The 1,055,126-nt window shown below is 40.9% G+C and overlaps 6 protein-coding genes across 28 annotated transcripts; 2 read left to right on the top strand and 4 right to left on the bottom strand.

Annotated features, from left to right (window-relative positions):
* The first annotated feature begins 88,999 nt into the window (after window positions 1–88,999).
* On the top strand, window positions 89,000–702,415 carry SHANK2 (SH3 and multiple ankyrin repeat domains 2). 6 transcript variants are annotated; one of them, XM_073347890.1, is made up of 25 exons: window positions 89,000–89,377; window positions 141,569–141,632; window positions 144,828–144,897; window positions 184,448–184,676; window positions 212,156–212,359; window positions 215,591–215,662; window positions 216,647–216,755; window positions 217,053–217,204; window positions 218,763–218,930; window positions 226,528–226,644; window positions 237,843–237,920; window positions 284,229–284,295; window positions 367,925–368,234; window positions 374,274–374,443; window positions 398,044–398,157; window positions 475,943–476,018; window positions 507,695–507,777; window positions 509,383–509,507; window positions 654,081–654,216; window positions 657,428–657,508; window positions 660,775–660,795; window positions 678,558–678,688; window positions 682,119–682,230; window positions 684,206–686,609; window positions 698,029–702,415. In XM_073347890.1, exons 4-25 carry the CDS (start codon window positions 184,473–184,475, stop codon window positions 698,600–698,602), a joined length of 5,508 nt encoding a protein of 1,835 aa, XP_073203991.1. In that variant the 5' UTR covers window positions 89,000–89,377; window positions 141,569–141,632; window positions 144,828–144,897; window positions 184,448–184,472; the 3' UTR covers window positions 698,603–702,415. The 6 variants fall into 6 exon arrangements, with proteins under 6 accessions (XP_073203991.1, XP_073203993.1, XP_073203992.1 ...); XM_073347892.1 differs by lacking the exon at window positions 660,775–660,795; XM_073347891.1 differs by lacking the exons at window positions 141,569–141,632; window positions 144,828–144,897.
* Window positions 149,844–151,725, top strand: LOC140912807 (myb/SANT-like DNA-binding domain-containing protein 7). The gene is made up of 2 exons (XM_073347897.1): window positions 149,844–150,675; window positions 151,224–151,725. The coding sequence occupies exons 1-2, from the start codon at window positions 150,093–150,095 to the stop codon at window positions 151,313–151,315; spliced, it is 675 nt and encodes a 224-aa protein (XP_073203998.1). The 5' UTR covers window positions 149,844–150,092; the 3' UTR covers window positions 151,316–151,725.
* A 38,644-nt stretch (window positions 702,416–741,059) lies between the features above and the next one.
* On the bottom strand, window positions 741,060–776,223 carry CTTN (cortactin). 4 transcript variants are annotated; one of them, XM_073347886.1, is made up of 16 exons: window positions 775,981–776,223; window positions 770,024–770,107; window positions 768,932–769,005; window positions 766,500–766,629; window positions 760,182–760,292; window positions 759,403–759,457; window positions 758,306–758,416; window positions 757,247–757,357; window positions 756,463–756,573; window positions 753,072–753,127; window positions 751,710–751,779; window positions 747,276–747,424; window positions 743,986–744,075; window positions 742,953–743,142; window positions 741,797–741,868; window positions 741,060–741,261 (listed from the first exon to the last, which is right to left on the bottom strand). In XM_073347886.1, exons 2-16 carry the CDS (start codon window positions 770,105–770,107, stop codon window positions 741,125–741,127), a joined length of 1,551 nt encoding a protein of 516 aa, XP_073203987.1. In that variant the 5' UTR covers window positions 775,981–776,223; the 3' UTR covers window positions 741,060–741,124. The 4 variants fall into 4 exon arrangements, with proteins under 4 accessions (XP_073203987.1, XP_073203988.1, XP_073203990.1 ...); XM_073347887.1 differs by lacking the exon at window positions 775,981–776,223 and adding an exon at window positions 774,534–774,552; XM_073347889.1 differs by lacking the exon at window positions 775,981–776,223 and adding an exon at window positions 755,079–755,189.
* An 8,798-nt stretch (window positions 776,224–785,021) lies between these two features.
* Window positions 785,022–872,740, bottom strand: PPFIA1 (PTPRF interacting protein alpha 1). Of its 13 annotated transcripts, none has more exons than XR_012159381.1 (32): window positions 871,158–872,739; window positions 869,444–869,707; window positions 844,816–844,917; window positions 843,259–843,423; window positions 840,252–840,326; window positions 839,647–839,748; window positions 839,199–839,420; window positions 837,555–837,701; window positions 834,966–835,100; window positions 833,516–833,599; window positions 832,721–832,852; window positions 830,135–830,197; window positions 828,405–828,484; window positions 828,036–828,186; window positions 826,886–827,109; window positions 825,184–825,418; window positions 821,503–821,532; window positions 820,432–820,583; window positions 819,485–819,657; window positions 818,715–818,808; window positions 811,646–811,727; window positions 811,327–811,527; window positions 808,554–808,616; window positions 808,036–808,062; window positions 805,716–805,891; window positions 805,534–805,631; window positions 804,154–804,329; window positions 803,467–803,535; window positions 799,225–799,390; window positions 798,211–798,281; window positions 793,380–793,825; window positions 785,022–786,536 (listed from the first exon to the last, which is right to left on the bottom strand). XR_012159381.1 is itself a non-coding variant. In XM_073347883.1 (32 exons), exons 2-31 carry the CDS (start codon window positions 869,705–869,707, stop codon window positions 798,223–798,225), a joined length of 3,822 nt encoding a protein of 1,273 aa, XP_073203984.1. In that variant the 5' UTR covers window positions 871,158–872,740; the 3' UTR covers window positions 785,022–786,536; window positions 798,211–798,222. The 13 variants fall into 13 exon arrangements, 12 of the variants coding, with proteins under 12 accessions (XP_073203984.1, XP_073203982.1, XP_073203985.1 ...); XM_073347883.1 differs by lacking the exon at window positions 793,380–793,825 and adding an exon at window positions 833,990–834,064 and having other exon boundaries at window positions 871,158–872,740; XM_073347871.1 differs by lacking the exon at window positions 793,380–793,825 and having other exon boundaries at window positions 785,023–786,536.
* Window positions 872,741–895,616: 22,876 nt separating this feature from the next.
* FADD (Fas associated via death domain) lies at window positions 895,617–902,114 on the bottom strand. The gene is made up of 3 exons (XM_073347870.1): window positions 902,026–902,114; window positions 901,337–901,645; window positions 895,617–900,681 (listed from the first exon to the last, which is right to left on the bottom strand). The coding sequence occupies exons 2-3, from the start codon at window positions 901,632–901,634 to the stop codon at window positions 900,404–900,406; spliced, it is 576 nt and encodes a 191-aa protein (XP_073203971.1). The 5' UTR covers window positions 901,635–901,645; window positions 902,026–902,114; the 3' UTR covers window positions 895,617–900,403.
* A 13,871-nt stretch (window positions 902,115–915,985) lies between these two features.
* On the bottom strand, window positions 915,986–1,033,151 carry ANO1 (anoctamin 1). Of its 3 annotated transcripts, none has more exons than XM_073350660.1 (26): window positions 1,033,103–1,033,151; window positions 990,070–990,248; window positions 983,851–984,177; window positions 978,495–978,593; window positions 976,573–976,724; window positions 975,157–975,211; window positions 970,954–971,005; window positions 966,697–966,752; window positions 965,085–965,126; window positions 961,808–961,872; window positions 959,428–959,562; window positions 954,726–954,886; window positions 943,310–943,392; window positions 940,220–940,291; window positions 938,212–938,289; window positions 937,012–937,086; window positions 934,975–935,176; window positions 933,803–933,914; window positions 933,161–933,218; window positions 932,949–933,049; window positions 932,309–932,454; window positions 929,343–929,495; window positions 926,557–926,609; window positions 923,126–923,310; window positions 919,707–919,812; window positions 915,986–917,801 (listed from the first exon to the last, which is right to left on the bottom strand). In XM_073350660.1, the coding sequence occupies exons 2-26, from the start codon at window positions 990,175–990,177 to the stop codon at window positions 917,541–917,543; spliced, it is 2,937 nt and encodes a 978-aa protein (XP_073206761.1). In that variant the 5' UTR covers window positions 990,178–990,248; window positions 1,033,103–1,033,151; the 3' UTR covers window positions 915,986–917,540. The 3 variants fall into 3 exon arrangements, with proteins under 3 accessions (XP_073206761.1, XP_073206758.1, XP_073206759.1); XM_073350657.1 differs by lacking the exon at window positions 1,033,103–1,033,151 and adding an exon at window positions 1,032,744–1,033,015; XM_073350658.1 differs by lacking the exons at window positions 938,212–938,289; window positions 1,033,103–1,033,151 and adding an exon at window positions 1,032,744–1,033,015.
* Between the last annotated feature and the right edge of the window lie 21,975 nt (window positions 1,033,152–1,055,126).

The raw sequence follows: 1,055,126 nt of genomic DNA, 5'->3' as shown, positions 1-1,055,126 counted from the left end.
TAAAGTATGAAAAAATAGAGGATGATATAAATAATTCCTGTTCCCTTCAGAGGCAACATAACAGACATTGCCCTGGACCACAGCAGGTAAGCAAGAAGTGATTAATTGATGTCAAGCTCAGCAGTTCGTATCAAGTGCTGCTGCTGCTCCATTTGTTTTTCAGCTAGCCTCTTGGGTACTGCCAGTGAACTGTTTGCCCATTGAACGGAACCAGCATTTTTGGTTGACAGTTGATCATCCATCTGCATGCTGTGTGTTTGTCCATGCCATTTCCAGCTCCTCTGTGCATCTGGACGAGAAATTAAAAGGTGATGACTAATACTCTTGAGGGACTGATTAGTAATTAATGCAAAATGCTAGGTGTTTGCCTTTGCTCCATGAATTGAAATCCTTATTTATGTTCATGTTTCTAATAGAGAAAAAGTTTCTGTTGCATGGGGCTTATTTCATAACAAAACTAGTGTTCTAGGAAAGTATCGTTAACTGATCCTGATATCAGATAATGTGATTGTTCCCTTAATGTATTTTTCACAGACAAACTAAATGTATGTAGAACTTCATGTTAGTTCATTATCATTGATAGTAAGAACATCCACAGCCTTTTGAAAAAGAACTTTATGACTGTTTTAAAGAAGTTATCTAATTCTGTTAGCTGCTAATTCTAGCCCTATGCAAACTCACTTCTTCACCCAAATACTGCTCTCTGAGAATGGGAGCTGAAAGACCAGTGAGTCAGTAGCAGGCAAAAATATTAATCCTTGTCTTGTTCCTAGTTTTGAACGGCAGCATAAATTCTAATTGTCAGTAACTGTATTTTCCAAACAAATATAAATATTTGTAAGAATCACTGAGAATCTTCAAAATAAATTTTACCATAAGCTTAATGGCTTGATCTAGCTTTATATCACCACTTACTCAAGATGCTGACAAACTGATATAATGTGGATTGAGAATAGCAGCCTTCTTATATAACAGCTCTTGAAATTGATCTTATCTCTCTAGGCAATAAAGAATAATCTTTAACCAGTACATCTTACAGCGAGTGATGTTTGTGGGGATATCCTTAGGTTCTCAGATTAGTGGTGTGTATTTATTTTTACAAATCCTTGTAATGGTGAAATAGAATATAATCAGGTTTGTTAATAAAAATGCCACGTTTACCCTGGTTTTGACGTTTTTAAAGGGTTTCCTTAACTGTTCATGCTTTTTAAAAAATCTTCCCCAACTCGTTGTACATCTCCCTTCTGTGCGTACTCACATCCCATTAATCTGAGCAAAAATTCCACAACCTCATTTTTACAGGTCATACTCTAAGAGCCCCAAAGCAGTAAAGGGGTCAAGTATCCTGGCTAATGTGGTGTTGCCACAAAACAAGTCAGGATGTACCAGTCAAGTTACATTGTTATTTTAGCATGAGGTGTGTGACTGATGAAAAATGATTGAGCATACTACGCTGCCTCATAATAAGGTTTCTGAAAATGACTGACTAAAATGAAACTTAAATAGAAGAAACAGTCAGCAAAGGGACACTGTCTGGTCAAAATGTAGCAAAAAAATTTGGTTTTGTAAAGATAACCTGTTACCCAACCTAAAATCAGTAGAAGTGTTTCCATATATATTTGTATATAATCCAGTGGAAGGAGTTTTTTTGGTTCATTCCCTTGCGCAATTTGCAACACAAACATTAAAGCACTGTGCTGGAACCTGAAGGTGGAATTGACTAGAAATAAAAGTGAAACTGACTTCTATATATTCTTCATCTAAGCAATCCAAAAAGGAAACCAACAGCCTCTCAGTTTTTAAAAATACTCTGTTTTGGTAATCTGTCAGTGCTATTTAACTAGGTAAGTATATGGTTTTTACCAGAGACAGTGTGCCTTTTAATGGAATTTAACCATTGAAAATGAGACAAAAAGAACTTGATTTAGTGTGTTTTATTTTTTTTTAAATCTGAACATTTTGCTTTTAGAGCTACTTAGGAAAATGCATGTATCTGATACACATTTGTCTCATAAAAGCAGATATACTTTTGGAAATTGCCTATATTTAATTTTTTGTTTATTAAAAGCCTTCTGACATGCTTCAGCCCAGTTATATTTTCCCCAGATTAAAAATTCCCTCGTGCCCTGCCTTCCCCTCAGTCAAACCATTGAAAAAAATATATGGACCCTTGTCCTGAACCATAAAGATCAACTGACTCTGGTTCAGTTGTACACCTGAAACAGAAGAGCTGAAAGCCCACTATTGAGAATGCCACTAGTATTTAAATCTAAGGCTTGTTATCTTGAGTATCCCACACTGAACCCACCCGCAGAGATGAGTGGCCTCTCAGGTAGTTAGGTTCCAACCCATGAAGGATATCAATATTTGTGCAGGTGCTTTTGTGTCATTAATTTGTATGAAAAGTTACTCCATGTTTTCTGGGTTGATCTTACAGTATTAACAATTGGCTTAGAGCTCCAGAAATCTTTTTCAAATGACACTACTCAAACTTCTTTCCACTGTTTAGCCTGAGGCAGGCTGAGTGTCCTTTAATGAGCACAACTATGCAAAAATATTTTAAAAAGAAAATTCATGTGTATACTGTATTTATTGTTTTTAAATGTAGATAGCAATTTCTTGAAGTACAGCATCTGTGAATGCAATTGCAGTTATTGTGCAGATAATTGGAACACTCCTTTGGGTTTTCTTTTCTTTCTTTCTTCTGCCAAACAAAATTCTATTCAAAATCCTTGTCTGGCATATTCATCTGGCCAGCTGAGGCTAATGCTTGAGTTCTCAATGCTCAGAATAGGAATCTGCATCCTGCAGCTGATTCTATTTTCAATTGGAAGGCGCTCAATTATGTTCTGAATACATTCCTAACAATCCACGTGTGCAATCTTATTCAAAATTCAGATGCATTTTTAAAAGAGAATTAATTATGTGCGATGAGCAAATACTGATAAAGAATAAAACCATTTTGGCAAACCCTTGGGATGAAATTGCTTTCAGCCCCATTTAAGCCTTGCTTTAGCTCTCCACAGGGGCTTGTGGACATCAGAATGCAGCAGGTGGGGATTTCCCAACCCCTAAGAGGGTGACTCAGCACTGGCTGCAAAACCTCTTCCACAATACACCTCATGTATCTTTTTACTCCAACAGTGTCTCTATACCCATGTAAGCTCTGAAATCTGTCCTCAGTTTTACCTGTGCAAATCCCACTCAGCAATCTCAATTGCTACGCTATTTGGGTTCCAGTGATGTCAACAGTATTACCAACCCCAAGCTTTCAGAGATCATGAGTCAGTTCCCAAAAATCAGACCAATGGGTTAAAAATAATTATATTTTTAATAAAACAAAACATTTGATATTTTTAATTTACCTGCTGTATCACTCTGGTCATGGTTTCTCTTTTTTTTTTTTTCTTCTTCTTCCAACCATGAGCACTCTAAGCCTCTCCTTTAAAGGGAAAAAGAATGCTAGCTGCGATTCTTACTACACCAGGAGCTGGAACTTTAAGAAAAATACCAAATATTATGAGACTCATGGTAAACCTGTGAGGCTGCAACACCATCAAAGGGGTTTCACGTGGTAGGTAGAGTGTAGTGCAGAAATCAGATTGGTAATAGCCTGATTAATAGGATAGGATCTTGATGACATAGTAAAAATCACTGTGCTCTACAAAAGGGGATATTGGCAAAGGTCATTTGCATTTTTAATTGGCCCTATTGTTTCTAAAATATAACATCAGCTTCCAAACCCACTGGAGGCTCCAAAGGTGGAGCATCATCTTTTGAAGAAATATAAGACAGGACCACTGGGTAGAAATAGTCTTATATAATCAGCTGTGGGCACTCTGCTTTATTCATTCTTTTGTTGTTGTGCAACTTAATCTTGTTCTTCTAGATCTCAGTAAAATAAATACTTTTGTTGATAGGCTATGGATGACTCACAGTGTCTATGAAGGCATATACACCAAGCTTACCTACTCGGGGGAGACATTAGAGTAAAAACATACTGAGGTACCTGCATTATAGAGGCTATGTCAGACTTCCCCACCTGAATGAGGACTGATGTGACATGGAGGAAGTGGATCACCTTTGGAAGAGGGGTTGTGGCTGTTCCGGTTGTAGAGTCCAATGGCAGACTTTGCTGTTGTGCTGGTGGTGGTAAGTCATCACCCAACAATCATCCCTATTGTTCTGGCTTTTAAGGAGTAAAATAGATGCTCTGCGACAAAATTACATTCCCTGACCTGCTAACCACGTCTTTGTGCTGACAGAGCAATGTAAGGGAAGAAGGCATGGCTTCTCTCAAAGTCATATCATTTACATGACTAGGTACTGAGGAGGTATTTTCGATCTTCACTCATGGCAGTTACTTCCTATTGCTGTACTAGTAGCTGAAAGCCCATGCTGTCTCACAGGTGTAATTCATAAAGTCATGTGTTTAAAAAAAAGCCAAAAATGACTGAGAACTTAAAAATCCAATGGTAACAGACTGTGAAACCCCAAGATGACTGAACCTGGCAATAGTCTAGACAAAAAGAGCCCTCAAAGATGCTTGTAGATGTTTCCATTGCTTCACACTGTCTCAACACACATTTTAGGCTTCAGAGTGCCATACAGAAAGGCAACAATTCTGGAATCTTCTTATATGGATACTACCCAGTGCTCAATCAATATACTATATACAGGCAGGCCTGGACTTTACGACATTTGACCTACGACGAATGGCACTTACAACGTTTCTGAATTGACACCCTGATTCGACTTATGACAATTGGTTTTGACTTCACAATGCTCGGTCCCACAATGGTGTGGATTGCAGTTCCGAGTTATGGCGTTTTGACTTACAACACAATTTTCAGGACCCAATTGTGTCGTGAGTCCAAGGACTGCCAGGACGCCTCTGCAGGTGTGTACAGTGGCCTTTAGGAAACAGCAACATAGGTCACACAGAGGAGAGTATGCTCATTTGTAACTGGCCTTTCCATGCTCCCTAGCCCTAGTGCCCTGATCCCTTTGCCTGTAATTTCCCTCCAGACTGATCTTCCCCCCGGCCCCATCCCATGCTGTTGCACAGATTCTAAAGATTTGTTGATGCTGTTACAGAGGGTGACCTAGCTGGTGTGCACTCTTTTGGAGGAGACCTTAAGAACTCAGGTTTTCTCTGCTCTACATAGACCGTAGAGCAGGGGTAGGCAACCTATGGCACATGTGAGCTGATTTTCAGTGGCACTCACACTGCCCGGTCTGGAGGGCTCTGCATTTTAATTTAATTTTAAATGAAGCTTCTTAAACATTTTAAAAACCTTATTTACTTTACATACAACAATAGTTTATATATTATAGACTTATAGAAAGAGACCTTCTAAAAACGTTAAAATGTATTAGTGGCACGTGAAACCTTAAATTAGAGTGAATAAATGAAGACTCGGCACACCACTTCTGAAAGGTTGCCGACCCCTGCTGTAGAGGTTCCAAGGCACTACTAACGAGTAGGGTTTGACCCAGTGTTCCTGGACAGAAGTTCACATTCCTACCCACCCTAACCGTACAGCATTGTAGGCAGCCATTTCTCTGCTTGCTTCCTGTGTCCCAGAGGTGAAGTGTGATCATTTTAAATGTAAAGAGCAGGGAATTTATACAGCATGTTAGCTATTTGTCTACTTGTTCCCCACAGCCTAGAGGTAACATGTGATTCTTTTAAATGTAGAGAGCTGCAGACCACATTTTAAGAGAGTGCTTGTCTCAAAGACAGCCCTCCTTCCCATTTTTGATCACGTAGACCAGCTCTCCTGCCATTCATGGTAATACACCATCTCTCTCTATCTTAAGTACCTATTATGTACTTAAGATAGATAATACTTAAGATAATGTAATACTTTACATTAGCATCTGAGTGCTTCATAGTCTTTAATGCAGTTTGTCCTCTCAATACACCCTTGTGAATGAGGAAAGTACGATTACTTCCATTTTACGGATAATGAACTGAGGCACAGAGAAGTTAAGTGACTTGTCCAAGGGCACACAGGCAGCAGGGACTTGAACCCACCTCTCCCAGTGGTTAGCCTTTCTTCCTGTCCTAACTACAGCAGTTTCTTACGTGGAGAATTAATTAGGAAAGTATTTAATATATTGTTAGCTATCTTTTAATGAGCCAGCCTTATGACGATCTAGCTCTGTCAGTGGTCCACTGCCCACAGGGTTTGAGAAGCTCAGGTGTAAGAACATATGCTGAAGACCTGTCTCAGTTCATATTCAGGTAAAATCCTAATTGATTCAGTGAGAGTTTTGAGTGAATAAGGACTTCAGGATGTGGCTCATAGTATGTGAAGTGATTGTGGTAATGAAAGGCACTATGTAAATGTAAGATATTAATATTTTGTTGAGCTGCAAAGTAGCCAAATTCACCCACCCTTGGTGATACAGCAAATGTTCAGTGGAGCGATGTGCACAAATTAAATAAAACCCACTCTGAACACAGTGGAGCCTTAGCATTTTCTACTGTATTAGCGGCTGTACTTGTACATGTGTTGCTTTGATCCTTTGAATTATCTCAGATTGTTGTTAAATGATTTGCCTGCTAGTCTTTGAAGAGAACCTAAAAATGCAGGGAGAGAGAAAAGGCCTCGTGTATTAGAAAAATTATCCTAGGCAGCAGAAAACTAGAAAGAATTTAATGCATCTTCACCCAGTTCCTTAGGGTTGTTGAAGAAATGAGAGAACACCACAAACTACAATGAGTAATAGATTTAATGTTAATAAACTGCAGGCTGGTTTCCCAGGTGTGACAACGAAACTGAACTGTAATGATACAAATACAAGAAAACCAGTTTTTAATTCTATTTTAGCTTGGTAGGGACCAATTTTTCATGGACCTAGCAAATTGCTCTTACTTTTCTGATTCTACAAGGAGCTCTATTTCATGAACATTGATGTTTGCCAAGTTCCTGGACCTCACAGCTCCAACTGTTTCTCCAAAGCAAGTACAGATTTTAATAGCCATATCATAGAATAGGCATTCATCAACATTCTTGAAGTTTCTTTTCTGGAAACATGTTAAATAATGTGACATTTAAATAAAACAAAAACAAAACAAACAACTTCCCCCTCCCCGCGCCCAGCAAGATTCTAATAACCAGTTATGGTTTGGTTTTTTTTCATCCAAAAGCAGAAAGTCTGCCTAGCAAATCACAATATTTTTAAATCGACATTTCTCCTCAAGGGTCTCATGTTTCTTTCTGTGACAGTAATATGCAGGGGGAAATCTTTATTAATACATAGGGCTGGATCCTCAACTGTGTAAATCAGTGTAGCTCCAGTGCCTTCAGTGGACTATGCCTGTTATACCTGTAATATTTAAACATTAATGCCTTTCTTTCAAAATAGTAATTTATGAAACCTGTCAGCTGAAGCTCTGCACTTAAAAATTTTGTTTCAGCTCAACTGTACTTTCCTGTCTTCACTAAAATGATTTGTGATCCAGAGTGAATTATTTGTTGTCACTGATTTCTCATGCTCTCTTAAAAAGTACAGATAACGTTTTTCAATTATTTTATTTGCCTGGGTTTTCCCTGACTCCACTCCCAAATTAATTGGGCTGTATTTTTGGCAAAGTATCATCTTTTTGGAACCATAAGTTAAGAAACTGGTGAACCCAGCACTAGGGCTTTGCTGACACCTGGGCCCCTTCAAATTGTAAAGGCAGTGAAGTTAGAGAATTCAAGGAACCAGAGAGACAAAAGAGAAGAGAAGAAGAATTTTTTTTTAAAGTAATAGAAATAAGAACATAAGCGTGACCTTACTGGGTCAGACTAATGGTAGATCTAGCCAGTATACTGTTTTCTGACAGTGGTCAGTACCAGAAATAGCTTCAGAGGGAATTAACAGATCAGGGTAACTATCGAGTGATCCATCCCACGTCATCCAGTCCCAGCTTCTGGCAGTTGGAGGTTTAGGGACATCCAGAGCATGAGGTTGCATCCCTGAGCATTGATGGACCTATCCTCCATTAACTTATCTAATTATTTTTTGAACCCAGTTATAGTTCTGGCCTTCACAACATCCCCTGGCAATGAGTTCCACAGGTTGACTGTACATTGTATGAAGAAATACTTCCTTATGTTTGTTTTAAACATCCTGCCTATTAATTTCATTGAGTGACCCATGGTTCTTGTGTTATGTGAAGAGGTAAATAACACTTCCTTATTCACTTTTGCCATACCGTTTATGGTTTTATAGACCTCTATCATGTTCCCTCAGTAGTCATCTCTTTTCCAAACTGAATTGTCCCTGTCTTTTTAACCTCTCCTCATATGGAAGCTGTTCCATACCCCCAATCATTTTTCTTGCTCGTTTTTGTACTTTTTCCAAATACGATTTTTTTTTAAGCTGGAGCGACCAGAACTGCACACAGTATTAAAGGTGTGGGTGTAACATGGATTTATATATTGACATTATGATATTTTCTGTCTTGTTATCTATCCCTTTCCTAATGGTCCTAACATTCTCTTTACTTTTTTGACTGCCACTGCACACTGAGCAGATGTTTTCAGAAAATTCTCCATTAGGATTCCAAGATCTTTCTTAAGTGGTAACAGCTAACTTAGACCCCATCATTTTATAAAAATAAAAACATGAGCACCTGGGGAACACCAAATTACATGGAAAAATAGATAAAGGAGAAATAAAAAATACTGGAGCAATAACGACCTTTAGGTTTAAATGATTATTGATCATCTTCATGGATGGTACACACGAGATTACAGATGTGTCAGTCAAAAAGAAAATTGCATTTGCGGTGTACTGTGTACACAGAAATAAAAGGGAAGAGACAGAAATGTATAAAGATTATGGAACCAAATCATTCCTGGAGGAAGTCCTTGAAATCAATGGCCTTATACTGGGGATTAATTGGTCCTTTACGTTTTTATGATTTATCATGGAAGGGATTTGGTGAACCTTTCCTTCAAAGATAGAGAGAGTGTGAGGCAATGATAAGAACTTTATGTGAGGAGTGAGGCTGTGCATTCTGCCAGCAAAGTCTCATTATCTGGGGCTGTAATTGCTCATTCATACTGAGACAGAATATATCCCAGTGTTCACACACTACACACCATTGTAATAATGTTTCTACAAAGTATGCTTTGTGAGGTGTCATTTAAAATTAGGTGTCATCCTAATTTGCTGGTCAGCATTGTCCTGGTAAAATAAGTGTGGGGCCACACTGTAAAAATGTGAAGTAAAAGGATTCCCCTGTATGGTGTTATTAACACATGTTCCAAACCCCACAGCTCTGCCTAATTAGAAGTTGGCCAACAGGTCTGTCCTAAACAAAGGATTGTGTGCTCTGTTTAATTTGCATGTATGCAGTAACAGAGTCATCAAGCAGGAAGGGAAGACAAAGGAAGTTGAAACAGGTGGAAAAGCCAGCAGGAAATAGCTTTTCATATAGAGTCTTTGTCTCCTGGGTCTCAGTTAGAAATGTTTTTCAAGAGGGGGACTAAAACTACAAAAAGAAGGGACAAACACCCTAATCTCTCTCCCTGCCTATTTCATTCACTGCACATGAAAAGACAAAGGAAGCAGCTGTTAGACTCTGGGGGAGGGGCCCTGATTTGTCATACAGCTTGTCATAGGGCTTTACCTTTCCTCAGTTGCACAGGAGACGAACTTCAGCCAGTCCTAACTCAGACAAGTCAAACACGGGAACCTCCACTGGTTAGGGGAGGAAAACCCACTGTAACAGGTTGGTCTGCTCCTTTAAGAGCCAGGGACCTTGGTCCAGTCAGCCCTATTCAATTAGCCCTGTCTTGCTACACCTGTGCTGGGTGCTAGATATCAGGGGAAAGAAGCCCAGAAGTGGAGGCTGGCTGGAGAGCAGAGCAGAAGGCTGCAAGGAGCCAGAGGAGAGCACTAAGGCAGGCAGAGGCCTATGGGAAGACTACAGCTAGGAAGGCCTGGGAGTGGTTGCTATGCAAGGAGTGGGAAGCAACCCAAAAGAGCTCAGGAGAGGATGAAGAGAGAGAGAGAGAAAGAAGTCCGGGATGGGTGAAAGCTGAGTCTAGAGGGCAGGCAGAAGAGTGTTTGAATTAGAGGAGAGAAGGCAGATCCCTTGGAAAGGAGTTGGGCCCAGTTCGAAATTGGGACTTTGTTTCGTTTGCTATGAACTTGGGTACTCTAGAAGGAAGTGAGACTAAATATGGCTTACCTGGAGAGCTAAGTCACTGAAGCATCCTGGAAGGCATTGCTGGCTGGGCAAAGTCATGGAAAATGGCAGGGAACCTGAGACACATCTATGTCAACACCCCACTGTGATATGAGGGAGTGCTCCAAGACAGTGAGTTTTGATACACCCCACAACAAACAAATCCATTATCAGCTACTATATAATTATTGACATTATGTCGCACACCACAGCAACTTCACATGTGGTGACCATGGGGATAAAACCTAGGCATACTCCTGCCCCAAAGTCACTTGAAAGTTTCCTTTAGCTATCAGTAAGGCCAAGATTTAGTCATGGGTATTTTTAGTTAAAATCATGGATAGGTCACAGGCAGTAAACAAAAATTCACAGCCCATGACCTCTCTACGACTTGTTCTACGTACCCCTGACTAAATCTTGGATGCTTGGGGGAGGGGTGCTTCAGGGGTGCCACAGGTGCTCTTAGGCAGGGGGGTGACCCGGAGGCACCAGGGGTGCTCTGGAGCAGGGAGTGGCCTGGGGGCACTAAGGGTGCTGGGGAGGGGGAAGTGGCACACGGCCCAGGATCGCTGCTGGTGCTTGGAGGGGAGGGGCCGTGTGGCCAGGGCCGTTGCTGGTGCTTGAGCGGGGGGCACACAGCTCAGGGGAGGGCACAGTGGCCCAAGATTGCCCCAGCAGCGGCTAGTGCGACTGGCCCGGGGGCCACCAGAGTTGCTCTGGCAGCCTGGGGGGACAGTAAGACCGGCTGCTGCAGAAGTCACGGAGGTCCCAGAAAATCATAGAATCCATGACCTCTGTGACAGACTCGCAGCCTTAGCTATCAGTATGTATGGCACACAGCTGAGAAGGTCTGACTCTACATGGTAGAGGCCAGTGGTACACCCCAGCCTGATCACTAAAGTGCTGTATGTGTACACAACCCATGGCAGCAAGCCTCCCAGCGTGGGTAAACAGATGGGCTTGCAGGGCTCATGTTAGCGCACCAAAAATAGCTGTGTAGACATTGTGGCTCAGGCTGGAGCTTGGGCTCTGGAGCTGAGGGAGGGGGTGGGCTTTAGAGCCTAATCGCTAGCCTGAGCCACAACTTCAAAGCTCTGTCTACACAGCTATTTTTAATGCAATAGTGCAATACCACCCAGGCTGGTAGACTTGTGCTGCGGGCTGTGTACTCGTACCCTATGTTTCCAGTCATTTAATTTCTTTGCCACACAAGCTACTTAAGCCCAGCCTTTGCCCTCATGTTCTTCCTGGCCATGACCCTAGTGCAGTATTACCAACTCTCTCATGGTATTTGGTGGTTTTCGTCAAGCCCCTTCAGTCAAGTGATTTTGTGAGAATCTCAGCTTTTTTCTAAAAAAAAGTAAATTTTTGCCCCTCATGGTTGTGGGGGAATATTTGAAAAGGTGACCTGAGTGCAGTCTCAAGGCTCAGAACAGAGAAGCCCCAAATTTAGTATTTTTAAGCCACTCTCATGCTTTTGAAGGCTTGGAGCCCAGACTTTTGAAGGCTTGGAGCTGGCAATACTTACTGCCCGTGTTAAGTTTATAAAAGAGGCAAACCAGCACTTCTGAACCGTCCTGAAGGGGAAAAGGATGAAGTTGTTACAATGGCTTAATGTAAATATCAGTGCTCTAATGCAGTGGTTCTCAACCAGGGGTACGTGTACCTCTGGGAGTACACACAGGTTTTTCATCAACTCATCTGGTATTTGCCTCATTTTACAATGGGCTACATAAAATACACTAGCAAAGTCAGTACAAACTAAAATTTCATACAGACAATGACTTGTTTATACTGCAAGCTGTCAGTACAATATTTATATTCCAGTTGATTTATTTTATAATTACAGGCAGTCCTCAGCTTACGACACAATTTGTTCCTGAAAATTGCGTTGTAAGTCAAAATGCCGTAACTCGGAACTGCAATCCATTCCACTGCGGGACCAAGCGTCGTAAAGTAAAAAAAAAAACAAATGTAAGTCAAATCAGGGTGTCAATTCAGAAGCGTCATAAGTGCCATTCATTGTAAGTCAAACGTCGTTAAGTCAAGGACTGCCTGCATAAGGTAAAAATGAGAATGTAAGCAATTTTTCAGTAATAGTGTGCTGTGACACTTTTGTCTTTTTATGATTTTGTAAGCAAGTAGTTTTTAAGGGAGGTGAAACTTGGGGTTACACAAGACAAATCAGAAAGGGCAACAATAGTCTGGAAAGATTGAGAGCTAAATTCCCTGTAAGCCGTGCAGCCGTGTGGCCACGCAGCAGCCTATTAAGCGCCATGCAGGCACTCAGGGAACTCAGCCCCAGCGGACCTGCCACGGCCATGGGAGGGGCGCCCCTCCTGGACCTGCCACGCCAGAGGAGAGGTGCCCCTCCCGCGGCCCGAACCTAGCCCGACCCCCAGTCTGCTGTGGCCAGGGGACAGGCACCCATCCAGGGCCTCCCTGGGCCCAAACCTAGCCCAGCCCCCAAGCTGCCACAGACAAGGGACAGGTGCCCCTCCCCCAGCCTGAACCCAGGCCTGGCCTGGACCTGCCCTCGGCTCCTGACCTGCCCTCGGCTGGAGGATAGGCTCCTATCCTGTGGCCCGAGCCTTGGAGCTGCTGCGGGGAGAGAGAGATGGAGGAAGTTCTCTCTCTCCTTTCCCTAGCCCCGGGGCAGCCTGCACCCCAACTCCCAGCCGGAGTCCTCATCCCCCCACCCCAACCCTGAGCCCCTCATCCCTAGCCCCACCCCAGAGCCCACACCCCCATCTGGAGCCCTCACACCCCTGCACCCCAACCTTCTGCCCCAGCCCTGAACCCCCTCCCACACTCTGAACACCTTGGCCCCATCCCCACCACATGAATTTTGTTACGTGCACCAATATGGAGGTGATGTGTCACACATCACGTCCATATTGGTGCACGTAACAAAATTCATTCCGCACGTGTGTGGGGAAAATTAGAGGGAACACTGGTTGAGAGTCACTACTCTAATGCTTGGTAGTAGACGTGCAAGAATAAAGGGTATGCGCGTAATTAAATGCATCACTTTGAATATTAATTCATTTCAGCAATGGTGTATTCACATACTGCTACAAAGCAATAGAGAATATTCCTTAAATATTCCTTAAACAGGACATTGGTGCTGGGTTTTGAAACAAAAGTCACTAATTGGCTAGATTTGGTTTGGATTGGCTAGATTTTGATTGATTGGCAAGACTCATGAGCGAAACCTTCCCCAGAAAAGACGACTTGTCTGTGGATTAGCATTAGGGGAAAAGTATTGAATTGCCATTTCTTTTCTGTATCTAGAATAATGAATAACTGATGATAGGCAGTTTAGCCAGGTTACATTAAGTTAACATTTTCTAATCCTGACTGTCACGCTGTGCCTCCCTCTGTTGCCTTGGGTGAGTTACTTAATCTTTCTGCTATCTGTACAATGGGGATAATACTCACCTAGCTCACAATGGGAGTGGGAGGATTAATTGGTTAATGTTTCTAGAGGGCTTTCAGGATAAAGAGCCCTTTGTAAATGCTAGGTAAGTATCTTCAGTGGAGATTACATTTTTCTTGTGTAGTAAATGAGACCAGGGGCCCTCTCTTGCAATCTTCATCCTGGCTAATCCTGTTGAAGTTGGTGGGAGAAGGTTCTGCAGATTTCATCTTACTTAACAGAGACTAGTACTTCCTGGGCCGGCTCGAGCTTCCATTAACATAAATGGGTGTTTTGACATTGACTTCAGTGGAAGTAGGAAGGAGCAGTACTCTCTGAATACAGATCCCACACATTCCTGTCTCACTAGCCACTGTAATGGTCTGCAAGGAATGTTTCCCTTATGGCAGTTTTTTCATCCTGGTAGTCTCATAAAGAGCATTTTCCATTGCAAATCACGCACTAAATCAGCTGCCTGGCTCACACATAAAGAGAGAGCTGAATTAGCCTGACATGACCCAAGAATGCAAAGGGATTTCTTTCATTACCAGAGGCCTGATGCAGGGAAAAAGACAAGATGGGTTTCCTAGACAACCGCTAGTGCTGCTGTGTAAGTGAAGCAAGGCATAGAGACTGAAAAGAGTTTATAAAGTACAGGAATCCGTTTGGGAGGAGGTCTGAATAGAAACATTGGATTTTGGTTTACAATGTAAAATACATCACATTTTTTTTAAAAAAAAACTCTTCATGGACATCAGTAAAGGGTGCTAGGAAGCAATAATGACAATTTCAATACTGCATGTTTTACCAGGAAATACAGTATAAAGCACATGCCTACATATGTCACCTCCCCACATGTATATACTCTTAAATGCTCACATATATACCATCCTTTCCCCATCCAGCTCAGCCTTGGTTATCAAGATCACACCCAGATAACCTTAACTCATCCCTCTGATGTCAATGTTCCTGTGTCAACGTTTATTTCCTCCTGTTTATGATTTGGGGTCTAGCTTTATGTCCCCTTAGTAACCTTAACCAGTTATTACAAAGGTGTGTTTGAAATGTTAGAACTGTGAACTGGAATACATTGTCATTAGTAATTATTTTCTGATGGATATACTATATACTCCTTAGTTTTTAAAGATACATTTAATTTGCATGTGTGTCAAATGAAAAATCTGCGTATAATGTATGTGGAAATAGGTTAACTGTGAATGTTATAATATTTTGAAATGTCATTGTTAAAGATCTAGATCTTCAGCTCATGAATGTGGACTGCCTGTGGTTTTGATTTTTCAGTGCAGTATATTATTTATGGTGAAGATTTTATATTTTGGCCTTTTTATGAGCGCTGCACTTTTTGTGATTATTGCAGAAATGGTCATGTTTGCATTCAGTGATGTACTGGGACATTCTGTTTGTAAAGGACCAGATAGTGTATGCCATGCATTGTGATTCCACATTTGTAATGTACCATATTTTTGGTGAATTGTTTTGAGACAGAGATCAGTGATGCATTTTAGCAGTGTGGGTAGGTTGATCTCTTATGCGTTATTTTGTATTGTTTCTTGTTCCAGGTATTTGCATTAATTTATTTTTAAATGCTATTCTGTACTGGGCAGAGTTAAGGTTCTTTGGGATGCTCTTGGTGATTATGATTCAGTAGGATTGATTGGTTGATTATTTTGAGAAGCATATATTTGAGGGAAAGTGATATATGTAGATATGTGGTTTTAGTCTGTATTTCTTGGTTTTGTGGATTTGAGTTTGGTTTTAGTCATGTGGTTTTAGTCACGCTCAGGAGGCTGCCCCCCCCATCCCCAGCACCCCCAGCCTCCCCTGAGTGCCGAGAGGCACAGCCCCAGCACCCGGGGGGCCCCCAGCGCTGGGCAGCCCCAGGCGCCCCAAGTCCCAGCCGCAGGCTGGCCACAGCCACCCTAGCCTCAGCCCCAGCAAACTTCCCTGAAGAGGAGCAACCAGCCTACCTGGGCTGGGGCCAAGGGAAAAGAGCAAGCAGGAAGCGGGCCTTCCATGCAGAACGTGGGTGAGGTCACCCTGGGCTGTTTAAGGAGGCATAGCCTCCCCCAGCCTACGATATGCACCACCCATGGTTTTAGTGCCATTAGTGCACCATAATATATATCCTGTTTTTAAAAAGAGAGGAAATTCTGAGCATGTGACACATGGTTAATCTTTCTATTCACTGATATGATTTTCCAAAATTTATAGGACCTGATTTAGTTTTGCCATTGATTTCAATGGGAATAAGCTCAGACCAATATTGTATGTCCTGAACTGGTTGTTATTATTACTTAATATTATTATTAGTAGTAGTTATTATTATTACTAAAGCACATAAGAGTCCTAGTCATGGACTAGGACTTCATGGTGTTAAGTGCTGTACCAAAACAGAACAACCAGTCTCTTCCCCAAAAAGCTTAAAATTATATGATGGAACTAATGTAAATATGATGTACAAGGCAAGTTATCTGAAGGAATTAGTGTAAATATAGACAAAATCCAGGTCATCTTTATGCGTGCACAGGAAAAGAAGTGGATAAATAAGGCACAACTGTTATACCGTGCTCTGAATTTCCTCTTGTAAGCCTTCAGAAGTCCCTTTAGGTCAGAGTTATCAAGCCACACCTATTGTGTAACTTATCATACCTACTAGGGAGTCTGTGCAGGCGGCACTGAACAGGGGCCCTGGTCATAAAATCCAAGCCCATATCATCAAAGTGTATGCAGGTGAATAGCATCTGAACGTTCCTTGGGGTGTGTATATAAAACAGAACCATGGTCAGACAGATGAAGATGCTCTGGGGAAATTCAGAGTCATGTCTGGATCCAAACTGCACAGACAGCCCTCCAACTGGCCAAACCAAAACCATGGATCGGAATTGGAGCTTGGAATTGGTTTTTGTGGCTTGGGCCCTCCTCTTAATTACAATATTATGGATTTACACATTGGGTCAGATATTGCTGCTGTTAAAATCAATGTCCCTTTGACTTCCATAGGAACAGGATTTGGCCTATGAAAAGGCAAGTCTTGCTAGTATGTACTTAAATGAGTTTAAATGCTCCCTGTCTGATCTGTTTCAGAAACTGCATTTTGCAGATTTGTGTTATAGATTTGTGCCCAGGTCTATTAAACAAATAATGGGTTCTCTGAACACATCTCCAGTTTAATGTTTTCAGTTTCTGCCTAGAATATCTTACAGTGATGATTGAAAGGGCTTCAGGTGGTTTCTTGCCAATTATTCTTTGTAATGTAGTCAAATCTTATCCCATCTAGTATTAATAAATAGTCAGCAAGATGCTTCATGTTGGAAGGAAAATGTATTGCCAGGGGATAATCTGAATCTCTCCTAATAGAGATCTTATGTTTGCTAATGCATTATTTTAGTGTTGTGTTTACTTAGTCAGCCCAAACAATCCTAGAGAGGCACTTCAGTCTAGTCCTAAAGTGCATTCATTTATTAAATCAGGTAAATTACTGTGTTGATTTAAGATGTAATTTCAAAGTTTGGTCTTATCTTTCTCTAAATGTATTTTGTCTCATGACATTTTGCTATTCTTAATGGGGTATATGTTTCCTTCATTTAAAAAGAGTTGGTAACATGGTTTGCTTTGATGGGCATACAGAATTCTAGCAAGTTCAATGTATGCAAGTATATGAGAACATGAGAATGGCCATACTGGGTCACACCAATGAACCACCTAGCCCAATATCCTGTCTTCTGACAGTGGCCAGTGCCAGGTGCTTCAGAGGGAATGAACAGAACAGGGCAAATTATCAAGTGATCCATCCCCTGTCATCTAATCCCAGCTTCTGGCAGTCATCGGTTTAGGGACACCTGGAGCATGGGGTTACATCCCTGGCCAACTTGGCTAATAGCCATTGATGGACCCATCCTCCACGAACTTGCCTAATTCTTTTTTTAAACCCAGTTATACTTTTGACCTTCACAGCATCCCCTGGCAATGAGTTCCAGCAACTGTGCATTGTGTGAAGAAGTACTTCCTTATGTTTGTTTTAAACCTTCTGGCTATTAATTTCGTTGAATGACCCCTTGTTCATGTGTTATGTGAAGGGGTAAATAACACTTCCTTCTTCACTTTCTTCACACCAGTCATGATATTGTAGACCTCTATCATGTCCCCCTTTAGTCATCTTTTTTGCAAGCTGAAAGGTCCCAGTCTTTTAAATCTCTCCTCATATGAAAGCTGTTCTATACTACCAATTTTTGTTGACCCTCTCTGTACTTTTTCCAATTCTAATACATCTTTTTTGAGATGGAGTGACTAGATCTGTATACAGTATTCAAGGTGTGGGCATACCATGGAGTTATATGATGGTAATATGATATTTTCTGTCTTCTTATCTATCCCTTTCCTAGTGGCTCCTAACATTCTGCTGGCTTTTTCTGTTTTGTTTTGTTTTTGTTTTTTGTTTTTGACTGCTGCTGCGCATTGAGCAGATGTTTTCAGAGAATTCTCCACGACGATTTCAAGATCTTTTTCTGGAATGGTAACAGCTAAATTAGACCCCACTGTTTTGTATGTGTATTTGGGATTATGTTTTCCATTGTGCATTACTTTGTATTTAACCACACTGAATTTCATCTGCCATTTTGTTGCCCAGTCACATGAGATCCCTTTGTAACTCTTTGCAGTCAGCTTTGGAATTAACTATGCTGAGTAATTTTGTATCATCTACAACCTTTGCCACCTCACTATTTACCCTCTTTTCCAGATTATTTATGAATATGTTGTACAGCACTGGACCCAGTACAGATCCTTGGGGGACCGCACTATTTACCTCTTTCCATAGTGAATAAATGGTGAATATGACCATTTATTCCTACCCTTTGTTTCCTATCTTTTAAGCAGTTACTGATCCATGAGAGGACCTTTCCTCTTATCCCATGCCTGTTTATGAGCCTTTGGTGTGGGGCCTTGTCAAAGGCTTTCTGAAAGTCCAAGTACACTATATCCACTGGATCATCCTTGTCCACGTGTTTGTTGACCCCCCTCAGAGAATTCTAATAGATTGGTGAAGCATGGTTTTCCTTTACAAAAGCCATGTTGGCTCTTTCCCAACATATGGTGTTCATCCATGTTTCTGATCATTCAATTCTTTATTATAGTTTTAACCAATTTGCCTGGTACTGAAGTTAGGCTTACCAGCCTATAATTGCCAGGATCATCTCTGGAGCCTTTTTAAAAAATTGGTGTTATATTAGCTATCTTCCAGTCATCTGGTAGAGAGCTGATTTAAGTAATAGGTTACATACCACAGTTAGTAGTTCTGCAATTTCATATCTGAGTTCCTTCAAAACTCTTGGATGAATACCATCTGGCCCTGGTGACTTATTACTGTTTAATTTATCAATTTATTCCAAACCCTACTTTACTGATACCTCAATATGAGGCAGTTCCTCAGATTTGTCACCTAAAAAGAACAGCTCAGGTGTAGGAATCTCCCTCAGATCCTCTGCAGTGAAGACCCATGCAAAGGACTCCTTTAGCTTCTCTGTAAAGGGTTTGTCTTCTTGGAGTGCTCCTTTAGCACATTGTTAACCAGTGGCTCCACTGATTGTTTGGCAGGTTTCCTGTTTCTGTTGTATTTTTTTTCTAGTTGTTTATTTTTGTCTTTTTTTCTAATTGGTCTTCAAATTCTTTTTTTGACCTGCTTGATTATACTTTTACACTTGACTTGCCAGAGTTTATATTCTTTTCTGTTTTCCTCAGTAGGATTTGACTTTGATTTTTTAAAAGATGTCTTTTTGTCTCTAACCGCCTCTTTTACTCTGTTTAGCCATGGTGGAAGTTTTTGGACTACTTACTGTTTTTTTGTTTTGTTTTGAATTTGGGGTATTCATACAGTTTGAATCTCTATTATGGTGGTTTTTAAAAAAATGTCAATGCAGCTTGCAGGTATTTCACTCTTGTTTCTTTTCCTTTTAATTTCTGTGTAACCTCCTCATTTTTGGGTAGTTCCCCTTTTGAAATTAAATGCTATTATGGTGAGTTTCTTTGGTATTTTCACCCCTACAATGATGATAAATTTTATTACATTACGGTTGCTGTTACCAAGTGGTTCAGCTGTATTCACCTCTTGGACCTGATCGTGTGTGCCATTTCAAACTAATTCAAGAACTGTCTCTCTCCTTGTAGGTTCCAGGACTAGCTTCTCCAAGAAGCAGTCATTAATGGTGTCTAGAAATTTTATCTCTACATTCCATTCTGAGGTAACATGTTTCCAGTCAATATGGGGATGCTTGAAATCCCCCATTATTACTGGGTTTTCAGTTTTTGTAGCATCTCTAATCTCCCTAAGCATCACAATCACCGTCACCATCCTGGTCAGGTGGTTTGTAATATATTCCTACTTCTATACGCTTATTATACAAGCATGGAATTTCTATCCATAGAGATTCTATGGTACTGTTTGATTCATTTAAGATTAGTACTATATTTGACTCTATGCTTTCTCTCACATACAGTACCATTCCCCCACCAGTGCAAGCCACTCTGTCATTCCTGTGTATTTTGTATCCTGGTATTACCATGTCCATTAATTATCTTCATTCCAGCAAGTTTCTGTGATGCCTATCAATATCTTCATTTAATACCAGGCACTCAAGTTCATCTGTCTTCGTATTTAGACTACTTTTATTTGTATACAATTTACCGATGTTTAGTTGTCTGCCTTTACGTAATGTGATTGAATGGGAGTCTTTTTCATTTCACTGTTTCTCTTCAGTTCCTACCTGTACTTTATCAACTTCTATCCTCTCCTCTTTACTAGGATATAGAGTATCCCCTTTAATAAATCCTTCCCTAAGAGATATGTCTGTCTAAACCATATGCTTTCCACACCTGTAAGGTTTCTCCCAGCCCTTAGTTTAAAATCTCATGTATGACCTTTTAAATTTTACATGCCAGCAATCTGGTTCCAGTTTAGTTAAGGTGGAACCCATCCTTTCTGTCTAGGCTCCTCCTTTCCAAAAAGGTTCCCCAGTTCCTAATAAACCTAAATCCCTTCTCCCAACACCATTGTCTTGTCCATGCATTGACACCCTGAAGTTCTGCCTGTCAAACTGGAAGAGGAAGCATTTCCAAGAATGCTTCCATGGAAGTTCTAGTCTTTTATATCTTAACTAGCAGCCTAAATTTGGTCTCCAGGACCTCTCTCCTATCTTTCCCTGTGTCACTGGTACTTACACGTACCACAACAACCGACGCTTCCCCAGCACTGCACATAAGCCTCTCTAGATGTGTCAGCAGGTCTGTAACCTTTGCACCCAGCAGGCAATTCACCATGTGGCTCTCCCAGTCATGACAAACCCAACTATCTATATTTCTAACAATTGAACCCCCCATTACTACTGCCTGTCTCTTTCAAATAACAGGTATCCCCTCCCGCAGAGAGGTATACTCTGTGCAAAAGGGTACCATGACATCTGGAAGAAGGGTGTCAACTATGGGGTCATTTCTCTCCACCTCCAGCTTGATGTTCCCCTTTTCAAGGCTTTCATCTTCCTCAACACCACTGAAGCTGTCAGATTGGGAATGGAGCCACTGTATTGTGTCCCTGAAAGTTTCCTTGGTATACCTCATTGTCTCGCTTAGCTCCTCCAGTTCTGGTCTCAAGAACGCATCCTTAGTCTCTGAGGGCCATGTGTTGCTTGTACTGAATGCACACACATGCTACCTGCCCACAAGGCAGGTAATCATACATGTTGCATTCAGTGCAATAAACTGGAGAGCCCCAACTCTGCTGCTCGACTTCTGCCTGCATTATTTGTACTCTTGCAGGGTTTTTTTTGTTTGTTCTTTGCGTGTGTGTTTTTTGCAGGAGCGAGGGGTGAGTTATTGGCCGAAGTTTAGAGAATATTTATTAGATGTATCTGATTCTCATGCTCCCTCTCTAAACTCCCCTGCAAAACTCCCCAGTTTGCTAGATCCTCAGATCGCTTACAGGCTTGCTTTTTAAACCCCCATTCTCCCTGACCTAGCTCCACCTCGTTGCCAAGCGATTCTAAAGGCATTAGGGACCAAAGGATGGCAGACAAGGAAGCTCTAACTCTTGCCTACCAGGTTGCTAGGTTCAGCACACAGACCCCCATACAGACCACACTATAAACTTCAAACAAGCAGGCACACAGCAACAAACAAAGAGACGACAAACTGACCCCCAGGGTCACATAGTTGCTCTTCCTTCACCTGGAGAACTTCCTCGCAAACCTCCCCTGTTTGCTGCTTCTGTTCACTAGCTTGTGATTTTTGTTTTCTGTGACTGTCTTTAAATTTTTAAGGAATCTGCTGTCTTCAGGGGCAACGGCTATTTTTTTAAGGCAGAGTTGACAAAGCATGTTAAAAAGGAGATGCACACACTTTGCTTTCCCATGGAACTTTCCCCCTGGTTCTTTCTTAGTCTAAAATATAGGTCATTCTGCATATGGTTGCTGTATGAGTATGAAAAAGGAACGAAACCAGTTTGTGAGAGGATTTGCCTTCATGAATGTCGATGTGACTATTTCTGAGGAAGCAGACAATGTAGGGAGGTAATGAACACAGAAGTGTTGAAAACTGAACCTAGAAAATACTACTTTAAAAGACAGTCCTTCCATAAATTATTTTCAGAAGAAAACAAGCAAGAACAACAATTTATCCTCACGAGACCAACATGAATGACAGCTTACATTTGATCACATCCAATTAAAATTTTACTTCAGAGTCTGGCATATGTGACTGCACAGAATAAGTAAATGTCATCTGAAATAGCATCAAAAGAGTTGAGGGGCACTAACAATATGAAGAATGATGCAGGCCTTCGGTTAATAGCTAAAGGTCATTCATGACAGATAGCAGAACAGTACTATGCATCAACTCCTGAAGCTGGCTTGTGTCTAGGCAAGCAGTTTATTGTTGACAACTATGCTATGTATTAGGAATAGGATACCAATCTTTATCCATTTGTAAAAGTGTGAAAGACTTAAAGTTTTTCAATTATGGCTCTTTGAAAGGGATAATAGGAAAATTGTTATGCTAGGTCCCAAAAAATTGGCTAGACTTGGCTTCCCCCAACACCAGAGGATTACCTTTTAGAATTCCAGGTGCGTACTGTTCAAACAGATGTGGACTGAGTACTGCATTGGGAGCTAGGACCTCTTGGGTTATACTCCCCAATCCAGCACTAACTCTCTCTGTGACCTTAGGCAAGTACTTTGCATGTCAATAATATCTTTCATGTGAGGATCTCATAGCCCTTTTCCAAATATTAATAAATTAATCCTCATAACACCCTGTCAGTGTAGTATTATTAATCCCCATTTTATAACTGAGGAACAGAAAGGTTCTGTTTTTTGTCTAAGGTCAGACAGGAAATCTGTGGCAAAGCTGGGACTAGAACCCCACATCATTATGTGACTCGGCCTATTCTCTAACCACAAGACCATTCCTCCCATAGCTGCCTTTTGCTTTGCCTCATTTTCCCCATCAGAATCTTTCATAGATTCTAAGACCAAAAGAGACCACTGCGATCATCTAGTTTGACCTGCATAACTCAGGCCATAATATTTCCCCCAAATAATTCCTGTTTGAACTAGTGCACAGATTCTTGCATGATCAGATCCTGTAGTAGCCAAGTGGCAAACCATTATGCCACATTCACAATGTTATATAACAAGTCATCATGCCACTTCTACTCTGTTAAAAAATGTAAGTAAGTTACCCTAACTGCCTTAGCTATAGATGAAATTGCTATTATGAAATTTAAATATTTTAGTGGCTTCAGGAAATTGTGAAAGAAATAGAAATGGAAATATTTATGAGGCATCTATTTGTTATATTTCTGGAGCCAGCAGAAGAGGAGAGAGACAGATGCAGAGGGAGCTGATGGAAAACCCAGCTGTCTCCTGTGGTGGCTTTATTGTTCTGACTGCAAAATTGCAACTAACATGAAAGTGAGGCTTTGCATTAGGCAGGGGAGAAATACAGAGCCAGCTGAACACTTAAAGGGACAGGGCATCACTATTATTTTAAATTCTATTTTTCAATGAATAGTTTTGTCTCTGAAGAAAGAATCTGTCATGGATTTGGTATGTCCGCTTTCTGACCCTATAAGGTTAGCATGAAGCAAAGTTCTTTAGCTAAGGTTTGTTGCAATGTCTTCTGATGCTTTTGTAAAGTATAATAATTGCTGAATGTATGGGCAAGCGGTTATGTAAATGTACAGTCCTAGACCATTACAATGATAGCAATGCACTGAATTGTTTGATACGTTTTAATCTTCACTGCCTACCAGTAGGTGTCACACTTACACAATATTGGGGCATAACAGACACTGACTTTCTATATCTCCCATTATAAATGCTCCAAGGCCAAAATCTTTCTCATTTCTTATTTGAGGAAAAATGTCCAGTGACTTCAGTGAGACTTTAGTTTGGTAAGGACAGCAGGATTCAGCCCTCAGACTGTATAGTCATTTTTCAGAGTAGAATTGCAGTTTAAGATTTCATAGCATAGGAAAATAATTGTAGGTCAGATTAATGGTCTATCTAGTCTAGCATCTTGTCTCTGACAGCAGCTAGTATCAGACGCTTCAGGGAAAGGTCTGAGAAATCCCACAGTGGACAGTTATGGAATTACCCACTCATAGAAGTTTCTTTCCAACCTTCTCAGTAAATTTGTTCCTACAAAGTGAAATCTGTTATTGAACTTAGCCAAATATATTTACTTAAATCAGCAACAGTCTTTGTGGTATAAGCATCTCTTCTCTGGGATCTCAGTGTGGCCCCGGCATGCATCCCTGGTGGAAAATAGAAGGACTTGAAATTTAAAAAGCAAATACTGTGGAGTGTGTTGTCACACACCTGGTTGTGCAAGATTTACAAGACAAACTTTTATTGAGGTCCTATTAGTGACTTTTGGCCATAGCTCTCCCCTGGTGACATTTGCAAACCAGGGTTTTCAGGGTTCCTACATGGCAGAGAGGAGCACCGAACTACAGGGGACTATGCCTCCACATGTGGGTTTTGTGTCTCTAACATGTGGTACCAAACCTCAATGCTCACTATCCACCCAGACGTATAAATATAATGTACCCTATGGTAGAGAAGAGTCAGACTTAGTGTGATCGATATAACGGGGATTCTTTATTCAGGCCACTGGATCCAGACATATCCAGAATGAATAATACACCCTGTGCTGCCTGGTGCCATCATACAGGGTGTCTATTCCATAGCCTGTTCTGGATAACATAGTAATAGAAGAAACAACTGAGCACATAATAGGAAAGTGTAAGGGAGTGTGGCTTGCTGACTTAGAGTTTCCTGATTTGGCAATAGGACAGATATAAACTGGGAACAGTTCTTTAATTTTTTTAAGACCTCTGAGAGTTTGGCATGAAGAAAGATGTTAGTTTATATAGGGCTGCACAGCTGAGCTGTCCTCCTTCTTGAGGGGCGGGCATCTGCTGTCCTGATTACATGATCACTCACAATGAGATGTCAGGCAAGCTGTTTTATCAGCTGTTACAACTCTGGTGGCTGAAGTGCAAAAATCTTCTCCATCCTGCTAATCGAATGGGGAATTGTCTGGAGGTATAAACCTTGGAAGGAAGGAATGCAGGGTAACGGCGGTGACTGGAAGCTGGGCTCTGCAGTAATTGGAGTTCAATTTGTCCCTACGTGGAATACCTCATAGTAACTGTAACTGCTAAGGAAATGAATGATCACACTTATTCCATGATAATATTCTCCTTCCTCCTACTCATTTCCTTAGCAAGATTTCAAAAGTGAATGTTGTGTTGGTGAAAGATGCCAGATTGATGATCCTGGAAGCAGAAGGCCTCTGTTTAAATAGGAGGGATAGGCACTCACCTCACCAATGTGCCTCCCTGCTAACCTGGAGGCATCACCTCTAGAGGGTCATTCAGTCAATAGACACCCTTAACTTTTGTGCACATGCTGATGGTGGTATTTGTAAGATGGAGATCTGTGGCATTGATTCACCAACTCAAGAAGTGAATCATTGCTCTTAAAGCACAAGACTAGGAGTCAGGGGACGTATAGTCTATTCTTCGCACAGCCATTGACTGGCAATATGACCTTGCTCAAATTACCTACTCTCTGTTTCCTACTCTGTAAAGTGGTGATAATATCTACCTCACAGGGGTATCTAAGGCTAAAATTAGGGATTGTAAAGCACTGAACAGTACTTGATGGAAGGCGCTACAAAACTGAAAAGTAGCATTTCAATTTGTCCAACAACTGGTTGTCAGATGGTGAAAAGCTTTCATATTCTATCATCCTGGAATGGATTCACACAGGCGACATAGGGGTGTGAGACTTTGATTCCTATTACTAGGTGTACAAAAGATGATGTTACTGTCATCTTTGTGCTGGTAACACAGGCTGTACAAGAGGAAAGGAATAATGAAGATTATTCCAGGGGAAGCCATAAAGGACATCAGGAGCTTCAATCGGTTCTAAAAATACAACAGTTAAAATAGTTAAGATGAGTTACAATAAATGAGATGACTCATCCATTGACAGATTTTCCTTCTCAGAAGCCTGAGGATCTATATTTATGCAATATCACAGAGTTACACCAACGCAGAGCTATCACTGACTAACAAAAGTTGAAGCTCTGGAGTGACACACGTCATTCCCATATATCATGGCTAAGGCTACTGTTTCTATGGGTGCTTTCAATGAGTTAAGTGGTCATGACAGAAAACTCACTCACCTTTGAAATCTGTCTCATTTCAGATGCACCCTAATGGTGTTTTATAGTGGCCCTATGCTTATCACCTTATCTTTCAATCACTCATTCCGAAGGTTAAGATTTTAACCTTATTTACAGTTATTTTTAGTAAAAGTCATGGACAGGTCGCAGGCAACAAACAAAAATTCATGGGAGCCATGACCTGTCCTGATTTTTATTAAAAGTAACCGAGGGAGAATGACAACTGGAGCCCCATGGGGTGGTGGTGGTGGGAACGACAGCCCTAGCCCCACCGCCACTTGGTGGGGTGCACAACCCTGGCTCCAGCCCTGGCTGAAGCCGTGGGCTGGGGGCACACAACCCCAGCTCCGGCTGCAACCATGGGGTGCACAGCCCCGGCTCCAGCCCTGGCTGCATCTGTGGGGGTGGGGCACACAGCCCAGGCTCCTGCCACAGCTGCAAGAGGAGCACACAACCCTGGATGAAGCTGTAGAGAGCAGCATGCGAGGCACATAACCCCGGTTCAGTCTGAAGTGACAGGGAGTAGCAGGGGAGGGACACACAGCCCCCTTTCTGTCTGAAGCCGTGGGTTGAGGACTCACAACCCCAGTTCCGCCCCACTGCTGACAGCGGAAGCTGAAATCATGGAGGCCCAGTAAAGTCACAGAATCCATGACCTCCATGACTAAATCGTATCCTTACTCATTCCCTTTGCTTGTTTGGGCCCTTTCCTTTTTGTTTGTTGTTTTTCATTGGGGTTTATGTGGATGGCATTCTACTGTTTTTTTTTATTTTACTACTTTATTTTATTCTGTTGCACAGTATACTCAGCTATGCACTAAATAAATACACTATTATTAATGATTATGATTTGAGAAGATGTGTGAAGTCTCTCTTCACCACTATAGGCTTTTACAAACCTGCAGTAAAATTACTGACACAGTGGTAAACACAGCAGTGCCCTGTCTACGCTAGTGTTCCCATATTTGCTAGCACAGGTGGAGAGGCACCAATCGTAATCCACCAGTGGGAAATTTCCCCCAGATTAGTAGTATAGGAAAGGCCTATGGCAACTGGAAAACTAGTGACTACTGGACTCAGAAGACAGAGGGGGGAAGTTTGAGACTAACTTTAAAGCTTTGCTTTTAGTTGATTTTCATCCACAGCTATTTTACACTGGGTGTTCTGAACAAAGCATGTAGTTGATAATGATTCAGCCACCTTTCACCCTTCAATTAAGGTATGAGAGATCCTCAAGCAAAGCCAGGGAAGAGCAGATTTGCCATTCCTGATGTTTGCAAGGTAAAAGAAAATCTGGGAAGGGAAGGAGAAAGGGATTTTGGACAACACTCATCTCAGGCTCTCCTTTTAGGTCATGAAGAAGAAAAAAAAGTCACAAGCTCAATTTTTCAAAAGTCCTTTCCAAGTCACCTTTGAGTATCTGCTTGCAACATTGTACTGCCTGCAACACCCACAACACTTCTGTGTTGCTCTCTACAGGGATGGGCAGCTGACATTGTCTCTGACATGATTGTTAATGTGGAGAAGGGAGTGGTCTATGTTACGTGTGCCAGATGAAGAGAAAGTGGTTACATATACAAGCTTTTTCCAAGCAGTAACTTTGAAACCTGGAGCACTCTTGCCTGTGGTGGAAGTGATATCTGCCAGCAGAATGAAAGGATCCCTAGTTTTTCTGAAATTTGACTTCTATAGAAAACATCCCTCTTCCTGTGTTACTTCACGGCAGCTTCTCTTCTCACCCAACTGCCAAACCTCCACTCAATAGTCATGGTTCATTGGCATAGTTTGCATTTGGATGACAAGCTGACACTGGGTTTAAGCCTCATGCAGCATGGCAGACAGACAGAGGAGATAAAAACAACAATAATCAAACAAAAACTATGTGCTTCATTACTTCTCAGGGGACAGCAGACTTGTACCAAAGCCAGCATTCAAGCACTTAATTCCCTGCTATGCTAATCGATCCTCTTTCTTACACCTGAGTGGACAGTAATGTCTCCAGTTAAGGCACTTGATTGAAAGAAATGGATTCATGCTAGAGCACCTCAGTTAGGAGCTATTAGGCTGATCTCAACTGGGAAACTCAAGAACCTCCTGTAAACAAGGAGCTGAGAGAGAATCTGGATGAAATACAGGACATGAACAGAGTAAGAGAAGGTAAAGTTTTGAAAACAAATTAGTGAGAGTGATTTTCCTTGGACTGAGTGGACCTCTGCTTTAGGGCTATTTATTACTGAACCCTCTGGGCTGAATTCTGCACTGACTTACAACCCCAGTGTTAACTCAGTGAAGTTAACTCAATGGACCCTTTGTAATATAAGTCTATGTGAAAGCATTCCCCATGGAAGAACTAGGCATGGAACTCCAGTTGGTGGCTACTACTTTGTACCTCATAATGTTCCAGATATAGGCTCAAATTCCTAGTAAACATTAAAATAGACTTATTAGATAAGGCCATAGAAGAAATAACATTTTACAGTAGTAGAAATATGCTTAACAACAGTAGAATAGATTCCTGCAAGGAGATCTTAGCATTTACAGACCCAGTTAGGAGGTGAATCTCTGTCCTCGTGCAGACAAGCCTATCTGAAACTGCAGTTAGTCAAAACAAGCAGTAAAAACATCCAAGGCCTGTCTACATTACAACTTCCACTCCTGATAGCATCTGTAGAGCTGCATTGGTACTGAAAAATATTTATATACTTTCCCAGTATAGACACACCCCAAAGACTCGTCTAAACTAACTTTCTAAAATTTCCCATTATTAAACAACTACTGGTACAGTTACACCAGTAGTAGCAATGATGGGATCCCTAATGGGGTCTTTACTATTATATTATTTAAGTCTGTCCCATGTATGATGTAGATGACTATTACCTTGCCTCCTCTGAGGAACCGCACTGACTTTCCATAGGAAATCACTTGAACGTTCTGTCATTAATAAGGCCTGGTCTCGGGGCGGGGGGGCGAGCAAAGTTGGTCTAAATTACTCAACTTCAGCTACGAAAATAGCATAGCTGAAGTTGACGTACTTAGAGCTACTTACTGTGGTGTCTTCACTGCGGTAGGTCGGCTGCTGATGCTCCCCCGTCGACTCCGTGTACGCTTCTCGCTCCGGTGGAGTACCGGAGTCGACAAGAGAGCGCTCAGCAGTCGATTTATCATGTCAAGATACGATAAATCAACCCCCGCTGGATTGATTGCTCTGGAGGTAAGTGTAGACATGCCCTATGTCATTTTGAAGAAATGTCTGTCTTCAGTGTCACCATGAAAGTTATTGAGATATTTCAGTGACTGGAGGAGTAATACTCATGTGAAGTACAAACGCTATGCCAATAGATGTTATGTAGACCACTCCAAGTAGCAGAAGCTGAGAGAAGAAGGCTATTGCACCCACAGCAATGAGATTGTGTGAGTGGAGAGAGAGAGAGAGAAGGTCAGGTAATAGATAAACTGAGAAAGCGAGGAATAGAGTACTGTTTGTAGGTCAGCAATGAACAGTGCTATAAAAATATAGGCTATTATTAGAGCATGTTCACATTGTCCGTTTGGGTGAGATAAGAAACTGCTTATAGTCTGGCCCAATCCACTTATTTTATTGCACTCTGGGCTTATTCCAAAGCCTATTAAAGTCAATGGTCTTTGGATGATGCCCTAGGTGAGTGAGGGGTACAGAGATCACCTCATGCTGGTATATAATACTCTTTAGTGTACATCAGTTACTGTGTTTAAACATTTCTCAAATAAATAACAAATGCTCATTCATTGCTTATTCAGGATGTGTCACTTAAAAATCTTCCTGATAACTTTTTATTGGATTTAGCTGAATAGTTGTTTTTTTCCTGGCTAATGGCAAAACCACAAGATTCATTTAAGTAATATAAGAATTCCCTTGTTCCCCTAGGTTTCCTGTGTTCTCACAGACATTGGCACATGCACATCCTGGCTTATAGTAGTCTTTCTGTGTACAATGAGAGAGACGTTCCTCTGACCCACCACAGTTCAGATCTTTCATCCCTTATCACATCGTTCCTTGACACTATCACGTTCTATTTCTGTGTGTTTGTTTTTGATCTGACAGTTTCTGTTCACTAATGACCCGATCCGGAGAGCTGACTTCAGTGGGAATAGAGGGCGCTCAGCATCTCTCAGGAGCAACCTTAAAATAACAGAAACGTAGTGAGGCCACTATGCAATGAGGATGGGTTAAAGATTAAGAATAATCTAGGTATGATCCAAAATTAAATGAATACTCTGCCTCAGTCAGTTAGGATGATAATTTAGAACCTGGGGACAAAGGTAGGATGGCTGAAGTACTGAGGTCAGGGGGGCTGCATAATCTCTATCCTAGAATGGTAAAAGAACTGGCACTTGATATTGCAAGTGCAGTAGCAAGGGTTTTTAGTAAATTAGGAGTGGTACTATATGATTGGAGAATAGCTAATATAGTACCTACAGTTGAGGAGGAAGGGGGGAGTGGTCTGGGAAACTATAGCCCTGTTAGTCTAATCTCCGTAGTATGAGAGGCTTTAGAACAAATTTTGAAAGAAAGAATAATTAAAGACATGGAGGTGAATGGAAAATGAGATAAAAAGCAACATGGGTTTACCAACAAAGATACATTGTGCCAGAATAACCTAGTATCTGTCTTTCATAAGATAACTGATTTCTTAGTTCATGGACATGAAACAGAGCTAATCTATCTGGACTTCAGTAAAGTGTTTGACATGGTATTACATAGGAAACTGGAGAAAGTGGCATTAGTACAAAAATTGTAAGTTTGGTAAAGAACTGGCTAACGGGGAGATGACGAGTTGAAAGGAGCCCTATCCAGCTGTAGGTTGGTTACTAGGAGAGTTCCTCAAGGATCAGGCTTGGGTTTGATCTCATTAATATTTCATTAAAGACCATGGCACAAGATGAGGGAGTGTATTAATTGAAATTTGCTGATGACAAAAAATTGAGGAGGCTGGGAGTATTATTCAAGAAGAATTAGATGACCTTCAGGAAGGGAGTAATAGAAATAGGATGAAATTTAATACTATGAAGGGTCAGGTCATACTCTCACACTAATAACAAGAATGTCTGCTATAAACCGGGGGGGGAAGGGTGTCTTCCGTTAAAAATGACAGTCAGCCACAGGATGACTATGAGCCACCAATGTGATATGGCAGGAGGAGGGAGGCAAATATGATCCAGGGGTGTATCATGTGAGTAGAGAAAGACAAGTGTTAATGCCATGGTACAAGGCACTGATAAGGTTTCATCCAGAATACTGTGTACAATTCTGGTCACTCGTTCAACGAAGATGAATTCAAACTGGCACAGGTGCACAGAAGAACTACTAGGATGATCAGGGAATGGAGAGCCTATTTTTTGAGAGGAAACTAAAAGAGCTACACCAAAGATGTACATTCCACACAAAGATGGACTACTAGCCATCAGGAACACTATCCCCGATAATGTCACGGCAAACCTGGTGGCTGAACTTTGTGACTTTGTCCTCAGCCATCACTATTTCACATTTGAGGACAATGTATACCTTCAAATCAGCGGCACTGCTATGGGTACCCGCATCACCCCACAGTATGCCAACATTTTTATGGCCGACTTAGAACAATGCTTCCTCAGCTCTCGTCCCCTAATGCTCCTACTCTACTGGCGCTACATTGATGACATCTTCATCATCTGGACCCATGGAAAAGTAGCCCTTGAGGAATTTCACCATGATTTCAACAATTTCCATCCCACCATCAACCTCAGCCTGGACCAGTCCACACAAGAGAACCATTTCCTGAACACTATGGTGCTAACAAGCGATGGTCACATAAACACCACCCTATATCGGAAATCTACTAACAGCTATTCCTACCTACATGCCTCCAGCTTTCATCCAGACCACACCATACAATCCAAAGTCTACAGCCAAGCTCTATGATACAACCCCTCAGAGACAAACACCTACAAGATCTCTATCAAGCGTTCTTACAACTACAATACCCACCTGCTGAAGTGAAGAAACAGATTGACAGAGCCAGAAGAGTACCCAGAAGTCACCTACTACAGGACAGGTCCAACAAAGAAAATAACAGAATGCCACTAGCCCCCAACTAAAACCTCTCCAACGCAACATCAACGATCTATAACCTATCCTGAAGGACGACCCACCACTCTCACAGATCTTGGGAGACAGGCCAGTTCTTGCTTACAGACAACCCCCCAACCTGAAGCAAATACTCACCAGCAACCACACACCACACAACAGAACCACTAACCCAGCAACCTATCCTTGCAACAAAGCCCGTTGCCAACTGTGTCCACATATCTATTCAGGGGACACCATCATAGGGCCTAATCACATCAAACACAGGCCTAATCACATCAAACACACTATCAGAGGCTCGTTCACCTGCACATCTACCAATGTGATATACGCCATCATGTGCCAGCAATGCCCCTCTGCCATGTACATTGGTCAAACTGGACAGTCTCTATGTAAAAGAATAAATGGACACAAATCAGATGTCAAGAATTACAACATTAAAAAACCAATTGGAGAACACTTCAATCTCTTTGGTCACTCGATTACAGACCTAAAAGTGGCAATTCTTCAACAAAAAATCTTCAAAAACAGACTCCAACGAGAGACTGCTGAATTGGAATTAATTTGCAAACTGGATACAATTAACTTAGGCTTGAATAGAGACTGGGAGTGGATGGGTCATTACACAAAGTAAAACTATTTCCCCATGTTTATCCCTCCTCCTCACCCCCCCACTGTTCCTCAGGTGTTCTTGTCAACTGCTGGAAATGGCCCACCTTGATTATTACTACAAAATGTCGTCCCCCTCCCCCGCTCTCCTGCTGGTAATAGCTTACCTTAAGTGATCACTCTCGTTAGTGTGTATGGTAACACCCATTGTTTCATGTTCTCTGTGTATATAAATCTCCCCACGATATTTTCAACTCAATGCATCCAATGAAGTGAGCTGTAGCTCACGAAAGCTTATGCTCTAATAAATTTGTTAGTCTCTAAGGTGCCACAAGTACTCCTTTTCTTTTTGCGAATACAGACTAACACGGCTGCTACTCTGAAATCTATTTTATGAGAGGAGACTAAAAGAGCTTGGCTTGTTTAGTCTAGCAAAATGAAGTCTGAGAGGGAATATGGTTGCTTTCAATAAATACATCAGGGATTAAACACCAAGGAGGGAAGCCAACTATTTGAGATAAAGGACAATGTGGGCATAAGAACAGATGGACATAAATTGGCCATGAATAAATTTAGGCTGGGAATTAGAAGATGATTTCTAACCATCAGCAGAATGCAGTACCAGAACAGCCTTCCACTAGGAGTAATGGGGTCAAACAACCTAATTATCTTTAAGATAAAGCTTGTTAAATTTATGGATGGGATTATATGATGGGGTTGCCTGCAGTCACAGGGGACTGGACTTGATGACTCAGGAGGTCCCTCCTATTCCTATGTTCTTTTCCCTGACGTCATCCAAACCTGTGCCAATCTGCCTGGAATGCCCAAAAACCTATGATGTACACTCTTCAAAACGATGAATGAAGCCCTGCAATCGGAACTCAGCTCTCTGTAGCTCTAGACGCTGCCTTTTAGCACCTGGTGAAAGATGTCACTCAATGCTATTGTTCTGTAGATTAGAAAAGATTTTTCTCTGTACTGTCAATCTGAACTGTGTCATGAAGCAAAAAGAAAAGGAGTACTAGTGGCACCTTAGAGATTAACCAATTTATTTGAGCATAAGCTTTCGTGAGCTACAGCTCACTTCATCAGATGCTTATGCTCAAATAAATTGGTTAGTCTCTAAGGTGCCACTAGTGCTCCTTTTCTTTTTGCGAATACAGACTAGCACGGCTACTTCTCTGAAATGTGTCATGAAGGTTCACACTTCAGCAACCCAGGGAATTTGACAGTTAAAGGAGAATTGCAAAGGGGAGGAATTTTTTCTTTCACTATTCCTTTTTGTCTGATAAAGAGGGGCTCAAACTTTCATTCCCCCTCCTCCATGCCCCCCGAATAATTTTTATATATTTGTACAATAGAAATCAAAGGTCATGACTTCCCTCTTCCTCCTAGAGAATTCTAACAGTTTTTGGAGAACCAGAAGTCTGATATCACAGCTGAAATTTTAGCTGCTAAACTTCCAAGAAACAGCTTTTATTTTGGGGGAAAGAGAATGTTTGAAGCCACGTCATATCTTTGTAAGGAGCACAAAGGAATAAAACAGCACTTCATTTTCTTTGCATTGCCATTCACCTTTAAATCCCAGACTGTTTGCTTTGAATGCCTGCATGTGTGTTCCTTGCATACAGATGTACACATTTAAAGAACAGCTTTAATTTGTCAAGATTAATTGTTATGAGAACTTAAAAAAAAACCTCATCAAAATAAATTCCACAAAGTATAATTGTCTGAAATCTATTACCGGTGTATTTATACCTAAGAGACATATCACAGCAGACTTAAGTACAATTATTATTAGGCGGAGAAAATTATTCTAGTCTTGCTGAGCAAAGCTGTTTGCAAAATTGACTTTGTTATAAGTAATATTCTGAATTTCAATGACCAGGGAGGAAAAATTACTCTTCAAAATTGTTTTTTGCAATCAGAATTTCTCATGGAGAGAGAAAAGTAAGCTCCAGATAACTTTTAAAACTGAGATTCATGAAAACATATTTTTTCTTCACTTTTCCAGATTAAGCTAGTGGTCTCTTTAAAGAAATCTATTGCTTGTAATTAAGTAATATATTTCAGCTCTAAGGCTTTTAAAGTGTATCCACTTCAGTAATTTTTGTGACAGTTGTCTTGCTCCAATAAAACTCCCTATGAACTCGAATGTGTGAATCTCGTTAGGAAAATATAAAATTTGCTTTTCTCTACCTTCCTTGTTTTAGGGATTTGGTCTTTAACTATTTCACATTTGAGAGGTCTTTTTGCTGAAAGATGCCAGTGCTCTCATTAGTATTAACTACAGTGAGGGCAATAGTTTCTCCACCATTACAAATAACTTCCATTATTTAAAAAACAAAGCAGAATCCCTGTCACTGAGAGTCAGGAAAGCTGATTTGGCCTGAAAATTGGCACATTTATTTTGAAGGCAAAGGAAAATATTGCTGCAAAGTTTGAATAAAATTAAACAGTTCTTGAGTTACAAATGATTTTAAAATTACCCCAATTTGAGATGCTGACTTTTGTCTAGCATTTCTTTGTCCCCCTCTACCTCCAAAGCAGCTTGTTACTCAGTTTCAAACCTTACAAACAAGTGAGTCTCCAAGAATAGTGCACTGGTTAATCTGAAGAAAATAGGTTATAATTAAGCAAAATTAACAACAGTTACTATGTTGGATAGTTTGGGGCCCAATCCTGCATACATGGATGTCAATGGGAGTTTGCTATTGACTTTAGTGACAGTGAAAGTGCGCACTATCTGTTTGTGTGAACATACTGCTTTTGATTTGGCTGACTGTTCTTAAGAATAATTAAGGGTATTTCTATAGTTGAAAACAAAGATCTTTCTTTCACTCCAGGGGCAGTGGCCTGTGTTTCTGGAGCTAAGATCCAAGGCTGTGTAGGTGGTTTATAATAGAGAGATGATAGTGTCTTGAGAGGTGCAGTGGCTTGAATTTTTCAAGGATCCTATAGGAATTAGGTACCAATGTATTTCAGTGAGACTTGGGTGCCTGGATTCTTTGACAATCCCAATCAGACCCATTATAAGGCTGATTTTGATTTCCCCATGTAACCCCAATAATAAATAAATACATTTCTCATACTAAATAACTCCTTCCCTTCTAATGTAAATGAAAGCTCAGCCCACAAGGCTGGGCTGGGAAGTTCATCCATGCTCTGCCTTCAAGGGGACTGGTATGCTCAGTCCCTACTCTGTGTCCCAGGTCCTGTAGCAACTTCATAAAAAAACACATAAAAACAGATCCTTTCCCCACTGTCCCCTGGAGTGAAAGAAAGGTCACCAGCTCTCTACTGCAGGTTTGTGTAAACCTTCCTCCTCTTGCCCTTTTTTCCTTCTTTCCTTGGAGAGGCTGAACAGGTTTCTAGGGCTTGGTAGGTGCAGAAGGACCCACGAGTTACTCTTGCTTCCTCTGTTTGGGGTCTGTCAGTTGGTTGAGAGACACCTACTGCAGTCTCTTCCAAAGCTCCTTGCTGGCCCTTTGCCTGAAAAAATCTGACAACACATCCTGTTCTGAGCTTTTTATATCCGTCTCCTCCTTTCCCAGACCATATTGCTGCCAAGACTTCATTTGGTCTGAAATCAGTAACAAGCTTGTGTCAGACCTGGGCCTGTCTTATCCCATCGTCAGATGTTGTGCCCCACATTAATTTTCTCCTCCAAATATTTGTCTGCTCTCAACAGAATATACATTTTTTGTCCATTTTCCTCTTGGTAATTTTGTCAGAGATTAATGTGTGTATTGGAAACAAAAATGCATCAATATATTTGCTGCCTTTCCTTTGTTTATTGTAGTAACACTGCTTAGTACATAAAACTTTTCACCTTCATTAACTAATACAGACATTAATCAATTAATTATGCCGGCTTACCCCTTTATTAAATTGCCATTCATAGATTCATAGATATTTAGGTCAGAAGGGACAATTATGATCATCTAGTCTGACCTCCTGCATAACGCAGGCCACAGAATTTCACCCACCACTCCTGCAAAAAACCTCTCACCTATGTCTGTGCTATTGGAGTCCTCAAATCGTGGTTTAAAGACTTCAAGGAGCAGAGAATCCTCCAGCAAGTGACCCGTGCCCCATGCTACAGAGGAAGGCGAAAAACCTCCAGGGCCTCTTCCAATCTGCCCTGGAGGAAAATTCCTTCCCGATCCCAAATATGGCGATCAGCTAAACCCTGAGCATATGGGCAAGATTCATCAGCCAGATACTACAGAAAATTCTTTCCTGGGTAACTCAGATCCCACCCCATCTAATATCCCATCACAGGCCATTGGGCCTATTTACCATCAATATTTAATTACCAAAACCATGTTATCCCATCATACCATCTCCTCCATAAACTTATCGAGTTTAATCTTAAAGCCAGATAGATCTTTTGCCCCCACTGCTTCCCTTGGAAGGCTGTTCGAAAACTTCACTCCTCTGATGGTTAGAAACCTTTGTCTAATTTCTAGTCTAAATTTCCTGGTGGCCAGTTTATATCCATTTGTTCTTGTGTCCACATTGGTACTGAGCTTAAATAATTCCTCTCTCTCTCCGGTATTTATCCCTCTGATATATTTATAGAGAGCAATTATATCCCCCCTCCACCTTCTTTTAGTTAGGCTAAACAAGCCAAGCTCCTTGAGTCTCCTTTCATAAGACAAGTTTTCCATTCCTCGGATCATCCTAGTAGCCCTTCTCTGTACCTGTTCCAGTTTGAATTCATCCTTCTTAAACATGGGAGACCAGAACTGCACACAGTATTCCAGGTGAGGTCTCACCAGTGCCTTGTTATAATGGTACTAAAACCTCCTTATCCCTACTGGAAATACCTCTCCTAATGCATCCCAAGACCGCATTAGCTTTTTTCATGGCCATATCACATTGGCGGCTCATAGTCATCCCATGATCAACCAATACTCCAAGGTCCTTCTTCTCCTCTGTTACTTCTAATTGATGCGTCCCCAGCTTATAACTAAAATTCTTGTTATTAATCCCTAAATGCATGACCTTGCACTTCTCACTATTAAATTTCATCCTATTACTATTACTCCAGTTTACAAGGTCATCCAGATCCTCCTGTAGGATATCTCTGTCCTTCTCTAAATTGGCAATGCCTCCCAGCTTTGTATCATCCGCAAACTTTATTAGCACACTCCCACTTTTTGTGCCGAGGTTAGTAATAAAAAGATTAAATAAGATTGGTCCCAAAACTGATCCTTGAGGAACTCCACTGGTAACCTCCCTGCAGCCTGACAGTTCACCTTTCAGTAGGACCCATTGTAGTCTCCCCTTTAACCAATTCCTTATCCACCTTTCAATTTTCCTATTGATCCCCATCTTACACAATTTAACTAATAATTCCCCATGTGGCACGGTATCAAACGCCTTACTGAAATCTAGGTAAATTAGATCCACTGCATTTCCTTTGTCTAAAAAATCTGTTACTTTCTCAAAGAAGGAGATCAGGTTGGTTTGGCACAATCTACCTTTTGTAAAACCATGTTGTATTTTGTCCCTTTTACCATTGACTTCAATGTCCTTAACTACCTTCTCCTTCAAAATTTTTTCCAAGACCTTGCATACTACAGATGTCAAACTAACAGGCCTATAGTTACCCGGATCACTTTTTTCCCCTTTCTTAAAAATAGGAACTATGTTAGCAATTCTCCAATCATACCGTACAACCTCTGAGTTTACAGATTCATTAAAAATTCTTGCTAATGGGCTTGCAATTTCATGTGCCAATTCCTTTAATATTCTTGGATGAAGATTATCTGGGCCCCCCAATTTAGTCCCATTAAGCTGTTTGAGTTTCTCTTCTACCTCAGATATGGTAATATCTACCTCCATATCCTCATTCCCATTTGTCATGCTACCATTATCCCTAAGATCCTCTTTAGTTTTATTAAAGACTGAGGCAAAGTATTTGTTTAGATATTGGGCCATGCCTAGATTATCCTTGATCTCTACTCCATCCTCAGTGTTTAGCGGTTCCACTTCCTCTTTCTTTGTTTTCTTCCTATTTATATGGCTATAGAACCTTTTACTATTGGTTTTAATTTCCTTTGCAAGGTCCAACTCTACTTGACTTTTAGCCTGTCTCACTTTATCCCTACATGTTCTGACCTCAATAAGGTAGCTTTCCTTGCTGATCCCTCCCTTCTAGCATTTATCATTTCTATTCCCTTAAGAACTTTGCATATCTCAGTGAGGTTGTCTCTTACTTGTCTCTTTTCCACAGCATGTTTAACTGTCTTTCTCTAACGATTTAGGATGGTTAAGGCCTGTTATTCCAGTTATCCTCCTGTGAACTCCTTCTGCCTTTAGGTTTTCCTTTTTTTCGCGTAACCAGAACTGTGAATGTTGGCTCAGATTCAGATCTGAGTTACCGCAGTGTGAATCAGGGGTAACTGAATTAGAAGTAGCTCCATTGGAAACCAGAGAACAGAAGCTGACCCACAATCTCAAACATAACTTGCTGCTCCCATGTAGAATACTGTTATAAGCTATGAAACTGTGATGCTTTAATTTTGTGTGTGATAGGAAACTTCTAGGAACTCTCCCTCTGCGCAGATTAGAAAAATGCCACTACTAGTATATTGTGTCCAGTTCTGGTGTCCGTGCTTCGTAAAGAATATGATAAATTGGACACAGTATCCAATTGTGTTGTTCTGAGAAGAGCAACAAAAATGATTAAAGGATTAGAAAACCTGCCTTAAGAACTGAATCTATTTAGCTTAACAAAGAGAAGGTTAAGGAGTGACTTGATTACAGTCTGTAAATACCTACCTGGGGAACAAATATTTGACAATGGACTCATCGATCTATTCTAGAGAAAGATCTAATGTGATTGAGTGACTTGAAATTGAAGCTAGATAAATTCAAACTGGAAATCAGGGATACATTTTTTACAGTGGAGGTAATTAATCATTGGAAGACTTTACCAAAGTTGTGGTGGATTCTCCATCACTGACAATTTTGAAATTTGGTACTGGATGTTTTTCTAAAAGATCTAAAGATCTAAAAGATCTTTTCTAAAAGATCTTCTAAAAAAGTTCTGTTATAAAAGATCTGTTATAAAAGATTTTCTAAAAGATATCTATTCCAGTTATGTGTGTGTGTGTGCCACGTGAATGGCTGTCGGAAACTTTTCCCTAGCAGCTTCCCATCAGTCCAGCTGTGGAGCCCCCTGGAGTGGTGCCGGTATGGTGCTTTATATACAACCCTGCTGGCCTGACCCCCTTTCAGTTCCTTCTTTCCGCCAGTGGTGGTTGTTGGAACAGTGATCTCTTGCTTGCAAGTGTCCCACTAATCCCTAGCTCTTCCGTTAATCTCTGTATATAGTTACTCATTGTTAGTTAATAGTTCTTAGTTAGTTGTTAATTGTAGTTTAACTACTTAGCGGGTTGGGGCGGGGGCTTGCCCTCCAATACACGTCCTGCAGGGTCTCAGGGCATGCCGTCTCAGTGCTTCAAACCCTGTAGTTCCTGTGCTAAGCCTATGCCCACCGGTGACCCCCATGAATCCTGGGAGAAGCCCATCAATTGGACAAGTGTAAGATCTGCAAGGCTTTCAAGCCTTGCACCAGGAAGGAGAGGGACATATGCCTAAAGCAACTCCTCATGGAGTCAGCCCTCTGTCTGCAGCAGGACCTGGCTCCGAGCGCCTCGGTGCAGAGCGCTCCTCCTGTGGTGCCATCTGTGGTACCGAGAAAGGACTTGGCATGCCAGCCTAGGAGCTTCTGGTCCCCCGGACCCCAGAAGCATTCTCCCTGGCACCGCTCTCATCCCCCAGCTGCCCGCAAGAAACATGCCAAAGGGAAATCCCCCCAGCGGGTTGCTACGGCTACTGCACCCCCGGAAGGAGACGGTGCAGGGGATGGGCCTATGGCCGGGAGACCCTCGGGCTGCGCACAGCCATGATGGGTCCCTGTGTCTTCAGGAAGCCCTACTCTCCTGGACTCGCCACAGCTGCATGTGGGGGAAGTTATGATGCCGTCCACCCTGGACAACTTTGAAGCCACTAGGGGGCTCATCGAGATGACAGCACCTAAGTCTCCCACTATGAGGGATAAGTCTCCACTCCCTCAGAGCATGGCATCATCTAGAGGCAAGCCTGCCATGTTGGGTCCGTCTGCCCCCGACATGGATCTCCACGCCGTTCAGAGTCTCGATGACTCTCCGAGTCCTGGCACCGTGCCTATGACCCGTGCCAGTCTGACTCCTGGCATGGGTCCAACTCACAGCACTGGTCCCATAGCCCCAACCCTCAGAGCTGCTCGCCACAACCTACCTTGACCTTAGTCACAGACGCGTCCGCGTTGGACTGGAGAGTGCATCTAGGAAGCCTGACAATTCAGGACCTATGGGCAAGTAGAGGAGCTGGCTCTACATATCCACGTCAAAGAACTCAGGGCGATCTGCCTCGCCTGCCAAGCTTTTCTGACTTGCTTGCAGGGCCACTCCCTAGTGGTATTGATGGACAACACCATGTCTATGTTTTATATAATTAAGCAGGGCGGAGCCCGCTCCTCTCCTCTCTGTCAGGAAGCCCTCCTACTGTGGGAATTTTGCCTAGGCCACTCCATTCTCGTCCAGGCTTCATACCTGTTGAGCATTCAGAACATGCTGGCAGACAGCCTGAGCAGACGTTTCCTCACACACGAGCGGTCAATTAGCATGGACATCATCCACTTCATCTTCCGCAGTTGGGGATTTCCCCAAATCGACCTGTTTGCCACACAGGCCAACAGGAAGTGCCCAACCTTTTGCTCCTTCAGGAGTCGCAGCCCAGGCACGGTCGCAGACACATTCATGATTCCATGGTCCGGGCAGCTGCTATACGCCTTCCCGCCATTCCCACTGATCCACAAAGTGCTTCTCAAAATCTACAGGGACAAGGCGGACATATTTTGGTGGCCCCAGCCTAGCCTCGCCAGTGCTTGTACCCCACCCTCATTGACTTGTCGATCCGGTCACCGATATGGCTACCTCTCACTCCCGACCTCATTACACAGGACCACGGTTGCCTCCTTCACCCAGACCTTCAGTCTCTCCACCTCACGGCCTGAGGAATCTGTGGCTGAATCAGGCAGAGCTCACCTGTTTGGATCTGGTGAGGCAGGTACTTCTAGAAAGCCGCAAGCCATCTACTAGAGCCACATACAGGGCAAAATGGAAGAGGTTCTCCAGCTGGTGCACCCAAAGGCAGGTGCTCCTGCTCGAGGCTCCTGTTCCCTGTATCCTGGACTATCTTCTGTACCTAAAGGACCAGCGTCTGGCGTTTGGTTCCCTCAAGGTCCACCTCATGGCCATCTCGGTCTTTCACCCAGGTGATTCTGGGTGTTTGGTGTTCACTCACCCCATTGTGGGATGTTTCCTGAAAGGCCTGGAGAAGATACATCCCCTGATGAAGCCCCTGATCTCGGCCTGGGACCTTAACCTAGTCCTCTCCTGCTTCATGGGCCCTCTCTTTGAGCCTTTAGCTTCTTGTTCACTCCTCTACCTCTCTGGGAACGTAGCTTTTCTGGTGGTTATCACCTTGGCAAGACGCGTGTCTGAGCTGCGGGCCCTCACCTCTGAGCCCCCATACATGATTTTTCATAAAGACAAGGTACAACTTAGACCTCATCCAGCTTTCCTTCCCAAGCTTTCATATTAGCCAGGACATCTTCCTGACAGGCTTTTATCCAAAGCTACACAACAGCCCTCAAGAACAACAGCTGCACTCACTGGATGTTAGGAGAGCACTCGCTTTCTATATCGAGCACACAAAGCCGTTCCGAAAGACAACCCAGTTGTTCCTTACTATAGCAGAGCAGACGAAGGGATTGCCAGTCTCTTCCCAGCAGATCTCCTCCTGGATCACAGCCTTGTATCCGCACCTGTTATGACTTGGCAAAGGTTCCTCTGCCTGCCATCATAGCTCACTCCACGAGGGCACAGGCCCTGTTGGCAGCCTTTCTAGCCCAAGTACCTCTCCAGGAAATCTGCAGGGCTGTGACGTGGCCTTCTGTGCATACTTTCACATTGCATTACTCCATCATCCACCAATCTAGGAACAATGCAGCCCAACGGATAGCTGCTAGGGAAAAGTGTCGACAGCCGTGCACACGGCGTGCGCACACACCTAACTGGAATAGATATGAGCAACACATCTTGAAGAACAACAGTTACAAAAGGTGAGTAACCATGTTTTTGTATTGCGGATGATAATTTCAGCTCTTGGGTACACAGTGTGTTAATCTATCTTAGAGCACTTGTCCATCTTTTCTTTTTCATTTTACCCAGAAATTCCATCATTCTTCCAAAATCTGCATCGTTGAAATGTATCAGCGCCCTTGTCACTGAAGCATTTTAATGGTGCTTACAAAGAACCAAATTAATTGTCATTATTGCAGTGATCCTTCCCAGCCCCCTAACCCCTTTTCTGTGTGTCTCCCCTTATGTCTGCTTTGTAAGTATAACAGCTTTTCAAGGATATGATACCAAACTTAGTCTTCTGTGATGACCCATTTTTATTTTGTGTCACTCTTCAAAGACAAAAGAAGGTGAGACTGTTCAAGAGAGCTATTGTGATTAATTGGTCTGCGCTACCTGTCCCTGAATGCAGAATGAAATTGGGACACTTTTCCTCCCAAAGCTAAATTCACAAAAAGCAGTTGGGCTTTCTCTAGTAAGCAGCAGGCATGCACATCTGCCACTTAATATCTAAATGATTTAGAAATGCTGAATTATATCAGTCAGATCAAAGCAATAATGCACTCGTATATTATAATTATTTCATCACTTTCTTGTTTTCTTCCCCTGCTCCCTCTGGTAGCCATTCAGTGATCCTTTCTGAAATGATATGTTTCCCATTAAGCTGTTCAGTTCCATTTTTGGTCTGGAGCCACCAGTAGTAAATAATTTCCATTTCCCCTTCTGTGTGAGAACATCTCCAATGAATTAACTATTTACCTGACCTGTTAATAGTGATGGAGAATAAATCTTTGGTACCTAGATGGTCTTTACCATGGTATCTGAGCATCTCACAATCATTAATGAATTTGTCCTTAAAACACCCCTTGAAGTGGGAAAGTGTTATTCCCATTTTATTGATGGGGAACTGAAACACAGGGGCTCTGAGCCTACAAACAGTTAATTACATGCTTAACTTTACTACCATGATTACTTCCACTGAAATCAAGAGGGCTACTTACAGTAGTAAAGTTCTGCATGTGTGTGTTTGCAGAATCAGATCAGACTGACTAAGTAATTTACCCAAGGTCACACAGAAATTCTTTAAAGAGCTGGGAATTGGTCTCCAGATTCAAGGTCCAGTGCCTTAATCACAAGACCATCTGTCCATATGAGACATCTGCTTAACCTAGTTGTGTTAGGTGGTACAGCCATAATTAAGGATTTGATAGCTTTTACCTTGGGACAACTTTATAAACTCCTGAAAATATCTTGGTTAAAAATCTCTTTTGGGCTAAGAAAGAATCGTATACAGATTTTCAATATAATTGGCTTTTATTTGGAGAGTTTGCAAGCTTATGAGAGAGAGAGAGAGTGCCTGATCAAATGCCCATTGACGTCAATAGAGCATTGACGTCAATGCTCATTGACGTCATCCCTTAATCGAAGAAAGATGTTTTAGACACCACTTTTTTAGTTTAATATTTAAACTGACTTTAAGTAAATAGGAGGAACACAACCCTATGTTGTGATGCTTTCAGGTCTCACAGATGTATCTCTGTAGTGCAAGGTCAGCATCTGGATAGAAGACGTATCCAAGGTGCTGTGGGAAATGATGGTGGTACGCGTTCTTTAAATCAAGCCGGTGCATTGTGCTGTTGCTAATGCCATTAGCTTTTGGACAAGACCTCATACTGAAGTTTTGACCACTTGTGGTCATTAAAAATCTCATGACATCTTTTGTAACATCAGGGGTGTCTGCCTTGACATTCTTCCTAAATCATAATTGGTGTAACTGCATTCTATCTACCCAGGTTTGCCTGCATTTTCAATTAGTTTCCATATTCTTGTTCACTTGTCCAATGCTGTTGGGGAACGCTGTTTTGGCCTGCTGAATAGCTACTTTGCATCACACCAGAGAAGTGGTGTGCATTAAGTGATGGCTATACATAATCTGTTTTATGGGGGATGGGGAAGTTGAGCTCCTTAATTATTTAATGTTGTAAGCAGCTAGAAAAGCACAAAGGCTTTGCTGTTTGTTGTGAAAAAGATTATAGTGAAGACTGTGGTGGAGTTCTTAATCATGACTCAGATGGTGCACATCTGCATAATCTGAATCATGGTCATAGATATTGTCTCTCTGCAACGCAAAAATAATTTCTTAATGATGTTCATGGTAATTGTTTTAAAAGTTGGACTTTGCCTTCCAGTAGATCTCCCTGACCGAAGATGCAGAGAGAAAGAATACTCAAATACCCGCTTATTTTCATTTACCAGCTGTCACAGTTACACTTGACTGTCTGCATCAACTGTCAGCTGTTGGGTGGATGGAGGATTGCTTTTGTTTTCTAAGCAACAAAGGAGTTTCTTATTAATTTAAAATAACATGAGACATCTTAATCATTATGAACATGAAACCCAGAGCTCTTTGATTTCATATTAATGTGCAAAAGATTCTTCCAAAGGGCTGATGAAAGATGTATAATTGAGCTATGGCAGCCTATGGAAGCACTCTTTAGGCATGAAGGAGGAAGACCTTTTGCGAGAAAAATTTATAAAACATTTAAGTAATTAAGAACTACTGGAAACTGCGTGTTCCAGTACATAGAAAACACACACATGAAATATGGAAAAGTCCACGTTCTGTTTTAAGATTGTAATGCAAAATGGACAGGATTGCTAAGTACAGTGAATGCTCAAACGCAAGTAATATGATGATGTACTATAAAATGGGGTTTATCTGTTGTCAGAGCCTAAGGTAATCCAGTATGCTGCAGCCATTCTAGGGTCATCTATGCCAGTTCACATAAATTCAATCTGGCCTCATGGCTGACTGTTAATTTCTAGCACTGTTAAAAGCTTTACTAATTTCAGAAGCTGTAGCAGGTATCATACACATCTCTGGCTCTATTTAGGCTAAGAGCTAGGGGTGTGATTCCCCTGCTCCAGTACAAATACTCGTGGTTGCTCGATGGAGCTAGAGTGAGTATAAATAGTAGTGTCACTGTAGTAGCACGGGCAGCGGAGGCACCACTTAGCTGTCCCAAGTATGTAGTCATCATTTTCAGGAGTGTTTAGCCATGCCAAGTGCAAGCCTGGCCGCTGGTGCCACTGCTCATGTTATCACAGCTATGCTACTATTTATACTCACACCAGCTCTCATCAAGCTGCTGTGATGTATGTGTACATGAGCTGGGGAAATCACACCTCTAGCTTGTTGTGTATGTGACGGAAACCCCCTTGGGACTGCCACCTGATGTACCAAGACTACTTCTGCTCCTGCTTTCCTGCCCTGCCAGCTTAGGACTTCAGTGCCCTGCCTGGTTAGAGCCAGACCCACTAGCCTGCTGCAAGCCCAGACTCAGGTCTGAACCACATCCCCTGACAGCTGTAGGCTTAATTGAAAGCAATTTAAGAAGTATTCCTGCCTTTAACACTCAGATGCCCAACTCCCAATGGGGTCCAAACCCTAAATAAATCTGTTTTACCCTGTATAAAGCTTATACAGAGTAAACTCATAAATTGTTCACACTCTATAACACTAATAGAGAGAGATGCACAGCTGTTTTCCCCCAAAATATTAATACATACTCTGGGTTAATTAATAAGTAAAAAGTGATTTTATTAAATATGTAAAGTAGGATTTAAGTGGTTCCAAGTAGTAACAGACAGAACAAAATGAATTACCAAGCAAAATAAAATAAAACACGCAAGTCTATATCTAATCAAACTGAATACAGATAAAACCTCACCAGTTCCAGTAACCTTTCTTTTACAGACTAGTCTTCTTCTAGTCTGGGTCCAGGAATCACTCACCCCCCTGTAGTTACTGTCCTTTGTTCCAGTTTCTTTCAGGTATCCTTGTTGGTGGAGAGGATCTCTCTTTAGCCAGCTGAAGACAAAATGGAAGGATCTCAAATAGACTTTCTCTTGTGGGTGGAGACCCCCTCCTCTCTCCTATGCAAAGTCCAGCTACAAAATGGAGTTTTGGAGTCACCTGGGCAAGTCACATGTCCATGCACGACTGAGTTCCTTACCAGCCAAGCCACATTCCTGGGAAAGCTCAATGTGGATTGGCATCTCCAAGTTGGCTTAAGGGCTTCTTGATTGGGCACTTACTGAGAATAGTCTTTTCTCAGAAAACTGACCAGCTGCTTCACTGAAACCTACTTAGAATCAGACAAGTATACAGCCAATATTCATAACTTTGAATACAAAAATGATACATGCATACAAATAGGATTAATAGATTCAGTAGCTCATAACCTCTACAGAGATATATTACCTGGAATATGTAGCATAAAACATATTCCAGTTATGTCATATATATACATTCATAAGCATATTTCCATAAAGCTTTATGGGGGGCACCCTCACAGTGTAGATGTAACCTTTGCATAGTTACAGGAGCCATATTCTACCCTGAGTTACACCCATGTGACTCAACTGACATCAGTGAGCTTGCATGGGTATAAATGAGGGCAGGATATAGGCCTATATTTTAAGATTACCTTAAAGTGATCCATAATGCCCCCTTGTCTACTGACAATCAGGGACAACCAGGCACATCACATCATTTTGATATTTTGAAGAATGTCACATAAGAATTAGAGCAGCCTGAGTGAATGCCTTAAAATTTTCAACAAAACAGTCTAGTAAAAAGTTGGTTGCAAACTGAAAATAATGTAAACCTTTAGTTGTGCTTTTTTAAAAAGACAACATGCCATTTATTGGAGTATATAACAGTAAGTGTAATGATTAAAGAAAAAGCAAAGCAGACTTTTTTGTGTTTTGAGTCTCACAGAGGTGAACCCAGATAATCAGTAGCTTTTTCTATATCAGTATAAATTACTGCAACAATAGATATTATTTGCAATTTATAGTAGATTCGGGAGTAGCAGCTACTTAAAGGTCTTGAACTGTACCCCAGGGTAAATAGGATTTTATTATCTATTTTAATGATAGTGCAAAAAACAGGCATTCCAACACTCACAAGCATAACTGTAAAACTTGAAACAAACACTGTTAGGTTTTACTCTTAGCTGATTTTAAAAACAAGCAAAATGTAATTTAACCTAATTATTTAATGACATGGGATGCTCCATGTAGAAATGAGTAATTGTAAAACAAACATTAAATTATGAAAGCACAAGCAATAATCTGTGTGAAATATTTCATTTTATATCTTTCTACTACTCTGTTAATTTCCTGATATTAAATGTAACCTACGGCAAATCCTCAGTGATGGTATGTAGACAACAATGTACCATATTGAATTAAATCTATTTAAAATGGCTGTTTAAAAATCTACCACTTAAAAATAGCAATAATACCTAGCTCTTATATAGCACTTTACAAAGGAGATCAACTATCCTTTACAGATGGGGAAATTAAGGGACAAAGTGGGGAAGCGACTTGCCCAGGTCACATAGCAAACCAGTGGTGGAGCTGCAGACTGAAGCCATATCTCCTGAGTCTCCGTTCAGTGCCCTAACCACTAGGTCACAGTATCTTTGCTCCTGTTATAATACCCAAAAGTGGAGAATGGTACACTAGGGTTACAAAGACCGAGTAGATAAAAACAAAATTTCAGATATCTACGCCAGCTAAACAAGGCCTTTTTTGTTTTGTTTTGGTAGATCCTGAGCTAGATGGTAAGGCCAGGGCAGTGTCAACCCCTTTGAGTGGTTTAAGGCAAGAAATATGAAAACTCTGTAACACTGAACACCGAAGAAAGTTCATGGGTTAGTTTGATTCCTTAGGCTCAGCTCTGTATGAGAGTGATCATTTAAGGTGAGCCATTTACAACACACACTTTGCTTCTCTACAAAAGAAAAAGGACATTAAACTATCTAAACTACTACATGCAACAGTGGTTCCCTTGACCCACCCAATAATATTATTAATCTATCCAATTATACTCTTAGCCCAGCAGAAGAATCTGTCCTATCTCGGGGCCTTTCCTTCTGCCCCTTTACCCCCACGAACATGATACAGTTCTGTGGTGACCTAGAATCCTATTTTCGACGTCTCCGACTCAAGGAATATTTCCAACACACCTCTGAACAACATACTAACCCATAGAGACCTTCCTACCAAGACTACAAAAAGAAGGATTCTGGGTGGACTCCTCCTGAAGGTCAACACAACAGACTGGACTTCTACATAGAGTGCTTCTGCCGACATGCATGGGCTGAAATTGTGGAAAAGCAGCATCACTTGCCCCGTAACCTCAGCTGTGCAGAACACAATGCCATCCACAGCCTCAGAAACAACTCTGACATCATTATCAAAAAGGCTGACAAAGGAGGTGCTGTCGTCATCATGAATCGGTCGGAATATGAACGAGAGGCTGCTAGGCAACTCTCCAACACCACTTTCTACAAGCCATTACCCTCTGATTCCACTGAGGGTTACCAAAAGAAACTACACCATTTGCTCAAGAAACTCCCTGAAAAAGCACAAGAACAAATCTGCACAGACACACCCCTGGAACCCTGACCTGGAGTATTCCATCTGCTACCCAAGATCCATAAACCTGGAAATCCTGGATGCCCCATCATCTCAGGCATTGACACCCTGACAGCAGGATCTCCTTTTCTTTTTAAAATTTCAGTACTTCCAGCCCCATAAATGCTGTTAATTTATTGTTTTGTTTCTATGTCTATATCTGCCACCTTTGGACAAAATAGGTTTTAATGATGTGACCAACATAATTCATAACAAGACATGGAAAGGCTGGGGAGAACATTCAGAAATGCTCAATTAAATAGGCTAGAATTAGCCAGGGATGTGTGAGACACAGCACAGCAACTGGGTGTGTTACCATATCTCAGATGGACAAGCTGATACAGATAAAAAATAGACACTTTAAAGAGCGCTGTCTATAAGCAACTTCACTGGCTACAATGGAATTATGTCTACTGAATTTAGACCCCTCGCTATACAGAAATATTTGTCTGGACATAATTTCAAGAGAGAAAAATGATGGTGAAGGGATTCAGTTATCTTATAATGAAAGGCAACAATCTAAAAGCAAAGCAAGTTGAACACTTAGAAGAAAATGAATGCAGGGTTTGCTATTAAATAGCTTCAGAGCTGCACAGTATGAGAGGGGTTTAACATAGCTCCAATTTACTATCTGAATTTCTTTTGCAGGTTTGAGGCAGAGTCTTTAACAGTACATATATTATTATCTGATTCTATAACACCAGGGGGTGTGCATTGTGCTTTATAGACAGATGCAAGAAGATGAGGTCTTAAAGTATCACAAATAAAGAACAAGAGAGGCAGGTATTGAGAAAGAAAAGAGCTGTGGGGTTTGGACTATGTGTTAATAACACCATAGAGGGAAATTTTATCACATCACATACAATGTTGCCACACATATTTGATCAAGACAGTACTGAAGAGCAAAGTATGAGTTTTCAAATGATACCTTACAAGGCATACCTAGTTCAAAGATTACAATAGGGTGTAGGGTGTGAATACAGGGGTGTATTGCATCACAGTGATACATCACAGTCTTTGCCATCACCGCATCTCAAAGGTTTCAGTATTGTTCTTGTCAGCAGCATTAGTTTCCCAGGATTCACAGCCATAAGGTGCTATGGAAAAAATTAAGCTTTTCACCATTCGAACTTACATACATTTTGAGATGTCATGTTTTTCCACGCTTTCGTAAGGAAGGCCATGGCTGAGTGAGCATCCCTAATCATCTTCTGATTTCTTTGGCGCAGTCTTCTTGGTTGGCTATATACAATCCCACATAATTAAATTCCTCTACTGCCTCTACAGCTTGACCATTAATTGTAATGGCCATTTGCATCTTGTTGTTGGGCGCGTCAACATACAGGCATTTCATTTTCACCATATTCTGAGATAGTCCATATTCCTCACTGTTTTTACAGACTCCAACATTTGTTGCATGCATCAACTGTTGCAGGAAAGAGCATTGTATCTGAAGTCGGTTACGAGGTGTTCATCAATGGAAATCCCAGCTGCTTCTACTTTGTCACTTCCAGGGCTTGTCTCATAATAAATTGTGCATAGTTGCTGAAAAGACTTGGGGCCAGAATGCACCCTTGTCTCACATCCATCCAAATGGAAAACCATGTGCTATGACTGCTGCTATTTGCATCTAAGTCAGAAGTAGTCAATGAAACACATAATCGATGGGTGATTATACTCCCTACATTTTTCATGATTGGTGATATGCTTACGTGTGCCTCGTCTCTTTCTGAAACAAACTTGTTATGGCGCTACTTCTGCTTCTGTCATTCACTTCATGCGATACTGAGCAGCACTTTATAGGTATGCAATATCAGGGTGAGGGTAAGATAGTTACTGCACTCAGTTATATCCCCTTTCCTTGGTAAGAGCAGCAAGGTTCTCTTTGTCCAATCACTAGCCAATTTCTAGTCATTCACTGCACATTTCTTGTCATTCACTGCACATTTTCCACATGAGATCAACACCACCATCACCAATCACTTCTAGCAATTCTGCTGGTACGTTATCTACCTCAGCGCTTTCCCAGGCTTCATTTCATAATGGCATCAACACCACTTCCTCTCACAGGATTGATGGCTCCAGTTCCATACTCTTTTCTGTTGTTCTGTATTGTAAGTGGCTCTGATGAGGCACACAGACTGGCAGAGTCTGCATTTGATATCAACACCTTCAGTAAGAACTCTGCCATCATGATCTTTTATTATGCTTGGTCTTGGGGAAACCTTTTTGGTAAGAAGTCTGACCACTGTGAACATATCTTCTGTATTATTACTCCCTTTAGAATTCTCAAGTTCCTCGCAATTTGACTTATGTTCACTCATGTCTTATCTAGCCTGCCTTTGACTCTAACTGCTCAATTCCTTGTCTCCACACCACTTTCACTCTGCATCAGCTTAAACACCTTCTCAGAACAAAGGCGATTCCCAACCCCCACACCCAGGCCAGAAGGTGTGACAAAATTATACTGGGGAGGAGGTTCTGGCCATTAAGAGTACCAGTAGCGATTATGAAAGTGCTGCACAAAATCCTTCAGGAAGTATAGTGCCTGATGTTTACACCAAGGAAAAGAATGACCTGAACCTTTATACATGAATCATCAAAGTAGGAACATGGAATGTGAGGAGTATCTATGAAGGGAAGCTGTGGAATCTTAGAGCTTCAGTAGAATGGTGGGTCCTTTCATGATGGTGGATGGGTAGGTTGTGTACTACTCAGAATCCAACAAAATGGGAGAAAACAGGGTTGCATTTATCTTATCTAAGGAGACTTCAAAGAGTGTGCTTAGATGCAATCCAATCAATGACACAATCATTCATATTTGCTTTTGAGTGAAGACAATTAATATGTTAATCATACAGGTTTATGCCCTTACCACAGCAGCTGATGCCACCATGATTGAGTTCTATGACCAGTTTGAAGAGACACTTATTAAAAACGAGGAAAGACATTACCCTTGTAATTGGAGAACTGTATGGAAATGTTGGAACTGAAGCTATCATAAAGAAGTAATGGGAAACAATGTCTTGGTTTACAAAATGAGAGAGCAAAGCATTTAGTCAAATTCTGCTGTTTTAATCATCTGGTCACTACAAACACCATCTTCACGCAACGCCCTAGATATTTATATACATGAAGGCCTCCTGACAGTGTAACACAGAACCACATTCCCTAGGTAATGATACAGGGACATGGAAGATTAAGCGTTCAATGGACAAAAAGACCTTTCCAAGTGCAAACTGTGGGTCAGACCATCAACTGTTAGCCTCAAAGATAAACATAAAACTTAAAAATATAAGATGTTCAGCAGATCCACTATGTCTAGACTTGTCCAGAATTTAAAAAATTACTTGACTTCTCTTCAGAATGGGATTGAGGCATTGCCTAAGGTGACAGAGGAGAACAACCTGAATGAAATTTCGAATAAAATGAAAGCTATCATGCCTGAAGCCGCCACACATTTTGAAAAGTCAGTATTGGACCCCACCATGGTTATGGAGAAGGTATCAAATTCTCAAGCAGTCTAAAAACCACCTGAAAGAATGATAGTAAAACAAGAGCGATTATGAACAGAGAGAATCAGTTCAACATCGTATTTCTTGTGTTTTAATCTATCTAGTCTGAAATTCCGCAAAAGCTCATCTCGATAGGTAGGGACCCTTTGGGTTAAATGATCAAGCAAAATCTTCTATTTCTAGAAAATTATCTTCTCTGTTCCAACTTTTCCCTTTCTCTCCTCTGGCCATTTGGCTGGGCTACCTGTCAGAGAGACAATCTCTAGTTTCCAGGTAGCTGTTATCTCCTCTTTTCTCCCTGGGATTTCTCAATTAAAGTTTTCCAGGCTACTTTTTTCTGTCCCCTGTGACCTGCTTGCTACGCACAGATCGATGTATTCCCTGAAAAGCCTGTGAAATGTCCATTGGATGTTTCCCAGATACCTTCTTTGTATTCAGTGCTCTGGTTAATATAAGATGGTTCATGTTTTTCATGTCCTCTTTCTTTGCAACTTAAAATGTCCCTGAGCCCCACCTTTTCATATTTTATTTCCTATATAAACATTCCCCATTCCAAAGGTCCAACTGCTCTTTGTTCTAGCCTAACAAAAATTATTTTTGCATATTAATTGTCCTGCCTGGAGGTATCGATTTGAATCCTGCCCAGTGCTCATTGTCTGCCTTTAAAGAGACAGAGGTAATATTTTCTCATAATTCCAAGTAATACAATGCAGACAGAGGTGGCACACTGCAAAACCGTAAAAATGAGGGTGAGGAGACTGAATTTGATACAGAAGGAGACAGGTATTAGAACTAGGTCCACAATTTTGTAATGGAAAACTGAAGAAAGATTAACTTGTGCTGGATTTCAAGCAATCTCTTGTGATTTTTAAAGGATGCTGCTATTTAGCAGTTTTAATTGGAGGGATAATCAGTGATAGGGGGAAATCTACTTGATCATAAATTTTAGGAAAGAGGAAATACAACATAACTGTAGAAATACATTGCAGGATCCCAGAGTAGAGTCATGTTAAAGAACTGAGAACCATATGTTAAAAGATTAAAGAAGTTGCACATTCTGACAACATAATAGTTAGATCAGGGTGAAATTCTTTAGTGAATTTACTCCCCTCTTCCATTTATGGAAAAACTGTGAGGAGATTGTGATTGCCTCAATTTTCTTTGTTGTTTGAATGTGTTAATTAATAGCTTTTAAAACTCTATGAATTTTCAAAATGTGAGTTGCTATTTAGATGTCATTAGCCAGATAAACCACGTGAAATTTCTGCTTCTTGGCTGAGGGGAGGGTGCAAGCACTTGTAGTGCAAATATTTGCCTGTACAAATTTTTCAGTTTGGTTTTCATGAATATTCATGCATGTGACTTCAAAACTCTTCTTCCATGAAACTTTTTGCCATGAAAATTTGATTGCCCAGCTCTTTGCACTAAACAAACATGCCAGAGGCATGAGCATGCATTAATTTGAAAATGGGGATGAATATTCATTGAAGATTTCTGCATTATGCACCCAGTTCTAATAATAAAAATGTGGTGCTTTAAAATAGATATAGATATATGCCACTATGAACCACTTGGCTGCAAAGCTGCTTTGCAAAATGATTGGACTGGTACTTTAACCCCACTGCTTTACAGGGCACCTTGTGATGGCACTTACGAGGGAGGACATGACTGTATTATTAAATATATAGGAAGCAACAGCAGAAGTAGTGATTGTGGTACAGTTTAATAAGGGATAACACAGTGATGAACTTTAAAAGGACAGATTTACCTGAGTGGGTGGGATGGAAAAGAAGCTGGAATAGAACTACTATGCAAGGTCTGTGCCACCTCAGACCCTTTCCTGGCCTCGTTAATGCCCCCTTATGCAGCCAGAACGGAATAAAAGGAGGCTTAGCTTAACTGATAATCAGGCCCAATGTGTCTATAATGAACTCATGCTCTTGGCAGAGGTGGACTATTCCTCCTAGAACAGATATACTACATTTGTATAGTAAAGAATAGACAACTTTCAGTCATGCTCAGAGAAGTAATACTCATTGTGCCATAACAAAGTTTTTTCACACCCCTGAGCCAGAAAGTTTCAGTGCTGTAAATTGCCAGTGTAGACAAGCCCTTAGGCACCTCACAGGTCTTTGGGCTATTAGGGAAACAGAGGAAGTAAGATGAAATATTACTTTGCATAATACGTAATCAACCTGTGAAATTTCACAGCATACCATAGAGTCAAATACAGGAACTGGATTCTTAAAAGGACTCTACAACTTCAAGTCCACTAACACAGCTACCACGTTCTATCAAAGATACTTAGGGTAATAAGTCTCATGCATCAGGGTATACATGGGGAAACTCTCAGTGTTCTTTAGTTGGCCAAGTGCAATATGGGGATTTTTCATCAAGGTACTAGGCACAACTGGAGATGGAAAATCAGATTACATGGTCCATTGGCCTGACCTGGTATGGTAAATTGTAGATTCCTATGTTTAATTGTATAAATGTTCTCAAGCTAATAAAAACTGAATGAGTTAGGAAATGCTTATGAATATTTTATAAAAGGAACATTAAAGTAGAATTACACTTTTACTCTTACATGCTTACTATCCAGCCTAAGTGCACTGTGTATATGGGGTCAAACAGTGGCATTGTACTTTAAAGCTAATGTCACAGTGAAATAATTTAGCTTTAAGATTATATATTTATGAAAATGGCTTTAAATGTTATAAATCAAACTGTACATTTCCAAATGTGAGAGCGTGTACACTAGTGCAATACATTTCACATTCTCATCCCCAAAACAAGTCAAAAGGCCAATCCATTGGGCCTCTTTCACCACTGCATTACTCCTGTTCCATAACCGTGCAATGGAGTTCCACCATTATAAAATTAAAGTAACAATGGTGAATCAGGCTTATTGTGCTCTTAAAATACTATGTGCCACATCCTCAGATGACAACTTTAATGGAGGTACAGCAGTTTACATCAACTGAAGGTCTGGCTCTAAATCCCAAACATCAGATTCCAATAAATGAGATGGACATTTTAAAAAAAATGTTTTTTTATTTGCCTTCTGGAAAAGATTAGAAGTAGCCACCCACCACTGAAGTGTTTTTGTGATCCAAAATTCCATCTGGACTTTACATGCAAAAACGCTAACCTTCCCACTGGCTGCTAAGCGAAGAGACTCCACTTTCCCTCTCCTATTCCCTAGGATCGGACAGTTGCCATTTTCCCCCACTCCATCCCTTCCCCCTATCACTAACCTGTCTCTCTCCTTTCCATGCCTCCTCTGTAGCCCATCATGTCTCTTCCCACAATCCCATTCTCACTTCATGCTTCCCCTCATTTTCCCTTTTACAGAACTGTACAGTTCACATTTTTCCTCTGCCACCCAACATATTCCTGCAACTCCCTAGGGTCCCTCTCTGCAATGCACATTTTTCTACACTCCTCATTCCCATCTTTCCTCGATCATCTTCTACTCCCCACCATCCCCCTACACACCTTTACATTTCCTCCTGCCATCCCACATTCCCTTGCACTCTCCTCAGTCCTCTGGCAGCTATCATCCCCTAGGGCAGCCTGGCTTCAGTACTATGGGAAACAATGGGTGTGGGCTATCTTTATTAGGACAGTCTCACTTCTACACATACAGGCTGTAAGGAATGGCAGCCATCTTCACTGAATCAGCTTGACTTTTTAGCCCCTTTGAAAGTAATGAGAGGGGATAACCTTTCTGAATAATGGAAAATTCACAAGTTGGAAGCCAGGACTCACAAGATCATGTGAAATTTAAAGCAGCCCTAAAAGACAAACCACCTTCCCACAAAATATCACAAGGCTAAGATAACAGTGTGAGATTTGGCAACATTGTATTGGCAGGAACTCCTGAGTTACAATGGTGTAAATCAGATCAGAATTAGGCTGTAAACTTTAGGCTGCTCTGACTTGAACTGAAGGTCACTTTGGCCACAGCCAGCCTTAGGATTTATCTAAATGCCTCTTCCCGAGCTGCACTAAGCGCTGCTGTGGTACAGTTGAGACTTGAGCCCAAGAATCCTACCCTTTCATTGAAACAAACACGATCGTTACCTCTTCCCTTACATTTCAGTAGTTGCAACACAGTTTATATTCTCATTATTCCCCAATACTTTTATTAGACTCTGTTTAGGGACTCAGTTTATAATAAACCTAGTCAAACACTTTTCCTTTATTTGTCATTCCCAAAGAATGCTTGTGGTCCAAATATGGTTAACATAATTTTCTGTTTTTTCTTGGGATTCTGCATATTTGCTGATGCAGTATCAACTTTTTTGTTCCTAGGCTGTTAAAAGTAAACTAAACATGAGTAGATTAAAATATATTAATATAGAATGCTCTCACTGTGAAATGAATTTAAATCAAGAGAAGAAGCAACTTGGGTAGAAAGGATTTTTGACTACCTTCTGTAGCATCAATAGACTCTCTCACTCCCTCTGCATCCTGAATGCCCTTCCATGGTAGCTGGATACACTTGCCAAAAGCTAGAATTGGAACTGATTGAAAAATGCCACTTGACTTTTCAGGATTTTTTTAATTCAAATTTTTCAACATTTTCTGTGATTTTTTTTTAAACTAAAATTAAAAAAAACAATACTGGAAACAAAAGAAATTCAGCTTTTTCTTGAAAAATATTCAATTTTGAAATACAAATCTGAGGTTTTGGTTTTATGCATCAACCAACAAGAACATTTTGAATGTAATGAAAATTTCCCACAAAAATTTTTATTTAGGAAAAACACCATTTTCTGTCAGAAAAAAAGTCTTGAAATAAGATTTTTTACTTACACATAGTATTATAAAAATAATACTTAACACTTCTAGTGTATGTTTCATTTCAGGATTTCAAACTATAAGCACAAGGCCCTGATTCAGCAACTTACTTAAAAACATCCTAAAATCCATCCCTATTCATCAAAGAATCTAATCATGTGCTTAAAGACTTTATAGATTGCTGAACTGGGGTCCGTATGAATTAAGCATCAAATCAAGAGAACTAGAGAAGTGTTCAAACTCCAGGGTTAACATACCCCAAACTTTGGGGAAGTTCAGATCTGGAGCTACACTTTGCAGTTTCGGAGCATCTTTATTCATAACAGTCAGGGGAGATAGGTGGAAGCATTATTATCTCAATTTTACAGATAGGGAAACTGATACAGAGAGAAGCAGGTTTCAGAGTAGCAGCCGTGTTAGTCTGTATTCGCAAAAAGAAAAGGAGTACTTGTGGCACCTTAGAGACTAACAAATTTATCTGAGCATAAGCTTTCGTGAGCTACAGCTCACTTCATCGGATGCAAGAGAGAAGCAGTAACTTGCCTGAGACATGCAGAGTCAGTAGCATGTGACCTCCAGTCACACAATCTAATCTATAGATAAACTGGCCTTTTTGGAGCCAGCATGCACTGCATTAAATATTAAGGGGAATATTCTCTATCTGATGTAAATTTTACAATGGTGCAAGTCAACTTAATGAGAGCTATATACGTGTCCTGAGAGGAGTACATGAATCAAAATATTCTGGGTTTAAAGTGTTTACTTAGTAAAGAAGCTTCCTATGTCTTTGAGTTAATGACCCAAATGCTATTCCAGGGTAACTTCACTGGCTTCATTGACAAATATGGTCCATTATTTCAAAGTGTTATTGACTGTGCATGTACTTATATAACTACTGTATGCCTGAAGTAAGCTGGTGAGCACGATTATATGGAGTGTGTACTTAGAAGACCATGACAGAACCCAGAATGTGGCTCATTATGACTGACTGATAGGGTGAAAATGAAAAAGTCTTGCTGTGTAACAAGTTGGTCTAACTGGGATCTTGTTTTAAATGTATCACAAAAAAGACAAATGCTTCCCTGTAGCACTCTGAAACCTTTCTAGAGAGACAGTTTAGTACTTTAAATTAGCCCATAAACAGTATTTTAGTTTAGTTTTAGTTTAGTATTTTGTTTCTTTCTCTTTCTATTCACTCTCATTATTCAGTTCTGTGCTTATATTACACCTTTATGGATCTCTTGATTAAGGAGATTATTGAAACTCAGACAAGCCACATACAACTGCACATTACTTTGCTGGGCAGTTACAGAACGACCTTGCTTGATACTGTGTGCGTGTGTGTGTAAATATGTTTTGGGGTTCTTGTTTTATAGGTAATTTTCTCAGATTAGGTTTGCAGTAGGTCATCAGGTCCTTAGCAGCCATTTTGTTTGATATGATGCACAACCTGATTTTAGACTGCAGTTAGAAAATAAATGACTTTTCACCTGTAGTCTCTCACTGTGACCAGGGTCCCAGAGGGGGCCAGCTGAGGTCACTCAATTAGGGTGAACTGCAAAGAATGGGGCAGACAATCCCCAAAAAACTGGTGGCTATTCCAATACTTAGATTTACCAAACCAGCATAAAACAGCTTCTTTATTACCTTACGGGTTAATCAGAAGTCCAAATAACACAGTTCCCTTAAAGTGATCCAGTCTCAGGCCTCCATCCAGGTACCTAGGTCAAATATGATGAAAATTTCTGTAAATCTTATTTCATCATATAAAAGAAAAGGTTCTACCAATCCCAAAGGATCGGACACGTTACCTCCTAGGTTAATGAATGTTTCAGATCTTACCCAAATACATGCTCTGGCCAATTCTTATTAACTAAACTAAAATTTAATAAAAAACAAAAGAGAGTATGGTTAAAAGATCAATATACATCCAGACATTAGTTCAATCCATTGAGGTTCAGATTCATAGCAGAGATGGTAAGCTTTGTAGTTGCAAAGAGTTCCTTTAGAATTTAGTTAGTTGGTTATAGTCCAATGTTGAAATCTCATATTCAGGGCGATCCAGCATAACTGGGACCTCAGTCTTGTGACTCAAACTTCCCCCGATGAAGCTTAAGCAGATCTGAGATGACAGAATCAGGACCCAAGGATCTTTTATACAATTTCATGTCCTCTTTGACAAGTTGGGAGTTCCTCTGGGGAACAAAAGGTAATTAGGATGACTTTGAAGGAGGTCCATCACCAGTACTTAGCTATACGAATTAACATAAGGTAATTTGCTTGTTCCTCCACGATTCACAGATGATTTGCTATACATTTCAAATAAAGAGGAAATACAGAGATAACCCCTGTTTACAATTCATTTAAATGCCAGGATGTTCTTTTGATCTCTGAATTAACAGAATACAACATGGACAGGGACTGTTGATTACATTGTCGACCCTACTCATATATATGTAAATACACAAAAACACAAACATTATCGTCCCATAAGTCTTTTGAGGGTTATTTATTTAGCAGGATGTTTAACCCTTTCTAGCCGTGCACCACACTCACTAATGTGAAGAGACCTTGCCCTTCTTCCCCACACCTCCCTGTAATTCTATTGGCATTCAGGAATCCACAGCTAATTCATTCTTATCAAGCCAGGGGGGAAATATGCTATAAAAGACAAGAGTCCCCACAAACCTGGCATATTCCATTGGATAGGATTCAAGTAAAGGCAGCAGTTCAAACAACATGGTCGAGTGACAAGGGGCTGTAAAATCAGGTTTCCAGAATTCTTTCATTTCCTGCTTAGTCACTAACATATTCTGAGACCATCAGTAAGTCACTAAAATAGACTGATTTTTTTAGAGGCGCTGAATACTCACAGCTCCCATTCAAGCCAATGAGATCTGTGGATGAAAATTAGGTCATTAACCTCTTGAGGTCAAATTTTCCAGTTCTTAATCTAGCAGCTATCAAATGGGAATTTGGCTGTCTATAGTTTATCACTCTCTGAAATGGGTATGATGCTTATGTAGTTCGCAGGGTGGGGTAGGCTTAATTACTAGTTGGAAAGTACCTTGAGTGTCTCAGTAGAAAGATACTACAGAAGGGTAAAGTATTATTACTTGTGAGTAACATAGGAATTTTTTTTTTCAGTGTTCAAGTTGGTCTTAATCATACTAAGGAAAGGGTTATTAGGTCTTAGGATATTGCACCAAATTCATCCTTGGTGTAATCCCACAGAGTTGATCAGGTTACACCAGAGCGAATTTGTCCCTTGTCAACATGGAATGCTAAATGGATTTATTCTGTATTACTTTACATGTTAGAGGAACTAATTAAGCCCTCCATTACTACTGGACTTTGTGCATGTGCCTCTGTTTTAAGTAGAACAGCCATTCAAACCAGTGAGATGAAAAGACTGCTAAAACATACTGGACTACGCTGGAATAGTATATGTCAACAAATAATTGCTATATCTGGCATCTCTGAAAAGGTTAAATATAGGCATTGTATTTTTATAAAGTGATTTAACTGTAATGGTAAATCAAAGTGCATAATACTAAAATTAAGATTAAGAGCCCATTGCATTTATATTTTGCCCTGCTATCCATTTTTTGATACAGCTCTTATACTTTACTGTATTATGAAGAAATAACAAGGACTCCATAGTTAAAGCTGAAGCTAGCTTCCTATCGTAGGCTCCATTTTCCTCCCCCAATATTTCTGAAAAGAAACCAATCTTTCTGATATTTTGCATGCCAGGTTAAAGTTTTTCTGGGAAGCATAGTAAAAATCAGAATTCTAAAGTTATGCTATTTTGAAAATGTAGCTGCAATTTACTTTTTGAAAAAAGGTTAATGCTTGTTTGTCTCATGGTATCTCTAAATTCTAGAAACTACACATTTTGTTTGATTTTTGTTGGCCTTATTGAGAAGAAGTAACTTTTAGTGTTTTTTGTAATAGTATCTGAAGGAATTTTAAGAGATGTAAAGCGTGAAATCCTGGCTCCAGTGAAATCAATGGTAAAACTCCCATTGACATCAAGGAACCCAGTGAGTTCGTGTATAGAGCTCTCTGTTTATGTCATAAACATTAATACAGTATGTATGAATTGATTGCCTGATTCCAGCTGCTGGGCTGCGCCTGAGTGGTATGGGTTGTGGGGGGAATGGGGAGAGCAGGGAAGTCTGGCATGACAGAAGTCTGGGAAGTGGAATAGAGGGGGAGCAGATGCCTGGGAGAAACATGGACTGGGTGCCAAGGGACTTGGGAGCATGTGGAAGATGATCTGTTCCCTGGCCTCAGAACTGAGGGAAGAGGGTTGTGGCAGTGGAGTCCCAGGAACATAGAGGAAGCATGGAAAGGAGGCAGGAGAGAAGGAATGGAGACGCACAGCAAACCATGAGGATATAGGTTGTATCCTAGTGATACATATTTAAAGCTTTCCTTGTATACAAAAGTCTCCCCATCTGCTCTATTCATTTTCAGCAGCCACTGTCTTCTCTTTCCTCCCAAGTATAACTCTCTGCCTTATAAAATCTGTTAAAATAGAGCTGTTCCTCCTCCAGACTTCACATACCAACCAATTTGAACTTCAGGTACTTGTTACAACCGCCCTCTGCCCCCAACAAAATAGGGAAAGTCATGAATAAATGAATTTGTTAGAGTTAAAATTGAAATGTGTTTTAATGTAACCCAGATAGCATCCCAAAATATTAGATATTCTTTCCAAAAAATCAACACCCTTTATAAAAACTCAGTCATTAGACGGTCTGGAAATGAACTGTTATGGGATCCACGCTCGTTTTGCAGCGCCTTCATCACTCACTGTCACATCACTTGATTTCACTGCCCACCCAAACTTCAGTGTTGCCTCCTAAAGAGCCCAATTGTGCCACCCTTAACACACAATGAATAGTACCTTACTATACACACACAGTCCCACTGATTTCAATGGGACTACCTTAGTAAAGTCCTGTTCACCCTGAGTAAGGGTGGCACAATCATTTATGAAAAGGCATGTATAGTGTAAAAGAATTAGGAATAATTTGGAAGGGGCCGGCCTTGTCTTCTATAGGTATGCCTATCTTACAGTCAGAGGGTGTGATTGCGGTTTGTGTACACAAACCTTAGCTAACTCTAATCTAGCTAGTCTGGGGTATTGGACCAATGAAGCTGTGGCAGCACACAATTCAGTGTAGGCTGTACAGGCCCACCCAAGATCGTGGCTCATTATTTGGGCAGCTGGCCCATACTGAAGTGCACGTTTCACTACCCAAGATAGCTAGATTGAAGATAGCTCAGGTATGGCTACATGAGCTGCAATCATACCCCATGATTACCATGTACACATATCCTGTCTTTCAGAGGTCAACAATATATGAGCTGAATATGCAGCTAAAGTTCCCTTGTAATAGAAGCAAATGATACATAAGTGTAAACATATTTTTCTAAAGACAAACTTGCCATAATCTTAAACTTTATTTGCTATTAAACCTCACCATCTTAATCCATTATTTTTTATTATGTAGGAAAATATCCTGGATAAAACAGTTTTGAAATGGAATTTGACAAACAACTAAGAAAAAAAGCAGTTCTATTTACTGTTGTTTCAGATATTCATTTATGTTTTGTCAGCCCATCTTCTCCTCCTGAAGTATGAAGTCAGAATTCTGTGCTGATCACTTTGCAAACTGGCATCATATAAATGAAGGGATTGTCCAGTTCCACATTGTTACAATAACAATTGCAGGTAGGCTTGACTGAAAAGTCTGGATCCAAATTTCAAACCTGGTCCTGTTTACATGGCCACAAACCATAGATCTGTGCAACCCAGACTTCGGAAAAGTTCAGAGCCAGATCTAGTTTGTGTCTTGGGCTCATCTTTAATAATCATCTTAGGGTTTTTAATATATAAACAATGCCATCTTTGCTTTGGAAGAATTTCAGAGTGTTTTGTGATAGTTTGTGTACATAAGTATCAGTTAAGCACCTTTTCTCTGTAGCCCAAAAGTTTAGGACTGGACATGAAGACAATTGTATCCAACTGAACCTAGGGGGAATTTTAGGAGTCAAAATGTAATTACTAAAATTGGAGATTGGCCAAAATATTCCTATGTTTGAAAAAGTGCTATGGGAGTCTACATGGTATTTTGTGTTTTACTTCTCATTTCATATATTCTTCTTAACACACTTGCCAGGAAGAGTACCACCTACTGTATTGCTAACGACACTTCTGCCACATCCTGCTAGGCTTGCTATTGCTGTGGGCCCAAACAGGGATACTGGCTTAAAGCAAATATTTTCAACACTTAGTGCGCACACACACACACACATACAAAAACACAGAAGGGAAGGGTATAAAGGGATCAGATTTAATGTCTGATATACGAGAAATTGTCCCCTAGAAAAAACCTTTAAGACAAAGAAAAATAATGAGAGTATGAATGTAAAAATAATCTGAATCTGTAGAGAAGTTGTTGAACCTTACAGTAGTCTTGCATTCTGCAGTAGGGCATGGTATCACATCTTTAACCACTCTGAATGATTGCTTTCAACTATTGTTAAACTACAAGAGAGGTTAGATTTATCACATTCACATATAGAAGCTGGAGCTTGTGATATCTGGTTTTATAAATTAATAGTTCTGAAACACAGGTGACATTTTCAGAATCAGCAGGGAAAATGCACACTTTCTTTGGGTTTGAAAATTACTGTTTGAACTCAGTTTGTTACTATTTGAAACAAACTAGCTTTTCATACATGTGATAGATAAAACCACATAATGGTAACTTCAGAAATTCTTTTTCTGAAGATATGGGTCTGCTACTCAATCCGTAGAAATAATTGATAAAGAGAACTGAGATGATAGCCTTGGGTTTAATTTAAGAATTTCCTTTTAAAAAAATCTTTGGCCAATATAGAGGCCTTTATGAACATGGAGGCAGGGGAAGTCCATAGTGGCTTCTTATTTTGAGCCCCGGAATTCCTGAGATGTTCAGTTTCCCACTGCTTTACATTCTGCTCAGAATTCAGTCCTCCCAGCCCTACATCCAGAGATGAGGCCCAAGCTGCAAACTTTGGATCTCAATCCAGTTGTTCCCAAAGTTTGGGAATCCAGATCCAGGGTTCAATTTCAATCCTATCGTGTCTACAAAGAGCTTCTGTAGGATCTGGTAATGTGATCTACACATATTTGTATTTGCAGGAGATGTTTGAATTGCCTGTGAAACACTGTGTCATAGCTGCATGAAAAAAGTCTACAAATAAATGGGAGGTATGTCTACACTTCAGCTGGATCTTAGCTTGATTCCCAGCACAGCTAGACAGACTTGTGCTAGCTGTGCTGGAGTTAGCAAAATAAAAATAGCAGTGTAGATGTTTCAGCACTGTCGGCAGCTCGAGCTAGGCGCCAGAGTCCAAGCGCGCCTGGCCCCCTGGGTCTGAGTTTAGGTGGCTAGCTTGAGCTGCTGCTTGTGCTGCAGTGCAACATCCACACTGCTATTTTTAGCATGCTAGCTCCCGCAATGCTAGCCTAAGCCTGTCTCCCTGCATTGGAATCCACACCCCCCAGGCTCAGTGTAAATACTCCCTGAGTGACTTGACTTTTTCTCTGATTACTCCACACCTTGAAATATACCGATTGAAAGGGGAAGAATTTTTCACTGCTTCAGCTGTCTCAACCTGTTGTTAATATCAAGAAGTAGAAGAGGTTGGAGGTAGAATAATATCTCAGTAATAGAAGTCAATGGGCAGTTTGGGAGCAGGACCTGAATTTCAGAATGACTGCTTTGTGAACAGTCATAACTTCGCTCCCTTTAAATGCCTTCTACTTGGCTGAATAACTCAAATTCCCATTTTGCAAAGTGAGACTGTGGTCAAGGAAATTAGATGTAATACTTATGACAATAAGTGAAGGGGAAAGAGGACGCACATGACTTTATTGTAACTTATCTTTGACAGGCTGATCTGTAATTTTTCATTGACATAAAGGTTAAATCCATTACCTGATGGTCTTTCTGAGTGTGGAGAGAAAACCATCAAGGCGTGAAGGGCTTGGGCCAGCAATTCTGCCGTTCATTTGATCTTTCAAGGTATGATTTTCATCTTCAGCAGCAAAAGTGACCTGACTTTCACGTGTTCACCCAACATGTAAAAAAATGGCTATAAATTAATAGTTACAGTAACTTGCTCTCATGGGTCTATAAAAAATACTCTTCAATACTGGAATACTGGAATGTTTTAAAAGTTATTAGCTTGATTATCAGAGGTGATGAACATCTGTAACTGTTATTGTAGCTAAAGTGGATTTTGGGTGTTCAACATCTCTGAAAATTTGGTCATAACGCCTGATATTTTAATTAAAAGATCCATTGACTTCAGTAAGATTTATACACATACAGACATACTGGAGATAGCTGAATAATAGCCTATTATATCATTGTCATATAATATTTTTGCTGTAACAACATTTACCTCTTTAAAGTGCTTTTAAAACTAAGGTGGAACGTTTTTATCCAAAACTGGTTAGATGCAGAAATGTTTTTCATTTCTTCTTTAAAATAAAACTGTATGCAAACCTCAAAGGTAAATTATAAGAAGAGAACAGCCGATATGAGTTTTATAATTCACACAAATGAACTCCCTTTGGTAGAATTATGGTTCAATAATAAACAAAACTAGAATGTTCATGTCAAAGTGATTATAATTTTTCACTGTGACAAGCTGTTTGCAAACCTGTTCACAAGATGTCTATGTTTTTATTTGCATTGTATTTCAGACTGTGAAGAAAGATGATTTCTTTTCAATATCACTTTATTATGGAATAATTTGCTGAAATATACACTTTTGGGGAAATTCTTTATTTTATCACCTAGATTTGAAAGTGAGATAATTAACACTAAATGTTGAGATGAGAGTAGAATAGGTTCTAAAACTGTACAATACATTTTACATTACACAAATGGAGCATGCATTAGGTTTAGGGTCAGCTATCAGAACTGGTGCTGTTTTTTAAAGAGTAAACAACATAGATAAAGGTTGTTGTATGGTTTTTATTGCATTAGTAGCTACATTTTAAAATTCATTGATATAGATGAGTGCTCTTTCTCTCCCCTATCCTTCTCCCAAAAAAGACATTTGCGAGTGGTGGGGGAGAAGACTTTTAAAGTTTTAATGAAGTTTTTATAAAAGAAATGCCAAACCTGAAATTCAGAAAACTATGAACTAACAGACTAAAACCAATCAGGAGAGGAAGGATAGTCCATCAGTTAGGCAATAGCTTAGGACTTGAGAAGACTGGGGTTCCAGTCCCTGCTTGACAACAAACTTTCTGTGAGACTTTGGGCAAGTCACTTAATCTCTCACTACCTCAGTTCTCCATCTGTAAAATAGAGATAATAGTTCTTATGTACCTCACCAATGTGTTGGGGAAGATAAACACATTAAAGATTCTGAGGTGCTCAGATATTATGGTAATTGACTCATAGGAGCACCTTTGATAGATAAAGGTGCACTTATTCCCATAACTTGTAACCTCCTGCAATGGTTTATACAGATACTTCAGAGGAAGAAAACAAGCCATAATACACCTAGCCAATTATGAAACACAGTAGAAAGTTAGAGATAGGATTGAATGTTTTCTTGCCTCATTAAAACTAATGCAATAGCATTCACAGGTTTTTCACAAATTTTTAAACATAATGTACATTTTACAAAAAGTAGAATGGGAATAAAATCTAGGGTTTCTTAATTTATGGTGGTTTTTACCCAATTTCATAAATATAAGACTCGGTTAAGAAGGGAGCATAGTCTAGGGGCTAGTGCAGGAGAATGGGAATCAGGACTTCAGGGCTGAATTTCTCCCCTCAGTCACTGACTCATGACTTTGGACAAGTCACTTAACCTCTCTGTACCCTAATATATTCATATGGAAAATGACCCTACTTGACAGGTATCATGAAGCTTAATTAATGAGGTGCCTTGCTTGGCCACTAATAAACATTTCAATTCTTGCATAGTAGGAGGCTATTTTATCCATAAGCTCACCTTCCTTTGATGGAGTAACATAATCTGTGATGATGGCAGACCAGATTAGTGACAAGGATAAAAAGCCTCTATCCATCATGAATCGCCCATTAGGATTGAGATCAAGAGAGACCCATTGTTTTCACTGTTACCATTAACTCTATATTTAGCAACAAACTCCACTGAAGTTCTTATTTTCTAAGAAGACATGAGTTTAGATTTATCCCCAGTTTAACTGATTAAATTGGGGATTAATTTGCCTTACAATGATGTTATTGTTTAACAGCAAATACCTCAGTCTACCATAATATTTTTGTTCATAAGGACATTTCCAACACTATTAAATGGTTAAAAACATTTTATTCCTGATCTTGAGCACTAAGTTTTTATATGTAAAATCATAACAGCAAAAATAGTCAGTGAAGGTTCCCATTGGCATAAAAAGGAGAACATCTGCTAAAGTGGCAAGTGGCTTGTTGCCTGAGTTAGCAGCAGGACAGCCTACAGCTGATTAGCTGCATCCTCATAAGAATATAAGACTGCATTCAATAGAAGTATCTCTCTAGTTTCAAGGATATAATTTTGAAAGTATAAAAAAACAGTTTTGATATTAAAAAATTCTTTTTCTGGGTGTCTTGGGAAATTGTCATAATGCCTGTTTACCTATTTGATCAGAACACATCCAGAAGTACACAATGCTTAGTCTCATGACCATAGCATGGCCTGAATTCAGCAAAGCATTTAAGCATATACTGAAGTCCATCCCTGTTTAGCAAGGTACTTAAGCAAGTGCTTGATTTGGAGCATGTACTTAAGTACATTTAAAGTCAATAGATTTAAGCACATGCTTATGTGTTTTGTTTTGTTTTTTTAAAGAATAGAAGTAGACCTGTGAATCAGGGTTTACACAAAGGCTTGTTTTACATAGACTTGCTGATGGGATGGGATGTATTCCTCACACTGTCCCCTGAGGGAGTAAATTAGGCCAAGCAGTTCTAATTAACCAATTAAGCAGCAAGTAGGGGAGAGATGTAGGCTACAAGGTGGCCATCAATTTAGAAGGAAGCTCAGCTGAGCAGGACCAGAAGGGGCCTGTATAAAGCCCAGGTGCTGAGTGCAGAAGGTAGGTTGCAGTTATTCTCTGAGAGCAGGAAGTGGGGAGTCAGGTGTGTAGGAAGATGCTCAGGGAAACAGCAGCAAGGGCTAAGATGGTACTGGTCTTGGCTGCATGTTACAGGGTCCCTGGGCTAGAACCTGGTGTAGAGGGCAGGCCTGGTTTCCCCTACCAGCCACTGGGTAGTGGCACAGGACATTAAAGATGTTGTCTAGATGGACTATGATTTCCCCGCAAGGGGAGGAATTAGTGACCTGGCCATAAGGCCAAGCCATGGACCAGAAGCTGCAGTATCAAGAGCAAGAGAGGCTGCAGACTATGAAAAGAAGACAGGTAGAGAGACTGTTGAGGAGGGCACAGCACCTGGCAGAGTTAATCCCCAGGAAGGCCAGAAGGTGATGCCATGAGCAATGAGGGAACTGTGTCACGTTTGCTCATTTAATTCCATACTTTCAAGTTTATATTTTGACCATATAAAGTCAATTGCTATAGTTTTATCCCTGGTAGTCTCATTTTTATGCACTACATAAATGCATACACAGAATGAGTAAATAGTCTGAGACATTTCAAAAAGGAAAGATTAATTTAAAAAAATGACAAGACAAGGATAAATGCTTACCTGAGAGTTAGAAATTCCATATACCCAAGACAGGTTTCAGAGTAACAGCCGTGTTAGTCTGTATTCGCAAAAAGAAAAGGAGTACTTGTGGCACCTTAGAGACTAACCAATTTATTAGAGCATAAGCTTTCGTGAGCTACAGCTCACTTCATCAGATGCATATCGTGGAAACTGCAGCAGACTTTATATATACACAGAGAATATGAAACAATACCTCCTCCCACCCCACTGTCCTGCTGGTAATAGCTTATCTAAAGTGATCATCAGGTGGGCCATTTCCAGCACAAATCCAGGTTTTCTCACCCTCCACCCCCTCCACACAAATTCACTCTCCTGCTGGTGATAGCCCATCCAAAGTGACAACTCTTTACACAATGTGCATGACAATCAAGTTGGGCTATTTCCTGCACAAATCCAGGTTTTCTCACATCCCCCCCACCCCCATACACACACAAACTCACTCTCCTGCTGGTAATAGCTCATCCAAACTGACCACTCTTCAAGTTTAAATCCAAGTTAAACCAGAACATCGGGGGGGGGGGGTAGGAAAAAACAAGAGGAAACAGGCTACCTTGCATAATGACTTAGCCACTCCCAGTCTCTATTTAAGCCTAAATTTATAGTATCCAATTTGCAAATGAATTCCAATTCAGCAGTTTCTCACTGGAGTCTGGATTTGAAGTTTTTTTGTTTTAAGATAGCGACCTTCATGTCTGTGATTGCGTGACCAGAGAGATTGAAGTGTTCTCCGACTGGTTTATGAATGTTATAATTCTTGACATCTGATTTGTGTCCATTTATTCTTTTATGTAGAGACTGTCCAGTTTGACCAATGTACATGGCAGAGGGGCATTGCTGGCACATGATGGCATATATCACATTGGTAGATGTGCAGGTGAACGAGCCTCTGATAGTGTGGCTGATGTTATTAGGCCCTGTGATGGTGTCCCCTGAATAGATATGTGGGCACAATTGGCAACGGGCTTTGTTGCAAGGATAAGTTCCTGGGTTAGTGGTTCTGTTGTGTGGTATGTGATTGTTGGTGAGTATTTGGTTCAGGTTGTGGGGCTGTCTGTAGGCAAGGACTGGCCTGTCTCCCAAGATTTGTGAGAGTGTTGGGTCATCCTTTAGGATAGGTTGTAGATCCTTAATAATGCGTTGGAGGGGTTTTAGTTGGGGGCTGAAGGTGACGGCTAGTGGCGTTCTGTTATTTTCTTTGTTAGGCCTGTCCTGTAGTAGGTAACTTCTGGGAACTCTTCTGGCTCTATCAATCTGTTTCTTTACTTCTGCAGGTGGGTATTGTAGTTGTAAGAAAGCTTGACAGAGATGCGATACAACCGCATTTGCTCCAACCCCTCAGACAGAGACAAACACCTACAAGATCTCTGTCAAGCTTTCTTACAACTACAATACCCATCAGCCACACTATCAGAGGCTCGTTCACCTGCACATCCACCAATGTGATATATGCCATCATGTGCCAGCAATGCCCCTCTGCCATGTACATTGGTCAAACTGGACAGTCTCTACGTAAAAGAATAAATGGACACAAATCAGATGTCAAGAATTATAACATTCATAAACCAGTCGGAGAACACTTCAATCTCTCTGGTCACGCAATCACAGACATGAAGGTCGCTATCTTAAAACAAAAAAACTTCAAATCCAGACTCCAGTGAGAAACTGCTGAATTGGAATTCATTTGCAAATTGGATACTATAAATTTAGGCTTAAATAGAGACTGGGAGTGGCTAAGTCATTATGCAAGGTAGCCTGTTTCCTCTTGTTTTTTCCTACCCCCCCCCCGATGTTCTGGTTTAACTTGGATTTAAACTTGAAGAGTGGTCAGTTTGGATGAGCTATTACCAGCAGGAGAGTGAGTTTGTGTGTGTATGGGGGTGGGGGGGATGTGAGAAAACCTGGATTTGTGCAGGAAATAGCCCAACTTGATTGTCATGCACATTGTGTAAAGAGTTGTCACTTTGGATGGGCTATCACCAGCAGGAGAGTGAATTTGTGTGGGGGGGTGGAGGGTGAGAAAACCTGGATTTGTGCTGGAAATGGCCCACCTGATGATCACTTTAGATAAGCTATTACCAGCAGGACAGTGGGGTGGGAGGAGGTATTGTTTCATATTCTCTGTGTATATATAAAGTCTGCTGCAGTTTCCACGATATGCATCTGATGAAGTGAGCTGTAGCTCATGAAAGCTTATGCTCTAATAAATTGGTTAGTCTCTAAGGTGCCACAAGTACTCCTTTTCTTTTTGCATATACCCAAGATGTGATTCAGAATACTAACCAAACCATTGCCTAACATTTGAATACATACACCATTATGGCAATGTACTTTTTTTCAAATAGTATGTTTCACATTCAAAAATTAGAAAATAATTTGTGAATAATGTTGAAACATAATTTGAGGATTTTGTAATTTGATCATGAACAGAAAGAGATATGATATTAATGTTATGAATTATTTGCTTATTTCACAACTACTCTTACAACAGGTGCAAAGGAAACTTTTATGATAAAAAACAATCAGATTCTTAGTGTATGGCCCATCTAAAAGATGGCACCTTCTGCAGCAAGGTACCTATAATACAGTGTTGTGGCACAGGTTGCATACTGAGTTAAGGGGAGGAGACCTGTCTGCTGACTTACAAATGCAATTTCCTGCACCATTGACATTTTTCCTAGAGAACTCCTATTTCAGTAGTAATCTGATCCAGTCTTGCTTAATTTGTGAGAATTGAAAAGACTTCAATTTGATAGGGTCTAGCCACTGGCCATAGGTAGTCTTTGTTTTATATGAATAATTTATCTGACCATATTTTACTTTATCACACAGAGGGAAATTCAGGCCTTGAGCTACACATAGACACTTGTCCAAAAAGCTGCTGCTAAGAAGGGAATCATTCAGAAGTTGGTGGAATCAGCTTTCTTGCCATCCCCTAAAATCTGTAAAGTTCACCCTTTTCAGGTGTTCTGCAATCATATCCTTAGAGATAGAATCCCAAGGTAGAATCTGGGGGTCATGGACGTGGTTCATGCCTTTTAATATGACTACCCCAGGCAACCCTATGGGGATTAATTATTCTCCATGGATAGTTCAGAGGTTTTACAGGCACTCTTATCTTACCCAGAATATGGCATTAATGTTCTTTCATTTCCATGCTATGGGCCGATCCTGATAGTTGCTAAGTTAACATGAGTTGTGGGATCATATCTTAAGAGTATTTATAGCTTGCTTTTATCCTATATCCCAGATCACATATGTTGCAACATCTCTGATTTAGGAGAGAGTTGGACCTTCAAATGTCTTTGAATCTAAAAAATCCTACAATTAAGTTTGGAATAAAGGTGGAATAATTTTGACGCCAACATAATTAGCCTTTGCCTATTCCATAGTTAAAAATAAATTAAAAAATAATTTATGAGCAGACATCAAAATTAGCGCAGATTATGCTTTTTAGGTATTGCTACAGTTTATACAAGCCAAGTGCAATACAGTCAAACCAAGTAGTAAAGATAGCAGTGCCCCAAGGCAAAATCAGTGCTTTTAATAACTCAGAAAGTGGTTTTCATCAGCGTGCATGTCATGATAGTCTTTCCTACTGCAGATTGGCCAGAAACAAAGGATTTTTAAAGATAAATATAGTTGTTGTTTAATTTTTTGGGGTACTTCCCCCCTAGATTTACCAAATACTAATCATTTCAATAATGACAATTCTAGTTAAAATACTAGGTGAAGATTGTTGCTTTTCCTCCCTTTATATATGTATTAGTCCCCTACAGTTGGCTGCAAACCTCTGATTTACAACTTGCTTTTTTTTTAAATGAAAAGCGAAGTTTGATTTTAAGAAGAAAAGGAGTACTTGTGGCACCTTAGAGACTAACCAATTTATTAGAGCATAAGCTTTCGTGAGCTACAGCTCACTTCATCAGATGCATGATGTAGCTCACGAAAGCTTATGCTCTAATAAATTGGTTAGTCCCTAAGGTGCCACAAGTACTCCTTTTCTTTTTGCGAATACAGACTAACATGGCTGTTACTCTGAAACCTTTGATTTTAAGAGCATCAATGAGCTGAACTGGAAGTGATAGCTGTCAGCACACTCAGTTCTCCACGAGGGTATTGTCTGCAGAGAGAAATCTGCTTTCAAAATAGTTAAATATAAACTACTTTCATTACATTGTCTATATTGCATGCATAAAGGACCAAATCCAGCCACATCATCTGTGGCCACGCATGACCATGACCTAGGAGATTACTGAAAAAGCAAGGGGACAGAATGTGGGGAACCCATGCAGTTCTGCACCTGGGTACAATTAAGCATGTTCTTAAAGTTAGGGAGATGCTTAAATGCTTTTCTGGTTAGGAATGGACTTAAGCACAAGTTTAACTGTTTTGCTTGATCGGGGCCTCTGTGCATATTAGGGGGACTCCCTATGCACCAGGGTGCAGGAGGAGGTGTGAGGATGGGCAAGGACACAGGAGGAGTGGAGCCGTTTGAATAGATTATAGCCGCCAGGAGGAGGAGGATTGGTCAATGACACACACACGACATCCTTTCATGTATTTATACCTGCTCCTGTATTTTCACACAGGCATCTGATGAAGTGGGTTCTAACCCACGAAAGTTTATGCCCAAATAAATTTGTTAGTTTCTAAGGTGCCACAAGAACTCCTCGTTATTTTTGCTGATACAGACTAACACGGCTACCACTCTGAAACCTGACACACTCTGAGTTGTTCTGATGTTGCTATGGGGCCTTGGTGAAAGGTTTCTCCCTACCTTAATCCTCATAGAGATCCCAACTTTGCAGCCTGGCAGCCAATATAACATAATTATATAGAAAAGGAGTACTTGTGGCACCTTACAGACTAACCAATTTATTTGAGCATGAGCTTTCGTGAGCTACAGCTCACTTCATCGGATGCATGCCGTGGAAACTGCAGCAGACTTTATTTATACACAGAGAATATGAAAAAATACCTCCTCCCACCCCACTGTCCTGCTGGTAATAGCTTATCTAAAGTGATCATCAGGTGGGCCATTTCCAGCACAAATCCAGGTTTTCTCACCCTCCACCCCCCCACACAAATTCACTCTCCTGCTGGTGATAGCCCATCCAAAGTGACAACTCTTTACACAATAAGAAAAGGAGTACTTGTGGCACCTTAGAGACTAACCAATTTATTAGAGCATAAGCTTTTGTGAGCTACAGCTCACTTCATCAGATGCATCTGATGAAGTGAGCTGTAGCTCACGAAAGCTTATGCTCTAATAAATTGGTTAGTCTCTAAGGTGCCACAAGTACTCCTTTTCTTTTTGCGAATACAGACTAACACGACTGTTACTCTGAAACCTGTCTTTACACAATGTGCATGATAATAAAGTTGGGCCATTTCCTGCACAAATCCAGGTTCTCTCACCCCCTCACCCCCCTCCCAAAAACCATACACACAGACTCACTATCCTGCTGGTAATAGCTCATCCAAAGTGACCATTCTCCCTACAATGTGCATAATTAAGGTGGGCCATTTCCAGCACAAATCCAGGATGAAGTGAGCTGTAGCTCACGAAAGCTCATGCTCAAATAAATTGGTTAGTCTCTAAGGTGCCACAAGTACTCCTTTTCTTTTTGCGAATACAGACTAACACGGCTGTTACTCTGAAACCTATAATTATATAGGTGTGCAGTATATTCACCTATAACCATTTAAACATTTTGGCCCATGGTGGAGGATGTTATTTTGTAGTGACATATGTTGTCTTCCCAGATGGCATGGATATAACATGAATTACACAAGTGTATTCTCATGGCACCACCAGGATTATCATTTTTCATCTGAGGAAAAAAATGACATTGTTAACATGACAAACTTCACATTGTACTGGTGGGGAAGATAACACAAGTCACTACTAAAGTGCCCATCCTGCTTCCATTGAAATCACAAAGGGTTATGTCTTGGGGTTAGCTGGCCCATGTCTGCTGACTTAGGCTTGGACTATGGGGATGTAAAACTGGTGTGGACATTTGGGTTTGGGTTGAAGCCTGAGCTCTCGGACTCCGTGAGGGTGGAGGGTCCCAGAGCCCAGGCTCCAACCTGAGCACCAATGTCTACATTGCAATTTTACAGCCCCATAACTCAAGACCCATGAGCCTGTGTCAGCTGACACGGGCCAGCCATGAGTGTTTAATTGCAATGTAGACATACCTAAAGAGTGAGAGGCTGTGCTGTGCTCCTTAGAGAGAGATCACAGAACTCTCAGCCCAGGGCAGAGGACTATCATAGTTCAAACCACCTTTGCACTCTCCTGATCTTGGGCTGCTCCATGGTGTAACACTGACAGACCCTAAGTTAGAGAACCCAAGGCAGTGGTTTTCAAACCTTGTTTCTGGCAACCAGTTGAAGAAAATTGTTGATGCCTGCAACCCACTGGAGCTGGGGATGAGGGGTTTGGGGTTTGGGAGGGGCTCAGGGCTGGGGCAGAAGGTTGGGGTGTGGGGGTGAGGGCTGCAGGGTGGGGCTGGGAATGAGGGGTTCAGGGTGTGGGAGGGGCTCTGGGCTGGCGGAAGTGGTTTGGGTGCTGGAGTGGGTCAGGGCTCTGGGCTGGGGGTGAAGGCTCTGGGGTGGGGCTGGGGATGAGGGGTTTGGGGTGAAGGGAGGGGCTCAGGGCTGGGGCAGGGGATTGGGGCATTGGATTGGGATGCGAGCTTACCTCGGGCGGCTCCCAGTCAGTGGTGCAGTGGGGGTGCTTAGGGAGGTTCCTGCCTGTCCTGGCACCACGGACTGCTCTGTGCCCTACAAGTGGCAGCAGCATGTCTGGCTCCTAGGTGAAGGCCTGCAAGAGGCTCCACATGGCTCTTGCCCGCAGGCACCGTCCCCCCAGCTGGATTGCGGAGCTGGTGCTTAGGGCAGGGGCAGCGCATGGAGCCCCATGGCCCCTCTGCCTAGGATCCGGACCTGCTGGTGGCCGCTTCTGGGGCACAGCGTAGTATCAGAACAGGTAGGAACTATCCTGCCTTAGCCAGGCAGCACCACCGATGGGACTTTTAACGGCCCGGTTGGCAGTGCTGACCAGAGCCGCCACGACCCAGTGTCTTACGTTCCGCGACCCAGTATTGGGTTGCAACCTGCTGTTTGAAAACCACTGACCTAAGTTATGGCAGCCTGTCCCTGGCTGTGTATTGATTACAGCACTGCCTGGAATCTCCCCAGCACTTTGTGTTGCAGCCTTACCCCGACATGCTCTTTCCACCCTGAGATCTGCACAGCATGCACTCTGTGCAAGGGCTGGTGGGAGCATCCTCAGAAGACAACTTAACCATTCTCCCCCTTGTTTCCTAAACCCAGGGAATTCTCCAGTGGCTGGATTCAGGGCTTTTAAGCCCCTTTATGCCACTCCAGCCTTTTTATTATGTGATCGGGGTGGGGGGGGGAGAGAAAGGGGGGAAGATGAGTTCTTGCACTGGGAGTTTTGCCATTTTTTTCCAATGGGAGCAGGACCAAGCTGTGTATTTGTATGTGAACCTTTTTCTCACAGACAATTATTCAATAGTCAGCATCTAATGAGTTTGGTGATCTTAGTCCAGATCTTATAGGCTGTGGTTCAGCAAAACATTTAAACATTTGCTTAATACAAAACACAGTTTGGACCTTTGAAAGTCAATGGGATGTACACGTTCTTAAATGCTTTGTTGGATAAGGGTGAATTAAACCCATATTTAAAATTAATCACATGCTTAAGCTTTTTTGAATCAACTAGTGAATAGTCTAAATAACAAAGGGCTTAATCCACAAAGGGATTTAGGATCCTAATTGTCTCTTTAGCATTAATCATATTACCCTCCTTTCATTCTTTATTAGTTGCAACCCATATCAGCTGCTCTACTGAATTCAGAGATAGGCCTCTCTCGCCAGCCCAGATTTAGGTGCCTAATTCCCTTGAAGGGCAAGGTCTTGACCTACATTACTGCCTGTGCTCTCCTCAGCATTTCCTACTAGCTCTATGCTCAGTTGCTGACTCCTGGGAATCCCATTTTCAGGTGTCTAACCCTGTGCATTGTGTAGGGAGTCTGGGCACCTATCTCAGGGCTGTGAATTCCCTGACTGGCAGCACACCTATGTCCCTTTGTGGATTTAGCCCAAAAATACTATCACGGATCGCTTTGTCACCCTGTCTGAAAGATTCAATCAGAGACCAAATTTGGAGTAAGCCATGGAGACTGAACTGACCATTTATTCCTAGAAGTGGTCTTTCCTAAGTCAGGGTTAAGTCGTCCTGGCTTAGGCAGCGTGAAAAAAGTGTGTGTTATGATTGCCTACATTCTACTTGTTCACTAGTACAATGTGAAGTTAAGGACATCAGTGTCAAGAGCCTTTTCACACAGATAATATAATTTTTACATTGCATAAAACCTTTTTTATTTTTAGCATAGTCTCTTAATGTAATGTTAGACTAAGATGCTGTGATAGGACTATATTTAATAAAAATTTGTCTGACTGATATAGGCAGCATATGCTTTTGTGGGGAGACGATTAGAAGATTATCACTGCAGTTTCCACAGCATCTATGACCGAAAATATTTGCTACTGAATAATGCCCATAGCTCTTATTTTTGTAAGTCACCTGGACTTTAAAAAAATTGCTTTTACAGTGCTAATGAAATATGAAATGTATATTTTGTTGTTCAGATGAACAAAATATTTTGCTTTGTCCTTGGAAATTTCATATTTGTTATGAATAGGGTTATAGTGTAGATTTGATATTCTGAAGACATCTATAATTGGTGTTTTCATAATTTTTACATAGAGATGTGTAAGATAAACAGTAACTTTATGAAGCTCTGAGTAAAGATAGCTCCCTTATTAAATATTTACTAACTTTAAAAAGAAATTTGCAAGAAATTTGTTCAATTGTAATTTGTCCTCTAAAAGAGAGAAGTTTTCATATTTAACTATGGTTTTGTGGTCAACAATTAAGTATGATCCGCTCTTTGGTAAATAATAAAGTTAATGTATGCTGCTTATTCTTTCTAAAAGTGTACAGATTACATTTTAATCTTTAGTTTTAACAATATGCCCTCACTTTTAATTCTACGTTCAGATTGGATTACCCCATCTATTAAAAACATAGAAATAGAAGCAGTCCTGAGATAGGTGACAATAATAACTAAATGCATAGGGGTGGTGGGGGAGACTTTGTATGAGGAGAGGATGAAAAGAGAAGGACTGTTTGCTTTAGAAAGGAGATGTGTAGACAAAAGAATGAATGGTATAAAATAAGTCGGCCATTCCTGTTTACCCTTTCTTGTAATACAGGAACCAAAAGAACATTCAATGAAATTGAATGGCAATACATTTCAAACTTAATTATGAGTTGAACTAAGGGCAAGGGCACCTGAGTGTCACAGGCCTTGGCCCTAGACCGTGGGGATTCTAGGCAAGGACTGTAACTCACTTGTGGCCATACCCCAAACTGAGATGAGAGGATGAGATGAAGGATGAGAGGAAGTGGCCCAGGGAACATGAGCAAGAGTGGGCCAAACCCAGGCTATTGGATGCTTCTACATTTTCAGGGACCTGGGCTGGGACCCGGAGGAGTCTGAATCCCCCAACGCACCCCAGGGTCGCAATTTCTGGCCCCAAGAAGGGCAGCGAAGGGTTACCATCGAGGCCAGTCCAGTAAGGACCTCATCCAGAAAGCAAAGGACTTACTGAACTGAAATAAAGACTGAGGTCAGAGGCCCAAACCAGGAGGCCTGCTGATTGACCAACCACTATAGGGACATAAATCAACCATTAACTGAGCTAGGAAGAAACTTTCCCGTGGGCAGGTTATTCAGAGTTGCCTACCATTTTACACTTTTGAAGCACCTGTTTCTAGCCACTTTCAGATACAGGCTCCTGGCAGACTGGAAGTGGTAATTCCTTCTTTTTCAATATATCTTTTTGTATTTTCAGAATCAAATCTCCTGATTTAAATGACAAAAATGTTTAGGTTTTTTATTGCTTTTTACTTCTACTAACTGTGTAGAGACAGCACAGCTAACAAAATAGGAACTGAAAGCTGCTCCTTCTTGTACATCAATGGCAGGGATCCAATCTAATACAAACTGAAGTCAATAATAATACTCCCATTTAGTGGATTGAGCACTAACTATAATCAGTTACAATGGGTTGGTACTGAGGGCCTAATTTGAAGAAAGTTGAGTTGCACAGGTATAATGTGGGACTAATTTGGCCTGAAGAATCTTTACTTCTGGCAATGAAGTGACAGATGGAAAGAAACCAGGTTGGCTTTGAATTTGCAGGGCAGGCAGCTCCAAAAAGCTTATCTTGCATTGAGACAATAAACATGGCACCCAGCAATATTCCTCAGACATTTTAAATGTCTATATTTCTTTTTCAAATTGTGTTGCTAAAACTGGAATGTTTGTCTTTACTAAATTTACATACAGTGTGTCCAAAACTGTACTCCTTATACACCCCCATGGAGTTAAATGGAAACTATGTTTAGTTTACTGTTACTGATTTCAATGGATATTTTGGCTGCTTAAGCCCACTAGTTTTTATAAATAGTAGGAAGATGAAATAGTTAATTGTCTTTAGAATCTAAATTAGATTGTTTCCGAAAGGTTAGATTTAACCAGAGGTAGCTGTAAATCAAATTAACTATTTCTACAAGCAATCATGCAGCGTACCTAGTGTATATCACTTTGTTTTAACATGCGTGTATTTAATATAATCTGAAGTATGGTCCTATCCCACTGGTGTGGGAAGGATTAAATAATGTAGAAGCTACTTTCTAACCCAGTCATCTTTGATCCTAAGATATCCTTGGGCCAGTTTATACATTGCTAAGCTGATTCTACTTTAGTTGTTGCTTATCTGTGGTAAACTAGAACAGCTATAGTGATCATTGTAAATATAGTAATGTAAGCTGATCTGAAAACTCAGAAACTAGGTAGAGTGCCTCTGAGGGGCTAACTACAGCAAAACTATTTAAGTAAAAATATTGCATAATTGTATTTTTATTCATGTACCTTGAAGTTAGGATGGGTTAACCATTAAACCGGAACAGGCAAATTATATATTTCAGAGTTTTTTAAGGGAAAGGGGAAAAGATACTTCAAGCTCCAGGGTGAGGAAAGTCAGTTCATTTACAGTTTGATGTTTTCTTTTGACTTTTGTATTACCTTTTGTATGTAGAATTAATCTCCTTAAACATGACTGGTGAAGGCTAAGAGAAGAGGGGGTTTGTTTTTGTTCTACTGAATGGCTCTATAATAATTCAACTAGAGTGGAAACGGAACAGGTTTATTTCCTTGTCAGCTGTTAATTTAGGATTTTTTTTTTAATCATAGACTCCATAGATCCTTAATAAATATTGTTGCAGAGTAGTTTTAAATGGCATATTCTTTCAAAGGGCACAATTATCTTATTATATTCTATCAGGAAGTACTGAAACATTTTACAGCACTTCCAGATCTTTGTGTAACTGATGCTTTTAATGGCTTTCATTAGCTTTCAAGGTTTTACTGTACTGCTGGAGAAGGTCTTTCACAATCACAGCAAATATTCCAACATTTGTTCCACTTTACCAGGTTTACTTTAAAGCCAGCCAATAGGACACTGCTGTGAATAGAGAAAACAAGATGCAGACCTGGAAAGATGTACACAGAGCCCTGAAAAGATGGGATCAAAAGGGGTACATCTACATAGAGATACAAGACCCACAGCACAGCTGCGGCTGGCCTGGGTCAGCTGACTCAGGCTCGCTGGGCTCAGGCTGAGGGGCTAAAAATCGCTGTGTAGACATTTGGGCTAGGGTTCGAACCCTCCACTCTCACAGGGTCCCAGAGCTCGGGGTCCAGCCTGAGTCCAAATGTCTACACAGTGATTTTTCAGCCCCCACATCACACGAGCCTGAGTCAGCTGACCTAGGCCAGCCGCGGTTTTTTTATCCCTGTATAGACATACCCAAAGGGGTCCAAGCATCCAGCCAAGCAAGAAACTTTGACTTGGAAAATTTTGGAGAGTCACAAGAGATGGAAGCAGGAAAATACCTCATAATAATAGTAAAACTTGGTTATAATTGTTTTTAGCAGGGATTTTCAAAGGCGCATAAGCATGTAGGAGTTAGGATTTCAGTGCTTAGCTCCCATAAACTCCTTTATAAATCCCAGCCATTATCCATAAATCTCAAAGTTAGTTACTAAAAGAAAGTAAATATCATCTCTATTTTACAGAAATTGTCACAAATAGATGAAGTGATTTGCTCAAGTTTACCCAACAGGATCATAAAAGAATCAGGAATAGAACTCAGGTTTGCTGACTCCCCATTTTGTGCTGTGTCCACTGAAACACATGGTTTCCTGGGTCCCTAGCCTGAAACCTTTACTCTTTCTTCAAGCGTCCTGATCACCTATATTCTATGCTTGATTAATTAACAGTTGACACAAACTTTTTTAGTGGGTTACACAAGTTGTTCTCCAACAGCTGGTCTAGAAAGCTATTTGCAGTTACTGTTGTAGCTCAAATAGTAAGGGCCTATGGATCTGAAGGTCAAGGCATTCAAACCCCTGTGGGTAATCTATGGAGTGGGATAGTATGATTGCATGGGACTGGCACAGTGAGATGACCTCTTTAAAACAGTGTTTTATGCTATGCTATGATAATCTGTAAATTATGGTGTGAATCCCCAAAAATCCACAATTCATATTTCAATCATTTGTCACCCATTTTGTTTGTTATAACTTTTGTCTGTGTTGTGTTCCCTGCTGTGCCCAATCCACAGCAGATGTGAGTCTGTGACAAATGTGAGCTAGTGAACCTGGCTCTTTAGCACAAGATCAAAAGATGCATAATCTTTTAGCTGTGGAGGTCATTGATTCAGTCCCCGTTGTAGGCCATCATTCTTGCTGGTGCCCCATGTTGTCATGATTGCCGATTGAGTGGTAATTCTTCCTATTGGCAGGGAAAGCGGAATGCAATAGGCAGATCTGTTGGTGGAATGATGGCACACACACCATGCTGCTGTATTGCTCCTGTTTCCCATTTTCAGAAGTCCATGAGAGGCTATGAAGTGTTTCAGTAAGTGGCTACAGAAACTCCTTTATGGCAGGTTTCAGAGTAACAGTCGTGTTAGTCTGTATTCGCAAAAAGAAAAGGAGGACTTGTGGCACCTTAGAGACTAACCAATTTATTTGAGCATAAGCTTTCGTGAGCTACAGCTCACTTCATTGGATGCATCCTGTGTATACATTTCCTTTGTATGTATTTCCTTTATGGCAGTTTCCTCCAGCTGAGAGGTTGTGTCATTACTGCTAAACATGGAGGGTTGCTCTTACATTAAGTAACTTTTAAATAGGGATAAAATATTCTAGACAGAATTTATTGAAACATGTGCAACCTACTGAAAATTATGAGAAGTTGTGACCTAGTCAGGAGCACCTTAGTTTCTCACTCCAGTTCTCTGGCAGGTGCTGCTCCCTTTCTCCCTGACTATAAGAAGCTAATCACTGAGGTATGCCAAAGTGGTATAAAACCCCCACCCTCTAGAAACTAGCAAACAAAAACTACATTTAGTGACAGTTAAGCCTGTGGACAGACTCCATCCAGAAATCTTAAAAGCATGGAAATAAGAAGTTAAGTAGAAAGACTTGTGCATTTCTTTCCACCTTCACAATGCTTGCCAATGCTTCATAAACCTTTTGCTTTTGTCTCGAACATCTACCCAAAAGCAATACGTACACCAGCTTCAACACACTTTCACTCTAATGCAAAACCCTTAACTGTTACCTGAGCAGAGTGAAAGCAAAATAACTTCCCAAATGCATGGACTGGCTGTGCTGGTCTGTTGATATTATTGATATAAAAGCATTTGAGGTCACTCCCTGAGCCCTTATTTATCTGCTTTTACCACGGATATAAACAGTTTCTCTTTGTATTTTTTGTTCTGGTTATAATGAACAACAGTACATTCAAATTTTTCACCATAAAAAGAACTGAAATACTCTTGAGTTGCCTTTTTTTTTTAAACCCATAGTTTTCAGGGTTTTATTTGAAAAAGATGGGATTCATGGAATTTTACTCCATGAACATAACTGCCCTATTTTCAGTACTATCCCTAGGGTTATGAAAAGGGCAAATCAGCAAAGCAGTTTCTTATCAACAGGAAAAACAAATGTTCAGATGCTTTAAAATGTAAAGAGAACAAACTAGGGACCAGTTAGGATTAAGTAAGAACCTCCCATCCAAACCAGATTCACCTTTTTCTTTTTGCTTATTTAGGAATGTCCTGATAACCTTTCAAGCGCCATCTCATTTCCAAAAGGCAACTGAGAGGGTCAAGCATAACTCCCCCACCCCTTTAGGATGTATGCAGAAGGAAGACTCTTCTATACAACTCCAAGGAACATGACCAGTGGCTAGAAATTTCTTTGTGAAAGTCTGTCAGTTAATAAATCTATGCACATAACACTTTGTGCACTGAAATCCATTTTCAGTGCATTCAGCCCCATATTCATAAATATTAATGGATTTGATGTATCTTCACTCTTAATGTGGTGCAGAATATTCCTTATTTCAAAAATTGAAATTCCTTGTTTAAAAAATATTTGAATGCTGTAACAGTAAATATTTTTAAAACTGTACAAAGTGGTTTTGTAAACGTCTAAAATATTATAGAAATGAATATTTAAGGCAATTTACATATAGTTTATTCTACTTACATTTCATACAATGGCTTAGTGGAGCCATAATATGCCAGAGCACCAGCTGTGCTATCTTTTTGGTTGAGCATCATTTTTTGTTTAAAGATGGACTATTCTAAAACCTGCATGTTTACTCAAATCATCTTGAAATTTGATGTGTTTCGTTGAAATGCTGGGCAGTGTCACAGTTCCACACATAGGGTCATCTCAGCAAGGGGTTCCTGAGATATACAGCCCCCCCTAAAATAGCATATTACAAAATGTTCATTCTTCTAACTTCTTTTTGCACACACCTGGGGCTTAAACTATAGCTCTAATTATCCCCCAACTGATCTCAGTAGTTTGGCATTTCCGCTAGTGTAAGGTATGGGGAAGCACTGCTGAAAAAGTTACTGACCTTAGAGTTTGTATCTAGAAATCGGCTTGTGCCAAATTGCTGAGCCAAACAGATTGAAGTCAAGACGAGGGCTTGATTGAAACAAGAGCATTTCCAGGCAGGCTGTTGTCACAGTACTTGAGTGGCTCAAGGTGACGTGCTGTGGTCCTCAAACTTGAGTTGAACCCAGGTACTATAAGTTCAAGTTCTTCCCTTAGCAGTTTGTAGAAAACATGTCATGTGGCTGTTCCTTTCTCTCTATCTGCATTCTGTGAGTTTTGCCCCAAGACCAACATTTCTGGTTTGAGTGATATTTAAAATGCTCTAAAATTCACATGCTGACCCTGATTTTACTGTAGAAGTATTGTCAAGGAAATTAGCATTGATTAAATGGAGGGGAAATGAAACGCTAATGTAATCCTGTTTTCTGAACAATGGAACAGAGTGTAATCAAAGGAAATCAAGTTGTTAGGTCATTTCGTCCAGGGGTTCATGATACACAGCCTCTCTAACATGAGCTGTTCATGTTCAGATTTTTATAACTTTTTTTTTATTCAGAGTGAGGGAATATGGGGAATTAAAGTAGTGAGGGAGAATGTGTTGGAATGGTGCAGGGAGTGGAGGGGGATAAATGGGGATGGGTGGTTGTGATGTTTTGGGGTCACCCAGGGTTCTGGGTAAGGGGTTCTGTCACTGCCTGCTTTGTAACTTTAGGGTGCCTTAATGCTAAGCTGCTATGGCTCAGAATCCTGACACCACTAGCCAGCCTAAAAGCATAAAAGTCTCACCCCAGTTATTCTTTGCAGGGTGACTCTAACAGCTTTTCCAGTCACAAGTCTCCCCAAATCAATCTACTGAGTTCTTAACTTCCAGACACATTGACTTCTCCCCTGTGGTTCCTCACTCTCTGAAGGAGTGAAACCTGCACCCAGTTATCAGTTCATTTTGGCACACATGCTCTACACAGTTTGCATAATAGAGACCTGATGGGGATAAAAATAAACAAAAGGTGTATTCAGTAGAAAAATCACAGGTGATTCATCAGAGATGAACTAGCAAGGGAAGCAAACACATACAAGTTACACAGAAAATAAACATAAAGATGCTTTGCACTTCTATATTAGCTAAATTTCCCTTTCTAGTACAAGTTACCTATTTTCTTTGAACAGTTTCCCAGTGTGCTCCCTATCATAGAGGTGACTGAGCCTTTCATGGACAGCACTCTGCCTTAGTGTTGACCCTCAGTTTATGGCTAAAAAACCTCAGCCACAAACATGCTTTTAAAAGGCTTCCCCCATCCCCTTTTCACCTAGTATGGTGACTCATGGGTTTTCAGAGTGGGAAAAACTCCTTCCTAAGACTGGGATTTGTTTTTTCAGTTTCAATGTCGTTCCATTAACTTTAATGGTCCATCATTTGTCTTTTCTTGGGTTTATACAGTGCGAAGTGCTTGAAGCTAGTCTCATCTGGGTGGGGAGGCAGCTTTGCCCTGTCCTGCCTGTCTGACCACTTTCTTCTTGTGAGGTGGAACTAAATGTTACAGCACAAATTTATGAGCACATTTTTGTGCCTACGTAAATACATAATTTCATAATCAGTCTGAATACATATCTCATGACCATCAAATTGAGAACATTACAAGCTTTCATTAAAGACCTTACTTGACATATTTTATGCACAATAACATTGTATGCAACCAGTTGATTCAATTGCTTATTTTGAGGGGATCATACCCCCTGTTCTTCTCTTGGGATGTCTGGACGCTGATTGTCATAGTGATAAGAGAGAGGAATAAGAAGAGGATGAGGAATTATGGTGATTTGGGCCAGGGGATTTGAGGGTGAGGGATTGGAGGGGGTTGAGCTAGGGGATTTGAGGGAGGGCAATGGTGGGCGGGAGGCTGAGAGGGGGACATGGGGGTGGATGGCAGAGGGAGTGGAGGAGTTTTGGGGATGGGAACCTCCAGCTGTTTCTTTGCCAAGATGTAAATGTCTTTCTCACACCCTATTTCCTGCCAAAGAATGGTCACTTAATCAAGTGATGTTCCATTTGATTTTGTTGGCCCCTGACTGAGGTATCTTTTGTCTCTGTGGCTGCTTTTAGTAATATCATACAGTAGAATCTTATAACTTTACATACAGTATCACCACACATATTTTACCAGGACAATAATGATCAACAAATTATGAGTTTTTCACAAGGCATACTTTGTACACGATTTATCATAATCCTATAAAAAGGGGTGAACATAGAGGTACAGATTGTCACAACATCTCTTGAAGCTTTCTACTCCGCAAAGGGATGTGTAGAGCCACAAACTAGGCCTAGATTTAGAACAGGAATTCTGCATCTCTACTGTCTTTCCCCTTTTTGCCTCCAGCTGGTGCATACATTCTTCACAATCCCACTACTTTCTCCTGTTCCCATAGAGCCTCCAACTTTAAAAGGGGCACAGAGTAGTAAGTGGGAGGGTGGAGCTGCGGGGTGTGTGTGTGTGCACACGCACACAGAAGGCGGAGGTCTTGGAGCAGCAAGACGGTCAGGACAGTAGACATGATGGCAGGAATGATAGAGGAGCTGGAGAGTGTTAGAGATGGAAGGAATACCGGTGTCAGAGCAACGATGAGGGAGATGGCACTGTTGGAACAGTGCACTGAAGAGTGCAATGAAAAGGAGGTGGTCAGAACTGTGCAGTGAGGGATTTTGGGGTGGCTTTATCTCTGTCCCCTCCCCGATATGCCCAAATCCATGCTGCCCCCCCCTCAAAATTGTGCCCTCTGTGTCCATGCCAGCCCCTGCATTCTTTCCCCAGCTCTTCAACCTGTGGGGCCTGCGCCAGTGCTTGCCTCTCCATGGCAGGGAGAGCTGAAGAGGAAGAACCAGGCTGTGTTGGACATGCAGAGAGACGAGTACAAGGAGACATTGCAGAGGCAGTGAAGGGACTCACATGTGGCCCGTGCATTCTGTGGCTGGGTAATCACTGCCAAGGAACCAGAGTCAGTGCAGGTGGAGAGCTGGGCCGGGGTGCATAGGGATGCTGAGAAATTGTTGATAGAAAACATAACAAGGAAATTAAATGCTCCCAAACACAGTGAGAAATTTCCCAGTGGCGCCTTCTGCCCTTCCAGAAAGTGGAGAATGGTTAAACTTTAACCTCTGAAACCCAGGAAAGGAAAAGTTAAGAATAAGATACATCAGATGCCACCCCTGCAATCTTAACTCTACCCTTTTGTTGTGATACAGTGCACTGTCCCTGCTCACCAAATGCAGGGCCTCCCCCAGGGCACCTGCCTGGCAAGGGGGTCCAGACTTTTGGTACTCTGCTTGGTGTGACCAGCAGCTGGGTGCTGCTTAGGGGGCGTCCATGGGGCGTTGCTGGCTTCTGAGAGCACAAACACAAGGGCCACAGGCTGCCCTCCCACTAGGGAAGGCACAGGACAGCAAAGACTCTCCTCTCCCCCTGGCCTCCTGGTATCTCAGAAGACCCCCCTGATAGAGAGTTAGGCTGAGAAGATGGTCTTGGTGTAATCACAACCCCTGCACCATCCCTAGATGGGCCAACAGGCATAGGCATTGCCCCCTAAGTCAATTCCCCCCTAATAAAGGGCCAGGTTGCCCTCTAGGGCTGTGTTTCGGCAGATGTCCATGTAGTTTGTGTTTTTACCTCCTGAGGCAAAATTCTTGCTCTGCCACAAAACCTGCTGGAATATTAACTTCCAGCCAGAACTGGGGGGGTGGGGGGTGGGGAGGGACACTGTACATTCTGGCAGACCCCACCTCCTAGGGAGGGAGGCTTCCTCCTACCCCCAACTTGTGCCTGCCGAGCTGCAGGCTCCGGGAAGCCCGACCGGGGGCCATGGCACGGGCTCGCCCACCTCTCCCTGCCAGCGAGCTCCCTGCGCTGACAACCAAGCGCCCCCAGGGACGCGCTGTCCGGTGTCAGGCAGCGAGCCGCCCCCGGCTGAGGGAAGGAGACTCTCAGCCAGGCGCTGCCTCCGCCTCCCAAGTCCTCCCAGTGGCGCGGGGGGCTGGGGGAAGTGAGCAGCTCTGCGCCGCGGGCCTGAGAGAAAGGGCGGCTGTTAACAGGCTCTCCCTGAGCCTGGGGTTAGCTGCGGGAAGTGAGGCGGGAGAAGAGCTCTCTGCCCCCCAGGGGGCACGGAGACGGAAGCCGCTCCTCGCTTGTCACATTACCTCCATTTGCAGAGCGTGTGTGTGTGTGCAGCGTCCAGCCCCGCTGCCCGCCCCCAGATGCTCCCTGGAAGTTGGGAAGCGCTTCGCCAGCCGGAGACGCGCCTTCCTTCCCCCGCAACTTTAGCGTCTCCCCAGTGACCGACATGCCGGATTACAAACCGCAGAGAGAAGGGAGCAAACCCACCCGCCCGCGGGGGTGGTGAGCGGAGCCCGGGCGTGCCGACCACAGGTAAGCGCGTGCTCACTACCCCCAGGCAGTAGGAAAAGGCGGGCTGGGGTCTCTGTGCCCAGGGCTGAGCAAACACTTCTGGGGGCTGGAAGGGGAATCAAAGCCCTCTAGCTCCCGTGCCTTGTATTTGCGCAGCCCCTTGCCCGCTGTGAAACTTCAAGCGGCACCTCTCTCTCTTTCCTATAAGCGCCGGTCCGGTGAATTGCTTCACAAGCTCGGGGTCAACCATTGATCTCTTTCCGCGTGAGGGGCGGCAGCTAGCGCCCTTGGAACTGATACAAAATGGGTGGGGCTTTTGCCTTTGTAAAATGTATGAATGAATGAATTCATTATAGCGGGTATTCATTCCCTGCTCTAAATCAGCACAGCCTGCTTGGTGTGCTGAAGCTCTACTAGTCACTGCTACAGCCAGCAGGTAAAGGGGGCAAGATTTCACACCCCTCTTTCGCCGCCTGCTGAAAAGCATCCGCTTTGTGAGGTCCATTGAAGCAGGATGTTTGCACAAAAGGGGAGCGGGTATCAGGTGCCACAGCCCTTCTCTGCTTTACCAGCATAACTGCACAGACCTATAAACATCATCTGGAACTCCTGCCTAGCCATGCTGTGCGGGGCTGAAAACTAAGACTGATCTGATTGTCAGAGATCTAACCAACTCTCCTACTTCTGTATCACTGTTTGCATTTGATTATTACCCGCCCCATCCACTGAAGATTAAATGTAGAATTATAAACCGGAATGAGTGTGAGAGAGGGACTCGTGAAATGCCCTGCCTGCGGAGAGGACTAGTGCTGAATGTGCGGTTTTTGCGCTGGGACAATGCAACGCCAGGTGGCGCCGGTTTAAGTGGACAGTGAAACTGGCCTTTGCAGCCCAGCTGTTGCACATTGCACCAAGGAGTTATGGAACTACAGTGACAAACTCGTGGGAGTTTCAAAGTCAGTCCTTCATTGGCAGTGACATTAGAAAAGTAAGCTCGCAGCTGGGTTTTTGTTCTTGAGAGAAAAAATTGTAAGCAGGGCCAAATTCCACTTTTAGTTACACAGTTGTCAGTCCTGAGTAACTCTTGAATTTAATGGAGTTACTTAGTTAAAATACCTAGATGGGTAGTAAGTGAGAGCAGAATTTAGCCCCACAGTCTAGGGATCCAGAATGAGATCAGGAATTTGGCTAGCAGGGGAAGATGCTGGAATTTGGCTTGGAAACACATTCCTACCCTCTGTGGCAAATAGGAGAGTGGTGACAGATTTGTCTGTGTTTGTGGGACACAAGCAGTATTAGGTAAAATTTAGGGATTGTGAGCTGAAGGGGATGGTGGAAGACACATTCTGAGGGCTTGTGAAGTTCAAGGACAGTGAAGAGTGTAGGCTTGGAAAACTTATGGACTGAGCAGTGTGGAGGTAGGTGAAGTCAGAGTGTGGTAGAGATCGGGGTTCAAGAGCTGCGTGGGAGTTTGTGTGAGGTGGGTCTGGTAGAGCTTTGGGGACAGCAGTGCATGCAAGGTGGAGAGGAAAATATTAATGAACCACATCTCAGTCCCTTGTAAAGAAGGAGGTAAGAAGACAGAAGTGAAATGAATGGGAGAAAAATATATAGAGAATGAGAGGAAAGGAGGAATTGGACATGGATTGTCCAAAAAACCCATTTCTTCCTTAAGGCCCTTAGGCATGCTCTTAACTTGAAGAACACAAGCAGTCCCATTGACTTCAGCTGGGCTATACACATACATAAGATTAAACAAATGAATAAGTGTTTGCAGGCTCGGGGCCCTACTTTGTAAAGCAGCAGCAACAACAATATCTCTAATAGTAAATAAATAAACACACATGAACCATATCTCAGATAACTTTTCCTGTAAAAGTTCTTGCTTCCATTATTTTTTGGGTTTTTCTTTCCTTCTCTTTTGCCTATGTTTCTTGTATCTATTTAGTTCTCCTCCCACAGTCAAACAGCCCTGTCAGTGCTTTAAAAAAACAAACAAACTGTTTAAACACAGTTGTGAGTCATGATTGTGATCTAGCTATGTAATAGTGTGGCTCCTCTTGATTTCTATTAAAAACAAAGAAACACAAAAATAATTCTAAGCCCTTGATAGATATCTAGGCTGAAACTTGGTTCAGCAGTGAAGTATCTGGGCTCCTCCCTAATTTGGTTTTGCAATACTTTTTTGTAGCTCAGTTCCCCCATCTATCAAATCTGTATAATATGTTTCATCTACCCTTTATCTGCTGTGTCTATTGAGAGGCAAAATATTTCAGGGCAGAAACTATCTCTTACAGAGCGTTTGTATGGCCAATGCACAATAGGGTTCTGATATTTGTTGGAACATTTAAGCAACACTGTAATAGAAATATTTTTTTTTCTACCCATAGAGGCAACACAAAACTGGTTTATAATATGCTTGGACTACAGCTCTGTTTAAATTATGATGGCCACAATTTTCAAACCTGAGTGCCTAAAATTAGCCATCCAGATCCATACTGACACCTACATAAAATTCGCCTGATTTGCATCGGTGCTGCTGAGGAAGGAAGCTAATGGACACTATAGGTGCACAGCACCTTTGAAAAGCGGGCCAATTTTAATTGTGGGTAGACATCTAGGGTTTATCCTGTGCACCTTCCCCATGTGCTAGAGCTAAAAGCATATGGGGAGGTATCAGAAGCATCTGACAAATTATTTGCACTATTCTGTCTAGTGCTGGGACAGCTCCTCAGATCAGGCCCCTTTGCCTATCGCATAACAATCTTGCTTCCCTCGGGCCCAGAAAAGGCTAATTGCAGCCCTGTCTTCTCTTCTTCCTTTCCTCTAGGTCGGGGTGGGCAAACTTTTTGGCCTGAGGGCCACATCTGGGAATTGAAATTGTATGGTGGGGCATGAATGCTCACAAATTGGGGTTGGGGTGAGGGTTCTGGTTGGGGATGCGGGTTCCAGGATGGGGCCATAAATGAGGAGTTCAGGGTGCGGGAGGGGGACTCCAGGCTAGGGCAGGGGGTTGGGGTGTGGGAAGGGGTGCAGATTCTGGCTGCGGGTGCGGGCTCTGGGATGGGGCTCAGGATGAGCGGTTTGGGGTGCAAGAGGGTGATCCGGGCTGGGATCGAGGGTTGGAGAGCAGGAGAGGGATCAGGACTGGGGCAGGGGTTGGGGTGTGGGGAGAGGCTCAGGGGTGCAAGCTCCAAGCAGCACTTACCTCAAGTGGCTCCCAGAAGCAGCGGCATGTCCCTTCTCTGGCTCCTACACAGAGGTACAGCCAGGCGGCTCTTGCATGCTGCCCCGTCCGCTGGCACCGCCCCTGCAGCTCACATTGGAGCACTGGAGGGGGCCATTGGAGTGTGTAGGAGCCTGAGCAGGGCCATGCCGCAGCTTCTGGGAGCTGCATGGAGTAGCCCCTGACCATGTGCCCCGGCTGGAGCGCCCAAGCAGGGCAAGCTCTAGACCACACTCCCCAGCGGGAGCTCACAGGCCGGCTTAAAATGGCTCATGGGTTGGATCTGGCCCATGGACTGTAGTTTGCCCACCACTTCTCTATGTAGAGGTTTTCCCACCTTCTCTTCTTCTGCCCCAACTTCTGTTCCTCCAGCATTATCCTTCCTTTTTCTCTCTCCTTCCAGCTTATGCTCCTCACCTTTCTGTTTCCTCCTCTTGTCTCCTCCTTTCCCAGAGGTAGTATCCTCCCTGCTCCAACTTCAGAAATAGTTCCACACCCCTCTTGGCTTCATCCCTCCATCTCCCTCTTATCTTTTACTTGGCTGTGCTGTGTGAGCTTAGTTGGGGGAGGAGTCTGGTCTGGCTGGCTGAGATCCTGGCTCAGGCTCATTGCTCTCTCTCGTTGTGCAACTGGAGGTCACACTGTACTCCCTGAGCACTTTGCTTTTCGTAATCCTTTTTTGCCTCCTTGCACTGACTCCCCTGAGCTACTACCCTGAGGATTTAAGATGTATCCCAGGTAAGGTGTGTTCATGGCAGTTTCTCTGCACAAAGGAGTTGCAAGGGGTAGAGGTGGGAGGAGGAAGTTATCTCACCTTTCAGACAGGTGAAGAGCGTTCTGAAGAAGGGCAAGTGAATTATGTAAGACTTCCAATGTGATGGTGCCATATCAAGTTTCCTGCTTCAGTTTCAGTGGCAGATTTTGCTTTTCATTGCTTTTGTGGATGGGACAGAATGACACTGGAGTGTCCGATGATGAGTGTTTCACAAGTCCCCTCCTCCTGTAAATGTAACTCCTTAGTCAGAGATTCAGTGTAATTATGTGCATTTCCTATCAAACTAAAGTTTTTACAAAAGCTAATAACATTTGCAACCTAGCTAGTGTTGAATCCTTGACAAGGATAGGAGCGGTGAGTGTATTAGTATTTATTTCTGACTTTTGCAGGTTTCCCACGTTAGGTTGTTCAGATTTCTAACAGACCTGAAACGTGAGTGCTAAAACGTGTATGGTGATGGTTGCTCTTTCTCTAGCTTATCAATCTTGTCCTAATAAAAATGTAAATATATGCATAATAATTTGCATTTCATTTACTTTAGAAAGAACACTGTCATATTAAAAATCTTTTTTAAAAGAAACTAATTTCTCTGCCTGTCTTCCAAAGAGCACCTGAAATACATAAAGCCAAAAGAACTTTAAACATCTAATTTACTTTCTAGACTCTATGCTGTTTACTTTGTGCATTTTTCAGTTTAGAAAATGGAAACAGTCAGTTTCAAATGTGTTTATGGTCATTTTCGAATCAATATCTCTTCCAGGTTCTTATATTTCAGCATAACGCTGGGTTACTTATATTGCAAATACAGCAGAGGAATGTTTGTTTTTAAACACATGGTTTCCATTGAATTTAAAAATAGTGCATGAAAACAATACAAGTGGTATTTGTTTTTACAAAACAAACAAACGAACAAAATAAAACAAATCTGACCTCTTTCAAATAGGGTATCTGCCAGTCTGGTTTCTTTTCTATAACACTTTCAAATATTGTTTTCAATGGATTTTATTACCTATTTATTTATTATTAGTATATGTATTTCATAAAAAGATCTATATTAAAAGAACATTCAGGTTGATGTCTTGATGTCTTGAAGCCCTCAAAAATCAGGAAATGTGAGAGTTATTGTTGCCTGTGTAACCATCTTTCATCTTCTTCGTGCATACAGATTATTGCCTGAGCTTGCAAGACCTTATGTTCAACTTGATGGCATGACAACATTTTGATGTAATGGGATAACTTTTGAATGCCAGATCTGATCAATTCCAAAATTTCAGGTTAAGTTCTGGTCATCAGTGGGCACAGCCCTATTGATTTTTGCAAAAATTGGAAGGGAGAAATAGGGGGCACAGGGAGCCCCTGGCAGCTGGTTAGCAGCAGAGTTGGAACCCAAGGCCTTTGGCTCCACAGCACAGATCTTTATTTCCTGAGCTCAAAGAATAACTGTCAGCAGCAGTAAGCTGTTATACTCTATATGGACGAGCCACTGTATGGGGATGTGACACATACTTTGCCAGTGGGTTACCCAGGGTTCTTTTTCTTTCTGAGGCCCCCTCACCATGCTATAAAAACTCCATGGCCCAGCTGTGGCAAAACAATTTTTTTTCTGCATATAAAAGCCAGGACCAGCGTTAGGGGATAGCAAAGAGGGCAATTGTCTGAGGCCCCATACCACAGGGGGCACCGCGAAGCCAAGTTGCTCAGTCTTTGGCTTCAGCCCCAGGTGGTGGGGCTTGATGCCCATGCTGCAGTCCCATGCAACTGGACTTTGGCTTTCTGCCCTGGACCCTAGCGAGTCTAATGCTGGCCAGGATTGGTGGACACCCACCCACCCCATGAAACCTACTCATGGCTTGCCAGGGGGCCCCAGACTTCTGGTTGAGAACCACTGGGTTACACAATTATTTGCCAGATGGCAGAGAAATATCGGGAATCAAGAATCTTGGGTTCTAGTCGTAGCTCTGGAGGGGAGTGTGGTCTGTTGATTAGTGGCAACATATTTAAGTTCATATGTTTGGCCCACTCATTTTGAACAGTAGCATCACTAAGGGGAGGAGACATCAATCATATTGGAGATCTGGGGCCAGATTCTAGCCCCTGATGTTTACCAGCATCACCTATAATTAAATAAAAAGAAAAGGAGTACTTGTGGCACCTTAAAAAGAAAAGGAGTACTTGTGGCACCTTAGAGACTAACCAATTTATTTGAGCATAAGCTTTCGTGAGCTACAGCTCACTTCATCGGATGCATACCGTGGAAACTGCAGCAGACTTTATATACACACAGAGAATATGAAACAATACCTCCTCCCACCCCACTGTCCTGCTGGTAATAGCTTATCTAAAGTGATCATCAGGTTGGGCCATTTCCAGCACAAATCCAGGTTTTCTCACCCTCCACCCCCCCACACAAATTCACTCTCCTGCTGGTGATAGCCCATCCAAAGTGACAGCTCTTTACACAATGTGCATGATAATCAATTTGGCCATTTCCTGCACAAATTCAGGTTCTCTCACCCCCTCACCCCCCTCCCAAAAACCACACACACAAACTCACTATCCTGCTGGTAATAGCTCATCCAAAGTGACCATTCTCCCTACAATGTGCATGATAATCAAGGTGGGCCATTTCCAGCACAAATCCAGGTTTTCTCACCCCCCCCCCACCCCCATACACACACAAACTCACTCTCCTGATGGTAATAGCTCATCCAAACTGACCACTCTCCAAGTTTAAATCCAAGTTAAACCAGAACATCTGGGGGGGCGGGGGTAGGAAAAAACAAGAGGAAATAGGCTACCTTGCATAATGACTTAGCCACTTCCAGTCTCTATTTAAGCCTAAATTAATAGTATCCAATTTGCAAATGAATTCCAATTCAGCAGTTTCTCGCTGGAGTCTGGATTTGAAGTTTTTTTGTTTTAAGATAGCGACCTTCATGTCTGTGATTGCGTGACCAGAGAGATTGAAGTGTTCTCCGACTGGTTTATGAATGTTATAATTCTTGACATCTGATTTGTGTCCATTTATTCTTTTACGTAGAGACTGTCCAGTTTGACCAATGTACATGGCAGAGGGGCATTGCTGGCACATGATGGCATATATCACATTGGTGGATGTGCAGGTGAACGAGCCTCTGATAGTGTGGCTGATGTTATTAGGCCCTATGATGGTGTCCCCTGAATCGATATGTGGGCACAATTGGCAACGGGCTTTGTTGCAAGGATAAGTTCCTGGGTTAGTGGTTCTGTTGTGTGGTATGTGGTTGTTGGTGAGTATTTGCTTCAGGTTGCGGGGCTGTCTGTAGGCAAGGACTGGCCTGTCTCCCAAGATTTGTGAGAGTGTTGGGTCATCCTTTAGGATAGGTTGTAGATCCTTAATAATGCGTTGGAGGGGTTTTAGTTGGGGGCTGAAGGTGATGGCTAGTGGCGTTCTGTTATTTTCTTTGTTAGGCCTGTCCTGTAGTAGGTAACTTCTGGGAACTCTTCTGGCTCTATCAATCTGTTTCTTTACTTCTGCAGGTGGGCATTGTAGTTGTAAGAAAGCTTGACAGAGATCTTGTAGGTGTTTTATTTGAGCATAAGCTTTCGTGAGCTACAGCTCACTTCATCGGATGCATACTGTGGAAAATACAGAAGATGTTTGTTTTTATACACACAAATCATGAAAAAATGGGTGTTTATCACTACCAAAGGTTTTCTCTCCCCCCACCCCACTCTCCTGCTGTAATAGTTTATCTAAAGTGATCACTCTCCTTACAATGGGCTGGAAATGGCCCACCTTGATTATCATACACATTGTAAGGAGAGTGATCACTTTAGATGAGCTATTACCAGCAGGAGAGTGGGGTGGGGGGAGAGAAAACCTTTTGTAGTGATAAACACCCATTTTTTCATAATTTGTGTGTATAAAAACAAACATCTTCTGTATTTTCCACAGTATGCTTCCGATGAAGTGAGCTGTAGCTCACGAAAGCTTATGCTCAAATAAATTGGTTAGTCTCTAAGGTGCCACAAGTACTCCTTTTCTTTTTGCGAATACAGACTAACACGGCTGTTACTCTGAAACCTGTCATATGCTAATGGTCACTCTTAAGCATTTGCTCAGCTCCTGTGCAGAGAGGCTTTCACAGAGTATGGAGATGTGCATTATGTTCAGCAATGTGAGCACACCTTTGTGCCTATAATGAGATGTGCGTGGTCAAGCATGAAGATGTGTACAGGGAATAAATGCAATCCAGTATGTACAAATGATGCACACAGCTGCCGTATGTAGGGTTTTCAGTTACTTCAAGTACTAGGTGCTGGGGCTAACACAAGCATGCTTCAGAACAGTGCTTGGTAGAGACTGAGATCAGGGTCAGTTACTCACTCTCTCGTGCTGTATACTGGGCACAGTGTTATACCTGCACACCAGACTAAAGTACCTGTTTCCCCTCAGCTTTTTTTTTTCACCTTAGTGGATTGTGAGTAAAAATGCATTGTTGTTCTCTCACAGGCTTCATTTTCACACTTGCATGGGCCACATCGGGGTTGCGAAATGGTATGGAGGGCCGGGTAGGGAAGGCTGTGCCTCTACAAACAGCCTGACGCCCACCCCTTATCCGCCCCCTCCCACTTCCCGGCCCCTTACTGCCCCCCTCAGAACCTCTGACCCATCCAATCCCCCGCTCCTTGTCCCCTGACCGCCCCCTCCCGGGACCCCCTGCCCCTAACCACCCCCTGGGATCCCACCCCCTATCCAACCCCCCCGTCCTCTGACTTCATCGGATGCATCCACATCTCCGCCCCTGACAGGACCCCCGGGACCCCCAACCCATCCAACCCCCCCCACTCCTTGTCCCCTGACTGCCCTCTCCTGGGAGCACCGTCCCTAACTGCTCCCCCAGGACTGCACCCCCTATCCAACCCCCCGTGCTCCCTGACTCCTGACCCCCCCCCAAACCTCCACCCCATCCAACTGCCCCCTGTCCCCTGACTGCCCCCCGGGACCTCCTGCCCCTTATCCAACCCCTCCCCTCTCCCCACCCCCTTACCAGGCCACTCAGAGCAGCAGGACAGGCTTATTGGAAAGCCTGGGAGGTGGGCGGGCACAAGCCGCACTGCCTGCATGGCGGCATGGCTGCGGGGGAGGTGCCAGGGGCTAGCGGGAGCTCAGCGGCCAGGCAGGATGATCCCGCAGGCTGGATGTGGCCCGCAGGCCGTAGTTTGCCCACCTCTGGCTTAGGTAGTGCTTCCCAGAATTTCAGATTTGAAATGGAAATGCTGAAAGACCCTTCTTGTACATCAGCATGGCAAGGCATTGCAACAATATGTTTTTGGGAATAAAGTCCTTCTGATTACACACAAGGAATATTTACTCTAACTGGATTTATTTTGAAAGAGAACCCTTGGAAACACTGTAGTTAAATTTTTTTTTTTAATGTTCAACACTCAGGCATATCAAAGTATTTGGAAAAAAATTGAAAACGATTAATAAAAATTAAACATGGAGAGCTGGACAGGACCAGAGTACAATAGAGAATCATCTTCATTGTCTTTCTCCTGATTATAAAAAGAACCATTATTTATCTATGTTGCACTGTAACCTAAAAAGAAAAGGAGTACTTGTGGCACCTTAGAGACTAACAAATTTATTAGAGCATAAGCTTTTGTGAGCTACAGCTCACTTCCTCAGATGCATTCAGTGGAAAATACAGTGGGAAGATTTATATACACACAGAACATGAAACAATGTGTGTTACCATACACACTGTAACCAGAGCGATCACTTAAGGTGAGCTAGTACTAGCAGGAGAGCGGGGCAGGGGGGGCACGTTTTGTAGTGGGGGATAATCAAGGTGTCAATTTCCAGCAGTTGACAAGAATGTCTGAGGAACAGTAGGGGGTGGGGGGGAGGGATAAACATGGGAAAATTGTTTTACTTTGTGTAATGACCCATCCACTCCCAGTCTTTATTCAAGCCTAAGTTAATTGTATCCAGTTTGCAAATTAATTCCAATTCAGCAGTCTCTCGTTGGAGTCTGTTTTTGAAGTTTTTTTGTTGAAGTATTGCCACTTTTAGGTCTGTAATCGAGTGACCAGAGAGATTGAAGTGTTCTCCGACTGGTTTTTGAATGTTATAATTCTTGACATCTGATTTGTGTCCATTTATTCTTTTACTTAGAGACTGTCCAGTTTGACCAATGTACATGGCAGAGGGGCATTGCTGGCACATGATGGCGTATATCACTTTGGTAGATGTGCAGGTGAACAAGCCTCTGATAGTGTGGCTGATGTGATTAGGCCCTATGATGGTGTCCCCTGAATATATATGTGGACACAGTTGGCAACGGGCTTTGTTGCAAGGATAGGTTGCTGGGTTAGTGGTTCTGTTGTGTGGTGTGTGGTTGCTGGTGAGTATTTGCTTCAGGTTGGGGGCTGTCTGTAAGCAAGGACTGGCCTGTCTCCCAAGATCTGTGAGAGTGATGGGTCGTCCTTCAGGATAGGTTGTAGATCCTTGATGCGTTGGAGAGGTTTTAGTTGGGGACTGAAGGTGATGGCTAGTGGCGTTCTGTTATTTTCTTTGTTGGACCTGTCCTGTAGTAGGTGACTTCTGGGTACTCTTCTGGCTCTGTCAAAATGCATCCGATGAAGTGAGCTGTAGCTCACGGAAGCTTATGCTCTAATAAATTTGTTAGTCTCTAAGGTGCTACAAGTATTCCTTTTCTTTTTGCGAATACAGACTAACACGGCTGCTACTCTGAAAACAGTAACAAATCTTTATTGAATGTTCAGAGAATGAGAAAATAATTATCATTTCAAATAAAATAACAGAAATAGACTTAAGCAATGGCACTTCCATTGGGACACTATTCCATGTAATTAATAGAACTCACTCTTAAGCATATGTTCTTAAATTAATTTAATCCTTATTGTAATTTGGTTTATTAAGGGCTGGCAATGAACCATATGGATGGTACCCATTACTTTTATTTAACCCCCCTCAACCACTAAATATTGTATCTCCCTCTTTTATGTTTGCACCCTTCGGATATTAGGGTGCAAATCCTCAGCTTGAGGTCAATGGAGCTGTGAAAATGTACACAATCTGAAATTAGGGTTGAAATGAAATTTACTTGGCAATTATTGTCAGATTCATTCTTTGTGTGATATTAACCAACCTATTTAATTAGAGGATTTGCTAAATGATATTTTACCTTTACAACCCCTCTGCAATTCTTGGATTGGCAGGCCTAGTTTGGACCCTGTACTAAGGTCGAGTAGCCTCAAAGGCTGATCTTACACTTAAATGAAAAGTTGTGCAAGGGACCAGCCTACAGTGCAGAATAGCTGGATTACAGTGCACTCTGACCCCCACTTCATGCCCCAAAATGTCCACTCTTGCCGTAGGTCTTTTTTTCTGGGTGCTGTGAGCAGAGGCTATGTAGGATTTGTTGTGTTGACTCTATGACTCTTGAACTCCCCCTGCACTGTGGGAATTCCCACATGATCAGATTTGCTTTCTGGCTCTTTTATGCTATAGGATTGGCATTAAAGGGGCAGGAATGCAGCCCAGAATAATGGCCAGAGAGTTCCTCAGAGGGAATAATGGAGAGAATGGAAGAGATTGTATGGTGAAGATGGGTAAGAAGAGCTCAGTTGAGAGGGAAAGGAGAAGTGAACGAAAATAGGATGAATTAAGAGAGGGAAAAGGAGGAAGGTATTAGAGAAGGAGAGAGGTAAAGATAAAGGGGAGAAAAAGGACAGAAAAATCTATCTCAGGAGAAATATTGCCTCATTTCAGTCACAGCCAGGCACACATCTTCCAGGACAGCAAATTCACATATCAGGAAGGGTATTAAAGTATTGAGGGATGCCTGAATCCCCTGAAATAAGGTAGGATATCTAAAAGAAAAATAATCAAACAAAAAAGGACCAAAGTGAAGGGGAAGGAAAAATGCTTTCAAATGCTATACACTTAAAACTCCTAGAGGAAGGAGCTCTTTCCAATGAAAACTCAATCCCCATGCTCCTCGTCACTCTGTGGGAGATTTAAAGATTCAGCTACATCTGTTATGCCTTTTTGATTTGCTCTCCTCAATTCCAGTTTGAATTGTGCTACCATTTGATAATGTGTTTAGTTTCTTTGCTAACATTATGGAAGTTCTCAAAAATCAACTTACACAGTGCTGAAGCTAGAGACATGGGATGTTGATTAAGGCATAATAGATAGGTGACTACTTGCATCCTTTTAGGAGATATTCCTTTTCTTTAAAGACTTTTTGTTAAGTCAGAAATACGAACCAGACTTTTAAAGTTTTCCTTTGAATTTGTCATGTTGTGTTCAGTGTGGAAGTGGCACTGCATCACACCCTGATTCCACACTAACTTCCAGGTACAATGTAACCTATGATTAAAGACTCTGGTGAGTTTAGAAGAATTCACATTAATATTTTGTCTGGTATTGATAGTAGAGAAATGCCTTTGTAATGACAGGATTGTGCTCAGCTCTTGTCAACCTTATTTTAAGTTGGGGGCTAATTTTAGCAATTGTGATACACAGTAAATTGTTAATTTTTTATGCTAAACTTCATAGAAAGTTCTAAAAGCAGCTTCATATCCCACTTCTTCATTAAATTTGGTGCCCCTAGGTTTTTATTGTTATTTTTGACTGTTTTGTTGACCATTGTAATGCTTGGAAATTTTTCATTCAGTCCGAGTCAGCTGACTTCATTTCTGGTGTAATTCCATTTAAATTAATGGACTGGATTCTCATCTGTGTCCAGGCTCCACTCAGATATAGTGAAAGGAGGAGGCCATCAGGCAGCCCGTTGCTGCTCCCGGTTCCCATGTTGCCCCAACATACTTTAGAGCTGCTGTAGAGGAACTCTAATTTACATCACCGACATAAAGTCCCTAGTACACCTTACACCAGTGGAAGATTGAGTATGACACAACTTCCCTGACTCCCTCCGGCCACCAACTGGCTCCCAAGTCACCCCAGTGTACACCCACTCACTCTCAACACAGAGAATTAGGGTTGCCTTTATGATAGCTCCCTTGTGCAGTGGGAATTCTCTATTAGCCACTTCTGTCCAGTTAATTTCCAGCATGAAGTTGATGTGGCAGACTGAAGAATTTGGCCCAGTGAATTTAACTTAGTGTGTATAAATATCTGTAACCTATACCGTTATGTGTAGACTTCTGATAATAAATAACTGTCTCTGTGTGTTTGTGACTAGTCACATATGTATAGTAAACACAGAACACACATCCCATAATAGCCATCTAATACACATCTGCAAGGTTTTGTTACAAGAAGAGCATGGCTGTAGTGCAGAGAAAACATAACAGCTTTGTTATTAGACATTCCCTCAGTATGCTGAGGAGGTGGGGGTACTTCTGAACATGCAACAATACTGTCATTCCTGTAGTACCTGAATAATTTTTGCCTTCTCCAGTACCTATCAGAAACACCAAGATTGACCATTAACAACATACCTATAAAGTGTAGTTGTCTGTATATTGTTGATGGCTTGTTTTGTTGCTGAGAATATCCAGCTCTTTGCACAATAGGATTATTGATGATCATTCTAAATTTTACCCAGATGGTATTTTTAATGAAGAACATCTAGATAGCAGGTAATGTTCCGGCTATTTGTATCCTGCATGCATTCTGCAAAAACTGGAAATGTGTTAATCAAGGTTCCTAGATCTTTAAGGAAGATATATAAATATTTTTGTTGACCATTATTATATAAGGTCTTAGGAGGTATGGCTAATGGTCATAATTAATATTTTTTATTTTATATAGCAACTGTTACTAAGAAGCTCTACATCTTAAGGTACTTCCAAGGATTCAGAATTGTGACAGTGTCCTATAGGAGCACATTAATACTGGTTATGGAACATCAAAGGATGTTAATACAGATATTTTAATTCAGCTCAACAGTTCTCCGTCTCTCACTATATACAGTTATTCTGTTTAGATTCATTTTTCTTTTTGTCATTTGATGGATTGACTTTGATTCTTGAATGAATGCTTTAGTGGGAAGCTATTAGAACAGGAGAACCTGAAAAAGTTCTCATCTTTATTACGGAGCAACAATTATTATAATTGAAGCTGGTTTCCTATCATACAGACTTTCTCATGAAAAAGAATCCAATCTCCTGAAATTTCAGTTGTCACATGTCATCACAGCGTAGAATTCTGTGAAATCTGGGGGGAAAAGATCAAGTGGACATTTACAGTTAAATGCCAGAAGATCTGGCTGAGGGTCTTCGCACAGTGTTTAAAAATTACCATTACTGACTTTTTGAAGCATTTACTGACATTATTTGATTCCCTGTATCTCCAAAATGACTTGATCAAGAATTTCCACTTTTTTTGCTGTTTGGCCTTGCTGAGGAGAGGCTAATTTTCACTGTGGTAGTCTTTGTTTTATTTGCTTTTTTGTTTTGGTGCAGAGGTGCTTAGAGAGAAATTACAAGGACTATATATAATATAAAGAGCTTATAACTGTGTGTATATACTTCTCCCCAAGGTAGGCAAGGAAGTGATTAACTAGGGGCTAATTAGAACAGGGTTATAAAGAGGAGGAAGTGGAAGTATAGAGATGACCCTTGATAGGAAGAGGTTGCTCTCTGTGTTCCTGTTCTGCCCAGTCCAGCAAGGAGGCAGGGTCAGAGAGTAAGAAGAAGCTGCAGAGCTGGCTACCTGCTTTAAGGAGACTTTCAATTAAAGACTGTTTTTGTTTTTTTTCCCCCACCCAGCTGAAGTAAACTATTTATGGTTTCAAAAAGAAAAGGAGGACTTGTGGCACCTTAGAGACTAACCAATTTATTAGAGCATAAGCTTTCGTGAGCTACAGCTCACTTCTTCAGTGAGCTTCTTCTGTAGCTCACGAAAGCTTATGCTCTAATAAATTGGTTAGTCTCTAAGGTGCCACAAGTCCTCCTTTTCTTTTTGCGAATACAGACTAACACGGCTGTTACTCTGAAACCTGTATTTATGGTTTGAAATTTTGCTCTTTTTCCTTCAAGCTTAACTCCACCCCAGGACCTCTGCTGCCCCAACTGCTCCCAGTCACCTCCGACTTCCCACACACTTGCTCAGAGAACTGACTCTTCAGAAATACCTTTAAGATGACAAGATGTGTATTCTGTCTCTCCGCTGCTGTCTCTCAACTCCACCATTTCCTGTTACCTGTAGTTATGCTATACCCGAGTGGCTTTTACATGTATGCAGAACAATACTTAAAATTATTAAACCTTTATAAAATGTTCCGTTACTGACTCTCAGCTATGCTGTTTCAGTCTCTGACTTGGGCATGGATGGGGTTGGGAGAAGAGACTGGGGGAAATATGGGGTTGGGAGTTTAGGCGGGTTGTATGGGGGCTGTGAGTGGGGTCAGGAGGAGCATTAGGGAAATGGACTGAAGAGCTCAAGCTGAAATGGCAGCTCCCTTATCTTGGACTTGATGGGGGGAGGCAGTGTTTGGAGGAATGGGACAGGCACATGTGGGAATTTGGAAGGAGAATTTTATCCACATTAGAAATTACGATGACACCTCAGATTACAGCTACTTTGGCTGGCAGGTTTATTTTAAGGAATTAAGTTTATTTGGGGAAAATTACTTTAGGACCTGAAGTGGATCAGTATTCTGGCACTCTTAGGATACTACACAACAATCCTGCTTTCTAGGTCTCAAAAGTTACATGACACATTTGCAACCAATTAAAGTAAGAATATTTATACTCGTGGCTTTTTGATTAGTGCTTTAAAATTGCATTCATTTAATGAAGAAATCGGTTAATGCTCTAATTATAGATATAGTTTATGTACAGTATATACTTTGTTACATTAACACACTTTAATGAAGTATGAATCAGTTTCCTGAAGATATTCAGTATTCTGAACTGGATGGCTCATATTTTAAATTTTAACAGAGGAAGTTAGATGTACATTATTCTCTGGGCAGGAAAACATTATTATTTGTGTAAGATTAGAAGAAATAGAGCAAGGTTTTAAATTTGATTGTTTTTATGTCACAATTTACCAAAACTGTCTCTGGGGAAATCTAATCTAGAATGCTAGAATTAATTCATCTGAAAACAACTTGGGAGCCCATTACAGCTCACAGTACAGTATGCTCTTTTAATTTTTAAAAGCGATGAGTTGCTGCATGTAGGGTATTGGACTTAATTACTTTTCAAGATGAATTATGATTTAATAAAAATCAATAAATATTGACCTGCATGTTGGTTTCAGTTTACCTGAAGTTACCGGGTCTTCCAAGAGGAGACCATATTGTGTATTTTTAAGCTTTAATTAGTATTCTATTACGATGAATCAGCTACAATACTCAATGGTATATGAAAACATTCATCGTTAACCACCAAGTAGAAATTTACATGCCTCTTGCACCGAGGTGAATATGGCTAAAACTAAACTACTTGACATGGATATCTGCCATTATTTACAAATGCACTAACTTAGTTGTCACCAATCATTTAAATTTTATAATATTTGCCTCTTTTAACAAGACTGACTGCTGAATTTTTAAAAAATTGCCAGAGTGGCATTGCAGTACAGTGTAACACTTTGAATTATAAGCTGTATATTGTAACATTATTTTCTATCTTATTCTTTATATATACTAAAATTTTTTTCACTGTTTTGACCACTGTTGAGCATTGAGCTGAGGTTTTGATTGAAGCGTCCACAGTGATGCCCAGATTTTTTTCCCCCATTGAGTAATTACCTAATTTAGAATTTGGGAATATGTATAAGCAGTTAAAATTATTCCTTCCAAGGTGCATTACCTTGCAATTGTCAACTCTGAATTTCATGCAGCACTATGCTACCCATTTACCTCCAGAGGCTCTAATACAGTGGTCAGCAGCCTGCGGACTGCACACGGCCCATCAGGGTAGTCCGCTAGCAGGCCACCAGACAGTTTGTTTACATTTGCACGGCTGCCCGCAGCTCCCAGCAGCCATGCAAATGTAAACAAACTGTCTGGAGGCCTGCTAGTGGATTACCCTGATGGGTCGCATGTGGCCTGCGGGCCACAGGTTGCCCAATACTGCCCTAATAGGTCTCTCTGAAGTCCCTCAGTCTTAATTTTGTGTCACCAGCAGATTTTGTGACATCTTTTTTCTTTCCCTCTTTCAGATCACCAATAAATCTGTTAAGCAACATTGGTCCAAGTATAGAACCATGGGCAGAGGCTACTGCCAACCTTTTGCCATGTTAAAAATTAAACATTTATTATTGTTTTCAATCTCTTAGCCAATTTCTGATCCATGGAAGTATTTTGCCTCTCACCCTATTACTTTTTCTTTAATAACTTTTTTGAATAAGACTTAATGATCTGTACTTTCTAAGACAACTTCTAATGCCTTTTTAAAATATAGGGTACAAAAATTGTTACTGTTCTGTATATTGTACTGTATATTTGTTAACTCAGCCACTGCATTCTCAAGTTATTTCAGAACTCTTGGTTTATATAACATCTATGTCTTGGTGACTTTTTGCTGACTAAGTTATTGGTTGGTTTCAGAACGAAGTGTTTTGATACCTATCTCTGACACAACTTATCTTTATTATCTGACAAGAGTAACAGCTCTTGTTGGCTCTCCCCTCGCTGCTATTTTAAATAATCCTGCCATGTGTTGTTAATTTTTGATGCCAGCATCTGGTTTAATTTTGGGTAAGGTCGAGCCTATCCCTTCTGCATAAGCTATTCCTTCCTCCCAAAATTCCCTAATGAACTTAAGCCCTTTATCTTTACATCATTTTCTTTTCCATGCATTGTAACTCTGAAATTTCTCCCTCCCACTGCTCTCATCCATGTAGTTGGACCTATTTATGGAACCAGAAACTTTTCAGAGGAAGTTACTACCGAGGTGCTAGAGATGATCCTATCCCCATATAATGTAAATTTAATTTCCAGAACTACTGCTAATCCTCCCTATGTTATTGGTAACCAGCATGTATCATGGTCATAGGCTTCTTTCCAACACCCATTAGAACATTGTCTGGATATCTTGTGGTATCTGCCAACTTCCCAACCAGTGGGGAAGTTGTTATCCAGTCTACATCTCTAAAAGTGCTGGGAATACCATCTGCAAAACAAGTCTGAATGAAACATTTCTCCTTCCAGTGGAAAAACATTTCAGTAGAAAAATATGCTAGTGAGTGAATCAGCAAGCATGTTGCCATCACTAAATGTTTACTCTGATAGTAAACATTATCACCAAACAAATATTTAAAAATGTTATCCCAGAAAGATTTAGCTTTTGATAAATTCTGCTATCTATTCTGGCCTTTGCTCTTCTACAATCATGTTTTCAAGTTTTGAAAATGGCATAATTCTTGGTATCAGCATGAATGCTATTCAACTTGTCAGTCATCTGTAAAATGAATGCCCAGAATAAAGCAATAAGAAAATTTTAGACTTCAAAACCAGTGAAAGGGATTTGCTAAAATATGAAAGTAGTTCCTTAGACTATGAGAGCCAGATTCTCAGCTGATGTAGGCTGGTGCAGCTCCACTGATGTAATGATTTACACCAGCTGTGTATTTGGCTCACAGAATCATACTGATTTATGCCAAGAGGAGGCACTCTGAAGTGTTTTTAAAATGCTATTTGGAATAGACTGTCTCAAATACCCAAGGTGGCAGATTTCTCTCTTCTTCCAGTTTGGTATATATGGTTATAAGATATGGCTAAGCCTTTGAGCTGTTTTATAGCTCTACAGATTCAGTCAGATAAAAATCATACATCTTCTACAATTACTTATTTTCTCCTTTTTCCTCCTCTATCCTTTTTCCCATTCTCATGTTGTCCTGGTAATACCTTGTCCTTCAGATACCTTGAAATGAGACTGTGTTAGCTTTAACTTCCACATGACTATATCATGTGTGACGAGGCAAGGCCAGATGGCTATAGAAAAGTAGTGGGAGATAGATATATTAGCTCCAGGCTAAACAAATCCCTGGTACCAGGATAAGTGAAATGGCAGCTGCTCCAGGTCAGTTAAGACACCTGGGGCCAATTAAGAACTTTCCAGAAGGCAGGGAGAAGGCTAGGTTGATTGGGACACCTGAAGCCAATCAGGGGCTGGCTGAAACTAGTTAAAAGCCTCCCAGTTAGTCAGGTGGGTGTGCATGTCAGGAGCTGTGGGAGGAAGTTGTGCTGTTGGAGAGGCTGAGTAGTACGCAGCATATCAGGCACAAGGAAGGAGGTCCTGAGGTGAGGGAGAAGTGGAGCTTGAGGAAGTGAGGGCTGCTATGGGGGGAAGTAGCCCAGGGAATTGTACATGTAATGTTTCTAAAAGGTCAGCTATCATAGCTGATACTATTAGGGTCCCTGGGCTGGAGCCCGGAGTAGAGGGTGGGCCTGGGCTCCCCCCACCCCGCACAACCTTTGCCCCCTGATTAATTACTGAGACTGAGGATAACTTCTGATAATTACTGAGGATAACTTCTCCTCACCTCCCTCACTGACTTATGATGAAAATGGCTCAGTAGACTGTGACCCTTGTCTCTAGAGAGAGAAGGGTTACATGCAGGGTCACAGTGAGCCTCTGAGGCTAGCGAAATCCGCCAGGAAACGCGGGACCCACAGAGGCAAGGACAGAGCTTTGTCACACATGGGAATGTGGTAGCCTACACCCTGCAGAAAAAAATTGTACTTTTCAGGGTGTGTCTTTGGTTTCTACTGAATCAAGGCATTGTGATTATATTCTTGAATCCAAATAACAATATACATTACTAATCTTATGTCAGGTGGCTATTTTTTCTTTTTTCAGGCAGAAGCCTTTTTAAAATCAATTCCTGAAGTAAAACTTTTTGTATATTTTGTTTTGAGGTGGGATTTGGGAGGGAAGAAAAGTTTTAGTTTAACCTTTAAAAAAACTGACACAATAAGTTACCTGGTATAGTTTATTTATTGTCACAATAATTTGTTTGTTTGGCATTACTTCCTCTCCTGTCCATTGTAATGGACTAAAGTTTAAAGGATTATAATGAAACTTGTTTATTTCCAGATACAGGGCCAGACATTCCCCCAGGAAGGCAAAACTACATGAGTTCAAATTCTTGCAATTTGTCTTTGGTTTTCTGTTGCAGGGTTCCAACACTTGCCACCCATGGGTGGCTACAGGAAAATCTTGTCATCTAGTTACAGTATATATAACCCTCCTCTTCTAATTGTCTGTAGAAAAGTTAGTGATTGGTCTGTATGGTCTATTTATACTTTATATTTTTATGCAGACAAGCATAATATTGCATGTGATAGAAAACTGGTGTCCGCCAATGTAGTATCTACCTCTAGCATTACCAGATAGGAATGATTCCTTCTTTTAACATTTTTTTCAATCCCACTTGATCTGGTTCACTGTACATCAGAGCATTTCCACTGAGTTTTAAGTTCAATTAATCCATCCATGAAATTATTATCCAGCACATAAGCCTCAGTTCAGTTATATCTCTTCTCACACACTGAACTTTTTTAAAGGCTTTAACTTTGTTTAGAAAAATTAGCAAATAACTTGTATTATGTGTTTTGTGTGTATCTGAACTAGACTGTAAACTGAGCTAATTGGGTCAGGAATATTCTCTTCTCATTTTTTGTAAAGTACCAAACACTCAATAAATAAATAATAACAACTTGGGTTAAAAAGCATTGGAGGCATATAATATTGATGATGATTCTCATTCTAAGTAACTCTTTCAGAACACCGTGTGCAAACTAATGCAACAGAATGAAAATTAATTATGCAGAATGCAAGAGGGGGTAGCAGCCTTTAATGGCATGTGGCATGCATCTCAGTGAAGTGAAAGGCATGTCATAGGCATGCTTCTTGGTTGTGACATGTCACTTCAAAAGGCAACATTATAAAGGCCTTTTGCTCATGTAAGAAACTAACCATGAATACTTCAGCAACTGCATCGAAGTGTTGCAATATTTACCTGTCAAATGTATCATATTGCTGACCAATATAAATCTGGTGACTGTAATGGTGATGATTAGAATTTGGATATTTAATATGGCATGAATAATTCTGAGCCACTGGTACTGCAGTTCCACCCAAATATTATTTTTTCCTTAATACCAGTTGCTGGAGCTTGGTGAATAATGCATAAAATTCTTTTACTATCCATTCAGATATTTAAGTGAATTTGTCATTTTCATGCCCTTTGTGCTAATTTTCTGCAAACATTTGAGTGATCCAGTGTCACATAACTCATGTCCGTAGAAAGTGAATTTTGAAGCCCGTTTCAGAAGGGCTTGTGCACTTATCCACTTGGAGAACAAAAACAATTACCTGTGTCTTATGACCTACCACAATTAGCAAAACTAGCCTCAAATTCAGAAAATTCAAAATCAATCCAAAGAATAATAAAAATATCATCCACTGTGAAGAAGAAGTTCAAGGAAATTGTGATCTACTAATGGATATTTTACAAAGACAAAAAGGGCCATCAAAATTGTTTGGTAGAGCTAAGAAAAATTAAGAGACATCACACTTATGATGCTAAGGAAGGCAGTCTTCTGTGGAGAACAGATTAGGCACCTATTCTGATAGATAATAGGCACCTAGCCAGATAAGATACATGCTGAAGTAGGGAACCTTGCATGGGTAAAAGGTTCACTGTGAGCTTGCCCCTGAGAGATGCTGAGCACCACAACATCTGCTGATATTAGTGGGACTTTTGGACGGTCACCATCTCTTGGGATCAGGCCACTTATTTGGCCTGGTATAAGGTTCCAGAAACCCCGTCCACAGCCATACCTAGGATATGTATAACCACAGATTTCTTAAAAAGAAGTCTCTTGTTCTCGTAGCAATCCTGCAAAGCATTGAGTCCCCTTATGTTCCGATAACTTCAGTGGGAGTTCAGGGTGCACGTGTCATGCATCAGGCACTCAGAATTTTACAGGGTTGAGCCAATAATAGGCAGAGATCTTCAAAAACATTAATCTTTAATGCATTTCCCTGAACTTTATAAGCATATTAGCATTGCAATAGCATTTGGAGCCCCCAAACAGGATGGTGTCCCCATTGTCCTGGTTATTGTACAAGCCCACAGGAAAACACTGGTCCTGTCCTGAAGAGCTCACCCCCAAATTTGAAACAAGGAGTAACAAGTTCATGTAACAAGCTATAGAGGGAATTGGGGAATGGAACAATAATTTGATGACATGATTACATAAACCTTGTGCATAACTTGATAATTCCAAATCATTTGTAAATTTTGTTTTAAATAAATAATACATAAATGTGACATAGTTGAATGTCACCATGTGTGTAGAGAAACAGCCATATAACTATAGAAGTAATATATTTAGGTAGCTGATGTAACTATTAATAGTTAGCTGTAGTAAGTTGATATTTTATATATCCCCACTCCATGGATTTCCTGTGTACTGGATATTTCCATCTGTCGTTTCCAAAATAGTATGAAAGGGGCCAAAAGGTCATAAGTGGGTTCAACACCCTTGGAAATGGCAGAGTTACACCTGCTTACATAAGAGTGAATTTGCCCAAAATATCTTTTTATTTGACACTTCTGACTGAAAAGGCATCCTGAAACATTGCCAGGAAATAGTTTACAATGTTGAGAATGTATAAAGGGTATGTATTTTTCCTGTACTGTAGAGCAATAATGTTTTCCATTAATTTTCAGTACTGATAAGGGATGCTGGACTAATCTTGTTAACTATGAATTTCTCCCTTACTCTTCCCAAATACATATAACAGGGGAACCAGATTTGTTTGGTTTTTATACTGAAGCACTTTGCTAAGATAACATGTGACATCTGACACCTCTTACTGTTGCCAAGATACATAGCATCAGAGAACTGGTAGTTTGGAGCATTAGAATGTGATTTCCCACTTTTAATTTCTGAATATGGATTGCTTGGTTTAATAGACTGAATGATTATGGGTATAATCCTTTGGTTTTGCCTCTCAGAAAGCCTAGGGTATGGCAAATTCCCAGCAGCTATATTGAATTATCATACTATATATAGCTTCATTATATTCATTGTATAAATATTTTTAGGTGGACTTGGTCAATTAGTGTTCTGAATGCATAATAGCTTGTCTGCATTTGTTGGGTAGAGCTGTTTAATCTTAGAAAAGAATGGAAAGGTTGCAGGTATTGTCAGTTCCTGGGGACATTCTGAAAAGCACACATGTCTATCTAAGGTTAGTTTTTCCAAATACTTATCTTCCACCTGAAATGCCATTTAAATATGCATAATCACTTCTAATCTTGTATCAGAATTGGGTGTTCTCAACTGTTGATCATGTTCTTCAGGATTCCAGATGACCTCTTTAATTTGATCTCAGTTCTTTGTAACACCAGTTGCTCAAGTCTACAGTTATAACATGAGAACAGAACATAGCAGTTCAAAAGACAGTACTTTCAATCTTTTGATAAATGGCAGACAGAACCAGTGAAAATAGAGCAGTGTGATAAAATTGATTCAATTATGTGAAATAATAACAGTCTCTTTTCTCTCAGTGCAACAGTGGCAATCTTTTAAAGATTAGAAATGGATCCACCATCTCTGACAACTACAGTTATGGCAACCATCCCAAAACCAGGCATCATTAATGTAGATCATTATTACATAATACAGTTGAGCTTATGTAGCAAAGCTGCAGCTCCAAGAAACAAGGAAAGGAGAAATTCTGCTGACCTTTAATTCTACCAAATCAAATGATACTGTGGTTTTATTGAGACTGCTCCTGAAAAGACACTACAACCAAAATTTCATTTGACAGATAAAAGATTTCATGTAATTTGTTATGGCAACTGAAAAACATACCCTGGCTCTTATCCAGAGCATACACATCCACTTTCTCTGTTATCAGGAGAAACTTTTTAACCCTTCTGCAGTTTCCCAGGTCTCATTTGCTGAACTGCATTCCACAGTTGAATACTATTGTAAATGTCAGTGGTAGCAATGATTACAATTTCAGTGTCCCATTGTAAATTATATCCTTATCTACCCTTAAGCAGAGGCACTCACTGTCACAGTGAAGAGATCTTGGTGAGGGAAGTGAGGCTGAGTACGGGCTTGTCTACACGGGGCAGCTGTGCTGCTGCTGCTGTAGTGCTTAGTGAAGACACTACCTATGCCAACGGAGGAGCTTCTCCTGTCCACATAGGTACTCCAGCTCCCCGAGAGGCAGTAGCTTGGTTGATGGAAGAAACCCTTCCATTGACATAGCGCTGTCTACACTGGGGGTTAAGCTGGTATAACTCAGTTGGATTTTTCACACCCCTAAGCGATGGAGTTATACTGACATATGTTTGTCCAGTAGGCCAGGGTTAAGTTTCAGAAGATAGGTTAAAGGAAAATAATTCAGGTTTACCAAAAGTACAGGACAAATCCAGAATCTCCTCTTTTCTTTAGTTTTGTTTTGAGAAACATTGATCTGAATTAGTTCTCCTTTAAAGAAAAAAGAGGGAGACAGTGAGCTATGGAGGATAAAAGATAGGGTGCATCCAAAGAAAGAAAATTGTATCCCAGAATATAAAAAGTGGCAAATGATAAAAAGAGAGAAAGGATGAACCTGTTAAAAGCTCTGATTTAGCAAGGTACTTAAGCATTTGCTTCACTTTAATCATGGGAGTAGCCGCATTGGCATCAGTGATATTATTTGCATGCTAAAAGATAAGCATGCACTTAAGTACCTTGCTGAAAATGCAGCCAAAGTGTGATTCAGTTCTGCCTATTTAAAAATAGCACCTTAATCAACAGCTCTCCTCTATGTGTGTCAAGAGTCAAATATACTTAGTTACGCTACAACAATATGTCTGAATGCTTTTTACTCTTCTTAGCTCTGCAGAGCCAACAGAACTTGCAGAAAGATTCCGTGCTTGGTGAGCACCATCACCAGAAAGATAACATTTCAGTCAGTTACACCTGTGCAATCCCACTAACATAGCAATGGAACTGCACATGTGTCACTGAGGGTACCATGGAAGTAGTTCTTACACCAAACAGTTCAGTCAATGTGAGTAAGAGTTGTAGGCTCCCCCCTTATTTAAGGCCTGATCCTTGAGATGAAACAAAGACCCACCTTCACTTTCCCTTTGCAGTTGATCGGAGTTGTCTGCATAGGAACGTTAGGATTGGGCATTTCGGACTTAACAAAACACTTAAGCTTAATTAAGTATGAGTTGCCCCATTGATTTCAATGGGGCTACTCGTGTTTAAAGTTAAGCATATGCTTAAGCGTTTGTTGAATTGACGCCTTTGTGATAAGAATTTGAGGATGCTTTTGATCATTACTGAGAAATACTAGAAAAATTAAAATACAAACACAAACCCACATCTGCCCACCCACCAATTGCCATGGATAACTTTTAGTTTATTCGCAAAAAGAAAAGGAGTACTTGTGGCACCTTAGAGACTAACAAATTTATTTGAGCATAAGCTTTCCATGCATCTGATGAAGTGAGCTGTAGCTCACGAAAGCTTATGCTCAAATAAATTTGTTAGTCTCTAAGTCTAAGTCTCTAAGATGCCACAAGTACTCCTTTTCTTTTTGCGAATACAGACTAACACAGCTGCTACTCTGAAACCTTTTAGTTTATTGTTCATTTCAGTTTGTTTCATTGGTTCACTTAATTGTTGACTCAGTGGAGATGGACTAGGTATGATTCCTGTTTGAAAATATCCCTGCTGTATAACAAATGACAACTAAGATACCAAAATAAAGGAGATGTGAGAAAATATGTATGTTTCTCTATTTTTGCAACTTTGTACTTTTGAGATCATTTTGTGTGTGGTCAGTTTCACTGTTTTCACCTTACTATCTGAAATTCCCCTCTGGTAATATTCAAGACACTTTTTCCCTCACACGGTCTGTCAAAGTTTCTTGTCTAGGGAAATGTGGATGAAAGGGGTATTTATTTCATTCCAAAATGTGTGCATTTCACTGTGTCATGGGGTATGTGATTGCATATCATCACTTACTGCAATATGATACACATTGGAGATTTAAAGAACAGACTGTTTTTTCTGTGCAAACACCATCATTGCATTACCTCTTAGCAGCCTTTGCTTTTACAGTTGCTTTATTGAAATCATAGTAATTTTGCAAATCTCTCATTAAATAAATACCAGCTGTAGACAGCGGATCTGTTGAAAGAACACTTTTTCAGTCTGGACTATGTTGATTATCCTGTTTGCAGGGGGACATATGTCCACATCACAAATGCTATCATCTCAATTGGTCTCAATAGAGAGGAAAAAGAATGAGTGAAGACTGAACTATGCTCGTGCCCAGTTTTGTGGTCATGCCAGATCAGGGCTGAGATATATACCAGGGCTGAGATGTATACCAAGTTGTGTGTGTGGGAGGGTGTAGTGCTCTGCCCACGTTGTAGTTGTGTATTGAAGAGGTCTTCACTGTCAATCCAGCTCCTTTGCCAGTTCTCCATTCATGTGTGTATATACCTAGCTAGTTGAATTTTTTGTCACAAACAATTTACTCCAGGTATTTCGTTTGTTTTCCTGGTTGTGAACCTGTCCTGACTTCTACATAAGTATTTATTTATTATTCTTAATTATTCACCTGGTAGTTTGTGAACTAATATCTTCCTATGGATTTTTCATAAACTGCTTACTTTGTCTCCATGCTAGTTGGTGTATGTGACTGGTTCTTAAGGGACATGATACACTGGCTTATTTAAACTTCTGGAAAAGGAGGAAAACAACTGACTAATAAACCACTTGTTTGAATTTTCACTTGAATAGTCATTCAGGCTTAAATTCTTGAAAGGTTCATCATTCATAAATGTTTTCACTAATAGAATGATGGTAGTCTGAACAGTTATGAACAACTAATAATATAACCCACAAATGACAGTGGATGTACAGGATATTAAAACTGTATATTTTAAAGTATTTTTAATATTTATGTGCCTATTAAATAGTCACTTGCAAAACACCAATTAATAATCATCATAAATATGTATTCATCTTCTGCTAAGGTTCATTAGAAGAGGTAACTTATTCAAGGGATGGCAGAGCCACTGAGTTAGCAGCATGTGATAGTGGCATTTATCTACTAGGAGTTCTTTTGTTGGATTTGGTGTAGTGTGACACATTGTTTTTATACATCACTTGGAATAGTCTCTAGTAGTTGCAAAAAGAAAAGGAGGACTTGTGGCACCTTAGAGACTAACCAATTTATTTGAGCATAAGCTTTCGTGAGCTACAGCTCACTTCATCGGATGCATACTGTGGAAAACATCCGATGAAGTGAGCTGTAGCTCACGAAAGCTTATGCTCAAATAAATTGGTTAGTCTCTAAGGTGTCACAAGTACTCCTTTTCTTTTTGCCAATACAGACTAACATGGCTGTTACTCTGAAATCTCTAGTAGTTGTGAGAGGTAAAGAACCTAATTAGTTGTAAGACATAATGAAGCAACTTCTCAGTGGGATTTTATGACATGATTGCCTGCAATGGTGGAGGGCTGGACTCAGTGGCCCAGTGGGTCCCTTCCTGCCCTATATCCTCACTTTCATGCTTTGGGGCTTCAGATGGTGCTCTGGAAGAAATTTTTTTCCCCTTAATTTTTTTAACGCCTTCCTCTGAAGCATTAGAGTTGGCCCTGGCTGGAGCTGAGACACTTGGTATGGTGGTTGGTGATGTGAGGGGATACAGAGTATTCTCTTTCTCAGATACTTCCTGATGGGTCTTGCTCACATGCTCAGGGTTTAGCTCAGTGGTGGGCAACCTGCGGCCCGACACGGTAATCTGCTGGGGGGCCGCCAGCGGCTTGCCCTGACTGGCTGCGTGCGGCCCGTGGGTGCCCACCACTGGTCTATCTGATCATAATTTCTGGGGCATAATTTTCCCCCAGCTCAGATTGGCAGGGACCTTGCAGCACGGAGGCCTGAGTTACTTGCCAGGATGATCAGGGCATATTTCACCAAATCAATTCCCTTCTATTGCTGGGGCCTCAGGCATTGGTTCACTTCCATCACTTCTATTCTCTGTCTGTGTCACACAGTAGTTTAATCTCCAGAGATCTGTAACACTTTAGTCTAATACAGGTTCTTGGTCTTGATGCAGGATTAACTGGGTTGTATTTAATGGCCTGCAATGTGCAGGAGGTCAGACTAGATTTTCTGGTGGTCCCTTCTGGTGTTAAACTCTGACTCTATATGATATTGGCTGATAAAAATAATTGAAATGTTATATAGCATTAGAATTTAAAAACGTGTTTTGAATCTGTTATGGTCACTGCAATTACCCACTTGTGATTTAGCTGAAATGTTAATTATTTTTAGTCTATCAAATATTTTATTTTGGTAGAAGGTTTCTATAATTACAACAAAAATATGACTACTTAAAAGTGCACTTTTTGTAATTTTCTGTGTCTTCTTCTAAGTCTATTTTCTAGAATTGTGCCCAAATCAAAACCTCAAATCTTAACATACAGTACTTGAATTTTGGGAATGTTTGACTCCAGTTGTGAACTTTGTAGGTCTTGATTCTTTCCAGAAAAGAAGACAGGCAAATATTGGTCAAAAAATTTCTCCATCTGATCTGCTTATGGTGTGCAATACAACCTCCATTGGAATAATTGGAAGTCTTTCCATTGACTTCAGTGGAAGCTGAATCAAAGACATTCTGTTGAAGAACGTGTTGGTTGGATCTACAAAATATCGATAACTGTGTGTTTTCAAGTGTCAGAATAGAAACTTCATCCTCTGCTAAAATACTCCTTTCAAAACCTCAGTGCATTATTGGCATCATATTGACTTAAGACTCTGTTACTCAGAAACATTTGCATTTCAGACAGGACTTAAATCGCAGGAGAGTAGCTAAAAGCAACACAAAATCATGTTTCCATTCAATAGAAAATGAGCACAAATAAACAACTATTTCATTCTTAAGTAATATCAACATCTGAGCATTATCACGATGTGCTAATACAATTGGGGTTTAATATTATTGTTTGCATTTACTGGTACTAATATGCCATGAGAGATATTTATGTGATCTATATGCTGTAAGTGCTTAGACCAGTGGTTGTCAACCACATGTGGCTCATAGTGTGTTATGTGGGCCACAGGTTGAGAACCACAGCGCCTCCCCACCCTAAAACCACCCACAGTCCCCTATGCCCAGCACCCCCACCCAGAGCAGAGTCAGGAGTGGAGGTCTGGGCATGGGCCAAATTCTGCTCTCACTTACTATCCATCTAGGTATTTTAACTAAGTAACTCCATTAAATTCAAGAGTTACTCAGGACTGACAACTGTGTAACTAAAAGTGGAATTTGGTCTTGCTGACAATTTTTTCTCTCAAGAACAAAATCCCAAAATCCTGCCATGTGGGGCTGGACAGCGCAGCGGGGACCCAGACTCGGCTGCTGCTGTGCAGGGCCAGCCAGCACAGTGGGAACCAGCAGCGCAGAACTGTGCAGTGGGGACCCAGATGCAGGGACCCGGATCTGGACCCTGCCACCACGTGGGGCCAGGCAGCAGCCGGGACCCCCAACACTGGGCCAGGAGCGGAGCGCCCAGCTGGCCAGCAGCCAGCACCCAAGAAGGCGGGCCAGGAGCAGCCCCACCTAAAACCAGGAGCAAACCCCTAGTTCCCAGAGCCCTCCACCCCACCCACAGACCTACTCTCCTGCCCCCTGCCCTACTGCAGCACTCACCAGCCCCCTGCTGGTAGGAGCGCTGGTGCAGGTTGCAAGACACTCTCCCTCAGCCAGCCCCGCCCCCTGCCAGACCAGAATACAGAGCTGTGTGCTAGTTGGGCCACACATGGAGCTTATTGTCTTTTCCCAAAACCCTTTTTCCCATGATCAGTCTTGCACTGTGTGTGTCCTCTTTGTCTTCTACCTTCTCTTCTTCTCCTCACTACATCCAGGCTCTTTCCAGTCTGTATTGTTTCTTTCTCCATAAAAGCTCTAAAATCCATTCTTTCCGTTCCCCACATCTTTCTTCTCACGCCTTGGTCATCTCTTGCCTTGATTTGTGTATTCCCCCTCTCTAAGTTGTCTGCACCCCCTTCCAGTCTATCAAAAACCTTGCTGCTAACCTCACCTGTCTCTGCTGCCAATGATGATCATGTTGTCCTTCCCCCTAATCCCTTTAAAAACTACTTCTCTCCTTTTTCTTCCTCCTCACATTCCTCACTCTCATTGGAAGCTTTACAAAATAATTTGCCTCTCAGCTGAGATCTTGGTATGTTTCAGCCCAGAATAAAGTTTATCAGCCAAATCGTAAACTACTGAAAGAAAGGTGAGTTATGAAGTGATACAAACAATGGAACAGGAAACTGATGTCTGTGATGTAATCAGCTAGTGAAGATAGTGAAATCTAGGATGAAATAAAGTTCTCCTGCTATATACTTCCAGTGTTTTATGTTGTAGATCTTTCAAAAATACAAGTATTAAGGAGATTGGTGTTTTGCTTTTCATGCTACTATTGTATTCTTGCCTCTTTTCATCTGAATGGTTAGCCCATATTCAGGGCTTTGCAGGGTTGTTTCCCTTAGGAGGAGAAATTAATTATTTGAGTCAGGTGTCTTTTGTGCAATCCTGTGTATTTACTGAAAATGTACACAAGTACAGCTTCCCTCAACACAGTAGGAACAAAGAAAAGCAGGTAGTTTCCAAGCCTGTCCCTCCAGTCAGGTCTGTGCCCAAAGAACTTTGTCTCTGCTCTACCTCGGGGCCACACTCATAACTGCTTCTCTTCCTATGTGCTGGTTTTCTGCCACACAAATGCACACAGTTTGCCAAACAATCTCCTAGACCAGTGGTCCCCAAATGTTTTATTTTGCGCCTTCTCTTATCCCTGTCTGTGCCCCACACCAGAGCCAGGGCTGGGAGTGGGTTGCAGCTCAGGGTGAGGAGGGGGAGGAGATGCAGACTGGGGTAAGGGGGACGAGGCCGGGGCAACAGCTGGGGACGGGGACGAGGCTGGGGCAACAGCTGAGGGCAGGGCTGAGGCTGGCAGCTGGGGACCCAGGGGGCAGGACTGGGTGATGCTCCCTTCCTGTCCCCCAAGGGGGCTGGCCTGGGCCCCAGCCGTGCCTCCCCAAACTTTCCTCCATGCCCCACTAGGGCGTTGCGCCCCACAGTTTGGGGATCTCTGACCTAGACCCTGCCTTAGGAACCAGACCCAGGGAAACCTCTCACTCTCCCACTGCCTTATGCACTAACTTCCGTTGTTTGTAATGATCCCACTATGTAAAGGGCAGTTAATTGCCCCTTCCATTTTGCATGAAAGACGAGTGCCTAGCACCTGCAAGAGTGTTAGCCAGGTCTGTAATTGTCTGTAGAGCAAAGACCCCTTTCATGGCAGTAACTAACACCTTCCAGCATAACAATATGTTTCCATTTGTGTAGATGTATAACTTGCCCTCTGAAGTAATAAATGCCTCATTTTTGGGCGAGACAAGGTGGGTGAGGTAATATCTTTTATTGGACCAACTTCTGTTGGTGAGAGACAAGCTTTTGAGCCACACAGAGATCTTCTTCAAGTCATTTTTTTGTTGACAGTTACTTTTTTTTTCTGGTGCACCCCGAATAGTTTATACTATGCCAGGATTACTGTGTGCAGTGTGTTAGTTTTGTTTAAAATTTAAAAAAACGTAAGAACCCAGTGGATTTTGTCACAAAGTCACATTTTGTATCCAAACATCCTACTTCTCTGAATAAAGGTCTTATAAATAGAGCATAAATTTTTTGTGCAGATGGATATTCACTTAACTGAGGCTGCATGCTCACATATTGCTTCAGGGCACATTAAATATGCTATTTCTGCATGGAAGGGTGCTTTTTCCTACAGCAGTGTAAGCCCTGTCCTGCCAGTTCAGTGATCTACAATAGTTGGATTCCTTCTGTAAGGATGTAAAAATAGGTACCTAATTATTTTAAGATAGCATTTGGATTTTGTCTAAATTTAATAGGATTGTGTGTGTTATAATAATGTGGATAGGTACCTAATTTTTACACATTTGAACTATTTTATTTAATACATTTTTGAAAGATAGGTGTTCTCTCACTCTCATTTAAAAGATGTAGCCAGAGGGCAAGAGAACAAGCTGAGATTGTAAATGGAATAACCAGATGACAGAAGACAATGTGACCCATATTTGAAAGTTAGGACAACAGTGCACATGGTCTTCCCAGCAATTTTATCTAATAATCAAACTTTATTAAATAATCTGGATTTCATAACATATGGAATGTAAATATTCTACTTTCTAATTTACAGCCAAACTATTCCATGAGAGAATTCTCTGGTAGCATGTCTCTGCTAAGGAAATACTACACATCAGAAGGTCAGCTATCCTTTCTGGGAAAGCCAAATAAATCAAGACCAAATTCATCCCTGGTGTGATGCTATTGACTCAGTTGGGTTATGCTGGGAATGAATTTGATCCCAATGGACTAGATCAGGGGTGGGCAAACTTTTTGGACCGAGGGTTTTTTGGCCACATCGGGGTTGCGAAACGGTATAGAGGGCTGGGTAGGGAAGGCTGTGCCTCCACAAACAGCCTGCCCCCCCACCCATCCGCTCCCTCCCACTTCCCTTTCCCTGACTGCCCTGCTTAGAACCCCTGAACCATCCAACCCTCCCTTCTCCTTGTCCCCTGACACCCCCTCCTGGGACCCCCCCGCCCCAACTGCCCCTGGGGATCCCACCCCTATCCAACACTCCCTGCTCCCCGTCTCTTGACTCCCCCCCCGAACCTCTGCCCCAACTGCTCCTTGTCCCCTGACTGCCCCCTGGGACCTCCTGCCCCTTATCCAACCCCCCCCTTCCCCCACCTGTTTACCATGCCACTCAGAGCAGCAGGACAGGCTTATTGGAAAGCCTGGGAGGTGGGTGGGCACAAGCTGCACTGCCCGCATGGTGCCGTGACGGCAGGGGAGGCAGGACAGCAGGGGAGGGGCCAGGGGCTAGCTTCCCTGGCCGGGAGTTTAGGGGCCAGGCAGGAAGGTCCCACGGGCCCGATGTGGCCCACAGGCCGTAGTTTGCCCACCTCTGGACTAGATCCTCAGCTGGACAATCTAGGGTCCCTGATTGTGCTGCAGGCAGAATCCATCCTTGCTTGCCTCCCCTTGCAATCCATACAGAACTGCCTTCCATGCCATCCCCAAACTCTCTCCACATATTCCTCGCATGTTCCCAGGCTGTTGCAGTACCCCATGCCCTCCACCCTGGAGATATCTTTCACAATGACCTAGGGACATGTTTCACAATGACCACTAGGCATACACCAAGCTGTGAGAGTCTCATTTCAAAAAGTGCTCTTCACTGTTATGTCTCCTGTAGAAAATAGAAATGTTTGTATAGGTATTGAAGAAAAATGTACTTATAGAAAGAAAATGAATATTTGTCTCCTACACATGGTTGTTGCTGCTGAAATTCATGCACATTGGCAATTGCTACATTTGCAGAGTAAAATTAATGCACACACAGCAATCATTACAAAGGTTATACTACAGTGCAAGAAAGCAATGCTTGGCTCTGTGCATTATAGAAAGACAGATTACTGGGGCTCATAGTCAAAAAACGCTCCTTCAAAGCCTCCCTGATTCAAATAGCCCCCTGTTGAGCCCCTCTAACAGTCCTGGTACCTGGCTGCTCAAAAGCAGCTGCCAGCAGATCCAACTCAACGCTCCACTCCCGTGGAAACTTTTCCCCCTTAACTTCACAAATGTTATTCAGAGCACAGCAGGCTCCTATGACCATGGGAATATTTTCTTAATTGAGGTCTAGACTGCCAAAAAGGCAGCACCAGCAACACTTTAATCTGCCAAAGGCACATTCAGTGCTCATTCTACACCTGCTGAGCTTATTGTTGAAGTGCTCATTGCTGCAGTCAAGGTTTTTGGTGTAAGGCTTCATTAGCCACGGAAGAAAGGGGTAGGCTGGATCTCCCAGAATCACAATTAGCATTTCCACATCCTCAGTTGGAATCTTCTAGTCTGGAAAGAGAGTCCCTGCTTGCAGCTTTCTATATAGGCCAGTGTTCCTGAAGATGTGTGTATCATGCACCTTCCCTGACCACCCCGCGTTGATGTTGGAGAAATGACCCCAATGATCCACCGCACTTTCAATACTATAAAAAAGAAGCCCTTTCTGTTGATGAAATCTGTCTCAAGGTAGTCTGGGGCCAAAATGGGGATATGCATGCTGTCGATTGCTCTGCACAGTTAGGGAATCCTGAATTGTTTCTTTCCATGGCATACAGCAGGGCAGATACCACAGTATCATTATCAGATTTGCAGGTCATGAAAGAGTGCAGGATCAGCTGCGTTGTGTTCATAACGCTCATCACAGGACTGGAGAGCAGTGAAGGATCCATGCTTTCAGACAGAGATGGCAGGCACACAGTTTACAGGGACTGTTGAAAAGTGGCATGAAACATAGCTGGAAGCCCACAGAATGATGGGACGGAGAAAACTGCATCATGGGATGGTGAGCCCACCCCTATGAAGTACTGCAATCACTTCCCAGAGCACTCTGAGGCAGATGATCGTGAGTTGCACAGTGGGATAGCTACCCATGGTGCACTGCTCTCTCTGTCAAAGTAAGAGCACCAACTGTGGACATGCTCTGCCATCACAAGAAGAGTTGTGTGGATTTGCAAAGCGGTTGATTGTTGACGTAACTCAAGTCGACTTAACTTTGTAGTGTAGACATAGCCTAAGTCTGCAGACTTGGTACCTGTAGATAAGTAAAGCATACTAAGCCAGAGCCTTACAGGTGTAAATCAGAATAGCTTTGTGGACATCAGTGGAGCTATAGTGATTTACGCCAGCTGAGGACAAGGTCTTTGAACAGCTGTATCATTCGTTCCTGCTGCAGGGATGTGCTGGCCACCACTTCCTGCAGCTCCCATTGGCCGGGAACGGTGAACCATCGCTACTGGGAGCTGTGGGTGGCCATGCCTGCAGATGGTTAATGTAAATACTGTCTTATGACCCGCCAGTGGATTATCCTGATGGGCCACATGCGGCCCGCGGGCTGCAGGTTGCCCACCACTGGTGTATGCCTCCATTGCTTTGTTGACGAAAGCTGACTTTTGTCAACAAGACTGTGTAGTGTAGACATGGCCTTAATGAGCAAAACTTTGGTGATAGTAATATAGGCAGAATGATTACATGATACCGATAATATACTGATGTGTACTTCTGGGCATATGCAACTAACACCTGCACATCCCACCAATTAAAGCAAGCATAACTTTCTAGAAGCTGGCTGAGGAATAGAATCCTCTCAGATGCCCTTTGGACAATGATTTGGAAATCTTAACTATTGCAGTTTGTCTCTGATCCAGAAAAGCACTTTAGCACTTGCTTAACTGTAAGCATGTGAATACTCCCATTGAAGTTAACGTACCTAAAGTCATGCATATGCTTGACTACGTTGCTGAATTAGGGCTTTAGATACTATTGTGACTGGCACTCTAGAAATATCTGAATTTATAGTTTCAAAGTGCTGTACACACATTAACTAGCTCATGGATCAGGCCTTAATGTATTTTGAGTCCTCAGAATAAAAACATTAGGATCAATTTTCAGCCACCACATACTCCTCTTGTGCCTATCAAGTTTAGCATTTGGGTAATTAAAGGCATCAGCAAATGGGTTAGTACTGTACGTACATATTTCCACATGCAAATGTAGTAATTTCTGGTTTTCTTCCTAGATTTGGGAAACAACAGGTTGAGAAATATAGGAATTGGCAATGGAGTTTAAATATTGTTCCATTAATGCTGTAATGATCTGTTTAGTGTGTATGTTTCAACACTGCTTTCTATGGGATAGAATTAGAATGGCTAAACTGTAAATATCACATCCTATACTAGTAACTGCTGCAAAAAAGTATCCTTTAGTACAAGTGTAAGAGGCTGGGTTTTTGGAAAAGGAAAAGATAAAATCTAATCCTGCTCCTGCTACGAATTTCTGACTGTGCATGCAACAAAGTAAAATAATAAGTAGTAGATAGCCATAGATTTGTTACAACATATCTTTGTTTCCTACTGTTATCTAGAGGGCTGAGCTTTGTTCTCCACAATATCTATCAGGTTTCAGAGTGGTAGCCGTGTTAGTCTGTATCAGCAAAAACAATTAGGAGTACTTGTGGCACTTTAGAGACTAACAAATTTCTTTGGGTATAAGCTTTCATGGACTAAACCCACTTCATCAGATGCATGGAGCTGAAAATACAGTAGGAAGATATATATATACACAGTACATGAAAAGATGGGAGTTGCCTTACCAAGTGGGGGTCAGTTCTAATGAGATAATTCAATTAAAGTGGGCTATTATCAACAGGAGGAAAAATCACTTTTGTAGTGGTAATCAGTGGCCAATTTCAAACAGTTGACAAGAAAGTGTGAGTAACAGTAGGGGGAAATTAGCATGGGGAAATTAGTTTTTAGTTTTTGTGGTGACACATCTACTCCCAGTCTTTATTTAGGCCTAATTTGATGGTGTCCAGTTTGCAAATTAATTCCAGTTCAGCAGTTTCTCGTTAGAGTCTGTTTTTGAAGTCTTTTTGTTGAAGAATTGCCACTTTTCAGTCTGTTATTGAGTGTCCAGGGAGGTTGAAGTGTTCTCTGACTGGTTTTTGAATGTTACAATTCTTGATATCTGATTTGTGTCCATTTATTCTTTTGCATAGAGACTGTCCGGTTTGGCCAATGTACATGACAGAGGGGCATTGCTGGCACATGATGGCATATATCATATTGGTAGTTGTGCAGGTTGGGTCCATAATCTGTTGCATTTCCATTGACTTACTCCAGACTTAGGCCAATGTAGCAGAGACCAGAGGCCCTGGACACTGTAGTACATTTTTACAATGACCTCTTAATATTTTAAATGTAGCCAAATATAACTAATTTTTATCCTGTTAAACTAATGTTTTAATGAAACACCAGATAAAATAAAATGGTATATTTCAAGTAATTTAATCAACCTCAGGATGTACTGAGGGCTATAACTGTTGCTGATTTAAATTATTACTGTAACATAAATTTACTAATGCATATTACAAAGAAAAAATCTGAATTCATTAAAAAATTTAATATTTTGTTATTGAAATTTATCAAGTAAATTATCATGAATACTTCAGTACTACAAAGGCTAAGGAATGCTGCATGATCTCCAGAAAGTAATCAGGCCTGTTTAATTTCATGATGTGCGGAGTCTCTTTTTGTGGAGTTAATTACTAATAAAACTGACATTTTTTTAAAAAATAATCTGCAGATAGTTAAAAAATTAGGTCCATTTCTTGTCAGAATACAAAACATCCAGTTTATACCTGGCCATTGAGCATTTATTTTTGACTTACATGGTGAATTTTCCTGGAAGCGCAGAGTCCAATCTAGCTTCAGATATATAGACATAGACTCACAAAGGCAGTTAGGCACCTAGAGAAGCAGTGAGGTGTTTAAATTCAATATTTAGGCACCACTGACATTCTTAAAACCACTGCTCAGCTGCTGCCTAATTCTATAGGCATCTAAAATTCACCAGGTGCTTAAGTTTCCATCAGTAGGCATGTCCTGATGCTGCCTCATAGCTCACAACCCTCACCCCTGCCTTAGCATGGTGGGATTCTCAAACAAGTCACTTGCATATCTCACCTGTGGGGCCCAATCTGGTAGGCATGCTCAGAGCATGCCTTACCTCCGCACAAAAGGTAGCTGGGAATTTGGCAGGTGAGTGTGCCCGTATCCCCAGAATAGCACTCCCCTGGGAGACCTGTTTTCTGATATCTGCTTTGCCTGATGTGGAGCAAAGACTTGAACTCAGGTTTTCTATGTACCAGGTGAGTGCCCTAACCACTGGGCTATAGAATCATTTTCTCACTTATTCTCTTGCCCAGTGAATATTTAATTATTTATCCTATGTGTCTGAGTCAGGTGCCTAAGGCCCCATATCAGTGGGAATTAGGCATCTAAGTACTTTTTAGGATCTGGGCACCAAGCCTCTCCCCTTTTCCTCTGCATTTCACTTCTGGCTAGCACCCTGCTCAGCTTTCTGGCTTCCGTGATTCCTTTTCTTAGGCACCTAACTCTCCCCTTACAATGCTTGGGGAGCCTGGGTATTGAACTTGGGGCTTTGAATTCCACTGGGTGGCAGGGCAAATAGGAGATGGACATTGTAATGCTGAGCATTGCATAATGTCCCTTTGTGAATCTAGGCCAGGGATCTCAAACTCAAATCACCACGAGGGCCAAATGAGGACTAGTACATTGGCCCGAGGGCTGCAACACTGACATCCTCCCTCCCCCGCTGCTGCCGGCCCTGCCCCCACTCCACCCCTTCCATGAGGCTCCAATTAACCCCCTTTCCCAAAGTCCCCATCCCAACTCTGCCCCTCCCTGCCCCTATTCCAACCCCTTCCCCAAATCAGCACGCCTGTCACTCCTCTGCCTCCTCCCCTGATTGCGCGGCTCCCTGCTCCTCCTCCCCCTTCCCTTCTGGGAAGCACCTGGAGGTAGGCAGAGGAGTGGGGATGTGGTGCACTGGGGGGATGTGGGAGGGGAGCTTGGTGGCCGCAGGAAATAACTCTGGGGGCATGGGGATGGGGGCATGGGGAGCTTGGCGGGCCGCAGCAAATAACTCCACAGGCCACGTGTTTGAGACCCCTGATCTAGGCGATAGTTCCCATTTAAATCAGTGGAAGTTCCCTGCATGCATCCAAGGGCATTGAAGTCAATGACAAAACTCAGTGGAAGCAAGATTGGGCCCTTCATATAGTAAATAAAATATTTCTGGTAAAACAAAGGGGTGGAGATTTTGCAATAGAAAATTTTAGCATTTACTTCATCCTAGAAAAATAATTATGGTGAACTGGTCTGTGTATGTCTCTATTGACATAAGCGTCTAAGGTGGGCTCCCACTTTTAAATAATCTAATATTTATTAGTTAACATGATTTTTTCATTATACAGTGAATGAAATAATCATAAGGCATGAACTGAGGATGACAGATTTTTCTTTCCTCACTGATTACTCATAATTTGTACTAATACTTATTACTGTGATTATGTTGTAATTTTTATGTTTGGGTAAAGCCAGGAATGAAGAATTTTACTTTCCATCACTGAGCCAGTTTTTAACCTATTAGGATCAGGAAGAAGAAAATACAGGGTCAGATTCTGATCTGAGTGTCACTGGTGTAAATTAGGGCCATGTCTACACTACCACTTTTGTCAGTATAACTTATGTCATTCAGGGGTGTGAAAAAACACCCTTCCCCACTCCTGCATAATGTAAATTACACCCACAGACGTGCCGGTGTAGACAGCACTATGTTGGCGGGAGAGCTTCTCCCGCCGACATAGCTACCGTTGCTCAGGGAGGTGGTTTTATCATGTCAATGGGAGAGCTCTCTTGTGCCGACACAGAGTGGCTACATGAATGATCTTACAGCAGTGCAGCTGCATCAGTACAGCTGTGCCATTGTAAGCTCACTAGTGTAGACATGGCCTAAGAGTACTGCAGCTGGATTGAATGGAATTATTCCTCATATACAGTAATGTATTTGAGCTCAGAATACTCAGTATTGAAACCCGCAAAACTACATTTTGGAGAGTAAGAGTGACTGATTTTAGAAACAGAACTTTATTGAATCTGTAGATTCCACCCATGCTACTGTCGGTGCCAGATATAAAATTTATAGAAAAGCAGGGGATCTGGACACGTTTACTGGAGGGAAAACTCCTAAAAGGGTGGTTTTTTTAAAATTTAATTTAATTTTATTTTATTTTATTGTTCACATTGACTTAAAGAAATAGATCAAATCCACTGGGCCCTGATCTCTCAAAAACTGAAACAAAAAAGTCATTTAGCACTTCTGCCATTTCCACATTTTCTGTTATTGTCCTGTTCCCTGCTTCATTGAGTAACAGGTCTACCCTGTCCTTGGTCTTCCTCTTGCTTCTGATATATGAGTAGAATGTTTTCTTGTTACCCTTTATGTCTAGCTAGTTTACTCTTGTTTTGTGCCTTGGCCTTCCTAATTTTGTCCCTACATACTAGTGTTATTTGTTTATATTCGTCCTTTGTAATTTGACCTATTTCCCCCTTTTTGTAGGACTCTTTTTTTGGGTTTCAAATAATTGAAGATCTCCTTGTTAAACCAGGGTGGTCTCTTGCCCCATTTCTTATCTTTCTGATGCAGTGGAATAGTTTACTCTTGTGCCCTTAATAATGTCTCTTTGAAAACCTGCCAACTCTCTTGAAATGTTTTTCCCCTTAGACTTGCTTTCCAGGGGATCTTACTTACCATCTTGAGTTTGCTAAACTTTGCTTTCTTGAAATCCGTTATCTTTATTATGCTGTTTTTTGCTCCTACCATTGCTTAGAATCATGAATTCTACCATTTCATGATCACTTTCACCGAAGCTGCCTTCGGCTTTCAAATTCTCTACCAGTTTCTCCCTGTTTGTCAAAATCAGTTCTAGAATAGCCTCTCCCCTAGGAGTTTTCTCCACCTTCTGAAATAAAAAAATGTCTCAATACATTCCAAGAACATGTTGGATAATCTGTGCCCTGGTGTATTATTTTCCCAACAGATGTCTGGGTAATTGAAGTTCCCAGTCGCCACCAAGTCCTGTGATTTGGATGATTTTGTTAGTTATTTAAAAAAAAGCCTCATCCACCTCTTCTTACCTGGTTAGGTGGTCTGTAGTAGACCCCCTACCATGACATCACTCTTGTTTTTGTACCCCTTTTATCCTTACCCAGAGACTTTCAACAATTCTGTCTCCTATTCCCCTCTCAACCTCAGTCCAAGTGTATACATTTTTAATATATAAGGCAAAACTTGCCCCCTTCTTTCCCTGCCTGTCCTTCCTGAGCAAGCTGTACCCTTCTATACCAATATTCCAGTCATGTGTATTATCCCACCAAGTCTCTGCAATAACAGCTATGTCATAGTTGTGTTTATTTACTAGCATTTCAAGTTCTTCCTGCTTGTTCCCCTACTTCTCACATTAGTATACAGACATCTAAGAAACGGATTTGATTTTCCCCCTCTGTTCTATCTTGTCTCCCCCTTATCCCTGCTATAATGGACCATACTCCCCACCAGATTCTGACCCTCCTCCCAGGTGTAACCCAATGGCAGAGGGCAAGGGGCTCCTGGGTTTGTAGCAGTGAGTCTCAGCTGGCGTGACCAACTCTGTGCACCCCATGTTCTGTTGTCTTGATATTGATTTAAAAGGTGTCTTGTAATATATCACTGGAAAACTATTAACTCACTGATCATTAATATTCTTGTGTGATGTATGTGTGGTCAACATACAAAAAACTGTACAGATGTGTTGGAATTATGTTCCTCAGATGTGTTTGGCAGACAGTGCCGAAGCCCAGCCAGTCTTAGGCAAAGGCATGTTGTTTCTTAGACTTGCTATAAACCCATTCAGTGCTATGTATTTGAAGAAGAGGGTATGCTAACCCCAGTTAAGCTATCAGGCTGCTCTGTACAGTCTCTTTAAAGGAGCAGCAAATTTGAGGTTTTGTGAGTGCTACAGCAAGGGGGGCTGAGCACTGCAGAGGAACGCTTTTGGGGAGGATTCAGGGCTGGATGGGTTGCTGAGGTCTCCCTGCCAAGAGTAACTTGGCTGCTGGTGCCAAGGCTCTGAGCTACAGTCCCATAGCATTTAAGGCACCCCGAGATCCAAGGCAGGTGTTGACTGAATCTGTTACTGGCCTGAATGAATCCCAAACTATCGCGTAAGGGGTTAGTTGATTACATTCTATAAATATCTACATGGGGAACAAATATTTAATAATGGTCTCTTCAGAGTAGCAGAGAAAGTTTTATAACATGATCCAATGGCTGGAAGCTGAAGCTAGACAAATTCAGACTGGAAATAAGGTGTAAAGTTTTAATGGTGAGAGTAATTAACCATTGGAACAATTTGCCTAGCGTCATGGTGGATTCTCCATCATTGCATCCATGATGCATCCGATGAAGTGAGCTGTAGCTCACGAAAGCTTATGCTCAAATAAATTGGTTAGTCTCTAAGGTGCCACAAGTACTCCTTTTCTTTTTGCGAATACAGACTAACATGGCTGTTACTCTGAAATCTCCATCATTGGCAATTTTAAAATCAAGATGCGATGTTTTTCTAAAAGATCTGCTCTAGGAATTATTTTGGGGAGCTTCTATGGCCTGTGCTATGGTCAGTGCAGATAATCACAATGGTCTTTTCTGGCCTTGGAATCTAGGAAGAGCTTTAGCCCACTTAAAATGGATTTGTGATTTAAATTATAAATGTCCCAGGTGAAATATCTTCATATTTTTTCTGCAGCTTGGTTTATTGCAGTTTATGGATACAGATTATTTTCTGGTTTTCATTTATAGATTATAGTGCTTCCTGCAGTCTCTTCTTATTTTGATCATATCAAGAAAGAAAATTCAGAGTTCTCATGAATCCCTATTATGTGGGTCATATAATGTTCTGCTTCATGCAGTCATTTGTCAATTCAATTGTTCACATCTCTCATGACTTCTGCTTAGTGACTTAAATATTTACAGGTCCCCTGTTCCCAATTCTCTCAGCATTTCCCTAAAGGGACCTTTTTTAATGAAGGTTATGCTACAAAAAACATAGTCCTTTACAGTACAGTGATGAGTGAGGTGCGGTGAATTCATGCCCTAATTTATAAAGTAAAAATGTAGAAAGCTATTGCCCTAAAGGGTCCCATTGTATTTCCCATAATTTGGAACTCGCTGGTGTCAAGCAGTGCAATGACACTTCATATTAGGAGTTACACAGAGCTACTTGAACAAGATTACTGCACAACGGCAATTTAACATATGATGGCTGATGGCATATCTCCAGTATGGTACCTCTTGATTTCTCAAGGCCCCCAGCAACCTAATAGACAAAGCTTGCTATGTCCTACCTAGGCTCAGACAGTGTGTGAGAGAGGTCTGGATAGCCAGTTACATCAAGTTGGGCTGGTAGTCTCAAAAAATCAGATTATTTCAAGCAAGGTAGTGAATTTGTTATAAACACCACCCTCAAAAGTTTTTGCACTCTGCATAATATGGAATGAATACATTCTGAACATTCATTTGTTTGTAAACTGATCAACTGTACAGTGAGAGCTATCAAAAACGCAACATGCAAAGTATTTTGGAGGGGAAAAAAGCAGGTTGAGAAAGGGCCATTAAAATCAAGGATCAAGTTTAAAGAACCTCCAACTGATGGCCTGAACTGATGGCCTGAAACTCTCACACACAAATTCTATGAGAGGAAAATAAGTCCTTGTTTTGTCCTCTGTACAGTGTAGATTGTGCAATGCAGGCACTGCTTTGCAAGTGACCAGGAACTACCCTGCTGCCTGGGAAGCTCAGAGAAAAGGTCATGTCCGACTCAAAGTTTCCTGGTTCAGCATTGGCACTACATCTTCTCCTCCCGTTTTGGGGCTGATGTGTGCCCTTGGGGTGAATGAAGAGGGAGATGAGCAGGGTGTGGGTGAGTCCCTTTGTGCACTCCTACCTTTCCTTGCCATATGAGTGACCTTCATAGTCTGACTCCAAATTGGCCATGTAAATGGTTAGCCCTACTGTAACTTGACTCTTTCTGCTATATTTTTGGAGCTGACCTTTTCCTGTACCAGTTAAGTGTTTTCAGTCAGATCAATTAGATTAGATACATGAGGGTGTGCATTTTTTCCACATGCCTTAACTGTAAATGAAATAACTGCAAGTATTTGTACTGCCTGTGTTTGGGCTGAATTAAAGCCTTGTCCCTCATGCTGAAAATGAATTTGGATCCCATAGCCAATGAGAAGGCTACAGAAGCAAAGCATCAGACATTTTTGAAGACCATTCTCTGTGACCACATGTTCCACATTTTTAGCCACACTATGAAGGATCTCTCTATTGTATTTTCTATGATTTTTTAAGATTGCCGAGAAAAAAGACTAAAATATCCCAGAGCACGGCAAGAACCGAAGGATTCCTTTTAATACGTGACTTCACTGTAGCCATGGCTTTAACATTTAACACTGAGAAAGCTCTACCTGAAGTTCTATCCCTTCTGAGTACAAATGTACCCAAGTTTCCCCTTTCCTAAGTAAATACCTACCCTTGTGTTTACTTGTCTCCATTTTCCTACTTCCCTTCACTTCTAAGCTCAGTAAGTAGACTGTCTGCAACTGCTGTATTAACTTCCTCACCTCAAATGAACTCCTGGATCCTCTCCAATCTGACTCCCCCCTCTCTGCTCCACAGACATTTCTGTCACCGAAATCTCAAGATTCTTCCTAATTAAATTTCAAGATCCTCATTCTCTTGATAATGTTGCTCTAAAATCAAACAAACGAAAATGAACCATTTAAAAAAAATCTCTTCAAAGTAGTAGTTGAACCTACAATATGTGCAATCACACTACCAACCCTCTAAACCCTGGTACCATCCTACTGTCATGTTACTCAAAATCTTACATTGGGGGTCAGGAAGTTGTGGAACACAAACATGTACATGAGTGGGAGCTGGCTGTGCAAGGAACACCTGTGATACTGGCAATCAGGCTAATATAATGGGTGGTTTACAACCTAATCCTGAAAGGTGCAGAGTGCCTTAATCCCCTAGCAAGCATACATAAGCATACTGTTATAATAGCAGTTAGTGCTGCTACCCTAATACATGGATATTTTAGTAACTTCTGTGAAACCAAAAGTGTGAATTACTTTAGTCCAGTTTTCAGAGTAGCAGCCGTGTTAGTCTGTATCCGCAAAAAGGAAAGGAGGATTTGTGGCACCTTAGAGACTAACAAATTTATTTGAGCATAAGCTTTTGTGAGCTACAGCTCACTTCATCGTTACAGTGTGTATGGTAACACCCATTGTCATGAAGGGGATACTAGGAGCCAATGGTCAAGTTCCCATCCTGCAACTTTCTCCATTCCATAATGCCATCCATAATTTTTGCACCATTTTAAAAAATCCCACAAACCTATTGGGCACTTTTCGCTGTCAGCCATCTCAGACAGAAGCATGGAGCCCACACTATTTTCATGAGTGTTGCAACCACAGGATGAACAATACTGCAGTATTTGCAGAGCTACAGGAAGAACTGCAGAAATGGGGGATATGACTGTGACACACCATTCCCCAGCTGTACCCCATGTTCGCCACTTTTGTATGGTTATGATATATTTTGTACAAAGCATGCCTTGTGAGGTATCATTTGAAAACTCATGTTCTACTGTACATCATTGTCCTGTTAAAATGTGTGTATTAACACTGCACATGGAGTTAGGAGATTTTGCTATATGTTTGTTACTGAAACATATTTGTAAATCTGGGAAACACCCACCGACTAGCCCTTCAGAGACACAAAGGACTGACCACAGGTGTTAGAAAACTATTAACCGCCAACTCTAAACAAAGGATTTACATGTTGCCTCAGAGCTAACAGCATGTACTCAGAAAGTGGAAACAAGAATTTACAATTCAGCTGAAGGACGCTTTGCAGAGCACATAGGCAATGGGACTGCCTAACCCTATAACCCAGCAAGGATTTTTCCAGCACAAGGTATTGGGGTATAAGAAGGAGGAAAAAAGGCCTCTAGTCACTTCTCCACCGCTACCTTGGCACATGGATGTTAGATGGTTTGAAGACAAAGAGAAGCATCATTGAACAGTGGGAAGAGTGTCCCAGGCTAGAAGCAGACAGTCTGTGAAATGTATTGAAGCTTATGGTGAGATAACCTGCTTTGCTTTTAGAACTAATAGTCTTGGTAAAGTTTAGGAAATAGCTTGTGTGTTTATTTTTTATTTCTTTCATAACCATATCTGACTTGTATGCCTTTATCACGTACCGCTACCTCTTCTAGGCTGAGTAAATGAATGAAAAGTTGATACCTGTTCCCTTCTAAATTGGGGTTCGATGCCATCTGGACATTTAAACATTGTAATGGAAAATGAATTCATGCATTGGCCGAGGTTCCTTCCCCTGCATCGGGCTCAGCTGGTGGAACTGGCTAGACTGTGGTGCAGTTTCAAACAGGTCCTGGCTTGCACCATAGCTGGACCCTATACCCCATCAGATGTTCCCCATCCTCCTCGCTGTTCTGTGTCGTTAGTTCCTTGGACGTATCCATGGTACTCTGCAGGGTGCTGGTGGGGTCTCTGCCAAGTATGGCATACAGATCTTTGTGAAAGCAGTAGGTCTGCAGCTCTGCAACTGTTGGCCTCTCTGGTCCTGGGATATGCCTGCCGCAGTTGGTTTGCTCTCATATGGCACTGCTGCTGTTTCCTGTCATACCCCTTCTCTTGCATTCCCTGCGCAATCTCTTGGTAGATGTCCATGTTTCTGCGACTGCTCTCTAGCTGTGCCTGCACATCATCTTCTCTCTACAGGCCCAAGAGATCCAATACTTCCCATCTACTCCAGGGAGGAATGCTTCTAGTGTGTGGAGCTGGCCTGGTTGGTTGGGTAGTTGCATACAATAATGGAGAGCTGCTAAGTGTGCTGGCCGAGTTGGGCAACCAGGAAAAGACATTTCAAAATTATGCAGAGGTTTTAAAGGGTGAAACCACACAGAGGCACAGCCAAGGAGCACTATAGAGAGTAGAAAGAAAAGGAGTACTTGTGGCACCTTAGAGACTAACCAATGTATTAGAGCATAAGCTTTCGTGAGCTACAGCTCACTTACAACGCACACTTTGCTTCTCTACAAAAGAAAAAGGACACTAAACTTTCTAAACTACTACATGCTACAAGGGGCCACAGCAATGGTTCCCTCAACCCACCTAGCAATATTGTTAACCTATCCAACTATACTATCAGCCCAGCAGAAGCAGCTGTTCTATCTCGGGGCCTCTCCTTCTGCCCCTCCACCCCCACGAACATGATACAGTTCTGTGGTGACCTAGAATCCTATTTTCGACGTCTCCGACTCAAGGAATATTTCCAAAATACCTCTGAACAGCATACTAATCCACAGAGTTCTCCCTACCAACACTACAGAAAGAGGGATTCTAGGTGGACTCCTCCTGAAGGTCGAAACAGCAGACTGGACTTCTACATAGAGTGCTTCCGCCGACGTGCACGGGATGAAATTGTGGAAAAGCAGCATCACTTGCCCCATAACCTCAGCCATGCGGAACGCAATGCCATCCACAGCCTCAGAAACAACTCTGACATCATAATCAAAAAGGCTGATAAAGGAGGTGCTGTTGTCATCATGAATAGGTCGGAATATGAACAAGAGGCTGCTCGGCAGCTCTCCAACACGAGTTTCTACAAGCCATTACCCTCTGATCCCACTGAGAGTTACCAAAAGCAACTACAGCATTTGCTCAAGAAACTTCCTGAAAAAGCACAAGATCAAATCCGCACAGACACACCCCTGGAACCCCGACCTGGGATATTCTATCTACTACCCAAGATCCATAAACCTGGAAATCCTGGGCGCCCCATCATCTCAGGCATTGGCACCCTGACAGCAGGATTGTCTGGCTATGTAGACTCCCTCCTCAGGCCCTACGCTACCAGCACTCCCAGCTACCTTCGAGACACCACTGACTTCCTGAGGAAACTTCAATCCATCGGTGATCTTCCTGATAACACCATCCTGGCCACTATGGATGTAGAAGCCCTCTACACCAACATTCCACACAAAGATGGACTACAAGCCGTCAAGAACACTATCCCCGATACTGTCACGGCTAACCTGGTAGCTGAACTTTGTGACTTTGTCCTTACCCATAACTACTTCACATTTGGGGACAATGTATACCTTCAGATCAGCGGCACTGCTATGGGTACCCGCATGGCCCCACAGTATGCCAACATTTTTATGGCTGATTTAGAACAACGCTTCCTCAGCTCTTGTCCCCTAAAGCCCCTACTCTACTTGCGCTATATTGATGACATCTTCATCATCTGGACCCATGGAAAAGAAGCCCTTGAGGAATTCCACCATGATTTCAACAATTTCCATCCCACCACCAACCTCAGCCTGGTCCAGTCCACACAAGAGATCCACTTCCTGGACACTACAGTGCTAATAAACAATGGTCACATAAACACCACCCTATACCGGAAACCTACTGACCGCTATTCCTACCTGCATGCCTCCAGCTTTCACCCTGACCACACCACACGATCCATCGTCTACAGCCAAGCTCTGCGATACAACCGCATTTGCTCCAACCCCTCAGACAGAGACAAACACCTACAAGATCTCTGTCAAGCTTTCTTACAACTACAATACCCACCTGCAGAAGTAAAGAAACAGATTGATAGAGCCAGAAGAGTTCCCAGAAGTTACCTACTACAGGACAGGCCTAACAAAGAAAATAACAGAATGCCACTAGCCGTCACCTTCAGCCCCCAACTAAAACCCCTCCAATGCATTATTAAGGATCTACAACCTATCCTAAAGGATGACCCAACACTCTCACAAATCTTGGGAGACAGGCCAGTCCTTGCCTACAGACAGCCCCGCAACCTGAAGCAAATACTCACCAACAACCACATACCACACAACAGAACCACTAACCCAGGAACTTATCCTTGCAACAAAGCCCGTTGCCAATTGTGCCCACATATCTATTCAGGGGACACCATCACAGGGCCTAATAACATCAGCCACACTATCAGAGGCTCGTTCACCTGCACATCCACCAATGTGATATATGCCATCATGTGCCAGCAATGCCCCTCTGCCATATACATTGGTCAAACTGGACAGTCTCTACATAAAAGAATAAATGGACACAAATCAGATGTCAAGAATTATAACATTCATAAACCAGTCGGAGAACACTTCAATCTCTCTGGTCACGCAATCACAGACATGAAGGTCGCTATCTTAAAACAAAAAAACTTCAAATCCAGACTCCAGCGAGAAACTGCTGAATTGGAATTCATTTGCAAATTGGATACTATTAATTTAGGCTTAAATAGAGACTGGGAGTGGCTAAGTCATTATGCAAGGTAGCCTATTTCCTCTTGTTTTTTCCTCCCCCCCCCCAGATGTTCTGGTTTAACTTGGATTTAAACTTGAAGAGTGGTCAGTTTGGATGAGCTATTACCAGCAGGAGAGTGAGTTTGTGTGTGTATGGGGGTGGGGGGGATGTGAGAAAACCTGGATTTGTGCAGGAAATAGCTCAACTTGATTGTCATGCACATTGTGTAAAGAGTTGTCACTTTGGATGGGCTATCCAGCAGGAGAGTGAATTTGTGTGGGGGGGTGGAGGGTGAGAAAACCTGGATTTGTGCTGGAAATGGCCCACCTGATGATCACTTTAGATAAGCTATTACCAGCAGGACAGTGGGGTGGGAGGAGGTATTGTTTCATATTCTCTGTGTATATATAAAACCTGCTGCAGTTTCCACGATATGCATCTGAGGAAGTGAGCTGTAGCTCACGAAAGCTTATGCTCTAATAAATTGGTTAGTCTCTAAGGTGCCACAAGTACTCCTTTTCTTTTTGCGAATACAGACTAACACGGCTGTTACTCTGAAAGCTACTCTTGGGCAGCCTGCAGAAAGTGCTGCCCAAGAGACCCAGAGTGACAGTAACCTGTGGCCCTCTGACAGGCCTCTTTAACAGCAGAGGTTTCCCCAGGAAGTTAACTGAGCAACCTCACAGACTTCAGCCTTCTGCAGCGCCAGACCTTGCTTGATCTCTGGCCTCCGACACCAGCCTGACTCCAATCCTGATTCCTGCCTCTTGATTCTAACCTGATACTGTGTCTGATCTCCAGTCTCTGAACCCAGCCTGAATCTGTCCCTGACTCTTGCCTCCTGATTCCAACCTGGCACTGTTTCTGGACTTAGGTCTCTGAGCCTGGTCAGACTCTGATCCTAACTCTTGCTTATGGAATCTGGCCCTTACGTTTGATCCAGCTCCTGCCCAGTGACTACCATCCCTGATAGGCAGACCTCAGCCCAGCTCTGACCAGTAGGCCAGACTGCCTATGCACTGGTCCATTACAGCATTGACCTCCATAGGTTAACTACGGCTCAATGCTGTTTGGGGAGGTGGTATTACTGTGTTGCTGTAACAGGGTGCTTATGTTGCCCAGATACGTATATGAGTGTAGACACATGCACAATTAGGTCAATACAAAGTGACTTGAATTGAACTATCTTTGGAGTGTAGACCAGGCATTAGATACAGTAACTCCTCACTTAAAGTTTTCCTGGTTAACGTTGTTTCATTGTTACGTTGCTGATCAATTAGGGAACATGCTCGTTTAAAGTTGTGCAATGCTCCCTTATAACGTCTGGCAGCCGCCTGCTTTGTCTACTGCTTGCAGGAAGAGCAGCCCGTTGGAGCTAGCTGGTGGGGGCTTGGAACCAGGGTGGATCGGCAGCCTCCCTGTCAGCTCCGTGCACCCCTAAGTTCCCTGGGCGGCAGCCACCCAACAGGCTATCAATTGCCGACAGTTTAGCCATCCCTCTGCCCACCACCCTGTGCTGCTCCTGTCCTCTGCCTTGGAGCTGCTCCCCGGAGCCTCCTACTTGCTGTACAGGTGGGGAGAGAGATGGGGGCTAATGTCAGGGTGTCCCCCTCCCCCTGCTCCTGCACCCCACTTACTCCATCTCAATGGGGGCGGGGGGACACACATGACAGGGTTCAGGACAGAGGGAGCTTCCAGGCAGCAGCAGCTGCTATCTCAACTTGCTGATCTACTTCAAAAAACAGTTTACTTAGAGTGGGGTCAGTGCACTTAAAGGGGCAATGCACATCTCTCACTCTCTCACACAGGGTGTGTGTCTCTGTCTGCCATGCTGTCTCCCCTCCCTCCATTCGTGCTGCCTTGTAGAGTGTGCGGCTACTTTAACAACAATGGGTTAACCTTTGAGGGCTCAGCCAAAAGCTAGTTCATCATTTAGCAGTAAGGCATTCCTTGGGAAATATCCCACCCTCTTCTACCCTCTGATTTCACCACCTCAACCAAGCTTCACAATCATCACCGCTGTGTACAGTATTAAATTGTTTGTTTTAAAACTTATACTGTCCCTCTCTCTCTGTATATAGATATATATAGAGAGAGTCTTGTCTGGTGAAAATTTTTTCCCTGGAACTTAACCCCCCCATTTACATTAATTCTTATGCGGAAATTGGATTCGCTTAACATCGTTTCACTTAAAGTTGCATTTTTCAGGGACATAACTACAATGTTAAGTGAGGAGTTACTGTACTATGGTGATGGGTACTGTAGAGCAGTGATTCTCAAAGCTGGTCTGCCGCTTGTTCAGGGAAAGCCCCTGGCGCTCCGGGCTGGTTTGTTTACCTGCTGTGTCTGCAGGTTCGGCTGATCACGGCTCCCACTGGCCGCGGTTTGCTGCTGCAGGCTAATGAGGGCTACGGGAAGCGGGACAGGCGAAGGGATGTGCGGGCCAGGGGCTTTCCCTGAACAAGCAGCAGACTGCCTTTGAGAACCACTGCTGTAGAGAACCCTAAGTGTTTGTCTACTTGGGGACACTCAGGAAAGTTAATATGTGTTAAGCAAAGGTATCAAGTATTAGCTTGTATTAGTATTAACTAAAGTGCATTAAACCCTTGTGTGAACACTCTCATTAAGAAGTAAAGTGGCCTTAGTTAAGCTAAAGCAAACTGAGGCTACTTTACTTCTCATGTGTGCCCACAAAAGAGAGATTTACATATGCATATGGTCAATTGAATGAATGACTGGTCACGTGCACTTGAAAATACACCAATTTGCATGTAAGGATTTAGGATTTGCACACACTAGTTAGGTTTATGCAAATATGTACACAATCCTAACTTTAAAAACTTGCCCAATTTGAGAAATTTTGACTGTAACTCCTGTAGTTTACCAATATGTGTGTATATATAATAGATATATAAATGGTTCTGATTTACTGAGGATTTCTTGATGATTCTCTTTGGTGGGTCCTACTTAACCTCTGTTTTGAGGCATAAAGTTGTGTGTAGAGCTTGTACTGACCCACAGCAGAGAGGTGAATTTCACTCTGGATGTTTTTCTACAGAGTACAAAGGATTCCATTATCTTCTGGCATTCTGAATGCCAGCATAGGGCTGATGTGAAGTTCAACTATGCAGAGCAACTTTACAGCCAAAATAAACGTAGTAGAGTCCTGCTGTTGACTCACTGTGAATTTGTAAATAAAAGAGTTTGAACTTTGTAAGATAATGAAATCCCTGCATTCTTGCCTTCTCAGTGTGAAGTGAAGGAGTTTCCTGCACATGGACAAAAGCTGAAAGTTGCCTTCATCTTTTATTTGTGTAAGTACAATAGCAGCTGAACATGAAAAAGTAGCAAGACTTTGTATTTATACAGCTCTTCTTATATGTAAAGTGTGTACCAATAATCCTCAAAATGTCTGCATTAGGTGAAAATGAAGCAAAGTGATTAAAAGACTTGCCAAATATGACACAAAACCAGTGGTAGCCTTATGTATTATTTGTGGTATAGTAATGCCTAGAAATCTAAGTTAGCCATGTACTAGCACTTATTATAGGCAGAACTGTTAGCGGCACCTATAATTAAGATTGAGTAACATTTTTCATTATAAGACCTTGTTTACTTATTATTTTGTCTGAATTCAGGCTGAAATTTTCCATGGAGAGTGTCTGCCTCAAGCTGATTTTTTATTTATTTTTTTAAATTTCCAGCTAAAATGCTTTAGCCATTTCTCAGAACAAAGTTAGGGGAAAATACATTGTCTTGCCAATGTTTGAAAAAAAAATTCTTACAACCATTTCATTGAGAAGCTCTGGCACCTCCATGCTTTGGAGAAGGGACTTGAAATTTGGGGGTATTACCGTGGTATCAGGGATGTGTCGTTTCCAATTCCCTTGGAAACCTACCCAAATTTGGCCAAGTTATAAACCTTTGAAAAATCTCAATTTGCACATGCTCAGACTAGTTAGAATTTGTCATCTAAATTCTCTAAAGATTTCAGCTGCACTGGGCATGCTCCAGCCCAAGGAGGCTGGGGCAGAGCTGGACTTTGCCTGCAGTTGCTACTCCTGGCAGCCAGGGCCTGGCACAGGAACTGACAGCAGGGAAGCAAAAACGCTTGTGAATTTGAAGAGAAGCTGTGTAATTCTTCCTCACCTAGTTTATGACAATGTGATTAAGGTGGCGTGGGAATTTCCTAACAAGACATACACTACAAAGATAGTGTATGTCCAGTTGTGCAGGTGAACCATAGTTGCATAGTTGAACCATCTGAAGTGTGTTATGGAACATGGTGCCCCAGTAACTGGTAAGTTCCTTTTCAATTCTGCATAGAATCCTCCCTCCCTCCCTACCTCCATGGATGATTTACTGCGTTCTACATCCCACTGTGAAAACTGTTTGACATGGAGGGTTCTAATTCTGCCTAGAACAGTCAACTCTGTTGCCTGAAATGGTGGCAGCTCACAATGCCTCTTGGTCTAAACATCTATTCTAACATCTATTAGGTTTCATCTGAACTGCAGCTGACTGTTGTATGGTATAAAATATGTTAGCCTAGTGTGGCAAATATGTTCATTACTTAATTTGTTTTCATACTGATGTTGTGTAACAGTATTAAAATAAAATATTTATGTGTAAAAGCTGCGCAGGAAACATTGCTCTAAATGAATGTGTAAGTATTTTCTGAATGAAACATTTTAGGTTAGTTTGATGCATTTTAATTAAAAAGTAATGACATTTGTTTTTGTAGTTAATTATTTAAATATATTTACCAACATGCACATAACAATACCACACAACCTGTAAGACCTATAAGAAGCGCAACATGACTAAAGGCCTAATTTTGATTTCATTTATGTTTGTGTAAATCAGATGCAACTCTAATGAAGTCCAGGCAGTTGCACTGTGATAGAACTAGTGTAAGTAAAATTGGAATCAAGATTTCTAGGTCCGTCTGCTCTCAGGAGGCTCATGAAATACACAAGTTCAGCTGCATCAGATAACACTGGAGGACTAAACCATTGATTGTCCTGGGTACAAGACTGGGCTCAATGCTACTTCCTCTAGCAAATGATAGGAACTGTGAGTGTATTGCGTCTGAAATGGGTCTCTGATGTGTGTCATTTCTGATCTCTTAGTATGCCAATCCATGGATAGAGTGCCTCACCCCATAGCATCTAGGTACCCAAAAGCAAGATATATTTGTCCTTCCCAGCACAATTAGCCCGATTTTCCCGTCTACTAGTACTACATTAGAGCAAAGAAAGATAATAGTAAAACTAGAATCTCATTTACTACAGTGTTGTTCCTAAAAAGCTATCTAATTTTACCTGCAGTAATCAGAGAAAGTTGCCTCATTATCTGTAGTATTAACTATACTTACTGTAGGAAATGCCTTAAAATACTGCATAAACTGAGGTTATCTAAATGAACTTTCTTGTGTAATTACCTAAGGCAATTGACCACTAGGGAATGGGGAGTTGTTAAGGGCCAGATTCTACCACTCTTAATCATGTTGAAGTCACACCTTATTTTGCAGGTAGTCCCACTGAAATCAATGGGACTAGTAGCAATTCACTGCTTAGCGTTTGGGTTTTTGTTTTTAATTGTAAATCTTCTGAAAAAGTAAAAGGCTGCTTCACGCTTTCTGCAACTTAAAAAAAAGTGATTTTGTGAATTCACAGAAAGGATTGATCAATTTACAGTAGAAGAAAAGTTGCTTTAAAGAAACAATTTGTCACTAAGACAGAAAATCTCTTCTCAGAGTAAAGATATATAGCCTGTTTCTGCTTTCACACTGATTTTATAGTATCAAAACTCCTCTGAGGTCAGTGTAGTTATTCTGGATACACATTGGTGCAACTGAGAACAGGACCAGGTCCAAAATCAGAAGCAGCCTATTTCCTGGTTCCAGTGGGCAGGAATGCTGGAACAATTTTTATAGTGGCGATGCTGAGAACCATTGAACCAAACTGTAAACCCTATATGGATGGAAGCCACTTCAAGGGAGAGGGTGTGTGGCAGCACCCCCAGCACCTCTAGTTCCGGCACTTGTGACAAGGGGCTGAAATCTTGTATCACACATGTATCACAAGTACAGCTCACAGGAATTTAGCATTGTCAATTCTGAGTTTGCTAGCTCTGACTCAGTCTAGAACCAAAACCTCAATCTAATCTCAATCCACTTCTGAATACAAATTCCTTGACCCACCTGTTGTTACTTTGTAATATATGCAAGAATGTACTCGATGCTGTAGCAGACACAAAATGAAGATAGGGCTCTCCCTTAAGAGTTTGTGTGTAATATTTAAATGTTAGGACTCGGTGTGATTTTTTGAGATGAGTGGTGTGCTATACAGTTGTCTCAGTGTTTTACAGTATAACATGCCATTAGCTCTCTTGTGCTGTGAATCATCCTGTTTTATAAACAGATCTTAGAAAGTAGGAGTGGTCTTTTGGCTGCTGAATTTTTTTCTCTCTGTGTCATTCTTTGTGCCTCTCTGTACCTTTTACAGAAAGCTGAAATGAAAGAGATTTAGATTCTGATGAACTTGATGTAGCTGCTCTCCATGTCTGTGCTAAACGGTAAGTTTGTCAATCGGCTGCTATTTCAGACAAATCATTGGTGTTTATTCATGTCTGTGGTTTTCTTTCCTCTATTGTACACTAAGATTCTCAGCATTGATTTCAAGGCATGCAGCAGCAGCAGAGTTAATAAAACTGGATTGGGAGTATCCCTCTGACAAAAATAAAACCCTAGTGGAAATGTACTCTTTGTTTCCACCTGCTTAGTTTTGTTATCCACACAAAATTTGGTCCTATAGCAGAACAATTCTCAGGCTAACTCTAAAAGAAAAAAAGTTTTAATATATCTTCAAATATACTTCTCCTTTTTCCACCACCACCTTTTAAAGTATACATTACAGAGTACAAGAGTAAACTAACATTAAACTTTCCTACTAGCTGGGCTTAAGGGCTATCCACTATTTGGAAATGACTGAAATTTTTTAACTAATTAGTCTTTTTTCTGAGTTAATCGTACACTGATTGTACACTGCTGAAGTTGAGGTTAGTAAAGAATTTGAGTGGCTTCTGTATTTGATTATGATTGATCATTTACGCCCCAGTCTTGCAACGTCTGTATGGGTGGACCACTGCGCCAGTGTAGAGCCCCCACTGACTTTACACATGAAAGTTCCCTGGATCCCCTTTTCCTATACATATTCCATCCTCCTCGATATCTTCTGTTCAGCCTGCCTTCCCAGCCTGCCCATTTACTTTTCTTCTTTGTGTCTCTTTTCCATGTTCCTCTTTCCTATGTTTGTCTTTGTTCCCCTCTCGTTTCTATACACATTTGTCTTTCTTCTCTAAATGAGAACATATTTTAAAACAGTTAAGGGATCTTTGCAGCTATGCCTCCCATGCCTACCTATGACTATTTCATCTGTTATATATTATAAATATATTTATTTCACGGACTCATAGTGCAGCCATCACAGAACGAACTTACTTCAATTTTAACTCAGAAATCAAAAAAGTAAGAACAAAACTAGACGACAATTTAAATTAGATTTAATTTGGACAGTCAGAGGAACCGAGTCCTATAGGATAGGACTTTTACTGAGAATTCCCTGATAATGCTGCTCTCATGTTGCTGGAGCCTGTGCCAGTTAATGCCACTTGGGAACTCAGCGTCATGATAAAGGCCCCACAACACTGGAGGAACATCTGCCATGTTCTCAAACATAGTTTAGCATTAGACAGATGCTGGAGCGGGCACAGTATGATGTGTAATGTGACACTAAATGATTTAAAATTTGGAGGAAAGGTTGGAGACTCACAGAAAGAGGAGAAACAGAGCATAGAAGACAGTACCTCAAAAGCCTGCTAAGTGGGAAATTCTGTTTAGCTAGGCTTTTAATTAGTAAGAACTAATGGGTACATGTAAACTTTTCCAAATGCAGTGTCTAAAATATGGTACTGACAATAATTAAAAATCTTTAAAATAAACCCCATTTATACATACAATAAGATGACAGTTCTTTTCTTTTCTTTTCTTTTCTTTTCTTTTCTTTTCTTTTCTTAGTTTTAAAGGACTTTTGCAGTGTTACGGACTTTTATAATTTTTAGATAATTACGTCAACCTTTAACTCTTAACATTTTTAATTGTGTGGACTACTCACATTAGGACAAATTCTGCCTTAATTGCCTTGCACAGCATGTAGGCACTGCTTCTGCTCCTATTGAAGACAACGGTAAAATTGTGCACTTTGACAATCAGGGCCCCAGATACTAGGGTGATGAGTGCTTCAGAAAAGCTGACAGACAAGTTAAAGCATGCAACATCATTTCATGATATATTTGAGAGCAGAATTTGGTCTGTTGGACTCTAATGCTAATTTCTCTGTGTTTCTAAATGAAGTTTTCCTGTACAGTATCTATGAGGTGCTATCTACCACAACAGATCCCTCTTTCAACGTTCTTTGTTCTAACTCTCTTCCGTCTCATTTTCTTGAACCTGGATACATTTAGTATATAATATATTTCTTGTTTGCATTGTGCTGCTCACAGCTCTTTCTAGAGGATCATTTGAGAGAGTGGATATATTGCTATAGCCCTATTTCTGGTATGTTGTTGTTGGCACTGTAGGCTGACAACTGGTAGGATTTAGAATTATTCTTTGAAAAATGTTTTTGTAGTACTCACTCATTTATAGGTGTATTGGTTGATTGCATTGGTGCCTACACACTGCAGTTTTGGTGCCTATAAATACACAAGATAGATATGACTGCAAATTAGTAGAGGTGGTAATAATACAAAAACATTTTTACAAATTTGTTTACATTTTAAAATTAATTCTCTTTGGCAAATTTCGTGCCTTTCTCATATTTATTTCTGTGAATATGTGAATCATTAAATTTGGCTGGCAAAAATGTTCATGGAAAGTGAATTTCTAAATTGTGTATACAAGCTCTAGGAAAGATGACTTAGTGTGACAGTGATGTGGCCACTAGTATGTGATATGTTTTACATGCACAATTTATCACAAGCCTAAAATAATTTACTGTATCAAATGGATACTACCTCCACCTATATGGTGTATATATATCTTCAAATATGCAATGGATTTGAAAACCTCATGATGGGTGAGCAGAAATAATCAGCCTGATTCCAAACATAATGAGAAAAATAAGCAATATTTCATTATGAATTCAGATTCATTATTAATTATTTGTTCAGCTGTGCTAAATATTCTGGGGGGAATGGAAAGACTTCAGCAGTGTATGGCTGAGCCATCAAGCCTGAGGCACAAAGTACAGGGGTTGCTCTGAAGGTAATTTGGATGGTATATAAGCAGCAAAAATAGACAGAAGCACAGTTTGAAGTTTACTGGATGTAATGGTGTAAGGCTTTTGCTTACTTTCTAATTCTGGGGTGCCTTTTCTCATTCCTCTCCATTCACATTCATAGCACTCATGATCACTGCAAATGGGAAAAGCAGACAGTCAAAAATGAGAATGCCGTGCTGCTTTATAATGAGAAGCAATGGAGAGGTACAGGTACGTGTGGTATAGGCTATAAATCTTCTCCTTAAGTGCTGTGTTGCTCTAAGCTTTGAATAGCTAGAGGAATTAGAGTCCATGATCTGATGCTTTGCATCTTTTACGTGGCATTGTGTTCTGGATCATTGGGCTAGTCATAATTTACTTTTGGGTAAACATAGCTGGGTGTATTTAATACAATATAACTTTATTTTGTACAGGGTATTTCACATGAATTATGGAATCGCTGTGATAAGTTTCCTTTTGACTACAATAGGTGCAGGATCAGGCTTTCTATATCAATATTCTTTATGGAGTCAAATAATACAAAGACAATGATAAATGAAAAATCATTTGCAGAAGGAGGCACAGGTAAGGGAGGAAAGCTATGTTTTTCACATTAGTTTTGAAAATTGATGGCAAGTCAATGAGGAGTTAGAAGGAGACTGTTGCAGATGTTGGGGGCTGCAGAGGAAGAAGGTTTGCACACTGACATTGGTCCATATGTGGGAAGGGGCAAGTAAGAGGATGTCACTAAAGAAGCAGAGGAAGGAGGTAGAAAAAACAGCTTAAAATCAGTGGCAGTGCCAGAACAGGCCTCTGGTCTTTAAGATAGGCTGGAGCAAGTCCACCTAAGGTTTTAAAAACCAGGAGCAAAATTCTTTGCTAGGGAAACTTCACTGGCTCCATTGGAGTTACACTAAAACTGTCTTCTGCCCTGAATATGGTGGCAGTGGATTTATTTCAGGATGGGAGTGATGAAGTTGCTCTTTGTGGTTGTGTGAGAAGACAGGCTACAAGATTCTGGGCGGGCTGGAGTCTGGAGTGGTGGGACCTGAGTGTGAGGGAAGCACAGAATCTTCAAATGCGGTAGTGGGGGTGAATAGGTGACAATTTGAGGTAGTGTTTTCAGTTTAGGTTGTGTGACAGACCCAGAGCAGTTGGGTGCAGGAGTCTGGTAGCAGGCAAATATACTGGCCACTGGATGAATAGTTTTCTGTTCACTGACTGACCAGAGCAGGGGCTGCCCTACAGCAATCAGGAACCTGCTAGAACGAACTAAGACAGGCAAGCTAATTAAGACACCTGTAGCCAATTAAGAACTTAGTAGAATCAATTATGGCAGGCAGGCTAATCAGGACACCTGTTTTAAAAAGAACCTCCCATCAGTTAGTGGGGGGCGTGCAAGGAGCAGGGAGTGAGAAGGCATGCTGCTGGAGGACTGAGGAGTACAAGTGTTCTCAGACTTCAGGAGGAAGGCCCTGCGGTGAGGATAAACAAGGTGCTGGGGGGAGGCCATGGGAAAGTAGCCCAGGGAGTTGTAGCTGTCACACAGCTGATACAGGAGACATTGTGGACAGCTGCTATCCACAGGGCCCTGTGCTGGAACATGGTGTAGAGGGTGGGCCCGTGTTCCCCCCCATTCCCCCGACTCCCTGTCTGACACAGGAGGAGTTGACCTGGTCTGTGAGACACAAGAGGGGAAGGTCTAATTTGGACAGGGATCTGGCCCGTCCCTGACCCACTAGGTGGGACAAGAGATTGTTCTCTGTTCCCCCAATGCTGGCCAGTGATGAGGTTAGCTGTGTGAATGGCAGGTTTGAGCCTGTAGCAAAAGCGGCCAAACTGAAGGCTGCCGTGAATTTCTGAGGTGAGCAAATCCGCCAGAAAGCGCAGGACCTACCAAGGCAGAGGAGGAACTTTGTCACAGTTGTTTCGGGTTTTTTTTTTTTTTTTTAGTTGAAGAGGGAGAACTGAACAACTGTATTCTACTTTTATTGAATATTACAGAAGAAGTGAAAAATTCCTTTCAGATCACTTTTAGTTAAGGCATCTTGAGGTTTTGGCTTAATGTGTTATTTTAGTCTCTGGCTTTGACTAAGCCCTGGTCTACACTAGGACTTAAGGTCGAATTTAGCAGCATTAAATCGAAGTAAACCTGCACCCGTCCACACGATGAAGCCCTTTATTTCGACTTAGAGGACTCTTAAAATCGATTTCCTTACTCCACCCCTGACAAGTGGATTAGCGCTTAAATCGGCCTTGCCGGGTCGAATTTGGGGTACTGTGGACACAATTTGACGGTATTGGCCTCCAAAAACTATCCTAGAGTGCTCCATTGTGACCACTCTGGACAGCACTCTCAACTCAGATGCACTGGCCAGGTAGACAGGAAAAGAACCGCGAACTTTTGAATCTCATTTCCTGTTTGGCCAGCGTGGCAAGCTGCAGGTGACCATGCAGAGCTCATCAGCAGAGGTGACCATGATGGAGTCCCAGAATCGCAAAAGAGCTCCAGCATGGACTGAACGGGAGGTACGGGATCTGATCGCTGTATGGGGAGAGGAATCCGTGCTATTAGAACTCAGTTCCAGTTTTCGAAATGCCAAAACCTTTGTCAAAATCTCCCAGGGCATGAAGGACAGAGGCCATAACAATGACCCAAAGCAGTGCCGTGTGAAACTTAAGGAGCTGAGGCAAGCCTACCAGAAAACCAGAGAGGCGAATGGCTGCGCCGGGTCAGAGCCCCAACCATGCCACTTCTATGATGAGCTGCATGCCATTTTAGGGGGTTCAGCCACCACTACCCCAGCCGTGTTGTTTGACTCCTTCAATGGAGATGGAGGCAACACAGAAGCAGGTTTTGGGGATGAAGAAGATGATGATGATGATGAGGTTGTAGATAGCTCACAGCAAGCAAGCGGAGAAACCGGTTTTCCCGACAGCCAGGAACTGTTTCTCACCCTGGACCTGGAGCCAGTACCCCCCGAACCCACCCAAGGCTGCTTCCTGGACCCGGCAGGTGGAGAAGGGACCTCCGGTGAGTGTACCTTTTAAAATACTATACATGGTTTAAAAGCAAGCATGTGAAAGGATTAATTTGCCCTGGCATTCGCGGCTCTCCTGGATGTACTCCCAAAAGCCTTTGCAAAAGTCCATGGTAGGACACTTTATCACTCCAGGGCAGTAACACGTACTCGGGAATCATTGTACAACAAAACATTGAAGTGTATGTTTGCTGGCGTTCAAACAACATCCGTTCTTTATCTCTCTGTGTTATCCTCAGGAGAGTGAGATATCATTCATGGTCACCTGGTTGAAATAGGGTGCTTTTCTTCAGGGGACACTCAGAGGAGCCCATTCCTGTTTACCTGTGGCTGAACAGAAATGTTCCCCGCTGTTAGCCACGGGGAGGGGGGAGGTTGAAGGGGTAGCCACGTGGGGGGGAGGCAAAATGCAACCTTGTAACGAAAGCATGTGTGCTATGTATGTAATGTTAACAGCAAGGTTTACCCTGAAAGAGTGTAGCCATTGTTTTATAAAATGTGTCTTTTTAAATACTGCTGTCCCTTTTTTTTTCTCCACCAGCTGCCTGTGTTTCAATGATCACAGGATCTGCTCCTTCCCAGAGGCTAGTGAAGATTAGAAAAAAAAAAAAAAACGCACTCGTGATGAAATGAGCTCTCTGAGCTCATGCTGTCCTCCCACACTGACAGAGCACAGATGAATGCGTGGAGGCAAATAATGTCAGAGTGCAGGAAAGCACAAAATGACCAGGAGGAGAGGTGGCGGGCTGAAGAGAGTAAGTGGCGGGCTGAAGACAGGGCTGAAGCTCAAATGTGGCGGCAGCGTGATGAGAGGAGGCAGGATTCAATGCTGAGGCTGCTGAAGGACCAAACCAGTATGCTCCAGTGTATGGTTGAGCTGCAGCAAAGGCAGCTGGAGCACAGACTGCCACTACAGCCCCTGTGTAACCAACCGCCCTCCTCCCCAAGTTCCATAGCCTCCACACCCAGACGCCCAAGAACGCGGTGGGGGGGCCACCGGCCAACCAGCCACTCCGCCACAGAGGATTGCCCAAAAAAAAGAAGGCTGGCATTCAATAAATTTTAAAGTTGTAAACTTTTAAAGTGCTGTGTGGCATTTTCCTTCCCTCCTCCACCACCCCTCCTGGGCTACGTTGGTAGTCATCCCCCTATTTGTGTGAGGAATGAATAAAGAATGCATGAATGTGAAGCAACAATAACTTTATTGCCTCTGCAAGCGGTGATTAAAGGGAGGAGGGGAGGGTGGTTAGCTTGCAGGGAAGTAGAGTGAACCAAGGGGCGGGGGGTTTCATCAAGGAGAAACAAAGAGAACTTTCACACCGTAGCCTGGCCAGTCATGAAACTGGTTTTCAAAGCTTCTCTGATGCATACCGCTCCCTCCTGTGCTCTTCTAACCGCCCTGGTGTCCGGCTGTGCGTAACCAGCAGCCAGGCGATTTGCCTCAACCTCCCACCCTGCCATAAACGTCTCCCCCTTACTCTCACAGATATTGTGGAGCACACAGCAAGCAGTAATAACAATGGGAATATTGGTTTCGCTGAGGTCTAAGCGAGTCAGTAAACTGCGCCAGCGTGCCTTTAAACGTCCAAATGCACATTCTACCACCATTCAGCACTTGCTCAGTCTGTAGCTGAACAGCTCCTGACTACTGTCCAGGCTGCCTGTGTACGGCTTCATGAGCCATGGCATTAAGGGGTAGGCTGGGTCCCCAAGGATAACTATAGGCATTTCAACATCCCCAACAGCTATTTTCTGGTCTGGGAATAAAGTCCCTTCCTGCAGCTTTTGAAACAGAGCAGAGTTCCTGAAGATGCGAGCATCATGTACCTTTCCCAGCCATCCTACGTTGATGTTGGTGAAACGTCCCTTGTGATCCACCAGAGCTTGCAGCACTATTGAAAAGTACCCCTTGCGGTTTATGTACTTGCCGGCTTGGTGCTCCGGTGCCAAGATAGGGATATAGGTTCTGTCTATGGCCCCACCACAGTTAGGGAATCCCATTGCAGCAAAGCCATCCACTATGACCTGCACATTTCCCAGGGTCACTACCCTTGATATCAGCAGATCTTTGATTGCGTGGGCTACTTGCATCACAGCAGCTCCAAGAGTAGATTTGCCCACTCCAAATTGATTCCCAACTGACCGGTAGCTGTTTGGCGTTGCAAGCTTCCACAGGGCTATCGCCACTCGCTTCTCAACTGTGAGGGCTGCTCTCATCTTGGTATTCATGCGCTTCAGGGCAGGGGAAAGCAAGTCACAAAGTTCCATGAAAGTGCCCCTATGCATGCGAAAGTTTCGCAGCCACTGGGAATCGTCCCAGACCCGCAACACTATGCGGTCCCACCAGTCTGTGCTTGTTTCCCGAGCCAAGAATCGGCGTTCCACAGCATGAACCCGCCCCATTAGCACCATGATGCATGCATTGGCAGGGCCCAGGCTTTCAGAGAAATCTGTGTCCATGTCCTGACCACTCACGTGACCGCGCTGACGTCGCCTCCTCGCCCGGTATCGCTTTGCCAGGTTCTGGTGCTGCATATACTGCTGGATAATGTGTGTGGTGTTTAATGTGCTCCTAATTGCCAAAGTGAGCTGAGCGGCCTCCATGCTTGCCTTGGTATGGCGTCCGCACAGAAAAAAGGCGCGGAACGATTGTCTGCTGTTGCTCTGACAGAGGGAGGGGCGACTGACGACATGGCTTACAGGGTTGGCTTCAGGGAGCTAAAATCAACAAAGGGGGTGGCTTTACATCAAGGAGTATTTCAGGCGGGACTTCACTGAGGGTTCCAATAAGAAATGGTGCACCTAAGTTATTGTTCTTATTGGAACAATGAGGTTAGTCTGGCCTCTGATTGATACATGGCTAGATTTACCTTGCTGCACCTTCTCTGTGAGTGACTGCAGTGTGACCTAGAGGAATGAGTCCCCTAGACGGGGGAGAGGGGGAAGCAAATGAGTACAAAACAAATCTGGTCTATTTCTTGTTTTGATCCACTCCATCTATCTTTTACATCTTTTGCTGGCCGCAGACAGTGCAGAAGGACTGCATGCCATCCACATCTTATGGCTGCCCGGCAGAAGATGATGCAATAGGACTGCTAGCAATCCTTATCGCCTGCCTGCTCACCATAAGACGGTTCAATAGGACTGACTGCAGGACTAAAGAGAATGACCTGGTCGAGTCACTCCAAATTTAGTCCCTGCGCCCATGTCTGCCCAGGCGCTCCTGGCCGACGTGGCCAGGAGCACCTCGGACATGACGAGGACAGCTACAAGTGTACTGTACCATCTGCTGCCACAAGGCAATGGGTTGCTGCTACTGTGTAGCAATGCAGTACCACGTCTGCCAGCATCCAGGAGACATAGGGTGAGGGTTACCTGAGCGGGCTCCATGCTTGCCGTGGTATGGCGTCTGCACAGGTAACTCAGGAAAAAAGGCGCGAAACGATTGTCTGCCCTTGCTTTCACGGAGGGAGGGAGGGAGGGAACGGGGGCCTGACGATATGTATCCAGAACCACCTGCGACAATGTTTTAGCCCCATCAGGCATTGGGATCTCAACCCAGAATTCCAATGGGCAGCGGAGACTGCGGGAACTGTGGGATAGCTACCCACAGTGCAACACTCCGGAAGTCGACACTAGCCTCGGTACTGTGGAAGCACTCCGCCAAGTTAATGCACTTAATGCACTTAGAGCATTTTCTGTGGGGACACAGACACTCGAATATATAAAACCGATTTCTAAAAAACCGACTTCTATAAATTCGACCTGATTTCGTAGTGTAGACATACCCGAGATTCTGTCTTTATTTCCCCATAGCACTTACTGTGTAAAAAAATATACCCAGTGTAAAATAAGGATATTTGATCTATAATGAATCATAGGTATGTGTAAAACTTCTATCAGTGCATGAAATACACTTTTAGATAATAAAAATAATTCTTAATACCACTAATGTTCCTTTACGTAGTCATACTGCACTTCTTTTTCACCTTCCATTACTGAAAGTGGTTCATAGATTGTGTTAGAAAATTCCCTGATATACATTTTACTCCTGTGTATTCCAGTTTCTTAGGCTAAATTATACAAGTGTCACACCCTCCGTTCCTCCTGTGCCCATGTTCAGACATTTTTCTGTTCATCTAAAAATTTAAACTTTGTGGGAGTGCATGAGGGCTTTATTACATCATTAAGATGAAATACCATACCAACCGCACATAATAAAGACTACATTTGCATTATGTTATTGTGATCCTAAAAAAGGATCTCTGTGATAGAAGGCAAGAGGTCTCTGGTATCTAGCAGTGAATTTCAGTTGGTCTGACCAGTTCAGTGTATCCCAAGTCACTATTTTTATAATGTGTGTAAAAGGTGTCATATAATATGTCATTAAAAACTAATAACTCACTGATCATTAATATTCTGGTGTGATGTATGTACTGTGAACCCTCAAAGGATTATATAGAGGTGATGGAATTATACTATAATGTGTTTAAACCAGGCATGTCAAGGGGGAGTTGATAAACAGGTTTTCTCCAAAAAAAAAAAAAAAAAAAAAGAGGCCAACACCTCAAACCAGGAGTGGCCAAATTCAGTGGGCTATTCATTTGTATCGGAGGTTGCAGAAAGTGGTCATTTGCAGTGTAAAAATCACCCATGGGGAGAAGACCGCATGGAGTCTACACCAGACAGCATGGTTCCACACCAAGCAGGAAAAAGGAACTCTATCTGGGGATACATTTAAGAACAATACATTTCAAAGGTTTACTGGTTTATATAGCAGGGGTAGTGAAACCCTAAGTTATCTTACACCTCAGGAGACATGGAAAACCAGTATGACTCTATGGGAAATCTGGCTAAGAGCCAGGCAATCTTTGCTGGAAAAGGAAAATTGGTGAGGAAACTACCTTGAAGAAAGACAGTAGTTTATTAAGTTAGGTCTTAGCCATTAGAAAGTGTATTTTTACTTCTGTTTGTTTGTAACCCTCTAATCTCTGGGCTTGTCTACACTTACAATGCTGCAGTGGCACAGCTGCACTGGTGGAGCTGTGCCGCTGTAGCGCTTAGTGAAGATGCTGCCTTCGCCAATAGGAGAGCTTCTCCCATTGACGTAGGCACTCCACCTCCCCAAGAGGCGGTAGCTATAGCAATGGGAGAAGATCTCCCATTGACATAGTGATATCTACACCAACAATTATACCAACGTAAGTTGGTAGTGTAGACCAAGCCTTTATCCCTTGAACCTGAACTTACATCTATTTTTTATTTAATAAACTTGTTTTACTATAAATCAGTTCAGTGCTGTGATTAAAATAAGATTGTTTGTCAAACCTCAGTTGAATTAATGAGCAGTATTGTATTGACTCTTTAAAGGAGCAAAAAACTTTACTTCTGTGAGTGTTCTAGGAGAGGGCTGGACACTGCGGGGAGATGGTGCTGGGGAAAATCATGGCTGAGGCAGTGGTGTTAGTGTCACTCTGCAAACAGTAACTGGGTGGTAGAAGCTAGGGTGTGACCTGCATGGTGGCAGTTGGTGTATGGGCCATGAGTCACAGCAGCACAGCATTTAAGGCACGCAGAGTTGCAGAGTAGATGGTGACACATCCCCGCACTGGTCTGGGTTGATCCCCAAAACTTCACAGGTTTCAGAGTAGCAGCCGTGTTAGTCTGTATTCGCAAAAAGAAAAGGAGGTGCCACAAGGAAAAAACAAATTTGTTAGTCTCTAAGGTGCCACAAGTACTCCTTTTCTTTTTGCAAAACTTCAGTCTTTCTTTCTGTCATATATATTAAAATAAACACTCATCCAGATATTCTAACCCTGATGGCAAACTTCTTCACCTTCAATGGTTCAGGATTTCATCTAGAGTGCAGAGCCATTAGGTAGCTCAGGCTTGTGTTGGTCAATCTGGAAGTTTTGAGAGCCAGGGAGAAGAATTACTGGGCCTATCTGTAACCAGAATCATCATTTGAACCAGGTTTATTCTCTACTACAAGAGATACTACAAAAGGGACAGAATCAGGTTAAAAATCGTAGGCTGGATTTGCACCTTCATGAAAGAAATCTGTCTAGGGGAAAGGAAATGCCATGTATTTCAGTGCACTGAATTTCCTCCTGATTGTTCTGTTATGTGGTGCCCGTCTCTGTGCTCCCCGTGCACTCTTAAAGAACCATGCCCTTCAAAAGCACAGTATCCATAGGCATCACTGCTTGGTCAGTGCATCTCTTCTTAATGCAGCTTACTCTTATGACAGCTGTTATAACAGAGGCTTCTGGGTGTAAGGTCCTGTATGATCAGCTATGTTCATCACTTACATATGATTTAGAAAGATCTCTGTAACTGTTATTAGGTTTGTGCTGGTAAAGGCTTATATTTGTAGTCCTGGAGTCTGATTTTGCTTAATTTGTGTGACCCGTTGTTAAGAATATTTTAGATTGTGATTCAATCAAGATTTTTCAAGGGTTTTTATATTCCCTTTGCATTCCTTGATTAGCCTGTTATAATTTCACTTGTTTGAATTTCCTAAGTGTTCTTTCATGAAATCACAAATGGTAATGAATTCACCTAATCAGGCTTTAAAGGGGTACCATCAACATGAAATCTAGTCAATTACAAATAAATACATGAGTAAAAAATATTTCTTGTCCTACACCTGTCCCTCGAGTTCTCCTGTCAGTCTCCTGTGTTGCTGAGTTATAAATACAAAAAATAAAAAGTCTAAATAGACCCATCACCCCAGAGCCTGCACCCCCAGACGGAGCCTTCACCACACACCAACCACCAGCCCAGAGCCCCCTCACACACCCTGAACCCCTCTGTCCCACCCCCCAGCCTAGAGCCCCCTCCTGCACTCCAACCCCTTATCTCTGACCCCACCATGGAGCCCTCACCCCCTCTGGACCCCAACCCCCTACCCCACCCCTGTGAAAATGGTGAGGGTGGGGGAGAGCGAGTCACAGAGGGAGGGGAATGTAGTGAGCAGCAGGACAGGGCCTTGGGGAAGGGGGGAGCAGGGGGTGTTGCCTTGGGGAAGGAGTGGGGCTAGGGTGTTTGGTTTTGTAGGATTAGAAAGTTGGCAACCCCAGTTCCGTAGAGATTCTGGGCTGCAGTGTAACCCGAGATGGGCTTCCTGGAGCTGTTGTAACTTACTTCAAGGATTTTTTGGCTCCTGGAGCAGCCCAAAATTAGGATGGCACATAAGCTACTATTGTCCCTGCCACTCCACTGGGCTATGTCTTACGTGCTACACCTCCTGGAGGCACAGCTATGAATCCAGCCCACTATGTTCAAGGGAAGCTGATATTTATTTCTGGTTGTGCCAACACCCCGTTGTGCGACTTCAGGTGAATTACTTCACCTCTCTGTTTGTCAGTTTCCCCATGTGTAAAATGGGGATGATTATATTTCTTTTCCTCTGAAAAGCACTGGGATCTCCAAATGTAAAGTTCTAAATAAAGAGCTAAGTATTGTTTTTATTGTTTGTTTAGCTCTTGTGTTATGTGATCGGCAGGGAAGAAAAATGACCCTCTTAAACCACATACCTTCTTTCATAGTTAAATTGCATTGAAACCTTTTGTCACATGCAAAATTTCAGCTTTTGTTTTCTGTTCGGTCACCTAAAACTTGACTATGTTGACAAAACCCTGGAAGCTTTATGGTAGGCTGACAGCAGTATAGGATAGAGTTACCTTTTTTTTGCCGTGTGCTACAATGGAGGAGGAATGGTTCAGAATAATCTAAATCCCTGAGCCAAAGCTATTATAACTCACTGAAAAGGTCTGGTGCTTTGATCTGATAGTTCTGCAGTTCTTGGGTTGGGCATGTTCGTGTGGTTTCTGTCTAATGCAGAGGAGAGAATTATCCTTGAAGGAATGCTAAGGAATATCATCGTGCAAGCTGGTCTGTTATTTATTTTTAATGTTAAATGCAAAACTATATCTGGCAGTTAAGCCAGTGAAGGCTTAAAGAGTTTGTTGCAAATCCTGCTTTGTTTGTAAATACTTGTATCATTTTATTTTATTTTCTAGGTCTCTATTTTGTCTGCATACCAGCTATATACATAAATCTCATTCACTACTTTTCTCTACTAAAAAGTGAACATTGCTTAGTCTGGTTATTGAAGATAGTAAGCAAATCTAGCTAGAGATATACTCTGTTAATTTCACCAGTGTTTTTGGACCTGCGTTGGAACTTGCCTGGCTGGGTAGCATTTAAAGATGGGAGTGTTATCTTTTTATGCCCTGAATCAAAATCCTGGAGATCTGGTTTCAATGGCCAGTGCTGCCACAGACTTCCTCGGTGACCTTGGGCAACTATTTAATCTTGTTGTGCCTTAGTCACCGTCTGTGAAATGGGGATAGTAATTCTGCCTCTTTCCCACCTTTGTCTGTCTTGTATATTTAGAGTGTAAACTCTTAGGGGCAGGGGCTGTCCCTTACTATGAGCTAGATTGTAATCTCACAATCTGCTTTAAGTAAGGGGCAGAGCAAATACTGAATTATGGCTCTAATTGCATGTCTACGCTACAAAAAAATAAATAAAATCCACAGCAGCGAGTCTCAGAGCCCAGGTCATCTGACTAGGGCTCGTGGGGCTCGTGCTATGGGGCTAAAAATAATAGTGTAGACATTCAGGCCTGGGCTAGAGCTGAGCTCTGAAACCCAACGAGGGAGAAGGGTATCAAAGCCAAAGCTCCAGTCCAATTCCAAACGACTATGCTGCTATTTTTGGCCTCACAGCGTGAGCCCGAGTCAGTTGTCCTAGGCTCTGAGACTTGCTGCTGCGTTGTTGTTTTTTTCCAGTGTAGATGTACCCAGAGCTACAATTTAGTTGTGGCTTTCCCCTTGCTTCACAGGGGGAAGTAAGCTCTGCCAGCCTTTTTTCATAGCACAGCTATTTTCCCCTCCATGCTGGTTCAGGAGTGCTCACCAATGTGTTGGGGGAACAGGGCTGGCTCCTCACTCTTGTCCACCTTACTATGTAGAAAGGGGATTAGTGACTCAGCAGTTTATGCACTGCCACCCATGATATCAACTTACTCCCCTGCATGAGCAATCTGGAAGGGTCATATTCTAGCCCTAGCCTTGTACATTGTGTAGACAATAGTCTTGATCTCAGTAGAGGCATCTAAGCATTACTACAATACACCTAATAATAATGATCCAAATTAACCCATATTTTGAGTGGTGCCGTGGTTGGGTTTGAAATTGGCATGAGAATTATCTTTCTCCACACATCTCTATTATTAACTAACATAGATGGGCCTGAGTGGAGGAGTTCTATACTTCAAAATTTGGATTGGTTGCAACTCAGAAAGAAAACAAAAAATTTCAAATTATCCAGTAAAGGAAATAGAGCCCTGGGTTTGGGACAGTCTACATGCAGGTTGCTGCAGATCTTGGAAGCCCTGGGGTTCCTGGTCATGAGGCAAACCCGGCAGGGTACCAAGGAGCAAAGTAGGAAAGCTGGCAAGAAACCAGGCAGGTTTCTGATGGAACTCTACCTGGATTTCAGAAAAACCTTATTAAAATTCATGTGTCTCTGAAAAAATAGGTTAGATTTCAATGAATCAGCAAATTTCAACAAAAAATATTTCATCTGAATTTTACTGGTCAGTTCCAGTTAATACATAAGATATCTGTAATCCTACAAAGCAAAAATAGAGTATCATTTTGAAGTTTCCTTTGTCCTAAATGGGAAAGTCTTGTTCGGACCAAAACATTGTAAATGATAAGAAATAACAATGTTTTTGGCTAAGCAGCAAATAAATAAAAGAAGAACCTAATCAAAAACACAAAGAAGTCAGTTCAGGTAAAACTTTAATATATAACAAGCCACAAATGATGGAATCATCTTACCCATATGCTGGAAAAAAAGAGAATCTTCTTGTGTTAAGTGCCTTGATCTAATCTATGTAACAAGGCAGAAACAGTATTTCTCTAATAAAATTTAATTACCTTTGTATTTGACATATCACAAAAAATGTTTTTCTTGTGGACGATGATGGGGGAAAAAAACAGATACACTAAGCACAAATAGTAAATTAGTAAGCAACTGAGCTATTCTGCACGCCAGGGAGCTGGACTCGAGGTCAATATCTTCAATAAGCTCTGTTTTTTTTCCTCTCCTGTTGTTAATCTTTTTTAATTCTCTTGTGTCCTTTGCCTTCCACATATTAAAGTCTTTTTGATATTTACGTAGCCAAGTGCAGACAGAGGCTGGAAGATAATATTGCTTTCCGAAAATGCTTACATTATGCAGGTAATGAAGGGAAAATGAACTTTTTCCAGAGAGAGAATTATACTTTGTCTATTACTATATAAATAAGAAGGGAAAAGGCACTTTTAAAATCAAAGTAGTGTATTACTTCAACTTCACTTACAGAGAACTGTGAATAGCTAACTATTCATACAGTAAGATTCTCCTTTTAAATAGCTGAGGAAAAAATCATATTGAGTTAATAAAACACAAACTCTTTTGTATGTTGATAGCTATGCACCTTTTAAGATCTTCAGTCCAGGGTTTTGTAGATAAACTATAAGCATCCATTGTCTTAGGGGTCTTTTCATGAACAAAATAAAACATTGGTAGCTGTATATAAATTGAGAAGTGTTATATTCTTTGTCTTTTTAAACTTTTGAAGAATTTTTCTAAGGAGGTTGATTAAAACATCAAAATGTATTGAATAGAGAGGTGTATATTGTTTGAGTTGAAGGTTAATGCATTTGCAAATGTACTAAAGTCACTATATATATAATTAGATGCAGAAACATATGAAAAGTTTTGTGTTGTGGACATTAATTTCAGAAGTGCAATTTTTCTTTTGAAGCTAACATTATAGAAGGTAGATACTTTAGGAGGTCCGGGGGAAAAAAAAAACTATTACACTTTTATCTTTGGGTGTATGAATAATAGCTTTATTGGAATTCATGCAATCAATCAAAATGCAGTAATTTTCATATATCATCTAATTTGTTAACACTGTTACATTTCTAGAGCATAGCACAGAAACATGCCTAAGATCCTTGGAAGATATGATATAGACTCATTCAAAGGAATTTACTTATGAACATCTCTGTTTGTTTTGTTTGTTTATTGGCAAATGGAGGCTGAAAATCAGAGACCATAACTAAACTGCCATGGAAATGAACACAGACCTCGAATTACCACAGTGAAACCTGCTTTGAGTTAACCCAAGGGACCAGTCAAAGTTGATTGTGTAAAACAGGTGGCCTTTAACTAAAGGTCAAACAAAATGTGCTGGAAAGCATGTTTACTTAAAAGAAGGCACTTAAGACATAGGGTTTCCAGAGGGAGGTGGCCTTTAGTACAAGAGTCACTATAATTACTCTTTATGAATACTTAGTATAGTTTATCTAAAGATGAAGTTTGATTTAAAGAGAGAAATAGTATAAGCCAAAAGGAGCAAAATGTCATTTTTTTCACTACCTTGATTATATCACTCTCTATGCTGTATCTTTACATTGCCTCCATCTTGCCTTCAGCTTCACGTTCCACTGTCTTTAAGGCCTTGGATATCTCTGCTGCCATGTACAGATTTGATTTCATCTCCTCCTCCACCCTCTTTGCTCCTTTGCATGGAACAAGCCACTTGCCTCTGTATCCTTCTCCCAGACTTGTCTTTATACCTTTGTACATTGAATAGTCTCCCTCTCCTGGATTCTGATGCATGAAAACACAAAATTACACACTTAAGTTCAGTGCTGTTCAGAAGAACAATTAAGCATGTGCTTAACTGTGTAAACATGCTTAAAGTTAAGCACATGCTAAAATGCTCCCCTGAATTTTGAAACAAAATCAAACCAAACCAAACTCTGCACTGAGTAGAAATCTGTCTTCTGGTCACCAAATGGATTTTTTTTTAATTTGAATTTCTGGTCATCTTAGGGCATGTCTACACGTACAGTGCAGCTGAGGCACTGCAGCGTGTCTCGGGAAGACGCTCAATGCTAATGAGAGAGAGCATAAAAAAACCATGTCAGCATAAAAAAAACACCTCTGCAAGCGGCAGAAGCTGTGTTGACAGGAGAATCTTTCCTGCCAGCGTAGTGCTGTGCACACAAGCGCTTATGTTGGTGTAACTTATGTCATTCAGGAGGTGGTTTATTCACACCCCTGAACAACATTGTAGTGTAGTGTAGACATAGCCTTAGGCTGTAAGCTCCTTGTGACTATGAGCGCATTGATTTTCCTCTGTGTTCTTTACAGTGCCAAGCATACTGCTAGCATTCCATAAATAGTATCTGGAAGAAGTACTATAACTTGCAGGACCTAGGTTTATGGAGCCAGAAAGAATAACTAATCAGTCAAAAATTTAACTCACCTAGAAATCAAGGTACTTTAAAAATCATGAAAGCAAATCTATATCTCCTGACTACAGACTCCAAATACAGAATGGGAACGGGAAGCTAGTACCTAATCCTTATGGGCACAAAACTTTCACTGAAATCAATGGGGAATTTTGAATATACTAGGACTTCACGATTGGGCCAGTAGTTTGTACATATCTCTAGCCAGAATAGAGGGATAAGAAACTGAAAGAAACTTGATAGGAACCGGTCTACAGTAATTTTTTCTAGCTCTGCTATCTGTCTGGCCTATTGATTGATGTAGATTCTATAGCTATATTATAAGGATATTGTTGGTTATTAGATGTGATTGGTCACCATTCGTACTCTAGAGGTTTATAAAACAAAAAATAAAAAGTCTAAATGGACCCATCACCTATTATTTAGTAAACATAAAGATTCAGGGTAACATTTTCAAAAGCACTAAAGGGCATGTCTACACTACAGCTGGGAGGTGTGATTTCCATTGAAGGTAGGTAGACTCCTGTTTGCTCAACTCAAGGCAGCATGGCAGTGTGGACATTGCAGCATGGGCAGCATCTTGGGCTTGCCACCTATGCTCAGATCAAGGGGATTGGGAAGCTAGCTGTCGCCACCAATAGTGCTGCAACATCCATTTTTAGCATACTTTCTTGAGCTGAGCTAGCCTGAGTCTGTCTCTCCGTGCTGGGAATCACATCTCCCAGCTGCAGTGTAGACATACCCAAGTGACTTAGGAGCCCAGGTTCCATTTTAATAAAGCAGCTTAGGTCCTTCAAGTCTAATTGAAAATTAATGAGACGTAGGAGCCTAAGTGCTTAAGGCACCTTTGAAAATAGGTCTTAGGTACCTAAGTCACAGGCATTTTTTGAAAATTTACTTGAGCTTATGAAAACTGCTCAAAGCTTTATTCTAAAGTTAAAGTTTAGAATAGTGGATTCATTCTCTTTCTACAGTCCCATCTGACATGACCTTTATTGTTTAGACATAGTATTAAGAGTCCATATGTGGTACCATACATTTAACTGTTGTTTACTGTGGGTCCAATTCTCTAAGCTTTACTGATATAAGTAGTCCCTTTGGCTTCAGTGGGCTATTTGTTTGAGAGAACTATTAATGAGAGTAAGCCCTGGCTTCCGTTATTTACTTTTGATAAATAAACTGTATATTTTTTTCAAAGCTTTAGAACAATGAGTTGGGTACATGGCCACTTTTCAGAATCAATGGTCATGTTTTCCATTAAAGTATATCTATTCATTATCTTACATGTGCAACATACGGTAATTGTGAGTATAGCTAAGGGAGGGACTAGGGATATTACTACTGTAATTATTTATTATTTATTGATTACTGACAGTGAACTCATTGCTTTTCAAGCATAAAAACAACATGATTCCTCCTCTCTATCATATTCACTGTTACTATAAGTGAACATTAAAAGTTCTGTAACTGGATGTTTCAGAACCCAGCACTGCAAGGTACAGAGCTCCTCAGCTCCCATTGAAGACAAATGGAATGGAGGACATGCAGCACCTTGCTGGATCAGGTCATAATTTTGTTATCATCTAATGGGTGAGAATCATAAAGGAACCAGCCAAATACATAACAGTAACAGGTGAATAAATGGAGGTTCAAAATTCCCTTCATACTGTTCTTTTATATTTAAAACACAAAACAAAAACAAATGGTTGTTTTGTGGCCTAGGTAAAATAAGTTGGTTGCCCCAATCCAGTTTCTAGTGGACAAGTTTCCCCTATTGTCAGCTGTATTGATCATCACAGCAGAAAAGCTAAGGACTGAATGAGTCAGGAAAGTAAAGAATCTGTTCCCTCCAGGTGGGGCCTATTGATGGGGCAGTAGGAAGAGCATTCTGTTGCTCTTGTATTGTATCTGCTCTTGTATTGCTCTGTATTGTATCTGTTTGTCTGTAAAACATTTCTTGGAGCCTGTAGTGAGGAACTGGGCAAATATACATAGCCCATGTGTTGAAGCTTAATTAGATGTTTGTAAAGTGCTTTGTATTTTTACAGTGCCTCTCATCCATAGATCTCAAAGAATTATTATTATAGTGGAAGGTATTAGGTTATGTCCTCTCAAAGAAGAAGGTAAAGAAGGATTCTACTTGGTGTGGAAGGATGTTATTCCCTGTGCCTCAGCACACATCTCTCCTTTTAAAATATTTATTTAGATTGTTTGTTTAGTTATGTAACACAGGGCTAAAAAAGCATTAGCAGCCAATGAGAACAGTCAGCAGGTTAGAAGCAAAGAACGGAATGGACACTGGAGCAATAAATGCAGATTTGTGGGAGTTCGAATAGCAAACTATGACATAATACTTGTGGTTAAGTACATAAATACAAGTAGTTCTTGGTGAGCACAGAAAGCACTATTTTATAATAAATTAATAATAATGCCTAGCATTTGTAGTACTTTTCACTCATCAAGCAAGTATTATTCCCATTTTACAGGTTGGTGATATGACCTCCCAAGGTCATGCACCAGATCAATTGCAAAACTGACTATCTCAAGAAGCAGTCTTGTGAAGAAGCATATCAGCCTTCTCATAGCCTTGATACATAGAAGATTTTGTTCTTTTTTTCAGTAACTCAAAGACCAAAATTAACTTCAGTGGAAATTCCCTGTGCAAAATGCTTGCAGGATCAGGTCTTTAATATGACAAAGTGTAATGTCTTATACAAACCACAGTATGTCAACAAAATACTTAAGTAAAACCTTCTAAAATAGTCTGGCAAATTTCTGGATGTCTTAAAGAATGTGATATATGCCATCATGTGCCAGCAATGCCCCTCTGCCATGTACATTGACCAAACCAGACAGTCTCTACACAAAAGAATAAATGGACACAGATCTGACATCAGGAATCATAACATTCAAAAACCGGTAGGAGAACACTTCAACCTCTCTGGCCACTCAGTAAAAGACTTAAGGGTGGCAATTTTGCAACAGAAAAGCTTCAAAAACAGACTCCAATGAGAAACTGCTGAGCTTGAACTAATATGCAAACTAGATACCATTAACTTGGGTTTGAATAGAGACTGGGAGTGGCTGGGTCATTACACATATTGAATCTATTTCCCCATGTTAAGTATCCTCACACCTTCTTGTCAACTGTCTAAATGTGCCATCTTGATCATCACTACAAAAGTTTTTTTCTCCTGCTGATAATAGCTCATCTTAATTAATTAGCCTCTTACAGTTTGTATGGCAACTTCTACCTTCTCGGTATTGTGACAGGGTCGGGCAAGATGGCTCCAGGAGACTAACAGAAGGCAGATATATTAGCCCCAGGTTAAGTAGGTCCCTTTTCCCTGGCTAAGGTAATCAGAAACCTTCTGGACACAATTAAGACAGACAGGCTGATTAGAACACCTGCAGCCAGTCAGGAAGCTGCTAGAATCAATTAAGGCAGGCTAATCAGGGCACCTGGGTTTAAAAAGGAGCTCACTTCAGTTTGTGGTGCGTGTGTAAGGAGCTGGGAGCAAGAGGCTCTAGGAGCTGAAAGTGAGAATGCATATTGTTGGAGGACTGAGGAATACAAGCATTATCAGACACCAGGAGGAAGGTCCTATGGTGAGGATAAAGAAGGTGTTGGGAGGAGGCCGTGGGTAAGTAGCCCAGGGAGTTATAGCTGTCGCACAGCTGTTCCAGGAGGCGTTCTAGACAGCTGCATTCCACAGGGCCCTGGGCTGGAACCCAGAGTAGAGGGCAGGCCCGGGTTCCCCCCAAACCTCCCAACTCCTGGTCAGACAAAGGAGGAGTTGACCTGGACTGTGGGTTCACAAAAACGGCCAAACTGAGGGCTGCCATGAAGCTCCAAGGCGAGCAAATCTGCCAATAAGCGCAAGACCCACCAAGGTAGAGGAGGAACTTTGTCACAGTATGTATATATATATCTTCTTACTATATGTTTCATTTTATGCATCCGATGAAGTGAGCTGTAGCCCACAAAAGCTTATGCTCTAATAAATTTGTTAGTCTCTAAGGTGCCACAAGTACTCCTGTTCTTTTTGCGGACACAGACCAACACGGCTGCTACTCTGAAACCTGTCATTAAAGAATCTTGAAATGATTATTGCAAGTCATCAATAATGTTTAAGGTAGGAAGGCCGAAACTGAAGGACTTCAAATATTCCAGGCTGAAGCGTATCCTAGATAATATGAATAAAAATCACAAGATAAATAAACAGAGACAATTTTTGTATTGAGACTGCATGAGGGCACACAGCATTCACAAGTTGTTTTATGGTCATCGATTTTTATTTGGTTTTATCCTTATCTGAAGCTTTTTTATTAACTGTGATGTTTTAAGATTATTTCAATTGATTTTGAAAAGATGGGGTACAGTGAGTTTCACTGAGTGAAATGTTGAAAGTAGTACCCTGTGTTTCTAAGCAAAAAACACAAGATGTGCTGTTTATCAGAGTAGAGTTTCCCTAGCCTCAAAGGCAAAATGCCTCCTGGAAAAACTGCCATATTCCTAAAACCACCTCCAAACTTGGTTATACACTTAGGGCTTGTCTACACTTACAGTTTATAGTGCTCTAACTTGCTGGCTCAGGGGTGTGAAAAATCACCCCCCTGACTGCAGCAAGTCTGAGCTCTTTAAAGCGCTAGTGTAGACAGGCTCCGAGAGCTGGGAGCTAATCCCCTCGTGGGGACCACGACCACACTTGCACTTCAAAGCTCTGCTGTGGGAGTGTTCCCGTGACAGTAACTTTGAAGTTTCCAGTGTAGCCATGCCCTTAGTTTCACACTGCTTGTTTCTATGTAAACGCAAACTCATAATATAAATTGAAAAGCACAGATCATTTAAACTGTAGCTACAGAAAAATAATTCAAGAGGTGAAAAAAAGAGAAAAAAGCTATTAATCAGATTCTGCAAATGAATGAAATGTTGCAACATTCAGTGGCGTTTTAACAATTTGTATAGTGGGGGTCCTGAAAGCCATCTAACAAAATTGTAAACCCTGTATGTGATGGAAACCACTTCAAGCCAGGGAGTGCAGCCGCACCCCCAGCACCCCGCTAATATTTTAAATCTTTGCTAACAGTAGACTTTCTGTGAGAGGTTGACGTAAAGTAAACTTTGTGTGTGTGCAAAGAATGATTAAGAGGACTTTTCCAAAGACAATTGAGTTAATATTCTGCTATTTGGTAGTTGATTGTAAGTAAAATGTTATCAGATGAGCTAACAGCGCTATAAATTAAAAGTGAGATATATTTCTAGGTTCCAAATAATAACCTTTGAAGGTTTCTTTTTTTAATTTTTTTTTGATTAACTGTGATGTTTTAAGGTGATTTAGTGTACGTCTGTCATAAATATAAAGGGAAGGCTAACCACCTTGAAATCCCTCCTGGCCAGAGGAAAAACCCTTTCACCTGTAAAGGGTTAAGAAGCTAAAGATAACCTTGCTGGCACCTGACCAAAATGACCAATGAAGAGACAAGATACTTTCAAAGCTGGAGGGGTGGGAGGGGACAAAGAGTTCTCTCTGTCTGTGTGTTGCTTTTGCCAGGACCAGAGCAGGAATGCAGGTCAGAACTCCTGTAAAGGGTTAATAAGCAATCTAGTTAGATATGTGTTAGATTCTGTTTTGTTTAAATGGCTGATAAAATAAGTTGTGCTGAATGGAATGTATATTCCTGTTTTTGTGTCTTTTTGTAACTTTTGTAAGTTAAGGTTTTGCCTAGAGGGATTCTCTGTTTTGAATCTGATTACCCTGTAAGGTATTTACCATCCTGATTTTACAGAGGTGATTCTTTTACTTTTTCTTCAATTAAAATTCTTCTTTTAAGAACCTGATTGCTTTTTCATTGTTCTTAAGATCCAAGGGTTTGGGTCTGTGTTCACCTATGCAGATTGGTGAGGATTTTTATCAAGCCTTCCCCAGGAAAGTGGGTGTAGGGCTTGGGGGGATTTTTGTGGGAAAGACGTTTCCAAATGGGCTCTTTCCCGGTTATATATGTTAGACACTTGGTGGTGGCAGCAATAAAGTCCAGGGACAAAAGGTAAAATAGTTTGTACCTTGGGGAAGTTTTAACTTAAGCTGGTAAAAATAAGCTTAGGGGCGTTTTTCATGCAGGTCCCCTCATCTGTACCCTAGAGTTCAGAGTGGGGAAGGAACCTTGACAATGTCTGTGTACAAATTTGACTTTTAACTTAACTCAGATCTTGGATTTGGCCGCTGTTATATTGGAACTTGGCCCCCTTTCCATACTTAGTTTTGGGAACTAGTTATGTTAATAACTGCCTTACGAAAATATTTTCTGTTTCTAAGTGGAGGTCCACTCTAACCTTCTTCAGCCTTATCTTCATAGGAAAAAAGTATATTCTTATTTTGAGGTACAAGGTAGTTCTATTAACTCTTTAGCAGGTCAAGGTAAAACTTAGACTTGCCCCACGTCTTTTAACTTGACCGCTGTCACCCATGAAGGCTACAAACTGCCTTGTTTTCACTAGGATTTTACCACATGCCAGTTACCATGTGTTATCTAACACAAGATAAGAACACACCTTTTTTTCTTGGTTTCGCTGCAGTCTTCTAAGCCTTTATCCAGGGTGCTTTATTGATTTCAGTGAAGGTGCTTTAAACCAGCTAGTTAAATCATGATTAAAATCACCAAGTGGAAAGCCTTGATTTAAATAATCAATTTAATAAACTTTTCTGTTTGCACTTCAGTTATTTTCTAAAGAAAGGGCCATTCTCATTGGCTGATATAACCATTAAAACATCACTAGCTTTGGTGCATCTTTTTGCTACCTATAAGGGTACACTATAACTATCTACATTTAAGCAAGCAATTATACAGCTCAGTATTTTCAGATTCTTGTTAACTGTATATTTTTAGTGTGCTAGAAAATGGTGAATGATATACTGCATATTTACTAGATAATTAACTTTTTGCTCATGCTTTGTGTCAAGCTGTATTAGGCTAGTAACTGGAATTTAATTAAACACACAAAACAGCATACAATTTTTTTATTAAACAAAATGAGCCCTTAATATAGTACATGACCTATTGTGTCCTATTTATAAAGCTTGACCTGAAAAATTAGAATCAGGGAAAAATGTATTTCTTTATAGAGAAAAGCATCTTTTAACTCAATTTTTTATAGTCTCATGGATTCAGTATATTTGTATTTTACTTAAATGTTTTAAGAGATTATAATAAATTTAAGCCTTAACATATTTTGTATTATGTTCAGATTTCATCTTAAACAGGTTTATTTTAAAAGAGAAAAACTTATAATTTAAACAGCAAAATCAAAAAAATCCAATTTAAATTAAAAAAATCTGAACTTTTTTCTCAAAAAAATCATCGATTTGTATCCATCATGCCTTTATCCATCAAAGTAGAAAGACTTTTGCTGCCTCAGATATTTTATTCTCAAGAATGAGAACTTGAATGGATTGTGGTTTTGAGACTATACTAATCAGATTCCACTGAAGAGGGAAGACTACTAGAGGAGTTAGCTTCTGAATTAATAGTATTAAGAACCTTCCCAAATTTGCTTTGGGGTCTAGAATTATCTTGTTATATGCTCTCATACTTTGCAGTTTCTGTAGCCTTCTTATTAGTTAGTAAGTTACAAAACTATGTTATGTAAATTGATTTATTTCCCGTCCACTTGATTGCAAATCCTAGATTGTACATGTTTTCTTTTCATCTCTCTTTTATACCAGCAATAATATAATAATGATTTAGTGTATGTCTGTGTACAAATTTGACTTTTAAATTTCTTTACTCTTCTTCTTGCTGTTCAAGTGCTGTTTGTTGAACATTTGGAACCCAATTCTTCTCCACTTTGTCATACCAATTTTATGTCAGTGTAACTTCAATGAATATATACCAGCATAAAACTGGTGTAATGGGATTATTTCCATTGACTTTAGTGAGCTTTGTATAAGGCCCTTAGTCACTGTCAGACTTTGTTAATAATAACTGCATATGGTTATTGGCACAATCATACTATTGGAGCAAGACTGTATCCTACCACTCATATATCAGTTTCTTTTTTATCTGAACTTCTCTATGATCATAATTTCAGTTTGCACATTGCAGCATACTGAGATTTTATTATAAACGGAGTATTTCTATATAAATTCACGGTACATGGGTTGCATCATACTGTGCTGTTCTGATCATGAGATCTGTTCTGATAATCAACAAACTTTAATATCTGCATTCAGCAGGTTGTCTGGACTTTTAAAGTATAGATTTTTCTCCTCCGTCAGTTAATTTACCAAGCTGGAAGCCTGAAACTACTTCTGCAAAGTGATCTCAAATTCTAACCTCCTTCTAACTAGCCTTTCTTCTGCACAGTGTGCAGAGGTGTGAATGTACTGGGACCATTCCCCACAGTCTCTCTCCTAAAATCCATCTGCATTATTTTCTTGTTTTAAATGCATCCACAGTCACTGGAGAAGTACCAACTGATCTTCTCTGACATGGGGCGTGTGTGACAAATCTGCAGAGCCTAAGTACACACCTCAGGATACTTGCAGAAAGGCTGCTTGTTACTTTTCTCTCAGGACTGAGACTATTCAGGAAGGAGACTTCCGTTTGTCTTTCTTCAAAGTTAATTATTAAATACCTTTTTAACAACCAGTTGCTACTGTTCAAATGGCAAACTTTTCCCACAGTTCAGTTTGTCCCCTGACAACAATGCTGGTTCTGTAACTGAGAAGTTCCCAGAGGTACATTTTTAACTGTTCGGAAAGTAGTAGTTTGGATAGATTGTCACCTTCCAGCACAAAAATGTTATTGCAAAAGTGAATGTTTGCATCAAAATCACACTGCTCTTGTCAGGATTGGGAGCTTGTAATTCCTGAGTTTGAATCACAGCTCTGACACTGACTTCTTCTCTGGCCTTGGGCAAATTACTTCCCCTCCTTGAGCCTCAGCTCTCTATCTGTAAAATGAGTCTAACGTTTATTTATTTACCAGATTAACAGTATCGGATTAATTCATCAATAATTAAGTGCTCTGAAGTGGATGTTCATATGGAGCTAAGCTGCATTCCTTGAAAAACCAAAACTATCACTCAAGTCAAGTAATGCAGAATCAGGACTTTAATGCTCATTTTTATTAGTGGCATGCTAGAAACTTGGAATTAATGTAATGGGTCGCCTCAACACCTGCACAGGGACCCTCTGTGTGTGACTCTTCCCCCTTCTGTGTGGAAAGGGCAGGAGAGAAGATCAGCTACCTCTACAGCACTATTATTCTTTCCCTGCCCCTGTGGAGGGTGCTCCTTGAAGCCAGGATCTGCCGGGGCAGGGACTCGATAGATTGTTGCAGGGAGTGGGTGGCCTTAAGTTGGGTCTGGTTTGAGCCAGAAGGATGCATGCCATTCCTTTACTGGCCCTTAGAGCTTAGTAAGAAAAGAGAATATAACTTTTCACTGTAGTCTCTGTTCCTTCCTTCCCCTTTAATGGGAAATTTGTGTAGCATCAGAGGTCATGGAACTGGATGCCACAACTGCTTCAAAGGTGAAGGATCTCCATACAGTTTGCCTCCTACTGTCTGCCAAAATTTTTGGCTTTGGGGACAGATACTAGGGTGCACTATTCACTCAACCCTCTCCCCCCCACCATGGTATGCTGTCAGGGAATTTCTGTAAGGCAATCCTCACAGAGCTTTCCTCCTACTGTATGTGTCTCTGTGTGTCATAGGTGCTGGAACTAGGGGTGCTGTGGGTGCGGTAGCACCCCCCTGGATTGAAGTGGTTTCCATTATATACAGGCTTTACAGTTTGGTTCAATGGCTGTCAGCACCCCCACTATAAAAATTGTTCCAGAACCCCCCGGTGTGTGTGTGAGGGAGATTTTGGCCAGTGTTCATAAATCAGCCACTTAGGAACAGACACTGGAAGGAGGTGAGTTGGGAAGGCTCAACTTTTCTCAGGACAAATAAAAATTATAACATAACTGTTAATATTGCCATGGTTTGAAGTTTTTTGAATTTCCTTTGTATGATGTATCTTTGGTATGTTTGTGTGTATATTGTATTCTATTTATATTATCTATGTCTATACCTGATTACATGAGTATGATACACATCCCAAGATGTGTTTTGTATCAGAGCTGTTCAGATTCCATTAAATATCATAAAAACAACGAGGAGTCCGACGACAACTTAAAGACTAACAGATTTATTTGGGCATAAGCTTTCGTGGGTAAAAAACCCATTTCTTGCATAAGCTTTCATGGGTAAAAACCCCACTTCTTCAGATGCATCTTTATGCAAACTTTATGCAAAGTTTATGCCCAAATAAATCTGTTAGTCTTTAAGGTGTTGTCGGACTCCTCGTTGTTTTTGTGGATACAGACTAACATGGCTGCCCCCCGATACTTAAATATCATAACTTTCATAACCATCCATAAAGATTTTTAAAAAAGATAATCAAGAGACATTTTAAAAAACAAAAGTAATAAACACAAAAGGTTTAGCACTAACCAAACAGTCTAGGAGATTCAAAATTATGGTTGGTGCTTTTCTCTTATCTCTCTCACCACTCTTCTTTTTGTTCAATGAAGCACATCAGTAATATGTGAAACTTAATTTCCTGGCTTTCATTGATTTGTGCCACAGTCCTAATGTTTTCAAATATATTTTTTCTTGATGTAATCCTTTTTCTATTAAAAACAACCACTAATGTGGTATTAAGAGGAAGGGTTGTCCAGTGACTAGGGGACAGGTTTAGTATTTGGGAAACCTGTCTTCAATTCCCTGCTGTACCACAGACTTCCTGTGTGACTTTGGACAAGTCTATGCCTCTGTTCTCCATCTGTAAAGTGGGGATAATAGTACTCCACTGCCTCCAGAGGTGTTTTGATGTTAAATACTTTAAAGTTTGAAGTGCTTTGATATCTACTGATGAAAAGCATGATCTAAGAGCTAAGTATTATTATTACATTACCACAAAATGCAGTCATATTGTACTGTTCATAATTCTAGGTAGCAAAGATTATATTTTTTCCAGAAAGAAAAAATGAATTCCAGGCAGTCACATTAGCTACAGATAATTCATATTTTGGCCATATAATACCCTTCAGCAAGCAAGACCAATTAAGATGTGTGGTCCAGTGGATAAGGCTCTGGAGTGGGCATTAAGGAGAGCTGGATTCTGTTCCCTGCTCTGTGACTGACCTGCCCTCTGTGTGAGCTAAGGCAAGTCACACCACTCTGCTTTTCTTCTCACCCTTTGTCTTTCTTGTGTATTTAGATTTTAAGATTTTTCAGGGCAGAGACTGTCTCTTACAATGTGTGTATACAGCACTTAGCACAACAGGGTCCTGATCTCAGTTGGGGTTCTACTGTAATACAAAATAATAATAATAATAATGATGCTTTATGGAAAAGCCTTTGTAATGTAATGGGGACAAAACCAAGACAGTTGTAAAAATGTAACAGGGCTTTGTCAGCTAAATTACCAACCTTATCTCAGCCACAGCAATAAAATCAAACCTCTTTTAACTTATTTAAAAACCGCACCAAATTACAGTTTCATGCTGCTCACAGTCCAAACAGCAAAGCTGAACAGAATCGTCTGTGAATTTCACTTCACAAATGGACACGAGTTTGGACTCAGTGTATTCTTACCCTCTGGCTGGGTCTACCATACTCTCGGAACTGTAATTCTTCATCAGTACAACTCTTCTGTTGGTTAGGTCACACTGTGCCTGAACCTTGTCTAAACTGTTGTTTTCCCCTTTGCTACCACCACAGGAGCTGCAGTAATGGGGAATTATAGTTCTCATTTTTTTTGCCAGTGTAGACACTGCTTTTCACTCTCCCCTTTCCCTGCTCCTGGTTCATTTCTCTATACCCCGAACCCAAACAGTCAGGTGCTTCCTGTCCATTTGCCTTGTTGACAGTCCAAGGAACTCTTGCTGTGGCTTCACTTTTTATTAAACCTAATTGCTTGATTCCTGGGAGCCAGAGATTCAAGTAGTTATTCTCCTCTACAGTGCTAGCAATGGCTCTTTAGCAGGTAGTTTTTATGTGAAAATACTTATGCAGCAAAACTTGGGAAGTTTGAACAGATCAGCTCTTCTTTTGTGTGCTGTTTAGATAGCTTAAATCTACTCTCCTGCATTCTTCTTTGAGTGGTGTCCCTGTGGATGCTCCACTTCAGATGTGCCTGTGCCCTGTGCCTTTGATTGGAGATTTTTGAGAGAGGTGCTCATTTGGCCCACTCACGTGCCCCACACATCCTCGTGGCCACACCGAGCTCCCCTGTCTTTATAGATCAGTAAACCTTTGCAATGTAGTCTCTGAAAAGTGAAACCCAAACTTTTTCTCCTGCTGGAGCATGCTCTTGGCTTGATAGCTTTACCTGATATGTAGATATACCTTCATTGTCTCTGCCTGATGACTGGGGTGGTCAGAGAAGCAAACATATTCCTTTGTATAGGGCATACCTGTTTAGCAGCTCCCCTGATATGCTTTGTTTAAACACACTTCAAATTCTTAATTTCAGCATATAGCCATAATTCTTAGCCATAATTCATATAGTCACCAGCTAATCTTAATACATACTGTGTACTTGCATCACACAAGACTATTAATGATCCGTGAGTTATTAGTATTCAAATGATACCTCACAAGGCATATTTTATACATAATTATTACAGTAGTGTGTAGGGTGTGAATGCAGGGTCAGAGCTGCATTTTCTCTATTAGATTTATCAATGAAGACAGCCTTCCGGGTAGCAATCACTTCTACCCAGACCCCCCATTTACCATATTCACCAGAGGAAAAATGTCACTATAGCTGTTCCAAGATTTTTACCTAAGGTGTCCTGAGAATTTCATATTAATCAAACCATTCCTCTCCCATTTCCCACCCAAAAATCACATCAAAGTAGTCAAGAAGCCATATTCCATACTCTAAATGTCAGGAGGTCGTTAGCTTTTTACCTAGATAGAACCAAATTGTTTAGAAGATCTCCTAGTTCACTTGTATCCATTGTGTACAGAAGCAAGGATTCGGTAATTTTGAAACAGAAATTATCAAAGTGGATCTCCAGATGCACTAACATCTGTTACAAAAGAACTCATGTTCAACCCCTTTTGAGGGTGATAGCACATTCCACAAGATCACTATCTACATCTATAGCCTTACTTAAGGATGTACCAATTTCAGACATCTGTAGAACAGCAACTTGGTCCTCTGTTCATACTTTTCCTAATCACTATGCCTTGGTGCCTTGGGTAAGATCAGATGCTGCTGTACACAATACAGTTCTCTTTTTTGTATTGGATTCTGCACTGAACCTCCTGCCTCCCTTAGGGAAGTACTGCTCAGGAGTCACCTGAAGTGGAGCACCCACAGAAGTATTACTGGAAGAAGAAGTTACTCACTTTACGTAGTGACTGGAGTTCTTCTAGGTGTGTGTCCCTGTGGGTGATCCATACCTGCCCTCCATCCCCTATGCTTCGGAATCTCCCTTGGGGGACTTTGCAGTTGGGAAAAACTGAGGGCGGTTCACCCACCTAGCTCCATATAGCCTTGGCATGAGCACAAGAATGTGTGGGGTGCAGGCTGAACGAGCACTGCTACCAAAAATCTCTGATCAAAGGCACAGGGGCACATGCACACCTAAAGTGGAATACCCAGAGCGGGACACCTCTCAAAGAACTCCAGTTACTGCACAAGGTGAATAATCCTCTCCATATATTGCCCTCAGAAATGGTTTTTAGGGAGAGATGAAAAAATGTGATATTTTTTTAAAATGTGTTTTCCTAGCTGTCACCAGCTAATCTGTTTTGCTCTGCTACGTATTGACCTAATATATTTTGGCTTCATATGATTTAGCATCAGTGGATGAATAAGAAATCCATTGAAATGTTTATTCTTTCTATTGACTTTGGAAAGGTACTTTGGAAAGCCGCATTAATCTACGGCTCACTGAAGCAGTAAAATATTCCCCCAAGAATTTTCTTTTGTAAATACTCTTGCATTAAACGGTTGTAAACTGGCTTGCTTTCAAATATTTGAAATTTTCTGTTTTAGTCTTCATTATTAATTATAGGTTTATAGCTGAGAGTAGTAACACTGGGTGCCCAAGGTTGGATACCAAATGGAGTTGTCCTTGACCAGCAAAAACAGGATGACGTGACGTTAGACTATTTGATGTGCTTTGGCAATGTTTGCCATTAATCTCCCATGAAATTGGAAGCATTGGGCCTGACTTTGCATTGCCCTGTCCCTTGTGTAGTCATTTGCTCCTTTGTAAAGTGAGCATAAAATGTTAAATCAGAATGGTAGCCTTTTACACCCCCTTTTGCATTTGTCAAAGTCAGATTCAGGACTCATATAATTTGTCAGACCACTCTGTTTATTAGCAAAGCGCTTTGCCAATGCACCCAGATATGTGAGCCCCTCTCTGAGGCTCAAGCTAACTTATTTATACAGCTAAGCCAAAGCCAATTTAACATAAGAGACAAAAGGAAGCAGAAACTGACAAATATACATACATATCTTATTTGCATACTAACGTTTACCAATCTCCTAGCTCAGTAGGAGCTCTAAGTTAATTAATTTGAGGACCTAATATAGTCCTGACAACTATATTTCAACAGACCCTTCAAGTAGCATTTCTTTAATGAATTATAATTTCAGAATAATTCATTCTACTTTCACAATCCCTCCTTTTGGTCAAGCTATGCAATGACCAACAATTACTGGGTTCCACATATCAATAATTCTTTATCTCTTTATTTATCAATGATATTTAAAATCATCAATTTTGACACAATTTTGGATACAACAGGAAAGTAACTGAAAACATACAAAAATTATTAGGATTTCAAACAGGCGAGTTAGGGCTCCCTGAAACAACCAGTTTTCTATGCCAGAGAAATTAGCCACTTCCATAAAGAACTTGGCTCTTCGTGAGGAAGATATGCGATTTGTTCTAAGTGGCTAGCACGATCTATTACCTCATTGGTGTTGTCTGGTATATACACACAGCAGTCTTTTCCAATGAGAGCACAAGTCCCTCCTTTTGCCGCCAGCACTATGTCCAATGCCTGATGGTTTTGGAGCGCCATCTGTCGGATTGCCCCTGTTTCTTTGGCCAGGGCTCTTAAACTTTCTCCGGTTTCATTTGCCATTATTTCAGCTACTGCTTGTAACCTTAGGAGCCTTTTTGCATGGTGTATTACTCCCCCTAATGGTATTAAGGAACCGCCAATGGCCTCTTCCCAGGTTAAAGGGCTTATGTTATTTACATACCATTGGGCATCTGTTAAGTCCCTTCTTTTTTGCCTGAAATTGCGGAGGCGTTCTCGAGGGAAGGTTCCTAGCACTCGGAATTGTGGGAAGAGTCGGGCGGGATAACAGATTCCTGACCAATTAGCTGGTAGTGCGGTATACGCTCTGGTCCCACACACCCAGTGATGGCCTATTAAGGCCGGGAAGGGTTGGTTGCACCCTTTTGTCATATAGGTGTTTGCAAAGGAGTAGTATCTCCCAAAGGATACAGGGTAATTCTCCTTACGAGGAGTGGTGTTATTTGCATGACATTGAAAGATTGTATTGTTTTCACTAAGGTTACTGTAGGGGGAACATGAGATTGATTTCTCTGTTTGATCCCAGGTTGAGAAAAATTTCATATCTCCATACCTGGCCTGCCACTTTTTAGTTTTGTTTGAATAATCCCATACACCATTGGCCACAATATGCTGAAGGCAACGGCTTTTCCCCAGATCCAGCCCTGTCCCATTACACACCCAACACCAATGACCTTTTCCCTCCACCACACTTATTCATTTAGATGCATTTATTCCCACCGCTTCCCAAGTGTCATTGCTGTTCCATATTTTGTTAAACGGACGAGGCCCTCCAGTGAGGTCTGGGGACTTGAGTGGGATAGCCAGGACAGGAACACCAGTTTGAGAGTGGGCTGGGATGTGGCTGCAGACCCAGCAATTAGAAATATTAAGGGTCTGAGCTATCCACACCTGCTGCTGGATAAAAGAATTGTCATTATGGTCTCCCTAGACCGTTAGATACCAGCAGCCGAGGAACAGCGTCTGCTTCTGGCAACCCTTACGAGAGCGTAGATTGTAAGGTATTGCAGACTGTTCCTCTACATCTTCTTCTGGAGTCAAAATTGACTCTGCGTTGTCCTGAGGTGATGATTGGTTCTCTGGGGATGGTGCCTTCTTACACTGTGAAGCATGTATCCACGCTGCGATGCCAGATAGTTTAACAATCATCTGTGTAGCAAGCAGTACCTGATGAGCACCCTTCCACCGGGGTTCCAAGGCATGCTTTCGATGATTGCGCCGTACGTAGACCCAATCATCTGGCTCGAGGTTGTGGCAAGCATTGGAGGTGGGTTCCGTGGGCCAGGCAGCTCGAACCTGTGAATAGAAGTGACTTACAGCTTGCATTAGTCCCTTGCAATACTGAAGGACCGCACTGTGAGTCAAGTTCAAATCTGGAACGGGAGTAATGGTAGTCATAGCTCGCATAGGACGTCCCATAACAATTTTAAAGGGACTTAATTTATGGCTTTGGGATGGAGTGGATCTCATGTCCATAAGGGCTCATGGTAAGGCTACTGGCCAGCTTAATCCTGTAGAGTCACAAATTTTAGCAAGCTTATTCTTAAGTACACCATTTTGTCTTTCAACTGCACCTGCACTCTGTGGGTGGTAGGGACAGTGCAACAGGGGTTTGATATGCAATATACGGTCCAGGTGTTGAACAAGTTGTCCAGTAAAATGAGTACCCCGATCACTGGACAGAGTAGCAGAAATTCCCTTGGCAGGCATAATATGATTTAACAAACATTTGGCAACAGACAGTGAGTCAGCCTTGCGACAAGGAAAGGCTTCACTCCAACCAGAGAATAAACATACCATAACAATATAAATTCATATTGTTGACACTTAGGCATTTGTACAAAATCAAGTTGCCAATGCAAGAACGGTGCTTGAGGCAGACCCCAGAACCCCTGGGCCACTTTTACAGGTTTACCAGTATGATGGCTTTGGCAAATGGTACAGGCTGCACAGTGGTGGGCTGCAAAAGAGCTAAAATGGGGGGCCCACCATCCTGTCTTAGTTACAGCAGAGACCATCCCCTCCTTTCCGACATGTGAAACACCGTGTAGCAGGGCGGCCAGAGATGGGTAGAGTGAAAAGGGGGCTACAAAGGCGGCAGTAGGTGAGCACCAAAAAGAATCGGGATGTAGAGAGCAACCTTGGGCAACCCAGGATTCTTTCTCGGTTTCTGGGGCAGAGTCTTGGAGCAGGGTGAGGTCAGTGAGGGACCAGGAGGGTAAGAGGAGAGCGGAGAACAAGGGAATCAGACATTTTGGCTAGGCGCGCTGCAGCAGCCACAGCACGCAGGCAGGGGGGTAAGCCTTGGGCAATAGGGTCTAAAGTGGCAGAGAAATAAGCCACTGGGCGGTTCTTTTCTCCATGCATCTAAGTGAGAACTCCAAGTACACACCCAGATTGCTCATGGCAGAAAAGGGTAAAAGGCTTAGAATAGTCAGGCAGCCCTAAGGCAGGGCCAGAAGCCAAACCCTGTTTGAGGGAAACGAAGGCAGAATTGGCCTCGGGGGCCACGGCATGGGGTCAGGCACAGAGAATCAAGTGAGTTCCTGGAGAGGTTTTGCAAGGGAGGCATATTGGGGAATCCATTGTCTGCAAAATCCAGCCATGCCTAAAAACTTCCGAACCTGGCGTGGGGAGCGGAGTCGGGGAAAGCTAAGGATAGCTTGGACGCGGGTGGGAGAAAGTGCACGGGAACCCTGGGAGAGGAGAAAGCCAAGGTATGTGACAGAAGCTTGACAGAGTTGTAGTTTAGAGCGAGAAGCTGTGTGACCCTTATTTGCTAGGGCAGTAAGGAGCACTAAAGAGTCAGTTTCAGACGCAGACAATGAAGGGGAACAGAGGAGTAGATCATCTACATATTGGACTAGTGTGGACCTGGACGGGACAACAAGATCAGCAAGGTCTCGGGCTAATGCTTGGGAAAAATATGATGGGCTTTCAGTATACCCCTGGGGCAGTGTGGTCCATGTGTACTGTTGCCCCTTGTAAGAAAAGGCAAACAGGAACTGGGAGTCAGGGTGAACCAGGACAGAAAAGAAAGCAGAGCACAAATTAACAAGAGTAAAATGAGTTGCATCTGGTGGGATAGAAGCCAGAATCTTTGAGAGAGGCAAGTTTTGATTCAGTCCACCTATGATTTACCTCTTCCCACCACTGCATGAAACAATCAACCTCTCCTTTTGCCAATTTAGTTTTAGGTTGGCCGAGTTTGTCTTTTAAGATGTCTACTCGGTCTTTGTCCCAAGATCCGAACAGTGGCTACTGAATTTTGGGATTCTCCTGAATTAGCCTAGACCATTTTTCCAGAAATTTACAGGAGTCCGGACCCTTCCTAAAATACATAAACTGAGCCGGCGTTCCTTTAGGGAACTGTCCCGACTTAGATGTCTGGTTATCCGTACAGGAGGACTTTACACACCAATCACACAAGAAGAAAAGTCGGGTTCGTCAGAGCGATGCCTGGTGCAACACACAAAAGGAGCCCACAGGCTACTGCCTCAATCGCCCTTGCTTTCACACAAAGGGTTTTACCCAAGGCGCGGTGCGGCTGCGATTCTGCAGATTTCACTCACTCAGACCGTGGGGACAGGAACCCTTTGGTCAGCCAATCCCTGGATGGAGACGGCGCCCAGACTCAAACACACCACAGGGAGGACGGATAGACACAGAGACAAGACAGTCCTCAGTTCAGACAAAACACAGAAATAATTACCTGACCAGAATCCTGATGTCAGATCCCGGGATCCCTACCAGAACAGAGTGGGAACCAACAGGTTCGATGGCGTAGATTTCCTGTGGTCATGCACCCTTCCATTCTGGCGGAGGACCGCTCAGGCCAAATGCCCAGGTGCCGGCTTGCCATGGCTGTCCTAAGATCAGTCAGGAGTCACACGACCCCAGTGAAGATTGCCATCTCGGTGGAACCTCCAAATTGTCAAAGTCAGGTTCAGGACTCACATAATTTGTCAGACCACTCTGTTTTATTAGCAAAGCGCTTTGCCAATGCACCCAGATATGTGAGCCCCTCTCTAAGGCTCAAGCTAACTTATTTATACAGCAAAGCCAAAGCCAATTTAACATAAGAGACAAAAGGAAGCAGAAACTGACAAATATACATACATATCTTATTTGCATACTAACGTTTACCAATCTCCTAGCTCAGTAGGAGCTCTAAGTTAATTAGTTTGAGGACCCATTGTCTCACACTCCTTAATGTTTCTTTTCCTGACAACTATATTTCAACAAACCCTTCAAGTAGCATTTCTTTAATGAATTATAATTTCAATATAATTCATTCTACTTTCACACATTCAAATTGCACTGGTGTAATTGACTGCACAAGGTGTTGGGCAATGGAGAATCAGCATTGTTGAATATATTTGGCTCAGATTGTATCCTGAAACACCATAGTAAAATGTTCTTCTAGTATTTCTCTACCCCATTCACCAAATACACTGGGGCCCAATATTGAGGTCTTTACACAGTCAGGGCATCCATTGAAGTTCACAGGTCAAAGGTAGATCTTAATTTTTATTCAGTCCTGGCTCAGGCAAACTGCCACTGAAGTCAGTGGGAATTGTCTGAGTAAACTGAGCCAATTTAAATATGGACTTTAGGATTTCCCCGGGATGTCTTTGCTGACAAATCTACTCCCTTGAGAGCTTCATGGTATAGTGAAGTTAACCCAATATTTGTGGTAGGAAAAGTATGTTGTAGACAGCCTGGGGTATCATGACTTCTGGATTCCCACTGAATTGTTTTGTGAATGACTTTGACCAAATTGATCAACCTTCTGTGCTTAGCTTGCCTCTTTTGTAAAATGCCTATGGTACTTGCCTAACAGTGTGAGTAAACCTGGCTGGGAAATGATTTTTCCCCCCTTTGAAAAATACTGATGAAAATAAAAAAAAATATTTTTTGTTGAAAATTTTCTTAGATTTGTTTGTGGGGTTTCATTGAAAAATGGTGAAAAAATATTTGTGGTTTTTGGCAAGTGAAAACTGAAAAATGTTGGTGTTTGGTTGGCAAAAAATACAAAGCAATTTTTTAATGAAAATCTGAAAAATTTAACTGAAAATGGACATTTCCATTTTGGAAAAAAGGTATTGGTGTGTGTTTGAAAAAAGATTGAAAGAAATTTTTCTACCAGTTCTGCGTATGAGACCTTTGATGAAGATGCTGTAGAAATATAAAGCTAGACACCTTGGTTCAAAGCTACTTAGTTTACAAGTGAAAATGTGTTTGGTTTTAGCCTACTCCATACTAGATGTTTGCCAACATCACAAAAATCTGTATTCAGTTTAGCATGACTGGAGGTTTGCTATAGCCAGGATTGCAATAGTGTTGATGTCAATGGACATTGACAGGCCTGGGGCAAGGCATCCACTATATCTGCATGCACTAAGTCTGGCTCCATGCAGTATTATCAGTCCTTCACTTCCATGAAATAGTCTGCATATTTGCGTATCCATACTGATGCGTCTCACCCAAAAAGCCTTTCTTTGGACAAAGCCTTTCTTTCTTTCCTGCTACCTCCCCACAATTCATCAGTGAAATGTACAGGCAGTCCTTGGACTTAAGACACAATTGGTTCCTGAAAATTGCGTCATAAGTCAAAATGTCATAACTCAGAACTGCAACATACTCCCCACTGAGGGACTGAGCATCATAAAGTTGAAACCAATCGTCATAAGTCAAATCAGGGTGTCAATTCAGAAACGTTGTAAGTGCCGTTCGTCATAAGTTGAACATTGTAAAGTCAAGGACTGCCTGTATTTCAAATAGTTTGTGCCTGTCAGACCATTCTGTTCTTTTAATAATGTAGCTTTTTTGAAGTCATATCCATACATTTTGTACAAATAAGACTCACAATACATCAACCATTCTGTTAGCATTACATTTAATTTGGAAGCTCTTTTTATATCTACATTATTCTATTGAAAGTACTGTTTGTACTGGGAAAACTACTCCCTGGAGACAGACTTAATCCAAATGTAGTTTACAACATTACCATTTAGGATCAAGGCTGGTACTCTTGTCATCTATTCTGGATCCTTTTGAAGATTGGGTGTGACATGGAAGAAAGGTCATCTCGCTTTCCCCCCGCCCCTCTTTCTTTAGTGAACTGCTAACCACATTTATTTCCATTGCACTCTGCCAACTCATACAAATGGGGGGAGGGAAAAAGAGGTAAGAGAAAACAGATAACTTCATTGTTAAGTGTACATTATCTTAAAAAATGCACTAAAACCTCAATCTGAACCATGTTTGAAACTTTACCTATAATTTGCCTTTGTCTTGTGTTTTGTGTTGATAGCCATATGAAGTAAGAGAAACTGAACATGCCTCGCAGTCCAACATCAAGTGAAGATGAGATGGCACAAAGCTTTTCAGATTATTCTGCTGAATCTGAATCAGACAGCTCCAAAGAAGAAACTATTTATGATACTATCAGGGCTACATCAGAGAAACCAAGCAGCAGAATGGAAGACAGTAGGAGCAACACATTAGTGATACGAATTATAATACCTGACCTACAGCAAACGGTAAGGGGAATTGCATTATAAGGTTTTTAAATGTTTGGCCAGATCCTCAGTTGTGGGTAAATTGAAGTCAATAGAGTATTTCAATTTCTATTACCTGAAGATCTGGCTTATGCTAAAATGTTCATAGTGTCTAAGACTGATGTCCTATTTTGTTTTGACATCCAAGTTACAACCCAAGTGAGACATCAGAATGGGTGTTTGTCCTAAAGAGATTATACTGACAGGCAGCCCAGGCAATACAGTCAGTCTCACATATGTACTTAATGAAAGCTGTGACCTTATGTCTAAAATGTTTTTAAGACGGGTCAGACCAGGGAAGTTTCAGAAGGTCTGTGAACAGCTGACAACAAGAAGAGCTAGAGAACTATAACCACAATGGAACACAGATTGAAAACAGAATTCAGATGCCATCTCTAAAGCTGCCTGGCACCTCAGCATCTTTTACATTTTCTCTTCCCATGACACTGTAGAGAACTGTTTGTTAGCTTGTGGACCCTGAGGTGAGGGTGAGAAGCTCATCAAAATCTCTTCCCCACCTTACCCCCCACCTTACCAAAAAAAGAGAGAGAGAAGGAGACAGGTAGGGATAGATTTCTCCTGCTGTTGCCATCCTTCCCATCATGCCTGCACCTCAGCACATTCAGCTGGGGGAAGTGGCTGCCTGGATCCCACATTCCTGCTGCCCATCTGGGTACACATGCTATTTACAGGTGACCTGCAGGGGAAACATAAAACATGGCCCCTAGGGAGGTTTGATCATTGTGGTTTCATAAATACCCACTCTTCCCTGCTCCCCAACTGTTACAATAGCTATAATGATCTCATCTTGGAGAATTTCCTGGGAATTAATAATTGACTTTACCTGGGACTGTGAGCTGTCCTAGTTTATGATTAATTCCCTGGATAATCTTGGGCATTCTTGAGTGCTGTTTCCTAAATTAGCATTTTGATAATTGACAGTAGGCGTCACACTTTATAAATTTATTTTTATTTTCAATGATGATTATATAGATAGCACGTCTGCAGAACAGAATTTATGTCATTTCATGCTGCCATTTATGGTATATGCATGTTAAAAGCTGAAACTATTTCTTCAGTTGACAGGGAGGGGTTAACTCTCTCATCTTGATAGAGGAAGGCTCTTAGGCTATGACTGCACTAGAGAGCTTACACTGGCACAGCTGCACTGATGCAGCTGCGATGCTGTAGTGCTTCTAGTGCAAACGCTCTAAACCACCGTTGGGAGAGAGCTCTCCCGTTGACTTAATCGCTCCAGCCTCCGTGAGTGGCAGTAGCTATGTCGGCAGGAGAAGCTCTCCCACTGACATAGCACGGTCCACTCCAGCGCTTAGGTCGATGCAACTTTTTCACGCCCCTGAGCGACATAACTTACACCCACTGAAGCTGTAGCATGTACCCCCCCCAAAAAAAATTATTTGCTTCCGGTCAACCTGAAACTAAAATTTTTTAGCAAAATGAAAAAGTCAAAAAACTGTTGCTTCACGTCAAACTTGTTCAGACTGGAAATGAAACATTTCATTTTATTTGAGTTTTTTTAACCTTTTTAAAAAATAAAATGGAAATACATTTTGAAAAAAAGAGCCCACCTGAGGGTGCATTTTTTGGAAAAATAAAGTTTTGTCCAAAAATTTCACTCAGCTCTAATCTAAGTACTTATATGCACCCCATCACTGCCAAACCACTTTAGGTACCTAAATAAAGGCCAGATTTTTGGAAGTGTTCAGCACCCAGCTGTTCCTCTGGTGACATTTGTGGCCAGGTTATTCTGAAAGTCTGGCCCAAATGATGGACCCTGAGCTCTTTTTAAAATTTCAGCCCAACGTCACATAAATCTGTGGTGGAGTTGAGAACTGTGCCCAAATCCTCTGGCTTTCTAGAGCACTGCTTGAAACATGCAACCATCCCCTACTCTGGTTCCCACTGAAGTCAGTGGCAGAACTCCCATTGACTTGTATGGTACAGGATTAGGTTGTATACTGTTTAATGATTGGGGTCTAAGAAGGGGAAGTGCTGTGGGGTGGTGGGTCTTGAATAAGAAAAGGAGGTTCTCTAAGAAGAAGCAGGAGTTGAGGAGAGTCAGGGTGGTTTTCCTGTTTTACTCTGGAACTTGGTTGCATTGAGCCTGCAGACTTTTGTTGTGGATTTGGCAGAAGGAAGTCCTGTTGTGTTTGACACTTAAATGGATCATATGTAAAAATATTTATTCTTATGGCTTGCAATAAAGTCCTCCAGTGTGGTTTTTAGAGTCTACCTTGGCATGACTAGAACTCCATTCCTGCTTCCACCAGCCCATCTTTTGATTAAAATGGCTACCTCAAGTCAGTTTTACGCTTAATTATTGTTATACCTTAATTGTATTGGTGCTTTGCAGCATGGTTCTTGATTTTTATTGTTTAATGACTTAGGCCCCAGAACTTTGATCTGATCTGAGCAGGTAGATTCCTACACCTGAACATAGCCCCACTGTCCTGCCCACTTCAAAATGTTTAAATTTGTTAACTCTGGACCGAAAATGGATTTTGTGAATATGGGCCATTTTGCTGGCTTCATAGAACTGCATTGCCTGCTAATAGCTTCGTTACAACACAAAATTCTCTTCATGTGAATGGCGGAAACTGAGTATTGTGCTTTATTTAGCAGTGACATTTCAAAGGCTTATATAAAGGTGTTGATGAGGTGCAACTGCTTTGCTTTGCTGTTACTTTGTTGTCATAGATTTAATTTAGCTTTTTTATTTTGTCCATGCCATATCCATCTCCCACACATTTCAGTTCTCAATAGACAACTGTAGTATTACTAAAGGATTTGAATTCCATTTATCAGTGCTCCTTTGCTCTTAAAGAGTGCTAGAAAGATACTAGCTGAGTTGAAGAACTCTCAGTTCATGAATTATTTCTGATATGTAACAATAATAAAGCTATTTGACAACGCTTTCTACTTCTAGTCCTACCCATCTCAAAACACTTTACAAACATTAATAAACCAGATGTAGCTTTCAATTACTCCAGATTCGGGCTGGTTGAAAAATGTCCATCAAAACTTTTTTTTCAACAGAAGATTGGGTTTTCGATTAAACAATAATTTCAGCAGAAAGTATCTGCTTTCCTCAAAATGTTCATGTTTTTATAGGGAAAAAACTCCTCCAAAATGTTCCGGGTTTGGGTTTTTGTTTTTCCAACACAAATGCATTTTTTTCTCCTTTTCATCAAAAATGTACATAAAAATAAACCCAATTTTCCAAACAACTGTAACTCCAGATGTACACTGGCAGTGAGATCAAAAGTAAGCCCAATATATTCAATACCACTGTGATGGTAGGACTGCATTATTGTTTCCATTTTACTGGCCAGAAACTGAGACTTAGAAAGGTTAAGTGAAGTGTCCTAGGTTACACTTAAAGGCTGTGGCAGAGCCAGGAATAGATTTCAAATCTCCAGTTCTGTATTTTAGCTACAAGCCAAACACAATCTTCTCCCCCACTCCCTATATAATTACAATTACTCTAGAAAAGATGTTTTAAAATTATACTGCTTAATCAAAGGAGAACAAAATTGCATCAAATTACTTTTGTGTTTTGGTTCTTGACTATCATTTCAGAATAGAGGTTCAGACTAAATCAGCTTTTTAAAAAAAGCTAATTTCAGTACTTTGAATAAATGGCTGATTTTCTATTTTTAACAAAGGCTTATCCTCCTTCTACAGTGACTGTGTGTTCATCACTTTTATTTCATTGTGCATGTTAGATCAAACATTGAACATCATAGGGAAAGATGTGTTACTGTACAAAAACCTGTACATTTTCACCAGCTCTGTGAATTTTACCTTCCTATGCTTTTATTCTGACCTGGAACTCTAACATATTTGTCAGCTGCAGCAGCATAAATATTGTAAGCCTTGAAAAGGCTTCAGCAAACTCACTGAAGCTTATAAGTTTCAGAGTAGCAGCCGTGTTAGCCTGTATTCGCAAAAAGAAAAAGAGTACTTGTGGCACCTTAGAGACTAAGGTGCCACAAGTACTCCTTTTCTTTTTGAAGCTTATAAGTAGTTCTATTTTTCAACGGTTGCAGTAGTTCTTTATTTGTCTATTTATGGTAATATAGTCATTTCTTTTTGTCTCTGTTCATTGTCTCTGTTATTTGAGGAATATGTTATCCTTACTGCATGTGTGTAGCACACATTACAGCAAGTGAAGATTGTGTTCACACCAAGAAAAGGCATTAAACTAAGTATATAAAATAATTTCTGAAATCATTTCTAGTACCAAGGAAATGGAGGGCACAGACTGCTTCAACACAGTTTACACATAAACAGCACAATTATTACAAAAAGCTGTTTTATTTTGGTTGCACAGGCAGAGTAAGAAGAAGCCAGGAATGCAAAATGTATGGCCAAGAGCCACATTAACTCAGCCATGTTGTACTTCCTGTATATTTTAGGGTAGATATTTTATGAGAAAAATAGTGTAATGCAATGGGCCAAACTGTATTTGGCCTTTGAGTGAGTGTATAGTTGAAGGAAAGCTGTGAAGAATCTCCCCGGTTGCCCTTAAGCCCTTTGTGTAGAAGCAGGGCTGAGTTGTAATCTCTTTGAGGCAGGGACTGTCATTTACTATGTGTCTGGGCAGTGTTTAGCACAATAAGGTCTCCAACCTGCTCAAGACCTCTCTAGATATTATTGCAGTAGAAATAAATAATAGTAAGTACAGTCTTTGCATTTTCTTGACTATGGGGAGTATTTCCTGCTAGTGTCCTGGGGTGCAGGTCACCCTTAAAGAATGGGAAGCAAGTAGGATCAGGCCTCTTTTCCCAGGAAAGAGTTTGCACCTTCTTAAGTGAAGGGACAGCAGCGGAGATTGTGTCCCTGCCTGACTCATGGTGCAGCCATGTGACTTTACTTAGAGCTGTGTTTAAAATGGCCGTAAGAGACATATTTAACATGAAAGAGGTGACTAGACAATAGTATACATAATGAGTGTGGTCAAATTAATATTTTATGAGATCCTTTGCTTTTGTGTTTCCTGACAATTTGTGATTTTAACAGTGTGTCTTTAAAGTTGCTCTCACTCCGATTTTTACATTTAATTTCCTTGGTATTTTAAGAACAATGAATAATTAAAAAAAAATTCCAAATTACTCAAACTGCAGTACTTACAAAAGTCACTTATAAGTTCACTGAATCCACAAGTGGTGCTTAACTAGCTGTGCTTGCATGCACAGTACATTCTTAAGTAAACATGAGTAGAAGTAGGCCAGAACTTTAAATCCATATTAAGGCATTTAAACAGGTGACCTAGTTTTCAATAGTGTTGAGCATTAATTTCACTATGTGCTTTGCACTTTTGAAAAATCAGCCCATATATATAGGTGCCTAACTATGGATGTAGGAACCTAAGTTTAGGTTCTCCCCAACCCGCACTCCCCTCTTAAAAAGAAAATCTTGGTCTTAAGGTCTTTTTTCTGTGGTGCACTCTCAGTACATAGTTTTCAAAAGGGTATGTTTTGGTTAACTAATGGATAGATAAGGAGTACTTGTGGCACCTTAGAGACTAACCAATTTATTTGAGCATAAGCTTTCGTATACCTCCACCCACCCCACACTCCTGCTGCAGGAGAGTGAGTTTGTGTGTGTGTGTGTTTTTTGGGGAGGAGGTGTGAGAAAACCTGGATTTGTGCTGGAAATGGCCCACCTTGATTTTCATATACACTGTAAGGAGAGTGGTCACTTTGGATAAGCTATTACCAGCAGGAGAGTGAGTTTGTGTGTGTGGTTTTTGGAAAAAGGGGCGGGGGGTGAGAGAACCTGGATTTGTGCTGGAAATGGCCCACCTTGATTATCATACACATTGTAAAGAGAGTGGTCACTTTGGATGGGCTATTACCAGCAGGAGAGCGAGTTTGTGTGTGTGGGGGGGCGGAGGGTGAGAAAACCTGGATTTGTGCTGGAAATGGCCCAACTTGATTATCATACTCATTGTAAGGAGAGTGATCACTTTAGATAAGCTATTACCAGCAGGAGAGTGAGGTGGGAGGAGGTATTGTTTCATGGTCTCTGTGAATATAATGTCTTCTGCAGTTTCCACAGTATGCATCCGATGAAGTGAGCTGTAGCTCACGAAAGCTTATGCTCAAATAAATTGGTTAGTCTCTAAGGTGCCACAAGTACTCCTTTTCTTTTTGCGAATACAGACTAACACGGCTGTTACGCTGAAACCTAATGGATAGATATATTTCAAAACACACAAAGACTCATCTCTAATGAGGACTGTGTCTCTGAGTTTTTGTGAATATGTCAAGTTTCAAATTTCACCTCTCTTTCAGTAGCCGTGGTTTTACCAAAAAAAAAAAAAAAAAAGTAGTGAAATTTTCTTTTAAGTGTTTTAGTTTATTCACTACCCCATAACTCAAAAACAACTCAATAAGATTTCTCTTAAACTTTTCAAAAATCTTTGAAAGTTGTGGATCTGTGTGTGAAATCAGGGAATTACAATACACATTGTATTGCAATTTCTCAGTTATAACTGTTGTGACTGCACAATCATTGTGATATAAAGATGTAAATGTGTACTTATTTGCATACATATTTCTCCTGATGACTCTTTTGGAGTTAAATCACTCTTATTTTCTGGTTTTAATGGTGAATGGTCTAGGGCATCGTGGTGCATCCTTCTTTGTATCACGTACTGACCTACTGTCCCTTTACCCCTACCAAAAAGGTTATTACCTCCAAGACCATTCCATGGAACAGCTGATGGGGCTGGGGGAAAGCGTAATTGCAAGCGTGTTCAAATATCACCTTACCTCAAATGGGCTGGCAACAGAGTATTGGCCTGAGAATGAGCATGAGGTCTGCAGAGATCATTCAAGACACCGGTCAAACTTGACTTATTTTTATAATGAAACTCAAACTTTGTTCCTCAGCTTCTTAAGTTTGCCTCTCTTTCAAACTTGCTGTCGTAAAAAAAATCATCGAGCTTTTAACTACTTGAAGCTATATTCTATATCTCTGAACTGCAATTTGCTCTCTTTCCTCAAACTCTTAGAAGTGGCAGTAAGTGTTTTAGTGTAGTGATTGGAAGGTAGAGTCTTCAGTCTGCCCTCAGAACTGCCTTTCATTTCCTCAAGCAGAAACTAGATTCTAAGTTGAATTCATTCACTTAATAATTCTAGATAGCCTATTATTAGTCATGTATTGTGTGTAACTTTCATGTGCATGGGGATGAATGCAGAGCACAGTGCCCAGCCAAGTGCTGGGCAGATGTTTTAGAGGATGTAAAGGAGAAGAATACTCCTCGGCCTAAGATATGGAACCTCTGTGGCCTCTGCCGCAGAACCATCCCTATGTGGGGAGTGGGGAACAGGAAGATCTGCATAGGGGCTTCTCCTCTGACACGTTTCCAACTTGGACCCAACCACATTCTGTCCCCTCATGCTTTGTCTTCCCTTCTACATCTCCTCCATTATTAATGCCTGCAGAACTTCCCCAGAGGAAGGAACTAGTTTTACCCTTAAGTGCATGGTTAAGCATTTGTTTAGTGTGTTTTTCATGAATCGTATTCATTACCCACTTGCACATACTAAAATGCCATTGGAAGGTTCAGCACCAGTTATGCTTCTCAGGTGCTTCTTGCTTATGTTTTTATTACACACTATGTAAAATTTAGAGCAAATCCCTGCTTTCTTTTTCTTACTGTTGGAAATCCTTTTTTTTTTTTTTTTTTTATGGTATAGGAGCTACAGATGCTGCTCTCTTGTGATCTAAAAGTTCTCTCCTCTGGTTTTACTAGTTTTGTAAACCTCAATTTTTCATGTCAGAAAGATCAGCAGCCTCTTCATGAGATGATCCTTTCTCTAGGTAGCTTGCTTATTATTTACATGTGCTTAAAAATGGACATTCGGATCAGGTTGTGGTTGTAAGATTGTTGGGATGTGAAAGATTGTGGCCTCCTTGGAACAGGAATTGTTGTTCCTCTGCATTGTGCCCAGTGCTGAGCACTTTGTAAATGCTAAATAAATAATAGTAAACGGTTACACATCAAGCCAAATATTTGTCTGTGCCAAGGTGCCCGTAATATTTTTGTTGTTCTTTGATTCTTCTTAAAAATGTCTTTAAAAGAGCATTTTTGTGAACTAAACTATGAACTAAAGATTCTGAATGGGGCTGCAAAGATGCACTGAGGGCAAAATTTGGCTCCTATGGGGTAGTTGGGTTGGGTATGGGGTATTCTAATGTGAGAGGCTGAAAATAGCAATAGGAACTTGGAGAAGAAGGTGCCAGAAGAATGTGGTATTTGTAGGCATTTAGTTATAGGCCAGGTCTACACTACATACCTATATTGGTATAACTACCTTGCTCAGGAGTGTGAAAAATCCACACCCCTGAGCAATGTAGTTACAGTGATATAACCCCGTGTATAGACAGTGCTGTGTCAGTCCGAGAGCTTCTCTTGCAGACATACCTAGCACCTCATTGGGAGGTTGATTAACTACGCTGACGAGAAGAGCCACTGTAGCGCAGTATGTGAAGACAAGCCAAGAGAGACTGAAATAGTGCTGCAAATGTTATGAGAGGCTGGACAACAGAGATTAAGGTCTTGTCTATGCTACAAAGTTTTCTTGGCAAAAGCTGCATTTTGCCGACAAAACAGGGGAGATGTCCACACTACAAAGCTACTTTTGGCAGCAAAACTCTGTTGTTTTGCCGTCAAAAATAAAACCACCTCAACGAGAGGCATAAAGCCTTTTGCTGCAAAGTTAAAGCGACAAAACCTAAGTGTACACACTGCTGTTTGTTTTGTCGACAGAGCTGGCTTCTGCCAGTATCCCACAATGCCTGCCATGACTGCTCTGCTCAGTGTTTTGATCTCTGCTGCCCTGCAGGCATGTGCCCCTTCCCTTTCAAAGCTTCCAGGAAGTATCTGACAACTGAGCATGCTCCTCCCTTTGGGGAACAAAGAGCAAATAATTAGAGTGGAATGCGTCTGGTCTGCCCTGCACTGGGAACACAGCAGCAGCCTGAAGTGGGGGCGGGGGGGGAGGGGGGAGGGAGGGAAGAAAGATTGCTGTGCAGGCAGGCAGAGCGGGCTGCTTTGGGAGAGAGGGGCTGACGTGGGGTTGGGGTGTGCCCCTCCTTCCTCAGGATAGGTCGGTCAGCCTGCTGTCTCTCCTGTCACAGACACACCACTCTCCTCTCTCTCTCCCACACACTTCAGTTGAAAAAGCAGCTGACAATCTACTAGGATGCTCCCCGAATGATGGGATTGAGAAACCTGCATCATGTGATGCTGTACCTGCCCCATGAGGCATTGCAAACACCTTCCCAAAGCACCCTGCCCCAGTTGCACAGTGGGAATAGCTATCACAGCACACTTTTCCCTGTGTCGATGCAAGAGCTGCTAGTGTGGATGCACTTGCTGACGCAAGGAGCACAGTGAGGACACGCAACAGCGATTTTAATGAAAGAACTTTAATTAAAGCGGCATAACTTTTGCGAACAAAACTTTGTAGTGTAGACAAGGCCTAAGTCATCTATTAGCCAGCCAGAAGCAGAAAAGGTGTTAATGGGCTGCTTTACCTTGAATGGTCCCTTATAATATGTGGTAACTACTTATGAGGACAATCTATTCAACCTTCCATTTTGCTGTGACGCTGGCAGTTCCTTTACCAGACCTGAAGAAGAGCTCTGTGTGGCTCAAAAGTTTGTCTCTCTCACCAACAGAAGGTGATCCAATGGAAGATATTCCCTCACCCACCTTCTCTCATAGCAGAAAAGACAAGAGTGCAAGCAGGATTTGTTCTGGGGTGAGCCCTTGTGGAAGGAAGTGGTTATTGCAGATTAGAAATAGGGTTGATAAGGGACAGAGCAGTGAAAACAATTTTAGAAAAGGGAAAAGTTAATTGGAAACTATTTTAAATAGGAAGCAGCTTCACATTGTTAAACACAATCACAGTGGAACCTAGAAAATTCCTTATATGGAAAACTAGCTTTATTTTATAGAGAATAGGGTTTGAAAATCTGTGATGTAGATCACGGGTAGTGATCAATGGCTCCATGTCTAGTTGGCAGCCGGTGTCAAGTGGAGTGCCCCAGGGGTTGGTCCTGGGGCCGGTTTTGTTCAATATCTTCATAAATGATCTGGAGGATGGTGTGGATTGCACTCTCAGCAAATTTGCGGATGATACTAAACTGGGAGGAGTGGTAGATACGCTGGAGAGCAGGGATAGGATACAGAGGGACCTAGACAAATTGGAGGATTGGGCCAAAAGAAATCTGATGAGGTTCAGTAAGGATAAGTGCAGGGTCTTGCACTTAGGACGGAAGAACCCAATGCACAGCTACAGACTAGGGACCGAATGGCTAGGCAGCAGTTCTGCGGAAAAGGACCTGGGGTGACAGTGGATGAGAAGCTGGATATGAGTCAGCAGTGTGCCCTTGTTGCCAAGAAGGCCAATGGCATTTTGGGATGTATAAGTAGGGGCATAGTGAGCAGATCGAGGGACGTGATCGTCCCCCTCTATTCGACATTGGTGAGGCCTCATCTGGAGTACTGTGTCCAGTTTTGGGCCCCACACTACAAGAAGGATGTGGATAAATTGGAAAGAGTCCAGCGAAGGGCAACAAAAATGATTAGGGGTCTGGAACACATGACTTATGAGGAGAGGCTGAGGGAACTGGGATTGTTTAGTCTGCAGAAGAGAAGAATGAGGGGGGATTTGATAGCTACTTTCAACTACCTGAGAGGTGGTTCCAGAGAGGATGGTTCTAGACTATTCTCAGTGGTAGAAGAGGACAGGACAAGTAGTAATGATCTCAAGTTGCAGTGGGGGAGGTTTAGGTTGGATATTAGGAAAAACTTTTTCACTAGGAGGGTGGTGAAACACTGGAATGCATTGCCTAGGGAAGTGGTGGAATCTCCTTCCTTAGAAGTTTTTAAGGTCAGGCTTGACAAAGCCCTGGCTGGGATGATTTAATTGGGGATTGGTCCTGCTTTTGAGCAGGTGGTTGGACTAGATGACCTCCTGAGGTCCCTTCCAACCCTGATATTCTATGATTCTATGATTCTATGTAGAAGAACTGTAAAGCATAATTACCGGTAAGTCTTACTTATTTGAGCCATAAATTAAGAGCAGTCTGAATACAATGTGTCCTATGTGAGAGGCAGTTAGTATCTATAATACTCTCCAGAACTTTTATAGAGAGGACACGGTGCCTGGTTTTTGACCAAAAATCAGGTTGAAAAGAAGACCTGGAAGTGTCCAGTCAGATGTACCGACCGGACGCCAAAAATCCAGATACTGCAGGGTGAGGGGAGATGCTAGATCATTAACCTACGCTAGCCCCTGCTTAGCCAGTCCTGTCTCCTACCTGCAGCCAGGCTCCTTGTCAGTCTGCAGCATCTTCCATGCCAGCCTCAGAGCAGAGGGAGCCTAGGCAGGGGAGGGAGGGAGGTGGAGACGATTCAGTGAGCGATAGGGGAGGAGGGAAGAGAAGTGAGTGACGGAGGTGAGGCCTTGGGGAAAAAGGGGAGCTGGGGCAGGGAGTTGGAGGAAGAGGTGGAGGAAGCAGGTGGGGCCTCAAGGAAAGAGGCAGAGCATTGGTGGAAGAGGCAGAGAAGTGCTGGGCCTCATGGTCCAGTTATGAACAATTAGAAAGGTGGCAACCCTGGAGCCAAGGTTCTGGAATAGTAAAGTATCTCGTTTTACCCAACATCTGATGCCATTCCTCTTTGTAAAACATCATATTCCCTGCATCTTTTCCTGTTTCTCTTTTTTAATGTACAACTTCCCCAAATCAGGCTAAAACCTTTTGCCAGTGTGACCTGTTTTGCTGTGTTCCTGCTGAGAGCTGTGCAGTGTGACTGAAGTTTATATTTGCATGGTTATCATTATTTATTGCAGTCACGCCTAGGAGTGGCATGAGGAGTGTAGTACTCCCTCTTCCTTTCAACAGGATGTTTGATCATTCACAAAAATCCTGTGGAGTCCTCTTTTAGATATTAGTTTAATAATTTATAGCTGGAACATGAATTAAAATAATATTCCCAGTGCAGCCTCCCCCCGCCCTGATTTCTACATAATTTACTGTGTGAGCCATAGTTGAGAAGGTGGATATTACTTCTCTAATGCCATTCTTTCTGTTAAATCAAATGTTTTTATCTTAGCAAGTAGAGCTGGACTAAGGGCAGGTCTAAACTTAAAACACTGCATTGGCACAGCTGCACTGCTGAAGCACATAAGTGAAGACGCTCCTACACAGATGGGAGAGCTTCTCCCATAGGTGTAGTTAATCCACCTCTCCGAGAGGTGGTAGCCATTTGAATGGGAGAAGATCTCCCATCGATGTAGCACTGTCTACGTGGTGGTGGTGATGGTGTTGGGGGGGGCGGGTTAAGTTAATATAACTACATTGTTTGGAGGGGTGGATTTTTCACATCCCTGCGTGAGGTAGTTATACCAGTACAGGGCTATAGTTTAGATGTGATCTAATGGAACGTCTACACTTAAAATGCTACAGTGTAGACACTACCTACACTGACAGGAGGGATTCTCCCGTTAGTGCAGGTAATCCACCTCCATCGACCCCGTGCTGTCTCTACCAGGGATTAGGTTGGTATCGCTACATCCCTCAGGGGTATGTGTGGATTTTTCACACCTCTGAGAGACATCGCTATACCGATGGAGGGCCAGGTCTACACTACACACTTACTTCGGTATGAAAAATCCACACCCCTGAGCGATGTAGTTATACCGATCTTGATCCCCCTGTGTAGACCATAGGGCTTTCCACTGACGTAGCTACTGTCTCTCATGGAGGTGGAGTTGTTAAGCTGATGGGAGACTTGTCTCCCATCAGCTTAGAGCGTCTTCACCAGAAGCAAGTTTGTAGTGTAGACCTGCCCTAAATTCTTAGTGGAGACCAGGCCTAAGATGATTAGAACTGAAGAGCTCATCCAGTTACTCTGCCACTGTCAGAGAGCTCACTGTCCTGCAGCGAAGTCGGGGAAAGTTAAAACCTCATTGAGATGGATAGGTATGAACTCACCCTTCTGTTAACAGAACTGTAAGAATAAGTCCACATCCAAGACAAAAGGAGTGTGTGAACCTGCCTAGGAGCTTTTGGCAGAGTAACATTTTGGGTCTGAGATTATGTGTGCAGGAAGGCAGAAGAGAAAAGTTTGTAAAAGACAAGAACAGAGAGAGAGAGAGAGAGAGGCAAAAAGCATGAATGCCAAGCAGTAGCCTGTGAACACAGTGTGACCCTGGGAAAAAGCTACGTTTTTGGTCATGACAAGGACTTAACAAATGCAGAATTGGGTATGATGGCATGAGGGGGATGAACCCAGCTTGGTGTAGTTCCCCATCGCTCCATAACGGATGCACTAACAGACAAAAGCCCCATATTACAGTTACACTTCATAATAGTACCCAGGAAAAGAGATCCCGTTATTGGGTTATAACCAAGTCAAGCCCGTGGTCTCATCAAAAGGGTGCACTCTTTAAAGGGGTAGGGGACTACTATAATTGAGGAAGAGTTTGAGGACATCTTCCATGGGATAGGGATGCTCTCAAAAGAGTACAGTATAGATATGAAAGGGGTTCAAAAGCAGGACAAGAGACATTTTATGCTGGTCTCAAATGAACAGGCATTGAAGAAGTTGTTAAGGCTTGTCATATATGCCAATAATACAGGCCAAGTCAAGTGAAAGAGCTCATAGAATCATAGAATATCAGGATTGGAAGGGACTTCAGGAGGTCATCTAGTCCAACCCCCTGCTCCAAGCAGGACCAACACCAACTAAATAGAACGCAGCCAGGGCTTTGTCAAGCCTGATCTTAAAAACCTCTAAGGAAGGAGATTCCACCACCTCCCTAGGTAACACATTCCAGTGTTTCACCACCCTCCTAGTGAAAAAAAGTTTTTCCTAATATCCAGCCTAAACCTCCCCCACTGCAACTTGAGACCATCATTCCTTGTTCTGTCATCTGCTACCACTGAGAACAGTCTAGATCGGTGGCACAGCAAACATTTCCTTTTGTTGGCCGGGAAAAAAATATGCACTTCTAGACTATATTATTCTCAGTTCCCTGAGATAGCCTTACTAGAAGATACTACCACTAAACAAATAATTGTGCATATAAGATCAAATGCTATTTGTTCTATAATAATGCCATGAACAAAAGCCCTCTGTACAAACAACTATTACATTTTCAAAACCCAGATGTGTGAAACAGCCTTTTAAGATGTGAGATTAAGACCCAAAATGAGAGAGACAACAATAAATAAAAGCAAGAAGCTTGAACTGGTGTATAGTCAATTTCTTCCGCACACCTTGGGTTTTCCATAACATTGATTAGTTCATGGAGGATAGGTCCATTAATGGCTATTAGCTAGGATGGTGAGGGATGCAACAACATGCTTTGATTGTCCCTAGCTTCTGTTTACCAAAAGTTGGGAATGGATGACAGGGGATAGATTACTCAGTGATTGCCTCTTCATTCCCTCTGAAGCACCTGGCATTGGCCACTTTTGGAAGACAGGATCCTGGGCTAGATGGAACATGGTCTGACCCAGTATGGTCATTATGTTCATATGTTCTTAGTTTAATCATTTTATAATTTCTAGTGCCAGTGTTCAAGCAGTGAAATAACACCAGTTTCCCATGGGATGGCTACAGATTTCTGTGTGAATAATGATATATCCTATAATGTGTTATATTTTAAATCCACTCTCTGCCTCTTTCACGTGTGCCCTGCATTGAAGTGTGAAAAATACTGTACCTAAACCGCAAAGTTCTCTGCTCCAGTACAAAGTATTCACTGAAAATGGAAACTTGCTCTCACAACTTATTTTCCCTGCCCTTTCCTGAAGCAAAGCAATATTGAGTGGGAAGTGGGGTGGGAGCTGAGTAAGGTAGCAGAACAGTTTTGTGGAAGGTAAGGGAACAGAGTCTGGTAGTACTCAAAGAGCTCTTTGCAATCTTTTGCATTGATCCTGCTGGCCCTTCCACCAATACACACTCCCCTGGAAGTGAAAGAAAAGGTTTGTGAAAGGTTCCATAGGATAAGCTGTCTGGTGTTCCTTGTTCTGATCCCGTCAAAGAAGCTTTGCCTGGCCTGTTGAAGAGAAAGGTTCAAGTTGGACAGTGAATTCTGTTAGCACCTGTGAGGAGTTGAAGTGAGTTGCCTTTGGTGGAATGAGAGTGTTCCTGCTTCTGAGACAGCCCTCTGTTTAGGTTTAGAGAAGCTTTGGGTCTGCAGTTGCTTTATGCAGATCTCATATGACCTGAATGAGCTTAGGATCTCTGTGTTAGACTATTTTATAAGAAACACTCAGGCCATGTCTACACTACGAAAGTACTCCCATTTTACAGAAGTCAATTTTTGGGAACAGATTGTATAAAGTGGAGTGCATGCATCCACACTAAGCACATTAATTTGGCGGTGTGCATCCACAGTACTTTGGCAAGCATTGACATTCCAAGCAGCGCACTGTAGGTAGCTATCCCGCATGTGACACAGTCAGGCCAGATGGCTACAGGAGAGTGACAGAAGGCAGATGTATTAGCCCCAGGTTAAGTAGGTCCCTTTTCCCTGACTAAGGTAACAGGGAACGTTCCAGAGCAATCAGGAACTTTCTAGAAACAATTAAGGCAGACAGGCTGATTAGAACACCTGCAGCCAATCAAGAAGCTGCTAGAATCAATTAAGGCAGGCTAATCAAGGCACCTGTGTTTAAAAAGGAGCTCACTTCAGTTTGTGGTGTGCGTGCGAGGAGCTGAGAGCAAGAGGCACAAGAAGCTGAGAGTAAGAAGGCGTACTACTGGAAGTCTGAGAAGTACAAGCATTATCAGACATCAGGAGGAAGGTCCTGTGGTGAGAATAAAGAAGGTGTTGGGAGGAGGCCATGGGGAAGTAGCCCAGGGAGTTGTAGCTGTCACTCAGCTGTTACGGGAGCCATTGTAAACAGCTGCAATCCACAGGGTCCTGGGCTGGAACCCGAAGTAGAGGGCGGGCCCGGGTTCCCCCCATTCCTCCATTCCCCCAGCTCCCTACTTGATACCGGAGGAGTTGACCTGGACTGTGGATTCCACCAGAGGGGAAGGTCTCTGGCCTGTTCCCCGATCCACTAGGTGGATCAGCAGAGACTGTGGGGATTGTTCTTCTTCCTTTTTCCCGTGCTGGCCAATGACGAGGCTAACTGAGTGAACGGCAGATTTGAGCCATGAACATGGCCAAACTGAGGGCTGCTGTGAACCTCTGAGGTGAGTAAATCCACCAATAAGCGCAGGACCCACAAAGGCAGAGGAGGAACTTGGTCACACACAGTTCCCGCAGTCCCCGCTGCCCATTGGAATTCTGGGCTGATCTCCCAATGCCTGATGGGGCAAAAATTTGTCGCAGGTGGTTATGGGTAAATGTCATCAGTCAACCTTCCCTCCTGCCGTGAAAGCAACAGCAGACAATCATTTCATGCCCTTTTCCTTGGATTGCCCGAGCAGACGCCATAGCACAGCAAGCATGGAGCCCATTCAGCTCACCGCAGCAGTTATGACCATTGTAAACACCTCATGCATTATTGTGCAGTTTATGCAGAACCAGCACCTGAAAAACCAGGCGAGGAGGTGACAGAAGCGTGGTGATAAGGACATGAACACAGATTTCTCTAAAACCGCAGTCCCCAGCAATTTGGAGATCATGGTATTACTGGGGCAGGCTCATGCCGTGGAACCCCGATTCTAGGCCTGGGAAACAAGCACAGAGTGGTGGGACCGCATAGTGTTGCAGGTTTGGGATGATTCCCAGTGGCTCCAAAACTTTTGCATGCGTAAGGGCACTTTCATGGAACTTTGTGACTTGCTTTCCCCTGCTCTGAAGCACAAGAAAACCAAGATGAGAGCAGCCCTCACAGTTCACAAGTGAGTGGCAATAGCCCTGTGGAAGCTTGCAACGCCAGACAGCTACCGATCAGTCGGTAATCAATTTGGAGTGGGCAAATCTACTGTGGGGGTTGCTGTGATGCAAGTAGCCAACGCAATCATTGAGCTGCTTCTATCAAAGGTAGTGACTATGGGAAATGTGCAGGTCATACAAGATGGCTTTTCTGCAATGGGATTCCCTAACTGTGGTGGGGCTATAGACGGAAAGCATATCCCTATCTTGGGACCGGACCACCAGGGCAGCCAGTACATAAACCGCATAGGGTACTTTTCAATGTTGCTGCAAGCACTGGTGGATCACAGGGGACGTTTCACCAACATCAGCGTAGGATGGCAGGGAAAGGTTCATGATGCTCACGTCTTCAGGAACTCTGATCTGTTTAAACGGCTGCAGGAAGGGATTTACTTCCCAGACCAGAAAATAACTGTTGGGGATATTGAAATGCCTATAGTTATCCCTGGGGACCCAGCCTACCCCTTAATGCTCTGGCTCATGAAGCCATATACAGGCACCCTGGACAGTAGTCAGGAGCTGTTCAACTATAGGCTGAGCAAGTGCAGAATGGTGGTAGAGGGCCCTGGTGTCTGGCTGTGCGTATTTAGCTGCCAGGCAATTTGCATCAACCTCCCACCCCGCCATAAATGTCTCCCCCTTTCTCTCATAGAGATTGTGGAGCACGCAGCAAGCAGCAATAACAATGGGAATATTGGTTTCGCTGAGGTCTGAGCGAGTCAGTAAACTGCGCCAGCGACTCTTTAAACGTCCAAATGCACACTCTACCACCGTTCTGCACTTGCTCAGCCTATAGTTGAACAGCTCCTGACTACTGTCCAGGGTGCCTGCTGCCACCTCTCCTCACGTTCATCGGCCACTTTCCTGTACTCTGCTATTGCGTCCCTCCACACATTCTGCTGAGCTCTGTCAGTGCTGGACGACTGCATGAGCTCAGAGAACATTGCATTGCACATGCGTTTTTTTCACCGCCTTATCTGAGATGGCCTTTCGGACAGAGGAGGGAGGCTTGAAACACTTGCAGCTGCTGGAGGAAAAAAAGGGAGTGAAGTATTTTAAAAAGTACATTTTACAGAACAATGGCTGTACTCTTTCACGGTGAACAACACTATTCGCATTACATAGCACGTGTGATTTTGCTACAAGGTCGCATTTTGCATCTTATATTGAGTGCCTGCGGCTTTGGTGTTAGAGATCACACACGCAGTGCCGGGCAACAGAATTCGGCTTGCAGGCGACCATGATAAGTCATAGTCTTTTGGCTTCTGCAACCTTCATAACAGCAGCGCCCTCCTCTCCCATACCAAGCAAAGCACGCTGAGTTGGCCATTTAGTGCTGCGGTTTTCCTGTTAACGTGCAGCAGCAGAAACCAAACTAACCCCCCCACCCCCAATCCAATTCTTTGGGATGATCGCTTTACCCCTCCCCGCACTGCGTGGCTGGTATCAGGGAAGATCCCTGCTAGCCAAACGCGAACAGCTCAGTGCCAATGCCCCCTCTTCCCCCACACCGCGTGGCTAACTGCAGGGAGGATTTCTTTTCAGCCACAGGCAAACAGCCCAGTAGGAACGGCCACCTCTGAATGTCCCCTTAATTAAATTCCCCTATTTCAACCAGGTTACCATGAACGATATCACTCTCCTGAGGATAACACAGAGAGATAAAGAACGGATGTTGCTTGAATGCCAGCAAACACTGGGACCATACGCTGCCAGGCTTTGTCATGCAATGATACCAGATTACTTGCTACTAGCATGGCGTGGTAAAGTGTCCTACCGTGGAGGACAGAATAAGGCTGCTGTCCCCAGAAACCTTCTGCAAACGGGGAGAACGGTGTGCTGTGTGCTCTTCTCAAGCTCGTCCTCCTCATCTTCTCTGTCCACAAAATCCTCAGGCATGGCGGAGAGTACCCCATCATCCGAGTCCACGGACAAGGGTGGGGTAGTGGTAGTGGCCCCCCCCCTAGAATTGCATGCAGCTCAGCGTAGAAGCGACATGTCTGGGCTCTGTGCCAGAGCGTCCGTTTGATTCTTTGGTTTTTTGGTACGCTTGTCTGAGCTCCTTAAGTTTCACACAGCACTGTGTTGCGTCCCTGCTGTAGCCTCTGTCCCTCATGGTCTCAGAGATTTTTTGAAATGTTTTGGCATTTCGTCTTTTGGAATGTAGTTCTGATAGCATGGATTCTTCTCCCCATACAGCGATCAGATCCAGTACCTCCCGTTCGGTCCATGCTGGAGCTCTTTTGCGATTCTGGGACTGCATGGTCACCTGTGCTGATGAGCTCACCTGGTCAAACAGGAAATGAGATTCAAAAGTTCCTGGGGCTTTTTCTGTACACCTGGCCAGTGCATCTGAGTTCAGAGTGCTGTCCAGAGCGGTCACAATGGTGCACTGTGGGATAGCTCCCGGAGGCCAATACCTTCGAATTGCGTACACACTAACCCTAATTCGAAACGGTGATGTCGATTTCAGTGCTAATCCCCTCATTGGGGAGGAGTACAGAAATCAGTTTTAAGAGCCCTTTATGTAAAAAAAAAAATGGCTTAGTTGTGTGGACGGGTGCAGGGTTAATTTGATTTAATGCTGCCAAATCCCACATAAACTTGTAGTGTAGACCAGGCCTCAGTTTGCTGTCCCCATAGAGTTTTAACCACTGCTTCTATTTAAAATTGTTTCCTGTCTCACTGCACCTTCTAGCTACACCTGTCTGCCAACCTGGATCCATTTGAATGTAGAACTGTCAAAAATCATAGTTGAAGCATGTATGTTCTAGTAGGAATGCCAAGGGCACATTCTAAGGCCTCAGGGACTGGGGGAATGAGGGTTGTAGGATGTTTGAAGTGTTGAGGAGTAATCTTACTCATTTTTTTTGGTATAAGCGATATGCCATCCTGGAATTGTTCTTAGATTCAGAGTGGTGCTGGTTGTATTCACAACCTCGCTGAGAACTGGAAGCACTAATTGGTTATATCAGATCCAGTTACTAGTAAATAGGTGACACTAAAAACCAGATCAATACCACCAAGGCCCTTCATAGACATCAACTAGCTACCTTCATGGAATAAGGGTTACACATGGATCTGCTCTGTAGACTCAAAGTTGGCATTGTTACAAGTCCCAATAATTCAAAATGTTGAGACACTCCCATCCAAAAACTATAATCTTGATATTGACTTAAAAATTATGATGAATAATATATCACTTTTTTCTTGGTCTGTGTCACATTGTCTGCAGTGGCTCACGACTGTGAGTGCCAACCTCAGAGCAAACGATCAAAAAGCAGGGCAGACTCCCCAAACTGGTTGTATGTCCTATAATTAGAATTCACCAACTCAGTATACAAATGTGAACTCCTGAAGCACTATAACTGTCTTACCATGGAGTCACAGACGGTCCTCTTGAGAACTCCAGTCTACCTTGCCACCCATGCAAGCTGGACTTAATGATAATGGTTAACATACACAAATGATCACAAAAGATTCAGGTTCTTTCTAGTCCCAAGAGACCAGTCATTTACCCCAGGTCAGTTTGTACCTCAAATCTCACACTGAAGACCATGCTTATAGCCATTAACTAAGGATTATTAACTAAGGATTTATTAACTAGGAAAAAGAAATGAGAGCGTTATTTACAGGTTAAAACAGGCAACATATATACACAAATGAATTACAGTATATAGTTCCAGAAGTGGCAGAGTTGTAGTAATCTGTCAGCACTGAATGCCCTGGGGATCTGTGCTTTTGTTTCCTACCTCCAGTCTTGTGAGAGACCATACAGCAGAGATGAAGAATCTTCCCGTCAGCTATCTTTATTTCCTTCTTCCAGAATTCAAGCTCATGGCATGAGCTTCCTTGTACATAGCACCTTCATGGGTGTGAGAGGGCCATTAACCCAGGGCTTGTCTACACTGGCAAGTTTCTGCACAGTAAAGCAGCTTTTTGCTCTCAACCTGCAGATGTGTACACACTGCCAAGCCACTTTGCATGCAGAAACTCCTCAGTTGCAGCGCTGCAAAAAACCCACCTTGACAAGAGTTATAAGGCTATTTGCGTAGAGGCTCCAGCGCCCTATTGCCAGTGTGAACACTTGATTGCTTTCTGTGCTGTAATTGGCCTCCGGACTTGTCCCATAATGCCTCAAGTGACTGCTCTGCTCATTGTTTTGAGCTCGGCTGCCCTGGAGACATGCACCCCTTCCCTTTCAAAGCACCATTTCTGACAGCTCTTGAGTGCTGTGCTGATCTGCTCCAGGACACAAAGCAAACCATTAATGTGGAATGCTCATGCTGTTGAACACAGAGGCAGATGTGTGTGTGTGTGTGTGTGTGAGAGAGAGAGAGATTGCTGAGCAGAGAGCCCAGGAACGGAGGCAGGGGCTGATGTTGTGTTATCCTCCTCCCACTGCCTCAGGACTGATTGCTTCCTGCCGCTGTCTGAATTTACAAGACAGCATGCTGACACACCCTCTGTCCCCCAAAACACACTGTCTCTCCTCCCCCACATACACACACACACACTCCCTGTCACGCACTCCCTGCCTGCTTCAGTTGAAAAGCAGCTGGCAATGTAGTAGGATGCCCATGGAACTATGGGATTGGGGAACCTGCATCATGTGACACTGTGCCTGTCCCATGAGGCACTGCAAACCCTTCCCAAAGCACCCTGCGGCCAGTTGCACAGTGGGATAACTACCACAATGCACTGCTGTCTTTGCCGTTGCAAGAGCTGCTAATGTGGATGCACTCCAGTGTCACAAGGAACACCGTGTGGACACGCAACAGTGGTTTAATTCTGGCATTTTAATAAAAGTGGTACAATTTGTGGTGCAGAAGCTTGTCAGTGTAGACATACCCTTAGTCTTCATATTGTGATGTTTCACAATGGCCCACTTAGTTTTGTTAGTCTTTCTTGATGAGCGGGAGAACCATTCCTCCTGCCTGGGTTCACAGATTCAGATCAGGCATTTGTATAGTTATAAAGCAAAGCTTACATGTTACCTTATAGCATGGGTTACAGACATTACATGTAAGATTAATACATAGAGCAACTTACAGTCACTTCATAGAGACTAAACGCATCCTTACAAGTCTAACACCTATCTTGAACAATACTACTATGTAGGTGACCTGGACTGGTTTACAGAAATGAATTTATCAGTGCTCAGCTGACGCCTACAGCCTTGGCAAGAGTAGGCAGGTCTACCAATGTCAAAGTCTGTGTTTGTGGGAAATTCAACTTCCCTCCATTTCTGTATGATCATTTCGGGTTGAAAATTCAACCTTAAATGGACATGGATAAATGTGTCTCCCCACTGGCTTCTCAGATGCAGGGTCCACTTACCCTTGCCCAACCTATATATTGTGGGAGATGCTATTTTCTGCCCTCCCCATCTTCCTTTCCTATCAGTCCTGCCTCCTTCGCCTTCAACTGACCCCACTTTCCCCTCCTTGTCTTTTTATCATCTCACCCCCCAACCACCTTCTGTCTCCATTTCCTCTTAGTCATGTTCTTGTTATTATTTATTATTTGTATTTACCATAGTGCATAGGACACCCAGTCACAGACCAGGACCCCGCTGTGTCAGGTGCTGTACAAACAGAGGGCAAAAAGATGGTCCCTTCCCCAAAGAGCTTACAATTTAAGTATAAGATGAAACAACAGATGAATACAGACAGACAGATAAGGGAGTACAAGGAAACAAGGAGACAATATTGGTCAGCATGATAGGCAGTGGTTTCAGCACACCAGTGGCCTAACCATTGTCAAGTTTTTTGTAGGCATCATAGCAGAGGAAGGTTTGAAGGAGGATAATGAGATACCTTTGTAGATGTTCCCAAACATGAAGAGCAGCATCGGAGAAAGCGCAGAAGTGCTCATTTGAAAATTTAACAAGTGGCCAATAGAGGCTGGCATCAGAGGCTGATTGGCAGCCAGAGTTGATATTTTGATACTGACTGAGAAATTATAGAGGAGTATAGGCCATGAAGTGCCTTGAAAGTGAAGACAAACAGCTTAAATTTGATAGGATTAGAGAAGAAGGAGCTAGTGGAGAGATTGATATGGTTGAAGCAGTGGACTAGGCAGGTCGGTGAGTCAGCAGCATAGAGATGGTAGCTGAACATGTGTTTACAGATGAGATTACACAGAGATAAGGTGTAGAGGGAAAAGAGAAAGGAACCAAGGACAGAGTCCTGTGGAACCCCCACAGAAAGCTGGAGAGGGAATAAGGAGGATCTTCCAAAGGACATGCTGAAGGAGCGATTAGAGAAGTCAGATGAGAACCAGGAGAGGACAGAGTTACAGAAGTCAAGGGAGGACAAAGATTTCACGAAGAAGAAACATCGTATTGTCAGTGGCATTGAAGGTGGTTAACAGGTCAAGGAGGATGAGGATGGAGTAGTGGTTCTGAGCTCTGGCTAAGAAGAGGTCATTAGAGACTTAGGCGAAGTGGATTCAGTGGGGAACAAGGGGCAGAAGCTCAATTGGAGAGGGTCTAGGATGGAATGGGAGGAAAAGAACTCCAGACAATTATAAACAGAATGCTCAATGATTTGAGAGATGAGGAGGAGAAGAGAGATGAGGGCAGTATTTGGAGAGGAAAGTAGGCTAAATAATGGTGGTTTTTTTTAAGAAGGAAAAGGCAAAAGCATGCTTGTATTGTGAAGGGGAAAAGCCAGAGAAGAGTGAGAAGTTAAGGAGAAGAATAACAGGGAATGCGTCTGGGTGCAAGGAATGGCATGGGATGGGGTTACCAGGGCATATGAAGGGGTTAGAGAAAAAGAGAAGCTGATAAATTTCTGTATTTGTGACGGGAAGAAGGAGGAGAGAGTAATAGGAGGGGAAGGAGGAAGGAAAGGCAAGCCAAGAAGGAAGGGAGATGTATTTTGTCAATTTTCTCTTGGAAGAAATCTGTGAGATCCTGTGCAGAGAGAGCAGTAGAGTCAGGAGGAGCGGAGGGTTGAGAAGCGAGTCGGAAATATGGCATATAGGTGACTGGGATTGCAGAAATGGGTTTCTGTAGGAGAAGTAAGAGTTGTTCAGCAAGGAAAATGGAAGAAAAGAATGTGGAGAGAATGAATTTGTAGTGGAGGAAGTTGGACTGGTCACGTGATTTCTTCCAGAGATGCTCTGCCATGTGAGAACAGGAGCTGAGGAAGTGATTGTTGGAGGAGGAGACAGGTCTGGGGGTTGATGGGGGGACCTTGAGATGGGACAGAAGGACAAAAAAGTCAAGCATGGAGAGACTCAACAATCATATTGATGAAAGAAAGGGAAGAGAGGGCAGAGAGAAGAGGGCTGAGAGAAATGCTGATGGACTGGAGGTCAGGAAAAGCTGAGTGACAGGGTTTGGGGGCGGGGGGGCTGATGAATGATGCTGAAAGAAATAAGGTGATGGTTGGAGAGGAGGAACTCACCAACATAAAGATTAGAGAGAGAGAGAGCAGCCTGTATCCTGTAGTCTGCCTTCCAGGACCCCTGTTACAATCTGGAAAAATGTCTGTAATATCTTTTATGAATATTGTGCATGACTTAGTTTCCCTGTTCAATTTTGTATGCTGCCTGATTGAATGTATAGAGCTAAATGAAAGGAACATATAAGGAGGTTGTTACAGTACCTAGTAGGAAGGGTGACACAATGACAGAGATAACTCACCCTCACATAAGTAGCTTCAAAAGAGTTAAGATAACAGTGACTGGGCTCAAACCATGATTTGAGGACTTCAATAGCTCAGACAAAGGTGAGAGGTTTATTGCAGGAGTGGGTGGGTGAGATTCTGTGGCCTGCATTGTGCAGGAGGTCAGACTAGATGATCATAATGGTCCCTTCTGACCTTAATATCTACGAGTCTATGAGTTGGTGGGAGAATTCATCTAGATAGCTTCATCTAGGATAAACCTGAGATCAAAAGAGGATGTAAGCCCTAAAAGACCCTAGAAAAGGATGGTTTGGGGGGGATGAGCTGAGAAATGTGTCAGTCTAACTGAGACACTCAGAGACAGAGGGAGAAGGCTGTAAACAGTGTGGGGGTGTTCCTCCCAACTCAGAAATGGGGAATAAGCCAGACCTGCCTGAGCTATGGATTGAGATAGAGTTTAGGTAAAGGAATATGGATGCAGGCTTCTGTTTTAAACCTCCTCCTCTAAGTGCTGTCTACCATTAGTCAAAATAAATCATGGTTTGTTCTGAAGAGGCTGTTACTGTATCACTGTGAACGTATGCTGTAACAGACTCCAAAAGAGAAACCATTGCAGGGTCCAATCCCAGATGGACCTGCTGAATTAGTCGTGGTTGGTACCAGGGGGCTGTAACCAAGGTCCTGAGCTGAGAGTGGGCAAAATGTGGAATTCCACTCCAGGAGAGGTAAAGGCCTGCAGCCTGACACCTGTGGTGGATGCACTCAGAGACCCCAAAAAGGGACAACAGTATAGTTAGCCTAGTAACCATGTCCCTTTGTCTTCTTCTCCCACTATTTTCCTGAGCACAACATTCTCTCTCCTTGCCCCCCACGTTCCCTGACCCCTATAATTTCCTTATGTATCCTAACAGTAGCCCGGGTAAGTATTTGAAGCACGTCTCAAAAAACTGCAGTTTGTACCAGTCACAAAGAGAAATAAACTGAGATGTGATCCCCAATGATCCACGCATGAAAAAAAAGCATTGTAGAGCTGGATTTAAGCTAGTATTCATAAGCCTACCATATTCCTTCAGCAAATGGGTGATTGTGTGATGCTATCGTGGCAGCTTAGCTAGAACATTTCTTGCCAGGCAACAAAGATGTATAGAGGATACCTAATCATCAGTGTCAACTGATCTTTAATTTGAGGAATAATTGGCAGAATCAGAGCCAAACGTTGATTGCAATCCCCTAAATTGGAATTTGTGAGCAGGTCAGCTTGCCACACAAATAATATACAGGGTGAGACGCTGCTAGTAACTCCTATTTCTATAGGGCAAAATCTTGAGATATGCTGATGACTGCTGAGCACCTGCAATGCCCAGTGAAATTAATGGAGAATTGAAAGTCCTTCATGCCTCTCAGGATCCAAGAATGTTTTGCACTAATGGGACTATTTCCCCCAAATGGAGAAACTGATTTAGAAAAGAAACATTGCCATATAAACCTATAAAGTGGTAAATTTTGCACTTGATTTAGCCATTTGTATGATTTGGTTAAATGTTTGAAATCAGAGGTTCATGCTTTCAGAACTGCATGGTATCTTGTCAAGTATTGACATGTTTATCATTAATAAATTCATAGTGCTTAGTTTTTTACATATGAGTGATTTATCTCTAGAGAATTTATAAAATATGTAACCTACAGAATCTGCAAAGATGAGTACTATAGAAAGCTGTAAATTAAGTTGATACGTCAGATTAAAAAAAGCATTTCCTTTTCCTGTAAGGTGTCAATTTGTATTTTTCTGTACTGTTCCGTTCTTACTATCTACATATAGAAGAAATGCAAGTTGAAGAATATAATTGTTAAGAACATAGAGATCTTCAGAAATGACCTAAACAGAAATTAATGACATATTGAAAAGCTGAGTTCATATTGTGGTCACAGTTAAGGCTGCTATGTGTATTTTGATTTTTTTCTTGTATTTGAAATATTATTGGGGTTGCGGGTACTTCTTTTGGCCCCAGAGTAGCCCCTGTATTCTGCTGGGGAAACATAAGGGGACCAGAACAGACTGTAATTGTCCAGGAGAGAGACTGACATAGCAGCCCTATGCCATGCTCTTTGCAAGCCCCAGTGCAGAAGGAGGGAGGGGCATATCAAGGTGAGAGGATGGGCCCACTGCACATATCACTGCGGCCACACAAAGGCAGCTGAGGACAGGCTGCTGTAATTTAAATGTAAATTATGCGGGAGGCTACACGGGTCACCAAACAAAATCAAAATCGAAAGGGTGCTTGAAGTCCCATTAGCCTGCCTTCCCTGGGTTGTACCAAGAGATGTTGCGTACTCGCACATGATCTGTGAAAGAAGATATGAGTTCTAAAGTCTGAGAAAGAACTCAGGATGCCCTATGTTTTTATAGCACCTCTGTGTTTGATGTTGTTAAGGAACAGATGTCTGAAATCTAATCTCCTTGTTAATGCAGTTCCTTGTCTTAGAATTTAATTAAATGTAGATTTGCAGCTTCTTTTGCAGGGAAATGCAGACAAGTACAGTTTATTCGTTTAATTTGTTATAGCTGATCTCATTCATTTTGAGCTCAAGTTATATGCTTTCTTCTCTTCCTCTTTGTCTAGAAAAAGTTGGATAAGGTATTGGGAACATGTGCCTGAAAATGAAAGATACCAAGTATTGTGGAATATTTTGCCTTGTGGCTGAGCAAAATTTTCTGCTTTATATGCAAGTGTATATTATATTGCATTTGTATTTAATTTCTGTGCACTCTTTGCAGGCTCTCACAATATTACTTATGTGGCTTTTTGTTACTTTAGAATGATCTTTATAAATCTCTCATAAGTTTTGTAACGTGTTATTTTATTTGGCTTTACAGAAATGCATTAGATTTAATCCTGAAGCTTCAGTGTGGGTAGCAAAACAACGAATTTTATGCACTTTGAATCAGAGTTTGAAAGATGTCCTGAATTATGGGCTGTTTCAGCCTGCCAGCAACGGGAGAGATGGGAAATTTTTGGACGAGGAACGACTCCTTAGGGAATATCCACAACCAGTGAATAAAGGTGTTCCCTCCTTAGAGGTATTTTAATACATCTGTAAAAATTTTAAAGCTTTACTATCTGAAACATTTTTATTTATGTATGATATGTATATATAGTAAATCTTATTTGAGGTTTCTAAATGGATGTGAATTACACTCAAGAAGTAGTGTTCAAAGGGCTGACCTTGAAGCCTTGCTCACACAAGTAATGCTGTTTGTTTCAGCGGGGGTATTTTATGCATTACTCACATAAAAGTTAAGGATCAGGCTCAATGACTTTCTGTGGTGGGATGTACCAGCCCTTTAATACTAGAAACCTGTGGGGCCAGCACTACTCTGTTCCAGAATTTTCCTCTGGAGGCATACCAGTAGAACAGGAGTCATGATCACTGATTGACAGAAAGACATTTCAGGGTAACACTTTTTATGATTTGATGGAGAAATCTAAGGTGCTAAACTATGCTTTAAGGACCAGACTGCAGTTCCAGTTGTAGGGCATGCTGGAACTTTTCTTTCCCCTTAGCAATGATGGGTTGCTGGGAAATGTCATTCCTGGACAGCCAGATGTAGTCTTGAGATAAAGCAAGACATTCTGGGAAAAGGGACTATATAAATCCTGGCACCCTCTGATGAGTGAGAGGACTGGAAGGGCTGATGGTTTCTCCCAGATGAAAGAACAAGTAACCAGTTGCTTGACCTATTTTGCTCATTATTGATACACTGGGATTTTTAGTTGAAAAAATGACTGTGTAGCGCACCATATAGCAAGGGCCATGTGAAATCCAGAATTCACATTAATTGGTCCATGTAGAGCCTGCTGGTGCACATTAAAAATTCCCTAGTGCAATGTTTCCTATATGGTGGGTCCCGATCCACTAGAGGGTTGTAGGAAAGTTCTAGAGGATGATGGGACTAATGTGGAGGGGAGAACCTGGAGACAGGGGATTGGAGAGGAAGGATGCCCTACACTTACCCTGCAATGACAGCTCCTGTCCTGTGGTGCTGGCTTGACTCCCAGGTGTGGGTATTGCAACCTGGCATATGGGACAAACCTGAGTGCGTCACAACTCCCAGAGTGGGACCCACCATTTCAAAAACACTGCCCTAGGGAACCTTAAGTGGACACTAGCAGGCTCTACATGGACCAATTATGCCACTACCCATCAGTGTGTTTTAGAAATCACCCTCCCATCCCTGCCAGTAGTGTGCATTACCTCACTGCTCAGACAAGCCCTTAGTATGAGTAATCTAAATTTTGAGTAAAATTAGGGAAACAGGAGATTATCTGGAAATGTTTTAATATTTCGGCTATTCCCTAACTCACATAAATTACTCTCTGATTTTATATGTAATACTTCCTACACTGAGTCAGTAATTGCTCAACTTTCTCTCTAGGAAAGGCCAAAAAACTATAGTAGACAGGAAAAATAAGTGAAATTTGCAGGTCTGACATCAGTAGATTTACACTGGTGTAAAACTAATGGAAGTGAGAATTCAGAGCCCTACTTACTCTACCAGTTGAATTCTGAGAGTCAGTCACTGATGTTTGTGCTATAACCCTGAACAAAGTAAATAATCACTATATTTAAGTCTACTGTTTTCGCCAGTGCACTTGTTACAGTACTGTTTTAACAGTAGAGGATTTGTCAGCAGAATTCCTCTATGTGCAATAAATGGGGAAAGGATCCTTTTTCTCTGCAGTATTCGAGTACATGGCAAGTAACGGATGAAAGTGTTCTACCCGAAAAGCTGATATTCAGGCCCTATCCAAAAAATACATGGCACTCTTTGAATTCTACCTAGTAAACAAAGATCTATTTTTGTCTCTATTCACAACATGTATTTACCAGTTCAGAGAATCATAGAATATCAGGGTTGGAAGGGACCTCAGGAGGTCATCTAGTCCAAACCCCTGCTCAAAGCAGGACCAATCCCCAATTTTTGCCCCAGATCCCTAAATGGCCCTCTCAAGGATTGAACTCACAACCCTGGGTTTAGCAGGCCAATGCTCAAACCACTGAGCTATCCCTCCCCCCGAAAACTGTAGCATGTTGAGAGCATGAACAGTAGTTACAGTAGAATCTTAATGAACACAAAGAGACAGAAATTCCATGAAAAGCTAATATTTTTTTTTAAAAAGGGGGAGGAGAGAGAGGGGGCTTTGAACTTCAGACATAATCAAGAAAGATTATGGGCCAGATAGTGAAGGGACCTTGTGTAGTGGCACACAAGTCGCTTCCTCAACATTGCATGTCATGCAAAAGCTTATTGTTTTGAGGCATTCACACTGCCTGGATCATGGCGTGACCCTCCTGCACTGTTGTACAGGGTGAGGCCAACAGACCAGAGCAAACAGTCTACTTCATTCATTAGGATGGAATAGATTATGCACCACAATGGGCAAGGAGCACAATCTCCCCACCTCTCGTCCGGGGGTACTGCAGCTCCACACTGCCCCCTTGCAGGGAGGTGTCATAAATACCACCATCTAGCCTTGTGAGAAGAAAGGTGGGGGTGAAATCTATGTTTAAAAATACATTTTACACGAAAGTCAATTAATCACAGAAGAGCCATTTAGCATTCTAATGAACTATAAATTGTGGTGTGCTAGATCAGTGGTAAATATGTATCATGGTGTAATGGTGACCCCATGAATTTTCAGCTGATCTGTCTGCTCTAGCAATAGGCAAACTGGTCAGAACAGAATAAGAACTGGCCTCAGCTGGACCAAAGTCAGTCCTGTAACCCTTATGCACATGAGTAATCCTTACTCACAGCAGATGTGTCATTAACATCCACAGAACTACTCCTATGAGTAAGGATTCAGAAATGTTCTGCTGATTTTTTTTTTTAAATGCATGTTTTAAATTTTCACATACCTCTGCAATTCCTTTTTCTGTCTGTGGCTGGAAGTGAAAGTGCTGAAATGTCTTTGGGGAAAGCTCTTCACATGGTATTTCCAGTTTATTTGTGTAGATGCAAGGGGCCAAACTCATTCCTCATGTAATTTCATTAACTTCTGGATACTTATACCAAGTATAAACTTAGCTTATAAGGATTGTAGAATTTCAAAAGTATGGTTCTAAGCATTCTAACATTTTGGGGTTTATTTAATTATTTGTTTATTTAAACTGTACTCCCAAGCCCTTTTTTGAAGTTTGCCCAAATCTACATGACTGTTAACAGATGCCACATTCTGATAATTTCTGATCTTTTTCACTATTAAATAAAATATGAAATTTTGACTTAATCTCTTTGTTTCCCTATCAGTTTCGGTACAAGAAGAGAGTGTATAAGCAATTAAATCTTGATGAAAAACAGCTGGCCAAGCTTCATACAAAGGTATGTCCAATTTACTGGTGATAAGGGAGAGCATCCATTTTCTGAAAGATAGTATCTGGCAGGAAAAGTACTAACATCAGATGCACAATGACTCTCTGATTAGAATCCTTTGATTCTAATGACAGTCTAAAAAATACATACAGAGTGCAGCCTGGATAGTTCTAACATTGATCTTGCAGATCTCTGTTCATGTGAATAGTCCCACTGAAGTCAAGGAACTGCTTATGTGAGTAAAGCCTGAAGGACTTGGATTTTATATTCAATACACCAGGGATTCTCAGACTTCTTCATGTAGACCACATCTAAACAGAAGTTGTCTTGTGAATGCCTCCCCTCTCACAACTGACTGTAGAATGTGAAGCATCTTTGCAACAACTAAGGCAATTGCTTAAGTGGAAAAGGAATATTTAGAAAAGTATGTAATTTAGCACTGGAAAATTAGGGGGAGATCTGCTTCGGGTGACCAGCTGAGCAGTCTGCAGACCACCAGTAAACATCCATGAGTGGCTAGTAGTCCAGTGACTACAATTTGAGAATTTTTCTAACAGTATATTTCCTATGTTTGACTTTGCCATAAATTTACAAGTAATTTTATATGAACTTTATATAAACCCAGCAAGTTTTCAGTACATCACCAGTTTTATAAATACTGACATACATATCTTCAGAGACCCTTACAGGTCGGATTAATTATGATCTCCATCTTATCAGTCTGATTTCTTTATGAATAGGACTTCTAGTAATTTTTTTCCTGAATGTTGTAAGCAGCATATTCTTGTTTTTAATTTTGACCATTGCATTCCATAGAATCTATGCTCTGATTGAGTACCATTTTAGGGCCAGAGATCCTCAACTAGTGTAAATTGGCACTGTTCTATTAAGGTCAATGGAGCTATGGAGATTATACCAGCTGAAGATCTTAGTCGTAACTGGAATATTCTTCGTACGATCTGAGGACTTTTCAGTCGTCACTCTTTCTTTCAGGCTAATTTGAGAAAATTTATGGATCATGTTCATCATCTCTCAGTGGAAAAAATCACAAAGATGTTGGATCGGGGACTGGACCCCAACTACCATGACCTAGAGAGTGGAGGTAAGAGATTAATGAAATCAATGCATAAAGTGGTACACATTCTGGTTTTACTGTATAAACAAAACCAAATTCTACCCGCTGAATCTATTGCCCTTTAAAGGCTCGGTCTTAGCAAAACCTATAGTTCCAATATATGAAGGAAGTAAGTTGATAGTTTATGCTATTCCTAAGGCAGTGTTTCATCTGTTTTATACTTAAAATCTAACAATTAAAATATTTTTTGAAATATTTGTAAATACTTTTTTTGGTTAAAGTTGCTTGTATTTTTCTCACACATTATATTCTTTTTGTCTTTAGAAACTCCTCTAACTTTGGCAGCTCAGCATGATAATACTGTAGAAGTGATTAAAACTCTGAAAAATGGAGGGGCACATTTAGATTTCAGAGCGAAAGATGGAATGACAGCTCTGCACAAAGCAGCTAGAGCCAAGAACCAAGTAACCCTCAAGGTAAATTCTCTCAGAGCCACATTATGCATTATTTTATACAGAACAATATATAAAGGAAAATGCTTTGGAGTTAATTATCATATTGTCCTTAATGGATCTTTTAATCTGTGGTTGCTTAAGTATTTACCCTAGGCTTTTGACTTTCAGGATTTGCATTCAACAAAGGGCCCTTTCATTTCAGAAGCGTCTGTTTCACCATCACTTCTGAAACATAATTTATGTTAACACTAGAGACCTTACAGTGGCACATCTGTATCAATACAGTTGCGCCGCTATAAGGTCCCTCATGAAACTGCTCTATGCTGATGAGAGAGAGCTCTCTGGTCGACATAATTTAACCACCCTCAATGAGCATTGGTAACTACGTGGCAGGAGAAGCTCTCCCACTGACATAGTGCTGTGCACACTATCACTTATGCTGGTGAAACTTGTGTCTCTGAGGGGTGTGTTTTTTTTCACCCCGAGTGATATAAATTTTGCTGACATAAGTGGTAGTGTAAACATGGCCTTAATCTTGTGCACTGATAAATAGTGTAAGATCTGTCTGCAGGAAATGCTGTTTAAATGTTGCGAAGGGCAACAAAAATGATTAGGGGTCTGGAACACATGACTTATGAGGAGAGGCTGAGGGAACTGGGATTGTTTAGTCTGCAGAAGAGAAGAATGAGGGGGGATTTGATAGCTGCTTTCAACTACCTGAGAGGTGGTTCCAGAGAGGATGGTTCTAGACTATTCTCAGTGGTAGAAGAGGACAGGACAAGGAGTAATGGTCTCAAGTTGCAGTGGGGGAGGTTTAGGTTGGATATTAGGAAAAACTTTTTCACTAGGAGGGTGGTGAAACACTGGAATGCGTTACCTAGGGAGGTGGTAGAATCTCCTTCCTTAGAAGTTTTTAAGGTCAGGCTTGACAAAGCCCTGGCTGGGATGATTTAATTGGGGATTGGTCCTGCTTTGAGCAGGGGGTTGGACTAGATGACCTCCTGAGGTCCCTTCCAACCCTGATATTCTATGATCTGTCTTTGAAAGTGAATGCCAATAGCATGAATCATACATTTTATCTTTTTAATACTGGCCCCTTTGTTTTTTCTTCCCGCTCTAACTGGTATTGTTGATTATTTTGACATTCTAGATTAAATCTTGTGTTTATGAAATTCCATTACTTCCTTCTGGACATGATTTCAAATTACACAATGTTTTTGGTAAGGCACGCTGCAATTGAAGAGTGGCCAAAAGCCACAACTTTATTAAAACACCCAATTTTTCAACTCGATAACAGGATGGGTAGTGGGCAGTCTTTGCTACTCATTCTGTCACCTGCAGATCCCCTGAGTACCAACTCTAGGACTTCACAGAGTGCACCAATTGCCTGAATTACCATGGACCTTTGGCACTGTGCCACAGCTATTCTGAGGCTGTCTGTACTTCAGCCCATTCAGCCAACTTGTAGAACAGGAACAAAAAATGCCACCTCCTAAACAGCACTTTGGAAAGGTATAAATATACAGAGAGCCCTTCGGTTATTTGCTCAGACATGTCCACCATTTATAATTACTTGTAGACCCTTTTAGAGCTTGGAGCATCTCCTAACTACAAGGACAGCTGTGGATTGACACCACTATACCACACCGCGGTAGTAGGAGGAGACCCTTATTGTTGTGAACTTTTACTTCATGAACATGCTACAGTCAGCTGCAAAGACGAAAATGGATGGCAAGAGATTCATCAGGTATGAAAGATTACTCTTCATTAGATTTTATATTTACAGCTGCGGGACTGTGAGGTCAGGAAATATGCCTGCTCAACAGATTGCTTTTCCAGGATTTTGCGTATTGTGTGGGACTCTGTAAAATCTTTTATTGGAAGGTATTTAATTTATATATGCAGGGATTTCTTTTTCTTTTGTTTTGTTTAGTACCATGGAATTTGCTGTTAGTAAAGTAAATATCCTGTCTACTAGAGTTTTGCAGTAGTCAAGCTTCACAGTTTCTATGGAGATAGTTGCACAAATTACTGCTCCAGCTGGCTGGTATTGCACATCCCTTTAGTGGACTCTTGGAAGTCTGCATTGTAGCATTCTGTTAGGAATGCCCCACTGCAAAAATATTGCCAGATCTTTCTTTTGCAGATGCCACTTTCTATTTTCTTGGTCATGCTGCTTGTTCCTTTATACCAGAAATATCTTGACCTTAGTTATTGGTGGTAATATAATGAATATGTGGACACAAGTCCTGAATCTGGAATCCTTTAGTGTGCTGTACTGAAGGATGTTTCTCACTGGTTCGCTCTAACCAGTTCAAAATTTGAGTTTTGCTTCCTCTCCTCTAGATAAAAAGTTTCAAGTGACATTTCCCATTTCTCCATAACTGGGTCTCCCTGACTGCTCTGCTCAAGTAGTGTTCAATATTTGGTAGGTAGATACATTTGCTGTCACCTGGTCCACATAAGAGAGTGATTTAGGGCCTTGTTTAATCTCAGTATGCCCTAAGGTTCTGGTGATCTCTTGAGCTAGACAATGGTGTACCATGATTATTTTTCAGGTATAGCTTGTTCAGCTTTGCAACAACAACCAGGAGTCTTTCTTTGGGAAATGATAGGCATCCTGTCTCTGTATTCCAGAAGCCTATGTATCTCTTTCTGCATAGAAATCCATATGATTTGGTAAGATGCTTTTTGTCTGAGACTTGTTTTTTCTTAGGCCTCTTCTCCTATGTGTTCTCCTAATAGCTCTGAATTTCCTCTAAGACCTTCAAATAAGGGATTTAGCAGCAGCAGTGTGCTTAACGTACATGAAATGAAGCAGTGGGTTGTGGCATTCTAAGTGCAGTCACTGTATTAAGAGAAGGAGGTATGTAGCTTACAGGAGATCAGCATAAAACCGATAACATCTGGCATTGCTGCTGTTTCCTTGTAGGAGGGTCTAGTCTCTAGGCCAGTGGCTCTCAAACTTCATTGCACCATGGCCCTCTTCTGACAACAAAAATTACTACATGACCCGAGGAGGGCGGACCGAAGACTGAGCCATCCCAAATCCCCGACCCCGGGTGGGGGGTCCGAAGCCCAAACCCAAGGGCTTTAGCCCCAGGCGGGGCTGGGGGGGGGGAGGGGAGGGTTGTAACCTGAGCCCTGCCACCCAGGGCTGAAGCCCTCGGTCTCAGGCCCTGGGTAGTGGGCCTCGGTCTTGGAACCCGGGTGGTGGGCCTCCAGCTTGGGCCCTGGACCCCAGGAAGTCTAACATCAGCCCCAACGACCCCATTAAGATGGGGTCATGACCCACTTTGGGGTCCTGACCCACAGTTTGAGAACCACTGCTCTAGGCAAAGGGATTGGAAGGATTGCTGCACACAGATTGTGTTATGGCATCAGATATTGGGTCATTTTGTATCGTTAAAGTTGTGAGACAAGAAACGAAGGAAGCTCTGTGTGTGTGGGAGCATGTGTGCATGCGCAAAAACTATAGCAAAAATTTCTTTCCTCTGTATGCTCTGGAACTTGGATGAAGTGCTGTAAACGGTACATAGGCCTTTTGCTGAACCTCTCCACAGGGCTGAATTTCACACTTGATACCTGATTCTCTGAGTTCTTGAGCATATTTACCTCTCACTGAGATTAATTGGATCTGATGGCACTCACCGCCTTGCTAGTTTGGACTCTTGGAAGGTTTAGATGCAGAATTACCAGTGGCCTGGGGATAACGTTTTGGAAGAATTACAGTTAAAAAAAAAAAAGGCAGTAAGATTTCCATGGAAATGTATCAGAGATACTTTAGAAGCCTCTTCTGATATGCATCAGAAGCATCTCAGTACACTAGTATATTTGAAAATTCCAGCAGTTTCCCATGTTTGGTGCAATTATTTTCTCAGTCTGTCTTCCATATGGATTAGTTTCTTGGTTACTGCTAAAATGAATTGGTCTGGTATATCTGCCTATGTGTTCGTGGGCAAATATCCTAGGATGTCAAATCAGGTTTTCTGACCTAAGAAGGATGCTCACTTTTCCTTCATCATAGTTTTCTTAGTACACAATTCTTTTCTTAGTAGGAGGTGGGTATGAGTTGCAACGCTTGGACTTGGATCAACGCTTTTTCAGTGTTCCAGGGTGTTCGTATCTTGGTTATTTGTTTGGGTCCATTTCTATTAGGAAGTAAGTAAAAGGGGTTTAACCACCATTATAGTTGGTTGGGGGGAGGGGTGAATTGGAGGTAGGTAAGTGTTTCTTTAATTCCCTCAGAAGTCTAGGTGACAGTGATGGGGAGGAACTTTTCTTTCAAAGAATGGTCTCACCAGCAATCTCTGGAAGTACAAAGAAGAATCCTCTCTGTATGAAAACCCAACTTAATACATTTATAGTAATTATTTCTCTCACTGAAAGGGGGCTGTGTTTTCCAAAACCATCTTCTTGGTTTTTATCCTAGATAAATCAAGGAAGTTTAAATCTGGATTATGGGTTAATTGAGCAATCCATGCTTAGAAAGCAACAATGTCAGTACCCCTCTCTGACGTGTGAAAGATGGCAGTATAAAGCTGTCCCATCTCTTATCATTTCTGAGAGATGTGAAGTGACTTAGGATAGTAAAGAAGTCATTAATCACAGCTTGGTTTCTACTTATTTAGTAGAACAGTCATTTAGGCCCAGATTCACAAAGGTATTAAGTACCTAATTTGGGCACCTAAGTCCCAGTCCCAGTAGCCACTGCAATCCACAAAACTGCTCAGCTGCCATCAAATCCTAAATTCACTTGGTGCGTAAATGTTCACTGTAAAAGTTCGCTAGGCACCAATGTTTCTGCCTTTTTGCCTGGGCACTACTGCCTCCCTCTAGTCATTGGGATACCTATCTCCTGCCTAAGCTCCAGCAGGATTCACAACCATGGGATGATAGGGGGGAATGCCTATCTCACCTGCAGGGCCTGATCCAGTAGGCATGCACTCAGTGCACCCACTGGATCAGACCCCATCAAAAACTGATTTGGTGCTGCCTCCCTTATATCTTTTAGTGGTAGAACACTCATCTGCAATGTGGGAAACCTAGGTTTAATTCCCTTCTCTGCCTGGTGGGGAGAAAGGATTTGCACTGGGGTCTCCCCTCTCAGGTGAGTGCCCTAACTACTGGACTATGAGATATTCTGTTGTGGGACTGCCATAGTTTCTCCTGTTGAAGCTGTTCCACTTTAACTCACAATTACTATTTTAGTATTTATCCAGAGAGAGAGAGAGAGAGAGAGAGAGGTCCAGTCCTCTTGCTCCAATGACTAATTAATTATTTATGGAAAGTGGAACAGCTTCAACAGGAGAACTTGAGGCTGACCTACATCAGAATATCTGATAGCCCAGTGGTTAGATCACTCTGCTGGGGGGTGGGTGGGAGACCCCTGTTCAAATCTTTTCTCCCCATCAGGCAGAGGGTGGAAACTGAACCTGGGTCTCTCACATCCTAGGCTGGGTGCTCTAACCACTGACCTAAAAGTTATAAGAGAGGTGGCATTTCCTCCTTCTCTTTTGTGTGGAGTTAAGAAGGTTCCTAACTCATCTTGCAAGAAACAGCATAGACATCTAAGCCACTCACCTCCAGGAGAAGGGTTCCCAGCTGTGGATTGCAAGCAGAGATAGGTGTCTCCTGAAGCCCAAACTTAAGCACCTAACTCTGTGAGAACGGTGCGGTTTAGCATATCTCTCTCATGAACATCTCCCATTGGCTAGTTAAGGCTGCTCTCTGCCTAGCATGCTGGCTTTTGTGGATCACATTCTTAGGTGCCTATCTCTCCGCATACATTGTATAGGGAACCTAATTCAGGCTTTGTGGCTCCCATTTTAGTTCCAGTGATTTTTTAGGTGCCTAAAAGTTAGGCGTCACAATGATGAACATTGTAACCCCCAATACTTTTGTGGATCTGGGCCCTAGTGATTAATTTTCACAGAACCCCGTAGAGGTAGTGTCACAGGCTGGGTGGCCTTTTAAGGGGAGATGGGCTAAGCCCTGCTTGTGATATAGCAACTATCCATCATTTGATCCTGATCTGACAGCTTAATTATCCTTAGAAACCCCAGCTGTGAAAGGGTCAGGGAAGACTACACAGAGAGAGGAGAGAACTCAGGAGAAAGGAAACCCATGAGACAGGAGATAGACTTCTCACTCTCTCTGGGTAGAGCCTGCTGAAGGCAAGTTGAAGAGGACCCCAAGGATGGAGTTAGTCCCTGTTTTGGCTTCTGGAAAGGGGGAAAGGCCCAGGGAGGCAGCACTGTGGGTCGGTGTTCCAGGGGAGGAACAAGGAGCTGGGAGGACCTAGGGAGAAGCCTGAGAGGTCTGGGAACCAGAGGAGAGGCTGTATTAACCACAGGCTCCTGGGAAACAGCACAAGGGGTTTGGAGGTAGCAAGTAGCCCAGGGAAACAGCAGCACATCTAAAAGAACAGACCTAGCTGCTTAACATGGGGTCTCTGTGTCGGCCACCAGACCAGAGGGTGAGGCTGGGTTTCCTCTAGTAGCCCTAAGGAAGGGCATAACCCTCTTCCCAGCACAAGGACTGTTGAGCTGAGGTGGGGAGGGGCTGAGGACTGACACCAGAGGGCAGGTTGAGGAGTAGCCTGAGAAGGGTGAAAGGATCTCTTCATTGGGACATTTAGACTTTTAGATTTACCTTTCAGTGTATAGTATATAGAACAATATAAACAAGTTATTGTCTGTATGAAATTTTAGTTTGTACTGATTCATAGATTCATAGATATTTAGGTCAGAAGGGACCATTATGATCATCTAGTCTGACCTCCTGCACAATGCAGGCCACAGAATTTCACCCACCACTCCTGCAGAAAACCTCACACCTCACTGACTTTGTTAGTGCTTTTTATGTAGCCCTGTTGTAAAACTAGGCAAATATCTAGATGAGATGATGCACTTAGTTGGACTTTTATTACCTCAGAAGAGGTCTGGATTAGACACAATTTAGCTGGAAGGATAAACTGTGGACAGAACAGGCAAATCACAGTGCCAAACAGCAGATCAACAGGGGGTCCTAGAGGCAAAGACTCCTGCATACCATTACGTGACATCAGAGGGAGCCACAGCAGTCCGTGGAAACACTTACAGGTAGGGTAGCATTATTAGCCTCATTTTACTGATTAGCAGACAGACACAAAGGGCTAAATTCAGCTCTAGCATGAACAGTCATATTTCCTGGTTGCTTAAATGGGAGCTGTCCCCTTGTTTCAGGGCTGATTTTAGCCCAGAGATGGAGTGATTTGCCCAAGATCATGTAGTGAGTCAATAGAAAAATTGGGATTAGAAACCTGAGATTCCAACATTTTAGTCCTTTGCATGCCTGCACTGACTAGCTGGCTGACTATTGGAGATGCAGGCATCTGAATTCTGGAACTCAGTATCTGTCTATTCTAATCTAAACTGTACTTCCGAACACAAATATACATTATCATTTTGCAGTGATAGATTTGGGCATCCTATATGGCTGTTCCATTTGCTCCTTGGTGAATAATATCTTTCTGATGGATATTATTTTAGAGATTTTAGAAAGATTTTAGAATAAATCTTTCCTGTTCTATTTTCATTGAATCTATTTTTCCCCCCTCTACTTGGGCAAATAATTCATAATGAGTAAACTATTTAACAAATATTGTCCCGTCCCCCCCTTCTGCTTGTGAATGGTCTGTGACCAGAGACGAGAATAATGGTCCACTAGTTAGGGCACTAGCCTGGGACTTGGAAAACCTGGCTTCACTCCCTGCTCTGCCATAGGATAACTGAGTGATGTGGGACAGGTTCATTATCCTCAGTTCCCCATCTGTAAAATGGGGATAATAGCACTTCCCTACCTTACAGGGAAGAGAATCACTACATTAAAGATTCTGAGACATTCATGTATTATGGTAGTGGGAGCCAGATAAGTCACTAAGATTGATAGATAGAAATACTGTGATTTTTTTCCCCTCAGATTTATTCATTAATGAAAATTGTTCACCAGATTAATTCATGGTCTCATTCAATGAACAATTAATTTCACCTATTCAGTATTTGAAGTTTGGGCAGTGTGTCTGGCCAAATAATTCACAGGTTTTCTCTCTTTGGATCAAAGTCAGACCCTCTGTATGCAGGACCTCTGCAGTTATTGTTGAATCTCAATCATCTTTTACTGAGTTATGTTTTGTAATGATTTTTATTCTTCTTTATACAATACATATTTCTGAAGTACACTCTTATAGCTCTTGTGCTCACAGATCAGAGGAAGATACTCAGAAGGAAACAATGTCGTGAAAAATCATTGACTTACAGTACTTCGGCTAATTTAATTCCCCAATATATCTTCACTCTTTAAAAGCAGTGTTCAGAAATCAGATCATCTTCAGTGCAATCTAGTGTCACCTTTCCAAAAAAAGCTTGATTTTCTACTCTAGAGCCTATAAACAGAAAATAAATGTTTTTCAGTCAAATATGCAGCATGCTAATTTACTGGCTCATGGTTTTTAATCATAATTTTTGCAGGTAAATGAATATTTTGTCTTTGTTCTGTTGTATATAGTTCCCACTGCATTAATAGGAGTAACAAGCACATGTTGGTAGGTACATAATTTAGAACTATTTATTTTATTGTATCTTAGACTGTTATCCTCCAAATTCTTAAGAAACACGTTTAACTTTATGCACATAAGGACTCCCATTGATTTCCACTTTAATGTGCAAACTCGAGCACATGTATACGTTTTTTACAAGATCTGGACCTTATGCCCCAATTAGGCCTCTATTGAAGTTAGTGGGAGTTTTTTCCATTGACTTCAATGGGAGGTGGATCAGACCCTTAACTTGCTCAATTTCATATTTACTATATCAAATATTATTTTCGTTTCAAATCTTACTTCCATTTTAAAGTGTTTTTTTTTTGGAGCCAACCGAGGCACCTAGTGTCAGCTGCTGTGCACAGCATCCAAGTGTGAGTCCTGAACCCTTCCTGTGGTAAACATAGCAACACTGCAGAGACAGCAGTCTCAGCTGTTGGAGAAGGAAATGTGTCCCTTGGTAATGACTGGCTTCATCAGATATAGAAGCACTCTCTGGGGAGGGCCAGAACTGTACCAAATGCTGCTGTACTGAAAGGAGGGTTATTACAAGGTGGACCTTAGGAGGGAGAAATAAAGGAGGGGAATGATGGAGGTGGTGTCTCTCGGTGTTCCTACTGGTACTCTAGAATCATACAGAATAACTGAGAATTAGGCTATAAGGATGTAGCATATTCTTGGATGAAGAAATGTGTAATTGGGATATTTATCTGATACAGTAAGACTATATAGTAATCAAAATGTTAAATTTATGTCTTTATAGGCTTGCCGATATGGACATGTCCAGCATTTAGAACACTTACTTTTTTATGGAGCAGATATGGGAGCACAGAATGCCTCAGGAAATACAGCATTGCATATTTGTGCTCTTTATAACCAGGTTAGTTATTATTCTTCTATAGCTTTGTATTTCTGTGTCTTTTTTGGGAGTTTTTTTAAAAAAATCTTTCATGAAATGTACGAATTAGAGTAGAACTGGAACTGAAATTTTCTTCCTGTGGAAAATCTTGCATTTATGAAACAATTTTCATTCCAAAGTGACTTCCACCAGTTCACTGGTGTGACTTTCTTTAAAAAATCATCAGCAAACATATACAGGAACTCCTCGCTTAAAGTCATCCTGGTTAACGTTGTTACGTTGCTGATCAATTAGGGAACATGGGCGTTTAAAGTTGAGCAATGCTCCACTCTTACATTATTTGGCTGCCTGCTTTCTCCACTGCAGGCAGCCTCCCTATGCTCCTCCCCGCCCCGGCCTCCTGCCTGCGGCAATCAGCTGGCTTGCCGCGTTTAGGAGGCAGGAAGAAAGGGGTAGGAGTGAGGACTTGGCGAGCAGGCTCCCCCTCCCTCCCCTGCCTCCTGCCCATGGCAATCAGCTGGCTTGCAGCGTTCAGGAGGGAGGGAGGGGAAGGAGGAGTGAGGAAGCAGCCTGCGAAGTAAAGGAGGATGAGGTGTGGGGGGGAGAACAGGCGGGTCAAAGGTGGGGGCTTGAGGGAAGGGGTGGAGTGGGCGGGCTGAGGGTTGAGCCCCCCGCCCCTGGTGCTTGCCGAGTAGGGGAAGCTGCTGCTGCGCAAAGGGCTTCTCCTAGCCTACAGCATCTACAGCCTCCTTGCCTGCCTCATTATCTCCAGTGACTTAATAGGATTTAAAGATGTTGTCCCCGCTATGAAGAAAGATATCCTCTGCTTGGCCAAGAAAGGTTTTGATGAGGTGGAAGAAGCTGATGTTACACAACTTCTGCAATCACACGGAGAAGAGCCAACAAATGAAGATCTGATGCAACTCGAGGTGATGAGAGCAATGGAAGAAGACGGCCAAGAAGTAGAAGAACCAACCCATTGAAATTTGACTGCCACTTGTGAATTCCCCTGCAGGAAGTTAACTACCCTGCCCTCAGGCAGAGAAAAAAAATAAACTCCAGCTGCTCACAGCTTAAAAAAAAACAACCTCCCTGCTTTCCAAGCAGACAAAAGGGTAAAAAAAAAATGTCCTTTTAAAATCCTATTGTGCTTTTGGTCCAAAATGATCCCACTGCTCTGCCACCATGTCAGGGTTCCTTCCCCACTCTGCACTCTGGGGTACAGATGTGGGGACCCTCTTGGAAGACCCCCTAAGCTTTCTGAAGCTTTCCAAATGATTGAAGCTGGCTTACAAATCCTGAGTGATGACAATCCTACCAGAGAACGCAGCTCCAAAGTGATTAGGGGAGTTGGTCATCTAATGACTTGCTATAAAGAAATTTACCAAGAAAAAAAAAAGGAAAGCAAAACAACAATCTCTAGATGTGTTTTTTTGAGTTCAGAAAGTTCAGCAAAGAGGAGCAGCCAGACAATTCACCCTCTTCCACACTCTGACTCCACCACCTCAACCAAGCTTCATACTCAGCAATGATTGTAGTATTAAATTGCTTGTTTAAAATTGTTTAAAATGTGTATAATGCCTTTTGTCTGGCAAAAAAAAATTTCCCTAGAGCCTAACCCCCCCCATTTACATTAATTCTTATGGGGAAATTGGACTCACTTAACATCTTTTCACTTAAAGTCGCATTTTTCAGGAACATAACTACAATGTTAAGTGAGGAGTTCCTGTATTTATTGAATGGTTCACCGTTAGTTCTGAAGTTTATTGTAGTTAGCATTATGGAGGGATGATTGCTGGATGTCCGGGTCATAGCCAACTCCTCTTCTTCAGCAGTTAAGGTTTGACCCTGGTACTGAGTATTGAGAATATTTGCAAGAAAATGAGCTGGAGATAGTGCTTGTTCCGTTGGTTTTTTTAATGCTTGTAATTTAACTCTGTCATTGCATATTTCTCTTTTTAAGATCTCACTCAGTTCCTTCCAAATTTCAACAGCGTCAGCAATAAAAGAGCTGTTTCCCTGCATTTTGTTCAAGGCTACAGAAATAGGCTTCAGGGTACTCAGCATGTGTTCAACATTTCTCTTAAGCCCAATGTTGAGAACTTTGGCTGTGACGGTGCCATCTATTTTTTTCATGATTTTGTTCACAAACTGTCATCAGATTAGGCCAGTTCTTGATACAGTGCTCAAAACAGTCCACTACTGAGTTCCATCGCATGTTTTGTGGGAGACTTAGCTTGGTTCCTCCCACTTTTCTCAGAGCAGCTGCTGCAAAGTGGTTGTTACGGAAGTATTTTGCAATTTCAACAACATTAGCCGTTATTTCTGGAACACTGAAGTCTTTGGCTAGGAGGTGCATCAAATGAGCACTGCAACCATAGGTTATTAGCTTGAGACTCTCTTCACTCTCTTCTAAATTTCTTCTCATCTTTGATACATTTGCAGCAGTGTCTGTGACCAAGCTGCGTACTAGACATTTGAATTTTTTTTCACAGTTTGTTTAGCTTTTACTGCTACGTCTTGTAAGTATTCTGCTGTGTGTGCATTTTCTGATGTTTCAATTGTTTCTGTAAGGAAGACATTCCCTTCTTCTGTTGTCACACAAGCACGTACAACAGGATCACTGTGGACATTGCTCCACCCATCAAGACTGAGGTTAACAATTTTAGCCTCTAGATCTTTTGCACACTGCTCATTTTCTCTTTCATACACTTTATCCAGCAGTTTGCCTGCGACATCTGCTCTGTTGGGTAGACTGTATCCTGGTCTTAATGACTTAACCATGTTAATGAAGTGTGGGTTCTCAATCATACGGAAAGGAGAGTTTGTTGCATAAACAAACCGGGCAATTTTTTCATCCATTACCTCTTTTTGTAATCGGCTGGTTCTTATCACAAACTTATCTGTGGTTGTTTGTGGATGATAGAGTTTTTTTTTCTTTTTGATACAGGTGATGTACTGTGGCTATGTGACATACAGGATGTGACTGAAATGCTATCATTGGCAGATAACTCTGAAACTATAGAAAATTGTAGTGATCTTGAAGGTGGATAGTCTTCAGAATCCTGTATGTTGAGGATGGATTCTCATAAACAAAATAAGTCAATGCAGTTATTTAATTATTATTACCATATTGCTCGTTTAGTATTACTCATTGCATTCACTAACACTGCTACTTTAAAGGTGAAATTGTAAAAGGAAGATCTGCCTGTTTCAGCTCTTTATTTTTTTATCACAGCTGCATCTAAAATGGTAGTACCACACTGTAACAACTATATTTTTTGCTCAAACATGAGAATTCAAGTATAGTCCAGAAGGAAGACAGGCAAGAAAGAAGTACGAAATAAAAAAGTTTACCAACCTGAAGATCCTGCATGTTCAGACATGTTCTTTTCATCATCTTCCACGCAGCTTCCTCCTGAGAAGGCATGATGTTGTTTCATGCCGTCAACCAGGCCTTGCATTTCTTTGTTGCACTGTTTGCATTTTGCACGCATGCCTGTCTTACCCACAGGTAAAGGAACTTCATTAAAATATTCTCAAACTGGGTCTCTTTTATGGCCTGCTGCCATTATAGGTTTTCCCTTCTAGTGAGAGAATGGTATGATATATCTCAAATCAATGAAGGCTATACTCAGAAAACCTCAGGACTTCTGGACTATGCTGCTCAAACAGTTTTACTTTTGTTTCTACTTCCTGTCCCTCCCTTCTTACATTTGCTCCAGACTTCTTCTCCTTGTCCAGATCTTTTCCACCCCCAGCAATCTTCTACTCATTGAACTTTTTGAAACTTTGCACTTTTAGAGAGAGGTAAGGGATTGACTATGTGTACACAAATTTGCAGACGTACAATAGGGCTGAGGTCTGTCATTTCTCACCTCCTTATATTATTTAGTTATTTAAAAACATTTTTGCTGTTAACAAGCATGTTATCTCTGGCGACACAAATCCACAGTTTGAGAACAGCAAAACTAAGCATCTCTGATGGTATCTTCTAGACTGAGCACTGAGTCCCATTGCGTAGATAGAACGATTAACCTAAATAATCTATACAGAAACCCCTGGAGCCCCATAAGATTGGGTCCCTAATCCATGAACTACTGGAACTCATTTACAAAACTTTTCTTAAACATTACATGAATATATTGTCCCATACTATAGAATCAGAATTTATAATCCCTATTCCATGATGAGATATCTTTGAGCTATAATGTATCTTAATTAAAACTATCTTTAAATAGGTTTCAGAGTAGCAGCTGTGTTAGTCTGTATCCGCAAAAAGGAGTACTTGTGGCACCTTAGAGACTAACAAATTTGTTAGAGCATAAGCTTTCTTGGGCTACAGCCCACTTTATTGGATGCATAGAATTGAACATATAGTAAGAAGATATATATATATATATACATACAGAGAAGGTGGAAGTTGCCATACAAACTGTGAGAGACTAATTAATTAAGATAGGTTTTTTTCCTCAAAAAGCATTTTATCAAAAAAAATGCGGTTTAAATTAAAAACATCTGATTTTTTTAAATTTATTTTTTTAAAAAATCATTAATTTTTATCCACCCTGGGGTCAACTTTGCCCTCATTTACATCTGGAAAAAGGACTGCATGAGTTGTAGATGGTAGAATTTGACCCTGAGCAGATAAACTAAATAAAAGGATGCAAGGAACACAGAGCTGTAGCTCTTAAAATATAGCTCTCTATATCTGCAATTATTTTGGACAAATCTTCTTTTAATAATTATGGGCCAGACTACGGTGAGTGGCTATGCATAGGAGTAAAGGGGTTTAAGATGCCATCCATCACTCTGAGTTGGCTGTGCAGGGCCTACTCTAGACTTGAATCCAGACATTAGGCAGAAAGCAGAAGTTGAGTGTCTGATTCTCTTGCCTTGCATGCAAGTGCATAGGGAGAAGTGGAGAGTTGGCAGAGTCTTCCATGCATCAGCAAGCAGAGCTAACTGGACGTGGGGACAAATTTGGTGCTTTTGGTAATGATGTAGCCTATTTTGCCAAGATCTTGAGAGGGGTTGGAAGTCAGAGGGATGTCCAAGCTGAAGTTCTTGGAAGAGACCTCAGGAATCTTCTATGATTCTTTCCAGAGCTGCTACTGGAGCATCACACTTTCTCAGGACTGAGAGTAAACTCTCAATCTAGTCCTCTATTGGGTGTGAAGTTTGGCTGCATTAGGTTTGAGTTGCAGTCATACCAATGAGCTGCTACTGGTAGATATGCTTCCCCCCTTACAGCCTATTGTTTTGCATATTTGGATATGCAAATTCAAAGGCAAAACCTTCTTGCTTTATTGAAGCGAGTAACTTTGAGAGGTCAATGGGACTACTCCTAAGTATAAGGCAAACAGGGCTTTGTGCTTTTACTTTCACACTGGGTCATTTTATAACATTCCAGCACTGTATGTATTAAAACCATATTAGGACACTGTGCATGGAATGCTACATTGCATTAGAAAATCACAAGTAATGAGGCATGATTGTAACTAGTAAAACATCTGTTAAAGCATCTGCTTCTTAATTAATTACCATCTTGATTGAAAAAGACTTGTCAAAGCAGATTTCCTCACTTCCTTTAGTATTTCTAAAATATCTTGATTTTTTCAAAAGAGACGATTTTTGGAATAATTTAACATAAGAATGCGTTTCGTGTTCAAACTTTGAATGCTTGTGGGTTGCTGCATGCATTCATCTCACTTATAACATCTGTGTCCCATGTTGCAAGGGAATATTTAAGCATTTGTATTGTAAGCCTCTGTAAATCACCAGAGAGGAGAGAGACATTAGCTAGTGTAAAGTGCTGCTCTCCAACAAAAGGTGTTATGTCGTGGCTAACAAGGAGGGCCCATTGACACCAGATGGACTTTTGTGGAACATTAAAGAGGACAAAAAACTTATATTGAAACTTCACATACTATAGTTCACTAACCTTTACCACACATTGCAATCCTTGCATATCGTAGCTTTAGTGGACATTTCTGAGACAAGACGTTCTCCTTATGGATCTTTTACTGGAACCTTGCATCCTGTGATTTCACTGTTATAACCCACATGTTTCCTGTTTCCTGGGCTGGCTGATCAGGGATGTGTGAAAATGAATAATTATTTACTGGCAGTGTTGTTGTTAGAACCAGTAAGTAAGTAATTGTTACAGATCTCTACTAAACCATTCCTTTGTTCCTTCTGTTAAAGGATGCTTTATCTTATGGCAAAGGGGAGGGAGGTGGATGGGGAGGATAGGATGGGTGACAGTGTCCTTTTTACCCTGTAATTCCAGTAGGTGGAGTCATTACCCATTTGATTTTGTTTTAAACCCAATTTGAGTTGCTGGGAAATACTCTCATCAGTCAGTAATTTCCCCTTCCTGGATGCCAATTAAATGATGACCTAAATAAAATGATGACCTGATTTTGTTTTAAAGTCACTTTACAGCTCCTGGTCTCTCAATAAAATTATTAGTCTATATTTTATAAATTATGCAAGTATGATATGTACATTCCTTTAAAATACAACCTATTGAACTTGTTTTACTTACTGTGCTACTATGAAATCAACTAATAGATATTTGATTTTAGGCAACAAATCTAATCTGCTGACAGCCCACACATCTTTATAAAATTCACTTAAACCCCTGATGGCTAAAAAGCTGCTTCATGTTTATTTTATGTGTCATAAGTAAACTGCATTAAATGGTAAATATCAAAGGTTATTAAACTGTCAATACTGCACTTTGTCAAAAGCCAGAATTGTAGCATTGGTAGGAAGAATCTTAAACATGTGATGTAGACTTTTTTTGAACTGATAAACTGAGCTGGTGGAAAAATGCAAATAGTTTTTAATGGGAATTGTCCCATGAATACTTAAAAAAACCCCTAAAATCTGAAAATGTTTTGGGTTTTCAGTTCTTCATAGATTTCCAAGGCCAGAAAGGATCATTGTGATCATCTAAGCTGACCTCCTCTAAAACACTGGCCATAGAACTTCTCCAAAAAAATTCTTAGAGAATATCTTTTAGAAAAACATCCAATCTTGATTTATAAATTGCTAGTAATGGAGAATCTACCGTGACTCTTGGTAAATTGTTCCAGTGTTTAATTAACCTCAACATTAACATTTTTACCCTAAATACAGTGTGAATTTAACCTAGCTTCAACTTCCAGCAGTTGGACATACTTTTCTCTGCTAGATTGAAGAGCTCGTCATTAAATATTTGTTCCCCTGGTAGATACTTATAGGCTAATCAAATCCTTTTTAACCTTCTCTGTATTAGCTAAATAGATTCAGCTCTTTGCTATAAGAAATGTTTTTTAATCCTTCCCCATCCCCTTCCTTTTTATCTCTCTTTTCACTGAATGGGAAAAAATAAAAAGAGGGGGGAAAGAAAGAGAAAGGGGGCAAACTGGAAAAAAAATCTTTTTATAAAAAAATTCTACCATAACAAACATATTCTGTGAAAAATTTCATCTTAGGGAAAAATACCATTTTCATGGTACATCTTGTTGGAAATTTTTTGATTAGCTCTATGGATAAGGCACTAGGAATACAATTATATTGTGGTGTTGCAGAAAATACAACAGTTGTATTACATTTGTAAATCACGTCCAAAATTTTCAAAGGAATGAATAACTATTGTATAATCCCAATGTATTTAATTGCAAAATGTAGCCAATATATTAACTGAAACTTAAGCAAAAAAGGCCTGTAAAGTGTTGCAATTCTGTCCTGCACATTATACCATTGGCAGAGTCTCTCACATTGTATAAAACACCCTAAATCCCAATATTTTGTGGTTATAAAACTTATTGTGAGCTGAAGCTTAGTACACATATTCATTGCCCACACTAAATTTACAAAACCCTTGAAACAAACCATAATACTTGAACTGTTGGATAGGAACTGCAAAAAGAGAGGGGTGGGGGAAGGGGAAATGTATTTTCAGAACCATTTTGTGTTTTATGAAAGACAAATAAATTATAAAATAAATGTGAATTTAGGTACTCTGAAAATTAAATTATGATCAGTTTATAAATACTGTGAGTTTCAGAACACACGATACCTTAATGAACAAATTGTGGACCGAGTTGGGAAATTTGGAACTTTAATATGCAAGCTTGCAATCCAGCCTTCCCATTTTTTCTCGGTAGAACATATGGACATAGTGAATATTACCTGAATGATACATGCATTGTGCCAGCCTAGGATCATCTGGTATGAATTTGAAATAGGGGTCACTTATTGGCATCGCTAGAACAAAAGCCCTATCAACATTATTTAAATCTTTAGGTCTTTCTTTAGGCTATAGCACGTGAATTTTCCCTTGGCTGATTATTAATATGTAAAATCTTTGGAAAAACATTATGGTCCCATGAATTAATTATAGATAGATACAGACAGATGGACAGACTCTCTTCCTTGCCTGTCCCTGTTTAGCACTGTAAAGTGCTCTCCTGAGCTGTTGGTTTGATGCAGTTCTTAGCACAGGTAGGAAATATTATATAACAGGCGTGGCCAACCTGTGGCTCTGAAGCCACCTGTGGCTCTTCAGAAGTTAATATGCAGCTCCTTGTATAGGCACCGACTCTGGGGCTGGAGCTACAGGCGCCAACTTTCCAATGTGCTGGGGGGTGCTCACTGCTCAACCCCTGGCTCTGCCACAGGCCCCGCCCCCACTCCACCGCTTCCTGCCCCTGAGCCTGCCATGCCTTCGCTCCTCCACCTCCCCCCCCAGAGCCTCCTGCATGCCACGAAGCAGCTGATCAGGAGGTGCGGGGACAGAGGGGAAAGCGCTGATCTGTGGGGCTGCCAGTGGGCCGGAGACGCTGGGACCGGGGTGGGGGGTGGCGTGGAGCTGATGAGGGGGCTGCTGACGTATTACTGTGGCTCTTTGGCAATGTATATTGATAAATTCTGGCTCCTTCTCAGGCTCAAGTTGGCCACCTCTGCTGTATAACTAGGGCCCTACCAAAATTCACAGCCATGAAAAACGTGTCATGGACTGTGAAATCTGGTCTCTTGTGTTCTTTTACCCTATACTATACAGATTTCATGGGGGAGACCAGTGTTTCTCAAATTGGGGGTCCCAACCCAAAAGGGAGTTGCAGGGGGGTCGCAAGGTTGTTTTAGGGGGTTCACGGTATTGTCACCCTTACGTCTGCACTGCGTTCAGAGCTGGGTGGCCAGAGAGGGGTGGCTGTTGGCCAGGTGTCCATCTCTGAAGGCAGCGCCCCGCCAGCAGCAGCACAGAAGTAAGGGTGGCAATACCATACCATGCCATCCTTACTTCTGCACTGCTGCAAGCGGTGGCTTTGCCTTCAGAGCTGGGCTCCTGACCAGCAGCCACCGCTCTCCAGCTAGCCAGCTCTGAAGGCAGCGCCGCCGCCAGCAGCAACGAAGTAAGGGTAGCAGTACTGCAACCCCTCCTACAATAACCTTGTGACCACCCCATGACTCCTTTTTGGGTCATGATTCCTATAATTACAACACCATGAAATTTCAGATTTAAATAGCTGAAATCATGAAATTTATGATTTTTAAAATCCTATGACTATGAAATTGACCAAAATGGACCATGAATTTGGTAGGGCCCTATATATAACTATATTGTCTAGCATCCTATCCCTTTTAAGAATATTAAATTACCTCTCTGTGACAGGTGCTAGAATCCTGACTAGAAATGCAGAGCCAAACTGCTTGATTTACCCTGTCAAGCAGAACAGGGAGTAGTGGGCAAAAGGGGCTTTATGTTATCTATCTTTATGGAACCCTGATCCCAGGGGCACCCAGGGGCCATTTAGGACAACTATAAGTCCTCTTTGTGCTGAAGGGGGCAGTACAAGGGATTTACCAGGACCAAGGATCTGGCTCAGTATATCGGAAAGCAGAATGAGGAAAATTTCTTTTAAGGGCAATTTCCGTATGTACACCTGTCTGTGAATCAGGATTAGCTGAGCTAATAGAAACATACCTGACAAGAAAACATAAAAACATTCTGAATTGTGGACTGGTTAAGCACAGGTCCCGAGATGAACATTAAAGACGACATGTGGAAATAGAATACTATATATGAATCAAGAAAAAGTCAAGTGCTCTGAAAAATGTCAGATCTATAGAAAAATTTCTATAAGGTTATTATCAGTAATATTTTACAACAGTACAGACTAGTGTCTTACTGCAATACAGTGTATTCAACTAAAAAAATATACTGATAGGATTTCAACTACATACTCTGTACCAGAACCTGATCTCATGTAATCTGGTCTCTCATTTGGGGAGGAGGTCAGGGTATATTAGTTTTGTGTTGTGGTGTTGTTATTTGTGTATGGAGGACTGGCTTTGTTATAGTATCAGCAGCTCAAAAAAAGTTTCTTTGAAAAAAACTTGTATTAAATATACTATTGCATTAAAAACAGCTAACTGCTTAGTTTGAGATATATACTGATAAATCAAAGTAAAATTGGGGTAATAAACTGTCCTCTCTGATTAGTGGATATCTATATTAATTATTTAGGTCCAGGTTGTGGTACCCTTGATCATATAACACAATAATTTATTCCTTGAACAGTTCCCACTGGTTGGAAGGTATCAACATGAGCAAAGACCTTTAATGTACAAAGTTTAATTTGAAAACACTAATTTTGCTGTAAAATCTGGTTTGTTTAATAACTTGATGTAATTTTTGTAATATGTTTTTCTGAATTGTTAACAAGGTATTTAAATCTCAGTAAGTACTGTAGTCCCCTTAGTTGTTACTTACACTTGCTTGCAGGGCTAGGATGGTGTCCCTAGCCTCTCTTTGCCAGAAGCTGGGAATGGGTGACAGGGGATGGATAACTTGATGATTACCTGTTCTGTTCATTCCCTCCGAAGTACCTGGCATTAGCCACTGTCGGAAGACAGGATACTGGGCTAGATGGACCTTTGGTCTGACCCAGTATGACCATTCTTATGCTGTTTCCAGTACATTGAAAAATTGAACCTTGCCCATAACTACATTATTTAAGAATTTTCCAACTCTATTGAAAATTAAAATTATTTTAATCAACTAAATCCTTTGATTGGAACAGAGTTTCATATTTCTTGGGCTGTTGACTTATTGTTTTATGTTCAAAAACATATGCCAAATAACCACCAAATCTTATAATTTAAAGCCTATTTTTAGTGATTAAAGATTATAATCAATGAGTTCCTCCTTCTCTAATTTGCAGGACAGCTGTGCAAGAGTTCTGTTGTTCCGAGGAGCCAACAAGGAGTTAAAGAATTATAACAGCCAATCTTCGTTTCAGGTAAAAAAAAAAAAAGACTATAAGGATGAAATTTGCCGTTGTGCAGAGGATCTGCAAAAGGCCTATGTATTCTTAAACCCTGTTTTGATTTATATGACATATTGAACTTGTGCTGGCCTTCTGCATGGGGTACCAATGGGGAGTTCATTCTAAGATGGAAACAGACGAATAACCCAGTTATTGCTACAGTAAAATTTGAGACCATGATATTTTAAGTGGGTCTGGAAAAGAAATCCCTGATGCAAAAACTCTGAAGCTTCAGGACATTCAGATTCAGATGCAAACTTTGTGGCTTTGGACCATCATTTTAATATGTATCTAGTACTTTAAAAACATATCAACCACCATTTTCATAATGGAACAGATACAGTACAGGTGATTAAACCTTTCCCTCACCACCTTACCAACGAGCTTCATCCCAGTTCAGGAATGAATCATTTTAAGGAGACTGAGAAATTTAGTCTTAGCCCTGTTGTATTAATTCAGATGGAATATATGTGCCCAATGAGTTAAAGGTGTTAACATAACCCAGTCACGGTCCAACATCAGACAGTTTTAAACAACGCTCAGGGTTTGGTATACAGAGACCTCAGCCTGCTTGGTACCATGGCAAATACATTATTAAAAATCCTTTTAACCCCTTATTAAAGAAACGGAGTGGGGGGGGGGGAGACAGTTAAAGAGTTTGAAATGTAAATTATTAAGCAAGGCTTTCATTTTAACAACATTCTTTGGTCTCTTTCTCTTTAGCTGGAGAGAGTTTTTAGAAGGAAAACCTCCATGTTTGACAGTGTCTTAGATGGTAATAACTTGTATTTTTTGTGGAAAGGAGAAGAAATTAGTTAAGATAGGCTGGAGCTGCTGTTGTTGCTATTAAAGTCCGATCCTGTTTCCTAGAAGAAAACAAGAGAAACATACAGAAAAGAAGGAGAGAAAAAATAGCTAAGGGTGAATATCCAGCTTCTGTCTTTGATGTTGATTCTCATTTGCAGCCTCACTGCTGGAGAAACATAGGCACTATACATGGTCTTATCAGCCACTCTGAGACTTGACAAAATTGTACAAGCATTGGGCTGTTTGGGGCATTGAATTTAGCTGCCTCTTTCTGGTCATAGGCTTTACAGCAGTGTTGCAAAATAATCTTACTGGACAGATGATAAAAGGGGATGGATAGAAAAGAGAAAGAAATAAGGTGGGGAAGGAAAAGAACACAGAAGGTATATGTGTGTGGGAGGGGGAATGACAGTTTCACATCCCAGATGTTATTTGGAATTTAGCCAGAGCCGCTGGTGATGTCATCTAACTCCCTTTCTTTGGTCTGGCCATGTCAGGACATAAGGATAAAAAAGTCTGAGGTCCTAAGAGACATGGGGGTGGCATCCATGAAAGTGAAGCTGTCTCCTTCCTCTTCTCTCGTCTTTCAGTCAGTCAGCATTGTGGTAGGCAGCTTTTTCCCCCAAGGGAGTAATGGGAACAAGAACCCCCAAAGGGAGTAATGGGTGGAATAGCCTGTCCCCTTATTTTTTTATTCACCAGTTAGGCCTAATTTCTGACACATCAATTTTGGTTTATTGATTTCTGGTCAAACACTGTTTTTGTTTACCAGGCATAATCTTACCAGAGTCCTTGAATTATATCAGTAGGCCTTTTTTGTTTGGACTAATTCAGACTGTCTCCTTTCCACACCTTTTCCCCACAAGTTTTATTGTTATAGGTTGTTGTGACATTTTATGAACTTTCACTCACCTCTTACAAAAAGAAAAGGAGTACTTGTGGCACCTTAGAGACTAACCAATTTATTTGAGCATAAGCTTTCATGAGCTACAGCTCAGTTGAGCTCACAGTTAGGGTCAATTTGTAGTCCGAATATCAGAATGGCTTCTCTAGTGGGACTACCAATAAGGGTAGCAGTTGTACAAGCTATTGAATACAGAACTCAAAACAGCTGATGGACTAGTGTTGTTAATGCCTTGTTTAGTGATGATCTCACGTATGGTATGTAAGACATGCAACAAGTGATGCCCAGCTGAGACAAGCTGTGCTGTGGTTCTACTGACATAGCCAGAGACAAGCTTTTTTTGTGGTCTGATAGAGTTGCTGCCTATAAACCACAGGGATCTAGGTTTGAGTCTTGGATGCTGTACCATGAAGGATGTACAGCAAGTCCAGTCACTGCATCTGGAGGGGATGCTGCTAATTTGCTAAATCTCCTCTATCAATCTGGCCCCCCATGACTGTAGTATCTGGTATTCTAGTGCCAAGTGGCAGACACAGTTTAAACAATTTCCATTAACAATGTGTTGGGTCCAAAAACTATTGATATGTGACAGTGTCATATGCCCCTGTAAGAGATTGTTTGGATTTTTTGCTTTTATTTTCCCTTTGGAGAGTCATGTCCGTGTGTGGCATATCTAACCTGGGTTGATTATTAATCCCCAGCAACATGTACTAGGCAGCCCTGAAGCCAGAAATCAAAGATACCAGGAATGAGGAAGTAAAAGTTGAAGTATCAGTGGTAAAAGCAGAGGCTGCCATCTCTACCACCAAGAAGAAAGTGAAATCTTTCATGGGATTAGCCAAGATTTGCCAGAAGTTCATTCCACAGTTTTCTCATACTAAAGCTCAGTTAAGAAACCTGAAAGGAAAAAAAGTAATCTGGCCAAGGGAATGTCAGGGACCTTTAGATGCCCTGAAGAAGACCCTTTTTCAGAACCTGTGTTAATTAGTCTGAACTTTAATAAACCATTCATAATGCAAACTGATGTGTCAGAGACAAGATTGAGAGCTGTCTTGTACCAAGAGTGGAAAAGAGAAGAATATTCAATTCTATAAGTAGAAAGTTGTATGGAAAGCAATGGTACAGTATGATTGAAAAATGTCTTATTGTGAAGTGGGCACTGGAAGCGTTAAGGTAGTATTTCCCAAAATGAGACCCCTTTCAGGAAAATGAAAGCAATTGCACCCTTTTTCAACTCTGCTATGTGATATTAAAGGCTTCCTTATTTTAATTCATATATCTTTTATATCATGCCTTCAGGCCACTTCAGATAACACTGGAATAGAGCTCATAATATAGTACTTCCTGTCCTTTCTTACATGCTTTGAATAGTAGAGTAAAGTAATGTTGATGTTTAAATGTATCATAATTGGCATCTGAGTTAGTTCCAATGAACATGAATGGAACCAGTTGTACCTCTGAGCTAACATTAAAGGTTCTCTGAAAACCCAGGCAGATGCCTCCTGCATTAGTTACACTTGCTTCACCCTGAAGGTTTTCCAAACCACCATAACAGCTTGAGACTAACTATTTTTTTTAACATGAAAGCTGAGACTCTGGAGAACATGCAACTATGCAACTCTGGCCAGTTCATTGCTCAAACTTGGGAACATGTCCCATGCTTTGGGAAATAGTGCATTACGGTATTATCTCTTAGATACCAGGTTCACACTTGTAATAGATCACCACCCAGTATGACATGGCATAATGAAATGTGAGACAAATGCACAAGTTACTAGGTGTTGTTAAGCACTACAACGTAATGGTTTCAAGTAAGACAGGGTGGGAGACCAACATAACGATTCAGGTTTCCTATCCAGAGATGGATTAAGAAAACTGATGGAAGTAATAAAATTGGAAACATCCATTCTCTCTTAAGGAGCAGGGTATGTGCCAGTGTGGTCTGTGTCTGTAAGAGATGTTAGATTTTTTGATTGCTTTATTTCCTTTGAGAATCAGTTTTCTTTCTTGTTCTGAAATTTCTTGTGGTGTGAGTAAACACAATATAAATGAGGCGTGAAAGGTCGGACATCCTTTGTTTGTTTTTTCTCCTTTTCTATTAATCACAGCAGTAGTGTGTCTCTTTGTGTCCTTCTCAGAAAACTAGGAAAAGGACAACTCCACAAATGTATACATCTGTGTAAAATCCACTGTTGGTGGTTGTCAGGCTCCTAATGATTGGAAGGGTCAGATGAGCCTAACCATGCTGGAAGCACAGGCACAGCAGGTTAGTAAGTGACAGCTGGAAGCCTCAGGAGAAGTGCTGCTGCATAGCTGGCTAGTGACTCATACCCCATTATTGTGGGACAACAATCCCTATGTATGGTATGCGGTCATTTATATTATTTGTGTGGATTGGGTTTTTTATTTTTTGGGGGGTCCCTTTTCCTAAGGTGGTGAGGACTAATGCATTCAATTCATTTTACTCTACTGGAGCACTTTATTCTTTATAAAGCTGCTGGTTCTCTATGGGTATGTCTGCACTGCAATTAAAAACATGCAGCTGGCCCATGTCAGCTGACTTGGGCTCGCAGGGCTCAAGCTAAGGGGCTGTTTAATTGTGGTGAGGGTGTTCAGGCTCACCCCTTTCCCCTGTGAGGGGGGAAGGTCCCAGAGCTCCGGCTCCAGCCTGAGCCCAAACGCCTACACCATAATTAAACAGCTACCTAGCCAGAGTCTGAGTCATTTGACATGGAACAGCCGCGGGTGTTTAATTGGAGTATAGACATATCCTAAATGAATACAATGTCATGGTCCTATGTCCAGTGTAGATATTCATGGATTTCACTAGGTGGTGTATCATTTTTCAGTTGTGGAGAATGTTAAACTGGGGAAGCTTTAGTTGCTGTGAATGCAGCAGAGGAAACTGTAATGGCAGCATTGCAATAAAGAAGCATTAGAATTAATACACTACCATCTGTCTTTATTTTGTTGACCCAGTCGATCAGACAGCACAAATGGAACTATTACAAAATTATGCAAAAATTATGCTACCTTCAAATGTCCAATATGAAGACTGACCTTTTCCTTAAAGTATCTAAACACTTCCTGAATTTTGTGGGTGGTTTTAAAAGTCTGTCTAAACTTCATTTATTTATTTTTTAATAAAAATTGAGAAACAAAATTGTATTTTCGGTGCCAACTTGTGTGCCACCTATAGGAGTGTCATGATGTGATTTCATTCCTATCTGGGCTACGACTTTAGCTTCACATTAAAATAAAAAACAGGAAACAAAAGAAACATTCCTCAGTTTTTGGGGACTTGATCCTGCAAACCCTTACTCCTGGAAGTAAACTTTACTCATGGAAGCTGCTTTGTTAATCTGAGTAAGAATTTGCAGGACTAGATCCTTAGTTGCCTTTCTGTTATCTAACATAATTGCTGTTTTAGGATTACATCTCTCTAGTTGGTTGTAGATAAAAAGAGGTAGAATCATCTCTCTTCTGCCTGATTTGTGGAGAAAAGAAGAGGTTGGGGTGGTCTTCCTGCTCCAGTGACTGAATGGAAGAGGGGATAAGTGGTGTTGTCTTCAGCTGTGGCTAGAATCAGGAGGGACGAGGGGGATCATGGGACTGTAGGAAGGCCTAATAAGCAGCTGCAGTGCTGCTCTCATGTGAGCATGAGGGAGAACCCTTAGAGCAAATCTTTGAATATTTGCTATATCCTTCTTTCTGTGTTATGAGATCAATCTGTTATTTCCACCAGTTTTATGCAAGATCTTTTAGAGCTGTGGTTCTCAAAGCCGATCCACCACTTGTTCAGGAAAAGCCCCTATCGTGCCGGACCGGTTTGTTTACCTGCCGCGTCTGCAGGTTCGGCCGATTCCGGCTCCCACTGGCTGCGGTTTGCCGCTCCAGGCCAATGGGGGCTGCGGGAAGGGTGGCCAGCACGTCCCTTGGCCCACGCCACTTCCCGCAGCCCCCATTGGCCTGGAGCGGCAAACCGTGGCCAGTGGGAGCCGGAATCGGCCGAACCTGCAGACGCGGCAGGTAAACAAACCGGTTCGGCACGACAGGGGCTTTTCCTGAACAAGTGGCGGACCGTCTTTGAGAACCACTGTTTTAAAGAATCTACAGTATCCTGCCATGATCAATCATCCACCACACACCTGATCTCCCCCCCGCCCCATTTTATGCTGTTAGATTTATTTCTAAAATAATCTCTTCCACATATTACAATAAATTTTCTATAGTATCTGGCTGGTGAATCTTGCCCATATGCTCAGGGTTTAGCTGATCGCCATATTTGGGGTTGGGAAGGAATTTTCCTCCAGGGCAGATTGGAAGAGGCCCTGGAGGTTTTTCGCCTTCCTCTGTAGCATGGGGCATGGGTCACTTGCTGGAGGATTCTCTGCTCCTTGAAGTCTTTAAACCACGATTTGAGGATTTCAGTAGCTCAGATATAGGTGAGAGGTTTTTCACAGGGGTGGGTGGGTGAAATTCTGTGGCCTGCGTTGTGCAGGAGGTCAGACTGGATGATCATAATGGTCCCTTCTGACCTTAGTATCTATGAATCTATTAGTAGTTCAGGAGCATCAGTGTTTTGCAGTATATGTGAGCTGCTGAAGTTTTGTGGTGCAATTTGAAGTTGACAGATGTGCATCTTGTCAGGCAACAATCTTAGTTTTTTAAAATGGACAATAACTCCATACAAATATTGCATATGTTTTCCGATGGGTTGTATTACATAAGCAAATCCAGTGCAGTGTTAGATGGAAAAACATCCATAAGGGTAAGAACATGCAGAACTTTATAACTTGCCAGTATGCTTAAAATCCCACTATTTAACTGTACGTAAGAACTATCTTGGGGATACATTCTAGGTCCAATACAAAGGGAAGAGCTGTCTTTGAGGGTGCAATGTGAGTCAACATGAGTACTTAATTTGCTTGTACTGTACAGACTTCAGCAGAAATAGTAGTGTCAGCAGTGGCTGATAACACTGCCTATTATTAAAGTTGCCCGACACTTCTCATTATACGGACTCTATTTTTAATTACTTATAACTTTGCCAAAATTCAACTGTTTGTACTGAATTTTTTTCCATGCCAGATTTCTGCCTCATGATTAATTATTTTTGGAAACCTTCAGCCAAAATGGTTGAGTTATTTCAGAACATGGAGCTAGGGAAAAATATGTTTTGCCCACGTCAAAATGCCCTGGAGCAGGGACTTGAAGTTTAGCAGAGGTGTGGCCTTTGTGGCAGGTATGTGCCTTTTCCCATCATTATGAAAATTTTCATAATTTGGGGACGTTATGTAGGCCTTTGGGGGGGAAAAAAGCAGTTTGCACGTGTCTCAGTAGAGACATTTTTGATTTTAGCTTCTAAAATCTCAGGAAATTCCATCGTCGCTGATCAGAGTGTGCATGCATCATCCCCACACTGTAATGGTGCATGCCTCAGTCGAGGGCTACAGGGGCAAAGCTGGACTTTCTGCAATTTCTGCTCCTAGCTTCTCTGTGCTCAGAAGCGTTCAGGTACTAGAGCTGAGAGCAGGGAAGCTGTCTCTCCTGTCTCTCCTGTGCCCAGACATCATGGAGGAGGAATTCAGAAGGCAGGATGGACATTAGTCCCATAGTGAGCACATATTTAATATTTTGTTTTCTCTGTGTGGCTCAGTGTGTGGTCCCAGGCCTTATTTACTGTCCCCTTTATTCAAATACTGATGTGAAGACACAATTATTAATTTCCTCATGAGCTTTTCTATGGTGCTTATCATTATAGTATCCAAGCGCATCACAAAAATAAATGAATTATCTATACAATTCCCCTTTGAGTTGGACTGAACATGCCTAATCCCCATTAGCATTAATGGGAGTTTGAAACTGCATTAAAGTGAGGATATAACTTTAACCTTATGTATATCCTCTCTGATATCCAACATGGACAGTTTGCTTTAAAGGCTTCGCTAAGCCTAATCTTTATTATGCTAAGTTATTTTGGATATTTTGAATTTTATAAATTGTCTCGTTGAGTGATAGTAGGGGTTTTTTTTAAAGAAGGGAGGTAATGAGTCTTACCCACAGACAGTCTTCTTTCTCTGATTTATTTTTGAAAGCATGAAAATATAAGGCCAATTTTAAATTATGAACATCTGTCCATTCCCTTAAGATATACCTTTACACATGTAAAATAGAAGTGCTTCCTCTCTATGTAGATTATGTAATTGCAATACTAATGGAGCATGTTAATTAACTTGACAAGGGAATGTGATCTAGCTAAGTTTTTGACATTCCCATCCCTGGGGTGTAACCCTTTTACTAAAGTGCCTGCGTGGAAAATTTGTCCCCGCACATTCCAGCGTATCCATGACAATATTTACAGATGTCTTGCCATGATGCATGCTGTCCTTAGTTAACCTATCAAAAAGATCTTGCTTTTGTCCTCGTTTGTGTAAAACTATAACATTTGTTCTATACGTTTTTGGTTCATTTTTTAAAATTTAGTACTATCCTAATGCTAATAGGTCGCAATGAGGGTAAGAGCCTCATAGTGATTTTTCACTGTTGAAATGGAGGATAGGATACAGTTCCTGACCAGAAGAGTTTAGAATCCAGTGTACCTCTTTCCTATATTTGCAGTCTGATTCTGACATTTTATGCCCACAAACAAGCCAAGTTGTCAAGGTATTGAGGCTTAAAAAAGTTGCATGAAATATGGAGAGTTTATATTACGCATTTACATGAGAATAAAGGTGTAAGAATTGTATCTTGTATTAGTTTAAACCACAGTTTGTGATTGAGAAAATAAATTTTAGCAGTTCAGCAGTCTACTTTGTAAACATAGGGCAGATTGTGACTGTCATGCATTTGTACTGGAATGTTTGACTGGGTTTTTCTACTGAGAAAATAAGATATTAACACTGATGAAGTAATACTAATAATCTGATTTAAAATTAGTTACAAATTCAAGAAAGTCCACAGTTAGGAAGAATATTGCCCTTAGGAATTGACTCTCATACACATACTAGTGTATGTGTATGTAACATCACAGACCTATTTCAGATATTTCAAAGAGCTAAGTACAGTTACAGGAGTGTTAAAGATGGAAGAACAGAATTAATTTTGCTTGCTTTGGAGTTTCTATGGATACACATTATACCTTCTTACCATCAGATTTTCTGTTTGTGCTTTTATAGCTTTGAGAGTAGATAATTGATGCAAGGATTTGCCTTCCACACCTCTTCCTCTTCACCCAGCCAAATAACATGGCACAGGATATAGCCTGGGGAAACCTGATCCAAAATTCATTGGAATTAAAGGAAAAATTTGAATGGGCTTTGGATCAGGCCCTAAACCTATGGCAGACTTACTTTAATACAAAGTAGCCCACTAATATTTGAAATTTGACATGTCATATTAAAACAAAACATTGTTTCTTGTATGTGTTAATTACTTGACAAAGGGTCTCCACTGATTACGCAGCTATGCAGAAAATCCACAGACTAGAATAACATTCTTTTCAAGCTTTCAGCCTGCTGTGCCAAAACGGAGGGCAGATTCCCATAAATCATTTTCAGAGAGTCTGAATGGATAGAGATGGAGGAAGGAATACATGAAACTCAAATGCAGAGTTGGTGAGATTGTTCCTTCAGAAGACGCAATTAAGTAGAAAGAAAAATAGCAATGGAGATGGTAAGAAGAATTTCTAGAGATGATCCTATTAAAACCCTTACATGGAGGCATCAAAAGGAATTTTCTGTCCCATTTGTAAATACTTACAAGTCAAACCAGATCAGAATATTGATTTATCTTAAACACACACACACAACCCAAATGTATGAACATCTACCATTGTTTTCTTATGAAAGAAATATGAAATTAAGCGTGATGATGATGTACTCAAATAAGAATGAGGAATAACTGACATTTTTTCTCATCACTAAAATTGTTGTATTTCATGCAACAATTTAGCAGTGGTATTGATATAGGGGACACATGCTTTTTTCTGGTAAAAAAGTTTGAAGCAGAGAACATGCCATTTTGCCACATTTATCTTTGAAGAGCCCAAGTGGAGCCTATTATAGTGGGGAAACCATCGTGACAAAAGCAATTATACCTCAGAATATAGAAGAGCCACACACAAAAAGCTCACGGAACACTGAGGTCCATTTGACACTAGAAACTGGAACAATGTTGGTAACTGAGTTAGGGGACAACTGTGTCTAACTCGGATTCCCTGCCATGCGTGAATTTGCAGTGTTGACAGAACAATAGTTAACTGTTTCCCATTACATAAGCCTAAAGTATCATTATCAAGGATCAAATCTTAGTGTAATGTACAGCTGGATGTATTGGGGAGAATACAGGAAGTAACCTTTCCCACTGAGGTCATGGAGCAGCAGCAGTGATACTGTGCAGCTACTACTGCACATTCAGGGGTTGTATCCCCAATGGTTCCAGTTTCTTCTCCTCTTTGGGGGTCTAGTCTTTTGATTCACTGGCCATGCCACTTCCCTCCCTCACCCATTCCAAAATACCTCAAAACACTCCACAGTGTATTAGGATGCAGAGAATCCCAGTATAGTATAGCTTCGTGGTGCACCGGGGGTGCAGACCTTCCTCATGGAATCCCATATTTCTTTCCCTCTCCACTGCAACCACACACCTGAACAACAGAATTGATGTGTATGTGCAGAATTTGTTACTAATAGTTACACTTGGGTTAAGAAGGAATGGAATTAAGAAGTAACACCCAGACAAGAGAGAGATTTGAATATTTTAACTTAAAAGTATTGGCCCCTAAAGACGATAAAAAAGCAAAGCCAGTAAGTCAGTAAGTACAACTTTGGGGGGGGGGGGGCAGAAATTGATTACAGAGGATATATGGATATAGCATAGTGAAGTATATGCTGTGTTAGTAAAAGATTTAAAAATAGGTGTAGAGGATGGCCTGTGGGGTGGCATAGAGCTCAGTTCATGAGGATGCCAACAGACCATGTAATTCCATAAGACCTTCCCAAATATTTCACCAGATGGTGGGCTCAAGCCGCCAAATGTGGATCAGAATTACAACACCCCAGAGTTTGGAGGTGTGCAGATCCAGGGTAGTGGCTTGGCTTGTAGTAAGTAAAGGAGCCTTTTGTGATTGTTGGGTTTTGAATAGCCCCATAGGCCAGGGGGATGGTTTCAGATCCAGAGTTTTGATTTGGTCCCATCTCTTTATTTCACTTTGCTAATAAAACTAAAGTGGGACCCACTTTCCTACTGTACATTTGAAAACCATATGGGGTTGAAATTATTAAAGCAATTTGAGCCAATGGTGGTCTGTGGGGAGCTGGCTGGTCCCCGGGTGCTGACCTTGTTTCCATTTGAGAGAAGCAGACAGATGAGAGGGTAAAATGAAGAGTAAAAGTAAATAGTATGATTTAGCTTGAAAAGACAGAACATTTTTCACATTAAAGACATCTAAAATACATTCAAAGCTGTCCTAATAATGTTTTTCTGAGGAAACAGTTGCCCTGGTTACATGTTATGGGATTATAAATGGGTGAAGAGGTGTCTGTAAGACTCTCTCTCAACCTATGTCTATGCTATGGAAACTGTTGGAGAACTTTCTCTCTAACTCACCCTCTCCCCGTTAAACCCAGAGTGCCTCAGGTGTTCCAAAATACAGCACTATTGCATGGGAGACAGACTGACATTGAAGAAGCCAGGAGCCAATCTGTTTATGTATTTAGTAAAATTCCGTACAAAAACAAACCAAACAAAACATTATGTTAAAACAACATTAAGGTTGTAAAGTAAGGCACTCAAAAGTTAGGAAATGCCAGAATTAAGTGTGCCTGTACAATTTTAATTTGATTCCCTTGTGCATATCCATTATGATACAATCTTTAATTACATGATCATATACAATTTTCTCCACTAAATGGTTAAACTTTGGCAACGTAACAAATGTAGATTGGGATGAATCCACTAAATGTATATAATAATAATAGTAAGTATCTTGTTAGTATGGTGCATTTAATTCCAAGGAATCTCAAAGAATTTTTCAAACTATGTGACTACACAGTGTACTAAACACTACATTCTGCAGAATCAGGATCCCTTGAACACACAGTACTTCTGAGATAGAGCAGAGGTTCTCAATCTTTTTGTTTCTGAGGCCCCCCAAATATGCTATAAAAACTTCATGGCCCACCTGTGCCACAACTGTTTTTCAGCATATAAAAGTTTGGGCCTCTATTAAGGGGTAGCAAGTGGGGCAGTTGCCCAGAGCCCCACGCCACAGGGTGCCCTTTAAAGCTAAGTTGCTCAGGCTTTGGCTTCATCGTAGCACAGCAGGGCTTGGGCTCAGGCTTGGGTTTTCTGCCCTGGGCCACATAAAGGCTAATACCAGCCCTGCTTGGCAGAGCCGCTGAAACCTGCTAATGGACCCCCAGGGGGCCATGGACCCCTGGTTGAAAACTGCTGAGTTAATAGCAATTGTAAGCATTTGGACCAAAAAACATTGGCAAAAGGGCCTATTTGTGAAAATATAACCACTTCTGACCTTTCTGGAGCTTAAACTTGGGTTTAGGGGCAAAAGTCTTGTGCATTAACCACACTGCAACCTCCCAGGTTTGCTTGGCTGTGATTGCTCCACAGTTAAATAATTTCAGAGTAAGTGTAATGTAGCAGAAATTCTGTATCATTCTTACATTTTTCTACAACAATTCTGCTGAATCAAATTGCATTTGATGGTGTTCTGATTTAGCATAGCATTCACAGGAAGGGAAAAATAGGAACATTAAGTCAAATCTATTTTATTATTGGTTCTGTCTCTTATGTGTTTCATCTGATGTTGCAGCCAGGCATTATCTAGTTTCAATTAATCCTCCCTTAAAATTACTGCTCAACCATCTAGCAGTAATAAGGATTATGTAATAACTAGCTGTTGATAGATCTTTCCAGTTTGTACTGGATGTTGCCGTGGAATGAGACTGTAATTCTAAATGTACACATTACAGAATTTGCTCTTCCTTTCTCATATTAATTATTAAAACAAAACTAAGGGATTTCAGAAATGCATCTGGCTTGTGAATTCCTCGCTAGGTGGCATTTGTAAGCTAGCAAAAAAGCACAGAAGTGCAAGTTCCTGTCTTTAACAAGTGAAAGACGTTAGGTTTTCACATGCTTGGAGTGAGGGAAGGAAGAGGCTTAAATATAATTTGATATAAAGTAGGTAAGCCTAACAAGAAATCCTGCTTCTCAACTAAAAACTATTCTATATAAATCAGTGGAGTTCTGCCAGGGATGAATTTGGTTTGTTGTCCCTAATGACCTTTTTTTTTTTTTTTTTTTTTTTTTTTTGGCCTCCTTTCTTGTTTCATGATGACTTTAATCTATTTGTCCATGTTTTTAGTTTAATGATTGCTGGCAAGATGCTTCTTACATCACAGCAGGTCCTCTTGTCATCTGAGGGAAGTTTGTATTTTAGAGCCCAGTGAGTGAGATGATTTAGAAATGATTTATTTAAGGCTTACATTTTTTATATTCTTCCATGCAGGCTCAGTTTAATCTTGAGACAGTATTCAGTCATGGCTTATTTATGAGAGTAGTAGAAGTGCAGTGGAGAAAGTAACTGAAATACTTTCCTCATGAATTGTATTTGTCCATTTGGAAATCTACCCTAAATGCTCAATTACTGAGGGACAATCTATACTCATTCCTATATTTGCTTTCTACAACTAACTCCCTGTATAACTTTTCATGAGTGATGTATCCAAATACTCGGATGCTAATATCTAAACTGTATCCTTAAAGTTACTCACCTAAATTTGGGTTACTGCTGATTATGCACTATATGTATCTTATGACTTTAAAAACAATCTTTGTATTTGTGGATAATCTAAGCACTATACCCAGATGTACAGACACTGGTTTCTCAACGTATATATTATATAATTTTTTAACATTAGCTTTAATAAAATATTTAAATATGTTTTCAGAATATAAGTTGTGGGTTTTCAAGAAGGAACAGTGTAAAATACAACAAATTCTTCTTTTTAAACAACATTAAGGCCTCTGGAAAATGGGTGTGGCTGCCCAAAAAGGCAATCACATCAGAACAAAGCCTCACTAAGAAAACACTGCAGGGTACAAACATCCAACAAACAAATAAAGTGTGGTCATATAATACAGTAGCCTTCTCCTAACTGTCACTTACATGCATTATGCTAGTCAATCCCAGTACCACTGCTTGGATACCGACAGCCCTTCACAGATTTCCACGGTTGCAGGAAAATCTGTTGTCAATACAAACTGCATTTCAGCAATGAAAATACATAAAATGGTGTATTATCCTTGGCCTGCACCATTTGTTAATATATCTTAAATGTGTGGCATGCTGAATACATAGGAATCAAACTTTAATAGTGATATATTCTGTAAAATATGTTGCAAAAATACCTATTCAGGTAAAGTTCTAGTTCCAGTGATATCAATGGTAAAATTCTCATTGACTTCACTGGGGCCAGAATTGCTCTGTCATATCTTATGTTACTATGTGTTTTGAGCTATAATGCTCCGATTACCTTCTAGCTCTTTATATATTCTAATTTATTTTATTTAAATATATTTAATATAATGCTCCAATTACCTTCTAGCTCTTTATATATTCTAATTTATTTTTTTTAAATATATTTATTAATATTAAGGCTGTCCATTAATCACAGTTAACTCATTCAATTAAAAAAATTAATTGTGATTGTGATTAATTGCACTGTTAAACAATAGAATACCAATTGAAATTCAGTAAATATTTTTGGATGTTTTTCTACATTTTCAAATATATTGATTTCTAGTGCAACACAGAATACAAAGTGTACAGTGCTTGCTTTATATTATTATTATATATTATTATTATTGATTACACATATTTGCACTGTAAAAATGATAAAAGAAATCTTATTTTTCAATTCACCTCATACAAGTACTGTAGTGTTACATAACTGCACTCAAAAACAAAACAATGTAAAACTTTAGAGCCTAAAGGTCCACTCAGTCCTACTTCTTGTTCAGCCAATCACTAAGACAAACAGGTTTGTTTACATTTACAGGAGATACTGCTGCCTGCTTCTTACTTACAATGTCATCTGAAAGTGAGAACAGGCGTTGGCCTGGCACTTTTGTAGCCAGCATTGCAAGTTATTTAAGTGCCAGATATGCTAAACATTTATATACCCCTTCATGCTTCAGCCACCATTCCAGAGGACATGCTTGGATACTGATGACAGTCGTTAAAAAAAATGCATTAATTAAATTTGTGATTGAACTCCTTAGGGGAGAATTGTTTATCTCCTGTTCTGTTTTACTCCGATTCTGCCATATATTTCATGTTATGGCAGTCTCGGATGATGACCCAGCACATAACCAAGCTGGAGAGTGGTTGCAAGCAATGTTCCCTCTAATTTTTGACAGGCTGTATGTGCAAAAAATTTCTTCTGTGCAAATTTTTGAAGCAGAGTTCAAATGTGTGCTCCATGAGGCAAATGTGCCCAAGCGAGTAAAATGCTTATACATTTAAAAAGTTTTAATTTGCAATTTGTGTCAATTTATATGGGTTTTCAGATAGACACATCATAAGTATGGGGGAGGGATAGCTCAGTGGTTTGAGCATTGGCCTGCTAAACCCAGGGTTGTGAGTTCAATCCTTGAGGGGGCCATTTAGTGATCTGGGGCAAAAATTGGGGATTGGTCCTGCTTTGAGCAGGGATTCTATAAGTAAAATAAGAGATTCTATAAGTAAAATAAGAAAAACAAAAGTTTGTGTTTTAAATTTAAAATTTTCCTAAAAAAATCAATAAATGATTATCAACCAAGAATAGGATATGTAATTACAAATGCATTTTAATTTCCTTATTGTTTGAAATGTCAGAGACTGCTAAACTAACCTTACTGTTTTTCCCTGCGATCTTTTTCATTTGCCCATTCAATATAAACTCAGATCTATCAGTCCTCCATCCAGCTAGTAACTCTTAATGCACATCAGCATGTCCAAATGATCTACTTGTAAACAATTCTGTAGTTTGTTTTTTTGAGTGTTCATTAAGCTAAAGCCACTCTCACAGTCTGCACTTGATGCTAGGAATGTACCTCCAATATCCATCAACTTTGCAAGATCCCGAAACTGTTCGTTCTGGTGAGCAAATGTTACGATATCCAGGAAACTTAAAACCAACTGGCTTTTGATTCTTTCGGCCACTGCAAACTTGAAGTCATTGTACTGACTGACTATAACAATCTCTTCAGCAAGAAAGTCTTTGTATTTTGAACATAGGGATTTGACCTGATGAATTCCAAAATTGAAGTCACACTTAACTATTGCTGCACAATCAAAAGCGGACCACTCCTGAACTTCATCCTCTGGAAACCTGTCTGCCAAATGTGCACACAAGATGTTTATGAAAGTTATTATGGAACTGGTATCAATTTAATTATTTTCTTGAGAGCTCATATCTAAGGGAGCCTTAACTTTGTCATTCCATAAGACTGAATCTCCAAGGTACTGTCTTCTGATCTTTTTCAGTTTACCGTGGGCAAGGTGAAATGCTTCAAGAGGTGTAAGGCCCCATTTCTGGAGCATCGTGGATAGTGAAGCCAGCCTCATTCAAAACTTCTAATGTTATTCGGTATTCCATGGTATTCAGCTTTTTGTGGCAGTGTTTAGAAACTGGATCAGTATCTTTGTCTTGCTCAAAATATTCCAGAAGAGGATTATAGTTGTGAATAATTGCTGGAAGTGCAAAGTGCCTAGATAACCAGTGCACTTCATTGAGTGGCCTGAAAGCCATTGACTCGCATTCACAAGCATCCACTATTTCCTGAAATTTTCATTTTCTCCTGGATGACTGACAGAACACTGTGTAGACAGTTCTCATTAAGGTTTTGATGTCTCTTATCAGCTTGACCTCTTTCCATGCATCGGAAATCCCCTCATCTTCCTGGTGTGCAACACAATGTTGCTGGACCAGGTGTGGAATATCGTGTTTCAGCTGAGCTGCCACGCCATTGAGTTTGCCCAACATCACGGAGGCACCATCAGATGCAAACATCACCATTTTCATTAGATCAAGTTGGTGTTTTTTATAAAACTCTTTGATTGCAGACACTATTGAAACAGCATCACATTCTTGCAATCGTAATAGTCCACCAAACGAAGTTTTATAGTCTGCAGAATTTATGGATCTATATTTAAAGTAGAGTATCAAGTATCTGTTAATGGATATATCAGTGCTTTCATCAACAGCTAGAGTATGAAACATTGCCGATGCTTTTTCATGCATGAGGTCATTTTGGACAATGCAGTTGATAATTTCAAGAAATTCAAAAGTATAATTTTTACTTCTCCAGCTCACTGGTATGCGCACATACTTTTCCATATGATAATTAATATCCTGAACAGAAAGCATTGAGCTGTTCATTTTAATAACCAACAACACATTGTCAATAAGTACCTTGATTTCTTCTGGGTTTTAGTGCTTGGGTTCAAGATTAATTTGCCTCCTTTGCTTTTCAGCTGGACTTTCAAGAATCATGAGCAATCTGCTCCGTAAGGAAGGGTTTTTGTTTCTAAGTTTTGTTACACCATTTATATGAGATTTATTTGACAGATGACACTTTAAGAAATCCAACTTCCATACATCGTTCCACATTCTTCCTGTTGAAAATTCTTCCGGAGCTCCGGCATCTCGACAGTATACACAAACCACTCCGTTGTCCTCATCAGATATGACTATTTCACAAAGTTTAACAGGCATTACACTATGTGACTTCAGTGTAACCGTCTCTATAGTCTCATCCAGCCATCCAGATTTAAATGAAGTCGCTGTTCTTTTACGCTTTAGACCTCTAGACAGTGACATTTTGGGATTGATTTTTTACCAGATTGGTTTATTTAAAATTAATACTTTTATTAGATGGCTACTATTTCAATGTGCTTAACAGAGTGATTCGACAAAATGGCAAACGGGAGATCATTCAGATCAGGATATTGGAAGTTTGTGCATAGCTCCGATCACGTCCATGTATCTGTGGCAAAAAAACGCGGGAAAATGGTAAAACATCATGAGTAAACGGATGAAGTCCAATGCCTTTGAAAGATTTCAATCACGAAAATAACACTTACCTTTGTTCATTTCTGGGAAATCTTTGCAGTTCCTTAGCAACTATGGCCACACATTCTAACTTATTTGCATGTACTTGAGTTTGTACACAGCCAAATGAACAGACTACAAGGAGATGTGTGGGTCCCAACCGTCCTGACCGTCCAGAGGTGATCAACGTTCCATGTTCGAAATGCTGGCAGGGAGGGGTACGATTCATTGCCCTCCTTTCCCTTCACCCTCCTTGCCAGCTAGTAGAATCTGGCTGTGTTGATAGATGGCAGGTGAACAATGTCAAAAGTCGCCCTTAAATAGGGTGACCAGATCGCAAGAGTGAAATACCAGGACACATTGGGCAAGTGGGCGGTGGGGGGAGGAGCAGAGAGCTTCCCTGCTCTGCACCCCCTGAACCCCCTATGCCCAGAGCCCCCCCCACAACCCCTCACATTTGACACAAATGCACAGTGCTGTGCACACCACCACACCTGCCCAGCACCCCCCCACTGCCCACAGTCCCACCACAGCTGCGCAGCACCCCACACAGAACCCCCCACTCGCTAGTTTCCCAATACACACAGATTTCTCCTCCCTCCCAGTGCCCCCACAGCCCCACCACCACAACAAAACAATGCCCCACACAGACCCCCCACTGCCCAGTGCCCTGACACACACAGATCTCCCCCACTGCCCAGCACCTCAAAACACACAAACCTCCCCCACTGCCCAGCACCCCCCGCACACCTCCCAGACACTCACTCCACCATACCCTGTCCCCTTCCCTGGCTGCACTCACCAGCCTTGCTGGGAGGTCTCTGGTTCCTAGGGCCAGAGCGGCGAGGGGCGGGGGTCTCCACTCTTCATGTGCTGTGCCTGCCACAAGAGTGAGCTCCATGGCTCCCATTGGCCAGGAAAAGCGCCAATGGGAGCTGCCGGAGCTGTGGAGCAGGGCTTGCAGGCGCTGGCAGCACGCAGAGACCCTAAGAGCCAGCAGGTCCTTCTGGCTCTTAAGGTCGGATCTGGTCGAGTCGAGGGGGCACCTGCAAGCCCCACCCCTGCAGCTCTGATTGGGCAGGAGGGAGCCGCCCGCACAGCAGGCTCCTGCCAGCGGGTGGGCGGGCCACCGGGAGCTGCCCCAGGAAGCGCTGTCACGCCAGCCCCGGGACTTTGGTGGTGATAATGAGCAGGTGTCCTGACCAATGTGCAGTCAGGATGCGAGACAAATGTGTGCGCAGTGTTTCCCTGTGTGTGCAGGGTTTAGAATCTTTGTGCGCACGCATGCGTGCACAGCTTAGAGGGAACAGTGGTTGCAAGTGCTTTTGAGGATAAGATTAAAATTCAGAATGACGTAGACAAACTGGAGTAATGGTCTGATATAAATTGAATGAAACTCAATAAGGGAAAATACAAAGTACTCCACTTAGGAAGGAACAATCAATTGCACATATACAAAATGGGATATGACTGCCAAAGAAGGAGTACTGGAGAAAAGGATCTGGGGATTATAATTCACTGACTTTGAGTCAACAGTGTAACACTGTTGCAAAAAAAAGCAAATATCATTCTGGGATATATCAGCAGGAGTGTTGTAAGCAAGACACGAAAAGTAATTCTTCCACTTTACTCCAGACTGATTAGGCCTCAACTGGAATACTGTGTCCAGTTCTGGGTGCTCACACATCAGGAAAGAGATGGATAAATTGGAGAAAGTCCAGAGGAGAGCAACAAAAATTATTAAAGGTCTAGAAAACATGACCTATTGGGAAAGATTGAAAAAAAATGGGCTCGTTTAGTTTGGAGACGAGAGGGAGGTTGTAGAATCTCCATCATTGGAGGTTTTTAAGAACAGGTTAGACAAACACCTGTCAGGAATGGTCTTGTTATTAGTTAGTTCTGCCTTGAGTGCAGGGGTTTGGATTAGATGCCCTACTGAGGTCCCTTCCAGTCCTACACTTCTATGAGTCTATGTTCGTTTTAAGAACACTTTCACAACAGATTTCACAAAACTCAAAGAAGGTACCAATGTAAGATTTCTAAAGATAGCTACAGCACTCGACCCAAGGTTTAAGAATCTGAAGTGCTGTCCAAAATCTGAGAGGGACAAGGTGTGGAGCATGCTTTCAGAAGTTTTAAAAGAGCAACACTCTGATGAGGAAACTACAGTACCCGAACCACCAAAAAAGAAAATCATCCTTCTGCTGGTGGCATGTGACTCAGATGATGAAAATGAACATGCATCGGTCCACACTGCATTGGATCGTTATCGAGCAGCACCTGTCAGCATGAACGCATGTCCTCTGGAGTGGTGGCTGAAGCATGAAGGGTCATATAAATCTTTAGCCCATGTGGCACGTAAATATCTTGTGACACCGGCTACAACAGTGCCATGCAAACTATTCTCACTTTCAGGTGACATTGTAAACAAGAAGCGGGCAGCATTATCTCCTGCAAATTGTAACCAAACTTGTTTGTCTGAGCGATTAGTTGAAGTAGGACTGAGTGGACTACTTGTAGGTTCTAGTTTTACACTGTTTTATTTTTGAATGCAGTTATTTTTTGTACATAATTCTACATTTGTAAGTTCAACTTTCATGATAAAGAATTGCACTACAGTACTTGTATTAGGTGAATTGAAAAAATATTTATTTTGTTTTTTACAGTGCAAATATTTGTAATAAAAATAAATATAAAGTGAGCACTGTATATTGTGTATTCTGTGTTGTAATTGAAATCAATATATTTGAAAATGAAGAAAACATCCAAAAATATTTAAATAAGTGGTATTCTATTATTAACAGCACAATGAATTTTTTTAATCATGCCGTTAATTTTTTTTAATTGGATGACAGCCCTAATTAATATTAATCTATTTTAACACTATAGCACTGAAAATTAGGAAGCAGATTCTCTATGTAATATGTAATTGATATGTTTAATAATGTTTTTGGCTATAGATATGATATATTTTCACTGTAGAAGAGATCTCCTTTTCTTCTGCCCTAAAACTCAGTAAATGGATTTTGTGCAAAGATGTCCCTGGGGGTGGGATGGATATAATTTATCCCCCAATTCATGGGTAGAGTGCAGGATGTCTCTGCAGCCCCTCCAAGACCATCATTTCTACTGTGGATTTTGTGTTCTCTTTGGGCTCTCTGCTGGGTTAGGCTCCCTGTGATTGTGCTGTATGTGGGAACTGCTTTCTTATCTCTGCAAGCTGGGTAGGCCAACATGCTTGCCCTCTTACTGATATTGTTTTGTCCGTGTTCCATACACTCCCATACCTGTGACTTATTACCATCCTATTTTCCACAAGTTATTTTACTGATGAAATGCACTTTGTGCATTTTATGACCTCTGACTCTTGCACTTCTCATCCAATGAATTACCCAATTTCTCCCCTAGACTATGCCTCTTAATTTCTCCATCTGTTATCTATCTTAGAATGCCGTAATGAATTCACAACACAGTGTCTGATCCAAAGTCCACTGTAGTCAATGAATGATTCTCACTGACATCAGTGAGCTTTGGATCAGGCCCACAATGTTGATTTGCTGCTTTAAGTATGTAATTCATGCCATATACTGCTGCTTTTTATTATTTAACTCTGTACGGTAAATTTTAGAGATACTGTTACTAGTTAGTTGTATTTTGTACTTACAACCCCCTTGGGGTTCAGAGAGCTTGGCCTCCTTAAATCTTTTTCGTGATGGGGGAAGTGCTAATTGTTCCAGAAGGAGGAAGTGCTGTTGGGAGGATGGGGAGAGAAAGAGAGAGGTGAGTGACAGGGTATGTGTGTCTGGAGCTGCAGACAGAAGGGCTGCAGCAAGCAGGCTCTTACAGAGTGAAGCAGCCGAGAACCTGCCCGAACCCTGGGAGAGACTGAGCAGCTGACCGGGGATACCCCAGGACAGGAGCCAGGAGGAGCACTCTGCGAGGGAGGAATCACCCAAGAACAACATACCAGAGATGGTCCCAGTATCACATCTGCCCGGAGTTGTATGAGGCCGTGAGTACTGGGTTGTATGGGGCCGTGACTTTGCATTGGGAATAAGGAGCGAGGCTGTTAGTTAGTTAAGTGGGGAGGTTGTCTCTCTGTGTGGCTTTGCAGAGAGCAGCAGAAGAGGGCACTGGAGTGGTTTGTTGGGGAAAGTTTACTGGCGCCAAAGATGACCAGGAGCACCCAAGACTCATCACTGGACTGGAACTTTGCCCAGGACTCCTGAACTCTGTGTTCAGACACATTGCTCCGTGTCTGCCCAACCACTTGGTTTTTTGTGCCTTGTGTTGAATGCAACCTTGTTTTACTGCTCCCCTTATATTTCCTCTGTTGTTTTTCTCTATTCATCCCTCTGTAAATAAATATTTCCCTTTCCTATATTAATTGTACTCTTCTGGTGTGTGTGTGCGCACTCTGGGGAGTTTGGAACAGGTGTCCCTGGAGTGGAAGGGACTTTCCCTGCTGCATTCCTGCACTCACCTTCTCTTGGCCGGAGCTGCCCGCAGAACAGAATCCATCTTGGCTACGATGGTGCTAAAGTTACACTTGGTGACCTGTATGGGGACTTGCAATAGCAGTACACACATGCACACCTATTTTGCACACCCTGGGTGCTCCTTCACAAAACAAAGAAACACCTGAGTGATTTTATTCTCAGTAAAAAAAATAAAATAAAAATGAAGAGGGGATTATTAGAAGACCTGTGCCGAGGGGCATGACTCTCAGTAACCAAGGCTGTGCCAGTGGCAGGGTTCCCGGAAGAGATGGAACCCAATGAAATTGAGGAGCACCTAGATGCACCGAGAATACTGGGGAGCATGAAGGTCCATACCTGTATTTACAGCCGCAAAGTGAAGGGCATGGTGGCACCATGTACTCACTCCAAGAAAGCAGATCTTGATAAGGGTCCCCAAGAGGTGCAAGTAGGAGGCAACTTCTGGACAATTCTGGGGTGAGAGTGGTCACCTACTTGTGTGCCTGTGTCACTTGAAGTGGATTCATTAGCACAGAAACTGCAAGCTCTGATGGTGGATGAGAAGCGGACACAAGAGGAATTAATTTTGGCATTAGGAGGGGCTTCAACATTGCAGCACCCAGCCTGGTGGAGTGGGCCAAAGGCCTGGGGAACGATCTCAAAGATGCATTGAATCTGGCATATGAAAGTACACCATACAAGCAGTTACGTTCTTTCTCGGGGGTGTCACCCATATCCTCTCAGGAGGATGATTTTGAGACCTGGAGGGATTTTGCGATGCCCCTTGTCTAAGAATGGGAATGCTCTGATGCTGAGAAGGGGAAACGCGTGCTCGAGAGTCTGAGGGGAGCTGCCATGCGAATTGTCCGAGCCCTGAAAGTCTCCCAACCAGCTGCAATGGTGCAAAACTATTTAGCCACTCTTGAGAGTGTCTATGGCGCTACTGATAGCTGTGAACTCCTGTATTATCGTTTCCGCCATACCTATCAGGAGCCTCACGAACGATTGTCAGATTTCATCAGGAGACTAGAGGATTTGCTACAGCAGGTAGTACGGAAGGAAGGAATCGCCACCAAGTGCATTGATTCCACTAGGTTGGACCAGATTCTTGGGGGCACTTGACAAGATGGGTTGATGTTGTGGCAACTGCAGCTGAGGGAGCGGGCCCAAACCCCACCCCCCTTCCACAATCTCATTCAAGAATTACAGAAAGAGGAGGAGCAATTTTTGCAAGTTAACACAGTGGTGTAGCCAAAGAAGGCAGGGAGTTACACCACCACAGTGCTCGGAGAGACAGCAAAGGCCCCATCAGTGGCAGCGGTGCTGAGACATTTGACCTGAGAAGTGGCCATGGTGAAGGCTCAGGGACATACTGTGCCCTCTGCAAGAGGGGAAAGTAGTAGGAGGGGTGATAGCCTATGAGGTTTCTGTTACAACTGTGGGAGAGATGGGCACTATGCTGTTGACTGCCAAAAGAAAACAGACCATGCAAGGGTATCTCGGAGATTGCAGCAAACCATTAGGGAACTTCAGGGAAATGCCAAGCGGGGCTTGGGGAAGGAGCAACCCAAGACCCAGAAATTTCAAGGCTTCCCAGCAAGAACCACAAGCAGAAGTTACCCAGATGGGCTAGTAGGACCACAGGCTGTAATACCCATTTGTATAGAAGGACAATTGTGTGAGGCATTGCTGGACAGCGGCTCACAGGTCACAACTTTATGAATCTTACTATGGAGAACACCTGCGGCATTTACCCTTCCATCCTCTGTCCGGCCTGACAGTTTGGGGAATTGGCTGTGACTCATGGCGGTGGCTATAATAGGCCAGGGGAGGCTCTGCCTCCCCAAGTGCTGCTGCAGCTGCTGAACCCCCAGTTCAGGGTTTGGCGGTGAAGTTTTTGCTTTATTATGCCCCATGCAGGTTCTAGGGCAGATGAGGGAGCACATACTGCCTCTTCAGCTGCCCCGGAACCTGCATGGGGGCATATCAAAAGTGCCTTCTAACAAACGTTTTCCCCTGGGCGGGTTGGGTCCAGGGAGGGGAGGCATGGCATGGCTGCAGCTGGCCCGGGGCACCTCCTGGTGCGGGGGAGGGCACTCAGGACTTTGGCTAACCTGGGGCTCCTCTGGATGGGGAGAAGGGAGGCTTGAGGCTTCAGCCAGCCCGGGGCTCCTCCAGACGGGTGGGAGGGGGGAAGGAAGGATCAGGGCTTCAGCCAGCTCGATGCTCCTCTGGGCAAGGGTGTACGGGGAGGCTCGGGCCTTCAGCCAGTCCTTGTGGTGGGGCTTGTGGTTCTGGCCGCGGGAAGGTGGTTTCCAACCACGGGGGGCGGGAGGTGGTGTCAGGGCTCCGGCCGTGGGGAGGGTGTGGGTGGTGGTGGTGTGCAGCGCCGGGAGGTAGCCGCCCCAAAGGGGAGCTCCACCTGCCTCCCATGCTGTGACTTCTGCCCTTATTGCAGATCTATCCTGTTGAATGTCCAGTTTCAAAGGACGTTGCTGGGATAAACCAAGAAATAGAAATATTGGTGCTGGTCTGCCCAGATCCAGAGGGAACAGAGTATGCACCTTTAATTCTAGGGACAAATGCAAACCTGTTCCAGAGATTGGTACAGAAGAGCCGTGAGATGGTCAGGAACAACTATCTGCAGGAGCTGCCAATCCACTGTTTATGTAAAGCCGCATACCAGTGAGTAAGGGGCCCCCCACCTCAAGAGATTTAGGCTAGACCTTATGGGAGGGATAGTTTCCAGTTTGGGGATTCCCCCATTCCTGCCGAATGTAAGGACCGCCTCTGTGAGAAGTTAGTGAAAAGGAAGGCTGTTTTCTCTATGCGCAAGTGGGATGTTGGGTGTGCTCACGATGTGCAGCACCATATCTGAATGCAGGATGGTCGGCCTTTTTGAGAGAGGTCAAGACAATTAGCTCCCGCTGATATCGAAGGTGTGAGGCAGCACCTATAGGAACTGGCTCATGCAGGTATCATTGAGGAATCCAGGAGGCCCTATGCGTCACCTATCATTGTAGTACGAAAGAGAAGTGGTAAGGTGCACGTGGGTCCATTATCGCACTCTGAACCTGCAGACAATCCCTGGCCAATGCACAATGTCCTGGGTGTATGATATCTTGGGTAGCCTGAATGGCAGCTCTGTCCTTGATCTCTGCAGTGGATACTATCAGGTCCCAGAGGAATGGGAGAAGACAGTGTTCATCTGCCCCTTGAGGTTTTACCAATTTAATCACATGCCCCAGGGAGTGTCTGGGGCACCAGCCATGTTTCAGCCTCATTGAGAGGGTGGTAGGGGACATGTACCTGTTAGAGTGTCTGGTGTATCTGGATGACATAGTGGTATTTGGGCTCACTTTAGAAGAAAATGAGATTCAGCTGTGCAAAGTCCTGGATCATTTGGAAGAGGCTGGCCTCAAGTTATCCTTAGACAAGTGCATCTTCTGCCAGACATCTGTGCGGTATGTGGGACGCATAGTGTCTGCAGATGGTTTAGCTACGAACCCAGAGAAAGTGAAGGTGGTAACTACCTCTCAAGGAATTACAGTCATTTCTGGGATTCTGTGGCTATTACTGCAGGTTCATAAAGAATTTTTTGCACATTTTTTGCAAACGCCATCTTGGCCACGATGGCGCTAAAGTTACATACTACTAAGGACTGAACCCTGCTTACCCTACCTAGACCAGAGCAAACTGAGATACTGTCTCCAAACATAATGATGTGTGTCAGTATTGAGTACATAATTCAACTTTAGGGCTAAATTCTCTTTTTCTTACTCATGCAAATAGTCCCCTGTAGGGGACTTCAGTAGGGCTTGGGCCTACGTTTTTATTATTTCAAGTGTGTTGCGCTTTTAAAAAATTGATTTCTGAGAGACAGCTTACAGAGCAAATCGCTGCTGAGCATGGGTAAAGGAGCCAGAATTAGATTCTTATACATTAAACTCAATGTCTTATGTGTTTGGATAGCAAGTAGCATAATGGGCTTTTGGGTGCTACTGCAATATAAACAAATAAAAGTACACTGATCTTCATTGAAATGCAAAGTGAGCAAGGCAGACCTTTATCTAAACAATATTGTAATAATCAAGAGAATGGTGAAGAGTCTCAAAGAAATATTGGTCCTTTCCCATAATTTATACTTGCAGATGCTAAAACTAGTTGTTGAACAAATGTATAATGGCTATTTTAGGATTACTGCCTGTCAATATCTGGCTCCAGATGGCACCATGAATCATAGCTGGAAGAAGGAAAATGTTAGACACTAAGGTATGGTTGCTAAGAGATTTTTGTACACAGTATGCTAACATGTGCTGGCAAATTTGGGAATAGCAGCAGTATGCTTTTTGAGAAGAAATTTTCAGTGGTGAAAAAATTATCTTCAAAGGACTATTTAAAGGAAGATATCATTATTATGCCCTCTATTACCAAGAAATGAAGATGAAATTTTGATGTAAGCAGATAGCATCCAAAAGGTAAATGTAACCCCACAATCCAATGGAGCAAGGTGCAGCAGAGAACAGAGATAGAAAAGTAGAAGTAAAAAAAAGATAGAGCTTAGGGTTTTTTTTTTTTAAGTATGCTTCTAGAAGAGATCAAAAGGGACAATGGTCATTCATAATTTGCCATCTGCTGGATGATAGGAATATTAGTATAAAGTTAAATGCCTTTCAAATATATATTTTGTTTGTATTACTTTATATAATTAGACTTTTTCCCAATAATACAAGCTGTTTGATACTGAAAATGCTAAGTAGAATTTTCTAGTTATGCTCTTTTACATTACTGGTAAAGTGGTTCTGCAAAAACAGCCACCTCTTTAATGTTCTGGTGCAGAAATTAAACATACATTAGGATTATTGCTGTATTTAATGGAAACATCTATCAACTGCTGTATAGAAGAGAAAAATGGAATGGCAAAGTAGTGAAACTCGAGATACTTCTTGTTCTGATGAGTTTTGTTAAAACTTACAAATGGTGGCATACCTGAAATAATTTGCAAAAACCTCAATTTCTTTTAAATCAATAATATATTTATTATTCTAGGATTCTGACATCCTAGACCATGAAACGTAGATTTTCAACATGAACCACAAAAGGGTAATGCATAAATTATGTATACAAAATATTATAAAGCTACAGGTTTCCCTTTGCCCTTATTTTTCTAGTTAGATGTGTTAGACCTTGACTCAACAATTGATTACTTTGTATAGAAAGTCTTGGAATTGGTTTCCATGCAGACATTTTCAAAGGAAAATATGTAAGTCTATTTGAATCATATGTATCTTATAACAATGCCAATGAATTATGCTATGAGAATATGTAACAGAAGCACTAGAAAACTAAACATTTCACTGTATTCTACTACACCACTTTACTTTAGCAATTTGCATCCTGAATCTGTATTTTACAATGTTGTAAGCTCAAAGCCAAGTCACAAGTGCAATAAGTACATTTACAAAATACTATACCTTTTGATTACTATACCTTTGATTTCTGAAAGTGAATAATAAAATACCGAATCTAGAAGTTCCCTAGTATATATTTTTAAGCCATATAGCTATAGTATTTGCATTGACTGATTTAGAAAGAGATTTAAGCTTTCCCACTTATTTATTTCTATGTCCTTAAGCTTAATTGAAAAATCCTAAGTGCAATTTGTGCTTTTGTGCCTAGTATAGTAGCTGTCAAATTGTCATATTTCACTAAGATGTTACAAAAGAATATATTTCCTAAAGGAATTGAGCCCCAGATCTATTTTTGTTTTTATTGAATAAATAAACAGACATTATCATAAAAGGTTTCTGAAGTTGCATGCGAGTCCAGTTCATACCTTGTAAGTAGTTTTTTTTCCCCTTTCATCAACTGAAGAGAAATTAGGAAGGAAGACTGTTTCCCATTATTCCAAATAATAGAGTAATCTGTACCACTGAAATCAGTTTTAAGGTCTATTTTTTCACATAAGAGGAGATCAGATAATGGATATCACTTAGCAGTTCATAACATTTTTCTGTGTCTGTGCTGCGTGCTCCTGTATCCTCCCTTTTAACAAGGACATCATGGAATCAGACCATAACCACATGGCAGACACCTGCCTTGACACCGCCTACATCTCTCAGGACAGATAAAAAAGAGCAAGTGCCTTCTAAGGGAGCAAAATTCTTTTATATGCACCATGACCCCATCATCCCTTGTAGTTATGGTGGTGAATGACAGAAAAGACAGTATAGGTTGACACTGACTGACAATGAGTCAAAGAGACTATATTTATTTGGCTGAAAAACCTGTTCCTCTGCAAGTCTACAGTTCCATGTAGCCAATTATCAGGCCATATTGGCCAGATATGGCTTTTCCATACATGGGAAGACTGTCAGCAAAGGCCAGCAGTTTCTCAGTGACACTTGGAAGGACTTCACACCACTGGTTACTGAGGGTGAGCTTGTAGCCAGGACAAGTCTCCAAATGGCTTTGGATGTACTGGATATGGCTGCCAGATCAATAGCAATGGCTAATGTTATGTGCTGGTCCTCATGGCTTCAGAGATTGGGTTTCCCCAGAGAAATACAAACCACGGCAGAAGATCTGCCCTTTGAAGGAGTTGAATTATTCAGCTCTAAAACTGACAAGGACCTCCACAAGCTGAAGGACTCATAAGCCACCTTGCATTCCCTCAGACTCTACATACCAGCTCCTAAGAAGAAGCAAATGAAACAGCAATACCCCTTCATTCAGCCATACATTTACCACCAGAAATCTTCAGAATGACCCAGAAAATGACAGCATTTCCACATCAGGAGATAGCCTACCTCTCCACCTCAAACCTCCAAGTCTTCATTGTCCCAGAAACATTTAATTTTGATGGGATAGTTGAAATATGTGTCCTACATCCAGTGACTCTGGAAATCAACAACCTCCCATTTGGGAATTGCTTAGCTCATTTCAGGCATGCATGGTCCCTTATCATCATCAACCAATAGACCATGGATGTGATTACACATGATTATTCCATCCAATTTTCTGCAATGCTTATTCCCAACTCCTTTTCCCCGTCCCTTTTTATGAGGATCTATAGTGACAAGAAGTCTTCCTCAGAGTAATAGAGGAAGTCCCTGCATCTTACAGCAGGAAAATATTCCACAATTCTACAAGTCCTTTTATTTAATATCAGGAAAGTCCATCCAAATCATGATTGACAACACAACTAGATATTCTACATCAACAAGTAGGGTAGGACCAATTCCTCTCCACTCTGCCAGGAGACTGTCAGACTCTGGAATTAGTATGTCAACCATCAAATATACCTAGTGCCAATACACCTATATGGACTGGACTGGACGAGCAGACAATCTCAGCAGGCACTTTCTTCCAAACCATGAGTGCGATATCAACTGTGAATGTCAGAGATTCTACTCAAGAGGATGGATGAGTCTGCAGTCCATAGTGGATGCATTTCTGGCTCTGTGGTCAGGAAGTCTGATGTAAATTTAGCTTACAGCCCCATTAATTCCAAGAGTGCTCCACAAACTTAAACAAGACTCAGCCAAACTAATCCTTGTAGCTGCAGCATGGCCCAGACAGTTCTGATTCACAGATCTGTTGAATCTATCAGTATCCCAGCCCAGGACACTACCTCTGCTTCCAGAGCTACTGTCTCAGAACGAAGGACTGATCCTATGCCCAAATCTGACGTTTCTGAACTTCACTGCATGGAGGCTGAATGGATGTCGTCAGTAGAGCAGCCCTGCTTTTCCCCAATTAGGGAGTGTGATGATCTTTGCTCATGGGGAATGTTGCTTAGTGGTCAGGACTTAGGCCCTTCGACATGCAGGATGAGGGCTTTGGTAGGGGAGCCTGGGCCCTACTTCTCCACTAGACTCGGGCCCAGAGCTCTGTGAGGGTAACACAAAGGTCTGACATCCAGGAGCACTATAAGGTTGCCCTCTGTGGGCTACATCCTACCACCCTACTATTGTCTAAAGTTCTCAGCCTACCACAGGAGGCTGTGAAGGAGGTCAGCTCACCATTTGGCACCTCTTCACAGCCAGGCATGGCATGGAAGCTCTCTCCATCTTGGGGCAGCAGCTGCCTCCTCTCATGCCTTGGTCCTCTGGCCAGGTCAGTTCCAAATCTCTCCCTTCAGGAGCAGTCCGTAACCCAGGGAATCAACACAAATAAACTGGGCAGTACATGAGAAGGGGAAATACCTCCTACTCTGAGTATAACAGATGCACATGCTCCCTACCTCAGGCAGGGACCTAATGCAGCTGTTGAGGGAGATATCATGCCTCCCCTCAGCCCTTTTTTCAGTAGCTACAAGGTAGAGGTCCTTTCCCTTCACTGCTCTGCCCACAATTGAGCTGGTCTCCTCCCTTTTAACTCCTCCTTCAGTCTGTGCATCTCTTCCACGTGTGGTGGATTGGGTCTGGTTGAGCCCAGAGCAGCTCCTTAACCCCTTGTTTTCCTGTGTGAGGTTTGTATACCGCATCACAGGGAGGATCTGATAAACAGTAGGAAAGACTCAGCAAGACAAACTTACCGATCAAAATGGATGAGATTCTCCTATTGGTGCCAATGGAAGTAATTGATCCCTCTTTTCTCTTCAATCCCACAGATTCTTGGCAACTCATTAGAACTCAGAATCCATCTGTCAGCTTGTCAGCTCAAAGTGCATCTGGAAGTAATCTCAGCTCAGGACTTGCCAGTGAAGGATTATATGGTCTTTGCTTACCTAATGGTGAATAGATTCTTAAAAAATCACTCCATCACAGAACAGAGTCCCCCATGGGACTTGAACCTAGTGCTCACAACCCTCATGGGGCCACCCTTTGAGCCCATGGCCTCCTCTTCCCTACTGCACCTGTCAATGAAAATGGTGATTTTGGTAGCTATGACTTTGGCCAGAAGAACATGAGAGGTTCAATCACTAATAATGGCTGAACAACCATATATAAGGTATCAATGAGAACACATTGTAAGTTCCTTCCAAAGGCAGTCATAGAATTCCATCTCAATCAACCAATACATCTACCAATATTTTTTCCAAAACATCATACATCCAAATCTGAGGCAATGTTACATACTTTGGATGTAAAGAGAGCCTTGGCCTACCAGAATAGAACAAAACCTTTCAGAACATTGCTGAGGTTGTTTGTCTCTAGTGCAGAAAGAATGAAAGCCTCTGCTGTTTCAGTACAAAGACTATCCAATTAGATTTCTGACTGCATTAAAACATGTTATGAGGTGGCCAAAGTGACCCTCCAGCCACAATTAGGATATACTACACTAGAGTGCAAGCGACATCAGCATCAACACTCAGGCTATGTCTACATTTAAAATGCTACAGCAGCAGCACTGCAGCTGTGCCACTGTGGTGCATCAGTGTAGACAGTTACTACAGTGACGGAAGGGGTTCTCCCATTTTTGCAGGTATTCTACCTCCCTGAGAGGTAGTAGAATTCTTCCATCGACCTAGTGCTGTCTATACTGGGGGTTAGGTTGGCTTAACTACGTCCCTCAGGGGTGTGGATTTTTCCTATGCTATGCTGTCGTAACTTTTCAGTGTAGACAAACCCTCAGAAACTTAACAATATCAGACATGTGTAAGGCATAGATCCACATGATTTGCTTGACATTATGCCCTAAGCCTGTAGTTCTGATGCTGCATTCAGCAAAGCTGCCCTTCAATCATTATTTCGTTAATTACTTCAAGCTTCCCCCTCCTTGATATGATAAATTCTTGTGAGTCATCTTCAGTGGAATGAGCTTATGGACACTCACTTGAAGGAGAAAGGAAGGTTGCTTACCATTACAGTAACTATAATTCTTCAAGATGTATTGTCCATATGCATATTCCACCAATTTGCCCTTCCATCCTCATTGCCTCAGAGTTCTTCTCTAAAGGGTTCTGTGGTGAGAAGGAACTGAATGGCAGCAGGTATGCCTTGCTCTTTTATATCCTCGCAGCAGAGTATGAGGACTGAAGAGTGCATGGGCACTCTATGGGTACTGCTGGCCAAAAACACTTTGATCTCTATCACTTGAGGTGCATGTGTACCATCAGTGGAATGTGCATATGGACAACATATTTCAAAGTCCTGTTATTGTACACAATAAGTGACTTTCCTTTCCTTCTTCTGCTTCTTGGTTTCAGGTCAAAATCCAGACTTTTTACAGTCGCATTCTGTCTGGAGTCACAGAACTCATTAAACACCTTTAGCAGCTGTTCCAGTGTTTCAGAAATTATTTCTGGCAACAGTGTCTCACTCACTTCTCATCCTTTCCCCCTCAATAAGATAGTAAAAAAGCTCTAGCTTTATTTTCTTATCTTCATCCTCCATAGTCAACTCTCTATACAGACTCAGTTTTTGCTTCCATGCTTGTGCAAAGTTCTTTGTCTGGAAATCCAGCTTTCCTGGTGAATTGAGTTTCTGTTCAGGATTTGCCTGTGTAGTGACACAGAGTGGCCTCCCTCCAAGCCTGAGACAGAGGACTAAACTCTCTGGTGGGTGGAACCAAGCTAACTCCGCCCCCTCCCATGCAGGAAGCAGAGGGGAGGGACAGGAAGTATATGAGGCTGGCCCTTTAGCTCAGTTGGGCTGGAGCCGGTGAAGGAAGCAAATGTCTCTAGCCCACTGCAGGACTCTGGACCAGACCCTGAGCCATGCGGCACCCTGCCCCTAGAGGAGACCAAGAGTGGGGAAGAGTTGCTGGGACTGCCATCTGTCACATACCCTGTGGAGACTGAGGACCTGCAGACTATGGAGCCACACCAATAGATTGTAGTAGGAAGTAGCCAAGGGATTGAGCTGTTGCAATATGAGTCATTGTGTTTCAGCATGATCCCCCACTGTTGTCGGGGTCCTGCACTGGGACCTGGTGAAGTAGGGTGGCCCTAGGTCCCCCTACCTCCCTGCCACCAACTGAACCATGAGATGGTATGCTACTTACCCTGGGCCTGAAGGTCTGTGCCTTATTTGTGGCTTGCCCCAACCAGAAGGCTGCAGTCCCCATGACTGTGTTTACTGCCTGCCTTAGCCAGAAGGCTCAGGTGAAAGACTGCTTGTTGTTCTGCCCCACCCAGGGAGTCAGAGCCTAGACTGTGTTTACTGCCTGCCTTAGCCAGGAGGCTTAGGCCCAAAGATTGCTTATTGAAGAAGGCAGTTTCTCAAAGTATCTTGTGGTCACAGTATCTTTAAGGCTCATCTCTTACTCTTGGTTTTGTCTGAAGTTGCGAGGGAAGTTTGATCTTCTTCTGAAGCGTCATGGTTGGCCGCAGCTGGAGACATTGGATGGGGATGGCCAGGGCTCTGAGGTGTGATCAAGCATAATCTCTCTTTGATGCTTGGCTAGCTGGTTCTTGCTCATGTGCTCAGGGTCTAACTGATCATCTTATGTGGGGTTGAGAAGGAATTTTTTCTCCAGGTCAGATTGTCAGTGACCTTGGGTGTTTTTCACCTTCCTTTGCAATGTGTACATACAGGTCAATTGCCAAGATTATCTGGGTATATCTCAGTTTATCATTTCCCTGTCTTTGCAAGAGGCTCAGATGCTGGTGCACCTTGGTTCCTCCTATTCTCTGCCTGTGACACATAATAGTCTAGTCTTCTGTGGGTTGTAATGTGGTGGATCCTCAGGGGCGGATGTGGTTCCCAGGAGGCCAAGACCCATCTACATGAGTGTCTTTGTGCCTTTTTACTGACTCTGGCCTCTTGGCAATGTCACCCCTCTTCCCCCCCTCTCCCCCCCCCCAAAAAATCCCTGGCAGTGTGATTCCACCGGAGTTGTGCTAATAGAGTCTGGCCCTTCTCCCTCCATGATAGCTCATGGGACGCCTAGCAAAAAAGCTTATTGGAAAAAATAACATACTTTGGCTGTATTATTATCTTCTCCAGGGTTTCTCCCTGGGGCTTGGGAAGGAGGATGATGTGCATCCAAATGGGCTCTACCTGCTTCTTCCTCTTCCTCTCCAGTCTCCATCAACTTCTATCAGAATGAGCTCCAGATTTACAAAGAAGCCTTTGTGGGATTCAGAGCAGGAAATGGTATTATGGAAGCAGCTCCTTGCAGTAGAAAAATCTCAGTGTGCAGAGAGTCCCTCTATGCATGGATCTCAAGGACACAATGAGGCTACTGTAGGGGTGGCCAAACTCATTGACACTCTGAGCCCCATATGACAGTATTCAGAAGTTCAAGAGCCGGGGCATACCTGTGGGGGCTTCAGCCCTGCAGTAGGCGTCTGACGGGACTCAGGGCTTCAGCCTTGTGGGAGGCTCCTGACAGGGTTGGGGCTTCAGCCCTGCTCCTGCTGAAACCCCGAGCCCTAGCAGGTGCTCCCCGCAGGGCAGAAGCCCCGAGACCTCCCTCCCCACTGGACTGAAGCCCGAGGAACCCCCTGCCCCGTCATGGGCAGAAGCCCCTACCCACCACCTGCTGCAAGACAGAGGTTCCAAGCTCCCCCTCAAGTCTAGTAGGTGGCGAATGGGGGGGGGGGGCTATGTGAGCCATACTTTAATGGTAAAAGAGCTGAATGTGGCTCATTAGCCACAGTTTAGCCACCCCTGGGCTATTGCATTGAATAAGGGTGGTTACAAACAGTAGAAGCAGCAACATCAGAAAAACAGCTCTGTATTCAAACCCAGGAGCAACATTTTTGAATTTGTTGCTTCTTCCTGGACACTCCTTTCAAATTTTAAGACTCTCTGTGTCTTAACCTTTCCCAGACTAATCAAAACCTTTTAAAGTCACATGCTGAGTTATCACTTAGTTACCATCCACATCAACTAGCTAAGTGTCAGTTAAAATCATTCCCTTCCTCTCAAAACTGGTGAAAATCCAGCTGGGATTGCTTGGCATTAGAAATAGTAAAACATTTTAAACAGTTATATTTGAAAGGGACCTGCCTCTGAGACAGTAAGTGAGACAATAGGGTCATTGTAACAAGTTTTATTTCTAACAAAGCACATCAAGAATCCATTCTGATCACACTCTTGCTTTATATACTGTGACAAAGTTCCTGCTCTACCTTGGTGGGTCTTGTGCTTATTGGTGGATTTGCTCACCTTGGAGCTTCACGGCACCCTCAGCTTGGCCGTTTTTCTGAATTCACAGTCCAGGTCGACTCCTCCTGTGTCTGACCAGGAGTTGGGAGGATTTTGGGGGGAACCCAGGCCTGCCCTCTACTCCGGGTTCCAGCCCAGTGTCCTGTGGAATGCAGCTGTCTAGAGTGCCTCCTGGAACAGCTGTGTGACAGCTATAACTCCCTGGGCTACTTCCCCGCGGCCTCCTCCCAACACCTTCTTTATCCTCATCATAGGACCTTCCTCCTGGTGTCTGATCATGCTTGTACACCTCAGTCCTCCAACAGTCCGTGTTCTCACTCTCAGCTCCTAGTGCCTCTTGCTCCCAGCTCCTCACACGCACACCACAAACTGAAGTGAGCTCCTTTTTAAAACCCAGGTGCCCTGATTAGCCTGCCTTAATTGATTCTAGCAGCTTCTTGATTGGGTGCAGGTAGTTCTAATCAGCCTGTCTTAATTGTCTCCAGAAGGTTCCTGATTGTTCTGGAACCTTCCCTCTTAACTTACCCAGGGAAAAGGGTCCGACTTAGCCTGGGGCTAATATATCTGCCTTCTATTACTCTCCTATAGCCATCTGGCCCAACCCTGTCACAATACTCTGACAGTTATAATTAGCTAAATTCTGCACTCAGGTGTCTTAAGCAAAGAATCATTAACCCAAAGGCTTGGTGCATCAGGATGCCAGCAGGGGCTTGCAGCATGTATCTCAAATATCTATTTCAATGACTCCATACTTTTAACACTCTTTTTAGGGAAAAGGTGTATGGACAGAGCATCACAGAAATAGAAGCCTCCATCTGTGTGGATTAACCCCTTATTCTTTTTACGGTTTAAGACCCCGCCTCTTTCACTGTTGCTAGTCCCACTGTGAGTAATCCCACTGAAGTTAGAATGCAAAATTAAGCACACACATAGATCTTTACAAGATTGTGGCCTGTATATTTATTATGTTTATTGCTGACATTTTTTAAAAAGTGAGGGTTTGCCTGGATGGGGACTTTGTGCGAGGCAAGCCAGGGTGTGAATGTACAGCACACTCTGGTGGAATGGAGGAAAAATAATTCACTTTGGATACTACGCTGCTCACATATTACACTGACTAGTGCCACTATAAAAACCTAGAGACACAATGTATCAGATAGACCTCCGATGAAAAGAGTCCATAGAAACTAAGGCTACACCTACATTTGATCTGGATGGTGTGATTTCCTGTCCACGTAGACATACCGTCTATAGCTCTGCTCGAGTGAGCACCTAAAAATATCAATGTGACCAGGGTAGCACAGGCGGCAGCTTAGAGTACAAACTAACCCAGACCCTCTGGGTGCGTACTTCGGTGTCTAGCCTGAGCAACCACTTGTGCTACCTCTGCTACACTGCTCTTTTTAGCGCACTAGCTCAAGTAGAGCTAACACAGGTATGTCTAGGAGAGCTGGAAATCACACCACCTAAGTCAAATGTAGACATAACCTAAGAGTTACTTGACTTTTGATAGTTTGATCCACTATGTTGGCAAAGACACAGAACTTTTAGTTGAAATGACAGAGAATTTTTTTTTAATGAACAAGCAATTATAAATGAAGTGATGCAAGTTTAATAGAATAAATTGATGTAAGGACTTTAAGGATGTGACTTGAGACACCTTACTTGTGGACAAAAGTACTAAACAAAAAGATATTCACTCATAACGAAAAAGAACCTGACTTTTAATGGGATCACTGTATATGCAGTACAAAACAGCTACAGTACATGACTCAGCATGACAGAACCTGGAGCAAGAAATCTCATCTTGGAAGTGCCAACAAGCTCACAGTAACATCTCACATCAAGGAAAGTTCACGTGATACTTTTGGTGTCCATATGCAGTAGGACATACACTAATTTCTTAAGATAAAGAAGAAACTTCCACCTTTGGCCAAGTAACTGCACCTCTGCAAATTAGTCTCTTTTCAGTTTTATGTTAGGAATGCAACATTTTTTCATTGTAGAGAAATGCTCTCCTTTGGTATGTTTTTAAAAAATAACTCTAAATTAAAAATCTTACACTCTGCCTTGCTCTCAAGTAGCAGTATTCTTAGAAATTCCATCCCACGGGAACTCAGTTATCAATCTGTTTAAAATGTAAATTAATCAAACTCCACTGCTTTCCAGGAAAATCCTAATCAGTGAGTTTTCCTAAAATGTAAAGAAATAGAATTAAATGTAATTATATATACATTAGCAGCTGGTGCAGCTGCTATTTAAATCAATGGGAGTCTTTCCATCAACATTAATCTGTTTTAAATAGGAGCTTAGTTTTAAAATTGACCATATAAGGTCTTCTTCCTTTGATAGCTTGCAATACATTGATGCATCATAAAAGCTTAATAATGTACTTCGCTGTAGTCCATTACAACCTTTCTTCATTACAAGAATGCTGCTCAGAATACATACAATTCTTGGTTCAAGAAAAAGGTTGGTGGAGAAAGCACTCTGTGTTATTGTCCTTAGCTGGCTTAGAATTTTAAAAATTTAACCAACATAATTTTGCACCATTGGATTTTTAAAATTTGCCTTTCCTTCCTCCCGCCCACTCCACCTCACCCACCAAGTTCAATGCAGTAAAGTACAATGATGTTGTGCTATGCAATATCTTGTACTTTATTTACTTTTACATGCTCTTTTAAAAAATTGATACATTTTTCTTAATTTTTTGCTGTTAGTATTTGATATAGTGTTGTAGCCACACTGAAGGATATTAAAGCAGGATGAATGATGGGTTCAACAGCAAACACAGAAATAATTCCCTCAACTATTGTTTGTCTTTTAGCTATTTAATATAAATATCTCTCATTTGAGTAATAAAACACGTTTACTAGTCAAACAGCATATTTGCATGTACATTTTGAGATTTACTGCTGTGGATCAAAGATTCTGTCATTTCAGTAACATGTCTGCTCATTAATACAGTTGCATTTCTCTTCTGAATTCCCCATTTGAATTGAGCATGTTAATACGTGGTGGTGCTGAATAAAAATCTTGTCGCTGGCTTATAACATAAAGAAACTCCCCAAACTCTAAGCACGTCATAAGGCATGAACCCATGTGAATCAATCCTGCCAGTATAGTACGAACTAAAATATATGGTACAACAGAGCCTTATAGTTACAACTATCTCAGGAATGGAGGTTCTTCATAACTCTGAAATGTTTATAACTCTGAACAAAACGTTATGGTGGTTCTTTCAAAAGTTTGCAACTGAACATTGACTTAATATGGCTTTGAAACTTTACTATGCAGAAAGAAAATGCTACTTTTAACCATCTTAATTTAAATGAAACAGTTTCTTTATACTGTCAAATCTTTTTTTTTAAACTTTCCCTTTTTTAAAAAAATAATTTACATTTAACATTATATTTACCTTTTTTTTTTTTTTTGGTCTGTGCTGCTGCCTGATTGTGTACTTCTGGTTCAAAAATGAGGTGTGTGGTTTACCGGTCAGTTTGAACTCTGGTGTTCATAACTCTGAGGTTCTGCTGTAGTTGCACAGCTTTACTGTTAGGCTCATAGAGTCTACAGCACCTTAGTACTCATGGGTTACACTTTAAAATAGTGGGATATTTGTTGATAAGGGCCATATTCTGATACCCTTACTCATCTTGAGCAGCAGCTTGCACCACAAGCCCGCTGAGTACAGGTATCCAAATCTTGTCCTAAATTATTACAAAAAGAAAACAAGCAGAGTTTCCATTGTAACAGTGATATGGTTTACTATCTCTCTATTTAGCATGTTAAGGTTTCTATAGTGCCCATCAGCTTCGTACAGAGAACAGTCCATATACCACAGGCAATGACAATGAGTATGATTTTATAATACTGCATTATAGAGTTGGTTGAAAAATAGTGAAAAAATCTGTGGATTTTTCCTCCCCACTTTTCATATACATTTTGAATTTTATGAAATTCTCCAGCCAGCTCTTCTTCATAATAATTATTGCTCACTTTAGTCAAAGCTGCTCCATCCTGAGAATACCCAGTAAGAATTGTTTGCCCATGGTAGTTTCACTGATGTGAGCAGTATGTAATGAAGCTAAACTTCTCGTCTGGGAGTTAACCAGCTTGAGTCACCTCAGCCTGTTGCCATGTCCAATGCATTCTATTTGAGCACATAACTTGGCAGGAAAACTTGGCTGCTGATACTAAGGAACTACTATGATTTGTTTATTTAGGGTATTTTAAGAATAAGCCAATGGGGACAATGCATTGACAATAAAAATGAAAAATAATAATGAATCTCCGTTAATGTCCTGCAGCATGGCTAAGTTATTTTATATAGCAAAGTGATAAGTGTCTTAGAAACACCTTGGACACATGGAAGGTTATAAAGAATGCAGTTGCTCCAGTTGATTTAAGCTTCCTTTTTTATACAAAAGGTCAATTTAGTTTCTTTTAGTTCTAGTTCAGAATACAGACATACTTGTGCCCTCCAACCAGTACCAATCATAAATGCAGTTGCAGAGGTAATTGCACAGCATTCTTCTAGGCATTCATAAAGTTCAGATTTTCAATCCATATACAGTTCAATCAAGAGATGTAGGAAAAAGCTACATATAAAGCTAAGATATAATGGCTAATTGTCTGAAAGTCCTCAGGCCCTCATTAGAAATTGCAATGAGGACATAGTGGACCTAATTCTCTGTTGCTCTGCACCTGTTTGGTAGCACTGGGCACCCACTTGGGCATTGTTGTAAATGACAACACAAGGGGTAGGGCACTGGAAAACTAGGTACTCCTGTCTTACGTTGGGTAATTAGATTAAAAAAACCTTCCTCTGCAAAGGAGACACCTACTTTCCTCAGCTTGTAGGGAGAACTGAGTCCCCCTTGTGCAAACTTATCATAGGGTTCTGCAGAATGGAGGGTCTGATTCAGGCCCTTCGTCGATAGTGAGTTTTATCCTGAGGGAATAAAGCATGTAAATGCCCCCTACCTTTATGGAAGAGTTAAATCCTTTTGAGTCTAGCAAAAAGGGCCATTAATCTTTTCTGAAGTATTGCTTTTGGTCCACATTGTTCCTTTACAGGGAAATATGCACATGGGGAGGAAAACCTGACCCCCAGACTGTTCTGTTGGGAAAAGGGGGATGGGATTTGCAGTGGCCATCTCAGCCTCTAGTCCCGTGGACTGAATAGGGGGTGTGCATCTCAAAAACATGGAGATCTCTCAAGAGCAATGTGAATCTTGTGAGATATACTGGAGGCCAGCACTGTCTGCATGGAGACCCTGTGTCTCTGCACTGTCTCCTGGCTGACTGTAGCTTTCTTCCACCCCAACACCTGCTGTGCCAAAAGGCTTCCTTCTCCTGACAGGATATCCTCTCCTGAAAACTTTCCTAAGACCATAGAAAGGGGGTGCAAAAAAGTTGACATGGCTTTAGAGAGTGTTAAGTTTTCAGCAGATTCCCTGCTGGTTTCTGGATGACGATACACAGCACACATACCACTCCCAACCCCTAACGCCTTCTTCCAGAACAGATTCCTCACATGAATTGATAGGGATCCAAGAAGGTTATGATGCAGTTCTTCTTCTGTACTCCTTGGACTGCAATCCGATAGTAATGGGAACTGGTCTGACCCATTGTTAATGACTCATAGCAATAAATTCTACTCTTAGTAATTCATCAACTGTGCGCAGCCTGAAAGTATCAAGGTACAGAGTTTCCCTAATATGGAAATTGTGAAAAGAAAAATAATTACACATTTATCCCTAGTAAACATTTTGCACTGTACTATTTTACATTGTGGGCAGAGTTATTTTAGTTGGAAAAATGTATATGTTGCACTGTTTGCTGATAATCAATTTTAAAATACATCTGTAGAGCTGTTGTGTGTTTGTAAATATATGTATATATAGTTAACATACATATTCTTGTCTAATTTCACTTAGAGCATTTGTGGTTTGCTTTTATGCTTTCATTTATGCTTGGCTGCTGTTCACTTATTTAAACATCCTCAATATCTTCTGGCTTAATAATACTCTGAAAAGTTATTATTTATTATTTGTGTTACCATAGTGCCTAGGAGCCCTAGTCATGGACCAGAACTGGATTGTGCTAGGCACAATGTAAATACAGAACAAAAAGATGGTACCTGCCCAAAAGAGTTTAAAATCTAAGTAAGAAATGTGTTTCGTGTAAGAAATCATAATTATTACATCAAGCTTTTACAGTGGACATTATACTTTTAAGTGACTATGAAATAATTTACAGAGGAAAGTGGAGACTAAAAAGAAGAAAACATTTGAAATGTTTATGATGTGAACATGGCAGGCAGCATGTACAACCTTTTCCCTTCTGGGCTTTATTTGGTGCTCTAGTAAAAGGGGTGTATTGGAAAATGTATTTGTTACTGTGAGATATTTAAGCAATAGTGGCTTGTTTAGAGGACTTCAATTTGTCAATTAATGACCAGCTAGTGGAGGTTAGACCCCAAACTGCGTAGACTGAAGTCTCTTAAACCATGATAAATGATGAAAAGCACTGGTGCTAAGTCTGTGAGTGCTCCAGGGCTCATGAACCCACGAACAAAAAAAAGGGGGGTGCTCAGCACACACAGACTGTAGCCCCACCTGCACTCCACCCTGAGGTCTCATCCCCACTAGTCCTCTTCCCCTGAGGCCCCTGCCGCTCACTCCTCTCCACCCTCTCTTCCCGTCATTCACCCTTAAGGCGGGGGAAGCAGAAAGGAGAGAGAATCGGGAGGGAGGTACTCGGAGGAGGGGGCAGAGAGGAGTGAGCAGCAGGTGGGCATGTGGGGGGTCTTGGCGGAGGGGCAGAGGAGAGCAGTGGGCAGGGGGTTCCTCGGGGGAGAGAGCGGAGAGGAGCAAACGGCGGGTCGGGGTGGAGAGAAGTGAGCAGTGGGCGAGAGGGATGGAGAGGGCAGGGGAAAGGAGTGGGGGGCTCAGGGGAAGGGCCAGAGAGGAGGAAGCGGTAGGTGGGGGGGGTCTCGGGAAGAGGCAGAGCAGGGATAGAGGTGAGTAGGGGCGGGGCCTCAGGGGAAGAGGCCGAGCAGGAGTGAAGCGTTGGGGTAGAGTGGGGTTGGAGCACCCACCGGCAAAAAAGAGAAGTCAGTGCCTGTGATAAAAAGGTAATTATTGCATAATGTTTTTATGCTGGGACCACCACAAAGATAATCAAAACTTCTGTTCTCATAACTGAATCTTCAAAGAGATTTGTATGTTTCGGGTTGGGAGGGAGGATAGTAATGGAGAGGCAGTTTCAGGCCTTCAGGAATGTCTCAGCAAAGCAGCCATGGCTATATATGTTGGGAGCTGAGGAGAGTTGAGGAAAAGGAGGCAACCACTTTTTATTTTTTCTGAAACAGTTCACCCATCTTTGCTGCAAACAACCATGTTCATAAGTATTAATGAGACTTTTTCCAAAGTTAAAGTAGGATACATGGTTGCATGTTCACCTTGAGGCCCAAACATATGGTGCAGATGCTTGAGACTGCACTAATAGCAGAATGATGAATACTGTACAAATAATTTGAGCTGATCTAAAATTATAGAAAATAGATGCAGTTATTTTACATTTACGTATATGGAGGTGTTGATTAGGTTACAGTGAGTTTTTAATTTACAGTAGGAATTCAAACTGTTTTCCATACACAATACAGAATATCTTCTTCAAATTTATAGACATAATCTGTGAGTAACTTTTCTGAGAGGTTTTAAATAAATTATTAATTAGTTTGAGTGTAATTTTTAAAAGTGGTCACTTTACAAAATTTGTTCTGCTGAGTCTCACCTTTTTTTGGTACAATACCTAAAACAATCACTGCCTACACAAACTCCAAACTTTATACATCTCATACTCTGAGAACATCTCAGATACTTTTTCAAAAACCATGTATTTACTTCATCACCTAGCATTTTATGAGGTAGCAAAGCTAGTGAAAACTCTTCTCCCTTAGCAGTAAATTTCCAAAGTGTTCTCCTGTTTCAAAATGGCCACCTGTTCTCATTGTTATAATAGGCCTGAGGCCACAGGTTTCCCCCATCTTTTCTTTACAGCCAATACATGTGGCAGTTTTTACTGCTCTTAAGAAAGATGGCCACTACCTCCCATTGTTCCCAATAGGAGAGAAGCCAGGCTGCTGTCTGGAAAAAAGGTGGTTCTCACTGATATAAAGAGGCAGTGAGAACCCTGGAAGGTGAAAAAATATTTGGGGCAAGAGTGGGGAAAGGGAAAAGGTTTACAAAAGTGTGAGTGAGTACCCCTACACATAGACAAGGGAGATACTCGCATTATTTAGTCAGTGCACGCGGTGGACTTGGGCTAAGGGTCTGTTTTAATTGCAATATAGACATTTAGGCTTGGGCTGGAGCCCCGGCTCTAGTGCTTTTTGAGGTGGTAGGGCCCCAGAATTTCTGCAACACAGTTAAACAGACCCTTAGCCCAAGCCCTCTGAGCCTGAGTCAGCTGGTTTTTAATTGCAGAGTAGAAATACCCTTAATGTTGAATTTAGAGTGGATGGTGTCCCCAAAAGGCTTAACAGTTGGCTGGCAGGTAAAAAACCAAATTATTTATTATTTTCATATACAGTAACTCCTCACTTAAAGTTGTCCCGGTTAAAGTTGTTTCATTGCTGATCAGTTAGAGAACATGCTCGTTTAAAGTTGCACAATGCTCCTTTATAATGTTGTTTGGCAGCCGCCTGCTTTGTCCACTGCTTGCAGAAAGAGCAGCCCATTGGAGCTAGCTGATGAGGCTTGGAACCAGGGTGAACCAGCAGCCCCCTATCAGCTTTCCTGAGTTCCCTATGCAGCTTGCCAGGCAGTTCAGCCATCCCTCTCCCAACTGTGGTGTGCTGCTCCTGCCCTTTGCCTTGGAGCTGCTCCTGGAAGCCTCCTGCTTTTTGTGCAAATGGGGGCGGGGGAGAGGGAAATGAGGGCTGCTAATGTCAAGGTGTCCTCCTACCCGTCCTACTCCTTTACCCCATCTCCACAGAGCGGGGGTGGGGGGACACACGACAGGACAGGGCTCAGGATGGGGGAGCTTGCTGGGAGCGGCTGCTGTCTCAACTTGCTGATCTACTTAAAAAGGCAATGTACTCAGAGTTGGGTCAGCTTACTTAAAGGGGCAATGCTTGTCTCTCTCTCTCTCTCTTTCACGCACATTGTGTGTGCCTCTGTCTCTCTCTGCCATGATGTTTCCCCTCCTTCCATTCCTGCTGCCTTGTAGAGTGTGAGGCTACATTAACAACAACGTGTTAACCCTTGAGGGCTCAGCGGAGTGCTAGTTCATCATTTAGCAGTAAGGCATTCCCTGGGAAATATCCCACCTTCTTCCACCCTCTGACTTCACCACCTCCACCAAGTGTCACAATCTTAATTGCTGTGTACGGTATTAAATGGTTTGTTTAAAACTTATACTGTGAATATATAGATAAAAATATAGTATTTTGTCTGGGGAAAAAATTTTCCTGGAACCTAAACCCCCTATTTCTTATGAGGAAATTGGATTCGCTTAACATCGTTTCACTTAAAGTAGCATTATTCAAGAAGATAACTACAATGTTAAGCAAGGAGTTGTGTTTACTAAAATATGTAAATATTAAAATGATTTTAATGCAATCTAATGGTTTGGTGTCTGATACATGATATTTGATTGTTTGTGCTGGTCATACTGCTTCTATGGCCCTCTTTCATTTCCCTGTTGCAATCCCTGCTTCTCTTCTCAGGGAAGGGAGATAGGAACAATAATCTTAAATTTCTGGGTTCAGAATTCCACAGATGCTCCTCATCTCAGCAATGAAAAATTCATCTGCATGTGAAATAACTGGAACTGGCACTAGACATGAAAGGATCCCTATTCATTTATCAATCTCGTAAGCCCCCTCAGAAGGTTTTTTTTTTAATATGTAAAGTGAATATGGTTTAATGAGATGGTTTATTGTTGTTATTATTAAGATTATTTATTATTTGTAGTACAATAGTGCCGAGGTGTGCTAGTCATGGTCTATGACCACATTATGCTAGGCACTGTACAAAGAGAAAACAAAAAAGATGTCCTTTCCCTGAATATCTTACAATCTAAATAGAGAAGACAGATACATGGTGGGGGAAGGGACTATAACACACAACCAGAGACACCAATGTGATGATGGCAAACGTCATGTTAGTTACATGATGTTTTATTTATTTTTGTTTTTTGGGTGGTTTAATAAAAGGGATCAGCTAAAGGGAAGGGAGAGGGGACATTGAAGGGAAGGTGGTCTGGGCTCAGGGAAGTGGGGAAGAGGAATGATGCTGAGATGAAGAGAGTGTGAGGTAGAGGGAGATGGAGAGGGTTGGAGCAAACAGCCAATCAGCACAGGGCAGAGAACGTCCAGTCAAAACTGGAGAAAGTTCTTCAAAGGACGAAAGGTCCTTGCTTTGTCTGCTTCTGCTCCTGTTGGCTGTAGTGACTGTCTGGCTCCTCTTTGCAGCTTTCTCCCAAGCCCAAGTGAAAGGGGAGGAGAGACATCACCTGGGTCCTAGTACCCCCATAGTGATGGGTCTCCCTTTCACAGTTCTGGGTTGAAATGGGCTCCATTTTCTCTGGGCTCCATTTCCTGTCTGGGCTCCATTTTTTCCTCTGCTCCCATTGCAGCAGACCCTGCTTTGTCTGTGTCTGTGATACACGATTCCTGTTTCTTTGTATTTTTCAGCAAATTAACATAAATATAATAATCTGTGCATGGAGGAGAGAGGGTCAGAGATGCAAAGTAAATGCACTTTATCCCATTTTGTTATATGGAACAATAAATTTATGTTGTGTGTAACAATATCTATCTCTGTATAATGTAACATATATATTTGCATGGTGTATGACTCTCAGCACATATTAATTTGAACTATTTTACAATCTTTTAGGTGGCCATAATAGCAGGAAATTTTGAGCTGGCTGAATATATCAAAAATCACAAGGAAACAGATATTGGTAAGTTAAAATATTTACAAAATAGTGACAATGAAAAGCTTTATGGAATGTTGACTGGAAATCTTTAAATCCAGATTTAAATCCTATAAAGAACAGTTAAATCTGGTTTTATGTGAAATATAATCAGAAGGCTGACTGTGCGGTTGATACAGAGAAATATTCTAAGTTTTTTTCCATTTTCTAAAACGTGAAGAAATAGGAAAAAGGCCAAATTGTTTTTCAGAGAGTACTTTGTTTTAGAAAATTGGATATAAATACCCCTACTGGATCATAGGTGTGTTCTGAGTAGGTGTGATTTGTTTTGGAGAGATTAAACACACACACACACACACAAGCCAGAGTGGGCCAGATTCTCCCCTTCATCAAGGCTGCTGTGCACTGTCACCAGTGCAAAGCAGTGCTAAAGCTGGTGTAGCTGATCACAGGAGGATCACCTCAACACAGAGATCCTCCACTGGGTAGGACGTGCATGGCACTTCCTCCCATATGCCATGCCCCCTAACTGCAGCAAGTAGAGGGTGGCTGAAAGGAAAGGATGATGTGTGGGTCAATCCCCTGTGATAGCCCCTCAGGGTATACATACTTTAGATCAGTGGTTTTCAAAAAAATTTCTGGGGACCCAGTTGAAGAAAATTGTTGATGCCTGTGACCCAACGGAGCTGGGGATGAGGGGTTTGGGGTGTGTGGGGACGGCTCAGGGCTAGGGCAGAGGGTTGGGGTGAGGGATACGGGGTGGGGCCAGGAATGCGGGGCTCCAGGTCTGGGCGGGACTTAGGGCTGGGGCAGGGGGTTGGAGTGTGGGAGGGGGTCAGGGCTCTGGGCTGGGGGTGAAGGCTTTGGGCTGGGCTCTGGGCTGGGGCTCAGGCACTGACCAATGGGAGCCTAGAAGCTGGACCTCCTGCTGGCTGCTTCCAAGGTGCAGTGCGGTGTCAGAACAGGTAGGCACTAGCCTGCCTTAGCTGGGCAGCACCGCCAACAGAACTTTTAACATCCCGGTCGGTGGTGCTGACTGGAGCGATCCTGTGCCTTACATGCTGTGACCCAGTACTGGGTCACGACCCAAACTTTGAAAAACGCTGCTTTAGAACAGCCTTGAAGCTGCTTGAAGAGATTGCAACTTTATATGTAGGCATGGATTTCATTTAAAATGGGATTTTAAGCTTACTTAGATCAGTGGTTCTCAAACTTTTGTACCAGTGACCCTTTTCACATAGCAAGCCTCTGAGTGCGACCCCTCCTTATAAATTAAAACCACTTTTAAATATATTTAACGCCATTATAAATGCTGGAGGCAAAGCGGGGTTTGGGGTGGAGGCTGACAGCTCGTGACCCCCCATGTAATAACCTCGTGACCCTCTGAGGTGTCCCAACCCCCAGTTTGAGAACCTCTGACTTAGATAAACTGATTCAAAGGACTCTTTGGAGACTCTTATTTCAGTTTATACCAGATTTATTTCAGTTTAGTTCATTAGTCAGAAACAGGTTCAAGCTAAAGCAAAAAAGCCACTCATTCTGAAATAAGAGTGTCCACACAATCACTTGCACTGGTTTAACTAACTAGTGCAAGACTGTGTGTTGACAAAGCCTCATTTATGCTGGAGCACTGGCACAGCTCCTATCCCGCTGAGGATTGCGGAATACAAATGTGGATTAAAGCCATCTTTACAACTCCCTCTCTGAGTGGCTCCCTGTGCTCATTGCTTGCAGTTGAACATTAGATCAGATATCTTGAGTTTTAATCTCATGTGATATTCTTTGTTTATTTTTTCCAAGATGTGTGGTTATTGGACAAAACTGAAGAGACTTGCATAAAACTTAAGGCCTCTAAGTAGCCTTATACTTAACATGGTAGTACACTGAAAACAGCTCCCTTCATTTAGTTTCTGTTTCTTCTTTCTGCATTTACAACCAGTGCTGGTTTGAAAATGTCAAGCTGATGAGGTCAAGCAATTGCTGAAAATGAACCAGTTGCCTATCCCTAATGAGCATGTCACCTTATTACCCTGTGCTTACAACTAGTTTTTGATGGTTCTACAACTTTGTAGATGTTAAAATGAAAGCAGTCAATAGGGCTAATTCAAATGTTCCAATTTATTCCTGCAGTGTTGCTTTTTAATATTCTGGTTTTGTCCAATTCTTCTGTACACAAAGAAGTATTACATTTTTCTGCACATAGTTTATTCTTTTGTTTTAAAAAAATTGTACACTGTGCAAGAAAGAAATCAAGAAAAAGCAGAGTATAATTATTAATTACTGGGCAAAGGCCCCATTACTGAAAAGGGATCCACCTACACGCAGCCCATGACTCCATTGCTGCAATGTCCTCAATATGTGATTAATGCTCAGCTCCACATTATTTTCTCATCAAGGATGGACAGTGTTGTTTCCCAGTTGTCTGAGTATATGAGGGAAAATGGAATGTAGTTGAAAAGTAGCTGGATGAGACTTAGTCCAGGGAAGGAAGGATCGCCTTGTGGCTTAGGCACTTGAGCAGGATTCAGGAGATCTGAGCGTAATTCCTGGCTGTGGCACAGACTTTCTTTGTGACCTGGGGAAAGTCACTCTTAACCTCCCTCAATGCTTTATTCCTCTTCTGTAAAATGGAGATAGTGATGCTTCATTTCCTCATGTGGGTGTTGTGAAGATAAATTCATCAATGCTTGTGAGACATCTTGGTACTATAGTGCTGGCTATAGATGGATAGGTATGATGGTGGTGGTTGTGATAAAGAGTAAGCATTACTTGTTTGAATTTCTTCACATTAACTTTGATTTAACGGAGGTACTTTTCCTTTAACATTTTTAATGTTATTTTGTTAATAATGAAGTCACAAAAATGTATATTTATGGAATAGTTCCACAATGTGGAGAAAGCAGGATACTGAGTGAAAAAACTGAAATAAGGAATGAGAATGGAGCTTCTGTGATGCTGAATGTATAGAGCAATGCTGGTGTTTAAACTTCACCAACTTGACCTTTGTTTATACTGAGTGTGTTATTACCCATTATCTTCATCTATCTTTTGGCTGAGATCAGACATATTTCCATATGAGTAATGCTCCTTTTTAAAATCAGGAGGCTTCATGATGGAAAAAATGACCATCAGACAGCTGAGGAGTGGTTGTAGGAATAAGTTTCAATCCAATGTCCTGATGAAGGTAAGAGGGATGATTCAGATTAGGAGGTCTTTTAAGGAAGTTTATTATCTGACATCTCTAGAAAAATGTCCTCTGTTTTAGAGAAGTTCCTGAAATTGAGCAAGATTATGAAAACACATTTTATACCTATGTAACAACAATTCTTCATTAAGGTGGATGCCTATCATCCAAACTTGGGAATATTTAGGAATCTAAGCAACCTTGTAGTGAGTGTCCATTGGACATGGAGGATTCATTGAGGATAGGTCCATCAATGGCTATTAGCCAGGATGGGCAGGGATGGTGTCCCAAGCCTCTGTTTGGCAGAAGCTTTAAAAAAGGGAAGAAGGAGGATCCGGGGAACAACGGGTCAGTCAGCCTCACCTCATGCAGCAGGTCCTCAAGGAATCAATTCTGAAACACTTAGAGGAGAGGGAAGTGATCAGGAACAGTCAGCATGGATACACCAAGAGCAAGTCATGCCTGACTAATCTAATTGCCTTCTATGATGAGATAATTGGCTCTATGGATGAGGGGAAAGCAGTGGACGTATTATTCCTTGATTTTAGCAAAGCTTTTCTTATGGTCTCCCACAGTATTGTTGCCAGCAAGTTAAAGAAGTGGGAGGGGTTGGATGATGGGCTGGATGAATGGACTATAAGGTGGATAGAAAGCTGGCTAGATCGTCGGGCTCAACGGGTAGTGATCAAAGGTTCCATGTCTAGTTGGCAGCCAGTATCAAGCGGAGTGCCCCAAGGGTCGGTCCTGTGGCTGGTTTTGTTCAATGTATTCATTAATGATCTGGAGGATGGCGTGGACTGCACCCTCAGCAAGTTTGCAGATGACACTAAACTGGGAGGAGTGGTAGATACGCTGGAGGGTAGGGATAGGATACAGAGGGCCCTAGACAAATTAGAGGGTTGGACCAAAAGAAATCTGATGAGGTTCAACAAGGACAAGTGCAGAGTCCTGCACTTAGGACGGAAGAATCCCATGCACCGCTAGAGACTAGGGACCAAATGGCTAGGCAGCAGTCCTGCAGAAAAGGACCTAGGGGTTACAGTGGACAAGAAGCTGGATATGAGTCAACAGTGTGCCCTTGTTGCCAAGAAGGCCAATGGCATTTTGGGCTGTATAAATAGGGGCATTGTCAGGAGATCGAGGGATGTGATCATTCCCCTCTATTCAACATTGGTGAGGCCTCATCTGGAATACTGCATCCAGTGTTGGGACCCACACTACAAGAAGGATGTGGAAAAATTGGAAAGTGTCCAGCGGAGAGCAACAAAGATGATTAGGGGACTGAAACACATGACTTATGAGGAGAGGCTGAGGGAACTGGGATTGTTTAGCCAGAAGAGAAGAATGAGGAGGGATTTGATAGCTGCTTTCAACTACCTGAAAGGGGGTTCCAAAGAGGATGGCTCTAGACTGTTCTAAGTGGTTCTGATGACAGAACAAGGAGTAATGGTCTCAAGTTGCAGTAGGGGAGGTTTAGATTGGATATTAGGAAAAACTTTTTCACTTTGAGGGTGGTGAAGCACTGGAATGCGTTACCTAGGAAGGTGGTGGAATCTCGTTCCTTTGAGGTTTTTAAGATCAGGCTTGACAAAGCCCTGGCTGGGATGATTTGTTGTGGATTGGTCCTGCTTTGAGCAGGGGGTTGGACTAGATGACCTCCTGAGGTCCCTTCCAAGCCTGATATTCTATGATTCTAAGATGGGAATAGGCGACGGGGTGGATCATTTGTTGATTACCTGTTCTGTTCATTCCCTCTGAAGCACCTGGCTTCAGGTCCCTTGGAAGAGAGGACACTGGGCTAGATGGACCATTGGTCTGACCCAGTATGGCCGTTCTTATGTTATGTTCTTGCCCAATGGAAGATTTTTGAATGGTTGGAGGATATGGAGTTCAATGGTTATAGGAAGCAGACAAAAGTACTTAACCTACCAACACAATCAAATTATTACCAATCTCATACATTTTTGTTTTGCTGAAAAAAAAAAAAAAAAGGGAAAGGAAAGGAAAGGAACCATTAATGTGGAATGAGCCGTTAGTTTTAAAGCCTGTGAAAAATATATGTGCATTATCTTAAGATGACAGAACAAAACAGAGAAACAACAAATCATGTCTGCTTATAGGAAGAAAGGGAGTTCAGTATTTATGGATACAGGATTTATACTTCATGTATTTCAGAACTTTTCTCTGCAGGTGGCAAGTGAGAGATGGAAATTGAACACTGGCTGCATGGAATATATGACAGGATTCTCTAACTACAAAATAAGCACTGGAACAAATCCAAGCCTTTATTTTTCTGAAGAACAAAGCCAGCAATCGTCTAACTCTTGGTAGTCTTGATAGACTCTGTGTGGCTATCGATACTTCCTTAAATAAAAACTTAATAGGCATCTAGCTAATGGAAATGGCAATTAAGATTTGTATAAAAAAGTCCACCCTTCTCTTTCTCAGTTGTGCCATTTTAGGGATGGTCTATTTTAATTATTTACTCATGACAGGAAATGGCAGATTGGACCTAATTTCAATAACTTCATGAGCAGGTTTTCTTTTATCCTGACAGAAACAAGTTTTTGTATTTCTAAAACTGAGGCATTTCAAACGTGCAAAATTATTAATCGCTTGTGACCTGTAATCTTTGGAGAAGGGCCCAGTCAATGGGTCCATCTTCTGTTTTTACATTTACTAATTAATGTTCCTCTTAGACCATTTTGCTGTCCCAGGCTATTGCATTAGGAATTGGAGAACACATGTACATTCCACACAGAAGTCATTAAGTGGTAGTCTTGTACTATATCAGTAATAGTCACAGGGCTGTGTCCCGTAATGCTGCCAAACCTGCAATCATGGAGACCTAGCACCCGTAGTGTGATGTTTACCATTCATGGTCCTGTATAACACCTTGTAAAGAATAAGCTGCTTTGTTCCGTAGCAGTGATTATAACTTGAGTCCACTAGAAAGTCAGGATATTGCTGCTTTTATAGTAGTATGAGTTGGCACACATTGCAGATCTCTCCTCCTATTAAAAAGGAAATCTTAGTCCACTATTCTCCTAAAGCATTACAAAAGCAAACACAAACACCTTACTTCTGCGTTCATTACCTGTTCCCCTATCCTATTCCCTTCCCACCACCTAACATTTCATAGACTTTTAGAGTGGGGTAGGGTAGGAAATCACACACCAAACCTTGGACCTTTCAGTCAAGAGGGAGAGCCCAATTAATGGCTTTGCAAAGGGCTCTTCATGGGTGTGGACCAGTCCCAACGAGCAATGCTAAGAAAATGCCCTGTTACTGATGGAGTTTATAGGCATTTTCCAATCCAGTAGAAAATGACTAATATGAAGCTGGATTGCTTTTTTTCTTTTCCTACAAAGATGGCATCAGCTTTCATTCTGTGGGTCCAGCACTACAGCTCTTATTCAAGCAAAATTCCACTTCATTTCCAGGGCAGTTTGGCTTAAATGAAGGTTGCAATATCAGACCCTCTACTTACAGCTATTATTGGTAATCCAGGGATGAGAAGGAGTCAGAAGACCAAATTCTGCCTCAGTTTCCCTGTTGTGTGTATATGTTGTGTGAAAACAATGATGTCCCTACATGTGACAGTTGGAGTTCCATGGAGCCCCTTTGTAGGATCCCTAGAGCTTCCTATATAAAACCCTTTAACTATGCTATCGCATTAAAAAGTCTGAACAGTTGTGTGGGCTTGTTCACCCAGGCCTTTGCTGCTCAGATCATTAGATTTTTCTTTTGCTTAATGGAGATACCTTGCTGCCTTTCCTACCACCTATTGTCAGTTAAGCTTAAGTAACTCTACATCCCCGTTAGTATATGCTGTAACTAGATGACTTTTCTGCGGCAGTCACCAACAGGAGAACAATTACCTACCAGATAAAAAACTGCGATATATTTCTTAGTTTGGACCCTACCTGTTTTCAGACACAAAAAAGACTCTTGAAAATAACTCTTGTGCCATAAGAAACTCACTGGTATTAAAAAGGGATGTTCAGAGCAGTCTTGCTTCTAACAAGAGTGCGTGCCATTTTGGAAAACCTAATCCTGTGTAAGATATCGAGAATTCAGAGGGGAGGGGGGAAAGGTTAACACTGAGGGATTAAAAGTAAATTCTCATATCATTGTATTTCTTGCTAAACAAGGTTCTAAACAACAGACTCTTTTTTTTTTCATTTTACAGATGTCCAAAGGGTAAATAAAAATTCTTATGTCAATTATTGTTCTGAAGTAACTGTATTTGAAATAAGTTAAAAGTATTTTTGTAAGGCAAGAAAAGTTGTTATTATGAAGTAAAAGTCTCATAACACTCAGTACATCGCTCAATTTACTCTAATCTAAGATGCTCCCTGATGAGCTTTTCCAGGGATGATAAACATATTAAAACACCTTATTTTAATGATTACATATTTTGAAACTCCTTGGAATCCAGAAATATCTTGCAGCTCTGCGCTTATACAGTTCCATCTTTTTTCTCTATTTTGAAAGAGACATTACATCTGTTGTACTATACAGTCTTCATGAACTGCACAGTAGTTATACGTTACAGATTTACACCCATTTTCATTCGTCCTTTAATTAGTTGTACTGTCTTATTTTATTTATTTATTTTCCCAGCTAAGGGAAAGTAATGTATTAAAAGATGTGATGAATAGAAAAGTTAATCCCTGATTGTTTTCGTCCAGCTTACAGCTGTCTGCAAGTAAATGAGCACAGGAGGTTTAGAAAGCATTTGCTACACAGCATTTACTATGGCTTCTATAGGATGGAGATACAAAAAACCAACAATAATATATATAGAAGTCCTGAAGCTCTCATTAGATACAGTTATGCAGATATTAAATATGTTGCAAACTGATAATCATTTGACTCGGATAACCTATTTTTAAATCTCTCTCTTTTTTTGCCTTGGCTCTTTGTGATGAGATGAATTATCAGATGGATTAAATGACATGGGTTGTTCTTCTTCAAGTGAACAAGGTTTGTTTATACCGTACATCTTGTCCTCTAGCAGGTCTGATGATAGAAGCAAGAGGGTTTTTTGTGGATTTTTTTTTTTTTTTAATATGAAGCCCATTGAGCTGGTGTGTGAGGTTTTTGGTAGTTGATTAGCAGACTAACTAATACTTGGATACTGTTGCTAGGCTTCAAGTCTGAGTTCCTGTATTCCTCTATAATTATGCAGAGATGTGTATGTGTGATGGTTTGTGGGTTTTTTAAAACAGATTTTTTTTTTGTAATTTAATAATTTTTGTGAATGCCAAAAGTCTGCTAATATATTAAGCTTATTCTTTAAAATATACGTATTTAGTATAGGACAATTGCTTTAGAATTAAAACAACAACACTTGTTATCCCTAAGAAAAATAATTTGTTTTTATTAGCATTGTGGCAGTAAATACACTGTTTAAGATGAAACATGCATTTTGTTGTTAAATAAACAGAATAACTGTTTTTAAATAGCAATGATATTATGTTTATTCATGATAAACTTGCTTTTCTAACCTATTTTCTTTAATTAGATCAGAGTAATTGAGGTCAGTATTGTTGGCTCTTCAGTTGCAAATATTTAAATTAAGTACTATCAGGTCCAATACATATTCTGTTTGTTTCTTTTTAAGAGCCATTTAGCAGTTTAATTTTTACAGATCAGATTCCTGCAGCATATTGTCTAAGCCAGTTATGAAAAAAAACAATTTAAACCAATAAAATCAAAAAGAAAAGGGACAGTATATCAAAAAACATAAAAATCATGTTATTTAATAGAACCAGAAGAGATGCAAGTGTGTGATATAACCATGTTCATTTGGCATTTCAGATGTATGATTAATCTTAACCTGTTTCATATGCTATAAGGTATTTTCTCATGGAAAAGCACAATGTTATTAAAATAAATATAAAGGCAGCGACATTGAGATCTTTATCATTCACCATATAAAATATATGCTATATATTGTACTGTAGATACTCCTCATCTTTTGTAGTTGTAGTCTGTTAGCCCTGCCATAAATGAATATTCATTGCTAATAGCCATAGGAAAACTTCACATTAATATTGTCTAAATTTGGTTCTCATCAAAATAAGCTGTTGATTAAAATAGGAAATAAATTGATTGTTGCCATCACTTATCAGATATTATCAAATGATACTAAGGAATAGAGCAATTCATTTGACATGTTTTGTCAGACTGTATATAAGTGATCAAATTGGAAAATTGGTTGTTTGTTATCTGTTAGTGTACCTGTCTTACCTACTAGAATCAGACTTTGAATAAGATACAGTAGTTTCCTAATCCCTTTGATCATAAGTAAGGTTTTTCTCTGTGTATGCTAGCACGTAGACATCTATTAAATACACAATTTACATCAATTTTGAAACATAAACATTATTTTCAGAAACTGTATATTTCTGGCTGATCTTTGTTTTAAATTTAGTTTAGCTCTTGTGCATATTAAAATATATAAAGTTGCATATTGATAATAGATTAATTATAGTTAAGACTTTTTTATCCTTCAAACTGATCTAATGTGAAATTGGAGTACAGTGTGTCCCAAATTACATAGTACATAATTATTGCTTATGATTTGCTAGGCTTATTCTCAAATCTAAAATGAAAGTAATAAAGGAAATGATAAAATATTGAACTCTGAATAAATGCAATAGAATTCAGAACATTATGGTCTAGTCTTGCAATCTCATCTTTTTGGCCAGACTCCTGTTCCCATTGACTTCAACTGGTGCAATGATTTTCCTGCATGGACCTGATTACAGAATCAGGACCTACAGCGTAAGGTACAGTGGGCTGACATTCTGGGGTCAATACATACAACAAATATAAGCTACTAAATACAAAGTTTTTGAATATACAAAGATCTATGTTGCAATTTAGTAACACATGCAGTATGAATAAAAAAAATTAAGCTTAAGTATAATAAAGGAAAAGATATGATTTAAGTATATATCAAGCCAATATATGAGAAGAAATTGGTAATAACCAATGAGAGACAAAAATGGAAAACACAGTAAGTCATATGTGAAACTGATATTATTAAAGACATAGATTAAGTTCTTGTTTTACAAAAAAAGAAGGTAGGTGGTTTGGGTACATTATCCTCTAAAGGTGGCATTTAAATGGTTAAAACGACTCTGCCATTGCAACTAAACAGATAATTAGAGTTAAACTATTAGAAGATGACCAGGACCAGAATTTTGAAAGTAGTATTAAGCTAAGTTGAAACACGTTTGGTGAAGATTTTAGGCTGCTCAGTAAGGGGTGAAATTCCAAGGATCATCACAAAGCCTCTGCATTAGTAAACTTCTATTTTTACAGCTGAAGAAGTACTTGAGTGAATTTGAACCTAATGCCTAATCCTGTGAGGTGCCAAGGACCCTAAACTCCCATTTAAATCAATGGGAGTTGAAGGCAGTCAACACATCTCTAGAGGAGTTCAGTACCTTGCAGACTCAGGCACTCAGAATAAGGTGCCTGATCCTTCTCCATTGATGCTACATTGACTTCACTGTGTACAAGAAAAAACACAAGGTTAGGAGCGGGGAAATTCAGGATTATGATAGACATGTGGCAGGATATGACTTTTCTAGATGTGGATTGTTTTGTACTGTTACATACTCTGTAGTGATTTCCTGTGAGATTGAAAATCTCACAAGAAATCAAGAAACAAGTGTAAACCCAGTTATTTTCATAGAGAAAATTTGAATTGGGCTGAGTAGCTTAAATTGAGGTGGTGTAAAAGAAGGTGGGTTTGTGTTTGTTTTACATTAATTTAGGAGCTGAAATCTGTTCAAGATTATTTAAACTTGAAGTTTCCTACAACAAAACAAGTAAGAAAAGTGTGTGTGTGGAGGGGGCGGGGGTAATGCTGTGGAGGAAAGTTAGTGGATGGAGAGAGGTTTCACTAACTACCAGTAGGAATGCAATGGCCTTTAATGCAGCTTCATAGCTTATAAATGCTGGAGGGACCAGTGTGATCATCTAATCTGATCTTCTACATAACACAGGGCATAGGAGTTCCTTGAATTAATTTCTGTTTGAACTAAAGCAGGGGTGGGAAAACTTTTTAGCCCGAGGTTCACCTGGGGATAGAAATTGTATAATGGGCCATGAATGCTCACAAAATTGGAGTTGGGGTGTGGGAGGGGATGAGGGCTCTGGTTGGGGGTGCGGGCTCCAGGGTGGGGCCAGAAATTCGGAGTTCAGGGTGTGGGAGGGGGCTCCAGGCTGGGGTGGAGGAGTGCAGTGTGGGCTCTGCGGTGGGGCTGGAGATGAGGAGTTTGGGGTGTAGAATGGTGCTCTGGGCTGGGACTGAGTGGTTTGGAGGGTGGGAGGGGAATCAGAGCTGGGGAAGGGGCTTGGGGTGCAGGAAGGGGTGCAGGCTCTGGCTGGGGGTGTGGGCTCTGGGGTGGGGCTGGGGATGAGGGATTTAGGAAGGTGGGAGGGGGATCAGGGCTGGGGCAGGGGGTTGGGGTGTGGGGAGAGGCTCATGGATGCAGGCTGCAGGTGGCGCTTACCTCAAGCGGCTCCCGGAAGCAGCGGCATGTTCCTTCTCCAGCTCCTGTGCAGAGGCGCAGTCAGGTGGCTCTGCACACTGCCCCATCTGCAGGCACTGCCTCTGCAGCTCCCATTGGAGCACCGGAGGGGTCCATTGGAGTGGGGCCATTGAAACATGTAGGAGCTGGAGCGGGGCCATGCTGCTGCTTCTGGGAGCCCCGTGAAGTGGCCCTTGACCCTGCTCCCCGGCTGGAGCGCCGGAGTTGGACAAGCCCCAGACCCCACTCTCCAGAGGGAGCTTGAGGGCCAGCTTAAAATGGCTGGCAGGGCGAATCCGGCCCATGGGCCGTAGTTTGCCCACCTCTGAACTAAAGTATATATTTTAGATAAACATCCAATCTTGATTAAAAAATTTCCAGAGATGGAAAGTTGTGTGCAGGTTCCAGGGCTTTACTCTCCCATTTACAATGGGAGCAAGAGGTGAGAGAAGTTGAATAAGGACGCTGAAATAAAAGACAATCAGGACAAATTTCTTGATAAAGAAGTTGGAAGGAAAACGAAAGAAATTACCAAAGACAGTAAGAGAAGTAAATGTAGAGCAAGACAAAAGGAAAAATATATTAATTCAATATTAGTGGGGTGAAGAATATTAAAACTTGTTCACATGCTGACATTTATGCACTCTGAGTAATCCCATTGAACTCACGGGGTCTACTTATAGCATATCTTTGTAGAGTCAGGGTCTAGGCTTTTAACTCATGAATTTATCAGGGACAGGCTTTGATGTACCAATGAGTCTTTCTCTGGCCTTTAATATTCACGTTACTGGAATTAGTTAGTGTCCAATCCAACTCCCATTCAGGCCAATGGAAAGTCACTTGTCATCTTATTAAATTTAGAGCAGGCCTTTAGCTGGATGTGGTTTTAAAAATTGATACCATTTCATGATATGGTTGTCCTACCACATAAAATAACGTATTTTGTGTCAGGCAGAAAAACAAATATTTTCCCTATAGATAAATTAGATTCAAATGGCATCTAAAGCAGTCACCTAAGTACCCTGGTTGCTATTATTATCTCTGCATACTGTGATGGGGCAAGGCCAGATGGCTATAGAAAAGTAGTGGGAGATAGATATGTTAGCTCCAGGCTAAACAAATCCCTGGTACCAGGATAAGTGAAATGGCAGCTGCCTCAGGTCAATTAAGACACCTGGGGCCAATTATGAACTTTCCAGAAGGCAGGGAGAAGACTAGGTTGATTGGGACACGTGAAGCCAATCAGGGGCTGGCTGAAACTAGTTAAAAGCCTCACAGTCAGTCAGGTAAGTGTGCATGTCAGGAGCTGTGGGAGGAAGTTGTGCTGTTGGAGAGGCTGAGTAATACACACCATATCAGGCACAAGGAAGGAGGCCCTGAGGTAAGGGTGAAGTGGAGCTTGAGGAAGTGAGGGCTGCTGGGAGGGAAGTAGCCCAGGGAATTGTACATGTCATGTTTCTAAAAGGTCAGCTACCATAGCTGCTACTATTAGGGTCCCTGGGCTGGAGCCCAGAGTAGAGGGTGGGCCCAGGCTCCCCACCACCACCTTTGCCCCCTGATTAATCACTGAGACTGGGAGACAACAGAGACTGTGCAAGGTAGAATAATTTCTCCTCACCTCCCTCGCTGGCTTATGATGAAAATGGCTCAGTAGACTGTGACCCTTGTCTCTAGAGAGAGAAGGGTTACATGCAGGGTCACAGTGAGCCTCTGAGGCTAGTGAAATCCACCAGGAAACGCGGGACCCACGGAGGCAAGGACAGAGCTTTGTCACAATACCCTCCTTGCCCTCAGTCAGTCAGTGACTCCCCTACTCTGCCTGTCTCCCTTGCTCCACTATGTTTATGTTAGATCAGGAGCTTGTACCTTCCTTTTTAACACCCACACATACTAATTTTGCTGCTATACCTTATTTTTGCTGTTAAGTAGGTGAAATGCTTAGCGTTTACAATACAAAGGAACCCTTTTTTTCTTATTTATTTGGGCCAGTTACTTACAGATTACAAATTTACTTACAAATTTAGTTCATATAAAAGAATAGTTGTTAGTGGAGGAGTCCTCTCAAAAATAATATTTAATGAATAATCTCCTTTAAAGAAGAAACTTCCAGTATTACACCAAATAATACAATGCTATTGAAAATTGGCTTGTAAATGAATATCTATTAAAGGAATATAATTTTTGGTGCAAACCATTTATTGTCACACTGTATATGAAACACCATGAAATAAGAGCTTTTTAAATGAACAGCTGTCAAATAATTATGTGGCATATTTATTTAACATTATTTATAGTGCCTAAAATACAAAGTAAGATACAGTCTTGGCCCTGAAGAGCATACAGACTAAATTTTAGATGTGATACATCAAGCGAAGGCAAATTATCTCATACTAAAATATCACTGTGTGAACAAAGAGAGTTAGTGATCTTATAGAATCATAGAATCATAGAATATCAGGGTTGGAAGGGACCCCAGAAGGTCATCTAGTCCAACCCCTGCTCGAAGCAGGACCAATTCCCAGTTAAATCATCCCAGCCAGGGCTTTGTCAAGCCTGACCTTAAAAACCTCTAAGGAAGGAGATTCTACCACCTCCCTAGGTAACGCATTCCAGTGTTTCACCACCCTCTTAGTGAAAAAGTTTTTCCTAATATCCAATCTAAACCTCCCGCACTGCAACTTGAGACCATTACTCCTCGTTCTGTCATCTGCTACCATTGAGAACAGTCTAGAGCCATCCTCTTTGGAACCCCCTTTCAGGTAGTTGAAAGCAGCTATCAAATCCCCCCTCATTCTTCTCTTCTGCAGGCTAAACAATCCCAGCTCCCTCAGCCTCTCCTCATAACTCATGTGTTCCAGTCCCCTAATCATTTTTGTTGCCCTTCGCTGGACTCTCTCCAATTTATCCACATCCTTCTTGAAGTGTGGGGCCCAAAACTGGACACAGTACTCCAGATGAGGCCTCACCAATGTCGAATAGAGGGGAACGATCACGTCCCTCGATCTGCTCGCTATGCCCCTACTTATACATCCCAAAATGCCATTGGCCTTCTTGGCAACAAGGGCACACTGCTGACTCATATCCAGCTTCTCGTCCACTGTCACCCCTAGGTCCTTTTCCGCAGAACTGCTGCCTAGCCATTCGGTCCCTAGTCTGTAGCTGTGCATTGGGTTCTTCCGTCCTAAGTGCAGGACCCTGCACTTGTCCTTATTGAACCTCATCAGATTTCTTTTGGCCCAATCCTCCAATTTGTCTAGGTCCTTCTGTATCCTATCCCTCCCCTCCAGCGTATCTACCACTCCTCCCAGTTTAGTATCATCCGCAAATTTGCTGAGAGTGCAATCCACACCATCCTCCAGATCATTTATGAAGATATTGAACAAAACCAGCCCCAGGATCGACCCTTGGGGCACTCCACTTGATACCGGCTGCCAACTAGACATGGAGCCATTGATCACTACCTGTTGAGCCCGACAATCTAGCCAGCTTTCTACCCACCTTATAGTGCATTCATCCAGCCCATACTTCCTTAACTTGCTGACAAGAATACTGTGGGAGACCGTGTCAAAAGCTTTGCTAAAGTCAAGAAACAATACATCCACTGCTTTCCCTTCATCCACAGAACCAGTAATCTCATCATAAAAGGCGATTAGATTAGTCAGGCATGACCTTCCCTTGGTGAATCCATGCTGGCTGTTCCTGATCACTTTCCTCTCATGCAAGTGCTTCAGGATTGATTCTTTGAGGACCTGCTCCATGATTTTTCCAGGGACTGAGGTGAGGCTGACTGGCCTGTAGTTCCCAGGATCCTCCGTCTTCCCTTTTTTAAAGATTGGCACTATATTAGCCTTTTTCCAGTCATCCGGGACTTCCCCGGTTCGCCACGAGTTTTCAAAGATAATGGCCAATGGCTCTGCAATCACAGCCGCCAATTCCTTCAGCACTCTCGGTTGCAACTCGTCCGGCCCCATGGATTTGTGCATGTCCAGCTTTTCTAAATAGTCCCTAACCACCTCTATCTCCACAGAGGGCTGGCCATCTATTCCCCATGTTGTGATGCCCAGCGCAGCAGTCTGGGAGCTGACCTTGTTAGTGAAGACAGAGGCAAAAAAAGCATTGAGTACATTAGCTTTTTCCACATCCTCTGTCACTAGGTTGCCTCCCTCATTCAGTAAGGGGCCCATACATTCCTTGGCTTTCTTCTTGTTGCCAACATACCTGAAGAAACCCTTCTTGTTACTCTTGACATCTCTGGCTAGCTGCAGCTCCAGGTGCGATTTGGCCCTCCTGAAATCATTCCTACATGCCCGAGCAATATTTTTATACTCTTCCCTGGTCATATGTCCAACCTTCCACTTCTTGTAAGCTTCTTTTTTATGTTTAAGATCCGCTAGGATTTCACCATTAAGCCAAGCTGGTCGCCTGCCATATTTACTATTCTTTCGACTCATTGGGATGGTTTGTCCCTGTAACCTCAACAGGGATTCCTTGAAATACAGCCAGCTCTCCTGGACTCCTTTCCCCTTCAAGTTAGTCCCCCAGGGGATCCTGGCCATCCGTTCCCTGAGGGAGTCGAAGTCTGCTTTCCTGAAGTCCAGGGTCCGTATCCTGCTGCTTACCTTTCTTCCCTGCGTCAGGATCCTGAACTCAACCAACTCATGGTCACTGCCTCCCAGATTCCCATCCACTTTTGCTTCCCCCACTAATTCTACCCGGTTTGTGAGCAGCAGGTCAAGAAAAGCGCCCCCCCTAGTTGGCTCCTCTAGCACTTGCGCCAGGAAATTGTCCCCTACGCTTTCCAAAAACTTCCTGGATTGTCTATGCACCGCTGTATTGCTCTCCCAGAAGATATCAGGAAAATTAAAGTCACCCATGAGAATCAGGGCATGCGATCTAGTAGCTTCTGCGAGCTGCCGGAAGAAAGCCTCATCTACCTCATCCCCCTGGTCCGGTGGTCTATAGCAGACTCCCACCACTACATCACTCTTGTTGCACACACTTCTAAACTTAATCCAGAGACACTCAGGTTTTTCTGCAGTTTCGTACCGGAGCTCTGAGCAGTCATACTGCTCCCTTACATACAGTGCTACTCCCCCACCTTTTCTGCCCTGCCTGTCCTTCCTGAACAGTTTATAACCATCCATGACAGTACTCCAGTCATGCGAGTTATCCCACCAAGTCTCTGTTATTCCGATCACGTCATAGTTCCTTGACATCACCAGGACCTCCAGTTCTCCCTGCTTGTTTCCAAGGCTTTGTGCATTTGTATATAAGCACTTGAGATAACCTGTTGATCGCCCCTCATTCCCAGTATGAGGCAGGAGCCCTCCCCTCATCTTGACTAACTACTGGCAGTCCCTTTTATAGGAGTGATGCCCCAAGCCCTGTCTCACAGGCATCACATTATATGGTTGCCTCTTTGTTCACAAAATGGTATTTCAGGATGGGATAGTTGGTCACCAGCTCCTTGATATGTGTGATGGCTGCATCATATTGTCCATACTGTATCTTTGTCTGGTAGTCACTTCAGGAATTTCCGTACATCTGAGAGTCTTGAAAAAAATTGTGTAAGATACAAATCCTGACAGTCTCTAAACTAATTTAATGTCTTTAGGTATGGGCATCTGCTGTATTGTTTTTATGTTTTTGGAGTTGGGTCCTAACTCTTGGAGTACAAGTTTCTCATGTATGGTACTACAGTCAATTGCAATTTCATATTGTTTTTACTCAGTTTTAGATTTACTTCCCTGAGTCTTCTAGGAACTAGCTGGGATTGTGGTCATGAATTGCCATAACGTCTGCCATATTGTCTCATGTCCAGATACCTGAATGTCATCAGCCATGCTGATCCTTGAGAGTTTTGTTAGTATGTCTTATTGGCAGTGTCGATATTGTTCCACTGCAGGTATGACCCCAAATGGCATTATCAGTGATCTGAATCAGCTTGCTGGCATCCAGCATGTGAAGAAGTAGCTGCTTTCCTTATTCAGTAACACTTGTCAATATTTATCTTTTGCATTATGAGGTAAATGGCCCTGATATGGGCCAAATGTATCCACTTCAGTTTGCTCTTAGCTCAGGTAAGGTTTATATTTAATAAACCCAAGACTGCTCCTTTGGCTTTGAGATAGCCTTTCAGTCCATCAGAGTAAGTGAAACTATTGCTAGTTCCCCAATTCTTTACTAATAAAAAGACCCTTATATGTTTAAAAGTGTTGGGAGAATGAAATTATGAGTGATATAAGGAAATTATGAGTGATGTAAGGAACCATAATAGATCATTAGGCTATTGAATATATGTTTGGAATGTATAGAAGATGAGAGGAACTTCATCAACTACACCACCATGGAGGAAGGGGCAAACCCACATCCACAAAATCATCTCCTGATCCATGTTTTTCATATTTTTGGAGGGTCATCTATTCTTTTACGTAGATTGCCAGTAGGGGATGGGGCTTTTTAGAGCGGCCAAAGAATAAGTTATCCCACCCTCAACCTGGATTGGACCATGTTATTTGGTACAAGACTTGTGATCTCCTAATTTGCTCAGAAGATCTCCAGGGAGGTGCCATTGGGTGTAGCAAATGGGAATCACTGCCTTCAAGGTTTAAAGATCCTCCTCCTGGGCCACAACACCAAGAAGGACTGCTTAACCCCTTGTTGCCCAGTGTGAAGTTTGTATACCCCATCACAAGGACCAAGACCAGAGATGACATCACCTGTCTACTGAAATGCAGAGTTGACTCTGATTCTCCAAAGATCAGCAAGCTAAAAAGCCAACCTTTTCCTTGAAGTCACTGGTTTTCAAATTGTGGGGGGTGCGACAAGGTTATCGGGGGGTGCAAGATAGGGTGTGGGGTTGTGGCCAGATGGTGTCTGGGCCAGGGCAGTGAGACAGTGGGGAGAGTGTGCAGGGAGTCCCTAGTGGTTGGAGGGAAGCGAGGAGCACGGCCCCATCACACGTAGCGCAGCCCCACCCTGGCAGCAGCCTACTACTCTCCCTCTCTTCTTCTCCCTGAGTTCTTCCTTGTGCGCTCTCACCACAACTTCCCTGCCCTGACCCACACACCTGGCAAGCTGGAGCCCCACATATTTTAAACCCTCTGGAGCCTTTCAGAGCAAGACGCCCTGGAGCAAGGGGGATGAAGGGTGGGGAGCTTGGTTCTACTCTGCATCATGCTGCCATGTATTCCTCCAGGGATAGAGCCAGCTGGGTCCTGCTCATGCCCTGGGTATGAGCTGTCTGTTCCCTTTGGTGATTCACTTTCTGCCCTGGATGGACAGGAGTTGGGGTTGAGGGTGGGGCTTGTAATGCGACTCCAATGTAGAAAGTGAGTCCAGCAAAAAAAGTTTGGGAACCTCTGCTCTAAGTAACCTTTTTCATTTTTGTTTATCTTTTTATGGTATACCTGGCATGGATGCTTACCATCTGTGTTACTGAATTTTCTTTAACACCTTTAAACATGTAAATGAGAGATGTGTGTGTGCGTGTCACACAGCATGCACTCATACTAATTGAAAGTAAATCCTACCTTAATTGCTTCATGTCACCCTGGGTTGTAGAAGAGTGTCTGCATAATACTACTTCTTCTTCGAGTGCCGTCCCTGTGGGTGCGCCACTCTAGGTGTCGGTGCATCCTAGCGCCGTTGATTGGAGATTTTCGGTAGCAGTGCCTGGTCGGGACGCAGGCGCCCAGTTGGCATCTCCCATCTCATTGGAATCTTCCTGAGCGCCTGCGTCCCACACCCCCCTCAGTTCCTTCTCTACCGTCCCCGGCTGAGGACGGGACTCGGGGCAGTGCTACTTCTCTTCCCTGGTCTCTGTTGGAAAAAAGTATCAAAGAATATAGAAATAGTTATTAGTTACATCCCAGTTGTTTCCCTTCTTTTAGTGTAGTTACATAGTTAGTTACTTAGTTTAAAAAAAAATTTTCGCTTCAGGCTTGTCTGCTGCTGAGACACTCTCCCCTGCCATTTCTAGTTCACAATGCCAGGGGCTTCAGGATTCAAACTGTGTGTTTCCTGTCAGGACTCCATGCCACGGTCTGAAGGGCACTTACGTTGTGTGAACTGCCTCGGGGAAACCCACATCCCTGCAAAGTGCCTCCACTGTACGAGCCTCAAGTCAAGGGCTCGGCGTGACAGGGACCTGCGACTGAAAATGCATCTGATGGAAAAATCCCTGCAGCCCCTTTTGGAGACGGGGACAGTTAAACCCGCTCCTACATGCACCCTGGCCAGATCCGAACCAGTGGGAAGCACTGCTTCACCCTCTCTGGAGCAGAGGCAAGAAGCACAGCAGTCTCAAGGGAGAGACTCCAACAAGGGTGTCCCGCGAGATCCTCACCCTCTGTGCTGACAGCACCATAGGCAGGCTCCTCAGCCCTTTCTAAAGCCTCAGCCGCGGTTCCCACAGACCGCAGAGGCAGGAAGGTCTCCGCTGCCCTGAGCGCCTCAGCGCTAAAAATAGCCGCGGTGCCGGCTGTGTGCTCTTCCCCGGTGCTGGGAAGAATGTCGGCACCAATTCTGCCTCCTGCCCCGGCACCAGCAGCGGACCCCCCGCAGGGCACTTCTAACAGACCCGTGGCACCGCTGTCACTTTCACTTTCCAATGCAAATGCGCTAGAGCACAGTCCAGGCTCAGCGCAGCCCAGGGAGCAGGAGCAGCAGTTCCTCACTGCCAGTGATCTATCAGTGCCACCTGAGCTTAACTCTCCGCTCCTGGATACACAGGGCTCACTCTTCGAACAGCTGCTCTCACCACCTGAACTGGCTACCTTCACTGACAGCGAACCCGACATACAGCAGCAGGCAGAGTTCTCCCCACCTGCGTCTCCTCCTCCACCAGACCCTCTTACGGGCCTCAGCCACCAGCCTCAGTTTTCCTACTTTGCCCCCCCATGGACGGCACGTGGGTTCTCCTACCCTATGCCTTGGCCCCAGTGGTACCCTTGGCCACATCCTCCTACCACTCATCCTCAGACCTCTTCCATGAAACCACTACTTGCTTCTGTGCCTCGATCTCCAGCTCCGTCCACTTCTAGAGTACCTGAACCCCCTCCTGAGAATGTGAGCTATGAACCATATCCCTACTCACCGACCCCTAATTCTCCATCTGCTCCAAACAGAGCCCTCTTCCCCCTGCCTCCACAGAACGTGGATGACTGTAAACAATTTCAAGAGCTTTTCAAGAGAGTGGCACTCAGTCAAGACATCCCCCTAGAAGAGGATCAGGAGACACGATACAAACTCCTCAGAATCCTTCAACCCTCTGCACCCTCAAAGATCGCACTCCCTATAAATGAAGCTCTCCTGGAACCAGCTGACACTCTCTGGCAAACTCCAGCTTCTTTATTACCTACCTGCAGAAAGGCCGAACGTAAATACTATGTTCATGCTAAGGATCACCCACAACCGAACTCTCTTGTCATGGATGCAGTCGCACAAAGGACGAAACAGCCACAATATCGGCCCACCCCGCAAGACAAGGACCTTAAACGCCTTGACGTCTTCAGATGCAAGGTTTACACGTCCTCCACTCTACAATTCAGTATTGCAAACTACTCTGCACTCCTCGCCAGCTACGTAGATAACTACAATAAACTTTTTGAATTTGCCTCCTACATTCCAGAGGATCGGAGAGCGGACTTTAAATGAATTCTGAGCAAGGGCCAATTGATTTCCAGAACAGCCCTAGAAGCCCCTTTAGACACGGCAGACACAGCAGCCTGTACTACGGCAACTGCTGTGGTTATGGGCAGATCTTCATGGCTTTCTGCATCTGGCATCCCTAAAGATCTGCAGACCAAAGTGGAGGACCTCCCCTTTGATAAAGACAAACTGTTTTCCAAAAAAACCGATGAACTACTTCACACTGTGAAAGATTCTAGAGCGGTACTGCGCACCCTGGGTATTCACCCATCTCTTCCCAGAAGACAACAATACCCAAAGACCACGCACACAACAATATTATCGGCTTCAACCCAAACCATATGACATAAATAGGAATCACTCTAGACCCCCTAAGCGCAGACAAATCCAGCTCAAGCAACCACCTCCCACCCATCTGGGAAAAAACAACAATTTTGAAACGTTGGTCAAGGGTCTGCACGGCCACCTTTTGATTCTACAGCCTACTTGCCCATTTGGCCACCACCTCCAGAGTTTCCAACATGCCTGGCAGTGTATTACACAGGATCGCTGGGTTCTCGAAATAGTTCAGTCCGGTTACTCTATCCCATTCAAATCTTATCCTCCTACCCTTCCCCCTTCCCCATCCCTCTTCAGGGACCCATCTCACGAGCACCTACTTCGTGTAGAAGTGGCTCACCTTCTCCAGCGAGGTGCAGTTGGAACCTGTGCCGATGCAACATTGAGGGAAAGGATTCTACTCCCATTACTTCCTGACCCAGAAAAAGAACGGGGGATGGAGGCCTATACTGGATCTACGCTGACTGAACAAATTCGTGAGGATACAAAAATTCAAGATGGTCACACTGGGCACAATAATTCCTGCACTGGATCAAGGGGACTGGTTCGCAGCCTTCGACCTATAGGATGCTTATTTTCATATATCAATTCATCCAGCTCACAGACGCTTCCTACGATTCACAATTGGTCACGACCGTTTTCAATACAAGAGTTCTTCCTTTTGGCCTCTCCACAGCGCCGAGAGTCTTTTCCAAAATTCTAGCCATGGTCATGGCTTACCTCCACAAACATGGGATCATGCTTTTCCCCTGCCTGGACGATTACCTCATCAAAGCAACTCCTATGGCGAGACACTTCAAGCTACCCGTTTCACCATCTCCCTCTTTTGCAGGCTAGACCTCCAAATAAACATCCAAAAATCCACCCCGACACCTACACAACAGATCGAGTTCATCGGAGTTCATCTCGACTCAATCCAGAGCAGGGCCTTGATCCCATAGCACAGATTCCTCGACATCACGCAGCTCATACGCACGCTCTCTATTCGTCCCAGGACACAGGCAAGAATCTGTCTACAGCTCCTTGGTCACATGGCAGCCACCACCTTCGTGGTCCAGTATGCCAGGCTATACATGAGATGTCTTCAGGGCTGGCTCAATTCCAATTTCAACCCAACAGACGCATCTTAGGGATGCTGCTAACTCCTTCTTCCAATGTTCTAGCTTCCCTACTTTGGAGGACAAGACCTCTGCACGGGGGTTTCTTTCCAGCAGCAATCCCCAATGCTCATGCTCACCATGGACGCTTCCCTAATCGGCTGGGGAGCGCATCTAGGGGGACACAAGGCCGGTGGTCCGCATCAGAGATGCACCTACACATAAATCTCTTAGAGCTCAGAGCTGTGACGCGAGCATGCCTTCACTTTCTTCCCCTCATAAAGAACAAATCTATTTGGGTCTTAACAGACAACATAGCATGTATGTACTACATCAACAGACAAGGGGGAGCCCAATCACATTCCCTTTGCATGGAAGCCATCCGACTATGGAATTGGTGCACACAACATCAAATGCAAATCATCGCTTCCTACCTACCAGGCTGCCACAACACTACTGCTGACACACTCAGCAGACACTTCTCAACAGAACACGAAAGGGAACTGCATCCCACATGTGTGTTTTGCTCCAGAGCGGGACTCAGGACTGCATCCCTAGGAGATGCGTTCCTCATCCCATGGAACAGCTCTCTCCTCTGTGCCTTTCCACCAATTCCTCTGCTACACAGGGTTCTTTGGAAGATCGTAGGCAACAAGGCCCGGGTCATCCTAATTGCCCCGGCTTGGCTGAGACAGATGTGGTATCCTTACCTAGTCTGCATGTCCTCCTATCATCCACAGGCTGTCCCCAACAGGCCAGATCTCCTTTCCCAGGACAACGGACGGGTTCTTCACCCCCAGCTCCAAAAGCTCCACCTGACAGCCTGGTTCCTTCATGGTTCCAAACCCATGAACTCGCCTGGTTCGAGCAAGTCCAATACGTCCTTCTGCAAAGTAGAGAAGACTCCACTCGTAAAACTTACCTGCAGAAGTGGAAGCAATTCGTCCTCTGGTGCTCAGGTAATCACTTAAAGCCCAATACGGTGACCCTCCCTAACATTCTAGACTACCTCCTGAAACTAAAACAGGACGGACTTTCGCTCAGCTCCATCAAAGTACACCTGGTGGTGCTCACCACCTTCCAAGACCTGTTCAAAGGTTATTCACTCTTTACCCACCCCACCATAAAATGATTTCTCACAGGCCTACAAAATCTCTACCCTAAAATTTACCCAATGGCAGCTACATGGAATCTTAACCTCGTTCTTCATGCTCTCATGAAACCTCTATTTGAGCCTTTGGCTACCTCCTCTCTTCTCCATATATCCATGAAGGTAGCTTTCTTAGTTGCAATAGCATCAGCAAGGAGAGTAGGTGAAATAAGCGCCCTGATGACCCATCCTCCCTACACAATCTTCTCCAAAGACAAAGTCACTCTGAGACCACATCCTAAATTTTTCCCTAAGGTGGTATCCACCTTTCACCTTAACCAACCAATATACTTGCCTACATTTTATCCCAAACCTCACAAGACTCCACACGAAGCATCCCTACATACTCTCGATGTCAGGCGAGCAATTGCCTTTTACTTAGACAGGACTAAGCCATTTTGTAAATCTCCACGAATCTTTGTCTCCATCACCGAAAGATCGAAAGGTATGGCTGTCTCTAAACAACGTCTGTCCAAGTGGATCTCTGACTGCATCAGATCCTCTTATCGTATTCAAAATATTCAACTGCCCGAAGGCATTAGAACTCATTCCACTTGAGCTATGTCAACATCCGTTGCCTTCCTACATAACGTACCCATTTCTGACATGTGTAGAGCGGCGACATGGTCATCTGAACACACGTTTGCCAAACACTATGCTATCATGCAAGATACCATCGCAGACACTATAGTAGGCCATACAGTACTCTCTACAGTACTCACTGCCGCATCTCCAAAGTCCCACCGACCATAGTGGGTCCTGCTACACATTCACCTAGAGTGGAGCACCCACAGGGACAGCACTCGAAGAAGAAGAAGAAGAGGAAGAAGAAGAAGGGGAAGTTACTCACCTTGCAGTAACTGAAGTTCTTCAAAATGTGTGTCCCTGTGGGTGCTCCACTCCCCACCCTCCTCCTCTCTACTTTGGAGTGCTAGTATAATTGCTCCACAGTAGAGAAGGAACTGGGGCGGGGGGGGGGGGGATGTGGGACGCAGGTGCTCAGGAAGATTCCAACGAGATGGAAGATACCAACGGAGCGCCTGTGTCCCGACCAGGCACTGCTACCGAAAATCTCCGATCAATGGTGATCACTCACTGACACCTAGAGTGGAGCACCCACAGGGGGACACATCTCGAAGAATTTCAGTTACTGCAAGGTGAGTAACTTCCCCTTTATCCTCAAAAGGGAAATTATGGTTTGCATTATAGAAATATAGATTAGGTGGGAAAAGAGTTCACTGTAGGAGTCAAAGAGGTAACTTTGATGGAATCTGGTTATTGCTTCATAGGGCTGAGAAGCAAACTTCATCTTCTTAAGTTTCCAGGGTTAAATAAGATTATTCATATGTTACATTAACTTCATCATTTAAGTATTGGTTGTGCTCACCTAATAATTTGGTGTTGATTCCATTCCATGTTATTGTCAAATTGATTTATTAATGCAATTCCAATTATAAATATGATTACGTAATTGTGCTGCTTAATTCTTAATCTGGTAAGAGTTGTAATAAGTAGTTTTGGTTTGAAGTTTACTTACTTTTAATTTTATTTTTATTAATTTGTAATAAAGCCCATACAATTATAAAGCTGTTTTTTCTTTTAAAAATAGCAACAAGGGTAAAGTACCCTCATCTGGGGCTAAAGGTCATTTGTTAAAGTTTCAGAGCCCTTTGATTCTGGCCTTAAATTAATACCTTTATCTCTCAAAACATCAAGTACTGAGAATATTTTTGCTTTTGGCAAGTCAAGTAATATTACCAACGTATTCTCAAGTAAGGTAAAAATATTCAGTTCTAGTCATTTGGTAGTGAACTCTTTTTAATGATTTGTTTAAATTGCTTGGGTCTATGAAAATGCACAGCTTACCAGGCTTCACAGAGGTTACGATTCTCCTTATCCAGCTTGTGAGCTCTATGATTTAACAATGATTACTTCTTTTTTCATTTGCTTTATTACTTCCTTTATTTTTTTCTTAATGCAATGGATAGTCTGCAAGCAAGGTACTGGCTGAATAATTTTATTGATTTCCAGATATAACATGCCTGGAAGACAACCCTATCCTTCAAAAACATCATAGCAATCTTTAGCAGATGCTACAGTGAATTGTCTTCTCTTACGCTTTTTGTTTTCCTTGTCTGCCTATTGTATGAATCAGAGAGACAAGATAGGTGAGGTATTATCTTTTATTGGACTTCTGTTGGTGGAATGAACAAGTGTTTGAACTTCATAGAACTCTTTCTCAGGTCTGGAGAAGGTAACCAATATGTCCAAGATAAATATAAGGCGGAACAGATTGTTAAGCATAAGGTGTTCACGCGCTGTAGAAGACCACTTAAAATGAAGTGAGCAACTAAGGGTTAACAGGCAGTAGGGTGCGTTACAAATTGTTGTAATGAGCCATAAAATAAGTGTGTTTGTGAAGTCCATGGTTTTTAGTGTCCAGCAGAGTTATGTATATACCAGGCTTGTCTTTAGAATGTGTTGTGCAGATTTCCTTTACAGATGAGGACTGAGAGATCAGATATGGAGCTATTGCTTTGTGTAGGGTGACCAGACGTCCTGTTTTAAAGGGATAGTCCCGTATTTAAGACCTCCTGCAGGTATCCCGACTTTTTCTTAAAAAAGGGCAAATTGTCCCGTATTTTCTTTCTCCTCACCATCAGTAGTGGTGGATTTTGCTGCTGGTCCAATCCCTGCTCGCCAGCCGCCTACCCACCAGTGTTGAGTGAGGGAGGTCAAGGGACCAACAATGGGGGTGGGTGTGCAAGGCTATTGGCGGGGCATAGATGCAGTGCTCAGGGTCATCCGCTCCCCCTGCTGATCCGTCAGCGCAGCCCGCTCTGCATGCTGGCTGTTGGCTAGCAGGGCCCTTCCCCAGTCCCATTTCTGACTGGTGCAGGCTGCGCGCTGCAATCTGAGGTGTCTGGTGAGTGAAGGGAGGCACCAGGCAGTGGCCGGTTATGTGTCACCTCTGCTGCCTACCCATCAGCCCTTTATGTGTTCCACCTCTCACTGTCCTCTCCCTGCTTTGCTCCTTTGCTCCTCTCCTAGCCCCGCTGCTCCTTCATATTGCCCCTGGCAGGGCGCATCCCACTCCCCCTGCCTTGCGGAGAACCAGCCCCTGGTCGGAGTGCTCAGCTCACCAACAGCCTGGCTGACAGGTGCCTTCCTTCCTCCACTGCCTCTGGCTAGGTTGGTGCCCCAGGAAAGCCCAACACCCTCCAGCCTGGGGTGCTGGCCAGGAGGAGCCAAGCCATGCATGTACTAAAGTCCCACACAACACTGGCACGGGGAAGCCTCTCTGCACCTCAGCTAAGTTCTGGAGTGGCGGGGAGGAAGCGATTTCCAGCCTGTTCCCACCGCAACCATGCAGGCTCCACAGCAGCCCTGGGGCAGAGGCTTGGCACCCTCTTCCCTGGGCCCTGGTGCACAATGAATCCTTAGGGCTTAACCCGTTCCTGCCCGTGCTGGGTTATGTTGGTAGCCAGCAGCAGCCTGGAGGTGTTAGCTGTCTTTGAACACTGTGTGGGCAGGAAGGGACAAGCTGCTTCCAGCCACACAGTGGGGAGAGAAGAGATAAGTGCTGCAATGACATGAGCCAGATATTCCCTCCCCGCACCCCGCGGCTAGAAGTAGCTCCCATGCCTTTCCGCCTCTCCTCTCCCCTCCCCTCCCACACAGTGCCGAAAGACTGTGGCTGGTTACATTCTGATGTGAACCCTGGCAGAAATCTGGGGAGGGGGTCATGTGACCCTGCTTCCCTCTCCACATGTTGCCTCGGGAAGACATGGTGCCAGGTATCAGGAGAGGCGGGTCCATCCCGGGGGCCCAGCCAGGCACGGAGCATGGAGAACCTCGGGCAGGGAGGGTTGGATTGGTCAGTCACTCCCGCATGTGAGAGAGGAGTACAGGAGTGTGTGTGTCACTTCTTCCCTTGTGAACCCTAAAGCCTTAAAGATAAGAAGGTAGAAAAAAGAATCTAACTACGCAGTATTTCTTTTTAACAGGGGCTCAGACAACCTGATGTTAATTTGAATGTTTGTACTGCATAGTTCTCATTGATTGCCGTTGAACTTGCTTGAATACGATTAATTTTACCAGGTGTCCCGTATTCAGCATAGGGAAATGTGGTCACCTTAGCTTTGTGAAAAGTGTTCACCCATGGGCAATAAGGGTTTTTTGTCTTTTATCATTGTTCCGTGTGGTGAGTACATTCAAGAGCATAGTGATTGTCTCGTTTCACCCAGATAGGTATTGTTGGGAGCATCTGATGCACTAGATTGGGTACACTACATGTTGTGATACGTATGTGTAGGACGAATGGATCTTGAAAGGTGTGTTGTGAGGGTTGTAGATCATCATAACAGTGGAGATATGTCCACATCTCTTGTTTGGCAGGATCTGGTGCTGATTTGAGTTGGTGTGTCTAATTTGTGGAGAGTTTGCTTCTGATGATGAGCTTGATGAGGTAGGTTGTATGAATCATTTGTCCTAGGTTTTGTGTCATTAGAGTCACGCATTCACTTTGTTACTGGTAGCAGTGGCTTCTGTTTTACCTGAAAGTTCAGCCTCTATGCTTTTATTTGGTGTTTTCTTTTACATTTAAATTGTCCTAGTAGTATTGTGATTTTTGCCATCATATAATATTAATTTAGCTTTGCTTGGTTGCAATTTCACATTCTTCTCTTGTATAATGCTGAGGAAGTCTTTGTAGCCTAGCATATTCACTGATGCCCCACTTTCAGTTTGGCATTCAGTTTCCTTTTTGTTTGTGTACTTCTGCCTTGTCTTTGGATATGGTATGAGTTTGAGTTTTACAAACCATTTATTTTTTATAGTTGTACACTGCATTAATGTCTCATACAGTATGTGCAAATTTTCATTCTGAGTCACTGTTTACTTCCTCAGTATGGTTCATTTTGGTTTGGTTGTTTGTTTTTATTGTCTGCAGACATTTGGCATAATGATTTCTCTTGCCACAGTTATTACATATGGCTCCATATGCAGGGCATCTTCCATTATCATGTTTTTCTCCACAGTCCTACAGGTCTTTGTTTGCATTTTACTTATCTCCTTTGCTTTTTATTTGTGCATTTGCCTCTGCACAAATTTTGGTGTATTTTTCCTTGTTTCCCTGCTCTACTTGGTGAATTATATCTGTGTCTACTCCACATGTGCTCTGCATTTAGATGCGAGCTTCTTCACTAGTAGCTTTTGTACATGTCTATAGCTCTTGGAAGAGGCAGTGTGCACTCTCTGAGCTTTATTATTTGAGCTCCTACAACTTTTGACCCTATTACTAATCTATCATGAATGAGTTCATCTTTTAAAATTTGATAATTGCATGGGTCAACAATTTTGGCAATACTGAAAAATATCTTTTGTATATAATGCTTATTATGGATTGAAAATGCTTTTGTAGTGCTTCTAGGATTTTACATCGGTCCTCCTGCTGCTGTTGGGGCATGTGCCAGCCTTTTCACCTTACAGCTAAGGTTGTCAACTTTCTAGTCACACAAAACTGAACATCCTTTCCACGCACCTTGCTATGCCCCTCCTCCAAGGCCCCACCCCTTCTCTGAGGCCGTGCCCCTGCTCACTCCATCCCCTTCTCACTCACTCACTCACTCACTCACTCACTCACTCACTCACTCACTCATTTTCACTGGGCTGGCTCAGGGGGTTGGGATGTGAGAGGGGGTGAGGGCTCTGGCTGGGGGTGCACACTCTGGGGTGGAGCCAGAAATTAGGAGTTCAGGGTGTGGGTGGAGGCTCCGGGTTGAGGCAGTGGGTTGGGATGCAGGAGGGAGTAAGGGCTCTGGCTAGGGGTGTGGGCTCTGGGTTGGGGCCAGGGATGAGGGGCTTGGAGTGCAGGAGGGAGCTCCAGGCTGGGGGGTGGAGCCAGTGAATTCAGAGTATGGGAGGGGGCAGGGCCAGAAATGAGGGGTTCAGGGTGTGTGAGAGGGCTCCAGGATGGGGCAGAGGATTGGGGAAAAGGGGAGGTGAGGGCTTTGGCTGGGGGTGCAAGCTCTGGAGTGGGGCTGGGAATGAGGGGCTTTGGGTGCAGGAACATACTCCGGGCTGGAACTGAGGAGTTTGGAGGGTGAGAGGGGGGATCAGGGTTGGAATGCGGGGGGATGGGGCAGTGACGGCTCTGGCTGGAAATGCGAGCTCCGGGGTAAGGCTGGGGCTGAGGAGTTTGGGATGCAGGAGGGGGATCAGGGCTGGGGCCAAGTGGTTCAGAGGATGGGAGGGGGATCAGGGCTGGGGCAGGCGTCCAATGGGAGCTGCAGAGTCAGCACTTGGGGTGGGACCAGCTTTCGGAGCCCCCTGACTGCCCCTATGCTTAGGACCCGGAGCGGGGACATGCCACTGCTTCCGGGAGCCGCGCAGAGCCATGGCAGGCAGGGAGCCTGCCTTAACCCCACTGCGCCGCCAATTGGACTTTTAATGGCCCCATCAGCGGTGCTGACCAGAGCTGCCAAGGTCCCTTTTCAACTGGGTGTTCCGGTCGAAAACCGGACACTGGCAACCCTACTTACAGCTATGGCTGTTCATATTTTGTTTCCCTTTTTATCCAGCAATCCTGTTGTTATTTCAAGCTTTTCTATTGTGATTTAAAGAATGTCCAATTGCTAAATACATGTCCAGCTGCTAGTGGATAGGAATCTAGTATGCTGCCATGATTATTATTTTCTCTTTATTTTGTTTGTTTGTTTTTTCTTTGCAATATTCTTCGTTTCTGATTTCACATACATGCAGGAGCTGATTCACTTCTTCCACTATGTTTAGTGTTCAAACACAAGAACAGAGAGAGCCAAGACAATTCAACATTTAGGCTTTATTCCTTTTTCCATTTCTTTTGTCCTCTCTCATTAAGCACTTCCTGAAAATAGAGTACTTCCAAGTTCCTAGACATTCTCCTATACATAAGTATATTATCATATTATAAAGCTACCTATTAGGAAGTTGTTTATCATAATACCATCCAGCTCAAACACACTATGGAACTGATTCATCCAAAAGGGGCCGTTGAGCTTGTGGCCAATGGAATTTCACAAAGTGTTCTGGGCTTTGCAGCTGTAGAGAGTGGCAAGGTCTCTAGTCCATTCCCCTATCAGGGCAGGATTTTTCTATACAGTTCTCAATTGCTTTGTCCAGTTCAGTTTTAAGATGACCATAGAGTGCAACATTATGTATTCATCAGCCACTCTACTGCCCATGAATAGGGCCTTTTGCCTTGTCTAGCATGACCACTGTACATTATTGGCCAGTCTTTGGGCATGCTGAGGTGGAGCAGCTTGTAGGCTCAAGAAGTTTGATTTCCAACTGCAGGGGTGGAATCATCCCCAAATCTCACCATGACTTATTTGAAAAGATTTGTAAAGGTGCTGAAACCTCAAATGTATTGTGCTTAGTGGTTGTTTTAATTCAGTCAGACAGTGAGAGGAAGGTAATAAGCCCATTCGGCCAAAGACTTATTTAACCTAAAAAATAAAAAGCAGTTAGGGAAATAAGAGAGCCCTGCCCTGCCTCTTCATTGATAGGGATGAAGACAAAGAACCCCAGCTTTTAGATAGAAAATATTTGCTCCGTTGGTCCCAGCAGCATAAAGGTAGCTAGACTGTTTGACAAGCCAGATAAGCATGAAAAATGGAACTAACTTCCTTTGGTTTCTACTGCCTGAAAAGGGATGTGTTTGGGTTCTTCAGACTTGGCAGGCATGAAATGTCATCAGTCTCCCTATAATGACTCTGAATAGTGCAAAACAGATAGATCAGTCTCTTGACAGGGATTTTCTCCCTTTTATTTTTTTCCACCCAAATTGTGAAGGTGTTCTTGGCAGCAAATAGACACCCTTAGCCCTTACTTCATGCTTCATTCCAATCTGTTGTTTCCTGGGTCTCATGCAAATATTTTCCTCTTTGAAAAATTTACAGGAAAATGATCAGCGCTTCAGTATTACTTGACACTTAAAAGCAAGAAAACGGGCAATCTGAAGACCTTCATTAGTCAGACTAGGAAAAATAAATTTGGATAATTTGTCCACAGACAGCTAAGACTTCAAATTTGGTAATCAATAAGAAAATATGGTGGTTCTGATACTTCGTTTGTGGACTCAATCTCTCAAGTAAATTAAAATGAAACACAGTTACTACTGTGATTGTCTAAAGGCATTCTTATAGATTTGGCTTGTTCTGTTTTTGATTATTTTGCTAGGGTTTCTCACTTTTTGTTCTTGTGTTTTCAATGTGTTCATCTCTCAGTTGGTCTCCTAGGTTTAGTTATGTCCTCACTTTGCTATAAAATTAAGGTTTGGATTTTTAACAAACACTCAGTTGCTGGTCTGCTCCTATTTGAAGTCAATGTTAAAAGTTCTGTCAGATTCAATAAAAGAAAGGGCAATACTGAGCACTGTTGAAAACCCAACCTAAAATCTCTTTGCAACCACAGGACTGACAATGAATCTGCACTGAGGCTATGTAATAATTAATTGAAAAATCAAGTAAAAGTTCTAGAGACAACTCCTTGGTTGGTATAAATTGGTGTCGCTTCATTGACTTCAGTAGCACTATATCAGCTTACACCAGCTATGGAGCTGACCCCTAATACTTAAATAATATTATGGATAATGTCCATTTGCTTTTAAATTTAGATACTTTCTAAATTGATTCACTAACAAAAGGACTGGCCTCATCAGAAAGTTTCCCATGTTTTCTGAACATTAATTACACAAACTAGTTCTTCTTTATGAACTGAAACATGGGGATATTTAGATTTCTATTAATGCTGAAATTTGTTGATACATTTCTCATATTTTTTAGCAGTCTCTTCAGTGCTATGTGTTTTACACTTCTTTGGCCCAGGGTACGTAGGTCTCTGCTTATCCTGGCTGCATTTTTGTAACCAAAAATCCAAAGAGGATGGCCTGATGTATTGCAGAAATTCTTCATTTTTTAATAAAAACTAACCCAGTACGTGTGTATGTATATAGCTTCTATAAAAACGTGTTAAAATAGTTAGCTTGTGTGTAAATGAAGGATTATTTTGCAAATTAAACTGCTTGTTACTGGCTGTAGCCATTAAATTCTGTAGCAAAATATCAGAGAGAGAGACCATCTTCCTAAAATCAAATCAAACTGTGCTTTGCACCAGCAGCAAATAATCAAAATTTTCCACAGAACTCTCCTTTCTATTTCCTTGCCTGCTGTATTCTCCTCTTCTGATCAAGTCAAACTGTGTCCTGCATCCTCATCCTCTGCTTGCTGCTGCTAAGTGTGCAAGGCTCTGAAAGTCAATTTACACTGCAGTGCTTTTCAAACTTTTTGTATTGGTGAGCTCTTTCACACAGCAAGCCTTTGAGAGTGACCTCCCCTTATAAATTCAAAATGGGGGGGGGGATAATTTAATTTAATGGGGGGATTGTCAGCTCTCTGGTTTACAGTCTACTCTGGTTTACAGTCTACACTGGTTTGGGTGGAAAATTAAACAGTTGTTTGCCTTTCTAGCAAAAAGAATTGCCTTTGAGTTAACTGACTGTATTTGATAAACCCAGGCCCAATCTGTTCTCTCCCCAGTCACCCTGAACCTCTGATCAGACCACCAATGGACAACACCTCAGGCATGCTCAGAGTGCACTTCCCACTGGTCTTCTGACCACTTCTCCGAAGACTCTGCGCATCTTCTCCTCTCCTACCTTTCAGCTAGTCATGCCCACTCAGCTTGTTCAGTTACCTTTTCTTTCAATTATCAGCTCAATGTTGTTGTGTCAGGTGCCATTCAGCCCTCTCTCAACTTGTTATCTTTGCATTTCAGGCAGAAAACTTGACGCTTTTTCTTACGCGGATAGGACTCTGACTTGTCCCAGACTTCTGGGCCCAGATCCTCAACTTGCATAAATCAATCACAGCTCAGCTGGGGTCAATGGAGTTATGACATTTTATACCAGCTGAGGATCTGACCCCTAGGGTGAAGGCTCTTTCCCAGACTGCATTAGTTCAAAGCTACCTTTACTTCTCTAGAGCTATCCTTTTATTTAATCTTAAAGAGACAGTTTGCAATTCTAATGCAGCTCGCAATACACCAGAGTTTATAGTGCTACCGCATATACAATTGTAGCTTTAAAATGTCATAATTTGCAAATGGTTATCAGACATCAGTATTTGAGATGCATTGGCATTATTTTAAGCATAAGTGTTATGGTATATCATGTAGTACTATGTTGTAACTGTTAGCAGATGATGTGACCACTGTTTTATAACAAATAATGGTAGTGGGATGCAAACAATGGGTAACAGTTTAACCTGAGTCCAAAACAAAGTTACATTAGGAGAAGTAATGAATTACCAGCAATTCCAGTGAGTGCTATTGGTTTTATGTTGGAGCCACTGACTGCTGAATTTCAAGCATTCTCAGACTATTCTTTCAGGTCCCAGGAATTAAAAATAGCTAAAAATGATTGTTGTTCATAAGTTCCAAGAGTTCAGCCAAACCCCTATGGTTTGTGGCAGTACTAGTCATGTTCTTTTGTATACATTTAAGATAAAGTTGTTTGTTTGTTTTACCTCCACAGTTCTGTTCCCCAAGTTTATTAAAAAAATCATAGTGAGGCAACGGTTCTACAATATCATTGTAGTGATGTTAATCAGAAAAGATGGGCAGAAATCTAAGAAATGAAGCTAACATTTTTTATTCTGATTACATGAAAGTGAATTGGTATTAGCTGGTTTCTAGTACAGCATGTGCTTTGTTATGTAAGGAGACTAGGTGAGGGCTTTGAACTCTATAAAACAGCACTGTACACTCCTTCATGATGGCACATAATATTCAGTAACATTAGCTTTTCTCTGTATGTCCCCTCATTTGTGTCATAATATAATGTAACTGATGTTCGAACCAAAAAAGGCATGCCCTGGTTTAAATAATGGACCACTGTGGCTACAGCTACACTGCATGCTGCTTTCTGCATGTAGCGAAATGATGACTCACTGGCATGGAACCTCCTGCTGGTCGTCTGGGAATTAGCTCTTCTCCAGCTTACGGAGAGCCTTCTGCCCGCTGGTGTCTCACCTGCCGCTGGCCCCCTGTCCCTCCTGGACCCCGATGCCCTTTACCCTGGGGTTCTGCCCCAGCAGTACCCCCCCACACTCTGGGTGTCCCCTCCCAGGGGAACCCCCAATCCTCTAAACCCACCTTGCCTCAGTGGCTACTGCCAGTCATCATCTAACCCCCGCTCACTGGGACAGACTGCAGTGTAATGGCCACTCATCATTGGCAAGGGGTTAGGACCAGCTGCCTCTGCCTAGTCCCAGGCTGCCCCTCTGCAGCCCCAGTACCTTTCTGGGCCTTTACCAAGGCCTGCAGCCTGGGGGTTTACCAGGCTGGAACTCCCCGGCTCCCTTTGCCTTCCCCCAGCACTGCTTCACCCCAGATACCCTTTTCTCCCAGGCAGCCAGTCCCTCTCTCTCAAAAGCGAGAGAGAGAGAGAGTCTCTTTCTGAGCTCTTGGCTCATAGCCCTTTTTTCGGCCAGCTGTGGCCTGATTGGGGTGTGGCCCCAACTGTGGCTGCCTTCCCAATCAGCCTAGCCTTTTCTCGCAGCCCCAGCCCTCTCCCAGGGTGGGCTTTAACCCTTTCAGGGCCAGAGCAGGGTGACCGCCCTGCTACACTGCAGCTCATAGAGTATGTACTCAGGTAGCCCCATAGCATGGGTTTACGTAGCAACGTAGATTGTGAGGCACACCCTAGGCGCGGATAATACAGACATGACTGAAGGATATGATTATATACTTGAGTAGCTCTACATAGCTCTCAACTCGCCCAAGACCTGCCTCTTCATCTATACTGCTGGGTGGTGTCCTGCTCCCTCCCAGCTGCTGGAGCCTTCCCCTGCCTCAGGACAAGACTCCGGCAGTGAGGAAAGGCTGTGGCAGTGGGGAAGCAGTGGGGAAAGGCTCTGGCAGTTCCCTGCTGCTATAGAGTTTTTCCTCACTGGAGGTAAAGACTCTGGCAGCAGGGAAAGGGTCTGCGAGTTCCGTGCTTCTAGAGACCTTTCTTGCCTCAGGGAAAGACTCCAGCAGTGGGGAAAGGCTCTGGCAATAGGGGACTGCAGAAACCTTTCCCCACTGCCTCCCTCCTGCCAGAGGTTTCCACTAACCCATGTAGCTGCACACTGCAGTGTAGATGCAGCTTGCTTTTCATTGTAGCATGTAGCTACACATGCCACTGAAAGTGGTGTGTAGTGTCCCCTGTATGAAATTTCCACAGTGATAGCAATATTCTAATAGTATCCATTACTCACGAATAGCAACAAAAACGTGTAGACATGATATTCAGCAGTTAAGAAAACTGTATATTTTTCTTTACCTGAGAATGAGAACCTCGAAAAGCAAGAAAAATATTTGGGGAAAAGGAATCTCTTCCTTGACATGGGGTTAGCTCACTATTGAAGACAGCTCCATTGACTTCACTGGGGCTGTGTTTAATAAAACGGCATCAGATTCTGGCTAGCTTATGTGAATGGACTTAATCCAAAGCCCACTGAAATCCAATGAGTCTTTGCATTAGCGTTAATGGAACAGGCCCCAGATGTACAAGTTACATTGGTAGGGAGGGGAGGGAAGGGCAAAGCCAGGGCTCACCCATCACCTTCTGTACCAGTAGATATAGCTAGATGCAGAGTGGAAAGCAAACTGCTCCATCTCCACAGGTGGCAGAGTTTCCCCTAATGCACCCCTAATGGTTGCATCAGAATTCCTGCTGTCAACCGCAGCTGCAGAGTAGCAACACTTACCCTCCTCCAGAGCACAGGGGTAGGGCAGAATCTTAACTATATACATCTATATAAAGAAGTGGTTCAAGACTATATAGAAAAGCTGGATGAGCACAAGTCCATGGGGCCAGATGCGCTGCATCCGAGAGTGCTAAAAGGAGTTGGCGGATGTGATTGCAGAGCCATTGGCCATTATCTTTGAAAACTCATGGTGATTGGGGGAGGTCCCAGATGACTGGAAAAAGGCTAATGTAGTGCCCATCTTTAAAAAAGGGAAGAAGGAGGATCTGGGGAACTACAGGCCAGTCAGCCTCACCTCAGTCCCTGGAAAAATTATGGAGCAGGTCCTCAAGGAATCAATTCTGAAGCACTTAGAGGAGAGGGAAGTGATCAGGAACAGTCAGCATGGATCCACCAAGAGCAAGTCATGCCTGACTAATCTAATTGCCTTCTATGACGAGATAACTGGCTCTGTGGATGAGGGGAAAGCAGTGGTTGTGTTATTCCTTGACTTTAGCAAAGCTTTTGATATGGTCTCCCACAGTATTCTTGCCAGCAAGTTAAAGAAGTATGGGCTGGATGAATGGACTATAAGGTGGATAGAAAGCTGGCTAGATCGTCAGACTCAACGGGTAGTAATCAATGGCTCAATGTCTAGTTGGCAGTTGGTATCAAGCAGAGTGCCCCAAGGGTCTGTCCTGGGGCCGGTTTTGTTCAATATCTTCATTAATGATCTGGAGGGTGGCGTGGACTGCAAGTTTGCAGATGACACTAAACTGGGAGGAGAGGTAGATACGCTGGAGGGTAGGGATAGGATATAGAGGGGGACCTAGACAAATTAGAGGATTGGGCCAAAAGAAATCTGATGAGGTTCAGCAAGGACAAGTGCAGAGTCCCGCACTTAGGACGGAAGAATCCCATGCACTGCTAGAGACTAGGGACCAAATGGCTAGGCAGCAGTCCTGCAGAAAAGGACCTAGGGGTTACAGTGGACGAGAAGCTGGATATGAGTCAACAGTGTGCCCTTGTTGCCAAGAAGGCCAATGGCATTTTGGGCTGTATAAGTAGGGGCATTGCCAGCAGATCGAGGGACATGATCGTTCCCCTCTATTCAACATTGGTGAGGCCTCATCTGGAGTACTGTGTCCAGTTTTGGGTCCTACACTACAAGAAGGATGTGAAAAAATTGGAAAGTGTCTAGTGGAGGGCAACAAAAATGATTAGGGGACTGAAACACATGACTTATGAGGAGAGGCTGAGGGAACTGGGATTGTTTAATCTGAGGAAGAGAAGAATGAGGTGGGATTTCAACTGCTTTCAACTACCTGAAAGGGGGTTCCAAAGAGGATGGCTCTAGACTGTTCTCAGTGGTAGCAGATGACAGAACAAGGAGTAATGGTCTCAAGTTGAAGTGGGGGAGGTTTAGGTTGGATATTAGGAAAAAGTTTTTCACTTTGAGGGTGGTGAAACACTGGAATGCGTTACTTAGGAAGGTGGTGGAATCTCCTTTCTTTGAGGTTTTTAAGATCAGGCTTGACAAAGCCCTGGCTGGGATGATTTAGTTGTGGATTGGTCCTGCTTTGAGCAGGGGGTTGGACTAGATGACCTCCTGAGGTCCCTTCCAAGCCTGATATTCTAAGATTCTATGTCTCATAGTTTCTGTATGATCTTAGCAGGTGTGTTTCAGTAGGGAATGTGCATACTGTAGAAGTGCTGTCCGAAGAGTTGGTAATATTAATATCCAGGTGTTTGTATCTGATGGAAGGATACATCATGGCAGCTTTTTGACCATACAAAAGCATAATAGGATTGTTTTTTCTTGTGTTGTTTTCATTTTCATATTTTTCTTGATGAAAATATCATGGAATCATCACCTAGAAGAGTGTCACTGAATATTGTTTTTTGAAGTTTACATCTCTTCCTTGGCCGAAATAATTATAAAAACCAAAGTAAAAAGAATGATACAAATTTTATTTTTAAATCAACAGTGTTGAGTGATGTTTCTAAGAACAGTATCCGTGTGTTATGTGATGCAGTGGTTGTTATGGTGATAGCTCTTTGTTTTGAACACTGTAGAATAATATCCGTATGATGCAAATGACCAGTTTGTGTATTATAGGTACCAAGGGATTGATATACCCTGCATGCTTTCCCTTTTTCAAAATAGTGAATATTTCCCCCCCTCACCCTTAACTAAGTATAATTTAATCTCTCAACCACAGTATGATGATTTTGGGAAATCTGTCAATATAATTTATGAAATGTGGTTGAAATTGTGAAGTTGTTATTTTGAAATTGTTGTATTCTGAATGCCTCTATCTGCATCTATGTGGATTCTGCCATTGTTGGCAGGGCTGTTCAGTATCCCTGCCAGAACAGGTACAATGGCGGATTGTTAGAATTCAACGGCAGCTTCTTCAGGTGGTAGCACCTGAATGACAATCGTTTCGTTGTACCTTAGGAAAAGATACTTCCTCCTATATGTCTGAAGAAGGAGGAAAGTGGTGAGAGTGGAAAGTCACCAGGACTAAGAGACAGAGGTGTTGGTGGGACATATGAAGTAGAGATAAAGAGACACACAGGAAGTGTAGGGGAAGGAGAAAGGATCGGGGGGATGGACTGGCCAAGGTCAGAAAAGCTGAGCTGGGCTAGAGAAAGCTCCATGTTACAGAACACAAGCCATATGCTGTAGTGGAAGGTCTCTGGATGCTCCAGATGACTCTGCCCCAGCCCAAGAGTACTCTGGAGTGGTGAAGAACCTGAGGCAGGAAGATGTGTGTCGGGTTTATTATTTATATATAGAGCTGTGTATATCTCATGTGATTAAAGAAATCGTCTTAGAATTCTGCACAAAGTGTCTGCATGTTTTATAACCTACACATACTACCTGCATCCTGAAGAGGTAAACTGTGGACCCAGAACACCTCAAGGCTGGAGTTCTGGGGGAGAGAGTGTTTAAGATATAGGGTGAGATTAAGGCGTTCTAGGTGCTGGGCAGGGGGCCATTTGGTTGCAACTCTCAGGATGAGGTGCAAGATCTTGCTCCCCAAGAGTGTTCCAAGAGGCCCTAAAACAGGCCCTAAAATGCCTGGACTCTGTTCAGACTCTAGGGGCTTAAAATACCTGGGGATTCAGCAGCTGGATTTCATCACTGGTGAGGGTCAAGAGGAGGCAATGTATTGCACCTATGAGACACGGCTCATCCTTTTTCGGTTGATTAAGCACCTTTTTTGGCTTCTAAACGTAGTAACACAGGGCCAAACTGAGTTCAGTTTCATTAGTGTAAATCTGGACTAAACCTATTAAACTCCATGAAATTAATGTGGATTATGTTGATATAACTGAAACTGCTTTCTGACCCAGAGAGGGATGTTTTTCCATTTGAGAAAAAGAAAAGGGACAAAAATTCAGTAAATTTATTCCTACCAACTGATGGTTTGTACTTTATGTAATCTGACTAAGAAATACTTCTTATATTCAAAGCATGGGCAAACCAAGCAAACCATTATGTTTTCAGACAATCAATATCAGAGGTTCTTTTATGAATTAAATCTTCCTAGTAAGATAGTGAAAATGAATTGGAATGAGTTAAGAGTAAGAAATTTGCATGAGGGGTTTGTTTTAAAGTAACCAGCTGTACCTATAATATGCACTTAAAACACAAACCTATCTCCCAAAGGTATTAGGCCAAATCTGAAATTTAAAATTATTTAAAAAAAAAATCTCTTTTTCTGGTTGGCACTGGTTTTTGGATGCCAAGGTAGTTCTGCTGCCAGTTCTGTTGAAACAACAAGTCACAGTGACGTTAGCCTTGAGACTAGTTCTAATAGATTACAGCAGGGCACTTTATAAACACCTCCAGTACAACAGACACATTACAAATATAGACTCTTGCTTCATAATGACCGTTAATGAATACAGCTAAATTTTCAGTTAAATTTAAGAATATGGTTCAGTGCTATTCTTTTTTAGATGAGTTTTTTTTCTTTTTCTTTTTTAAAATAGTCTATAAAATAGTCTTTAGATTCATTAAGCTTCATATTTTACTGTGGGAAACTTAGAGAGAGAGATGAAAACAGTAAGAGCCATCCGAACACATATGTAAACCACAGAGGGCCTGAGTCCCTGTTCTAGTTGAACTGTCCTTGGCACAAGACAAAAGGCTCGGGAAAGGTGGCCCAAGTTCTTCACATAAGCTAGAGCATACTCAGAGCCCCAAATTGTGTAGGTTGCCTTAGCCACACTCTCTTTTCCCCAGATACACACCCTGTATGCTGACAACTGAGATGGGGAATGATGTAGGAACCACCAAGCTGACTCTTGCCACCTGAAGATTTTGCTGGGCAGGGAGAGAGCTCTACGGGCTGACTGAGCAGGCTACAGGGCTGCTGGAGCAATGCCAAAGATCTGGCCCTTAAATATCAATGCAGACATAAGGCCCACTCCTGCAAGCCATCAAACACATTTATACTTATCATTCACCTGAGTAGACCCATCAAAAAATCAATGTTTTAATAAGTTGTTTTAGTCAATGAGGCTACTCAAAAGAACAATATACAAACACATCAGCCTTTTTCAACTAATAACATAGGTGCTGCATTCATGTAATTTCCTTGTAAGCTACAGCCAATGTCCTATTCAAGCAAGATACCCAAAAACAGTATTAAAGAACACTCAGCAGGTTGCTTGCCTATCATGTGGCTGGAAGTGAATAGATATGTAAAAAAACCAGACTAACTTAACCAGACCAGTCCCAAAGCAGGAGATGCCTTACTTGTGCACAGCTGAATACATGAATGGATGAGTCATATTCTGATGAAGAGCCTGCAATCTTACTCTGTTCTCTCTGCGATGTAAATCACAAGTAACTTCACTGAATTCAATGGAATTACACTGCTCTGAAATGAGCTTAAGTGAGATCAGAATGAGAATCTCTATGTTTAATAGTACTGAAGATTTTCTTTTTGAACATCATATATAGGTTTGGTTTAAGATAATTACAGTTTTATTGAGAATATACATGAGAGACAGACATAGCAAATTCTGAATTTATTTGAGGAAATGTATAAAAATTTATTTAATAATGCTTTTTCTGAAACATGACTACCAGGTATCTTGGTATGAGCTGCAAAAACTATAAAATCATAGATTATAAAGTCAGAAGGGTCCATTGGATCATGTAGTCTGACCTCCTGTATAACACAGACCATAAGTCTTCCCTGAATTAATTCCTCTTGAACTAGAATTCCTTTGAACTAGAGCATACCTTTTAGAAAAACATGCAATCTTGATTTAAAGTTCTATCACAATTCTTGGTACGTTGATCCAGCAGTTAATTACTCTCACTGTTTTTAAAAATTGTGCCTCATTTCCAGTCTGAATTTGTTCTAGCCTGAACTTCCAGCTTTGGATCTTGCTCTATCTTTTCTGTTCTAGAGTGAAGAACCAATTATCAAATTCTTCTTCCTTATGTAATTACTTATAAACTGTGATCAAGTCTCCCCTGAGCTGCCTTCTTTTAAGGTGAATAGAGTGAGCTCCTTGGGTCTAATATAGAAGTCTAATATAGAATTTCCCCATGTTGGATGCAATGTTTTCTGAGATGGGAAATTGTCATCTTTAATATTAAGAAATTCTGAGGATGTTTTAGGCGGCATGTGACCTCCAGCATGTGTCACTCAGATTAAAGTCCCCCATGATCACATAGCCTTTTCCCCCTATACATTAGAGATAGGTAGAGCCCTGCACGGATACAAAATTTTTATCTGCATCCGATCCACAAACATGGTCTGTGAATTTAAAGTGGATATCCACAGATTTACAGGGCTCTATAGATAGCCACTTAAGGAGTTATTCATTCTGTTCTCTAGTGTGGTAGGTGGTCGGTATCCCATCTTGTGCTTTATCTTTATCTATCCATAAACATTCCAGATCATTGTCTTGGTATTTTTGACATAGATTTCAGAGTAACAGCCGTGTTAGTCTGTATTCGCAAAAAGAAAAGGAGTACTTGTGGCACCTTAGAGACTAACCAATTTATTTGAGCATGAGCTTTCGTGAGCTACAGCTCACTTCATCGGATGCATACCGTGGAAACTGCAGCAGACTTTATATACACACAGAGAATATGAAACAATACCTCCTCCCACCCCACTGTCCTGCTGGTAATAGCTTATCTAAAGTGATCATCAGGTTGGGCCATTTCCAGCACAAATCCAGGTTTTCTCACCCTCCACCCCCCACACACAAATTCACTCTCCTGCTGGTGATAGCCCATCCAAAGTGACAACTCTTTACACAATGTGCATGATAATCAAGGTGGGCCATTTCCAGCACAAATCCAGGTTTTCTCACCCCCTCCCCACCCCCATACACACACAAACTCACTCTCCTGCTGGTAATAGCTCATCCAAACTGACCACTCTCCAAGTTTAAATCCAAGTTAAACCAGAACATCTGGGGGGGGGGGTAGGAAAAAACAAGAGGAAACAGGCTACCTTGCATAATGACTTAGCCACTCCCAGTCTCTATTTAAGCCTAAATTAATAGTATCCAATTTGCAAATGAATTCCGATTCAGCAGCAATTCAGCCACACTATCAGAGGCTCGTTCACCTGCACATCCACCAATGTGATATATGCCATCATGTGCCAGCAATGCCCCTCTGCCATTTACATTGGTCAAACTGGACAGTCTCTACGTAAAAGAATAAATGGACACAAATCAGAATTAGTCAAGAATTATAACATTCATAAACCAGTCGGAGAACACTTCAATCTCTCTGGTCACGCAATCACAGACATGAAGGTCGCTATCTTAAAACAAAAAAACTTCAAATCCAGACTCCAGCGAGAAACTGCTGAATTGGAATTCATTTGCAAATTGGATACTATAAATTTAGGCTTAAATAGAGATTGGGAGTGGCTAAGTCATTATGCAAGGTAGCCTATTTCCCCTTGTTTTTTCCTACCCCCCCCCAGATGTTCTGGTTTAACTTGGATTTAAACTTGGAGAGTGGTCAGTTTGGATGAGCTATTACCAGCAGGAGAGTGAGTTTGTGTGTGTATGGGGGTGGGGAGGGTGTGAGAAAACCTGGATTTGTGCTGGAAATGGCCCACCTTGATTATCATGCACATTGTAGGGAGAGTGGTCACTTTGGATGAGCTATTACCAGCAGGAGAGTGAGTTTGTGTGTGTAGTTTTTAGGAGGGGGGTGAGGGGGTGAGAGAACCTGGATTTGTGCAGGAAATGGCCCAACTTGATTATCATGCACATTGTGTAAAGAGTTGTCACTTTGGATGGGCTATCACCAGCAGGAGAGTGAATTTGTGTGTGGGGGGTGGAGGGTGAGAAAACCTGGATTTGTGCTGGAAATGGCCCAACCTGATGATCACTTTAGATAAGCTATTACCAGCAGGACAGTGGGGTGGGAGGAGGTATTGTTTCATATTCTCTGTGTGTATATAAAGTCTGCTGCAGTTTCCACGGTATGCATCCGATGAAGTGAGCTGTAGCTCACGAAAGCTCATGCTCAAATAAATTGGTTAGTCTCTAAGGTGCCACAAGTACTCCTTTTCTTTTTGACATAGATTGTCACTCCTCATTGCCAATTTGGGTATAACCATTGATTTTAACATTCCAGTCATGAGAATCATCCCACTAGATTTCAGTAATATCAGCAAGATTGAGCATAAATGAGAAATTCCATTTCCTCTTGTTTGTTATACAGGCTCCTAGCATTGGTGTATAGGCAATTGAATAATGTTTTCTCTTTGTGTTCTTTGTTGTCTTGATTAATTTTGTTCTCAGCATCATGATTTTGTGCTCACTGAAGCATCATTTATTTCCTCTTTCCACCCTCCTCTTTGTTATTACTGTAATGCCCTCCTGACGGCTCTAGTCAGTGCTCTGCAGGTACTCAACTTAGATGGATAATTAGTCGCCTTAACACATGCTGATGAGATATGTGTAACATGGTAATGATGCTAAAATTATTATATGAAATAGGGCTGTCAAGCAATTAAAAAATTAATTACGATTAATCATGTGATTAATCGCACTGTTAATAATGGAATACCATTTATTTAAATATTTTTGAATATATTGATTTCAATTACAACAAAGAATACAAAGTGAACAGTGCTCTCTTTATATTTATTTTTCATTACAAATATTTGTACTGTAAAAAACAAAAGAAATAGTATTTTTCAATTCGCCTAATACAAGTGCTGTAGTGAAATCTCTTTATTGTGAAAGTTGATCTTACAAATGTAGAATTTTGTATTAACAAAAAACTGCATTCAAAAATAAAACAATGTAAAAATTTGGAGCCTACAAGTACACTCAGTCCTACTTCTTGTTCAGCCAATCACTCAGACAAACAAGTTTGTTTACATTTGCAGGAGACAGTGCTGCTGGTTTGTTTACAGTGTCACCTGAAAATGAGAACAGGTGTTGGCATAGCACTGTTGTAGTCCATGTCGCAAGATATTTACGTGCCAGATGCACTAAATGTCCCTTTGTCCCTTCATGCTTCAACCACCATTCCAGAGGACATGCATCCATGCTGATGACAGGTTCTGTTCAATAAAGATCCAAAGCAGAGCGAACAGATGCATGTTCATTTTCATCATCTGAATCAGATTTCACCAGCAGAAGGTTGATTTTCTTTTTGGTGGTTCGGGATTTGTAGTTTCTGCATTGGGGTGTTGCTCTTTTAAAACTTCTGAAAGCATGCTCCACACCTTATCCCCCTCAGATTTTGGAAGGCACTTCAGATTTTTAAACCTTGGGTCGAGTGCTGTAGCTATCTTTCAAAATTTCATACTGGTACCTTCTTTATGTTTTGTCAAATCTGTAGTGAAAGTGTTCTTAAAGAGAACATCATGCTGGGTCATCATCCGAGACTGGAATAACATGAAATATATGGCAGGATGCAGGTAAAACAGAGCAGGAGACATACAATTCTGCCCACCTGACTCCCCACCGCCCGCAAGGAGTTCAGTCACAAATTTTATTAACACATTTTTTTTTTAACAAGCATCATCAGCATGGAAGCATGTCCTCTGGAATGGTGGCCGAACCATGAAGGGGCATATGAATGTTTAGCTATCTGTATATTTAAAAATATAGAAAAATATTCAAAATATTTAATAAATTTCAATTGGTATTGGTATGATTTAAGAGTGAGATTAAAACTGCGATTAATCACGATTAACTTTTTTAGTAGATTCATTTTTTTTTAGTTAATCGCGTGAGTTAACTGCAATTAATTGATAGCCCTATATGAAAGTAATATTTTAAATCCATTGTGGATCCAACATGTCTATTTGTGGTCTTAAAATCTTACAAAGTCATTTATTTTTCTGGTGCATATAAATACCAAGACATGCATACAAATAAAGCAGGTACAAGGCGGATTAGCTTAGTGGTGAAAACATATTTGAAATACAGAAACCCTCAGGAAATCAAAGGTTCAAATCCTGGTAGGGTCAAGTCAACCATGTGGTCCTTGTTGGGTAAATAACAGTTTCCTTCCAGAAGAGATCTTAAAAGCAGAGCTCCAATCTAGATTGTATGGACATTAAAAAAAATTCCCTGATGCTTTGCATATCATAAAGATTTACCCCTAATCGATTTGCTACAAGTTCCCATTTTTCTCATTGGAATGCTCTGTGCCAGTTGGCTGCTATTGTCCATCCTGAAATGGCTCTATTTCAGTGGTGCTCTGTATCTACTATATTTCAGTATTCAGAGAGTTCAGTAGAGACTCCACGCCTGGAAAAATTCTGCAGTGAGTGACAAGACATCAGTGAAGGGGGATATGGTGTGTTGGGAGAAAATGAGCAGTTGGAGTGGTGATAATTGTGAGGCAGAGGTGGTTTCAACTATTTAAAGGAGCTCATATTTGGCCAGCGATATGAACCATGTCTTAGTTTTTTCTGAACTACTATTCCATCTTTAACTCTTAATTGTGTGTTGTTGATGCCAGACTGCTTTTGTTATTTGTCACCATCCTATTTTTCTCCCTGTAACTGATATATTGTATTTGCTATTTAGATTTTTGTTCTGAAATTCCTTTTTATTTGTCAGAAAACTGGTCTGTGAGGGTGACAAGGGGTATCTTACATATCAGAGATTGATTGCCACATATCATGATTTTGCATTTCTTCATTTCACAGGAATGTTTCCACTATAATTTGGCATTTTATAATCTCATAGGAAGTACCTAGGGAAGTAAATAGGACTTTTGGTTTGAACCAATTGTCATCAATAAAATGCTGGCATGAAATTTGAGGCATCTATTTTAAAACTAAAAAGTAACCTTCACCTAAACGTTACTGCTTCTTGTCTGCAAACTAAAACACTAGTTTCCATGCCATTGAATAATCCAGTAATATTTTATTCAGATGTTTTCATTTACTTCGAGTGAGCTATGGGAAAAAAATATAAAGCTTTACTTTCTTCTTTATACAAATTGCATAACTAGTGCACGTAAATTACACAGGTAAAACAATTGAGCTATGTAAACCATATAATGCATGGATTTTGTCAGCCTATTGAGGATGCATGGTAGATGACAAATCCAAAATCATGGGCTAGATTATTCTGGAGATACTAACTTAATGCACAGTTCATTCAGTTTTTATGGAAAACTTCCATAATCAGTAATCATCATCCTGAATTTCTTGGAATATAGTAGGTTCTTCAGTTGGCCTTGTTGGGATTATTTGTGATGTTGGTATGAATAATCATAGAAATGTAGGGCTGGAAAGAACCTCAAGAGTTCATGAAGTCCTGCTCCTGGGCTAAGGGAGGACCAAGGTACATATCTATATGAGAGACATAGTAATACAAAAAATAATATATTCTAATAATATTAAATTCAAAATGACCTGAACAAATTCGAGAATTGGTCTGAAATCAACAAGATAAAATTCAGTAGAGACAAGCAAGAAGTACTACACTTACGGAGGAAAAATCAAATGTACAGCTACAAAATGGGGAATAACTGGTTAGGCAGCAGTACTGCTAAAAAGGATCTGAGGGGTGTAGTGAATCATAAATTGAATATGTGTTAACAGTGTAATGCAGTTGTGAAAAAAGCTAATGTAATTCTGGGGTGTGTTAACAGGAGTATTGTATGTTAAAGATGGGAGGTAATTGTCCCACTCTTCTTGGCACTGGTGAGGCCTCAGCTGGAGTACTATGTCCTGTTCTGGGTGCCACATTTTAGGAAAGATGTGGATATATTGAAGAGAGCCTAGAAGAGAGCAAAGAGACATGGTTTAAAAAACCTGACCTATGAAGAAAGCTTAAAAGAAAAATTGGGCATCTTTAGTCTTCTAAAAAGAAGACTGAAGGGGGAACCTAATAACAGTCTTCAAGTATGGTAAGGACTCATATAAAGAGAACAGTCATCAGTTGTTTTCCGTGTACACTGAAGGACAAGATGTAACTGTTTAATCTGCAGCAAGAGAGATTTAGGTCAGATATTGGGAAAAACTTTCTAATTATAAGGATAGTTAACTACTGGAGAAGGCTTCTAAGGGAGATTGTGGAATCCCCATCACTGAAGGTTTTTAAGAACAAGTTAGACAAATACCTGTCAGAGATAGTCTGGGGGTACATGTTCCTGACTCAGTGCAGAAGACTGGACTTTATGACCTGTTGAGGTCCCTTCTAGGCCTACATTTCTATGATTCTATAGGCTATTAAAATAAATATTGAAATAATCAATTACTGTTGATATATCTCCCTCTGAGAGTAAACACTTATCCTACTTTATGTATAGGACATTGGTACTGAAAAACACTTGGGAGTGACTCATTTCCTCACTGTGGTAGCATTTGATTTGTCTAGGCTGATAGTACTTAATGACTTCAATGTGCACGCAGTTGACGACCTATTAGATTTCACGCAGGAGTTGTTTCATAACCATAGGAGTGTCCTTTTTGGTTTCTGGCTTTGCACTTACAGCTGGCTACACTCAAGTTGTGGTAATGGAAGGTGGGGAGATGACCTCCATGAAATTAGTCCTGATTCACACTGGGCGTAAGTGCGATCAAAATCAGGCCCTGTGTTGTAATGGATATTCACAAGCAGGTAGAGTGCATTCATCCTTAAATCTGGCATATAATGATTCAGTGCTTAACTGTGCAACCATAATGTCTCATTAACAGTATTTTTAGTGTGTGTGCATTGAATAAGATAATAAATATGGTTTAAATCAGCCAAAATCAGAAGCTGTAAAACTATATATGATGCCCCACATTCTTCCCTTCACTAGGACCTCCTTGTACCATATAGGCATTGCAAAGAGTATTTTAGGCAGCATATCCAGCCCTGGGAGGATCACCGCAGTTTAAGGAGACACCCCAGTGGAATGACAGTTAATATGCAACCTCTCTAGCATTGCTGCCAATGAAGGTCATGTGGTCTGTGAGAAAGTAGCTGTGGTTACTGCTTAACCCTAGATATACACCAGATGGTATAATTGAAAGCATCCTTTAAGCTGTTTTAAGGCTTGTCTATATGGGAAAATTGACTGGAAATAGCTATCCCTGGGTGAACACTCTATTCTGGAATAGCAGTAAAAATGATCTTATTCCAGAATAACTACTCCTCTTTGGAAGTGTGCTAATTTATTCCAGAATAAAGTTATCTTTATTCCAGAGTAGAAAAAGTGCCCAGACAGGGAGCTATTCTGAAATAGCTATTGCAGAGTAGTTTATTCCTCAATAGCTATTCTAGTCAACTTCTCCATGTAGACAACCCCTCAATTTATGCCTGGAGTCTTGACAGGCACACAGCTAGCCCAGGATAGGGGAGCACCAAAGTGACTTTAAGCCACCTTTGTATCCCCTTCCCCTGGCTGCACTTTGCACTTATTGACTGCAGCCAAGGATCTGGGCCAGTCTTTCTATCTTAATTCATGCCCCCAGTTTGTGTCTTCCCTCCCACATTAAATTGTTGTTTTTAACTTTAAATGTCATGGCTTTTGCTGGTTTTACCCACAACATAAGAACTTTGCCAACATATTTTAGGTGTTTTATTAGTTAGTCTCAATTTAAAAGTTATGCTGTAGTGCTTCATAGATGCTGTTTTTGTCAACCTGTAGAGTAGCTGGGATTATAGATTGTCAGGATTTCAATTGTGCAGCATTTTCTATCCTTATTACAGTCTTTGTAGTGAAAATGTATAGATGTACCATGTTCTGTTTTTATTAGAATCTGGGGATTGTCTTGAGAACTGATTAGTTTTGTGACATTTTCTGCTCTTGTCAGAATCTGTCATGACAATTGCTTAATGAGAAATTTTAAAACCCCATGGGTCCCTAATCCTATTTTATCTTTGTCTGATAAAGTGTTCATAAACACACTGTAGAGAATATCACATTCCATTCTGTAAAAATGGTGCTGAGAACTGAGTTCATTCTTATAAACCTGCCTTCAACAAAAGAGAAAATTACGCAATGCACTTTTGGGGGTAAGCTTTTGAATAGTGAAAACAGAGAGTGATGCAAAATATAGTGAGCCAGATCCTTGGTGCTCCTGGTAATTCAGGCTTCTCACCTCCAATTGCTTTGTGCTATTCAAAAAGTGGCTTACTGGCCCAGGGAGCTCTCCCTGTAGTGACTCCTAGGCCCATGCTTCCAACCACAGGAGGCATGGCTACGGGCCAGTATCCCCGTACCAGTGGTGATCCCCCTGACTGCTGGAACAGCTCCTTGGGGGAAATCTGCACAAATTAGAGTAGCTTTAGGGCAGTCACAGGATTGATTTGCACAAACATGGCTTAAAGTCACCTTTGCACACACCCCTCCAGAATACAGCTCAGTAAGTGGATAGATGTACTTAAATTAAATAAGAAATGATGATCCTCTCAGGAACTAAGGGAAGGTGACTTTTTTTTGTAGGATACAGCTTTATTGCAAATGATCTGAACAGCTGCCCATACTAAGGTTAGCTAATTGAAAATCTTAGTTATTGAAGGCAAATGGCAATTTTTAAATAACCCAGCTAAGAACTTTGAAACAGAAATCTGTATTTGCAGGGGCCTCTCATTTTGTATAGAAGGGTTAGATCAGGACACATCATGTGATGTTATCTGACATTACACAATGCACCCATCACATTGCATCATCATTGAAATAAACACTGTTCCAATTGTGGGGTTTTTCCTTCTGTAAAAGCTAACCAACAGATTTATTGCAATTGCACATGAGAACAAGTAGATTCCTACTCCTTTTCCTATCTGACAGGTTTCAGAGTAGCAGCTGTGTTAGTCTGTATTCGCAAAAAGAAAACGAGTACTTGTGGCACCTTAGAGAATAACAAATTTTCCTACATGTTGTCTCAAAAAGAGTGTAATTTGAGAAAGTTAAATTGTAGTAGCTGAAATTTACTTGCTATCAGCTTTCCTAATCATTCATAAAGACTCAAGGCTTTGCCTTAGTGTAACTTCCTCCATCTTTTGTTAAACAAAAATAGTCATAGAAATTAGAGTTGGCAAAAGGGCTGAGGCAGTACAATGTTTCTATGATCACCTTTTGTCAGCCTAGCATTGTTCCCTACAGTATATTTCTTTGTGATTTGTCCAGTTTACTTTTCAATGTCTCAAGCAGTTGGGCTTCCACCATTTGCCTTGGGAGATTATTCCACATTATAATCTCTCTCACTGTCATGGTTCAATTCAATAATATTTTATTGGCAACACGTATATCTTGCCATGCCAAACTTAAAAATATATTTAAAAGTCCTCATGCATGTTAGGTCTTTACAATATACTTGGGGCAAAATCCTGGTCCCACTAACATCAATGGCAAAACTTTTATTGACTTCAGTGGATCCAGGATTTTATCCTTGGTTTATCTTGTGATCATTTGTCATGGTCCCTTTTCTTTTTATTTGGTGGCAGTTTACTGCTTAGTGTAAGTCTATCTCTGCTCTTTCCTCCCATTTACAGTCACATAACATCCCTGTGGAATCTACAGCAATTGCTTGCATGGAAAAATAACTTTAGTAAATTGTTTAATGTAGTTCGAGTTTCTTAAAGGTGATTTAGGAGTTGGAAATTGGTAGAGAAACCAGCACCCTGTGAACATTCAGCTACACAGAAACCATCACCAACTGCACTGAGGACCACAGTTTGACAACCAGTGGCTTAGACAAACTTAAAAAAAATTATTAGAGGGATGAAAGGATTGATATAACTTTTCTTGAAACATAACCAGTTTATCAACATCCAGCTGGTAGTGAGGTGTCAAGAAATGAGTTGAAGTATTCCAGGTATTGTCTTTCTAGAACTTTCTAGAACTGTATAATAGGATAACATAACTTCCATGCTCAGTCATTTGATTTTTTGTTTATATCTTAATGCGTTGTAAATTCATATCTAATTTCTCCATTAGGTCTCTTTGAGCATTATAGCTTTCCAGCTTTTTCCCTCATTAGGCATGCAAGTGTCCTGGATTTATCACCAGATGTATAAATATAACTGTATAAATGTATCTATAATAACTTGAATCTGTCATTTTAAAGTTAACCTTTTAAATGTTATTTTGTTAGCAGATTAAGGCTTTGTCATGAAGGAAAAAATTTTTTTTTAGAAAATCCTAAGGCTGGCACTTTGTTTGCCTCAGATGTGGCTATAGACCTCAGTGGAATGCAGTTTAAACTTTGATATTAGCTTTGGTTTTCAAATGGTTTCATTTAATGCATTAAGAAGCCAGACAGAGAAAGGTGTTGTCTAACAATATCAAAGTATTGTGATTCCTTGGGAAAACCAAGTGGTTGCTATGGTTCACAAAATTCTATGGTGATGACTTTTCAGAACTGACTTCATGATAGATGGAGTTAAGATTTTCAAACCAAGGATAAAGCAGCATCTTTTGGACAGAAAATGTTAATTTGCAGGATAAATGTTGATAAATTTCTATTCATAAGATATTTTTTAAAAAATAAAAATGCAAGTATATGATGACATGGATATTTTCCACTACTGCAATTTAATTGTGCTTTTCTTTCCAACTGTCCTAGAACACTACACAATTTAGACATATTTGTTTAGCCAGGCAAGCTTATGTGCAGCTGCTTTTAAATACAGATGAAGAAAAAGTGCAGTCCCTTTGAAATAAACTGAAGGCTGGTAATTTTTAAGGAAGCACACAGTATGATGCAATTTTGTGGATTGTTAGCATTGATTTAAAAAATGTGAAAGGGGTACATCCAGTTTGTTCCAGGGACTTCAGAATAATTCAGTTAAATGATCTTTTAAAACCAGGGAAAATATTTGAATTTGAAAACTATTGTGTCAATTTTTAGAACTGTGCATAGTAACTTCTTTTAACACTACTGCCATTAACTATTCAGAGTTGGTGATATGAATATAAAGTTGAGTTGTGGCCTCTGGGAGCTAATTGGTTGTGTGGCTTGGAAAATCAATTGTGGGTGTGAGCCATGGCTTTGCCTACTCCCTTTCCAGTGAGTTGGTCCTGGGGGAAGCAACTTGGTAGCTACTCTTGCCATTCCTTTGAGCACAGCAGCTCAATCCTGGCCACACAAAATATAGCCTACACAAGGATAGGTGAGACTACTTACTGGCCCTATCCCCACCACTGCAAGGCCATGTGAGTAAATCTGTAAACCAAGGGACAGATTTTAAAAGGCATTTTGGGTGCCTAAAGATGCAGATAGTGGGATTTTCAAAAACATGTAGGCACGTAACTCTCATTGATATAGATGTGGCCCAAAGGCGTTTTAGGTACCATACAGGATGAAGCTAGAAAATATGCTGTAACTAGTAAATTCACCATCACTTACTTAGCAGTGGCCACCACAATATTTTGTGTTGATTGCTCCTATGGTGTTTTTTTTAAAAAAGCTAAGTAATGTTCTTAGTTCTTACTGTGAACATCAACTAATTCTTATTTTAATGTGAATAAAATTATACACAAACCCTTTACTAATACTTAATCATTCTTTGAATTAGGAAAAAAGTGCTTGTTCTTGAATAAAACACAAGATCAAATAGTTTTGTAATGTCTGTTCTCTTCCCTTAATAGCTTTTCCTTACAGCAAGTAGGTCCAGTCTTAATTAATTTTTCTAAAACATATATATATTTCTCAACCTTGAACAATTAAAATTCATCAGTTCCTTATTTCAGTTCTGTTTATAAGGGTGGCTAGAAATTATTCAATATTCTTAGTGCAGCATCGCTTATATGCATCACTGCATTTTTCACTTTTTTATACTACTGTTAAAGACAGAGGATCCAACATTATTGCAGATTCTGTGTATTTTCAGTGTTCAGACCATATTGCTATTGAGGATATATGCATTTTTCTTCATTAGTTTCAATCTCCTTTATATTCCATTTATCTTTCTTCATGGTACGAAACCCTTCTTTGTCCATTCTCTCAGTCCATGCATTTCATTCTAATATTGTTGCCCATTATCTTGTCATCTTCAGTCTCTCAAAGAACTGAGAGCTAGGTTGATACTTTCATTGCATGTTTTGTTATTCTTTCTGAGTTAATTTTCTTTCTTTTCTGTCCTCTTCTGTAACCAAGCTTCCATCTGCCTCTGCAGCTTTTATTTTATGCACTCTGGGTCATCCTCCTCTTGTTATGGTTATCTTTCTATGGACTTAGTCCTGCAACGTACTGACCAAATGATTAGAGAGTTGAGGACACTCAGAACCATGCTGGATAAAGCCCTGATCGTACTATTTAAAACCCTGTTTGAATATTCTAGTGTGGAGATTAGGCTCTGTAGGTCAGCAGATCATGCCATGCCAAGTGGTTCAAAGACACAACTCAAACTACATGCTCATGCCTCAACTTCTTCAGTGCTATTTATGATGGTCTGTCTTCATCCAGTTCATAACTGCCCAGTGACACCTAATATTTGTTTTATGTCACTACTTACATCTCCCTTCTCTTATCTCCACTCACTTAAAAATTCTCAAACACTGAACGATATTGCCTGAACTAGTTCTATCTTTATCTCTTCTCATATTAGTCGCTAACTTCCTGTTTGATTCTGTCATTCCTCTTCTCACAATTTTCTTATCATGATTTGTTTTTCTATAGGTATTTCTAAGAAATGTGCTTTTTCTCTCTTAGCCAATCCTTTGGAACTGTCTTTTCTCACTTTTCTGTTCTTTTGAGTCTATTTGTCACAGTAAAGCCTGTCTCCAGATCACTGTTTCCTTCCTCTTGATCCTGCTTCTAGTGGTAGGATGTCTCTTCTTTGAATGACAGGTTTCAGAGTAGCAGCTGTGTTCGTCTGTATCCGCAAAAAAAAAAGGAGTATGCTCAAATAAATTTGTTAGTCTCTAAGGTGCCACAAGTACTCCTCTTCTTTTAATGCTTCTTGTTAGTGCAATTATTTGTTCTTTCTTGGGACCAACCATTGTTTGCTAATTTTTTGTTGTGGTTTATCTGTCTCTATTATATTTAGAACCCACCCTTCATACCAAGCAATTCTTATTTCTCTCTGGTAGATTACCTTTCTGTCACCTTTCACCGAAGCTTGGGATCAAAAGTGCTATATAACTAAATAGACTCTAGATATTACTTGTTTTCTCCTCTGCATGGCTTCAGCCAACAAGTACTGAAACCAGCACTACTCAGAACATGGGATTACCTTCAATTTTATTTTTCTAATAGGGTTGCCAGGTGTCCAGTTTTCAACCGGAACACCCGGTAGAAAAGGGACCCTGCGGTGCTGACTGGGCCGTTAAAAGTCCAGTCGGCAGCACAGCGGGGCTAAGGCAGGCTCCTTACCTTACTCCACGCAGCCCTGTAGAAGCAGCAACATGTCCCTCAGCTTCTAGACGGAGGTGTGGCAAGGGACTCCATGCTCTGCCCCCGCCCCGAGCACCAGTTCCGCAGCTATGGGGGCAGTGCCTGCGGGTAGAGACAGTGTGCACCGCACAGAGGCACCTGGCTGCGCCTTTGTCTTGGAGCTGAGGGACATGTCGCTGTTTCTGGGGAGCCGTCCAAAGTAAGCACTGCCCAGAGCCCATACCCTGACCCCCCTCCCGCACCCCAACCTCCTGTCCCAGGCATGAGCCCCCTCCCACACCCGAGCCCCCTCCCATGCCCCAACCCCCTACCCCAGCTCAGAACCCGCTCCCACACTCAGAACCCCTTGGCCCCAGCCCAGAGCCCCCTCCTGAACCCCAAACTCCTCATCCCCAGCCGGAGCCCTCACACCCCTCACTCCAACCCCTTGCCCCAACCTGGAGCCCCCTCCACACCCTGAACCTCTTGGCCCCAGCCTGGAGCCCCCTCCTGTGCCTCAAACACCTCATCCCCATCCCCTCCCCAGAGCTCCCACCCCTGGAGCCCTCACCCAACCCCCTGCCTCAACCTGGAGCCCCCTCCCACACCCTGAACCCCTCATTTCTGGCCTCATCCCAGAGCTCTCACCCCCTCCTGCACCCCAACCCCCTGCCTCAGCCTGGAGCCCCCTCCCACAACCTGAACCCCTCTTTTCTGGCCCCATCCTGGAGCTCACACCTCTAGCTGGAGCCCTCCCTCAAGAGGGTGAGATTACAAAGATGCCAAGATTACAAAGAACATCTCCCCCTCAAACTAAGAATACAATCAAAACCAAACACACCAAACTAACCAGAGGGATAAATCCCCCTTTAAATAAGATGGAAAACAAACATATTTCTTCTGAGAATATTCCTTTCGTAAAGTCCTTCTGAAGTTTCTGATAGACTGTAGTGATATCATCATATGTTAAATTCAACATCAAATCTCAAATTAAACAGGAACAGATTAGAAGAATACTCAGATAGGAGACGTTCAAGAAATGTCGAATTACTGTTGGAAGTGCTATTGGGAGTTCACTAAATGGTACCTTTCCTTCCAAATCAATAGTGACTACTCATTCAATACCCCAGAATGGTGTCAGAGGCCATTGTGTTGTGGTCTTTGGGTGAGATGTCAAATCAAGATCCTAACCACAGAATCTGAGCCTTGAAAATTCCCATGGCACCCAGAGATGCCATGTTAACCCCAGTGTCTTATCCAAACCCAAACTCAAATGTTGTGATTTATTACATTTGAGACATTGTTTCAATTGGCTGAAATATTATAATTCAGTTTCCATACTCATCTGTTGTGATTGCTGTACTGTGTTATACAGCTTTCCAGCATTACTCCAAATGCTATGATTTTCTGTGGCAGACAAAATGATCCCTCCAAAGTTTTAATTATCAGTTTAAATTTAAAATGCTTTGAGATCCTCTGGGATGAAAAGTACTATATGATTGTTAGATATTAAAATTAGGTTATTCTAACAGATTTTGGTTCTGTAATGTCAAATCAATCTGTTACACTAGATAGAATCAGGGAAATGCAGGGCTCCAAGGGATCTTGAGAGGTCATGAAAGTCCAGCCCTCCGCACTGAGCCAGAACCAAGCAAATCTAGACCATCCCTGACAGGTGTTTGCCTGACCTGTTCTTAAAAACCTCCAAAGATGGGAATTCCACAAATTCCCTTGGAAGCCTATTCCACAGCCTATTCCACAGCTTCACTACCCTTATAGATAGATTAGCTATTAGGAAGAACTTTCTAAATCTTCTTTGCTGCAGATAAAGCCCATTACTACTTTTCCTACCCTCACTGGACAGGGAGAACAATTGATGACTATCCTCTGTATAACAGACCTTAACATATTTGAAGACTGTTATGACATCCCCCCACAGTCTTTTTGCAAGACTAAACATGCCCAGTTTTTTTAAGCTTTCCTCACAGGTCAGGTTTTCTAAACCTTTTATTATTTTTGTTGGTCTCCTCTGGACTCCCTCCAACTTGTCCACATCTCTCCTAAAGTATGGAACCCAGAATTGGACACAATATTCCAGCTGAGACCTTACCAGGGCCAAATATAATGGGACAGTTACCTCCCATGTCTTAAATACCACACTCCTATTAATATACCCCAAAGTGATATTAGCCTTTTTTGCAACAGTATCACATTGTTGACTCATAGTGAGTTTGTGACCCACTATAACCACCAGATCCTTTCCAGCAGTAGTACCACCTAGCTAGTTATTTGTTTTGTATTTGTGCATTTGATTTTTTCCTCCCTTGTCTTTATTGAACTTCATCTTGTTGATTTCAGACCAGTTCTCTAATTTGTCAAGGTCATTTTGAATTCTAATCCAGTCCTCCAAAGTGCTTGCAACCCCTCACAACTTGGTGTCATCCACTAATTTTGTAAAGCATACTCTCCATTCCATTATCCAAGTTATTAATGAAAATGTGGAATAGTACTGGACCAAGTACTGCCCCCTGCAGAACCTCATTAGATATGCCCTCCCATTTTGACCGTGAACCATCGATAGCTACTCTTTGAGTACCAAGAAAAGGAGTACTTGTGGCACCTTAGAGACTAAAGGTGCCACAAGTATTCCTTTTCTTTTTGCGAATACAGACTAACACGGCTGCTACTCTGAAACCTGTCTTTGAGTACCGTCTTTCAACCAGTTGGGCACACACCTGATAGTAATTTTTATCTAGAACACATATCCCTAGTTTGCTTATGAGAATGTCATATGGGACTGTATCAAAAGCTTTATTAAATATATAATGTTTATTGCCTCCCCCTATCCACTAGGCAAATAACCCTGTCAAAAGAAAGTTAGGTTGGTTTGGCATGATTTGTTCTTGACAAATCCATATTGGCTATTCCTTAGACCTATTATCCTCTAGGTCAATGGTTCTCAACCTTTGCAGACTACTGTACCCCTTTCAGGAGTCTGATTTTTTTTTTGCATACCTCCAAGTTTCACCTCACTTAAAAGCTACTTGCTTACAAAATCAGACATAAAAATACAAAAGTGTCACAGCCTACTACCACTAATAATTATGTTCTCATTTTTACAATATAATTATAAAATAAATCAATTGGAATATAAATATCGTACTTACATTTCAATGTATAGTATATAGTGTATAGTATAAACAAGTCATTTTCTGTATGAAATTTTAGTTTGTAATGACTTCGCTCGTGCTTTTTTGTAGCCTGTTGTAAAATTAGGCAAATATCTAGATGAGTTGATGTAGTCCCTGGAAGACTTCTAAGTACCCACAGGGGTACATGTACCCCTGGTTGAGAATCACTGCTCTGGGTGCTTACAAATTGATTGTTTAATAATTTGTTCCAGTTTCTTTCCAGGTAGTGAAGTTAGGCTGACAGGTGTCTAATTTCCAGGGTCCTCTTTGTTCCCCTTTTTGAAGATAGATATGTTTGCCATTCTCCAGTCCTCATGGACCTCACCTGTCCTCCATGAGTTTTTGAAGATAATTGCTAATAGTTCTGAGATTGCTTCAGTTAGTTATGTAAGTACCCTAGGATGGATTCCCTGCTGGCTGCTGACTTGAATACATCTACCGTATCTAAATATTCTTTAACCTGTTTCCGCACCCCACCCATTTTGGTTTGCATTCCTTCCCCTTTGCTGGTAATGTTAACTGTGTTGAAAAGGCATTAGTCTTTTCTGTGAAGACTGAAACAAAATAGGCACAAAACATTTCAGCATTTTTGATGTCCTCTCCATTAAGGAGAGGACCTACACTTTTCTTCAGCTTTATCTTGCTTCTAGCATATTTCAAGAACCTCTTCTTCTTGCCTTTCATGTCTCTTGCTTGTTGTAACTCATTTTGTGCCTTAGCCTTTCTGATTTTGTCCTTAGGTGCTTTACTGCTCATTTGTACTCCTCCTTAGCAATTTTTCCATGTTTTCACTTTTTGTAGGATTCCTTTTAGATTTTCAGGTCATTAAAGAATGGATGGAGCTATTTTGCTCTTTTCTTCCTATCTTTTTCTTCTTCTTCTATTTTTCCTTTGTTTCTTTTGCACTGGGATAGTTTGTGCCTTTAATATTGGCCCAGTTTGAAACTGGCATCTCTCTTGAAGTCCTTTATCTGTTAGATTTTGTTCCCATGGGACCTTACCTACCAGTTCCAATTTCTAGAGTCTGCTTTTTTGAAGTCCATTGTCCTTACTCTACTTGATCCTTTCCTTAGAATAATGAAATCTATCATTTCATGATCACTTTCACCCAAATTGCCTTCCATCTTCAGATTCACAACCAACTCCTCCCTGTTGGTCAGAACCAAGTCTAAAATGGCTGTTCCCCTGGTTACTTCCTCCACTTTCTGAAACAAAGAGTAGTTCTTGGAATGGATTCAGGGCCAAAAGAAATCTGATGAGGTTCAATAAGGATAAGTGCAGGGTCGGGAAGAACTTAGGACGGAAGAACCCAATGCACAGCTACAGACTAGGAACCGAATGGCTAGGCAGCAGTTCTGCGGAAAAGGACCTAGGGGTGACAGTGGACGAGAAGCTGGATATGAGTCAGCAGTGTGCCCTTGTTGCCAAGAAGGCCAATGGCATTTTGGGATGTATAAGTAGGGGCATAGCGAGCAGATCGAGGGACGTGATCGTTCCCCTCTATTCGACATTGGTGAGGCCTCATCTGGAGTACTGTGTCCAGTTTTGGGCCCCACACTTCAAGAAGGATGTGGATAAATTGGAGAGAGTCCAGCGAAGGGCAACAAAAATGATTAGGGGTCTGGAACACATGAGTTATGAGGAGAGGCTGAGGGAGCTGGGATTGTTTAGCCTGCAGAAGAGAAGAATGAGGGGGGATTTGATAGCTGCTTTCAACTACCTGAAAGGGGGTTCCAAAGAGGATGGCTCTAGACTGTTCTCAATGGTAGCAGATGACAGAACGAGGAGTAATGGTCTCAAGTTGCAGTGGGGGAGGTTTAGATTGGATATTAGGAAAAACTTTTTCACTAAGAGGGTGGTGAAACACTGGAATGCGTTTCCTAGGGAGGTGGTAGAATCTCCTTCCTTAGAGGTTTTTAAGGTCAGGCTTGACAAAGCCCTGGCTGGGATGATTTAACTGGGAATTGGTCCTGCTTCGAGCAGGGGGTTGGACTAGATGACCTTCTGGGGTCCCTTCCAACCCTGATATTCTATGATTCTATGATTCTACAATACATACTGCCTCCGTACTGAATTACATCACTGCTAGAGAAATGACCTTTCCTGCTGTAATAAAAACAGACAAAAACAAAGGACAGGGTTCTAAGGGTACATCTGCATTGCAAAAACAAAATGTTTCTCAAACTGGGGTCCATGGATCCCTGGGGGTCCCCAGGCCTCGCTGATCAACTGCTCCCCCTCCTTCCTCAACTCCTTCCCCTCCCAGCGCCTCCTGCATGCTAAAAGTCCAGCAGCGCAGTGGGGCTAAGACAGGCTTCCTACCTTCCCTGGCTCCATGCTGCTCCCAGAAGCGCGTTCCTGTGACCCCTGGTGAGGGGTGGCAGGGGGTCTCCGCACGCTGCCCCCAGCCCGAGTGCTGACTCCACAGCTCCCATTGGCCAGGAACTGCAGCCAGTGGGAGCTGTGGGGGCAGTGCCTGCGGGAAGGGGCAGCATACGGAGACCCCCTGGTCCCCCCGCCTAGGAGCCTCTGCCAAAGGGATGTGCCCGTTGCACCCCAACCCACGGCTCTAGCCCAGAGCCCGCACCCCTGACCCCCTCCCACACTCAAACTCCCTCCCAGAGCACACACCCCATGTCCCATCCTGCACCCAAAACTCCCTCCCAGAGCCCACATCCCAAGTCCCCTCCCGGAGCTTGCATCCTACACCCCCACCTGCAGAAGGGTGCAGGGCAAGGGCTGAATGGGGTGGTCCCTGAAAAAAATTAAATCAAAATGCGGGTCCTTGGGTTGCTAAAGTTTGAGAACTACTGCCCTGAAGCAATAAGTCTGAGTCCAGGTCAACTGACTGCGGCTCACAGGGGTCATGCTATTGAGCTAAACATTGCACTGTAGAAGTTCCCACTCAGGCTGGAGCCCAGCTACACTGCTATTTTTAGCACCATAGCATGAGCCCGAGTGGGTTGACCTGGGCTCCGAGACTTGCTGTTGTGCATTGTGTAGACCTACCCTATGTGTGTCACTGGTGGGCCCCCACAAATAAGTAGAGATTGAAAATTAAATATATTGATAAATGAAAAGTAATTAGGTTGTAAGAGGCAATAATGTCGTCTCAAGTCTCCTAGATTCCATAACACGTGTCTAGGAAACAAGAGGAAACGAGTGCTTCAAGAGGGGTGGTCAGAGAGGTTACTAACATTTAAGGTTTGACTTCAGTTCATATTTCAGGCCTTGCTACCTCTTTTACTGATGCCAGAAAAGTGCAGAACAATAATGGTACTGCCAGCTCAGCCCTGTAAAAAAAAACAGTTGAAGGTTAAAATCAGATGCTAGGGCTTAATTAATCAGTTCCTAAAATAAAATCTGCATTGAAACTGAATAACAAGATGATGCAGAGATCATCAGTGCTTAGTCTTCGATGTTATTTACCATTAACAATATATAGGACACTTTGGGAAAAGGCTATGCATTTTTGTACCATTAATGATCACAGTTTCATACAAGTAGCTTTGAAAAAAACTTTAAATACTAAAGGTCCTGTTCTTCTGTACTCTTCAGCCTTCAGTTTACCATATTTGGTCCAACTGAGTATCCAGCCCAGGTACTTTAAACAGTGAGAGAGTAGGACACTGGTCAAGTACCAGCATTTAACTAAGATTCTGAGCCCCCACACAGGGTGGATTTAAAATATTAATAATGCAATACTTGTAGAATTAGATGGAAAGACAATTAGGTCACCCTGTAGTCATGACTCGGCTGCAGGTGGTCTGACCTAGTGGTCAGAGGGGGAGTTGGGAGTCAGATCAGGTCAGATACTAGGAGATTGGAATCTGAGATATGGCAGAGGGCAAACAGATAGGTGTCAGGTCACAGAAAGGGGCAGGTTACCTGGAGGTCAGAGTCAGGCAGTAGCAGCAGGTAGTGCAAGGGAAGCTGTCCTAAGCACGGGAAACCGAGTTGCAGGGACAACTTCCTGTTCCTGTGCTTAGTTTAAAGACAAGCAGGGAGCCAATCAGGGCAATCAGATCCCAAGACTGGACTCCTCTGTCAGAGTTCAGCTTCTAGTTCTGGTAATTGTTAGTGGGTGAGAGTTCAGAATTTACTGGCACCTAAGAGCCTTGGGGACCAGGGTTTGACACCCGTGGTCCCTGACACCCTGTCCTTGCCCTGGCTAGTGCAGGATTATTCCATACAGCATGTTTTAGAGTTTTGTCTGTTCTTGTTTTAAATGTCCCAAGCACAGAGCCTTCTACCACTTTCCACTGAGAGATTATTCCACATTCTTAATAGATCTCACTATCAAAGCAATTTTCCTGAGTATTATTTCATAAGGCTAGGAAATACTGTTAAGGCACAGTCCAGCATTGGTGGTAGTGAAAAACTGCACCACCCTAGGCAGAGTTCTAGATGGCACAGTGCCTTCTGAACTTCATGGGGTTGCAGAGAGACTCCACTGGTGACCCTATCTTTAGATAGCTATGTTTATGCTGTGGTGACTGGTGTGGAGTAGCCCTTCCTCCTTCATGACATTTTAGAAGTGGCTTGCATGCCAGGGTCAGAGAGTGGTTTATGCACTCAGGAGGACATGAGTACTATAACTGTGTGAGAGGTTTGGGGGGGGTTGGGGGGGTGGGGGGAGGAGGAGCTAGTTGTGCTTTCCCTGTTTGTGCACAATCTGTGCTTGCAATTCATCCAGTTATTCGTAGTCATGCCTCTTTGTATCTCTTTAAATAATTCATTTTTTTCCCTTGGTGTTTGTGTTCTTCAAATATTTCCAGATTTACTGGGTGAAATTCTGGTTCCACTTAACTCAGTGACAAAACTCTCAGTGACTTCAACAGGCCAGGATTTCACCCATGTGTCTTTCTCTCCTTAACCATCTCTTAGGAAAACTGCAATAAGATCCAATTAAGTCACTGGCAAAATTCTGTGAACTTCAATGGCATTTGGATAGTGCCCACAGTGTTTACTCTTAAAACTTGCTTAGTATCTTAAATTAGTTCTTCGTCCCCTTAATTATGTATCTTTTCTTTTTGAACACTCTGATTTGACAATATCTTCCTGGTAATTAAGTGCCTGGAACCAAGTTGCCTGTTACCACTTTATTTCTGAATATGATGTGTATGCAAACCAAGTTACATTGCTTTCTTGGCTGCATGTTGCACTGCAAACTTGTATCTCCAATATGCTGGCCACTGTCATGCCTGAATATCTTTTAGCAATATTCTACGACAGTGGTGTCCTTAGTATATCAGTGTTTCAGATAGTTCCCAGATTTATTAACTTGCATATGTTCACCCTTAATTTCTCTGTATTTTATGCCCATACCTCTAATCCCTCTGTTGCCCTTGGTATTATTTCTCAGTCCTCACTGGTGTTTGTATATCCTCTATTTTATTATTTGCTTTGGGTAGCTCCCATGATATGCTAGGTGCTTGTATGATCCCTGCTGCAGATATTTGTGTGATTTAGGAACATCTGTAAATTTCATTACTGTGCTGTTTGCTCCCTTTTTCCGACAAGAATGAGGCTGTTAAATCAGTCATGACAGAAGACCAATCTCCTTAATACTTCATTAAACAAGACTTCCACAACTCAGTGCATTGCTGTGTATACATTCTCTGTTTTACAACCCTGCAGCCAGTTTTTGGTCCACTGGGAGATAAATTCTAAACTATGCTCCATCCCTTGGCCCCACACCAGCATAACTAACTCTTATGCAATCCCCTTCCTGGCACCTGGTGGAGACATGCCACAGGTGTTTTGAGCAGAGTACATGTGGCCAATACACCACTGAGCTCCAGCGGTCACTGGTAGGTAGAAACTGCCTTGGGGGCTGTGGACAGTTGTGTTTAGAGCAGCTCTCTAGCTACTCTAAAGTGTGCTGAAGACTAAACCAGCCACTGACCAGTTCAGGATTGGGGACCCACAAATGGATCTTGTGATTTTCCCACTAAACTGCCCTCAGTGGCTACTGGGTACAGCAGAGGACTGATTCCTCTCTTTCACTTTACTTTTCTATACAAATCTAAATGAATAGTAAAACCAGTTGGAATTCAGTTTGCAATTGAAATTTTCAAATGCAATACATAATCTGAAATACAGATTTCATGATACCTCATCTGCTTTATCTATATTGACTTGTTTTGTAACTTCATTAAAAGAGCAATAATTTGTCTAACAAACTGTGGTGTTCATAAAGCTGTGCTGTTTATTGCTTATGGCTCTATTACCTCTGGGGATCCCAGTTCTGCCCTTAAATAGACAGGCACAACTCACTGACTTCACTTGGAGTTGTGCCTGTAAATGGGTCCTAGATGTATAGTGCCAAATCATAAGTCATGTAAATCATTCTTACTACAATGGGATTGTGTGAATAAAGGCTACTAGCATTAGTATGTGATTACCAATCCAAGTGCATGATATAATGCTATCCCAAAATATCTAGAACATGTACATCTAGATTTTTCTTAGAAGAAAAGAAATGAGATGGTTTAGTAGGGAAGAATGTGCAACTTACTCATTAATGCAATTTCTCTTCTTTATGTGATCTCCGCTTCTTTTACTTGGACATGCATTTCCCAATCTCTGAGCTTCAGTGTAGTCCTGTATGCACAAGACTTAGTCTGATGAACAGATTTTTTGCAATTAAAACACAGAAGTTCAATTTTTTATTCCAGAACCCATGATGTTTTTGGGGTGTGACTGACAAATAAGATTTCTAACACTTCTAACACTTTTCACAGTAGTGCATTGAATTTAGCCATGCATTTTCTATTGAATTAATGGAAATCATGTGGCTAAATGCCTCCATCACTGCTAGGACAATGTAAGAATAAAGGAAGTGGTAATACTTCCAAAATGATGTGTATACAAAATCAGTTATTGTTAATGGGTTTTATGCATAGGTCTAGTTTATTCTAGTAGTTGCAAATTAATCTTTTACCTACTCTTACTTACTAAAATGATGGAAACAGAAGAATGTTTTTTCATGTTCTTATCATAAAATAATCTCCTATATGCTGTTGTAAATGCAAATCTCCAACCAGAGGCTTGGCAGGCCAAAATGAAAGGCAGGGTAACTTTAAAAAAATCCTTTCTTGTATCTACTCAGCACTCTGTCTGATAGCAAGGGGAACATTGTGGAACATTGTGAAATGCAAATTACAATGCCTTTTACTAGAGCTAGGCATAGTATTGCTAATATTGCTTCAATTATTAATCTACCGTACAAATCTTAGTGAGCAAGCCTTCCTCTCTCTCAATGGAATTGACTGCTGAGAATATTACAAATACTACAAACACCTACATATTTGTACAAAGATAACCCCATGTTAACACTGCAAGATTCCTTTTTTAATCCCCTGTTATTTATAAAAGTATGAATCATTAACAGTTATTTTTGAGATGGAGAAATGTAGCCTATTAATGTAATTTAAAATGCTGTTATTTTAAGCAATAACAAAGACAGCAAAATCTCAGGTTCTTTTTAATACCAAATGTCTTAATAGCAGGAAGAATGGTGAGGCACTTTGGAGCCTAACCTATTGCTTTTAAAAAAAAACCATGTTTGCTGATGTGCCCTTTGAGTTTTCTTTCTCTTGGATGAAAACTAGGATGGAACAGCAGATTCTTCTTCAAGTGATGGTCCCTTTGTGTATTCCGTGTATGGGTATGCATGTGCACCATGTATCCGAGTCCAGAAATTCTTCAAAGTAGTGTCCGTTGGCCCATACATTCACAGTAGCTCTCCTTGTGCTCCCAACCAAGGGTATAAGAGGCAGTGCTGGTTGATGCCTCTCCAGTTCCTTCTTACTGCCACATGGCCTGAGTCAGATTGTGTTCTCCTTCACTTTTGTCCCTTACATAGGGGGCAGGTATAATAGTCATGGGGAGGCTAAGCTCCTGCCACTGGACTCCAAGTTGCGGGTTTTGGTGGTTTGAATGGGGAAGTTTTTGCTTATTATTATGCATTATGCAGGCTCCGGGGCAGCTGAGGAGATGGTATATGCTACTCAGCTTCCTGGGTTCATCAGTAATCTCCCTGAACTCCAGCACATGCCACCTCCTCAGCCTCCCCGGAACCTGCAGGTCAGATATCAAAAGCTCAGGTTCTTTGGGAAGAGACAAGAGCTTTTCCCGCAGGACGACTTGGGGGCTCAGGAAGGAGGTGTGGTGTGGCTGGGGCAGCTCCAGCCATCTCGGGGATCCTCTGCAGTGGGGGAAGAGAGCGGGGGGGCTCCTCCAGGACATGGGGGTGCGGGAGGCTCCTCTGGGTGTGAGGGGCTCAGGGCTCCAGCCCACGAGGAGTGCAGGAGGGGCTTGGGGCTCCTCCAGGCAGGGGGGCTCGGGGCTCTAGTCATGGGGCGGGGGGACTCTACCCACCATGGTTCCATAATTTATGAATAAAACATTTGTAAGTAGCTATATTAGTAAATTTGTAGTTAGTAGTTAAGTTTTTAGTATAGTATAGAGTGTTTCTTTCTTCCCATTTGGGGAACCCCTCCCCAGCTCTGGGAATATGCCCAGATTCCTGGATTCAAGTATTGCATCTCCTGCCTCGATCCTTCTTCATCAGTGATGAACAATCAACACTGCCTGTACTACCTGGTTGGGGCACATATCTCTGTGAAGTGTTGCTCCTTTCCATCTAGGATTCAAGAAGCCCAGGAGTTTTGCCTATGGAAACACCTGGTGGAGAAGGGTGAGGCCCCTCTCCAATCTGGTCCAGGAAAACCACCCTGTACATCGGCCTCAACTGACCAGCAGTGCCCCTCCAAGCATGTGCCTTGGAGTGGAGCCCTCGATATCTAAGCCCAAGGACTGTGCTTCCAGGGCTTCCCATGAGAGTGTAGGGTGCTTTCATGGGCACAAGGACAGATCCCCCTTGAGGACTATCCATAAGAAATGCACTTCTTCCTCAAACCTGTCCAGATCAGATGAGACATCGTGTATGGAACCTAAGGAACCAGCTCCAATAAAGACCCCCAGAATGGAGGGCAAGATGAGGAAAAAGGATGAGTGGCTGGTTCCATCAGTCACCTTATATTGAAGTGTAAGCATAGATATTCACTGGTTCCGTCTGTGAGTGCCGGTCTGGACCCATCATCAATACTGCCTTGTCTATCTGAAGACCAGCTGGTCACTGCACATGCACAGGATCCATCAGACTTAACTGCGGGAACCCTGCGGTGTACCAAGTATTATATAACATGGGAGGATATATTGCTTCCTTATCCACAGTCTCTGCTTCTTTCTGGCCTGGCCCTCCTGAGAGATGTCCTTACTCTGGAGAAATAGTCTATAGCACTGTCCCAAGAGCTGTCTCACTTCCAGCCATCTGGCAGAGTGCCCTGGTGCTGATGGCACCACCACTACCAATGGAGCAGACCTCCGAGTCAGATGAATTAGAGGAGATGGCCACACCAGTATCTCTGTGCAGGCATTTGAGCCCCAGTAGCCAGTTGAGAGGTTACACTTGTCATTCTGCTGGGTATGACCCCCTTCCCCTCCCGGGACAGCTGTTACCAATTTCCTTGGGGTCCTCTGCAACCAACTGATCCTTCTTTCTACCCTTATTGGGATCTGTGGAATCCTTATGGCAGTCGTCTTGACCTTCAAGAGTCGTACTCACTCCTCTCTCACCAGCCAGTTCCTTTGGTGTACGAGGAGGAGGAGGTGGAAGTAGATCTGCAGGTGCCAATGGTTCTGACGGGCACTTCTGCTTCATCCCCAGATAAGGCGATCACTCATTCTCCTTCACTGCCAGATGACCACCCGCAGTACCAGGAGCTGTTACAAAAAGTTGCCATTGACCTACAGATCCCATTAGAGGAGATCCAGGATCCTCATCGCCGGCTTCTGGCATCTTTCGGCCTCGGGACCGAGTAAGGTGTCCCTGCCAATCAATGAGGCCATACTAGATCTGGCTGGCATGGTATGGCATGCTTTGGCATCCTGTGCCCCTACACCAAAAAGGGCCAAGAGACAATATATTATTCCTACTAAAGGAGCTGAATTCTTGTTCTCCCATCCTTCCCCTGACTCGCTGTTGGTTTAGGCAGCTGTTGAAAGGGCTTGGTCACACTATCAAAGGGCCACCCTGGCAGATAAAGGCTCTAAGGGTATGTCTACACTACGAAATTAGGTCGAATTTATAGAAGTCGGTTTTTTAGAAATCGGTTTTAAATATTCGAGTGTGTGTGTCCCCACAGAAAATGCTCTAAGTGCATTAAGTGCATTAACTCGGCGGAGTGCTTCCACAATACCGAGGCTAGAGTCGACTTCCGGAGCGTTGCACTGTGGGTAGCTATCCCACAGTTCCCGCAGTCTCCGCTGCCCGTTGGAATTCTGGGTTGAGATCCCAATGCCTGATGGGGCTAAAACATTGTCGCAGGTGGTTCTGGGTACATATCATCAGGCCCCCGTTCCCTCCCTCCCTCCGGTGAAAGCAAGGGCAGACAATCGTTTCGTGCCTTTTTTCCTGAGTTACCTGTGCAGATGCCATACCACAGCAAGCATGGAGCCCGCTCAGCTCACTGTCACCATATGTCTCCTGGGTACTGGCAAACACGGTACTGCATTGCTACACAGCAGCAGCAACCCATTGCCTTGTGGCAGCAGATGGTGCAATAGGATTGGTAGCCGTCATCGTCATGTCTGAGGTGCTCCTGGTCACCTGTGTGAGGTCCATCAGGAGCGCCTGGGCAGACATGGGCTCAGGGACTAAATTTGGAGTGACTTGATCAGGTCATTCTCTTTAGTCCTGCAGTCAGTCCTATTGAACCATCTTATGGTGAGCAGGCAGGTGATATGGATTGCTAGCAGTCCTATTGCATCATCTTCTGCCAGGCAGGCAAGAGATGAGGATGGCTAGCAGTCCTATTGTACCATCTTCTGCCGAGCAGCCATGAGATGTGGATGACATGGAGTCCTTCTGCACCGTCTGCTGCCAGCCAAAGATGTAAAAGATAGATGGAGTGGATCAAAACAAGAAATAGACCAGATTTGTTTTGTACTCATTTGCAACCCCCCCCACCTGCCCCCCATCTAGGGGACTCATTCCTCTAGGTCACACTTCACTCACTCACAGAGAAGGTGTAGCGAGGTAAATCTAGCCACGTATCAATCAGAGGCCAGACTAACCTCCTTGTTCCAATAAGAACAATAACTTAGGTGCACCATTTCTTATTGGAACCCTCTGTGAAGTCCTGCCTGAAATACTCCTTGATGTAAAGCCACCCCCTTTGTTGATTTTAACTCCCTGTAAGCCAACCCTGTAAGCCGTGTCGTCAGTCTCCCCTCCCTGCGTCAGAGCAATGGCAAACAATCGTGCATCTGAGTTGAGAGTGCTGTCCAGAGCAGTCACAATGGAGCACTCTGGGATAGCTCCCGGAGGCCAATACCGTCGAATTGTGTCCACAGTACCCCAAATTTGACCCGGCAAGGATGATTTAAACGCTAATCCACTTGTCAGGGGTGGAGTAAGGAAATTGATTTTAAGAGCCCTTTAAATCGAAATAAAGGGCTTCATTGTGTGGACGGGTGCAGGTTTACATCGATTTAATGCTGCTAAATTCGACCTAAAGTCCTAGTGTAGACCAGGGCTAAGAGATTGGACCATCTGTAGAGGAAGATATTCTCCTCTGCAGGCCTGTAATTTTGTGTCACTAACTATCAAGCATTGTTAGCAAAATATGATTTTAATAACTATTCCAGGCTTGTGGACTTCACAGACAAGCTTCCCAGAGAAGACAGGACCTAATTTCAGTCTCTTCTAGATGAGGGGAAGCTAGGGGCAAAAGTAGCCCTCCAGGCTGCAACAGGTGTGACAGACATGGCTTCCAGAAGTTTGGCCACTGTTCTGGTCATGAGGAGGGATTCCTGGCTGCAATCATCAGGGTTTCTAAGGGAGATCCAGAACACCATGCAGGACCTCCCTTTTGGTGAGTTGAATCTCTTCAATGAGAAAATGCATGAGTCTCTGCACTCATTAAAGGACTTGAGATCAACTCTGCATTACTTGTGATTTGTACTCTGGTGCCCAGGAGGAAGCACCAGAGGCAATCATATAGACAGAGGGCACCCTGTCTTCATGCATCTTATTTATCAGCTCACTGTTGAGCCTCCTTGCAAAAACCAAAAGATCAGAGGCCTTGTTTCTTAACCTCCTCTACTGCCACAGCCTCTACTCTCCCTCAGCCACCAACCAAGAGCCACTTTTGACATATTGGTCAGGACCCACGAACCACCACTGAGGCCAATCACTCCGTCCTCTATCATCATTTTACACTCTTTGCCCACAACTGGAACAAGTTCACTATGGACAGCTGGGTTCTGGAAATTATCCACCAGGGATACTCCATAGAGTTTCTCTCCTTGCCGCCTCACAAACACCGCTTTGGGGACAACTCTCACGCAATAATTCTTCAATGGGAAGCAGAATTCCTTTTATACCAATGGGCTATAGAGCATGCCAGACTCAGTATCATGGAAGGGGGTTCTGCTCCTCATCTTTTGTAATCCCAAAAAAAGATGGAGGGTGGAGACCCACCCTGGACCTTCTGCAACTCAACATCTTTTATTTGAAAGCTGAAGTTCTGGATGGTTACACCAACATCTATAATCCCTTCCCTTGAGGGAGGTATGTAGTTCGCAGCTCTCAACAGGAAGGATACATATGTCCATGTGGACATTCACCCATCACACAGGAGGTTTTTCTAAAAGGGCAGTTTTGTTGGAAAATCATTCCAACATTTTTTTATCAGCTTTAATTATAAGGCTTGATTTTTCAGCCCTAGGTAGTCATTCATTTGTACCTACTCTGCACGCTCACCACTGAAAGTTCTCATGCAAACAGCTCATTTGCATATACTCCTAGGCAGACAGACATCCATAAGAGATTTGAAAGGGATAGATGCTTTGCTTCTCTCTATCAGGGATTTACATGTTAGCACATTAGAAAGTGGGTCCATGTGGTTGCATATGCAAAATGTATACTTACGTAGGGTTTGAAAATCAGGCCTTAGCTGGTTACTTTGGGAAAGAAGGGATAAGAATTATTGATTCACTTAATCATCATTCTTAAGGAGCACGTGTACTGAAGTGTAAAAATGACATTGTGGGATTACATGCTTATGCCTGTCAGTGACTTCATATCAAAGATGTTTAGTATGCAATTCAAATAATTGTTTTTTCTGTCTACCATACCTGCTAACACAGGCTGGGATCAGAGAGTCCTGCTGGAGTCTTTCTGCCTGATGCAGCCTTACCAGTAAGGGATTCTGTTAGCCAAGGATATTCCCTGTTACACCTCTGTAACCCTACTTTCTTTAAATTCTGTCTCCAGTAGTTACACACTCATTGTCTTCAGATAGACTGCAGAGGTGTAACTGAGAATTTAATCCTTCTCTTTAAATTTAGTTCACAGTTGTGTTGATGTATGAGCCAGAATAGAATCTACCCTCCCTCCCTTTTCCATCACTGTGTTGATTTTGTAGAGCTATTGGTCACTAGAGTAATTAGAAACGAATAAGTAATGAACAGGTTTCTTGCATGGGAAGCAGAGGTTGAGTGACATGGGGTCATTGTAGTATAGTCACTTTTCTGTCCAAAAATATCTTTCAAGCCCAGATATGAGCATGGAGAAATATCAGTTATGGGATTTGTTCTTTCCCAGCCATGAGTATTATTTTTGAAGTAGATACCATCATGCAACATGAGGTAATTCATACATATTATATATAAGGCACCTGTTTTGTTTCCTCCCACATTTCACAGTGAAACTTCTCTTTATGGAAGTCAGTTAACTTGTTTGACCATTGTTAGAAGTGTGTGTGTGTGTGACAGTCCCAGACCTAGGCATTTTTCTGCCATAGGTGAGCTGCAGCATGTGCTCCCTTCCTCCCGCTTCTCTGTCCAGTCTATCCCATTTACTTTCATTACTGATTTAATGTAGCACTTAGCTTTTAAAATGTCCGTTGTGATAACTTTTAAAAACTCTCCCTAGTGCACTTTTAATATCCTTTCATTCCTTTTATATTCTTTGGACTGTACATGTCGGTTTAGTTTTTTCCTTTTCCCTTCAAACTTTTCTCCTGAAGGGTTTTGTGACAGGGTGATTTGCCCCTTTAAAGGCTGGAGGCCTGGAGCTGGCTAGCCTTGTACAATTAGCCCTGCCTGCCACAGCTGGGATGAGGTATGGGGTTTAATTAGTAGAACCAGCTGGGTAAAGAGGAGCTGGTTCTCCTGTAAAGAGCAGCAGGAATGAGAAGGGGGAGATAAACACTTTGTTTATGGAGTCTGCTGAGGGTGAGTAGCTGTAGCAGGGAATCCTGAGTTTTCAGGGGAAAGGGCTTTAGGAAGAGAAGGCCTGGGAGACTCTCAGCAGGAAGACTGGGAGCATAGACTTGAGGGGATTTGAGAACTTTTTGTTCTGTATATTTTGTTCTGTAAATGAATCCATCCTCAAGGAGGGGGATTGCTTAATTTGAGAAGAGATTGTTTTGATAATCAGAGATTTCTGAAAAGTGGGGAAACTGAAGCAGGGGCCCTACAAAATGACCTGAGGCCATAAGAGGAACTCAGGAGATGACTGACTTGTTCTCCCTCCTTTTTTCATTTTTCTGTGTTTGAGTTTCCCTCAGTCTTTTCTTCCCTTTTCCACAATCCCCCATCAATTTCCCCCTTCTGTCTTTTCACATTCATCCTTCATGCCACCAGTATATTTCCCCCTGTTAGTTTGACCCTAGTTTTCCTTCCCCTCAGAGACTATATTACTTGTTCTCATGTTTCCCCTTTCATCCACCCATGGTCAGTTCACTGCAGATACCCAGAGCCACTAATTAATCCTCCATTCATGAGCCATCCACTCATGGCTTGTTGGTTTTTTTTCTCTCGTTTTCCCTTCACTGCTCCTGCTCTCAACCACAGACAATTTGAAGAAAAAGCCAGTGTGTTTTCTTTAAGAGTCTTGCTTTTCTCCCTCAGTCCACATAAGTCAGTGAGAAGACTTCAGGGAGATGGGGTAACCTATCTCATCCACTGGAAAACAAAATTGAGATACTAGATCTCTAGGCTGGGTGACTGAGGGTATGTCTACACTACCCACCAGATTGGCGGGCAGTGATTGATCCAGCGGGGGTCGATTTATCGCATCTAGTCTCAATGCGATAAATTGATATGCGAGTGCTCTCCCGTGAACTCCTGTACTCCACTGCCACGAGAGGCGCAGGCGGAGTTGATGGGGGACCGTCATTAGTCGACTCACCGTAGTGAAGACACCGCGGTGAGTAGGTCTAAGTACATCAATTTCAGCTACATTATTCACATAGCAGAAGTTGTGTTACTTAGATCGATCTCCCCGCCCCCAGTGTAGAACAGGGCTGAATGTACTGACTTGAGTTAGTAACTAGTCTGCTTAGAGGGAGCTAAATTTTAAACAGCTATTCAAGACAAAATGTACTGGAGGTCACAGCAGAGAGACTGTGCTGCAGTCAGGAAGGGAAAGTGGAGTGGCACTGGAGAATGGCAGTGGAGAACACTAGGACCAGAGAGATGAAAGGGAGGGAGCTGTGCCTGCAAGAGGGCTTTCTCACTTTCTTTCAGGCAAGTATTTGTTTTTGTTCTGCCCCCTCTGACTTGTTGCCTTAAACCAACTCATGGTCCTACATGGCCGGTACGGTAATGGCTCTGATTCTTCTCTCTTGCCCTGCTATAGCTGGCCGTACCATGGTGGTGGATGGGCAGGTTGAGGGTATACCTGAGGAGCCTCTCGATAGTAGGCATCATAGGGAGCATGGGAGGAGGAGTGGGAAATGAACTACTCTGGCTCGCTATCTGATTCTCCACTAGAAAGTGGAGGTGCATGGCAGAGTACCAGAGAAGATTCCTGCTCTTGGAGCAGACTTGGTACCCAAGTTCCAGTGCCAAATAGGGGAGACTATTATACAAGATACTTTGAGTGCTCTTGAGTGCTGCAATTCCGGCAGTGACAACCGACCTGATGCCATTGGCAGTACAAAGGGAGTCAGGGATCTTGCCTGCACTGAACTCTCCAGTGCTGGATGGGGCACTGATGACGGTGCCAAAGGTACAGTGCATACCAGCAGCATCTTCTTACTGGAGTGTTCTCTGTTCCTATCTTTTTCCATCAGTATTGTTTGCTTGGTGCCTGTGCCCATCAGGTCCTTAGGCATGTCAATGGTACCCGCCTCCCCAGATCTTTGTGAGCCCTGGGTACCGGACTTTGAGTGACTCCATGCTGATGGTAGCAGCTTTTAGGAGATCTCCTACGTTTTTCCTATCTACTGCGGAGAGATCTAAGGGCTCAGCAGTATCAGCCCAGAGACACTCCAGATGGGTCTCGAACTGCATTAAACAACATTTTCAGGTTTGCAACATGACACCTCCAGATGGTATTTGCATGCACTCCATGAGGTCAATCTCCTCATCCGTCACCTTCCTGAAGAATGTCCCTATTTCAGAAATCTGTAGAGCAACAACTTGAGTGTCAGTCCACACCTTTGCAGAACATTATGCGATTACTGGGGATTCCACCTCTGATGCCATCTTTGGCTCCACAGTATTGTCATCTGTAACTGACCTGACTCTGAAGCCCCAGCCCTCCTGTGTGGTTACTGCTTGGGAGTCACCTACAGTGGAGCACCCATAGGGACATTACGCAAAGAAGAAGTTACTCACCTTGTGCAGTAACAATGGTTCGAGATGTGTGTCCCTATGGATGCTCCACAACCCAACCTCCCCCTTTGGAGTTCTTGTTTATGGCTCTGTGGTAGACAAGGAACTGAGGAAGGTTATCCCATGTGCACTGGTTCTCCTTGTGGCAAGGTAGGAGGAGAGAGAGCACATGTGCGGGCCTAATGGACACTACCACAAAAGTTCTCTGATCAGCAGTGCCAAGATGCAAGCACACCTACAGTGGAGCACCCCTAGGGGGGCACATCTTGAAGAACCATCGTTACTGCACGAGGTGAGTAACTTCTTCACTATTGTGGCTATGTTAGAGATATTATCCAGATGAAATACAGGATATTCCATAGCTTTTGCTATCTTCTTAGTGTGGTAGTAGAGTGGCCAAATTTCTGATTGCAGAAAACTGAACACCCTTGCACCACCCCTTCCCTGAGGCCCCTTCCCTGCCCTGCCCATTCTCAGAGGCCCTGCCCCCTCACTCCATCCTCCCTCACTCCGTCGCTCGCTCTCCCCCACCCTTGCTCACTCACTTATTTTCACTGGGCTGGGACAGGAGGTTAGAGTGTAGGAGGGGGTGAGGGCTTCAGGGTGGGGCCAGACATTAGGAGTTCTGAGTGTGGGAGGGAGCTCTGGTTTGGGGCAGGGGTTTCAGATGCAGAGGGGGCTATGGGCTGGGGCCGAGGGGTTTGGAGTGTGGGAGGGGGCTCAGGGCTGGGGTAGGGGTTTGGGCTGCAGCAAGGGGTGTGGGGTGTGGGCTCTGGGAGGGAGTTTGGGCGTGGGAGGGGGCTCAGAGCTGGGGCAGAGGGTTGGGGCTTGGGCGGGGGTGAGAGGTGCAGGTTCTGGGTGGTGCTTACCTCAGGCAGCTCCTGGAAGTGGCCATCATTCCCCTCTGGCTCCTAGGTGGCAGCATGGCCAGGTGGCTCCGTGCGCTGTCCTGTCCACAGACGCCACCGCTGCAGCTCCTATTGGCCGTGGTTCCCAGCCAATGGGAGCTGGGGAGCCAGAGCTCAGGGCGGGGGCAGCACACGGAGCTCCCTGGCTGCTTCTGAGCCTAGGAGCCAGAGGGGGGACATGCCACCGGGAGCCGCGCGGAGGCAGGGAGCGTGCCTTAGCCCCGCCGACCAGTCCGGTCAGCAGTGCTGACTAGAGCCACCAGGATCCCTTTTTGACCCGGTGTTCTGTTTGAAAACTGGATTCCTGGCAATGCTGTGTGGCAGGGATCAATGACTTTTATTTGAATTGGAGAAAGTTTTTTCTTTAAAATTGTTAATTTTTGTATCTGAGAACTATTAGAATGTATCTTTCATTTTTGTGTGGTTTACACCTGTAGCATTTCACTCTATCAACTAATTTCAGTTACATAATTATGCCATACTTTGCATTCTTGGTAGCACACTTTATTTATTTTTGTGTGTGTTGTGGTAGTAACTGGAGGCCCAGTCAGAGATGTAGACCCCATTATGGTAGGCACTATAATCACCAAGTAGCAAAAAGATGATCTCAAGGCTAAAGTGCATTGGTAGTTCAGTTTTAAACTATCAAAATTTGCCTTTAAATCTGAAAGGATCTCTTGAGCAGTGATGGACTAAAGCTGGATTGAACAGAGGACAGTTAAGGTCCTCATCCTGCAAATGGGTCCCCAAGTTTTGTAGCTAACCCCCATATTAGACATGCACAATAGGAATTTGGAATTCAGAGTTTCTGAAGGGTACTACTTGTTTTTTTTAGTCTATTACCTTGCCCTTCTTAGGGACAGATGAGCAAGTCTGAGAACCCATGGTATTGGTAAATCCAGGCTGTTTAGCCTTTACATTTTTTTTATTTAGCTAGTAGTGATTAAGGCACGGAACTGGACAGCGGGAGGCCTTGGTTCCATTCATTTCCTGTGTGACTTTGGGCAGTTCTCTTAAGCTATCTGAAGCTCATTCTGGGCCTAGGCTTTATATGCTGCACAAAGTAGCCACAACAAGCCCAGAAGCAATGTAGGATTGAGAAACTACCCTCCCTCACAGCCCCTGGTCTAGAGTAGTGGTCTCCAAACTTTCTTGATTGCACACCCCCAGGAAAAAAGAAAAAATTGCTGCAGGTGTGCCGCCGAAGAAAAAAAAAGGAAGAGCTGTTATGTAGAAGAGCTGCCACAGGCGTGCCGGCAGCGCACTTCCTGCCGCGCACCCCCAGGGATTGTCTTGCGCACCCTCTGGGGTACGCGCATCCCACTTTGGAGACCACTGGTCTAGAGGCATACCCTTACTGCTCAATGCTACAGGGATTCTTGGCTGTGGGACAGCCAATAAGAAGCTCTGAGGAAACTGCTACATGTTAGAGATGCTTTTGGAGCTGATCTAATTTATGCTAGGGGCCATCTTGGTCCATACAGTAGCCCAGAATCCAGATATCACAAATGTCTTCTCTTGACTACACCTTCTTCACTGTCCATCTCAGCAAGTGCAGCACAGGATCAGCTTCTGTGTCTCCTTTTGCTCATCTGTAAAATGGGGATAATACACAGATTTATTGTTGCTAAATTTATTAATGCTTGGGAAGCTATTGGCTAGCCTTGGTTGGAAGACATTATAGAAATTCAAAGTAGTATTGATAATAGTAGTCTCTTTCCAAATCCCAACTCTAAAAGATAATCAGTGAGATTAAGTTGAAATAGCAGGAATATCTTTCTAATGTGCAGACGCTGATGCATTCGTATTAGTGGCTATGTCAAGTTCTGATGTGGGAGTTCTTATTCTGGACGCTGTTTTAATTCTCACCATGAGGGCGTAATAAAATGCATATATTTATAAGTTTATGAATAAGAGTCCAAGCTTATTCTACAGAAAGCTATGCATGGTTTCGATTGTCAAAAAGACCATTCCTGTGCCCATAGATTTTCTATGCAAATCTGTGAACCAGTGTCAAATCCATTCATTTAACTTTATATATACTCTTGTCCCAGTTTCCTTTGTATATTTTCCACCTATTGAGTATTTTGTTTTAAATTAGTGCGCTGAATTTTTATCCTCACATACCACTTTGTAAGAGTATTTTTTCATTAACAATTATAGCTACATGAACATTGAAATGTTAAATGAATTCTAAACTGTTAATTATCAAGCATAAATAAGTACTTTTCTTTACATTGTGAGTTATTTTATAGATGGCGTATCAGGCATATGGAAGTAAAATCCAACTAAGTAATCCATGTGATCCCTCTCCCTCTTTTAGTTGATGGAGCAGTGGTCTTACCAACACAAAGATCTAGCGTTTAACTACGGATCTTATCCTAACAATCAGCGGAGAATGCTGCAATGGAGTAATTATTAGTATGCCGTTTAGGTTTATGCTATATGATGTTTAAGTCTGGGTTAGTCTTTGTAAATCTTACTCCTTAGAAGCCGTATATTGCATTGCTGAAATATTTATAAATATATCCAAAATGGAATTGTGCAACAGCTAAGCATTCATTTGATTGTGAATGCCTAAGTCCCACGTCCTATTTGTAGTGTTTTCAAAAAGGTAATCTTCAACTTTCTGGTTGTTTGTTCTTCCTCTGTAAAGATGTTTGCACTGGCTTTCATTGGTATCCATAGACATTTTCCATAAATAAAACCTTTGAAAAGTTGCAATGGTTAAAGAATTTTATTGTCATCTGCATAGAATTCGATAAAGTAGCTGGGGTTGCCTTTTAATGTGTTTTCCCCTTGTATAAAAAAATCTATTTATTTCAGTGTAATTATCATAATAGAGGGGGAGTGGAAAATAATTGGTGCTTGCTTCTCATCCTTTTCAAACTGGAATATGGGTCATGTTCAGATATGCCGTTTAGTGGCAGTTTGTCTAAATTTTTAATGTAGGCACGGTGTGAAGCTTGCTTATTGTTAGATGCACATACACTCTCAAATTGACTCTGACTCTGGACAGCATTGCAAAAGACAAGCAAAAAAATATCAAAAAGCATAGAAAGTATCTGAACATTGAGATTCAGCTATGCAAGTTTAAAAGCTAAGCACACTTATTCAGTAGCTCCCATTTCTTTCAGGATTTTCCCTTCACAAGTTCTAGCTGTTGAAATGCTGATATGAAGTATCTTTCCATGAATGATTCCCCTCCTCCCTTTCCAAATATAAATGTTGTCCCCTCTTAGCTTGCACTGCTTCTCCTTCCTTCAGTCCTGTGTTTGCTTGTTCATAAATGTAATGATTACAAAAGCAGAGTAACGTCTGAAAGACTATGGTGGTGGTGTTCACATGACTAATACAGTGAAAGATAGCAAGATTTTTTTATGAGCAGCTCCAGTCTACGCACAGTTGGTTCCCAGCTGACAGACAGAATGTGGGGTGGGCTTTGTCACCAGAACGCTGGGTACTGCATGCCCAGCTATGCTTGCAATTACACGGTGCCCAGAAACCTGCTGCTTATGTCAGGGTGCAGGCAGTTGAAACACATAGAAACTGGGTAGTTTTTTCCCTCTTTCTTCCTAGAAAAGGTTATGTAATGAGGGGATTGCTGCTAAAGTAAGAGAAAATGAAGTCTTTGTTAAATGCCTTAACAAAGAAAGAAGGTAAGCAATGAACTCAGAACATTTGATGTTTGAGAACTGATATTTTTCTTGTGTACCTTTAATATGATCTGCTTACTTATTGTATAATTAATCAGTTCTTGCCATTTCTTTTTTCAAAATTCTTGTGTGTCAGAGTATCCATTTAGGCAACTAATTTTTAGATCTAGTTGATACCTGACTTATTCATATTAGTTTTTTCTTAAACTTAGGTAGATATAGAAAATGTTCTGTTTTCTAAGAAATCCATCTGAAGATGAATGAGGATTTCCTCGGTCAATATTATCATTGTAAGCTCCTTAATAGCCCCCTCATAAGTATGGATTGTTAGATATAAAATTCTGACAGCTGGAAGGAAAGTATTGTTTAATTTTTAGGTTTGATATAAAGGTACAATAATTACTTGATTTGAAATTAAAAGCATGGAATTCGTTGAGATGTTTTCATGTCATTTTATATTATTTGTTTCTCCAAACAACCTTTGCAATAAGAATCTATAAGATCTGTAAAATAATTAACTAAAAATAAAAATTAGTCCAACAGAGTTTAAAGCATGCACATTTGTTTCATTATTTTGTGGTGTAGTTATTTTTTTATTGTGAAAAAATATAAATATTGCCATGTAAGAGGCAGCTAAGAAAATATCCACCCACTTACAGTTTGCAGATTGCCGGGGAAAAAACAGTTGGTTGGAATATTAATCATTTTGGGCATGAAAGAGGTTATTTTTTAACTCTTTCTGCATAGATATGTGCCTAAAAAAATCCTAATTGTGGCTTTGATAATTTTCCCTTTATTACCTTCACAAAGAAAACGTGAGTCTTTAATTCAAAAAGTAAAGACTAATTTTACTTGCAGCTATTTCTTTAAGAATATAAAATTGATATCAAACCAAATGTTAATTCCAAAATGATTATTAAAATCCTTTTTTTGAAGTATTCAGTGGGCAAAGATAATTTTACATGAAACCTGGGAAATATATAAATGTTTTTTATTTGGAGTGGTATGAACATTTTTCATTCTTCTCAAACTTATCAATGTAAATGTGCTCAGAAATACTCATCCCATTCTGTCAATTAGTCCTCTGATATCTCTGCAATATTCAGAACTATTAAACCTCCTCCCCCCAAACCTTTCAACTTTTTTTACAATAAACCCTCAGTAGATAGTTAAGCTCATGAAAAATTAGAATCTATGAGCATTCAAAATCTTAGTGTGGAGTCTTCATCCTGTCCATTTTGTGAACTAACAAATAATTCTAGGGGCCACATCTTGGTCCTGTTCGAAGCCAAATGCAAAACTCACATTGACTTCAATTGGATATAAATAGGCAAGCCTGTACCTATTGTATCCACATTATTTTGTGTAATCTTTATTAAAAGAAAATATTTTACCTTATTTTAACCCATAAGATCTTATTCACAATCTGCCTCTCTTCAGTGGCATTGTTAGTAAGAAATATGCTAAATGTCCCAAGCATAGCTATATACAAACTGTATATCCATATCACACACTACATGTAGCATGGCAAGATAACAGAAAGTATTCTATTTCCCAGAAAGTATTCTAAAGTGGCAATGAATAAAAATTGAAAAAGAAATTGTACCTTTTTGCAGAAGATTCAGACACACACACTATGGAAGATTGTGTTCTGAATTTTTTTTAAGACGTTTGGGTTGGCCTTGAGCTGAATCTTTTAGAAGCATTGTGTCATACATTCAAAAGCACCTAAGTGGAGTTAGGAGCACAAGTTCCATTGACTTTCTTCTAAATGCATTTTTTTTATAAGTGGGCATTATGATATACTTGAAAAATCCCCCTCTCATAGGTTCTGTAGATTTTTGCCATTTCCATCATAAACTTAGCACTCTCTTAAGTCTCATCCTTCTTAACAGCCTTGTTGGTAAAGATCACTATTATTTAATTTTTGCTTCAAATAAAATACAGTAGAATTTAATATCAATTTCAAATCCTGTTCTCTATATGTATCTTTTTTGTTAATATTTATAACAGAAAGTTTAACCTAAATGAGAGTTTCAACTACCTGGAATTTTGACTGTTTGCTATACTGTGTCATTTTATGATCCTCTTCAGAATCACTTGTCAGTCAAGAATTCTGGTGAAATTTTTTTGAGGAACTTCATTCTTTAAGCTGCAGTTACAATTGGTTAAAATATTCTTCATTTCCTGTCCTAAAATTGTGTGAAACATTGCTCTGTTATCTTAAGCACTTGTTGTGCTTCACCCCAGGGATGGCTGTATATTAGAGGAGGATGAAGTCATTTCTATGTATGCTAATATCTATATTAATATGTGTGTTTGTATAGTATGACATATTTGTTCTATTTTATATAAGCTTATGCTTTTAAAGTTTTGATTGTGTACTTAGTTATCCTTCAAGATGAATGACATTGTATACACGCAAAATATTATCTGGGGTTTCTTTCCTAACTGAAATATTATATAATTTTTGAAAATTACAGTCTGCATAGTCTTCTGAATAATTATAGGCTGCCTTTTATTAGTGATATCATTATTATTACTTTGCAGATTTAGATTTGTGAACTCTGGATTCAATCCTACAAACCCTCTGAGTCCCACTGAAGTTAACGGGCTTATTTTTCATAAATAAGAACTAAAATAAATAAGGGTTTTCAGGGTTAGACGTCTATTAGTTTATGAAATTAGTAGGAAGAACCATCAGATCTAGGGTGTGTATAAGATGCCTTTTATTAGAAAAGTCTCTTTAAACTGTATTTGAGGCTAAAGAACCCATTACTTTGAGAAATGGAGAGTCTTGGGGCATAGTGTTTACTAATATAAATTGTCCCATAATTGCAGTGCTTTTCTAGTAGCATTTGCAGGATCAGGTTCCTGATTTGTATATTTTTCTACTAAAAGAAATTAGTTAAATGATTTATTGCTATGTTTAGATATGTCTTGGTATATTCTCCAGTGAATGCTTGTGGGAGCTGAAGTGAGCATATTACCTCAGGATACTGCACTCTCTGCTCTATATACAATAATAGGTGCAATAGAAATGCCTAGATTAGAAAAACAGACACCTAGGGATTATGTCAGTGTAAGAGTTCTAAGAGAAGAAGAATCTGTCCTGAATTTTTAACCTAGCAGATGGAGATAAGGTGACCGCTAACATTAAAGATTTCCAGGCTACTCCTGAACTGACAATGGAACCAAATTCTCTCTCTCTCAGTTTAGGTCTCTATAGGAAAAAGGAACCCAAAAGATACAGCATGAAAGAAGAAGTTTCTGTGGATCAGTTCAAGTCCATGAACTTGTGTTAGGCTTCAAAGAAAGCTTGAGAGAGAGGGCAAATAGTGTCGATGAAAGCTTGGCAAAAAATAGATGTTTGCCATTACTATTCATTGATGTTTCCAGTATTGTGGGGCTTAACTATGTATTACAACCAGTAAGTCAAAGTATGTTGCATATGAAAGTGGTTTTCAGTTTTAATTACATTTTAAATATAATTCTGTTATTTAGCTTGATTAGATAATCAGTGAAGATAGTTTTTCTCTTTTACTCTAAGCACCCGAAAAAGGTGCCATATGTTGTTGAATCTTTTTAAGGAGTGATAAATATGCATAAATGATCAAATCAGATATGATTACCATAATTGTTTTTCCCCTCCCCCTCTTAATACAGTGCCATTTAGAGAGGCTCCTACCTATTCAAACAGGAGGCGGAGGCCCCAAAGCACCTTGGCAGCACCTCGTGTCTTACTTCGTTCCAACAGCGATAACAATCTGAACATCAACAACATTCCTGAGTGTTCAGCTTCATCTTCTGCTTCTTCACACCGCAGCCTTTCACCTCACCTACTTCAACAGATGCAGAATAATCCTAATGGAACTGTAAAAGCTGTTGGGAGTTATACCCCATCCTCTCGGAGTCGGTCACCATCATTAAACAGGGTAGGAGAGGATGCAAAAAGACAGCAACATAGGCACATCAGGTGATCTTTTTCAATATTTCTACAGCATGAAATATACCATTTTATTGACACACTGACCATGATATTCATGAATACAGATTTATTATAAATGTCTATCTTGGGGCTAGGGTAGATATGAACATTTGAATAAAATCATATGCATTGGAGCAATGTCCAAAAGCTGAACTTGTCAACACCTCTAATCATTGCTTGCAGATACTCTTATCCACTCCATCCATTTCCTCACAAAGTCAGCGTAAATAGATAAACCTAGCAGTATGATCTGAAGGTTACCAAATCATGCTTTGGTGTCCCCTAGCACTCCCCTCCTGTTTCAAGCAGGGTGTTAATAGATCTGGAGACAGTTTTTCAGACACTTTCAAAATGTAACATTCTGATTTTTTTCAATTCCGAATGATCTTTTGTTTTGAATTTTGATTTTGTTTTTAAAAGGTTACACTCAAAAACAAAATGAAACATTTCATCCAGAACAAACATTGTTTTACTTTTTCAGTTTACCAAAAAGTTTGAAATTTAAAATTTTTGTTTCCGGTTGACTCAAAATAATTTTTTGTTTTCTATATTTTGGTTCAGCCAATGAATTGAAAAATCATTTCTTCACAGAGCTCTAGATGCAAGTAGCTTGAGAGTCTTGTATGGTTGTAATAGCTCTAATAAATAATGGGAAAAGAGAGACTCTCTGAGGTAGTAGGGACCAAACTATCTCTTATGGCTGTAGTCTGCTTACTCTACAGTTGGGCGAGGGGGACTGTTGTCCATCAGGTTGTTGATGGAACCTGAGTCAATTGCTTTCTTCCAACCCCCTTCCCAGACAGCATTCAAGGCCAGTTAGAGGCAACATACTCAACTCCACAGCTTCTTGAAGTCCCATTTCCACTGATCTGGAGCTGAACAGTATGCAAGAAGGAAGAAAAAGTGGAGGTCTGAGGAATTCCTGTGTGGCTGGTTAGCGGGGTTGGTGGGGGAAGAGCTGGTGAGGGGCAGCAGCTGGAGGCGGTGGTAGTAGGAAGCAAGCATCTTCTCCCATTCCTACTTTCTGCAGGGCCCTAACACTTGAGGATTTTGCTGCTTTATTTTTTTCCCTTTTGACTAGTGAGTGTGACCAAGTGGGTGCCTACCTATGGGCCGTGCCCACTGTATAAGAAGTCTTGCTTTATTGGAGAAAGGTGGATGCTGGCATACATTTTAATAGAACAAAATTGATAGATTAGGTGTGAATGCTTTATCTTTTAAAGAATGTCAGTACACACCAAAATGCTGCCTTATAAAGGGATAATTACAGTTTAAGTTAGGGGGAGAGTGAGAGACTTAAATAGAATTTAAATACATTGATCCAATAAACTTAATTCTATTGTCATTCAAAATAATGGGCTTTCTCTGTCATATTTCCTGATCTCAATATGAAAAAAGAAAATGAATATTGTCAAGTAGCAGTGTTGGCTACTGTTGGGTGTCACTTTGATATTATGTATAATAGATTTATATCTAAATTTGTAGTCATTAGAGCAAAAGAGAATTTGGCTGAAGTTATTTTCCTATTACTTTCTTCCCTTACTTTGCTCCTTTTTTTCTTCTCCCCCTCTTCAGTTATGGGCACCCAGCTAACACATGTTTTCTGCTGGTGGTATTAGCAATACCACCAGAGATTTCTAATGTTGCAATCTAGAAAATTCACAACAGTTTTGCTTAAATCACATATGGCATTGACCACTTCATGAGATAGGATTCTGAACTTCATAGGCCAGTGGTCTGATCCAATATAGCAAAGTGTTCCAATGTTGTATATTGTAGTAACTGTGCAAAGTCATTCAGTTATTACCTTAGGCCTCACTCCTGCATAGAGAACCACGTGGACAGATCCTTGTATCTATCTGGAGACTACACTAGGATTCTGCATAGATGCAGGGGTCCACCTGTTAAATTGTCTTTGCAGGAGGGACCCTCCTCTTTGTTCCTTCCAGTTAGAGGGAATGTGTTTTGCTTTCTCCAAAGGACAATCTAGCTAAAAACTATTTAAAAACTTGAATTAGAATTAATTAGAATATACAATGTTACTAGAATAATATCTCTAGGTTCCTGGAATATAATTTGTTGATTTATGGAGCTGACCAAATAATGCAAAAACTTTCTGTGAATATTAATTAATTTTTTTTTAAATGAAATTGCTTTGGCTGCTCTCATCCCTCTTCTATTCTCACTGTCTGTGAATGCTTGAGTGAGTTTCACCAGCACAAATGTTAATGGAAGCCAATTTCATGCCGGAAAATTTGTGGAAACCAAATGCTAAGTCCTCCATGTGTAAGTATTTGTACTGAAACTATTTGCACACCCATCCAAACATAGAATAGGAAAAAGAAAAGGAGTACCTGTGGCACCTTAGAGACTAACCAATTTATTTGAGCATAAGCTTTCGTGAGCTACAGCTCACTTCATCAGATGCATCCGATGAAGTGAGCTGTAGCTCACGAAAGCTTATGCTCAAATAAATTGGTTAGTCTCTAAGGTGCCACAAGTACTCCTTTTCTTTTTGCGAACACAGACTAACACGGCTGTTACTCTGAAACCTGTCATAGAATAGGAACAGTGCCATGTGATATAACCTATGAATATACATCCCCGGTGTCTCCAGTGCATCTGCTGGTGGTCCACAGAAAGCTGGTTGGTCACATGGTGCTAGCTCTTATTTCCAGCTTCTAAATTTGTTGAAGACCACTGAAACACTTTCCTAATGTTCTGTGCCACTGTAACACCAACAGACCCTGGTTGTCGGGGGCGGGATTGAACCGGGGATCTCTGGAATTTAGTGCATGAGCTAAAAGTCAACTGGCGCTTAGCTAAAGCTGTAGAGCAGACTCATTCATTGCGCTCTCTCTCTCTCTCTCTCACAGTGGTCTCGGTGCCACTAAATGGGACAGAATACCACACCCAGAAGGTGTGTGGTTACACAGCCATTGCTGTAGTTACCACAGAGATGTTGTGCAGTTATGAATGGGGGCAAGCACAGGACTCCCTCCACCAATTCTCTTCCTTGAAGTGTCACCAAGCCTTTACTTTGAGCTTGAAGGGTAATCTTTGTTCTCTCCCCTTGCGATTTGCTAGTGGTTCACATAAAACTGTCCCTCGCTTTAGTCCAAAAAGCCCCAGTCAATTCAACGAAAGTTTTTTGTGGCTTTCTGCAACCTAAACCAAAGAAAGCAAAAAGGAATGAAAGTGAGTAGCTTGCTCCAGCCAGTCCCCCAATAAACATGCATTTTCCATAAATCAATCTTTCTTTGGCTCCATGGTGAGCACCTCTTGCTCCTGAGTGAGCTTTTTGAAAAGTTCTTCCCTTTCTCAGGAACAGCTTTCATCTCCCCGTTGTCTGAAAGCCATGCCTGTTTACAGTTGTGATTAAACCCAGCTGTTCCACTTTCTTCCTCTTCTTGGATCTATATTAACACCTTCCTCTCCCTCTGTGTGCAAGGAGTTTATACATCCCATCAGTGAGGGGAGGATGCCTGTGATAGTGATTGAAATGGGAAGTATTCACAAGAAAATCAGTCTATGAAAACGAAGAAAAAACAGAAAAGCCTTACTCCCTCCCCTCCCCCGCGAAGAAGGGAGGTTGAATCTTTTGATAGGTATGACCTAAGAGGCTAGGATGTGACCTTATGTACAATTGTCCTGACCTATTTCATCCATCTGGTATTTTTCTTGAAATACTAGCCAGCCTTCATGATTAAACTGGGAATTATTGGAATGGAAGATGCCAGCTAAGATTAAAGGAAGCAGCATCTGTGGTACTTGGTCCTAGCAATAGGGTTAAGGGAGATCCACTCTCTCATTAGGAAAGGGGACTCTTAAATCATAGAAGTGATGATGGTTTATGTCCTAACTCATAAGGTTTGGAGGATTTATACTCTACCAGATTAGAAATCCTCTATACCATCCCATGCCAATGGGGGTTGAGTGTATAAGAATACCTGCTTTGTGTATATTGCAGGGCTGTAACTTGCACAGGATGGCTGATCTGGTCAGGACAGGGTGGCAAACCTGCTTAGTCCAGGCAATTAGGAAGTGCTGTTTAGGCCAAGGACACTCGTTATATAAGCATAGAGATTAGTGGAGATGAATAGAAGGAGATGGCTAGTGAGACCTAGGGTTACCACTACCTCTTTCACTTTAAGCAGCTGCCACAGCCTAGTGAGCTTTCACCAACAGACCTCCAGTCTGCACAGCCACTTGAAACATTAAGTGGAGTCTGTCTTTATTGGCATCAGTCCTTGGCACTAAAAGAAAAGAAGGAAAAATAAATCTAGAAAATGATCAAGTCTGAGATCAAAGGCTCCTGATAATGTGTGGTTTACTGCAGTGAAATTGATTTGGGTGGGTGGGGCAAACCCTTCCTTATTCAGAAGTTCCATTATGTTAAACTTCTTCCAAGTTTCCCTTGTTTACTTTTTATCAACAGCTTTGTTGACACAGTCTTCATTCTTTCCTAGTGGATTATTCTCTCCCCGTTTGTTAAAGACCGTTAATCATCATTGATATTTGTTTCCCTCATACATTAGAATGCCTACTTTCACTTTGTCTTCTTTACACCAAAAATATATTTGTGAAAGCTCACTTTGTTCCCCTTAGGCTGAGCTCACCAGTGAAGTTTTCTGAATTATCTATATATACTAGCTCAGACAAAAATCCTGCTTGCTCTTCCTTGCCATAATGGTGTTTTTTTTGTTTAAAAGGATATCTTACTCACTAAGCCAAATAAAAAACCCATCCTTCTCATCCCAAGCAATTACGCAAGTATTAACTAATTCTGTTTTTTCCCCTGCCCTTATCTTTTCTCTGAAAACACTGATTATTTCTGTGTATGCTTGTTTCCTTTGCATATATTCTATTTTCAGCATTTCCACATAAGGCTTCTTGTTCCTTGCATTTATCCTTAGCAGTGGAACTGTAGCATGGTCCACCTTTTTTATGATGCCTTTTAAGATTCTTCTACCCACACTTGAATTTTACCATTTCCTCCCTGGCACCAGACATCGTTTCTCAACTATTGTAATATTTGATTTCCTAAAGGAAATGCCTTTGTGGTGATGTGATCTAGCACCAAGCTTCTTTATTTTCCACCCTTTATCAATGAATTCTTCTTTATTCAAAACAAGTAGATAGGTGTTCATCTTTTGATCACTGATAAGAAACTTCCTCTGAAATTATACTGTATCAAACACAAAAGACATGATGCATCTTTGGGCACATTCAGAGTTGTGGTTTTGGTTCAGGCCCGTGAATGATGCGTATTCCTATAGAACTATTGTGAACACACCCAATCACAGCAGTAATTGTAGATTTTAGTGGTCTAAAGTGTTCTACTTATTTCTTTTGCAGCATGATGATGTGTGTGTACATATATATAGATAGATATATAATCTATAAAGTGTGTAAATTAAATTAGCTGAAGGGCTGGAAAACTGCATGGTTGTCTTAGTTATTGTCTTTTCACATTTTGTTTTAACAAAACTGTCATTATTTGACCTTTTCCACTTCAAAGATTATCTAAAAAAATACTGTGTCTAGACCAGTGGTTCCCAAACTTGTTCCGCCGCTTGTGCAGGGAAAGTCCTTGGAGTGCCGGGCCAGTTTGTTTACCTGCTGCGTCCACAGGTTTGGCCAATCGCAGCTCCCAGTGGCCACGGTTTGCTGCTCCAGGCCAATGGGAGCTGCTGGAAGCAGTGTGGGCAAGCAGCTCCCATTGGCTGGGCACAGCAAACCACAGCCACTGGGAGCCGTGATTGGCCGAACCTGTGGACGCGGCCGGTAAACAAACTGGCCCAGCCCGTCAGGGGCTTTCGCCACACAAGCGGCGGATCAAGTTTGGGAACAACTGGGCTAGACTAACAAACTAGTTTTGTTTTTCCAATAATAGCTACCTTATTGCAAACTGCATACTTATTGCATATTCTCCCCGCTAAATATGTTCTGTTGTGTCATGAGAACAGAACCATATTAATGTCTATTTTAAATTATAAACTAATGCTGTTTCATTGCAATCCCCAGTGCCGGTTATAATCCCAGTGCCAACAAGGATGCTATCGCTGCCTTGGATTATCAGGGTCCAAAACGCAAACTTTACAGTGCTGTACCTGGAAGACTTTTTATTGTCGTCAAGCCATATCAACCTCAAGGAGAAGGAGAGATTCATCTGCACAAAGGGGATAGGATAAAAGGTTAGCCTTTTCTCCATTAGTTCCTGAGTAACCATAGCATTTTTTTCTGATTATACACAGATCTTGTTTTTAATGCCCTACATTTTCTCATCTATAATAGAATAATTTATTTTAGCTCATATGTTAATATATCTATTATTTTCACTCCAGTATTTCTTTACACCAGATTTTACTAATAATTTGTGGACTTAGTTATATTTTGTAACCAAAATGTATTCAACTACCATTTTTGTTATCAACAATTTATGCAGTGGGTGCCATTGAAATTCAAAAGTACCTGCAGTAACAATGGTATCTTCCTATATTTAGAGTAGGAGGTACAGAACTGCAGTTATTGCAGAGGAGCAAATGTTGAGTTTTAAGGATGTTGTAAGATGGTGGGCTATCTCATCAACCCAGGAAGGAAGGAATGCTGTGCCCGAGTCTGATTCAGACCTTACCTCAGGGCACAATTTATTGGTTTAAACAAAAAACTTGTAACATGAAAACAAAGCAATTCCCTTGCCCGGCATGGACTGCAGTTCCCAGAAGCTTTTTCCTTTGTCTCTCTCTGGGTCTCTGGAAGAAGGATATACTGGGTCATGTGACACTTAAATTTTTCCTGGCTGTTCTACCATGGCACGAGTGGGGGGGTACTTTAAATAGTGCTGGGGGGGGGGGAATACCTTTTAAGGTAAAAGGGAAATTAATGGCTACTAGTTTGCTTGAAAGCCAAGAACATAATCCAAGTCAGGATCTAACTTATGTCTACACTGCCCTGCAGTTCAGACTGCAGGGCTGCGAACAGCTGTGCACACCAAAGTGCTGTGCTGTAAGTACCCTGTGTGGACACTGTGGGCACAAACTAAAAGGTTCCTAGAAGAGGACTATGTTAATGAGAATAGTAACCCTTCAGTTTGCACCTGCAGTGTCCACACAGGGAAGCTACAGCACAGTACTTTGGTGTGCACTGCTGTTTGCAGCTTATAGTCTGAACTGCAGGGCAGTGTAGACATAGTCTTAGTGTTACTTTTCAAGACAGCAGATGCATCCCAGATGTGACATGCTCAGTTTGTGGAGACGAAGGGCTGCACTGACGGCAGACTGAAAGAAGCCATTGTTCTTGCCCTCCTGAATAGTAGTATAGTGCCAGATTGGTGAAGTTGGTAGAGGTTAAAATGTGGGTAGAAGGGCAGGAAACACACACACACACACACACACACACACCTTTCCCATCTGGCCCACAGATGAAAACTTGCATCACTGTGTAGGCTGTCAGAAGTACCTATCTACATGATCATTTTAGCTGATCTATGTTTGATTCCCCCACCTCTCAGATTATTAATCATTAAGACATAGGGGCAGATTCTCTGTATCATTCTACAATAGAACCTCAAAGATAAGAACATCAGAGTTACAGATGGAGGCGCCGAATTTGGGGTTTCCCTGGGGATGCTGGACCCCCCCCTTTGCCCCAAGCCCCCACCCTGACTCTTCCCTCCCACATTCCGCCCCTCCCCCACCTCTTCCTGTCCCCGCTCCTCCCCCTCTCCCTCAACACCTCCTGTTTGCCGCTGAACAGCTGATCGCAGCAGACACTGGGAGTGCGGGGGAGGAGCTGATCGGCAAGGCCCGCTGGCAGGCGGGAGGCACTGGGGGCAGAGGGAGGAGCTGATCGGTGCGTCTGCCAGTGGGTGGATAAGGCATATCCACTATTTTTTTTTCTGTGGGTGCTTCAGCCTCCCCACCCCGACTCGGAGCCCTGCCCCTCCCCTTCTCCGCCCCCCCCCCACCCTGCGGCTTCTTCCCCAATCCCCTACTCTGCCCCCATGGCTGAAGTCCGTAATCTCTTCTTCAGAGTTACGGAACATTTCAGAGTTACAGACAGCCTCCATTCCCCAGGTATCTGTAACTCTGAGGCTCTACTGTACTCCCTTCCCTTTTAGGGCAAAGGGAGTGGATACGGCCTCCAAATCTTCTACTAGAGATACTCCGGTGTGGGGGAGTTCCTAATGGCCAACAGCACAAGGGGCATATTAGGAAAGGACATTTTAAGATGTCTGTGTGGGGTGTGAGGAGCACCTGAGGACAATGCACTCCAGCTATCCCCATTTGCCAAACAGCCCTTTGGACCATGGTTTCATGATCCTTTGTGGTTTAAAATAGAGAAGCCTCAGGACATTTAGGGTGCACCACACCCCCATCCCCAAGTGATTATGAATATTTGATCTTAATAAAGTCATTACTGTAGCATTTTCTTCTTGTTCTGATTATTAAACATGATGGAAATACTGGAAAGCATAAATTAGGATTTAGTATAAATACATGGGAAACAGCACAATTAAAAAGTTTAAATATTTTCAACAGAAACAAAAATTTAAAGTGGAAGTGGTTAGAACTTAACATTTTAGAAAATTTTCATCAAGATGGCTGTCAGTAACACTGTTGGAGCTTTACTATTGGCTAAGGGACACATGACCCTGTGAGTTTAGACAGACATTTCTGCTACCTGTGGCCTGACAGTTTGGCTCTCCTCCTTAATCTTTAGTCTTCCCCTCTTCCTTAATCTTTAGCCTTCTCCCCTTATGTGAGCCTGACCACAGCTCTAAATGATATGCCTTATGTATATGCCAATTTGCCTAAGACTTCGATTTGGGCTCCAGAAACTCCTTACCATCACTGCCTCTGCTTGAAGGTCAAGGGGTTCTTGTCTCTTTAGGGCTGTATGCATAAAATTACTCAATTTACATTCTACCAATCAAATAATCCTGTCAAAGCAAGACCTTGTTAAAAACTGAGATTAATGTCGGTGGAGCACAAACAATTTGACTGAATATCTGGCAGTTTAGCTTCTGAGAAGTGTACTAGATCAAGCTTTCTTTAGTTACAATAAAATAGAGGAAATCTTATATCTCTTAGGCTATGACTATACTACCCAGCTTTTAGCGACATGGCTGTGCCGCTACAGTTGTGCCACTAAAAGACACGCAGTGTAGCCACTGTTTGTTGGCAGGAGAGAGCTCTCCTGCAGGCAAAAAACTTCCAACCCCAACAAGCGGCGTTAGCATTGTCGAAATGCTGTTCACACCAGCACTTGTCATCGAGAGAACTTTTGTCTTTCTGTGGGATGTTTTTTTAACACCTCTGAATGACAAAAGTTTTGTCTTTCACTTGCCAGTGTAGACAAAGCCTTAGGTATTTTTTCTCTCTCTGGATATGTGCTGGTCACCTGCAATCCTCCTCTTGTCTCCTCTGCATGTCCTTATCAAGTCCCATGATCCAGGGCAGCTCTGAGGTGTTAGTGTTCCTCTCCACAGTGTTTGATCAGCTGTACTGTCTGGAGAAAACGAAAGACTTGGATTCCCATGCAGTGATTATTTTTCCCACTCACTCTGATAATACTTTCTTCTTGCCACATCTTTATGGCTCTAAGTTGAGTTTATGGCTCTCAGATCAGTTTGCAATTTGCCTTAACCATACTCGCCAGCCAAGGTGAGTGAACTTTTATTTGCATGTCCATTGTTTTGGCAATGGATGATATATTGTGCTTTCAGGATACCTGTTTCCAGTTTGTATCAGGGCCTCTGCCTTTCAAGCATAATGGATTTTCCTCAGTATAAATTCTCGTTACCTATTTTCCCTTGCTATGAAATGTACATCAACAGACTCCGGACCCTCTCTCTCAACCCCTCACTGCAAGGTGATGAAGTTGCAAGAAAAATGACAGAACAACATTAGGAGTTTGCACACTTGTGTAGGCCAAGATTATTGCACACACCAGGGGCTCCTTGCATCCCTCCATTTCCACCCCCTCACAAGCTACCTGTGTACCACCCTCCCACCTCACCCCCTCTTTTTTCAGGGGCTCCCTACAACCTCTCCCCATTAGAAGTTCTGTTTGTCCCCCATTCCAGTAGCTCTGTGTGTACTCGCATTCCCACTTACCTCCATTCCCTTTTGTGCCAGGGATTTTCCCCAACCTTCCCTCTGACTAGGGGTTCTGTGTGTCTCCCCTTCCCCCCTCACCCATTAAGGGTCCTCCATTCTCCCACCCCCATGCCATGGGCTGTGTTCATGCCCCCCATTACTTCTTCCCAGTCTTCCATTATACTTCTTTCTGTCTGGGTAATAAGTCATTCAGGGTGTCAACATGTTGTTGGGGTTCCCCTGAAACCCTTTCCACTTGGTTCCCCAAGAATTCAGATTCCAGTCTCATCACTCAGGTTCCATTATTTGGCATATGGTAAAGCTATGCTGAGTTGATCATATTCTAGCATAGGAGGTAGCTGTAGGGGTATGCTACACGTACAAAGTTACTCAGAAAATCTCTTTTCAAATACACATTTACGCATTACATTGCTTTTACTATACACTGCATCATGTGTTTTTTTGATTGGCTTGGTTACTTTGTAGGAACCAGTTCCTATACAGCATGCTCTGGTCCATGTACGATTTGCTCTTTACCTCATCTTTACCTTCCCAACTTACCTTATCTTGATCTTAAGTAAATGGTTACCTGTGTGATGCCCCTCTTATCTTACCTTGCTCAGATATCTTCTTTTGGCTTAGGACCCATTTATTTATCTTAGCACCAACATTTCATTTTCAGCCTAGTTACCTCCCTAATTCTGTTTTCCAAGAAATGATGCCTCCACCATGTTCAATTACTCATGTCCAGCCAGGCCTATGCATGATAAACTATTGGGAAATTGATTACCTCATCCACCTTGTCTCTGTAATATCTTTCACTGGACCAACTTCCATTGGTGAAAGAGACAAGTTTTTGAGCTCTTCTTCAGAGTCTGGGAACGGTATTCAGAATGTCACAGCTGTAAGCCACAAGATGGTTTAGCATAAGTAGTTAACACATTTTCTAAGAGACCATTCAAGGTGAAATGGAGGATGAGCTGAGGGGTGCCCCTATGCTGGAAGGTGTTAGTGGGTGTCATCAACCAGTTATTTGATCTATAGACTATTGCAGAGGTGCTTGGAGGAATTACTTGAAGCTGTGGCTGTGCCAGTCAGATAGAAGGCGCTCTATTTGTCCCCCGTTTTTCCCCTTTCAGTTTTCCAAATTCTCCGAAAATCAAAATGATTCTGTCCTTTGATGCCTAGAACATTCCCTGACATTTTGGAATTGATCCAATATGGTGTTCAAAAGTTAACACGTGACCTGCATGCATGCATACATAAAAACAAATATCAAGCTGGCTGTAAAGCCTTCACAAGCTTGGACAACAAAAGAACATACATAGTTTTTCCCTATAACTGAAGGCCCCCCTCATACTATTGTTATTGAGTTGAAAAAGTGACCAGCTGCTTCAGACACTGTACAAAATAGTAGGCCATATTTTCAGCCAATGGCATAACAGTTTACTCATAAAACTTAATTAAAATTTAAATAAAACTAAAATTAAATGCAATTTCTGCAGTACAGAGCTGTCACTCAGCACAGACAAAAACAGTTCATTGACACTTTTTGCTAATAAATTTAGGATGTATGATCTGTTTGTGTGACTTTTTATTTTTACATGAGGCATATAAAAGTTAGGGTATGTGCTTTTTATGTATCTGAAATCAAGATAAATAACAACATATAAACAGAGAAAAACATAATCTATAACTTTATGATTTTGTGGTGTGTGTTCAGTGTAAAATATTGAAATTAGAATATTTACTTTAGGATTCCTTGGGACTTCCAGTAATCAAAGTGTCTTCAGAATGCACGGTGTGCCTCTGTGCTGCAGGATACATTTTTCAGACTTGCTTGAAACCCTAACATCCCATGATAAGAACTACAATGAAAGCTGGGAGCAAGGACAATTAACTCAGGGACAGAGAGAGAACAACATGCAGAGGAGTGGGATTGGCTGGGAGTGACTCATATAGATTAATTTAAAGGAATAAGAAGAGAACAGTTGGAAAAGCTGGAGAGGGAGGGGGTACATTTCTGAACTGAAAGGCCTTCAGTAAGGATAACTGGTAATTTTTGAGTGAGGTGTTTGTTCCCAAAGTTGGTTTGTCCTTTCTGAATAATTTGATAGGGTGGCAGCATGGATTTTTATTGGAGCATGTGACTGGAAAATAGAAGACCTGGATTCTATTCCTGACCCTGCTGCTGTGTGGCCTTGAGGAAATCTCTTTACTGCTCTGTACCTCAGTTTCTCTTTCTATAAAATGGCACTATACTGCTTCTTTACTGACCTTTGCAAAGAACTTTGTGATCTTCAGATTGTGAACCCTATGTAAGTGCAAAGTCTGTTTATGATAAAGTAACTGGATATATAATAAAGTACCTAGCAGTGAGGTATCATTTTCTTTTCATAAGAAATGCATGAATGACAATAGATCAAAGTGTCTGGGACTGGAAGTGTTCAGAGAAAGCTGTGTGTGGGCCAGGTTCAAGTGAAAACTTAAACTAAATACAGTGTGGTGTATTAATAGGATGTTGCAGAGTCTAGATAAAAATATCCGCTTTATTTTTTACCCATTAGTCATACACACTGACATCATTTGTGTGTCTGCCACTCATGATACAAAAAGGGCTATGTCTAACTTATAAAAATAAACCTGATATTTCTATTTGGCCAGGTAATATCATAGAGATTTGATACGGAAAATATCTATTGCCTTCTGCAATGGAGAATTATTTCCTTCAGTATTTTCTATTGTTTTCTTCAGTTTGTTTAAAAATCCATCACAGTATATTTGTAAATCACCCATATGTTTATATCTAACCTAGATAATATAGCTGATGCAAAATACGTTAATTACTATTACCACCACTGTATTTTTTATATATTAAAAATGCTTCAAAAGTCAGCAGCATCTATTTACAGAACCATGAATCTTAGAGAGAGATTGATGTCTCCCAAAGCTCCTTGTCTTTTATTGGTGAAGAACTTGTAGTTTTCTGAGTAACAGCCGTGTTAGTCTGTATTCGCAAAAAGAAAAGGAGGACTTGTGGCACCTTAGAGACTAACCAATTTATTAGAGCATAAGCTTTCGTGAGCTACAGCTCACTTCTTCAGATGCATATCGTGGAAACTGCAGCAGGCTTTATATATACACAGAGAATATGAAACAATACCTATTCCCACCCCACTGTCCTGCTGGTAATAGCTTATCTAAAGTGATTTCCAGCACAAATCCAGGTTTTCTCACCTGTATTTCTGTATCACAAAAATAAGGCAATGCAGTAACATATGGGTATCCTGCATAGGGCTACCAGTGACTGAAGTCTATGCTATTATATTTTGTTTCTAAATGGTAACAGATACTAGTGACGGGTAGCACTCTGCATGATGGAGAGACAGACCATTTCTGGTGACTGAAAAATACACTAAACAAAAATTCTTTATGAAAGCACATGATCTTAAACAAGCTATGAAACTGTGGGGAGTGTAAATTGTCCTTTGCCAGTGACCTTGCTTAGCTCACTTATGGATCTGCTTCACATAGGATTTATCTAACCACTTGTAAGCCCCAAGGAGATTACCTAGATTCCTGGGGCTCTGTCTGCTGGCAGCTCAGTGAGAGGCACACTGCCCCTGGTAGGGAGGGGGAGCCAAGTCAAACTCAGAGTCTGCCAGGGCAAGGGCAGTACTGGCTGTGTGGGGAGCTGGTAAGTCCCAGCCCTGTATGCAAAGTTCCCCCTGAGAACTGGCCTCTAGGGACCTGAAAGCAAGATCCCTAAGCTGGGCTTTTCCTTCTCCACTGACGATTTTGTAGAGTTTTGCTGGGAAACTTCCCGAGTTTGTAGAGTTTTGCTGGGAAACTTCTCCAGCCAGGCTGAGTTAGCTCTCCAGCTCCCTAGGTGAGACCAGTCACCACATGGTCAGCTCTGCTCTGCCTGCTAGTTCAGGGCTGCTGCCTGCTCTGTGTGTGTGTGTGTGTGTGTGTCTGGACACTGAGCTAGGAGACTACAGTTTGGATTTTAGTACAGTTGTGTAATCTGTACCTTGAGCCTTGCACCCCTTTGTGGTGAGGGGAAATCCTGGGCCTGAAGGAGCCTGATTCCTGCCTCAAGAGGATCTCTGCCAGCAGAGATCAGCCCCTCTGTAGTGACTGAGGAGTCCAGAGATATCTCTGAACCTGAGGATCATTCATGTACCATCTTTTAGTTAGTCTGAGTGCACCATCTTTTAGTTAGTCAGTCAGGAAATTTGTTTTGGGGACCCCCTACTTCCTGAACTGTGTCCTCAAGCCAGAGAGTAAGGGTTTGGGGATTTTATAACCTGATGCATATTAAACCTGTGGAGGGATTTACCACCTTCTCCCACTTGTGAGTCTTTTGGGCTGTACTGAACCCAGTCAGCCACACTGCTAAACCACTGCAGAGAAGAATTTTGTGGTCTTAGGTCATCAAGGGCCCTAGCAAAGTACGCGTTCCAATGGGACACTAATCTTACATTTGCTACATTAAGTCACGTGACTGGGGAAAGTCACAGGTATTAGCAGTGTGGGCACCGGTGAACCTAAAAATAGTGTTTTACCCTGTTATGTTATATTTGTCTCCTGTTTAATACAATATATTCAACACAATAATTATATGTGTTTGTGTTATTTTTTGGAAGTCTCCAACTATCTGGCAAGTAAGTGGGGACTACCCTGTGGTTAGAATTTTTCTCCCAAGCTGCCCTGGTGACCCTGCCAGGAAGGAGTGAGGGGGGTGGAGGCACTGCCAAATAAATTCATAGGAAAAAATAAAGAAGATACACCCTGCACAAATCCTTCCTTGTCCTTGGATGGTACTTCTGCCACCACCAAGTGAGCTAGACAAAGATTCAGGAAAAGGACCACTTGGAGTTCCTGTTTCCCCCAAAATATCCCCCCAAGCCCCTTTACCCCTTTCCTGGGGAGGCTTGAGACTCATATACCACCAAATAGGACCAGACCAGACCCTTGGGTTTTTAGGATACTAAAAACCAATCAGATTCTTAAAAACAGAACTTTATTATAAAGACAAAAGTAAAAGAAGCACCTCTGTAAAATCAGGATGGAAGGTAATTTTACAGAGTAATAAGATTTAAAATATCCCGGATTCCCCTCTAGGCAAAACTTTAAAGTTACAAAAAACAGGAATAAACCTCCCTCTTAGCATAGGGAAAATTCACAAGCTAAAACAAAAGATAATCTAACGCATTTATTCGCTTTACTTACAATTTTTTTAATCTAGATGCTTATTTCAGGTAGGGATTTAGGATAGTTTTTTTTTTTCCTGCCCTGGTCTCTCTCTGTCCCAGAGAGAACAACAAAAGACCACAAAAACAAAACTTCCCCCCACAGATTTGAAAGGATCTTCTTCCCTTACTGGTCCTTTTGGTCAGGTGCCAACCAGGTTATTTGAGCTTCTTAACCCCTTACAGGTAAAGGAGGGATTTTATGCTACCCTTAGCTGTATGCTTATGACACAGCTACATTTTAAAAATCAGCAAAAGTGTATGGGGGCTGTACATTCTTTTCTAATCCTGCAAGGTGCTGAGTACTCTGAGCTCCCATTGGCTTCAGCTGGGGTTCACAGTGTTCAGCACCTTGTAGTCAGGCTCCAGGCATGGAATGCCCTTAAATAGCTCAAATATGCTCCAGCACTTGTCTTGTGTTTTGTTTGTCTCCTCTGATATAGATTGCAAGTTCTTCTGACAGGGAGTGTCTCCAGCTGTGTTTATACAGCGCCTAGCATAATAAGTCTTTGATCTCACTTGGAGTCTTTGAGTACTGTGGTGGTGGTGATTCAGGTCCATATGATAACTAGAATGTCAGTAGTTTTTAGCACTAGAAATTCTGATCAGTGCTTAACTACTTCTGGTTCAGTGTGACCTCAGCCAACTGGGCAACCCAAGCATGTAAAAAACATATTCATCTATAGTGAAATCCATCTTATAACTCAGCTTGAGAAGAAAAAGATTATTGAACCCCTACTGGGTTTGAAGAAATTACTGACAGACAATACCTCTAGACAAAAAGAAAGTTGGGGTCCTGGGCTTTTGCACAAATTAGAATAGTAAATAAAATATTGACAAGAGAAGAACTACAGAAAAGCTGTTTTGTTTTTCAACAGTAATTTTCCTACTCTGCATGAGTAAATTCAGTAATCAGAGTGTTAAACTATTGGATAAGCAAACCTTAAAAGTAGAATACAGTAGAACTTCAGAGTTACGAACGCCAAAGTTACGAACTGACCAGTCAACCACACACCTCATCTGGAACCGGAAGTATACAATCAGGCAGCAGCAGACACACACACATAAAACAAGGCAAATACCGTGCAGTACTGTATTAAATGTAAACTACTAAAAAAATAAAAGGAAAGCAACATTTTTCTTCTCCATAGTAAAGTTTTAAAGCTGTATTAACTCAATGTTCAGTTGTAAACTTTTGAAAGAACAACCATAATGTTTTGTTCAGAGTTATGAACATTTCAGAGTTATGAACAACCTCTATTCCTGAGGTGTTCGTAACTCTGAGGTTCTACTGTACTGTGTGGTGTATAATTGTATATTTACTTTAACAGAAATCCCTGCTAAGAATAATTGTGACTTGTTACAAGCTAACTTACTCATTCACAAGTCAACTATACTAGAAAATGACAGAGAAAGTTGTACCCTTGCTAACTAATATCTCAGAACATTGAAACTAGAGCTGGGTGAAATTTTCAGAGGAATAGTTTATTCATAGGAAAAATTCAGTTTTGGTTGATCCAAAGCTATTTGTGAATTTGACACTTTATGAATTATTATGAATTACTACTATGAATGACAATAAAAATAGTCATTGGACCAGAGAATGAGAATGACTCTGTAACATGGTGTTTAGTGACCTGACCTGGGGTGGGGTAGAAGACCCATGTTCAAGTTGTGCTTCAGTTATTTAATTATTTATAACAATTGGAACACCTTCAGCAGGAGCCTTTGAGGGAGACCTGTCCTAGACTATCCCATAGTCCAGTGGTTAGGTCACAAGGTAGGAGATGATTCAAGTTCAGATCCCTTCTCTGTAGCAGGGAGAGGGAGGAAGTGAGCATAGGTCTTCTGTGTTCTTGGCTGCTTGCCTTAAAATTATAAAGGAGGCTGCCAGTGGGAGATCTCTGTTCTGGGTCCATTCGTTTGACCCAAAACAGATTTTTTTTCTCTTGGCTGAAAATTGTCATTTTTTTTATTCAGCTCCCCACCCCCAACACACACACATTTTGTGAAACTGCCAGTAAACAAAAAAAAATTGATATTTTCCCAGCTGTAGTTGTAACAACACATGGCTATTGCAGGGTGGGAGGGGGGTGGGGGTGAGTGCTTTAATTTGTACTAACATTAACATCTCCCTCCCACCGAGACCTTTGAAGCACCCACTGAGCTTTGTGAACTAAGCTAGTGGTATAAAACCAGCCAAGCTGTACCACCCAAGCATTCCCTTATGCCAAGGGAATCACCAACTGGCTATTTAAACCACCTTTCTTTCATCTTTGCAGTGTTCAGGGTCAGTAAGATGGTTGGGAGTATTTAGGAAGGAGGCTTAGAGGGAGTGTAGGCAACAAATGTGAATAGTATCCAATGAGTTCGGAAAGAAGGCAGGGCCCTGAAGGTGGAGGAGTAGGGTTTTTTTATCTGTGTTCCCAGAAGAAGGGGTTGGTCCTGGAGACTCATAGAACTGTGGGGAGGTCTCTTTTACTGGAGACCTGAGCTGGGGCCATGGTGAGAGTCACGAGACTAGTCTCTCATGGATGGCCTGGAGAGTGGTACCCTGGAGTAGAGGCAAATAGAAGTGGGAACAGAGTGGTGCTATTGACTCTTGACCTGGAGGCATTTGTTCCAGCAGAGTGGAATGGAAAACCTGTTGTGCCTTTATGTTTACTGAGGGTTTGTTGAGAGTAGTTTTATTACAAGGGTTTTGCGGCAACTATTGCACTAGTGTACACAAATAAATTATGGCCAAAGACTATGTATCTGAGACTGTTCCTTTCATGAGGAAACTGAGGAGGGGTGCACCTGTCATGCCACAGGAAGGTGCCCCAGCCAAGGGACAACCTATGGCAATATACTTAAAATTGGAGCTAGTGTTTTTTTGTTTTTTAACAGATGGTTTCATACTACCCACTTTAGCAGAAAGATTATAATCAGAATATATGGTATGAGTCTAGTGATCTGATGCTGATGAATGGCCAAGGCAGTAGTACTTGGTTACAAGATGTAAATCACTGTGCTACAATATACTGTAGATATATTCTAGACACAGTCATAGGCAACTGTAACCCTCATCTGACTTCCTGCAGAGGCTCAAAGCAAACAATAGCACCATGAGAGTGATCCTGGGGAGAGAAGTTCACAAAAAGCTGGCCAATTTCGAATTCCAGAGCGCCCCGATTCCATTGAACTCCCTCACTGCCTTATCTTTTCCACACTGGCCCTTGGTTCTGTTGTTGGAATCTGCCTTACCAGGCACCATGCAACTCTTCTATAATTCACAAAAGTGGATCTACCGCCCCAGTCTCTAGTATAAAGTGGGGCCATTAAGAGTGGTCCCCTCCTGATGGCAGATAGGGAAAAACTACTATTCAGTAATAAGAACCCAGAAGAACTCAGGCAGGCTAATTTAACAGACAAAGTACTTGCAGATTTCCTCAGGATTAGAGCTGGGCAAAAAAATTTCAGTGAACAAAACTTTGTTTTTTTTTCTGTGCAAAGCTGAAAAAAATCAATTTCTGTTCTACATAACCCCTCTCCCACCCCCCAGTTTGTCCACTGAATGATCAATTATTTGCTCACCTCCACCAAGAAACATTTCTACTCCTTGTCTTGGAGTCTCAGGGACCTAGCAATCTTTGAGGAGACTGGGTTTGCTTCTTCCCAACTCCCCTGAATGTCTGCAGGGCTGAAGATACTTGCTCCCTGACCACCTGCCGGCTGGCGCTCCAGACTTGTCCCACTGCTCTCCAATAACACCATAACATCTTTTTGATGCTGCTTTGTATGGTCAAAAGGATCTGCTTACATGGCACATCCTCTTCAACACCAGCAACAGGGAGGGAGGGTTTCTGACAGTAACAAGTAGGAAAGGGAGAGGATTGGATGGGAGCAAAATACAATCTAAAATTAGAAAAAGGGACTTGAAAAACTAGAACAAAGTCAAACTAACTTGTGTTGACCTTAATTATGTAGTAGGTAAGATCTGTGACTTAGGATCAACTTCAGATGAAGAGAAATGTCATGCTCCAAAACACTTGTTAATAGCCTCATTCTATTAACTTAGTTGTATTCAAAAATAGATTGAACATTCTCATTGTTCCTTCATGCTTTGATTTTTGGGTCTGCTTAGGAGAGTAGGAAGTTACCATTATAACCTAAGGAGTTGGTTGTGTGAGTTAGGGACGGGCAAAAGGGAGTTTCTCCTGCTCTGGGGTCTTAGATGGCAAGGCTATTTCCTCATCCAGGTGCATGGGCAGCGGCTGGAGCCCCCCTTTGGGAAGGCTAGACCCCCCCCCATCCCTTCTTCCCAAGCCCCCCCCATGGCAGGAGCCACAAGACCTCCACACACACATACCCGCAGCTGGAGGAGCCACGGGCCAGCTGCACCTTCCCTCCTGAGACCCCAAGGGCACTGTGAGGTAAAAGCTCGTCTCTTTTGGAAGAAACTGAGCTTTTTATATGCTCCATGCAGGTTCCAGGGCGGCTGAGGAGGCAGTATGTGCTACTCAGCTTCCTGGGTTCTCTCTGGAGGGAGATTACTGATGAACCCAGGAAGTTGAGTAGCACTTACTAGCTGCTCAGCTGCCCTGAAACCTGCATGGGGCATAATAATAAGCAGAAAACTTCCTGTGCAAACCCTGCAACTGGCATCTGGTGGCTGCAGCTCTTCCAGGGGCAGGCTACACCTTCCCTGGCCTATTATACATACTGCCTATGTCCAGATGAGTATTCTTGTGGGGCTTATTAGTCACCTGGAACTCAAATTAAATGAAGACTTAACTTTGAAAAGTTCTGTCAAAAGAGTGTTTTTCTACACCCACCCCGCAATTAATTAGAATTCCATCTAGCTCCAAGAAGAAAAACCAGGACTCCATCCATGTAACCAATTAACCCCTGTTTTTATTATTACCCATTAAAAGTAATAAATCAGGAAGGCAGATTATCCAAGAAAAAATTTTAGTACAAGGCTTCCTGGATGAGCAGAGTTTGAGTTTTGTACTTTTGGGGAGACTAGGTCTATAAGGCCTTACATGGTTTTCTGCCTAGTTTGGAAAGGTTTCAACATAGCGAAGAATGAAGACTTAAATTTTTTTCTAGTTTAATGAAAAGCACTGTTGGGTTTGCTATCCCACTACCCCCAACTATCTCCTGATCAGGGACCAATCATACCATGCTTCTGTAGTAGGAGGGCCAAGAAGCCAATCAACCTGTTTTTGTTTGCAAAAGAAGAACATTTACAAAAGCCCATTCCCACTCTTATTGAATCTTTCTGTTGACTTATGTGCAAGCTGGTACAAGCCCTAAAACAGCAATATGCAGTATCATTTAAAACCAAATACCCAGAACTGTAAAGACTAATACATTCTACCCAAAATGCTACCTACCACCTCACAGACACCATATTATCAAGCAAGCATCCTACATATAGTTCTGCCAAACTCCCCTCATTTAGTAGTTGATAACACTTTAAACGTTCATTTAATGATGATCCAAAGTGGGATTCTTAGAAATCTACTTGTGGCATTTAATAGTCACTCTTTACCTTGAATTCACCTGTGGACTCAAAGAAACATGCCTTTTTCCACCTTGATGAGGATGGACTAGCCATTTTCAGCTGCTACTAGCATGAATATGTCAAACTTTCCCTGTGGGTGTGAAATACCCACCTGACTTATAACAAACCAAAATATAAATTCTATGTAGAAACAGAAGGATCTATGTAATGTATATGTAGATGCATAGACAGTATTTCTAACTTTAGATACAGAAATCATACATGCATACAAATAGGATAATTATATTCAGTAAATCATAACCGTTCCAATGATATCTCACATGCGTAATCTTGCATAAAATACATCATAGTTATGCCATAATCATATCATAACAATATCTCTATGAAGAATATGGAGGCGTAGCGCCACAGTGCTGACTTACATTAATAAAATACTAGCTAGGGGAAGGAGGCAGTCTTTCTCCATTGCGTGGCAGTCTACGTTCTCCTTCCTGTGAGTTAGTAAAATGAAATCAGTTTGAGATTAAGTGCTCAGAGCTCTCTGTACAAAAAATAATTATTTGCAACAAGAGTCCTGCATTTTCATACATTTCATTATCTCTTCCATCTGACTGGGATCCCAGGCTAGCTTCCACCTTTTTTGGAAAAAAATAAAATTGAATTGATCTACAATAGTAACTTGTACTCAATCGTAAAATAAATATAATATCTGTATCTCTTATTAATAAAGTTTCATCTGTCCCTTCACATGTAAAGACATACACCCTGTTCTTATATGAAGATTAAAGACCATGAATCAGATTCTGCTTTGTTACACTGACGTATATATGGAGATTTCCTCAGTTCTCTCTACTGTTCTGGATTTTCATCAGTATAACTAAGAGCAGAATCTCCCCCAGTGTTTTATCAGATGAGAGGTAGTAGCTCAGGAGGAGATCTCTGCCTCTTGTCTGTTGAGCTAGTCACATAAGATTGAACATTTTTTATTATAGGAATTGTAAATATATTTTATACAGCTGGGAAGAGATTCCTCAGACTTTTATGTGTTATATGCACATGCTGTAATTATTTCCAAGAGCAAGTGGGATATATCAGCATAAATTGTTCGTTTTTTTTCTTTATAAATGGTCCTCACAGTGATACTGAGTTTCTTCTGTTAATATCTTTAAAACACGAGTATGGTTTTGTCACTTTCCCTCCCTTTTAAACACAGACCTGGGATTGTTTATGCACACAAAATATCTATGGCTTTTAGGAAGATTAAAAAAATGCATTGAAATTTAGTCAGTCTCTAACTGTATATTGTATGTAGCCTGAGCAAAAGTTCATACATATTCATTGTCTTCAGTGGGAGCTGAGGGTGCTCAGTCAGATGAGGGCCCTAAACCCAGATCCTGCAAATACTTAAGTATATGTAGGACTACTCATGTATATAAAGTTGTACAGATGCTTAATTGTTTCCTTTAGGGCGCTATATCAGAGGTGGGCAAACTATCGCCCACGGGCCACATCCAGCCTGTGGGACCATCCTGCCCGGACCTTGAGCTCCTGGCCAGGGAGGCTTGCCCCTGGCCCCTCCCCTGCTGCCCCTCCTCCCCTGCAGCTACGCCGCCACGCAGGCAGCCGGGCTGCAAGCTCCTGCTGCTCTGAGCGGCATGGTAAGGGGGCAGCGGTGGCAAACACATTGGGTAGGGGGATTCCGGGGGGCAGTCAGGGGACAGGGAGCGGTTGGATGGGGTGGAAGTTCAGGGCGGTCAGGGGATCAGGGAACAGGGGGAGTTGGATAGGAGGCGGTTTGGGGCGGGGGGTCCTGGAAGGAGGTGGTCAGGGGACAAGGAGCAGGGTGGGTTGGATGGGTCGAGGATTCTGAGGGGGGCAGTCGGGGGCGGATAGGGGGCTGGGGCCAAACTGTTTGGGGGGCACAGCCTTCCCTAACCAACCCTCCATACAATTTCGCATCCCAATGTGGCCCTTGGGCCAAAAAGTTTGCACACCCTTCTTCTATATAGATTCAGGGGTCTGTGCTTGGGGATCCAGTTGCTGGATTGTGGGCTTAAGTTTGTACTTTTTACTTTTTAGCATGACATTTGAAATGTTCATTCTGTAAGGTCTATATATCTAAACTTTAAAAGAAATAGAATTGACAGATGAGGAACATTTTCCTATCAAGTATTTTTATTTTAATAGACATTAATAAGTAGTATCAGAAATAGCTACTATTGCATTACTGCCTTAAATCTAGGTAAACATTAATACCATATATAATTTTATACTGGCCTTCTCGGGTGTGACAACTGGAATTCCTGTTAGTATTAAAGAAAGTACTACATATCCTGCCATGCATGGGCTTGATTCTTCATGTCACTTACATCAGTGTAAATCAAGTTGAAATTCAAGTCCTCTGAACTCAGTAGAGCTGCACTTTTCCAAAATGCAGGTGCAATCAGAAACAGCACTATAGTTTTAAAGTTTCATTATTTTTCACAAGGAGTTTTGTGTGTGTGAGAGGGAGATCAAATTAATTGTCTATTTTAAGTATTTGGCATTGGTTTTGCTATTTTTATTTAAAATGTCTACACAACCTTGTATTAATTTTTTCTTTGGAATATCTCAGGCTTCTTATTTTAGAGAGGTACTAAATGTACAGTGATTTATCTGAGCTTCTTTAAACATCAGAGTTGGAAAAATATATTTTAGTTATTTTAATTATTGTAATTCATTTACTCTAAATGTTTGATAATAGTACTGTATTTATACTGTTGTTCTGAAGTCCTCTGTCACAATCCTTGCTAAGAGATAAGAGCAATTTCAAAATGATTACCTATGCAAAGTAAATCTTTTCCTCCTCTTAGAAGAAGTTCATTCACTCCCCATTGTCATTTTCTTCCACTGTGAAAATCAGCAGAGTGTTTCAAAAGGTACCCCCATTGTGTATATTAGCTTTGGGATATGCGAGTATTCATTATATGCTCACACCATGAAATTCATATTACTTGACCCAGATTCCAAGTCTCTGGAGTTAACCGTTAAATAAAGTATTGTGCTCTTCAAATTATTGTCCCCATGGGTGCTCTGTATAAGGTATGTGCATATACCAATGCACTCTCAATTGGAGATTTTTGTCATTCGTGTCTGTGGGTATGCACCTGTGCCCTGCACTTCGTGTTTTACTACCAGGCTACATAGGGAGAGGCAAACTTACAGCCACTCCACTTCCTTCTCAGCCACCTACAGTTTGAGCTGGAGTGTCAGGGTCCACTACATAGCACATTCATCCCTTACCTCATTTGTATTTCTCTTGTTATTGTAGTGTGCTTTGTTTAGTTTTAGTACACAGTTTGTCCTTTTGGGGGTGTCCCCCACCTTATTTTCAATTGGGGCCTACTTTGGTCTCTTTCTGTGGACTTTACTGGATTGTGCCAAAGATCCTGGCTTTCACACCCAGCCAGACCTGCCACATGTCCTTCCCCTTCAGTGACGGACATTCACCTGGCTTCTCTGCTTTGGAGAGTCTCACATCCCCTCTAAGTACAAGATCTGATCTGGCTTCAAAAGCAGATCCAGAAAGTTGAGAGAGAACAGATTAAAACTGCTACTTATGGAGTGTTCCCTGAGACTGGCAGGGTCTGAGACATTGGCGTCAACAGCTCAGAATGCTCTGGTGACTGTGTCAGCCTTGCCTCTGTAAGCAAAGAACATATGGAGAGCCTTGGGAGTTTTTGAAATCCTCTAATATGAAGAAGCCCTATTTCCTAGAAAGGGGGCCCAGAAGAGAGGAAAGGTCACTCTTCAAGCCAGGGAACAAGGAGGTTGCATATCTCAGTGTGGGTAATGCTGAGACTCCTACCTCCTGTGGTATTGATACCTTGGTATCACCCAGAAAGACTTCCAGTTCCAAGAAGTCTACCAGCAAGCAACGCTGGGTGTCACCAGTGTTGATACTGGAATTGGATTCTTCAAAATGCATGGACTCTTTGAAAAACAAGGACTTGAATCATCTCTGTACTGTCCTCATAGTGTCACAGCAAGGAGTGCACAGATCGCTCATCACTACCATCCCCAGTATTGCTCAACATGCTTAATCCCAAGGAACAGTACCCAGAGTCACCAGCATCATTCTGGTTCCTCTCCCATGCAGATCTTCATATCCTGGAAAAATATGAATTCCCTCTGCTGAAAGTTTTCCTGTAGGTACCAACATTCGCTTTGGAGCCAGCCTATTCTCTGGTGCTACCACACCATCTCATGAAGACTCAACCCCCAATACCAAAGTGGTTACCACTCTCTCCTCAGCTTCTGGTACTGACATCTGTAGCTCCTTCACTAGACATAGGAAAGGATGTTTCCTTGCATCCGTCCAGGATTCCATCACCTTCCTTTTCCAGCCTTCCTCCCTTGAGATACCATCCTGAGAATGGGACCCCCCGCAGTATACATCTGATTCATCAGCCCTGGCAGGAGCACCCTTGGGTCCTATCCCTTTTGGTTATGCCCCATTGGAATTGGGTTTCTGGAATCCTTGAGTCACCTATGGCAAACAGTTCTAAACGGTACTACTGTGTAAGAGGACCCTTCAAGACCAATAGCCACTGATGGTTCTTGACCCTCTTCCTCAGGAGGAACCTCTAGAAGAGCAAGAGCTAGGCATAGGGGAGTCACTACCATCCAATAAATCCACCTTCTCACCAGATGAGGCAGTTATGTGCACCTTGCCATCCTGCACAGATGACTTCAAGGCCATTCAGAATTGCAGAGCCCTTGCAGATTCTCTTGGAGGAAATGCAAGAACCTCAACATTCCTTGCTGGACATCCTCCAGATCACTCCTCAAGTCACGATTGCATTATCTATCAATGATGCCTTATTGTCACTAGCCAACATGGTGTGGCAAACACCAGCGACCATCCCACCTACTTCCAAACAGGCTAACCTTAACTCTTCGGTCATCAATTCTATCAACAAAAGAAATGGACAGTATTGGTCTAGATCAGCCCTCTCCAACAAGGAGCTTAGGCGCCTGGACTTTCTCAGTTGTAAGAATTATTCTTCAGCCACTCTACAATTCCCAGTTATTAACTATCAGGCCTTGATGGTGAAATATGACTTCACAAATTACTTGAAATTCTCTCATTTTGTTCATCACTTGTCTCAAGAGTGGAGGGAGACATTTCAAGCTCTCATCACCAGATGAGAAGCCCAGATGATCACTTAGACTTTCTTTCAGGCTTCACTTGATGCAGAGGACAGAGTTTTGAGTTCTATAGCAACTGCTGTAGTCATGTGCTGTGTTGTGTAGTGGCTACAATTCTCTGGCCTGCCTAGGGAAGTACAGAATACCATGGCGGATCTTCCGTTTGAAAGGTTAAGCTCTTCAGTGTTGTCACGGATTGATCCCTCCACTCTCTCAAAGACAGGGCAATTTTGCAATTTCTTGGCATCTATATACCTGCAACAAAGAGAAAATACAGTCAGTCACAAACAGCTCAACAGTCTCCCTCTGTCCACTACCAAACCTCCATGAAATAGACTGAACCACGCAGAAACAGGTCAGATTTCCTAAGAAGGGGCCAACCTCCACAGTGACATCAGTCAATGGCTTCTTCTAAGTGACCGTTTTTGATGCATTGGTTGAGGGTCACACCAACCCAGATCCTTTGATGCACCAATCCATCCTTCATCAACATTATGGAGTCTGCCTCTCCCATTTTCTCCTTCCTGGGAGCTCATCACCTCTGACAGATGAAACCTAGAGGTAGTTTCAATTCCATCCAGTTCAGTTCCATTCCTCCCTCTTACACCCCTTCTACACTCCTCTTCTGGGACCCTTCTCACAAGGGTCTCTTACATCAGGAGTTGCATTCTCTCCTGTACTTCATTGGAAAAGGGTTCTAATTTATGGTTCCCAAGAGAAAAGGAGGATGGAGACCGATTCTGGATCTCAGGATTTTAAACATCTTTGTCCACAGTCAGTGGTTCAGGATGGTAACCTTGGCAGCGATAATTCCATTTTGGGATCTAGGGGACTGGTTCATTGCCCTTGACCTCCAGGATGCATATTTTCATATAGCTATGCAGCCTTTCTACAGATACATGATTAATCCCATGATTAATCATTGGCAAAGACCACTATCCATGTCCTGACCTTTGCCCTTTCAACTGACCTGAGGATCCTGACAAAAGTCCTATCAGCCATTGCAGTCCGTCTTCATCAGATGGGAATAATTGTTTTCCCCTGTCTCAGCAACTGGATCTTGCTCCTTTCTCAAGGTATAGTTCACAACCAACAAGGCTCTATCCCTGTTCCACACTCTGGGCCTCCAACTCAGCACAGAGCAATCTCCTTTCACACCTGTACAATGAATAGAATCTGTTGGAGCCACTCTGGACTCCACACTTGCCATAAAGTACTTGCCTACGGACAGGCTTTCTCTGATGTCCACCTTCATTTGCACATGTAGCAGCTCGACGCTCACCAGCACAGCACGTCCTGCTGGTTGCCTCGGGAATTAGCTCAATTCCAGCTCTTAGAGAGTCCTCTGCTGGCCGGTATCTTGCCTGCCTCAGGCCCATGTCCCTCCTGGACCCCGGTGCCCTTTACCCCCGGTTCTTCCCCCAGCAGTAGCCCCACACTCTGGGTCCCCCTTCCCAGCAGTACACACACCCCCTATGACCACCTTGCCTCAGTGGAATTAGTGCATATCTCACATCATAGAAATCTCAAAGGTTCACCTACAGAGGTTACAGAACACTGCAGCTGACTCCCTGAGCAGGGTTTTCCTTGAAGACCACGTCTGGCATCTGAACAACACAGTATTTCAGGAAATTTGTCTCACCAGGGGCTCCTCAAAGGTAGATCTCTTTGTGATACTGTTCAATAGAAAGTGCCGGCACTTCTGCTTGAGGGGAGGGCATGCTTCCAAGTCACGGGGAGATGCTCCTCTTGGCCTTGTGTCTGGCTGTGTGCTTAGTCCCTAGTGCCATTGCTCCTTAAGTTCCTGAACAAGCTGAAATGAGAGATGAGTGTCCATCCTTAGAACACTGTCATGGCCAACATAGGTTTGGCCAACAAATTCCTGCGATGGGCTGTTTGCCTTCCTCTGACAGCAGACCTCCTGACCCAGGAATCCGGCACCAAGACTCACCCCAACATCTTGTCTCTCCACCTAAAGGGCTGGCTCCTTGACAACACTCTGACATAGAAGGAGATTGGTGTCTAAAGGTCCAAATAATGCTGCTGGAAAGCTGAAAACCTGCCACAAGGAAAACTCGTCTAGAGAAGTGGAATAGTTTCTGAGGCTGATTTGTCCAATGATCCATAATCTCCTCTTGAGTCTCTCCTCACACATATTTTCAATTACATGCTAAATTTAAAAATCATGGCTCTATCACTGACCTCAGTTAAGGTTCACTTAGCTGCCATTACAGTGTTCCACTGTCCGATTGAGGGTGAGTTGTCACTCACCCTACTGCTGCAAGATTCATTCTGTTCAACCTGTTTCCACATCTCAAAGAACCTACTCCACTTGGGGACCTCAGCTTAGTCCTCAGTGCCTCGAGGAACTTTTTGGGGACCTGTTACTTTCTTCATTTGTGCTTCAAGACCTCATTCCGCATAACCATCACTTCGGCCAGATGGGCAGGAGAACTAGGAATGCTAATGGCTGATTCACCATACATAGTGTTCTATTGGGTTAAGGTGACTTCACATCCCCATTCTCACTTCCTACCTAAGATCTTATCAGATTTCCAAATCAGTCAGGACATTCAACTATCAATTTTTTACCCCAAACTCCTTAGGAAAGGAAGCCAGTCTCCATACTCTGATTCTACCTTGATAGGACTAAACCCTTTAGGGCTTCTCCCAGACTAATTATTTTGTGGAAAGAATGAAAAGGCATCCAGTGTCCTCCAAAAGTGTATCAAAATGGGATGTCAGGATGCATCCTGGCAAGTTATGAGACCTCTGGTGGGTTGTCACCCACCTAGTACAAATGGCCACTTCACCACTTAACTTACCTCCATAGTTTTATCCAAGAGTGTACCTATCTTGAACATTGGCAAGGCTGCACTGAATTAATATCCTCAACACCCTCGTCTGTATTTGAGGTACTGCTCGGAAATCTCCTAACGTGGAGCACCCATAGGGACAATTACTCAAAGAAGGAGAGTTTACTTCCCTTGTACAGTAACTGGCGTTCTTTGAGGTGTGTTGTCCTTAAGGGTGCTCCACTACCCACTCTCCTTCCCCTTTGCTTTGGGATCTTTGACTCTGGAATTTAAGGTTCAGAAGGAACTGGAGTAGCAGCAAGTTTGCCCTTCCCTATTTACCCTCACATTGGAGCTCAGGGATGTGTAGGGCACAGGTGTGGACCTGTGGACACTGCTGACAAAAATCTCCAATCAAGAGACTATCCTGACGTGGTGCATCCATAGAGACTATGCATCTTAAAGAACTCATTACTATATAATGTAAATACTATCTCCTTTTTCCTTAGGAAGTATAACATTTATGAGTAATTAAAAAAATAAATTCTGAGACCCAGTTTACCAAGAATCTGAGCCTGTTATTGGTTTAGCATCTTCAGTTCTCATTCTTTCCTGTTGCTGAGATTTATGATTTATAACATCAGTATTGCAGAAATACAGTAGTATATTTAAAGGATCGTGGTGGGGCCTTGGGAGTCATATGTGCACCTTAAGCTCTGTTTCAACAGTAGGCTCCCTGCTTCCATCCCCAGTAGTAATACCTGAGAATCACCTATGCAGGTGATTCTGTGCGGATGTTTTGGGAAGCAGAAATTGGCTTATTGTGCTATGTTCATTTTCATGGGTGTGCCATTGTCTAAATAATCTTAGAATTTAAGTTTATTCCAGAGGAAAAATGGTGAAAAAGTTAATGTTCCATTTGTCTTTCTCTTTTGTATTTAGTTTTAAGCATTGGTGAAGGTGGATTCTGGGAAGGCAGCACCCGAGGACTTGTTGGATGGTTTCCCGCAGACTGTGTTGAGGAAGTGCAGTGTAAACCAAACGAAAGCAAACCAGGTAAGTGGATACAATTCAACAATAATTTGCACAGTAACAAATGAAATGTGTCTAGTTGAGCACTGAGGTGGCCTAAATTAGAATATATTACATGGCCTTATTGTGCAACACTGGAAATTGAAGTATTAAATAAGGCTGAGCACTGGATTGAAAAAAAATAAAGATCAGTGAAGATGTATTTATTGATCAGACTTTCCTGGTCTTTGTCCAAGCCAAACAATCTTTTTCAGAAAGCACTCTACTGTAAAGTACTGGTATAGCTCTCAGGGAGAAAATGACTATAGACATTTTTTAAGGCACTATGTCATAGTTTTATTTTCTAATAGTGTGTGAAAAGTATCTCACTGGTTGATTAAGCACTTGAAGGAAATTTGACCTTTGGCCTCCCAAATTGGGATAGTGACAAAATATGTGTTAAACTGCCATTTATTATAATAATAAAAAAATCTGTTCACTACTTTGAACCTTTCATAAATTTTTGAGGATGCAGTTATAATTAAGGGTCTAAAAGATCTTCTTCATAAACCCTAGTTTGCAAAAAGTTAGTGATAGAACTAAAAAAATCTAGGGATTGGTGGAGTGAGTGCTATATTTTTTTAAATGCAGTAATCTAAAAAAAAAATTAGTAGTTTGCAGGTTTCAAATGCTGGATAATGTTTCTGAAAATTAAAACCAGTATTATTATTATATGCAATGATGTTTGGCAAGAAACGAACACATTTAGGTGCAGATACCTGTGCCCATGGTAATCTCAGTGCAGAATGAGAACTGTAATACATTTGTTACTGTGTTCAACTGCAGCTTTTGAAAAATGATACTCTTTTGAATGCCTCTAAGGTATACTCCACGTACATAGCACAAAGGCCACTTAAAAGTGTTGCTGTACTGCTATTAACCATGGCACAGAGAGCTGAGTTCTCCATTACTATGTGGCTGTGCCGTAAATAAAGCAAAGACAATTTTATTTAACCACAGTTTATGGTTCCAGGTATTACAGCATTCATGAATCAAAAATAAATTGGCTACAATATTTATTTAAAGAATAATGCACCTAATGCACCATAGCTACTTTCCCTATTTTTAAGGGAATGTGGACATGCTCATATATTCAGACTGAGAACTCACTGTGAACTATAACAACTTCCAGAGTATATTAATGATATCTAGAAGTATGGACTGGATACAATGAAATGGTCTAAATGAGCTATTAAGGTGAGTTAGATGATTGATATGTGAATTAAGAACTTCTTGAGGATATAAAGACATTACAATATAATTTTTGTATGGGCATTCATGCAAAAAGTATCAGTATTTCACAGATGATTATAGTCTGCCCATGCATAATTTGTGTTCAAGTATGACCTTTGTGTAGACAGAATAGGCTTGAGAAGGAAACGCTGAGCCAGACTGTTAAAGAATTAATGAATGCTGAAAAACTGGGGGTGTTGTAGGATTTGATTATTTTACTATGTAAAGGAAGTGGTGGGATGAGGAATCAGGGATAGGAGTTAGGGTATGTCTACACAGCCTGCAGCAGTGAAGCTCCCAGCCCGGGATGATAGAGGTCTGGGATGCCCAGGGGATTCAGGGGGCCTGGGGTCTTCGGCAGCGGGGGTCCTTCCGCTCCGGGTCTTCAGGGCACTTCGCCAAAGACATGGAACGGAAGGACCCCTGCCGCCAAACTGCCGCTGAAGACCCGGAGTGGAAGAAGTGGCGGCGGGTCCTTCACTCTGGGTGTGTTCAGCGGCACTGAAGGACCCCTCCGCTGCCAAAGTGCCCCTGAAAACTCTCGTGGGGGCTGTTGTGGGGCCCGGGACCTGGGGCAAATTGCCCCACTTGCCCCGCCCCCCCGCCGGGCAGCCCTGATAGAGTTGGGCATGCAGGCTTGTACTAGCACTCTAAAAATAGTTGTGTAGACAGCACTTTAAAATGGGCTCTGAAGCCCACCCTCCTCCGAAGGCTTCAGTGTGAATGCTTAAATATTCATTGAGCCAGAGAGTGAGTGTGAGTGGGAATGACTTTAAAGCACAGTGGCTTGCAGGTTCTAGTTCCTGCTCCAATTAATATTTAAATATTTTGTACAAAATGCAAAAGATTGAACAGGAAAGATTGATGCCAGAATACCCTATTGCCTAGGGTAGTCACTGGGGAGATAAGTAATCCGGGTTCTAATCCCTGCTCCAAATCAGGCAGAGCGGGGATTTGAACCTGGGTCTCTCACATCTGGGGTGATCGCTCTAGCCATGGAGCTATAAGTAAGGTAAGATTTTGTCTTGGTTAGTTTTAGTAGCAATAACTGACAGGTTGTGGGCAATAAACAAAAATTTACAGAAGCCCACAACCTGTCTGTGACTTTTACTAAAAATAATGTGTGTGTGTGTGTGTGTGGGACTGATAGGGAGAGAACTGAAGTCCAAGACCCACGGGTAGGGTAGGGTGGCCTGGGGGGGAGAATAAGAGCCCAAGCCCCACTGTGGAGGGCGGGAGGGCTTCAGCACCCGCTGCTGCCATAGCCCAAGAGCTGCGGAGACCCCAGGGCCGGTGGTATCCCGTGGCTTGGGGCCCCTGCTGGCTGATATCTACAGTCCTGCCACTACCAGGGCTGAAGCTGCCACAGAGGTCTCTGAAAGGCATGGAATCTGTGACGTCCATGGCAAAGCCTTATCCTTATCTATAGAGTATAAGGGCAGTGGTAGTACCATCACCACCACTTCTCTTGAGAAAGGATTGACCTGATTTTAGGCACCTAACTCCAAGAGAGGGCTCATAGCTGTGAATCCTGAGCAAAGATAGGTGCCTCTCTCCAGCCCAGATTTAGGGTGCCTAAATCCCTTTGAGGGACAACCTCTTGTAATGATCCACAGGTCTCAAACCCAGGCCAACAGGATTTATGTGAGAGGCCACATTCCAATCCTCCATCTGGCAGCCCGCTGGCAATTGTTTACCTAGGACCCAGTGTGAGGGTCCATCCCTGAGGTCCAACAGGTGGAGTTCCAGAGTGGGCGATTGGCCCACTGGCCCTACTTAAGCCAGCAGCAGGAACAGGAAGCTGTTCAAACAACTGGGCTCCACTCTGCCCTGCCTGTGCCCCCACCCTGATTTCCAGGCATCTGACTTGTGATTTTGATCTCTAGTTTGTCTGCTGCTTCTGGCCTCCTGGTATCCTTACCCAGAAGAATCTTAACTCCTGTCTCATGACTGTAGACTCTCACTCCAACTACTAGGTCTGGTTGCTCATGGCCCTGTTACCCCTCTCGTTGGCATTTTCTGCTGGCTAGTTTAGGTGGCTTCCTGTTCAGCCTGCCGGCTTTTATGAATCCCATTGTTAGGTGCCTAACTCTCCCCATGCATTGTATAGTGAGCCTAGGAGTCTAACTTGGGGCTGTGCATTCTACTAGGCAGAAGAGCACCTAGATTCAGCGTTGAAATGCTGTTTATTTAAGTCTCCTTTGTGGAGCTAGCCCTAAGGTTCTAGTCTTGCAACTGGATCTATGTGGGTGGACCTCTATGGCCTTGCAGAACCTGCTGAAGCCACCCCATGTGGGTTCAGGAGTCCATCTATGAGTATGCAGTTGAAGTATTGGTGCCTATGCCGTCCCCATCTTTACACTTCCTGGTTCATCCTGTTTTTTCTCTCTTTTTGATTATAAGTTCTTTCAGGGCAGATACATTGTCTTTGTTTATCTACTGCACTGATGATATGACATAGGACATAAGACTGGAAGGAACCTCCTGGGTCATTGAATCCAATACCCTCTTATCACTGTTATATTAATCCTGTTAATAAATTTATTAAGTACCATCTTAAAATTAGTTAGGCGGTTTGCCTCCATTATTCCTGTTGGGAGGGTGTTTCAGAACCTCACTCCTTTGATGATTAAAAACCTTCTTCTGATTTCCAACCTAAATTTGTTCATAGCCTGTTTATACCATTTATTCTTGTGCCAACATTGTCCTTTAACTTAACTAGCTCTTCTCCCTCCCTTATATTTACTTCCTGATGTGTTTATAGAGTGCAATGATATCCCGTCAGCCTTTGTTTTGGAAAGCTAAACAATCCAAGTTCTTTTAGGCTCTCTGTTCCCCGATCATTCCAGTAGACCTTCTTTGCACTTGTTCCAGTTTGAATTCATGTTTCTTGAACATGAATGACCAGAATTGTTTGCAGTATTTTCGGCAATAAATAATCTTTAAATATACACTTTTCTCTTTGGGAATGGAAAAATAATTTGATAAACATAATGGACAAATTTTCTATAATTCCCTGTGAAGTTGTGTACTCACATGTGGGTTTTGTAGGTAATTTTGAAAACAAACTCACCCTCTTGGAGTCTGAATGAACAAATACTTCACTGTGTAATACTTAATTGTGTAAAACACTATATGTTGGAATTATTCATAGTATTCAATCAGTAACGACATGAGGGGCCACCAGTGATGAATCAGAAAAATGTGATATGTTAGAACAGTATGATTACTGAAGTATGGCAGGGTATGGTAAGTATTGAAAGCAGTTGATGACTTAATTATCATATGCAGTTATTTCATTTCCTTTCTGCACATGAAACAAATGCAGTGTAAGCTGACTGCTTTACAGGCAGAACTCAGTCAATACTCCCTGAAAGTAAAAATGCAAAAATCAGATAGGAAAAAAGTTAATAAGCATGGTGAGAGGATCACTTGGTGAAAGGATTACATTAATTCTATTTTCTGGGACTGTTTAAAGGACATCAGCTATGAAGTGTCACAAACCTGCACAAGTTGTGAGAACTCACACCATAGACTGTGCAAAGTAGCAGAGATTTCATGCCAGTTCTTTAGAAAAAAAAGATTCTCACGGTGTCCCATATTGCACTGCAGAATTCAGCACTCTTTTTTTCATCCACTAGCACAGTAACTGATTTTTTTCATAGCATTTTCTATAAATGGGATCTCAGAACATTTCTTCAAGTAACCTGTGTTAGAAGAAGGAGCAGGCTGACCCAGAGGCGGATTTGAGTAGATGAGATTCTTTATTGCGGTACTTGTTCCCCTGGACCCAATTGTCCAGTAAGCACTGGATTAATTACATCACACTCTTTTTATTTAAGTTAATATGTAACACCTACATACGTTACAACACCCCCAAAACCCTTACTAAGTAATAGGAACACCCATACTGTTAGTATGTCCACCCCTTTCCATTGTTTGCAGCATTACACATGTCATACAAGCATTTTTACCTTGAAAATACATTTCTTTGCAACAATTTGTTGCCATAAATCTCCCTTAATTTGCAGTTCTCAGGGGCAGGAGGAAGGGGCCGTGATCCAGGGCTCGCTTATGTAGCTGGGAAAGGAGGGGTGGAAGAGATAACACTTCTTTACCCTTCCTTATCCTTTAGATCCCCACATTTTTTATGCAGCTGCAACACTTAACAAGGAGAAGGGAGGGGAAAGGGGTAACACTTCATTTATTAAGCGAAGGAATAGTGCGTGCCGCTGCCTACTCCCTGATACCATGCCAGCACACCAGCGGTTTATTGTTATACTTGACCTTAAAATATCCCAACAACCTGCCTTCTCCATTAAATTTAAATAATAATGTTTAATAATAGCTGGTCATTGGCATGCCACAAATGAGCGAAAGAGAGCTGATTTGTGGAAAAACAAACTGCAATTAAACATTACGTTCTCAATAAAATGGTATGGGCAGATTGTTCTTGCCATGCTGATATAAAATCTCCCTCCTACAGACAACATGTTCACACCTTGGGCAGCCATATTACTATTGAGACCCTTCCATAGGAGTGGACTTGGCATTGTGAAACCCCCAATGCTGCCTGTGACTTTTTTCTCTCTCTCATGTACCATAGCTGGAGGTCTGCCCCAGTGCAAGAACTGTCCTCAATGACTCTCGCTCAGATTAACACAATCTGATTAACACACCATGACATAGCTCTTCCCAGTTATTCCCTCCCTGCGCTATGGCCCATGGTTTTTGTGAGGGTCCCCAGAACAGTGGATCTTGAAATTTATACCCCATTGAGATGCATGAGGCAGTTCATCCCTCATAGAGCTATTGGCTCGGACTATCTGCACACTTAGGCAGATGTCACTGCATTGGTTACACTTGAGTCATGTTTTTAAATGGTTTTTCACTATCATGAGACCTGGAAAATGTTTTTAAAATGAAAATTCAGATTTGTCCTTCATCTCATGTTCTATGCATCAGTGGGAAGAACCCTATTAATTCTGTTGTAAACTGGAAATGGGGAGACACAGACCCCCTTGCCTCTGGTTAGCAGACATAGCATGAGCTTCAACCATCTCTGTAATTGTCTAAAGATCAAAGAAATGATTGATGTGAGCCATTAATATTTTCCATCATAAAAACACCCCACAGGTCAGCTCTGCCCTTAATCCCAATACAATATAAAATGTTGACATGCTGAAGATTTATCTCGTATACTCCATATCCATGTCCACATAAAGTCACGGGACCCCTTCATCAACCTTCTCCTGGTACTGGCCAAATTGGCCATGTATCAATTAAGGAGGAAGGGGTTAGATTGGGGGTCGGGTGGGGGTAGGTTCATGCAACTGGGACAGTGGACTTGTCCATTCATGTGTCCAGGCGGAGTTCCTCTGGGTGCCATCCACTAACTCTCTGGGCTCTTTCTAGGAGTGGGTGCTGTCCCCAGTGGGTCTGTTTGGTGTCCCCCTTGGTACCCTGAGTGTAAATCTATGTTCCTCACTCCCATCCCTATTTTTTCATGTGTTGTCCCTGGAATCAGTTGATCTCTTTTTTTTTTCCTGGTCCTTCCCCTCTGAATGGGGGGTGGAGGGGGGCTGAGGGTGTAGAGGCCCTTTTAGTTTACTAGATGGATCCCCTTTGTGCATCCATCACATACTTGAGGACCAAATAGGCCTAGATGGAAAAAAAAAAGAATGAGGGAAAAAGGGGAAACTATTGGGCACACAGTTCTTCTGGAATGACGGGGGGCACACACAACCGCTGGCAGGGAGGATTGGGGGACCTTGGGATGGGGAAAAGGAGGAATTGGGAGAGCTCGGGGGGGTGGGGACAGACTCAGAGCCCCTGGCATGGGAGGAAGGGGGAACAGAGAGCTCCTGGCATGGAGGTCGAATGGGGGTCCTGGTATGGGGATAGGAGGAGATGGGGGGCACCAAGAGCCCCTGTCATGAGAGAAGGTGGTGGGATTTGAAGGGAGTCACTGAAATAGAGGGGGATGGAAGTGTAGAACAGGTGGAGCAATGAACCTGGCCAACAGAAGCAATAAAGTATATGACCCTTTGGTATATAAATTACTTAGTATTATATGAACTTTGGTAGTTTATTAAATAGTGAGTTTTTTCTATGAAGGTCCTGAAAACAATTTTGTCTGTATATAAAGGTCTGTTCTACATAAGAATATTAAATAGTACCAGAAGCAAAATGTACACTTGCAATACTATATGTGGATGTCAAGCACTATACACAGTAATCTTATGCAAGGATACTGTACACCAGTCTTGTGACTTGAAAAAAAAAAAGCTTAGGAATATGATTTAAACCACATTTACACAAACTATTGGTGTTAACTTAGAACTGTCCTACATTAGAACATGGAAAAAATCTTTCATTCTTTCATATCTGGATAGACTAGGAGCAGTGATGTGGGTAAGGGGACTAGATTGGAGGTGCGTTGGCAAGCTAGTCAACAAAAAAGCAGCTGATTTAACAGCTCAGTGCACTAATGTTCAAGCAGTTCTGACAACCCTCTGTAGCTGAGACTGTAGTATCAACTCCATCTTTGCCTCAAGTAATGAGAGTTTAATGAATGAACCTACAACAGTAAGTTTTTGCATCTTAGCCTAGCTCGACAAAGCAATTGTTTTCTCTATGATAATAAACAGCAGTTTGGGAAAGGGTTTCTAGTGAATTCACTGCTTGTGAACTGGGTTGACAGTATAGGTAATGCAAAGCCTCAGTTTACTTACCTACCAGATAAAACATTGAACAGTGTATGCTTCCCACTCAACCCTGCCAATGTAATCATCTCTGATTGAGCGAGTCTGTACAGGTGAGAAAAGTATCCACATTTATTCAGTCACTAGTCTTTCTAGTGAGACTTTAACAAAAGTGTCTGTTATGATGGTAATATTTGTGAGGTAAAACCTGTCCACTGCAAGATGAACTGAGACCACCAACCTGTTTTCCACAGTTTACTTAACATGCCTCAAAGTACACTGGTTTTCTTTCACTAATGACCTGAGTTAAGTTCATAGGTGTAACCTAGAAGTCTGAAGATTCTGTTTTCCCTGAATAATCTCCTAATCCATCCAATTCCCCTGAACATCATAGAATTATGTGAGGATTAAGTCTTATTTAGAAGGAAAAAAACTCAAACGAACCTAAGCCTGTGGCTTCTGAGAAGCAAAATTTAGGCCCGCAAATTTTGTTTTTAAGCATACATCTGAATTTTAATGTCAATTATATCTTTTAACTCTGTACATTTTTATTTGTATAATTTTTGGGCTGTCCCTACTTCTCAGCTGACATGCACTTCAACCTTTTCGCTCTGATTTTCACGGTTGCTAAGAGCCACTTAGGAATGTCTCTAATCAGCTGAAAAAGGGCAGTACAATTCCCTAAAGAACCGAAATAAACTAAAAATAAATATGAACTAAGGAGAAATATAAAAACAAAATCAAAGAATAGGCTACCCTTTGGACATTATACTCTTCGAATAGAACTGGGATTTTTGCAGTGGTGAGTCAGTCATGTAAGCATGCGTCTTCCCTTCCATGATTCTTTCTGCTCCTTTTCTGTATGTCCACCAAGCTTCTGTATAGAAGAGTACAAACTCTTCAGTGTCTCAGAAAATCCAAATGCAGTTGTGCTATTTTCATGCTCCTATTAATCCTGGGCTTTGGCATTTTCCATTAATCTTCCCATTTTATCTAATTTGCAAAAGTAATCTTTAAAGTGTGGGATCATCTGGTCATGGCAGCAAAAATGCAGATAGCAAGCATACATATAAAATATGTAAAACTGCCTTCTGAGCTGCTGCTTAGAACAACGAAGAAGGTATGAGGGTGATGTAATGTCATCATGCCTCAGTGGGTCACAGCTGAGAATACCAGATTCAGGATAAACAGACCAGACGTACCCCAAACTCCTGGTTATTCTTCCATATGATATACCAATCCAGTAACAAAAATAAACTTCTGTCTCACCATGCTGGTTAACAAGAAGTTAGAAATGCAGTCTCCATAGGTATCCCAGCCCTTGTTTCACCACCCAGACACTAGACTTAATGATGAGTGGTTATTTAAAACCAGTTTAATCAAACAAAGGGCTCTTCTAATCCTAAGAGACCAACCACATACCCAGGTCAATATATAACTCAGATCTTACCCAATAATCACACTGTTGTCAATCCTTTATATCTAAAGGTTTATTTATAAGAGAAAAGAAGAGGAGAGTTAAAATGATTAAAGGAACCAAATACATACAACAACTGCAGAGTTCTTATATCAGGTTTGAAGCAGTGATGGCATAAACTGCTGGCTTGTAAAGTCTTCGGTAACTTCCAAAAGATTAGAATGTCCTCAGCCCATTGATTGGAATGCTCTTTTTAGTGCAAGTCCATATTCCAGAGATCAGAGACGGAAAGAGGCAAAATAGAGATGCTTCCAGGGTTTTTTAATATCTTGTTCCATGTGGAGGGATGCTCTCAGTTTGTGGAAAATTACAGACTCAGGATGGAGTCCAGATCAAGTCACATGCCCTTGCATGCTTTGATAAGTCATAGGAACAGCCATTACTCATATTCTGGTTAAAATGTCCACAGGAAGGCCCATTGGGCGAGGACAGGCTTCTTCTATGGTCTGTTTTAAAAGCTGTGTCCCCTTTAATGGGCCATCAACTTGAATAGTCCGTTCACAATGTGCTGGCCATTTTGGATGAAAATTACCTTCTGCATGTTACTTCAGGAGCAAACACATTTGAAATACTGATACACAGTCAATATTCATAACTTTATATACAAAGATGATGCATACATACAAACAGGATAATCATATTTGATTGTAAATTTTCCATTGATACCTTACATACATACTTCATATAAAATTTGTTGCAATTATGTAACTGTGGTAGCAACAATGATAGACATTGTCATATTTTAATCATACAACATCACACAAGTGTGTGTGTGTGTATATATAACTGCCTTCTGAACTGTTGCTTAGAACAGCCAAGAAGATATGAAGCAGAGAGGGTGATGTATCATAGGGTGAGGTAGGCCTGTGAGGAGTTAAGGCTTCAGTTTCTGGCCTGCTACAAGATGCTTCAGGCTAAATCAGAGTTTAAGAGCACCATCACTGTTATGCACTGTGTGAACAATCTAGGAATAAAATTTTACCATTATGTCTTCAAAGCATATAAACATTTTAAACTAAATCAATAAAGCAATAATCCCACTCTCAAACAGATTTTTCATATAATAATTGATTATGCTGCTAATATCTCCATTGGTCTAACTTGTGCTAATTTGTAAAACAAATAAATTACAGAAGAACATGTTCTGATTGTAGAATCATAGAACTATAGGATTGAAAGGGATCCTTTTCTGTAGTACTCCTTCCTAGGCAGTCATTCCCCATTTTGTATTTGTGCAGTTGCTTAATCCTTCCTAAGTGAAGTACTTTGCATTTGTCCTTATTGAATTTCATCCTATTTATTTCACACCATTTCTCCAGTTTGTCAAGACATTTTGAATTCTAATACTGTCCTCCAAAGTGCTTTCAATCCCTCCCAGCTTGGTATCGTCTGCAGACTTTGTAAATGTATTCTCTATCCCATTATCCAAATAATTTATGAAGATATTGAAGAGAAATGGACCCAGAACAGATCCCTGCAGGACTCACTTGATATGCCCTTCCACTCTGACTGTGAACCATTGATAATTACTGAGTATGGTTTTCCAACCAGTTGTGCACCCACTTTATAGTGGGTTCACCTAGGCTACATTTCCGTAGTTTACTAATGATAAGGTCACATGAGACAGTATCAGAAGTCTTAGTAAACCTTTAGTGAAGACACTACTCCACCGACGGGAGAGCTTCTCCTGTCAGGAGGTACTCAATCCAAGAGGCAGAAGCTATGTTGGCAGGAGAAGCTCTCCCATCAACATATCACTTTCTATGTGGGGGGTTAGGTTGGTATAACTACAGCACTCAGGGGTATGGATCTTTCACACCCCTGAGCAACATAGTTATACTGATATATGTCTGGCCTATGTGAATAGTGTAACTCAAATTGACATAGCTTAGATCCACAAACTGTGGGGTCCACACTACACTCTCCCATCGACTCCCCCTACTCTTCTTGATCCAGTGGAGTACAGGAGTTGACGGGAGAGCGATATGCGATATGTCAATGCATTGATCGCCACTTGTTGGACCCTGGTAAGTGTAGACAAGCCTGAATTCTTAACTTTTTCTTTGCCTATTTTAGCCTCAGATTCTACTGCATTTACACTGATGTGTGCTATTTTACTCATCCAATCACTGCTAAGCTGGTGAAAACTGAAACAAAAAAGGCATTTAACACTTCAGCCATTGCTGTGTTTTCTGCTATTGTCTTTCCCTCCTCATTGGGTAATGGACATACTCTTTCCTTGGTTGTCTTCTTGCTCTTTTGTAAAATGTTTTCTTTTTACTCTTTGTGTCCCTAGCAAGTTTAACCTCATTTTGTACTTTGGCTTTCTAATTTTGTCCCTACGTGCTTGTGTTTGGGGTTTGTTTGTTTGTTTGGGTTTTTTGATAGAGATAAGTGAGATAATATCTTTTATTGGACCAATTTCTGTTGATGAGAGAGACAAGCTTTTGAGCTTATACAGACCTCTTCTTTAAGTCTGGGGAATGTACTCAGAGTGTCACAGCTAAATACAAGATGGAACAGATTGTTTAGCATAAATTGATAAAACAAATTTCAAGGTGAAGTGGCAGTTAACATCTCTTCAGTAATAGGGGTTGGGAGAAAGGTTGGGGGGATGTTTTGTGGGTTGTAGATTGTTGTAATAAGCCATAAATTCATTGCCTTTACTCACACCATGATTTTTCGTGTCTAGCAAAGTTATGAATTCAAGCTCCCAGGCTCATCGATTGAAGGAGTGGTTCAAGTTTCCATTGAGGATGAGGACTAAGATGTTAGAGGTAGAGTAATTGCTTTGCAAAAAGCCTTCACCCACATGTGATAGGGTGTTTCGGTCTTTTATCATTTTTCCATGCAAGTTCATTTAAGAGCATAGTGCTTTTCTTGTATCACCCATGTAGTTGTTACTGAGGCATTTAGTGCACTGGATGAGGTGTGCTGCATGTTGTGGTAGGCATGTCTAACTTTGCTAGACACTAAAATCATGGGCTGAGTACAGATGCTGGATTTATGGCTTATTACAACAATCTATAACCCACTAAACCTGTCCCCGGCCTTTCTTTTTCATCCTGTGACTGGAGGAGTGTTAATGGGCCACTACACCTCCAATGGTCCCTTAACATATGTGTTAACTACTTATGCTAAATAATCTGTTCCAATTTGTAGTTGTCTGTGACATTCTGAGTTCATTTTCCAGACCTGAAGAAGAACTCTGTATAAGCTCAGAATCCTGTCTCTCTCACCAACAGAAGTTGATCCGAGAAACGTTTTTACCTCATCCACCTTGTCTGTCTAATATCCTGGGTCCAACACAGTTACAAATGCCACTTTTTTTTTTAAATTCATCCTTTGTAACTTGACCTAGTTTTCACTTTTCGTATGACTCTTTTTTTGAGTTTCAGGTCTTTGTAAATCTCCTTGTTAAGCCATCAGCAAGGAGAAGCTTGTTAATTTCTCATTCATGATGGTGACACCCTATTGTGAATGGCAACATTTTTACATTAGGAAACGAGTGATTCCAACAGAATAAGGCCTCAAACCTGCAAAATCATGTGTAAAGATGTAACTTTACACACTCTGGGGTATGTAATGGAGCCATGACAGTTTATACCAGCTGAGGATTAGCCCCTGTGAGTAGTCCCATTAAAGTCAATGTGCATAACATTAATCAAGTACAAATGTCTTTGCAGGATCGGGGCCTAAAATAGCAAGGATAATATATCACTAAATTTACTTTGCATATTTATTTTTAACATTATGTTTGAGTTCAATTTCATTGTGTTTAAAATTTCATACTGAACTAGTAAGCAAATGTACCATATTATGTAAAAATAATGAATTCTTATTAAATCTTTGCTCAGAGATTGGTGATAGAGAAGCAGGTTTTTATGTCCATATTAGGAAGGTTTATTGTATTCAAACCTTGTTACTCAAAGATATTACTCCATATCACTTCAGTATTTAAAAATGCTAATTTTAGCCTGTATTCTTTTTTTAATTATTTGACATACTCCATCATCTATGATAGCCAAACACTCTTCTCGGATTTTGGAGTATTTAGGAACGGATGATGAACATTTATTTTGATATCAGTCTCTCAAATTTGTCTAGTCTAATAATTCCTTTTTTCACGAATACAGATCTCTCACAAGACATTGTAATTGGATCTTAACTTAATTGGTCTTTACATGAACCGTTTATTTAAACTTATAGTAGTATTTGGCCTTAGTGGCCGTTTTTATCCTGAAAAAGCCCCAGAATTTGTCCTTTTATGATTTGCTTAACCATATTTCACTTTCGTGTACATGCCTATTCAAATGGTATTTATATGGGAATAGAACTTCTATTAAAACCATTCTATTTATAAACCAGTGTTGACTAAATTATAAGTACTAGGTATCCTGTGTCTTGAAACTATGTAGCCTAACACTTCTTAGGCAATTAGTTAGTTCAGTGGACAATGTCAGTAGAATACATTATTAGAGTATAGCAGGACAAATCCCAGAGTGATGATTACTTTGACATGTTCATAAATCTGTGCCTCATTTTCTTCTGAGTTTTTCTAATTCTAGGCAAAATATTTGTTTCTTTATCTTCTTTCAGCCATCTGAGTCATCCAAAATAAAAGGCTTGATAACAGTAGAGGCTGCATTTAAAAGAAAACGCTTTCAAAATACTGACTAATTCTGTGAGATGTAATCTTTGTGAATTTAAAGAAGGTGTTAGGGCATCTGCTCACAGAAGGAGCAGAGTTATAAGAGTGCTATAAGAAAATGGGCCTGGATAGCAGTGACTGGACATTCCTACTCTGCTGGTTTTTGACTGCAGCCTCAGATCTTAAAATGATTTGAGAATCTGTCCTTGGCCTTTGCATCAACACCTGCCTATAACCAAAGACAGCAGAAAATACATTTGCTTTTCCTTCTGGGTAAGTGATCTATCAATATCAGGAGAACTAGTTGAGAATATTTTAGTTGACAATGACTGATCATAGTGTAAACCACACACCTCCGGGGTGTGGTGTTGTGTCCCATCTAGTGGCACTGAGACCAGTTAGAGAGAGAGATAAAATGAATTTGCTCTACAGCCTTAGCTAACAGCCAGTTGGCTTTTAAGTCATGCAGTAGAGGCTCATGCACTAAGCTCCAGAGGTCCCCTGTTCAGACCTGCTCGCTGACAACCGGGGTCTGTCAGCGTTACAATAACAATATCATGAAAATGAGCAAATTTATTTTGGGTCATGAAAAAAACTTAGATTATGTTTGGTATTTGTTTACACACCAGTTAAGGCTCTCATTCTGAACTGAAAATCATATAGGTAGAGCTCTGCCCTCTGAACTCCAAGGACTTCATTATAGGATTGAGGCCTAATTTTACCTCTGAAATTTAGTTTTCTAGAAGAATTATTAAAATGGTATGCTTGAGTATATTCTTAAATAGTCAAAAATAATATCAAATAAAAATTGATAGTCTTATTTTTCAAGCCGTGGACAAGTTCTTATTTGTGTTTCAGTAAAAACTAGAGCTTAGTGAAAATTTCCGAAACCGTATTCGTGAACATTTGTTTGAATTTCAATTAGCTGTTGAGTTTGGCCATAACCATTCACATAAACAGAATTTTGTTTGCACAGAAGTTTGGGGAATTGGCTGTGTTTATGGGTCTGATCCATATTAAACTGAAGTTATTTGAACAACTCCCATTGACTTTCCTGGGCTTTGAATCAGGGACTGTAGGATTACACTTATTGGTATGTGTGAACAAGGGAATTTGTACATGAACAAGACTATTTGCCATTCATTTTTCTCCTATTTAGAAAGAATAATCCAGAAGAGGAATTCTGTCAGAGAATGGAGTCATATACGGCAAATATGCAAAGGGTATAATTTGCCAACACATAAACTATGCAGGAAATACCAAATATGGTTGTAGAAATCACAATGATTTTGTGAACAATTTACCAACAGAAAACAGAGTTACATTTGTCTGGTCATTCATTTGCAACAAATAATTTGATCAGTTACAGGAAAGATAACTGAATCCATTCAACCTCGGCTCACGCTTGTACCTCCCGTTAATCAAATGTTATGCAGAACAAGAGAACCATACCTAATCCAAAAAGAGGAGGAGATTTAAGAGATTTTCACTGTTTTAGGTTAGAAATTATTGATATAACTCCTGGCAGTAATAAAAGGAGTAGTGGTAATTCCCTATACAACACAACAACAGTTTATCAAACATAATATAGTGTATTCTTCCCTCTGTATTATATTTACATAATTTCTTGTAAAAATGAGTGAAGTAGTAATTTAAAAAACAAACAGATCTACAGTTTGTGGAGTAAAGATTAACAGAAAACCCCCAAAGGCAGAACTTTATTCTCTTTCGTGTACCAACTAGTTGAATGTTGCATTATACAGTCATATAACTGCTCGTTTTTATGTTATGTAAAATACATGACCAGTGTATAAATGTACGGTTATGATATTGGACACATTTGTGTGTCTGATAATGTAGTACAAAGAACTTGAACATGGTACTTTATAGCCTTGGTTTTGACATTGGCCATTATCTTTGAAAACTCATGGCGATCGGGGGAAGTCCCGGATGACTGGAAAAAGGCTAATGTAGTGCCCATCTTTAAAAAAGGGAAGAAGGAGGATCCTGGGAACTACAGGCCAGTCAGCCTTACCTCAGTCCCTGAAAAAATCATGGAGCAGGTCCTCAAGGAATCAATTCTGAAGCACTTAGAGAAGAGGAAAGTGATCAGGAACAGTCAGCATGGATTCACCAAGGGCAAGTCATGCCTGACTAATCTAATTGCCTTCTATGATGAGATAACTGGTTCTGTGGATGAAGGGAAAGCAGTGGACGTGTTGTTCCTTGACTTTAGCAAAGCTTTTGACACTGTCTCCCACAGTATTCTTGCCAGCAACTTAAAGAAGTATGGGCTGGATGAATGGACTATAAGGTGGATAGAAAGCTGGCTAGATTGTCAGGCTCAACGGGTAGTGATCAATGGCTCCATGTCTAGTTGGCAGCCGGTATCAAGCGGAGTGCCCCAAGGGTCGGTCCTGGGGCCGGTTTTGTTCAATATCTTCATAAATGATCTGGAGGATGGTGTGGATTGCACCCTTAGCAAGTTTGCAGATGACACTAAACTGGGAGGAGAGGTAGATACGCTGGAGGGTAGGGATAGAATACAGAGGGACCTAGACAAATTGGAGGATTTGGCCAAAAGAAATCTGATGAGGTTCAGCAAGGACAAGTGCAGAGTCCTGCACTTAGGACGGAAGAATCCAATGCACCGCTACAGACTAGAGACCGAATGGCTAGGCAGCAGTTCTGCAGAAAAGGACCTAGGGGTTACAGTGGATGAGAATCTGGATATGAGTCAACGTTGTACCTTCTTGCCAAGAAGGCCAATGGCATTATGGGATGTATAAGTATTGGGATTGCCAGCAGATCAAGGGACGTGATCATTCCCCTCTATTGGACACTGGTGAGGCCTCATCTGGAATACTGTGTCCAGTTTTGGGCCCCACACTACAAGAAGGATGTGGAAAAATTGGAAAGAGTCCAGCGGAGGGCAACAAAAATGATTAGGGGACTGGAACACATGAGTTATGAGAAGAGGCTGAGGAAACTGGGGATGTTTAGTCTACGGAAGAGAAGAATGAGGGGGGATTTGATAGCTGCTTTCAACTACCTGAAAGGGGGTTCCAAAGAGAATGGCTCTAGACTGTTCTTCATGGCAGCAGATGACAGAACAAGGAGTAATGGTCTCAAGTTGCAGTGGGGGAGATTTAGGTTGGATATTAGGAAAAACTTTTTCACTAGGAGGATGGTGAAGCACTGGAATGGGTTACCTAGGGAGGTGGTGGAATCTCCTTCCTTAGAAGTTTTTAAGGTCAGACTTGACAAAGCCCTAGCTGGGATGATTTAGTAGGGGATTAGGTCCTGCTTTGAGCAGGGGGTTGGACTAGATGACCTCCTTAGGTCCCTTCCAACCCTGATATTCTATGATTCTATGACATTAGTTCCCCCCAATACCAAGGATTCATTTAAGAGGAAGAATAAATGTTTTAATAAATGTTAAAATGTTACACACTAGATAGAGTAAATACATAATCTGCAGACTATTTGCACAGCGAACTTGTTTCCTGAGTTCAAACACAGCACTTCCATGAAATAGCTATGAACTGAAGAAGGGATTTGAATGGTGGATAAATAGATGCATTCAGAAGCTGATTTAGAATTTAGTCTTACTGATCATGAAAATATATTTTTCAATTTCTGGTCTTGCTGTTTATAGTCACAGTCAACTCAATGTGTCATCATAATGAATGCCAATGACTCACATGCCACTGTGAATGATGGGAATGTAGTTATAGAGAAATCATGCTAGATATTTAACGTTGAAGGGGGTAAGGGGCTGCAACTTATATGAGCAGTACACATTTAACAAATACGTGACTAGGATGACTGGTTTTTTTAAGCCCTCTTTGGGCCCCCCACATATCCATATCCTGATTTAGCAGGGTCCCAAATCCCAGCCAGACCCCTGAACTGTTTTCCCAGAAGTAGTTCAGTTAGTACCTACACATCTCCTTCCCCCTGAAGAGGAACTGGGCCTTCAGCAAGGCAAGTCCCTGAACTATGTTGCAGCTGATATTTCTATCTGCATATATTTGTTTCAGGAGATTCCTATCTCAGCTCCCAAGTCTTTCTCTAAGTTTGGCAGAAACTATATATCAGACATATTTTTGTGATGTTTATCTGCTAGGCCTGGTCTTTAGTAACGATAATATTTTGTATTTTTATCTTGTATTTAACTTCCATCTCAGTTTTCTCAGAGGTCTTTGCAAAAGTTATTGTTACAACTGGAGAAACCAAGGCATGGAGCTGAGCATGTAGCAGAGCCAGGCTCAAAGTCACACACGGATGAAGTAGTAGAGCCAAAAATAAAACTCAGACTTTCTAACGCCCTGTGCTTTAATACTATGCGTCCTCTCCGAAGCCCTAATTCAGCAAAGCACTGAAACACATGTCTAAACCCTAATGATGTCAAGTCAATGGGACTTAGCACATGCTTAAGTGTTGTTCTAAACTGGGGCCTGAAGTGGAAAAGATACAAGAAGAAAAGCTAAATTAACAGTTCATAATTAAAAAAACCCACCACCTGTTGCTCTAAAATATAAAACTCATCCCACAAAGACAGGAAACATAAGCATGATGCAACCTGGTGAGCAGCTGGCACAAAATGTGTAGATGCCAATTGCTATATCCTCCTTATGAGAGCTTAAATCTCAGCCAGCTATTGGCAACAGCATAACTTGTTTAAAATATTTTATTTTATTTATTAGATTGTAAGGTTCCAATGCTTCAAACATTCAACTCATGGTCATAAACTTATGGGCATGAGTATTTGCCAGATCAGGGCCAAGTCCTCAGCTACTTAATTGCTAATGAAAATCAAAATAATAAAGCAGACATAAGGCTTGGAATCTTAACTATATCACTGTAAGGGTCTTGCCAACCCTTATAATGCTTTCCTCCATTCTCTGTTGTTACTTTGTTTGACTTCACTGTTAAATACTCCTGTTGTGATATAACTTTGTATATGACCTGGTGTTTATGTATTAAAGTATTAAAACAAAAACAAAACAAAAAAAGGAAAGGTACATGAAACGTCAACTTCTGATTTCAATCTGAAAAGCTTTCCCTCCTGGGCTAATCAGTTAGAGCCCAAGAAAGAACTTTTCCCCACCTGGCATCTCAATGCCATCAGGCCATCTAGCACTTGACAATCATGTATTAACCCAGTAAATACATTCTGACTCTTAGGTGTAAAACCCTATACATGAAATGCATGCTTGTTCAGAGGGCCAGCACAAAGCCTATACATAAATCCTATTTAAGCCCTCTAAGGGATTGTGCTGACCCTCTGCACAGGTGTGATACTCCTGGAGACCTTTGGATAAAAGAAACAATACTTTTCATTTATATATATATATAACCTGCCATGGCACTTTACAACAGGGAAGATTCAATGAAAACCACAATCCATATTCTGAAGAGTCTGTAGCCTAAAGCACGAATGACTATTTTCTAGTGAATAAAATGGCCATGAGATACAGTGTTGCTAGGATTTATTCTTCATAAGAACCAGGTGGATTTAGGGAACGATTTCATATGTGATTGTGAAGACAGGACTTGCTGTGAAGTAGCAGCTCCAAAGAGAAGGTGCAAATTGTGAATAAGCATAAAAATGGAAGCTATAAGGGGAAAAGTTTGGATAGAGAAAATAAGAATAGAGATGCCAGCATTTGAAAATTTCCTACTGATTGAAGCATATAAACAATGTGTTCTCAGTTGTCAGAGGTCAGCTCTAGTTAATTGTTGATGTGATTGGGGCTCAGATCCACAAAGAGACTTAGGCATTTTAACACCCAACTTTTAGGTGCATAGAAAATCACTGGCACAACAATGGGATCCAAAAATGCTGAGTTAGGTGCAGAGGCTCCCTGTAAAATGCATGGGGCAAGATAGGTGCCTAAGGGTGAGATCCACAAGAACCAGTGTGCTATTGGAGGAGCTGCTTAAACTAACCAATGGGAGATGCCAATGAAAGGAGTCGGTCCTAATTCCCCTCCCCCATCTCTGGTTGTGACCCACAGGTTGGAATCCCTTTCTTGGAGTCAGATGGGCTAGATGACTAAGCCATTCTTGCAAGCAATGCCAAAGTGATAGTGCCTACCTTATACATTTTACCCCAGTGGTTAGGGTGCTCACTCACATACAGGCTCAATGCCCTAACTGCTTGGCTAAAAGTTATGAGTGAGGTGGCAGTACCACCACTTGGTTTGAGGATCATGCTGGTGCTTTGGGCGTAGAGTGAAGTATTGTACATATGCTCAGAGGCAGATATTCAGGTGCCTAGGGAACGTTTACAGCAAAAATTTAGACACCATATGAGTTTAACCACCCACAGGGTTAGCATGCAGCAGCTGAGTGGGGGTTTTGTGGGTCTCAGTGGTGCCTAAAACTGGGAAATAGATGTCTAAATCTGGAGTTTAGGCACCTAGGTTCCTTTGTGGATCGGGGCCAGGTTGGGAGAAAAGCTAGCAGGAGAATGCAATGTGTAGAAAGAAAGCCTGTTGAGACAAGGAACTTCTGGTTGGAGGGATTTAGCTGGTTACTGAAGGTCCTGAGACTTTTCTGAAACACTTATTTACTGTCAAGAGTTAAATGATTTCCCAGCAACATAGATTAATGGCATATAAGCCCATAATGAAAGTTAATAGCCTAAATACCTTTATGGATCTGATCCATAGCTATGAAATAAAAATCTAACTATAAAAAGCAAAATGAACAAATGTCAAGTAACTATGGTCCAGTTCTAGTCATTAATCACTCTGTTGCCATTAATCAATCTATTGTAATGTTTTTCAGCTTTTTCTAAGCTCTTCCACTGAACCTCACTCTTCTCTGGTCAATACTAATACTAAAACTAAATTGGTTGAGAACTGTCTTCTAATTCAGTTTTAAAATGGCACCTAGTGCTTAATAAGACCCAAGCTTTAAATTATTCACCTGTTTTCAGTTAGCCATAAAACAGCTAGCCACTATTAGTAGAGAAGCTAGTATGCAAAGTAACATCCTTGTCTCTTTATTTTGAACAACTGTTTTCCACAAAATGTGAAACAAGGATGCTGAGGAGATATATTACTCTCATTCCTCACTCACCACTTTAAAGGTCAAGCAGTTATAACAATTTAGAAAGCTAGCAGAGCCTGAGAGTAAGTGGCTAGAAGCCTTTGCGTAGGGTATGGTGTATGAAAGAAGATTTGAGTAAGAGAACTGCTTTCTGCTAGGAAGAAAGATGGACCAAACAGGTAAACTTTTTTTTGTTTCTTATCTCATTTTTGCTTCATTTACAGAGAGCAAGTTAAGGGGCTTAGCTTGTATTTTAAACAGCAGTGGGGGAAATGTTCTTTTGGTGGTGTAATGATTCATTTTTCCCTTATGATAAAAAGAATGACTTTTTCTAGAAGTGAATGACTGGGGCCTAAGGAATATGTTACAAACCTAGAACTGGGTTACCTTTTTCCATCTAGCTGATGGAGTAAAACTTAAAGCTCCTTTTCTATGTTTTTTCTTTCTGATTTTTGTGTTTTTGGGGGGAGGGATTGAACCTTGCAGACTGAGCCATCCAGCCCACCCTTAAACCATGAAGCTCTGTTGGGGTGTGGAGATATTTCAACAGAAGCTCTGTACAAATCCTAGAATACAGTTTCTCCCCAGGCTGTATTAATTTGTGAAGGGGTGCGCCCGTGCAGAGAGAGAAACTGTTTTAAACTAGTAAAGCTGCATCATTGTGTTATTAGACTATATGGTATTTACTTTAATTGTATTTTCTTGTAAAAAAAACTGTGGGATTGTGCATAAAAACTATATAACCTATGGGAAGTTGCTTTGGAATACAAAATTCTTCAATTTTTCGGATTAAATTGATCTTGAAATAGATGCTGCCATTAGTTGTACAACTGTTGTGATTCTGTTAAGAATACAGCTGCATGTGATTTGGACAGTGCGGGGGGTTCTTATAACATTAATTTTCCTGAATACAGTGCTTTAAAGGAATGCAATTAAAACAAAAACGGCAAAAGAATGCATTTGCAAAAGGAACTGTAAACAAACACAGGAACATCCTATCATTTACCAGTGACTGACTTCAATTTGTTCAGCCTTTTTTTTTTTTTTTGGGTGGGGGGCAGAGTGTGTGTGTGGGGCACAGTTATTTTGGTGGTTTGGGTTTTTTTTTTTGCTGTGATCTGCTTAAATTTGAATTAATTCAACAAAAAGACCCAGTAAAGAGCTGATTATCAGTCACTCCAGACTGGTCTGTATGACTGATTGACATATAAGGCAAAACCAAGTGCCCTTTAGTTCCAAACTGATAGTTAAGATCTATTGGTCAGTAGTATTTAAGGTCTTCTATATCTTTAAGTTGTTTTTGGTTACTTAGTTTGTCATGGTACAAAATAATATGCAAATACTATAGAAGCCTTTTAAGATGAATCATTTAAGCATAAATATCTCATGAATGATCCTGCTGGTTAAGTACATTATTAAACATGAAGAGTCTTCAAGTTACCCTGCTGCTTATTTATGAGAGATACAAATCAGCATTGTGCTGAATACAAAAGTGTCTGTTAGCTATCTTGATTTCTACTCTGTAAGGATAGATGTACATTCAGGGAGTCTTGTCTGTATGTATCTTTGCATTTTTCACTCAGTCATTCATCAAAGCTATGTAGTGTATTCCCTGCCTGAGTTCTATTGATACTAATTAAGGTTAGTTCATTAGAGAGACCATGCTCTCTTATATAATTTACATGGCAACATTCAAACTGTTTTGGAGTCTGCTGGGAGATTTGATTTTTTTTTTTTTACAAGAAATTGTTACTGACACCTGCCCTCTCAAAACTGGGTCCCTTTAAGGTGTCTCAGCTTGGTCACTCAAAAATGTGAGGCAGTCAGAATCACAAATCACACTTGAAAAATGTAGTCCTTTCAGTTTACTCTTCATGGTAATATGACAGGTAGGTGTTGAGGTGTAGTTTGTTTTTTGGTTTTTAATTTTATAAAAATGAAAGGCATTTAGCTTTCATACATGTAAGTAAAGTGTTCAGCTTTGGGGAAAAAACTGATCTTCTGTAATAGCTACTGATTTAAATAGTTGATTTGAGAATGGACTCCAAGTTTATTAAATGAATGATGGTGTTTCCTTTGTCTGTTTTGCCAGTTTAACTCTGAAGAGCTTCCTCTGTTGGGACATCCATGTGTTACCGTAATACAAATAAAATTACACATACAACAACATTAAAAGAACACAATTATGGCTGCAAAGTCAAGCACCCCAAACTTAATCAAGGTAGCCTATGCAACCTTAATTCAGCCCCATTAAAAACTATCATAATGCATACCCATAATCACATAATACTTTAAGGCAGGGGTCCTGCAGAAATTTAAATCCAGCTTTTCCCCCCTGCCCTCACAATCACATTCTCACTAAACCTCCTTCCCTTTGGTTTGGCTATTTGTCCCCTTTGAATTTGAATCAAACTATTTCATTCAGAGCATCGCAGAGACAACTCCATGCTCTCATTTCAGGAGTTGGGTTCTACCCTGGCCTGGATTAGCCATTACAGGGAGACTTCGGCTTTGCATCTGTAATAGAGCATGCTCAGTCGTTGTGTGGGGATTGGTCATGCACTGTCCTGTTGGCTGCAGAAACAGTAAGGGGATGGAGCATGCTTAGTTAGGATGGGATCTTTGGAGGTTTTATCAGCTAAAGTCTGTACTGAGCAAATATGAACTGACTCTTTTCAAAGGCTTATAACTTGACCAAATATGGGTGGATTTTCATCGGAATGGCAAAAGCACACCCTTGGCATAAAGATCCCATCCCCTGCCAAATTTCAGATCCCTGCTCCAAACCTTCGGGGTCTCTAAAGCTTTCCAAAGAAAAGGTTTCAAGAACTTAACATGGGGGAATGTATTTTTTTCCCTAGCCTCATTCTCAGAAATGGCTGATCAACTTTGACTGAAATTTTCCAGAATAATTCAGCCTGAGGTAGATGCATCTAGTGTGGAAAATTGAAGCCCAAACAATTAAAGTTTTTTCTATAAGCAACTTAAAACAGGGTGTTATAATAGGATGAGCTGGGCCACCATAATAATGGGTGGTGCTACCAGCCCTCCCTATAAGAGAAGGGGAATCAACCTATTATGTGCTTGAACCTTGAGATTAGCTTTAGCCAGGTACGTTTTATTCCACTGCACTTTTATTCCATTGCACTTACTGCATATAGTATGAACTTCAAACATGTCTCTTTACCTTTTTTAGCTCTGAAGTGTAATAGTATAGCTTTCTCTGTTTCAGATGTCAGTGTGGATGGAAAAAGAAAAGGAGTACTTGTGGCACCTTAGAGACTAACCAATTTATTTGAGCATGAGCTTTCGTGAGCTACAGCTCACTTCATCAGATGTTTACCGTGGAAACTGCAGCAGACTTTATATACACACAGAAATCATGAAACAATACCTCCTCCCACCCCACTGTCCTGCTGGTAATAGCTTATCTAAAGTGATCAACAGGTGGGCCATTTCCAGCACAAATCCAGGTTTTCTCACCCTCCACCCCCCCACACAAATTCACTCTCCTGCTGGTGCTAGCCCATCCAAAGTGACAACTCTTTACATAATCAAGTCGGGCTATTTCCTGCATAGAGGAAGTTATTTTGGAAAGGATATTCATTTTGAGTAGAGGGAATGAGTGGCATCAGGCATAAGTATTCTTGTATCAAGGCTTTATCAGGCATAAGTATTCTTGTATCAAGGCTTTATCTATCAGTCACTAGACATGGCTTTTTACTGAAAGCCATTTGAAAGCCATTCGACACTACCAAATATATACAGTCGAGAGACGTAGGCTTCTTGAAAGTAAAATTTTATGCGCCTCATGGATAACTCTGGGATGGGAAGAGGGAACAAGATAAATACTGCATTTTAGTGAATTTATGCCTCTTTCCTATAGTATGTTGTGGAGATGATGTATGTTCCTTTTGTATTTAAATTTAATAAATAAGGGTCTGATCCTGCTCCCCACAGGAAAACTTCAATTGTTTTCAAATGCAGGAGTGGACCTGTTATACGAATACAGCCTGCCTGTATTCCTGTCTTCACTGAGACATGGGAATTTAAAATTCTCAGAAATGAGAATACAACAAAATAATATCTAAGTACAATATATAACTGCAGAATGCAACTCAGAATGAGACTGAGTCATGGATCTTCAGATTTTCAAGTTTGCCTATATGCTCAAGCTAACAAACCAAATCCACTTTCTAGTGGCTTTGGAAGTATAATGGGGTAATCACCAAATACAGACCACTCTGAGTTGCTTTTATTTGAGGACCAAATAAGTTGTTCTTACTCTTGTATTATTGGAAGTTGCATATGCAGGTTATTGTTTCTAAGAAGTTGTGGGTTTTTTGGTTGTTTAAATTCATAGAGAGGGGAGCAATAGCCTAACCTATTTCCGAAACTTTTTTAAAAAACAAACCCTGGAATACTAATTATTATTCCAGAATGAGACTCAGTTCTATTATTTTTATGGCAGTCTTTAGCAAGAATGTAAGTCACTGCTACAAAGTTATAAGAGCATGTGAATTAAAATATATTTCTGATTCATATGTACTCTAATGACTTTAAATGGATATTAACTCCATCAAGCTCCACAAATTCCTTTCCTTCACCAAAAAAGAAAATGACAGCTGATGGTTGATGTATATGGAATGAATGAATGATTGCTTGACAATTAGTAAGACCATAGAATCATTCTGTAACATGTCAGTATGGGGGCTCTTGTCATTTAGTCTAAGAAAATAAGTTTTGCTGGAAAGGAAATAGGTTTCCATACTAATGTGTGTCCTTGTACCAATACATGAGTAGTTTTTAGAAGACCTTTAAACTCTTAGAATTGAGATACCTTAGGCTGGAGTTGGACTACTATTTCATCTCATCTGATGCCCTGCTTCAGTTAGTTTTAGTGGAAATCCAGAAACCTAAAAGCTCTCCTGTCAATTGTGAAGCATAGGTGTAAAGCAGGGTGGATATTTAGAAAATTAATGCTTTCATTTAAGTCATCTAGAACATACTAAAGTGTGATTAAACAATTGAGTTTTATAGATCATATCTGCAGTGTATGAATAGTTGCATAGATTTTTTTTTTTCCCTTTTCTCACCTTCAAGACAACGTCAATTTAGGTATTTTGTGGCCCTTGTCGCCATAGTATCTAGGCACCTGTTCAAAGTGCCCCAAAATAGTAAATATTATCTTTCTGAAATTCCATGCTCACCCTATACTTACTGTTGACCTAGTCAACCAATTCATTAAGTTTATTTTTAATAAAGAAAAATATTATCTCTTGTGCTGGAATCTTGCCTGGCCAGTTTTGCTTTGGATCACTTTCTTACACTGTTTTTAATCTTTGAAGATAGCAGAGTATAAGAACTTGCTGTTACAATAATTTTTTTATAGCGCAGTCTGTATTTGTGTAGCACATTGCATATGACACTCTTAAAGTTCATTAAGGAATTCAACAGGTCCTACCCCCTTGTGGATTAGGCAAATATGGTCCCTATTTTATAGCAAGAGAGAGAGTACAGCATGGAGAGATGAAATGACTTGCCTGAAGTCATATAATGAGTTTGTGACAGATTTGGGGAAAAGATTCTGGTCTCGTAGTAGGAAGCATTAATGACAAGCCCATCATGTCTTCCCTACCCTTTGCAGCTGATATGTCTAACAGTCCCTGTCCAAAATGGATCCTTCTTGGAACTGGATGCAGTGCAGTGCAAAATGTGGAGGGTTTTTGTTTGGTTGGTTTTTTGTTTGTTTTAGAATTGCAGTAAGTTTGCAGGTTTATTGTTCTGTAAATAACTGCATTTTAAAGTGCACAAAATATCATACTCAACAGACCTATTAAACAGCTAATTACTTTTTTTTTTAAATGAAGGTAACTAATCTTAAGGGATTCTGAATTAAACCCTGTTTAAAGAATAATCAGTCTTCTTTAAAATCCTAAAATCCACAGTGTTTTCCTATGCCAGCAGTATTATTAGCATCTTTATGGAAGTCCTTTATGGAATTGGGCTTGGGCATCTTGTTGAAAGATATTCACTTAAATTATAAATTGAGCTATTCCACTGTACTAACAGAAATAAAATTTGTTAGGTTCTTTAGGACATGGTGCAAGGTTGCATGGTTTTTTTTTTTTTTTTCTTCTTCTAACTTTTGCCTGTGTCAAAGAAGTTGGGTCTGTGTGAAAAATCTCTTGGTTTTGAATCTTGAAGTTTTCTACTGTTTTATGTGAAATACTATACATATGCCTAGATGCATCATACGTATAGCTTCGTATATTAAAATAATGCCTTCTATTGGTCAGTATCCAAAATTCTCCGTATGAACATTTTGGGATCTGGTCCATACCTGCAACTCTGGGAATGCAAACAGAACCTCCATCTCTAGATACTTGTAATGGCCTTAAGTCTTTATGGATTTGTGCTCCAAATATCCTATGAGATAGGGAACTATTATCTCCTTTTTGTGGCTAGGGGATCTGAGAGAGAGACAAAGTGATTAACACAAGTTCACCTAGGAAGTCTGTGGCAGAGCTACAAATACTCAGACCAGATGGTCTTAGTCCCAGTCTACAGGTTAATCAAAAGACCTTCATCCTGTCTATGTAAAATAAAAGAAAGATTTGGAAAATCTAGTAAGTATTGTATATTATAACATCTTTCATAACAGTTAAAATCAGTGATGCAGTTCTGTTCAGTAGATGGTCACTAGATGGCATTGTTTGGGAGCGGAAGTTTAAGGAAAAAATCAGTAATGTCTAAAAAGGAGTCTACCAATTCCACAGCATTTCAGTTCACTGTCTTCATGTGTAAGTATAAGAATTAAATTTAAATTAAAAAATTTCAAAGTAAAATTTTACATATTGCATTTTTAATGTTGGCTGGAGAGAAATTACAACATGATTAACTTATCCTCTGTGGGATTGCCCTTCTGGGGTAGGGGAGGCAGTGTTTTAATTACCTGATCTTAATTGCACATATGGGGAGTAAAGACTGTTTGAAGTATTGCACATTCATGTTCTTGCAGTCTGACTTGGACATAATCAGCTGTATTTTAGAGTTCATTAATACTCTTTTCTGTGTAGGGATGATTCTGTTGACTTATAGGTTAATGGAGATGTGCCTGTGTAAATGCTTTATTTTCATCCTTCTTTACAAGTGTTGACCCCACCGCTCTAGGTATCTGCACAAATATAAAAGCATAATGATAAACATTCCAGGTAAAATGAAGAGGCCTTCCAAGGCAACAAAACTGAAACCAACCAACATGAAATATCCTTCAGCCCACCCACTTGGCAAAGTTCCAAGAAAGCTGTGTTCAGGAGGTCAATCAACATTCTCACTTGCCCCTCTCTGTGGTTAGGGAAGGGAGTGGGGGAAAAATATTAACACACCTCCTTGGAGATGCTTTGCCACTGGTCCCCGTTTTGTTAATCAAGCTGGTGTTATCTCAAGCTCCTCAAATGATCACAGCTGTGGCATTATCAAATAGGGAGAGGCAGTTGCTGAAGCAGCTAGGTCCCAAACTATACCATAGTGCTTGTTAGGTCAAAACCAAGAACTTAAGATCCATCCTGAAATAAACTGGCTTAGGGTACATAATACTGGCATAATGTGCTCTGTGTGAAGTTCCACTTAATGGCCAGTGGAGCATATCGATGCTTAACTTAAATTTTTGGATGACCCTGGTATTACCCACAGTGCTGTATAGTAGAATACATTTAAGGTGACCAGGGCCCAGACAGTGTGCTTCATGATGTTTGCAATCAGACTTCATTAATGGGAAAATGTAGTTGAGGCTCCAGCTTCTTCCCTGCACTGAAGTACAGGCAATAATCTAACGAGACCCCCACCACAACCTTATACTAGAAACTTGAGTAGCAAACACCAGTTCTTTCAATTGGTGACTAATGTAATCTCTGCTGCATATTACAGTTGCATTCCTCTCGCCTACCACAGTTACCTGATTTGTCTAGATCGGAGCTTTGATGAAGGCTATATCAGATGGATGCTGTTACTCATTTGCTTTCATGGCTAGGTGATGTCAGCCTATTTAAGCTACTGTACCCCTTATGAGTGTGGCTTACTGCCACATAGGGCAGGTGGCAAGATAGACTTGTAGTTTCCAGCATAGTACGAGATTGCAATTGCCCAAATGAGCAATTGCCCAACTCTAACTTATGGGACTTTCAGGATAAAATGGAGCCACTTAAGTTTCTCCATAAAATCCCTGCTAATAACTCCAGATGTATCTAAACCTCATGACTAGTGGCATCAGGAGACAGCTGACAGATCTAAATGAAGCAGTATGCATACTTGATCTTTATTCGGTACTGGGAGGAGGTGTAGCTAGTGCATTTTCTGTAATGTCCACACATCTGAATCCAGCTTGACTTGGAGAAAAACTGAGGACTTTAGATACCTCCAGAATTACTTCATTGCAACCTTCTAATTTGATAGTTTTTAAACTTATTGGTAACAGGCAAGACTCTTAATGTCAAGACACCACCTTCAGTAGGGGCCATATAAATGCTTCCTGAAAAGATAGCTGTCACTCTTAAAGGGAGAATCTGACAATGCAAGGCCCAGTTTTTTTCCGAGGGACCTCTATGTATTCCCACAAATAGAATAAGCACAGGCTATTCCCAAGGAACTCCTGTTTATAGGTAACCTTCATCTTTTCCTGATGACTATTTCTGGATGGTTTTGGTGATTCAGAAGGTGGCACTGTTTCCCTCTCAGTCAATATAGGACCTTCTTGTCAACAGTTTTTGAAATGGGCCACTCTCCTTACCACTACAAAAGTTATTTTTCCTCCCTTGATATCCTACTGTTAATTGAATTGTCTCATTAGACTGACCTCACACTTGGTAAGGCAACTCTCATCTTTTCATGTATTTATACCTGCTCCTGTATTTTCCACTCCATGTATAGCCCATGAAAGCTTATGCCCAAATAAATTTTAGTCTCTAAACTGCCACAAGGACTCCTCATAGTTTTTACTGAAGGCGTTATAATTCAGATTAAATGTAAAGCTGGTGTCCTATTTGGTTGTCTTAAATATCCCATGGCATTTCCAATCAGGGTAACAATATCATGTAACTTAAATTCCTTCCACCCCACCCCTATGAAATTTCAATTTTGCATAGTATTTCATACTATTCTAGATGTTCTACACTGTTGCGTAGCATTGTCATGCAGATCTAAATAGTTATTTGCTATGTTTGCACCAAATGTTGCTGGTCTTCAGTGATAGGTGAAATACTTCATAAAGTTTATTCTATCAATTGTTTGCTTAAAGCACTTTGAGATTCTGCAGAATAAAAAACTGTGTGTGTGTATTACAAAGAAAGCTACAAGTTTGTTTCACCTGAACCAGTCTGTTTCTGTATGCTACAGTGCATTCTAATTTGTAAGTCCTGAAGCTGGAAGTTCTCTATTGTATTTTACATCCCTGTGCCACCACCACCCCACATATTAAAAGAACACTATGATGTTTGCAAAGTCAAGCATTCAAAAGTTAGTGCCAGATTTAAGGTTGCCCATGCAACCTTAATTTGCCCCTCTAGTGAGCTTGCGTTATGATAGTCTTTACCTGTATGATCATACTATTTTATCCCCTTCCCCTCCTCCCATAGGAAAATAATAGGCTGTCATACACTATGTGGACCGGTACTAGAGAGGGGATGGATGCTTTGCCCAAGGGTTTTACAGACATTTCCTGACAGCAGAGGAAGAATGAGACTCTGGAATCTTAAGTTCTGTACCAGGCTCTGTAGGGGTGTGCTTAGGTGAGCCCAGACACTCTTGCCCATTCCCCTCAACCCCCCAAACCTGACCCCTTCTGCTCCATCTCCTCCAGCCTGTTTCCCAGTCCTAACTTTCCCCACCCCCAGGCTTCTTGTCCCAGTACCATTCTGCTCACTAGCCAGTCACCCTTCTTCAGGTGTCACATCCCTGTCTGCTTGCCCAGCTAGTCTGTTTTCTTCCCCTCCCTCCTGGCTCCATTTTAATTTGTCTCTCTCCCTCCAGTTGTCTGCCCATGTTTCCCATCTCCACTGGCTCCCAGTCCCACTTTCCTTGCCCTTCACCTATTTCAGTGTCCTCCCTCCACTGATTTTATTCTGTATAGGTTCTTAATACTGCACTCATCACCCTCGATTCTGTGAGCCTTCCAGTACTGAATTAAGCAATGTGACCAGGGCCAGATTTATACCTTACGTGCCCCTAGGCACAGCATCTTTAGTGCCCTCCCTTGCCTACAGCTGACCTTTGTGGGTTTTTTCCATAAAAAATTAAACTTTTAGGTGCCCCGAGACTGCCAGTGCTCCTACTGTGTCTAATTGGAAATCTGGCCCTTAATATGACTGACATCTTTCATGTATGTGTTCTCTCGTCTCTCCTCAGTGATTGAATTGAGTGCACTGAAGTGTCTTGTTTTGGTAGGGTGATTTTTTTGTGTGTGTGGAGGGGCATGCGGTTTTTTTTTTTTAAATATACCTGTTGCTATGTACAGTAGAACCTCAGAGTTGAGCACTGACCAGTCAATCACACACCTCATTTGGAATTGGAAGTGTACAATCAGGCAGCAGCAGACACGCACAAAAAAGCAAATGCAGTGCAGTACTGAGTTAAATGTAAACTACTAAAAAAATAAAGGAAAAGCAGCATTCTTCTTCGGCATAGTAAAGTTTCAAAGTTGTATTAAGTCAATGGTCAGTTGTAAACTTTTGAAAATCATAACTTTTTGTTCAGTTACAAATATTTCAGAGTTACAAAGTACCTCTATTCCTGAGGTGTTCGTAACTCTGAGGTTCTACTGTATTTATGTTGGAGAAGGGAAGGGCAAAGAAATGTGCCTTTGCTTAGAGCAGAAAAAAAAAAGCAGTTCTGTCTGCCACACAGACAAGCTTTTCTCTTATTGTAGAGAGGGGTCTAGTGGTGTAGGTGCAGTATCCTGTCACTACTTATTGGGTACATCTCTCCGGGAGGGACACGCTATTTTAGTGTGTTACACTGGACACCTGCCACACCTCTCAGGTGAGACAGCAGTAACTTAAGTATCTTAAGGTTGACTGTCTTGAATGCTGCACAGTTCCAGGAGGGTCAGAAGGGAGGTCTGTCCTCTAGTCAGGAATGAGCACCTCTTGTCCATGACTAAAGTAGTTGCAGTTCCATGTCCTGGCCTGAATGCAGATTGTGTTGAGTTAGGGGCCAAATATTAGCTTCTATTAAGTGAGCTTCTCGTTTGCTGAGAAATGAGGTGGTAGTCAGCTATAACTGATGTATCCAGGGTAGGCTTCTTCAGGGTTGGTCAGACTATTGCATGCTAGATGGAATTGTCCTTTTCTCTGCCAATGAATGATACATTGGGTGATGCGAGTTGCTCATGATGATTTCACAAGCCAAGAAGTGCATAAGTCAAATTCAAAAGTTTTGAATTGAGACTCCCTTAGAACTTCTTGATGAGTAAATGCATTGAACTCTGGGAATACAGGTAAGCTGTTGGTTAGTGACTATAGGCAGTGTATATGCCATTTTGAGAAGGTTTCCCAAAAGGGAGTGATCTTCTCACTGAAGTAGGTTGATAGTTCATTGTCACTGCTGGTGCTTGATACTGATGCAGGCTATAGGCACTTGGGATTGATGAAGTGGTTTATCACTCTGGATAGTTAGCTTCTTAGGGAGGATTTGGTAGCTTCAATGAAATGTGATAGGAAGGTTGTCCTCACCTGTAATTCAGCCTCAGCATGGATTCCTTATTCTGGTGTCTCTGCTTAGTCAATCACAGTAATCTCTACCCTCTTCCTGCCCAACTGGTTCCCAGTCCCAGTTTCTTTCTTCCAGCCTCTAGTCACAATCTACTGTCCCCATCCCATCTGGTTCAACTCTTGTCCCCTCTGCTTGCCCTTCCATGCTGGGGCCCAGTAGGATGTCATTGAGAGTACAAGACAGATTTCAATTGCAGGAAAAGTCCAGAGCTGCAATTGCAGGAAAAGTCCTGTTCTGCTCTTGGCTGGAGGTGCCAAGTATGGATGTAATCTTCAGGAAATTTATCTACAAAGCTCCAGCAAGTCTCTGAGCATGTATGAACTGTGACTTTACATAGTCTTGTAAAATGGCCAATTTTTTGGTGTTGATTTTCACAGGGACAGGTAAGATACAGACCACCCCATATAAAATCTCAATTCCTTCTCCAAGGCATAGTGGCATTAGAACACTTCAAAGGAAAGATCACCAAAAGTTTAATGTGGGGAAAAACTGCATTTCCCCCTCAGCCTCATTCTCTGAAATGGCTGAACCATTTTGGCTGAACTTCGAAAACAATTCAGCCTGAAATAGACACCGAACACAGAGAATTTCAACCCAAACAGTTCTAGATTGTCAAAGCAACTTAAAACAGGGTCTTAGAATGGGATGTATTGGGCAATTTTAATACCTACATATATAATACAAATATGTGGTAGCCCCACCTATAACTTCATAGATTATTTCTTGTTCCATTCTGGAGAACAGTTCAGGTAGCCGTTCAAATTTATTTTATTTTTCAGATGAAAGACTAATGTAACCAGGTGTAGACACCATAAAAAGTTTTACCAAGCAGGAGAACTACAGTATGTTGCCCTAACTTCTACACAGTAGGGTTTCTACACAGAAGTATGGCTGGGGTTAATTAGGGTAATGGGCCCTAATTGAAAGGTATCTCAATAAAGAGTAAATGTGGCTGAAAGTGAAGTGTGAAGAGTAAATGTGGAAACAAATTGCTTCATCATCCTGAGCGTGTGATTTCTCTCTGACATGGCACACACAGCTATGTTTTGAAAGCAGGGGCTTAAGTTTCCAGCTGTGAGAAGAGCAACTTGTGCATAATTACTGTTTTTAAAAAAAAAACAAACAAACCCTACTTTTTCTGCTCTGATAAGACAAGAGACACTTAAATCCCAGACACTGCACATTTTTCCCCTGTGAGCCAGTGCAGAGCTGACCAATTAAAAGCTTTCTCAATGATAGAATATTTGGGGCAGCTTAAAAACATGAAGCTAGTTTTAGAGTTCTGCTACTTGGCAGAACAGGATGAAATAAACCGTTAGGAATATCATTAGAGAACTATCACTTTGCAGTGCACAAATATCTGGCCTATGAAGGTTCTAGGTTAGATCTAAATCTTGATGCTTTCTCTCTTCTGGGATGTACTCTGAATTCTCTTGGGATTTAAAGATTCCAAAGGCAGAAATTATAGTTGCTTTGCCAGCTGTAAAAAAACTACACAGTGCACTCAGTCTTAGGGTGGTATTGTAAGTCCATGGAAGCGGCTGCTTAGTTGCACTTTGTCTGCCATCCTAAATAGTGTATTTAAGGGTGCGGGTCTTGTATACTTCTGAAATACTGTAATGTGTTCTTAGTATTTTTTTATGTAGCCTTGAAAATGTCTTTATGGCACTTTGTAAAATCCAGAGAGAGATGGTACTTGATGTTGAGAAACTTATAATTGAACTCGGATAAATGCGATAGGATGATTGACTGCCACTGTTTAAGGGAGACTGTGCAAATAGCTGACCCCCCCCCCCCTCCCCAGTTTTCTGGCAGTTCTGGAAAAAAAGATTGTTTTTGATTAAGCAGAACATTTTGTTGGACCTAAAATGTTTCATTTTGATTTGAAGTGGGTTTTAACATTAATTTTTAAAATAAAATTGAAGAAAATTTTAAAATGAGAATTTGGGATGTTTGTGTTTGCCTGAGAGTTCATGATGTGATTTATTCTGTAGTTTTTCTTTTTTGACAAGTTGTTTTCTGAAGGCCTCATAATTTAGATCTGCTTTGATTTAGTCCTCCTTTATTTTTTGTTTGCAGAAGAATGTAGATTAGGATGCTGTAATTTGAGTATGTGGACCTTGTTTCATTTCTGTCCATTTAGGATTAAACTGTTCTTTGAGTGATGTTCCTGTGGATGCTCCACATCTGCTGTTGGTACATTCCCGCACCTTTGATCAGAGAATTTCAGCAGCAGTGTTCATCCAAGTCGTGCACGCATAGTCCCCATCTTGCGGTGCCATTGGCGAGTCATCGAGTGTGCGCACAACCCGACTTCAGTTCCTTTTCAACCATCCTTGGCCTGAGACAGAGTTCTCCGCAGAGTCACAGAGTTAGCTTGTTTAGTGTTGAAATAGTTTGAGTAGTTTAGTTCCTTAGTAGGTACCTACCCTCTCTTCCCCATTACTCTATCACTTACATTTCCTGCCCTTATATTAGTTGGGGCTTACCCTTACAGTGAACCATAGTTATGCCTGGCTCATCCAGCTTTAGGTACAGCCTTTCATGTCAGGATGCCATGCTGGTGTCAAATAGCTGCTTTCACTGCATCCGCTGTCTGGGTGAGTCACACATCCCGCAGAAATGTGCCCACTGCAGCAACCTAAAGGCTTGCACTAGAAAGTGACAGATTTATGTCTCAAGCTCGTTCTCAAGGAAAAGTCCCTGCATCCAGCTTCAAATCCCAGCCAGCAGATTCCCTCTGGACAGGGGTGCCCAAAGAGCTCACCCTCGTTGCAGAGGAAGGCTCCTTCCTCAGAAAAGTCAATGAGGAAAAGAGCAGCGACTTTGCGTCAGACAGAGCCGACCAAAAAGAAATAGCTCTGACTCGGTCTCTTTCCTCTGTGCCAACCACACTGCTGCCTCTGCCGACCACAGGCATGCTGGCTCAGAGTTGAGAAAAGAGCAAGCCTGCCTCCACCGCACCATCAACACCACTTAAAGAAGTGGCGCCCAGACATTGACCACAGACTCTGCCACCACAGCCTGCCCCGCTACCCACCAACCCGTTGTGGCGCTGACAACTTTATTGGTGGTGCTGACCCTGGCACCAAAACCACCAGCACCGTAACGCTTCCTTCATCATAAGGACTTATTAATTTCTTTGATGCTGGAATCGCCGCTCTTCAGCACCAAGGGCTCTCTGGGGCATGCTGTACCGGAAATGTCTGATTCACCACCAGCCCCTCTTCTGTCCAGTGAGGAGGACACTGATGAGGAAGAGACTGTTTTCTCTTCAAGACTCTCTTCCTCTGCCCAGCTAATGCCAACCCCTGGGCCCCTATGACTGAGGCATTATTATGGAGAATGCATACGCTCATGGTATGGCCACCCATGGATGGGCCCACCTACGCCATTCCCAACATACCTGCCTTACTGAGACCCCTGGGCCACTTATGGAAGGCATCACAGCATAGCCCGTACAGGGAGGGGATTAGATCCCCACCACCACCACCATCAGTGCCCTGCACAATTGGAAACAGCTGAGAACTCCTTTGAGGAACAGGAGGAGGATCTAGCACAAGACACTGCACCCCCTACCAACATCTCCTCTTCCCCAGAGAAGGCCATCATGCCTCATCCACCCATAGCCAATGATGACTTTAAACAGTTTTAGGAGCTCTTCAAATGGGTAGTGGACACTCTAGGGATCGCTCTTTAGGAAGTCTTGGAGGCCCAATTTAAACAGTTGGATATCCTCCAAACCGCCTCGGCTTCCAAAATAGCACTCGCAATCAATGATGCGCTAATGGAGCCAGCCGAAACAGGTTGGCAGACCCTGCCCACCATGCTACCCACCTGTAAGACGGCTGACAAAAGTTACATATCCTCAAAGTGTAGACTTCCTATTTTCCCACCTGGCTCCAAATTCTCTAGTAGTTGACACAGTCAACGAGCTTGGTAGACCACAACAATACAGGTTGACACCTAATGACACAGACTGCAAACAGCTAAACCTTTTAGGCTACCAAGTCTATTTCTCAGCAGCCCAGCAGTTTCTGGTTGCCAGTTACATGGCCCTCTTAGCAAAATATGACCACAACACCTACTCAATGTATGGACTTTATTAACGCTATCCCAGGACTTCATTAACTATGACAAAAGGGACCATTTAAATCCCTCATATCCTTAGACTACCTGACACAGCAGCCAGCTCTACAGCCACTGTGGTGGTCATGCGCCAGGCATCATGGCTCTCTTCTTTAGGCTTCCACAGGGAGAATCAGTCTATTGTGGAGGACCTCCCATTCAACAGGCAGAAAACATTTGCCACAAAGATGGACTAAGTCCTCTATACCATGAAAAATTCCCAAGCAACACTCCATACACTGGGTATTTACAAGCCTGCAAACAGGAGAAGGCAAACCAGATATTGGCCTCACTAATGCAACAGATCTGCCCCATTTGCACCACCTCAGCACCAATATGAGACAAAGGCCCAGAGATGCCGACCTCCTCGGCCACAATCATCAGCATCTCAGTTGTCCTCCAGGAAGCAGCAATTCTTCTTCAAGTGCTTGTTCACATTGATTCCAATCAGGTAGGGGTGTGTGTGTGCTGTGTGCATAATTGCCTGAAATTTTTCCCCCAACAGCCCCCGTTGGGTCAGCTGTGGAGTCCCCTGGAGTGGCGCCTTCATGCACTTAATACATGTCCCTGCTGCCCCAGCCCCTCCTCCGTTCCTTCTTACCGCCTGCAACAGTTGTCAGAACTGCGAGTGGCTTGCTTACAAGTTCTGCTCACTTCCCTAGCTTTCTAGTGTAGTTTACCTTAGTAGTTTATAGTTCTAGTTTTATTAGTTACTAGTAGTTCTGTTAGGAGTGAGGGGTTTCCCTTCCATCCCAACCTTTCCTCTTGGGTACCTTGGGGCATGCCTTGATCCGTATGGCTCAAGTCCTGGAATAAGCCCATGCCAACAGGTGACTCCCATGATGCTTGTTTAAAGTATCTGGGGGAGGCTCACCAAGCCAATAGGTGCAGGATTTGCAAGGGTTTTTGACCAAGGACCAAAAAGGAGCGGGATTTCAGGTTGAAACCACTCCTTATGGAGATTTCAGAGTAACAGCCGTGTTAGTCTGTATTCGCAAAAAGAAAAGGAGTACTTGTGGCACCTTAGAGACTACTCAATTTATTTGAGCATGAGCTTTCGTGTAGCTCACGAAAGCTCATGCTCAAATAAATTGGTTAGTCTCTAAGGTGCCACAAGTACTCCTTTTCCTTATGGAGATGGCTCTTAAATCACAGCCTGCCTTGGCACAGCAGGAGTATGCCAGCATTGGTGGCAGAATCGGCACTGTGGAAAATCTCTGAGCACAGAGACTCGCAGCACTGCCAATTTCCCCCATGCCTAAAGCTGTGGGAACTGCGCAGCACCGGTCACGCGCTCTGGCACCACAAAAGCAGCACGCCAAGCAGGGAAGAGGTGGATCTCCTGTAAGACCCCGCCGTGTGGTCTCAGCAAATGGGGTCACATCCCAGAGAGGAACACCCGGCCCCAAGACTCTTGGAGTCGGTTCCAGGAACTTCAGACGCTCAAGGAGTACCATTGAGCCCGGGACTGTTGGACTACCCAGTCCACATGGTGGAGGAGGTGGGGCCGCCGTCCACTCCAGACACCTTTGAGGCCATGCAGGACCTCATTACCATGATGGCACCGAGGTCTCAGACTCTCTGACCAGTGCACAGCAACAACGAGGGCACTACCATCCCACGGCGACACAAAAATGATGTGCCAGCCTGCATTGCCAGGTCACCGATCCCTGGCACCAGAAAGGGGGCACCACTCGGAGTCCCAGCGCTGCGCTCAGACCCATTCTAGACCTGCGCAGGCTCAACAGTTTCATGGTGAAGTTGAAGTTCCGCATGGTCTCCCTGAGCACTATTATTCCTTTCTTGGATCCAGAAGGCTGGTATGCTGCCCTCGACATGAAAGACACGTACTTTCACATAGCTATTCAGCCCATGCACAGATTATTTCTGCAGTTTGTAGCTAGCCAAAAAATGCTATTAGTTCACGGTCCTTCCCTTTGGTCTGTGTCAACAGCCCCTCCTCCCTCCCTCCCCCTCCCCCCCCCCGGAGTGTTCACCAAGTGTATGTCGGCCATAGCAGCCTTCCACCACAGGAGACAGGTGCAAGTGGAGTCTCAAGTCTGACTAGTCAGAGCGACTTTTAAGAGACTGGGTCTCCTGTTCATTGTGGACAAGTCCACCTTGTTACCGACTCAAAGAATAGAATTCATCAGTGCGGTGCTGGACTCGGTATAGGAAAGGGCACTCCTGCCAGAGACCCAATTTCAGACCATGACAGACCTTCTCCAAAGCCTCAGGCAGTAACCGACCACTACCACGAGGGGATGCCGTGGTCTCCTTGGCCACTCAAGGCTTGTGAGTTGCTTGTTGGCTAGTTTTTGGCTTGTAGCTTGTCACTGCTTTTAATTGGCTCCTGGCAAGTGGGGGGGAAAAGCAGGGGCAAGAGGTAAGTGTAGGGGAGAGAGTCGGATGCACAGTGGGCCCACCACAGTCCCAGACTGCATGCTGGGGGGATCTAGTCACATAGAATGTTGGGGCTTTTAGGAATTGGCTTCTTTTGGCCTTGTTTTGAAATGGGATTAGCTTGAGATCTGGGGCATGTAAGTGGAGAAGCTGCTCCACATGACTCATTCTCTTGGGACCAAGAGATTACCTTAATGGATGTTTCTAGAGATATATTTCCCCATGGAAAACAGCACTGGGCCAGAGCCCACACCCCAAACTCCTCGTACACCCTGCAGCCCAATCCCCTGCCTTGAACCCACTGCTGCACCTTGCACCCCTCTTGCACCAACCCCCTGCCCTGATCCCCTTCCTGCACGCCACACCCCAACCCCCTGCCCCAGCCCTACATTCATGGCCTGGAGTACCTGGACTCTGTAGACCCTGGCTCAGAGGCTTCTAGAAAACCCTATCTACTCCCTGGGATGCCACACACCCACACAGAATTCACTCTGTCCTTTTATAAGGTCCAGTGTCCATTAAAGTATCAGCTGACTCCCTTAGCCCTACCTCCTGAGGCTGGAAGCAGTAATTAATTATGGCATAGGTGGGACTGTCCCCAACTCCCTTGAAAGGGACCAGTCATCCTTTAACAATCTAATTTGAAAAATGGCACCACCAAGTGGGCAATATTGACTCAGTTGAATCACCACCACCATTTCCTATAAGGCCCAGTAAGTATCGGACCAAAGCCTGTAGAACTACTAGATAGAGAACACCTCCCCACGGCCACCTAGCAGCAGCTGTCACTAGCTCATACTTTACTATCCATGGCCTGTGTGGGGACAGACCCTGGGAAGTCCTTCCTCCACCAATCTGACCGGCAGCAATCTCATGGCTCCTGATAGGTTTATATAAGGCATGCAATTTCCCCAGCCAGGTGTGGCCCTTGGGTCAAAAAGTTTGCCCACCCCGATCTATAGCATGATTGGTCATTAGCAGCACAGCTTTTCAGGGATTTACCACTAGTTGGGATGGTTTGGGCCAACATTTTTTTTAAAATGTATTCTCGTGTCCAATTTTATTTAATTCTTGACTTTGTTCTGGATTGAATGCTAGAAAATATCTGTGCTTGTATAGGCTGCTAAACTGCTTAAGAATGCAATTTTGTATTCCTGCTAGAAACATGTTAGCTTCTGTATGTTCAGCAATGTCTGCTGTATTCTGAAGAGTAGCTTAAGTAATTAAAATTCCCAGTAATCAACAGCCTAGTCTTCTTCAGGGTCTCCCTTTATACAGTAGAACCTTAGAGTTACGAACACCTCAGGAATGGAGGTTGTTTGTAACTCTCTGAAAAAAACATTATGGTGGTTCATTAAAACGTTTGCAACTGAACATTGACTTAATATAGTTGCTTTTTTCCCCTCTCTTCTGCTGCCTGATTGCATACTTCTGGTTCCAAATAAGGTGTGTGGTTGACCAGTCAGTTCGTAACTCTGGTGTTCATAACTGAGATTCTACTGTAGTTTTTTTCTGATTACTTTCTTCAGTTCTCCTGGCATTCTGTGAGATGGCTGATTAAGTCTTTGGGCCAAATTCTCCTTTCAAATAGTCCCATGAAAATTTAATGATGACCAGGAGGTCTGAGCCCTTGTACAATAGCTGCAAGGAGAACTTTGGCCCTTGATTGAGTAATCTCCCCTCAAACACATAAAGAAAATAAAGATGAATAGATATTTTCTGTTCACTTTTGTTTCTGTTGGTGGGTGCTTTTGAAGAGGGGTGTGTGTTTTTTTTTTTTTGGGGGGGGGGCTATTTTAGCATATTTATATACACTTTTTTTCATATTCTAGTTATTGAATGTCTCTCATTAGTATCCTTACTATTTTAGTAATGATTAAATTGTTATGAACTACATTAATTCCATTATCATGATCTACAGTATATTAAAATAATTGCAATCACCTACAAGCTGTCTTCACTAACGTCCCAGTTTAAAGACATTTGTCTCACTGTAGCTTTCTGGATAACTGTCAGCAATTTTCTTTACATCTAGTTCCCTGGTATGGTCTTGATGCATGTTAAGGACAGCTACATTATTCAGTTGAGTCTATCCTATTGACAACTGGAGAGAATTTTTGTCTACTCAATGAGGGGAGTAGAGGGAAACATTACCAACAGGAGAGTGAGTTTGTGTGTGTGGTTTTTGAAAAAAGGGGGGGGGGTGAGAACCTGGATTTGTGCTGGAAATGGCCCACCTTGATTATCATGCACATTGTAAAGAGAGTGGTCACTTTGGATGGGCTATTACCAGCAGGAGAGTGAGTTTGTGGGGGCGGAGGGTGAGAAAACCTGGATTTGTGCTGGAAATGGCCCAACTTGATTATCCTACACATTGTAAGGAGAGTGATCACTTTAGATAAGCTATTACCAGCAGGAGAGTGGGGTGGGAGGAGGTATTGTTTCATGGTCTCTGTGTATATAATTACTTCTGCAGTTTCCACAGTATGCATCCGATGAAGTGAGCTGTAGCTCACGAAAGCTTATGCTCAAATAAATTGGTTAGTCTCTAAGGTGCCACAAGTACTCCTTTTCTTTTTGCGAATAACAGGAAATGTGGAAACAGAGGTGGTTAATGACTTATTTGTTTCGGCTTTCACCAAAAAGGTTGGTTAGCGATTGGACATCTAACATAGTGAATGCCAGTGAAAAATGAGGTAGGATCAGAGGCTAAAATAAGAAAAGAAGCTAAAAATTACTTAGACAAGTTAGATGTCTTCAAGTCACCAGAGCCTGATGAAACACATCCTAGAATACTCAAGGAGCTGACTGAGGAGATATCTGAGCCATTAGCAATTATCTTTGAAAAGTCATGTAGGGCGGGAGAGGTTCTAGAACATTGGCACTATATTTGCCCCTTTTCCAATCTATAAAAAGAGAAATAGGGACAACCCGGGGAATTACAGACTTGTCAGCTTAACTTCTGTACACGGAAAGATAATGGACCAAATAATTAAGCAATCAATTTGCAAACATCTAGAAGATAATAAAGTGATAAATATAGTTAGCATGGATTTGTCAAGAACAAATCTTGTCAAACCAACCTGATAACTTTCTTTGACAGGCTAATGAGACTTGTGGATGGGGGGAAGTGGTAGATGTGGTATATCTTGATTTTATCAAAAGCTTTACTACTGTCTCACATGACCTTCTCATAAACAAACTAGGGAAATGCAACCTAGACGGAGCTACTATAAGGTGGGTGCATAACTGGTTGGAAAACCATTCCCAGAGAGTAGTTATCAGGGTTAACAATCATGCTGGAATGGCATAATGAGTGGGGTCCTGCAGGGATTAGTTCTGGGTCCGGTTCTGTTCAATATCTTCATCAATGATTTAGATAATGGCATAGAGAGTACACTTATAAAGTTTGCAGATGATACCACCCTGGGGGGTATTGCAAGTACTTTAGAGGATAGGATTAAAATTCAAAATGATCTGGATAAACTGGAGAAATGGTCTGAAGTACATAGGATGAAATTCAGTAAGGACAAATGCAAAGTACTCCACTTAGGAAGGAACAATCAGTTGCACACGTACATAATGGGAAATGACTCCCTAGGAAGGAGTATTATGGAAAGGGATCTGGGGGTCATTGTGGCCCACAAGCTAAATGAGTCAAGAGTGTAATGCTGTCACCAAAAAAGCGAACATCATTCTGGGATGTATTAGCAAGAGTGTTGTAAGCAAGACGTGAGAAGTAATTCTTCCACTCTATTTTGCGCTGATTAGGCCTCAACTGGAGTATTGTGTCCAGTTCTGGGTGCCCCATTTCAGGAAAGATGTGGACAAATTTGGAGAAAGTCCAGAGAAGTGACCAAAAAAGGTTAAAGGTTTAGAAAACATGACCTATGAAGGAAGATTGAAAAAAATAATTGATTTGTTTAGTCTGGAGAAGAGACGACTTGAGAGGGGACATAAGTTTTCAAGTATATAAAAGGCTTTTACAAGGAGAAGGGAGAAAAATTATTATTCTTAACTTCTGAGGATAGGACAAGAAGCAGTGGGCTTAAATTGCAGCAAGGGAGGTTTAGGTTGGACGTTAGGAAAAAATTCCTAACGGTCAGGGTGGTTAAGCACTGAAATAAATTGCCTAGGGAGGTTGTGGAATCTACATCATTGGAGATTTTTATGAGTAGGTTAGATAAACACCTGTCAGGGATGGTCTAGATAATACTTAGTCTTGCCATGAGTGCAGGGGACTGGACTAGATGACCTCTCGGGCTCCCTTCCAGTCCGATGATTCTATGAAGCTGGAGAATGAGTGTTCTGCAATTCAGGATGATACGGGCACAGTGAGGAGGAGTCTTACAAATTTGCAGCACTCTGGAAGCCTAGTGCTTCCAGAGTACTGCAAATGACTCCAAGATCTCTTTCTTGATTCTTAACAGTTAGTTAATTAAGACCCCCATCATTTTGTATCTATAATTGGGATTATCTTTTGCCACGTGCATTACTTTGCATTTAACATTGAATTTCATCTGCCATTTTGTTGCCAAATCACCATTTTTGTGAGATCCCTTTGTAACAGTTTGCAGTCAGCTTTGGGCATAACTATCTTGAGTGATTTTGTATCATCTGTAAATTTTGCCACTTAACTGTTTTGCCCCTTTTTCCAGATCATTTGAGTATGTTGAACAGCACTGGTCCAAGTACAGGCCTGTGGGGGACACCACCTTTCCATTCTCTTCATTCTGAAAATGGACCATTTATTCCTACCCTTTGTTTCCTATATTTTAACTGGAGTGCCTGACAATGCTTTCAGGATCATCTAACAATCCCTTAATTTAATGACCAGCCTTTTGTTGTTTTAGTCACCCTGCCTCTGTTTATAAACAAACTCCCTGCCCCAAGGACAGAAGCTGTAAGCCGCACAGAACTTATCAAGCTTTGTCTGGGGCTAGAGAGTGCCCTGTGAGCAGACCTCAAGTACAAAACTATGGCTGGTGGGTTCCGAACACCCCCGTATTTTTTTTTCTGTGGGTGCTTGAGCCCACGAGCACCCATGGAGTCCGTTCCTGTGCTTCTTATACAAAATAACATAATGGATCCTCCAAGGAAAATGATGGAATTTGATTTGTACCAACTATTCATCTAAATTACTGCCAATCAAGTAAGGATGGGAGCATGTAATCTGTATCATGCCTTCAGTTTCAAGACCAGGATAAATCATTAGATGTGCTTTCATTCATGAGATGATTTACATATTTTGGTTGTGAAATATCTCAGCAACTATCAATGCTGCATACAATAGGAAAAAATACTGATTCTACTTTATACAACCTTGGTCAAACTGTATACAAAGTGTAAATTTCTAAATTAGAGACATCTTCAAGTTAATACACACAAAATTAGTGGAGCACAGGTATATGGTTGGGGCAAGTAGGGATGGAAGAACTCCTTCTGCATAATGTTAAACATACTTTACCAATTTAAATCCACAATGATACATTTTTAATGTTACGTGTTACACGTGGGGGAATTCTAATTTGAAATAAAACAGTGATCCAGGACTTCTTGCCGTGGCTGAGAAGCACTTGTAAAAGTTTCTCTTCACACTCACAAGAGGCTGGGGCTGCTCTGCGCTGGTGTGATCTCTAGGGGAGTGCAGTAACCTGTCATAGGTTGCAAGAGCCCCAAGGAGCCATTAAGGTGACCAGGGATTATTAGGGCATTGGGGAAGCCCTGGCCCCCAGTCTTTGCCACCCAAGCTGGCAGCTGTGAGGAGAGTGGAAAAGGAAACCACTGTTGTGGTACTGCACCACCTAACAATTTTCTTGTTCAAGGGAGATTCAATCTGTCGGGTGTAGTGAACTGTCAGGTGTAACTGAACTGTTGTGAAGAATCTAGCTCAGAATCAAGATCTTTTTATATATATATATATATATATATATATATATATATAAACCAATCATTTGCCAATTGACTTTAGGAGAATCCTCCTTTAAAAGGTGTTTAACTTCTAAAATTGATTTCAACTTTGAGGGGAAAACAGGCTTTTAAAATTAAAGGATAAAATTTTCACAGTGGAACTAAAATTCATTTTGAAATTTCTAACTCAACAGGTTTTGTCCATTCAAAGTACCACGGTTGCTTCCTTTTTTTTTTTTATGCAGGCTAGTTGAACTCCCTTTGTATTTACTTTTGTCTGTTCTGTGTGTACCTTTTTAAAGAAAAAATGCAAAAAGAAGTGGTATTAACATTGTTCTTATTACTGTATTTGTAATGGGAAATACAGCAGTCAGGTAAAACTGTGTATATTGAATTTTTTAAAATGAAACCTTTTCTGTTTTGCTATGTTCATTCAGTAGAAGACAGGATAAAAATGTTAATCCTAACTGCTTAAATGTCCTAAACAGTATCAATGTCACTTACAGTTTTGTTCCTATGGAGACTTGTCACTGAAGACTGTGCTTCAGACACTTCACATGAATGATAATTGTATGACATATTCTGCTTGCACAGTACTTGAGCATCAAGGGAACAGCTAGATTAGAAATACTTTTTTCTTCACAAGAATAAAATCCAAAATTTCAATTGCATCTATTAATAACCAACAATAATATTATTACAGTATCTGTCTTGGGTTGCCAATCAGATTGAGTCCCCCATTGGTCTGAGTGTTGTTCACACACGGACCGTAGTCCCATAAACTGATCCGCACTGGTAAGTAGAACGTTAATGCCTGTGCAGTATCCTAATAAAGTCAGTGGGCCCCTGCATCACCCGAGGGCCCCACATGCAGCTGATTCATGTGTGGGGCCCTGATCCCAGGCAGAGTCCCATTGACTTTATTGGGATATTGCACAGCCATTGAGGTCTACCAGCATAGATCAGACTGCAGGATTAGGGCTGCAGTAAGAGAAAGTTCCTGCCTCTACAATCTTACAATCTGAATTAAGAAAAGATGCAAACAAAGGAGGTGTAAAAAAATAAACACACACCCTGAAGCAAAGGAGAGAACATAGGTAACACTGTTTGCTAATATACATAGTCAATTATTCCTATAAGCAATTAGCAGCTTTCAAATTTTAATATTTACAATATAAACAAAACTAGAATGTTATGTCAAGCTAGCTGCTTGCTTGCCTAGCTGTTGCAGCACCTAGATGAAAATGTATGATGTACAAATTCTATTTCATGAATGTCTGTCTGTTTACTTATCAGGAGTGGCTATGTTGCAGTCCTCTGCACCTGTATGGACATCTCCTTAGTCTGAATACAGACATTGCCATTCTGATTATCTGCCTCGGTCATCTGTGTTCCCTGAAAACTGATATTGAATATAAAAAATGAATGGCTTGGGTTTGCAGCATCTTTCAAGAAACTGGAATGGTATCCATAAAGATATCTGGACAGCAAAATCAGGGGGTCTTTAATTATGCATGTAGTAATTAAAGGCATTTCATAGTTTGATACTGTATAAATGTTAGTTTACTTTCTTTTTCTTTCAAATGGGCTCTTCCAATTTCTGGGTGTCAGCAATGACCAAGGTAATGATAGCCTTGCAGAAAATCTTTAGTGTAGTAGTTTTTCATTTCCACAAGCACCTTGCCTCTTTGAATTGCTCTCATAGTGTAAGAATTCCATGTAGAATTTTGACATGGAGGTGGAAGGAGGCTTTGTTAACGTCTGGTTTGGAAAGGAACAGAGATAGTAACACACACACACTTCCACAAACCAAGCAAGTACAGAAATTGTATAATTTTCTGTTTTAGAATTTCATTTGATTGCAGTGATAGTGGATGGGTCAGAAAGATGGCTGTCTTCCTGAATCACTTGAAAGTATCCAGACATTCCTGATATCCAAAGCAAGCATAAAGTTAAAAATTGACTTGATTTATAAAATCTCCAAGAAGGGTGTGTTGAGGTGGGTTTTTTTTTTTCCCCTTCTTTTCAGTAATTTGTACTTTCCACTAAGCTGAAGAGCCCTTTTCTCTCCTCCCACTAATTTAACTCCTCTGCCTTTCTGGGTAGGGAAGTCCACTTCATGAGCTCTCTAATTATGCATTCATGAAACTGCTAGTTCTTTTTTGGCTAAGAAATACTCATTATAGCTCTGTTTTCTCGGAGCAAACTGTGTGGCTTTTTCTCTCTCCTACAGAATAAAGCAGAGGTCTTTTGAAATTACAAAATACAGATGTATGATTTCATTGAATGTTAAGCTAACACTAGTGATGTGAAAAGGAAATGGTAACTAAAGCAAATATCTTAATACTGATTTAACCACAACTGGGTGGTGGGGGAGAGGAAGGGGAGGAACGATAAACATTAAAGCCATTACAAAATAGGTGTTTTCCTGATTTAGATGTAAAATCTTACATTACCTTGTAGAGAGGGAAAACCTTCTTGCAACATGAATGCTTCTTTAAAGTATGTTAAGCAATTTTCTGTTAAGCTATAAAATATGGAGGCTTTTCCAGTTTAAATCTTTTCTACTTGCCTCCCTTTCTTTTTGTCCTTTTACCTTGTCTTCCTCTATGCTGTCAAACTTTGTTTTTTTGCTTTTCCCTTCCTTTTCTCCTCATAACATTTTAATCTTTCTCTCCTCTTACAATTTGTTTGCAGTGTTATGTTTGATAGCATTACATTGACTAGCGTGTTTGACAGATAATTCTTTTAAAATGGCATTTAAATAGGTGCTTTTTGTTTTTTGAAGAGCTCAGTCCTTACATTTCTCTTGGTTAAATATCTTATTCCTAGATGTGTTCAGATATGCCTTATACTCATTCATCATCCTCTTCATGAGCATTTTTGCCTTCTATTGTTTTGTTTTAGTAGCTCTATCCACAAGATTAATCTGCAAATCACATTATAATAAATGGCATCTCCCCTTAATCACTCATTATTCTCAAAGCTTCTGTCACGTCTTTCCCTAATAAAGGAGAGGATTCAAAGGAAAATGTATATATATCTTCAGTTGGTGGCTACCCAAAATGGCAACATGGAATTTTTTGCCCCCCTCCCCCCAACAAAAAACAACCATCATTATGATGAACTAGAAGAAATGCGACTTATGCAAAGCTGATCTCTGCAACTAGCTGGAAAAAGCGGCTTTGGTAACTAGGAAAGTACTTACTGAGCCAGGAGTCTGAGGATAAAATAGACTTTAATGAAAGGTGCTTGTAAGTGATCAGTTGCTTGATGGTTAACAGGGATTATGCTTCAGTTCTCATTGCAAGAATCTTCGCATCACCAGTCTTGGTTCAATTACTAGATATTAGTTTCAAATTTATCACAGTTTTATCAATGTAAAGTAAATTATTTTTCATTGCTCATTATATACGCTTTTCTAAACCAGGATGGGGTTAAATACGGATCAGCCATAAGGTATTAGATTGAAATTTGATGTTTCTCATCTTACACATGTGCTTTGCCTGTCTACCACTGATGTTTCAGCTGCAGCTCTTTAAACTTCAGATCCATAAATCCACAAGCTTCTGGTTTATGACCATCTCCAGCATTCTCATCATTGTCTTCTAAATATTCTCTTTGCCCTGCTTGGGGGACAATAGAGGAATTTAGTTGTGGTTCTATATTTGCGCTACTACTGCCCCCCCCCCCACCACTTAGTTTTAGGCAATTGGGTTGAGAAGATGTCAGAAATTCTCATAGTACAGATTATGTAAATTTGTTACTGACGGACTCCTTTTTAATCCGCATTTTCAAGATGCTAGCCAGCAACAAAGATGCGGATTTGGCATCTCACTCCCTTCAGCTGAAGCACGTAGACTCCCCAAATCCACTTAAAAAAGGGATAGCAAAACAAAATTAGGGAAAGCAAAGCAGTTTACATACTGTGTGCACATGTTCTGAAACCCCTACAATATATGCTAATTCATGTTGCTGAATAGCTGTTTCTCTAATCGGTGAATTTGCTTTCTCCATTGAGCTCTGAACTACCTCCATTTCTTTCTCATCCTAGCAAAATTCAGGCTGCCCTTTCTTTTGGATTTGTCAGGTGCTCTGAGTCTAAAAGGGTTTTTGTGGCTATTCAGAGTGATGGACCGCACAGAATACAATGTGTGTGCTCCTATGTCTTGATTCTCTATTTAGGGAGGGACTGACTCAAGATAAGAAGGATCCTTAGAACCAGTGACCATGAATTGCGTGAATTCAGTGCACAGTAAAAGGAATGAATTTGTGGCATGTAGCAGTATTAAGGGTTTTGGATTTCAGGAAAGCACACTTTTGAAATACTAAAATCTGCCACAATAAACTGGAAAACCCTAAAATGGTAGTTAAACACAACATACTATAGTATCTTAAGAAAAGAATGGAAGAAATAAGAATCCCCTTTTAATGATTTTTGAGGGATAAAGTAGCTGCAATATGCAGAAAAGTATCAACTACAGAGGGACTGAACATTTTACTCTGACTTCTTGTTTACGCTGGACCTTGGCAATGGGCCTGTCGTAGCTGGATAGGCAGCAGACTGTATCTGAATCCCAAAGCAGATATTGTCTACAGATTCATGGGAATGTCTAGAAGCTTAATGAGTTCTCTAAACAGCAGCATAAAATGATGCTCCTTAATCAAGAATTCCTATTAAAAAGACCAAAAGGTCATTATGGGGGAGCTGTATTAAGAAGGTTGAACTGTCCCATCATTTGTCAGTGCTGTTTAGGGATTATGAATTCAGATCTCTTATTGCACAAGTAGAAGTGTGGTAACTACATACACAGCTGCACAATGAAAGAAAAAGTGTTAGAGGTGCTCTCCTACTCAAAAAGAAAAGGAGGACTAGTGGCACCTTAGAGACTAACCAATTTATTTGAGCATAAGCTTTCGTGAGAAGTGAGCTGTAGCTCATGAAAGCTTATGCTCAGATAAATTGGTTAGTCTCTAAGGTGCCACAAGTCCTCCTTTTCTTTTTGCGGATACAGACTAACACGGCTGCTACTCTGAAACCTATCTGCTACTCAAATTATTGATGTTTTTCAACACATGGTGTCCAGGGTGAAAACCATACTTTGTAAATACAGTCTCTTAAATGTCTCAAAATATTCTTACACATAACACCAAATAGAATGTTATGCCATATTTATGTTTAACGAAGTTCCCATTCAGGTTTCACTGCCATACAGCGAACAAGACTGCAAGTAGGATAGCGAGTGAACTTTCATATGTCAAGATGATAGCAATTAATGTCTGTCTCACAAGTGCATTTAATAAGCATTTTCTACAGGTCACTTTCTTTTTTTGAGCATGGGTGTTTTTGCTGACACAGATTACTCATTCCCAATTAATTTAAACAGTTCTCCAACACCACCCACTGTTGAAAGCTGTACTGATGTGGCAGAATACCATGGCATATTTTGACTACTACCATTCTTGCAAGGTGCAACTAAAACAGTGGAATCCTATCGGAATAGTCTATATTATAAATGTGGTACAACATTCAGCTGGTGTCAAACAGTTACATATTTTGCATGTTCCTTGAGGACATCTTTGGGCCAGACTTTCCTACCAAACCAAACATTGAAAATGAATATGAGTAGAAGTCTAAGACTGATTAGACCAGCAACCTTAAGGAAATATTAGTTGTTTCATCAGACCTCATTTTAAAATCTCTTTAGGCTTGAATTCACTGCGCTGCTAATTTGAGTGTTACCCCTTATTCTCTGCACTGAAACACTTAAAAGCACCACCACGCTGGAATTAACTCAAGTTTGCTGGCCTGTCGGGGGGGGGGGGGTATAAGCTTAAATTTGAGTTAGCAGCACAGGGTGATCGTTAGCAGCTAACCCAATCATTCTGTGCACTTCTAGTATTCATTTTGTAGTGTGGCAACTCACACCTGAGCTAGACTAACCTATGAGGAATAAACTTGAATGTAGATAATGCGAGTTGGCTCTGCAATAAAGGTATAGCCTTATGTCTCTTTTTAAAAAAACACAAACTGTATAAATGATTTCACTTTTTAAGTATAGGAGAAAACTAATGAATATGAAGACAATTGTCTTCATCTTCCTGATCAATCCCAAGCATCTTCATTAGAGCTTGGCTAATACTGTCAAAGTATTTGCCAACATGCATTAGAATGACTTTCATTCTGTTTGTATTACTTTTCACTCCTTTTTATTTATTTATTTTCTGGAAACACTTGTGGGTGGGTGGGTTGGTTGGGGGGTTTTTGATACAAGAATAGTTCCAGAAAGTGTGAGCTTTATGCGTGCCAATATAAAGGTTCATAAAACTTCCGAAATGTAAGAACAGTAGGACAATGGAACAGACTGCGTAGGGAGGTCATGGAAGCTCCTTCACTGGAAGTTTTCAAAAGGAGGCTGGATGGTCTTGGATGTTTGACCCAATAAATCCTGCATCTTGGCAGGGGGCTAGAGTTGATTTCCCTTTGTGCTTTCTTCTAACCTTTATGATTCTATGTTGCATGTGAATCTGGCAGTCATTAATATTTGCTTTCTCCTCAGCTACGTGTGTGTGGGGGGGGGGGGGTGGGGGAGTCCTCCAAACAGGAAGCAGAAAGTCATGTTGATAAATTGGTGGTAGACTCAAGGAAAACCAATTTATTTTAGTTTAACAAAGAGAAGGTTAAGGGGCGACTTGATTACAGTCTAGAAGTATGTATATGGGAAACACATTTAATAATGGGCTCTTCAATCTACCAGAGAAAGATGACATGATCTAATGACTAGAAGTTGAAGTTAGACAAATTCAGATTGGAAATAGGGTGTAACTTAAGGTAATTAACCATTGGAACACTTTACCAAGGGGTGTAGTGCAGTCTCTTCTGGCAATTTAAAAATCAAGATTAGATGTTTTTTCTAACAGATGTACTCGAGGAATTGTTTTGTAGAAGCTCTGTGGCATGTGTTATACAGGATGTCGGACTAGAAGATCACAGTGGTCCCTCCTGGCCTTACAATCTGACATAAGTCAACTGTGAATCTGACATAAGTCAACTATGCACATGGGCAGGGAATAGTTCTAACTACAACATGTATGCAAGGCCCTAGGCATTTCAGAGTGGTGGAATTTGATCCTGAAGCACAATTGTTCGGCAATCTTTTCATTAGAACAAAAAACTAAAATTAACGAAAACTACATTTTTCTTTCATGTTGCAGACAGAACCTTGAAAACATAAGAGTGTAAATGTGATGCTGTCTTCCTGAGTGAACATACAGACTGAAACTGTAGCTCTTCAATGGTTTGAATTGTCTCTTCATACTAGTTAGTTTTGGATTTAACTGCCAATGTGACAGATTAGACATTGTCAAAAAGAAAAATGTAGCGTATTAAAACGGAAATTGTAGCACCAGCAACAATATTGTTTATCAATATAAATAACTGTAGGGATGTTCTGTGTGATTATATTTATTTTCATCTTTAAAGTCAATATAAACTTCATTGTTTTTTGGTTTTTGTTTGTTTTAAGCGATTTGAATCTGCTGCAGAATTTTTAACAGTGTTCCACAGAATTCAGGGACTTTGCCATGAAACTTGGGTCCGGCTCTCTGTGGAGTACACAGAGCCGAAACCTGCAGTAAGGTGTCACACAGTTCTAGAGCAATTGCAAATAGAAACTCCTGAACAAAAAAATAGAGCTGGGCAAAATTTTTCAGTTGAATAGCTGATTGACTGAAAAGTGCACTTTGGGTTGACTTGAAACCGTTTACAATTTTGACACAGATAGTTTTGGCCAAACTTTTGGGGAGGTGTGGGAGTGGAAGAGTTAGATGCCATGTTCATAATGGAAGAAGTTCAGGTGCCCTCCTTAGAGCCTCTATTCAAGCAGTTGAGTCTCTCACCTGGCATGTGAGAGACCCAGTTTTAATTCCTACCCCCCCCCCCTTTGTCTGATGTGGAGAAAGGATTTGAACTTGGGTCTTGCACACTGCAGGAGGGTGCCCAGAACACTGAGCTATGGGATGTTCTGATCTCAAACTTCCTCTTGTTTTGAAGCTGTTCCAAGTTCAAGTCCAATGACTATTTATATAAAATGGTTGTCTCATCCTGAGTAAGTCTCATCACGAGGCTACAGTCACTTTCATTCTTTTCCTTACTCTCTTTTCCTGGCCCAGTGACTCTTCATTGTCATTATGAATGACTATGGATTGCAGCTATGAATAACATACATCCCAGATGAGCACCCTAAGAGCTGGGCTAAAAGTTATAAAGAGACAACCACCACCTTCTCCCCCAGCTGTTTTGTGAAGGTAGCCTTTTAAAAATACCTGAAACAGAATGTTCTGGGTCAAACAAAACACCTCATTCAACCCAAATTTCTTAAATTCACGAAGATCTATTTCACAATTTTTGGATTCAGTTGGAGATGGACAATTTTTTTTCAGAACTGCCAGTGAACCACAAAATCCGTTTTTCTCCCAGCTCTACATGCAAGGTTGAATTTGTGTCTAAACTATTCAGTATGAATCGTGAGTCCAGCTCTACTCCTCTCATCCCTGCCATCTATCTCAGATATGACATGCATACCGTAAGGCAGCTTTTAAAGTCTTGTTTTACTCTGTGTTAACTACTTGTCCCTTATAAAACTAAATTCAGGATACATCAGAATGGCACACTTAAAAATAGTTACATGCATTTTCTCTCCCATATCTTAGGTCTTCATATCTCAGTCAAAATTTGTCTAGTACATTCCTGTAAAGGGTATTTTGAGTGATGATTAATCCATTACATTGCAGGTCCTACAATGCATATTTAAACATAATTGTTGTTCATCCAGTTAGATCACTTTTGAAGGTCAAAAGAAGAATTCTAAAGATTTACACAATTTAAGAACTGTTACATGGTTCATTCTCTTTAATCTTATTCCAATGCATAGAGAGCAATCAAATGAAATGGCTTTCATGCAGGCTAAAATATTATGCTTTTTATTTTTAAAGGATCAGATTTCAGAGAGTTAATTCTGAATTCTTCTTCGAGTGGTGGTCCCAATAGTATTCCACTGAGGGTACTATGCATAAGCCATGAATCTGGAGCCAGAGAATTTTGAAAGGAGTAGTGTCTGTTGGTTCATATACGTGCCCTTGCTCCATCTCATGGTTTCATCTGAAGTGATCAAGGTCAGTCTGCCCTATCCACACCGTCAGTTCCTTCTCACTGCCACATGATCCAATTCGGAGCTGTTTGCGTCAGCGAGAGAAAAGAGGACACTTTTTAGAATTGTACATAGTCTGTTTTTTTGTTTGTTGTAGTTTTTAGTGTTAGTAGCAGTTTCAGGAATTAAGAGATTCTGGGGACTCTGTTTTCACTGGTTCTCCACCTCCGCACCCGCACCTGGGTATTGGATTATGCTGAAGATGCTGGGGTCCAAGATCTGTGCCTCCTGCCTGTGTTCGTTCTCGGTCAGTGACAAACCCCAGTATTGCCTTTACTGCTTGGGAGAAGCCCACATTTAATCCAGGTGCAGTATCTTCCTCTCCTTCCAAGCCGTACCTGGAAGGCTGGACTCTCTGCCTCAGGAATCACATAGAGTACTTAATTTACATGTAAACAGCCAGATAAATTGTTTTGTCTGACAGAGAACATGTTTTTCAGCTTTGGTGGTAATCGGTTCCTAGACAGATTTAAGAACATAATTTTCTGTGTGTATAATTTAAAAAAAAAAATTGCTTGCACAACATACATACATACGTTCATTTTGCAGTATTGATGACTATTGTGACACTGGCTCTTGTTTTGAGACCTCACATGACATTCTTTTGATGAACTAGAATGTACATGTAGGACCCAAGAGATCCCTGCAGCCCCTGTGCACCCACTCTGTGTCCCTTGCCTAGTTGGTGCTAAGAGGTTCCTGGGTCACACTAAGGTAGATTTATTTATTTATTTGAATATGAATTGCCTCTTATTCCTCCTAGTGGTAGTAGTGACTTCATGTATGATGATCACTGTGTAAAACCTTGACTTTTGTGACTTCAGACAATTCTTCATCCTAAATATAGGGAATGTCTCAAATAGAATGGTACAGATGATATCATGGGTACTATTTGAATAATATCTATTACATGCATTCCTATAGTTGTCATATTTGAAGATGCAAAGGACCTTTTGTACCATAAAACATTGTTTGCGTGACGCATATTGACGTGAGTAGCAGTTAATGGTATAGCTATACAATCTGCCAGTGATGCACCCAGGGGCATCATGTACTATAAAGATTTCAAAGTCCTTATAAACAATCTTTACTTTAGGAAGGCCTTTTCCTTTTATTTTTAGACATTTTAAAACTATTTTTGACAAAGCATTAGAAACTTTAAATTTATAGACAGTCTAGCACTAGCGAGAGATGGCCTAATGCCATACGTAATTTCCCTCCAGCATTTGTGATGTATTTTGTTTTTGATGCTGGTGGTTCTTCTGGCTTTTGAAGGCTTCATTAGCTAAAGAGAAGTCATTTAATGTTTTTGGATGACGTAACTAACACATTAGTGGCTGCTGTGACAGATAAATGGTATTGAAGGTGATTTAGTGCCATTCTACTCTGTGACCTTCTTTACCCCACTGATACACTTTCTATGTTTGTTCAAAATTAAAATCACTCACTTTAGTGACACACAAGCTTTTATTTCTCAGTATCTGATAGTATGTTGGCTCCACAGGCTTATGGCAGAGGGAGCCATTTTCTGTTTTCCTTGGGCATGGTGAACAGAATGGTATACCGAGTTACAAACCGTTTTACCTAAAATGGGTTTTCATACAGATGTAACAAAAGCCCTATGACTTAGCTAGAAAAACCTCCAAAGACTAATGTAACAATGAAATGGCTACTGGTAGCTCAAATCAGGTCCAAGTACACAGCGTCAGAAGCCATTTATCAGACCGGCAAGGATACTGTCAGCAGCCTGAGCATCCTGGCCCAGTCTAACTCGGGATAGCATTGAAACACACGGGTGCGATATCTAATGGTGATTGGAATTTTGTTGGTGTTAGGGCTACATAGAATAGTAAAGAAAATATGCTCTTTCTAAAAGAGTGCAAAAAAGCTCTTAGCTTAATAAATGAACTGAAAATTAATTGCTTTTCAATAATTTCTCAAGTGAGGATTAGATATTGTAGGCAATGGATATCTCAGATTGTCTGCTAGTTCAGTATTTCACTGCCCAGTGGTCAGTTGTACAAGAAAGTGGATGTGATGAACAAGACTTTTAACACTTATTTCAGGATTTTAGCAAGATTTCTCTGGCAATAACCAACAAAATCACTTCCTATATGCAAAGCTATGAAACAATGGTAACTTGATTGTTCTGAGGAATGATGATGACTTTGGGATGCTTGGAGACCGACCTTTTTAATGTACCACAAAGGAAATAAGCAAGGTCAGCTTTGTTTACCCGAGTATTTGATTAGACAGCTTAAACACTTAAACTCTCTAAGCTTTCTGTAAAATTTTCCTATTTGTAAATAACTCATGGCCAACTGTTTAGCCATAGGAATTCTTTCGTCTTAGTTTTGGTCAATAGACTCTAAATGAGGGCCCTAACTGAACCTTCACTGGTGGAGCTCGCAATCTGAATGACACTCCAGCATACCAAACAAAATACTCATACTGTAACCTGTTCACAATGACAGGTACAACCCATGTTTTATGTGTGTAACTTACATTAGCAGTACAAGGCTTCAGCACACATTAGTTATATCGGTGTGACTTACACAGCGCTAAGAACAGAGATCTATGTCAATACAAGACAAAAGTGCTATAGAAGAGTGACAATCCAACCCAAAATGACACTGTGCCTTGCTGTAACTCCTTTGGAACAATCTCTACTGTCCTCCTAACTCAAACTTGGTGGAAAAGCAAGAGTTCCCAGAGCAGCCATGAATTGTCAGTGTAAGGTGCTATCACAACTTACACCACCGGAGGATCTGCCCTGTGGGTTTTTGGGGGCTTCATTCTTCTCTTCTCTCAGCACCCTGGCCCTGGCTCAGGCAGCTGATGGGTTCTGGCAGGAAGAATAACTTGCACTCTAGGATCAATTCTTGACACTTTCTTCCAGTTCCCAAGCACAGAGAAATTAGCACTGGCCTGAGGATAGAAGGAATGGCCCACAGGTAAAGGGGTGCAGGCATAGTGAGCAGACAATAGGGTAGCATAGGGAGGTAATACAATAAGGGCAGGGGAGAGAAATGGAGTGGGAAGAGACGATGGAATAGGATTGAATGTGGGGGGAAAAATTAATGAAGGCTAGAAGAGCTATATTTAGTTGGAGATTTAAAGGAGGAGGCGATGCCATGCTCTACCAGGGAGGTGAGGCAGGAATCTTTGGCACCAATAATGCCTCTGGAGAATAGGAGGAAGTCTATGGTTTATGCCTCTTAATTGTTCATCCTAAACTCTGTAAGATTAATATGATAGTTAATGAAGAGTCATAACAAATATAATTTTGGGTTTTCCAGCATTCTGGTATGTTCTCTGTGATATATGTAACTATTGTGATTGTTTGTCCTGTGATATTTATCTCTAAAAGGTCCGCAGAAAACTAATAGTCTGCATTTAAATGGACACACAATAGTGGAGGGCAGGCATATGCACACATACAGATTCCCTAGCCTTTCTCCTAGAGGTTTTACTTTTGTACTTATTTGGTTTTTGTTTAATCTAAAATAAACATTGTTCTGACTGGAGTAAAATGATGGCTCTCCGTGGATGTGGAAAACATTACATTCTCTTCACTTGTTATTCAATTTACTTTATAATCTCAGAAATCTTGTAATTGTTCACTGTTATTGCAATAAACACTATTATTCTTAGATCTTATATTACTAATGAGTTAAATGAAATATTCTTGCATAGCTAGCACTTAATTAGCAGATGTAAAAATATTGGATTGTTAGGTGACTGAGCTAGCAAATGGAAAATTCTATTTTAAGAGCAACTTTATTCTGGGAACAAGTATGTTGATTACAAAGAGGATTTTACTGTTGTGGGGAAAAATAGTTTAACCATCCAACTCAGTGAAGAACAGTAGTGAGAAGAGGAAGCAAGGTATTAGATCAGGTTGCTGAGAGAGACCATCAAGCAGATTTTACTGTAACTGTATAAAACAGTGATCCTGGAAGAGCTAGAGCTCTGAGGAGGCATAAGTATCTTCCCTTGAAAATCCCTTTTGTAGCATTGGACTCTGAAACAGTGTGGAGTTCTGACAATGTCCAGTATTAATGCTGCTTTGGAAAATGTAGTGTAAGGTAACAGGCTTGGGGGAAAAAAATCCACTTTATAAGCGGTTTCAGAGTAGCAGCCATGTTAGTCTGTGTCTGCAAAAAAAACCAGCAGTACTTAGAAATTTTCAAGGGTTTATGTTCACTATTCAGATAAAAGTTAAGTCTGGTTGACTTGCAGTCTTCCAAAATTCTGAAGCTGATGAGGGTGCATTTCCTGTTGTCTTTCAGCCAGATGACCTCAGTATACTTTGCAAATGAGACAGTCTGTTTTGTACATTTGTAGATATATTAGCTGAATTTAATTGCAAAGGCTTTCGGATGTTACTTTTCAGGGCATAAACTAGACAACATGTAAAACCAATAGATGCTCACAGATACGCAGACCACATTGCACAGTGACATGCATTTTTTCTGGTGAATCCATCAACTGTCCCTGTACCAAATTAGATAAAGTGGAATTGTTCTACTTTTTCCAGGTTTTTCCATTTTTATAGGATCAATTGAGTCACCACTTCTTATGCTTTTTGGATGAAATGGGACAGTTGTTTAATGGTGCACAGCAGTTTGATAGAAAAAAGCAAATTATCCTCTTGAAATATGGACTGAATTTTAGTAATCTGGCCAGGATACAAAACTGATACATCTCTAATCTTGCAGAAGGTTCAGTGGTATCTTTATTGATCAAAAGCAGCCAGGTCCTTTTTGTGTTGCATTTAATCCAGGTGTACTGGTAACAATAAACCGGACCATCCTTAAGATTTAATAATTTATTTAAACATATTTCTTAGTGAATCAACAAAACAACCTACTGTACCACTAGGGTTTTCCATGGTGATCTCCAGTCTAAATACTGCCCTGCCCTGATGCTACATAGTTTATTCAATCAGACGATCTCATAGTTTGAGTGACTAGACACGGTTTATTGGTGGGGGGAGCGGGAAGAGGCTTCCAATGAGGACACATACTTTAAAACTTTAGGAAAACTAGGGAATGGAGGCAAAATAGTTTAACACAATTGACAAAAAACGAATCCTTATGGAAGGCAACTGGATTACCAATATAAGGGAGTTACAGAAACGTCAAGCTTTGTGGAGACCTGAATCAGAGGGAATGGGGTCTGATCTTGTACCCAGTGAAGTCCATGCCAACACATGCATAGTCCAGAGAAAAGAAAAATGTTGAATGTCACCTTTGATCTGACTATAGGCAGTTATTCCATGCATCTACTGTGTTCTCAATATACTTCTTCCCTTAGTAGTTGTGATTGTGGTTCACAAAAATGGTAAATATGACTATACAGAAAGACCTGGGATTGCAAAATTTTGAAGGAATGGCAGATTGAAAATAATTGGTATTTGCACAAGGAGTGAAAGCAAACTTTGTTGCCTTCAAACTTTTAATATACTCCCCCTTAGTCCTGAAAGGACCAGCACAAAAATCCAACAGTTAATCAAAAATGGCTCTGGAAATGCATGACTTTGGCAAAACATGCTAAGCTTTACTCAGTCTTTTTACTTTTTGCTATCTACCCAATTATTTGTATGGATTGTAAGCTTTTGGGAGCAGGAGTTAGTTTACATCTTACTTCTCTCCCATTTACCGTGGTCTTTATCCAAAGTGTTTTACAAAGGAATTATCACATATTTTACTGGGTGTGTTTGGTGTGTGGGGTTGTTTTTGTTTCTTTGTTTTTGTTTTTTGTGGTGAGGTGAATGGAACAGACACAAAATGGTTGTGACTTCCCCACAATCGCATATCAAGCCAGTGATGGAATCAGGACAAAACCCACGTATTCTGACTCCCAGTCCTGTTCTGTAACCACTATATTCTTGTCTGAACAGCATATAACATGCTGCTAGCACAACTACGTTTAACAATGTTCTCAAGTTCAGGAAAAAAAAAGTTTAAAATGTCAGAATTTAGGTTGCATGTGATGGGAGCAGCAATTCCAGGGAAAGTCAGGTTTTGCAACTGTAGCTGTGGGCTAGAGTGAAGCATACTAAATTGTTTTTTGGATATGGAGCATGTTCAGTCTGGTCAGCACTGGGAGCCATGAGCTGGGTGAGGGTGTGCATGCTCAATGAGGATAGAATCTTCAGAGGTTTTAGCTGCTAAAGTCTCAAATTTCTACTGGACACGTTGAACAGCAACTTTTCAAAGAAAAGGTCACCAGAATTTTTTAACATGGGCAAAATAATGTATATTCCCCTATCCTTGGTCTCAGAAATGGCTGAACAGCTTGGGCTGAAACTTTCAAAAAATATTCAGTCTGAGGCAGATCTCCAGCTTGGAAAATTTCAGCCCAAAAGGTTTAATGTTTGACAAAGTTATTTGCAACTGAAAACTGGATCTCATAATGGGAAGAGTCAGACAACCTTAATGGGGGGTGCTACCATCTATATTTTTTTTAAATAGTTTCATCCTCCTGACAAAGCAATTGACTGTACTTGTCGTGGAGTATCATCTGGTGATCCCCATTGTTATCCAGAGCTACATTGTGCTGTAATAAAAATGTAGCCCATTCCCCAAATTGCTAGCTTCCTTAAGCTATGACAGGAAGCAATAGTTGGAAGAGAAACAAATGGGGATGGAGGGAAGAGGACAAGACAACAGAGAAATTACGGTTCAGTATACTATGTAGCAGTCTCAGCATGCCAACTGTCCGTCCATTGTCATTTGTCTTCTGCATGAGAGCAGAAGTGAGCCTTAAGGAAGTGATTGTAGAAGGTCATTGTAGGGCTAAGAGTTCTCTGCGTCTCTCCCACAGATATGGGAGACACTGAACCCTATACTGCTATGCATTGTACCAAACATAAATATGCTGGGTACTGAATTGCATGGATTTTATGTACAAGGATACAAACCCTTGCCCATTGTTGATTGTGATAATTAACTATCCTGTAGAGAAACACTATGCAACCCAGATTTTTATATTTAAATGGGTTCTTTGGGAACTAAGACCCCTTTAATGCAGATCAAAGCATCAACCTTCCCATTTCTTCTAGGAATAGCTGGTCAAAGATATTCTGCTTTTAGTTATGGAGGGAAGGATTCATGCTTAAATAAATAACCATGGTAAAACAAATGCATGCTAATTAACTATTCGTGTTGTGTTTTGCATCTGAAATGGTCTGAATTTAGCACACACTCACTACCTGAGAGATACTTTTAATGTGGACTTTTGAAGAGACAGTAGAAAAGAGTGGGTTTTCAGAAACAGTAAAGCAGTTTTGTTTGGAGCAGTACAACAAAAATATAGACGTGATAGCTGTACCATGTTACTAATAGCTGGGTTGAATCATATTCTTTTCCTCTCTAATGGCATGCGTAATTGCTCTAGGTTTTCAGGCGTCCTTCACCCGCACTTATTTAGATTAGTGACTGATGCATTTCCATGGAAACCTGCACCAGGAAAAAAAAAATCTGTTGGCACAGTGTGGAACTAGGAGGATATGGGCTGTGATTCTGAGCCTACAACTTGTATAAAATAACAGATTCTTTGGTTGATGCTGGATTTTTTTATTATTATTCTTGTTTACAAGAGTAAGAATTACTGTGAACGTCATTATGGATTTAAAAATTTAGAAGCTTCCTTTTTCTTTCTCTGTCTCTCTCTTAATCTTGCACTTTGGAGCAACTTTTTGTGTACAGCTGAAATAGTTACATTTCAAAATTTACTATCTGGATTGTGTTTGTTTCGTCATGGGGATGCAAAAGAACAACACATTCTAGTGAGATGGTTACACCTAGGTTAGAAACTATGACTGAGAACTCAAGATTCAAGAAGAAAGTTCATTTTGGAGGTATTGTGTAACTTAAATGAATAACTCGTTGCGTGGCTTTTAAATGTAAAGATGAGACTACAATATGGAGCAGTGCTTGGAAAATAAGGATTCTATTTTAAAATTTTAAACTATAATGTGGTGTATTGCATTTGTGCTCATAATTTCATACATTCTTATTAGTGCCTAGCCTATAGTCTATTTCTTCTTAAACCTAAAATATATTGTAATTTACAGCACATTTTAAAGAATAATTGAGACATTAGAAAATAAAGTGAGAAGAATAGGTACAATTCCAGATGTGTTACTGTAGGATTTGGAAATATATGGAAAGCTTAATTTTATTTTTTAATTTTTTTTTTTTATATTTGGGATAACCGGTCATAGAATTTTAAAAGGAACTTGTCCTTATAATGAATGTTGTTCTAATTTAGGGATGTGAAGGCAATTATCTACCTTCATTAATTTAGAAATATATTCAATTAGTCACTTTTCAAACTCCATTCCATCTCTCCATTGGACAGGATACCAGTCCAGTTTTCTAAACTGATCACTACAATCTCATAAATCAGTTTACATTTCAGTTAGTAGGCTTTGTGTTCATTTATCTGTACATTAGCATGTAATACATGTTTTAGGATAAATTGCCTCCATCAAAATAAAGTAGGTCATCTCAGTACCTTGTGTAGCTTGCGGAGTATCATAGGTGCAGTAGACAGTAGGTTTTGTACTGTACTAGTGAACAGATTGCTTTAAGGAACAGAATTTCTTCCATAAGACGTCTTGGATTTCATACAAGTTTGCACAATGCTATTGTTCTGTTAAAATGAAATAGCAGCTCAGATTAATTACCTTGAAATTAAAATCCCCATGTAATTTACAAGTTATCCTGGGGAAATGGCAATAAAATGTCGCACAGCATTCTGATGCAGTGTGTAATCTCTCTGAACTCATCTCCCTATAATATTGCTGCACATGGATATATACAGTACCATCAAAAGTGAAATTTGGACTTTTAAAGTACACGAGCGCAAAATGTAGGGTGACATGAGACTGAGTTAAGGGTTAAGTTTGAGTTAACTGAATTTCATTGTTTGTTTCATTGACGGTATCTGTAATTTGCTATTTAAATATAGATCCTGTTTTGTTTTTTAAGCTTTCCATTTTTAAATGTATTGATAAGCATTTTCAAATAGACATTTTTCTTGGTGTGTTTTTTTTTTAAGGGTATCCTAAAATGCATTTTGATGTACTGGCTATAAAAGTGATGCTTGTGATCCAAATTTAGAAACATTCTTGTCCTTAGGAGATATTTAGCTTTAGGTTCTAAAGTGACCTTAATCTCCTTCCTTCTCGTACCACACAGGCTTTCCATACCTCTGGCTTCGCTTCTCTTTTCAGTACACTTCAGCACTGGAACTGAGTTCTCTACTCGGCTGACCCAGCATATCATTTAAAATATTCTCAAGGTTTCTCAATCTGATGCTCAGTGTATTCCAGGGCATATCTGGTGGGGAAATAGCAGGGCAATTCAAATTTAGAACTGATCAGTTGCTGTGGACACAGCTGCCAAGCTTTTTGTAAGGGTCCATTTTTCTGCTAAGTATTGTTCGAGGCGGGTGGAGGATGGGTGAGGTGAAAAACGACCGGGAGGAACCTTGCATCATCCCACATCCCGTGCTCATTCATACCCAATAGGTGGCGTCATCCTTTTATATTAAAAATATTTTAAAACTTTAAATAAAACTACTGTTATAGATACGTGAGAATTCAGCATACATGTTGTAGATCCCCAAAATAAGTAGCAAATGCCGTTACTCTGAATTAACAGTGTAACTAAAATTGGTATCTGGTACTGTAAGTACAATAGTCATGATTTTAAAAAAAAATCCTATAGCGAGAGTCCATGCCAGGTTTTTGTGTCTGAATTATATCCTCTTGTAAATGGTACCACTAAAGTGCTGGTTATCATGAGGGAGTAAATGTGTAAGCAGATGCTGGAATGATTATATCTGGTCAGTATTTGAAGGATTGTTTGTTGCTAGCATTGTCTTATCTATCTTTAATCTTCTCCTCCTCCTCCTTGCATCATCTTTTGCTGGAAGAGGGCAAGTGGTGCTCATCTGTGTCATTCCCTAAACATAATTGCTGAGAATGTTTTAGTGATGCAGCTGGCATCTTTCTCTTTTCCAGAGATGGAATATATTAACTCCATTTCATGTGGGCCTAAACTGGCGTGGTGCCTGAATCCCCACTGTTGTGCTTTGGTCTCTTGGAGAAAAAAAAATAAATAAAAAATCTGCAGTCAGTTTTGAGACTGGAAGTAACAATTAGAAAAACAGCATTCAGTTAACTGAATGAGACTGATGTTGGGTGTAATGAATAAGAATATAAATACATGCTGGAAGTTGTTCTAGTTTGAATCCTGCAAAGACTTGGTCAAGTGAGTAACTTGACTCTCATCAGTAGTTCCATTTTACTCCAGTTATTCACATTCTGGAATGGGGCTTCAAGAGGTCACTTGTGAAAACATGCATGTGCTTAATTTAAGCATGCAAATCCCATGGAAGTCCGAAAACTACTTGTAGTTGAAGTTAGGCATGTGTAAGCATTTGCAGGCTCAGAGCCTTAGTCAGCATTTCACTGTAGGGAATAAAACTCAAGTTGTAAGTAATGACAAATCTTGTGACTGTTTGGATTTATTCTTAAATCAGTTCTGCTTGACTGTGTCTGCACTTTATTGTTTTGCAGTCTACAGATATTCTAACAAATCATTGTACCAGTGGGTACTCTAACAATAACAGCATATTCCGACTCCGTGTCTACACAGCAAGTTACAGATTTGCAGCATAGTTTGCTATGCAGTATTACACCAGGTTCTCTGTATTACACCAGTAATGTCCCATGTGGAAATTGCTAGAGCACAATGAAAGTACTAGCGTGCAGCCTACTTTGGGACTTCCCAGGTTCAAGATGTATCTTCACTGCATAACTTAAAAAAATGAATACATTTGAGGATGTTGCAATATGTTGACAGACAGCTAAGAACAGAGAGTGAAAACTGATTGAAATAAATTATTTGTTACAAATTGCTCATCCAACTTTCATAACTTTATAAAAAGATTTAGCAAAATGTATTTGGGATTACGTTTTAACTTTGGGCCTTATCATGTAAATAGGATGGGAGTAGAGTGCTGATCATCTCAGAATTAGGCTCTTGATATGTTTCTGTGAGATTAATTTTGTTTCTACTTGTTTTGTTTTGGGGTTTTTCCACCCCCCTTTGGAATTGGTTGATATAATGGGGGGTCTGATAAAATTACAATAGCTCATGATTATAGATTAGGTTGAGATTCAAGGCTCTTCCTTTAGGATTTGAACTCAACAGGGAGATGTTTTACTATTGAAATTTACTTTTAATTTTTACAAACTATAATAAAAGCACCCATCCAATGCTCTTGGCACCTTCAAGCATCATTTAAAAAATATACTAAATTAGTAATCAGACTTGATAACTTCCCCCAGATCAAGTTAAATTACTCATCAATAACATAGATATAATACCAATGAATCAACTCCCCACATAATCCCTAGAATCCCAGATAAATCAGTACCCAAAATGCATTCATTCTTGGGCAAGAGAGCCTGCAGTATACCCTGAAGGCTAAAAGATATAATACATCTTCAGTCAAAGGAAGCAAAATTTACCCTTGCCATGTCTCTAGTTTCTTTCTCCAACCAACCAACATCACCTCAGTCTTATGTAGGCTGAATTAAAGCCAGCTAGTACTCATTCATGCCCGAATCTCTCCTTACTTGGATAATATAATCGATTCTTCCAGCTGACTCAGTGGAGACTCCAGCCTGCTGGGGATACTACAACATATGCTTCCTCCCTAACCAATGACCTCCATGCATGTGTCGCCCCTCTTAACAAGACAGAATACAGAAACCCACAGGAGGGAGCCCTCAGGAAAGAGGAGCAATTGCCAAATGCCACCCTCTGTGAGTACTCAGCAAAGCAAGCTGGTTCTGAGCCACCCTAAAGCAAACCCTTCTGTCCCTTTTGTGGTTTGCAAATGAGTCAATACTAGTTTGCCTAAAACAGGAAAGGCCTTGTGAGGAAACACTATCCATCCCAGAGACTTGTTCCATCTTTGATGTTTGCATACTTGCATTTATTTCTTCATAAGTAAATGCATGCAGGTGACGTTAAATAAAAAAAAACAAAAAACAATAAAAACAAACACAGAAAAAACCAAAACCTGTGGAAACAGAGTTAACATAATGGTGTCAATCTTGTTACATACAGCATTAATTTGATGGTCTCAGCTATGTAATCTTTCTTTTGAAACACAGAACATTACTGGAAGAAGAGAAGCTAATGCTATAACAATTGCTTATATGGAAAAATATTAGGCAAGTATTTACTTTTGGTTTTCTTCCAATTAGAGCCAATTTTGTAAATAATATCAGTTGGTCAAAACCAAAACTTTTCATGGAAACCTATCAGTTTTGACAAAGCTTTCATTGGGAAGGTTGCTCAGGTCCAGGATGGAATTTTTGTGGAAAGACCAAGACTGAGCCACAGAATAGCCTGGTGGTTTAGGCCCTCACTAATTCAGAGCAGGGACTTGAATCTGAGTCGCCTACATCCCAGGCGAGAGCGTGAACCAACAGACTATTCCATGTGTCCGTTTCCATCTCGGCGCGCTCTCTAGAAATTAGGTGAATCTCTTAACCTCCAGATTATTTCTGGGGAAGAGTGGTCTCTGGTTTTACACCTAAAATTTGAAAGGTCTCTGTTTTGTCCCAACAAGGAATCTTTGAAATCTTCATGTGATGGAGAAATTTGTGCATGTCCAGCTCTACTTGCAAGAGAGTTAAGTGCACTAATAGTTTTCAATTAACACTATGAGATCAGCAGACCACTGGTGGTCCATGGGCTAGGGATTTTGAATCACTGTTCTCTACCATTGTTCCAGGCTGATGATGCCCTTTTCATAACTCTAATTTATGTTACCTTGTAATAAGATGGTATGTGTAAGATTTCCTTTGCAAACTCCATGATTCACTAAATTTGATCATCCCTTTCAGTATCTTCTGTGACTAAGACAATTCACCATAATCCTAGTAATCTTTGTCCTAATAATCACTATCTAGGCTGCAAAATTGTACTACCAACGGTCTTTTATTTAAAATCCATAATTCCAGAAGAACCAGGGTAGCACTACTGCAAGGAAGTAGTTTTATTTCAAGCATTTTGTGCCTATTTCAAAAGAAGAAACTTCAAATACTTTTAAAAAATTTGTGGTTTTTCTGTCTAAAGAAGAACTGGTCTTAGGCTGTGAGAGCCCAAGAGAGGTGAACACTAAAATTTCAATAAAATTAAAATCTGTTTAGAATTAAGCAAGTCTTTTTTTCCTCCCCTCTTACTCGTAAAAGGATTTTGCAGTGGTCAACAAAGACCACCTTTAATTTTGTTTAAAAAGAAATTACTTTGTTCCTGAGCTCATACTATCTCTCGTTAGTATCCTTACCATCTCCTATCAGTAATCATAGTGAATCTTACCCCCCCAAAAGAGGTCATAATGCTATTTCTTCAAATTTGCACAAAAAAGTACTCAAGATAATCCTTGTTTCTTCTGATATTAGCCATCACCTTGCATTGTACCTAACTGCAGGTTTTGGTTCCTAAGTAGCATAACTTGGGGGTACATTTTAGTCTCTGTACCTTAGACAGGTTCTGCTCGCGATGAAAGTTGCCTACAGAACTAATTTGTTTTATTTTTAGCTTCAAAACTGCACAAAATACTGTGTAGGACAAAGGGAAGTTCTGGACCTGCTTCTGAAGACCGCATATTGGAAGGGCATTGTCCTGCAATGCTTACGTGATTAGTTGCTTTGAAGATATTGTGGAAGAGATGCATGATCAGACCATTCAGCATTGATGGTCCAATTTAGGCCTTGGATGTGAACCTCTAAGGCTTAGCCTACACTAAGTTTTTTGCTGGTATAGCTTTACGGGCATAACTCTCTTAGTGTAACCACAGCTTATACTGACCTAAAAATGCATTTGCCTGTATTACTTATATTGGTTCCCCAAGCAAAATAAACTATACAGGCAAAAGCACTTTTATGATGGGATGTCTACAATGGGATTTTTGCCAGTTTAGAAATGTTGCAAAAATCACTCCCCTAACCAACATTGCTACATTGGCAAAAGTTTCCACTGTAAGCCTGGCCGAAAGCTTTAAAAGCTACAACTGGGTAGAGAACTGAGGCATGACTTCTGGCCTTTATCAAATCTGCTAGCTGTCTTTACTCCCCATTTCACTGTAGCAGGAGCAACACTGCTTCAGTCAGAATTATACCTATATTGGTAACATTTTTCCTTTCAGTCTAAAAGGGTTTCTTATGCTTACTGCAGGGGGGGAAATGATAGGCATGTATACATATTTTGTGGGAAATTGAAAAAATACTGTGTTGTGCCATGAAGAGTGATATGCCTCTAGGGTAAATTCTGGTTTAAGTAGGCAAGGTTCCCAAAATGAACATGTGTACATGGTGCAAAATCAGTATCCATATTATGGCTGGTATCTGAACAGATCCTGTGCTCCCTGCATAGATTGTTCCTGCCCCCTGCATGTTGTTCAGGGTCCATTGTTGGACTAGGAACAACAACAATGCAGTCCACATCCTCTGACTTTGAAGAACCACCCTCTAATGTCCTTCCTTTTGGGACAGTATATGGCTTTTCCACAAAAGTTTTATTCTGGCAGTGGGAACAGTGTGTGGTGGATGCCTTCACTCCCTATCTCTGCCAGATACTTGCTTTCTGACAGACCTATGCACAGCACCTGGCCAGAACCTGGCCCAAAGTATGGAATGTCTGTGGTTACATATCACATGTAAAAAAATATCCCAGATACCCATATGAGGGGCGAAAATGTGCTTGGTGGGGAGGCACTAAGCTATCGAATTTATTGTGGCCAGCTAATCAACAAAGAAGGATTATAACTCCATGAGTGGTAATTTGGAATGGCTATGTTAGCTTGTTTTCTGGGAAACACTTCCATACAGCATGCAGAGCTATTTCCCCCTACTATAAATTAGCTTGTTAGCATACAACCAAAGTCCTAAAAATCTCTCTAGCATGGTGACACTTATAATCATAAATGAAATAGTTTAGTAATATAACCTGACTTTACAAATAACTCACATTAATTAATGGGGATAAAGCATCTAATGCTTTGGGTTGTCTCTAATATTACAAGAAAGAAATGAAGTAGTCTAGTATTTACTTTCTTTATGCATCACATGCACATGTCTGCCACTCTAAACTCTGCCCACAACTCTGGCAAGCAGTCTGAGAACATATCCAATCAATGATCAACCCACAGCAGTTTCCTAGGTAACCAACACACAGCTGTTGAAATGCACTGCTAACAGGAGAAGGGGGAAGAAAAGAAAGGGAATTGCTGCATGTGTTTTTCACTATTTTTTTTATACTCCAAAACCATTTAAAATGTAGAAATCTATTAAAAATATAATACTGTAATAGGACCAGTTTGGCTGACATTGGCTGCTCTGTGTCATAGGGACATCCCAGTTAAGGGATAAGATCATTCTTTGCTCCCTAGGCAAACATTGCTGTGAGTAATAGGACTGTATCTTCTTGGTATGGAGGTGGGGCAGCTATGGAGGAAATCTTCTGGCCCAATGATCAGGCTAGTATAGTGGGAGGTCCATGTGGAAACCACATCCATGTATCCCCAGCTGAAGGACTGCCTCTCATTGGGTGGGAAGTGGGCCAAAAAATTCTCAGTCCACATATCGTCACAATGAATACCTTCATTTCTTTCAGCCTGTATGCTAGTGACATCATACTGTCATTTGTCTTTATACTGCAGCATACCAGGGGTATCTGTCTTGAGCAGTAAAATCTCCCCTTTACTAAATATGAGCTAAATTAATCTAAGTTTGTACCACATCTATCCTGTATTATGAGGATCTCATTCTTGGTGCAACTCTATGGGCTTCAATGGACTAGGCATAAATTTGTCATGTTGTTTTATTCCATACAGGCTATTACACTTCCCTTATCACCATACTATCTGAGAGCCTTCCAGAAGTGCATTAGAAGACATGAATAACATCTGTCGTGGTTTTTTTTGTTTTGTTTTTTTTTCTTTCTCTCATGTCCTTCCCAAGGTGAAGAATGTGTGCAGTGTTGTGGTTTGGTAGGTTTCTATTGTTTATATGTATATGCTTCTGAGTACTTGTATTAGAGAAAGAACAATCAATGAAGTACACCTTGCACTAGAAGGTGAGGATTTAGATGATTCTTTGTTCTTGTGGAAGTTTGCTCCACAGACTGGGACCAACCCCCAAGAAAGCTCTGCAACCTGCACAGAGGAGCTTTTACTCTTGTGGTGGACATTTCTAATGTGCCTGAAGAATGGAGTTGTCGACCACTGTCCTTATCCTGGAGCTTCAGACAACCTTTTAACTTTCCTCTGTCTACCAACATAATTTCTGTATTGCTGAGATTCCGCTTGAACCAGCTGCTGTTCATCCATGAGCTGATCACCTCTGAGCAAAGGGCTATCTTGGTTATGGTAGTGTATTCTTATGTGGTGAAGGATAAGTAGGACTGTGTGTCATCTGGATATTGCTCACTCTTGACTCCATGTCATTTTAGTGGTTCTCCTAGTGCCTGTGTAACACCTACAGACCCCGGTCATTGGCAGGCAGGATTGAACTTGGGATTTCTGGAGCTTAGTGCATGAGCTAAAAGCCATATGGCTGTTAGCTAAGGCTGTAGAGCAGACTCATTACTCTAAGTGGTCTCGATGGGACAGAACATCACACCCAGAAGGTGTGTGGGTTTCAACCGGAATATAGTTAAGTAGGATTGGTGAGAACTGATCCTTGTGGGATTCTACAACTGAAGGGTCTAGTTTCCTATCCCATCTCTTCCCTTCCCTTTGACTCATCCTTCCAGGAAGGATTTGAATCATTTTAGCATGTTGACTGGACTCCTGCAACACCTCTTAGGTGGACAGCGGTATCTCATGATTGGTAGTGTTTAATGCTTCAGAGAGGTACATGAGGATGAGAATGGATGTCTGCCTTCCATCCATTGACTGAATGGGTTAATCCATCAGTGCCACTAAATCTATTTCTGCCCCAAATTCTGGCCTGAATCCAGAACAATTGTTTGTTGTGCAACTACTTATAGGTTTTTTGTATCCCTTTCATTCATATATGGAAGGGAGAGGAAGCTGTGTTTTTTGGGGCCTCCAATTTGTGGTGACTGCTTCCTTCTCTCTTTGTGGATTGTTATTTTGTTGATGCTGGCTAATAGGGTAGGCTGGATTGTGAACAGGGATATATGTAAGGGGAGGATGGGTGCCACAGAACTTCAGGGCTGATGTATCCACCCAGGAAATTGAGTTCACCTTGTCCATAACGTGTTTGGACTCTGGGATGGGAGACTAGTAAGTCTAAATGTTTCCCCTAGGAATTCAGTATTCCTTGTGAATACACTATTGGAAGGCACAAAAATGAAAACAATAGACTGCTGGTTCGCACATACTGGAGTAGTTAAACAATGTAATCTGTTTTACTGCATTTTGCATTTCCTCCCATCTGCTTTGGATATGTTGATAGAACCGCGATATCATGCTGTAGAAAACAGTTTCCTGCAGCAGCAGCATCTGGCTCCTTAATAGACTCAACTAACAGTATTGAGAGCACCGAAATTTTCTTTTTTGTCCTGTTTTCTGATCTTTATTCTCTCAAATTGGCTTCTGAAACAGGCTCGTAACATGTTGTAAATGGGATCTATGGATAGATTTCACATGAAGTCTCGCTACCTTTTGATATAATTAGTGTTTTCTGTGATGTTCAGTACAATTTCCAAAAGGAATCTGCTCATTGGTATCTAGGCCATTTTATAGGTGGGTCACTTCAAAGTTGTTCTTTGGGGAAGTCTTCAAGGTCACAGCAGGTCATCAACTACATAAGCTAACAAGTACACCTGGGGGCAAATGCATAATACATATACATCACACATCCCTTACAATAGTGTCTTGTTCAGATGGTACACACCTGTAGCTTATTACCAATACACTTGAATATTGTGTAGCTACTTCAAATCCAGCCTAATAGCTTTGGGCAGTTTATTTTGTAGGCTAAACTCACAGCTTTTCCTCTGTGAAAGGGGAATGCATCTTCCTCAAGGCTTTTCCTCCCTACCTCCATCCCCAGACCATGCAGCTAACTTTTTGGGCCATGGTTGAGCCTGACGTGTATTACTTGCATCCTCCTCTCTCTCACAGGAACCAGTGGTGAATCCCACTGAAAAGTGAATATAGGCCTCTTCAGTGAGGCCTTCTTCACACTGTTGGTTCCGGTTTCAGAGGCAGGTAAAAGGACCGTTGGGATGAGGGTGTTACATATAGCTTTGGTAAGATCTATGAGTTGTCTGGTGAACCACCAACTCATGTTGACATGGGAGGAGACAAACGCCAGGCCCCAACAAAACAATTTGTTGGGAACTATAGAGCCATGGAGTTTTTCTCCTCTGTCACCGTTCCACAGGAAGGGGACAATCTGGCCATCTGTTTATATGAAACTTTTCATATCTCTTTATGGCCAACTTTTCATACATATCTTGTGAACTGGTCTACCGGTATACAGAATCTATTGCATTCCTTTTTCTGTTTTTAAAAGTGTATTGCATTTCAAAATGCAGAGGCAGCTGTATATAGGTTTACTTGTTTAGCTTTTAGGATAGTTTGAATTTGAAAAGCTTTTTTTTAAATCAAAGCTTAATCCACCTAGTAAGTGCTCCCAGGAATTGGAGTTTCTGCATTAGTGCTGACAGTGCTTGGTCAAAGTTTAGCCCTTGACTATTTTTAATATGGTACAGAAATAAAACCTGACTAAAGAGTGTTTTCTCAAGTCTAAGTACAATAAATGATCACAAATATCAAGAACAATCTTTCCTAAAAAGGAAACATAATCTAGTGGTCAACTTGCAGGACTCTGGGCTGTATGAAGCAACCTTAGTGAACATTGAGGACTTGGTGATCTCAAGTTATATAGAAACTCTTGTATTGAATTTGTGTGACTGATTATCAAATCACTGTAATCTGGTGGTAGTTTTAGGGACAACTTTAGGGAAACCTGAGGGATTTTCCCAAACCAAACTGTAGTGACTGGAAATCGCCCAAAAGTGTTTCATGTCCAAGATATTTGTCTTATTTGGAATTGGGAACTACCCGAATGTATTCTGGGGATAACAACCATGCTGAATATCTCAAAATGTCATCTTGATAATCGTTCCATGACATGATTTTCGGTAGGTTATGCTGGTTGGCTGTGGATGATCTCAATGGCCCTTGTATCCAGAAGCAAATGACCTAGCCCTCTGGAGCAGAGCGCATTTTAAAAAAAAAATCTCATTGCTTAGAAAACAGCTACCATTGTTCTGCACGAGGCTGGAGAATAGGCTGCCCATTCTCTAGATCATTAAAATTTTGTTTTATTTTAGAGAGCTCCTAGGAAGTTATGTAGTTTCCAAGAGTTGTGAATATTTTGGAGAAAAAAAATTAACTACATACAGATATTTTTGTTCTTTCTGAAAATAAATATGGCAACAGATAAACACTTACCCCATACCTCTCCACAAAGATGACTCTCCTAACTTCTTAATTACATATTTTGGTAGTTTTTGAATATTTTATGACTTGCATTCAGTTCGAAAGAAACTAACTGGTGGAGGCACTAGGGATTGCTGCAGTTCTTCTGCAGGTGTGGCTAGTTGATACTTTTGCAGGATCCCTGACTTAGAACGTTGAGCTATGAGGTTTCCTTTTGGATCACATGTGATTTCAGATCCCAAAATGGTGATAGATTCCAAGGCCAGAAGGGATCATTTTGATTCTCTAGTCTCATGTCCTGTATAACACAGGCCAGAGATCTTGCAGAAAATGATTGCTGTCAGATCTTTTCAGAAAAACATCTTATCTTGATTAAAAATTGTCAGTGATGTAGAATCAGTCACAACCCTTGCTAAATTATTCCAATGGTAAATTAACCTCTGTTAAAAATGTATGCTTTATTTCCAGTTTGAATTTGTCAAGCTTCAACTTCTAGCCACTGGATCATGGTATACATTTCTCTGCTAGATTGAAGAACTTATTACTAAATATTTGTTCCCCACGTAGGTACTTATAGATGTAATTAAATCATCCCTTGACCATCTTTGTTAGACTCAAAGAGCTCAATCTATTTGGCTTATCACTGTAAGGCATGTTTTTTAATCCCTTAATCATTCTCGTGGCACTCTTTTGGACACAGTATTCAAACAGCAGTCACACCAGTCCCAAACACTGAGATAAAATGATCTCTCTGCTCCTACTCAAGATTCCCCTGTTTACGCATGCAAGGATGGCATTAGCACTTTTGGCCAGTGTCACACTAGGAGCTCGTGTTCAGCTGATCATCCACCACAATCCCTGTCATAAATATAAAGGGAAGGGTAACCACCTTTCTGTATATGGTGCTATAAAATCCCTCCTGGCCAGAGGCAAAACCCTTCCACCTGTAAAGGGTTAAGAAGCTAAGGTAACCTCGCTGGCAACTGACCCAAAATGACCAATGAGGGGACAAGATACTTTCAAATTGGGAAGGGGGGGAAAACAAAGGGTTAGTCTATCTGTGATGACGCTTTTGCCGGGAACAGATCAGGAATGCAGCCTTACAACTCCTGTTAGTAAGTAATCTAGCTACAAATGCGTTAGATTTCCTTTTGTTTAATGGCTGGTAAAATAAGCTGTGCTGGATGGAATGTATATTCCTGTTTTTGTGTCTTTTTGTAACTTCAGGTTTTGCCTAGAGGGATTCTCTATGTTTTGAATCTGATTACCCTGTAAGGTATTGACCATCCTGATTTTACAGAGGTGATACTTTTACCTTTTCTTTAATTAAAATTCTTCTTTTAAGAACCTGATTGATTTTTTTTATTGTTCTTAAGATCCAAGGGTTGGGTCTGTGTTCACCTGTAAAAATTGGTGAGGATTTTTATCAAGCCTTCCCCAGGAAAAGGAGTATAGGGCCTGGGGGGATATTTTGGGGGAAGAAGTCTCCAAGTGGGTTCTTTCCCTATTCTTTGTTTAACATGCTTGGTGGTGGCAGCATGCAGTTTAAAGACAAGGCAAAGTTTGTACCTTGGGGAAGTTTTTAACCTAAGCTGGTAAAAATAAATTTAGGGGGTCTTTCATATAGGTCCCCACATCTGTACCCTAGAGTTCAGAGTGGGGACGGAACCTTGACAATCCCCAAAAGTTTTTGAGAGTCACTGCTTCCCAGGATGGAGTCCCACATCCTGTAAGTATGGCCTATGTTCTTTGTTCCTAGGTGTATACATTTACATTTAGCCATATGAAAATGCATATTTGCTTGAGCCCAACTTACCAAGTGATCCAGATCCCTCCTATGTCAGTGACCCATTCTCTTTATTTGTACCACTCCCTCAATTTTTGTGTAATCTGCAAACTTTTAGTGATGATTTTGTTTTCTTCCAGGTCATAGATGATAGTGTTAAATAGTCAAGAATTGATCCCTCCAGGGCCCCACTAGAAACACACCCACTTGATTCTCCATTTACAATTATATTTGAAGAGCTATAATTTAGCCAGTTTTTAATCCATTTAATGTGTGCCATATTAATTTTATATTCAATTTTTAAATCAAAATGTTGTGTGGTACCAAGTCAAATGCTTTACAGAAGTTTAACTATATTGCATCAACACTATTACTTTGATCAAACTCGTAATCTCATAAAGGCTGATATAAACCCATGTTGATTGGCATTAATTATTACCACCCTCCTTTCTGTCTTTCTTTCATGAGCCACTCTATTATCTTGCCCAGGATCGATGACAGGCCTATAATTACCTTGGTCATCCCATTTACACTTTTTAAATATTGACGCAACATTAGCTTCCCCCCCCCCCTAGTCTTTTAGAACTTCTGCAGTGCCCCAAGACTTTTTGAACATCAACGTTAATGGTCCAGCAAATTTCTAAGCCAGCTCTTTAAGAACCCTGGAGTGCAAGATATCCAGACCTGCTGATTTTTTTTTTTAAATGTCTGACTTTAGGAGCTGCTGTATAGTATCCCCCTGAGATACTAGTGGAATGGAGAAAGTGGTATCCTAAGATATGACTCTTTCACTATTTTCCCAAATAGAGAACAGAAATATTTATTGAACACTTATCCTTTCTGCATTATTGTTGGTGATTCTACTATTTCCATCTAGTAATGGACCAATACCATTGTTAGGATGTTCCTGATATACTTTTTAAAAGCTCCTTTTTATTGATAGGTTTTGCTGTACATCTTCAGAGAACAACTACACATTATTTTGTATATGTGATGCTAAATTTAAACCTTTACTTAAACTTTTATCAACATTAAACCAATGTTAATATGATAATAGGGTCTGGAAAAGTGGAAGGGGGATTTATTTGAAAAAAGAGTTTGTGGTCTTGGAGATTAGGTTGATGCTGTCATTCCCATCTGTAGGGTTTATATATTTTTTCAAAGAAGTGTCTCCCAAGCTGTAACATGGCTGACTTCTTTTTCAAATGGCTTTTTGGCAGGTATATTGCTATACTTCATCCCTTTTGAGGCCTTTTGTATTCCAACAGTGTTACCCCTGTACAGGTGTAAAGGGAGTACAAATTCCACACCGACGTTGTTTTCTTTTGTGATTTGCTTGGCAATGATGGATGAGAGCGCACACATCTCTTCCTGTGCCCCCATTTTCTTACTGCTAGTTATGAATTATTCAAATGGTTTTGATTGTGGTCCCAAAGTCCAAAATTACTATTTTGCATGCATGTTATTTACTTACTTATTTACTTACTAAAAAGGGGTTTGATATTTTTAGTCCAATCTAGGGGGAAAATCAGATTGGTTGGTTGTCAGGAGCTTCCAGGTGGTGATGTGGACAGCTTTGTCAAGTAACTTGCAACATCTGATCTGATCTTTCTGAGTAAGGAGAATTTGTTGTTAGTGATGCACTCGAAGAAAAATTACTGCTAATTTTGTACTCTGGGTGTGTGTGTGTGTGTGTGTGTGTGATGTGGAATATCTATATTTTTATCATTTGCAAAATTAACATTTTTCTCACCTGAAGCACTTGAGACCATACTTTGAGGTACTTCCAGTGGTTTGTATTAATATAAAACAGAGAAAATAATATCTGGTTTCAAATTACAAATAAAAAGGGCACTAGATTATTTTTCCTTCTAGAAGTATAGAAGTATTATTAAAAGTTTTGTATCTTCCATCTTTATGCAGAAACTCGAACGGATAGAACAAAGAAATTGTTTAGACACTACACAGTTGGATCATATGACAGCTTTGATGCTTTAAGGTAAGATGTCTTCCTTTTAGCTAGTAATATTCGGATTACAGAACTTTAGTTTTTTTAAGCATAAAACAATCTCTTTACATCTTTTGTAAATATAGGATTATATTAACATATTATTCAGGTAGGAATTGGGTCTTCAAAACTCAGCCAGAGCAACTGAATCTACTTTAGTGCTGCAGCCTCTCTAAAGAGGGAGAATTTAAGGCCCTATTCTGTAAGGGGCCAAGTGTTCCCAACTGCCATGGAAATCGGTAGGAGTTCAAGACACCCAGTGCTTTGCAGAATTGAGCCTTTGATGATGATCTTTGCAGTGTAAATAGAACACTATCTGGTTGCAGGACCACAAACCCTGGTAAGAGGGCCATGCAATAGGTTCTCATATTTAGTTGTTTTAAGGGGTGATTCTCCATCTGAAGCAACATTGAGTAGAAATCAATTTAACTGTAAATTGTGGGATTCTTTTTCTTGCTGTTTCTGCTAAGTATCTGTTTTTGTTTTTTAAACAGGGTTTCCCCTCCCCCACACACCATGAGCATGACCCACTTCTGGCAGGGAGGGTGATCTTGCAGCACAGAAACTCAATCTTTTCTTTTACCATAGCACTGGGATAATAATGGTGGCATATTGAAAATGTTTATTTTTTCCCTGGTGTGAAGGCTCTCCACTCTCCTCTCCTGACTATCTAATTAGGATTCGTTTTTTCAAGAAATATGCACTGCCTAAACCAGTGTATTGATAAATTCTGAAATGCTGTAATTTAATGAAGACACAATTTCATGCAAGTATTTTAAAAATATTTGCTAGCAACATAAGATGACACACAACTTTCTTAGCATCCTTGTCCTGAAGATTAGTGGATAATTTTGCAATTCCTAATAAAGCTAGTTAAGTGACTGGTGGTGAGGTTTTTTTTTGTTTTTGTTTTAAGACTTCCATCCACCAAGATCCTATCCTACTCTCCCCTCAGCAGGCATGTGCTGCTGAAAAGGCAGTGGGACTAGTGGTATTCCACTGCACATGAGAACACAGAATAATGTTTTGGTGACATCATTGGTGGACATGCAACTATGCGGATTGACCTCTTTTACCTCACCCTGCATGTTGCTGCTGCAGTCTACTGTAGCCAGTGTGTGGCAGGTCACAGAACAGCACCCTTGATACTCTGATTTAGCTGGAGAGGAACATATTTTGGACCTTCACATAGCTTCTTTGTGATCAGGCCCATTAGTGGGGCTTTTTACAGGAACCAGGACTGCACCTTCATGGTTGCAAAGATGCACAGGATAAAGTATACTAGGTAGACTGTTGCAGTGGGGGAGGGTTAGGTTGGATATTAGGAAAAACTTTTTCACTAGGAGGGTGGTGAAACACTGGAATGCGTTACCTAGGGAGGTGGTAGAATCTCCTTCCTTAGAAGTTTTTAAGGTCAGGCTTGACAAAGCCCTGGCTGGGATGATTTAATTGGGGATTGGTCCTGCTTTGAGCAGGGGGTTGGACTAGATAACCTCCTGAGGTCCCTTCCAACCCTGATAATCTATGATTCTATAGACTTCCATAGTCTGTACGCTGTGAACTACATAAAACTACAACTCCCTTGATGTAGTATGAGATACTAAATATTTAGTTAAGTGCCCAATAATAACAGATTTGTTTAAAGAGTGTGGTCCTTTATTACTCTGTAAATCTCTAGTGATGGGGCTATTTCATCTATAAGGAATGGAGCTGTTCTGGTAAAACGAGGAGCTATAGCCACCCCACCCTGGTCTACAAGCATGTTTTCTCAGAGTTCCTAAATGCTTATGTTTTGTCAAAGGAAATATTCTATAGAACTAAGTTTTTGACAAACCAAGTTTGTCATTAAATAATGAGCCACATTCTTTGTTGGCATAACTGCGCTGACTTCAGTCGAGTTCTGCCAACAGAAAATCTGGTCCTATTTGTTGAAAATAAGTAGTAGTACAACACTTCTGTGGGTGAGCAGAGCTTAATTTGAGGAAGAAGTGGAGGAAAAGTTTCCATTGCTCAATTGGTTTAATAAATATGGTGAGAGAATTGAAGGAAAGGGCATCATGTTACCCTCCATTAGGAATTAAATATTAGAGCATTTCTCATGTAGATCACTTCACTGGCTTCACAATGAGGTATGTTAAGAGGAGAAGGGAGACAACAAAGTTTTCCTGGGCTCTTCCAGGCTAGCTCAAGTATGGAAGAAAAATAATGATGCTTAGGTTTTTTTCTCCTCCAGTTACTAGGTTACCAAACTGGACCCAGTAGGTGTAGTAACGACTACCAGGTTGTAAATGGAGCTTGAGCTAATAGGAAAAAAAAAGTTGTGGGAACTATAATAAGCCTTATCAACAGACATTGAAGAATCCACTTAACCTATATGAAATAAACACACTTTCTCTAAAAAAAACTAAAAATGCATTATGTAGAAACACTGTGCCATTAGTTTATTTAAAATGAATTAGCTTGAAGAATGTGTGTTAGTTTCTTGCATACAGGTGAAATTAGTTTTTGTGTATATTATGGAACAATTCCATCAAGAAAGGCAAAACTGTTTCTTTAGCCCATGCACTTAGCGGAGGAATACCCCATTACTTTTTCTGTTCTGCAAAATGGAGTAGATATAGGGTCTGGTTTAAATAGGTCCTCAGTAGACCTAATTTCCTTGAATCTGCAACACTAAGCACAACTAGATGCTTAAGCAGCTGACTGGTTGCAAATTCAGTACATCTAAACCAGGGGTGGGCAAACTTTTTGGCCTGAGGGCCACATCGGGGAATAGAAATTGTATGGCGGGCCATAAATGTTCACAAAATTGGGGTTGGGATGTGGGAAAAGGTGAGGGCTCTGGTTGTGGGGGCAGGCTCTGGGGTAGGATTGGGGATGAGGAGTTTGAGGTGCAGGAGGGTGCTCTGGGCTGGGACTGAGGGGTTCGGAGGGGGATCAGGGCTGGGGAAGGGGTACAGGTTCTGTGGTGGGGCTGGGATTGAGGGGTTTGGCGAGCTAGAGTGGGTTCAGGGCTGTGGCAGTGGGTTGGGGCATGGGGAGAGGCTCAGGGATGCAGGCTCCAAGCGGCGCTTTTCTCCAGCGGTGCTTTTCTCCAGCGGTTCTCGGAAGCAGTGGCATGTCCCTTCTCCAGTATGGAGGTGCGGCCAGGCAGCTCTGCACGCTGCCCCATCCACAGGCACTGCCCTTGCAGCTCCCATTGGCGCGCATAGAATCATAGAATATCAGGGTTAGAAAGGACCTTAGGAGGTCATCCAGTCCAACCACCTGCTCAAAAGCAGGACCAATCCCCAATTAAATCATCCCAGCCAGGGCTTTGTCAAGCCTGACCTTAAAAACTTCTAAGGAAGGAGATTCCACCACCTCCCTAGGCAACGCATTCCAGTGTTTCACCACCCTCCTAGTGAAAAAGTTTTTCCTAATATCCAACCTAAACCTCCCCCACTGCAACTTGAGATCATTACTCCTTGTCCTGTCCTCTTCTACCACTGAGAATAGTCTAGAACCATCCTCTCTGGAACCACCTCTCAGGTAGTTGAAAGTAGCTATCAAATCCCTCCTCATTCTTCTCTTCTGCAGAGTAAACAATCCCAGTTCCCTCAGCCTCTCCTCATAAGTCATGTGTTCCAGACCCCTAATCATTTTTGTTGCCCTTCACTGGACTCTTTCCAATTTATCCACATCCTTCTTGTAGTGTGGTGCCCTAAAACTGGACACAGTACTCCAGATGAGGCCTCACTAATGTTGAATAGAGGGGGACGATCACGTCCCTCGATCTGCTCGCTATGCCCTTGCTTATACATTCCAAAATGCCATTGGCCTTCTTGGCAACAAGGGCACACTGCTGACTCATATCCAGCTTCTTGTCCACTGTAACCCCTAGGTCCTTTTCCGCAGAACTGCTGCCGAGCCATTCGGTCCCTAGTCTGTAGCTGTGCATTGGGTTCTTCCATCCTAAGTTGAGGACCCTGCACTTATCATTATTGAACCTCATCAGATTTCTTTTGGCCCAATCCTCCAATTTGTCTAGGTCCCTCTGTATCCTATCCCTGCCCTCCAGCGTATCTACCACTCCTCCCAGTTTAGTATCATCCGCAAATTTGCTGAGAGTGCAATCCACACCATCCTCCAGATCATTTATGAAGATATTGAACAAAACCGGCCCCAGGACCGACCCCTGGGGCACTCCACTTGACACCGGCTGCCAACTAGACATTGAGCCATTGATTACTACCCGTTGAGCCTGACGATCTAGCCAGCTTTCTATCCACCTTCTAGTCCATTCATCCAGCCCATACTTCTTTAACTTGCTGACAAGAATACTGTGGGAGACCATGTCAAAAGCTTTGCTAAAGTCAAGAAACAATACATCCACTGCTTTCCCTTCATCCACAGAACCAGTAATCTCATCATAGAAGGCGATTAGATTAGTCAGGCATGACCTTCCCTTGGTGAATCCATGCTGACTGTTCCTGATCACTTTCCTCTCCTCTAAGTGCTTCAGGATTGATTCTTTGAGGACCTGCTCCATGATTATTCCGGGGACTGAAGTGAGGCTGACTGACTGGCCTGTAGTTCCCAGGATCCTCCTTCTTCCCTTTTTAAAAGATTGGTACTACATTAGCCTTTTTCCAGTCATCCGGGACTTCCCCCGTTCGCCACGAGTTTTCAAAGATAATGGCCAATGGCTCTGCAATCACAGCCGCCAGATCCTTTAGCACTCTCGGATGCAACTCGTCCGGCCCCATGGACTTGTGCACGTCCAGCTTTTCTAAATAGTCCCTAACCACCTCTTTCTCCACAGAGGGCTGGCCATCTATTCCCCATGTTGTGATGCCCAGCGCAGCAGTCTGGGAGCTGACCTTGTTAGTGAAGACAGAGGCAAAAAAAGCATTGAGTACATTAGGTTTTTCCACATCCTCTGTCACTAGGTTGCCTCCCTCATTCATTAAGGGGCCCACACTTTCCTTGGCTTTCTTCTTGTTGCCAACATACCTGAAGAAACCCTTCTTGTTACTCTTAACATCTCTCGCTAGCTGCAGCTCCAGGTGCGATTTGGCCCTCCTGATTTCATTCCTACGTGCCCGAGCAATATTTTTATACTCTTCCCTGGTCATATGTCCAACCTTCCACTTCTTATAAGCTTCTTTTATGTTTAAGATCCGCTAGGATTTCACCGTTAAGCCAAGCTGGTCGCCTGCCATATTTACTATTCTTTCGACACATCGGGATGGTTTGTCCCTGTAACCTCAACAGGGATTCCTTGAAATACAGCCAGCTCTCCTGGACTCCTTTCCCCTTCATGTTAGTCCCCCAGGGGATCCTACCCATCTGTTCCCTGAGGGAGTCGAAGTCTTCCTGAAGTCCAGGGTCCGTATCCTGCTGCTTACCTTTCTTCCCTGTGTCAGGATCCTGAACTCAACCAACTCATGGTCACTGCCTTCCAGATTCCTGTCCACTTTTGCTTTCCCCACTAATTCTTCCCTGTTTGTGAGCAGCAGGTCAAGAAAAGCTCCCCCCCCTAGTTGGCTCCTCTAGCACTTGCACCAGGAAATTGTCCCCTACGCTTTCCAAAAACTTCCTGGATTGTCTATGCACCGCTGTATTGCTCTCCCAGCAGATATCAGGAAAATTAAAGTCACCCATGAGAACCAGGGCGTGCGATCTAGTAGCTTCCGCAAGCTGCCGGAAGAAAGCCTTGTCCACCTCATCCCCCCTGGTCTGGTGGTCTATAGCAGACTCCCACCACTACATCACTCTTGTTGCTCACACTTCTAAACTTAATCCAGAGACACTCAGGTTTTTCTGCAGTTTTGTACTGGAGCTCTGAGCAGTCATACTGCTCCCTTACATACAGTGCTACTCCCCCACCTTTTCTGCCCTGCCTGTCCTTCCTGAACAGTTTATAACCATCCATGACAGTACTCCAGTCATGTGAGTTATCCCACCAAGTCTCTGTTATTCCAATCACGTCATAATTCCTTGACATCACCAGGACCTCCAGTTCTCCCTGCTTGTTTCCAAGGCTTTGTGCATTCGTATATAAGCACTTGAGAGAACCTGCTGATCGCCCCTCATTCTCAGTATGAGGCAGGAGCCCTCCCCCCACAGACCTTCCTGCCTGTGCTTCCTCCCGGTATCCCGCTTTCCCACTTACCTCAGGGCTTTGGTCTCCTTCCCCTGGTGAACCTAGTTTAAAGCCCTCCTCACTAGGTTAGCCAGCCTGCTCGTAAAGATGCTCTTCCCTCTCTTCGTAAGGTGGAGCCCATCTCTGCCCAGCACTCCTCCTTCCTTGACTCATCCCATGGTCAAAGAATCCAAAGCCTTCTCTGACACCCCCTGCGTAGCCATTCGTCGACTTCCATGATTCGACGGTCCCTACCCAGGCCTCTTCCTTCCACGGGGAGGATGGACGAGAACACCACTTGCACCTCAAACTCCTTTATCCTTCTTCCCAGAGCCACGTAGTCCGCAGTGATCCACTCAAGGTCATTCTTGGCAGTATCATTGGTTCCCACGTGGAGAAGCAGGAAGGGGTAGCAATCCAAGGGCTTGATGAGTCTCGGCAGTCTCTCTGTCACATCGCGAATCTTAGCCCCTGGCAAGGAGCAGACTTCTCGGTTTTCCCGGTCAGGGCGGCAGATAGATGACTCAGTCCCCCGGAGTAGAGAGTCCCCGACCACCACCACCCGCCTCCTTCTCTTGGGAGTGGTGGTCGTGGAACCCCCCATCTCAGGACAGTGCATCTCATGCCTTTCAACTGGCGGAGTCTCCTTCTGCTTTCTCCCCCCAGACATGTCATCTGGTCCACTCTCCGCAACGGTACCTGTGGAGAGAACGTGAAAGCGGTTAGTTACCTGTGTCCGCGTTGCTGGAACCTGGACATTCTCCCTTCTTCTTCTGGAGGTCACATGTTGCCAAGCTTCTTCACTGGCCTCTTGGCTCCGCTGTGCAACCTGCTCTAAATCTTTAGAGCTTTGTGCCCGTAGAAGCATATCCTGACTTTTGTCCAGAAAATCCTCCGTTTCTCGTATGCAACGCAGGGTCGTTATCTGTTGCTCCAGACCTTCAATCTTCTCTTCCAATATGGAGACCAGCTTGCACTTTGTCTGTACAAAGTCGCTTCTGTCCTGTGGAAGAAAGACAAACATGGCACATCCAGTGCAGGTCACAACAGCTGAACCCCCCCCCCTTCCATATCCATATTCTTACTATGAGCTGGAGCTGGAGCAGGGCCATATCACCTTCTTACTATGAGCTGGAGCTGGAGCATAGGAGCTGGAGCAGGGCCATGCAGCTGCTTCCAGGAGCCAAGTGGCGCGGCCCTGGACCCAGTGCCCCAGCTGGAGTGCTGGAGCAGGGCTGAGCCACATGGTGCGGCTCCTGATGCAGCACTCTGGCTGGAGAGCCAGAGAGGGGCAAGCCCCGGACACCACTCCTCAGCGGGAGCTCACGGGCTGGCTTAAAACGGCTCGTAGGCTGGATCTGGCCCACGGGCCATAGTTTGTCTACCTCTGATCTAAACAGTGACATCAATTTTGTCTGTCATCTGTGGGTGCAGAAAAGGAGCCCATATTAAAAACTGGCCCATAACATAGACATTTTTTGCCTAGGCCTAATAGATTTAGTCCCCAAGTTAGGAGCTCCCCACAGGGAAAAGAATAACTGAAAGGAAGAGAGATGTCAAACTAATACAGTTCTGGAGTAATGTTCTGTTGACAGCAGTCTTGTTCCCAATGAACTATTTCCAGATTTGTACCTTGCTTTGATCACTTTCTCTGTCATGAATCCTGGCACTGTAAGGGAAGACTATAGTGCAATGACTAGTTATTTTCAAAGTAATTGCTGCTTTACTAAAGTTGTTGCTTTTATAAGATAATCAGGTTGTTGTGGAAGACAGGATTGAATCCTTAGCACTTTGATTTAACTCCCGATTCAGTTCTTTTTCAAAGGTGACTTGGTTCTCACATGTGTCCCTTTCAGTTTCTTGAATACTCCGCTGAAAAAGTCCCACCTCCTTTTTTTTTTTAACCAGAGCAAAACACACTGTGCAAAAGTTAGTACATGATTTAAACATTCATATTAATAGGCTGATGTATTTGAACCAAACATCCTGAATGTGGCATTTTTCATTTTAGACAAGTGAAGTTTAGTAAAGCAAACGTTTTTGTGATTCATTAAACCTCTTTTCAACTGTGAAGAAGAGGACAGGTATCCATTATGCCCTTACAGATTCATAGTTTATAAGAGGAAGGGGATATATGCTGAATAATGTCACCATGTTTACCAATCCAAATCTATCTAAATGATTTGCAAAATGTGACAAGTGATTTTTTCAGGTGAGGTTAAGCAGGTGTACCCCCCATACTCTCTGCTGTAGTGATGGCTAACAGAAGTGTTATGCTACCATCTGTGCCTTATTCTGTATCTGTGATACATAGCACTTGGCATTTTAGGTTTCTTACATGATACAGAAGCTTGGATTACCATGGTATTGGGTTTCAGAGGAACAGCCGTGTTAGTCTGTATTCGCAAAAAGAAAAGGAGTACTTGTGGCACCTTAGAGACTAACCAATTTATTTGAGCATGAGCTTTCGTGAGCTACAGCTCACTTAATGTTGTATTACATCCGACAGTGATTGAGGGATCTCTTTCAGTGATCTTGAGCTCTAACTTTTCAGTGACTACAAATGGTGTAATCCTTTATACTTGTATTAAGTGTGTGCTACAAGAAAAACAATTTACCCTAAGAGACAAGCTGATTTTGTATGTCTATACTGCAGTTAAACACCCACAGCTGGTCCCTATCAGCTGGCATGGGGAAAGGTGCTGTTTAATTGCTGTGTAGACACTTGGGCTCAGGCTGGAGCCCAACCTCTTGGATCCTTCCCCCTCACGGGGTCCCAGAACTCCTGCTGCAGCCAGAGCCAAAACAGTCTAGAGGATGGATCTAGACTATTCTCAGTGATAGCAGATGACAGGACAAGGAGTAATGGTCTCAAGTTGCAGTGGGGGAGATTTAGGTTGGATATTAGGAAAAACTTTTTCACTAGGAGGGTGGTGAAACACTGGAATGCGTTACCTAGGGAGGTGGTGGAATCCCTTTCCTTAGAAGTTTTTAAGGTCAGGCTTGACAAAGCCCTGGCTGGGATGATTTAGTTGGGGATTGGGCCTGCTCTGGGCAGGTGGTTGGACTAGATGACCTCCAGAGGTCCCTTCCAACTCTGATATTCTATGATTCTATGATCTACTCTGCAATTAAACAATCCCTTAGCCCGAGTCCCAAGAGTCAGAGTCAGCTGACATGGGCCAGCCGCAGATGTTTAATTACAGGGTAGACATAGCCCTATAGCCTTGTCTCAGGTACTTCACAACTCTATCATGTCCTTGTCCATCTGTATTATACTTAAACTGGATGGATGCCTTTGGGGGAGGTCTGGCCATAACTGACGCTGGACAGGGAGTCAGAAAGGGCATTCTCCTTGATCACAGTGTGGCAACCATGCATTTTAATTTAATTTTTATGTGGTGAATCCAGCATCCCTCCATGCATGGCCCTAAAGGGAGGAACTTGTCAGAAGTTCACTTAGCCCTGGTCTACACTACAGGGTTAGGTCGAATTTAGCCGCGTTAGGTCAATTTTTAAAATGAATGCGTCTACTCAACCAGCCCCGTTCCATTGACCTGACGGGCTCTTAAAATCTGTTTCTGTACTCCTCCCTGGTGAGGGGAGTAGTGCTAAAATTGACCTTACTAGGTCGAATTTTGGGTAGTGCAGATGCAATTCGACGGTATTGGGCCTCCAGGAGCTATCCCAGAGTGCTCCAATGTGCCCACTCTGGAGTTCAAAGTGCTGCCCAATGCACTAGCCAGGTACACAGTAAAAGCCCCAGGAAATTTTGAATTTCAGTTCCTGTTTGGTCAGCATGGCGAGCTCAGCAGCACAAGTGACCATGCAGTCCCCCCAGAATTGCAAACGAGCTCCAGCATGGACTGAAAGGGAGACACTGAATCGGATTGCTGTATGGGGAGAAGAATCTGTGCAGGCCAAACTCCTATCAAAAAGAAGAAATGCTAATATATATGCCAAAATCACACAGGGCATGGTGGAGAGAGGTTACAACAGGGACACACAGCCATGCTGCATGAAAGTTAAGGAGCTCAGGCAAGCCTATCAAAAGACAAAGGAGGAAATGGTTGCTCTGGGTCAGAGCCCAAGACATGCTGCTTCTGTGATCAGCTGTATGGCATTCTAGGGGGGGACCCTACCACTACCCCACCACTGTCCATGGACACCTGCAAGGGGGGAGTCTCACACAACAGGGAGGAGGATTTTGTGGAGGAGGAGGAGAATGCACAGCAGGCAGGTGGTGAATCCTTTCTCTCTGGCAGCCAGGACCTTTTCATCACCCTAGAGCCAATACCCTCCCAAGGCGGGATCCCCAACCCTGAAGGCGGAGGAGGCAGCTCTGGTGAGTGCACATTTGCAACTACAGTACAGGGTTTAAAAGCAATAGTGTTTAACGTTTGATTTGCCCTGAAGAATTAGGTTGCATTCGCGGCCAGTACAGCTACTTGAAAAGTCTGTTAATGAGTCTGGGGATGGAGTGGGAATCCTCTAGGGACATCTCCATAAAGCTCTCCTGGAGGTACTCTGAAAGCCTTTGCGGAAGGTTTCTGGGGAGGGCTGCCTTATTTCATCCTCCACAGTAGGACACTTTACCATGCCAAGCCAGTAGCAAGTAGTCAGGAATCATTGCAGCACAAAGCATGGCAGCGAATGGTCCTGGGTTTTGGTCACATTCAAGCAACATTCGGTCTTTATCTTTCTGTGTTAGCCTCAGGAAAGTGAAATCATTCATGGTAGCCTGGTTGAAATAGGGGAATTTTTGTAAGGGAACAGTAAAAGGACCCCGTTAATGCTGGGTTGTTTGCACTTGGCTAAAAGGGATCATCCCAGACAATAGCCACGCGATGGGGTGAGGGGATCATCCCAGAGAATAGCCACGCAGTGGGGTGGGGGTAGGTGTGTGCTGCACATCCACCCGAAAACCGCAGCCCCTCTTTTTAAATGTGAAACCCAACCGGCATTGCTTGCTATGGGAGAGGATGGCGCTGCAGTTTGAAACCATTCCCACATGATATGAAGGCATAAGAAGCCAACCCTGTGTACCAAAAGGCTTACAATGGCTGCCTGGAAACCGAATTCTGTTGCCCAGCCGTGTGAGATGTATCACCATACTGGCATGCGCTCAATGTAAAAGGCAAAATGTGACCTTGTACCTAAAGCACATGTGCTGTCTGCTGTGAATTGTTTGATTCACTGTGAAAGAGTCTCCCTTTTTTGTTCTCAGTGCCCTTGATAGCAGAATGTCAGTGATTGCACTGGCTACTTGGATCACAGCAGTATCATCTTAAATTTTACTCTCCCTTTTTTCCCCCACTGCAGCTGCAAATGTTTCTATGCTCCTCCTATCATCTCCGTCCCTGAGATTATTGCAGATTAGAAGGCGAAAAAAACACACTCGCGATGACATGTTTTCCGAGCTCATGCAGTCCTCCCGCCCTGATAGGGCACAGCTTAATGCATGGAGGCATTCAGTGGCAGAGGCCAGGAAAGCATTTAGTGAGTGCGAAGAGCAGAGGCAGGAGGTGATGCTGAGGCTAATGGGAGAGCAAACGGACATGATGAAGCGTCTGTTGGAGCTGCAGGAAAGCCAACAGGATCACAGACATCCATTGTATAACCACCTGCCCTCCTCCCAAAGTTCCATATCCTCCTCACCCAGATGCCCAAGAACGCGCGGACAGAGACGCCAGGCACCCAGCCACTCCACTCCAGAGGATAGCCCAAGCAACAGAAGGCTGTCATTCAAACAGTTTTGATTTGTAGTGTGGCTACAATAAGCAATGTGGCCTTGTCCTTTCCTCCTCCCGCACCCCACACTCGGGCTACCTTGTCAGTTATCTCACTTTTTTTTTAATTAATAAAGAGAGAATGCATGGTTTCAAAACAATAGTTACTTTATTTCCTTTGCCAGCTGTGATTGAAGAGGAGAGGGTGGTTGGCTTACAGGGAATTAAAATCAACAAAGGGGGTTTGCAGCAAGGAGAAAAACACACAGCTGTTACGCTGTAGCCTGGCCAGTCATGAAACTGGCTTTCAAAGCCTCTGATGCGCAGCATGCCTAGCTATGCTCTTCTAATTGCCCTGGTGTCTGGCTGCTCAAAATTGGCCACCAGGCGATTTGCCTCAACCTTCCACCCCACCATAAACATCTCCCCCTTATTCACAGATAGTATAGAGTAAGCAACAATAACAATGGGAATGTTGGTTGCGCTGAGGTCTAACCTAGTCAGCAAACAGTGCCAGCGAGCTTTTAAAGTCCAAAGGCACATTCTACCGCCATTCTGAACTTGCTCAGCCTATAGTTGAACTGCTCCTTACTACTGTCCAGGCCGTCTGTGTACAGCTTCTTGAGCCATGGGAGCAAGGGGTAGGCTGGATAACTGTTGGCATTTCGACATCCTCAATGGCAATTTTCTGGTCTGGGAAGTAAGACTCTTCTTGCAACTGCTCGAACAGCCCAGAGGTCCTAAAGATGCGAGCATCATGCACCTTTCCCGGCCATCCCATGTTGATGTCGGTGAAACATCTCTTGTGATCCACCAGTGCTTGCAGCACCATTGAGAAGTATTCCTTGTGAATTACTTTACTGGTTGGCAAGGTGGTCCGGTGCCAAGATAGGTATATGCGTACTGTCTATCATCCCACCACAGTTAAGGAACCCCATTGCAGCAAAGTCATCCAGTATGACCTGCACATTTCCCAGAGTCACTGCCCTTGATAGCAGAATGTCAGTGATTGCACTAGCTACTTGGATCACAGCAATCCCCACAGTAGACTTGCCCTCTCCAAATTGATTCCCGACTGATCAGTAGCAGTCAGGCATTGCAAGCTTCCACAGGGCTATCGCCACTTGCTTCTGAACTGTCAGGGCAGCTCTCATCTTGGTATTCCTGCGCTTCAGGGCAGGGGAAAGTAACTCTCAAAGTTCAAGGAAAGTGGCCTTATGCATCCAAAAGTTTCGCAGCCACTGGGAATCATCCCATATCCACAACACTACGTGGTCCCACCAGTCTGTGCTTGTTTGCCGGGCCCAGAATTGGCATTCCACTGTATCAACCAGCCCCACTGCCACCATGATGTCCCAATTACCACAGCCCATGCTTTCAGGAACATCTGTGTCCATGTCCTCATCACAATCGTCCTCATGCTGGCTTCTCTTAGCCTGGTTCTGCAGATACTTCAGGATAATGCGTGAGGTGTTTTACAGTGCTCACAACAGCAGCGGTGAGCTGAGCGGGCTCCATGCTTCCCGTGGTATGGCATTTGCACGGATAACCCAGGGAAAAAAGGCGCAAAACAATTGTCTGCTGTTGCTTTCACAGGGGGAGGGAGGGGCGACTGACAACCCCAAACCACCCTTGACAATGTTTTTGCCCCATCAGGCATTGGGAGCTTAACCCAGAACTCCAATGGGCAGCGGAGACTGCAGCAACTGTGGGATAGCTACCCACAGTGCACCCCTCCATGAGTTGATGCTAGCCATGGTATTGAGGACACTCCGCTGACTTAATGTGCTTAGTGGGGACGTACACAATCAACTGTATAAAATTGATTTCTAAAAATTGACTTCTATAAGATCAACCTAATTTAGTAGTGTAGACATACCCTTAGTATGTACACCTATCACTGGCAATATAGTCAGTGGTTATTAATAAGATTTGCAGGATTGCATTGGCACTATCGGTATCTTAGAGGTTTTGCACTCTGCACTCTCATCTGGGTTCTCCAGGTCTAGAGCATAGTGAAGCAGAGGCTGGCAGTGTAATTAGCCAGCAGTATGCTTTTCTGGGAATACCTTTAGTCAAATCTGTCAGTCAGATGATGTCTATTCCTCTTTATGAATTTTTTCATGTTAAGTGTAACCTATATAAGCAGTATAATCGAGTTTGGGTGTATCTGTTCTGTTTCTGGGACAATTTTATATTTTTTGTTGCATATTTTTGGAAGGTATTTTTAAAACGGTTCTTGGTTGCAGGCATTGGGTTTTAGACATTCTGTTGTCTCCTTGGTGGGGAGAGATGGGTTATCTCACTATCATGATATAGTTGGGGATTCCTTCCGTATTCTTTCAGTTGAATTTGGTTTGGCAGATGTTAGGCACTTTTTATCATCAAGGCTGCTTGTAATTATAGTTTTGTGTATGTGCATTTTTTCATACAGAAGAAAATTTCCTTTCGTGTGCTAGTGCTGAAATTTAATGATTAAGGTAGACTTAGCCATTATGCATGCACATACATCTAAAGCATGGACAATAAGTAGTTAGCAGCAGTTATAATGAGGAAAAAATGTTAGAGCATGTGAAATGCCTTGGGGTGGGGGACAGTTCTTCAGTGTTTAAATAGTTAGGCATGGCTGCTTGTTCTGAATTGTTTCACTCATTTGTAGTACACTAGTCTTCTTTTTTTAAAGGGAAAGTTATCTTTAGGTTTTTAGATTACAAGTAATGCAGCCGTAGATGCTTTTGCATTGTAGAATATCCTCCTGTCTGAACATTACTGATACACTCCACAGATGGTTGAAAAGTTGGTAGAGGCGTCACGTGATTTGTCACTCATCCTTCATTCAGTGTAAGAGAATGGTGGCATTTCAGTCATGTTACTGAATTAGCTCTTTGCGGGTTCTTGAGTGATTCTCTCTTGCTTCTGTGGAATTAAGATGGATTATGCCTTGGTCTGCATTTTGTGGGCTACAATTAGTGATTTTTATTTGGAACTGTGTGTCACAATGTGATTTCTTGGATTATTAGATGCCCTAATTTGAATTGTAATATGAAGATGTCATATCTGATCAAGTCAAAGCTGTAAAATTTAGTTCTAAAAATATGCTATTTCATATATTGTGTACATTGTATTCTCATACCGTGATTCTGAGGCTAGGACTAGATCATGATTTGGTCCAGGGCTCACAGCATATGTTAAAGCTGTCTGAAAACTGTCTTAGTTAGAAGGGTGTACATCCAAAAGTTTGGCATTTGGGTTTGGATCAGATAAATATCCAAAAATTGCTTATACCGACCCATGGGTCTTTGAGCTTCAGAGTCCCTATGCGAAGAGGGTAACACTTATTTTGGGATCTCTGAATTCCTATGGAAGGTCTTTCCATCTAAATCTTGCAGACTTGGGTGATTCAGATAGTCTAAACATTTTCAGGACTGTTGATGTTCCCAATGAACCCAATGGAGTTCTGCCATTCCTTTCCATGGGAGTAGAAGCATGCTTTTGGGGACCTCAACATGAGCTGCAAAGTCGCTATTCATGTCTTGAAGCGCGCGTGTGTGTGTGTGCGCGTAGCATCTTCATTCAGTGCCAAAAAGTAGCTTTTACACAGTTGTGTAATAAAATTATTTAAAAGAACCGGAACTCTTCAGACAGCTTGAATTTTTAAAATGGCTCTGAAAGGTCTAGAACTTCTAAACAAAATTCTTCCTCTAACTTATGACAATTTAATTTAATATTTTGATCTAGTGATTCTGTAGAAACTTGATATAGTCGTATTACTTTCCATTACTTGGTTATTTTAAATATTTTGAGGTAAATTTGAGTTCCTAGAACTGACTTCTACCACTGATAAAATTGGATTTAGTATAGGTAGTAAGTGTAAGTTACAACTTTGCTAACAGGCATCAATCCCAACTTGCAGTATCCAGTGCTATTTGGTAACTAGCTTATCGTAAGAAGATGATAATTTGCCAAATTTTTGTCATGTTATCCATTGTAGCCTAGATTTAAGATCTGTGATGACCACTTGTGAAGTTTTCCTCTATTCTGTAGCAATAATAACCATAGGAAAGAGAGTTTATAGCTATCAACTTGTTTTATATAGGTAACTTTATGTAGTCCTTCACAACATTATTTTTGGCATTCTTCTTGCTAAGAAGGTACCTGGCCTGCTTGCTGCAGACTTTGTGTAACGTTGAGGGAGCTGGAAATGAAAGCTTGTGTGCTCCAGTCATTTGCCATATCTGTCCCTCTAGGTGAGCAAGGAGGATCTAGTACAGTAGTAGGAGAGGCAGCACTCTGGTGAAATGAAATAATGTATCATGGTGGTTTCAATAGCAATTGCTTTGAAAAAGACCAAGTGCTTTAATAGCCAACTTGGTTTCTCAATCACTTTCTCAGCAAGAGATGAAACTCATTCCTAGATGAATAAGAAAATAAAATAGTTCCAAATCTCTTTTTAAACTAAGAATGTTTTCCAGATGGCTAAGCAGTTAAAATAAAAAATATAAACACCACCTTAGCTTTCCCAGTTGCCTCATGTCCAGCTATTTGTTGGGAAACAGAGCCAACCCACCCCAGACATCACCTGACACTCTCATACGTGCTTCCCTTTTCAGGTCTTTCCTTTTTCAGGCTTACATTATCTCTACTCTGCTGCTCCAGATGACAAATCTCTGAACTGAAGTGCTTTACTCCCTTGCTTCTACTGTTCTAATATAACTTAATCGGGACTCAAAGGTCCCTTTGGGGATTGGAGCACCATTTGTACAGGGCCTAGCACAATGCTTATAAAGACAAAGTCCGTACTTGGGAAAGATTACAATATAAAAAAGTGACAAATCAGTGTATGGGCGGGGAGGGGGCAAAGCATACAAACGTAGTGAAGAGGATGTTATAAGGCATATATTCTGTTAGTTCCTTGTCTTTAATTGTTTTATTATTATTATTTCTTTACTTTATTATTATAAAAGCTCTGGGTTATTTTGGTGGGAAGACACCCAGAGTTAAGTTTAGGGAGTTGAAAGGATTCTGTGTGTAAGAAGAGTCGGTAAATGTGGAGGAGTGAAAGATGGGTGAGAATTATAACGAACAGGGAGAGTGAAGGTGGGCAACTCAAAGGTAGCACCTGTATGGGTTGTGGCGAGGTGAGACAATGTTGGATGAACAAACAATAGCAACACAGTAAATGGGGGAATACGGAGGCAAAGTTTCAGAACTGAATAAATGATGTCAGGGGACTGCGAATGTTCATCCCAGCTGCTGCTTTTTGATGTGCAACAGAGAGCAAAGACCACTGAGCCCAGCGACCCAACTTGGTTCTTATGGGACTACGTGCCCTTGGTGTGATCTTAATCAATTTCAGTCTCCACCCATGCCATGAGCAAAGTGCATCGGTTTGGAGCATGGTGCCACATTGACTCTGCAGATGCCAGCCATGGTTGACTGGCAGAGAAAAGATGGGGAATGACTCTAAGACCTCATTTGTTCCAGATTCCCTGCGGTGCCACTCTGCACTTGCCTGAGGCTCAGGGGCAACACCAGCCTCTTCCTGGTGGAGGGGCGAGGGGGGGGTAAGGTGGGCCTTAGTGCCCCCCCGCCATGAGGCCCTGCCTCCTGTTCTCCTCTTCCTCCAATGCCCTGCCTCAACCAGGCCAGAAGCCAGAGTAGTACTGTAGTAAGAGCCACCCGGAGAGCCTGAGCCACTGTCGGGAGCTGTGGACCCTCTACCTGCTGTGGGCGGCATGCCCCCGGGGGCAGGGACATGGGTTGGAGGCTACTTTTGCGTATCCCAGCACCCAACCCAGGGCAGATGGACAGTCCAGAGCTCCCCACAGTGGCCTGGCCTCCCTGGGCAGCTCTTACCACTGCCTGGCTCCACTGTGGCTCTGGCCTGGCCAAGGGGCGGGGGCTTGGGGGAAGAGGAGAAGCAGGAGTTGGGGCCACAGAGCGGGATGGGGCTTCTGCACATGTCCTGTTTCCACATTTTGAAAAGGTGGTCACCCTAGATGTCGCGTCTATAATACTTGAAAACAAAACTTTTTGGTTAATAATGAAAATGGTTTTGCTTTCCAATAAACAGCTTCTGCAGCTGATAAAGCACATTACCTCTTACACTGTCATACATGCTACTGTGGCTGAGCTCTTTACATTTATGATTGTAGAGAGCATCCAGAGAAACTGCTGAAATAGGAAGTAAAAAGACAGGTCTGTGATTTGCAGGCAGCATCTTTTTTTCTACCTCTGTAATATAAACGTACAGGGGGGCATACTGGAGACTATTCAAGAATGAAATTACAATCAGACTTGAGGCTATACAATGAATCCAAGCACCCAAAATTAGTTGACATTTTTGGCATTGGTCTCTGTGTCTCAGTTTCCTTTGTGTATCCATTGTAGCCCCTTTTCTGGACAGAAAAGTGGGAATCTCCATAAGGAAAGCAAACCAAAATAATGATGTAGGAAACGAAAATGTGGAAACTTGTCTAGAATGTCTAATGGATGGGGTGTGCAAATTAGAATATATCCCTGGCATATCTAATGTATACAGCAGGCTCAACAGACAACCCAAGGTGACACTGATTTGTCATTTGTCATTCTTACAGGAGCAATATTTTCATAATAGTGCTTGAGTAATTTCTTCTGTGTGTTAGATCCACATGCTTTCCATCAATGCCAGACCAGAGTTTTCCCCTATTTTTCTTTTTATTGTAAGTCACACTTATAATTGCCAATTCACAAGCATTTTATTGTTTTCTTGCTGTTCTGCCATATCCTTTTTGTAGCCTTTTGGAGAGATGCAATTGAATAAGATCTTGTGCCAAACAAAGATGATCAAAATGTTGGGGTGATATTTTTTGGGTTTGGTTTGGGTTTTTTTGGCAGGGGAACCCACCTTACCCTCTGCCCAGATCCCACAACACTTTGGTCATGTTTGGAAACAACCTCAGCCCAAATATATTTGCAGCTCCCCTCCATGCCCTGAGTTTCAACACTGCTTTGAACCAGAAGTGCAGATACACAATCTATACCCTGAGTGAATGTGTTCCTAGAAGTTTTCCACTCCAAGTTTCCTGATACAAGGGTTTGATAAGACTCCAAACCAACCCCTAATGCGGTGTTCTTTAGTTACCTCTGTTACAATCCCCTTGATTAGTTTTCTTTCTGGCCGCTCAAGCATAATGGATTAACCTCTTTAGGACTGTGTGTTTATACATAAAATATAAAAATGTGATCTCTTCTTAAAAATAAAATTTTGATGCCAGTTAACCTAGTGGATAGGACACTGGACTGGGACTCAGGAGATCTGTGTTCAATTCCTGCCTCTGCTCTGCAACTTTGAGGAAGTAATTTCTTTCCCTGGGCCTCAGTTACACTATCTGTAAAATTGCAATAATGATGATGCCCTCCTTTGTAAAAGTGCTTTGAGATCTATTGGTGCTATGAGAGCTAGATATTAATAATCATCCTTATTTTAGTGTGTTAAGATGATTCAGTAGAAATTCCCCTCTCCTCATGGTTTAATGGCAAGAGCAACAGTGGTTATGAAGGCAGCTGTTTTCAGGTAGGAAGAAATACCAATATCAAAAGTAGATCAGGTAAGTGCCCATGTCTGTTTAAACCAGGTGGTCCCCATATGGTGGTTTTATGCTCTTGGAGTCATCTTCTTTGCTCAGGATGACAGTGCAGGAGTGGACAGCTCAGACAATCAACAATTAGTTTTCTAGCAGTAGGCCACCTGTTCTAATCAAGAGAGAGAGTAGTAGCTAAAAGTTGCAACGGTCTTGACTGTTTGCGTGATATGTATGAATTGATGGATTCTGTCTATTCTTCACTGGATCGGGATCTGTATAATAAAACCATCACATTAGGTACTACTAGACATCCCGTATACTGCATCCTTCATTCATAGCTGTGCTTCATGTATGGCACTAGAACTGATGTTGATAGCATTTAATAGAAATATTTCAGTTCAAACTCCAAACTCAGAGGAATTGATATTACAGCCTTATGAGTAATAAGGATACTGCATGTAATGAAGCAACTGTTCAGTGGAGAGAAGAGGGAACTTTGTGTCCTGGTTTCTCCTTTTCCATATATATTTTTAAGTATATGCATAAATTTTCACATCCGGAATATCTATAGATTTACAATTTCAACATTTTCTTCAATTTGCCCTGTGTTGAATATTTGTCACAAAAATAAAATCGGAATTTTAATGTGCAATAAATCTTGTGGAAGTTGATAGATCAGAATACTTTGTCATACTTTTCCTTTCTATTTTGGTGGACAAAGCATTGCATTGCTTTACCATAGGTTAGTGAGGTTTATAAACAATGGTAATTGGGAGGAGGAGGGGAGAAACCAAAATTAGTAATGTCCAATTCAGCTGATACTCTTCCTTCATCAACAAGGCAAATCACAAAGATATTGCCTCTTTTCATATTGAGCACCACCAGTATCAACACTAGCTTAATCCTTCGGATGGTCTCGCTGGATGTTCAGTTTGTATCTGTCATTGGTGGTGGTCTTATGCCACAAAAGCTTTTGGCAACCATCTGATTGTCAGCTGTGTGGCAGCTGTCTTTTTTGGTAAATGCACTTTGTAATTCCCTGTATCAGTAAAACTGCTGAAACTGGACCAGAGCTGATGGAGGCAGTAGCTGGGGTTGTCTAAGAATATCCTCATTTCTGATCTGTGTGAAGTGGCAGGACAAGAACAGTTGACAAAGCCTATGAGAATCAAAAATGTCAATCATCCATTGTTTAGTGTTTCGCAGTGCCCACGTTTCACTGTGATGCAATAACATTGATATAACCTTTCGTGAGCTACAGCTCACTTCATCGGATGCATACTGTGGAAACTGCAGAAGACATTATGTACACAGAAACCATGAAACAATACCTCCTCCCACCCCACTCTCCTGCTGGTAATAGCTTATCTAAAGTGATCGCTCTCCTTACAATGTGTATGATAATCAAGTTTCCACAGTATGCATCCGATGAAGTGAGCTGTAGCTCACGAAAGCTTATGCTCAAATAAATGGGTTAGTCTCTAAGGTGCCACAAGTACTCCTTTTCTTTTTGTGAATACAGACTAGCACGGCTATTACTCTGAAACCTATTGATATAACCATGGTTCTTTAGATTCACAGCTTCATAAGAAGCTTGATGTAATGACTTCTCCTGAGACACCACTGAAGGACCCATAACATGATGGCAGCTGCTATGAAAGTGTCCATATCTTTTGAACATACTCAAGCACTGTCTCTGATAAATGCATTTTGTAATTCATTGGTCTTCCATTCAAATATGTCAGCACCAAGTATCTGAGAATTGCCATCTGCTTGATATTGTGTCTGGGCAGGTTAATACTGTACTGTGTTGGTTGTAATCTAGAGTTGGCGGCGCTTAATGGTAATGGCTGGGGGGGGGACACACTAGTTGTGGAGGTTTTTTTATTTATTTATTGTTTTGTTTTTCTTCTGAATTGATAACTAAATCAATACATGCTAACTTTTGCCTGGTAAGATCAGTCATCAACTGCAGTAATTTATCAAACTGAACCAATGAGGCAATGTCACTGATGTATTTTGAGGTTTCCAAGTAAAATGGTGGTCAACTCAATGCCACCAGCAACTGCCTCTTCAAGCTTATCCGTCAGTCAGTCAGTCTGCTGATACTGAGCAACAATGGTGATGACACAGCCTTGCTGAACTCTTGTGGAAATAAGAAAATGTGCTGGATATCTACCATTAATTCAAACACCACTTTCTGTTCCCCAGTAGAGAGAGCTCTTCTATTAATAACACTATCTTCCCAGGGATGCCAAGTCACCTGATCAGATGATCCCACAAGTTTGCTTGATGCACTGAACCAAAGGCCTGATGAAAACCTATTTTAAAAGTGCTATGCATAGCTTATTAAATTCAGCCATCTTCTCAGAAAAGCTGTCTCAAGGTAAAAATCTGGTCAATAGTGGAATGGCCCAGTTCTAAAGCCACACTGACTAGACTGGCCTTTGCTTCCATGGTAATATCTTGAATCGGTGATGCACTTTTTGAAAAGACTTTTTTCCCCTGTGAATGACAACAACGCAATGCATTTATAGTTGCTACATTTGACCTTGTGGCCCATTTTGAACAGACAGAATAATGCCCTTCCAGTCATCAGGTATGATATTAGTGTGCCAGATGGTCTAGCACAGCCTATGCAACGATGGAAAAATAGTAGTCACTGTATTTAGCCATTTGGGGGTATCATTACAAATTCCTGGTGCCTTCCCAGACTTCAACTTATGGATGGCAAACCAGATCCCTTCTTGCTTTATCGGAACTCACACTTATACTATAGTGGGAAGAGGGAAAGTAGGCACCAGACAATTGAGAAATATCTAAAAATGATCTTCCCATTGATGCTAGTGATGTTGCAGGCTGGTTAATGCCACCATCCCAATTCTTTACTGGGCAAAATGGTGCCACCTTCCTCCACAATCAGTGCAAAGTTGAATGGAGGCTGCTGAAATTATGCCTGGCAACTGCCTGTACTAACATGGCTATCTGTGTTGACCACCAGAATTCTTTATCTTTCTTGCTTAGAGACTAGACAACATTCCAGTGTTGAACTCATTCAGCTGTTCCTTTTGCTCTTGACAGATGTGCTCAAACTGGTGTGATCAATGGTTGATATTTGAAGGGCTAAGAATTCAGTACCAAGCTGGAAGTTATCAGCACTGAGGTATTGAAATAATGCCACTCCTCAACAGATGACAGAGGAAGTGAGACTGCAGTCTCTAATTCTTCAGTGACTTTGAGAAGTTCAGAATGGAAAGCTATTTGATAATTCATTTCTAATTAGAGCTTCAGCCCATTAACTGGCTGTCATTGAAGTCAAAGGTGCACTTTTGTCAGCAGGAGCCATGAGTCAGTGTCAGGTTCTGCAAATATGCAAACTCATACATCAATGACTGGTGTCTGCCAACTGTTACTGACAAGAACATGATCACAAGCCTAGTGAAACCAACTTGTCTATACCAAGTCTGCTTGTGAATTTTCAGGTAAAGGAAGAGCGAGCCCATGATCACCATGTCATTGATAGCTTCAAATTCCAGCAGTCACTACCCCTTGTTCTTTTGCTCAGCACCAAAGTTCCCTACTGTACTTAACCACTCTGGGAATCCTCTCTTATCTGTACATTTAAAATTGCCCAGGGTCATGATGTCTTGCCTTATCTTGAGCTTTCATTAAAGACTACCTGCAGTTGCTGGTAAAACCTTCAGCTTCATTGTTAGCCATGGTGTTGGTGGGACCATACACAGTGATGATGGTAAGATGCCCACAGCCAGTACAGAATCGGACATTGATGAGTTGCTCGTTACTCACCTGCCAACTCTCCAATGCCCACTGAACAATAAGTGAAAGTACAATAGCCAGCTTTTACTGGAGCAACCCATTGGGGCAATCTGAGAAAAGAAATAGTCCTCAACTTTTTCACTGCTTCTTTGCTAGCATACTTCAGATAAGGTGCAACTATTGAAGCTCAGACTCTTCAGCTGCTTAACAAGGACAACTTTAGCCATTTCAGACAGTGTTTGAATGTTCCAGGCACCAATTTTACATTTGCCACAAACATGTAGGATACCAGAGTGGCCTTGTCACAAGGTTTCATTGATCATTTTTGCCTCAGTGGCTGGCACAAACTGTTAGCCATTTCGGCTGCAAGAACAGTTGAACAAATTGTTGCAGGTAGCTGGCTGCAGTAGATGTGAATGTACCAACTCCAGGTTGTTGTTTTTAAGGTATTACAACTCTGGTAATTTATTTTTGTGACAAAGATTTGATTAACTTCTCCTCTGTTCTCCCTCCCATACTGGATTACATAAATCTTAGTTTATGACCTAGATGACTACAAGAATGAAAGAGAGACACATTTATTTTATTTACACTTTTTCTCTATGGAAAGCAGTGTAATTTATATGTTCGACTTTGAGTGACGTAAAGATGAGTGAGAGAGTCCAAGTTTCTCTTTAGAAAACTTTATAGTGAGAGAGCTGTCCTGCTCTATTTTAAAAGATTAATTAGTGAAAATATGTAGTCTTTAAAGACAGGATCACTTTTTACCACTACGGTTAATCTTATTTTCCTTGCAAATTTACTAATCATAAGGTTGGAAACAATAGCGCAACCTCCCCTGCTCACCAATGTTCATCAAATGTTTTTTCAAAGCTGTTAAAGTTGTAATTTATAGTAAAATGCAAGTCCTTTTTTTTTTTTTTTTTTTAGTATGTGACAAATATCCAAAATCTTCAGCTAATCCCTCTTGGTTCCTCTACTTGTCCAAAAGTTTGATGCATATTCCTATATGGAAGAAGAGGAGACATTCCTTGGACATCTTATTGTAGTACTTAATCTCTGTACAGTGTTTAGAAGCTGTGGTGACTAGCAGTGAATATATACTAACAGGGTAGTTGCAGTATTAGTTATATATAATTAACAGGGTAGTTAGGGAAAGAGGGCTAGAAGATGGGCATGTTGCTATAGGTAAAGCAGTGAGCAGCAATCTGAAAGCATTCTGCTGTTTCTCACTACTACCTTACTTATCCCTAACATACACACTACTTCTGCAGCTGACTAGTTCAGGAAACAGCTCAGTTACAGAAACACAAGTGGTTTCTCACAGAATATCTGTGGACACCCTTTCTATTCTAATCAGCATGAGGCTTTTTGGTGAGTTTTTGGGGCATGGGAAAGGAAGTCCTCAGGGAAGGTGCAGTTTAAAAAAAAAAGTGTGGGGGTTGGGGGAAAGTGCAGTAAACCAAGAGGTCAGAAAGGGGGAAATAGTTGGGTGGTTTTGTTTTTGTTTTGTTTTTTTGTTTTTCAATAAAATAAGAAAAAAATCTACTGAAAGTGTGTCTGCTGAAAGAAGGCTACCCAGGCCATCATACAAGGGGCACTGGTAAGGGGGTGCATCACTCATAGACTTTAAGGTCAGAAGAGACCATTGTGATACATTGCAGGCCACAGAACGTCACCCAGCCCTGAAATAGACCCCTAACCTCTGGCTGAGTTACTGAAGTCCTCAAATCATGGTTTAAAGGCTTCAAGTTACAGAGAATTCACCATTTACACTAGTTTAAACCTGGAAATGACCTGTGCCCTATGCTGCAGGGGAAGGTTAACTGCCCGCCTTCCCCCACTCCCCCCTAAGGTCTCTGCCAATCTGATCCGGGGGAAATTCCTTCCTGACCCCAAGCTCAGTCTGAAAGCCAGTTAAGTGTTTTTCCCCCTGCTGCTCGCCTTGGAAGGCAGTTCTGGAACTTCACTCCTCTGGTTAGAAACCTTAATGTAATTTCGAGACTAAACTTGTTGATGGCCAGTTTATAGCCATTTTTTCTTGTGCTTAACTTAAATAACTCCTCTCCCTCCCTAGTCTTTATCCTTCTGATGTATTTCTAGAGAGCAATCCTATCTCCTCTCAACCTTCTTTTGGTTGGGCTAAACAAGCCAAGCTCTTTGAGTGTCTTCTCATAAGGTAAGTTTTTCCATTCCTCGTATCATCCTAGTAGCCCTTCTCTGTACCTGTTCCAGTTTGAATTCATCTTTTTTTAAACATGGGAGACCAGAATTGCACACGATATTCCAGATGAGGTCTCATCAGTGCCTTGTATAATGGTACTAACACTTCCTTGTCTCTACTAGAAATACCTCACCTGATGCAGCCTAGGACTGCATTAGCCTTTTTCACACCCACATCATATTGATGGCTCATAGTCATCCAGTGATCACCCAATACACCCACGTCTTTCTCCTCCTCTGTCACTTCCAACTGGTAAGATCCCAGCTGATAGCAAAAATTCTTAGTCCCCAAATGAATGACTTTGCACTACTAAATTTCATCCAATTTCTATTATTCCAGTTTACAAGGTCACTGGAAGTTGCAGGTTCTCTGCAAGCACCTGGCAGGATCAAACCCAATGGCTGGCCTTAGACATATCTCAGTTATCCTTTCTTTTAACATTAAAGTCTCTTTCTAGCTTTATTTATCACTCTTAAGTTGAGACGGTTGTCGGTGTTTTCCATGTTTTCTATATATTGTTATTACAGTTGGTTTTGTTGGGATAGCTTTAGAATTCCAAGGCCAGATTATCTCCTACATTCTTGATGATACTCTTACTCATCACCCAATGAAAATAGTTGCTATTGGAAAATGAGTTTATGAAGCCTCCCTTAGCTCTTGTGGGAGGGGTCTTCAAACTAATTTTTGCCATCCTCAAATAAAACAGATTCTTCTCTGTCAAGGTTCCACAGTAAACACAAAGCAAGCCCTGAGACTTTTTGGAGAGGATTCACAAGAGGGTTCTTTGTGAGACACCCCAAACTTAAATTGACTCATTTTACATAAAAACTGCATGTATGTGGAGGAATGTTTAGGTCATCACCCAATCACCTATTGCAGAATCTGAACACAGTTAATTGGGTTTTTTTTTTTTCAAGAGTATCACTAATCTGTGCAAGGAAAAGGGGAGAAACTTTTTTAGATGAAAGCTGATATTCTCCTTTTGCTTCTATTTTGCAAATCCATTAATTCCACAACTACAGTCATTGCAGAGACCAAAGGACAGCTTTAAAAAAAAAATTAGTCTTTTCCCTTCATCCCTTCGTTCTCCGACAGTCCAACTAGTGTACCATCAACTTCTTTTACTGTCTAGTCCTCCTGTAAATGGTGGTAGGGATATTTATTCTCGTGTCTGAGGAGGGTTTTCAGTCCAGTTTCCTGAATGTGTCCCAATATTTTTATCCTGATAAAAGGTTACATTTTCCTTCAGTGGAATCATGTCTTGAAAAGTAATATTTGCTACTGTCCATACAGAAAATTGATCACTGTTAAAGATCCTTAAGTTAAATTTTCTTAATGCCACCTAAGAAATTTTGCTCTTAACAACCAAAAGGATTTCTGCTATCCTATATGAAAGGAAGAGTTCAATATAAGTTAGAATTTGTCTCCCCCTTTCTTCCTTGCAGAAATGACAAACTGAAATGGTTTTAGCAAGAGTAGACTTTTATTCTGTTGAAACCATGTGTGAAGTGTTTGATACATGGGGGTGGGGGGGACAAACCTTAGTCATGCTTTATATTTTAATAAAACTTGCTTCTGCTGGATTTTATTCGGTTTATGGCAATTGCCTTGCAAAAGCAAATAGTACTAGAAGAAATAAAAATACATAACAGCCATACATATATTCTGCAAAATGATAAAAACAATCTTCATAGAAATAAAAATAATAATGCTAATACATATCCAATACTTAAGGTCATGAGGGCAGTATACATATAAAGACTACACAGTAGAGAGGTTAAAGAATAAATTGCAACCTGAGATGCTATTTCCCAAGCTTTTGTAGTTCTCATGCCTATCATACAATTATTTTTCAAAATAAATAACCAGAATTTAGTATCAGCATGTACTTTTAAATAAGCATCAGCACGATCAGAGGTCTCTGCATGGGAAGTACTGCAGAGAGACTACTAAAAGTTTGATAAGTGTAACACAATATCAGGCTGGTTCTATTTGGATTGTAAGCATTTTGGGACAGGGACCATTTGTGTATCTTCCCACTTATTCTGTATACTGCCAAATGCACTCTTGCCACTTGAAAATAATTAATAGCCGCTCAACGAATTATTCTATCTCTACATTTTGCTTCAGTGAATTGCACAGCTGGATGATCAATGGCCAGGGAAATTTAAGCAATCAAATGTCATCTCTTCATTAATCTTGACGTTCTTAATTACTAGAATCCGCCTCTCATTCCAGAGCTTGTTACAGTAAAGGAGATACCTATAAATAGTAAGACAGATTGACCCATCCCAGCAGTGGCAGAACCTGTACTTCACTGGAATTTCATTGTATCTTGCAATAAAATATACTGTAGGAATTGCCTCAAATCTCAGTCATATCAGTGAGCTGCAATTTGGGATTCCTTGCATTACTCAAACAGTATTAGAATTCAAATGTAGCTGCCTACATGGACCATTAAAAAGAATGGAAACTGGGAACCCACGCTGAGAGCTCCTCTGGAATGGATAAAAGCTAGCTTTTCTCTGCCCTGGGAGAGATTAAATGTGTACAAAGAAGCCACTTGCATTTCTCTCTGTTGCTTTGGGCAAAACACCTAACCTCCCTTCCTCAGTGTCCCAGTCTGTAAGAATCCCTAATTTTTGCATACCTCACAAAATGGTTCAGATTTAAAAGGCATTACATAGATGTAAAGGAGTATGTTTTATATAATAACTTTTCCTTCAGTGGTGTGGTGGTCTGTTTTGCTAATCCAGCAAACACCAACAGATTTAGAATTAGGAACCTTTTTTTCTTTCTGCCAGATAATAATAGTTCAAAGTTAGGGGCCGACAAACTGTTATGGGGGAGTAAAGGGGCATAGGTTAAACCGCTCATGTTATATAAAGTAATGGCCGGCACACTCTAACAGATGGTCTAATTACATTTCATCTTGTATATAATGTATGTCAGGTTTAACCAGTCCAGTGGTAAGTTAACTAATGCCCTGTATCAGCAATAACCTATCAATTTAGTACTACTAACCTGACAGCCATAATCTAATAGTGGAAAAACAAACATTATCCTGTGAATTCCTCTGTTAAATGCCTGTTCCTTAATTTCAGTTCAAAACAGGACAAACCTAAATTCACATTTTTTTACCTTCTGGAGTTTGGTGTAAAGTCATCCTCATAGCCACTAAGTCTCATGTGGAGCCATATTTTCTACTCAAACAGACCATGGAAAATGTTCCTTTTATCTGTTGGAGACCAGCCCTGTGTGTGTCTTACTCGTCATTGGTAGTTAAGGCCTTATACAAATACCCTGTAGCTAAGTATTCACACCACCTTCAGGATTGAGGGAGTGCTACCAAGGAGGCTTGATCCATGATAATTTGACCTAGTTATGGGATGGGCACCATTTAGTCTGGTAGACCCATGTAAACTGTAAACAGGCTTCCAGCATGGTACACCCAGCATAATATTAGATAAAAGAATCCTGTTGGGACAAAATAAACTAAGGAAACTATATTAGAAACAATTTATGCTTAGACATTTTGTTGTTTTAGGGGATGAAAAAATGAGCTTGTTGCCTATTGATAGCTTCCCTTGCTCATTCTGCCTGCTATTGGATTCCTGGCTCTGCAGCAGTGAAAACATCAATTTATGTCTACTCTGTCCCACTTTTAACTTCTGTTCTGAGACACTAGTTGACAGCCATAAGGTCAAGGCAAGTCCCTCCTTCCTGCAGGGTAAAGGAGGGAATGGCCACAGATTCATTTTCTCAAATCTTTTTGTTGCTTTCTTGTTGTTTGGGTATTCTTAAAATGTAACAGCATGATTTACATTATTGTAAATAGCCACAATCCAGCGTCTTTAATATGGGTTATTACAACAATCTGTAACCCATTAACCCCACTTTTTTGCTGTCTGGCTGCAGAGGTATTAACAGGCTACTTAGCCTTGAATGGTCTCTTTAGAATACGTGTAAACTACTTATGCTAAACAACTTGTTCCACCTTGTATTTAGCTCTGACACTCTGAGTACCTTTCCTAGAGCCGAAGTGTATCTCAGAAGTTTGTCTTTCACCAATAGAAGTTGGTCAAATAAAAGATATTAACTTCATCTACCTTGTATCTCTAATATCCTGGGACCAGCACAGCTTATCCACAGTGCAAAGAACATTACTGCTGGGGAAATTCAGCTAGTTGCTTTGACACTGGAATATTGATGGTGGGATCGAAAATGGAGAGAGGGTGGGTTCTAAATGGCACGTCTGATACTTACCTTCATCATCATTCTACCTGAAGTGCTTGTTAAATGGATTTCTCTAAAGTGAAGCTGAGCTATAAGAAACTGTCTGTAATATATGAATGTGCTAGAGTTTGGAAGGTGTCCATTGGTGTTAGTTCTGGGTATTTTAGCCCTGGTTTGCACTGTGAGGGAGTCGATGTAAGGTACACAACTTCAGCTATGAGAATAGCCTAGCTGAAGTTGACGTACCTAGATCGACTTACCGTGGTGTCTTCACGGCGGTGAGTTGACTGCCGTCACTCCCCCATCAACTCCGCTTGCGCCTCTCGTGGCGCTGGAGTTCCGGAGTCGATGGGAGAGCACTCGGGGATCGATTTATCGCTTCTAGTCTAGACGCGATAAATCGACCCCCGATATATCGATCGCTACCCGCCGATCCGGCGGCTGGTGTAGACCTACCCTTTAAGTGTCATGATGCAATCATACATCTCTATTCAGAGCTTTAAATATGCAGTTCCCACCATTTTTTCTTTATCAGAGTTCATCCCTCTCTGGGTTCTTTTTATAATAGTACCAAAACAGTTTGACTCTCTTGCAATAATGAATGCTTTCTTCTCCTCTGCAAAAGAAGCCTTAGTGACTGGATTCTATAGGTGAGCAGTAACAGCCAATTGTGCTGTTTCAAGTCTCCTTCAAGCATCTCCTTTTTGAAGTTGATCTGCATGTATGGAACAGAGAGAATTATAATTCACTCCTAGTTCATATTTACTTCCATCTTTACTAGTAGTGTAGTTTTAAGCCCTGCAGCATTATGTTTCATAGTACATTTTGTTTGTGGTTAGTTATTTAACCTCTAACCTTGTCCTTGTTTAAAAAGTGCCATGCAGCTTTTAATGGGCAGTAGTATCTGTATTTGATACCTGTGATTAAAATTGTTTGGTTTTCTTACCTTGTATTCACTTTATATTAACCTAAGTCTAATTACCTTGTACTGATGAAAGAAAGGTGAGGGAAAAAGTTCAGGCCACTTAAATCTTTTTGTAGCTAGGCTTGCACATTTTAAAAAATATCCAAGCTAAGCCTGTTTTTATTTGCTTATTTTGCAAATCTGCATTTTCTTCATCCAGTGTCTTTTTTTCTTTGACAATGTGATAAAGAATCTTAAAGGTACATTTTCTTTAAGTGAATACTGTCTGCACAGAGTCCTTTTCACTATCTCCCTGTTTTATAGCATTTATCTGTTTTGCAAGGAATAGGAAATATTTTTAAAAAAATTGTTTTCATGATTGCACTTGCCTTGTTACTATTTCAGTTATGCAGATTCTTGATGCTGTGGAGATTTGTGCTTGATGACGCCAAGGCAGCTGCACGTTGTTAGCATTGTAGGTTGTCAGATGATCATGTGGGATTCTTGCAGCATGCAACATTCAATAGGATTGAAAAAGGGCTTTTGATGCAAGGCATAGCTTTCTGACTATATTTGTGCCTTTTTAGCTGGCTAATACAGAAAACAGATCTAATTTAAATTTTAAAATGCTGCCTCATTTTTCTTCTGGTTGGTTTCATTTTGGCTTCACTAGAAGATGCATCTGGTACATCCATGATTGAGGAGTTTATTAATGATATTGTCATTCAGCTCACTTACTTTCTTTTCTTTTAGAATCCTAGCTAACCCACAAATGACATGATCACACATTCATTCAGTCATTCATATAGAACACAAACCACCATGCATGATTTCTTCCTCTTTCTCTCCTCTCTCTGCTTTTTCATTCCCTTTAAGTTGCATTGTCATGTTCTCTTTTACCATTAAGCTTTGTCTTTTGTCTTTCCCCCACATTGTTTGCTGTTGGTTTGGTTTTTTTTGTTTTTTTTTCCCCATGCTTGGTTACTGCAATATTATTTGATTAACTGGCTGTGATGATGATGAACCTGCACACTGGAGGAGCAGCTACTACAGTGGTGATGAAGGGATGTAATAATGGTCGCTATCCTCGGAATTCTCTCTACAGTGACTGCATTATAGAAGAAAAGGCAGTGGTCCTGCAGAAAAAAGACAATGAAGGATTTGGATTTGTGCTCAGAGGGGCAAAAGGTATGTATTTTTCTGTGTGTGTCTGTGTGCATGTGTAAAAATATATATATATATATATACACACCTCTAAATAAACAGGAATTTATTCTTGGTGCACTTGGTTGCTAGACAACAGTGTTTGCTGTATGCTGTGCTACTCAGATGGATTTTAGTGGTTTCTGTTTGAGCAGTTTGGATTTTGTACAGAGCTGTCTCATTATAATCTTCCTTGAGGAAGAAAGTTTTAGTTTTATTTTTATTTCCAGGGCAGTTGCAACATTTTGCCATGTTTGCCATTCTGTTATCTATCTAAGCTAAACTACAGGTGTCTTGCTTCAGAGGAAAAAAAAAATCTTACCTTCTGTATTTCAAATGTCAGTCTATTAAAATTATGTCTATGAATAGGAAATAGAAAAGGCAGGTTAGGGTTTTGCTTAAAATAGGTGTGGACCTTGTGCAAGGTGACATTGGTACAGTTTTAGTATGAAAATATGATCCTTTTTTATATATTCAGAAGCTGCACATATGTTGCATGGCCTGTAGTGTGTTCTAAAAATTGCTTTTCTTCCTATGTTAAAATGTTAACCTTTTTCTTAGAGTAAAATCTACTTTTAGAGGATTCTTAAGAGTAAAGCCTTACATTTAGTGCTCTGCTTTTTAACTTCAATGACAGTAAATTTTACTCCTTTTATGTTTTAAAAAATATATTGATGGTATGTCCCATCTCTTGCTCCCCCTCAGTTTTTCTGTGGGTTCTCCCTTGCCCTGCCTGGCTCCAAGGCTTGCCCACATGTGGTCATGAAGGATATTCCACACCCTCATTCTGGGGACACCATTTTTTATCTTCCCTCACTAAAATTATTAATACAATCTCTTTGTTTTAATACCAGTAAAAGGATTTATTCTGTCATCCTAGTTAAATGCATGTGTGTGGGGACCCCCAGGAAAGCCAATGTCTTTATCAGTTTGTTGATGAACTGGCATGAGTTGTCTATGCAGCAAAAAGAGGTTACACCCTCTGTGGAAGCCCAAGTATTTCTCAGTCACTCTCATGCTCTCTCTCACGAGAGTCTGAGTTCCTCAGGTAAAAGATCCAATGCCCTTACTAATCCTAAATCTTTTCTGATACAGGGCTGCTACTAGGGCTGCTGTGCCTTCTCTACTATAGAAACTGATATCTCTTCTGTTCATGTTTTGAGATGCATATAAATTATAAAGAATAACTTAACTTGATTTTTACGTTTTCATTTAATGTTGATAAGACTTTTCCTTACAGCTATAGATCATAAACCATGTTAGTCAGCTCTTTCAGAGAATGAGATGAGCATTTTAACATATACTACATTTCCAAAAGGCCTTGACATTCACTATCAAAATTGAACTATTATTGCACATTTTGATTGCTTTATGTGGCAATAAAAGGAAATATACTTCTCAAAAATGGAGAACTGTAGAGTACCAAGGCCAAGGGATTGCCTGTATATAGATTATTTGTGCGGCAGAGGCCTAGTTTACTTTCAGCACCTAGTATGTTTTTGCATAAATCATAATGATAGTCTTTTTTCAGTAAAATTATATTTGCAAATACTGTGTTATTTATTTGTAATATGACATTTATTTTCAAAGCTGATACACCTATTGAAGAGTTCACCCCAACTCCAGCCTTTCCTGCTTTGCAGTACCTGGAATCTGTGGATGAAGGGGGAGTAGCATGGCAAGCTGGCTTGAGAACTGGAGACTTCCTGATTGAGGTAGGAAAACATGGAATTTGATTGTGAATTCTGATGGGGGAAAAAGTGTTTTATTTTGAAAAACTTACCTTGAAGAACTGTAAATTATGCTTTATGACCAGTAGTGCAGAGGATGCTGCTAATATATTAACAATAGTATTTTGGTTTCATATATCATTTTAGGAAAGTAATAACACAGAGATTCAAATGTTTCGGGTGGAGCTTTTGGTTTTAGTTTGAAAATATACCATGCGAGAAACTCCTGGTGGTTGATTCTACTTCTGATTTGGGGTAGTTGCATAGACTACTCATTCTGTGACTTTAAAAAAATATATTTTGAAGGGTCGCTAAACTTAATTTTTATAGCCTTTATATTAAGCCCCTTTTTGCAATCTTGTGTTGGGTAACAGTGGGGAATAAATGAAAGGACTTCAATAGCACAGTATAAATTATTGGTGACAACATATTCTAAATGCAAATTAATTTCTAGACAGTAAAGAGATGTTATTGACGTCTGAATTAATTTTATACAAAAGGTAAACTACATTATGTCCTTTAATTGCATCCACAAGAAAGCCTCCATGCCAGATTTTATATTTGGTAGATATGGCCAGTTAGCAGAGGATTGTTAAAGACCAGTAGCAAGAAGTACTGAGTGGTTGGTTGGTTGGTTTTTTGACTGATTTATTGCTGTAACACAGGCCATGATAGTTTGGAGGATGCTTCCATTACAACTTTTGTTTCAAATAGAACATCACTTGTTATATTGTCAGCACAGTTGATGCTATGTTTCCAGATATGTTTTGCAACATGAATCTACAAACTAAAAACAATACTGTTCACACAGTATATGCATATGTATTAGTGTTCAGATTTTCCTTCTGATGTTTTGTTTCTGTGCTGATTTATCTTTTTTTCCCCTCTCAGAGTTGCGTTTGTATTTGTCAGACTTTTAAGTTGGAATACAAAACAAATTCTGCATAGATGAAATGAAAGATATAGGGTTCTAGTCTATCTTGAATGTAAAGACAATTTAAGTTTGTAACTCCATGGTCATGCAAATATGCACAAGAACTCCCTATGTATCCATGAAAGAATAGACTGAATAGATTTTTCAGGATACACACAAATGTACATGCCCCTCTGAGCTTTAAGTACATTTTATATACTGTATATTTACTTGAGGTATGTAACTACTATGAAACCTAGCAGATCATTGACTTCTAATTTACAGTAGTAAGTACATATCAATTTATATGCTTAAACATGCAAAGATACTTTAAAAATGAGAATTACTGGTGTGATGGGTCTTTAGCTAGTTTGTTTTTAAGATTTTATTCTGGTAGTGCTAGGCATTTGGAGGATAACCTGCTATTTTATAGTGCTTTTTTTTGAAGATCTGTAAAAGTGTCAGCACTAAATTTTCTCTAAGTGACAGGTTTCAGAGTAACAGCCTTGTTAGTCTGTATTCACAAAAAGAAAAGGAGTACTTGTGGCACCTTAGAGACTAACCAATTTATTTGAGCATAAGCTTTCGTGAGTGAGCTGTAGCTCACGAAAGCTTATGCTCAAATAAATTGGTTAGTCTCTAAGGTGCCACAAGTACTCCTTTTCTTTTTGTCTTTAAGTGGTCAATTTTCACAGGGGCTATTCACAGTCAGCTTTGATCGTGAACAATGGCTAACTTCCTAAAAGGGAGATAACAGGTTGACAAAATGACTTAAAAGAATTGCTTTGGAGATTTTGAAGAGGTGTAATAACTGTAGGATAAGTAATACTGTACAAAACTATAACTATAGTTATAACTATGGGCCTAATAACATCAGCCACACTATCAGAGGCTCGTTCACCTGTACATCCACCAATGTGATATATGCCATCATGTGCCAGCAATGCCCCTCTGCCATGTACATTGGTCAAACTGGACAGTCTCTACGTAAAAGAATAAATGGACACAAATCAGATGTCAAGAATTATAACATTCATAAACCAGTCGGAGAACCCTTCAATCTCTCTGGTCACGCAATCACAGACATGAAGGTCGCTATCTTAAAACAAAAAAACTTCAAATCCAGACTCCAGCGAGAAACTGCTGAATTGGAATTCATTTGCAAATTGGATACTATAAATTTAGGCTTAAATAGAGACTGGGAGTGGCTAAGTCATTATGCAAGGTAGCCTGTTTCCTCTTGTTTTTTCCTACCCCCCCCCCCCAGATGTTCTGGTTTAACTTGGATTTAAACTTGGAGAGTGGTCAGTTTGGATGAGCTATTACCAGCAGGAGAGTGAGTTTGTGTGTGTATGGGGGTGGGGGGGATGTGAGAAAACCTGGATTTGTGCAGGAAATAGCCAGACTTGATTATCATGCACATTGTGTAAAGAGTTGTCACTTTGGATGGGCTATCACCAGCAGGAGAGTGAATTTGTGTGGGGGGGTGGAGGGTGGAGGGTGAGAAAACCTGGATTTGTGCTGGAAATGGCCCACCTGATGATCACTTTAGATAAGCTATTACCAGCAGGACAGTGGGGTGGGAGGAGGTATTGTTTCATATTCTCTGTGTATATATAAAGTCTGCTGCAGTTTCCACAGTATGCATCCGATGAAGTGAGCTGTAGCTCACGAAAGCTCATGCTCAAATAAATTGGTTAGTCTCTAAGGTGCCACAAGTACTCCTTTTCTTTTTGCGAATACAGACTAACACAGTTGTTACTCTGAAAATAGTTAAAACTATAACTTTGGTTTCTTAACAAGCTTCATAATGAGTTAAATCCACTTCTAGACCCCAGTTCAGTAAAGCACTTAAAGCATGCATTTAAATACTGCCTTGAAGAGGGAGATTTCAGAGTAGCAGCCGCGTTGGTCTGTATTTGCAAAAAGAAAAGGAGTACTTGTGGCACCTTAGAGACTAACCAATTTGAGCATAAGCTTTTGTGAGCTACAGCTCACTTCATCGGATGCATTCAGTGGAAAATACTGTGGGGAGATTTATATACACAGAGAACATGAAACAATGGGTGTTACCATACACACTGCAAGGAGAGTGATCAGTTAAGATGAGCTAATCCTAGCAGGAGAGCGGAGGCGGGGGGGAACCTTTTGTAGTGATGATCAAGGTGGGCCATTTCCAGCAGTTGACAAGAATGTCTGAGGAACAGACTCCCCCACTGTTCCTCAGACGTTCTTGTCAACTGCTGGAAATGGTCCTCTTCTGATACAGCACAAATAAAATTGAAGGAAAAATGCAAGAATGACCTTTCAGATTGAGAACAGGCAAGAGCTGGAGGTTATAATATTCACATTAATAAGCACTTGGGTATTCTAGATTTCACATAACTCTTGTTAGCATTGATAATCCATCAGATAGGAAATTTTGTTTCCCATTTGGCTTTTATAATTAGAGGAATACTGTGTAACTTGTCCTTTCAATTATTCTTACATTTTTGATATCTGTATGCATTATTACACTGTAGTACCTGCCCAAGTGGAAAAAATGAATAAGTATAGAGCAAATTACTAATGTAGTAAGGCACCAAATGATATCTGGATAGTTTTCCTTGGCACTTACAGCTAAGTCATAGTTCCACAAGTAAACCTTCTCAGTGATCAAGCTGACTTGATGAGTGTGATTATATTGAGCAATTGGATTTTTACAGCACTTATACATTGATTAAATTGTATAAATATTTATAAACATGAAAAAAATTGCTTTTATGTATATGTTGGAGGATTGTAAATCCAATATGTTTGCAAGAAAGTCAGAACACGGTACTTCTCTGTTCACCCTCTCACTGACTTGCTGGGTGACCAAGACCCCTCACCCTGACCTCTCTGCCTTTGTTTCCCCTGTGTAAAATATAGGTCACACCACATCTGCTTCATAGGAGGGTTTCAAGGTTTAATTTTCTTAATGTATAGTGCTCTGAGATCCTTAGATGGAAGATGCTATAGAAACACAGAATATAGTATCTAGTGTAATTCACTCATGCTGATGCCATTAGGAAGCTATTTCCTTGTTCCCATATCTGGCTTGTGTAATAGTTTTATGGCTGTTAGTCTCTCCTATTTTAGCAAAATTAACATCAAGAATTTTCCCTTACATTTGAAACAGCTTCTTATTTTACTGACTGATACTTAATCCAAAGATTCTCGGATACTGTATTTATAGGCTTATTTTTGCTACTGGAAACTTTTTAGGAAAATGTGTGGCAATTGTTCTTTTAGTAACTTCATTTTCAAATAGAAATAGATCCTTTCATTTGTATAAGGTATAGTTCTTTATCAATACATCTAGGGTATAGCCTCTCACATTTTTTTTAAATGTAACCTGTGAACTCTTAATTAGGGTATAATTAAAAAATAGTTTAACGAGGCATAATTACATTGCCAACTTTGCAAAGGTTTAGCATAGACGTATAGATTTTTAAGGCCAGTATAAACCATTGTGGTCCTCTAGTTTGACTTCCTGTTTGACTTTTTTTTTCCTAGTTTGACTTTAGTGCAGGCCACTAAACTTCCCCAAAACAATTAATATTTGAACTAGTGTGTGTATGTGCGTGTGTGTGACATATATCTAATAATGCATCATCATTGTAGTGGCAATGTCATCATTAAACTAAAGTATACCTACTATAAAAATGAAACTACGTCTGGAACGTTTTACTAAAATGATTTTATTCGTTCCTCTTTAAGTGATGTTAAAAACTTGCATTTTCAGGCAGATTGAAATGTTATTATTGGAGTATTGATTGTTTTATAGTCCTAACTGGAATTCCAAGTTGGTAACTAACAATCTAGTGTTTTATTGTTATAAAAAGAAGAAAGCAAAATTCAAGGTTTGATTGAAAGATTTAAAATTAAGTGAATATTTCAGTGGGTAACTATGAAAAAAACCAACAATTCTGAATTGATACATAGAAAGGAATCCATATTAGATTTATGGAACAGTGGTTTCTAGACTGAGAGATCGTAATAGGAATCCTTTCTCCTTTTAATCTAGTTGGTACTTAAGAGTCTGTAGCACATTCTTGCCTTTTTCTTCAGTTGTTATTTGAAGATTTATTTGGTATAAATTTGTGATTTAAGTATGGATGAAATGGAAGCAAATTATTTTATTTTTATTGTATATGGCTTCATTTAATATTTTCCTTAGATCAGAATATCCATTCTTTTGAGTGTAGATACAAAGAGAAGTAGTAATCATTTTGATCAAATTTTAAAAGCTGTATAATCAAAGAGCTGATTTTAGAGTCACAGGTTTAGCAGTAGACGTTCTTTTGTTTCTTTATGGTACATTTTAAGCTTTGGTGGATAAGAACTGCATACAAGAATAATGCAATATTAAACTGATTTGACTAGCAAGCTTTTACTGTTGTAACCTAGATAGTGTAATTCTGAAAAGTATAGTGAAGCTTCATTTTTAATATCTGCATTGGAATATCAGATTTGTGTAAATTAGGAAAAATAGTAATTTAAATATTTTGTGTGCATGCAGGTAGTACTTTAAGAATAGTTTTATTTTTTAAATAGAGCTGTTGTTTACAAACCTAATCCTGAAAAGGTACTAGTATGACTAGCTTTCTTCCACAGATATGGTTGAAATTCACCCTTGTGCAGGGGGCCCACACAATGTCTTAAATCCCACTTAATCCTTATTTTGAGAATGTAAGTGGTGGGAAAGCCTTATGCTGTCCCTCTGCACTGAGGGGGATTTCATTCATGTGTGGGAGGAAGCGACTTGAAGGAGTGACTTTTTGTAGGTTCAGGCCCTATGTTCATATCCAAAAAACTTCATAACATTTAGTTTTAGATTTTAAAGCAGCAGGGACCATTACAAACATCTACCTTGACATTCGATATAACATTTGGCCATAGAATTTCACCTATTTCAAGCCCACAAAACTTCTGGCTGACCTATGGCATTACTTAAAAATTCTAATCTTAATTTAAAGACTAGAGCCCAGATCCTCAAAGGGAAATAAGTGCCAAGCTTCCATTCAAATCAATAAGAGTCAGGTAGCTAAGTGACAGAGAATCCTTCACATCCCTCGGTAGGTTGTGCCAGTGGTTAATTACCTTCCTTGCTAAAATTTTGTCTCTCTTCTAGTCTGAATTTGTCCGTCTCCTTCCAGCCATTGGATCTTGTTATGACTTTGTTTGCAAAATTAAAGAGCTTTCTACTATCAAAGATCTTTGCCCATGTAGGTACTTACAGATCATGATCAAATCACTTCTTCACTTCTCTAGCATAAATAGAATTTCTTTAGTATCTCCCTGTAAGGGAGATTAGACTTTAAATAATTCTTAGATTTTTTTTTTCCCCAAACCCTTTTCATTTTGTCAATATCCTCTTAGGTGTGGACAAGAGAACTGGACATAGTATTCCAGTAACAGTCTCTCTAATATTGTATTCTGTAGCAATAATTTTTCCCTACTCTTATTCCCCACTCCCTTTATTCTGTATTCCCCTGCATATACAACCAAGGATGATGCTAGCTTTCTTAGCCATCATGCTGCATTGGAAGATCATGTTCAGCTAGCTGTCCACCATGAACCCTCAGTCCCTCTCAGTAACAGTCCTCTCCAAAATACAGTCCACCATTCTATGAAAGTACATTGCATTTTGCTGTATTAAACCACAGGTTGTTTATGTGATCCAGATCATTGTATGGAATTAACCTATCCTTATAATTTATCTCTCCAACAATTTCTGTGTCCTCTGCCAGCTTTACTTGCATATCATTGATAAAAATATTGATTAGCATTGGGCGAAGAGCAGACCCCTGTGAGGAACCACTAAAAATATTCCAATGATGATCATTCCATGTTTACAATTGTTTTTTTAAATCTTATCAGCCAGTTTTTAGTCCATTTAATATGCGCTACACTGTTCAGGCTTATTTTATGTTCGGAAAGTCATGTCACATGGCACTAAGAAAAATGGCTTAGAGAAGTCAAACTATATTAATGCAGTTGCTTTTATCAACCAAACTTTCTCGTCAAAAAACGATGTCAAGTTTGTTTAACAAGACCTATTTTCTATAAGACTTTGTTGACTGGCATTAATTATGCTGCAGCCTTCAATATTTTGATTGAATCCTGTATCAGCCCTTCCGTCATTTTTGCCTGGGGTCACATCAAACTAATTGATAACTACCTGTAACTTCCATTTACACAGTTTAAAAAATGGCAGAATATTAGCTTCTTTCCATTCCTCCAGAACTTCCCCAGTATTCCAAGATTACTTAAATAATCAACCTCAGTGGCTCACAGAGCATCTTGATCAACTTTTAAAACAAACAAAATTCTTGGGGGCAAGTTGTCTGGTACTTCAGATCTAAATATGTTTAACTTAGCTGTTGCTGTTTAACATCCTGCCTAGGTATTGTTGGAATAGCAAGTATTTTATTATGATAATGAGTAGTGAATACATCATCCAGCTTCTTTCCAAAATACAGAACAGAAATGTTTATACTGTATAACACTACTGCTGTTTTTCTGCATTATTATTGACATTTAGTTCATCGCTGTCTAGTAACGGACCTATTCTATTTCTAGATTTTTTTTTATAAATCCCTTCTTTTCGTCCTTAATCATGCTAGCCATAGAGTTGTTTGCATTTTTTATCAATTATTTGTATTTATTATGGTTAATTTATAGCCATTGCTATCAACTTCCCCTTTTTCCCATTTGAGATATATAATAATTTAAAAAATGTTTATTGTTCCTTTCATTTCCATTTTTAACCAGGATAATTTTTTAATAGAAGAAGCCTTTTTTGATAGTGGAAATGGTTTGAGTATCTAGTAGAACATTTTGAAACAGCTCCCAATAATCATTCATGCTGTTTTATGTTTCCTTCTTGTCAATTTTGTTACTCATTTTCAACTTTGGGAAATAGACTCTTTTTAAAGCACCCTGTGTGTGTGTGTATATAATATTACTGGCTAGGATTATAGACTACTTAAATGTAATTGGGTACAAGTGATCATAACATAGGAAACCACTGTTGTTTTTTAGATCAATGGATCTTTAACTATCAGATTGAAGTCTAATATAGAATTACCCCAAATTTAGTGTATATAATCTCAGCCCTGTATGAGGTTGGAGATGACTTTTTATCCTGTTGCACAAAAAAGCCAAAAGAAATGCGTAGATTCAGAAACGCTGAAGGATTTATATAAAATGGCTCATTATAGGCCTCAGTCTGTTTATCCTTCCGTTTTTATCGTTGACTTTCTCTGTTGCATTAGTTTTTTAGTCTCTCTAAAAATGGGGTTGTTATCAGTAGCAGTTATATCATTTGTATACTTGAGTCTTGGCTCAGAAAAATGAGAAAATGAAGTTGTCAATGAAGGTGCCTTCACCCCAATTCTATGCACCATTCACAGCTGTGATATTTACAGCGTAGCTCTTTTTTCACATGAAGGGTGCACGTGGGGCAGCTTCTCTTTAGCCCTGTCGCAAAGATTACAGTTTGAGAGGGCCCCAAAGAAACATCAGTGTTTCACTGAACAGCCACATCAAAGCATGTAGTGGCAGCCACAGTAGAGTACTCAAGGTAGCATCCTTAATTAACGAGCTCCTGTAAAAGTAAGACAGGTTACAGTGTCCTGTGTGAGACTTTGATTTAGACAAAGAGGAGGTCTATGGGATGTAGCCCAGGGCTATTTTTAAAATAAACCTTGCATCAGAGATTCTGATTGATTCAGTCTTTCTTTTTCTACTAAACGTTATGAGTTCCTGCCTTCAGAATTCTAACCACTAGAGTTTACTGAGGCCTACACTTATTTGATGAGTGTCTGAAATTTGTGCTCTTAAGTCTTTTTCCCTCCTCTATCAGGACATCCATTGTTCTTTTTCTTGTAAAGTTAATCTCTGTTTGCACAGATGTTTACATAGCCAAATTCAAATGGCTCGGCAAGCAATGGAGAAAAGAGAATTCTGTGGAATTATTGAGGGCTATTTTATAGAATGTATAATGCATTCCTATAGAATCTTCTTTAGTATTTTCTTGACTTGTGCTCTGGTTAACACTGGAAAATAGGAAGTGTGTAAGCCAGAAAAGAAGTTTAAATGAAAAAATTGTAAAGCAAACGGCTAATACTGGCTTGTGTTAAATTTCTGTGTTTTCGTTGTCTTTGTTCCGCTAAAAAACTCAAAGCTGACTGGCTAATGTCCACCCTAAAACAATACTTTGCAGTAAGTTCTGTCATTGCCAACTTGGCTGCCTTTCTTTTTTTATGATGCAATCTCCTTCATTTGAACATTGAGAGAATGGCAGTGCATATTGTAGAACATTCTAGGTTCTATTGCTGGACAGTGTAGTCTTTGTATGTAGCTCACCAGGACAAACCAATCTACTGTACTGTAATCCTTACCTGAACTGGTAAATTAGAAGAATAACTTCTAATGTGTAATGGTTGGGTCATTACACATATTGACAGGTTTCAGAGTAGCAGCCGTGTTAGTCTGTATTCGCAAAAAGAAAAGGAGTACTAGTGGCACCTTAGAGACTAACCAATTTATTTGAGCATAAGCTTTTGTGAAGTGAGCTGTAGCTCACGAAAGCTCATGCTCAAATAAATTGGTTAGTCTCTAAGGTGCCACAAGTACTCCTTTTCTTTTTACACATATTGAATCTATTTCCCTAAATTAAGTTTCCTCACACCTGCTTGTCAACTGTCTAAATGGGCCATCTTGATTATCACTACAAAAGTTTTTTTCTCCTGCTGATAATAGCTCATCTTAATTAATTAGCCTCTTACTTATCTGGATGCATAGTACATTGCACTGAAAAAGTAAGAAAAAGATACTGCATACACAGAGGTTCTTGCTAGCCTTCCAGTACCTCTGTGTATGCAGTATCTCGTAGCAATAGTTTAATTTCCCAAACATATAGATCAGACACTAATGTCTCCTAGGTCTGTGCTCAAAGAAAACTGAAATGGGTTCTGGTTTGACTAGCAGTTGGAGGTTTTAGGAAATCCCTGATTACCAATTAGTCACACAATTCTCTCTGACTCTGGTGCCTCAGTAACACACTTTGTGAGTACAACATTCCTGATGCTAGAGGGAATAAAAATTTCTACACCTCCTCCCTTTGGTCACAGTCCATAAGAAACTTTCTGTGAAAATTTTGGGTTTACACCTCTCTTACATTTAAATCATGTAGGTGTTGGTATCAAGCCGGTATTGGTGTGACTGTAGGAATAAAATAGGAGTGATTATGCTTATGTTGGTGTTTAGCCTTTGGGAATACCCACTGTTTATCTCAGCTTTTACAAACCTGAACAGACTCGGACCATGCTGAGCATTTTTGCAGTTAATGAGAAGGCTTTTGCCTTCTTCCCTAACAAACCTGACACCTCAGAGCTTATTAAACATTATATGGTGTTAGAAGTTGCATGAAACCCAACGTTGAAACTGTTGTTCATCAGAGTCCACTGGATTTGCAAGGAAACCATGCAGAAAAGCGGCACCTGATTAAGACCCTTCTCTGAGTACTGCAAACAAAGCACTTTACCTGTAGGCAATGACACTACTCCACATTGCATGTCTAGATTTACTAGTATGAACATCTCACATTCTCAGCAGAATACCCACAGAGTAACGTGATAGATGAGAATGCTACTCAGGCTCACTGACTGTAACCCTAAAGATCAGTCACTAGTTTTGTTGGATCCTAAAAATACATTAATAAAAGAACTAGCTTCCTCACCACAGGTGCAAATGGGTAGATTAACAAGGACTTGACTTCCCACAAGACCTCAGTTATTCAAACCTAAGCAAATAACTCTCTTAAAAATACAACTGAAAGGCAGACAAAATCATTTGGCTGTTGTCTGGCATACAAAACCATTGCCCAGAATGACATCCAAGCAACCAGTGTGCTTCAGAACAGATGATAGCTAGAAGCTGGTATCACAGGTTCAGGGCAAGTATTCCTCCTCCATGGTCCAACCAGGGCACCCAGTTTAAGCTTCTGGCTCCCAGCCATCACCTCTCTTTGGTGACCTTGGGACCAGGGTTTTTCCAGGCTGCAAAGTTCCCTGCTGACTCTGATATTCTCAGCAAGCCAGATGGCCTAAACAGGCCAGTATCTTTGCTTTCTCTCTAGAGGCTATGAACAGTGTAATTGCCCACAGACACAAGTTACCGCACACCTTTTGTTAAGCAAGCACGTTTATTCTTGGGGCGAAAGCATTACAGAGAAAACATTTAAAAACAATGAAAGATCCTACACGTGCTAAAAAGCTTACCAAATGTCACCTGAACTGAACCTCAAGTTCTGGTTGGTGTCAGTTCTTCAAAATCCACAGCTGGCTTTTCTTCATAGTTACAAGTTCATAACTGTCTCCAATTCTGAACCAGAGTGCAGGCTGGGCAGTTCATCTGTTTCTTTATGTAGCTGGGGCCTTTGATCTAGTCTCTGGGAACAGGTAATCAGCAGGTAGTGATGCACTTTTCAGGGTATAGCTTCAAAAGGCTTGTTGCGGAAAGTGGGGGGAATATGCATTAACCTCTCCCTATGTATTCCCCAGAAAATCCACTTCAGACTTACTCCCAAAAGCCTGTTCTTGTCTGATGCATTTTCAATATAGTCTTGTGAATATGAGGTCTCACATCACATCTCCCCCTAGAGAGGTTGCATGAAATTTCAGCCCACAAAAATGCATGCATTTTGCATTTACTACAACAGACTCCCAAAGATACTTAAACTTAGTTAAATAAGGTCTCCCAAGGATATGCAGGAAATTGCTATATATGTCACTGATGGCAAATGTCTTTATCCTGCCATGACTTTGCTGTATTGTGGAGTTGGATAGTCCCAAAGTACCTCAGACATTACTCGTATTTACTTGAAATACCTGAGATATCATAGATACCTGCTTGATGATAAAATAAAATATGGAAACGTACTTCCTTGGGGAAGAGAAAGGATTGAAAGAATGTCAGTAATTATTATAACATGCAAAGGCTTCAGTCAAGGTTAGCACCTGGATCTGTTGGGCACTGTGCTAACATAGTTTAAGAGATGGCCCCTGTCCTGGAATGTTTGCAATTTAAGGGCCAGATTGTGATGTGATACTATGCAAGTTGATTACTGCCTTACTCTAAGAGTAGTTGAAACCACTAGGCGTTACTCTTTATGAATTTATTCTTTATGAATAAGGGTACTATAATGTAGTCCTCCTATAAATATTGTACCCGTGCCAGAAGAATAATTAGTCACAAGCACCATCAAAGCTTCCAGTACAGAATCACTATGCACCAACGTCACTAACGTTTCTGTGGTCTCCCAAGGATATGCAGGAAGTACAACCAAGCCAAAGGCACATTTTGATCAGCTTCTGGAGTAGTGGCCTTGCCCTAGGAGAACCAACCTGCATGCATACATACAGAACCCAAAGTATAACTGCATAAGTTTCTTTGACAAGAATTTCAAAATCCATTGACCAATTTATGGTATTGGCTTTTGTATGTTTGAGATCTTTATCTTATGCTGTAGGTTTGTGTGTGTATAAATAACCATTTCTCTTGCCTTTTAGTCACATTTTCTTTCAAAAATCAAATTGTAGGATGGATAGTCAGTCTTTGAAGTTTAAATGTGGATATATCACTGTAAATCACAGCTATGAATAGAGTCTTTGTTACTTTAAAAATCTATGAATCCCCTCTTTTAAATGACTTAATGCTTAAGTTGTTAAGTTCTGAGGCTAGACCTTAAAATAGTGACCTTACTATGTATAGGAAAGCTATTTTAAGTAAACTTCAGAAGTTTATAAAATATATTTTGTAAAATTTCCTTGAGTCCTGTACCTTTGGTCTCATGGTACTATGGAAGCCTAGCTTTATGGGTTGAGAAATAAAAAATAGCACTCATTTATATTTTTTCTAAAATATGAGGTACATACAAATGCTATAAATAAGAGGTAGTGCCACAAAGTTGCGGAATTGTAGGGGAGGAAGCCGGTGAAGCTATATCAAAGGTGCAGTAAATGAACAAAACTCACATTGGCCAACATTCTATCCCTGATGAAGCACAACTGTAATATATGGTTTGGGGGTTGTTGTTTCTTCTCCTTCCCCCAGGTGGTGGTAACATTTTATGTTAAGACTTTCTCTTGTCGCCGTACTTGGGGAATGATACAGCTGGTAGTATGTTTTATGTTCAGTAAGCTGTCTTCTCAGTGATGTTGCTTATTCTGAAAATGGCAATTGATTTTGTGGCTATGTAAAGATTCTAAGCCTTCCAGTAGTGAAGCACTGAATGCCTAGTTATCTCTTTTTACAAGCTTAAAGACTGTCTAGAATTTAGAAATGATGTTCTTTGGTATATGAAAAACATGCACTACAAGAGTCTTGATCCAAAAATAGTTATTTTTCAAGGAATATGATCACCTTCTAAATATCTGTGAAATCAACATCCAAATATTGAAGCACCTTTGCAGTTAACTCACATATATTAACATGGTCTAGACATTTTTAATTTCTCCTTTTCTAGTTTGGTTAGTAAGTTCCCTGTTACTGAAAAGTGCTTGTTAATATGCTAGTGTGTTCAATGAATAAAAATCTTAGAATTAATGTAATGTTAAGACTGCGGTCACTCAGGTCAGGAAATTTGCACTATTGAGGTTTTCCTGCTATGCACATTGTACAGTCTATATAATCTCTTGTGTGTGCTGATAAACATTAATTAATATTACTCTTAAGAGAAAGAGGGATAGAAAATACAACCAATACAGGCAGAAAATACAACAGATACAGGGAGAATTGCAGGGGGCAAGTTGTCGGAGCAACCATCTTTTTTTTTTTTTCGGAGTCTTTTTACTTTTGAGTTCAGTATTGCGGACAAAATACTGCTTTAATTACTGATTCTTTTGCATTTAATTTCTAATGTGTTCTCAATAAATAAATTAATTCACAGGAGAAGGTCCTTTTCCATGCTATTGTACATATGGGATTCAGAACCAACAGCAAACTTGTTGCAGTCTTTCTTCTCTCCTACTGTCATCATTTCAATCTAAATAAGGGCACTTATGTAGCAGTTGTATGTTAACAGAAGGCTCTAGCTTCCACACTAGACCATGGAAGTGCTTAAACACTGCCACTGTAGTGTAGAACCTAATTCTTTTTTTCAAATCACACGTGAGAAGCTGCTTCTCCTCTTAGCATTTAAAGACCTAATTCCTGTACTGGATGGCCTGATCCAAGATTGTTTTAAAGAAAATATCTGGCTCATCAGTCTTGATGACTTACCATTCTTACCTGGTGTTGAGACAGAGTTATAACTGTTGGGAGAACAAAGTTTATGAGGTGAACATGGTGAGAAGAAACTGTTTTCACAGGGATTACAAATGCTATTCATCTTTCTCAATGAATAACCTGTGCATTTTTTTTTCTGAAAATGTCCAAAACTTTTCTCCTTCTGAATGTGGGATTCTGCCTTTTTTACTTTCCAGAACCACAGATGTATCAGGAAAACTGCAAAATAAACTAAAGGTCATGAGCTTAGATCCCACCCTACTGCCTGAACAGTTTTTCCCTACAAGTGTTAAAGTAACACCAAAGATTATTGTAAATGAAAAAGATTACAGAAGAAACAGTATTTCTCTCATTTTTCAGTTTTTTGTTTTTGACAGCAAATTCATGATGTCAGCTGCCATGTTTCCCTTATAAGTCAGTTGCTACTTTTTGCCTGTTAACGTTCCCAATCCAGTCTCATAGCTGTTTGTCTTTCTCCTTGTGTCCTTGAGATAATTGGAACTCCTAGACAGCCTTTATGACAAGTAGCAGACTTCCTTTTCTCTTGATGCTGGAGGTGATTTGGAACCCAAGGTCTGTAAGGGCTGACTAGCCTGTGCAGAGGAATCTGGCAAGTAATTGCAATCGTAGGCCTATCGTAGGTCTAAGGTTTTGTTCTTGAAAAATTCCATCAAACAAAAGCTTAACGGGAAAAGATCAGGTAGCTAAATGCATCTTTCTTTGCTGGATTTTTGTGGCTAGATCTGTAGACTCAAATGTGGTAGCCCCCAGGCACCAGGGGTTGGAGATATGGAAGGTGGATGTGCTTCTACACACACAGAATCATTCAGAGCAGCCCATATCAGAAAGTGCCAGTTCTTAATCCAGTATCACAGCTGGTTGCTGAAACAAGGAACTCTTAGTCAAAGTAGTATGACAATTATAGATAGAATAACTCATTGTGGAAGAAAACTTAAGATGGAGCATGCATTTGCAATATCATTTGGCTCATGGAAAGTAGCTGGTATCAGAGTGCTCAGAAATATGTAATATTTTTCCCCTAGAGCTACAAGTAGTGAGACTAGTACTGATTCATATCAGAGACCACATAGCTAACCCTAATGTATTATTGATTTAGGCTAACATCTTGAGTATATGTCAAGACACAAGTGAAGTTCAAGCTCTGTTTTGCCCCGGAAGCATAAATTCATAAAAGGCATAACATCTGAAGTTCTGGACTAGCATTCTAGAGATTAATTACCTATTGTCCTTATTATATCCCCATGTCATAAGGTTCTTTGAAAGCAGTTGTGTAGTATAAGATTCTGTAAGAGCACAGGAAGCTTTTTAATGAATACATAGGAATGTAATACCTAATTTCTCCAGAAATTACAGTCTGTACTGTTGACAAAAGTGAAGCCTCACTCGTAATCTTTTTCTTCGGTTAACTTACTCTATAACATGTTCTGTTCCTCTAACAAAGTAAGTTATTCAGTCCTGGGGCTTAAACTTACACTCATCTTCCTTATTTCTGTATTGATCGTGACAGGACAAAATGACAACTTAGTCTCTAAGGTGCCACAATACTCCTTTTCTTTTTTAAAACTCTGTTAGTTTAACAGATCATTTAGTTTTAACTAAATTTAGTTAAAGGTGGATTTAAACATTTAGTTTAGGTGGATCATTATGACTTTATTTCAGTTACTAGATGCAAGAACAGCTCTCTTTAAATGAGTACAAAATATTTGTTGCAAGTATTTCTGAAAGTCTTTATTATGAGTGTTCTAAATATTTTTGGATTTTCTCTATATATAATCACTCACGAAAAGCATCTGAGTAATGGGTCTAAGCAATGTCCTAGAAATATTAGTCAGAGATAGAAACGTGTCCTTGAATCCAAAGTTAAACTCTGTCTCTAAAGCGGGTGTTTTAGTCGTACAACCCACTATTAATTGAGAACTATCCCTCAAATCGCTTAATATGTTAAGAAATGCTTACTCTGCTATCCGAGTTTGGGCTTTGGTGAGACTGGAAGTTGTGTAGACCTCTTCGTTCAGGGGTGGGCAGTAGTATTGTCCCGGAAGCATTATTCCTTTTTCCACCTTCCTCCTCTTCCCCTGTTGAGAGTTACTGGTTTTCCCTTTTTCCTGCTCCTTCCTCATTGTGTGGGTAGGGAGTGATTTGTGGCATGTCTGGGTACTTGGGCGTCTCCCACCCACCACTACTGCCAATAGGCAGTGGAGGTGATGCAGGTCTGTGTTACAGACTTCTGTCTTTAGGAGGGTGAAAGGAAAGTATGGGAAGTTTTCCAGGGTATGGGTTGCTGACGCACTGATTCAGCCCCCCTCTTCCCATCTTTATATCGGGTTTCCTGGATATCCTGGGATGACAGGAATGGCTGATCACCAGTTATAGGTCTAGAAAGGCTTTTTCTAAGTGACAAAATTAGCGAGCTGTTGTGTGGGACCACTGCATCCAAGAGGTCTAGTTGTGGGGAGGGGGAGAAGTTGTTAGTTAAATCACGGTTGTCACAACTTTAGGTTCCAGTGTTGTTTACGATTTAGTAAGGTTCATTTGGGAGTTCTATATCCCAGTGGGTTGTTCTAGCATTTGTCCTGGGCACTCGCATGGCATGGTAAGGTGGCATACCTCAATGTTTGGCACAGCTTGTGACTCTTCTACCTCTGGTGAGGAGAGGAGAGGTCAGGACTATGGTATCTTGACAGACTCCTTTGGCAGGCCTTAGGGCAACTGCCTTCACCCTCATCATCTGGTTAATAATGCAACAGGGGTCATTGGTGCCTGTTTGAGATCTGCACTGAAATAGCCCTGCTGAGTAGTTTAGGGTAATTTGCCCCAGTTAGGTATTTGTTAAATAAACCTGCAGCCTCCATACTTCCGTATAATGTCATGTGCATGTCTTATTGTTTCCATGTCCACATCAATTAAAGTCAACACCTTTTAATATAATGAGTCAGGCAATCACTTATGTGTATTTACCCTCCAAAAATGTCAAATCTAAAATTAAAGATCTTCTATAAATTGGCAAATACTAGGAAATTCAAATATAGCTGAAACGCTATCCTTAAACCAGCACGTTCGTAGATACACATGGTGTCGTCTTTAATATGGCCGCAAATGGGTTATGCATGAAATGTCTCCTTAAACCCTCTTTTTCTACGACATGGTGAATTTTAGCTTGTCTCCAGAAGTTATTTTCATTTATTTAATCTTCTTTTCTTGTTTGGCCCAAATGTTAGGTCTGGAGACTCTGGTTGGAACTTTCAAACCTGTCTAGGGGGGATCAGATGCATTTTCCATTAATTTTAATTTTTTCTTATAACTAATGAAAGATGTCTAAACTCACTTCAACAGCACTGAAAATCCCAACCTAAAGCACTTTACCTATTCACAGAAGTGTTGTGACACAAGCCGCAATGATGTAAACATCACACACATTGACCTTGCCAATGTGTCTAAACTATGTTTGGAAAGGACCACCTCTGGGCAAAAAGTAGTTCAGTGTCTATGTACATTAATAATACCTAATAGCACTTTTTATCAGTAGATCTCATAGTGCTTTACAAAGGACTTACCATTTTACAGATGGAGCTGAGGCACAGAGGTGAAGTGACTTGCCCATGGTCACCTGCACCCTAGTGGCAGAGCTGGAACCTAGATCTCCTGTATCCCAGTCCAGTGCTCTGTGCACTAGGCCACAGTCTTCAGTTTTTGTACTTTATTTTTCTACCTAGAGTGCCAATTGTGCTTTCTTTTATTTTTATTTTTTTTTAAAGGGTAGATATTTGTTCATTGGGAACTAGATTGAGGTTACCAGTGTATTTCATATAGGCTACTGTATGGTACTGGTCACTACCGATCTTGGCTAGATTTGAACCAATAACTTATCTATATGTTTTCATGTCTCATAATTAATTCTCCTAAATCTTCCAGGATGTATGAATTTTGTGTGTTTAACTGGGAATATGAAAGGTATGACATTTTATAATTATGTATGACAACTGGCACGATTTTTGTAATCAGGAATAGTACTTTTTAAATTTCTCTTTTCTCTGCAGTCAATAATTAATGATCACAGTTGCATGTTAATTTGCATGGTAACCCTGTTTATAATTTAATAGCTAAACAAATCACTATTTATAACTTAACTTGCCTTCTAGGGGGTTATATATAAAAGCTGTGTTTAGGCCAGCTTCCGTTTTGAACTTCAATGACTGTGTCAACAGACTTTACTAATCCTATTTAAAATATTCCTTAACAGTTTATTACTAGGCTCGTTATACAGTGGAGGATGGAAGTCTCTTAAATTCTACAGTAATTGATTTGAATTCAAATCAGGTATAAACAAAATGGTCACAATGCTCTGTTGGCAATTGTCGGTAAAGAGAATTTAGTACAGTTCAGCACAATTGCTGGTTGTTCAAAATAGCTTGAGGTCAATGTTCAGATGGCTGTACATGGCAAATTTATTTGTTGTCCCTTCTTAAACATGAGCTGACCTTCAGATTGTCAGAATGGTGCAAATCCATCAACTTGGAGAGCTCAATTAATATACGACAAATTAAATACCTAAAAATAGGGGCAATAGCCATATACAGGATGATACCAAAATTAAAGTGACCATCTAATCATAAATCAGATTAAACCAATTATCACACTGCTATAAAAAGTGCCTCAAATATCAAAAGGGGGGAGGAAATTACCAGAAGAAACTGATGGAAAATAGTTGGCCAGAGTAGTATTCCATTTGCACAATATTATCCTACATTAATAAGATCCCATTCTCTCCCCACCCATCCTCAGAATTTATCATTTTCATTTTGTGCAGAGATGGGCTTACTGAAATCCTGCTTAAAAACTACTCTTAAATTGGCATTCAGAAAACCCTGCATGCTTCTGTTTTTATTATGTTTTGACAGTACCTTTATTTTAAATGCATAATAATATTTATCTTAAACCTAATGGTTACTTTTTATCTGAATCAGAGCTTTGCAGCCTGGTCAAGGCTGTGCAAGGGGGGTTCAAATGGTTCCAGTGGAACCAGGCTTAGTCCACTCAGAAGCCGATAAAGGGCCCTGTTTACTTCTTGCTCTTTTCTCCCACCCTGTGGTCCTTGCCTTTTCTGTAACAGCTGCCTTCACTTGACCTCATCTGCATTCCTGAGCTCTGGCTTATTAGTTTCCCCTGATATAGCTCTGATTTTCAGAGAGATTATGATTTTTCACTTGATTTCTCTGAATTTTTCATGGAGACATTAGTTAGATCTTTCATCTGCTACTGCAGTCATTCCAAACCTAGCAGTTCATTAGTGAAGAGCTTGGTAGGTGAGTTTTTAGTCAACTGTGATTTCCACCATGAATACCAACAAGCACAAGAATAGTGCTCAAAAGCGCAAGCTGCAACAGGCCTGTGGAAAGGAAGAAACGTGAGTGGTTTACAGAGTTTCTTGAACCCTGCAAAGTTCAACCATCTTCCTGGTGAACAATCTATGGATGGTTCTGCTACTTGCAAATGCGAAGGGAAGCAGGTATTAAAATTGCAGCGCTTTGTCAAAACTCTTAATGGGGAATTATGCCAGAAATCTTGATCGATGTACAGGTCAACTCTTGCCTCCTTGTTCTTTCTCTTGTTTACTTTTCCAAATTCCTCATCTTCCTTTGTAAAATTGGGTTCACAAACTTTTTCCACTTTAGTGAGTGAGTAGCTAACATGAACGTTAGAAGGAACATATGGAGGCAATCATTCATTGGATGGAACTTACACAATAGTTGGAAATGGTTTGCACAGCTAACAAAGGTTTTCAAACCTGCTATCAGATGCAGGACATATGGCACAATATTTTGTGTTATCTCTTGGATATTTTGCTGTACTTAAGTCAAAGTTGTTTAGCTTTGAGAGGTTCAGATGAGAAACTAGGCAGTCCTCATAATGGTAATTAACATACCTTGCAGGCAATTCAAATAAATTCATGTGTTGAGATCATGCGGAAGCTAATAAGGCTGGTACCATAAAGGTGATAAACTTATGAAACCAAATTCAAAATAAATTTAGCAATAGGAGTGCAAGAAAAGTATGGCAGGCTATTTTTGACAGGGTTAGAAAAGCTAAATACATCTCTTATGTTTGACTGCACTGCACACAACATCTGAGGCATTTGTTCTGTTCAGGAGGGAAGGTATGTTGTACAGAGAGAAAGATTGTTGAGAGCTTTGTAGATTTCATTGATGTGTGTACCAAAATAGGAGGGATGTGTTATGGAGATTATTTTAGAGAAGCTGAAAAAAGTCTGTTTTTTTTTTTTAAATATGGCTGATTGCAAGGGGCAAAGCTATGACAATAAGCTAGCATAGTTGCAGCATATAAAGGTGTTCAAAATCAAATTCAGTAGGTAAATTAGTATGCATCTTTTGTCCAGTGTACCGCCTACTCACTGAACCTTGTTGGCAAAGCTGCTGCAATGGTTGTACTCCCAGTTCTATTTTTCAGAATTGTTCAAAGATTGTATATCATTTTCTGTTTCTACTAGTCATTAGGATATGTTGAAAAAGCTTAGTAGCATTACATTAAAATGTCAAAGTTGGACATGACAAGATGGTCAGCCAGGGTACAGGCAATCCATCCGCTATGAAGTCAGGTTGAGGTTTTTAATACTTTAGATGAGATCAGGGCTTCACATAATCTTATGACAGAACTTAAGTCAGAAGCTGACAGCTTGCAAACAAACATTTTAGTTTTTCATTACTGTTCTAAAATTTGATTCACCTATTCTGACTGTCCATCCGTTTGGGGATGAAAGGCTGTGGAGAGATGTAGTTCAAAGTCTAAGGGGTGAAAGTGCTCCTCTGAAAAGTGGGAGTCAAACTGTGGTCCGTGATTTGACATGATGTTGGAGGGCAACCCATGAAGCTTCAAAACATGTTCAAAGAAAAGGGCTGTCCATTCTGTGGTGGGGATCTTGTGGCAGGGCACAAAGTGGCACATCTTGGATAGGAGGTCATAATATGTGAATATAGTGGTGGTGTTCTGGGAGTTGGGGAGCTCCACAATAAAATCCATTGATATGTATTCCGAGGGTCAGAAAGGAGTAGGTAGGGGACTTAGGGTGGGGAACCTTCATATGGCAACATACCTCACGTCAGTTGATGTAAGATCTCATGGAGGTGTGCAATCTGAGCAACCAGAAACATCATCCAAAATGGTTGGCCTGAGATGAGTCATGGCAACAGTCAAAGAATTGCCAGGCAGGATTGGCCTTCGGGCACATATGTGGTCTTTGAACAGAAGTACCCCATTTCTAACAGATACCTGGGTCAGACTTAGCACTGGGAGACATCTGTTTAGTCACAAATTGGCAACTTGGTAGAGAGGATTTCATGAAGGCTAACAGGTCTGTGTTCTCTTGCACATGGGTGAAATGGCGGGGCTTCAGAAAGGTAGTGGGGTCTGATCGTCCTTCCTTGCCATTAAGGTACTCCGGGAGAACACATCAGGCTTCCCATTGCAACCTCTGGGCCAATAATGTAGTGAGATCTCTAAAAGAGAGAAGAGCAGGGATCGTTGGATCTGGGCGTGGTTGTGGGCCTTCATGGATTGTAGGAGTTCTCAATTTTTATGGTCCATGAATACCTAGATGGGAGAAAACATGCCTTCCAAGTAGTGATGCCACTCCTCAAAGGCAGTCTTAGTGACTAGCTGCTCTTTGTCATAGATTTCATAGTTGCATTCGATGGGAGTTAGCTTTCTGGATAAAATGCACGTGGATGGAAAATGCTTGGTGACACCTGTACCTCTGGCAGTAGCTCTCCAATGGCATAATTGGAAGCATCTGCCTTAACAACAAAAGGCTTGGACAGGTCTGGGTACCTCAATATAGGTGCAGCAACGAGGGCCTTCTTTAGTTGCTCAAAAGCCCATTACATGGAATTCTTATGGAGGAGTTGGATAATTGGGCAACTACTCAGGAAAATACCATGATGAACCTCCAATAAAAATTCATGAATCCCTGGACACACTGCATATCATGGGTGATCTTTAGTAAGGTGTAGTTCACAATGGTGGAAACTTTCTGTGGATCATACTGATCCCATCAGGTGAGATGACACAATCCAGGAATTGACAGTGCTGCAATTGAAATCATGTTTTTCCGGTTTGGCATACAGGACATTTTTTCCAGAGGTGTTCCAGCAGTTTTTGGATGTGCTGGTCATAGAGATTCCGGTGCTCTGAAAAGATGAGGATGTTCAAGTATTTTGCAATGAACTGGTCTAGGACATCTTTGAAGATATTGTTCATGGAATGTAGCCAGGGCACTGGAGTGGCCCAAGGGCATAACCAGTTACTCATGGTGGCCAAACCTGGTGTGGAAGGCTGTCTTCCACTCATTGCCCTCTCAGATGCAGACCAAATTGTATGCACTGCGCAAGTTGAGCTTGGTAAAGACCTTTGCTATGCTAACCCATTCTAGAAGCTCTTTAACCAGCAGGAGAGGGTATTTGTTCTTGACAGTAATACTGCTGAAGGCCTGATGATCAGCACAGAGGTGCAGTGTTCTGTCCTTTTTTAACGTAACAGGATGGGGGCTCCAGTTGGGGACTTGGAGGGCTGGAGGAAGTTCTTAGCCAGATTCTAATCCAAATAATTTTAGGGCCTTGAGTTTGGGTTCTGATGAAGGATAAATACACACAACAAGGATCTTTGCCTCTTGCTGGAGGCCTATAGGGCAGGTGTGGGGGTAGGACATCTTGCATTCTTTTTATCAGACATATCCTTGAGGTAACTTAGCCAGACATATATTTGGTCAGAAACAAAGAACCCATCTCTCCTGATGCTGATATAGTACCAAGCAGGGAGATGCTTTCCCAGGGGCCAGTTTAGTCTCTTCTCCACCACCACCCCCACCACCCACTTGACCTTACTAGGCACCACAGCTGGCAGAACCAGGAGTTTAACCATACCTCCCATGCCACCCAGGAAATGCCCAATATGATCAGGAAATGCAGCAAAAGGATCAAGTTGAACTGCATAATTTGCTGGTTGTCCCAGATCTTGAGGAGGAGAGGGGCTGTCCCGGAGGACAGTGTATTGTGTCAGTAGTTTCTACCTGCTGTGGGACAGGCTTTCTCCAGATTGGCAAATGGCTGGCATGAGCAAAGGCCAAATCTATAAAGGTACTGGACACCCTGGAGTTGATCAGTACTAGTGAGATTCAGGTTACTTTGGGTGTTGCTGGGGCCTGGAGGCAGAGGAGAATCTGCAGATGTGGTTGGTAGGGCTCCGCCAGTGCAGAGGTACATATGGACTTCAGAGGGAATCTGTTTGGGGAACTTGCTCTCCTGGTTATGTCCAGCTGTGATCCCTCTACTATGGCTGGATAGGGTGGTTTCCTGGCAGCATAGTGGGCCTGGGTTTGTGGAGAAACTTTTAGGTGAAGTGGCCATCTTTTCTGCAGTGTAGGTAGAGGACATTTTGGTACCTCTACTCTGTGGTCTGAGAGTTCTCTCTTGGAGGACTCTGGTCCAGACCTGGGCAAAGGGTGGGGCCCTTCCAAGAGGGGCGAAACACAGTCTTCTAGAGCTTCTCCAGACAATAGACTGGTTATCAGTTCCACCTTCACCTCATTGTTTGAGTACAAGGATGGCTGCATCAAGAACAGCAAGCAGCACTGGTTAATAAATCCCTTGAAACTTGTGGTGGTTGCCATTGAATCTCTCTGGCAGGGGGATTTTCAGACCACACTCCAGGGCTGCTGCTATGGGAGGGCCCAAGGAGAGAGGCATTCTCTAACTAAGCTGGGCAACCTGGTTCTGGAGTAGGGATGCTATCTCCTGTGGCACAGCATCCCAGTGCTCTATCTGGGCCCTGAGGTTCTGGGCTCTGTGTGTATGTGCGCGCGTGCAAACTGTCAGGGTCTGGGCTCTAAGTGGTCAGGCCTGGTGGTTGAAGCAGTGGTTGGGAACCAGTACCTAGGGTTGAAGCTGGACATAGTCAGGACTGGGCTGAGAGCGGCACTGAAACTGAATTCTTGGGACAGGTCAAAACCGGGGTTAGAGTCCATACACAAGCCAAATCAGAATCATACTTGGAGTCTCGATGCAGGCCAAAGGTCAGAGCTGGGCTGGAATCAGTCCAAGGGTCTGGGGATCAGGAAGTGGGTGCAGTTATGGGGTAGGTCAGGAACAGGGCTGGGGAAGGATCAAGGAAGTCTGTAATGCTGCAAGGCAGCAAAGGGTTCCTAGCTGAGTGGTGCTGTTGCACAGACTTACTTGCAGCTCTGGCAGTGAGGGTGCCTTCGAGTCATGTGACCGGGGCCTACCCTGGGATAGGCTGCTGCAGCATGCCTGAGGGATGAGTCACTGCAGGCTCTGCTTGGGGGATGAGTCAGTGCCGCTTAGTGAGCAGCCCTGGTCTGGTTGCGGATTTGACTCACACCTAGTTCCTCTGCTGCTTTTTAATATGCTTATGTTTAATTCAAACTTAGATCCCAAAATACTGGAGTAATGGTGTGATGGGTTGAGTCCTCCTTCTGGGATGCCACCTGCTATACTGGGATTTCACTGAGCCTCTCCTGCTCCACCAGCCTAGGTTCCTACTACCTGTTTTGCTGAATTAGGCTCTCCAGCCTCTTGAAGTGCACGCAGAGAGGGCCACACTCAGCTGTAGCCACAGACTAAAGTCAGCTCTGTGTGAGAGGACTTCCCCAGCATTCACGTGCACACCTCTTTTGGGAGATAAACACAAAATAATACTGTCTTGCACTGTATAGACAAATCTGCACAGCGCAAGCTCATAAAAATCTGCCATCTTCCTCAGTGTGAAGAGATGTGCAGACTTCTTGCCCCCTCCCATTAGAAACTACATAAATTGGGTTTAATAATCCCACAAAATAAATTTATTAACTACAAAAGGTAGATTTTAAGTGGTTAAAGGGATAGCAAACAGAACAAAGCAGATTGCAGCTTTTGTTTATTTACTAAGGTAAACAAAGGTTAACACACTGGATAGATAGGATACAAATTAGCAAATTCTCACCCTGAGTGATAAACAGGCTGGCAGATTCTTAAGGTATCTTAAGTTGCCTTGACTTGCCCAGGTTTTCTTACACAGGCTAAAAATCCTTTCAGCCTGGGGCCGTCACTTCCCACAGTTCAGTCTTTGTTCCTCAGTTGTTTTCAGGTGTGTTGTTGTAGGGAGAGTGAGAACCCCACATGTTGTCGTTGTCCCTCTTATCTCTCTCTTCCTCCCCCCGCCCCCACTGCTCCAATTGCTGGAAAGCCTTTCTGCTGTGATCTGGGTCAAACAGTTCCCATTGTGTAGATCTGTCTCTGAGAGGTTTCTGTTACACACAGTTCCTGGGGTAATCCTTATGCTTGTCTGCCTTTCTTCAATAAGTCACTAACATTGTTTGGCCTCATCCAACATAGCACATTTGAAATATAGAGACATGGTCAATATTCTCAGCTTTCACATACAAAAATGATACATGCATACCAATTGGATAAACATATTCAGTAAATTATAACCTTTCCAATGATACCTTGCAAGACCCATCTTGCATAACGTATATCTTAGTTATACTATATTCATATCATAACCATATTTCTATGAAGAATATGGGGTGTAACATCACAAATGCCTTGTTTATTATGAAGATCTTTTTAGTATTAATGTGAGAAGTACATCTGTGGCATTAGTTAAAAGCACAACCTTGGAAGGCAATTCTTTCATTTCAGGAGACAAAAATCTCAGCCGTACCATCTGATGCTCGCCTGTCTTCCATTCATAGATATTTAGGTCAGAAGGGACCATTATGATCATCTAGTCTGACCTCCTGCACAACGCAGGCCACAGAATTTCACCCACCACTCCTGCAAAAAACCTCTCACCTATGTCTGAGCTATTGAAGTCCTCAAATCGTGGTTTAAGGACTTCAAGGAGCAGAGAATCCTCCAGCAAGTGACCTGTGCCCTATGCTACAGAGGAAGGCGAAAAACCTCCAGGGCCTCTTCCAATCTGCCCTGGAGGAAAATTCCTTCCCGACCCCAAATATGGCGATCAGCTAAACCCTGAGCATATGGGCAAGATTCACCAGCCAGATACTACAGAAAATCCTTTCCTGGGTTACTCAGATCCCACCCCATTTAATATCCCATCACAGGCCTTTGGGCCTATTTACCATGAATATTTAATTACCAAAACCATGTTATCCCATCATACCATCTCCTCCATAAACTTATCGAATTTAATCTTAAAGCCAGATAGATCTTTTGCCCCCACTGCTTCCCTTGGAAAGCTATTCCAAAACTTCACTCCTCTGATGGTTAGAAACCTTCGTCTAATTTCAAGTCTAAACTTCCTGGTGGCCAGTATATATCCATTCGTTCTTGTGTCCACATTGGTACTGAGCTTAAATAATTCCTCTCTCTGATATATTTATAGAGAGCAATCATATCTCCCCTCAACCTTCTTTTAGTTAGGCTAAACAAGCCAAGTTCCTTGAGTCTCCTTTCATAAGACAAGTTTTCCATTCCTCGGATCATCCTAGTAGCCCTTCTCTGTACCTGTTCCAATTTGAATTCATCCTTCTTAAAAATGGGAGACCAGAACTGCACACAGTATTCCAGGTGAGGTCTCACCAGTGCCTTGTATAATGGTACTAAAACTTCCTTATCCCTACTGGAAATACCTCTCCTGATGCATCCCAAGACCACATTAGCTTTTTTCACAGCCATATCACATTGGCGGCTCATAGTCATCCTATGATCAACCAATACTCCAAGGTCCTTCTCCTCCGTTACTTCTAATTGATGTGTCCCCAGCTTATAACTAAAATTCTTGTTATTAATCCCTAAATGCATGACCTTACACTTCTCACTATTAAATTTCATCCTATTACTATTACTCCAGTTTACAAGGTCATCCAGATCCTCCTGTAGGATATCCCTGTCCTTCTCTAAATTGGCAATACCTCCTCCCAGCTTTGTATCATCCGCAAACTTTATTAGCACACTCCCACTTTTTGTGCCGAGGTCAGTAATAAAAAGATTGGTCCCAAAACTGATCCTTGAGGAACTCCACTGGTAACCTCCCTCCAGCCTGACAGTTCACCTTTCAGTAGGACCCGTTGTAGTCTCCCCTTTAACCAATTCCTTATCCACCTTTCAATTTTCCTATTGATCCCCATCTTACCCAATTTAACTAATAATTCCCCATGTGGCACGGTATCAAACACCTTACTAAAATCTAGGTAAATTAGATCCACTGTGTTTCCTTTGTCTAAAAAAATCTGTTACTTTCTCAAAGAAGGAGATCAGGTTGGTTTGGCACGATCTACCTTTTGTAAAAACCATGTTGTATTTTGTCCCTTTTACCATTGACTTCAATGTCCTTAACTACCTTCTCCTTCAAAATTTTTTCCAAGACCTTGTATGCTACAGATGTCAAACTAACAGGCCTATAGTTACCCGGATCACTTTTTTCCCTTTCTTAAAAATAGGAACTATGTTAGCAATTCTCCAATCATATGGTACAACCCCTGAGTTTACAAATTCATTAAAAATTCTTGCTAATGGGCTTGCAATTTCATGTGCCAATTCCTTTAATATTCTTGGATGAAGATTATCTGGACCCCCCCGATTTAGTCCCATTAAGCTGTTTGAGTTTCGCTTCTACCTCAGATATGGTAATATCTACCTCCATATCCTCATTCCCATTTGGCATGCTACCATTATCCCTAAGATCCTCTTTAGTCTTATTAAAGACTGAGGCAAAGTATTTGTTTAGATATTGGGCCTGCCTAGATTATCCTTGACCTCCACTCCATCCTCAGTGTTTAGCAGTCCCACTTCTTCTTTCTTTGTTTTCTTATTTATATGGCTATAGAACCTTTTACTATTGGTTTTAATTCCCTTGGTAAGGTCCAACTCTACTTGACTTTTAGCCTGTCTCACTTTATCCCTACATGTTTTAACCTCAATAAGGTAGCTTTCCTTGCTGATCCCTCCCTTCTTCCACTCCCTGTATGCTTTCTGCTTTTTCTTAATCATCTCTCTGAGATGCTTGCTCATCCAGCTTGGTCTACAACTCCTGCCTATGAATTTTTTCCCCTTTCTTGGGATGCAGGCTTCCTATAGCTTCCGCAGCTTTGATTTAAAATAATCCCAGGCCTCCTCTACCTTTAGATCCATAAATTCTTCAGTCCAATCCACTTCCCTAACTAATTTCCTTGATTTTTGAAAGTCAGCCCTTTTGAAATCAAAAACCCTAGACGCAGATTTATTTTTGTTAATCCTTCCATTCAGTTTGAACTGAATTAGCTCATGATCACTTGAACCAAGATTATCCCCTACAACCATTTCTTCTATGAGGTCCTCACTACTCACGAAAACTAAATCTAAAATGGCATCCCCTCTAGTCGGTTCAGCAACTACTTGATGAAGGAATCCATCAGCTATTGCATCTAGGAAAATCTGAGCCCTATTATTACTAGCACTCGTCCCCCAGTCTATATCTGGGAAGTTAGTCTCCCATGATCACACAGTTTCCATTAGTATTTACTTTATTAAAAATATTAAAAAGGACTCTATCCATATCCAAATTAGATCCCGGCGGTCTATAGCACACCCCAAGCACTATCCCAGGGGAGGCTCTACTAGTTTTCTTTCCCAATGTAATTTTTGCCCAGACGGACTCTAGCTTATCCATTCCATCACTTCTTATTTCTTTACATTCTACCTCATCATTAATATACAATACTACTCCACCGCCTTTACCTTTATTTCGGTCTTTCCTAAACCGCACATACCCTTCAATACCTGTAGTCCAGTCATGACTACTATTCCACCATGTTTCTGTTATCCCTATAATATCTGGTTTCACTTCCTGCACAAGTAACTCTAGTTCCTCCATTTTGTTACATAGGCTCCTCGCATTGGTGTACAAACATTTTCATTTTTGCTGTTTAGCTTCGCTCACATTCTTTACCCGATTAGGCAGAGACATTCTACCGCCAGTATCACCTATTAGACTGGTGTCTACACTACCCTTCCTACTTATGTCCATTCTCCTACCCACGGCTGTATCCTTTCTTATTGCGTTTTCTTCCCTCTCAATGTTAAAATCCGGCGTGGAGATTACCTGGACATCTCCCAACCATCTCCCCCAAATTCCTTGTTTAAAGCTCTCTTAATCAGTTGTGCCAGCCTCCATCCTAGAAGTCTATTTCCTTCCCTACTCAGATGAAGTCCATCCCGAGAGAACTGTCTTCTATCCATGAATGCCTCCCAGTGGACATACATCCCAAAGCCCTCCTTATAGCACCACTGCCTAAGCCATCTGTTGATGGTCATAATCTTGTCACACCTTTGTTGCCCTTCTCTAGGAGCAGGCAGAATCCCACTAAAGATCACCTGAGCCTCGATTTCCTTAAGCGTCTTCCCCAGACTAGCATAGTCTCCCTTAATACTTTCCAGCAAGAATCTAGCTGTATCATTTGTTCCCACATGAAGGATAATTAGGGGATTCTTTCCTGCTCCCTTTAGGATCCTTTTCAACCTCAGGTCTACATCCCGTATCTTAGCACCTGGAAGACAGCACACCCTTCTATTCTCTGGATCAGCTCTGGTTACAGACCTGTCTATTCTTCTCAGTAAAGAGTCCCCGATCACATAGACCTGCCTTTTCCTGGTGATGGTGCAATTCTCCAGTCTATCCCCTGTTCCCTCTGGCTGCAAGTTCTTTCCATTCCTATTCTCCCTTGTAATCCTCTTCAACCCATCCTGAATCCTCCTGGGGCTCATATTTGGTGTAGTCTCCATTAACTCTTTCCCTTTTCCTATAGGACTAGCCACTCTTCTCTTCTTCCTTGCCCTTCCATCTTCAGTGATTACCTGCTGAGCCCCTTCTTCATTTTCCAACTCTGCAAACCTATTCCTGAGCGCTATTTCTCCTTCACTAGCCTGTCTTTTCCTCTGCCTGGTTCTTTTAGTCACATGCTTCCACTGACCACTTTCCTCACCCGGTCTCCCCTCAGAATTCCCCAGCCCTGATTCCATCTGCAAGTCTGAGCTTTTTCCTTCAGATACCTCATGTCTTGGCTCCATAATCTGCTCAAACCCCTTCCTAAACTCAACCAGACTTTCCACCTGCATCTCCAAACCTCAGATCTTTTCCTCCATCAGCTCTATCAGATGGCATTTCATACAGACAAAACTCTTACCAGGTGCCCGCTCCAGGATCATGTACATACCACAGCTTCCACATCCAGTCATCTTGAGTGTGTCTTCCACGACATGGGTCACTCCCACTGCTGCCTCTGTATCTGTCATTGCCTTCCCACCTAAATCCTGTTAATCTGGGAAACACAAACCACACCAAAACACCACCACCCACAGCAAAAACAAACCCCAAACAAGCACTGCAATACAAACTCCTCTGTTTGCTGGCTCCTGTGCCGCTGCAGCTGTCTGTACCGCTGCCTGACTGGCTGGCTGCCTTTTAGGACCCCTAGTCAGAGAAGCCCCGCCCCTTAATGAGGGCTCAGCTTCTCTCCCAGCACAAAGGCCCTACAAACCTCTCCACATACAAATACTACCAATACAAAGCCAAATACAAATACCTTCTCCTCCAACAGAGCTCCCACTCAAACTCCCCTGTTTACAGCTGTTTGCTAGCTCCTGTGCCGCTGCAGCTGTCTGTGCCGCATGCTCTAACCCTTAATGTAGCAGGCAAAATTTCATTGTAGACATATGTGCCCCTTGGAGTATGAGGGAGACCATGGAGGCTTACCAGAGGGGTTCAACAAGGTAGATAAGAGAACAGCTTTTGCAGGCCCAAGTATGGCTATCAACCACATGAAAGTTGTTCATGGAGAGCTTTATTTCACCTAGTACTGGCTTCTCCTCCACTGATGCTGCTTCTACACATGTAGAAACAGATTGTTTTGTTGAAGAGTAAATGGGTGTAAGAGTCCAAAACCACCAGCAGAAAAAACTCATGAGTCACCAACCAGGAACTCCCTGAATGAGATGCGTTGAGGTGAAAATAGAACAGGAGAGCTGGGCAGAGGAAACAAATCTGTGCTGTTTCCTGTACATATACAAATGCACTAAATAAGTTGACAGAGGGGTGGTGTGGGATTATTTTTCATCAGTCCATGTAAGGTGGGAGGGGAAGCAGGGGAAAGAATTCCTGGCTTGGAATATCATAGATATTAAGGTCAGAAGGGACCATTATGATAATCTAGTCTGACCTCCTGCACAATGCAGGTCACGAAATCTCACCCACCCACTCCTGCGATAAACCTCTCACCTATGTCTGAGCTACTGAAGTCCTCAAATCATGGTTTAAAGACTTCAAGGTGCAGAGAATCCTCCAGCAAGTGACCCATGCCCCATGCTACAGAGGAAGGCGAAAAACCCCCAGGGCCTCTTCCAATCTGCCCTGGAGGAAAATTCCTTCCTGACCCCAAATATGGCGATCAGCTGAACCCTGAGCATATGGGCAAGATTCACCAGCCAGATACCCGGGAAAGAATTCTCTGTAGTAACTCAGATCCCACCCCATCTAACATCCCATCAAAGGCCATTGGGCCTATTTACCATGAATATTTAAAGATCAATTAATTGCTAAAATCGTGTTATCCCATCATACCATCTCCTCCATAAACTTATAGAGTTTAATCGCAGGAGTGGGTGGGTGAGATTCTGTGGCCTGCATTGTGCAGGAGGTCAGACTAGATGATCATAATGGTCCCTTCGATTGCAGCTGTACATACCTGTTAAGGTGTTCATATCAGTGATAGTTTACAGCTGTTGCTCCTGAATATAGTGACTTCAGTGGTGTTTTTGTCTTGTGAATATCTATAACCATAGAATAGGTCAGAAAACCATACATGATAGTGTTTTTACTTTCTATATTTAAACTTCCTAAGATGCTGCATGATTTTAATTACTTACTGTCCAGCAGAATAGTGTACAAGTTATAAACACAAGGGAAGGGGTGTATTCTTTCACATAATTGCGGAAAAATGGGTTTGATATCCAAAAACCACATCACGACTAAAACAGGTATGCTTAGAATAATGTCAGTTCAGATGAATATCTAATCTGGGTTTTGTTTGTTTCTTGTCTCATAAACAGTCTGAGACTTGGTAATGGCAAATGTTCAAATTTATTTATTTTTAAAAAGTATATAGATATTGCACGTAAAGTTAGTTTGTTTTGCCATCACACCTCTTATTCATTGCTTTTATTGCCAGAAAAAAAAAGTGTGTGTGGGGGGAGTTCTTTGATTACAGAGTGTAGTGAAGGGGAAGAAAACAGCCAAATTAACTACTACATTTGCTCCTTTTGAAGAAAATCGGAATTTAGTTTCTTTACACTCTCTTTTAACATTGTAACATTTTCAAACCTTTGGTAAATGCTTGATTTAAAATAACTAGCACAATGGGCTGCCATGCATCTTCTACTGGTCACTCCCAGCCTTCCCCATGTCGCACTGTCTCGAGTGGCTCTATCCTCAGTTTCATCAGTTTGTTTCTTCTTCTTGACCCAGAGTACCCCAACCTTACTTCATGCTCATGTTGTTCTTTCTCAGCTTCCAGGAGCCTCAGTTGAACCAGTTCTGCTGCAGCAGCATCTGGGACATAGCAATGCTCAGGCCCCGCTCTTTGGTCAAAGTTTATGAGCAAAGTTCTCAGTTCCTGATCTGAGGCTTTCTTCTTACAGGATAACCCCCATTCTTTATGTAATTTTTCAAGGTCGTTTGTGTCAAGACCCTCACATAACTGACTGATTCACTGTAACTAATCTTTACCCTTAACACTCTCAATAACAAATTAAAACTTTTAATAGCATCAGGTTATGATCTTTAAGCCCTATTGACCTGTGGCATATGAATCCTGTCATGACTGTCCACTGTCTGGAGTGGCTCACCGCTGTGAGTGCACACCTCAGTGCAGACTATCTGAAAACAGGGCAGACACCCCAAGCTAGTGGTGTGTTCTATAATTTAGATTTTGCCAAGCCAGTAACAAATGTGAACTCCTAGATTACTGTACCAGTCTTATCATGGAGTCACAGACAGTCCCCTTAGACTCTCCAATCTATCTTGTCACCAAGACAAACTGAATGTAATGATAATGGTGACTTAAACCAAAAATCACACCACATCAGGTTGCCTCAGTCCCAAGAGACTGGTTACTTACCCCAGATCAATTGGTACTCCAGGTCTTACACCAAAGACAACACTGGCAGCCAATTCTATAGTAAAGTAACTACAGGTTTATTAGATAAGAAAAGGAAATGAGAGTTATTGAGAAGTTAAAGCAGGTAAAATATATTAACAGGTGAGTCAGAGTTTCTAATTCCAAGAGCTAGCAGTCATGTAATAAATTGCCAGTTTTCCAAAAGTCTTTCAGGGTACCCAGACTGTCTGAGGATCTCCGCTTTGCATCTGGTACACTTCCCCATAAGATCCCAACAGTCCAGAGATAATGGATCTTTCTTTGAATCCATATTTATAGTTTAACACAGAAAGCCAGCTGACAGTGTCTCTACCCACTGGGCTTTTCCTTTGATGATAGTAAGTGAGGAATGCACTTAGTTTTTTGACCTCCAACCATCATACATAATGACCACTTGCTTTGAAATTAGCATTTTCTGTTAAAGTCCTTAAGTCTTCCATTAGCATTTCACAAGATTTCTCTGATGGATGATTTAGTTACAGGGGTATACACAATGTAAATGTTTTCTATTACATTATAACAGGAACAAATAAGTGAAAACAATGCAAATAACGTCCCATTAGTTTTCATGAAGTTTAAACAACCAATGCACACTTGTACATCTAACAATTTCTTGTATCTATACTAATACACAAGCGAGTTTACCTGAATACACTCTAGCATGACTTGGTCTGCCAGGTTCATACCTAGCTCTTGCTATTTGTCACAAGTCTCATAGTATTTGTTGCCCTAAGTCCTGCAGTTACCACCATATTTTTTTTATTTCTTTTTAAAAAAATGTATAGCCTTTATGGTTGCAGAGAGAAGTTTGAAAATGTGAACTCTAAAGCTCCAAAAGCCAGGAGGCAAATAAATTAACTCAAAATATTTTTTTTAATCTTTTTTTTTCTTGATTCGTGATTTTTGAACACTTGAGGAGTGGAAATACTGTTACTACAAATAGTACTTAGAACTTAGTCCAGTACTGTACTCTACTGTAATTTGAGTTAGCACTGAGAAGTAGCTCTTTAGGTACCCTGTTCTTTTTATTCACTGTCCCTGATTGTCAGTCTGTTTCTCTTACTAGCTGGCTCCATGGTTGGAGAGTGTTTGATTTCAAAAGGTGTTTGACAATTGTTTGAAGTGCCTATCCTCGCAAGACCTTATAGTCGGCCACCCTGTGGTGTATTTTTTTCTCCTAATATGCAAGTTTCCTTTTTTAATGTAGATCAAGAATGCTTTCTGCTTTGGTTTTGACCGCCAATACATATAGGTTCTTAATGAAGTACAGCAACTGTGTTCAATAAAATTTAATATGTTTACATGGTATCTGCAGTTATTGTTCTGCAATGGTGTCTTTGAATGAAATAGCTTTTTTGAATTACAATTTTAATTAGGTTTAGTTTTGGTTTTGTTATTGCTTTTCCCTGTGTTAGCTAGAAACTGTCTTGTAATGAAGGAGTTTGCTTTTAAAATTGCTATTTTAAATATATACTCTGAAGGTACAGATTGGGTACTGCAAAGGCTGTTATGTGCAAATTGAGTGAGTGGAAAAGAAAAGTTGCAATCTGATCTCTGTTACAGTTCCCCTATTCCCATGATTATACTCTGGCTAGGGCTACTTTGAGAGAGAGGAAGGATGTTAAGGCTACAGACTGGGACTTGGAAGATTTGGGTTCAACTCCCAACTCTACCATAGATTAATGACTTGCCCAAGGTCACACAAGAAGTCTATCTGTGTTTAAGTTCCCCATCCATAAAATGAGGATAATGAGACTTCCTTTCTCCCACCCTTTGCATATCTTCTCTGTTTAGACTTTAAGGTTTTCAGGTTGGGAACTGTCTCTTACGAATTTGTTTAGATGAGAAAAGTCATCAAGGTTAGGTCAGGTTTAGTGAACAACTAGATTACATTAATATAGGGTTTTCCTAGTCTAGATAAACCTATGTTTTCTAAAACCAGGGGGGCTCAGTCTCAGTTGGGGCTTCTAGATGCTACTGTAATATCAATAGGGTGGCCAAAGAAATGTCCATGTAATGCTTTATTATTAAAGCAAAAATCTTAATAGTAATTTTGTTCTATTTTTTGAGAAATATCCATTTGAGCAGCGGATTAAAGAGGCGCTCAACTCACTTAACGGCTGTCAAAGTAGGGGCAACTGCAAAGAACATTGGTTATTACTACCAGAATTAAAATAGGTTTGAGGCATGACCTATAAAAGCGAATAAAGAAGTGTACTAGAGTCACAGATCATTTTTGCTCTGTCAACAAAGTTAAAACCCTAGGTTATGCTCCAAAATATTTAAAAAAAAAAAAAAATTGAAAAGTGAAAGAGAATGGAGATCCTGCAAAAGAACTTACATTAGGGCTGATGGATTCTTTTTTTCCTTGCTTATCTGTCTTAAGATCTTCAGATTCAGCTGCTGAGTGTAGCATATTTGTGCTGCTGTTTAGAATTGTTCCTGATGCTTAATGGAAAAATTCAGTATTCAGATGCCCATTTAAAAAAAAAATTTAATCATAGTAGTTTAAACACTTTATTCTCCATGGGAGAGTTGATAATTCTAAAAAATCATATTGAACAAATGTTTTTGTAAGTTGGATATTCAGAACCTGAAATGGGAGAATATATTGTCTGTTTAAACTGTCGGGGGTAGCCTTGTTAGTCTGGATCTGTAAAAGCAGCAAAGAGTCCTGTGGCATGTTATAGACTAACAGACGTATTGGAGCATAAGCTTTCGTGGGATGCCTTGTTGAAACTATAATTATGAAAATGAAGTTTCTAAAATGCTGTATTTATTAAGGCAGTCATAACTCTAGCAATTTTTCTCTGAAGTGCTTGACTTTGGTACCTGAATAACACATTTTTGTAAGTAATTTTTTAGGTTTCTTTTTTAAATTAAGAAGGTAAAACCAAATTCTGTTTATGTATAACTGTAGCAATGCCTAGGGTTGCCAGGTGTCTGGTTTTCGACCGGAACGCCCGATCGAAAAGGGACCCTGGTGGCTCCAGTCAGCACCGCTGACCGAGCTGTTAAAAGTCCAATCAGCGGAGCAGCGGGGCTAAGGCAGGCTCTCTGCCCGCTGTGGCTCTGTGTGGCTCCCAGAAGCAGCGGCATGTCCACCATCTGGCTCCAGTGTGTAGGGGCACCAGGGGGCTCTGCATGCTGCCCCTGCCCCAAGCACTGGCTCAGCAGCTTCCATTGGCTGGGAACCATGGCCAGTGGGAGCTGTGGGGGCGTTGCCTGCAGACAGGGCAGCGCGCCGAGCCACCTGGCCACACCTCTGCATAGCAGCCCGAGGCGGGGATATGCCGTTGCTTCCAGGAGCTGCTTGAGGTAAGCGCCAGCCAGAGCTTGCACCCCTGACACCCCCTGTGCCCCACCCTCTGCCCCAGCCCTGATCCCCCTCCTGCCCTCTGAACCCCTCAAACCCAGCACAGAGCACCCTCCTGCACCCCGAAGTCCTCATCCCCAGCTTCACTCCAGAGTCTGCACCCCCAGCCAGAGCCCTCGCACCCCCAGCCCAGAGCCCCCTCCTGCCCTCCAAACCCCTCCTCCCCAGCCCCCAGAGTCTGCACCCCCAGACAGAACCCTCATGCATCCCAACCCCCCTGCCCCAGCCCAGTGTCCCCTCCTGCACCCCAAACCTGTCATCCTCAGCCAGAGCCCTCACCCCCTTTCGCATCTCAAACCACTGCCTCAGCCTGGAGCCTTCTCCTACACTTTGAACCCTCATTTCTAATCTTATCCCAGAGCCTGCACCCCAGACGAAGCCCTCACTCCCTCCTGCACCCCAAGCCCCATGAAAAAGAGCAAGCGAGTGAGAGAGGGTGGAGAGAGCAAGCGAAGGAAGGGCAAATAGAGTGAGCGAGGGGTGAGCCTCGGAGGAGGGATGGGTCAGGAGGTGGGCAAGGGTGTTTGGTTTTGTGCGGGTAGAAAGTTGGCAACCCTAGCAACTCCCCTTCATCATGCATCATCAGGTTTTTAACCCTTAACATTTTGTACTGAAACCAGGTAAACTGGTTGAAACTGGCGTAAAGAACAGAATGATCAGAGACACAGATGAACATGCTTTCTTGGGGAAGAGTCAACAAAGTGTAAACATGCTCACCAATCTATTAGAATTCTTTGAGGTTGTCAGCAAATATGGACAAGGATGATCTTATGCATATTGTGTACTTGGACTTTCAGAAAGCCTTTGACTAGGTCCCTCACCAAAGGCTCTTAAGCAAAGTAAGCAGCGATGGGATAAGAGGGAAAGTTCCTCTCATGGATCAGTAACTGGTTAAAAGACAGGAAACAAAGAGTATGAATGAATCTGTTACTTGGACCAGTGCTGTTCAACATATTCATAATGATCTGGAAAAAGGGATAAACAGTGAGGTGGCATAATTTGCAGATGATACAAAATTACTTAACATAGTTAAGTGTAAAGCAGACTGGGAAGATTAACAAAGGGATCTCGCATAACTGGGCAGATGAAATTCAATGTTGGTAAATGCATAGTATTGCACATTTGAAAACATAATCCAAATTATATATATATGAAATCATTAGGTCTAAATTCACTTTTACCACTGAAGGAGCAGATTGTGGTGTCATTGTGATTAGGTCTCTGAAAACATCTGCTCAGTGTGCAATGGCCGTGAAAAAAGCTAACTATGTTAGGAACCATTAGGAAAGGGATAGATAATACAGCAAATATGACACTATATAAATCCATGGTACACCCACGCCTTGAATACTGTGTGCAGTTCTGGTCACCCCCTCTCAAAAAAAGATTTATTAGAATTGGAAAAGGAACAGAGAAGGGCAACAAAAATGATTAGGGGTATGGAGCAGCTTCTATATGAGGAGAGATTAAAAAGACTGGGACTTCTCAGCTTGGAGAAGAGACAACTAATGAGGGGATATGATAGCAGTCTTTAAAATTGTGAATGATGTGGAGAAAGTGAATCAGGAAGTGTGACTTACTCTTAAACATAACACAAGAACCAGAAACTAATAAGCAACAGATTTAAAACAAAAGGAAGTACTACTTCACACAACACCCAGTCAACCTGTAAAACTTGTTGGGATGTTGAGAAGGCTAAAACTATAGTGGGGTTCAAAAAAATTAGATAAGTTCATGAAGGATACGCTCATCAATGGCTTTTAGCCAAGATGTTCAGGATGCAACCCCATACTGTACATATCCCCAGCTTCTGATTACCAGAAGGTGGGAGTGGATGACGGAGTGGATCACTTGATGATTGCCTGTTCTATTCATTCCCTCCAAAGCACCTGGCATTTGGCCACTGTCAGACAGGATACTGGGTTAGATGAACCATTGATTTGGCCTAGTGTGACCATTCTTATGTTCCTATGGCTGTACTGCAAGGCCTGACTTTGAACTAATAATCTCTCTCTATGTGTGTGAAAGCTTCAAAAATGTCAAGGAGACATATCTGGAAATATTTCCCTTTCTGAAGTAGGGTATGGGTGCTACCAATTTAAACCTTTAAATGTTTTACCTGGTGTAAAGGACATGCAGAGTATATGAAAGAAGCAAAACTATCTTGTTTTGCGGTCTTGATATGGACAAGATATAGCTACTTATAAATCATTTTGATATTATTTAAGCAAGAGGAAATTGAATATTTTCCTTTCTGACCGTGTGTCATAGAAGTTTGCAGTGTGGTACATAAAATATAAAGTGCTTTAAAAATAATAGTAAAAATATATATTCCAAGTAAAATTCAGTACAGATAATTATCCGTGTAGTATCACAATGTGTATCTAAATCTAACTTTCATACTAAATATGATGCATGAAAATATATCAGCAAGAATAAAATGTCACTAAATAAATCATTTAAACTGCAAGTGTGGGGAAATTATATACTGATTGGCCAACAAGTAAAAATGTCTCCTTAATAGAGCTATGACCAATATTCTGTGCTCATAATGCTATTTTCCATTGCTAGTTGAGTTGTAACTCAGAGCAACAGCCTCCTAGCAACAATCATTGCACTGTGTCACTAGCAAGGATGTAAGACTTTCAGAGGAAAAAAAAAGAATGAGACAGCTGTTACAGCTTTTAATGCTAGCCATTGAGTTTTCAGATTATCTCTGTGTGTTTTGAAAACAGAGAGCCCAAGGTCCCCACAGAATTCAAAACCGCTTATTACAACGAACTCAGTTTTGACTAATTCCTTCTGCTGGTGAAAAAGTTACAAATTGTTTCATTAGGACAATTGGTAGATGAGCAAATCTATTGCAGGAATCATACTTACTTATCTCGTTACATCAGCATCCACGCAGATACCTCATTTGTGGAAAAATTGCTATTTAGAAAATTCTTTTAAGTGCAAGCAAGTTCTAGCTGAAATTTCCAAATAAACTGCTGTGCTTGGAAACTCAACTACAGGTCTCACCGGTGCAAATTTAATGTAATTCATGAAAATAGATATTCACTGTACAAAAGGGACCCACAGACACCAGTCTCTTCTACTTCTCCCCACTTGCACTGCAAATGCAGTGTCAGCTTCAAGGTAACAGCACCTGGGTTCCCCCTCTATGGTCCTTTGAGGGCACCCCCTTAAGGTTTCTGTATAGCAGGCGTCTCCTCTCTGGGGCACAGACACACACCTCTCTCCCTCCTGACTGGTGTTTTTAAAACTGCACGGGCCCTGTGCCCTACTCACTGATATCTCCAACAACCCAGTCTGCCTAAAGGCCAGCACCTGTGCTTTGCTTTCTCTCTGAGGGCTAGAAACAGTGTATTGCCGGCAGTTACAAGTTACCACACACATACTTCTAAGCAAGCACATTTATTCTTAAGGTTAAAACATTACAGATAAAACCTATAAAAACAATAAAACTTCCTTTACACCTGCTAAAAGCTTACCAGAGGTCACCAGCAGTTTTTGGAGCCCTAATAGTCCAAAGTCTTTCCAACCCTTCTGCAAGGGTTGGGGCCCTTGGACAAAGGATCCTGTCTGTTTGTTGGATCAGAAAGAAGGCCCCCAAGTCAGTTTAAACATGACCTTTTTGTGCCAAAAGTCCTTTTTGTCCATTGGTCTCTGGAAAATCCAGTTTGAACCAGTGTATGCAGGGGATGGTACCTCTCTAGGGGGTGTTTACAACCTAAATGATTCACCACCACCACCATCACTGTTTTTGGAGGAGCTGAGATAACCTTCCCTCCTGCTATTGTGTACAATCCCTGGCCTACAGGCATACATAAACTTAAGACAATATGGTCACCAAAGATAGTGTATGTGGCTGCAGTATCTGTCAGTCAGCATGCCTCATCATTCCCCTTGTCTTCTCTTACAAACAATGCCATGCCGTTTTTTATGCCACTCTTACGCCTGGAATATCCCCTCTCATCCTGCCTGCCAAGGAGCTTCACTCCCCTTCTTGTGTTTTTTCTTTAAAACAAAAACTGTCTTCCCATGTTGATTTGGCCCTAGCTGAGCACTTTTCTGTTGTACTTACAAAGCATAAATGTGGTGTTTAAAAATACAAAAGTAAATATAAGCTGTATTCATAAATCATTTTACTTTCTGTACTCCAGTTTCTGTACTCCAGTAGGTGGTAGGCACTCTCCAACTGTATAGGAAGAGGCAGTCCTCGAAGTCTAAACAAAAGAACTAACAAGATATGTATGAAAAAAAAGTATCTCTCATATCTAAGTGTTGTAGCCCTTGTCCTTCCCATACACCTGACCCAGTGCTTTGCTATCACTCAGTATGTTACGCTTCTTTTAGAACCCAGTCCAACTCTTATTGAAGCCAAAGGAATCTTTCAGTTGACTTTAATGGGACACTAGACTGTAAACTCCTTGGGGCAGGGAATTGTAAACTGTCAAACACGTTGTTATAGAAATAAAAGTAGGTATAAAAGCTAACAACTTAATTTATTCCACAAAAGGGAAATTCAACTAACACTTTCATTTAAACCAGTGGTTCTCAAACTTTTGCATTGGTGGCCCCTTTAACACAGCAAGCCTCTGAATGTGACCCCCCCCTTATAAACTAAAAACACATTTTTATATTAAATGCTATTATAAATGCTGGAGGAGAAGCCGGGTTTGGGGGTGGAGGCTGATGGCTTGCGACACCCCCCCACACACACACAATAACCTTGTGACCCTCTGAAGGGTCACAACCCCCAGTTTGAGAACCCCTGATTTAAACCATATGTTATGATAGAATGTAAAGAAATAAGAAGCGATGAAATGGATATGACTGAGTCTGTCTGGGCAACAATTAAATTGGGGAAGAAAACTATTAGAGCCTCCCCTGGGATAGTGCTTGGGGTGTGCTATAGACCGCCGGGATCTAATTTGGATATGGATAGAGCCCTTTTTAATGTTTTTAATAAAGTAAATACTAATGGAAACTGTGTGATCATGGGAGACTTTAACTTCCCAGATATAGACTGAAGGACGAGTGCTAGTAATAATAATAGGGCTCAAATTTTCCTAGATGCGATAGCTGATGGATTCCTTCAGCAAGTAGTTGCTGAACCGACTAGAGGGGATGCCATTTTAGATTTGGTCTTGGTGAGTAATGAGGACCTCATAGAAGAAATGGTTGTAGGGGATAATCTTGGCTCAAGTGATCATGAGCTAATTCAGTTCAAACTGAATGGAAGGATTAACAAAAATAAATCTGCAACTAGGGTTTTTGATTTCAAAAGGGCTGACTTTCAAAAATTAAGGAAATTAGTTAGGGAAGTGGATTGGACTGAAGAATTTATGGGTTTAAAGGTAGAGGAGGCCTGGGATTATTTTAAATTAAAGCTGCAGAAGCTATCGGAAGCCTGCATCCCAAGAAAGGGGAAAAAATTCATAGGCAGGAGTTGTAGACCAAGCTGGATGAGCAAGCATCTTAGAGAGGTAATTAAGAAAAAGCAGAAAGCATATAGGGAGTGGAAGAAGGGAGGGATCAGTAAGGAAAGCTACCTTATTGAGGTCAGAATATGTAGGGATAAAGTGAGACAGGCTAAAAGTAGAGTTGGACCTTGCAAAGGGAATTAAAACCAATAGTAAAAGGTTCTGTAGTCATATAAATAGGAAGAAAACAAAGAAAGAAGTGGGACCGCTAAAAACTGAGGATGGAGTGGAGGTCAAGGATAATCTAGGCATGGCCCAATATCTAAACAAATACTTTGCCTCAGTCTTTAATAAGACTAAAGAGGATCTTAGGGATAATGGTAGCATGATAAATGGGAATGAGGATATGGAGGTAGACATCACCATATCTGAGGTAGAAGCGAAACTCAAACAGCTTAATGGGACTAAATCGGGAGGCCCAGATAATCTTCATCCAAGAATATTAAAAGAATTGGCACAAGAAATTGCAAGCCCATTAGCAAGAATTTTTAATGAATCTGTAAACTCAGGGGTTGTACCGTATGATTGGAGAATTGCTAGCATAGTTCCTATTTTTAAGAAAGGGAAAAAAAGTGATCCAAGTAATTATAGGCCTGTTAGTTTGACATCTGTAGTATGCAAGGTCTTGGAAAAAATTTTGAAGGAGAAGGTAGTTAAGGACATTGAAGTCAATGGTAAATGGGACAAAATACAACATGGTTTTACAAAAGGTAGATCGTGCCAAACCAACCTGATCTCCTTCTTTGAGAGAGTAACAGATTTTTTAGATAAAGGAAACGCAGTGGATCTAATTTACTTAGATTTTAGTAAGGCGTTTGATACTGTGCCACATGGGGAATTATTAGTTAAATTGGATAAGATGGGCATCAATAGGAAAATTGAAAGGTGGATAGGGAATTGGTTAAAGGGGAGACTACAACGGGTCCTACTGAAAGGTGAACTGTCAAGTTGGAGGGAGGTTACCAGTGGAGTTCCTCAAGGATCAGTTTTGGGACCAATCTTATTTAATCTTTTTATTACTGACCTGGGCACAAAAAGTGGGAGTGTGCTAATAAAGTTTGCAGATGATACAAAGCTGGGAGGTATTGCTAATTTAGAGAAGGACAGGGATACCCTACAGGAGGATCTGGATGACCTTGTAAACTGGAGTAATAGGAATAGGATGAAATTTAATAGTGAGAAGTGTAAGGTCATGCATTTAGGGATTAATAACAAGAATTTTAGTTATAAGCTAGGGACGCATCAACTAGAAGTAACAGAGGAGGAAAAGGACCTTGGAGTATTGGTTGATCATAGGATGACTATGAGCTGCCAATGTGATATGGCTGTGAAAAAAGCTAATGTCGTCTTGGGATGCATCAGGAGAGGTATTTCCAGTAGGGATAAGGAGGTTTTAGTACCGTTATATAAGGCACTGGTGAGACCTCACCTGGAATACTGTGTGCAGTTCTGGTCTCCCATGTTTAAGAAGGATGAATTCAAACTGGAACAGGTACAGAGAAGGGCTACTAGGATGATCCGAGGAATGGAAAACTTGTCTTATGAAAGGAGACTCAGGGAGCTTGGCTTGTTTAGCCTAACTAAAGGAAGGTTGAGGGGAGATATGATTGCTCTCTATAAATATATCAGAGGGATAAATACCAGAGAGGGAGAGGAATTATTTAAACTCAGTACCAATGTGGACACAAGAACAAATGGATATAAACTGGCCACTAGGAAATTTAGATTAGAAATTAGACGAAGGTTTCTAACCATCAGAGGAGTGAAGTTTTGGAATAGCCTTCCGAGGGAAATAGTGGGGGCAAAAGATCTATCTTGCTTTAAGATTAAACTCGATAAGTTTATGGAGGAGATGGTATGATGGGATAACATGGTTTTGGTAATTAAATATTCATGGTAAATAGGCCCAATGGCCTGTGATGGGTTTTTAGATGGGGTAAGATCCAAGTTACCCGGGAAAGAATTTTCTGTAGTATCTGGCTGATGAATCTTGCCCATATGCTCAGGGTTTAGCTGATCGCCATATTTGGGGTCGGGAAGGAATTTTCCTCCAGGGCAGATTGGAAGGCCCTGGAGGTTTTTCGCCTTCCTCTGTAGCATGGGGCACGGGTCACTTGCTGGAGGATTCTCTGCTCCTTGAGGTCTTCAAACTACAATTTGAGGACTTCAATAGCATAGATATAGGTGTGAGGTCTTTTTTAGGAGTGGTGGGTGAAATTCTGTGGCCTGCATTGTGCAGGAGGTCAGACTAGATGATCATAATGGTCCCTTTTGGCCTAAATATCTATGAATCTATGATTGTCAATTTGTGGAGTTTTATAAGTAGATGGCAGACCTGTATTTGTTTCACATATGATCTTATAATGAGCTTTGCATTGACCAAAATTCACAGTTAAAATTTGGGAAAATTAAAGCCTGTTATGTAGCAGGAGGATTGGAAGCAGCTCAAGATATGCAAAGCCTTAGCAGGCTAAGGCACCAACTAATCAGAAGCTAAGTGAGGTGATTTTAAAGAGAGGAAAATAAGGGGACTTTTCCCAGGGGTGAGAGCACTGTTCTTTTACTAGTACTGTTTCCTCTTGGGCCATATCTACACTAAGGATTTTATCACATTGTTCTACTGGTGCATGAGAGGGAGCTTAGTATGGGGAAAGCACCAGAGCCATGTCTACACTGTGGCTTTGACTGGTTTTACTGCTGGTACTTCTGAATCAGTGCTATCAAAACCGTTCCACTGGTGCTAAAACTCCATGTATAGGCAAGGCCTTGGGGTTGTATGATGAGGGAGAGAAGTCAGGACAGATTTGCTTTCTTCTGAGTGAAATTGCTTACCTCCTTCTTTCACCTTGGTTAGGTGGGTGGTCATTGGGTGATGACAGCGAGGGTGCTGAAAGGATCAGATTTGCCTTTCTTGTTTCTGATGTTCCCAGCCCCTCTAGCCAAGATGCACCCCATTTTGTCTTGTGCCAACAAAGTTCCAAGCTAAAATATAGAATTCACAGTAAAAGACTATTTGAGTTACACCATTAGGCAATACCTAAATGGCTCATTTTATGGACGCTCCGTTATTTATTTCAGCAGTACCATTTTACTGCTCTTAATAGCTCTAAGTAACCTGCTGAAACATTTGTCATAAATTAAATGACTTCTCTAACTGTAATTATAAAGGAGAAAGTAAAAGCTGTATGTTCCAGCTTCTAGGTGACATAATGTGCCATGTTTTAAAAACAAAAAGCTCTACAATGTCTGTATTTGAGATTTAGACAACTGATTAAGATATTGTATTTACAGTTTTTAGCAGGGGTGGATTTAAGAAAATATGGCTCCTGCACTGTTCCCCAGAGGAGCGATCAGGTAGGAGTAGAAGTTTGGGAACCATGTAGTGAGCCGGTTGGCAAGCTGAATGAACTGCATAGCTGCACGTCTGCTTGCCCCACTTCCTTGTAGCTGGTGTAAAAGCTACTACATGGGTATAAAGCAGGAACAAACAATTGAGGGGAAAGGTGGTGGGGAGGATCTGTTGAATCTGCTTGGGACTGACCGTCTCCCTGACTTGTTCTGCTTTGCTCTCAAAGAGTTGCATCTCTAAGCATACTGGCCCTTTGCCTATATTAGTAGCTAGGACCTAAGCATTGCTTGTTGAGCTATCAGCCCATTACAACTAACGCCTTTCTTGAGAAAGTATCAAGTTCAGCCTCCTTTCTGCTGAACAATTGCCATGAGATAAACAAAATATGCCAATTGCAATTCCTATGGGCTTTGCAGACCCAAAAAGGGATGAAAGCTCACAGCCTTTGAAAATGTTTTTGCTTGGGGTTTTGGTTTCCCACAAACTTGAAAATACAAGTGAGACACTTTTCCCAGGGGCTCCCTCACCATACATTAAAGTCTTTCTGGAGGACTGTTTGGTAGGTTGTAGCATACTGTGACAAAGCTCTGTCCTTGTCTCCGTGGGTCCCATGCTTCCTGGTGGATTTTGCTAGCCTCAGAGGCTCACTGTGACCCTCCATGTAGCCCTCTTTTTCTACAGGCAATGGTCACAGCCTACTGAGCCATTTTCATCATAAGCCAGCAAGGGAGGTGAGGAGAAGCAACCCTCCCTCACACAGTTTGTTGTCTCCCAGTCTCAGTGATTGATTGGGGAGGAGAGGGGGGAGCCCAGGCCCACCCTCAACTCTGGGCTCCAGCCCAGGGACCCTAATAGTAGCAGCTATGGTAGCTGACTTTTTGGAAATAGGACACATACAATTCCCTGGCCCACTTCCCCACAGCAGCCCCCACTTCCTCAATATCTACTTCACTGTTACCTCAGGGCCTCCTTCCTTGCACCTGAAATGGTTTGTACTTCTCAGTTCCTCCAACAGCACAGCTTCCTCCTACAGGTCCTGACACAAACCCAACTGACTAACTGGGAGGCTTTTAACTAGTTTCAGCCAGCCCCTAATTGGCTTCAGGTGTCCCAATCAACCTAGCTATCTTCCCTGCCTTCTGGAAAGATCTTAATTGGCCCCAGGTGTCTTAACTGACCTGGAGCAACTGCCATTTACTTATCCTTTGGGATTTGTTTAGCCTAGTACTAATATATCTGTCTCCCACTTACTTTTCTATAGCCATCTGGCCTTGCCCCGTCACAATACACACCACTTTCTGCTTCATGGAAGAGGTGACCGATCTTTCTCAGGATCGGTAGAGGTGAGAAGTGACCACCAATAGCTTTCTGTTTCCATGAAGAGAGATGGAGGATTATCTGATATAGTTGCCATCTGCACCTGTATTTCCCTAAAATCCTAGAAAGTGGTCTGGGTGAACTGGAGTCTACAACCTGTTGCTAACAGCAGAGGAAATTTGAGGCCCGAGATGTCCCAACATTGCTTGGGAAACATCAGGGTGTAACTGAATGCTTTATGGGGCACCTTAGTTGCCAGGCTCATGGTGCAGGTAGTACCAGTACGGTTTCAGGTACCGAATATAGTTTTCTTGTCCTGCTGGTCCCTAGTGAAATGGATGTAAAAGTTGCAGGCAGCCTATGCCTCCTCTGGCCCCTCCATTAACAGTCACTGTGTGCAACCTGAAGATCCTGTAAAAAGGACAGAAGATTGACTAAAGAGAAGCGGAGGCGGTTGCACATCCTTGCATTCCTCTGGGAGGACTTGGACAGGATGGAGAAGGGAAGAGAAGAGGACGGCAGCTGTGAGGACAAAGGCAGAGAGAGCTTGCTGCTGTGCAAATCCCTGAAATGTAGCCTAGGTTCTAAAACCTTTGTGGCAATTCTAGGCTGATTTTTTTTTTCCGTAAAAATGTTTCACACAGGTTTAATTATCTCACACTACAGCTCCTTATAATTTCCCTACTAATATTAAATATATCTTATGTGTTGGGCTACATGGAGACATCCTGGAAAATTCATCTGAATTAACTAGATACCATATGTCATGAACAGGTTTCAGAGTAGCAGCCGTATTAGTCTGTATTTGCAAAAAGAAAAGGAGGACTTGTGGCACCTTAGAGACTAACCAATTTATTTGAGCATAAGCTTTCGTGAGCTACAGCTCACTTCATCAGATGTATTCAGTGGAAAATACAGTGAGGAGATTTATATACACACAGAACATGAAAAAACAGGTGGTGTTATACACACTGTAAGGAGAGTGATCACTTAAGATGAGCTATTACCAGCAGGAGAGCGGGCTGGGCGGGGAAAGAAAACCTTTTGTAGTGATGATCAAGGTGGGCCATTTCCAGCAATTAACAACGGGGGGGGGGGGAGAGGGGAATAAACGTGGGGAAATAGTTTTACTTTGTGTAATGTTCCTCAGACTACAAAAAGAAGGATTCTAGGTGGACTCCTCCTGAAAGTCGAAACAACAGACTGGACTTCTACATAGAGTGCTTCTGCCGATGTACACGGGCTGAAATTGTGGAAAAGCAGCATCACTTGCCCCATAACCTCAGCCTCACAATGCCATCCACAGCCTCAGAAACAACTGACCTCATAATCAAAAAGGCTGATAAAGGAGGTGCTGTCGTCGTCATGAATAGGTCAGAATATGAAGAAGAGGCTCCTCGGCAGCTCTCCAACACCACTTTCTACAAGCCATTACCCTTTGATCCCACTGAGGGTTACCTACTCCCTGAAAAAGCACAAGAACAAATCCGCACAGACACACCCCTGGAACCCCACCCTGGGGTATTCTATCTGCTACCAAGATACATAAACCTGGAAATCCTGGACGCCCCATCATCTCAGGCATTGGCACCCTGACAGCAGGATTGTCCGGCTATGTAGACTCCCTCCTCAGGTCCTACGCTACCAGCACTTTCAGCTATCTTCAAGACACCACTGACTTCCTGAGGAAACTACAATCCATCGGTTATCTTCCTGAAAACACCATCCTAGCCACTATGGATGTAGAAGCCCTCTGCACCAACATTCCACACAAAGATGGACTACAAGCCATCAGGAACAGCATCCCCGATAATGTTACAGCAAACCTGGCAGCTGAACTTTGTGACTTTGTCCTCACCTATAACTATTTCACATTTGGGGAGAATGTATACCTTCAAATCAGCGGCACTGCTATGGGTACCCGCATGGCTTCACAAAATACCAACGTTTTTATGGCTGACTTAGAACAACGGTTCCTCAGCTCTCATCTCCTAATGCCCCTACTTTACTTGTGCTATATTGATGACCTCTTCATCATCTGGACCCATGGAAAAGAAGCCCTTGAGGAATTCCAACATGATTTCAAGAATTTCCATCCCACCATCAACCTCAGCCTGGACCAGTCCACACAAGAGATCCACTTCCTGGACACTATGGTGCTAATAAGCGATGGTCACATAAACACCACCCTATACCAGAAACGTACTGACAGCTATTCCTACCTACATGCCTCCAGCTTTCACCCTGACCACACCACACGATCCATTGTCTACAGCCAAGCTCTGCTATACAACCGCATTTGCTCCAACCCCTCAGACAGAGACAAACACCTACAAGATCTCTATCAAGCATTCTTACAACTACTATACCCACCTGCTGAAGTGAAGAAACAGATTGACAGAGCCAGAAGAGTACCCAGAAGTCACCTACTACAGGACAGGCCCAACAAAGAAAATAACAGAACACCACTAGCTGTCACCTTCAGCCCCCAACTAAAACCTCTCCAACGCACCATCAAGGATCTACAACCTATCCTGAAGGATGACCCATCACTCTCAGAGATCTTGGGAGACAGGCCAGTCCTTGCCTACAGACAACCCCCCAACCTGAAGCAAATACTCACCACCAACCACACACCACAGAACCACTAACCCAGGAACCTATCCTTGCAACAAAGCCTGTTGCCAACTGTTTCCACATATCTATTCAGGGGACACCATTATAGGGCCTAATCACATCAAACACACTATCAGAGGCTCGTTCACCTGCACATCTACCAATGTGATATATGCCATCATGTGCCAGCAATGCCCCTCTGCCATGTACATTGGTCAAACTGGACAGTCTCTGTTAGGATAAAGATATTCAGGCCTGTCTGCAAAGGCCTGTACTTTAAGAATTTAGGGGTATTCTTATCACTTGGCTAGTTCTAGAGGTATAAAAGAGAGAATCAAAATCACTGTCTCCTGGTGTAAGGGCCTTCTCTTACTGTGACAGTCTGAGGCCCTGTTCTTAGGCTAAGGCCTTTGTCTAGCAGCAGAGGCAGCCATAAGCTAGGAAGCGATCGGTCACATCCTCACATTCCAAACTAGTCACATTGAAAGAAGGTGCTATTGGGCTGTTAGGAATACAATCCTGTCCTGATATTGCCTATCACCTCCAGAGAAAGGGAAGTGCCTAGAAAATGTAAAAGGAAACAGCATCCTGTCTGGCAAGAACTCACTTATCAATACTGGGATGTGAAATCCTCACTTCTGTATTGTTTTGTCATTCTAGTTCCCACTTTGCTATTGTTTGTCAGTATAATCTCTGTCTGGTACTGTGATTGTTCCTGTCTGCTGTATAATTAATTTTGCTGGGTGTAAACTAATTAAGGTGGTGGGATATAATTGGTTACATAATCATGTTACAATATGTTAGGATTGGTTAGTTAAATTTCAGGAAAATGATTGGTTAAGGTATAGCTAAGCAGAACTCAAGTTTTACTATATAATCTGTAGTCAATGAGGAAGTGTGGGGGTGGGGGTGGGAGATGGGAACAGGGAATGGGGGTAAGGCAATTGCAATCATGTTTTGCTAAAGGGGGAAATGGGAACAGGGAATGGGGGTAAGGAAATTGGAACAATGTTTTGCTAAGGGCAGGAATGGGAACAGGGACACAGGTGTAAGGCTCTGTGGTGTCAGAGCTGGGAAGGAGGACACTAAGGAAGGAAACTGGAATCATGCTTGCTGGAAGTTCACCCCAATAAACATCTAATTGTTTGCACCTTTGGACTTCGGGTATTGTTGCTCTCTGTTCATGCGAGAAGGACCAGGGAAGTAAGTGGGTGAAGGAATAAGCCCCCTAACAGTCTCTACGTTAAAGAATAAATGGACACAAATCAGATGTCAAGAATTATAACATTCATAAACCAGTCGGAGAACACTTCAGTCTCTCTGGTCACTTGATTTCTGACCTAAAAGTCGCAATATTACAACAAAAAGACTTCAAAAACCAGACTCCAACGAGAGACTGCTGAATTGGAATTAATTTGCAAACTGGATACAATTAACTTAGGCTTGAATAGAGACTGGGAGTGGATGAGTCATTACACAAAGTAAAACTATTTCCCCCTGTTTATCCCCCCCCCCCCCCCGCTCTTCCTCAGATGTTCTTGTTAACTGCTGGAAATGGCCCACCTTGATTATCACTACAAAAGGCTTTCTCCCCCCCCCCATTTTTTCATGTTCTGTGTGGATATAAATCTCCTCACTGTATTTTCCACTGAATGCATCCGATGAAGTGAGCTGTAGTTCACGAAAGCTTATGCTCAAATAAATTGGTTGGCCTCTAAGGTGCCACAAGTACTCCTTTTGTTTTTGCATATGTCATGAATACCCTCATTTGGAATTAAAGTGGCCTTAATTCAGTTTAGTTTAATTTACTTCCAAAGTGAATTAAGCTAAAGCGAATTAAGCCCACTTTCATTCTGAATAAGAGTATCCACACAGAGATTTAATGTGGTTTACCTAATCACTTTAAATTCACACTTTTTTAGTTAATTCGGCTTAATTTTCCTGGATGTCCCTGTGTAGACAAGCCAATTGTAAGATACCAACATGCAAAATATATTAATGATTTAATGGAGAACACACTTGAATAAAAAATTCACCATTACATAATCATTGTCTCATAGGTCCATTTTATTTACTGGAGCTGTATGTAATGTAGTTTAATCTAGATTACCTTGTTTTATTACATTACTAATTAGTCTTAAGCAGTTTGTGTAAGATGATATGCTGCTCGGAGGACCTAAGGTTTTTCCTTTTTTTTTTTTTCTTTTCTTGAATTCCCTCCCCCTTTCCCCTGCAGTGTACCTAAAAGTTCTTTCCATCTCCTATAAAGCTAACTCTCTTTTTTTTTTTTAAAGACAGTACAGTAGTGCCTAAAAAAATCTCTAAGGTAGCTGGTTTATCTAGGAGCTCTAGAGGCATATACTAGAAGTTTTTAAATTAAAAAAAAATTCTAGAGATAAATTACCCTTCTATTTAAAAAACAAAAATCCTTTACTGGTTGCTGCCATGGCTTTAATTACAGTGTTAGCCGTGATTGCCAAGTTCAGCTTTCGCTTAAATTGTTAATTTGGTGTTGCATTAAATGAAGACACAGGAAACTAAAGAGCATATGATTCTGAAAGGGCTCATTTTTTATGATATGCAATGTCCATTAAAATGTGAACTGCATAGATAATCTTTATAACGCATATTTGGTTATTTCAGTACTTAATATGATCTAGGTCATAGAGTAATTTCAGATAAAGCTTTTTAAGAGAATATTGCTTTGTGCTGATGATTTTAAAAAGTTACATTGCTCTTTTAAAAAATATAAATACATCATGGGGTGCTATCCTACACCATTAAATTCAGTGGCAAAACTCTAGTTGGCTTTAACAACGTAGGACTAGGGCTTTAGACTTCAAAGGTTTAAACATAACTGTAATAGCTGAAGACTGGATACCTGTGTGGCATGCCGTGTTTTAGGGCTTTTTTTTAATGTCACTCTTCAGATCCTATCCTAGCATGTTGCCTACTGTATTAATATGTTGTGTACATCATACATACTAAAGCCAGGTGAAAAAAACTGCAGAAATTCAGAATAACTGTCTTGGATTATATTCATCATGTAATACTGCGTTAACAGTTCCAATTATATGCAGGTAGTCAAACTATTACAAAGTTGCTATTGAATATAGGTCAGACTGATTAATTTGAAACTTTATCACTACTGAGTTAATAATGGAAGCACCCAATTGCCTGTTCCAAATCAATTTACTGGTTGGACTCTGCTTTACTTTAGAAGAAGAGAGAAACCTGTAAAACAGCAACAAATACTGAGAGAAATAGTATTATCCAGCCATTAATACCATAAACATTCAAGAGAATTTTTGCCTCATGAGTCCAAACTTATGTCCACATGTATTCTATTACCTGCTTGAACTGAGTTGCATGACTTAATAGAGTCAAGTATATTTTTGTTTTATTTATGTAAGTAATTTATAAAAGCACCCAACAACTGGATTCTGAATCCGGAATACCATTTTACTATTACATTTTGCCACTCCCTGGAGACAATCTGTTCAGCAAAAGCCTGTGTGAAAGAGGAAAGCCCCATTCTGTATATGAATAACCAACTGGCTGGGCCCTGGCAGACCAGTGAGGGAAGTGAGTTCTTGACCTGAGGGCCCTCCACTGATATTTAAATTTAAGGTACTGTTAGCTTGATCATGCCACAGCTGATCTCTGCTTCTTCCCTGATGGCATGCTAGGAGAGTGGAGGTAGCAAGAATCCAAACGAGGTAGAAATTCATGTCAGTATGCATCATGGGAGGCTACAAGGTATTAAGTGAGAAAATGCAGTCTTCATAGATCTTGTGTAATATTCTCCCTCTGACTCATGTGACTGACAATAATTTTGCACTGTCCCTGTCTTACCTCTTCAATAACTTTTGACTACGAACAACTAACTGGTCCACTATTGACTGACCCATGACCTAAAGGAGAAAAAGATAATTCTAGAGCGTTTAGAGGGGAAAAAAGACTTGCTGAGCCAACTTCTGTGCTGGCTTATGCCTCATGTGAATGGGTAACCACAAGGTGCAAGCAGGAGCTGAACTTGGCCCACTAAATAAGAAATTCAGTAGTGATAGCTTTTTAGAAATGAAATGAGTACAAGACTGACCATTATTTCCATTCATTTTGTTTTCAAATATAGATGAAGATTATCAGTCTGTGAATTAAAACAGAACAGAACAGCTCCTGTTTGCTGCTGTACTTAAGACATAGAACTATGTGTGTCTTACTAACATTTGTTTTACTGGTATTACTTAAGAAAAAGTAAGTGCAAGTTCTACTTGAGTTACAAACGTGGGCTTGTGCAAAATATTTTTCTAGTTTTTATGTCTAAACTCAATTCCTAAATTATTTCATATGCCATTATGACTTAGTCATTAAAGCAAAGGACTGGGAGTCAAGAGACCTTTGTTCGTTCTCCCTGACTCTGGTACTGACTTGCTGTGTGTCCTTGGGCAAGCCACTTAATCTTACTGTGCCTTAGTTTCCCCATCTATGAAATGGAGATATTTTCTTTCTTTTGTAAATGGTTTTGAGAAGTGTTTTTATTTATTCTATTAACATATGTAGACAGGAAACTGGATATATCTTTTGTTGTTGAATTAGGCCTTTTGGTGAGTTTTGTAGTGAGATAGCTCAGGGTCTCTAAAGTATTAATGTCTAAAAAGAGCACATCCAAGAGATTTTCAGTCCTTTTTATGGTGTTCTTGCCATTAACTAAAAAAACGTGCAGATATGCTATTTTAAATATTTCCTTTCCAAGTGACACATGGTCTCTGGTATAAATTCCAGTAATTGTGAATCTGTAACTTTTAATTATTTTAAAAATAAAACTATTATACCACAAAGAAAAAGGTTACAGATTGCATATTACTGCACAGAAAAAGACTGAGCTTAAACATGGTAGGGCCCCAATCCTGATAACACTTAGGCACCTGCTTAATTTTATGCACATCAGTAGTTCCATTGACTTCAATGGGAATACTCACATGCATAGTTAAGTAGGCGTTTAAGGGAGTTCTCCTTCTATTACATGTAAGTAACTTGCATTCATATTATTGTGAGCTGCATGTCTATGCCAAGAGGAGAAGTGCTTGCTTTAAGGATCTTGCTTGCTTTCAAGTGTCTTGTTCTGACATGAGTATTTGTTTAATGTAATTTACACATGCAGTGTGACTCTCCCACATAGTACCCAAGATCAGTAAGCAGCAAAATGGATTACTCACCATACCTATTGGATACATTTCACTTACTGAGAAATTGATAGAAGTGGGGATGTGGCACAAAAGAGCCTCTTGTAGCATATCACAAATAAAAAATAAGTTTAGAAAACAACAACAGCTGTAACTAGTACCTTTCATTTTACTGGTAGACCCTATCTTGACAATGTTGGGGTAAGATATATATAGATATAGAAATTCTTCAGAGTATGAGACATTAAAAATGTCTTTGCATGTCTTTTGTCTTCATATTTTTCTTTTTAAATCAAATACAAAAGTGCTATTTGCAGAAAAATTTATCTTTGTATCTGTTTCATTGACTTGTTTTTTCTTCAGAGTAAAATAGCATTTAGGCAGTACAAAATGTTGTATGCCTATTTTTTTTTTTTAATTGGAGGGGGAAAAGAGGAGTTGGGTAGGGTTTCCTTTTTAGGACTATGTTACTATAAACTAAGCTGTAGCATTTACTTATCACCTTGATCAAAATTTTCTCCTTTTATGGATCAATGTTTGCTTTTTCTCAGTGTGGCATATGAAGACCTAGAGTACATGTGCCCCCTTACCCCGTTGCTCAGTCATCTGTAGTGACATGAAGAGCAGACAGGAAGGTAGCAGCTTTACAGGCTCTCTGGAAGTGGCAGCATCAGTCCCTTTAGCATAAGAGGTTGAGTGTGTTCCACTTTGGGGTGTTGTCTTTTTTGATTAATAGCATGTAGACTACACACCACTCTTACTGTAATCAGTTTGGAGGTCCGGTTATCAAGGGGGAATAAACACACACAAATCCACTATTTGAGATGGTTAAATTAATTTTATTATTCAGAAGTTTATCTTTTTCAGTCAACCTTATTGAACATCTACCATCTATAGATAACTGTAATTGGTTTTGAAGAAGCATGCTATGAAATACATATTTCTATAAAAACATGCTCTTGTGTGTTCTTTTTAACAGTAGAAAAAAAGTGCCCATGGTCTCTGTTTCTAACATTACCAATAGTTTGTAGCATTCCATACACAAAGATCACCAGATGACTTATTCTTGGGTTTTACATATAGGTCTTTTAAAACAAACAAAAACAACTGCCCCCCACACATCTTCAGTTGTATTTTAAATACATTAATTATTCTTTGCAGATGGCACTGTATATTTAACAAAAACTAATAGGCTCTCGTGGTTTTGAAGGAATTCTTAGTCAAAGTAAATCGTGGAGTTCAAGTTTTTGGACTTATCAAATGTGAAGAGATACAAATGTATGCCATGTCTTTTTATACTAAGTATTTAGGATTAATCCCTTTCAGCTCAACTCCTATAAACATGCATAATCAGTTGTGCAGGTGGATTTGAATATATGGCTTTCTAAAGAGCAAGAGGTTGGGAATACTAGCAGTTTGAAGGAGTAGGAGGATGGGGAGTGGAGGTGGTTGCAGACTGCAGAAATTATAGCTATGGCAACAGTGTTTCTTCTCCTTTTAATACTTTTTTTTTTTTAATATACTCTGTATGTCCTGGAAAAACACTGTTACTGCACCAAATGAAATACTGGGGACCCTTATTAAATGATTTAACATAAATGAGAAATGAATATCCCCTCATAAGTACCTAATTTACAGTTAAGGTTGCTACAGTAAACAACACTTGTAAAGAACATAAAATGTTATAATCTAAAATCCTCCAGTTCTTAAAGTGTGAAAATTTTGAGTTAAGGTAATTCAACTAGGTAATTAATCACGCCATTGTTATTAACTGATCATATGAATGACATGTAAAATTTATTTTTTTTATATATTCCTAAAACAACCTTAACTCTGGTCCACAGAACATACTTATAAACTCTGAAATCATACATCAGTTACTATATCTACATACAGAATCATCTACTATGTAAAATATGTACAATTAATTGAGGATATTTTGAAAGAATAAATCTGTTGGGTTCCACACATGGAAAATAAAGGCCATGAAATCTGACCATAAGGACAGATTCAAAATATTTTTTCTTCCAACTTGTCCTGCAGTAGTGCTTATGAATATGTGTACATGTGAAAAATAAAAATCCAATCTCCTAGATACTCTTAAGAGCAAGTCTAACCATATGGCTTTCCTTTTTGGGTACATGCCTTGCCTTAGGTTAGATTTGGTTTACAACATGCCAACAAGGAAGACTATATTTCTTAGCAACTCTGCTCCCTTGGAACTCAGGGTCTGTCTGCATGGGGAAATATATCAGCATATACTCTCAGTGTGGACACTCCATTATTCTGGAAATGGGTCCCCTATAACATGGGGAGTTATACCATTATAATTACAGCACTATAAGTATAGTAATATAGTTACACCAATAAATTTTCCCAATTAGACAAGTCCTCAGACCGAGAAACTAGTTGAGAACTACCCAGAGCCAGTCTTGGTATTCACTGCTTGGGGTAAGGGGATGTTCCAGCCTGTTCCAAGAGAACTCCAGGTTGGTGGCCTAAAACCAGTCAGCAGCTTGAGTTGTTTACAAATGTCAGACTGCTTCTGCAAAACAATTCCTCTTCCTCAGTGAACTTGCTATAGCTATTGTTGCAGGAAAACCTAGAATGGGTTAGCACTGGCCCGGGAGGCTTTCTTTCCTAAATATTAAGGCTGGTAAACCCTGTTTCAAATTGATAACAAATACATATTTTATAAATATTATTTGCCTGGCTGAAAGTCACTGGAACAAAAAGCATTTTTAAAACAGCTTTTTTTCCTATTTTAAAAAATATAACTTAAAAGTGGGAAATATTGACAATGTTTAGACACTGGAGTAGCCCACAGTTAGTTCATTTGTGACCTGCAGGGCTGGCCTTACCATGAGGTGACCTGAGGCGGCTGCATCAGGTGCTGGGGTGGGGGCATGCCACGGGGACCCAAAGTGTAGAAAATTGTGTCTGCTGCTGGTATTGTATTCTCACTGCTCTAGATGCACACAGATGGTGGAGTGCTGAGCTGGAGGAAGGAGGGCACAAGAGACATAACAGGCAGGCAGGAGAAAAGGTGAGAGAAAATAACAGAAAGCAGCAGGAGCTGCAGGGAGAGAGACGAGGAGGAGCCTCTTATGTACCTCTCTAGCACCCCGAGGAGCCTGGACTGATTAACACCAGCTTCTCAGGGAGCTTCCTGTTTCCTGCTGCTTTCCTGAGCTCACTTGAGGAGAACAGACACTCAACTGAAGTAGTAGGAGCCAGTTAGGCCCTTAAGAGGCCGATATCTTCTCTCCCTCAGGCCCTGCTACCAGTCTGCTTATTTGTCCCCTTCAGTTGAGTGTTGAGAGCCACTATAGATGGCACAAAACAGCAGTCATGAGTGAAAGAAGAAAACTCCCCTCTGGGGCAGCATTCAGAGAAAGAAAGCAAGCAAAGGAAGCTTTTCTATCTAAGCAGGAAGGAGCTCTCCTGAGATACATAGGACACAAATGTTCACGGTGAGCCTTCCAGCCCCAGTGAGGATGTGTCAAGGATGTGGTGAGGAGATGCCTGATCTTCCAGTTAGTCAGAGTGCAGGTGACCTGGCAGCTACTGCAGCAGCCATATCTCCATCTCAAATGGATGTAACCATGCACATTCCTGAAGAAAAGTGTAAATCAGAGAAGAGTGTGGTTGAGGCGCAAGAAACAGCTGCTGCTAAGTTTAGTTCCATAAATCTAGATGATCCAGGACTGTGGACCCACTTGAGCAGTAGCCTGAAGGACTTCCTTGTACTGCATGGGCCACAGCAAGTGAAAAACTTCATGTTCCCCAAAGACGGACAATGAAAATAGAAGTTTCCATCCAACACATTACTGGCGTGAAATCCCCAATGGTGACAAAGTGGAGAGGCCATGGCTTATGTACTCAAAAACCCAGAATGCTGTATACTGTTTTTGTTGCAAATTCTTCCAGTCTAATGTTCCAGCTACGTTGGGTTTTACAGGAACAAAGGACTGGAAAAATCGGGCTAGAAATCTGTCAGCAAATCACCAGAGAGCATTCCATAGGTGGAAGAGCTTGAGATGAGATTAAGGTTGAAGGCCACCATAAATGATCAGCATCAAGAGAACACTGCCTCAGAGTCTCTTTACTGGCACAATGTTCTGAAAAGGCTCATTGCCATTGTGAGAGTGCTTGCTACCAAAACCTAGCACTGCCTGGCACTTCAGATCAGCTGTATATGCCAAACAATGGAAACTTCCTTAAAATTGTGGAGCCGATGACTGAGTCTGATGCTGTACTCCATGAGCATCGAAGAAGAGTCACCACCCAAGAAATGTACACACCCCACTACCTTGAAATCACACAGTTACTGGCAACAAAAGTCAAACAGAAGATGGTGGCAGATCTGAAGTCAGCAAGATATTATTGTGTTATTCTGGACTGCACACCTGACATCAGCCACACAGAACAAATGACTTGAATGGTGCGTTTTGTAACAACAACAACAGAACCTAGTGAAAATGTCGCCACAATGGAGACTGTCAGAGAGCATTTTCTAGAATTTTTTGACATTGATGATACTACAGGAGCTGGTATGACAAATGTGCTTCTTAAGAAACTGGAAGATACGGGAATTGCGGTAGCTGACATGAGGGGTCAGGGCTACGATAATGGTGCCAACATGAGAGGAAAGAACAGAGGAGTGCAGACACGGATCTGAGAGTTAAACCCTAGAGCTTTTTTTGTCTCATGCAGTTCTCATTCACTGAAGTTGGTGGTCAGTGATGCAGCATCAGCTTCTAGTGAAGCTGCTGAATTTTTTAATGTGTTCAAAGCACATATGTATTTTTCTCTGCATCAACTCATCGGTGGCGAGTTTTGAAGCTATATCTGGGAACATCCTCTCTGACACTGAAACCACTGAGTGCCACACGATGGGAAAGTCGAGTGGAGGCGATACAGCCTATCAAACACGAAATTGGGAAGATAGATGATGCCATAGTTGCCATTATGGAGGATAATGCTATGACAGGAACTGTTCGTGGGAGAACAGTGGCAGAGGGAAATGGAATCACCAGAAACATACATAACTTCAGATTTCTGTGTGGCTTAGTGTTGTGGCACAACATACTGTTTTGAAATAAATGTTGTAAGCAAGAGACTCCAAGGCGTTGACCTTGATATATGTGGAGCAATGGAACAACTGGACAAAGCAATGTCATACCTACAGTCTTACCGGTCAGAGGAGGGATTTCAAAATGTTTTAAAGAGCACACAGAAGTTGGCAGAGGAACTTCACACTGAAGCTATATTCCCCACCCATTCAAGAATACAAGACTACATTTTGATTACGAGGCATGGGATAATCCCGTAAGAGACCCCAAACAACAATTCAAAGTTGAATTCTTTAACCAAGTGCTAGATTGTGCAATACAGTCAGTTGAAGAATGTTTCATGCAGCTCAAGGAATACAGCAGTATATTTGGGATGTTGTATGACATTCCAAAACTCCTCACTGTACCTGAAGAAGACCTACACCAGCAATGCAGGGCACTAGAGACTGACACATGATGACATGCGCGATATTGATGCAAGTGATTTAGGAGATGAACTGAAAGCCCTTTCAAGATACATGTCAGCAGGATCAACTCCAAAGGCTGTTCTGGAATATATGTGTACAACTAAGAGGACCGCCCTCTTTCCAAATGCTTTTGTTGCTCTGCGCATACTTCTAACACTTCCTGGAACAGTTGCCAGTGGAGAACGCAGCTTCTCCAAGCTGAAGTTAATAAAAACACATCTACGCTCCAGAATGATACAGGAGAGGCTGGTCTGCCTTGCAACCATCTCAGTAGAGCATGAGCTGGCCCAGACTGTGGACCTTCAGCAGGAAGTGGTTCAAATCTTTGCAAGCAAGAAGGCACAGAAAGCACCACTTTGATTATTCAAACAGATAAAAATGCCAGTGTTTACTATGCAGACAAGAAAAGTTACATTTGCTGTTCAGGCATTTGAAAGTTAAAGTGTTACTTAAAATTTTTGAACAAGGCATATTAAGTTGTTAGTTCTCCTTTATTGGGGTAGGTAGCAGAGGAGTAGAACAGGAAGAAGGCAGAATTGAGATCTTTTGAAGTTTTGGCCCAAGCAAGGGGACATGGGGGCGTCATTTGAGCTCCTTGCCTCAGGTGCCAAAATGTTGTGGGCCGGCCCTGCCTTCTCCTCATGTCTCACTGTGTGTCATTCATGACACTGAAGTCCTGCACACACTTTATCAGACCTAGAGGACTTCATTCAGTTCTACAAGGCTCAGCAGAACAGTCTAAACCAGGTAGCGAGGAGTTGAGCAGGCACAGAACAGTGTGTCTCATCCTCTTAAGGTCCCTCCCAACCTAGTGCCTCTACAACCTGTTGAAACTAGCCCTCAAACATATTAGAAAAAACAATTTGATTATGTTACATGCTTAAAATAAAAGTAAAATGTTGTCAATGGATTCCTCTTCAGCCAGAGCACACACATTCCTCTATCTGCTTCATCTTTTGATTAATGCTGATCTGTTCTCTCAGGAAAATTGATTCATGATGACTCTCTCCTCTTACAGACTATCCTTAAATATAATTTTCTCTCTGCAAAACCCCCCTCACAGTTCATTATGAAGTAGGAGAAGACAAACATTCAAAACTCATTGCAAAAAATTAAACTTCTGTGGTGGAAAAAACCATCATGCTTTGGCTGCCAACCAGAGACCCCTAAGCCCTTCATGTGGACTTGCGCAGATGATCAGAGGAGAGTAGTCGTTGAAAAGCTGTTCCCTCCAGCACTGCTGCTGCTGACACTTCCTAGCCTTCCTAGGGCTGACCAGAGGAGAGAGGAAGGAAGGAGAACATTTTAAGCATTTACATTTATTTCCTTAGAATGACGTCACTGATCCTTGGTAGTATTTTTGTTTTGAAAAATTTGGCTTTGCATATCAGATACTGTCTGTAAGGTTGCTAAAAATCCTCCCTCAAATGCCATGGTGATGGCACAGTATAAACCTACTGAACAGTTTATTGGTTAGTGGGATGAGTAACTATTTTTTCTGCCCCAAGGAGAACATTGTTAACATAGGATAAGAAGATTCTCTTCTGTGAATGCGATTGTTGTTCCTTCTCAACAGGAACAGCCTCTTGGGGCAACTGAATGCTCCAAACTATGCCAAGTGCCTCTAGACTTTTCTAATTTGAATGAGGAGACGGGTCCAGCACTGAATTAGCTAGGGATCAGGAAGTGAGCAAAAGAGGTATGAGGCCCAGGCTGGGTCTTACACCAAGAACATCTCAGCCTAAAAAGGAAATCTAGACCCATGTGTTTTAGATTGTGTATAGATAATTAGTTTCTGTACCTGTGTTACTAACCTTAAAGAGAGAGTTTAAAAAATTCAATTATGCTTTGCAGTAGGTTTGCTCTGTGGTTAATTTGTGCATTTCTTTCAGCTTGGACACTTAAAAGTATATTTTGCTTCTGTGTCTAATTCATTTCACTTACAGTTCCCCGGTTTTGCAATGTCTGGGTTTCAAATGCTGCATGGGAAATGTTTATTTAAAATCTAGCTTTCTTAAAAAAAATATAATGCAAACCTTTTATAAAACATACAAAGTTTCTTTTTAAAGAAAGTTAAATTTTAGCCCAAATTTGTGTAGTAAATTTAATTTATTTTATTTCATGAAAACCAGAAATATAAAAGAAGAACGGGATCTCTCTCTTTTGGAGCCTATTCCATCTCATTGGTTGATACAAAGGGCAGTCTGAAGTTTTAACATCCTAAAATGGTTTATTTGTTTATTCCTGCACACTAGTTGGCACCAACTACTGTTCAGATATTCTAGCTGCTAGCCACAAAAATTTGGTTTGTTTTAGCTTTACACACACCCCCTGGAATTTAATTACCTTACTGCTTTCTTTTAAATCTTCTATTTTGCCTTGTAAAATGCTTTACATTTGCATTTTCTTACATTATGAGGTCATGTACTCAAGTTATTTTCCTTATTATATACTTGTTACAGTGTTTAAAAGACTTTAATTGAAATTCTAAAGTCTGGGCCTAATGATGGACTTCCAAGATTGGTTTAAAAGAAAGAAACACAAAAATGGGGGTCATCTTGAGACAAGAATGTCAGGACAAGATATTTGTGATGGATAGAATTCTTATCAAGAACAGACAGACATAACTGTGACCATTATAACAAATATATTTCTTAAAAGAGAACTGATCCTGCTCAGCATACCCAACTGAAGTAGCAAATAGACACTCATGATAACTTGTGTCATCTTTTTAGTCACAAAGTTGGGCAACGTGCCACAAATTGAATACTACTTCTCCTTCCCTTTTCTAGATGCAAACAAGCTTTTGAAGAGAGATACTAAAGTCTATATCTTACTTCAATACAAGACTAAGCCTATAATAAGTCCTTTTACAAAGAGCCTATAAATTAAACAAGAAATCTTCTTAGATTGAGTATATTTAAATTTAAATTAAGAAAATGTGGAAAGACTTCAGTGTGAGTATTCTGCCCCGCTGTCCTTCCTAAATAAAACACAAAGGGACTTTTAGCTTAAAAAGTTTGACTGATTTCAACTGCTGCAGAGAGGAGAAAGGTAGTTTTTCTGGGGTAACCAGGATTCAACACGTTTATCTTAAATTACACCTGGAAATGAACTAGTGCCACTCAGAAACATCTGAGAAACCATAGAACAACCCAAATTTATTATATCAACAGTGATACCCTGGTGTAGTAACTGTTTGTGCACGCTGACTTTCATATGATAAACTCTGCATATTGCCATATAAAGGAATTAGTTTATTGATAACGACACTGGGGGGTCTTTACTAAGTATGAATAGAGGATATCTAACATCCCCTGTGTGCGTGGGTGTGATAGGCAATGAAGGTGGATTCTCTCTTTGCCATCATGTCCAAAAAAGCTGAAAATAACTGTACCATTAACTTTAAAGACAAACACCACAACAAAAGCCAAATAACCTTCAACAATATAGCATTCCAACCAATAAAAATTTCAGTGTTAAGTAGAATTACATTCAAGATATCTAGTAATGGGTTTTACAGGCCTATAGCTTCTTTTTGTGGAAAGTTCTTTAAAATTATATTTGGTGAGCCGAGTTAACATACTGTAACTGAAAAAAGTTTTAAGTATACTGTTGCTGATTTAACAGTGTAATGGACTGTTGCCAAGAATGGAAGCTGTATTCAATTAGCTTACAAACATATGTCTCAATGTGTTTAGAAGTGTGGGGGTGCCATTAAATCTGCTAAAATTGTTTTGCAGATGGAATCTGATTAGCGTGCATCTCTGTCACATAATTATGTCCAACAGTATTTTTGCTCATGAGGAGAGAAAAAAAAAAAAAGAAAAAAGTTAAGACGACAGAACCTGAAAACTATGTACTTTGCTCCGTTGGGATGTGTTGTATTAATTTAGAGGGAATATCTGGGTCCAAAGATGTTAACATAACCCAGTCACTGTTCAACATATAATAGTGTTAAACAAGGTACGGGGTTTGGTATGCAAACACTTCAGCTAGCTTAGTACTATGACAAATTTTATATTTGTCAAATATATTTTATATATAGTCAAATATTAAAAATCCTTTAGTAACAGAGCAGAGGAGGAAAAACAGTTAAAGCATTTAATGTAAAGTATTACGTAAGGCTTTAATTTTAACATTTCTTGTTCCCGTTCCCTTTAACTGAAGAGAGTCTTTAGAAGGAAAATACCTGTTTGACAGTCTCTTATCAAAGATGGTAATAGCTATCCTTTTGGGTAAAAGAGAACTTGTTGGGATGGGGTGGATCACATGATGATTACCTGTTCTGTTCATTTCCTCTGAAGCATCTGGCATTAGCCACTGTCGGCAGACAGGATACTGGGTTAGATGGACCATTGGTCGGACCCAGTATGACCATTTTTATGTTCATACATGCTTTTTACAGTTCAATTCACAATTTAGAGTAAATTTGTAGGCTCTATTATAACAGATACAAAGTTGATGATAAAAAGTAGACTTGAACTCATGGTATAAATTTATATAAACTTTGCTTCTCACCTGTAATGTACAGTGGAGAACACTAACAGTACTATAGCAAGAAGTCACCAGTTCCCTGATGGTACTGATCTAAGAGTTTTAAAAAACTTAAGAATGGAATGACTAAATTGCCAAAAATATGCGCACATTAAAATTTGGTAGTATGCCAGAGCACCAGAGGGTAGCAGATGTGGTACCTAGCTTTAAAAGTTCAAGAGGTGATCCCAGGCATTACAGTCCAGTATAATTTCAGTAGCAGGAAAACTTGTTAAAACAATTAAAAATACATGTATAAAAGATATCATAAATATATATGATATGATCAAGTAAACCAGCATGGCTGTAAAGGAAAATAATGAAACAAATAATTGGAGATAATTGTATTAAATGAGAACCACTTGACATAACTTATTTGGACTCCCAAAAACCTTATGACAAATCCCTCATGAGGGGCTATTAAGGAAATTAAGTTACAGGGCAAGAGGTAAAGTACTGTCATGGATTAGATACTATCTAAGACAGAAAACAAAAAGAAGGAGTAAGTTATCCATTTTCAATATAGTAAAAAGTTTAACATTGTGGTGCTCCAAGGATCCATAATGGAACTGGTGATGTTTAATATATTTATAGTGACCTGGAAAAGGGAATGAATAGCAAAGTAGCAAAATCCACAGATGACAAAGATTTTTAGTTAGTCAAGTAGTGAAGGCTGTGGAATTTCAAATGGGACCTAAGTAAGGAAAGTGAATTGGCAGTCCTCTAGTAGATGAAATTCAATATGGACAACAGGTGAAATTTTCAGAAGCGCGTAAGTGAGTGAGGAGTACAAGTTCCATTGAAAGTCAACTGATTTGTGCTCCCAAGTCAAGAAGGTATTTTTGAAAATCCCTGTAGGTCTTGCCTTGTATTTGTAAGTTATAGCATGAACTATTTATACATATTACTGAATTCTAAATTCATTGGGAGCCACTTTGGGAAAGAGACTTGCTCATCATTATGCCCAACTCAAGACAAGCTTTCATTACAGTGCAGCAGTAGTCAAAAAGCCAAACAAAATGTTGGAATTAGAGTAGGTTTAATAAGAAGGCAAAACAACGTTATGCTTAGTAATAATATGTAAAGGTAGTAAATTTATATGGCTGTTCAGAAGATCTAGATCAGGGGTGGGCAAACTTTTTGGCCCGAGGGCCACATCTGGGAATAGAAATTGTATGGCGGGCCATAATAAATACTCTCAAAACTGGGGTTGGGATGCAGGAGGAGATGAGGGTTCTGGCTGGGGGTGTATGCTTCAGGGTGGGGCCAGAAATGAGTTCAGGGTATGGGAGGGGGCTTTGGGCTGGGGGGAGTATGATGGGGGGTGGGAAATGAGGGCTCCAGCTGGAGTGGGGCTGGTGATGAGGAGTTTGGGGTGTAAGAGGGTGCTCCAGGCTGGGACAGAAGGGTTTGGAGGGCGGGAGGGGCATCAGGACTGGGGCAGGGGTTTGGAGACTCTGGGCTGTGCTTACCTCAAGTGGCTCCGGAAACAGTGGCCATGTCCCCACTTAGGCTCCTACACGGAGTCACAGCCAGGCAGCTCTGCACGCTGCCCCATCCGCAGGCACCACACCTTCAGCTCCCATTGGCTGCACTTCCCGGCCAATGGGAGCTGCAGGGGCAGTGCTTGGGGCGGCGGCACGTGGGGCGGGGGCAGCATGCAGCCCCCTGGCTTTCCCTACACATAGAAGCCAGAGTGGGGCCATACCGCTGCTTCCGCAAGTGGTGTGGATCGGACCCGACCCTGATCCCCAGCTGGAGCAGCGGAGTGGGGCCATGCTGCTGCTTCTGGGAGCCATGTGGAGCAGCTCCCGACCCTGCTCTCCGGATGGAGTGGGGCGAGCCCCAGACCCTCCTCCCCAGCGGATGCTCGAGGGCCGGCTTAAAACGGCTGGATCCGGCCTACAGGCCGTAGTTTGCCCACCCCGATCTAGATTATATATAGAAATCTAGATCTGATTGCACATGCGCGTGTACACACACACACGAGAAATATACATTTCATGCTTAATTGTATAAGTCAATCATTGACATGTGTTAGGAAAAAATTTCCTCTGAATGCAATGGAGTTTCTGGCATTTCCTCTGAGACATTACATACTAGCTACTACTGGACACTGGCCAATACCGAGACATCTAATTATGTTATGGATGAAAAAGCAGCGCTGCAAAAATAATACATTAAAATAAAGATTTTTTTTATGACAGTATTACTTTACACGAAATTAGGCCCTGATCCAATGCTCATTGAATAAAATTTTTTTCCACCAACTTCAATGTATGTTAGCTCAGGCCTTTAGTGCTTATATATTAAACAAAAAAATTTCCAAAAAGAGATAAGAAAAAGCTGAATCATATTGGTCGGTCTTGTAATTACATTAGAGATACATTTGCATGTCCAATTTGGACCCTAAATTATGTTTTGCAAAATCAAGAATTTACAAATTACATTAGAAACATCTTTAGAACAGTAGTATATATTATTTTAATTTTACAGTGTGTTTCTACTGAAGTCTTGATTTTTTATTACTTTTATATTCTGTACATATATTTTACAGACAAAAAGCTTTGTTAAATGTATAGTATTAAGGATGCAAAGTCAAGCATGCAAAAGTTAGGAAATGCCAGAATTAAGATTGCCTTTGTGCATCTGCATTATGACACAGTCTAACTATACGATCACATACTATTTTTTCCACAGGATCCCTGCCTTATTCAGTGCAGAGTATTACCCTGCTCGGAGGATGAAGTAGGTAGTAAAGGTAGTTTGTGTAGCAAAGGAGGTTGTTGTCTGTAGGACCCCTGTTTGTTTGTTATTGAAGTTGGAAAGCGAGTAGTAAATCATAGAATCGGAGGCCCAAAAGGGACCTCGAGAGGTCATCTAGTCCAGTCCGCTGCACTCATGGCAGCACTAAGTATTATCTAGACCATCCCTGATAGGTATTTGTCTAACCTGCTCATAAATATCTCCAACAATGGAGATTCCACAATCTCCCTAGGCAATTTATTCCAGTGCTTAACCACCGTGAGAGTTAGGAAGTTTTTCCTAATGTCCAACCTAAACCTCCCTTGCTGCAATCTTAGCTCATTCCTTCTTGTCCTATCCTCAGAAGTTAAGAAAAACAATTCTTCTACTCCTCCTTGTAACAACCTTTGAGGCAGGAGACTGCAGGAAGAGAAAAGACAAACAGTTAAGGCAGTTGAATGCTGCCCCACAGAGTTAGAAATCTGACCCTGCCTCTGCCACAGGGCTCCTGTGTGATCCTGGGCAAATCAATTAAACCAAACTTATCAGTGTCACTTAATGTGTGTTCCTCATTTTCTGGATGCCTGACCTGTGACTCTGGGGTCTGATTTGTAGAACAGCTGAGCACTCACAGCTGCAACTGAAGTCAATAGGAGTTGTGAATGTATAAAGTACTATATAATGCTAGGTACTCTGAAAAATCAGCTCTTACACATCTCAAACAGGGCACCCAAAATCAGTGTATACTTTTGACTTTAATCTCTGGTTCCTTAGTTCCCCATCTGTGAAATAGGTATAATACCACCCCACCACCACATCACAGAGGTCTTTAAGATATCTTAATGTCAGTGAAGCATTCAAATGAGTGCCATAAAAAGCCGATAAGGAAATTAGTAATTTCATCTTCACAGCAGGGTTTGAAAAGTGTGCAGTAAAGAAAGTATGGTGCTGCTTATTGAACAATGAGGGGAAAAACAAAATATTGAATAGCTGCACATTAAATGAGTACTGTCCTTCCCATGCACTGAATGAGACACTGTTCCTATGGAAAAAATAGCATGTGTTCACGTAATTAAAGACTATCACAATTAAGGTGATGTTTTTGTCATGAATATTATTAGTAAAAAAGTCAGGGACAGGTCACGGGCAAGAAACAAAAAATCATGGAAGCCATGACCTGTCCCTGACTTTCACTAAAAACATCCCTGACAAAACAGGGAGGGAGGAGGGTCTAGCACCCTGCCCCTCACCCGCCTGCAGCAGCTGGGAACTGCAGGGTCCCCTGCCACTGCCGGTTGGGGAGTTGTGGGGGGCCCCCTTCCAGCAGCCGCTGAGGAGCTCTGGGGTCCCTCTACCATAGCCAGAGGCAGCTGGGAGCTGGGAGGGGGGGTGGCCCCTCGTGGTGGCTGAGCAGCTGCAGGGCTCCCTGTCAGCAGCATTGGCTGGGGAGCTGTGGAGGCCTCCCGCAGCCGCTGAGCAGCTCCAGGGTCCCTCAGGGGTCCTCGGCGGTGCCGGCAGCTGGTCAATTGCAGAGGTCCCCCACAACCCAAGGAGGCTGGGCTGCTGCAGAGGTCCCCTGCTGCTGGCTTCTGCAGGTGTTACTGAGCATGTTCAGTTCATGTACGCATGATCAGTACACCTTAAGTAGCTCATTCAGTCAGATAGTTTTTCACACTACTGGTCAGCTGTGGGGGCCCCCAATGTCACAGAGGTTGGTGGAAATTGCGGATTCCGTGACATAATCGTAACCTTAATCATAATGTATTCACACAACGGGGCTGCATTAAGGTTACAAATGCAAGCGTAATTCTGGCATTTCTCAACTTTTGAATGCTTGACTTCGCAAGCTTAACAATGGTCTTGGTGAGTCACTATCTACGTGGGGATGGCACATGCAAGTCCATTCACAAATAGGAGCTGTGAAGGGATGGAGCATGCTCAGTCAGAATAGAGAGTTGACTCGGCAGATGAAATTAAAAAACTGATGAAATTAAAAAAGTCTCCACTGAACATGTATGAACTGTGATTTTTCAAAGACTTATAACAGTCAAATTTGGGTGGATTTTCATTGGCATGGCAAGAGGCACCATGGTGACATAAAGGCCACCCCCCTTGCCAAATTTCTAGTCTCTGCTCCCAAGCTTAGGGTTGCTAGACCTTTCTAGGAAAAGATTACCAGAATTTTTTAACATGGACAAAACATCATATTATTTCCTAGACTTATTCTTGGAAATCAGTGAATAGTTTGGCTGAAATCTTTCAAAAGCAATCAGCCTGAAGAAGACACCTGGTATTAAAAAAGTTCTGCCCAAATAGTTAGATTCTGGCAAAGTTAGAAGTGTCTAAAACCAGGGTCTTATAATGTGACGTGTAGGCAAGCTTAACAATAGATAGTGCTACCTACCCAAACCTATAAATAATTATAATATCTTGTTTTATTTTTTAAAGGAAACATTCTAGTGCAGTGATGGTTACCCAACATTGTACCAATGCATTAGTGCATGAAAATGTCACTGTGAAATTTACTAGGAACCATTTTCCTCATCCAAGCTGCAAAAATGGCTTAAAAAGGGAGAGAGAGTTAGACAATTACATTCGTAATTAAATTACAAGTAGAATGCAACTACATTTATAGAAATCAAAAGTGTGTTTTTAGTGCCAAAAGGTAAATAAAATATCTTTTAGGAACAAATGTAACTTGACGGAGTTTAAGGCCTCTCCTTCATTCACGTACAAAGTAATAAACAGCACAACACCTTTTCAGAGTATATGTAGCATCTTGAATGGACACAGTACTTTACATGTTTGGTGTTTTCATTTTACCCCCATTTATGTAGCACTTATTACTCTATCATGGTTTAATTTGGAAAGACAACTGCATGGCTGCTCAAGCAGTAAATTTAAGAGTAAATGGATTCTTGGCTGCTGATGGCCCAGTTTCTGCTTGTTTCCATAGAAACCAGCGTAGGAATGGTAAAAATAAGAAAGCTTTTGAAATGCTACTTTAAAAATAAAGGAACCTTTTCCCTTAACTTCTTTACACTTGCTGAACCTCTGTTTCCATGCAAACGGGATCTGAGTGGCCCCCAGTTTAAAGTTTTTTCCTCCCTTTCTGACTATTTCAACAAAAACTCTGAATGGAGAATTCCCACTTAAAGATGGTAGTTGCTGGCTAAAAGCTACAAGTGCTGAATTACAAAGTTTGGGAACCCATAGCATCTGCAATACTTGGGGAAAACAGAAGTAGAAAAATGCCATATGGATTTTTTTTTTTTTAATTCTTCCTCCTCTCCACATCACCCTGTGAGGGGCATAATGATCTCCAAGAGCTAGCTAGCAGAATACATATTGGACGTGTGCCCATATAGTTTTCACTGTTGAGATTCTTCAGTTAATAAATGCCTGTCATGACACTTATGCATAGTAAGGAATGCATGCTCTCACTATAGAAGAGATCCTTCATGGACAAAGGGAAGCAGTGAGCTTGGTCTTCAAAAAACATTTTAGCCCTCAAAACAGAAGCAGTTTTTCAAACACTGCGACTTGGCAGGTGGGGACTCACTAAGATTTTGTAGTAAATAACTGACATTAGGACTATAAAGTCTTTGAGACAGGAACCACCTCTCATTCTTATCACTGTAAAGCACTAGGAGTACCTACACTAGAATATAATTGCCACTTAGAAGCACCTAAGATGACAGGCCCAGAGGGTCTCACATTCACCACTGATTTTCCAGGTTCTCTGGCCCAACCCCCACAGCTGAACAAACACAGGACCCAACACTTAGATAGAAATGTAGGAGGCACAGAAACTATTCCCAGTCTTTAACTTACCATGCTACAGACCCCTAGGTCTGGTGAGTCTCCAGATCATCATAATCATGATGTTCAGCTAATTCACCTTAAAGACCAGTGCGGGTTGATTGGAGCATATGAAGTTGTTTTCATTCATTCCTCCTCAGCAGCTCCCCCTTCATGGTACTTCCCATATAGATGGAGTCCAAAATGTCTCATTCCTGTCCTCTGCTATTTAATGCATGTATGAGGACACAAGAGAAGATGGACTTCCGGTACCAGCAAAAAGCTGATGACACCCAGCTCCTCCGTTCTTTCACATGGGCAGTCATTCAGCTGTCTGAGCGTCAGGCAGATATAACCATCTGTCTGAGAAGGCCTGGAGGAACAAGTATGAACTACAAGAAGGGCAACAAGTATGCATTACGACTCCCCAGCAAAATCATGAGACATGAACAAAACACCCTGAAGAGAAGGTATAGGAAAAAACTGGATTTGTGAATTGAATATCAAGTAAATGCTGATTATTTGCAATCACTGGGGAACCACAAGATGAGGCTTCTTTCAGGAATTTACATGCCTCTGACTTTTCTGCCTCTATAAACGAATTAGATTTAGAAACACATTTTCCAGTAATTAAGTTTATAAAGTGGCTTGCATGAAAGATGCGATCAAATTGGCTGAAGTAGAATCCTGAACCCATGAAACTACCTCCCAATGAATGCTACCTTTGGGACTGTAGTGCCTCTGAGACCAGATTATAAGACTAAAAAAAAAAAAAGTATTCTGCGTATTAAAGTCAATTCTCCATAGAATTTACCTAAAACAGAATGAATAAAAGCTTGAAACTTGCAACTAAAAGTATTAAAAAAAAGTTGGTTCTGCAGTTTTTCTTATGTTTAATATTGAAGTTAATATGAGCAGGTGAAAAAAGAAAATCAAAACCTACTCTCTGGAGTATATTTTAGCCATTATGCTATCTGCAACTCTTTGGTCTGTTGAGAGACAGTATAATTTGCAACAGCTTGTGTTTCAGCATACCAAGGTGTGTACATATTGAGAAGTACATGCACACTTCGCATCTTAATTAAGGGGAAAAGAATTTGTAAAGAGCGGCCTTTGGGTATTTTTTGATTTACATAATGCCTTAGGTACCTTGCATTTAAAATGTATAAAGACAAAGGAATGAACCGACATCAAAGGCTAAGGGGATGAGATATAGGGAAAGAGAATAGTTAAGTGACAAAAACGTAAAGACTAGATGACCTCCTGAGGTCCCTTCCAACCCTGATATTCTAGGATTCTAAGGAAAGAAGTTAAAGCAGGAAGTGCATTACAAATGACTTTAGTACAAAATATTGTACAAGTTTGGTTGTATGGAAGCATATAAACAAAAACAACAGATGTGTATATACTTATGAAAATACTCAAAGCACTATTATAAACACTAATAATTATTCCTAACAGCCTCTACTGTGAAATGGGTAAATATTTTTATTTTCTATTTTACAGATATGGGTAACAGAGACAGATTAAATGTCCACTTGGGATGGGGACAGACCTCCTAATGCTCTAGGAACACAACTGATTCAGGAGTATTGGGTTCTGATCCTCATTTTGTCATGGACTTTGTGTATCCTTGCGCATAATAATGAACTTCTAAGTCTCAATTTTACAAGTTAGGGCAATAATAGTTGTGAGGCCCCACTAAACAATGTTTGTGTATTGCTACTGTGGAAGACTGGAACATCATCCCAGAACCATATTTAAGGTCACTTTGAAATACTGATAAATTGCAAATATGGAAAAAGTATGGTCAGCACATCTTTTACAACGGCGTGAAAACAGCAGAGAGAGTTTTAGTTCTTCCAAAGAAAGAGAAACCTCTCCTCCTGAGGATGGTTAACTAATAAGCTAATAATCCATTCACCTTAATGCTTTAGTTTAATACAAGCATGGATAAGATCAAAGAAACATTATTCTGATCAATGCATAAGCAAGGATAGATTAGGCAGTGTCAACGTGTGAGGCCTGAGAAGTGTCTGGATGGAGTTTGAAGATCTGATATTTTTATTGTTTTACTTTTTAGAATCTTGACAATAGCTGCATGAAATTTTTTTCTAGATCTCCTGCATGCTTGTTCACCTGTGTGATAATTAGAGGACAAATGGACACGCCCATCACAACCAGTGGGGAACCACAGTTCTCTACTTCATGATGTGGAACTTTCCCTGAGGAGGAAATGGCAGGTTAAGGAGAGTTGAGGTTAGTGTGATTGCCTCACTGCTAGGGAGTGGAAAGACAGAAAGGGGCCAGAGGCACAGAACCCGATCCATGTATGCAGATCTACATCCTAGAAGTCCACAGCTACCTGATTTCCCCTTCTGTTTGACAAAGGAGAGATCTCCATACAGAGAATCCCCATCGCACACAGACCCAGGATACACGATGAGGACCAAATCTTGGGAAGATGTTACAAAGTAAAATTCTACCCTGGACCACGAACATGCATGTGAAATTTCAGGTTTAGTTTCGACAGAGAACTCTAGCTCATTCAATAAATTTGGGCTTTATAATGGAAAATTAACTTCCACCTTGATTATAGAAAAGCTAGTCTCCGTAGTTGATAAGCACCCTCTTTAAGAAAGAACATGAAAACTTAAAAAAGATACAGCTGTTCCAAAAACCAAATGAACAAACAAACAAGTCAAAACACCAAAACTTCCAAAATGCCGGCCATACACTATACTTATATTTTCCCTTCTGCTCTCGCATGACGAGGAGTAAGGAAATTGAAGATTGCAAATGCCATTCTTCCATTCCTGGGCATTGCAAGATTACATGTGTGTCAATATGCCATAACCTAAACCATCTGAGAATATTTTTGCAGCCTTTCCTAATCAACCATACTCTTTGGTTATATTTTCAATTTCTTTAAACAGAAAGGTGTTGTTTTTTTTAAAGCAACCCTCAGCAGCTATTTAAAGCTGCAGACATCAGCTCCAAACCAAGAGAAAATGTCAGCTTTTATTGTAGTTTCCGAGTCTGCACAAAATACATGTTACAAGGCTGTACCGTACTTAAGAATGCAAAGCTGAATGTTCCATAAAGGTACACTACCAAAAAGTAAAACAAAACAAAAAACAAACAAACGACCAAAAATATTTACCTTCTATAGAGAGGCAAAAGAGGATGCTACCTGCTTTTTTCCACCTCATTTACAAACATGCTGTTGAAGCCTTTTGCATGTACTAGATTACATTATGGAGTTATTCTAAAATTTTGGAAAAACAAACAGGCCAGAACTTGCAAGGAATGACAGCTTACCATTCTTAGTACATCCCCATACCCAAATGCACAAATAAGGAGTTCTTTAAAGATGCCAGGTCACTAGGGCCGGCCCACAACATTTTGGCACCTGAGGCAGAGAGCTCAAATGACGCCCCCATGTCCCCTTGCTTGGGCCAAAACTTCAAAAGATCTCAATTCTGCCTTCTTCCTGTTCTACTCCTCTGCTACCTACCCCAATAAAGGAGAACTAACAACTTAATATGCCTTGTTCAAAAATTTTAAGTAACACTTTAACTTTCAAATGCCTGAACAGCAAATGTAACTTTTCTTGTCTGCATAGTAAACACTGGCATTTTTATCTGTTTGAATAATCAAAGTGGTGCTTTCTGTGCCTTCTTGCTTGCAAAGATTTGAACCACTTCCTGCTGAAGGTCCACAGTCTGGGCCAGCTCATGCTCTACTGAGATGGTTGCAAGGCAGACCAGCCTCTCCTGTATCATTCTGGAGCGTAGATGTGTTTTTATTAACTTCAGCTTGGAGAAGCTGCGTTCTCCACTGGCAACTGTTCCAGGAAGTGTTAGAAGTATGCGCAGAGCAACAAAAGCATTTGGAAAGAGGGCGGTCCTCTTAGTTGTACACATATATTCCAGAACAGCCTTTGGAGTTGATCCTGCTGACATGTATCTTGAAAGGGCTTTCAGTTCATCTCCTAAATCACTTGCATCAATATCGCGCATGTCATCATGTGTCAGTCTCTAGTGCCCTGCATTGCTGGTGTAGGTCTTCTTCAGGTACAGTGAGGAGTTTTGGAATGTCATACAACATCCCAAATATACTGCTGTATTCCTTGAGCTGCATGAAACATTCTTCAACTGACTGTATTGCACAATCTAGCACTTGGTTAAAGAATTCAACTTTGAATTGTTGTTTGGGGTCTCTTACGGGATTATCCCATGCCTCGTAATCAAAATGTAGTCTTGTATTCTTGAATGGGTGGGGAATATAGCTTCAGTGTGAAGTTCCTCTGCCAACTTCTGTGTGCTCTTTAAAACATTTTGAAATCCCTCCTCTGACCGGTAAGACTGTAGGTATGACATTGCTTTGTCCAGTTGTTCCATTGCTCCACATATATCAAGGTCAACGCCTTGGAGTCTCTTGCTTACAACATTTATTTCAAAACAGTATGTTGTGCCACAACACTAAGCCACACAGAAATCTGAAGTTATGTATGTTTCTGGTGATTCCATTTCCCTCTGCCACTGTTCTCCCACGAACAGTTCCTGTCATAGCATTATCCTCCATAATGGCAACTATGGCATCATCTATCTTCCCAATTTCGTGTTTGATAGGCTGTATCGCCTCCACTCGACTTTCCCATCGTGTGGCACTCAGTGGTTTCAGTGTCAGAGAGGATGTTCCCAGATATAGCTTCAAAACTCGCCACCGATGAGTTGATGCAGAGAAAAATACATATGTGCTTTGAACACATTAAAAAATTCAGCAGCTTCACTAGAAGCTGATGCTGCATCACTGACCACCAACTTCAGTGAATGAGAACTGCATGAGACAAAAAAAGCTCTAGGGTTTAACTCTCAGATCCGTGTCTGCACTCCTCTGTTCTTTCCTCTCATGTTGGCACCATTATCGTAGCCCTGACCCCTCATGTCAGCTACCGCAATTCCCGTATCTTCCAGTTTCTTAAGAAGCACATTTGTCATACCAGCTCCTGTAGTATCATCAATGTCAAAAAATTCTAGAAAATGCTCTCTGACAGTCTCCATTGTGGCGACATTTTCACTAGGTTCTGTTGTTGTTGTTACAAAACGCACCATTCAAGTCATTTGTTCTGTGTGGCTGATGTCAGGTGTGCAGTCCAGAATAACACAATAATATCTTGCTGACTTCAGATCTGCCACCATCTTCTGTTTGACTTTTGTTGCCAGTAACTGTGTGATTTCAAGGTAGTGGGGTGTGTACATTTCTTGGGTGGTGACTCTTCTTCGATGCTCATGGAGTACAGCATCAGACTCAGTCATCGGCTCCACAATTTTAAGGAAGTTTCCATTGTTTGGCATATACAGCTGATCTGAAGTGCCAGGCAGTGCTAGGTTTTGGTAGCAAGCACTCTCACAATGGCAATGAGCCTTTTCAGAACATTGTGCCAGTAAAGAGACTCTGAGGCAGTGTTCTCTTGATGCTGATCATTTATGGTGGCCTTCAACCTTAATCTCATCTCAAGCTCTTCCACCTATGGAATGCTCTCTGGTGATTTGCTGACAGATTTCTAGCCCGATTTTTCCAGTCCTTTGTTCCTGTAAAACCCAACGTAGCTGGAACATTAGACTGGAAGAATTTGCAACAAAAACAGTATACAGCATTCTGGGTTTTTGAGTACATAAGCCATGGCCTCTCCACTTTGTCACCATTGGGGATTTCACGCCAGTAATGTGTTGGATGGAAACTTCTATTTTCATTGTCCGTCTTTGGGGAACATGAAGTTTTTCACTTGCTGTGGCCCATGCAGTACAAGGAAGTCCTTCAGGCTACTGCTCAAGTGGGTCCACAGTCCTGGATCATCTAGATTTATGGAACTAAACTTAGCAGCAGCTGTTTCTTGCGCCTCAACCACACTCTTCTCTGATTTACACTTTTCTTCAGGAATGTGCATGGTTACATCCATTTGAGATGGAGATATGGCTGCTGCAGTAGCTGCCAGGTCACCTGCACTCTGACTAACTGGAAGATCAGGCATCTCCTCACCACATCCTTGACACATCCTCACTGGGGCTGGAAGGCTCACCGTGAACATTTGTGTCCTATGTATCTCAGGAGAGCTCCTTCCTGCTTAGATAGAAAAGCTTCCTTTGCTTGCTTTCTTTCTCTGAATGCTGCCCCAGAGGGGAGTTTTTTTCTTTCACTCATGACTGCTGTTTTGTGCCATCTATAGTGGCTCTCAACACTCAACTGAAGGGGACAAATAAGCAGACTGGTAGCAGGGCCTGAGGGAGAGAAGATATCGGCCTCTTAAGGGCCTAACTGGCTCCTACTACTTCAGTTGAGTGTCTGTTCTCCTCAAGTGAGCTCAGGAAAGCAGCAGGAAACAGGAAGCTCCCTGAGAAGCTGGTGTTAATCAGTCCAGGCTCCTCGGGGTGCTAGAGAGGTACATAAGAGGCTCCTCCTCGTCTCTCTCCCTGCAGCTCCTGCTGCTTTCTATTATTTTCTCTCACCTTTTCTCCTGCCTGCCTGTTATGTCTCTTGTGCCCTCCTTCCTCCAGCATATCACTCCACCATCTGTGTGCATCTAGAGCAGTGAGAATACAATACCAGCAGCAAACACAATTTTCTACATTCTGGGTCCTAGTGGCACCCCACTACAGTCTGGCACCTGATGCAGCCGCCTCTGTTCGGCTAATGGTAAGGCCAACCATGGGAGAAGGAGATGTTTGCATGGAAGAAAAGGCAATATGTACTCATTTGTTCCTTTAAGGCCCAACGCCCACTCTCCAAACTAGGAACTTCCGATTTCTCCCAGGCAACTGCTAAGTACCTCACCCTGTCCCTACAGTTTCAATAATAAGCGGCTCATAGGAGAAGTAATTATATAGGGTAGCTTCTATCAGGAGAGTCTGCCAGGGTCCTGATATGCCTGAATTGGTCTTGATGCTAAATAAATACCAACATGTTAAAAAAAAAAAAAAAATCTGAAATGTATTTTCATTAATGCAAATTCAAATGTACTATTTAAAGGGACAAAATAACATTAATTATTACCTGTTGTGGAGGGGGTGGAAACAGTCATGTGTTCTACATTGTACAATGAAGTGTAAGTTAAAACAAACGTCAGTGTGGCTAGTGCTTCAGCCTAATCTCAGCTCATACATACAACAAAGTGCACTGCATGTAAAAGGATTACAAAATTATACCGGTTCATTCTAATTTGTGACTTGCTGTAATATCAAACAGCCCAGTATTAAGATAGCCTGAACACAAAATATAAAAAACATTGCAAGAGCTAGAATTATTTTAAATTGCATGCTACATTCATGCTGTTTTGCTTCTTAAGTAAATAAGATGCTGAATATATGAAAAAGCAGTTAATCTTAACATTTCTTATATATTCACTAGACTGGGTTAAAATCTTAATTGTTTTAAATAAGTCATTAGGGGGCAACTCTTGACAATGTTTTTTTGTTTTGTTTTTGCTTTGGGTTTTTTTAGTTGTTCTGAGTTTCTAGTCATATCACAGCAAGAATTGGCAGTACTTATTAAGACTACCTCATAAATGCAGGAACTTGCCTTAGGGACACAGTCCTACAGTCTTCATGTGACATGCTAGCTAGCTTTTGTGGCTAGTCCACAGAGTATAAGACCTTACTACAGCTACCCAGTAATGGAGGTAGTTTAGCTCATTGGCAAGAACTGTGCTCTTTGTTCTAAAGAGCCAGGTCCAAAGCCTGCTGACAAGCCTTGGTGTGGAAAGGAATGTTACATCTTCTCAGGAAAAAGGCCCACTAAATTTAGTGAGAGTTCTGTCTGTCTGAGGACTGGAAGACCAGGTCCTAAATAGAAACATACTTAATTATTTTGGTTCCCAAATGTGCATGGAGCGTGCGCCCGCGCCCCCCCCCCCCAAAAGCTTTGCTGATCTGGCAAACCCCATTTATGGTGAGATGGGATAGGGCGGGGGGGGGGGGGGTTGGCAAGTGTACTATTTATTGCATGCTATTAAACCAGACCTAATCTAACTGAATTTGTGCTTCATGAGTATTTTTATTTTAAAAATTGGTGGATTGCAAAAAATATCCCTCTGAACACACAGGAATGCATATACACTGTATAATTATAAGTGAAAGTGTATTCATGTATAAAGTTTGCAGATACAAATCTGGGAGGGGTTGCAAGTGCTTTTCAGGATAGGATTAAAATTCAAAATAATCTGGACAATCTGGAGAAGTGGTCTGAAGTAAATAAAATGAAAATCAATAATGATTAAAGGTCTAGAAAACATGACCTATGAAGGAAGATTTTCAAAAAATTTGGGTTTGTTTGGTCTGGAGAAGAGATGACTTAAAGGGGCCATAACAGTTTTCAAGTACATAAAAGGTTATTTCAAGAAGGAGGGAGAAATAATTGTTCTAGTTAACCTCTGAGGATAGGAGAAGAAGCAATGGGTTTAAATTGAAGCAAGGGCAGTGTAGGTTGGCTTTTGGCTTTGTATTAAAGGTGGCAATGCAACTTTCTTTCAGGTGCAGTGCATATTTATCAGAGAAACAATCATGGGAGACAGATATATAAAATCAATTATTCACATTAGAAAATTTGTAGAACATAATTTGGCCTTAGTACAATTGTATGTCATGCTGAAATTTTGGTTACTTACTATATTGTGTAACATTGTCCATACCTAAGCCTTTTATCCTAACTCACTTGCACATGAAAATCAGAATGTAGTGTTCAGAAGGCAGGTGCCAATATATCATCCTAATTGATTCATCTTTAGGTTCATTGTTTATAGTTTCTCAATGAAAAACAAAATTTTGAGTTGAACTCAGCAAGGTCATGGGCCCGAGAAGTGATACTTGTATAAAAGTCACACTTGCAGTATTTTGGAAAGTAAAGGTGCCACTTTAAGACAATTATGACACTTTCTCAGGCTCTCTAGGTCTGCAAGTCACTGTGTTACACCCCCACACACACACCTCAGTGACACCCCCCCCACACACACACACACTTTCTTGTGGTAGCTCTGTGTCAGCTCCCTGACACTGTCAGCCACTCAAGCACTCTCTTCTGAGCTCTGCCATTCCTACTTTGCCTTACAGATAAACATTTTGGTGTACTTCAGTCCCCAAACTCCTCTGAAGCGTCAGCCTGTAGTGTCCAGCCCCTGTCTCTAGACACAGTAATTACCAGGTTCACTACTTCTGATGGACTAGAATACACACACCAGCTTGTTTCATTCAGCTGAGTATCATCTCCAGTGTAACAACACAGCACTTTGAGTTATAGTGAAAACAAATCTAAGTTTATTAACAAAGGCAAAGATTTAAGAGATCATGAGCAAGGGTAATAAGAACAAGAAGTTACATGTATAACAAAAGTTGTAAATGTGTCTTAGAGTCTAAATTTAATTATAACCAGCTAAAATCCTGGTCTAAAGTGAGTTCTTAGCTAATGCAATCTCCCAGTATCACTAGCCCATAGGGCCAGATTTCAGCTTTCATGAATACAAAAAAACACTGTCCTTTTTGCTTCCTCAGTGAAGAATAAAAAAGGGGTGCATTGTCCTTCCTTTTATAGTCCAGTATACCTTTTGAAATGCACCTTTTGATGTGAACCCGCAGATAAGACTCTTCTCCCCTTTTGCTTTTTCTCTAGTGTGCTCCCTCATACTGGTTTTACATCGCTCAGTCACCCTGTTTTTCCCATTATCTTCACATGCCCCACAGAGCTAACAATTAAATAAAAGCACTTTTTTCAATGGTCCAACACTACGCTCTCCAGACAGACATACAAAACAATGTATTATAAAAAGATGATACTTAAAATTACAGACTAGACAATAACAGTAGACTCTTCTACCCACAAACTCTTCAGGATTAATAATTTCCTACTCCTATTAAACCCATTCAATCCCATTATTACAGGAGTGCTCTGTGTGTGTGTGTGTGTGTGTGTGTGTGTGTAGTTAATAGATAAGGTGCTAGCAGATGTCATGCAAAAACATTTAGCATAGATCCTGGATTCTGAAGGACCAATAAAACTTTATGCAGTCCTTTACAAGGAGCTCTTAATACCCACCACTTTCTCAAATGTCTAGGAAAACCAGTTCATCATTGCAGAGTGCACTGAAGGTCAGCAGACTTGGGCTTTGTTAGACTGAGGGAGGTAATTAATTCCAATGTCAAGGTCCCTTCACTGAAAATAGTACCAGCACCACTTATTTAGATCCATGCCCAAATCTCAGCTGCCATATTGCGGTTGCCATCTCCCCACCACCCCACACACGCACTGCCTTTTTGGTGTGTCAAGCTAGGACATTTTTCCACTATTTTAAAAAAAATCCACAATGTACAATGTTTTTGTGGGTCTTGTTTTTAAAAAAAAAACCCGCACATTCAGCAGCAGCTGTGGCTTCCTTTTATTTCAGCACCTGAAAGTGGAATTAACTGTAAGAAAAGGAGGACCAGACTGTTGATTTTTTTGCATTGCACAAGCTGAGGGAAATCAAAAGAGTAAGGACGCAGCATAAAGAGTTTAAGTTAAATTGGATTTTAAAAAATCTTTTCATTTTAATAGCCAAAGAGTTCATTAGTAAATGGGGAAAAAAATCTGTTCTCTTAAAAGAAGGTTCTTAAGTCAGTGGTATCCTTTCATAGCCTTGCTACTGCATTGTAAATTCAGAAATTTCATTTGCTAAATATTATTAATGTAACTTTGGAAAGACACCTGATTTCTATCTGTTCTAGACATTCAAGTGACCTGACTAGTGGCATTGCTTCTCTTGATTTTACTTCTTAATTTCCTTCTTGCTGCCGGATTCTCTTACTTGCTAAACCTAAAACCAAATGTTCTAGGACGAATTTTAGAACGGTGGTTTCTTGTCAGCCCCACTTGCAGACTGGTGTAGTGGATTAAGCAAGTGCATAGATTTCAGGAGCTCCTGAGTTGTAATACTGGCCCTGTCACTGCCTCACTATAGTGATAGCTTGGACAAATCATGTAACATCTGTCTTTTTCCATCTGTATCACTACTTCACATGGATGTGTGGTTTGCTCAGCACTTTGAAGATTTAAAGCTGTTTGACAGGGCTTTTGAAGAGGACTGAGTGTGTGTTTCCTCTAACAATAAAGGGTTGGGAAAGAAGTTTCTGAAAGTGTCTGGCTAAATTGCTGCTGAAATGATTAATTTAATGCTGCTGGAATTTTATTGTATTGAATTGTTAATGATTTCTTGGGATTCTTAATGCCTTGGATAGACTTATGTTTTTTATTTTAAGTCTAAGTAAATCAAAATGCTAAGTATTAATAATGAGGTGACCTTATAGTAGTTTATCGCAGTATTTTGTATATCCTTGCCAGGGGATGCATCAAATAACTGCATCTGTTCAGAGCGCAATAACAATATGCCATTATAGTGTTGAAAAACTTGTTTTGTACCTGTCATAAATATAAAGAGAAGGGTAACCACCTTTCTGTATAAAATCCCTCCTGGCCAGAGGCAAAACCCTTTTACCTGTAAAGGGTTAAGAAGCTAAGGTAACCTCGCTGGCACCTGACCGAAAATGACCAATGAGGGGACAAGATGCTTTCAAGTCTGGAGCAGGGGTGGGGGGGGACAAAGGGTTGTCTGTCTGTCTGTGTAATGCTTTTGCCTGGAACAGATCAGGAATGCAGCCTTACAACTCCTGTTAAGTTAGTAAGTAATCTAGCTAGAAATGTGTTAATTTCCTTTTGTTTAATGGCTGGTAAAATAAGCTGTGCTGGATGGAATGTATATTCCTGTTTTTGTGTCTTTTTGTAACTTAAGGTTTTTGCCTACAGGGATTCTCTATGTTTTGAATCTGATTACCCTGTAAGGTATTGACCATCCTGATTTTACAGAGGTGATTTTTACCTTTTCTTTAACTAAAATTCTTCTTTTAAGAACCTGATAGATTTTTCATTGTTCTTAAGATCCAAGGGTTTGGGTCTGTGTTCACCTGTACCAATTGGTGAGGATTCTTATCAAGCCTTCCTCAAGAAATGGGGTGTAGGGCTTGTGGGGGATATTTTGGGGAAAGATGTCTCCAAGTGGTCTCTTTCCCTGTTCTTTGTTTAACATGCTTGGTGGTGGCAGCATATGGTTCAAGGACAAGGCAAAGTTTGTATCCTGGGGAAGTTTTTAACCTGAACTGGTAAGAATAAGCTTAGAGGGTCTTTCATGCAGGTCCCCACATCTGTACCCTGGGGAAGGAACCTTGACAGTACCTTATTTAATCTCCTTAGGTAAGCTACTACAGTTTTGTGGTGGTAGACTTGGTTGTTATAAGCCACTTAAAACAAAGTTTTTTCTGAGATGATTAGAATAAATTAAAATAATCTGGGTACCTCTTCTTAATCAACTTGGTTGTAGTGCAGATTGCACTGTGTCCAACAGATCAGCTGTTTATAATCTTGGAAAACAAGATTCCATGTCTTTCTCTGTCTCTTGAAAGGCTAATACTGTATCAGGCTCTTATTTTCCTTTCTATTAGAAGGGACACCTGCCCCAAATCATCTTTTTTTGAAAGTTACCTTTAATGTTTCATAGTTATTCCTCCGATTAGGACTACAATGACAAAATTATCTTAAAGTGCAACAAGTCTGTGCATGTGGGTTATTCCTACACGGCTTATTGCAACAAAAATAAATATTTTTTTTAAAAAGTAAAAAATGCTTTCAAGACTTCATTTGTAATAAAGTATTTTTATATAAAGGTTTTTCAGAAAGAGGCTGGCTTCTTTGCTGCTAAGATTTCTCCTTCATGAAGTAGAAACCACTGCATACTTCATTGTAAGCTCCTTTGGGTAGGGATTTTTGTAGTGTACATTGCTAAGCACATTTGTCAGTGCTAAACAAATAATAATCCACCTTCTCTCTGGACATTTAACTCTGTCTGTTATCCAACCTTTCAACCTGCAAAAATCCAAATGTAGTACACAACGTATGCCAAACACCCAAATGAGTGGAAGAAGAAAGCATCCATTTATAAAGTGTTAATAAATGGTTAATAGAGGTTTTAGTACATGGTTTGTTCAATTGTTAGTCCAACAGGTTGCTTATAACCATCTATAACACCTTCTGCTAGTCTTATAACCCTTTCTGACTTATGCTAATGATGTCTTTACCAAGCCTATAATACTTATTAACAAGTTATAAACCATTTATAAATGGCACCATAGTTTCATGATTCTTTATTTCTGATAAATAACTTTCAACAAAAACCAGGAGACACCAAATTTGTTGTGGGACTTGAATAACTTCAGAACAAAAATGAGTGACATCCCTTGGGATGAGGGATATTTGAGAGATGTGATCCAAGCATTTCAACAACCTATCCAAAATTTCTCTTAATTATGCCTCTTCCTCTCCTAAGCATATTACCCTCCTAGCCATCAGTTTTAATCTCCTTGACTTCACCTTCAAAGTTCTATACATCTCTGCTCCACTGTTTGGGCCATGTGCTCTAATTCCACTTCCTGTCATCCTGTTAGAATTCTTCTTCAACAAACACATCTGTGCATTTTTCCTATTATTTCCCTTAGCCCTGTCATGTCTTGTCTAATTCTGTACACCCAGAAATCTACTCTACCAACCAACCCAATGCACTAACAAGATACTGCCCTTGTAAGAATAGGCATTTTCATCTTGTCGTGAGTATAGTTCCCTTTTGCCCTGCCTTTTTGTCTTCCATCTTCCGTGCATCTTGTCACGTAGTAATTAACTTAGATAATACGCTCCCAAGGGCAGGAACCATATCTTTATATTTGTGTAAAGATTCATCTCCAGCATTATATAGAAGTATTAACAATTGTTTCCCCTTTTTTTGTTGATCCATGCTGGGCTACATGGACCCCAGACCTGAGAAGCACAGTGCAGAGACTGTGTATGGTGTAAGTGAGAGAATGAAGCTTTGTGAATATGGGGCACAATGGGCTTGTCCCCTCAGTTCTTGTTTGTTGGTTAGGTGGTGGGGGAGGGGGTCAGCTGAGGGTTCTTCTCTTTGGAACAACTGTTTTCTTACCAGACTGGTACCCTTTCAGATTTAGGTAGCTCAATTATCAAAGGTCTTGGGGTAACCAAATTTTTCAGATAACTGAGGGCTCAGAAAAGCTAAGCCATTGGAAACTGAAGCTGTCTGTTAACTGTGGAGCATCAACTTTAAGCCTGGGGCTCACACCTCTGATTTTAGATCATGCCAACTAGCTTACCCCTATCCAGCTGGCTCTAGTGCAGCCTGGGTCCTCTGAGCTTGGTGCTCAGTGGATAGTTTGCTGTTGGAAAACTTTTGTAATGCTAGGCTTTCTGGATAGGTGAATGTTCCAGGTTTGGTTGGCCTGGAGAGCATTAAAGATTTGCTGGATGTCCTAAGCACGATGAAGCTATCAAGTAGGGGCTTGGCGGGAAAGCTCAGCACAACCCTGGGGCGCACAACAAAACGTTTTGGTTAATCAGGGTTGTTCTCCTAGTATTAGGCTTATACAGTGTTCATGGATTCTGTGATATGTTTGTAAAACCTTCCCCTAGTTGTGTTTGAGGAATATTTCGTGGTCTGATTTCAAGGCATTTTCCATGGCTTGTGGCTCGAGTTGCTTTCTCATTTCTGGTTACCTCAAGATACTGCCTTGTTACGCCAACTCTGAGACTTGATTGGCCCAGGCTATTTTCAGCACCATTGTCTTCTGTATTTTCGGGAGAAAGTTTTGCAGACTGGGATGTCCCTTGAACCAATCCTATCTAAATGGGAATTTAAGGATGCTTCTTTCCCGTTTACCAGACAATGAAAACTCAAGTTTTCAGCCCTATCTGCTGCTTTGTACAGACAATCTCCCTTCGTTAAATCCTTCCAGTCATGCTGTTGTGCATGCTTCTCCTTCATTTCAATAAGATTGTAGAATGACCAAGCAGATGATATGGAGGGATCAACAAGACTCTTTCATCAAGGGAGAATGATATGGCAAGAAAGGAAAATAAGTTAATATAAAAAGAAAAGGAAATGGAAAACTCAGACCTTCTGTTTAGCATTCTCCTCCACTCACTCCTTAGCAGCTAACAAATAGCCATTCCCCTGAGCACCAGTGCAAGGAGAGGGAAACTGGAGCTCAGGTTAACCCATTGATTTATTGAAGACAAGGTAGTGACCCTGTATCCTATCAAATTTTCTTCCCTGTGCCATAAGGATCTTCTTCATCTTCACAGAAATGATACTCTGCTCCAACAGCTCCACTGGTGGACATGGTAATTAGGATGAGGTGTGGTTCCACTTCTTACAAAAAGAATGGAGTCCTAAATTATGGCTTCCTTCTGCTCTAAGCCACCCAAAAGGATGACAGTTAAAGCTGGGCAAGCAATAGGGAAAAATTATGCAAGAACTTGTTCACATCACTGACAATTGATGAACAGGGAAAAGGGTAATATCCAAGTAATGAATTGTTTTGCAATAACTGTTTCAACCAGCTCCAGTGAGAATTCATCATCTTAAGAGTTATGTTTATAAAATCATTTGGTACCTGATCCCCCTGCTCATTCAGCATCATCTGTGTAACATCTACCCCCAAGGGTTTTGTCTGGCACATTGTGGTCAAGTCCGACCATGCACAGATCCCAACCAGGCTGGTCTTAGCTTAAGAGCCTGTCTATCTCTGCTAGTTATATTCTCCACGGCAGCTGTTTCTCGGGCACATACATGTGAAAGGAAGATCCCCTTTCTTCCCACTTCAGTTTGAGCCTGCTAGGGGGGTATTTACTGACACTCCCCAAGGATTCAACTGAGTATTCTCCTTTTCTCTTACAGGATTTCCTAACAGACTCAGAGTTGAAAAAATATTCTGCTCCAGTGTGTCCAGCCACTGCCTGCGGTATGTCATGTCTACCAACGTTTCTTCTCCCCCAGATGGTGTGTCTGCTTTTCAGGAGTTAAATCATCCTGTAGCTGTGGAACTGGATATTCAAGAGAAGTCTAACTCTTCTATTCATTTTGCCTCCCAGGGTTGAAGAGAAGGTAGCCCTTCTTTAATACTGGGAGCTACTTGCACTAACTAAGGAATTAATGATCCTATCCTGTCTTAATACCCAAGGATTCCTAAATCCAGTCCCAAAACAAGAGCGTTGGTTATTCTTTAACCACCCTTTGGTCTCTGCTGTGAGTGAGATCTGAAACTTGTGTTCATCCAAAATGAGTAGGGAGTTAGGAAAGTGAGTCGGGTAGGAGTTAGTCTTCTGTTTCTTTCTCTTCTCCATGTAAATTACATGTGGTTAACTATTTTAAGAATAGTGTTACCGGGACTAGTATTCTACAAGATCCTGAATGAATACAGAGTAAGATTAAAATGCCTAGATGCTTCTATTAATGATGTAGATCTTTTTTGTAGCAATCCTCAATGGATCAGGTGACTTGTGTAGTTGTGCTTTAAAATTTAACCTGTTTCCTCTTCCCTCTTAGTATGTAGTAATTCTTGACCCTGGCTACTTGTTTTCCACTCTGTAATTAAATGCATCTGGCACAGACGATACTCCTGGAGGGAAATCCTGGCCCCCTTAAAGTCAATGGGAGTTTTGCCACTGACTTCAATAGTGCCAAGATTTCACCCCAATGTCTTGCAGGATATCTTTTTAAGAACCTTTTATTCAATAATGTCTAGACCTTTTGAAACCTTCCCTTGGGCGCATATTTTGTACTGAATATCACAGCACAATCCTGCCACTTCTACAGCAATACTCAGGAGGGGCATGAGTTCATATTCAGGTAGTTTAGGAAAAGATCCTTAACTTACCCTTTTTGCTAACCATTTCCATACTAAAACAACACCTTGGCCAAGCTTAAGGAGACAATGATGGTAGAAAGTTCTTCTGTTTTCCTTCAGCCCCCAAATGTCACAAGAGTATCTACCACATGAACAGTCTTATCATTTTCATTGTAGAGACACAATTTTTGTCACTGTCCTCTGGAAATTAGCTTTCAACATTTCCACTGACATCATTGGGCTTTGTTATCAGGCACTTAGGCAGTAGTAATTGCATGTCAGGTTATTATTGCACTTGAATATTGTATGTACAAGTAATCCATGGTAAATAGTGATGAGTCTTTTAAACAATTTAACATAGCATTATCCTTGACAAATAAGGAATAAAGGTTTACTAATAGCTATTAAGGGTTGGGATTTTTTTAGATACGGTGCCCAACCAATTCCTGAATGAAGATCTACAAACAACCCTCTCTCAGAATATCCTCTTTAGCCTCCTTTTGAAATATTTTCTGCCATGATTCCTGGCATTTCATTGAACAGGTTTCAAATTGCTGAAAAAATAACTATTTGCAGGCCTCTAAAGGCATCTTAATAAGCATGTAGTAAATCCCACTAGTGCATGTGTTGCTTTATCCTCATCTGTAAAATGTCCTAGTAATTTCCATAAATGCTCCCAATTAATTGAAGTTTAGCCTGTTTGCTGAATGCTGCTGCTTTTCGTCCCAATTATCTTTTCCATTTTACTATTTTTGGTTGTCGTACTGCAGTTAATGAGAACATGAACCCGTTCCCACTTCCTCAGACACATTTTGCATTCATGGCTGTAGCTGTATCCCTCCCTTTCCTTATAGGAGCCTTTTCTACATAAACCATAGATCTAATACCCAACAAAAAGTGTAACATGCCCATTGATGTGCTTAAGGGAGCTCAGAAGGGCAGAGGTCCTGGAAGTCCTTTGTTAAATCTTCAGAAAAATTATTTCCCAGTTCCTCCTTCACTCCCTTCTGTCTGAATGAATACATCCCTGTGGCATGGGGTTTATCACCGGTTGAAAGGGAAACTTTTGTGGGATTCTGTAGTTAAAATGTTATTAACCCATCACTGAATACACAGTTGTATGTGATGAAACAAAGCATCTTTCCTTGGCCAAATGATCTTAGTTCCTCATATTTTTAATAGTGTTGTAGTTGAATAACATTTGTGCCCTACTGAGCTTATAAAAGTATTTTAGTTTGCTGCCTTTGAAAAAGCTAAGATTGGAATCCTGCCTCCATTGAAGTCAATATCAAAACTCCTGCTGACTTTAGCAGAGCCAGGATTTCACCCTAATTCTATTTTGTACATATTACCATGGTATAATGAGTGAATTCCCATGTTTAGTTACCTCTCTCTATTCCATGAGACTTGATTCTTTTCCTGTTCTTTTCATACTGGCTTTTTTCCCTCCTAATTTAGAATATTAAGTAAAGTTCATTAACATATTCACTATACCACAGTGCTCTTTGTTGACCTAACGTTAGGCATTTGACCCAATCTATTATTGGAAATTCATCACAGTAAAGGAACTGAACTGGTTGCGTGCAGGACAAGAATTGGGGGTTACTGGTAATTTTTTTTTTGGTCCCATGATCACAGTTTATCAGGCTTTCAAATATCTTTTTGTAGAAGCAGTTTCATCCTTAGAATTTCTTGTCGTTAGGCACCACTAGCTCTCCTTATTTCTTATGTAATAAAGACCGGTACCAATCTACTTGCCTAAAGTAACATTTTTATTAAAATGTTAAGAAATTATTTTCTTTTAACTCTCTGACTAGAATACATGGTGGAAAAATATTTGTGTGCACTTGGTATGGAAAGTGTAGTATATGTCCTAGTTCTGTAAAATAAAAAGCAAATGAACTGATGTTCTCTTGCCTTTAATGAGCTGTGACGATAACTGAAATTAAAGGAGCACTGAAAAGTGTTTATCTCAGCTATTCTCTCTCTCCTCTCTGATAGGTGACACATTGGCAGATATTTGTTTACATATGGATAAATGGTAAATTGATGTCTATGTCCCTTATGACTAGTTGGCCCTCCTTTTCTTATAGTAGATTATCTGCAGAATCATCTATAAGAATGCAGAATTCTGGTAGTTATTCAGTAACATCATTAATTTTAATAAGGCTTAGTATGGTGAATGGCCTTCAAAGCAGATTTGGTGGCAGACTGGTGGTGCACCAGCTGTCGGAAAATAAGTGGTTCTTTTTCTTTAATAGCTCTTCCATTTTTCCAGTCTCTAAATAATTTTATATAAATGTAAATTAATTTATATTTTATATTTATAACATATATAAATTCACTTAAATATAGGCTTTCCTACTGCACTCATCAAGTAATATCTGAGTACCTTACTAGTTTAAATTGATTTAGTTTCAAAAAACACTATTGCCAGGAAGGGAAGTACTGTCACCAGGAACTGAGGCACAGAGAGAATAAGGGCCCTATTCTGCCATTCTTACTCATGTTGAGTAGTACCTTATTTTTCAAGTAGCTATACTGAACCTAGTGAGATTATTTGAGGTATATGGTACTAGAATGGTGACGACAACCTAACGTTTAGTGAGTTGGTCAAAAATCTCCCAAGAGGTGCTGGTAATAGAATCCATGTCTGTTTAGTATTTCTCCTCTATCCTGATCTCACAACTATCCTTCCTGTATTAAGTCACAAGATTCTCTCTGGGACCTGAGCCCAGATATGTTTGTGTGAACCTCATAGCTGTGTGGAGCAGTAAAATAAACTGTCTATTTAATTAGCTGACATATATCATAGCAAATCTGTGTCATTCATTTGCAGTGCTAAGTTAGCAATTATTCACTGCTAAAAATTAAAAAGTAAATAACCTTCAATGAGACAATCTAGTTTATTCAAAGAAATAGGCCACACTGTAGTTTTCTATTCAGTGCAGACTTAGGTCCCATTTTTAGGGCAATTCATCCACTGACTTCAGTGAGAGATGCATCCATTTAACTGAGGGCAATATAGGTAACATCACAGCTGCTATTTTGCACCTACCTGGAATGTATTAGCTCACTCAGGAAGAAGACTTCTGTTGTGGCATTCAACAAAGGAATTCAAAGTTTCTCTCCTATTTCGGATCTTCAGATGACCTTAATGATTTTTCATAGCTAATTGTGTCAATCGGGGGCAGAGGAGGGTACTTAAGGCAATGTTTATTGATCCTTTCTTTTTAAGATAAAAATTTCTGTTTCCAAAGATGCTTCAGAACCCTGAATTTTCAGATTAAATGTTACTTTTTTCCAACACAAGCTTGAAGTAAATGGACAAATTGTGTTATTTATAAGACATGAAAATTTCACTTAATCTGAATCCTTTTCAGAATCAGCCTATCAGAAATTCAAACAAAAGTTGCTTGTTTTATGTTGGAAATCCATTCTGAAGCTTCCTGTTCCAAGGGATGATACCTTTATTTCTTAAATGTGAGACATAAGCTGCTTTCCCATCTTCCAGGTTGTTGGTGTGGGTTAGATACCTGAGTAAGCCAAGTGGCAAAATGTTCATTTTTTCTGTAAAGGTGAGTAGTTGAGCCATTTGACCACAACCTAGGGCCCTAGGCCTTAGAGAAATCCTGCTGGCAATGCAAAAATTCAGCAAAATATTTTACATCTGATGGCAATTTAGAACCCAAAAGGGATTAAGGCTTTTAGTTTAATTTAAAAATAAACCCAACATACAGTGAATTGATAATGGCATAGAGAATACACTTATAAAGTTTGCAGTTAAAGATACCAAGCTGGGAAGAAGAGGCTTGACAGAGAAAGTTATTCTTTGTGCAACTTTCAGAGTCCCAACCATTGATCTTAGCTCAGTATACAACAATTTCTCTTTTTGCCATATTTGTAAAGTAACAGAATTATTATTCTGTTTGTGTATTTTGCAATTTTGGTCAGGTGTAGGGTTTTTGAAGAAGAGTTTGAGTGAATACACAAGATTATTTTTGGGCGTGTAAACTGATGGTGCAGGATGCCTGGTCCAACAACAACAACAAAGTCTGTCCCCCAGAGAATTTTTCTCCAAATTGCTGCTCTCAAGATTGAAGGCTCATAGTAGTCCCAGTCAGAATCTGGGCCCTATGTGATAGTTGCTATACAAATAGAGAGAGTCTGTGCCTCAAAGAGCTATTGCTCAAAGAAGGCTTCCCCTTTGTGGCATAGGAAGGAAAGGGAAGATGGGAACGTCATTTATATTTTTGTATATTTTTTTTTAAAAATCAAACCTCTATTTCAATGGTGGCTAAAACTAGATATTATTAGTTGGATGATTTCTGTAGGTCATTACATCATTCCTGGCAGCTCATATAAAAATACACTTGTTCTTTGAATACATATAGCTCTAAAAGATTGTTGTATAAATCTAATAATAGCATTAGGTGGATTGCAAGTACCTAACAGATAAGATATAATGTACCTTAAATATATTTTTGCTGGCAGGCGTTATGTTAGCTCAAGAGGTACAATCCAGCCTGTGCAAATTACCTACAGCCAGTAACTGCTTTTCCAAAAAATCCTTCTGATTGATGGCACAAAATATTCAGCAGGTTCTCCTAATTCTACTAATTCTTAGGCCTGTCTGATCCTCTGCCAAAACACTAGTCTTTGACACAAAACAGCAGTGGGTAGATGATTGACTGCCCTTCTCAAAGGTTTTTCCTTCGAAGTCTTACGTGCTGAATTAAAGTGGACTTGTTGAAAACTTCCAGCAGGGCCAGATAAGATAGTGAAGCACTTGTCGTTGCTTTGGACATCACAGTATGACACACTAATACATATTTCATATCAAGATTTAGAAATGTTAGCAATAAAACTGACATGCCCTAAGTTTCTAACTACTTGAACATTTTTATTAGTTCTACCTGTATCCCCCATTATATGTATAGGAAACATCTCAAACTTTGAAATTGGGAGAAGTATTTTAAGTACCCATTGTAATGTCAGGAGCTTGAATGAGTATATAATAAAAGGATATTCTATTATACTCCTACAGAAGGTATATGGGGAGTCGGTGCTTTGAAGAATTCCAAAGCCTACCTTCAGACAGAAAGGAGCAGAGGAGAGACAGCTACTAGCCACAGAATATCTGTGTGGTCTGGCTTGCACAACCTGCTAGTGGTCATTCTAATGTCTGATTTCTGAGAAAAGTCACTCAGCTTGTTATAACCCATTGTGTGGAAATTTATGGATTTTTGGGAGGGAAATGTAAGCTCTACTGAGACTTTTCAGCAGTCTGTATATAATAAACAGCACATACAGGGTTGCCAGGTGTCCAGTTTTTGACCAGAACGCCCAGTTGAAAAGGGACCCTGACGGCTCTGGTCAGCACCACTGACCAGGCCATTAAACGTCTGGTTGGTGGCGCAGTGGGGCTAAGGCAGGTTCCCTGCCTGCTGTGGCGCCGCGCAGCTCCCAGAAGCAGCTGCATGTCCCCCCTCTGGCCCCTATGCATAGGGCTCTGCATTCTGCCCTGGCCCCAAGCACTGGCTCCGCAATTCCCATTGGCCAAGAACCACGGCCAATGGGAGCTGCAGGGATGGCACCTGCGGATGTGGTTGCGCACAGACCCACCTGGACATGCCTCCATGTAGGAACCAGAAGGGGGAACGTTCCGGGAGCTCTTGAGGTAAGCGCCGCCTGGAGCCTGCACCTCTCACCCCCTCCCACACCCCAACCACTTGCCCCAGCCCGATCTCCCTCCTGCACCCCATCCCCAGCCCTACTCTAGAGTCTGCACCCTCACCCCCCTGCCTTGGCCCAGAGCCCCTCCCACACTCTGAACCCCTCAGCCCCAGCCCGGAGTCCCCTCTTGCACCCCAAATCCCCTGCCTCACACCAGAGCCTGCACCCCCAACTGGAGCCCTTACCCCCTCCCGCACCCCAACCTCCTGAGCCAGCCCAGTGAAAATGGCCAAGTGAGTGAGGCTGGGGAGAGCAGGCAACAGAGGGAAGGGGGATGGAGTGAGGAGCAGGTAGGGCCTTGGAGAAGGGGCAGGGCAAGGGTGTTTGGTTTTGTGAGAGTAGAAAGTTGGCAACCCTAAACACACAGCTTTAATTTTTGGAGAGATGGGTTTTTATCAAAAACTGTTGGAACTCTCATTTTGGTGGCAGAGAGGACCACTACTTGTTCACTGTTGCTAGAAAATAACTCCTCAGTATGGGACAAACTGAAGGGTTTTGCAGATTTCTATAGAAGCTGAAAATTTCATCTTCTATTTTGGAATATCTTCTCTGACTGGAGTCTCTATGACTGGCAGCCTTTGAAGCTTGGAAGCCTTTCCTCCCCCTCCCCCCCCCCCCCCGATAAAATTAAAATTTAAATACCTTAAAATATGTCCTATGTTCAAAAGTGATGTTTTCTTTTTCAGATGAGAAAATGCTTTTAAATTTTAAAAAATGGTCATACACAGTTGCTTGCAGCTGCCATTTTCAGCCAGCACCTACAGGTACTTTTAGAAGATACACTTGAAGTGATACTGAAATACTCTTTTATGGGAAAATGAAGATTTATAAGCCGCTTTGAGATTGTGTTCTGAGACTGAAACAGATTTAAAATATTTGCTGACATTCTTACATTCAGCCGATGCCAATTTCATTGCTATCTTTTAACTAAAAACAAACAAACCCCACATATGATTTTCTCTTAAGGTCTAAAAGAATCGTGAATGACGACAAATTGTGTGGCGTGACTAGGCAGCTCTAATGAAGCAAGTGGCACCAGAGCATGTGCATCTACCGCTTTTATGAAATGACAGCACTATGTGTTGCAGACATTTTTAAAGTTCTGTGCTTGCAAGAAAGAGACGACTATCTACTTGCAGAATTGACTGCGTAGGCCTTGCTATCCCACATGACAACACCATAACATGTTAGTTTTATTTATGCTAATAAAAAATAAAGAACACCTATAACTTGTCTGAGGAAGAAAAAAAGAATTGCCTAGCCAAAGCTAGTCATCATCTTTAAGTTTGGAAGGTACTCAGACACCAGGGAAATGGACATGGTTTCAGTCTAGTTATAAAGTAGTCCCTTTCATCTCTCAAGATTAGGAAATCTCAGTGTTTTTCAATATATGGATTAACTTGCTGTTAATACTTGTGCTTTGTATATTAGATCTTGAGAAGGTAACATTTTCTGACATTACAATATATTGCAGCCGGTGTAGTATATTAAAACAAAAATGTTCATACGTTAATAAATTGAATGAACAGACAGTTATGACCTTGAAAATTCCAGTAGTCCTGCAAGAGACTTATTGCTCTGCATAGTGAATTTAGTTGAGGAATATTGAGTTCCAGTTTTAAAACTAATTTAAAAAAAAAAGTTACCACCTATTCAGGAGGAATTTTAACTTAAATATATCGAGTCAAGAACATTGTTTAATCAATTTAACAAACTAGTGCAGTTTGTAATGTCTTTCATGCACAGTAGTGAACTTTAAGGAACTGTCAATCCAGCTATGCCTCATTTCACAGTTCCTTTCTGGCTTCTTTGTTTAGAGTATAAAGAAAGATCAGTGTTTATGGTGGCAGTCAGAATTAGTTTATAACATTTGCTGAAGAGTCATTTTCAAGAAAGAGAGATTTTTAGTGGTTGAATCGCTTTCCAATTAAATGTACTTTTTATTATGGCAGTGTTGTGATTCAGCTAGGTTTTATATTTTTCTAAATGATATCTAAAATATGTATGGTGCAATTACAAAGAAGCATGTAGTTTAGCCTGTGTCCTATGGGTCACATCCTTTGAAAACAAATTTTCTATTGCAATGCGATACATCTGCTGTGATAGAGAGAGAGAGAGAGAGATTGCTTTGAGTTGCAGAATCTTGACTGTATGCCTAGCTTCTTTTCCTCTAAACAACTCTATTCCTCTGGTCAAGTTTTTACCTGCTATAATCTTTCTGTCCTCTCTCACCTGGGTGAACTCTATATCTTTCCATATCTTCCTTTCTTCATCACCTTTGAAAATGTTGGTGTCCTTCCCATTACATTCACTTGCAACCTCAATATCTTATTCAACTGCTCTTTCTTTTACGGTCCTGACTGTCTCCTACTCTTGTTGGTTCTTGCTTTACATCTCTAAAACCTCGTTTCCCTTATACTCTTCCCACCAATAACTTTCTATGAAAATGCTGTGTCCAAAACCACACTTTTCTTCTGCAATTCATACTATATTACTCTACTATTCAGAACCCTTCGTTGACTTCTCCTTGCCTTCCCTGTAGAGTTCAAGTGTCTTGGCATACCTTGGAGGTTCTGTACCTGAAGGCTCTCACTTCGTTCTCTTTCCCCAAGTTTTCCCTTCTGCTACTCTCTCTCATATTCTCTTCCAGATATCATCTGTTTCGTCATTCATGCTGACCTAGTCTCATGCGCCAGATGACCTCCCATTGCTCTTTCAAATCCATTTCTTCCACAAAGATGTTTAAAAAATTTATTTTGCATGATTTTACTACCACCTAAGATTCATCATGCTCATATCTCATTGTACTGTGTCTAAATAGTTCTGTCTATACCAGATTGTATGCTCCTTGGGGAACAGGTACTGTTTCTTTAAAATATATTTTGATCCCATAAACACTAAGATATGCAAAGAGTAATTTTAAAGAGTAATAGCTCCTGTTGAAGACAATGGCATAATCCAGTTGACTTCAGTGGTACAGGATCAGTCCCTACATTTTTGGTCCCTATACCCCTGGAAAACCACGCAATCTGCTTTCATTCATTAAATAATTGAATGATTTTAATGTCATTCCATCCATTCAATGGATCTTTCAGAACAAGGAATTGGTACATTGCATCAGAAACCGGTTTGTGTCACTTTTACAAATTGTATGGTATTTTAACTTGAATTTGTAACTTTTAGCTCTGAGTCTATGGTAAAAAAAAATGCATTAACTATGTTGTCAAAAGGCTGCATCCCTCTTTGAGAATAGACTTCTATATTGGGACATACCTTTTTTCCCCCCTGGTGTCATACATATTTCTTGGAAAATTTACTGGCACCAACATGGTTCCTTTTGAATTAAAAGAGAGAGAATATAGTAGGAATCTGTGTTTCTAATTTGATGGGTTACAGATTATCTAAAATTGACATAACTCTCAGGAGCCCACTAAATCAAATCACAGATACTGTATGCTGCTTAATCTTTTCTTAGCTATCATGCAAACTAAGGTAATTTCAGTTTGAAGTTAAAATAAAGCAAAATGGCTACATTTGCTTTAACTTCAAACAGAAAGCTAAATGGAAAGTTTTGATTGTAGAGGATTATTTTGCCAGCTGCTGTTGTGATCCAGTTCTCATTAGTGCTGTGTAATGTTTTCAATAGCACAGTTCATTGTTGTTTTTTTTTATTGAAGTTTTGAACAAGATTAACAGAAGGACAATTAATAAGTATTGCTGCCCACATATATTACTATATAAAAATTGTAATATGTCAAGATTTACAAAATCAAAAGTAGAAATAAAGGAGAAGTGGTAAAAGGGCAAAGCAAAATAAAAAGATAACAGGAGAATGGGACGTGAGCATTTGTTCTCATGCTGTCACTTGGACTGTGTAGAGGAATATGTACATGTTATGCACCTTCATGATATTCTGTCCTGAATCAAATCTGATGTGCTACTGGGGTATGATGCCTGTGAGGTACTGGCACACCATTCCGCCATCATGTTTTAGGTCTTCTGGAGGGTCTCTTCAAATTATCATTGGGTCAAAGTTAGAGATTATTCTTGCAGGGAAATTGGTAGGCATTTGGAGCAGATGACCATCCCAATTTAAAGAGCATTGAGTTACAGTTTGAGTGAGTGGGACCTGTTTAGTTAGGAAGCAGAATTCTTCGTTCAGTTTGAATTTGTACCATGTGATGATTTCAAACATTCAAAGATGTTTCATCTGACTGGTGTACAAAAACTTTTCAATCTGACAGAAAGGAGCCATGTTTCAGTCCCATAGGTCAAAATACTGACATGCCAAACTATTACATAGTCTCATCTCCATCTTTCTAATTATCAGGGTGTTCAGTTTGCAAAAGACATTCTTGGGGAGGCACCCCATTACTCACAACATTTTTACTGTGCGGGCTTCAAGCTTAGGTCAGCGAAATCACTGACTGTCTTGACTGAGTGGTCGTCCACTAAGATTTTGCTAGAGTTTGTAACATGTTCAAAATCACCAACTTGGAAGAATTTTGATTTTACCCCAAATGATTTTCGGACCAACTCTTACCACTGAGCTTTCCAGGGCTTTAAGTGCCATAACCAGCTTGTCCATTGATTCAACAATTAGCTTTATGTCGTCAGCAAAATCTATATTGGTAAGGTTCTTATCAAGGCGTATGCCTAAAATGCATTTATGTAGCATCTGATCAAGCATATCATCTATGACAGCATTGAACGTTTTTCGAGCAGCGACGTGTCGTTGTTGAACATCCGGCCTAATTCGGAAGAATGTGGTTCTTTTCCCATTCTCAAGAATGCAACTTGAGAAGTCATCATATAAGAGACAGAGCATTTTACAGAGCTTGTCAGGAAGACCTGCAAGTTTCAAGATTGGCCAAAGCAAATCCCCATCAATGTAGTCAAATGCAGCTTTGATATCCACAAATGCAATGTGAATGGGATGCTTGAAATCTTCTTGATAAGGGCGAATGGTGAAGATTTGCTCCAGGAGTGAAGACAGCTTGTTGCAGTCTTCTCTTGATCCTTAAGATATCCATGGCTCAGGCTAGCATGACAGAAGCAAAAACTTTCCCCAGAATGAATAGAAGAGTAATGCTGCAATAGTTAACAACAGTCTCACTTGCTGCCTTTACATTTTCAAAGCCATAAAATAATGCCTTTTTGCCAATCAGGTGGGACCAGCTCTGCTCTCCAGATGATATTGAACAGCATCTGCAGCCACAAAAGAATAGGTGGGCCAGTGCTTTTTAACAGCTTCCTGCCACAGATTCCTGATGCCTTTGTTTCCTTAAACTGCTTTACAGCTCAGTGGATTTCATCCATAGTGAATTCACCAGGATCATTTGATGCAGAATGGGCCAACTTAGCAGCAGTGTTAATGTCAAGGCCAAAAGAAATTGGGGGTATATTTAGCAGCAGGGTGTATTTTTCATTCCAGTATGCCATGTATTCTGCTTCTGTATTGATTAGCTGACCAGAACTAGAGTAGACCTCACTGAGTGAAATGAACTTTCTCATCAGTGAGGTCACGCAAGTGTTTATGTAAGGAAGTGACATTGTTCCTGGCAGAAGTTTAGGTGGTAGAGTAGAATACAGTTTCAAAATATGCTAGCAGGTACGTCAGATCATGCTGAAAAAGGAGCGGTGGACAGCATGTCGAACAGGAAGGTGAGTACAATACCTATTGAGGGGCACTGTGATGGGGTTTTATAAACTCTGCACTAGGACTGAGGGGATTCAGAGCAACTCTGGTCCCAGATGACCCTGCCCAGCCATACCTTCAGAGCTTGCCCCGGATGGAGGTGGAACTTAAAAGGAAGCCAGACAGCTCAGAAAAGGACTGACAAGCCAGGGAGAAGGACCGGCCCTGGTAGCTCCTTAGAAGGGATACTGGGCCAGCTCCTCTGGGGAAAGAGGAGCCTACCTGCTAGGCCCAGACTAAAGGTTCAGTTAATACCTTTTTTTTCAGTACTTTTACTACAGACTGCAAAGCTTGGACTATAGAGTGGGGGTTGGGAGGGCAGCTATAAGGCACTCTTGGGTGCCTTGCCTTTGGTAACCCTCACTGGGCCAGGGGCTAGTGGAGTGGGAGGGCCTGGGCTCCCCTACCAACTCCCTTCTGCATTAAGGAGGAATCGACCCTCTAACAACTAGGCAATGCTTCCATCAAACACCAGTCATCACAGGTACAAGTCTGTGGTTCTCGAAAGCTTGTCTCTTCCACCAACAGAAGTTGGTTCAGTAAAAGGTATTACCTCACCCACCTTGTGTGTCTCCATATCCTGGCACCAACATGGCTACAACACCACTATAAAATAGTAATGACAGGTTTCAGAGTAACAGCCGTGTTAGTCTGTATTCGCAAAAAGAAAAGGAGTCCTTGTGGCACCTTAGAGACTTAGTCTCTAAGGTGCCCACAAGGACTCCTTTTCTTTTTATAAAATAGTAAATATTCAGTACTGTGGGAGTTTCCAATAGCTGTTGGCAATATTAACTTCTGTCCTATATTTCTCTTTAGACTAGGTGCTTCCTTTCTTAAAATAATGAACATGGTAAACAGATTATTACTAATTTACTCTGATCTCAAACCTTTTGTCACTAAACTAAATCAAATATGATGGCAGCTGGGGCCAACATTTGCAAACTTTAATGCCTAAAACAAATCAAATTAGTAAAATTAGAAGCGTCCTGATTTTTTAAACCACTTGCCGCTCCTTTGGACTTTAGTGGGACCCTGGTTGTTCAGTGCCTTTGAACCTTGAGCCTTTGTTCAGGCTCCTTGCATCTAGGCACCCCGGATTTAAAATGTTGATCTTAAGCGCTGACCTTGAAGCTCCTGTACTTGTTAAATGGAGAATTCCCTATGTAGCAGATTAAGTTATAACATGAAAGAGGAGGAAACAAAAGTCTGGGTGTTGTAATTTTTAGCATAAAAATTACCTCATGATTAATCCCAAAAAGCCTTCAAGAGACTGAAAATAATACAGCTGTTAAAACCAGCACCCCATTCACGTAGTGTAACAGCTACAAGACCATACATAATAGATGAGGTTCCTTTATCCAAAGTATCCATTGTTACTCCATTGCCTGCAAAGAGTGGTTTAGTAGAAAAAAATATGCATTCATGGCCCTGAACTGCATCACAACGGAATGTTTGAAGCTTTTTTTCCCCAAAGCTACCATGAGTTAAGAACAGCTTTTTAAAAAACATTTTAAATCCCCTTTTCTTCCTCGTGCATGTTCTGCTATATAGTGGGAAATAAATACCCAACTGTAACATTAGTTAGTAAATAGGAATAAAAGTAAATTTACCATATTTTGGGTACAGTTTGCTTGCTTGCTTCTGCAGTGTTTGAGTTCTATATATTATAGAGCAGCAAGCACCCAATTGATCCCAAACAAAGAGATCCTGGCAGCAACGCCCACACACATCCTTTGCAACAGTATCACTTGCTCTCTGAGACTTTTACATAAACAAAAAAAAGAAACATTTTTTTCTTCTTCACATCCCTTCTTGGCACCATAGGACCCAAGCACAGATATTTTTGTCTCTTGATAAACTGTTTCTCTGCAGAATTGCTTTTGCCAAGCACAGAAATTACTATACTTCGTTTCATTATTATTTTAATTTCTAACTGAATTTGACTAACAGCTGTGGGTTTTGAGGAAGGCACGATGACGCAGACATGCTTTGCATGCTTCCTCTACACTGCTCTGCCATATCCCCTTTATCTGCAGCTTGCTGCACCTTTGCTGTTCCAGTCCCCTTCCTGTCGAGCACAACTCACAACCTGTTATGACTTGTGAACTAGTATGTGTTCAGGGCCAGATTTTTAAAGGTATTCAGGGCACCTAAAGATGCAGATAGGCACCTAGTGGTACTTTTAAAACTTTGTAGACACCTAACTGGCCCTAAGGGACTCTTTCTACCCACCCCCCTACCTAGCCCCCAAATATGTTAGGCTTTTCCCAAAGAACATGGGCCATGTCCAGAAGAAAGGTCAGTCTTGATTTGATTTAACACTGCAAGTAAGGGTTAAAAACAGACAGGAGGGAGTATTGAGGGTGTGGGGGGAGAGGAAACATGAGTGACAATATCACTTCATTACTCAGTAGATGTATCAAAGGAAGTATCAAAACTTGGATTACTGATGTGGAGGGGAACACACCAGGAAATTGGATCAGAGAAGGCTGTAATGAGAGCATACTGTTTCACCTAGGATTTCAATCCAGGTCTTCAGATGCAAAAGCTAGTGCATGCCATTGGATCCATATCCTATTCTGCAGTCTCAGAGAGCGGCAATAGCGTGTTGGGCCTTTCATCATCTGTGCTTACTCAGGAAATTGCAACTACTCCTCTTCAGCTGGGACCTCACAGCAGTCATCCAATCTTTTGTCACCTCCAGAACAGACTAATGTAACTGCTTAGGGCTGCCTTATGAAGTCTATCCAGCCATTACACATAACAGGGCTGCTCCTTTCCCCAACGAGACAAGCCACTTTCAACAAAACGCATGCGCCAGTCTCAGCACTGGTTTCCTCTTCTTTGCTGGTGGTATTCAAAGTGTGTGGGTTTGAATATCTCTTATTCTTGTATCCGAGAGACAGCCAGTCATCCTCTACCCTGTCACATTATTAAACGTCAGCTGGGAGGCTCTAGCTGACCGCTCCCTGTGCTGAGTTGTCCAGGACTGACAGTTGGGTTTTCTATGCCATGACAGGTTATGTGTGTTAAGGGCCAGATTGTTAAAGGTAGAGAGAGACAGCTTCTGAAACTGAGGGGTTTTTCTCCATTGGTGGTCCTTCAGAACCAGAGTTTAACAAACTTCTTTTTATTCATCACAAATTGTATTCCTGCTAAGGTTTCTGTAGCCACAAACATTTTCCTTAGTGTTGCCCATTGTGGATAGTTTTCAGTGAGCTTTTTTATCTTGTAACTAAGTACCTAGATGCTACAGCAATAGACACCACAGGCCAATCAGTAAAGATCACATTGTAAAGATCAAAAGCTGCTTTAAAACAGTCGGAACTTTTCACTCCAGCCTCTTCCCTTCCTTTTAGGTTTAGATGAGCACTTATTGGAATGCCCATCACCTCATATTTGTTCAACACCAAACAGAGTTTCGTATACATTTTACCCGTCTGGGCATAGAGGGAGGTAAAGTTACAGAAAACATTTTGAAAAGGAGTTTGGAGTTGGAATGCAGGGGACAGGGGTCATTGGCCGGGACAGTCCCTTTTTTAAGACCTGTCCTGGCTGTCCTTATTTTTTTGGCAAAAGTGGGGTGTGGAGGAACATGTGTGGGGAGCAAACAGTGATGCCAGCCCCAAACAGGGAGGGGAAACAGGGCTTGGGCAAGCAGCAACAATCAGCCCTGTGCAGGGGGGCAGGCAGGGCTCGGGTGAGCAGCAACACCAGCCCCAGCCTTTGGGAAATATGGTCACCCTATCTAGTATGTGTGTTGCTGCTCGCCCAAGCCCTGCCTGCCCCCCACACAGGGAGTGGGGCTTGAGTGAGTGGCTAGGGCCAGCCCTGCAGGAGGTGGGGAGGGCTCGGGCCAGCCCTACGTGGTGTCCCTTTTTCCCTTTGGGAAATATGGTTACCCTACCAATTAGTGAAATGGGAAAAGTGTGAAAGTTGGTGGTGGCCTCCCTCCACAATTTAACAAGTCATAGGGTGGGGAAAGAACTTTCTGTGAAAAAAATCCTTCTGTGGGGCGAAACCACAACCTTTTCTGAGGCCCATGGGATTTTACTGCTCCATTGTATATAATTCACTTTGCTGCTCATGCATCTGATCTCTCAGAGAAGCACCGGAGCAGCTGGAAAGAGGACAGAATGGCACAAACTCCATCTGAACAGACACTTGAACACAGAGACAGAAATCTTTCCATACTTCAGCTTCCCCTGAGTTTTTCTGTCATCTTTTTGCCTATGTTCTTCATATGTTAGTGCTTGCCCAAAGACACACAGAGACAACAGCAGTTGGGATGGTTTCTGTGTGAGAAATTGGTGGCTGGCTGAAGGGTTGAACCTATCTATTTTCTGGAGTTGTGTGAAATCCAAACTGTGCTGCTCCTTTTCCTGTTTCAGTATCCATCCATGCTGAAAGTAGTAATGGGAACTGTGTGTGCACCTTGAGTGAATATATTCTAGCACAGAGGGACTTCATGAGGCTATATGTACCACCTAAACTTTACCTTAAGGACATATGTGGAGTATAGGGACTTGTGCAGTTCCCCAGTGCTAGGGTGAATTTTACCCATTGTGGAGAAACAGACTTGAGATTAATATCTTGTGCAATATGTCCACTTGTTTCTCTCTCTTCCTCAATTTCAGATATTTTCTATCCACCTTGACACCATGGCAATATAATTTAGTGTGGGATTCATAAATAACCCCAATGCCCGTGCTGTGCTTCCCAGGCCAGAGCAAGAGTTTTTTGTTCTTTTGCTTATGCTATCAAGAGTACAGATCACATCTGTCTTGCATGTTTAAACAAGTGAGTCCCTTTTTATTTACAGAATCCCTTTTAAAGAGTCCCACCATTGACTACTAGCAGTTTCCTTGGTTAAAGGAGCTGGCCAGAGCCAGGGCTTGCAATTTGGTAGGAAAGAAATTTCTATTTGCTTAGAACCTTGCCCAAATCTCCCCACTCACTATAGAAATTTAAAGCTTGGAATACTTGAGGATGAAATTTGGTGCATTTTGTCAATTTATCATCCTGAATAATGTAGATTTGAGTAAAGGCTAAACATTGCTTCTACTCCCCTGAAGAGTCATCACTTTTATTTAGTATCACAGCTGGCATAGCAATCGGAATGGTAGAGCTTTTACATGTCAACCTGCTTCCCAACTGAACACATCCCTGTGCGTAGACTGTGCCAACTGAACAGTGTAAACTTAGCATACATGTGCAGATTCTAGGGCTGTATAAGTCAGAACCTATTTGGTATGAAAATACTCTAGCAAAGACCCCGTATTTTAAGAGATGTGAATTATTACCGGTAGGTGTGAGGTATTTGGAGGAAAAATTTTAGGATTTGACTGTTAGATGGTGTGATTCAGCTGTCACAAAATCAAAATGGAAGTTCACTTTCTTGGGTGAATGAAAAACTCAATTACTATAAACTATTCAGTGGCAAATTGTACTTGTTAGGAGCAAGGAAGAATGACGGTGTGCTATCAAAATAATCTGTTTAAAAAAAAAAACTTGGGTAAGACATCTCATAACATTGTTGTTGTTCTGCCCCAGTGAGTGATGGCAAACTGTGAAAAGATTTAGCTATTGCTTGGTCACAGCAGGCAACATCCACTTGACAAATGATTTGAATGAAAATAACTTCTGTACCCTATTAGTAACTTAGATCTTGGGTGTGTTACTATACCACACACAGAGTCCATAACTGTATCAAAATAGGGAGTTTTAAGATATAGCAGGGATCGGCAACCTGGGAGTGGCCCATCCCTCGGCCCACGCCGCTTCCCACAGCCCCCACTGGCCTGGAGCGGCGAACCGCGGCCAGTGGGAGCTGCAATTGGCTGAACCTGCAGACGCTGTAGGTAAACAAACCATCCCGGCCCACCAGCAGATTTCCCTGGTGGGTCGCGTGCCAAAGGTTGCCGATCCCTGAGATATAGGATTTTCTCCTTTTAATATGAGTTCCCGGGCAAAGGAAGAAGGGAGCAGGTCAGGCTACAGACTGGTTCTGGTTGGGCTCTTGGGACTGCACTAGGCAAAACTGTATGTGTGTAACTAGTAGTCAGACTAAACTACAGTTTGGTTCAAAAATTGAGTTGTTACATTTTGCTTCTTTTCAAACACTTCCCAGTGCACGATGCATTGAAACAATAAGGAGCTATTTTGTGACCCATTATCCTTGCACTGAGTGTTGATTGAGTTGTAGCCCATCTGTAGCAGTGAAATGTACTGCCCTTTTCTGTGTATTATACTTCTAAATTCCTAAGAACTTTGCCACTGTCAGCCATTTTATTCTCAGCATTGCAGCAACCAGTTAGCACAGTAGGTATGAGAATATCTTTTCTCAGGGAGTTCCAACCTTTTTTTCTTTTTGGTTTACTGTTTTCTTTTATCTAAAATAAATCATTTGCGTCGAGAACTGTTTGCACTTGAAAATGGAAAACCTAGCACTTCAGTACGATGAGCAGTGGCAGCATGACTGGGCTGCCATTGATGCCAATTTCCAGGTATACTTGTGACCTGGGAGTAATCCATTGCACTGGATTTATGAAATAATGAAGGTGAAGAGAGTAGCTTTAAAGAGCCACACAACACCCATTATCACGATACCTGTGATAATAGGCATCATACTACTGTATTCATGGGCATGTTAAAAGTGTGCAATGCTCAGTGCTCTCTGACATCTCCTCTTCCTTGGAGCAATGGAAAGGAGACTCAAAAAGCAAAGTGACAGAAGAAGAATAAAGCAGAAAGCTAGAGACAAAAGAGGCATTGATATATTAAGTTGGTCATAGAATCAATCATAGAATCATAGAATATCAGGGTTGGAAGGGACCTCAGGTCGTCATCTAGTCCAACCCCCTGCTCAAAGCAGGACCAATCCCCAATGAAATCATCCCAGCCAGGGCTTTGTCAAGCCTGACCTTAAAAACTTCTAAGGAAGGAGATTCTACCACCTCCCTAGGTAACGCATTCCAGTGTTTCACCACCCTCCTAGTGAAAAAGTTTTTCCTAATATCCAACCTAAACCTCCCCCACTGCAACTTGAACATCACTAACATGATGAACATTTTTATGAAGATAATTGTGGCCAATTGGGGTGAGTAAATATTTGTTTTTCTTCCCTAAATGTTTATGGGTTGCTATCTACTCTAGTAGCTGGGGTGATCCAAATCATTCTAATTGAAACAATCATATTGTTTATCATTCTTAGTAACTTTTTCCTATGTACGCATTCTGTTATGTTCACAGGATATCCTAAGATTCATGTGGTCACTAAAGAGAAGCCATTCTGCCTACACTATAAATTGTGTAAAAATGTTTAATTCAGCTGAAATAAAAAGTTGATATTTTATATGTAGTTGTAACTCCTGATGGCTGAAGCAGGCTAGAGGCAGTCCAGAGCAGTGGCCAAGTATGCCTGGTACCCAGGAGGTCAAACTGTATCAGAAGCAATCCAGAGCAATGGTTGAACTAGTTGCAGGGATCTGTAGCTGGGAGATAAAATCCAAGGGGCTCGATCAGTGGGTTAGGGAGATAAGGGTTGGGTGACGCAGCAGGGTGGTAAGGCAGGGCCAAGTGAAGTAGGGTCAGACAAGGCAGCAGGTCAGGGTCAAACAAGACAGTAAGGTGGCAAGGTAAGATTCTGCGAAAGTAACAAGGCAAGGCTACCAGCAGGCAATGATCTATTGTTCAGACAGCTTCCTCCTCCTGTTGGGGATCTTTATATTGTCCAGGTAGCTAATGAGAATGTGGTCTGTCCAGCTAATTGAGGATCTGGGGTCTTGCTGCTGAGGGGGTGCTGACCTTAAGCATTAAGACTGGTGGTCAGGAGTAATGCATCAGTGTACCATCATTGTGTGGAGGCTAGAGGCGCCATCTAGGGCTCTGTGGACTAGGGTTCAATACTGGGGTCCTCCTGACAGTAGGATATAGAACCAGTTAAACATCTCTTATGTACTGAGAACCTCATTAGCTGTGCTGTGGAGGTCAAGTACTGTGCACCGTGTTTCATCTGCGTCTCTTAACAAAGCTATTGATTGGAAGGAGGGGTTTTAAGCAGATTTCACCACATTGAATCTGAGCAAAAATGCATATGTATTTCTCTAGATATTTATGTAGCCTGGACCTTTTTCTTATTACCTGACTTTATATTATTTCCACTAAACTGATGCCTCCAGATAGTTAGCATTTCTGTTGTGCATAAATGTGCTGTGCAGCCTCTGTCAAAAAGATGGTTTGTTTGAAAGGAAAACAGTATAGCAGCTTTTGCTGATTCATGCTGTACCTTAATATCCTGCTCACACAACTAAATTACCCCTTTCCTCCGCATCTTCTAAAATAAATTACCCTTTATTTCCTTCTTCTCTCTTCACCCCTTCCCCCCACATGCACACTCGTTTAGGGGCACCTGTGTTAGTTATTCAGGACTCAAAAAAATCATTGCTCTCCATTTTCTGGAGTAGGGGAAAACTGAATTAATCAGCCCGTTAAGCAAACCTCTAGGACTCTGAGACAAGACATTGGGAAGTGTTTACTCAGTATTAAAGTAGTCGTGAGGAAGTTCTGCCTCCTTCTTTCTGTGCACGCCTTTGTGTGATGTAGCTGGCCACCTAGATGGCGTAGGGGAGTATAGCCAGGGCCCTGTCCATATGGGGACATGGTGTTCTCTTGAGGGAGTAGGAAGTTAGGGTTACCATATTTCCCAAAGGAAAAATGGCGTACCGTATGGTACTGGCCCAAGTTGCTCACCCAAGGCCCATCCCCCAGCATGGGGCTAGGGCTGGCGTCTGTGTTGCCCAAGCCCTGCTTGCACCCTGCGCAAGGCTGAGGCTGGCATCACTGTTCACCCAAACCCTGCCTGTCCCTACCTGAGCCCTGCCTCCCTCCCACACGGGACTGGCATCGTCACTTGCCCCCTGACGCATGTTCTTCCTCACCCCACTTTTTCGTCAAAACTGAAAAATTGTCCCATTTGTTCTTGCAAACTGATCAATTCGGCAAGAGCAAACAGGACAACAGCCCACTTTTGCCGGAAAAGTCGGGATGGCCGGGACAGGGACTGTCCCAGACAAAATGGGCCATATGGTCACCCTATAGGTCACCTGTATGGTCATCCTACTTTTTATTCTTAATTAAATTAAAATAAACAAGCTTTTTGTTTTCTTTTTTTAACAAAGTAAAACTAAATTTTTATTCAATGTATAATAATGTAAATAGAGCATTTCACTAATTTAAAGGGAAATTTACATGATATTTATACCTGGCCTATATTCTGAGGGCAGCATAATGAATTAGCATTTTCTGCCATTACATTCCTTAGCTAGGCTTTCAGGGCACCATGAAACAGGACTTTATAAATCATTTAGACTTTATAAATCATTTAAAACTGTAAATTTCATTTTAAAACTCATTTTTCATCAAAATAGGCATTTCTGAGCCTCCTTCATATGCTGCCATCTTGTTGAAAAAAATTACATTTGTAACGGACCGGATTTGAAATGCCTATTGAAAGACTGTAAACCAGTTTCTAAATTTTATACTACTAATTTGGAGCCCTAAAGAACATTCTAACTCTGTCTAAAATTAACCCGCAGGATGTGGGTGTATATGTGCTGATATAAATGTATGTGTGCTGATAGAGGAGTTTGGTGTAAGATTATACTAGCCACTACTCACAGTCCATTTATTTAGTAAAGAATTTCTCCTTTTAATCATATCAGATCCTGCTCAGAATATGCACTATAGTACAAAAATGTTTCTTACCTTCTTACGTTTCACAGTAGCAGCCGTGTTAGTCTGTATCCGCAAAAAGAAAAGGAGGACTTGTGGCACCTTAGAGACTAACCAATTTATTTGAGCATAAGCTTTCGTGAGCTACAGCTCACTTCATCACTTCATTCAGTGGAAAATACAGTGGGGAGATCTATATACACAGAGAACACTGTAACGAGAGTGAGTGAGCTAAGGTGAGCTCAGGTAAGGTGAGCTATTAACAGCAGGAGGGCGGGGGCGGAAACCTTTTGTAGTGATAATCAAGGTGGGCCATTTTCAGCACTTTACAAGAACAGTAGGAGGGGAAATAAACAAGGGGAAATAGTTTTACCTTGGGTAATGACACATCCACTCCCAGTCTTTATTCAAGCCTAAGTTAATTGTATCCAGTTTGCAAATTAATTCCAATTCAGCAGTCTCTTGTTGGAGTCTGTTTTTGAAGTTTTTTTGTGGAAGAATTGCAACTTTTAGGTCTGTAATTGAGTGACCAAAGAGATTGAAGTGTTCTCCGACTGGTTTTTGAATGTGATAATTCTTGACGTCTGATTTGTGTCCATTTATTCTTTTACATATAGACTGTCCAGTTTGGCCAATGTACATGACGGAGGGGCATTGCTGGCACATGATGGCATATATCACATTGCTAGATGTGCAGGTGAACGAGCCTCTGAGTGTGGCTGATGTGATTAGGCCCTATGATGGTGTCCCGTGAATAGATAAGTGGACACAGTTGGCAACAGGCTTTGTTGCAAGAATAGGTTCTTGGGTTAGTGGTTCTGTTAAAGAGGCATGATAATAAGTGAGTTAGAGGCATGATAATAAACTATTGCTACTGCTGTGACTCGCGTCACCTTAGTAATGAGTAAAGCACTGTCCCTCAAGAAAGGCAAGATGACTTACTGTTTGGCACAGAAGAATGTGTTCTTTCTTTCTCCCATGGAAACAAACAGGAAAAAGTAATAGACTTTTGTAGAGCAAAAGAAGAACCAAGCCCTGGTCTACACTGGGTGGAGCGGCGGGAGAGAATTGATCTAAGTTACACAACTTAGCTGAAGTCAACGTACTTAACCTACTCACCATGGTGTCTTCACTATGGTGAATTGATGGCTGCCGCTCCCCTGTCGACTCTGGCTGCACCTCTCGCGGCGCTGGAGTACAGGAGTCGACGGGAGAGCGCTCGGGCATTGATTTAGACTAGACGCAATAAATCAACCCCTGCTGGATCTATCACTGCCCGCCTATCTGGCGGGTAGTGTAGACATACCCCAAGAGGCATGCAAGTGTTAGAGGAAGACCTTGAGAGCCCCACACTAGCTGTGCCTATCTAATCCCAAACACCTGTTCAGGGAAGTAACAGTGAATCTGTGTTGAGGGGAAAAAGTGGCATGGTAACTGTCCTGTAGGGTTTGTAAGCAAATGTTATACAAGTGCTGAGCAGGTAGACAATTTTTCTTCTCTTCCACTAACTCTTCTCTGCCCCCTTCTGCCACTGTTAAAAATAAATAAATAAAATGGTTAAAAAAAAAAATCTGGATGCTGATGTGGGCTATGTAGCAGTTTTTAAGCCAAACAGCTGTGTGGCACTGTATTAAGGTCTAAATAAGAAAAGCCCTTACTATCATACTTACTTAAATTTAGTTCAACATACAAATTAAATTTGAATCAAAGCCACATGCAAAAACTGGAAAGTCTTATTTAGCTCTAAAAACCCTGTCTTTTTGGCCATACTGAAAATTTGAAGTCTGGGATTTGCTGGCATTGTCCGAAAACACCTGCCTGAACTTTTCTATGGTTTAAATACATTTTTTTAAAAAAAGTTTGAGGACATTTAGTCCTCCCCACCCAGCTAGCTTACTTTGTATTCAGAGGTCCCTCATACCTTCAAAATGCTTTAAAGGATAGTGGGGCTTCATGCTCCTAACCCACCCCCCTTTTTTTCTCCAGAACTTTGGTTTGTGGCCATGCTTCCTTTTTATGTGGCTATTTTTTACTTCTAAATGACTACTTCTAATAATTTTCCTTTCCCAGCCACTAGAAGGGGTTTTATTAGTAGAAACATTTAAATTTAAGTTGAAACTTTTAAAACTTCTTGTGGCTGATATTAACATCAGGGACATCTGTTTTTTTGTTTGTGTTTTTTTTTTTTTTTTAGTCAACTCACTTTTAGGCAGCCTTTGGCCAGATTGATATCATCAGTGAACACACTTCCCGTACAGAGGACTTGCGAAAAACCTCCAGAAGGCCAGTAGGACCCAGTTACTCAATATCTGATCTCTAAAATGAATTCTCAAACTGACTAGTCATCTTCTCAATTGTAGCTTTCTTTTCAAGTCAACGTTTGCAGATTGAGGAGATGAGTGTACCTCCATGGAGAGGAAATTAACATTTTGCTATCCACCATTCATGGCCCATTAACTCACGGATTTTTTTTTTTTACTTTTACTTTGTTTACTTTGTCAACTTCTACCAAGCTGTGAGAGAACTTAATATTTAGTGCCTTAGCAGTATTTAAAATGTGAATTTTGGGCCCAAAATGTGAAAACTACAGATGGAACTGTAAAATGTTCAGATCTGGTTGTGAACTGTTCCAGATTATAGGACAGAGCAAGGACAGGTATTGTATCGATTTTTCCCAGTGTAGTAAAACCATAGAAAATTCATATGTAAAGTGTGTGTGTGTAAAATATGTATATTTTGGCTTTTAACTAACATAATCCTATATTTTGATGCATAAGAATATGCAAATGTCTCCTTTTTATATCGAAACAATCCGCATACAAGTAATGTGTTTCACATACCAAGATCATATATCACTTTTTAAAACGTCATCTTTGCCTATGGTTGGTTCAGTCCATTTAAAGTTAGGGACCAGTCCAGAAATTGTGATCAGGTTATGAACTAGTCCAGTGTGGGAGGTGAGGAATTTGATATAATATTTTGTTGTGTATATTTACAGACCAGGGACCTTATTTAGCTCAATATGAACTATTAGTGTACAGCACATACTGTATCTTTTTTTCATTTACTAAAAACTGTTCTTTATCTTCCTTTATCCCATAGTAGTGGCTCTTCTGAATAACAATGAGAGGTTACTTGGTTCAGCTTCATTCAATTGCATTTCATTCTGTTTGTGAACACTCAACCAATTTTTTCACAGTTAGTGGCATATTAGAAAACCAAGCTCTTCCAGTATTTTTTCATTACCCACAGGTGTCATACAGAATGGATTTATGATTGGACCCATTCGGCATCTTAAAAATTGCTGACCCCTTATATGACTAGTATGGATTATCTTCATTTAAAAAAAAATCAAATTGTAAATGTTAAATTAGAAATGACCCACTAAAGGTAAAATCTAAAGAGAACAGTTTGTCAACTATGAATGTCGTATAGGTGCATGTTACTATGTTAGAAATAGAGTAATTTCAAATGTGATAGGACTATAAAGATATAACACAATTACCATTGTCAAGGCACATTCTAAAATGGTTTGTTTATTTTAGACTTGCATGAGTCATCCTTATTCAATATAAAAGACCAGACAAAGGCAGAGCAGTTTTACTCGCTTTGGCCACTAATAAAAATAAGAGAAATTCCTCAAAATGCCTGTCTCAGTTAGATTATTCTTTCTCTCTTTCAGACATATTTCTTGTTATGACAGTGGAAAAGTAAAAATGGGTAACTATAATTTAGAGATGTGGTGATTATAATACCAGGAGATTGTTTAGCCAGTAAATGGCATCTACAAGAGAAATAGTTCTAAAACTCTATACGGCTCAGTGAGGATTTTTTATTTTTTTTAGTAGTTGTCGTCATACAGTTTTAAATCCTAGCCCTGGGCCATGTTAGATCTCCTGCAAGCCTCCAGATGGGCTGTAGTTACGTCAAATAAAATTCATCTTCTTTTCTTGTTGAATTAAGTGATAACCCTGGGGTGAGACAAAAATACATAAATCCAATTTTGTGTGCTTCGGGTTAGGTGCTCTGTGCTAACCTAGAGGCCAGCAATATGACTGCTAGGCAGTGAGGTAGCTCAAAGCTTCTTCAGTGGCAGGTTGCCTAACATTTATAAGTGAGAGTAAACTAATATGGCTTTTTAAAGAAGTGATGCTTGGTTTAAAAAATAATGGTAGTATGAAGAGCAAAAGTAAAAAAATAGTTGGCGTGTTTTCCGCAGCCCACACTGAGTAACATTGTTCAAGTCAGAAGGCTTCATAGATGACCCGTTCATCCTGGAGTTTGTGATCTCTTGATCATGAGCATGAATCAAACATGATGATATTTAAACAGAGACTCTGAAGAACATAAAAACTAAGAAAAGTGTAGGTCCTCTACTTAGTGGAGAAAGAGAGCTAATAACAGATGGCATCAAGAAGTCTGAGGTGTTTAATGCCTATTTTGCTTCAGACTTCACTAAAAAGATTAATTGTGACCAGATACTTAACACAATTAATATTAAGAACAAAAAGGAACATAAGCCAAAATAGGGATAGAACAGGTTAAAGAATATTTATACAGTTAGATGACTTCAAGTTAGCAGGGCCTGATTAAATTCCCCCTAGGATACTTAAGGAACTAGCTAAAATAATCCTAGAGCCATTAGCAATTATCTTTGAGAACTCCTAGAGGACAGTGAGGTCCCAGACAACTGGAGAAAGGCAAACATAGTATCTATCTTTAAAAAGAGGAGCAAAGAGGAAGTAGGGAATTATAGACCAGTCAGCCTAACTTCGATAACTGGAAAGATACTGGAACATATTATTAAACAATCAGTGTGTAAGCACCTCGAGTATAATAGGGTTATAAGTAATAGCCAACATGGATTTGTCAAGACCAAATCACATCAAACCAACCTAATTTCCTTCTTTGACAGGGTTACTGACCTACTGGATGGGGGAAAGCTTTAGAAGTGATATCTGCATTTTAGTAAGGCTTTTGACAGAGTCCCAAATGACATTCTCCTAAGCAAACTAGAAAAATGTTTTCTAGATAAAGTTTCTCTAAAATGGCTGGACAACTGGTTGAAAAACCATACTCAGAGTAGTTATCAATGATTTGTTAAACAGGATGTGGAAGGTAATATAGTGGGACCACTGGGGGGGGTCTGTCTTGGGCCTGATGCTATTCAATGTTTTCATTAGTGACTTGAATAATGAAGTGGAATCTATGCTTATAAAATTTGCAGAGGGTGCCAAGCTGGGAAGGGTTGCAAGCACTTTGGAGGATAGGATTAGAATTCAGAACGACCATGAGAAATTGGAGAATTGGTCTGAAATCAACAAGATGAAATTCAATAAAGACAAGTGCTAAGTATTTCACTTAGGAAGAAAAAAATCAAATGTACAACTACTGAATGGGGAGCAGTGACTGGCTAAGTTGAAGTACTGCTGAAAAGGCTCTCGGGGTTAGAGTGGACACAAAGTGAATATGAGTCCAAAGTGAAGCAGTTGCTAAAAAGGCTAATATTATTCTGAGATGTATTAACAGGAGTGTTGTACATAAGAACTGCAGGACTTAAAGTAATTTAAATTTCTTACCGGTATGGTCGTGTCACAACCCCCCTTCCCACCTACACACTTAACTTAATGGATCCCTTCGCATGACTTCGATACATAGCTGTCTACCAGTTTTATTTTAGAGTGTTGGTAGTAGCTTTAAGGGTATGTCTACACAGCCGACGTTAAAGCTGTGCCGTGACAGCGCTTTAACGTTGGCTGTGTGGACGTACCCTTAAAGCTGCTACCAATACTCTAGAATAAAACTTCAATATTGGAATAAAAGCCTGAAGTAACCTTATAGAAACTCCCGCATTGGCCTGTACAGCTGATCTTCCCTGTTCTAATGCCATGCCTTGAGATGAATGTGCTGCACGTCGGCCCTTTCCAAGCCACAATTTCACACATGGCATCAGATTCCACGGAGTATAAGGAGGTCCTACACGTGAAATGAATAGCAAGTCCGCTACATGATAAGTGGTAAGTGCAGTCCATTTCACTGTAATGATACTATTCATCACACTGAATCCTCTTTCGCAGTCAGCGTTGCTTGCAGCAAGGGTGTCCACTGCAAGGGCGAGTTTTTTAAACATTCCAGGTATGTGTTTTCCTTCAGAAGCCTTGAATTCCACAAATCCCAAGTGTGTTTCCTGTTGACTGATTCTCAGTTGATCAGCCAATGCTCTTATTTCCTTTTCTCCAAAGTGGGGATTCTCTGGATTCTCTTGCCATTTTTCTGGATTCAAAACTGACAAATCGTTAAGTTCTTATAATCAAAAGCCCTTTCTTCATGTGCTTTGATCTGCTTTGTTTGAGGTAGTTGTGAATAGTTTTTTTCTCATGTCAACGACTGCTTGAATTAATTGAGATGAGTTGATTCTGGGGCTTTTTCCAGCGCTATTTAGTTTGCTGTTTTTGAACATCATGGATTGTTCAGCCTTCTGGGCTTGTTCAGAGTGAACTCCTGGGTCTGTTTTTTAGACTTTCGATTCTCTTGATGTATATTTTCATTAAGTTGTCTGCTTTTGGAATGGTCATTTCTCTTTCTTGTAACATCTCAGACAAGTTCTTCAGTTCTGTCAGCACATCCAGCATTAAAGAAAGGTTTCTAATAAAATTTACAGAACACAGCTTTGAGTGTAGTCCTTGAAATTTAAGACGTTCACTTCCGACTCTCAACCAGTCTTGTGAGGCCTCCTCGAAGTGTTTTGCCAAAGCAGAGTACGTTTACCAGACTGCACTGACTACTTTCCACGTTGACACCATCCACCTTAAATTGAACACTTTGCCTATTTTTTTTTAGGACCATGTGTAATTCATTGGCATGAGCACTCAGTTCATGAGAGTTTTTTGGTGATTGACCGTACAACAAATATAATGCATCCAAAAAAGCCTTAGTCATTTGTACCTCCGGTGACTTCTAAAGCTTCATCAACAGCAAGTCCAGTCTATGGTTGAGGCAATGCCATAATATCATGTTAGGAAAATCTATATGTAGTAGTTTTCCAACACCAGCTTTGACTCATAATGTCACATTTACACCATCACTACAAAAGCAGATCAACACTTTGAATAATAGTTCTTTAATGAACCCACGACGCAGCAAGCATTTTAAATTTTCCATTTTAATGGCTGCTGCTTTTGCACTTTGCAGCTCAATCAAGTCCAGAGGAAACATAAGTGGCCTCATATTTCCATCTATACTGGCTTTCAAAAAAATGATGAGTCGAGTTTCCAGCAAGAATAGTTGATTAATTGACAAGTACTGTAATTTTTTACTAATTGTTGATGATTTTGTTGACTATGTTCTTTTTCATTTCAGTAGATATGAGATTAATTGTCTACACAAACTGTTTTACTATGCAACAAATGCCCCATTTCAATTCCGTTGATTTGCTGTAGGTCAAGTATTGGAATATGTTTCTAAGGGAGGTTGTGGAAATTGCTGATTTCTCATTGCATCATTGCAGATTTTTTCAGAGTAGATTAGCCAAACACTTGTCAGGGATGGTCTAGATATACTTGGTCCTGTGTCAGTGCACAGGAATGAACTATTTGACCTCTTGAAGTCTCTTCCAACCCTCTATTTCTATGATCCTGTGATAATAGATGTTAAAAAAAAAAATCAGGCATACGTAGTTCAGTTTTGGAAGCATGCAAGCAAGGAAAGTAAAATACATGATAGTTTCCCAATGCTGCACTGAAGTGAAATGTTAATGCACCTAGATCCTGTTTCAAGAGGGAGAAAGTTAATCCATGTCTTTGTTTGCAACCTGAACGATCCTTCCAATTTTCTATGTTTCACATTCATTCAACTACTAAAGATATTTAAGTTCAAAGCAGACTGTGAAAAGTTACAAAGGGATCTCACAAAATTGGGTGACTGGGCAGCAAAACGGCAGACGAAATTCAATGTTGATAAGTGCAAAGTAATGCACATTGGAAAACATAATCCCAACTCTACATGTGAAATGATGACATCTAAATTAGCTGTTACCACTCAAGAAAGAGATCTTAATCATTGTGTATAATTCTCTGAAAACATCTGCTCAGTGTGCAGCGGCAGTCAAAAAAGCCAACAGAATGTTGGGAATCACTAGGAAAGGGATAGATAATAAGTCAGAAAATATTATATTGCCTATATATAAATCTATGGTACACCCACATCTTGAATACTGTGTGCAGATCAGGTTGCCCCATGTCAAAAAAGATATGTTGGAATTGGAAAATGTACAGAAAAGGGCAACAAAAATGATTAGGTTTATGGAACAGCTTCCATATGAGGAGAGATTAATAAGACTGGGACTTTTCAGCTTGGAAAAAAGATGACTAGGGGAGGATATGGTAGTGGTCTATAAAATCATGACTGGCGTGGAGAAAGTGAATAAGGAAATGTTATTTAATCCTTCACATAACCCAGTGGTCATCAAATTAAATTAACAGGCAGCAGGTTTAGAACAAACAAAAGGAAGTATTTCTTCACACAATGTACAGTCAACCCATAGATCTCTTTGCCAGAGGTTGTTGTGAAGGCCAAGACTCTAATAGGGTTCAAAAAAGAACTAGATAAGTTCATGGAGGTTAGGTCCATCAATGGCTATTAGCCAGGATGGGCAGGGATGCAAAACCATGCTCTGAAATGTCCTTAGCCTGTGTTTGCCAGAAGCTGGGAATGGGCGGCACAATGGATCATTGATGATCGCCTGTTCTGTTCATTCTCTCTGAAGCACCAGGCATTGCCCACTGTCGGAAGACAAGATACTGGGCTAGATGGACCATTGGTCTGACCCAATATGTTCTTGAGGACATTACCTTTCTAGCTAAGAAGGGTCATGATTCTTTTACGAGCCAGTCAGTTATGCTCCTATATCAGCCACTGAGACCAGATCAACACTACCGACCTATATTGGTAGAACTATGTTGCTCATGAATGTAAAAAAAAATCTACACCTATGAGCGATGTAGTTATATGGACCTAACGCCTCGTATAGACAGCACTATGTCAGTGGGAGAGTTTCGCCTTCCGCTTCTTTGAGGCAAGAGGTTTTCCCACATGTTTTAAACATTATAGCCAAAATATTTCCACTAACTGCATTCAGTGGTTTTTAACATCTTAAGTTCTGGTTCCCAAGCATTTTGCTAAGGTGACCTATAAACTGCATTTTGTTTTTTGGGGTGGGGGGACCAACCATTACGTGTATACTGTTGCTTGCTTTCTAGAAGCTGTCATACAGGGCTGCAGAGTGCTATGTAAAGTGGGTGGGTCCCCCGGCCCCTGTTTCCTCCCTCTCCTCCCTGTCTCAATCCTCCAGCCCCCTCCCTTGCCCAGCCTGGTCTGCAAAGCCCCTGCTTGTGCGCTCTCCCATCCCCACCTCCCCCAAGTCTCCTTGTTCTCATTCTTCAAGCCCTGCCCCCTCCTGCAGCCCCAGTCTGCTGCCCATCCCCTTGCTGGCTCTGGCCGCTTCCTCCATGCTGCCCAGATATGATCAGCAACTGGTCCCAACTGTGTGCGCCCTGAATGCACTTCCTTCACTCTGCTGCCTGGATCCCACTCCCCATGCTGCTGCCCAGGGGAAGTGAAAGTGAGGGTGGTGGTAAGTACAGCCAGGGCATGCATGACCCAACTAGACCCTTCCTGCAGCCCTCTTGGAAACACTGTCTTTGTTGTCAAAGTTGTCACTTTGGATGGGCTATTACCAGCAGGAGAGTGAGTTTGTGTGTGGGGGGGTGGAGGGTGAGAAAACCTGGATTTGTGCTGGAAATGGCCCAACTTGATGATCACTTTAGATAAGCTATTACCAGCAGGACAGTGGGGTGGAAGGAGGTATTGTTTCATGATCTCTGTGTGTATATGATGTCTGCTGCAGTTTCCACGGTATGCATCCGATGAAGTAAGCTGTAGCTCACGAAAGCTCATGCTCAAATAAATTGGTTAGTCTCTAAGGTGCCACAAGTACTCCTTTTCTTTTTGCGAATACAGACTAACACGGCTGTTACTCTGAAACCTGTCTTAAGTGGCATATGCAATCACAAAATGCTGCAACTCCAATGTCAGGCTGAGCTTGATGCACAGTAAATGCCAATTATACTTAATTTTTAAAAGAATTTAATATAGTTATCTCTATTGTGGGGGATAGATGTGTAGTAAACACCTAGCAAGGTGGCACTGCTCCTTTTCTAGAATTGATTTACTTAATTCTAAGGAATGTTTGGATATAAAATGTTTCCAACAAGTTAGAAGATAAATTTGACATCAGATTGGAGGAGACTGGATAACATTTCCTAAGTCATTGATCATAGCCAGTAAAATAGCATATTTTATATAGTACAGTATATTATAGTTTTCTTCCTTGAACACACATTTCATAAAATAACCCAAGGAGTATTAAGTGGGTTTAGCCCACAAAAGGTTATGCCCAAATAAATTTGTTAGTCTTTAAGGTACCACAAGTACTCCTCGTTCTTTTTGCTGAACAGACTAACACAGCTACCACTCTGAAACACATTTCATAGATACCTACATGTCAAAATCTTACATTTGGGAAGCTTTCACTCTTGTTTACTCCACAGGCAGGGCAAGTGTCAAAGGATTTTTTGCTGTTTTTTTTCTCTATTATATATAAATAAAAATAACTTCTCGATAGTAATATGTACTATCCTCTGTTGCATTGGGTTAGATTTGGTCACTCTGAAAACAAAGTTAACCAGGATAGAAACAAAATTAACCAGGAGAGAAGATTTGTGTTAGATGCTCCTATCATGCACAGTAGCCTTTTATTTCTTGTTCACTGCTAGATACATAAGTACATTTTATGAATACGTAACTCAGCAAAATCTGTTATTTCAGATTTAATCTATTTAATCTGTTATCTGTTGTTTCAATTTCAATTTATAGATTGCATAGACATCCATAATTGTCCCAGGCACTTAGCTAAGAGTCTTACTGCTTATTGCTATCAAACAAAGGAGACTTCATCCATCACAGCTCTGGATGGCTGTGTTTTTCTTTCATAAAGTTGCCATTTTTAAAATAAACTTTGGGTTATTTTAAGGTATGAATTGAAATTCCTGTATTTTTGTTACAGTAAAAGGTGAATCCATAAAATAAGACTGATATTTTAAAAAGGAATTTCTTATTCTTATGTGGGAAACTGAGTGTACACTTCACCGATCTGATTCTGCCATATACCCAAGCATGAATCCACTGCAAACAGTGAGCTAAGGTACTTGTGGAGCTAAGGTACTATTTAAAATGAGTAAAAATTGCGGAATCAAGCCCTCTATGGATAGAACAATAGATGACATGACAATCAGAATTTAAGGGAGAATTATGTGAATGTTTTTAGGAGAAAAGTATCACTTTATGCTAAAAAAAATTGCTAAATACTGAATCACTGGTTTCTAGTTCATTTTCAGCTCATTACTAATTTCCCAGCAGCGAGCAGAATAATAAATATACAGCTGTGTATATATTACATGCGATAGCTGCTTGCATGTCAGAACACAAGTGGCACATGCATGTTCAGTTAAATAAAAATCTGTCCAGAAATGTCTCCCTGTGACAACATTAGTTTCAGTCCCAAACCCCCTAATCATAATTAAAGTTGATTTTTAAATACAAATTTCAAGAATAGTGAATGAGAGACGTCACGTCCTCAGCAACTATGAAAACTTAAACTTTCAGGCTTCCTGATTTCTTTGCTGAGCAGGAGAAAGATCTGTTGCTGGGGAAATGGATATGTGGAAGAGGAAGTGCAAGGGAGGGTAGCGGACTTGAACTCCTCATAAAGAGTAAGGGAAGAGTTGTCAGTGTCATAGTTAGGCAGTGCAAAGGCTCTTTGGAGCTTTGGCATCTTCAGAATAGAAACACTATAAATGTATCTCTCTAAACTGGAAGAGCCAGGACTAACCTATCCCTCTACAAATTAGATTGTGTGAGGTAATTGGCTGAGTGAAGCTAGGCCTTACACTCAACTTGATGGCATTTCTCTGTTAATGGTCTGTAACATAATAACTTTTGAATGCTGTATCCAATCAATTCCAAACAGGGAATTTTCCAAGCATTAATGGACAAACCCTATCAGTTTTTGGTGAAAGTCAGAAAACTCAGAAGGGTGAAATGGGGGACTGTGACGGGGTCAGGACTCACCATTGCTGGCACCTCCTGCTGGCTGCTCCGGGAATTAGCTCTTGTCAGCTGTGGAGCGCCCTCTTGCCCGTCCTCTGCTCTGCTGGTTCAGGATCCACGTTGCTCCCCTCTTGGCGGCGTCCTCTTCAGGACACTGCCCTCCAGCAGTGCCCACTATTCCGGTCTCACCCCCTTCGATGGGGGAGGGGAAATAACGACAGTCCTTCAGCTAGCACCTGCCTCAGTGGCCAACCACAGCACCAAAGTCTAGCCCCTCACCTCAGGGGCAAGTTGCAGTCTGTCTCGGCCACACTCCTCTGTGGTCAGGTGCAGTGCAAGGAGGAAAGGGGGGGACCCAGGCCCACCCGCTACTATGGGTCCCAACCCAGGGACCCTCTAGCGGCAGCCTCTCTCTGCCCTCCTTCGCTCCCCTCTTGTCCACCTAGTTTACCTGGGCCACTTCCCCTTTGGCCCTGTGCACCTTCTCTGCCCTTTCTAGCAGGGGCCGCAGCCTAGCAGGTAACCAGGCTGGAGCTCTTCTCTGCTCCCCCTCCCCCCCCACCCCCAGCCTGCCCAGCACTACTCTGTCCAAGGTGCTACCTCATGAGCCTGTCCTCCCTTGCTAGTCAGGGAGAGACTCCCTCTCCTCTGCTAGGCAGCCTTTGTATAGGACCCAGCCCGGTCCTGATTGGCTCTCCACAGGCCTTTGCTGATTGGCTGGTGGTCTGTGCAGCCTCTCTGGCCTGTTCTAGCCCTTTTCCTCATGGAGTGGGGCAGCCGCCCCACTCCAGAGACGCTCAGGGCTCCTGACATCTGGATAGCAGATCCGTCAGTTTCCGTCAGGTCTGTAATTTTTTATATATCAAAGAACTGGATGAGGGCAGCTATTAACACCTCCCAGCATACCAAAACCCCACCACACACATCTCAGCTTTTCCCATTGTCCCCAACAGAGTTTTTAAAATGTTGACACCCTAAATGATTTATCTCCCAGAAAGAAAGAAATAACAATGTTATGGGGGAAGGAGCGATTGGAGAGGGAATCACGCACATCATCTGGTGTTGCGGGAGGGATCGGAGGGAACGATTAGGGGGGCGGACACCTGGAGCTTCTGGCACATGGCAGAGGAGGGAATGAGGGGACCCGCAAAGCCTCTGATATGGTGGGGGAGAATGAGGGATACTGGCCTGAGTAGATGGGGCAGTACACAGGATGGGGGTTGCAGGGAGTCCTTGAAATGGTGAGGAGGTGGGATGAGCACATAGGAAGCTTGAGGGGTAGGAATAAAGGAATGCAAGGAGCCTCTTGTATGTGCAGTGAGCTTAGCCTACAGAAGCAACAAAGTGTGTGACAGTGGCTAACCTAGTGGTTAGTGTAAGGAGAGGGAGGGAGGGAACTGAAATCAGCAGGCTAATTCTCTCAGAACATCTAGTCATTTATTCTCTCTGTATGGAAAGAATAGCTTTATAATGTCCCACAGATGTGTTGAAGTACTGTTAATTTGCATAAAAAGAATGGTAGAAGCCAATTACTTGTTTTGGTGAAGTACTCATGGATTGTGAGGTCAGAGCGTCTTCTCGTGCACACAGCTGTGGAAGCAGTGCTCATATCTGGAGAAAAAGTCCAGATATGGCCCAGCTTTGTCATCCTTGCAGCTGACAGCTGTCAGAATGAAGTTAGGACAAAAGCTCTTACATAGTGCTCCTTAATTCAAGTGCTATGGCTGTCGTTTAATGTAGAAGATTTGATGGACTGCTAGCCATGTTTTTTTTTTCTCTCTCTCTCTCTGGCACTCCCTTTAATTGCAAGTTTCTGCTTTCACATGAATTCAAGATACTCCCTCATCACATCTCCCTGAATTCTGGAACCACATGTTCTCCCCTCCTATGGACATCATGGTGATTTAGCTGCCTTCCTCTGGGAAGCAGAAGTCACCCTTTAATTGAAAGACCATCTCTTCAAACCCCCCTTCCATCCCCCCCCCCGTTTAACCCAAGCAGGGCATCTCATTTTCCATCCTTTTTGTAATATCTTTTAGTGATCCTTGCTCTTTAACACTGAGTTTTTTCAAATGGCTTAGGAACTGATGAAGCCAAGACTACTCCTGAACCTTTTCCACCTCACTTAGTCTATGATTGTGCTAAGCTGCTTGATTTGGTGTACAACAACTTTTCCTGGCTTGGAAGCTAATAGGTTAGGCTGAGCCTACATGTGTTTTTTTTTTCCTCCAGATTATCTCTCTATAGATTTAGAAAAGGTGTTTTTCTAGTACAGATTAGAAATTCTTCAAAGTTTTGGAGATATTTAAATCTGGCCTTTTGGACAAAATGTGAGATGGTGTATATGACCTGATCGAGGTTTTTATTTTTGTAAGCCTATTGTTCAAAAATTGTTGCTCCTGGATATTTACAGTTTTGCCCAGTGGGTAGGTCACCTAGTTTCAGTTGGACCTTTTGCCTGCATTTGCCTCTCTTTCTCTGGACAAAATTGTATCTGTTTTTACATACATTCTTATTGGTAGAGTTGCATTGGAAGGAATGATCTCTACAAATACTAATTACTCGATTTATTTACAGTCAGGAATGGGACTGTATATTTGGAAAATCCCAAATTATGATTATGTATTTATATTGAAGTAGTGCCTAGGGATCCCAGTCATAGACAGGGCCTCATTGTGCTAGGCTCTATACAAACACAAAACAAAAAGACTGCTGTCAGTCTACTATTTGTCATGGTGCCTTCATAAGTGTAAGGGGACTAGTAAAGCAGGACCATCTGTGGGTGTGTGATGTGTGTATGGCAGAGCACAGAGAACTTTGGCTTTTTTTTTTTTCCAAATAAAAATGCCTCGATAGTCTCCATATTCTTTTAGTCAAGAACCCAACGTTCCACTGTCCCTTCTCCCATGATAAGAAATTAAGACAAGTTGTGACACTGGCAAACAGTGGAGCACAAAGGCTTCTGAGCATTTTGGGTAAAATTTTGAAACGCTCCTAAGACCCATTTTTGAAAGTGAGGTGTTGCAAGCACACAGACTTGAAGCAATGCATAAAGCAAACACGTTGCTTGACTGTGTATTTTATTTTTGCTTGCAAGGATATTGCCCCAGGACAAGCATTCAGTCATAGGGTAGCTGTGGCCTACTTTAAAGGCCAGCACTCGTGTTCTATGAGTCATCATATCACATAAGACTAAAATTCTACATTTAATTGTTCACAAATAAAATCCAACCTAATGGAAAGTTTGGTGTGAACATTTGCCTATTATGACACACATGTTTTGGGGATTGTTTCCTTCATACTTCTAATATTGTTGTTTAGTAACCCAAAATAAATCATTCTCTAGCATCTGTACTGTTACTTGAGATGATAAAGGGCCATTCTGCATGAATATTAAGTACAATAGAACTTTGTCAGTTTGAAATAATGACTAGAAGACCCAATTGTGAATTATTAGATTTTGCGACTTAACAATAGAGCAATCAAAAACAACTAAAAAAAGTGTTCCAAAAGGTTTGTTCTTTATTTTGTCAATTGTTTTAGTTTCCATTGATATTTTATTGCATTTGCTAGTATATTGCATTACGTTATATTTACTAGTATATAGCATTGTGTAAAAATGAAATGTTAATATATGAGGGACCTCACTAGAGCTTCCACTGTTTAATCTTTGCGGAAAGAGTCCAGTTTTCTGTGTTTTTAGGAGTGTAGATTAACGAGGTCCCAGCCAGATTTTGATATTCTAACCCACACTGAATAGGTATTCGTTCCATGAATACACCCATGCAAATCAGTGGCTTTACTTGTGGAGTAAGATAAGTAAAGATATCAGAATTTTGTCTGCAATTGGATCTTTTATAATATACAGTGGCTTCTGTTTAAATATATCAAAGTTGTTCACATTCATAGATTGAGCCAAACTGAACCACTGCAAGTTACCAATGTTTTCCCTATTTTAAAGATGGATAAACTGAAACACAGAGTTGAAATGATCTGCACAAAGCCACACAGTGAGTAAAGGTCAGAGCTGGGATTAACATGCAGTTCTGCTGAGTCCCAGTCCCATATCATTTTGTCGTTGTTCTACCGATTATCACTTGGATACAATTTTCACTTGGATACAGAACTTTTTAACATAGCGGTGGGTCAAGAAAATATTTTAAAAACAAGATCCACATCGAGCAAAGACCTATCTGTGTATGGCATGATTTATACCAATTCTTAATAATATTTAGCACTTAACCAGGCTTTATACAAACTAAATTTTCAAGACATAAACCATCTGGCCCGCAATCTTCCTCACCCCAGCCATCCACGTCCAAACACCAATTTTGACATGTTGGTTAAGGTGCCGATAGACCACTCCCACAACTGTTACAACTAACCACCACCACCCACCCATTTGGTTCCCATTTGGCAGCATTCCACAGCACCTGGAAGCACATAACCTCAGAGCTAATGGGTCTTAGAGATAATTCACAATGGTACTGTCTCCATTTTATCTCCCTGCCCCCTCAACAACACTCTTCCCCATCCCTCTTCAGAGACCCTTCTCATGAGAGTTTACTATGACAGCAGGTAGTTTGTCTCCTCTAGTTAGGAGCCATAGAACCAGTACCACAACATCTATAAGGCAAAGGGTTCTGCTCTCATTATTTCCTAATGCCCAAGAGGAAGGGAGGTTGGAGACCCATACTAGACCTCAGTGCTCTCAACAAGTTTGTCAAGGCTCAAAAATTCAAGATAGTCAATTTAGCAATGATCATTCCAGCATTGGAACAGGGAGACTAGTTTTGAGCCCTCATGTCACAGAGTCCCCGGGCAATGCTCTGGAATTGCTCCCTACGAAGCCAGTCAGGACTCGGGTGAAGTCTCCTCTCTGTGAGCAGACTGTCTTCAGAGCAAGAAGCTCACACAGATTCCACCTTCCTGGGTCTGACCTCGAATCATTCAGCATCCTCTGCCCCTCTGTGTGCTTCCCACAGCGAGTCCACCCAGGCGGGGCTCCTAGGGAAGCCAGAGGGTCCTGCACCCCAACTTCGCAGTCAGACGTGACTCTTAGTCAGCCAGTAAAACAGAGGTTTATTAGACGACAGGAACATGGTCTAAAACAGAGCTTGTAGGTAGAGAGAATAGGACCCCTCAGCCAGGTCCATTTTGGGGGGCAGTGAGCCAGACAACCACGTCTGCGCTTCACTCCATATCCCCAGCCAGCCCCAAACTGACTCGCCCTCCAGCCCCTCCTCCTCTGGGCTTTGTCCCTTTCCCGGGCCAAGAGGTCACCTGATTCCTTTGTTCTCCAACCCTTTAGCTATCACCTTGCGGGGGGAAGGGTCCAGGCTATCAGTTGCCAGGAGACAGAGTGTCGGCCATTTATGTACACTGGCCCTTTGTTCTGCAACAATTACACCCCCTTATTCCACCAACTAGAGACTTACGAAATGCATAGGAGAAACTGATGCACCCCTACAGTATTCAGAGGAAACATTAAGAGCAGTCCCACTTTGTCACACCTCGGCCTTCAGGATGCCTATTTTCATATCTCAGTCCTACCGACTCAGATGATTTCTCAGATTTACTCTGGGACAAGACCACTACGGGTACAGGGTGCTCCCCTTTGGGCTATCATTGGCCCTGAGAATATTTTCCAAGTTTCTCTCAGTGGTGGCCACTCTCTTACGCTCCCAGGAGGTCATGATTTACCCTTATCTGGACGATTGCCTCCTCAGACCCAGCCTCTCCAAGAGGCTTACTGAGTCTCCAGAGCTGCAATTCATTTGTTTACAGAATTGGGCCTACTGATCAGTGCCCAGAAATCAACGCTCACTCCAGTATAGTGCCTGGAATACATAGGCGCTGACCTTGACTCTTTTAAAGACCAGAGCTCTCCTATCTCACCACAGATTCGTCTCTGGCCACGCTCACAGAGACCATTCAAAAGAGCCCACAAGTATCAGCCATACACTGCCTACAATTTTTGAGGTACATGGCAGCAGCTACAGCGGTAAAACCACATGCCAGGTTTTAAATGCAGTGCCTTCAGATGTGGTTCAGCTCAGTTTACAGACCAAACAGGGACAGACTAGACAAACCCCTGTGACTACCCACCAGGGTCAAAATCTCCCTAGACTGGTGGAGAGACCCAACCAACATTTGCAAAGGGATCCCCATCTCACAAAACCCTTTGTCATTGCTTCTCACCACCGACGCATCACTCATGGGGTGGGGTGCACATCTAAATGGCCTTATGACGCAAGGCAAATGGTCACCTGTGGAGATATGCCTTCACAACAACCTTCTCAAGCTAAGGGCAGCCAGGAATGCCTTCGCCCACTTCCTCCTGCTGATCCAACGATCACACAGAGTCCTAACAAATAACGTAGCCTGCATGTTCTGCATAAATTGAGAAGGGGGAGCTTGGTCACCCTCCCCCCCCCCCCCCCGCAGAAGCAATGAGACTATGGAACTGGTGTATCTCCCACAACATCACACTGTCAGCAGCCTACCTTTCAGGCACACACAACTCAATGGTGGACAGTCTCAGTCGCAAATTCTCAATGACCAGGAGTGGGAACTAGACCCAGTAGTACTTCACGATCTATTCAGGCAGTGGGGAATGCTGACCACAGACATGTTCGCCACTTACACGAGCAAGAAATGTCCATGCTACTGTTCCAGAGCAGGGATAAGACAACACTCCCTAAGCAATGTTTTTCTCCTCCCCGGGACAGGAACCTTCTTTATGCCTCTCCTCCTTTTCGCCTACTATCGAAAGCCTTGCAAAATAAAAAGAGATGGAGCACATGTCATTCTGATCGCTCCTACTTGGTAGAGACAGACATGATACCCTTACCTGCCACAGCTCGTGATGTGCCTGCCAATCTCTCTTCCAGTCACTCCATACCTCCTCTATTAGAACAGAGGACGTACCCTACATCCTGACCTGGCGATTCTCCGCCTCAAAGCATGGCTCCTTCTTGGGTCAAACCTATTCGACGGAGGTGCAGGAGGTATTATTACATAGCAGAAAGTCTTCGACACAACGTATTACCTACAAAAATGGTCCAGATGTTGGTGTACTTCCCAACAAATCTCCTCAACATCAGCAACTCTTCCACGCACCTTAGACTATGCGCTGACCCTAAAAAGATCGGGCAGAGATTAAGCAGTAACATATTAACATGCATTCTTCTAGCTATCGTAGACAGGTGAGCTCTAAATAGCTATTTATATTTATGTATAGGTTAGGTATTTATAGTGTTTCATCATAGAATCTAGGCACAGATTAATTGTAGGCTTTGTGTTTATAATGTAAACATTAAGATACAGATTCTCTGCTGTGCTCACCTTCAAATTTTAATAAACATTTGGAGAATTTACCAAAAAAGGGTATCTGAATATACCAAAATATTTAATTATTTTTCCTGTGTTTTGTATAATTATTTTTGAATAAACCAAAAGCAAACTTAACAGAAGGCTGATCTGCCCTGAGGTAAAAACTCAGCTCAAATACATCAGGCAAGCACATATTAAGTAATGTAATCAAGTACTACAACAAAATAAGCTAAAATATGTTGTTCAGCCACTCGAGCTAACCTGATTTAAGCCATTTGTCACTAGATACAATTGAAAATAGCAACAGAATTTATAAATCTGCAAACATCGTGTTATAGTGAACATATCAACAAAATGGGTTTCTTGACAACAGTAGCCGGGTGAGAACTCTCATAATAGCCTTCTTTACCCCACAGATGTTAAGGTCAGAAAGAACCATAAAATCTTCTACTGTCTGACCACCTATTATCACAGGCCCTTAAATTTCAACTAGTTACCCTTGTATTGAGGTATCGATAACTTGTGTTTAGCAAAAGGAGATATCTTTTTGGATTGGAATGCTGATTTGAAGATCTCAAGAGATGAAAAATCCACCCCTCCCCTTAAGACTTTGTTAATCATGATTAATCGCTGTTAAATTGTGCCTTATTTACCATTTGAATTTGTCTGGCTTCAGCTTCCAGCCATGGATTCTTGTTATGCCTTTCTCTGTGGGAATAGAGCTCTTTTTAATACCCAGTGTGTTTTCTTCCTGAAGATACTTGTACACTGCAATCACGTCACCTCTGTCGTCTTTTTGATAAAGTAAACATACTGAGCTCTTTAGGATCTCACTGTAAGCCATTTTCTCTAGTCCTTGAATTATTTTTGTGGCTCTTTCTTGCATCCTCTTCAATTTTTCCAATATCTGTTTCAAAATGTGGACACCAGAACTGGACACCATATACAATATCCATCTCACCAATGCTCTGGAAGGAATATCACATCCCTACTTGTACTCACCACTTCTCTATTTACATATTCAAGGATCACATTAGCCCATTTTGCCACTACATCACACTGGGAGTTCATTCTCAGTACTTGTCCACTGTGACCTTTAGATTCTTTTCAGAGTCACTGCTTTCCAGAATGCAGTCTTACATTCTATAGGTATGGCTTGCATTCCTCATTCCTAGATATTTGAATGGCTCCATCTTACCAAACAAGCCAGATCAGAGTGTATGACTGCGTGGTCCTCATAACTATTTACCATTCTATCAAACTGTTGTCATCTGCCACATTCATCAGCAGTGATTTTAAACGTAGTTCCAGATCATTGCTGAAAATGTTAAATAGCTTTGGGCCTAGTACTAATCACTGCAGTACACCAACAGAAATACCCCCATTCAGTGAGGATTCCACATTGGTTACTACTTCTTGAGATCTGTCATTTGGCAGTTAAGCCATTTAGAATCATAGAATCATAGAATATCAGGGTTGGAAGGGACCCCAGAAGTTCATCTAGTCCAACCCCCTGCTCAAAGCAGGACCAATTCCCAGTTAAATCATCCCAGCCAGGGCTTTGTCAAGCCTGACCTTAAAAACCTCTAAGGAAGGAGATTCTACCACCTCCCTAGGTAACGCATTCCAGTGTTTCACCACCCTCTTAGTGAAAAAGTTTTTCCTAATATCCAATCTAAACCTCCCCCACTGCAACTTGAGACCATTACTCCTCGTTCTGTCATCTGCTACCATTGAGAACAGTCTAGAGCCATCCTCTTTGGAACCCCCTTTCAGGTAGTTGAAAGCAGCTATCAAATCCCCCCTCATTCTTCTCTTCTGCAGGCTAAACAATCCCAGCTCCCTCAGCCTCTCCTCATAACTCATGTGTTCCAGTCCCCTAATCATTTTTGTTGCCCTTCGCTGGACTCTCTCCAATTTATCCACATCCTTCTTGAAGTGTGGGGCCCAAAACTGGACACAGTACTCCAGATGAGGCCTCACCAATGTCGAATAGAGGGGAACGATCACGTCCCTCGATCTGCTCGCTATGCCCCTACTTATACATCCCAAAATGCCATTGGCCTTCTTGGCAACAAGGGCACACTGCTGACTCATATCCAGCTTCTCGTCCACTGTCACCCCTAGGTCCTTTTCCGCAGAACTGCTGCCTAGCCATTCGGTCCCTAGTCTGTAGCTGTGCATTGGGTTCTTCCGTCCTAAGTGCAGGACCCTGCACTTATCCTTATTGAACCTCATCAGATTCCTTTTGGCCCAATCTTCCAATTGGTCTAGGTCCTTCTGTATCCTATCCCTCCCCTCCAGCGTATCTACCACTCCTCCCAGTTTAGTATCATCCGCAAATTTGCTGAGAGTGCAATCCACACCATCCTCCAGATCATTTATGAAGATATTGAACAAAACCGGCCCCAGGACCGACCCTTGGGGCACTCCACTTGATACCGGCTGCCAACTAGACATGGAGCCATTGATCACTACCCGTTGAGCCCGACAATCTAGCCAGCTTTCTACCCACCTTATAGTGCATTCATCCAGCCCATACTTCCTTAACTTGCTGACAAGAATACTATGGGAGACCGTGTCAAAAGCTTTGCTAAAGTCAAGAAACAATACATCCATGTATTTAATGTGTGTTTTATTGATATTGTACAGTGCTAATTTTTTTTCTAACTTGTGCCTATTACTGACCTGGCTGTCCTGCTAGTGGACAGTTACCAGTCTGTTGTAATCCGACCCAGCCTTTGGAACCCATGTGCTTTCAAGACAACAGATAATGGGCTTAATGTGCAGTAAGGGAGATTTAGCTTAGATATTAGGAAAAAATAAGGGTAGTTAGGATCTGGAATAGGCTTCCTTAGGAGGTTGCAGAATCCCCATCATTTAAAAGGAGGTTGGACAAACACCTGTTAGGAGTGGTCTAGGAATACACTATCCTGCCACAGCAAAGGGGCTGGTACAGATGACCTCTGGAGGTTTCTTCCAGCCCTACATTTCTGAGATTGTATGATTCTATGGATACTCTGGTTTATACTTTACCTGTCACTTGGTGCTAGAGTTAAAGTAAGGAACAGAGGCATTGCAGGGTAGTTACTAAAACCACAATAATGTTTAATCATCAAAGGGGTAGGTAACTTTTAAGACTTGTTTACATGGAATTATTCTGGAATAGCTATTCCACTTTAAATTCACACCTGCTTTATTCTAGAATAACTTTCATGTGTAGACAAGTCCTTCCTCTCTCAGCATTCAAGAGGTGCAGATTTAAAACAATAACAACCTGTATACTTTCTACCCTAAGTCTATGCTCATCTCTTCTTGTAAGTCCTTATGCCCAGTCCATGTGTCAGGTCAGTCTGCCCCTCCATCTCATGCAATCCTTCTGTTGCCTGACAGTGTTCAGCTGGTGACAGCGAGAGAGCTTGCAGCTGATCTTGCCTTTAGGTTTCTGCCCACTTTGTCATGTGATCGACCAGCTTTAGAGCCCCAATCAGGTATTTAGCTGGAAAATTGCTGCCCTCCTGGACTCCAAACAGGGAAAACCAGTTTTCTTCAGCCTGGCCACTCTTTTTAGCAAGACCATTGTGACAGTGGGTTCCCTTCGATTGGGAAGACAGTTGCCATTGATGACTCTTGTGTTTGTCTATTCACGAAGGTACACAATAAACTGCCTTGGTCTCTTCTTGACAGCTCTCTGCAGTCGATTACATGCTCAGAATGTAAGACAACTACTTCAGCACAGTGGTTACAGTATCAAGTAAATTCACAATTTTGATCCGGATTTGTACAGGCATATACAGTAAAAGTGTTATATGGCATGTTGGGGGAATAGGAGGTGCTGGCTAATCAAATACTCCGGTTAACTAAGAGTTATACTTACCAATGGAGGGAGAAAGTTTGGGTGCGGGAGGGGGCTTGGGGTAGGGGGTTGGGGTTAGGGAGGGGTTTTGGGGTGCCAGATCTGGGCAGCGCTCACCTCGGGTGGCTCCCCGCAAGTAGGAACATGTTCCTGCTGCTCCTAGGTGGAGGCACGGCCAGGCGGTTCTGCACACTGCCTCTGCCTGCAGGTGCTGCCCCCGCAGCTCCCATTAGTTGCGGTTCCCAGCCAATGGGAGCTGCTGCGCCAGTGCTCTGGGTGGGGTGGGGACAGCACGCAGAGCTGCCTGGCTGCACCTCTGCCTAAGAGCAGCAGGGTCATGTCGCTGCTTACGGGGAGCCGACCAAGGTGACTGCTGCCCAGATCCGGATACCTGGCAAACCTATCAAAAATGCTGGTTTCTAGAACTTTCCAGTTTGTAAAGTGCCACATAACACAGCTTTTACTGTACCAATCAGTTACCGTACCATTTTGAAGTGTTCACAGGAATGAAAAGCTATTTGATGTGTGTGGTGGTGGGTTTTGTTCTGATGTGTTTTGGAGGTTTTTGTTTTTTGGGGGGGTTGTTGTTTTCTGTGAAATACTGTAATGGATTATACAGCAATAGAATTTTTTTTCTCACATCTTACAAAAATATGGAATCTTTCTCTCAAGTTACCATGTGAAAATGACCACTCTGGACAGCACTTTGAACTCCGATGCACTAGCCAGGTACACAGGAAAACCCCCGGGAACTTTTGAATTTCATTTCCTGTTTGTCCAGCGTGGCAAACTCAGCAGCACAGGTGACCATGCAGTCCCCCCCGAATCGTCGAACATAGAATGTTTCGATGCTCCCCCTATCCTCTCCATCCCTGAGGTTATCGCAGATTAGAAGGCAAAAAAAAAATGCATGGAGGCATTCAGTGGCAGAGGCCAGGAGAGAATTAAGGGAGCGCAAATTACGGAGGCAGGAGGTGATGCGGAGACTAATGGGGGAGCAAACTGACATGATGAAGTGTCTGTTGGAGACACAGGAAAACCAACGAGCACAGACCCCCCGCTCCATCCACCGTATAACCACCTACCCTCCTCCCCATGTTCCATAACCTCCTTACCCAGATGCCAAGAACACGGGGGGAATGGGAATGTTGGTTGCGCTGAGGTCTGACCTAGTCAGTAAACAGCACCAGAGAGCTTTTAAATGTCCAAAGGCACATCCTACCACCGTTCTGCACTTGCTCAGCCATGTCTGTCCAGGTGCCCCTGATTGACCTCACCAAGGTCTGCCAGGAGTACCCAGGAGCACGTATGATGGCGATCAGTTGTACTGCACCATCTGCCGCGAAGGCAAGGAGCTGCTGCTGTGTAGCAATGTAGTACCGCGTCTGCCAGCAGCAACCAGGAGACATACGGTGACAGTGAGCTGAGCAGGCTCCATGCTTGCCGTGGTATGGCGCCTGCATGAGTAACCCAGGAAAAAAGGCACGAAACGATTGTTTGCCGTTGCTTTCATGGAGGGAAGAAGGGGGGCCTGACGACGTACCCAAAACCACCTGCGACAATGTTTTTGCCCCATCAGGCATTGGGAGCATAACCCAGTATTCCAATGGGCAGCAGAGACTGCAGGAACTGTGGGATAGCTACCCACAGTGCACCACTCTTTAAGTTGATGCCAGCCACGGTAGTGAGGACACACTCCGCCGATTTAATACACTTGGTGTGGACATATGCAATCAACTGGAAAAATCGGTTTCTAAAAATCAACTTCTATAAAATCGACCTAATTTCGTAGTGTAGACATACCCTGAGATGTGCTTAATTGTGACATATCCTAGGAAGCGTGACTTAAATCCAGTGATTCATAATAGCAATGAGTACTACTTAATGGAGACAGTAATTCTGTTTAATGGGGATGTCTCCAAGTTACTGAGTGGTGCTTAGGTCTTCAGTGTGTTTATCTCATGATGGTTTTCTTTACTTACCACAGCTTCCAATTACTCTCTGGCTAAAATAAATGCCAAGAGTCTTGCAGCTGCCCCTGGTACGGGCAGTAGACAGGCAGCAACCTCCATGTCTGTCATAGTTTATACAAGTACCTTCTTCCAACTTGGCAGGCCTGTAATGTAACACAACAGGTTCTGCCCCTGGCTGCACAGCAGCAATACTATTAAAATGGTGTTTTGTGTTATGTGGAAATTCTTTTTTATGAGACAAAATAATAACCCACTGTGGAATCAGGAAGCAGAGGAGTCTGTTGACTTGGGTGTATTTCCATTACATGTTCTCTAAAGATGGATTTCTAAGGAATACCTTTTTTTCATTTGAATATACAGAAAATGTAAATTCTTTAGAGAAAAATGTTCTTAGAACTTTAGTCCTAAAGAAAATGTTGGACAAGGAGGTACTTTATTATTCTGATTGCCCATGTGTCCTAAAATATTGATCCCATTTTCTCCTAAATTGAACACAGAGAAGAAGCTGCTTTTAACATCAGGGTTAAGAGCAACCGTTGAATGAGAAGATGAGATTTTTAAAATGTATTAGTCTGTATATGTTTCCTCCCTTACTGATTTGTGCTGATAATCAGAAAAAGCTGTAGATGGAACTAGGTCCAATACTGGATTTTCTAAATTATTCTATCTCCAAGTGTACACACAGAACTGTAATTCTTAAGTCACTGATTTATCTATTTTTGTTGGTTTCCTTATGGAAATTAGGATTGAGAATTTAATAGGGATGAGATTTCTCTAACAACTTGGAGACCTCTGAAGTTTTGTACAACTGTCCCATAGAATTATGCATCAAGAAAAATCTCTACTGCATTCTAAAGGATGGTGAAAAGAAGATTACAGAAAAGCTATCATTTTCTATTGCATTCTATAGGACTCTTCCATTAGGGTGGATATACTTTTCAGTATGTATCCTGAGATCTTTGGAAAATTATGCAATCCGGCCAGGAAATTTCAAAAGAAGATCTCTACTCTCCCATAAAAACTTCCCTGTTACACATAGAAACTAACTCCCTTTATCCCCCTCAGCTCTCCTCAAATACATTTGTGTCTTAAACCTTTTTCAGTATTTCAACGGGATCTGGTGCTGCTGTTATAAATTTACATATGCCAAAAGGGTGGGTAGTTGTCTCAGGAATGATCTGAATGAAAGACCACAAAGTGAATCCAAACAGATTCTAATATCTATACTGCAAAGAACAGGGCTCTTTTTTTTTTTTTTTTTTTTTTTAAAAAAGAGGCCATTATATATCTCACTCCAACACACACGAATGTATGCATGTGTACACATGAATGTATGTGTATGTATGCAACATACATACATGTTTAAATAAAATGTTCCACCAAGTGGAAAATATCTAACTTATTCACTAGTTTATTCACTGTATCAATCTTTCCTAAGGGCTGCATGAAAATGACTAACAAAATAAGGTCATGTCTACACTACAAAGTTTTGCTGACACAAGTTGTGTCAGCATACAGGCACCATAGTTAGCATAGCGCTTGTGCACGTGTGTACTTAGCTCCTTGCATCAGTACTGTGCGTAATCACCAGGAGTGCTTGTGTCAATGTGCAGTGCACCATCGGTAAGTATCCCAGTGTGCAGCCCATCACCATCAAGCATACCATCCTTTGGAAAGTTTTGGCAATGCGTGGTGGGGCTGAAATAAGTCTTTCAGGGGTGACTGGGAGTAAAAAGTCAACTTCCCATAGTGCAGCATTCTCTATCCCATAATTTTTTCACCTTTTCAATTTCCTACAAACCCACTTGTGAGATTACTTGTTGTCTGCCATCTCTGACAGAGGCATGGAGCCTGGACAGCTCTGCACTACTGTCATGAGAGTTGCAAACACAGGACACATGATTCTCTGATATTTTGCAGAGCTGCAAGAAGAACCATGGGGAACATGATGATTTCCTGGTGGTCAGTTTGCAGTGGGACATAGTGAGAACCAATTCAAGGTTTTTGGTGGCGTTCATTGAGCAGCTGAAGGTGGTGGAGGACAACTTAGGGGCCCGAGAAATGAGCACTGACTGGTGGGAGTGCATCATCATGGGATGATGAGCAGTGGCTGTAGAACTTTCAGATGCGACAGGCCACATTCCTTGTCTGCCAAACTTGCCTCAGCCGTCCAACACAGGAACACCAAACTGAGAGCTGCACTGGTAGTGGAGAAGCAAGTGGCGATCACATTGTGTAATATTTGTGTTTTAGTCTAAGTATGTGCATAGGTGCTCAACTATTTTAAAGTGTTTAGGGAGGTATTTGTGGACCTATGTGAATCCACAATTTTGTTTTTCGCTGTTTCAAATAGGTTGATGATTTTGGGCTGGGAAATATGGGAACTGCAGCAGGTTTACATTTAAGTCTGACTCTAGGCACTCGTAGCCAGATAACACCATAAGAGGGAGGACTGAGGTCTGCTAACATCAGTGCTTTTGCAAATGGCTGATCTATTTTTCTGGCCATTCTCTCAGCAGAAAAAGTTAAGGATCAGTTCCTGGTGAAGGCAAGTGTATGTATCTGTTGGCAAATAAGGCTGTTCTTGTTATGATGCATGGAGGGAATTAACTTAAATAGATTTTTTTAAAAAAAGCGAAGAAATCTTTAACCATATCTCTCTACTGGTGTCTTTCCTTTTTCATATTCCTACAGGAAGGCTGCTATGGTGAATGTTTCCATTTAATACATCTGCTGACATAAATTATAAAGAATTTTTTTTACTAGCACATTTCATAATTCTCTATATCACAGCAATACCCCCTTGGAATGAATTCCTACTGGCCGTGTCAAGAAAATCCACATCAGCACCTACAGGAGATCCATTAAAACATGGTTTTATGAAAAGCCCACATCTTTTTATCATTGTACTTTTTCTCCTTCTCAACTGTACATACGCACGTAAATCCAGTAGCACTATTCAGATCTTGGCAAGTCTGTTTATAACCTAATCTTTTTGGAAAGGGGGAAATAATGGTGCTCTAATGGAGCTACTTTGTGTGGGATGATGTATATTTAGTGATAATCAAATCTCCCCATCTAGCATGAAGAGTACATAGCATGAAAAAGCCACATTTGGGGCAAGGAAAACGTGTGTGTTTGTTTAATATTAAATCCACAAAAATTGGCTGTACAGAATTCTTTGGGACAATTCCATATTTGACCTCCTTTCTGAAGTAGATTCAGCTTTTAGGCATTGCAATAATTTTCAGTGTTGTGTGCAGTTGTTGCATCTGATGGTTATAATTAAATAACTGGCTCATTCTTTTTGTGGTTGTCATTAGAATCTGCCTCACTGCCATGGCTAAAATCTGACCATTGGTTCCCCCTTTTATTGCCGCATATTCAGGCTGCTGTCCCTTAGAAGGCCCTACATAATGTTGACCTTACTAGAGCTGTGCAAATTACTGATTTTTCAGTTAGCTGGCAGTTCTGAATTTTTTTTTTTAATTTGGTTTGAGTTGAACCAAAATAATTTTTTTTTTTTTGGCAAACTGAAAACATTTATTTCTGTTGAATGGAACACTTCATTTTGGGTATTTTTAAAAAAGGAAAGGAAAGGAAGGGCTATATTCACAAAATGGCGATGGTGGTGTTGCCCACTTATACCCAGTAGTTAAGGCATTCTGCTGGGATGTGGGAGATGCATGTTTGAATCCTCACTCTGGAGGGGGGACTTGAATCTACATCTCCCCACCCACAAGTGAGTGCACTAACCACCAGGCAATGGGTTGGAACTCTGTCTTTCCTGTTGAAGTGTTCCGCTTTATAAAAGGAATTATTCACGGAGCTGGGGGATATCGCCTGGGTTATCCCACCTCCCAGGTGAGTGCCTGAACCACCAGTCTCTAGAGTCATTTTCTCTCTCTCTCTCTCTCTGGCCTGGTGACTACGCACGAATGTTATACAAAGTGGACCAGCTTCAACAGGAGAGACTGAGAGAGACCAACCTGGGAACATCGGATAGCCTAGTGGTTAAGGCACTCACCTATGAGCGTACCCATCATAGAGTGGCTAGTCCATAGCACCATCGTGTGTTTTGATCCTCCACTTCCCCTCCAGTACTTTACTTATCTAAAGCAAATTACAAATGTAAGGGGCACCACTGTACATATCCCTTTCTTTTCCAAATTTTAAGTTTAGGTTGAGTTTTCACTGTGTACTTGAGAGCAGAGGTATGCCCAAAATGATACAGTAGGATGGATGCCTTAATGGTAGGTGATACATGGCTATATACATATTACATTCCTATGGAAATGCATGGTTTTATTTTTCTATTAGTGAAATTAATTTGTTGAAATGTATGTGTCTGGTTTTACAGCTGTTGTTGAACAGCACTCCATCAAACTATCATCTGCATCTTCTCCAATTATTGTCGTCAATCATTGTTAAAAGCCAAAGCTTTCATATCCAATCGTAGTCTTCTCCTCTGGAGAACCCACATGTTGATTGTGCGAATTTGAAATCAATGCTAATATATACAAATTCAAAATAATATGTTTGTCTTTCATAAACCCAAAAGTACTTTGCCTCATGACTGTTGCTTAATTTTTTGTACAAAATCCACAGCCAACAAATACACTGAGTTTGAAAACATAATCATTTTTATATAGGATTTTTTTAAACAAGTGAAACTTCAAGAAAAAAAAATGTTTGTTGTATTTCAGATAACATAATTACATTTAATACCAAGATCCATATTTAAATCCACTCTTCTAGAGTTTCTATGCCATTAAAGGAATTGGCACAGGTGAAATATACATTTAAGTACTTCATTGATTATAACAATTACCTTCTTCAGTCAGATTTTAAAGAACAAGTTGGAGAGATGCAGTAGTCATCTGAAATTATTCATTGCAAAGGCTTTAATATAGAAGCAAAGAAGCACCATCGCCAAATTACTTGTACCTGCAGAAGTCAATGGACTTTTGTCATTAATTACCCTTTCTTTATAATCCAAAGAATACAAGGTCTCCCCAGTAGGGTGGTGATGGTGCTAATGGATGTGAGACACCAGTTGGTTGGTTCTGCTATGGTTTAACCACACGATATACTTCCATTGCTTTCTAGAAGCAAAGTACCCTCATACCTCCTTTCAACATCTTTATTCTTGTAATAAAAATCTTTTTGTTTCAACAGCTTTTTAATGTCCTGTATCTGTGCCTCTTTAACAAACCCATTGTACGCATTCAATTATAGATTGAATCTGGGACAGTTTTTGAAAAATATGCCTTGTATAAATGTGTTCCTGCTCCAAATGTTAAATAACATCATTGCACATAATGATATGCCAACAGATGGTGCCATTTATCACTTTTTATAGTAAAGTGTGCACATGTTTGATTAATATTCGGTTGATTTATTGTAACTCTGACTTTTTTCTGAAAACATTGGGGGAGGGAGTTATTCTAATCAGTACTGACTTTGACTTTTTTAAAAGAAATAACTCCACATTTAAAAAAAAAAGTAAAGGCAACATATAGATTCTAATTAGAAATACTTGTGTTCTGTAGTGGAGGAATTGGCTTGTTGAATTGTTTAATAATGGGAGCTTCTTAGGAAGTAAAACATTCATTTTGTTTCATAAAATATATTTAGGAACTCAAGAGTTAACCTACCAGATGCCAGTGGTGTAGCTAAATTAATACCCAGTCTCAGACACATCAGCCAATACCAGATGCTAGTAAGTTGTAAGGAATTTTATAGCTGCTTTTGTCATGTTCCTTCAGTCATCTCTTTAAAAATATATATATATATTTATATACTGCAGCCAGCATCTCAATTATAGCTATTCAGTTTTGACCCTCCACCACCAGAGTGAGGGAACCCCACCAGTCACCATGTTATAGGGCTGGATTTTCAGTGTGTGTATTTACACCTACCTTTGCTCATGTAAAGTGAAAAGACATCTGTATGAGCACACACAGTATTAGGGGCACCCAAGTTGACCACTGCTTTGGAACTTTTGACTACAATGGTTCCCTGACTAGCCCCTTACCAAAAATATATTTTCATCAAAGTGTGTGCATCTTACTTCATTTAATGTCTGAAAAATTCAGGAGTGTATTTCTGTTTTGGTTTGGGTTTTTTGACAACGCAGAATGGGCCTCCTTTTTATTTGTTCTCCAAATCACAATAACTTTGAATGGGAAATTTTGCTCTAAACTTCCCTGTGATTAGTAGTGATGGATGCTCAGTCTTTCAGAGAGTTTATTAATGTCAGACCTTTTTTAATGTAACTTTTAGTTTGCTTTGAAAAATGAGAGATTTTTATGAATGTTTCTTAACACCTGCATATAAATGAAGTCAGATATTTTCCTTTAATAATTTTTTTAAAAGCTTGTTTGATATTTGTGTGTGTTAAATGGTGTCACTGGCACATCTCAGGCTGGCATCATTGACCATTTATGTTCTTTTGTCAGACATGACATCTTGTAGGAGAAAAGGTTACCCACTTCTGAAAGGTTGCCGACTCTTGGATTAGATGATCTGATGATCCCTTCTGGCCTTAAATTCTGTGAATCTATATTCTGGATAAAAAGTGAGAAGTGGTGTACCGAGTCTTCATTTATTCAATCTAATTTAAGGTTTTGCGTGCCAGTAATTCATTTTAACATTTTTAGAAGGTCTCTTTCTATAAGTCTATAATCTTGCCGTTGTTAAAATCATCCTTCCTAAAGTTTAGTGCTACAAGACTAAATTTTGGTATGATACTTCCACAAGGATGTCAACTGTATATTATGTGGTTCAACTTTGGTGGGTTTTGGGCTTGTCTACACAGCTCTGTAGTGCAGATTACAGGAGTCTGAGTTGCAGTACACACTTAAGTGTTAGGTTATAACTGCCCTGTGTACACCCTGCTAGCATGAACTGAAAGGTGCCTAGTTCTTGGACTTGGCAGCAAACACATACTGCTTAATATTTTTGTATTTTGTATTTTAATATTTTATAATGAGCTTATATCTTAACATAGGTTGTCAATTTCAAATATAATCTTAAATGTTTTTAATAAACCTGTATTTAACTGCAATTAATAAATCTGATATTTTTAAACTATCGATTTTCATCCATCCTGATTTGTATTTTTAAGAATTGGCATTTGTTTCTGTATAAATTCTACTAGGACTTGAATGTCCATCTGTTTATGATAATTTCAAAATGTACATGCATAGAGGAGTCTGCAATTTTGCCTCATTTACCACATCTGCCTGTCTCCATCTGCTGATGAATACTGTAAACTGTTTCTGTTTTAAGGATCTCTTACTGGCTATCTTCTCAGTAAGAGAATTGCAATTAGCAGGAAAAATAGTCTTGGTGCTTGATGTCAACGTTATAACTTAGAAACAATTAAGAATCACATGAGATTCAAGTCAACATCATTTTTCTAATGCTAATGTAAACTAAAGATGGTGCCATTAATTTTTAAGATGTTTACGTTGCACAAAGCCACACAGAATGACAATACGGAGACTCCAGGACTATGTACTACAGAAATAAATCAAAATGGTCAGAAAAAACAGCATTTTGTTCTTGTTTGGTGAACCCAGGGAAAATGACCCTATTTTTCTATCCAGCTAAATAAATTAGGGATGCAGCCTCATCTGGAATACCGTGTGCAGAACTGGTCACCCCATCTCCAAAAGGATATTGCAGACTTAAAGAAGATTCAGAGAAATGTGAGAGAGTTTAGGGGCATGAAAACACTCTCATAAGAAAAAGACATTGAAAAGATTGGGATTGTTAGTTTAGAAAGGAGACGAGTAAGAGGGGACATGTTAAAAGTACATAAAATGATATATGGTATAGAGGAGGTAGATCAGAAACTTCTATTTTTCCAGTCTCACAACACAAGAACAATGGGATATTCAGTTATATTAAAAGGTGATAAATTCATAATTAGCTTGTGAACATATTGCCACAAGAAGTCACTGAGTCCAAGAACTTGGCAAAATTCAAGTGGATAACACAGTAGATAGAATATTTAATGATAACATTTTGGAGGGTGTACGCATATCTTAAATCGATCTCTAACTAGTAAAGATATCTAATGGTGGAGGCAGGTTGTCCCAAATCTGCCACCTGTGGAGTTCTTGTCCTTTTTTTTCAAAGCATCTGGTGCTTGCCTTTATTGGAGAGATGATAGTGGACTAGAAGGACTTGAGATCTGATCCAGTCAGGCAATTTCTGTGTTCATGATGTCCTGAATGATTTGTGGGTCCTTATTCAGTTCATCACCTAAATACTGCTCAAACAGGAGGGTAAAGGAGGCAGAAAGGGCTCTCTGTGCACATACTTTCCAACACCAGTGTGACATGTAGTTTCTTCCTATATTGCTTGACGTAAGTAGTAATAATAAGAGTTCAACTGCTCACCTTCAAGTTAATGAGCAAGCTGAACTAACTTAAATAATGTAGGACTTAATAGTACTCCAATTGCATCTTGTCTTGGAGTATAAAAATTGCTATTTGGTATTAGGCAAGTTTAAGGGGTGGGGGAAAATCAGTGGATACGGACAACAGTAAAAGAAAATAGTGTCTAGAGCATATTGCCATTTGGCCATATGTAGAAGTGAACTCAAGCTGTGCCATTGTTTGAGACGTTCTATCACAGTGGTCAAAGTAGCTAAAGGATATCAGATGGAAAGCACCTTCCTGCAGTTAAAATATTTTCAATGTTGATGCATGACTCCATGTGTAACGTATCTTGGATGCCACATGAGTGGTAGTTTAGTAGTATATTGTATTTTCTGGTGGTGATTTTGTAAAAGATGTTAAGTAAAATGTCTTGCTTCATTAATTATTAAGCTCAGTGAAAATATTTATTGTGCCATTTGACATTCTGAATAATTTTTGAACAATTTCATTAAGGACAGTTCCAGGCTCAATCAGTGGCACTCAGTATAGTCAGCCAGCCGTAGAACATGGTGACTTAAATATAAATCTCAAAGGTTTATTCCAATATCAGAGATCCAATAGTTTTCCAATATAATAATATTTTACACTAATATTGCACTTCTCATCCAAAGATCTCAAAGTTCTTTCCAAAGATAAGCATTCTATACCCTCTATTTTACAAGTGGAGAAACTGAGGCACAGAGTAGGCAAAATGACTTGTCCAAGGTCACATACACAGCGGCAGAGCCCGAACTATAGCTCATGTCCGCAGACTATGTGCCGTTGTAATAGGTTAGGGTTACACAATAGCTAACTTACTGTTACTCTCCTTTTCTGTGAGAATGCTTTTGGATTGTGCTAGCCCTGCTGTCATTGCCTCTGTTACTTTGGGCTCCCGCAGAGCTGGGGAAAGGGCAGAGCACTGAAAAGCAAACAGAGAAGAGCATAAAATAAAAGAGCCTGTTAAGTGTCAGAATTCTTCAAAAGGGTGACATTGAATTATTTCCTGGATCTGAATAGAAATGAAAACCCTCTAAATATCCTGTTGGGCGTATGAAAGGAAAAACAGTAGACATAAATATTTGCAGGTAATGTAGAAGTATAGTCAACTTAAGAAAATCAATATTTTTGCCCCTTGTACTCTATAGAGGAAAAAAAAAGTGACGTGACATTTAACTCTGAACTAACCCAAATCTCTTCCTTCTGATTTCATGGATAACCATGGAAATAAAAGAATCATGCATATATTTTAAGATCTAGTTTATATTTTTCCTGTTGCAATGTCAGTTGACTTACATTTTTGTAATGGATTTTCCTTATTTAAAAATATAGAAATTCTGTAATTTCCTGTGCTGCTCTCCCCCATTTTTAAAATTGAAAGAATTTTTTTTCCTAATTCTTATCTAAAATAAGGTCTTTTTTTTTTCCCTTGTAGGTTAACAATGAAAATGTAGTGAAAGTTGGCCACAGGCAGGTGGTGAACATGATTCGACAAGGGGGTAATCATCTAGTTCTTAAGGTTGTCACAGTAACCAGAAATCTTGATCCAGATGATACAGCTAGAAAGAAAGGTACATTTTTTTTCTTTGCTGCCTGAATTTGTTCTGGTACTGCTCTTAAGAAAAACAAGATGTAGGCTGGAGACTATTTACATTATTTTAGTTACTGCTATATTATATATTCCTTATCTCAAATGTGCAACAGCATTCTACTATGTAATCTACAAGCTATTTACATTTGCTGAAGGAAAAGCCAGACTTCGTTTATAGGTATATCTGTGCCGAACAAGATATAGTTCATTGTTGTCATGTTCACTGTTGAAGTCCATCTTCCTAGATCATTCTGCTTTTAAGAATTTATATTCAGACTTTTTAATATGTTAGAGTATTTGAGGGAGATGAAAAAAAATATCTGTCCCTTACTCAAAGCTCTAGGCAAAAAGGCTGGGATTTTAAAACCTGCTTGGACTTGGGCCCGAATCTAATTCTGCTCCTATTAAAGTCCCATGAGAATTTTAATGTTGAGTGCATTTGAAAATACGGCATCTGTGAAAATAAGAAAATGAAGCACTAAAATATTTAGCTTGACATGTTAATAAGAAAGCAATACATTTTGAGATGCTCACTGGTTAAAATAGATTGAAACTGGATGGGGAGCTATCACCACTCTAGCCAAGAAGAAGGGGATCTCTCCCTCAGCTTATAGCAGAGGAAAGGGTGTTGTGCCCACCTCCGTTACCACCTCTGGAGAAGGGAGAAGCTTCTGCTTCAGTAAGGGAGCAGATATTTTAGGGTGACTTGGTGTAACTTCAAACATAGCAAAATTACTTTCAGAATGTAGTATCTTTGTACCAAATAGGAGCTTTTTCACCTAAAAGCACCCCATTTATTCCCATTAAAGCTAAAGAGTTAACACAAATCATGAATTTATTTTAACTCTTTAGTTTTAATGGGGACTGATGTGCGGCAACCCATGTACTGAAATTAGACTATACCCATAAGAGATGTGACAGTTCTTTGTATTCTTACTTTTTTTGGTATTGAATCTCCCCAAATAACTTTTTAATTGCACTTGATTAAGTGTACCCAAAGTTTGTTCAACCAGGAACTGTAGTAGCAACTTGTTAGGAACCACTGAATGCACATAATTTGTATTAATCAGAGAATATTGTTGCTGACCTCCTCGTCCATACAACAGTGACACACACACTAACTTCTCTGTTCCTAACATGGATGTTCCATACTGATCAGCGTGACCTGACAGCTGAGGTCTCCTTGAGGTAATCCTACATATTAAAGATCAGCTCTCCCCCCATACCTCATCAACACTGTTGAATTCTGTGGGCCAGACTTTAGTCATGCCTGCACTAGTCTTTGAATGGGAGGGATTGAACAAATGAATACCAGTCCTACTACATGCATTTCTGTTCAAAGACATGCCTTTTAAAGAACTGCACTCTGTTTACCTTGCTTTTTAATAATCCACTGGGAATTTAGATTTTTAAAAATTAGAATACCTAAAAAGAAGAAAATATACTGAGCCCAAATAAATCTTACCCAACTACTCTTTCTTCATTTATTTTTAACAATTGTATTGATAGAATTGTTTTATCTTACTGCTACATGTTCCAGACACACACAGCATTTCTTTATACTGACATAGGTTATGTTTTCTGCCCATAAATAAAGGGAACTTGTAAATTTGTGAATGTTGACGCTTCCCTACGGAAGGACAGGTTGCTAGCTTTTCTCAAGCCAAGCAGTCCTCTACTCAATGAACTTTCTCTTGATGTTGACTTTTTGAAAATTAACATCGTTATAATCCCCCTTTTGGGGGGCAAGATTATTTAGAAAGTGATGACAAGGCAACACTCGAATCACTTGGAGATCACAGATTTCTTTGATCCCTGTCAACCATGGTCTTGGTTTGGGAATTGTACAGAGACTATCCAGGTCTCTGTGGCTGAAGATCTCCTCCTGGTGATGGACAAAGGGTCAGGTGATGATTAAACATCTCTCTTGTACAGACTTCTCAACAGATTGTTTTCATTCCTCTTGTTCAATGTATCTGCAAGGCCACTGGGGGAGACAGTGAGGCAGTTTGGCCTGTTGTGCAATTAGTATATTCATGACACAGCTGCATATTTATCATGGAGTCTGGACAATGCTATGTCTTTACTTTCCCAGTGTCTAACTGACAGAAGCTTGGATAACAGCAAAGTGAATGAGCCTTAATTCAGATAGGATGGAGGGGATGCTTGTGTACCTAGAGAGTATGGCATGAATTTTGTCTGTCTCCCTGATTTGTTTGCTACTCTTTGTTAAGGTGCTTCATAGTTTTGGGATACTTCAGGATCCTTGATTGCTCCTGGTGTCCCAGAAGTCCCCAGTTTTCCTATCTACATTTGTCATGATGGAAGACCATTTCTCTATGACATATGACTCTCTTTTATGACTTCCAGAGAGGGTTATTTTAATTTGTTCTACAGTGCAGCACTCCTTGAAAAGCACTTGGAAGCTATATGTGGTGCAAAAAATCTAATGCTCTACTACTTCTCTAGCAGTGTTAACTTTACATCACTGTTCCAAAGACTGTGCACTGGCCTATAGGTACAAACCAGATGTTTGCATTAATCTTTAAAGACCTACATGACTTGGCTCCTAGCTACCTGAGGAACCACCTCTTTTCCTATCATGACCACTGAGATTAGCTTGTGCGCTCTGATTTATGTATCTTCAGAGGAGGTTACTGAAAGCTGGAATTCATTTTCCTCAGAGCCTGAGCTGACCTTCAGGACATAGTGTAAAGTATATCTGTGTCCCTGGGCTACTGCCTGAAAGGATGACATAAAGGACTGTGAGGTAGACTCTTTTTAAAGTTATTTTTTTATGTGCCCATACACAATGTGTTAGGTACATTTAAAAAATACGGGTGTATAAACACTTAGCTTAAAGATTTCTGCTGTATATCATTATAAGCCTGCTGATTTTTTTGACTAACCAGTAGGAAAGCCAGAAATGGTTAGAAATACAATCCATGAAAAGCTCCTGGCCCTTCACAAAGCATACTGAATGTTTTGTTTCCTGCCCCCAAAGAAATTACTGTGTACGTGTATTTGATAGTCCTATAATGAATATATTGGAGATAGATTTTTAAAATCTAATAAAAATGTGTATTCCATGTGATAATCTTTGGTTGAATCTAAAAAGTGTATATGTGAATATACTATGCTTTGGAAATGTATATTTACTTATACTGTATATCCTTCTATTTAATGCAAAGCCCCACCACCTCCAAAGCGAGCTCCAACCACTGCGTTGACCTTGCGGTCTAAGTCAATGACCTCAGAGCTTGAAGAGCTTGGTAAGAAAGTGTTTTTAACAAGCATGCTGAGATAATGGAGATGTAAAGAAAACTTAAAATTATTTTAAAGGAACTGCACCCTGGATAGTACATGATATAGAAAAGTTTCAGGAATGCTGCATCTCTGGAGAGATCAAACTATGCATGATGTGCATGAGTGATTTTTTTTTAAATGTGTGCCTTTACTGCTCTGCAAGAGAATGTTGATACATTTTTTTTATGCATCATCAAAGATTGGCACAGTAATGCTGTATCATATTTTATTAGCTTGCTTTTTAATCTTTCAGTTCATCTAATATTGTTTTATTTTAAATTTCTGTGGCCTCTCATTAGTGGATAAAGGTAAGTTGCCAGAAGCCATTGTTGAAAAGTTGACAGTTGTTAAAGCAGTACAACTGCAACTGCAACTTAGACTCTCTAATCTGAAAATGTGTATATATTAATATCACTTTGACTCTTCTGTTTGAACACAAACTTAATAGAGTATTCTGTTAACTTTTAGCAATGCAAAGTGATGAGCATTTAGTCTTTGACTCGCTAATTCTAAGTGATGTAAATGTAGGTGTCCCAGCAGTAGGGTGTATATTGTAGATTTGTATAACCGCTTGGGATTTCTGACTGGAAGAAAGGAATATTTTTTTTCCTGTTGGGTCAGGAGAAAAGTGGTACTTCAGAAGCCTAGACTATCAAATATGTTATCTGACAGTATTTGCAAAAGACAAAAATAAATGTATGTTTAGATACAATCTGGCTAGGATAAATATCTGATGTGTATTGTATAAAGGAACTATATCACTCACTTACAGAATAATAGACTTGATCATCTCTTAGGTCTCTTCTTTCCTTACTCTGATCCTGCATGAGTTTAACAATACAGGTTTCATAATCATTTTATTTTAGGCATTAATTAACATTCATTCAGATGAAAGGAGTCAAGTCTTGTAGATAATTAGCCACATTAATAAAATAAAGGTTAGAAAGTGCTAACATTCTGTGGAAGGAAGGACACTATCCATCCCTTAAGGGATGAAAACTCTCACTGTCTTTAAGTGGAAGTTCTGACCAAGAAAGGGGTACTGAATAGGGCCCTAACTATTTTGGGTCACATTACAACCAAGCAAAAACATCTATTAGTTTAGGCTAGTATGGTGATGGTACAAATCTCAGATTTTCATAGCTTTGATTATTTTTTGTCATAACCTTTTTGAATGTAAGTTTTTATTATCTGTTAATTATCAATATTTTTCCTCCAGGGTTTAAAATGTGAGACTTTTTTCTTTCATAGAGTGTTAAAATTTTGTTTAATTTTAAACCATTCTGGTTTATCATGCAAATCTGCTATAAGCAAAATATTCTTTAGGCAGCCCTCCTACCCGCCCACCACCAAAGTCTTCCATGTCACTATGGAGCCTGAGGAGACGCCTATAATTCTCCCTCTTTACAGTTCTTCTGTACATCTACACTATGAGAGAGGGGTGTGAGTCCCCTGTTCTCACTCATATGCTTGTGCTAGCTCTTCTCAAGCTAGCACAAGTATAAATATCAATATTTGCTGCAGTAGCACAGGTAGCCGCAGTGAAGCCACGACTTAACTGTGCAAAGTACAAGCCCTCCTGAACCCCATAGGTACATACTCAGTACGGCTAAGTCGTGTCTCCATTGCCACTACAATACACTGCTGTTTATACTCGCACTTGCTCAGTGACAGCAATCCCAAGTATGTGTATGTGAGCAGGGGAATCATACCATCCTTCTAGCAAAGGAGGACTGGAAAGAACGACTTCAGGAAAGAACAGTGCTTTAACTGGCTCAAAATGTTGTTGTGTAGCTGGAGGTGTTCTCTACCCAAAGGTGGAGCATTCTTCAATCCTAGCCCTACTTATCTCAGGTGGTATTCATTAGCTCCATACAGTGGAGGCTTTACGGCTATTGGCATCCCAATCAGAAACTATTTTGAGAATCAGTAAGCTACCTGCACTTTCTTTTTTTTAAAGCATGTCTTTCCCTACACTTCCATCCTCATGGGACTAAACAAACGCTCCATTTTCAAGGCTTTCTTGGTCCAAAGAATACTGTTTAAACTCAGTCCAGAGGTTCATTATCCCCTAAAAGGCTGCATAGCACTGCATAAATTCTTCTGTGCCTACAAGATTACAGTCGTCATGTCCATGATATTAACATTCACCAGCCCAAGGAACATAGGGGCTGCCATTCTAGATAAAATCAGTGGTCTGCCTAGTTTAATGTACTGTCACTAGCTGTGGCTATAAACAGGAGGTACACGAAACCTTATAGTGGACAATAATGAAATAAGATGCTCATACAGAAAAGTTCTTATTACTCCCATTGAACAGAGGTTGGTTTATGTCCTGAAGTATGAGAGAGGGTGTGTGTATTTATACTAGATTTATATATGTGAATAATGACAACATCCACCGTTCATCTAAATCTAGTAAACTCAGTCTCAATGATGTCTTGTAGCAAAGAGTTTCCACTACTTATGTGCTATGTACAAATGTATTTTCTTTTATCAGTTTTAAATGTGTTGCCTTTTAATTTCATTGAATGTTCCCTTGTTATTCTATAGCAAGAAAGGGTAAAAAGGAATTCCCTTCCTTTTATATCATTCATTATACTGTATATCTCTATCCTGTCCCCTCTCTAAACTAGGTAGTCCTAATCTTTTCAACCTCTCCATATGGAAGTCTCTCCCATCACTTTTGTTGCCTGTCTCCAAACCCCTTCTATTTCTGCTTGTATTGACATATTTTACTCTGTTCTCCATAATAGTGCATGGGTGTCCCATCTACTGCTAACCAATGGCAGTTGCTGTTATCCTACAAAGAAATTAATCCAAAGTATTAACTAATGGCATATAAAATGTATCTACAATTCATTCCACTTCCGAACTGCAATGATATTAAATGCCCTATTTTCATAGCCCATTTATATATCATAAGTGCCCAAATTGATTATTTTTAATTTTAAAAAATAAATCTCACACTGCATAGCCGAGGTATCTAAGTTTTATAACTCAGTAATTTTCTATATAGTCAAAGTATAAACCCTGATAAACTGGGCTATGCCAAGATGTTTGTTTAAAGTGGTTTGAAAAATACATGCACAATCCACAGTTAGCATGGAGAGATTAACCTCTTAAGAATAGAAGAAAAATGTTTGTGTTCAAAAATCAGTCAAGAATTTAGCATTTAAAATGGGCTTACCTTCAGAATTGATTTACAATTCATTCCCTTTCTGTTTCCAAGCTTCAGTACGGAAGAAGAAGGGTAAGGGGAAGCATTTTGTCTCTTGTTTAATCTGTTTCTCACCTTTCCATAGTGAAAGATAACATAACTATAAATGTTGGCATATGGTCCAGTTTATTTTATGGTGTCAAACGTACATTAAATATTGTATATGTTTTTAGTTGTTTAGCTAATACCTTGCAAACACATAAAGAACTAACTTTCAGTCAGAAGAACACATTTGAAAATATTTCCCTCATTTCTTCCTTTGTGTTCTCTTCTCCGTCCACCCCCATTTTTCTTCTGTCTCAGATTTTTTTCCCAAACCCTTCCATATCCTCCCCTCAGAGTTACTGTGCTAACTGGCAATCACTGAGAAACAGTGGCAAGTAACATGATATCAGTGTAGTCCTACATGAATGATTTCACTTTCCCTCCTAATGGCCAAATGTTACTCACATAACCACACTGTCTGTCTCAGGAAATAGGGACTTCACACACATCATAAACTCTGACCTGGAGAAATTCTGCTCTGCACAATTTCAGTTTTTAATATAACATCTTCCACACTGTCCCGTATGCATGGAATGCCCTCCCTGATTGATCCATAAGGCCACTACTCTCTTCTCATTTAAATCTCTCCTTGAGACCCACATTTGCTGGGATTTCTATACAGCAGTCATCCACTTAATGATGGCCAGGTGGAGGGGCAGATAGATTGACCTTTAATATTTTACCAAAATGTAAATATACATATGTATATACAAGTTTGTTTGTGTTTAGCTGTATCCTCTTTTCCTCACCCTTTGTATATCACTTACTTTCATAGACTGTAAGCTCTTTTGGGCAGGGCCTGTGTCTTTACGTGTCTGCATAGCACCTTGCCTAAGGGAGGGCCTCAATCCTGACTGAGCCTCTGTATGATACTTCAGTATAGTTATAATCAGTGGAAGGAAAGTTAAGATTGCTGATAGAGAAGCTTATTTGTAGGTAGCATGCCTCTTCAGTAGTGAACTATTTCTCCTATATCTTGTTAGGATAATACAGAGTAAATCAGTTGTTTTCTTTTTCTTCATTTTTGCTTTTTTTAATCTTTCCTGCTCTCTCATTATGTTGGAACTGTTTTCTGCTGCTAGCAAGATCAACTGCTGGTACATTTATTGCTCAAAGCAAGAAACGGTCTCTTCAGAATATGAAGGAATAAACAGTTATTGGTTTTCTGACATAAGATTTTTATAGCAACAAATATATTTTCATTATATGACTATCAAGAATTTTTACATTCATTTTTGTAGGATAACTTGATAAAATTAATGTTTCCTAGTTATAGGTGACGGGGAGGAGACTTTTTTGAGAGTGTGCTTGTTTTTGGCTTGGTTGAGGGGAAGGGTATATAGGCTGTTGGTACTTCTCTTCAGATCGGGGATACCATTTAACATCCATACATAAAAGTTCCAGTTAGGTAATAACAACTTTGTCATATAACCTCAAAGAAAAAAAATTAAATAGGCATTATTCTAGCTTCTACTCAAGTTATCATATCACAGACCACTGAAACCTCAACAATACTAAGTCTGCTGCACTGAGGTTTTCTGCTCACCACAATTGCCCACTACAGAGGGACAGCATCAGATTTCAAAACACGCTTTTTTTAAAGTAAGAATCCTTTCTGTTTTTTCTTTTGTTGCTTGTAGGTAAAGAATTAGTGAATGAGTGAGACATAGCAGTCTGTTAGGTAACCAATCTTTTTATGTTGCAGCATCATGTTTTAAAGCCACAGTTAGGGTGTGTGCAGGTGCCCCTATCAGTCTTGGGGAAGATCAAATAAAAATGTCATGCAGTAAATTAAAATAAGTAAAGAGGAGAAACAAATTAAAAAAGTAAAAATGAATTTATTTAACTTATGGTATATTTGTAAACAAAATTGTTTAATTGGCTATTTGGGGAAGAAAATCTTCATAATATTGCACTTCATTTATTACCCTCACGACAAAAATTAATAAAATATTAGCTAAAAAGTCATCTTTCCAATTCACTAATCAAATGACATAGAACTCTAAGTGATATGTTTTTCCCCACCATAATTTGTCATTTTATTTCAGTAGTCGTACAAATAATGTTGGAAATTTGAAATTTATATTTAAAAGAATTAAGAGAATCTTGAACTCTAGTCATTAAAAAATAAATAGGTGGAACTCATGTGCCTTGTGAAAAGCTGCTTTTAATTTATCTTCAATTAATATTTTGACTAGTTAATTTTAGTTAAGTTTTTGATTATGATGTATGCTCTACATCCAAAAAGGTCCAAAGATCTCATGATTTTCTAGCAAAGAATGGATTTGATTTATCAAGCAACTTCAGATTTTTTAGGGCCTCTGCAGAGAAAAGCAAGGATTAGCTGTTTTAGCTGGAGTAGAGAAATTTAAAAGGCCAAGAGAGAAACTAAGAATTGGAGATAACACAGATATAATTCCATTTTTGCTGAGCCTACCAAAGACAGTAATACAACAAAGTATGGATTAGATGAGAGGAAAACAAATTTGGATTACAAAATACTGGGTTAGTGATGGCTGGAAACTTTTAGAAGGTATCCTTTTAGTATCCAATTCAAAAAGAAAACATTTATTTTTGTTTATTGGACTTAAGGTATAAATGTAGATTGTAGGACTCTCCCTACTTTTGGCCAGATTACATGCTGTTACAATCTTGCAGGTATATAATAATCATCAGCACAGAAGTCTGTTGGGTATCTGGTATCAAGTAATAGTATTTATTTACGAGAAAAATATCAGTTATAGCATTCAAAATGAATATTATTGGCTCTGTCCTCCAACAAACATTCATGCTCCATTCCATTACTGTTGTCCATTGTTTCAAAGGTGGCACACATCTGAAACAATGAAATCACAGAGCAAATAAATATGTGAATGCTATATTAAGGTTGAAACAAAAAAGTTACCCTGTTTGAAGAAATCATGCACAGAAGTCCCTGGATTCAGAAACCGTTTTTAATTTCAACGTGGTGGAATATATGACCAAGATTTGTCTGCAGAAATAAAATGGAAATAACACCCCTTCTGCAACTCCCTTGATAACTTCCGCTACCAACATTGATTGTAAATAGGAAAAAGGTTTTCCAGACCTTCACCAGACACTACATTTGAAAGATAAGAAAAAAATGGCACTGCAGCTCCAGGTTTAATGAAGAGTACCTGTAGAATGTTCTTGTAAGTAATATATTTTTGCTACTTATTGGAAGTGTTAATTGATATTGTAGTCACAAGTAATGATAACGAATCTTTGAATTGTTACCATTACAAGGACATGCAGTAATGGTTTTTGAGGACAGATTTTAGAACTTGTATGCCTCTCTTATTTTTGTGATTATAGATATTCTGCTCTCATTTATACTGATGAAGCTAAAAGTGATTATTTAGACTTGAGAGAATTTACTGTGGATTCACACCAGTGCAGCAGAGAATAGAATCTGGCCCACATATTTGCCATAGCTATGATATCTTAAAATATTAAAAAGAAAAGTATTTGGAGTTAGAGTATTGGGGAAAGAAAAGACTTAGCTTACATGTTCAAGTATCCATAATTTTGGGTGCCCAGCTGTAAATGCTTTAAGTCTGACTTTTCAGAAACAAACTCTGGCAATTTCATCTGAAGTCAGTAGGTAAACAGTGATTGCTGGACGCTTCTGAAAGTCAGGGTCTGTGTCTAAAGTTGGGCACATAAAATTGTCCCTCTTGTAAACACTGACTGTAGTGAATAGAAATGAGGTTTTTTAGGTCTCCACATAAACATACAGCTGTCAGTTGCAATCAGTGTTGTTATTATTGTTGTTGTTGTTATGAATTTTTATTACTTTAAACTGCATTAATCTGATTATTCCTAAACTTGAAGCCTTTTCATAACAGGTACTTAGTTGTTTTTCTTTGTCACAGAACTGCAATTGAAGAAGGTTTCCTAACTATCCAAATAAAACAACAGTTTGTGGGAAAAGCTGGAAAAGAAATTGTAAGTGTTTAAGGAAACATGTTTTTGTGGCATTTGGGTCCATGTGAATGGGAATGCTCTGGCATTTGTGAGAAGAGAACTCTTATGAGTCATCATCAGCTAAATATGTAGTACTGCGTTCAGAGCAATGGGTTATTTATGAGCAGTAAAAAAAAAAAGACAGGAATGTTTCCAGTGTGATACAATTGCATAAATATAAAAGTTTTCAAATTTTTTTAATATGTTCTCTCTCTCTTTCAGGAACCAGGGAGATGCACGACAATCTCCTGCATCTCACCCCAAAATTTTTTTTTCTTGCCATTTCCCTTTTTTCTTCAATTGTTCATTATTCCATGTTCATTAACTTCTTATAAAGCTTAAAATAAATGTTTTGGATAACTCGTGGTGGTTTGATTTTCTTTCCTTGGTGTGAAAAGTACATGTCTCACAGGATAAAAGATTGCAAAAATGACTTAATTTCTTTTCTTTCTATCTGTCTTATTTTTTCTTTCTTTTTTTTTACCCGACTGAGCCCAGTTTTCAAATGCTGTCTCTTAAACAGGACATTCAAATGCCATTTTCTGTTCTCAGTCCTTAAAATCCCACCTGACTTGCAGGATGGGGAATGGTCTTTTGTTTTTATTTTCTGTTCTTGTTTTTATTTTGTATACAGGGACCCAGTGATACACAATGACCATTCCTCTTGCAAGGTAGGAAACTCCTTGTAAGGTAGGTTGAATTTTAAGGCTTTAGGCACATTTTAAATGCCTTTGAGCTTCTGGGATATTGGACATACTGTTAAAGAGATGGTGCTTGAAAATTGGGCCTATAATAAGAATTTTAAGATACCAAAAATAGCACTTGTCTGTGTCTGCCTCTCTCAGAATTATCTTTTAAGGGTATGATATGTTCATAATATGCAAACATGATCTATATGCACTGGGGTGAAAATACTGAGTCATAAAAGTACATATAAAGCCTGCTTGGAAAAATAGCTTAGATTCCTCTTAATTGTGAATAGATATATGCCAAACACTCTTATGTATCATGTTTTGATGTTTATAGATATTAAGGTGAATGATTTATATGTTTAGTTAATCTGTTGTTACCAGCAAACAGTTTTTATGTTTTAATATTTATTTTTAGATATTTTATCTTTTTCTTGGACTTCCAGTATAATGGGAAGTATCTCCAAACAAACACATTGTATTTCTATCCAATTTTCTTAAAAGGAAACTTTCTCTAGATGGTTTGTCTTTGCTTTCATGCTGTTCAGAAACTGTAGCTTATTTGGAACTATGTTGTCAAAGCTCGCATTACTTTCTCCTTTTACTAGCCGCTGAAGTTAAATTTTCTGCATCGTATTTTCACCATGGTAAATGTTTGTTTGAATCTGGTATTATAACTAGGGTGTGATCCTGCAAACTGCTGTTTGTGTGGAGCCCAGTGGCCACATGGAGCCTCTTGCAAGTCGGTGGTCCACATTTGCTCCTGATTTAATATATATGTCCACTGTAGCAAATTCTCCACCATGGAGCAATTTTAAAATGATTATGTTATCTATGAACATTGGCCTAACTTTGAATGGAAAACTGCAAATATTTTATTATATATAGTTTTTTTGGCACATATCTTCTTAAAAAAGACACTGTAGAGGCCATTTGAATCTAACATAGACTAGTCACTTAACCTATTCAGTATTTTAAAACCTTTGCATCATTTTATTCTTCTATTTAAAAAGCATTTATTTGGCAGATTTTGATTGTTTATATTGTTTTCTTATCACAAGCGAGAATCCCAAGTTGAAAATTTGGATCTGGATTTTACCCTTCAGGGTGGCATTTCAGAACCAGGGTTTTGGCTGAGGCCATCTTTAGTGCACGGGGTGATAACATAAAGAGCTGGCAATACTTCAGTCTTCCTTGCTGAATTTTCTTCTTTTGAGCTAATTTTGTCCACCCAGTCATACTCGTACAGGTAACGAAGGCTAACAATTTCCAACATGACTGCCTAAAGTTAGTCATGTAATTCTATCTTTAGACACCTACATAAGTGAATGGCCTGATTTTTCAGAGGTGATGAACATCTACAGGGCACACAATGGGATTGCAAGTATTCAGCCCATCATGGTCCAGCCATCTACTTAATTAGATGCTTAACTTTAAGCTTGCAAGCTTGTAAATGTTGGCCTAGACCCCTTGTACTTCGCTTACCTAATTTGTACTCACTTCTGATTCTGATCTCTATGCTAAAAACAATGAAAATTCTCCATAAACCAAAAATAACTGCACAAAAGCTGTTACATTTCTGACAAAAAATAAATGCACACTATTGACAAACAGATTTTAAAAATACACATGCATTCCAATACCTGTGCATAACTGAGTATACCTTTGGTTCCAGTACTATCTAGATGCATCTAGTTGTTCCAAGGGAGAAGGTAGATAATAAGGTACATTTGTCCCGTTGCCATTTGACAAAGACAAATAAGTGCTTTTTGCAGATTCATGACAAGAAAAAAGGAAGCATATATTGTTTGTGGTTGTGAAAGTAGTGAAACTGAGATGAACTTTGCAATCTTACATTTAGATCAGGCAGGGAATCAAGAATTTGTGTGCTTTAAATAAATAAAGGACCAAGGTTTCAAAAGCTTGAAAGTACGGGAGGGATGGGTGCCCTGGATGGCCATCAGTTTTCAAAAGAAAAATGTACATGCAAAATCTTTGAATGTGGATGCTAGAAAAGGTGGGTGAAACCACAGTATGAAGATGCAATTGGCATTGCATTAAGTTTTGTATAATTGATTGTGCCTGGCACAGTTTCTGTCTGTATCTATCTTAGGTATTTACAAGGCACCTATCACCTTGGTACCTAAGCAGTTTGAAAAATGCACCTGCAACAGGAGGCATGATGCAGATACAGGCAGAGGCCCAGGTCCAGAGCAGCAGTGGCAGGTCCCAGGAAGCTCCTCAACTGCATTACAGCTGTTGTTGAGCTCCTGGCTACACTTGTTGTGCCCAAGGAACATCTCCACCTACCTGTCAGCAGGAAGACGCTGCCCCACAACTCAAGTCCAACAACTCCATTTGTGGGGAAAACTAAAGATAATGGAAATGGCAACGATCCAGTAGCAGAGGTGAAAAAGAAATTGTGGGATTTGAAAAGGAGGGATTCTTAAAGAGCAGCACACTTCAGGGGAGGGATCCACTGCCAGTCCAAGTGGCAGGTAAGGCACAACACAGGCTTAAGTCTCTCAAATTATCTCAGATGAACAAAAATTAATTAAATACTTCTGCTGTCCCTAGAGTCTGTCTGCTGTCCAGTGCCCAGTGTAGCCTGTGCTCTGTTCTTGGCCTGCTATCCCTACAGCTGGGTAGGCCTTGCAGTTCTCTTTGGATTACAAACCAGAAAACACAATGTAAACAATCTCCAGCATTCTAAATATGTTTACTGGCAAACTGGAAGGACTGATACCATGCAAGTGTGACAACGCCTTTCATGGTGCAAGGAGCCAGCGCTACAAAGCAGTACTCCAACACCATGACCTTATCCATGCCTCCAGAAACGTGATGTAGTCCTGCCTTCTGGCACTATTTAGCAGATGTCCTGCCTGCAGCATCCAGGAGATGTAGTTTGCTATATACAGAGCAGGGAATGAGAAAACACAAAATAATGAACAGACACATGACAAACGTGTCACTCTGGCCCTCAGAAGAAGTTACAACACTGCATAAGCTACCACATCAGAAAAGACTGATCAAGTGCAACAGGCACATGAAAGTGTCAGTCTTGTCTTTCGCCAGAGAATCAGAGGACTCATTTGACAACACAGAGGAGAGGGAGGCCTCTAATACTGGCTCATTAGTCACTATGCACAGGCCAGCTTAAAGAAATAGTCACGTCTGTTGATAAATGCAATAGAATCAGTAGGCTGAAGCAGAAACCATCCCCCAGAGATCTGAAAAGGCCATTTTGATTTTGGAAAACAGGTGCATACTGTGTGACCAAACATTAAACTTAAAAGGGCAATGGGCCCTAAACTCCCAGATCCTTATCTTCCCCACTCATCATGTGCGCACACCTTTCTTACTTCCCTACTGGACAAATTGGGCTGTGGCTAAAGTCTCATTGTGTCAGGGCAAGGTGGGATCAGGGACGTGGAATGAGTCCACAATTCATGAGACCATCAAAACTTGTTGCTTCACCCCTTAAGGTATTTTTATGCTGCCAGGAAATAAAATGACTTTGTGAGAAGTGTGAGCCAGGCGTTCAACTGTGCAGTGTTATGTACCACTGTGAACAAGCAGGCTGCCAAGCTGGCTTATGTGGGTACAGGCATTGTTTGATTAGATGCAAATTATCATTGAGGTCAGAAGGAGTCTGGACAGTTCCTCACATTTCCCTTGCCATTGGCATCGCATCATGGGCAGCCACAACATGGTGCTTGTGCCCACTATGTTTAAAACTTCTTTCAAAAAGAGAGAAATGTTGTTTAAGCCAATTAAGAACAGAATCGGTTTGTTGATTCACATTTTGTTAGACATTTATGGTCTCTGTTGCACCAATGACCTGGCATATTTACTGTTGCTTGTGAAGAGTCAGCCCATTGCCAGGAGGTAGGGTTGAGGCAGTTAGTTTAGGTAACAGTTTAACTTTGGTTTTAATCCTCCTGTCACCAGTTGTCAGGGCAGTGAGCCACTTGGCCATCCATTCCTCCAGCTGAGCAGTACAGTTTCTAGGGAAACCAAATTTTCCATTTCCACTATTGTAGCTGACACACCACTTTCACAGTTCCAATATAGCAGCTGGTTATATTAACGAGTTCCAGTCTGAATCAGGGCAACCTTTAGTCATCAAGGAAAGGAATTCTTGGGCAGAAACTGATACCTTTGACACTGTGGCATGAGCTCTTGACCCTGAGCTAAAGTTTCCATGATTGCCGTGCAGTGAATGAAAGTATGTGTAAGGCTATGCCTGTGATGCATTCATGGCCCATACCGATATTTAATAAAGCTTACAAGAACATAGTTATTTGAGTTGGTTGAATGCTTTGTTATGAATTTAGTCCCTTTTTCATTAGTGGCTAGTTAGCAAACCTATCCCAGTATCTGTGAATGTGTTCATTATTCATAAGTATTGGCCAATAGTTTTAATAACTATCAGCCCATTAGTTATTCACAAACTGTTTGCTTAGGATATTTGTCATTTGTGTGATGATGATAATGCTATGCCAGATGATACCGTTTCAGCTCCCTGACTTGGAGACAGAAAATATTTAAGTAGGAGAATGACAAATTGTAAGCTTTCATAATTCTGTTTTTAGAGAAATAACCACTTGTGCTAATATTTGTGAAACTTTCCAGGGTCACGGACACTTTCATAAATATCTGACAGGTGCCCAAATATGTGCAAACAACAAAAATAACGCGCCCCCCTCCCCCATCAAACTAAATTAAATGATGTTGACAAAAATATTCACAAATTAGTTTTTGCTCTTTTTTTAAAAAAAATATTTTACTCTATTTACCATCATTAGGAGGGCTCTGTTCAAAGTGCTGGTCAAGAGAATGGAGTATTCAAATATGGGGAAATTTCTGATGATATATCAAAAGAATGACACATTTTGTATGACCAATGGCACAACTGGAATATATATTCCCTTTATCTCTCTGATTCCATACAAATTAGCTGGAATGTGTGTTTGCTTTGTGTGGTAAAAAGAAGTCCCCTGTTTTTGCATGTCTACTCTATTAGAGAAGTGTTGAGAATTAATTTCATGGTCCTACACTGTAGCTGCTGAAAGATACTTGGCAACAAAGGTAACAGCTGTGGCTGTGTTAGAGAAAATAGAATTGCAAAGGCAGCAGGTATTACAGAGGGATAATGTCAAAGTCCCTTTCAAAATTTTCATGCAGTGGCACAGCCAATGATTGCATGACAACTTGTCCCTAATATTCATTTCCATAAGGAGCTCATACCTTTTTACAAATACGATCTCATCCTCACTTTCCATAAAACATGCAACTGGACAGTCCAATCAGACACAGACCGAATGTGAATACTTTGAATGTGAATACTTTAAAGTAGTGAATATATTAAATGCACAAATAATATCCAGCACAAAAATTAATCACATTAAATAATTATATTAAATCATTAACTGTAAGTAGCCCTTTAAATAAATAGAATACTCAAGGAATTCAGATAGTGAGTGATGAGGACCCTAATGATGATCTAGACAGACAGGGATCAGTGTATAAATGTGCTGATAGAGGGATGGATCCTTGGGTCTCTGAGAAGGGGTCCTAAAAACCAAGAACAAAAATATATATAAAAATCACCCCAGGAACTCCTGAACAAACAATAAGCCCATTAACAAAAATGATTAACCTGACCTCAAAAGCATCCATCAGACAGAAATGCACAACGCCAGCTGAAGGTCTTAAGAGCAGCACATGGTGTGTATCAAAGAGCAGAATGTAGTCCTTAAAGAGCAACACTTTCCTAGATTGTAGTGCCAGGGCGTAGATATGACATGGAATCACCATTCCTCACATCCTAGCACCAACACTACAGAGCAACCAGTTAGTTGGTGATGATCAGCAGCTGCTGTTACTTAGATGTGATAGTCTTACAGTGGTGCTTCCACATATCCCTTGCCTGAGTGAAAAATGCAGGCTCTTTGGGCTAAATTATTGTATTGTATTAACTGAACAGCCCCAGATAGATTTCTTACAGTCAAATTGTCTCCCCAAAACATGTGATACTCATTATTTATTTGTTTCAAGCATAAAAAGGGTGAGGGTTCTAGCCACAAATGTGAACAATTCAGAAATGGTGCTGAGTAGATCATACTGTAATGAGAGCCGATGATTGATGTGCGTGCAAAAAGTCTAGTCATTTTCAGTTGGTGGGAGTATATTTTTATATATGGGTAGATTTAGATTAAGCACATTTGCAATGTCCTCTTCAATAGCATAATTAACCACTCCTCCTTCCATATTAAATTGTGCACAGGGAAGCACTTGCACATTTCCACCAAATGTCCTCAGGCAAGGGAAGACACAGCCAGGAGAGAGCAAAATGAAGGTTATCTTATCTGGGGAAAAAAAAGTCCTGGTGAGCAATGTCCTCAAATAGGATCACATACCGTTTGGAGAAAGCACTGAGAAAATAATGCATACAGAAAAGATAAGGCTTGGGAGGCCATTGCTCACAGGATAAATGTTGTTGGCAACCACAGTTGCTCTACAGCTATGATTGGGGGGGCCCAAAACATTGGGGGTGGAGGGGTGATATGAAACGTCGGACAAAAGAGAAGATAGCCAGCAGTGCTTCAGAACAGCAAAGGGCTACCACACAGGCCAGTGGTGGAGCACATCTGACACCACAGGAGACTCAATTGGACAATTGACCCTGAGCTGATCACAGGGATTTCTGACTGTGACACCACTGCAATTCATAGGTGAGCTTTTTGAGAGGTTCACTGACACTTTCTGTCACAATCACAATGAGGTGTATTGGTAGTTATGCCGTGGGATCCAGCACAGTTGTGTGTGTTATGGGTGCAGGACAATGTGCACGTATATAAAGTGGTTAGTAACTTCAACTGCCACATACCCAGTTCAGCCACTAAACTTTAGTCTGCCCTTCTGTTTGCCCAAACACAAACACTGTGGTTTTCCCAATTGGCTTCTTTCTATGTGTTGTCCAATGCATGTAGATTCCTCCATCTTCCTGGCCTCAGATACAGTGGTTGTTGCTCCTCTATTTGATTGCCAGATGTCACTGGGGAACAAGATGGGGAGGTTCCTGGATGCTCGGGGCAACCCAGACGTCAGAGAGCGAGCTCACCCTCCACGCCTGAACAAGAACAGGAATCTTCAGAGCCTGCTTCCGACGAAGATTCACCAGCCAGAACTACAGAGAGTTGGCAGTGGCCATTGTCGTCATCTGAAACACACAGCAACGTTGGGGAAGATTTTGAGGGATTTCAAACACCAGAGCGGACTCCAGAGTGTACAATGGACATACAGTCTCCTGGGGATCAGTCACTCAGTAGGACTCCTCAGTTTGAAAGTGACTCTCCTGAGGAGGAGGAGGGGAATGATGAAATGAATGAAGAGCACCATGGTGTTCAGCCTGTCCCTAGGGATCAGGGTTGGAGAGGGCAGCCCCACCTAACAGAGGGGGAAAGGCTGTTGATGGAAACCAACAGTAGGATTGTGCAGCTGCTGGAAAATATCAAGAGGGAGCATGCACAGTCCATGGGTCTCATGTCACAGTCCATGGGCCGCATGGAGCTGCAGCTAGGCATTGTGGCTACATCCACAAGAGCCATCCATAACTACCTGTCTGAGATTTTAGCTTTCCTCAAACAGCCAAGGACGCAGGTCCTTGAAACACGTATCTCCCAAAGAGCCACCCCCCATGTTGAGTTAACCAGTGCCTCAACGTGGACTGGTGAGGATGCAGTGGCAGCCTCCACTGTATACTTACCAGGGGATCAAGGAACAAGTGTCTCTCGAGAACCACCACAGGCCACTGTGCCTCGTCGCAGTGGCCGGCTGCAGAGAGCCATAACTGAGAGGGCCTCGTTGCCCATGCCTACACGCCAGGCAAAAGGGGGAGGGAAGAAAAAATAATCACAATAACGATAGGATTTTTAGGGGTTTTTTATGTGCCTGTCCTTTTAATTCTTAGCCATAAGGCCATGAGTGGCAGAACTCAACCATTTATACATTTTGGCTAACATTGTATTCTGGCTGACTAGATTAGTCTAACATTTTGTAGTTTATATTTGCATTGTTAACAATGTGTGCTGCTGGTATTTGAAGAACATTTGCCTCCGTTCTTTCACTTTAGCCTCATGGGAGCATTTTTTTACACTGTGCCAGGCATTCATTGCTTTTCTTACAAATACAAGTCATTTCTTGAGGCAGCTGTTTTTTGAGTTTTTTTTCTCCATTACCTCCATCCCCTCTGAGCAAACATTATGGACTTGGTGGTAAGTATACAGGTCTTGGCAATACTAGCCTCAGAAACTGTGTTCAATCAGTCTTTGCCTGGTGTTTCTGGCATGCTGGCCTGAGGTGTTGGGGTTAGCCTGGAAGTGCCTTTTTGGATCATGATCATTCTTATCCTCTGTGGGTCTGACAAGGTCAATCTCTAGCCCTTCAGGTGGAGCTAATCCACATCTCTTGGCTATGTTGTGTAATATGCAGTCTTGCCAGGATTATATGGTATATTGTGGGGCCTGTACAATAATGTGCCACTGGGCACCTGACTCTCATTTTCAGAGTTCCTTCTTCGATGCATCTGGTGGCTTGATGGGTGGGCAGCATAATAATTTTCCTCTGAGAGAGTCAGGGAATTTGGAACAGGAGTCATTCACCATGTCTTTATGGGATAAGTACCATTTTCTTCAACAAATAAATATATTATTGAGGGGACGCCATCCCTAGTAATATCACAGATATTAATTTAAACATAACAATGCTACTTACCTAGCAGCCAGACCTCCTGAGAATGTAAGAGTCATGACATGCTGTTGGGCACTGTGCTACTACCTCTGTGATTAAACTTTTGCATCACAAATGACCTGCACACAGATAGAATGGAACTCCTCCTCATCCCATTAGGCCATCTAATTTCCTGAGGGGAGGGTGCCCTGAGCAGAATATAGGTGCGATCAGTAGCACACAGGACATACAGAAAATGCACTTTGGAAGACAATTATTTTATGACTGTTGGTGCTGCCTCTCTCGGGGAAATTTAATACAGTGGCACTCAGAAATTGCTGCATGCATGCAGAGGCATCAGACTGGCTTATACTTGTGATATCTCTGTGGTCCTCTGAAAGGTTCCAGTTATCAAGAGCCCCTTGAGCAGTGGTGTCTGTAACTATCACAGGTGTAGCATGGCACCTGTGTTTGACTCTCCAGATCCCCATGTAAGTTTTCATTAAAATTCAGGAGAGTTTGATTGTCAAGCATACTGAATTTCTCCTCTGACAAATGTTGAACGTTAATCTTTGTCCTAAAAATCCTGTCCTATGGATGCATTTGGGCTGTGCTCTGGCTGCTGAGCCAGTGGATACTCCTCTTCCCTTTCCCCTTCTCTGAGACTGAAGTTGGTCAAAATGTGAGCAGGAAACATTTTACTATTCTACAAACTAGCCACAAACTGCTCCTCATAACAGTTTGTTTTGCCTGTGGCTGCATTTTGCTAAATGACTGGGTTAATGATGAAATGTCACTGGTGTGGGCTGACCCCTGGTGTAGGCATGTTGCAGATACATTTTCTAATTCAAAATATTTCTCCTATGACCAACTGCATGTGGGCGCTCACCCTTTAAGAATTCCATTTTGGTCCACTTTCTTGGCCATGCCGCCAACACACCACTCATGCCAGGTGTAAATTCTTGCACCTGCATTTCATTTGCACCCCATCTGTGCCTCTTCTAAATTTTGTTTGTTTATATAGGTAGCCTCATAAATAAATACATTTCCAGTAACATCATATGAGAGCCCCTCTTAGTGGTGCAAGAATACATATTACAAAAATATGTCAAAACACAAAAAAGGAGATGGGGGAGGAGAAGTCCACTAGCAAAGTTGACAAAAAGTGTTCCAGTGTGCTGCCTTTTGAAAATGCATTACTGGCCCAAACATGGCTTGCGCACTACTACTGCGGACATGAACAACCTATTTGAAGGGCACAGCCCTTTGAAAAATTTGTCCTAAATATCTACTTTTTATTTCTTTTGGATGAGTTTATTGTGGAATTGCATAGAAGTCAAGAAAAGGCCAGTTGACTCTTGACGTAGGTAGCACATATCTAATATTATAATGAAAATGTATTTATTTACATAGTGCTGTCACTTTAAAAGTGTGGTGGAATGTGGGGGCCATATATTAAGATTCTGGTATATTCCGCAGGACCCGCCATGTAGCTGCTGCCATTTTGGATTACTTTTACTTCATCCCACATACACCCTAGCTGCTTTGGAAGCTTCAAAATTTTTGTTCTAGTTTTAAAATGCCATCTTACTGTTCTACATTTGTGCTCTGACCAAAGACAGCAGCGCAAAAGGACAAGTTGGGCAGCATTCGCAACTCTGCCTGTACAACAGTTGGAACCACAGCTAGGTGCAAGAAGCCCCTAAAAAGACTTTCTTTGTAAAACAACTTAATCATATCAACTTCTCCCTCCCCACTCCAACTTGCTTCAGCTGTTCTCAGCTATGACTGGAAAGGAGCCAAATACAATTGGAATGGGAGCAGCTATAGGGTGAGAAGGACTGAGGAGCTGGCAACATTAAAGCTGTAAAATCACAAAGAATAAAGTTCCCCACAAGCTGATGTGGTAGCAATATCAGATTTTGTTAGGAAATCTGTACAAACTGATATTGTGGTCAGGTCAAATACTAAGATCTGACTTCCAGTATTGTCTTGCAAAATCAGTACAGTTGGAGAGTATGTATGTTTCATCCCCTAAATGAATATTTCCATGCTTTTCAAGTGTCTGTCATAGCCTCATCATTCTTTCCCTGTAGTTTTTTTGTTGTCTGAATAGGTGTATGGTTATGTGTCTGTTCAAAATAAAGGGAATATGTTTTTATATGGTATATTTGTTATTTACAGATTTTGGGTGTCTAGGCCTTCAGTCCCCAAAACACCCCTATGTCTGGATCCCAAGAACAAGTGTTTGGCCTTCTAGGATCATATAAAGGGCTGGAGAGATGTAACATGAAATTCCCATGCCCTTGTTACAATCAATGGTAGATACCCCTAAACTTGATTCTGCAATCTAGCAATATTTTTTTCTGTGTAGCTCAAATGCTTAAGGCTAAACCCATGGCTTTCTGATACCTTTTGCCCATCAGAAGGTTACAGGTATTTTCTTCTGAAAAGTGCACAGTTTGAATTACTGTTAAGACCATATGGAATGTGATTTTTTTAATGTTTATTTTATTTGCTTGTGAAGGTTTTAAGCGTGTTTTTTTTTCTCCTCTCTCTGGATGGTCTATTATATGAAAATAAATAAAGCAAACAAAAAATGTAATACTAATTCCAGTGGAAAGCAGACAGTAACACTTCTGAATAAGCCAACCACCTACAATGTTCAACTTAATAATTCTAGCAGCTGTTCCTCTCCTGCTCTCTCCCTGTCACCCAGTGCTCCAAAAGTCTCCTCTCCCAAAACAAGTGTCTTCCCAACCAGAGAAGGCTGAATATAATTCTTCCATTTCTGCACCAGCCAAAGCTGCTGGTTAGGGAGAGACCATCTTTCTTCCTCTTGCCTACTTCCTGTCCCTTACCACACTCCTGGAGTCTGAGCGTAGCTGTTTTTCCAGTGAGGGATCAAGCTCAAATTTGATACTTTGCATAGTGGTGCCACTTCTAGCTGTTTTTAAGTCAGTAATAACCTAATGCGCTAGTTTTATTTTCTCCTAAACTAAATTATCAAACCTTACTATACCATACAAAGACATACCATACTTAACTCCTGAAAAGTAAGGTGTGGCTTGTAAAAATTTTAAGTTGTGGAAGCCTGAGACAAGAGGAGCTACCAGGCTAAGGAATCACTTCTAGTTGGTTCTAGTACATTTTTTCTGAGAATACACATAGGTTGCGTGACTGGTGCCCTATTGCTTTAGAGAAATTAAAAAGAAAAATGCCATCCTAGCTTAGCATGACTACCAGCCTGGGGGTAGTACATTTAGTGCCAGTCAGCAGTCTGAGAGTTCACAGGAACAAAAGATAAGGTGAAAGGGGCAGTGCGGAAGGTTATTGGTTAGAGTATAAGTTTTGGATTCTAGTCCAAGTTCAGAGATTGAATGACTCAGTGGCCTTAGGCAAGTAACTTAATTACTCTGTGCCTCAATTTCCCAACCTGTAATAAGGGAGTTGTAAGACTATGGTTGATTGCATAGTGATTTGAGATCCTTGGACTTAAGGCGTTATATTAGTGCTAAATATATTCAATAGTATTACTGCTGCATTTGGTTTATAGTCACAACTGGAGCTGGGCCTGGGTCCAAACACTCCTGAACTTTGAGGGATCTTACATGTTCACAGATGGTTTCTATCACTATATAGAATGCTAAATCAAAATCCCAGTTCTGAACCACTGTTCCCCAGTGTTGGGAAAGTTTTGATCCAGATTGGAACTTTGCCTATTGGGCCCATTTCTGACCACAAATATGATAGTTTTAACCAAAACTAATATAAAGCATATTTAAAGTTTAATTAAACAGAGAGACATGGAGCAGTTTCCAATAATGCTAAGTTATATTGTCTAATAGACTGACATGATGAATAGATTAGAAATTACTGGAGAAGAAGAATAGACACAAAGAGCACTTTTGAAGTACTTGTTGTTCAAAATATCACTGAAATTCTGGTGACTAAGTACTGTCTGCTTATCGCTATGTGAAACAGTGCTCTATGGGTTCATTATCTCTAAAGGTCTTCTTTCCGTTTCTATATAGATATTCTCCCTTCACATTTTGAAGGTTTGAAGAAGAGGATTGTTTTTCGAGTCACACTAAGTAAACATTAAATGCATGCAGGCTTAAAACTAAAGCATGCATGTTACGCAGCAGCAATAAATAAGTGCTCGGCTTGCACGACTTTTGATGCTCAAGCATTGCCTTGTTAAAATGCCAAAAAAAAAAAAAGCCACCCTTTTTCTTTGCATTTTTTGAAAAGTAAAACTCTTCCTTTGACCTTGCAATATTTAGATTTTCAGTCTTTGGACAAATTATATTTATTTTAGTGAATACTTTTATGTTACAGATAAAGTGGATGAAATTGTACCAGTTTCCAAGCCATCAAGAATTACAGACAATGTAACTGTGGACTCAAGAGTGGCAACGATTAAACCGCGGCCTTCCAGTAGATGCTTTCCTTCAGCTACAGATATAAATGTACGTGGTGGTTCCTAAATTCTTGCTTTCACTTATGAAACTGTGGTTCTAGTTAGTACTGCTTTAGTAAGTCCAGTCTTTTTATGCACACTAGTTGCCATGCTGTTATGTATACACCAGCAATGGGGGGGTTTATAAATGTAGTTAATCATTATGATTATTCTTTATCACCATTCTAAGCTTCGTCGTTAACAATAAACCTAATCCTTGTTTCATTACTGGGTTTATTTACTCCCAACAACATTGACTGTTTTGGTTTTGACTAGATAAAGTTGAGTAATTTATAAGGGGAGGAGATAGCAGTAATGCTATAAAAAGCACGAACGACTGAAATGCTATATCCTGGAAAGCTAGTTAGTGCGTGTAATTACTAGCTCAAGAAAAGACACCCACACTAGCGCTGATTGAGTTAATGCCTTAAAAATAGAGTGCTAGGTGCCCCGAGTACATACCAATCGGAGATGGTAGGCACACACTTGGGGCAGCTAGCGCTTCTGGGTGCTTGTTCCTTTGTGGCCACGCTCAATTTTTAGAGCACTAGCTTGATCAGAGCTAGCTTGGGTGTTTCTCCTTCATCTGGGAATTACGCTCCCAGTTCCAAATGTAGACACCCTCAAATCTGAGTTTGCTTCCACTGGTTGTAAAGTCTTATGAGGAAAAAATAATTTTTCCCTACTGTCTAGCTGCATTTATTTCCCACTGAAGTAGTACCAATCCTTATTCATACGCTTCGCTCTTGTCAGCTGCAGAGGAAGGAATCCCAGAGTGTTCAGAATTGTATCAGCAGTATTGTAGAAAATAAGTAGGTTTGTGACGTCTACAAGTAGGAAGGATGGGGCACTGGACTGGGACTTAAGAGACCATGGTTCAGTTCCTGATTCAGCCGAAGACTTCTTATGTGACCTTAGGCAAGTCACTTAAGCCTAGATTCTCAAGGACAATTAGGTGCTGAAATATCTTTGTGGATCTGAGCCCTAGTATCTCTCTACTTAAGTTCCCCATCTGTAAAATAGGGTTAATAGTACTTCCCTACCTCAAAAGCGTATTGTGAGGATAAAAATCACAAATCCATTATGAGGCACTTGGAGGACAACCTGTACATTGTTAGACAGATCGGGGGGATACAGATTTAGGATAAGCAGCAGTGTCTTTTAGTGAGTTGCAGACAATCATTTTTTGGGAAGGTGTTCAGCTGCCATGCTAACATAGCCCCCCTCCTGATCCCAAAAATAATAGAGCCCCTTATCCTTCCTCCTCAAGGGTTTGGTGAACCACAAATGATTACCGGAGTCAGGTTACAGTAGCTAAAGAGGAAGCAGTACTGGAGTTGTTCTCTGCAGCACAGAGGGAGATGCCATTTTGTGTGTCTTAACTAGGGGGGTTGATCTGGAGAACCCAGCTCCACAAAGAAGAGACTGAGCCCTAAGACTCCACTGCGCCTTGGGGGGCTGACTGCCAGCTGAGTCCACTAGGCCTTCCCTGCACTTGGAGACAGCTGGGGCTTGAGGCCATCCTCAATTTACCCCTATCTTTTCAAGGAATAACATGTTGTATATCCTTATAGTCTGTCTGGTCCTAGATTCCCTGTAACTATACATTGTAATGCCAAATGTCTGTTAGTTTTGCACTGGGCTGGAGCCCAGGTGAAGGCACCAAGTGCAAAGAACCCAGGCCAATTGAGAGAGGAGGGAAGAATTAAGGGGCTTTACCCCTTGAGGATCAGGGGTGCCCTAGAAGCAGGCTAAACACTAATGAGAAAGGGGAAGACTACTGATTATTCCATGTTCTGAGATGTGCCCACAATCTATTTTACAAGGAGTAATTTCTTCTGTTGATCTGCATGTATTCCACGCTGACTGGAAAATAAGATGGCTTTCTGTCTCTCCTTCAACTGTTTGATAACAGCCACCTGATGTATCTCTATTTTTTAATTGTCCCAGCTCCCTCCCCATTTTAATTGTCAATTTATTGCATAATTATATTTTAAAAATCTTAACCTCTCTTTCTTGCCCCTTCCTGCTCTGTCCTACTCACCCAACTCATCCTGCTCCTGCCCCCTCCCACTGGAGTCCCATGGCTCCTCCCCTCCTTGCTCCTGTAACACCACTTCCTCTATTCCTCCCCCTCTGCATTCCGATCAAGCAGCTTCTTCCTTCTCATCACTTGCCTGCCTGCAAGCAGGGGGAGCATTAAGACTGCAGGATAGTTTTCCTGCTCCCATTTTCCATATTTGGCGCCACAATGGGCCCCAGGCAGCAGTAAGGAGCAATTGCAGGGAAAGTCCTTCTCAGCCCCTGGCCTGGAGAATGGCACTGCACACGAAATATGGAAGACTGTTCAGTAACTGCCAAGCTCTAACAAGTCTCTACTGAGCATCTGCAAACTACAGTGTTTGGGGAACTTGGCCAAATTTGTGTGGAGTTTCAGAGAGACGGCAAAAGGTGCATCACTGACACCAGGGTGTCCCCCTGCCAAATTTCAAGTCCCTTCTGCAAAGCATGGAGGACCTGGAGCTTCCTAATTATATAGTTGAACATTTTTTTAACATGGGCAAAACTATGTGTTTTCCCCTATCCTTGTTCTTGAAAATAACTGAACCGTAGTAGCTGAAACTTCCTTTTAAAAAAAAATAAAATAAAATTTCAGAATGAGTCAGACAGCTAGCATAGGAAAGTTCATCCCAGAAAAGTTGGTTAAAGTTGGCAGTTATAAACAGGTAGCCTTAACTGTTGGCAGCACTCCCCGCTCTGGCTATAATGAATACCCTACAAGCATCTAGGCCCAGAATAAGCCTAGGTAGGAAACTGCTGTCACTAATTCTGTCTACTTGATCTCGAATATTTCTGATTCAATGGTGAGACCACTTGAAGAAGACACACATCTTTCCATAAAAACACTATTTCTGAAATGCTGAGATCCTGTTCTGTTCTGTTCCTGATGATCGTGCTAAACCATGGTATTCAACTATAATTTCCTCGTCAAAACTCTTCAACTTCATAAAATCAAAATATAAGTTTAGGACCAAATTCTGAGTCTCACAAATAATTTCATTTGAAATCAGTGGGGCTACTCGTCCGCGTAGTATAAGCAGATTTAGAACTCTGAGTATTTAACACACTACACCTAGAAAATTTAAGGTCTCTCTTCTATGTCAAAATATTGGAACCCAGATGTAGGTGCAGGGTGACTTGAACAACGGTGCAGTTTGTGGCAATGTTTTTAGGAGGGAGATAAACAGAAATGTGATTGCTTGTTATACCTTCAAATTTACCCTTAAAATGTGGTAGAAGAATAGATAATTTTATTTGACCACTGACTATTTAAGATGAACAACAAAGTAGTATGTGGAACAGGAGATGAATTATTTTTCTTATGGTGTCTCTCTCTAACATTGCCCTTTTGTACATAACCTTTTTGTTTTGTTTCATAGTCCATGTACGATAGACAGGGTATTGCTGTGATGCCACCTACTGTACCTGGGACTCCTCAAGGTCTTTTTCTAGGTATACCTCGGGGTACAATGAGAAGACAAAAATCTATAGGTAAAATTTTTCTCATGTAAATTCTACACATGCATTCATTTGGCACCTTTTATTAACTTCTGTTCTTGCTTAAAACATTTTGACTCCATTTTTCTTCAACTTAATTGACTCATTAGTTCTGATTCAAAGCTCAAAAACCAAATCAGTTTGCCTGAAAACTAGTACAACTTCCATGTTTTGCTTTGATCACTTTAGGCAAGTGTTGTGGGGTTGTAATAGCTATGGAAAATTGCCTTTAACAAGGAAGGCCAGAATTTTGAAAGTGCAAAGAAAAAGAATCGAGGAAGATCTATTGTCATAAATCAACTATAGCTAAGAGTCATCCAGATGTTTTTATTGACATGAAAATACCATCATGTGCTATGCAAGGTGTGATATGCATCCTACTGGTCAAATGTATAAAATAAGCTCACTTTTTAAATTCAAAATTATCCTTTTTCTTTATTGGGGGGAGGGGGGAAAACTTAGTTTTTGGTGCATTTGCTGTTAAAATTGATCTACTTTACTCAAGGTATTTCTGAACTAATTATAAGCATTGTGCTTGTGTAAAGCTGTTCAGCAAAATACACACAATATTTCCAGATATTGTCTTATGGCATAGCCACCTTTTATACAAAATGCCTTCCTCTTTGAGTAAAATCATAAATTACTTTTATTACATAGAGCTGTGGTTCTGAACCTCTGGGCTGCCTGCAGCCCAATCAGCACACAGCTGTGGCCCATGTGACACCGTCAGGGCCATTAAGGTAGTGTATATACTGTGTGGATGTGGCCCATATAACAGAGAGAGCTGCATATGCGGCCCACAATAGTAAATAGGTTGAGAGCCTCTGTATCAGCAGTTAACATTCTCTAAAACATCTAAGGGACTTAAGAGGTTCCTAAGTGCCTAAAACACTTTTGAAAAGGGGACTTAGGCTCCTACATCACTTAATTGCATTTGAAAAATGTTATCCAAAATTAAAATGTCACTTTTTATGTAATATTGATGGTTCTCTATATTCCTTTTACTAAAACAATACAGGCAAAATTCCCAGAAATGCTTTAATATTGTACTTGCTGTGTAAGCATAGCATTACTTTGTGTGTTTCTGGATTGCTAGAGTCAGAAACACAGTTTCTCTGTATAACAATGCCTTGCCTTCTTGACACATTTCAGAGAAAATTCCCTTCTATGCAATTAGCTCACACTCATACAGAATCTTTAATGTTGTTTTGAGTAGTTTTTGTCTTTTTTTTCATACTTTCACTTTCTTTTGAAGAGTAATATATTGGCTCCAAAGGTACATCAAACAAAAGCATTTGCCTACAATCAGTAATCAGTTCAGCTTTAAGAAAAGGAGTACTTTTGGCACCTTAGAAACTCTAAGGTGCCAAAAGTACTCCTTTTCTTTTTGCGGATACAGACTAACACAGCTGCTACTCTGAAACGGTTTTGTTGCTGTTTCACTCCTCTTTAATACTACCATATGGCTTTATGGAAATTCAACAATTAGAGAACTTTTAATGAGCAGGAATCAACAAGCCAGCCATGGTTTATTATTTCAGATCTGCTCCATGCCATGCAAAATTTCTGTAGCATCTTTGGGTATGTCTATACAGCCCACAGAAGCAAGCCTACCTACTCAGGTCAACAAACCTGGGCTAGCAGGGTTCACCCTAGTACTCTAAAAATAGCTGTGTAAACAGTGCTTTGAAGTTGTTGCTCTAACTCTGAAGCTTACAGAGGGGGGGAAGGGTGGGCTTCAGAGCCTGCGCTCCACCCCAAGCCACAATTTCAAAATGCTGTCTACACAGCTATTTTTAGTGCAGTAGCATGAGCCCTGCTAGCCCAAATCTGTTGACCTGGGCTGGGAGGCTCGCTCCTGCGGGCTGTGTAGACATTCCCTTAGGGTCATATCTTTAGTGGAAAAATATAACACTGTATTTAATTATACTGCAGATATTTAAAGTTTTCCCTTTATTCATTTTCTTAGGAATAACAGAGGAAGAACGTCAATTTTTGGCTCCTCCTATGTTGAAATTTACCAGAAGTCTGTCCATGCCAGACACTTCTGAAGATATCCCCCCTCCACCACAGTCTCTACCCCCTTCACCACCACCTCCTTCTCCCTCCCTTTATAACTCTCCCAAATCTCCAACATCAAGAAGCTATGGAACAATAAAACCTGCATTTAATCAGAATTCAGGTTCAAAGGTTTCTTCAGGTAGATCTGAACATATGGGAACAATAATGAGGGACAAAGGGATGTATTACAGAAGAGAACTGGACCGTTATTCTCTAGATTCTGAGGACTTGTATAGTAGGAATGCTGCGTTGCAGGCAAACTTCAGAAACAAGAGGGGTCAGATGCCAGAAAACCCATATTCTGAAGTTGGGAAAATAGCAAGCAAAGCAGTTTACGTGCCAGCCAAACCAGCAAGGCGGAAGGGAATGCTAGTGAAACAGTCTAATGTTGAGGATAGTCCAGAAAAGACCTGTTCTATTCCAATTCCAACAATTATTGTGAAAGAACCATCTACCAGCAGTAGTGGGAAAAGTAGCCAAGGAAGCAGTATGGAGATTGACCCTCAGTCTTCAGAGCAGCCTGGACAGCTCAGACCTGATGATAATTTAAACGTCAGTAGTCCATTTGCAGCGGCCATTGCTGGAGCAGTGAGGGACAGGGAAAAGAGATTAGAAGCTAGGCGTAATTCTCCAGCTTTCCTTTCTACAGATTTGGGAGATGAGGATGTTGGCCTGTTGCCCCCAATACCACGTATGAGGCAATCTAAATTTACTGATGAGGACACGTTTAGTAATGAAGATAGTTTTAGGCAAGTTATGTCACCTTCTCCGGTTCCTGCACCTAGAGAATCTGAAAATCTTTTTAATAGCAGTGAACCTAGCAATGAAAGTGATGAAAGGACATTAAACTCTTCATCCATAAAAAAAGTTACTGAAAACGATATGGTTGCAACTCAGACCGTTAATGTGTCCAGTTCGGATAATTATGTTCATCCACTCACAGGAAAGCTATTAGATCCAAACTCACCTCTAGCACTCGCGCTGTCTGCAAGAGATAGAGCCATGAAAGAACAAACGCAACAAACTCCAGGCAAAGGAGAAACTGGTAAAGCAGACCTTAATAAACCACTTTATATTGATACAAAGCTGAGATCTAATATTGAAACAACATTTCCTGTGACTGCTGCTGTTACCAGGCAAAATACACGTGGCCCACTGAGAAGGCAGGAGACTGAAAACAAATATGAAACAGATATGGGGAAAGAGAAGAAGCCTGAAGAAAAGAAAAACATGCTGATAAATATTATGGATACTTCACAGCAGAAGTCAGCTGGTTTACTAATGGTTCATACTGTGGATGCAGCAAAGTCTGATGACACCCTTGAAGATAAGAGAGTTGAAATGGAAATGAATCCAGACAATTTTCCATCGGAGATGCCAGAAGATAGTGAAGAAGCAGAAAGTGGGTTGAATGTATCTGCTACACCTGAGCCACCTGCATCTCCCTGCAAAACTATTGTTGCAGCTAGCTCTGTTGATGACCCTGTCATTTTGCCATTTCGCATCCCTCCACCCCCTTTAGCATCTATTGATATTGATGAAGAATTTATTTTTACTGAGCCGTTACCTCCTCCCTTAGAATTTGCTAACAGTTTTGATATCCCCGATGACCGTTTAGCTCCAGGTTCTGCTCTAACGGACTTACTTAAGCAAAGAAAAAATGGAACACCTACATCTGCTTCATTTAACCCCAACCAATCCACGAATTCTTTAGACAGTAAAAAACAAGTGGGTCTTTCAAACTGTTTGCCTGCCTCATTTCTGCCACCCCCTGAAAGTTTTGATCATGTCACTGACTCTGGGATTGAGGAGGTAGACAGTCGATCTAGTAGTGACCATCACTTAGAGACAACCAGCACTATCTCAACAGTGTCCAGCATCTCTACCTTATCCTCTGAAGGTGGTGAGAACTTGGATACCTGTACAGTCTATGCAGATGGGCAAACGTTTCTGGTGGACAAACCCCCAGTACCTCCTAAGCCAAAAATGAAGCCCATAATCAACAAAAGCAATGCACTTTACAAAGATGCTCTAATTGAAGAAACTGTAGATAGCTTTGTTATCCCTCCACCTGCTCCACCCCCACCTCCTATCAGTGCACAGCCCAGTACAGCTAAAGTTTTACAGCAAAGGACCTCCAAGCTATGGGGTGATGTAACTGAGGTAAAAAGCCCAATTCTCTCAGGCCCAAAGGCTAATGTTATTAGTGAATTGAACTCAATACTACAACAAATGAACAGAGAGAAATCCTCAAAGCCAGGGGAAGGGTTGGAGTCGCCTTCTGGAACAAAAACTGCAAGTCTCAGTACAAGGTAAATGAAACTAAAAGAATTAAAACAAGAGCTATACTTCTTTCAAGATGTAATTACTCAGTTTCTTAAACAAGGGTATGCTTTTGAGAATTTACATAAGCAGGCTCCACCATAGGAATTTTGATAACATTAAAAGATCACCCTCAGGTATAAATACACTATATAATTGACAATTTTCACCCTTCTTATTCTGCTAATTTCCAGTATAAAATAATGAGCACTTATGAAAGTAATGTACATTTTCATTGGAAAAATGAGCCCACTTTCTGAGGCTTCTAAAAAAACTCACCACATCGGCCAATAAGGCGACCCCTAGCTACAAGCTACAGTTAGCTCTATTGTAATTCCCTTTGCTAGAATATCACCCCTTTAACACACAAATTTTAGGTTTCTGTGGAAGTTCCTTTTGAGGAAGGTTCAGTAAACAGCAAAAGCAAGAAGCAGAAACCAGCGGGAAGTTTATAATTAGTTGTTTCCATTTTAAGTTCTGTTTTTGTGGACACTAGCTTGAAGGGCTTGTGTACGTGGAGCAGCAATATGCACTAATGTGTTGCACGTTAATTGGTTCATAGATTCTGCAGATGCACATTAAAAGTTCCCTAATGTCCTTTAATGTAGTGCTGCTCAAAACAGTACTACGTTAAGGTGCAGTAGGGAATTTTTAGTCCACACCAGAAGGGTCTACATAGTTGAATTAATGTGCAACACATTAACACGGTTTAAAAATCACACCCAGTAGTGTTTGCATTGCCCCACTGTGTAAACAAGCACCAGGACTACCCAATCTGCATTCCTACATGAGTTCTCTCAATTGCTATCCCTTTGAGAGACAGAGTATCCATTATTTTGATGTGAATTATTTAGGTTTATGTTTAAGAACTGGTGTGGTTTTTCTTTTACAATAATATTTATACAACAGAGTTCTTGCAGTTTTACTCAACAATTATAATTATATTGAAATTTTATTCCATTCCATAACTGATTGAGGTTGATAAAATATCAGTTTTCACTTAAGTCTTTTTTCACACACTCAACATAACATTATTTGATTTAGTTAGATAACTCAGTTAATCAGCAACATTAAATTTAATCCTTATAGTATGACAAGACATGATCCACAAAGCAATTTCGTGAAGCTTTTTATTGAAATCACATTGTTACCACTAAATTGTTGATTTAAATAACCCCTGTATGCAATATCCTTGTAAATCACCTGGTATATTTACTGTTTTCAGGTTTTTTTATATTTCAATTGCACGTATTTGTTTACTGAACAATCTGTGAAAGAAAATTTCAGGGAGCTAGAAAAGTTTCTAGATCAGCACTCCTTTTGCAGCCTAGCTCATGCATTTTTTATGGAATTGATTTCCAAAGAATACCTACAAAAGTCCCTAGGAAGAGATCCCACAGGATATCTTATATCCTTGCACTTTTAAATGTATATTGTATTACACTGAACACAAAAATTGTCATTAAAAATGAGCTGGAAGAACAGGGGTACAATAACCCTTGATGACAGGCATGTGCAGAGGCCTGCAGGTAAATGAAAAAGTGTTTATATTTTGCTAAAGTAACTATAGGTAGGCCACACATCTGAAAAGTGGATATATTCCTCTAAATCCTAGATTTGGGTTAAAAAATTGTTTATCTTTAACTCCAGTTTTCTGAATGTTACCACTGTCCTACAAGAGATTTGAATAATAGGGTTTGACCTGTATATTTTAAGAAAATATGGTATCCTCTTTGTGGTATGGAGATGTTTGGCATTATGCAGAGTTTAGGAGTGACTGCTGACCTGCAATCCCATCTTTGTCTGCAGTGTTGTTAATTGCTTGATATAATCTGCCATGTGGAAATCTATTTTTGTTTGGAGTATATGTGCAAAAATGTAATGTCACTATATATTAAAGTTACTATCCAAATCATTCCCCCCCCCCAAGAATTACTGTGCTGAGTAGGCAGTAGCCCCAAAAGAAGAAACACAACATGGCTCCCACTCTTTGGGTACATCAGGGAGATGTTTGGCATTATAGAAAGAGTGGCCTTTTTTAATACCAAATGATCTCTCAGTATTATCTCAAGCCTTAGAGGATAGTAGTTAAAGTTTGTTCTTTCCCACTGGATATAAGCTGTTGAACTGGTGGCCATAAAGGAAGGTATGAAGGATCATACAGCATTCCTAGACTGAAGATATGAGTAAAAAATTCCAGGGGAATGGAATGCCTTTCAGTTGTGCTTGACATAAACAGAGAACATAAGGTGGGTTGTCTAATGCACTTGAGAGGCCTTAATACAAAAAAGACCATTTCAATGAAATTTGTACAAATTGACCAACATATCTTGGTTGCTTAAGGTAGATGGTCTTTTGCCAAAGGTGGAGCAGAAACTGAATTGAGGATGCCTTCGGTAATCCCGTAAAACAGAACGTTGCCGAATCATAGATGACAAGACCAGACTGTATAGTCTTTCTGTTACCTTCATGACTGCAGGGTCATTTTTAAATGTGTGCAGTTCTTGCTTTTCTGTGTCTAAAGTCACATTAAACAGCTAGAATACCTGGCTTTATATGCCTAATCTTATTTAATTCTGTCATATTTAGGAGTTCTTTTCCAGGTTACAGTGGAACTGAACGTTCCTGTTTATTTCCAAATATTGTGTGTGGCAAATAACTAGCACATGCTTTGCCATTCCTTCCTATTCTGAAATAATCAGAACTCTTAATTTCACTGAATTCTTTAATGAGTCAAAATTAAGCGCTGCATTTACTGGGGGGAGAAATTGACAGCAAGCTAATTATTCTGTGGAAAAATAATCCCAAACATATATTTGGGACAGAGAATGCAGGGAAGGAGTAATGCTGGAAGACCTAGGTTGTACAGCAGACAGCAAATCAGACATGTGTTGACAATGTGACATAACGGTTTAAAAAAAAAAAAAGGCCTATAAAGTGTTGGTCTGCATATAAAGATGCATCACCTCACCAAACAGGGATTTCACTCTTTCTATAATTCTAGTAGAATGCCTCTTGAATATTTGGGGAGGGAAAAGGTTTTTTTGTTTAATTCAGTATCAGAAAGGTGTAGACACACATGAGGTATTTAAAGATAGGCAGAAAAAAGGGAGTTGAGGAGCTGGATGATTGATGTATGAGAAAAGACTTAAAAGAGCTAAATAATTATTTATTGGCTAAGCAGAGATTGAGGAAATGGGGGCAAGAGATGGTCTACAACTATTTAAAGGATGTAAAAATCAATGGTGAAAGGAATTCTTTAGTGTGTTTACAAGGGGGAGGTAGGAGAGTATATAACTGAAGTAATAAGATTGAGATGAAAGTGAAATATCAGGAAAGCTTTCTGCTGCTTAATATGCACAGGACTCTGCATTTCAGGCCTGATCTGCTCCCAGTGAGGTCTGAGAGCCTTGCCAATGACTGCAGTGGGATTGGACCCTTTAGGTCTTTTTTCTGCTTAACTTCCTCTGTGCTCTGTCTAGGGGCAAGAATGGATGACAAATTCCTGGATGGGGTGGAGAGGAGGAAGAGGAGAGGGCATGAGAGGCTAATGGCAAACTCATGGGAGTGGACAGAGTGCCTAGCTCTTCATCCTGGCATTAACTTGAAATTGGCCCTAGCATGTGTGTTAATGTCTAGAACTGTCCACTTTAAATTTGTAGTTCTTCTCCAGAAACTGCCTGTGTAAAAGCATCACTGCCTTACTCAGCAGATCTGTTTCACCCTGTGTATTCGGTCAAACATGCTGACTTCAGTGACTGCTTTTAGTCCTATCCCAACTATGACTGAATAAGTTCAAGATTGTTTTTTCTATTTGTGCATGATAAACAGAACTATTTGCTAAGTTCCAACATACTTTGGACTATCCTCCTGCCAAATTTTCAAGCCCTCAAGGCATTAGAATTCTTTTTAATATACAAAAGCATTGGGCAAGCTAAATATAGGGGTTGCTGCCTTTCTCTCTGCAAAGTAGTATTAGAAAGAGAACTAAGAAACTTACCTCAGAAATGCAGAAATCGTATTGAATTAAAGGAGCAGCTCAATTAACTCTGCCAAAGGAAACTGATACACATTTTAGTAGGCCTATCCAAAGAGAAGCAGTGGTACACATACAAGCATTGTTCACAACACTTGGCACCAGATGCCTGGTGAAATTAGAACATACATTGTTCATGTGAAATGTACAAAACTACAGCCTATGTAGCATTCCTAAACATTACTAAAATGATCTCTGCACAGCGAGCAACAGATGCTTTACCTGTAAGGCTTACTTCCAATTATATGATGCTTTGTAGCTGTCATAACTGTAGCTCAGTCATGGTGATTGTATCATTTCATGGTGCTGATTAAAATTTTAAGGTATCATAGATGCATTAAATTATAGATAATTTGTGAGCATTAGTCAAAGAGAATAATGAAATATGACCTCTGTGTGTTTTCTGGTAAATGAGGACTACAGAGATTTTATTGTACAGTAATGAGCAGAATTTCACCCTCAATTATTAAGCAAGTAGAAGGAGCCAAGACCTTTCTTTCTTCATACCTTGCTATGTTAATAATTCTTGTGTGTTGTTGTGATGGCCCTGGGACACTGAACGTATGTTAATATTGAAAATAATTTAGCTAGAAAGTCTACTTGTGTCTCAACTGAATTACCTAATTTGTGCACAAAGGCAGGAAGAAAGAGATAAGAAATCCAAAGGATGAACTTGCTTAAATTACACTGCAAAAAGAAGAAATGATCACTAACTAGAGAAGGGATTTGATCTGTGTTTGAATCTGGCCTGTAGCCCCACCCCTAGATCCTGCCAACCATCTAGTTCAGGCAATTTTGGAGACCAATCCTAATTGCAAAATGTTATATAGAGTCTGTCTAATATATCTTCCTACATTACCTAAGTTCTTACACCCCAAGTCTGGATATCTGATTCTCACTGCCTCCCTTTTCATCATCCCCCTCTCCACCCTGCTCTCCCCAAAAAGGTTAGGCTTTGTTATTCATGGGGATTCTATTTGAGCCCAATATAAAAAAAGAGGTTTTAATAATAGCTGGATATATTCAGCCTCAGGGATTTTGATTTAGGTTCATCTATTAAAAAAAAACTTAGCAGTTATTTGGAAAATAAATCTTCATTGTAGCAGCAAAGGAGTTATATTTTTCCCTTAATGTTGGGAGCTAATGTTAGCAGTTCTATAAATTCATTTTAAAACATACAGGCTTCTATATGGATCTGATAAAGCAAAATAGTAGAATAAATCAGGGGTTTTTAACCACTTTAACAGATTACTGTGTACTCTGTGAACCAAGTAGTTGCTTAGCAACATAATCCAACCTGGAGGATCCAGTGAATAATGTCAGTGTGATTAACACTAAATAAACCAAGTGGTTCCGAAACGGAAGAAAAAAGCAGTAGAACAGCCCAAGGTGAAAAGGGCATCATTCACCATGAGTTTCCTTAATTGCTCCAGTCTGATTCAACATGCTAATAAGTAATAAATAGTAATGATAGTTATTGTAGTTTACTATCACCACTGTTACCAAATCACAGTGCTTTAGACAGAAATGGTTATTTATTCAGGATGTAATTCTTATATGGTTCTGTTTCATTAAATGTTTTGATGTTTTTTATGTTAGCAGTGGCCCTTATTCTGTGTGGTGGTGCTAAGTGCCTTCAACTTGCATTGAAAACAATGGGAGTCAAAAGTACTTAGGCAGCTTGCAGGACTGAGCCCTGAAGCGAGTAAAAAACAGTAGTGTGTTGGTATGATTTTTTGTAAATGAACTTGCTATTATAAATGTTTTCTTACCTGTCTCAATTTTTTATAATATTTACCTAGAGAAGTGACATAATTATATCACAGCCAGGTAAGGCAGAGTTAAATTCAGTAGCGAGTTATGCATAGTAAATATCAGTGCATTTGGTTATAAGGTGACTGCAGCTTTAACTCAACACCATCATCTTCTTGTGACTATTCTAAACATACAAACCACCAGTGATTTTTTTTTCGGTTACTATTGTGTCCATTAGTTTCAGTTCATCTCATTAATTGTCTGTCAGCCAGTTTCACAGGATCTCTTGCTTTTGTATGTTGTTTTGCATGTCTTAGTCATTCCATTTTGTCATTTTTATTTGCTCCCATGACTGCTGTTAACAGAAGAGTGTCATGCTGAAGTGCTGTGAAGTAAGTGACAACAAAAAGCATAGAGTATTCTATGTTGTTCCTTCTCTTTTTCTTTAATTTTCACTCATTTGGTATCACATTTTTAGTGTTAACTTTGTTCCTAACTGCAGTTGGGATTAGTTTATCCTAATCCAGAAATGGTAGCCATTCTAAAACCATTGATTTACAGAACTGGATCTGATTTCAAACTGAGATTAAAGCCACCTTTTTCATGGAGAAAGATTTCAGGAAAGATTCTTAAATTGGTTCCTAAATCCATATTTAGGTGCCTAAATAAGTGGCCTGATTTTCAAATATGTGCTGTGCTCAGAGCTTTGCTGTTGTGTTTGTGGGGGTTTTATGTGTTGTTTACATACTATTATTCTATTGGATAAAGCTCTCTTTTTTCCCCCCTTCACTAGTGGGTGACTTCTTTATGTTTGCAAAATGAGTTAACTACCAATGTTTCTGCAATATTTTAATTCACAAAATTTGTCAGATCATACAGAGTTTCTCCAAAGCAATCATTCACCTGGGACAGCGCAGGACAGTTCAACAGCAAAACCCACTCACTACATTGATCCCAGATGATGATTCAACTAGCTTTTTCACACGCAGCCACATAGCCTCATAGTATCCTCTTGCTTTGCTTTACCATTTTCACATGAGTCTGCTTCATTATTGAACCAACTGAATAAACTCCAGTAATAAATGAGTTATTTGGCCACAGATCAGTTTTGTTCATACTTTGACAAAATGAAGTTGCGTCTTATTTTGCTCCCACTGAAACCATATCCCCTGAACAGAGACTTCCCTTCACAGACCATTTCCCAATCCTTCCTAGCTAACACTGAACTAACTACTCAGCAAAATACTCTGTGCCCCACCAACCCGCACACTGTCCCTTATCTTCACCAGCCCCAGGACCAGGATTCGTGATCCTGCCTCACTTCCTTCCTCCCATAAACCACCTCATAATGGGACCCAAGGGCCTCTTCTGATCGCGCTAGCAAACAGATTCTGGCAAATAGCTTTTCAGTTTGTCTATTGTGCTGAACTGAAGTAAAATACAAACATTTGTGATTAAAGAAAATTTTTGTTTCCACAAGTTAGGGCTTGAATAACCTTATTTCGTACTGTATTGCTATTTATATATTATTGGCTCTTTCTTTCGCTAAGACTTTTTTTTCCTAAAAGAAGGTGGAAGAGCTTTGTCATAGACAGCAGACCTTTAGGCAAGTCACTATATAAAAATAACTCTGATGAGAGCATAATGCAGGGTTTTGTTGTTTTCCCCCTCTCCCCTTTCCCGCAAGGGAGCCATGGAATACACTGCAGCATGCTGTCAGCCACTGAATCTCTGTTAAATACACGCTTGTATTTTTAATTTTAAATCATGCAAATATGATTCAGAATTAGCTAGTAAGATTTCTTGTTTGCAAGCCACATGGACTGTTTTTTCACTTGAGAAATACACCATTGTGACACAGTACTTTATATATTATGATGTCATATGAGACAGTGTAATATGCATTGCAACAAGTGCAATCACACACAAGTGAATGTCTACACCAAAAGAAAAGGAGTACTTGTGGCACCTTAGAGACTAACCAATTTATTTGAGCATAAGATTGCATCCGATGAAGTGAGCTGTAGCTCACGAAATCTTATGCTCAAATAAATTGGTTAGTCTCTAAGGTGCCACAAGTACTCCTTTTCTTTTTGCGAATACAGACTAACACGGCTGTTACTCTGAAACCTACACCAAAATATTATCATTTGCTGATTCTTAACAGGGATAGATTTATTTAAAATAATCATCATGTTCTTTACCTTTTCAAGTATGCAAATAAGGGAGGGAAAGAGTTCAGTCTGTAATTTATAAAGAAATTTGGTTTTAGGCAGGAGAACATTCATATCCCTACTATAATATGATCAAACACTCACACCTTTATGTTCACCAACTAGAATATATGAATCCATTGGCTACCATTTGCTGACCTTCCTGTCTTAACGATGAGCCACACAACAGTAGAGAACCAATATGTAGTCTTTCGTATATAGCTTTTTAAAAAACAGAAATGAAAGGAAAGAAAATTAATTCAAAGAGTCTAGAATAGTATAGTTGCCATAGAAAAGGAATAACAAACCATCGGCAGAATGGGAGTTACTCAATTTTTTTCTTACACAAATGTACGATGGTCTCATGTTATGACACTGAGTATGCTGAAGAAGCTATATAGATTTCTGTATAGCACATGTTTTAATGCAATGATTGGCATGGCATGTAAGGACAGCCAAAGGAGGCTTGTGTGATTTAAGGCACAGGACTAGGAATGAGGAAAGGAGGAGAGTTCTATTTTTGCTGTGCCACAGACTTCTTATGTGACCTTGGTTGAGTCACAGAACTTCTGTGTCTATTGTCCCATCCGTACAATGATGTTAACAGCTACCTCAGAGGAGGCTTGCAATTGTAAAGTTAAATTCATTAATGTTAGTGGGGTGTTCTGGGTTTCTTGGAATGAAGGTGCTATAAAAGTGTAAATGTTATCATTACAGTATGTTTGTTTGAGATAGAGCTGCTAATGTCTTTCATTAATCAACTAAAACAGATTTGTCCCATCTATCAGACAGTGCCATAGAAATAGTATAAATATTTATGATAAGAACATACTGCATAATGCAGTTTAGATGTAAAAGGTACAATAATGATTTTCTGAACAAATATATACTTGGAGTCCATTACAGCAGTAATTTATGTGCAGTGACTGTACGTTTTGAAGTGGAAGATGGAGGTGGAACCCAATGTTGTCAGTTATATCACTGCTATGCAACAGGAAAATATCAGTGCCTAGCACAATGGGGACCCTTGGCACCACTGTGATGCACATGGATTAATAATCAAACTGTGTTGGTTTTTTTTATAATAGTATAGGAAAGTTAAATCAAAGACACACAGTAGGTGGAGGCATATGGAGAGGTTTTCACATGCTAGTGGATTAGGCCGTTTATATAAATCATGGCCATAGAGTGCAATCCTTCTTTTTCATAGCAAAACTACCATAGTCTTCAAATGGTGTCTAGCCTTATTGAGGAATTTGAGTGTGGCCACTTAATTCTAAGTTAAAATTAGTAAAGTTATTTACTTCTCTTGGTTCACTGATTTCTTTCCTACTATATACGTCTTACAATCTGCTAGTGCTGTTTGTTTGGGCTCAATGCTGCAAGGTGCTGAGAGCCATTAGGATACAAGAAACTCACAAGAAGGTACTGAAAACCTTGCAGATTTTTACCTTTCTTGGTCAAATTACAATACTGTGCAATAATAGCTAAATTCTGAAACTATGGCTCCTAATATACTTTTGGAGTAACTAAAGGACTGACCCTGCAAGCCTTAAAAGATTTTGCCTGTTCCCTTTGAACCTGTGAAATGGTTTGTGTGAAATTAGTACTGCTTGTGTGCATACAAATTACTCAAAAAATAAGGCTTTGCAGGATCAGGCCCTGCTAAGAATTGATATGTTGTGTTACTCTGAGCTTTTCAGATAAATCTGATTTATCTGACCTTTAGCTGTCATCACAGTGAATATAATTGAAATAGTGTATACTGCTAGTACAGGTGTTTTGTATTTGAACCTCTATATGAACTATTGGCTCAAAATTAATATGCCTGTAGAATACCAGTTGATGAAATAGTCAGATTAAATTTAACCATTTTCATGGTAGCCAGATTGTATAACTTTGGAACTGCATCACTTAACACGTCATTTAAACCATTTTCCAGGGCACAAATAGACATCCCCGCATTGTTCACAAAAAAGTAGGCAGGCCATATTTTTATTATACACTTGCTGTTCAAGTGACTGAGCTGTCAAAACTCTGAGCACCCTCAATTCTCCTTCTAGTCAAAGGGAGTTGAAGGCACCTAGCATCTTACAAAATTTGACCCACAGTAACTGGAGCTGTGCCAAATAAATTAAAACTGAAAACCTATTTTATTTGTCATTTTAAGAAAAAGGAAAACAGATTCTTAGATTTTTAAGGCCTGAGATGTCCACCTTGATCATCTAATTATAACTGGAAAGTTTTTCATCATGAGGAACAGATAGTCATTTGCCATGGGGAAAAAAAATCTGATTAGGGAAACCGGAAGTGGCAACATTGTGGGAGGAAAGAAGAACTGACTATTAAAACATAAATTTGGTTTGCTGTTGGTTGATTGGTACTCTCGTCACACTTATAATGGGTTGCCTGTTTGTTGTCAAAAAATATTGGAAGCAAATTTTCCAAAAAACAGTGACTGGATGGCCCAAGGTATTTGTAAAGGGATAAAGAGCTTTTAACCGGTAGGTAGGTAGGTAGTTCAAATGCTGCCCAGGTCAGTAGTTTTCATAAACATAAACAAAAGTCATAATCTCCACCAAAAGATTGGTAATGCCAATCCCCTGTACCCATATCCATATAAATTATTGGCACCTTCACTAGGCAATGTCAGCAAAGGCTTTAGTGGACACTTAAAGACTAAACTAAGAGGTGGTCTCTGCAGGGATCATTTGAAGAGATTCAGGAAACTTTTTATATAAATGAGTAGGAATCAAAATAGGCACTAAAATTAACTCGTCATTTGATATTTTTAAGTTCAAAGCTAAAGTAAATAACATGCTTCAAGTAAGTTTCAAATTCATGTTTAAACTCTGCATTTTTTTAGCTACCCTATTTCACTGTGTGAGATTTAAATCCTGACTTAGTCAGAGAGGGGACCAAACCAAAACCAACCACTCCTAGTATTTGAGGGGTGTTCATATTCAGAGCTAAACTTCATGCCCTAGTTACATATCTAGAACTCATACCCGAAGAGTCCTTGTGTTTGTAACATTAAGTTTCTCATTTAATTTTGTATTACTTTATAGAGACCATCGAGAGGGCAGAAAATGTAAATTTATCATGTTCTCTGGACTTTTTTGAACGTCTCATAGGCAAGATTTTAATTTATAATGATGATATGGCTTACCATTGATCATAGAGAGTTGGGTTTGTTTTGTGGGAAAGAACTGTGGAAACTTCTTGGTGCTTGTGCCTTAACCTGACCTTGTTACAAAAAGTACATTCATGTGTGAGATCTGTCCAAAAAAAAAAAAAAACAACCTTCATTTTTGTTACTCCAAAGCCACTTTTTTCTCTTGTTGGTAAGGAAAATCCTTCCTTCAGTTGCTGACTTTTCTGGATGTTTTCTGTTTTTAATTTCAGGAGCACAGAAGTAATGAGCACTGTCTCAGGTACACGAAGTACAACCATCACTTTTACAGTCCGGCCTGGACCCAGCCAGCCCATCACATTGCAGAGCAGGTCCCCAGACTATGACAGTAGGACATCAGGAGTGAGACATGCTCCAAGCCCTGTGGTTTCACCAACAGAGATTAACAAAGACATCATGCCTGCTCCTCTGACACCTGCTGCTTCAGCTTCATCTCCTTCTCCAACTCTCTCTGATGTATTTAGCCTACCCAGCCAGCCTCCTTCTGGGGACTTATTTGGCTTGAACACAGGTCGCAGCAGGTCTCCTTCTCCCTCAATATTGCAACAGCCAATCTCAAATAAGCCTTTTACAACTAAGCCTGTCCACCTGTGGACTAAACCAGATGTGGCAGATTGGTTGGAAAGTCTAAACTTAGGTGAACATAAAGAGACCTTCATGGACAATGAAATAGATGGCACCCATTTACCAAACCTTCAGAAGGAAGACTTGATAGACCTTGGAGTGACTAGAGTTGGGCACAGAATGAATATAGAAAGAGCTTTGAAACAGCTACTGGACAGATAAAAATGGCTACTCTTGCCTCTCAAACTTCTGTTATAAATAGAGATGGGCTGGTACTGAAATACGCAAAATGTCTTGGCTGTCTGTGAGTGCCAGCAAAAGAAGAAAAGGTTTAATTTAGCTGCTGGTACTCAGTAATGCAGACTGTATGTTTAGTGCCCAAGCTTAAACCCAAGTAAATGAAATTAATGGGGCTATTTTATTTCAAAGGTCGGGGTGGGGAGGTGTGGGGTGGAGATAGAGACAAAAGATAATTGTTAACTTTGAAATATTACCTATCCATTTATGATGCCCTTCAGCTGGACCCAGAACATGTACGTTTTTTCTTTTGGTTTAAAACCACAAGCATTTCATTTTTGAGCAGAAAACACCTTATTTTATATACACCGCTCCCCTGCCATCCAGGGTAATCTGTTCTTGACACTCTTGTCATGGAATCTCAACTTTTTTCCCCTTTTTGGCTTTTTTAAATAGATCCTCACATGCTTAACTTCTTTTTACCCGTTTTTAATCAATAAATAGTAGAAGCATTACTTCACCCCCTCTTTCACAATGTCATTTTGATCCAGTGTAGATCTTTGGTTTGTTGGCAGTGAAGCTGATAGTGCTGTTGGAGACTCTTGTTCAAAGGTAACTGTTCTGCTTTACTTAGGTATTTCTTTATTTCTGCGTTTATATTTAGCACAGTTCCAAGGTAGCAGAACAGGTTTTAAACATGGTGTACTGATGTGATAAGTAGAATGTGGAAACTATGTATAGACTGGAAGAGCATTCTCTGAGATACAAAGAAATGAAGCTAGTTTGAACCAGACACCCCCATTTGGCAGCCAGATAAACTGCTAATGAGGCCTAACATTGACTATCTGAGCAGATTAAAATGTGGTTGTGATGAGTGTTAGCTATACTGTGTCCATGTGCATCTTTAGACTTTTATAGTCAGATTTTTCAAACATGCTGAGCCCCCACAGATCCTGCTTAATTCATTGAGTTGCAAGTGCTCAACAACTCTGAAAAACTGGGATAGAAGACAGGATATTGCTTCCATGGAAGTTTGTGGGAATGTTGCCACTGACTTAACTGGGAGCAGGATAAGGCCTGTCAGTAGAAATAAAAATGTTTCAGCAGGTGATCATCTACAGTTTAAAAAAATATTTAAAGGGTAAATGTTAACAAGGGAGGGGACATGTGGTGTCCTAGAATGCAAGTGTTCCAAAAGGCCAGGAAAACAGAGAGGTCCAGATTTATTGACTTGGTTCCTCATTTCCATTTCCTGGCTAGTCTGGGTTGGGCTGTTGGCAGAGGAAGCATAGTCAATGCCTAAGCAGGAGCAGAAAGCTTCCCATCACTCTCTAGTGACTTCTTTACTGTAATCAGAAATTATTAGTGGCAGGGTCCAAAGAGTGATCCATCAAGCCCTGATCAGCATTACAGACAATTGGCCTGACTTTGGAGTTGATCGTTGACTGGTTCTGCACTCTCTGTGTGTCCTGGGGATACACCATTTTGGCAGATTTGATTTTTTTTTTTTAAAGTTAACAATTTTCTCTATCTGACCCCTTTTATAATTAACACCTCTATTAATTTTTGTAAGAGTTTTGTGGGTCTTGCTTTCTGAACATTCAACCTGTTCAAGGTAGGCACAACATGTATGGACAGCCAGACTCTCAACCTACCATACCATCAGGTTCTCCCATCTTTTGGAAGGTTCCTGATTTTTTTTTTCCCTTGCTATGGTCCAGCCGATCTCTAATTATAATTTTTTTTTTCTTCTCACAATCAAGTGTCTAATTAGGTCTGCAACAGCCCTAGAACAAGTACATAAAGTTTAGCAATTTAAATACCTTTCTTTACTGCAAGTTTAAATAGTTGTACAGATAGTTTATAAGCACAATATTTTAAGAAAATAAGTGGCTGGTCTACTGGGCAGCCTTTGTGCCACTTCAGTGCTAGAATGTTAAAAACTTAAAAAAAAATACAAAAAAAAAAATACAAAAAAAAAACACTTTTGTGGTTTAATACTATTTCTGTGGAATAATAAGTCTTGACCTTTTTAAATCAACCTCATTTGGATGCATCTGAACCAGCAGAGCTGTGTTATATTTTCTATTTTTCCTAGAACTTCTTCAAAGGAGGATGAATACTTCTTCAAAAGTGATTACACAATTAACAATGCATTAGCAAAGCAACTATTCAACCTCCTGCCCCCTTTATGGAACAACTCTTTTGACTTAACATCTGTTATTACACCCTTTGCAGGTCTATATTTGTATTTGAAAGTTCCAAGTAACCTTGTAATAAAAATCAAATATTGAGGCATTTTACTTTCAAGAGTACTGAGTTTTTCCATAGTTACATGGCTATTGTTGCAGAGAATGACATTTTCATTCAGATATTCAATAATGGCACCTTAAGGCCATCAAATACTATAAAAAGTGTAAAAATGGTAATTCAGCCATCATTGTCTTCCATTTGGTGATATTACAGAATTCAGTAAATAAACCACTAATACCATGCTCCTTTTTGTTTCTTTGACTACAGTTGGTATTACCTCTATAATATGTGCCAGAAAATACATTAGATAATACGGTAGTAAAAGAAAATGTAGAAGATGACTTTTAAGCTGCTTTTTAATCACAATCTTATTGTTGAATTTAGGTTTAATGAGTGCTGACATACACAAGTAAATTACAGCTGATGGTAATCCCTTTCTTAAACAAGTGTTGTTTCTTGCTTATGTATCTTTTCAGGCACTTAAAGAATAGGTACAGTATAATTAGTAGAACAGAGATTAAAAACACTAAAGAGCTAATGAAATAGTTTATTTTTACATTGTGTCTTATGATCTAAAGGGTAACAGGGCCTGAAAGGATCTACTTTTACCAATAAAATACACCTCTGCCAAGATGAATTGGTCTCTAGCTCTGTTTGATGACTTTGCTACAGAAAGCAATAGTAACAGATATAAGTCCTAGTATTTTCATCAGTTTTGAAAATGTGGGGGTGGGGGAATGGCCCTATTATTTCACACTACTATGATAGTGGAGAAGAAAATGTTAGAGATCTATGAAACATGTTATGATATTCCAGGTTTTAGGATCAACTTTTGTTTATATACTGTAATTTAAATAAATTGCATTTACATGCCTAGTTTCTGTAATATTTGTGTATACAATACCAAAATCACACAAGATGTAAATTGTGTATAACTGCAGGCTCCTTTCCTTGAGTGTCTGGGAACATTTTAAGTTTCATTCATATATTATAAAATGACTAGATGTGACTGTTGATTTACAGAATTTACATATCACAAAAGCTAATTATTTGTGGTACTTAAGTTAATAAAAATAGTGATTTTCTGAGTTCTTAAACAAGCATTACCCAGTTGATCTGGCAATGATTGTGTGTAAGCCACAAATATTGATAATTTTTCCATTACATTTTTTCTTTTCTTTTCTAGATATTAATGTTTCTCAATATAGTTTGTGTAACAATTTGTGTTCACGTTATCTATGTTGCTGTAATTTTTGTGCTTTAATTCCTCTTATTTTGAATTGATTAAAAATCAAGCTCCTGTAACTTGCACTTTCCCCGATCCTTAATACTCTTGTATGGCAACCAAAATTCCTGTAAGAAATAAATATAATATTGCACTAAGGTTGTGGTTCTGATTGCAAACAGTGAAAGCTGTCTGAATTTTTGTTAAAAAGTTGCCAAACTTACAATCTAATGTAACGTTATTGAAACAGCAGAAAATGCTTTAACTGCATATAGCTAGAGAGAAAATGGGTTTATCAAATATTAGGGGGGGAAGTTTGCTTTGGTTTATCTTTTAGTTAAAGATTTTTAATGCTGAAACCAAATAGGTTTTGAATTTCAGATTTACATATAAGATTTGAAAAGTAAAGAATTTTGTTAAGTGATGGGTTTCAGAGTAGCAGCCGTGTTAGTCTGTATTCGCAAAAAGAAAAGGAGTACTAGTGGCACCTTAGAGACTAACCAATTTATTGGTTAACTAACCAATAAATTGGTTAGTCTCTAAGGTGCCACTAGTACTCCTTTTCTTTTTGCGTTAAGTGATGGAACTTTTTTTTTTTTTTTTGGCTTGGAAGTGATTTCAGCTGATCATTTTTCTGGACTTGAGGTCGGTCTTTATTTTGGTGTTATCAAATAAGTGTAGCTGATTATGCAAGACATTTGAATTGTTGGCCTACCTAGCAATCTGGTGAAATTCTAATGGTTTTTGTAGGAGAGAGCCGCATTACAAAGAGTGAAGAAAAAGCAGCAGCAGTCCTTATCCAGAGTCCAGACCTCTTGCGATAGACACTACCGCCAGACTTCATTAGTACTTTGGATAAGTTGGGCTCCACATTCTTCTTCTATCTTTAATTGTAACTTCAAGAATTTTTTTAGATATTGAAATAAATATTTTAACGGCAGTCATTCTGTTTTATATCTAATACTTCCTTTTTTTTCCTGGCATGATGATCTATTTCTTCTACTTTTTTTTTTATTTATTTCCTGTTTTCCTACATATTATTCGAATATCAACAGCTTTGTTTTATTTCAGGTATTTTAATAATTCACTTATACAGAATATCTTTGTATCTGTCGGTATACATGTCAGTAGATGATCAAATTAATCATAAAAAATAGTTGTGTAATACACAACTATAGCATGCTGTGGAACTGCTAATTCTATGTGGGAATCAAGGTGGTTATACAACCAGTTTTCTGAGAGCAGAATATTTAATAATTTATATTATTATCCAAATTATATTGGTGGTTTTTTTTCTCTTGTTCCTGTAACATGTTTCTGCATTTCACAGTCTTCACAGTTTTATGTCCAAGACCACAACAAAATACTGTCCAGTGCGACTAACCTGGAACAGTATGGTTATCGGAAATCCTAACTCAATGATGCTTCAAAACACACACAAAGGAAAACAAGTGTGTGCCTTGGATGTTTTGAATCTGATCTGCATAAAACCATGTTGTATTCAAATGATGTACTTAGAGGAAAGGAACATTTTTATCATCCATGTATTGTCGTAGCTGATAAAATAGTTAGAGTGCCTTGTTTTCTGAACTGAGAAGTCCCTATCAATGCACAACTAAAAATGGTTAAAAAAACTGAAATGTTAAGATCTAGATGATATTCTGGGGCCTTCTCTTGATCATGAGACTATATGACTTAATCACAGTCATTTAAATTAAACTAAATAAAATAAAGAAAATTGAAATCAGATTGTGTTTGTTAATTTCCATTAACAAATGTATTACTAGAACATACACTTAGAATGTAATTATTTAGTTGAGTGTACTGTATTTTGATTGCAAGGTAACAGATACAATAACTAGAACAAATAAGCTTTTGCTTTTAATTATGTTAATGTTTTATGCTGACATCTAGTGGTCTTTGAGGGCCATGGTCTCAGAGCTATATTTTTATATAGGCACAGAATGTTTTAAAACCTTTATTTATTTGGCTTTAAAATATAATTAATATACACATTCTTTCAACAGAAATTCATCAAAATGAATCTGACAACTGCATGTTAGGCCAACTACATAAGTCAAAGAATAAGGCTGAATTATTGTCAGATTTTTTCAGAAAATAAGCAGCGTTATAAGGAATTGCAACATGTGTTTTTCAGATTGCATCTCTGTACTGCCCCTTCAACTTTAGTAGGCATGTTTTTGTTAGGGTGACAAAAGATGAAAATAGATTTTGCCTACCGCACTGAAAATCTTGAACCACTAAAAAAGTTTCATTAAAATGTTAAAGATAAGCCAGAATTTTCAAATCCAGATGGCAAATGCCCTAAAGTTCAGGGTGCTTTGAGTGGGGGAGCTAGTTCAGTAGATCGTAATGGCTGGTGGTCATTTCCCAAAATGTGGATACAGAACTGTGGTTGGATTTTTTTAACCCACAGTGTATGCAGGCCTAACTCTAAAAAGCGTGAGTATGGATTTCTAACTTGAAGTTTCCTGGTTAGGTTTAGAAGTTAATGTGCGAGTTGGAGAACAGCACTATATTTATTAAAATGTACTGGCATAAATGCTCAGCCTACTATACTCCTTTTACCCTCCGAGATTCTACAACAGCCACTGTAGAGAAATCTCAAGCTGAACTTAATAACATTAGTATTTTAAAGAACTAGTTTTTCCACTCACGCCTTTCCATAACCTTAAATTGTGTCTATTTTAAACTTCCTTATATAAGAACTGAGGTGAGATGTTGGATATCTGCCAGATCTCAGGCTTCAGTTAATTCTCTTCCCCTTGAACAAACTTCTGAAAACTTTTTTTTTTCCACTGAGATGCGTATGTATGTTCTCTTTTAAGGATGAGCCTGAAGAAAATTATAGGCTTGGTGTGACCACATTATGGCTATTTTTAAATTAATATTGATCATGTAAATAGATTCATGACAAGTCAAGGTAGCAGTCTCAGATCCATCACCAGAAGGTTAGAGAACTGATGAACTTTTCTCACATGAGCTGGGTGAGGGGAGTTGACTTCCAGATGCAAAGGAGACTAGTATAGAATTAGAAATTGTGCTGCTTTGCTGTTGCCAGTTTATCAGAACACCTCAAAATAATTTTAATCAGATTTCTAAATAGACAAACTAGAGATATATATTTAAATGCATCTTGCTAAAATAATACTTTCTTACCATTACTCCGGTAAGGCCACATCTCCTATCCACTATCCATTTTGTTACAACAATGTAATCAACTACCTTTCCTCTATGCAGGGAGGGGTGGAATCACTGAGTATAAGCAACATTCCAAAACTATTGCCTCTTCTCTTTCATTCAAATGTAATACTTTACCAACACAATAATACTTTCCTCTGAGAAGCTCTAACCACTCTAGAAATGTTGGTAAGTGTTCGCTGCAGGTGCAGAGATTGAAGCACAGAAAGGTGAAGTGTTTTGCGGATGATACCAAGCTGAGGGGGGAAGGGGGGCAAATGCTTTAGAGAATAGGATTAAAATTCAAAATGAGCTGGACTAATGGTATAAAGTAAATAGGATAAAATTCCATAGGGACAAATGCAAGGTACTTCACTTGGGAAGGAACAATCAGCTGCATGCATACAAAATGGGAAATGACTGCCTAGGAAGGAGTACTGCAGAAAGAGATCTGGGGGATCACAAGCTAAATATGAGTCAACACTATTGCAAAAAAAGAAACCTCATCCTGAGCTGTATTACCAGGAGTGTTGTAAGCAAGACGTGAGAAGTAATTCTTCCACTCTATTCCTTGCTGATTAGGCCCCAACTGGAGTGTTGTGTCCAGTTCTGGGTGCCACATTTCAGGAAAGATGTGGAGAAAGTTCAGAGAAAAGCAACAAAAATGATTAAAGGTCTAGAAAACGTGACGTATGAGGGAAGACTGAAATAAATTTGTTTAGTCTGGAAGACAGGTGGTACTCTGAACCTCAAAGCAAATCCCCATATTCATCCCTGTTGTATGATTATATTTATTACAAAGCATGCCATGTAAGATATATGAAAGTCATGATCTACTGAAACCCATTGTTCCATCCAAATATGTATACCGTTAGTAGGCATGAAGTTGAGATTTTGCTGCATGGCTGTTACTGAAGTATGTTGCAAGTTTGAGAAGCTCAACTGCTAATTCCCCAGTGACAACAAGGGTGGTGCTCCACACCCATTATTCGGCTGAGGAGTTGTTAGCAAGGGATTTACAATTCTGTAAGATACACACTACATAATGGGGGATTGCTCAACCCTGTGACTCAGCAAAGCCCACCAGGAACATCTCTGGGCTAATGTTTTCCAGGCACGTGGATTGAGGATATAAAATAGACAGTGGCATCATGCTTTTGCCTTTCTCCTCTCCCATCTATGCTGGAAGCAACATGAACACAGGGAAGATAATACAACAGGCTTACCCTTATAAGCCTAGGATCAGTCTCCTCAGTTGAAGTTTTTAAGAACTGTAACATTGGGTGAGGTGAGAAAACTGCTTGATCCCAATACTGCCTACTGTAATAAGATTTAGACTGTATGCTTACCTTTTATTTTTTTGGTAACTATCTCTGACCTTTCGTGCCTACCATTTATAATCACTTTAAAACAGATTTATTAACTACAGAAAGATTTTATTTCACCTAAAACAATGTTTTGGTTGAAGTGCTTGGAAAATCTCAGCTCAGTTTATAAGCTCAACACAGGGAGGGGTTGAAAGGTAATAAACTTATGTGGCTACTGCTCAGGCTTCTGACCAGGGCAAGATATTACAGTTCTGAGATGCAAGGCTCGGGAACTGCGGGGGGGGGAATTGCCTGGTGCCTTTCTGTGCGATTCATGAGTGGCTCAGGGAGTATTCATACAATCCAGATGTGTGACGGGGGCTCCATATGCTATTGGGCTGGGTGATAACTGTGCCTGGAAGAGTTTGATGCTTGTCACTATCAAAGCATTGTAAGAGACCGCCCAGGCTGGAGAGTTAATGGGACACAGCAGTACCCTGCTCTCCGCTTGCTTGCTTGCCAGGGATCCTGTCACAGGACACAATAATTTTCAAGTACATAAAAGTTTGTTTCAAGGAGGAGTGAGAAAAACAGTTCTTGTTAACCTCTGCAACTAGGACAAGAAGCAATGGGCTTAAATTGCAGCAAGGGCAGTTTAGCTTGGACATTGGGAAAAACTTCCTGTCAGGGTGGCAAGCACTAGCATAAATTGCCTAGAGAGGTTGTAGACTTAAGAGCAGGTTCAGCAAACACCAGTCAGGGATGATCTAGGTAATACTTAGTCCTGCCATGAGTCAGGGACTGGAATAGATGACCTTTCAAGGTCCCTTCCAATCCTATGATTTTATGATGATGAGCAATGCACTTTCAGAGCTAGACACATGGACAATAACCTTTCTAGTGCATCATCTCTGGACTTAGACAGTTTCTTACATTGCTACACTATTATGGAGAGGAATTAGGAAACCTTTAAAGTGTCATCAAGACCATCTGTAAAATATTTTTGCCATGAACCTTTTACAACTTCAACGTGAAGAGACAACTGCTGAAACATAAGTAAGTTGTAATATTACAAATAGAATAGCAATTTATGTGCTGTCCGGTAGCCTGATAACCTAGATGCACAAGTATACCCATGACTTCAAAAAAGCGAAAGTGTTATTTGTTCCCTTAGTCACTAAATTAGATGAGGAAAATCTAAATCCAGGATTTTTTTTTTTAATTTCTCTCTGTCTTCTGTGGTGTTTGCTGAAGAATATATCTAGTATTTCTTACCAAATAAGGGCTGGAGTCATTAGGGGAATTTAGGTGCTTAACTGAACCTTTAGGCACCTAACTACACCATTTAGCTACCACTCATCACAGAAACCCCAGCTCAGTTGCTGCCTTCTGACATTGTTGATGCCTACATTCATACTGGTAAAGTGCCTGAATTTCTGCTGTGGACATGCACCATTGAGCAGCCCAGCACCCTATGTGATGCCTCAGCTCTGGTGCCATTCACCATATGAAGAAAAGGAGTAGTGGTGGCACCATAGAGACTAACATTTATTTGAGCATAAGCTTTTGTGAGCTACTTCATCACTTTTGTGAGCATCACTTCATCAAATGCATTCAGTGGAAAATACAGTGGGGAGATTTATATACACAGAGAACATGAAACAATGGGTGTTACCATACACACTGTAACCAGAGAGATCATTTAAGGTGAGCTAGTACCAGCAGGAGAGAAAAAAAAAAAAACCTTTTGTGGTGATAATCAAGGTGGGCCATTTCCAGCAGTTGACAAGAACATCTGAGGAACAGTGTGGGGAGGGAAGGGATTCGTTCTTGTCAACTGCTGGAAATGGCCCACCTTGACTGTCACTACAAAAGGTTTATTTCCTCCTCCTCCTCCCCCCCCCTTGCTAGTAATAGCTCACCTTAAGTGATCACTCTCTTGTTATAGTGTGTGTGGTAACACTCATTGTTTCATGTTCTCTGTGTATATAAATCTCCCCACTGTATTTTCCACTGAATGCATCTGATGAAGTGAGCTGTAGCTCACAAAAGCTTATGCTCAAATTGGTTAGTCTCTAAGGTGCCACAAGTACTCCTTTTCTTTTTGCGGATACAGACCAACACAGCTGCTACTCTGAAACCTGTCATTATTCACAGTATGGTTTTCCTTACCTATCTTGCCTGCAGGACCTGCTCTGGTAGACACACCCTGAGGCTGCCTTAAACACATCTATCAGAATGGCCCTTATGCAAAACCGAGGAGGGTGGTGGTGGGGCCCTTGCTGCCCTTCTTGTCTGCTCGGCCAGTGGTTAGAGCACTCCCCCAGGATGTGGGAAATTCAAGTTCAAAGCCCCAACTGGGCACTGCTGCCTTTTTTTTAAAAAAAAGGAAAACTGACAGGGAGTGGGTTCGTGGCTGTGAATCCTGAGGAGGGAGAGGTGCCTCTATCCAGCCCAGAGTTAGGCACCAAACTCCTTTCAGGGGTAGGATTTAGGGCCCCGCCCCTCACCATTTCCTATTGGCTACTTTAGGAGGTTCCCCATTCAGCTTTCTGGCTGTTGTAGATCCCATCCTCTTCCCCCTGTGTAGTACACGGATTTTGGCTCCTAACTCAGGGCTGTCGATTCAATTAGGCAGTAGGTTGCCTAAAGATTAGGTGTTAAAACGCTGAGTCCTATGGGCCCTTTATGGAGATAGCGCTCAATGCCTAAAACAGATGAAGCTGTAGTTTATCCAGATAGAGAGCGAGTTTGTTAGTACTTTGTCTTCTTTAGCCTATGAAGATAATGTTGCATTCAGAAGATGCACTTTGGAGTGTCATCCGTCCGTCCCCGCCCCAAGTGTGCCCCTTGAGCACCCTAGTGGTGACTTCCTCTCTTGCTTGAGGAGGCCATATCACAGTCCACAGAACAGAACACAGCAAAGGACACTTCCATGCACAAGCTGAAACCAGAACTCAAAATAAACCTCTGTGGAACAGGAACCGCAGGATGGATCTAAGCCATAGAGTTTGAGGTAAGACCCTAGCAGTTATGAGTCAAGAGCATTATAAGCTGGGGCCCACATAGTTTGAGATTTCACAGCTGCACAGTTTGCCCTAGAATCCACCCTTGGCTGAAGAACTATGCTTCAGCATCCAAGATTTCATTTTACAAAAGGTTTTTGCTTGCTTGTGGTTGTGAAGAAAATCTTGAAAACCTCAAATCAGTGTAAACCGATGCACTGATATTGTGCCTGAAACCACACCTGTGGAGGGTTTGGACTGCCTTATTGGGGTATTAACTCAAACGTAAAATGTGTCAGTGTAAATAGCAAGTATTAACTATAGCACTGCTGCTCATTTTAACACCTGAACCCAAAACTAGTGCTTTGCTTTCCTGGGTAGTAGAGGAGAGGTGGGGCTTTTGACAATCTCCCAGAGCTTCCAACTCTATTTTGACAACTTCTGTTGAAGTTATGGGTTGCCAAAACTACATTGCAAACTGAAGTTAACAAAATTAATGGACTGTAATAGGAAAATAAAAGGGCCCTGTTTTGTTTATATTGCTCACTTTTATACTTAAATACCTCAATTTTAAACATTTAAAGGAAATGGACAATTTTCAGCATACTTCAGAATCCAGGGGCTTTACCACAAAATGTACAACCCTCAAAGTATGCAGGGCCTTAACTACAGTAAGTCTACCATAGGCAATAGATTTCACCTGTGAGACCAAGAAATAGCAATCATAAGGTTAGAGGTGTGAGGCCATCACAGCAAATTTCCTTTTAGCCCTAAGGACTAGGTCTATAAATCAGATCCCTTTGTAAACTAAGTACTCAAGTTAAATCCTCCTGAAGTACTCAGATTTTCAAGAATTGCACTGTCATTACATAATGCACAATATATTGTGTATACAGCATGTGTTCTGACATAAGTAACTTTAACAATAGCTAAACATCAATGTGTGTATTTGACGCAAAGTTTGAGAGATGTATTAAAGAGTATGCAGTGTTTAAGTAAATGCCAATAGCTTGGACATTTATAACAATGACTGTACTGTTTAAGGGTTACTTGCATTCATTGTGTGAACTGTGCTTTTTTTTTTTTTTCTTGAACAGGCCGTGTCCCTCTTGAACTAGTATTTCAAGAGTTGTTATTGCATACATAGTGGCCTGGGTTTAATAAATGAGAGCATGCTTAGAAAAACAAACTACCACCAATGTGATTAAGCTGTGAACAAAAGTGTGTTCTACCAAACATTTACAGACCTCTGGGAATAAAGAGGGTTCTTAGAAACTGTCAGCAATAAATTATTCCCTGAGCTTCACTGAGAGCAGCAGACACATCTCTGCTATGACATGTGCTGGCCAACAAAAATCACAGCCCATAACATTAACTACTGTGTCACATGTTACAACAACTATATATGGGAGGATATACTCCATGCAGAGTTATCTGCTGTAACAAAGAAGTGTCTATACCTTGTCACTAATGTAAAATACAAAAGGGGAATGTTTGTGCACATGGCTTGGAGCAGCCTCATTCTAGAGACACATAGGCAAGAAGTATTGAATATAATTTCTGCCATACAAAGGGTTATGTATATTTAATCACCTAAATTTCATGGTTTGCATGCTCTATAGCCAACAATAGTTTGGAATCAATGCTTTGAATGTTTATTATATATAAAATTTGGCCATCCATTCTACCTGCATTCAGCAATAAGAGGTTGATTCAACTCAAGAACTATTACCAATGGTAAAAACACTACATAAAGTCCACAGGCTTTCTTCAACAGCAAGGCTACCCTTTGGCTATATGAAGTTTGCTTGCATTTAGCCCAGATATTCTAGAGCATAAGATGCTCCATATAGAGTCATGGAAAAAGCTACAGCTGCAACTTTATCTAACCAAATTAATGGAGGACAGTCATGCAGCTCCTTCCCGAAGAAACTACCCAAGAAGAGTCCACTATAGTTTCCAAACACCAATCCTTAAGAGAAGGGTCCTGTAAAATTAACCCAGGGATCAGCACCACCCTTGCCCTAGTGCCTTTTTCTCATGCAAGAGATGAGGTTTAAAGAAAGGGTACGTCTTTCTGTACCAAACATTTATGCCTGCAATACATAGCAAGGACCCAGTCTGATGGTATACGGCCAATGCCTGGTACTTCGGTGACAATCTCTCCCCCCTGCCCCACCTAAATTAACTTTAACTGGACACCTTCCATAGTGCTAACAACTATCAATACACTACTTGCCCCTAATCTCCCATCCTCTCTGAGAAAGGGAAAAAAAACAACCCCCAAAGGAAATATATTGTGGGGCAGAGACTAACGGGTGACAATGGTGACCCATGTCTTGCAGGAGCAATGTAAGCTGCATCAGCTCTTATAACAGTCTGGCTCCTGGGCTAGTGAAGTACCTTGTGGCCCCTGAGTGGACCAGTCAAGCTTTGGTGGTGAGAAGGGTGGCAACTAAGGGCCTCTCCCTGAGGTCTGCCCCCAGCCTTGCCCATGGATGAGGCTATCAAGAAGGGATTATTGCTGTTCCAGTGCTAACCAGGAATCTAGATTTTGTGAGTCTAGCCAAACCTCCCTACCCCACAGCAAGCAGTGGGGTGGAGGGTTGAGAATATTAGCCAAGCCTTACAGAAACCATAAATTCCACACTATCCTAGTAGCTTCACTATTATCTTCCATTATAAGAGCCCAATCATTCCATATTCCACATCATAATCTCTCTCGTACACATACATCATTCCACAGAAAAGATTTTTAGGTGCCAATCAATCAGTCATGCTACCACCCCCTATGTTCATGGAATTTAATGCGCGGAAAGCCACAAAACTGGTTCAAAGCATGGAACAGGGCAAACTTCAGGGGTATGTATCCTGTGCTCATGGCAGACCTATACACGAAGCCTTGAAGTGGCCAAGCAAGTTGGAGGGAGCATGACTTTTTGCTCTGCAACTATTAAGCTCAGGGCTACTGGGTATTTAAAGACTTCTAAGGCAAAGCTAATTGCTGCAATAAATGGCTGTAGTTCAGTTACAGCCTAGACTCTGTCTCAGTGTTAACACCAATGTCCCAGCATGCTCCTAGGAGGTACTGTGCTGTTGGAGGGGGCCCATCGTTAGATAAAACTGGCATTTTTCATATAAATACAAGTATCACTGCTGGTCCAACTTGGCCCTCCCCGTTGAATTCCAGTCTGAAAGTGTGCCTTTTTTTGCTTAGCCTTACAGATTGCTGGGTACTCATGCTAGCGCAGAGCTGTCTTTGCATTTCTGTAGGGATGCTCTCTCTTCTGTGCATACATATTAAAGTTCTACACTAATATTTTAATGTTCCCCCTCTGCATCGGTGCAATTAAGGACAGTGACAGCAGAACAAATTCTAATGTGTGTAAAATCCTTTCAAAATGAACACTGCTGTATTTTATACTATTAATACTAATGGCTTCATTGCAATAACATTCTCGATCATACCCATGTCTAGTGTCTGCATTAAACAAACTAAAAAGGTGAACATATAAACAGCTGGGGCTTGAATTGCTTCTTACTTACTCAAGTATAAACCAAGGGTAATTCCATTTCTATCAAATTAATTACACCAAGGTAGAACTGAAGTGACATCAGAATCAGGAGTCCGGAGAATAGGCTTTGCAATGGAAATGTCCCTTAACATTTAGTGATGTATATCACTCTCCAAACATACTGTACCATGAGCCTGTCTTTGAATTTTCATATTAGTAAATTTTTATTTCTAAACTATTAGTATTCTCATGTTCCTGTTTTGTTTTAATATGTTGGCAAGTACTACTGCCCAAGATCCCAGAAAATATCTGACAAGTTTTCCTGTATCATGTATATAAAAACGCTATATATCACTGTAGAAGGGTCCAAAAATATTGGTCCAGTGTGATATCAGCCAAGAGCACGGCCAATAAAAATCACAACGCTAGTTCTCAGAGGTCTGATCCTGAAAGGGGAAAATTAGAGTGCTTAAGCCAATAAAACATATATTTAAAACAAAGTAGGAATTGTTCTGCCATCTAAAGAATCCTAGCTTTGTTCCTCTGGTACATTGGCAAGCCTACAATGGCTTGCTGGCAGAACTCAGCCCTAACACCAGCCATCTGGGCACAGGAAGATTCCCTGAATGGCACAGAACTTCCACAGCAGCTCCTATGCCAGCCCTCTCCCAGCTGCTAGCACAGGGGACAGGGCTGGAGCATCCCTCTGTTGTTATAAGTAGCTTCCCAATAGAGAGTATTAAGTATGATTATAGTATGCAGATGAACTTTGGGAATGCCTACCCTGGAGTTGCAGGTCTAATTTCCAGCTTGGGTAGATATACCCAGGTTAGTGCTGACTGAGTCACAGCAGTGAGAGTGGGGAGACAGGCTAGCCAACTACATACCCATCTGAAACCCTAGGTAATTACTCGGGGCCCCTAGCCCATCCAGCTGCTCACACCACTATAGCTACACTTCTGTTTTTAGCATGCTAGCTTGTACATGTGCTAGCTCTGATCATCTACCCAAGCTGGAAATTTTGCCTCCAGCTCCAGTTACAGACTTATCCTTAGAGAACTCTACTTTCGGGAACTACTTGGTGAGAGAGCACAGCATATGTGGAAGAAGGAATAAAGCCTGAATGTTGCACTGTTCTCTCATTCCATACCCCCAGTGCTTGAATGCTGAACATAGTGTCAGAAGTGAGAAAGCCCCTGCAGGTATAGGAAATCTGAAACAAAAACTCTGAGGGTCTGGGAATTCATGGCAGCATAATGGTGTGACACTCTGTACCTTGGGGGAACACCCTACACCCCTACATTTTATAAAATGATTGTGTGGTATCCAATGCAAAGTTTGTCATGTTGGCTGTCTTCGGAAAGCTCATAATGCACTGAGCATGGGTGTTATAGGGATGTTAAAATAAGGTTATAATTTAATTTATATAGTTATGAGGCTGAAAATGTATCCGCATGGCTTGAAGCAGGGATTCGCAAACTGGGGTCCGGGACCCCTCAGGGGGTCGCGAGATTATTACATGGGCGGGGGTCACGAGCTGTCAGCCTCCACCCCAAACCCCACTTTGCCTCCAGCATTTAGAATGGTGTTAAATATATAAAAACATGTTTTTAATTTATAAGTGGGGGTCGTACTCAGAGGCTTCCTATGTGAAAGGGGTCACCAGTACAAAAGTTTGAGAACCACTGGCTTAAAGCAAGCCCATGCAAAAACTCTTCAAGAACAGAGAGGCAGTTCACACCTCGTCAGGGCATGGATGGGACAAAGCCTCACAGGAACAATGGACACTGGCTTAGGCAGTAACAAAAGAATCTGTTGGACGGAGTCACCCCCTTCCTTAGAGCAGTTTGGAACTGCGATGAGGTTATGCTCACCTGACTCTGAGGTGGGGGTGGGGGCAAAGCCAGGAGGAAAGAAAGGACATGATAAAAGGGAAGAGAGATTTTGCTATGCTCTCTCTTCCATCTACATACACCACCACCACCACCAAGCAACTGAATCACTGATCAAAGGGGAGAGCCTCACTGAAGAGCAACCAGCCAGCCTGTGTTGAGAAGCATCTATGTTTGTAAGTACATTGAAAAGTGTTAAGATCAGCTTAGAGTGCATTTTGCTTTTATTTCATTTGATCAAATCTGACTTTTATGCTTTGACTTATAATCACTTAAAATCTATCTTCATACTTAATAAATCTGTTTGTTTATTCTACCTGAAGCAGTGCGTTTGGTTTGAAGCATGTCACAGGCTCCCCTTGGGATAACAAGCCTGGTACATATCAATTTCTTTGTTAAATTGACAAACTAATTAAGCTTGCAGCGTCCAGGAGGCATAACTGGACACTGCAAGATGGAGGTTCCTAGGGTTGTTTCTTGGACCGGAGATATTGGCTAGTGTCATTTGCTTGCAAATAGCTGGGAGCAGCTTACACGCCAGAGGCTGTGTGTGAACAGCCCAGAAGTGGGGGTTCTCACAGCAGAGCAGGGTAAGACTGGCTCCCAGAGTCAAGGATTGGAGTGGCCTAGCAGATCTTCGGTCCAGATAATGCCAGAGGCGCATGTCACAAACAGATTCCTGTCTCCTAGGAGATGGATAAGAAAGGGGATGTGTTTAGCAATTAGACGCTCTTTAGATTATAATGAGAAAGTAATAAAATTTGCAATGGGGCTGAATAAAAAGTAAAATAAAATAAGAGTGTAACCCATACATCTTCTGGGTGCGGTGTTCTGTCCCATCTAGTGGCACTGAGACCACTTAAAGAGAGAGATTAATGAGTCAGCTCTACAGCCTTAGCTACTAAGGATATGGCTTTTAGCTCATACAGTAGAGGCTCATGCACTAAGCTCCAGTGGTCCCAGGTTCAATCCAGTAGTCACTGGGGTCTGTCAGTTTTACAAGAGCAGCCCACTATTAGGTATATTGAGCAAAGATTGCCACATGCTCCAACAGAGTCTAGATGTCAGCAATAGACTGAGACTACCCATGTAAATCTTAGAAGAACTACGAAAGCATTTTCAATGCGCAAAAAAAGTCGTATATGAAAGGTATTTTTTCCAACAAGTGTAATAAAAAATCTGGAGAAACAGTACATCAGTTTATTGCCAAACTGCCAAAAATGGCTGAAATGTGATTATCAAATCTTAAAAGATAGAATCATAGAATCATAGAATATCAGGGTTGGAAGGGACCCCAGAAGGTCATCTAGTCCAACCCCCTGCTCAAAGCAGGACCAATTCCCAGTTAAATCATCCCAGCCAGGGCTTTGTCAAGCCTGACCTTAAAAACCTCTAAGGAAGGAGATTCTACCACCTCCCTAGGTAACGCATTCCAGTGTTTCACCACCCTCTTAGTGAAAAAGTTTTTCCTAATATCCAATCTAAACCTCCCCCACTGCAACTTGAGACCATTACTCCTCGTTCTGTCATCTGCTACCATTGAGAACAGTCTAGAGCCATCCTCTTTGGAACCCCCTTTCAGGTAGTTGAAAGCAGCTATCAAATCCCCCCTCATTCTTCTCTTCTGCAGGCTAAACAATCCCAGCTCCCTCAGCCTCTCCTCATAACTCATGTGTTCCAGTCCCCTAATCATTTTTGTTGCCCTTCGCTGGACTCTCTCCAATTTATCCACATCCTTCTTGAAGTGTGGGGCCCAAAACTGGACACAGTACTCCAGATGAGGCCTCACCAATGTCGAATAGAGGGGAACGATCACGTCCCTCGATCTGCTCGCTATGCCCCTACTTATACATCCCAAAATGCCATTGGCCTTCTTGGCAACAAGGGCACACTGCTGACTCATATCCAGCTTCTCGTCCACTGTCACCCCTAGGTCCTTTTCTGCAGAACTGCTGCCTAGCCATTCGGTCCCTAGTCTGTAGCTGTGCATTGGGTTCTTCCGTCCTAAGTGCAGGACCCTGCACTTATCCTTATTGAACCTCATCAGATTCCTTTTGGCCCAATCTTCCAATTGGTCTAGGTCCTTCTGTATCCTATCCCTCCCCTCCAGCGTATCTACCACTCCTCCCAGTTTAGTATCATCCGCAAATTTGCTGAGAGTGCAATCCACACCATCTTCCAGATCATTTATGAAGATATTGAATAAAACCGGCCCCAGGACCGACCCTTGGGGCACTCCACTTGATACCGGCTGCCAACTAGACATGGAGCCATTGATCACTACCCGTTGAGCCCGACAATTTAGCCAGCTTTCTACCCACCTTATAGTGCATTCATCCAGCCCATACTTCCTTAACTTGCTGACAAGAATACTATGGGAGACCGTGTCAAAAGCTTTGCTAAAGTCAAGAAACAATACATCCACTGCTTTCCCTTCATCCACAGAACCAGTAATCTCATCATAAAAGGCGATTAGATTAGTCAGGCATGACCTTCCCTTGGTGAATCCATGCTGGCTGTTCCTGATCACTTTCCTCTCATGCAAGTGCTTCAGGATTGATTCTTTGAGGACCTGCTCCATGATTTTTCCAGGGACTGAGGTGAGGCTGACTGGCCTGTAGTTCCCAGGATCTTCCTTCTTCCCTTTTTTAAAGATTGGCACTACATTAGCCTTTTTCCAGTCATCCGGGACTTCCCCGGTTCGCCACGAGTTTTCAAAGATAATGGCCAGTGGCTCTGCAATCACAGCCGCCAATTCCTTCAGCACTCTCGGATGCAACTCGTCCGGCCCCAGGGACTTGTGCACGTCCAGCTTTTCTAAATAGTCCCTAACCGCCTCTATCTCCACAGAGGGCTGGCCATCTCTTCCGCATTTTGTGATGCCCAGCGCAGCAGTCTGGGAGCTGACCTTGTTAGTGAAAACAGAGGCAAAAAAAGCATTGAGTACATTAGCTTTTTCCACATCCTCTGTCACTAGGTTGCCTCCCTCATTCAGTAAGGGGCCCACACATTCCTTGGCTTTCTTCTTGTTGCCAACATACCTGAAGAAACCCTTCTTGTTACTCTTGACATCTCTGGCTAGCTGCAGCTCCAGGTGCGATTTGGCCCTCCTGATAACATTCCTACATGCCCGAGCAATATTTTTATACTCTTCCCTGGTCATATGTCCAACCTTCCACTTCTTGTAAGCTTCTTTTTTATGTTTAAGATCCGCTAGGATTTCACCATTAAGCCAAGTTGGTCGCCTGCCATATTTACTATTCTTTCGACTCATCGGGATGGTTTGTCCCTGTAACCTCAACAGGGATTCCTTGAAATACAGCCAGCTCTCCTGGACTCCTTTCCCCTTCAAGTTAGTCCCCCAGGGGATCCTGGCCATCCGTTCCCTGAGGGAGTCGAAGTCTGCTTTCCTGAAGTCCAGGGTCTGTATCCTGCTGCTTACCTTTGTTCCCTGCGTCAGGATCCTGAACTCAACCAACTCATGGTCACTGCCTCCCAGATTCCCATCCACTTTTGCTTCCCCCACTAATTCTACCCGGTTTGTGAGCAGCAGGTCAAGAAAAGCACCCCCCCTAGTTGGCTCCTCTAGCACTTGCGCCAGGAAATTGTCCCCTACGCTTTCCAAAAACTTCCTGGATTGTCTATGCACCGCTGTATTGCTCTCCCAGCAGATATCAGGAAAATTAAAGTCACCCATGAGAATCAGGGCATGCGATCTAGTAGCTTCCGTGAGCTGCCGGAAGAAAGCCTCATCCACCTCATCCCCCTGGTCCGGTGGTCTATAGCAGACTCCCACCACTACATCACTCTTGTTGCACACACTTCTAAACTTAATCCAGAGACACTCAGGTTTTTCTGCAGTTTCGTACCGGAGCTCTGAGCAGTCATACTGCTCCCTTACATACAGTGCTACTCCCCCACCTTTTCTGCCCTGCCTGTCCTTCCTGAACAGTTTATAACCATCCATGACAGTACTCCAGTCATATGAGTTATCCCACCAAGTCTCTGTTATTCCGATCACGTCATAGTTCCTTGACATCACCAGGACCTCCAGTTCTCCCTGCTTGTTTCCAAGGCTTTGTGCATTTGTATATAAGCACTTGAGATAACCTGTTGATCGCCCCTCATTGCCAGTATGAGGCAGGAGCCCTCCCCTCACAGACATTCCTGCCTGTGCTTCCTCCCGGTATCCCGCTTTCCCACTTACCTCAGGGCTTTGGTCTCCTTCCCCCGGTGAACCTAGTTTAAAGCCCTCCTCACTAGGTTAGCCAGCCTGCTGGCAAAGATGCTCTTCCCTCTCTTCGTAAGATGGAGCCCGTCTCTACCCAGCACTCCTCCTTCATGGAACACCATCCCATGGTCAAAGAAACCAAAGCCTTCTCTCCGACACCATCTGCGTAGCCATTCGTTGACTTCCACGATTCGACGCTCCCTACCTAGGCCTTTTCCTTCCACGGGGAGGATGGACGAGAACACCACTTGCGCCTCCAACTCCTTTATTCTTCTTCCTAGAGCCACATAGTCCGCAGTGATCCGCTCAAGGTCATTCTTGGCAGTATCATTGGTGCCCACGTGGAGAAGCAGGAAGGGGTAGCGATCCAAGGGCTTGATGAGTCTCGGCAGTCTCTCCGTCACATCACGAATCTTAGCCCCTGGCAAGCAGCAGACTTCTCGGTTTTCCCGGTCAGGGCGGCAGATAGATGACTCAGTCCCCCGGAGGAGAGAGTCCCCGACCACCACCACCCGCCTTCTCCTCTTGGGGGTGGTGGTCGTGGAACCCCCAACCTCAGGACAGCGCATCTCATGCCTTCCAACCAGCGGAGTCTCCTTCTGCTTTCTCGCCCCAGACATATCATCTGGTCCACTCTCCGCAACGATACCTGTGGAGAGAACATGAAAGCGGTTAGTTACCTGTGTCTGTGTTACTGGAACCCGGACATTCCGCTTACCTCTTCTGGAGGTCACATGTTGCCAAGCTTCTTCACTGGTCTCTTGGCTCCTCTGCGCAACCTGCTCTATATCTGTAGAGCTTTGTGCCCCTAGAAGCCTATCCTGAGTTTCGTCCAGGAAATCCTCAGTTTCCCGTATGCAACGCAGGGTTGTTATCTGTTGCTCCAGACCTTCAATCTTCTCTTCCAATATGGAGACCAGCTTGCACTTTGTACAGACAAAGTCGCTTCTGTCCTGTGGAAGAAAGACAAACATGGCACATCCAGTGCAGGTCACAACAGCTGAACCCCCCCCCTTCCATATCACCTTCCTACTATGAGCTTCCTCAGAGCAGTTTGCACGACGTAAGCCTCACTGGGCTCCCTCCAGGCGAACTCCCAGGCAAACTCCTGCTGTGTGCTGCTCTGCTGTCCCCGCTGCTCAGCTGGTTCGCGAAGCTCTGGCTATTTTTAAACAGCCAGGCTTCCCTGTCGCAAACAAACAGACACCCTACTGCCTGCCCCCTGCAGGCTAGCAGCCAATCAGACACTCACTCAGGCTCTCACACTGCCCCCCCAGCAAACACACGCTCGGATACTTCCTCAGCAAGCAAACAAACACAGACTCGGATACTTACCAGTCCCAGGCAAACTCCTGCTGTGTGCTGCTCTGCTGTCCCCGCTGCTCAGCTGGTTCTCCGCCGCTCAGCTGGTTCGCGAAGTGATAGATTAGTAACAGAAGCAAAAGATAGAAGATCTTGAATTAGAGTGCTCTGAAAGCCTAACTCTCCCAAGAGCTATAAACATAAGCATAGTTAGTGAACAAGCTTCCACCCAAATCATAGAATCATAGAATATCAGGGTTGGAAGGGACCTCAGGAGGTCATCTAGTCCAACCCCCTGCTCAAAGCAGGAACAATCCCCAATTTTTGCCCCAGATCCCTAAATGGCCCCCTCAAGGCAAATGCCTAGCATTTGGGGAGCCAGCAGAGGTAATTCACCAATTAGCATAGGGAAAGCATGAAAATACAAGAAAACACACCCAAATTTGTGCAAAAGCACATGCACAAATACAAAGCAAAGGAAGAGGAAGATCTGTGGAGAAAAACTTGGTGATGGAAAATGCCCTGCCTATGGGATCATATACAATAATTGTGGCAAGAGAAATCACTATCCCAAATGCTTGTGTAACTCCATCGGCAAGCGGGATCAAACCTAGGCTGTCTAGAGCTCAGTGCATGAGCCTCTACTGCATGAGCTAAATGCCAACTGACTGTTAGCTAAGGCTGTAGAACAGACTCATTTTCTCTCCCTCTCTCTAAGTGGACTCAGTACCACTAGATGGAACAGAATACCGCACCCAGAATGTGGGTGGGTTACACTTGCAGACAAGAAAAATAAAGAAAATAATGCACCACATCGAGGAAGAAAGCAGTGACTCAGAATATGAAATTTTGCACATATGGCATTACTGCAGTGCAAAAATTAATGGTTCATAAAGCTGAAACTAACTCAAGATTCAAGGACAAGGCAGCAGCACATAAACAAAAATCAAATGCCAAACAGACAGTGGGCATCAGCAAATGGACTAGGTTATGACTACTTCCTCAGCATCATGCAGGAGAGAAAGTGAAATTGGATCAAAGCACAGCCAAATTAAAATTATACAGTGGCACACAATCATATCATCACTGGGACAATGTAAATTACAAGAAGAATACAAAGGAGAGTATATAAGCTGAAATTGCAGGTAGAATAAACACCACAGAAACCACTACTTTCACTTAAAATAAGTAAATTCATGAATCTGCTAACACCAAACCTGTGACAAATGATTCATACAATAGACACATGAGCAAGACAAAGAACATATCCAAAGCGGACAATATATGGTGGCATACATGCAGCAAAACTTCTAGACGATTACATGGTGTTTTTGAAGGATTGGGAAAGCTCATATGTTGAATAACCAGCATAGTCGCCATGAAGAATGGCAGGCATTGACTCAACCAGCACTAAACAAAGGACTAAAAAGAGATCTGACTATCAAATGCCTACAGTTGAAAAAATATTACTTAACTTGGCAAAAGCAAAAACATTCTCAGTATATTGGCAAATTCTATTGGTTAGGGAAGCTGCAGTCTCACCACATTTGGCACACCAGCAGGTAAATACAGCTGGTTGAGAATGCCATTTGGGGTCAAACCTACAGCGGAAGACTATCACTGCTACCAACAAGACAGACTAACAGAACTTGCAGGGATCAGCATCATAGACTATCAGGGTTGGAAGGGACCTCAGGAAGTCATCTAGTCCAACCCACTCCTCAAAGAAGGACCAATCTCCAACTAAATCATTCATAGCTGATGACATTCTGGTGCACAGACATGGAGACAGCTTGGCAGAAGCTGTGCCAGATCATGACCATAGAAAGAGCCAGAGAAGTAAATCCAAAATTAAACAAAAACAAGATGAAATTGCAGTTGACTGCAGTACCATCCATGGGATATTTGCTGACCTTCCAAAGATAAAAGCAATATAGCAGATGCCCACACAAAGGTATTAAATCAGTTCCGACACTATTAATATTGTAAATTGAAAATTTCTTCCAAGCCTCTCAGGGTACGTCTACACTGCAATGTAAACTAAGATTCAAACTCAAGCCTAGTTTGCATCCTTAGTCCATCTACAGACAAATTGCACTAACCCAGGGTTCCAGGACCCCATGGGGGTAGAAGGTCCAAGCCTGAGTCAAGCCAGGATCCAAGGTTCAAGCCCTATTGCTTTGTGACAATAGACATAGCCTCATCGGACTCATGCTCTGGCAGTCTGCCTAAATTATACCACAATCCCATGGCCCAGCTTTCTTTTTCCTCTGGACAGTCCACACTGCACTGTGAACAAAGGGCTAAAGCAGCCACATTTTGAGAGGACACTAAGAAGTCTGGGCTGGACTCAGACCCAAAAATGCGGTGTAGGTGCTGAACCCCAAACTGGGACCCAGGGTTAAACAATTCCTAACCTGGGGTTACAAATGAGTGTAGATGCTCAAGCCCTAGGTTAACAAACCCAGGGTATGCTAACTTGAGTTCTACTACCCCTGGGCTTACATTACAGTGTAGACATACCCTCAGATGTGTGCAAACCCAACAATAGAGGGCGTGATAGTGCAATTATGGATAGGAATTTAGGAAGTGCTAGATGAGAGAGAACAGTGTACCTGGAGGAAGAACTAAAGCTTGAATCTTACACTCTCTTTTGTCTCTCTCTCTCTCTCTCTTTGTGCTTGAACACCAAGCACTCTGCATAATGACAATCCACAGCTGGCAGAATAGCTCCTAGTGGCCATTGGCAGTCAGCACAAATTAGAGCAGCCTTCAGGCTCCTTTAACTTGTGCGAGGCACCAGACCAGACTCTAAATGGACAGACTCCACCACCTGCATCCCTCAGTTTTTAGTTTTCCTCATCTGAAAGCAAGGAGTTCAGCTCTTTGAATCTAGCTCCTTTTAGTAACTCTGACAGGACTGAGAGAGAAATTCAAGAAGAGGAACAAGAACAGGGACATTCCAGCCAGAAAAGGCCATGACTAAGCACTGTCTGGTAACCCTAAATTGGTTGTACACATAGTGGAGAGGGAGAGTCTGGAGCAAGGCCTGAACCAAAGTCAGCAAAAGCCATGCTATGAGCAAAAGTCAGTTCCTGTAATAAAGCAAATGCTTGCTTACAAGTTCACTGTCCGGTACATGAACTTGGCAAAAGCATGACTAGCATTGCTAAAACACAGCTACTCCTAAGTACTAGGTGTTAGGATATAGATATTCAGGCCTGTCTGCAAAGGCCTATACTTTAAGAATTTGGGGGTATTCTTATCACTTGGCTAGTTCTAGAGGTATAAAAGAAAGAATCAAAATCACTGTCTGCTGGTGTCATAAATATAAAGGGAAGGGTAAACCCCTTTGAAATCCCTCCTGGCCAGGGGAAAGCTCCTCTCACCTGTAAAGGGTTAAGAAGCTAAAGGTAACCTCGCTGGCACCTGACCAAAATGACCAATGAGGAGACAAGATACTTTCAAAAGCTGGGAGGAGGGAGAGAAACAAAGGGTCTGTGTGTCTGTCTATAGTCTGTCTTTGTCGGGGATAGACCAGGAATGGAGTCTTAGAACTTTTAGTAAGTAATCTAGCTAGGTATGTGTTAGATTATGATTTCTTTAAATGGCTGAGAAAAGAATTGTGCTGAATAGAATAACTATTTCTGTCTGTGTATCTTTTTTGTAACTTAAGGTTTTGCCTAGAGGGGTTCTCTATGTTTTTGAATCTAATTACCCTGTAAGATATCTACCATCCTGATTTTACAGGGGGGATTTCTTTATTTCTATTTACTTCTATTTTTTTATTAAAAGTCTTCTTGTAAGAAAACTGAATGCTTTTTCATTGTTCTCAGATCCAAGGGTTTGGGTCTGTGGTCACCTATGCAAATTGGTGAGGCTTTTTATCCAACATTTCCCAGAAAAGGAGGGTGCAAGTGTTGGGAGGATTGTTTATTGTTCTTAAGATCCAAGGGTCTGGGTCTGTAGTCACCTAGGCAACTTGGTGAGGCTTTTTACCAAACCTTGTCCAGGAAGTGGGGTGCAAGGTTTTGGGAAGTATTTTGGGGGGAAAGACGCGTCCAAACAGCTCTTCCCCAGTAACCAGTTTGGTGGTGGTAGCGGCCAGTCCAAGGACAACGGGTGGAATATTTTGTACCTTGGGGAAGTTTTGACCTAAGCTGGTAAAGATAAGCTTAGGAGGTTTTTCATGCAGGTCCCCACATCTGTACCCTAGAGTTCAGAGTGGGGGAGGAACCTTGACAGCTGGTGTAAGGGCCTTCTCTTACTGTGACAGTTTGAGGCCCTGTTCTTAGGCTAAGGCCTTTGGCTAAGCAGCAGAGGCAGCCATAAGCTAGGAAGCGAACAGTCACATCCCCACATTCCAAACTAGTCACATTGAAATAAGGTGCTATTGGGCTGTCAGGCACTATCAGGACAGGATTGTATTCCTATCAGCTCCAGAGAAAGGGAAGTGTTGCCGGCACCCAGTGCCGAGAGGCTGAACAACAGCTTGAGTTGGTTCGTTACCCGGTGTGCTACACCCAATAATCACAACGGGGTGGAGAAGCAGAAAAGTTTATTTGAAGCTTCAAAAAGGTACAGGGAGATTTGAATCTCAAATCCTGTACAACAGAGCAGGAAGTTACACAGGCTTTTATACATCCTTTTTCCCAGCATACTTATCCAATAGCAAGCTGCTCCAAGTATCCATATAGCCAGCCAATCCAGTTCCCAGCTAGTTCCCTGATTCTCTGTATCATTTGTTAAACTATACATAAAGCTGCTTTATTCAGCATTGTTCTTCCATATCTCCCCTGTTTGGCCTTGCTTAGTTTCAGGCAGTCTGACTCTGCAGCATACTGTTGCAGATTCTCAGCATAACTGCTGTGTGTGCCTCCACGCGGGGGGGGCCAAGGACACTTGGGCCTAGCACGCAGAGCTGCTGCGAGTGCCTCCAGGCAGGAGTGGGGGGGCCAAGGACACCGGGGCCTAGTGCGAGGGGGCTTCATCGACACTCGTGGTCTTCCATCCCCTCGAGTTACCTAGTGGCCATGCCCCAGTGTTCCCAACAGAAGTGCCTAGAAAATGTAAAAGGAAACTTAGTTTGATAGCATCCTGTCTGGCAAGAACTCACTTATCAATAGCTGGGATGTGAAATCCTCACTTCTGTATTGTTTTGTCATTATAGTTCCCACTTTGCTATTGTTTGTCTATATAATCTCTGTCTGGTTCTGTGATTGTTTCTGTCTGCTGTATAATTAATTTTGCTGTATAATTAATTAAGGTGGTGGGATATAATTGGTTAGCTAATCATGTTACAATATGTTAGGATTGGTTAGTTAAATTTCAGTAGAATGATTGGTTAAAGTATAGCTAAGAATATTACTATATAAATTAGGGGCAAACAGGAAGGAAGTTGGGATTCGAAAATAAGGAAAAAGGAACTTGTATTTAAGCTTGCTGGAAGTTCACCCCAATAAACATCAAATTGTTTGCACCTTCGGTCTTCGGGTATTGTTGCTCTCTGTTCATGTGAGAAGGAGCAGGGAAGTGGGAGAGTGAAGGAATAAGCTCTCTAACACCAGGTTTTGAATATTTATTACACATTCAATATTATACAATTAATATTAATAACACATTCCTGGGAGATGGTACAGGACCACATCAACCTCGAGTAAGACAAGGACAAGAGGACAGAATAACAAATGGGGATGTTTTATTTGAACCAGTAGGTACAAGGTGTAGGGTTGGTAATGTCAGGAGTATAATACGTGACTTGTTTGTATCAATGTATAAAAGAGCACCTTTGTCTAGCCTAGGGGGCAGCAGAAAGTCCTGCTGCTGACTGAGCTGACTCCTTGCCAATGGGCATTCATGTGTTAGTGTACCTGTAGACACTGATCTGTGAAGTTAGTACTGTGTCTTGAATAGGGTGACCAGACGAACTGACAAAATCGGGACTGTCCCGATTTTTAGGTCTTTGTCCTGCGTCCCGACTGATGCACAGTCGGGATTCCATTTGTCCCGATATTGCAGCTTTGGCCGCTCCAGCGTTTTTTGTTGTTGTTTGTTTTTTGCTTTGGCAACTCCGGCCACTGTTTTTTCTCCATTTCATCTGGTCACCCTAGTCTTGAAGGCAATAAACTGTGGTCTTTCTGAGTAATACCATCATGGTCTGCTGGGTTGGCTATCTGCACAGAGCCAGGCCAGCACACGGAGAGAACACGCTTGCCAATTGAAAACAGTACAGATTCCCAGTACATAAAGAATCGTGAGGTTTCCTAAAGCAGTTGTGCCTGCCCAGTGGCAGGAACATTTTCAGAGAGAAACTTTGACCGGACTGCATGCATGTTGTACGTGATCCTTCCCTCCCTGCTTCTGGAGGCATAGGATTCTTCTTCTCAAACCCTTTATTTGGTGGGGGTGGAAGGGATAGATTCCAGCCAACCAGGCTCCTCTGGTGGTGGTGTTAATGCTAATGATGTTTTTGGGACCTGTAAAAAGAAAAGGAGGACTTGTGGCACCTTAGAGACTAACACATTTGAGTATAAGCTTTCGTGAGCTACAGCTCACTTCATCGGATGCATTCATTCCGTGTCGCTGCTACCACCACCCCCTCCAGCTCTCCCTCAGATTCTGCAGCCTGACTCTGCGCCTTTTCTTGCTGCTCCTTCAGTTTCTGCTGCTGTCTCATTCCCTCCCTCTTCCTTCTTCACTCAGCTAAATATACAAAAGATCCTTGGTGGGGCTCTCTTTCCCCCTTTCTTTTTTCCTACCCCATCCTCAGGTTTTCCCTAGCAGAATCTGAAAAAAGAAAGGGTCTCCCTCTCCAACACAGAGTTCCAGGGGAAAGCACACTGGCCGACAGGCACCACTAGCCTCTGTGCAGGCTTTTAGGCTCCTTCATCTTGATCCTGGCTGGGAGGTTCTACTGCAAGTGGTTCTGGTTAGCAGAAGCTGCTGCTGCTAACCTAGAACAGGGCACGCTTGCTGCTAGATCTTAGTTTATTTGCTTTCTGTCATGTCCCAGCAACTGTGAACACGGCTCCCTGGTTTGTGATTCTCACATGAGCGTTGGACCTTCTGGTTTAGCCCAGCAAGCTCCCTGAAAGACAGCCCTATATTACATGAATTCAGCTTCCCAGGAATTGCTGTCATAGACTGAGACAGCATCTCTCCCACCCCTCCAGAAAAGAAATTGCTGGACCTTGGGACTTCAACTGCCCTCACCAAATAATGAGTGCTAGACCCTATGTAGCTCAATAAAAAAACTTGGCATATCCTTGTCCTCAGGTAGCGTCTGTCTCCCCTCTTCAGTGCTAGTTTTCCTTCCAACTTTTTTGTCCCCTTCTCATAATGCTGCATACTCCCTTGGCCTGCAATACTGCCTACTTTCTGTCTGTGCAAGATTCTCATAATCTGCTTGTAACGTTGCTTCCTTCTGAGCTATGTTTCATCTCAATTTTCCAGGTGGACAAAGACAGCAGAGGGAAACTTAACTCCTCAAGTTTTCCAAGCTGCTTCTTAGGTATGAGTACCCGGTTACCTATGCCTGTAGTCTGGAATTTGTTCACGGGATGGGAGACAACAGGAGATAAATAAATGATAAGGGAAATGACTCACTAGCAATTTGGGTTTGTTGTTCTTCCTCTTTTCCCATCCTGTATCCTCACATGTCCTGTTTGGGTTGGGAATTGATGGTTTTAAAACTTACCTAGAAGAGGGTGAAAGAGTTTGTCCTTATAACTGGTGCCTTTTACTAGTCTTTGCTTCCCTCTTTTCTGGTAGTCTGGAGTTCACCACAGAGCGGGAAAAGAGGATGTCTCTGACAAGCTGAATGACTAGCAAGTAGTTTTCCCATATTAGATAGAATGGCATTCATCTAGCAGGTTTACATAAACTAAAACAGTGGTCCGCAAACTTTTCAGGGTTGCGCCCCCCCCACCCTCTTATCCCAGTCCCTGTGCTTCCTCCCCCTTGGAACCAGGACCAGGAGTGGGGCCGCACTCAGGAGGTGGAGGGGATGTGGACAGGGTAATGGGGCCACAGCTGGGGCCACATCTGGGGGCAGGTCTGGGGCCAGAGCGAGGAGCAGAGCCCGGACTGGGGGCTGAGGCTGGGAGCAGGGCCGAAGCCAGGAGTGGAGCTGGGGGGTGGACTGGGTGGCACTCCCTTCCTACCCCCCGTGGGGGCTGGCGAGGGCCCCTCCGTGCCTCCCTGAACATTCTCCAAGCCCCCCTAGGGGAGCATGCCCCACAGTTTGGGGACCACGTCTGAACTAAAATGTGAATAAGAGGGAAACCAGATGACAGTTCACTACGTTTCATCTTAGCTTCTCTGAGAAAAATATTAGTTTAGATGTACTCTGTGGCCCTGCTTCTTGCAATGTTACACCTGGGATAAATCTTACAGGAATATATCAGTCCAAAAGATTAATGTTTCTCAAAGCTATCACCATCTGAAAGTAAGGCTTTAGTAATAGAATTTATTTTTCAATCAATAATAGTCACTGCCAACCATAATCATCATGAATAAGTTAAATGAATGTAACCACCGATTTGTGTAATGCAGCTTTGAACTTAATCAGATGACAGCACAGTCCCACACATTAATAAGTACAGCATCCCCAATCTCACTCAGTGCTAAGCAGTCATTTGCAATGTAGACTCCATTAACAAACTGTTCATGTACCAATTTATGCTGAGCCTGGGGAACTCTGATAACTCTCTTTACAGATCTACAGTATTATCGTAGATTCTTGCAGGACAATATCATTCTTTCAGCTTCAGGCTTTAACATTAATTCCCCAAATAGCTTAATTTTTAATTAATCTCTTATACTTGCAACCCATTTAAGATGTATTCTTATTTAATAAGTGGTAACATGCAAGAAACAGCCATATTGTTGCCCCCAGTCTCCTGTAATTATGGCTTTTAGACTAATGATCATGAGCCACATGCTCTGAATTTGGCCCACATTGCACATTCTGACACCCAGAAAGGTCAGGTTAGTCTAGGAGTACATTGTGAAGAATATACAGTAGATGTTCTGAGGAAAGTTATTTATTCAACATGCAAAGTAAATGAACTTTGAACCCAAGTGAGCCCTAAAGAATTCTCGTGTTTGAACCTGCACAGAGCTCAGCAGTAAAGAACCATTACCCGTGGAACAGGGACAAGAGTAAAGCAATGAAGTCACTTACACATGGATAATTTTATGTGGGTGAATAATCCCATTGATGCCAGTGGGACAACTTATCTATGTAAAGTTGCACAAATTGGTACAATACTGAACTAAATATGGGCTTGGGAATTCCCAGTCCTACAGTGGTAGAGAAGCATTAGAGGAGAAGGATTGAGGAAAGTCTATCTTGCACCAGCCTTCTAGCTGAGGGCATGCTGGTGTCCAGATAGTGTTTCCATTCCACAACGGAGTAGCAATTGCTTAGTTTGAGTCAGGGGGTGGTATGGAAAAAGCTATTCAAATTCTTGGGGAAAATGTCTTAATTCATACATCAGAACACATGCAAAATCCCATGACAGCAATACCTCTATCTGAAACCATACTAGAAGAGTATGGACAGTTGAGACAACCTTTCCACTTCCCCTCACATGAAACCATTATTTAAAGACTAGTACATGATGAAAGTCCCATTATCTGCATCTGACTACTCTCTGTCTTTACCTCCCCTTTACCATATTGTGGTGCTACATCTATTGACACAGTACATCAATTACCTTTTAGTACTAGCGTGACATTATCTGATTAAAATATGACCGTGTAGATCATTCCACTGTTATATATATAACTGCAACAAATCTTGTACAAAGCATGTCATGTAAGACGTCTATAGAAAAGTTATGATTTGCTGAATATGATTACACTATTTGCATGTATGTATCATTTTTTTACCTTAAGTTATTAATATTAACTCTATACCTATCTTTCAAATGTTTGCTCCTATGGTAACGCCAACAAGGTATTTAGACAGCACATCGAGAAGGAACTGTTCAAGTTAAATGGCCCATCAAGGAATACAACTCACAATGAACTATGGAAGATGACCATCCACAGCTGATGGACTTTCATGTGAACATTCTAACTAGAGTATGGATAATGGCCTCTACTACAACTAAGCAAAGCATGCATGGACATGTGACTTGCCCATGTCACTCCAAACACCATCTTGTTACCTGTAATTTTCCACAAACTAGAACAGTGGGTTTCCCTTCACTTGGCAGAACCTATAAAAGGCCCTGAAAACATCTCCTTTTAACCTCTTTCCTGCTCAGACTTCTGGACTATGAACTTATACTAATGGGAGCATTCTAACCCAGGGACTGAGGATCTTCCAATGATTTGGAAGCAGCCAGACACTTGATAAGCCAGCAGCTTATTCCATCACTGCTACAAGCCTGATCCAAGAACTTTGCAATTATTGTATGTATTTGATACCTTTAACCAATTTTAACTCTTACCTTTCTTTCCTTTTTATAAATAAACCTTTAGATATTAGATATTGAAGGATTGGCAACAGCGTGATTATTGGGTAAGAACTGAGTTATATATTGACCTGGGAATGTGGCTGGTCCTTTAGGATCAGAAGAACCCTTTTGTTTGATGAAATTGGTTTTTAATAACCACTTATCATTAAGTCTAGTGTCTGGGTGTTGAATCCAGGACTGGAATACCTAAGGAGGCTGCATTTCTGACTTCTTGTTAGCCAGTGTGGTGAGACAGAAGTTTACTTTTGTTGCTGGATTGCTATATCTCATAGAAGAATAACCACCTATTTTGAGGGGGGATGTCTGCCCATTTTTCCCAGCAGCTTGTCCTGAATTTACTATTCTCATTTGTGACCCACAGAGACACAGTGACTACTAGTGAATATATGCTCCCTCTGGTGAAAGGCCATTTTCAGAACTGGGATGCTAAGATGTGGGCAAGTAGTAAGAGATAGAAAGGACAATTTCATGATCCCTATTCAACCAAAGGGTGAAGTGAATGCCTCAGGGTCACAGGGTGAATCAGTGTCAGAGGCAGAAATGGAACCCAGCCTCCTCCTGATTCTTAGCCCTGAGCTGTAATCTCTAGTTCATAACACTTCCCCATCCTGCAGTATTTGAACACTTGCTGCTTTCTCTCTCCAATCACTGATATTTTTGAAGTAGAATCTATTTCACCATTCACTTTAAAAGCACCAATAATTGGTCAGTGCTAACTTTACTGCTGGACACAGACTAGTGGGAATATCAGTGAATAAAATATTTTATGATTACATTTACCCACTTTGGATAGGAAATAGAGATTAGGCAATGATACAATTTTCCTTAAGGCTTTGGTTCATGTAGGTATCGTGCAATATTTAAAAGAAACAATTAAATTGAGTCCTTATCTTAGCACTGTTCTAGGTCTAGCCCTGTACTATCAATATTACATACCAAAAATTAACATAGGGCTAGTGATTTGTTTGAGTGAGTTTTTTTGGGATAAAAAAACTGATGAGGTTGATAGATTAGCACAATAATAATAATAACTTGTTTGCTATTTTGGGCTTCTCTAATATTTTAACAGTAGATTGCACTTAGGGAACGCCTAACATCCAAAACTCTTAAATGCTTTACAAACACTGGCATATTAAGCCTTGAAATCCCACCTGCACCCTTTTCCCCCACTCCCAAAGGTAAATATTATTTCCATTTTGTAAAGGGGAAACAGGCAGAAAGAGGCTGTTACAAGTCTGAGATTATTCGATATGTCAGGGGCAACACGGTGGCTAAAACTTGTTCTCCTGACTCTACAGAATGCGTTACCCATCAGCTCTCACACGTGGTCCAAGAGTAGGGAGATGGTTGGGCAGCTGAACTGGTGATACTAGTCAGGCACACATCTAAGCATCTTTTGCAACCAGTTTCAGTTCCTCACCTTCAGCTACACAGAGAAGGAAATGAATCCCCCCAAATACATGCCTACATGATAATCTTACTTCTCATCTTGTGTGGGACAGGCAAAGAATGTGGGATGATAGACAGGAGGAAGCAGACTCTTTGCCGTCACCTCTCATTTGGAAGCCACCAGGTCTATAGTTATCTTAAATCTGAAAGGTCACCACTTCTAGGTTTAGTTCTCTAAGTCTAAGTTTACTTGGTCCAGCCTCAGCACAGGGGGCTGGATTGAATGACTTCTTGAGGTCCCTTCCAGCCCTACATTTCTTTGGTTTGTTTAAACCCTGACCTAAAGGGAAAGGTTTAGAGAGAGTCTATGAGAAAACACAATTCGCTTGCACAGGAGAGATCACTGTATCTTCTGACTGTGGCAGTGAGTCTCCTATTTTCATTATCCCAACCTACCATGGATGATAAACTAGCAGACCATTAAGTATACTGGATGCTTACATGTAAGTGAGAATAATTGTTCATGAATTTTGCCTGATTCCAGCTGACCTTTAAAAGTTAATCATTAAAATCGGCCATTGCTGAAAGCTCTATTGTTTGTTTGCAACTTTCTTTGGACGTACTCTCAACACAACTCAAGGCAATGCCATCCCTTTTCCTTCAGAAGGCCCTCAATAGACCACATTGTCATCAATTTGAATTCTGCATTTGGGAGACTTTCAGGATACTACTCCCTTCCTTTGCATTACAAATTTAGACTGACTTTTGGGGTTTTCCTCCTTATGTGGCAACAACAAAACATTTGCCCATCACTGCCTCAATCTCTAAGGCAAGAAGCAATGTTATGACTGTTATTTGTAAACCATCCTACAAACATTTTGCCCAATGTGACAATAATGTGAGAGGCCAATAGTACTATTAAGAATGCATGGTTATACACATGTATACACACACACACAATCCTCCCCTAAATTTAATAAACTTTTCTTCTCAGTATAACATAAGATTGCAGATAAGGATAATCCTTCAAATATCCTTTACTTTGAGTATAGTAAAATATGCACTAATTATTTATACTTTTGTCTGAAAGTTCTATGATGCTCATTAACACTTGCAGTCTCTAAGTAAAAGGGTAAATGCTAACTATATGAAATGAAACGTACCCTGAGCTTTCTATCATAGTGAAATGACTCATTGTTCATGTGTTAATGACCCTCTCCTTTGCTCTGCATGCCCTAGATGATCCAGAAAATGACAGTTGCTGTGGTCAGGTTTACAATTATGCCTAGTATATTATATAGGAAAAAAGCTTTGTCGTTAGTCCTTTATTTCATAGTTTCACTGACAGTCATAGTGTTTGATATTTTCCACACTCCCACCTTCTTGCTGTTATTCTGATAGGTTAAAGTCTCCTAGGAGATTTTATATTTGTGGCTTGAAATATGTGGGCTTGCTCATAAATCCTGTGTTTGCAAAAGTGTTCTTCGAATATGACTATTTAATCTGAGGCACGTCTTACTTTGGTATCTAAAAACAGCTCCATTTGACATGATGGAGACCTAAAGTATCTTGAGACTAGTGAGGCAAGTCTTTCAAGCTTTGGATAATACCAGTGATGGGCACTATTTCCTGGTACTGTACATAATGTGATATTTTACTGAGACCCACATGCGGGCTCTCTTTATGCCCTTTACCTGAAATCATAAAAGGATGATTCATGTCACTCTGCTGAAGCAAAATCTCGCATTCAGAGCAAGTGCCATGATATTACAGACTGTAATTTCCTTCACTCATTGTTTCTAGTTAATTGTCACAAACTGCGTAGTTGGATTTATCCCCACTATGGGGAGTCCGGTCACAATGTAAAACAGCAGGAAAAGACCCATTGCACATAAAAATCTAGCACAATATTCCACAGCTTCAAGGCTTTATGTAAAACAAATTGAATGCAAGAGCATCCTTCACCATCCTCTTAAGCCTGCCATCTGGGCAAACTAAAAGTAAAGCAGCAGCTTATGGAGAGGTTTTAGAAAATGCAGTCTATAAATACATTGATAAAGATTTGCTAGGCTCTTAAAACAACTCTGATATACTAACTAACCCTCCTAGGTACGTATTGTGGATTGCATCTTCATCGGCCTCTTTGTATATATAATTAAAGCATTACCTACATACCTTTTAAATTAAAAAGACACCCTTGCTAGAGTCTTCACATTAGCCAAGAGCTCTCTCTCTCTGAAATATCTGGATAGTTTAATTGCTATCAAATTAGCAGGAAGGGACAGGGCTACTCAGTCCTATTTAGGACATTTTATCTAATGGATGAGAATGTCAGAGGTCTCCCTGAAGGCATCAGGATTGCCTGCAGTTAAGAGGAGAGAATCCTCAGGCACAAAGTGTGACAAGCTCTTCAGATCTACCATACACAAAACAACTATTTCTACCAGCTGAGAACATGTAACATGAAATCTTGTATGCACTTGCTTAACTATTTCATAACAATACACAGGGAAACCATAAGTAAGTTACAGAGTAACAGAATCACATTGCTTCAACCATAGGCGCCGACTTCCCCTCATTTCCATGGGAGCTCGATCCCAGCTCTGCACCAGCCCCTCCCTCACTCTACCTCTTCCATGAGGCCCCACCCCTTCCCACCGCTTCCCTGCCCCCATTCCAACCCCTTCCCCAAAGTCCCCACCCCAACTCCGCCCCCTCCCTGCCCCTATTCCAACTCCTTCCCCAAATCCCCACCCTGGCCCTGCCTCCTCCCCTGAGCTCGCCACATTCCTGCTCCTCCCAGAGCATGCAAACATCTGTTTGGTGTGGCCAGGCGGGAAACACCGGGAGGTAGGCAGAGGAGTGGGCACACGGCCCGCTCAAGGCGGGGAGGAGAAGGTGGAGCGGGGTGGGGGAGAGCTTCGCTGCCGGTGGGTACAGAGCACTCACTAATTTTTCCCCGTGGTGCGCCAGCCCCAGAGCACCCATGCAGTTGGCGCCTATGGCTTCAAACACATATTCAGAAAGGAATGGGAAAGAAAACACACAGCACAACAGATGATCACAGCTCCTGCTGTACAAATGCAAGTGCATTTATCAGGGATGTTTCACATTCTTTGAATACTTCTCCACCTCCCACATAACTGCCCTTCAGATGATGTTCTTCGCATCACTGCTACTAACTGTTTTACAGACATAGGGAAGGGGAAAGTCTAAATGTTTTATGGAGCATTTTTATTACACATTTAATCATATTGTAAACAAACAAATATTAACATTTAAAAGATTTAATAACCAAATGTTTGGATACTGCATACAAATATTTAATGCTACCAGAGCACCTTCTACTGGAGGATCTTAAACATCAATTGAACCTCATAGCATGCCTATGAATTAAGTATTATTTCTATTCATTTTACAGAGTGGGTAATTGGGAGCAAAGAGGAATTAAAGGACTTGCCCAAAGTCATACAGTGAATCAACGACAGAGCTAGTGAGAGAACTGAATAGTCCTGTTTCCTGCTCCTGTAAGTTACCCATGAGGGTAACTTTTACACTTGGATAGTTCTTACAAGAGTATTGTTGCAGATGCTCATGAGTGCAAGTACTACTTATGAACAAGAATAAACTATCTTGCTATTCTAAGGCCTGAAAATACCTTGAAGGCAGCAATAACATGGGCACACAGCATCTATGGGTGCTACCAGAATATAAATATTTAATGAAAAAAAGCACATATTCAAAAAAATAGTACTGCAAAACTTTGCTGCACCATTACAGCCGTAACAAATATATACTACTTCTAAGGCACCTCTTATCTTCCTAAGATATGGGCTAGTTGGCAAGACCACAGATTTCTTGTGAATTTGCAGTTGGAAATTCTTGTATTTATGTATGGAAAGTGTCACCTATTCTAAGATACTAGTCTCAGTGGGAAGCTGTTAAATTAACAAATTAGGTATAGTCTCATCTCCACTATAGAGGGAGTTACATGAGAGAGTTCCATTCTCTAGATCAGGAGACAGACTAGCATTGCAGTAGTTATTTTTATTGTCAGATGCCTAAAACTGAGGTTATAGACACATCACATATAAAACTGTAAGATGTAAGTTTCTACAGAGGATAATTTAATCTTTGCCTTCATGGCTTTTCCCTCCATAGTTGGCCCCTTATTTACTTCCATTTAAAGGGGAAAAATTACTTCAGGCAAATTACTACCCTTTTTAGAAGTCTCAGAAGATACCAGCCAACTGGCAGTCTAGTCAAAGTTTCCTTACCAAAGTTCGAAGTATGGTAGTTTCAGATGCTGTGTTTGTTCCGAAGTCTCCCTGACAGTTTTTAAATTTTAAATTTATATTTTTAGTTTAAAAAAAAAGTAATTCCTGAGTAGATTGTGAAAAACTTACACAAAAGGGAAAACTGACTGCACAGGGAAAGCCCTAGAACTAACCACTCAAAAGTGCTGTCAAATGCATGAAAAAAATATTCTCTAAATTTTCAGTTACAATGATCTTAGGTGTCTTAACATTCAGATTGAAAAACAAAAAACAAAATCAAGCTGAGGCATGATTTAAATTGATAGCATCCTGTTAACATAATCTCCCCAATTTCCTGCTAGATGGATCCTTCTTTACCTCCCTTTTGACTAACAATGTGTCACTTCTGAGGACATAAGCCAAGCACTTGGCTTTCTTCTTTATGTATTGTTACTTCCCACTTTATCAGTTCTACCACTGTTGAGAGAGTGTCGATCAGTTAGCATGAAAGTCCTCTGCTGCAGGACCTACCCACACAGCAGCACACAATTACTGCCATCATGCATGAAGGGGCTTTTAGAACCAACACAGACTAAAGTTTGCAGACACTGTTTCTGTTCTACACATAACTGGAGCCTACCTGGTCTGGCTCCAGGCCCGACTGCGGTCTCAGTTTATCATCTCCTCTCACCTTCCGCACTGTTCAGTTGCTGAGGTAACTCAGCCCTCCAGCCAATTCAGACTCTTCCAGAGTACCAAAGTCCAAACAAACACAAAACCAGTCTTTTGTCCCAGCCTTAAGCTGGGCACAGCCATGTTTTCTGAGGGTCTGTCTCCTTTTCTACCTCTGCCCTGCCTCTGTGTGAAGCTCTAGCCCCTCCTGGGCTCTACTCAGTCTCTTTATCCTCCCCTTCTTAGCACGGGTCACTGCCTCATCTTGCTTGGTAGAAAGGTAGCAACAACCAACAGCTCAGTCCTCTCCTTAATGGCTGGGAGTCACTGCACCCCCTCACAGGGTGGCACCATAAGGGGAGCCCACACCCATTCTCTTCTATGGATTCCCAGCCTTGTGAACCCTACACAACTGGCCCGGACTTTCGATCCCTGTAGCCTTTCCAGGGCCTCTTCCTGTACTCCTAGCTATGCTCCTACACGTTCTAGAATGCTGACCCACAGGGCTTCTTTGCTTGTAGTCCCTCTGTTTGATTCTTCCCTCTCTGAGAGCCACAGACTGCTCCTGTTTTTCCAAGCAGGCCAGCTCTTAGCCACAGCATTCCCTCCCCACAGTGAATTCATTTCCTCCACCTGTGGAGGCAAGCTTCTCTGGCACAGGTGCATCTCAGCTCTAACCCCCCTTAAAGGGCCAGTCATCCTGTGACACTATTATACTTTCACTGGTATAAAAATTAACCCTTGACACTGCAAGTCTAGATTTCCACACCAGGCAGGCATCAGCTGTTGTTGAATGTCTGAAGTAATTGTCATGTATATTTATTCTTTAATGCTGCTTATGTGTCTGTCCAAATTATTTTAAAAGCAAGAGTGCTTAAATTAATATATCTGGTATACGCAGAGACCCCTATATTGGGCAAGTTCCCAGCTGCAGAGTCCCATTGCCCCCCCCCCCCCTAAATGTGCAACAGAATTTAAGATAAAGGGTTAGGAACTTATTTTTTCTTTGAGTTACAAAGAAAACCTTCAAAGTATGAACTAAATGTAAAGCAATGCAGTCTGCAGAGAGCCACAAGCTCTGAGATATGTATCAGCCTCATTCATCTCAAGTGGATGTTAGTGCCAAACCCTAATAGCAGTTAACAAGGATCTCTTTCCAGTTATGATCATTTTTTCAATAACATGCACCTAGCATTCTTACTCATTTTCAGGTGATCCAGGTCTCACAGTGAAGGGAAGAGCAGTGGGGGTACCTAGTTACTAGCTAGTGAAGGGTTAGTGGGATGGGGAACTTGGAATTCAAGTTGCCCCCCAGAATTTTATGTCACCTATGACCCTGTCCACATGAGGGAAGGGGGAAAAAAGAACATGCATCTTCTTCCCCAGTACCAGAAGGCTCAGCTACCTCTTTGGACACAAAATCCCAAGCCACCTACAATTTCCACCCAGATGCCAGAAGGCCTGGCTGTCTCCTTGGACAGCTACAACCTACTCCCATCCAGCTTCTTCCAAGGTGGTTTCTACAACACAGATATGCAACTTGCTTTAGCTTTGTATCAAAAAAATAGTGGAGAAGCTAATGCTTCAGGACCTTGAATAGCAGGGCTATGAAGGTAAAGTTTTATGACCCAAGCAGCAGCTGGTTTTCTTAGGAGCCAGTTATGTACAGCTTTTTTCTCCCTCACAAAACACAGTTAGGAGTCAAGTGTTCAAAAAACCGTAGTATCCTGTAGCTCCCATTGTTCTCCGCACCTCTCATTCTCTGAAGGGAGCTGTGGCATACTGCATGTGTTTGTTTTGGGCAGGGGGAGTCAGCTCACTTCACTGAAGTGCCTAAATGAGAGCTAAGCTCTTTTTGAAACTCTGGCCCATAACCCCCTTTTTTAAAATCTAAATGTTTCCACATGGGGGCAGGAACAGGAGGCTAGCCAGTGGATCTGCGTGTTAGGGAAGTGTTCAGAAAGTTCAGCAGAGTGCTGCTGGGACACTCATTCAGAACGGTACCTATCACTGCAATAACTGGGCACCATGTAGCAGTGTCCACTGGAAATACTCATTATTCATGGTTAAGGGTCTGATTGACATGGAAGCAGATATGGTGAAGGTGACCAGATGAGTGAACAAAGAGAATCTCTGAACTGAAACCTCAACATTCTTGAAACATCAGCTTTAAAATACAAAAGTATCCCATGAAAATGGTTCAAAAAGTTTATTTGAATATTTAATTTACAAAAAATCATATCTCCTATGTGGTGTTCTATGCAAAATTGGATAAAATAAATTGCGTATAAAACCCAACCCAATCTATTAATGCAATATGACAAAGAAATGAAACCATGGGAGAGAAAAAAATATAGTCATATGACATACATGACATTCATTAAAGATTGTCCCAATCACCCAAGATTTGGTTTCCACATGATACCTTCTTCCTAGATACACTGTGCCATTTTATACAAAAAATTTCTGTTCTCCACTGGTCCAAATGTGCCAGTTCCACACTGCCACTCTCATTTTTATGAGAAGGTGGATACAGACAATATACACATTTAACATATGCATTATTAGCTGGAACTTACTATCTTTGGTAGGGACACCAACTTTTGTGGTGAAATAAACCAATTTTTAAAAGTGACAAGAACTTCAATTTCTATTTGGGCAAAAAACAGGATTAACTCCATCATTAGGGACAAACGTTCCTGGCAGTTTCTGCTGAAATATAAAGAGGACAGTTGTTTTTGTGTGGATCAGAAGTGGAGACTATCTGGAATGGTTTTATGCTATTTGTATTAACATTTCTTGACTGAAATCCAGTTATAACTGTCTTACTGAACTGCAAGCCTGCCTGTTTCATTGTATGAGCAAAAATATATTTGTACACACAATGCAATATACCAACATTGTACTGCCTTTTAATCTTTAAAGCAGTGAGACTGTTACTGTAGGTAGTGGGGTACTGGTTTGGATGCCGGTTTGGGGTTCCTTGAAAAGACCAAGCACGTCCCTGGGTGAGTCAACACTGGCATTTTGCAAGCACTTCTGTAACAACTTTAAAAGGGTTTTTCGGGAGGGGGGAGAGAACGAAGCGATTAGCAAGAGCTAGTGCTAAGATGTCCATAGGGGAAAAGACAAAAGTGGTAGCACGAGAAAGTCCATGTTAGAGCCAAGAGACCTCACTTTAAAATGAAATAACGAATAACTGGACTGTTTCCTTCATAGCATCAATATATTTCTAACCATTGGCCAATATTCAAAGTTAGGTAGTTGTCATTAACTGTAAACTTTCAAGTCCTTCTCTTCCCTTATCCATACACTATATATGGAAATACAGGTGTACTCCTTCTTAAGTGGAAATGCAAATTACCTGCATAGCCATGATCTTTAGCTGACAACATTTAGTGGAAGACTAACTAGACTTAATCACTAGGTAATACTGTTCACTTACAGGTATGAGTGAAACGTGCATTCTTATGACAGGCAGCTAATAGTCCTTGAAATGGTATTTAATGCCAATCACTAATTTGGCAAAGAATAAGGAAAAATATTTCAAAATACATAAGAACCGTTACCAGGGACCTTGGTGGGGAACATGAGAGTTACAATATATTAGCGAATTCTGTGGCATAAACATTTTAAAAAGCATGAGCAAAGTATTAAATATAAAAGCAATATGTATATACCCCCCCATCCTCAAAAAAGCATCATGATTTGTAGTGTATTAAATCAGGTTTAATGACTATGGCATTAAGGCATAATCGGTTGACAATATTCTTTACTGCCTCAGCTCAACATAATTGGCTGGGAAAAGCCCATATCTGCCTTTGCACACTCCCCTCCACCAGCCGTCATCAATCATTTCTATGTTCGTGATGATGTCATCTGGATCGAAGGAAATCTCATCATCGCCCGCTGAGAAAAGAGTGGAAGAGGCAATGTGTTCAGTACTCTCACATGAAGTTCTACTTTGGTCAGCTTTTTCCTACATACTGGTATTTTTAGTAGCATTAAGTGATTTAAAAGGGAGTTATTCACAGAGGAGCCTTAGTAATGTTAGCTACCTTCCTCTCTCCAATGCACCAAACAAGGACATTTAAAACAGGATAAAAAATGTGATAATCAAAAGATTTATCTGAGCAACAGACTCCCTCCTCTTACTTGTTTTTAGTGGCAGCTTTCATCCTAAAAGGAGAACATTCAATTCTTATCTATTATAAGTTGGGTATGCCGTTAATTTTGTATAGTGACTGCTACCCATCACACCAAGGAAAACTTTCTATAACCATAATATTCATGTTACTCTTCAGCCCTGGCAGTCACTTAATATCTAACTGCTAGAGCTGGGCTTAATGTATTCTGGGTGGAGGATATGTATTATGCTAATATTACACTAGACAGAAAGTTATTCATAGGTTACAAAATTAAAAAGAACAAGACCCGCGCTTACCAGCCTGATAATCGTAAAGGGCAATGGCTGTAATTCCAAGTTCATTTTCATATTCATCATAAGTATTTTCTTCTAAAGAGTGTTAGAAAAGACAGACACATTAGAGAACTAAAACCACACTATGTATAGATAGAGCCCTCATTTATGAAAGTGTAATCTGGCACCCATCTTCCATATCCCCATTGTAATTTGGGCCACAGATTGAAGTAAGGAAAAAAACTAGCCAACTGTGTCAGTGTGTACCCAGAAGAGGCACAATTTTGGCAATATTTGCATAGGTTTTGATTGGTTTCTTTGATATTTTTATAACAAATTAGAAATTGAGATGGATGGGGAGGCTGTTATAGAAAGGAGCATGAGAGGGTAAAAATGAAGCCCCACAGCTTTAGTTCAGGAAAAGGTCTATAAAATGTGACTAGATCCAGGGACAAACTTTGAAGAGAAATTTCATTCTCGCATGGCCTTGGTGAGAGGGTAAGAGACAGGCAGCTTTGAATTAGTTTATGAAGAAATTTTGAGAAAAACAACAATACATTTACAAGATGAAAAAAGTACCATCCTGCACACCTTATATCACCCCCACCCCCAAAGTTACATGATGAAATAGGAACACACCCTTCCAATCTCTACTCTCCCGACCAGCAGATTTAACTTTCTAGGCTTAATGTCTCAGACTGCAAAGGTTAAAAGATGTGTCTGTTGCTTAATTCTAAAGGCAATTATTTGTTAGTAGGATTTTCAAGATGGCTGGCCAGCACTAGCTAAAATAAGCCTTTATTTGAAGTTCACCTTTGTATTTTTTTCCAAAGCCAATTTGTGTTACATGACATATGTAGAAGCAAGAGGATGGCTCTCTCTAAACTTCAGCTAAAAGCGGTCACTAGTTTGCCTTATAGTTAGTTCAACATTAAATCATGAATCTTATTTATTTTCAGCATTGGAAAAAAGGCCCACTCATTATAAAGGCAGGTCAATGTTCTTCTTTGCCATATTGCCCCTTTAATTTGATACCAGCACATTTAAATTAAAATTTAAAATGTTGTTAACTCAGATTATGTTGCTGCCCAAACCAGTGACAGGGACATATTAGCACAATTATTCACTGACTCACTACCTACCATTTGAAAGTACCAACTCAGAAATAAGAGCACTCTACCTGCTTGATAGAGGTCTCCTGCCCCTGCCACTTCATAAACTGTCTCTGGGTCATATTCTGACTCCCGCTGACTGACTGCTTCTTGGTAGTCTGACTCTTCAGCTTTGTAGCTAGATTCTGTCTCATGTACAGTTGAATATATTGTATTGGAATTCTTGTAGGTTGCATCTGACTCATATGAAGCTGCATCCTAGAAAAACAAAGATGAAACTTGTCAAGGTCACATAAGCAGCCCCTCAAGCAAGACGTCAATAGTGCAGAAGAGAAGTTCTTAGGTACTGCATTCAGCACTAGAATTCAAACTTTCCTTTGAAAATGGTAATATTCAATACTACATGACAACAATATGTACATGTGCAGGATTGTCTTGAGGTCACCCTAAGTATGATTAGAATCCAACAGAACAGCTCAGCTATTCTACAGATATCAAGTTAGTCTGCCATCACTGTTATGATTCCAGGAACTAGTGACACGATACCTTTAAATCTCTAGATACCATTACAACAAGTGCATTACAACTAAGCAGACACGTGTGTCTGTAATGTCAACAGGTCCATTGTGTAAATATGGTTATATTGCTAATAAATGGTGGCTTATGATACAAGACAAGTCTATTTCTCAAAATTAGACACTTTTTTGCTTGCATTTATATTTTTCTTATTTACAACAAAAACAATCACATTTTAATACTAGGAAGAATAAACATCTCTCACTTTATTTCAATTTTACCCTTTAGGCTGAACCCTAACATTAATTGTTGTAAGTACTCCATTTCCCACATTAACCCCTTATTAATATTTCAACAGGAGAGAATGGATACAAGGCTACCTATATATCTCCCTACATTGACACATCTAGCTTTAAAACCCAAACGCCATGACCCATTAAATAGAACTTCCTACAAGAAGGCAGCTTACCACTTTACTGGACATCATAACTTTATAGCAAAGCCATAAAAATTACGCACAAATATAAAGCCTATTCACTACTGAGATGTGTTTAGGACAAGCTACTAATTGAGATTTTAACTAACCTCATAAACTGGGCTTGAGGGCAGCTTCTCATCAGCTGGCTGTGGGGTGGGAGATGGAGGTGGAGTTTGTTTTTTGGCTTTCGCTTGTTCCTTTATCAAAAAGAAAAGTGATTAAATTCAGGATAACTTTGAACAGTGACTCCAGGCTAGTGAAGTAACAGCAGTGTGGGTGCAATGACCAGCATGCTCTTTAACTCTAGAAGGACTGGTGACAAAGGATGGGGTTTTTTTTACTTGAAAACACAGCATTTAACTAATTGCATAATTAAACCTGTGTGTTTTGTTTAGACTGGCCATAAGGTGTGTGAATAAATAGGGTGGATTAGAAGAAAAAGAGTAATTTATGTAGGTTATGTGTAGAATGTAAAGCGAGCACCTGATTCTGCTCTTTGGAATATTTGCATACGATCTGTAGGTTATTTGTATTCAGTATTTTAAAATCCATGAACCAGGCTTCAAATTGCATTTTAATTCAAGTGTAGGGAACTTGATACCACATGTTCTAGTTATAAAACTGACATGTCATTTTTGATGAGAAACAAACTTTTAAGCTTTTCCTAGAATGTTAACCAGCTGACAACACAACAGGCTTTGAATAGCTAGGACAGAACTAAATTTGCTACAATGCTGTGGCCTGAACTTCCATAAGGTTTCCACATGGTGTAAATAAAAGCAACACTACCACCGCATTCTGCCACATAGGATGCAACAATTTGGAGCTCCACACAGTCCACTGCATGTTATATTGCCCCTGATTCAGGTGCAATCTTCAGGCAAAAGGATGCATGAATCTTTTGGGTTAATTTTGGACCGAGGTAGGATATTAAAATACAGAAAGGTTAATATTACCATGATTTTAAAAAGTTAGGCATTGCCAGCTAGTTAGTATTTGCCTCTTTATCTGCAATACTCAGGAGTAACTGCCTGTGCCATTCAGCAACAGAAATTAACATGTCTGCCCTGTGTTTAATTCTTCTCACTAATGTAACAGACATTTTCAGGAGCATGCAGTACTCTGAGAATAGAAGTATGTGCTCTTTGCAGGGACACAGCCAATATCTTTTTTTTTTATGGCTCCCTTATGATAAAAACAGGGCATTTTTCACAATTTAAAAAAAAGGAAGGGTAAAGACAGGGAAATACTGTGTTTTTCAACTTTTTAGAAAAAATTAGGACTATCAAGCCCAGTCTTCCCTGTAAGACCTTCTGTAGAAATCCCAGCCTACAGCTGAAAGGCTTATACAGAAACCTTTGCTCCTCATTATTTGTCAAGAGGCTGAGTTAAACAAGTATAACCAACACACAAGGACAAGAGTCTTGAACATTGGCCCAGATTGAAGAACTCAACACACTGGTGCTGCGCTCTTATGAAAATCTGTCTGAGTGTGAACAAGTCTCCTCTTTCTTTGCAATTGCTCAGGTTTTAGTATCTTGGAGAGTCTTCTCAGGGAGTTCTATAGCAATAGGGAATCCAAGACCTGAAATGTATGATGCGTAGATGAAGCAAGCAGAAAAAAAAGTTGAGAAAAGTTAGAGGTGTTCTTTATGCACTACTAAGAAGCAAAATAATGGGAAAAAAAATTGTTTACAGTTCACCTTTAAGTTCTGTAATTATTATTTTATACATAATATTTTGTAGCATTAGATAGACTTCTTGCAGGGTAGCCCAAAAGAAAGGTTTCACAGATTCCCAGTCCTAGCTCTGCCATTGACTGTGTGATTTTGGGTAAGCTACTTAAACTGAGTGCCTCGGTTTCCTTACCTCTAAAAATGAAGTGGAGACACTGATATTCATCCACCTTTGAAAAATGCTTTATGTTCTTTGGATGAAAAGCACTGGAAAAGTGCCAAGCATTATACTACTTTAAATTGGTACAAGTGTAAAACAAGTGAAATTCTCTGTTTAAAGATAGCATTAGATACTTGCAACCTAAGTTAGCAGCCTCAAATGTCTAAGTACAGATTGAATTATAATGTTCTTTAAAATGGCTATGTGCTTCTCAGACTGTAGTTTAGATGCCAACAGTGTATTTGCTTTTCCATATAACATTTAAGATGCTTAAAATATGGTCTTGCCAAGCAGCCCAGAGCTGGGTTTCTGCCACCATAAATTGCTCTACACGAAGCTTGGATTAGAAAGCAACTTCTAGCATTTGAGACTAACAATTGTTAGAAATTGGCTGATTCAACATAGCATTTAAAGAAAAGCTTCCTGAACACCATCCTAACTAGAAGTAAAAGGAGCATGAGAGGGAAAACAAAACAAATCTCATGTAACCAACAAAAGCAGTGAGGTAATTAGCTGAAGCAGTCTAGATGGAGAGACCACCCTTTGACTGGAGACACAGGAGCGGGAGAATTCGCATTCATGCCCTATGAAACCTATACTGCAAAAAATCAGTTGTTCAACTGTGAATTAACGAGCCTATCTGCTATTATTGTATTTGACTATACGTACACCAGTTATATGTTTCTTTGTTTAGACATAGCTTGGGTTATGTAACAATAAATGAATTTATTTTGTGGTATTTTAAATCTCTCTTCCACACAGAACATAACACACCAATTTTTAGATGTTTTAAATCTATGCAGGGCTACACTGACCATCTTGGAGGCAGATGACCTCAGTCTATGGGAAACTGTGCAAGGTTCCCTCAGTCTAACTCACAATACCCCATAGAGATGAGATGGTAGTTCATTCTCTAGACCCATTCAATCCTTGGCATCTGTTGAAATTGTTAACAAGGATGGTTATATGTGTAACATGGTGCCCTGTCCCCTAAGAGACAAGACTGAGATCATCAACTCATTTCCTAGGAATGGCAACTACCAACCTTGCCTGGATTTCAGCCAGTGACCTCGATGTGAAAGAACATTTATTGCTAACACTCAAACCATCCAGTCTCATTAATAGGGGACAGTCATGACTACACTAAGTAGAACTTAGTTATTCAAAATTAAAAACCATGCACATTTCCAGCATCACTGTGTTCTATGAAGCATGTCGAGGTTAAGCAACATTATCTCCATTTCCAGTTCTAGGATTCCATTAGCTACTCAGAGGTTACTTTTATAGCTCTTGTGGGAGTCCAGCTGTGTGTATGGAGGTGCAGTTTGCTAGAAAGGGGCCCTGGCTCCCAGGTGAAGTGCTAGCACCAGGATACTTAAATGTCCAAGTCTAGCAAGAGAAAGAAAGGAGCATGTTTTCTAGAGGATATACCCTTCTCCTCTCCTACTCCACACTCAGAAACCACCAAAGTTTGCCCAGAAGGGCTCTGAATCTTACTTACTTCTAGTTTCCTTCTCGCCTCCTCCTGTTCTTGTTTCTCCTGGGCCATTCTTTGCGCTCTCTCAGCTTCTGCTTTCCTTCTGTCTTCCTGTTCCTTTTCCTTGGCTAGATTTTCAAAGTTAGCTCGGATGTTGCTTGTTTTATTATTCACTGTAACATTACAAATATTTTAAAAAAAAATTAAGATCAAAATGAAAAACAGAAAAAAGTGTTCTACTTGGACAGAATCTCTGCAAGGTGCCATACTGGAGTCAGTTTACAGCCAGATTTCATAGTGGGGGAACACACACTTCATGAGAGCTTCCCGTGTGCCATCCTTCTCTATTGATGGGAATCCCTGCAAGTCCCCCTACCCTTACCTCATGGCAGAGGCTCTGTGTCACCCATGTTCCACTCCCTCATACCATTGGATCCCATTCCTCTCTCACCCACCATGGCAGGGGCTCAGTGCCCTGCCAGGTCATCATTTCCCCCACCATACCCCTGTCAGGTCCCCATTTCCCCATCGCACCCATTCCAGGTCCATGTTCCCCTCTCTGAGGGCCCCATTTTTCCTTCCCCATCTCCATTTCCTCTGACTCTGGGTCCCCACTTCCATGCCAACCCACCCAATTTCTGCTTTCCTCATCAACCCTACTCTCCATCCCATTACGGGTTCCTGCTCCCCCAAATTGCCAAGACTGCTCCCCTTCCTTCCTCCAGGAGCCTGCTTCCTCACTGGCCCTAAGTCCTTTCCAGGTCACTGCTTCCTCCCGCCATCTGGTCCACTCCCCTGCTCCCACCACTCCCTGCTTCCCTCACCAGTACAGCCCCATTTCTCTGGACTGTTGTGCTTCCTGTCCCCAAATCCTGTTAGGCTCTTTTCTTATTTCTGTTAGAGTCCAGGCTACACTCTCCCCATGCAGCAAGTAGAGTGGCTGCCTCTGATATATGCAGATCGGGGTGGGCAAACTTTTTGGCCCAAGGGCCACATCTGGGTGGCGAAATTATATCCAGGGCCATGAATGTAGGGCTGGGGAAGGGAGTTGAGAGGGGGTGTGGGAGGGGATGTGGTGTGCAGGAAGGGGCTCAGGGCAAGGGGGTTGGAGTGCAGAGGGTGCAGCAGGAGGCTCAGGGCAGGGTGTTGGGGTTACAGGAGGCACAGTAGGAAGGGGCTCAGGGAAAGGGATTGGGGTGCAGCAGAGGGCTCAGGGCAGGGGGTTGGGGTGCAGGTGCAGAAGAGGTTCAGGGTGTGGGGTGCAGCCCGGTGCTGCTTACCTCACGTGGCTCTGAGGTGGCAGCGGCACACAGCGGGGCTAAGGCAGGCTTCCTGCCTGCCTTGGCCCCGCACTGCTCCCGGAAGAGACCAGCATGTCCGGCAGCGGTTCCTGGGGGTGGCAGGCGGCTCTGCCGCATGCTGCCCTCATCTATGGGTACCACTCCCGAAGCTCCCACTGACTGCAGTTCCCCATTCTCAGCCAATGGGAGCCATGGGGGCAGTGCCTGCAGGCGAGAGCAGCACATGGAGCCCTCTGACCCCCCCCCTTACACCAGGGGCTGCAGGGACATGGTGCCGGCTGCTTCTGGGAGTGGTGCGGGGCTAGGACAGGCAGGGAGCCTGCCTTAGCTCCGCTGTGCCACGGGGCTGGCAATCTGACGGGCCGGACTGAAAGCCCTGAAGGGCCGGATCCGGCTCGCAGGCCGTAGTTTGCCCTCCCCTGATGTAAGTAGTAGCAGGAGGCACTTAAGATTCCTGGGATGTGGCATTTCAAAGTTACTGTATTACAGACATACTAACAAATGCCACTGAGTTGAGTGTAGAGCTTCGTATCTTTTGGCCAATTAATAGACATACACTGTTGTAGCAACATCCTCTTGGTATAAATTCAATGTGTTTTGGGGAGCTGAAGTGCAATTCGTTCTCTTGCCACCCCAAACATATGCTAACAATGCTAAAAAAAAGGAAGATTTCACTAAAGTAGTCTGACACAGACGTATAGTACCATCAGTACTAAAGCTTTTTAAGAGAGCTGTTTACATCTAAGTATCAGTTCTTAAGATTCTTTAAGCTCAGTTACTACAAGCCCTTCTTCTGCAACAACTTGGTTCAGCACTTAGCTTTTTGTCATATTTCAAAGTCTTGGCAGACAGACACAGCCCAGACATGGTATCTCAGCAGCTACACTGCCAATAGTCAAAATACATCTTAACCACACTCCTCTGCCCTTTCTTCTCCCTCCCCTACCATGTGAAGGAAAAGAAATATTCCCTGTTCCAAGATTCATTCAAAGCATAAGGCCCAGTCCCGCAAACCACCTCTGTTTGCATTTAATGTGTGTTCCACGCGCACAACAGGCTTGCAGGATCAGGCCCAGAGACTTCTGAGGACTTTAGTAGGACTCAGGCAGTGCAAAGCCTTTGTTCTGGTCCACTGCACAGGGGTGAATTTTGCCTAGGGCAACTGGACCCTTTTGTCACAATGCTCTGTTTGTTCCCTACTTGGAGTGCTGTCAAGGTGGCTGTGCAAACAATTCTGGTGTGAGTGTATTTAATTATTCCTGGGGAATTCTGCACCACTGCTCGTGCTCAGTAACATGTCCCCCCACAGATTCTCTTTGCTTCCCCACAGAAAAATGGTTTCTGTGGGGGAGCAAAGAGAGGCTGCACTAGTGCTCATTCACCCCTCCCTGGCAGTGCACGTGTGTCTATTCGGGCACCTGAAGCAGCCCAGGAAGAGGTAAATCACCACGGGGGTTAGACGGGACAATGGAGACTGGGTTCCTCCCTGCCCCCTCACTGAGCAGCCGGGGCTGGATCAAATCAACCCCCAGAAACCTCCCCCAACTGCAGGAAACTCTGCATTGTGGGAGGAGGGGGTTGGGTGCGAGGCAGGGGGTGAGGCACTACGGGAGGGGGATTGGGTGCTGGGGGGTCCAGATGCACTGCGGTAGCGGCTTCCCATAAAGTGACCCCCTCCCCAACTTCCTGGCCCCATTGCTCCTCAGCCTCACCCCTTGCATCAGGGCCCCCCCCTCGAACCCACCCCAAATCCCCCCGAGCCTCACTCCCTGCATCCGGAGCCCCCCACTCCCAGATCTCCACCCCACTGAGCCCCAACCAGCTGCACCTTGACCCCTACCCCACCAATCCCCACTCTCCCAGCACCCAGACCTCCCACTGATTCCCCCACACCCAGACCTTGCCCCACTGCACCCTAACCACTTTCACCTGGACTCCCCTGCAGAGTCCCATGCCCTAGCACCCAGACCCCCCCCAAGCTCCTGTGCATCCAGATTACACACACACACACACACACACACACACACACACACACACATCCCGCCAAACTGTCTGCATCCAGATTGCACCACATAGAACCCTGGTACTCGAGGTAATTCTGAACCAAAAATTAAAAATTCTGCACATTTGTCAAAACAAAACAACATAATCACATCATTTTCAATTATTTTGGTAATTTATTTCAAAATACTTGTCAGCAAATAATTGAAAATACTGTGTTATTCTGACAAATAAAATGTGCAAAATTTTGTAGAATTTTAAAATATTGTGTGCCGAATTCTTAAACTTTTGGTGCAGAATTCCTTCAGGAGTAATAGTATTTGTGATACTTTGAGAACTAAAATTAACTCAACCCAGTGTTTGTGAAAGCAAATAAGATTGTTAAGTAAAGCCAGTCAATATTTATTCAGGCCAATATTTCTATGCAAGAAAGTGCCTTCTTTAGAGAGAAAGAAAGGCTCTCCTAGACAGCCTTCCAGAAGATTTGGAGAGGGGGAAGGAGAAAAGCAATTAGCTAACATGAAATGACATGCAACAGCAACATTACTTACCTTTGATCTTTGTAAGGCCTTGTCTAGATGAGAAAGTTGTGCTGGTTCAAGTCAGTTTAGAAACCAAACTTAGCCAACATAACCTACAGTTGATATAAATGACTTTCAAACTGAAACAGAACACCTTCACAAGAAGTTGCACCGAATTTAATTAAGTCCATTTCTAAACTAATTTAATCAGTACAATTTTCTCATGTAGACAAAGCCTAAGTTGTCTAGCCCATTCTAGAAAAGCTTAGCACAGTCTCAGCCTGTGTGAGAATCAAGGAGATGCTTTTTAGTTTCTTGGTACTGTTTTTTCTCCCTCACAAAGAAACAATGTATTGTTTAAATGCAACTCTAATTTGGACTCAAATGTTAATACTGAGGGGGGAAATGAGTGTCACCTGTCACTCAGAGAGGAGACTTTACAGTCAATGAGTAAAATAAGGCATATGTGGGTGCTACTGACCTGCCAAGGTCACAAAAAGGAAGCTTGGATTCTTACTCATTGGTACCAAAGGGGGTGAAATAACCTTAGGGGTGCCAGAGTAAGGTGACCCACCTTCTACAGCCCATGAGAGAAACATAAAAAGGGGATTCTGTAATCAAGAATATAATCTTACCAGCTTCTACTGGCTTGGTCTTCTGATAAGTTGATGACAGTTTCTCAATATCTTCAAAAGTCGATGCATTCTACCAGAAATGAGAAAGTATCAACTACTACACAAAGCAGCACCAGTTCTCTCTTCACATGCTCATTCAGTAAACAAGACAGCACCCACCTGCATGATCTTCTGCTGCAACATTCTAAATCAGGACTTCTACCTCCAAGGTTTATTAATTATTATTTTTAAAGCCCACTACATTTTTGGGACTAAAACATGAAAAAGGGAATTAATTCTTTCAATACACCACACTATTTAGGGCTAACCTTCATTCAGAGACACGTCACACTAGATTCCTATTAACACTAATTTTATTACTGATTAATCTCATTTATATATTGATGAGTCATAAGAGTAGGAGACAGGGAAATTTGCTGAATGCTTGTTGTTCTGAATACAAAATAATCTTTCAGTCTGTATAACAGAAAGGTTTCTACCAAGATAAAACATCCAGCCTAAAACATAAAAAATAACTAAAAGCAAACCCTAAACAGAGAGGTAGTTTTGAGATAGGTGTTTAAATAAATTAAAGAGTTCCCTCAGTTAAAGATTTCCTGATGTTTGGAATCATGGGTAAGACAATACACCGATAAAGTAGAAGAATTTGAAGCTTTCATACTTCTGTAAGTTAACAGATAGGTTTATTTAGTGTGGTAACCAGGTCTGTATACAGACCTTCATCTTTTAAACTTGTGAAATAAAGCAGTATTTTTGAAAGTTTACATAAAAGACTAAAGTTAGAATTGTGGGTTCTGATGAAATTCTATCCGGGGTGTATTAGACAGAGCTACTTTTAGTTTGTGGAGTGGGTAAATGACTATTCAAACAGTTCGGTGTGCTACTTACTGCAGCAGGATGATGAAACATAGCAATATCCCTTTAAATTATAAATGGACAAATGAGGTAAACACAGAGGCAACTATTTTTAATTAGTTGAGAGGACATTCACAAGGTGTAAGATGAGGTACTGTCTGGTGGTTAGAAGAGAAGACTGGCCAGCTAGATTTCAGGGTTATATTTCTTAATTCTGCTCCTCTCTGAGTGGGAATTTCACTGTCACTTAAGTCCTGTGTTTTAATTTCCCCCCTGAATATAATGGCCTTTGTAAAATCACAATAATCACCAATAATCACCTTTGTAAAATGCTTTGAGATCCTCAGATGAAAGGCGCTATATACCATAAAGAATTGGAGAGGAGAATTCCCTAAGCAGGATACAAGTATAGAGATCAGAGCACTACAAATCCAGCCTCACTAATAATGGTGGAATTTTAAACCAATCGCCAGACTACTGAATTCATGATCATTTCAAACAATTTACCTTATCCATTCGATCCTTTTGTACTCCATACTTTCCACCAAACCCTTTTGAATAATCTAAAAAACAGGACAAAGAGGTCACAGTAGGCAGGTTTAATCTTTTCCCTTTTTTAAGGTCTGTTAAATGCAAATGGCCATTTCAAAAAGCAGCTACATGCAGAATTCCAAAGAAAATGCAACTTGTTTTTGATGCAAATCAGAATATATATAAACATATCTATCTACAGAAGCCTCTTCATATACCAGCAGGCAAGAAAGATGTCGTGAGCTATGTGCATGCTTTTCACATCCTTTTAGTGAAAGTTAAGCGAATAATTGCTATGTTGACAGGAACCAAGCAAAAAATAAGGGATGGCCCCTCACGGTACACCACTTCTAGAGCACAGTCTTTCACAGTACTAACTGTTATTTCCTGTAGTATAGGTCATATTACCCAAGTTATTTTCCTTTGTTCAGAGTAGTGTGCTATCAAGTTTGCAGTAACACTTGTCAGGGCACAAGTGTCACTTAAATACTTTTTATTTGCATGGCATTCATTGAATTGATCAAGTAAAGACACACGGCTGCCAAATTCACGTTTTCTGCTATTTCAGTATTGATCCAAGGTTCATGCAAAATTAAGACAGGTGTTCCATGTATCTGCAATGGGAATGTGTCATGTAGTTCCCTTTTGCCTTATTTTAAAAATGAACAGTTACCATTTAAATGAAGAGTGCTCGAAGGTCTGTGCCTTGGAAAACTGACTTACAACTTCTTCCTTTGCTCCCATTCCCAAAATATAGGGTCCACTAATCAGTGACTTTGTGTGTGTATATTTGAACTCCTCCTAAAGCTATCCTAGACTTCAAATGTTTGGAACTAGATCACGACAGTACGTAAAATACTGGCTGCTGTTAGAAATAGCCGGCAAGCTATCTTCCTCTTTAGTGTGTATTGTCAATCAGAATAAATGCATGGCTTTATTAACCACCTTTATAAATTGCAATTATACTATTCTGATTTAGGGTTTCCAAAAGACTCTACACTATCAGACTTCTCTCTTAAGATGTCAGCAGAAAATAGAACTTGTAGTTCTTACCTGAATTATCCCACAATGAACAAAGGCAGCTTTATAACATGCTATACTTTACTACTACACCTCTACCCCGATAGAACGCGGTCCTCAGGAGCCAAAAAATCTTACCGTGTTATAGGTGAAACCGTATTATATCGAACTTGCTTTGGCCTCGAGCATTTCCGTTATTAATAATCACTTCCCACCCCCTGACTGACCCCTCAGAACCCCTGACCCATCCAACCCCCCCACTCCTTGTCCCCTGACTGCCCCTTCTAGAGACCCCCCTGCCCCTAACCACCCCACCCCCTATCTAAGCCCCCCCGCTCCTTGTCCCCTGACTGCCCCCTCCTGAGATGCCCCCGTCCCTAATCACTCCTAGACCCCATCCCCAACCCAACCCCCCTGCTCCCTGTCCCCTGACTGCCCCCCCAAGACCCTCTGCCCCTTATTCAACCCCTTGGCCCCGGCCTGGCACCCTTAACATACCGCTCAGAGCAGCGTGTCGGTAGACATGCTGACACGCTGATCTGCCGGAGCACGCAGCCCCGCCCCCCCAGAGCGCTGCTTTGCCGCGTTATATCCAAATTCGTGTTATATTGGAGTAGATGTGTATTTCAACTAAGGCAAAGGGTTACATTTGGACTTTTAAGCTGGTGTGATTGAATGCTGGTGTAGAGCCATGAACTAAATATTGGAAATCTGGCTTCTATTTTATTAGCTGCAGCATTTGGAATTTTATGAACCCATATCCTTAATATAGGCTTGTTATGAGATCATGTTTAACATCTCATTTTAAGGAAATAGCCTGATGTTGCTAGATAACATGGGGATAGAAATTTAAGAGAATGTCTTCTTTAGATTACTTATGGCAAACATCAGTCTTTTTACATGACTATTTAAAGTCTGTGTTAGAAGCGACTGCACTAGGAAAGTTACAACTGGAGACTGTGCCTTGTTGAGACTCATGCTTCACTAGTTTCTCCTTGTATTCAAACCCCACAGCAGATGCGTCCTGCCTCTCTGTTTGAACATGGAATTTCCCTCCAAAACCACTCTTATAATCTGAAAAAGCCACATGTAATAAGGAAGGGGAAAAAGGAACAGATAAGTTTAGTTAGAAACAATAAAAAAAACATAACCGTAAGCAGCAATTCTGATGAATCAGGAGTACTTTTAGAAGAATCTGAACACTCATTTTTAAGTGTATATTCAGAATGTGAACAATTCCACTTGGGATTAGGAAGAGGCCAGCTCCACTTAATATTAACAGGAATATAAGAGAGACAATTCCATGTTCTTAGCTGTATTTTGCAGCTCTTCCAATACTGCAGACAACACTTCTCTGCACAACTGCTTATACTGTAAACATGCACTCGGATATTAAAATATGTTCATGATCAGATTGTGTGTGTATTCATAGGTACTCAAAAGAAAAATATAATATGTGAGTAGGACAATATTTAGGAGCAAATTAAGTTTATTTCATGGATACCATCACCATTTGTACTTTATAGCCCTGCTTTGAAAGGAATACAGATCAGGAGGAAAAAATCCTAAAGTTATTCCTATTTGGCACCGTCAGAAATAAGGAATGTTCTTGCTACTGCTCTACAGGGAAAAAAAAAAAAATCTGTGTTCTGAACTGCTCCATTCATTGATAGCTGTTCTGGCACAGCCATTTTGATGTAAGGTGCTAAGATGAGGGCACAGATCATCCCTTCTCAAAGGAAATACCACAGGAAGTGGCAAAGGGAAAAGATGAGATCCCCTTTCAGCGTGGGAGCAGCACAGACTGATCCACTGTGGAAAAGACTATGGCTGCAGACCTTCCCATCTTCATGGAGGCCATGAAAATCTGGATGAGAAGGAAGAGGTCAGAATCACTGATGCTGAGTTTCTACCTCCTGCAGGTATGGGAGGGGAGACAGGGCAAGGAAGAGGAAAATAGTTTGAGTACAGTGAGCAGAATTTGTCCATGAATATGAACTGGCAGTTTACATAATACAGGAATCAATTCTGACAGGCTGGCTTCCAGAATTTCACTGAAAAAAAAATCAAGAATCCAAGCTAAGTGCAGATTCATAAGGCTATTTCAACGTATCTCCCAGCACTCTGAGTCAATATTTTCAGTGGCACTCAATACCAGTCATGATTTGTTAAAGGGTTGTAAAGACATTCCACCAACTGCAACACAGTAACATTTCAAACATGGAGAAGCAACTACCATAGCAACTACTACTATGAAACAGTTTTACCAGAGCTGCAGAGAAAATAAACTGTAACATGAACCAGAAGTGTGTTAATAGTGTAGTTAAGAAGTTTAACTCAAATATACCTTTCTGGGATTCGTGCAGTTGCACTTTCTCCTGATGATCCCAACCAAGTGCACATTTGTCCTGTCTGTCTTTCTGTACACCAAACTTGCCTCCAAATCCTTTCACATAATCTATGTACATAAAATTCCACAAGCCATTAGTGTGATTGTTACAGATAACATTTTGAACAAAATAGTGATATTATAGATGGGACTTTATCCCCTAGTATTTCATTAATGGTACTGAATTATTTTCATGGTCCATTTCCCCCTGCCAAGTCATCTCTTTAATGGGGGAAACAGCTATCCAAAAAACTAATGTAAGTCAGAAAGTGCAGAATAGCCCACCCACATTATACTCTGATTTACCCTGTAGTAAGTGTCTCAACATTCACAGAATAGCTACATGGCAAGTAAGAAAAGGACAATTCTGATGCATGCAGCACACCATCTCTACACTACCAAAAAACATACTATGATATGGTTCTTTATCCAGATATCATTATTATTGCTGTTTATTAGTTACAAAGGTCCCAGTCATGCAATCTGATCTGCATCTGAAGACCATCGTGTCCTATTGATGTCTGTGGAACTCCACATGCATATCAAAGTCCTCCCATATGGATCAGATTGCAAGATTGGGGATGGATTTTGCAGTTACATACTTTCTAGTTTAAAAAAAGTCTCACTGGCAAGAATGCTGATATTTTACCAGTAGACCTCCCAGCTTTGAAATTCTCACCCTTACTTAAGAGTGTTAGACTCAACCCATGCAAACTTTTATGTAATAAAGTTTAATAAAAACCTTTCTGTGATTCATGTTTCTCTGTTTTGCCTTGATATTCAAAGCCAACTGCACTTTTGTCCACTTTGTCCTTGTCAACTCCATATTTACCACCAAAGCCTCTGGAATAATCTGGAGACAGAGTAAACACAGTTTTATTTACAAATGTACAGTAACAAGACACTATTAAGACAAGACTGCTTTAACCATAGCCACTTGTTTTAAATTATGTATTAGAAGAATACTGACATCCCTGGCTAATCTAGATCCAGGATATTAAGTCTTAAATTCTTCAGAACGTATCACCTAACATTTTCCCCTTAAGCAGGGGAAAACAAAACAGCAGTGTAAAAGCTAGCCAAAGCACTGAACGATGTGAGTAACTTTAATCTTTCAAAGAGTTCAGTGATAACTAGGCATTGAAACAGTGAAATTACAATGGAATTCTAAGGATACATCAAGAGCAGTATGGTTGCCTTTTTTATTACTTCATGTGATAATGTGATGCAAATACATTATTTAGCACTGGTCAGAAAATGGGAAGATTTTGAGAAAAATAGGTGTCCCTTTGTTTGCTAAAAAATTTCAAAACTCTTTTTTTTTTTTAAACAAACAAACTTTTTTTTTTTTTACACCAGCTATAACAACACTACATGAACTTTAGAAATCTCTAAGTGTTACCTTCATATTAGTAAAATTTACATTTTAACTATCAGGTGATTTTGTTAGAAATACCTCACGGCTGTGTTTGAGCATTTAAGGGTTTAATATTAGATTGGTCAAAAAATTTCAAAGTTGCCAGAAGTTTTTTTTTTTGCAAAAAGGTTGTTGATCAGCTCTGGTTACAATGTAATTGAAACTCGACCTCGCCTTGTGCTAGGCAAACTAAAGTATATGGTTTAAAGTTCTCCTTCAAGAAGAAAAAGTTTTCAGTAACCTTTATGACTTATCTAGTGTACATAACGATACAAAAAAAAAATCTATCAATATTTACCAAAATGAAATAGTTTACAAGACCGTTCCTGGTAAATGCACCCGCATCACATCAAAAATAGAACAAAAACATGTATGTTGACTAACCTTTCTGAGATTCATGCTTCTCTGTTTTACCCTGGTAATCGAAGCCCACTGCACTCTTGTCTACTCTGTCGGCCTGCACTCCATATTTACCACCAAAACCACTTGAGTAATCTGAGTCCAGAGAACAAAGCACAATCAAACATATGAACTCACCATGTGTCATTGTCAATGTTGCAATGCAGAAATCCAGCATAATATCTCAGTTTCAAAATAGCTACTAGCCCACAAAATAAAATGTACAAACACAACAAGCAGAATTTAGCATAGTATTACGGCTCATGATGTCACATGTATGTGTCAGTGTTCCCTATTTGTAAATCTGGATGCTGTTAAAACTTCTGCCTAAAGTAATTTTGTGTTTAAATTAAGCTAGTGGAACCATTCATGGGTTCTGCTAGGGTTTAGTCTGCCCTTTCATTGATAGTTGTCCAAAACACAAGAACCATTTATTCCATTAATATTAACCATATTAAAATCCCCTCCCCACCAGCAAGAGATTAAATGCAAGCCTATACTCTTATTTTGATTTCTAGCATTTTTTTAAACATTAGTATGATCTTACTCCTCCACTTCCTGTCATGTAGGCAGGAGAGGGCTTGGGGTGAAGATCATCACTACAAGGAGAAGGAAGGGGCACAGAATAGCAAGGCTCTGCTATGGCCCATTCTCCACTAGCATATAGTCCTTGTGGGAACTGGCATAGGTTAAAGCTGCCGCTGGGGGTTTAACTTCACCAGGGACAGGTGGCTGAAATCTAGGGAGCAGTGGCCTCTCCAGGGAGCCCAGTCTAAAATATTTTGGGGGTGGGGAACAAAGGACAAGTCAGATCCTCGAAGACAAACAGAGTATTTCATTTTGTTAAGGCCAATCGAGTAGTTTTTGAGTCCACTTACTACAAGAGAGTAGTAAATCATTTTGGACACAGAATAACTGGATAACTGACAATGCAGGTTGAGGCCCCATTGTGCTAGGCACCTTACAAACAGTGTTTCCTCAACAGTTTCATATACAAGCTATTGTAGTACAGTCTTACAACAAGCAGCTAATATTGATAAAAGTTATTTATTTACATACACACATTCACCTCAACACGTTACCTTTTTGAGAGGCATGCTTCTCTGTTTTCCCCTGGTATTCAAAACCCACAGCAGACTGTAGGAGAAATAATAGTTATAAGCATTTCTAAAAAAAAAAAAGTCCAACATTAGTAGCACAATAGTCTGCTTCAACAGAAAAATACTCAGCATAAAAGAAATCAGAGCTTAGTGATGCTCTAACCCTCTTGGTTCTGGAGCATAAGTGTCTGTTTAGATTTCTGGGCCAAAATCCTCAAAACATTAGAGAAGAACAGATCCATTAAGCTATCTTTCTCAGCCACTGCCAAAGCAGATTGTTCCCTGAAGTACATTAGGGTCTTGCCAGGTTTAGTGATTCAGTACAATAGAGCTTCCACCACTTTCAGTGGGAGGTTATTGTACCAGTCTTGGAAAGTTTCCCCACTTTGATAGTCAGCCTAGTGGTTCAGTTTGCTAGGCACCCCAAACCATGCTAAATTCCTTCACTACCTGGTGTTCATCTTTCAGTTCACATAAACTTATGTGCCTTGGCTCACTGGCAAGTTTTTAATCTTTTCCTTCAAATCGGGCCATCCTCCAACTTAATTGTGGGGGAAGAATTTTTGCTTCTTAAGAAAGTATTAATATCCATAATAACCAAAGCCAATTTACTGATATGCACAGAGTGCAGTGCTAAAAATGAGGGACAGCGATGTTTACACCTAGCAGTAGCAGTTTTTAGCGTGATAAAACCAATACCTTATATAAACTGATGAACGCAACTGCTGTAAGTAATTGCAATACTGTAGGAAATTACTTACCTGGTCAACTCTATCCATTTGTACTCCAAACTTGCCTCCAAAACCTCTTACTGAGTCCACTTGGGAGCAGTGTTTAGAAAGCTTAGATTGATATTCATGGCCAACAGCTGACTGAAAGAAGTTAGAAATCCAAAAGTGGATTACTGCATTTAACAAAAATGGTAACACACTACACTTACTAAGTCTGAAAACAAAAGGTTTGAGAGTAGGCACCACCTAGAGGCCTGTTTATAATTTATGTGGCTCTTTAGACATGCAACTTGTCAGCATTAGTAGCAGTTGCACAGTGAAAGCCATGCATGTTAAGGGTCCAATTCTGCAAAATACCCACGTAAAGATTTCTCATAGGAATAAGAATCTGTAGGATTGAGTCACCAAGTTGTCAATATAGTCCTAGGAAAGAAAGTGATCAAAATCCCAGGAAAGAGTCTGGCAACACTGACTATATACTTGGTGTGTGTGTGTTTTTTTACTCAGGATTTATAAATTAAATTTATAAACTACAGAGATGGTAAAAGGAAAGATACTGAATCAAATCCTATTGCCATGATCCAAGGGAGGCCTCACTTCTAATAAAATACAAGGAGTGATAATGGTGTATGCAGCTATCGACCATACACAGTAGAAAAATCATCACTACAAACTTAAACACAAGATACTTCTTGGACAAAAGAAACTTAGTAGAATTCTGCAAGTTTAAAGCAAAAGGCTAACATCAAAGGGTGCCTAGACTGAATGCAGCATTCACATCCACCAGACATTAAATTTATCATTGGATAGCAAGAAAATTATTCAAATACAGGCTATGATGTGGTATTAAATTAAAAAAAACAAAAACCAAAAAACAAGAATTCTCATAGCCTAAAAGAAATAATCATTAATTTAGGAAAACAGGAATGACAGTTCTGGAAGATAACACCATCCACTGATCCAAAAGTTACGCAGATAGAAAATGTACTCTCTCGTATACTATGTTAATTCTAGCTAAATGTCATTAGCTGCCTCAGACCACTAGTTTACTATTTGAGCCCCATGCAACTTGAACAACAAAATATGTTTCTAGGAACACTATGCTTATTTCACTTTATTCCACAATCACTTCATTACACTTTGGCAAGGAATTTTTTAAACCAGAGAGAGAGAAAAGTAATCTGACTCTATTTACAAACAACACACAGTTATCACAAATTCCTGTCTTTGCAAGCAGACAATTTCAAACAGAAAACAGATATCTGCTAAAAGACTAATGGTAATCACTGAAGTAAAATCAAAATAATTTCCATTGCAGTAGAAAAGTAGGCAGCTAATTGTTGAAAGGTATTTGATTACTAGTGTAAACATTAAAACTAATAAGAAAAGGAGTACTTGTGGCACCTTAGAGACTAACCAATTTATTAGAGCATAAGCTTTCGTGAGCTACAGCTCACTTCCTCAGATGCATATCGTGGAAACCGCAGCAGGCTTTATATATACACAGAGAATATGAAACAATACCTCCTCCCACCCCACTGTCCTGCTGGTAATAGCTTATCTAAAGTGATCATCAGGTGGGCCATTTCCAGCACAAATCCAGGTTTTCTCACCCTCCACCCCCCCACACAAATTCACTCTCCTGCTGGTGATAGCCCATCCAAAGTGACAACTCTTTACACAATGTGCATGACAATCAAATTGGGCTATTTCCTGCACAAATCCAGGTTTTCTCACATCCCCCCCCACCCCCATACACACACAAACTCACTCTCCTGAGGGAGAGTGGGGGGGGGGGATGTGAGAAAACCTGGATTTGTGCAGGAAATAGCCCAATTTGATTGTCATGCACATTGTGTAAAGAGTTGTCACTTTGGATGGGCTATCACCAGCAGGAGAGTGAATTTGTGTGGGGGGGTGGAGGGTGAGAAAACCTGGATTTGTGCTGGAAATGGCCCACCTGATGATCACTTTAGATAAGCTATTACCAGCAGGACAGTGGGGTGGGAGGAGGTATTGTTTCATATTCTCTGTGTATATATAAAGCCTGCTGCGGTTTCCACGATATGCATCTGAGGAAGTGAGCTGTAGCTCACGAAAGCTTATGCTCTAATAAATTGGTTAGTCTCTAAGGTGCCACAAGTACTCCTTTTCTTTTTGCGAATACAGACTAACATGGCTGTTACTCTGAAACCTGTCATTAAAACTAATATAATTGAAGTTGGTTCCCATGATCATTGGCACATTTCTGTTTTATGGTACAGAAAGCTAGAGTTATGGTTGTAAACAACTTCTGGCTAGGGCTATCGTTTCCATGAATATTTCAGTTAAGTATGCTACAGGAAGCTGCTAGACATTCTTTCTTTCCCGAAGTCTATATCAGAATAAAGAGATGACTCTTACCACTTCCCCACCATTTGCTTTTCAAGTTATCACTGTTATACAGTACAAAATGGCAAGTGACAGTACAAAGCACATTACATCTCTTATCAGTCAACAGCTTTTCCAAAGCCTGGTTTCATGACCATTTCACGGCTTAATGTTTTTTCCCCCTCTTCCCTTCTGTTCCAATCAGTCACTGGAACATGAGCCAGGCATAACATCTTAAAGTACAATTATGTCACACTGAATTACAAAGGAGCCGGGAGTAATCTTCAAATAAGACAAGATGGTATGAAATTACACACTGGAAAGTGCATCTTACTCTAGTTACTGATAAAGCTTCAAATTTGCACTAATATAGTACTAGTATAACCCCCAAACTCTGCACTCTGTGTCCAAACTGAATAATTTGGTCAGACACTGGAAAATGTGACAAGTGTGCCTATGCTGAGTGAGAGGGCTCTGCAATTATTAGTCCAATCTAATGGCTGGAGCTGCTGCCACAGCCCTTCCACAACTCCTCTCCACGAATGAAAAGTCTGCTGCACATGGCTCTGCCAAAGATTGAGGAGCTGAGTTCTGTGGCATAGATCCCTAGCTCTGGCTCACAGCATATTGTCCAATGCAGTGGAATGGCAATGGTTCCGCTGCATCAAGCCCCTCTGTACCCATGGATCTGTAGATGAGTGGGGGGAGGCAGAGAATTGGTTTTGATTCAAGTGAACATAACCTTATATCAGCAGAACCCTGGCAGCTATATAATACTTGTGCTTTAGTTTTTGATGGTTTTGAGAACAATCTGCACTGAACATTTTGGCCATTGAGGAATGCTTATTTTTCATTCTCAGCCTACTGGGATACGCAAAAAATACTAAAAACCTTGATTCCCAAATCAGCATCTTTCTCTGCAGAATACAGTATTGCTTTAATATCTCTGGCAGACATATATGGAGTACACTGGACTTTTAAATTCAACTGACCATCCCTGATACAATAGGAAGATGTTAGGTGGAGTTCCATACTGGAATTCTCAAATATCTTATTAAATGAATCACCTGGGCTCAAAGTTCTACCATCTACTCTGTCCAGAGAAGCATTTGGGCAACTGGCCTGAAAATTGTATGGGAACATGTTATCACTGAAACACATATACATTTCTTAACACTTACCCAAGCTGCTTCCATGAGTCAAGATGACTGATAATACAATACAAAAATGAGATATGCACAGCCCATACCAGAATCCAATAGACTGCATTTTGCAATCAGCCTTGCTTTGGGAAGTTTGCTGCTGATTCAGAGAGCCACTAATAGGAGTGTCCCAAGTTGAAATCCTTGTGAAATGAGCAGTTCAGTACTGGCATAAAACATAAAACTGGACTCTTTTTTAAATGAGCACAAGGTCACCAGAAGCCTTGGCTAGCTAAGCAAAAGGTGAGTTTTGAAAATACCTCCAGTTGCAAAGAATTATATTCTCAAAACAGAGAGGTGAAGCTTTGCTGAACATAATATTCTGAAGCAATTGTCCACTTACAAAATGTGGAAATTATGAATCTGAATATAATAAAGATGTTGCCAATTTCTGCATGTCAACTCTGATTTATATGTAGGTTAGATACTTCTTTATAATTCTGACCAACCCAGTATGTCTCTTTCATGTAGCTTGTTGATAACGTGTGGTGGCCAGTTTTCAGTGACATTAATGACTTTTTTAAGGGGATGGAAAAAAAAAATGTTCAAAGCAGTGCAGATAATTTATTCACACATCTTTCAATAACTTTGTGGAAGATCGGTGGCTAAATCCCACAGCACTGTTTTGAAAGTCTTAAACTGTATGTTTAGCCAGATGTTTTTCTTCCTGCTTTATCAAATTCAACTAATTAAATCTGTACACTGTTTTATCTTCTTCCATGGCACCACATCAGAATGGAAAGCGTCTCTTCCTATTTCATAACTAAACACCAAGTATTAAGTACTCAAAGATGTATCTCTGTATATTTAAAATATTCAAAAGATTGATTTAAAAAAACCTAGCTCCCCTGGAAACCCGTGGTGAAGCAGTACTCTGGTAGATTTTAATTAATCCTGGAGCTCTGACCCATGCAGTTATGCAAGTGATCAGTTAGGTCCACATCAAACTTATGACACTTAGACTTCAGGGCAAAATCCTGGCCCACTGAAGTCAATGGTTAAGCTCCCATTGAGTTAAAAGGAAACAGGATTTCGCCTGCAGTGAAGAGCTAGGTAGATGCTCTTGGAAAGGAAAGGACTGATCTTTTAAAGGATAAATAATTGTATGGTATTGTGGTATCATTTTAAAGATCCGTTTGTACCATCATGGAGTACTGATGGGGCAGACATCCAGACAGTTAAAATTTTGTTCTTTTACAGAAAGTTAAGTGTTACAAATACAGCACTATCTGCAATATTTGTTATTAACTCCGTTCCCCCCCCACCCCATCCACTTAGAAGCAGTCTTAGCATTTGTTTATTTAATGCATTCAGTTAGAATCCTAAATGGATGAGGGGAGGCCTAAGTAGCCAGCATGAGAGAGCTTGGAGTCCACAAGGTAGACTTAATAACTTAATCCAATAATTCTCTTACCCCAGTTCTCCACTGATTTGTGTTAGCCTGTTTTAAGGGTACAGAGGGTTATATAGCAAATTTCTGTGAAACAATAGGGCCCTGCCTACAAACAAACCAAAATCTGTTGGATATGATTAACAGGTAACGGAGTATCTTGGAAGCCATCTTGCTAGGTACCCACAAAGTTAATTAAGCAAGAAACTAAAATGTAATCTTATTTAGGCCTCAATATTTTAGCTCTAATTTTCTTATAGTGCAGTATTGTGCTGCAATGATATTACAAGTTGGATAACTAATGGGGGCAGATGAGCAACTAGAACAACTTCTAGTCAGCATCTTTTAATGTTAATACCACCAGTGAGCATGCAGTTATTTTAAAAAAAACCTAAGGATCATTAATATTTATACTTTGCACTGATGTTGACAGTGGTTTTAAACATTGACTCAATAGTTTATATTTCAAAGATGATAGTTGCAATCTGCCTAAAATACAAAGCCATTTTCTGGGTATCTGGGTTACTTCTCGCTGCTCATTTTTTCATACTTTTTTGAAGTGAGCGCTAGCTTCTAATTCAAGAAAATATAAATAAATATATTTATTCATTCATCCTTAGGCAGTCACAAGTACACAAAGAATTGATGCAGCAAATGAAATAGAAAATGGATTTATTCATATCTAGGTGCTTTCTTAATTTAGAAGAGTATCTTTAGAAACCTACACATTTACAGGAGGAGAAAGACCACAGGGCTATGAATTTTTGTTTATTGCCTGTGATCAGTCCATGATTTTTACTAAAATTACCCATGACTAAATCTTAGCCTTACTAATGAGCACATGACACGAGCAAGCAGACCAGGTCTAAAAATCACAAGACCAGGAAGAGGTGTGGAGCACCAATACATCAGTTCTCAAAAAGGCTTCCCTTTGTTACTCACAGATGACCCATTAACTCCCTTGAGTAAAATGAGACACAGGACCTGATCACACAGAGCCTAGATCTACAGAAAGGTTTTACAAGTATAATTAGCGTTAGTGGAGTGATAATTTTGCTGACAGTTACATCAGCAAAAGCCCTAGAGCAGACACAGTTATACCAGAATAAAGATGGTTTATACTGTCATAAGTTATTTTGATTCCCAAACTGGAATAATCTATAGCAGTATGAACACTTTTATACAGATATAACTGCATATATACTAGAGAGTTTGCAACTTTTACTGTACTGATATAATTAAATCAGCAAAACTTTTATATAGACACACCTAATTCACAAAAATAATCCCATCCCACTGACTACAATGGTATTTACTTAGGTGAGTAAGGCTTGCATTATCAGACCCATCCGCAATACATCTCCTGAGAAGATATTTTACACTTACTTTATCCATACGGTCTTGTTCCACACCAAACTTCCCTCCATAGCCACGGGAAGCTTTTGGTCCTGTTTCAAGCTCTTTCTCCTTGAGGCTCTGGTGTTCTTGGAACACATTCTCTCTCAGTTGGTGAATGCTTTAAAACAGAGAATCTGGTAGTTATATAATAAATTTTATAGACATGGTTAACGTTAAGACTTCCTCAGAGACAAGACTTTCTACTTGATGTGCTAATTTTGCACCCAAAAACCTGATCTTAACTTTAGGATTAGAAGATAAATGCTGGTAAGTGTACAATATGTATTTAATTATTATTTTTTTTTAGCCCTTCAGTACACCAAGCACTTCAAGTCTGGTTTTAAGAACTTTGACATTCATTTCATTGTGAAATCTGTTTTTAAAAACCAAAAAAATCCAGAACCCTTCATTTTAAGATCTACCATCCTGCATTGGGACTATAACAGGGAAGAGAAGTTTGCTATTTGATATTAATCCTGAAAAGTTGATTACCTAGTTACCAAATATGATTTTTTTTTTGTTTACCCTATCTAGGTATTTATATGACCCTCATCACTGTACCATTCTCTCTTCCCCTCCTCACCCCTTTCTTGTTAGTTCTCCCCTAGTGTGGGGGTTTTTTTGAGGGGGGAGAGAAGGGGAAAAAAAAGACTGTAAGCTTTTCATGGCAGGGACCATCTCTTCCAGTGCATTTGTACAATACCTACTGCAATGGGGTCCTAATTCCAGTTGAGGCTTTTGGACATTAATATAAAACAAGGAGGAGCTGAAAATAGGTTGATTTCCTTTCCCTTCCGCCAAGCTCTCTCTCTGGAAACAGAAAAAGAGGCTGGATGTAGAGGGAAAACCAATGATCTGCGCTTGACACTTCTGACATGAGTTTAAAGCTGCCTAAAGCATAACTGCTGTATATTTAGCCTGTAAATATCAGCAATGTACTCCAGAGAGTAAAACTGATCCCTAAAGTACACAAGAATTGCTGTACTGGGTCAGACCAACAGTCCATCTAGCCCTGTATCCAGTCTTCCAACAGTGGCTAGTGCCAGATGCTTCAAAGGGAATGAACAGAACAGGGCAATTATCAAGTGATCCATCCCCTGTTGTCCACTCCCGGTTTTAGTCAGTTAGAGGCTTAGGACACCCAGACCATGAGGTTGCATCGCTTATCATCTTAGCTAATAGTTATAGTTCTGGCCTTCACAACATCCCAGCAATGAGTTCCCCAAGCTGACTGTGCATTTTATGAAGGTGTATTTCCTTTTGTTTCTCTTAAACCTGCTGCCTATTAATTTGAGTGACCTCTGATTCTTGTGTTATGTGAAGGGGTAAACAACACTTCCTTATTCACTTTCTCCACACCAGTCATGATTGTAGAGACCCCTGTCATAGTGTCCCCTCCTTAGTCATCTCTTTTCCAAGCTGAATGGTCCCAATCTTTCTATTCTCTCCTCACATGGAAGCTGTTCCATACCCCACTTTTGTTGTCCTTCTCTGTACCTTTTCCAATTCCAGTTTTTTGAGAAGAGGCAACCAGAACTGTACGCAGCATTCAAAGTGTGGGCATAGCATGTATTTATATAGTGGCATTATGATATTTTCTGTCTTACGATCTATCCCTTTCCTAATGGTTCCAAACGTTGTTAGCTTTTTTCACTACTGCTGCACATTGAGCAGATGTTTTCTGCTCAAAGTAGGCCATTTAACTATTAAAAATAATTCCCTATTTTCAGCATTTGTGACCTTTTACTCCTTCAGCAAACAATGGGCACCTACATACTGCAGTGACTAGTGCCCTATGAATACGTAAGATAGAAGGAAGAGCTAGAACACTCTTTAGCTTTCAAAAGCAGAAGTCAGTTTTGAGACTAAAATTTCAAGCATGCCTTGTTAAGAAGTACGAGATTGAGAATTTGGTTGTAAAGGCACCTTACCATTTAAACAAGCTCTTGAGCTGATGGTCCATTGTGACACATGCATTTTCCTTTCAGATAGAGGCTAAAATATTGTTACAATATATTTTGGCATGCCAGAATTTTTAGAAGTTAGGATGACAATTTTTTAAGCCAATTCTAGGAATATAGGGCCTAAATCTATCCCCAGGAAATGGAGCTGTGTGTACCACCTGCCTCAAAAATGTCCATGTCATATGGTGATATACATCTTTTCACCTGAGCACAGCTGAGCACCCATGTGTAATTGTGAATATTACAAAGAGCAATTGTACAACCTATAGCCAGAAAGCAAGACTTTTTAGGTGCCTGCAGTCACAAAGGAGGCAAGAAGGAAAGGATTTGTGTAACCAATGCTCTATAGAGAGCCTCTTGTATTTTATCCATCAGGATGTAAGTTACTAAGGATCTGAACTTATCAAAAATTGCCTACATTAACAGTCACAAAGGAATCAAGAAGAGCTAGTTTACTTGATGTGTTCTTGATGTCCAGATCCTTGCACAGTTTTAGCACCCCAGCGCTGTTCTTTCTCACTCACATCATTCTGTCAAAGACATGTAAAATAAGTTAAAAACTATTAGACTTTAACCCAAGATTTCAGAGTTTCAGCACTTTGAAGGCCTTAAGGCTCTCTCATGCCACTGAAACAAGAAAGATTAGCTAACAACCTCATTGCCGCATTCACCTGTTTCTACTACAACCACCTCCCTGTCTTTTCTGTCATCGCCAATGAATAGAACACACTCCCAGTTCCTGCACCCTGCTTACCCCATCTCCACAGAGCAGGGCGGGAACAACAGTGCTCAGGACATGGAGCTTGTAGGCAGCAGCTACTGTCTCAACTTCCTGATCTAGTTTAAAAGGGAATGTACTTAGAGTGGGGTCAGAGTACTTAAAAGGGGCAATGTGCATCTCTCCCTCTCTCACACAGGGTGTGTGTCTCTGTCTGCCATGCTGTCTCCCCTCCCTCCATCTGTGCTGCCTTTTAGAGTATGAGGCTACATTAACAACGTGTTAACCCTTGAGGGCTCAGCCAAGTGCTAGTTCATCATTTACCAGTAAGGCATTCCCTGTAAGAAATATCCCACCCTCTTCCATCCTCTGACTTCACCACCTCCACCAAGCTTAGGGTGACCAGATGAAAGAGACAAAATATCGGGACACATGGGGGAAGCAAAAAATAAATAAATAAATTTAAAAAAAAGCGGCCGGAGCCGAGTTGCTGAACCAAAAAAAAATAAAAAAAGCAGCTGGAGTGTCCAAAGCCGCAACATCGGGCCGTGGGACAAAGAACTAAAAATCGGGACGTCTGGTCACCCTAACCAAGCGTCACAATCATCATTGCTGTGTACAGTATTAAATTGTTTGTTTAAAACTTATACTGTGTATACATATATATAATATAGTCTTTTGTCTGGTGAAAATTTTTTCCCTGGAACCTAAACCCAGCTCCTCCCTTTACATTAATTCTTATGGGGAAACTGGATTCGCTTTACATCATTTCGCTTAAAGTCACATTTTTCAGGAACATAACTACAATGTTAAGCGAGGAGTTACTGTACCTCAAAATCAGGATCTGTCTCCCAGTCGTCAGCTCCATCACTCTGGTTGACTGAAATGGCATGACCTGCAGTAGCCTTCCACATCTGAAACACCATCAAATGAAGTACTGTCACACTAGAGTTGCACTTAAATTCATTTCACATTATGACTGGGTTGATTAAGGACTAGTCCAATATTCTGAATATACTAGAGAAGTAAATTGTTTAATTAAACAACATTCGTAATATTGGCAGTTACAGCAGATGTGGTTACTAATAGTATCAGTTGTCCAGTTGCATTTGCAAACCAGACTGATAGCTCCCTGTGGTTTTTCTTTTGGCATTTAAAAAAGGCCAGAAATAATAACTGGCATTCTTTCAAAGAGAATGAGGAAGTTTCTTCTGGTAAGAGTCAAAATGTGTGGGCTTACTTCATTTATTAGTAACATGTGATAAACCATTGATGAGCTCTGTTCAAATGGGTCTTCTCATTAAAGTTTGCTTCACAAAAAGCTATTAACACTCAGATACTATATGTGTACTTATGTCTTAAAAGTAATATTTTTTCTAGCCTTTAGTAATGATGAGCACAGCAATTGCTAAATGCTATATTCTGTAGGTTCCTTTCATGTTTTACATTAATGAGATTCAGATATCAAGTATTATGAAAACAATCTGAATTTAAAATGTTTTAGATTTAGAAGGCATTTGTCCACTTGCAGGCAATAGTAGTACACATACTACATTTTTAAAGATATTCATTGATTAAAAATATGTACACATATTATTACTCTGTTTGCATAATGTTTCAGTATAAAGCAGAAGGAAAAAAATCCCCTTAAGTCCGCCGCAGCTCCCTACAGCTGCCCGCGCGGCTCTCCCCAACTCGGCTCCGGCCAGGGATGGGGAACGGCTCGGAACCGCAGCCTGGCCACGGTAAGAGCTGGGCAGGCAGCTGTGGGGAGCTGCTACCTGCCCTGGGCAACTCCACAGGTCTGCCCACTCCCCCCTGCCGGACCAGCATGAAGCCCAGCCAGGGAGCTGTGGCAGACCCTCCACCTGCCCACAATGAGAGCAGCCCCAGCCGTGTCCCCGCCCCCAAGGTTCCCCGCCCGGCTGAGGGCACGTGGAGTGTCTGCGACTCTGTGTGGGTGCCCCACAGCTGCCCACAAGGCTCTCCCCAACCGGGCTCCTGTAGGGAGGACGCCTTGGAGCCTCAGCCCGGACCCCAGCGTAGATCCACGGATGCGGATATCCGCAAAAATTATCTGTGGATCGGATGTGGATACACATTTGTGTATCCATACAGGGCTCTAGACAGAGCTACCAACCACCTCTCCGGGAGGTGCAGTATCTAGGCATTGGTAGTATCTTCACTAAGCAGTACAGTGGTGCAGCTGCACCACTGCAGCACTGTAAATATAGACCAGCCCTGAGGTAGAAAACTATGGAGTAATCTCCAGGGAGGCCTTAAAAAGAATAGGAGCAGAGAAGACAAAAAGGCATGATAACCTTATATACCTCCCCATCTCCAGTTTCTATAAAAATTAAGGACAAACATTAGTTAAACCACTCACTCTCTAAAATTCAATATTTTCAAGTTTTTTTTAATTTAAATACTAGGTTTTCTGCATTTATGCCCTTATCTTTAGTATATTCTCCCATTCAACTTTGTGCCTTTTTCCGTGCCACCCCATATACCAGAAATTCCCTCCTGTCTAAAATCTGCCAGTCTTCATTCAAAACAACTCTTTTAGCCACACACATTTTTGAGTCTCAACCATTTTAACACTGAACCTCCACTTGGTGTTTGTGTTGGACTGCACTGTCTGATGTTGTTTGATTGGAAGTGCCTTAGGACAGGGAACATAATTGCTTCTGTTCTGCTAGAAAAACTGAGGCTTGGTCTATACTACAGACTTATGTTGGATTTTCCTACACCCCTGAGTGATGTAGTTACATTGACCTAACCCCAAGTGTAAACAGTGCTATGTCGACAGGAGGGCTTCTGCAGTGCCAGCTATATATATATATATATATTTATTTTAATATATACATAAATGTTCCAAGTATGTGCTTTTACATGCGATTACACTATACTTCCATTTCTGTCAGTCACTTAGGGAGTGATCAAAAAAAGTATTTTGATGCCTAAACCCCAGACTCAAACACCTACGTCCATGCAATCCACAAAACTCCCACCGAATTGTATAGGCACCTAAACTTACTTGATGCCTATATTTCTGCCTTAGGCAGCAGCACACAACCTCTAGGCATCTGGTCACCTATCTTCCACCTAACCCCTAGGCCAATTCATGAACCCGGGAAGACAGGCCACCTAAGCTGTGTGCAAGTGCCCACTACAACAGGTGTGTCCAGAGGGAGCCTGCCAGATTGGGTCCCATTCAAAATTGAGTAGAACCTTATAACTTTTAGTCCACTGGTTAGAGCACTCCCCTGGGATGTGGGAGACCCAGGTTCAATTCTCCTTTTGCTAACAGAGCAGGAGAAAGTATTTGAATAGGTGTCTCCTACCTCTCAGGAACATGTGCTAGCCACTGAACTATGTAGGGGTCCCTCAGTCTCTCATGATGATTGTTCTCATTGAGCTAGGGAGAAAGAATACAAGTAACACTGTAGTCTAGTGGTTAGGGTGCTCATCTGGGACGTGGGAGACTCTGGATCCAAATCCCATGCTCCAACCACTCTTTCATTATTTATCCACAGTGGAACTGCTTCAACAGAACAGAGGGAGCCCCTGATTCAAATTCTCCCCCCCTCTCTGGAGGGAAGGGGGGGACAGGAAATTAACCTGGATCTCCAACATCCAAGATGAGTGCTCTAATCACTAGGCTAAGAATTAAAAGATCAGCACCACACCACTTCCTCCTCAAGCCATTTTGCTGGAAGAGAGGCAGGTGCCTAACTCATTCTCCACAAGAAACACCTTAGACACCTAAGCCATCTGACTCCAGGTGGTGGTATCCATTCGTGGATTGTCATGTACAGGTAGGCCCCTCCCTGCAGCCTGGACTTAGGTACTTACCTCTGTGAGAAGTGTGGGGCTTAGCACTGACCCTTCTGGTCAGCATTTCCCATTGGCTGTCTTAGGCAGCTCCCCAACAAATAAGCTGGCTTTTGTGAATTACATGGCTATTCAGTGTTTACACTGCAGCCTACAAGTTACAAGATAATTCAATCAATTCTGAGTTTAGCAATATTCAAGCCTAACTCAGAATGTATTTGTTTCCTCCTCAACCTTGTTAAAAGTGGTAATCAAGAAAGACTGGAAGCTGAAGGACTTTTTATAAACAGTATTTTAAAAAATCCTGGTCCAAGACCATACTATAACAAATGTCCATCCTCTCCCCCCTCTGTCCCCCAACCAGAGTTCTGTTAGGGTAACTATAAAGATATAGCAATAATAATTAAAATCAGATACATTTTCTCATTTTCTACTAGGCATAATTTGCAGCCCCACCATAATAGGTTTCCTCAGTAGTTGCTGTATCTGTATCTGGCAGATCTCTTTCCAACTAGACTACAGAGAAATATGATCCATACTGTATCCAGGAGTCACTGACTCATGTGGTCAAATTTCTGGAAAAAGGGAACTGCAGTTCAAAACACACAGAGGCTAAATATATGCTTTTGATTTATCAGGCCATTTCTGTCCTTTATTATGTTGACGAATCAGCAGCCACAGAGTTTTCCACAGAGCATATTTGGAAGTAGAGGAATTCAAGCTCCCTTCTCCCACAAGGGGCTAAGAACAGGTTCCCTGAACGAGAGGGAGGTGCCAGTCAATTAACTTGGTCAGCAATGCTATATCTAGAGGTGCTTGTTGGAGTCAAAATAACGGATGGGTACCTGTCACAGTGAAAGGGCTAACTGCACCTCTTTTCCCTTTGTGATCTCTCAGAGTGTACCCATTCAGATGTTAGGCCTCCTGCCTTTGCCTATCTCAAGAGGAATTTTGCAATTCTCCCACACCTCTGGGAACTGAGGCCTGGGTATCCACCATTATTAACCTGCAGGCCCAACTGAGTGCAGGCACCTTTGGAAGCCTGTGACCAGTGATCACACCGCTTTCTTCAAAACAGACCAAAGCATTAGAAGAAAAATGGGATTTTAAAATGGCAATAGATGCACATCCAGCTTACCACCCTCCTAGAACCTAGAAAGCTATAAAGTCTCCAGACACAGCCAGAGGCAGTTGTGTGTCTTGGTCTGGTTCCCCTGAACAGTTTAACTACTGGCCCTCTCTTGAGAAAGGGTCCCTTTTCAATCCTGTCAGAGCTTCTTTGTTCTGATTGGTGTTCCCAATCCATCTGGTCAAAACCAGTTTCGTAGGTTGGAGGAAACAAAAATAATCAAAGCTAGCAGTTTTGGCACAGTTCCTTCTGTTTGCTGAGAAGAGCCTACCTTCATTCAGTATTCTACCTACCTATTTCTTCAGACAGCTCTTTACTGAGTTAACCCAATATAGTCACACAGTAAGCATCCCAATAACAAGATCAACATACAATACCTATGAATATTACTGAGTAGCTCCAAATCCATCACAGTACCCAATTGTGGAAGTCCTACTGGAAAGCACCAAGAAAGCCAATGAAAAAGAAGTGTATTGCACTAATTATTTACCGTCTCATTCAGGATATAACCAGTTTTCTACTCCGGATAGACACTGAAAGACTGTCAGGCCTGCAGGGCTATCAAGCTTTGACAGTTTGAATGAATGAGATTGTCACACACAGAAATAACCTGTGAGTGAGACACATGAAGAATCTTTCATCACCAGAGGCCATGTTAAAAACCAGACTTAAATTTACAGCTGCTACTCTGAAACCTGTCATCTGGGATTAATTTTGTTAGTCTCTAAGGTGCCACAAGTCCTCCTTTTCTTTTTTCCAAGATGACAGTGACTCCTTCCAAAGGAAAACGAATTAGGAGTCAGCTGCACCTAATGATGCTTTGTTCCTCATTTGTCTGATTACAGAAAGACACCCCATTCCCTCCTGAAGTCTTATACAGAGACAGCTGCTGTAGGCCCTAGAATCAGTCACACCCATCTGCATTTAATCACAGATTCAGTAGGGGATGACTAGCTTTTAGACAGTAACATGGACAGCTACCACAAGCCTCCCAGGCACAGAGTGGAAACCTTGCCCCCAATCTCAAACGGGTAAACCTAGGGAAAGAATGAAGAGCTCTGCTGCACCCACCCAGTATCCCAGAGAAGTCCACTTCAACATCTCAGAAAGAGAGACCCAGGGAAAAGCTCAAACTGCCTAGTTCACACACATACCAACCCCCCCCCCCCCCACACACACACACTCACTCGCATGTCCCAGGGAGAGGGGGGGACTAGCTGAAGGCCATGGTTAAACAGCCACAGTTCAGGAGGACGGGATAAGGGGGGGGAGAGAGAAAACAAAGAAAGTTAGTCATGTAGCTGCACTGTGCGTATCAGGGGGGAGTGCTGCAGACCAAATCATTAACACCTCTCTGGGGCAGGCTGTACCCTGCCCCCGCCCTAAGCCTCCCCCGCTCAGACCGCAACACAGAGCCGGAGTCCGTCACCAAACCGTGCTGCTCAGCTGGGGGGTTAGCCCGTAAGAGAAAGTTCAGCTCCGCCGCAGCCTCCTCTAACCCCACCACCTTCAGCAGCCACACTCGTCCAGCCCCACCCCGCAACTCAAGCCAGGGCGGGCCCAAGACTAGCTCCCGCTCGCTTTACCGGGGCTAAAAGGGAGAGATGTGGTGAACCAACCCCGGGTCGGTTGTTCCCCGCCCCCCAAAAAGACGGTGGGTGGCCTGACTTCCTTTTGACACCCACCGCTTTGAAGAGCAAAACAACTGGCACAGAGATGAAGGCGGCCGCAGCGTCCCCCGGGGGAAAGGGGAGAATACGGAAAAGCAAATGTCTCCTCCTCATCCCAGCTTTTTGCCCCGGGGATTGCGCTCATGCCACTTACTTTGTTCCCAGCTCACTTCCCGACTGCACAGCTTCTGCAGCTGCTGCTTCCTAGCTCGGCTGCTGTGGCAATTTCCGTTTCTCCCAGACTCCCATTTCCTGTTCTTCCCTCGCACGTCAGGCGGTGGGGTATGGCTGCACAAGCTCCAGGGCTGCTGGGCTTCCGCCCGCGGCCCGAGCCGCGCTGCCCGAGTGCCCCTGTCGGCTTGCCCCCCGGATCCCTTTGTCTACGCAAGAATCGTTGCTTCTGGGCTCGGAGCTGCTCCCTAGACCGCACTCCGGGAAACCCACCGTCTCCATTGCGCTTCCCACTCTCCCTGCACCTCCGGCAGCTTTCCAGAGCCCATTATCCATGCATCCTCTGGTGCTGCGCCTTCCTGCTGCTGCTCTGCAGAGCTCATTTCAACATTATTGTTATTGCTTATTTCAACGAGTCAGGCTTGTCAAACTGGGAGAACCTGAATGAGCCACATGAAAGTACTAGTCTCGAAGGATTGCAAATTCCGGGGGAGCGCTAAGATACATACTGTGGCGATGAGACCTACGGAAAACACGAACAGCGAGACGCCTATTAAACGGCTATAAAATACAATAAAATAAGCAAAAAGTGGGGACTTTTTTGCCAAAGGATAAAACGTGATAACTCTACAGAGTATCGCCCCCACCTCATTGCAACAATATTGGTTAGCGTGAATTTAACCGAACAAAGGACCCAATGAAATAAAAAAGTTACCTTGAGGCAGGGATGTTATAATTTGAATAAGGGGCATTAAATATGGATAATCTAAATGTCTCATTAAAAACACTTTATTCCAATTTTAAACCTTGCTTTATAGAGGACCGGTACTGGAAAATAACGGATTGATAGACTTTTTTTTTTTTTGTGCTGCTTCTTCCCTGGAGAGAAGGTGGGTTAGTTTTTGGGGAGGACGGTAGGTACTTTAGTACTTTCAAACGTCACATCCTGTCCTTCCTGATTTTGTGGAAGGACTTGTTGGAGAGCTCTGATGTATATGGTTTTTCATCTCTTTAATAAAGATTCAGCAAGCACTACAATTAAAATCCCCTCTTCCGTCTCCCTTCCCGGACATGTCAATTGGCCATTTGAATTAAATAAATGCTACTGGTTTAAAGTCTGAGTAAAAATTGCTCAACCTCAATTGATATGGTGATTTTACTTGCTTGATGTGGTTATGTAGTCATGCTATAGTTCATAGTCCCAGAAAAAACAGGAGGCAGACAGGTTTCAGAGTAACAGCCGTGTTAGTCTGTATTCGCAAAAAGAAAAGGAGTACTTGTGGCACCTTAGGGACTAACCAATTTATTTGAGCATGAGCTTTCGAACTGAATTTGTAATGTAAAACACATCCCTCCTGCCAAATAATAAAGAGAAAAGTCTCTCTTTCCAAATGAACTAGACTTGCAAATCTGAGTGCTACATGAATCTATCAATACAATATTTGAAAATTAATTTCAATTACATGGGTGGTTAAAAAAAAAAGAAAAAAGGTTATTTGAAGTGCTTTCCATGGACTTCCATCCAGCCCAGTATCCTGGAGGTCAAGGTAAGGTTTGACAAAGTCCTGCCTGGGATGATTTAGTTGGGGACTGGTCCTGCTTTGAGCAGGGGGTTGGACTAGATGACCTCCTGAGGTCCCTTCCAACCCTGATATTCTATGATTCTTGTCTACCGACAGTGGCCAATGCCAGGTGCCCCAGAGGGAGTGAACCAAACAGGTAATGATTTTCCTCCTGCCATCCATCTCCACCCTCTAACACAGGTTTGGGCCACCATTCCTTACCTATCCTGGCTAATAGCCATTAATGGACTTAGCCTCCATGAATTTATCCAGTTCTCTTTTAAACCCCATTATATTCCTAACCTTCACAACCTCCTCAGGCAAGGAGTTCCACTGGTTGACTGTGTGCTGTGTGAAGAACTTCCTTTTATTTGTTTTAAACCTACTGCCCATTAATTTCATTTGGTGGCCCCCTAGTTCTTATATAATGGGAACAAGTAAATAACTTTTCCTTATTCACTTTCTCCACACCACTCATGATTTTATATCCCTCTGTCATAGCCCCACCTTAGTCTCCACTTTTTCAAGCTGAAAAGTCCTAGCCTCTTTAATCTCTCCTCCTATGGGACCCGTTCCAAACCCCTAATCATTTTTGTTGCCCTTTTCTGAACCTTTTCTAATGCCAGTATATCTTTTTTGAGATAAGGGGACCATATCTGTACGCAGTATTCAAGATGTGGGCATACCATAGATTTATATAAGGGCAAGAAGATACTCTCTGTCTTATTCTCTATCCCTTTTTTAATGATTCCTAACATCCCGTTTGCTTTTTTGACTACCACTGCACACTGCGTGGTCATCTTCAGAGAACTATCCACAATGACTCCAAGATCTTTCTCCTGATTAGTTGTAGCTAAATTAGCCCCCATCATATTGTATGTGCATTGCTTTACATTTATCCACATTAAATTTCATTTGCTATTCATCCCCAGTCACTTAGTTTTGTGAGATCTTTTTGAAGTTCTTCACAGTCTGCTTTGGTCTTGACTATCTTGAGCAGTTTCGTATCATCTGCAAACTTTGCCACCTCACTGTTTACCCCTTTCTCCAGATCATTTATGAATAAGTTGAATAGGATTGGTCCTAGGACTGACTCTTGGGGAACACCACTACTTACCCCTTTCCATTCTGAAAATTTACCATTACTACCCTTTGTTCTCTGTCTTTTAACCAGTTCTCAATGCATGAAAGGATCTTCCCTCTTATCCCATGACAACTTAATTTACGTAAGAGCCTTTGGTGAGGGACCTTGTCAAAGCCTTTCTGGAAATCTAAGTACACTGTGTTCACTGGATCCCCCTTGTCTACGTTTGTTGACCCCTTCAAAGAACTCTATAGATTATTATTAATTATTATTAATAGATTAAGAAATGATTTCCCTTTACAGAAATCATGTTGACTTTTGCCCAACAATTTATGTTCTTCTATGTGTCTGACAATTTTATTCTTTATCATTGTTGCAACTAATTTGCCCAGTATTGATGTTAGACTTACTGGTCTGTAATTGCTGGGATCACTTCTAGAGCCATTTTAAAATATTGGCATGATATTAGCTATCTTCCAGTCATCGGGTACAGAAGCTGATTTAAAGGACAGGTTATAAACCATAGTTAATAGTTCCACAATTTCACATTTGAGTTCTTTCAGAACTCTTGGGTGAATGCCATCTGGTCCCAGTGACTTATTACTGTTAAGTTTCTCAATTAATTCTAAAACCTCCTCTAGTGACACTTCAATCTGTGACAATTCCTCAGCTTTGTCACCTTCAAAAGATGGCTCAGGTTTGGGAATCTCCCTAACAGCCTCAGCCATGAAGTCAGAAACTAAAGGAATTCTTTGCTTCACTGCGATGACTTTATCGTCTTTTAAGTGCTCCTTTTGTATCTCGATTGTCCAAGGGGGCCCCACTTGTTTAGCAGACTTCCTGCTTCTGCTGTACTTAAAAAACATTTTATTACCTTTTGAGTTTTTGGCTAGCTGTTCTTCAAACTCCTTTTTGGCTTTTCTTATTACATTTTTACACTTAATTTGGCAGTGTTTATGCGCCTTTCTATTTACCTCACTAGGATTTGACTTCCACTTTTTAAAAGATGCCTTTTTCATCTCTTACTGCTTCTTTTACATGGTTGTTAAGCCACGGTGATTCCTTTTTAGCTCTTTTACTGTATTTTTTAATTTGGGGGTATACGTTTAAGTTGAGCCTCTATTATGGTGTCTTTGAAAAGTGTCCATGCAGCTTGCAGGGATTTCACTCTAGTCACTGTACCTTTTAATTTCTGTTTAACTAACCTCCTCATTTTTGCATAGTTTCCCTTTTTGAAATTAAATGCCACAGTATTGGGCTGTTGAGGTGTTCTTCCCACCACAGGAATGTTAAATGTTATTATATTATGGTCACTATTTCCAAGCAGTCCTGTTATAGTTACCTCTTGGACCAGATCCCACGCTCCACTCAGGACTAAATCGAGAGTTGCCTCTCCCCTTGTGGGTTCCTGTACCAGCTGATCCAAGAAGCAGTCATTGAAAGTATCGAGAAATTTTGTCTCTGCATCTTGTCCTGAGGTGACATGTACCAGTCAATATGGGGATAATTGAAATCCCCTACTATTATTGAGTTCTTTATTTTGATAGCCTGTCTAATCTCCCTTAGCATTTCATCATTACAATCCTCGTCAGGTGGTTGATAATAGATCCCTACAGTCATATTCTTATTAGAGCATGGAATTACTATCCATAGAGATCTATGGAACATGTGGATTCATTTAAGATTTTTATTTCATTTGATTCTACATTTTCTTTCACAGATAGTGCCACTCCCCCCCACCCCCTGCACAACCTGTTCTGTCCTTCCGGTATATTTTGTACCCCGGAACGATTGTGTCCCATTGATTGTTCTCACTCCACCAGGTTTCTGAGATGCCTATTATATCAATATCCTCTTTTAAAATGAGGCACTAGTTCACCCACATTATTTAGACTTCTAGCATTTGTGTACAAGCACTTTAAAAACTTGTCACTGTTTATTTGTCTGCCCTTTTCTGATGTGTCAGATTCTTTTTTATGTGAATGTTTCTCATCTGATCTGGCCATTACTTTATCCTCTTCCATCCTCTCCTCCTGACTAAAACAGAGAGTCTCTATCAATAGACTCTCCTTTAAGAGAAGTCTCTGTCCAATCATAGAATATCAGGGTTGGAAGGGACCTCAGGAGGTCATCTAGTCCAACTCAAAGCATGACCAACCCCCAACTAAATCATCCCAACCAGGGCTTTGTCAAGCCTGACCTTAAAAACTTCTAAGGAAGGAGATTCCACCACCTCCCTAGATAACACATTCTAGCGTGTCACCACCCTCCTAGTGAAAAAGTTTTTCCTACTATCCAACCTAAACCTCCCCCACTGCAACTTGAGACCATTACTCCTTGTTCTGTCATCTGCTACCACTGAGAACAGTCTAGAACCATCCTCTTTAGAACCCCCTTTCAGGTAGTTGAAAGCAGCTATCAAATCCCCCCCTCATTCTTCTCTTCCACAGACTAAACAATTCCAGTTCCCTCAGCCTCTCCTCATAAGTCATGTGTTCCAGTCCCCTAATCATTTTTGTTGCCCTCCGCTGGACGTTTTCCAATTTTTCCACATCTTTGTTGTAGCGTGGGGCCCCAAACTAGACACAGTACTCCAGATGAGGCCTCACCAATGTTGAATAGAGGGGAATGATCACATCCCTCGATCTGCTGGCAATCCACATGCTCCTCTGCAACAATCGGCTTTCCCCCATCTCTTAGTTTAAAAACTGCTCTGCAACCTTTTAATGTTAAGTGCCAGCAGTCTGGATCCACTTTGGTTTAGGTGGAGCCCATCGTTCCTATATGGGCTCTCCCTATCCCAAAAGTTTCCCCAGTTCCTAATAAATTTAAACCCCTCCTCTCTACACCATCATCTCATCCATGCATTGAGACTCTGAAGCTCTGCTTGCCTACCTGGCCCTGCGTGTGAAACTGGAAGCATTTCTGAGAATGCCACGATAAAGGTCCTGGATTTCAGTCTCTTTCCCAGCAGCCTAAATTTGGCCTCCAGGACGTCTCTCCTATCCTTCCCTATGTCAGTGGTACCCATGTACCATGACCACCAGCTCCTCCTCAGCACTACACATAAGTCTATCGAGATCCAAGTTTATTTTGTCATATAAATTTATTAGGTGTTTTAAACAGGGATCTCTGATCATACAACTTTCAGACTAATAAATTTATACAGCCTACAGGCCCAGCAGTAGTAAAAAATGCTTGTCACCCTTCTTTCAAAGGGTTTTTATTTATAAATATAAACTATAGGAGAAGGTAAGATGGGAGAGGAGATTGAACTGGGTAAATTGTGTTTTCTGTATGCGAGACTGTTCCTGCTCTTAAAATCTCCAAAAAAATTACTTCTTTAAAGTTTTCCCAGTTGACTATCATTTTTCTTAAATCACCTAATGAAGTGCTCGCTGCTTAGTCATATGCACAAACTTTTCACTTTTACTGCAGCTGCTGTGGCGCAAGCATCTGGAATACATTTGGCACTTTGCATAATGACATACACAAAACTTTTAAATATATAATCTACTTAAAATTCAGGCTGAGATTTATCTACTTTAACACTCCAAGAAGTGTTCCTACATAAAGTTAAGAATGGCATATTGCTGTTATGTTTTTCTTTGGTGGTAGAGAGAGGTGGTCAAATTTTAATTAAAATTATATTGAAGATTTGTTAAAAAGTTAATACAATAAAAAAATCAGTAGCATTACCACTTTTCTATTTGGCCTTCTACTCAATTTCCCTACCAATTCCTAATTGTTTCTCATTTTACACAAAGTAGCATTTGTCATTTTGACTACCCCTGCAAAAATGTTGTCAGCACATTCTATGGGAGACTATTCCCCAGTATTTCCCCACTTCCAAGATGTTCTCATAGACATTTTTAACTATGGACAGCTTCCCTCATTTCAGTGCTGAAAAATCTTTACAGCTTTAGGACAGCAAACTTTTCAACTGGAGGCCAGGCAAAGGGAGAGGGAGAGTTTTTTTTTTTTTTTATAGTTTCATCTCTTGCTAGTGAGAAAATTATTCTCTGCAATTAGAAATGTATCCAGGCTGACCTACAAAATGATTGAAGGGAAGCTCATTTATGCAAGTAAAGGCAAACTGCAAAGTGTTATGTGATTGTATTTTAAAACATCACTCACAAGATTTCTCCCTTCCTCATATCACATTGAACATGAAGCTGTTAACCTGGAGGACAAGTTGAAACATCTCATCACTGAAAAATGAACTACAGAAAGGTAAAGACAGACATAAGGTTTGTCTACACACAAGCTGCACTGATTTGAAAACCGGTTTAAACTGGTGCAAGTCCAAGTGTGGTTCTCTTACAGTGGCTTAGCTTATGCTTGTACTACTCAAATATGTATTTTCCTCTAAACATTCTGATATTCAAAATTCAGACTATGAGAATAATATATTAACAGGGGCAGTTTGTACTTATAGCTTTCTAATGGCCAGAAATCTTTGAACTTCCTCAAACTAATGAAAAGAACATTAACCTTTTTTCCTCTACGCAAAATAAGACATTGAGTGTTTAATTTACTCAGATGTGAAGTGGAAGGATATACCTTAAACATTATTGAATTACTTTCCAGACATCAGTTGAAACAATAAAATTAGGGCTGTCAAACGATTGAAAAAAATTGTGATTAACTGCACAATTAAAAATAGAATACCATTTATTTAAATATATTTGGATATTTCCTACATTTTAAAACATATTGATTTCAATTACACGACAGAATACAAAGTGTACAATGCTAACTTTATATTTATTTTTATTACAAATATTTGTGCTGTAAAAATAGTATTTTTCATTTCATCTCATACAAGTACTGTAGTACAATCTCTTTATCATGAAAGTTGAACTTACAAATGTAGAATCATGTATAAAAAATTGCATTCAAAAATAAAAATGTAAAACTTTGAGCCTAAAAGTCCACTCAGTCCTACTTCTTATTCAGCCAGTCACTCAGACAAAAGTTAGTTTACATTTAAGGGAGATAATGCTGCATGCTTCTTATGTTACCTGAAAGTGAGAACAGACGTTTGCATGGCACTGTTGTAGTCGGCATCACAAGATATTTGTGTACCACATACACTAAAGATTCATTTGTCCCTTCATCTTCAACCACCATTCCAGAGGACATTCATCCATGTTGATGACAGGTTCTGCTCGATGACTATCCAAAGCAGTGCAGATCGACGCATGTTCACTTTCATCATCTGAGTCAGATGTCACCAGCAGAAGTTTGATTTTCTTTTTTGGTGGTTCGAGTTCTGTAGTTTTGGCATCAGAGTGTTGCTTTTTTAAGACTTTTGAAAGCATGTTCCACATCTCATCCCTATCAGATTTTGGAAGGCACTTCAGATTCTTAAATCTTGGGTTGAGTGCTGTTGCTATCTTTAGAAACCTCACATTGGTACCTTCTTTGCGTTTTGTCAAATCTGCAGTGAAAGTGTTCTTAAAATGAACAACATGTGCTGGGTCATCATCTGAGACTGCTATAATATGAAATACATGGCAGAATGCAGGTAAAACAGAGCAAGAGACATACTATTCTCCCCCAAGAAGTTCAGTCAACATTTAATTAACGCTTTTTTTTTTTTTTTAAAACAAGTTTCATCAGCATGGAAGCATGTCCTCTGGAATGGTGGCCAAAGCATGAAGGGGCATACGAATGTTTAGCATATCTGGCACGTAAATACCTTGCAATGATGGCTACAAAAGTGCTATTTGAAAGTGCCTGTTCTCACTTTCAGGGGACACTGTAAATAAGAAGCAGGCAGCATTATCTCCCGTAAGTGTCAACAAACTTGTCCGTCTTCGCAATTGGCTGAATAAGAAGTAGGACTGGGCCGACTTCTCGGCTCTAAAGTTTTACATTGTTTTGTTTTTTAGTGCAGTTATATAAGAAAAAAAATCTACATTTGTAAGGTACACTTTCACAATAAAGAGATTGCATTACAGTACTTGTATGGGGTGAACTGAAAAATACGATTTCTTTTATCATTTTTACTTTGCAAATATTTGTAATAAAAATATAAAATGAGCACTGTATACCTTGTATTGTGTTGTAACTGAAATCAATATATTTGAAAATGTAGAAAAACATCCAAAAATATTTAATTTCAATTGGTATTCTATTAACAGTGCAATTAAAACAGCTGTTAATCGCGTGAGTTAACTGCGATTAATCAACAGACCTAAATAAAATCAATATATCATATTGAATAATATAACAGATCAAATGTGAACTTTGACCTCCATCAGAAAATTGAATTGAAGCCATAGTGAACATCAGTTATCTGCTGAAAGAATCAGTCATGTCTTCATTTGAAGCGAGATCTACATAGCAGCGATCAATTGTTAAGATGCTTTATTGACAACTCTCCAGCATTCACCACAAAAAATAGGTTCATTTTTGCATACGATTACATCTTAGTTTTTTCAATAGCATTTTATTGGCAGTGGAAAAATGCTTCAGAACTTTACTGAAAGAAAGCAATAAATAATACTGTGGTAAAAATAGTTCAAAGTACTTAGGCTGTACATACTTCGTTCCATAATCAGAAGTACACAAAAAAAGATTAGAAAAAAACACAGAACAGTAACAATGAATTTCAGTTGTACAAGTAAACTAAAGAGAAGAAACCAAACAAGAAAAAAAAAGACATGCTATATATACTGTTGCATAATAAATAATGCACCATGATCTGAACAGATTTCTTACTGGCTTTTTAATGTGCCATTCAATGATACATTTTCTACGCAAAGCCTGAAATGGCTACAACCATCAAAAATTTTAAAAAATCTGGACAATTTTTAGAACAAGTTTACAAACGAATGCAAAAAGATGACTTAAGAAAAATAAGGCCTTTATTCGAAGTTGCACTACTTTATTCTTCAGCATACTGTGCCTTCATCTTTTACTTTTTTTAATATTAGACTGCAGTGCTTCATGATTGGTCCGCTAAGAATAGTTGCATCAGTGCCTTTCCACAAATGTTTTTAATCAAAAGGATATGGGAGGAAAGCACTTTTTGTGGCCTGTGGATTACTACCAGGAACTATTATGAAGTCTTTCTTCCTTGGCTGAGAGAAAACATTTCTCAGTTTATGGCTTATGTTCAGTCATTGTAAAGACATGCTATACAAATACAGCAGACTGGAAGTTATGAAGGAGTTAACCAATTCTAAAACATGTTCCATAGTGTTATAATGTTCCCCCATTTTAAAAATGTACTAAATCATTAAATGAAGACAAATTCACCCTGACAAATTTTCTTTGTAAAAAAGGTACAACTATCAACAGAAATAAAAATAATCTATTAGACCTGCTTACTAAAACGTTTATCTGAATGCTTATCTGAAAAAGGCTGGTTTATTTCATGTTTAGAACTAGCTAATATTTCCAAAAGACAAAATATATACTGCTTGGTGTCATGATACTTTTACAAAGACAGGAAAATCCTTTTCACCTTCAATTTCATTATTAAAAAACCCAATGATAATTACAATAACTGCATAATTTACAAAAGCCCTATATTGCTTATAGGGACATATACTTACAAGCATTACAGTACATTCAGTTGGAAAGACTAAAATTACGGATAAAATCAGCAAGGATTTGATTTATAGACTGAATACAGATGGAAATGGTAAGTAACTATATAAATGAAGTCACATAGGTTTACTTAAATATAAGAGACATTTAATTCTAAAATATTTTCTCTATGGTACTCATGAATTTGTTTGCTAATTAAAAACTCTGTAATAAAATATCTCGAAGTGTCCATTTAACAAGTATTAACAAATTAAAGATTCCACTGATTTCTAAAATATGGTCTTTGAGTTCAAAATGCTGCATATCACCGGTAGAAATAGTGTGGGTAAACTGCAAAATAAAAAAGAAATCTGTTATACAGTGTCTCAGGATTTTTATATATATATATATATATATATATATATATATATATATATAAAAAAGCAAACATACATTACATTCCAAGTTTCTCAGTTAAACAGCTCATTGTTGTGGCATGTATTTAATGGATTACTACCATTTTGTGAAGTATAGAGTTCTATTTGGTCCCAATATATGTTTCAGTTGCAATATGAAGCTTGAGGCCAGAGGTCAAATACCTTCAATTCCCAATAAGAGATTAACTTTTTTTTTCTGGATGATCTTACTGTGTAATATATATATATATTCTAAAACCAACAATATTAAGGCGATTAGAGTTAAGAGCTTTAACATTCACAAAGAAATGTTTTTAAGGTATCAACTTGATTTATACAGGGATGGATCCAGCTCATTTAAATTGCCCTTCACCTGCAGGAGCTTTCTTTCTCAGCATTTTATACCACAGAGCTCTTTTAGAGTACTTTTATATATTAAAGGCTACAGACTTTGAAGCTCCAATTATACTAGGAAATTGAATCGATTGCTATGAAAGCTTATCAGCACCAAGTTCCCTGGAGCGAACGTTGAAAGTAATTTAACTATGAATATAGACGATAAAAATATTTTAAGCACCACTACAGAAACATGATTTTCGCTTTCAAGTGACAGACTTAAATCAGACAACTTTGGAATTTCTGCCTGTTCTTTAAGAAGTAACAGATCGATTTGAGATGTATATGATGTAACCTAACATAGACGCTCCTTCCCACCTTGTTGTAGGATCTTCTGAGGTACAGTTAAAGGGCATCTTCTGCCCATCTGCCTATTAAGGCTGTGAATTTGGAAAACTAGAGAATATGAAAAATGATGCCCTGTCCTATTTTGCATATTATATGAATATGTACTAAGTAATTTACATAAGTAGTTATTACATAAATTCTCCCCACCTGCTTCCCCATCTATACCCAGCCATACTCTGATTTGGCTCATTTTCAAGTTCCCCCATGTCACAGCCCCATCCCTCTGGTTCTCTCAATTGCCCCCTTCAAATCTTCCCCCACACTATGTGAAGTATTTGCAGCTATCTGTAATACTTTATGAATATTATACGTTCCATCTATTTCTTACTGTGTTTGATACAGGATTATATGAGGTTACCTGCATGTATGCAGGAAAGGAAACAATAGCTTCAGGCAGCCCCATTTACTGTAACTTAAGGACAATGAAAGGCATCTTTCACTTTGAAGACCGTGATGAATTCAGTCTGGCATGGCACAGAGTGGGGAGTGTCCACGCTTATAAAGGGGAGCACGCTTATAAAGGGGAGGAACCCCCAAAGTTGGAACAAAACTATTTGGAAGGATAAAAAGGACAGGAGTAGGCAGACACTGTTGGGAAGCAGACTGAAGCCCAATCCCGAGAGGATGGGGGTCTCTGGAATAAGATAGGCCAACCTAAGTCTTTAGGTAAGATAGATGTATGTACAGACCGGTTATTGTGTTAAAAATCCTTTTATCTTATCCTGTGATCCTACTATTAAGGTTAAACAATGCTCCATTGGGTCACTGTATTCTCCACTGATCTCAGCTTCCAAAGGAAAGAAGATGTCACTCACCCTGTGCAGTAACTGAGGTTCTTAGAGATGGATGTCCCTGTGGGTGCTCCACTTTAGGCGACTTTGTGCCCCTGCGCTTGTAACTGAAGATTTGTAGTAGAAATGCCTGTTTGGGTCGCACGTGCACTGTCTTCATCTCATGCTACCTCAGGTGATTACATAGTGCCGTGTGACCAACCCCACCCCCACCCGCCAGTTCCTTCTCTACTGCGGAGACTCTAATGCGAAAACTCTGAAGTACAGAAGAAGAGAGAGGGTAGAGGAGCACCCACAGGGACAACCATCTCAAAGAAGCTCAGTTACTGCACAGGGTGAGTGACAGCTTCTTTCCTTTGGAAGCTGAGATCAGTGGAGAATACAGGGGGGGTGGGGGGCAGCGGTGAACAGGACTCACTCCACCACTAATACAGGGTTTTGCCATCATGCTAGTGATGACCAATGTGGTCCAGGACCTTGACTACACGGTCCATGCTGGGTCTGTTGGGGATTTAGACTGACACCAGCCATGTCTGCAGTGGCCTGAAGTGGAGTCGCGCGTGCCGTATCATGCAAGTACAGGTTGCCATGGGGCCCAACAGCTGTAGGCATGTGTTGGTGAGAGAGTGAGCTTGTATACATGAGATCAGGTCTGCCATGGCCTCAGGAAGGAAAGCCCTGGCCTGGGTAGAGTCAAGGACCGCTCCAATGAACTCTCTGCGCTGCATCAGGACTAAGGTTGACTGTCTTGTTTATCAATAGCCCCAGGTCGCAACAGATGGAGCAAACCAGGTTGAGATGATGCCGTACCTGATCTCAGTATCAGCCTTTTATTAACCAGTCGTGGAGGTACAGGTAAATCTGCATGCCTTTGTGCCTTAGGTAAGTGGCCACTATACACTTCGTGAACACTCTCAGTGCTGAGGAGAGGCCGAGGGGCAGTGCCGTGAATTGAAAATGGCAGTGGCCCAACAAAAATGGAGGAAACACCTGTACCCCAGGAAAAAGGAAATATGTGCCCTTTAAGTCAAGAGTGGAGTACCAGTCTCCCGGATCAAGGGAGAGGATAATGGAGGCTAGGGAGACCATGAGGAACTTTAACTTCTTGAGGGACTTGTTGAGGTATCGCAGGTCTAGAATGGGTCTGAGGCCTCCTTTTGCTTTTGATACTAGGAAATATCGGGAATAGAAACCTTTCCCTCTCATGTCTGGACAGACCTCCTCCACCACCCTCAGGTGCAGAAGGTTCTCTACCTCTTGCACTAGTAGTTGCTCGTGAGAAGGGTCCCCGAAGCGGGGTGGAAGGGAGGGTCGGCCATGAATTGCAAGGTGTAGCCCAAAGAAATTGTGTTGAGCACTCAACGGTCCAAGGTCAGCTTTGACCAGGCTGACTGGAAGGGGCGTAGACAGTCGAGGAAAAAGCGGGGGAGTGGATCCTAGTGGGGCGCCATCCTCAGGCGCATCCTCAAATCGTCTGCTTCTGGCTGCCCTGATCTCGAGAGGGGCCATGCTGGGCAGAGGAGCAGGAAGACCAAGGGTGATGTCGCTTAAACCCCTTGTCTTTCTCCTTTCTGTAGAAGCTGGGCTGGGGGACACCCTACGAGTGAGGCAGCAGCCGGAATGGCTTTCTAGCCAGTTGAGGGGTGTGCAAGCCCAAGGACCAGAGGGTGGCATGGAAGTCTTAATGACAGAGCCATGCACTGGTCAGCTCCAAGAAGAGCCCTGCTCCCTCAAATGGGAGATCATAGAGAGTAGTCTGCATCTCCTGGGACAGCCCAGAGGACTGTAACCAGGAGCTGCACCTCATGACTGCCAAGTCTGTAGCATCCTAGGCCATCTGGAGGATGCTTCTCGCCACCGCTTTGCCCTCATCCACTGGCGGCAAACTCCTGGCCTTTGTCCTGTGGAAGGCCCTCCTTGAATTTGCTGATGGAGTCCCACAAGTTGAAATTGTACCCGCCTAGCAAGGCCTGATAGATGCCCAAAATTTCAGGCTGGCTGTTGAATAAACTTTTCTGTTAAATAGGGCTAGTCTTTTGGTGTCTTTATTTTTGGGGGTGCTGATGCTACCAGGGACCCTGCAGAAGTGGTGGCATACAGGTATTCAAATCCCTTTGCAGGGACATAATATTTCTTTTCTGCTTTCTTGGAGATAGGCAGAATGGAAGAGGGGGTCTGCCAACACCAACCTGGCAATTTTCAGGACCCCTGGGTGGACAGGCAATGCGACCCAGGCCGGGGTGGAGGAGGGTATGACATTGAAGAGGTCATTGGACTCCTCCACTAGCTCCTCAACCTCCAGGTTCAGGTTAGCAGCCACCCTTTTGAGCAGTGCCTGGTCCTTCTTAAAATTATCAGGGGGGCTGCTTGCTTGCGAGAGGCCCGCCACCACCTAGTCCGGAGACGAAGAGGATGACTGAACCACGGGGGAGGGGCGGCTTCCACTTGCCTGTCCAGGGATGGCTCGTTGGCCATTGAGACCTGCTGCACCGCTCTTGCATCAGACTCAGCACCATGCTGCCTCTTGCACAGCCACCACCAGTTTGTCCAATGAAGCCTGAGAGGAATGGTGGGAATACGGAACCAGCATGACGGATACACCACGTGGGCTCCAGTACTGCCACAGGGCTGGCCACTGCCCTTGCTACCACGCTACTGCCTCCAGGGCCATGCCCGTCTTGCGGGCCGTTGGCGATTTGCCTCTCCTAGGTGAGAAGCTGAACTCTCCCTCTGGCTCCAACCATTGCCCTTCTGTTGACCAGGGCAGAACCGTAGATGCCTGTCTAGAAGAAGCCGTAGAAGTCTGTCGGCGACTGGTAAGGACAAGGCAAGGAACGGTGCCTGCCCTGAAGCATGGTACCATGACCAAAAACGATCCGCACCAAGGGGGATCGATGCTGGGGGGACCGCTAGGCAATGGGAATCTGTGCTGCGGTGATCTCTCGTGGGAGGTTAGGTGGTACTGTGGGTACGGGGATTGGCGTTGTGACTTGGGCATCCCGCACCTCATAGGTGGTGACCTTGGTGTTAGAGACCTGGGTCTTCCACCCAGAGATCGAGGCTGCAGCGCCAGAGTCCTAGGCTGCAGTGATGGGGATCAACGCCTGCAGTCCAGGGACTGGGGACACTACGCTGCTTTGGAAGGAGATCCATAACTGGCTAGGCCTTAGAGGTCTGGGCCTTAACCGGGTCCATCACCTGGTTTGGCGTCTGCAGTGCCAGCTGGCCTACAGTAACTCCTCGCTTAACGCTGTAGTTATGTTCCTGAAAAATGCAACTTTAAGCGAAACCATGTTAAGCAAATCCAATTTCCCCATAAGAATTAATATAAATGGGGAAGAGGGGTTAGCTTCCAGGGAAAATTTTTTCGCCAGACAAAAGACACTACACACACACACACACACACAATAAATTTTAAACAAACAATTTAATACTGTACACAGGAATGATGGTTGTGAAGCTTAGCTGAGGTGGTCAAATCAGAGGGTGGAATATTTCCCAGGGAATGCCTTACTGCTAAATAATGAACTAGCACTCGGCTGAGCCCTCAAGGGTTAACACACTGTTAATATAGCCTCACACTCTACAAGGCAGCATGAATGGAGGGAGGGGAGACAGCATGGCAGAGAGAGACAGACGAACATTGCCCCTTTAAGTATGCTGACGCCACTCTAAGTACATTGCCTTTTTAACGACAGGTTTCAGAGTAGCAGCCATGTTAATCTGTATCCGCAAAAAAGAACAGGAGTACTTGTGGCACCTCAGAGACTAACATTTATTTGAGCATAAGCTTTCATGGGCTACAGCCAGTAGATTAGCAAGTTGAGAGAGCAGCTGCTGCCAGCAAGCTCCCTCCATCCTGAGCCCTATCTTGTGGCGCCCCCCCCCCCCCCCCGGCTCTGTGGAAATGCGGTAAAGTTGGGGGGGGGACAACACCCTGACATTAGCATCCCTCTTCCTCCCACCTCTGCACAGCAAGGAGGCGGCTCTGGGGAGCAGCACCAAGGCAGAGGGCAGGAGCAGCACATGGCAGTGGGGAGAGGGACAGCTGAACTGCCTGGCAATTGATAGCCTGCTGGCGGCTGCCGCCCATGGAACTTAGGGGTGCGGGGAGCTGACAGGGAGGCTGCCGGTCCACCCTGGTTCCAAGCCCCCAAAGGGCTGCTCTTTCTGCAAGCAGTGAACAAAGCAAGCAGCTGCCAAACAACCTTATAAGGGAACATTGCGCAAGTTTAAACAAGCATGTTCTCTAACTGATCAGCAACATAACAATGAAACAGCAACATTAACCGGGACGACTTTAAGTGAGGAGTTACTGTACTTGGTTGTTGGCCACTAGGGCTGCCTCGGGCACAGGTAGCCCTACGAGGGGTCAGGATCCCTGGCTGGGATGGGGGTCTGGCCACAGAAGTTCCCCTGTGTAGCTCCGGGGTGAGTATGTGGCCTAACACATGTCCTTTCCCCGAAGCCCCCTTATCCTGCGGTGCCAACAGGCCCTTCGGCTTCAGCCGCTTCTTGGGCACTGGGGAAGGGGCATGGTGACAGGCGGGTTCCGGTGCCGGCAGTGCGCTATGCGCTGACACTGAAGTGCTAGGCATGGAGTCTGACCGGAAGGGCTCCAAAGCAAGATGAAGCGCAAGGAGGGCCCTCAAGTGGATATCCTACTCCCTTTGAGTTTCAGGGTGAAAGTTCTTGCTGATCTTGCACTGGTGTTTTCTATGTGATTCCCCTTGACATTTCAAACAGCTATTGTGCGGGTCACTAATGGGCACTGGCCCGGTACATGATGACCATGGCTTAAAGCCTGGGGAATGGGACATGCCCCACTCTGTAGCGAAGTCCCAGCCGGGACTCTAACTACTAAAACTATTGAACACTTAACTTACCGGTCAAATGAAGTACCTAAAAATCCTAACTACAAAGGAGACAGAACAATGAACTGAAAGAACGGCTAACACTCTTGGAATGCAAGTCAAGACACTCTGACCAACCGTCACAGGCGGTAAGAAGAAACTGAGAGGGCATAGGATCGCCAGCACCTGATATACCAATGCATGAGCATGGCACTCAAGGAAGTGCCACAGCCAACCCTACGGATACTGCTAAGGCAAAAGTCTCTGCTGAGTGTGCACAAGGGCACGCACGCACACACCTAGAATGGAATTGAGATGAGCAAGCACTCAAAGAAGAATGTTGTGTATGGGGGAGGAAATGCCATAAGGGCTCCCAATTTCCCTACTCACCTGGCAGATGTGATGGTCACGAGGAAAGCCACTTTCACTGAAAGGTGAAGTAGTGAACAGATCACGAGTGGTTCAAATGGGGGTCCAGTAAGGCCCTGTAACACCAGACTGAGGTCCCATGATGGAGTAGGGGCTTGTATTTCTGAGTAAATGTTATGAAGGCCCTTGAGAAAACACTTGGCGATTGGGTGAGCAAAGGTCGAGAACTCATCCACCTTATAGTGGAATGCAGTGATGGCTGTGAAGTGTACTCTGATCGACCAATTTGTTTAAAGTTCCAATATATAGTCCAGTACCAGTAGTAGAAGAGAGGAAACCACCATGATTTATCCATTTTGGCACCATGTATTGAATCATCTCCATTTGTGCAGGTATGTATGTTGTATAGTTGGTCTACAACAACGGTTTAAGAGAAGTTTCAGAGTAGCAGCCATGTTAGTCTGTATCTGTAAAAAGAAAAGGAGTACTTGTGGCACCTTAGAGACTAACAAATTTATTAGAGCATAAGCTTTCGTGAGCTACAGCTCACTTCATCGGATGCATACGGTGGAATATAGTGGGGAGATTTTATATACACAGAGAACATGAAACAATGGGTGTTACCATACAGACTGTAACAAGAGTCATCACTTAAGGTGAGCTATTACCAGCAGGAGAGCGGGGGGGTGGAAGCCTTTTGTAGTGATAATCAAGGTGGGCCATTTTCAGCACTTTACAAGAACAGTAGGAGGGGAAATAAACAAGGGGAAATAGTTTTACCTTGGGTAATGACACATCCACTCCCAGTCTTTATTCAAGCCTAAGTAATTGTATCCAGTTTGCAAATTAATTCCAATCCAGCAGTCTCTCGCTGGAGTCTGTTTTTGAAGGTTTTTTTGTTGAAGAATTGCCACTTTTAGGTCTGTAATCAAGTAACCAAAGAGATTGAAGTGTTCTCCGACTGGTTTTTGAATGTTATAATTCTTGACGCCTGATTTGTGTCCATTTTATTCTTTTACGTACAGACTGTCCAGTTTGGCCAATGTACATGGCAGAGGGGCATTGCTGGCACATGATGGCATATATCACATTGGTAGATGTGCAGGTGAACGAGCCTCTGATAGTGTGGTTGATGTGATTAGGCCTTACGATGGTGTCCCCTGAATAGATATGTGGACACAGTTGGCAACAGGCTTTGTTGCAAGGATAGGTTCCTGGGTTAGTGTTTTGTTGTGTGGTTGCTGGTGAGTATTTGCTTCAGGTTGGGGGGCTGTCTGTAAGCAAGGACAGGCCTGTCTCCCAAGATCCGTGAGAGTGATGGGTCATCTTTCAGGATAGGTTGTAGATCCTTGATGATGCGTTGGAGAGGTTTTAGTTGGGGGCTGAAGGTGGAAGGTTCTGTTATTTTCTTTTTTGGGCCTGTTCTGTAGTAGGTAACTTCTGGGTACTCTTCTGACTCTGTCAATCTGTTTCTTCACTTCAGCAGGTGGGTAGTGTAGTTGTAAGAATGCTTGAGAGAGATCTTGTAGGTGTTTGTCTCTGTCTGAGGGGTTGGAGCAAATGCGGTTGTATCGTAGAGCTTGGCTGTAGACAATGGATCGTGTGGTGTGGTCTGGATGAAAGCTGGAGGCATGTAGGTAAAAAAAGCGGTCAGTAGGTTTCCGGTATAGGGTGGCGTTTATGTGACCATCGCTTATTAGCACCATACTGTCCAGGAAGTGGATCTCTTGTGTGGCCTGGTCCAGGCTGAGGTTGATGGTGGGATGGAAATTGTTAAGAGAATGTCCCTTACTTCCTTGAGGTGGAATCTTGCCAGGTTTGGGTGGAGGGCCTGGCCCGCATTCTGAGAGAGAGGAGATGAGGCAGAAGAGGAAGTGTATGGGGTGGGCACACAGCCATCTTTAGGAGGTAAGGAAGCCAAATTTGTCAGCTACAGGGGGCTTTCAAGAGGACTCTGGTGTCCTGATCTTGTGTATCACCCGGGATAGAAGAGGGGTTGGAGGAAAGGTATATACTAGGGGTTCATCCCATTTGATGAGAAAAGCATCGCCCAGGGAACAGGATTCCAATCCTGCTCTGGAGCAGAAGTGCGGGCACTTGGCATTTTGGATCGTCACAATAAGGTCTATAGTTGGGAACCCCCCATTTGAATATATTCTGTAGTATTCCAGGTTCATTTCCCACTCATGGTCCTGGGAAAATTTTCTGCTTAATGCACCTGCTGTGATGTTTTGGCATCCTGGGAGGCAGGAAGCGGAGATGTCGATGTTGTGACTGATGCACCAATTCCATAACAGCATGGCTTCTGTGCACAGGGATTGTGACCATACTTCCCCCTTCTTGTCAGTTTATATAAAACAGGCAAGCAACGTTGTCTGTGAGGATCTTTATAGTTCTGTCCTTGATCATAGGTAGGAAATGGGAACATGCATTGTGAACTGCCCACAGCTCCAGTAAGTTTATATGTAGAATGGATTCCAATGGGACCAGCAGCCTTGAACCGTACAATTGCGCAAGTGTGCTCCCCAACCTAGTAGGGAAGCATCTGTATTTATTATTATTATTGGAGGGTTCTGTGCAGCCATCATTTGGTTGGGTCCACAAACTTAGAGGTTTTTTTTTTGTTTTTGTTTTTTTTACTTTGGCTGGCATCATGAGATGTTTGTTTAGGTTGTGTCTGTGTGGAACATACACTGTCTGGAGTCAGGCCTGCAGGCCTCAAATGTGGAGACTGGCACATTTCACGAACATTGTTGCACATGTGGCCCAACAGTTGGAGGCAGATCCTGGCTGATGTCTGGGGACTGTTTGGTGTTGTGGAGCTTAGATTTAGTAAAGTCATAAATCGGTGTCAGAGTAGCAAAGCTGTAGCCTCTGGATAGTCGAGGTAGGCCCTGATGAACTCCAGTCTCTGCACAGATGTGAACATTGATTTGTGTGTGTTTATTTGTAGGCCTAGACATGTGAAAAGAGCTACTGTGTTTTGAGTAGCTTTTACTGCCCCTTGTTGAGTCACTGCTTTGAGTAAGCAATCATCCAAATAGGGGAATATTATGACCCCTTTACTGTGGAGGTGAGCCGCCACCACCATGAGAACTTTTGAAAATACAGTTGGGGAAGTGGACAGTCCAAAGGGCAGTACTTTCTACTGAAAATGGTTTATTCCTAGAAAAATCTGAGGAACCTCCTGTGTGAGGGATATATTGTTATACAAAGTGTGTGTTCTGGAGGTGAAGGGCTGAGAACCAGTCCCCTCTTTCCAGTGCTGGAATTATGGTTGCTAACGTGACCATCCCGAAGTGTTGGGTCTTCATGAATTTGTTGAATCTTCTTAAATTGAGAATAGACCTCCAACCTCCAGATTTTTTCTGGGTTAGAAAATAATGTGAGTAGAATCCCCTCCCACTGTGTTGTGTTGGTAGTGGCTCTACTGTGCCTAGGCATCTGAGATGGTTTACCTCCTGTCACAATAGATGTTTGTGAGAGAGGTCTCTGAAGACGGTTGGGAGGGAGGGTGGGTATGGGGAATGAAGGTAAATGGGATGGAATAGCCAGTGTCAACGATCTCTAATACCCATTTGTCTGACGTGATGATCTGTCAGGCTAGGTGGAATAGGGTCAGACAGTCTCTGAATGGATGGGAAGTAGCAGGTGTTTCCAGCACTTGAAAATGTGGAGTAACTAAGCTATTCTAAAAAGGGATCTAATAACTGAAACTTAATTTCCTATAAGAGAAAAAAGTTTTGTTTTTGTTTTTAGAAAAGAAGAAAAACAGTGAAGGAGAAGTAACTATAAAGCTAGCTAACAACAAACTATTAACTAAATAAATACAGTAACTATTCTAAGCAGAGAGGCACTGCTAAGTGCTCCATCTCAAGCCGAGGGCGGTAGAGGAGGAACTGAGGAGGGGTTGGTCGCACAGTTCTATGTAACTGCCTGAAGCAAGACAGGGAAAGTGCATATGCAACCCAACCAGGCACTGCTCCTACAAATCTCCAATTACAAGCACTGGGGCTCACAATCGCCTAAAGTGGAGCTCCAACAGGGATACTCCTCGAAGAACCACCACAGGTAGCCAAACCTAGTCAGACCTGCTGAGCAATCCTGGTACATACAAGAGTCCTGGGCCAGGTCTAAGAGTGGGCGAATTGTGGGATTCCACCCAAGAACAGATGAAAGCAACAGGCTTCACACCTGAGGGAGTGCACTGAGAGACCAAGGAAGGGGTAAGAGGTGCAGATAGCCTTGAGCCATGACACCCCATACTAAACTCCCTTGACCCTCTTTAGTTGGCTATTCCCTCTCCAGCCTCTCACGCTCCTCCTCTTTTACCTCTTTTCGCCCTGAAACTAGAGCAACAGTACTCTGCCCAGTGTGAATGAAAACTACTCACTTCTCCCTCTCAATTTAGGTTTCACTTTCTTGGTGTCTGAGATGTCATAATCCAGCTAGGACTACCAGATGACCCTGTGAAGTCCTTGAGGAAAATCGAAGTAGATAATGCCTGAATTCCTAATGTAAAGATGACCAAAAATCCAACACTTTTTGCAGAAAAACCCTTTCATGCCTTTTAAAAAAATATATCAAAGGAGCAAAAAAGAAAAAAAAGATCAATTATTTTCCTTTGCAAATTAACTTTAAAATTAGGATTATATTATGTAAAGGTTGACAGCCTTAGCTAGAAGGAACTACCTTAAAATTCTCAATGTAGTATTTATATTTTAAACTGGTTGGTTTTCCTTTTTTTTTTTTTACATTTAGATATTAACAGTTTTTGGATTTGGTTTAAACTTTAAAATGTATATTTTACAAAGTGGCCTATTTTCCTGCTATACCTATCTTTTTTACTCACCAACAGAAGCCTTTAACAGGAGTAAGTCCTTACTGTAGTGGAATCCAGCCTTTGTGTTCCTGATACATTGCCTGTTTCAACAATCATAGAAGGAAGACATGCAGAACACAGCATGCAGTTAGTCTTCAAAAAAAAAAATCACACAGCAATGTGATTACAGCTACTGTACACACTCAACTAAGGTTACAATAAATTAGAAAAGCAGAATTTAAAATAACGTTAAGTTCATCTATTTACTAGTTCTAGTTTCAGTGCTTAGCTTTACAAAAAATTCCCAACAATACTCATGCAAGCTAGGGCACTGTAAATGGCAGAAGTGAATCATGTCTAGAAGTACAACTATTAATATTCTTCTTTCTAAGATTTCTCTCAGCTTTTGATTGCACATGGAGAAGAAAACCTGAATTTTTAGAATGTGAATGTTTAATATTTTACATTTAAATCAAATTAAACATTATATGGTGCAGAGAACTCCTGGACTAGATATTTTACACTAGTGAGAGTAATATTTACAATTTTAAGCATTCCACTAACATTCTTAATATTTGTGTAATATATTGGGGTTCTTCTTAAACTTCATGTATTTAGTTAAAGTGTTCAAACAAACTAGGTACACTACCAAGGACCTTTGGTCCAAATTTGCCCAAAGAATGTTCTCAAACTGTAATTGCGTGGTACATTCCATCACCAATAACATTTTCCATGTGGCAAGCACTGATATTCATCTTATTTCCATAGTCCGAGATATAGAAAAAGTATTTCCTAAATAAAAAGACCTTCTAGTCTTTTCCTAGAGAAAAAAAAACCTGAAAAGGAACCATATATCTGGTAGAAAGCTCACACAAGTTACTACAAAAATAAACTTGTATTTGAAATAAAAAGTTTTACACATATAAACATGCACAAGGCAGATGCTTTTATGCAGATTAAAATTAAAATATTCTGGCTACTTAACTAACTTACAACCTCACGCAAAAAAGTTCATGCTTAAAAATAGCAAAGTAGTTTTTGTACCATCAATTTGCATCTTCTTTGGCTGCATAGAAGGTGAAGACATTGAGGCGGTAACTCTGAAGTTTGCAGGAAGGGTCTCTGCAGATCCAGCAGCTAAGCCTTTTATGTCCTTTGGTCTAAACTTCTTTCTCCATGAAGGTGCTCGTCTAAAGCTTTTATCATCATCCTGTCAGATTGATTAGTATCATTAGTAATTCTAAAAACGGGATTATTTACCATAAATTAAAATTAGAGCAGGGTCAATACCTTTCCCCACAACTCCAAGCATCTATATGAGTCAAGATACTTAGTATTTCTTGGAAAAAAAAGATCTGGCTGCCTATCTTTAACTTAACTGCACATTAGGGTATATTTGTGATTTAGGATTTAAGATTATTCACAAATGCCATATAATTTAGTAGTGAGAAGTAAATGGAAGGGTTATAAAAAGACAAGAGAACATGAACAACCAGGTATAAATTACTTTAAATAATCCCCTTGCCCTTTTAAATTCCACTTTTGCTGGAATATCTATATTGAAATATAGCACTACGGCACAAAAGATTAGAGGAAAGTGAACGCAAACAGTGAACGAAAACAGTACAAAACCACAATAGTACTGTACTACAGTACCTCCCTAACCTATGTATTGTTTCATTTTTAAGTGATTTGGAACCTTGTAATAGGGCTATGTGGAACAGAGTGCATCCTCAAACTGAACTATTTCCTCCCCTCCCCCCTACTCTCTAGTAGTGCATCTACAGCTTAAAAAATGATGTTTTTTAATTCACAAGAGTGACACTGGACCTACTAACCAAGACAGCTGGAGCCCTGCCCGAGAAATACAATATCCCATAGAAAAAAGCCTTGTATGTTTATGTGCATATATATTCATGGATTGTTTATATTTAGTATCACAATCCACTACAAGTGATCTGGTTAAACGTTTTGAACATTTATTTTTATCTAAAAATATTTAGCTCAATTTCTTTAGGATTTAGAATTAAATGGATATAAATATCATTTCCTAAAGCAAGACCCCTCACGATTTGCTCTGGTCCTTGTGCTGCATAAAAAGGCTGGAGCAGCATAAAAGTGCCCGAAAAGCTCCTTTTTATATTGTGGGAAGATTTTCTGGTACAGTCACCATGGAAGATAGCGGTAAAGGTACTTTCCAATAACCCTCCTTGCAAGCTGTAGTTTAGAGGGTAAGCTGAGGGTAGAAGGGGCATGTCAGGGTGGGGCCACAACACAAAGTAAGGCAGAGATTCCAACTAGGCAGTGCTGCAGCCTATAGTGCAGCTTGGGGAGGCAAATTAAACACCCCCTTGCCAGTCCGCCCATGGTGTTGTCTAAATTATGGTAGGGACCCTGGATCAGCACTAGATCAGAGAGCACAAGGGTGTCTTATGGCCGCCGTATGTACTTCTTCCACCTCCTAAGTACATCTGCATTATAGACTTCTTTCGATGGTATGTAGAGTACATATCTGCATAGCCCCCCAGCACAGGTATAAACGGCAGTGTAGCTGGTGTGGCATAGCTTAGGCAACCAGAGTAAAGACGTGCCTGAAGGGTGTGGGTATGTATGTGAGTACATACCCTATGTGCTTTCTACTCACCCAAGCCACCCCTCCCCATCTACACTGCTATTTTTATTATTATAGTGTCCTGCTGCGGGAGCCTTTGCCCTCTGCAGGAAGAGACTCCCCCAGCCAGGAGAAGGCTCTGGCAGGAGGCGGCAGCTGGGAAAGGTTCATCCTTTTCCTGTTGCCTCCAATGACCAAGTCTTTCTTTGCCACAGAAAAGATTCCAGCAGCTCCCCATTTCTAGAACCTTTTCCCACAACAGAGAAAGGGAAAGGCTTTAGCAGGGTAGAGGCAAGGGGGAAAGCCCTGCTCTCTCCCCTCTGCCAGAGCCTTTCATGGACTAGTAGCTACACATCACAGCATGGACGCAGCCTGGTTTTGGCTGCACTATGCAGCTACATGTATACTGATTGACGCCGCCAGACGTATACAGTGTAGACAAAGCCTTAGAATTGCACCACAAAAATCTCAAAAAATGAATTCTTCAATTTCCTAATATGTCTTCTGGAATAGACTTTAAATATGTCTTTTAAGTAGTAGGAGGAAGAAAAATATTTACATGAAGCTTTCATTATGAATGATCCCAGCCTGCCTGAAAGATTAAAAAAGGATCACTAGGCTATTAGTGACATGTAGCTGTCTCTGGTAGGAAATTCTGCATGAATACTATAAAATATATTACTATGCAAGTTGGAATCTGTCTGGGAAACTAGGGTTTAATGTCACTACTTTCAAAAGGTACCATATATCTTTAATAACTGCAAATGGAAAAACTCTAGGTCTTAACTCTCTTCTGGAAAATGGGCACCTCCAGCACCAATCCCCCATGCACTATGTGGAGGCAACAGTTAAGTACTGAAACAGAGTAAGTGCCACTTATTGAACTGTCATTACCACTACTGCAACACTTGGGAGGCTTTCCATTAGTCTCATATCCAAAGTATGGAACAGATACTATCCTACTTAATTGATCTCACAAAAGCACTGCCTTATAGCATGGGCTCCAAGCCATGCTTACATGCACTTGCTAACTGAAAAGGCAACAGCTTAAAAACATTTCTTGGAAAAAAGATCTATATAGATTGGATAACTGGGCATTAAAAAGAGGGGAAAAAACAAACAGCTGATTGGGTGGACTTGTGAAAAAGGAGTGGCATGGGGTGCAGCCTTCAGAAGAAGGAAGTTCTGCTTTAAATTGTTCTTTGTAAAGAAGGCAGACAGTTCCAGTTTCACCCACTCTCACTATCCACTCCAGTAAAAAAATGGCAAGTCATAAGCTACCTAAAGTACTGTGCACTGGAAAAAAGCAGCTCATGTAACACAGAATGATGCTGAACTATTTAGATGAAAATCAGATGGGTCCCACCCGCTAAAAACAGCACTAGAAAAGAATACCAAAAACCAAAGTGAGCAATAATAGATGTAGCTTTCCTGGGACTAGCTCTCTCTCACTGAGCAAGTAACTTTTTCCTCCTACCTCTAAGGTCATTCTGGTGATTTTCATGCATCTCTGCACTGAAAGTCATCGGAACAACATCCTATTTCTCTTGATAAGAGTGCTAAATAAACATTGCTACATATGTGCTGGGGAAATCCACTTCCTCTGAGATGTTTCAAATGCTCATAAGACCACTTTATAAGTTCTGTCACTGGACAGTAAGTTCCATCATAAAAGTACACTTGTTCTTTCTTCACCTCAGCAGGCAACAAATCTGTAGTCTGCCTACGATGCACTTTGCACTGCACATCTGGCTACATCAGCAGCACAGAAGTTCAAATCAACACATGCTCTTAAATATTTAATCCCCCACTGGTGCCACTTGAAGAATAAAAAAACTTATCTTTCACCTTATTGCTACTGTTTTTATTTTCCAGCTTCCATAATATTACAGTATCACTTCTAACTTTTCATTTAACAACTGGGACCTTCTACTCTATGTCCATGTTTTATAAGCACCTGAAAATAAACATCACTTCCGAATACAAATAACTACAGCATCATGATACAGTAAAGATTTAGATTTGAGTAGTAAGCAGCAATGATAAACACCTATTTGCACCTACATTGCTTCAGAACTAAGATGTTCTTGCTTTAAAAATGCATTCAGGTCATAAGCTGGATAAGAATATAAAGTATACGAGAATTTGGTAATTTTATTTTAGTTTACATTTTACAAGTTATAAAGCCAACAGCCTACTAGTAGTGTGCTCAAGAGTGGACCAGAATTAGAACAGAAGTATTGCTGTAGATTAAGGCTAGGTACGTTGGCAGAGCTACATGCTTACACAACACCTATATATACTATGCCTTATTAAGTGAGTGTCAGTAGTCTGTTACTTTCTTATATTTTAGGGAGAGAGAGAGATTTAGACAAAAAGGCAATCTCTGGCACTAACTATGGTTAAAGTTATAGGCAACACGAATTTGCTGAACACCTCACACTTTGACGTTCAGAATAATTCTGTCTAAATATGATCTTATACACACAAAATACGTACAGTAACTCACAAAGGTAAGAAAATTCAAGTTAAGGCTTCCACTTTTTAAAAAACATTCTCTGTATAGTAATAGTTTAAAAGACTATCCAATTCAAATTCCTTCATTTTAATAGGTTGATCAGAGATCAGGCTTCTTCTTAATGAAAATTAAAACAGACCAATAAATCAAAACTCACTTCATCAAATCTCCTGTCAGTGCCCATAACAAGAAGGTTATTAAATTCCCTCTCCAAAACAGCACGACCCTAAATTAAAAATGAAAACATTAAAGTGAGTCTTGAAAGGCTAACAAGCCACAAGCATCTATAGTACATTTAAAAAAATATTCCAATGTACACATTATAAAATGAATATATGGCAACGCTATTATCACAGTAATACAGCACTAATTTAGTACTTGCAAAGTTGCAATCACACATTTAAAGGGGGATTTCAGTGCAGTCAATCTTATATCTGTGTCATGAAAATTCGTGATATCAGATGCAAAATTAATGACTTCACAGTGAAAACAGCGCCTTTTCTTTGTATTTACAGAGCACCTAGCACACTGTGGGTATTAACAGAGACAAATAAGTGATAATAAAGGATAAGCCAATTTATAGGAGAAGATGTGCTGTGAGAAAACAAACCTGTTTAAACACAAATACATTAAATTAGAACACATGGTAGAGATTATGGAAAATTTTAAGTTTTATTGTGATATGTTTCCAGGTCTATGGTAGAAGACACTATAGATAACATTCAATTTTTAAAATTTCTACAGTTGACTAAAACAATTACTTGCTTACATAAAATTAGATTGTATGACCATATGGTTTATTAAAATGGCTAGGGAAAAAAATCAGCAGACATGAAGTTATTACCTGTGTGTTCTGAGTAGGTATTTGTAATAATAGAGCGAATGCATTGAAATCAAAAGTTTCCTCTAAGGCCACAAGTGCACCATGAACTCCACTTTCTATAAGGTTATTTGCATATTCTTTAAGACCGATTGACAGTACCCAGCGGATCATTCTGTCATTGCTCCATACAAGAACATCTAAAGAGGAAAAACAAATATGCTACATAAAACTGCATAACAAAATGTCTATACAAATAACTACAAGTCTTGTTTCTTCTATATCGCATTGGCATAGGGCTCAGTTGTGTCATTTAGGCACAGGCCACACAGCAAGGGGTATTACGGAGCCAACTAGTCTCAGAGAGTTTAGAGGAAGAAATCTGCTTTAAATAAGTATCAATATAAATAAGGTCACTTCCATATGTATAAAATATTTGGGTTATTTAATTTGATATTCAATTCATTTTATGCGGTCTCTAAATTTTCAATATGCAGCAGATGTTTTTATTGACAATACAGAATTCCTTCCTGTGCTCCACAGAGCAAAGGGAGACAGTGCTCATTGCCACATCATTTACTGCATTTTACGCTGTCCTGCTTTACGGGTGGGTGTGAAGAAGTGGGGCATATAACCCACCCTCCTCCCTGCCTGTGAGAAAGTATGGATGGAGCAGTTCTTGTGCTCCTTAGACTGCATGGACTGCACCTTTAGCCTGGCACTTATGTGGGTGCAGAAGCTCTTTCCATCCCACAAACCCCTTTAATGGTTAGACATTCCTATCCTTGTAGAGCAGTTCTTTAAAAACAGTTCTTTAAAAACAATGATTTTCCCTATAGTTTACTACTGCACTTGATCTTTCCTGGGAATGCAGGAGGTAAGGTGCGGGCTTGAATTCCTACTCCTGCTTCAACACTACCTCCATCCCCTCTTCAGTATCCAGAGATTAACTGGATGTTTTTAATTTAAAAAAAACAAACAAACACCACACAGTAACAAATGGTTAATATTCACAAACTGTCACACAACAGTAGGCTTCAGAGTTACTGAAAAAATGGGGACAACTGTCATCTCAGAGATGCTTCTTAAATAAAACAGTTTCTTCGGTTCACACTTGGAAAATTTTCTTCAGAACAATAAGGGTTAGAAAAAAAATTAAATGAAAGCTCATTTCAGAGCACGATTGTTCTACAATGGGTTCTGTGGCATATTCTGTAGCTACAGAATTGTAGACTACATAGGGCCCTACTAATAGGTCGCTTCCATATGGCACTTTTACGACACCATAAAATAATCCTTTTCCAATTTAAAGAAATTGACTTAATTTTAAAGTAATGCAATTTTGAGGCATCTTACTGGGAAGATTTTAAAATCTAAGGTGAAGCCAAGACAGAAATAGTTAACCTTTTATTTCATTCTGGCTTTCTTCTCTTCTTCTTTCCAGTTCTTTTCGGTCATAATTTAATTTTCGCAAACACATAATACCACACTGGAAACTGTTTCTGTTGGGAAAATAAAAACATATTTAGGGATAAGCTAGAATACTTAATCAAGAGTATGATGAAGACTTCTTTAAATTTATTTACCTGTGAAAACTGTCAACCATTTTAAGTTGTCCACGGAGATCTTTCTTAGTCAAGTGATCTAGCATTCTAGCATCAACTAGACATTCCATGAAGTAGCTGCGGTATTGAGGGAGCCCCAAACTGGGGAGCCACTCATTGCCAATCCACTCATGGTTCATATCACCGTATGCTAGAGTCTGTTTTTAAAAAGTAAGAATTATTCAGTGTGATTTTCTCATATCAAAAGGCAAAGAAACACTAAATTTATTTCCCTAAACTTCACATTAGTAAAAAATATTTTTAAAAGTTGCCTTGCCTTCCATTTTTTAACTGGTCCTTTTTACTTGGGGAAAAATACACTAATGAAAGCGTTGAGCTGAAGTTTGCCACTTTACATTTAATCTTTTCATTGGAAAAGGATGCTTTTTTAAAAAAAAGGGAATATAAAAACGTTCAGAATAAGTAAGATTTCCATTAATTTTTCTATCAAATTTTGATGACTTTTTAGATGTTGCTCAAATTCAGACCCCTTCAATATATCAGTTTGACACATAACAATATAACATAACTTTGATGAGATATTGAACACACCATGTCTCATGGAATGGACATGAACAACAGATCTCAAAGAACAACAGTTACAGAAGGTTAGTAATAGTTTTTTCTTCGAGTGCTTGCTTATGTCAATTCCATGCTAGGTGACTCACAAACAGTATCCTTGGAGGTGGGCTTGGAGTTTACAGACATGCCGACTGCAACACCGCTCTCCCGAAACTGGCATCGCAACAGGCCTGTTGGGTGATGGCATAGTGGGACGGGAAGGTATGAACCGATGACCATGTCACAGCCCTGCAGATGTCCTAGATTGGTAACTGCATGAGGAATGATGCTGCTGAAGCCTGGGCTCTTGTGGAATGAACTGTCATGATAGCTAGAGGCAGAATCTTCGCCTGCTCAGATGCAGGCGCTTATCCAGGATGAGATTCTTTGGGAAGACACTGTTAGTCTTTTCATCTTGTCCACCACAGCTACAAAAAGCTGTGTAGTCTTGCGTAAGAGTTTAGTCCCTTCGATATAGAAGGCCACCGACATCTAATGTGTGAAGCCTCTGTTCCAGAGCAGTGCTGTGAGGCTTCAGAAAGAAGACAGGCAGAAAAATGTTCTGCTTGATACAGACCTCTGTTAGGGAAGCCTTGCAAGAGCAAGAAGACTGTTCCAAGCAACCGTCACTGGCGGTAAGAAGGAACTGAGAGGGTGCAGATCCAGCGGTGCCCCTTATACCGGTGCATGTGCATCCAGGGGGCACTAAGGCCAGCCCTAAGGACACCACTAAGCAAAAAATCTCCAGCAACTATGCACATGGTGTGCGTGCACACCTAGGATGGGACTGACATGAGCAAGTACTCTAAGAAGAAATTATACTTTCCGTAACAGGACTGTGCTGGAGGCCAGAGAGGAAACGAAGTTGTACAGTTCAAAGATATTGGGTTAAAGAAGCTCTCTGTTATTTTACTTTTTATCCTTTTTTCTATATAATATAATATTATATTCTCACACACACACACACCTGGACAGACTCCATCACATTAGTTAAGGCTACAAATGGGATTTACTACAGTTCTAAGGCTGAACAACTGTGCAAGCAGGACTCTACTGGTGACACAAAAAACACACTGTGCCTGGACATAGCATCTCTATGATAATAGAAGTTGGCCAGTGATCATGGTAATAGTGAGATTGTAGTAGAGTCTTCCATAAAGGCAGATATTTTCTTTGAACCATTGGCCTGACACAGAGCCAGCATCTCCACAGCACTCCAGGCTTTAGATGCAATAAGGAGTTATTTGGTATTAAACCAATTCTCTAACCATTTATCTGTTCTGCTGCTCAGCCCAAAAAAGTCACAGACCACAGTTTAAGGAAGAACAGCTTTCACATTAACTTGTTATAATGTCATAGAGGACAAATCGTTTAAGTAACAAACAATAAGCAGGGCTTTTGAATATTCCTGTTATGTTAAACAGCCTTGGAAATTAAGAGGAAAGAAAAACAAATTTTTATTTAGACACTTGTGCAGTGCCCACTGTATTATGACAGATGTAACTTCTTCTAAACAAAATGTGTTTTTTCATATTTGTTCATGATGTGCTAACAAATTTTAAAATGAGTGAACTACAAAATACAGTCTGAGAAACACATTGCCAGTTTATAAGGTTAGTAATAATATCTACAAATTTAGATTATCAAAACATTCTCAGAGGAAAACAGATTATCATTCATGCTCTAATTGCATTGTGTTGCTTTACATATACTGTATAATAAATTACATAAAATCTCCAACCTGAGCCCAGCTTCCCTCCTCATCTTCCTGATGTTATGTGGTTAGAAAAGCAAAAGAACACACAAATGTTAGTATTTATAAGTTTAGTATTAAGAGCAAAGTTAAAGATGTAAAGCAGATGCAGTATCTTTATGGCATGCTAAAAATCTAAAGAATGCAAGCACCATGCATTTAAAAATAATATAAAATTTAATGGAAATAGGAAAATGCTTGTACTGATTGGGTTTTCTGTAAAGAAGAAATTTATGTGCAAATAAATTAATTTGGCTGTACACACAATACAGTTAGTCTGCCTTCAATAAAAATCACTGTTGATTTTTTTTGTCCCCAAGGGGAAAAAAAGAGTAAAGTGTGAATTATAGTTTCATATAGGGTTAGTAACTAAAGGAAGCCATAATCCAAATACTTGAGCTTTTTTAATACTTTCATTCTTTGAAAGACTAAAAGGCACATGATTCAAGCAATCAAAAAGTGGGAAAAGCACTATAAAGGAACAGAAGTGTAGTGCTGTAACTAACCGTTTGTGGCGTGGCTGTAAGATTTTCCATTTCTTCATGTGTTACCCAGACATTTCCCGTGGTCTAATATGACCCCACAGTGAACCAATCACATCCAATGAAAAGAAAGCAGTAACAAAGAGGAAAGGTTGCAGAATATAAAAGCAATAGGTACATATAAGGAGCAGGCATGGGCAAAAGCAATGGTTTCTAAAGTCTGAAGTACAAATTTATTTAAAATGATAATGTAGCATAAAGGTGCACTGACATGGGGCATCTCCTTTCAAAGATTATTTAACAATTACAAAGTGTGTGAAACAGTTTACACTGATGTGATTAACAAATCAACTATGACAAGAACTGTAATGTTGAACAAAATTCTAAAATACTCATTTTAATAATGTCCCTTTTATAAATTATTTGTTCTTAACTACAAATTTTCCTTTGGTGTGTTACATGTACTTCTGGACAGCATTCTAACACAACAGCAATTTTAATTTTATTAAACATTTTTGTAATTCTGCACACTTGAAAGTATTCTTGATTTTTTTTAAGTCACTATTTTCATGAGAAGTGATACTAATCTACTAAACGTCATATGCATTTTGCTAAAATTATTACCAGTACTTATTAGCAGTTTCTGCAATAGCCACTTGCTCTCTGTTCAAGCCTCAAATATTTCCAGAAATATTTTCCTACATGGTAGTCAGAATGATCATGCAGCCAAAGATCCACATAACTACCATTTAAGTAAATAGACCATTGGGTGCAATATGAATGCAGGATGAGACCTATGTAAGATTTAGCATAATTATAATTTGAGAATCTGATTTTGGTTATATAAACAAAGATGACTTTTTATTATTATTGGAACAAATTTTTCCACATCTGCATAAACCCACTAAGTAAGGAAGAACTAAAAGAACCCATTCCCTAATAGGAAAGACATTCTACGTTACAAAACATTGCTAACTTATGGAAAAGGTATGAAAAAAATATAGTACTTAAAAAGCCATAGTATTTAAAACTAACTATACGGATTTATTTTCTGGAGAATTTTTCCTTTTTTTTCCTCCAAAGTTACTACCATTTACATTAATATATTTTGTCTGCTGCTTATTCCTTTCTGAATTTAGCCTATTACGGCATAATGATCTGTCAAAATTCTTTGACTTCAGATTAAAAACAAATAAATAATCATCAACAACAAGAAGTTTGTTTTTGTACAATATCTCTAGCAACATAAAAAGGGGAATGAGAATAAATCACCAGAATATCCTTTACCCAGGATTTTTTCCAGTATTTTCCAAGAGGAGTCAGTGCGCCTCTTAGTAACAGTACATGACAGAATACAATTATATCAATTCAACCCTCTCCTTTTACTGAAATGTCTCATGCAATTATAGAAATACTTTAAATTATGCAAAAGTAACTCAAATATTTTTAAACCATGGCAGTTCTCCAGCAAAATTCAGAGCATATATGGAATGTGCCAATCACAAGCCCCAATACTGCCACTGGCTACGTGCAGGTGGACCACTATGCCCACATGGAGCCAATAAAATCACAGACAGTTTCTCATGGCAATAGTCACACTTCATGATCAATAAGGCTACGTTTTAGTCACGGGTATTTTTAGTAAAGTCATTGACAGGTCACGCGCAGTAAACAAAAATTCACGGCCTGTGATCTGTTCATAACTTTCACTAAAAATACTTGGGACTAAAATGGGGGGCAGTGCGCGGCCCAGGAGTGGGACCCCTGCTGCTGCTGTGGGGGAGGGCCAAGGGGGGGGATTGACAGGGGCTCCCTACCCAGCTCCGCATGCTGCTCCCACCACAAGCGCCGGCTGCTGCAGCTCCCATTGGCTGGGAACTGCAGCTAATGGGAGCTGCAGGCTTGGGCAGCACGGAGGCCCCCGGTCCCTCTGTTGCCTAGGAGCTGTAGGGCAATGTCAGTGGGAGCCGGAGAGCCCCCCACCCCGAGGTGGGTGCACTTCCCCACACACACCTCCCTGCCCCAGCCCCCTCCCATACACCCAAACTGCTGCTTCTGGCTCAGTTGCTGCCCACATCGGGCAGCCCCTAAGCCAGCACCAGCCACTGCAGAAGTCACGGGGGTCACGGATTTCATGACCTCCATGACCGACTCGCAGACTTAACGATCAATAATACTGAGATGCTGCCATTGCTCAGAATTCCTATCACCCGTTCGGCTGAATTAATTTCTCTCTGATAGCAACTTACTCAATCTTTTACAAATTCTAAAATGAACTCTTCCTTTAATTTACAACAGTTACATATATGTATGTTATATTCCTTAATCAAAAAATGATTCAATATACACCTGCAAATTATACCTATTCTTAATATTTCCCTCATTTAAAATAGACCGTCATGTTGAAATGAAAACTCGCTAATCTTTCCCTAAACAAAAAAATCAGTAGACATCTTCATTCAACTTCAATAGCATACAGTGTCCACTTTATAATATTAATGTTTTTTGGCAGTAAAGTAAGAGCTATTATAAGCTAATATGATAGTTATTCCACGTTAGTTTTTTGGAAACTAAAAGTCTCCTCTTTTTAAACTTTGGTCCTTAGCAAGTTAAGGTACATTTCTGAAAATTTCTCTTAAAAACTCAAATTTCCCCACTCAGAATATTCTTACATTAGAATTCTGGAATCTGCTGAAGAAATTTCTGTATTTAACAGAGCAGAGAAAAAAATGTTTGATGCTGTTTCAGAAGTAATTTCCCTCCCACTAGCTTAAGTTACTTCCAATTTTTTTCTTACCGTTCTTGATGTAGGAGGGGCAGATGGACTTGTTAGTGACATGATCTCTTGAATGGCAAGCCTCAGTTTCAACCTGTGCAGAGGATTACTGATTCCAATTTCACGCTGTATTTCCGTATCAGACAAGGCAGACATGATGGCCCCGCTTTTCACATTTGCTCGGCAAGCAGCCACATACCATGCTGGCATCCCTACCCACAACTGGCAAATAGAAAATAATATGTCAGTAATATATGTAAATATATGTTTCTTCAAATCTTCAAGTTACTAAAAATGCTACAAGTATAGGTACCCTATGTTTTAAAATGGGATCACTTACTTCTAGCCACACCACCACAGTAGGGCCATCCCATTGTGCAAAAGGCAGACCTTGCCTTCTAGCTTCCTCAAGCAATTCATGTCTAAAATTATAGAAACAGTCATTAAATGAAGAGAAAGTAATATTGAAATAGTAATTTAACTCTACGTTTCATTTATTTAACACTGGTATTTTGTTTCCTTCATCCAGCTTTTCTCCTTTAACAATCTTACAGACACAAAGATACCTGAAAAGAGGACAGGGCCATAGCAAATGCGGCATGGCATGATCAGGGTAAAATTTCAGTACTGCAGAAATACTAAGTCTTGCTTTTTTGGAACTAGAAAATGCTCTGTGCCAGGTGTTTGCAAACATGCGCCAAATGGTTGTGTTCATCCTGCCCTTACCATATTGCTAAGTGAGAGGGGAGTCCCATATAATTTGGAGGAGGACTTCAAGGAGATCTGGTAGAAAAGGTTGAAAACCATCAATCTACGCTGGTGAGAGACTGGTTAAAACGGACATCACTTACGGATTATGTAGCAAATTTGCTATTATTCAGTGAATAAATATACTTTACAACTATTACAACATATTTCTTTGTCACAGGAACCCTCTGTAAACACTAATTGAAAAAGTTTCACTCTGTTTTCTATAAAATATCTGACATACTCCCCAACCTCTCTCTTCCCCACTTATTTATACCTCCTCATCCTCCCAAAGGAGGATAAAGCTTATACAGTCTCACTCATAGATCTGAAAAAAAGAACTTGGACTAAAATTATGTTTGGCTTTTTGGATTCTAATACACATACACAGCATTAAAAATATTACTGGACAGGGACTCTCTAATGGCTTCTAAATTAAAGAAATCATAATCGACACTGTTGAAACCTACAACAAGGAAATAAATTCAGACATCCTAAGGAACGGCATTCTGCACCAGATGGAATTTATGTAAGGACTTTTGAAGTTCAGTTTTGTCCATTAAGCTACCATTAAGCAGGATTTGCCTGCTTGTAATGAAAAAAGACTAAGGCTAGAGTATGGACAGTACAATCCCAACTATTTGCATTACAGCATACATGTAGTTATTGTACACACTACAAAGGCCGTTGAAGAGGTCCCAAAGATGGTGGTCAAAACCTGCTTTTGTCACAATTAGACCCAAGTAAACAGGCAAATGAGAACTTGCATTATGTGGCATTTATACCATGGGAACAGTATTTGCATGTTATATTTAATTAAAGGTAAGAGTGAAAAATTCAACAAAAAATAAATTTAGACTGACAGCATGATTTTGTGCATTGGCAGTATATTTTTAAACAGCCAAAGTTAGAGCTAGCTAATTTGATGAATTTTGTAACATATTTCAATTTTGCTTTTTCTTCTTCCCCATTGTTTATCCAGCTTATAAATTTGGACCAGTTATTCTCACGAATTAATTTCCACTAATTTTTTAAATACAACAGTCACCAAAAACTTTCTTTAATAATCCAGCTCCATCTCTGGTACAGTATTCTATTAAAAATATATATGCAGTAACAAGATACTGTATCCTTGGCTACATACGCATGATCTCTTTCCATTTAAGTCAATAGGTGTTCATCAAAAGTGAACAATGTCCACATCTCTAGACCTATAATATTGAATGATTCTTGTCTTAAGGAATTGTCAAAATTCAGAAGCCTTAGAATGCTACAGCCACAAAAGTACTTTAGTACAACTACGGCTCTGCAACGTAATAATTACAGTCAGGGTACAGAAAAGCCTTACATTTTATTCATATATATTGAAGTGTCAAGACTATGAGAAATTAGCCAGTCGTAGGCGATCAACAGACAGATCATTGATTTTATTGTTTCTCTTATAGTTTTTTGTAGGTGAATGATTTAATGTTCAACTGAAGTCCCAACTAGACGATAGTAATAAGGTTGAGAATAACCTTGCAAGCAAAAAACAAGTACTTATCCAGAAAATGAACACCTAAAACTGACAGGTTATTTTCTTATTTTGTGATAAAATCTTGGTTTTAAAAATGGATTATTTAAAATAATTATTTGCAAACAAAACCAACAAACAAAAAAGTTAAGGCTAAAATTATGTTTTAATGAAGTCCAGCTAATAGTCCAAAACGATTTACATTGTTAAGAAATTCTATATCTTTTTTTTTTTTTTTTAAACTGGAATTGAACAGTTAAGGGATACATCCTGTTCCCTACTCCCACATAATCCATGACCCACGTCCCATCACCTGTGTACACTCAATTTTACATATGGGTTTGCAAATTTTAGGGGGTGAGGTCAAAATAAAAATTCCAGGAAATGACAAAATTCCATTTCCTATGCAAGGAATCAATTTCCAATAATCTTGTATCATTTCATTACTTGTACAGTATGAAAAAGCATTAACACTGTAGTGGTGAAGATGCTAAAAAGGGTAACAAGACTGGTGTCATTCACAGAATGGAGAGGTGACATATGCAACACAATTAAAAGCAACGTAGGTTAAGCAAGAAAAAGCATGAAGTTATCTCATGGAATAAAGCACAATAGTCTACCCTGCAAATGGACAACCTCAGCAATGCTACAGCAACACTGAAAAATTTAGTACTATTAAACAGCTTTCCAAAACAGAGTTAAAATTGTTAGGTGGTATAGTTTTATCATTTAAATGAAGTACCGAAATTCACATTATGTACATTCAGAGCACGCAGTGTAAGATAAACGGCTTTGTTTTTGTCAATGCCTTAACAAATACCGTTAATAGGCTTTCACTATAAATGCTTCAACAGAACATTTCACTGTCTAATATAGAAACATCACCTCTTGTAAAAACATGCATTTAATTTGCTGAACAATTAGGGCTTCTAATACATCATTAAAATCAAAGAAAGTTTCCAGACAAATTTCTCACACATCCACAACAATCCTAATAAATTAAATATAAACTTACCCTGATTTTGCACTACCACATCAAATGGTAAATAATAAGGAAATAAAACAATGAAGGAAAAATGTAAAACTATAATTAAACTGAACTCGTAACACAAATTTAGAAACAAACAGAATGAAATAATGTAATACTGTAATTCAGTTCTTTAAACATAAGATTGTTAATAGAGACTTCAAATAAAATGGTAACAATGCCTGTTGCAAACACGTTTGAGATTGTGTATACAGAAACAAAACAAAAAGTTATGAAGTGATACATAAAATAAGCACAAAGTAGCTTTTTAGTCACTGCTGCTACAGTTACTTTTTACATTAGGTTTCAGAGAAATGTGACATTCTTAATCCTTTTCACAAAAGCTACCAGAATATTGTTTTGCAATATAGCGTATGGAATCTTACTGAGTCACTCAGATACTCTTCACTGTGTACATGTTTTTGAAAATGAGCAGTTAGCCTTGAGAATTTGCTCTGACACTATCCTTTTCATGTTTATGATTACTCCCACTGAGGTGGCGATGGATCTTCTCTAGTTATTTCTAACGTATTTGTGCTTCCCGTGTTCAGTGCACTTTGGCAAGTTTTTGGAATGCACTGATAAAAGTATAGTACTGTGATGTGAAGAATGCTAGATTAGGGTTACCAACTTTCTGACTGCAGAAAACTGAACACCCTTGCCCTGCCCCTGCTCCTTCCCTGAGACCCTGCCCCGCCGCTCTCTCCATCCCACCCCTCCCTCCCTCTCTCGCTCTCCCCCACCCTCACTCACTCAATTTCACTAGGTTGGGCAGAGGGTTGGAGTGCAGGAGGTGGTCAGAGCTCTGGCTAGGGGTGTGGGCTCTGGGTTGGGACCAGAAATGAGGGGTGCAGGGTATGGGGGGGCTCCGGGCTGGGGCAGGAGGTTGGGGTGTAGGAGAGTGGGGCTGGGTGTGTGTGCTTCAGGGTGGAGCCAGAAATGAGGGGTTCAGGGTGAAGGGGGGGCTCCAGGCTGAGGGTTGGGATGTTGGTGGAGCTCCAACTGAGGGTGTGAGCTCTGATGCAGGGCCAAGGATGAGGGGTTTGAGGTGTACAAAGGGGGGCCTGGGGCAGAGGGATTCTGAGTGTGGGAGGAGGTGCGGGCTCTGGGAGGGAGTCTGGGTACGGAAAGGAGCTCAGGGCTGGGGTGCGGGCTTTGAGTGGCGCTTATCTCAGGCGGCTCCCAGAATTAACTGGCATTTTCCTCCGGCTTTTAGGTGGAGGTGCAGCCAGGCAGCTCCGCAACCATGGCAAATGGGAGCTGCGGAGCCAGCGCATGGAGCCCCCGTGGCCACAGATTCGCCTACGAGCTGGAGGGAAATGCCGGCCACTTCTGGGAGCTGTGCAGAGCCAGGGATCTGCCTTAGCCTCGCTAACCAGATTTTTAACAGCCCAGTCAGCACTGCTGACCAGAGCTGCCAGGATCCCTTTTCAACCAGGCATTCCAATCGAAAACTGGACAACTGGCAACCCTATGTTAGACCCCAACTCATACAGGTTGAAGAGTCCTACACTCTGTCCTGTGGGACAGTAAAATTAAAGAAAATGTACATTTTTGCTACATATTTCCACCAGCATAACAAGGCTTTTATGACAACCTATGCCTTTTCGGTAATACTCTTTGCATTTTGAAATTTACTATGTAAACCCCATCATATTGATCAGTAAGCACATATGTGTACAGGACTGGGTGTACAGGACTGGGAATCAGAGTTTATGAAATCCTATATTTTGATCTTGGGAAAGCCACAATTTCCAATTATGATTTGTCATTTGTAAATTATAACTTGATATGTAACACCTGATAAATATCATGGGTTGTTTAAAGGATTAGTTAGTTTATGCTTGTAACATACTTGCATATGTGGGTAAATATTTTCAAAATAACTCAGTAAATGGAGAACGGCCAATGATCTGAATATAGTTTCCAGCAATGGTAACAAAATTTTGAAAGGCAGTCCAGGAAGCAAGTGCATATTAATTTTCAAAGCAAAATGATTATTATTCACCTGCAAGAAGTAGCTTTTGAGTTGGTGGAAGCCAGCCAGAATTGCATGTGAATGTTTTTGCTGGGTCTTATTTTTGCAAAATGTGAATTTTTTAGCTGGCATTGAGACTCAAGAACATTTTCCAAGGGGGGGGAGGGGGAGTGCAAAGACAAAAAGCTATGGTAATAGGTGCTGCTGTGATATAGCTAGGCTAACATTTCTCTTTCAAGAAAAAAGAAAAGGAGGACTTGTGGCACCTTAGAGACTAACCAATTTATTAGAGCATAAGCTTTCGTGAGCTACAGCTCACTTCCTCAGATGCATATCGTGGAAACTGCAGCAGGCTTTATATATACACAGAGCTCACGAAAGCTTATGCTCTAATAAATTGGTTAGTCTCTAAGGTGCCACAAGTCCTCCTTTTCTTTTTGCGAATACAGACTAACACGGCTGTTACTCTGAACTCTTTCAAGAAAGTAGAGGTAATATCTGAAAACTCCATAAACTATCAAAATCTTTAGAACAGAATTTAATCACAAGGTGGGATTCCATGTATCAGCAATTTTAGAAGCAACAGTTCACTGTGTCATTACAGTCAAAATAGATTACCAATATTGAAGTTTTCAAATAAAAATGTTGCCAATTTTCTTGGCAATTAACCATACATTTATTTTATTTGCTACTGAATTTAAGAGCATATTTTCTGCACTTTAGGAGTCATTTTCATTTAAAAGGGAAACTCTGATGTGCTTGCTTCTTGCACATTCACTACCTAATCTTCCCGAAGATGAAGCAAGACATCCATAATTGACCTTAAATCAATTCAGCTTAGTTTCTGACACAGAGGAAAACAATAGTTGGGTGGATTAAAAACAGTAATACTATAGATGTATAAAAAATATATGTTCTTGTTTTTATAACGCACAACATAATGACAGCCAACTAGTATCTTATTAAGAGGGTGAGTGGGAAGGACCCAATGAAATCCTAATTCTGCCTACCTTCAAGTTTTCAATAGTATTCTATTCTGCCAGTTAAATATTAAGTCACAGATTACCACCATGAAAGTTCTCATCTGCCTTCTGCACTCATGGACTTTGCTACCTCTCTGCTGCCTGGTTCATTTGGCAACACCACAAAATGCAGTACATCTTTAAATGGTAAACAAAGCAGAAATTTTTTTGCACCTTAATTCTTATTGGAAAGATTCCAGAAACAGGCAAAAAATTACTGCTCTTTAAAACATGTCACTTAAAAGAGCACATCTATACTTCGAACTGGATGTGCAATCTCCAGCTCAAGAATACATAACTATGTTAGCTCTAAATTATCTAGAGACAGAAGTTTAGCCAGGGTGGCGAGAGGAGTGGGATGGGCTAGCTTCCCCAATACATACCTAGGATCTCAGAGGAGATCCTACTCAAGGCAGCCACGCTTCCCACTTCTATTTTTAGCATGCTATGCAAACAGAGCTAGCACAGGTATGTCTCCTTACCCTGGAAATTACACATCGAGCTCAAAGTGTAGATATATCCAAAGACTGGCAAGTAAGTGTTCAGCAAACTAATGTACCAAAAAAAAAAAAAAAAAAAAAGGGGGGGGGGGGCAAAAGCCATGAGAAAAGACAAGAGGAAACAGAAAAATCTTGAGTAATAAATTTAGTGAGCAGACAAAATGAAAAAAGGAAACTGCTTCATAGTCAACTGTTAAAAAGAACTAGCTGCTGGACACACTAGGGATCCCTAATGTTCCAAGAAGGGAGGCTTGCACTATGTGGCTCTCAGCTGGCAGATAAGACACTTGTTGGACTCTTGCCAGCAATTTACACAAGGAACAAACCTCAAGAACAGGAATATAAAATGACCATCTCTGTTTCAAGACACCTTTTTACTAAGTCCATTTTTACTTTTCCAAAATTCATTTATCATTACCGTAATGATTTCAGTGCTGAATGCCATCACATCAGGTTTGTCAAGACCACAACTCATTTTTAAACACACTATATTAGAGATGTATGTAAAAAATAAATCTGCAAAACTTAATGAGGCTTGATACTGCATCAGGCATAATCTTTGAAGTTTTTCCTTTAAACGCAAATTATTCATTTCCCCTAAATTACATATTTGATAACTTACTTTTTCTGTAGTTTTCTATTTTTTTCTGCCTGTCCCCCAAGTTTGCTGAGTCCTAAGGCATCTTGAGAAGAATTGTCTGTTTCTGCCAAGCCAACTACAAGGAATAAAGAAAGGTACTTAGTGACATATTTTTTGTATTTTACCTTGAATTTATTGGTATAAACCAGCATAACTATCATATTCCTGAACAAAGTAATTAGTACTTTCTAATGTACTAATCAGCAGTAATTGTCCAATTATGTTTCTGTTGGTAACTCATTTTATTAATGAGATGAGAAGAAATTAAAAAAAAAGATAGCCCTTTTTCCCCCCCAGAGATACACTAAAGCATATAGTACTTGAATATGAGACATGAACAAGCATTTCAGAATATCTTTATTCTCTCCGCACTCCACGTGTCATGCACCTAGAATCTAAAACAAACATTACTTAGAAAAACACATTAAAAATGTATACCATGAGACTAAGGCCTTGTTTACACTATCGCAGCAAGTCGACCTAAGTTACGATACTTCAACTAAGTGAATGACGCCGCGCTGCGTCAACGGGAGATGCTCTCTCGTCCACTTATCTTACTCCTCTAGTGGAGTACTAGAGTCAACCGGAGAATGCTCTGTGGTCAATTTAGCAGGTCTTCACTAGACGCGCTCAATCAACCCCCGTTGCATCCACCGCAGCAGCATCAATCCCCAGTAAGTGTAGATATAGCCTAAGTCTTTCCTTTCTTTTATACTGTTGATAATACACAAGTTAGAAGATAACAAACCAACCTTGTCCCAATGATTCTTTGCTGGTTTGTCCAGGTCGACCCTTTTCTCTCTTACCAAACAAGCGACCTATGGAAGATTTGATCCCCTTCTTTTTAGGGGCTTTGTGAAGGGAATCCTGGCTACTATTACTGCTACTGGGGTTGCTTACTTGCCCATCTTGAGAACCTGTAGAACTTTAAAGAAAAAACTTTTTAGTTTGTAAAAGAATACACACAAAATAATCCCTACTTTCAGCACAATACATTTTTATGGCAATTTGAGGTTTTGGTGGAAGCTGGTTAAGACTGTCAAGTTACCTCAGCAAATTAATTTCCAGTTTTTAAACATTTCTCGTTACAAAAGATGTGAAAAGCATCACAAGAAGATGTATCAAAAGATTAAATGGAGCATAAATAAAAACACCGGACAACATCCAATATCTCAACACTTTATCCCTTTTCTTATTAAGATATCTTATTAGGGTGACTGACTTATGTCAAGCAACTGCAGGTTATTTGTATATTACAATCCACTAGATGTCAGATTCCCTACCAAGTTCAGATGATCATAGGTTGAATTTAAGCCACAGATCTGGAAATGAGTTGCATAATAAATTAAAAATCCAGCTTCCTTTCATCTAACTTTCTTCTCTATAATATGCATTTTACATAAAGTGATAAAAAGAAAGGCAAACTGCTAGTACCTGAAAACTTCCCCATAGAAAACCAGCTGCCATTAATGAATGTGCTAAGGGGACTGCTTATACATATTAACTTTAGCAAATCAACTGACAAATTATTCTGACTTTTCCATTTACTTTAACTTTTCAGAAGTTTTAAAAATCAATTTCTTAAAACTTGCATGATTTGAACAACAACTTTGTAGTCAATCAGCTTTTTAAAAATCTGAACCTTAGCTACGTTATCTGAATATTACCCTCATATTTTTTTGCCATCTTGCTTACTTACTTTCTTATGTCCCTGATGTCTTCGTGGCTCAATGTATGCAAAGCTCCTTTATGGACTCTATCCAAATGCAGAGATCGAGGCGAAGATGGTGGTGATGTCTCACATTTTATTGTGGTCTTGTCATCTCGTACTTCTTCTCCAGAAACTGGAGACTACAGGAAAAAAAGAATGAAAACTTTAGGGTTTAGTTTTTAGCATGAATTCTACATTAATACTGTACAAAGAATTAAAAGAAAATGTATTGATTATTTTTTCACTTGACAGTGATAAGGTTCTCCCAGCTCTTTTATTCTGGGGCCATCATTTCTACTCTTTCATTCTCTCTGAACTTCCTCTTACTTTTGTAGACAACCAGTGTTGCTGAATTAATATTTCTGCTGGAAATCAGACCGTGGCAATCTTATATAGAATTCATTGCCTCCCTATCCAGCAAGTAGGGCTCAGAGCAAGTATACATTCCCTTTAACAACTCCCTAAAACTAAGTATGCTAATATTACAATATATACACACCTGACCCTTATTAGTTTTCAGTAAAGCCACATAAAACATTACTCCAATTATGAGGAACCAGAAGAGTTTTAAACAAGGTGTTCTAGATGTCATGGGCTTAGATGATTACCAGATTTAATCACAACTTCTTGAAATCAGGAATCCCTTTGTCAACACTTATGAAGTTCCTTCAAGTGTGATGAGGATCAGAAATTCAAACTAAGTAATTTAATTGTGTGCTGGTAATCTTCAAAATTCAATGCAAGTATGCCTTTACAGAGACACAGGAATGGCTACTGCAAATGGATAACATACTACACCCTTTACTTGGGGTAAAAGTGTTTCAAACTAAATTACTATTTCTTCCTCTAAAGCAGATCATCTTCCTTTTCATTTCTTTATTCCCATAATTTTTTATTAATTTAATTTAATATTATTTTAATAGTAGAGATTAAATCTGAACATGAAATAATTTGCAATTATTCACAAATATGTAACTCTTCCAGCGGATCTCATTTGCACTCATACTTTATTGTAAATGACACAGCAAAAGAACATAACTAAGTGGCTAAAGAGTTTACCTTTCTACGGTGTTTCCTTAAATCACTAGGCTGACCATGCATGCAAAGAAAAGAAATTAAGAGAAACCAGATTTATTGCAAACTCTGTAGCACAAACTCAAAGCATTAGCAGAGACAAAAACACATTAGGGAGAAGATAATATAGCAGAACATATATGGAAGAAAACTAGAAAATATTTAGACCACCATATAGTTGAAAAATCTAGCTTTATAATGGAAATACCGTAGATATGTAAATAGTAGTTTTAGAGGATAACAATATTTCACCCATATCTACAAGGCAAAATTAAAAAAGAAAACATTCTCAGCAAGAAAACCAGTAAATTAAATTTTGATTTCATTTTTTTTTTTTTTAAATAAGGAGAATACTTGGGCAAAGACTCTCCCTTGATCACACGTATCAGAGGGGTAGCTGTGTTAGTCTGTATCCACAAAAACAACGAGGAATCCTTAAAGACTAACAGATTTATTTGGGCATAAGCCTTCATGGATAAAAAACCCACTTCTTCAGATGCATGGAGATCCCTTGATCACAAAACCAAAAGGTACTCAAGGCAGGGACTGAGATTTCTATGTTGTCTGAGTTAGATCCTATGAATTTCAAACACTCTTCATTCTGACCAGTTTGGAATCTTGTTCCCTTTTCTGCACTTTATATAAGCAGATGCATTACAGTATTAATCATGAAATCCAGAACTCTGGCAGCAGTATTGTGAGGTAACTTACATTTAGGTTGTTGGAATGAATATGCCCAGTCTATTACCACTACTTCTTCTCCCCCACCCTCACCAAAATCTGTTGAATCTCACCTCTTAGACATTCCCAACCTTTAACAGTGTGCAGAGCAAAAGATCAAAGATTGTTCATTAACTGAAGTTGTACATAGAGCATAATCATATCAGACTGATACTGGTAAAAAATTACATTTATATAGTTTAGGAAACAGATTTACACTGTACTTGGCTACGTATTTTAAAAAAGGACTTCTAGGCAAAAAAAATTTGAGTATCAAAAATTCAATGCACTTTGTAATACAAACAAAGAATGTTTAAAAAGATAGGGTAGGTTTGGGCATTCGGTCCAAAAATAACTGGTCAATTGACCAGTCAAATATTAACAATTAATTCAAAAATTGACAAATATTTTCGAGTACTAATATATTAGAACAGTAAAAGGAAGGAAAAAAAAATACAACTTTATTGTCTCCAATAGGTATAGGGGAGATACTTATGCCCAATTACAAAAAACAAATTACATCAGTTATTTTCATTCAGAAAAATGCAAAACACAATTAAATTAAATACTAAAAATGCAGAATGGCACTATGATGCAATTAAAATAGTAGGCTGCCACATACATCAGGGTATTCTTGTTGGAATATTTGAGAATACCGGCCGTGGTCAATTGTAAGGTCACTGATTGACATTACTTGACTGGTCAATTGACTGGCTTGCCAAGTCTACTTGGATTAAAAATATGCAAAAGGTAAGCAAGCAAGGAAAATGTGTAAAGATTTGCTCAATCTTCAAATATTTCTGTTTTGATTATCAATGTTACTACAGTAAAAGCTGTGTTATCCGGCACTTTACCAACAGGAAAGCTCTAGAAACTGACATTTCAGGAAGGGCTAACGGGACATGGGCTCTGGGAGGGACTTTGGGTGCCGGAAGGGGCTTGGGGCACAGGAGGGGTTGTGGAGTGCCGGATCCAGACGGCGCTCATCTCAGATGGCTCCCCGCAAGTGGCGACATGTTCCTGATGCTCCTAGATGGACAAATGGCCACAGGGGCTCTGTGCGCTGCCCCCGTCCCACTCCGAGTGCTGGCTCCGCAGCTCCCATTGACCTGGAATGTAGCCAATTGAGCTGCAGGTGGAGGCAGCATACAGAGCTGCCTGGCTGCGCTTCTGCTTCAGAACAGACCAAGGTGAGTGCCGCCCAGATCTAGCGCCCCAAAACTCCTCCCACACTCCACACCCAAACTCCCTCCCTCCCAGAGCCTGCACCCCCTCTCATGCCCCAACCCCCAGGCCCGAGCCCTCTCCCGCACCCAAACTCCCTCCTTCTTAGTTAACCAGAATTTTTGACTTACTGGCATCCCCCATCCCCCCAACATGCCAGATAACAAAGAACAAGCTAATCAAATCACAGTATAGACTTAGTTTACCCTTGAGACTTCCATCAATAGAAAATAAATTAGATAACCCTGAAAGGTGCATCAAATATTAAACATACATGGATTCAGGGTCTAAATGTGCTATTTAAATACCACCCAAGGACATCATCCATTCCTCGTAAAGAAAATCTTAATCATTATAGGAACAGGTGAACAGAATAGAAAGATGAATAAAATCATAGATTAATCCAGTCCTCAATATCCAGTTAATTTTGGGATGGCTAAAGTAAAAGACACCACTGCAAGAAATCAACACTAATGAAAAAAAAAAAATAGTGTCAGCCAGCACTTGTTAAAGACAGCTACAAGCTTTTAATTCACTTGTTTTAAGTTAAACTAAAAAAGTAACAGCACTGAATTTTTAAAACCATGATTAAACTAGCTTGCATTCACAAATCTGGGACGGGGATGGGGGGAACCAAGGCAGCAGTACTATCTCTGTGATAGCATTTGATACAATGACATGGGCTTAATGCAAGCTAACAGGATTAATGTTAGCTAATGTTCATAAATAAAGTGGATTTTTATCAGGAAACTACAAAATAATGTAAAAAAATAATCCATTATTCACAATACACATTAATAAAAATCCAGTATCTCCACTCCTGTAGTTCTGGAGGAAGTTTAGGATCTTTATATTACCATACTTCAAAAAATTATTCAGTTATAATAGCTCGGCTAAATATTACCACATGTGATTTGGTCAGTTCCTTTAAATCTTGGAGTTGTGAATTTTCAGTTAAATCAATTACAGTTTCAGTTACTACTGAACAAAAAAAATTCATGACAATTTCTAGCTGCTACAGGACTTGCAGCTTATTTTTGCTCACTAAAACTAGATTTAAAAAAGTCATGCTGCATTGGGAGAGGAAGCCTTGGGAATAAATATTCTGACCTATTTTTTCATGGAAACAGCTGCGAAACTCATTTTTGAGTCAATTTCTGCAAAGAAAATATTTAGATTAGAACTTGCTTAAAACATTTCCTCTATAAATTGCTAGCTCAAATAGATTTATTTCAGTTCACTTCATAGCTGTACATTTCAAATGTAAACAACACTTAATCATTAACCTTCAAGTTTATTGGTTTCACATATTTATATAAAATTATTTATTTGTTGAGCATTCAATAGAAATGTGGATTACGACCAACAGGCAGCAATAAAACATGTATGATTTGAATAGACTTAAGAAAGAAGGGGCTAAATGGCTGTTGCACCAGGATTTGGAAGAAAAAGGCCAAGTTCTCCCAGGCACAGGCGGCAGCACAGAGCAAGACTAGGATGAGGAGACAAAACGTAGGTAAGAGATGTGAGCAGAGAAAAGAGAGATCAAACTCTTGGAGACTTTTTGAAAGTTAAGATCAGCAATTTGAACCTGATGTTGGAGGTGAAAGGACACAAGTAAAAAAAATTCAATAAGGGAAAATGATTCAAAGGACAAAGGTTACTGGGGTTATTTAGAATGAAGATATTTTCTATTGTAGAGAAAAAAAATCTGATACTTACTAGTGTCATGATACCTAGTCTGTCCACTTCCCGAGCTGGACTATGTGGAATGCGCCTTGGTGTGGAACGGCCACTGCCAGGAGGAGAGGAACCAGCGAGGGACCCACCAATAAAAGGAAGGGGAATGGAGTTCATTGACCGAAATCGTCCATTGTTATCTAGACTCCCGCTACCAACTCGACTTTCAATTTCCTCTGCTCGCTGCTCCGTATTTTCCTTTTCTTCTTGTATCAATCTAAAAAAAAAGTTTAAAGACTAGGTGATTTTCTTTTCTTTTTTTTTTTTTTTAAAGTTGATCAATTCACTGTAAAATAAGTATATTTGCAAAAGCAATGTGAGACTCAATTACACTGAGATAAGTGATGGGGCTGGCTGAATAATAGTTTTAAGTTCTGTGTGATTATTTGTAGGACTCTAGAAAACTAGACCTCTACAGACAGGAAAGACAAGACAGCTGCAATTCAAACAGACAACATATAAAAAGAATAGGAATTACGAGGTGACAAAAGGTACTGTGATTGATGTTTTGTTAGTATTGCAGTTCAGGTGTTTTATGTTCTGTCAAATTAGTAAAACTTCACAATGCAGAATAATATGTAGGCCTTTCCTTTCAGAAGAATTTATTTTAAAGGAAGAGCTTGAAAAGAGTGTTTAGGCACAATTAAGGAGAGGGATCCAAACACAGGGAGTTGTATAGAAGGACGAGTTAATATACTGTAATATTGTAAAAATATCATTTGGACTGAGAAACTGAAAGGTAGTCTAAGAGGAAGGCTAGCCTTGTGGCAAAAGCACCAGACTTCCTCTGTAAGCAAGGGCAAGTTATCACACCACTCTATACCTCAGTTTCCCTATCTATAAAAAGAGGTCAACACTTCCTTATTTCACAAGGATTTTGTGAAGCTTATTTGTAAAATGCTTCAAGAATCTCATATGAAAGTGTTATATATTCAAAGTATGTGGTAACTATCATTTAGTAAGTACAATATAATTAAAATGAAAACTGAAGGTACTATTTAAAAACAACAGAAACAAGGAAATCCAAAGAAGTTACAGCCTTTCTACTAAAAAAAACGGAGTACTTGTGGCACCTTAGAGACTAACCAATTTATTTGAGCATAAGCTTTCGTATTTTCCACTGAACGCATCCGATGAAGTAAGCTGTCGCTCACGAAAGCTTATGCTCAAATAAATTGGTTAGTCTCTAAGGTGCCACAAGTACTCCTTTTCTTTTTGCAGATACAGACTAACGCGGCTGCTACTCTGAAACCAGCCTTTCTACTATTATTACTCCACTGTGCCTAGGTATTTTACCTCTTGCACAGTACAGAAGATCATCCACTCTAACACCCTTGGAAGAATACTACGATAGTAGTAGTTACTACAGAAAAATTTATGGGAGAATAGCCAGCAACTTATCGCATGGCAGTTTAAATGATGAAGTTTTGCACTCAATTGCTATTAGCAGCAACAGCTACTACCACCACCACCATTTATATGGTAATGTCCATCCATATATACAGCATTAAAAGCATTTTACAAAGTTGGCCAAGCATAACCACTTTTTAATTTTTTTCTTTTTCAAATAAAACAGAGGTTGTGTGGCTTACTCATAACCACACACAAATCAATGGAAGATATTTAATTTCTGCTATAAAAGAAGCTTATTTTATCATAATTGTAATTAACAGATAAACTATACCTAATCTCTTTGTTAATTGCATCCAATTGCTCTTGAAGCATCATGGCTAAAGTCTGAGCATCAGCCTGACCACTAGGTGACAAAAGATCGACTGAACTGAATATAGTCTCTCTGTCATCTTCACCATCCGAGACATCAACATCACTCTCGAATGCTTGTGCTACATTTGCCAACACACTTGCTTGTTGTGCACGTTCCCAATCCTGTTCATTAAGGGTTTGAACCTGTTTAAAAAAAAAAAAATAGAAATCCCAATCTAATTGAAAAAAACAATATAAAACCTTTACTATTTAATTACTTTCAAGAAGCTAAAAAGATACAAAAACAAAGTCAACAAGTTCTCACTTACATGCTGTAGGTATCCATCAAGAAAGCAATATTTACAAAACAGTAAAAACAAAACCAGTTCTTTAGAAAACTGCAGACTTATAGTAATGGTTCAAATCATAGAAATCTCACACGTATCCCACGCAACTCTAATGCAATATTGCAAAGGTTTGCCAACAATATTAATCCAAATTCCATCATATGTTTGAGGGACAACTCAGTATATTTAGGAACTGAGCCCTGTCAAAACTCAAGTATTTAAAGGTACAGAGAGATTGCTTGCCAAATGATGGATAGCGTGCTAGACTATTAAATTGAAACTACATCATCTTTGAATGTGCACACAAATTAAAATCTGGATTTGGGTTGTTTCAGATGATATATTTCAGTTTCAAAGTTATATTTTCTATCACACTTTTTAACAATGAACACAGTATCAAAATCCCTACTTTTTCAGTTATTAAATAACAATTAAAACATACATTAAAAGTACGGGTAATTATGTATTTTAGTGAAACAGGAAATGTAGTGTATACAAAAAAAGCACAATCTAGCAAAAACCTACACTTTAAGGGACTGACGTTTTTATTTTGTATACTAAAGAAAAAGAAGAGTTTTTAAACGTCTAAGTAGCCCACTTTGGGAAGATACTATGATAAACTATAAATATTATAAGTGCGAAAAACTCTAGTGTCATTATTTAACAAGACTACACTATGCAGCAGTCACATACTATGTACTTCTATCCTACAAACTTGCAGTTGCCTATTAGATCAAAAGAATCCCAGCATATTTTGCTATCAAAGTAATAATGTTCCATTACCTTTGAAGGTTCATCACGTAGAGCTGCCAAACGCCCTTTCTGGGGCCGTCTTAACACTGATGAGGTGCTATAGGGATCCGTATGACTGTCAGCCACAGATAATGGTGTCATTGGATATCTGAAATCTGGTACACTACCCAAATGTGGTCGGCTAAAACGTGAACATAGATTAAATCTTTAGATGTTCGGAAAAGACTGTTCTTGCTCCTCCAGTTTTAATTTTTAAACTGAAAGTACTATTGTAACATTGGCATAGAAATGTTCATTACTACACTCAGTAAACATGTTTAAAATTATAAGAGAAAAACAAAATATAACAAAACTGATTTTAATCTCTAGCAAAACAGTATTCTCATTAAATGCTTGTACCTATGATGAAGAGAAGTGGCTCTGATCCTCATTTGGTCATTTTCAGCCCTCATTGCTTCTATATTTAGTACCAGTTGATCCTGCAAAGAATAGAACAAGAAAAACAAATCAGGAAACAAACATACAAGAGCTCTGCCATTACATTCATTTAAAAAAAAAAAAGTGTACATCTTCCAGGCCCATAGAGCTCATTTCCACTATTATGTGTTCCATGCAACGGATTGCCTTCAAAACTACTCCTCAGTGAAGCAGGCCTTCAAAAGACTTCTGCCATATTAACAGTGGTTACCATTAAATCACCATTACTGATCTACCAAACACCAGAGAGCAGCATTGGAAGTACTGTGGTAATTGAGATGCCTCATTCAATTATGCAAGGTTAATGCTGATTTTTTCTTTTAATTGAAACAACTGAATAAGGGATGTATCCACATGTGAATGACTGGCTAACACTGATTAGAGTAAATGAGAAAACTGAATTAGTAAAGACAGCCTGAGGATGGCTGAAGCTCTGTACAAAACAGGACCTTAAATCCAGCCACTTGCAACTAGGATCTCCTCATGCTTCCCAGAATTTTATATGTAAATAGTAACTGAATGATTGAATAAGTCACTTCAACAGAAGACTGATATGAGTGAAATTAGGAACCTAGATAGCCAATGGCGAGTGGCAGTTCCCAGGTTGAGAACTCTTGTCCCATGCCACAGATATTCAAAGCCCATCCTGCAGAACACACTAATATAACCTGCAGCTCTTAGTTTCTTTAAATCTGCATAACTGATGTAAAACCTGTGCAACTTGGCCAACCCTGAAACTCACTTCACAGCAAAGTATTTTAGGACACATAGTACATACCATTGCTGAATAAGCCATACAAGTATTGTGATGTCAGAGCAGACATTCCCATAGCTGCTCACAATGTGAATCACCACAACTTTGGGAAACAGTCAATGAAAGGTTGTGCCCAACATTATTTAGAAAGAAGTGGGATGGCCAGACAATTAAAGGAATTTTGTGATTTCTGAGACCCCATGCCCAGAAAGTATAATCCAATCCTCTCCTCCAAAACATCTTCAACACCTTTCGTGACAAGAGCTCTGCTCCTGGTGATTCTGAGCTGCTTAATCCTCCCCCGACCGACAAGAGCTCAACACAGCAGCCAAGTATGATAGGTGCTTCTCCTGTCCCACTCCATAATTTTTGGAGTAGTTTTTAAAACAGTAGTGTACAAATTTCACAATATTGTTCAGTAGCAAGCTTCTCAAAATGTACACTGGATGCCTGTGTTATAAAAATATACATTAAGATGCACTTGACACTGAAAAGTTTTATTTGTGTTTTTACTGCTCAATGCATAAGCTATGCAAAAATATGAGTTAGACAGGGCCTTCAGAATCCTGGTAAATCATCAATACAGCCCTCTTGTTTTCACCTAGTTTGTACCTACCTGAATTAAATTAAATAGACAATTCTGCTGAAAAACTTAAGTCACCTGTAAAAGCTGCAACAATAATCCTCTGAACCAAAGGAGGCAACCAATCTTTTACAATAAATAGTACTAATTGTGCCACAAGAAATTACCAAGACCAAGTCAAGAAACCAAGGAAGTTTAAATATTTTTACACAACCTGCTATAACTAGAAAGTTTTTTAGTATAGTTTATATCATATTCCAGCTATGTCCCAATGAAACAGTTAGTTTCTCAAATCAAAATGTATCTGTATAATACCTTTTCATGTTGAAGATCCTCTACTTGCTTCTTTGCATTTTCAACTTCTCGAAGAAGAGAGTTCTAAAATAAAATTTATTGCACAAGTTATGTTACTGTTAATCATCGTAGATCTTTCAATTTTTGAAGGGTGATTAAGAAAAGCTATTACAAAGGTCCATTACATAAGGCATAACTGCAGTACCTCTTTTAACTCATAGCTACTTAATTTATTAACTAAAGAAAACTATTTGTTGGGCATACCACTGTTATTTTTTTAATATAATTAAAATAGATTCAGACTCCTGGGTCTGTGCTCCTCTATATGATTAAATTACTAGTGATAAAAGTTACCAGAACACTAAACAATTACAACTAATAATTAGAGCCCTGCAAATTTGCAGACCATTTTTGTGGATTGAGGACTGGATGATACAAATTTTGTATCTGTGCTGGGCTCTACTAACAAACAGTGGTTTTATCTGTTTGCTAGTTTCCTTTTGACAAAGTTATTCTAAGTAGCAGAAATATAATTTTAATGAAAAAGATGACTCTTAGACAATCAAATCAGGATTGTGGTACAGTTACCGCCATACAGTAATTTGTCAGCTATACAGCATTGTAAATGCCGGCACTCTTATAGTTCTCATTAAGAAGAGTGCAGGGATTTGCATAGTCATCATATGGCTGTTTATTAATATCTGTACTATAAATATACACATTTTATACAATAACTAGCCACTACGATCATGCTCAAACTGACTCCCCAACTCAGACTACGAAAGTTGTCTGTCAGCTACAAAGATCACCACCACCACCAAAGCATCTGGCTTCCTTCAGCTGAAGGACAAGACCTCCAATAATGTATGCAACTGTAGTAAACAATAACAATGAAAATGGCAGTGTCACTGCAAAAGGGAAGTTGTTTTAGGAAGTTTAAAACCTTTTGACTTATTTTCTCCTCCCCCGCCCAAACCTGTTACACACTTATCTTGAAAATTCTTGTTTTTAATTGTTTGCATCTTAATTCAGTTTTGAAACACTGTAAGCTACAATATAGGACATTCTGGGGAGAAAGGCTTAATGACCCGGATAGAGACAAATGTGATTCTATGCAACTATGCATTTTTGTTGGTTTCCTATTAATCATTCATTTATACAGAAAAGTAACAGTACTTTTCTGAGCATTAATACTAACAGTGAAGTATATCTAAACATTTCTTTTTACTTCATGAATATTATCTCAAACTTAGAGAGGTCAGTCTTATTCCAGAAAGAGGTTTTGTATCATGGTCAGGTCAAACATACAGGCACTGCAACACAGCACATAAAATACATTCGCTGGTGGTGGGAACAGGTCAGTGCTTTGAATCTTGCTTCCCCGCTATGTTACAAAGCCAGAGGCCAAATATTTCAGATTTAGGGAGCCTACCTTTAAGCACTTAATTCATTAGCTCCCAAAATTAGCCAAGAGGGCCACAGCAGAGCTTTAGTCAGTCATGCCTGATTTTCCTCAGTTCCCTTTGAGAACAAAAGCAGAGAGGAAAGCAAAACCCCAGCTCTCTTGGCATTGTAGCAAAGAAGTCATCTGCCTCTAGAGCCCCGGAATAGTATTGTCAGAAACTCAGCTGGGGTGCTGGAGACAGACCACTTGCTTGTCACAGTGAAAACAAGTGCCTCTGAAAGTTCAGATGGATCATAAAATATGCCAACATGTTGAAGTCTTTAAAGAAAGGGCCATTTAACTTTTACTGAAGAGTTTTCCCAGGTGAGCACTGTATTACAGAAGACTCAAATCTACATCTTCAATACGGGAGACTGAAATGATCACTGAACAAAAGGAGAAAATGCTACCACAGAAGGAAATTCCTTGTTTTCCTTTAAGGATTCTTTCATCCTACTGGGAGGAATCTCTGAAGTACTACAGATGAAAGTAAGCCAATAAGTGAAAGTCCATGCAGGCTGCAAGATGTCACAAGCTGGAAGAGGAGCTGAATTAGGAGGGCAAAGAACAGAACCTTGGACAGAGGTCTGAAGCACACAATAACTGATCACTTGGTCCAGTGACCATTTTTATAGTCAAGTAGACATTCTCCTGTGAGGGAAAGATGATATTTCTCTAGCTGACAGGATCACCACCATGATCCAGGAAACGTTGGACTAGACAGGAAAGGAGGAGTAGGGCAAATGATATAGGAGAAGAATGGGACTCAAGATCTGTGTTCTGTTCCTGACTCTGCAACAGACTTCTTGTATGACCCAAAACCAAACATGTTTATACGGACAACGCCAATCATCAATAGAAAGCATAAAAATCCTTTAAAAAAAAATTAAAGGAATCCCCCTCCCCATCCCCTAAGAATTAAGTTTAGAACATAGAAAGCACTCTTGATAAATTGGCTTAGTTTTCTAAGAATCAGCTATTTTCAAAAAGTCATGCTGATAGTGTCTCTAAATGGAAGTTGTTTATGATAAAAGATACATTATTTAACAAATAAAGTTACAAGACTAAATTATATATGTATTGTAAAATGTGTAACAAGCATATTGCTAAACATTTCATTAACTTCTAAGCTACTTTCATCATCACATTAAATTATTTTCTACCTTATCTTCCAGAGCAGCCATCCTTTCCTTGAGATGAAGCTGAAGTCTTTCATTGGATTCAGACAGAAGTTTATCAACAGTATCTGATAAACGTTTATTATGTTCTTCATTCATCTTCTCTCTGTGTCTAGCCTAAGTTATTTAGGAAGCATTAAAAGTATGATTAATTCAAAGCTGTTGAAGTTATCTGTCCTACAAAACATTTAAAAAAAAAAGTGTCATTTAGAAAGATCTCCAGATTGTTAAAACTGTAAGGCTCATCAAACCCAAACTCCTTATTTTCTCCAATGAAAGACACTTTCCTCAAAGGTTCAGAATTAATCCAGATACCTTGATCATCCAAAGGCCTTCAGAGATACCCAAAACCTTCAGATAATCAGAAGTACTAGATTCGCTGGCTTCCAAGTGTGAGTTTACAGTATAGTGACTAAGTCGATTTCAAAGCCTGCAGAGCCAACTCCAAGGCCAGCTGACTCAGTATGTCTACAGAAGATTTTTTTTTTTGTGAGAAGGGAGATCTAATTAGAATAAATTGTGGTAGACCGGTACTTTTCAACATTTTATTTCAAATTTCAGTTGGAAACTCAAAGCTCACAATCAAGTTCACTAACTTTAATTAAGAGCAACAACTAACAATCATCATAAATCCCCCAACCTCGCTGCAACTTTTAGCACCACATTAGAGGTGGGACATAGAAGAAGGGAAGGCCCAGCTCAACCACAGGCTACCATGCAAGGGATCAGAGTTTTACTTTTCAGGTTGATTTCTATACCAAAAAAATATTTTTGTAATACCCTTTGCAATTCCTGATTCTTTTCCTCCAATTGTGCTTCCATCTGTCGTAACCGTTCTTCAATGTTGCCATGTCTCTCCTCAGCCTGTCAATTTGAAAACAAACTAGAACTAGTATTTAACTCTTTAAGAATGTACTGAAGACTGATGTGCTAGCAGGAAGCATAACATGCTTTTGCGTGCAAACTGCCATTTTTGTCTATATGAAGTGCAAAACAGCTTACTACCAGAACCTAAGAATCCTCATTAGGTTAAATGATGATCAATTAATCCTCCCACACCGGAATTTCATGGTTCAACCATTGCTGACAATGGACTTCTCACCAGGAAAATTTACATTCATATTTCCAACAATGCAATAATGTACAAATCCTGTCACAGGATTTCCTCTCTACCCTCATCCCCATTGCCTATGTTAGTAATCATAAAAAGCAGAAAGCGGCAAGCAGAAACAAGGACCCGTGTACAAATTCTACCTTCCTAAACTTGGAGGCAAGTTCCAACAGTTTAGCCTCTTTAGCAGCAGAGTTCCGAGAAGACAAAGGGTCAGACTACAAAGCCAATAAAGGGATAGGAAAGATTGAAAAAAAAATATGAAAACAGACTTTAAAGACACTCAAGAAGTCCATTTATAGCTACTAGACATACTATTGCTTCATACTATAAGCCGCTATTCTCCCTGCAGCAATTTAAGGACATATAATGCAAGCTGAAATTTGACTGCCCATTACTTAAAATCTTCAGCTCAATCCTTGGTTAGGCCTGGCCTATACCTAAAAGTTAGGTCAACAGATACACTACTCCAGGGTGTGACAAGTTCATACCCTTAAGCACCACAGCTATGCCCATCTAACCTTCAGTGTCGATGCAGCTAGGTCAACAGAAGAGTTCTTCCATCAATCTGTCTGCCGCTGGTAAGAGAGGTAGATTACCTACAGCGATGGAAAAACCCCTTCTGTTGCTGTAGGAATTGTTTATACGATGGCACTACTGTGGCATAGCAGCAGTGCTGTAATGCAGACATGGCCTTAATTTTAAAAAAAGGAAGAAACTGTCTTCTTCCCTGCCAAGTCATAAGTTGCTGATCGTATTAAATGACTCCCAGCACATTCTTTCTGGAGTAAAGCAGTTCTATACAGTAACAAAAACAGTAATTCAAACAGCAAAGGGAAAGGAAACAATTTTCACAATGCAACACACAAAGCTGATACAAAAGCTGCTACAGCAAACTCCCAATAATAGAAATACAGAAAGAGGAAGTCATTAGAATTTAAATATTTTGAACATATGCTAGATAATTAGAAGAATGAATAAACAGAAAGCACAGAATACAGAAAACATTTTACTGATTCTGTTTGGAAAATCAGTGAAAATAAGACTGAGAACAGAATTGCTATAGTTGGAATGACCACAGAAGAGACACTCTCACAATGCAGTGAATTACTGTCCCACCTTTGAAAGTGCTGCAACTCTTTGTGCCAGTTCAGCCTCCACCTCAGGCAAAGTCTCAGCTTTTCTCAAAGTCTGCTGCAACTTTTGCTCAGCCAGTTCGAGTCGTTCTTGCAACTGTCTGTTCTTATCTTCACTCTAAAGATCGAGAATGCAAGAGTCACCATTTACAACTAACATGGTAGCTACTTGTTCCTTTATCAAATACTGGAGTAGAGAGACAGACAGCTTCCTTTATTAGACTAATGGAAAACAGTTTTTCAGCATTGATTGTACTTTCCAAATACAAAAAGGAGAAAAGCAGCTTCCCAAACTAACTTTTAAAATTAAGTTTGCCAAATAAAAGTGCTATTTCACTGCACTAAAAATTGAATTCCTTCATAAACACAACCACAGCATGCACACTATCATGAAGGCACTGCTTATGGATCCAATTTTAAGGTTATGCAGAGGTTTGTAGTTATAGAGGAGATCAAATTCCTTTGCTATTTAAGTAAAATTAGTTATATGAGCACTAAATGAGCACTAAACACTTAGTTTTCTGGCAAAGTTAAAAGTAAATGTGTTCAGTATTTTAGAAGTTAAGGTTAAAAATGACTTAATGTTTCCTTCTGTTCCCTCTAGCTAAGTGACTGGCTTATAACCCTTCAAAGTTTAAATTAATTTAGTTGTACACAAATATCTCAGGCATAAACCAGTTTTCTTTTTTCAATAAAATAAAGAAAGAAAGTGATGAGCATTATTTGGTGCAACTGTTTCTGTCTAAGTCAAAGGAAAGAGATGGATCAAAATTATTCAAAATCAGAAATGGTTCCTGTCAAGGTTCCTCCCTGACTCTGAACTCTAGGGTACAGATGTGGGGACCTGCATGAAAACCTCCTAAGCTTTCTTTTACCAGCTTAGGTTAAAACTTCCCCAAGGTACAAATTAATTTTACCCTTTGCCCTTGGAATTTCCACTGCCACCACCAAACTGGGTTTACTGGGAAACGTAGTTTGGACACCCTGCTCCCTACCTACTTTCTCAATCCCCAAGCAATCCACTTTCCTTCATTCTGTCCTCTCTTCCAGGTAGCCCCACTCACCTAACTGCTTCCCTTCCTAGACCCTTAGCTAGAGCCATCAGCCAGCTGCTCATCTTATTGTGCTATCTCTCTGCTAAGATTCAAAGGGAGTCCTGGTATGATATCCATTGCCTCCCACAGGTTTGCTCAGTCTAGGTTAGAGCAGTGGTCCCCAAACTGTGGGGCAAGCCCCCCTAGGGGGACACTGAGAAACATTCAGGGGGGCATGACAGGGCCCAGGCCAGCCCCAACGGAGGGCAGGAAGGAAGCACCACCCAGCCGAGTTATGCCCTCAGCTCTGGCCCCAGCCTTGGCCTCTGGCTGCTGGCCTGGCTGCAGCGACACCTCCAGCCTCAGCTCTGCTCCCAACCCCGCCTCCAGCTCAGTCCCTGGCACCTGGCCATGGCTCCAGCCCCAGCTCCCCGGGGGCGGGGGTAGGGAGGGAGAGAGGAGGAAGAAGGCAGGGCTAAATAGGGGCACGATGTGAAAAGTTTGGGGACCACTGGGCTAGAGACATGCATGCACAGAGGCAATAAGGATAAAAGGTTCATAAAGGCTCTACACCAGAAATAAGAGATGCAGACTAGTCATTGTGGGGAGACAGGAAAAGGAGGAAACAGCCAAGCATTAGGATTAATCAGTGGGGTTGAACAGTGGTGCTGAGAAGGGATGGGCAGTGGAGCTCTTCCCTTCTACCTCTACCCCACACTCTCCTGTCCTGTTAAACTTTCAAACATTTTATAAAAATGGAGCTCAAAGTTACTCCAGCAAGCCAAGGAGTCCAGGGGCATGAAGCAAGCTGCAGTACATGAAGAAGAGATCTAGAAAGGGATCAAGCATGGGGCAGCCCAGAGAACCAGCAGAAGCAGAGATGTAGGTGAACAAGTATAGGAGCTTAGAGGGGGGTTGATAAAAGTGGGAAATCATAGGCAAAGTTTTAACATAATACACTCCACTAATTCCAAAGCAGCTATAATTCACACACATGCAAAAATATGCAAAAGGACAGCACCAGTGTGCCTCCCCAAGATCTGTCAAGAGCACAACCTTCTCTGCCATAAGCTTTATACGTCAAAATGTTTAATTATTTGTTGCTCAACAACAAAATCATGGAATTTCCACACAAAACACTATTAGTTAAGAATACTTAACTACATTTCTTTTCAACACAACCATTTAGAGAGTCTCCAGTTAGAATTACAACATCCTCCAAGTGAACATTAACACTTTTCACTAATAATCATACCCAGATACACAGACTCCTCACCTCCACAACAAATTCTTTTCATTTCCAACATAAAATTGGAATTCCAATTCTTCAAAGAGAAAACAATCTAAAATACAACCTTAACTTTGACCTCAGACTTTCACAGGCAACCATAGCACATTAGACTTATTTTTAAAGTATGACTGCTCGTAAAAAGTAAGTTCCTTAGCACACATTGGGTACTACTATAGTTTAAATATTACCATCTTCATCAGGAATATATTGAACAGAATTTTCTTAATATTTTAATTAAAATTATTACCTGTCGGTGCATGGAGTCTTTATTAGCAATTTCATTTTCAAGTTTATCATTGAGGTCATGCACAGATGTAGCTTCACGCTGTGCAGCGAGGTAGCGTTTTTCAAGAGTTGTAATTCTCTCTTCCATGTCTTCCTTTTGGGCCATGGCCTATATTATGAGAAACTACATTTACTCACTAAAAGCTATGAATTATTTATTTAATAATCTGGGCTAAAACCGTATCATAGAATTCTATGATTCTATGATACTGTTTTAGCCCAGATTATCAAACATACTTACTGATTGTGCTGTAAGAATGAGAAAGTATAAGGTGTTGAAATATTTACTTAGAAGAATTGTGTTATTAAATTACACACTCACTTTAAAATAAAAAAAAGGACTAGCACAGAGTCAAGTAGTGAGTTACAGAATGCTTAATTGTTATTCACCTCAGAATTATTACAATATTAGAGTAGTTTTCCTTATAGTGTGTTAGACTGAACTTAACGCACTTAAATTTTTTTAACTTGGAGCCTTAAATTCAGCTCTTAAACTCATATTCAGCCATTAAATTTTAAAAAAAGTGTCCTATCTTTAAAGGTTTTGTGTACTCCTAAATCCCACTAAAGTTCAGATGTGCTTCAGGAGCTCAGTATCTTTAAAACCAGGATCTTTATTTAGGTAGCTAGATATGGATTTAAGAGCCTAATTTTAGGCACTAAAGTTTGAATATTTGGGGTTAGGCTTTGACATCTTTTCCAGATTGTCTATTTTTGCATAGTGTACAGCACTGCTTACATTTCCAGACTAAAATTTATTTTAAAAATATCATTGAATGTTATCTCCCAGCTTCTTTTAAGTACACTTTAAATCACCTTTAGAACAGTCGGTCTTATTACACAAAGTTCCACAAATCAAAGAAACTGTGAGGATTATGTTCTGTACTCTGAAATCTTTGAAAATACGAAGTGTTTTATATTGTAGATATTAGGCATTTTTCAAACAATTTGTTATAGTTAACTTAAGGAAAAAAAGAATTGACAAAAGTTAGGGTATCTAAATTTTATTCTTATTCCTAGAGTAGCCTTGCCCTTAGAGGATTACAGAGATAGCAATGTTTATCGTATTTGTGTATTCATGAATTTTTGGTAGAACATCTATTCTAAAGCAAGCATGGATAAATTCCACATCTTTTTTCCCCCTGGGGTAGCTACATATATGCAACACCAAATTTTCCTTGATCTAAGTCTAGACCCTAGCTGACAATTAGCAAAATACATTTCTTCCAGCCCAGAGGGCAGAATGTAGGACACCTACAAGATTGTTAATGTTTCTACTAATTAATTAGTAACCATCACTTTAGCAAACAATAGAAACACAAAATTGAGAATACACAATTGAACGATACAACATCAAGAAAATTAGCACTCAGGAATGAGCTAAGCAATTAGGCCCAGATCCAAAGAGGCACTTAGGTGCCTAAATCCAGGATTTAGGTGCCTAAATCCAGGTGGTAGATTCCCTCCATGGACTGCTAAAATGAGGTAGCATCTCCATGAACCCCAGACTTAAGCACCTATCGCCATAAGAGGGAAAGGGCTTAGTACACCCACGTAGCGTCTGGCTTAGCTGGGACTACTGAGACTTTCACAGTTCATTCCTCACCTCTCGTACATCTCTTTGCAACTTTGTATTCATTTCTTCTGATTTTATTAAATCTTTTCTAGCTGTGTCAAGATCTTCTTCCAGCTCTGTCACTCTGCTAGAAAGAGCAGTGAGACGTTCCTTCATTTGGCCTTGCTCGTTGATCTGCTTGTCTATGATTTCTTGGAGTTCTATAACTTTAGCAAGGTCTTCATCGTGGCTTGAAGAACCATCAGAAGATCTCTATTACATTAAAAAAAAACCACCACCTTAAGTTTCCACACTACATGGAGCTTTGAAATATACTATATTGTTTCAATATAACAAAGCTAATTAAAGTTCGTTTGTGCAGCCTATCCAATAATAAAGTTGTAATAATTACCTTGTGCTTTAATTATATACTTAAGAGTGGACAAATATTGCAACCTATACACGACAAAAAAAATCCGTCAGTGTTAAACAACCTTACCTTCCCATTTGTGCTTGGTGTATTTTCCTGATCATGATTTATATCCAGCACCCCATCAGTTAGCGTTCTTTTCTGATTGTTTTGCTCTTTCAGAATCATTAACTAAAAACAAAAGTAAAAAAAACTGTAGCACATTTCACTTTGTATTTCACTTATCACATAAGCAATAGCTAACATAGTACAATAACCTCACTTTGAAGCAAATGAGTAAGCTTGGAGTAATGAATTTTACTGATTTAATCTTTAGAAGATTATTAATGCTTTAAAGAAGAGACTGATGCATGGGCAAAGATGTAATACAGGCAGCTAAAAACCTATTCCATGCCTGCTATGCTACGGCCATTGGTCTTAAACCAGAAAAAATTCTCTCTGTGAGACAGAATTATCAGCTCATATGTATAGTTCCTATACAGACTTCTATCAACAAAAACTAAAGTGAAATCAAACTCATCCAATTGGGATCTAACTAAACAAAAAACTACTAGTAAATAACTTTAAGAATCATCTGCATATACTAATATTTGGAAAAATGTTGATTTGATGCTATGGAATAAATTCTTCCACCCAAACATCCCCCAAAATTTTATTTTACTATAGGGACCTACCTCTTTATGCGTAGTACCTAGTTCTTCTTCCAATAAACTACATCTTTCAAGTGCTACTCGTAATCTTTCCCTTACCTGAAAAATAAAGTCATCAGTAACAATCTTATAGCTATCTTAGCACTGAGCAACTGTGAACACAAGACAAAAATGTTATATGCCTAGCACTATGGCTTCCCATTTCAACATGCTTAATTGCTCCACCAGTGTCAATGACTTACACCATCAAATTCTGAAGTTTTAACAAGCATCACAGAAAGGATCTTCTGGAAAACTGACTAAGATTTTAAGATAAACTTTTGACTGACACTTTACCTAACAAGGAGTCAGAACTTCTCCATTGGGCAGGTGAACTCCACTTGCTGCCACCTTTTAAACCTAGACTAAATTCTGTGTATTTAAAATATACCTCCCCCTTGTAAGGAACACTCAAAGACCTGTAATGTTTGTATTATCTAAGGAGAAGTTAATGATTTCAATTTATAGAATTTGCAAGTTATAAGAAATAAGCATTTTACTAGACACAAAATTTAGGAATCAAACTGCTAGTTGGGAGTGGGGTTTATCTTAAGCTGCGCCCATTTGCACAGCTGAGCTCTATGGTAGAAGGCCCAATGCACAGGTAAACTGAGGAGCTCCAGGATTCCCCCTTTAACCAGCTTCCTCCTGTGTAACAAATCCAGGGTTGGCGGGGGCAGAGAGGAGCTTTTCCCCGTCCCTCCCTTTCTAGCCCTACTTCACTATCTTTCCTTCTTTTTTCATTTTCTTCTATTACACACATATGCTGTCAATGTAAGGGAAAGGATGTGTGGACCAGGGAAAGGAAGAGTGGGATGAAAGTGAGGCTATGAAGAATGAAGAGCATGTGCAGATGAAGGGGTAGAACGAATGAATTTTCTACATTAAGAAAATTTACACAGAAGTGTAACACCAGTGCAAATAAGCTCCTTGAAGAGATTTTATTCTTTAAATCTTCCCCAGATGCAGCATGACTCCCCCAGCCCCAGAGCAGCCACCATCCTATCTTCGCTGCTCTTGCAGCAAGAAGCAGCAGCACACTCAAACTCCAACCAAGTAGAGCGTACAGAAAGGCGTAACGACTTCACAACACTGGGGGGGAGAGACAGCTCAGTGGTTTGAGCACTGACCTGCTAAACCCAGGGTTGTGAGTTCAACCCTTGAGGGGGCCATTTAGGGATCAGGGCAAAAATTGGGGATTGGTCCTGCTTTGAGCAGGGGGTTGGACTAGATGACCTAGTCTATTCTATGATATTCTATGAAAACATGTTTTTGCTTTCCCTGTTGACTGCACTGACTGAACTGGTAATTATCATCACCTCCTGACCGACTCACTCACTAGTTCACTTTACTGCTTCTTTGATCTGCCTTGTCTGGGCCTGGTGTAATTGTTCACCTTAAGTACGGAGCCACTTACTACACTGCTACTAATTTCTCTCATTTAACTACTTACATACACAAGTAACTGTCCCTTGAGCATTTGATTATTTATATAATTTTGTATTCGTGATTAGGAACAGAGACAGTAGGAATCAGTAGATTCCTTGTAACCACACTGCACTGTTGATTATTGGTACCACTCTACACTTTTTGCTCTCATCTCTAACTTTACCATTTCTCTGCATTGCATTTATCTCCCTTTTTCTCTCCCTTCCCCTACTTCATCTCCCCTTGCATTCTACCCTCTCCCTATGTTACTCTCATCAGCTTTTCACTCTTCTGTTCTTCCTGTCCCATTCCACCACCTCCTCACTCCTACTCTCACAAATCATACCTCCCCTTCTCTCTTGCCTTTTTCTGTTTGAATCTGGTAACACCCACCCCAACTCTGTCTGACTCCAACTCCTCCCTGAACCTTCCCTATCATCATCACCACCTCTCTGAGTTCCTCCCCCAGCAACTTCCCTTTCACCTTTTTTCTCCAGTCCAAATGGAATACCCAAACCCTGTTTATAAAAAATGTCTCTGCTATCCACAACCATCACATTTCCCTTTCTCCTGTCTCTCTCGTCCCTAATTTCCTCCTCCAACACTGATAAATGCCAGCTTACCTGTCTCTGTCCTCTTAAATTCATTAAAACTCTTGCTGGGGAAAAAAAAAAGTCTTCCTGGTTTGTTGTTTCAACCACACCACCATTTTGTTTGTATCATTTCACTGGCTTCCCTTTCCCACAACATCAAGTACAAACTACTTGTTTTCATTTTTAATGCCCACTGTGGCCTCAGATCAGACTGATCTCTATTTTCTCTCCATCAGCGATGCCAGCCTTGATTGCCTGTGTCAAATTTTCCAGCATGCATGTTTGTTTTCTCCCATGCCATTTCTTTTTCATGGGAACAGCACCCTGCAAAAAGCCACATAGCCAAGCCACATAGCCACACCACACTATTCTCCTTAAAACTCACCTATACCATGATGACTACAAAACACTTGACAATGGTTTATAAACTGCTGTTTATTTCTCTAACCACAACTGTCAGCATTAAGAAAAGGAGGACTTGTGGCACCTTAGAGACTAACAAATTTATTTGAGCATAAGCTTCAGCATTGTTACTCTGTGCTCCCACTGTCTATTTGTTGTGACCACCTGTTGTCCATTGTCTTCTACTTTGTGTGTACAGTACCTAATCAATGATGCCTTTTATGTGTTACTGTAATACAAGAAAATAAGTGTGAAAACCCCTAATGTAGATATGTTGCATGAGCACAAAGTAGGGCTTTTTACACTAATGCAGCTTACATTGGTATGTTACTATATTAAGTTAGTTACACTGGGTTTGCTTTAGTACAGCACATCTATATTAGGAGGTTGTACTGAAGTAACTGCATCAGTATAGTTACACTAGTGTACATTTTCTTAAAGCAGATACGGCATAGTCAAAGAACCTAACTTCTGAAAACTGCACGAGCAAAAGTTATTAGTTCCACACTTTGGCCAGGGGAACGGGGGGGGGACGGGACGGGGGGCAATTAGTTGGCACACTTCGTTACCTTTTCATCAAGGGCTTTGTGATGTTCAAATAATGATTTTAGTGCTTTGAGAACTTCAACTTCACTAGAAACTCCTGCTGGAGACTGAGCCTGTCTCTTTACAACAGTCATTCTAAGGGACCGCTCATGTCTGGAGACTAGACATTCCAAATGTTCTAAAAGCAGCTGAAATAAAAACAAAAAAAGTAAATAAGGAACAAGATGTTTATACCTGTTTTGAACATCAGACTAGAATGACTTTACTTTCTAAAATATTAGGTTTGATTTAAGAACTTTCAACCCAGGAATCAAAATTCAAGATTAAATATATTAATTTGTTTGCCTTTAACATTTCAGTGATATCTTTGTATAAAGTTAATAAAATGGATGAGGTGCAACATGGACCACTGTTCACCCTTTTACCCAGCATTCTTCCCCAGACCTAGCCTCTAGGTAAGATGCCAGGTTGACAGAGCTTCATATTAATCTTTGCTTCGATAAGACTTCTCAGTTCCTTGTCTGTTTCAAGTCTGGGAACTGCTTTCTAATCACGTGGACTGGGTTATACACAGGAAATATATGAAGAAGTTGTTGGGGAGCAACTACTCGAACCATGGTTGCACGAACTGTGTGGATCTCCATGACCTGCACTTCTGCTCCACTACTTCAGAGTCTTACGCTAATTCAGAATCCCTTATCATGAAGGAACCCTCTGGCAGTCAGAGCTGCAGTCCTTTATCTGCCGTTAGCTGGAATATACACAAGATGCATTCACAGCCTTAAAAGACACTGCTATACTGTCACTTCCTTATATGAGGCACAATTGTACCAGCAGCGAGAACCCATATGGACAATACTCAAAGAAGAATTTACAAATTTTTATCTTTGAGTTTTAAGTTGGTGTATAAGAGCATGATACACAGTCTGAAGGGAATCTCAATATTAAGTTCAATTCTCCAATTAATTATATTTTCCTTAATGATGGTTTAATGGGGTTTACTGGTCCTTTAAGTAAAAGAGGAATTCGAGGGGGATGGAGTCAAGTGTCTCCCCATTCCAAGAGTCTCAACAGACCAAATATCCTGGGGAGAAGTGGGGCAGACATGGGGAGAGAGGAAATGGTCTCAGGGAAAGAGTCTTGGAGAGACTATTTAAAGGCCTGAAGCCAAGACTTTTGTAGTATAGATATTTGTAGCTCCCTGTCTCCTAATCACTCAATCAATCATCCAACCAAACAAGACAAAACCCAGGTAGGTAGGGGATAGCAGAGAAAGCTCCCTGTTCTCACTGTGAGAGCAGATGTTATCATCCAGGAAGGACTGTTTGCTTGCTGACCTCTCCTCCCAACCCAGGAGAGCAAGTACTGAGTTGGTGAGGCCTAGAATACAGCACCCCAGCAGAGACACTTGTTTTGTATTTGAGGTAATTTCATTTTAAAACAAACAATATTGCAGACACTCCAGGTGGAGCTAGACAGAAAAATTTAAAGGGCCTGCCAAAAAAGAGGGACAGACCGGCTCTGGGTGGTAAGCCAGCCACAGATGGCAATAATCAATAGAGATCAGACAAGTAACTAACCCTTGTATTATTTCTTTCTGCTTTCAGTTCAGCAATTTCTTCTTCCCTTTCAAGGAGCTGTTCCCTGCATACATTAAGCTCTTTAGTAAGTGCTGCAAACTCCTGGAAGAAAGCAAACAACAATACATCAGTATCATAAACGGTGTGCAACCCAATTATATTAATTATTACCACAATAAGTAGTTCAGTAAAGTTGTAATCAATTATTTTTATTCAACACATCTAAGGAAAAAGTTTATCCAGGAAGGGGATGGTGATGCTAGAAGAGGGGTGATGTTTTCCAGGAAACAGGGCTCATGACTGGAAGTCAAGAGACATGGATTCTCCTCAGTATGTGAATAATCTCGTGTGGTATGCGTCAAGTCACTTTAATTATCTGTGCTTTTATTTCCTTTTTTCTTAAAAACTTTTCAAGCCTAGCAAAATATACTGTTTATTGAGGACTACACATACACTAAGGCCTTGTCTACACTTGCAAGTTGGAGCGCATTAAATCAGCCCCAAGCGCCCTAACTCCAGAGGCGTCCACACTGGCAAGGCAGTTAGAGCGCGCGGACCCTGCGGCTGGAGCACCCCTGGTAATCCACCTCCACGAGAAGCATAGAGCTTGCTGCGCCCCAGCTGGAGCACCATGATGCCAGTGTGGACACCTGGTCTATTAATGCGCTCTGATCAGCCTCCAGGAAGTGTCCTACAATGCCTGTTCTAGCCACTCTGGTCATAACTTTGAACTCTACTGCCTTGCCCTAAGGTGACCAACTGTCAGACCCGCCCTTTAAATTTTCTGGGAATTTTGAAAGTCCCCTTCCTGTTTGCTCAGCAAGGCGTGGAGTGCTTGCCGCGCTTTCCAGGTGACCATGCCTTCACGCGCCAGGCAATCCCCAGTATGGAGCAATGGCGAGGTGCTGGACCTCATCAGTGTTTGGGGGGAGGAAGCTGTCCAGTCCCAGCTGCGCTCCAGCTGTAGTAATTAAGATACCTACAGGCAGATGTCATGGCCCCTTTCTGTCATGGCCCTTGATCAGGATGCAGTGCAGGGTTAAAGTGAAGGAGCTGCGGAATGCCCACCACAAAGCGCAGGAGGCAAACTGCCGCTCCAGAGCTGCTCCCATGACCTGCCATTTCTACAAAGAGCTGGATGAGATATTTGGGGCCGACCCCACCTCCACTCCGAAGAGCACCATGGACAATTCCGAGGCCATGACAGCCCAGAGTGCAAAAAGGCAGAAGGCAGAAAATGGAAGCGAGGGTGCTGAGGAGGAGGGGGGCCCAGAGACAGAGGGGGGCCTAGTATCCCTAGATGCATGCAGCCAAGACATGTTTTCAAGCCAGGAGGAAGGTAACCAGTCGCAGTGGACGGTGCTTGGGGAAGAACAAACAGCAGATGAGGTAAGTGGCTTTTATTTTGAGAAGGGAGTTGTTGGGTACGGGCTGTTGGGACGAGGAGGGTTACAGAAAGAAGGGTTAGGGCTGCATGCATGCCTAGATGTGGAATAGGGCGTTGATGTGCTCTCTCACATCGTGGTAATCGGCCTCAGTGATCTCACTGAAGGTCTCCTGCAGAAGCTGGGCAATCCACTTGCGCAGGTTCCTTGGCAGAGCTACTGTGCTCCTTGTCCCAGTAAGGCTAACATGTCCGTGCCACTGTGCCATTAGAGACGGGGGGACCATTGCTGCATACAGGCAAGCCACATAAGGGCCAGGGCAGAAGCCGCATTGTTGCGGAAGACCCTCCCTTTCTTCCCAGGTCACCCTCAGCAGCAAGATATCTTCCAGGACAAACCCATCCTGTGGAAAATGTGGGGACAGTGTTGAGTATAGGGGCCCCCGGCAACCAAAAATGACCAAAAGCATGCTCCACAGTCATTCTGCACTGACTCTGCCTGTTGAACAGATCCTTGCTGCTGTCAAGGCTCTCTGTGTACGTTTTCATAAGCCAGGGCATTAAAGGTCTCAAATGATCACAATGGGCATTTCAACTTCCCCTACGGTGATCTTCTGGTCCGGGAAGAAAGTCCCAGCTTCCAGAACAGGCCTGTGTTCCAAAGGATGAGTGCATCATGCACCTCTCCAGACCAACCTATGTTAATGTCCATGAAACGCCCACGGTGATCCACAAGAGCCTGGAGAACCATCGAGAAATACCCCTTCTGATTTATGTACTCAGAAGCTAGGGGGTCTGGTGCCAGAATTGGAATATGCGTGCCATCTATAGCCCCTCCGCAGTTAGGGAAACCCATTTGTGCAAAGCCATCCACAATGTCACGCACGTTGCCCAGAGTCACAGTTCTTCGGAGCAGGATGCGATTAATGGCCCTGCACTCTTGCATCAACACAATTCCAACAGTAGACTTGCCCACTCCGAACTGGTTAGCAACTGATCGGTAGCAGTCTGGAGTAGCCAGCTTCCAGATTGCAATCGCCACGCGCTTCTCCACCATCAGGGCAGCTCTCAATCTCATTTCCTTGTGCCACAGGGTGGGGGTGAGCTCAGCACAGAGTCACATAAAAGTGGCTTTCCTCATCTGAAAGTTCTGCAGCCACTGCTCGTCATCCCAGACTTGCATGACAATGTGATCCCACCACTCAGTGCTTATTTCCTGAGCCCAAAAGCGGTGCTCCATGGCGGTAAGCATGTCCGTGAATGCCACAAGTAATCTCGTGTCGTATGCGTTATGCGTGTCGACATCATCGTCGGACTCCTCACTGTCACTTTGTAGCATAAGTAGTAACTTGAATGCAATTCGTGACGTGCTGGCGAGACCCATCAGCATATTTCTCAGCAGTTTGGGATCCACTCCCGCAGACCGAAAGGGAAGACAGAGTGTGCAGTACAAAAAACACTTAAAGATGGCACCAAATTTAGATGGAAGCGATCCATCATGGGGCACTGGGACAGGACCCAGGATGTCATGCACCCTCCTCCCCCTTCCCACAAGCCACAGCGCCAGTACAGAATGGGAAGAGGTGCTCTGTGGGATAGCTGTCCACAATGCACTGCTCCAAATGCCACTGCAAGTGCCGCAAATATGGCCATGCCACTGCGCTTGCAACTGACAGTGTGAACACATGGCAGCACTCTCCCCGTTGCTGTCTCCAAGGGCTGGTTTAACTCCTGGAGCTATACATCTGCAAGTGTAGCCAAGCCCTAAGTCTAAAGTTTTAATACAAAGCTGTTTTGAATTAAGCTAGACATGCCTGAAAACAAATTCCTTTGAAAGGACGCCTCAGCTCTACCTAAAACATCACTACTACAATGTTAACATGTGCAACTAAAACAGGCAGACTCAAAGCTGATGTACAAAAGTTTCAGAGCCCAAGGCTTTGTCTACAAAACACACCTTTTAGTGACACGTCGGGCAGTGTAAACGCTGTTTGTGAGCGGGGTTCGCGTTGTCGACAGGAGACCGCTTCTGCCACTTTTACACTGCCAACGTTTACACTGCCACTTGCCGCAGCAAAACTTGTGTCTTTCAGGGTGGGGGAGGGCCTTTTTTAAGCACCTGTGAATGACAAACGTTTTGTCGTTCAATTGGCAGTGTAGACAAAGCTTCATTCTGTAAACTGTATCCAAAAGATACATTGGAAAAGATTGGAAAAAAAAACACAAAAAATAACTTCTGTGGCATATGCTCCTGGGACTCCTGACACATTAGACTGCTAAAAGTCACTACAAAAACCAATAGTGGTATCACTGTCATCAATTACATACAATCCATGACTATCATGAACCCTCCCTCTTAAAAAAAAAAAAAAAAAAAGTCTATTCAGTGGAAAAACAATTCAGATTACTACTGAGAGTGAAGTTCAAATGGCTTTTTTAAGTCAATCATAAAAGATTGCTCCGTTTGACGAAAAAGGGAGTCCTCCTTTAACAAAATAGGAAAAGCAAAACATCTTTACTCTTGTTGCATGACAATTAAATTCTTTTTGCCATTTTCAAGCAGGAGGATGATAAAACTTCATTAGGACAGTTTAATACATTTAATGAAAACCTGATACGGAATACACAATCAAAAACACAAAGATGTATTTCAGATGTTGTTCATTCTAAGTTGCCTACATAAATTAAAACCTTCTAATGCTGCCAAGATGCAGACCTTACTAAAGCAAAACGTGTCCTTACAAGTTCTTCATTAATAACGCCAAACAGAAAGCACACAACCATTCCCTCATTCCATTACTAAAATGACAACATGGGAAGAAAAAGGAAGTTCTCAAATAGCTGAGTTATAACTATTAGAGTTGGCTGGAAACTGGAATTCTCAATCCACAGGAAATTCCAAGTTTCCAAAAAAAAATGTCTGGAACAGAAAGATAAATGAAATGTTTAAGTTTCCTGAAGAATCGGAATTCCAAAAGTTTTGTTTAGAAAGTCAAACGCATTTTGTATCAAGCTTTCGCAGAGCCAGGAAGCTCATGGAGCCTGGGCTCCCAGGACTTCTGGGGAGGGGAAGAGACACAGAGGTGCTGACAGACAGCTGGTGTTGCATCCCGGGCCTGGGCCAGCTGCCCTGCCACTGTGACAGGGAGCCACACCACACTGTCTCCCACCTCAAGAGTGAGGTGAATATACCCCGTCTAGCACTCCCACAAACTGTAACCCCCTTTTCAGCTCCCTCCATGCTCTCCAGCAGTGTCCTCTTTTTGTGAGCCTGAAAGATGGTAACACTAATGCAAACTGCCATCTAGGAAGATTTGTCCTGTTCCATAGAGGAGTCCTCTTGTATCCCTTTTTCCCCTGTCATGCAGGGAGAGGGGTCTGAAACCTGCTCCAGGTTCCTACTGCTCAGGGTCCAGATTTGCTGCTTCTAGCTTGGGGGAGGAACTTCATGAATATGTCCTGCCATGTCTAGCACTGCTGAGAAATGCAGGTATCCCAATCACAGAACATGCAAAGATCCCTATCTAGGTATTCCACAAGTGGAGTAGAGCAGACAGTGGTTTCCCCACTTTCTTGTCTTTTATCCCCTCCCCCCCATACTGTACTCCACAACAGTGGGAGAGGAGGGGATGCACCAATAGTGTCTAAGCAGCAGATAGGCCATTAAATCCCATTGTTGAGAAAGAACCAGAAATACAGCTACAGAAGGCAAATGTATGGCCAAAGTTGTTTGTTTGTTTTGTGTGGCCAAAGTTGGTTGGTTGTTTTGTTATGCAGCCACAGATCTGCCAAACCTTCTTATAGTCAGAGGCAGAATGAAAAACTGGCAGGCTATTCAGGGTAGCTAGCCACACCTTCTCTTATCAGTGACTGACAAGTCTGGTTCTGCCTGTATAGCTACATGCAAATAGAGTATATAGGTTAATTGGTTTTTGCACCTTGCACATTAAAGAGAATACTAGGATTATAGTCTGAAACATGCGTAATGCAACAAACATACCTATCTGTACTACTAAACTCAAAAACACATGACAAAGTGGTAAACGATAAAATGCAGTTTATGCCAGATTTGCATAAATAGCTGTTCAGGCTATCATTTTCGTGTAAAAAGACACATCTTTATTTAGCACTATCCAATAGAATTTTACAAAGCCAGGATAAAACAACACTCCCTCCATATGATGTTGTTGCTGGTTTTATAAGAGAAAAATTTAGTATCTCCACTATTGCTGATGGGAGAACTTCAGTAAATCTCTCTACTTTTGCCATTATTTTTCAATTTCATCTTGTGAGTTTCTATTGTGATTAGAACAAAGTATGTTTCTCAGAAAAGAGCTTACAGAAACTTACACACTGTTACCCTAGGGGGCAGAATACATTTCAAAATAGATAATTTTTGAGGAAGGAAATATATGACTTCAACCATTAGCTGAGTAGGCTCTTTTTTCTTTTTGAAATTAAAATTTTACACTGTGAGCAGTTCTATCTACAGCTGAAAACAGTGAAACATGTCTACATTCAATTTTTTTCTTAATCTCAAGGTTTTTTTAAAATGTGCACAATAAAAAGGATTTTTTTAAAAAATAGCTGAATAGAAGAGTTCAGAATGGAATGTGGATATCAAACTAGCTTTTTTTCCCTTAAACATTTAAAATAAAAACCTATTTTGAGATCTCTCAATACTGAAGATAAATTAGTCAATAATTAAGCACATAGGAATGCAGCAAGTAGGTTGTAGTAAATTACTTGTGTCACAAACCAGTCAAACCCACTAACATGAGCCAAGAGTTTGACACATCCCACTTAAAGCTTCAAACAGAATTCTTAACAACAAAATGGATTTAAATAGATATTGTGAAAAATTATCTAACCTTTGGGACCAACAGGACTATAACACAATCACAAAAGTTATTTTTCATTCCAATACCTATCTTCATCACTTATCTTTCACAAAAACTTTTGCAGTTTTACCTCTCAGCCCGAAGTTGAATACAACTTGAAACACCTGAATAAAAATCAAGCAAATTGTTGTCTTACGCAACTATTTAGATAACAGCTTACATGTTTTTTAAAACTATCAACCTTTTAAAAAGCAAACCAGTTTTAATTTTCCATCTGACATTCAAAATAATTATATATTTAATCCTCTGAGGACAGATCTAATAATGTTGAGAAGAAAGTTACGAACATTTTAAAAATGCAACCCTTTTAATATATTGCTGTTTTAATTATTCTGAGCCAGAGCTATGCAGCAGAGGATATTGGAATAGCTTCACCTGTCTCTTCAATCACTCAACAAAAATGTCCCCCTCATGTCTGTCTCCACTTCAGAAGATTTCCACTAACTCTATATTAGTCCCTACACCAGGGGTGGCCAACCTGAGCCTAAAAAGGAGCCAGAATTTACCAACGTTCATTGCCAAAGAGCCACAGTAATACGTCAGCAGCTCCCCCATCAGCTCCCAGCGCCTCCTGCCCACTGGCAGCCAATCAGAGCAAGGGCATGGCAAGCTCAGGGGAGGGAAGGGGTGGAGTGGGTTTCAGGCCTGTGGCAGAGCCAGAGGTTGAGCAGTAAGTACCCTCCCCCGGCACATTGGAAAGTTGGCACCTGTATCTCCAGCCCCGGAGTCGGTGCCTATACAAGGAGCTGCATATTAACTTCTGAAGAGCCGCATGTGGCTCCGGAGCCACAGGTTGGCCACCCCTGCCCTACACAATCTCCTCAGCTTCTAAACCTGCAGATGCTGTGCTGATGCCTACCTCTCCATGGTGGGGAAGGCTGAATCAAGAGCAAGAACCAGACTGTGCTGGATAGGCAGAGAAATGGGACACAAGCAGATCATGCAGGCACAGCAAATGGACTTATATGTGTCCAGTGCAGCCTGTGGCTGGGTAATCACTGCCAAAAAGCCAGAAGCAACAGAGAGGGAGAGCTGGGTTGTGGTACACTGGGTGCTGACAATTTTTTTTTTTTTTTTTTTTTTTAAAACAAGGAAATTAAATTACCCAAAACTTTAACACAAAGTTAAGGTTGCCCAGTGTTGCCTTGAGACCTTCGAGAATGTAGTGTGTGGCTAAACTGAAGCCTCTGAAAACCAAGATATGAAGAAAAAGGGTAAATGACACCCCTGCAATGTAACTTTAACACTTCTCTCTTTGAGCTATGAATATTAGGCTATGTCTACACTACCGCTTATGTCAATATAACTTATGTCACTCGGATGTGAAATAACACCCCAGAACAACATAAGTTACACAGACATAAGCGGTGGTGTGGACAGCATTATGACGGTGAGAGATCATCTCCCACCAACATAGCTATTACCGCATGGATTGGATGGATTAATTATATCGACAGGAGAGCTCTCCCCCACTAGCATAGAGCGGCTACACTAGAGATCTTACAATAGTGCAGCTGCATCAATACAACTGTGCCACTGTAAGCTCTCTAGGGGAGACATAGCCTTAGCGCTTTATCCTTAAAGATGCTACAGAATGCTTTGGGAAGACAGCACTTGAGATCTGCAGAAAGAAGTTTAATATCTTCTCTTTGTTAAGGCAAAACTTTAGGCCAGGTGGGGCAAACAGGATCTACTTACACTTAAACACTATGCCTACACCATACAACCGCACCCACAGCCCCTTCACTTGTGCCCTGAAGATTCCTTCTGAGATACTGCCTTCACTTACCATTCACAAAACCCTGGAGATCACTGCCATGTTTTCCACCAGGCTGCTGACATTCCTTATGGCAAGAAGATACCCTTGTGCTCCTCTACTGACACAACCTTCAAAATTTATCATTTCTTCATATCAGTCACAGCTCTCCCAGACTGCTCCAGCTAATCCCTGCATCACTTCTCAGCTATACCGAACAAAGAAGACAGCTGGCATGCCTGCGGGACCCTCCTGCCCGGTCCCTGAGCTGCTGGCCCAGGAGGCCAGCCCCAGGGCCCTCCCCTGCTGTTTCCCCTCCCCCGCAACCTCAGCTCACTGCACCACTGGCGCAATGCTGTGCGCGGTGGGCTGCGAGCTCTTGCTGGGCCCAGTGCTCTGTGCTGTGCAGTGGCGTGGCTGGCTCCAGCTGGGCAGCATGGCTGCCTGTCCTGGTGCTCTGGGCGGCGTGGCTGCAGCGCCACCAGCCACCGGTGCTCCAGGCAGCGCGGTAAGGGAGCAGGGGGGTTGGATAGAGGGCAGGGGTCAGAGCGATCAGAGGACAGGGAACAGGGGGGTTGGATGGGGTGGCGGGGAGCAGTCAGGGGCAGAGGTTCCAGGGGCGGTTAGATGGAGCAGGGGTCCCGGGGTGTGCAGTCAGGAAAGAGAGGAGGGGTTGGATGGGACAGCAGGAGGCAGTCAGGGGGCAAGGGGTCCGGGAGGAATGGATGGGGCAGGGGTCCCGGGGGGGGGATGGGACACCAGGAGACGGAAGGGGCTGAATGGGCCAGGAGTCCTGGGGGAGTCGTCAGGGGGCGTGGGCCGGGCTATGCCTGGCTGTTTCGGGAGGCACAGCTTCCCCTAACCGGCCCTCCATACAATTTTGGAAACCTGATGTGGCCCTCAGACCAAAAAGTTTGCCTGCCCCTGCCTAGTCCTTCCTCATGTCTACTTATTGCAGATTCATGGATTTGAGAGATTATAACGGATCGTTAGATCAGCTAATCTGACCTCCTACATAACAGGCCTGATAAATTCATCCATTTACTACTGTACTGAGCCTAGTACCTTGTGTTTGAGTAAAGTCTCTGAAAGGCATCCAGTCATGACTTGAGGAGATGGAGAATCCACCACTTTCTTTGCTAGCTTCATACTAGCCCTACTAAACAATTTGCAGTAGCTGTTGCAAGTTTCAACGGGGCAGTGCTGCAGTTGCACCGTGGGGGCATCATTTGCCTTAACTTTTTATTTCCTGGTTTTCAAAGATTTAAGTGTACATTACCTTAATGCTTCATTTCCTGGTTTTCAGAGATTTTTGTTTAGCCACTCTCTACATTCAAGAAAGACATGAGAGTCATCACTGGGCAAACTTAACTCTGCATTAATGAAGTTTTTAGGCATTTAATAAAGACACATAAGATGCAGTTTGTTTTTCTAGAAATTCATGTTTTTCCTTCTTGTATATCTTTATGTAATGCTCAATTTAAGTACAATATTTTGAGTATAGGTCTAAAGAAGCTATAGAATAAATACAATCACTTCACTGTAATCCTCCTCTCTCCCCACACTTTAAAGGGGAATTAGGAGGGAGGTGGGGGGGTAGTCTAGACATTACTCAACTCTCTTGCTTCTAATGTGCAGTAAAAATCGATGGAGAAGAACTAGACCCTTCCTCATGTGACTAGGAAAGCCCACAGAATATGCTGTCTTGCCAATACACTTAAAATTTCTTTTACTGATACATCCATTCATATGATGGATATAAGCTTATTTTCATCCTGCTCTTTTATTAGAAGGCAAGCCTCCGTCTTTAAGCAAACATTGTAAAGGACTGAAAATAGTTTCTATACACTTCCTCTAATGTCAAACACGACTAAATCACAAATATTTTTAAGTTTCAGAGTAGTAGCCATGTTAGTCTGTATTTGCAAAAAGAAAAGGAGTACTTGTGGCACCTTAGAGACTAACCAATTTATTTGAGCATAATGCATCCGATGAAGTGAGCTGTAGCTCACGAAAGCTTATGCTCAAATAAATTGGTTAGTCTCTAAGGTGCCACAAGTACTCCTTTTCTTTTTGCAAATATTTTTAAGTTACTATGCTACACATACTCTAAAGTCACTACAACTTACATTATTTTACACCTATAAAACAAATCGAATTCAAATCTTCTAGAATGACAGACTCAAGGGTCAACGACCTCATATTCATCTGAATGGACAATACAGTACAGCAGAAGCTTCATTTATCCAAAAAGATATCAAAGATTAAACTATGTCCAATATTTGAATACAACATAAATATTTCCTAACAGTATTAATCCTTCGTGAACAAATGAAAATTTGAAGCTCGATTGAAAATGGCTTATTCAGATTGTTCTCCCTCACTGAACAGCCTTCTTAAAGTAATACTTTCAAATGCTGGAAGCAACTTACAGCCAAAAGCTAGCAAACAAGAATATCATCACAAACAAGAGCACTCTTCTCAACTTCATGTGACACCTGAATATTTATTCATGAACAGGTGATAGCGATCATCCCTCCATCATATGGCTGCTGCTGTTACTTCTTGTATTACGAAACGTATTTTACTTTAGCTGCTCTTGGTTGGACAGCATATTTCCACTAAAAGTGTACCTGCAGTACACACAAAGACTTATTATGAACCACATATCCTGTTGAATCTGAACAAAAAGAAAAATGTTTTTAAAAGCAAATACTAAATTTAATTGCTGAAAAAAGTATAAATCATGATTTTGCAGTGTATGACTTCTAATTGAATTACACACGACTATTGTGACCTGGTAAACAGCATTAGTGGGTGTTCTAGCCAATACAGAATTTTCCTCAAAACTACAGCAGATTAAATACAAACTAAGAATATTTGTAGTTAATATAGGAATAAAGTCTTATAATGCTCTGCATTTCACTCTTCAGTGGCATTTGGTCTAAACCTCTCATGAACACAGGCGCATTTCTTATTACCACCTTAAATTATTGAAGTCTAACACTCTTCGGGACTGAAGAATCTTTCCAGGATTTCACAATAAGAACATTCAGAATCTTCTTCGCCATCCCCCAGTCATGTTTTGATTGGCAGCTGATACTGCATGACTTCTCAAAGATGCCTAAAGCTACAACTATCTATGGAGCTCATGTCAGTGAAGAAACTCCCACACCTACTTTTTCCCCATCCCTCACCACCATTATGGCAAAGGATACACTTTTAGTTTAATTAAAAAAGAAAAATCCTGTGCCACCAGTTTGAAAAGGTATGAGGCAAACCCATCTAAATTTCAATTACATCTTTGAGACTTTTCTTAAGAACGTTCCCCCACTCTTTCCCTCTCCCCCACAAAAAACAGGCTGAGATCCACTAGGATCCCACACATGCTGGGATATAATAGAGAAAAAGAGAGAGCCTGTCTGTGTGGAGGGGCAAGGGTGGATGGTATGTATGGTTCCTGTCCCCAAAATTCTAAGCCTGGCTCTGGTTACAGTATATTTACATTTGTGAAAATTTAATGAGGATTCAGCTTTTCTGCTGGGACCTCACATTACAGGACTGACCAAAAGCAAAGCGTACTGAAAGATCAAATACTCTGAAATCAAACATTACTGAATTGCAATTTGCCCAACGGAACTTACAAGTATGTTTCTGTTTGTAAATTAACAAGCACACTTTGTATTCAAAATCAATAAATAATGGTAGAATTCTTGCCAACTGGCATTTTAGTATTAAATACATTTTTAGGCTTTCTATACAGTTAAGATGCATCTGCAATTCAACGTTTATAAGACAATTAGTCACTACATGGGTATTTAATACCTAGATTTTACTGACACCAAATCTAGATATCTAAATATTCTTGCAAGAACAGATGCTGGTCACAACACATTCTGCACAATAGTTTCAATGGAATGATGTTCCTGTTTGTGAAAGCTGTGAGAAGCAGCTGAGGCACTGCCCTGACCCACACAGTCATTCATCTTTGCCTCTGGCTGGCAGAATTAGGGCTAGGGCTATCAGTTATAAAGTAAATTTTTCAAACTGTGTTAAAGGGGAGTGTTTTGGGAACATCTGTTGGAGGTTAACCAAGCCACACGTTAGGCAAGCGTCAACAAGAATTTCCCCCCGCCCTCAGTGCTCTCATATATAATTTTTTTGCCAAGTGACGAACAGCGTGGTTTTATAATTCCAAACTTGCTCAAGCAGGTAGTGCTCAATAAGGACAGATACCTGTAACAAGTCTACCAACATTTGAGAGAGAACTAAAGTTATGGGTGCTTAAATTTTTTATTTTATGTTTATGCTATATTATATACAGGAAGTAATATTAGTTATCCAAGTTTATTTGCCAGTTAAGAACTTGGCATTCACTCTGTGCAAAGTAAAGTAAAATCTCTCATTTTGTTGATCTACAATGTAAGTGTACCCTAGGGTTAATAGCTATGGGAACTGAAACATACATTGGGAAGTTCAAGAATCTGTTAGAAGTAATTTTGAAAAATACGCTTTAAACCAACCTGGTTAATATAAAAGAATCTTAGCAATCTTAAGCCTGTAATTTGATTTCTCATTTGTTATATGCCACAGTTCTAAACATGAAGATAACATCTTCATAACAGATATGCACATGACATTTTGGTACAGTTATCTAATAAAGTAATTTAAGAAAAAGATGTCAAAAATTTCCCCAGTGCATTCCTCTCCTCCCAAAATTACTAATACTTACTTTAAAACATAGTTAAGAATTTAATATCTATTATACAAGCTAAAAAAATGTTTAGTTTTGAAGTCAACCATAGTTATAACTATACTGATGTAAATTCATATCTTAGATTATACCAGTGGTTCTCAAACTTTTGTACTAGTGACCCCTTTCATATAGCAAGCCTCTGAGTGCGACCCTCCCTTATAAATTAAAAACATTTTTTTTATATATTTAACACAATTATAAATGTTGGAGGCAAAGCGGGGTTTGGGGTGGAGGCTGACAGCTCACAACTCCCCATGTAATAACCTGTCAACCCCTTAAGGGGTCCAGACCCCCAGTTGAGAACGCCTGGATTATACTGAATAAAAAATCTCTATATACAGACAAGGCGTTAGTGTAAATGACAATCAGGGCTTTGAGTTTAGAAGCCTTCTCCAAAGAGCTCATTCTGAAAGTGTGACCACCAGTCTTCTGCAAGTGAATCAATCACCTTTACCACCATGATCAGAAATTCCAATAGTAATTACAATGTTCTTTATTATTGTTAATTACAAATTATTACCTTATGAGCTTTTAAACTATGAGACAAGAAAAATGGGTGCAGCTGTCTAAACATTTGACCTCCTCAAATTATACCAAGCAGTACTAAGTATTTTCCCGATTTCTACAGCCTACTTAGACCATGGAGACATATTGATATTGCACAACTAAATGGTGATTTAAGTCTTAGAATTTTCACATCCTACTTTGGAAGCAAAAACTAATTGTATGAGGAGTATAGAACAAAAAGGCTCAAGTTTCAGAAGATGGTATTGTTGAACCCCACCCATAAAATACATTTTGAAGGCTAGCACAAACTGCTCTAAGGGAACAAAAAAAGCTCTAGTTACACTTGCCTGCCAAATGTATGCAACTATAAACATGTGAGACAACACCAAGAGAAAAACTGAATGTAAATGAAAACTTTGTAGTCTTCACAGCATTTTCTGTGGATTTTTTTAAAATCACCTTTGATTGCAAACCTGCAAAAATATAACTCCAGACTTACAAGCCTAAGACTCAGTTATCACCACATAAAATACTTTTCCTAAAAATAAGAATCCATAACAGCCCAAAGCAGCTTTTAGAACTCAGATATACAAAAATAACTACATCAAGCACTAAAACAGTTACAGTGAAAAACAGTCTACAAAAATTAGAACATGGAAACGAAAAAGTTCTGTGATACTTTGGTACCTCAGAATAGCACCCAGGAAGCCCCATGTTCACCACTGTGATATGACTATGTGTTTTGTGCAAAATATGCCTTGTGAGATATCATTTAAGAAGTCTTGATTTTTTGAACATTAATACCTGTTGAATTGTGTGTGTTACCATTGTATCTGAAGTTATGATGTTTTGGGAGTGGGTGTGTGTGCGTCCACAGCCAGCCTTTCAGGGGCAAAGGAGCATCTACTAAGACACACTTACATCAGGACCAACCATGGCCCATTAAGGGGAACCCAGAATCTTTCTAGCCCCTGGAAGAAAGTATAAAAGAGGGACACAGTGACATCATCACTTGGCTTCTCTCCTCCCCGATCTCAACATCTGGAATACAAAAACTTTGAAGTGGGGAAGATTGGTCCCAGCCTGAATGGGAATACAGCCTGTGTATTAAGAACTGTGAGCTGCCAGTAATATCTTTTAGGGTGAAAAACTGCTTGATTCAAATCTTGCTTAGTCTATAGAATTTACACTACAATTTTATTTTTAGGTCTTATGTAAGCAACTTTGATCTCTACGCCTGCTACTTAGAATTACCTAAAATCTATCTTTCTGTAGTTAATAAATCTGTTTTATATTTTACCTTGAACAGCTTCTTCCTCTCAGGGAGATGCATTACCTATGGTGTCCGGAGAACCCTAATGTCAGCATAGGTAGTGTCCACACTGAAGTGCTGCAGCTATGATGCATAGATGCACTGCTGTACAAATACAGACTGCCAGACGCTTTTCAATGGACCACAGGTGCAGGCCATGCCGGGTGATGTTTCCCCCCCAACCCAAAAATTGCTCTGGATGGCATGCCCAGAAGCAAAGAGGCAGCACTCCTCCTGGCAGCAGTGCTCTCAGTGTGCCTGTATAGCACAGGGACTGAGGAAGCAGCATGGCAGTTAGTTGAACTCCTCCCCGCCTCCTACATGGGACCCTTTCCCCTTCCCTGCTGCCGGAGTAGGGTGCTGACTGCTCTGCAGACCATCTACAGGTGAGAGGCAATGCGTGGGACTCCAGCAACAGAGAAGGCAAAGCAGCCCCATGTAACTGGGGGAGGAGGAGCTCAGTCAGTCACCCTGCTGCTTCCTCCCTCTCAGCAAACTCATGGAGAGGGCCACTGCCAGCGGGAGTGCTGCTTCCTCGCTTCTGGACATCCAAAAAAATTGGGGGAGGAGGAATGTGACCCCCCCAGAATCTTTTATTTGTGCCTCCACCCCGACTAGCTACAACTACAGGCCACTTCCGCACACGGGCTGAATCCATGTTGAACCATGCTTGCGCTCCATGCAGTCCCCAGAGCCTCCCGTCCAAACCTGTCTCCTGAGCACACCCCCCTCCGGTCTTGTGGCCCCCACTCCCGAGCAGCCCCCGGAGCCCACTACCCCTGGGCGGTCCCCAGAGCCCCCTCCCCTTCAGGGCCAGTCCCCAGAGCCCTCTCCAGGCTCCTCTCCCACCTCCCAACCAGCCTCTTTCCCTTCCCAGTCCACCTCCAGTCACCAGCTTCTGCCACATCCAGGCCTCCCCTCATCTCCCCAGGGCTGCTTTCTGGAGTCTCCTTGGTCCCTCCCACTACCCAGAGCCTCCTTCCTGCCCCTCTGCTATCCCAGAGCCCAAAGGGTAGCTGGATCATAGTCCAATGGCTTCACCTCCAGTCTCTGAGCTCAGAAGTACTCCAACAGTCACACCCTACTCTGCTGCCCAGATCCCAGCACACACCCATTCCTCTCCCTCCCGCTGCCCCATATTTGCTATTTGGCTTATCTGGGGGCACGAAGGAAAGTTTGGGGACAGGATGGGAAGCACCCACGCCAGGTGGCTCAGGTCAGCCTCATGCATCACATTTTCAATTTAGGGAAATAAGATCACCTTACTCTCTGGACAGGGCAGGCGGGGAGCTGGCAGGTGATTGGGAAGCTGGCGGGGGGGGGGGGGGGGGGCTGGACCTTGAATATACTTTGACCAAGAAATTTGGACCTTGACAAAAAATAAATTTGACTACCCCTGTTGTGACATTTCAAGTGTAGATAAATCCTTAGTCCTGCCTCAATGCAGGGGACTGAACTAGATGACCTATCGAGGTCCCTTCTAGTCTTGCATTTCAATGATTCTGAGAGTCACTGAAGGGAGCAGGAGGATCCCAACTAATTCTTCCCCAAGCTAAATGATGGAATTCAGTGGTTGACTGTTTTGAGCTATTTGAAATGACCTATTTGGATGATAATTTGTGAAGAACATCATGACAAAATAGCTGGAACTATCACAACCAGTTTACTTCACTCACCCCAGGTAATCCCCCGTTCCTTTACTAAATCATTGACTGGAAATATGAAACGTGCTTTGAGAAGAGAAGTTTATACATTTAAGATTGTTTGGTTTAATAAAAATAAATTTTATATGCTGTTCTGTGTGTTTAATTAAATTCTAATTACCATCCTAATACAAGTTCACACAAATCATGAGCAAAAAGTAAATGATGTAATAAGTGAGATATCATTCACCACTTTGACAAAAAAGGTAAAATTAATAAAAATCTGAAAATATTAAGCTACATAATTGCTTGAATAAATGTGTATATGTAGTGTACGCTCCAAGGTAGCAAAGGAATGCACAAATCTAGGGTAACGGCTCTGTTCAAATCAACATGTTTTAATGAGAATGCACCTTCTTTAGAAAATAACTGGAGTACAAATGGAAAAGTAGATTAAAATAGATTTAAATTGAGGCTTTCCACTTGGTGATTTAAATCAAGGTAATTTAAATCAGTCCACCTGAACACATTCAGGATGCATAACATAGCAAAATTAACATTGCTGAAAGAACATTAATATTTGCACTTCCTGACAACTTATAACTGCAAAACCTTTATGTTGCATTTATGAATTTTTCATTTTTAAAAAAAACTAACACCAGTGATCTCCACACACCCCAAAAACATAATATTTTCTGATTAAGACTGCAATGCTATACAGGAGTACTCTCTGTAAACTTACGCTTTGTCCACACCAGCATTTTTCAAACTTCGGGTCAGGACTGGGTTGCAGCATGTCAGGCACTGGGTCGCTCTGGTCAGCACCACTGACCAGGACATTAAAAGTCCTGTCAGCGGTGCTGCCCAGCTAAGGCAGGTTAGTGCCTACCTGCTGCGACATGACACTGCACCCGGAAGCGGCCAGCAGCAGGTCCTGCTTCTAGGCAGGGGGGGGGCCTGGGGCTCCGCACACTGCCCCCGCCCCGGGAATCAGCCAATGGGAATAGGGGGGGTGCAGTGCCTGCAGGTGCGAGTTGTGCGACCCACTTGCACGCCGCCGCCTAGGAGCCGGACCTGCTGCTAGGGCGCAGCACGGTCCGTGGTGCCAGGACAGGCAGGAAGCCTGCCTCTGCACCCCAACTGTGCCGCTGACCAGGAGCTGCCCAAGGTAAGTCCACGCCCCAACCCTGAGTCCCCCCTTAAACCCCTTCCTGCACCCCCAACCCCTCGTCCCCGGCCCCACCCCAGAGCCCTGACCCCCTTCCCCAGACCAGAGCCCCCTCCCACACCCTGAACCCCTCATTCCCAGCCCCACCCTGCAGCCCTCACCCCTGCACCCCAACCCTCTGCCCCAGCCCTGAGTCCCTCCCAGACCCCAAACCCCTCATCCCCCATTCTGTTGGGTTGCCGATATCAACAATTTTCTTCAACTGGGCCCCCACAAAAAGGTTGAAAACTACTGGTCTACATTATAGCCCATGTGAGCATAACTTATGTCGCTCAGGGGTGTGAATAAATCACCCCCGCAAGCAAAGTAAGTTACACCAACGTAAGTGCTCATGTGCATAGCGCTATGTCAGCGGGATAATCTCGCTCGCAGAGGGGGCTTTTTTATGCCGACGGGAGAGCTCTCTCCCTTTGGCATACAGAGTCTTCACCAGATGCGCTGCAGCTGTATCAGTACAGCTGCAGCACTGTACGTATATGCATGGCCCTAGTTAAAAATCAACATTTTCAGTTTACTGGCTTTTACCAGGTAAAAAATGCAGGGTGTATTGACTTAAATCACCAATTTTAATCATGATTTAAATAAGAGAGAATGAAACACTGATTTAAATAATTGATTTTAATTGTATTTTGCATTTGTAACTTTTAGTTACTTTCCTAAAGAAAGGCTAATTCTCACTGGTTGGTAACAATTAAAATGTGTTGATTTGCACCTAAATATAGCTTTTACACTAAGTTTTCTGCTTTTTGCTAACCAAGAGATTACACTGTATCTATTAAGCAATTATATATATTATTCATATTCTTATTTTTTACTTTTTTGTAATATTAGACAACGGTGAATAATGTATTTCTTTTTTACTAGATAATTTTAATTGTAATTTGTATCATGCTCAATACAGATACAATGCAAGTCCACTTAAACGTGCACAAATACAGCATTTAAATTTTAAAACTACCTTAAAATGTGTTTGTCAAAAATCACAACATGTTTTGCATTTAAAACTAACATTTATTAAACAAAAGAAGTATTTAGTAGATAGTGAATAGACTGTTTCTGATCTCCATATCTTTCGAGGTTTTAAAACTAGTGGGCTCTCATTCCCTCACACTTAGTTTTTGTCCATACCTTGGAAGACAGAGAGAGCAGAAAAGCTTGTTTTAACTCTCAGTTGGTTTCTCAACTTTGAATGAACTACCTTTGAACTGAACCAGTTGAATAAACTGAAATGAAGAAAATATTCTCTCTGTACCTGCAGAGAAGGCTACTGCTGTCAAAAGCTGGTTTAGCACTTCCACAACTCTTGGCCCATGGGTTCCACAAGTTCAGCAGTTTTTCTTTAAAACTTGGCAGAAAATATGTACTACTTAATATTATTGTTGTATTTAACGTAAATGTTTAACAGATTATAGGTTTATGCCTTATATTATTTTTAATTAAAAAATAAAACTAATTTAAATTTAAAATATGTTAAGTTAAAAAAAATCAGATTTTTTAAAATATAATTGATTTTTATCCAACCTGTAAAAAAAGCCTGACAGGACAAAGTACAGAAAATAAGTCTGTTCACTTAAAACCTTTCAAACAGTTGCAAACTTTTACACAAAAATACCTTTGTTGAAAATAGTTTTCTAAAAGACTGCCAGCTACCTTACAAACACAATTAAAAAAAATACAAAAAAGCACACGCACAAACATAACTTAAAATTTTTAAAGACTGAATCCCATGATACGAGTGAAACATTTCTCTCTCCTTTAAAAACTATCAGAGCTGTGGAAGCCAAGTCAGAGTCCTGTGGATCTTAAGACTGCTAAAACTACAAAAATTCACATTTTTGTTTGAACATTTTTTATTTACTTTTATATTGAAAATCAAGTCAATAAATCAAAGTTGTTCATGTTTCTACATGCAAGTTTACTTATGTAGCCAAGTGGTCAGAAAGAAAGCTGTTCTAGAAAGTATTTTTACTACCTCAAAGTTGTATTTAAGACATTTTGTTTCCTCGTATTCCAATATTTAAATTTTTAGTAAATATCCCTTATTCCAGAAAAACCATAAGCAAAAAAATACCAATGCATGCATGTCACTGTTTTGAAGCTTCAGCAATGGTATCAATCTCTGCTTACAAAATAAAAATAAAATAAACTTGGAAAACTGATTCATCTTAACATGATTAATTAGTACTTTTTTTTTTTTTTACCTTGAACCTGCAAACACATGACAATGACTTGTACTATGGCTCTAATACTTGCCTTTCTGTGGAAAAACATTTTTCAAAGAAAGAAAGGGGAAAGAATTAATTCCATTCAGCATTCTTCAGTGGGATACATTTAACTCTCTTAAAATTTTATTGTAGTGGAAAAGATGGGTCAATGCTCCACCCCAAATAAATATTTTTTAATGAAAAAGTTTTCATTCAAAATCAGGTGAAAATTAAACTTCCGTGTTTAACGATGGATCATTTAAACTTAAACAGACAACCATTCCCAGCACAACATTATATTAAAAGTGAAGTGAACTAATTCAGAATGGAGTAAAATAATTAAATCCTTCCTATTCAGTCAGGAATTGTCTATATAGTCCTGAGCACAGTGCCAATATGTAAATATTAATTCAGTGCAGGTACTGAACACTCTGTATGACTTATCCATTAAGCCACTAGCCTCTCTTCATTCAAATCCCTCTGCAGAACTCAGTTATTCCATGATATTTACAAGTAATTACAACTAATTAAACTGAGGAGAAACTGGGTGCATGTGAAGTACATTTATTTATAAATATGCACAAAAATATGTATCAAAAGACTCTGCATACTTTAATCATAGCCCTCTCCCCTACAACACACTTAGCATGCTACCTCTCATCTTCCTATGCATTTGTACAGGATCTAGGATACTGGGGCCCTTATCCCAACTGGAACCTCTACATAACACCTCAGAAGAAATAATAAATAAAAAGGAAGGCTTACTCACCTTTCAAAGCTGCATCTAAACTAAGCCTCTTCTAAAAGCTTCTCACTAGATAGCAATCCAAATATTTAGTTTATCTCCAAAATTTCCCACTTACAAACTGCCTAACACATTACTTGAAAAACAAAGCCTGAGGACAATTTCAGGTTATTTTTAAAAATGTATCTGTATTTGAGGATTTAACACATCAGGATAACATTGAAGTTAATTCACAAACATAAAATGCTCAACATTTTAAAATCAAATTTAACTAACAGGTCTGTTTAAATAAGAATAAATCAATTTGAAAATTAATAAGGGCACAATACCATTAGTCATATACGATCAATTAACATCTGCTCATCCATTGGTTACAGATGGATTTCGTTTTTTAATAGGAAAGCAACCACTAAAATAAACCCTTTAGGATTTTCACAAATGTATTTAAATTAGGGTAACTGAGCAGTCAAACCAAATGCTACAGACTAAAGTAACATACAGATGTCCTGAACATTCTCAAGCAGAGCCTGGAGTAGTTCAAAGTCTACTCAGAGACTACCAGAAGGTAGTTCTGAAACTGCTCATCGGCCCCCAAGAACACTGACACACGGTCCTGCAAGGCTACATTGCATCACCCCTTCTGCTCTACTTGGAAAGCTGGGAACCATTAGGAAAATTAGTGAGGCACTATGAACAGTAGTGATTCTCAATATGCAGACAGTATTCTGATTCCCACATCTCCTTCAACCCAATCAATGAAGCTGTAAACAAATCTACCCAGTGCCTAAGAGACTGCGGCTTCAATGAGATTTAGCTGACGGAGGGAAGAAATTGGAACAATCAGCAGTTTATTTTTACCACCTTGATTTAGGGAGTTTGCCTGTTTTGGCACACGCTCGGTCGAAGAGGATGACCTCCCAGATAGAGGAGTACAGTTCTTCGGTCAAGGGTTTACGGTAGCTGCGCTCCCCTGCTAGAACCTCCAAACAAGCTCAAGGTTCTATGAAAACATTTGCACAAATCGGAAAGTCTTATGAGATTCCTGCTGCTTCTGGATAACTAACTTGCAGCTGTGACCAAAAGCTTTTGTTTTTAAATTTGATAGCCATAAGGTATGCTATCAAATGCAGACCTTACTACAGCAGTAGGTACAGCCTGGGCCACCTCAAAACTGGACTGTTTTCACAAACTCTACATAGGGCTATATCCAAAGATCCTTAGGAAACTTCAGCTGCTGCAAAACATGTCACTTAACTAATAGTACTTCCCACAGAGAGTACATTATATTTGTGTTCATCATATCTGACTGCAATTAAAGATGTTGTTTCTAATCTATAAAACTCTACATTATTTAAATCCAGGATGCTCCTTGACAACACAAAGAAAATCAACTGTTGCTAAAAATGTCAATAATTATAAAGATGAGACAACTGATTCCTGGCCATTGCACCATAAGTAATCACTGTAAATTATGGTTTTAAAAAGTTTGTCTTCAGATTAAATGTTCAGCATTGTTTTGTAAGAATCTCATTTGACATATCTGTTCATGTTCTCCCAGTGAATGTGATTAAACCAAAAATGGATTATTTATGTCCACTATATGGTTTGAGAGAGATGTTTATATAGTTACCTGAATATTTTTCGACCACAACTGCACCTGAACTCTCACTTGAATATAATTTGCAAACACTCACAATCAATATTTACACCCCCAAAAGTGCTAAAATGTGGAAATCAAAATGGTACAGCAAAGATTGTGGATCAAGGTCTTAATTAAAATAAAATACTACATACTGTTACCATAATAAAACTTAGTACCAAAACAAAACCATAAGCAGCTTTTCTCCTCATTCAGGCTCTGCATTCCACTAGAAGCTCAAAGATGTATACGCACAATGCAGTTCTTATTCCTGACTTACATAAACTTGATTTTTCGAAATAAAGAAATTTTGAACAAGACTACCATGAATACAGAAGATAAATGATTCCAAGCCATAACACTATTGTTTTTACACCATGCAAGACGGTGAGTCAAAAAATAGGATGTGTTAGCACACCTTTTAATAATAGAGTTGATATCCAGAAATATCTGTTTCTATATTGTTTAGCATGAAGTTTGTTTTAGCAACATCTAGAATTTGTGTAAAAAACGTATGCTGCGATTGTCACCTGTGCACAAGTTGCTATGCATGCCAGTTCTATTTTTTCCCTTTTATTTGTGGCAAATATTAGTGCTATATTAGACTTTAAGTTACATGAACACAAATAAGTCTAATATAGCACCAACCTGAGCCACCAGTAGTGTTGGCAAAGTTACAAAAGCTTCCGTACACTGTTCATACATTAAGTGCACCCAATAGTTCAGAATACATTTGATGGTTATAGTCTACAGTTAAGTTAAGAGGAAAGGCAGCTTAGTTCTCCTATGAAGGAAGCATTGCTCTGGGCAACAGAGAGTGAAGTAGACCAAGACTACGTATCAGTCAATCTACTTCAGTTAGAGTGAGTTCTATAGGTAACACATCCAAACTTAGTTAAAAAAAGCACTGAACCACCATTTTTATATTTCTTCCTTTATTTTAGTAGCCTATATATTTGTCACAGCATTCCATTAGCTAACACAGGCCTTTTGGTAACTGATGGGACTACTGTACTAGAAGAATATTAGCTATCTCCGGTAAGTGTCTGAGAAGTAGGATTTGTTTGTGTTTTTTTAAACAATACTGTGTTCAGAGCACAAACTACAAGACAATTTTATGAATTTTGCAACAGTACCATATATAAGTAGACAAATAGTGACTGAACTGTGATCCTACAATTGAACCTGCACAAGTGGACTCCCTGAACCTATGCAGACCCAATCACAGATTCAGTTCCTTGATTAGTAAACCAGAGTACATCAACAAAATACATTACTGCTACAAATACAGTTACCCCAGCAATCTTGCATCTCTTTTTCACACAAACACAGCTCTGGAGTGTTCATAAACAAACACCAGTTCATTCTACTGTATAACAACCCTAAATATTACCTGAACATATGGAAAGGGGAAGTATGCATATGGACTACTGAAAAAATAAAAATAAATAATAATAGGTTCACTAGGGCACTGGTTTTCAAACTTTTTTTCTGGTAAGCCAGTTGAAGAAAATGGTTGATGCAGAAAATGGGGAGGGGGGGTTTGGAGTGTGGGAGGGGCTCAGAGCTGGGGCAGAGGGTTGGGGTGCAGAGATGAGGGTTGTGGGGTGGGGCTGGGAATGAGGGTTTCAGTTTCAGGGTCCGGGAGGGGCTCCGGGTGCGGGCTCTGGGGTGGGGCTGGGGATGAGGGGTTTGGGTTTCAGGAAGGGGCTCTGGGTTTGCGGGGGGGGGGGAGGGAGATGGGGATCAGGGCTGGGGCAGAGGACTGAGGCACGGGCTTACCTCGGGTGGCTCCCGGTCAGCGGCTGTCCTGGCACCGCGGACCGTGCTGCACCCCAGAAGCAGCCAGAAGCAGGTCCAGCTCCTAGGCGGAGGCACGCAAGCAGCTCTGTGTGGCTCTTGCCCGCAGGCACCACATCTCCCAGCTCCCATTGCCCGGTTCCCGGCCAATGGAAGTGCAGAGCCGGTGATCAGCACGCAGAGCCCCGTGCCCCCCCAGGAGCCAGAACTGCTGCTGGCACTGGTTATTGCAGGGTTGCAGCTAAAGCCGAGCAGCAGGGTTTCCAAAAAAAAAAAAAAAAAAGCAGTAGTAAGGTGCATAAACACTGCTCGTCATTCCTGACCACACACTACAATGCCTATACATCACAACACATGATACATATTCTTTGGTAATTTGCCTCCCCTACAGAGGCAAACAGCTAATACTTCAGTGGAAGGCAAAAAAACAAACCCAACCCCATAATGTAATTATTGAGTTAAGTCAATTCTGCAGTGTTCTGAGACTTCTGCTCTGCCATGGCACCACAGTGCGCATTAACACAGTATCAGACCTAACCTTTCAAAGTTTTTGTTAGACGTAGTTTAAAAGATACATACAGAATTTCCTAGGTCTTAAATAAAAGCCACCAGAAAGGCCTACTTTCCGTTCACCAACCAACCCATATGTGCTCTCTGGAATATTTTATACTTTACAATATGCGTGAATGAAATAAAAAAATAAAACGAACACTAAGATTGTTAAAAGATATCCGCCATTCAAAGCATCCATACCTGTGGAAGTGCAGTATTGAGCTGTCTCTGCAAGGAATCTCTTTCATGACTGACTTCATGTAGCTTGCCCTGGGTCAATACTAGTGTTTCTTGAGTCTCTCTTAGTGTGTCCAGAAGTCGATCCCTTTCCTCCAACATGGATACCATTAACTGCTCAAAATGGGAATCAGCATCCGACTGTAAAGGAGAGCCTGAACTATGGCCTCCATTTCCCCCTGAGGGAATCTCTGCCTCGCTGATGGTTGGCATCACCTCACACATCATCTTGAAATAAAAGATTCAATGTAAAGTTATTAATAGTAACCGAAAAGTGCAGAGTACAAGTCCAAACAAAATGTTGGTAAACCAAAATGCACAATGACCCTGCCTATCCAAGAAGAGTTAGCATCCACAATACATCACCAATTTAGCTTCCCCAGTGATACCAACACTAGAGGCTGACATAACTTAGGTGTTTACCGCTATGTCATGTAATATTACAGAGATGCAGTGTACAATGAGCCAATTCATTGAAGACTCAGTTTTGACAAATATTAGTGATTTTCCTGCAAAACTATATTTCTATAGTACTACTTGTGACTTCATTTTCTAAGAGATTTATGTTTTTTTCTTTTTAAACTGTAGCTAGTACCTTCAAAAAGTACTGAAGTCACACACAGCCAACAAAAAATGATACAGTTAAACCAATCAATTATCTACTGTACTGCTCAGCTATTTGGAAAGAGCAAAACATGGTTCCCCCAAACTCGTGAAACTCTATTCTGACATCAAGACAACTGGATTAATTCATGACAGAGAGCCAGTACTTCGATCTTGTTATACTGGCCATACAATCTCTACTGTAGCAGTTTGCTGCAAGAAAATTAGCAGTAGCACATTTCTGTATCGGGATACAGCAATTGGAAAAATCAGACAGATTAGCGCAGGGGAAATTAAAACCAAATTAAGGATGTGAAAGGACATTAAACCTCTCAGGTAATAGTACTAAAACAAAACCAACAAGGCTTCAACACGTGCCTGCAGTACATTATAGGTTATCACTGTAGATACCAATAGTAAAAGTTGCCTGTAAAGAAAAACAGACAGACACAGAAATTTAATAAAAATATGAGAGTATTTTTGTGCTATCATGCTTAATAAAAGTAACAACGCCTTACAAGAGGAGCTTAAACTTGGAAAATCATCAATTTAAGTAGAACCCTACAGCCCGTTTTGAATGCTCAGCCATCATGATTTCGAAACAGAACTTGGAGAAATTTCTGTTCCTCAAATTTAAATGCAATGGAAACGAGAAGGCATTGTTATTCAGCATTAGCACTGAGCCACTAAGACCTCAGGAATTCTTGGGACAGAGTGTGCCTTAACCTTCTTCACAAGCTTACAAGAATAAAAATCCATTTGCAAACACATACAAGCAGTGAAGCAATCAATTTTCTTATAGGGGTTGAAACATCGCACACTCCCCCCATGCTTTCAACTACTATATAATGAAAACAGACTTCATACTTCATCTGAACATCTACATCAGTAAAAGTTTATTTGTCTCTAAATCTGACGAATAAACTTTACATTTCAGAATTAATTTGAAGATCTCATTCTTGGGAAGAAAGATTTTACAATGCATTTCAGAGATACTGTCTCACTATTTAAAAAAATATATATATCATGTCAAACCATCAGAGGTCTTTATTTTAAACACCACTAATTTATTTACCTTGTTCGAAGAAACAAAATGGCTTGAAAACAGCCCCCAAAATTCTAGCAACACCAGATCTTTCCTGTTCTTTTAGCAGCTTTGTGTGATCCCAAGACACCTTTCAGACTGTAGAGCAGCCATCCACCTTGGGTACAATGTCCATTTACTAAACAACCCCACACACAAAAGGATAAATAAACTTGCTGAGCAAAGTATAGGTCCAGTAGGAGCAGCAATGGTTTCAACCGGCCAGTGAAGTCCCGAAGGCAAAAAAGAATGGGTGCAAAGAAACCAGTCTCAGCTTCCCTTCTCTCTACTGATGGCCCACAGTTCCTGCAACAGCCCGGGTGGGGGAAGCATGTGCAAAGGCAAAGCCACTTCTATCCTGCTGGTGCAACAAGCTTCAACAGTGCATGGTTCAGAATTCCCTCTAAGGTCACAATGGCATTATTCAAAAGAGTAAAAATAGAAAGAAAAGAGGGAATGGCTTTTCTTGTGGGGAATTTGGAAAAGCTCTCTCTTTTCCCCCCTCTGTTAGTAACGGTAGGATCCTTTCCTTCCCTCGGTTTCCTGGGTCTTCTCTCACACATTTATAATCCCAGTGGTGGGTGCTGCTGGATGCTGTTTTGAAAGTGGGGTGGGGCTGTTGGGGTATTTGTACTTTCGGTTATTGTTCCCTCCACTTACCCTCACACCAATGACTCTTCAGAAGAGGCTCCGGCGCTGAGATGTCCTGATCCAGCCCAGTAATCAGTCCGCTCTAAAAACTAAACAAAAGGGTATCCCAGAGGCGGGGGGCACAGGTGGGGAAGGCGCGTCCCAGGGCCCAGAGACTAACTGGGGGAAGAGATCGATGGTTTGGCGCCGAGGTCCCTGCGGTGTAGGGGTTGTTCTCCTCTCCCCAGAGGCCCCAACCCCTCAGGAGCTGCGAGGGTGGCTTAGGGAGCAGATAGGCGGCTTTTCCCCTGCCGGAGGCCCCAGGGGAGCGCCGGCCTGGGGAAAGGCCCCTTTCCCGGAGGCCTCGCTCCCCTGAGCGGCTGGAGTAGTCTCGGCTCCCAAGAGCCTTAGCGAGGAGGCGGGCTGGGGCTTCCCGGGTCCCGGAGGTGGGAGCTGAAGTTGCAGAGGGGGCCCGGCCGCCGGGGGCTGTTCTCTCTCCCGGCTCCCTGGGGCAGAGGTTGTCCCGGCGCTGGGATCTCTCCTGGTCCGGTCCGGTCCGGCTCCGTCCGCCGCCACCTCCACGGTGGCCGCTGCGGGACTGGCCGAGGCCGGGTAGGTGCCGCTCCGTGTCCCGGCGGCGCTGGGGTGGGCAGGCTACCCTCACAGCGGCCGGCCGGGCCCCGCACCCGCCGCAACTAGTACCAGCGCCGCCGCTGCCTCGCGTTCCCTCAGCCCCCGCCGCCGCCGCCGCCGCCGCCACTCTTCCCGGCGCCCTCCGCGGCTCGGGCCCAAATCAGTGCGGGTCCCACAATGCACCGCGCGGCGCCAGGGGCTCACGGAGCGGCTGTCCCCTTTGCGGGTCTGCGCCACGCTGGGAGGCTGCCGGTTCGAGACTCTCCTCGTCCTCCCCCACCTAGCGGAGCCCGGCCCGGCCTACAGCGCTCAGTAGTGACGTGCCTCTGTTGTGTGCACAAACCGCGCTGCTGCCCTGCGCGGCTGGGGCGGGACCAGGGTTGTTCAGCCAGAGAGTCAGTGGTAGGGAGGGCTCAGGGTGGAGGCGGCATAGTCACCACGGGACGGGCTGGGCAGTGAGGGTGAACAACACTGAGGTGTGTGTTGTGCGTGTGGAAAGGTCGCCTGTTCATGCAATACAGGGACAAACGCTGATTTCTTCCCTCCACCCACGGTGCGTGGCCGGTTCTCAAACTTGTACTGGTGACCCCTTTCACATAGCAAGCCTCTGAGTGCAACCCCCCCTTTATAAATTAAAAACACTTAATAGATTTTAGATTACAAATGCTGGAGGCAACACGGGGTTTAAGGTGGAGGCTAACACCTCGCAACCCCCAGTTTGAGAGCCCCTCTGCTAGGCATTAGAGCCACTGCCCTGAGGCTGCCTGCTTGCTGTCCGCTGTACTGTTCACTGCTGGACATAGGCCTGGCTGCCAAACCCATGTCAGCAATCCAATCCCCCAGCTACTCCTTGTTCTCCAGACTGTTAGCTTTTATTTAAAATAATAAGGATCATCCTACACTTAAAATTGTACCAATATCACTATATCAGTTAAGGGGGTAATTTTTAATCAATCAATAAAATCCCTAGTGTGGATGAAGTATTGCCTTGTTATATAAAGGTGACTTATCACACTTATTCCCTTTCCTATATGGGAATAGCTATACTGGTATAAAGCACCTTTATACTTACATTAGTGCATGTACATGGGGGTGGGAGGTGTACTGCTTTGACTATACCAAAACAGTTATAGTGGGACAACTCTCTAGTGTAGACAAGCCCCAAAGGCTCTAGCTGTTACAGTTGTGAAGAAAACCTCAGAAACCTGAACAGAGTTCTCTAGGTGACTGCAGACTGCCTCGAACGATAGTTCAATTGGGCATGACGTGCCCAATTCATGTGACTGAGGTTCAAAGGGTATATCTCCAGAGCAACTAGACACCTGCAGTGGTGGACCAGGCCAGCTGACTTAGGCTTGCAGGCCTCAGGCTGTGGGGCTGTTACATTGCTGTGTAGACTTCCTGGTTCAGGATCAGCGTAGGACCGTACAAGGTGGGCGGGTCCCAGAGTTCAGGCTCCTGGCTGAGCCCAGAAGTCTACACCACCATGAAACAGCCCAACCCCCATGAGCCCACATTGGCTGGCACAGGCCAGCCAAAGGTGTCTAGTTGCTGGGTAGACAAACCTGAAGATGCTGATCATTTAAATGTCAACATTGTTAACTATTTCATTCCTCCTACCCTCCTTGGAGTCCAAGCATCTACAAGAAGTGGTCCATAGATTACAAGGCCAGTAGGGAATCAATGTGATCATCTAGTCTGACCTCCTGTATCACATAGGCCATAGAAGTTCCCCCAAATAATTCTAAAATCTTTTAGAAACACATCTAATCTTGATTTTAAAATTGCCAGTGATGGAGAATCTATCAAAACCCCTGTTCCAATGGTTAATTACCCTCTCTCTTTTAAAAAAAACAAACAAATATATATATATATATATATATATACACACACACACACCCCTACCTTATTTCCTGTCTAAATTTGTCTAGCTTCCACTTCCAGCCATCTGATCCTGTTACACCTTTCTCTGCTAAACTGAAGAGCACATTATTAAATACTTGTTCCCAATAGACTGTCACCTTCTTTTGCTTCTTGAGTCTATCACAGTGAGGAATGTTTTCTAATCCTTTAATCATTGTCCTGGCTGTTCTCTGAACCCTCTCCAATTTATCAACATCCCTCTTGAATTGTGGAGACTCGAACCAGACACAGCATTCCATCAGTGGTTACCCTAGTGCCAGATACAGAGGTAAAATACTCATTAGTCCTACTTGAGAGTCCCCTGTTTACACATCCAAGGATTGCATTAGCCTCTGCTACAGCATTACACTGGGAGCTCATGTTCAGCTGATCAGCTATCACAACCCCAAAATCTTTTTCAGAGTAACTGCTTCCCAGGATAGAGTCCCCCATCATGTAAGTCTGGCCTAAAGTCTTTGTTCCGAGGTGTATATATTTACATTTAGCCATACTAAAACACATTGGTTGCTTGCACCCAGCTTACCAAGTGATCCAGTATCAGTGATGTGTCCTCTTCATTATTTACCATTCCTTCAATTTTTGGGGCATCAGCAAACAATATCAGTGATAATCTGATGTTTTCTTCCACATCATTGATAAAAATGTTTAACACCATAGGGCCAAGAACTGATCCCTGAAGGACACCTGCTCGATGATGATTTCCCATTTACAGTTACACTTTGAGACCTATTAGTTATCCAACTTTTAATATGTCTGTCAAGGTTCCTCCCCCACTCTGAACTCTAGGGTACAGATGTGGGGACCTGCATGAAAAACCTCCTAAGCTTATCTTTACCAGCTTAGGTCAAAACTTCTCCAAGGTACAAAATATTCCACCCGTTGTCCTTGGACTGGCCGCTACCACCACCAAACTGATACTGGTTACTGGGGAAGAGCTGTTTGGACGCGTCCTTCCCCCCAAAATACTTCCCAAAACCTTGCACCCCACCTCCTGGACAAGGTTTGGTAAAAAGCCTCACCAATTTCCCTACGTGACTACAGACCCAGACCCTTGGATCTTAAGAACAATGAACAATCCTCCCAACACTTGCACCCCCCCCTTTCCTGGGAAATGTTGGATAAAAAGCCTCACCAATTTGCATAGGTGACCACAGACCCAAACCCTTGGATCTGAGAACAATGAAAAAGCATTCAGTTTCTTACAAGAAGACTTTTAATAAAAATAGAAGTAAATAGAAATGAAGAAATTCCCCCTGTAAAATCAGGATGGTAGATATCTTACAGGGTAATTAGATTCAAAAATATAGAGAACCCCTCTAGGCAAAACCTTAAGTTACAAAAAAGATACACAGACAAAAATAGTTATTCTATTCAGCACAATCCTTTTCTCAGCCATTTAAAGAAATCATAATCTAACACATACCTAGCTAGATTACTTACTAAAAGTTCTGAGACTCCATTCCTGGTCTATCCCCGGTAGAAACCAGCATATAGACAGACACACAGACCCTTTGTTTCTCTCCCTCCTCCCAGCTTTTGAAAGTATCTTGTCTCCTCATTGGTCATTTTGGTCAGGTGCCAGCGAGGTTACCTTTAGCTTCTTAACCCTTTACAGGTGAGAGGAGCTTTCCCCTGGCCAGGAGGGAGTTCAAAGGGGTTTACCCTTCCCTTTATATTTATGACATGTCGCAGCTTAATTATTCTAATTTTTAGTCAAAATGTTTTTCAGTTCCAACTCCAACATCTTACAGAAATCCAAGTATAATCAACACTATTTCCTTTATCAACCAACTTTGTAATTGCATCAAAAAATACTAAGTTAGTTTCCCAGCATTTATTTTCCATAAGCCCATCTTGATAGGCATTAATTGTATTACCCTCCTTTAATTCTTTTTTAATTGAGTCCTATATCAGCCACTCCATTTTCTTGCCCGGGATCAACCTTGGACTGACAGATCTATAATTATCCAGGTCATCCTTTTTAAATATTGGCACAACATTGTCTTTCTTCCAGTCTACTGGAACTTCCACAGTGTTCAAAGACTTATTATACATCAGCATTAATGGTCCAGCGATCTCCTCAGCAGCTTTTTAAAACTCTTGGGTGCAAGTTATCCAAACCGTCTCATTTAAACATGTCTAACTTTAGTTGCTGCACACATTCTCTTGAGATGTTAGTTGAATGGAGAGAACTTCATCATCTGTTTTTTCCCCAGATATAGAACAGAAATATTTACTGAACACTTCTGCCTTTTCTGCTTTAATATTCTTAATTTTACCATTCCCTTCTAATAGTGTCCCAATACCATTGTTGGGATTCTTTTTGCTCCTAATATACTTAAACTCCTTATTGTCCTTAATGCTGTAGGCCATAGATTTCTCCTTACGTCCCTTTGCTTTCCTTATCAATTTCTAGCTTCTGATTTTTCTATTTCCAATTTTTTATTTTATTAATAAATGTTGCAAGAAGGTTTCCCTGCTCCACCTTGTCAGCCACACTGCTCTGATTCCTCCTCTGTGGCTTCATACTACCTTCCCTGTTGGAAAAGGCTAGAGCTGCAGAAGAGAATTAATTCTGCTTCTTGCAACATTAACTCTCTCTAGCAGTCTATTGATGTTGGAAGGGAGCATTTTGTCTACTTTGTTTATCAGCTTCCCCTCAATTCCAGATGACCCCAGTTCCATCATTCTCCCTGTCCCACAGATCCCTGGCTCCACAGATACTTACGGGTGCAGAGGCTTCTAGGAAAGGAGGAGTATGTAGAATTGACTCCTTTCTCCTGATATTTTTTGAGTTGTATCTGCCATTGGTATCCCATTTGCTTCTCTTTCACACATTGAGTAGAGGGAAGCATATATTCTATGCTTTTTGTATCAGCAGCTCTTAAATACAACAGTTAGAGGTGCACTGTAGAAATACCCTAGGCCCTGATCCTGCAATCAGACCTATGCACATGAAGCCCTGCCCCTCATGCTGTACTACATTGAGCTAAGTTGGATTCCACATAGGCATAAGTGTCTGCTCCTGGGCAGCAGATTTCAGGATCAAGACCAAAATTAGAAACCTTTGTATGAAGTAATATTATAGTCTGTACACAATACCTATAATGTATATTGGATATAAAAACAACGCAAGTCCTAGTTATTTTCATGTTTTTACAAAGAGTATATTTTACAGATTACTTAGTGTTCCTATTCACTCTCTGATATATCAAGAAAAATACCAAAAACTTAACCAGAGCGTATAGAATAAGCATTGCATGAGGAGAAGAAAGCCTTGGCACCTTAGTTCCCTATAATCAAAGGAGTTTTACACCTCTCTTTGCACAAGATCAGCAAGCTGGCTTGGTAGTTGGGTGTATCTCAATGAATAATAAGATGTTGTTATACTTTTAGCCATGTCCACATAGAGCCATTCTCTATGTCAGTGAAAATAAAGTAATCAGCACAATGAATCCCACATGTTAAATGTCTTGTTCAGCTGTTTCACCACAAGACAATCATATAATCAAGTTGAAACAAGAGAAGTTGGGAAATAGGAAGAGGAAAAAGCCTTCTTTTCTTGGTCACATGGTAAATTAGGTCTCAGTGTTTATCAAGCTCAGCAAAAGAGCAACTCCTACCACCCTCTTCCTCTTATAGTCCTACCTAGTTTTACACAATAAGGTCATTGGGTTCAGCTGTCCAATGAGAACAGACACCTGTTTCAGTATAAGAGTCCAGAGGTAAGGTTTTAACCCAACCCGTCAGCTATAATATAGAGCATGCAATCAGAATCTGAACAGACAAAAAGGGCTGTTTTTTCATGGCAGTATATAATGGTATCTATGCCTTAAATTCAATTGCTGCCCACATAGTTCACTGTGGTTCAGTTGTATTGAGATTTTTCTTTTTGTGCCTCAAAGCCACCCTCTTACATAAAAGATCCATTGGGAAATCAAAGATTGCATGCATAGCTTTTTCCCCTCTGAATTGAGCTTAAAGTACCTGTTTTACCCCTTGTCTTGTATAGATGACTTTGACTTATCAGGAAAATGTGTTTTGTTCACATTTCAAAGTCATAGCCTGCTGAATTGAATGGGTAGAGAGAATAGGTTTGCCAACAGCACTGATTATTCTTTTGTTAATAGATAGATGTGACTTAGACTCTGCCCTTGCTATACAAGATGTATCTTGAAGTAGGTAGAAGAAAGATCACACTTTAGGGAGAAGGAATAAGAGGAGAAGAAGCCTGAGGGTAACCTACAGACAAGAGGACAGAAATAATTAATGGTAGTGTCCATTTATAAAGATAAGTGCATTCAAATGTAGGTCAGCCCTTTGGCTATAGAATTCAAGATTTCCAGAAACTAGGGTCTTATTCACCTTTCATTTATGTCAGCTCTGCACTGATGTAACTCCATTGATTTTTCTGGAGTTGCTCCTGATATATACACTAGTATAAATAAAGTCAAAATCAGGTCCACTAAAGAATTGCATTTTTGAGCTGGATGCATGTCGTATAAGCCAAGGGAAAACAACAATATCATATTTTATTTGATTTAGCTAGAGCAAAAAAAAAAGCCCAGGTTTCTGGTGATCTCTTAATATGCATGAAAGATGTTCTTTTCCAATTTTTCCCCCAAAATTGAACAAAGAAATTTGTGGCTAAAGTTTCAAAGGCATTGGATGAGCTTATAGCCTTTATTTGATAGGAAATCATGCATGGCTAAAAATCCTGCTAAATTTTCAAAACGGTAGTCCCCATTCCTGCAATGAGAACTGTATAGGCAGTCCCAAGTGCAGCCCTGCTGAACATTAAGGGCCCTCTGCCTAGGGGTTTGCTTGTGTGATTCTCAGTTCAGGACTGAGGTCTTATTACTTACCCCTCTCAATTATAAATCACAAAAGTATCTCCAAACTGGGAAGATTTTTAAAATAAATAGTTTTGATTTAACTCAAAGTAAGCATCCACCAAAATTCAGTAATATGTACTAGACTATCAGCAAGGTAATTTTAATAAATGTTAATCAAATAGCTTTTGAAAACATGAAGTTTGAAAAAAACAATTTAAAAATTCAAACAATTATAAATTAGGGAGGTAAGATTGTACAGTGGATGTGAAGAATGATCCATTTCTTATTTACTTTGTCACATGCATATTCTTCATTTAATTAAAATTTACATTTTGGAAGGGCCAGATGCATGCACAAGCATGTGACAGTAATGATAACTGAGAATAATAATAAAACGAGAAGTGGCTAGAGGTAGGATTTCAGAAACAGCTCCAATGTGCCATGGTTCTTGAATAACTAACAAAATGCTCAGATGTTTGGGAGACATTGCAAAGTGTGTTAGTAGCAGAAGTAAACCAAAATGAACATGAAAGAAGACAGAAATAAACAGTTGTGTTATCAAGCTATAACTGCTTATTGCTTTGGATTCAGTCATTATTGCTCATTTTTGATTTATTAATTTTAATTGGACTAAAGTTAACCACCTGTGTAAGTATTTGCAGGATTTGGGCCCAAAATAGTAGAATGAAGAGAAATGCAATGATGTTCTCTTAGAGCCTGATCCAGCTTGCACTGAAGTCAATCAAAACTCGTATTGATGTCAATAGTGTAGATGAGGCCCTTGCACTAATAAAATCCATTAATTTAAAAAAAAATAAAAAAAAACCTGGTATTCCTATTGCTCCGTTCATCTCAAAAGGATACCAAAGCACTTTACAGATTTGAGCACTGACCTTAAAGTGAGCTCTGTGGAAGTGAAGCCTTGTGCCCTCTCAATCTTCAAACCAATGAGGCCCCAAGAGGGTGCAGGGGTCAGCCTGTATGGAACTCCCTGCAAGATTTGGGCCAAATTTGTAAAGTGTTGTGAAATCCTTTGGGATGAAAGGAGTTGTAGAAATGCAAGTTATTATTTTAATACTTATACATGAAGTTAGTCTACATGTATGTTAGTCACGATGAAGTGAGAAGGATTTGCATGAGTGAAATGTTAAGCCTGTGTAGAGTTCTGTTGACTTCAGCAGGACTGAGGAAATAAGGCTCCACCCCTATGGATCCCTTTGGAGGATTTTGCAGGATCAAGTCCACAAACTGACATACAATCTTCACACACTACCAAAATGTATCCACCTCAGTAGCTGTTGAACAGGGCCAAGCAACACTACACAAAATTTTCTTTTCCCTAATCATTCTCCTTTATAGTGAGTTTAGGCATTAGTTGTAACCATAGTAGTTAAACAATTTTCAGACAGGCTACATATGTTGTTTTTGCTCTGGGGTGAAAGTCAGTCTAGGGACTTACTGGTACAGGGCTGGGCTGGGGCCGGCTCTGGCCCCCAGAAGGGGTGGGGCTGGGGGAGGTCAGAGCCAGCCCCGGCCCACCCTGTACTGGCAAGCGCCTCCTTCCCCCTCCCTGGGGTAACAGCAGCAGTCAGGGGCTCTGGCAGCAGTTTAAAGGGCCCTGGGTGGTAGTGGCGGACAGAGCCCTGGGCCCTTTAAATCATCCCCAGAGTCCCGCCGCCGCTGCCCCAGGGCTCCGGCCGCCATTACCACCCGGGCCCTTTAAATTGTCCCTGGAGCCTGCCGGAGCCCTGGGGAAGTGGCGGCGGGGCTCCGGGGACGATTTAAAGGGCCCAGGGCGTGGCGGCCGCTACCACCCAGGGCCCTTTAAATCGCTGCCACCCCAGGGCTCTGGCAGTGGGGCTCTGGCAGCAATTTAAAGGGCTGGGGACTCCAGCCGCTGCTGGGAGCCGCAGGCCCCTTAAATTGCGCCTGGGGAAGCCGATCCACCCCGGTACGGTGCACTGACTCTTGCCGGTACGCTGTACCGGCTTACTTTCACCTCTGGTTTTGCTTCAAAGGACACCAGCAACCTAAACATTATATTTCTGTGACTGATTGTAAATTTACTAGTTGTAACACCTAAACCAGTGGTTCTCAACTCTGGTCCACTGCTTGTTCAGGGAAAGCCCCGGCACGCCCCAGCACATCCCTCAGCCCACACTGCTTTCTGCAGCCCCCATAGGCCTGGAGCGGCGAACCGCAGCCAGTGGGAGCCACGATCGGCCAAACCTGCGGATGCGGCAGGTAAACAAACTGGCCCGGCCCACCAGGGGCTTTCCCTGAACGAGTGGTGGGCCAGAGTGGAGAACCACTGACCTCAGCTTTCTATAAATTAAAGAGGATGAGGGGAAATCACTATTTTTACAGTGGAAGGCCCCCTCATTGACTTAGGGCCTGATCCAAAGTCAATTTAAGTGCATTGGATAGCATTTTATGTATAGACAGCATTCTGTGTTGTGGGTTCTTCACACCACAGCAGGGAAGAGAAAATTTTTTCTTAAAACAAAACAAAAACACAACCCCAAACACCGGACAGTGTTGTTATAGTGGCAGGTTTTGTAGTTGAAACTTAAAAAAAAAAAAAAAAAGAGTTAAAAGGACTAGCTTTGAAGATGATAATATCCCTTTATTATAGGAGCATCATTTGTGTGAAATTATATCCAGCAGTTACTAAAATCATATAGAACTGAATTGGATTGAAACATCCACCTGTAGATTCTTTTACTAATTCCACTATAATATAGCCCAGACAAAAGAACCTTTTGGTGCAAGTTTTCGGTTCACATGAAAATACTGTTTTACAAAAATTGTTTCTAGGAAATCCATTAATTCATGTACATATGCAGTGGACACAAATTTTTTTTTCCCCTCTATAATTTCAAATTTTTGCCTAGAAGTTTTGGCTGGACATTTCTGATTTGTTGAAATTAAATGGCTACTGTAGTTCAAAGCCATCAAAGAGAGCACAGCTACTCCAGGAAATCATAACAAGCACTGTAATGGATAAAAATTTTAAAAAGCATGGAAAAAAATTCAACTTGGGGTGACAGCAATATACTTGGCCAAAAACGACCTCACCTTCCAAGATGATCCCAAGGTTCCTAATGAAATTACAGTATCTGCCAATAGCTGTGTCCCACTAAACTGCTGTCAAAGGAAGCTCACCTCTAACACTATTGCCTTGTAACAAACAATAGGAATGCTATCTTGGCTATATTAAGGTATAGCCAAACTATTTAAATCTGAATTTTTCCTTGAGCATTTGGACATGAAGGTGGCTGCTATTCCAGGATCTGACAGGTCATATAAGTATGTTTGAGAATCATCCATATAACAGTGAATACTGAGGTTATAACATCTAATAGTAGCTGCAAGTAGCAACATACAGGCTGAAAAGAATTGGAAACAGAAATAGAATCTTCAGGGAGGACAATGAAATTTTAAAAAGGGCAGATCTACTGTTATCAGAGAAATAAAATGAGGCCTTTGGGATGGTTCTCTAGTCAATGCAAAATAAATTTGAAAAAAAAAAAAAAAAGTGAAGGAAACACAGCAAGCATGTCTTCTCTCCTTTGCAGAAGATACCTGTGCTGTTTGTTAAAGTTGTAGGGATTTTGAATGTTCGCTTGTATGTTTTCCATTTATTTTCCACTGATCATAGCTTTTCTTTAAAATTCCTTTTCTGCTGGCTGCTGTATGGACCTGCCCTAACCCTCCATCAAAAATTAAACATGCCCCAAAGAACCCGCTACAGTATCATAAAACTGCATTTTTATACTTTGTTATGTTGGACTTTAGACCCAATTCTGCCATCCTTAAGCAGGCATGGCTCTTGTTGACATCACTGGCAGATTTGGCATCTAAGGACTGTAGAGTACTGTGTCCAGTTTTGGGCCCCACACTACAAGAAGGATGTGGAAAAATTGGAAAGAATCCAGCAGAGGGCAACAAAAATGATTAGGGGACTGGAACACATGAGTTATGAGGAGAGGCTGAGGGAACTGGGGATGTTTAGTCTACAGAAGAGAAGAATGAGGGGGGATTTGATAGCTGCTTTCAACTACCTGAAAGGGGGTTCCAAAGAGGATGGCTCTAGACTGTTCTCAGTGGTAGCAGATGACAGAACGAGGAGTAATGGTCTCAAGTTGCAGTAGAGGAGATTTAGGTTGGATATTAGGAAAAACTTTTTCACTAGGAAGGTGGTGAAACACTGGAATGCGTTACCTAGGGAGGTGGTGGAATCTCCTTCCTTAGAAGTTTTTAAGGTCAGGCTTGACAAAGCCCTGGCTGGAATGATTTAATTGGGGATCGGTCCTGCTTTGAGCAGGGGGTTGGATTAGATGACCTCCTGAGGTCCCTTCCAACCCTGATATTCTATGATTCTATGACTGTAGGATGTCATACTCAGAGTTAAAAAATTGTTGCTATTGTGGATGTCTCATGCTTGTTGGACATGCCTTTTGCTCTTCAAATAGATGTCACATTTCTTTATGATGGTATCTCACAGCTTTTATGGAGGTTTAGTAAAAGCTGGTGACATTTATTTCCTTATATAAAAGCCACATAAAATCCATCTGCTGACTGTAAGATTAATATACTAGCTATCTCTGGAGACGAGAAAGATGGGAAACACTGTCCCCTCTCCCACCTTCTGACAAAATATTTGCTGTCTTGAGGGAGTGGGACAAGATCTGAGACCTGGCTCCGCACTGCTTGTTGGTATATAATAATTATACTTAACACTTAATTAGCACTGTACAAACATTAACTAGTTAATCATTAGCTAATATCTTACTGGATGATAATGTGATGATAGCAGTAAAGACCTAGCAAATGGACAGTAATAGTCTTGTGTGTGTGTGTGTAATGAAGGGAATAGAAGTCCAGGATGGAACAGTCACGAATCATTAAGGGACTCAGTCTATAATAAATAAGGGGAAACATTGCCCTCAGTTTGTTTCTGGCCTAAAATTCATGTTCCTCTAAACTCTGCTCACATGAAACATTTTGACTTGTGCCATACTATTGACATCATTACTCTCTCATAAAAGAGCCAGCATAAATATTTTCTTATGAACAGACTCCTAGGTTGGGCCATAAGTAAAGCTGTCAAAACAGAGAAAAAAACCCATTACATTCTCATACATAGAAATGCAATATGCTCACCCCTCTGCCTACTTTAGGCAATGCATATAGCTTGTTTTAATTCACAATATAGTTCAAAGCCCATCCCAAATCAATATGCATATTATTCAAGGGACAAAAAGAGGTTCTATTATGTGCACAGCAGTTAACACTTTCTTTTAATGGTTCATATTTCTTCATGTAAAAAGAACACTGTTTTGTATATTTCAGATTTGGAATATTTAATTGCTGTGAGATTAATTTGGTGGTCTCAGACCAGTTACCAGCACCTAGATGCCATCCTCACAAAAACCACCACTGAAATTGGTACCAAATAGCACTCTGGTTGGCTCTCTCATCAGTGAAGTCAAGGACCAAAAGGGCAGAGAGAATGATCTGTCCTTTACCACCTAGAAAGTGTTATTCAGGAGAGCATGGGGAAATTCGTACTGCTGCTGTTTGAGCTGACTTATTTATGAATAACTAAAGGGCTTCATTTTCCAAAGCTTTCAGTCCAACATCTTTCATGCAGCATTGAATTCACATGAGCTAAAAATGGACATAGAATGACCTCCGTTCCACTGTGGCCCATGCATGCTGCTCCATTCCCATACAATGGTCATAAAAGCCCTGCAGCCAGTGATGAAAATTTCTCAAGTATGTACAGTAATCATAAATGATCTTATGCTGCCATCCTGCAGGGGGCATGGGGCTAGGAGGCAGAAGAGGTCATATCAGTACTTGATAGAGTCTTTGCAGCTCCGTATTAAGGAACAGCTCCTAGGAAGCTTTTGGGGGGCTGCTGTAAATGAGAGAAGCCTGTGGTTGCTCTAATTTACACCACATGGTACACCAGCTGGTCCCTATAATGCTCTAGAATTGGGAGAGTGTAAAGAAGTTATAAAGCCATCTTTACTCCCTTTCCCTGGGGCTGCACGTTCTCTACTGAGCCTCTTGGCAGTACAGAATCTCTCCCAGAGCTATACCTTATGTGCTTAGGGTTTATCTAAAAATAGAATGCAGAGTGTTAACAAAAGGTAGGGCTCCCCCTGGTGGTTGCCACAAGGAAATAGATCCATATGGAGATACTGGCAAACTATAGTCCTTAGACTTGACTTGGCATAATAAATAGTCCTTACAGGATAGTTTTGCTTTTCCAGATCATTTTACAATAATTTTATTTAGAAATGTTGGAATATATCAGGGCAAGAGGAAGCATTTGACTTTAGTCTCAAACTCTTCATTGTAATCTCATAGTAAACTGTGCTGTTTTAGCATAAGTAACATAAGTAAAAAGAAAAGGAGTACTTGTGGCACCTTAGAGACTAACCAATTTATTTGAGCATGAGCTTTCGTGAGCTACAGCTCACTTCATCAGATGTTTACCGTGGAAACTGCAGCAGACTTTATATACACACAGAAATCATGAAACAATACCTCCTCCCACCCCACTGTCCTGCCGGTAATAGCTTATCTAAAGTGATCAACAGGTTAGGGTTAGGGTGCTGGAAATGGCCCACCTGTTGATCACTTTAGATAAGCTATTACCAGCAGGACAGTGGGGTGGGAGGAGGTATTGTTTCATGATTTCTGTGTGTATATAAAGTCTGCTGCAGTTTCCACGGTAAACATCTGATGAAGTGAGCTGTAGCTCACGAAAGCTCATGCTCAAATAAATTGGTTAGTCTCTAAGGTGCCACAAGTACTCCTTTTCTTTTTGCGAATACAGACTAACACGGCTGTTCCTCTGAAAAAAGTAACATAAGTGTGATTCCAATATATATCATCTTCCAAGCAAAGTACAAACATTGCTTTTTGCAGTAGTAATCAGCTGTTGGATACAAGTTTGACTAACCACATGCCAAGGGGAACCTTGAATAAGTTCAGCTAGTTCAGCTAGTTAACCCTTGGGCTAATCAAAGGAATTTTCAATGTAACTAGTAGATGTGGGGGACCTAACCCTGTTTCAAACAAGAGGGAATTTTGGATTATCAATGTTATTCTCGAAATGAAAGTGTCAATTTTCAGGCCTACCAGAATTTAGGGTGTCAATTTAGTAGTTTCTGGAGATAGGTGTGAACTGCAAAATTCAAATCTGGATTTGGATTTTGGAGTTCCCAAAGTTATGAAGTGCTTAGTTCCAGGGGTGGTTCAATACAATATATAGAGAGGTGTTAGCAGTGAAATTTGCATCAAGTCCAAGTTCAGATTCCGCACTACTCTGGTGATCAGAGGTACATGAGTCTGGGGGTTTGATTCAGGCCCTTCACTAATTTTGTTTTATTTTAATATCTAGAAACTGTGGATCTGAGTCTGAGATATGCAGAGTTCTTCCTGCCAAAATCAGCAGGAATTTAGTTCCCGTAGCACCTCACAGTAATTTTTGGCATTTTGCTGGATTGGTCTGTATTTGTCCTCTATTCTTTTAAATTGCTTTCCTTCACGGTGCCAAGTGGGATGAAGCAGCTTTTCTGTGCTGTATAAAACCACCACATTAAAGTTTGGATGCTTTACCACATATTATGGAAAGACAAGGACATGTAATAATTACAGCATTATTGCTGGCAGCCTACAGCAGAGAAGTCCTTGACCCCAGAAGCTGAACTGCCAGGAGACACACAGTACATCTTACCTATATCAGTTTACGGTCAGAATCCCGGAAAAAAGCCTGTATTCCGGGCCACTTGTTAATACTTGAAGAAAGTTCTATAGAGAGCATGAATGAAAGGTTTTTCAGCTCCTGTGGTTCATTTCAGTTGCATGATCTGTGTTTTGTTTTGTCAGCCTTCAGTGATGTCACTTTTGTGATACCAAAAAATGTTGTTGAAACAAACTAGAAATATTCCCCAATCCATTCTCACTAGAAAAAACAGGACATTGCTGCTGCTGTAGTGCTTAGCATAACAACGTTTCCAAAACAGGATGTTCTCTGTCCTGCACACAGGTATTGAGGCAACTCTAGTAGCAGCCCTGTTTGCTACTTTAGATTGGTGAGCAAACTCAGCTATCTGCCTAATTTGAATACATTAGATTTAACTAGGGCTTGATCATCTGACACATTAGGTCTTATCCAAGCAAATTCACAGCCCTCTGCAAAGTTATAGTCCTCACTGCAACGCCAGTGTTCGAGGTGACCTAAGCTCCTGTGGTATGATGGATGTAAGGTTGTTCAGCTCTTACAAGGGACATGGGGATCCAAAATGGGGGTACATGTTTGTGGAAGGAAATTAAGGAGTGTCCTCTTTCCTTTTAAACAGGACAAAGAGGCTAACCTGTGATGTGCCCCAGGCAAGGCTGCATTAGAAAGAAAGATGTCTTGATTCCCCAGGAGCTCAAGTTATTAGCCTCAGAGCTCAGTCCACACAAAGCAGCTTACACTCCTTATGATGCAGTATTGGATCACGAGCGGTTTTGGTAAGTCTCCTTGTGGATGGAGGCTTGGCAGCATCATCTTTGTCAGTCATTGTCAGGTACAGTGGTCTCAGTTAAACTTTCCAGTTTTGCTTGACTACAGCATTGCCAATAATAAGCATATGCTACAGTAAGAATACTAAGTTTAGGGAAACTGAATACTGTGGTAACATTATTTACTTGCAAAGCAAATCCAAGTCTTTTAAGGATGACCACTGAACATTTAATACTAAATTACATTTTTTTACATACATACCTTATATAAATATTCCATCTAAATCTCTTATGGGAGAGTTGTTGTGGATTGGCAGCTCTGGAGACCTTTTGTGATCACTAATTCCCATGAATAATGAAAAGTATATAAAGAGAATCTATACCTTGTGCTTAATTCTTCATTGCAATCTGCCCCTTCTACTCTACTCACTGAAAATCTGGTTAAAATGGTCCCTAGGGAATATCTCCAGAGCAGAGGATTTTCCCATCTGGCCTGAGGATTCTGTACTTAACCCCCTTCCCAGCTCCTCTCTTAAGTGATGCCAGGGAAGAAAGGAGGCATTCTGCAGAGATTCTAGAGAGAGGGAGGGAGTAATGGCCAGAGGATGCTGTGGTCTAGCTATCCACAGGGATCATGGGCAGCTCTCTGTTTGTTGAGGCCACTTGCTTCCCCAAAAATATGGGGAGCACAAATGTGGATTAAAGACGCCTCTGTCCATCCCCCACACAATAACTACACAGAATACAGAAATGGAAAATCACGGCCAATATGTGGAGGACTGGTCATACAGCAAACATTAAAATACCTCTCTTGGCAGCTGTCTAGGTTACATAGTTAAGGACTTACATTCTTGTTTAGTAATGTGTTCATTTGAAACAAAATATAGGGATGTGTCAAATTCTTACTCAAGTAGTCTTTAGTTGAATGAGAACAGGTTACTCACGCAAGTAAATGTTTGCAGTGTTGGGAACTGTAATGTTTAACTGGTCCCAGAAAATAAAGGAAATCTTTTTCCCCAAAGAAGCAAATAAATAGATTATCTTGCCAGTTATTTTTTTTTTTTAAAAAGAGCTCTTCGTTCAGAACTGAGTGTTTAAATCCAATTGGTGGCTATGAAATCATTCTCTTGCATGAAACTGGACAGGGCCACTTTCTGTCCAATCAAAACATAGAACAGTAAATGAAGGCAACATTCATCAGCTTCAGTCATTGACCTATTTTCTCCTTAAATAGTTGCAATATATACCTGATAAGTCTCCAAATATAGCTAGAACAATTTCCTAGGCTTTACACTAGGGCAGTCGACTAATCGCAGTTAACTTACGTGATTAACTGAAAAAAATGAATCATGATTAAAAAAATTAATCGCGATTAATCTCAGTCCTGTTAAACAATAGAATACCAATTAAAATTTATTCAATATTTTGGATGTTTTTCTACATTTTCATATATATTGTATTCTGTGTTGTAATTGAGATCAAAGTGTATATTATTTTTTATTCTAAATATTTGCACTGTAAAAATGATAAAAGAAATAGTATTTTTCAGTCACCTCATACAAGTACTGTACTGCAATCTCTTTGTCGTGAAAGTGCAATTTACAAATGTAGAGTTTTTTTGTTAAATAACTGCACTCAAAAACAAAACAATGTAAAACTTCAGAGCCTACAAGGCCACTCAGTCCTACTTCTTGCTCAGTGATTCGCTAAGACAAACACATTTGTTTACATTTACAGGAAATAATACTGCCCTCTTCTTATTTACAATGTCCCCTGAAAGTGAAAACAGACATTTGCATGACACTTTTGTAGCTGGGATTGCAAGGTATTTACGTGCCAGATATGATAAACATGCACATACCCCTTTATGCTTCAGCCATCATTCCAGAGGAAATGCTTCATGCTGCTGATGCTCGTTAAAAAAAATGTGTTAATTAAATTTGTGATTGAACTCCTTGGGGGAGAATTGTGTGTCCCCTGCTCAGTTATACCTGTATTCTGCCATATATTTCATGTTATAGTCATCTCAGATGATGACCCAGCATATATTGTTCATTTTAAGAACACTTTCACAGCAGATTTGACAAAATGCAAAGAAGGTACCAATGTGAGATTTCTAAAGATAGCTACAGCACTGGACCCAAGGTTTAAGAATCTGAACTGCCTTCCAAAATCTGAGAGGCATGAGGTGTGGAGTATGCTCTCAGAAGTCTTAAAAGAACAAAACTCTGATGCAGAAACTACAGAACCCAAACCACCAAAAAAGAAAGCTGCTTTTGATTGTTACTGAGCAGAACCCATCATCAGCATGGACATGTGTCCCCTGGAAAGGTGGTTGAACAATGAAGGGACATATGAATCTTTAGCGAATCTGGCACATAAATATCTTGGACGCTGGCTATAACAGTACCACGAGAACACCTGTTCTCACTTTCAGGTGACATTGTAAACAAGAAGCAGGTAGCATTATCTCCTGCAAGTGTAAACAAACTTATTTGTCTGAGTGATTGGCTGAACAAGAAGTAGGACTGAGTGGACTTGCAGGCTCTAAAATTTTACATTGCATTCAAAAATAAAACAGGTTTTTTGGTACATAATTCTTCATTTATAAGTTTAACTTTCATGATAAAGAGATTGCACTACAGTACTTGTATTAGGTGAATTGAAAAATAGTATTTCTTTTGCTTTTTACAGTGCAAATATTTGTAATAAAAAATAAATAGAGTGAGCACTGTACGCTTTGTATTTGGTGTTGTAATTGAAATCAATATATTTGAAAATGTAGAAAATGTCCAAAAAAATTTAAATAAAAAATGGTATACTATTGTTGTTTAACAGTACGACTAATCGCAATTAATTTTTTTAATCGCTTGACAGCCCTACTTTACACTAAAACTGTGTTTTAGATTTAAGCCTATTATGAGCACTGAAATAAATCCCAGGGCACAGGAAGTTTTCAAAGCTTCTCAGTAAATGTAACTGCTTGTCTATTTTTGGTTTATCAGGAAAATGGGATTAGAGGTATTTTTACATTTTTCTCTAAAAAGATGTATATATTGAGTGGAAATATAATCTATTTTGCTTTCTATTGTTAAAAGTGATGTTTTTACTTGAAAACATTGCTGAATTATACAAAATAAATATTGGCTAAGTGATGTATAACAACATTGCAAATGTAGGTAGACTGTACACTACATAGTTTTTGCTCTAATTAGTTTTAGTCTGTGTGCATATAAATTAGTAATTGCATGCACAAACATGCAGCTTCACACACAATTCCCAGTTTTCATGAGTGAATGTGACTGCAAAAACTGGTGCACCCTCAAATATTTTAGGAACATTTTTAGAAGACTTGGAAATAATTTTCTTATTTCCTAGGCCCCAACTCCTCTGCTGTGCCCAGTCTCCGCTGGATACAGCAATGAGGAAGGGCTGTCAGGACCCAGCTGTAGTTACCTGATCCTAGAATTTTTTTTGTTTTTTTTGTTTTTTGGCCAGTGTAGAGTAGCCTGAAGGCAGCTATAAACTCTGCCAACTTGTAACAGCTCTCACCAAATGCTCTGCTAGTTGGAATGGGCAGAAATCAGTACACTCCAGCCCCCCCAAGGTACGCCTTCAGAGGTGGCGGCCATGCAATGGTAATTAAGCTAACAGAGTATGACTGCTAACAATTCCCCCACACTGGTTCTGCTCACTTTGTGCCACTGGAGCGGGGTAAAGGGACCAGGATCTAGCATCTAGTGTGTATGGTCCACTCCTAAAAGGTGCTGAGCACTCGTAATGCCCAGTGTTTCTATAAATTGCTATAATTGAGCAATATATACTATAATGCCACAGAAAGCATTTGCCCATGAGTCTACTGTTCAGAAAAGAAGATAAAAAGGGTGATTGGGGGGTTGATTTTATTGTTTAGATATACGCAAAAAGAAAAGGAGTACTTGTGGCACCTTAGAGACTAACCAATTTATTTGAGCATGAGCTTTCGTGAGCTACAGCTCACTTCATCAGATGTTTACCGTGGAAACTGCAGCAGACTTTATATACACACAGAAATCATGAAACAATACCTCCTCCCACCCCACTGTCCTGCTGGTAATAGCTTATCTAAAGTGATCAACAGGATCTATTCAGGGGACACCATCACAGGGCCTAATAACATCAGCCACACTATCAGAGGCTCGTTCACCTGCACATCCACCAATGTGATCTATGCCATCATGTGCCAGCAATGCCCCTCTGCCATGTACATTGGTCAAACTGGACAGTCTCTACGTAAAAGAATAAATGGACACAAATCAGATGTCAAGAATTATAACATTCATAAACCAGTCGGAGAACACTTCAATCTCTCTGGTCACGCAATCACAGACATGAAGGTCGCTATCTTAAAACAAAAAAACTTCAAATCCAGACTCCAGCGAGAAACTGCTGAATTGGAATTCATTTGCAAATTGGATACTATTAATTTAGGCTTAAATAGAGACTGGGAGTGGCTAAGTCATTATGCAAGGTAGCCTGTTTCCTCTTGTTTTTTCCTACCCCCCCCCCCCAGATGTTCTGGTTTAACTTGGATTTAAACCTGGAGAATGGTCAGTTTAGATGAGCTATTACCAGCAGGAGAGTGAGTTTGTGTGTGTATGGGGGTGGGGGGGATGTGAGAAAACCTTGATCTATGCAGGAAATAGCCCGACTTGATTATGTAAAGAGTTGTCACTTTGGATGGGCTAGCACCAACAGGAGAGTAAATTTGTGTGGGGGGGTGGAGGGTGAGAAAACCTGGATTTGTGCTGGAAATGGCCCACCTGTTGATCACTTTAGATAAGCTATTACCAGCAGGACAGTGGGGTGGGAGGAGGTATTGTTTCATGATTTCTGTGTGTATATAAAGTCTGCTGCAGTTTCCACGGTAAACATCTGATGAAGTGAGCTGTAGCTCACGAAAGCTCATGCTCAAATAAATTGGTTAGTCTCTAAGGTGCCACAAGTACTCCTTTTCTTTTTGCGAATACAGACTAACACGGCTGTTCCTCTGAAACCTGTTTAGATATAGTTAGTGCTGTGTCTAGTTTAATAGATGGGGTAAGAGAAGTTGTTTTTTAAAAGTGGAGACATGCCTACTTTAACAAACAGAATTTATTAGATCCTGAATAATAGCAGAGAGTGATTATTCTACAAGACAAATGATTATAGCTTTGGAGTAGAACCATGTACAACAAACACAGGAAAAGTTTCTAAACCACTTAAAGAGGCTACACGTAGAGACAATTATTTTTTTGACCAAGTGTTTGCACGCACTCTTTTTTGATCCAACTTTAGATGTCTGTACTGAATTTCTGCAGATAAGTCAGTTTGATCTGTATACAAAATCAGCTATCAATTTGTATGTACAAATGCTTTTTTTGTATACAAGTGTCACAGGGCACCTGTGTTGCTACCTTGTGAACCTCACTGCCAAGCCAGTTCAGATGGGGGTCAGCAAGGGGTATCCAGTGGATATAGTGTATTTAGATTTTCAGAAAGCCTTTACAAGGTCCCTCAACAAAGGCTCTTAAGCAAAGTAAGCAGTTATGAGATAAGAGGGAAGGTTCTCTCATGGATTGGTAATTGGTTAAAAGATAGGAAACAAAGGGTAGGAATAAATGGTCAGTTTTCAGAATGGAGAGAGATAAATAGTGGTGTCCCCCAGGGGTCTGTACTGGGCCCAGTCCTATTTAGTGTATTCCTAAATGATCTGGGAAAAGGGATAAACAGAGAAGTGGCAAAATTTGCAAATGATACAAAACTATTCAAGATAGTTAAGTCCCAGGCGGACTGCGCAGAGCTACAAAAGGATCTCACAAAACTGGGTGACTGGGCAACAAAATGACAGATAAAATTCAAGTTGATAAATGCAGAGTAAAGCACATTGGAAAACATAATCTTAACTATACGTATAAAATGGAGTCTAAATTAGCTGTTACCACTCAAGAAAGAGATCTTGGAGTCATTGTGGATAGTTCTCTGAAAACATACATTCAATGTGCAGCGGCAATCAAAAAAGTGAACAGAATGTTGGGAATCATTAAGAAAGGGATAAATAATAAGACAGAAAATATCATATTGCCTCTATATAAATCCATGGTATGCACACATCTTGAATACTGCATGCAGATGTGGTCGCCCCATCTCAAAAAAGATATATTGGAATTGGAAAAGGTTCAGAAAAGGGCAATAGAAATTATTAGGGGTATGGAATGGCTTCCATATGAGGAGAGATTAATAAAACTGTGACTTTTCAGCTTGGAAAAGAGACAACTAAGGGGGGATATAATTGAGGTCTATAAAATCATGACTGATATGGAGAAAGTAAATAAGGAAGTGTTATTTACTCCTACTCATAACACAAGAACTAGGGGCCACCAAATGAAATTAATAGTCAGCATGTTTAAAACAAACAAAAGGAAGTATTTTTTCCACACAATGCACAGTCAACCTGTGGAACTCCTTGCCAGAGGATGTTGTGAAGGCCAAGACTATAAGAGGGTTCAAAAAAGATCTAGATAAATTCATGGAGGATAGATCCATCAATGGCTATTAGCCAGGATGGGCAGGAATGGTGTTGCTAGCCTCTCTTTACCAGAAGCTGGGAATGGGCGACAGGAGATGGATCACTTGATGATTATCTGTTCTGTTAATTCCCTCTGGGGCACCTGTCATTGGCCACTGTCAGAAGACAGGATACTGGGCTAATAGACCTTTGGTGTGACCCAGTATGTCCGTTCTTGTGTTAGAAAGATGGGGGAAATGGACATGATATTAATGCTAATTGAGTTTCTGCTGCTAAAGTAAAAAAATCTGTGGTATGCTTGAAAATACACTAAAATTAAACAACTTCAGCCTCTGTCATTCATCATATGTCACTGGAAATGTTGAAATTACTAACTAAACATACAGATTAAAATCTAATTGTGCATTACAATGAGTACTGAGATAAGAAACCTCCACACCGTGATTTTTTTGTGAAGCTGTAGCTATTTTAGTGATGAATGGGTAAAATCCAGTATGAAAGAAATAATTCTTCTGATGAAATTTATGCCTACTTCAGTATACTCTCTTCAGAGCCTAAAGGGTGGCTGCATGTTTGTATAGGTTCCTATATACAAGTGGGTATGGGTGTCTTCGTGTTATAGGCATGTCTGTATGTGTTTCCTTATAAAGTTAAAGAAATCTGAGCTTCATTGGCTATAACCTTGGCAGAATATAATGTATTTCCTTTCCTTTCTTTTCCTTTTCTTTCGTTTCAATCTACTATTTCCAGAATCCACTGCAACATACAGACTCCTTATATAGCTCTAATTGCTCCAACAATGAAGGGGTTATGAATGTAGCAACACATTTTTAAAGCTCTTATAGTTTTACTAGTTGTAGTTCAACATCATGGAAGGAAACAGCACCTTCCCCCAGTAAAAAAAATCTAACTTTCCTCTGGCACACAGAAGAGGCGGTGAATTCATTTCTGTGATTTCATAATTGTACTTTTAAAATTTGCAGTAAAAACACTGTTACAGGAAATAAGTAATAAACCAAAGAGAGTAGTTCAGAAAATCTCTCCTAATGAGGGAAATTTATCAACATATTTCAGGGGGTAAAAGAAGATCTCTGCAGGGAAAAGGCAAGAACCTCAAAGAATAATATGAACCAGACTTAAAAATGGAAGTTAAAAATACTCAAGACATGAAAAGTATGAGTTAAGAAGACAGAGGTGAAAGGTACAGCTCAGAAAGATTCAGCATGTGAACACACAATGTGCTGCTTGTGTTAATGAGGGGACTATATACAGCAGTTAGCATGCTGGTATTTCAGGGCAGTGAAATGTGAGATAAAATGTGCTCCAGGGATAGAGAATGTGGAAGGAAAACAAACATTGCACTTAAACCCTTTACATACAAGGAATTTTAATGATGACCCTATAGCATAAGTACTTAAGTTCTTTAATTAATTTATGAAAAAGTAATGGTACATACATTTGTTTTTACATTTAAACACATTATATATGATTCATATCCCAAAACACAAAGGCAAGTGTGTGTGTGTGGGGGGAGGGGGCAGGGGATCAGGGAAGATGACAGCCCCACTATCTCCCCTGTCCAGTGATGTGATGAAAGAACTCTCCAGAAGTACTCTGCCTGAGATCAGAGGTGGGAGAGGTGCCCAGCATCCTGAGCCCTGGTAGGTCATTTTGATATATTTTTTTAAACAACTCATTAGCAGACCATGGGTCTGAGTAGGTAAGGCTTTAGTAATTCTCATGAAGTATTTGGCCCTCACAAGGTGGTGGAAGGATAAGGTATGAAATTGCTAGAATGGGCATCACAGGTATTCATATCACAGTAATACATGCACTATATAAATATATATATATTTTCAAATGGTATGGTGTAACACTTGTTCTGGAGTGACTATGCTAATGGCTGTTTAATTTCTGAGTATGCCCAGGTGTTTCCAGAAGCCTGAACAGACTCAAATTGTTCATGCATTTTTTTTTTAAAGTGTTGTGCCTTCTCTTCTGCCAAATAAGCCTCCTGAGTCTTTACTCAACATTGCATGGTCAGATTTAAAAAGAAAGAGAATTTTAGTGCGCTCTTTTACATCACAACTCTTCCCCATGCAACACTTTTTGCAGGGATTTGGTTTCAGGCTCTCCAGAGGAGGCAGAACCTTTCTGAGATTACACTGGCCTACTACAGAATGATGTGGTACATTCACGTCTTCATACTGTGGCAATTGTGCCCCAGAAGTAACTATAAGAAATTCCAAGAGAAACAGTATTAAGTCTTACATGTTATACTGTTTGATTTTATGAAAATGAACACTAGTAACCAATGCCCGAAATGTAGGTTTTAGTATTGCCACTTTTTAAAAACAAGGTTTCATATTCAATATAAATGTTTTAATTCAATTTAATAAGTATAATTGAAAGGAGACTTTTGTTTGGCTTTAAGCATTCACTGACATTTTTTGTAATCTAAGCATTGCGCATGAGAACCAGGAAGCAAAACTGACTAGCAATGCACATTAAAAAAAATCTAGTTTATTTTTATTGTACAAAAAGTGAAATACAAAAAGTAAACACAGAATGGGGAAATATTTCTAACATTTTTGAGTTTTCATGCTATTTATTATTTTAAGGCTATAACTTCATGCTCTCCCTTTAAACTATATATTCAATGGTTAGAAAGGCTGTAATATGCCTTCATTTATAAAGCCACATAATGTAGGGATTCACAGACTTTAGAGATTAGCTTTGCATGTCTTTCATTTAAACTTTTGCTGTTCATAATCTATGAGTGGGTGAGGAAGCATTAATGACAATACTTTGTTCTCAGAGCTCCTGATAACTACGGTGAACTCTTTTTACTCCTGTTCTATATTTGGGGAAATGGAGGCATTTAGAGGCCAAGTGATTTTTTTTTCCTCCCCAAGCTTAGAGGAGGCTAGTGGCAGAATTTGGAACAGAAGAGAGGTCTTCTAATTCCCCGTAGTAATCACTAGACACAGTTTCCTTCACAGTTTATGTGACTATAAGAAGTTGAATTTTGGATTTTTAATCACAACTTTTTGATATTGAGAACTCAAGAAAAATTAAACTTTGAATGAAGGCTCCCATATTTTTCCTTTTCTCATGTTATATCAAATCAGGAAAATATATAATTGACAACTGCACATTTTTACTTTTTTCTCCCCTATCAACACAGATACCAAATTCATTTTTTCGTGAAAGGAAAGATGTTTTAAGAAATACCATTTGTGAAATGCGCATATAAAATCTTACAATTTCAATCTTACATGCAGAAATTCAAACATGATCTATTTGGTGCATCCTACCGCTCCCCACCCTATCCCCATTGCTTCCTTATTTCACAGAGTCAACAAATTTTATATTATTATGTTCCAATTCTTGAGCAAATTTGGTTTTAACCATAGTATGGGTCAGGTGCTGCTTCCTTCAAAAATATGACTCAGCCACATGTAAAAACTTTTCCGGTTAGTTCTCAAAAGAAGATATTCTAATTACATGCAAGAAGTACCATATTTGTAATCTTTGTATCATATATGTGTATATCTGCTGTGATCCAAAATACCATATGTTATGTTAAATATTGGGAATAAAGGGGAAAAAGTAATGAGGACAAATTGCTTGGGACATTGAACTTTCAGTTGTTGCAGAGGAGGTTTTGCTATTTCACTACAAAATTACATTTGCATTTTCTGTAAACTTAACAACTCATCCAACCAACATTACCAAAAAAAAACCCTGAATATAGAGAATGAAAGGCAGAAAATTTTGAAACAGATCATGTTATCTTTAGAGCAAGAAGAGTAATGAAAAAAAATCCATAGATTATTTTAACAAACTAAAATTTGTTGAATTTGTCATTCAGCTCAAGATTAGCATTTTATTCAGCGCTGAATTCAGAATTTGTTTATTTATTCATTAGTTCTTAAGAACTCTTCTGAAATCTGTATGAGATACAGGCAAAGCAAGCTATTGTTCTATTACGGTTCAATTACTTAAAACTATATATGCACAAAGGCAGACATGTGGAAGCCAGAGCATCACCCTTTACTCCTTTCTATGTAGACACTTGCAAACACTGGTCTCCGGCTTATTAGGATCATAAATATCTGTGTGCCAATCTTTCACTGTTCAGCTTCTAAAGAAAAGCCTTCATGACAATGTTGTATGAAGGTACTAGGTACACATTACTTCAACCTTTCTAGTAATTGTAATCATGTGTTAACTTGTCAATTTCTGAAGCTCAGTCATCAGCTGAATTGAAAATATGGAGACAGTCATCACAGTTTTGTGTTGTTTCTACCTGCTGTCATTCCCATTGAATTTCAGGCTTCTTGTCAATTTCATACTAGTGCTGAGTGCAGTGGAACTGACAAAGAGCAGTATGCTATCAGCTACCCAAACAAAATGAGACAGGTTTAGCAGAGAAGTGAAGCCTCTCCATTTAGGTATGAATTTTACATTATGTTTCTGAGGCTACCTGCTGTCCTAGTCAAAGTCAAATCAATATTGATTTCAGAGGAACTCATGCAAGATGCTGGCACTCGACATAGGTGATAGAGAAGGCATGAAAGCACGTTTTAAAGTAGGTGCAGTTTTCACAATCTTGGGTTAGTGTAAGGGCCAGATTTGAAGGAGCTGACATCAAGGAAAACTGAAGAATGCTGATTAAAGCAGTATTGGACCTGGAGCCACCTTCAGTTAGAGCACCATGTAGTAAAGAACTGATCCTCATCTGCATAGCAGGGTGGATAAACTGTAGGTGATAGGATTATATTTTCTTCAGTAACTTCATTTCTCCATAAGAAAAGCTTTTCTTTATTCACTTTGTATCTCTTTGTCTTAACATTTGATGTTAAGAGCACAGACAACTGAATTCTACTTTCCCCATTGAAAATTGTGCCGATGATCCAAATGGGGTCAGTGCTCTGGGTTCTACTAACAGGGTCGGCTGTCAGAGTTGCTGTGGTGGTGGCTGTGAGCAGCATCCTCAGATGTACAGTTACAATGGGCCGAATCTTTTGCAGGAGGAACAAGGAGGGCCTTCTACACAACTACAGGGCAAGGAGTTTCTATGTATTTTACAGTGGCAGGGTAGCATCCCTTTCGTTATGGCAGGGAAGGCACTTAATATAAACCCTTTGTCTCAGGCAGTTTATTCTGAGAACAGGCATTTTTGAGCTGAGGAAAGGCCACCAGAACTGCTGGGCCCCTTGCACTGCAATCTTAAGGCCTAATTCTATATGGTGTTTAACACCCTTGCATGGAAAAGAAGTGCTTGAAGCACCACTCAGAACATATTCCTTGCCTCTCGAGATCTGGCAGAAAGGGCAGCATATTGCTAGTATCTATTTTTATTATTTTTTTTATTACCAACAAAATTATTTAGCCAAAAATTTGGAAATTTCAAAAATTTGGAAATGCATAGAAGTCAGTTTCCCACACCAATCACCCTGCGTACATATTTCAAAGCAAATTTTAAAAGCATCTGCAGTCATGCAAAATACCATATATGGATAGTGGGCTGAGTTGGGGGTACTGAAGGAATTGCAATTTTGAATTTCTTGATTTTTGTGAATTTAAGAATAATATTTTATACTTAGGAAGAAGCATTTCATCCAAGCAGCGCAAACTTCTTTATAAGCATTACATGAATAAGCTTCACAACACTCCTTTGAGGTAGGTTCCACAAGTAGTAATATTCCTATGTGGCAGATGTGGGAGGCAAAGAGAATTTCACACTTGCGTGCCTAAATATGACTGTGGGCATCAAGATTTAAGTATCTACAAATCAGATGCTAAGGCCAGAATTTTCATAAGATACTAATGATTTTGGGTGCCTAACTTGACAAAAAAATAAGGATTCTCAAAGGGCAGGCAATCAGCATTTTCTGAAATATCAAAATCCTTTAAATGGTCTCAGATTGAGAACCCAAAAATTAAGGACCCAAAATCATAAGTGTTTTCTGAAAATCTTGGTCTATGTCTCTAAACGTGTATTTAAGCTCCTAAATCAATGGTGGAGTATCCTGACTCTTGTTCTAACGGTTAGACAGTATTCCCTCCCTTTTCATTTAAGCTCTCAGTTTTAATGTTGCATTTTGTATATATTGTATTGATTTCATTTAGTTTTAGTTCTCCCGTTGTAAAAGTTCATTTTCGACTTTGTCTGCTACCAAGTTCATTTTGCAATCCCGAAGGGCTTTTATTAAGTCAGCAACCTTAGCTTCCTTTCCCTTCCATTTCTGCCACTCTCGAAGTGACTGCATCAATTGTTCTTGCAAGTTATAAGGACTGGCTGTTAGAATTCTGTCAATTTTTGTATCAGAAATTCCTAATCTTCGAACTAGCATTTTCCAGTTCTTCCCAACATTGTCACATATAACTTCAAAAGCTACATTCTGCTGACCTGAAAAATAAACAAAATGGAAAAATCCAGTTTATGCCAAATGAATGATTTACGAAGAGACATTTACAATGTGCATTTCTCTATTAATTCTTACTGTATAGGTACCTATTAAGGATCACACTGTCACAGTAAAGCCACTGGATGTGCTGAGGGCAGTGTAGAAACACCTCAGACCTGATGGAGTTTCCAGAAGCCTTGCGTCATACAGTGACAAAACTTCTCCATAAGTGCCAGGGGAGCTATGCTACCCTTTCTGAAAAGCTGGTTGCAGCATGTACTCCCTCACCCTCCTGCATGTGGCCAGTGCAGAAGCTAGTGTATGGAATTCCATGTGGCAGTTTAGAGCCAGAGATAGTACTAGTTTGGAAGTCCTTGTTAAGAGTAAGTGAGACTCAAATAATGCATAGTTCATGTACTGGCCTTTTGAAGAGGGGTAAATTTCACCACGAAACTATTTCCAACTATTTGAAACATTATTCACTTTTTTTTTTTTAAAGAGAGAGGCAGACCTCTGCTCCAAAGTATTCCCATGCAACAGTGTTAGGGGTTAGATTGAAAGATTTCCACATATAACTTACTTAAAGAAAACCCCATTTATCAGTGGTTCCCACAGTGTTAGTTTGCAAAATAAAAATAAGAAGATGTGTCCACCTACGTTTTTCTGTCTCATCTAGATGGTTGACAACATCACCTTGTCCACCTTCTATGAACTCCTGTAGTTGGATTATCAGATCTTCTCTTTTAATGGTTTTGATCATAAGCTGGAGAAAATCTACCTTCTCTTTTGCAATCTCCCGCTGTTCAAGGAGGATGAGGAAGAGATCAATACCAGTTTTGACGGACTCAAGCTTCCTTTTGCCAATTTTGTCCAGGCACAGAAATTTAAGGGAAGAGAGATCATGGTCAGATAAACTCATGGAAAATGAATGCAAGAGAGACAAAAATGGGTCCATTTTGGTAAGCCCTGTGAAAGAATATCAAGAAAAAAATATTTTGTGTGTAAGAAAACATACAGGAAGTCTCACATGTTGTTTGCTTTCTACTTGCCTAGGAAACACCTTTCATCAGAAGCTAAAACTTTCTTTTATTAAATATACAAGTTCTTAAAAACAAAAGTAAAGCTCTTTGGCATGATTACCTTCCTGGAAGGCAATTAACATTAGCTATTTCTCTACAAACATTTCTTACTTTCACTTTCACAACGCACTGTCATTATCAGTAACTAAAATCTTATACTTTCCAAAGTTTGGAACAAACTTCAATATACTTTCTCCAAAGGAAATCAAATTGCTGTTATGAACAATATGTAAAGATATGTTTCATTTCATAGGAGTTGCTACTTACTTCCTGGTTTAATCTATGTTGCCCTGAAAGCCTAGCCGCGATGAAGAAAAACTTTACTGTGCTGAAGGCAGCTCTCTTTTACACAGAGATCTGCCTGTCACCGGAAATCACATGAATGAATGATGCAAACTTTTCAGCCTCCGGGAGTGCTCTATTTTCAAGTGAACACTAGATGGCAATACCATACAACTATCTATCCTACCGTATACACACACATACCCTGAATACTAGTGCCATGTACACACATAGTACTGAATAAATAGATCAAAATCTGTAGTCTAAAGATCAACAGAAGAACTGTCAAAATGGTTCTAAATTATTATGAAAAAGCAAAGCAATTCAATTATATGTTAAGTAAAACATCACAGTTAAGGATTGTGTATATATTTAAATCAAATCCTTCCCCTTAAGAATTGTATCAAGAGTAAAAACTGATGTTCAAAAATATAAAAAATAGAAAAGAATGTGAAAGGATTCAGAAGTTTTACTCTGAATTATTATGGTAGCTGCATAAAGGTTTATTTCACACTAAAAAAGTGGGACAAATTTATGCCTGGTGTAATTCCCTTTAAATCAGTGGATTTACATTAAGAATTAAGTTAGCATATTCTTTTTACTAATCCAATAGTAAGCCCTAATCATAAGAGAATCAAAGCCTATTTTCACACCTTGCTCAGTTCTCAGCACCTAAACTGAGATTGAACTATGACATCATGTTGAAACTGAACCCCTGGAAGTGTACATGGATTTTTCAGTGTAGGGGTAGATAAATTAGAATGGGGTAATTATGGAGTAAGTCAGGGTGCTCACTGTCAGGGTGCTCACTGCTAAGTACATTGTGCCTATTCCATATAGTTTCCTGCAGAGATTAGTGTTTAGGATATTGACGACACAGAAAAGTAGTTGACCAAATTCAGAATAGATATGAGGGCAGATTAAACCTTATTTGAAAACTATCCCCACAGTGAGGAATACATAAAGTTAACAGAGTCATTTTATGTTAAATTATGCACAATGTGTGTGTTTGGTGTAAACATTCAGTTCACTACCTGCCTCCTGCTGCAGGAAAAAGGGGTCTAGCTGCTTGGCTGGTTATCTGTGCATAGTTTCCTGCAATTTGAAAACATTTGTGAATGGTAAGTGTTTAAATAAACCAGGGAGTCTTGGGATAACTAGGCCCCCATTTGCTGAAGGATTTTATGGCTTCTGGTCAAGTTTAGCATTTACATAGTGCTTTACAAGCTATCAATCGGCACATAACTCTGCAAGGCCTACTTATTATTTTCTCTTTACAAGAGGGGAATGAATCACAGCAGTTAAGTGATGAAGTGAGTTGATAAAGGCCACAAAGGGAGCCAGTGTCACAGCCAGGATCAGAACATAGGAGTCCTTTATTCCTTGTCCATCATGCTATTAAGATGCTTCTCCTTGTGGCCAAAAGTCAAAATGGCTGCTCAATGGAGAGGTCAACTCAGCTGCAGGCTATCGGCAGCAGCTGCCTGAGTTATACTGCCATCCACAGCAACGAATTGATATCAGGTTCTTCTAAAAGCTGAGGGACCTGAGAATTTCACTGAACTCAAAGGTGAAGCCTAGAATTATGAATACCCCATGATTGTTAAGAAAATCGGACAAATTTTCAAACCCAGCAATCAATTAATATTTCAAGCCTGTTTTTATACAGAGAAAGCTTTTAGTTTTAAGAAAAGCTCCCAGCCTAAATTCAGCACTGACGCTGCTAAGCCCTGGGGAATTTGTGATTATGGGCTTTACAGGGACCAACCTCTGACTTTTTCCATAACTTTGTAAACCAACCTGAAGTTCTCCCCTGTGCTCTGCTGTGTGTGTGTGTGTGTGTCTGTGTGTCGGGGGTGGGGAGGAGCTCTCTCACTCTTCCCCAGACCACAAACATTATTAATTATTTCCAGCCAAGCCTTCAGTTTACTAGGCACTGTACATACACAGAAGGTACAGTCCCTGCCCCAAAGAGTTTTCAGTCTCACCTATACAAACGCAAAGGTTATTGTCTGTGTCTCCCACATCTCCATCCTCATGCTCCAGTTTTAAGGAGGCCAAAAGCCATTTTCTACAACTTAACTTTCCGGCAAAAATTCTAAAAAATCCCAAAAGAACAAACCAACCCCCAACAATTAGTCCCTTTAAATTCTATCATCCCCATGGTACATGTGAAACCTTCTCTGACCCTACCTCCAGCTAATCACAAAAATCAGGGTTAACACTGGTGTCGTCACCAGCCTCCTCTCTTCTTTTTTGATCCAGGAGAAATGGGTGGACTTCCTATCAGGCAGGTGTTATAAGATGGCTAATGTATATGCATCACCACTGCCCTCTACTGGCTGGAATATCAGACCTGCTTAAAGGTCTGGTTCTGTGGGAGCCCCAAATGGTGCAGGAAGGGGAGAATTACCAGCAGCAGTGTCATATGGAGAGGATATGCTAATACTGGAGAGAATTATCAACACTGATAATGATGGACATGATAGAACTCACTCCAGGCACTTACGTTCCCTGTTTTCTAAGGAACAGAGTAGGTCTAAGTATTTTCTTTCTTGTGTCCTGATGATGCCTTTAAACAAAGGCATGAGACACCAGAGTTACTGTGGGCTGGTGTAATGAGGTCCAGGTAAGATCCATTCACAGCACAGCAATTTGAAATACTCAGGTTCAGAATGTAAAGAATTATCAGGCATAAGGCCTAGTAACAAACAATATAAAGTCTGATTGTACAGAATGAGGCATTTTAGTGTATATTTTTATTCTGCAATAAAATATGAATCTATCAAACTGCATTAGTGAAACAATAAAATACATGGAACTCAGTTCAGGCTTGGTGATGTCAGTGGGTCAAATTCAGAGCTGAGTCTATTGCAAAGGAATTCTAAATTACAGTAATTTACACCTTTTTGGTAGCTCCCTCAGCATGTAAATTAAACCTCCTTAAACTCAGATTATTTTAGACACCTAGAAATTCAGGGCCAGAGTCAGAGCTGATATGTGAAGTGATGTAATTGCAGTTCAGTATGTAAATGTGAGTGTAAGGGAGTCTAAATTGGTATCAACACTGTTTAATTTCCTTAGACTCACCTCTGAAATTTGGCACAATGGAGTTGCACCCATTTTTACCAAGCCTGAATTTGGTCTGTTAAGGCTAGTCTGATACATGCACAGTTGAAAAACCCAAGCAGCTTGCTTTCCTTTAGCCTATTGCCTCTAAAGCCAATTCACAGGGTTGAGTGAAGGAGATGTCGGCCAGTAGGCAACAAATTTTAACTTTTTCAATGTGCAGAATAAAGTTTAACAAAAACTATGCATTTGACCAGCTCAGATTTCAGTGACAGTTTCCCAGATATATAGCTCTGAGAGTGATCCTATCACATAATCAAATGATATGTAGATTTCAAGGGCAATATCTTACAAAATCAGACAGAGGGTGCTCAAAGCTTTATAGAACATTAAACAGATCTGTGCTGCAGAGTTTCGAGAACAGCATTAGTAAGAACTCCAGCTCTCTAGATTTCTATAAGGTGCCAGTCTCCAAGGTATCTAGGCATCCACTAAAGAATACAAAATGTATTCTGTAAAGGATTTTGCTCTCTGCCCTATGAGTTGGCTTCAGTTACTTTGTGCGTGTAAACGTGGTGTAGATGGTACATCTTAGATGTCCTATTGGAAGGTACATCATTTGTTTCCTTGTTGTTGCTTTAAAAGCAGTATACCAAGTTGTGTGTATTGTACATTAATGACATTTAAGTAACGTATATAGCACTGTGTTTGAAATCCCCTGAGCAACAACGGTTTTGCTAAGTGGGTTTGTGTTACACTTTTGGAAGGTGCTTTGCGTGGCCCAGCTTTGGCTCATTTGGCTGGGCTTGCCTCATTCTGGGACACCTACAGTCTGGTCCCCTATATACTTCTTTCTGTATTCTAGTACATTCACACAATGCTTCCTGTGGGACCGATGGTCTACTTACTCTAATCTAATGTAGATATCAGTGCTCATTCCCATCACATTGGAGCTGCTGTATCCAGTTGTAATTATAGTGCTTTCTCTACTACTCTCAAGCAGCATCCTCTGGGCTGAGGTCAGTGCATCTGTATAAACTGGCCAAACAGCCTCATATAAACAATGTCTTCCACCCCTCTCCTCAATGACGTGCCTTATGGTAGGCTTGGAAAATACGGGATCTGATTTCTTTATCAGACCACTCTCTCTCATTTAATAGAGATTGCTTTCCCTTCCCAAGACTGGGAACCCTGGGTACAAAGTATGAAGTATATAATACATATTGCAGTATCACTGTATATATTTCATCTCTTGCCTTGTTTCTGAGCTACAAGTCTGTCAGTTCATATTTATTTTGCTTGCCTTTGGTATGATGAAAGTCAAAATCAATTTGATACTTTAGCATGATGCCCTGCTCCCTCATATACCTGAATAGCTGAGATAAGAGGGCGTGGTGCTCACTGGATCTGTAGTGGCTCATGACTGAGATTGTACAGATTAGAGGAGAGCTCAGGAACATGTCTTTAAAAGAGCTGCTACCACATATATGACCTGACTATCCAGATCAAAACCGGTGCCCCAGCTGCAGGGTGAGGAGAGAGCCAACAGGCAGCTTCAGAGGTAGAAGCTGGATTCAAACCAGATGGGACTTGAGAAAGCTTGCCTCCCTCCTGCTGTTGCTTTACAGGTGGATAAGTGGCTTTTGTAAGAATGGCTGGGCTGACTGTCATAAGAGTGAGAAAACTGGCAAGGGCCATGTGGTTTTTATCTTGGGAAATAGAAAGCAGAAGGGGGGCATCCAAAATGACGAGATATTGAAATTCATTGCATTCCAGCCTGGTGTGATCAATCATTTTGCTGGCATCCTCTTCCTATGGAACTGAATGGATCCCCCAAAACACACCCCAGCCAGAATGGGGCTGTGAAAAAAAGCAGTCTTACTTCTCTGGCCAGAAAAAAAGAGGAAAACATAATTGAAACCGGCAATTGTCAACTGCTGAACAAGAGAGTCAGTTGGTAGCTGGAACTTACAGATGATGTCTTCAATTTAAATAGGCTTAAATAGGTTTGAATGATGGAGATAAGTTACCTATCTGACTTTCAGCTAAATAGGTATCAAGTATCATTCTCTTTTAAGGAACTTATGGGCATCTCAGACAGAAATACTGAAGAATATTGCAGTTAAGGAGAAATAAAGTAACAATCCAGAGGGAAGTAAAAGAACAAGGACAAGAAAAGTAATTTAGCTGGATAATATCTCATTTCTTTGTACTTCTAAGATAGATAAGCTGAGTTCCATGAAATTTGTTATATATTGAGGTTCTTACACTACTCCCATCTTGAGGGTCTTTTGTATGTGAGATCATGAATGCTCTGCATGGACATTAAAGCTCCCGTGGTACTTTTAATTAATGAAGTGGTTTGTCCTTGAGTCTTTGGTCAAAACTTACCCTTCTCTACACGTGTGCTGTGTGCAGTGTTGTGGCTGCCTTCCATTTCACAGGTGGCTGCATTTTGATGAGGAAGCTGTTTCTATACTGTTTGTAAAGGGCTTCAGGATCCTAAAAGGGAATTGTCCAGTATGAAAGGGGCTTTTGGAAATGTAAAATTATCATGGTTTAAAAGAGAGAAAATTAGAGATAGACTTCTGAAATAGCTTTCTGTGGGGAAAAAAACACAAGTACAGCCAAGGAACTGAACTTCGGAATAAATACCTTGCAAACAGTTAAAAGATTTGACCAAGTAACAACATCAACAAAAAAATCAATTGTTACCAATGGCTGAACTTACTATTGAAACAAGGGGAGGGTTAATCCAACCAACTGTAGATACATTTATGTTGTGTTACTGTTGGCAGCAGAAGGCTAGCATCAGTTAAATTAAATTAAATTACCTTTAGGGGAAAGGTAAATTTTAAACTTTTGTTTATTTTTTCCTAGCTAAAAACCTCTTATATTTGATTTTTCTTGAAATAATCAATGTTTATCATACAATGTAATTAACAGACATTATACAAGCATTATACATATAAATATTATGATAGATCCACACATTAGCTTAACATTACATTGCTGTCCACTAAAGCCACACTTTTTAATTAAGACACATATAAATTTTTACACATGGGGAAACTGAGGAACAGAGAGACTAAATGACTTGTCTAGAATCACATAGTGAATCAGTGGCAGAGTTGGCAATATACTATAGGAGTCTTGACTGCCAGTCCCCAAAGCTAACATGCTATCACTTAGTGTCTAAATATTGTATACATTTATTCTCTTACTTACCTGCCATCTTCCTTTCAGCTTCCAACCCAATAAAAACAGGGGAAGGGAAATACTTAAGGGCTGAAGTGTGTGTGTGTGTTGTCTCCCCTATGTTGGAGATACAAATTTATAGACAGTTATAAAAAAGGTTTAAAGTGCATCACCATGAATTATTTTACAGAGAGTGGGTCAATTTTTGCACCAACTTAGGTCCCACTCTTGGGAACACGTTTTGCACAAGCCCAAGCATGTGACTAGTCCCACTGATTTCAGCCTCTGGAATCCTGCTCCAACCTTGCTCAGCAGAAAAGCAGCAGATCTTCTGCTAAAGAAGCCTCTGTGGCTGCAGAAGTAAGGACAAGATTTTCCCAGTGTGACTATTTCAGCCGTGAGCTCTTCCAACTGAACAGAGTTCCCTTTGGAACCTTCAGTGTTATAGCCTTTATTTGGCTTAATGGTGTGCTGTTAAGTAACATATGCTTTTTCCTATCAGCACCCAAATATTCTGTTTCTGCACTCGCTTCCCAGTGCTCTCATAAACTAGAAAATAAAAACTGGTCCCCTCCCCTCCATCAGTTACTAAAACGCCCATTTAACAAAAAGAAAAGCTGGCTTCACATTAAGAAAATGGGAAGTAATTCTGAATGGGACCTCACACTAGTTTTACACCAGTGGTGTTTTCTCCACTGACTTCAGGAGATGAAGTGAACTGTAGATCACGAAAGCTCATGCTCAAATAAATTGGTTAGTCTCTAAGGTGCCACAAGTACTCCTTTTCTTTTTGCGAATACAGACTAACACGGCTTTTACTCTGAAACCTGACTTCAGGAGAGTTAGTCTTGATTGATAGTGATGTTCGTGAGAGCAGAATCAGGCCTCTTGTAGTCACAGTATTGAGCACAGACAATGACTCATAATTTAATACCAAACTAAGGTGCATTTATTTCTTAAAAAACAAGTACCAATGCAGACATCTGGGATTGTTTCATCTAAATACAGTCACTGATTAGAGGTGCGACTAAGTACATTTTACTTTTCCCATTAAAGAACATAATCAAACAGTCCTTTCCTTTTCTGTATGAGTCAGTTGGAAGGTACACATTTTTTGGAATCTGATTAGAAAGGGAGGTGCCCTGCCTGCTCAAACAGTGTTCTTCAAGTAGTCATTTCCTTTTACATTCTGGATAATTCAGTGCTGCCAATAAATGATACAGGATATGACTAGGCTAGTTACTCATAGGAATTCAGAAATAATGAGTAAGAAAATAAATCCACTGTCACAGAACCCCACCTTTGGCATTCAAAGTAAAGGCTACCTCTGAAATATAGTATATTTTTCTCTTCTTTAAACAAACCATTCAATACATGATGGGTTCGTAGTGCAGTGTTGAATTCAAATACACATTGTGATGGGAAAAGGCCAGATGGCTATAAGAAAGTAGTGAGAAACAGGTATATTAGCCACAGGCTAAACAAATCCCTGTTACTATGGTAACCAAATGGCAGCTGCTCCAGGTCAATTAAGACACCTGGGGCCAATTAAGATCCTTCTAGAAAGCAGTGGAGACAGCTAGGTTGATTGGGGCACCTGAAGCCAATCAAGGGCTGGCTGGAACTAGTTAAAAGCCTCCCAGTTAGGCAGTTAGGAGCATGTGTCAGGAGCTGTAGGAGGAAGCTGCGTTGCTGGAGAAACTGGGCAGTACAAACCCTGTCAGGCACAAGGAAGGAGGCCCTGAGATGGGGTGAAGTAGACGTAGAGGAAGTGGGGGCTGCTGTGGGAAAGTGGCCCAGGGAATTATACTTGTCCTGTTTCAAAAGTCAGCTACCAATAGCTGCTACTATTATGGTCCCTGGGCTGGAGCCCAAAGTAGAGGGCAGGCCCGGGCTCCTCCCCTCCCACTCTCCCCGAGTAATCACAGAGATTGTGATACAACCGAGACTTTGCAAGGGAGGGTTGCTTCTTCCCACCTCCCTTGCTGGCTTATGATGAAAATGGCTCAGTAGGCTGTGACCCTTGCCTCTACAGAGAGAAGGTCTACGTCGCGGTCACAGTGAGCCTCTGAGGCTAGCATAATCCGCTTGGAAGCGCAGGACCCACTGAGATAAGGTCAAAGTTTTGTCACAACATACAAACACAAATGAAGGACAAGTTCCTTGCACTTGAAAGCGTATCATCTAGGAAGACAAGTGCCACATGGAAGGTGTAGGAATTGGATACAATCAAATCTATACAATTTTTATATATACACAGTATATACATTTTTTAGTTTATTCAAACAATAACAATTAAAAGACACCTCCAGTATGCTTAACTGTACCTCAACATAGTTCAGACACTTCATGCTTTTTTGTGATAATTATACAGCATCATTCTTAAATACAAAGTGCATACAATTACAGCAATGTGGCTTGCAATCTGAGAGCGTTTGTACACAGCTACACCCACCCTCCCACCCACATTCTCACTCTATTTTGCCATTTTTGTGTAACTTTGAGGGAGGACCTTTAGAGCAGAGGGGCCTTTCTGTCCATCTCTGCCCAGTCACCTGATAGTGAATGGCTAATATTTCTTACTCCTGGCTAAACCAAACAGCAGCAGGAGGTCCTTTTGTTGACTTTAGAGCTACATCCCTCTATTTAGAGATGCACCTGAACCAAAAGCTCAGAGCCAAACACCTGTGGACATGGGAGAAATTTAACTCCAGATGTGACATTTGTGGCTCTTCCCTATAAGGGTCCAAACCAATTCCCATCTGATCATACTGGGACTTAGGAAAAGTTCACTTTGGATGCACACCTGATTGAAAATGTTTCCCTGTTTACCGTTACATTTTGAGATCTATCAGTTAGCCTGTGTTTAATCCATTTAATGTGTGCTGTGTTAATTTTGTGTTGCTGAAGTTTTTTATCAAAATGTGCAGTACCAAGTCAAATGCCTTACAGAAGTCTATTACATCAAAACTATTACCATTATTCAAATTTCTAATTTCATCAATAAAATATATTTTTAGTTTGAAAGGATCTAGTTCCATAAACCTATGTTGATTGACGTTACTTATATTACCTCCTTTAATTCTTTATTGAGTTCCATATCAGCTGTTTCCATTATTTTGCCTGGGATCGATATCAGGCTGATAGGCCCATAATTAACCTTGTTGTCCAGTTTGCCCTTGTAAAATATTGGCACATTAGCTTTCTTCCAATCCACTGTAACTTTCCCAGTGTTCCAAGAGTTATTGAAAATCAATTATCCAGTGAGCGCCCTAGCCAGCTCTTTTAAAACTCTCAAAGGCAAGTTATCTGGCATTGCTGATTTAAAAATGTCTAATGTTAGTAGCTGTTTAACAGTCTCCTGAGTACCTATTGGAAAGTGTTTCACCCCCCATTATATGATATAACTACATGAAACAGTGTCCCAAATACGGAACAGAAATATTTATTAACACCTCTTCCTTTTCTGCATTATTATTGACAATACTACCATTTCCATCTACTAGCCATTGTTAGGATTCTTTTTATTCCCAGTACACTTAAAAAGCTCCATTTTATAGTCCTTAATTCCTCTGACCATTGATTTTTCCTTGTGTCCTTTGGCTTCCCTTATCAATTTTCCTATAATTCCGAGCTTCTGATTTGTATTCATTGCTGTCAACTTTCCCTTTCTTAGTTGTTTGATTTACATTGTAGCTAAAGGGAGCCAAAGAAAGACTTCCTTTGATTTCAGTGGGCTTTGGATTAGGCCCGTAAAGAGGATGTCAAAAGTGAAGAAAAAAACATTTATGGTGTCCTTTAGGTCTTTAAAAAATGATTACTTTCTTTCCCTAAGTATGTGTCTGTTTGGCTAAAATAAAAATAAATAAAATAAAAATGATTATTACTCTAATTTATTACTGTATTAAAATGGCATATTGTGCTTAAGTCATGAAAAATAGCAGTTTACATGTGAAAATAATTGAGCAAGGGGAGTAGAATAATAGTGAATTTTAAGACATATATAAGGATTAAAAACAAGAAGAGTTCTTTACTTCTGAAAATGTCATTGGAAAATGAAAATGCTTTCAAAATACCTAAAGGTATCAGTGCTGCCCCACCCTCTCAATTAAGAAGATGAAAAGCAATTTTTAAAATTATTATTAAATATCATGTGACAACCAGAAAGCTGATTAGCAGCTACAGCACCAAACATCACTGAAAGGTTAAAAATAAAAGCATATCTGTGCCTTGACTTGAGTCTTATTTACCCTTAAGCAATTTAAGTCTGCAAAGTATTTGTAGTGCAGTATCTTAGAAACACAATGAAATGGCAATCCAGAAGATTTAGTCTTGTACTGTCACCAGAATAGGGTCAGAGTGATTTCCGCTTCAAACAGAAATTATGTCTCTCCTACTTTTGTCAGTGAAAGATAAGTAGTGTATTATAGCAATATTTTAAAATGTTCCAGCTAAACACTTCCAACTCTAATCTTTCCTGCCCTTCAGCCTTCACTTGCTAAGTGCACAGTGGACAATTTCACAATTTCAGTTGTTACAGCTTTGCACTCAAATTATATTTTTGCCCCTTGGAGAAGACTGATTTTTCCTTTGTTGGATCGCTAGCATTTAACATTCACTGCAGGAAGCAGCTCTAAAGTGCTAATTGATAGGATGTCAGAGAACAGGCACCTTCATGTTAATGCAGTACTCAGCTGAGGGAGATTCAAGTGCTACCCATCTTCACACACTGGGACTCTTGCCCACACTGTAGCTGAGAATCACAATTAAGTCTTTGCAATTAGAACTATTATTTCTTCCTCACTCCCAGCACTCTGGTTGTGAATTAATGCCCGCTGTTGTTTCTGTTCAATCTTTTATGAACATAATCATTCCTCAAACTGTTATCTGAAAGGTGAAACAACAAACTTGCCTCCACTTGCAACAAGAATATAAATAGAGCTTTCATTAGCATTAGATAACTAACTGAATTCTCACCTCTATGGCACACCTACCTCCTACTTTGTCATCAGTCTTTCAGAAGCGACAGAACCAAGCCAACCACCAGTTAATCAATGCCTTATCGGCTTCTTACAAGATTGCCCACTCTGGTCCAAATCTATTACCTGAATAACATGAACTGGGACTGTGTTTGACATGGGTTATTGTTAAGGTTTGTTCTTAGCCTACTTGATAAGACATCTTTAGTACAAAACTAAGGCCTTACCTTTGTTTGGAGAATACATCAGCCCAAGCACAATAATATAAAACACTGCACGTTGGCTTCAGTGGGCTGACTAATGTTTCAAGTTAAGCATGTGTTTTAATGCTTTTCTGAATTGGGGCCTTATATGTTATATTAAGCTCCTAAAAATAAACTATTTAAAGTGTCTGTGTGTAGTCTAGGAACACTTTTCAATATCCAATATCTCAGTACATGACACACTACTTTCTAATTAAATTCTAAGTGCACCAATCAAAGTTAGCTGAATTGCAGATTTTGGGGACTGAAAGGGAAGACTGGTGTGAAAAATCGCTCTTTTTTGGTCTACTGGAAACTCCAATCCAAAGGTTGGTGGACAAAAAAATTAAATTGCTTAAATCCAACCATGTTAGTTGAACAGGTCTGACAACTGCAATAAGAATATAATCTGCACAATCTATCCCTTTCATCTTCTCCACTCTTCCACATTCTGAGGTGGGTTAAGCAAAGGGAGATGTGAGAGAATGAGCCAGTGTTACAGCTTTAGTTTTACCTTTTGATACAATAACATTTTTGCCTGCTATTCAGACACATATCCTTGCCAGGAATCCAATTAAAACTATGCTAATGAAGACTCTTAGGTGCTGAGCAGCCTCGGCTCTGACTGAAGTCAATGGGAGATGAGGGCAGTCAGCATCTCACACAAGGGGCTTACAATCAGTGCCGGTGCTAGTCCATTGGGGGCCCTAAGCAGGAATATTTTGCCCCCCCCCCAACACACATTAATAATTAATAGAGGCCACTCTTGAACTGCTCAGGGCCCTAAGCAATTGCTTAGTCTGCTTATGCCTAGCCCCAGCTCTGCTTACAATAGCGTCTATAAACAGATTGGTTCATGTATAATGGCAGAAAGATTTCTCAGCTCTTGTCACTAATGCTCACACAGACAAAGCACAGTGTAAAGCAGTGGTGGGCAACCTGCGGCCCCTCAGGGTAATCCACTGGCGGGCCAGAAGACAGTTTGTTTACATTGACTGTCCGCAGGCACAGCCATCCGCATCTTGCCATTCCCAGCCAATGGGAGCTGTGGGAAATGGCGGCCAGCACGTCCCTGCCCGCTGCTCCCATTGGCCGAGAACAGCGAACCACGGCCACTCTGGGAGCTGCAGGTGGCCATGCCTGTGGATGGTCAATGTAAACAAACTGTCTTGCGGCCCGCCAGCGGATTACCCTGATGGGCCACGTGTGACCCGCGGGGTGCAGGTTGCCCACCACTGGTGTAAAGAATACTGCATGTAACAATATCACTACATTTATGCATTCATTCAACTCATTTTCCACGTCTCTCAAGTCCAACAATACTCATGTTTGCACACAGTCTGTGGTGATGACGGGGGAATGGAATCTGTCCCACAGGAGAAACTCTTGTATATTTCAATTTATTCTGAATAAATGTTCAACAAAAAAATTAAAGCATTTACTTTTCTTAAAAAATGGTTTCCATGAAAGGATTTTTATATAGTCATCTAAGTAGTAATACAGTATTTATATACAAAATCTCATTTCAAACAATTTACTGTACAAAAGAAAGTATAACCATCAGTTACTCTTATGATTTCAGCAAATAATAAAATTTATGACAAATATGTACTTGGGTATAGTTTTACTATTTACAGGAATGTCAGTATTAAGTCAAGAATATTAGATAAATTATTTACAGTTGAAATTCCTTCAGAGGAAGTTCCCGAACATTTATCTTCATAAAAGGTGTCTACCTGTTGGTTTTCTTCTAGAATTTTTAGGTTATTAATGAATGAAATAAAGAATATATTTTCTATAAGAAGTATGGACACAACTCTGCTTGTCTTACTCAGATGCTAGTGGCTCTGCTGCAGTCAGTGAGCCTGATTTTGCATACAGGTACTACCAGGCATACTCTGTGCTAGAATAAATCAGACAGGATTTGGCCCTATTTTACTAAAACATGTCAAATTATAATTTAAAAAAAATAGTGACATTCCTGCAAGTCAAAATATTAGAGAAACAAGCGTTAACAAAATATAAGCCCTTTATTAATAAAAATCTTTGGTTGGATCAATATTTTAAATTAGTTTTAACAATATTTGGTTATTATAATTCACTTCTTTCCACATAATTTCTCTTCTGGTGTCTTTTTGAACACACTACAGAAAAAACATCTGAAGGTAATCACATACTTTAGAGTAAAAACAATAAATATTACAAAACAAAGTGTGGTATTTTTAAAGTTCTATTTTAAATCTTTATATTACTTTGGCAAACAAAATAAAAATAAAAAAAAGACACCCCCCCATCCCTACCCCACTTATTTTCATGAACTATAAGTCTTTTGACATTTGGTTTTGTAACAAACCATACAGTAGACAGACTGAAAAACTTTTGTTTTTATTTTAGTTATTTGGTTTAGTGTATTGTTTAGTTTGCTTTTTCAGTATAACACCAAGAGAAGGTGTTAAAAGAAATGAGGTTCATTGCACCAATATTCTTAGGAAGTGCAGTTTATCACTAGACAAACCTTAAACTAAAAATTTACTGTACATGAAAAGAGTTGCACTGATGGGGTCTAGATATGCATTACAGATAAGGATTTTAGATTTATTTTAAGGAAATGTTATATATATAAGATAACATATTTTAAGACAAAATAAAAGTCCTGTAATTGAAGTTCTGGTCCTGTAGTTCCAGAGTAGGCAAAACTTCCATTAAAGACAATAAGATCCATATTCATCCAGAATCTACCCTTACTCTTCCTGGCATAGTCTCTGGTAGATGTTACCAGTATCAGAAAGTCTGCCACACTGGGGAGACTGTAGCCAAGCAAAATGGCTGTGACCTCCTCTTCATTGCAAAGGAGAGTGGGCTGTAGAGAAGGAGCTAGTGGGGAAAGGTGGATTCAGTGTATCCTTTCAGCAACGATGTTGCCTAGATATTAGGCAGGGCAGTGTAAATTACTGTAGCTATACATGCGCTCATGATTCAGGGACACTTTTGAAAATGCTCTACAGTGCTCTGGCTGCTGGGAAATCCTATGAAATTGTGCTGGTACTGCTTCAGAACCCTTAGTAGATTATGACAAGACCACAGTACAGTCTAGGGCACTGGAGCACCTGCACCAACATGAATCGTTCACCTGATGAGCTTTTGGGGTAAGTGAACAGCTGTCAGTGGTACACAGAGTTAGGATTAAGGTTAACGTGTGCTGCACCGACTTCATCTGCTTATTTTTCACAGTGGGGAAGTGCCCAAATGGAAGACTCTAGTGCACAGCAGACTGCTAGCAGGGTCCCTGTGGTGTCTCAGCTTTAAAAAAAAAAAAAAAAAGATATTCCCCCGCCCTATCCCTGTCGATGGGGTGAATCTCCCAATGGGTAATTTACCGTGCACCAGCTTCAGTGTATCTAGCCTAGTTATATACTGTTTGATGTAAATCTTTTCAGACTCCTGACAAGGAGAGTTTTGTTTGCCTAGGATCTGCAGGTTCAAATCCAGATTATGTCTGCCAGGGGAGCTGAGCTGCATCTTTTGAAACTGAAGATGCCTTATAAGGTTTATATTGTTTCTCTTCTCCTGTTAAATGAAATGCTAGAGCACATTGTAAAATTGACTTTGCATATATTTTGTAGATCTGCTCAAAGCCTTTCAGGGATTGGCTGCCAAAAAGATTTAAAATTATGATTTGAAATTTACTTTGGTTATTTCTTAATTAATAAGCTAAAGTCAGATTCTCAGAGAACATTTCTAAGTACCAGCATTTTGTTAACACACACTAACATCCACAGTGTTATCTAACTATGAAATATAAAAATTCCCTGCATTACTTAAAAAAAAATCCTATCAGAAATAGAATGTGGCCTTCCATATTTGTAAGAAGTGCATTTCTCACAAAGATGAGAGCAAAATGGTTGCACATACTTAAACATTCACCTGGTTGTCCATAAATCAAGTCTTGCCCTTTAAGTGATGGCTTGTTTATCAGTGGAATGCCTCAACAAAACAAAACTACCCTCCTCTTCTATACATCAATGTGATATGAATGGCAGGAGGACATGCTCCCGCTGTGGCTCCTTGAGACCTTGGGGCTGTGGTTGTTACAGTTTTCACCTTTTTTCATGTCCTTGTCTTTCCAGGTTTCTATCATTTGCAGCTTTCCCTGTTCTTCTTTCATGAACACCTCCACCATGAGAACTTTCTCTTTATGAATCTGCTGACTAATGTCCTTGGGAATGTCTGGGATAATCCAGTCCACAAAGTCACTCATAAACATGACCAAGTTCTGAAAAATAAATTTTAAGAAAATGTTAGCAAGGTCAAATGAAATGAGACTAGATATAGATATTTAGATTTTTGTTGTAGTTCAGAAGGGACAATATTCTAGGCTGGGCCTTTCTCTTCCTCACAAGCATGTTAAAGTTCCATGTATCAGCTATTTAGCTTTACCATCACTTTCCCATAAATATTAGGCGACAGAGGAAAATGGCAGGGATAGGTCTCCCTGACTGATGCAGAACAAATACAGTAGTGAGAAGACAGAGGGAAATACTGTAGTTGGTATATGGCTGTTTATGCTTGACATTAACAGTGCATGAAAAATGACTAAGTAGGCTGAGAATTTTCTGAGGGAACAGTTCACTGTTACAAAATGCTGATTTGACAAAACAGAACATTTCATAGGAACATAACCATTTTGTCAAAAATGTTGATGAAATAGTATCAAAATATTTCAATAAGGTCAAAATGTTTACTTCAATTTTGATGTTTATGTAATCCATTATATGAAATATTTTTATTTAGCAAAAAATGCAGAGATTTTGACTTTTTCCTCCCAGTTTCAGAGGAAATCAAATTTTGAAATCTTGGCATTTCCCATGGCTGGAAATTCATTTTTTGGCCTGCTCCAGAAATGACTCTAGATGAAATCCATTCAGGACCAGCATACCAGTCTATGAATCACTTAAGCAGGCTTGGTTTAAAGGCTTTTGAGGCCCTGTGCTCTATGGAAATTGGGGACCTACATTCAAATTAGGCCCAGTGACTGCCACACCTCATCTGCTGTCATGACAGAGGGGTGGCTGGGGCAAACCTGTGGAATGCTGTGACTGCTTGAGCTTTGCTCCAGCTTCTGCCAGAGCTGCACGACATGAATAGAGGCCCATCCAGCAAGCGCACCCAACCCATACCTACCTGCTACACCAAGCCCTGAATGCACCTCCCAAAAATATATATACCCCAGAAACCCTTCCCCAGTCTCCACTTATCCTGACAGCCACCCCATGTATCCCATCAGCCCTGACATACATCCCTCTCACTGAAGCCCCCAACACCACAGCCCCAGTTGCCATAGCCCCCACATCCTGGCCCCCCATTACCTCCACAGCCCGCACAATTCACTCTACTGCTTCTTAACATTCCCCACTTGCCACCACCCCTCACCCCACAGCTCTGAATCTCTTCCCGCTCACCCAATAGCCCACCAACAATTTACCCCCAGTCCCTCACCCACTGCTTTGGGATCTTCCTGGGGGCTCACCAGTGGGCCCCCCATTCCTCCCATCTTGGCTCAGCGCTCTGCTGCTGTCCTGGACTAGGGAGGCTCCTCCTGATCCTGGCTGCCCAGTGACTCTCTTCAATCCCACTGCCTGCCTCCCGCTCACAGGACAAGACGGGCTGGTGGCTAGGCCAAATTTGAATGAGTGGCATTTCTACATGGCACGTGGGGTCACAGCGCCACTCAAGTTTGGCCCATCACAATGCCACCCATCCAAATCCGGTGAGCAGAGCACCCCCTATGTTAGGGGCCCTGTGCAAGTGTACAGAGTGCCCATTGGCTATTCCAAGTCTGCACTTAAATCCTTCTTAGTCCATGCTTGTATGATTTAAATGGGACCTAAGTGATGCACAGGCCTTGTGCCTCACCTCCCATTAAAGTTACTGGTCTATATACACTGCATGTGGTGCAGGGAGCAGTGTATCCCTGTGGGGGATACATCCTGTGGCTGTTCTGTGGCTTTGCATCATGCTTGAGAAGGTTGTGAAGATCAGTGCCCCCAGGGAGGAACTCTGACTGGTAAATGATATCCAGTGGACTCTCATCTCATTTAGTTAAGGAATAGTTTTATGTATGTATATGTGATCTCTCTTTCCTTGTTAGGAGTCTGAAAAGATTTACATCAAACAGTACCTGAAAAACTATCACAAATGCTAATCTTGCTGCTAGGACAGCCCAGAAGTCCTTTGAAATTTCATATTTGTTTTCAGACCATGGGGGTTCTCGGTAATCTTTGTATCTGTAAAACAAGACATAATAAATCAAGGATGTTGTTTTAAAATGTTCACACAATTAGGATTTAGTACAGAATATGCATTAAACTCTAATTCAGATCTTTTTGATACAAATCCCTCTTACAGAAAGGCTGTGTAAAAATCCAGCCAAACAAGACAAAACTAACAGCCTGCCACAGCCTTGAAATTTTATGTGGATTAGAAGAAGATAACTCTTAAATGTTTATGCTTTCTGATCAGTATGAACAATATAAACTCAGAGTAAAGAGGGGCTGAGCTGCAATCTCACAATCTCAACTTCTTCCAAGTTTGGGAGGTATTTTATGTTTCAGGTTCAGCTATAAGAGCAAAATACTGAACTCAAATTGATATGGTGGATCAGAACTCCAATATTTAGATTTCCACACATAGGAAGAACAGAAGATTGGAGTCAAGCTCTTGCTGAGTTGATATGAAAGAAGAATTTCACCATAGCACTGGTTTATATAGTCTATGAAACTGTGATGTAACAATAGCAATTTTATTTTGTTTTTAAAAAGTATCCTGACCAAAAAATGGAAGAATTTAAATTAATACCATTATATTATAAATGTATGCAGAAATTATATCTCCATATTCTAAAATGTGATTTTACAAGAAGAAAGGGACTGTGAGAGAAAAGATGGAATGAGAATTAAAAAGGACTTGTGGGGAAAGGAGAGAAGAAAACACAGTGCTCTGTGTTGGACCATGAAGCCTACTCTTCCCTTCTAGTCATAATTCTACACTGAAAACATTTCAATCAAACTGGTATTTCCTCCCCCAAGAGAGATCACCTCAGGGATACAGAGGAAAGGAAAGGTAGGTAAGAGTAGATAACTTTGCTGATTCTAGCTGGTTTTTACTTTCATGTCACAGTAAAAGTGATTTTTAATTTTAATGGTCATTTTAACAGATTAAGTTTTGATTTCTTCGACAGTTGTAAATAGTGTAAATTAAGAAAAACTCTGAATGATCTTCCTTTTTTTTTCTTGTCAATTTCTGTCATTTTCCAGTGGAAACAGACCAAAATCCTGTATTTTTTTCTGTAATGTCTCCAATCTTTGTCCTTATCTTTGCTGTTTGAATTGCTTTCATTGCTGCTCTTGGCTTTGATCCCCAATTGCAGGCTTTGAGAACATTTTGAAGCTGATGCATATCTAAGTTAGCCTAGGCAAAGAATGCATTTCAACGTTGACCCAGATTTCTTGACCAGCTGAAATATTCAGCAAGAATTTTCCTTTAAAAACGCAAATAATATGGAACATTTGTTTTGATCACACTAGTTCCATGTATATTAGGATTTTAGATGGGTCTAAGACTAAGGATTTAATTCTGTCAGTGCTGAAGTCAATGGGAATTCCACACCAGGAGGGATGGGAAAATTGGGCCCACAGTGTAGACAAAGTTGCCATTATTGTCAGCTTGAACTACTGGATCAACTGGACAGTATGATAGGTAGACCTTGAAGTAGTGTCATTGCATCAGTACATCATGATTAGGGTTGGCAGACTTCAGTTTTTATTTTTTTGCATTTTTGATTAATATCTATTATTATTTTAAAAAACTTCTATTTTTAAAGTTGTGGGAAACTAAGGGAGACAAGGTTGTGGTTGGAGTTAGGGAAAGTGCTGACAATGATGTTTCAGGGAGTTCCCAGCACTGACAGCTGAGCTGCAAGGACCAAGGCGCTGAAGGGCCCAAGACATTAGGAAACATGATGCAGGGGAGGCCCAGCAAAGTGCTGGCTCAGCAAAGCAGAGACCCTGGCCAGGACTGCAAGGAGGAGGATGAGCCCCCAGCAGCAGGGAAGGTCACTCTGCTGCTGAACAGTTCTGCCTGGGAATGGCCCCTATACTCCTGCCTGGTGAGTGAGAGAGAGGAGCCGTGATGGTGGAGCTGCAGATGGCTCCCTGCATAGTTGTGGGGCCGATGACACCAGATCCCTGCAGGCACATGGATGGGGAAGGCTGCAGCCAGAGCAGAGACCCCTGCCCAGGACTGCAATGAGAAGGATGAAGATGAGCACCCAGCCGCAGAGGAGGCCACCTTTCTGCTGAATGTCTCCATCTCCAGGCAGGAGCCATTCAACAGCGGGGTGGCCTCCTGGAGGCCAGAGGCTTGCCCTCCTCCTTGCAGCCTTGGCCGGGGGTCTCTGCTCTGCCCCACCAGGACCATAGCCTTCCTTGCACTTTGTGCTGCAGGGATCCAGCATCACTGGCCCCACAGCGAGTCTCTGCAGCTTCTGCATCATGGCCCGATTCCCGCACTCCTGTGACAGCAAGGCTGCAGATGCTCTCTGTACTACTACAGGGCCAGAGACAGCCAATCCTTGCAGACACAAGGTGCACGGGGGAGGCTGCATTTGTGCCATTTGTAACAGATGGATTTTTTTTCCCCGTCTATTTTGGTGCGTCAGTTGAAATCAATGTTTACTGACATCTATTGATTTAAATCGATTCCTGCCAAGCCTAATCATGATGCAAAATTGTGACATCTTGGCAAAATGTCATCTTGTTGCCCCAAAGCATCAGTATGCTGTGAAGTGACTGCATCAAAACATCATGTCACAGCACAACATTACGATGTGGTGATATTTTACAAGCCTCAAAAATAGAATCATGGAAACATAAAATCATCTCAGTAAAATGGCACCATCCTGGAACAAGCATGTTGCAGAAGACCCTCCTATGACTACCAGTATCTCCCTCTAGTTCTGTAGTGACTTGATGTGATGCAGAGCCTTTTTGGCCAAGCAAAGGAGAGAAGTGCCTTGCACTGACCCACCAGCAGCTTTGGGTGATTAAGAAAGTGGTGTTGCCCTATCCTGAGCTGGAAGGATGCTGGTTATGACTTTTTAAAAGTGGAGGAGGTTATGACTTTTTAAACTCACCAATCATGCTAGATCCTGAAATTGGATAGGGGAGTTCCATACAATGTTGGAAGTTTGAGGTTTTTTTGTTTTTTGCTCCCTCCTGTAACCCAAATAGTTGATAAATATTTTGTCAGCAATAAACACTTTTCAAATGCCCTGACAAGTATTTAATGTTTACTCATTTTCTCAAACTAAGCAATGTATATGCTACAAGTGCTGTGGTAACTTTACCTATATGTAAAGATTTCAGTGGTAACTGCTCTCTCTATTGGATAAAGAAGACTGAGCTGCCAATAGACTACAATAGGACCTAAATCAGGTGGTATGTGACTGTGTAACTATGAGTCCCACCAGACACATGAAGAAGCTAGTACCTCCATTCAACAGGGAAAATAACTTAAAATGGCTATCATTCAAGAGAGTACCTGCATATCTGAACCTCGTAGCCAAGTTCCATTGGGTCATTTGGAGCTGTTCCTCCTTGAAAATCGCTGACATTAAAAGAGGATAGCGTATGGTTCACGAAGCCATGCATGGTGCCATTCTCACTGTACATATACAGGTACACGAGGCGTGGAATGAAGTCAGATGTGAATGAGATCACAAATGCCTAAGCCATAAGAGTAAAGAATGAACGCAATATTCAGGTAATGTTTAGTGGATAATATACTCAAGTGCATCTTCCCCACATAATGCTTATGAATCGAAGAAATGGTATACAGTGGGCTGATTCAGACAATAAGTCTAAGTCTGCAGCCCATGGGATGCTAAGGATATGGAAACCTCATCAGTGTGATGTTTGCTGCTCAAGTTCCAGAGCTGCATGGTGTCAAGTATAAGTAGCTTCATGTTGGCTGAGATCTCTATGTAAATAACTTCAGCTCCCTGGAGAATCCAGATATTGTCCCCGTTTTCATTACTCGGTCCCCATCACCCTTATGTAGCACAAAACCTCTATTCTTCGAATTCCACAAACACATGTACTAGTCCTGGACACACTACTTTTTCTGTTCCCACTTCAGCTCCCTCTCAACCCCTATCGCAAGCCCTCACATTCTGTGTTTAGGGTAGACAGAAAGAGAAGATTGCAGACTGAGCTTTGGGAGTTGAAGATGGGGGCTCCAAACAAATGACCTTGCAGAGACCCCAGATTTGTTTCAGCTGGCCCTGCATATCAGATAATAGCTGATCACAACAAAAAGGGAACAAGATCTCCTTGTAACAAAAGCTGCTAAAGATCACTACAACTTGATCAACCATGATCAGACCCAGACTCTAGAGTTTCTTAGACTTTGCAGAGTTTTTTTGTTTGTTTTTTTGTTTTGGTCTTTTGCTATTCTTAGATAAATGACTAGAATAAATAAATAGCAGGTATTTTTCTTTTTAAATACCAGTAATATTTCCAACCTTAAAGGTGTCTTAGATTTTACTGTGCTTTTCTGTTGTGTATTAATTATATTAATTCTGTGACTGTACAGAATAACTTGTGCAACATTGCTAAAAAGCAAAACACCATGCTATTCCCCTCTGCTCCAATTACAACTGGTCCCAGATGGATTGTATAAGCTCTGATTGATTGCTCTGGATGTACTTTTATGTGCTGCAAATAACTTATGGTGAACCAACTCTTTAAATGCCCTCTGCTTTGCAAAAATCTGTTAATTTTAATGAGGTTTTTAACTAGATCAAGATAAAACAGCAAGCATGTTGGGCCAGATGCCTTTTTACAGTCACTAAAATTTCTTATTCTCCTCAGGTTTTATAAATAAGCGTGATATACAGAGTGCAAGGACAGACAATTTAGTTGTGTTCTCAATAGCTTTGGCTTTTCTCATTTATTGCTATCATGAAAGACTGTAATTTGCGTGCAGCTCATGTATGTGCAGTACAAAAAGTTTTACTTATGCTATGATAGAAAACAGAGAGTAGATTGATTAAGGTAAGGAGAACAACAGTGGTTAATGCCTGAAGAGATTGCAGGGAGGAATGTGGGAGAATAGGAAGATTTTCTAAGGCAAAAGAGGAGAAGCAGAAAAGATGAGAAAGGGGAAATTAAAGACAGAACACCAAAATATAAGACTGATTGGGATCTAGCTCTGCCAACAATTCTGGGTGCTGGCTCTGAGACTTCCCTGCTTGGAAATAAGGGCTTGATCCAAAGTCCTCTGAAGTCAGTGGAAGTCCTTGCATTGATTTCAATGGGTTTTGGATCAGTCTTCAGTGAGAAATCACTTCCCAAGTTACTGAGGTGCATGGTGGAGCTAACCTGCTTGGAGGGAGGGTGATGGGCTATATGCTCTTTGCTATCCTGAGGACCACTTCTGAGTGGCCTCTCATCTTCTCCTTCCAGTTGGAAGAAGACTCCACAGTAACAACTGTCCAGGAGCTAGAGAGGGAGCTTAAAAGTAGAGCTGTGCAAATAATAGATTTGTTTAGTTTTCTGTCAAGTCTGAAAATTCAAGAAAACAATAATTTTGAGTTGACCAGAAAATGAAAATTTTCAAAACTTTTAGTGAACAGAAAAGTTAAAAAAATTCATTTTGGGTCACACAAAATGTTTTGTTCTACTCAAAACAAAATCTCCATTTTGATTTTGATTCTTTTTCTTTTTTAATTTTTACAAAATGAAATTCAAGGTAATTTCAAAATAAAAAGTCATTTTGAATCAAAATGTTTAATTTGAAATGTTGAAATGAAACATTTTTACTTTTTCAGAATTTTTTGTAGGCTATTTCTTTTTGACCAAAGCAATTCAACAAAATCTATACAAATTTGCACAGTGTTTCAGTTGACCCAAATCTGCATTTTTTCCTGAAAAAAATTTTGTTTGAAAGATTTCATCCGGATCTATTTATAAGATAATGTAAGGGGAAATCACATCCTTAGAACTTAAGGCTGGGAGAAAACCAGAGACTCCACAGATGCATGGTATTCAAGACAAGCCACGCCACATGTCCAGCATTGTCTCCTCTCTTGTTGTTTCTAGACCCTCTTTTCACCTTGTTTGTAACTTTGACACAGATCTAACTTTTGGTGGGTGTGAAGGGACTATGAGATGAAATAGTGTTTGTTTGTGTACCACATGGAATACACCCTCACAGAAAAATGTGTAAATGTAAACAAAAGTCAGAGCTATTCTACTGTTTTAACCCCAGTATAAAAGTTTTCTGAAGACTCGAATGATCCAAAGCAGTCTGATTATATGACACATCGAAGTAGTCTTGCATGTTTTCCTAAGGGCCTAGTCTGCACTCATTGAAGTGAATGAAAACATTCTTATTAATTTCCGTAGTTGCACAGAGTCCTAAAGACATGGATCATATCCCATCTTCCTAATATGAACACATCATATGAACACATCAGATCCCCAGGTGGTGTAAACTGAATGCAGTCAAGCTAAACTGACGTGCACCAGGTGAAGATCTGGCCCAATATGTGTAGAGGGGTAACAGGTTTTTTAAATTAGCATTTGTTTAAAAATGTGGTCAAGGAAAGATACTTACAAAATATCTAGACCACTAGGAAGCAAGCCTAGTTTAAGGTCAGCAGATGCAGTAAAAATAGTCTGGAAAAAGATGCCAAGGCTACCACTGATTATATTTACTATGGCTTTTATTGCCAACTAGCCTTTAGTACTGAAGCTTTTAATTTTGCAAGTTTTTATAATGCATAAATAATATATGATACGCTGTGACAATGTAAAACTAAACCCTGGACCTGATTCTCTAGTTGATGAGCTTCTTTAAATCATGTGACTCCACTGACTTCAGTGGAAATTAGTTAGAAGAAAACCAGTGTAATGGAGTGGAGAATCAGGCCCATTGCATTCAAATTTTACTGACAAAGAATTACTTACATTTATTATTACAGCAAGTTTTCCTACACCTCTGAGGATATTATACCAGATTCCTATGGGAAAGACAAACATGGTGGTAAATGCTTTCAGATTGTTAAACTTATCGTTGTTAACTGAAAATATCATGTATCTGCCACGTCTCGTGATTGCACATCACTACAGCTTTATTTAGTTTGTAACAAACTTTATTTAGTTTGTCTTCAGTTTGTAACAAACCCTATTTCAGACAACAGAAACCAACAGGAGCCTAAAATATGGCTCCATACATCCATATTTAGACACCTGCCTCATTTTTAAAAGCACCTGAGCCAGCCACTCTTTTGCGGGGGAGAGGGGGGAGAGAAAGGCAAGGTTACTGCAAAATGGAAGAAAGTAGCCAGTATATAAGCAAAAAAACATGAAGCTTGATCAAATGGGCCCAAATAATTTTCTGTAGGAAGGAGGAAAAAATGACACATGGGGAACTAGAATCTCAACAGAAGATCCCTTTGCAGAATATATTGCTCTGTTGAGAGTACCAATCTTAAGGGATCTGTCATAAACTAGGGCTTTCCACATGGATGCCTTATTTCTTTGCATTGCCTCTGCCCTCCTCACCAGCAGCATGGTTCTAATGAAGCCACTCTGGTAAGGTTTCTCCTTGCTGCTCACTTCACTGTATCTGGGAACTCCTGAGCATGGTTTCTGCAGTATGGAGGCTGTGCATGCAAAAGATATACTGACAGCATATTAACTTAGTATCAACCGTGGGGGTGTGCTGGAAGGATGATGCACAAAGATCACCCAGTCCCACTGTGCAGTCTCTCCTTATATTCTGTGGTGTCTTGGTATAACACACTGATTTTGTGTATATGATAACGCACCCAACCAGCAACTGTCCCCCTAGGACTGTAACAACCTTCTGGTTACTAATCACAGCTAAAAGAGTTCTCCTTTAGCTCAAGTTCTAGGGGCCTGTGGTTTTGGTGCTGAATGTCCCAGGTTTGATCTGTGCCAATGACTCTGGTATCTAGATGTATAAGGTCACAGTTCCATGACAAAACAGCAGCCCAGCTGGGACTTGAGCTTCTGTAGCCCTTAGACACTCAAGATGAGTTTGTCTAACATCTACTGGTTTGGTGCGTGTTTACTATACATAAAGTTTCCAGGGACTAGTACTTTGTAACCTAGAGAATCCTATGTAATTAAGATAAACCCTGAGCAACTAATAAGCACAGGGGTGCTGGAACAAATTGTGTAGCGAGGCTCCTGAGAGGCATTGAATCAAACTTTAAATCATGTATATGATAGAAACCACTTCAAGTCAGGTAGTGCAGCAGCACCCTCAGCACCTCTAGTTCTAGCATCTGTGAATAAACAGACGGTCAACTCCACCTTTCTCATCATTTATTTTGAATCTGGTCATTGTTAGTACATCTCTTTTTAGCAACAGTGACTTAATTCGTGTTTCAGAAAAACTAAGGGAGCAGACAAAAGCATCTGTTTTTCCAGCAGAGTTGTAACAGAATCAGATATAGGGCCTTCTTCTGCTCATGTTTAAAGGCCAATCTTGGGCTGTGTACCAGTTGTGCTTGGTGAAGAGCTGATTGTGGGGAGCAGGAGTAGGCCCCTGGTCACTGCCAGTGATTGCATAGGATTTCTGTTATCTAGATTCTAGAACATCCCCTCTCATTATGCATGCTTCTCCTTTCTGTCTGTTGATTCCTGTCTCAAGCCTTATGTGGTTTTCTTCATGACAAGGTGATATTTTGGCCCTGTGGAACCTTGGCAGAAACTCATTTTAATCTGAAATTCTCCTCAAATATCTCACTAGAACTGAATTACAATCCACAGACATTTTAAAAACACAGCAGTTGCTGAAGAAGCCAGGGAACTCACACAAACTACAGAAAAAAGGATGTGATGGTGATGGCAACAATTTGACAAAAGGAAAGGAAAAGACCACAGAAACAACCCTTCATGTGTCCTTCAATACCTAGGCACAGTGGGGAGCATTCAGAAATGCCCCAGAACTGTGGAACATATTGTATGGTAATTAACCGTAGATTTTCTTTACTCAGATTGACTATACTATAACGTGAATAATTCTTTTCATTGAGTTTTCTGTTTGTGAATTTCCAGTATCCCAATTAACTGGTAATGAGGGAAAATAGCTTGCAGGGGCAAATCCATCTCTCATCACCTCTGCCGTCAAGAGATCCCTCAGGTAGCAGACCTGGTTCTGTGCTTCTATGCAATTGTAGGACCTGGTTTCAGCCAGATACACTGCTGTTTCTAGCCTTCAATGTCCCAGAATTCATACTGGCCAGGAAGGAAGCAGCTGAAATAACTCCCACATGTTTCAACAGTCACTCAGTCTCCCCTTTGCCCCTATGTATCTCCCCTGCCCAGCTGAGGATCTGGAGTTTTTAATGCAGAAGCTTTTGTTTCCGCAATAAAACTTGCATGGCCAGGAAGAACTATTGATGTGGAAAACCATGCACTGTATCTCATTGTTTTATTGATCATTCCTGATCCTCAGATGTTTTATGCTAACTTAATAAAATATTAATCTGAATTTAAAACACTGCTCTTAATATTTTAAAAGTAAAGCTTTGATAAGTTATGACAATTCACAGCTAAGTTACACTCTAATGTTTTCAATTGTACTATAAAGATCTTCCTGTTAATTAACCCAACTCAGCATAAAAAAATTCCTGCCATCAATCAATAAATAAAAAAGGAGTAACATTATCTCATGACTAGGCTATTTGGTAATCTACTAGGCTATTTGGTAATCTACTTACCTATATCTTTTGCTCTGACTGCAACTGGTCTTCTAAGCTCAGTGACAAATTTCTTTGCATCTAAACGTATTTCAATGATGTTGTTCAACAACGCAAACAAAGGAGCCAGCGGGAAGGATGCAACAAACAAGGTTACAAATCCAAACTGGATAACTGAAAAGAGAAACTGTTTCACTGAGAGTGCTCTGCAATTATGAACTGTGCTTTGGTGTGTTACAACAAATTAATGCTTCCCCCGTAAATGTTTCTACAAACCCTAACAACATAGAGAGACTTGCTAGTTATACCTCACACAAATTTCAATATGTAGTTGATTAATTGGTACTTCATCCAAGCATAAAGAGCCATAAGTCCCTGTTCTGATAGTTTGTGCTGGTCAGGCAAAACAACCACAAAGATGCCCTAAAGGGGCAGCTGGGAATTCTTTTGACATAATTAAATCCCCTGAGTGGTGCAAAGATGGTTTAGCCAGGTTTAGGCCACCTGCTCCCCATCTGAATAGGAAGCATGTCAGAGGCAGGGAGGAGTCATGCTGGGAGTGGGGCTGGAATGTACCACACTTCAATCAGCCCTGGAATGGTGCTTATGAGACTGCAGCAACCAGCATAATGCAGAGCAATCCTTAGCATCCTCCAGAATGAGGGGAATGGAAAGGTGGATTACAGCTACCTGTTCCCTGCTCCTTCAACAGCAGTAAGCTGACACTCTATGCTTAAATTAAGTACTAATTAATCAATTACTAATAGGGCTGACAAGTGATTAAAAATTAATTGCTATTATTCGCACTGTTAATAATAGAATACCATTTATTTAAATATTTTTGGATGTTTTCTACATTTTCAAATATACTGATTTTAATTACAACAAAATACAAAGTGTACAGTGCTCACTTAAAATTTATTTTTATTACAAGCATTTGTACTGTAAAAAAACAAAATAGTGTTTTTCAATTCACCTAATACAAATACTGTAGTGCAATTTCTTTATCATGAAAGTTGAATGTACAAATGTAGAATTATGTACAAAAAACTTGCATTCAAAAATAAAACTGTGTAAAATTTTAGAGCCTGCAGGTCCATTCAGTCCCACTTCTTGTTTAGCCAATCAAGTTTGTTTACATTTGCAAGAGATAATGCTACCCGCTTCTTGTTTATAATGTCACCTGAAAGTGAGAACAGGTGTTCTCATGGCACTGTTGTAGCTGGCATCGCAAGAGATTTACGTGCCAGATGCTCTAAAGATTCACATGTCCCTTCATGCTTCAACCACCATTCCAGGGGACATGCGTCCATGCTGATGACGGGTTCTGCTCGATAATGATCCAAAGCAGTGCGGACTGACGCATGTTCATTTTCATCATCTGAGTCAGATGCCACCAGCAGAAGGCTGATTTTCTTTTTTGGTGGTTTGGGTTCTGTAGTTTCCGCATTGGAGTGTTGCTCTTTTAAGACTTCTGAAAGCATGCTCCATACCTCATCCCTCTCAGATTTTGGAAGGCACTTCAGATTCTTAAATCTTGGGTCAAGTGCTGTAGTTATCTTTAGAAATCTCACACTGATACCTTCTTTGCATTTTGTGAAATCTGCAGTGAAAGTGTTCTTAAAATGAACAACATGTGTTGGGTCATCATCCGAGACTGCTATAAACGTGAAATATATGGCAGAATGCGGGTAAAACAGAGCAGGGGACATGCAATTCTCCCCCAAGGTGCTCAGTCAGAAATTTAATTAACGCTTATTTTTTTTTAGTGAGCATCATCAGTATGAAAGCATGTCCTCTGGAATGGTGCCCGAAGCATGAAGGGGCATACGAATGTTTAGCATATCTGGAACATAAATACCTTGCTATGCTGGCTACAAAAGTGCTATGCAAATGCCTATTCTCACTTTCTGGTGACATTGTAAATAAAGAAGAGGGCAGCGTTATCTCCATTAAAGGCAAACAAACTTGTTTGTCTTAGCAATTGGTGGAACAAGAAGTAAGACTGAATGGACTTGTAGGTTCTGAAGTTTTACATTGTTTTGTTTTTGACTGCAGTTATGTAACAAAAAAAAATCTACATTTGTAAGTTGCACTTTCAGGACGAAGAGATTGCACTATGGTACTTGTATGAGGTGAATTGAAAAATACAATTTCTTTTGTTTATCATTTTTACAGTGCAAATATTTGTAAGCAAAAATAATATATACTTTGATTTCAGTTACAACACAGAATACAATATGTATGAAAATGTTGAAAAACATCCACAAAATTTAATAAACTTTGGTGGGTATTCTATTATTTAACAGTGCAATTGAGTTAATTGCATGAGTTAACTGTGATTAATCAACAGCCCTAATTACTAAATAACAATTTGTGTGTGATCTGTGTGAGATTGCTGGAGTATCTGTGAGGATTCAGCCCAGAATTCAGGAAACAGGGCCAAATTTTATGCTCTCTTAAACCAGAATTAACTCTACTAACTTCAGTGGAGTTATTGCTGGTGTACAGGGGTGCAACTGAGAGCAAAATTTGTCTCTTGGAGCCAAATGTAAATGGAGCTATAAATATAGTATATTTCAAACTGTGTGTTAAACTGTAACAAAGATCAACAGATAACACCTGGTATTTCAGTAGTGTATTGAGGTATCTGGAACCATGGCTGTCAGCTATTACCACAAACATATGGTATGGAAGATAGAAGCCAGCCCTTTTCCACTTGAGCTGTTGTTATAGGGCTCTTTTATCTTCTCTAGGTTAGCCACTCTAGGACAGTGGTATACATACACACACACAGGCATTATGCCATACCATATGAACCAGTTAGTCACCTGTAGCAGCCAGCAGGGTTTCAGTTACTGCCAGGGGGGACATTTTTATAAAGGAATGTAACATGAATCACATCTGCTAGTTCAAAGAACTCAACTCACCATCTCCACAGTTATAGTCATTACAGTTTAAACTTAATTATTTTCCACTTCACTCACTCATTTCCATGTATTCTGGAGTAAGCCCAGCAAAAGGTTCCAAGTTATAGTCCACTTCATAGCGTTGTTTTTTTTTCATATGCTCCTCATGATCTAAAGAGCGTTGTTGCTTTAATTTGATATATCTGATTAATTTCTTCATTTTTCTGGAAGAAAAAAAATGATCAGCTTAGCAGGTCTTTTTCCCCATTAAAAAAGCACCCCCTGTTTGGATGGTTCAGGAATGACAGTTAAATTCATGCTAATAGACACAAAAAAAGCCTTATATCATCAGTTTTCATAATCTGTACAAAAACTGTGTAAAAGCCAAAGGTAAAGACAAGCAATTAGGGTTCAGCACTCACTGATATTCAAATCTGGTAACAACTGAACCAAATACTGAACATCAAACTCAGCAGTAAAGAGTATAAAATCAATAGTCTAACACTTTTCAAAGAAGTCCGCATGTTACAAAAATGCATGAGGAGTTTGAAAATGCTATGGGGTACAAAGGCACAGCTATATTGCAGGCATAGTCTTGCTGTAAAGATTTCTTGCACGAGGACTATAAACCAAAAGAAGCCAGATGTTTGCATCATAAAAGGTTGATATGCAGTGTACTTTACGTATGGTATAAAATGAAGGTAACTATATTACTTACGGGATACCAATCTCAAAGAGATTATTCTGAATCAGCTGTTTGCCCAACATGATAATACTAAGCTGGATGCACAATTCCATTAAGCAACCACCAGGGGCACACTAAAGCCAAGAAAGGAGATTAAGTCAGCATTTTTGCCAAATCATTTGATCGTGAATTCACTGTTATTTTCTTGATCAATGATGAATATGCACAAGATAAATTGCAATTACCTCTTCCATTCGGAAAGAATGAAAAATGTAGACATAATCTCCTGGACGTCCAACAAATCTAGGATAGTTTGGAAACAATGGTTAGAATTATATTCTACCTTTTTATACATCTGATCCTGCAGTCCTTCATGTAAAATAGCTAATTCTTTGAATGAGAGTTACACATGCCCAAGGACTTTAGGATCAGTTAATAATTTGTCATCACATAGTAAAGTTCAGAAAGGACAATTTTAGGTACTTGTGTTTGGAATATTTTATTTTTTAAATTTAATTGGTGAATTAGTTAAATTATAAAGTTTTTTCCAAGTTTCCTCTATACATCCTAAGTATTACAGACACATATCTGCAAACTTATTTTAAAAGTACATCTAACAAAGAAAAATAAACGAATTTTAGTTAAAATGAGATAACATGAGGAGATGAGAAAGAGAAATGGGAAGTCAAGTAAGGGGACAATACTAGGAGAGAGAGAGAGACAGATAAATTCTATGGATCACACTTTAGATGTCTTTAGATGTATCTTTAGATGTATGTAAGACTCCCAGTACTAGCTGCACACTGAGACTCAACCAGAACATGTCCCTACAAAAATAATCTCAGAGTAACAGCTGAAATTTTAAACTATATGTCTAGGTTACTCACCGGCCTTTGAAGAAAGCAACATAGAAAATGGGAGTGTAGGCATTGACAAATTTCAGAAGGAAGGCCTTGAAGATCAGCCGCTCTTCAAAACTCTTGTCTGTTTTGGGGACCTCTGAAGTAAACAAGACACACATAAAGGAAACTTCTGGACTGGAAAGTGTTAAGGGTTTATGAAGTTGGGACTTTGGAAAACTCCCTAATGTAATCCAAACAACTATTCCCTTAAGGACATATGAACATATTTAAATGGAGGTGCAGAAACCTGATCCCACTGAAGGCAATGACCAATGGGAAAAGAAATAAGCCACACATATAACTTATTCTGATCTACTTAATATATGTGAGGTTTTTAAAAAACAACAACAAAAGAGCATAACAAAACAGGAGGGCTGTCCTCAAGTGAAGTCCATGGGAGCTGCTTCCATGTATTGATGGCAGAACTGCACATTTAAACAAACAGCTATGGCAGGGGAAGATAAGAAAATTGATTAGAGAAAAAAGAAAGGTAATTTGGGTGACCTACTTTACAGTATTTCTCAAACAATAGGGCCAATTTGATAACAACTCTGTGTCTGGAACTCCCATGAATCTCACTTGCAATAAGAATATCCAAACTATTTGTGTCTGTAAAATTAGTATGGATCTAGCATAAAACAGGAGATTGGATAAAATTTCTGGCCCTTCTGCTTCTGGTCCTGTCTGAAAATAGCACAAGAAAATTAGTTCTACAGTGTTTTGGCACATCTTTTTTCCATGTCTTTATATTTTTCTGTGCTAAATAAATAATGATTGGAAGTGAAAAAAAGAAAGAAAGAAAGAAAAGAAAAGAAAAAGTATCTGTACATTACCAAACCTTAGAAAGACCCAAAATAATTTGCATCCCCAAAATAAGTTATGACTGGGCACAAGAGTTTTAATTTATCCGGATCCATTTTGCCCACTCATAATTGGAGCAATAGCAGCAGAGAGAAAAAGCAGCTAAAAATAAAACCAATTTCATGCGCCCTTTGATGTTTTTTCTTTAAGCTAAGGAGATAGAATTGCAGCCTTATGGTTGAATTTCCTGTTTTTGCTTATTTGTCTGAAGTTAGAAAATGATGCCATGTAAATAAGTAGTTTTTGTACTTTATAAAATAACTGATCTAATAGAACTGACAATAATTTATACCTACCAATCTGAGTTAGCCACCTGGCTATGCAGCCATATACTTCATCCAGGATGATGATCACCACCAGATTAATAATAACTGCAGTTGCAGTGACTGTTACTCTAACACTAGACCGGCCAGAGGGAGTTGAGCTGAGGGCTAAGGCTGCTGCAGTGGAGATTCTGTATATAATGACTCCAAACACGATAGCAAATGTCAGTCCAACCTGGGAATAAAAGGTGGCATTATCTGTTATAAAACACCAGACTGTCATTCATCAGCAAGCAGATTGAACTCTGAAATGCCTCCCATGTACTCCCTGGGCCTGATCCCAATCCCACTGATATCACTGAAAGGACTCTTATTGACTTCAATTGGCTCTGGCACAGATCCTCTGTTCCTAGCACTTTGATCATAACAGTAATTTTATATAATGGTGTTAGCACTTAATAAAAAGAAAGCTAAATGCAAATGCTAGAGGTATAGTTTATATTAATATTAATGCACTTCACTTTTAATTGATGCTCATAACATAATGGATATGTGGTAAGTGGCTTGTTATAAAGGAAAATCCAGGAATGAATGTGGCCTGTAGATATGAAGAGGAGAATATTTCTGAGAGTGATATGGCTTAGCTTTTCTTTGTGTCTAAACTTCTGAATGTCCTTCTGAGACCTCCAATTTTGTGAGAGTTCAAAGATTAAACTAAAATTAATGGTGCTGCAAATCAACTACATATTATTACAAGAGCATAATAAAACCCAGAAAAATATAGCTGACTCCTGAAAGATTTGGGAACAAAGCCATGCTTAAATGGAAGAGTATATTAAGAACATGATCCTGTAAGATACTGAACACTTTCCTGAGAAGCTCCCACTGAAATCAAAGGATGCACTCAGAACCTCTCAGGATTGGGCCTTAAGAGGACTTCAGGAACATATTTCTGTCCTCTGATCCCAAATGGTGCAGGCCCACCCGTTCGGAATAAAGAATTAAAACACTGAACTATGGGCTATTCTACATGTAGGCCTAGATCATTGTTCCCAGACTCAAACATCTCCATGAGTTCTTTGTTTTACCTCCAATGCAGAAGTGGGGGGTCAGCTACCTGTGTAGCACCTCTGCCCCCTCGGAGGCCATTCTATCGGTCTACACACTGGAATAGGGGGCAGCAACTGGATAGGCCAAGTATAGACTAGGGCCTAGGACAATTTTGTCCTTCCTCATCTTCACAGACATTCCCAGGAAGATATAATATAGCCTAGGGCCTATATTATCTTTTCCACTGAGAGTCTCTTTTCTCTTGCTCATACACACACACACTAAGGCAGAGGACAGATAAGGCCAGAGGGAATCCCTGATAATGAGGCTGTACTGGAGCTGTTCTGCTAAGGAGCTGAGAGGCTGGTAGCCACCAGGATCAGAACTGGCATGGAAGCACATGGTCTCCATTTGAATGCCCTTGGCCTCCCTTAGAGTATCCAGATTTGGAGACCCCAGGGCTTATTCCATGGAGACAATTTCATGAAACAATTAGTTAAGAACTCTGGAGTGGGGATCCCCAGCCACCTGTCCTGCAGTTATTACCATGAGAAGGGACAATCTGAGTCATAATAACTACAGCAATTTTCTGCCCATCTTCTGAATTACAGACCCTGTGTTACATGTAACTGGTGAACTTCGATTGCTCTGACTCAGATGTAAGAGAAGACACACTCAGTTTGGAACCTGTAATCCAAAAGAACCCATGACTGACAAACTCTCCAAAGCAGACTGCGTGTGGTAAATTACCATCCCTTTCAAAGCAGTGCATGGGAAGTGTACAGTTTTATAGAGAAATATATCTTTTGTTTCCCAGTTCTCATTAAGGACACTATGAAAGAAAGACATACAAGCAAAACAAAAGTCAAGTACCACCTGAGCAAAGTGATTTTCAAATGATTTAAACTTTAAAGTGATCAAATAGTTTTTTCTCCTAGATAAAGATGTGTCCATTGTAAAAGATGGATTTCACAATGACTCACTAAGGTGAATCTTAAATATTTGCCAGGAAATACTTACCATGAAGATAATGCCAACAAAATTGGTAAAATATGCTGGAAAACGATCTTTCCATGTCAGTTTCTCTTTATCAGTCTAAAATATGAAAAAAAAATCCACCCTGTAATTTAATACAGCATCTAAAAAGATCCCTTCTATTTGTTCTTGTAACAAAAACACCAAGGCACAGGAAAACAATCAAACACGCAACCAGTTAGAAGGTGGAAGGACACATGTTTAAAGATACAATTTTATACAGGTAAACTTCTTACAGCACATTTAGCTTCAATTTGGTGCTAAGTCCTGCATTGTATAAATGAGTCTGAACAGCTTTTTTGAGAAACACACTCAAGTAAACTATTACACTGTGAAATTAGATTTCTCCTAGTGTAAATATTTTATTTTCCTTTCCCAGAAAAGATTTAAACTTTTTTTGTTAGAATATGTTTTCAATAAAGCACCATTAGGACTGTCCCTGCAAGCCTTACTCACATGAGGAATACTTAATCCTATAGGTTATCCCATTGCAATATAGATTGCTCACATGGGGAAGGCTGTTCAGGATTGGGCCCTTAGTGCAATGTTGCCAGGGTTGATTTTCCTTTGCTATGGATCTAATCCTGTGAACACCTAACTATGAGTAACTTTTACACACATGAATAATATTGATGCCAGCGAGACTACCCATGAGATAAGTTACTCACATGCAAAATCTCTGCAGGATCACACTTACTATATTTGATCACTCTATTAATTTTGATCACACAATCTATCTGGGAATGACAATCTCATTTAGAAAGTCATCTCTGATCTGATTTCATTTGTAAAGTTTGCAGCATGAGAGTGATTTCTTAAGAGCGGAAAGAAAATGGCAAAGGAAAGTAACATGAAAGAAGATGACACTACATTGTACTGAACAACAATATCTCATTCAAAGTTACATGCATGTTGTCTAATAGAACAGCAGGCAACTCTGTCAAACATGTGGCACATGCTTCATTACAAAAATGCAACATCCATTCAATATGGTAACCCAAAGATTAGCCATGCAGTGCCATCCCCACTACACGTAAACACAGTGTCTTTCTGGGTGCCGAAGAGAGGAGAAAATAACAACTGAACGTGAATATTAAACAAAGGTTCAACAACCAAAACAATCAATTTGTGTCTTCCATAATTACTCATAGTTTGAGTTTCTCCATAAATTTGAATGAAATGTACCAATTTCACCCCAGCCATGACTGCCTTAACTCTCTGTCTCCATTTGTTTGCTGTCTCTTCTGGCAAATGTCGACGCTTCTGATGGCAATCAAAGGGAAAAAAAAGGACCATGCGATACAACGTTACAAAGCATTGACTAACAATGCCAAATTAATCCACACTCTCTCTGCTGAGTAAGTACACAGTGCAATTTAGCAACAAGTACTTCATTAGTTTGCTCAATGATTTGTGTTCCAGCTTCAGGTTTATTAAAAAAAATAAAAATAAAACCAAAAAAAACCCAACAACCCACTATCTGGAAGAAATCCCACTTTTAAAGGTGACCTGCAAAGAATTTACAAAATATCAGGCCCTTTTCTTCTTCTTTATGATGCATAAAGAAAGCCTGAAAGACTTCTCTTCTGAAAGTTTTTTTTTCATTTTGAGGTTTGGTCTGAGAAATATCAGGAATTTCAGGTCTGTTTTTTCCTGGTTTGACTGGCTTCCAAGAAGTCTCAGAAGGGATGTTTACTGCAAGCTTTAATACATTGGCACTTTAGGCTGAAATTTACAGGAGTGAGACTTGTATTTCTAAAGTATTAAAAGTAGAAAGCCCCCCACTTTTGCTGGGGAAATAAAAACAACATATTCAGATCTTCTTTCTTCATCACAAAAAAGCTTCTTTTTTTTTTAAAGTGATGCTGCATGTAAGATATTCCACACTGAAATTAAAACCCTTTCATATTAAAGAGGTTAAGCTTGAACATTTTCTGCTATAGTCTAACTAAAATGTATTTGAACCAGCTGATGCCATTGTTTAAGAATGGCCAAACTATACCTAAATGTCAGCATGTAAGAAAACAAAACAGACAAAATTAAAATAATTCCATCACTAAGTAGATAGGTGTCCATCACTAAGTAATCTAATTGTCATATGATAACTGGCTATAATAATAGCCGGCATTTACAGAATACCTTCTATCTTGAAGGATACCAATGTGTCTTACAATCCAAATGTCTGCTATGCTGTACAAGCTTCTCACAGGTATCACTTCATTCACCACTGAAATGCAGCCACCTCTGGGGTGACACGTAGCAACTGTTTAACCACAACACAACAAAAGAAGTTGGGACCAGAAGTGAAGGATACCTTATTCAGCTGAGATGGCAGGGGGATTATATTTAGAAATGTGGAAGGTTATTGCCCAAGCTGGAATCCAGCCAGGATATTGGGGTTAGTATTATTATTAATTATTTTAGTAACTATTTTATTAAATGCCATGGGATTTTTAAAAGCCACAAACATCTCAAGACCTAAGCGCAGAAAGCCAGATTCCAATCCAGTGGCTGAACATTTGTCTTTTAGATGCATTTTTAAATTTGTGAACAGTCCATTCCAATAGATACATACACCATAAAGAAGGAGAAAGCAAATCTTAATTTCCCAATGGAAAAGTAGGGAGGAAAATCCATCAGAGATGCTTACTGAGTTTTCCTCTTCCAGATACCTCTCCTGTGGGAAAATCTGCAGTAGGATATGAATCAGCATTCAGATTTTGCTCAGTTCTTATTCAGCCAAACTTTGATTGGAATAAGTAAAGGACCTCAAGGTTTGACCCAAACAATTAGCATGTTGTTATGATGATGGATGCTAGGAAGGCATGAGAATCTCTCCTGAGAAGTTCTAGTTACTTATAATACTGCAAGATACCAGGTTAAGTTATAGATTTCTCAAACTTTATCCATAGCCTAATAAGAATTCAAATGATAGGTGAAGAATTCTATTAAAATATATCTTATACCCAAACATTGAAGTCATTTCTAGAGTTGTACAAGCTTTATATATATGAAATGTATGTACTACTGCAAATGTAATTAATGGTTAAAGAAATGTTTGAAAGCTTACATGTGATATACAACAGTGTCTTTATGTTTATTTTTGTTTCCAAAATCTTGGTCAAGTCATCTGTAAATGGATTTGTTCACCAAAGAAGTTTACGTGGTTAAAGAAATAAATATTTTACCATACCTTTTTATGTATGTATTCTTTCCTCAGTGATTTTTCTAATACTTTAGCTTCATATTCTGCTCTTGGATGAGCCTGTGAAATAAGTCACATTTAATAGTAAAGAAATTATATCGATTTCCTAGTTCATCTATATATGAACAAATGACAAGTCCAGTTCCTACTAGTTTCCAGTTTCTCATACTGAATTCTAATTTACTATACATATCACTAATGTAATGTTGATAGCATATTGTAGCTAAAATCTTTTAAGTACTATATCATTCTAAATTCTGTTCCTTGGAATAAATGTTTAGGAAACAGAAAAAAGCTCTACAGAATATATCAAGTGTAACCCTGTGCAGATCAAGCTTGGGTCATTGTGATTTACAGTGCAGCTTGCAGAGACTACAGATCACAACATTTGATGTTCCATCTTGATATGAGACATTGCCATTTGGATCAAGATGAAACATTGCATTCTACAAACTATAATCTTTATGAACCATGCTTCTTGAAGGGTAGCTGTTATCTGCTATAATTTAGGCAAAATATGTGCAGCTCTTGGGGTACTGGCAAGTTGCCAATGAGGCCCTCAGGTGGGCCAAGTTTGGATACCAAATTTATTCATACCTACAGCAACATCCCTAGAAAGGTACATCTTTGCAATGCAACAGACACTGCATATTAAACTAGCCACATACAATGAAAAGAGGAGATATAGGAAAATAACCCGAAATAGAAGGAACAAAACAGCTGAAGGATTCCAAAAATACCCACAAGAATGCACTGGATGGAAAAATAGAATGGATTTGAAAAAAAAAAAGACCAACCACTGGAAAAAAGGAAAGAAAGCTGTAGTGGGAGCTTTAAGGAAATTAGATGCTGGAAAAAAGAAGTGGGTGAAATCAAAAAGATACCTTTCACTGATAGACAGGTAATAAAAAAGGTAGAGCAATTAAAAAAATTCCAAACCTTGACTGCCTCCTTCAGGAAACCAGAAAAGAAAGAAAAAAACAAAACACAAAAAACAAACAAAAAAGATGATTACTGCACTGTTGCAAATTGCACTGAATTTATTTTTTTTAAATCACATGCAACAACATGATAGATAGAGTGGATGGATAGACACAACCAGGAAAAACCAGTCTGCTCTTGTTTTCATATTGAAGAGATACTAACATTACTGCATCAAAGAGTTTACTGAATAAATGTACCCTACAGAAGATTAAATATTTTAGTATTTTAGGATGCCATCTAAGATCCTGATTCAGCAAGCATTTAAGCATCTGCTTAAGTCCCATTGAAGTCAATGGGAAGTTAGGAGCGTAAGTGTGCTGCTAAACAAGGGGAGCTAGCGGGGAGCATATTAAGTGGAGAGTAAAATATACTTTATTAACAGCTGCTGTCTCTGGTCAGACATTGTTTTTACTGCAGAGAACTCTGAACACACCCACGAAGGGGATAGCTGTTGGAAAGATACAGTTAATCCTTTCCACTTTCATGTATGCTAACAATTAGATACCAAAAATAAAAGGATAGTCATCTTACAATAGCTAGGAAAAAAAGCATCCTCCTATTGTCATCCAATAAAATTGCAGGTCCCAATCCTGCAGCATGCATTGGCACAGGATATGCTTGCACGGAGAACTTATCAGGACTGGGACCTTAGAAACCAAACTTTCTTCTGAGAAGTCAATTAAAAATAAAAAAGCTTTTGTAGAATAATTATATCAGGCCCATCAGATAGCATGACACACTGTTTAATAAAAGACAGGTTTCAGAGTAACAGCCGTGTTAGTCTGTATTCGCAAAAAGAAAAGGAGTGTCCTACAATACACTCCCATATAACTGAATAATATTTTTTGTGAATATAATCACTATGTCTAGATTGCACAGGCAGTCATATTTTTAATAAAAGAAGTACAGGCATAAATCCCAAGAAATGAACTTTACAAAGATATTGGGCCCAGTTCAGCTCTCATGGAAGTTAGTGGAACAGCTGCACCTGAGTGATGGCTTTGAATGGTTTTTTGAGCTGAATAAAGCCCAAAATATTTATCACTCAGAACTCCCATTGCCTTCAATTCCAATTTGCAATCCAAATATTGTTTCTAAAAAACCCAAAACACCTGAGATGGAATAAATCTAAACTGTTCTCCTTATCTTCTATGGGTTTTTTGTGTATGCCAAAGATGCTCAAATGAATTGTGCGGCTAGGGTCTCATCCAAAACGTATTGAAGCCAGTGATAACCTACAACTGCCTCCAATGGACTTTGGATCAAGGGCTTTGAAATGTAGATCCTCAAAATGACTCTTTTCCTTTTATTCCATAAACATTTTAATATTCAGCACTCTTTTGCATATATTATATATTTAGTACTCTTTTGCTTGGATATTCCTATCTCTAACCACTCCCAAACATGTCTTTTGGCACACACGGCAAAGACAACCTCCAAATTTGTGTCCTAGTGTTTTTACACAATGCTCCATACCAATGTACCTGCAGTATTTTCCACAAAATTTTCCTGATTAAAATGTGATCCTGCACCATTAATGTTTATGGGAGCTTTTCCCATTGGCTTGAATGGAGCAACTATGCCATTTTCAGAAACTAGTTCTTCATGCTGGCTTTACAATGGTGTAAACTTTATCAACTTTGACAGAGCCATTCCTGACTTATAGCAGAGTAGCTAAGAGGTGAGTAAGTCTCTCTGCTTTTAATATCCTTTCTTGAGTCAGGGAATTATGTATGAGCAATATATTCCGTGCCTGCATTACTAGGTATGACCTAACATAATTTTTTTAAAAACAGTGTGTGTGTGTGTGTGTGTGTGTGTGTGTGTGTGAGGCGTGTTGTTGTAGATATACAATTATGCTTCCATGGTAACAAGATGTGCTAGCAATACACCCATAATAAAAAACTCAGAAATAGTTCACATACAGGATTTTCCTTTGCACCAAGGAATTACTGCAAAAATCTTGCAGTATTCCATGAAGCAAAGTCTTAACAGTTTAGAGTAAGGCGCCATTTACAGTGTAACTATTGAAGTTAAAATGTAACAAAACAAAACCAGGAAATGGAGTCAAACCAAACCAACTTAAATACTAACCTCCTCCTCTTCAAACCCAGTCAGATCCCACCTATAGTTGAGACGCATCTGTTTTCTCTTCCAGTGTTCCATAAAAGTGGCAGCTAGAAATTAAAAAAAAGTTTGTTAGAGCATAGTTATTTGGACCATTTATAAGGTCTTCAAAATCAAATTGGCCTGGGTTAGAATTTGTCTAAAGTATCTGCTTAGGTGTGTTGGGTCAAATTTATTCTCAGTTACCCTGGTGTAAACCCAGAGGATCTCCACTGAGAACAACTGAGAGCAGAATTGGCCTGATATCTACAAGATGTTAATAAGTAAAACTATTATGCATAAGGGCCTGGTTTTGCATATCTGGTACATCCAAAACTTCCATTAGGTTTGGACAGAAGGTGGCTAGTTATTAGGGCAGTTTAATTTCAGGAGCTGTTTTTAAAAATAATTTATAATTAAATTGTAAATGGAAATTTATGTTAGTGAGAATTCTGAGTTCTCCAGTAGGAGTACTTGGTAAATACTAAGGGCCAAACTCTGGGAGCCAACTTTTAACTATGGGAGCCAAAAGAAATGCTCATATACCCACAAAACCTTTGTTTGTTCCTGGTAGCGGATAGTTAAGTGCACGATTAAGGCTGGAATTTTCAAAGGTACCTCAGGGAGTTAGGTGTTCAAATCAAATTTAACTAATATTTTGTGTCTCTGTAATGATATTAGCAGGTGTCATTTGTATATGGCTGCCTAGCAAGCTGAACAGTATTAGTTTTGTCCATACATAACAGTTGCAGATCTCTAACTATACTGGTATAGTTAAAGTGGTATGACCCCCCTTCCCCCTAGCTCATCCCCAAGTGTGGACACAGTTATATTGGTATAAAGGTACTTATAAGTTATTCCCATTAGGGAAGTAAAATAAAGGAGAATGAGCCCTGGTCTACACTAAGACTTTAGGTTGAATTTAGCAGCATTAAATCGATGTAAACCTGCACCCATCCACACGATGAAGCCCTTTTTTTCGACTTAAAGGGCTCTTAAAAGCGATTTCCTTACTTCACCCCTGACAAGTGGATCAGCGCTTAAATTGGCCTTGCAGGGTCGAATTTGGGGTACTGTGGACAGAATTCGACGGTATTGGCCTCCGGGAGCTACCCCAGAGTGCTCCATTGTGACCGCTCTGGACAGCACTCTCAACTCAGATGCACTGGCCAGGTAGACAGGAAAAGAACCGTGAACTTTTGAATCTCATTTCCTGTTTGGCCAGTGTGGCAAGCTGCAGGTGACCATGCAGGGCTCATCAGCAGAGGTGACCATGATGGAGTCCCAGAATCGCAAAAGAGCTCCAGCATGGACTGAACGGGAGGTACGGGATCTGATTGCTGTATGGGGAGAGGAATCCGTGCTATCAGAACTCCATTCCAGTTTTCGAAATGCCAAAACCTTTGTCAAAATCTCCCAGGGCATGAAGGACAGAGGCCATAACAGGGACCCGAAGCAGTGCCGCGTGAAACTTAAGGAGCTGAGGCAAGCCTACCAGAAAACCAGAGAGGTGAATGGCCGCTCCGGGTCAGAGCCCCAAACATGCTGCTTCTATGATGAGCTGCATGCCATTTTAGGGGGTTCAGCCACCACTACCCCAGCAGTGTTGTTTGACTCCTTCAATGGAGATAGAGGCAACATGGAAGCAGGTTTTGGGGACGAAGAAGATGATGATGATGATGAGATTGTAGATAGCTCACAGCAAGCAAGCGGAGAAACCGGTTTTCCCGACAGCCAGGAACTGTTTCTCACCCTGGACCTGGAGCCAGTACCCCCTGAACCCACCCAAGGCTGCCTCCTGGACCCGGCAGGCAGAGAAGGGACCTCTGGTGAGTGTACCTTTTAAAATACTATACATGGTTTAAAAGCAAGCATGTGAAAAGATTAATTTGCCCTAGCATTCACGGCTCTCCTGGAGGTACTCCCAAAGCCTTTGCAAAAGGTTTCTGGGGAGGGCAGCCTTATTGCGTCCTCCATGGTAGGACAATTTACCACTCCAGGCCAGTAACACGTACTCGGGAATCATTGTACAACAAAGCATTGCAGTGTATGTTTGCTGGCATTCAAACAACATCCGTTCTTTATCTCTCTGTGTTATCCTCAGGAGAGTGAGATATCATTCATGGTCACCTGGTTGAAATAGGGTGCTTTTCTTCAGGGGACACTCAGAGGTGCCTGTTCCTGCTGGGCTGTTTGCCTGTGGCTGAACAGAAATGTTCCCCGCTGTTAGCCACGGGGAGGGGGGAAGGGTTGAGGGGGTAGCCACGCGGTGGGAGGGAGGCAAAATGCGACCTTGTAACGAAAGCACATGTGCTATGTATGTAATGTTAATAGCAAGGTTTACCCTGAAAGAGTGTAGCCACTGTTTTATAAAATGTGTCTTTTTAAATACCGCTGTCCCTTTTTTTTTCTCCACCAGCTGCATGTGTTTCAATTATCACAGGATCTTCTCCTTCCCAGAGGCTAGTGAAGATTAGAAAGAAAAAAAAACGCACTCGTGATGAAATGTTCTCTGAGCTTATGCTGTCCTCCCACACTGACAGAGCACAGATGAATGCGTGGAGGCAAATAATGTCAGAGTGCAGGAAAGCACAAAAGGACCGGGAGGAGAGGTGGAGGGCTGAAGAGAGTAAGTGGCGGGCTGAAGAGAGGGCTGAAGCTCAAATGTGGCAGCAGCATGATGAGAGGAGGCAGGATTCATTGCTGAGGCTGCTGGAGGATCAAACCAGTATGCTCCAGTGTATGGCTGAACTGCAGCAAAGGCAGCTGGAGTACAGACTGCCACTACAGTCCCTGTGTAACCAACCGCCCTCCTCTCCAAGTTCCATAGCCTCCTCACCCAGATGCCCAAGAACGCGGTGGGGGGGCCTCCGGCCAACCAGCCACTCCACCACAGAGGATTGCCCAAAAAACAGAAGGCTGGCATTCAATAAATTTTAAAGTTGTAAATTTTAAAGTGCTATGTGGCATTTTCCTTCCCTCCTCCACCACCCCTCCTGGGCTACCTTAGTAGTCATCCCCCTATTTGTGTGATGAATGAATAAAGAATGCATGAATGTGAAGCAACAATGACTTTATTGCCTCTGCAAGCGGTGATCGAAGGGAGGAGGGGAAGGTGGTTAGCTTACAGGGAAGTAGAGTGAACCAAGGGGCGGGGGGTTTCATCAAGGAGAAACAAACAGAATTTTCACACCGTAGCCTGACCAGTCATGAAACTGGTTTTCAAAGCTTCTCTGATGCGTACCGCTCCCTCCTGTGCTCTTCTAACTGCCCTGGTGTCCGGCTGCGCGTAACCAGCAGCCAGGCGATTTGCCTCAACCTCCCACCCCGCCATAAATGTCTCCTCCTTACTCTCACAGATATTGCGGAGCGCACAGCAAGCAGTAATAACAGTGGGAATATTGGTTTCGCTGAGGTCTAAGTGAGTCAGTAAACTGCGCCAGCGCGCCTTTAAACGTCCAAATGCACATTCTACCACCATTCTGCACTTGCTCAGCCTGTAGTTGAACAGCTCCTGACTACTGTCCAGGCTGCCTGTGTACAGCTTCATGAGCCATGGCATTAAGGGGTAAGCTGGGTCCCCAAGGATAACTATAGGCATTTCAACATCCCCAACAATTATTTTCTGGTCTGGGAATAAAGTCCCTCCCTGCAGCTTTTGAAACAGAGCAGAGTTCCTGAAGATGCGAGCATCATGTAACTTTCCCGGCCATCCCACGTTGATGTTGGTGAAACATCCCTTGTGATCCACCAGAGCTTGTAGCACTATTGAAAAGTACCCCTTGCGGTTTATGTACTCGCCGGATTGGTGCTCTGGTGCCAAGATAGGGATATGGGTTCCGTCTATGGCCCCACCACAGTTAGGGAATCCCATTGCAGCAAAGCCATCCACTATGACCTGCACATTTCCCAGGGTCACTACCCTTGATATCAGCAGATCTTTGATTGCGTGGTCTACTTGCATCACAGCAGCCCCCACAGTAGATTTGCCTACTCCAAACTGATTCCCAACTGACCGGTAGCTGTCTGGCGTTGCAAGCTTCCACAGGGCTATCACCACTCACTTCTCAACTGTGAGGGCTGCTCTCATCTTGGTATTCATGTGCTTCAGGGCCGGGGAAAGCAAGTCCCAAAGTTCCATGAAAGTGCCCTTCCGCATGCGAAAGTTTCGCAGCCACTGGGAATCGTCCCAGACCTGCAACACTAAGCGGTCCCACCAGTCTGTGCTTGTTTCCCGAGCCCAGAATCGGCGTTCCACAGCATGAACCTGCCCCATTAGCACCATGATGCATGCATTGGCAGGGCCCATGCTTTGAGAGAAATCTGTGTCCATGTCCTGATCACTCACATGACCGCACTGACGTCACATCCTCGCCCGGTATCGCTCCGCCATGTTCTGGTGCTGCATATACTGCTGGATAACGCGTGTGGTGTTTAATGTGTTCCTAATTGCCAAAGTGAGCTGAGCGGCCTCCATGCTTGCCTTGGTATGGCATCCGCACAGAAAAAAGGCACGGAACGATTGTCTGCTGTTGCTCTGACGGAGGGAGGGGCGACTGACGACATGGCTTACAGGGTTGGCTTACAGGGAATTAAAATCAACAAAGGGGGTGGCTCTACATCAATGAGTATTTCAGGCAGGACTTCACGGAGGGTTCCAATAAGAAATGGTGCACCTAAGTAGTTGTTCTTATTGGAACAAGCGGGTTGGTCTGGCCTCCGATTGATACATGGCTAGATTTACCTCGCTGCACCTTCTCTGTGAGTGACTGCAGTGTGACCTAGAGGAATGAGTCCCCTAGATGGGGGAGGGGGGGAAGCAAATGAGTACAAAACAAATCTGGTCTATTTCTTGTTTTGATCCACTCCATCTATCTTTTACATCTTTGGCTGGCAGCAGACAGTGCAGAAGGACTGCAAGCCATCCACATCTCATGGCTGCTCGGCAGAAGATGGTACAGTAGGACTGCTAGCAATCCGTATCGCCTGCCTGCTCACCATAAGATGGTTCAATAGGACTGACTGCAGGACTAAAGAGAATGACCTGGTCAAGTCCCTTCTAATGTAGTCCCTGCACCCATGTCTGCCCAGGTGCTCCTGGCCGACGTGGCCAGGAGCACCTCGGACATGACGATGACGGCTACCAGTCCTACTGCACCGTCTGCTGCCACAAGGCAAGGGGTTGCTGCTGCTGTGTAGCAATGCAGTACCACGTCTGCCAGCACCCAGGAGACATACGGTGACGGTTACCTGAGCGGGCTCCATGCTTGCCATGGTATGGCATCTGAACAGGTAACTCAAGAAAAAAGGCGCGAAACAATTGTCTGCTGCTGCTTTCACGGAGGGAGGGAGGGAATGGGGGCCCGACAATATGTACCCAGAACCACCCGCGACAATGTTTTAGCCCCATCAGGCATTGGGATCTCAACCCAGAATTCCAATGGGCAGCGGAGACTGCGGGAACTGTGGGATAGCTACCCACAGTGCAACACTCCGGAAGTCGACTCTCGCCTCGGTACCGTGGAAGCACTCCGCCGAGTTAAAGCACGTAATGCACTTAGAGCATTTTCTGTGGGGACACACACACTCGAATATATACAACCGATTTCTAAAAAAACGACTTCTATAAATTCGACCTAATTTCGTAGTGTAGACATACCCTAAGCTATACTGTATAAGACACCTTTATACTGATGTAAATATGTCCATACTAGAGGTTTTACTAGTATAACTGTTTCAATAAATGATCACACACGTAACCAAAATAGTTATACAAAAACTGCATGTAGACCAAACCTGATAAGTGTTGCAGATAGGGAGCTTTTTAATGGCCATTGTAAGGGAATCCACTGTGCAGCAGTCATTTTGTTTTTAACAGGCTAGACCCAGGAAAAAGGAGCAATATGAAAACAACTCTTGAGTTGTAGCAAATAACCCTGTTCTTTATCAGTGTACGTGCCTTTGAGGTGGAGGAAGTTCTCAGAGGACATACATTTTAATGCTGGGAACAAACCAGCACAGTTCAGTAAATAAGTAATTATGAAAGAAGCAAGTCCATTGAGAAAGGCTAACCGCACAAGAATTCTTCTGCAGTGAATACTAACAGATGTGCTCAACAAGATGTACCCATGATATTCAGTAAAACCTTGGAGGCAGAGAGGGGAGAGAAAGACTAATATAGATAAAAGGGTGACTGGAATCAGGCTATGCTTTTAGCATTCATCAGTCCTCCAAGTGAAATTCTCACGTACAAAGCCTCCAGCTGAACCCCTTTATAACTCTTGTGCTTCCTGTAAACTGGTAACATCATAATTATATCTTAAAACAGTCTATGCTATAATCCTTGAATGCCTGCCCCTTCTCTGTGTCCCTGGGAGCTCTTACACTGTGGTCTGTAGTTTCCATGTACAGTGAGAAAATGAAAGACACATTGTGTCATGCTGCTACCAGAAATCATTTTACAGCATCAACTTAGAAAAATGTAAAATTAAATATTACATCTGAAACATAGCCATCTGTTAACTCATATGAGAAGCACCAACTGAGTGCGGCAGGTTCAAAGAAGTAGCAAAGAAAGAATGTCTTTCTGCTAAACACACATGCATTTTCACATTTCATCTGTGCCCATAAACACAAACTGAGCTCAAAGGTTCTGGTAGATTGCTTTCTAGATCATTATTTGAGCTGGATTTTGAGGGATTCTGGATGAGGTTTCATACCACATAAATTCAGGCCTTATTTTTAGGGGACAGAAAATCAATGTCAGACTGCTCATTTAAGAGATGGGGGATCCGCAGCTCCCAGGTATTGCAGGTGACAGGGGGTCCCTGCAGCTCTGAGCTCTGAGCCACAGTGGAGGGGCTCTCAGCAGCCACAGGTTGGGGGGGACCCAGAGCTCTCACCCGCTGGCCCCAGAGCTCCGAGACGCCATGGGCAGCGGGGACCCCCGCAGCTCCTAGCTGTCATGGGCAGCAGGGGAACCCCAGATCTCTGAGTCGCTGCAGGTGATGGAGGGCCCCTTACAACTCGCAACAGCCACAGATGGTGGGGGGCCACCTGGAGCTCGAGCCACTGTAGGCACCCATGCAGCTCTGAGCTGCTGCAGGTGGTGGGGAAATCCGGAGCTGTCAGCCACCATGGGCGGCAGGGGGACCTTCCTGCTCTCCTCCCACAGTAGGGCTTGGGCTCAGCCCCATTTTGTCACAGTTAGTTTTAGTAAAAGTCAGGGACAGGTCATGGGCTTCCGTGAATTTTTGTTTATTGCCCGTGACCTGTCCCTGACTTTTACTAAAACTAACTGTGACAAAATCTTCACCTTTCTGATACCTAAGGAATGAACTCTTGTCTCCATAGCAATACAGCATGTGTGTTGGAGGTGGTGTGAGAAAGACCAGTAAGTCATGGAAACATAAGGGTATGGTATGGGAAAAACCCTGTCTTTGGGAAGCTTGTTATTGGCTTGTAGCAACAGTAGCAGATGTGGAATAACTGTGTGGGTGCCAGGCAGGTTGGCCATGTGAGAGAGGAAGGATGATCTTGTAGTTAAGGCCCTATTCTGTGACTCAGGTTATCGTAGTTTCATTCCCAGCCCTTCCAGAGATTTCCTGTGTGATTTTGTGGAAGTCACTTAGGTCCACATCCACAAAGGGTCTCAGGCACCCAGATAATCACAGGAACAACACCGCAGTCCACAAGACCTGAGTTAGGTGCCTAGGCTTCCTGTACAATGAATGGGGAGACATAGGTGCCCAGGAATGCAATCCACAAAAGCCAGTAACCTAGGCCAGGAGCCAATGGGATAGTTGATATGTCCTGAGGCCCACCCCTTGAAGGGAGGTGCCTATCTCTGCTTGTGATACATGAACTGGGGAAAGATAAGGGTTCCTCTGCCAAATTTGTCTTCAGGGCCTGATCCAGTAGGTGTGGTCAGAGGCTGCACAACTCCATACAAAACAGCTGGGGGGTGAGAGACAGCTCCCTTGTAACATTGAGTCCAGTGATGAGGGTACTCACGTGGGGTGTGGGAGACCCCACGTTCAAGTCCACTCCCCTCTGCCTGATGAGGAGAATGGATCTGTCACCTCACCACTGAGTGCTCTTACCACTAAGATACACAGTGATTCTCCCTTTTCCTCCAGCCTAATTAATATTAATTATTCAATTATGTATTGAAAGTGGAACAACTTCTACAGGAGAGTGAAGGAGTCCCACATCAGAGTATCCCATAGTCCAGTGGTTGGGGCTCTAAGAGAAGTGGCAGATTCCTGGTCAAATCCCTTTTCCCCCTCAGGCAGAGGGGGGACTTGAACCCTTGGTTTCCCACTTCCTAGGTAAGTACCCTCACCACTGGGCTAAAGCATATAAGAAACTTTCCCTTCCCCCCCTTGTTTTGTGTGGAGTTGTGGCAGCCTCTGAGCACACTGACGGGATCAGGCCCAGCACACAAGTTAGGTGAATGAATGCCTATCTTCCCCTGGGTGTGGATTGCTCTGGGGTTTAGGGTAAGAGATAAACATCTGGGTAACTAGAGTAGGGTTGCCAATTTTGGTTGGACGTATTCCTGGAGGTTTCATCACAAAGGACATAATCTTGAATGAAAGATTACTCTTTGATTCCTGGAGACTCCAGGACAATCCTGGATGGCTGGGAACCCTAGCCTAGAGGGAGGCAGCAGGGTGCAAGCCCAGAGGCAGAAACATAGGTGTAGAGTGCATGCCGCAGCAGTGCACTTGAACTGATACAGCTGTGCCGCTGCAGCGCATGTGGTGAAGACGCGTTATGTCGACGGGCATACAAAGAGCTCTCCCGTCAGCATAAAAACCTGACCCCCGCGAGTGGCGCTAGCTATGTTCGTGGGAGAATTTCTCCCGCCGACATAGTGCTGTGCACATGAACACGTATGTCGGTATAACTTATGTCACGCAGGGGGGTGGAACAGTTATACCCCTGAGCGACATAAGTTTTGCTGACAAAGGCAGCAGTGTTGACATAGCCTTACTCTAAAATACGTAGGAGTCTTGTGGATCCTGGTGGCGTCTAAAAATGACACAGAGGTGCCGACGTACCTTTATGTATCCAGGCCTAAGGCCTTACTTTGAGGTACTTAAGCATGTAAGTAGTACTATTAAAGTTAATGGAAAAATTCAAGCGTTTAAGTTAGGCATATGCTTAAATACTTTTTTAAAAGAAGGGCCTTGATTGCCTTATATCTCAGTTCTTCATTGTAAAATAAGGGCAATACTTCTCTGCCCCAAAGAATAAATTCATAAATGTCTGTGAGGCTTTCAAATGCTCTGGTGATGGAGGATATACAAGTATCCAAATACACAAGCAGTTGTAGGGGAGGTGTTTTGCTGACACCCCCCCCCAAGTTGTTCGTTTACTCTGACTTTGCACAATGATAGAGATTGCCCCTTCAGTCACCAAAAATGGGTGGAGGAGACCAAAATACTCTGCTAAGAAATGGAATCCAGGCAACCTTCCATGTCATGATACATTTGAGTAGGCTGCAGACCAATTGGAGTACCTGTCAATGCACACACACACACAGAGAGAGAGAGAGAGAGAGAGAGCGTGCAAGTAGATATTTGATTACCCGTTTGACAGAATCAGACTATTTAAAGTCTCTGACATGGGTTGGCATGCTGCTCTGGGTTATATCACATTTCTCAATATATGTAACATGACAAGATGCTGTTCAAGATAAAAGATCACTGACCACCACAGATTCTGCACCTCTCCTTCAGATTTCCTGCTGATTATCTTATTATGCCTGTTTGCTGTGTGCATTTTAACCCAACTCTCGACAGGATCATATGATAGGTACCCACCCCTCTTCCAACCTTACATTGAACAGAATATTCAGACATAGCAGATGGTATTGCACCTTTTATAAATTTTGGCCACAAAACCAAAGTTATTACTTTATTTTGAAGGATACACTAACCTCATCTTAAATCACTGCTAATAAAAAAAATGGTTCCCTATATACCTCAGTAAATGGAAACTAGGGTTGTATTTCCAGAACTATATGAGATACAGTGTCAAAAACGGAGCTCACTACTCATACATAAAAGCCTGCATAGGCAAAGATCTCCTTGTGCTGCTTTTAGTGACGTACTAGTGACGTTGTGGCTATTCAACGTGGTGGATGGCAGGAATGAATCTACCCCCACCGAAGCGGAAGCAGGCTATTAGGCTGAAATGCAGACTGTGGGCTGGAATGGCAGCTAGCCTTTGTCTGTGCTCCCTAGTGCAGGGTTCCTATGTATTAGGTTTGTACACAAGTGGCTCCAGACCATCTATCTCTGTCTCTCCTAATGGAAACCCCCTGACTTCAAGAGGATGTGGTTAGTCACTTAACTGGTATTCCCCCTCATGCAGGGCCAGGGTGACGGTTCCATAGCCATGAGGGCCTTATATGAAACCTCCCACAGCAAGTGAATGTCACCCACAAAGATTAGTAATGCTAGAAATTGGAGTTCTCTCTGTTCACCCAACCAGCTAAAAGGAAACTATTGCTTTGTGCTTCCCACCAGTGGCAATGATCTTGACTAACTGAGTTCTCTATCCTAAAGGAATAAGTCCTTGTGTTACTTCAGCACTGAATCTCTCTTCAACAGAAATCTCCTGTGTTGGGATTTTCTGATACCATCTAGGCTACTGTCCACACTAGGGAATCTAGCTGAGACAATAGTAATAATGTTTAGCACTTACACAATGCTTCTAACCACTTTACAAACTTTATCTAATTCATTCTCACAACACTTCCCTGGGACAGGTAATATTAACAACTCAATTTTACAAGTGGAAACTGAAGCAGAGAAACTTGCTCAAGAGCTCAGGAGGAGTCAGCATTCGAAAAATAATTAGAACGCAGCAGCTTCATGTTCATGGTCCTCTGTGCAGACCACTAGTCCAGGCCTGTTCCCTGATAAACTTAATTGCACTTATGAGCACAGCAAAATTCAGTCATGTTTTGTTCTGAGACACGAACTGCCATTACGCTCCTCTTTTCCCTCTCTGCCCCACGTACTCTATACATCTCTTCAGCAATGTTCTAATTTGGAAGCTGGCTCTGTAACTAGATTTTGTTGGCAAGCTATGCAATCCCCTTAATGAAATCTAGACATGCCATGCAGCAGTTTTATGACATATGCCTAACAATTTCATTTTATATTCGTCTGAGCAACCTCCTGAATTTTAACCTTCAGTCCAGCATATAAATTTAGGGACGACAGTTTCATTGGAAAAAAGCAGGGAGGGGGCTGGGTGAAGAGGAACTTGACATAATTAACTGCCCGAGCATAAAAATACTGGTTTAGCTTTTGTTTGTTTGTTTGTTTGTTTCCCTCCTGTATTTAAGAGAATTAAAAACCCCACGTCAAAGCCATAAATTTCGTACCCCACAGAGCCATGAAGACAGAGAAGAAGACGGTTGCTGGGTTGTCAAACAGGTGACTCGCTCGAGCAGTGGCGCAGGCAGAGCTCATTTTCCAGTAGCTGCACGTTTTGTCACATAGAGGGCACATGGTGATGTTGTTTCTCTCATCACACATCTCCATACTGCCAGGAAAGCGACAAGTAAATGCAAAGAGTAAGGTTAATACATTTCATCTGCCATGCACAGGTCATTTCTTCTGATAAGGCATTTGTCCTCTGCATATGTTCCCAGTCACTGAATGCACATTCAACCTGCTGGGCTGCCAAATGCTCCCTTCATATTTCTTCTAATTTCTCAACCTCTTCTTAGTATTGTTACTTATTTAGTGTTATGGTCAGTCCTAGAAGCCCCAAATGACATCAGGGTCCCACTATAGGCCTGATCCAATTCCCATTCAGGTCAACAGAAGTCTCTCCATTGACATCAAGAGGAAATGAATCAGGCCCTATGCTATTCACTGTATAAACACAAAGTGAGAGAGAGCCTGTTCTGAAGTGCTTATAGTGTAAATAAAGGCAGACAAAGGATAGGAGAAAAATAAGTATTAACCCCATTTGATACATGGGGAACTGAGGCAGAGAGAGAGAGAGAGTGTGTCTGTGGGAGACCTGGAAATTGAACTCCGATCTCCAGTGCTTTAATCACAAAACTGTTCTTCCTCTCTACTGTCCTCAAGACAACCCCCTCACTTAGCTCTGTCTCTGGAACTACACTATCGGGAATATGTGACCTCAGATCAAGGCAACACTGTTAGAAGGGACTCATTAAATGAAATTGATCTAATGTTTTTTGCTTTGACCTGCACTCCATTTAATGGGGAAAAGAGACTATCTGGCAGTCCGGTCTAAAGTTTGCTGTGCCGCATGAGAAAGAGTGTCTTGGAATTGTTGGAATTAGGCCACTACTACAGTCATGAATCTTAGCACCACATGTTTTAAGGTGCCTCAATTGAAATGCTAATTTTGCATCTACAATCAATTGCAGGTGCAATCAGTAGCATGCGAAAGTGACAGAGTTTCGGGGCTAGATTCTCTAGTCCTGCTGTGCTAAGCAAGGGATAGAACTGGTGAGGTGATAGGCAAAATTGATTTTAACCTGTGCCAGTGCCCAGCATAAAGTACAGCAGGAAGGGGATTGCTCTACTTTAAGCAAGACTGCCTATGATTCCCAGCAACTACTCTAGCATCTGGGGCAGGAAGATGAGCTCACTACATCGTCGACACAGAAATCCCCCCTATTCTAGAGGCTGGTAAGGGGATATTGGAGGAGCTTCTATGCTGGCTGCTAAGCTTGTCAACAGTTGGACTGATGCAAAGCAACCCTATCGGACCAGAAAATCTGCCCTAGACATCCAACTACATGATTTGTGGACACAGATATCGTTGTTCCTGATTGATATCTAAATTTCTATCATTTGCACATAAAACAGATTATGGAAGCAAAACTGGAAATGCAAAATTAGAAGCCTTTTTTGAAAATGTATAATAAATAACTAAATAGTACAATTAAAAAACACCCGGCACCTGGATTTTACTAATTTGACCAGATTACGTAGTTTAGACATATGTATTCTTGAGTTGTCTTTGTTGTTCATAGTAGATGCTTTCCACTACTTTATAACAGACATGACATCTGTGTTCTGGTTACACAATTTTTTTATGTTCTTTTAAGATTAATTTATATAATGATCTGATCTACAATTATGAAAAGGACAGAAAAGTCGCTGTCAACAAGTGAGCTAAAATAAATTATTTTTAGCACATACCTCATCAACAGGCCACACGATTATTTTGTCACATCTCTGGAGATTTAGGTGTATATAAACTCAAAACTTAAGCAAGTGCTGATTCATCATAAGCTTAACTGTGACCTTCTATTTTGTCAACATGCTATCTGTTTTTTTACCCACAGCTGTTTTCCAGATTCTACTTTCTGAGAACATGTATTTTGTTCTGTACATATTTTATCTTTCTGCTGTGGAGAACAAACTCTTAGATGAATACTGTGAATACTTATACATTGTCATGCACACCTATGGCACTGTATTAATAAATAATAATAACTCACTATTAGATTATTAAGGTGGTAGAATACTGATAACATAACATTTTTGCCCAGTATTGGATAGTGTGGACTCAGTCCTGAAACCTGCTTCAAATCCTTTAAGAGCTCCAGCATTAAAAGGAAACAGAAAGAGATCAAATGTTCCCTCCTAAAGATTCCCCTGGTGTGGAAGAGTACCCATCACATGTAAAATGCTCAAATGGATGAGGCGTGCAGGAGGTGTGGCCAAAGCTGACTGTGTTCTGGCATTTGCAGGCTGGCAGATAGACACTTGGGACCCATTGCCAGACAGCATACATATATTAATGCAGTCCATCAGACAGAGTCTGGTGTAGAGCTGGTTCCAGGAATGGGGAGTTGTAACTAGCTTCCTGGTGTGCCAAACTCTAGGCCTTAATGACACTACACTTTCACAGATATGTAGCATTTTATTTTGGGTTTTTAGTTGCTTCAACCAAGTACCAGAAGGAAAAACTGTTGTTCAATACAAAATTATGTAATTATCTTAATTTATTTTACATATCCTATAGCACTGATATTTCCACTATACCTGAAAAACTAAAACAAACGCCCAGAAAACTAATCTTTTCTCATCTCCAATGGCCTGATTGATGTGAACTATTTCTGATCAGGCATATGGAAGTTTTATGATGCAGCAGTTCTAAATTATAATTGTTTCAGAACCAGGCTGCCTAGATTCTTAAACTGCTGGCAGGGACATTCAATTTTACGATTAATTGTATCTTTACTCCAACAGATAAGAAAATTTACTGATGTTAAAACTTTGCCAAATTATCTGACATGAACACATGTACTCACTTGATTCTGCAAACACATGTGACTGATGTTATACACCTGAGTAGTCACATTGTGTGTTTATGACTGCAGCCTAAGTTTGGAATTCAACCTGATGCAGAGAGGCAAGGCTTGTGCTGGAATTGTGCAAAGGAGAAAGACTGGCTGCACAGGGTGAATTCATGTACCTTGTGCACCTTTTCATAGATTTCAGAGTTTAAGGCCAGATGGGACTATTAGATCATCTACTCTGCCCTGTACATCACAGGCTAGTAAATTTCACGCTATTACTCCTATACTGAGCCCAGTTACTTGGGTTTAAATTGTTGTGTGCCACAAGCAGAAAACAGGAGAGACTGAGGTGCCAGCAACACCTTGAGGCCCCTGAAATGGAGGGGAATTGATTAGGTGAGATTTGCCCAGATGATCTTAGCAGGTGATTCGTGCTCCATGCTGCAAACCTGCTAGGTCTCTGCCAATATGATTTGGAGGGAAATTCCTTTTCAACCCCAATGTGGAGATCAGTTGTATCTTGTGCATGTGAACAAGATATACCAGTCAAGCTTCTAAGAAAGAGGATTTTCTGTGCTGCTTCAGAGTATTAGTCCACCCTGTCTGGTGTCCTATCTCCAGCTGTGGCCACTGCCTGATTCTTCCGAGGAAGGTGACTGCCCCCTACTCTCATCCCAAATACATCTGGCCAATTGTGCTTTGGGTGAAAATATCCTTCCTGACCCCTGCAGGTGACTGACTGAATCCCTGAAGCATGATATTTGCTCATACTCATTATCTTGAAGCAGAACTGCAAGTGTTTTGAGTGTGGTGATGGTAATGCAGAGCTTCCTGTTCTCTCCAAGGCCCATGAAGGGAACAAATAAACATGAGGATTCACAGACTCTCATGCCAGAAGAGACCACTATGACCATCCTATGTTCCATGTGACTTCCTGCACACACAGGCAGAATTTTTCCCAGAAGCTGAATTAAAGAATATCTTTTAGAAAGATATTTAATCTCATTTTGAAGACTCCAAACAATGATGGTGAATTCACCACCACCCAGGTAAGATGTTCAAAGTTTAATCATCATCCCTGCTAGGAAATTGCATCTTATTTCAAAGTTGACTTCCAGCCACTGGATTTTGTTATATCTTTGTCACCAAGAATAAAAATCCCTTCCATCGGATATCTTTTCCACATCTAAGTCTCTGTACACAATGATCAAGTTACCGCTCAAACTCCTCTTTGATAAACTGAATAGATCGAGCTCCTTAAGCCTCACATTGTAAGTCTTAGAGTAACGGCCGTGTTAGTCTGTATTCGCAAAAAGAAAAGGAGGACTTGTGGCACCTTAGAGACTAACCAATTTATTTGAGCATAAGCTTTCATGAGCTACAGCTCACTTCATCGGATGCATACTGTGGAACATTTCTGAACTATTCTGAACAGCCTCAGGAACATTTCTGAACTCTATTCAGTATGAATTCTTTCTATGCCATGAATGATACGAATGAACTTTATGAGGGCAGCCTGGTGGAAGGTAGGGGAGGGGCTCTAGGATCTGTGTTTATGAAGATCTCATTATTCTATCACACTGCATAAGTGATGCAAAAGGGCTGTGGCCAGTATTCCAACTGATAGCCTGGTCCCAGGTAGGATTGAAGATTTCAGTGCTCCAACCCTACAACTCAGCACCAACATAAAGCTTGAATAAACAATTGGTGTCATACATGTATAACAGACTGGATTCTGAATGCCGTTTGGATGTGTAAAGAAATAAAAGTGAGAATTTGCATTTTTTTTTACCTTGGTATATTCTCATCCACCGTTGCACAGCCATACAGAAACACAATAACCCCTACAATGGAAGCAGGAATGAGCATTTCAGTATAAACTCCCAGCCAGGCAAAATACAGTCCAATCTTCTCTCCAAAGTATTTTCTGAAATACATTGAGGGGGAAAAAAAACAGTGAAATGTTTACTATAGCTTAAAATATACCATGGCTAAAATTATGAATCACAGCAGTATTAAGCTTGAAGGGGAAAGTAAACTCTTGACTAACTGGAATGCATTTCCCCTAGGAGGATTCCTTTTTGCATGCCCCTTGGAATGAATCCAGTGATGGAGGAACCAAGAAAGTCAGTTAGCTCTACTAGCCAAACTCTTTTGCTCTTGTGTGTGTCTAAACAGATATATTTAGATTTACCATGATCAAATCTCCCTAAACAAAAATTTTTCCCTTTTCTTTATTGAAATTACTCCATGGACTCTGAATCTCAACTATGACAAACAAAACTAGTCCTCAATAAAAAGAAAAAAACCTCAAAATCTTATATTCTTTTGTGCACCTTAAATTCCCATTGTGGTAAGCTGGACTTTTGAATGTATTGGGAATGCATGGTCAACCTGAGAGAGAGTGAAGTGGGAATTTAGGAAAAGAAAGCCTTGTCCCCGTTCCCATTGGAACTTTAATTTAAACTTAACTGCAAGCTAAGCCAAATGCATTTTCTGGTTTAAGTCACTTGAAAGGGCTGATGTAACTAAACTAAATGTCTGTTTCCCATCTGGACCCATCACTTTCTGGTTTTCAAGCTTTGTCAGTCTGTCTAATGGTCTATAGTCACTGTAATAACTAAGCACAAATATCTAGGTATTATCAATATCCTGCCACAGTGCCTCTATGGAGCAGGGGCGGCAAGTTATATGGACCCAGGGTGCCCAGACTCCAGCAATATTCAGGGCCCGGCTCCACCAATATTTGGGGCCGGTCTCTCTCCCAGCCGAGCCTGCTGCCCCCATGTACCTCCCCTGAATCTCCCCTGGCCCCCACTTTCTGCCACCGTGTTTCTCCCCTGGGCCCCAGAGTGTCCCTGTCTCAAGCAGGTGGCTGCCCCCTGCAACTCCATGCTGCGCTGGGCTCTGCTGGTTCCCAGCATCAACTGTTGCTGCAGGGTCCTAATGCCCCCATCCACTAGCGCCAGGGAAGGCTGACCCTGCCCTTCCCTTCCACTTCGGACCCTTCCCTTTTCCAGCGGGACCCTCCCCCCGCCTGCAGTCACTGCTCCTGCCCCACACTGGGCAAGGGGCAGTCCCATCCCCCACCCCCAGTGAGGCTACAGTGAGAGGCAGCAGCAGGAGAGGAGGTGCACATGTGATGGCAGCCCTCCCCAGCCCACTGGAGGGCAGGCGAGGGGGCTTCCTGGACCTGAGAGGGGCCCTAGGGCCACGTGCAGTGACAGTGGTGCGAGGTGAGTGTGCTGCCGGGCGGGAGGGGAGGCCCCTCCCCTGGAGCTTGCTGCTGCTGGCAGGGAGAGGGTTGGGGGGAGTCCTCCTCTCTGGCCCCAGCCCTGGGTCAGCCTGCCTGCACCCCAAACACTTATCCCCATCCCTGCCCCATCCCAGAGCCCTCACCCCCCCACACACCCAACCCTCTGCCCTAGCCCTGAGCCCCTCCCACACCTCAAACCCCTCATTCCCAGCCCCAGCCAGAGCCCTCATCCCCCTGCACCCTAACCCTCTGCCCCATCCCTGAGTCCCCTCCTGCATTGTGAACCCCTCATCCCCAGCCCCACCCCACAGCCCTCACCCCTGCACCCCAACCCTCTGTCTGAGCCCCTCCCACACCCCAAACCCCTCTTTATCAGCCCCATGCCAGAAGCCTCACATTTTTACGTTATTTTAAAAAATATATATCAGCTTACAAGACAGGTGTGTGTGTGTGGGGGGGGGGGGACTTGGACCTGTTCTGGGCACCACCAAAAATTATGCAAACCTGCCGCCCCTGCTACCGAGGGAAGGTAGCTTTATGTTCTAGCCAGGGAATCAGCACGTATACTGAGTGCCCCGGCCCTGACCCATCCCTAGCAAGTTCTGCCCACCCCCCCGGCTCTCTCTCTGAGCTGCATCAAGGGCTCTAAGCCTATAGAAGGTTTGTGTCTTTATCATCCCCCAGGGAGGACTTTCCACTGCCAGGGATCCTGAGCCTGGGAAACCAGTAGAATCCAGGGAGAGAATCAGGCCCTATATCTGTATCTGTGAACTTTATGAGGGCAGTCTGGTGGAAGGTAGGGGAAGGGCTCCAGGATCTGTGTTTATGAAGATCTAATGATTCTATTACACTACATAAAACTTTATGAAACTTCTAAAATTCTGCCTGGAAACAGGACATTTAGAATTCTCCTTACCTCACTAGGTCAATTGGCTGGTATTTATAAAAGACTCCATAGCTTGCCCATTCCTCACACAGGAGCTATAAAATAAATCACAAATGAAAGCTAAAATAAGGCATCACGTAAATGAGCTGTTTCTCCTTTTGTTCCAAGTTACTGCACAGTTCGTGTTGTGCTCTGGTGTCGCTCTTCTTGTGGTTGCACATACCTCAATCGACCAATACATGCATCTGCATTAAGTATGAAAAACAAGTTTGATGGTTTGGCACACTGCATGCTACAATGATGAATTCTTCTGCATTAAAAGCTCTCCAACAACAGGACTAATGGATAGATGTAAGGGGGATTTTATGATTTGTTGCAAGTCATACATCAGTCAAGTCTTTAGCAGAATGGATGTGGGTGTGAAGGATGGTTGTTCTTGGAATTATTAGAGAGAGAGAGACACACACAGACACCAAACTGGAATAAACTAGTTTGCTGTTGCTGCACTAATATTTTGCATCTGTAGAGAGAAAATGTACTGAAGTGTCCAAGAAACTGCATTTAAGATCTTAAGAAGAACACAATGGTCTTCACTCATTACTTTCAGTCAGGATTTGGGCCAAAGAAAATAAAGGTCACCATTAATGGCTCACAAAATGAAATTACATACTCACAAAACTAGGTTCATCTGAAAGCACTCAATTTATTACATAATTTACATTGTAAACAAGACTACACTTCTGAGATTTGATTCTTCCTGACCCAGTCCAATTCTGAAGAGAGAAAAAGGAGTTATTAAACTGGCTACTTGACATCCTTCTTGCCATTCAGCACATTTTATATCTTGCCACAGAATATTAGTTTTGGTACAAAAATCTCATTGATTTCTGTGAAAGTTCTTCACACAGAACCAGGAAAAATAAAGCCCTAGATTCCCATGATCTACCTGCGAATTCCAGTACAATGATAATCTCTCTATTTAGTTTTTTTTCTTTAGTTTGATATATTAATATAAACAATATAACAATGATTAATCCCTACAAGCAATAGCAATGAATAGGTCTGTTTGTTCTAATGGTCACCACTGTCTTCATTCAATCATTTGACAATGGTAAATCCTCTAAAATTTAAATGCATGAGTTGGTTGCTATCAATATGTTTCTTTAACTGTAATCTTTGGTAAGAAAAAACCCAAAACACATGAAATGTAGCACAGAGAATCAGAATCAGATTAATTTAACCAGCAAGTGCATTCAAATTCTGAAACACCAGGATTCATTTAAAAGTTGCTGCTAACTGCATCTTTTTTCCCTTTGTTTCTAGTTTAATTTTAACCAATTTAGCATTCCACCTATCATCACAGGGGTCACTTGCACCTTAGTTCTAGACATGAGGAAGCAAGCAAGTGAGCTGCATGCTCACTTATTTCCCACTACCAGAACATGCAGTAGGTGACTGGGCATGGAGATGGGCATAGCCTGCACCCCATCATCCCTACTTCTGGCTGGAATGGGGGTATAGGCCAACAGCAAATTATGAACCTAACCTGCAGCACAGGGATAGCTGGGCAGGATTTAATTTGGAGGTGTGCCTCTGTGTGTCAATGCCAGCCATGGCTATCCACTTGCGTGGTGCAGTGTATGCGTCACTTTTACCTAAAGCTAGGCTTAAAGTCAAACCCTCTCTCTGAATTAACAATTAAAAAACAGTAAGTGGAATATTAAATAGCCCATGTGGAGCTGAGAATGGGGATGTGAACACTGGCCTATTTACAAAACCAAAGAGTTTGATATTTTTCTTTAGAGTTTTATTTAAACTGATTCATAGAAGCAAAATAATTAAATCATAAAAACTAGCATTGTCTAATTGTTAAATAATTAATTAAATAAAGGCTTCTAACTCGTAGACACAAGGAGTTCTAAATTAATTACCCTTCGGTGCAGATAAACCAATTTCAGATATTTTGTTCATATAAGAATAGCTAACAGTCTGATGTTTCCTAAAGTCATTAGCTTATTTGAATCACGATGTGGTGAAACCTGACATCTCAGCAGTTTACAATTCTACCATGAAATAAAATAAAATTAAATAAAAAAACCCAAAAGCCTCACTGCCCTCTGATTTCGGGGGCCCGATCTCAGATGCCTTTTGTCTGATTTTCAGACATGCTGACCACCTGCACTTCCCACTGACTTCATTTGGAGTTGTGGGTATGCACCAATTCTGAAAGTCAGCCCCAAGAAGTCTCAAGTTTAGAAACCCAATAACTGAAGCCCCCAAACTTTGTGTCCTCTTTTGAAAACTTTGGTCTTATGCTTTTTGTCTCATTTTTTCTGTCTGCAAAATGGAAACCCCTCTTCTTGGAAGCATTATGAGAATTAAGTTGATTAATCTTACAGAACACTATATATGTACCAAATATTATCTTGTGCAATTGTCCTTCCATAGTTTGTTATACCTATCTTAGAACCTTCCTCCTCATTCCCACTTTCTTGTTTTTTCTATAAAAATATTATATATTTAAAAATGGAAAACAGAAGATCTGATGAAATTCTATCTCTCTCTCTCTCTCTTAACACGGTGTCTTGAAACACAGTCAGTCTGAAGCACCCTGCATCAGGAGAGTAACAACATCCTTTAAGTCATGAACTTGGCGAAACTGGAACTAAGTGAGATCCAGTACTGCCAGTAGGGCCCACTTGGGAGATGAACTGTAGCCTCCTTAGCACAGGCTGGGACTTAAAGAATAAAAATTTGCCCTTAACTTAGTTACATACAGCAAAACCTTGTTTGAAACCAGGCAATCTTTTTTTGCCCAATAAATTCTAAGTATCAAAATGGTTACTTTTGAGATTATTTTCCTCAGGGTCAGGTTCTGATTCCCTTACTCATGCATAGCACTCATGCAGTATAGCTGGGAGTGATTTACATATGTATGTGTGAGCAGGCCAGGAGTGGTTGCTCTCACAGCAAAGCAGTGTAAAAGGCACCCCAGGTTGGAGAACTGAGGGGACACAGCTGTCCATCAGTCCAGATTGTACTTAATGTCACAGCAACCTTAAGAGAAATTAGAATGTAAATGTTGACATTTTTCCTATGATGATGTGAAATGCACCATTATTACATGGGGTAATTTAAACACATCCATGTTGGAGTAAAATTAACATTTAGAAATACTTCTGCTATATGGCACTGATTGCCTTTCCACGATATTTTCTGGGAAATCTTGGCAAATGTCCAGTTCCCGACAGGTGATTTGTGAGGCTAACACTCTTGAGAACTTGCTGAATCACATATATCAACTTACTTTTCTGTCATTGAGCTCAACATTTTCACCTTCGTAGTCACCCTTTAAAGAAAGAAAAATGGCATCATCCAACAAGTCACACCCAGAACCGTTATGCGGCTCACATACCATGTATCCCACTCACGTAATGCATCAAAAACAGAAAGGCAATTTGTAAAATAATGCTGTATTATATGGGGTCATTTCTCATGGCACACTTTGTCTTCTGTCATCGAGCACATGAAGAAAAAGTAATAAAGTCGGTCACAGGGTAAAAAGCAATGAATAAGTAATAAAGGCAGCCTAAAAATGTTAAGGGAAGAATGTGATTAGAGATAGGCCCACATTTGAGTGATATTTGGGGTTTAGTTAATCCATTATAAAAAGAGGAGACCAGCTTAGAAGGCTGACCCATATCCAAATTGTCCCAAAGCTCAGGGATGATTAAATCTGGGGCTTTGATTTGGGGGTCATTTCTAAATATGATAAGGAATACAATTATGGAACAAATAAAATATACATATCAGTGGCTATCAGTAGCTGTCTACATGTCTAATAAAGCACAGCAGAGCATTAGCATGTACATGAAGTAGAATTTATTTAATCTTTTTTGAACGCTAAATGGTATCTCTATAGCAGATGCTTGTGATAAATGCCAAATAGACAAAAGGCCGGATTCTGATCTCATTCACACCAATGTAAACCAGTGATAAACCCATTCAAGTCAATGAAGTTTCATTAGTTTTAAACCCCCTGCAAGTGAGAGGAGTATGAGGTTCAAAGGGCCTTTTCCACCACTGCGTTACTTCAGCTTCACATCACGATCCTTTATACACTCACAGAATAGGTGCAGCAGGGGCATCAAACACTGCTCTATAGACATTCATGAAGCCTCTATAGGAAGGGACCATCTGTAAATGTTTCAACACCAGCCACTTCTCAGTCTCTTAGGTAAGGGTGTCAATTAATGCTAACTGTGGTGCACCCATCAGTCCACTTTGGCATGGATAGTGATCCCCAACTCATTTTATAGGACCATCAAGTCAGAGGATGAAATCTTTGGGTCACTACCAACCCGATACAGATCCACACCAGTACACCTGTGGTAAAAGACTCCATATAAATTTCCTTACTGTCTGATCCTACCAATCTCTACTGGCACTGTACATTAAAGTATTTGGACACTTCCCCAATGGCAACCCATTATACATACAATCACTGACATTTGCTATTTATATAGGGGGATGCCAGGGGATTTAGACCAGGAAATTAGTCACCTGGAGTACAGATATGAATACATTTCCTCGCCATAGTGCCAGAATCCTTGGGAGCAGAAGGTCAAAAAGTAGCAAAAGTATTTAATTTGCCAAGACACATTAATAACTCCACTAACTTTATATTAAAGTAGCATTTTTGATGACCAAGGGAACTAACTTGGCAGGTATTATTAAAAGCCAACACAGCTGACAGGTAAAGATTGTACAAGTTGTGAAAACTCATTATAAAAGCGGAGTAGGAAATTAAGCTTGTGAAACACTAAAGATGTTTGGGATGATGCCATTAATACATAACACACTAAGGATTTTTTGGTGTCAGATTGTAGAAATGTAAAATATATTCCAAGATCACTTACATCATGCAAAGGATATGCAGCACTGTAAACTCCATTGGCAAGCAGACTGGTGATTCCTTGAAAGACAAAGGCATAATAGCAATGTACAATTTTAAATTTGGACAGTCTCAAGTTAACATCCAACATTTCTGAAGAATTCCCTCAAAATAGTACTCATTTGGTTAGCTAATAAATCTTCTGCCATCTAATTCCTCTCTATATAGTTTCATTTTCATTCATACAGATCATTAAGCAGGATTAATTTTACAAAATGGAAAACTGCAGAGAGTAAGAGGAAGTCATATGTTTGAGAATGAAGAATTAGGAGACAATGACTTGAAACCAGTCATTACAATAAATGACATTCTCTGAAAAGTCAGTCTGATTTGAAGAGCAAGGCTGCAGATTTTAAAGCAAAAGGCTGGATCATAAGAAGAATATGGCTGGATTGATTGTGTAAGGGAACATACATACTAGGGTTGCCAACAGTTCCTTATTACAAGGGACGTCCCTTATTTTTAAATCTCTGTACAAGAAGGTCGGGAGTTTCCGAGTGCTGCAAAAAGCAGCAAGAAATACCCCAGGCAAATGTAGGTGAGTACTACTAATTATTAGTATTACTAGTACCAGGAGGAGGGGCAGGGAAGGGGTGCTAAGAAAACAGTCCCTTATTTTTGAAATACAAAGTTGGCAACCCTAATACATAGGCACTCATCATACACTCAGAGTTTTTGAGATTGGTTAGCAAAGTTGTAGGGAAAGCCTTTGCAAAGACCTTGGCATAATACTTACCATATTTACCACATTTCCATCTTTTATTTAAAAGTGTAGTTTCCGTCTTTCTTCCCTCTCCTGTCCCTGTTTACACATTTATCTATTAGTTACATGCATGAGCCTTAAAGCAGTTAATGCTGCATCTATAATGTGTGTGGGGTGGGAGAGCTCTGTGGAGTTTATTCTCTGCCTTGTGGAGAGTGATCTCATTCTTTAACTTTGGGATTAATTAAGAGAAGTGAGGACATAACAGGAGAAGTTATACATATGATTAGAATTGTGCAATGGGAGAAGAATGCACTTAGAAATCTCATCTTGCTACAGAATTCCAAAGACTGCTTAGCAGGACACAGATCCTTGGAGGCTACGGTATATAATTTCGAGATACTGTAAGTTTTATTACAGCTGTTGGCATTAATATAGCTACTGCCAAATATGGAGTTTCTACAAGTCTTTGAATGGGTCTCGTTACCCACTGAAGATATGTTTGGTGACTCTGCTACCTAATCTTGAATGATGACTTTTAAGATCACGTCCTCAGTTGGAGTAAATTGACATTGTTCCATTGATTGTAACAGAGCTAAGTTGATTATCACCAGATCAAAATTGGGCCAATGTGTATAATAAGAGTTTAAGAATATTACAAAGAGAAAACAAAAAACCTGACATATTGTGGTGTGTTCTAGCTAGACAATTGTTTATTGATCCCTCACTGACATAACAGCATGGGTCCGGATGTAGAGAAATATAGGGTATGTCTACACCAGTGGTTCTCAAACAATGGGGTAGGTCTCCCAAGGAAAGCATGGGAATGTGCCAAGGGAGGCACGGACTGTGGGGGGGGGGGTTGGTTTTGTTTTTTTTTAAGAGCTTTGGCTGTCAGCCCCGGTGGCTGGGGCTCATGCAGAAGGTCCGTGCACGCCTGGGAGACAGGGATAAAGGGTACAGCTGGAGCCATACCACGTAGGCTCGGCTCTCCTTCTCCCCCACCCCCATCCATCAGCTGGAGGTGGCGGGGCTCTGGGTCTCAGCCCCAAGGTGGCAGCAGCAGCACAGAAGTAAGGGTGGCAATGGGGCGCTAAGTTCAGTGTGAAAAGTGATATTGATGAGTGTTATTTTTCACATGGTCTCTCTTTCTTCTATACTACTGCTGGCATAGTGCTGCCTTCAGAGCTGGGTGACCAGCCAGCAGCCACTACTCTCTGCTCTGCCTTCAGTGCTGGGTGGTGGTATATATACTTTGAGAGGGGGAAATAAATGACTACAGACAAAAAGAAGGGGGCCTGATCAAATAAGTTTGGAAACCACCGGTCTACGCTATCATGTGGGTACGGCCTCTGACACATGCCCGAACCCCCTTACCATCCATGAACATGGATATGCTCTTCAATGTAGATACACCCTAAGAGCATGAACCAATGAAGGGTGTGTTTTTTGTACTCTTGACATTTTTACAAGCTCATTGAGGCCCTGATCCTACAAGGCATTAAGTGACTGCTGGAGGAGTTGCTGAGTGTCCTTAACCCTCAAGAGGTGCTCAGCACCTTTCAAGGCCATACTTTAAAAAAAAAATCCTACCAAGACTGCACAGTTATCAAGCAGTAAGAATTACCTGCAGGTTTCATACTACCTTCAGTTAGAAATAGGTAGCAGGCTGGTAATGCACAGCTCTAGTGATTGCACTGCTGAGGATTTGAGCACCCCACCTACTACATATGGACACGAAAAGTTTTGGACTACAATTCGCAGTTTCACAAGTATGCACTAATAAACAGCAAAAGGCTAGCGTGTTCACTGGGCAGCTTTGTTATTTCTACTTGGCAGCAAAGTTCAGAGGAAAGCACTTCCAAAATATCCTAGTGTTACTCGTATTTGTTCAAATCTGTTCCAAAACTTTCTTTGATTATATAATGACTGAACATACAAGGTCAGATGGAACCACACTGATTTACACCCACTGATTACGTGGCCCAATCACCTCTTTATATCATGCACTGTGTGTGGTTTTTCCATGCCCATGTCTGGTGAAGGCGGAAGAAGCAGGGGGACCCAAAAACATAACGTCTTTTTCCTCATTCAAGTAACTGTTAATGTGGTTCCTGTTTCTGACCAGGAAAGCAGCCAACTCTAGGACAAGATTCCACACTGAGCTGTGGGACTTTCCCCCTGCCACTGTGAAAGTTTGTCATTTCGGCTGTGAAACCGATCCAACAGGAGCTTTGAGAAAAGGAGGCCACTCCTGCATTTGGATTTTCCACATTACAGGAACAGTGCCTGGTTGCACTCAAAGTAATCTTAAGGCATATAAGGATTCGCCACCTGTACACTGTAGGTTATGTCTTAAATTGCAAAGTCAGAGTATACAAAGCACATCTGGCTTAATCATCCCTCCATTATTAGATGGATTTCTTAACAGCATTTTTGTCACTATTTTGTCAGAGCTACCTGTAATTCATACTTGTATTTAACTACCTGTGGACAAATGAATGTTTTAACAGTTTCCAGTTTTTCCATTTGATTTTTGTCTTCCATGGGATATCAGGTGTGGAGATGACTGGACTTGAGGAAATTTAGTTTTTGCCACACATGATTTGGTTTATTATGAGCTATTTATTCACTTCAGTGCCATAGTTTAGTGGATCCCTGCATATCATAATCAGTGTTAAAGAGACTATAAAACAGCTGAAGAGGGGATATATGGTCAGTAGGTCTTTATCAGGGTGACCTGATTTTTATTTCTTCCTGTTAATGAATTTAACAGTTGGATCAGTTCTGAAGGCTAAAATCCCACATCCATCGGCAGCAGTAGTGTAAGTTTCTCCTCCACTTTGTCACTGAACTGGAGAGACTACGTCTACTTCTAGTGATGAGGGATTAATCTAGTCCCCATGCCTACTCCCATACATGGCCTCTCTGCTGAGTTCGTGAAGAATGCCAACAAGTGCCAATTATGGGAGAGTTTTGAAGACTTGTCAACTGAGACCATTTCACACAAGCCCTTAAAGAGATATCAAATGATAACAATTTTAGGTGACTATTGAAACAGACTGGATTTATGTGGCTGGTTCTAGACTGTGATCCTTAAGCTGCTGAAGTCCATGGCAATACTCTCATTGACTTTAATGTGGATAGGATTGAACCCCTAGTGGTCAAGAAATGACCACACATTATTAGTTCTTGGCCATATCTTAGTGTTTTATACTGCCATTCAGTCCCTTTGTGAACGACCTCTTTGTGCCTGAAAATATTAATCTTGCTTTACAATTTGCTTAAAGATCTGACCATAAAATTGGTTTACAGCAATGAATCTACATCTTTACAGATGAAAAATGTTCCTGACTAAACATAAATCAAAAACACAATAACTAAACTAAGTGAACTTAAATCAAAACATGGAGGATAAAAACAAAACAAATGAACAAACCATCCCTTCAGTTGCAAATTTGCAAACATTTGTGACACCTGAAAATTATGCTGATCTCAAACCTACGTAAAGTTCCTTACCCATGCTGTACTTGGCTTTGGTACATGTTGTTCTTTTCAATATTTCATAAACCTATATTTGCAAGATGGAAGAAAAGAAAGAGTTACTTGAGATACTGCCAGTGGACATGTTCTGTGCAAACAAATCTTTTTCAGAGTACAATCCAAATAAAAGTTATTGGCACAATTGAGCTGTTGATCACAGCTAGTAAATCAATGTTCTCTATTAAAAGCTTGATGTTATTATGTTTTAAAGAATGTGGTTATTTTCATATACACTTTCTGTAGAAAGGGGGGAAAAAAGCTTGATGACTAAACTGCCAGTTAGTAAGATATGTGATTTTTATTTGTTTGAGGAGGAGTGTGTTAGATTTAACTGTTCACTATGATAGTGATGCTATTCATAGGCGCCATAGGAAACACATAGATCCCAGATTAAAGACCTTTTCCTACAAGCATCTTGTATGTTGCTAAACTGGCATATAGCGCTAGATCCTCAGCTGGTGGAAATCGACGTAACTTCATTGACTAAAATGGTACTGTGAATATTTTACTACCTGGGGATCTGGCCCATTAGATCTAAGCAAAGCTCCAAGTACTCACCATTTTGTCAAACACTGAGTTACACAATAAAATAACTCGACACTAAAATTTCCGAGGCATAAGGACTTCAGTGCCAAAAATGGCATTTATTTATTATTTAATTTATTGTCAAACATGTTTGTATGTTCCACCAGGCAGCCTGAGTGGCTGAATAATCACCCCTGTAGTAAAGAGATGTGCTCTCATGCAATGAAGCAAATATTGGGCTGGAGGGAGGCTAGGGGAAATTCTTTTATAATTAAAAATGAATGAAAATAATAAATAAACCCTGTGAGGGAAAGCACTCTACTCCCCTTTGCCCTGTCTGGTCACAAAGTGGTTTCTTCAGGATGCTGGCCTGCTCTATCTCCTCTACACCTTGTCCCAGCCAAGGGCAACATCATGCAATTTCCTTTCCCTCTTGAATTGAGTGGGCAGGTGGATATATGGGACATTCCTCGCTTCTTTCAAGGCAGGCGATAACCGAGGGTGCTGTTGCTCTTCTTACAGATATTCTAGAGGGCCAATTAATGTTTATAACTTGCTAGTGCAACCACATCTATAAGTTAGTGCTTTGAGAGAGTGCACCAGTTTCAGAAGTGCAATATGAAGGACTCTACCACACAGACGTTGATGGAGCCAAAATAATGTTTGAGGTCTATTTGGTAAAGAATTTACATGCTAAGGATGCCCAAGTATACTCTGGCATTGTAAATTACATGCCTATTCATATAAACATTCAAAGGGTTAATTTTGGATGTCTTTGCTTTTACCTTATGAGGTAGGTATATGACTCATCACCACAGAATATGAGTGCCTCATAATCATGGATGGATTTTATCCTTGCAACATTGAAGTGAGGTAAGAAAATATTATCCTCATTTTACAGATGGAGAACTGAGACACAGAGTAGACTAAGTGACTTGCCTAAGCCCAATCAAGTTCCCTATCCACTAGGCCAACCTTCTTCCCATCTGTCATTCTGCCTTAAATCTTACTGTTTGCAGTGTTGGTCCCAGGATACAAGAGATAAAAGGTGGGTGAGGTAATCACTTTTCTTGGACCAACTTCTGTTAGTGAATCAGACAAGCTTTTCGGTTCATGGAGTTTGAAAGCTTGTCTCTTTCACCAACAGAAGCTGGTCCAATGAAAGTTATTACCTCACTCACCTTATCTCCCTTAAATATTACTATTTCTTAACTTGCTTGAGCTCTTGCTCTCGTTCTCACATATGGCAACTTGGTTGAGCTGAGGGGTTGTTACAGAAATCAATTCAATTGTCTCATATGTTTACTAATGATTATATGTTATAAACTATAGTTCTATCAACAAACAACATAGCTCTTCTTGAGACACATGCATTAGCCTCTCAAGGGACTGCCTGATCATATTGTCTTCATCCTTGTTCCCTGACCAAACCTCATCTCCTCCCTTTGCTCTTTTCTTAATTTAGGGCTATATTGTGACTACCCCCCACCCCGACACAGCCAAGGGGCATGTCTGTGTGTGAGGATTCCCTTAACATCATACAGGTGTGTAAGGGCTACCCAAACCATAGTGTCTCGGGATGCTCAGAGTCTATACAGCAGATGAGCAAGGAAACAAGTGGGCAGGAAGTTAGAGGAGCCTCAGAGGAATCATTCCTCTATTATTATTTGCACCGAGAGGTCTTAGATGAGATTGGGATGCCATTATTATTATCTGTATTATTGTAGTGCCTAAGGACCTTAAAGAATACCAGAACTCCATTGTGAAAAAAATGGCAAGAGACACCCTGCCCAAAAGAGCTTACAAACTAAATGGACAAGACAGACAAAAGACAGGAGGAAACACAGACACAGAAAGGTAAAATTACCTGCTCATGATGATGTCATAGGTCAGGAACAGAGCCTGTAATACAGCCTAGGTTTCCTGACTCCACATCCAGTACCCTATCCACTAGACTACATCACCTCTGACATGCCTAAGGCACAATCTAGTCCTTAGATTGTAAATGCTCTTGGGGCAGGGACTATGTCTTTATTTGCATTGCACGTCTGTGGCACAAAACAATTAAATAATAATAGCAGCTCTTCAGAAGAGCTCTGTGTAAGCTTGAAAGCTGGTCTCTCTCACGAATAGAAGTTTGTCCAGTAAATGGTATTACCTCACTCACCTTGTCTCTCTATGGCACTTCTCCTACACACAGAGCATTAAGTCCTGCAATGGAGTTGTAGGGGTGTAAATTAGGGCAAATTTATAAAATGCTGTACAAGCAGTATACAAGGGAGTGTGTCTAGTGAACAGAACACCAGATGTGGAGGCAGAATCTGTATTCTGTTCCTGGCTCTGAACCAACTCACTGTGTACCTTTGGGCAAGTCACTTCACTCCCAGATGCTTCAGTTTCACCATCTGTAAAATGGTGACTGACTTCCTTTGTAAAGAACTCTGTGGATGAAAGATTCTATACACCTGCTAAATATTATTAGAGTTCTGACAATCTACCCTAGCACTGACTAAAGTGCACCATAGAAGTGAATGTCACAAGTTAACATAATAAGGGGGAATGGTCATTCAAACAATAACTCCGATTGAAATTCAGTGACTTCTGTTCCTATTAAGCTTGGTTTAATATGATTTTTGTTGTTGTTAAATACAGATATTATTTTAAAAGTTAGGAGATGTTAATCCTGCTCCATAGCCCAATGCTGCTTTAAAAATATCCACCAGTACCAGTAATGCCTAGCTCTTAGATAGTGTTTTTCATCAGTAAATCTCAAAGCACTTTACAAAGGAGGTCAGGGGCCTCACTTTACAAATGTGGGAATATAGGCATAGGAAGGGGAAGTGACTTGCCCAATGTTACTGAGCAGACCTGTAGCAGAGCCAGGAAAGGCATCCAGATCTGAGTCCAAGTCCATGCTGCGTCCCAGAATTACTGAGACTCTAAGGGTACGTCTACACATTTGGTGGAGTGTAAAGTACAGACACTGCACACCAAGTGAGCATGTGTATAAAGAGCAGTGTAAACGGTGAGGCACAGCTTAGGTGGGCAGAGTAGAGTAGAGTAGAGTGCCCAAAATGCCTGAACCCCCAGTGAATATAGCCTACGTTGCTCTCTACATGCCCCAACAACACCTCCCATGTCTACGCTGCTATTTTTAGCAATGTAGTGTCCCGCTGCCTGCCTGCTGCCAGAGACTTTCCCAGTTGTAGTGAAAGGCTCCAGCAATATTGAAAGGCTCTAGCAGGCGGAAAGCTGTGTGGAAAGCCTCCCCAATGCCACAGTCTTTCCCTGTCGCGTGTATCTACACACTGCAGTGAGAAGTGTGGACACCCCCTGCTTTTCACAGTGGCATGTTTCTACATGTATAGTGCCTGTACTCTACACACCACCATAAGTGTGGACAAAGCCTAATAGAATCAAAACTGAGTTACTGTGCAAAAGAAGGCATACTGTTAATCCCAAACAGTATTTAGCAGCCACACTAGAAACTGTGCACTGGAAATGCTTCATTTTGTTATTTAACCAATTTCTGTCATTGACAATTAGTGGCATTTGGTACTGGGAGTTTGGATTAAAACTAGCAAAGGAGCACTTGAAACCCACATCATGATGGGAATACCCCTGCTGTAAATGATTTTAAAATACAATACTTACTATCGTGCTTCTCGTTTTGCTGTCAAAAAAGGACTCTTTGTCAGACAAATCAAATCTGTTAAAACATTAGAAAGGAGAAAAAAAGATTGCACATTAGGTAAAAAGCTGCCTATAATTTTCTACACTTGGTGACCTCTTTTCATTTATCCTGAGGATACCGCTGAGCAGTAAAGTTTACTGCTTGTAATGAATGTTATTGTCAATGAATAAACATAAAATGAATCTAATCTAATATCCCTTCTAAAAGAAATGCCCATCCCAAACTCCCCGGTTTAGGGGGTTTGGCAACATGGTTCATTGGTTTTATAGATTCATAGATGTTAAGGCCAAAAGGGACTGTTATGATCATCTACTCTGACTTTCTGCATAACACTGACCTAGCATTTCACCCAGTGATTTTTTTGATCTAGCCAAGCGTTCTTTTGTTAATCATGCTGGGCCATCTTTTGCCTCCTTTATCCAATGATTACTCTAAAAGTAGTTTAATTGAAAGAAGAAAAAAAAAGTGAGACAAGACGTGTAAGATCCTTTTCAATCTGAGTACAAGTTACTAAATCTGATCCTTAGTGATACTCGGGCATCTGATTGTTTTATTAGATGAACATCCCTCATGCTATAAATTCTCTTATCAGGTCAATTTCTACAAATCTGGGCACATACCAAAGGTGACATACTCTGCAAACATGTCATTTACACGCAGCCAGATTCTGCCTGATACCATCCTACTGCACAGCACCCTTTCATGTTCTGTGTCCACTAAAGGTAAAAACAAATGTCTGTGTGGTGAAGATGCTGCGCCCAGCCTCTGCTTTTTCCATTTTTCCTGACATGTATGTATACACAATTGAAATTATTCTTGAGATCTCAAAATGGGCCCAAACCTGTTCCTATTGAAATCAATGGCAAAACTACCACTGACTTCAAGGAGAGCCAAATCAGGCCCTCTCCTTGTAGATGGTACACAATACATGTATTACCTGCCCATATACTATTAAGGAGGCTATCAGTTATGTTTATCAAACCATACTCCTATCTACAAATCTTACTGAACACTTCGTTTTTGCAGTGAAAAGGACCATAGTAAAACCATAAGTATTATGATATAAATTTATCTTTGTAGTAAAACAGACATATTTGTTACTCTGTTCAGGAGGGTTGCTACATATACTATATGACAGCTAAAATGAACACAAATGCCACACAGAGATTCTTAAAAAGTCTGATTCCTGCACAGTGAATTAGATAAGATTTCACTTATTATGAAAAGGAAAAGTGTCCATTTTAATGATCACTACTGCAATATCAGTGCTGATGAACATTTTTCTATTAACCTATTCATGCCTGTGTCGCAAGTGGTATTGCAAAGTCTGGATCCTGTTGATGCAAATGGTTAATTTAGATGAAGCTTTCACTTACAAGTGTTGTTTCTCCCGGGAGAAGGGGTAAGAGAGGCGTTTCACTGTCTGTGGTTTGAGTTCTGCTACTTTTGGCTGGATAGGTTCTGTTATTTTTTGAATTACAGAATTAATTTTTTTCAAAAGACCATGGGCTTGATTTATCTGATACACCTGAGAAGAAGGAAAATGAACAATTAATACTGTATTGCTCTCAAAATTATTCATAAAAGATTCTGAAGTATAAGGAATAAAACCATCATTTAAATAAATACACTCAAATAAACTAATGAGGAGCAGTGTGCTATCGCTCTACCTTCTTTAAAAGGTTGAGAAACAGATGGACGGGTTGTGAAAGGGGAAAATTGAGGCAACCTCAGACTCCAAATGTGTCTGAGTCAAATCCTGCCCCTTATTCATTCCAAAGGATATTCATTCCAAAGGATAAGGCTGGGCCGCTTCACAGAGCTAAAACCATAGAGCTACTCCATGGCCACTATAGCAGCTTAAAGGTTGAAGTAACTTCTGTGGCCCTTGTAAGCCACTCTGTGGGGTGAAACCAAGGACTGGAAGATCCACATAGCAATGGATTCCTTTCTCCCAAGAACTGATGAGTGTAACCACATCAGGAGCACACTTCTGATCTCCATGGTACATAGGGAAGCTTGCATGTGAATGCCCTGCACCGCGGACTTTTGGCATCCCACCTCTTCCATGTAATGGAACCACAGTGGAACTACTTTTCACCAGTGCAGTAAGGGCAATTTGGGCCTATGGTACCAAACAAGTGCCAAAGTTATACAGGAATTGCATTAGAAGATAAAAAAAGAAAAGAATAAACGTCACAGCCTGAGCCACAAAGTTCCGCTCTACAGCCAGAAACAAACTACCTAGATGAAGGAGTTTGGTTTGAGCTCATTTCTAGGCGTAGCCAAGTGAAAATTCATTCCTCATTTCTGCTAGGTACAGGAAATAACTGGACTGTGCCTGAAAGCTTAGAAACCTCTCACTCACTCTCTTGACAAAAATGCCCTTTCCTATGTAATACAATTGCTCCAAGGAACTTAATGGCCTTAACAAAAGAGGAAACACAATTAAAGTAAACAAAGTGATAAGTGGGCTAGGATGCTACTAATACAATATTTAAACCAAAAGTTTAAATTTATTTTTACTTACAATAAATTACTTTGGGCTTTGAGGCTGTCTCTTGTTCCATTAGAGACTTCTTTCTCTGCAGTGTCTGGAACCGGCACTTAGGATATCATTAAATATTAATCCACCTCTACGTTATGTTCATTGAATAGGTACAGCTACATATCAAAGATTATTTAAATTTTGGTCTCTGGAGAAAATACACTATCACTTTTATAACGATATTCCAAATATTCCGAAGGGTAGTTTATTCTAAGCTAATTTAGTTCCAGACCCTGCAAACATTTACATGCATGATTAACTTTATGCACATGAGTAGTCTCTGAGCTCCATGGAACTATTTGCATTCAAAATGCTATTCCCACACGTGTTTTCAGGATTGGGGCTTTGCTGGAGTAAGAAAAAATAAGCATCCCCCATAATGTATATTTAGGAGTCCATTATCAGCTGCAATCTACCATTTCAAAATGTACTGAAGGTATGAAATACTGTACAAACTCATTTGTATCATGTGAAGAATAGGACCAGAAGCTAGGAACTCTTGATTTCTGTTCCCAGTTATAAACATGATTCTTTCTGTAGGGTTAGGTAAGTTAATTAGGCATTCCTCCTCAAATTTCCTTATGTGTAAAAGGCAAATAGGAATACTTATCTCCCTCGCAAAATTGTTGTGAGGATTAGTTAATGCTTGTAAAGTGCTGTGAGGATGAAAAGCCCTACGTCAGTGTTGTGTGTAAATTGTGTGTGTATGTGGAGGTGTGACTTTTGGAGAAAAAGAAAATTATCACAAACCTTTTTTGTGGGCATCTTGAGTTTCAGAAATTCTGCCTCCCGGCACAAAACATTCCAAGGTGCATGTATTTTTACAAATCCAACCCCATGTATTTTAGTCTAAAAAAGGAAGAAAGAGACAACAATTCAGATGAAATAAAATAAAATGCTATTTTTCTTCCAGTTTCATACATATTGAGGAATCAAGTAGCCTCCACCAGACAACATTATAAATCTAATCTGTTTAAAACAAAACTGGGGAACAACTGCTTCTAAATAGCTACGATACTATCATTGAATAAATCTTCTGATTTATTGTCCACAAGGTGCTCAAACCACAAACATGAAACACCATTGTCCTCCAACAAAATAATTATCCCAAGGTAGAATAATTATCTTATTTTAAAGTGAGAAAGTAAGAGTTACTTGGAAAATAAAAGGTATTTCCTATGGACAAGGAAAATATACCCAGTCACTCACATTTGAATTAGACAAGAGTATGTCTACACTGCAATTAAAAATTCACAGCTGGCCCATGCCAGCTGACTTGGGCTTTCAGGGCTCAGGCTAAGGGACTGTTTAACTGTGATGTAGATGTTTGGGCTCAGGTTGGGAGGGTTGTAGACATACCCAAAATGGCCTGAACCTGTGAGATTTGAGCATCTTGTGAAAGGTGTTAAATGGATTGATGTAAATGGAGTTGAGGATAGTCAGCAGCGTCTCACAACATATGCTCAGAACCTCTAAGGATCAGAATGACAGTCGTCTAAGAGGCCAAAATGCTTCATCTGCAGAGCTGTTGTATACATCTGAGCTTAAATGGTGAACTTTTACATTAATACTACAGAAAGATTTATAGGAAAATATCCAATTTCTTTATACATTGGTCCAGATTCTTCCCTGCATTAGGGCCACTTTGTACTGCATGGCTGACATGAAGCTGTCCTAAAGCCAGCATAGCTGACTATATGAAGAGGCAGAGAGTTGGTGTAATGGTTCCTATGACAATCCTGCCCCCCACCCCCGCCCTCCAAATGCTAGCGTACAGGGATGGAGTGGGTTGTCCCTGCTGAATTGTGCAGAATTGTGGTTCATTCATCTTTTCTATTATAAAAGTTATTTTCAAAAGACACATTTGCTCTTGGTGGTGTGTTCCTCACTATCCCCAGTAATGACGCAGCTGCTGAGAGAGTTCATGCTTGCTGCTTCTGAGCTGCATGTGTTGAGTGCAGTCATGTAACTGTAAAGAGGAACAGATAGGGCATGCCAATGCATTTCACAAGAGCAGACTGGTGACATTTGATTTGAGGCTAGCCTTCAAAATCAGCAGTTGGCATTAAGAGGAAGCCATGGAGCTCATGAACACATATAGATCACAGGAATTGCTCCCATCTATTTTCTGCCTTCCTTTGGCAGCCAAGTTTATAAGTAATATTTAGTTCTTCAGATATTTTTGTATTGTGTGATCTAAGAGCCATGGAGTTGAAGTACCTACTTGCCTTATTTCTGGCCTGCACATAAACTGAGGAGCTTTCATATGAACAGCTGTGTTATCTATGTGCAAAGGCAAGTAAGTCTGTAGAGAATTTTAAAGCCAGTAGTACAGGTTCTGTATTTGAAGAACAGAAATCTTCAAAAGCATAACCACCTCGCTTGTAACACTGAAAGCAAGGAAGAACCTGGGGTGATTCCATGCTTTCGATAGCATATACTCACAAAGACAACAGATGACAGCACTGGACCTTTTTGTTCCTGTGTGTAGTGGAAGTGCTGGAAATTCCAAATATGCATGAGAAAAAAAAGCCTTCCTCCTCCTTGCCCCCAGAATAGTGTTGTCTAGATGCCATCCTGCCATTGAAAAGGGGAATCCTAGGAAGGTGGGCAACTAGCAAAAGAAGAGTGCCTTGTCCGATTCCTGTGCTTGTCATCCTCACGCATATGCGGTAGAGATTTTCCGACACTTACAGCCACCCACGATCCTTCAGGCCCTTGTCAGATGCACATGTATTTAAATGTACATTATATTGTGATAGTGGTTTTCTCCCCTTTCCATTTCAAAGCATGAGAGTGAATGGCTCCCATCATTCATCAGATCAATAGGCTATTCAATTTAAATTGAGGTATAGCTTTAAACAGGAAAAGACTTCAATCTTTCTGGCTTTATCTTTCCATTCTTGCTGCTATACTTGCTTATGCAAGTATAAAAGCTTGTTTCAGCCTGTAATATTCTGCACCTGCTTTCTGGAAATACATTACTCTGGGGACATAAATAGTTGCCATCCTCCGATGTGTCACAGCTTCAGAAACATTTATGAGTTAACTCCATGGAAGAGAGTTTAAGCAATTTAATATAGGTCTTACTTGTAACAAGTGCTCACTTTTACTAATATTAAAGATCTGCAGTGTGACTTCATGGCTTTCCCAATAATGCCCTTCAGACTCAAGCAAGTGTCTGCAAGCCTTTGCCTTATATTCAAGCTTTGGACATGAAAGTTGATGTAGATCCCTGTGGCTCTCATCTCAGTACATTTCTTTTCTGTTTTGATCTTGTATTGAGAGGACAGTGTCCCTCAGGATGGCTATGCATTATGTCCTAGTTTGAACTCAAAGACCTTCAACATTATTTAAAGTAGTACTACACGTCAGAGGTGGGGACACCCTGCCGTGTAAACTATTTTAAACTGCATGACTTGGCACAAGATGACTGCCAATCTACTATGATAGTTTGCAAATTAGATGGAAGGCTCTTTTTACTTACATTTGGGAATATAGAACCTGAAATGGAAACTCATTTAGCTTTTCCAGGGTTTGTCCTATCTATACATTCATGAATATTTAATAGACATATTGAGCATCTTTTAATGCACAGATCACAGATTTAAAACCCAGCTTTTAGATATTGTAAATAAAATTTACAAAATGTTTACCTTCTCCCTCTGCAACTTCAGGCACATTGGCTGGATCAGTTAATTAAAACATAGTCGCTTCCTTTGAAATGAATCTGACCATGGCTATCTCTGCTAATCACACTGGCAGCAGATCACATACACTCCCAATCATTTATATAGTCAGTCTTTTAATAGAACACATTGTTTTTGCTGTGCAGGTGAAAGGAGTTATGTACAGCATCACTGATCTCTAATTATAGCGGAAAGATGAAATAACATCTGAAATCCATGCAATTAATCTAGACTATTTACACAAGGCCCCCATGAACAGATTTCATTCCTTTGGAGGCTAAACTGAAATGTGACAATTTCAGTGTAAATAGCTCTTTTTAAAAACAGATTGGAATTACAGGTGGGCCAAACCCACAGAATTTAGATGCAGTTTAGATGTTGACCAAAGTTCAAGGGGTGTTTGAAACTGGAGGTTTTTTTTCAGGCTCAGTTTTAGCTGTAATATTAAAGTGTCAGTGACTTCTGTTATAACAAAGGATACAACATAACATGAACTTTCAAGAGATAGTCCTAAAATGAGAAACTTCAGATCTAGGTCAATATTTTAAACACACCAATAGAGTTGTTCAATCTAAGGGGGTACCTCAAATTCACATCTCGGTTTTGAACAGTCCAAAAGGTTCAGGGATGTTCAGATCTCAGGGTTTGATGTGGGTCCATCTTAAGAACTTTCAAAAAGTCTCTTAAATTACAGATTTTTAAAAAATTCTACATCTTTTAACAAGGAGGCTAATTATGAAGAGTACTATGTAGATGAGTTAAAGATCACTATTAGCAATTCCACAAAAATTTTCCCCCCTGATGTCTGTATTAATGTATTTGCTATTTTAAAAGCCCGCGGTATGCAGAAGTCTAACTCTGAGATGTATTAAATATTGTAATGATTAACTTCTTGGATTGACAATGGCCACCACTTTTGGTCATACTTATTCTCCTCCTCCACTCCACTTTTGTCCTCAGTTTCGCTCCAACAGGAGGGAGAAAGTTATGGCCAGGACAAACCCATAAGAGGGGTATAATTAGAGGGAAATACTGCAGATGTTTGAGTTCCTGAGGGAGAGAAGGCAGGATTTGCAGGCCTTGAGTAGGAGAAAGGGCTCTCCAAAATATATGGAAATCCTGAAATCCGCAGAGAAAACTTACACACATCTGGCCATCTGCAAAGATGTCCAGGGCATTCACTGATGGCTGTCCCTTCTGTGGTACTCCCCTGGCTTCTCCCTTTCCCCAGAAGTAGGACTCTCAGGAACCAGGCCTCTCTGCCACCTTGTTCCTTCACACCCCCCACTATCTCTCCGGGGCTGGATGGGAGGGGTGTCATAGACAGTAAGAGACAGGTCCTGGGATGTGGTGCTTAATATTAACAGGGTCAGAACTCATTTCCATGGGAATTTCTCAACTGGTTTGTCTTGGGACAATGCTACATAAAAACTTCTCCATGCCACTGACTGGTCACGCTCCCACCCAAACCCGCAGAACCTGTAGTGTCTGCATGGAGGGCCTTGTGTGGACTAAGTGAGAGGAGAGTGTGTGAACAACCAAGGGGATTCCATTCATTTCAGCACCTCCACACCATGAGAGGCTAAATATGCTACTGTCCTGAATGTGTTCACAGTATATTTGCTTGTTTAGGCCATGAAGTTGATTAATGCTATTGACATTATATAGAATATGAATAGCTGAGAGAATCTGAATATTGCTAATGAGCATATTGAGTAACATTTTCCCAGTGGTTTCAAAATGTGCTATCAGTTTGTGTTATATTATATTTATTAAGAAGAAGAAGTTATATCCTATTTTGCTAAGACAAAAATTGAGGTAACGTACTCTTCTCACAACTTCTAGGGTTTATTCGTTACTGATCTCAGCTGCCATATCAGGCTCTTTGGGGCTGTTGATACATATCTTAGTTTAGTGCAGAGTTCAGGCAGTTAAGCTCTTGAAGTACAGTACACTTGTATACTCGTATCAGATATTTTCCAGAGAAATATGGGTATCTGTCTGGAAAATATCAGATAAGACAGTTCTAAAAATGCTCCAGTTTTATTCTTCACTAAATACTCAGAGTACTTCAATTCCCGGATGATGAAAATGCCGTGAGAAGCCTGCATCACGTTTTTTTCTTGAGAAATTAAAATATGAATTTTAAAAAGTTAACACTTACTTCAGAAACTGTCTTTTATATACTGGGAGATCAACTACACTATGGGCTGACCCAGTGAGTTGCTGAGATGACTGGTATGAAAGGGAGTTGAGGGTGCTACAAAATATAAAGGCCAAATACTGGGAGGCCATGAGCATCTGTAACTCCCACTAGAGTCAACAGGGGTTTCAGGTTCTCAGGAACTGCTTGATATTTCTCAGTATTTGGCGCTTACTTATCTTATTAAGGTAAAAGAGTTCAAAAGTTTATTTACATCTTCATCTCTTTCCAATTCCAGACCAGCCTCCATGAGGTTGCCTTCATACTCCTCTCTGCGGAATCTCTTGTCATCTTCGTGATAGTCCATGTGGAGCTCACTTTCTCCCACGTCAAGGTGCCCACCCTTCCCAGGAAGCTGATGATCCTGTTTGATGCTTCGGGCACTTGAGTCATTGTGATGAATTCGCCTAGTGAGCGTCTTACTGACTGAGGACTTCTTAAAATGGTAAACCAAGATGTAATCCACTTTCCTCTTGCCATCTCGAAAATAGAGTCCATGTTTGCAGTTGGCATCTGGATCCTGACACAGCGAATTTAATAACTGTGAACAATGGGGGGAGGAAGAAGAGTAATTAGTACACTTGCAGACATGGACACCAAACAAACCAAACATTAAAAAAAACCACATTCACATTGTTTCTCCTTGTACAGAGCAGAGAACGTCTTATCTTCAAACATATGAGAGTTTGAGGACTGCCTCCTGTGCCACTTAGTGAAAGATTTTGCAAGTTAACACCTGCAATTCTGATGATTGACCAGTTGGAGTTTTATTGGTCAGAAATTAATAGATAAAATGACTGGAATTTAATCTAATTACCAGCACACTAGTTCATAAGTGAGCTACTTGGTGGGTTTGATTTTCCCCCTTTGTAGGCTAATCACCAGTAAGATCATCTGTCCTTCACCAAAGACATCTGTGTTTTAATTCTGATAAACAGATTAATTTCATGTGCAAACATTTCTCACTTCTCTTATCTCTGGCTACAAGTTTGCATCATCTGAGAAAGAGATCAGCTTAGATAGAGACTAACAGGAGCCAGCTGGCTATGTAGCAGAGCCAAAAATGCAAGTGGATAGTAGACAGGGAACCGGGTTCAGTCCTTGGTTTTAGTTTAATTTTTCTCTCATGTACAGCCCACGTCTCATTGCAATTTGATGGTAACAAAGATACGTACTCCAGACTGGAATAATTCACTGCAAATTAAAACCTATTTACACTGGTGTTATGAGATGCTAGAAACTCCATTTTTGAGACTGAAACTCCAGTAGAACCCTAAATCAATCATTTCTTTATTAATTCTAGACTTGACAGGGTAAATACAAAAAAATTAATATTAATAAAATATTAATACATAACACTATTTATACGCCTCTCTCATTTAGTGTGTTCTCACACAATACCAAATTCTGCCTTTGGATGTGCACACATAACAACAAGGGCAGAAATGGGCCAATAGATTTTACTTGTTTCCACAGTAAATACTAATGGCAGCAGTGACACTACAAAGGTTCAGGAGCCCTTGTACATTTTATGGCTTTTAATTTAGTAGGCAGAATTTTAAGGCAAGAAATACTTTCCCCTATAATAAATTGCTGGTGCAAATGGTAGCAGTTGGCCACCAATCATGAATCAAAAAGTTCCATGTCCAACTGCAATATGTGCATCTGCAGTTTGCTTGGTACATAAAACAGTGGATGCAAACATTTGGGGGAACACAGTTGTGTTCACAAAGAGGCCAGGTTTGATATCTTCAAATGAAGAGAGCTACATATTGTTACCATTTTTTCACCTGAGTGGCTAGTCAAAGTTTGGGGCCCTGGGATGTCCCAGTTGGGAGCAGAAATTGGTAACAGATGTTTCTTTGATGCAGTTTTGTTTATTTACAAAAGACCTGTCTCTCTAAATGCAAAAGGAATCAAATAGCAGGACCACGCAAGGATCAAGCACAAGCACCAAGAACACTCTTGTTAGCCGGCATCCCTGACTGAAAAACCTCTTTCAGGTTTCTTCCAGGGTCAGACACCTGGATTTCAGCTGCTCCTTTTGGCTCTCCCTCTGTCTGTTAGGCCATTTCTACATTATAGATGCTACAGTTGCATAGCTACATCACCATTGCTGTGCCACTATACTGCTGCAGTGTAGATGAGTCAACAGTGATGGGAAAGGGTTTCTCTGTTGCTGTAGAAACTCCACCACCATGAGCCACAGTAGCTAGGTCAATGGAAGCATTCTTCTACTGACCTAGTTGTGCCTACACCAGGGATTAGGTCAGGATACCTACCAGCGCTCAGCTATGTTGACCTAACTTAAGTGTAGACCAGGCTTCAGTCTCTCCCTATGTCTGTCTGTTCAGCCTTCTCTCCTTCCTTCCACCCACACCGGACCTACAACAACACTTAGCAAAAGCTCCTAGGTGGGTTCACATATTCCTCTTCTCTTAGGTGAGGGGCTTATCTTTACAGTTATGTTAATTGAAGGATGTGGTCATACCTATTAGTGAGGTTTTAATTCAAAGTATTACAAGGTTTGGCTGTACTCATAACATTCAGAGTGCAATTCATTACAGCCTACTTTAGACTCAATATTAAGTTCTTAGGACCAGATTAAAACAAAATCCTTCAGGATGCATGAAAAATATGTACATTCTGCTAAAAGGTCAATTTTTGTTGGAATTGCTAGTCTGATTTAAAGAGGCATCATCCCTTCTTCCTCTGATCCTTCACTAGAAGCACCTTCCACATATTTAGGGCGTCTTTGGTCTTGATGAGTGTGGCCCAAGTACATCTCTTTCTGCAGTATCAACCCACTGTCCTTCAAACCTGCAGGATTCTGCTGTCTTAGAACTCCTCCTGGGATAAGGCAGTTCCATACTTCCTCTAATGTAAGCCAGTGCCTTCAGGGGACAAACTGGTCCCAAGATTTTGTTTATTATTAGGCCAAGTTCTGAAGTCAATTTACACTCAGGCAATACTCTGACTTTGGCCAACAATTCTCAATCTGCCTGAGCTGGAAGGGAACTAGCTGATAAACACTTCAAATAGGGAGCGAGGCTGGGATGACCAAGCAAATGTCTCTCTTGTTTTACAAGCATAGTAATAACTATGCCAATGGTAACAAGATATAATTTACTCATTGTTCATTTGTTGATGAAGGAAGAGTCCGGATGGGACCACTCCTCTCCTCAGCATCCCCCTTCAAGAACACCATTCGGACATTTGGTTTGCAGGGGGCAATTCAAAGATGAGCAGATTTTGTGACAGCAAAATATTCTGGGATACAAAATACTTCAGTCTTCATGCAGTCAAATCTCTTAAGTGCAACCAGCCACTCTCAATAAGGCCTGGGAACTCTGGGGATTCCATCAAGATCACCAGTCTCATTTAATTTTGAAAACTTGGGGTCAAATGATGAATTCCTCAGTAAAATGCAGGCTGGTCTAAAAGGTAAAAGTTATGGCCTGATCCTATGAGCACCTACTATTCCCACAAAGTGAATGGGACTTTCTGGGGTGCTCAGTATCTATCAGTGGGCCAATTCTGAAAAGTGCTGAGTGTCTTCAATTCTTATTGAAATAACTGGGCTAGTCTGTGGAAGTCACAAAGAAGCCATTTTCACCTCCCAGGTTCTGTGGCCAGTTCTGCATTGGATCAAGCAGATGATTCCAGCAGATTAGAACTACTGTGCCAGTTGTTTATGGCCTGCACCCAAGGGGCCACCTATCATCTGGAGATCATCCGAGAGCAGTGCACTATGGCCACACCTTTCCCTACCCCCCAGAACACCTTCTGTAATAGGGGTGGCAAAGGATGGCATAGAAGATTTATTTGCTTTCTGGTCCCTTTTAGCCAGCAGAAAGGGGACAGATTGCATTAAAGAATCTGGCCCAGTGGAGGATGAGGACCAGCGGCACTTCTCTCAGTTGGGATCTTCCTTTGCAAACTCCATTTGTATTTCAAATGTTTGTTTTTAAATCTGGAGAGATTGGAGTCTTTCCATAGTTAAGATTGCTACCAGCTCTCTCTCTCTCTCTCTCTCTCTCTCTCTCTCTCTCTCACACACACACACACACACTCACTTACTCTTTAGAGAATAATTCTAATGGAAATTTTCACCTCAATAAAAACAGATGTTGTTCACTTTTTGCGAAAAAAAAAAAGAATGTTGTAATGGTTTTTGTCATGTTATTTCCCCCAAGCAGCATGGTCAACTTACTTAAAATGTATTTTATTCCATAGTGTTTGGTAAGCTCTAGCACGTATGTTTGGATTGGACAGTACAGATGGTTTAATTTTGGAGTCATTCACTAGTAATTTGCTAAGGTTTAAGAACTGCACCAGTGCTCCAAACAAGCCTGGGAACAGCACCAAGATTCAGAAACAGAATGGGAACTACTGAGGATCCAAAAAAGCAGGCAAATGTGCCAATGCTCTAGGGTACAAAAAAATATGGCTCCTTCCTCTCTCAGTCCCAAATGGACTCACATTTGCACATCTTTCATTCCCACACAATCTTCTATGGAGACTATAAGCACAGAAAGGATTCAACCAAGTATTGAAGCAGCTCATGTGCTCATTTCATTTTCTAAGCCCAGCACAGAATCTAATTGATCTTAGAAACTACTAAAATCACTGGGACGGGGAAACATAGAGACTAACACCTCCCACCCCACAGCTCATAAAAACAAATCTGGGTTAATATATCACAGACATTGAGATTCTCAGCTCTGTACAGATTCCTGCTGAGAACCTGTCCCCCTCTCCTTCCCTCCTCCCCCGGCCCTGCCCCATCCCTGAGTCCTACTTACACTGTGGTAAAACCTGATTGGTTAAGGACTTTAAGGAGTCTATAGACTTGGCCTCAATAAAATTACTAAAGTATGAGGATATCATGAAGATCACATCTGAACTGGCAAGGTGGAAAGATTTTAAGAAGCTTGCAAGTACAGCTTGGAAGAAATATTGGTGCCGGTCTATTAACCAAGCGGCTACACTCCTGTAATCTATAATATCATTTATATACTTGGGGGAGAATACACAGTTCCACATGGCAAGTATAATAGGAATTTCTTGCTATAATGCTATTAAAATGCTGAGGAAATTCCCAAACCAATAACTTCATTAACCTTGGGTTAAGGTTGAGAAGATATTCGTAGGCCATATCCTCATTTGATGTAAATCAGTGTAGCGACATTGAAATAAGCAGAGTTATGCTGATTTACACCAAATGAGGATCAAACTGCTCAATCTAAAGGTAAAACCACTAAAAAGACAGTTTAGTTTTAAATCCCCATACTTAGGAGGCTGTTCATGCTCTATTCTTCACGCCCAAGTCAATTCCAATTAAGTATTCTTTCTCCATTGTGGAAGGTAATATTCTATTTCCAGTACATTTTCCTTGATCATTTAACATTTGTGTTTCGGTCCTTCTCAACCTCTGTTCCCTCCTCTATTATTATTAATTTGTATAACCATAGTGCCTATCATGGGCCACAACCCCATTGTACTACATGCTGTACAAACAGGAGAAAAAAAAAAGACAGATCCTGCTATAAAGAGTTTACAATCTAAGACAAGAGACAACAGATGGATACAGATGGACAAGGGAGTTCAAGGAAACAATGAGACAATATTGATCAGAGGGATAGCAATGGTATCAACACACCTATACACATTCTGACCTTTTACAGGTATGTGACATTACTGATTCCTAACGACCTGTGCATCTACATTACAACATTTAGAAATTACTGCAGGGTATTTAAGGTGCAAAACATTTTAATTAAAAAATTTAATGAAGGCATAACAAATGACAGTGAAAATCCATTCAGACAACAGGAATCTATACTGTAGGTTATTGGTGTACTGTTATCAATGCAAGCAGATGTGTAGCTTTTGGGTGCATATTTTTAGACATTTAAGGGCTCTCTTTGATACAGCCACACAGATTCAAAAAGCTGCCATTGCCTTGTTTGCTGGTTTGTTTAATCTGGGAATAAGCAGCCCTTTTGGGTGACCAGATAGCAAGTGTGAAAAATCGGGATGGGGGTGAGGGGGTATTAGGAGCCTAAGTAAGAAAAAGCCCCAGATATCTGGACTGTCCCTATAAAATCAGGACATCTGGTCACCCTAAAGCCCTTTATATGATTTAGCTCAAATTAGGATCCCTCAATCTCTCCCACTCCCTTCCTCCTATATATGAGTCAACACAAACCCTTTAAAATTGCCTGTATTGTGGTTGCCGGTAACTGTTCACATCTGACAAGGAATAGTGCAGAACTCACACTATCCAAATCCCCAAATATATATTTTTAACATTTATATATTTTTGCAGAGGGGTGATGGTGTTGAGAATGAAGGCACTTGAATTCCAGGGTGATAAGCCAGGGTACAAAACCCCAGAAGGTAAGTACCATCTAATAACTGCTCTACTCACTATACTTTCATGCTGGACGTATCCGATGTCTTCAATAGCTCGGATGTTGATAATGTGAATCCCCTTCTCCTCAGCAGGTAGAGAGGAATATTTCTCATTCACTCTCATTGCAGTCTTATTCAGAGCCTCACCAAGATCTTCTGGCAGAAATTCCACCCCATGAAATGCACGGTCAGTGTCTAAAAAAAAAAAGAAACAGGTTGGTCAAACACTTTCATCCCTGTCTTAGTTCCTCCCAATGTACCCCATCTGAAACATAAGCAGTTCTTGCCTTTCTCTGCCCCACCTTCCTTCTCTGTTCCCACCCTTTATTGTTCCTCCCCTCTCAGCCTTACCTCCTGCTACCCTGACTGTGCTCTCCGCTCTTTCCAGCTCCCTTCTGGATAATTACCTAAATTGCTTTCTACAGTGCTTATTAAAACTCAAGATTTGTTTACTAATGATCTCTTCTCAGCCCCACAGGGACTTGAATACATTTTAGTTAAAAATAAAATGATTCTGCACATTAGCAGTGGAGTGGAGGTTGCATGCCCTTTCCCCCTTGTACAGTAGAATTTTTATTCCTATTTTTGTTCAAGAGACTCCATATTTTGTGCCTAAAAGTCAAAAGTCATCATTTCAGGGGAGCAGTTTCGTACAGGAGCTCTGCTCGCAGCGCACATCCTAGCCCCAGGCAGTGCTCTTACTGCAGCACTGCCTGAGTGTGACATGCGAGTTCTGCAGAGGAGAGGTGCTGCTCCCAGCTTGTGCCCCTGGGGCAGGGAGTCCATATTTTGTTTACAAAAAGAGGGAGGGTGATTAAGATAAGAAAGAGTTGGTAATTAAATTAAGGATCTGAAAGTCATTAGAAGAGCCTATAAAACACGAACCCCTTTGCAAGGCGCTTTGGCGGGGGGTGGGTGGGAGGGGGTGTTGAAGACAGAACACAGGGGACTCAGAAGAAATACAGCCCAGGTTACATTCAGAAAAGAGGGAGCTGTGAGGGGGATAGGTGAAAAGAAGGGGCCAAAACCAAGGGAAAGGATAGCAGTGGTATAGATATAGTTCCCACTCTACTTGTGGTACTTATGTGGCCACATCACCATAGTATCTGAGTGCCTCACAATGTCTAACCTATTTATCTTAACAGCCCCTCTGTGAGGTAGAGCAGTGTTGTTAACCCCATTGTACAGCTGAAGCACTGGGCACAGAGAAACTAAAGGCCAGATTTTCAAAAGTATTTAGGCACCTAGTGAGATTTTCAAAAGTGCCTAGAAGGTTAGGTGCTTTGTAAACCCCACTAGATGCCTAGCTGCATCTTTGGGTGCCTAAAAACCTTTGAAACTCTGTCCCTAAGGCACTGGCCTGAGGTCATAAAGGAAGTCCATGGTGGGAGTAGAACCCAAGGTTCTTAGGGTAGCTCCCTATTCACTGAACCAGCCTCTCTCTCTGCTGCAAAAAAAAGAGGACTCTGATAGATGGGAGCAAAACCAAGAAGGCCAATTCTCTGAGACTCCAGCAAACAGTCCCAAGGCGGTTAGGAAGGGTGTCATGGCTGACACCATGAAAAGCAGCACAGAGGTCAGGAAGGATGAAGAAAGAAAGAGAACGAGAGTCAGATGAGAGGAGAGCTCTAAACCCCCAAGGAGTGGCAGGTCCTGCCCTATGTTGGGTTGTTGAGTAATGGCTGCTGTTAAATATACATTTTACCTGAACACCATTTTGTTTTGTAATTTTTTTTTTACTTTGAGTAAAGGCAGGAGTTAGAAAGTGTTGTCTGAGTATCAGATGTGTTTATGTCTCAATTTCTTAGGGTTTCAGCTGTACTGAGGCCAATTCCAGAGCAAAGAACAGAAACTGCATCCATAGAGTCCATAAAGTCAATGATTATTGTCATGACTTGTATTATTCACCAGGCACCATCTATGTGCTCAGCACTGTTCTGAATATGCCAGAAAACATAGTCCCTGAGCCAATGTGTATAAAATGTATAGCCCTGGATAAGATGGCTCAGATATTTAAGTATATTTAAACCATGATTTGAGGACTTCAATAGCTCAGACATAGAGGAGAGGTTTATTGCAGGAGTGGGTGGGTGAGATTCTGTGGCCTTCATTGTGCAGGTCAGACTAGATGATCATAATGGCCCCTTCTGACCTTAGAGTCTATGAAGTGTATAGTTATTGAGCACGTTAATATCTATGAGTGGAGGCACTGATGACAGTAGGAGTTTTACCTGTTTAAGGACTGGAAGATTTGACCCTCCAACTATTTTCAGGAGGAAGAGCTGCCCAGAGCTCCTGTGCCTGTTTGTTTTCCTTTCCTGCCTGCAATGGCCCCGATATACTTCAGAAGTCTCCATTTTTTTCCTCAACTTAAAAATAAAGAATTTTCTTGGTGATTGGTTTTAAATATTCTCCTATGAGAACTGCAACTCGATCACTGTAGTGTTGTGTTTAAGAGCCTTCTGGAAAGTAACTAGCCTTTAAACAGAAGTGAAAGCAGTGCTGCCAATTCTCACTATTTTGTCATGAGGTCCCATGATAATTATTGTTTTCATTAAAGCCCCTGCTCCTGGAGTCAAGTGGATATGTGATAATTTCAGCCTTTCTTAAAGAAAAGTAAGTAAGTTTCTAGCCCTTGTGGCTGTGGAGAAAGCTTAAAAAATGTGACCCCAGTGCAGCCTAAAGGCTCAAAAAGCAGAAGGCAAATAACAAGAACACCAAATCTATTATTTTTACATAATCTCATGATTTTTGGTGAGCCTGCCTCATGATTTTTGAACATTTGGGGTTGGCAATACTGTGAACTATAGGGATGAGTGAGGGGACATCATTTCACTGCAAATAAAATTCTGCAACATTTTACATATTTTGTTTTTCCTCTTCTCTGAATTTATTCAACCTATACTTCAACTGTGAGGTACATTTTCAGAAAGGGGCAAGTCAGGTAGTTAATGACACAAGTACTTATGTGTTATTAATTAATTAATTTTGTGGGTGCAAATTGGGGCTGCAAAAAAGGAGTCTGGCACTTAACTGGGCTGATAAAATACCCTTGTATAGCTTTAATACAAGTTATACAGGCAAAGTAGTTCTTTGGGTTTTTTGAGTTCACGAATTCTTAGCTTAATCTGAAATTGCCAACCTTCAGCCAAATTCAAATTTACTATTTCAGATTTGGCTCAGCTGTAAGGAATTATTTGCCACAATAATATTCCGTAGAGGTGAATTCCACAGTGGAATTAAAGGTTGGCTAAAAAACCTCTATATATCCTTTTAACCAGTTTGAACATACTTATCATCACAGCTAGCACTACAGAAACACATACTGTGATAAAGGTCATCACAGAACCTTATAGCCTGTGATAAATATCAACATGGAAATATATACTGCAGTAGATTTTACAAAACCTCAAAACCCAATGTGATCTACTCCCATTGAACCTGCATAAAACCCAAAGTATGTATCAGTCAAAGCATCTTTTGTGTTGTGATAAAAGCTACTCAGTGTTAAAATATCAATATTTACCTCTGAGTTCCTATAAGTAGAACTAGTAGATGCTTCAGGCCTGATTGAAAGCTTCCTGGACTCAATGGAAAGATTTCCATTGACTTCAATAGGCTGTGGAAATGCTTAGCAATTTTGAGGTATATAAGTCGTGAGTGACAAGCACCTCACAGAGAACTGAGGGAATGGAGAGTGAAAGTAAACAAAGGCTTGAGTCCGCAATCCTCACTCATGCAAATTAACACTGCAGTCAGTAGATGCTTTCCTGAACAGTATAGCTGGATTATGTAAAAGTTTGATCTTCTAATACCACATAGCATTTACAACACAATCCAACATATGAACTAGCTAATATTATGTTTTATTGAACAAAACTTGCATTTAAACTTCAACTGTTCTGCACATATTGTATTGTAAATGTGTGTGTGTGTGTGTGTGTGTGTGTGTGTGTGTGTGTGTGAGTGAGAGAGTATGTATATATAAATACTGGCATACACACCAGTACTTTAAGATGGAGTAAAGGTTAACAAAAAAACCCAACACCTCCCCAAAGACACAGTAACTTAAAAGTAACAAAAAAAGTCAAATATTTATTTAATAAAATAAAATCAATCATTTTAAAAATTAACCTTGCTCTAATCACCCTCCCCAAGACATTAGTAAAAGCAAGATAAGGTTGTCTCAAGTACCTTAACTGGGTGTTTTTATACTATCAAATTCTGAACTGAATTTACAGTTCCTGCCTTTCTAATGTTTGGTTGTTAAAACGACAATGTTCTTGTGTGTATTTTTTCCCTAAAAGGTTATTGATACTTCCAAACATGTAACTCTAGCATAAAGTCGTTAGTCTAGAGATTTCTTTAGTGTTTTGATAAAGTTATCAAGAAAAAAATTCTAGTACCCCAATGTATCTACATATATTTTTGACTAATTACAGGATATAAATGTACATTCTATCCTAGATTTATGGTGTTTTACATGGTAGAATGGTACTAGAATTTCTTCAAACTGACACCCATAGACTTTTAAAAACTTTTCTTTCTGGCTGCTTTGCTATGGACTTTAAGAAGTCTGCATACTTCATTAAGTCTATGGAGACAAAGTGTCCCTAATATCCAGTATGTTTTACTAAAGACTTTAAGGTATCCTTGCAAGGCTTACAATCTCATTTGTAATTATTACATTAGTCCAGATTCATTGCATGATATGATTATCCTGGTGTTTTGAGGACTGGGGCAGAGGAGAGTTCTTGCTCCAGGCTCAATGAATGTAGTGGCTTCAAAACTCACTTAAAGGCTAGGCAGGGCTAGAAGGTGGATATAATAATACCTTCCAGATTCCTTGCAGGCTAGATGAGTTCCACAGAAGGACATGTAGGAGTTAGCTGTTCCACTGTAGTGAAGGCATTGACTCAGGATGTGAGAGGAGACGTGTAAGTCACCTTGGTATATTTCTTGTGCTTGCCAGAGATCTGGGGCAGCTATCACTCTTCTTTGGAACTATGGGATCCAGATACTATGATTCTTTGGAATTCATACTTCTTTGAAATCTTGAACCCAGCTCTCATGCCACTTTAAAACTATGAACATTTTTTACACTTCTTCAGAACTTTGGCACAACTGTTGTGCTTCTTGGGAACCTGGATGCTCAGCACCCACACTCCTTTAGAATGCGGTATGTTTCTGACACCTTCTTCAGAATACTGGTGCACAGCTCCATACTACTTTAGAACTGTGGGGCATTTCCCACATCTCTTCAGTTTCTTGGCACAAGTATAACATCTCTTTGGAACTTAAGCATTTCATCAGAACCTGGATGCCCAGCTCGCAAACTGCTTTAGAATGGAGGTGCCACTCTTCTTTCGCATCTGGGCATAGATCCCAAACCTTAGCAAATCATTAATGAACAAGAAGTTCAAACAAAAGGATTTTCTTTTGAAGAATGTAGAGCTGTGGCCAAATCAGGGTTTCACTGGAAAGCTCAATGCAAATTTATATTATGGAACATTAACTATTTTTATGATTCATATGTACACACATACATAGGAAAAATATATATGTATACACACTTCCTACATATATGAAGGTGATATCCCTGTTCTCAGTCGCAGAATCCTAAGGGCCGAGTCATTCATTCTCTAGCTATGTAGTGTTCAAATGGTTTTATAGAATATATTGAACACTATTCTGAATTTCTTGTGCCTGAAAAATCCCAGTGTCTTTATTGGGACTTTTGAGGTGACCAGGAACATTGGAACAGATCATTACCTCTTTCCTAAGCTAAAGAATCTGTATATACCTTCAGGACTTGTAAAATGTGTGTTTGTGAACTGACGGGTGTTTTTCCAGGAGTTATCCAAGAAATCTAAAACATATTAAAATACAGTGGTGCAGCAAAACATAAGTATGAGTAAAGACTTAAATAAAGAGAAAATTGGAAGTGATTAATTGAGCCCTCTTTGTTGTGAGGTTGCATTTTGGAACATAAATCATTGAGTCTACAATAGGATACATGCAAGATCAGACTGGAACTCTGTCCAGATGACTCAGTACTATTGTGTGAATTCAAATAATCACCCATCTGCCAGTGTATATTTACCTCTGTGTTTGCACACCAGTAGCCTGGCAATATATGAAAGAACAAATGTAAACACAGTAGGTAAGGAACCAAACATTTTGTTTTATGACTACGAGAAAACATGTGAAATGTGAGTATTTTATTGATATAATCCTACTTAGAACAAGTTTGCAGTAATTTTCTACATCAGAATGTCATAATATAATTTAATATTGGATAGGTCAGTCCAAGCCATTTAGCTAAAATCCCAACCTGCATATAATTAGTGATGTCAAATTTGGCATAAAAGGTAAAAGCACTCTGGTGCACACCATCAAGTTTATTTTTGGGATACTGTTCAGAATAGTAAGCATAACTGAATTTTAGTTTGAATAGTCTATGGCCATACGTTATACCTCAGACCCTCCCTTTGTACTTTAGCAGCATTTAAACTATTGTTGAAGCCACTCTTCCAAATTGAGACTTTTATTCATGTAAACTATATGGATTTCAATTCCTATTTTATTTTAAACATATTAAACACAATTCATGTTTTCTCGGATTTGGAAAACATTTCCAGTGGTATTTATAGAAATATTAGTATACATAGCAAACATAGCATGTCAACACGCTTTCGTTCTGTAGAGGCAAGGGCATAATCTAGTATTTTTTCTTAGCATGAGGTCTTTTATGGAAATTCCCAACTTCACTGTCTCTTTACCCTAAGGCCATTCTTGATGTCCCGGGAGTATGACTATCACAACCCTTTCTGTTAGCCAATCAGAATACATTACATGAGATGCAAATAAGGGCTGATACAACTACTGCTCTCTCAATGGCCCACAAGCTATTTCTTCACTATCCTTGCTCTTGCATCTTATTAAACCTACAGGAATGTAGTATATAATAAAATACCGTACTCTATATCTCATATGTCTCAGCCTTGACCATATATGAATTATGATGGTGTTGTATGCACCTGGCAGAGGCCAACATTTGAACAATAGTTTCAATTAACTGCGCACGCCCGTGTTCAGTCAACATTAGGCATAAGTGTCTTCTATTTTCTTGACCTGTGGCATTGCCAGGCAATTCCATTATTCATTAGTGTCCACATGTCTCTATATCCTGACAATTAGTAAAGATAGGTAGGTTCTTGATTTGTATTCATGTGTCTTTAGGGAGAAATCACATTCAAGATTTTTGATCCACAGAGTAACTGGTCATAATAATTGCTGTTTTTCAGCAGCAGTTCTTTTTTTGTGGCGAGCTGTACAGATTGGGAGAGTAGGACAGAGATGATGAAATACTAATATGGACCCTTGTTGCATCTCTCATGCACCCTCTCTTTCTCTCTCCTCCCACATTTAGGCATTAAGGAGATGAAAGTAACCCAAATATAGGCCAAATATGGCCAATGGGCACAGAATGCAAGGTTGGGAAGGATGATGGGATTGGAGCCAAAGCTGCAGCATTCTCCTCTTCTCCAATATAGGTTTATGCCCCTCCATCTGAACGCTATGTGGTTGTAATCCCATGAATATTTGGGAGGATCAGTCATTTGGAAGGGGAAGGAAAGCCAGCTGAAAAAGAGCTCAGAGGTGTACAATATCATTCCCTAGCAGCAACATAGAAATCTTACCTGAAAATCCCCTAGGACTTAGTGCTGGTGGTTTGAATGTTAACTTTCACTCTGTAGCTCAGATGGAGGGACAGGTGCATCCAATGAACATCTTCAACAATTTGAGGTGAGCGATGCTTAGGGAGGAGGGGCTAAGATGAAGAGCCTGAGGTATGCTCTCCATGGGGTCCCTGCACTCTAGGGAGTTTTCCTCTGGATCCTGAGACATCCTTTCCCCAAAAGAAATGACGTGGCAGGATCTCCAGTGGTTCTCAGCTGAAAAGTTTCAGAAGATGGCAAAAGCAATATGGCCTTTTTGTGGACGATCCTGTTGCTTTAGTAGTATGAAGTAGATTTTGTTTATTTGTTTTTCCAGGAAAGAATGTTGAAATGGTTCAAACAATACAAGCAAATCGCTGCTCAAAATTCAAATCAAATTGAACTCAAAGCTTCTTAGATTAGGAAAAGTTTAAATAACTTATTTTGCTTGAGTTCTAAAATCTTTGCACTTAACTGAATACCTTTAAGTTTAGAAATTGCCAGTACTTCCTGGCTTAGATGGAGCCTTTAGGCACTGCCCTGAAAGGGTTGGGGCATAAATTGCATCAGTCCAGGAGTAGCCTTGGAACACTACGACCCAGACTTCTGAGTCATGATTCCACTTCTGTTGGCGTGTTCTGGAGGTGAAGGAAATGAGTGGTAATTTGCGGATGATGTATAACAGCAGCAAGTTATGACCACCCCCCTTCTGCCCCTGGCACCAATATAGTCAAAGCTGCACAGGCCAGAGAGCGACGACTGTAGCCAATTCCCAGCTATCTGCTCTGAGGCGAGCTTTGGACTCAGGATCCAGGCAGGCTGCCCCAGGGTACAAAGAGAAGGTAGTCCAAGTCACAACTTAGCCCCCTGAATAATTCCAGTTAGAAATATAGTGTTACAACAGCTTTTCTTATTTTCGTCCAGTGATTCTGTCTCTGAGTCCTGACAAAAGCTTTCAGTTGCTATGATTCTATGAATCTTTTCAGGTCCACCAACAAGTTATTTCCTCAGGGCACTACCTACTGTTGGAGGCTGCATTTTTGTGGTAGAATGTTGTGTTACATATACAGAGTCAACTCAGTCTTGTGATGTCCCCCTTCATTCTTAGAGAAAGGGGGATGGAATTCCCTGGTTACTTCCCTAATGTGAATGCAACAAGTCAGCCAAACTCTGCCTAGAGACAGAAGCATGAGTGCATGTTTTGGGGAAGAAGGCCTTGAAGGTAATAATCAGTTTTGTCAGCCAGACAATCCTCAGAGAAAAAGAGGTACTCAAACTTAAAACCCCAGGAGACATCAGTTGCGATGAAAACAAAAAGTTTAAAAAAAATAATCAAGCACTGGTCAAACAACTAAGGTTGGTAAAGCACAGCTGCAAATCACATACTTGTATGAACCAAACAGAAAGGATCCTGAGGAAGGAATATTAAGAAGAAGAAGACCAGAAGAAACAAGTCACCCTGAAAAAAATACTATTGTAAAATCTAAGTGAGACAACAGAAGAAAGGAAATGGCATGTGCAGGAGTATTCTCCCACAATGAATTCCCTCCCTGTTGAAAACATTTGTTTCACTTTGCTCAGACTTTAGAAACACAATTGTTAAGATTCTCATCCAAACTGTCCTCTCGTAACTACAAATGGATTATTTTCTTTTATGCAAATTTGGGACTTGATCCTGCAACCGTAACTCACTTGAGTAATACTCCCTCCCTTTGACTTCAGTGGGAGTACCCACGGGAACAGGATGTCAGGCAAGTTGCAGTATTGGACCCCCTGGTTGCACAGCAAAACAATTAGTTTAAATATTTTAGTAATAAGCACTTAACGGCCATTTAATACTCTCAAACCACAAAAGAAATTTTCATTAGAATCAATGGACGATCAGCAGGCAGGCTGAGTGCAACATACAGCTCTCAGTAAAGTGTGTTCACAGCTAAATGAATATCATGAAGTCACCCTGACTGTATGTAAACAAATTATTGCAGATAGCTGAAAGAAATGTTTCTCAGAGAGAATTTAACTGAAGTTTTTTTCTTATCTCATCTTCATTTGTTTTCTATTGAATGATTATATTTAAGAAAATGGCTGGAATAAATACATCTAAGTTTGAAACCTCAGTTGTTCCCAACACACACTGAAATCCAACAGAGAAAAGCAGATTGGTCTGCCAACCTTTGCATGAATGTAAGGATTAGAGTCTCTCATGTCAAACAAAGAATTAGTTCATTGCCATTTAGGAAATATGGGTCTGATTTCTACAGTGGTAATGCTGGAAAATTTAAAAATCATGCAGCAATTAGCAGTAAAAATAAACAGGATTTTTAACTGTGTGAAATAATAGTTTAAAAATCATATTATAGGTCCTTCTCAAAAGGGGCTTTGGTATTGAAAATTTGTTACTAGAATCCTTAAAATTAAGGCACCATGTTTATCATTATTTATTGTATTACAGTAGTATTCAGAGGCTCCAAATCTGATCATGGCTTCATCATGCTAGCTATATACAAAAACCATGTTACGAAAGCTGCTTGGTAGCCTGTAAACAAATATATTTGTTTGCCACTTGTACTGACTTTCCTCCTCTCTAGATTCTACGTTTGGGTTATACTGTACTATACTTCCGCCTGCTACTAATAAACAAAAGTTGCTGTTTCACAGCAGAATTTTCTGGAAATCTGACTTCCCACAGCATGGCTCTGTGGAAGATACATTGGAGCAGAATTCTCTCACTGACAAGGTAAGTACAGGGGTATAATAATAGAAATAAGGTTGGAAAGACTCATTAGGTTGGGAACTATCTTGGATGGATATGAAATGTACCTTTAATTTAAGTACTGTCTGTTGGTGTTCAAGGAAGGGAAGCCTCTTCCCCATCCAGATAACAGGGCAGACTCTCTGCTTATTCTCAAGGAGGTATCAGGAGAGATCTGAGTACCACACAGACACATGCACTTCAAGAGGGTGTGGCCTGCTAGCCAAGGAGGAGGTCCAGCCCATAGCCTGCTAGTGCACAAGCTGGATTTGTGGCATATGCTGTCCAAGGAAGCAAGCTGCTCCTGTTTAGGATTTCTGGGGGAATCCCATCTTGGGAGCAAGATTCTTGGAGCACAGTATTCAGATGTCGCATACTCTCAACTTTCAGTGCTGGCCAGAGACAGAATTTGGACCAATATATTTGTATAGAACTTTGAGATCCTCAGCTGAAAGGCATACTAGAAGTGCAAAGTCTTATTAATATAATGTTTAGTTTAAAATCATGAATTACTGTTTGAAGCAGCCCATAAAATCTTTATATTTTGGCCTTCACAAGGGACGCCAGCTATGACTGTGCAGCCTACAGTATGCACCATAAACAGAGTCTCCTCCTTAACAAAGGTCTATTGTATTAAGCTGCTGTTTTGTAGATGAAATAAACACACCCATGGCAATTAGTTATATCATGTTATCTCAGAGATTTAGAATGGATTGAAATTCTTCCAAAAATAGGTATACAGGGCGTTGCCTTAAAGTCTGGTTGAAGTTAAATACTTTCCAACAAGCTCCTTGTCAGGGACTTGCAAGTGTTACTACAGCCAGGGAAATGAATAAAGACTCACAAAGGGCCAGATCACCCTCTCCTGCAGTAAAGTCCATCTGAAGGTACGATGTATAGGAATTGGGTAGCATCCCTTTAAAACAATTGTTTTGTCTTTGCTTTCTGCATAATACTGAGAATATGAAGACACCACATAGGCAGTTGGATTCCAAATAACCATGTTTACTACCTATATGCAAACACACAAAGCCAAGCTATGCATATAAACTACTGTTCTGTCAAGTTCCGGTGGCTTCAGCAATAATAGACAGGGAGTCTCATAAGAGGGCTCACAGGCTCTCTTAAGAGATACTACCCCATTCCTGTACACTACAAAAAGGGATAAGAGAAGAAGTCTCCTGGAGGTTCTATTCATGGAATTTCTTCTAGATTATTCCATTGGCCAGCTAGGAATTGTGCCCCCTGAAATGAGCTATGGGTTCTATCCCTAAACCTGGAGAATCTCAGGAGTTTCAGAGGTGGCAGGGGAATGTGCCTGAATACAGTGCTTCTAGGCCTGTCCTGTTCCCAAAATCACCCCTATCTCCCTGCTTCCTGACAATGTAGTTCCAAAGGACATCAGAATCAGACAGGACTTACCATACCAGATATTACCACTGTTCTAATGTGGTCTTGTATCATATCCCTGGAAGCAGCCAGTATTAGATGCTTCAAAGAAAGATAAAATATTATAGCATGGCTGAGCTTTGAGTTTGCCATGTAGCTTACTAATTTCAGGATAAATTGGTTAATGTTTTTCAGTACCTTATACAGAACACTATGCAGAAACTACCCCCCTGCAACTAAGAAACTCCAGCAGATAAAGACTAGTTTTCAGATGTACTATGACCTGACAACTAGAGAGAACACAAAAGAGAATATCACCTATTCAGTGCTGCCTACAGATCATCAGAAACCATTATAGTTACCATATCATTCTTATTGCCCATCAAAGCTTAGCTACAAATGACTTCATGCAATAGTGTTCTCAAAAAGGGGCCAGATTCTGCATTTCTTGTGCAGACAAAACTCCTGTTCATTTTCAAATTGCAATGGGAATTGTGCTTGCAGGACTGAGCCCATAAAACCTATTTTTATACTGTGAATAGAAAATACATAAAACTACCATGTATCTAACTTAAAATAAGCAGCCAGCAAATAGGTTTATTGTTAGTGCATTTTCCTGCTTTTCAGAAAAATAGCTTTTTTAACCTTTAAATCGATGATACAAAGGACTATAAACAAATATGTTTACAGCACACAGAGAACGTATTTTTCTCTTGCGGAGAGGAGGGAGCCATTTATAAAATTATTAATGGTTTCTTCATGATCAAAGTACTTTAAAATCACTGTGAATCTTCAGCGTAGAAGCTTTAGGCCAGCATAGTAAGGCATAGAGCGGGCCATAGCGTTCCACACTCATTATGTGTTCTGTGATTATTTGTCTGATAACATGAATGATAAGAGAAATGGGAAATGCATTCACAGCACAAATGAAGATGTATGGAAAGGGAGAGCACACATTATTTCTTTCCATCATTTCCCAGTGAAATTCCTGAAAGTGTTGTGTTCTTATTAGTAGATTTGCTCTAGGAAGCACTCCTGGCCCCAGTGAAGACAATGGCAAAATTCCCATTGACTTCATGGAGCCAGAGTTTCATCCTAGAAGTTTAAAGAGAGGGATTATTTCCCTCTCTCCTCACCGCTTTCTCCTTCCAAGATGGGATTAAGTTTATATGCTTCCACCATAGTTTAATATGTTATTTCTATTTTTACTTAACTGAAAAATAGTTTTGCTTTAAAGAAAATAGTAAGCAAGTCCACTAGTTCATTTATCGGGTAAATGTTTGTCAGATAGTTCAGTGGGAATACTAAACAGTGGAATAAAATGGAATTAAACCTTAATATTTTGTTCTCCAAGCCTAGAAACATGATGGAAAATAATATTCTATATGATGGAAAGTTTGTGTTTTTATCAAAATATTTAGACAAAAGTCATTTTATTTTTATTTTTGATATGTTGCTTCAGCATATCTGTAATTCGAAAAAGAATTTCAACAACGTATTGCAACTACAGTCTATCAGCAAACTTTCCTGCTTTAGTCTTCATAATTTCTGTTCCACATTGATATGTTCAACTTGATTTCAGAAGCATCATGCATTGCTTGCCAGCTAAGAGGTTTTTGTTTTCATGAATGTGCTTCTATTTCTGAAATGAAAACATTAACATTCAGTCTTTGTGTTCTTCAAAAATCATATCAAAGTGATTGCCTTTAAAATTACTATACACGGAGAGCAAATTTGTTGTTTGAAAATGGAAAAGAACTTCATTTGAGCTGGCCACAGTACTTTTATTGATAGCAATATTTGACTAGAGTGGAGGGCAAATAGTAACAAATGACAGCCTATAGATTAAAACCAAAGATGGTGCAATATTGAGTTATGGAAGGAACTGTTTCAATCCTTATGTAGAAAGTTTCCTGTTTTTGCCCTTGAATCTACTCACATGCTGTTTTCTTAACCTTTTGGATTTTTGGAACCCTTGGTTGTTGCACGGGAGATACTCTATGATGTGATGTGATGGAACAACAGTGGTAAGAGTGGAACAGGCATGATGACATTGGATAGGCTATTGCCCTATGTAAGCAAAATATTAACTTCTGGCCTTTAACCCCCTCATCCTGCCCCTCCAACATCAACATCAAAAGTAAGCTCTCCACTGACCAGGACACACCAACTCAAAGTGGCACCAGACCCTGCCAGAATAACAGATGCAAAACCTGTAGACATATGTCCACTGCTATGATGATCAACACACCTTTCAAGATTTATGAGTCCTACACATGCCTATCACAACATGTGGCACACCTCATCCAGTGCATCAAATGCTCCGATGACGACTATTTGGGTTAAGCCAGATAAATTACTAAGCTCTCAAATGAACTCACAGAAAAATTATAAGACAAAAACACCATATCACTCATAGGCGAGCACTTTTCACAAAGCGATCACTCAAAATCTGACTTCTCAGTCCACATCCTTAAAGGAAATCTGCACAACCCTTTCAAAAGACAAGCCTGGGAATTTAAATTCATAACTCTGCTGAACACTGACAACCATGAACTTACCACAGACACGTGTTCTATGGCCCAGTTTTTACAACACCCTGTTGCCCACTAATCTTCCACTGTCCTGACTGAAGAGGTGTTAATTGCCTTCTTCATTTTAAGTGGTCTCCTACAACATGTGTGTTATGTGTAACAATCTGCACCACCTTCTATTTAGTTTGGACACTCTGGTTTCTTTCTCCAGACCTGAAAATCTCTGTGAAGCTTGAAAGCTTGTTCCTTCCACCAACAGAAAATGGTCTAGTAAAATATATTACCTTACCCACCTTGTCTCTTGTATAAACCTATAGGAGGACAATGCCCCTGACCTGAAAAGCATACAGTCCAAGGATTAATACACACACATACAGGGCCAGATTGCTGGACCAGTTTCTAGCTTCTTTGCATAGCAAAGCCGCCAGATTTGTCCCTGGCCTAGGAGAATCTCCAAGTGATACTGATACAGCATAGTAGGCTCTGCACTACACCCTTCCTTTCCAGTGTAGGGGCCATGCTTGAGTAGTGGGATGTCTGATAGGGGCTATTGCATGTGGTGCTTCAACAATTTTCACTGGCATAATGGCCCCTAAGGAGCCAGCCAGTGCAAAGTACAGCAGCAATTGTCAGTCGGGGAAAAGGAGGGGGAAGTAGGTACCATGATTTTCACTGAGGGTCAGCTTGGTCCCTAGCTAGATCCAGAATTGGACAGGCAAGAGAGAGGGAGAACATAGTGGAAAGTTGGTTTAAAGACACTTTTACTCCCAGTATACATAAACAATACACAGTGTAGACAGAGGATGGTAGTAACTGTACACATGATCAAGCGACTGCATAGCTCAACCAGGTTACAAGTACAATTAAAGGAATAGTTATTTCAATATTAGTACAAAACCTCAAATTCCTTAACCTATTTTCTCTATGTAATTTTTACCTGGGGCCTGATTCTGGCTTATGTGGCCCTGAATTCAGTTTCTTGATGTTTAACTTTTATTACACATTTTCAATAAAAGAAATTGTTTAGAACTGATCTCCACCATTCTCATCTTGTTTATTCATTTTCTCTCTACAGGGCTAATTCTTGCCATTGGTGGCCCTATGAACTCAACAGAGGAAAGGTAATTTGTACCTCCACAAACATTGCTGTAAATTCTGGATTTAGCAGACAGGGAACTCAAAAGTGCATTAACCAATATTGCTGGCTCATGTGCCGAGATGTTTCTCATAGCCTGAGAGGCTGGAATAAAATGGTGGCTTGTGGAAGGAGATACCCTGGGGATGGATATATAAATATCTTCCCCATTAAGTTTAGACAGAGCCTGGCTAGCTCCAAAGCTGTTGAGCGCACACTATTATAGAAGCACATATATGTATACTAGCATTGTTACCACTGAACAATGTGGGCCAGCTGAAAGGAGTTAAAAGGGCACATCGCAGCACCTACTTCAGCCTGCTATGTGGATTTCTCCACTGCACTGTCAGGATTCCTTTTCAACTGGTTGTAACAGATAGCATCTCTACTGCGTCTGGCTGAGCAGGCCTTCAGGCACTAGTGCAGGACTTGACCCAAGGCCTCCTAAACAAGATTCAGCAAATCAAATGACAACAGCAGCTGAAGACAGACAAATTAGTGTCTTCATTCTTATTATTAAAAAATAATAATTTAGGATCATGTTGACATAGCTGGAGACACACTGATTGTCTGGAACTTTTCTGGTATGTTGATGCCCAATTGGCTCTTTTCTTTATGCAAACTGCATCGGGGTGATTTATGATATTAGCCCTGGTGGTTTGGATGGCATATCACATACCAGCTCAATAAACAATTTGAAGTGCTCTTTAAATGTTGAAATACTGTGGCAGCAGCACACGCAAGTGAAAATATGCTCCATAAAAATCAGTGAGAGGTGATGGTTTTTCTGTTTGTTTTGTTTTTTAACCCACAAGCTATTGTCTGACTTTAATTGTATTTTTAATCAACCATATTGCATCATTGAGGAAGGCCAGACAATTCTAAGATTTACAGACATCATTGATGGTAACATCATTGCTCACACCTAGAAGATGGACATTTCTATCCACTGATTATCTTTTAAAAAACCTAACATTGGCTTTATCTGAATAAAGCAATATTGCATCAAGAGCTATGTGATGTGACAATAACCAGACACACTGATAACATCAAAATGCTCATTTAGAATCTTCACTGGTATGTACTGCTTACGGGAATATAGTTCCACGTGTGAAAGAGAATTTTGTATTAGTGGTTCTTACGCTCAGAAGTACTGAGGAGTGGTATAATCCATGGCAACATAGTTCTATCAGAGTCGTGGTGCAATGCGGGACTCAGGGCAGAGGCACTCGGAATCTGCAGCATTGCAATGTGTCTGTAGTGGATGTGAGAGATATTAGAGAGATTCCCACGTCTTGTGGGAATGACAGAGCCTCAGAGCTCTCCCTCCTCCAGCTCCCGTCCTGTAGGTTTTACAAATAAAATGTATACAATTATTTTAAAAGTTCTTAATATTCTCCACACCCTTACTGATCAGGCTCTGAACAACAGCAGAAAATGCAATAGAAAAAGGACAGTAGCCAGCTTTCCCTCTCATTACAATTCAAATAAGAAAACCAGTTGGAATGGTCCAACACAGAAAGAGTGGGGCCAACTTTTTGTTTCAGAAGGTGGAGGAAGTATCCAGAGGGACAGACACTTTAGACTCCATTCTGACTAACAGAAAGGAACTGGCTGTGAATCTGAAGGTTGAGGGAAATTTGGGTGAGTGATTATGAAATTATAGATTTAATGCTAAGGAAAGGAAGGAGTGAACCGCAAAATAAGGACAATGGACTTCAAAAAAACACTTTAGCAAACTCAGAGAACTGGTAAATAAGGTCCCATGGGATGAATATCTTAGGGAAAAAAGGAGTTCAGGAGAGCTGACAGTTTCTCAAAAGAGATGATACTAAAGGCAAAACAGCAAATCATCCTGATGCAAACAAAAGAAGCCAATATGGCTCCATCAAGAGCTCTTTAATGAGCTGACAATCAAAAAGGAATCCTACAAAAAGTAGAAACAAGTACAAATTGCTGAGGATGAGTATAAATGAATAGCACAAGCATTTAAGGGCAAAATCAGAAAGGCACAAAATGAGTTGTACCTAGCAAAGGACATAAAAGGCAGTTAGAGGTTCCATAAATACATTAGGATCAAGAGAAAGCAAAGGAAAGTATAGGGCCATTACATAGCAGGGAAGGAGAGTAATAAGAGACAACCTCAAGAAGGCCTATTTTGCTTCAGTCGTCACTAAAAAGGTGAACCTCAACCAGACTCTTGACACAATCAACAAGGAGGAAGGAACACAAGACAAAATAGGGAAAGAACAGGTTAAAGAATATTTAGATAAGTTAGATGTACTCAAGTTGGCTGGGCCAGATGAAGTTTGTCCAGGAGTATTTAAGGACCTAATTGAAGCAGTCTTGCAGCCATTAGCAATTATCTTCAAGAACTCACAGAGGACGGGTGAGGTTCCAGAGAATTGAAGAATGGCAAACATAGTATCTATCTTTAAAAAAAGTGGGAAGGGAGAAAGAGGACCCAGGGAACTGTGGAACAGTCAGCTTAACTTTGATATCTGGAAAGATACTGCAACAAATTACTAAGCAATCAATTTATAATCACCTAGAGGACAATAGGGTTATAAAGAATAGCCAGTATAGATTTGCCAAGAACTCATGCCAAACCAATCTAATTTCCTTCTTTGACAGGGTTACTTGCCTAGGGGATAGGATGGAAGTTGTAGACTAAAATATCTTGATTTTTGTAAGGCTTTTGACACAATCCCACATGGCAGTCTCATAAGCAAACTAAGGAAATGTGGTCCTGTTGAAATTACTATAAAACAGGTGCACAGATGGTTGAAAGACTGTACTCAAAGAGTAGTTATCAATGGCTTGCTGTCAAATTGGGAGGATGGATCTAGTGGGATCCAGTAGTGGTCTGTACTGGGTCTGGTACTATTCAGTATTTTCATTATGACTTAAATAATGTAGTGGAGAATATGCTTATAAAATCTGCAGATGACATCAAGCTGGGAGAGGTTGCAAGCACTTTGGAGGGCAGGATTAGAATTCAAAAAGACCTTGACAAATTGGAGAACTGGTCTGAATTCAACAAGCTATAAATCAATAAAGACAAGTGCAAAGTACTACGCTCAGGAAGAAAAAAATCAAATGCATAATTACAAAATGGGGAAGAACTGGTGAGGCAATAGTACTGCTGAAAAGGATCTGCAGCGTCTAATGAGTCACAAATGGAATATGAGTCAACAATGTGATGCAACTGCTAAAAAGGCTAATATCATTCTTGGGTGTATTAATAGGAACGTCCTATGTAAGTCACAGGAGGTAATTTTCTCATTCTATTCAGTGCTGGTGAGGCCTCAGCTGGAATACAATGTTTCGATGCTCTGTGCTTCTTCGCTGGCACCAGAGAAAGGGATTGGTGCTGACTTTCCAATGCATTTTCTGGAGGGGCACTGCTAACCAAGGTAGAAATACCGGATGCCCATCCTGAACGGAAAGGATCAGAAGGTGGACCATCTTGCAAGTGACCCTCACCAAGGGTCTTTAGACAAGGATCAGAACAGGAGTTACGCATCAGCAAAGACTTTTTGCAGCTGGCATGAGGCTTAAAGCTTGGAGATGGGCATAAACCCCAGTATTGGGAGACTATTCCCCTTGTAAGGTAGGGATTTGATACTCAAAGCTGTAATAAAAAACAACAAAGCAAGCCATGCTAACTTACACTAACAAGTACTATTAGCTAACTATTTACAGAGGGGAGATAAACCCTCTGCAGTGGGAGAAAATGTACAGTAGCAAGCTGACATGCTCTGAATACTTATCATGGGCAGAAAGAAGGAAACTGAGGGTGGTTGGGGGCAGCCCTGGTCTGTCTACCATAAAGCAATGGTGCACGAATGCTAGGGGCACTGCCCTGACAGATACCGACAGGGGAAAAAATGTCCGGGTCTAGTGCACTTGTCATGTATACTCCTGCCATGGACTTGACACGTGCAATCACTCAAAGAAGAATATTATTGGCACCTACATACTCTGATAATGGGGGCATAGAGAATAGCAAGACATATATGATGCTTCTTTGTGATATTGGAGATATCAAAGAAAATCTCTGAAATACTATAGGAATTCCAGCACTATTTGCAAAAAAAAAAAAAAAGAGGGTAACAAACTTAGAAATTTTCCCCTCTCCTTCTGTTTTTTGTTGAAATTGAAAATTTCCAGGAAAAAATCTTAACTGAAAAAAATCAGACTCAAAATATGAAAAAATTTCACCCAGCTCTCAATAGAATTCACAGAAAGAAGCAGAATTGAATAAAAGAAACCCCTGAGACTATAATGCAGTGAATTCTACCAGAATTACCCTGTATGAATAATCCGTATATACAGGCTACTATTATATGGATTATGAAATGTATTGATATCTTTATATATTTCTTTAAAACCTGAACAACCATTCGTCCTGTTTGAGCCTCACTAAGATATGGACTTAATTACATTGCTGAATGGAGCCTTAGCATCATGTAACATTACACATGTGAGTAGTTCCACTGATTCACTTGCTTTAAGTTATATACCTGCTTATTGAATCAGGTCTTTAAAAACAGTTAAGCAGAGCCCATTAACAGGTCCGACCTTAAAGATATTTGAAACATGAGGCCAGAGAAAGAGGGCACTCTCAGTTGTGAGTATACCTGGGCTTATTGCCACCAAAACTCCTACACAGTTCCATCATGTTACTTTAAAAACAGTTGTTTCCCACTGGCATTACTTAAATGTTTAATTACACAGAGGTAGAGTTGCGGTCTTCCTGCTTCCTCTATTTGCACATTAAAATAAGCTTCCCCCTGTCCCAGAAAAAGGCCTGGAAAGGGAGAATCAATATATCTATAGTAACAGAGTCCAAGAAGTTTTGACATATCATCCCTTTGTGTTCATGCTGGAAGGTTCAGTGGACATGGTCAGAACTATATGCACATCGTAGGCTGAAGAATAAAGGATGCAGATAATGGAAACCACCTGGAATCTGACCTAACCCTAGCCACGGGCCTAACCCATCTATCTTCTTCCTTGGCATATCCACATTTTTATTGACTCCTCTAGAGTCCATTCCTAGATCCTAGTGGAGCCTTGGTCCTTGCCTTTAAACAACAAATTTCTAAGGCCATCTAAGCAAATAGTGCATAAAATTTGAACACTTACATTACAAACATTAACTTAACACTCTCTTACCTTACAGGTACATTAATTAGTTTTTAGAAATTTTCTTTTCAGGGGTGCAATAGCTGTTGGTATCAAGGGAAAACAGAGGTGGAAGTACTTTTATAAAGCCATTTCCAAAATGTTTTTACCACATCCTGGATAATGGAATATGTACACATGCTGGGGTGAATAAGAGAATGTATCACTCAGAACAAGACAGAAGTCTGAAGTTTTCCATCTGAAGGTGATCCTGTAATTTTTGTTAGTTACCTGTTAACACAAAAGCCATTACAGTATTCCATAGTAAGGCTTAAAAGTGAATAGAACTTACCATACTGTATCTGCAACATTTTTGCACCATTTCTGTAAATACTCCATAATATTTTATGAAATAAGGCCCAAAGATTTTGAAGGTGCAAGAACACAGAATAGTACTGTGGAGAGCTTCCCTCTTTCTATTTATCTTTTAAATTCAGTAAGATCACATGGATCTTTCTCTGTTCATTTAGCATCTACTGAGAACTCCTTGATTCTATGTTGCAAACTCCCAATTTTAGCAACTTCTCTCCACACTGAACTTTTGTAAAATGCTTAATGACTTCAATGACTTGTGCATTTGTAATATTGCTGCCTCTGATTCCTCCTTTCATGCCTCCTGTTTGGCTTGTTCTCACTAACAGCCTCTCACAGGAATCTCCCCTTACACACCATAAAACATCTTTTGAGGACTATCAACTTCATTTACACCAGAGAGATCATTACATGGTTTTCTTTTCATGTGAATAACAGAAGGGTAAAAACAAATAGACTACAAGCCATTCCCTTGTAAAGCACTATATTTAGGATTTACATAATAAGCTTTTCTTTTCCACTCTAGCACAGTACTAGTGCAGTAACAGTTTGTAGTATGTTAATGTTACGTGTTATGTATATTGTTATTAGTGTAAAATAATTTACAGGAGGAGGTAGCAGGAGAGAGGTATCATTGAGGAAGGGTGAGAGAGGCCAGAGACTGAAGAAAGTGTCAGTGATGTCACAAATAAATTTATATCCCAGCTCTGGCACTATTTTAAAATGCTGGTAGGTTTACTAGCCTATGCTAGTATGCTTATATCTCTCTGCATTGGCTTCCCCAGCTCTGTGCATTCAGCTGAATCTTTTGAGCATGTAAGGTATCTACAGCTCTGCTCTTGTCTCCATTCTGATTGCATGTGTACCTAGACCCCTACCCACCCTATGCTTTATCCACTGTTTTGCTGGATTTTGGAGTGAATTAAAACCTTAATTTCTCTGAAGTGGAAAGTCACTTTAATCTTTGACCGACAAATGGTTGATAAAGGGTTTTCCAAAGCTCTTAGTGAAGTTACAAGACTGTTAGACCAGACTAGAACTGTCATAAAATGAAAGGGAATGTCCATATGCAGATGACAGGACAGCTCTTTTGACTGACCAATGTTGGTACCCCTTTAACATTTTATTCCCTAAAGCATTTAATAAATTAATATTGCAGAGAATTTAAAGCACACCAAGGACATCATTACCATTACAGGCTGGTACTTGGGCAATTACCACATCACTGGACCTTTTTCCTGATCCTGAAAAAAATGTTCTGATCAGTCTAGACAAGAAGAGCATCATCTCCACAAGGGGTGAACAAAGGCTCCTGCTAGTCCCTCTACAGCATGTCAGTTTCTGCATCACCTTATTTCTCCTATTTTTCTCTGTTTAACTTCTGTCTAACCAGAGTCAAGATCAGCAAGCCAGCACAAATCTAACCTTACAACACTTTGCTGTGATCAGGTTGGCATGCTAAAGTGATTCCATGTGCCCTGCTGTCATAAATATAAAGGGAAGGCGTCATAAATATAAAGGGAAGGGTAAACCCCTTTGAAATCCCTCCTGGCCAGGGGAAAGCTCCTCTCACCTGTAAAGGGTTAAGAAGCTAAAGGTAACCTCGCTGGCACCTGACCAAAATGACCAATGAGGAGACAAGATACTTTCAAAAGCTGGGAGGAGGGAGAGAAACAAAGGGTCTGTGTCTGTCTGTATGCTGGGTCTTTACCGGGGATAGACCAGGAATGGAGTCTTAGAACTTTTAGTAAGTAATCTAGCTAGGTATGTGTTAGATTATGATTTCTTTAAATGGCTGAGAAAAGAATTGTGCTGAATAGAATAACTATTTCTGTCTGTGTATCCTTTTTGTAACTTAAGGTTTTGCCTAGAGGGGTTCTCTATGTTTTTGAATCTAATTACCCTGTAAGATATCTACCATCCTGATTTTACAGGGGGGATTTCTTTATTTCTATTTACTTCTATTTTTATTAAAAGTCTTCTTGTAAGAAAACTGAATGCTTTTTCATTGTTCTCAGATCCAAGGGTTTGGGTCTGTGGTCACCTATGCAAATTGGTGAGGCTTTTTATCCAACATTTCCCAGGAAAGGGGGGGTGCAAGTGTTGGGAGGATTGTTCAGTGTTCTTAAGATCCAAGGGTCTGGGTCTGTAGTCACCTAGGCAAATTGGTGAGGCTTTTTACCAAACCTTGTCCAGGAAGTGGGGTGCAAGGTTTTGGGAAGTATTTTGGGGGGAAGGACGCGTCCAAAAAGCTCTTCCCCAGTAACCAGTATTAGTTTGGTGGTGGTAGCGGCCAGTCCAAGGACAACGGGTGGAATATTTTGTACCTTGGGGAAGTTTTGACCTAAGCTGGTAAAGATAAGCTTAGGAGGTTTTTCATGCAGGTCCCCACATCTGTACCCTAGAGTTCAGAGTGGGGGAGGAACCTTGACAGAAGGGTAACCACCTTTCTGTATACAGTGCTATAAAATCCCTCCTGGCCAGAGGCAAAACCCTTTCACCTGTAAAGGGTTAAGAAGCTAAGACAACCTCGCTGGCACCTGACCCAAAATGACCAATGAGGGGACAAGATACTTTCAAATCTGGAGGGGGCGCGGAACAAAGGGGTTGTCTGTCTGTGTGATGCTTTTGCCAGGAACAGATCATAGAATCATAGAAGGTTAGGCTTGGAAGGGACCTCAGGAGATCATCTAGTCCAACCCCCCTGCTTGAAGCAGGACCAATCCCCAATTTTTGCCCCAGATCCCTAAACGGCCCCCTCAAGGATTGAACTCACAACACTGGGTTTAGCAGGCCAATGCTCAAACCACTGAGCTATCCCTCCCCCTGGGATCAGGAATGCAGCCTTACAACTCCTGTTAAGTTGTAAGTAATCTAGCTAGAAATGCGTTAGATTTCCTTTTGTTTAATGGCTGGTAAAATAAGCTGTGCTTGATGGAATGTATATTCCTGTTTTTGTGTCTTTTTGTAACTTAAGGTTTTGCCTAGAGGGATTCTCTGTTTTGAATCTGATTACCCTATAAGGTATTTACCATCCTGATTTTACAGAGGTGATTCTTTTACCTTTTAATTAAAATTCTTCTTTTAAGAACCTGATTGATTTTTCATTGTTCTTAAGATCCAAGGGCTTGGGTCTGTGTTCACCTGTACCAGTTGGTGAGGATTTTTATCAAGCCTTCCCCAGGAAAGGGGGTGTAGGGCTTGGGGGGATATTTTGGAGGAAGATGTCTCCAAGTGGGCTCTTTCCCTGTTCTTTGTTTAAAAACGCTTAGTGGTGGCAGTATATGGTTCAAGGACAAGGCAAAGTTTGTACCTTGGGGAAGTTTTTACCTAAGCTGGTAAGAATAAGCTTAGGGGGTCTTTCATGCAGGTCCCCACATCTGTACCCTAGAGTTCAGAGTGGGGAAGGAACCTTGACACCTGTTCTGCCCACAGTTTTCCAGTAACTGACATGCAAACATTAAGTGACTGCCAGCACATTTTCTTTTGGTTTTCTTTGCTCTCCCTCTTTATGAGCATATGTCTTCTTTTGTGTTGAGAAAACACAGGCTCAAACTTTAACACAAACTCTGAGCACTACCACGTAAAGCTGACTTTTCCCCTCCAACAGGAACATTTGGAGAGGATGTGAAAAACTTAGAAGGCAGGATTTTTCCCTTTAAAAGACTAAGTGAAAGAGAATATAGGAGTTTACTAAGTGAAGATTTACTTGAAGTTTTGAGTTTTAAATGTTAATCTTTTCCCTCTTTTCCTTTTGTGCATGTTCAAACTAAATTCCTTAGTTTGCTGCTATACAACAAAGCAAAGCAAATCCCTAGCAACAGAAATCCAAATGAACATTTGTTACTTTTGTACTACCACAATACTGAGTAATTTTTATATTATAATGTCACAAAAATCTTGTTTGATCCTCACATCATTACCCTAGCCTCCCTCCTTATCACTACTCCCCTTGCCCACTCTTGACTCTAGGCCACATCCTCAAATGGTATAGATGGCCTTCAGTGAAGCTACTCTGATTTATATCAGCTGACAGTCTGGCCGCCATGTCTTCTTCCAATTACAGAAGCTGGCAATGAACCAGCTTCCAAATCAATATTCACTAAGCTCCTTTAAAATCACTCCTAACCCCCCACCCACCACCTGTTGAATGTCCATGGGGACATTAAATGAAACTGGAAGGTGCAAAGGGAAACTTGATAAAAAGAAATACTTATTAACAGAATGTGCTTTAGCCTATGGAACTCATTGCCACAAAATATTAACTGAGTCCAAGAGCTTAGCAGATTTCCAAAAGGTATTAGACATTTATATGGATAAAAAGAATATACAAAGTTGTAACAGGAAATACTACAAAACCATACATGAGTTTTAGAAGGAATATAAAACCCTAATGCTTTGAGGTTTATCTATGCTTTATCTATTGGGGCTGGGAGGAAACTTCCATTGGGTCAAGTCATCCCATGCCATACCTGCCTGCTGCTACACCTTCCTACACCTCTTCTCAAGCATCTGGTACTGGCCGACGTTGCAGACATGATACTGGACTAGATGGACCAGTGGTCTAATCCATTATCATAATTCCATATTCTTGTATTAACATCCAAATGCAACTTGCCTTTCAAGTTCTTGTAGTAATTGTACTATTCTGTGTTCATCCTTAGAATATATGTTCTTTGGAGTATTTTTATTACTGCAAAGTGTTGTATACATCTGTACTGCAGTATTACTATTTATACACTCTGTAAAATGTAACCATGATTCACCAAAATTGTAATCCCACCCAAAGCCCTTTAAACGCCTCCCAGACCCTTCTTCCCAGCTGAGCCTCTCAGGATGGACTGTCTCTTTTGTGCAATTCCCAAATGAAATCTTATCTTCCTCCTGTTCCTGAATCCTTGATCATTCTCCCAAGTGAGGCAGCCCTGCTTTCCCCAGAATACATTAATCAGATCAGATGCATGTTGCACAGCTGCCTAATACTGACTCATTGTTCCATCTGGGTGCCCTCTGACCGTGGGAAGCTAGGGGAGTGGAGGGCACTCAGTGCCTCTCAGGAGCTGCTCAGCCTAGAGTTTACTGTTGTGGAGAGACTGCAGCAGTAAATGTAGAGACATAAAGCAATGAATATCTGTGTCTGTTTTCTACATTGCACACTAAACCCGAGCTCTGACTCAGGTTTGAGCTCAAGCCCCCCTTCCATTCACACTCAAAATCAGTCTGACTCGGGTCAGCAAGCACTCAGGTCCTAGGACCCTGCTGGGGGGGGTGGGTCAGAGTCCCTCTAACTGAGGTTCAAGGCCTCTCATTTTGCAGTGCAATGAGCTCAAGCAGCAAACTTGAGTCAGAAGGTCTGCATAATACAGTATGTACATGTTAGCTGTGAGACCCAGGTCCAGAAATTGTACGCCCAGGTTTACAATGCCATATGGACACTCCAGCATGGACTTGGAAACACCAAGTCCACAAGCCCAGGTCCCACAGACCCAGGTTTACAGTGCTAAGACACAAAATGGATTAGCATCTCTCTTTGGAAACCTAGCTTCAATTTCCTTTGCTCCAAAGAACAAAGTGGCCTGTTCTGACACACAGTTTGGCATATTTCCACATAATTTTCAATCTCTGCTCAGAAGAGTCTGGGGATTGCAACTGTAAGAGCATTGCAAACAAGGTGAATTGGAGCTCTTGTAGGGATGCTTGGTTCTAACCAACACTCTATTCCTCCCTTGTACAAGAAAATTGTGTCTTACTTTCCCTGCCCGCTGACCAACAGATAACTCAGGAATATAAAATCATTCCTGGATACAGCTTCAGATTCTACAGTCACTGGAGTATACAAAGCTCCCATTCACTTCAGTGGGAATTATGTCTGCAGAAATCATGGGAGCTAAGAGCACCTTTCCTATAGCCAGACACCTCAGATATAGTCCAGCAGTTCTCTGTGTCTATTGCTTCCTTCCCAAATATAACCATACCTCAAACTCAATAAATGACCAGATTCTTTGTATGAAAAAAAAAAAAGGAAAAGTAACCAGAAAAAAACCCAAGATGCAGAATTAAACAATCTTCCTTAAAATAAACTCTGTGGTAATGTCTGCCTATTGTCAAAAGTTATTAGGGAATAAATGTGACAGACCTGTCTGCTAAAAGACTTCACTTGAACAGGGGACATACGTAAAACTTGTCAGAGATTTCCCCTCTATTAGTATGTCTGCTTATGCTTACTATACACACCCTGTTACACTGGTATATACTCTTGCATTGTAGAAGGAGCTGATTTATTTGTTGAAGGAAAGAACACTCCTTTCCCCCATGTAATTCTACCCACTTGGGGTTATAGCCTTTGTTTACTCTGAACACAAAATAGCAAAGTCATAGACTAAAACCAGACTACCTAAGATTACTTCTGCTTAAAGGATAAAGTCAACAGGGACCGGCTAATGCAAACAAAGGTGGAATTGACCCATCAAACAATTGTATACTAAGTTGCCTACATTAGATATTCTTTAAATAAAAGCTAGAACTTGACAATATTTTATCAGGCAATTATAAATCACAAATTGTAGAGGGGACAGAACAATTCAGGGTAACAGGCTCAAGAAAAAGAATGAACAAACTAGAGATGGCCCCAGTCCAAACACCAATGAACTTTGGATATCCAGAGCTAAGCCTTGACCTGAATTTTGCAGTTAGATCCTATGTCTATGTAATATATGAAACTTGAATTCCAAATCCAAGCTTCCTCAACTTTGGAAATGTTTGAAATCTGCACACCACCCTGCACCTGAATTTCATAGGTTACACGCATATCTAGCAAGTGTGAAAGCTTAGAATGGATGGTGCAGGGAAAGTACAGTTATTTAGGAGGAAAATCTTTCAATTCAGGGGCTAAACAAGGACTCTTCTAGTGGCATCAACAGACGATGTAATCATGAACATATTCAAAGGCATTAGAAAAGCACTTAAAGCTGAACTCCTGTGGCTTCTTGTCATGCAAAACTCCTAATGGGAATTAAAATAAGTAAAATAAAAATATAGCAAGCTACATACATTGGGCAGATGGGATTTAAATGGACTACAGAACTTCCTTCTGTACAAACAAAATGTCAGCATATGAAAGGGAGGTGCTCCTTCTTCCTTTTCATCAAAACTTGCCAACCTGCTATCTGATCCCGCAGTTCTTTACTATACCAAACTCCCACTGAATAGTATGAGAATACAGCATGCATAAGGATTCCCATAAGTGCATATTAGTCAATACCATAATACGGGAAGCAAAAAACCTCTCACTTCAAATGGACAGCTTTGAAAGCATGACCCTAGCCTGAATCCCAGGGGGTGATAACTTTTATTATGAGAGCACCTTTCCTATAGCCAGACACCTCAGAGACATCGGTCTCTGAACTTAGGGGGAATTTGTTTGCTGTATTAAGGCTGAAAGTGGAGAGCTAAAACAAATTTGACAAGCACAGTCCCCTGATACTCAAACAAACAAAGTCATTCTGAAAAAATTGACCACTAAAGTAATTTTGTAATAAAGGCAGTGTGGTCTGGTATACTGAGCACAGGACTGGGGGTAAGTAACTTCTGTATTCTAAAGCCAACATTACCACTGATTCCTTCTGCAACTGTGGGCATGTCCCTTAACCTCTTTGCAGCTCAGTCAGCAGGAGTCAGAACATTTAACTACGTACTACACTGAAATGTTATGAGACTTAATTGTGACGATGAGAGGGAGATTCCCACACCTGGGCCATTCTTTTTAGGTGGCAAATGTGAGGAACTGTCCCAAATTGAGGTGTCAGTGTTTTGGAACAAGTTGATAAATACCAGATGGTATTCACCTAAAAGTTCTGAAGGATCTCAAATATGAAATTGCAGAACTACTAACTTTGGTATGTAACCTATCACTTAAACCAGCCTCTGTACCAGATGACTGGAGGATAGCTAATGTAACGCCAATTTTTTAAAAGGTTCCAGAGGTGATACTGGCAATTATAGCCTAGTAAGCCTAAATTCAGTACCAGGCAAATTGGTTGAAACTATAGCAAAGAACAGAATGATCAGACACATAGATAAACACAATACGTTGGGGGAAGAGTCAACACAGCTTTTGTAAAGGGAAATCATGCCTCACCAATCTATCAGAATTCTTTGGGGGCGGGGGTGTCAAATAAACATGTAGACAAGGGTGATTCAGTTGATATAGTGTACTTGGACTTTCAGAAAGCCTTTGACAAGGTCCCTCACCAAAGGCTTTTATGCAACTTAAAGAGTCATGGGATAAGAGGGAAAGTACTCTCATGAATTAGTAACTGGTTAAAAGATAGGAAACAAAGGGTAGGAATAAATGGACTTTCACAGCAGAGAGAGGTAAATATCAGGGTTCCCCAAGGATCTGTACTGGGACCAGAGATGTTCAACATATTCATACATGATCTGGAAAAAGGGGTAAACAGTGAGGTGGCAAAGTTTGCAGATAATACACAATTACTCAAGATAGTTAACTCCAAAGCATACTCTGAAGAGTTTCAAAGGGATCTCACAAAACTGGGTGACTGGGCAAGAAAATGGCAGATGAAAGTCAATGCTAATAAACGCAGTGCATGTTGGAAAACATAATCCAACTATACATACAAAATGATGGGCTCTAAATTAGCTGCTACCACTCAAGAAAGATCTTGGAATCATCCTGGATAGATCTCTGAAAACATCTCCTCATTGTTCAGCATCAGCAAAAAAGCTAACAGAATGTTAGGAAAGGAATAGAGAAGACAGAAAATATAATGTTGCTATATAGAATCCTGGTACACCCACAACTTGAATACTGTGTGCAGTTCTGGTCACCCCATCTCAAAAAAAATATATTAGAATTGGAAAAAAGCAGAGAAGGGCAACAAAAATGATTAGGGGTAAGGAACAGCTTCCATATGAGGAAAGAGTAAAAAGACTTGGAGTATTCAGCTTAGAAAAGAGATGACTCGGGGGGGGAGGGGGGGGAATATGATAGAAGTCTATAAAATCATGAATGGTGTGGAGAAAAAATGTCATTTACTCCTTCAGATAATACACAAACCCAGGGGTCACACAATGAAATTAACAAGCAGCAGGTTTAAAACAAACATAAACTGCTTCTTCACAGGGTGCACAGCCAACCTGTGGAACTCATTGCCAGAGGATGTTGTGAAGGCCAAAAATATAACTCTGTTAACAAATAATTACATACGTTCATGGCAGATAGGTCCAAAATGACTATTAGCCAAGATGGTCAAAGAGACATCCTCATGATATAGATGTCCCTAGGCCACTAACTACTAGAAGCTGGGACTGGATAACAGGGGACGGATCACTTGATAAATTGCCTTGTTCTGTTCACTCCTTCTAAAGCATCTTGCACCGTCCACTGTCAGAAGACAGGATATGGGGCTAGATGGACTACTGGTCTTACCCACTATGGCCATTCTTGTGTTCTTATGTAAGATGGAATGGAAAGCATTCAATGCTGAATTTTATTAATGAAGAGTTTAACAATGTAGGAGCTAATCTGAACCACCATCCACACAGAGGCCTGAATTTCAGGGGAACTGGATTTGAATCCCTGGATCTGAATTGGTCATTACTGATCTGGTTAGGTTTTTCATCCAAACCAAGAAGGGATCTATTTTCTACATCTAGTTTGAACATTGGCCCCTAAAAGATATGTTTTATGAAAGGACCAGTTTGAGATTAAATATTGTAAGGAACATTTTGTGAGCTTTTAGCACTCTTGAATCTGAAGCCAGAGTAGCCCTAGTTTGATCCTGAGCCAGCATTCTGAACCCAACTTACACAGGCTCCAGACCCAAAATGAAAACTGCCTCAGACTATCACTATTACCAATAAAGCATTGAACAGAAAAGTCTTGCTCTTGTAAAGTCATGCAAAGAATAACATTTCCAACAGTTTTGAATGCACGTTGAAAACCCACCCAATTGGGGCTATTTTATTATGTGGTTTTTGGAACAGAATGTGGAAGCACAAAATAAGTTAAAATGATAAAGACCTGAATAGAAAATTGCAGTTATAAATGGAATGGTTGCTGTAAGCAGATAGTTCTGTACATCCACATCTGTTCCAGTTCAGAGCAGTTCATGTGAACCAGTGGGAGAAACTGTTCCCCCCTAGCCCCCGCCCCTTAGACTGCTACAAACCTATCTGCATTTGCTCAACCACCGGAAGTGGAAAGAGGTGGCAACCACCCAAAAATTGGCTCAACCTGAGTTTTACTGGGACAATATCTCCCCACCCCATCCTTTTTGCTTCCATCTTCCCTATCCCCACAACAATGCAGCATTATTTGGGGGGGAAGAAGAACCAGATGTATTTTCAAATTCTTATGGGAATTCAAAAATGTTTGGTTTTGCCAACTTATCAAGTCATTTGCAGTTTAACAAAAGCTGCATTTTTGTCCTTCACTACAGATTAGATTTCTTTCACAAGTGTCCCCTCAGGGGTCACTTAGATGATAAATAAGGAAAAAGCTGACAGAAGAGTCAAGTGGGGAAATAGATATTAAAAATAATGAGGCTGCTCCAAAACTAATTCAGGTTCCGGACAGAATGCAAACTTCCAGCGCAGAGTTTATTTTAAAGTGTCTCCTTCCCCCTCCACTTCTGTCTCTGTTTTATCTCCTGTATTTTCATCTTTTTTATGTCTTAAACCCTATTCCTAAAAAAGACAGTAATAATAGAAGCAGCCACACAGAGAGGAGGCAAGATGTAAACATTCTGTTCCAAAATCCGCTGAGAAACAAAAGGGCAAGGGGATTACATTTGGTAAGGGCTGAAATTTGTCCAGTGTTTTGAGCTGAAACTGAACCTCAATGTGTTTGGATGTGTCACCCCTCTGAAAAAGTATGACTAGGAGAACTGATTATTTTTCAATTTGAATATTCTTCAGTTGATTAGTATTGAGCCACAGGCAGTTTATACACAGAATGCATTTGTTTTAACTATTATTTTTAATAGACGTTTAAATAGATCTGTGTTTTTTCCAACCTGCAAAAACTTCCAAGCTTAAATTCTGCAGTTGATTCTGCATGGGCAGTTCTGGGCCCCAGACTTTACTATGTGTTGGGGTCTGTCTGGAGAGAGCCAGTTGCATGACTAGATCTTTACTGCTTTCAGGTGAATTATGTGAACATACCAAAACCAGTATCTGGCCCTCCAGGACTGCTTTGACTGGACATTGCTATAAAGATTTAGTGCTAGATCCTGTGAGTTAGTGGACTTTTAACTCCAATTAGACCTGTGTTTCTGCTCCAGAAGTGAAGTCAATGGCAAAACTCTCACTGTCTTAAATTGGAGGTAGAACAGGCTCCTTTGTAATTTAACTGGAATCCAGGATGCTCAGCACCTCACAGGATTGGGTCTTTAAGGAAGAGTGGACTGATCCCACACTTCTTACTCAGACTAAACACGCACTGACATAATTAAAAATATTCCTGAGAAAGGGATGCAGACTCTAACTTGTAATATGTCTCAGTAGTTAAAAGAAAGAGTAGTGTCCCTGTGTTTCAGTTTAGGCTATGCTAGTGGTGGGTGCTGAGAACATCTTGGAAAGTACTATGCAAATTAAATTTTTACTGAAAGTAGGGTTGCCAGTTTTGGTTGGACATATTCCTGAAGGTTTCATCACATGACATTAATCTTTAATTAAAGATTAATCTTTAATTCCTGGAAACTCCAGGACAATCCTGGAGGATTGGCAACCCTAACTGAAGGTGGTTATAAATGGAGGCTGCTTAGCATCTGCAGATCAGGCCTTCAGCCACTTGACCACCTTGTTTTTCACCAAAAGTGATCATTGGGACTACTCACATGCTTAAAATTAAAGCACTTGCTTAAGTGCTTTGCCTGATTAGACTCAAAAACTTTCAAGACTAGCCTTAGATAAACTATTCTGGAAAAATACATTGCAAGACAGAGAAACTGACTCAAAAAAGAGGCTTCATTCATTTTAATAGAAAAGTAAAAAAAAATTATATTTTGGAAACAAGAGCCTAGCTTCTTTAGCAGAAGGATTATTAGCAAGCTGCTGAAAGGAGAAAGATTAAAATGAAATTAATGTACCTACCATTTAAAAACAACTAACGTGGAAGGCTTATATTCATGCAGCAGGTATTATTATAAAATTTTAAAAGTCTACAGTGTGAAAAAGGGTTCTGCTTTTCCATTGGCAGGCTGTAGAGGTTCTGCTTTCTGTCATCCAACGAATCATTTATATTCTGGCAGTGATTTTTTTCTCCCTTTTTGAAGATTCATACGTCTATCATAAACTTATTTACTGGACCAGCATGAAGAAAAAATACTTTTTACATGATCATTTGAAATGGTATTTTTAAGGCACAGTTTTTCTTCCAGTTGATGTTAGCATTATTATCAGTTATTATCGTAACCCTAGTTTGAGACCATATTTGCTCTGAGAGGAAACTAATATGGACCTAAAATGAAGCCATATTTTCTAAATGTGCTGATCAGCCAATGATCTCTTTGAAGCAGACAGCCAAACTAATGAGTGTAGCATGGTAACTTTAGGCCCAGATCCTGAGCTGTAGCTGAGGAACACCTGGAGCAGCTCAGAAGTGGGGTTGCAAAGATGGCTTAACACGATCATTGCACTCCCCTGATTCAGAGCAGAAATATGCTGTTTTGGTCTCCTCCACTGCAATTTGCAGCAGCCTACTTTGCAAAAATGCCACTATGTAGTTCCATGTTTTATTATCTCTCATTGACTCCATTTCAAATTTACTCAGGTTGGAAGGAAAAAGGTTTTGCCCTCAACTGCCAGCCCAACAAATTCAAATCCGAAAGTCAAGTCCTCTCCTCATCATAATCATGCGTAATAAAGGGTTGGCAAGCCAAATCATACTCTCAGTAAGACCTGTGCGACACCTATTTTCTCCAAATCATGCCCTCAGGTACATCTGTGCAACCCCATTGCAAGCTCATTATGGTTTGTTCTTTGATATCTGCAGTTGGAAGGTGCTATAGAAGTACAAAAGATTTATTCCATTATAAACCCACCTCAACAGGATTATTCAGATTAATGTTACATATCAGTGTTTAATCCTTGGACCTCAATCTAGCCTCCTCACCCACCTTAAAAGAGAATTTACTGAGTATGAGAATGTCCTTAGGTACTATAGCTCAGATATGTAATACATTTCTGTGTTTGGAAAGCCTGAATCTCCTGTACAACACCATGGCACAATAGCTGAACCTTTCTCAGGGTTTCAGTTATAATACTGAATTTCTTGTCTTTGTTGTTTGGTTTAAGTCAGTCTCCAAGGCATGCCTTAAACTGAGCTTTCATTCTGAAATGCATTTTAGCCCAGGCTCAACTGCCTGCCAAATATCATTATTGATAATGACTGTAAAGGTGAAATAATATTTCAAATCTGCTTCCCTGTGATCAGCAGAGGACCTAGAAAACTGTTCAGACAGAATTCAGGTCACCTACTAATAAGATTCTACTTTTAGATCATTGAATTCCACGTCCCTGGAAACCTGCAATCCCAATACACTGAATTAAAATGATTAGGGCTTAATTCTGCCAGTGTTTATAGGTGTCTTTCATTGAAGAAAATGGAAGACACAAGCATGGATCCAAAGATAAAACTAACTTTTTTTCCCCCTGGTCCAACTTTCAAACTTTTATTTCATTTCATCATCTAGACATTCAGAATCTATGATTTGGATGCCTTTCACAAGACCCTATATACTGACATTAACAGAAATTCTAGTTTTCAGCAAACAGTGCAACAGTAATTCTAAGCACAGGTGTGGATAAAGCTAAACATGTTATGGCTCCCAAAAGGACAAAAAGGAAACCATCTTTCATACAAAATATATTTGCAAACAGAGGCTATAAAGAAATGCTAGTAGTGTGGATTAGAATGCACAGACATAGTACATACTGTACGTACCAAAAATTTAAGAGCCTGTATCTCATAAGCCCAGAAAAGGAATACATGGAATGGGAAAAGAGAAAATTCTTATTTTAATCTTATAATACACACAAGGTCAAGGAGTAGAGATCACTTAGAAACATGTACAGTATATTGTTATGGTCTAAATTTCTTTAATCACTTGTCTGGACACAGCAGCCCTGAGAACTCTACCTATCATATTGAAGGGAGGTTTTATTACTACCCAGTCATGTCTCTAGTCAATTCGGTCATTCCATTTTTATTAATACAATGCATAGTGGACTTCAGTAAGCCCTCCCCATCCATTGTCCATACAGCATATCCTATAAGACAAGCCCTTATATCAGGCATACATTATACTGCCTAAAGATGTACCTTTTTGAGAGATATATAGTATACTCTATAAGGTTTGCTTTTGCACTGGATATACAGGGTACTGTATGGACCTGATCCTGGGAAGTGCTCCAAGTCTCCTCTAAAGAGATGTACTCCCTCAATTCCCCATTGACATCCAGGCATATTTTAGATTGGGCCCTATATTTTCCAAGGACACAGAAACAAGATAGTAACTTATGATTTGTATAGGTTAGAAGATCCCGATATTTTAGTAGATAATCCCCACAAAAAGGTGGACTCTTCGCTTACTTAAAATCTGAATGAAATGCATATATCTTCAGACCTATTTGAATGCAAGATTATGGGCTTATCAGCAAGATGATGAACTGAGAGTATGTGCTAGGAAGCTTAAATTATGTAAAAAAAATTTTGCTTGACTTAATGAAGTGGAAGTAATTGTTATTTTGGACTATAGCCTGCTCAGTATTAGGAGTGGTGTTGAGGGAATAGTTAATTGGAAGCTCCCTCACGCTTAATTATTTTAGTAATTAACAGACCTTAATAGATTTCTTAGATTCTCTTTTGCTGATTGTGCAGATGCATTTATTTACAAGGTCTTTCCAACGATCTCCACAGTGCTAAAGGGACAGGAGAGGGCATTTCCCAATATTCTACAAATAAAACATGTGAACATTCTGTATTAGAAAGAAGCCTGAAGCAGAACCCTGGATCCACTCCCCTTCCATACTCAACACACATCACAAACCCAGGATCCTAATCCTAATCCTCTACCCCCACTGCAAATGGTGAGACAGTTTAGTTCCATATCCAAACTTGGTAACTCAGCTGTTACACTAAGTCTCCTGGTAATTATATGGTTGAATAAAATATATTAAGTCACAGGAAATAAAAAAAGGAAAAACCATTAGTTTATTTTTAGAAACCTTGACTTGTCATTCATCAAAAAGAACATTCACAATATGCACTCAGATACCAGCATCTGCACGAGGTTTGCCTGACCACATGCTGAAATGCATATTACATATAGAGAACCATTTTTCATCTTTAGACCAGGTTCAGACTCTGTGCCAGTGAACACAAGATATATACAGCAATGTAATAATTTCTACCAGTAAGTAGAACTATACCAGGGCTTCACTGTACATGACAGAGCTTGCTTTGACATAGTCTGTTCAGTCTTATCCTCTCACTGCTGCCACATCTGATTTCCCAAACCATTCAATACACATCTTCAATTGATATTGGCAGTGTGCACACTTGAATATTAGAGCAGAGGACACATGGCCTTATTCAGCTCCCTCACACACATAACCACCAAATGGGCCCATACTCATGTTCAAGAAAGCAGTTTTAATGGATGCCTGAATGTTCATCTCTCAGCAACCCAATGAACAGATTGTTCCTACTCATAACACTGTGTGTGTGTGTGTGTGTGTGTACGTACACGTGCATACACTGCCACTATCAAGTCAGGGAGCATATGCACACAAGTCAGTGAAACACACCCACTAGGTCTGCTGCTCTCCCTGAAATTTTTCCTGCAGTGGCTCTGGTGCTAGAATAGGGGTGGAAAAGTGTATGCACACAGATGCACGTGAAGAATTCCCTTTTAAGACATCAGTACCACAAATCAGTTTGGGTCAATTTAGTGACTTTTGGCACAAACACTTCCTTCTTTTGTATATTGCAATAATTTTCCCCCTAGGTTGGCACAAAGTTCTTTGAATTTCTACATGCCAGTCCAGAAAAAAAAAAAGTTTAAAAATCAGTCACTATACACAAACATATAGGGGATGGGAAACAAGATTTTGAAGAGATAATATAACAATATGACAGACTAGACATAAATGAATAAATTTCTTCCTGTTATTGATCACACTAAGCAGGCCCAGATCCTGTAAGGAGCTGAACACTTTCAAACCCCACTGAAGTTAAGGAGTCAAATCCTGAGAGTCCTAAATAAGGCCCTATCTTATCCCACTGAAGTAAACTGTAAAACTGCCCCAAAAATAAAAGCAATGGAAAAAGGTGGCATGGATAAATTATATTTTAGAGCAAGCTATTTATATTTAGGGATACAGTGAAGACAAGAGTCTAAAAGTCTTTCATCCTTACTTCAGCAGCATCAAAAGGCCAACGTTAAGTAAGTATCTGCTCAGGATAGCCGGCTCAGAACAGTGGTTGTGTGATTTACCTAATACAAGGCAACATGTTCTGAATTTTGTATTTGTGAATTTAATAGTTGTCCATGCGTTTCCTTTCCTGTCATTATTAACTGGGTGCTTTTAAAATTAGTTTAATCTCTTCTCCTTGGACAGAATTTTGCTATTTGATCTCATCAGCCATGCAGATTTCTATACCATATTCTGAGCTTGTTCTATGAGCAGAACTTCAACTGACATCAGTGAGTGCAGAACAGGCAATAAATATCTGTAGTGTGGACAGGAGAGAGAATTTTGCACATACTGGTGCATACTGATCAAGTTTCCTGGCGTACAGACAGGAATGGTCACAGGCCTGGCATCCAGAAACACCTGAGTTTTAAACTCAGTTCTCAAACTAATTTGCTCTATAGCCAAAGTTAAGTCACTGAATTTCTCTGCCTGAATCCTTCCTTCTGTAAAATGGAGATAATATTTTCCAGCCTCACAGGATGCTGACATGATACCTTAAATGTTTGTAAAGCAATTTGAAATGTGCTGTAAAAAGGCTTAGTATCAGGATTATAATATGACCAATAAGCATCTATGCTGTGCAACTGACCTAGGAGAAAAATGTTGTACAAGTTCCCTTGTAACCTCTTAAAAAAAAAAAAGCAGCGATATTCTCTGTAAAGATAGCTATCTATCTATCTATGGAACTTTAAAGATTATTTAAAAAGCGACAAATTCCATCTTGGGGAGTTGCACTCTAAGGGCTTAGAACCTGCAAACCCATATACATGCGAGTAGTCCTAACCAGCACTAACAATCCCAGAGTATAAATATTACAAGGACCATTTGCATGAATAAGAGTTTGCATGAGAGGGCTCTAACTTACAAGCCACCTATTTTGATTGCTGTTAAAAAGCTTACCTTTATTTAAATTATCTCAGAGTAGCAGCTAAGACATTGCAATATTTTCCTATACTTAGAACCAAAAATAGCAGGAATTTCTCAGAGAACACATTGGTATAACAGCTGGCACAGGACTGCCTTTTTAATAGTATGACTAGGGTATTGAAGGTGTCAGTGTGACAGGTGTTCTACAAGTGATGGAGATACAATGCTTTCATGCATATAACCACTCTTAAAGTCAAAGTAAGTGCTGCCTGCATGTGGATTGTAGGATCCAATTATAAAGGCAGAATGTTTATGGCAAACATGGTTGGGGCTCATCATTTTAAATTTGCATATACACATTTTCCTCTTGTTCCCATCCATGCTATTACTGGAATCTCCTACGGTATGCAGACCAATTTCACATAATATGGTCACTAGCCAAGCAGATCCAGTTAGATATTATATATCCAGAGGTATATTGTCATGACCCTAGCCATTATCACAAGGGGGAAAAAAAAACAAATTGTGACATATGCCTGCTTATGCCCTTGGAGTCAAAATAAATAATAGATTATTATTTACCTACAAAATAACTGTGACTGCATATGAAATGGAACTCTGAAGACTACAGTTCTTGAAATGCTTTGTCACCTTGTATGAGGTCAATTCCATGTATTCAATATAGGCCCAATCCAGACAGTTCCTCAACACCCTCATCTCTCATTGATTTCAGCATACACAGCACCATACAGGATTCAGACCTCAGAATATACATTATGAGGCTGTAAAAGCTTTTGAGTTATACTTAGCTTTGTTTTTAGAATGTATGGTAAATACCCCTACTGATGGTGGATGAATTAGAGCTAAATGCCTCTCTTGTATTTACTTTTGGGGTTTACTCTAACCATGTGTGAAGAAGGCTGCCATAAATGCACCAGAAAGCAGCTTGCCAAAGTCTCAGTCATTCCAAGGTGCTGAGCAGTTCCTGAGAAGTGCTCAGTGCTTTGAAGCCAATGGGAGATGAGGGCATTCAGCACCAGGATGAGGCCCTGAAATCTGCAATGTCTGCTAAGATTCCCCAAGAAAAGTGATTGAATACAGTCTCTCTCCTCACTCACAGTGAGTCCCCAGCATTTCCTTTTCTCATCAGAATCCAGGGGGTATAATACAATTTAAAAGGGACATTTTTTCCCCTCTTGGTGCCAACAAATGCTCCCACTTCCCAGGGTGACTCTTCTGCCTTCTGTTTTGGCAGGCTAGCCTTCTTCCATATTTCATAACTACAGTTGCGTAACAGACCATAGCTATAGCAGCTTCTGGTTGTGGTAAACATGCTGGGTCTTAACCCCATTACCAGCTCTGCTGTGTCACTTATTTCCTGATACTCACTTTCTCCATAACCCCTTGCAGTGACTGGTGAACTGTTCTGCTGCCTGCCAGGCTTATGGAGGACTAGACATATTGTACCGCAAGTTATTCAGCAGAGTGAGACATCTGGCTGCAGACCGCAAGAACTGTCACTGAATCAAAACTACCTGCTGGAGGTGCTCAGGCTGAACGTGTACCCATCTCCATAAATGAATAAGTTATTTCAAATTAAAACAAAGTTAATGAGATGAATGACTGCAGAGCTGGAAGAGAAAGTCTAATTAAATCAAAGTGGTTATTAGTTAGTCACTTATCACTACTGATTAATTATTAGCTGGAGATAATTCATCACTTTAACTGGTAGTGGAAATAGCTCAAGTGTTGTTATCAAGGGAAGAAATGTAATAAAAACAATAAACCTATAGGTCTGCTCTAGAAGTTCCAATTCAGAGCTGAATAATCTCTTCTAGAGGGAGAGCGAGGGAAATGGGTATGGGGTGAAACCCTGGCAAAACTCCCATTGACTTTAGTAGGGTCAAGATTTCACCCCAGGTGGAAGGGGGAGGGGAAGAAGGGGTTGAAGGTTTAAACTTCACTTGGAAGTGGGGATTTGCTTCCATTCTAGTTCTGCAGGAGACCTCATCTTCCAGTCCTAAAGATATACTGAGCCTCATGCCCATTGCCACCAAACTGCTCCCCAAGGTATCATCTTACCTATGCCAGCATGGTTCCTTCAGACACTATGTTGCCCATGCCAGCATGGTTCCTTCAGACACTATGTTGCCCATGCCTCCTTTATAGAGGGAGCCCCAGCACTACCTCTACTTGCAACTCCACAGCATAGGAGAATGCTGAAACCTGTTAGCAATGCCGCGCACTATCACATGCCTAGGCGTTTGGGAGGCCATGACACAGCAGAGGACACTCATCCCCTTTGATCTTTCCCCTTCATGATACCAATGAAGCCCAAAATTCCTGGAGGGGGCTTCTGATGAGTCAGTGGCAGAGGGGCACTGATGACACTTAGGCTCGACTATAGTCTCGCATAAGTCAACCAATTTTTGCAGATTTTTTCTTGTTTACCCATTCTCTTCTGTTTTTTTAAAAACATGTCCCTCAATCCTTACTCCAGGCTAAATTGCAACCACAGTCAGTGGAAGTTTTGCTTGAGTAAGGACCAAGTAGAGACTTCAGGAATAGGTCCTACATCATTTTTCAGTGGGAGCAAAGGTTCCCAAGGTAAACTGACAATCTACAGCTCTGCAGTGTAGTTAGATGGCTTATACTTTTATAAACATTCAAAAGAAGCGTTTTGGATGGCTTGTCAATAGAAATGCAATGATGTATTTGGGAGACCAAAAATTGTTCCCTGCTCATATTGATGGGATTGGGTACATTCAGTTCATGCTGCTAATGGGTGAATCAGTAAATTAAATGGAGAATGTCACTAAAGTATTATTTATAATTTCTCAGAGCTCTTTTGGCCATCACTTTGATTGCCTTATGATAAATAGCTGCCTGCCTCATGAGAAATAGTATTTTTTTTTAGTACTAATCGGTCCTCATATTGATTTCACTCTTGATGTACTTTAATAACACTTTAGCTTCCCCTGTTTTTCCTGCTTTTTTTCCCTCCAGAGTGCCCCTTCATGTTCAACTTTGAAATGAAGAAGTTATACCTCTTCTTCTACTATAAATATGTTAACATGGGGGCAATTAATGGACAGCGGAAGAGCAATATTTTGATATAAAACCCAGCTGTTTTCTGTCAGGTTTATTTCCACAAGTTTTTTTTCTTTTTTATCCTGAGACACTCTGGCTAGTCTGAGATTTGATGAGCATACAGTGTTACTTTTAGAAATGGGCTGAACTCCAGTTAAATATTTGGCTGTTTAATACGCAGACTTTAGGATAACAGTCTTCATGGGAATCCAAAAAAAGGGAGTGAAGAAAGGGCTCCCCGTGCTATTCTTAGCAGCACACAGTTAGATTTGGAATTTTGATTGTAAAGCATGGAATTTATAAACGTTGCCATTCTAAATTTACTTCATTTGTATACAATTCAGCTGGATAATCAAGTGTTACAGTATGTTCCTGCTTAGCAGCTCAATTCTGAGTTTAACAGCCTCTAAACTAGGAGAAAATTTCATTCAATAAACATTGATAGTGTCATTTGTTTTCCAACTGTTGAAGTAAGTGAATTTTTTGTGTGTGTGTGCATATAGATGTACATATACACGGCAATGATTTATTTCTATGGGGAAACCAAGGAAATTCTCTCCCTGTGCCCCATATCATCCAAGGTATCTGTTCTTTGGTTCTAAATGTTAAGTAAGTTCTCACCCAAGGAATGTACTTTCACTCTCCAATCGATAGATGTCTGTTTGCACTCATTAATTAATAGTGGGATACACAAATTACCTTATTTAACAAATACATTACTGATTAGCTGCACACCTCATTTATACACACACGGAAAGACATTTCAATTTAAATCCTTCTTTGTTTGTCTTCGGTTTTATAATGTGAATTCATTGAAATAGTATTTGTTTATATATCATTACCACATACTGCATTTTTCAGTGTTTCATGGGTAGATTGGCTTTGTAAGACTTGAGCTTTCAATTGCTATATTTAGGCAGCTATGACTGATCATGTTTTATGTTTTAGAAGAAAATAAAGACTTATTTTTGCCAGTACTTTGCTAAGTAGGATATTACTCCTAGAATTTTAAAGTATTAAATAAAAATTGCTAGTAAGTTCCTTAATATGGCACTTCTGATGGGGAAGCATTTGGATAATCTGGTTTTCCTTTAGAATTACCAGACTAGAGTAAAATGACGTTCCCTTAAACAACATCCCCAAGCTCCAAACTCTAAGACCTTTTGCATCCCCCCTTCCCCCATTGCTATAAACACTTACGTGGCCCCCAAGGTGCCTCTGGGGGGATTCTGTGAAGGTCAAGCTCATCCTTATCCATTTCTTATCCAAGCCTGGAAAGCTCAGCTGCAAATTAGTACCAAAAAGAATATTTGAACTTGAAGGGATCCTTCCTCTTTGCCTTTTTTTTGGGGGGGGGGGTGGCTCTCATTCAATGGGCACAAGAAGCCAGTCCGCTACTGCAGGTTGCCACACAGCACACTTGCAAGCAATCCTACTACCACCACTAACAATAAAAGTAGGATCCCTGGAATTGAAGGCAGCCAAATTTGAAAGAGAGAGAGAGAGAGAGAAGAAAATTCCCAAAATTGCCCTGGAAAACAGAGCAGCTTAAAACGCACCAAAGAGCGGACCCTGCTCCCCTTGCAAGGAGTCACAGATGCAGCCTCTGCCCGGCACAGGAGGTTTAAATTGATCGCTGCTGCTACTGCAGCCGCTGCGTGAGGAGCCCCCCTGGCGAAGAGAGAGGCACTGACTTTAAATAGCAGCGCTCTGCGCCGAGTCCGCTCACGCTAACTGCGTCCGCTGGAGACATAAGGCAGTGGGAACCCCCCCCCCCGCCCCGTCCCCGCGCGTGACTCAGATGGGTGCAGAACTATGCACGAAAATCCAGCCGGGAGCAGGCGGAGGGGAGCGTCTCTTCCCACATGGTCCAAACCTCTCCCGGATCCGGGGCTCACCGACGCACACGCGGACCCTAAGCTGCCGGAGGAACCGCCCGAGGAAGACTTGGGCGCACTTCCCGCTCACGGTAGCGCAGAGACCAGCTTCGGGCTCCCGGCATCACCCAGGGGCCCCACCAGCGCCCGTGCTTTGCTTTGCTGGCTTGCGGGCGTCCGCCGGCCTAGCGAGACAGAACCGTTGTGTGGCTCTGCCCTGCGGCGCCGGTCGGGTGGAATACGAGCCCTCTCTCTTCTGCACCGTTGGTTGGCAGGCATCTGAGATCGGAGCACCTGTAGCTGGGTGTTTTGCCCAGGGACTGTGGGGACAGGAGCGTTCCCTTTACAGGAGGAGACGCACTACTGCCGAACGGGCTCCTGTGGTAATCCCAGGCTCTGGTCGGACTCCGAAGTGGCCGGGAGGGGGTGAAATTGGGGTGCCTGGAAAATGCAGAGAGGTTAGGATGGAGCTGCCCAATCCTCTCTGCAGTAAGTCTGCGGTGTTGAGATGGGAGAATTTAGAGAAAGGGGACCCGGCAGAGCGGAGGGTATGTGGCTCTTTTCTAAACTTGAAACATTCCCAGTGCCTTTCCACAGGCTTTGAGGCCAAAGGAGATTTCAGGCGCTCTCCTCCAGTTTTGCTGCAGGCAAGGGGGGCGGGGGGGGGGGGGGGGGGGAAGAAGAGTGCTGAACCGTAGCCTGCAAAGGAAGGCGCCTTCTTATGTATCCATAAAACCCTGCCAATGACACCCATAGATAAATATAATAAATCCCAAGCCAGATCTCCCTTAAACAAAGCAGGTTTGCAGCAAGTGAGCTGACCTTGGGCGTTTGAGTAACCCGCCTGAATGATGGCAGCAGCTGACATGTGCAGGGAGAATTCCTCTCAAAGGTCACTAACGTTTTTTTTCCCTCCAGCAGGCTGCAGAAGCCTAGGCAACTTTTGGAAACCACACACTGCAACCTCAGAAGAACTTTTAAGGGGGTTGGGGTGAGTTCTTGGATATCACCCCCAGCATTCAGGGTGCTGAGAAAATTAATGTGTCTTGCCTGCTGATAGCAATCAGAGTAAAATATAATTAAGACACTATTAGCACTATAAAGTCTTTGGTGGTTTGACATCTTCAAAGCCAAATGCCACTTAATAGGGTAATTATTGAAGATATTGATCTGTCTCCTTTTGGAGGATTTTCAGTGTCCTAATCTTTTTTGTATCATAGTTTATTTCTTTAACTTTCCCAGACTTCATGGATGCTGAACCTGTCCATGAATCTTTCATTAAAGAAAACAAATCCTTTAGCACATTTTGGGCTTTTACCCAAGGAAAGGCCAAAATTTAATAGGACTGTGGTGAGGAGGCCCTCCTCATGCATCTTGCTGGTGCTCAACTGCCTAGTCAGATCAGGATTTAATGGTTGAGTGCCCACCAGAGTTTTATTTTTAACTTTATTTTCCCCTCTTTTTAAGAATATGTAGGCCTTGTCATCTAAAATCATTCCTAAGGGCCTAGTTTTTAATGTAGTTGCCTAAAGATGCAGATAAGTGCCTAGTGGAATTTTCAAAAGCACCTACTTTCACCTTTAGGAGCCTACATATCTTTAAAGACCTGACTCACTGAGCCTCATCAGTGATGTTAGAGATGGGGAAATGGAAGCAGGGCATTTTGTAGCTCATGAATACCTGTGCAAGGGAGTAAAGTGCATAAGGAACTCCCTCATTCCCCTAGGTGGGCTACCTGCATTGTAGGTTATAGGGGGGTGAGAGCAGCTGCTGCTAGGCTTCTGCTCCCCCTCCTGCACAAGTAGGCCAGGCCTTGGTTCTGTCCTCTCCCCAATACACTGGCTACCGCTGCTTCCAAAATGAGCTGCACCAAGAAAGAGGCAGGTACAGTTTACTTCTCCCACAGAACAAGGGGGACGCAAGGACCCTATTATGATGGAGTCATTTTGATGCCTCATTGCTCCTGGAGCAGTGCAGCTATGGTCTACCCCTTATTCAGGGCAGATTACAGGGTGCCAATGTAACTCCAATTGGCTTAGCCAAAGCTGCAGAAGTATTGGGGGCTAGAGATGGTATTAGAATTCAAACTCTTACCTTCTACGCATAGCACTAGGCCACAGACCTGATTCTTTTTCTCTCTCACTGAAGGAGTGCTTCAGTAGTCAGACTCCTAATTTCACTTTCTCAGGTTTCCTTGGTGGTTTAACTGGTTAGGCTTTTATGGTCACTGCAGTACTAAAACAAAGAACAATTTTTCTCAGAATAAGTTTGAAATCGGACATGATGGAGTGGAAAGACACAGTTGGGTAAATGTATAATCAAGGGAATTTTAGAATTTAGATCATTTCTTGACAGAATGTAATCCTGAGAGGCTTTAAAATGAGTCAGTATGCTTTTAGGCTATTTTTAAAACCCATTGTTTACTCCCTTTTAACTTTTATTTTTATGCAAATATGAGTTTAGGCAATTTTGAAAATATTATTAGAGTAGTAGTATAGTATGTTGTTTCGTAGATCTGTGATATATTTGAGCCTAATCTTGCTACTCTTATTTATGTGAGTATAAACTGCTAGAGGATCATGCCCTTAATATCAGACAGTTCTCTTTTCCTTTGTCTAAATTTCATTCATTCCTGCTGGAGAGTCACAGCAGAATCCTATATATGAGCAAGATCAAAATTTATATTTCACAAAGTTTAAAATATAAAAAAGGTGGGTTTTTTTCCCTGTTAGGTTTTGTAAAGTAGAAACTGTGGAAATCTTCACACGCAATTAACCAACTGCCTACCGTAGTCTTGGAAAATGCAGCCATAAGGATCCAAATTCCAGTACTCTTACTAAATAAAACCTTATAGATGTGAATAGTCTCAGACTATTTAGGTGCTACTCAGTGTGACAAAATATCATAATCTAGCCCATAGACCTCATTTCTAGGTTTTATTGCATAGAGTAACACTCATCAACCTGGACTTTAACTCATCATTTTTGATGAATACTCCCACACACATAAAGTACAGATGTAGAAGCATCCAGTTAAGAGAGTAGAAGTGATATTTTCATGATTGGCGAGTGTGAAATCACTCATTTATCTAGCTGGGGCTGACCAAAGTTAAGCCATCCGTGGTAAGTGAATGGCTTAACTAGTTGGATTTTAAGAAGGTGGAATACCTCACATCAGGGTTCTTACCATCTGTGAAGATTTTGAGCATTGGGACCTTTCCTAAACATACACACAATACATTGCAACAAAGTAGTCATTCATGGCTTGGCTGTTATCACAAAACATATGCCTTTTGATAAAGGCTATTCTTTGCAGAGGACTTGAATGGGACTATAGCCCATTCAAAGGCAGCCCTCCTCATGATGACATTGTTTTGTAATTGCCTTGGAAAATGTTGGTCTGACAAGTAAGATTTCAAATACTGAGTTTCTGTGCCAGCCAGCCAGTGTAATTATTTTAGGGGTTTTATATATTGAACCAGACATCTGGATGAATGGGGACAATATTAAATGTTAATGACTTATCAAGCCTTCATAAAAGGTCTTGAAAATTAAAAATATAGTACGTGTCATGTACTCCTATAAAGGATCAAATTTAAAAACAAAGTCTTGCATTCAAAGAAGCAGTCCTGTCTCCATAAGTCTATAGGCTATGTTGCTTCCACTTATGATCATTTGCATTCATTCAATGATCAAGGCACACAGTGCAATAGTACTTTTCACCACATTGGTGAGTGCAGGGCCATGGACTTCTTACTAATCTAATGTCAAAGTACCAGGTAGCTTTCATAAGGAATGTTGATGCATTCATGGATATAAAATGGTCAGATAAAGCAAAACACAGATGCTGGTTTCACCATTGTACAGGCAGTGCCAGTAGATACGCGATTTGGCTAGCACACTAACATCCTGTGAAAGGAGAAAGAGCCAATACCAAAGCATGGAGCTCAGACTGAAGGTCTCTTCTTGCCTTGAAATCTATAATCCTAAGGTGAACTGGTTCATGGAAAAAACAAGCATAAAAATCATGCTCATTTTATTCATCCCTTTTACATCAGACTACTCATGTAAGTATAGCAAGCAAAAATCTTCCCCTCAAAAAAGGTACCATACATTCAAATAAAATGTGCACCTGTACAACATTAACATATGTACATTGGAGAACAGGGCTGTTGTCAAAGGATGTCCTGGATCTATGGCCAGTAAGGGGTACTAAATGTGACCTTGTAGGTGCTCCCTATCCCCCAATGTCATCCAGAAGGTCACTAAGGCTTTACATAGGGAACAATACAGCCTTCCTGAAGGGTAGGGAGGTCTACTTTATTTATCAAAAATAAAAGTAAAATACAAGCAAGCCTTCCTCCCAGCATCATAGTTGGAAGATGGATATCCTGAGACAGACTATTCCCACCTAGGTCCATCTCTTCACTCCAGTAGGCTTCTCTCTGCCCAGATCCCTTTCTTGGGGTTAGAGATCTTGCCACTACCTGGCCCTTCCCCAGAGCTAGAGGTCTACTTAGATCTGACAGCTGCAGCTCTTTTCTGGTACAACATGTCAGTCCTGATAGGCTGGACTTGCCAGCCATTGCTTAGGAGTTACCTGTCCTTCAGAGCACACTTTCCAGAGCCCTTGCTCTGGTGAGTTCTCCTGGGAGCACCTCTCCAGCTTCCAGTCACTACAACTTATCCCAGCAGCACCTTGGTAACCTTTTATCAGGCTCATTAGCTAATTAGATACCAACCAGCCACCTAGAGATTGAATTCTTTTCAGATGTAGCTGAGTTGGCCTATTCTCTCTTCCAGAAGCCTGTGGCAGGTAGGTTGACTCCCCTTCAATGGCCAGGCTCTGTGATAGCTGCCAACTGAACTTTCAGTAAATGTCAGTGAAGTTCTGTCAGTGTTTTAACAAGGGCCTCTTGTGATAATCCCCAGTCTACCATTGGAGTGTGTACTTGCAAGGAAGAAGCGGAATGGACCAGTGAATCTATTCATTTGTCTGCCCATTTGAACAAAAATGCTTTCTCACAAGCAGGGAAGGAGTCAGCACCACTTGGCAATCAAGCTTATATTTTTAATTTAATATAAACTTGCATGCAATGTTTATACTTTGCTCCTGAAAAATATACTGAGTACCTGGATAGTATAGCAGGGCTCCTCTCACATAATTTGAAACACAGAAAACAGACATTTTATTTGGGTCTGGGGTTTTCCCCAATTGTCTTGCAGTTGATCTGGAATGATTTAATTATTTTTGTCCTAGGATTATTTTTATGAACCCCTTGGATGGCTTAGAGGTGAACCCTATGGGAGGCAGGGAAATCACTCCAATTCTCTCTTGGATTGGGTGGTAGAATTTTAATAAGGGGCACCAAAGAGAACAGCTTTGGCAATAGAGTGACACTCTTTGAGGATAATCACATGATCATGAAACAAAACACTGACTGTGTTTACAAGAACAATCCCATAGCCAATGTATTTTCTTCAATAGTAGTACTGTAAGCAATAACCTCCCACCTCCAATCGTCAGTTGCAAAATGTCAACAGGTAGGGCATGTACAAGGAATACAATTGGACCATGTAATACTCAATACCTAGCTTTCATATAGCACTCTTCATCCACAGATCTCAAAGCACTTGATAGCTTGCTGTTTATATCCTATCATTCCCTCTGAGGAATTCTCATTGAAGTCAGTTCATTTTTTGCGCAAAACTCCAGCTATTGGATATGGCCCAAAATGTAAAGACACCAACTCGCCAGTATGTGATTTCAATGACATGAGCCAAGCTAGTAAAGGTAAGTGTATATACTCATGTTTGCAGGATCAGGGTCCTATTGTATAGGCATCATAACTAGGACTGGCACTGGCTGACTTATTCTTTCCCCTTCCAATGAAAATGTAATTGCTGTGCTGAAGTGCTAGTAGGACTTAAGCGCTTTGCTGAATTTGGGCAAGGGTGAGAGAGGTATTTAGAGTTCACTTTATAAACAGAAATATGCATTATGTCAAATTAACTCATTGCATACAGTAATATATGCCCTAAAAACGGGATACATTTTTAGGGCATAGGACCAGGTAAAGATGTCAAACTGGGGATTTGCTACCCAAACTAATGTATTGCTTTGTCAAATAAAATAAAACCTGTTAGCAGATCAGCAGGAGAGATAAGGAAGGTTTCAGATACAAACTCTTTTACTTTAAAATAAAAAGGGATTCCTACATTTCCTACCTTGGGTTCTTCCCTTCTTAGCTCTACATGAAGTAACCATGAACAGTCACAAGGTTCACTGTGGCCCTGATCCTGCAAAAACTTATGCACATACTTAACTTCAAGCACAAGTAGTCCCACTTACTTAAAGTTAAGCATGAGCATAAGTGCTTGCAGAATTTGGGCCTAAATTATTATTTTATAACATCTGCTTACACACAAAACACATTTGACACCCCATTCTCCCTTGTATTACTTGTGTTTACTTTGCTCACTTTACAGCAGCCAAGATTTGGGGGTCTCTTCAGTGGCTAACTGTATTTTCCACTGAATGCATCCAATGAAGTGAGCTGTAGCTTATGCTCAAATAAATTGGTTAGTCTCTAAGGTGCCGCTAGTACTCCTTTTCTTTCAGTGGCTAACAGTAACTAGTACAAGTTTTAGCACTAGTACTGGTAAAAGTTTTCAAGAGACATTTTGAGGAAGCTGAAGGAACTCAATGCTTCTCCCACTGAGGAGGACACTGTGAGATGTAATGCTATCTGTGAGTTCAGAGAGGACTTTGAAGGCTAGATTTTGATATAACTGCAAGAAGTTATATATAAGCTGCATTGCCATGGGAGTAGCCAGAGAGGCACTGACTCAGACACAACTCTGAGTCACAGTTCCTCTTGCTCCTTTCTTGCTGTTGAGGGAAGGAAATTATAGCAAACCCCATGCCAGTCCAGCTGAATAGGCAAGGGGGCGGGAGGGATGGAACCAAGCCACTTGTCATTTCCCTCCACTCCCCACCCACTGACAGCCACTTATTCCTGCATGCCTGGACCTAAGAGAGCATAAGGGGAGTTATGACTCTTGTTACTCCCTTGCAGGGGTGTGTAGTTCAAGTCACAACTAACCCCAAATATAGGTTCTGAATGGTAGGCTCTACCTGTGCCAGCCACTACTGCATTCTGACTCTTGTCTTTCTGACTCTACTGAGGTGCCAGTTAGAAAAGCAGGCAGACAGTGTTCCCCCTAGATTAGAAAGCAAGAGCCTTCATGGTTCTGGTTACAGCTAAAGTTCCTTCAGCCCCCTTTATATCACATGGAGAAGAGAGTTGAGTATTTGTCTATATGCTTTGGCATTTATTTAATTTATAATATACTCTTCTCCAGAGATGTGTGTTGAATTCACAAAAAGAAAAGGAGTACTTGTGGCACCTTAGAGACTAACCAATTTATTTGAGCATGAGCTTTCGTGAGCTACAGCTCACTTCATCGGATGCACTCATGAAAGCTTATGCTCAAATAAATTGGTTAGTCTCTAAGGTGCCACAAGTACTCCTTTTCTTTTTGCGAATACAGACTAATACGGCTGCTACTCTGAAACCTGTTGAATTCAGTGACCTGTTCCACACTGTGATGTTGCCTTTCCAATCTAAGATCACTGTACAATTTACAAGGAAAAGTATAGAGAAGAGGTTAAGCCTTTTATTCACTTCAGGTATTGTGAAACCTTTTCAGTGCTCCTTCTAATACATCTCTTCAGCAGTTTGGTTAGATGGATATTTAAAGACAGTGGCATACATATAATCAAAATGATCTGAACAGCATAAGAGCAGCAGTCACTCCTGTATGCACATGTATCATTTGATCACAATAGTTCCATCTGGCCTTAATCTATAATTATACTTCCTTTCTGGTTCACATTGAAATCAAGAGGCATTTTGCCGGTAGTTATAATGGTTTAAGGTAGACAAATACGTGAAACAGACAGCTATACATTGATACGTCTTTATTACATATCATGGAATAAATCACTAGAACTCCTACCTACTAGAGTGTCAATTATTTAATGGCACATTTGATGCAGAGAGAGCAGATAATTTAGGGCCAGATTTCATCAATCTCATTCACAAAAAGTAGTACTTTATTATTCATATGGTCCCACTGAAACAGGGCTACTTATGGACTAAAGTGCTACTCAATGTGAGTGAAGGTATCAGAATCTGGCATTACAAAATGTATAAAAGATACAACAACATGTTGCAAAACTATTTGGGTGATGTTACCAAATATACTATCGTTACACAGTGTCTCAGGAAACAATCACATGTTTTACATTCAGCCACTCGTGCCATAGGGTTCTAATACAATAATTATTTCCCCTGGTATTTAACAAACAAATATTGCAAGACCCTTTTATAGTTAACCATAATTAGTGGAGTACTTATGCAGAAAGACTACTACAGAGTTTCTTGCCTTCTGTATGTTTCATCCTTATGTTTCATCCATAACTGTATTCTATAGTCAATATTTCAGGTTTGTTTTTTTTTAAGTTACCTGTGTTGATATCAATAATTCATCTCTAGAGAGCTTGTGCTAAAAAAACAAGTGAGGCCCAAATTCAAGCATGGCCTCTGTGAAGGTTCACTTGAAAAAAAGGTAATAAACTATGCAGAAATCAGATGTAAGGATGGTGCTGATAGTTAAAGGAACAGATGTGTTGTCTTCTTCAATCTTCCTACCTATATACATCTAATGTATGTGCCCCAAGAAAAACTGTTTCTATGTGGAATAATTTAGCCAGGGAAGAATACATAGATCCAAGCAGGACTGAATATCATATAAGAATATGAGCGTTGGATTTGGATGAATGTAGGCATTTGAAGATTGCAGATTCAGTGAATTAATTTCGGTCATTTCTGTCATCACTATGTATTGAGTTGTTGGGGAATTGACAGGTCTGTTTATATTAGTATATTTTAAAAAAATAATCAAAGGTGCCCAGAGTATTAGATGAGCATATTCATGTTATGCTTTTTATACATCTAAATAAATAAAATAAGGCTGCTATGATTGTGTCCTAATTATTATAAAGTGCAAGGGCAGAGTGTGTATTTGCACATACACAGCCATATGTGAGCAAACAGCAATGGTGTAAAGGATGCTGCATGTCTCTCATTGCATAATTAAAACTAACACACCCATAAAATACACCAGGTGTAGCATCTGCAACACAGCAAGCTTCAACACAAGCAGTAGTGTGTTAAAAATGAGTAAGAATAATTTACGTTTAAGAAGAACCTGTCTAGATTAATTTTTGTCATATTTCAATTTAGAAGTGTCAAGCAGGCCATTTTGTTTTAGTCTCATCTTCTCTGTATACCCTTAATAAATGAATCATTTGAGACTTAAATTGTTGATTGGGAATTTCACGAAGACTGTCCCAGAGAGCTCAAATAAATAGTCTGCTACCGCTAAAGAATGGTAGCTGAAGATCAGTCATTTGGATCTTACCCTGCTCGGGATTCTCAGTCAAGAGCCTGGACTAAGGAATCCTCTTCCAGAATATGTGCTGCTTGAAGGGCAGCAGTCAGAAGTATATACAGGAAAGTCCTCATAACCACAGATGAAAATACAATTTAAGGGGCTTCAGATAACAGTGTATATACCAACATTTGTTTCCACAAATGATAATGTTCAAAAAATGCATGTACAAACTACTGTACTTGCATAAGCAAACTTGTGAACATATGGTGGCTAGGTTGAGGTCCCTTCAAAAGGGGACATTTTAAGGCAAATTTTGAAAACACAATGCATTTTAGCATCCTTTAGAACTCGTTGGATCTTTGTACTATATCTGCATATACCATCCATCTAACCTGTATCTGCACCTCACAATTCCAATTGCTGTGCCACAGTCTAGTATCTCTTTTTTGGTAGATATGCTGCTGACATGTCCTCATATGCTTCTAAATCAATGTGGACTATACACCGACAGCTGAGTTGCAACAGATATGATGGGTGTAATTTTCTGCCATTAACCCCAGTCTCAATCACATGTGTGTTTGCCAATTCTGCTGCTGACTCAGAGGAGAATTCACAAAGACATTTGTGTTAGTTTTGGGACCTGAATGCCATGGTTTTTCCCTCCCCTAGGTCTGTTTACATGACTAAACACAAAATGTAGGCATTAGCAACTAAGCTGATATTATATGTCTATGAACAACAACATTTTTATGGTGCCAAAAGACAGACAGACATACAGGGTACTTCTTATAGTCATTCACCCTCATCTCAAGATGCTGTAAAAAAGGTACATAGTGTTAATATCTCCTTTTATAGATGGAGACACTAAAGCTCAGCATAGTTAAGTGATTTGCCCAAGGTGTGAAAGCAAGTAAGTGACAGGTCTAGTTACATAATACAGGTGCAGATTCTGATCTCAGAGAATTTCTATATGCCTGTATAGAACACGTAAGAGTGACATCAGAATCAGGCCCCAAGTCTTGTAAATCTTTTCTTACCATGCCTTCTCTGATTAAGAATACAGGGCGAGCTTCTGCCAGCCTTACACTGAGTAGTATCTCATTCCACAGGTACCCAGTTTTGTTTTAGTAATCATGTCTCTATGAAATACCTCTATAATAGTGAAACAAATATTTTTGGTTCAATAGAGCTGTTGTAATAATTAATAGCGATAGTAAAAACAATTATTTGAAAAATGGCTTTTTTTAAAAATTGTCAGCACTATCCAAATTTTTCATTTTCATGTGAAAAAATTTTACTTTCAAATTTTTCAATAATATTTTTCAGAATATTTAAACATTTGAAACATTATGAAAAAACAAAAAAGTGACCTGTTTTGAGCCCTTCAAAAAGAAAGAGCTTCAAAAATTCAGTTTTTTCTCAAAATTAGATTTCATTTTTCAACTGGCTCCAATATTTCAAGTTCTCCTGTATGAAGTTTACTTCTTAAAGGATTAAAAAGCATCAGGCAAAATGTATCCGGTTCTTTTAAACACAAGGGGGCACCAGCAAGCTAGTGGAGCAGGATGAATGATTAAATTTTTCTCATGCATGTTAAATTAGAGAACTGCTGCAAATCTTCACACTTTTTGAAGTGAAAATGATTTTGAGAACAAAGGGTGGCCATGTAATATGCTTTTTAATTTATATTAAATAACTGTATAAACAAAAATCCTTGTTATGTGCCTTGTATGCTGTTTCTTTTGCTAGGTGGAATTTGAATTATTTCATATTACAGAGGGTAAAATCCAGTTTCTTTTACAATGTAGGGAAGATATTTTAACATCTCAGTAGAAATTGTTGAATGTGTGGGGATCTCTGAGTGAGAACACTGATCCCAGAGGACATGCAAGTGCCTTTTCTTTTTTTTTTTTTTTTTAAAATGAAACAATGGAATTTGCAGGATTATGTGTTAATTCAATCCAAATGTCAGCTCCAGATCTGAATTTTGCATTCCTTTCATAGGCAATTCCAAACACTCTTAAACTTGGGAGCTTGAAATGTAGATTCAGATCTGAACTTTTCCATTTTAAATTTATCAACTCTGAACTCGAATCTGGGGTTTGGATTCAAGGCCATCTCTTTACATATGCACATGCTCACAGTGAAATTCATCTTAGTGCTGAGGGTCAGCATGAGGTCTGTGCACCATTAAAGTCTCAAAAACAGGGCAGCAGTGGGACATAAGAGGTAACTAGGCCTTGGGATTGTCCCTTTTCACAGGGGTGAATTTTACTGAGTACATATAAACCTTCCCCCCGAATAAATAAGACTCAGCTTGAGACCAGTGCTGTTCTGTATGGAAATATTCATCGAGTGATGTGTCACAGGCTCCTAGAATTTTTCTCCTACTCTGGGATGGTCCAAGAGTTGTACCTGTCATCCTGAGTTATGAAGCAGCATTTCCTTACAATATACTAGGATATATAACTGAAAAGTGATAATTAAAGCCCTGAATGCTCAGTGTATGCCTTGCTTTCCTAACTCTCGCAATCTACGGCACAATCCTGTGTCATGTTATGAGATTACATATGCGAAGGATCACTTACCAGTATTTTGCTATTTCCACTTTTGCTCATAAAAAGATACTCATACTTTTTTCCCTGTGTTCATACATCTTAAGCTTGCCCTGTTTTAACTAATATTTGCTAGTCACTGTCACTGACTTGTTTTATATAGAATTACCAGTAGAGTTTAAGGTTGAGAAAATTTTCCTGGTACTGTAAATAAACCCACATTAAAGAAAGCGTACAATGTATTCTTTCAGTTCAATAGGCTTGCAAACATCATGCAAACTTAGAATGGTTTTGTGGCTAAAGCACAGGTGTGGGAGTCAATAGATCAGATCTTTCCTAGCTCTGGCAAGGACTTGCTGTGTGACCATTAATCAGTTAGCTTTTCTGAGTTGAGCTCTTCATGGATAAAATATTTACCTATTGTAAGGAATCCACGCATTCATGACAGACACAATTACTAGGAAAATCAAACACTAGTGCAGACCTGGACCTAAACCCCTACTTTTGTAGCTCCAAAAACAAAGGCCTCATTTGATCTAAAGGAGATGTGCTCTAATGCAGTGGCTCTCAACCTTTCCAGACTGCAGTACACTTTTCAGGAGTCTGATTAGTTTTGTGCACCCCAAGTTTCACCTCACTTAAAAACTACTTGCTTACAAAAATCAGATAAAAATACAAAAAAGTGTCGCAGCAGACTACTACTGAAAAATTTCTTACTTTCTCACTTTTGCCATATAAACTATAAAATAAATCAATTGGAATATAAATATTGTACTTACATTTCACTGTATATGGAGCAGTATAAACAAGTCATTGTCTGTATGAAATTTTAGTTTGTACTGACTTTGCTAATGCTTTAAATGTAGCTTGTTGTAAAACTAGCAAATATCTAGATGAGTTAGTGTACCCGCTGGAAGACCTCTGTGTACCCACAGGGTACACATACCTCTGGTTGAGAATGACTGCTCTGCTCTAACTGAGAGTAGCAGCAAATCTCCTATCGTCCCTGGGGCCTGTCACTAGAGGGTAGAGGTCACACATCCAAAGCAGGTTAGCTTCCACTCCTTCTCTTATTTAATATGAGGCTGTTGGTGGGGATGGAAATGGGGAGGGGAAAAGCATTTGGTTTGGACCTGTTAAGCTGGTACTTAACCCAAATTTTACTCCCTTTCTTCCTCCCTTCAAAAATATCAGTGGCATTCACTTCCTATATATATACACACACACACACACACACCTCTGAATATGATCATGATTCAGCTATTTTATTGTGATTGGGTTCTTGTACTTCCAAAAGCTTATGTTTCCTTCTTATGTGATTGCACAATGTTCCCTATTTATCCAGAACTACCCTCAGCCTGCACCACTTGAGACAATAGCAGTCACCTTACTAACTGTGAGGGCTGTGGTGCACCTTTTAAGGAGGGGGCATAGATTTGCACCCCTGCCTGATCCTTCTCTTGCCCTCTTAGGCATCCCACAACCACCTCCAGCAGACTGACCCCCTGACTAGGGTGACCAGATGACGAGAACAAAATATCGGGACACATGGGGGGGCAGCCACAGGCTCACTCCTCCCCACCACCACCACCACCAGGGCCAGCTCTGGGTCTTTTGCCGCCACAAGGAAAAAAAAAAAAAGCCGGAGTGCCGCTGAAGCAAAATATCGGGACAAATGGCATCCCGACTGTACATCAGTCGGGACGTGGGACAAATAACTAAATATTGGGACAGTCCCGATTTTATCAGGACATCTGGTCACCCTACCCCTGGCCCATTAGCCCCTACCCTCTCCAAATTTGAGTGAGTAGCACTTGGGGTCACAGCACCACTGGAGTTTGGCCTAGCCAAAAAATGGTTGGGCCATGAACCAAGTGTCTCCCCCCAGCTCCATGGCCTATGAACTGGAATAAGTTTATTCGCTAGATTTTACAACTGGGACAGATAGTTTGGATTATAGCAAATGCAAGGCATCATCTATTCTGCTGCAACCCAGGACTAATACCTCTATGTTTTTGTGGATCCTTTGTTTACAATTAGTACTTGCTGTAGTGTTTCGATATTTATCTTTAGTTTTTTCTCCCCTGTGAAATACCTTTGATTCCTACCGCTTTCTTTCCATTTTGCTAACTTTTTCAGCGACCGATATTTTACATTTGTACACTGACTTTCATCCCTTGTCACTTTATAGACAGATGTACATACAACACCACTGACAACCATCCGCTTTGGGTGGTATCCAAATAGAATGCAACACAATGAACAACACAGAGAGGTGGATCAAGGACACCAGAGCAAGCCTCTACTATTGCAAACAGTGCCCTTACATCTTTTATGTTCACGTAGAACATCTGGTTCACATCCAAAAGATCCTCATGCAAGAAAATTGCATGATAATATAGCTACCTCAGAAGTATGAATCAACTGTGTTGGGATTTGAACATGTTGTTCTAGGGAAGCGAGACATTCCACACATGATACTTAAGTTACTATCTAGAGCTTGTCAAAAATTTTCCATTGGAAAATGCTCTTTTGTCAAAATCAAAACTTTCTGCAGTAATGTGTCTCAATGAAATTTCACTTAGAAAAAAAATTGAAAACAGTTTCAATGAGGTCAAAACCGGAACACTTCAAACTTATCATAACAGAATGTTTCAACTTTTTGTTTAAAAATGTGTTATTTTATATTGTATTAAATTCTAATTTTACATAAAATCAAAATCTGAACAAAACATTTTAATGATGTTTCATAGAATATCAGGGTTGGACAGGATCTCAGGATGTCACCTAGTCCAACACCCTGCTCAAACCAGGACCAATCCCCAATTTTTGGCCCATGTCCCTAAATGGCCCCCCTCAAGGATTGAACTCACAAACCCTAGGTTTAGCAGGCCAATGCTCAAACCTCTGAGCTATCCCTCCCTCCCAGTTGTTTTGATTGAGCTGAAACTAAATATTTTCAAACATTTCCATTTGTAGCATATTTCAAAATGTCAGAATTTCCCCTGGAAATTGTTGTATTGTTAAGCCATCCACTAAAACACAAGTTTGAAAAAAGTCTGATGGTCAACACACCATAATTCACTTTCTATTTTATTTTCACTTTCCAATTAAGACTATTGTTTTGTCCTCCGAAAAATAATGGCCTGAATTCATAGAACACCACATAACATTAATAAAAGGGAGCTTCTACATACAGTACATACTGTGGACACAAGCTTGGATATCCAATAATGCACGTTTGAAGGCAAAGCTCTCCAATCCACGTGTCTTTCTTATAGATACTGTTTCATGCAGCGTTGTTGTAGCGGTGTTATCTGCAGTATGTAGCTCTGCTGCAGATCTCCATTTGTTTTGCACAGAGAATTTCCATTATCATCAAATAAAATTGGATCTGCAGAGAATTGTGTTCTATAACTTGTTACCTCTAACGCTTTAATTTTAAAAAGTGTAATGCTTACTGAGTGCATTTGATGTTTACAGAACTGCTGAGTAATCCAACAGACCTCAGATAAACTTTATTCTAAAATATACTAAAGAATCAAGATTAAAAAATTAAATAAAAAATTATTTCAGTCAGTTTAGTGCACAGTAGTATAATCAAAAGAGGTTCCTTACTTGGTAACAGTGGCAAGGAAGTACATTCTGCAGTGGAAGGTGCAGTTGCAATCCCCTGTTCACATATTCCTGTTTCAGATGCTACAGTGTGCTAGAAACAAAAGGAAACCGCTAGTGAAAATTGGACCTCTCGATTTATATGAGCAGGAAGTTAATGGGGAAAAAATAACAAAACACTGCTGATAAATAAAGGTGGAGTTCAGTGTTCTAATGGAACCTACCTTGAATTTCTTGAACAACAAGTTTATAATCTTAATTCACAATTGACATATGCCAACACTGATTAGAGAGTTTCATCTTCAGGACAAGTTTCACAGGCCATCCTAACATGGCTAGGGCAGAGTTTGCAAAAACAGAGTGACATGATTAAATGATAGAAACAATTTTTGTTTCAGAAGTGTTTTTTTTCCTTTAGTGACATTGACTGTGGAATTTTTTCTACGTTGAGGAAGACAACTCTTTCATCCTAAACTGCTGTTCCCCACTCCAGCAGCAAATTCACTGACATTTCTCTGTGACCACAATAGAACATAATAGCATAGTGTAATTCTGAGAGTGCATTTTGCCTGATTTGTATCAGGGCCTGATCTCAAGGGATGCCGAGTACCTTGTGCAAGGCAAAGTCTAAAGAAATTTAGGGTGCTCAGCACCCTGTAATATTGGCCCTACACCCACAGAATAGCTTAACATATTATTGTTAAATAGACAATGGAATTATGTAAGAAAACATTTAATGAAAACTACACAGAGACTGATTCTCCTCTGTCTACATTGGTGTAAATCAAGAGTAACTTTACTGAAGTCCATGTAGGTACACTGGTAAGACAGAGGCCTAAAGTACTGGACTGAGCAGGGCTTAACATTTACACTCATCTTATTATTACAGTAATGCTAATAACCAAAACATTGCAGTGCCAAACATTTATAAATACTGCCAGAGTATTAATATTATTCACGATACACTGCAGCAGTAACCTTGCTCATGTGATAAATATTGAAATAAGTTTAAGGAAAAGACATGTTTGTCTCAAAAAACGATCTCTGCGGTTTTGGTCTTTTTAATTAGTTCCGCTTTCTGTCAGGCTCTGGGATTGATTTTTACATGTTTATTCGTTCCAAACTGTGTGTGAAATTCTTATATAAGTGCCAGAACTCAGATGATATTTTGTTCATCTCTGAAGCTTTGTTAAAACGTTTTGAAATTGAAAAATGGAAGTTTCTATAAATCTGTCAGAGATTCATAGCCAGTTTTTAAAAAGATAAAGAAACTTGGAAATGGGCAGGAAAGGTTGAAATATGTTTTCTCTAACAGCTTGAAACATCGTATTTCATGTTGCTATTATAAACAGTGAAATGCTATATTACCTTTTTTGGTTAAAAATGCCTATGAGCTATATGCAGAAGGTATTCTGCCTTAAAAGTTTTTTTCTTCTAAAAGGACAATTAATTACATTGCATTCTAGTTGGCATACCATATTGGTGCTCCTGATTTGTAAAGAGAACTATTGAAAAGTTCTGTTTTGAGGTACAGTTCACAACCTCTCTGTTTGGATTAACAGGGGAAAAATGCTTGTATGAATTTTTTTGTAAAAACATGAGCTTCCAATGTTTAATGGAAGTGATATAATAACACAGTCCATGTCTCCAGAGTTATCTTACAATGAACAGCAGAACAGTTTTAAATGCAAACATAGATTTCATAAACTTGAGTTTATTTATTTGATCTTTTTAAATGAGGGGATAAATCTTCACAGTCCAACAAAGGAAAAATTTGTTAGTCAAGCATTGTGTTAAAGCTTATGCACTGGACAACTGTTTCCAAGGAACTGTATGCTTTGTAGTCAAGATAGCCATTTACCTTTGATTACACAACTTTCAATAACTGGAAGTTGAAACTATGTAAAGCTCTTTATGTAGCTTTGCATATCTTTTTTCTAGGTTGGTTATCTGTTCAATCTAGGTCTAAACATAGGTTTAGCATTTAAAAGCACTACCCTGCCCTCTGATACCAAAACATGAATCATCACATACCAACTCAATTCTGATATTTGCATAAGTGAAGTATCTGATCTTACAAAGATACATGCCAATGCCTGCACGTATTGGGTGGCAGGACTGGATTCTAGCTCTACTAAAAATCACAAAAAGTATGACGGTGAGGGAGGATGTAAAATAAGCTCTCCGTACTTACACCTGCCAAGGACGTGCTAGCTGCCGCTTCCCGCAGCTCCCATTGGCCAGGAACGGCGAACCGCATCCACTGGGAGATGCAGGTGGCTGCGGAAATGTAAACAAACTGTCTGGTGGCCCACCAGCAGATTACCCTGATGGGTCGCGTGCAGCCTGCAGGCCACAGGTTACCCACCACTGCCTTGAATTCATGCACTCTACCATTTCATGATCACTTTCACCTAAGCTGCCTTCTACTTTCAAATTCTCAGGCTGTTCCTCCTCCTTTGTCCAAATCAAATCTAGAACAGCCTATTCCCTAGTAGCTTTCTCCACCTTCTGAAATAAAAAATACAAAATAATCAAAGCTGTATTGGAAATTTTGGGTGGCGTTGCAGGGAATGCCTGAGATGGTTTTCACAGGGTTTTACTAAAAAGAGGTACAGAAGCCAGTCACCACAAGATGTTTTATTTAAATAAAATCAAACCTTAACAGGGCTGTGTGTAAAAGAAGAAAGTTAATCAGGCTTCTTAAGCACAAGCATCTTCATTTTCACTTTGTCATAGAAGATAACGGAGATAATGCAAAACGCTGCATATGCCTGGCCACTGAGTTATAAGAGCGGGCCTCAGATTCTATTCTAATTGAAGTCAATGTTATTTTTGCCATTTTGAGCATAAAATAAATGACTCTAAGTGCTAGATACTATGGAGGCTTTGCAGATTCATGTGAAAAATAGAAAATATCTTGAAAGTGAAGTAAAAATATTAATAACTTGCTTTTTCCTTTTCTAAATTCAATATTATTTTTCCAAGTTTAGTTCAAGTAAAATGGACAGTTCACATACTGTGATGAACAAGTGGGAAATGACTGCCTAGGAAGAAGTACTGCAGAAGAGGATCTGGGAGTTATAGTGGATTGCAAACTAAATAGGAGTCAAACAATGTAATGCTGTTGCAGAAAAAATGAACATCATTTTGGAATGTATTAGTAGGAGCATTGTAAACAAGACCTAAGAAACAATTCTTCCACTCTACTCAGCATTGATAAGGCCTCAACTGGAGTACTGTGTCCAGTTCTGGGCACCACACTTTGAGAAAGAGGTGAAAAAATTGGAGAAAGTCCAGAGGAGAGCAACAAAAATGATTAAAGGTCTAGAAAACATGACCTATGAGGGAAGATTGAAAATAGGGTTTGTTTAGACTGGAGAAGACTGAAGGGAGACATAACAGTCTTTAAGTACATAAAAAGGAGGGTGATAAATTGTTCTTCTTAACCACTGAAGATAGGATAAGAAATTCTGGTCTTAAATTGCAGCAAAGGAGATTTAGGTTAGATATGAGGAAAAGCTTCCTAACTGTCAGGGTAGTTAAGCGCTAGAACAAATAACCTATGGAGGTTGTGGAATTTCTGTCACTGGAAGTTTAAGAACAGGTTAGACAAATACCTGTCAGGGATGGTTTAGATCAGTGCTTCTAAAGCTATCTGATGTGGGGGACCGGTAATTTTTTTTTTCCAATGTGCGCGCAGACCGGCAGCTGATGGCTCGCGGACTGGCACCAGTCAGCATGGGTTACACATGTATTCAGAATTATACCTGCCTTTAAAGGCTAAAGATTTTTCTGCTCTTTTCTACTGCTAACTATGCAGAACCAAACCAATAAAATATTGTGAGCTGGATCCTGTTTTCTTTTGCGCATAATCAACAGAAGAGTTTGCCAAGTTCCAATCAGTTACATGTTATGTCTATGCAACCTTGTTAACATAAATGGGTCTGCGTAGGTATCACTGAGGGCATAATTTAGCCTACAAACATTGCTATTGATCATATACAATTAAGAAAGAACCAAGCTTGATTCTAAGATCTCAGTTTGAGGTTGAAGGGTTGGCACGGTGGGCCCGGAGGGACGGGACGGGACTCTGATATTGAAAATCTGAAATTGACAATACATTTGATACTGAAATTGTTGAGTCATTAACATGAAACTCCACAATTTTACAGTCACTTTTTGGAGAGTAGAAATGCACTTTGTGTTCAGTGGAGAGAGAGAAAGTGGTCTAGACTATTGTATAGATAATTACAGGTAACTTCGTAGTCTGTGTATGTACATATGCAGAGTTATGGTCATACATTCACAGCATACACAATGCACTCAGATTAGCAAAGTTTTCTGCATGCCTACGTACAACACTCCCTTATGCCCCACCCTACAAAAGACAAATAAAAATAATAGAAAATATTTCAAAACTATAAGATCAGGTGCCACATGTCAGATTGTGCAGATACAGGGCTGCTTTCCAACTGATCTTCTCTTCATTTGGAAGATCTATTTCTTTCATCTCTACAGAGTGGTTATTAACATAGATAGCAACTTCTCTGGAATGGGGATGGAAAGGAACAGCTGGGTGGGAGGAGAAAAGTTATAAAACCAGATTTGTCTTTGTCAGGTCTACTGAATAAATACTGCTAATGGGGTTTCCAGCTTCTGAGAGTCTCCTAAAGGTCTTGTTTTCGGGACAAAGTCACCATGGGGGAGTTGCCAAGAATAAACCATAATTTAAAAATAAAATATCATTCCTCTCTATTTAGAGGAGATCATCATAGCATCATAATTTCCCACAGACTTGAACATAGTTAGTGAGATGCTCCTTCTAAAGATATTTCCATTCTAGGGGGATTCCCCTTCAAAGATTCTAGCATGTTATTACAGAGTCACTATATGGCTGCCAAGGATAGTCCTATGAGAAAATTACAACTGTGACATTGCCTTGTGAGGTGTCTCTCTTCTCATTCTCCATGGGACTGGGAGAAAATGAGAACTGTGGTGTTGCACCTCTCAGAATTTGGCCCATTTTGCACTAATTTCATGCTAATCTATATATATTCTTATATCATGCTCATCACCATATTATCTGAACGCCTTCCAGTAGTTCATTAAGCGACGTGACTAACATTCATCACATGTTTGCTCTCTCATCCTGTCCCCAGAGGGAGGAGTGTGTTCAGTAGAATGTTTATTATGGAATTTTTATAACATACACATGTTGCTACATGTTTATGTTAGAGAAGGCCAGGTCAAAGAACTGCGCCTTGCTCTTAGAGCAGAAGGTTGTGAGGATTATGTTGGTCCTGGATTCTTGTGGGAGTTCATTCTACAGACCTGGGGTGGTCTCTGAAAAAGTTCTGACTCCTGCACAGATGAGTTTTACCCTTATTGTAGAAAGTTCCATTGTGCCAGAGGAACATGGTGGTCCAACATAGTCTTCAGCCTGAGCTTTAGGCAATATTTTAGATAGCCTGGGCCCAGGCCATAACAACTTTGAAAATTCAGACTGAGACCTTGAACTTGATGTGATATTCAATGGCAAGCCAGTACAGAGAGCAGAGCACAAGGTTAATGAGCTGAGGGTAGCCTGTGCTGCTGAGGAGATGCATTGCAGTGCTCTGTACTAGTTGCACTTTCCCAAGTGCTGAAGGCTTCACGCCCGGGTTTATCACATTGCTAAACAGTAACTCCCCACTGAATGTCCTCTCGGTTAACGTTGTTTCGAGGTTGCGTCCCTGCTCCATTACAGAACATGCTTGTTTAAAGTTCTGCAATGCTCCCCTATAACGTCATTTGGCTGCCTGCTTTGTTCACAGCTGGCGGACCCCATATCATCTCCCCTACGCTCCCCACCCGGCACCTTCACCTGCCTGTGGACCCCGTGGATCAGCGCCTTACCCCTGCTTCCCCCGTCTCCTGACTGCGGCAATCAGCTGTCTTGCGGTGTTCAGGAGGCAGGGGGAAGGAGCGAGGATGCGGCCCACAAGCCTCCCCCATCCCTTCTCTCTCCCCTGCCTCCTGAATGCCCCAAACCAGCTGATTGCCACAGGCAGGAGAAGGAGGAAGAGGCTGCGT

Source organism: Lepidochelys kempii, chromosome 6, assembly GCF_965140265.1.
Source record: "Lepidochelys kempii isolate rLepKem1 chromosome 6, rLepKem1.hap2, whole genome shotgun sequence".
Classification (NCBI taxonomy): domain Eukaryota; kingdom Metazoa; phylum Chordata; order Testudines; family Cheloniidae; genus Lepidochelys; species Lepidochelys kempii.
Note: the sequence above shows the minus strand (reverse complement) of the source record. Positions and strands in the feature narration are given on the sequence as shown.

Excerpts from the sequence above, each read along its gene's own strand:
- CTTN (XM_073347889.1), bottom strand. The coding sequence starts at position 770,107 with ATGTGGAAGGCTACTGCAGGTCATGCCATTTCAGTCAACCAGAGTGAT. Across the intron at positions 757,358-758,305 it reads GAAGCATGAATCTCAGAAAG|ATTATTCCAGAGGCTTTGGT; the intron begins GTTAGTCAACAT and ends CTCTGTCTCCAG. Across the intron at positions 741,262-741,796 it reads CCTTTACGATTATCAGGCTG|CGGGCGATGATGAGATTTCC; the intron begins GTAAGCGCGGGT and ends CTCTTTTCTCAG.
- FADD (XM_073347870.1), bottom strand. The coding sequence starts at position 901,634 with ATGGACCCATTTTTGTCTCTCTTGCATTCATTTTCCATGAGTTTATCT. Across the intron at positions 900,682-901,336 it reads TCTAGATGAGACAGAAAAAC|GTCAGCAGAATGTAGCTTTT; the intron begins GTAGGTGGACAC and ends TTTATTTTTCAG.
- ANO1 (XM_073350657.1), bottom strand. The coding sequence starts at position 1,032,801 with ATGGATAAGGATGAGCTTGACCTTCACAGAATCCCCCCAGAGGCACCT. Across the intron at positions 961,873-965,084 it reads TTGAGCTCAATGACAGAAAA|CTCCTGTGTGAGGAATGGGC; the intron begins GTAAGTTGATAT and ends TTTATTTTATAG. Across the intron at positions 943,393-954,725 it reads TGTCTTCATGGCTCTGTGGG|CTGCCACTTTTATGGAACAC; the intron begins GTACGAAATTTA and ends TTTAATTTCTAG.
- LOC140912807 (XM_073347897.1), top strand. The coding sequence starts at position 150,093 with ATGCAGAGCTCATCAGCAGAGGTGACCATGATGGAGTCCCAGAATCGC. Across the intron at positions 150,676-151,223 it reads AGGTGGAGAAGGGACCTCCG|CTGCCTGTGTTTCAATGATC; the intron begins GTGAGTGTACCT and ends TTTCTCCACCAG.
- SHANK2 (XM_073347891.1), top strand. The coding sequence starts at position 184,473 with ATGCCTCGCAGTCCAACATCAAGTGAAGATGAGATGGCACAAAGCTTT. Across the intron at positions 212,360-215,590 it reads AAGGTGTTCCCTCCTTAGAG|TTTCGGTACAAGAAGAGAGT; the intron begins GTATTTTAATAC and ends TTTCCCTATCAG. Across the intron at positions 215,663-216,646 it reads TGGCCAAGCTTCATACAAAG|GCTAATTTGAGAAAATTTAT; the intron begins GTATGTCCAATT and ends TCTTTCTTTCAG.
- PPFIA1 (XM_073347883.1), bottom strand. The coding sequence starts at position 869,707 with ATGATGTGTGAGGTGATGCCAACCATCAGCGAGGCAGAGATTCCCTCA. Across the intron at positions 840,327-843,258 it reads ACAAAGCCCTTGATGAAAAG|GTAAGGGAAAGATTACGAGT; the intron begins GTAACGAAGTGT and ends TTTATTTTTCAG. Across the intron at positions 832,853-833,515 it reads AGAATCAGGAATTGCAAAGG|GCTAGACACAGAGAGAAGAT; the intron begins GTATTACAAAAA and ends TAAATAACTTAG.